At 22.1% G+C, this 825185-nt stretch overlaps 193 protein-coding genes across 193 annotated transcripts; 107 read left to right on the top strand and 86 right to left on the bottom strand. All coding sequences in view use genetic code 6, as the record gives it.

Annotated features, from left to right (window-relative positions):
* Positions 1-2149: 2149 nt before the first annotated feature.
* On the bottom strand, positions 2150-2719 carry TTHERM_000042742 (hypothetical protein; the record flags this gene model as incomplete). The annotated part of the gene is made up of 1 exon (XM_012797184.1): positions 2150-2719. One exon carries the CDS (start codon positions 2717-2719, stop codon positions 2150-2152), a length of 570 nt encoding a protein of 189 aa, XP_012652638.1.
* A 1948-nt stretch (positions 2720-4667) lies between these two features.
* Positions 4668-5039, top strand: TTHERM_000042741 (hypothetical protein; the record flags this gene model as incomplete). Its single annotated transcript, XM_012797183.1, has 1 exon — positions 4668-5039. One exon carries the CDS (start codon positions 4668-4670, stop codon positions 5037-5039), a length of 372 nt encoding a protein of 123 aa, XP_012652637.1.
* A 2184-nt stretch (positions 5040-7223) lies between these two features.
* TTHERM_00042740 (hypothetical protein) lies at positions 7224-9749 on the bottom strand (the record flags this gene model as incomplete). Its single annotated transcript, XM_972185.2, has 3 exons — positions 7224-8722; positions 8888-9010; positions 9320-9749. 3 exons carry the CDS (start codon positions 9747-9749, stop codon positions 7224-7226), a joined length of 2052 nt encoding a protein of 683 aa, XP_977278.2.
* A 2844-nt stretch (positions 9750-12593) lies between these two features.
* Positions 12594-12945, bottom strand: TTHERM_000042739 (hypothetical protein; the record flags this gene model as incomplete). The annotated part of the gene is made up of 2 exons (XM_012797182.1): positions 12594-12619; positions 12813-12945. The coding sequence occupies 2 exons, from the start codon at positions 12943-12945 to the stop codon at positions 12594-12596; spliced, it is 159 nt and encodes a 52-aa protein (XP_012652636.1).
* A 2353-nt stretch (positions 12946-15298) lies between these two features.
* TTHERM_000042738 (hypothetical protein) lies at positions 15299-17216 on the top strand (the record flags this gene model as incomplete). Its single annotated transcript, XM_012797181.1, has 5 exons — positions 15299-15672; positions 15725-16072; positions 16129-16397; positions 16526-16997; positions 17177-17216. The coding sequence occupies 5 exons, from the start codon at positions 15299-15301 to the stop codon at positions 17214-17216; spliced, it is 1503 nt and encodes a 500-aa protein (XP_012652635.1).
* Positions 17217-18478: 1262 nt separating this feature from the next.
* TTHERM_000042737 (transmembrane protein, putative) lies at positions 18479-18861 on the top strand (the record flags this gene model as incomplete). The annotated part of the gene is made up of 2 exons (XM_012797180.1): positions 18479-18513; positions 18705-18861. The coding sequence occupies 2 exons, from the start codon at positions 18479-18481 to the stop codon at positions 18859-18861; spliced, it is 192 nt and encodes a 63-aa protein (XP_012652634.1).
* Positions 18862-19708: 847 nt separating this feature from the next.
* On the top strand, positions 19709-23918 carry TTHERM_000042736 (transmembrane protein, putative; the record flags this gene model as incomplete). The annotated part of the gene is made up of 7 exons (XM_012797179.1): positions 19709-19717; positions 19767-20940; positions 21004-21234; positions 21486-21580; positions 21634-22933; positions 23145-23345; positions 23397-23918. 7 exons carry the CDS (start codon positions 19709-19711, stop codon positions 23912-23914), a joined length of 3528 nt encoding a protein of 1175 aa, XP_012652633.1. The 3' UTR covers positions 23915-23918.
* A 498-nt stretch (positions 23919-24416) lies between these two features.
* TTHERM_00042700 (hypothetical protein) lies at positions 24417-25436 on the bottom strand (the record flags this gene model as incomplete). Its single annotated transcript, XM_972181.2, has 1 exon — positions 24417-25436. One exon carries the CDS (start codon positions 25434-25436, stop codon positions 24417-24419), a length of 1020 nt encoding a protein of 339 aa, XP_977274.2.
* A 1128-nt stretch (positions 25437-26564) lies between these two features.
* On the bottom strand, positions 26565-28930 carry TTHERM_00042690 (hypothetical protein; the record flags this gene model as incomplete). Its single annotated transcript, XM_972180.1, has 6 exons — positions 26565-27041; positions 27227-27339; positions 27395-27714; positions 27770-28188; positions 28308-28732; positions 28840-28930. 6 exons carry the CDS (start codon positions 28928-28930, stop codon positions 26565-26567), a joined length of 1845 nt encoding a protein of 614 aa, XP_977273.1.
* Positions 28931-30386: 1456 nt separating this feature from the next.
* Positions 30387-33269, top strand: TTHERM_00042680 (L-asparaginase; the record flags this gene model as incomplete). Its single annotated transcript, XM_972179.3, has 4 exons — positions 30387-31580; positions 32045-32381; positions 32444-32729; positions 32792-33269. 4 exons carry the CDS (start codon positions 30387-30389, stop codon positions 33267-33269), a joined length of 2295 nt encoding a protein of 764 aa, XP_977272.2.
* An 854-nt stretch (positions 33270-34123) lies between these two features.
* Positions 34124-38675, bottom strand: TTHERM_00042670 (transmembrane protein, putative; the record flags this gene model as incomplete). Its single annotated transcript, XM_972178.3, has 6 exons — positions 34124-34584; positions 34640-35588; positions 35858-36333; positions 36395-36863; positions 36921-38578; positions 38660-38675. 6 exons carry the CDS (start codon positions 38673-38675, stop codon positions 34124-34126), a joined length of 4029 nt encoding a protein of 1342 aa, XP_977271.3.
* Positions 38676-39475: 800 nt separating this feature from the next.
* On the bottom strand, positions 39476-40732 carry TTHERM_00042650 (inhibitor of apoptosis-promoting Bax1 protein; the record flags this gene model as incomplete). The annotated part of the gene is made up of 1 exon (XM_972176.1): positions 39476-40732. One exon carries the CDS (start codon positions 40730-40732, stop codon positions 39476-39478), a length of 1257 nt encoding a protein of 418 aa, XP_977269.1.
* An 890-nt stretch (positions 40733-41622) lies between these two features.
* On the top strand, positions 41623-43896 carry TTHERM_00042640 (exocyst complex component Sec6; the record flags this gene model as incomplete). Its single annotated transcript, XM_972175.2, has 3 exons — positions 41623-41799; positions 41854-42242; positions 42294-43896. 3 exons carry the CDS (start codon positions 41623-41625, stop codon positions 43894-43896), a joined length of 2169 nt encoding a protein of 722 aa, XP_977268.2.
* A 503-nt stretch (positions 43897-44399) lies between these two features.
* TTHERM_000041635 (kinase domain protein) lies at positions 44400-48641 on the bottom strand (the record flags this gene model as incomplete). Its single annotated transcript, XM_012797178.1, has 18 exons — positions 44400-44487; positions 44576-44656; positions 44819-44908; positions 45020-45109; positions 45243-45323; positions 45539-45628; positions 45735-45824; positions 45966-46055; positions 46268-46357; positions 46417-46506; positions 46682-46768; positions 46969-47058; positions 47189-47278; positions 47430-47519; positions 47661-47750; positions 47836-47922; positions 48497-48546; positions 48603-48641. The coding sequence occupies 18 exons, from the start codon at positions 48639-48641 to the stop codon at positions 44400-44402; spliced, it is 1503 nt and encodes a 500-aa protein (XP_012652632.1).
* A 638-nt stretch (positions 48642-49279) lies between these two features.
* On the bottom strand, positions 49280-53623 carry TTHERM_000041632 (kinase domain protein; the record flags this gene model as incomplete). The annotated part of the gene is made up of 18 exons (XM_012797177.1): positions 53555-53623; positions 53448-53497; positions 52807-52881; positions 52623-52712; positions 52427-52516; positions 52229-52318; positions 52013-52102; positions 51716-51808; positions 51447-51536; positions 51297-51386; positions 51034-51123; positions 50807-50896; positions 50632-50721; positions 50112-50192; positions 49955-50044; positions 49746-49835; positions 49466-49546; positions 49280-49373 (listed from the first exon to the last, which is right to left on the bottom strand). The coding sequence occupies exons 1-18, from the start codon at positions 53597-53599 to the stop codon at positions 49280-49282; spliced, it is 1509 nt and encodes a 502-aa protein (XP_012652631.1). The 5' UTR covers positions 53600-53623.
* Positions 53624-54512: 889 nt separating this feature from the next.
* TTHERM_00041630 (hypothetical protein) lies at positions 54513-55905 on the top strand. Its single transcript, XM_972173.2, has one exon. The coding sequence runs from the start codon at positions 54635-54637 to the stop codon at positions 55808-55810; it is 1176 nt and encodes a 391-aa protein (XP_977266.2). The 5' UTR covers positions 54513-54634; the 3' UTR covers positions 55811-55905.
* Positions 55906-56115: 210 nt separating this feature from the next.
* Positions 56116-57387, top strand: TTHERM_000041629 (hypothetical protein; the record flags this gene model as incomplete). Its single annotated transcript, XM_012797176.1, has 1 exon — positions 56116-57387. One exon carries the CDS (start codon positions 56116-56118, stop codon positions 57385-57387), a length of 1272 nt encoding a protein of 423 aa, XP_012652630.1.
* Positions 57388-59320: 1933 nt separating this feature from the next.
* TTHERM_00041620 (hypothetical protein) lies at positions 59321-60670 on the top strand (the record flags this gene model as incomplete). The annotated part of the gene is made up of 1 exon (XM_972172.2): positions 59321-60670. The coding sequence occupies exon 1, from the start codon at positions 59468-59470 to the stop codon at positions 60668-60670; it is 1203 nt and encodes a 400-aa protein (XP_977265.2). The 5' UTR covers positions 59321-59467.
* Positions 60671-61295: 625 nt separating this feature from the next.
* Positions 61296-71787, top strand: TTHERM_00041610 (transmembrane protein, putative; the record flags this gene model as incomplete). The annotated part of the gene is made up of 12 exons (XM_972171.2): positions 61296-62010; positions 62282-64634; positions 64724-64889; positions 64997-67351; positions 67420-67922; positions 68120-69671; positions 69732-69911; positions 69974-70730; positions 70795-71064; positions 71125-71408; positions 71459-71618; positions 71672-71787. The coding sequence occupies 12 exons, from the start codon at positions 61296-61298 to the stop codon at positions 71785-71787; spliced, it is 9411 nt and encodes a 3136-aa protein (XP_977264.2).
* Positions 71788-72789: 1002 nt separating this feature from the next.
* Positions 72790-73156, top strand: TTHERM_000041609 (hypothetical protein; the record flags this gene model as incomplete). The annotated part of the gene is made up of 2 exons (XM_012797175.1): positions 72790-73072; positions 73122-73156. The coding sequence occupies 2 exons, from the start codon at positions 72790-72792 to the stop codon at positions 73154-73156; spliced, it is 318 nt and encodes a 105-aa protein (XP_012652629.1).
* A 79-nt stretch (positions 73157-73235) lies between these two features.
* Positions 73236-75395, top strand: TTHERM_00041600 (hypothetical protein; the record flags this gene model as incomplete). Its single annotated transcript, XM_972170.2, has 1 exon — positions 73236-75395. One exon carries the CDS (start codon positions 73236-73238, stop codon positions 75393-75395), a length of 2160 nt encoding a protein of 719 aa, XP_977263.2.
* Positions 75396-76168: 773 nt separating this feature from the next.
* TTHERM_00041590 (glutathione S-transferase, carboxy-terminal domain protein) lies at positions 76169-77071 on the bottom strand (the record flags this gene model as incomplete). The annotated part of the gene is made up of 2 exons (XM_972169.3): positions 76169-76179; positions 76417-77071. 2 exons carry the CDS (start codon positions 77069-77071, stop codon positions 76169-76171), a joined length of 666 nt encoding a protein of 221 aa, XP_977262.2.
* A 1069-nt stretch (positions 77072-78140) lies between these two features.
* On the bottom strand, positions 78141-79481 carry TTHERM_00041580 (hypothetical protein; the record flags this gene model as incomplete). The annotated part of the gene is made up of 1 exon (XM_972168.1): positions 78141-79481. One exon carries the CDS (start codon positions 79479-79481, stop codon positions 78141-78143), a length of 1341 nt encoding a protein of 446 aa, XP_977261.1.
* Positions 79482-80738: 1257 nt separating this feature from the next.
* Positions 80739-81101, top strand: TTHERM_00041570 (transmembrane protein, putative; the record flags this gene model as incomplete). Its single annotated transcript, XM_972167.2, has 1 exon — positions 80739-81101. The coding sequence occupies exon 1, from the start codon at positions 80853-80855 to the stop codon at positions 81099-81101; it is 249 nt and encodes an 82-aa protein (XP_977260.2). The 5' UTR covers positions 80739-80852.
* A 2826-nt stretch (positions 81102-83927) lies between these two features.
* Positions 83928-88913, top strand: TTHERM_00041560 (hypothetical protein; the record flags this gene model as incomplete). Its single annotated transcript, XM_972166.1, has 1 exon — positions 83928-88913. One exon carries the CDS (start codon positions 83928-83930, stop codon positions 88911-88913), a length of 4986 nt encoding a protein of 1661 aa, XP_977259.1.
* A 5700-nt stretch (positions 88914-94613) lies between these two features.
* On the top strand, positions 94614-95048 carry TTHERM_000041559 (hypothetical protein; the record flags this gene model as incomplete). Its single annotated transcript, XM_012797174.1, has 1 exon — positions 94614-95048. The coding sequence occupies one exon, from the start codon at positions 94614-94616 to the stop codon at positions 95046-95048; it is 435 nt and encodes a 144-aa protein (XP_012652628.1).
* Positions 95049-95352: 304 nt separating this feature from the next.
* On the top strand, positions 95353-96136 carry TTHERM_00041550 (hypothetical protein; the record flags this gene model as incomplete). Its single annotated transcript, XM_972165.2, has 2 exons — positions 95353-95377; positions 95454-96136. The coding sequence occupies 2 exons, from the start codon at positions 95353-95355 to the stop codon at positions 96134-96136; spliced, it is 708 nt and encodes a 235-aa protein (XP_977258.2).
* A 1765-nt stretch (positions 96137-97901) lies between these two features.
* On the top strand, positions 97902-100683 carry TTHERM_00041540 (transmembrane protein, putative; the record flags this gene model as incomplete). The annotated part of the gene is made up of 2 exons (XM_972164.2): positions 97902-100464; positions 100655-100683. The coding sequence occupies 2 exons, from the start codon at positions 97902-97904 to the stop codon at positions 100681-100683; spliced, it is 2592 nt and encodes an 863-aa protein (XP_977257.2).
* Positions 100684-102706: 2023 nt separating this feature from the next.
* On the top strand, positions 102707-103368 carry TTHERM_000041539 (hypothetical protein; the record flags this gene model as incomplete). Its single annotated transcript, XM_012797173.1, has 2 exons — positions 102707-103261; positions 103306-103368. The coding sequence occupies 2 exons, from the start codon at positions 102707-102709 to the stop codon at positions 103366-103368; spliced, it is 618 nt and encodes a 205-aa protein (XP_012652627.1).
* Positions 103369-104484: 1116 nt separating this feature from the next.
* Positions 104485-104835, top strand: TTHERM_000041538 (hypothetical protein; the record flags this gene model as incomplete). Its single annotated transcript, XM_012797172.1, has 1 exon — positions 104485-104835. The coding sequence occupies one exon, from the start codon at positions 104485-104487 to the stop codon at positions 104833-104835; it is 351 nt and encodes a 116-aa protein (XP_012652626.1).
* A 9972-nt stretch (positions 104836-114807) lies between these two features.
* On the bottom strand, positions 114808-115257 carry TTHERM_00041520 (hypothetical protein; the record flags this gene model as incomplete). Its single annotated transcript, XM_972162.3, has 1 exon — positions 114808-115257. One exon carries the CDS (start codon positions 115255-115257, stop codon positions 114808-114810), a length of 450 nt encoding a protein of 149 aa, XP_977255.1.
* A 6604-nt stretch (positions 115258-121861) lies between these two features.
* TTHERM_00041510 (hypothetical protein) lies at positions 121862-122575 on the bottom strand (the record flags this gene model as incomplete). Its single annotated transcript, XM_972161.2, has 1 exon — positions 121862-122575. The coding sequence occupies exon 1, from the start codon at positions 122525-122527 to the stop codon at positions 121862-121864; it is 666 nt and encodes a 221-aa protein (XP_977254.1). The 5' UTR covers positions 122528-122575.
* Positions 122576-124164: 1589 nt separating this feature from the next.
* On the top strand, positions 124165-125321 carry TTHERM_00041490 (hypothetical protein; the record flags this gene model as incomplete). Its single annotated transcript, XM_972159.2, has 2 exons — positions 124165-124753; positions 125005-125321. The coding sequence occupies exons 1-2, from the start codon at positions 124240-124242 to the stop codon at positions 125319-125321; spliced, it is 831 nt and encodes a 276-aa protein (XP_977252.1). The 5' UTR covers positions 124165-124239.
* Positions 125322-126052: 731 nt separating this feature from the next.
* On the bottom strand, positions 126053-129182 carry TTHERM_00041480 (small-conductance calcium-activated potassium channel protein; the record flags this gene model as incomplete). Its single annotated transcript, XM_972158.3, has 6 exons — positions 126053-126397; positions 126450-126543; positions 126603-126950; positions 127006-127471; positions 127917-128458; positions 128674-129182. 6 exons carry the CDS (start codon positions 129180-129182, stop codon positions 126053-126055), a joined length of 2304 nt encoding a protein of 767 aa, XP_977251.2.
* Positions 129183-129597: 415 nt separating this feature from the next.
* Positions 129598-130878, bottom strand: TTHERM_00041470 (hypothetical protein; the record flags this gene model as incomplete). The annotated part of the gene is made up of 2 exons (XM_972157.2): positions 129598-129680; positions 129846-130878. 2 exons carry the CDS (start codon positions 130876-130878, stop codon positions 129598-129600), a joined length of 1116 nt encoding a protein of 371 aa, XP_977250.2.
* A 336-nt stretch (positions 130879-131214) lies between these two features.
* On the bottom strand, positions 131215-132804 carry TTHERM_00041460 (non-canonical purine NTP pyrophosphatase, RdgB/Ham1 family protein; the record flags this gene model as incomplete). Its single annotated transcript, XM_972156.3, has 8 exons — positions 132636-132804; positions 132291-132331; positions 132114-132186; positions 131998-132062; positions 131861-131934; positions 131489-131633; positions 131395-131435; positions 131215-131338 (listed from the first exon to the last, which is right to left on the bottom strand). The coding sequence occupies exons 1-8, from the start codon at positions 132748-132750 to the stop codon at positions 131215-131217; spliced, it is 678 nt and encodes a 225-aa protein (XP_977249.2). The 5' UTR covers positions 132751-132804.
* Positions 132805-134694: 1890 nt separating this feature from the next.
* On the top strand, positions 134695-135713 carry TTHERM_00041440 (hypothetical protein; the record flags this gene model as incomplete). Its single annotated transcript, XM_972154.3, has 3 exons — positions 134695-134736; positions 134793-135027; positions 135088-135713. 3 exons carry the CDS (start codon positions 134695-134697, stop codon positions 135711-135713), a joined length of 903 nt encoding a protein of 300 aa, XP_977247.3.
* Positions 135714-139514: 3801 nt separating this feature from the next.
* On the bottom strand, positions 139515-142292 carry TTHERM_00040430 (dual specificity phosphatase domain protein; the record flags this gene model as incomplete). The annotated part of the gene is made up of 5 exons (XM_972152.3): positions 139515-139769; positions 139821-140026; positions 140972-141193; positions 141380-141535; positions 141647-142292. The coding sequence occupies 5 exons, from the start codon at positions 142290-142292 to the stop codon at positions 139515-139517; spliced, it is 1485 nt and encodes a 494-aa protein (XP_977245.3).
* A 440-nt stretch (positions 142293-142732) lies between these two features.
* On the bottom strand, positions 142733-143510 carry TTHERM_000040429 (transmembrane protein, putative; the record flags this gene model as incomplete). The annotated part of the gene is made up of 3 exons (XM_012797171.1): positions 142733-142805; positions 142856-143343; positions 143421-143510. 3 exons carry the CDS (start codon positions 143508-143510, stop codon positions 142733-142735), a joined length of 651 nt encoding a protein of 216 aa, XP_012652625.1.
* Positions 143511-146267: 2757 nt separating this feature from the next.
* TTHERM_000040428 (transmembrane protein, putative) lies at positions 146268-147092 on the bottom strand (the record flags this gene model as incomplete). Its single annotated transcript, XM_012797170.1, has 1 exon — positions 146268-147092. One exon carries the CDS (start codon positions 147090-147092, stop codon positions 146268-146270), a length of 825 nt encoding a protein of 274 aa, XP_012652624.1.
* A 1299-nt stretch (positions 147093-148391) lies between these two features.
* On the top strand, positions 148392-151155 carry TTHERM_00040400 (Serine/Threonine kinase domain protein; the record flags this gene model as incomplete). The annotated part of the gene is made up of 7 exons (XM_972149.3): positions 148392-148657; positions 148828-148941; positions 149242-149776; positions 149830-150215; positions 150305-150752; positions 150806-150909; positions 150969-151155. The coding sequence occupies 7 exons, from the start codon at positions 148392-148394 to the stop codon at positions 151153-151155; spliced, it is 2040 nt and encodes a 679-aa protein (XP_977242.2).
* A 1304-nt stretch (positions 151156-152459) lies between these two features.
* Positions 152460-155430, top strand: TTHERM_00040380 (protein phosphatase 2C containing protein; the record flags this gene model as incomplete). Its single annotated transcript, XM_972147.3, has 10 exons — positions 152460-152601; positions 152681-152741; positions 152810-152985; positions 153120-153598; positions 153652-153805; positions 154316-154571; positions 154631-154830; positions 154886-155011; positions 155080-155258; positions 155314-155430. The coding sequence occupies 10 exons, from the start codon at positions 152460-152462 to the stop codon at positions 155428-155430; spliced, it is 1890 nt and encodes a 629-aa protein (XP_977240.2).
* Positions 155431-157345: 1915 nt separating this feature from the next.
* On the top strand, positions 157346-160633 carry TTHERM_00040379 (two-component sensor protein histidine kinase (dhkk, dhkj); the record flags this gene model as incomplete). Its single annotated transcript, XM_001471041.2, has 4 exons — positions 157346-157418; positions 157511-158189; positions 158250-158305; positions 159114-160633. 4 exons carry the CDS (start codon positions 157346-157348, stop codon positions 160631-160633), a joined length of 2328 nt encoding a protein of 775 aa, XP_001471091.2.
* A 591-nt stretch (positions 160634-161224) lies between these two features.
* On the bottom strand, positions 161225-164935 carry TTHERM_00040370 (hypothetical protein; the record flags this gene model as incomplete). Its single annotated transcript, XM_972146.2, has 4 exons — positions 161225-162896; positions 162943-163009; positions 163219-164201; positions 164250-164935. 4 exons carry the CDS (start codon positions 164933-164935, stop codon positions 161225-161227), a joined length of 3408 nt encoding a protein of 1135 aa, XP_977239.2.
* A 979-nt stretch (positions 164936-165914) lies between these two features.
* On the bottom strand, positions 165915-167019 carry TTHERM_000040369 (kinase domain protein; the record flags this gene model as incomplete). The annotated part of the gene is made up of 3 exons (XM_012797169.1): positions 165915-166657; positions 166718-166777; positions 166860-167019. The coding sequence occupies 3 exons, from the start codon at positions 167017-167019 to the stop codon at positions 165915-165917; spliced, it is 963 nt and encodes a 320-aa protein (XP_012652623.1).
* Positions 167020-167672: 653 nt separating this feature from the next.
* On the bottom strand, positions 167673-169329 carry TTHERM_00040360 (Serine/Threonine kinase domain protein; the record flags this gene model as incomplete). Its single annotated transcript, XM_972145.2, has 2 exons — positions 167673-168396; positions 168506-169329. 2 exons carry the CDS (start codon positions 169327-169329, stop codon positions 167673-167675), a joined length of 1548 nt encoding a protein of 515 aa, XP_977238.2.
* Positions 169330-170644: 1315 nt separating this feature from the next.
* TTHERM_00040350 (hypothetical protein) lies at positions 170645-171079 on the top strand (the record flags this gene model as incomplete). The annotated part of the gene is made up of 1 exon (XM_972144.1): positions 170645-171079. One exon carries the CDS (start codon positions 170645-170647, stop codon positions 171077-171079), a length of 435 nt encoding a protein of 144 aa, XP_977237.1.
* A 1227-nt stretch (positions 171080-172306) lies between these two features.
* TTHERM_00040340 (hypothetical protein) lies at positions 172307-172807 on the top strand (the record flags this gene model as incomplete). Its single annotated transcript, XM_972143.2, has 1 exon — positions 172307-172807. The coding sequence occupies exon 1, from the start codon at positions 172373-172375 to the stop codon at positions 172805-172807; it is 435 nt and encodes a 144-aa protein (XP_977236.1). The 5' UTR covers positions 172307-172372.
* Positions 172808-174133: 1326 nt separating this feature from the next.
* TTHERM_00040330 (hypothetical protein) lies at positions 174134-174568 on the top strand (the record flags this gene model as incomplete). Its single annotated transcript, XM_972142.1, has 1 exon — positions 174134-174568. The coding sequence occupies one exon, from the start codon at positions 174134-174136 to the stop codon at positions 174566-174568; it is 435 nt and encodes a 144-aa protein (XP_977235.1).
* An 863-nt stretch (positions 174569-175431) lies between these two features.
* Positions 175432-176347, top strand: TTHERM_00040320 (PITH domain protein; the record flags this gene model as incomplete). Its single annotated transcript, XM_972141.2, has 4 exons — positions 175432-175522; positions 175605-175727; positions 175845-176062; positions 176237-176347. 4 exons carry the CDS (start codon positions 175432-175434, stop codon positions 176345-176347), a joined length of 543 nt encoding a protein of 180 aa, XP_977234.2.
* A 1418-nt stretch (positions 176348-177765) lies between these two features.
* Positions 177766-179657, bottom strand: TTHERM_000039302 (TLD protein; the record flags this gene model as incomplete). Its single annotated transcript, XM_012797168.1, has 7 exons — positions 177766-178162; positions 178523-178611; positions 178692-178817; positions 178921-179288; positions 179341-179424; positions 179476-179554; positions 179613-179657. 7 exons carry the CDS (start codon positions 179655-179657, stop codon positions 177766-177768), a joined length of 1188 nt encoding a protein of 395 aa, XP_012652622.1.
* Positions 179658-180874: 1217 nt separating this feature from the next.
* On the top strand, positions 180875-182968 carry TTHERM_00039300 (hypothetical protein; the record flags this gene model as incomplete). Its single annotated transcript, XM_972138.1, has 1 exon — positions 180875-182968. One exon carries the CDS (start codon positions 180875-180877, stop codon positions 182966-182968), a length of 2094 nt encoding a protein of 697 aa, XP_977231.1.
* A 1023-nt stretch (positions 182969-183991) lies between these two features.
* On the bottom strand, positions 183992-185117 carry TTHERM_00039290 (inhibitor of apoptosis-promoting Bax1 protein; the record flags this gene model as incomplete). Its single annotated transcript, XM_972137.3, has 5 exons — positions 183992-184114; positions 184185-184422; positions 184480-184542; positions 184598-184671; positions 184821-185117. 5 exons carry the CDS (start codon positions 185115-185117, stop codon positions 183992-183994), a joined length of 795 nt encoding a protein of 264 aa, XP_977230.1.
* Positions 185118-185927: 810 nt separating this feature from the next.
* Positions 185928-187066, bottom strand: TTHERM_00039280 (ankyrin repeat protein; the record flags this gene model as incomplete). Its single annotated transcript, XM_972136.2, has 5 exons — positions 185928-186103; positions 186215-186395; positions 186456-186677; positions 186856-186960; positions 187013-187066. The coding sequence occupies 5 exons, from the start codon at positions 187064-187066 to the stop codon at positions 185928-185930; spliced, it is 738 nt and encodes a 245-aa protein (XP_977229.2).
* Positions 187067-187432: 366 nt separating this feature from the next.
* On the top strand, positions 187433-190676 carry TTHERM_00039270 (hypothetical protein; the record flags this gene model as incomplete). Its single annotated transcript, XM_972135.2, has 2 exons — positions 187433-190432; positions 190533-190676. The coding sequence occupies 2 exons, from the start codon at positions 187433-187435 to the stop codon at positions 190674-190676; spliced, it is 3144 nt and encodes a 1047-aa protein (XP_977228.2).
* Positions 190677-192667: 1991 nt separating this feature from the next.
* On the top strand, positions 192668-200815 carry TTHERM_00039260 (transmembrane protein, putative; the record flags this gene model as incomplete). The annotated part of the gene is made up of 14 exons (XM_972134.2): positions 192668-192725; positions 192828-193276; positions 193361-193594; positions 193651-193809; positions 193869-194115; positions 194202-194617; positions 194676-194847; positions 195089-196152; positions 196214-196651; positions 196854-197185; positions 197242-197549; positions 197600-198670; positions 198731-199239; positions 199292-200815. 14 exons carry the CDS (start codon positions 192668-192670, stop codon positions 200813-200815), a joined length of 6981 nt encoding a protein of 2326 aa, XP_977227.2.
* A 572-nt stretch (positions 200816-201387) lies between these two features.
* On the bottom strand, positions 201388-203186 carry TTHERM_00039250 (hypothetical protein; the record flags this gene model as incomplete). Its single annotated transcript, XM_972133.3, has 2 exons — positions 202786-203186; positions 201388-202252 (listed from the first exon to the last, which is right to left on the bottom strand). The coding sequence occupies exons 1-2, from the start codon at positions 203073-203075 to the stop codon at positions 201388-201390; spliced, it is 1155 nt and encodes a 384-aa protein (XP_977226.1). The 5' UTR covers positions 203076-203186.
* Positions 203187-204942: 1756 nt separating this feature from the next.
* Positions 204943-207642, top strand: TTHERM_00039240 (IBR domain protein; the record flags this gene model as incomplete). The annotated part of the gene is made up of 8 exons (XM_972132.3): positions 204943-205069; positions 205185-205423; positions 205532-205792; positions 205935-206051; positions 206106-206266; positions 206354-206676; positions 206789-207067; positions 207128-207642. 8 exons carry the CDS (start codon positions 204943-204945, stop codon positions 207640-207642), a joined length of 2022 nt encoding a protein of 673 aa, XP_977225.3.
* Positions 207643-209372: 1730 nt separating this feature from the next.
* TTHERM_00039230 (tyrosine phosphatase) lies at positions 209373-212796 on the bottom strand (the record flags this gene model as incomplete). Its single annotated transcript, XM_972131.2, has 6 exons — positions 209373-209441; positions 209502-209870; positions 210531-211025; positions 211994-212155; positions 212290-212580; positions 212692-212796. The coding sequence occupies 6 exons, from the start codon at positions 212794-212796 to the stop codon at positions 209373-209375; spliced, it is 1491 nt and encodes a 496-aa protein (XP_977224.2).
* Positions 212797-216758: 3962 nt separating this feature from the next.
* On the top strand, positions 216759-220682 carry TTHERM_00039220 (ATPase, histidine kinase-, DNA gyrase B; the record flags this gene model as incomplete). The annotated part of the gene is made up of 2 exons (XM_972130.2): positions 216759-216788; positions 217011-220682. The coding sequence occupies 2 exons, from the start codon at positions 216759-216761 to the stop codon at positions 220680-220682; spliced, it is 3702 nt and encodes a 1233-aa protein (XP_977223.2).
* Positions 220683-221821: 1139 nt separating this feature from the next.
* Positions 221822-224521, top strand: TTHERM_00039210 (AAA family ATPase; the record flags this gene model as incomplete). The annotated part of the gene is made up of 4 exons (XM_972129.3): positions 221822-222095; positions 222155-222507; positions 222736-223231; positions 223419-224521. The coding sequence occupies 4 exons, from the start codon at positions 221822-221824 to the stop codon at positions 224519-224521; spliced, it is 2226 nt and encodes a 741-aa protein (XP_977222.1).
* A 1212-nt stretch (positions 224522-225733) lies between these two features.
* On the top strand, positions 225734-228358 carry TTHERM_00039190 (transmembrane protein, putative; the record flags this gene model as incomplete). Its single annotated transcript, XM_972127.1, has 1 exon — positions 225734-228358. The coding sequence occupies one exon, from the start codon at positions 225734-225736 to the stop codon at positions 228356-228358; it is 2625 nt and encodes an 874-aa protein (XP_977220.1).
* Positions 228359-230296: 1938 nt separating this feature from the next.
* Positions 230297-232729, top strand: TTHERM_00039180 (transmembrane protein, putative; the record flags this gene model as incomplete). The annotated part of the gene is made up of 1 exon (XM_972126.1): positions 230297-232729. The coding sequence occupies one exon, from the start codon at positions 230297-230299 to the stop codon at positions 232727-232729; it is 2433 nt and encodes an 810-aa protein (XP_977219.1).
* A 974-nt stretch (positions 232730-233703) lies between these two features.
* TTHERM_00039170 (transmembrane protein, putative) lies at positions 233704-235934 on the top strand (the record flags this gene model as incomplete). The annotated part of the gene is made up of 2 exons (XM_972125.2): positions 233704-235808; positions 235889-235934. 2 exons carry the CDS (start codon positions 233704-233706, stop codon positions 235932-235934), a joined length of 2151 nt encoding a protein of 716 aa, XP_977218.2.
* A 1415-nt stretch (positions 235935-237349) lies between these two features.
* On the top strand, positions 237350-239800 carry TTHERM_00039160 (transmembrane protein, putative; the record flags this gene model as incomplete). The annotated part of the gene is made up of 1 exon (XM_972124.2): positions 237350-239800. One exon carries the CDS (start codon positions 237350-237352, stop codon positions 239798-239800), a length of 2451 nt encoding a protein of 816 aa, XP_977217.2.
* Positions 239801-241523: 1723 nt separating this feature from the next.
* On the top strand, positions 241524-244065 carry TTHERM_00039150 (transmembrane protein, putative; the record flags this gene model as incomplete). The annotated part of the gene is made up of 2 exons (XM_972123.2): positions 241524-243693; positions 243773-244065. The coding sequence occupies 2 exons, from the start codon at positions 241524-241526 to the stop codon at positions 244063-244065; spliced, it is 2463 nt and encodes an 820-aa protein (XP_977216.2).
* Positions 244066-245097: 1032 nt separating this feature from the next.
* TTHERM_00039140 (transmembrane protein, putative) lies at positions 245098-247421 on the top strand (the record flags this gene model as incomplete). Its single annotated transcript, XM_972122.2, has 2 exons — positions 245098-246300; positions 246678-247421. 2 exons carry the CDS (start codon positions 245098-245100, stop codon positions 247419-247421), a joined length of 1947 nt encoding a protein of 648 aa, XP_977215.2.
* A 396-nt stretch (positions 247422-247817) lies between these two features.
* On the top strand, positions 247818-253912 carry TTHERM_00039120 (transmembrane protein, putative; the record flags this gene model as incomplete). Its single annotated transcript, XM_972120.3, has 3 exons — positions 247818-250122; positions 250189-250255; positions 250741-253912. 3 exons carry the CDS (start codon positions 247818-247820, stop codon positions 253910-253912), a joined length of 5544 nt encoding a protein of 1847 aa, XP_977213.2.
* Positions 253913-254535: 623 nt separating this feature from the next.
* Positions 254536-279263, bottom strand: TTHERM_00039110 (dynein heavy chain family protein; the record flags this gene model as incomplete). Its single annotated transcript, XM_972119.2, has 45 exons — positions 254536-255006; positions 255062-255295; positions 255391-256900; positions 257181-258402; positions 258790-258893; positions 258966-259697; positions 259844-260219; positions 260277-260589; positions 260642-261074; positions 261131-261519; positions 261597-261986; positions 262132-263214; positions 263453-263595; positions 263657-264469; positions 264598-266486; positions 266532-267035; positions 267092-267201; positions 267255-267910; positions 267968-268208; positions 268269-268556; positions 268690-268994; positions 269063-269837; positions 269909-270342; positions 270401-270938; positions 271002-271369; positions 271452-271719; positions 271779-272244; positions 272361-272515; positions 272581-272724; positions 272788-273045; positions 273105-274087; positions 274204-274369; positions 274434-275036; positions 275086-275130; positions 275191-275259; positions 275315-275368; positions 275431-275733; positions 275794-275855; positions 275918-276017; positions 276143-276614; positions 276667-276945; positions 277269-277528; positions 277641-278078; positions 278627-278857; positions 279060-279263. The coding sequence occupies 45 exons, from the start codon at positions 279261-279263 to the stop codon at positions 254536-254538; spliced, it is 19881 nt and encodes a 6626-aa protein (XP_977212.2).
* A 1643-nt stretch (positions 279264-280906) lies between these two features.
* Positions 280907-282747, top strand: TTHERM_00039100 (hypothetical protein; the record flags this gene model as incomplete). The annotated part of the gene is made up of 2 exons (XM_972118.2): positions 280907-281129; positions 281384-282747. The coding sequence occupies exon 2, from the start codon at positions 281386-281388 to the stop codon at positions 282745-282747; it is 1362 nt and encodes a 453-aa protein (XP_977211.1). The 5' UTR covers positions 280907-281129; positions 281384-281385.
* A 1244-nt stretch (positions 282748-283991) lies between these two features.
* Positions 283992-285911, bottom strand: TTHERM_00039090 (hypothetical protein; the record flags this gene model as incomplete). Its single annotated transcript, XM_972117.2, has 2 exons — positions 283992-284221; positions 284270-285911. 2 exons carry the CDS (start codon positions 285909-285911, stop codon positions 283992-283994), a joined length of 1872 nt encoding a protein of 623 aa, XP_977210.2.
* Positions 285912-287429: 1518 nt separating this feature from the next.
* On the top strand, positions 287430-287657 carry TTHERM_000039089 (transmembrane protein, putative; the record flags this gene model as incomplete). The annotated part of the gene is made up of 2 exons (XM_012797167.1): positions 287430-287460; positions 287518-287657. 2 exons carry the CDS (start codon positions 287430-287432, stop codon positions 287655-287657), a joined length of 171 nt encoding a protein of 56 aa, XP_012652621.1.
* A 95-nt stretch (positions 287658-287752) lies between these two features.
* Positions 287753-289058, top strand: TTHERM_000039088 (hypothetical protein; the record flags this gene model as incomplete). Its single annotated transcript, XM_012797166.1, has 3 exons — positions 287753-287980; positions 288058-288213; positions 288882-289058. 3 exons carry the CDS (start codon positions 287753-287755, stop codon positions 289056-289058), a joined length of 561 nt encoding a protein of 186 aa, XP_012652620.1.
* A 5849-nt stretch (positions 289059-294907) lies between these two features.
* On the bottom strand, positions 294908-296047 carry TTHERM_00039060 (proteinase inhibitor I4 serpin; the record flags this gene model as incomplete). The annotated part of the gene is made up of 1 exon (XM_972114.1): positions 294908-296047. The coding sequence occupies one exon, from the start codon at positions 296045-296047 to the stop codon at positions 294908-294910; it is 1140 nt and encodes a 379-aa protein (XP_977207.1).
* A 1621-nt stretch (positions 296048-297668) lies between these two features.
* Positions 297669-299145, bottom strand: TTHERM_00039050 (enoyl-(acyl carrier) reductase; the record flags this gene model as incomplete). Its single annotated transcript, XM_972113.3, has 4 exons — positions 297669-297986; positions 298084-298482; positions 298796-298900; positions 299050-299145. The coding sequence occupies 4 exons, from the start codon at positions 299143-299145 to the stop codon at positions 297669-297671; spliced, it is 918 nt and encodes a 305-aa protein (XP_977206.1).
* A 1685-nt stretch (positions 299146-300830) lies between these two features.
* TTHERM_00039040 (hypothetical protein) lies at positions 300831-301067 on the bottom strand (the record flags this gene model as incomplete). Its single annotated transcript, XM_972112.1, has 1 exon — positions 300831-301067. The coding sequence occupies one exon, from the start codon at positions 301065-301067 to the stop codon at positions 300831-300833; it is 237 nt and encodes a 78-aa protein (XP_977205.1).
* A 763-nt stretch (positions 301068-301830) lies between these two features.
* TTHERM_00039030 (hypothetical protein) lies at positions 301831-304521 on the bottom strand (the record flags this gene model as incomplete). The annotated part of the gene is made up of 6 exons (XM_972111.2): positions 301831-302169; positions 302232-302570; positions 302619-303526; positions 303870-304063; positions 304123-304400; positions 304513-304521. The coding sequence occupies 6 exons, from the start codon at positions 304519-304521 to the stop codon at positions 301831-301833; spliced, it is 2067 nt and encodes a 688-aa protein (XP_977204.2).
* Positions 304522-306178: 1657 nt separating this feature from the next.
* TTHERM_00039020 (Pre-mRNA-splicing factor ini1) lies at positions 306179-306511 on the top strand (the record flags this gene model as incomplete). Its single annotated transcript, XM_972110.1, has 1 exon — positions 306179-306511. The coding sequence occupies one exon, from the start codon at positions 306179-306181 to the stop codon at positions 306509-306511; it is 333 nt and encodes a 110-aa protein (XP_977203.1).
* A 1818-nt stretch (positions 306512-308329) lies between these two features.
* TTHERM_00039010 (CobW/P47K family protein) lies at positions 308330-310355 on the top strand (the record flags this gene model as incomplete). Its single annotated transcript, XM_972109.2, has 5 exons — positions 308330-308341; positions 308423-308740; positions 308796-309035; positions 309140-309727; positions 309786-310355. The coding sequence occupies 5 exons, from the start codon at positions 308330-308332 to the stop codon at positions 310353-310355; spliced, it is 1728 nt and encodes a 575-aa protein (XP_977202.2).
* Positions 310356-311053: 698 nt separating this feature from the next.
* Positions 311054-313586, bottom strand: TTHERM_00039000 (hypothetical protein; the record flags this gene model as incomplete). The annotated part of the gene is made up of 5 exons (XM_972108.3): positions 313423-313586; positions 313228-313372; positions 312852-313171; positions 312622-312796; positions 311054-312565 (listed from the first exon to the last, which is right to left on the bottom strand). Exons 1-5 carry the CDS (start codon positions 313524-313526, stop codon positions 311054-311056), a joined length of 2256 nt encoding a protein of 751 aa, XP_977201.2. The 5' UTR covers positions 313527-313586.
* Positions 313587-314469: 883 nt separating this feature from the next.
* TTHERM_00038990 (flagellar associated protein) lies at positions 314470-317490 on the bottom strand (the record flags this gene model as incomplete). The annotated part of the gene is made up of 5 exons (XM_972107.1): positions 314470-314850; positions 314907-315295; positions 315402-315897; positions 315959-316384; positions 316573-317490. 5 exons carry the CDS (start codon positions 317488-317490, stop codon positions 314470-314472), a joined length of 2610 nt encoding a protein of 869 aa, XP_977200.1.
* A 1156-nt stretch (positions 317491-318646) lies between these two features.
* Positions 318647-319069, bottom strand: TTHERM_000038989 (hypothetical protein; the record flags this gene model as incomplete). The annotated part of the gene is made up of 1 exon (XM_012797165.1): positions 318647-319069. The coding sequence occupies one exon, from the start codon at positions 319067-319069 to the stop codon at positions 318647-318649; it is 423 nt and encodes a 140-aa protein (XP_012652619.1).
* A 1696-nt stretch (positions 319070-320765) lies between these two features.
* TTHERM_000038988 (transmembrane protein, putative) lies at positions 320766-321224 on the bottom strand (the record flags this gene model as incomplete). Its single annotated transcript, XM_012797164.1, has 1 exon — positions 320766-321224. The coding sequence occupies one exon, from the start codon at positions 321222-321224 to the stop codon at positions 320766-320768; it is 459 nt and encodes a 152-aa protein (XP_012652618.1).
* A 2188-nt stretch (positions 321225-323412) lies between these two features.
* Positions 323413-324596, top strand: TTHERM_00038970 (FAD/FMN-binding family oxidoreductase; the record flags this gene model as incomplete). The annotated part of the gene is made up of 2 exons (XM_972105.1): positions 323413-323614; positions 323677-324596. The coding sequence occupies 2 exons, from the start codon at positions 323413-323415 to the stop codon at positions 324594-324596; spliced, it is 1122 nt and encodes a 373-aa protein (XP_977198.1).
* A 2144-nt stretch (positions 324597-326740) lies between these two features.
* TTHERM_00038960 (FAD/FMN-binding family oxidoreductase) lies at positions 326741-327924 on the top strand (the record flags this gene model as incomplete). The annotated part of the gene is made up of 2 exons (XM_972104.1): positions 326741-326942; positions 327005-327924. 2 exons carry the CDS (start codon positions 326741-326743, stop codon positions 327922-327924), a joined length of 1122 nt encoding a protein of 373 aa, XP_977197.1.
* Positions 327925-328493: 569 nt separating this feature from the next.
* On the top strand, positions 328494-329838 carry TTHERM_00038950 (kinase domain protein; the record flags this gene model as incomplete). The annotated part of the gene is made up of 2 exons (XM_972103.2): positions 328494-329362; positions 329415-329838. The coding sequence occupies 2 exons, from the start codon at positions 328494-328496 to the stop codon at positions 329836-329838; spliced, it is 1293 nt and encodes a 430-aa protein (XP_977196.2).
* A 751-nt stretch (positions 329839-330589) lies between these two features.
* TTHERM_00038940 (MFS transporter) lies at positions 330590-332734 on the bottom strand (the record flags this gene model as incomplete). The annotated part of the gene is made up of 2 exons (XM_972102.1): positions 330590-331467; positions 331771-332734. 2 exons carry the CDS (start codon positions 332732-332734, stop codon positions 330590-330592), a joined length of 1842 nt encoding a protein of 613 aa, XP_977195.1.
* Positions 332735-333810: 1076 nt separating this feature from the next.
* On the bottom strand, positions 333811-336495 carry TTHERM_00038930 (hypothetical protein; the record flags this gene model as incomplete). Its single annotated transcript, XM_972101.2, has 1 exon — positions 333811-336495. Exon 1 carries the CDS (start codon positions 336367-336369, stop codon positions 333811-333813), a length of 2559 nt encoding a protein of 852 aa, XP_977194.2. The 5' UTR covers positions 336370-336495.
* A 502-nt stretch (positions 336496-336997) lies between these two features.
* On the bottom strand, positions 336998-337763 carry TTHERM_00038920 (hypothetical protein; the record flags this gene model as incomplete). Its single annotated transcript, XM_972100.2, has 2 exons — positions 337188-337763; positions 336998-337138 (listed from the first exon to the last, which is right to left on the bottom strand). The coding sequence occupies exons 1-2, from the start codon at positions 337659-337661 to the stop codon at positions 336998-337000; spliced, it is 615 nt and encodes a 204-aa protein (XP_977193.1). The 5' UTR covers positions 337662-337763.
* A 276-nt stretch (positions 337764-338039) lies between these two features.
* Positions 338040-344367, top strand: TTHERM_00038910 (hypothetical protein; the record flags this gene model as incomplete). The annotated part of the gene is made up of 28 exons (XM_972099.2): positions 338040-338361; positions 338428-338675; positions 339135-339209; positions 339348-339428; positions 339590-339643; positions 339698-339757; positions 339818-339898; positions 340059-340112; positions 340167-340268; positions 340949-341020; positions 341066-341143; positions 341205-341281; positions 341459-341485; positions 341536-341655; positions 341718-341867; positions 341921-341992; positions 342394-342465; positions 342527-342571; positions 342712-342786; positions 342867-342920; positions 342979-343011; positions 343067-343129; positions 343192-343266; positions 343329-343349; positions 343405-343500; positions 343946-343978; positions 344038-344109; positions 344163-344367. The coding sequence occupies exons 1-28, from the start codon at positions 338097-338099 to the stop codon at positions 344365-344367; spliced, it is 2460 nt and encodes an 819-aa protein (XP_977192.2). The 5' UTR covers positions 338040-338096.
* A 3612-nt stretch (positions 344368-347979) lies between these two features.
* Positions 347980-349128, top strand: TTHERM_00038890 (carboxy-terminal crystallin fold protein 9p; the record flags this gene model as incomplete). Its single annotated transcript, XM_972097.1, has 1 exon — positions 347980-349128. One exon carries the CDS (start codon positions 347980-347982, stop codon positions 349126-349128), a length of 1149 nt encoding a protein of 382 aa, XP_977190.1.
* Positions 349129-350895: 1767 nt separating this feature from the next.
* On the top strand, positions 350896-352278 carry TTHERM_00038880 (carboxy-terminal crystallin fold protein 9p; the record flags this gene model as incomplete). Its single annotated transcript, XM_972096.2, has 1 exon — positions 350896-352278. One exon carries the CDS (start codon positions 350896-350898, stop codon positions 352276-352278), a length of 1383 nt encoding a protein of 460 aa, XP_977189.2.
* Positions 352279-353602: 1324 nt separating this feature from the next.
* On the top strand, positions 353603-355483 carry TTHERM_00038870 (rhomboid protease; the record flags this gene model as incomplete). The annotated part of the gene is made up of 3 exons (XM_972095.1): positions 353603-355031; positions 355240-355303; positions 355357-355483. The coding sequence occupies 3 exons, from the start codon at positions 353603-353605 to the stop codon at positions 355481-355483; spliced, it is 1620 nt and encodes a 539-aa protein (XP_977188.1).
* A 971-nt stretch (positions 355484-356454) lies between these two features.
* TTHERM_00038860 (hypothetical protein) lies at positions 356455-357448 on the top strand (the record flags this gene model as incomplete). The annotated part of the gene is made up of 2 exons (XM_972094.3): positions 356455-357039; positions 357146-357448. The coding sequence occupies 2 exons, from the start codon at positions 356455-356457 to the stop codon at positions 357446-357448; spliced, it is 888 nt and encodes a 295-aa protein (XP_977187.1).
* A 185-nt stretch (positions 357449-357633) lies between these two features.
* TTHERM_00038850 (hypothetical protein) lies at positions 357634-360142 on the top strand (the record flags this gene model as incomplete). Its single annotated transcript, XM_972093.2, has 3 exons — positions 357634-358434; positions 358913-359975; positions 360030-360142. The coding sequence occupies exons 1-3, from the start codon at positions 357775-357777 to the stop codon at positions 360140-360142; spliced, it is 1836 nt and encodes a 611-aa protein (XP_977186.2). The 5' UTR covers positions 357634-357774.
* A 410-nt stretch (positions 360143-360552) lies between these two features.
* Positions 360553-361410, top strand: TTHERM_00038840 (SNF7 family protein; the record flags this gene model as incomplete). Its single annotated transcript, XM_972092.2, has 1 exon — positions 360553-361410. The coding sequence occupies exon 1, from the start codon at positions 360649-360651 to the stop codon at positions 361408-361410; it is 762 nt and encodes a 253-aa protein (XP_977185.1). The 5' UTR covers positions 360553-360648.
* Positions 361411-362180: 770 nt separating this feature from the next.
* On the top strand, positions 362181-363050 carry TTHERM_00038830 (SNF7 family protein; the record flags this gene model as incomplete). Its single annotated transcript, XM_972091.2, has 1 exon — positions 362181-363050. The coding sequence occupies exon 1, from the start codon at positions 362274-362276 to the stop codon at positions 363048-363050; it is 777 nt and encodes a 258-aa protein (XP_977184.1). The 5' UTR covers positions 362181-362273.
* Positions 363051-364031: 981 nt separating this feature from the next.
* TTHERM_00038820 (ATP-dependent dihydroxyacetone kinase/FAD-AMP lyase (cyclizing), putative) lies at positions 364032-365927 on the bottom strand (the record flags this gene model as incomplete). Its single annotated transcript, XM_972090.3, has 3 exons — positions 364032-365071; positions 365206-365541; positions 365630-365927. 3 exons carry the CDS (start codon positions 365925-365927, stop codon positions 364032-364034), a joined length of 1674 nt encoding a protein of 557 aa, XP_977183.1.
* A 591-nt stretch (positions 365928-366518) lies between these two features.
* Positions 366519-368415, bottom strand: TTHERM_00038810 (hypothetical protein; the record flags this gene model as incomplete). The annotated part of the gene is made up of 5 exons (XM_972089.2): positions 368238-368415; positions 367974-368159; positions 367853-367918; positions 367481-367566; positions 366519-367433 (listed from the first exon to the last, which is right to left on the bottom strand). The coding sequence occupies exons 1-5, from the start codon at positions 368356-368358 to the stop codon at positions 366519-366521; spliced, it is 1374 nt and encodes a 457-aa protein (XP_977182.1). The 5' UTR covers positions 368359-368415.
* A 1781-nt stretch (positions 368416-370196) lies between these two features.
* On the bottom strand, positions 370197-370973 carry TTHERM_00038800 (histidine phosphatase family (branch protein 1); the record flags this gene model as incomplete). The annotated part of the gene is made up of 1 exon (XM_972088.3): positions 370197-370973. One exon carries the CDS (start codon positions 370971-370973, stop codon positions 370197-370199), a length of 777 nt encoding a protein of 258 aa, XP_977181.1.
* A 1773-nt stretch (positions 370974-372746) lies between these two features.
* TTHERM_000037782 (transmembrane protein, putative) lies at positions 372747-375579 on the bottom strand (the record flags this gene model as incomplete). The annotated part of the gene is made up of 13 exons (XM_012797163.1): positions 372747-372837; positions 373195-373284; positions 373416-373505; positions 373606-373695; positions 373796-373885; positions 373937-374026; positions 374171-374251; positions 374391-374480; positions 374616-374705; positions 374863-374976; positions 375045-375134; positions 375290-375342; positions 375394-375579. The coding sequence occupies 13 exons, from the start codon at positions 375577-375579 to the stop codon at positions 372747-372749; spliced, it is 1245 nt and encodes a 414-aa protein (XP_012652617.1).
* A 1502-nt stretch (positions 375580-377081) lies between these two features.
* TTHERM_00037780 (proteinase inhibitor I4 serpin) lies at positions 377082-378200 on the top strand (the record flags this gene model as incomplete). The annotated part of the gene is made up of 1 exon (XM_972085.1): positions 377082-378200. One exon carries the CDS (start codon positions 377082-377084, stop codon positions 378198-378200), a length of 1119 nt encoding a protein of 372 aa, XP_977178.1.
* A 1364-nt stretch (positions 378201-379564) lies between these two features.
* Positions 379565-380680, top strand: TTHERM_00037770 (proteinase inhibitor I4 serpin; the record flags this gene model as incomplete). Its single annotated transcript, XM_972084.1, has 1 exon — positions 379565-380680. One exon carries the CDS (start codon positions 379565-379567, stop codon positions 380678-380680), a length of 1116 nt encoding a protein of 371 aa, XP_977177.1.
* A 1111-nt stretch (positions 380681-381791) lies between these two features.
* On the bottom strand, positions 381792-383943 carry TTHERM_00037760 (kelch motif protein; the record flags this gene model as incomplete). Its single annotated transcript, XM_972083.2, has 4 exons — positions 381792-382439; positions 382536-383011; positions 383098-383612; positions 383783-383943. The coding sequence occupies 4 exons, from the start codon at positions 383941-383943 to the stop codon at positions 381792-381794; spliced, it is 1800 nt and encodes a 599-aa protein (XP_977176.2).
* A 770-nt stretch (positions 383944-384713) lies between these two features.
* Positions 384714-385310, top strand: TTHERM_00037750 (hypothetical protein; the record flags this gene model as incomplete). The annotated part of the gene is made up of 1 exon (XM_972082.1): positions 384714-385310. One exon carries the CDS (start codon positions 384714-384716, stop codon positions 385308-385310), a length of 597 nt encoding a protein of 198 aa, XP_977175.1.
* A 974-nt stretch (positions 385311-386284) lies between these two features.
* TTHERM_00037740 (phage head-tail adaptor family protein, putative) lies at positions 386285-404114 on the bottom strand (the record flags this gene model as incomplete). Its single annotated transcript, XM_972081.2, has 33 exons — positions 386285-386718; positions 386781-386877; positions 386929-387384; positions 387505-387992; positions 388057-388262; positions 388317-388681; positions 388756-389058; positions 389120-389261; positions 389317-389636; positions 389712-389847; positions 390071-390390; positions 390447-390708; positions 390788-391179; positions 391235-391616; positions 391674-391862; positions 391916-392581; positions 392805-393874; positions 393927-394907; positions 395095-395798; positions 395869-396372; positions 396430-396814; positions 396868-397698; positions 397766-398371; positions 398421-398775; positions 398834-399621; positions 399834-400436; positions 400500-400720; positions 400791-401181; positions 401373-401770; positions 401838-402090; positions 402151-402378; positions 402607-403431; positions 403926-404114. 33 exons carry the CDS (start codon positions 404112-404114, stop codon positions 386285-386287), a joined length of 14490 nt encoding a protein of 4829 aa, XP_977174.2.
* A 2337-nt stretch (positions 404115-406451) lies between these two features.
* TTHERM_00037730 (transmembrane protein, putative) lies at positions 406452-407894 on the bottom strand (the record flags this gene model as incomplete). The annotated part of the gene is made up of 2 exons (XM_972080.2): positions 406452-406816; positions 406985-407894. 2 exons carry the CDS (start codon positions 407892-407894, stop codon positions 406452-406454), a joined length of 1275 nt encoding a protein of 424 aa, XP_977173.2.
* A 1392-nt stretch (positions 407895-409286) lies between these two features.
* TTHERM_00037710 (phage head-tail adaptor family protein, putative) lies at positions 409287-410008 on the bottom strand (the record flags this gene model as incomplete). The annotated part of the gene is made up of 3 exons (XM_972078.2): positions 409287-409720; positions 409781-409877; positions 409934-410008. 3 exons carry the CDS (start codon positions 410006-410008, stop codon positions 409287-409289), a joined length of 606 nt encoding a protein of 201 aa, XP_977171.2.
* Positions 410009-411343: 1335 nt separating this feature from the next.
* On the bottom strand, positions 411344-428791 carry TTHERM_00037700 (phage head-tail adaptor family protein, putative; the record flags this gene model as incomplete). The annotated part of the gene is made up of 32 exons (XM_972077.2): positions 411344-411777; positions 411837-411933; positions 411991-412446; positions 412570-413057; positions 413118-413326; positions 413384-413736; positions 413810-414100; positions 414152-414293; positions 414348-414658; positions 414721-414856; positions 415008-415327; positions 415395-415656; positions 415728-416119; positions 416175-416778; positions 416838-417536; positions 417694-418763; positions 418816-419799; positions 419999-420702; positions 420769-421251; positions 421307-421673; positions 421727-422557; positions 422629-423234; positions 423290-423644; positions 423702-424489; positions 424709-425311; positions 425371-425591; positions 425654-426044; positions 426188-426585; positions 426647-426899; positions 426952-427179; positions 427332-428156; positions 428597-428791. The coding sequence occupies 32 exons, from the start codon at positions 428789-428791 to the stop codon at positions 411344-411346; spliced, it is 14496 nt and encodes a 4831-aa protein (XP_977170.2).
* A 3612-nt stretch (positions 428792-432403) lies between these two features.
* On the bottom strand, positions 432404-441891 carry TTHERM_00037680 (transmembrane protein, putative; the record flags this gene model as incomplete). The annotated part of the gene is made up of 13 exons (XM_972075.2): positions 432404-432525; positions 432579-432704; positions 432758-433297; positions 433348-433735; positions 433791-433975; positions 434033-434587; positions 434639-434770; positions 434835-436518; positions 436590-436800; positions 437806-437937; positions 438001-439061; positions 439159-439395; positions 439447-441891. The coding sequence occupies 13 exons, from the start codon at positions 441889-441891 to the stop codon at positions 432404-432406; spliced, it is 7818 nt and encodes a 2605-aa protein (XP_977168.2).
* Positions 441892-446167: 4276 nt separating this feature from the next.
* On the bottom strand, positions 446168-446656 carry TTHERM_000037679 (hypothetical protein; the record flags this gene model as incomplete). Its single annotated transcript, XM_012797162.1, has 1 exon — positions 446168-446656. One exon carries the CDS (start codon positions 446654-446656, stop codon positions 446168-446170), a length of 489 nt encoding a protein of 162 aa, XP_012652616.1.
* Positions 446657-450645: 3989 nt separating this feature from the next.
* On the top strand, positions 450646-456698 carry TTHERM_00037650 (transmembrane protein, putative; the record flags this gene model as incomplete). The annotated part of the gene is made up of 4 exons (XM_972072.2): positions 450646-450677; positions 450731-456105; positions 456283-456372; positions 456643-456698. 4 exons carry the CDS (start codon positions 450646-450648, stop codon positions 456696-456698), a joined length of 5553 nt encoding a protein of 1850 aa, XP_977165.2.
* Positions 456699-457758: 1060 nt separating this feature from the next.
* TTHERM_00037640 (hydrogenosomal ATP/ADP carrier protein) lies at positions 457759-458694 on the bottom strand (the record flags this gene model as incomplete). Its single annotated transcript, XM_972071.2, has 1 exon — positions 457759-458694. The coding sequence occupies one exon, from the start codon at positions 458692-458694 to the stop codon at positions 457759-457761; it is 936 nt and encodes a 311-aa protein (XP_977164.1).
* Positions 458695-459778: 1084 nt separating this feature from the next.
* Positions 459779-460961, bottom strand: TTHERM_00037630 (ADP/ATP carrier protein). Its single transcript, XM_972070.3, has one exon. It carries the CDS (start codon positions 460797-460799, stop codon positions 459927-459929), a length of 873 nt encoding a protein of 290 aa, XP_977163.2. The 5' UTR covers positions 460800-460961; the 3' UTR covers positions 459779-459926.
* Positions 460962-463394: 2433 nt separating this feature from the next.
* TTHERM_00037610 (zinc finger lsd1 subclass family protein) lies at positions 463395-469580 on the top strand (the record flags this gene model as incomplete). Its single annotated transcript, XM_972068.2, has 2 exons — positions 463395-463537; positions 463883-469580. 2 exons carry the CDS (start codon positions 463395-463397, stop codon positions 469578-469580), a joined length of 5841 nt encoding a protein of 1946 aa, XP_977161.2.
* Positions 469581-470029: 449 nt separating this feature from the next.
* Positions 470030-471292, top strand: TTHERM_00037600 (histidine phosphatase family (branch protein 1); the record flags this gene model as incomplete). Its single annotated transcript, XM_972067.2, has 1 exon — positions 470030-471292. The coding sequence occupies exon 1, from the start codon at positions 470108-470110 to the stop codon at positions 471290-471292; it is 1185 nt and encodes a 394-aa protein (XP_977160.1). The 5' UTR covers positions 470030-470107.
* Positions 471293-472129: 837 nt separating this feature from the next.
* On the top strand, positions 472130-472742 carry TTHERM_00037590 (hypothetical protein; the record flags this gene model as incomplete). Its single annotated transcript, XM_972066.2, has 2 exons — positions 472130-472267; positions 472320-472742. The coding sequence occupies 2 exons, from the start codon at positions 472130-472132 to the stop codon at positions 472740-472742; spliced, it is 561 nt and encodes a 186-aa protein (XP_977159.2).
* Positions 472743-473574: 832 nt separating this feature from the next.
* TTHERM_000037589 (hypothetical protein) lies at positions 473575-473916 on the top strand (the record flags this gene model as incomplete). Its single annotated transcript, XM_012797161.1, has 1 exon — positions 473575-473916. One exon carries the CDS (start codon positions 473575-473577, stop codon positions 473914-473916), a length of 342 nt encoding a protein of 113 aa, XP_012652615.1.
* A 2051-nt stretch (positions 473917-475967) lies between these two features.
* TTHERM_000037588 (hypothetical protein) lies at positions 475968-476471 on the top strand (the record flags this gene model as incomplete). The annotated part of the gene is made up of 1 exon (XM_012797160.1): positions 475968-476471. The coding sequence occupies one exon, from the start codon at positions 475968-475970 to the stop codon at positions 476469-476471; it is 504 nt and encodes a 167-aa protein (XP_012652614.1).
* Positions 476472-478170: 1699 nt separating this feature from the next.
* Positions 478171-478473, top strand: TTHERM_00037540 (hypothetical protein; the record flags this gene model as incomplete). Its single annotated transcript, XM_972061.2, has 1 exon — positions 478171-478473. One exon carries the CDS (start codon positions 478171-478173, stop codon positions 478471-478473), a length of 303 nt encoding a protein of 100 aa, XP_977154.2.
* Positions 478474-480925: 2452 nt separating this feature from the next.
* Positions 480926-487233, top strand: TTHERM_00037530 (Serine/Threonine kinase domain protein; the record flags this gene model as incomplete). The annotated part of the gene is made up of 9 exons (XM_972060.2): positions 480926-481004; positions 481149-481806; positions 482639-482708; positions 482758-484416; positions 484469-485120; positions 485177-485313; positions 485453-486595; positions 486654-486876; positions 486935-487233. 9 exons carry the CDS (start codon positions 480926-480928, stop codon positions 487231-487233), a joined length of 4920 nt encoding a protein of 1639 aa, XP_977153.2.
* Positions 487234-488089: 856 nt separating this feature from the next.
* TTHERM_00037510 (transmembrane protein, putative) lies at positions 488090-490027 on the bottom strand (the record flags this gene model as incomplete). Its single annotated transcript, XM_972059.1, has 1 exon — positions 488090-490027. The coding sequence occupies one exon, from the start codon at positions 490025-490027 to the stop codon at positions 488090-488092; it is 1938 nt and encodes a 645-aa protein (XP_977152.1).
* Positions 490028-491177: 1150 nt separating this feature from the next.
* On the top strand, positions 491178-493022 carry TTHERM_00037500 (tetratricopeptide repeat protein; the record flags this gene model as incomplete). Its single annotated transcript, XM_972058.1, has 1 exon — positions 491178-493022. The coding sequence occupies one exon, from the start codon at positions 491178-491180 to the stop codon at positions 493020-493022; it is 1845 nt and encodes a 614-aa protein (XP_977151.1).
* A 790-nt stretch (positions 493023-493812) lies between these two features.
* TTHERM_000037499 (tetratricopeptide repeat protein) lies at positions 493813-495657 on the top strand (the record flags this gene model as incomplete). Its single annotated transcript, XM_012797159.1, has 1 exon — positions 493813-495657. One exon carries the CDS (start codon positions 493813-493815, stop codon positions 495655-495657), a length of 1845 nt encoding a protein of 614 aa, XP_012652613.1.
* A 2099-nt stretch (positions 495658-497756) lies between these two features.
* TTHERM_00037490 (tetratricopeptide repeat protein) lies at positions 497757-499601 on the top strand (the record flags this gene model as incomplete). Its single annotated transcript, XM_972057.2, has 1 exon — positions 497757-499601. The coding sequence occupies one exon, from the start codon at positions 497757-497759 to the stop codon at positions 499599-499601; it is 1845 nt and encodes a 614-aa protein (XP_977150.2).
* A 360-nt stretch (positions 499602-499961) lies between these two features.
* Positions 499962-501768, top strand: TTHERM_000037489 (tetratricopeptide repeat protein; the record flags this gene model as incomplete). The annotated part of the gene is made up of 2 exons (XM_012797158.1): positions 499962-501626; positions 501730-501768. 2 exons carry the CDS (start codon positions 499962-499964, stop codon positions 501766-501768), a joined length of 1704 nt encoding a protein of 567 aa, XP_012652612.1.
* Positions 501769-502634: 866 nt separating this feature from the next.
* TTHERM_00037480 (hypothetical protein) lies at positions 502635-506524 on the bottom strand (the record flags this gene model as incomplete). The annotated part of the gene is made up of 11 exons (XM_972056.2): positions 502635-502926; positions 502975-503104; positions 503157-503270; positions 503325-503462; positions 503518-503623; positions 503674-503712; positions 503764-504036; positions 504092-504729; positions 504815-506007; positions 506117-506287; positions 506442-506524. The coding sequence occupies 11 exons, from the start codon at positions 506522-506524 to the stop codon at positions 502635-502637; spliced, it is 3177 nt and encodes a 1058-aa protein (XP_977149.2).
* A 3401-nt stretch (positions 506525-509925) lies between these two features.
* Positions 509926-513952, top strand: TTHERM_00037470 (cytoplasmic-like aconitate hydratase; the record flags this gene model as incomplete). Its single annotated transcript, XM_972055.3, has 4 exons — positions 509926-510055; positions 510457-510882; positions 511738-513568; positions 513622-513952. The coding sequence occupies 4 exons, from the start codon at positions 509926-509928 to the stop codon at positions 513950-513952; spliced, it is 2718 nt and encodes a 905-aa protein (XP_977148.2).
* Positions 513953-516244: 2292 nt separating this feature from the next.
* Positions 516245-516836, bottom strand: TTHERM_00037460 (autophagy protein Atg8 ubiquitin-like protein; the record flags this gene model as incomplete). The annotated part of the gene is made up of 3 exons (XM_972054.3): positions 516245-516342; positions 516495-516619; positions 516679-516836. The coding sequence occupies 3 exons, from the start codon at positions 516834-516836 to the stop codon at positions 516245-516247; spliced, it is 381 nt and encodes a 126-aa protein (XP_977147.1).
* Positions 516837-517762: 926 nt separating this feature from the next.
* On the bottom strand, positions 517763-518451 carry TTHERM_000037459 (transmembrane protein, putative; the record flags this gene model as incomplete). Its single annotated transcript, XM_012797157.1, has 2 exons — positions 517763-518174; positions 518228-518451. 2 exons carry the CDS (start codon positions 518449-518451, stop codon positions 517763-517765), a joined length of 636 nt encoding a protein of 211 aa, XP_012652611.1.
* A 275-nt stretch (positions 518452-518726) lies between these two features.
* On the top strand, positions 518727-521111 carry TTHERM_00037450 (F-box protein; the record flags this gene model as incomplete). The annotated part of the gene is made up of 1 exon (XM_972053.2): positions 518727-521111. Exon 1 carries the CDS (start codon positions 518802-518804, stop codon positions 521109-521111), a length of 2310 nt encoding a protein of 769 aa, XP_977146.2. The 5' UTR covers positions 518727-518801.
* Positions 521112-521815: 704 nt separating this feature from the next.
* On the top strand, positions 521816-523929 carry TTHERM_000037449 (AMP-binding enzyme family protein; the record flags this gene model as incomplete). The annotated part of the gene is made up of 3 exons (XM_012797156.1): positions 521816-523401; positions 523468-523712; positions 523760-523929. The coding sequence occupies 3 exons, from the start codon at positions 521816-521818 to the stop codon at positions 523927-523929; spliced, it is 2001 nt and encodes a 666-aa protein (XP_012652610.1).
* A 1217-nt stretch (positions 523930-525146) lies between these two features.
* TTHERM_00037440 (AMP-binding enzyme family protein) lies at positions 525147-527437 on the top strand (the record flags this gene model as incomplete). The annotated part of the gene is made up of 3 exons (XM_972052.3): positions 525147-526873; positions 526976-527220; positions 527268-527437. 3 exons carry the CDS (start codon positions 525147-525149, stop codon positions 527435-527437), a joined length of 2142 nt encoding a protein of 713 aa, XP_977145.3.
* A 784-nt stretch (positions 527438-528221) lies between these two features.
* On the top strand, positions 528222-530309 carry TTHERM_00037430 (ABC transporter transmembrane region family protein; the record flags this gene model as incomplete). The annotated part of the gene is made up of 1 exon (XM_972051.2): positions 528222-530309. The coding sequence occupies one exon, from the start codon at positions 528222-528224 to the stop codon at positions 530307-530309; it is 2088 nt and encodes a 695-aa protein (XP_977144.2).
* Positions 530310-531410: 1101 nt separating this feature from the next.
* On the top strand, positions 531411-532110 carry TTHERM_000037429 (transmembrane protein, putative; the record flags this gene model as incomplete). The annotated part of the gene is made up of 2 exons (XM_012797155.1): positions 531411-531450; positions 531506-532110. The coding sequence occupies 2 exons, from the start codon at positions 531411-531413 to the stop codon at positions 532108-532110; spliced, it is 645 nt and encodes a 214-aa protein (XP_012652609.1).
* A 13083-nt stretch (positions 532111-545193) lies between these two features.
* On the bottom strand, positions 545194-545889 carry TTHERM_000037428 (hypothetical protein; the record flags this gene model as incomplete). Its single annotated transcript, XM_012797154.1, has 1 exon — positions 545194-545889. One exon carries the CDS (start codon positions 545887-545889, stop codon positions 545194-545196), a length of 696 nt encoding a protein of 231 aa, XP_012652608.1.
* Positions 545890-546752: 863 nt separating this feature from the next.
* TTHERM_000037427 (hypothetical protein) lies at positions 546753-547076 on the bottom strand (the record flags this gene model as incomplete). The annotated part of the gene is made up of 1 exon (XM_012797153.1): positions 546753-547076. The coding sequence occupies one exon, from the start codon at positions 547074-547076 to the stop codon at positions 546753-546755; it is 324 nt and encodes a 107-aa protein (XP_012652607.1).
* A 33-nt stretch (positions 547077-547109) lies between these two features.
* On the bottom strand, positions 547110-549168 carry TTHERM_000037426 (hypothetical protein; the record flags this gene model as incomplete). The annotated part of the gene is made up of 10 exons (XM_012797152.1): positions 547110-547218; positions 547381-547464; positions 547646-547735; positions 547941-548024; positions 548139-548228; positions 548370-548459; positions 548593-548682; positions 548844-548939; positions 549026-549075; positions 549130-549168. 10 exons carry the CDS (start codon positions 549166-549168, stop codon positions 547110-547112), a joined length of 822 nt encoding a protein of 273 aa, XP_012652606.1.
* A 745-nt stretch (positions 549169-549913) lies between these two features.
* Positions 549914-552104, bottom strand: TTHERM_00037410 (hypothetical protein; the record flags this gene model as incomplete). Its single annotated transcript, XM_972049.2, has 10 exons — positions 549914-550013; positions 550199-550285; positions 550459-550548; positions 550757-550840; positions 550957-551046; positions 551191-551280; positions 551532-551621; positions 551780-551875; positions 551962-552011; positions 552066-552104. 10 exons carry the CDS (start codon positions 552102-552104, stop codon positions 549914-549916), a joined length of 816 nt encoding a protein of 271 aa, XP_977142.2.
* A 1776-nt stretch (positions 552105-553880) lies between these two features.
* Positions 553881-555149, top strand: TTHERM_00037400 (DnaJ domain protein; the record flags this gene model as incomplete). Its single annotated transcript, XM_972048.1, has 1 exon — positions 553881-555149. One exon carries the CDS (start codon positions 553881-553883, stop codon positions 555147-555149), a length of 1269 nt encoding a protein of 422 aa, XP_977141.1.
* Positions 555150-557855: 2706 nt separating this feature from the next.
* On the bottom strand, positions 557856-558086 carry TTHERM_00037390 (hypothetical protein; the record flags this gene model as incomplete). The annotated part of the gene is made up of 1 exon (XM_972047.1): positions 557856-558086. One exon carries the CDS (start codon positions 558084-558086, stop codon positions 557856-557858), a length of 231 nt encoding a protein of 76 aa, XP_977140.1.
* Positions 558087-561117: 3031 nt separating this feature from the next.
* On the top strand, positions 561118-562936 carry TTHERM_000037389 (transmembrane protein, putative; the record flags this gene model as incomplete). Its single annotated transcript, XM_012797151.1, has 3 exons — positions 561118-561302; positions 561411-561666; positions 561929-562936. 3 exons carry the CDS (start codon positions 561118-561120, stop codon positions 562934-562936), a joined length of 1449 nt encoding a protein of 482 aa, XP_012652605.1.
* Positions 562937-563245: 309 nt separating this feature from the next.
* On the bottom strand, positions 563246-564181 carry TTHERM_00037370 (D-mannose-binding lectin; the record flags this gene model as incomplete). Its single annotated transcript, XM_972045.3, has 2 exons — positions 563246-563473; positions 563531-564181. 2 exons carry the CDS (start codon positions 564179-564181, stop codon positions 563246-563248), a joined length of 879 nt encoding a protein of 292 aa, XP_977138.3.
* A 1214-nt stretch (positions 564182-565395) lies between these two features.
* On the bottom strand, positions 565396-567610 carry TTHERM_00037350 (eukaryotic aspartyl protease; the record flags this gene model as incomplete). Its single annotated transcript, XM_972043.3, has 2 exons — positions 565396-566471; positions 567022-567610. 2 exons carry the CDS (start codon positions 567608-567610, stop codon positions 565396-565398), a joined length of 1665 nt encoding a protein of 554 aa, XP_977136.1.
* An 842-nt stretch (positions 567611-568452) lies between these two features.
* On the bottom strand, positions 568453-575090 carry TTHERM_00037340 (DNA-directed RNA polymerase). The gene is made up of 16 exons (XM_972042.2): positions 574833-575090; positions 574537-574669; positions 574189-574344; positions 573729-574010; positions 573331-573596; positions 573003-573273; positions 572658-572950; positions 572426-572603; positions 572109-572268; positions 571667-572054; positions 571146-571604; positions 570680-571088; positions 570315-570619; positions 569470-569774; positions 568956-569417; positions 568453-568891 (listed from the first exon to the last, which is right to left on the bottom strand). The coding sequence occupies exons 1-16, from the start codon at positions 574883-574885 to the stop codon at positions 568605-568607; spliced, it is 4407 nt and encodes a 1468-aa protein (XP_977135.2). The 5' UTR covers positions 574886-575090; the 3' UTR covers positions 568453-568604.
* A 586-nt stretch (positions 575091-575676) lies between these two features.
* Positions 575677-578113, bottom strand: TTHERM_00037330 (transcription factor 25; the record flags this gene model as incomplete). The annotated part of the gene is made up of 3 exons (XM_972041.3): positions 575677-576559; positions 576642-577207; positions 577292-578113. The coding sequence occupies 3 exons, from the start codon at positions 578111-578113 to the stop codon at positions 575677-575679; spliced, it is 2271 nt and encodes a 756-aa protein (XP_977134.1).
* A 1756-nt stretch (positions 578114-579869) lies between these two features.
* TTHERM_00037320 (hypothetical protein) lies at positions 579870-581024 on the top strand (the record flags this gene model as incomplete). Its single annotated transcript, XM_972040.2, has 1 exon — positions 579870-581024. One exon carries the CDS (start codon positions 579870-579872, stop codon positions 581022-581024), a length of 1155 nt encoding a protein of 384 aa, XP_977133.2.
* An 864-nt stretch (positions 581025-581888) lies between these two features.
* TTHERM_00037310 (cation channel family protein) lies at positions 581889-585948 on the bottom strand (the record flags this gene model as incomplete). Its single annotated transcript, XM_972039.3, has 5 exons — positions 581889-583412; positions 583649-584007; positions 584217-584516; positions 584568-584799; positions 585070-585948. 5 exons carry the CDS (start codon positions 585946-585948, stop codon positions 581889-581891), a joined length of 3294 nt encoding a protein of 1097 aa, XP_977132.3.
* A 644-nt stretch (positions 585949-586592) lies between these two features.
* TTHERM_000037309 (transmembrane protein, putative) lies at positions 586593-588617 on the bottom strand. The gene is made up of 2 exons (XM_012797150.1): positions 588306-588617; positions 586593-588251 (listed from the first exon to the last, which is right to left on the bottom strand). The coding sequence occupies exons 1-2, from the start codon at positions 588536-588538 to the stop codon at positions 586787-586789; spliced, it is 1698 nt and encodes a 565-aa protein (XP_012652604.1). The 5' UTR covers positions 588539-588617; the 3' UTR covers positions 586593-586786.
* Positions 588618-588927: 310 nt separating this feature from the next.
* Positions 588928-590111, top strand: TTHERM_00037300 (MFS transporter; the record flags this gene model as incomplete). The annotated part of the gene is made up of 4 exons (XM_972038.3): positions 588928-588941; positions 589032-589189; positions 589517-589887; positions 589965-590111. The coding sequence occupies 4 exons, from the start codon at positions 588928-588930 to the stop codon at positions 590109-590111; spliced, it is 690 nt and encodes a 229-aa protein (XP_977131.3).
* An 892-nt stretch (positions 590112-591003) lies between these two features.
* Positions 591004-597077, top strand: TTHERM_00037290 (hypothetical protein; the record flags this gene model as incomplete). The annotated part of the gene is made up of 6 exons (XM_972037.1): positions 591004-591171; positions 591231-591332; positions 591403-591852; positions 591909-595035; positions 595526-596379; positions 596682-597077. 6 exons carry the CDS (start codon positions 591004-591006, stop codon positions 597075-597077), a joined length of 5097 nt encoding a protein of 1698 aa, XP_977130.1.
* Positions 597078-597749: 672 nt separating this feature from the next.
* Positions 597750-599892, bottom strand: TTHERM_00037280 (adenylyl cyclase, putative; the record flags this gene model as incomplete). Its single annotated transcript, XM_972036.1, has 2 exons — positions 597750-597817; positions 597960-599892. The coding sequence occupies 2 exons, from the start codon at positions 599890-599892 to the stop codon at positions 597750-597752; spliced, it is 2001 nt and encodes a 666-aa protein (XP_977129.1).
* Positions 599893-605514: 5622 nt separating this feature from the next.
* Positions 605515-605733, top strand: TTHERM_000037279 (hypothetical protein; the record flags this gene model as incomplete). Its single annotated transcript, XM_012797149.1, has 1 exon — positions 605515-605733. The coding sequence occupies one exon, from the start codon at positions 605515-605517 to the stop codon at positions 605731-605733; it is 219 nt and encodes a 72-aa protein (XP_012652603.1).
* A 1153-nt stretch (positions 605734-606886) lies between these two features.
* Positions 606887-609887, top strand: TTHERM_00037270 (hypothetical protein; the record flags this gene model as incomplete). The annotated part of the gene is made up of 5 exons (XM_972035.2): positions 606887-607111; positions 607240-607412; positions 608142-608670; positions 609334-609504; positions 609621-609887. The coding sequence occupies 5 exons, from the start codon at positions 606887-606889 to the stop codon at positions 609885-609887; spliced, it is 1365 nt and encodes a 454-aa protein (XP_977128.2).
* A 2639-nt stretch (positions 609888-612526) lies between these two features.
* TTHERM_00037260 (kelch motif protein) lies at positions 612527-619487 on the bottom strand (the record flags this gene model as incomplete). Its single annotated transcript, XM_972034.2, has 4 exons — positions 612527-612968; positions 613740-618616; positions 618680-618769; positions 618837-619487. 4 exons carry the CDS (start codon positions 619485-619487, stop codon positions 612527-612529), a joined length of 6060 nt encoding a protein of 2019 aa, XP_977127.2.
* Positions 619488-621107: 1620 nt separating this feature from the next.
* TTHERM_00037250 (hypothetical protein) lies at positions 621108-627723 on the top strand (the record flags this gene model as incomplete). The annotated part of the gene is made up of 10 exons (XM_972033.3): positions 621108-621315; positions 621375-621892; positions 622063-622203; positions 622258-623019; positions 623161-623901; positions 623951-624277; positions 624331-624506; positions 624786-626206; positions 626316-627055; positions 627112-627723. The coding sequence occupies exons 1-10, from the start codon at positions 621255-621257 to the stop codon at positions 627721-627723; spliced, it is 5499 nt and encodes a 1832-aa protein (XP_977126.3). The 5' UTR covers positions 621108-621254.
* Positions 627724-629472: 1749 nt separating this feature from the next.
* Positions 629473-640593, top strand: TTHERM_00037240 (zinc finger lsd1 subclass family protein; the record flags this gene model as incomplete). Its single annotated transcript, XM_972032.2, has 10 exons — positions 629473-629518; positions 629587-630131; positions 630543-630683; positions 630734-631273; positions 631666-633183; positions 633247-633558; positions 633611-633792; positions 634074-638881; positions 639000-639733; positions 639787-640593. The coding sequence occupies 10 exons, from the start codon at positions 629473-629475 to the stop codon at positions 640591-640593; spliced, it is 9633 nt and encodes a 3210-aa protein (XP_977125.2).
* A 552-nt stretch (positions 640594-641145) lies between these two features.
* Positions 641146-643569, bottom strand: TTHERM_00037230 (hypothetical protein; the record flags this gene model as incomplete). Its single annotated transcript, XM_972031.1, has 1 exon — positions 641146-643569. The coding sequence occupies one exon, from the start codon at positions 643567-643569 to the stop codon at positions 641146-641148; it is 2424 nt and encodes an 807-aa protein (XP_977124.1).
* Positions 643570-644382: 813 nt separating this feature from the next.
* TTHERM_00037220 (transmembrane protein, putative) lies at positions 644383-646137 on the bottom strand (the record flags this gene model as incomplete). The annotated part of the gene is made up of 1 exon (XM_972030.3): positions 644383-646137. The coding sequence occupies one exon, from the start codon at positions 646135-646137 to the stop codon at positions 644383-644385; it is 1755 nt and encodes a 584-aa protein (XP_977123.2).
* Positions 646138-647743: 1606 nt separating this feature from the next.
* TTHERM_00037219 (EF-hand pair protein) lies at positions 647744-649127 on the bottom strand (the record flags this gene model as incomplete). Its single annotated transcript, XM_001471036.2, has 3 exons — positions 647744-647918; positions 648191-648424; positions 648640-649127. The coding sequence occupies 3 exons, from the start codon at positions 649125-649127 to the stop codon at positions 647744-647746; spliced, it is 897 nt and encodes a 298-aa protein (XP_001471086.1).
* Positions 649128-650536: 1409 nt separating this feature from the next.
* TTHERM_00037210 (SNF2 family amine-terminal protein) lies at positions 650537-655790 on the bottom strand (the record flags this gene model as incomplete). The annotated part of the gene is made up of 10 exons (XM_972029.2): positions 650537-650747; positions 650812-650981; positions 651036-651207; positions 651272-651816; positions 651869-652123; positions 652174-652359; positions 652432-654284; positions 654354-654904; positions 655013-655450; positions 655549-655790. The coding sequence occupies 10 exons, from the start codon at positions 655788-655790 to the stop codon at positions 650537-650539; spliced, it is 4623 nt and encodes a 1540-aa protein (XP_977122.2).
* A 949-nt stretch (positions 655791-656739) lies between these two features.
* Positions 656740-658328, top strand: TTHERM_000037209 (hypothetical protein; the record flags this gene model as incomplete). Its single annotated transcript, XM_012797148.1, has 2 exons — positions 656740-658157; positions 658304-658328. The coding sequence occupies exons 1-2, from the start codon at positions 656821-656823 to the stop codon at positions 658326-658328; spliced, it is 1362 nt and encodes a 453-aa protein (XP_012652602.1). The 5' UTR covers positions 656740-656820.
* A 1116-nt stretch (positions 658329-659444) lies between these two features.
* TTHERM_00037190 (hypothetical protein) lies at positions 659445-664639 on the top strand (the record flags this gene model as incomplete). The annotated part of the gene is made up of 2 exons (XM_972027.2): positions 659445-664301; positions 664625-664639. The coding sequence occupies 2 exons, from the start codon at positions 659445-659447 to the stop codon at positions 664637-664639; spliced, it is 4872 nt and encodes a 1623-aa protein (XP_977120.2).
* Positions 664640-669572: 4933 nt separating this feature from the next.
* TTHERM_00037170 (hypothetical protein) lies at positions 669573-670378 on the top strand (the record flags this gene model as incomplete). The annotated part of the gene is made up of 4 exons (XM_972025.3): positions 669573-669711; positions 669771-669903; positions 669988-670121; positions 670215-670378. 4 exons carry the CDS (start codon positions 669573-669575, stop codon positions 670376-670378), a joined length of 570 nt encoding a protein of 189 aa, XP_977118.1.
* A 3160-nt stretch (positions 670379-673538) lies between these two features.
* Positions 673539-677630, top strand: TTHERM_00037140 (exonuclease; the record flags this gene model as incomplete). The annotated part of the gene is made up of 1 exon (XM_972022.3): positions 673539-677630. One exon carries the CDS (start codon positions 673539-673541, stop codon positions 677628-677630), a length of 4092 nt encoding a protein of 1363 aa, XP_977115.1.
* A 738-nt stretch (positions 677631-678368) lies between these two features.
* Positions 678369-682248, top strand: TTHERM_00037130 (hypothetical protein; the record flags this gene model as incomplete). Its single annotated transcript, XM_972021.2, has 7 exons — positions 678369-678792; positions 678855-678935; positions 678994-679131; positions 679369-679430; positions 679482-679601; positions 679649-679738; positions 679789-682248. Exons 1-7 carry the CDS (start codon positions 678477-678479, stop codon positions 682246-682248), a joined length of 3267 nt encoding a protein of 1088 aa, XP_977114.2. The 5' UTR covers positions 678369-678476.
* A 4010-nt stretch (positions 682249-686258) lies between these two features.
* Positions 686259-688846, top strand: TTHERM_000037129 (transmembrane protein, putative; the record flags this gene model as incomplete). Its single annotated transcript, XM_012797147.1, has 11 exons — positions 686259-686323; positions 686597-686689; positions 686839-686928; positions 687004-687093; positions 687383-687472; positions 687542-687631; positions 687737-687823; positions 687883-687927; positions 688160-688246; positions 688352-688365; positions 688641-688846. 11 exons carry the CDS (start codon positions 686259-686261, stop codon positions 688844-688846), a joined length of 957 nt encoding a protein of 318 aa, XP_012652601.1.
* Positions 688847-689634: 788 nt separating this feature from the next.
* TTHERM_00037120 (PX domain protein) lies at positions 689635-692690 on the top strand (the record flags this gene model as incomplete). The annotated part of the gene is made up of 8 exons (XM_972020.2): positions 689635-689767; positions 689821-689864; positions 689928-691409; positions 691484-691714; positions 691778-691973; positions 692115-692191; positions 692249-692392; positions 692580-692690. 8 exons carry the CDS (start codon positions 689635-689637, stop codon positions 692688-692690), a joined length of 2418 nt encoding a protein of 805 aa, XP_977113.2.
* Positions 692691-696222: 3532 nt separating this feature from the next.
* Positions 696223-697948, bottom strand: TTHERM_00037110 (CRAL TRIO domain protein; the record flags this gene model as incomplete). Its single annotated transcript, XM_972019.3, has 6 exons — positions 696223-696247; positions 696315-696703; positions 697103-697264; positions 697421-697487; positions 697623-697764; positions 697858-697948. The coding sequence occupies 6 exons, from the start codon at positions 697946-697948 to the stop codon at positions 696223-696225; spliced, it is 876 nt and encodes a 291-aa protein (XP_977112.2).
* A 3523-nt stretch (positions 697949-701471) lies between these two features.
* Positions 701472-703398, top strand: TTHERM_00037090 (40S ribosomal protein S29). The gene is made up of 2 exons (XM_972017.2): positions 701472-701684; positions 702869-703398. Exons 1-2 carry the CDS (start codon positions 701526-701528, stop codon positions 702875-702877), a joined length of 168 nt encoding a protein of 55 aa, XP_977110.2. The 5' UTR covers positions 701472-701525; the 3' UTR covers positions 702878-703398.
* Positions 703399-704476: 1078 nt separating this feature from the next.
* On the top strand, positions 704477-707093 carry TTHERM_00037080 (transmembrane protein, putative; the record flags this gene model as incomplete). The annotated part of the gene is made up of 5 exons (XM_972016.3): positions 704477-704680; positions 704852-705166; positions 705338-705508; positions 705592-706275; positions 706329-707093. The coding sequence occupies 5 exons, from the start codon at positions 704477-704479 to the stop codon at positions 707091-707093; spliced, it is 2139 nt and encodes a 712-aa protein (XP_977109.2).
* A 776-nt stretch (positions 707094-707869) lies between these two features.
* Positions 707870-708547, top strand: TTHERM_00037070 (phosphatidylinositol 4-phosphate 5-kinase; the record flags this gene model as incomplete). The annotated part of the gene is made up of 1 exon (XM_972015.2): positions 707870-708547. The coding sequence occupies exon 1, from the start codon at positions 707945-707947 to the stop codon at positions 708545-708547; it is 603 nt and encodes a 200-aa protein (XP_977108.1). The 5' UTR covers positions 707870-707944.
* Positions 708548-709172: 625 nt separating this feature from the next.
* TTHERM_00037060 (TCP-1 (CTT or eukaryotic type II) chaperonin family, theta subunit) lies at positions 709173-712944 on the bottom strand (the record flags this gene model as incomplete). Its single annotated transcript, XM_972014.3, has 8 exons — positions 709173-710336; positions 710401-710618; positions 710681-711089; positions 711145-711442; positions 711509-711804; positions 712032-712105; positions 712380-712479; positions 712900-712944. The coding sequence occupies 8 exons, from the start codon at positions 712942-712944 to the stop codon at positions 709173-709175; spliced, it is 2604 nt and encodes an 867-aa protein (XP_977107.3).
* A 1427-nt stretch (positions 712945-714371) lies between these two features.
* Positions 714372-717163, bottom strand: TTHERM_00037050 (TCP-1 (CTT or eukaryotic type II) chaperonin family, delta subunit; the record flags this gene model as incomplete). Its single annotated transcript, XM_972013.3, has 7 exons — positions 714372-714389; positions 714449-714868; positions 714956-715129; positions 715188-715940; positions 716215-716289; positions 716605-716672; positions 717043-717163. 7 exons carry the CDS (start codon positions 717161-717163, stop codon positions 714372-714374), a joined length of 1629 nt encoding a protein of 542 aa, XP_977106.3.
* Positions 717164-718398: 1235 nt separating this feature from the next.
* On the top strand, positions 718399-720321 carry TTHERM_00037040 (WD domain, G-beta repeat protein; the record flags this gene model as incomplete). The annotated part of the gene is made up of 3 exons (XM_972012.3): positions 718399-719127; positions 719185-719611; positions 719684-720321. The coding sequence occupies 3 exons, from the start codon at positions 718399-718401 to the stop codon at positions 720319-720321; spliced, it is 1794 nt and encodes a 597-aa protein (XP_977105.2).
* Positions 720322-722149: 1828 nt separating this feature from the next.
* On the top strand, positions 722150-725797 carry TTHERM_00037020 (hypothetical protein; the record flags this gene model as incomplete). Its single annotated transcript, XM_972010.3, has 7 exons — positions 722150-722268; positions 722400-723396; positions 723466-723585; positions 723637-724161; positions 724698-725318; positions 725373-725599; positions 725653-725797. 7 exons carry the CDS (start codon positions 722150-722152, stop codon positions 725795-725797), a joined length of 2754 nt encoding a protein of 917 aa, XP_977103.2.
* Positions 725798-726052: 255 nt separating this feature from the next.
* On the top strand, positions 726053-728698 carry TTHERM_00037010 (hypothetical protein; the record flags this gene model as incomplete). Its single annotated transcript, XM_972009.2, has 7 exons — positions 726053-726463; positions 726525-726716; positions 726774-726893; positions 726966-727322; positions 727370-727453; positions 727535-728250; positions 728527-728698. 7 exons carry the CDS (start codon positions 726053-726055, stop codon positions 728696-728698), a joined length of 2052 nt encoding a protein of 683 aa, XP_977102.2.
* Positions 728699-728825: 127 nt separating this feature from the next.
* On the bottom strand, positions 728826-730498 carry TTHERM_00037000 (hypothetical protein; the record flags this gene model as incomplete). The annotated part of the gene is made up of 5 exons (XM_972008.1): positions 728826-728916; positions 729004-729487; positions 729545-730004; positions 730053-730340; positions 730391-730498. 5 exons carry the CDS (start codon positions 730496-730498, stop codon positions 728826-728828), a joined length of 1431 nt encoding a protein of 476 aa, XP_977101.1.
* An 812-nt stretch (positions 730499-731310) lies between these two features.
* TTHERM_00036990 (hypothetical protein) lies at positions 731311-734733 on the bottom strand (the record flags this gene model as incomplete). The annotated part of the gene is made up of 9 exons (XM_972007.2): positions 731311-731555; positions 731611-731725; positions 731774-732714; positions 732771-732951; positions 733314-733729; positions 733788-733854; positions 733909-734057; positions 734111-734637; positions 734681-734733. The coding sequence occupies 9 exons, from the start codon at positions 734731-734733 to the stop codon at positions 731311-731313; spliced, it is 2694 nt and encodes an 897-aa protein (XP_977100.2).
* An 838-nt stretch (positions 734734-735571) lies between these two features.
* Positions 735572-737264, bottom strand: TTHERM_00036980 (type III restriction enzyme, res subunit; the record flags this gene model as incomplete). The annotated part of the gene is made up of 5 exons (XM_972006.3): positions 735572-735706; positions 735755-736270; positions 736430-736591; positions 736645-737024; positions 737135-737264. 5 exons carry the CDS (start codon positions 737262-737264, stop codon positions 735572-735574), a joined length of 1323 nt encoding a protein of 440 aa, XP_977099.2.
* A 2443-nt stretch (positions 737265-739707) lies between these two features.
* Positions 739708-740154, bottom strand: TTHERM_00036970 (hypothetical protein; the record flags this gene model as incomplete). The annotated part of the gene is made up of 1 exon (XM_972005.3): positions 739708-740154. The coding sequence occupies one exon, from the start codon at positions 740152-740154 to the stop codon at positions 739708-739710; it is 447 nt and encodes a 148-aa protein (XP_977098.1).
* A 2996-nt stretch (positions 740155-743150) lies between these two features.
* On the bottom strand, positions 743151-745308 carry TTHERM_00036960 (vacuolar protein sorting-associated protein 4b; the record flags this gene model as incomplete). Its single annotated transcript, XM_972004.3, has 6 exons — positions 743151-743252; positions 743314-743515; positions 743577-743939; positions 744414-744734; positions 744879-745029; positions 745125-745308. 6 exons carry the CDS (start codon positions 745306-745308, stop codon positions 743151-743153), a joined length of 1323 nt encoding a protein of 440 aa, XP_977097.2.
* An 888-nt stretch (positions 745309-746196) lies between these two features.
* On the bottom strand, positions 746197-748753 carry TTHERM_00036950 (hypothetical protein). Its single transcript, XM_972003.2, has 3 exons — positions 747485-748753; positions 746853-747032; positions 746197-746791 (listed from the first exon to the last, which is right to left on the bottom strand). The coding sequence occupies exons 1-3, from the start codon at positions 748649-748651 to the stop codon at positions 746285-746287; spliced, it is 1854 nt and encodes a 617-aa protein (XP_977096.1). The 5' UTR covers positions 748652-748753; the 3' UTR covers positions 746197-746284.
* A 2239-nt stretch (positions 748754-750992) lies between these two features.
* TTHERM_00036940 (hypothetical protein) lies at positions 750993-752321 on the top strand (the record flags this gene model as incomplete). The annotated part of the gene is made up of 1 exon (XM_972002.2): positions 750993-752321. The coding sequence occupies one exon, from the start codon at positions 750993-750995 to the stop codon at positions 752319-752321; it is 1329 nt and encodes a 442-aa protein (XP_977095.2).
* Positions 752322-752373: 52 nt separating this feature from the next.
* On the top strand, positions 752374-752535 carry TTHERM_000036939 (hypothetical protein; the record flags this gene model as incomplete). The annotated part of the gene is made up of 1 exon (XM_012797146.1): positions 752374-752535. The coding sequence occupies one exon, from the start codon at positions 752374-752376 to the stop codon at positions 752533-752535; it is 162 nt and encodes a 53-aa protein (XP_012652600.1).
* Positions 752536-753659: 1124 nt separating this feature from the next.
* Positions 753660-754301, bottom strand: TTHERM_00036920 (hypothetical protein; the record flags this gene model as incomplete). Its single annotated transcript, XM_972000.2, has 2 exons — positions 753660-754141; positions 754214-754301. 2 exons carry the CDS (start codon positions 754299-754301, stop codon positions 753660-753662), a joined length of 570 nt encoding a protein of 189 aa, XP_977093.2.
* Positions 754302-759097: 4796 nt separating this feature from the next.
* Positions 759098-760240, bottom strand: TTHERM_00036890 (hypothetical protein; the record flags this gene model as incomplete). The annotated part of the gene is made up of 1 exon (XM_971997.3): positions 759098-760240. The coding sequence occupies one exon, from the start codon at positions 760238-760240 to the stop codon at positions 759098-759100; it is 1143 nt and encodes a 380-aa protein (XP_977090.1).
* Positions 760241-765638: 5398 nt separating this feature from the next.
* TTHERM_00036880 (hypothetical protein) lies at positions 765639-766289 on the top strand (the record flags this gene model as incomplete). The annotated part of the gene is made up of 1 exon (XM_971996.3): positions 765639-766289. One exon carries the CDS (start codon positions 765639-765641, stop codon positions 766287-766289), a length of 651 nt encoding a protein of 216 aa, XP_977089.1.
* Positions 766290-766668: 379 nt separating this feature from the next.
* Positions 766669-767169, bottom strand: TTHERM_000036879 (hypothetical protein; the record flags this gene model as incomplete). The annotated part of the gene is made up of 2 exons (XM_012797145.1): positions 766669-766763; positions 766926-767169. 2 exons carry the CDS (start codon positions 767167-767169, stop codon positions 766669-766671), a joined length of 339 nt encoding a protein of 112 aa, XP_012652599.1.
* A 21203-nt stretch (positions 767170-788372) lies between these two features.
* TTHERM_00036810 (hypothetical protein) lies at positions 788373-789008 on the top strand (the record flags this gene model as incomplete). The annotated part of the gene is made up of 1 exon (XM_971989.1): positions 788373-789008. One exon carries the CDS (start codon positions 788373-788375, stop codon positions 789006-789008), a length of 636 nt encoding a protein of 211 aa, XP_977082.1.
* A 4617-nt stretch (positions 789009-793625) lies between these two features.
* TTHERM_00036800 (hypothetical protein) lies at positions 793626-794267 on the top strand (the record flags this gene model as incomplete). The annotated part of the gene is made up of 1 exon (XM_971988.1): positions 793626-794267. One exon carries the CDS (start codon positions 793626-793628, stop codon positions 794265-794267), a length of 642 nt encoding a protein of 213 aa, XP_977081.1.
* A 17707-nt stretch (positions 794268-811974) lies between these two features.
* On the top strand, positions 811975-812169 carry TTHERM_000035711 (hypothetical protein; the record flags this gene model as incomplete). Its single annotated transcript, XM_012797144.1, has 1 exon — positions 811975-812169. One exon carries the CDS (start codon positions 811975-811977, stop codon positions 812167-812169), a length of 195 nt encoding a protein of 64 aa, XP_012652598.1.
* A 10013-nt stretch (positions 812170-822182) lies between these two features.
* Positions 822183-822827, top strand: TTHERM_000035707 (hypothetical protein; the record flags this gene model as incomplete). The annotated part of the gene is made up of 1 exon (XM_012797143.1): positions 822183-822827. One exon carries the CDS (start codon positions 822183-822185, stop codon positions 822825-822827), a length of 645 nt encoding a protein of 214 aa, XP_012652597.1.
* Positions 822828-825185: the final 2358 nt, after the last annotated feature.

Here is an 825185-nt window from a genome sequence, read left to right as displayed (position 1 = left end):
AACCCCAACCCCAACCCCAACCCCAACCCCAACCCCAACCCCAACCCCAACCCCAACCCCAACCCCAACCCCAACCCCAACCCCAACCCCAACCCCAACCCCAACCCCCAACCCCAACCCCAACCCCAACCCCAACCCCAACCCCAACCCCAACCCCAACCCCAACCCCAACCCCAACCCCAACCCCAACCCCAACCCCAACCCCAACCCCAACCCCAACCCCAACCCCAACCCCAACCCCAACCCCAACCCCAACCCCAACCCCAACCCCAACCCCAACCCCATAAAATAGAATTTAAATATGTTGAAAATTCATATATTTTGTATTAATAACCTAAATAAATAAATAAAAATTAATTCATGAATTAAAATTATAATTATTTTATTGCTAATTCAAATATGAATTTTCAGTAGAACAAAGCATTTAAAAATACATTTTTTTATACAATTTATTTTAAATTTGAGATAATTGAACTTTTCTTTTTTTTTAATTTTTGAAGTTATGATGGCAAATTTAAGAATTAAGTAAATTTTAATAAACATTAATTTACTCATATAAAATTCTAAATACTTATTATTTTTTCTCTAAAATAAAGATTAATTTAATATGAATAAATAGAATAGAAATAAAACATAAACATAATGGAGACCTAATTAATTTGATTTAAAATAATTAAGAATGAATATTAATTTGAAGTTTTTAAAATGATTCATATGTAAAATGAAAATAACTCATAAAAGGTATTATATTATTTCATTTTGTAATTTTTGGCTAGACATAGTTGATAGAAAAATATTTTTCTTTTAAGAAAGTGATTGCTTAAAATGTTAAATAAAGAATCTGGGATGTTTAAATATAATTGTTTAGATTTAAATGTTAATAGTGAGGTTTCTTTAAGATATAAAATAAGTTAATTGAAATTTTCTTACTTTGGTGAGTATTTTTAATTCACTCTTTTTTAATTAAGTTTGTTATTATTTTGATTTGAGTTGAGAAATGGGTTATTTTTATTTAGAGCTATTTTATGTTAATATAAATCGTTAAAATAAAGTAAATTTTTCATTTTGAGGATATACTTTGGTATAAAATCAGCTGTTTAATAATTAATTTCTAAAATCCTTAGTGATTGTATCTTTTCTAATTAGTTAAATAGTCTTTGATCATCAAAAACAGAAACTATTATATTTTTATCTATGCTTAAATAAAGTTTTTATAGGTTATTTTAGTTATTCCTGAGTAAATTTTAAAGAGAATAAAATTAGTTATCTTCTTAAAGTGTGAATGTAAGTTGCAAAAATTTTAATTATGTTAAGTTTTATATAAATTGAAGAGCATTTTCAATTTTGTATTTTCCACTTTGATCTACTAAAGCGAGCTTTTTTACCTATTTTATTGATAATAATTTTAAAGTAGATGCAAATTAAATGAAGAATTAGTTTTTTTATTCTTTAATTCTTTCCTCAAACTATTTTTCATTGATCAGATCTATGCCAACGCTAATAGAAGAGTCTAAAAACAATGATTTGTTTCTTTATCTTACAATTTGTTGGTGATGTATTTATTCAATATGCTTTATTGTGGAGTAAGGTACTTCGTTATTATTTGCAAAAGTTACTCTTTCAGGAGATTTTGGAATATGACCATAACTTTAATTACTTTATTCCTAAAAAGAATCATAAGAAGGATCAATTTATAAGTTATTAGCTTACTACTTTAATTCTTACATTAACATTAAAAATGGTTTATTATTATTAACTTATAAATTGTTTTATTTGATGCTTTTTTTAAAGTTAGAAAGTTTTTTAGATTATTGATTAGCCATTTTATTCATGTTTACTGATTAATCAAAGTTTGATAAACTCGGTTATTAGTATTTAAATTTATGGTCAATACTCAGCTTTTTAATATTTTGCTTAGGGCTAGCTTCCTTATGTTTTATTATTGGAGAAAGAAAGGAGCTTTAATCTATCCTATTTTAGAGAAAGCTTTCTTTTGGTTATGTTATTAAATAGCTTTCACATAAAGATCCGTGAGAATTTTTTTCAAATTCTCCTGCAGCTTCGAATGCCACAATTTCTTTGAATTTGAAAGATAGGTTCCATATTTAGATAAATACAGCTTCTCTTAATAATTTTTCCATGCTTTCTATCAGGCTTATATCATTTTGATATTAGCCAAAAAAAATTAAATCCAAAGAAATTTTATGTAGGGCAGAGGATTTTTCTGATAAAATTTCACCCTCTAATAGGCTAAAAAAGTGGTTAATTGAGCATTTTCTTGCTTTTATCTTTAAAGTTTAGATTGTTTATTAATTGCAGCAGTAAAAGAAAAATAAACTTTCTTAGAATTCAAAATTATTTGAAGAACAATTAAACCCTTACAAATTTATCTTGAAACAGCTTAAACTAGGTATTGAGCAAGGCTAGAGATGATAATCAATATTTTAAATTTCTAAAGATAGTTTTTTTGATCTAACTTATTATAATATGTTATTTAAAAAATTTTAATGTTTTTAATGATTTAGTTTTATTGATAGGTGATAAAGTTTTTATTGCATAATGTTGATAATAAATTCTTAATCTTGAATTTGACATTAGTTGAGGATTAAGGTTAGTTTCTTTTTTTTGATATTAAAATCTTCAGCAAGGCTATATTAAATTTAAGATTAACTATCTACATCAAATTTCTTTTTGTGAGCATTATGAGTTTTGTATTCATTTTTATACTTATTATAAGAATAGATGAGATTGTCTGTAGGTTCCAACTAAATATGTTTCATAATTTAGCCAAAACTAGGTTTTTATATCACTTTTAAGTGCTACTGTATTAGAATTTTCTTTAACTTACCATCATAATAGAGTTAGTATTGTTAATTTGCTAAATAGTTTATATCTATACTTTACATCAATAATTTATTTTAACTAAAATTTTAAGATTCTTAGTCAAGCAATTTAGTTTTTACCATTTTTATGTCTTTCATAGAAACTATATTTAAGAAAGGAAACTCTCCTACTTATTCGAATTCTATAAGTTCTTCATTTCGAGCAATATATTCTTCCAAACAATCCTATTTACTTTAACAATTATTTCTACTATCATAATTATTATTACTTTTTTTAGCAAACCTATTACTATTAATTTCAATATCTTGCCTATTGATAGTTTCACCCATCATTTTAATAGGCTAGCTCTGAATATTGGTGCTTATCTGCATATCATTTTGACATAACTTTTTGCTTTCGCTGACACAATTAGAACCCATATAAAATAGTGGGTAATTAATTATTTAATTCTTAAAAAGTGATTCTTAATCAAATTTTGCTATAATATTTTTTTAGAAAAAATAAATTATTATCCTTACATTTAATTCTTATTAAAATGTTCATGTAACACTAGTAGGTAGAATAATAGATTTTTTTTATTTCAATTTAAAATTAATTTAATAAAGTAAAAAAACAATTTTAAGTTCTTCAAATGCATTAAAAAGAAGTATATTTCAATTTTGCTAATAAAAATAATAATTTTAAATTGAAAAAGTTTGCTTTGTAAATTGTTTTTTTAACTTAACCTTTTGATTATGTATCTAAATTTTTTTTAATTAAATGTTACTTTTTTATTTTTCGCTTGATCTATTTATTGCCTTAAAATAAGAAAATTAAAAATTAAATACTTTTGAAACTAATTATTAATTGCAAAATTCAGATACTTCAGTAAATTAAATTATTAGTTTCATAAGGTTTTTGTTTCAGAGAACATCTAAGAAAATTATTGATGATAATTAATATTAATCATGTTAAATATTAAAGTAGAAAAATTCATGGAAATAATTTTATAAAAATAAATAATTATATTAAGAAGATAAAAAAATTGTTAATGAGAAATGTTTTATTAGAATTCCTTTTTTTCTAAAAAAAACTAAAATAAGTTATTTACTTTGGAGTTATTCATTCTAATTAATAAATTAATTAACACATTTTTATAATAATAAATTAAATAAAAAATATATTTTATTTTTTAAAAATAATTTTGATTTATAATAGCTGTACTATATTATAGTTTTAATAATAGATAAAATATTTAGGAGATGATTCTCTTGATTATTTACCTAAATTAGCATATTATCTTGAAATATAATTTAAATTAAATTAAATAATAATAAATAAGAAATTTATAATATCAAAAAATAAACAGTTTAGTATATTTATTAAAAAAAAAATGAAATAAAAATTGACATATTTACTCATTAAAAATTTTATGAAAGTTCCTAAAAAATTAGAAAGAAAAAAAAATTATTAAATTTATTTTAAAATAAAAATTCAAAACAGTTTAAAAAGTATGTATTGTTTTACATGAAACAATTAAATATACAATTGTGTATTTCAAATTTGTTAATTAGATCCATATTTTATTTATTCTTTTATTTGATTTATTGGTTGTGCATCTTGAGATTAGATATTTGCTTTTGGACTATCACATATAATCCAATTTAATATTAATATCCCTAAAATAGCAATTATAAAGCATATAGCTAAAATGATATAACTAATGAAAACTATTTTTAAACTACCACATGGCTCTTTTTTTGCTATTGAATTTAAAGTATGTCCTGTAAGTACTATCAAGGCCATGAAGCATATAGTCTAAATAGCCAAATTGAAAGTTCTGAATGATGAAAAATATTTTGGATCTTCTTTGTTTGCACATAGGTAGCATAAAACTGGTAATAGGACATAAATAAATACACAAACAGTATGAAAAATAGCTAATTATTTAGAACACTTTAGTAATTCTTTGCACTAACCATCGTTATCATCTGCTTCTTCATGAAAAGAATCAACATAATAACCAAAATAAAATAATGAAGCAAATAAGATATTTATTCCTCCAAGCACAACTATATCTAAGATATGGTTCGAGAATGATTTAGACTTTTCTCTTAAAGTTTTTTACCTTTCTTCAACCATTATATTAACTATAACAGCATCATCTACAGCATCAAATTATGAAACTTTACCTAAAGTACTCATCTTTTAATTGATATTATATCTAAGCAGAATCTAAAATCCTACCAATTAAAAATTTAATTAATCAAAAATACATAAAAACTCAATACTTTTAAGAAAATTTTTAATATAATTCGTTTTAATAAATTATATTAGCAAACGAACAAACAAAAAACTACCATTTATATAATAAAAAGTTCAGTTTTTGAATTTTTTACTAATTATAATCAATATTTGAAAAATATTTTTTAATTCACCTAATAATATTTTAACAAATTTCAAATTGAAAATTAACTTAATATATTAAATATAATTAATATAAAATGTTAAATAATATTAGAAAAAAATATATAAATTTAATACACTATTAATAAATTATTATGTAATATTTATTTCTTTACGAATAAAATATCCTCCTTATCCACTATGAAATAAACTAATCTCAATAAAATTTAACTTTCTTTATTTTGGTATTAAAAATAATTTATGATTTATATTTAATTTATTTAATATATTTTATTTATTCTATATAAATTAATAAACTAATTTTTTTAAATTTATTTTATTTAAATAAGTTATTTATCAATATTTAAATCTTAGGTTTTATTTATTAATTCAATTATATAGTTTTTTTGGTCACATAAAAAAAATGGAATAAATAATTAAAAATAATTACATATAAAATATGTAATGGTCATTTTATTTCTCATATGCTATTTTTTAATTTTTTACTAAAAAATATTTTTTAAATATTGTAATTATATTTAATAAATTTCTCATTCAAAATTAACATATTAAATAAAATTAAAATTTAATTTTCATACTTAATATAAAATTAATAAAAATATAATAATTTAATACACTATTAATAAAATAATATTTAAATTTGGTTTCTTTATCAATAAAATTTCCTCACTATCTGCTCTGAGATAAATTATTTTCAATAAAATTTAGCTTACTTTGTTACAGTTTTAAAAAATTTTTTAAATTTAAATATTATTAAATTTATTCTATATAAATATGTAAACTAGTTTTTAAAAAAAAATTTATTTTATTTAAATAATAAATAATAGTTATTTATCTATACTTAAACCTGAGATTTTATTTACTAATCGAATTAAATAATTTTTTTTTAAATAAAAAAGCAAATATGGAGTAAATAAAAATAGTTACATTTCAATTAAGTAGTAGACATTTTAAATCTCAAATGCTATTTTTGAATTTTTTAGTATTTATTTAATAAATCTTAAAAAATATTTTTTAATTCACCTAATAATATTTTAATGAATTTGTAATTGAAAATTAACTTAGAATATTAAATAAAATTATATAATATTAGAAAAAAACATAATAATTTAATATACTATTAATAAAATAATATTTAATTATGATTTCTTTATCAATAAAATATCTTCACTATCCACTATGAGATAAACTGTTCTCAATAAAATTTAGCTTTCTTTATTAAAGTTTTAAAAATCATTTATGATATATGTTTAATTTATATATTATTAAATTTATTCTACCTAAATATGTAAACAAATTTTTTAAAAATTTTATTTTATTTCAATAAGAAAAAAAGGTAATTTATATATTTTTAAAAATATGAGGTTTTATTTAAGAATTCAATTATATAATTTTTTGTTTAAATAAAAAAACAAATATGGAGTAAATAAAAATACTTACCTTGCAAGTAAGTAATAGACATTTTATTTCTCAAATTATATTTTTGAATTTTTTACTTTTTATATAATAAATCTTTAAAAAATATTTTTAATTCATCCAATGATATATTTATGAATTCCTATCTGAAAATTAACATAGCATATTAAATAAAATAATATATAAAATTTGAAATAAAAAAGAAATTTAAACACTATTAATAAAATAATATTTAATATTGTTTACTTTATCTATAAAATAACCTATTATTCCACTATTATGAGATAAACTATTCTCCTTACTTTGTTACAGTTTTAAAAAAAAAATATGATATATGTCTAATTTATTTATTATTAAATTTATTCTATTTAAATATGTAAACCAATTTTTTAAAAATGTTATTTTATTTATATAAGAAATAATTGTTATTTATCTATTTTAAAATCTAAGGTTTTATTTATGTATACAATTATATAATTTTTTGCTCAAATAAAAAATAAATATGGAATAAATAAGAATAATAACATTTTCAGTAAATAGTGGACATATTATATTTATCATATGCAATTATCAATTTATAGATGCTCACTTTCATTATCACAGATTTGAGTTTCGCAAGATTTTTGAAGAGATTTTTAAGAATTTTTTTAAAATTTAGATAATCTGCCCGATTTTTAGATAATATTTATATCATTTAAGAAATCTAACAATTAAATATTTGCACAGCACATTTTGTAAAAATTTAAAATCAAACTATACTAATTTTTATTACTGACATTAGCTTTTTCGAGCCATTCAAAGGATTGGTGTTATAGAAATTCTTTGAAAAGTATCTATCCATATATACGATTGCTTATAATCTATTATATGTGCAAGTTAGTGTATGATTTCGTAGAAATAAATTTATTAAATTTTTTCAAAAACTAAATTTTTTCTAACTAAGTTGGATTTTCATTCCTTATTACTTCCTCGTCTTTACATATTTTATAGTAGTAACTACTAGAATCTTTCTTTTTGTATTCAAATGTGTGAGTCAATGTCTCATTTACACTTTTCTAAAAAGCTTTAACAATATTTTTGTTAGCATTCTATCTGTTAATTTATAAAGCTTATTTTACAATATCTCTTTCCTCTATACTAATCTGATCCATTAAGTTTTATTTTTAATCATTAATATGTTTATCTATTTACTTTGACAAAATTTAATTGGTCGCATCTCTTTTTTCTTTCATAGATTTAAATACTTTTTTTGATTAGGTCAAGCTTGCTTGGTGCCCTGAATTATCTTTTGCATCAATATAATAATGATTGCTATAATCATTACTATCATTACTAATTTCTTATTCAACAAATTCATCTTTTTCAAGAAAAATTTTATTTGAATGCTCTAGGTCTTCTTTTATTGTATTTGTTTTCTAAAGTTTATGTTTAAAAAATTCATTGATACTTTTATCTTTTTCTCCTCTTTCTAAATTTTCTATTTGATAAGATAATTTGAATATCTTAGATTCTTTTTTATTGTTTTTAATACTTAATTATAATTTAGGAGAGGCTTGATTTTATTAGCTTCCATTTAACTAAAAATTCTCATAATTGTATGAATTAATTTAATAGCTTTTTGATTAATCTAAGTCATCTCTTTGTGTAAATAAGGTTGATTAACCTTGTACTTTTTAAATTTCTTAGTTATCTTAATCATCCTCATCACTTTTTTCAAATTTGTTGTAAATACTAACCTTTTCTTAAGAGGAATTAATTGATTATTTACTACTCATAAGCTGTTATTGACTAATTTATCTATTATATATTGTATTTTGCTGTTCATCTTTAGCATCTTATTCCTCTTTAGTAGAAAACTCTTTTTTTAAATTACTCTTTATGAGTTTTTGTTCATCTTTTATTATTATTTTTACAGATTATTATTATTTGAGCTATTTCTTTTACTTTTATAATTAACGATCATTATTTGTATAATTTGCAGCATCATATCTAAAATTCTGCTATTTATCATCAAATACGTTGTTACTAAAGTGCTCATTATCTTTACATATAAAATCTAATGTGAGAAAATATTATTTTTTGCTTTAATGATTTATTCAAAATGAAAATGGATTATTTTATTTTTCTGATTCAGAAATTAAAATTACAAAATTCTTTTTTTTGTCTAAGAGTTAAAATTTTTTTTCAATATAGAATCAATCATAATTAAAATAAAAATTACCATTGTATTTTGCTTTTTGAGTTAATTGGTTTGTCTCATCTTTTGAAAAAACTTCATTTTATCTTTAATCGATTTAAAAATTTTGTTTTTTTTAACCGATCTAGTCTTCTTATTCATAATTTACTAATTATTTTTAAAAGATTAAATTTTCTTAACAACGATTGAAATTTTAATAAGGAAAAAATTAATGAAATAAAAATTTGCTTTCATAATAAAAAATTATGCCTTTTTCAGTTCTATCAATTATAACATAATTTATTTAAGAATTCTTGAAGAAAAAAAGAAATAACTCAAATGAGTTTCTTCTAATTCAAATTAATTTATTTTATTTATATTAGAAAAATTATTTTAATAATTCTAGTTTAATTGTTAATTAAAACTTAATTTGTATTAAATTTGACATTCTATTTATTAAAAGAGTAAAAAATTTACTTTTTAATCCTATTGTTTTTTATTCTTATTATGTTGCTTCGCACATAAAATTGTATCTTGAATCTTTTTAGCTTTGTATAAAAGTTTTCATTTCATTCTAACTATCTATATGTTGTGTCCCTGTCTATAGGTTTGATTAGAAATCATTGCAAATATTTTACTCAGGATAGCATACTTATTAGTTTGCATACATTCTGCTTGTGCAATATTAGATTGGATTGTATAAAACTGGATAAGAATAGTATATTATTGATGGTTAAGGTTAGAATTACTACCTAGCATACTAATTTTAGAATGTATAACTGTGATAATTTTATTGTTGATACTACCCATTATACATTTAATAGAAGTTTTAACTACTTTATTACATGACATTCTGCTGATCTCTTTATAACTCCTACTTTTAATTCATTCTTATTATTGGCTACATACAAGTGTTTTTTTCTAATTTGATTAAACTCTAAAATCGTACTTATTTAAATTATGATTTATCAATTTGATAAAAATTTCTAAATTAAGAATCTAATCAATTGATTATTTACAAACATTTAGTGATATCAAAATTTTTAAATGACAAATTCCTCTTAAACTTTTTCCTCATTTACTAAATTTAAATTAATTAATGAATTGTTGTATCTTATTTGCATTTTAAACTCTATTTGATTTTAAGATTTCATAAGATACATTTTGCTTTAAAATTTAATTACATAATCATTACATTAATTCCTAAATATTATAATATTTGTTATAATTAAGGTTATGATCTTTTTAAAGTTTATCTATTTTAAATTATTTATATAAAAAATTACTTATATTAACTAATTATTAATTAATTAAGAAATAAGTGTTTCTGGCATCTAAATTATATATAGGGACTTTTATACATGAGAGATTGAGTAAATTTATTATTTTTATATTTAATTTAGCAAATTTAAAGTCCTTCTATCACCTAACATATTTTAGAAGCTATTGTTTAGTTATATGTATGCCAAATAAACAACTATTAGATATTATACTATTCAATCTGCTTATATTAATCATTTTATCTTAAAAAGTGTTTTATTTAAAATAATAAATCATTCTCTTAATTTTTAATTATCCATTAATTTTTTTAATAAAAAAATCATATTACATCTTAAACATATTATTAATTTAAGGCCATCTGTTAAGTAGAACTTTTACATTTTTATTAGTAAAGATCAATTAAATATTATAATAAATATTTATTTTTAAAATAAATAATTTTATTTCATTTTATAAGTCAAGTAGAGTATAAATTTTGTAGTATCAAATCAATTATCAAGCAGTTTAAATATATTTTATTTTATAACAATCGAAATCGAAAAATGTTTTTCAAAATTATAACTTTAAAGCTTTTTTCACTGACACTCAAAACATTCATTATTATTTATAAACTACTTTCATGATATATAATCAATAAGATTTACATTAAGCTTGTGCTATAGTTTATGACTGGCTTATATCTAAATAAAGAAAGTAATATGATAAAATTGTAAATATTTTTTATCACCACAATTAGATTAAATCTTTATCATTAGTCTTTAAAACATGAATCAGTAGAAGTATTTTGAGTTATAGTTGATTTTTTTTTTTTAATGAGAATTAATCTCTCTAAAATTTTGAAGAGGAACTCTTCTCAATTTATTTACCTAAGTGATTTCATTTTTCTTGTAAGATTGACTTTATTTTTCTCTTATGTAGAATAAATGTACTCGTATTTATTGTTTCAGTGTTATTCTCTAAATTATTTTTTATTTAACAAATTTCTAATTTTACAAATAATATTTTGAATTAATTAACTCTAGATATTAATAAAAAGAAAAATATTAATGAAATATTATGTTTAAAATGCAAATGTTATTTTAATATAATCAATTCATAAAGCTATCTATAATAATTAAACTAAATATTCTTAAAAATTATTATAAAATTTCTAAAATAAAATAATCTGACATTAACTTATAATAATAAAAGCTTAAATTGAAATTTATTAATAAAAAAATATTTTTATTTTTTTTGGGGGAGATTAAAATTTTTAAATTGTTTTTTTGAATTAAATTTACATCTAATCTTAAATAAAAACATTTTTTGCAATTAGTTTTTTTTTAATAATTTCTATATAAAAATTAACTAAGGTCTTGTAATCAAATAATATATTTTAATTTAATAGTAAAAAATCTTTAATTTTAATAATATTTTTTAAATTAAAATATTTAGCAATTAAATTATTGACTGATTAATTTATTTAATTATTTAAATATATGAAAATATTAAAATTATTTTAAATGATATTGATATTTTTTGATAATAGTAAAGTAAATAAATTTTTTAATAGACACAAAAAACCATTCAATAATTTGATTTTAATAACAAAAACATACTATATTTTGCCATTAAATAAAATATCTGATATTCAAAGATATTTTACATACAAATTAAATTTTTGATTAAAAAATTTTAAAACCTTAAAGTATTTAAGGAATAATCTTTTATTTAAGCAATTTTTTAACTTTCTAATTAATTTTTGTTGATTTTTTAAAATGATTAGCCTAATTAAAAATCATATTTATTATTATTTATTTTTTAAAAGCTTCAAGATATTTATATTATTATTTTACTTTAATCAGTAAAAAAATGAAAATAATCTAAAATGTTGTTATTGAAATATTAGCTGAAATTTATTTATAACTTTTACATTAATAATTGTGTAATCATTAATATATATTAAAATGTTAACATATTTAAAGGCGCATTTATTAAATGACATAACATATTTGATAAAAACAAACAGCTTGGTGATTTCATATAAATTATCACTAAAAAATTCAGATTGAATAAGTGCAATATAACTCTAATAGATTTTACTAAATTCCTTTAAGAGTAATTAAATATAAAAGAAAACAATTAATCAACAGGTATATATTTTTTAAAGTTTTTTTTACTTGAAAGAACAAAAAATACTCTATTTATAACTCTACTTAATAATCAACAAAAAATGAGAGAAATTTTTATTTTCTAAATAATATTTTTTCATAAACTGTTTATTTTCGAGCTATTAGTCAATGGAATCAACTGCATTTAACTCGAAAACACATGTTCTACTTCTTCTTTGCAAGAAGCATAAATTAATAGTTTTGAATCGTTAGTTAATTCACAATGCATTTAATGTCACAAAGACTGTTTAGCTTGTTTTGGCCCATATCCCTATAACTGCTAAGCATGTGCAGATCCTAATAAAAGCTTATTTTAAAATTCATGTGTTGGTACATGTCCTTTAGGCTATTATAGTAATAAAAAGAGTAAAATTTGTTAAAAATGTGGAAATAACTGTATGTAATGTATTAATGAAAACTAATGCACAAAATGCTATAGCAATTTTCAATTAAAAACTCAATATTTCTCTGAAATAGACATTAGTGTATTAAATACTCAATCTGAGTCTAATTCTAGCTTTAATAAAAATAATAATTACCAAAATGTAATCTGTACATCAAGATGTAATGATGGACTCCTCTTCGATAAGAATTCCTAATCATGTGTAAGAGTTTGTCCAAATTTTACATAAGAGAATCCAGATACAATGACATGTGATAATCTTTCTCCATGTTCAACAATCTAAGATCTGAACTAAGTTTATCATGAGGCCTATGTTTGGGGAATATTTTTTGATCCTTAGACTGGTTATTTTATTTCTTATGACTAAAATGGCGTAATACTTATATGGATATAAAACGCTATCCTAATTAAAAAATTAACTTATCATAAATTTATGATTAGAGGAGTAAATATAATAATTGCTAACAAAAGTATTGAATAATCAGAAAGTTAGTATTTTTAACTTAATTAGAGTTATAGATATTTAGTATCCTATGATGAATCAATACTAGCTTTGTGGGATTTAAAACAATTTAACTTATTAAAAAGCATCAATTTACAAAATAATTTTAAAATAAGTAACTTTAAATCATTTGTTTTTGATTAGTACTTTGTAGGATAAAGTTAACAAGGTTATTATTCAAGAATATCCTTATTTACTGATGATGATGTGGTTTTATTTAATATAACAGATTTTGGCTAGAATTCATTTGTATCCTTTTAGTATACTAATCAAAAGTAATTTTTATATGAACCATATCAACTGAAGATCAAACAAATTGACAATTCTTAACAAGTTTACCCTGTTTTCTAATGTTAGACCAACCCAATGTTTATACGAAGTCTTTATTATGAAGCATCTATTAATGCAGTTTTTATATTTGGGTATAAGGGTTTAAATGTCATATTTCTAGATAATTTAAAAAAAAACAGTACTTGCTTTTTAGATAACTTCCCAAAAAATGACCAAGGATTAGCTCACCTGATTACATTAGATATAACTAATCTGATTGTTAGTTATGCTAATTTCTAGAGCGTTTATATTGATCAATATGGAGATTTTTAAGTGAATAATTCTCCAAATATTGACTAATCGAAAAATGGAGTAATTGAGTTTATTTTGATAGATATATATGAGCACATTTGGAAATATTAAATGGACTGTATTAAATAAACAATAATTAGAATGAACACTAATTAAATTGATTTAGATTTATAAGATACTTTTTGGGATTAAAATGAAATAATAATCTAATCTGCTAATAAGTATGTAGTTAAAGATACTTATATTTTTTCTTTGCTTGCATCTAAGAAATTGCTTCAGCTAAATAGTTAGCTCAAGATAATTAATTCTAATTTTACTGTGAATCCTTTGAATTTATACAATATAGTGAGAATAAAAGATAAGATTATCACTTATGATGTGCAGATGGATATTTATAATCTGAATGGTAGATTAGAGTTCGTAGTATAATCTATAGTAAATTCAGTAAAAAATAACGAGCAAATATTTAATTATTTATAAAAATAACCAGATGGTAGCTTAACTGACCCCATATACATATCTGGTTATGCATTGAATTTGTAAGGATAGTTTTTACAACTTTGGTAATTACCTACTTATAAGCTAGTAAATCAAGTTTTTCTTCCTTATGATTCTAATTATTTTATGCCATATTACTATATAATATAAAATGATTAGTCTCCATGGAATAATTGTATAATCATATCTTATTAAATTGGCACATTTTTTTATAAATACCCTACCCTGCAAAAAATAGTTTATTTTGATATGAATTCAGTATATAGTATTTAAACTTAGAATAACATTTTAATTTGCAGTTCTGATTATACAATTTATATTTTTGACATAGCTCAAAATATATAACTTATTTAGCAATTGGATTTAAAAGAGCACTATTCTTCAATGAGAGCTATTCTTTATAATAAATACATTATTTTCTAAGATACTAATTAAGTTTTGTTAATTTTTGATATAAATAACAATATTTAAACTCCTTTCAAAAATTATAAATTACCTATTGATAATTTATCAAACAGTTAAAACTATACTGAGCTAACTCAAGTTAGTATTTTATCAAAATAGCTGATTTCTTTAAATTCATTTAATAATTTAAGCATATTTGATTTAGATAATCTAACAATGCTATCTTAAAAAGCATTTAGTAATTAAATTTTGTATCTTTTTTCTTAAGATCCTTACTATATTCTTATATTAGATAATGGACACATCCAGTTTTTTAATACAATGAATGATTTAATATAAGATTTTAACTAGTTTGATAATTATACTATTTTTTATGCTTAAATGCAAAACTAATATTTGATTCTGAAATCCTCTAATCAAATCTTAGCAATTTTAGATTGTATATAACTCAAGTTGCTTGTTTCTTTTTATGAAGCTTCTTCATATATTTAGTAAATATTCTATGATTAAGTAAATTTTATCAATTTTTTTTTGGTTTTTATTTAAATTTATTTCATATTTTAAAGGCAAGGAAACTAATAGTTTTAAATAAAAAGTAAGGGGGCTTATCTGTGCTTGATTGCTACGGTAATTAAATGAGTACAATAAATAATAATTCTCTCTCATTTGAAGATATTTAAATACTTTTAGATTTAAATATTATAATTGCTATCGATACTTAGTCTGTAGTCTATAAAATATAATATCCACCTGTAAATTACTTATTAATAAAGAAAAATTTACACTAAAGCAGTTTAATATAGTTTTATTTGGATTTAAAATAAAATATTTTCCTAAGTCTTAGTGCAGATACAAATCCATAAAATATTTTTTATGCCTAAGTTTATCTTTAGAATAAAATAATTTCTAACTCATACTAAACCTCATCAAAGTATTTAGCTTTTTATGTTTTAAAAGATGCAAATTAAATATTTTTTGTTGATTCGCTTAACTAGCTAGTCTTTTACAGGTATCTAATTTATTTCATTTGGATTATATTAAATTTTATTTTTATTAAATAGCTATCCTGCATTTCAGTTTATTTAAACAATCTAAATTCCTTAAGATAATATCATACAGCAAGTATACATTAATAAAAAATAAAAATATGCCCTGATAACAGATTTTTTAGGTTAAATTACTATAGTCAGTTATCCTTAATTAAACATTTCTACAATTGATTACTTAATTAATAATGAAATTTCTATCTCAGGTTCTGTAGATTTTCAATTTTCTGAATAGTTCTTTATTTTTATTGACCTGGATAACATTATGTATATATTCAATTCTTCAAATTTTGAACTGATTAAAATGTTTTTAGTTCATGATATTTTTGATATCGCAATAATCTTAAATAACTCGCTATTAATGTAAATACTAAATTTTTTAATTTAATTAATTTATTTATTATAATATTTAAAATTAGGTCATACAACATATATAACTAAATAATATTTTAGACTTTGCCTGATTTAAATCTCTAATCAATATTGACAAGCACTAATATAATTCAATTAGGATAATATGTAGTAGATAATAAATATAATATTTTATTCTAAGTTATTGCTCCTGGATAAGTAATTGCTATTGACTTAGATTAATTTATTACATTAACTTATTACTCCTGTATATTTGGTTATATTACATACCTTTAAATAGATTCTGAAAAGTAACATCTTCTATTTTCATCAACAAGTAAAATAATCAATTATTTCTTCTTAAATTAATTTTTTATTTTAAAATTCAAAATTGGTAATTTAAATAATATTTATCTCTCAAAAAATTATTTTTAAATTATGATAATTCTACTTTGAAAATATTAGGTATATTCATCTACAATTATAATGGTCAAATTATTAATACTCTGAATCATGATAGTGAAGTTACTGAGTTTATAATTGATTAAGAATGCTAAGTCATAATCAGCTATACTGCCTAAGGATTCATCTATCTTTGGGATTATTAAAATGGAAAGCAAATAATAAATCTTAATTTTTAGCCAGATTCTATTTCATTAATTTACTTAGATAATATATTTAATGTAATTATAATTGGGCATTTTAGTGGAGCTTTAAGGTATCTTGATTATGAATACATCATTAGTAGTTACTTAGAAAACAAAGATTCTTCAGTGAAAGGTTCATTTAGTTAGTATTTCACAGTTTTAGGATAAAATATAGTTTATTATGATAGCCGATCAAATTACATTATATCTCCTCTTTAATCAGAGTAAAATGGATTATATGTAATAGAAAACCTTGGAATGATTGGATTATCTTAAATAAATAATTAATTGTATTCAAATAACTATAAAAACTAGCTTTTCTTTAAATAAAATTAAAAAATAAATATGTATTCATTTTCAAATAACACATAAAATAGTAGTGACGGAAATCTAATTCAAGTATAAGATACCTTCTATTTCTCAATTAGTCAAAATAATATAAAAAGTTTTTTTTTGTTTACTTTATAAGACAGGTTTTATTACAATAAAGACAGCGGAGAAATTGCTGAGTTAATCATTAGCTTTTAAAATAAAACTTATGCAGAAAATATACTCATATAAAGTAGTTTTTTCTAAGATTAAAGTTTAGTCAAAATGTCTGTTAATGAAAATTATAATCTCAGTTAACTTATATTATTCATCTAAACTTAAACATCAATTACTCTTTTTTATATAAATGATACAAGCAGCTAACAAATTCGAAATTATGAAAAATATAATTTGACTCACTTTTAAAATAGCCTAATTGTAAATATATAACTGTATAGTGAAGAGTATTATAAATATTCAAATCAAAAAAATTTGTGTGATGATGAAGCTAGTCCTTGCTATAATTACTTGGCTATTCTAGCAAATACCTCAGAAAATGGAAGAATTAACTATAATTAAATTTTAGTTTATGATTTATAAAGGAAACAAAGCATAAGTTTGAATAGCTAATCGTAAGATGTTTAAATAGATAAAATAATAATATACAAAAATTTATTTATGTTTGTGTTCAGAAACTACAGAGGTATCGATGTATATTCCTTGCAGAATATTTAAAGTCTTTAATAACAGTAATCAAATAGTAATGAATTAGTAAATCTCAATATTGTGAGATAGCTAGCTACTCCTTGTGATAAAAAAAATAAGCTTAGAATTAGTACTGGTTATTTATTCATTTTTAATAGTTTCTAATTAAACATTTTCACTATGAATGATTTATTGTACTATTGGAAATTTAAAAATTCATAGTATAGTTACATATAGAATTTGTACTTAATAACTAATACTTTTTGTATACTAGAAGATAAATATCATATATTGATACTAGATTTGGCAAATAAGCTAATTTTGAAAGACGTCAACATGTTTTCAAATTTAAGTATCCTTAACTTTTCTACTTAAATTTTTAGCATATCATAATAAAATTCAAAAGGTACTGCATTATTTAGTTAACCAAATAGCTAAAGTAATAATTAGCTAATTATCAATTTAAATTTTTATGATAAATAATCAATCCATTAAGCCATTCTTTCTACTTAATCAACTGATAATTAATCATGCATTATTTAAGCAAATCCAAGTAAGTTTTCATAATATCCTTTAATTTTTGAAAATTAAATGGAAAAGATTTATACCTAGAACTAGCAATTTAATATTAATGAATAAACACTAATTTTGTATTACTAAAATTTAATGTTTTTTACTCCGTTTATTGGAAGTCCGGATATTATAACTAACTTGATAATTTCATATCAAAATTTAACTCCGAATTCTTATTCTATATATGATAGAACTGCATAAGACTAAATTTAAAGCTAGGTAATTTTTTTAACTAATTTAGAAATTATTTTTTTAGTTTTAAGAAATTTTGTTATTGTTAATTTTTTTAAAAATTAAATGTTTTTTATTAAAAATCCCTTGATGATTAAATAAATAAAATTAAAAATTTACCATCCATAATATGAAATAATTTTTAAAGTTAATTTAATTATTTTATAAAAAAATTTAAGCTAAAAGGAAATACCATTAGATTACTTTCGAGTATAAATTTTGACGACGATACAACCCCATGGCCAGCTCAAAATGAGAAAATCACTGTTAAAGAATTAACTCCTTATGGAAATTACTTTCTTAATTTTACATCTTCTTATCTTAGCTTATATTTGAATATATTATTTATTCAAAATTATAAAATAATAGTAGCTAATAATTTATAATGGGGAATTAATAATGACATTTCTATAAATTTGCAAAATAAAAATAAAAATATGTACATTAACAGAGCCTTAATTAACCAAGAATTAAAAAATTCTTCAGCAGTTATTACTAACTTAGATAATCATATTATCGTTGATTTTATTTTAGATGGTAATAATAAAAATTATAGAATTTATATTCCAATTCAATTTGCCTTATTTACATACAAATTTATAGCTGATATGATTATTGAGAAGTTTGTTATTCAAAACTATCACTTCTATGTTTCAAACTATGTTTAATTTTTTTATACAGTTAATTAATTAAGGATCCATAAATTTATACTTAGGAATAACACTTTTCACATAAAAAAGCTATCAAATATTTAGGCTCTGTTTTAATTTTCGCTTTGCTCTAATGTGACTCTTGATAGTATTTAGATATACTCAAACTAAATTGTATATTATGATAGTGATAGCTTTGATAAACCTAGCAATAATTAAGGTTCTCAATAATAGTAATCTTAGTATTAATATAATGAATTTCCTATATACTTATTTTTTTTCAATGCAACAACCTTGATTAATTTAAAAAACATTTCCTTTTATAATAATACTGGTTTATCGCTTATATCCTCATTCAACAAACTATCACTAAATATGGATTAATAATTATTTGAATTGAAAAACATTAAAATAACAATAAGCAATATTACCTTAATATAAAATTAATTTTATTATACACCAATAGTAATACAAAATGCTAACTAAACCAAATTAAATAATTTGAATATATCCTTAAATAAATTCTAACCTAAATGTAGAAAGTATTTATTAGAAAGCTATGATTATTTAATTTTAAATAATATCAATTAGACTTAAATACCAGATGATATGAAAGAAGCTTCTATTTCTTGTTTTTTTCCTTAAAATATGATTTTTACTTAAAATACAAATCTATATTTAGTGGATAGTCTATTTATTGAAAACGAAACTTATCAATCACTATTATATATTTTTGAGTCATAATTTAAATTAGAGAAGTCAAAATTCCTATCCAATATTAATTATAGAGATAGTGGTGGAGCTATTACTTTGTAGTACTGCTTAAGTTCAGAAAAAATAGTTCAAGGGTTAAATTTAACAAACAACAATAATGAAAATATCTTTTTTTCTAATTAACTTATTTTTAATTTCGATGATATTAAAGGTATTTAATAAAATTAGTAGGAAATTTAAAACACTATAATTGAATGCTTGATATAAAATAACACTGCCCCATTTTATGGAGGAGCTATTAATTCGCTATACAGTGATTTTTAAATTACTTCAACAAATATAACAAAAAATAAGGCTGCAGTAGGAGGTGCTATATTTTATAACTTTTACTTACCACTAGCAGTGGTTGAATTTCATCAAAGAAGATTAAGTTTACTAAATATTAAAAATTCATAATCATTATCATAAAATATTAGTCTAGAAACTAACATAATAAAGGATAACAAAGGTCTATTTTATGGTAAAAATGTAGGATCCTATCCAATAGGTTTAAAGATAAAATATCAAGAAAAAGAATTAAATGATTATGCAAGCGGTTAGCCATTAAAAAATTATTTATAAATTTCTTTTATTGATGAAGAGGATAATATTTTAAATGCCTTAGATCAAAGCATTTTACCATTGGGAATTAATTAAATATAACTTATGAAGCAGTTGTTCAAAATTGAAATAGGAACTATTGCAAACTCTAATTTATTGATAGATGGAAATTTAATATAAGAGTTTGATTTATATAGCCCAGTAACTTCTTCATTTTTATTTAATTTAAGTTTTATAGGTATACCTAATAATTAAACATAATTCTACATAAGAAGTCTAATAATACCTCAGTCGAATTACATAATCAATAACTTTTAATTATCAGAAAATTATCAGTAGTTTACTAGTCAAATGATCATTAAGTATGTAAGTATAAAGTTCAGAAAATGCAGAAGAGGTGAGGTTTATGCAATAAGGGGAGATTAAATTGAATGTTTACCATGTCCTTAAGGTATAGTTTAAAACCAAAAGTTAATATTAAAAAATATTATAATTATATTTTATTTAAAATAAGGAAAATACTCTCTAAAAGTATTAGATTCTTTAAATGAGACTGCGTCTTGCTAAAATTGCCCAATTGGAGCTCGATATTGTGTAGAAGATACCATAGTCCTCAAAGACGGGTATTGGAGAGAAAACTTTTTTACTGATTAAATCTTATATTGTGAAAATTCGCCTTAAAACTGTCTTTAAGAAACACATAATAATAATAGAATCGACCCATATTGCTCTCCCGGATATAGAGGTATCATTATTTTTTCATTGTATAATATATAATTTTACTATTTAAAAAAGTGCATTGCAAAAATTTTTATATATTTCTAAATAAATCATACAAAAATAATATTTTTTATGTTTAATATAAAAATTAACAATAGTAAAATTTTTATAAAAAAAAGGAATATTTTCCTAATAATTCGTAATATATAAATAAGAGTTTCTTGATTTGAAATATCTCATTTTAATAAAATAAAATTTTAATTATATTTAAAAAAGGGCCTCTTTGTGAAAGTTGTGATTATTTTAATTTGTAAGGACATGGCTATTTTACTAGATCTACGAAATATGAGTGTTAAAAATGTTTATCTTTGGTAAAATAAAAATTAATATGTTATTTGTTAATTATAATTTTTTTAATTTAAAGCCTTTGTAAATTCTACTTTATTGTTTGAAGACTTTTTGCATGATGGCTTATATAGGATTTACACTTCACAAATTATTATATTAATAATATCAAGCAAAAATATATTACATTTTGAAAAAAATGAGAATTATATTTTTGAATAAGTCAATTAAGAGAGATTAAACATCTTTTTACTCAAAAGTATTGATTGATTTCTTTTAAGTCTTAAGTTTTTTGAATACTTTTAAGCTCCATCAATTTTTGGTTTAAAACATTTAAGAAGGATTAGGGAATCCTGTTCAATCTTTATACTATCCTTACAATTGTATTCACAATACAACTAATTAAAATTTTATGCTAGAAATTAAGCTTATTTAGAGCATAGTTATGCCGTTATTCTTCATCGTTTTCATAATGCTAATTTCTGCAATACTCAAAATTTTTTTGATAAGATCAATATCTCTTTAGCACCACTGCATTAATTTAATATTGTTAATCTATTTCTTTATGTTTCCTAGCACATTATAAACTATGCTCAGTATACTAAGCTGTAGGTAAATTGGATAAAAATTGTATATATTAAATGATGTTTAATATTAATGCTTAACTGTTTCTCATAAAGCTTTGATATATAAATATATCATTCCATCTTTGATAACTTGGGTGTTAGTTGCACCTATAGTAATAATTTTAAAGATAAGAAGCCACATCAAAAATATTAACTAAGGTAAAAATATAAGGACTAGGAATATATATGATTTTATATATTCAGAATATAGATAGCATAAGTATTATTGGGAATTCGTAAAACTGTTTAAAAAGGCATTGATTATAGTTATTTTAAATTATTTTGATTAGTATGCAGTTATTTAAGGAGTTTTAATGAGTATTATAGTTTTTTCTTACATAATAATGGTTTAGAATATGAAACCTCATTCAAACTAAAATCTAAATAATCTTGACTTGGAAAATAATATAATCATATTAATTTGCCTACAAATCTGTATATTCTACAATCAAATCAACTACCCAAAAGTTAACTTTATTTTAGCACTAATTATTTACTCTTTAATAATAATATTTGTTTTGAAGTTATGTTTCCTCATTATATGGACTATGATTGTTTCTAATTCAAAAGTGCTTACTTTTTATCTTTTTTTTGTCAAGCAGTGGAATAGGAAAGTACCAAAGTAATTACAAATAGCTAATTAAATTACCAATGTCTAAAGGGTTTAATAAAACTGGAAGAAAATTTACAAACTTTTCAGCTAGTCTATAGATGAAAAGAAAAAAGGAGAGCTAACTACTTTCTAAGTTATAAGTAAAATTTAATTTTGAAAAAACATTAATTTATTTTTGAATTTTTAAAATAAAAATTTTTTCAAATTAATTGTTTGAAAATAGATCTTAATTATATTAAAATACAACGCTAATATATTTTTAAAATAAATAAATAAATACATCATCACAATTATGAGATTAAATTGCTTTAAATTAATTTAAAAACTAACTTTTTATTATTTCTTAAATAGGAATGATTTTGTACAAGAAAATAGATTTGCTAAGTGAAAAAAGCAACGAAGAAGAGTCAATAAATAATTTCTAAAATTATTAGCAGCAATTTTTTAATCTGAAAAATATTAGAATGAGATCGATTAAAAGACTTTCTTAAAAGGAAGATTTATCATTACTCTCACCATCTAAATTATAAAGTTATTGCATTAGAAGCATAGGTAAACAAAAACTCTTTGATAAATTTATTCAATTTTTTAAATTAAAAATAGATGATTCACCTAATATGAATTATAACTATGGGGATTCGACTGTAAATCTATAAGGATAAACTTAGAAAGTGAAAAAAAGTCAGAAATTCAACAATATATTCAATTAATCAAATAGCTTAAATGGGAGTCCGAAATCAATTTTTAATATGAATCATGAAGTTTAAGAAAAATCTAGTTCTTAAAATAATTTAAAAAATGTATTACATTCAAACAATTTGATGTAACATTCAAGTACTTTTAATTCCACAGTAGATTTGAATTTAAAATATCGAAAAGATTCAACCAAAATAACTAAAATATAAACAACAGATTCTAAATTAGAAATGTAAAATTTATCTTAATTCTCTATACAGTTGGTTGAAGACAGCACTATTGTACCTAATTATCAAGAAGATATAAGAAATAACTCCATAAATTATGATATTCTTGCTAAATAATCTTTTTCGAAAGTTAGTAGTAAAAAGCCTACAAGCTTTTCAATAAGCGATTCTTTTTCACCAAAAAAGTGGAAAAAATGACAAAATTTAAGTTTTTATACATAAAAACTAATTAAATAAATAAGATTGATTAATAAAAAATAATTCATTTTTTTAGTATATTATTTTTATTTAATTAAGTAAATACTTAGTTTATTTAAATTTAGCTTTTGTTCAAAAAATAATTAAACTATTAGAATAATATATTATTTTTAATTTAATTATTAAATAAATATAAATTTTTATATTAAAGATTTACCAAAAATTTGTTATTAAATGAAAAAGTCATTACTAATACTAAAATATTTTTAAATTTAATCGCTTACTCTTTTTTAAAATTAGATTTGTAAATTTATGATTTTATTAATAATAATTTTTATTTTATAATTAAAATAATAATTTTTTTTTTCATTTAAGAGAGTTTGTAAATAAACCATAAAAAAATCAAACAAATCAAAAAGTAAAAATAAAAAATTAATATTTTATTTAAATAGAAAATAAAAAATTTAATCTTTTTTAACAAAATTTCAATTTAGTTTTGAAATCATTTAGCATAATTACTTTAATGATTTTTATAAAAGTAATAATTTTCAAATTTATCTTTTAAATTATAATGATTTTATTATTTTTGTTGATTTAGTCTTGGTGATGGCTCATTTGTATTATTTTATTTATTTTGAGTTAAATCTTCATTAGTATTGTCTAAATTTCGGCTATTAACATTATCAGAAAAATACTTTTAGGTAAATTTTTAACCTTATGACGAGTTTTTAAGAATGTCTTTTGAGAGCGATTTGCTACATTCAATAATTTTAATTTTATCTATAGTTTTGAAGTGATTATAGACAATTTTTGCTAGGGCTTAAATTTCAATTTCAGAATACAAAGAGTAATCAATAATTAAATTCAAAAGGTATCTTCTTAGATTTCCTGTTTCCAATTGTTCTGTATCTAAATGTGGTATTTTTTTAATTTTTTATTATAATTTTGCATATACTTAGTTTAACATAATTTTTTAGAAGTCATAATTAATGTCTTCTCTCTTTTGCTATTCAATGAATGGATTTTTTTTAGGAATAAATTATGTACCTCCCCAATGTGCATTAGCTTATATTTTAACTCTTTTAAAACTTTTGTTGCTGTTTGAATAATTTTTAGTTTAATTTTGTGAATTTGTTTGATTTTAGAGAGTAAAATTATTGTTTGAGGAAGCTTAGCTATTGATAGATATCTTAGAAATGTTTTCAGTATTTTCTTTTTTATCTGAATTTGGTTTTATATTTGATTTTCTTTTATTTAGCTAAAAGCTTTTGCTTTATAACTCCTCATACTAGGGCATATATTCTTCATTTTCTGTTATTACAATCATATTTTATCTATTATTAACAGCTGAGAAAGGTCTTTACTAAATTTTTTGAGTTTAATTTTTAAAATTTTGACTTTATTACTCAGCTTTGAAAGTAAAACTTTAATTTTAATCGCTATTTAAATTCAATGAAGAAAAATATTACTTGTTTTCGTTATTATCAATTTGTATGTTGTTATTTTTTAGAGTGGACTTCATCTTATCTGCATTTCTTGCACTTGAAGGCTCTGAAGAAATTCTTTTAGATTCTTAGTTTTATGTTAAAAATTTTAGTTCCTTTTAAGAGGGCTTGAGTATAGGACTGCTTATTCTTGAGAAACTTATTTAGTCTTAGGATTGGTTGATGCTGATGTGATTTGGCTCTTCGTGTATAGCCGAATTGCCATCCAGTCAGTTTTTTAAATGAAAATTATTGATTTTTTCTACTGGTGTTCCTGATGTATTTAAGCTACTCAAATCACCTTGATAGTAGTACTTACTTTAATTCAAACTTCTACTTTAGCTATAATCATTTGCGAAATAATTATTTATTGATTCGTCCTTCAAATAAGATGAGTATTTTGAATTTTCTAAATCAGAATAAGATTGGTTCATTGAATTATTTTTGAAATATAATTCTCTTTACTTGTTTTATATTTTTAACATCTGCTTTTTTTTTTAAATTTAATTATCAAAACCTAAAATAGCAGATGTAAGGTGGAGACAATTCAAGCGATGCTATCTATTTATTTCTTTTTCGGAAACAGACATTTAGGATTTTAAAGAAAGTTTTTTTTGTAATGTTTTAGGCTCTGAGTTATCAACCTGTGATTTGATGTTTCTTGAAGTAAAAAATGTTTTTTAAACCATTTAAAACTCGTTCATTTAGAAACTTATTTAATGCTTTTTTGATTTGTACTTGGCATCAATATGGGAATGAGGTCTTTGTAGACTATTTACTAATGGTTTGATGCTTTTTAAACACTCTTGATGCTTCTCTCTCATTTTTTTAAACATAACCCTTCCACCTCCATTTCTTAGATCGGGAGTAAAGAAATTCATTTTTAGTTTAGTTTAGCTTGCTAAAATCCTATTACTTACTTACTATTTTTTAAATAATTTTGTTTTTTATATCACTTTTAATAAAAAAAAACAACTAACTTATTTCTAACAAAAAAAGTAATAGAAATAATCATTTAAATATTGTTTTAAGCAGCATCAAAATAAAAGATGGATAAGGAAACGAATTATTTAATGTGAAGTTTAATTTTATTGATTAAACATAGCAAATTGATAACAATAAACAAATAAAGAAATATAAAAAATTAAATCAGTTAGTTTAGCTTTTCAGTAATAATTGTATTTATGCATATCTGAAGCTCTATTTATTTCTTAAAGAATTCTTTCATCTTCATATGTAAGTTAACCTAAATATAAGGGAGGGTTATTCGTATTTGGAATGCTAGTGTTTTAATAAGACATGTTAAATGGCTAGTTAGCATTCTATGGATATACAGATGGCGATTATTAATACTATTGCTAAATATTACTGATGTCATTAAATTAAAGTTTATTATCAACCTAAGGATATCTATTTTCTAAACCAACTTTATTGGTTTGCTATGCCTAATTTTTTAGTTTAAATTGTAATAAATCCATTATTTTTTCATTTGCTTATTTGAGCTTATCTTTTAACTTTTGATTCTTTTTCTTTTCAGCCTCCAATTCTTTCTTTAATTGATTTACATCTTCTGAAGGAGCTGAAGGATTTTAAATTATAGGAGCAGTAGCAGCAACATTTCCACCAATTTAAGATTTATAACGCTATTAATTAATAAACAATAATATTAATAAGCAAAAAATATAGTATTTGTATTTATTTTAATATTTTATTTATGATTATCAAATGTTTATAAATGAATTCAGAGAATATTTATATTTAAATAATGAATTATCACAATATTTATTTTTGAAAAATTCTTTTGCTTTAATAAAAAATAATATATTACTTATAAAGTGTCGACATTACTTTCTAGATTTTAAATACGTTATTATGATTCTCTATACTTTCTTCTAACATTTTCTAATTCTCTTTCTAATTCATTCAATTCTTCTTCTCTTTCTGTTTTATCAACAAAATAATTAATAATGAAGTAAATTTTAAAACTTTATTTTACAGCGAGCTGATTTGTCCTTTTCTATATTATCTTTCTCCAATATTTCTTTTTATCTTCTTAGCTTATCTCTTTCCTCTGATATGGTCATATTATCTTGTCTAAGTTAAGAGAGATCTTTTTGGATCTTATTCCTTAGCTATTTATTTTCTTCATTTAAATCATTATAGCTTTATTTAATTTGATCAAATTCTTTTTATAATTATATTGACCTGTTTCTTTCCTCTAAGAATTTATCTCTTTCTTCATTATAGACTTTTGTATTTTGCTCGAATGCCTTAGCTTATATGATGACATGCTCATCTTCTAACTCTGTTATTCTCCTTTACATTAAAAGAAATTAAATTAATAACTAATGCAACTTTAGCTTTTAATTACCTTTGCAGTTGATGAATGAGATCATCTTTTTTTCTAACTTCTTCAGAAAGAGTTTCCTTTTCTCTTTTTTAAATTTCACTGTCACTTAAAATAGAATCAAATTTAATTTTATTCTTTTTAGACTCTTCATCTAAGAATCTTACTCTAATGGCAAGTTTTTCACTTTCAGCCTTATAAATCCTTTTCTCATTTCTTTCGCTATCGACTTGTTTAGAAAATTTGATCAAACATTCATTTTTTTCTTCTCTGCATCTATCTCTTTCTCTTCTAAGCTCTTCACATTCTTGATCTTTTTAGAAGAATTTTTGCTTTAATTCATCAACTTCTCTTCTTAACTTTCTAATAGTTTCTTTATCTTTTTAATCATCTATTTTTTCGTTTGCAAGCTTAATTTCATTCATAAATTCACTGACTTCAAGCTAAAGAATTTTTAAATAATAATTAATCAATTAAAGATAAATTATTCTAATGAAATAATTTTATCTCCATTATAATTTAACAAATTATATAAACATCAATAAGTATTTAATTCTTTTACATGATGGCGTTCTTTAATTGATTTAATATCTCTTTCATGATCTTTGTTAATAATTTCAAGTCTTGAGTTGAGAATGTTAATTTAACGTTTGTATTCGTCAACTTATTCTTGCATACGTTCAAGCTCTTCTTATTTTGCTTCTAATTGATTTCTATGAGGTATTTCTAATTCATTAATAATTTTTATTCTCAGCATATCTTAATCAAAAGAAGGAATTATCTTGGCTTAAACCTCTTCTATTTCCCTTTATTTTAAATCAATTGCAATTTTCAGATTTCTGATTGTCGCATCAAATTGCATTTCTAATTCTTTTTTGTCATTCATCAATTATATCACTTTAACACTTAATTCATCATTCTCTCTTTTCAATCTATCTTGCTGTATTTTAAATTCTTCGTGAATTTATTTTAGAGTTTCGTAGTCATCTATTTTTAGTTAAATACATTAATCAAAAAATAGTTGCTTAAAAATGATTAATGAATAAATCATCTTATTGTGCAAAAATATTTCAGCTAAGAATGAATTATTTTACTAGAAGTTCTTTCTATTACAGATTTGGCTTATTACAAAGCTTTTTTCAAATTAGCGTTTTCCTCTAAGATTTAATCGTACCTTTCTGTCATATTTTACTAAATGAATGCAATTAATATTTTTATATTACAGTATATCTTCTTATGATTTTTAAATTTAATTAATTGTATTGGTAAAGTTGGATAATATCTGTATACTCACTCTTAAAATCAAATCCTATTTCAAAATTTACTTTTATTTTATTATTATTTCAAATAAATACTTCAAAATAAACGATAAATAAAATTTTGACTTTCTTTCAATCATTCCAAATTAACAAATATATATTGATATTTTCAAATTAATAGCATCTTCATAGCTAACTACTTTTTAATTGTTTTACGATCATCCATATGATTTAACAAATAAATCAGTAAAAATAATTTGATCAATCTTGGTACTCTATTTTATATGTTAAACAAATTTTTTATGTTTCAAAAAATGAAAAAATAAAAGTATTATTGCTTTTAAATTTATCAAATATATTGAATTTTTACTTTAAGCTCAACAAATTCATTTTATTTTAATTAAAATAATTATTAAAAACAAATTTTTTTTTTTTATTAGTCCATCTACTCTTAAAATAGATTAAAAAATTTATACATTTTATATTTTTAAAATAAAAAATTTTTTTCATTCGACAAGATAGTTTAATGAATTTATAAATTTTAATGATAGAAATTTATAATGAGATAACAATTAATTTTATTTGTTTTTGCTTTTAATAAATAATCAATTTTAATGATGAAATAATTAATAATTATTTGATAAATATAAATATTTTATTTACGTTATTTTGCTTCAAAATAGTTCAAAAAGCAAAAAAAAAATTGTTAATTATGTTAAACAATATTTCTTAATAAAAGTTTTTTATTGTTTTTTAGAAAATTGTAAAAAACAATTAATTATATCTATAGTTTTTTTGTTTTAGATAAAAGTAAATAATCCTTTTAAAAATAAAATAATTAATCAATCCTTCATTCTTTGTATATTTTATTTATTTCATATTTACTTTAATTTTCATTTTAGGATAAATGAAAAAGCGAAAAAAAAACTATTAATTAATATCTTAACCAATTTTTATTTTATTTAAATGTTTATTATAATTATTTAAAATTATTATTTCCATAATTAAAGTATATTTTAAAAAAAATTATTTAAATAAAAATATAATTGATTGATTTAATCTAATTTAAACTTAATGTTTGGTATAAAATATCTTTTAAAAGCTTAATTTTAAATATAAATAAAGTGTAAAGTCAATTCTTAGTTTTGAAAGTAGTTTTAAAGTTAGGGTATTTATGAATATGGAATTTCTCACCTAAATTTTAAGATTATATTAGTCTTCAAAATTAAAAGATACTTTAGGTAAATCTGATAGATAATGCGTAACAAAGGGATTAACTTATATTAAAAAACATATCAACAGATTTATTATAAATCATAAAAAGTTAATCTTATAAGAATATAGCAAAATCTAATATTAAATAATTATTCATATTAATATAAATGGATAAAGAAGTTGAGAAAAAGAGTCCTAATTCTCAAAATTTGCAAGAAAAAAAAATCGATAATATCATAGAACTTGAAATTCCAGTTTAAAATGATAAAAAAGATAATTTATTTAGTAATCATAATGGAACTAATGCTAAATTAAAGGGAAATAACCACAATTTATTTGCATAAAACCATAATATTTAGATAAATTTAGAATAAAATAGGAATCACGAAGCCTCACCAATAAAATCTCCATTTACTACCAATGAATCAGGAACTCGTATGCTTAGTAATTTGAACAAGCAGACTTTGTAAAACCCACAGATAAACGGCATTAACACAAATTCTAATTAAACCATGATAAGCAACTCCTAAAAAAGTACTTAACCATCTGAGAAAAGCACTCCTCCAAAAAATAAAAAGAAAAAAAGCAGTGATTTTACAGAAAACGATGAAGAATTATTTACTTTACTCAACCAAGATGAAGCAAGTTAGAGATCAGATTCAAATTCTTAGGAAGAAGATAAGAAAGTTCTAATTATTTATGCAGGAGGCTTTTTTGGAGCAGAATATGATTATTCTTAAGGTTCTTATGCCCCTTTAATTTTGACTAGAAACTAACTTTTCAATAAGATGCAAAAAATTTCTTATTTTTGTGATGTTAATTTTACATACCAACACGCCACTGATGGATTCCTTGTAACTCCAATTAGTGAATATAAAAAAAGAATATATTATAAAGTAGTAGAAATGGAAAATCTTAAAATTAATTCAACTTTCTTTGATAGAAGTTGTGTTGAGGAATTACTCGATATAATAGATTAGAACTACGAAACGTTTGATTCATTTGTTGTTATACATGGTACAGATAGTATGGCATATTCAGCAAGCTTTGTAAGCTTCATGATAGAAAATTTATCCAAGCCTATAATTTTTACAGGAAGTATGGTCCCTCTCTCCATTATGAGAAATGATTCCTTTAATAATTTATTAGGAGCATTAACAATAGCAGGACATTTTAATATACCAGAAGTTTGCATATTTTTCCATAATAAACTATTAAGGGCAAATAGGTCAACAAAAGTAGATGCTTAAGGATTAGATTGTTTTAATTCACCAAATTTCCCTACTTTAGCAGAATTCAAGGTTCACATAGAAGTGAATTGGACTAACATCTTAAGAAATGACGAGTTTTAAACTGTCAAAGTAATTAAACATGTTATTTAAAAACTCAAAAATTTTTCTTTTTTTAATTTTAAAACTAGATTTTATTTTAATATAAATATCCATTTTATCATTTTATTGTTAATTAAAGTAATTATTTAATTTTTTTAGAAAAGGACAATAGTTTTTAATGTTAACTATAATAAAAAAAGTGGTTCTTTTTTTACTTTAAATTGTTTTTATTTTTGATGAAGTGTAATTCTTATTATATTTATAAATAAAATTAATTTTTAATTGTTAAAAATAAAGTGTAAACAATTTAAACTCATAAATTTACTTGAAAAAGGATTTTGTTTTATTTTTTCCCTTTCAATCTAATAACTTTGATTTTTAAATTGAAAAAGAAATAGATTTAATTGATAATAAAGAAATACTAAATTTTTTTAAATAAGAAATAGAGACATTTCTGAAATTATTTTTTTTATTAATTTAATTAAAATTTATAGATTAATAAGAAGTTTACTGATCATAAAATTGAAATTATGAGGTACAATCCTTGCTTTTCTGAAGTCTCTCTATCTCACTTATTAAAAACACCAGACTTGAAAGGAGTAATTATTGAGGGTTATGGTCCTGGAAATCTACCATTTTATGATGATAATTTTTCTAAAATTTGTTAAGAAGCAGCCCAAAACGAGGTATATATTGTTGCTGTATCTTAGTCTATCAAGTCTTACACTAGCTAATTTAATTCAGAGTAATAAACACAGTTAAATATAATATATGGTGGTAATATGACAACAGAAGCTACACTTGCTAAATTAAGCTATTTAATCACAAAAGGTATATTAAAAAACTAAATGTGTATTTATATATTCTATGACTATTAATTTAAAATAAAATAGGTATTTCCTACAAAGAAATTATGTATTTAATGAACTAAAATATAAGAGGAGAGCTAACACCTCACTCGAATGATTAAAAATTTGAAGTTAGACAAGAAAATCTAATAGAAGCAATAACTGAGAAGTTTAATAATAGAGTTAATTATAGATAATCTTAAGTAGACTTAATTAAAAGCTATATTGTTCCTAATGTTGCTTGCTATATGGCTTAATTTGGATTTATGCACTACTTAGAAGAAATGAAGGTCCAAAAAACAAATTTTAAATTTTGTGATTATGATAGGAGGTAAACATTTTTAGTTCATTCAAAAAACTTAATTTATAAATTTTTTTATCTTCAACTAATAGAACAGCATTACATGTAGCTGTGAGAGAAAGTAGAGAATAAGTTTGTAAATTTTTAATTGATGAGTAAGTAGACGTTAACTTTGTCGACTACTTTGGAAGATCTCCTCTATATGAAGCCATTTTGACAAAAAATAAAAAAATTGTATATATGCTGATTTAAAATGGTGGTTAAATTATTGCAGAGAAAGACGAAATTACTAATTTGCTTCTTGATTCTGCAATGACAGGTGATTTGGATACAATAAAACTTATATATCATTCAGGATTAAAAAATTTTAATGACTACACTAATATTGATTAGAGAAATATAGGTCATGTTGCTGCATCAGAAGGCTAGCTAGAAATCATAAAATTTTTAAAATATACAGCTAGATTTGATTTTTCCTAAAGGGATATTTGGGATAGAACTCCATTAGATGATGCTTTAGAATTTTAACATATTGATGTTGTAAGTTAGCTACAAAGTATTGTTTACTGAAAAAATTTTCAAAATTAATTTTCAACTTATAATAAATAAAGATAGTTTAAAAAGAAATTATAAATAATTCAAAATTAATTTTATCATTTTACAAGTGTAATTTGTATATAAAAAATATTAAAATTAATTATATAATTTAATAACATTAGAATTCTTACTTTTAAATATAAACAATTTATTATTTTAGATACTTTAATTTTTTTATATCAATTATTAAAATTCTTAAGCAAAATTTATTTAAGTTCCAATATTAAATTAGAAATTAAACATGTATGATTTGGTTTAAAAAAACTATTTAAAATCAATATTAATTTCTTATTTTTTGATAAAAATGATAATTATATTTTTTAATTCTATTATTGAAGTAAATAAATTTTAAACTTATCTTCCAAACTTACATAATTTTTTATTTAAATAATTTTTCAGCAGTCAATTTCGCTTATTAATTATAAAAATATTTTTTATATGTAATTTCTTAAAAAAGGTAAACTTTATTAAATTATTTAAAAATATGAAAAATTTAAATAAAATTTTGTTACTTTTAGTTAGTCTTATGCCAAATATTAAATTCTAATAAAATAATAATAATATTTTAGTTACTACTTAATTTTAATTTCAAATTACAAATAACTCACAAACATATTATAAAAAACAAGCATATTAAGCTTAGCTAAAACATCTTTGCTGATATTTTTAATTTCATGAAGAAAAAATATTCCAATACTAATAATTTCTCAATTTGCAAAATATTTGATAATTTTATTTTAATAATTTTATATTAACTCAAAAAAATTTTTCATATATAGAATTAAATTTGGTTATTATGGAAAATTGTTGATTTTTAATTATATTTTTCAATCTTATCTGTCTTTATCATCTTACTAATCTTACTTTTAATTTAAGTTTATAGAGATCTAACCAAAATTTGTTATTGAATCTTACTTTTGTAAATTGCTATACAGAGCTTTTTAGAAAGAGTTTATATATGATTTAGGAGATTCCTGAGCAAAAGATGTTTAATTTGAGGATTATTCTCGCTAGGTGTTAGAATTGCATTATTATTTAGAAAATGTAGATTCTTATTTTTCTGTAAGAATTTTTTGCAGTTTAATTTAATTTTAGTATGCCTCTGTCTGATTTGGCATATTTATATTTTGCTAGATTTGTTTTAGGTTCTTATCGTTACTGCTATAACTACTTTGTTAGAAACTATTATTATTCCCCTAACTTAATATACCTAAACTCCTTTAAAAATTCTACAAGGATTGCAATTAATCAAAGTACAATGTCCTTCTCCTTTGTAACTTTTTGTTTACTAGATTTTTTAAAAATAGAAATAAATTTATTCTTTTTAAAAATAAATAAATTACTTGATCCAAAGAATGTTCTCTTCATACAATTACTGCTTTTCTTTTATTCATTTTTATAGGCATATATCTCAATGAGCTTTTTCCAATTTTTAGAAACTCTTGATTTATCAAGAGTATCAAATTAAACTTGATTAAAAAGCTTTGGGAATTTTCTTTTTAAATAACCAATAAAGCCATTATATTCAACTCCATTTTTTGCTTGTATTTTAGTTAAAATGATAATTAATATCATATAACTAAAAAATGAGCAATGAATAACTGCTATCACTATTTTTCCAATTGACTCCATTTACTCATTTTAGCTATTCTTAATAAAAATATTGAAAATTAGTATTAATATTAAGAAAAATGTGCTTTTATTCTCTAGCTAGTTAAATTTATCTCTATCATGAGGTTTCATAAACTAAGTTAGGACAAACAAAGCAATTAGAGCAAGTAAAATTATAATGGCGGTGTTAATAAAGGTAGAGCCTTCGTAGGAAGAAGAACAAACAAGAACTATGATAAAAGAACGGAAAAAGATTTTTACAAATTCCCAATAGTAATACTTTGGCTTATATCCTACAAACAAAAAGCCATATGCGAGTCTAATGCTAGTTACTTGTCTATTACTGCTTCGCATATCTAAAAAAGTGTATGAAAATATAAAAAAGATAAAAAGTCCATTATTTATAATCAGCAAAAGTACATTCTACCAATATTCAAATGTATAGCAAGAAATCAACAAATCAGATTATACATAGTTATCAGTTCCTACTTAGCGACAGAAAAGTCCTGAAAAAAAATTCTTAATATTGGAAGGCAGGAAGAATATCTGATAGTAAATAACTCCATGCATCAAGCTCTAATAAATAGTCATATGTTATTTTTATTCTATTTAGCATTTGAAAAACTCAACAATAGCAAATAACAAAGTAAAAAAGAAAGAAAAATATGGCCCATAAATCATCTAATTTTATTTAAAAATAATTTTTTTCATATAAATTTAATAAAATTTTTAATTAAAAAAATAAACCAAATTTTAAATAAAAAAAATTAAATATTTTTTTAAAATAAAAGAGTAATAAATTATTATAAAGTAATAGAATAGTTAGATTTAAGCTAAAAACACTGTCATATTTTATTGATATTATTCAACTGATTAAACAAAATTTTAATATTTGTTTGAAAAGATATTTGAATGATAGATTATTTGATAGAAAGGGAATTTATGTTTACTTTTATAAAAGACATTGGATAGTTTTATTTTTCTAAGAAAGGAGCTATATTACAATCCAAGACGTTTTTCAAACTTTCTATTGGGAAGGCTATGACAGATGGTGTTTGCATAGCTGTTTATATGAGATCAACATTGATTTTATTTATTGCTGAATAAATTTATAAATAAATAGTACAAGCCTTAATATAAAATGGAGTTTCATCCTAAATAGCAGACTTTGAAATAGAAAGCATTTCAAATTTTCTAAGATAATCAGCAACAAGAATTTTATAATTCATATCTTAAGTTGTGTACATGCCTATATAGCTATAACAAAATATAAACACAACAAAAAAGATAGTCTTCCCAATTTCTAAGGCACCTTATGTTTTGCATGGCTAGCAATCATATCCATTTCCTTGAACATATCTTTAACCCCAGTGTTTTCCTGAAAGATCACATGTCTCGCAAAGAGGACCAATGTGACCTTCTTTGCCTTTAATTATTATAATATATTCTGTTAAACGAAATAAAATAATTATTTAATTTTTGCTTACACAATTAAGAATTGTCTTTAATTTGACCAAGACAGTTTCCTTGGTTATTGTAACAGTCAAAAATTTAATCAGAGTTCTCATCCTTTCTCCAAAACCCATTCTGTAATATAATTAAATTTTCCATACATCCAGCAGAGCTTTTAGGACATAACTAGCAAACCTAAACAGAGTTATCTAATTTTGGAAATACTAATGAATACTCTCCAAATCCACAAGGTTAACAGTAATATATTGTTTAATTATTATACAATGAGTATATTTCTCCTTGCTTGCAAAGCCTCATTTTTATTTTTATGCTCATGTCAAAAGTTTTTGTATTATCATAGGAATGGTCTGCTTAGGGTATTTTAATTATATTTGTTATTAAACTTATCATCGTTGAAGTACCTGGGCGAGCATAAACTTATAAGTTATCAAACTAAATGAGCCCATTAGTAATGCTATTAGATCTTTTGTGATAATCACCATCCTAAAAAAAAATAAAAAATAAACTTTTAGATTTATTTTCAAGTAATAAAAAAATTACAATAGCAGTAATGTTGTTTAGGTTATAAGCAGTTACGTAAAATGGATCGATTTCTGTCCTAATTGAAGCTGGAAGAGTTTTATTGATGCTCAGATAAACTGGAAAATTTTCTTCATCCAAAAAAATTACCTAAAGTGGTAGAGTTTAGCCACTCCTAATATTTTTTATTTCGAAACTTCTTAAAAGTGAAGAATTTTAAAATAGAAGTAGCTTATTCATATTTTCAAACTTATCATGAGTGATTTCTTTAGGGTTATCATAATCAATTTTAAAATCTCTTGGATAAGAACCTATATTTCTACCAAAGAGCATTGCTTAGTTGTTGAATACTACAAGAGCTAATTTATTGTCATTGTAATTTATGTTGAAAAGTTTTTATTCAGCGTACCTTTAAAAGTAGTAAGGCACATAGTTAATATATCTTATTGCACCTCCTATTAAAGCACTATTTTCATAAAATAAGTTACCAATTTTACCTGTTAAAAAGTGGATATCTGAGTTATCAAGCATAAGGGCTCCACCTGAAGCAATGGCTTGATTTAATGTAAACTCTGAACTAGAAATTTAATTACAGGTAGCAGGTACTTGTGAGCATTTACTATTCTTTATGTAGACGCTTCCTCCATCTTGAGCTGTGTTGTTAATAAACAAAGATTAGATAATTTATAAAGAAGAAGTCCCGTTTGTATAAATGGCTGTTCCTTAACAGTTTTGGCATATATTATTAGCAAATGTTGACCTAATCACATTCAGCTGCTAAGTTTACCCAATGTATATATTCGCTTATAAGTTTTAATAGGCCTGAATTTATGTTAAAGTCACATTAGAAATACTTGTTTGAATTAAACTCTACTATTGATTATTGAAGTAGTAATTGTAGCACTCCAATAGAGAGATTCTATAATTTTTATTAAAATATGCCTACTCAATACTAACATATTTAACGCTGTTAGACTAAAACAAGGCTAAATGCTTAGGTGGTATCCAGTTTGTGTAAAGCACATTACTTGACTACATTTATTAATAGTATTGATTTTCTTCAGTAACGTCATTTTTAAGAATATTTAGAGACACATTTTCAGCAGATATTTGAGATATTTAGAGTATGTTGCCATTAATAATCTAAAATGCATTTTAAACAGCATAGAAAGATGAATATGTAATTTTCATTAGTTGCAGATAAAAGATGTTAAAAATAGATTATGCTCTTATGATTGTAGGAAGATTTTGACTTTAGTTTATAACGAAATTGTTAATACTCACTCTATAGACATTATTTATTCCAAAAAGAAATGGAATTGTACTTTATTACTATCTTGAAATAGTAACGTTATAGATTATGATATTATAAATTGATAGCTGCTGGATATTTTCGAAAACTAAAGGTCGCTAAATGTATTAATTTATGTTTTTGTATGTTATTGTAATATTATTAACTGTGATACTATTTGGGGAAAACTAATAGCAAGGCGATAAGAGAGAACTGAAGGAACTAGAATCGCATTATTTAATACAACTACCTTTCTACAGAATTGATATCTGTAATGGATTAACGCATTCTAAGCAGACTTAGCTACAAACTGGACCTGCAATAGAATTCTCAATAAGAAGGATTACTACTATTATAAGTAGTATAAGAATCTTGAATCCTCTTTAACCTTTTGAAAAATAAAACTCATAAATATGAGGAATTTAGAAGAGAATAAAATTTAAATGCTAATAGCAGTTAAATTGCTTACTCTTTGTGAAAAACATTAATAAGCTGACGTTGAGTGCTATTTGGAAAGTCTTATTTAAGAAAGTAGGATTTACAAATTTTGTTTATTAAAAGATTATAGTTTATTTTAATTAATTAACAAAATTTTAAAATACTCTTTGATTGTTGAAAGATACCATAAGATACAATAACCAACCAATCTTATAAAATTCTTAATTTGAAAAGTGAAATAAGATATATTATATACAATAAAATAGACAAATTCAATATTAATTTCTAATTTATTATTATTTTATGAAAAACAATAGCATTTTTATAATAAAAAAAAAATTAATTTAAAAATTTTTTTCTTATTTTAAATTTGTTAGTATCTTATTTTTATTAAATAGTAAAAATAAACAAAATTATGCTATTTGCATTATTCCATGATTATTTTCATATCAATTAATAATTTTCATAATAATTTAAATAAATAAAAATCTACTAAAAAATTTATTTTTGTGATTTTTTTTTGTTTTATTTTAAGAATTAAAAATAGTTTTTTCTATTAAATAATTCTAATAATATTTTTTTATTTGAATAAAGCAAAATAATTTCAATTTTGGTTTTCATTTTTTGAGTTAAAGAATTTTTAAAAAGTAAATTTAATCGCAAATATACGATTTAATAAAAAGAGCAAAGAAATAAATATTATATTGATTACACATTAATTTAGATACCTATTTAATATATTTTAATTAACTTTTTTCAATTAGAATATAATGAAGACATAATATTGTTATGTCAATTAAAATTCTATTAATTAATTACTAAGTGATACTTATAATTTATTAAAGACTCAAGACCTTTCTCTGAGCAAGATTTATCTTAAAAGTTCAGACACTTTCAACAATAAATTGAATACATCTAAAAATACTGTAACTGTGCTTATAACAGGATCTCTCCTTTCGAATTCTACATCTGATACTTTAGTCTGATATTCGTAAATAAGAAAATAGCCCCATACTACTATGCCCATCAATATAAAAATAGAAGTCAAATAAGAGAGATTAGTAAATATTAAAAATAGCTAGTAGACCATAACTGCACTACATGTTACGAATAATGTCGATCCTCTAAAGTTTAACTCTGTTTTAGTCGTTAAGACATATATTAGAAGCGAAAAATAAATTGCGGCCAAGGCTAAAAGAATTAAGAAGGCTAAACTAACATCATATTTATCTAAAATATAGACATAAAGTATAACTAAGCACATAGTTTAAGTGACTAATAATATATAATTTAGAGGAGTAATACTTACTGATGATCTAAATACAAAGCAGCCTACCGTTATGCTAACCACTAGACCTAAACTAGTCCAAACTATCCACATATTTTAGCCTATAAATGATATTATATCCTCTAAAAGATATGAAAACCAAACAGCGCCAATGATAATAAGAGTTTGAATAAGCAGCATAGTGTAAAGCTAGCTCAAGAAATTAATCAAAGCTGTTTAAGGGAAAACAAATTCCTCTGTTTTGAAATTTTGGTTTTCACCTTGCTTATTGTTTTAAATGATATTTGTCTAGCTTTCTTAAAATTACTGCTCTCCTATTTCTATTGTATTGTTATTATTTTACTGAAACTGTTAATTATTAGAACCATTATTGAACATATTTTTATTTTAGATGCCAGATTGATAAAAATTATTTTAACTTTATTCTTATTCATATTATTAGTTATATTGATTTTATAATGTTCTTTACTAAACTCCCTATTGTATATAATCATTAGGATTATAAAACTGCTAAAATAAGGCTTCTTATTACTGATTATAAGAAGATTAGCGATTTGGAGGTTTCCTAGGATTTTATTGTTGATCTTGCTGTTATTGATGTTAAAAATCTTGCTATTCAAATTATGAGGATCTGATTTGATTGTTATTGTTGTTTGCAAATGAATTCTCTTGCTAAAAAGATGGCTACTTTTAAAAATTATTAAAGTTATTATATTACACTTAGCTGTTTCTATTTGATATATTTCTATTTGACTAGCCTGCAAACGATGCACTTGGCTATGATTCAACTCCTTAAAATCCACTTTCCCTAATCATATTTTAATTGAAATAATAACTAATTTATTTATTTATTTTTTTTGATTATTCTTGTTTGAAAATATATCTTTTTAATTTTCAAAAATAGTTAACAATCAAATCAAATTAAATGAAATATTATTATATCTTTCTTTCATAAAATTTTTGTCATTTATTTCTTATTTTATTAAAAAATAATATATTAATCAATATATTTACTTAATCACTCTTTATGTTAAAAACTACTGAACAAATACATGAAATAAATTAAAATTAATAAATTAAGTAAATGCTTTCTTATTTTGACTAATATTTTTAAATTTTAAATTTTTAGACGTTGATTTTTGTTGTTAATCAATAAAAAATATTAAATGCCATAAAATTTATAATATTAACCCTACATATAAAATACATAAAGTGGAAATTAAAAGCATAATTTTCAATTTCAAATATAAGATAATATTGTTAACATGAGAGATCTAGGTAAAATACTTTAACAAAAGGCTTAAATTCCATGTATTTAAGACAACAATTTTATATACCAGAAAAATAAAAGAGCTCTGTTAATTTAGAATTTTTTTATGATTACTTCTTGTATTTTGATATATAATACTTCTTTTTAAATGAGAGAAAATTAATTAGACTTAATGGAATAATTATATTTTATTTTTGAAAAAAGATTTGTCAGAAAAAGAGCAAAGAATAGATAGAATTTATAAAATAGATGAAGATTATTTAATATAAAAAATAGATTATCATAAATGATCAATATAATAAAAAGTATAGATAAAAATTGAGAAAATTTTAATTAGGTATTTTAAAGTTTTTATATAAAATATTTGATAGTTAATAATCTTAAAATAAATTTTGACAAAATAAAAATTAAAAATAAGAAGTTTTTTTAGAATTAAATGTAAAAATAATAAGAAAAGGTACTTTTATAAGAAAAATAAGATATTAAAACTAACATAAATATTTGCTCAAACATTTAAAAAGATATTTAAAAGCTGGAGTCTGAGTAAACTCAATTAATTACTTAAGTTTAAACAAATGATATAAATAAGTTGCTCAAAAATATAAATTAACTAGTATCAAAAATTAAAGAGTTTTAATAAGCTTAGAAAATTATAATAAAATAATAGATTTCAAATAAAAATAGTAAATAAGATATAAATAATAATGATATAATAAAACTCGCTGATACAAGATTCCATATGGTGAATGCTTTAAGAGCATTAAATGAAAGTGTTTAATATTCTTTAAAATAATCTAAATAAATTTCAGTTTTAGAGGAGAATTTTTTAATGAAATATTTTAAAGATTTTGAAAATTATGGAAAGCTCACTTCTGATGAATCATAAATTATAAATAAAATTGTTTCTCTCATTTCAAATAAGGAAAATGATGAAAACGTATAAAATTAACCAGAATTAACAAAATTGATAGATCAAATTAATGAGAGCATAAAGGCAAGGTTTTAAGCAAAAACAAGTTAATTTACTGATACTTTAAGCATCTTGAATAATATAAAGTAACTATTTTTTTTATTAAAAAATTATTAATAATTAAATTTTAATAAAAGTTTCATAGCAGAAGACATGGTTATTGTATAAAAATATGTTGCTAAATGTTTCCCTTAGGAAATTAAGATTTTTAATATTTATGAGTAATAATATAGACTAAATTTAGAGAAAAGAATATAGAAAGATATTGAAAATGAAAACGTGTTATAGTAAAAATATGAAATTGTTACCAAATTAATTGAGTGGATTAGCTCCTATGAATAACAAATTATCAAAGTTGATGGCTAACCATTAGAATTTTCATATATTAAATCAAAATTAATGAAGTTTATGCCTTTTTTTTAAGATCATATGAGATAGGTTACAATTAATTTTTTTTAAGGATCGCTATAAGAAGATTTCTTTAAATTAACCATAGAGCAATTAGATAGGAGTATAGAAGAAGGTTTTAAAATAGATTTGAACTTTGGAATTGATTCCTTTAATTTTCTTAATAAGCAAATAGATACAATATGTGGTAAACTCGAAGTAAATCAATTTATTGAATGGATAAGATAAATCAGCTAAATTTTTCAATTGACTTTTATTGATCAAGAAAAAGAAATAATTTCTAAGCAAGTGAGTTAGATTTAGATAAAAATTTAATAACTAAGTTCAAGCGACACAAAAAAAATAAATAAAAATTCCAATGAATTTAGTGAAGATACAAAATAAGTTTAAAGAGAATGCAATTTAATAATTGCAAGAATAACAACTATTGTTAATTTATTATAGCAATGCTAACATTTTTCATTAGACACCTTAAAATTATCACTTTCTCATTATTCAAATAAATGCGAAGAATATTTTATATAAAGAATTACGAAAATTTTTAATTAAGATATCAGGTTAAAATTTAAATAGTTCTCTGATTTTCTAATTTCCTAAATAGTTTTGATTATATCTGATTAGCTTTATTACTGTTTTGCCCCACATTTATTTGAGTAAAGCATTTCAGAATAGGATTTTGACTTAAATCTAACTATCTCAAGCTAAGTAGAAAGTAATATTTTGCTGTTAATTGAAAAAGTTGACTAATATTTAAAATTGATTAAAAAAAATTTAAACCTTTAAAATTTTGTATATTTGAGCTTAAGCAAACTACTAATTTAAAACATGATAAATTTATATTGGAATTAAATCTTTGAAGAAGTAAAAGAAGAGTATGAAGACTAACAAGATATTATTTAGCTAATCTATTAAATATCAGTATGCATAATCTAAGAATTATCTCCAAATAGTAAAAAAAATAATTAAATTAAAGTGACGAGTTTATTCTCACCAAATAATAACTTTGAATTACTTGCTAAGAGAATAGAAAATGATTTAGAAATCTTATCCAATTATTTAAACAATAGTAGTCTAATTTCTTTTTCTAAATCTTCAATATAAAATTATATTAACTAATTTAATGTTTTTATTAAATCTATTTAAACACAGAGTTCAAAATTAAAAGAAATAATAACTCCTATTAAGTTTGCTTTTTAGTCTGAAATATCTCTATAAATATTTGATACAATTATTAGAATGAGATAAGAAATTTCTAAGGATGATAAAGATGAGCTATAAAAGGCATACTAAAAAACAATAATCTAAAATGACAAAGATAAAAATATATCATGATAAATTGAATCTTTTATAATTTAGTTAAAAAATATTTTAAATTAATTTTACCTAAAAAATTTAAATTTTATGAAATTAAAAAAATTCAAAATTCAAAAATAATAAAAAAATTAAAACCTAATTAAAAAAATTAATTTAGATTTTTTTGTTATTAATTTTTATGATTCTAAATTGAAAAATGTTTTATGAATAATTAAACATTTTTGCATTTTCTATTTTGGAATAGAATTATTAGCAAATATTCTTTCTTATAAATTTTTCTAAAATATTATATTTAAGTAATTTATTTTCAATAAAAATAAAATAATAAATATATTTATCTAATTTTTAAATTAAATTTTAAGCTTTAATAAAATTCTTTTAGTCCTGTTAAGGAAAAATTTTCTTTATTCAGTAGTTTTGTATTATTATTTTTTCATAATTAAATTTAAAAAACATTTTTTTAAAGATTGAAAAAAATATATAAATTATTTGTAAAACATTCATAATATTTCTTAAAAGAATCAATAAACTTATTTTTCCACTAATTTCTTTATTTTATTTATCGAATTTCTTATTTTTAATTCTTAATCTTTTTGTATATCACTATCGCTTTTATTAATAAATTTTAATAAAAAATATTTAATTAACAATTTTTCAAAAAAATGATAAAAAAGCTAAAGAAAAATATAAAAATTACTTAAAGTAAAGATAGAAATATAAGAAATTGCTACAATTTTTCAAACCGATACATAAGCTTTAAAAACCTTCGTAATTAGATCTTTTAAAAATAAAATATATTAATTAATTAATTTAAGACTCAAAAATAAAAATATTGAATGAATCATCTTATTAAATCTTTATTTACCTTAATAAATTACAATTATTTTTAAAGTTTAGAGTAAATTTAAAAATCAAAAAATAAGTATAAGACTTTATTTACTTTATTGAAAGAGTCAAAGTTTAGAGTTTTTTGATATTTGCTAAAGTAGTAGATAATAATTAAGCTACTTTTAACTCAATTTGACTAGTCCTTTTTATAATTTTTATTTTTAAAATTGAAAATATAATTTTTATTTTTTTAATGCTAATTTTTTCATATGAAAAACACAAAATAAAAATGAAAACATAAAAACTATTTTACTTCAGGTAAAGATTAAATCCTTTGAGGTTAGCACATTTTTCTAAACTAGAAATTAAATCTAGAATTCCTTAACTTCCAATTTAATTGTTACTACAGAAATAATAAGATCATTTAATTTTAATATTTGAATTAAGAATTTAGATTTAAAATTGTGAAATAAATTATTTAAGCAAAAAATTATAATATGATTGTTAAGTTTACAAAAAAATAAATAATAATTTACCTCAAATGTAACTCTAATTTTTAAACATTAATCAAACTTGCAAGAGTAAGACCTAGGCCTTGATTGCATATATTACAACGACTTTTATAAAAATTTAAATTAATTTAAATGAAAAATTAAATTTTAAAAATAAATAACAATAATAACTGTATTTATTTATTTTCTAAATTAAAAAATTAGATCAAATTTATGTAAAAAAAAACTAAATAATGTTATTTCTTGTTATGAAGAGCCAGTTTATCTGAAAAACCATAATAAAAATATTACGGTATAAAATAAATTAAAATAATTTTTACAGAATCCTAAGTGTTAAATGTTAAAGTTTATTGTATTTTACTAAAGCAGAAACTAAACCTTATGCTCCTGATGATCCAATTTAATTATCGCTACAAAAGTATTTATTTTGAATAAATATTTAATATATATTTACATAAAATTGCTAATTTTAGCAATAAGCTACAAAAATATAAATAAATAACTTTATATCTTTACCTAAGATCAAATTCCAAATCAGTTATACTTGAGCAATTAGCAATTAAAGAACCTAAAGCTGAAGCTCCTGTAGCAGATATTTAATTTTTGCTTTTAATATAAAATAGAAATTCATTATATGCTTAATAATTAAATTCAGGATAATACATACATGTATGGTTTGTTAAATTATATCTAAATATTTTTTTTACATAAATATTTATAATTAAATATGAAAATGAAATTTAGTACTGAAGGCTTAGATCTAAATTAGTCAGGTTTATGCAAGAAGATAAAGCTAAGCCTAAACCTAATGCGCCCTCATCATTTATCTAGTTGTCTCTTTTGATATATTAGAGAAATATTTATATATTTTTTTAAATAAAAAAATAAAATGTTCTATTTTATTAGTTATTTATTTTATTATTTTTTTGATTACTAAAAAAAAGCTAACAACTTTTTCATATTTTTCAAGAATAAATTTTTAGGAGTAAGATATGCAAAAAAAGAATTATTTCTTATAATTAGCAGAAAAATTAATAAAGTAAACCTACGATAATCTAAGAAACAGATTTTGCATATTCGAGCAGCCTGCTAAAGCTGAGCATAAAGCTATTGCACCACTAGAACCAATTAGATTTATACTTTAAATTTTTAATATTAATAAATAAAATAATATTTTTTTTTAAATAAGTATTCTTACGACATATCGAGGTATAACTTAGAAAGATTATAGCATTTTGATAAAGATTAACCCAAATTTGATGCAGCTTTTGAGTTTACCTTGCAATCACTTTTAGAAATATAATTTTAATATTTCATTACGTATTTGATAAGAAACGATTTTTATCAAGTTTGGAAATAAAATAAAAATGATATTTATGTTAAACTAAGGCTAGTATTATAAAAAGATCCAATATCTTAAGAAAGAAAATGATCATAAAAAATAAAATAAAATTATTTATTACTTAATTGCAATAGATAAATCTATGAGTTTAGGGACTAGAGAAAAATCCAATCCAGTTAAACCTTCGTCACCACTTAATTCATTATAACTTTTAATATTTGCATAAAAATAGATATTTATTAAGAATTTTTTATAATAAATTTATAAAATGAATTAATGGTTTAAATACCACTTAAAAAAACAACTTAATCATAAAAATATTTAATTTTTTATTAATAATTTGAATTAAAATAACGATATATTTTCAATCCATCCAAAAAATAATTAAATAAAAATAAAAATTTTTACTCAAGCTCTAAGGTTAAAGCTAAGAGATTTTAATGTTTAGCTAAAGCTGCTCCCAAGCCTTACATTCCATAAGAACTTAATTAGCTATCACTTTTATAAATTTTAAATTAATATTTTATTTTTAAATATCCAAAAAATGATTGCCAAAATCACTGAATATGAATGTTCAAATTAGGGATACTATTCCACAATAATTAATAAAACAAAAAATATTTTTTACTAAAGGTTGATTGTCAAATTAGAGAGACTACTGCACTCAGCTAATTTTGAAACTAAAATTTCTGCACCTTCATTTTTAATTTGAGTGTTTCTTTTAATATTAAAATCTAAAATAAATATCTATCTAACAATATTATTAAATTTAATGAAAAATGCTGAAAATATTATTTGAGAATTTAAATCGTAAAGTTAACTTTAGTAATTTATTGAGAAAAAATTTTTTTAAAAATAAATCTTTTTACCCAAGATGAAGCTATAGCGTCGAAAGGTTCTTGATTTCTGATAAATTAGAGCCTAAAATAGATGCACTCTACACATTAATTTAGTTTCCACTATTAATAATTCAAATAAAGATTGTTTATTAGTAGGATTTTAAAAATCAAATTTAGGATGAAAAGAAAAAGTAAATAAATCTTTTTAATTTTAATATAGCTTAATAAATTAAAGAAACCCTAAAGATAATGAATTCATACTATAAATTTAAATTTAATTTTTGGAGATTAGACAACATTGCTAAAGTACTGCATAAGTTTGATATCCCTTATCTGTCAATATTGATATATCTTTTCAATATTTAAAATTAATAATAAAAAATTTAGAAAAAAAAAAATATTAAATAATAAAAATTTATTATTAAATTTTTCTTACGATAATCTTAATTTTAAAGCCTAGACATTCGTGCAATTTAATAAGGCTTATAATAACTTTGATTCATCTTATGGACCAAATTATTATCTTACATTAATGTTTTATTAGATTTTTAATATTTAATAAGAATAAAAAATAATTTAATGAAGAAAAATTTTAAAAGAAAATTTATTAAATATAATCAATAGACAATCAATTTTAAAAAGAGTAAATTATAAAATCTTTAATTAAAATTGAAATAGTTTGTTTAAAATTTCTACCAAAATTTAAAATCAAAAAACGCTTATTAATTTATTTTTTGTTATTATACTTAAACATTTTTTTTATTGATAATTTCAATTTTAGAAAATGTTTATTTAATTAAAATTCAATAATTAAAATCTCTAAAGGTAGTACAGAGAAAATATATAAACTGAGCACCTAAAGGAGGAAAAAATTGTTCAAATATTTAGATGAGCTTCATATTAAAAAATAATATTAATTTAGGATAAACAATTTTGCCTATTTTAAATGATTTCTTAGTTAATAAAGGTGCCCAGTTCGACAATATTTATTTACTTTTGATAAATAAATGGATTTTAATTATAAGGTTTTAATTTTTAATTTTTTGAAATAACAATAGATAAAATCAATCTTTAAATATTAATCTATTTATTTATACTGAATATGTAACTCTATTTCTTTCAGAGGTGATAAAGAAGAGCTAACAAACTTTTTTTATTAAAAATTAAATTTAAAGTATAGATATGATAAAAAAAAATAATTACATCTTCTAAGTCAAAAAATTATTTTTTCTACTATGACATATTTATTTTTTTTCTAAATTTGGCAAAATGATTAATTTTTGATCAATAATAAAAAATTTATCTTTATTAAAAACTTTGAGAATATATTCAAATTTTGTTAATTAATAAAAGAAATTATTTTCTCTTTTTAATAAATGTGTTAAATTTAATTTTATTAAATTTTATTTTTATCCTTTTGATTTTCTGATAATCTTTTATGAAATCTTATTAAAATTATTTTCTATCTTAAAACATTTAATTATTGTTTCTTTGAAAAATTTAATTTAATTTTTTTAATTTATTAATTTTTGATTAAAAATCTTTATTCATATTTATAATATTAAGATTTTTATAAAACGAGAATACTAAAGACGAATCTAACATTTTATTTATAATTTTTAATCTTTAAAAAAGTAAAATGTAGATTTAAATTTTGATAAGCATTATTTTATATTCACTTTAAATTTTAATAATGTTATTTTTAATTAAATGAAAATAATTTTTTTTTTTAAATTCAACTTAGGCCTAAAAAGAAAAATTTTTTTTTACAATAGTTTTGTAATAGAATTTTTTCAAAATTATATTTTTAAAAACATAATTTAAATATTATAAGTTAATTATAAAATATTCATAATATTTCTTAAAAGAATCAAAACTAGTCAAGTAAAAATATATTTTTCCACTAATTTCTTTATTTTGCACATCGAATTTCTTATTTTTAATTCTTAATCTTGTTGTATATCATCACTATAGCTTTTATTAATAAATATTAATAAAAATATTTAAAGATATTAAATTAACGATTTTTAAAAATAAAAAAAAACTATAAAAATTTAATAAATTACTAAAGGTCTAAAGAGAAATATAATATCTTGCTGCAGTTTTTTAAACCAATACATAAGGTTTACAAACCTTCATAATTAGATCTTTTAAAAATAAAAATATATTTAATATTAATTAAATAGTTCATTAAGACTTAAACACAAAAATATTGAATTAATAATTTAATAAAACCTTTATTTGCCTTAATAAATTATAATTATTTTAAATTTAAAATAAATTTAACAATCAAAAGAAAGTTTATTTTAATCATTTTTATTATTTAAATATAAGTCTTTTATTTACTTTACTGAAAGAGACAAAGTTTAGAGATTTTAGATATTTGCTAAAGTAGTAGATAAGAATTAAACTACTTAAAACTCAATTTGATTATTCCTTTTTATATTTTTAATATTATAATTTTATTTTTTAAAATGAAATAAAAAAAATTATTTTTTTAATGCTAATTTTTTTCAAATACAAAATAAAAATTAAAAAAAAATCAATTAATTTACCCTAGGAATAGTTTCAATCCTTAGAGGTTAATACATTTTTCAAAGCTAGAACATAAATCTAGAATTCCTTAACATCCAATTTAATTGTTACTTTAGAAATTTAAGCAAAATATTATAATATCATGGTTAATTTTTCAAAAAATAATTAATAATATACCTTAAAAGTAAATCTAAGTATTGAACATTAGTTAAACTTGCAAGAGTAAGACCTAGACCCTAATCGCCTATATTACAATCACTTTTAGAAAGATTATAATTAATTTGAACTAAAAATTAAATTTTAAAATAAATTAATAAGATATAAAAATAAAAAATCACTGTATTTATTTATTTTCTATATTAAAAAATTTGTTGAGAAAAAAACTAAAATTCACACTTTCGTTGATTTTTAAAATAAAAAATCTATAATAAAATTGAAGGGGTGGGTAAATTCTACTGGCACAATAATTAAAAATTTATCAAATAATTTAGAAAATTACTTAAAATTATTAATTTATTTATCTAAATAGATTTAGCCTTATGTAAAAAATCTCAAATTTTTGTAAAAAAATTAACTTTTAGTAAATTAATAAGTTTTAAAGAATAATATAGTTAATTCTCTGTATGTTATGAAGAACCAGTTTATCTGAAATACCATAATTATTAAGGTAATAAAATAAATTAAAATAATTTTTTACATAATCCTAAGTGTTAAATGTTAAAGTTTATTGCATTTTACTAAAGGAGAGACTAAACCTTTTGCACCTTATGATCCAATTTAATTTTAGCTATAAAAGTATTTAATTTTTATTAACATTTAAATTATATTTATTTAAAATTTCTAGTTATTAAGATACAAATAAATAACTTTACCTAAGATCAAATTCCAAATTAATTATATTTGAACAATTTGCTATTTAAGAACCTAAAGCTGAAGCTCCAGTAGGAGATATTTTATTTTTACTTAAAATATAATATAATAATTCATTATATGCCTAATAACCAAATATTAAGTAATATGTATGAAATGCTAAATCATATCAAAATATTTTTTTTACAGAGAGTATATATTATTAAAAAAATAAATATTAAATTTGTACTCTAGGCTTAGATATAAATTAGTTAGGTTTATGCAAGAAGATAAAGCTAAGCCTAAACCTAATGCACCTTCGTCATCAATTTAGTTGTCACTTTTGATATATTAGAGAAATATTTATAAATGTTTTATTATTTATTTGCTTGATAACTAAAATAAAAGCTAACAACTTTTTCATATTTTTCAAGAATAAATTTGTAAGCATAAGATATAAAAAAAAGAATTATTTCTTATAATTAGCAGAAAAAATTAATAAAGTAAACCTACTATAAATAAAGACACAGATTTTGCATATTAGAGCAACCTGTTAAAGCAGAGCATAAAGCTATTGCACCACTAGAACTAATTAGATTTAATCTTTAAATTTTTAATATTTATAAATAAAAATAATATCTTGTTAAAAATAAGCATTTTTACTACATATTGAGTTTTAACTTAGAAATATTATTGCATTTTGATAAAGTATAACCCAAGCTAGATGCAGCTTTTGAGTTTACCTTGCAATCACTTTTTAGAAATATAATTTTAATATTTGATTTCGTATTTGATAAGAAAAGATTTTATCAAGTTTGGAAATAAAATAAAAAAGCAATTTAACTTAAAGTAAGGTTAGTATTATAAAAAAGGATCCAATATCATAAGAAAATGATCTTAAAAAAAAAATAATAAATAAAATTATTCATTACTAAATTGAAATAGATAAATCTTTGAGTTTAGAGAAGCAAATTAGAGAAAAATCCAATCCAGTTAAACCTTAGTCACCACTAAAATCATTACAACTTTTAATATTTGTATAAAAATAGATATATTAAGAATATTTTTATATTTATAAAATCAATTAATGGTTTTAATACCACATAAAACAAACATTAATCAACAAAAACATGATAATTTTGTTTTATAATTTGAATTAAAACAATATATTTTCAATTAACTAATACAACAACAAAATAATTAATTAATTAAATAAATAAATTTTTTACTCAAGTTCAAGGGTTAAAGCTATGAGATTTTAATATTTTACTAAAGCAGCTCCCAAACCTTACAATCCTTAAGGAGTTAATTAGTTTTCACTTTTATAAATTTAAAGTTAAAATTTTATTTTTAAATCTTCAAAACTGATTGTTAAATCACTGTATAAGAATATTCAAATTAGCAATACCATTTGACAAAAATTGATAAAAAAAAATATTTATTACTAAAGGTTAATTGTCAGGTTAGTAAGACTACTACACTCAGCTAATTTTGAAATTAAAATTTCTGCACCTTTATCTTTAATTTGATTATTTCTTTTAATATTAACATCTAAAATAAATATCTATCGAACGTGAGAATTAAAATCGTATGTTAAAATAAGGAATTTATTGAGAAAATATTCAAAAAATAAAACATTTTACCCAACATTAAGTTCTAATGTTGAAAGGTTCTTGATTTATGATAAATTAGATCCTAAAATAGATACACTCTACAAATCAATTTAGATTCCACTATAAATAGTTAAAATAAATATTATTTATTAATAAGACTTTAATTTTATATTTTAATATAGCTTAATAAATTAAAAAAATCGCTAAAATTAATCAAAATTCATACACTAAACGTAAGCTCAATTTTTAGAGATTTGATAATGTTGCTAAAGTACTGCTTAAGTTTGATATACCTTATCCGTCAATATTGAAATATCTTATCAATTATTTTTAAAATTAATAATAAACAGTTTAGAACAAAAAAAAAGATAATTATAAATAATAAATATTTATTATTAAATTTCTCTTACGATAATATTAACTTCAAAGCTTAGACATTTGTACAACTTAATAAGGCTTGCAATAATTTTGAAATATCTAAAGTACTAAATTATCATAGATTAAATTTTAATTAGATTTTAATATTAAATATAAATAAAAATTAATTTTTATTAAGTGTAAATTATAAACTCTTTAATTTAAATTGAAAAAGTTTGTTTGTTTATAATTTCTTTCAAAATGTGAAATAAAAAAATGTTTATTAATTTATTTTTAGTTTTTTTAGTTAAACATGTTTTTTTAACTGAAGGGCCCAGTTTAATTTGAATTTAACAAAATTTATATTTAATAAAAATTCAATAACTAAAGTATCTAAAGATATTACAGAGAAACTATGTAAATAGAGAGGAAAAATCTTTCCAAAATATAAAGTTACCCAATTAATATATGGCATATTGAAAAAGTTAAATTTAGGGTAAAAAATTGTACCTATTTTCAATGATTTCTAAGTTTTTTAGGGTGTACATTTTGAAAATTTTACTGTATTGATAATTAGATGGATTATAATTATATGATTTTAATATATCCTAGAAATAATTTATAAATTTTTTGAAATAACTGTTAGAATCTGATTATAAAATCTAATTTTAAATATTAATCAATTTATTTATACTGAGTATATAATTCTATATCTTTCAGAGGTGACAATGAAGAGCTTATAAACTTTTTGTATTAAAAAATTAAATTTAAAGTATAGATATGATACAAAAAAATAATTACATCTTCGAAGTCGAAAAATTTTTTTTTCTACAATGTCATATTCATTTTGTTTTTAGAGTTTGGCGAAATATTTATTTTTTAATCAATAATAAATAATTTATCTTTACTTAAAACTTTGACTATATATTAAAATTTGATTAATAAATGAAAGAATTTATTTTCTCATTTTAATAAAAATAAATAAATTAAATTTATTAAATTTTTTTTTCATTCTTTCTTTCTATTTTATTTTATGATAATATTTTATGAAATCTTTTTTAAAAGATTTTTTCTAATCTTAAACAATTTAATTATTGTTCCTTAAAAAATGTAATTTGATTTTTTAAATTAATTAATTTATGACTAAAAATATTTGCTAAGATTTTTATAAAACGAGAATACTAAAGAGGAATATAACATTTTATTTATAATTTATAATATTTAAAAAGTAAAATGTGGATTTAAATTTTGATAATTACTATCATATTTTATCTTTTTAAATTTTAATACTTGAAATTATGAATTAATGTATTAACTTTCACACTCAAATTATGAAAATATTATTGTGTCAACTGAAATTTTTATTAGTTAAAATTCTTTCTTTCTTATCCTTTTATATTTTTTGTCAGTCATCTTTACTAATTTGAATTTTTAACATAGAATTTGAAAACCTTTAAGAGTATTTATTGAATCTATAAATCTAATAAATACTTCATTTTTAGAAGATTATATTTACATAGTAAAAAACTATCTATTAAAAAAAATAAATTATTTATATTTTGATTGAAACTTATTTTCCAATTTCCATTTTTGATGTCATCAAAAACACTTTTTTTAAATAGTCTTCAATAAATTACAACAAAATTAAAAAAAATAAAAAATTAAGGTATTGTACAATGTTTATTATTTAATTTAGTTGATTTTAATCTTTCTTATTTTCCAGTCATTAAATTTCATTATTAAAATCATAAATTAAAAAGTAGAGAAAAGCTAAAGTAGATAAAAGGAGCACAGCTTTTTAATAATATAAGGAAATTATTATAAAAAATAATTATCTATCATATTTTAACTTATTTATCTTAAAATAATACAGAAATAAATATGGAAAGAAATATATTATTTTCATTTAAATAGTCTTGTAAATAAAAAAACTCATCTAATAGCATCGAAAATGAAGGTATTTAAGAAGAAGAAAATGATGAAATCAGTTTTTAAAAGAATAAAAGGTAATATGAATAGAAAAATGCAATAAAAATAATTAAAAAAAATATTAAAAAGAAGAAAAATAAAGTACTAAGTATATTGGACATAGTTTGCCCTTATGTGTATTTAAATATCGATTAGATGTACCATTTAAATGGAGATTTGATTGTCTGCTTATCAAAAACTGGAGAACTTTATAAATATACTCTAAAATTGTCTTCAGTTGAAGTGTGTAAAAGATATTTTTAATGTAAAATGAGCTCAATGATATTCTTGAAAGATTTCCATATTCCAATATAAATTCTTGAAAACTCTTAAGATGTAGAGAAATACAACTTTGCGTAGTAGCTTAAACTATACTAATTGTATTCTTAAGAATGTATTAATGATATATAGGAAATTAGTGAAGCCTATTAGTAAGATCGATAGGGATTCATATAAATAAATAAAAAAAGATCCTTATATCGCAAAGAATTAATCGAAAATTACATAAACACATATCTAAAAGATGATGAATTTTTTACTGTTGTTGAAGTAGGTCCAAATTTCGATCTGTAATAAATTGAAACTTTAAAACTATTATTAAGCAAAGGCTTGTTTGCTTTAATCGGAGTAGAAGAATAAGATATAAGCTAATATCTATTACATAGAGGCATGGGAGATAATATATTTTTTTCTTAAACAGAGAAGTTGTTTGGAATCATTTTATAAATTATATAGTCAAAAAAGTTTAACCAAATCCACTATTAGAAAGAATTCATCATAAATACTTTAGATGAACTAAAGATTTGTTGTTAAGCGGAATACCAAATTAATTAAGTAATTTACCCTGAAGAATTGAAATATTAAAGTGAGGGTAAATAATTAAAAGATTAAGAGTTTATAGTCTTAGTAAAGTTAGAAATATCGTGTAATCAAATAGAATCAATTCTAAACTATAGATAAAATAATAAAAATACCACTGATAATTAATAAGCTAACATTTAAAGCATCGAGTATTAAATTCTATCAGAAATATTCATTGAAAAATACTATCCTAAGAAATATAAAGATATATTTAAACTAAATGTATGACTCATTTTATTTGAATAAAATTGAATGAGCTTACCAATAATTTATATTAATTAGTGTTTAACTATATTAAGAAGAAATGATTTTTTATTCCAATAAAATATTTTTGTTTAAATGTAATATTTTTTGTTAAATTCTATTATAAAAAATAATATTAATGTAATCAATTTTATATTAATTTGTCTTACAAATTTAGATATAGGAGAAAATATTAAATCAAAGTATGATATTGATAAAAATTAATAATTTGACTTTTTAATAAAATAATAATAAATACAAAAAGAAAGAAAGAAAGAAAGAAATAAGAAATGTAAAAAACAAACATATAAGAAAACTGCTAAAAGCATAAAGGATAATTTAAAAGCATACTATTATTTGATTAAAATAATATTTAGCCATTGATGTGCTTATCATGTGCTAAAATAGCTTCTAAAAATAGTAACAACGTTATTGATGTTAATGAGTTCATCCACTCTGATGAGGATTCAATATTTTCAAATTTTCCTCCTTTAATAGATGATACTTTGTACTAAAAGTTGGATGAACTTTTAGCGGATTAAGAAAAAAACTTTTTAGATAAATGTATCAGCTAAGTATAAAATTATTTTTATCAGCTTAAAGCTGAGATCAATATCAAGCTTGATCTTCAAAGAGATAAAATAAAAAATAATATAATTTAAATATTTTGTTAAAATGATAGTCTAATTCATAGGTTTAACAATATATCATAAAAGAAAGAACTGTAAAATCTTTACAATAATTACAATGAATAGTCTGCGTAAAAGATAAAAGAAATAGTAAATCAAATGTATTAAAATATCAATCAGAACACATAATAAATAAAATAAAAAGTAGATGAAATAATGGAAGTTTTAAACAAATTTCGTTTAGATTAACCACTCTAAACAAAAAATTAATTAATTTAATTGGTGGAAAAAATCAACTTTTTCTAAGATTCTCTCTTAGATTTAAATAAAATAAATAAATAAGAATAAATTATTACTTCAGATATTAGGCCCCAACAAAAAGTTAATTAAATAGAGCTTTTAGGTTTCGAAAAATCAAAAAATTTTAAAAATTCCTAACAAATAATAATTGAAAAAACGAAGACAAATGAATTATTAATCAGATAGAGTCGGGAGGGGTTTGGGATATCTTATTCAAATTTTATAATAGATCCAAAAAAAAAATATGTTTTAAGATTTGAAATTCAGCCTTTAGATTAATCAAATTATTCAGACTTTAGTTTCATAGCAGGACTGATATAAGAAAACCATATAAATAGTAGTGAAATAGATTGTGGTATTAGATTACTCTATTAAGGTTAAAAGTCTCTTTCATCATCAAGTATTATTGAATCAACCAATAAAAATCTTGAAATTAGAATTCATCTTCAAGATTAATTATTTAAAATTGTTAGTCTTCCTAGTTATCACAATGTTTATGAACTATAAAAAAAAGAAACCATAAAAGAAAATTGTTAATTTAGATTAGCTTTTTTACTCTACTATACTTCACATAAATTTGTAATCAATTATTTTAGCGAAGTGAATAAGTTTGAAAATGACATTTTAAAATGAAATATTTAAATCATGAAAAAAAATTTTGTTAAATCTATTTTATTCATAAACTTAATACTTTTTGTAACCAAATTGGAAAACAAATATTTATTCTAATTTATTTTATAATTAAAAATAAATAAATAAAAGTAATTTATTCCTCAATTAAAATAATATCTAAGATTTCTTAGCTATTTATTTAATTCGTTTTTTATAAATCCTATCACATTAATTTTAAACCTTTTTAAATCTTCAAAAATTTTTGACTATGAAAATTCAACTTTATAAAAAACATAAAAATAAATAATAGTCATTCATTTAATTTATAAAAATCTATTTATTTTTTTTATTTTTTGGTTAATTGAAGAAAACTATTAATAATAAAATGCTTCGAGAAAAGGATTAAGAGTAAATTATTTGTTTTTTTATTGATTCTTATTCACTTATTTAAATTTATATAAAATATAAATAAAAATATATCTAAGGTTTTTATTGGGAATTGATTTTGTTGATACTATTGTTAAATTATTAAATATAATAAATATTATTTTGTAACTTTGCATAATAATTTCTTTTATTTAAAATATTGAAGATATAATTAAATATTTGCAAAATATTAGAACAATTAATGAGTACTTAAGAAAAAATAGGTTTATATTTTTTCAATCATTAATTTAATTGATCAGAAATCAACAAACTAAAAAAATAAATAATCAAAAAAAATATATTTTGCAGAGGAAGATTTAGGTATTAATAATAAAAAGAAGAAATAAATAAAGAATATTTTAATCTGAATTGGGTTTTTTAGAGCAGTTTTATAAATGAATTCAACTTTCGCCCCAAAGGATAACACTGTTATTTGAATAGAATTGGATTATAATGACATTTTGAAATAGATTTTATAGATTAAAATTAATTTGAATATGAAAATAAATAATTAGTGTAATATCTAAAAATGTCAAACTTTATATTAAGAAAATATGCAATTTAAAAGAAAAATTTTATTAGATAATTAATTCTAAAACGAACCTTTATAGATACCATAATTTCTCATATATTAAGGATATCAGAAAAAGCTGTTTCATTCAAATTTGATCTTAATATTTTTCAAAATGTAAAAATTATGTCTTAAGTTACTCTGTCTTAATATATGAGAAATTAAAGTATATTTTAATAAAAAATATCTCCTTTTACTTAAAGTTGTTAAAAATCCAAATAACTTTGAGAATTGAAGAAACTTGAGAATAAGTTTAAAATATTAAGTATTCATTCTTACCTTTAACATTAATAGATATATTTTATTCAGAAATAAATAAGAAAACATTAAAAAGTCAAAGTAATAAAAAATTTGTGGCCATAAATTGATATAATAATGATTTAATTAATTGGAAATAAATTAAGGTTTGAAGATATAAATTTGCTTTTTATTTATAATTATGAATATGATATAAGTATAAATTAATTCAGTAATATTATATTTTATACTGATTTGTAAATATAAAGGTAGGGATGTAAATTGGAAAAAGAAAGAAACATATTAGTTAAATATTTAATTTATTTTAAATTAATTATAAAAAAGAGATTGGTTGTCTATAATCAAAAAGGCATTTAATTAATTAACTAATAGCATTATTAGCAAAAAATTATTTATTTTATGAAAAAATAATATTATTTTGTAAGTAAGTAATTACTTATTTAATATCAAAATAATTAGGTTTAGATATTAGAATTAAAAAATATATATTTTATATTTAGAATTTGAATATTTTCTAGATTTTTATAAGCAAAATTGTATGAATTTTCATTATTTTTCAATTATTTTTGCGATTAGGTTTGATAAAAAAGTGATACTTATGATATATTTAGAGTGATATTAAGATTTACTTGTTATGTTTAGTTTTAATTAAAATTAAGAGAAATTTTTGTAGAAAGTGTAATAGAATCAATTTCAAAGAAAATAAATAGGTATGCTTTAAAGTTACTTATATCACAAAGTTACTTTTAATATTATAAATTTTTTACATTTTAAAGAATTCAATAAATACAAACAATTTTATACAAATAAATTACTATTTCAAATTATAAATATTAGAATTTTAGAATGCTAAGCATCATCACTGAACATGATAATGATAAATTAAAACTTATGGAAGAATAGATGTCTTTAGAAGATTTAGAAGACGAAGAATAATAAACATCATAGTAGTAGAAGAAAGATAATATCAACATCATAAGTAGAAAAAAGATTTATAAAAAGAAAAACAAATCACCTCTAATTGCTAAGACTATTGAGCACTATCCTTTGATAGCTCCTGTTAAACAATAAAAATATTACTAATTAAATGGAAATTTTACGATATATATTTAACCATAAAGTGTTCATGATTTTGATCGTTGCATAAAAATTGATCATGTAGAAAAGTATGGACATTACTACTAAGCAAATTTAGTTACTAAATAATTTATAAAGAATTTTTAAATACCAATTGAGCTCCTTGAAAAGAGCTAAAATTAGTAATCATATTAATTAGCACAGCAACTTAAAGACACTTAATAATTATTTATCAAAGCACAAGAGAGTTTTAAGTCTATATTGAAGCATTATAAAAACAAAAAAGAAGAACTCAAATAATTAACTTAATAAAGATCAATTTATAAGAAACAGCAAGTACATAATTACATAAAAGAAAATCTTAAAGATGATGATTTCTATGCGATAGCTATATTTAGAGAGAATTTCGAGTATTAATAGGTTGAGATAAGTAGTATAATTTAAAGTGAATCATTTATGGTGTTATTAGGAATTGACTAGAACGAAGTACATCAACATCTGCTCCATATAGGTATGCTAGATTATATAATTCTAACATAACAAGAGATGTTCTATGGAATAATCATAGATTTGTAAAAAAAAAGATATTTTGACAAAAATATTAGAAGTATTTTTTACAAAGATTTTATATTTCATACGATTGAAAAAATTAAAGTTTATTGTGATATTGAAGTTAATTTGATAGACGTTGAGTATCCACCTCATTTAGATTATTAATGTTAATATGATCCTTTCCCTTTTTGTGATACTACTTGTATTAAATTTAATATTACTCCCCAACATATAAAATCAATTATTGGATATAGATAAACCCATTAAGGAACCTAAGAATATGGTTTAAGAAGCATCGAATACTAATTTTTATCTTCCATTTTTGTTGATAAGTTCTATCCTGTAAAAGAATAAAGTGAAACCATAATGGAAGAGGAAGAAGATAATTCCAAAATCTGCAAGTATAGATCTATCTTATGAGATAATCAATAATAATAATAATGAATAATGTTAGTACTTTATTTATTTGTGGTTTTTTTAGATTAAATAAATTGAATTTAAAAAAATATTTAAAATATTAAATAATATCAATTTTTCGGACTGATATCAGCTATTTAATTGTTTTTATTCTTTCAAAATAAAAAATATCTTATTTTGAAGTAATTAATGTATAAAAGACTTCAATTTAATTTATAAATAAAATTTAGATAGAGTATTTGTGAAATTAATTTAACTTAAGTATATTTTAAATCTACTAGTAACAATTTCACAACAAACATATAGATTTAGTAAATTTAACTTTAAAATTACATCTAGCTTCATTAAAATTAAAATTGATTTTGATTTTTATACAGTCTAAATATGTAGATTGGTTGATTCATTTTACTAAGAATGTAAATAAAATGAAGCAAAGGTGATAATTGATTATTAACTTAATTCAAAATAATTAATATCTGGAATAATTAAATAAAAAAATCTTAATATATTTCTTTATTATTTCGTAAATAAGTAAAGAAGAAGAATTATAGATTAAAAGGCATTATAAAATAATCAAAAGTTCTTCCATCAATACATCATTTAATAAAGAGTGTTTGAAAATTATAAAATGTAGCAAGATTTAGATAATTAAATTGATAGGGCAGAGTATGAGAGAAAGAATGAAAAAAGTTAATCATATATTACAGATTAAAATAGGGAAACTATTGTTTATGGCAGACATTTTATGACAAAACCATCATTCATATTCTACTCATAGGAAAAAAAATTAATTGTAAATGTTTTATGGTCTGGCTTGTCAATATAGACTGTCCCAAACAACCCTGATAATTTAGATAAAATAAAATACAAGGACATAATCAGTGTGCATCTTTCCCCAGACAAAGATAATGAAGTTATAATTATATTCAATAACAAATAAGTTGCTGCTGGAAAGAATCAATAAACTTAGTATAATTTTAAATCAGATGATCGCCATCTTTTTATGTCTGATTATTATAGAGCGATTGATTCTTATTACTACTATTTGGGTGTGAAATCTATTCCAAACTCCACTCTTAATCTCAATTTCCTTACAATATAGGCATCCTTAATAGTGGATAAATCAACTAAAAGCTACTTTGAATCAAAACTTACTTGTTTTAATAGTCATCTCACAATAGAAATCATGCGTCCTATCACTTTATCAGATAAAAAATTTTAGAAAATTAAATCTAGTATGTTTTATACGAATAGCAAAAGCCATTAAAAATAAATAAAGTAGTCAGAAGATATATAAAGTCTTGAATAGCATTAGAAAACAGCTTAATCTAATTCGCATATAGGTAATTTTTCTTTCATCTGCAACTCAAAAAAAATATAAAAAAAACAAAAATAATTTTATCAAACACTGTAATCCCTTCAATGCAATAGCAGATATTTTATAATATTTTTTATTTTTTTATAACAGAATAGAAAAAATAGAAATTTTATTTAAAAAAATGATTGTTAAGTAAAGAATTTAGAAGAATTAGTGTATATTTTCTATTAAAATTATTTATACAAATATAACCAAACAAATAGTTATATTAAATATTTCACAATATATTTATATAGGAAATAGCAAGAATTAATCAGTAACACTCATAGTGAAATATAGAGATATTTTGAGGATATCAAAAAAGTTAAATGGTTTTTAAATAAATTTGAGTAAACCAAGTTTAAGTATGGCATTTTATTTAAATGATTTGAATCAAGTTTAGTCTTTCGTTAATAGAGTACAAAAGAATTCCAAAGACTAAACTAGATTGGATGTCAGCGTTACAAGCACTATGTAAGAAGAAATTCATCATATAGTAAAGTTTAATGAATAATAAATGGAAGTAGATTTTGCTCTTTATGCTGGTAGAGTACTGCCTACAAGAACACATGCTAGATTTTGTATTTTGGCTATTGGTAAAAGTGGAATATTCGAAGTAGATTAATATGATGGAGAAGTTTATGAAATGTATGATCTTAAATTTTTGAAAGATATAGTAAGATAGGAATTTGTGGGGGCTGTAAGAAATTCAATCAAACTAATATTTTTTAATGGATAAGAAGTTGAATATGTTTTTGAACCTTACTAAAGAGATCTGTTTATAATTGAAATTTTAACAAACATAAACATGTATTATGATTTAGCCTCTCCTTGTAGAAGATGTTTAGATATGATTCATTCACACACACCAAATTATTAGCTGGAAATATAAGGATGGAAAATGGAAAATGGAACTCCTGATAGAGATTAAGATGTAGATGCAGAATTAATGAGAAATATAATTCTTGCTAAAGGAGAGGACTCATTTTTTAGTGCTCTTAGAGAGTTTAATGTAAACTGTAATCTAAAAAAAACATAGGATGCTGATTTGAAAATTTATCATCACATCATCTCAGTTTTATCCAGATATTTATCTTATTTCGAAGATCATGATTTACTATTTTTCTAAAAGCATATAAAATTTGTAAAAACAATTCCTCAAAACATCCCTGAAAAATCTTATGATAAATAAGTTTCTTAATTATAGCTATCTAAGAAGGTAGAAAGTGAAGAAAATACAACTAATACAACAGATACATCTAATTTTAGGAATAGCCAAAGAAGAAATAGTCAAGAGTCTATGCTTTAGCATGAGCACGAGCATTACGAAAAATTCATTAATATTTAGATGGATGCTCTTCGCAAACAAGCAGATGAAGAATATAGCTCATAAAAGGATCATTAAAATGCTAATTAAAAGCAGATATCAGAGTAGTTTTTACTTGAAGAAGATGTATAAAGTGATGACTCTGATGAAATTTTTGTGCATGAGCAATCTCCTATGACTCGTAAAAACATATCTGCACAAAAATAAGGAGCAAATCTATAGCTCAATCTTCAAGCAAAGAATCTCCCAACAGTTAGTCCGTTTGAAACAGAACCAGCCCATGCTGAAAAAAGTTAATCACCAAATATCCACCCTTATAATAGAAGCGGACTAAATATCTCTCAAAAGTTTCGCTTTGAATCAGAAGCATTAGAAAATATTAATTTAAAGCTGACTGATTAAAATAGAGAGTTGAAAAAATTGTTCTAGCTTTGCTCGCACAATGAATATTCATTATAAGAATATGAATTAATGTCTTAAATGAGAACTAAATCTGTTAATCTTTTAAAAAAACTGAATAAGATAGAAGTAAATCTTCCAAACGATAACACTTAGCAAAGCATATTAAAATTAAATGTCGAAAGCGTTGAAGCATTATTGCATAAAATTGAAGAAATGCTAAAATGCCTTACAATTTTCTAAAATTGTAAAAAGTATTTTGAAGACAAAACAATAAAATAAGATAAATTCAAAGAATTCAAGAGCATCCTTTAATTACTTTCTAATCCTGATCCTTTAGTTGTTTACTAAACTAGCTAGTTATTCAAGCGTGTTGGATTCTACCACAACAACATGATGCAAAAAGCAGAAACAGAAAACAAAAATTTTTTATTAGATTACAGATTTAACATTCTAGATAGAGTTTTCTACTAGATTAGCAATTACACGCTAATTAAGCGTCCTCTTTCACAATATACTTATATGGTTAGAATATATTCTATGTTTAGTATTATAAACACTCTATTCTAAGCACGTATTGAGTCTACAGCTCCTGTTCATAGACAGGCTATAATCTATCATTTATAGTCTCCTGTATTTTTTGCTGCTGTAAGCAGAATATTAAGATATAATTCTTTTGCTTTAATTGTTAATTCTATTAATCTTTTAAATGCTCTTTATTACTTCTCAACTGAAAATAAATAATTTATCAATATGATCATTCTTAACTCAACAATGATTTTATTCCTTCTACATATTGTTATCTAAGATCTTTACTCTTCAAAACAACTAAAAGACATAGCGTTTAATCTTCTTTTTAGTCTTCTTAATTAAAGATCTCAAGCGTAAAATATTAAAAAACTAATTCAATTTTAATATTAAATAATTAATTCGCTATTTATTTTTCAAAGTAAAATAAAATTTTAAAAATTAGGTGCTATGTTATTATGAATGTTTTCCCAAAGCCACTATTTAAAGTATAAAAAACTGAATCTCAATTTGTAGATCAATGGACTAGGTAAGAGTGGTAGAGTTTCTTCTTCTCTCTTATATAAACAGACATAAAATAACCTCACTTTTTCTGGTTAAAATAAAATTTGGTAATATTTATTCTCAATCAAACTTTTTTTTGGTTGAAATTCAATTCTAATTTTTTTGAAGCTCTCTTTTTGAATCCCAAAAATAAATTTTCAATTTTTATAAAAAGAAAATTTTAGATGAGTCTTTGGTCAAAGAAGATAAAATATTTTTGCATTAGTAGATATTTACAGTGTTTAAAAGAATAAATCATGTTTGCGATCTATAGTAGTTCTTTCCCTATTTATTTAGAAAAGATGGTAATTTTGGAAGAGCTTTGGAAAGAACTGCTCCTTAGCCTTAATCATTATTAACAAGCTCTATAAGAGGAAATAACCAAGAGATTGTTTAGCCAAGCGTTTCACCATAAGAAGCCGATATTCTTAACTAAATAAAAGAATTACAAAAGGAGATTTTTACAAAATTGTACTGGAATATCGATGATTTTAAAGTAGAATACGAAAACATAAATGAATAAATGCTCTGTGGGCGTTACTATATTAAATAAATTATATAATATAATAGAAGATTGTAATTTGATTTTGTGGATGCCAAAAATTAAATTTTAGAAAAGGAAATCAAAGAGCTTTGGGAAAATCTTATTTCAAATTTAATGAATCACCAATAAAAAGACAAGCAAGCTCTTTGTTTAAGGACAATGACTATTCTATATAAAGAATACTCTAAGGTTATTAAAATTACAAACATTTTACCATATTTGGTACATATTTTGAATCTCCATGAATACTAAGTTCTTCAATACTCAATCGTGTAATTACTTTTGACTGTCTTGAATAGCGATGATCTTTAAGCGAAGTAATTCCATAGTCGTGCTATGATAGATTGTAACGGTATTCAGTAAATTGTTAATATTATAGCCTAGCGCATAAGCTTCTAAGAGGATTTGACTGAAATACCTTATGGAGCTGATGCAACTTATCTTAAACTTCCAGAAGTGCGTAACAGAGGAGACGAAAATCTGTATATTATTTTCATGTGCCTCAAAATGATAAGTGCTTGCATCCAAATGCATTCTCACATCTTTAGGAAAAGAGAAGTATATCCTTTGACAAAACCATAAAAGGTTTGCTTCGAAAAAAGAAACTGGCGTATAATGCAAAATATATTACTTTTGAAAAATGATAAAGATTAGAAAAATGAACCTCAAGGTATTGTCAGGGATGAATATTTAAAATTAGTTTACACTTACTTAATGAATGACTACATGCTTCATATAAATGGATTTTGTGAGCTTTTAACAGATTAAATAAGCGATCTTACAGAAAGATCATCCTTTACTATAATTAAGGCATTATTTTATAGACTTCCAGAAGCCAGATTGATTTTGGAAGAAATTGTTAATGGTTAAGGATTACAAAAGAAACACATTGAAGCCTTCCCATTTTTCAAGTTCTTTCCTGTATAATTGCTCTTAGTTCTCTTGAACGACTAGGATGATGAAGAAAATAGTGTATTTAAATCAGCAATATCAAACCCCTCAGGAATTACTGCTCACTACTAACCACCACAGTAAACTCCTCCAGGATCTGCTTAGATATCCTCAAGCTCAAGTCAAAGTTAATAAATAACTATTCCTAGGGATTAAGGTGTTTTAAGATGTTGTGAGAGATATAGATCAGACAATGAAGAAAGCTACGATTTGATTTGGAATAAAGCAATGAAGTCAAATTTAAAAGAAAAACTTGGAAACTTCTTATCAAATTATAGAGATTGCATAAATAATTACTACAACTAATGGTTTAATCCAAATAAGTTAGTTATGACTGATTACAGAATAGTTACAGATGATAAAATTAATAATTATCCCATCATTACATAATCCTTTGATGATACAATTTACTACTCTTAGCTTAAAAATGAAATTACTTCTTGCTAAATCTTTCTTAGGTTATGGGCTAAATAAAAAAATGATGAAACTGAATTATTTAATCTTCCTTAACAATTTGCTATAAAAACTGTTTAAAAAATTCAATAATATTCGTTTTAACCTGACATATTTAAAGTTTTAAATGAAAAAACTTCATCTGCGATGAAAAATCTCCTCCACATTCTAAAAGCTCAGACTAAAATCTACAAAAATCACTTACATGTCGAAAATGTCTATCCATATAATCATATACTTTCTATCCTACAAACATGCACAAAAATCGTTAGAGATGCAGCAGATGACCCTGAACTTCTTGAAGATCTTAAAGAATCTGCACTTGAAGATTAAACTCCTTCCTCTCCTCTTCTTTCCTAAAATAAAAGAAACTCATTCCGTAAAAGCTCCATAGTAGAGTAAGTATAGCAAAGTCCAAGTAGAGCTTCCTTGTTCTAGCCCAGAAAACTTTCAACAAGCTCTATTGCTTCGATGAGTAATCTAGACATGAGCTTTTCAACTCCTTTAATTGACAACATTTCAACAACTTTCAATATGTACATAAAAGCTTCACTTAAAGTTATTTACAACTCATTAAAAGAGGTAATTAAATTTGACTGGAATTTTCTATTTTTATTTTTAGGAATTTAAATATTTTTTATTTTATAAAGAGAAAGAATTTAGAAGCCTTTTTAGAAAATAGTACAGGAATAGAGTGCCTTCTATACACACTAAGCAATATAATCATATAAATTTAAATAAAAAATGTTAATAGATCAGATATAAGAAACTATTTTGATGATTTATCTGTAAGCTATTAAGAAATTAAAATAATTAACTTATGCGTATTGATCTTGTAGGAGATTTATGATGTAAAAAAGATATCATTAAATCAACTCTCTTAATAATAAAGAAACGATATGTGCTTGCTGATATAGCGTGCATAAAAAATTACTGTTACTTTCTTTCATACTTTCCTTGAAAAATATACTGGTAGTTTAAATTCTGGTATAAAAGAAAAGTATGGGAATACATTACCATTACCATAAAAAGCAAAAAGTAAAGAAAAGCAAACTCCTGTTTTGGTAACTAGCGACTCTACTCCATCTCTACTCTCACTATCAACAAATCTAACTTCTTCGTAAACAGTACCTGCTAATGCTGCTAATCCTTAGTATATTTAATAATACTTTGTTAAAAACTTTCTTTTAAAAAATTAAAATTATTTATTTTAATTTATAAATTTTTTCTTAAAAAATCATTTTCAAATTAATTTTCTAAATAAAATTTGATTTTAATTTTAAAAGAAAAACATAAAAATTTTAAATACATTAATCTGATTTGATTTATGAAAACTTTATTTTAAAATAGGTATAAAGATTTATTAGACAAGTTGTACAATATAGATACTGATACTATTTAAAATCCTTGCAACACAAAGATAGTTGAAAAATTTTTCAAAGCAACAAGAGAGTTAAATGTTTCTCTTTCAGTTTTAACTCTGTGCTTGTCAAAAAATTGCTACTTCTTAGAAAGCTTAATTAGAGGTGGTTGTGTTTGGAGAGCAATAGAAATAATCCTCACAAAAGGGAAAACTTTTAATACATTGTAGAATAATGATAAAAAATATAATACTGAAAATTTAGATGAAATAACTAAAGTTTATTCTAAAATGCTTTATTTCATCATTGAAAATAGCTCTTTCATTAAAACATTTGAAAATGGCACCCAAACTATTTCAATTTCTTTAAAGCCAGTCTAAGTGATAGCAAACGATAATAATTAAAAAGATATTGCTTCAGACGTTTCATTAACAAATTCAGAAAAAAAGAATAATCAATCAGGATTAGAGGATGATTCTCAAAAAAAAGTAATTAGCTCTTCTTCGTTGTCTAAATAAGATCAAAAAAATTAGCTTCAAAATAGTGATTCTTAATCAAGTCTAGCTGATACTCCAAATTAAAAGATTAAAGGAAATTGGAAGAATAATTTAAGAATGGACTCAGAAATACTTGAAGAAGATTAAAGCAGAAGCGATGACAGAAGTAGCGTGGGATAGAATTCTAGATTTGGGTTTAGCATGTATAGCAAACTTAACAATGCTGATGCTATACATAACACAGCTGGAAAAAGTAGTTAGATTAATGAGGGATAAGAAAATGAAGAATCGGAAGAAATTAATGAAGACTCTTCTCCTACAAGAAGAAGAAGAAAAGAAGATGAGCATAAAGAATATTTATTCTATAATATGCAGCTTCTTAGAGAAATAGGTCCAATTGGAAGAGATAAACTTATGTTCTTTATCAATTAATTTTTAATAGCTTTAACTAGAAATGTAGATAATCATTTGCTTAAGTATCTAAAGGAGAGAAGATTTGAGTCTTTCATTAGAAAAATAAATTCTAACATAGAGCTACCTGACTTCATTTGGAACCAGATTTCAAGAGATAAGCTGGATCAAAACCTAAAGCTTTAAATTATAAATGTCAATCAATCGCTAGGAAAGATATTCTTAGATAAGTTACTCGAACATTAAGGAATAATTTAATTAGAGGAGAGTACAGTAGGAAGTGCAGCAAAGGAAAAAGATATCTCGCCTAATAATCAAGCAGAGCTTTAAATTTGTGGAATATATCTTAGAATTTTTAACGATTAGGATAACTTCGAGGTTACAAATCCTTAGACATTTTAGCAAGAAATATTCAATTAAATGAAGATAAACATTGTAAAAATATAACAAATTCTTTAACAGCAAGCACCAAACGGAGCCTACGACATACTAGCTATTAACTAGCTGTTCCCTACTGAAATAAAAGCAGTAAAGGAGTGTATAAAGGCTACACTATCTTTATTGACAAGATACAATGTTTAATATATCATTCTAAATTAAGATAATCTTGAAACTTTCTTTGATGTCCTTGAGGTAAATTTTGTAAAAGTTAAGTGCAATTTATTAAAATATTTTTATTATTATTTTAATTAGCTGGAAATGAAATACTCGGTTAATCTCAGCACCTTTAAGGTTCAGATTGCTAAAATATTGTAAGACCTAGCTGCTAGTGTTTAAGGAGCTAAAATATTGATGGAATCTAAAATATTCATAAAGTTTATAATAACCTATTTCCAAAACTGCTCCTCCATGCCTACTCAATATCAAAGCTAAGTAAGCACATTTTTTTATTTGCAAATTTTTAGTCTAAACTAAATAAATTTTATTATTTAAAGTTCTTGAATATTGTGCAGAAACTTGCTAGGAATAGAGAGAATCTGGAACTTCTGGTCAAAGAAAGAATAGCAGCTGCTTTGTTACTAAATATTTTGAAAAAGGAATATCTAAAACAAGCTTATAGAGTATAGATTGTGGAAGTACTGAATGAAATAAACATTGATAATCACGCTTTCATTAGCTATGTTAGCGACAAATTCCCTCCAAGAATTGTTTAAAAATGCTTTGCAGATCGAACTTAAAAACCAAGCATTGAAATAATTGAAATATTTGAAAGTGTTTCATTAACCTCATCTGATTTGCTGTGGACCAATTCGATGAGAGTCGAAGCTATTATGGTACTTGAAGAAGAAATTAACTAATATCTTAAAAACTAAGATGAAAATATAGCGCCCTTAATTCCTCTTTATCCAGAATATCTAAATGAGCTACAATGCAGTTAAATAATGCTTAGAATTTATAATTTAGTTCCATCATATACAAAATTCTCTGAGTTATCTAGTATTTCCCATATTTATTGTAAAAATGACCATGAAACATACTTCTCATATGCAGAAGTTTTAGTAGAAAACCTAATAGATTTAACTGAGAAGCTCAAAAATTAATTCATTAAATTACAGGAAGAAAATATGGTAAAAACAAAAGAAATTCCTAATAATTTAATTGATGAGAACCACTTCAGTGAGGCTCCAAATATAGATCCTTCTTTACAAGAGTTTGATAGAGTCTCTATTTCTTACATTACTGCCTTAACAAGTAACCAAAAAACTTTTTAATTTATAAATATAAATAATTACACGAATTTAACATAAATTAAAAGGTTTGATGTTTTGTCTTGAGTATATCATTTTATAAGAAAAGAGATAAATAAAACAGCATTATTATTAGGGTATTTGCAACTAATTTAGTATTTTAAGTGAAAATAAAAGTCATTCCCACATAAAAAGTACGGTTTTACAAATTGCTTATCTTCTTAAAGATCAACCAAATATTTAGAAGGCATTTATTGATAGCAACTTATTTGTCCATATATCTTAAGCTCTAGCATATTCCCTTGATTGTCCTTAAGAACAAGACAGCTTAACTCTTAGTAATTTCTATTAAATCAAATAATAATTTAACTTAAATGTTTTTTGAATAAACTAAAAAGTCGAATAAATAATAATTTTGAATTTGCTTATTAAGCTAATAAAAGATAAAGATATCCAAGAAAGAAAAAAAACTGTAGAATTAAATATGAGATACTGTTTACCAATAATATGTAAGTTGTTTGAGTCAATAGATGAAGATAACTCCTATATGAAATCATATATAATTGGATACTGTGCAGATATGCTTAAATCAGGATATTTCTTAGAAGAAATATCATAAATCATAGATCAAACTACATTATCTTCTAAGCAACTTGCAGCTTCTAAAAATGTTCACTGCGAAGTAAAAAATTTAAATATTAAAACATAATTTAATAAATTTATAAAAACTAGTGGGTAAATCTATGGAGAGTATGCATAATAAATTATGATGGAAGCAGCAACTTAAGTGAATAACAGTAAAGATTATATTAAGAGAAATTTATTGAATTACAATTTTAGCTACCCATTTAATCAGAATATTCAATATAGCCTCTTCCTTTCCCTCCATAAAGTAAATAAAATTAAAAAATGTTTACTTAATTATATTTATTTTTTCATCATTAGATTATTTGGACAGATAGCAATAAGTGGAAGACTTTAAGTTGAGATATGAAAAAGATAACTCTATGATAAAAAATAACTCTAACATAAACGAATCAATTATTTAATAAATAAATTGAAAATATTAGATTCTTTAGCAACAATAAACTATTTTAAAAAAACACAAACAAACAAACTAACTAACTAATAACTTAATATAAATAAAAAATAATTATAGTTATATTCATTTAAAATTGTATAGTACTTTTTTGATATTTATATTTTTAAAATTTACAAAATCTTTTCAATTCTAATGTTACTTTTTTTATTTAGCAGAAAAATTTAAATTTAAAAAATAACAATCATCAGATTTTTATAATCCAAATTTATCAATTTAATTTTATGATGATAATTTATGAGAAATTTCAAAAATAATATTTTATCATCAAAATTATGATTTATTTTGAAGATATATTATTGTAAAATTTAGGTTCTTTAACACTAATGATCTTAAAAATACATAAAAAGCATAATTTTCAAAAATAAATTAGCTAATAACAAGAGTTTTTGATGAATAAAATATTTCTTTTATGAGCAAGATTTTTGATAAATAAATTAAATTAAAATAAAAATGAATCATTTTTCTTTTACAAAAGCCTAACATTATTTTAAATTTAAATTTTAAACATAGATTTCTTAAAAAATTAAATTTTCGATAAAAGATTTTTAATTTTCTTGGTTGAAAACCTTTTTTTAATTACTATTTACTCAAAATTAGTTTGACTTATTGATGAATAATTTAAAACTATTTAAATAAAATAATATATATTATTAAACTTTATTTTGATTTTAAAATCTTTACTTTTAACCTTTAATTAATAAATAATTATATATTTTATTAATCATATTCTTATTCTTTTAAATTTTATTTGTTATTAACCCTATATACAACTTTTAAAAGCACATTCTTAGGATAGGATAGGATAGAATGACAAAGTTTTATGAAAAAACCAATTTTGTTAGAATTTTAAAAATGCTTAAAAATGGTTAAATCTCATAATTTTTGATTAAACAAAAAATTAATAAAGAGAGAAAAACATTTTTTTATTAAACTATGGATTTAACTGATAGGAAAATAATGAATGAAGTTATTTAGAAAAGAAAAGATTGTGATTGATCAACATAGTTATGAATATTTGATTTGTGTAAAAAAGATACCAATTATTAATTTATAAATTATTACTATTTTACCTAATATAAGCTTGATTACTAAAAAAAATAACTCATAAAAATTTTGTCACCCCTAAATTATATTAATTAGTTGTCAATTAATTTATAAATTAAAGAAAATTGAATTAGTAAGGAAAGTAAAGCTAAGTTATATTATAAAATTGCAAGCAATAAAATTCTATTCTTAAATTTAAGGTAATATTTAATACTTATTTTAATAAGATCATTCATTTTAAATATTTAGATTAAAAATAATTTTTAGTCACCAGCAACTACTGATTAGGTTATTGAGTATTTTAACTTAGCTTAAATAAGTAGCAATTATAAATCTAAGTCCAGCTAAGCATAGCAATTACAAATGTAGCAAGGATTGAATCTACGAGAGTAAAAGAATATAAAAAATTAGCTCCAAAAACATAGAGAAGAATTAGAACTGTTAGAGCTGCAAATTTAGTAAGAATAAAGAAATGGATTAAACAAATTTTAGAATAGTAGCAATATAAATATTTCTAGCAACAATAACAATTTCAACAGCAACAACAACAACAATAATGGTAATAAAAACAATGACAAGAATAGCATCCTAGAAGAGAGGAAAGCGAAATCTTCTTTAAGTAGATAGCAACCTTAAATTATTAATGAATAAAATAATAAAATTTATAAGGGTTAAAACATGTATATAGAGAGTTAAAGAAATTCAAATAATTCACCTGTTAAAAATTAATAAAGCAATAATTCAAATTCACCTACTATTCCTCTAAATAATATAAGGCCACTGGGCATTAGATTATCCCAAGCAGGTTAAGATGTACTACTTCCTAATAAAAATAAAGTTTCAATGACTATGGATGAAGCGCAGATTATTCAAACAAATTAACTTAGTAATTTGAAGGAGCAGAAATATAATAGCAAAATTAATAGTTATAAAGTTAGCGGATCTGAATCTCAATCTCCTCCTTACTAACGCTCTGGTCTTAGCAGTAATAATTATAAAGTATAATCCTAAATAGGTAGCTCTAATTATTAAATTCAGTAAAAAAATGAGAGTTATCCTCAAATTTATATCAATTAGTAAAATCAAGTATAAAGCCATGCAAAATATAATACAGACCAGTACTCGAGAAGAATCAAAAATGTTAACTAATACCCCTCCTAACTTGAGAATAGGGAGAACGGTATTTATAATTTAGCCAATCAGCCATAAACCCACTCTCAAATAAATCTACAAAGCAAATAACAAAAGGGTCATTCGAGTCCTGAAATTAATTAGCTTCCACACAATCTTAAAAATTTATCTATAGTTAAATTACCAAATGAAGATGAAGTTCATTTTGATGAACTAAATCTTTAAACTGAAGGCTACTTAATTGAGAAATATTGCGAATTTTTAAATAATGATAATGACTTATTTTATTTAGAAGGCAATTTTAGTAGACTGTATTCAAGTAGTATACAAAGCTATCTTGATTCTGAATAGAAGGAGAGCAATGCGTTTAAAGGAGCTCTAGCAGTTTGTTTTGATGCTTAAAACCCATAAACAGACTTTAAATATATTCACCCTAATTTTAAAGTTTCTTTAAAAAAAATAGCAAACAATCCAATGATTTATGCTGGCTTAGCTTCCCAGGGAGCATCTTCAGTGTCAAATAATAATTAAGATTAAATCAATTAGAGTAGAATTTTATCAAATTCTAAGCTAAACAGCCCTCACTCATAGCAAAGTTCAAATTAAGGTTTTGAGAGCAATTTTAATAACTTCATGAATAAAAAGTAAAATAGCCAAGATTAAGACTCACTGTCGCAAAATCAAAATTACCTTTAAGGCAGTCGCGAAGGTGCTAAAGGTACAAGTAGCTAAGGAATAAATAAAAGCAATAACATAAATCGATCTTATACAAACTCTACAAACACAAATTTAAGCTTTTTCAACAAAAAATAAAACTTTTAAATTCCTTAAATAAGTGTCAGTGACCTGATGAGCGAACTCCAAAGAGTATAATAAGAATACAGGACACACAAAGTTTTACTATATAAAATTTTCATAATAACAAAATTTAAAGTCAGAATAGATCTTGGATTTCTATAAATATCATTTAACATGAATGCTCCTAATTCTCAAAAGACTTATTCGTAATGCATAATACACAGACTATTTATCTCTAGGATTTATAGAAAGTTAAATTATGCACAATTCATTTATTTACAAGTTTATAATTTCTTATTTGCCACTTATCCTAACCTTGAAAAAGTATCAATTACTCTATCAAACCTCTCCCAGCAATATCTCAGATTTAAGCAATCAATAGGTTTCAGATTAGAAAATATAAAATCATCAAATGAATAAAGCTAAGTTTCTTAATAAATTCGTTTAGTATTAAAGAAATCTGATTTTGCATAAATTTTTAACCATATTCATTCTAATAAAAAATTTGTTGATAAACCTGGTCTTGATAATCAAGCACTTAACCTATAGTAAAACAAATTAACATCAAATAAACTCGGCATACCTTCTTTTTGAGTTAAAGATAATAAAATAACTAAAAAGTTTATTTATAAATATTCAAAACACAATATATTTCTAAAATTTGCTTAATTAATTAATCATTTTTCATATTAAATTAATTTATATCTCTTAATTCATATTAAAACCATTACAATAGAATAAACAAAGTCTTTATGTAATCTTTAATGTGAATTTACAAACTATCTAAGCTTTAAAATCTATTTCATTAGTTTAATAAATATTTTTGAGGTAAGTATATTAAATTATTTTAAACAAAGTCCTTTTTTAAAGTAAACTTACTCACTAATTTCTTGAGTTTTGTTATATTAAATGAATTATTTAATTTTGAAGTAATTGAATCTATAATAAAATTAAATAAATCTTAAAAATAATTTTAAATTTTCTGCACACTTATTTAAAAAATATTTTAATGATTCTCTGAAAAAAAGTTTTAATTTAACAATTAGAAAATTTATTAATTTTTACAAAAATTGCATTTCCATGAATTATATTAACAAAAAAATCCTGAATCAATAAAATATGTAAAAGAAAATACTTGAAAAATGAAAAAAAAGAATGAAAATGATTAATTATTTTTAAAATAAGATAAAATTTTTTAAACAATTAACATTTCCTATTAAAAAACTTAACAATTGAATAAATATTTTTCTAAATATATTTCGTATTTTATATATATCTTTTCTTAAATAAATCAGCTTTTCTTTACACTTATCTCTCATCTATTTAATCATATTTGTGCTTATTTATCTTCAGAGTAGTTTTTTTTTTCAAGCTTTGACTGTTTTTATAAAATAATTAATTAATTAATTAATTTAAAATTAAAATATTATTTAAAAAATGATTCTAATTGAGCATTCTAAATATCTATTTTAATTTGTTCTTCTCTCGGTTTTTTAATAAAAATTAATGCTTTTCATATTTTGCTATTTTTGAAATGATATTTTGAACATATTCTCAAGTTTAATGTGTAATCACTGTTTTTATATTTTTTTAGTTAGTATTTAAGTAAAGTTACCTGCAGCTTTTTTAGCAGGAGCCCAGTCACCTGAAGCTAATGTTAATCTGCCAAAGTATTTAGAGAAAACAGGAATACTGCTGAAATATCTAAGGTGACGAACTGTATGAGGATTTTCAGATCTGAATTTGTCATCAAAGGCTATTTTGAATGTACGATGAAGGACTGCAGCTAATGCTATATCGACAATAGATAACTTTTAGCCAACTAGGTAAGTATCAATCTTTAAAGCATCGTTAATAAACTTTAAATTCTTTTCAAAAAGCTTTTTGGCATTTTTAACTGAGGTTTCATCATATTCTCTGTATCCATAGATACTAGTTGTGATATCTTCATAAGATTTATGCAAATTACCCAAAATAATATCCAAAAATTGATCAATCTTAGTCTCATCAAGAGGAGAAGAGCCTAATAATTATTTTCCTGCTCTTGCAATATATTTAAAAATAGCAACTGGAGTCAAAATAGTCTCTCTATCAGGAGTAATGAGAATAGGGATTAAACCTAGAGGATATTTCTTTACGAATTCTTTGCCAGTTGCTTCTTTGTGTTCAACTACTACATGCTTCAAAGGAACACCTGCTAATTCTGCAATAATCAATGCGATGTTGATATGAATATTTCCTAAAGGACCTAAAATCTATAATTCTGACATTTATTTAACTTGCTGATTTTTTTATTTCTTTTTTGTTTAAGAATCTTTTAAATCTTCTTTAAAATAATTAAATTTAATCAAATATTTATTTCTTTATTTCTTATTTATTTTCTCTGAATAATTATCTTTAAACAAAAAAATAATATATTTATCAACTTACCTAAGATTTGTAAAAAATTCTTTTTTGTTTTCAAGTCTTCAAATCTTAAGTAGATGCATTTGTATTGGGTTTTTAATTCTATCAAATTTTCTATTTAATTGTTAATCTATCTATCTATCTAATTTATTTGAATCGATCCAAATCATAATTATATTACGCACAATTTATAAGCTAATATATTAGTTATTCTTATTTATGTAAAACATTAATCATTTGATGATTTTAATACATACCATATTTTTGTATAGCTTCTACTAGATTATATAATACTGCTAGTTTCTTATTAATTCAATTTCGTTCAAAACAACCTTCAATTATTTCGATCTTTATAAATAATAAAAGAATACACCATTTTTATTATTATAAAAACTGTCATCGTTAGAGTATTAACTTTGTATAAAAGAGTTTTCTATTTTTAGCAATCATATTTAATAAATCAGAAAGAACTTTCGTATTTAAATAAATGATTTTTAAATTTTCAAAACCCTTTTGTATTTGATGTCACTTTTATATATTAAAAATAAAATAATAATTCATTTTAACTTAAGTTTTATGCGTTAATAATTAAAGTTTGAATATAGAATTATGTTAATTTATTATAAAAATGAACTAAAAAATTTATTTTAGTCTTTTAATTATATTTCTTTACTGTTTAGCATTAATTTTATATAAATAAAAATTGAAATTCTAAATAAAATGCTATTTTAAAATATTATTTTATTATTTTAAATAGAATTTTAGAAATTATCTTTTTTTTAAACTTATTAAAAATCAACTCATACCATACAACATATAAAATGCAAAACTTAAGCTTTTTTAAAATATGAATATTTGTTAGTTTATAGGGAATTAGAAAAGAAAAAAAAATGCCAAATGAGCTTTAATGTAACTAATATTTAATAATTTATTTCAAACATTTGTTTGTTCAATATTTTAAAGACCTTTGTCTTTCTTAAACTCAATTTTATTGTCTGCGTAAGAAATAATGTTGAAATTTCTATTTTTTGTATCTTGTTCTCTCAAGTATTTTGCTCTTACTAAAGAATAATTCTATGCTTCTGCTCCAAATAACCTATCCCCAGTATCAATACCTTAGCTACCTAAATTGGTTGTTACTGGTCTTTTAGAATTCCAATTAGGAGTTAACCTTTCTCTTTGAGTGTTATTAAATATCTACGAACTGTTCTTAACCTCTGCCAAAGAATCATATTGATGTTGAAATTTATATTGACTGGCATTCAATTATGGAGCTTTTACTTTATCGTCATAGTCTTTATTTGGAAAAACTCTTTAGCTATAATTATTTAGGAATTCTATCTATGGGTTTGTTCTTTATAAATTGGCTAACCTATCTTTGTGTAAGTCTTTAAATTACTCCTTTCTTACTTATTGCAAATACTCTTTTTTAGCTTCATCAGAGTATAGCTAAGACTCAAAGTTATTAGGGTTATCCACTTGTAAAATTCCAGATGGATACATTCCTTTGTGAACCCTGTACTTTTTATTCATTTTAGCATATTCGCTCTTCCAGTTTTAGAAATCTTTTTATTCACTTTTGAGATTTAATAGTTGATCCAATTTTTATGCAGGAGTCATCAAAGTAACAGGTTAATTGCACATAGATAGCTTCATGCTGTTATTATCAGTGTGCTTACTTACAGAAAAGTGTTTATTGTAGTAGTTTATATCAACATCTCTCCTATCGCTCACTAAAAAATTCTTATTACTATACCTATCAGGATAATCAATCATTTTGTAATTATTATCATCAACAAATCTTGAGACAGAAGTAAAAAAGAAGCTTTCACGAACATTGGTGTTGCTGTCTTTATTTTTGTTAGCCATAGTACTATTATTTTTAAGAGAGCTATAGACCCTTGTCTAATTTTAGCTTTAACTCATTCTTTTTTTAGGATCGTTTTAGTATAAAGATGCATTGTTTGGAGAATAAGCTTAAAGACGATTACCTAATTAACTTTATGCTCCATTATTCTAATAGTATACAGATTAAGTTGCCCAAGGACTATTAGCTACAAAACTATCTAAGTGTTGCGAGTCCCAGGTGTTGCCACTCTATTTTTTATTTTAATTTGGTTTTTAATCATTACTACCTTCGATCTATTCCATACTAGTATGCTTAAATTTCGAACTTAAGTTCTTGGTCAAATTTTGATAATCATCATTAAAATCCTTAAATGAATTTCCTAAATATTAAGGAACCTTTTGCTTTTTTTAAAACATATTACTCATAATTTTTATTTGTTTACAAAATTTATTGTAACTTTACTATTTGAATTGAAATGACCAGAAAAAATATATTTAATTTAATTTCAATCAAAATCACTAATTTCTAAAAAAAAAACTGGCATTTTAATATAAAATCAGTCAATTATTTAATTCAGCTAATTATTGATAATCTAAATATTTTATTTACCAAAGATATATATGATTAATCAATAATTTTCCACATATATTGAAAAATTTAATACAAAAAAGTTAATTTAGCATTCTATTTAGAACTTGAATGCTTGCTTAATAGGTGATTAAAATATTTTTATTATGGTCAATTAGTTTTACAGAATTATTTATAAAAATTGGAATGAATAGATAAATCATAACAAAAGATCAAACAAAGTAGCTTCAATTAGTTTTAAAATTTATTATAATAAAATAAATTAAAATTATTTACAAATATTTTTAAATTTTTTACAATTAGTTTTTAATTAACTTTTATATACTATACTGGGTTTCACGATGCCATTCAAATTAAAAGATTAAAATCTAATAATCTAGACAACCTATGGCTCGAAGCATTGCAAAATTGAAGCGGCTGCGATTTTTACAAAATGCTCTACAGTTGTATCTATAGAATAAATGGAGGAAATAAAATAGTATGAAAACTGTGGTTAATTTCAAATAGGTAGTAAGTACTGCCTTAGCAATTCCTATTTTAGTTAGTTCCGATGAATGGTAAAAATAATAAAGTTGCAATTATATTCTTGTATTTTAAGAAAAATAAATTAAGTTATTTAGTGAAAATGTGAAAGTAAATATAATTATTAGATTATTCAACACTTTTTTTATATCACAAAATACATAAACTCTTAAATCCATAACTAAAACAAAAATACTATAAAAATCTTTATTTAATCCGCCTTGATACTTTATTTTATTTTCTTTTCTTTAATCATCTTAGTACTAAGTATAATTAGAATCTTCTGAACCTTGAAACTAAATAAATCTTTCACCATAAAGATTTTGAAATCATAAAATACATTAAAAATAAAAGGTTTATACTTACTGTAATTATTTTTTTGATGAGATTGAAAATTTCATTCATTTTTTGAATTGATTTTTTTTTTAAAAAATACAAAAAATTTAACTTCATTAATTAGGTCATTCAGTACCCTTTAAGAAAGAATATGGTACTATATTTAAAGTAAAGAAATTCATAATAATTAATAAAATCCAACTAAAATAAATATCTTTTCGTTTACAATAATATCTTACACTTTATTTGTATTTTTAAATGGACTTTAATCAAATTTTTTTATTATAATTAAAAAAAAATTAATAAAAATATTCAAGAAAAATATTTTTAAGATAATTTTAAAAAAGTAAATGATAGCTATTAAATTTTTTATATTAACAATAATACTATTCTTGAGTGTAGCTTTAGCAAATAATTTGCAAGAACAAACTATCTAAACCACATAAAATAATAATTAAGGAGATACTAAATATCAGTGCTAGAAAACAAGATAAATGTGTGCAGCTAATGATCCTAAAAATGTATTTCTTTAATGCTGTGAGCCTTATAAGTGTGTTGCAAAATAAGGCTAAGTTTTTGGAATTTGTTAAGTTATATGAGAATAAAATTAAAACAAAGATCACATAGAAATATTGATTAAAATAATTAAAAAATCTGTAAAATATTATATTAACAATGCAACAAATAATTTATACTTAACAAATCATCAAAGATTGATCTTAAAAATTTATTTATTTTACTATTATAAAAAACTGAAATATAAGTATATTCCTCCAAGGATTAAGCATTTAATGAACTAATTTTTGCGTATTTTTATATGTTAATATTTGCAAAATTCTAGCTTGATAAATTGTATTTTTCACTTAATAAAACAGTAAAAAAATTTTAAAATATTTTTTGTGAGATTATATTTAACTAACAACTTCGTAATGGCAAAATAATAAAATTCCTCATAAATTATTATAATTATTAGAATTACAAGAGAAAGAAAACATTAATTTAGTTTTTGGGATTATTGATAAATAGCAGCTGCATAAAATTTTACAACTAAATTGATTCATGAATGATCAAAATATAAACTAAATAACTAATTGATTATTGATAGCTGTAAATTTAGCAATGAATAAAAATTATTAATATTCGATTTAATTATCATTCTCAGCTACTAATTTTTAATTTTTGTTTGATATATAAATTTTATTCTAAACAACAAAAAATTCTATGCAGTTTTAAAGCTTAAGGTTAAAAATTAAAATTATGTCATTTATTTAAAATAGAATTATTAAATTTACTTTATATTTATTTATTTGAGAAAAAATTATTTGCTTTTAAGAAAAGTAGATTTTTCTAAACATTTGTTTTATTACCTTTATGTAAATTATTATTTGCCTATCTTAAGCTTAGATAATTATCAAGAAAATTAATTTTTGATTATTCGCTTTTGAGAAAAACTGAAAGAAACTCAAGTGAATTTTTTTATTTGAAAATAAATTATTTATAAAAGCGAATAATAATTAAGAGAAACAAATTTTACAACTAGGACATTATCTCTATTTAATATATTTCAAATTATGAAAATTAAATAAGATTAATTTATACTTTCTTGGAACCATTTGATCAAAACCTTTATATGCTTAACTATGAGTCTCTTTTAAGCTGTATATTAAATATTTTTTAAGAGATATCTAACAAAAATAGTGTATTATTCTATAAAAAAGCTCCCTATTTATCTCATTTCATGTATAATTATTTAAAAACTCCAAAAAATAAAAATCAATCATTTTTTATTTTACTTCAAAATATAATAAAGCTAAAGTTAGCCATAATTTTTCTATCACTCATCTTTAAATTATTTTTTTATATATTTATAACTATTTTTTTTTTTGGCCTAATTTTCACCATACCTTCAATTTTGTATTCTTAATTTCTTTTCCAAGTGCTTTTAATTCAAATAAATATGAAAGTTTTGAAAATTAAATAATTTATACTAAATTAACACAGAAATATTGATAATTTTTAGAGAATTGGTTAAAAAAATATATTTTAATAATTATTTTATTGTTTTTGTTAAAATTTCATTTAAAAAATTAATAAGAATATACTTTTATGACAATTATTAAGATAATCTATTTTAAAATTAATCCATTTATATTTCTGTTATTGTAAAAATATATATAAATTATATATATATATAGATATAAAAGAAATTGTTTATGAGTTATAAATAAAATCAATTTATTTCATCTGATATTTAATAGTCGAAAATTAATTTCTATAATTAGTTTTATTTACTGCTTATTATTCTTGAATGATTTTTATAATCACAATATTATCATATTCTATTTATAGAAAACAACTATATTAATTTAACATAACATAAGATAATTGAAGACTTTAATAGTTTTTTAAAATAAAATTTGTATGTAGCATTTATAAAAAAGTATGAATGAATTATTTAATATATGGTCGCATTTCTAATTTTAAGTAAATATTACTTTGTAACATATTGACATAGTGGACAAATAAAAACTAACCTATTATTTTTTTATTTTTGCTTTAATGAGACAAATTAAATATTTTTAAATAATAAAAAAGATTTAAAAAGAAATTAGTTTTCTTTTTTCTGTTAATAACTATTTGAATTTTTAGATAGTATTTAGAATTTTTTACTAAATTTGACTTTTGTTTTTTTTCGTTTTTTTTGATTCTTTTAAAAATAGAAATGAACAAAAATTGCTATTGAAATAAACGAAATATAATTTTTGCGAGTCTTGAGTTAGGTCTTTTTAATTTTTTTGTTTTTGTCTTTGAGATGTATATTTCAAACTGATTAATAAAACAAATTGTTTCAAGAAAATTGATTGATCGAAAAATTTAAGTTTTTTTATAAAATTAAATTCATGTTGAAATATGTTTTCAACTCCAAAATTTGTACTAACCTTATTATTAAAGGAAAAAATTAAACACATCAGTATTTATAATATTTTCCAAGTATTCTTGGAATTTATTATTTGCTTATTATCTTAAAGATTTTTTTTTCTAGCGGATTTTTCTCTGTTTAATATTTACTTAGTTGTAAATTTGTATGGTAAATATTATTATGATTTAAATTGTTGGGTAATTTAAATAACTTAATAAAATTAGTTAAAAAAATATTAACTATTCTTAAAAAACCCCGGTTGATAACTAAACTAGTATAGATTACCTAAGCACTTTTTTATTTAATTGAGGTTAATTAACTGTGAATAATTTATGTTTAACTTAAATTGCGAGAAAATTAAATGACTCAATTTTAAATAAAAATCTGGAGATTTAAAGAAAGTAAAAGTAAGCAGTTTTGCTCAATAACTTTGAAATAGAGATTTTGTGTCACGAAATTTATATAATCAAATAAAAATTGATTATTTCTAAACTAAAAAAATCAAATGCTTTAAAAAAACCTATTCAAATTTTTACTCTTTTTTACTTTAATACTTTAGCTTTATTGCTAAGCTCCTTAAAATTGGATTTATTCACCATAGTATAGCTATATAATTAAATCTTAAAGCCAGCAAAGTGAGTTCTCTAAAATCTTAGTAAGCTCTTAAACGGGCTTACTCTTTATTTCTCAAGGTGACAATGGTGTATTGGTTGCTGATCCAACTTAAGCATTCGCTGGAATTGCGACTTTGTCAACTTCAGATAACATTATTGGATTTGCTATTACTTAGGACGCGAACTATATCTTCTTGAGTCATTAGTAGAAGTTCACCATTTATAACTTTGTTAACTAGTAGACCTTTGTCTAAATGGGATAGGATACTGAATAGCTTTTTATTGTTGATATCATTCTCAATCCTAAAGAAGACACTGCTTACATATTCTTGATTGACGGAAACGTTAGAATTCTTGATATCTCGAACAAAAATTCTCTAACATAAATAGGAAACTTATAGTGGTAGAATTTCCAAATCTACGCAGGATTATTGACTCCAGATGAAAAGTTTCTTCTTTTGAGTTAAGACACTCATGGCCTTGGTATTTTTGCGCTAACTAAAACTCCTGGATCAGTCACAGGTACTCTAGTAGGATCCTTTCCAGGTATAACTTAAGGATATTCTCATAGAGTGATTCTTACTCCTGATTTGAAGTACCTCATCAACTTAGATCAAAGAAATGGACTCAGTTTTGCTGATTTTACATAAATCACTTCTTCTAACCCAGCAAATTATCCTATCACCTTCAATTACTATCTTAATTAGTGGTGGCCTTCAAATTTGGTCATTCCCTCTCCTTACTCTTTTGCCATGTCGCCTGATGGTAACTTTCTCTTTTTAGGTGTAAGGTCAATAGGTATCTATACTATTGATATTTCTAATAGAAATAGTCCAAATACTTATATGTGGTCATATTTCCCTTTTCATGGAAATTCTATAGCTTTGTCATAAACAGGTAATTACCTCTATTTTTCAAACGCAGTTTCTGTCATGATTTTCAGAAGGATGGCTCCTATTTTAGGTCAAAAATATGTCAATTTGTATAATGGAATTCACTCAATAGGATTTGACTAATCCAATACTAAATTTTATTGGAGATGTGATTACGACACAACTAGATCGACTTATATAGGAGCATTTGATACTGATGGCCTCTGGTTTATTGATGTAAGCGATCCTACTTAATTCTAAGCCGTTAAGAAATAGTATAAACCTCCTGGCTAAAGTGCTACCATTGATGTTTTCTACACTAAAAATAACTATTAAATTATGATGGTTGCTATTAATGATGGGGTCAACTTCATGGCTGTTCTTGATGTCTCTAACTACGCTAATATACAAATCATTCAAAAGGTTCCACTAGGATAGCCTTTTCCTGGTTATATTAAAGATGTTGATAATAATAACGAAGATACATTGCTAGTTTGCTCTCTAGATAGAACTATTGCCTTCGTTGACACAACAACACTGGGAAGCTACTTTGTTATTGCAACCTGGAATTTCTTGCCATTCATGAAAGGATTCACTACTGGTGTTATGTTATCAACTGATGAGAAATACTTTATAGGAGCTTGCAGAGGGTATGGATACTATGTTTTAGATATTTCGAATCTCTATAATATAAAATATGTTAATTTCTTTGACTCAACCGGAGCTGAATAGGTCTACAAATCGTTAATCTACATGAATTACTATTTAGTAGATGGACTTGGTGGCATATATATCATGGATCAAAAGAAGCTACCTTAATTTGTTGCTTTTTCTCAATTGACTGTTGATGGATGGACAAATGACGTTACTTACCTAAAAAATGAAAAAACTGTAATCATTTCTACTCTTTAACAGGGAATGATTTATTTGCTTGATATATCAGATGTTACTAATCCATTTATTGTTTCTAGCTTCTAAAACGGGAGTCAAAATGGTTTATTCACATGTGTTAAATAAGATTTCACAACCCTTTTTATTAACAATAACATATAAATGAGATCTTTTCCCTTAACTATCAATGCATATCTTCATGCAGATTTCCTTTAAGTCTTGGGATATACTAGCGATGGAGATATGGAGTTTAGCATAATCAATGATCCAGATACCTTCAAATTTTAAGTTGGCTAAACTATAAAGATAAATACATGCTACCTTTATCAAAATCTTGATTTACAAGTAGCTAGTGTTACCTTGTATTAGAAATAAATTGGATAGGCACTTCCTTACTGGATTTCATATAATCCAGTAGAAATATCTTTAACCATCACAATACAAAAAGAAGCGGTAGACCCTACAAATTTGGACTCTCCACTGCTAAATACTTTTCTATTTACGAGCTTGACACCTCTTTATGTAAGCAGTTTCATATACACGATTGGAAGTTGTTAAACTAATGCTGTTCAAGCTAAATCTATATTTGCATAACTTTAGTACTAAGGTACTATTAATGAATAGAATTTAGTCTCACCATCATTATATTATGATGACTATGAATAAATAATTTTAACCGATACTACTAATTTTCCAAATGGTAGTGCAGCACAGTAAGCATATAATCTTTGTTTGAGCAACAATATTAAATATACTTTATTGAATTCAATTCAATTTACTCCTATCTACATGAGTATCTATCCTTCTCTTACATTGACACTAGATGGAAGCACTCAAGATTACATCTAAACATAAGCTCAATCAGTGAATATAAAAATTGAAATTCCTAAACTGAAAGCAAGATTTATTTTCACTGATCAAGTTTCTGTAAATATTTCTGTAAATGACGAATTAAACATAATTAGTATCACAGGTTTAACATCAAATGTTAATCAATTTTTAAAGAGCTAAATAATTATCTATCCCGTACCTCCACTAAAATATTCAGAAGTAGTGGCAACGGTGACTATTTCAGACTCTATTAACTATCCTTATACTAAAGTGGCTTCTGCATCTCAATTCCCTTTCCTCGTGTAAAAGAAGAATATATAAACCAATCCTAAAAAGACTCTTCAAAGCCAATTCAGCGACAACATACTTATTTTAACTGAATTCTCGTTTACTATAGACCCATAAACCTTCATAGTGCCAGATTTCAATACAACCATTGCATATAAGGTTCTTGTGTAGGAAGCTGGTAAATTTGTGCCTTTCGATAACACGCAATGGCTCTAATATAGCAGTGATGGGCAAAAGTTTTTTGGTAATCCACCTTAAACTGAGTTCTAAAAAAGTACAACAGTCTAAGTGACTGCATCTGATGGGTTTACCTAAATATCTGATACTTTTACTGTGCATGTTAATCAACTTCCTCCATTATTCGTAATATAGTGGATAGCTACGATTTTAGGCCCTATCAGTGGAGTACTTGGTGCTTATAAATTTAGAAATGTAATCTATAACATACTATATAAGAAAAAGAACAGATATAGTACAGTTATATGTAAACCAAATGAACCCTTTATGCTAAAAATACCTTTAATATTTCATGAGTAAAAAGCTTGTTTCTAAATTATTACTAGTTTACTCAAAATTTTATCTCATAAAAAAATTACCTATGAGAGTATAGCTGCTAATTAAATAGATGACTTTGAAAAACAATAGCTTACTTCAGATAATAATCAAATATCAAAGCAAGAATAGATTATTAGACAGTAAAGTGCTATACCTGCAAGTGTTGCTTATAAAGAAAATGACATTTATTCAGTTACCCATTTTATTAGGAAAAAACTTTAAAAAATGAAAGGTTCATCAAAATAATCACTAATTGAAAAATTTTATTTGAAACAAACAGGAGAGTTTAATTAAAAAATATTTTAAGAAGATATCTAGCAATACGATATCAAATTTAATTTAAATGGTACTTAAACCTCTACTAAAACACTCAAAGAAGAATTTGATGAAGTTAATAGCACATTAAGCACAATTTTAAGAATGCAGGTATCTAAAATGCTATTGAGCTTTGACCCTAAAAGTTTAGAAGTCTATGGATTCTTCAAGACCTATTCTTTGATATTAAATCCATAGTTGCATGAAACCGATTGGTATAAATATTATCTTTCTTTAGAGTCCACTGAAGATTTAGATAAATAAGGTCGTGTTTTTACATTTCCAAATGTCAAAGTTAAATTTTAATAATTCTTTGAGCCACTTTTGAAACTTCACATAATAGATTAATAATCTATTCAAGACTATGTTTCAGAAGAAGAAATGAATACTTTAGTTAAAAAGAAATTGTATTATAACATTTATCAATAAAATATTAATTTACATTTGATAGAGTTAGCTCTGTAAGCAGATGCTTTAGGAATTTCAGAAAAACCAGTAAGTTCTTTATTCCCTTCAAAAGGTGAATCGCTACATATAGAGGCTCATGAAATAGCTAGTTTAATAGCACTTAGATATGCACCAGGAGAGTCATGCTTAGCACTACAAAAGATGTTAGGAGCTGACTATAAACCATATGGACCTAAAGGAAATATGTAACTTCCTAGTTGGCTGGTCTTAGATATGTAAGCAGGTATAATTATTATGAAAGGAACTCCTGAATTACAAAATGTTGAAGATGTCTTGATACAAATAAATACAAGCGTAGGTTACATTATTAGAGAATTTGTTCTTAGAGTGGAAGAAGACTAATTTGAGGTATAGAGAGCTAGAGAATAATCTATAGTGAAAAAAGAGAATTCTAAAAGAGGTGAAAGAAAAAAGAGAGATTCATAAGGAAATAATGATTCTCAAGTAGATTCATAAGAAGACCTATTTAAAAATGGGTATCCTTACAATGAATCAAAAAATCCAAGACCCAGTATGTTCTAAAAATCTCCAGGAATGTATTCTGACTCACCTACTATGGCAAGAACAGGTTAGGATCAAATTAAGCAAACAAGCTAAGAAAATAAGAAAAAAGAAGATGAAGATCTAATGAAAGAATTACAGTAATTAGTTTTATGAAATTAATTGATATATAATTTAGCTTAAAAGCTGAAAATACTTTATTATTCTGTAAATGAAATTTATATACTTCATTTTTTTTAGATTAAATATTTTTTTAATATTTTTGAATAAACTAATTGTATGTAATTAATTTTATTAATATTGTAAAATACAATTTTTATTACTTAAATTCTATTAAATTAATATCATCAATTTTATCTTTAATAAAATACAATTTCTACTCAATTCATCAATTCAGAATATATTTATTTTATTATTATTTAAAAATAATGAAATTTATGCAAATTAATTCATATTTCTTTAGTTTTATTTTTGAATGGCTTATTTAACAATAAAATATTGATACTACAATCGAATTAAATATTATTTTTTATAAAAAGTAAACTTTTTTTTAATTGTTAATATCGATCTTTTATCAGTTTGTTCAATATTTAAATAAATCTAAAAATCCACCTACTTTCTTTCCAATTTATCTTTAATTTAGGTTTAGAAATAGCACTTATCTATTAATTTAAAAAATCTACATGTTGATTTTTGACATTAAGAATTATAAACGCAAAACAAATCTAAGATTGTTTAAAAATCGCATCATTTTTCCATAGATTATTTATTGTTTTTAATTTTTTGTAATCAACGTTTTAATTGTATTTATTCCCTTTTTTTTTTAAATATAAATATTTCTCTCATTTTTTAGAAAAATATTGTATTAACATATTAATTCAATTTTATTATAAATGTGTTTTTATGAAGTTTTTCTGATTTATAAAGAAGTTCTACTGGATATTTATAGTTCTTATATTTATAGAGCGTATTAATTAAAATATTTATTCAAAATAAATCTTGGGTTTGAAAATAAAGCTGCATTAAACTAGCATTTTTATATTTCTTGAAAAATTTATAGCTTTAAATAATAATTTGCTTTTAATTTGATAAGAAAATTGATTGAATAAATAAACAATTCATTTAGATTTATCTTTTACTGTATTCCTTTTGAAAAAAATTTCAACTAATCTTTTCATACTAAAAATAAAATTATTATAAAATTCTAAATCAATTTATTACTTACAAGCATAAAAAAAATAATAAAATATTCTTATATTTTAAAAGTTCTTAAAGTATCTTAAACACAATATATTCTTTTAAATAATATAAAAGTATATTTAATTTATTAAAATGACTTAAAATAAATTAAAAAATTCTGGTTAAATTTCTACCTAATGTTTTTTTAAATTTTAGATAGGATAAGCAAAGGCAGATTGTATTTAATTTAAAAACGCGCATGACTTTATTAAATTTATCAATTTTTTAAACAGGATTAATAAATATAATTATAATGATATCAATTAAAAAAACTATAATTCCATTGTTGCTCATATATTATCACTCATTGAAAAATAAATTTTCTCAAATTTTGAGTTCATTTTTTATGTTTTTAAAAAATGAGTGTCAATTAAGTTAATTAAATTGAGTATAAATATATGAAAAATTGTGGTTAAATATTTGTGTATGATGTATTCTTTTTTGACATTTTTTAAACAAATTTTTTTTTAAATGTGAAATAGATAATTTATTTATTTACAAGGTTTAAAAATTTTCCTCATAAGAATAATTTTGTTTAAGCAATATAAAATTTAAAATAAAAAAATTTCAGGCTTAATCATATTGCAAAAAAATTTTTAAATTTATTAGTAGGATAGATAATAATAATAATTTGAAAGCAAATAATTCTGCATTTTTATTGATAGTTTATTCATTTCGTTAAACATTAAATGATTAAACAATATGAAATTTTGAATTAAATTAAATTTATTTTATATAAAATAAGAGAGTTCTGATTCGTAGATAAACTAATTAAAAATATATTGTATATTTAAATAATGTTTAGGCTTAAAAAACTCTTTTCTTTTCGTTCTTTTAATAATAAGTAGGAACTAGCAATTTTAAATAGATTGAATGAATTTCGTTTTATTAACTTAATAAATAATAATTAACATTTAAATTATTTAATAATTGGTTTTGTAAATAATAAAGGAAAAAAAATAACTATAATAAAAATGAGAGCTATTAAATTAATTATGAAATCATTCTTGTTAATACTTTTTACCTTAGGTTTTTTAAAGTCTTAGTAACAGGATAATTCTGTTGTCCTTACTACTGATAATTAAGACGAAAGTGAATATTAAGTATAAATAACCTATAAATGCTCTTAAGTTAGAAACATATGTATTGTAGGATTTGATCAATTTAGATGTTGTGAGAATCTAAGATGCATAAATGAATCAAATGGAATGTTTGGAAAATGTATAAATATGTGACTGACTTGCTATTATAAAATACACTCCTACTTTAATAAATATATCTTACTTTTAATCAAAATAAAATTATTTATTTACTTTATGTTTCTTACTATTCTAATAGTTCTACTTACTTATTACTAAATTCAAACTAAAAAATTTTTCACCTTAATTGAATAAAAATATTATATACTAGTACCACTGAAATTCAAATTAAATTATATACCATAATAACCATTTAAAAAATATAAAAAATTAATGACAAAAAAATATTTTTTAATTTTTTAAATAAATGTTTATAATAGAAAATTTAATTTGCCTAGCTTGGCCCTATTGTATTATTTTCTATTATATATTTTAATTCAATCAAATACTTACTTTTTGAATTCTTACTTCTAGTTAGTAGCTAAGCTAAAAAATTAATTAAAAATAAATATATAATATTAAAATTTCATTCACTTATCTATTCGTTTCCAAACAATTTCTAATTTTACTTATTACAATAAGTTTTTATTAACACTAGTATCAGCATATTACAAATAAATTATTTTAAATATTATTTAACGTTATGTAAACAACCATTTTTCTTTGTTTATAATATTAATGTTATTTTTTGGTGATTTTATTATTTCTAAAATCATGAAAATATCATTCTAGCACGGTAATTAGTTTATATCCATTTTAAACTATCTTTTTTTGGATATTGTTTATTGAAAATCATTTGGGAAACATTTTGCGAGAAGATAGTGAAATGAAATTTGACTATTAAAGACTAGTAAAAAAATAGTTTTTATTAGATATTTTTTAAATTTCTTTCGATTAATTTAATGAGTTTTATCTCATTTCTAGTATGAACAAGTACATTCGATATTGACTTTAGTTTAATTTACGGATATTAGTTACCACTATTTCAATTTAAGATAAAATCTTTACATGATTCAATCAATCCTTTCTTAAGGAAAATATAAAAATTTTTAGTTAATGCTCAAGGATATCTTGTTTCTTTATGTGTATAGAGAATAATCTCGTTTGGCATCATATAACCTTTAGTTTTTTTTGTCAGCTTTCATATATGAGATAAATCTAATAAGAAATTAAATAAAATTTAGTTTATTTTTTTTTTATTGCCATATTATCAATTAAAATACTATCATTATACAAAAAACATCAAAATATTTTGAGCTAACTCACTATCTTAGTCTTTTTTATTTTTTATGCTAATTTTTCAAATTATAATCAATTTATACATACAGAAATTCAACCTTGTAATATATTGAACTTTTTGTATCCTGACTTATTGTTGTCTTAATAATTTAATTACCTCATAATACTTAGTAAGAATTGCCATAATTTAAAGTTTAATAAATATATGAGCATAAATAAAATAATTTAAAATAAGTTAATAAAGGATTATTTTTAAAGGATAAACAGCTTTGTGTAAATTTATGCAACTAGTTTTGAAGAATAGTTAGATTTTCACATATTTTTTGATTGCTTTTTAAAACTATTAAAGAATTTTTAATGTCATAAATGAGTTATATTTATTTTAATCGATAGACATTATATATAAATGAATCTTATTTAATAAGTTAAATTTACGGTTTATAGCTTTGATTTTTAATATAATACATGAAGAGTAACAAACAATTTATCCTTCATTGTTGAGCAATACATAAAATAGATAAAAATGCATAAACTTGACTTATATATTATTTTTACTAAAGGATTTCAAATTTCTCACACAAATAAAATTTGTTATATTATGTCCAAAAATTCTTCTTAAAAACTTAAAGAATTTAATTTATAATAATTTTTTTTGATCATTAAGATATACTGGTAGAGTCTAGAATAATTATAATTCTTAAACATTATAAATTTGCAAGTTGTAAAGCATAATTCAAGAATGTATTCCTTTTTACCCTAGCCAGTTATTTATGATTTTCGGGGGTTTCTTTGATTTATATTTTTTTATAAATATGATATATAATTTCCTAATTTTTAGTTTTTACTTCAAAATATTTTAGTTTTTTTTTTAATTTTAAGTTAATTTTTTGCAATTTAATTTTATCATAAAGGTAATATTTTTGATTTTTTATTTAATTATCACCTAATTTCAAGAAACAAGAAACGAATTCTGAAAAAAAATTATTATTAAATAATAAGCTATCCAACAATAAAATTTTAATTAGAATTAAATTAGAATTATTTGAAAGTAATATTTAAATTTTAAAGTATAAAAATATCTATATGGAGGAGTTAGACTTTGAGAAAAATATTGAAATAATTAAAAAAATAAGCTACTGCACATTTGTTAATAATGAAATTAGAAATTTTAGAATAAACCTACTCAAATTAGAGAATTGCTAATAAATATAAAAATTTAAAATAATTTTGCCATCAAAATTAAGCAACAATATTTAGGAAGCACAGAATTTTTATGACTTTATAAAGCCATTCTAAAAATTAGATAAACTTGAAATAACTATAGCCAGATTTAACCATATAAAAATAGACATTTCTTAGTTAATATAATCTTTCAAGAATTTAAACTCTCTAAAAAGATTCAAATTCATTTTAGGAAAGCACAACAACAATTGTGATATAAAATTAAATGATTTGGTTAATTTTATCTGCTAGTAAGAAGCTCTTATACAGCTTTTTATTTAAATATCTAGAGGAAACTAAGTAAATTCTGAATTTATCTAAAATATTAATTAACAAATATAAAAATTATAATATCTTAATAAACTAACAATCATTCTCAACAAAATTAATTTAGACTAAAATGGTTTTCAAGCAGGATTGAATTTAATAAATTTAACTCATCTTTAAGAAATAACTCTTAATTTACGTTTTAATAGAAAACAATAAATTTCCATTTCAAAATTAGCAGAAACTTTTAAAAGTTTAAGTTAAGTTAAAAGAATTAGCATATTTTTATTAGACTGCATTATTAACAATGAAGATATTAAACTTTTAAATTAAAATCTTTAACTCCTTAAATTAGTTCATAAGATAGATGTTTAAATTTATTAGGCTTCAATTCTTTAGATGATTTCTTTGATATAATTTTTACCTCAGCTATCACAAAAATAATTTAATATGAATTATATCAAGTAATTACAATTTTAAAGGAAAAATTAAAATTAAATGAGTTAAAGTATGTACTAAAATTTAAGTGATCATAATAATATTGGAATCATTTGTTTAGAATTAAAAGTAAATCTATTAATATTAGATATTGAGGGTGCTGAAGCGTTGAGAGATGGTATAGGGTCATTTTCTGATTTAATAGATTTAAAATTAAACTTAGAAGATATAAATATTGGTTAAAAATAGATGGAAATCATATCTGAAGGAATTAAACAACTAATAAATTTAAGGTTTCTTGTGCTGAGTATTTATGCTAATAGTGAAATAGGAGAAATAGGTTGCTAGGGTATTGGTAATGCACTATCTAATTTAGTTTTACTTGAGGAACTACAAATTATTATTTAAAAATGGAATAAAATTAAATCTTAAGGAGCTATTAATATAGGAAAGGGTATTAGAAACTTAAAAAAGCTATAAAAGCTTAATATTCAATTTGGGGATGACAATTTTATAAATATAGAAGGAATATAGGGATTTTTTGAAGGAGTTTAAGATTTAAATGAATTAAAAGAATTGTATTTTTATTATGGAAAAAATAATTTTATTGGAGAAAAAGGATTTTAACAATTTGGATTAGCTATTTAAAACTTGCAAAAATTACAAAAACTATCAATTCTAATTGATAAAAATAATAAAATAAGTCCAAATGGAATGGTTTTTGTGTAGAAAGGATTTTAGGCATTGAGTTAACATTTATGTGATTTAAAATTACATTTAAATTTTGATCCAGAATTCAATAATTTATTATTCATTGAGCTTTCAAATTGTCTTAAGTGCTTAAAAAACTTAAATAGTCTCTAATTAGAAATTAATACTGAGTCAAATATAGAAAAAAGAGCTGGATTAGAACTTTATAGATCTATTTGTGAACTTAAAAATCTATAAAGCATTTAACTAAATTTAGATAAGTTATTTATCCTATAATTTGTAAGTCTTCCTTAAGAATTAAAACAATTAGAATAGAATAACTTTCAATTATTTTGTCTGAAATGCATTAAATTTAAAAGATAGAAAGTGCTTTTTTTTAATTTGCCATTAAGGTAAGACTTAGAAAATGCATAATAATAATATTAACAACACATTATTAAAGACTAATCAGATATTATTGATGAAAATTATGCATTAACAGAACTTTATGTCTCTGTTGATAAGTAAAATATCTAAGCAGAAGGAATTTTATCTCTTACATAGGCTTTATAAAGACTTTGTTTTTTATAGAGATTGTATATCGAAATTCTACCAAATGCAGTTCATGCTGAAGGAGCAAGAAATTTGGCTTTTTCATTCAAATATTTACAAAATTTGTAAAAATTGCATTTAAAAATATCTTAATCAAATAACATAAGCGAAATGGGCGCTAAATATATTGAATAAAATTTGAAATATTTGAATAATTTAGTAAGCTTTTCATTCTCTTTAGGTAAAAGCAATTTTATTGGTAAAAAAGGTTTTAAGTTTCTTGTTTAAGGTATAAAAAATATCCCTAATATTAAAATAATCAAATTTAGCATTAATCCAATTAATAATATATCTAGAGAAGATTTTCATATCCTTATTGAAGAATCTTGTAATTGGAGATATTTAATTTAATTGAGTCTCAAAATAAAATTTGCAGACTAATACAGCTAGTAACTATTTGCTAATAATTTGTAAATAGAACTTTCTAAGCTAAAATATTTGATTAAATTGAAGTGTAAATTCCCTTATTCGAATAGAAAGCATCATAAATATATTTTTATGAGAAGAGTTCATAGGTTAGTATTTGCTTAATGATTTAATATATTAAATAACAGTTAGACAAATTTCTTTTAATTGTTTGCATTTAATATTGTTTTTTACTTTTAATTTTTTATTGATCTCCATAAATTATGTCAAAATTCACCAATTTTTTGATATACACTGCCCATTTTTTTCTTTGAAATTTAAGATTTTGTCAGGGGATACGTTTAGATTTATAATTATAAATTAATTTGATAGATAGCACATTATATTTATTGAAACAAATATAAAATAAGAGAAATTAAATATTTTAATGGTAAATCATTCTACTTTAGTTACTTTTTAAATTTATTTTAAATATTATTTTTTGAAATTAAAAATTCATCATATTAATTTGTATCTATTAAATTACTTAAAAAAAATAAAGTAATCTTAATATTAAGTTAAAATATTCTTTCTAATTAATAAGATCGATAAATTTGATTTTGATAACAAAGGTAGCATAAATATATTGAGAATAGCTAATTTACATTTTTTTGTAATATAAAAGTTTTAATAGCTTTAAAAATTGTATTAGCAATTATCATTTTCAAGTAAGGTGTTATATTCATCTTATTTTTAGTATAATTTATAACACCAATTTATGAAATAACCTCGTTTCTTAAAAAAAGTGGTCATTAGAGCTATATTATTTATTTTTTTAGATCATTTTCTTCTATAAATTTAACAATATGAATAAAATTAATTTGATTTAAGAATAAATGGAATGCAACATTAAATTATCCTTATAAAATATAACACATGATATAGATTAATGTCCTGTTTAATTCATTTATTAAGGTGCAATACTAAACATTTCATATATTTTTTTTCTTCTAAATATAACTATTAAAGATGCTATATTTCTCTAAAAGATTGCGTAAAATATTAAAATTAAGCGAATTAGTTGATTCTTTTATAATAATTTATATCAAAATTAATATCTAATTGCAAAAAAAAAAGCAAACCAAATAAATAAATGATAAAAGTATATTTCTTAATATTATTATGTAACTTTGCATATTTAGTTACTAATGTAGAGGTTAAACACTAGAATGATAATGATATAGTAGACAATTAGAACATTTGTGATGAAAAATTAATTAAGTATCTTGATAGTTAATCTATTTAGTACAAATTAGATGACTATGTAATTTAACTAGGGGATTTAAATTAATAGGAATTTAATTTGGAAGTTAGTGACTGTTTAGTAAATAAGACTTTACTTTTAAACACAAATTTTAGCTTACAAATAAATAATATTGAATTAAATAATCTTACGAGCAATAATAAAAGTATCATAAAATTTTAATGCAAAAATTCAACTCAAATTAATAATATCTTTGTGAAAGATTGTAAGATTAATGGATAAAACAATCTTATTGAAATAATATCTAAAGATAGTATTAGCATTAATAAATTATCAAGCATAAATTCAAATAGCATAAATTTAAATGGAAATCATATGAAAATAAATTATCTTTACTTAAATAGTTATTATGTAAAATAAGATTCTTTAATTTTATTAAGTAATTCAGATATGATGATAGAAAATATTCATATTATTAATATCATTAAATTACAAATCAGATCAACCAACTCAATTTATGTGAAAAATGTATTTTCTAAAAGTAAAGATGGATCTACTCTACCTTTTATCAGCAAGAATGTTTTGATAGAAAATCTTATTATAGGATCAAAATAAGTTTATTTTGAAACTGAGGAAGATTAAAATAATAATCTAATTAACGAATTGTATTAAATTTAAAAGATATGTTAAATGCAAGATAAATTAAAAATAAAATCTGTTGAAATTTATTTCGACCACTTAACCCTAAATTTAAAAATAGGTCATATCAAATTTGACAAAGATATCGCTCTATCAAGTTTATCAGTCACTAATGTAGAAAAAATCACTATTGACAGATTTGATTTAAATATAAATCAAAAATATCTTGACATTGATGACAGTATTGTATTCATAACTGACGCTTTAAGTGTTCAAATAAATAATCTTAATTTTACATCGGCTACATAAGTTATTTAAAATAATATGTTTACATTTGATGAAGTACAAAGCATAATAATAAAATCATTCTTGATTGAAAATATTTTACTTGAATCAAAATTAATAACAGTTTCAAGATCTGATAGCTTTTATTTAGAAGGTATTCGATTGAAGAATTGCTTTTTTAAAACAGATTTAATTAGTTTTGAAAAAACTAATATAGCTACAATATCAAATTCTAGCTTCATTCTTGATTCTAACTCTCCGAATTTCAGTTATTTCTAACCACTCAGTAAAAATGATAAGGATTAAAAAACTTAATAAACTGAGTGGTTAAAAGCTTACGATGATATGGATGGGTCAAGGTCTTTAATTATTATGGGAGATTTTGAGAGATAGTATTTTCAAATTACTAATCTATAAATTGAAAACTGTTTTGCAGATTTTGGAGGATTTGATTCTAGATTTCTTTCAGTAACTAATTCATTGAAAGATTTAAAAATCAATAAAAGTACTTTTCAGAATATGAAATCCTATTAAAATGGAGGTTGCTTGAGGTTTTATGTTTTAAATAGTTTAGAAATTACTTCATCAAATTTTACAAATTGTGTAAGCAATAAATTTGGAGGGGCTATATTTGTCAAGACTTTTTAAATTATAAATTTTAGTAATTTGAATTTACAAAGTAATTCAGCTCTTTTTGGAGGTGGTATTTCTATTGATTCATAAGGAAATGAAAAAAATTTAGTAAATATAAATTTTAAAAACAATACATCAACTTACTTAGATAACGACTTGTATGATTATACCTCTTGTTTTCAAATAAATTAAATATTTGAATACATTCCTAATTATTTTTAATAAAATTACCTACTTAGAAGAGTTTCTATTTCTGATTCGAAAGCTTATCTCATTCCAGGCTCTATTTATATTATTCTAATTGATTTAAATTTCTTTAAAAATGATAATTCTAAAATGAAAAAAGTGAACCCAACTACTATAAATAACATTTTCTTTGGAAATTTGTATAACTTTTACCAGCCATAAAAATAATTATAAAATGTAGGAGATATTAGTTAGTATCTAAATTATGAAATAAACTTGAAAGAATTCAAATAAAATTAAGCATACCTTTTGTTCTAACCAAATTCTGGTTTAAAGCAATTTAAATTTAATTTTATTTATGGTATTGAATCACTGATTGATATAGAATTATCATCTCGCGATTGTATTTAAGGTTAGTAAAAAGTTTAATTTACCACTTTAGACACCTCAAGGTATATGTGTAAATATTGTGAAGCTATGTCTGCAAATTATAGGAATGATTTGTTTGAGTGCTAGCAATGTGATAGCTAGATATTTTCTTAGTGCTACTTAAACTATACTTTGCTTAATCAAGGTTATTGGAGGGAGTCACTTCAAGTAGATAAAAGATTTATATATAAATGTCAAAGTACAAGCTAATAATCTTGTATAGGTGGAAGTGGGTTTGGAAATGAGCTCTGCTCAGAAGGACGAATAGGAAATGAGTGCTCGGTATGTGATGAAACTTCCTCTTATTGGAATGCAACTTATACATCAAACAGTCTCTACTCTTGCGTTAAATGTGATGATATTTAATCAAATGCAATTAAAATTTGGGTAGGAACCACCTTGTTTATCATGATACTTTTTCTTTTGATTAATAGCAATTTTAAAAAGATATAAAATTAAATTTATCAACATTACTTATTAAGAATGCATATGGCTTTCATCGGTACTAGCTTTACAAAATTTGGGCTTGCTTCTGTTTTTATAAAGATTCTATCATTTAATGCTTCTCTCTTAGGTTTCGTCTAAAACTAACTTGAAATAAGCGTCAAAGACACATTAATAGAATAGTCGATTCAATATTCAAGTCCATTACAAACAAGTTTTGTTTCAATTAATTGTGCAGTTTATGATATATTTCCTAATTAGTAGTATTATGGCATAGTAAAATTAAAATTATACTTGACACTGCCTTTATTAGTAATCCCTTTAGTGCTATTTTTACCTTTGATTAGATTCTTCTGTAAAAAATCAAGTGCAAGATATCTAAAATATAATATATCTTTTACTATAATTTACACTCTCTTTATAGTTTTTTACAACCAAATCCTTAGTGTCTGTCTTGACTCTTTGACTTGCAGAAGCTTTGGAAATGGAGAAAAAGCTCTATAAATTGATCTAGCAGTTCCTTGCAGCTAACGCCATCAGTATTATATATTTTCATTAGGAGGATTAGTGTTATATTCTATTTTAGTACCATCTTACTTAATTTACAGTCTCATATCAAACAGGAATAAACTGAATTGTATATAAACTCTTTTCTAATTCGGATTTCTGTATTAAGAATATAAAAAGCAATTTTATTTTTGGGAAATAGCGCGCTTTTCTGTTAAGGTGTCCTTTCTGATAATTTAAAAAATTTTCTTTTAGAATAAGCAGCTCATGAACAGTTTATTCATAATTCTTTTAATTTTTTATTAATATTGCTTGCAAAGATATTAGCCTTTCTAAAGAACGCAGTTGAATAAAATGGAATTGATAAGTATCCAAATAGTGCTTCTAAATTTTATAGCAACAATTGTTTTCTAGACTCAGAGCAATAATATTTAAGATAACTTTATAGATTATATTCCAAACATTTTCTTATATGTGTGCCTGCTTTTTTCTCTCATATTTATGACATACAACTCTATACTAATATTGATATCTTTTGCAGAAACTATTATTTCAAAGATATAATCTAATTCTAAATTAGCTTGTATAATTAGATATATTCCATAATTTAAATTGAAATAAAATTTAGAGAGAACTCGTAAAAATTTTTAAAGATTTAGAAGTCAAGTAAAATATATTATACAATTTAAGAATCAATAAGAATAATTTTAAGACATATTTAAGTTTTTATAGGAATGATCACTTTAGATTTTCTAAGATTAGTAACTATTAAAAATAAATTGTCTCTTTATCCTTAATACAAAGTATATCTTTATAGAGATAATTCAAAAATTATTTGAAGTTAACAACATTGTATTGTTTTATATTTTAATGCATATAAGTGTATACATCTAAACCCTTAAAGATAATTTTTGACAAGAAAAAATAATCTGAAACATTCTGAATTACATTTCAAAATTAATAAAAGAAAATTTGTTTTCTTAATAAAAATTAGGCAAAAAGTAATAATTGCGCTGAATCAAATTACAAAAATAAAATAAAAAACAAAAATTAATTCTCAAAATTTATATTTGTGAAAATTAAAAACAAATTTATACTTTTATTTAAGACTTTGTTTTATTCATTCTCCATAAATTAGTTATTCATATTGATACAAAAAATACTTATTGATAGTAATATATCTTTAGTAAATAATTACTCAAAAAATGACTTTTATTTAATCATAAAATCAGCCTAATAATAAAGCATTTTATAAAATTTGAATATTTTTAATAACTAATTAAGCATTTAAATGAAGCTATTTTATTTTTTTCTATTTTTTATCATAAATAATGTGTACATTCTGGAATAAAAAGTAAATATATTAACTTATCTATTTGATCTTTCTTTTATGAACAACTATAACGATATAATTCTTTTGTTTAAAAAAATTATCTTAATTACAAAAAAATAAAGAAAGATATAAAATTAATTATCTCTAAATGAATCTACTAAAACTAATTGTAAATTTTATTGCATTTATTGTATTTATAAAAGCGCGTATGCTAAATTTGTAATAAAATAGCTTAGATACTACAAAATAATAGAATAGCTGTGATATTTAAATAATTCAAGCTTTGGTTAATTAGAAAATCGATTTTATCTAAAATGAGTATGAAATTTAACTTTAAAGCAAAGATTCAATTTCTCTAGATTTGGTTTTAAACAGCTGCATTGTGAATAAAACATTAATTTCAAATCAAATAAATTAATTAGAGTTGGGAAAGGTAAATTTGACAAATATTGAAAGCAAGAGCAATTCGTAATTATTAAGCCTAAAAAATATTTAAACAGTTTAAATTAGCTAGTTTTCTGCAAGTATGATAATCGCAAATTAATAAACACATCTAATAGAAATAAGCTCTGATAGCGATATAATGATAAGTGAGCTCTCAGGCTTTAAGTTTTAAGGCCTAAGTGTAACGAGCAAAAATATTACAATTTAAAAATTTGAAATTTAAAATGAATTCTTATATATGGCAGATTATAGTTTTATAGGTGAATATATAAGTATCAAAAAAATGACATTATATAATCATAGTTAAATTAATATCTAATAATCTAATATTATTAAAATTGATGAACTAAAGGTGTAAAATTTAAATCCAAGTAGTTTATTTTTATAACTTGATGGTTTAAAGGTTATTATTGATAAAGTTATTCTATTGCCTGCTTTTTTTTAAATTATTACTTTTACAACTGAATTACTTTAAATTAACAGTATTTTGGATAATTCGGAACTATCCTAGTTACCATTTTCTTTGTTTGCGTTTGATGGAGGATCAAAAAATTTAGTAATTGGTGATATATAAACACTAAATAAATAGTCTGATATGTTACTAGTGATCAGGAAAGTTAAAAATATTTAAATACATAATATTGATTTAAATATAAATTCTATATTTAACTTAGATAAATTTTTCATAAAATATAGATTTGAATTTGAAAATATTGATAATTTAATAATCAATAAAATTAAGTTATCTTCATTTTTTAAAATCATTAATGAAAATATATTTTATTTTGAAGATATAAATAATGTGTAAATAAATTATTTAAGCATAGAAAATTTTAGCTTAAATTCTAAATTGCTTGACTTTAATGCAATAAAAAATATAACACTTAGTTAAATATAAGTTAGAAATTGCTTTTATTAATAAAATTTGATTAGAGTTTATAATAATGAAGTGTTTTAATTGCTTGATTCAAATTTTAAATTAGAATAAAATTATTAAAATCTAAGTTAATTTAAATTGTTATAAAACTACAGCACCGAGTATATATTTTAAAAAAGTGATTGGCTAATGAATTTTAATAATGGTTAAAGTGATCGCTCATTGCTTATTATCAATTAATTAGAAAATAAAAATTCAGGAATTAAATATATAGTTATTTAAAGAATTTATGCTAATTTAGGAGGATATGATTCCAGATTTCTTTTAGACTTTAACAAAGACCATTTAATTAATAAATCAGTATAAATAGAGTAAAGTGAGTTTCATAATATGATTACCCTGTCGAATGGTGGATGCTTATTTTTTTATAAGTCTCCAAATATAACAGTAAACAAATCTACTTTTAAAAATTGCACAAGCAAAAAATTTGGTGGAGCAATATCTTTTTTTAGCACTCTTTTCTATAATATCACGAGCGTTTTATTTTAGGATAACTATGCTTTATTTGGTGGAGCGATTTCTTTCTAAAATAATATAGCTTATTAATTAGATTATCAAAATTTAGAGTTTAAAAACAATAATTCTACTTATTTAGATAAAGATATATATTTTTATAATGAAGTCTTCTAAATAAAATAAGTCATTGAGTATATTTCAAATTACTAAGAAAAAGAATATAAATTAATTGAGTATCCCAAAACAAGTAAAATGAGTTTAATACCAAGCTCAACCTATATTTTCATTCTTGAATTAGTTTTTTTAAGATCAACTACTTTTATCAATGGAAGTTTTTAACTTTAAAGTATTTATGAGCTTTTGAGAGATGATTTAACTTAGTAAGATAATATTAGGTTAAAAGATGAAATATTTTCAGGAAATTTATATGACTTTTTTTAACCAAATATACAGAATTTCTATTAAATTTCATTTTAGAAAGTGAAAATAATTTTAAAAGAAATAAATTCAGCATATCCTTATTTAGTTTTTGTATTTGATCCTGATCAAACCTTTAATTTAAATGCTTTAATTAATATTTAATTTAAGTAAGGTATTACATTTTCAATAGGGGAGTGTACTTAAGGATAAAAAAAGATAACTACTGATGAAGAGAGCTAACTATATGAGTGTAAATACTGCGATAATATGTCAGCCAATTATAGAGATGATATTTTTTAATGTATTCCCTGCGATATTCAATTTTTCTCTAAATGCTACTTAAACTACACAGAACTCAATCCTGGATATTGGAGATAAAGTTATGAAATAGATAATAGTTTGGTTTACAAATGTCAGTTTGGTCATTTGAAATCTTGTATTGGAGGTAGTGGAATTGGTAATTAACTTTGTTCGGAGGGAAGAGTTGGCAATGAGTGTCAAAGTTGTGATGAACATGGTTATTATTGGAATTCTACTTATACTACCAACGGATTATATTCATGTTCTAAGTGCGAAGCAATATCAGCGAATTATGTAAAAATAGGAATAGGACTATTAGCATTCATACTAATTATCTATTTTATTATTTATAGCAATTTTAATAAAATTTAGAATATCATTTATCAGCAGTATCTCATGAAAATGAATATAATTTTTATAGGAACTAGTTTTACTAAATTAGGTTTAGCTTCAGTCTACATCAAAATTGTATCATTTCATGCATCGATTATTATTTTTCTTCAAAATTAATTGGAGATCAACTTAAAGGACACAATACTTTCTATGTCACTTTAATATGCTGTTAATCCTATTTAGAGCAGTTTTGCCTCAGTTAATTGCCTTCTATATGACATTTTTCCAACTAATGACAACTACGGTTTTCTCAGATTGAAATTTTATTTACTATTACCGTTTATAATTTTGCCAATAGTGCTACTATTTCCTTTTATGAGGAGAATTTTTAAGAAATCAAGCTAGAGATTCTTTAGATATAACATCTATTTAACTATAACTTATGTTCTTTTTATTGTATTTTACAATCAAATTTTAAGCATTTGCATGGATGCTCTCTTATGTAGAAAATTTAATAATGGTGAAAGCTCTCTTCTAATAGACTTATCAATACCTTGCTATAAAGGGAAGGAATATTATAGCTTTTCACTTAGTGGAATATTGGTTTATTCTGTGCTCGTACCATCTTATTTAATGTACAATCTTTATAAAAATAGAAACAATTTAAACAAAATCTAAGTTCTGTTTTAGTTTGGATTCCTGTATTAAGAATACAAGCAAAACTATTATTATTGGGAAATGGTTCGCTTTTTTTTAAAGGTGTTATTTTTAATCATTTAAAAAATTTTCTTCTAAAATATTTAATTCATGAATAGCTTATTTATAATATGCCTATTTATTTATCATTATTGCCTCCAAAGCTATCAGCCCTTTCAAAGAAAATTGCTTAATAGAATGGAATTAATTAGTGTAAAAATATTAATTCTATCCTTCTTTTCTGCTATAATAATTTAGTCAGAAAACTAAGTTTCTAGTAATATAATTAATTTACTCTAAACAATTTTCTTATATTTATGCCTTGCAGCTGTTTTGTTATTTAACATTTATAACGGCTTCTTGATAATAAATTCACTTAAAGAACTAATTTTTTATAAAATGAAATCTTATTTTAACAATTCTATCATAAAAAAATGTTTTGCTAACTCACAAGAATAACAAAACACAGAAAGAGTAAGAAAAAATTTCAAAATACTGAGGAATCAGGTAAGAAGCATAATCAGGTTTTAATATTCTTCTGATAACCTTTTTAATTCTGTAAAGCTAGAGGATTTAATCTGAATAAATAGTTTATTTATTTTAAATAAGTTTTATATAAGATTACATATTTACTTCATAATAGTGTATGAAATTTAATTTATTTGACAAACTTTTATTAAATACTTATTATAGCAATATTATATTCTTATGGAAGTGGAGAATTAAGAATTTAATTCCTGGATTTACATAAAAATAGATTTATTATTTAATAATTTTATTTTGGTTTTTATTAAAAAATATTAGTTTAATAATTTTTTAATTTAATTATGTAATTTAAGAAATTATATTTTTAATTTATAATTCATCAAAAAATTAAATTTTTGATTAAAAATTATTATTTATTTTTTTTGTTAGTTCAGGTATATTAAATAATTTAATTATAAATTCATTCTACTTGAATTACTTTTTAAAGTTATTTTCAATATTGCTTGCAAAGATATTAGCCTTTCTAAAGAACTCAGTTGAATAAAATGGAATTAATAAGTATCCAAATAATGCTTCTAAATTTTTTAGCAACAATTGTTTTCGAGACTCAGAGCAACAATATTAAAGATAACTTTATCTATTATATTCCAAATATTTTCTTATATGTGTGCCTGCTTTTTTCTCTCATATTTATGATATACAATTCTATACTAATACTGATATCTTTCGCAGATACAATTATTTCAAAGAAATAATCTAATTCTAAATTAGCTTGTATAATTAGATATATTCCATAATTTAAATTGAAATAAAATTTAGAGAGAACTCGTAAAAAATTTTAAAGGTTTAGAAGTCAAGTAAAATATATTATACAATTTAAGAATCAATAAGAATAATTTTAAGATGTATTTAAGTTTTTATAGGAATGATCAATTTAGATTTTCTAAGATTAGTAACTATTTAAAATTGTCTATTTATCCTTAATTCAAAGTATATCTTTATACAGATAATTCAAAAATTATTTGAAGTTAACAACATTGTATTGTTTTATATTTTAATGCATTTAAATGTTTATTATGTAAATCCTCTAGAAACATTTTTGATACAAAAAAAATAATAATAATCTGAAAAGTACTGAGTTCAATTACATTTCTAAATCTATAAAAGAAAATTTATATAAAAAAGCAATAATCATGCCTAATCAAATAAGAAAAATAAAATTTTATTTGTTTTAAATTAATTTGTGTTTTAATATATTTTTATCAAAATAAAATTTTTTTATTAATCAATTCAATTAACTAGTTAACCTATTGGAATTTTGGAAATTTAAATAATTTTTTCTGATTTTTTATTTTATTATAACTTTAAAACTACTGTATTTTTCTCTTTTTACACTCACTTAAGTAAATAAATAAAAGAATGCATTTTAAGACTTTTCAATTAAATAATAAAACAGATATTATTTATTTTAAGGATTTTCTATAAATTTTTTTTCTTACTTGAGCTAAATATGCTAGTTTTACTTAATTAAAGAATATTTGAACTGCATAAAATTGGTAAATTTAAATTATTTTCTTTATTGATTGATTGCTTATTAAAAATAAACTATTATTTATAATAAAATAATGTAGATAAAATTTAATATATTTGATGAATGTATAAGATTAAGGCTTTTAAAATTTAAAATGTTTGACTTAATGTTTTTCATAAATCATACAAAAGGTACAAAAAATTTTTTTACTGAAAATGATTACTTGTTTTTAAAGATATTTTCAAGATAGTTTTCATAAATAATGTTATAACAAATAAGCTTATAAAAACTTTGGAATACTTAGGTCAAATCTATATTTTAAAATAAATTTTTATTTTTTAATATGTAGGAAGCTTAAATTTAGACAGTAAAACTAATATGAATTATAAAACTAAATTAGGTTATAGATCCATACAAAATTCTTGCAAAAAAACAACCTCTCACCTATTTCATAATAGAAATTATTTAATTTAGGTTTTACCAGATCATTAGAAAAAATAATACACTACTTAATATTATGTATTCAGCTTTTAATAATTGATAGAGTATTTTATTTTCTACTTTAAAGATATTTATTTGATAATTTAATAATTTATTTATCTATTTAAAAGCTGAAGTAACAAAAAATCATTCAAGCTTTTAAAAAACATAAAGATTTTTTCTTTTACATTAAAAATAGAAATTAAGTTTATTTATAGTATTTTCTTTCAAGCAAATGAATTAATGAAAATAAAAACTTAGTTTCTTTTGTAAATAAAGATATATATATATTTATTTAGTTTGATTATTACTGATAATATATTTATTTCAAATTCATGTAAGTAAACTCATTTTTTTGATTTTGTTATTAAATTATTTTGATACAATTAAAAAAGATATCTTTTAGGAATTAATGCTATTTTATTACTCGACCTATTAAATATTTTTTATTTTTATTATCTATTAATTAAATACCTACCCCTACTAAATATTTTATTTTTTTTAAATTTAGTATCCTTATATTATTTTAACAATACTAAAATTTTAAGCTAATGAGTCATTAATTAGAAATTAGGAATGCTAAAAATTTTTAATTTATAAATTCATTCTCACATATACTATGTATCCTATATTCGATATCACTAGAGATTTATTTATAAGCTAGCTAATGGTAATGTAATAGAGATGATCAATTCGGATTTATAAGTAACAAGCGACTTGAAATTGATTATTAGAAGATAAAAAGAAAATCAAATCATTGTATTTTTTATTATCTTTATTGATTAGGTTTTAATATTGCAAAAATAAAATAAACTAAATTTAAAAAATATAGTCAAATTTTCTAAATTTTGATGATAAATTTATTTAACATTTTAGGTCTTATTTATAAAAAAATTTTAAATTAATTTATTTTAAAATCAGTTTTGTTATTAATTTGATCATATTAACCCATTTAACTTTAGAAATTTCAAACTTGAAAGACTATTTTAATTTTATATTTTTTTATTTATATCACCTTTAAAAATTATTTATGATGAAATAAATCCTAACTTGAAGTAATTAAACTCTATAATTTATTTAAATATTTCAACAAACATTTCGTTTATTAAAATTAATTTCTTTTTTAAGAAAGTTATTTTTTACAAAATAAATAAGCATAAATTATATTAATTGGATAGTCTTTATATAAATTTTTTATAAATTAATACATATTTTCCTTTTCAAAGCATGAAGAAATATTTAATTTTTTCTCTCTCTTCTATAATTAAAATCATTACAAGTTCCTTTTTGATAACGAAATATCTTTAAATTTACAAATTAATTTATTATTTAAAAATAAATAAATAAATTAATTAATACATTTATTGATGTGTTTATTTTTAGTAATTAAAATTTAGTAATTCTGGTTTATATGTTAATTTAATTTTTAAAACTAAATATATTTGTTGAACATTATTTAAATTTAATTTTTATCCTACCCTATGTAAATTTATGTTTAAAATAACTTCTTTCTAATAATAAAATTAATAATTTTGTCTACGTGAATGACTTGTTTCTTACCTATATTTTATCCTAAGCTATAAAATTGCAAAAATATTTCTAAATATTGCAAAAAAATAAATAAATAATGCATTTATGGGTACCTCAAAGCATAATAAATACGATTCAATAATAATTTATATACATCTAAAATACTTATGAACGTATAAATAACATGAAGTTGTTTTATATGTGCAGATAACAAATTTTATATAATATTTATTAGTTGAAAAAATGTGAAATATCAAATTGCTTTATTTATTACTTGAATAATAAAGATAGATCATTAATGATAGCTTTATATAAAGATGCTTAAAATAAATTAAATAAAAATCTATTCATTATTTTATTCAATGTCTTTTTTTATTCACTAATAATTATAAATAAAATTTCATTTTTAAAATGTAGATTGATTGATTTCTATATTGTTTAAGCTGGCGGTAATCAGAGAGAAAAAAATAATTAATAATATATGTATATGTGCTTGAGTTGTTAGTTTAATAAAAGACTTTCTGGAAGAAGAATTATTAATTAATTACCCTTTTAATAATAAACCAAATTTATTAAAAATAAACTAGCTAATTTCTACCAATCAATTTTTTTCTTTAGAGTAAAATTAAAATCTGTGAAAGTGATTTTAAAAAGTGATAGTTTATACCTTCATCTAAGAAAATAATCAATTCAAATTCATAGAATTTTTTTACTAAAATTATTCTTTTGCAATATGGCAAAAAAACTAACAATACAAACTTATATTTACCAAATATAATTATACAAAAAAAATTTGCTAATAGAGATACTGACAAGGTTGAGTGAGGAACAATTAAGTGTATGCAGCGTAATTAACTATTGACCAGGTCAATATAATAAATAAAAAATTTTAATTATACAGATTTTCACACAGCCTTTTGGGTAACCAATGGCTTGCTTTTATGAATTTGTTATTTATTTTGTTTATAATAATTAGATCTAAGCAGAAATTCTATTAGCTTTTGATTCAAAGTCTATGTCTTTTTTGCATTATTTAAAAATACTGATTACATTCATTTATTTGGATGACTTAAAAGTTATTTTTTACTCTAAAAGCAAATTTAATATCAAACATACCATCATTTTTAATAGTTTTACATATATTTATTTGTTAGAAGAAGCATTTTTTTTAAAGAAAATTTATAAAGTTTTTTGTTCTCTTATAGATAATCTACTATCAATTATTACATTATTTAGCTATTTATTATAGTAGCCAAAATTTTGTATTGATTAATTTTAACTAAATATGAACAAAATACTTAAAAAGGCACATCAAATTATTTAAAGGTATCCGCTTAAATACAATATTTAAGCTTGTAATTTATAATTTATAACATTTTTAAAATATTTTTTATTCTGACTATTCAAGAAGGATATAACAACAACTTAATTATATTACTTTTTTGAATAACTAATAGATATATAGATAGAACTTTAAGAAAATTCTTTTCAAGAATTATGTTTCTATTACAAAAATTTTTTACATAATAACTCTATAACATTTTGAATTATTGTAATAAATCTAAATCAGCCTATCTGATTGGCTTTTAGCAGAGGGTTATCTCAAGTTATTGTCAAATTTTTTACACATTACATAAATAGAATTGTTTGATTGAGAAAACCTATTTACCTTAAATATTTAGAAAAAAAAATAATATTTTTTTGGTTTAGTTTTCATACACATTATTTTTTTTTTAATATATTTCAAAAAAGAATATGTTTTATTAGTAATTTTATATAATTAAATTTATTAAAGACTCTAAAATAAAACAAACAAAATATGCTTAATACTTCATTTAAATTATAAAGGAATATTTTTTAATATATTTCCATATTCTCTCATGATACTTATAAAAATTGCAATTTCCTTCATATTAGTAAGTTATTTATATTTTACATATAATTTTCTTTTCATAAAAAAATAAAATATTAATTGACATAATTCTCATTTTTTAAGACAAGCATAATTGAAACAAGTAAGATGATATCAAAAAACTTAAATAAATTTTAGTAAATTAACTAAAATTAATTACTGTTTATCTACCATCCGCTAAATTAATAATATTTTTTAAAAAACTTAAAAACATAATTTAACGCTAAATTAAAAAATTTTTACTTAAACTAAATCCCCTTTTTAAGCTAAATATTTGTCAATACAATTTGTTGTATTAAAATTATTACCTTTTTTGTTTAATAAAATTTTTTTTTGAATAATAATAACACTTGAAAAAATATTAGTCAAATATTTTAATAAAAGTATCGAAAAATGAACATAAAAAAATCTAACACAAAGTAAAAATATAGTTAGTTGTCTATTGATAATTCTACTAGACCTTAAAAAGTGTGAACGTTTACAAAAGTATAAGTAAGAAAATTCTTTAATAATTAAACCTAAATAAAAATCAAATAGCTGAAAATGCCTGAATTAATTTTTTAATTAAAAATAGGAATATATTCTTATTAAATATTGCATAAATTGTATCACCGATCATCAATTTTAGATTATTTTACTTATTTTATATCAATTATAAAATAAATGATATTCTTTGAGTTAACTTATATAATTTAAGTTAAATTTGCTATATGAAAAATATAAAACTAAAAGAAAGTTCTCAAAAATCAAATATTATTTTTAATACCTAAAAGCCAACTACTTCCAAATTATGTATGTATTTCTCATCAGAAAAATAAAAATAAGTGTCGAAGCTTTCTTTAAAGATTCCTAAGAAAAGCAATAAATTATAGAAATCAATTTCCAACATAATTCAATAAAAAATTAGATTAATTGAAAATTAAAAGAAATTTTGGTTGGAGGAATTAGTTGGACAAATAATAAATCATTGGATTTGTTATAAAGTAAATAAAAAAGGCTGAATACAATTTTACAATCTTAATTTACATGAAACCGTAATCACTGTTTATAAATTTTAGACTTTATATGAATAAATTAGATAATTCATTAAAATTTAAAAAAAATATTTTTATTGCTTGATGAAAATTGATCTTTTTATTGTATAAATAAATTTAATCTTTTGAATTCAGTTAGTTCATTAACATATACATTAATTTCATTTGAGCTTATAAAAATGAATGAATAGTCGGTTTATATTAATATATATCAACATTACGTTATTAAATTTTAATGAGAAACCAACAAGAAACTACAAGTATGCTGAATAAATAAATTTATCTTACTTTAAAAATGATAAGTAAAATAAATAATCTTAGCCAATCATATCAATTAATTTAAATTGCTTACAAAAAATTATCATAGGTTTACATATTTCTGAATTGCATACGCATTAGCCAATAAAAATTGTAAAATTTACATGTGTTTATCTAAAATTTAAAAAATGGTTTTGATCTTGAATGATTATTATTAAAATATTCCATCTATTACTTTATATGTAAAACATATATTTATTTATTAAATTCTTATCATATTTTAACAGAGGGATTTGTTGTTACAATTTTTTATAAATAAAATACAACTAAAAAAAGAGCTAAAAAATCATAAAAATGTAATTGAAGAATCAAACATTATAAGGGTGTTAGTATTTATTAATATTTAGATTACTACATTAAAATACTATAGGCTTTTTAAAACTAAAATAAGGGTTAAATAATATCTGTTTCTATATTAATTTATAAAAATTAAATTACAGTATGTAATTACAAGTATTTAATATGAATTGAAAGTAAGACACATGCTCTTGAATATTACTAGAACCATAAAGCTTTCTGTTTTTTATTTTTAATACAAGCTCATATAAAAATCATGAGTAAAAGATATTTAGATCAGAAATTTAAATTACTCATTATTTTCTTGAAATTTTATTTATGGTATCCATGAAATATCTTTCATCCAAACATTTATTTATTACATTATTCTTTGTATTAACTTATTTACTTATTTAGTTTACTTTGCATTAATTAATTTTTTTGATATTAAATAACTTTGTAATAGGAAAATAGTTATTTTACAAAATGCACATTTACATTCTTAAAAATGAAAGCATAATTAAATAATAAAAATAATGATTAAAGTATTCATAGTACTAGCTAGAAAAATACTTACAGTCAAGCAGATTTACAATAAACACTTTTTTGATAAATTAATTTTATTAACTAAAAAAACTCAATTTAAGAAATATTGTTGTATTGTATTTATTTCTTTTAAGATATGAAGATAAATGTATTTGCAAGTAAAAGTCTTTAAATTTAATTATTATTAACATACAAATGAATACCAAATTGAGTTATTCATAGACTAAATGGTATAGAAGTTCGATGATTGAACTAGTCTATAAAAATTTTTATTTTATAATAGTGAGTTATTTTAATCATAAAATTGTAAGAGCTAGAGATTAAAAAATTTATCTATACTAATCATTAAATAGTCTTTAATAATTTGTTTTTCAGACACAATATATGATTGTATATTTTTTTCTATGAGATTTCTAAGTAACTCTTTATAAGTTTTTTTAATATGAAATATCATGTCAGTAAAATAATCTGTAAGCAAGTAAGAACTAAAATAAAAAACCTGTAGATATTAAATATTTGAAGTATTCTAAATAATATATTTTTGGGTATTTGTAAATTTGAATAGTAAATTTGTAGTATAAATCAAAGTAAAGTAGAAAGGTTTAAATCTTCAGGTATTTAGATAAGAAATCTAATTAGAAATTTAAATTGCACTTTGCGTATATTTAGACTTTATAATAAATTCAAAGGAATTAAATTATTATATAAAATAGATTCCTATTATTCTGTTTATTAACCCATTTAATTATATTTGAATTTCTTTCTATTTTAGTACTACCAAAAATCAGATATAGCAAATGAATGTTAAATGACATTCAAGTAGCATGAATTTAATTAAATAAAGCAAAAATAAAAATGTTTAAATAATTTTGTATGAAAATATATTTAGAGGGTCAGTCAAACAAACATGAATTTTAATTTTTTATAAAAAAATTTAGATAAAAGTTTTATGGATTGAATGGTTTTATTGAATTTTGTTAAAGATTATAACATGTTGTTTATATAGAGAATATATAAATATAAATAAGATAGTAAAGATTGTACAGTTTTATATAAATAAGTAGTAATTTTAAGATTTTTTTGAGATTAAATATTCAATAGATATCGATTCCACATGGTTATTTCAAAAGAAATTGAAAGTGAAGTTTGATATTTTATTTTTTAATGGCTTTAGTATGAACTAATTAAGCCTTTGAATTTATTAAAATATGAGTGAGGAAAATTTTTAATTGTGATTTTTGTTTTTTTGTTTGTGTGTGTGTCTTTGAAATTGTATTTGTTTGTTTGTTATTTTTATTTAAGAATAGATTTAAGTTAAGATAAACTGACCATTCATTTATTTATTTATTGATTCATTCATGTATTAATTCATAAATGAATTGAATTAAATAAATTTTATTTGTCAATTAATCAGACAATTATTATTGATTCAATGATTTTTTCAGAAACGGAGTTCTTAAATGGAATCATATTAATTTTAATTGTTTGAAATTAATAAATCTCCAATATTAATTCTTCTTCTGTTGAGGATGGGAGATCTCTTTAAATCAAGAGATCCAGGAGAAGAAATGCAAGATGAGCAAGATGAAGATAAACTCATTTCTAATTCAGGAAGGGATTATTAGCTACTGTCATTGCTAAAAGAATTTTAGTGAATAAGTAAGTTAATTTAATATTGAGCTTGTTCCTTGCTTTATTAGAAGAAGTCTCTGAAGTGCTCTTCGGGAGCCTTTTAGATTATATTCTAGGCATCAAGCCAGTCATTAATTCTTTATTCAGCTTCAGCAGAAAACATAGCATCATATTTAGGGGCTAATTCCATACTAGAAGTCATTGAGGAATTGTTAGAGAAGAGTCTGAGTTTTTTTTAGTTTTTGGTTTAGACGAACATTTTGAATGATTGATTGTATGAATGTTTGTTAATTAATTATGAGTAATGTGTATTTTTGGGATTATTTTTGGTTTGCTTATTTTCTTTTTCAATTTTTCTTTTTATTTTTTTTTAATTAATTTTGAAATTTCTTCAAAGTTATTTTTATACAGTTTGTACAATCAATCAATCAATCAAACAAACAATAAATACATAAAAAGAAAAAAAGAAAGAAAGAAAGGTATCTTATTTATTTTTTATGATTATTTACTTTATTATTAATTCCGATTGTGATTGTGATTTCAATTAATTTGAGATTGTGTAATCATAATAAATCACCTATTCAATCAAATTTGATCACTCTCATGCTGATTTATCTTTTGAAAATCCTACCCCCTTTTTTTTTTAATACTCATAATTTATTCTTACTTTATTTCCAAATTGTTAAACAAACCCTCATACATTAACTGATAATCATTAAGTTTTTGCATAGGTAGACGATCTTTATACATATTAGAGGATTTTTGCAGAATGATTGAATTATCATGAAGAAATTATTTTTATTATTTTAAGATTGCATATTTATGAGATTGTGTTTTTAAACGTAATTTTAATGCTTTATAAAAAGCTATTATATTTAAGTTAATTTTTCTTGCTGTGCTGAAATAAATAAATAAATTATATTACTTAGAAAAACCTTTTTAATATTAATCTTTTGATTCTCATTATCGAATTAATGAATTTTAAGGCAATATCAAAGAAAATTATATAGTAAATAAAATTAACTATCAAACTTACTTGGCTACTTGTAATTTGTTTAAATAAATAAATATATATTTCTGTAAATATTTCTATAAATGTAGTAATACTGAAAGTTTTCAAATTGAGTTAAAACACTTAAAAAGAAAAAAAACGAAAACTAATTTATAAAAAAACAGAGAGAAAATATAACTTTTTGTAAAAAAGTAAACCTAATATAAAAAATACGAGTAAATACGTTTAAAAATAGTAATTCAAATGGGAAAAAAATTAATTTTGAAGGATTTTTTTAATATTATTTATTTATATTTAACTTTAATTTTGATTCATAAATTCTTTACTTTTTTACTTTGAAATACCCAAAAACCAATAGATAGTTTTTTTTCCTTTTTATATTTGTAAGTATATATATTTCAAGATATTTCGAAGCTTTTAAAATAGAACCTGAGTTTTTATCTTAGCTTTATTTAATCAGTACCCAACTATGTGTATTCTTTTTTATTCCTCTTTTTTCATTTATTTTTGAAAAAAATCTTAATCGATACCATCAGTAGCAATAATTTTGCTTAATTTGGTTTTATTGATATCATAAAATTTTTTAGCATAAGATTACAAATGTATTTTTAATTTTAGCAATCTCATATATCTGAAATGTATACTAAATATTCATAAATTACCCTTTAACATTACTCATTTAAATTCATAAAAAATCCCTTCAAAGATATTTATTTTTATTACACACAGCTAGCTTAACTGAACACATTTTATTATTTAAAGCTTTTTATCATTGTTTAATTGAAAATTTCTACTGGGCAGTATTTTCAAATAAAATAAATCAAAACATAGAATTTAATTTTTCTTTCACCTCTAACTAATTTAATCAATAAATAAATATCTGAAAAGATTCTTAACACTCTTTTGTCTTCTTCACTAGATTTATTTAAGAATAGGAAGGAAAATTCATAATTTACTTTTCTTTAATAATTCCACTCTATTCTCTGCTTCTATCTATTTTATTAATAAATATTAATCTTGATTTTGCTAATAATTGCTATTTAATTGGAATTTAAATGGGAAATTAAAGGTATCCCAATCCCTTTGAACATTTACAAATATAAAAATTTCATTATTTTGGATATAATTTTGTGTATAAAGTAGTTCGTAACTATTTTAATAAAAAATATCTGTTAATTGATCTATTTTATTTAATGTACCCGATCAAGTTTTGATTTTTTTATAAATAATTAAGAGAAATCCAATTGTGGTTAATTTGGGTTGATTACTCAAAAAAAAAAAATTGAATTAGACATACAAATAAAAACATTGGGCCAAATCAAAAGTAAAATAAACTCCTATTTCAAAATATCCTTCTTTCTTTACATAAATTATTTATTTATTTAGATAAACAAAATTTCTATTTTTGCATTTACATAAATAATTAGTTAAGCTCTGAAAGTCCTTTTTCTTACACAAAACCCCATTAAATTCTATCTCTCATAATTTTAGTTTATTAATAGCTTTTGATACTAACAAATTATTGATAAAAGTAGATACATGATGGTTAGTACTATTAATAATTTAAAGATTGTTATTTCATATGAATTTGAGAATCAAAGATATTTAACTATATTTCCCACTTTTAAATACGTAAGAACATATTTCATTAATAATTTTAATTGCTTCTAATCATTTTTTCGACAAAAAAAATTGTGTTTCATTAAATGACATTCAAAATGAATTAAATGAAATTTATTTTACCAATTCAAAAATTTAGAAAAATTATATTTATGAAGTATTACTTTTTAAGATATTCATTCATTCATTTAACAGTGATGATAATTGTGGGAGTAAAATTTTTTGTTTATTAAAGTTTGATAAACTTCTCAATTAGTTCGTTCATACTACATAGATCGATCGATTCATATGCAAATATTTGATTGAAAATTTAAATTTTTTTCTAAATTTGTTGTAATTAAATAATGATTCGCAAATAATAAAATAACTTATTTAATCTAATATAACTTTTCAACTTTTAATCAATTAGTGCGCAAAATAATTGACTATATCCCCCTTCCCTGTATTTTTTAAATCTAAATAAGTCTCTCATTTATATTTGTAACCCTTAATTAAATCTGTTTTTTGAGTTTTTTCAAAAATCTTAGATTAAGTTATTTTTTAGACTCCCAAATGCCTTTATCTCAAATATAAATAAAAACAATATATTTATTTATATGAATATTTTTTAAAATTATTGAATAATTTATCTGTGTACTAATAAAAATCTGAAATTTATTTTTTTGTAGCTAAAAATAATGTATCCCCATCAAGTATTTAATTTGAAGATTTTAAAATCTTACTCTTTTTGACAACTGCAATCAATTATATATTAATTTAGCTAAAAATTTATTCAAAAATTTTTTCTAACTTGTAATTTCTAGCAACAAGAATTTTTCTATAAGGGAATAAATAAATAAGCAAACATTGATTTATTTTTCCTTTCAATTGTAAAAAAATATTATTTAATGCTTACAAAAGATTCAAAAATTATCAATTCCTTTTTTTACCAACTTAATCAAATACCTTACTATGCAAATTTCAATCGTAGTTTAAAATCATTGATATTAATTAGGTATTAAATTTAATTAAAAAATATTTAACACCTATATAAAATAACAGCAACTAAAAACGAATTTAATTATTTTGTTGATCTAATCTATTTGAAAATGTTTTTTAATTACTCGCTGAATATTTTTCGAGATCACTTGAGTTTTATTTTTGTCTAATTCTTTTTAGAAAAACACCTTTGCTGTTTACATAATTAAATTTTTTAATATTAATATCTCACTTATGGTAATTAAACAATTTAATCTTGGGATTAAAAAAACTTATCTTCAAGCATAGAAAGGTTGTTACAAACATACAAAATAAAAAATTGTAATTTAATTTAATTTATACTTATGAAAAATACTGAAATAAAATTTTCAACCATTAGTTATTTAGATGTAAATTGAAAATAAAGATTATCTGACAAACTAACTAGAACCTATTTAAGAATTTAAAAACAATCTGTAATATCAATACGTACTTCTTTTAATATTTATTTCGCCCTTTTTAATGTATAGTTATTTAATATATTAAATTGTTTTTTTACTTTACTTCACAAAATTATTTTGTTTCATGTTCTTATTTGAATAACAATCAACAAAAAATATTATTTTATCTAAAATACCTAAACATAATTCAAAAATGTTTTCAATTTCTAAATATCTCAATTGAAATTTACACAAAATTGAAATAAAAATGTCATAAGAATGAAAAATTCAATAAAATACAAGCTCAAAAGTGTTAAATATAAAAATAAAATAAATAATATAAAATATGGAGATATTTAAAGGCAAGTTTTATAAGTTAAAAATAAAGTATAAATACTCAAATTTGATAGAGAGATTAATAAAAGATTATTCATTTTTATGAGTAGTATTCACAGATATATAGATAGATATCAGAAACTAAAATAAAAATAAAATTTAACAACAAAAAATTTAGTTTTATATTTTTGGCTCGTTTTTACTTGTTTCTATTTCATCAATCAAATTTATTAATTTTTTCAATAAGCATCAAAAAAACTAAATTACATTTTTATTTTTCTCTCTTTAACAAAATAAATCCTCTAAATAGTTTATTAGCCATCGATTTTTAAGTAAATAAAACAAAATATTTATTTAAAAATTGAAATTATTATTTGGCTCATACATTTTAAGGTTAATAACCTTATAAAAAATTATAAATTTTTGCAATAAAATTAATTTAATCTATTTTTTATTACTCTGTTTGTTACACCGAATATCACTAAATTAGTCAAAATTTGTATAATTTCAAAGAATATATATTTTGTTTTTCCGCTACAAAATAATAAAACTAAAGTTTTTTTAATTAATTTATCAGTTCTGTTTCTATTTTAATTCATTTGATAATATATTGTAAATATTCTTATTCAACAGAATCATTAATGTGAATGTTTAAACTGGAGCTATGCAAAGTTAATGATATACAAAAATTTAAAATTATTTCAAAATTAAATTAAATAAAAAATATTTTTCTTGGTGTATATTTTTTGTTCATTTTTTTATTTTAAATTGTTGATGATCTTTTTGAAATTTTTATTTTCTTAGTATATAGATTACTATAAATCGATCATATGTCTTATGTCTTAAGTTAAAAAAACAAAAAACAAACATGTATAATTTTATTAATTATAGTTTAAAATGATTAAATAAATATCCTCTAAGATTTTATAATGCATATTATAGAAAGATAATATGAACTAAATAAATTGTATTAAGCTTTTAAAAAATATATTTTTTAAATATAATTTAAGTAAGATTAGGTGAATTTTATCAAAAGCTATACATAAATACATAAATACTCTTGGTGAGATTACAAATTGATTTTTTAATCTTTGGATTTTAAAATTACATCAAATTTATTAGAAAGAAGAAATATCTTTTTTACTTCTGTAAAGAAAAAAATTTGAAATTCAATAAATATTTTCTTCTAGTTAATGTAATAGCAATCATATTATATTTATATAAAATTGCCATTTCCAATAAATTTCCGAATTAAATGATTCCAAAAAGTTAATTTTAATCAGTAGATACTAAACTTAATATTTAGTATATTTAATTGTCTGTATTTATTACTTATTTAATATTATTATAAAGCTTATCGTTGTTTCCTTTGATTAAATTATAAATATTATCGACTTATTTTTGTAACTGATTATAAATTCAGAAGTAATTAAAAAAGAAGTATATATTAAAAAATATAGATATATTTCTTATGTTAAAGTATGAGCATCTATCAATTATTTTTTATATTTTTTTAGATCTTTCAATTGTGTTTTTGTTTAATCAAATTAAATAATGTTTATAAAGTAAGACAATAAAATAAAATGATAAAGAAAGTATTGTATAAATGGACTTATATTCTTAATAAATACATATTTTTCTATTCATTATTCAACTTAACTTAAATAATATTTTTTTTCTTTTGAAATAATAAATTAATTGATTTTCCTATCTAAAATATAATTAAAATAACTATAATTGAATACAATCTAATTATTAGTCTTAAATATAGAGTTTTTTTTGTTCTATTGCAAAGATTCATCAATAATTTATTTAAATATTCTGAATAAATAACAGAAGTAGAAATGAAAAGTTATTCTTTTAAATAAAATCAATTTTATTTAAATTTCCATGTAAATAAATTTCTTTAATTTAATTTATATAAATTTATAACTGATTTTGAGAGAAGTGATAATTTTAATCTATTTAACCTATCACTTTTGATATTTTGCTATATTAAAATTCAAATTAATTTATATTGAATTAGTTAGATATTTTTATTATAAATTTAATAACTAAGTATAGTTAATCCTTATATTGAAATTTTGCTTACTAAATACAAAATGTCAGCAGAATTTCAATAAGTTTTTATGTATAGGTTGATTGCTAGGTATTCTTCAGGCTTTTTTTGTATTTATATATCATAATTTTTATGATCTACATGTAATTTTATTAAAAGCAGATGTCTTTAAATTTATGCAAATAAAAAAAATCTAAAAATTATTTTTATTTAAAATATTTCTAATATTAGAGGATTTACATTATTCTATTATTAAATATGATAAATAAAATATAAAGTAGATATTAAATATTTTTTAACTTGATAAATGAAAAAATACTAAAAGCTAAATAAATCTTTAAAAAGAATAAATGAAAAATGAAACAAACATTTAAATATATTTGATTCAGATAGATATATTTATGATGAATTAAAGTTTTTATAAATTTCTTATATGCATTCATACTTTTATTTGTTTTTTTTGTTAAGGAGGGTATGTTTCCTTAAATTCATTTAGAATCTATTTTTCTTATTCTCCTTATCTTAATATATTTTTATATTTTTTCTTTGATCCAATACAATAAATTCTACTAAGTCTTTCAATATCTTCATCTGGACAAAACAAATATCCATTTGGTATTTTTTTAGATATGTTACCATTGTAAACTTCATTTAAATTTTAATAAGATATGATGTCATATTTTTCTTTAGGGTCCTCTAATTTATCAAGCATTGCCTACATGAGCTAATTATACTTTTCATCTGGTAAATTTTAGATAATTGGCTCATATTTTTCATAAACAGAACTAATTCCAGATTTTGGCTGTTAAAATATGCTTTTTTCTGGCTTATAGAGTTTAAAAATGTTAGCATAAATATCCTTTTATTCCTCTTCAGAAACATTTTATATTTTTTTCTACTCATTAGTACCAAATTCTCTCTTAAAATTTTCCATTTCATCTTCAGGTACGATCAGATATTAAGATGGTAAATTTGGAAAAGTAGATCCATAATTTTTGAAAAGAACTTCATAAGATAAAAGGGTTTTAGGATCTTTTGTCTTGTTAAGCTCATAAACAGCTTATAGCATTAATGTACCATATTCCTTTTATTATTAACTGTCCATTTTTTGTAATGAGCAATATTACTTAACTTTAATCTTTATTATTTTAGGAGATTATTAAATTAATATAAGTTTTTATATTAAGCCTTTCCGAATTTAATAAATAAATCATATAAATACTTCTATTAATTAAAATTGAGAAATCTGATATGAATTCACCAATATGATCATTTATTATTATTGTTAATATTATTTATGAGAACAAATAAAAATCCAAATATATCTTGTCAATATATTTTTGATCGGAAATAGTAAGAATAAAATAATAAATCTCAAAATTTTAAAATAAAAAATGCCTGAAAAATGTATTTATTTATTTAATTATTTTTATATTAATATAAATGAAGATGTGATGTTTGTAGTTTTTAAAAATCTTTAATCAATTAGATTTATTTTCTTATTTTAATTTGAAATAGCTAATTAAAATAAAAACAATTTGAGATACTTTATATAGTTAAATTTGAGAAAATAAATTGTGTTTTAAAAATAATAATAAAACTTAAAACTGAAAAAATTAAAATAAAAGTAGGAAATAACTAATGAATAATATCTATTTTTGTTTTATAAATACTTTATAAAATCAAAAATTTGTAATTAAAATATTACAAAAGATATTTGAAATTGAAGAATCATTATAATTAACTGAAGTGATTGATTGAATTTAATAATTAAAATATTTCATTGATTCATCTAAAATTTGATGATCTTTTAGTCATTTTATTATTTAAAATAAAAGCTAGTTTTTAGATTTATAAGTAAATAGAAAAATTATTTTTTTATGTCTTTAAAAAGAGTTAAAATAAAGTAAAATAACATTTTTATTTATAAATAAATTTAAAATCTTATAAAATACATGTAAAAAATAAGAAGTTTTAGTAATTTTTGTTAATTTAAATATATTTTAAATAAATAAGCATTATGTATGAAGATTAAGTATATTTTTTCTTTAAAATGGTGTAAAGAATTTTTATTAGATTGAAGCTTATTAGTAGCTGGTAGTGTTGGTTGAAATATTTGTAAAAAAATAATATTTTAATGAAATTTTGAAAATTAAAAAAACTAAAAAATACAGAAGGTGACTTTTATTTATTTTTTTATGTCTGTTTTTGTTATATAAATTTATATAAAATTTTCTCATCAAAAAAGTTAACTTTAAAATATCTTAAGCATATTAATTAATCAAAATATTTTTTTAAAACTAAAATAAACTCATTCATTTTATTATTTTATCAGACATTAAATACTTATTTATTGCTTTAATTTATTCATTCTAAAATAATAAATTAATATTTAAAATAATCTTAAATTAGCCATTAACAATTATTTAATGGATATTTAAAACTTTCTAAATTTTGTAAGGTTTTACATTAAAAATAAAATAATAATAAAAAATGTATTAAATAAAATGTTTCTACTTGAATTTAAAATAATTTAGATTTTTAATATTTAAGAATTGCTTTTGATAATACATATTTATTATCCAACAATTGTAAAAATATTTTTTAGCCATTAATTTTTAAATAAGGTCTTCTTTTTATCTTTTCTACTGAAAAAAAAAGAGTTAGGAGATTTGTTGTAAGAATCAATCAACTAAAAAAGTTATCAACATATCAATTAATTTCTATTAAAGTTTATTTAGTTTTTTTGCAATCAGTAATTAAAACGATATAATTGTTTATTTAATAATTATTTAGAAATAAAAGGTAAACCTAAATATGGGATGTAGTTCTTCTTAACCAAGAATAAAGAAATTCCGTGATTTCATTAGAGTAGGTTATTTGTAAAGTAGATCTGTATCAAGTAAAAGTGAAGGAAATGTATAAAGGGATAAAAGCAAATCATACTAAGGAAATAATACAACAAATTAAAATATACAATAGATAAACTAGTTTGATGATTAGTAAGTAATCAAAGGAAGAGGATAAAACTTCAATAAGATAAATGCAATTAAAGTTTCTTATACAGATAATATCATTTTAAATATGGAAGTAGCTTATGAGCTAGATGATGGATCTATAATAACTGGAGAATCTAGTCGTGTTTATGCTGAAAATAATATAAAATAAACTACTTAAAAAGATTAAAAATGCGTAAAGAGTAGGGCTATTTCTGAATGTAGTCCAAGAAATCTATAAAGAGAATAGTTTGTTCTACCTAATACAAAGGTATGCACAGAAGTCTTTGAGATACTCCAAGATGATTATTTATTTGAGATATCTGGTTCAGCAAGTAAATTAATTATTAAAAGGAATTTTGTAAATCTCCTATTACTTCTTCAAGCTTATTATCTTTTAATACAAAACTGTTTTTATACTCTTAATGACATAATAGGCTTTATTAAATTTACAGCCCTAGCCTAATACAAAAATTAATTTTGTTCATGTAAAAGAGAAAAGGGAAACATTAAAATTTTAAGGAATAACAATAACAAAATTAATTAATTTTTTTAAAAGTTAAATATTATTTTCATATTTTAATAGATAGCTGCTATGTTGAACAAATAAAATTTAAGACTTATAGAGGTTTTGAAGGTATTTTTGGAGAGAAAAAAAGTGGAATTTAATTCAGTTTCAAAGAACAAGGTTAAACATTTGGTCCTTTCAGTGGAGCATTCAAGTAAAGCATAGATTTGAAAGTTTTAGCTATGTTTGAATTTAAATTAGTAGAAACTCCTTCAGATTTTTTAATCAGTTTACATAAAAGTAAAAAAAGAGAACTTTATGCAAATTAAGTCTCCTCTGAATAGACAAAGTAACATTAAAATAAAAAGTAGCAATTCTAATTGTAAAGCTCTTGATACTGAGAACTAGTAAGATAAGCTAACAATCAAATAATTTTATTTGTATTAATTCAAATCAAAAATTAAAAATGATAAAAATAAAAATTTTATTTGAAATAAAGACAAAAAAACAAACAAACAAATCTATGAAATAATAAATGAATTATTACAAAATAATTATTTTATAATGAAATTCATATAACATATTAGTTTTCTGTTATTGAAAACTAAAATAATTCATTTATACAAAATATTTATACAAAAATAAACAAATTATTATTTCAAATGAAATTTTACCAAAAAAAGAAAATTCCAAATAATTAAAACTAAAAAAAAAATATTTATACAAAAAATTACTATTTGAAAGGATTAATAAATTAAATTAATTATCTAGTTGGTTATATGATAAAATAAATACAAATTTGTATGAAAATTAATTGATAAATTGTATGCTGAACTAAAATTATTATATTAATACAAGGTATTTTTTAAGTTATTCATTCTCTCTCATTGATATAATTGAAAAATTAGTGATTAAATATACATTTTAGTTAGTATTTTAATATGAATTTGTGTTTAGAAGAATTCTTTTTTATAAATTTTTGTTTTGATCATGTTAAAATATCCAACTAATATCACCTTTACTAATATCTATCTATAAATATCCTAATTAAATAAATTATCTTTTCAAAATATCTAAAAAGATGAACGAAAAGACAAAAATTTTTTTGATGAAAATATTTTTCATTTCAATCTTACTGGAAAACATTGATTGCTTCTTCTTTTTCATCCATATTTTCGTCTATGCTTTTTATATTATTTTTAATTTTTTGTTTAGCTACTGAATTTTGAGTAACAATTATGTTTGGAGTTCCATTTTAAACATTTTTAGCAGCACTTGTTTCCATATTTTTATCATCCTTTGGTACTATTAATTGTTAGAATGAGCTTCTTGTAAGATTTTTGGCATAATATTCTATTTATTGTTAATCCAACTTCAAGTGTTACATAAGTTAAATATTTGTCTCCAGCAAAGCATTCTACTTTTTTTATATTTCTTTTAAATCCTCTCTTAAAAAATCAAATTATCTTCCCTATTTATTTTAAAATTTCTTTTAGATCATATTTAATCTAATAAAAAATTACCATTTCTTCACTAATATTTTCATCTCCTATGCTTCTATATTATCTTTGAGCTATCTTAAATTCATTCAAAGCCTTTCTCAGTCTAATTTAAGTTCTATTAAAAATTTCAGAGTTAATTAAATATTTTTATAATAATTAAATTAAATAATTTACTGTTTTTTAAATTATCCTTCAAATTTTCCTTTACGGTTTGCTAAGCCTATTTTGGCTAACAAGGTCAAAATGTGTGCTGCATGATGCTTCATTTAACCTTTCAAATGTAATCTTTATAGAACTGCTATAGCCTTTTTTTCAAGGGTTGTTATATTCAAGGTGTTACTTAATGTGATAACCATCATAGATACTATAAAAACACCCCAAATACAGACAAAGAAGATAATAAATCTTCCTAAGTGAGTTCTAGCATAGTAATCACCATAACCTACAGTAGTCATCGTTACAATTATATTCCACATACAATTCCAGAAACTATAAAATAGGAGTTATCCATCTTGCTGATTTCTTTTTATTTTAAAAAAAATATTTATAATTTTAAAATTTAAAGTAATAAATTTACCTATATAAGGGAGCTTCACAAATTCTTATCATGTAACCAAAATAAAAGATAGAAATAACCATTGCACTCGTAATTAATATATAAGGCTGAGTTTCCATGATGCATTTAATTACAAATAAGTAGTCAGCTTCACATGCATACATACTGCAAACCCTCTATGTTCTATTATTGTACCAAACTGACATCATTAAAAGCGTTCTAACTATCAATAAAACACGAAGAAGCATAATTAGCAATAAAATTTCATTTAAATGATAGTAAGCATCACCCTAAGTAGGCTCATTGAAAAAAGATAGACGGATTTACCATGTCCATGGCATAGGATGCACTGCACTGACAACTATTTCAATAAACATCCACTTAAAAAATCCAGATGTAATCAAATTAGATTTCTGTGAAATAACTTTTCTAGTTTTAAGCCATTCAAGCTTAGCTTAAAATCTTACAATAGTGAGCAAAATCATACCTTTTTTAAAAATATTTGTTAAATTATAGAATTATCAAATAAGGTTACAATGAAAAAATATAAAATAAGTTAAACATATTTTAGTACTCTAAGTGATTTTTCAAATGATAAATAAAATCTTTATTCGAATAAGAAGTAAAGTAATTTAAAAAAGTTAAAAAATTTTGTTAAACTTTTTTGATTTTTTTTTGATTTCAATTTATATTAAATTGATAGAAAATCAATTTCTATGGCTTAGTACTAAGATGAAATTATTTAAGCACTGAAACTCATAAAATAAAGAAACAAAACCAAATGTCTTTATGTGCTGTAGTAAATTTAAAATAGCTTAAAATATGATATCATTCTATATTATTTTATAGTTAATTAGCTGTTTTTTTATCATATTTGTGGATTTTCCTTTTTTGTACTTTCTGTTATTTTTAAATTGATTGAGTTAATTTACCTAAAGTTAATATAAAAGTCATCCAAAGCATGGCTTTAGCTGTAAATTCATCTTTTTCCTCAAATTCTAGATCATACTCTAAAACTGCAATAACTATAGACAAAAAGGAAAACGATGAAACTGCTTGGTCAATAAGTAAAAATCTTGCATAATAAGCTTTTGTTTTTCTACCATCTTCAAAACCTCCAACCGAATTATCGCCATCATCTTCGTCTTCTATTATATTTTATAATGTTTACTTTTTCTATACATGATGATTCATAGCATCATCTTCTTTAGATTGTGTATTTAAGATTTCTGCTTGCTCAGTGTCTAAATACAATAGCTCTTTATTCTAAGTATCCAATCGGTGATTATTCTCTTCAGTTTATTAAGGTTTAACCTCATCAAAGTTAGGTATTTATTCAAATGTTTTTTTTGACTAGCTCTTTTTTTTTGAGTGACCTGCGAACGGATTAATAGGTAATCCACCACCTCTTGGAACCGCTAAAGGAATATTGCTACTCTTTTTACTTTGCTTGGCAGCAGTTAATGCTTGCATTCTTATATTAATAAATTAAATTGTAAAACTAGTTCAAAATTTCAAAATTGAAGATTATTTTCAATCTAAAAGTAGTTAAATAAGGCTGCATATCAAATGTAATTCCTGCTGCATAAAATAAACTTGTAGAAAATCATTTCCATATTAAATACAAAATATAACTTCTAAGGTGAAAAAAAACTAAAATAGGTTTAAAATTTTTAGTAACATAATTACTTTATAATTTAGCTTGCTGTTTTAGTTGTTTTAAGTATTTTGCTTGATAGTGTTAATTTATGTGTGTTATGATGAATTTGAAAGCTTTTTCTTGTTTTATTAATTAATTATTACAAATTAAATAATCTATCCAATTATTTGTTTATCTAAATGAAGTATATATAAAATAACAAACAGTATTACTATTTTTTACTTCTTTTTTTATCTATTAGCAAAGTAATTTACTCTTATTTTAATTATTCGTTATGACTTCTTTTTATTTTTAGGTAAAAAAAAGAATCCTTTTGTGATTGTGCCTTAATCTAATTTTTGATTCGAAACAACTGCGATTTGAATTAACTTTATTAAATGCACCTCTAAAATATTAAAAAATTTAAATCTTCCTTTTTAAATATAATTAATTCTAAAAACTCCTATTTAAAAACTCCTAAAATACAGAAAAATTTCTACAATAGATTAATAAAATATCCTTTTAATGAACAACCATATTAAATTTGAGTCTAAATCATGTTTATAATAATTTATTCAATTTTAAATTAAATTATTAATTTTGTTTCAAAGAAGTATTAGATCCTAAAATCTTACTTGAGATTTTAATAATAATAATAATTGGTTTTCACCAAAAGTTTCTAATCAAATTACCAAATCTTAACTAATATATAAAAGAGTAAATAAATAAAAATAGTATTCATAAATATATAAAAATTTCAATCAGAATTACTTACAAAAATAATAGTAACTGATCTCTTGAAGTAATAATGATAAAAACCATAAAAATCTAATGCAATTTAAAATAATGTAGATGATATTAATTTTTAAGTAATTATTTTGAGTAATTAAATATTAAAAAAAAGATTTTAATAATTAATTATATATTAACTCAAACAAATATTTATTATTTACACAATAATATTAAAATAATTTTCAGGATTACTTTTTTTTTGAATAGCTTATATATTGATTGTATTTTACGTAGAGGTCATTTAGAATTATTTTTATCACGAATTCTCTTATAAAAATATAAATGAATTATCTATCTTTTTTAAATTTGTTTATTTACAAGTTGATTTCGTTCTCGTTTGCAGTAGTGTTTTGTGTATGTAGATTTAGAGAATAAGAATTTTATAATAGATAAAAAAAGAGACACATATTTTTAAGTAAATCAAATATACAGTGGTAATAGTCTATTTATTGCTTTTCTTCATTTTCTGTTTTTAAAATCTTCTTAAACTTTTTTAAGAATGTGTTTTTATATTGGTCAAACTTATTGTTAAGTTTAGATTGTAAAGTATTTTGTTAGTTTGATCCAAGCTGATCATTAGAAAGTAAGCTTATATTATTACTGCTACTACTATTGGCATTATTGTTAACGATGTTGCCATTAATCTGGTTATTTTAGCTGTTGGGATTACTATTAGAATTTTTATTAGGGTTTAAAAATTGTATATTTTCTTCTATTAAGTATTTTTTATTTTTATAAACACTCTAACAATATTCACGCAATGACTTTACACTACCAAAAAACTCATAGCTCGGACTATACTTATTCATAACTAAGATTTATTCAATATTATAACCTAATTCATGCATAACAGCTTGTTTTTCTTTAAGTATTTCTGTTTCTTCTATTGGCATATACCATATCAAAGGAGTAATAAATAGTCTCTTAGTTAATTATACTCCTTAATGCATACTGGTAAAGAGTAGTTTTATATTCATTTCTATCTTTTCAAACTCTTCTACAACATTTAATAGAGTTTCTAAAGAAATTTGTTAGCTGTTAGCTCCTTATTAATAGCAAAGAAAAGGATTAAATCTACTATCTCCCTCTATATTTAATAAGTCAGATTTTTTTATTGGATAAATGCTGTATGGGTCCATGATATCGAAAGTTTCCAAATGATTCTCCATTTCAATTAGTTCTCTCTTTTACTTTTATAACGAAAGAGATTTGCACCTATTTTAGTAGCTAAAAATCAAAGTTTGAAGGACAGTTTAAAACTAGCCTTTGCAGTAAATTATTTCTTATTCTAAAATGATGATAGCTTTCTTAAAAAAATCAATAGCCAAGGCTTCACAGTTTTTTTCCTGCTCAAGTTGAATTGCCTTTTGTGCTAACGCTAAACCTGATTAAATTGCAATACTTGCGTTTGCTTCAACAGCCATTGTAAGAATATCTTATTGCTAACTTATTTCTTAGCTCATTTAATACTATTAATTTCCCTAATAAATTAAATCAAAGAAGAAATTTTTGATGACCAATGTAAAATTTTCTTGATATAAATTTTGATATTGTAAAATTCCTAAATAAATATCTTTAAACATGAATAAATAAATACATACATGTTTATCTTTTAAGCATTTAGTAAAAATACAAAAATATTCAATAGGAGCTTATCTTATATAGAATTTTTCAAATTAAGAGAGAAAAAAATTTGATGTGATTATTATTATTTTAGTTATTAATTAATAAAAATTAAAACATTTTACAAATAAATGCATAAAATTTATTATTATTTTAAATTATCTTATAAATATTATTCATTATTTGAAGTATTCAACCATCTTATCGATAGCTCTAAATCTGTGAGAAATCTTGTTCTTTTCTTCCTTGGGTAATTCAGCATAGGTCTAATCATAACCATCAGGTTAGAAAATAGGATCCCTATTAATATTTATTTTTAATTATTTAGAAAATAAGAGTTTAACAATTGTTATTACCATCCGAAATTTTAAGGACCTCTGGGTTCAACGATAGTTCCCTTGATAGAAAAATGAAAATTCAGATAAATTTTATTTATAAAAATCAATTTACAGGAGTTCTGCCAACAAAGCAAACAGGTTCCTTAAGTTCTTCACTCATGTAAGTAATAATGCATTAAGCATAACCAGTTTTATCTTCAAATCCAGCAAGCATTTTATGTAAACCGGCAGGCTTGAGTTCTTACAAGAACCATTTACTAAAATTATAAATAAATAATTAGATTTTATTTTATGCTGTTAAATATTCAGTTTTTAATAAAATTTATCAAGATATAAACAAAGAATATCTTTATCTACTGACTAAATTAAGTATTTAATTGCTATAAAGGAGCTAACACTATTTATTTTTTTTATTTTTATCTTTAAAACTTTTCTTAAAACTATTTTTATTCATCTTTAAAATGTTTATATTAAAATCAATTACATGTAAGGACCAGGTAGACCATTGAAAGCATTAAAGCATAAGGAGGTATCTTCTACAATGACAGGCTTTTTAGCCTATTGAATAAATATAACATTTTAGAAAATTCATTTTCGCAATTTTAGAGAGTAATAAATTACTTCTTTGAAGGCAATCATGGCTTTTTCTTTGGCGATTTCTTCAGGATTACCTTGGAGTTCAGGTACTATTTTAAATTTAAAACTTAATTAGACTTAGAAAATAATTCAATGCTTACAATCAACATTAGCTGAAGAAAGTTCAAGGTGAGTGTTAGCAAGGATTTGTTAGAATTCCAACAATTTATTTTTCTATTATGAAAAATAAAATAAGTTGATGTTAAAGGAATGTTTTTCAAAATAGCGGATATAATGTAAAGCTTGCTTATAAATAAAGTAATATCCTAATTGATTACGTTGCCTGTGATCAAGAATATTTCCTTTTTGTTTTACATTCCTAATTTATTTTAAGATGTTGTTTGTTAAGTTTAATGATGTTTTGATTTTTAGCTAAAAGTAAATTTGAGTTTTTAATGAAAATTATGAAATTTAGTTGCTCCTATCACTTTATTTATAAACACAAATTTAGTTTATGTTTCTATTTTGGATTTATAGTCCTAACAAGTTAAATTAATTTAGGAGCTAGAATCTACAAACTAGCTGCAAGAATCAGAAATTTAAAAATGGGAGATAGTTTAGAATTTTTTAAACGACAAAGTGCGATTAAAATTTTGAGGGTTTTTCAGTTAACTAAACAATACCTTCAGAATCATTTGATTTTTCTAATTTCTTTTGAATTTATTCTTCTGAATTATCTTTATCAGTGAAAGGATTTTCACGCTTTTAGTTAATATCGTTGCTTTCTTATTAGCTCATTTTTACTCTTTAATTAGTCTGAAAATTTTAATTTATTTAATTAAATTCAATATTTATTTAAAACACACTATAAATTTAATAAACCTTTTAAAGATATGAACTTCCTAGATAAAAAAAAATTGCTTAACTATTACGACCATTTCTGTTTATTACTTACAATTTCCTCAGATTTCTTTCTATTTCTGTCATTTGCGATAAGAAATTTTCTTATCGTTTCTAAAAGTCCTAGAATATTTAGTTTTTTCTTTTACTTTTATTTTTTATTTAGGATTTAGATTTTTATAAGCAAACTAAAAATGAAACACTTTATTTTGTAAACAATAAAAGTTATTAGATTACTATGATTTTAGTCATTCAAACAATTTAATAGACATATTATTTAAAATTTTTTAAATGCAATTTAATAATTAAATTATTTGAGTAAGTATTAAAATATATATTATGATTTTGTGACATCATCAATTGAAAAGCATTGCATGTAATAAAAAAATTTTAATTTTTATATTTTCATACAAAAATTTTGTTTTGTACCCTCCCCACTACTCAACTACTGAACTACCAACTACCTCTATATAAAATATAATTATTATTTTATTTAATTTTAGTGTTAAATTATTCTATTAATTATATTCTTCTCAAAACAAATGAAATAACATTTTAATACATTTTTAATAGTATTAATTGAATTTTTATAGATAAATTAATTTGGTTACATTAATTTTGAAAACTTATTATTTTTGATATAAATTTATTATAAAGATAAAATTTAATTGAGAATTAAGATTATGTTTCCAAATGATTTGATTTTTAAGATAATTTTTATTATAAAGATGAAATTTATTTGAATATTAAGAATATACTTTTAAATGATTTTGACAAATTAATTTTTAAGTTAAATTATTATGTTTATTCTATTCTAATAACATTTTAATGTGATTAATTTTGATTTTTAATATAAGTTTATTATAAACATGAATTTTAAGATAAAATATCCAAAAGATTTGATTCTTAAGATAATTACTTTAATAACTTATTTAAAATTAAAATAAACTTTAAAACAATCAAATAAATTTAATTAATCATTAAGAACTTATCTTAAAAAGAATTATTATTTATTACTTTTAAATTTTATAATTTCCATTAATAAATTATAACTTCAATAATCATCTTCACCTATTTTTTTCATTGTTATTTCTTTACTTCATTCATAATTTTCTTCAATTATATTTTCTTAAATGTTTTCATTTTCATAAATACTATAATTCTTTTACTTTTATTTAAACTGAATCAAAGTTATAAAATGAAATATCGTCAAAAACTAAAATATCTTATGAAAAAGATTGATATTATCTAAAGATTTCAAATTGTGTTTCTAGTAGATTCAAATGATTAAAATTTTCATTATTATTTTACAATTTTGCAAATGAAATAATAATTCCAAAATGTTGTCCATAATCAGAGATGACTTATGTCTATTAATTATCCTGTTTGAATAAAACAAATAATATTTAAAATTTTTGTATTCTATTAAATTTACCTTAAAGAAATTTATCAATTCTGGGATTTAATTGAAAATATTCAAAGGGGTTTATTATTTTTATAATGTAAAATCAACATAATGAAGAGTATTGGTATCCATTTTAAGAAAGAGAGTAATAAATTTAATTGATTAAATAATTTATAAAAAAAAAATGCAAAATACAAAACATATAAATAGAAACATCTGTATTAAATAAAAGAAAATATTAAAGATAAGATATTATTTGATTTTAATATATTGTATGATTATTTCTAATTGAACACGTATTGATTTAAGAAAAATTCTATTATTTATATTAATTAGGATTTATACAACAAACAATTTAATTTTTTGTCATCTAAAGTGAGATTATAATATAATTTTTTAAATAAAAAGCAATAAGAAACATTAAGCTTAAATAAAAAATGACTGATTAATAAAAATATAATTCCTAAACTCCTCAGGATGTTGCAATTTAATTTAAAATGAATACAATTTAACTTAGATTTTTTCATATTTAAAGAATTTTACAAGAAAGAGAACATTTGAAAGTATTGCTTAAAAAGAAGACACTGAAATATAAGATGTTGTGACCAATAAAGTGGATCCAAATAATTGTTAAATTGAGGAACAAAAATTTGATCAAATGGTTGGCAATGAAGTTATAAATAAGAATGAAAAAGAAGAAGAAGAATTAATTCAAAGAGCAAAAGATATTTTATATCTCTTTAAAAATCGTAAACTCCATCATCTACGTCGTACATTTTCATTTATTTTTATTTAAAATTAAACAACCTTATTTTAAAATTCATAAACAGATTTAAAAATAGATTAATGCAATCCTACCATCAATAAAGGAGATATTTAATCATTAAAAACTAAAAATGACTCCATTGAGTTAAAAGTAGATCAATTCATCAGAAAAATTGAATCTTCATTATATTTAAATTCAAGAATAGAGAACAAACTTGCAGATCATATGATTTAATTATAATACTCTCTGATTGAAGAAAACTATGAAGAAATAATTGATTTTATTAAATTTGCAATGGAATAGGCTAAATAATTGGAAAATTATTATTACTATGAAAATGAACTGTATGATAAGAACTCTCCTGAATTCTATTTGCTTGCAACTTCTATGTCAAGTCTTGATTGTAGCATTAATTACAAAAAATCCTTCATAAATGTCATTGTCATAATGTTAAACAAACATCAAGAAGATGCAGAACACCTCATATAATTTTTGGAGTTTTACTTATTAGCAATAAGATTAGTTGAATGCGAACCAATTGATTACTAAGAATTATTTGATCACATTTAAAAAATGTTAAGTTCATCAAACAATGATTCAAATGAAGAAATTAAAAAAAATTTGACCAGGTTATAATTTGCAATTAACCATATGAAATAAAATTTAAACTGTGATTATGAACATTTTTGAATTTATATATAAATATATATATTGTAGTTTAAGGGAAAATATATTTTAGAAAAAAAATTTACATAAAACACATACAAAAAACAGACATTTTTTTTTAATATTTGAAAATGCAATCTAATAAATAAATATCACTTCAATGTATTAAAATTTAACATTAGATTAATTTTGATTTTAAATATAATTTTATATTAGAGATGAAATTTAATTGAGTATTAAGATTATGTTTCCAAATCATTTGATTTTTAATAAAAGTTGTATTATTAAGATGAAATTTATTTGAATATTAAGATTATACTTTTAAATGATTTTGACAATTTAATATTTATGTTAAATTATTATATTTATTATATTCTTCTTGCATTTTAATGGAATTAATTTTGATTTTTAATATAAGTTTTATTATTAAGATGAATTTTAATTGAGCGTTAAGATTAAATGTCCAAAAGATTTTATTTTTAAGATAATTGCTTTAACAAGTAATTTAAAACTAAAATAAATCATACAGACAAATAAGTCATTTAAATAAATTTAATATATCCATTAAGATATTATTTTAATAAGAATTATTATTTATTAATTTTAAATTTTATAATTTCCATTAATAAATTATAATTACAATAAATCTTATTTTTTAAAATTATTTAAAATCTGAATTAAATTTTTAATCAAAATAAGATGAATCAATACATTTTACTATTTTTAATTATATTACTTTTTTAATAAAGGAGATAATTTAATTAATTTAGATTATTTTTGCGCTATACCTGTTTTATAAATCATTACTAAAATTTACCATTTAACTCTTAAATATTGATTTAACCTAACTAATTATATTGAGATATACTTTATTTTAGTTAAAATAATATATTTTGATAAGAACTCAACACATTTTATTATATTTGTATGGAAATTATGATAATTCCTCATTTGTTTCTTATTTAAATTTTTCATATTATTCGTCAATTGTATCTTAATCCTCAATGTCATTATAATATATATTATCCCAAAAATTATTTGCTTTTTATTTGAAAATATCATCTTTATACTTTTAAATATCCTGATCATATTTACATTATAATTTACAATTGATACAAATTTTATTTAAATATAAGGATTCGTTATAACAATCCTAACAATATTATATTTTTGAACATTATTTGTTTAATGCATCACAACAATTTATAAAAGGATGAACTAAATCTTTATATTTTAAACATTTTAAGCATTAATCATAATTAGTATTGTATTTATATTACTCGAAACTAATATTTTATTAAATAATATGTTAGATTATTTGATTAAATATGTCTTTAACATTATTGACTTATATTTATACATAATCATTACTATTTAAATAAAATAATATATTGTTTTTTGTTAATACAGTTTTAGATTAATCATTAAAAATGAAACTAAAACTATTAATAATTTAGTCATGTGTAATATTTGTTTATATTAGTAAATATTATTGTTTTGTTATTTTGTTAATAGTTAATTTATCAATGTTAATAATATTGTTTTCATTTAATCTAAAACCAGATAATTTTCTAATAGAATTAAAATTATTTAAATTGGATAATAAATCATATGATATTGTTTTATTAAGGATACAATCTTAGGATAAATATAATAAATTATTATGTTTGAATATTTATTAAATGAAAAATTAATAAAGAACATTAAAATCATCAATATTAAAATAAAATTGTATTAATTCTTAAAATGTCATTTATGTGATTTAAATTTTTTTAATTTATATTTTAAATTCTTTTTACTTTTAAAAATTATTATTTAAACATAAAGATGATTATAATTAAATTTATTATTAGTTCGAAGAAATCATTATCATTTGTATATAATAGTAAAATAAATAAAATCTTAAATAAATATAATTAGTATCAAAATGTTATTTAGCAATATAATTCTTTATTTTTATTTTCTGTTGTTCTCTCAACAGTTGTTTATAATACAGCATTAAAATCATTAATTTAAACATTTTAATCATTATATTTATTTTAGATTTACTTTTCTAAAAAAGTGTTTGATATGTATATTTGATCATCTATTAAAATATAATATCTTACTTTATTTTATACTTTTCCTCTCGAATAATTGAATTAAGAAATTGCCTTTATTAAATAATTTGTATTTTTGTTTAATGATTTGAATTTAATAGCATTTTTACATTAAGTTTTGATATAATCTAAATTTTTTTAATTTTAAATTCATTTTTACATCATTCATAATTTTTATTATTTTTACTCATAGTCATTTACATAAATGATATCCTCTTTTTTTACTTTTTATAATTATTTTGAACTGCTTTTATATGGATAAACTTCACTCTTAATATTTTTCATAGTTTCTAAAGTAAAATTAGTTCTTTTTTAAATTAAATCATCAAAATTTGTAGAATAAATCTAAAAATATTATTCTTTTTTATCTTTACGTGTTAATTAATTTCTTAATTAATTACTTAAAATAAATAATTTAAATAAAGTTGTTTTATCTTAAAGGACAATATATTCGTATTTATCTTAATAAGTAACACAAATTACCTATTTTCTATTTAAATCTAAACAGTAAAAAATATTTTCTATTAATTTAAATGCAATAACATTAAATACAAATGTTTCATTTTCTTTTAAATTTTTCTTAATTTAATTTAAAAATGGACAATAATTCATTCAGATCTTCATTTTGAAAAATTAAATTATGAATAAAATTAGATGAGTTACTCAGCTCTGATAAAGCAAATATAATGATTCCATTTATTTAAAGAGGATTTATATATACTATTTTGAAGACATAAGTTGTTTATTCTTCAATTATTTATTTAGATTATATGTTAATTACATTAAATTTTTTGATTTTAGATTTATTTATTATATATATTGGAGAAGAGGATGAAATATTATTTTTTTTTTATAAACTTAAAAATATATTGAATTGAAAGAAAATAAATAATGATCATGTACTAATAGAATAAGTTAATAATACATATTATGTTTAATTAGATTAACTACCTATAAAAAAATAAATTATTTGTATTATTTTTTTTATTTTGGGCTTAAAGAAACAATGTATTTTAAATAATAAATTTACGAATATTTAACATTGAATAGTAATAAAAGATTGAAATAAAACCTAAATTTGAATGATAATAAATATTTATATATGCTAATTTAAACATATAAATTTATTTATCAAAATATATTTTTAAAAGTTAACATTTATTCAATCAATAACTCTATGAAAATAAAATAATTATTATTAATTTATTTGTTAAATTAAAACATAAACAAGTGTTCAATTATTTTATTTATTTATTGTAAGTGATTAATAAAATAAATATTTAAAAATATTAATGAAAATCTGGTAAATAAATAAAAATGAGCCATTTAGAGGATAAATAAAAGAAATACAGAGATAATTATTTATTAATTTTAGGATTTTTATTATTATTTGGTTTATTGGTTTTATAGAAATAAGAAAATAATTGTTAATTAATTTGAGTATTTCATTTTAAAAAGAGGATGATTAGGTTATAAGTTTGTTTATTTTAAACTTTAGTTGGTTATTTATAGGCTTTATATTTTAATAAATTAGTTAATGGATAAATGTCTGGTATGTGTTTATAATGAGGTAAGTTTGTTTAGATTCAAATAATTATATTTTAAGTTTCCTTATTTAGATTTGATGTTTTGCAATTAAATTCTTACTGAGCAATAAGGATATTGAATTATTCTTGTTCTTTAATGTGAATAATTTAAATTATAATTATTAATACAATGAGAACTTTCATTAAGCTATCTAAATGTCTTCTACTACAGATTATTCAAAATTTTGAATCAATTATTTTTTTACACTGTTTGATTCATTCAATTCTGCTTAGTCAGATACTTAACTTAATTGATTCTATTTTTTGGACTGAGCAAACTCGTCTAATGATTCACCATCAAACATAAATTAATTTTATTCAAAGCTTTTTAATTACTCTACGAACCCATAATTTGGATTAGCAACTTCTCTTCTATCTTAAACATATTTTAAGGTCTATAATAAAAAAATCAAATAAATATGGAGAAAAATTAAATGATAAAATACTTAATCAAAGCTCCAGTTGAATGTCCTCATCAAATACATGCAAACAATAGTAGCTGAGCGAGATTTTCCTTGTGCACAGTGGATAAGAATTTTGTTGTTGGGTTTGCTAATTGCAGATGCAATGAATTGATAAGTTTCTTTGAAGTGCTATTGTATGTTTGAAGTATCCTCATCTTCAATATTGATTTTCAGGTAAGTTATATTCTCTAATATTATTAATTATGTTCTAATTAGTAAGTTAGTAAGTAAGTAATAAAATCCCAAAATAAATGCAATTGATAAATGAATTCATTAATCGAAATCCTTATTTAAGAAAAGCTCAATATCATTAATCTCCTCTCATTATATTTAATTTATGAACAAGTATATATTTAAAATGAATTATTTCTGATTTTGCTGTTTATTTGTGATATCATAGTTATTTTTATTGTATTCATCTGATTATATATCAGACTTTCTTATTATTATTGTTAATTATTCGCAATTATGCATACATTTAATAGGTAATTTAAGCTTTATCCACCAATTAATTAATTATATTAATATTTAAAATTAATTATTTCTAAATGTAAAAAATATGATCGATCGATTGATTTATTGATTGATTGATGCATTTTTTGATTTCTTAGAGTGTTATAAAAGCCATATTTTAGATAGATAGATTATATTAACTTTTTATTATATATTCCTTTATTGCTATAATAATAAGATGACGATTTAACTATTTCGCTTATCAGAGCTAATTCTAAGTATATGATTAAGAATGTGTATGATTTTAAGTTATTAAGTAATTAAGAAGTTTAATTCAAAAATTAAATAATTTTTTCAATTCAAAAAGAAATGAAGATGGAATTAAGTGGAAATAATAATTTAAATAAGAAGTAAGAAATATTTCAAACTGATTTAAGTGAAAATTTCTTTTAAATTAGAATGAGTTTCTTAATTGAATTTGATCATGAATAAATAAAATATAATAATTAAAATAAATAAAAGGTATTTGAAATATATAAATGAAAAGAAAAATTAAAAGAGAGGAGTGAAAGCTATATTGAGCTGTATTTTAGAAGGGAATTCGATGATTTTTGTGGAGAATTTTGAGAGAAGATGGTAAAAAAGATAATTATGTGAGTAATTTTTTTTATTAGAAGTACTAGGAGTGTGAGAAGAATTGATAGATTATGCTTAAGTTGTTTATGGCATTGGTGTATTAGTAGTAGTTGTAGTAGTAGTGATGATGCTGTTATGCATAGATTTAGTGGTTATTGATGCTGTCATTGTAGAATTTTAAATATTTGCACATTGTGATGGAGATTAGCTTAAATTCAAATTTGGTAATTCTTCAAATATGACTTATTAAAGTTATACATTTTAATCTAATTAAAAAGAAAATCGTTTTTCTAAAATAATTTAATCTATTTCTGCTTCTTATTATGAGTTTTAAAGATGATGATTATGTTATTATTGATATTAAGCTTGGGTTAATGCTGAAAAGGAGGAGGATGTTTATTTATTGATTGAAGGTATTAAAGTTTATGAATTATTAATTGTAGATATTTTACGGTTAGATGCAAAGTAGTTATCAACTTCGCAGGTCATGTTTACAATGTGAGTAATTCCGATTGAGTTGATGATCTCTTCGTTTGATGCGTGTTTCCAGTTACCGAAGTACATACGATTGAATAAAATATCATTAGGATAACTCTACTAAGAAGCACCTAATTCATTTTAGTAATCTATATTATGATTTGCTCACTATCATATGAGGAGAAAGTAAAAAAATAAAGAAATGAATTTAACAAAAAATAAATTGATTTAAGAATCGTTACTATTCAAGCTGATGAAGTAATTGTGCATAAAAGGATAAGAATTAAAGAATGACTGTGCGGATTCTCTTAGGATATGGATTTCATTGATTTTATTATTTCTTAAAATCTTGTAAAGTGATAAAGTTTTACGCCAGTTTGATATTTATTAACTACAATTTGCTTCAATATCTGGATGCTCCTGCAATTTCTTCTATATTTCGTTTGCTAATAGATCGCATTCAATCTTTATTTAACCGCTATGCAAGAGCAAATTGCTTCTGATTTCCTCATCTGATAAGTTCTAATTATTAGTTTTCTGCAATGATTGTAAAACCTGATTAAACAGATTTATAAACTCGCTGTCTTTTGGTTGGACGAGGAGGAAGTTAAAATATCTCTTAGACTTACTGAAGAGCTCTTCTTTCTCCTTTGATAGTATTTTTTAAATTTCTGTTAATTTGACAGACTCATCTTTGCCTTAATTAAGCAACTTTGAGACATCTTCATTTATGCTAATAAAATTTTAGAAGTCATCAGTCAAACATTCACCTCCAGACATATCATAAATAATAAAATTATTTTTGTTCTTTGATGAAGATGATGCTCTTTGCAATAAGTTATAGAATATATTGTTGTCGATAATTGAGACTTCAAGCTACTTCTTCATTTCTCTTGATCTGTTTGAAATTAGTTATTTGTTTAATAAATTGCTATGTTTTTTCAATTAAAAATAAATGAGATTGTTTTATTTATTTATTAAACTATTATTTATGCTTATTATTTTCTTTGTCTTTTATTTTTGTTGATATCTCTCATCCCATATAATTTATTTATGGTAAGCATTGTTCTCTTGCATTTAATTAATTAATTTACTAATTATTTTTATGTATTTTTCATTAAAAAATTGCTCAGCTAACTTAGTAGGGTGACAAAAATTAAGGATTATTGCAGTAAATTCAAAACAATCCAAACTTTTGCATTAAAAAAAATGAAATTTAAACTAGAATATTTCAAAAACTAGAAATGTTCATTCCTATAAACAATTATCTTTAGTGATATAGAATAAAGTTTGGTTTTTAGTAAATCTATGAATTTTATTTAAACTTATCAACTCTCTTTACAACTTTCTAGTTTTATTTTAATCTAATTTTTATGGATAATTCCATGTGTTTCTTAGCAGCTATAATCATTTATGAAATAATTGTAATAACAATATGATGTTATTGAAACATAATGCCAGTCCTCAAAATAAATTGAAAAGAAATCTTTACTGGAAGTTAATTTATTTGGGTTTTGAAATTTTTGACTCCGCTTAATATATTTCCTAGCTTTTAATGGCCTGTAAATTATTTATCTGTTTATTATTTTTTTATCTCTTACTGATATTGCTAATCTAATAAATGTAAATCAATAAATTCAATATACAATTTATTTTTTTCCTTTTAATATGCTTTTGTTATTAACAAGAGATAATTTATATTATTTTTTGGTTCGTTTGCTTTAATTTGATATTGATTAATACTTTGATTTTTTTTTTTGAACTCTTTTCTGTATGTATTTTTCATTTATTTACCTTTTAAATTGGTAATAATATTTTGCAAATTTTCTTTTGTCTGTGAATATTTATCATTCAAAGGAATCTCTCTATTACTGACAATATTAAAATTCTTAAAGATGTAAAAAATATAAAAAGGATCTTCTATTATGCTTCTGCTGAACTTTATTACAAATTATAAATCTATCACAAAGTAAAAAAAGTATTAATTTCAAGAAAATAATTTAAATTCCATCCAACAATAAATATAAAAGGTATTTATAAAAGTAATATCAATAAATTTAAATTTATAAAAGAAATTATATATTTATATTTATGATAATAGAACATGGCTATTACTAAATATATAAGATTAAATAATAGTATAGATTTGATTACATAATTTTATTAAAAAACTAGTTTGTCTACTTATAATAAATAAATAAATAAATAAATAAATAAGTATGTAAATGAGTTAATTTCTATTATCTAATAAAAACAAAAACAAATTTTAAATAAATTAGAATTTTAATTAATTTTAATCTATCACAAATAAATTTAATGATAAACTTTGTGTGATAAGTATCAATAAATTTGTTAATTTTAGGAAATCAATTAATTAATTAAGAAGGGAGAATATTTAATAATAATGTTTACAGGTTATAGTCAATATTCCTCTTTTTTAATTTGTTCATTTGTTAAATAAACATATTTTAAATATTAAAAAAAATAATTATCTTGAATTTAATATGACAAAATATTATTTATTTGATTAAAATGAATCTATTTATTTATTTTAACTTGTTAAAAATAGCATTAGTATGTCTATTTAAATTAATTTTTTATAAAAAAGAATTACTTAAACCCTTTATAAATAATTTTCATCAATTTTCATTTAATACCTCATCTTAAATAATTTTATTTTAAATAAAAAGTTTTATTTAAGTCACTTATTAAGTTGTATTTATTAATCTTTTAATAGTAGATTTAAATTTTCAGGAGTTAATAATAATTTATTTAAGATATAAAAAAATAAACTAAACTTCTTGTAAATTTACTTTTAGATAGTAATATAAAATATATAAGAATTAAATCTAATGATAGCTATATCTTAATCTTTAAATTAAAATAATATATTTATTAAATGATTAATAAATTTGATAATTTAAAAGCACATTTTTATTCTAAAAAATTATTTTTAATTTGATTACTTAGAACTTTTCAATAATAAATATTGGTAAATAAATTATTAATATTATAGTTTGCCTTTGAATTAAGTAAGTGGATATTAGTTATTGTTTTATAAATCAAATAACGAAAGCAACATTTAATTATAATAAATATTTAAAATATAGAAGTAAGATATTTTTTAAAGAGTTTTCTTCTTTAATAAAATGAAAGGTAAATTGTTACCTCCTAGCATTTAAAGAAAAGATTAGCTTAAGTAGGATAACTTTTAGAATTTAGAAATTTAGGCTATCAGGCTAGAAAGAGCAAACACTTAGGAAAAGTATGCGGCTCTTTAAAATAAAATAATAACAGCATCTATTTAAAATTAAAACTAAAATTTAAAAAAATCATCATCTAATCTCTAAGAAGTTCGCAATTCTAATGCAGAAGTTAATTATGAATATACAACACAAATTCATAGCAAAACACCTCAAAGTAGAGATAATAAAATTGTAGTTAAATATAGCAAAATGCCTTCAAATTATGAACTTTATAGATAAGAAACTCCGCCTGCATTGATCCCTTAGCTTAATTAACAAAAATATTAAAGCAACACTAACTTAGTTTAATTGCCAGCAAAGCCGTACTTTAAAAAGCCTTAAAATCATCAAATTTAATTAGCTAATGAAGAATAGAGTTCTAAAAATTAAATTTATCAATCAATAAATACCACTTCAAGAAGTATCAACAAATAAATATAAAATAATTAGCATTTATCACTAAAAAATCTATAAACTTGCAACAAAAAACCATCTAGTTCTCATAAAGGATCTCATAATCAATTAGATATGCATTAAAACTTATAGTTGAGTTTCGAAGAAAATGAAAGATTTTAAAATGAAACAAGCAGAAAAGGGGAATTGAGAGTTTTAAATGATGAAAATGGATTTATTATTGACGGATAAAAAATTACAACAAAAAAGCATGCTCCTCTTTCAGCCAAAGAAAGCTTTTCTTTAAAAAAAATACCTCCAAGTAACTCAGCTAAGAGAATTCAAAATTCTAATTTTTAAATGAATACAGATTCATAAAACAAATTACAAGCCTTAACAAAATAAATCAGCAACATTGGTCACTCAAATAAATAACTTTTACCTAGAATAAATGCTAATGATGTATTAAATAATCCTGGTAACTAACTGAGCAAAATAAACAACTAAACAAATAAATAAAATAAGATTCATGATAAATCTGGAATAGATCAATTTTTAGAGTAATAATAAATCAATTAATAAAATATTTAACTTCACATTTAATAAAATACTTTACTTCAAAAATAATCAAATATACCATTTCAATAGGTAACAAATGGGTAAAGCTAATAGTAATAATAATAAAGTATTCAACCTCACCTATAAAATACCCAAATTTAGAAAGAATAAAATAACCAGCTTCAAGCTATGTAAAAGTAAAATTAAGGTACAAACTCAAACAAAAATAAAAACTAGTAAATTATTTAAAACAAACCAAATAATAGCGAATAACTAAGTCCAAATAATATTATAAACTCTACTAAAGATTATTTATCATTGCAACCAAATTAAGTAAATTCACTAAATTTATCTCAAGAATCATAAGAAATTCAAATGTCAGATAAAACAAATATTTAACAAAATGATGAAAAAATAAGTATTGATTATTAAAATAATTAAATATATACAAACTAAAACTAAGGAATGCTTAACAAAAATGGCTAAATATAAATAAGCATTAATGGAGTGAACACTCTAAAAGAACCTTTAAAGAACTAATAAATAGAAATAAGCTAAAATTAGGTATAGCAAAAAAAGCTAAATACAAGTTCAGGAAATTTTAAATAATAAAATTAAATTTAAACAAATAAATAGTATAATTCTTAAAAATCAGAATATGTTGAAATCAATCAGAAAGAATAGCAACTAAATTAATAAAGATAAAACAAAAAAAAGGATAGTGATTAAATTGGTATTAGCTCAGCTTAGCATAATTTGACATCAACTAAAAACAAATTTAATGAAATCCCTTGCTAAATTTCTAATTATAATTAATCAGAATTTTAAAAATTAAATCAATAAGATGATTTAGCAAGCTAGAATAAATAAAATAAAAACGGATTAAACAGTGAGGCAAAATAAAACGAAAAGCTTAGTCCCTCATTTAATCCATAAACAAAAACAAATATTAGTAGTACTCAACCAAATTAACTTAACTAAAAGAGCAGTAAAAAAATTAATAGTAAAAATAAAATTCCTACTGTAAATGAAATAAAGGAAACAAAACCAAAGGTAAAGCAAGAACCATTAACCATTTAACAGTTTGAGCTTAACGAAGAGTTCTTTAGAGAGAGCTTTGATGGATATAATTTTGATGCAGAAGAAAGTCTAAGTGGAACTTGGACAGGATATACTATCCAATAATACATGAAGAATTAAAAATAAGAAACTGAGCAATAAAATAAAAAGCAATCAGCTCAAAAATAAAAAAAGAAGAAGAATTCTATTACTAATATAAAATAAGGTGAAAATTGCTTTGTTGAGGAGCATAAAAATACTGAATAAATGTTAGGAGTGAACAATGAAAATTAAAAGTAAATTAAATTTAATTCTGATCAGCAAGTTTCTAATTCTTAAAATGAGTTTATATTAGAAGATATCCAAATCTAAGAAAAATGAAAAAGTTAAATAAAGAAAAGAAAGAGATATATAATTATTTTGATATATACATTGATAGATAATTATTCAAATTTTAAACTCAAAATTTTAATTTAATTTATTATAAAAATATAAAAATTAATAAAAATGTCATTAATAATTAAAAATATATACAATTTTATGTAGAAGACAAACAAATAAAACAAAAAAAAGATATTTTTTGCAAGCTATGATAAAATTTTTCTTAAATACTTAAAAAAATCAAATATATGTTTTGGTAAATCGATTTGATTTGTTAATAAAGAGAGATGTTAGTATAGATTTTTTAGAATTATAAAAGAATTGATTTCGAATAATTTTGAAATCTCAACTAAAAAAAGAAATATAAATATTCGTTCATTATTTTATCACTTGAAAAATATAAGCTTAAATTCAAACAAAAAATCTATTAATTTTTAACTTTTAATATTAATTTATATCATATGAAAAAGTAATATACGTCTTCAAAATTAAAGCCAAAACAAAAGATTTTCATATTTTCTCATATAAAATAAGCCATAAGCAAAAACTCTAAAATTTTATTTAGATTATTTTTTTGCTAATATTTCTGAATCAACTTAAAAATATATTCACTGTTTGCTTATTTTGTAAACCATTATTTGTTGTAATATATATTATTTTTTTAAAAAAGAAGTTTATTTAAAAAATTATAAATAAAGAAATACCTTTTTAAAAACTTTCTTGAATTTTATTTTTATTTATTTATTTAATTAATTATTTATTTACTAGCTGATCAAATATTTTATAATATCTAGATGAAGAATCTAATTCATATAATTAATATATTTTTAAAATTTATAATACGCAAATTTAGAATTTGATTGGTATAATAGTATTTATTTGATTATTATGTTTTTAAATAATTTTGAAAACCAAAGAAACAATTCAAAAAAACTACCAAAAATTTGCTTATTAGCCATCAGATGTAAATGAGCTATTTTGATTCAGATAAAGATTTTGTTTGGGTTACGGCAGAAAAAATACTAGCAAATAAATTAAAAAGATAAATGATATATTCGATGGCTACTTAGTGATAAAATGAGTAATTTATTTACCAGGGTTATCCTAACATTAAAAGAATTGATAGGATCAACCTTTTAGTCTTGATTATTACTCAAACAAACTAACTAGCTAATCATTTGCCTATTAAAAAAAGAAAGGATTTTGCAAGAAAGACTTTAATTTTAATTAAAAAATAATTAAAAAACATAAGAATCAATATAACATTTATAAATATTTACAGTAGGAGGATTTTGTTTGATTTAGATAAAATAAGTACAGATATTAGACATTTTGTTAGTGGCATACTTAAATGAGTCATAGTTAATTAAGTACAAAAGAAGTATTGCCTTTTACTTAAAGCGAGAATTCTCCACAAGCATTAGAAAATAATAAATAAACAGCTGATAAATATTTGGATTATTATGATAATCTTGGTTCATTTATGATAAAGGACCTTGATAGCGGAGTCTCTTATGATGCTAGAGAAGAAAAAAAAATAGAAGAAATAAATTCTAAGTATGATGTTATTACTCCAGTTGCTGAATAGGGTTAAACAAAGGCCTGGAATGATTACTGGTATTTATTTGTTTTTTAAACCTTCTTAAATTAATTAATCACAATTACAAAAGAAAATGACATTTAAAAATAGAATTTTAGAGTATTTAAATGATGATTTTTAAATATTAAACATGCTAAATTAAAATTAATCATATTTTAAAATATTTTTTATTGTGAAATTAAAATAGGAGATAAATTAAAAGGATGAAAGAGGATTTTTTTGACTGTGTTTAAATGGGCGATTTGATAGGCCTCAGAGAAATTCTTGATAAGTAGAATGTACCATTTACTGTAGATATAAAGTAATAATAAATATCAATATAAACAAAAATTTTAGTATTAATAAAAACATTTCAATAGTTCATTTTTGAACTACACAATAAATTACAACAATCGCTATTTTTGAGAGTTGAACTGAGTCTTTTTCTAAATAACTCTAATTAAAGATATTTATTTCATCATGTAAGTGTTAATATTATAAAAGATTAATCAAAGCAAATTTAGAAATCCAATACTCAATCAATCAACAACAACAAAAAAAATAATAATAAATAAATAAATTATAATCAATTAAATAAATTTTAAAAATTATTAAAATTTAGATGGCATGATGAATGGACTCCTATTCATTATGCATGCAATGAAGGCCATGCTGATATACTTTAGTATTTAATATCTAAGGGTGCTGACCTGAAAGCAAAAACTTCTTTTGATTATACAGTTCTTCATTTAGGAAGTATCAGAGGAAGTCATGAGTGCATAAAGATTATTTTAGAAAATGACTCTTCATTCATAAATGAATAAGATAAAGAGTTCAATACTCCATTACATTATGCTTGTAAATACGGCTTCAATAAAATTGTTGAGCTTTTGCTTAATTACGATGTCGATATGACAATCAAAAACCATATAGGTAATACTCCTTGCGAAGAATTATAAAATTTTGACATATACTAGCTCATATCTTAAAAAGCAGCTGAAAAGGGAATTAATTCAGAAAATTTAATTAGAAAAGATATGTATAATCGTACATTTTTTAACAATAATATTATGAGAAACAGTAGATAAGATCATGTTTCAAAATTGTTAAGACTTACTAAAAACTTTGATCACAATTCGATTATTAAACCCAGCGAAGTAACTATCAAAATATTTTAATCAATTTTGCTTAGATTTTTAAAAAAATATAGAATGTTAAGGAAGAAAAACCTAATTAAGGAGCAGCAATAGTTGAACATTTTAAAAAATTAGCCAAAAACCAGCTATAATTCAAGCAAGTTGAGCTGTAATAGGAGTCTTCTTCAAAAAATTCGGTTGGTCCAAACGATTTTACTATAGTAGAGACCCTTGGTAAAGGTGCCTTTGGTTAAGTATTTTTAGTTTAGAAAAAAGATGATAAGCTCTTTTTTGCAATGAAGGTTCTTCAAAAAGAAAGAATTCTAGGTAAAAATATATTAAAATATGCATTGACAGAAAGAAATGTACTGAGTGTTATGCAACATCCATTTATTGTTTCTCTTAAATATGCCTTTTAAACCAAAAATAAGCTCTATTTAGTCATGGATTATTGCCCAGGGTAATCAATAAATAAATTAATTAATTAAGAACATTAATGATTTTTAAAATTCAAAAAATAAAAAATATTCATAAATTTTTATATAAAAGTGGTGATTTAGATAATTTGCTATTCCGTAAAGGTAGAATTCCAGAGCCAATAGCAAAGATTTATATTTGTGAAATTATACTAGCTCTTGAAGCACTTCATAACAGTAATATAGTTTTTAGAGATTTAAAACCTTCGAATGTCGTATTGGACAAAGATGGACATGCATGCATTACAGATTTCGGGCTGGCTAAACAAGGTATGCAAAGAGGAGATATAACAAAATCTTTTTGTGGTTCATTAGCCTATTTGCCTCCTGAAATGCTAAACAAAACAGGGCATACACAAAGTTTAGATTGGTATTTACTAGGAGTATTAATGTATGAATTACTTGAAGGAATGCCACCATATTACAGTGATAATAAATAAAAATTATTTGACAATATTCGTAATGCACCTCTTAAGATGCCAAAACAAGCTTCTGATGCTGCCAAAAGCTTATTAAAAGGAGTAATTAAACAAAATCATAATTTTTTTTTATTCATTAATTTTTTAAAAACAAGCTCCTATCTAAAGATCCCATCTAAAGACTTGGTTCCAAAGGAGCAGAAGAAGTAAAGAGCCATCCTTTCTTTAGAGACGTAAATTGGGAAGATGTATATAATAAGTAATTATCTTATTTATTAATTTAATTTGATATAGCTTATATATTAATTATAAAAATAGAAAACTGCTTCCTCCTGTTCCAAAGAAACCACCTATTTAATTAGAAGGAAAAGAAGATAACTTAATAAAAGTAACTATTTCTCTAGAATAATAAAAGGGAGATAATAATGAGCCTAATTTTGTAAATTCTTGGGATTTTAACATAAAAAACTACTCATTATAAAGTCCAACCCTTCCTAAAAACTGAAAAATACTATATGTATGTAAGTAAGTAAGAAATACCAGCAAGTTAGTTAACTTTATTGTTTCTGTTTAAATGCTTTTAAATTAATTTATACAAAGAAAATACTACTTTTAATAAATAAAAATGAACAAAAAACCATCCAATTAAAAATAATAAATTGTCAACATAGGTAATAAACTCTAATAAATATTGAAACCATAATAAATGAATGAATGAATAAATAAACAAATAAATACATGACTATTCATCTTATTTAAATAGTAACCAAATTTATATATTATTTATTATAAACATACTATAATTAAATACTAATCATGATTCTATTAATAAAACAAATATTATCTATTGGCTTATATCATAATTTTTAAGCTAATTTAGTATTTACCCTCTAAATATTATTTATAACTTGTTTTTATAATAAATAATTAATACTTTATTAAATGATTACTTTTTTAATTTTTATACATATTACTCTCTTTTAAAATTTAGTTTATTATGTTTAAAATTTTACTTAATTTTTAAAAAAATTTGTGTTGTTAATATTTTATAAAATTTATAAAAATATTTAAATTTTAAGAAAAATGTTTATTTTCTTTTATAAATTGAGTATTTAATATGTTACTCATTTAGTATTATGTTATTAAAAGTACAAATCTTTTATATTTATTGCTAAGTAAGAAAAATGGTCTGTATCTCAATATTCTAAGCAATTCCTTCTTATTAATTATCTGAAAATTAGTATTTCAAAAACAAAAAAAATTTTAGCTTTAAAAATTTAAATTATTTTCTTAAAATTTTTATTTTTTATTAATATTTAATCATAATTATAAATTAAAAAAATACTTTTTATTTTTTAAAGTTTTTTTGAATTTGTTATTTTCTTGAATATTATTTTTCCTGTTTATAGTAATTAACTTAAAACTTCATCAAAATTAAAGAATTGCTAACTTTGGCAAATATATTAATTCAATGTTACTCTTAAAAAATAAAAGAACTTGTTCTCTTTATTTTTAAATGTTTTGTAAAATTAATTTATGATTTTTTATTTTATTTCTGAATTTTTTGTTGAAATTATTTCATAAATATGATAGTGAGCAAAAAAGTAATATAAAGAGGTGTAAATAGCTGGCCATATTTTTTCAACTATTTTTTAATTATTATTATGTATATGATGGGGTTTGCAACTAATTTACAAATCAAATAATAGGCGGATTAAATATTGATAATTAATTAGTAATCCGTTGATTAAAACAAATTATAGTAAAAACAATTTAAGTAATACTAAGATTACTTAAAAAGTAATAGAAATGTTGTAGCCAATTCAAACAATTCATTCAGAAGATTTTCAATTAGAAAATATTTAAAGCAGCTACTATCCAGAAAATAACTCAAAAAAAAATAATTAACTAGAAACTGACCTTTAAATAAATATGCTCAGTTTAAATTCAAGTAAAAATTGCAATTTAGCTGTGCATTTATCACTTTATTTTTTTTAATAATGTATTATATTATTGATTTTAAAATTTAGACTAAGAGGATCCAAACAGCTAACAGCCAACAGACAGAAACAAAGTTAGCTAATTAAAAATGTAAAATAAAATTATTTAATTTATAAATTAAATTAAAGTTTTAATGAAAAAAATGGCTTATAAATCAGTAATCACAGATCTTCATTGTTAAAGCTGAAAGAAGAAAATCGCTCTTACATATAAGAAGAACAAAAGCCCACAACCCTAAGTCCAAATAGATAATATCTAAATTTCCCTTAAATTGATAATTTAAACAAAAAAAGACCTATTGTTCCATTACAAAATTATAATTAACAGAGAAAAAGTAGAATTTAATTTATTATAAACTAAATTTTAGTCTTGTTTATTTGTTTATTTGAATAATATTAAATTAGTTTTGTTGATTTTTAAAAATTTATTCTTATTTATGATGAATTTATTTCTTTATTTATTTATTAGGTGAAGTATGTTTAAATGCATATCAAAGTCTTCCAAAACTAAAGAAACTTTCTGAATACTAAATAGCAAATTATCTACCTTCAAATAACTATTAATAGCAAAAGAATAAATATATTTCTAATGAAACTAACGAATATAATTCATATTTATAACAACAATAAAAATCTAAAAACTAAAGGTCAATTCACCAAAAACCTCTAAAAAAGCTTGGAGATTATTTAATAACTGATTAAGATCAGGAAAATGGTGATAGGTTAATGGCCAATTAGAAGTCTATCTCAGATAAATATAAATCGTTGTTGTAACTAAGGCTGCTTAATTCTGAAAGCACTAATCAAAATCTTGCCACTCAACAAAATAATTCTTCTATATTTTAAATACGCAAGGAAAAGATTTCCATCCCTTACTTATCTACCAAAATAGAATAATAGTAGCAAAAGGATTTATCTAATCAATAATTAGCTATCAAAAGATTTAATGTATATTATAAAATTATTTTCTTTACATTATTATTAAATATATCATTATTAAGGAATCAATTGATAGAAGATTTAAGTTCTCGTGTAAAACAAAAGCAGGCTGCACTTTTGATAAAAATCCAAAAACAAATCAAGATAGTCCTATCATTTATCCAAAACAATTAGGAGAACAAGGAATCTCTCTTTTTGCTGTTTGTGATGGACATGGTAAATTTTTTTTTTCGTTAGTATTTTAAATTGCAAAAATTTTATAATCAAGCTTACCTAGTCTAAACAAATAATATTAATTTATTAGCAAATAAAAATAATCAAACTTGTTTAAGCAAATATTGAAATTGATATTTTATATTATTTTATTGATAAAATTATCAGCTATTTTTATACTCAAAAGAACTACATAATTTAAAGTAAATCTTTTTTTATATTTGTAAATAAATTTTTATTGTTTTTAAGATAGATAAGAAGCTGATTCATTTTAAAAACTAAAAAGTTTTATTTCTTATTAAATGCAATTTAAATTTTAACTAATTAATTATTTGATAAATTATACAAGTTATAAATAAACTTAATATTTACAGGTTTATTTATATCGTTAAACAATAAAATTTTAGTAGGCACATATTTTTAAAAAAAGTCTGATAGCAGATTATTTTATTATTAATAATATTAAAAAAACAAGTTAGCCAAATATAATGTATTTGTTTATTTGTTTAAAAGGTGTAAATGGACATTTAATTTCAGGAATGATTAGGAAAAATCTTCATAAGCATGTTTTGAAGTACTTGAAAATTATTTTCAAAAAATAATAGAAAATTAAAGTAGAAAATGATAAAAGTGAGAAAGAAGAAAAAGCTTAGACTTCTAATGAAGGTATTAGAGATTTAGATATATAAGATTTTAAAAACTGTATTCAGTAGGCATTTTATGCTGTGAATTCAGACATTTTAAAGTCTGAAGTAGATTCAAATTTAAGGTAATTAATTTTTAATATTTTTTTAATTAAAATTAAATTGAATTAAATTATTTAATTAGTGGATCTACTTTAGTCAGTGTATTTATACATGGTAAAACAATAATATGTTCTAACGTCGGAGATTCGAGAGCAGTATTAGCTAGGAAAAAAAATGGAAACGAAATTCAAGCTATTCCTCTCTCTATAGATCATAAACCTTGCTTTGATAGAGAAAAATAAAGAATCATTCAAAGTGGAGGAAGAGTATAGAGCCAAAAAGGTATTTATTTACTTTAAACCATTAAATTAAGCTATAATTTTTTTTATTTAAGTAGATCATTATGGAAATCCTATTGGACCTTTAAGAGTTTGGATGAGTAGTTTAGATATCCCAGGTTTAGCTATGACAAGAAGTTTCGGGGATAAAGTGGGAATATAAGCTGGAGTAAATTGTGAGCCAGGTAAAATAAATTTATTATATCTAAATAATTTTTTTCTATTAAATATATGTATTTTTTAATCTAAATAGAAATTCTTGAATCTGAAATAAATGAAGATGACTAGTTTATAATTGTAGCATCTGATGGATTATGGGAATATTTATCAAATTATGATGCTGTTAAGTTAGTTCAACCATATTATGAGAAAGGATAAGTTGACTTGGCTGCTGAAAGATTAGTTATTGAAGCTTCAAATGCATGGAAAAGAGTAAATTTATAGAAAGTGTATATAATTAATTCAAAATATGTAAATTAAAATAAAGGAAAGTCTCTCCAGAGATGATATCACATGCATCGTTATTTTTTTTTAGAAAACAGATGGAATTAAAGAAGATGAAAAATAAAAAGTTAGTTAAAAAATAATTGAAAATAATTAATGATACATACAATTTTTACTTTAAAATTATAATTTAATTAATTTATTGTTAATTTATTTATTAAATCTTACATTAGCTGTTCATGCTTTAACAACCATCCCTAATTCAAAAAAAAATATTTTTTTATTTTCCTTTATAATACCAACTTGAATTAAGAAATTTTATAAAATAAACATTTTTAGTAATTTTTATTTGTTTGTTGATGAAAAATATTCTTATTTATTAATAATAAATTGAATTTATAATTTCTCAACTTTTAAGTATGGAAGTTTTAAATATTAAATAAATTATAATTGAACAATTAATACTGAGAAAGAGAATATCAACTAAACAATATTTGAATTTATGCTAAAAATAAATAAATTTTTATTTAAGAAAAATGGTATTTTTATCATTGAGGGTAATTTTGTTAATAAAATAATTTATTTGATTGCGAAAAATATAATTTTTAGTTTATTTTCACTAAAAAATTGATATGAGTAATTAATTAATAAATTGAAGGATTATGGAATTTTTATAAACACTATAATTATTATTATTCTGCTTTAATTTTTTATAAAGAAAATTTAATTAAAAATTTTAGATAATTGATTAAATTAACATTGCAAAATAAGGTTTATAATAAATAAGTAGAAGTAACTTCTTTAGTAATAAAATTTAAATAAATTGCTAGCTGCTTAGAATTACAATATGCATTTTTCAAAATAAGACCATTTATCAAAGCTGATGAAGGAAATACTGATTAAATTAATGCTTTACGATGATCTTATATTGATTGCTTCTAATTTCATTTATGAGCTGGTTTATTTTGTAGAGTTTTCATATGATTAAGAGTGTCTAAGATCATTTGAATGCATAGCGCCGATCATTTTATAATCAATATTATTTATTTTATCAATAATATCTTAATTTATTGCCATAAAACATCCTATTTATAAATTCTTTCTGCTTTTAATTCTTCTCATTTTTGTATGTTATATTATTTAATATATTATTATCAAGAATAGCTTTTCTTAGTTTCCTATATTTTTGGTTCTTTTAGAGTCATATCTGCTTAAGCTAGAAAGTTCAAAAATAAAAATGATATCCTTTATTCTCCTTTTAATATTGGTAATTTCTCTAAGTATCTTTTCTGATTAAGTGAAATAGTTTTGCTTTTTCATGATAGTATCGATTTCATTTGCTTTCTCTTTATCAAACAAATCAGCTCTAAATAAGGATCTAATTATATCGTGTTAAAATTAAATACAAAATAATAAAAGGAATTCAATTGATTTTAATAATAGGTAGGTTGTTGAAGAAAATAATGTACTTGATAACTCATCTTAATTTTAAAATGAAAATAATTCATTTGATCCCATAAATTCTAAAGCTAAAACTCAAGTAAACAACAACAACAGCTTTTCTCCTTTTTGTAAACTAAGTAAAAAATAAAGTAATGCTTGCAATTTAAAAGTGGAATAGAGTAAAACATCAGAGAATTTTATAAATTAAGATCTTAATAGGCAAAGTGATTTTATTTTGAAAAAAATAGTTGATAATTTAAAAACTGGATTAGCCATGTTTAATTAACAATTTGAGCTCATTTATTACAATAAATACATTGAGAAGTAAATGAAATTAAGTGAGTAAGAAAATTTAAATGAAAAACTTTTATAAATGCAAATAAAATAAGGAAGTGAAAGTCATATTCAATAATAAAATAACATCAACCTTTAAATTAATTAATTGAATTAAAAAAATAATGCAGAAAGCAAATATTCATTCAAGGATGATATAATTAAATTAGATGATGTTGGAATATAAATAAACTCTAGTGTTAAATCAACAAACTTAATACAATCATAGTTTTAATTTTAAAACCAAAAAAGTTAGCAATAGGTTAATTATTTAGACATTAAAAACAGTATATTGAATAATGACCAAAACGTAAATAGGAAAAAATAATAATCCTAATTTAACTTTAATGAAAAATTTAGCTCATTAAAACAGTAAATAATATAATAATCAGCATTAGATATACTTAAACGAAAGTAAGCTACAACTATTCAAGATTTAATTTAAAGTATTTTTCAATCTTAAGAAAAAAATGAGTTCTAAAGGTTCAGAACTTCAAGCAGGATATAAGAATAATAAAATGCTTATTATAATAACTTTCAAAGTTATGAAGAAGTTAATTTGCAAAGAAATGTATTTTATTTTGAGGACAGAAACGACTTACTAATTTTGCTTTAGAATAAAGATGATATTGAAAATAGAATCTAATGGTTAAAAATTGGTCTCTATTAAGGAAAAAAAATGAATTCTAAAAGTGATTATTATATTTTAATTGAGTACTGGGATAATACTACTCTCCTTAAAAATATAAGTTAAAACGAAATTTTTGAATATAAAAATAGAATGCTAGCATCAATATCTCATGAATTAAGAACTCCATTGAATTGCAGTATCTAAATGCTCAACCTTCTAATAAAAAATTTTGAAGAAGAAAAATTTGATACTCAAGAAATAATAGAAATGCTTATTAAACCTGCTTTAAATTCTAACTACATTCTATTAAATATTATTAACGATATACTTGATTATGCCTAAATTAATACTGGAGATTTTTAATTAACTTTTACTCGTTTAAGTTTATTTGAATTAGTTACAGAATGTATTGAAATGGTTTGTTATCAAGCTGCCCTTAAAGGTATACAAATTGAGTGTTCGTTTGATACAAATCTACCAGAGTATATACATTCAGATTATAACAGAATTAGGTAAGTTATTCTAAATTTATTATGTAACTCCTTGAAATTTACATAGAAAGGTTTTATTAGAATATTTTTCACTTTGGAATCTCCAAAGCTAATTAGGGTTGATGTAAGTGATACAGGTAAATAAATTTCTTTTTAAAATTATCTTTTCTAAAAAAATATGGATAAATAAATACACTCTTTTTATGTATTTTTTAGTTATTTTTTATTGATCTCAATTTTAAAAAATAATATTTTATTTCTTTTTTAAATAAAATGTTAATTTTTTAATTAAGAACTTTGCAAATATTTGCCAATAGTTTAAAATAAAACAAATTATTCAGCCTTTCTTTTATTTTTCAATAGTTTTTTAATATGGAGATGATTGTAAAAAAAGTTAATTTTTATTATAAAGAAATTATATTTAAAATTGTTTTTTCTTAAAAAGTAACTCACTCAAACAATATTTAAGTCTGAAAATAATAAAAATCATTAATTAAATCAATCATAATTAATTTACTATTTTATCAAGAGGCATTTATTTTTCAAAAGCAAATCAGATTGAAAAAAGATTTTTTCTTGAAGAGTAATTCAAAAAATAAATAGGAAGGTGTTATACCCGATAACATAAAAAATAATATCAAATTTATTAAAAATAAATTAATTCTCTATTTAATTTTTAAAATTAAAATTAGAAATTTATTTCTAATATTACTAATATTAGATTAATAAAACAAATTTTAAATAATATGTGAGTTAAACCAAAATTTTTATTGTTTTTGTAATTAAAATATTGATTTTAAATAGGGAATTTTATATTATAAATTCTATTCCTATTTATTGATTTTAAACTGTCTTTATTTAATATTTTTTAAAATTTTTAATATTTAGTATGCATATAATTAAAACAAAATTTATAAGTTTGTTATTAAATAAAAATATAAATAGGATGTGGAATTCCAGAAGCTAATATTAAAGAGATTTTTGAAGCGTTTGGTAATAAATTAAATTCAAAATACTTGAATACAAAAGGAGCTGGATTTGGTTTGAGTATTACTAATAATTTGGCTATGGGTTTAGGTGGAAATAGAAAAATGATTGTAAAATCTAAGATTAATGAAGGTTCGACATTTTCTTTTTACATAATTGACAGAGATTTTGATAAATCAGGCTGCAAATATAAGTTAAAAGATGTTTTTAATCAGTAGATAATTAAATGGGAAACTTGTACCAAAATAGAAAGTAAATCTAACTTTGTAAATACAGGTTCAAGATAAAATATACTGAACATCATGAAATCTTATCACATAAGTTCGGATTATTCAAAATAAGTACCAGAATTTAATTAATCAAACTCTTTTATTTTTGATAACTCTTAATTTGATCCTTTAGAAAATCAGACATATAAATAATATGGAAAATAAAGCACTATCACACTAAGTTTAATGCCAAAAAAAGTACAAACTAATAGCAAATCAAGTCATATGTAAATGTCATCATCATTTAACAATAATACTAATAATTAATCTCAAACAGAAGGGAGTTTTTATAAATAAAAATATAAAAATAATTAGCAAGAAACTTGCAATTATTCAAATTAAAAGTTATAAGAACAAAATGCTGAGTAATCTTTTTTAATATATTCAAAAGAGGATAAAAACTCTTTAGCCATTTAATAATCTTTCTTAGTTATGGAAAATTAATTGGACAAGAAAATTGAATCTAGCTAAATTATTGAAGAAAATTCTTGCCTTAATTTTAATACAAATAGTACTAATAATCTTTAATTGAGAAAACCATACTTCTAAGAGTGTGATCCAACATCACCTATTTTGTATCCTCTATAAAATCAAATTTTGTATGAATAATCTGGAAATGGTTCTATATTTTCATAAATTAAAGGAAAAAAACATAATTAAATTTAAAAAACAATAATGTTACAGGAAATGAAAGCCTATAATTTATCAAAAAATAAATAAGAGAATGAACAATCCTTAAGTACAATATCTGAAAAATTAAATAAATAAAATGCAGAAAAAATATGTGAGTGTAATTAAATTTTGATAGTAGATGATAATGATTTTAATTTATATTCGTTATAACTGATTCTAAAAACTTATGGCTTTGTTGTTGATAAGTCTAATAGTGGAATGGATGCCATTTCAAAAGTAAAGCTAAAATACTCTAATTAATCTTGTTGCTAGTATTACAAAGTAATTTTTATGGACATTGATATGCCAATAATGGATGGGCACTAAACAACTACAGAAATAATAAAGTTTTATCTAGACTAAAAATCATCTTTTAAGCCTGTTATTTCAGCATGTTCTGCATATGTTTAAGATTCTGAAAAATAAAAAGCCTTTTAAAAAGGAATGAAGTATTACATAACTAAACCAATCAATATTAAATAGCTTGAATAAATATTAGCAAAGGAATTTTTAAATGAAAACAGGTATATAAAATGATTAAAAATAGATAAAAATTTATTATATAAATTTAATTATAAATATCAAATTTGCTATTATTTATTTTTTAATAAAACCTAATATTAAATCATTTTAAAAAGATTATTTGGCATACATATTTTTGTGGCTACTTTGATTAAAAATTAGTTATATTTTGTTAAAAAATGTAAAAAATTATTTTTTAATTAGAGAATAACACGACCGATTTTATATAAATTTTTAAAAAATTTTAAAGAAATTTTAATTCAATAAGTATGTATATTGATTGAATTATGCATTTAAAATTTAATAATTTACAGAAAATTAAATAGAAACATGAAAATCATTTGAATTACTTTATCATTTAAAAAATATATGAATATAATTCAGTAACACTAATTTATTATTAATAATGATTAAATTCAATTAAGTAAATAAGTAAGCAAGTTAGTGGGTTAGTTAGTTAGTTAGTAAGTTATTTAGTAAGTAATCAAGGAAGTTTAAGAATATTTGAAAAAACATTATTTTTAACTTACAGATTTTTTATTATTATTAAACTAAATAGTTGAAGTAGTTTTTTATTAGTTTGAAATAAAATATTTAATAAACTAATCACTATTAATTTATTTTCAGCTGAGTTTAGCTGTTACAACAAAATTTCAAGAATTCTTTGATTGCAACATATTATTTGTATAGAATTTCTATTATGAAATCAGGAATGCTATTAAATTAAAGGATTTTCCATAAAATTTTTAACATATTTTCTACACATTTAAAAGTTAATTTAAATTCCTTTATCATTTCAAAGATATCATAAGCAGATACTCTTAGAGGAAAGTCATCAATGAATTAGTTTAGACAGAATCTAAACAAACTTTAGTATATAAATTTAAATGTTTGTTCTTATAAATTACCTTAGATATCATCCTTTATTTTAGAATTTATTGCAAAAAATTCTTCAATAGAATATAAAAACATTTTTGGTGACATTTCTAAGAGAACTTAATAAACTTGATAGTTATCTTCTTAAAGGTTATATTTTACGTTGTAAACAAGAAGCTGAAGTTTAAGTTTAATATCTATAATTAAGAAAGGGTCTATCTTACTAGACAGCTTTTTCTAAGTATTAGAAGCACAATGAATAGAATTTATATTTTTTGGATTTGAGTTATGAAAATATTCTTGAATAAAATTTGCGATATGTGGAAAAACTCTACTTAGAATCAAGTTTTAAACAGTCTTTTTATATTTTTTGTTTGTTAATGATTTGTTGCTTTTGTTATAGGGAAATTATAAATATTTATAATAAGGATATGAATAAGGCCTTAGAAGAAAATTTATAATGCTTTGTATATTTTCTTAAGTCATATCCTTTTTATCTTCAATTGATTCTTCTTCTACTTCTTTTAATTTTGTTAATTGCTAATAAATGTCAGATGATATTTCTTATACGTCTTTATCTAAATCATTTTAATCTTTAGAAAATTTTCCATAACCATCTGTTATTAAATGTCTGACTGAATCTATGATTTCCAAGACATGGAAGAGCGGTTTTGCTATAACTCCATAACATTCAAAACATTTTTAAATCAACTTTTTTGCTTGGTAAAAATCTTAGTGGGTGAATGCATTTTAATTTTAAAGATTGTTTAAATAATCGAAGGTCATAGAAAGAAAATCTTCTCTTACAATTAAAAAAAGAAAACCTTTATAAACTTGTTGTACTTTTAAATTGAGTTGTTAATATTTAGGACTTTCTTTTATCATGTTTATGTGAAACATCTTGACTATTTTTTTTAAAACATCTTCACCTCCTATTTATTCCAACAAACTATAATTCATGAAATAATTTTCACAACGAGATATTTTTCTGAAAAACTCTGTCTCAAACGTTTTACTTAATAGCTTATGGTCTTCAAAAATATAATTTCCCATAATTTATTTAAAATAGCTCATCTTACTAAAATTTATTCCGAGCTCTTTTAGGTTATTTTAAAGTTAAATTTTTGGAATATTCAATTTAACTCCCAAGGCATGTATAAGAAAGACCAAAAAATTGATATTGTTAAAGTCAAAAGAAATATTTTGCTATAAATCAACATTTTCATTAAGATAATCACAAAATTTAAATATCACAGATTGCTAAATGTAGTCTATTCCTCCTATTTTATTTATGAATAAATCATATATTTTTTCTTGAATTTTAGAGTTTAGTAAACTTAGTCTATAATTTTTAAATTCTTTAAGGTTGATACTTGTATCAGCTTCAAATATCCTTTTTTCTCTGTCAAAAAATAATAAATTTAAGTAACAAATATTAAATAATTTACTTTAATTTAATGAATGTATTTGAGGCTGTTAAAACTTTGCTCATTCCTTTTAGGCAAAGGGTATCATCTATTTTTTTAAATAATTATTTTAAGTTATTATTTCAAATAATGTTTTATTAAAAAAATAAATAATTTAAAATTAAAAAAAAAAATCTTTAATTTAAAATTTTTATCATTTTTTAAAATGAAATTTTTAAATTTTAAAAATAATTAAAAATTTTTTTTCTTTTTTTTATCAAATTGTAAATTGTTGGATAAATTAAATAAGAAATTTACTGTTTTATTATGTATTATCGCTACTATTTTCTACTTTTGTATAGTCTATAGGCATAAAAGGATACAAAGTAGCAGATCTTTATTTTATTTCAGGTGATAAAGATGTTTAATTATTTGACAAAATAAGTTCATTATTTTCAGCTATCTTTTTTGTTGATTGACTTAAATAATTCCTATTTTTATCTAAGCTTAATGGCCTAATTATTTCACATTCAACTTGCTATTTGTTTATTATATTCTTAATTTAATTGGGTTTTTAAATAATTTTAGATATTTTAAATCTATCTAAATTGTATTTTTTTTCATCATAATGATTTACTATTGAAAAAAAATGATTTTAGCTAATTAAGGAATTTTATTATTGCTGAATTTTATTATCTGCGTTTTTGATTTCAATGAATTAGCTTGAATGAAAGCTATTGCTTGCAGATTTTAAATCTTCTCTTATGCTACTTTTACAACTTCTTGAATGTTTAAATGAGTTAAAATTGTCTGTTTAGCTAGATAATAGTTCATCATTCTTAGCTATATCAGGTAGTTAAAGGGAGGTTTTCAAAAATTTTGTAGAGCCTGAATTTTCTTTTTTCATAGGTCTTGAGCTTTAAGAATTCTAGCTATTTCTTTAAGTTTTTTGCTTCTCATTTTCAAGTTAAGTAAATAATCTCATCTTTACACTTTCTAATTTATCATTTGATTTTTGTTAAATTTGATTTGATGAGAATTAAGTGCTACAGGTTTATAGAAATCCACTGTTTCCTGGTTAATTTTAAGTTCTTAGATTTTTTTAAAAACTATTTTCTTGAAAATTATTTTTATTAGTCTCACTCATAAGCCTATTTTGACTGTATGAAGGCAAAAGGAAATTTTTATTTTTGCATTAAGTTGAAAGTATCTGAAATAATCTCATTTACTTTTATTTATTTATTTCTATTTGCTAAGTAGAAGTATTTAATTATTATTATTATTAAGTTGGGTTGCTAAAGCTTTTATTAAAAGTATTATTTTTATTGCAAATATTTTAAATCATTTACATGGACCTTATACTAGAGCTACTCTTTTAATTATAAGAGTTTATACGCAACTAATCTTAATTTTCTGATTAGTTTGGGTTATTGACTTCCTTCAAAGTACTTATTTCATTTTGCAATATAATCGAAGGATAGCTTTATGGAGATGAAATCATTATATGACTTTGATAAACAGGTTTCTTGCTCAATTTATTAGATTAAAAAGTTGGAAGGAGTATGGATTATTGTTAAAGAAAGCTGTATTAACTTAAAGATTATGTATCTAAATGCATTTAAAATTTATTTATTTATCCATCGATCTGATTTTTATTGTATTAAAATGATCCGCTTAATAGTTTTCCATTAAATTTTTCTTAATTATGACAGCTATTTCTATCTGATGTCTGTGTTGTGGCTTTCTTTGGAAAATTAATTGAATTCTAGCTTTTTTTTGATGGAAATTCGGCTTATTCTATACTTTCGCTATACTCTTTTTTAATTTTTATTTAATTTTTAGGATTATGCATATGATGATTATTGTTATTGAGTTTCTAATCAGAAAAACTTTTATCTTCATTAAACTATTTGAAATTTTTTGAATCAGCTATGGGTTCAGGAGATATTGAAGAAGACTTTTTGTTTTTTAAATTTATCATGTTAGGATAACTATCTCTGGATGTAGAGTTTTATATGATTTTATAGCTGCTCATTTAGAAAGTTTGATAAATAATTAATTTATATTATTTTTTGTGAACTTTTTACTATCTTTTAACTTATATAGTAAAATTTATAAGGAAAAAATTAAACCAAGTTTTTTTACTTGACATTTACTAATAATCATAATAAATAGTAAATAATTTTAAATCAGTAAAATTTTTAATTCACAAAACAAAACAAACAAAACAAGAAAAGAAATGAATAAATAATTCTGGCGATTAAAATTTTCTTCGTGGATAAGAAGATTTATATGTAAGATTGATTTATATTTTGATTTATTTCTCTATAATTGATTAAATGATGGAAGTAACTAAATGATCCTATTTTATAACAAAAGTAATTTATTTTTTATCAAGTTAATAAATAAAATTAACAGTAATATCTATCAAAAAAATAGTAAGCATAATAAATCTTTGATTTAATATTTCTAAAACGAACAATACCAATTTAAACTTTTAACTATACTGTCTTAAAATTTAATATAAATTATTTTATTAACTAAATTCCAATTATAAAATAGATAAACTAATTTTTTAAGAACAAAAAAAACATTATCTTAATTTTTGCAAATAATATATTGCAATTAATCTGATTAATTTATGATTCATCTTTTGAAAAAAAAACTTTATTAACCTATTTAAATCTTGAAATAAAAAAATTAAATTGATTTGAATAGCTTCATCATAGTATTAATATCTACAGTATGTAAAGAGAAAATATTTTTGTTGATTCAAAATTTTAAAAATAAAAATTAGGTAGCTATGATTTATACAAAACAAATTTCTTAAGTTTAATCTTAATTTTAAATATAAAAATTATTTACAAATTTATTAATTCATCATATGAAGTTATTTAAAAAAAAGGACTAAGTAAATAAAATAATAATTATAAAATAAAGGAGTAGTATTTATTTACAAATTTATTATAAATTAAAAACTTTGAGATTATTTTAGTATCTATAATTGTTTTTCTTCAAAAATAAGATTTTGAAGTTGAACTCTGTTAAAGCTGTTGTGAGGATTCATCATTGGCGTTTGATAAAATTACATGAGGAGTTTAATTTAAGATCTCAGTAAATTTTTTGTTTATATATTAATATTAATCTGAAAATTCTTAACTGCAAATAGCATCCAATATTTTTGGATATATTTTCTCATAAATCATGTTAAAACTTTCTTCCTTTCTACATAAAGACATTTATGTTTTTGCTTCATCTTTTCCTTTTATAAGGTTTTCTATAACTTTTATCAGTTCTTAAGAAGATATATCGCCTTCAACTATTATTTCTAATTCTTATATTACTTTGATTATTTCTAATAACGCTTCTTGAGTTGAATATATTCTTTTCATAAAAAATTGAGTCTCTTTGCTACTTTCTTTTTTCTTTTTAATTTTCTTTGGCTTTTTATTTTATTCCTGCTTTTCTTCAGTTGCTTATTCATTTAAATTTGTTTCTTCAATCTGGTATTCTAGTTTATTTAAAGGTTTTAGTTTTTTCATGCTTTAGTTTCTACCCTTCAATTAATTTTTAACAGGCTATTAAAGTTCTATTGTATTTTTAGCAATACTAGTCAAAGGAATAGGAAGACTTGGAAGTTAATTTTGTTTTGCATTTGAAGTAGTTAAAGGTTACAATTTTAATTTGTTCAAACTCTTGTTGTTTTCCTTATTTTTCAAAGATAGCAAGATTGATGTAGCTTCAGCTTTCTTTTCGTCTTTTAATTTTTACAATATTTTTTCTCATAAATAAATAATTTTGAACCAAAGTTACTGACTTGACGTCTTTTTCAAAGATAAATATTCTTCTGGTGAAATGGATTGCCTTGCTAAAATATCTATTTAAGAATGAATATGTTTTTTAAAAAAAATGTTTCATTAATTAATATTAAATGATAAAGCAATATGAGATAATCATACGCAAATTAGGAGCAGATCCTGATGCTCTCATATGAGATCCTTCTATACATATAGATCCTAACTTACTTATGTTTTTAATATCTTTCTAAAAATTTGTTTCATTTTCTATAGTAATGGGAATAAAAGTTTTCTTAATAATTATATTTTTTTAGCTTCTCATTTTGTATTTTAATTTATAAAAAATCAGCTTGCTTTTAAAGCACAAAAAAATATATCAATCATTCAAAATTCACTAAAATTTAAAAGTTTAGTTTTTCTATCTTAATATTGTTGTTTTACATAGTTTTTCAATATTTTAAAAATGATTTTAACTCAAATAAAATTTCTTTATATTTAAAAAAACTTGATAAATTAAAAAATTAAATTAAATATTCAAATAAATAACAAATTTTATAAAAAAAAAGGAATTTTAATTTATTTTAAAAAAAGAAAGAAATATTTATTGAAAATATTGAAAAACTAACAAATAAACTATAAACTGTAAAATAAAAGTTAAAATACTTTAATAAAATGAAAAATTATCTTAATTCATTGATTAAGCATTCTTTATTTTAATAAATCTATAAAAAAATAGAAATAAGTTTTATTTTATTTGCAAAAATTGTTTTTTTTTATTTTGCAAAAATTAGATTTAACTTATAAAAATATTATTTTGTTAGAAGTTTAAATAAATCTGAAAGTTTTACTTTAAATTTCCATTAACAAACTATTTAAAAATAAAAAATATCAATAAAAATGATATTTTGAAAAGTAAGGCAATCAATTTATTAAATTTAGAAAACTATTTTTAAAATAAAATTAAATATAAAATAATCATTTTAAACCAATAAACTTTGCTTGCAAAACATTAAGGTATTAATTTGGAGATTCGAAAAATGATTTTTCTTAATGGTATTATTCAAAATGTATCTCAGACTCTACCTATACTTTTTACTCTATTGTCATCAGATCTATTAAGTAATTAGCTGAAACAAGTGTATCTAAGTACTCCTAACTTTATTCATTGTCTTTTGGAGGAAACTACTATAAGCGTACTTATAAGTTTTCTAATATCTATCTTACCAAGCACTTGGCAAGATCAAGTGTGTATAGATTCAAATTTCTAAGATCCATGTCAGTTAGCTACTTTTTTTCTATTGTGTAGCCTATTTAGTTGTCATTAAATATTACATTTTGAATACCATTTCTTATCATTAAGTTGTAGATATCATCAAATATTGTCTAGTAATAATTATGCTCCATCCTCAAACTATTAGCTAAGGCCATCAAATTCTTATTTTTTAGATACATAGATTATCTATTTTGCTCACTTTCTATTACGACTTGTAATATTTTTTCTGACTCTTTCTTGACACTCAAGCCGAGGTAAAATAACAATTTGTCGTATTAACTCTCTTTGTTAGCATACAATTTATTGTATTAGTATTTTTCTAACAAATCTACAGAAATATAATGCTTATAATTCATGTGATTTCTCATATTAAATAAACACAAAAACAGCTTTTCAACATCCACTGATTATTCTTCGTTTTCTACGCTATATTTTGTTAAACAAATATTTTTAAATTCAACTAAAAATTCTATTTTAAAAATATCAATCAATAAAAAATCAAATAGAAAGCTATAAAATATGAAAGAAATATTACGATAGACCAAATTGATTAAAGAGATCATCCCAAGAGATTCTATCTACCTCTTAAACTTAAAGCATTTATTTTATCAGATTTTACATTTTTGGAGAACATTTTCTGCCAGGAAGCTCAAATTTCAAGGGTTTAGTATAAATGTTGATCAAAAGCTCCTATTCTGTCCTTGATTTATGATATGGGGTTTCTCCCATAATCATCTCATAGAGTATTACACCTAAAGACCATATATCACATTTTGTTCCATAAGGTTTTCTTGACAAAATAAGAGGATCCATGTACATTGGAGATCCAACGCATGAAACAAGTAATTTCTCAGACTGAAAATCAACATCTCTTGCAAACCCAAAATCTGCTATCTTAAACTCATTATTATGTATTAATATATTCGCTGGTTTAAGATCTCTATGAATAACTCCAACTTTGTGCAACTCACGAATACCTTCAAGAATTTATTTGAATATTTATGTGATTACATCTTCACTCAAGTTTTTATTGCTCTTCATGAATTACCTGAGATCTCCATCCTAGCAAAATTCAGTTATTATATAAATTGTATCATCTTCATAAACTATGTCTTTAAACTTAACAATATTCTTGTGATCAAAGCGTTTTAAAATTTCAATCTCTGCCATAATTGCACATTGCAAATATTAGTCGTTCTTAAAAATGTTTTAATCTATTGTTTTTATTGCTATTTTTTCCTATGTTTTAACATCGATACCCTCAAATACCTTTCCATATGATCCTTCACCAATACAGTGCCTAGTATTATATTAATAATTTTTTATTGTTTTTACGCTTTCTTGTTTTTGAAAATCCATATTTTTTAATTTGTTGAAAAATTTATTCACTCTATAATTATTTTTTGATATTATTTACTGATAATTCAATTTGATAAACAAATAAATAAATTGAATAAGTTTTTAGGTTTATTATAAAAAACCGTATTATTCATAACCAAATATCTTGCTTGTTTAACTCCATTATTAATTATCACCTAAAAATTTCATTAATTTCTTAAAAATTCACTTCTACTTTGTATTTATTTATTTAATTTTTGATACTTTTATTTAATAATAAATTATAAAATTAATCAAATAATCATTTTAAATAAAAAAATATATTAAATTAAGAAATATTAATTAATTTGTTATTATTCATTTTATTTAGTTATCAAATAAAAAAAATTGCTAATGTTGGTTGATTACTAACATACCCAAGCAAGAAATACATTTCAATTTTATTTAAAGTAAATAAATATAAACAATAATTAATAACATTTCTTGAATTCGCTTTAAATTAGATTAACTAAATAAATAAATAAAAGCTTATAAATTTTAAATTAGAATTTTTTAAAACATTTTTAATAATTAAATTTATAATTTAGAATTTAATTTATTATTTTTATAATTTTTTATTTAAATAACAACCAAATCTTAAACAAATTAAAACTTAGAATCATATTTGCTCTATAAGCTTAAATTTTTAAAATTATTGATCTTTATTTAAAGTTTAACTACCAAAATTTTAATTAAATTATTTTAAAACTTTGACATTTTTAATTATTTTTATTGCTATGTTAATTAATACAGCTTTAATAATTCATTAAGCTTTTAGTTCATTCAAAATAGAAAAAAAATTTTTCAAAAGCAATATTACTAATCAAAAATAAAGTTTTTTATTTATTTTCTATTTCTATTTTTTATTAAAATCCAATTAAAGATTGTAAATAATCATAAAAAATAATTTACTGTATTAAAAATAAGCTTTAATTGAGGTTTTTAATATAAAATATTTTCCTAGATTTTGTTTAATAAATATAAAATTAAGTGAAGCAAAGTTTAGTTTTATCTTGCAAACAAATAGATAATTATAAAATCAACTTTTTCTATGGTTTTTATTATTATTAATCTTGTTTGGTTGATTAGAGGATTATATTTTAAGGAATCAATTTAAACCAGTAAAATATTGATTTATGATAAATATTGTTTGCAAAATTATAAATATTTGTTTGTGGCGTTTATCAAAATTCATTAAAAGAAAAATATAATAATATTACATACAATAAATAGACGAAGTAATATTTTTAATTGATTTTAATCATAATACCTCACATAATAAAAATTAATATATAAAATGTCTCTTTCTGCTGCCTTCAAAAAATTTACAAACTAGCGTTCTACTATGGATAGCAAAACTTTTGTTAATACTTTAGCTGATAGTGGAATATTTAATTTTAAGATTACAACTCACTAATCTGAGCAGATTTTTGAAAAAGTGAAAAATAGTCCTAATTTGAGAGGAATTAATTATTAATAGTTCGAAACCTGTCTCTCTTTAGTAGCTTCACAAACGGGTTGCACAAGATAATAAATAGAAGGATTAGTTTTAGAATATAGTAAAAAATTTACAACTAAATAAGCAGATCCTTCAAGATTCTTTTATGACAAGAGTACTTATACAGGTGTACACACCAAAGGAGGTCCAAGTACTTTAGATAATAATGGATATTCTTAATTATCATAATTGTGTGATAGATCGAGTGCTAATGTTAGAGGAATCAAAAACTGATCTTTAATACTACTTACATACATATAATTAATCAAAACATCTTTATTTAAAATTAAATTATTAATATCATATATTATCATCCATCTTAAAATAAAAACTGTAAAATATATATTATTTGCTTAAAAATATCACAAGTATATTATTTAGATATCCTTTCTTTATGAGTTAATTTTTATTAGATATACTATATGATTGATTTTCTTTTAATAAACATGATAAATAAATATTTTATGGCTAGTTACTACTTTTTATAGAAATGTATTATTTTATTTTATTGTATTCAAATGAATCTTATGTAATAAATTAAAAGTTGCATAATCTGTAAATATTAAATAAATTTTGAATTCTAAATACTCATGTCAATCATGTTATTTATTTTTGTATTAGATACTTCAAAGCAAAAAGTAAATATAAGGGTTTTTGCTTGTAAAATAAATCAAATATGTTTAAATATTCAAAACAGAATGAAGGATGTAATAACTTATTGATATTTTTAAATTAATGGCATTTAAAAATATAAAATTGTTTGTTAGAAAGCTATGTTAACATAAATCAAATGAACATAAAATATTTTTTAAGTATTTTCTATTAAGATTAATAAATGGATCTATTTATTTTTAAATTAATAATAAGTGAATTTTTTAGTTAAAAATCAGCTCATCAAAACTGAAAAGATGAGTTAGAATGATGATCCTTTAATCAATTAATAATTCAATTATATGTTAGCTTTATTTAGATTTATAATTTTATAAACATTTAGCGTGTAGGTTTTTTAAAACTATCTAAAAATATGAATAGCTTTTATATGAATTGTATTTGTTTTTTGTGCATATAAGTTCCTTGTTTAATATTTTATTATGAAGTGGAACATGAATAATTGCAGTGCTATTCATATTCAAAAGTGGAAAAAGAATAATTAATTGTTGTGCTATACATTTTTAAGTTATATTTTTCATTGATTTTTAAAGAGAACAAAAAGATTCAAAAGATGATTATAGCAAAAATATTTCCAGCAAAATATATATAAATAGGTGAGATAAATGAAGTAATAAATAAATAAATAGATTCTTGCATTCAAGAAATATAAAGATATAAATTTTTTATTAATCCAGTAAAAATCTCTTTTGATTTTGATATGATTATTACAAACTTTATCAGATAAGAATATGATATATAAGGGATTTCCTTGCTATAAAAGAAAAGCTGATAGATTAACAAAAATATAATAACAATCAAAATAAAAAATAACCAAAACTAATAAAAAAACATAAATAAAAATCCCTATATTCTAAAATGTCTTTGTTATCTGCTTTTAAGAAATTCACTAATGACCGTTCTACCATGGAAGTTAAGATCTTCATTGGAGCTCTTACTGATAGTGGTGTCTTTAATGGAAGAGTCAATCCTAGCCAAGCTGAATACATTTTCGATAAGGTTAAGAACAGTGCTAACTTGAGAGGTATTAACTACTAACAATTTGAAACCTGTTTATCCTAAATAGCTGCTCAAGGTGGTATGACTCGTTAACAAATTGAAGGTATGTTGATTGAATAAAGCAAGAAGCTTGGTGCTAAGGAGGGTGATCCCTCCAGATTCTTCTATGACAAGAGCTCTTACACTGGTGTTCATACAAAGGGAGGTCCTTCTACTATTGATAACAACGGTTATTCCCATCTTTCTTAACTCTGTGACAGAAGTGGTGCTAATGTTAGAGGAGTTAACAAGTGATCAACAACTTTATAATAAAAACAACTAAATAATTAATAATAATACAGTAATACACTATATATGTACATTATCTATCTGTTTTCTACTACTATCTTTTCATTTACCTCACATATCCCTTATTTACATATTTGTTAAAAAGTTTTATTTTTTAAGGAAAATCATGGAAAAATATGTATTCCTAACTTCAAAATTGCAAAAACACAAAACCAACACATTATCTTTCAAATATGTTAATTTTTTTCATCGTAACCTAAATAAAATTTTATTTTAATTTGAACGTATAAAAAAAAAATCTGATTTTTAAAAGTTTTTTATATTATTTTAAATAGAAAACCTTTGAAAATTTCAATGTAAACCTTATTTATTTAGCTTTTATCATATAAATACAAAACTAAAATCTTTTATTTAAAAAATGATTAAAATTAAAATTTAATTTGTTTTTATGAATTAAATTAATAGGAAAATTAGTACAAAGTAAATTTATTTTATATTTTTATAATTTATTTTTATTTGATGTTGTTTTGTATGCTCAAGCAAAAAAAGCATTTCTTGAAGCAAAAATAAAGCTTTTAATGAATTTGTAATTATGAAAATTGTAATATTTATATTACAATATGTTAGTCGGTTTTTTGAATTAGTGGAGGAAACATTTTTATGTCTAGACTTCAACCCACATATAATATTTTTTACTTTAAAAATAAATAAATAACTAATGAAATGCTTTTTATTTCTTTTAGAAATTTGCTATCAAAAGAGAAGCTAATAAATAATTTGGTTACTCATGTAATTTGTATCGCATTTTAAAAATAACCAGATTTATGAAAAGATCTAGCATTTTTTTAGTAAAAAACTCAAATATCAATGAAAATACGAACTGGATATATACCAAAAAGAAGAAAAATATAACCTTTTTTTTCTCCAATTCAAAGAGAAATTCAATATTAATTTATTTGGGTCAGTGAAATTTTTAACCACAAATCTATTAATTTGATATATAAGGTGCGAGAGGTAATGCTTGAATTTTTGGATTTATTAAGAATCAATTTATAAAACTGATGGCTTGTCTGTCAATCTGATCAAATCAATATTATAATTTAAATCAAATTTATCATTCCAGTGACAATATGCAAAACTTACTACCCTAAATAATTGCTACCAGCAAGAATTCTAAAATTATAAAAATAATCCCATCAAAATACATTAATTAATTAAATGATAACTGTTTAAAACCTGTAAAATAAATAATCAAATTACTTATAATCAAATCAAAAACAAAATATAAACTAAATATAAAAAAATCTCCATTCTAAAAAATAACAAAAAAAAATGTCTTTAGCTGCTGCCTTCAAGAAATTCACTAACGAAAAATCCTCTATGGATGTCAAGATATACTTGTCTGTTTTAAAAGAAAGTGGTGTCCTCAATTACAAAGTCTAAGCTGACCTCGCTGAAAACTTCTTCAACACCATTAAAAATAATCCTAACTTAAGAGGTATTAGCTATCCATAATTCGAATAATGCTTATCTCAAATTGCTTTGAAGAATGCATAAACTAAGCAATTAGTTGAAGGAATGGTCCTTGAATATAGTAAAAAGTTAGGAGCTAAAAAGTCTGATCCTAACAGATTCTTCTACGACAAGAGCACCTATACCGGAGTTCATAACAATGGCGGTCCTTCAACTATTGATAACAATGGTATCTCTCATCTTTCATAACTTTGTGATAGATCTGGTGCTAATGTTAGAGGAGTCAAATTCTGATATTAATTAATTAATAAATAAATAAATAATTAAATACTATTAAAAAATACATTAAATACTACTTATATTATATTATCTATTTTCTTATTGTTTTTCTTTTATTAATTAAAGATTAAACTTAAAATTAATTTCCCTCAATTTATTTTAAATCATAAAATATTTTCTAAATTAAAAAAATTTAACTAAAAGCAAAAAATTATTTAAATCAAAATAATTTAGCAGTCTGAAAAAATAAATTATTTTTAAAATATTTTCTTCCATCCAAAAATAAAATTAAGAATATTTTTTAGAAAAAATTGAAAATTGTTGCAATAAATTAACGAAAATAAACATATAAATACTAGTTATTTCAATAAAAAAAATTAATAAACATTTAAAAACTAATCAAGAAATAAAGAATTCTTTAAGTTTTATTTTGTCTTGTCAATAAAACAAATAATTAAACTTTCTTTTAAAAAATTGGCTATTTTTTAAAAATTAAATATTATATTTTTTAATTAAAATATTTTTTTTGCTCGCTTATTTTTCTAAATAACTATCTTATATTGAATAAAATTTTTTTTTTTTTAAAGTAATTTATTTTAAATAGTTAAAATAGACTCATCTTCCAAATATATATTTGATATTATCATGTATAATTAGGCTTTGAAATTTATTTTAAGAGCAGAAATCAGACAAGATAGATAGTAGAAAGTAGCTGCTATCAAAAAACTTTTGAAATTCTTTTCTTGTTGTTTTAAATATAAAGAGCATCTATTTATTTTTACAATAATTCTAAAATTTTTAAATATTACTTTTTTTCTCAAAATTTTAAGCATAAGAAAAACAAATACCAAAAAGAGTTAGAAAAAAGCTTATATAAAATGATGCCAAATTTTATGGCTGGTAACTAGCAATAGCAAGGAGGCCAGCAAAAGGGTGGAGATGTTTACGAAGATCTCGAGGCCTATATTGGTAAATAAATAATATAAATTTGCACTATTGAATAAGAGTATTTAATACTGAAAATATGATTCTAATTTTTTTCTATAATTAGATAAAACTAAAATCCAATGTTTGAATGAGGATCCTAATTTCCCATTGGATAGTGCCTTGTTTGATAAGAGCAGAAATATTTACTTGAAGAGTGATTGCGATGAATAATTAGTTATATAAATTGGTAAGCAATTTAACTGTTTAGAATTACATTTTATAAATATAAAAACAAATTTCTATAAATTCTATTCAAAAATTATAAATTATATTTTATAATGAAATTTTATCATTTTAAATTTAGGTTTCCACACTGCTGTTAGACTTCATCATATTGTATTTAGATCACCTGATGAAGCATCAGCTCCTGACCACATTAAATTATTCATTAATTAGCAAAATTTAGATTTTGATAATTGTGAAAATGGTGTTGCTACTTAAGAAATAGATCTTACTGATGCAGATTTTAAAGGTCAAACTGACTTGCGTTTTGTTAAGTTCTAAAATTTGAAGCATCTCACTGTAATTTTTTTAAAATATTTATAAAAATAATTCAAAATTTATTGAGGAGTTAAGAGTAAATTGTTTTTCAAAAATGAACTAACTAACTCTCTTAAAATTTCAACATAAAAAATAAAAAGTTAAGAAAGAAATAATTTGTAAATTAAAATATGTTTTTTAAAAATAAATAATTAGATTTTCGTTCAGTCCAATAAAGGTTCTGATGTCACTAAAATATCACAAATTAGATTATTTGGATAAACAATCCATGAAACAAATATGAACAACTTAAAGAAATCTGGATGATGTTGAGCTCGCATAATGACTCAACTTACTCAGAGTTCTCAAATGATAGCACTACTGCAAACCCTAGCGGGACAGTAGTGCTTGAAAATACCTGAGAATTCGAAGCTTTTATTAACTAATTAGCTTTATAATAATAAAATTAATTAACTTAATAATAGCATATGAGTAAAACTATTCATCTTCGATTTCCTTGTGTTGCAAATTAAGCAATCTACTGAAATCCCTTAAATATTTACCTAGCAATAAATTATTTATTCAATAAACAGCTAATTTAAAAGTTTATAATAACTAAGTTATTGTTTTAGAAGTATTTATTTATGTTTTGTTTTTTTAATTCCTTCTAAGGTTTGCACTTTTTTAGCTTTTTATCCTTTTTATTTCAACATTCACACATGATTAATAATAATAACATAAATAATTTAATTTAAAAATGAATGAATTTAGGTTTTTTTTGTTATTTAAAGAATATTTTAGTGAAATTGGATATAAAATAATTAGCAAAATATAAACAATTTTTATAAATATTTGCAATCATTGATTTTTTTTTTTCAAAAAGCATTTAAAAGAGAAAAATCTTGTTTATGTTCAAACATTTTTATTTCTGCAAGTAAAAAAATAAAATAATTTGTAAATGTAACCAAATAATTATTTAGCTTACATAAAAATATTTTTCTATTCAATATTTTTCAAATAAGGCTCTTTAAAACTAAATTGTAAAAGCTTTTATTTTACAAATACAATAAAATTAATTTTTTATCTTATATATCAAACAGCAATTTAATTAATTTTAAAATAAATAAAGGGCAATCATAATTAGATTAATTTATTGAAATAGCTTATTTAATTACTATAATATACCTTAAAAGGAATAATAAATCAATAAATGGTTTGAGCATTAAATTATTTTTCTTAAAATAGTAATTACTAAAAATTTTAAGGTTATAACAAAATATAATTATAAAAATTTTAAGATTTTAATTTATAATATGATAATTAATATTAATTTAAGTTCAAGTAAATAAATTACTTGAGAGAAGTAAGTAAGATAAGCAATAATATGAATAATAATTATTGCATTTTATTTATTTAGTAATTATTTAATTAAGCTTTTAAAATATCATGTTATCTTTAAATGATAATATTGAATTTATTTTTGTTTAAATATTATTTTTTTTTTTTGATATTGAATAAGGTATCTATCTATTTGTTGATTAATGGAAGTATTTTAGCATTTTTATATACTAATTTTGTAGTATTAATTTTAGTTTAATTTAATTAATTTTTACTAAAAAATTATTTTAGTAAAATTCAGCATAACTTTCTTTTTAAATATTCATTTAATTTGGTTATGTTATTATTGAAGTCATGTTTTTAAAAGATTTAGAAGTTTCTAACAAACAATTAATTCATCAGGATTTTCATTGCCCATCGTATTCTTCCACTCCCCAAACTTCAATCATTTTGATGCTAAACTAATTTTGAGATGATAAAGTAGGATTATTGAATGTTTCTGAAGGGTAAGAAGAACCATTTTAAAGATTAGAGCTTACAAATAGGGAATAACCACCTGAACCACAGCCAAATCCAAAGCCTTCTTACTTACTACTCCAGATATAGCAATTATTCTACAAAGTGCTTTTATAGATTTTTAATTAATCCATACATTAAGGAATAGAAAAAACAAAACATTCTCCATCACCAAAGAATCCTTTATTAGGGTTTAATCCACTATTTGAAAATGCTCCAAACATTTTATTTTTAGTATCTTGTATTACAACAAGACAGAGGCAACAGCTTTGTATATTCTTAAGAAATCTATAAAATAGAAAATGTCATTAATACTTTATAAAATGTATTAACATTAGATAAATTATTGAGTATTCAAAATAATATTTAATTGATAAATTAATGAATAATCTAGCTGAAAATAACTTTCATCGTAATTTAGGTAATTTATATCTTTTTTTGGATGATTTCTTATACAACAAATATGAGAATAGATAAAAATTTTAAATTGTGATATTTAACTTAATTACTAAGTTCATATCGTTTGTTAAATAAAATAATTTATTTGTTCTTTTGAAAAACTTGATAATAATGATAACTAATATAATTAATTAATGTTGATTATACAAAATTAAATAAAATTGAAAAATTGAATTAGAGATTATTTACCTTGAATAAGAATAACCATCGATATTAGAAGAGTAAACCCTTTGCCAGTTAAATAGCTGAAACTTATCAGGAATAGAACTTAAAATGATCTACATAAAATATAATTAATTGGGTTGAGTAATTAATGAATGAGTGAATGAATGAATGACAAATAAAAAATTGGTAATACGTTATTGAAGTCATTTTAATCGAGCACAACTTTCTTATACTTTAGCTTGATATCTTCTTTGAAAAAGTTAACTAAATTATGGATTAGTATTTCGCAGTGAGGAATTATAGAATTACTTTGATGTTACTTTTCATTTATAAAGATAAATTTATTCAGTAAGTAAGTAACTAAGTAAATTAAATATGTAATAGAGCTGTTAGAGAATAAGTTAAAATTTTAAAAAGTTTACATTATTTACATCACTTATATGCTTTTGCTGCTACTAATAGAACTGCTTAGATTGAGAGCAATTATTGTGTATTTCATGTTAAATTTATTCCATGAGCTCTATGATTTACTCTTCTTTCAAATTAACTTATCCAAGTTAGCGACTTAATATTTCAAACTTAATTCTAGCTATAGGTTGCTTTTATTCTTTATAATGACTAATTTCTTTGGATTAGTAAGTAGCAACTATTTTTTTCTTTCCAGTTTTGTACAAAAGCAAATCAATTAAGTTTATATGACTATTTCCTCTCTCATTTGGCTAGATTTTTGTTTCTGCACAATCAATATCACTCCAAATTATTCTAGTTTCATACATAAGTTAACTATTTTCTATCCACCATTAAAAAAAAATTATTTAAAACCTTATAAGTAAAATGATTACCTTAAGGATAGAATCCTAAATATCTAGGTTCAATCACCAGTATTCCCTCTATCCCTTAGTCTTTTACTAGCATTCTGACTTTATCTATGTTTTTAAAAAACTTTTTTCATTAAATTTTTGAAATAATTTTTCTACATTAAGATGTGGAGAAAGCTTCGAAAATTTATCCATATTTTACAAGCTACTCTTTCATAGGTTATATGTCATCCATCCTCTAAAAATGTTAATTTTTATATAAAATTAAAGAAGTATAAAAAAGAAATAAAAAATACAGTTAAACCAAATTATTCCTACTTACTCATCATTGCCATCCTCATTTATTTTTATTAAAATTATAGTGTTTTTCTAAATGAATTTTGATATAATTATTATCAAACAATTATTTTGTTATTTCAAAAAATAATCAAAAATTTTGATGAATAATATAAAGTGTTATATTACATTAAAATCACAAAAATGAGAATTAATATTACGCTTATTGGGAAATTTACTAAAATACCTCTTAATTTAGTTAATATGTTCATTATAATAGTATCTCATCAAATATTTGTTAAATTTTAAGTAATATACTTTCTTTCAAGCATGCACATTGAAGGTTAAATTTAACTCATCAATATTATTTTGATATTTTTATTATTTTTACTTATTTACATTCCTTCATAAAATGTGTTTAATTTTTATAAATTACTTTTTAAAGAGAAATTATAAATGAAAGTAAGTTTTTCTAAGATTGTTTAAATTATAATTCAATAATATATTAATATTCTAACACATTAGTTTAATAAGTTTAAATTAAACAAAACTATTTATTCTTAAATTTTATAATAAAAATGAGTAAAATTTTAAGATAAAATCTAAAAATATTTAAATAAAATATTTTTTTAAACATAAAAAACACATCACAATCAAAATCCTTAAATTAAATAATTTCTAAATAATAAATAAATAAAATGTTAAGATAAAACCTTTCTCTTTTAATAACCTACCTTTAAATTCAATTTTAAAGCTATTTCTCATTTATTTACCTTTATCAAAGTAGAAATACCATGATACAATACATTTAAAATATTACAAAAAAAATTAAATATTTAAGAGATAATTAAAAGAATCAATAATATTGATAAATATTTTTCATTTTATAAGTATTAATAATCTAAAAATTAGATAATTATTATATTTATAAAACTATTAAATTAAATATTGAAGACTGAAAATTGAATATATAAATACAGATCTAAATTTTAGATAAATATAAATATTTATAATCAAAATAATCTAAAAAAGTGTGTATGTATTTTTAGAATAGTGATAAATAAAAAAATTATAATTTGAAAAAATCCATATTTTAATTAAACAAATATATAATTTGTAATAAGATATTTATTGATGGTAATTAATTATCAAAAAATATAATTTTTATATATTTCTCAAATTTATTTTTTAATGCGAATGGTTATTAATAATTATTTAGAGAAGTTAATCAATTTAGAATAAAAATAATCATAACTGAATAATTATTTGTCAATTAATCAATATGATTGATTTTACATGGTATGGAAAAAAAGTACTCGAAAATTAAGACAGTCATTTCAGTTCAGCAGACAGCTAAGAAAGCCTGCAAAATAATAGAAGCAGGTAACATACTAGAAGAATGAGCTTAAATTAAACACCTTTCTTCAATCATATGAATTAAGATTAGGAAGAAATAAATTCAATATAATAAAAGGAAGAAGGTTTAAAAACTCCTTTAAGTGCCAGAAATTCTACCAAAAAAGAACATTCATATAGTGTTAACAAAAATAAAGATTAATTGAAAGACATTATGAAAGATTATCCATAATTTAATAGTTAAGTAGCAGCTGATTATTTTTTAAACTTAAATAATTCTAGGTTGCAATCATTCCATAACAAATAAATGAAGAAATCTTCGTAAAAGCTAGATAGTTCAGATAGAAATAACTCTATTAAAAGTTAGAAATAAAATCATGATTAAAATTAAGATGAAAATATCAGCATGCTTGATAGTTTAGAGAGAGATTTCAATATATAAAATGAAATTTATAAACTCAGATACCAAAAAATTTCTTTTCCCTAAAAGTATAATTAATAAAGCTAAGATTAAAGTTCTTTAAGAAATCTATTAAATAGAATGCCTTTAAATACAATATCAAGAAATAGCATTGAATAGTTGAAAAAAAATGACTAAATTGAGTAGGGTGATGATACTACAGTTACAATAAAAATGCCTAAATTAACAAGTGAAAATACTTAAATACTAGAAATACCATAAATAACTCCAAGGAGAGGTTAGATTCAATAAATTAAATAAAACCCAAACAACTCAGAATCAAACAAGAAAATTTATAAAAATCCTTAAAATATACCAAAAGAATAATAACTTTCAAATTAGTAAAGACAACGAAGAACTTCATTTGATAGAGATTCTGATTTATAAAGCTTCTCTAAATAAAATAGAAATTCAATAAATAGCTTAGATTCTAAATAGTTTTAATAAAAAAATGTTTAAAATGCTTTAAAAAATAATTACTTCATGAAAGAATAAAATAAATAATATATTAATAGAGAAAATAATTTTAAAAATATAACTTAATCGACTAACAGTGAAATATAGAATGATGAAGATGATAGTAAAAGCTTAAATTTGGTTTAGCAAAAGATTAGTAAAAGATAACAAATTTCAAACCATAACAAATCAAACGAAGAAGTTATTCAAGAAATTTATAAAGATATAAAGGAAAACAACAACAATAAAAACGACTCTTACTCAAAAGAAAGCATGACGGAAAAAAATAAATAAGAAGAAAAATATAACGAATAATAATAGAAAGAGTTGAACAGATTTATCTATAAAATACAAAAATAAGTAGGTAATTACAGATATAGTGAAGCTATTTAAAAATTTTATGAGTTTGAAAAGAAATATTCTATTGATTCAGTTAATTAGTAATCGTAGTTAGGTAATTCTAGCAACAACATGAAAAAATCTATATAATTTGCATATGCTACTTAATAATCAGTAAATTAGTCTAAGCGTTCAAAAAATGAAAACTAAACTTTAGATACAATGAACAGTTCATAAAGTTAGCAAAATTCTTAAATCATAGAAAAATAAAAAAAAAACAATGAAATGAAATAAAGTGTAAAAAGTTAAACAAGTTAAACAATTTAAGAAATAACTTAACAAGATTAATATTTGGATCAAATGGATTCGAAAATAAACAAAGCTTTCTAAGAGCAAAGAAGATAATCAAACACATAGAAAAATAAATTATTACAAAGTAATGGTAAGGAACAATTACAAAACTTAGTTTAAAATAGGGCAAACAGCCAAGATTTCTAAAAAAGACAAGAAAATTTAGATCAAAATTAAATGACAGACAAGATAGACTTGAAGAAATATAAGAATACTAATAATAGAAATTCTTAGAACTAATTAAGTCCAGAAAAGCTGAAGCTATTAAGTGTGCCTCGCTACTTATCAGAAAGAGCTTAATAAAAAAAACTAAAATATTAATTTTGTGGAAGATAAAAATGCTTTTCACCAGATTAAAATGATTAAAATATTTATAAAGAATATTAAAATTTATTAAAGACAAATAAAATATGAAAATTTATTTTGCATTTGATCTTCATTTTTTCAAATATTAAAGATTAATTAATTAATTTTAAAATAAAAATTTATTATTTTAATATCTTAATAGACATATTTTCTCAAATTTGTTTACAAAAAATATATTTAAAAATATTTTTATAAATTATTTTTACTTCCTATTTTAAATAATAAAATTTAATGCTTTAAAATAAAGTATTAAACTAAAAAATAGAGTGAAAATGATATCACAATTTTAGATTTTATTGAAATATAATATTATTAGCAAAAACAATTGAATGAGGTTAAATAACAAGATATTTTTAATATGATTACTTTATCAAATACTTCTTAGAAAAATATTAATATCAATCAATATAAATGAGGTTTAACTTAATTAATTAGTTTAGATATATTTATAATTAAAATGAATTAAAATAATTATTCATTAAAATTAAAATTAATTTTAAAAAATGCATAAAAATTGAGTAAGGTTAAGCCACAAGATATTTTTAATATGATTACTTTATCAAATACTTCTTAGAAAAATATTAATATCAATCAATATGAATGAGGTTTAACTTAATTAATTAGTTTTGAAAATTGAATTAAAATTTATACACAATTAAAATTAATTAAAATAAATATTCAATAAAAATTAATTAAAATAAATATTCAATAAAAATTCATTTTTATTGTAATCAATATAAATATTAAAATATGTTTAAATTTTGAAAGTTAGTTAAAAAAATATTACTTAGTGTTTAATTTGTTTGAAATTTTAGTTATTTAGATATTTAACTATGAGAAATTAGATAAGAGATTGATTTTAATTTATTGATATTTGTATAATTAATACAGAGTTTATTTGTGAACCCATGCATATATAATATATAAGATTACTTTTCAGCAACAAAAAGAAACAAAATATAAAAAACTTTTAATTCGATTATATATATATAATTCAAAGTTTTCCTAATTTTTGATTATTTAGAAGTACAATGTTTTACTTATTATTTACTCATGAAATAATTCATTGATTCATTTACCTTTTGATCTAATGATTATCTCTAATATTCTTAAAAAGAGTCTAATTATATCAATGTATAACATTAAAGCACCAAGGATATAGTCATCTATAGAAAGTTCAAAATATTTACCACCCTATTTTTTAATTTTATTGTTATATCATTTTTTTTAAATATTAAATTATTGATTAAAGTTATTTTATTACTACTACAATCTAGGTGTCATAAACAATGTAAATTCCATAGATAATAGCTGTGATAGAACAAGCTACTATTTCTAAGACATAGTTATTGTAAAATACAAGTAGAATAGAAGATAAAATAAAAGAAGAAAGCATAACAAATAATAACCCTCCACAGAATGAGAAATCTTGCTTTGTAGTAAATGCATAAACAGTTAGAGAGATAGTGATACCAATTGTAAAGAATGCGGCAAGTAAAACTCTGAAATAAATAAAAAATATATTTTATTTAAAATAACCAACAAATTTTAATATTTACAAATTTCTCCCTTCGTAATCTGGTTGACCAGATTCAGTCCAGCTAATCAAAGCACAAAAGAAACTTTTATTAAGAAATCAGCATAAAAAATAAATACATGATTTAAAAATAGAATTACCTGACAATATAGCTTTCACAAACAGTGAACAAACCAAGAAGGATATAGTTGGCTGGGACAATTCTACTTACATTCTTTAAATTTTAAAATAAAAGTTTGAAGAATTCTTAATTTGTGTTAAAATGCTTGATGATGATTGAATTAATTTTAATAACAAAAATGACAATTTAAATAAATATTTTTTAAAAGAAAGCAAATATTTAAAATTTATTAAAAGGTTTACTTTATTGCAAAACATAGCGAGTAAAATGGAAAGCGAAACAATAATAGAAAGAACAAGTGTTGCAGGGCTAGTAATTAAATAAGCACCAAAAGTAGGATTATACATTCCTGCATAGCATACCAATGCAGTCAATAAAAGTTATGTTAACAATATAGAGTAAACTTTTCTAATGAATTAAATTCTAAAGCTAGGACTATTAATCAGAGATTTAGTAGAAAATTCTTCAGATGAAGAGCTTTGCTAACCTTCATAGAGGTATGCAGCATCTTACTGATATCTATTTGCTTCAATATCCATAATTTTTAAAAAATTATCTATTCTCTTAAATTTTCAGTATTAGTTTTTATATAATAATTAATTATCTCAAAAATTTCACCTTTTATCTAAAATATTGTATATTAAAAATGCATCTTATCACAAAAAAATATTTCGAAAGTAATTAGAATTTTAAGCTAATTAAAAAAGTTTATGTTTTTTAGAATAATATTTTTCTATTTTATCATTTGGATCTACCCAAATGATTATAGTCAAATGAAGATATCATAAATAAGTTAATATAGTATTTAACTAACATTGTATATCAAATCTAATTTACTAATATTTCAAATTTTTAGTAAAATATGAATTATTCTATAAATATATAAATAAATATAAAAATAGGCCTTTAAATTATTATGCTCTTTTCACATAATAAATAGAATGAAATCAATTCTTGTAAATTCAAAGTTTAATAATAAAATAAATTATAATTAATTCAAAGAAATTAACTTTTAACGCTTACTTAATTTATTCTAAAATCATATTTTGAGATAAGTTTAAAAATATTAAACATCTTAAATAGCCAATTTTTGAAGTTATTTATATAAAAATATAGTTAAAATGATAAATTTCAAAGAAATATAAAATATTATTTTTTATGATTGTTTAGAAGAAGATTTAATTTAGAAAATAAATATAATGTTTAGTTTACACATTTGAGAAAAAATGTATTATGGTTATTATAATAGTTAAAATAATTTAATTTATATTTATTAAATTTGGAAATATTAATTATATTATATAAATGTAGTTAAGTAATTATAAGGATTTAACTTCTTTATTCATTGTTCAGATGTATTTTAATACTTCTTTTAGCTCGTTTTTATTTAGCTTTTAAACTAGAAAAACTTATTAATCTTGAGAATTTTACTCTGTTGAAGATTACTCACATTTAGTATTTTATTCAGTAGCCTTTTCTATTAGACTCTGTCTTATAAAAAGCAAATTTTATCTTTCTATTAATTCTAATTTTTTGGTTAAGTTAAATAATTATTAAAGTGATAGTTTAAATTAAAATTAAATTTATACAGGAGTTATTAATAGAATAAATTTCGTAATGAAAAAGAAATATTTACTTTGCTTTTCTATCTTATACTAATATAAGAATTATAACATCTCACCATTTAGTCTGATTTAGCCGTTAAAGTTATGCAATTCAAAGATTTTATTGTAGTCAGCACCATTATCAAGCAAGAATTTAGCCATTTTATAATTTCCCTTAAGTAGCACTGTATAAGTTGGATTTAAGATTAGAAACTTTATTTATAAGTAAATATAATTTAAAATAAGTTTAATCAATAAATTTTCTCATTTTACTTTATTTTATGTATCTGAATCAAGATTTGGTTTATAATCAAGGAAAATTTCAACAATTTCCTATAAATCCCAGTGACAAGCCATTAAAAATGATGATCTTCCTCCGTGATCAGCTTTATTGATGTCAGCTCCTTGTTCTAGTAGAAATTTTATGATCTTCTTTCCTTCTTCTAAATGATCTATTGAGTAACAAACAGCTGCCATTAAAAAAGTTAAACCTCTCTTTATATAAATTAAATAAATAGTTTAAATTAAATTTATCTTTGTATTTACTATCAAATTAAAATAAGTTAAAAGAATAAAAATTTAGTGAAAAAATTAAATTTATTTTTCTTTAAAAAGATTGAATAGTTATTTTTTGTAAGGAATTTAATTGTTAAGTGTAAAATATTCAATTTACTTCATCTGAGTAATTGGCATCTATCTAATTGCATTTCCAAATGTTAAGTATATCATCAAGTTAACCTTGTTGTATTTTTTATAAGATTTGCTTGTGAGCATGCTTCTATTTTATTAATATTTATTAAGCAAAAATAATATAAAATAAATAGAAATACCTTTTAATCAGTAAATTTATCAGAAATGAATCTTTTAAATGAATTTAATATCATTTATATAAATATCTTAATTGATAATATATTTTTTTTAGTTATTATTTATTTGAGAAATTATTTATTTAAAATTTAATTATCTAATTCATAGTCATAATTTTGTATATTTTAAGTAAGGTTTATTAAATTTAAATATATTGACTTATACAAAGATAGATTTCCTTCTTTTTCATTATAATTCCTTGTAGGAATGTTTTTATTGGTAGGGAGTTATTGATGATCTTTTATTTTCTAAAAAAAAAGCAAATTTTGAATTATTTCATTTGAATTAGTTAAAGATTTATTCATTGATAATAGCTGCTTAATTTGTAATAGATACAAACTAAAAATTTTTTGCCTTTAAAATTTGAATTAAATTAAATAGTTATGTCCTCCACTTATAGAGATAGCGCTAAAAAGTTAGATTGTCTATTCGATGATTTTATGAAAAAAGTAAATACAAATCCATCTTTGTAATCTTAGACATAATAGCTGCAGTAAACTGGATCTTAGCAAGGATTAAATACTTAAAAATAAAATTAGCGCTCAAATTTAAGTCCATATATGAATAGCAGTTCACCCTATAATGCAACAGATATTCCTTCATTAGAGAATAGATCACTTGCTCACTCTAATTCAGCATTTTAAATTTATTCATAATAAACAGGCACTTCTTCTAATGGTTTTTAAGGAGCACCTCCATTGCCAGTTAAGCAAAGCAGCGGAAGCAATTCTTAATTCAATCGTAAGAATAGCTTAAACTAAATAAATCAAGATTAGAATCTAAATATAAATGTAGCTTAAGTAGAAAAGGATAATTTATCAAGCAATCAATAAAATGAATTTGAGTTTGATGAAAATAATTAGTACTTTCATGATACATTTCAAAATATGGCAGGGAAGGAACAAGAAGCATAGCCTATAATAAACTAAAAATCTTTAAAATTTGGATCTTAATAATAGTCAGTGCAAACTCATTAAATGAGTTTTAACTAGAGGAGTATTGATGGAAATGATAATTCGAATAATAGGATCTATGTGGATACAAGTAATAAAATTGATGATATTTTTCCATCTGCACAATCGATAATGAGAGGAATTGTACCTCATCCTAATTAAGAAAATAAAAGCTTAAATAGCAATTTAAATAGTTATGTTTTAGGTAATCCATCCAATTAAGGAAGTGTTTTTGGAGGTTAGAATCAAAGATAGAACATAATATTTGAATCTAACTAGCAAATGACATATGGATCATAAATGACTTCCAAAAGATAAGTCACGGAAGGTTCAGTTACTTTAGGATATGGTACTAGTATAAGCACTACTCAAAGGGAGAGCAAGGCATATGCTAATGCAATGAAAGCACTGTAGGCAAAAATTAAGGAGCTTTAAATATAATTAGAATCAAAAGAAAAGGAAATGAGAAACGAAAGAGAGCAGCATTAAGATAATATCTTTAACATGTAAACAATAATAAATGAGAGAGAAGAGGAGCTAAGAGAGAATAGAAGGCAGTTTGAAGAGAGTGAAAGATAAAAAAAGGAAATGCAGCTTGCTTTTGAAGCAGGTGATGCAGAGAAAACAGAAATATTCGAGAGAATGGAAGCAGATTTATCTCTTTTAAATACATAACTAAATGAATGCAGAAACAAGCAATCTAAAACTAAGGAAGAACTTCTAAGCGAAAAATCGGCAAGATAAAGTTTGGAAGAAGATCTTTTATAGTTAAAGTAAGAAAATTAAGAAACAAAGATGAATTTTCACAAACTTTAGGCAGATCATAGAATGCTTCAAGATGAAAAAGAGGAAATTAATCGTAAATATTAATCTGAGAAGATGCAAAAAGAGGAGCATTAAATTAAAAGTGAAAGCAGGTAAAGAGATTTATAAAAGATGAAGGAGCACTACAATGAGTAACTAAGAGAGTTTTAAAATGAATTGAATCTCTTAGAAACGAATTACTCAAGAAAAATATCGGATTTGGAAAAAAGAATAAGTTTATTATAAGAAGAAAATGAAGAGCAAAAGCATTTAATCGATGTAAAGAATGTTGAAATAGAGTAGTTATAGATAAATCTCTAGCAAAAATAAAATGAATGGGAAGAGACAAGAGTCAGATTAATCACCAAACAGAGAAAACTTATTGATTAAATTCACACCCTTAAATAGCATAAAGCTGCATCAACAATTTCAAGTTCTTCTTCAAGAAGAAATTTAAACGATCATCATGAAGAAGACATCTTACTTTCTTCGAATAAATCGAGAACACAAAAAAAGCTAACTAGCAGCAGTAGTAACTAGCAGGTTGCTAATAAGAGTCGCCGCAATTCATCTACTTCTAGGTCTCCTACCCCGTCTAAGTAGATGAATAAAAATGGTTAACTTATATAATCTTTTTCAAATACAACTATAGCAGCTAACACTCAAAGAGTCAATAATAGTGAAATGACTTAATTGAGCTCTAAAAGAAACAACAACACTATCAACGAATAAACTAACAGATCTATATAACTAAATGATTAAGCAAATAATAACATTTATTCTCAAAACACAACAAAATCCCCAATTAATGAGCATAAAATCTAGTAAAAATCATACCAATTTACAAATTAAACATCTTTAATAAATAACAATACAATGAGAAGCTCTTCATAATCTCCACCTCCTCAATCTCGCTCACCAAACAATGTATCGCCTATTTCTAGAGGTCACTCTAAAACATTACCTTCTACCTCATAGTTTAAACCCAATAGTTATATTTAATCATAGCAGTAGTAATAACAATAACCCTTAGAAGGGACTGCAAGATTAGGAGTTTTAAACTAAGAAAATTTTGATACTCCTCTTTTTTAAAATGAACTGATTAGACAAAAGTCTAGCAGAGAGATAGCATAGTAAAGTGTTGTTAGTACAATTGATTATGAATAACATTAAGGATAGTAGCACAATTAAGTAGTTGGTTAATTAGGTATAGCCCAAAATGAGTTAGAAAACGATGAGAAAGGAGTGCCTACATTACAGATGAATAATGATTCATTTTTCTATAATTAATATATCATGGGACCTGCCTCTACAAACACTAATCAAAATAACTAAATAAATAACAATTCAACTATTTTGAACAACAATAGTAGACTTAATGTAAGTTAGCTATAAAATTATAGTCATATAGACCAAAGTCAGTAGCTAAATTTAAGCAATAATAACATTTCTTATACTCAAAGTCAAAGCATAAATACAGTTTAAAACTAAAATACAAATACATCCACCACCTAAGGATAAGAAACAAATGACAGATATGAGTTTATCCTTAAATAAATCATTGAAGCTGAAAAGGAATCTATCTCGCTAAGTAGCCAATTTTAGAATATACTCAATGAATCAGGCGTAAATTTTTTTTAATTTTAAAGTTTAACTTGATTGTTTATAATTAAGAATTAAAATAAAAATTAATTATTTAATTTTAAAACTATTTTAAATTAAAAAGAAAACAGAAGATTCCAAAAAGAAGCATGAGTACAGAGGAAGGCTCATAGAATTAAATGAATAAATTAATAAAAACAATCAAAAATTATTTGCATTAAAACGTAAAGAGTAAGAATTCCTAGATTAAATGAATAGTAATTTTTGAAAATAATTCGCTAATTTAAATAGCTAAATGAAATTCACATATTATTTGATTATTTCCTTCTACTTTTAAGAAAAGAAAAAAAATGTATAAAAATATTATAAATTCTAAAATTAATTATTATATTAAATCCTCTAAATATTTATAAAATCTTTGTAAAATCAGTACACCATTTTAATTATTTATATTTATTTACTTCTGTATTTTATTTGATTTTTAAAAAAATTATTAGTAGTAATAATTTATTTTTCATAGTTGAAAATATTTCATTTTTAAATATTTAAAAATTAAATTAATTTTACTAACAAAATATTAAGCACATAGGAATATTTTTAAAAATAATCTTTAAAATAATTTTAAAAATGCATTTAAAGTCAGTATTTTAAGATAAAAAGATAATTTGAATTTAATTTTAGAATAGTAATTAGTTATGTATGTTTGTTTTTACACCTACCAAATTTTCAAGTATTGATAGTGAAATATTAAAAGAGAGTGCTTTTGAGTGATTAGATTTATTTATATTGAATTTTACCTCATTTAATAAAGATCTTAAAATTTATAAATATGTTTAAAGATGCTTGATTTCTAAAAATTTATTTCTTGATCATTTTAATTAATTTACAAAAATAATTATGATGTTAGTTTGTTTATTTATTTATTTATCAATACTTTTAAAAATAAAGATAATAAATTTTAGATTCTGATTCAAGAAAAATATAAACTAATTAGTTGATTAAATCAAATTTTTTATCAAGTATAAAAATTAAAAGAATATGACAAAAAGCTTGCAAATGTTATTTTAAATTAATATGAATTTAAATATTAACCATACAAATATAATTCAATTTTCGAGAAATTTAAATAAATTAGGAGAATAAAAGTAGGGTTTAACTTTTGTTTGTTTCTAATTTATACAAATAAATCTTGATTATTGCGTTTTGTAGTTTATTGAGAAGTTTTCAATTTCCAGAGATCTTAATTTTTATGGTTTTAGATTAAATTAAAAAAATCACATTAAGATTTAGCCTGAAATCAGAATAGATCAAGAAGTTTCAAAATAGATTTTGATATTTTAAATAAAAATTGATTTATTTATTTATTTTTATAAAAAGTCTTTTAATTTTTAATTGGTTGTTATGGAAAATTAAAAGGTTTATAAAATTAATTAAATTTAAGTTATTTTTTGGTTTATAGTAATTGATAATATATTTTTTTATACTTTGGAATTGTAAGAAAAGGAATAAAATTTTTTTTATTAACTGGCCAAGTTGTATCGTCTGTTAGAGAATCCAGGAATATTAATTATCTCATAAAGATATTAGTGAATAATAAATAATAAGGTTGTTAAAAATAATAAATTGATTGAAATATGGTTGTTTAATAAAAATGAATGGATAATAACCATAAAAAAATAGTTATATAGTCTTTGAAGAAGAAAAGAAAACTTAATGGATATTAAAATTAATAATAAATTCAATAGGAATAAATATAAAAGCAATTTGTGGTATTAGCCAGTCAGTCAGTCATTCATTATTAATTGATAGAGAAAAAAATAAAAATATCTATTTTCCTATCAAATTAATTAAAATTAAGCTTAATTTGTGTTTTCAATTATTTTTCTTTTTTGCTTATTGTAATTATTTCATTACCATTGCTGCTAATTATTTATTTAATATGTGATAATAAATATTTTTGTAATTAACTATTTTGTCTGTTTATTAAAAACAATACTAAAAAATAAATAAATAATTATAATAATCATATAAAACATACATTCACATTTATCTTATTTTAAGCTTTAGAGCATAGCAGGAATAGGAAACAATTTAATAGTCAATTTCATAGCAGCTCTCTAAATTAGCTACAAAGTTATTTGCATTCATTACAGCTGATATATTAAGAAATTTGGAGCAGGCTAGCAATAAAACTCTAAAAAAAACACCTAATTAAAATTAACTATTAGCAGATTAGATTAATTATTAAACATTTATAAAATGAAAAATCTTGTTAACTATTTAAGCGCATTAATATTGATGCTATTGCACATGATAGGTAAATTAAAAATTAATTAAGATAAAATTCAACAGAATAAAAATGACAAAAGACAATATAATTTGAACTTGTAATTAACATTTTTATAAAAACTTATAATAGGATAAGTTAGCAGTTAAACACCTTTTAATTCAGTTGCTGTTACTGTACCAACCAACAATAAAGTTTTGGCAACTTCTGACCATCGAATATTATTAAAATTCACTACATCACCTTTAAGTACTATTCCAACAGGAAGCATTCTCTCCATATAAATATCACCTACAAATATTTTTTTTTTTGGAGCTAATTCTCCTGATCCTAGCTCAATAAGATATACTATAGGATCTTAAAGTTAATAGAGTTTAGCATAGGCATCAGTTTAAGCTAATTAATAGGCTTCGTATTATGAATTACTCCTATCTAACATAAATTATAATTTTGCAAATACTGATAATTCTATGGAGGTTGTTTTTACTATGTAAAATGCAAGATGCAACTGCAAAGCTACCTTTTTAGTAACAATTTAAAATCTAGGTGGAGCTACAAAATATTATAGAGGATCAGGAAGTGTAAATAAAATTATTATTAGAAAAAAAATTTTAAAGAGAAAATAAATAATTAGATAAATAAAAATATTATTTTAAAAATATTAGTTTAGTTATACTTAAGAGTAAAGCACTTGTATAAATATGAGTGTGAATGATGGGACTACTGGAAAAAAGGGATTAACTGCTAATTTTAATTTTTAACCAAAATATAATATTTAAGCGAATTCATAAATCCAGATTAAATTTACAAAGTGGTTTCCTGATCTATAAGAGGGAGTATTTTTTGATTTTGGAGACTCAACTAATCTTCCAAGCTCATGTTCTTATATACCTGCTGCAGTATAATATATCTAACTATTTATCAATATAATTTAAAGTATTTCTATAAATTTTAGGGTTAAAATGGCTTGTACAATCCTTCATTTACTTGTACACTTTTTGTCTCTGATCAGACAATAAAATTTTTAAATATTAACTCACTAGTAATGCCAAATAGTTAATAATACCAATTATAATTAACTTAATTTAGAAATCCTTTCTCCACTATGCCTGAGGTATATATTAAGATATTTAAATTGAAGATAATGAAAAAATTTTTTTTAAATAAAAAAAGACTATAAGTCTTTGGATTTCTGAACTGATTCCTTCGGGAGGAGATTATTAGCTAAAAGAATCATGTACTTTTACTACGACTCCAACAACTCCTGTTACGTTTGTTTACACAACTAATCCTGCAACACCAGTTCAGACTTAAGGATCAGTTCAAACATTAACTTTTTAAGGAGTAACAAATACTCCATTTGATACAGGAACCTTCCTAAGAGTCATCTATGACTCTTAAATTGGAATAACATATACTCGTAAATCAAATTTTTTAAATTGACTTATTAATGAATTACAATAAAAAGATTTATTTTCTAAAATTTATTCATAATTTTAAATAAAGCAACTTCATCTTCGGGTACTTCGATTGGGGGAGGAAAAATGTAACTAGATATTTAAAATTTTTTTCCAAGCAGTTTAGCTACTGGCTCACAATACAGCTTTAGTTTGTAAATAACAAATCCTATGTATGCAACTTAGAATAATATTAGCTTTATGATAATGTACAAAAGTTTGTCTTCAACTATTTATTAATAAGAATAAATTTAAAGTGCCTTTCAATATTCAACAATTGCAGGAAGCTTAACTGCATCATTAGTAACAATAGCTGATCCAACTATTTCTGTTATAACTTCATATACATTTTCAATAACTGTTAATTAAAATTATAGTCCAGGACAAATTCTGTATTTCTCATTTCCTGCTTCTTCATTCAGCTTTTCTTCGCCATCATGTTCATGGATTTCTGGAGCAAAAATTGTAATATTTTCCTAAAATTAAAATTGTATTACTAATATGTTGTTTTTTAAACTAAAAGAGCAACTCACTTACCTGCTCTACTTTATCCACTACAGAAATTTAGTCAACAAATATATTTACAAGCTCATTGGTTCCAGGAGATACCTTCTAAATATAGATAAATGGAATTTAAAATCCTCCAAATACAGCACCATCTGCATTTATAACTATTATTACTAAAACAGCTCCAGGTAAATAAATAAATAAATACATATATTATTTATATTTTTTGAAGTATTTAATAGTAAGTAGTAAACAGTAATTTTCTTCATTTTACACTTTATAAAAAATAAATCATATATTTTTATTGATTAAAATATTTAAAATATAAAATAATATTTTTAGTTAAATAATTAAAATGCTCTATTAGAATGGACAAATATTTATAATTATTAAAAAAATACTATCTAATTATATTTTTTAATATAAAAGGGAACAATCCTATTGAATAAAATAGCTCTATCTAAGTCACAGCTTAACCTAAACTGTTAACAGCTTAAATAGCGAGTGTAAGTAGTAATGTTGTATATAGTACAACATCTATTACATTTAATATTACCCCAGCAATATTGGTGCCACAAAGTGGTATGATTTAAATAACATTTCCTTCAGATCTAACATATAATACTAACCCCTCTCTCGTTACTCCAGTTAATTTAGGTAATTTGTTTAGCATTTTTAATAAATCTTTATTTTACAAACAAATAAAATTTAATAATATTTATTATTTCAAATAAATACTAGGGGGCACCACACTTCAAGGCACATATCCTAATCTTTAGATTATTTTAAATAGTTAAGCCCTTGCTGCAAATACTCAAGTTTCATTCACTTTAGTTGGTATAAAAAATCCAACATCTACCAAAGAATCGGCATCTTTTATTATAATAACAATGGATTCACTAGGCAACCCAATTTAAAAAAAGAGTACAGGATTAACTGTACAAATGAATTAAAGAGCAACAACTTCAAGCGTTACAATAACAGGGACAAACTAATTCACTGGAGCTTCCAATGTTAATTACACATTCAAGATAGTTCTTGCTGTCCCATAAACTGGTTCTTGTCTATTCACTATTAATTTTCCAACTTAAATAGCTCTTAATCCATCACCATCATGCTAAATAGGAGTTGGAATTACTTCGATATCTTGCACATTAACTACTAATACTATTAAGGCAACAGTCACATTTGGTACATTTCCTGCTGACTCTACAGTCAGTTTTGTAGTTTCAAATGCAAATAATTACCTCATTTCTGGAGTCTATCCGTTTAGCTTTACATCAGATACAAGTTCAGGATATTTTATAGAAGGAAACCCTACTATTAATTATACTCTTAATCCATCTTAATTAACAACTGCTACTGGGAAAAACATTTAATCCGTAATGACGAAAACAGATAATATTTATTAAATAAATATTACTCCAAAATAAACACTTCCTAGTAATTTACCTTAATCAAATACCTCAGTAGATATTACTCTCCCATCCTAGGTAATATTTTATATTTTAAAATTAAAATAATTTACATCTCATATTAATTTTTCATGAAAAGGTAAATATAATGGGAAATACTGTGTGTTAAGTTATTTCCCCAACAAGTATTACCTGTGTAAATGATTCAGTAAATAAAAAATTTAAGTGTAGTCCAGCTGGAGATTTTTCACAACCAATAGTCATTAAAATTACAAATTTAGGATTTAACTATACTCCAACAGGTTAGAGCGATTCTTTAATAGTTTCAACATCTTATAATGGAAGCCCTATCGATTAATCTAATAATGGAATAACACTAAATCATAACTGTGATCCTAATTGCTTTCAATGCAATCCTATAAATTCAAATACATGTACTTCCTGCTTTGATAGTTCACTAACAGCTAATTATTTACTTTAGGGAACTCAATGTACTAACATATGTGGTCCTGGATATATTGCTCTTACAGGAAATAATGTTTGTTAACCTTGCTAAAATAATTGTGCTACTTGTGTGGTAAAATTTTTTCTAACTTCATTTATGCTTTAATTTTTTTATGATAAATAGTTATTATTTATGAAAGAGCTAATAATTTATTTTTATTATTTGAATTGATATTTAAATAAAAAAATTCTTTTTTTAATTTAACAAATAAATTCATTTTTTATTTATTTTTATTTTTATAAACTTATTTTTTTATTTATTTATTTAAATGTAGACAAATTAAACTACTTGCTCTTCATGCTCTGGAATTTATTATTTGTCTGGGAATAATTGTGTGGCAACTTGTCCTCCTGGATATTATGGAATTAACAATACTTGCTAATAGTGCAGCTCTCCTTGCGCAACATGCTCTGGTTAGAGCACATACTGCTTGACCTGTTTAAACAATGCTCAAAATAATATAAATATCTATTCTTACAAAGGAACCTGTGTATCCTAATGCCCTCAAGATGTTTCTATTCCTTCAAATTATCAATGCTTACCATGTGCTGCTAATTGTGCAAAATGTTAAAGCGATGTGAATAATTGTCTTGTGTGTCAAAGCCCGTATATATTTATTAATATTTATAAACTAAAATATATTCTATTTCTTATTATTTTAGATATTATTTGAACGGAAGTGTATGCGTTTAAACTTGCCCAAACTCTACTTATCCAAACGCAGGAAAATGCTAATCGTGTTTTGCTCCTTGCGATACTTGTTCTGGAGGACCATCTAATTGTACTAGTTGTCAATCACCATACTATGTGTATAACGGAGGATGTGTTAATGCTCCATGCCCTAATGGTACATACTAAATTGATTCAAATAGATCATGCAATAGTTGTCCAAAAGGATGCTTAGCTTGCACTTCTTTAAGCAAATGCACAGTTTGTGATAATTCTTCAGGATATACAGTACTTTACAATAGTAATATTTTATTTAATTTTTAGAAATATAAGTATGACTTTTTTAATTAGATTAATGCTTAACTCAGTGTCCTTAGGATAAACCTTTCCAAACGAGTAGTGGCTGTGAAGCCTGTGATTCTTCTTGCTTGACTTGTAAGAATTCAGTAGATTATTGTACTTCTTGCAGCGGCTCTTTATATTTATATAGTGGAAAATGTATTTCCAGTTGCCCTAATGGATTTGTTAAAAATAGTTTGACAAATACTTGTGAAAATCCTCAAACAAAAGAAACTAGAATCTACTTCCCATACTTAATTGGAGCTTGTATATTTATTGCAATTACAGCTGCATCAAAAATAATGGTTAAATAGAGTTAATTCTTTACTAATGCAACAGCTTTTACATCTATTTTTGAATTTTTAAGCTGGCTCACTACAGGAATATTGATGTTTAATTACAATAGTACTTATGCAGACAAAACTATTGAAGCAGGTTTAGCTGTTTTTTGGTTAGGATTCATCATCTATGTCATTACAAATATTATTGTATTCTTTTATGCTAAAAAAAAATACTTAACTGATATAAGATTCTAGACATGGAGATAGTCTACACGTGGAAATCAACACAGTTCAGTAGTCATTCAAACATTTTCTTTGATATTTTCTTTTAAGTTTTTCCGTTTTATATATGGAAGATTTTTAAATCGCTCATACTTAAGTGCTAGATTTGTTGATAATGATGCTATATTCAAACCTACCAATTTTATATCAATTTTAAGCTATATTTTTTCTAGTACGCTGATCATAACTGGATCAGCTATAGCATGCTACGAGACATAATTAATTCAAGATAATCTATATTATTTTAGCATAGAAGCAATTATACTTACATTAATTATGCTATTCTTTATTATTGGAGATGTTTTTAAAGAGCATGATTATTTTACTCATGACCTTGCTTCAGATAAAAAATCCAGAATTTACATTGATGATGGAACAGCTAAAAAAGATCCTCTAATGTCTATGGATGTTAGAAATGAGCTAGAAAAAAATGTTTTAGAAAAGTCTTTAGCATATGATAGAATGAATAATAGTAATCTGAACAATACAAATACTCTGTTAAAAAACAAAAGTCTAAAAAGTAAGAATTTTTTTATTTATTTATTCAGATAAAGTAAATTTTTATCAATAAAATTAATAGATGGCCAATCATCTATTTAAGAGATAGAGGCTGCAGACTTGAATGAAAGCTCATTGTATAATTCCATGCTAAACTCTTAGCATAAAATAAAAAAACAATAAAATGGAGTTATAGTAGAGGAAGACGGTGAACAATCAAACAGACAAAAGAAAAATGGTAAGGAGTCTTCAATACAAAAATCTGCCACTAAAAATGGGGTTCTATCCCCATCGAATACAGAGCGCTTTGGATAATCTTCTAGATTAAATGGTGATAAAAGCAAACGAGCTAATTCTTAAGAAAATGTAAACAGTAAGGTAGTCGCTTCACAAACTGATATTGTTGGAGCAGCTGGAGCCAAGTTAGCTAAAGATTCATCTAAAAACCTCAAAAAATCTTAGAAATCTTTGAAAGATAAAAACGAGAAAGTAGAATCAAACAAGAACAAAGCTTCATCATCATAATCTCCTGATAAGAATGGAGCTGCTCAATCTTCAAATAAAAGCCCAAAAAATAATAATTTAAATAAGGTAATAAAATTTTTTTATTTAACTTAATTAAAACTAATTTTAACAAAAATAGAGCTAAAAAACCCTAGAACAGAATAAAAAGCTGAATGAAGATGGAGAACAAATATTAAATGGTAAAGACTGTCACCATTTAATAAGAGTTTATGATAAAAACGGAAATAGTAGCAGTAAACCAAATTTAAATTAAACTAATAATATGTCACCCAGTCCTAAGTAGTAAAACGGTAGCAAGAGTCCTTCAAAAGGAGGAAAAAATAAATCTAGTGCTTCACCTAAAAAGAATGGAGTCAAAGGAAAAGATGCTAAAAATAAGTAAAATAGTCAAGGCTTGATTGGCTTGGAAGATGAAATTGAGAGTGCCTATAACCCAACTGAAGGAGGAAGACAGTTTAATGGAATTAAAAACTTATAAACTAATGACAGTAAAGATGTTTATAGCAATAATAGTAGCAATAAGGCCAACGATCATCTTTTACAAGATAAAAAATAAAATCCTGAAGGAGAAAAAAGTGATAATAAAAAAGGTTTTAAAGATAAAAAAATACTTGATGATGCTAGTGGCTTAAATGATGATGCTGACAGTGAAGGCGAAAATATTATTTAAGATACCCCAAGTAATTACAACTATTTAAATATGAGATTTGAAAGCAAAGATTTAATGAATATGTAAAACACAAAACCTTACCATAATAATTTACTGGCTTCAACTGGTATGAAGACTCTACCTGTTAACAATGCTTCTCCTTTGAATTATGGAGCTCCTTCTCCCCTTGATCCTGGATATTCAACATCTTCTTCTCAAATACAGTTTAACTCAGCCTCAAAGGCTCCACTCTATAACTAATTCTTTACGCCTGCAGAATCTCCTACAAGGTAATAATCCTCAACTTTACGCCAATCAGCTAATAATTCCCTCAATCGCAACAAAAGCGGAAAGAAAAAGCTCAGCCTTACTCCATAAAACTATAACTATAGTGCAAATTAATCTCCTTTAAGAAACGGAAATACTTAATCACCCTAAAGAAATGGAAATCATTATTCAATTACTCCAACAAGTAATACGTTTGCAAATAATGCAAATAATATAATGAAAACTCACTCAGATTACGAAGAAGGAATAAAGATATCGAAAATCTTGGAGTAAGAATAGTAAAAAAATGGTAGAAGCACCGTTCAGCCATTTTTTACAACTTAAAAAATGACTTAATCTGATAAGCAGAAATAGGACTACTTGGATAACTATGACTACTCCGTTCCCCATACAACTATCAATGCAAATCATATTAACACCAACGACTTCTAAACAGAATCTTCAAAAGGAAGATCTACTTCAAAAAACAAAGCGAAATCAAACTCTCGTAATCTTAAAACTCTTGATAATGATCCAAAAATAAAACAATTGGAAGATATTTATAATTAAAAGCTTGTACCTTTCTAAAGCAGAGTTGCTTTGAATAATTAATAGCAGAATGCAAGTCATTCTAAAGTTAACAAAAAACCTATTAACGGATTGTCTATAGCAGATCCTTCTAATTTTAGCGATTACGAAGGTGATTAAAATCCTGGCTACTTCTGATTTTTTTAATTCTCTTATTTGAAAGAATTGCTTTGCAAAAATAAAGCAGATTTCTTAAAAAATATAGCTAGAATTAAATTATACTAATAAATATTATAAAAATATATCTTTATATTAAATAATTAATTGTAAACAAAAAATGCTCATCAATTTTGTATTGAATAAACAATTTACTTATTTGCTATTAATAGTTTTTCGAATAAAAAGTAATATAGAAAACAAAGTTATCATATTTTTTTTATTTAAGGTCAATTTTAAAGATAAAAGCTTTAACTTTTGAATAAAATTAAATTAAAATTTATAAATTTTTGTTTAAATAATACAAAAAATCACCATTTTAAATAAAATACATTAAATACTTTTTATTTGAAAAAAAACAAAAAAATTATTGTCTTTATCAATAATAAATTTTATTAGAATTTATCTGGGACCTTTATAATTATTAACAAATATGAAAATCGAAAAAAAATATTTTAATTTTTTATTTAGCTTAGCTTTTTTCTTTTTTTAGATATTTGAAAAAAATACACAAATTGAAATTATAATAGAAAGACCACAATTAAAAAATATAATCAGTTTAAGTTTTTAGGATAAAATAATCCATCATCTTATGCTTTTGAATTTTAATAGAAGAAAGACTGTAATTTGAAATATCCATTTGATGATTAGGTACCTTGCATATTTCTACCTTCATCTGCATAGTCATCACCGTTTGTACAGTTACAGAAATTATACCTGAAATTCTTTTTATGTCCGAAGTCAGCCATTCTACGTGGTAAACTGATTTTATTTAAATATTCAAGCTAATTGGTATCATTGCATTTAAATATTTTATCAGTTTAACTAGATTAAGGCCAAGGGATATATTTTTTTGGTTCACTTAATCTTTATATAAACTCTTTTGATTTAGGATCTTAAAGATTCATTATTTTATTTCCTCCAACAATACACACTGGGAAGTTCCTCATAAGAATTTACTTTGGTTAGCTTAATTCTTTAAGTCTCTAATTCATTTCTTCATCATTCAAATCCCAAACAGGCTCGCTTTAGCCTTATTAAAGTGGTCTCCTTCTAAATTAGCCAACTTATTACTTGAAAATTCTAGAACCATTCATCTTAAGTTCATTTAGAAGTCTGCTTTCATTCATAGATCTACTCATAGGGTGAGGCATAGTAGAATAATATCCACTTTATTTCATTGGAGAAAAGCTTGTATTTGTCTGACTCATTCTTTCTTAGCTTTTATTTTATTCAATATTTGTTGATTAAGCTACATTAGCACTACTAAGTGCTCTCTTTCTTGAGCTTCCAATATTAGTAAATCTTGTTCTGCTCCTATAATTAACACAGTAAAATCCTTTATTTGCTTCAAGTGGGTCTACTCCATCTGTATTGCATCGATTATAGCTCACTCTACTTACACTTGACGGTCTTTAGCTAATTATTTATTACAATATTTAATTTTAATAAAAGATATCAATAATTAAAACTTAAAAGGAAAACAAATTTCAATTAAATGTTCATTTTTTTATGGTTTTAAAAGTTTTTCTAGTCTAAATTTGTATAATATATTGCAAATAATAATCAAATTCATTTAATTATTAATTTTTTTATTGTTTTAACATATTTTTTATTTATGTTGGTCATGGAATAATAGAATTTATTAAAATTTAACAAAATTCAATAATAAATATATTATTTTATTAACTTGTAAATTAGAATGCAAAAATTTATTTTTCTTTCACTTTAATTCTATTGATATCTCTTGTTATTATTTTAGGAGCCAAGTAGAAATTAAACAAAAAACTTCTAAAAACTATAAAAATGTTTTATTTGGCTAAAAATGAATAATTTATTTATTTAAAACATAAACAATTCAAAAGATATTATTAAATAAATCTGCATTCTCTTTTATTCTTTTTAAAGCTAATCCAAGTTCTTTAAACTTATAAAAAAATAATTAAATTTACCTTTGATTAAATGACTTATATTTTTCAGGATCTTATTTAAAGTTATGAGAGCTGGCAAGATACACTCTGGAACCATTCATATTGTACCCTGTAGACATGAGTTCATGCTCTTGAGAATCAATAAAGTTTTTAATTGTTTATTCTTATGCATATTACTGAGTTTTAACTGGTTCAGCATCTTATTAATTTGGGATTGAAGCATTCCTAGAAGCTTAATCTGAACTAGATGGGCGATTCATTCTTCTAAGAGCACTTACATAAGCTTTTGAGTATTTATGAGAGGTATTCATTAAATTCAAATAAAATAATGCTTATTGAAAATCCTTTTTATGTTTAAAATTTTAAATATAGTCTAGAGCTTTTTCGTGAGTAAATTTTGAAAGTTTTAAAATTTATTTGCTGAATAATAATTTTGTTTATTTACTATTTAATTATTAATTATTAATATTAGGCTAAAAATTACTCCTCAAAATATATTGAAATAATTATTGATAATTAATTTAGATAGATATTTGATAAAAAAAATATCCATATAAACATATTATGGTTCTATTTGTCTGATATCTTTGTTTAATATCCATTCAATTTTCTATTATTTTTTATAATTTATTTTTTCAATGCTTCTTTGCCCATAGTTCAGTATTTACCTTTAATTTTGATAGACAAAGCAAAATATTATCACTGAATGAATCTCACACAACTTATATAAGACCATGGGTTTACTTCATTAACATTTATTTACAATGAAATTTTATAAATTTTATGCTAATTCTAATTATTTTAATTGTAATTAAGCTCATTTAAATTCAATAAATTTTCTCAAAATTTTATTCAAATTCAAAAATTCAAATAAAATGTTTTAAATTTTATTCAATCATGTTTTTTTTAAAGTTTTTTACTTTTCTTTTATAAATATTTTTATTGTATAAAATGAGATAAAGTAAACTATTAATTAACATCAATTATAATAATGATCAGAAAAAGTTAAATTAAACTTGTATCAATTTGTTATCATATGTATAAATTGAAAGCAATATATTTATTTTAGAATAGGTATATTTAATAAGATATTCAATAATTTTTAATAATAAAAAGAGAAAGAGCTATAGATGGAGTTATGACTTGATTAATTTTTTTTTTTGATAAAATTAACTTATTTTTTTTAATTGAATTTTATATGATTTAATTTTTAATAAAAAAAATTAAATTTAATCAAAGTATTTTTTTATATTGATAATCCTAGTACATATTAAGAAAATAAATAACAATTTTATATTTAACATTAAATCAGCTTAAATAAATCTATTAATAATCAATAATAAATAAATTTTTTTTAAAAAACCATATTATGTGTACTAGAATGAAAAACAAAAATTTTTAAATTGAAAGTCAAACTCTCATATACCATAAGTTAATAATTAATAGAAATGATATAATTTTATCAAAAATTAATAAAAATGGAGAATCTTAAATTTTTATCTCTTTAATCATTTACTGATAAAAGGTAAATTAAACAAGATAGATTCATTTTTTCAAAATAATTTTTGCTAAAAAAAGTGCAAATTTAAAAAAACTCTGAGTTAATAATAGAATTTATTTTGAATTGAATATTCAGTATTTCTTCAATAAGTAATTTTTTTATAAAGGAAAATCTTGAATTACTTTTGAAATTTAGTTAAATACTTGCCAATGCTTTAAATGATAGATATCTTTTATAAATTTTTTTCAAAGATTTATCAAATAAAATCTATTTAATATGTTAAATAAATGTTAATAATTTCTTTTTTCTTTTAAATTAAAAAATTTTAAATTCAGTATTGAAAAATTCATAAATTATGAAAGTAGAAAACATTTTTCATTTTAGTAAATTAAAATGAAGCATTTTATATATTTTTGCGGGCTTTTGATGTTTTTTATAATTAATTAGGTATTAATTATGAACAAAATCTGATGAAAACAAAAAATATTTTTTGGATCCAGTTAAACGAAAAATAAAGGCAATAAATAAATAATTGTTATTATCTATTTAACTTTGTATTAATTTGAATATTAATATTATAAATAAAGGTTATCAATTAATTAGTATTATTTATAAATTAAAAAATCTTTAGACATAAAATAGCAGTAAAAAAAATTATTAGTAATAAAAATAGTAAAATGAGTTAAGAAGAAAATAAATATGAAATGATCTTAGAAAGCAATAGCAAAGAACATTTATTTAATCTAAGCTAAGATTCAGAAGCTGACGACGAAGAAGATTATGAAGCAGACATAGATATTTCAGGTAATTAAGCTTATTAAATAATTTATTAATAATGATTAATAACATATTACTGCATTCTTAAAGAAGAGCATAATATTAAGAATATTAATTTATTTAAAATACTTATAAATCATAGAAAATAATTAGAAAGATATAGTTGTGGTGCATAAAACATATGAATATATAGAAAAATATTTTGAAGATTTGATTAAAGAAACTATGAAAGAGTATTCCATTCCTTTTGGAAGAGCTCTCTTATTGTTAAGTAGGAATAGTTATGATCATAAAAAACTGCAAATTTCAACAGATGAGAAACTTACCGATTTAATATACCCTAAAATACCTTAGAACATCAAAGACTTAGCAAATAAAAATGTAAAAAATGAGATTTAAATTGCTAACTTTTGAATAGATTTTCTTTTATGAAATACTCATACATTCGAATGATAATAAATGTAAAAATTTAATTTTTAATACTTTAAGGAATGCTTGTTATGCTTTGATAGCTTAGAAGAAGACAACAGATATAGCTTGGCATGCTAGCATTACTTTTGCAAAGATTGTTTTTCCCAGTACATTTAAGAGGTGTTTAAGGAAGGACAGTTTTGCATATTTAAGACATGTCCATTAGATGGATGCTTAGAGAGACTCGGGATGGAAGATTTCAAATAATTTCTATCAGAAGAAAAATACAATTTATACAAAAGGTTCCTTATAAAAGATGCATTTGGTCAATCAGAGACAGTAATAAATAATATTTTTCATTAAAAATTTTTTAACTATCTGATCTGAACAACATTTAAAGCTTTTATTTCATTTGCTTCGAGTGCTATTTTTTCAATTTGTGTATAAAGTATATAATATATATTGAATTTTAATTCAAAAGATACTATCATGTCCACAACCAAATTGTCCTTATGTTTAAATGAGCGTCAAAGATCGAATGATAAAAGTGAATTAATAAAACATAACTTGTTTATGCAATCATGAATACTGCAACTAAGTAAAATAAACTATAAAATGCTTTAATTTCATTTATTTATTTTCTTTATTTTAGTGTAAAGAGATAGGTCACTATCCTTGCTGTTGTGGAGATTTTAGAAAGTGGCTATCAAAGATAGAAAGTCAAGGTGCTTCTGCTAATCTAAATGATGAATGGTTTATCATGAATACAAAGCCATGTCCTAAATGCAAGATTTTTATTGAAAAAAATCAAGGGTAAATTGAATTTCTAACATAAGAAAAAATATTTGTTTATTTATGGTTTTTATTTCAATTAAATAATTTTATTAAAATAAATAACAGCTGTATGCATATGACTTGTAAGCAATGCCAGCATCATTTTTGCTGGATATGCTTAGGTGATTGGAAAGGACATAATGATTATTATAATTGCAGTAAGTTTGATTAGGAAAAGCTAAATGAGTTGCAAAGAGAAAAAATAGAATTAAGTCATTTTAAATTCCATCAAGGCTAATACTCTCATCACCTAAGTAATATTTAGGTAATGAAAAAAGAGATTGACGAAATAATGAATTATCTCAATGATGTTAATAGAAGACTTTTACTTTCGAACTAAAAGACTCTTGAACTCGATATAGTCAATAAATTTTGCCAATAAATACTGAGTAAAATTGTTTTTGGAAATTAAAATACAAAAATTATTTTACCACAAATTTTGAAATTTAATTTTCAATAAATTTTATTTGATTTTATAAGCAATTTAATTTATAAAATTAGGAGGAAGAAAATATTTGCCATTTTTTTATGCTAAGGGATATTTTATTTCAGATAAACAAAAGCTAAAGTTTTTTAATGATTTGATAGAAGATTATGTAAGAATTATTGAAGATTTTAACTCTTCACTTAGCAATCTTAAGGATATTGAGGATAAGGAAAATGAGATTAAGGATAAAATAATTATTAAAAAAAGTTTCTATTAATTCAAAGATAGCTTGTCTAGGAAGTTAGGATCTTGTTCGAATTATATTGACCAAAAGTTGAAATAATTCACAGAAGGTAGGATATTATTTAATAATTTTATTTTTACATATTTTACATGATTAATTTATCAAATAGACCTTGACAACTTTGAGAAAATAAAGGAGTAAAACTCAGAAAAAATAGTACCTGTTAAAAGTGAAATCATATTCTAAAATATCCAATAAATGAAGCAGTAATAGCAAATAAACAAAGAAGAATAGCTTAAAAAAAAAAATATTCTTTCAGCCATTGAAGAAAAGATAGAAGTAGAAAAAGAAGAAGCTAAACAAGCTACTATTTAAAAACAAGAAGATAATAATAAGGATTTAAATAAAAAGAGAAAGGTTTAATTTAGCGATTCTTTAGATCAGGAAGAAATAGATTTAGGCAATAGCCTTAAAAAAAAGTTAAAGTCAAATGAATGCTTAGAAGAAATTCCTAGTAAAAAAGAAATTAATTCTACAGAAAATAATGCTTTTCAAAGTTAGTCAGTTTTAATATACAGGTGTATATCTGAAAATGCACCATTAACATGTTTTGACTGTGGTGAAAATCCTGCCACTAACGAGTATGGAGTTTGCGATGCATGCTTTGATTCATTGAACAACTGATAAACCCTTGGGTTATTGTTTCAAAATTTAAAATTAACAAACAAACAGAATAATTTATATCCATTAATAAATAAATAATTATTTTAATAAAATAATAAAAATTAATTAAATGTATTTAAATAAGTTTTGTTTTAAAATGCATTAAAAAATTAATCTGATTGAGTAAACATATTCTTAATGAATAATGTAAATTAAATAATTATTTGATAAATAAGTCATAATTATTAATCTGTAAGGTTATAATAAATAAGAGGCAAAATCTTTTTTTTAATTTGAGTAAAATAAATAAATAAATTATGTATTATTAATTTATCTTCTTATTATCAATTTAGAGTTTACTCTTTAAAAAATTAACCTTCTGAAGATTTTACAAAACTTTATAACCAACTAATTTGTCAATTCATGAATTTAAAACCACTTTTGTTTCTTATTTACAAATTTTTTAATGGTAATTATGATGCTTTATTTTTTAAAATTTTATGTATTTTTTCTCTTTTTTATTTATTTCTATTTGCAACCAAGCAAGCTTATTAATTTTCATTTCTCTTAAATTTGATCTTAACAAAAATATATGTTTGCCAATTTAAAAAAAGGAATGCACTATTATTATGAGCATAAGCTATTAGTTTTCAGTCAAAGAATAATTTATTTTTTAGCCATAAAAATTATTTACGAATCATAAATTTAAAGAATTAAATAATATATCTAGCAATTAATATAATTGTTTAAATTTATTTTAAAATTTAATTTTATATGTTATTTCCATATTTTTATAGATTTTAACTAGAATTAAAAAGTAGATTTTAAGTTATTATATTTAATTTTTGTTATTAATCTTTGTTTAATTCATAAAAATATTTAAAATAATAGTTTTATATTATCAATACAATAATAGAACATCAGATAGAATATTGCATACTAGTTTTATAATAATTTTAGATTTAATTTAAATATATTTAAAGTATCGATTTGAATTAGAACATGGAAGACTAAAAAAATTTTTAATCTTTAAAAAAAAAATAATAAATTTTTAGAATTAATTTTATGATTTTGTTTAAATTATTTTCATTATGTGAAAATAAACGAAAGAAAGAAAGTCCATCAAAAGCATAAAGAAAGAAAGTAGTTACACCTCAATTTATTTTGTTATTTGACATAAGCGAAATAAATTATTTGGTATTTAAAAACAAATTTGGTTACATGTTTTTGATCTATTTTGATACTATATACTTTTACTAATTTTGAGAGAAAGACTGTAATCTAAATTTAAATTAAAAATTTTATTTATGGTGCTAATAAATTTATGTGGTCTTTTTTGCTACAATATTAAATGGTATTTAATGAAAATTATTAATTTAGGTTTTTGGTGTATTATAAAAAAAAATAAATGTTAAAAAAACCATTTTTATATATAAAAAGGTTAATACTTATATAAATTAGTGATAGTGAGTATGAACGAACAAATAGTAAATTATTTAATTTATTTATAATTGATTAGTTGATTGGTAAATGAATGAGACAGATAGATATATAGATGAATAGGAGATTTGAAAAAGAGTGGAAGACAAAGAAGATGATGGTGGTTTTATTATTTCAGATATTTAATTATCTCTAGATTATCTTTTGGATTCGTGGTTTTTGTTTATTTGTGTTTGTGTTTTGTAACACAGGTAAAGCACTTAAGTTATTAATTTTTAACAAGATTTTGGATATATTATTTATTGGTTTTTTCAAACCTTGATTGGAGTAGGCTCGTATCTTTTAATGGCCGCAGAAAAATTGTTTAGGAAAGTAACTTTCTAATTTATTTAAAATAAATGGTAAACATTTGGTTTGAATGATTTTAGTAATTTAATTACTTTTTTTGGAGAGAGAGCTTTTTTAGAAATAGAATTGGACCTGAGGAGATTTCTTGATTACAAAAGATTTTTAGCGCTGGCAGTATTTTAGAACTATGTATATATGGAAGAGTAAATATTTTAGCTTGGATTTGCTTAAACACCAGCAGCTTAACTAATTTCATTCTATTTTGAAGAAACTTATACTGTTTTTCGGAGGTTTTCATTATTTACAGGTGTTTTAGAAGGAGAGAGAGAGCTGTTAGAGCCACGAGACACAGGCGTACCAGCTGTTGTTTTTGTTGCTAAAGATCCTCTCAAGGGTGTTTTGAATGAATTGCTCATAGAGAGATTTGTAATTAAAGGGATATTTTTAAAACCTTCTTAATCCTTTTAATAATAGTAAAAGAAGTGTTAATTGACTAAAATATCAATCATCAAATAATTTGGCTTAAAGTTAGTCTTTACACAAATAAAAAAATACTTTTATTATACTCTCAAGTTTAAAAATAAACAATTTTCGACAAAAGACAATCATCTGTCAATTAAAAATTTAATTTATCATTTTTTGCAGCTATGTTTGATAAAATAATTAAATATTTATTTAAAATATAAATTAGATTTATGATTCTTAATTTACATTTTTTATTCATTCATTAAATCAATCAATCAATCAAATAATTAATCTGGAAGCATTAACTTAAAAATTCTTTGAAAAAATATTGATTTTGAATGCGAAAAAACTTTAATTTTCTATATAAAATTAGTTGTTTTTTTTCATTTTAAAATTTCAAATCTAAATATTTCTAAATTGATTTTTCCCTCAGAATTTTTATTCATTATTCATTCTCAAAATTATTGAGTTTTTTTATAATATCTAAACTCTAGTTTGTGCTTTCAATAATAAGTAAGTAATAATTACTACGTTTTTATTTTGTGAATAATTTTGTTTTATACTTTTTTTTGAAATTATTTCTTATTTCAGTAATACTCGATAAAAATTACAAAACTAAAATAGCCTTTCAAAAAAATGAAATACAAATAAATTACCATAGAAAGTCTTTTTTCAACTATTTTTTTAGCGTTTTAGTATGAAATTACTTTGGAGATGCGGATGTTATTTGAATAAGAGCGCTGCATTTAAATAGATTTGTCATAACTTTGTAAGTACATCATTTGTGGACCATGGATTGAACCAGGACGAGCCATGCGGGTGTAGGCTATGATTTCTTCAGCAGTGAATTTATAATGTTTAATACAATATAGAGCTATTAATGTGCCAGTTCTACCAAGACCAGCTCTGCAATGAACAGCGATTGGGCAGTTACTCTTCTCCTCAAGAGCTCTTTCTGATAAGGCAAAAAACTAATTAGCTATATTTCTTGGTGGTATTGAACCATCCTCAAAGAATAAATCTATATGATTTATCTTATTATCAACGAAGGGTTGGGGGTTATATGAGTCTGAGTTATTCAATCTAACAACGAGCTACACACCTTCTTTTTTAAAGGGCTCTATGTAAGCAGAAGGAGGAAGAGTTAAATCCTATTTATTTATTATATATAAATGTTAAAATCTAATATATTTTAAAACTCAATAATAATTTGATAAAAAATTGGCTTTTAGAAATAAAATTTTGCAGTAGAGTAATCCTCGATTATAAAATATTCATTCAAAGGATTTTTATATTAAATTCTACCATGAAAAAGATTAATTTCTTTTGAATGATTTATGGTCATCTAATAAACAGAAAGTAATTAGTTATATTTAAATCAAATATGCTAATTAATCAATCTATTAAATTATTAATAAACCATCCATCCATCCAATTCATTCAAAAATCCAGCCAATCAAATTAAAGAGTCATATTCATGCAATTCTTATGTTTTTTTTAAACTTTCATATGTTCGAGTAATAAAATTTAGATTCTTAGCTAATTTGAATTATTTTGTAAGCCAAATAGAGCTAGTTATCAATTTAAAAACTATTTAGGATGATGAGAATGAATATTTTCAAGCGTAAAAAATTAAAGAGTTATTTTTAATTTAAAATTGGTTGATTTGATGTTAAGAGTGAAAATGAATCTTTTTGGGATTGTGTGATAAATTATCAAAAATTTAATTTTGCAGATTATCGTCATAAATAAATAAATATTGCTTTTATGAATATAGGCTTTCCTAAAATTAATTAAATGATAAATATCACAATTTAATAATTTATTGTCTAATCTAGTAGAATTTAATTTGTATGATTCAAGTACCCATGCCTTACTTATTAAATCAAAGTAAAGTCTAAGCAGAAATATTTGGACAATAATTAATTTATTTGGTTTCATTATCTTTTTTCTCTCATTCAATCAAATTCAATTTTAAATTATTCATTAAGACAAAAAAATTTGTTTTTAAAATTTTTAGATTAAAAATTTGTCATTATCATTAATTGAAAATTTTTGTATATCTATAGAATTGCCTTATGTAATAAAATCGTTTTATAGATAGGTTCTAAATGATTACATCAGTTTCATCTCTTGGACCTCTGAATGCGAAGAATTTTTTAGGTATTATCTCAGAAATGTCGTATTTCATAAGCTCGTAGTATCTCTCAAGATCAAAAGTCTTCAAATCAAACCATCCCAACTGTTAAGCCTTTTGGAGGGATCTCATACAATCAAGTAGCTTGATTTTTTATTAATTACATTTATTTTATTTTACGGAATAGATAAATTGGTTATTTAAAAATTATAAATAAAATTTATATATGAAAAATATAAACTATGGTGATTTAAAGTATATGTTTATTTTTAAATTACTGTGCATTAGTAAGGATAATTTAGGGAATCATGATAGGGCTTTAATTCTGGGATAATCTTTTCAAATTGTTACAGAGCCTTTTCAGGGCTGTATCTCAAACATAAAACTTAATATGCGCAAATTAGAAGAACAGAGTTAGTCTATTTAACTTAATTCAAAGAAGTATAATGAATCAAAGTTGTAGTCTAATATTTTGGATCTGTAAAAATTTCATCAAGCTAAGAACAGAAAGAGTAAATTTGAGAAAGATTTAGAGGGCCGTACTCGCTAACTCTCTCATAAACCAAATCCTTTATTTATAAATATTGAAATGAGTATACATATATAAATAAGTACTTTTAAAATTAATATTTATAAAATATTATAAATAAATTGTATGTATTAAGCTTTTGTTTATTTACATTATCAGTTGAAAAATAATAGGTGCTGGGCTCGTACTCAGGTGGGTTGGCAGCAGAGTACCAATAAAGACGTTAGGGAACAATCTCAACAATATTTACTGACATTTTATGTGAAGATTTTGATGTTTTATAGAATATAAATAGGCTTTTTGATGATTAAAATGAAGCTATTAGTAGAGTGGAAAGTGAAGGAAATGAAAGACTTGTTTAGTTCTTAACTTTTCTGTTTTATTTATTTAGTTGGTTAGTATTTTTGAGAAAGATAAATTAGAAGTATTTCTTATTTGTCTTTTGATTTGTTTTTCCTTTTTAGTTTAATTTATTTTTTAATTATAAATATTATCTATTGGGTGCTTATTTCTTCTTTTATAATTTAGATTTGTGCAAATACTTGTTATAGTTAAACCACAATAATACATTTGAACTATGGATTGGCATTACCTTACATATAATAAATCCAATATAATCTGGTCTTACATACTAATTTTAAGATTTCTAAAGCAACAAAATTTTACCACTAATTTTCTGATGCAATAGTGTTTTGTATTTCATAAATATATTTATTTCCAACTTTATTTCTTATCTTTTCTTTTGAACTCTAAAACCGTGCCATTAAAAAATAAAAACATAAATTTAAACAGACATAAAATCAATCAATTAACCATAAGTTGATTTATTAGCTGCCACTCTATTTTATTTACTTTAGTATACTTATTTATGAATGTAATATAAAGGTAATAATATGCCTAATAACCTTAATTAATTAATTATTAATTTATACTTTCTAGTATCTGATTATTTTTTCATCACATTAAGGTTTTAGTAAATAATTTAACAACCCAATCATTAAATCCACATTTCAAAGTTAAGTTGAGCCAAACAAAATTAAATATTTCTTTTTGTAATTTATTTATTTCATCCAATCAAACACATTTCTTAATCTATTTTATCCGCAATTAATATCATTCATAATAGCGGAATAGATAAAAAATCTAAGCGCTATTTAATTAATTAATAATTTTTTATTTCTTTTTCTTTTTCAAAAAGACTCTCATTAATTTTAACTAGCAAACAACCAAACATAAATTTTATTTACACATTTCGATTTACAATCATGCAAAATTAATAGATCTATTTTTTATTATGAGTTAGAAATAGATTTATCTTAATTTTTGTGGTTAATCAATCTCTTAATCTATATATCTATTATTAGGTACTAGCAAAATTTCATATAAATATTATTTATAAAAAAAAAAAAGTTCTGCGTAATTTGAATTTTATTATTTTAGGAAATATCAGAATTACTTTAATTTCTTTAATATAAGACTAACCAAGTAATACTTAATATTTTTAGGACGATCAAAATTGAAAACTTTAATTTTTCAAAATAATCTCAAAAATAAATATTAAATAAAATACCAATTTTAAAAATAATTTTTATTTTCTAAAAAAACAATCAACTTAAAAAAGTACTTTTAAATTGATTTAAATATACATCCAAATTAAGTCTTGTTATTATAAATAAATCATATCAGTATGAAAGCCTTCTTATTTATTAAATATTAATAATTATTTAGTCAGTTTTATAAAGCTATTATGTTTTAAACTTGATATAATACAAATAAATCTTGAATTATTCTTAGATATTCTACTTTATTTTAAAACTACTACCCAGTTTTTTCATTCATTTAGAAACACAACTCATGCTTCACAGAAATTTTAACTTTATTTATTTCCTTTTTTATAATCTCAAAACATAAACTTTAAGCTTATTTTTTAAAATAGTTCTGAAATGTGCATTTTTATCACATTTTTAGAGTAAAATCTTTATTTTTTAGTACATTATCTTATCTACTACTTATTTGTGCAGGATTAATTGATATTTAATAATTTCTGCTATAATTAAGGTTATCTTGTATATGATTTAATATCAAATATATACCTTCTCTACTCTTTTTACTCATTTGAGATTTCTTAATTTGTATCTAGTAATGTAAAAATTTGTTGGGTTTTATTTCATATTTTCTTTAAAACTCATCTATTTCCACTTAAACCTTTCTACTTCTTTAAATTTTCTTTTATTCAACTTATTTTTAATCAGATTCTTATTTTTATTATTCCTTTTAAGTTAAATATTGAAAAGATATTGATGACTTTTTATGTTTTTAAAAATTTGCTTCTTTTTATTTTGTCTATTTTTGATATTTGACATTTTAGGAAATATCGTAATAGCACTTAGTATTTATTAATACAATTAAATTTTATTTTAATTTATTTATAATCTGATACATCAATTTTTTTGAGATATTTATGATTAATCATTAAAAAATTAAATTAAAATAAATTATTCTAATTTTATTTAAGAATAAGTTAAAAAATTCACTGTTAAACACTATTTTTTTATATATTGTTTATAAAAAAACTTATAAACTTTAAAAATATAGATTGATTATAAGTATATCGCATAATAAAGTATTAAATTACAAATAAAAATAAGGAAGGAAATTAATACAAATTCTAATATTTTCATTGATAAATTTATAAATATTCTTATTTTAATTTTAATTTCTTTATATTTTGACATAATTTAAAAATGTTATTTGGCTTTAGAAACAGAAAATTATTACTCAGCTATTAGGCATTTTATTCTCAAAATTCTTAATAAAAATTTTATTATAATTAAATGTGATTCGAATAAAATATGAAATAATTACTCTTGCAGATTTTCAGAATTTAGATCATTTACTTTTCTTCTTTAATTCTTAATTGTTGTATAATTATTATTAATAATAATTCCTTTATGTTTTTTGGGGGCAGAGTAAAATATATTAAACTCATCCAAAGATTTATATTCAATATCTATTTATTTTTAAATTTGTTTAAAAAATTAATATTAAAAATAAGTAAAATAACTATTCAGAAATAAATTAAAGTTGATAACCCATTAAATTCAAATAAATTGTAAAATATGATTTAAAAAATTGAAATTAATAATAATAGAAATGATAATTTTATAATTTGAGAATAAATTATCTTATTAAAAAACATAAATAAGAGCATAATTATTTTTATTACTATTATAAAATTATATAAGTAAGTTTCGACAGCTGATAAAAGTGTTTATAATTAGATTTTAGTAACTTAGCTAATAAATAAACTTATTAAAATCTTTCTATACTTCTATTTTTAGTAAATAAATTTAATTGTTTTCTTCATTTATTTAATAATATTTATTTTATTTTAAAGTTTAATTGTTATTTAAAACAAAATTTTTATCTTTAGCTTGAAGAAAGAGAAATTAATATTTTAACTTATTTTTGCTAATAAGATTATAGCATTCTTTTTACCCTCTAAAATGTTAATTTTTTATCTAGAACTATTCAAAATATAACAAGAAATAAGATTTAATTATTTACAATTTTTCTAACTTGTTTTAGATTAAAATAGAATTTTTATTGATATTTTTTTTTAAAAATTGTATATTTAAATTATAATTTTAGAATAAAAATGAAGAAATTTTTTTAATAAGTATGTAAGTAGCTAGCATTTAAAACTAATAAATTTGATAACAAAAATGTTTAAAGCCATCTATATATATATACTAATTTTTATATGCATTAGTTTAAGAGTAACTCTAATGCTGCTTATATTTGTAAAAATAAATCTTAAGATTAATTTTGATATCAAAAATTTATTAGAATGAAAAATGAATGGGATAATTAAATTTGTTTTTTTTTTGTTTGATTTAATTAAGAAAATCAATTAGCTTGCTTGCTTGCTTGCTTGCTTAAAATGGTCTAAGTAAATTTTGAGATGATTGTTTTTTGCAAAATAACAAATAATCAATCAAGTGATTGACTACTGAATTGAAATATATTAAATTAATTAGTTTTTAACAAATTAAAAAAGCTTAAGCCTAATTAAAAATAATGCGAAAAAACTAGAAAGATTAATAAGGATTCCAATGTAAATTAGCAATAAGGATTCGTAAATAACTAAAAATAATTTTTAAAACTCACTATTACTTTATAATTTGCCTTTTTAGCGGATTTTATGAGATAGTGTCGATGATTATAACAATAGTAGAACAAAAAAAAGTAGACATTTTAAAAGATTTAATTCTCGTTGTATTATTAGTGACCATGATTGCGTTTTCGTATTTTTTAAAAGAATCAAACAAAAACAAATTTTTTAAGGAAGCTCTCAAATTATGTCAGCTTCTTTTCTACCTGGAATACAGCTTTTAAATAGCATAAAATAAAAATAATTACTGCTTTTTTTGTGTGTTTTAAATACTTTTGATGTTATACATTAAATAGATCAAAGAATTACACTATATTATTTTGCTTTACTTTTTTATAGCCTTATATATTATAGCTAGAGTTCTAATACTATCAAATTTCTTAGTAGAATCTTTATACAGTTTATGTTCTTCTTTTGCAATAGCTTCTATATCTATAAGAAATGAGATATTCTCCCACAAGTAGGATGCTCAAAGTTAAAAAAAGGATGAGGAGTGCAGTCAACTGAAATCATTTGAGCAACCCCCAAATTCGGATTAAGTAAAATTAAAACAAGTATCAGGTTAAATCCATAATTTATCACACGGATTAGTCAATCCCTCAAATATTTATGACATGGATTACTCTTAGAACTTTAACATGCGCAAGAAGCAAACTCATAGTTTGAATAATTCTATATACCATACTAAAAGTAAATAGCTCTCAGCAAAAAGTTATGAAGAAAAGCAGTTTGCTTAAATTATTCTTTCCCAAATACGAACAGGCATAGCTCTTATTAATTCGCAATTTCAATTAGTTTACACAAATAGGTATTTAAAGCAGTAAATGAATACATCAAATTAATCTATTCTACTATAGAAATTACTTGGAGTAGAAATAATATAGAATTAAACTAGTCAAGAGGATTGCTGTGATGTTTCTGAAACATGGAGTAAAACGCATTTAAATAACAACGAAAATAATCACAATAATCAAGAATAATTATTATAAAAATAAACACTTAGCAGTTTTAAAACTAATGTCAATACAAATAGTTCACATAATCGAAACTCAAATCACCAACAAAACTAAGGATTAGATAGCCATAGTTCAATTGCAGAAAAAAGATTTAACTAAATTGAAACACTAAACAATATTACAGAAATTTAATCGAGGCTTTATCCCAATCAAAACAATAAAAAAAATAACAATTAAACAAAGAATAAATTAACTTAACAATAGCTATCATTTATAGAAAATAAAACATAATTAAAGCAATTTTCTTAGTCAGAAAAGCTGATACCAAATAAATAATAAAGAGTAAAATTTTAAAAGTGTGATTAACTCCTTAACCAAGATCTCAAAAATGGGGAGAAACAAGAAGAAAAATAAGAATTTTCATTCAAATAGAATGAAATAACATATTTCTGCAATGAATCAAAATGTAATGATGAAAAAAGGTATAGGAAAAACTTAAAAATGGCTCTTAAAAATATGCATCAGTTGCTAATCCCACCTAACATTTTATAAATTTTTAAACGATAATAATTAGTATTACAAGATGTTTTAGAATATCTATTTGAATGCTAGGAAAAACAAGATAAATAAAATTGTTGGAGTAGTGATGATCTCAATGAAAAGAAGAAAACAAATTAAATGCAATAAGATTAAATTATTGAAGCTTAATAAGAATAGTCATAGAATATTATTTATTTAATTGAGAATAACAATTTGGTGTTAAGTTTCAAACAGAAATGGGATAAATCAAGCTATAAGAAAATAAGAGTCGGTTTTTATGCTTCTAAAAAGGGTTATGACCCAAGCGAGTTGTTTACAAATGGAGTTGTTATGATTGAGGTACTAGAAGACTATGAACTATCAAAAACGATAGAAGACCATGAAATAAATGAATACAAGAATCGTATGCTAGCATCAGTCTCACATGAGTTAAGAACACCTCTAAATTGTAGTATTTAGCTGCTTTAATCACTCCTATAAAGAGATTAGGAATATTAAAATATGACCCCTTTGGATGGGGAGATAAAAGAAATGATAATAAAGCCTGCATTAAACTCTAACCTTTTATTGTTAAATATTATAAATGACATTCTAGATTATGGCTAGATCAATTAAGGAAAATTAGAGCTTTAATTTCAACCATTTTCAATTGTTGATGCTATTACTGAATGCATAGATCTCATTTACTTTTAAGCGAATCAAAAAGGATTGACAATCGAAGTTGAGTTTGATGTTAATCTGCCAGAATTGATTTACTCAGATTAAGGTCGCTTAAAATAAGTTTTATTGAATTTGTTGAGCAATTCTTTGAAATTCACAGATGCTGGCACTATCAGAGTCAATTCAGTAGTAGAAAATTTTGACTTAATAAGAATAGATGTAAGTGATACAGGTTGTGGAATTCCAGAAGATAATTTAGAGAAAGTCCTTTAAGCCTTTGGAAACAAGTCAACAGGTAAATTTTTGAACACGATTGGAGCAGGCTTTGGAATGAGCATAGCAAACAATTTAGCTCTTGGGCTAGGTGGAAATCGCTCCATACAAATCTAATCAAAAGTAAAAGAAGGATCTACATTTACTTTCTATGTCATAAACAGAGCTAAAAATAAAAAGGGATGCTAGTATAAGCTAAAAGATGTATTCAACCTTAAACTTGTTAGATGGGAAACTCTCAACAGACTTGATGTATAGTCTACTTATTTAAGAAATAAAAAGCAAAAGACTAAGATACCTTCAGAATTATTAAACAATAAATCCGACTTTGATAATCCAAGTCCTTCATAAATTGATAATCAAGACGTTTAGACCCTATCTCACAAAACAAACACCTTTGTAATAACGTACAGACCGAAAAGTGACAATCTTAAACAAATACCAACTCGTAGTTTCTCAATTGGTCAGAGCATAAAATCAAATTAAGAAATAAAAACAAAAACAAAACAAAATTCATCAACGAAGTATACAAAAAAAAAGAATTCTATTGTTGACTGCTTTGAATAAATGCAACATATAAATCAGCAAAACTAAATTTAAGAACAATAATATTATTAGCAAGATTAGTTTTCATGTCCTTATCTATATAAAAGCGAATAAAAACTTTAGATTATTGAATCTTGTTAGATTTTAGAAGATCAACAAAGTGATTTGGTTTTTATGTTCGCAAGCGATATACCTAAAAACACAACAAAAAAATATTTTAGAGATTTTCTTTTCATAGGTGATGAAACATCAATTAGTTTAAGTCATAGAAGAAGTTTTGATACTGTGAATGACGAAACGAAATACTCTCAAGACTAATTAGAAAGCAAAAACAGTTCTTCAGTTAAAACGCCAAAAGTTGTTTCATTGTTGAATAAAGCCTAATCTATTAATAATTAAAAAGCAGTTTAGTTTGATAAAAATAATTAAACATTCACAAATAAATTATTAGAAAGTACAATAATTAACAGCAACTTGTAAAACAACAATATATTAAAACAAGGCATCTCTAGCTAGAATTCCATCACAAATTTGTAACAAGATGGAAAAATAGTGATCAAGCAATTCAATTAAATTCAATCTTGTAACTGTTCAAAAATATTGGTGGTTGACGACAATGATTTTAATCTCTATGCTATCTAAATGTGCCTTAAATAATATGGTTTTGTAAGTGAAAAAGCAACAAGTGGGTTTATGGCTATTGATAAAATAAAATAAAAATTAAAATAATCTGATTGTTGTTTAACTTATAAGTTAATTTTCATGGATATAGATATGCCCATAAAAGATGGCTACGAGACAACTAAAAACATTTTATAATACTTTTAAAAAAAGAATATACCTCCACCAAAAATATCAGCCTGCACAGCTTATGTGTAAGAAAAAGAAAGGAAAAAAGCATTTGACTGCGGAATGTCCTACTATCTTACTAAACCAATCAATAGCTTTGAACTTGAAAACATATTAAAAATAGAATTTAATTTTAAAAAATGATAATTTTCAATATTAAATTATTACTTCATATATTTTATATTAATTTAAACGTATTTATTTTTATACAATTAATTAATTGATTCTTCAAATTTATGCAAATTTCATTTTATTGAATGATTTTTTATTTAACGAAATGATTTATTGGTGTCACTTTAGAGAAATCATCAAAAAGTTCTCGCTTTTTAAAAAAATTCAATTAATATTTTAGCAACTCTCAATAAATAATTTCAAATTGAAAAGTATTTCATCAAAATAAAGTAAAATAAAAATGATTATTTGTATTTTATTTCATTTATTATGATTTTAAAAAAGAAAACTCTTAAGAATTATTATTAAGATTTTATAAACACAAACAAGAAACTATTTTTCTCATATTATTTTCTTTTGATTGGATAGAATCATATGCAATATTAGAATAAATTAGTTTATATATTTATTGATAGAGAAGCATTTATACAATAAGTTCACAAAATAATCAAATATTAATTTAATATGAAAATTATTTTAATTAATTGACTAGATAAATCACAAAGCGCTGCTATCTCATTTGATAGATTAAATCATAATTATATTGAAAATAATCACCATAAATTTATTTTAATTTAATGATGATTGTTTATTTTAAATAAAATACTAAAAAAGTGAAATTTATTATTTTATTAATCTGTTTTAAATTTATTATTTAAAAACAAATGTAAAATTTTCTAAAAATTAAGAAGTCATTTCTATGTACAATTTTTATGTCAAGTTTAAATTATAGAAATGATGAATTAACAATAATTTATAAACGATCTTATTAGCATTTAATGGAAATGAAATTGAAATAGAAGGAATTAAATTAATATTTCTTGAGTCAGTATTGATCAAATAATTCATAAAAATAGATAATCATTTATTGTGCTATCAAATGAAAGGAATCTTAACACGTTTTAATTGATTTATATGCGATTAGATTGTATGAATGTATTATATTTATTAATTTAACTATTTGTTAGCTGCTTGATTGTAAGTTTATTAATTCATTCTAATTGCTTTAGTAGAATAAGACATTAATCAATAGATATCAGCAAATTTTATTAATAAATTATTCAGAAAGATATTCTTTTATTTTGTAATTAAAAAAAATAAATAGTTGTGGAATGTAGCCTAATAGATAATAATCTTTAGCATAAATCAACAATCTTAAGGTAGCAAAATTCTCTGATACCGAAAGAGGTTATTCAGGAAAAGTGTTTTCATCACCTAAGGTTTTTAGATACTTTTTAAGCACTTAAGGAACTCAAGGTCCAGTTTATGTTAAAATTAATGGATTTGTATTTATGTTGGATTAATCTGACTAATTTGGAGATGACTAAGTAGCTCTTAACTAAATATAGAGAGCTGTACTAAAAATAGGAAACACTGATCTTATTAGTATTTAATTTGCATTTTGAAAATCAAATTTCATTTATTGTTAAATTTATTTAATACAGCACTCACTTAATATATTCCTCCTCTTGATGCTGAATACAGACTAATCAGTTTAGAGCTGGAAATTACTCCTTTTGAATAAAGAACTTAAACTTTTGAAATAGATGACGAAGAATTAGCAGATTAAGTTAAATAAAAGCACGTTAATCAATTTTTCTCTTTCGACCATACTATTATATTTGTTTATAGAGAACGTCTATTTCGTTTAAGGTGTACTAATTTTAACTTTATGGATTTGGGTGTCAAAGCAAAGTAAGTACGTCTTTTAGAAGGTATGTTAAATGGAGATACTTCTATTACCTTCACAGTGAAAACTATTGATTTAAAGTTAAAATCTGTTGGCTTTAAGACAGTTGTAAGCAATAATTAATTACTTTCTATAGTTTCTTAAAATAATTTAAGCTAAAATGTTTAAAAAAAAATAAAGCTCAAGAATTTATTTTGAGAATAGATAGATTTTTTTGCATGATACAAAATTTGTTTCAAAAAAGCAGATTTTCAATATTAATTTATTGATTTTAATTAAATAATAATACAAGATTGATTGCTTAATTTTAAATAAAATGTTTTAAAAAATAAATAGAGCATTATTGATCCTAAATTCAAGTTCGAAGATCTAGGAGTTGGTGGTTTGGATTAAGAATTGGCTGATATTTTCAGAAAGGCTTTTGCTTCAAGAAGATTCCCTCCTGCTGTCCTTTAAAAGTATGGTATCAAGCATGCAAAAGGTCTTTTACTTTATGGTCCTCCTGGTTGTGGTAAAACTTTAATTGCAAAGAAGCTTGCAGGTGTTTTGAACTCTGTTAAACCTAAAATTGTAAACGGTCCTAGTATTTTGAGTGAATTTATTGGTAAGGCTGAAGAAAATATTCGTAATCTGTTTGCAGATGCAAGAAAAGATGAAATAGAAAAGGGAGATTCCAGTCCTTTGCACGTAATTATCTTCGATGAAATGGATGCAATATGCAGAAAGAGAGGTTCAAGTTCTTCTACTTCAGCTGAAGTTGGAGATAAAATTGTCAACTAACTCTTGACAATGATTGATGGTCCTGAATCTCTAAACAACATTTTAGTCATAGGTAAATTTAAATTAATAAAATTATTTCATAATAAGCATTTAAAATGACTAAAATTTTTTGAAAAATTAAATTAAGATTTTTATTTTAAACATTTTTAATTCAATTTTTATCATTTCCCATTTTAAAAATTTCAATTTTAAATTATTTTAAATTAATTTTTGAATAATATTTTCTTTAAAATTTTAAGGTATGACTAACATGAAAGAATTAATAGATCCTGCTATATTAAGAGCTGGTAGATTTGAGTATCACGTTGAAATAGGTTTACCAGATGATAAAGGTAGATTGGATATATTGAAAATTCACACTGCAACAATGTTTAAGAATGGTACTATTGATCCAAACATCAATTTGGAAGAAATTGTCAGAGATACAAAGAATTATACTGGTGCTGATATTGAGTAGTTAGTTAAAGTAGCTCTCTCCTATTCAATAGGTAAAATGTAGGACTTAATGGATTTTTCAAAGCCTATTGATCCTAAGAATCTTCCATTGGTAACTATGGAAGATTTTAAAAAGGCAATTCAAGAAGTGAAGCCTTTGTTTGGTGTTGATGAATAATTTTAAGTCTATAAAAGTAATAAATTAATTAATTATGGTGAAGCTTACGAGAGAATCTCTAAACAAATGATTTAGAGTATTGATTATGTCAAAACATCAGAAAATAGTTTAATTCACTCTATTTTGATAGAAGGTTCTATTGGAACTGGTAAAACAGCGATTGCAGCTGCTTTTGCTCTAAAGAGTGATATAACTTATGTAAAGATTTTAACACCTGGTGATTTCTTAGGATTAAATGACTACGCAAAAGTTAACTTGCTGGCTACCACTTTCAGAATGGCATATAGAGCAAAGCAAGCTATTATTGTTCTTGATGAACTTGAACGTATAATTGAATACATAGACGAAGGTCCAAGATTCTCAAATACTATCCTCCAATCTCTTTTAGTGTTAATCAAGAAAATACCTGATAAAGAATTCTGCAAGCTCCTTGTTATTGGTACTACCTCATAAGCTAATTCATTGAAAAAGCTACAATTGGTAGGTGGATGTTTCAACATAATATTAAAAGTAAATCCACTAAATTAAAATGAAATCCAAAATGTGTTTAGTGCTTGTGGAATTAGCCCTCAAATCGCTTAAAGATTTGAAGATAAGAAAGTTCCTATCAAGAAGCTGTTAATGATTATAGATATGGCTAGAAAACAAAATAAATATCCAAGAGAAGCAGAAATAATGGATTGCTTTAATTCATTAGAATCGACAGAGTATGAATATGAATATTATTGATTGAAAGAAAGAACTGACTGACTGACTTGCTGATTATCAAATTTTATGATTACAATTTTATAAAAATTATTTGTTCAGTAGTTTTTTTGATTAATTTTTTGAAATTACACTTAATTTGTTTATTAATTAACTCATTACAATTATCAAATTTCAATTCTTATAAATACTTTTGTCAGTATAATTATGATTTTTGTTTAAATAATATCCAGAATTATTTAAGTAAAATATTAAAAAATATTTATTATCAATGTAAGAATGTTAAGATGTATGTAATCATTTATCTTTCATTTTTCTCTGGTAATTTGGTGTAAACAATTTTTTTTTATCTAAATAAGTAATTTATTTATTTATTTAAAAATTAATAAACAAATTTAAATTGTTATTTGAAATATTTTAATGCTTATAAGTATTATCATAAATATTTTATTGCTTAAAATTGATAAAAATAAAAAAACTATTTCTTTAGTTTACCCTTAACACGATTTTATTTCTTCTATTTAATTTTAAAAATAAATCATTCTTCAAATTATTTATAGCTTACTTCAGGATTTGTAAATAAAAAGATACTTTGAGTATTTCAGAATTTTCAATTTTGACTTAATTAGTTCTAATTTTGATGACTTTGAAACTATTTAATTTAGTAAATTTAAAAAAAAGAAAAGAAAAAATTACGCATTTTAATTACATCATACAACTATTTAGCTACTTTTGATTGCATTATTTATCATTTTATTCGATTTTTCAAAATAAATTAGCTTTATATTCTCCCAACACTTGTAAATATTTTTTTTCATTCAATGGTTACTTTTCTGCTTTTTTTTTATTATTTATAATTAGCGATTTAAAGCAAATTAAAATAGAAGAAATGAATTTAAAAGTTAAATTGAACTACATAATAAAATAAGTAAAAGAATGAATGTTTAAATCAAAAATTTACTAGGAAAACATGAATAAAGTTTCTTAAATTATCAAGAATAAGTAGCCTTAAAATAAATAAAAGAGGAAGGAAGGAAGGAACCTCATTTCTAATTATAGCATATGATTATAATTATAATTTAATTTATATAAAAATATTAAAAACTTCAATCAATCATTTGATTCAAAAAAAATTAAGAAAACAAAGAAATTAAGAAAACAATAAATAAATAAATAAACAAACCACCTTATTACTTTATTATTAATTAAGATATTGCCTATTTTTAAATAAAAAAAATGATTCGAAATGCTGAAAAGGCTTTGAAATTTATAGATATTTATGGATAGAATATCTAGCTTAACTTTAAGGGATAAAACTCATATAAAACAGTTTTTGGTGGCATTTTAAGTTTAGCCTTTTTCACACTAATTTGTGTGGCATGTTGGTTTTTTGGAAAGGAGCTGATTTTGAAAGAAAGTCCTCAAGTTATTAGCTCAGAAAGACCTGTAGATAGTCCAAAGAGAATTTCAATAAGGCCTGATAATTTGATAATTATGTTAGGTTTGGCAAATAATAGCTCAGTTCCTTTTATAGATCCAAGTATATTTACTGTAAGAGCTGTTCAAGAAACCACTGTTAACGTGACAGACTCAAAAACAGGAGTCTCTACTAAAAAGCTAATTGAAGTAAAAAAAGAGATAAGGCTTTGCACTAATGAAGATGTAGGAATGTTTAGTATAAAATCTTTTTTTAATTAGGTTGATATTGCTAGTTTTTACTGCTTTGATGGATTTAATGAAGATATTTATATGGAAGGCGATTTTAACACAGGAAATTTTTCATAGATTTATGCTTATTTTGATAAATGTTAGAATTCTACATAAAGTCCTATTATTTGTAAACCATAAGAAGTCATCGATCAAACTCTTTTGTACACAAAATTGCAAATATATATGTCTGATCATATAGTTGAGCCTTCTAACTATTTAGAGCCTTTTAAAGACAGAGGGATAAGTCTTTATGCAATTACTTCTTCATTATTACCATAAGAAATAGAGCTGTTTTTCACTAATTATTATATTGAAACAGATGTTGGTTTAATAATCAAGTAAATAGAAACATAATAAAGTTTTGTTTTTGTTTAGTAAACTGTAACTCCTTTTTTTAGTGATGATAATGTGCTTGGTCGAGTACTTTTTAGACTCTAAAAGCAGAAAGAGAATTTGATGCAAAGGAACTATCTTAAATTTGCTGATTTTTTAGCTTAAATGGGTGGTTTTCTGAAAACTATGATAGTTTTTGGCAGCATTATAAGTGCTCCTATATCAAAACTTTATTTATATAAATCAGCTGTTGATGAAATATTTTAGTTCTAGAGTAATAAAAACGTTAATTTGGTCGCAAAAAACATTGTTAAGATTTCTGAACCTGCCAGCAAAAACAGTTTGTCTTCTCCATTAAAAAAGACACAACGCAACAAAACAAATTAAAAATAAAAAGTTAATTAAAATGTGATAAATATGAATTAAAAAGTTAATCTCTAAAATGTGAAAGCTAACATGAATTCAAATTAATCAGAGCTACAAATAATTAATTAGTCTTTGTCTCCTCATTTATCATGTGCGTAATGGAATTCTTTTTGTTCTCAGAATCATGATAATACAAAAAAATATTAAGCAAGCAGTAATGTTTTCCATGACAGCAGTAAGCCAAACATTTAGTAATTTGGTGTCAAAAGAGTTATAGAAAGCGCAAAAGACTATTTTTTAAAGACCCATCAAATCATCAAATACAAATTTATGAATTACTTTGTGCATGCCTTTTTCCCAAAGGCGAAGAGCATTGTCCATAAATTCAAATTGGTGAATGAAGGGGTTTCAAAAATATAAGATCATTTAGATGTCATGTATATTCTAAATAAACTCCTTGAGATAGATAAGATTAAGTATATTCTACTAAATAAAGATTAATTAAAATTATTTGAATATATACCTAAACCAGTGATATCTGATGAAACGCTAGATAACGATTAAGATAGTATTAAATCGTCAATGAGTGATGCAGCCAAAAATTAAATCATAAATGAAGGTATATATGAAAATAAAATTTAATTAGAAGCAAATACCCCAAATATATAATAAATGGCTCAAAGGAATCAGAATAATTTTCCTTAGTTTTTAAGCAGCAATTAAAATTAGCAAATAAATAAAGAGAATAACCAAAATAAATTTTAATTTGGAATGCAGAGAAGGAAGGGCAGTACTAATTTCTTATAAAATAACGTGTACTCTCAATTTGGAAAGAAATAAACTGAAGAGTAGATAATATAGCAAGCTTATGATGGTCTTTCAAATATCTTATAACAAAGAAAGTTTTCAAAGATTGATGAAAAACTAGTAGAATTAATTGATCCTAATTTAATTACTTAGATTTAAAGAGAATAATAAATATTTGAATAAAGTGAAGAATCCTTAACATAAATACCTCTTAATGCGTTTTTAAGCAATTAACTCCAAAAGGCTTCTGATAATGAAAAATATGAGCTAAAAAAATAATAGCTACCTTTAAATAAATTGCATGTAATTAAAGACTCCTCTTCCAATTAATCGTCTTCCTTTAACACAAATTCTTCTAACCCCAAAAATATATTATAAGAAGGGATTGAAGAAATAAATATTCCCAACAAAGTGAAAAAATTTTTAATAGACAATTAAAATTAAGCTGTAGACTATAATAAGAAACAAGATTAAGAATATGATAAATCCTAATAGCAGCTCACTTCTTCTTAAGAAACAAATTAAATTTGTGGAGTACTAAAAGAAGACGAAAATCCTATTACAGATATATAATTGGTTTATTAAAGCCCAATAATGAAATAAATATTAAGCAAGCAATTCTCAAAAAGTTTTACAAATTAATGAATGATAAATTTTTGTTATGATGGAATAAGAATTTTATAATTAATTTTTATTTTATTATTTAATTACTGTGCATATAATTATTTATTTATTATAATAACTTAAAAAACTTATTAAATTAGTTAATGGTTAACTTTTTAAAAACTATAATGTATATGGAAAAGTACGACTATTTTCTAAAATATTCTGATTTTTAATTTTCTCATTTGTTTTAAAAGAATAAATTACCCACTTTAATTCATTTACCGAAGTAATTATGTGATTTTAAATTTAATAAAATACGTTTTATTAAAGAAATAAACAAATTTTTTATGGATCTTCTAAAAATTCTATTAAAACATCAGCCAAAATACATATAAAACAATTATTTAAACTTAATTCGTATTATTTATTTTAAAAATGTAAAGAGAAAGCTAAAAAGAGTATCCTTTCTACAATATTCCTACAGGCTTTAAAACAACTTAATTTAATAACTGCTTATGTTTTAATTACAAAATATACTATTTTAAATCAATAGATTGATTGTATTGGTTAGTTTGTATTTTTTTATATTTTTTAAAATTAAATTCATTGAATTTACATTATATATTGCTGATCATATTTTAGAATTAATCTTTAATAATAAATGAAGAAAAGAATAAGAAATAATTAAAAGGATATATAAAAACTGAGTTTGTTTTTGAATAAAATCAAAAAGGAAAAGTAAAAATAATTAAAATCCAACTTAAAACAAACAATCAAAGTTAGATACAAAAAATTAAGGTAAAAAAAACAAAAAACAAATAAATTTAATAATATTGTAAATAATGTTTTTGATAGTATATTAGTTATGATAATTAAGAAAAAATAAGCTTATTCTTAATTAGAGATTTAACAATAAGATGATTCATTTATGTTGTAAATTAATAAAAGCAAATTATAAATAGATTAAATTCCAAAGAAAAAGTAAAAAGAACTCTACTTACTATAACAGATTTACTATTTTTATTTACCAGCATCTTTTAAATATTATCAATTATGTATTGAATTGTTAGTGAATTTTATTTCTATCTCTATATAAATAACAAAATATCATATAAAAAATTCATATTCTTTGGTAATTAAATTATTTTTTTAATTCTATTGAAACCAATTGAATTTTAATTATTATAATATCATATTAATATTAATTAAAAACAATATCTTCTACTTACTTTAAGATCATGAAAATTTAGGCAAAAATTATTTTTTTTATGTTTAGTTGTTAAGTTAACCATATTAGAATTTAAAAAAATATTTCTTTTTCTTTTTAATACATTATTTTCGTGCATGCAATTACTCTTGATTACAGCAATTTTCTTTAAAACTGTTATTCTTTTAACATTTTAATACTAAAACACTAAATTTTAGCATCTAAGAGCAGAGCTTCTTTAAAAAAGCAGTTTTTAAAATATAAAATTAAAAAAATGATATAAAAATACATGTTTATTTATCTCATAAAACCAACTTTATCCTCCTTTTTTACAATTAAACAAATGAAAGAATAATGCTTTCTATTTTCGTTTTATTTTTTGTTTTATTGATTAGAAAAAAACAGAATTAAATTCAAAAAAATTACATAAATAGCTGTAATCGATCGATATTCTAGAAAAGTTATTTATTTTTTAAAAATTCCAGTTTGAGTGAATAAATTAATAGTATGCTCTACTTTTATAAGGTTGTTTTACAATATAATTTTTGTTATTATTAATCTTAATTTAGAAGATTTTTTTAGTTAAATAACTAACTAGCTAATCAATTTGTTAATTCCTAGGTAACATAATTTTTTAAGTTTTTTTGTGAGAAATCCTAATTTTTAATTGGTAAATAAGCTTTCTTTATAAATTAAGATGGGTATTTTTTATAAATCAAATTTTATATAAAAACTAAAAAAAATATTGAAATTAAAATAACTAAAAAAATATGAGCTAGATTATCTAGAAATTTGAAAATGCACTAAAATAAGTTGACATGTACGGCTAAAGCATACAGCTAAATCTTAATAAAAAGAACAAATATAATACTGTATTTGGTGGAATTTTAAGTATATTTATATTCGAATTATTTTTAGTTGGCTGTTGGTTTTTTGGGAAAGAATTAATTTACAAATAAAATCCATAAGTTATAAGTTAATAGAGAGTTGTAGACAATCCCAGAAGGGTCGACATAAAACCTGATAACTTAATTCTGATGCTGGGAGTTTCCAATGATAATTCTTAATACTACTCTGATCCAACCATTTTTACTGTTAACGCATATTAACAAATATAGGTGAACTACGTAGATCCAAAAACTGGTAAATCTACAATATAATTGAAAAATTAAAATATTAATATGCGATTATGTAATGAAAATGATATTGGAATACCAAGCACTGAAGACTACTTTAAGACGTTAAATATTCCTGCTTTATATTGTTTTGATACATCCTAACAGCCAGTTTATTTTGAAGGAGATTTCAATCAAGAATCATTTTCTTAAATTTACGTTTATTTTGAGAAATGCAAAAACTCTACATCAAGCTCAGTAATCTGTAAACCAAAAGAAGTCATAGACAATAAGCTATTGCTATCTAAAGTTGGTATCTTTATGTCAGATTAAGTAGTAGATCCTTTAAACTTCAAGAACCCTATTTCTACTAGAGGTATAGGTCTTTATGCTACTACTACTTCTAATTTTCCTTAAGAAATAGGACTTTATTATACAAACTAATATATCGACACTGATGCAGGGATATTTTATTCTGACTTACAGTAAGATAGCACATTTATGTTCTCTTATTAAACAGTAACTCCATTTTTTAGTGACCCGAATGCTCTCGCTCGAGTATTAATTAGAATGTAAAAATAGAAAGAAAATTATATGAAGAGAAGCTACTTAAAAGTAGCTGAAGTAGTAGCTCAAATTGGAGGTTTACTTAAAATACTTATCTTGCTAGGATTTACTTTAACCAACCCAATTTCAAAGCTCTACTACTTCAAAGCTATTATTGATGAAATCTACTAATTCCATAGCACTAATAATCAAGTCAGTCTTGTTCCAAAAGATAAATAGAAATTTGATTTATCAAAAAAGGAAACAGCAGCACTTGATAAATCATAATTAGCATAAAGTTAAGATTAACAAAAAAAATAAATCATTAAAAATAAACTAAAAAATAGAAATTATGCTCCTGACCTAGATTAAACCAAATCTCTTTCTCAAAAATAGCCATAAAATTCCCCATAATAAACTGATCAATAAAATTTAAATTCCTTTAATTTTATTAATGCTAATCAAAAAAATTAAAATTCATTTAATGTTATGAATGCTTAGGTGGCAGCTAAAAAGTCCGAACCCGAATCAAATGGAGGCTTAATTGACACCATAGTTAACAAAACCAAATCATATTTTTAAAGTACTCATAAAATTTTAAAATACTCTTTTATTCAATATTTGTCTTACGCTTTTACGCCTAAATCAAAAATTAGCTCAAGCTAAAATATTTTATTTGAGCAAGGAATAGAATCAATTTAAGAAAATTTTGATATTCTTTATATTTTCAATAAATTATTTGAGATAGATAAGATGAAATAAATTTTGTTTAATTCTGATTAATTAAAGTTATTTGAGTATATGCCAAAACCTGTTATTAGCGAAAAATCAATTCTGGGTTGTGAGGAAAGCGAAATATAAAATTATTAAAATTTATAAAGTGATGATGAAAAAATTAATAAACCAAATTAATAAATAGCTAAAAACAAACCAGCAAGAAAAAATAAAAAGTCTATAACAAGGTCTATAAATAGAAAGATCAAATTAGAGAGTTAACTTTCAGAAGAAGCAAAAGAAGGACTGAAAAATATCTTGAAATAAAATAAAATATCTAAGATAGATGAAAATCTAATAAAAATTATTGATCCTTGCATAATAACAGAAATTAAAAAATAAAAATAAAATTATGTAAACAATTAAGATGATATTGACAGTACATTTTAAATGATGAAAAGCAATACAAATCTAATGCAAAAATCTATTGGTAGCTCTAAAAAGGCTCAAGAATAATTTTTATCTAAAGAAAACAAATAAAAAAGTATTTAAAGTGGATTTCAACTATTTAATTAAATTAAGGAGCCATTAAATGACTAAAATTTTAAAGAGAACGGTCTTGATCATTAAAAAAATTAAAGCTAAATATGCGAACATGAGTGCAAAAAAGATAATGATGATGATGACGATTAGACAGTAGAAGACAACTAAATTTATTTTGTTGACTAAGGTGATGTTTCGTACTAAACAAACATCCAATCTCTCTATTTAAGTGTTATCAAGTAATAAATCGATACCCCAACTAAAAAAATTAAAAAGTAAAAATGAAAATAAACTATAATTAAAATAAAAATTATTAATAATAAATCAATCAATTATTTATTCTTATTTTTGTTAAATCTTAAACAAAATATTCTTTTTTGTATATCAAATCTTTTTTTATTATTTATTTGTAAATATAAATAAATAAATAAGAAAATAATAAATAATTGTTATTATAATTAAGCTAATTTTCTTTTTTTCTTTACATTTTATAGATAAAAATCATTCAAAATAATTCTTAATATATCTAAAAATTTTACTGCCAAATACTCATTAACTTGCATAATTGTAATTACTTTGGTTACTTGCAATAAATTTATTAATAATATAGTATCTCATCCTTCAAATAATAATATAATTTCGAAGTAATTCCCCTATTCCATTTTTTAATTACCACAATTCCAAAAATTGTATTGTGATTTAATTTATTTTATGTTATTTTAACAAACTGAAATACTAATCATTTTTATCTATTCAAGTATCAATTCAATACTTCTAATACTTGCTTACATAAAATTAAAGTAATGTTTTTAGCATAATAGAAAGGGTAATACTAAAATTGTATTGGGATTTAATTTGTTTTAATAGTTGTGATATTTAAAATATTAATGATAAATTGATAAACACTGAAAAAACTTACCTTTTATGATTTAAACTTCAATTAACTATCAGATAATTATTTGCATAAAATAAAAGAAATGTTTTAAAAATAATAAATTACATTAAAAGAAAAATAAAAAATTTAATTACTTTTTTTTCAATGATATTCAAGAAAAGTGATTAATTAGTTAATAAGAATTTGCGATAACTAATAATTCACTTACTTATTTAATTATTTTTTATAATTAATTTATTGGGTTAGTTACGATATTACTAAATAACCAACCATACAAATTTCTATTCAAAATAAATTAATTATCTTTAATTTGGATAAAAATACATTGAGGCAATATAGTTTATTAATTAATCAAATAAAGCTAATGGGATTCAACTTAGAAAAAATCTTTAAGTAAATTGATGTATATGGTTAAGAAATCAAACTGAACTTTTACCAAAGAAATAAATACAACACAGTTTTTGGTGGAGTTATCAGTTTAACAATTTTTTGCTTATTTTGTGTAGGCTGCTGGTTTTTTGGAAAAGAGTTAATATACAAATAGAGTCCTTCAGTAATTAGCTCTGAAAGGCCCGTTGATTGTCCTAAAAGAATAGACATAAGACCTGATAATCTCATTTTAATGATGGGAGTTTCTAATTTCTAAGGTCAATACTTCACTGATCCTTCGCTATTTTAAGTAAGAGCTATTTAATAAACTTAAATAGCTCAGTATGACTAAACTACTGGAAACAGGACAATCCAGCTTATTAACACACCTAAAAAGATTAGGATTTGCAATTAAAATGATGTTGGAATACTGAACTTAAAAAAATATTTCTCAACTATCAATATTGGAGCATAGTACTGCTTTGATACCAAAGATGATGAAGTTTATATTGAAGGTGATTTCAATCAAGAAAAGTATTCACAATTGTTTGTCTTCTTTGAAAAATGCAAAAATTCTACTTCTAGCTAAATTATTTGTAAATCTAAAGAAGAAATTGATAAAAACCTTGCAAACAACAGGATAAGCTTGTTTGCTTCAGATCATGTTATTAATCCCTTAGATTTTTTAAATCCAATATCTGACAGAGGGATAAATCTCGTTTCTGTCACATCATCGCAATTCCCTCAGCAAGCTACTTTCTATTTTACAAATTACTACATCTAAACTGATGCAGGAGTATTTTATGAAGACATTTAAACATAAAATAGTTTCATCTTTACCTCATAAGTAGTTTCTCCATTTTTTGGAGATCCCGATGTTATAATAGCTATGAATTTTAGGATGCAGAAGCAGAAGGAGAGCTACATGCAAAGGAAATATTTGAAGATTGCAGATGTTATTGCTCAGATTGGCGGTCTGCTTAAAATTCTTTTAATTGTAGGATTTATAATATCTAATCCAATTACAAAGATTTACTATTTAAAGGCAATCATAGATGAAGTATACTAATTCCAAATAATTGATGATAAAACCATAATGTCTTAAAGACATAGTAATTTGAGTATAAATTCAAAAAAAAAATAGGATACCAACTTAAACCCTAAAAATAAGCTCGAAAAGGAATAATTAAATTAATAGTTAGAGTTATTTTCGAATCAAAATGATAATAATAGCTAATCAAAAAAGAAGAAGGAAGATGAAATATAATTAAAAAAAATACAACAAGAAACATAAATAACATAATAAAATCTAAATTCAATAACTCCAAATTCACCAAATAAAATCTTAAAAAGTTTTGTATAATAAAATCAATTTTAAAATTAATAATAAACTTAAATTTCAAACAACAAAAACTTTATAGATTAGATTCTTTCTAGTGCAAAGAATTACTTTTAAAGTACTCATAGCAAAATTAAATACAAATTTAATCATTATTTTGCTCATGCCTTTATGCCTAATGCAAATTTCATTTACAAAAGAAGATAATTACTTGATTAAGGAATTAATAAAATCAATCAAAACTTTGATATCTTGTACATTTTTAACAAATTACACGAAATAGACAAATTAAAATAAATTTTACTTAATAAAAATTAACTAAAGCTATTCGATTATATGCCTAAACCACTAATAAGTGATGGATAACTATAAATTGAAAATAAATAAATTTAAGATAATTATCAATCTAATTGCTTAAATAAAAATGAGAGTCCTTAAATGCTAATCAAAGAAAAAGAAAACTATAAAACTGAAAGTAAAAATAATAAGCAAAATATTTAAAATGATAATAGAAATAATTAGAAGGTAAACAATTAAAATAATGAAAATGAATTTTCAGAAAAATCACAAGAAAGTAGCTAATCAAGATAGTTTAATTAACAAAATTAATCATGTGAAACTTTAATAGCTTAAGAAGCTTACAGTGGACTCATAAATATTTTAAATTAGAATAAATTATCTAAAATAGATGAGAATCTAATAAAAATAATAGATCCTAATATCTTTTAAGAGTTTTATGAAAAAAATGCATAACAAACTCAGTAAAATTTCGAAACTTCATAAAATATAATTAAAATTCAATTAGAAAATAAATAACAATAATAAAATATAATTAATAAAGGCTCTAGTCTTTTCTTTTAGAATAAAAGCAGAAGTTTTTAATTTGATTAAATTGAACAGAAAAAAAACTTTGAATTCATTTTTAACAAAAACTAAAAAGAAGAAAGTTAAAATTTAAGTGTGTTTGAAGAAAATTAAATCTATTTTATTAATTGTGAAGATTAATCCTATCAAAACAATATTTAATCTCCAAACTAAAGCACTTAAAAAATATTACTCTCACCCAAAATAAGATAAAAAAATACTGAAAGTTGACTAAAAGACTATTTAAAAAATCATAAATAAAAATTTAATTCATAAGTCTATATTTTTTTTCAAATTAAATTATCCCTTATTCACTTATTTATTCATTTATTTATTTATTGATAGATTTATCGAAATTTATTTATTTTTTTAAGCTATCACATTCTTAAACAATATTAAAAATTTATTAAAAAATTAGTTAAATATATTTTATTTGTTGTAATTTTTTTTAATTTTAAAAATTCATATAATAAAAGCTATTTTATATAAAATTTTAAAACAAATATGTGAAAGTTTTTAGCTATAATAAAAAAAAATTTTAATTTCCTAAAGAATCATTGAAATATAAATATTAAAAATCACTTATCAAATATTCAATAGATAATTGTGTAAAATTATTTTTTGGAGTTAAAAATATTAAATAAATGACCAGAAATTTTTCAATTTTAAGAATTAATTAAAAATGAGTAAAAGAAATTTCAGGAATAGTTTTATTTAACGAAAAAACAAATTATTTTTTAATTACTTTTAATATTTATTTATCAAATTTTTTATTTATTTTTTGGTCCTAAATCAAGAATTTAAAATGAAATCTATTTGATTAATTTTATTTTTAACATATTTTGTTTATTAATAACTCAAATTTATTTTAATACTTTGATCTAATAATATTCATTATAATACTTGATAATAAAATATGATTTTTGTTAAAAAAAATTATATTATTTTGATTTATTATCTCTTCAAAATAATTCAAATAAGCCTTGAATGAAATATAATCTTTCTATAATATAGAAATATCAATAAAAGCAAAATCTACTAGCTTTGTTTAATCATTTAATCTGTATATATTAATGATAATATTTTAGTTTTCTAAAATGACTGAAATTTATTTTTTTGAAAACAATCTCAAACTCTAAATGTAGATTGAGGTTATGGAATTTAATCTAAATTTTATTAAACTATTAGCAATTTAGCTTATAAAAATTATTTTTAAAAGGAAGATCTAATTTTAGAAAACTAATAAATGAAACAAAAAAAACTTAAATGAAAGCTTTAATTAACAAAATTTTTAATATATAAATTTTTCTAAAAGATAAAAAATTTGTTTTTAATTCAAAATAATAATAAAAAAAATAAGATAAATAAATTAAAAGAAAATTAAATCAGTAAATAAACAGAAAGGTAAGTAAGTAAAAAACTAAATAATAATAATAGCATGAGATCAGTCACATAAAAACTTGAAGATTATCTCAAAATATTTGATATATATGGGTAGAATGTATAATTGAATTTAAATAAAAAGTAAAAATATAACACTGTTATTGGAGGGGTGCTTAGCTTGCTTGTATTTACACTACTACTTATAGGTTGCTGGTTTTTTGGAAAGGAGCTGATTTATAAATAAAATCCTTCAGTCATAAGCTAGGAGAGACCAGTCGACTGTCCTAAAAGAATAGATGTCAAGCCTGATAATCTGATTATTATGATGGGAGTTGCTAATGCTAACGCTTAATACTTCTCTGATCCTAGACTTTTTACTGTAAATGCAATTTAATAATAACAGGTTAGTTATATTGATCAAAATACAGGATTGTCAAGTATAAAGTTAGTTAATTAAAACAGAAAAATAAGATTATGCAATGAAAATGACATAGGAATATCTGACACAAAAAGCTACTTTACACAACTAAATTACCCTGTCTTGTATTGTTTTGATACTTCAGAATAACCTGTTTATTTTGAAGGAGATTTTAACCAATAAGAGTTTTCTTAATTAATTGTTTACTTTGACAAGTGCTAAAACTCTACTTCAAGTTAAATTATTTGTTAGCCAAAAGAAGTTATAGATTAGACTTTAATGCTCTCTAAAGTAGGAGTGTTTATGTCTGATCATGTTATCAACCCTTTGAATTTTAAAAATCCTATATCGAACAGAGGAATTAGTCTTTATGCTTCAACTTCTTCGAGTTTCCCCTAAGAGATGAGTCTTTATTTTACAAATCAGTACATAGACACTGATTAAGGGGTATTTTATTAGGAAATTGAATAAATTAGTACATTTGTTTTCATGCAACAAACAATAACACCATATTTTAGCAGCCCAAATACTCTCGCTAGAGTTATAATAAGGCTTTAAAAGCAAAAAGAAAACTATATGAAGAGAAGTTATTTAAAACTTGCTGATGTAGTTGCTCAAATAGGAGGTTTACTTAAAATACTGGTATTAATAGGATTTTTAATTTCTAATAGAATATCAAAGCTATACTACTTTAAGGCAATTATAGATGAAATTTATCAATTTAAGAGTTCAAGTGATAAAGTTGATTTAATTCCAAAAGACTAATCTAAAATTGATTAATCTAATAATTAAATTATCACAAAATAGAACCCAAATTAAATTTAAATTTAATTAACATAATAGCTGACGAAAGGTAAATAAAAGAATAAAAGCTTTGTGTTAAATCAATTTTAAAAAAATTCAACACCAATTCATTAATTAACTCAAAATTCACCTCTTCAAAAAAGCCATAATAACTGCAATTCTTTAAATAATATGAATTAATCAGAAATTAAAATGTTTTAACTTGAATCAAAAAACCTAATTGAGTATATCATCAATAAAACAAAACATTATTTTTAGAGTACCCATAATATTTTGAGATATTCATTTTCTAATTTTCTTGCATATGCCTTTGCAAATAAATCAAAGTTATCGACTTAGAACTTATTATTTGATTAAGGAATTGAAAAAATATAAGAAAACTTTGATATTCTTTTTATTTTTAATAAATTGTTTGAAATAGATAAGATGAAGTAAATTTTATTTAATTCTGATCAATTAAAGCTATTTGAGTACATGCCAAAGCCTGTAATCAGCTAATAAACAATTCTAAATGAAAAGATAGTGATGAATAATTTTGAAAATAAAGAGAATCTTAATAATTAAAATAACAATTTAAGTAGCCTATCACCTATAAAAAAAAGTCAGGAAAAAAAGACCAGCATTTCTAAATAAGTAAGTAAAAAAACCGCAATTAATACAAATTAAACTAGAAATAGAAAAATTAAAAGCGAAAGGCAACTATCAGAAGAAGCATTAGAAGGTCTCAAAAACATTTTACAGTAAAATAAAATATCTAAAGTAGATTAAAGCTTGATAAAAATAATAGATCCAAGCATCATTTAGGAAATAAATTAATCCAAATATAACTTTTGTTTAAATAATTCTGAAGATATTGAAAGCACATTTTCTCTACACAAAAGCAATTCAAGTATTTAGTATAAATCATTTTCTAATAACTAAAAATGTCAAGGATAGTAGTAGAATTTTGAATGCAGATAAAAAGGCAAAGTTAAAAAACTTTAAAGTGGATTTAAAAACTAAGACGAAGTTATAGATCCATATTATAATTAAATCTAACAAAATGATATTAAAGAGATATTAAAAACATTAACAGGACATAAATAAGCAGATGAAAATGATCTATTTGAAGATAATTTTATTTATTTCGTTGATTAAGATGATATTTCCTAATCAGCTAATATCTAATCTATTTATCTCAGTGCTATTAAGAAATCGCAAAAAATAACTAAATAAAAAAGAAATGAATAATTAATTAATTAATTAATAAATAAATACAAATATTTCATATTTATTTATTTATGAAAAAAATTTTAAATTAATTTCTATTAAATTTTTAAAAAATCTGCAATCACTGATCTAAATAAAGATATTTAACTTATCTTTCATAAATATATAAGAATTTAATTTAAAATGCTAGTTTTTATTTCATATTGTCTTCATCAATATCAATTTATTATTTATGTATTTATAAGATTAGCTAATTTAGATATTCTTAACATTTTTACATTTAAAATATAGTAATTTATTATGTAGTAAATTCTAACCATCTAATTAATTTATTAAAAAATTCAACAATTATTATAAAGAATTCAATAAGAAGATCATAAAAAGATTCAAAGAATTTTTAAATAACTAGAAATATATGGTTAAAGTATTTAATTGATATTTCAGAAAAAAATTGATACAAAGCAGTGTTTGGAGGATGTATCAGCTTTATTGTTTTAATCTACTTCTTAGTAGTTTGCTGATTTTTTGGAAAAGAGTTGTTTAAAACAAGTGCTTAAATTAATAATCATGCAAGAAAGATCTGTAATGAAAAAAACAATAGATTTTAAAACAGACAATTTAATTTTATGATGAGAATTGCTAATAATAATGCCCAATACATTTATGACCCTATTAAATTTTCTGTAAATGCTGTTCAACTAATTCAAATTTTTATTTAAGATCCTCTTACAGACAAATAAACAATAAAATTAGTGAAAAATACAAAAACAATTAAGTAATCCATCTGATTTACTAGGTTATTTTTAGAAATTGAATTACACTTCTATGCACTAATGCTTCGATATTTAGAAGTATCAGGTTTAATTTGAAGGTGATTTCAATTAAAAAACTTTTTCTTAACTGAATGTTTATTTTTAGAAATGCAAAAATTCTACTTCTAGTTAAATTATTTGTAAGTCTTCAAAAGAAATGATTAAATTCTACTTTTAACAAATCTTAGTATTTTCATGTCAGATCATATAATTGACCCTTTAAATTTTGTAATATAAATTTTTAATTGAGAAATTAGCCTTTACTCAGTCGCTTCATCTTAGTTTCCTTAAAAACTTATTTATTCTTAACTAATTATTATTATATAGGTACAGATGGAGGATTTTTTTAAATTAAAACTATCAAAATTTATAGATGAGAATCTAATAAAAATAATAATCTTATTATCTTTTAATAGTTATATAAAAAAAATACATTACAAATTCACTCATTTTTAAATTTCGAAACGTCATCAAATTTAATTAAAACTCAACTAAAAAATAAATGACAATCATAAAATACAAATAATAAATTTTTTAGTCTTTCTTTTAGAATAAAAGCAGAAGTTTTTAATTTGATTAAGTATGACAAAAAAAATACTTTGACTTCAATTTTAAGAAATACTAAAAAGAAGAAAGTTAAAACCTAAGTTTGTTTACCCTTTTTATTCAAATTAAATTAACAATCATTTATTCATTCATTTATTTATTCCTTGATTGATTTACAATTATTATTTTTCTTTAGTTAGCTATCACATTTTTAAATAATCTTAAAAAGTTTAAAAAAATTAAATTTTATTAAATATTTTTTTTTAATTTTAGAAACAAACTCATAAAAAGAAAATTATTTCATTTTTTAATTGAAAAAAAAATTGTAAAAATTTAAAAAAATTATATTGAAGCTAGCTGTATCTCTAATTTTAAAAATCTAAGAATAAACCAAAAATAACTTAAAAGCTATTTTTCGAATTTTTTTTTTGCAAATTTTAATGCATGAGATAAAACTTATTTTTGTTTATTATTTTGAAACAAAAATAAAGATAAATAAATAAATAGAAAATTAAATAAAGTAAATTGTTTGGTGGGTAAGTAAGTTAATAAAATAATAATAAGTTAATCATAATAATAATATGAGATCGTTTACATAAAAAGTTGAAGAATGTCTCAAACTATTTGATATGTATGGGCAGAATGTATAATTAAATTTAAATAAAAAATAAAGATATAATACGGTAATTGGAGGGGTGTTTAGCTTGATTGTTTTTATACTGCTAATTACAGGTTGTTGGTTTTTTGGGAAGGAGTTGATTTATAAGTAAAATCCTTCAGTTGTAAGCTAAGAGAGGTCAGTCGACTGTCCTAAAAGAATAGATGTCAAACCTGATAATCTAATTATCATGATGGGAGTATCTAATGATGACATTTCATTCAAAACTGATCCTACGGTTATGAGTGTAAAGGCAATCTAATAATAATAGGTTCGTTATATAGATCAAAATACAGGCTAATAAGCTATTAAGTTAGTTAATTAAAATAAAAAAATAAGATTTTGTAATGAAAATGATATAGGAATATCTGACACTAAAAGCTACTTTAGTTAACTGAATTACCCTCTTTTGTTTTGTTTTGATACTTAAGAAGAGTCTGTTTATTTTGAAGGAGATTATAACGAATAAGAGTTTTCTTAACTAGTTATTACTTTTGAGAAATGCTAAAACTCTACTTCAAGTTAAATTATTTGTTAGCCAAAAGAAGCTATAGATAAAGCTTTAATGCTCTCTAAACTAGGAGTATTTATGTCTGACCATGTTATAAATCCTTTGGATTTTAAAAATCCTATATCGAATAGAGGAATAAGTCTTTATGCTTCTATGTCTTCTAGTTTCCCCTAAGAGATGAGCCTTTATTTTACAAATCAATACATTGACACTGATTCAGGGATATTTTATTAGGAACTTGAATAAATTAACACATTTGTTTTCGTGCAACAAACATTAACACCATATTTTGGGGGCCCAAATACTCTTGCAAACGTTATAATTAGGCTTTAAAAGCAAAAAGAAAACTATATGAAGAGAACTTATTTAAAATTTGCTGATGTAGTTGCTTAACTAGGAGGTTTACTTAAAATATTGGTTTTGATAGGATTTTTACTTTCTAATAGGATATCAAAGCTATAATATTTTAAGGCGATTATAGATGAAATTTATTAATTTAAGAGTTCAAGCGACAAAGTAGATTTAATACCAAAAGATCATTATAAAAATAATTAACTTAATGATTAAGTTATCAAAAAATAAGACAAAAATTAAATTTAAGTTTAATAAACATAATAGTTAATCACAAAAGATAAATAAAAGAATAAAGACTTTTTATTAAATTAAAATTAAAAAAATTCAATAGCGACTTAATAGTTAATTCCAAATTCACCTAAAGAAAATAGCCAGAATAACTTCAACTCTTTGAATAATATAAATTAATCAGAAATGAAAATGCTTTAATTAGAATCGAAAAGCCTTGTTGAGAATATCATTAATAAAACTAAATATTATTTTTAGAGTACCCATAATATTTTGAGATATTCATTTTCTAATTTTCTTGCATATGCCTTTGCAAATAAATCAAAGTTATCTACTTAGAACTTATTATTTGATTAAGGAATTGAAAAGATATAAGAACACTTTGATATTCTTTATATTTTTAATAAATTGTTAGAAATTGATAAGCTGAAATAAATTTTATTTAATTCTGATCAATTAAAGCTATTTGAGTACATGCCAAAGCCTGTAATTAGCTAATAAACAATTCTAAATGAAATAATTGAGATGGAAAAATTTGAAAATAAAGAGAATGGCAATAATTAAAATAGCAATCTAAGTAATCTATCACCAATAAAAAAAAGTTAGGAAAAAAAGAGCAGTATTTCTAAATAATAAAGCAAAAAAACCCCAATTAATAAAAAATAGAATAAAAATAGAAAAATCAAGAGTGAAAGGCAGCTATCAGAAGAAGCATTAGAGAGTTTTAAAAATATTTTACATCAAAATAAAATATCTAAAATTGATTAAAACTTGATAAAAATAATAGATCCAAGCATCATACAGGAAATAAGTAAATCCAAATATAACTTTTGTATAAATAATTCTGAAGAAAATTAAAGTATATTTTTACAGAAAATTAATTCAACTTTTATACTTGTATAATAAATAAATCATTTTCTAATAATAAAAATTTTAAGGTTAGCAGTAAACTCTTGAAAGCAGATAAAAAGGACTTTATAGGGGATTTTAACAACAAGACTAAGTTATGGATCCATATTTTAATTAAATATAACAAAATAATACAAAAGAAAATAAAGAAATTTTAAAAAAAGAAACTGAATACAAATCAGCAGATGATGAAAATCTATTTGAAGATAATTTTATTTACTTTGTTGATCAAGATGATTCTTCATAATAAGCTAATATTTAATCTCTTTATCTCAGTACCATTAAGCAATCACAAAAAGCAAGCCAATAAAAAAAGAAATGAATATACAATAATTTCGTATTTATTTATTTAGACTTAATAAAAATTATTTTTTTTATATCAAAGTAATCTTTTTTTTCTCAGATTATGTTTATTTTATAAAATATATTTTTCTTTCTTACAATTAAATAAGTTTTTACACTAATTTTATCTCTGAAAAAATAATCTATAAAAAAGAAAAGCTTTAATATATCATGAATTAACAGGGCAAAATAATACTTCTAAATAATATTTAAATTAATAATATTTCACTTAACTCCTATTCATTTTTATAAAGAGTGATTTAAATTTATTTAAATTATAATGATAAATTCATTTTATACCTATTATTTAATAATGCTGTTAATTTTATTTTAATATACAGAATAAATAAGAACTTAAAAAATTGGTTTTCCTGCTGACGTATAATATAATTGAATTCCAATATTTATATATTCACGAGTATTCTTTAGTTTTAAAAGCTTAAAAAATATATATTAAAACCTGTCAAGCTAAAACTGAGGACACTAATAAATTGAGAAATAGCTAAAAATGACAAAAAATTTTTATCCCTATTTAAATTTATTCACTTTTAGATGAATATATACAGTTGTCGCTTTATATTTTGGGTAACATTTTTTGTCTTCTAGTTGCCTAATAATATTAATTATTTTATTTATTTATTAGCATAAACAAATTAAATTTCTAATACAGTTGCCACTTTATATTTTAGGTAACATTTTTTGTCTTGTAGTTGCCTAATAATATTAATTATTTTATTTATTAGCATAAATAAATTAAATTTAAATACAGTTGTTACTTTATACTTTGGGTAACATTTATTGTCATGCAGTTGCCTAATAATATTAAATATTTTACTTATTAGCATAAAAAAATAAAAATTTAGTATATTTATTAATTCCCAAATAAAATTAATAAAAAGAAAACTTTGATTTTTTCATCAAATAATTTCAATTTACTTCCAATTTTTATTTATAACTAAAAAGTTTATAATTAACTAAAAAAAGCAAAAAGCTTGCTAGAATAAAAAAAACGATGTTGTAATAAGTAACAAAATTTTTGAAATAAATAGATATATATGGTCAAAGCGTTTAATTGAGCTTTCAAAAAAAGAACTCATTCAACACTGTTTTTGGCGGATTTATCAGCTTTACTGTTTTATGCAGCTTTTTAGTCGGCTGTTGGTTTTTTGGTAAGGAATTATATTTCAAAGAGAATCCTTAAGTTATTATGCAAGAAAGATCTGTAAATAGCCCTAAAAGAGTAGATGTAAGACCAGATAATTTAATTATTATGATGGGGATTTCAGATAATAATTCTAATTTCTTTAATGATCCTACTATATTTTCTGTAAACGCTGTTTAGCTTACTCAAATCTCTGTGAAAGATCCTACTACTGGCTAACAAACAATTCAATTAGTGAATAATCCAAAAACGATTAAGTAATGCAGCATGAGGGATGTTTAAATACCAGACTTAGTTGATTTTTTTTAGAATCTAAATTATACAGCTTTGTATTGCTTTGATTCTTAAAAGAATGAAGTCTATTTTGAAGGTGATTTCAATTAAAAACAATTTTCTTAACTTTTTGTTTATTTTTAGAAGTGTCAAAATTCTACTTCTAGTTAAATTATTTGCAAATCTTAAGAAGAAATAGATAAATCTCTACTCCTAACAAAGCTAAGTATATTCATATCAGATCATATAATTGACCCTTTAAATTTTGAAAACCCTGTCTCTAACAAAGCTAATACCCTTTATTCATCTACTTCATCCTAGTTTCCATAGGAAGCTAGTCTGTTTTTAACTAATTATTATATAGATACAGACGCAGGAGTTTTTTATTAATAAATGAAGGAATAATAAACATTTGCATTTGCATCATATGAAGTAGCTCCTTTATTTGGTGATCCTAATGTTTTAATGAAAATTAATATAAGGCTCTAAAAGTTAAAAGAAAACTACATGAAAAGATAATATCTAAAACTTGCAGATGTTGTGGCTTAAATAGGAGGATTACTTAAAATACTAATAATCATAGGTGCGTTGTTCTCAGATCCCTTTTAAAAGCTTTAATATTTTAAAGCTGTCATAGATGAAATTTATTAATTTCAAAGTTCAAATAATAATGTGAGATTGATACCAAAAAAATAATAATAATACTCAATAGATTAATAAAATGAAGAAAATCGTGTTAGTATGAAGATATTAAAAAAGGACTTAAAATTAAAAAAAAAGGTAAATTCTGAAGATAATTTTAAATAGAAATCTAAAAGTGATTGTTAAAAATAAAATACAGATTAAGCTTAATCTATAGAAATAATTCAAACATTTAATTAATTAGGCATGAAAAAAAGCATTTAGAATTAAAGTAAAAACATTACAGATCAACTTTTAAATAAAGTTAAAGATTATTTTTAGAGTACTCATAATATCATTAAATATACATTTATTCATTTTTTTGTACATGCATTTCTTCCGTTTATAGTTGGAAATCATCAAGTCGTAATTTTTTAAACTAAGGAATAGCTAGGATATAAGAAAATTTTGACATCCTTTATATTTTTAACAAGTTACTGGAAATTGATAAGCTGAAAAGCATACTATTTAATTAGGATCAATTAAAACTATTCGAATATATGCCTAAACCTACAATAAATGATGAGTCTATTTAAAAAGACATAAACACCCTACAGAATGACAGCTTTAGCGTTTAAACTAATCAATAATAAAAACATAAAAAGTTTAGTTAAACATAAAACATATCAATGAATAATAAGAAACAAATAAAAAAGCTAAAGTAAATTTAGTAAGAATTAAAGCATAAAGATGAAAGTGATATGGCTAAAGAAGCTTATGAAGGTCTCTGTAATATATTGAATAAAAAAAAAATTTCAAAGATTGATGAAAATTTAGTAAAATTTATTGATGCTGAGTTTTTACAGCAAATCTTGTGTTCCAAGTAAAGTTAATAACAGGAAGAGAATGAATAATCTAATATATCTCAAATGCTAAATAGCAGATCATTTTCAATTTAAAACATGCAAGTAAGTTTTAAAAAGGAGATTGACTTTTAAAATCATTCCACAGGAAAAAATCAATCTAAATTCTTTAAAAAAAATAGCATTAATTAATTTACCAACTAATAATCTTATTTCCTTGATTCACCTAAAAATGAGAGACAAAACTATACTTAAATTTAAAATGAAATTTTGGAAGATACTTAAAACTTACAAGATTTAACTTCTTCAAATTTTATTAATTACAATGATTCTTCATACATTCCAAATATATAAACTATAAAAAAAAATGATAACCTGAAATTTATTGTTCCAAATAAAGAAAATTAATCAAGATGAGTAAAACTTTATTTAGATATTTATCTGCTTAAGTATAAAAACAAACAAACAAACAAACAAACAAAAGGCTTAATATAAATAATATATCTAAATTAAGATACTTATTTAACTTAAATAAATATTTTAATTAGTTTCTCAAAGTTTACTTTTATTAAATAATAATTTTACTTAATTAACAAAATAAATGAGCTAGTTTTTATTATTTCATATTCTCTTCATCAATTTCATAAATGTCAATTTATTATTTATTTATTTTAAAGATAATTTAATTTAACAATTTTTACATTTAAAATAAATTACTTTATTATTTTATTCATTTATGTTATTCAAACCAACTAATTGAATAGTAATTTATAATAATTTTTAAACAAATATTAACAAGAATTCCATCAGAAGATGATAAAATAAATTCAAAGAGTTTTGAAATAAATTGATATATACGGACAAAGTATATAATTGAGCTTTCACAAAAAGAATTCATACAACACAGTCTTTGGAGGATGTATCAGCTTTATTGTTTTAATCAGCTTCTTAGTAGGCTGCTGGTTTTTTGGTAAAGAATTGTTTTTAAAAAAAAATCCTTAAGTTATTATGCAAGAAAGATCTGTAGATAACCCGAAAAGGATAGATGTTAAGCCAGATAACTTAATTATTATGATGGGAATCGCTAATAATAATGCCCAATACATTTATGACCCTACTATATTTTCTGTAAACGCTGTTCAGCTAACCCAAGTTCTTATTTAAGATCCTCATACGGGCAAATAAACAGTTTAATTAGTAAATAATACAAAAACGATTAAGCAATGCAGTATGAGTGATGTTAAAATACCTGACTTAGTAAGCTATTTTTAGAATTTGAATTACACTGCTATGTATTGCTTCGATACTTAGAAGGATCAGGTCTTCTTTGAAGGTGATTTCAACTAAAAAGCGTTTTCTTAACTGAATATTTATTTTTAGAAATGCCAAAATTCTACTTCTAGTTAAATTATTTGTAAGTCTTAAGAAGAAATAGATAAAACTTTGCTTTTAACGAAACTTAGTATATTCATGTCTGATCATGTGATTGACCCTTTAAATTTTGAAAACCCGGTTTCTAATAGAGCAATTAGCCTTTACTCAGTTGCATCGTCTTAGTTTCCTTAAGAAACTGATTTATTCTTAACTAATTATTATATAGACACAGATGGAGGAGTTTTTTATTAATAATTGTAGTAGTAACAAACATTTATTTTTGCTTCATAAATAACTACCCCATTATTTGGGGATCCTACTATTTTAATGAAATTAAACATTAGACTTTAAAAGTTTTAAGAAAATTACATGAAAAGAACATATTTAAAATTGGCAGATGTAGTTGCTTAAATAGGAGGATTATTTAAAATACTTATTTTATTAGGTGCTTTAATAACAAATCCTATTTCTAAGCTTTATTATTTTAAAGCTATAATAGATGAAATTTATCAATTTCATAGCACTAAACAAAATGTGAAATTAATACCAAAAAAATAATAAGTATCTATCTAAGTCAGTGAGTTAGATTTGAATTAGTAAAAATCACCTCTAAATAAATAAAAACAAGACTCTACAAATTTATAAAAAGATAAAGATTAAGAGAATTATAAAAAGCAAGTAAAAATGGAAGCTCCATAAGCAATTTTAATGTAAAATACAATTTAAACTTAATCGTTTGAGTTAAATCCATCTTAAAATTATCATCAGTTAGAGAAAAAGAAAACATAAATTTACTCAAATTAAAATATTATAACTTAACTTTTAATGAGAGTGAAATATTACTTTTAGAACACGCATAATATAATAAAATATAGATTTATAAATTATTTTTTTCATGCATATCTCCCATAATGCGGTTGGAAGACCTAGGACCGTAATTTATTAAACAAAGGCATAATTAAGATATAAGAAAACTTTGACATATTATACATTTTCAACAAATTGCTTGAGATTGATAAGATGAAAAGCATACTTTTTAACTCAGATCAATTGAATCTATTTGAATATATGCCTAAACCTACAATAAATGACGAATCAGTGTTAGAAGAAATAAATTTAATTTAGAATAGCCATGTCGTCTGTGCTGCAAATAATCCTCAGGATGAAATTTGTTCAAAATCTTAAAACAACATTTAGAAACAGACTAATAAAAAGAAATAAAAATTAAAACAATTAAGGCATAAAGATGAAACTTAAATGGCTAAAGATGCATATGAAGGGTTAAATAATATTTTGAATAAAAAAAAACTTTCAAAGGTTGATGAAAATTTAATAAGAATAATAGACCCTGAATTTTTGTAGTAAATATAGTAATAAAAATAAAGTAATCTACAAGATGAAAACGAAACAAGTATTATGTCTTCAATATTTAGACCACATCTGATAATCTAAAGCCCTCTGAACAATCTTAAGAAAGAGATAGATTATTAATATCCTTCTTCTGGAAAAAATCAATCTAAGTTTTTTTAAAAAAATTATTAATAAGATTAATAAACGAGTTTCTTTGATTAATCACCATTTTAATAATAAAGTGAAAATAAAAATGATTATTTAGAAAAATCTTCAAATTTAGGAGATTCTTAATATTTTGTAAATCTAAACGAAGCAAATGTATAAGCTATCAAGAATAATGATACTAAAAAATTTATTCCCTCTAAATGTAGCAATAATTAAGCTTCATAAAGTTAATTTACTGTAAATAATATTTAATGAATGAATCAATTGTTAATCTTTTAATGCACTTTATTAGGTCCTCAAATAATCTAATTTACCTAAAAAGTATATTTGAGAAGGGTATTAGTAAATGAAGATTTAGAGTATTTTAAAACATAAAGTTTTTTATACTAAAATTCCATAATTTATTGACAACTTTTTATTTACTTTCATAAATATTATTATATGCTTTTTTTAATATAGTTATAATATTAATAAATTTTTATCAAAATAATTATTTATTTTTATTGAAATAAGTATCTTTTATTTTTTGCTAATTTATTTATTAAATTAAATTTAATTTATTTTTAATTATTTCCTCAAATATTATATGATATGCAACAATAGCCCATCATAAAATGAATGGATTTAACTTACTAAACCATAAAAAAACACATAAATAATAAAGATACCAAAAATACTATCCATAAAAAATATTCATTAAGTGTAATATTTGGGTAAATAGTTAATTAGCTTATTTTGAATTTTAGTGGTTTAAGCATTAATATTAGTAAAAATTGTTTTTAGCCAAGCAAAGTAAATTATAAAAAGAATAAATAATAATATATTTATCTTAGCTAATATTTAGAGACAACATGAAAAGATATAGTTCTGTTTAGCCTAGTCGTACGAACAATTACTAATAAAGTTAAAATTAAGAGTAATAAAGTAACTAGAGCTACAATATAGATGACATGGAAGTTGTTATTACAAAAATTAAGAGACAAGAAATAAAAATAAAGGAACCATGGTGTAAAGTTCCTAGCTAAAAACTGAATTGTGGAAAGAGTCATAATGATTAACCTGAATATACTCACGTGAGTGCTTAAAAGTGGCTAGAAAATAGAATAAAAAAAAGAAATTAAGAAAGGGCTCTTTTAAAAGCACTACAGCTTTAGAAGGAGCAAGAAGAATAATTCAAAGACTGCATCTATTAAGCTTAGTTCAATGATGATATTAATAATAAGCAAGGTAACTAGTAAAATAAGAACTTAATAAATAGCAGTTCATCTTAACTAAGATAGGAAAAAGTTCTTTGGAAAAAGAGAATGATCTATGAGTTGCATGATATTAATCGATTTATGGATGAATACAATTAAGAAAAGAGGCAAGAAAGGGCATTTTAGAAGAGATAAAAGTTCATAGGAGATTTAGATTTTGATGATAGAGACTAAAAAAAGTTAGAGCATCACAAGGAATAAAGAGATAGGTTAAATTAACTACATAAGAGACTGTATGGTCATGAAAGTCTTGAGAGAGTGTTAGCTAAAGGGCTAATAAAAGAACTCTTGCAAGACTTCATCAATCATTAAATTAATATTGGAATAAAGGAAAAAGATGAAATAACTGAGACACTAACTATTAATAGCAAATAGATAAATGCAATTAAATAAAGGCATAATAGTATTGAATAAAAATTACAAAAAGACTCAAAGCCTGTCTCTGTTAATAGGAAAATAGAATAAAACGAGCTTCCGCAGAAGAAGGCGAAATCAAAAAGCTACCATTCGACTTATATAGCTAAAAATTCACCAGACACAAAGACACATCAAAACAAGTAAGAAAAAACAGATGAGGTAGGTAATAAAAATAGATTAGAGAAATATGGAGATGAGAAGGAGTAAGAGAATAAAAACAATTTCAAGACAAGAAGTGATGTCCATTTTCATAATATAGATAAAATAAACAAATAAATAAATTATAGAATGATAAAAAATGATAATTAATAGTACATTTATACATTTGCTGAAAGTTAAGCTATAAGGGATTAGTAATCAGATTAAATAATTCAATAAAATAAGCAAAGATAATCATTGATAGAAGAATAAGTAAGCAGTCAGTATTTTAAGAAAAATGAATAAGAAGAGGCTGTCTCAAAATAAAAATATAACTCATGTAATACAAGAAGCTTTCGAGCCAGTGATCATGTGTCTGGCTCATAATTGAATGGTTCTTAGGATGATATATTTATGAGCATCTTGAATAAGAGCCTTGTTTATTTAGACAAGGACGAAAAGAATATAAAAAATTTAAAATAAAATTTACAAAGCCTAAAGAAAGGACAATCAATAATAATTTAAGAGAGTGACATACAGGAAAATGAAATAGCACCTAGAGAATCTTTAAATATATTAGGAGACTAAGAACTTGGTAAAGATTACTTCAAGTATCTGAGAAAAAATAATGAGTAATAGTAACAAAAACAAGAAGAAGAGATTAAATTGAAATTAAAAGATAATCCTTCTTTTACTAAAATTTTGGCTATGAAAAAAATTGAGAATATATCAAAGTTATAGAACTTCTATGACGATTACATCAATCACATTTAAAAGAAAATATTAAATAATAACGAAAAGGTTTAAAAATTATACGTTTAAAAGCCAGAATACAAAAGCTTATCTGTTTTACCAAACATGTAAAGAAAAGCAGAAATGGAAGAGGAGGAAAAATTAAGAAAGTTGAGAGAAGAAGAAGAGAAAAAAAGAGCAAAAAAAACTAGAGTTTTTAAGAAGTTTTAAAGCTAAAACGATCTAAGTGAGGTAACAACAACAATGAATGCCAAAACAATTAAAATAAAAGAACAAGAAGACAAGCAAGCTCAAACATTTAAATAAGCTTATCAGAAAAATAATGAATAAAATGGTGAAGAAGGTTTTTCATAAATATATGACAAGATACTCTCTATGAATTTAAAAAAAAAATAGATATTATAAGAAAATGGCAATTATCATGAAAATACAATCAAGTTTCAAATTTTAAATACAGCTATTAATGGCAATACATAAAGAGGTTTAACTCCTATAAAAAATTTATAATAGGCAGGCATTTCAACAAGCACGAGATAATAGCATGACTAGCAATAACAAAAATAAGAATAATAGAATACAGAATAAAATAATATATCTTTAAGATAAAAAAGGGATAATTCTCCTTTAACTTAAAATCTTAAATTTATAAATTAAAATAATAACGACTTAAATTGTTTAAAGGAGCAATAAAAGTTTGTTCTTTAATTATAAAACAAACAAGATGACAAAAAATTTAACAATTTCATTCAAAACGATATTCAAACTAAAACAAATCGGTTGTTATAAAATAATTCCCACTTAATAAAGTAAAACACTTCTGACTTGCAAAATTCAAATTAAAAAATTGATAAAATGGAAGGTTTAACAAATGAAATAGTTAAAAATAATAAATTTAAGATAAATATCTAGCAGTAAGAATGTTATAAGCCTACTAATTAATAGGAAATGAATAGTCCTTTAGTTAAGAGAGTTAAAGAAGAAAAAATCTCTAATAATATTAATAAAATAGATTAAAATTAATATTATACTCCTTAAAAAGTTATGAAGGATTTAGAAAACCCATAAAAAGATTAAATTTCTATGAGTAACAGAAATACAACAGCTGAATCGCCTGATATTAAGCTGAAATATAAGCAAACCCAATCTATTCACTCTGCTTAAGGACAAAGAAAAAGTGATAGTGTAGGGAGATTTAGGAGCTTCTAAAATTTAAGAAATGTAAGCATTTCAAATTTACAAGGTTTTGAAAAAGTAAATTAATAAAGCAGCATTTCATTTAAAACAAATGGTTTTTCTAATGCTAGTTTAATCGAAAAAGTTATTAACTTAAATAAGCAGTGCATTTCAGAGAGTTAAAATGTCAATAAAATTAATAAACATATATTGATGAGATAAAAAAGGAATTTGAGAACATTTACAAAGCTAGATAATATGGTGAACAATATTATTTGAAATATTTTAATCAATTTGAAAATTTAAAAAACAAACTATTTCAAAAAAAATATCTTTAAGATCTATACAAAATAATTATTATATTATCATAGTATATTACATATATATATATATGCATTTTAAATATTAAATCTTAATAAAATATTAGAAATAATTATATTTTTTATCAATATTAATAATAATTTTTTTAAGAAAAATAAATTTTTTATAATAGTTGATTTGTTTATGATATAGTGTATATATGTATATATTTTCATTGTTGATCTAATTTAAAAAAAAAAAATTTTAAGATATTTTTTTTGCAAAATATTATTAATAGGATTAAAATAAATTTAATTTAAGAAAAAAAAACAATACTAAATTTCAAACATATTTTAAATTTTTATTTAGATGCAAATTATAAATTGATAGAAATGAATAGTTTATTAGTTTATTTATTTATATTTATTTATTTTTTAATATATATTAACAAAATCAAAAAATATTATCTATTTATTTATTTAGTGTTAAGGAGTAAATATAATCTAAAAGTAGATATTAACTTCTTTATGCTATTTTTAAGTTAATTAGTTATTAAGATATTTATTTAGTTAACTATTTTATACTATTAAGATAAAAAATCATCAAAATTGTTTTTCTATATAGATTTCTGTTCCTTTTCTAATCCAATACTCTTAAGGTTTTTTAGAAGTAATATATAGATACATTTTAGCAGGGAATTACGTGAAAAGGGAAGTAGTGTTTGAATCTACAATAGGGATACGCACAATATAATTCATGACAGGGAATTAGCTGGCTTTTTCAAAATCTATAAATCTCTGTTTATCTTTATTTATGACTTTTTAAATCTATTCCTATAGTAATTTTTATTGTTCTTCTGATGTAAGAACAGACATCTTTTTCTGTTCTTTAAGATCTTTTTCTTTTTATGGTTTTACTTTTAGTCCTTAAATGTGTGATTTAGTTTCGTGTTAGTAAGTCTGTACAGGATGAGCTTGGAAGAAGAAATACTCGTTTTCTTTGTCAAAGCTACCTTAAGCTACATTTTCACCTCCAATCAATTCGAATGGAATATTTGGCTCGTAGTTATACTCCTATTTAATTTGTTAGATAAATAAGTTAAAAATATTATTTTTAAATTTAATTTACTTCTTTAAAGTAAACTTCTTATCTTAATTTTGACTTGAGTGTTAGATTAACATGGAAAGGAGGCAATTAGCTTTCAAATTCTCTGCATCTTTCATCTTCTAGCATTAAATTTTCCATATTTATTCTACCTCCCTTCAAATAAAGTCCACTTACAAATATACCTCCTTCTGAAGGTTATCTGGACTCCATTTTTCTTAGCTTTCTAAATTAGAATTTTACTTCGTGGAGTTTAAACTTTATTATTTAATAATAATTAATTATTTAAAAAAAAAAAAAAATTGATAATTGTTTGCAGTTTGAGTTAAAATCATAATTATAAATAAATTTACGTTTTTGAGCAAACAGAATTATAGCTAGAGAGATGTGAACAATTAAATTGGATTGAAAAGTTTTTGTAATGGGATGATAGGGAATAGCTATCCTTATCTGCTATTGATTATAATATTCAAGTGCTCGTGTTTGCATAAGAATGACTAAATGAAATCATATAAAGTCTTTTTGTTGAGCAAGAATCCTTGTTTCCACCAATTAATTGGAACTCTGTTATTAAGTAGACAGTCTAGTAAATCTTAAATATATAAGTTAGTTGTAAATTCGGTTCTGTTGGTAACATAATCTAAAACAGATTAGAGATCTTAACGGATAGTTTCTATGAGTCTGTGAGCACTTATAATTTCATTCAAAAGCAGTATTTTGTATACATTTTGCTGGTTAAGTGTAAAATCGCTTTCGTCATCCCCCATACCTTCATCTTGCAAAAAGTTAGAAGCATTCTAGCTTCTGTAATGGATTTGACTTAAATTAGTGGCAATTTACTGTTAAGAAAGAGGAATAACGCCATGAGAATCAGAATCTTCTTCATCAGCATTGTGGAAACTGTTTTATGATTGATTCGTATGTGAAGCTAGTATATGACCTAGAGTGTTGCTAAAATCTGTTTGTATTCTATTATCGCTTTATTAGTATGAAGAATCATTTCTGTTTCTGGTAATTCTAAGTTTACTTTCTTCTTTTTCGTGTTACAAAGCTTTCAAGAATTTGCTTTCATGTTTACGTACATTTCTGTTAAATAACTAGCGATGATGAACACTTGTATGAGGATTTATTTAATTAGGTTCAAGAGGACTTTATAAATTATCATCATTAATTGTCTAATTCTTATATCTGGGTGATTATTCCCCGAAAGTAGATAAGTTAGTTTTATTAACTTTAAACGTTCCTTATCTGGTTAACTCAATTTATTATTATGTATTCACTTTAATAGCAGTTTGTGAAGGCTATGTAGGTATTTTTCCTTGAGGAATAAGAACTGTACTTTAACGAGAGTTTTTCTATGCACTACTTTGTCCTCCTGCATGATAATTAGCGTATTTGTTCAGCTTAATAAGATCTTTGTTTATTGCTTAGTCTATGAGAGAGCCATCTGGATTAATAAGTAAGGAATTATGTTGTGAAGGGATAGAAGCTTAAATAGATTCAACCCAATTATCTAAAACAGCTTAGAACGAATCACCTCTTTGTGATTTAACCTTAAAGAAGCTAATAGTCTTAAGGTCAAAGTTAAAATCTAGCACTTCTAATAAATAATGGATAAGTTAAGTTATCTCCAGCTAAGCTTCATGCTAATGCAAGTAGCGATGTAGATGAACATTGAAGAACGATCTAACTTATGAGTTCATATAATCTGACTAAATATTTTCTTAAGTGAATTTAATCCTATCAAGCATGGTAATTAATTTAGCCAGCTTATTCTCTTCCCATTTCTTTTCAACCTCCATTACTCTATTCATCAATCCCTGAGATTAATTGTAGTTAAACAAAAACTCTGAGTTTTGATTCCTTTATTTATTTATTGATTTATTTTTTATTAAAAAATAATTTAAATAAAATTTAAATTTAAAAACAAACTAAAATAATTAAAAATATTTTGTTTTTTTTTTATATTGATTTTTTATTTTCTATTTTTTTAATTTATCATAAAAATAAAAGGAAAAAATTTCAATAAAGCAGCTTAAAATTTTCACATGAATTGTTTAAATCTAAAAAAATTTTTTTTGAATTTCGATAAAATTTTTAAAAAAATCAAATTGTTTAATGGATAAAAGGAATAATAAATTACAAGGAAAGTATCTTGATTGGGTCTTCGTTAGGGAATGACTTAATGGATTTGTATAGTGCTTCTTCAACAGTGGGATAAACACCCTAGTGGAAATCATATATTTCATAGTCAAATGTATTATCATTTTCAACAATACCTCTCAAAGTTGGAATATTGTTATGTACAGTAATTTTAGTTGTATTTTCTTAAGCGGTAAAAACAAATATTCTTGATAGATCTCTGATTATAGTTGAAGAATATGTGGAGTAACCGTACTTGTATGTATCTCTAAACCAGTGATTTAGGAATTTCGAAATGAAAACTTAAATATCTAATGTGTAATCACTTAAAAAGAGGAACATTTCATCTTACATAGCTTGTATATCGAAGTCACTTACATACATAAATGGTTCTTATACATAGTAACAGAATTGCAATCTTTCATACTTTACTCTTTGTCTGAGTGTTGCAAACATGAATGAAAGAGCAAACTTATATTTATGCTCATAATCTACTATACGCTCCTCAAATACGACATTATCCTTTTTAAGTTTTTCTCTATCTAGGAAGCAGTGAAGATTAAATGCAATAGTTCTATCTTCTCTTAAAGTTTTTTGTTTGTGCTATATGTAACGATGAATGTAGCACTGAATAACAGAATTATTTATAGAAGTGTACTTTTCTGGACCACTTTCAAGCAAAGATGCAGCAAGCTTATTTAAATCTACTATTGACTATGCCTTTTTACCATCACGTTATAACTGTTGTCTAGCTCTGTACTCTTAGATTTCGATGTTATACATAATATTTAAAGTACGGGCTATCTTATGAGGACTATTAATGTAAATCTTCCAACATCTCTCCAAGTAACTTTATAACAAAGGCAAGACTTTTTTAGAGAAATTTGATTTCTCATAATTCTCTCCTTCATCGTTTAAGTTAAAGATCAACCAAACCTTGAATGTTCTTCTCGAAGTAGACTCAAGTAATTCTTAATCAATCTTCTTCAAAATTTAAAGTAAGTCTTTTCTACCTAGCAATTCTATATTTTCTATTGCAAGCCACTATCCAGCGCCGCCTGCTTCAGTAATCTTCTCAAGAATATTTTTTACAGGTAAAATACCCACAGGTAGTCTTACAAGTCCACCTTCAATCTGTAAACTCATCATTTTGAGTTCCAAAGCTTCAAACATGCTCTTTTAAACAGAGTGATGGAATAAAGCAGTAGGTCTTCTCATCCAATCTTGTTGATTTATTTATTTAATTTTATTAAATAAGCATAAAAAGTGAAAAAAGTAAATGATGATTTTTTTAAATCATTCTAAAAGCAAAAATAAAATAAATAATTTAAATTTTCATTTAAACTTTAAACATTTTATTTTATTTTATTAATAAATTGAAAAAACCTCCAATTAATTCAAAAGTGTATTAAATATTTTAAAAATGTTTTAATGTTACTTAATAGATATTTGCCAAAATAAATTAATGATTTCAATTTTATTAAATTTTGTTTTCAATTTCATTTATTTTTAAATTGAAAAATTAATAATTTTAGATTTGATAAATGATAAAGCTAAATTTTTCAAATGATATTAACTAAATGGTGTTAAATAGTTAAATAAATAAATACCTGTTTAGCAATGTTGATCGAAATTATTTTGAGGTATTTCTTCAATATAGCCTTTGAATGCTTTTCTGAAGAAATACTTGGCGAATCTTTATAATTCTTCAGGTCTAGTTTGTTAATTAATTAATAATAAAATAATTAAATTATATGAATTAATTAATCTTAAAAATGAATTTTACCTAAAATGCTTGACAAATAAGAGTAGTTGAAGAGGAGTTACTTTTCTCTCTATATTTTATACAAGAGTAGGAATAATGATGTTTTTATTGTAATCGTAATTTTTCATCTTAAGAGAGGTATTCTGGAAGTCTATCCAATGACTTAATTTCGAGAGTAGACTGTTAACCAAATGTTTCATTTGAGTTCTTTAAGGGAATAGACTGAAAAGATGTAGGAAACCCTCAAATGCTTTTCTACCAATTTTAATTTAGTTTCTAGTAGAGACGTTTTCTAATGCATCTTAAACATTAAAGTTATTAGTTAAAGCTTAAATTTATTGTAATGTTTTCTATTATTTTAGGCTAGTGCTATTTTTTAAATCCTCTTCTTCTTCTTCACTATGAATTGAACCTGCTGAAATAGCTTATTCTGATACATTTAGATTATCTTCTTTATTAGATTCCTAGGAAAAAGGATTATATTCTTCGTTTGATAAATTTCTTTTGAAATTTTAAAATGCAGATTCATCTTCTTGCTAATATTAATTTTCATCTAAATCTTCTTGTATATGATCTTAACTTCCTAAATCTCTTCCACTTTGAAGATTTTCTTCTTTTTAACTGCTCGATCTAGATCTAGATTGCTATGAACTTTCTTCTTTTAACTCATCTTCTTCATTTATTTCATTATCAGATATTGTTTTGGAAGAAATTGAAATTTCTTCTTCTTCCTCTTTTGTTATTGGTAATTATCTATTTTTTAATAAATAAATAAATAAGTTCAGGTTAATCAATCAAATATCAATATTTATTAATAATAATTTTAACAAATTTCTTTAAATGCTAATAATGATTAGTTAATTAAATTTTATAAATTTATAAATGAATTAATGAATTACTCTTTTGCTTAAAATTTGTCTTATTTTATAGCAGGTTTTTCGGTAGATACAGATTTTTCTCTTTAAGATGACTGTTGCTTTTTAAGGAAAATTTCAAATTGATCTTTCTAATTATCTTGTAAGTTTTCGTGCTATTCTTGTTGTAGTTGTTTGCTTACTGCTTTCTAGAACTTTAAGGCAAACAAACTTCTCTTGTCTATTTTTTTGCCTTGTTATAAGCTAAAGTGTGCACTGAAGCTTTAATCTATGCTACTATCTAGCTATTCATTTTACTCTGTTTTATTTGGATTTACAATGCTGAGCATACTATTATCGCTTTAAACATGAGAAAGATTCAATTAACTACCTTGTGTTAGTAATCCTTTAGTAACATCATCTTTTTTTATATTTTAAATTAAATTCAGAGAAAATATTTAAAAATGAAACTTATTACTTTGTTTTAAAGTAAGTAGAGGAGCTAATAAATTGTTCGATAAATTATAAAACGAAATTAGATGGTTTTTGATAGTACCCCACTTATTCTCATACAAACTGTCATAGAAAACATTCTATGATTCACTTGATTCGATATTCCAGTTTATGAACATCTTCCATTCAAATTCAGTAAATTAGTTCATACCTCTCAAAAACATCAGTGCAAAGTACAAACAGAACAAATTTTAATGATCTTCTCTAAGTCCACCAACTAATGTGGAATAAATTGTTTCACAAAAAGCTTTTAAGAATTTTTGACTTAATTGATTTTCCTAAAAAATAATTTATTGATAAAATTAGATTAAAAATAAAAAGTTAATTTACTGTTTAAGATTTAGGCAGATGATTATGACGCTTACAGTTTTCAATAGAAGAACTTATCAACAACAAAAATGTTTTATCAGAAAAACTGTAAATAGAGCCCATAGCTTCTTGGACATTCATCCAATTGACTTTAACTGCATAAATGAATTCTAAAATACCTAAAAAGAGAGAAGAAAATTCGAATAGCTCATCTAATTTGTGATAGAATTTTTTGACGTATTCCTAGTCTGAACCAGTTTTTAATGCTTGCTGTTTTAAATTCATCTTTTTTCTTCTATTATCGAACATAAGTCTAGAAGAGTGAGAAGGAGTAAATAAATGGCTCTCTTACTTCGCCTTTAATAAGTTATTCTTGTGTCTCATTATCTCTCTATTTTTCTCTTCCATCTCCAACTATTGTTATTTTTTAGCTGCTGCTATCTGCTTCTTTTTTCTAATTTTAATTCAAACATTAAATAAAACAATAAATAAATTTTATAAAATTATTACTATGCAACTGGTAAAGGCTTTTATGGTCTCTTTACCATTGGGGGACGTTTTAGTGGTGGTCTAGAAGATTAGGCCTATTATTCTACAACTTTATTTTCTTCTAATGGTTTTTCAGGCTCAGGCATTTACATAGCTTTAAAGAACTCTTAGTTCTCAAATTCTTCGTCATCTTCTATAGCTTCATTTTATTCAATTTATTAATCATCTTCTCCTAAGCTAGCTTCTGTCTCTATTAAAGGTGATATGATTTGCTTTTACATTTTGATTTCATCAATTACGAAATTCATAAAATCTAAATCATCTGATGCTTCAACATTGAGCAACTTATCATAAACACTTTAACAACTATTTTTAAGAGACTATTCTCTTTCAATTAGCTCATTTATTTTCTATATAAAATATTTTTTAAAATTAAATAAAGTTACAATGAAAAAAAAAAATATTGAATTGATAAATTTTTTCTTACAGTTTCTAATATTTATTTCTTTTCTTTTATGTAAAAACCGTTTATCAAGTGATCTGTAATAGTTTATTTCCATCTTTCTTCATCTTCTATTTCCATGATCATAACAAACACTTTAGTGAAGAAAGTATGTGAAAAAGTCATTCTGTCACCTTAGTAAATCATAATTAATCTAAAATCTGGATGCACTTCAATTACTTTTCCATTAATTTAAAGAGTATGTCTCTCTTAGTTAATCTGCAAGCTTGCAAGATCAGTGTCTGCAGGGTCTTTCATGTAATAAAAGAGTAGCTTTTACATTCTTTCATTTTTCCATTCAATGATAGGCATAATCATTTCAAGTAAATCTTAATCAAAATCTTCTACAATAAGAGTTTCACCTCTAACTAAGGCCTTTTTAGATAAAAAATTTGTTTATAATTTATTCAACAAATAAATAAATAAATAAATAAAAATATTGTAATAATTAATCTCAAAAAAAAAATTGATTTGAATTAAAATTTAGTAAATTTGCGATAATAATTTGAAATAATGTTACTTCTTCTATGTTAATTTCTGATTGAGGATCAACTGTATATTGTTCGTGTCTGAACTTAGAGGTGAATTTAGCCTTGACATATTCTGAGTATATACCAGAGGGATCTCTTATAAAAGGATAGTAGAACATGTCATAGTCTATGAGGAAATCAATAATAGCTATGAAATCAATCATATCTTAATTGAGAGGTACTTCTAATTTGAGAACTTCATAGTAATACTATAGATTCTTAAGGACTGTAGATATTTTATATTAATGTTAGAAATATCTGAAAGAAAGGTTTAATTTTTCTTTGAAAAGTGTTAAAATCTTTTTGGTAACAAATTAAGGATATTTCATTCCAGTATTAATAAGTATAGAAACAAGCTAAGATATTTAAGAAAGTAGTTTTTTATCTTTCAAATCTTATGTTTCTTGACGAATAAATTCTTCAAAAAGTTCTCTGGACTGTGTTAAACAAAGAGAGAAATGAGTCAAACCTTGTCTTTTCTTAGATAAAGCATTCATGTAATTCTTTTACTCAATTCTTAATTATTCTATCTCTCCTGGAAGTCTCGCACATAAATTATCTGGTTCAACCTTTTCTTATTCTTTACCTATGCGCTTAGATTGAACAACATTTAATTTTTCCTAAATAACTTAGGAAGATTCAGGGAATCTGCGCTTTTCAATGCTGATACGAACAAAGTCTATTCCGATATCAATAAACTTAATTGTCTGGAGCTGAGAAACATTAAAACCACTCTACAAAGAAATTAAATTGGTTTCTTATCCACCACCATATTCTTTGTTAATCATTTGAAGCAGCTGAAGGTGCTTCTCAGTAATTTTAGTTTCATCCATTGTGTCCAAAGCCAATTTAATCCATGAAAAATCAGAAACAACTTCTACCAAACGTTCTTTGTAGAAATCTAAATTCGGCATATCTAAAAAGTGTATTTTATTTTTAGTGTTCTTTAAATCTTCTTCCAACTAATTAAAGTCAATTCTGAATTTTTCTTCTAAGAAATTATTCATAGTGATAAAGAAAGCAATACAGTAAACATTCATGCTTACAACTTCTAAGAATTTTTGAGGTTTTATCTTTTTATAAAATTAAAATTTAATCTCATATTTATCTGCTATATGTTCAATATTTAAATTTCTGAAAAAATCATTTGATTTTTCAAAGTTTTTTTTTTCTCAACTTATTAAACATATTGAATTTTTTTATGAAATGTTTGTGTTAAAAGTGCAAATCCTAATTTAAAAATTTTAATTTATTTTTTATAAAATATTTATTGAATTTTATTCACTTTTAAAAATTAAATTATATGTTTACATCATCATTGTATGTCTAAGCATCTTTTACTCTCAATTTTTCAACTAATTCTTTACTTCTGGACTCGAATTCTTAGACATGCTTTTCATAAAATTAAACTCTGTTTATTAGCTACTGAATTTTAGCTTCTTCATTGAGCAATTCTAAATTAAAAAAAGAATATTTTATAACAAATATTATTTAAATCGGTAGTTGGTTGGTTACCTTATATTTCAGTATGAAGTTGCTTAGATATAGCAGTATTTTTTTCAAGTAGTTCTTCTAGATTTTGCTTTTTGTGTTTCGTGGTTTCGAGATTATGGTCATTTATTTCTATTTAACTTTCAAAAACTAAAAACTTTTCTTCCATCAATTTAATCATTTGAGGATATTTTCCATTTTCACGTAGTTTTTTTTCTTTGAGACGGATTTAGGTCTTAAAAATATTTTATGTTAAATAGAAAAGAGAAAGGTTTTCTTCAAAAGATCTTCTAATATTGCTAAAGTATTGACTCTCATAGACACGAGAGATTTCTAATTCGATAGAATATATTTTTTTAATTAAGTCTAGTTTGCTCTAAGAAATTGATATTTAAATGAGATCTTAAAGCCAGTTTTTCTTATCTGAATCTTCAGAGGCATGTATGGGAATCATGAGATACTTATTGAACTCCTTAAAAAGATTAGAATAAAGAGAGTAAAAAATGTTCTTTTCTTTTGGGAGTGGCTCTTAAGAAATAATTATTTTCAAATGACTCCTTATTCTTTTAGAAATAATGTGATACAAAATATGATTATTCATACCGAAAAATCTTTTTTGTAGCTTCCAATGTGAAATCAAAGTTTCAAGCTGCTCCTTAGTGAATAAACTTAAGATTTCACTACCTGAGACTAATGTATGAATTATTTCTAATACCTTAGTCAATTTAAAGCTCTCCTTCATATCTTTTTAATTGTAGTCTGCCATAGAACTACCAATAACACCATCTTTAGAAATTCTCAAATAGAATATAGAGTATGATTCATGTCCAAATAGATCTTTTTAATTTATTTAAATAACCAAAAAATATTTTAATTAAAATTACTTTCTTTGTTAAATTATATCAAAAAATAAAGAAAAATCTGTTCAATTGCTGTTTATTTAAAAAATATTTTGAAAAAATTACCTTTTAAAGCTTCAAAGAGAGTTTGCTTAAATTATTCGATTGTGTTGATTGTAATATCTGTCTCATATAACTTAAGATGGAGGATTTTAGATATGAATTTAATGATTTCTCTTGTACTTTCTTTAGTAAATTGAGAATTTAAAAAGATGTGACTGCTTGATATCTAAAGTAGGTGAAGAAGCTTTAGAGTATGGAAGTATAGTGATTCGAAATTGCACTCTCTCACTAAGAAATTATTTAAAAGGAAAGGATTATTCACTGAAAAATCTCTGAACTTTTAAAGGATAAAATCAAAGACCTTTTTCTCTCTCTTTTTGGTTACCAAACAGAATTAATAGTTAAACATATCTTTGCTTCTGCTATCGAAACTTTATTTATCATCATCTATGTCTTGATCAAGAAGAGCCCAATTAAAGAACTACAATTCATGTCTAAACGATAAAACAGTATTAGATTATTTATTCATCCCTAATGAACCTTCTAACAACTCACTTTCTAGCATTCTGCTGAATTCTCTTACCAGTTAATCAGGTAGTGTGGCTAACTCTTCAAACTAAATATTCATTTAATTGTCAATTTTAGACTCGATATTTCTTATAAATAACTCTTCTTCTTGTTCTTTATTTAGTATAAAAGTTTGGCGTTTGTGCTTGTTTGAAGTATCTTTTTAAAATTTAGATTTATATGCATTAGTTATATCTCTACTTGGAGCAGCCATTTAAATAGCTACTTTCTATTCCAAACGCATCATTTGAAGAGTTTCCTCTGGGACTGCGCCATCTGCTTCTCTTTAAGCTTAAGATAATTTATCTGATGATACTTTACTTGATTCTTCACCAAATCTTTGAGGTGAATTTACAAATGCTTTTATACCAGCTACTTCTTAAAGCTAGTTGGAAGGACTGCTTCTAAAAGCTGTTGTTAAACTCTTCTTCTGTTTACGTGTCAATAGTGTTTGTCCTCTTTCCTAGAAATCAAATACTTGTTTAGGTGTATTCTTGCTTCCTAAAGCTGAACTTAAATTTTATGGTGTATCTTCGAAATCCTATCTTCTTGCTGTCTGCAACTAGGATTCATCATCTTCTTCCTTTATAGGATTGATATTATCTTACTATTCAATTTTTCGCAATTCTAAGAGAAGAGATTGCTAACGAAGAGGCGTTCTCTTGAAATTTGCAGGCTTACGTTAAGGTGATGGGATGTTATCTAGCATATCATTCAATTAAGCCTGCTTATCATTATTCTTGAAAGGGTTTAGAGGTGATAAAAGTTCATCTGTTTTCAATAAATATTCTTCTTTTTATTTCGTAAATACGGGAGCATAATTATTCTTATTTATCAGACCTGTTTCATCAATAGCACCTGTGTTAGCTCCAATCTTTAGGATTAGCTGCTCTAGAGAGTTTTCTTATTATTCAGCGAACAATAAGAAATAAAGTACTTTTTAAGTGTTAGGAATAGACTATTTATTTAATACTTTGAAATCTTCTAAATTCTAAATCAAGGGTTCATGAGAGAATGGTAGCATGTTAATATTTTATTCTTTCTTAAGCTAGAGACTTCTTCTTTTTTTAGCACTTCTGGTTTTGATCTTTTCCTCCTCGATAATATCATCACTATCTTCTTCTTCGTAATCATCTCTCATCTTTTAATTACCTCCTTCGCTTATACCTGTTTAGCTGTTTCTCTTTTAATAATCTCCTTCTGTGCTTTCCTTCTTTGAGAAAGATGCTCTTTTCATCATTAAATTGCCTTCAATAGATTACTCTTCATTTCTTTAGCTCTACTCTCTTAATTCTGTTTAACTTATTGATCCATTTACATGCTGTTTTGTCTTTGTATCTTCAATCTTGTTGTAAATGAATTCTGAAGCATAATACTAATTCATTCTAAAAAGAATTTAAATAAAAAAAATATTAAATGTTAAATCTTACAAAAAGACAATAGCTCTAAAGAAAAGTTCTGGCATAATTTGTGACCTATTCTTGCTAAAGTATTCGAAATAGTTCATATTTTTAATGACTTCAATACCTTTACGTATTGAAAAATTACCACTCACTATGTTAGCAATCAGTGAGAACTCTTCTTAATATTCAATATTTGTAATAGCCATAATAGCGCATAGAGATTTCATAGTGTTTAAAAAGGTCTTTTTTTCAGATATATTTAAAAGCACATCAACTTAATTATAAGCTGAAAAGATGCTGGCTAAGTCTCTATTATCATTTTCTGGCATTCTTAGTATCATTGATTTCTCCAAAATGCTATTTGATAGAACAGTATATGCAGGATCAAAAATATTAGAGGAAGCATAAGGACTATATCCATAAATAGCCAGCATTCTAGTAAGTGAAAATTAAATGAATCTCATCTTGCTGTTAGAAAACCATCCTTCATTTTCATAGAAATATCTCAAAGCTCCAATAGGTGAAACTCCACTATAAATTTATATTAATTTTTAAAATGCATTTAATCATAAAAATATTTTATTTACTCCATAGCCAGATTTAAGTCATCAATAACAACTAAAGTATTTGTGTCGTACACAGATGTTAAGTGGTTGTTGTTCTTCCAAATTAAATTTCTTTCGACTCTTTTCTGGAACTATTTTTTTAATTATACTGTTAATTTTGTTTTTGTTTGAATAGATTTCATACTTATTTGATTGTTGTGCCTCTGTCTAAAGAGATGTAAGCAGTTGAATAAGAGTGATGTTCAATAAGTGTTTTTAACTTATTTTAAATACAGCTTGTAATACCATTTTAGTTTTAAGAAATCACAATTGTAGGTTTACTGTATGAAACAGCAAATTACATTAAGAATTTCGTTATCTTAGTAGCATTAGTCTCTACGAATACTCCGCTTTCTGGTATAAAAATGACATTCTTTTCTTAATGAATCTTACCTTTTAAGTATTCAATCGAATCATAGTTTAACCTAACTATTTCTCTATAATCCAAAGTATCACGAGTAAAATCTCCACTGATAACGCCACCATATTCTTCAAGAGTTACATTTTTCCACTTGACCCATGTTTAATTTGAAACATCATAGCAAATATCAAATAAATTAACCCTTTCTGTGCTTACCAAATCTCTTAAATTCAATCCAAAGGGATATTTATCTTAATCAAATGTGCAAGTAGTATTCTTAATTCTGTAAGAAATATATTGATTGATTTATTTCTCAATAAACTCTTAATAGTATATTTTCTTCTCATTTCTTAAGTTTATTGCAACACTGTAAGTCAATGCAAAAATGAATATACTCTCCATAGTGCAAATTAATCTGATTCCTGGATCAACACCACCAACTAATTAATTAATTTAATAAAAATAGATATACTTTATTTAAAAAAGTTATTTTTTACTTTCACTCTATTCTGTATTGATATGAGTATTCAGAATGTTAGAAAGTTATTCAAATTCGTAGAGTTGTGTTTATCTTTTATTTTTCCTCTATCTTCTTAAATTAATAACTGGAATATTTGAATTGGAAACTTCATATTCACCACAAGCAATATCGAATTTTCTTATTTCATTAAAGAATATTTCAAGATAATGCAAAAAGTTCCTCAGATAAGCCTTCTTTGATAATCTGTAAAGGAATGTCTATTAATAAAATTGATATTAATTTATTTGTTAAATAGAATGAAAAAATAAATAATTTACCTCATCTTTATGATAATAATCAATTTATTTCATATATTCGAGGAAGAAGAAAGCAAATAAAATCTTAAGTATAGTTCCAAATTGAGCGAAGTAGCTATTTTAGCTGCATTTAACTTCAAACCAATGTATGAATTCCTATTTGAGGTCGAAAATTTCTGTGCTGAAGTAACATAAAAAGTAATTGTGTATGTTAGATGGAGAAAGATTTGTAAGTGATTCTAATTCAAAAATACTGTAAATATCTCTTGGAATCTTAACAATATCACTGTTTATCAAGTTAAAGTGTTTCTGATTTTTCATAATAACAAAATTATTTTAATTAAATGATTTTATTTAATTTAATAATTTTTATTTCAACTTTCAAGATTTGATTAATTCAATTATTAAAATATTTTTTTCCAAATAAATAATTGTTCATTACCTTTTAGAACCCATCGAGTGCATAATCCAGATAAGTCTAATGAGGGTTTTTATTTAAAGCAGAGGATGACTCAATAACTATCCAATCATTTTCAGTGAGTTTATTGGTTTGATTTTTCTTTTTTATTACAATTTTAGATTCAGACTTTAATTTGTTATCTTTATTAGACACATAAGGAGCTGCAGGAATAGTACAAAATTAGTTTTCGAAGTCATATAAAACATCTTTAGTCTCTTTCTCATCAGGTTAAAAGTATTTTATACCTTCTATAATTAATTCTACAAGTCCTCTTCTGAACATACCCTCTGATATATTTATTTATTTAGTTAAGGATTTAAATGAAAATTATTAAATTGAAATTGAAATTTGTTACTTTTGTTTTTATAACCCAAGAGTGATTCAGAAGTTACTGCATCTATTTTGACGAAATTTATGTTAAAGTTTAAGCTTTACTATTTTGCCTGGATAAATGCTAAAAGTTTAATCATAGTTGTTTTCTTTTTTCCTGGAGCTCCATAGAAAATTACAGGCATCTTATTCATGGTGATAGGAATTAAGGTAGAAATGAGGTTAAATAAGTTTTCAGTTGGTTAAATAAAATTCGTTTCTAAGAATGAATGAATATGAGGCAAATACTTTTCAATCGTAGAATAGCTTAGAGGGTTTATAAGCTCAAAATCGGGCATTTTTACATGAATTGAGGGTTCTTCTATCAATTAAATGTTTGGGTCACTACTTCTAGTGACAACAGGAGCTTTTTTGATAAATTTCTTTTTGTGAGTGTTTTCAGTGAAGAATCTTGAGAATGTGATTTTAATGAATTAGTATGCACTCTAAGAAAGAGTTGCTTGTAATTATAAATCCAATTAATTCTTTAAAATTTCAATGGGATCTGATTCATATTTGCTATTAATTTATGCCATTAAGGAGATATGCATGAATTTGATCAAACTCTTCATAGAGAAGACATTATGCATTCCCTCAAATTTACTATATTTAATATCTCCTAGATCCTATTCTGTGAGCATATTTTTTTATAAGAAGTACTGCTTGTCAAAGGAGCTTGATAAAAATGAGAAAAATAATAAGAATTATTTTAATTTTTCCTCTACTTAATAGTCTTTAACTCCAAGCATCAAAAAGTATTGCTAAAATTAAAATAATTTAGTTAAATAAGTTGATTAAATACTTAAAATATTTATTTAAATGTAGTAATTACTCTGAAGATTGGTTCTATATCAGGTTAGATGAAGTTTATGATTCTAAAGTTTTCTAAAAGACTCTTTGGTAGTATTTCAAATGAGTTTTTGTTACCATCTTATGTAATTTAATAAGAGCACATCAAACCAAATTAGTTATTACAAGGTAAAGTTAGGTCACCGAATGGGAATTAGGTATAGCCTTGAACAAGAGCTTTTTTAACAGCAAACATCACTTGAGCCATTGTACTTATTACACTCATATTACATTTTTCTAAATTAGTAACATATAGCCAGTAGCTTCCAGAGGCAAAGCCGGTTAAAATATTTTAAACAGTAAACGAATCCATTTTTTCATCGAAATTCCATTCGAAGAAAGGTTTAGCTAGCATGAAACTTAAAGCTTTAGCGTTTTCTCTTTTACCTGATTATGGTGGACTTCTCAAGCATGCACCTTTTTTTAAGAAAATATCCTTTAAATAAAGAGTCAAATAATTGTTTTAGTAAATTACCTAAACTTGCTGAAAAGGCTCCTAAAATTTTGGCAAAAATTCTATTTGATGATTCAGTGAAGACATAATTTTAGAAGATGGGATTAACTTCATATCCATATAGACGCTTGTAATTCATGCTTAGGAGGACAACATCAAAAGGATATTCTTAGACTAAATTCATAAAAAGTGATTTTGCATTAATATTTGGTAAATCATTTTATCCATAGGACATAGCTGAAGCTTGCTTAGTAGCAGTGTAAGTCATTTGAATGATTTCAGCACAATTTTTAGGTAGAACAACTTGAGGTTGCTTTGGTTAATTTTTGGTAGTACCATCATCTCCTTCAGTAGCTTTTTTCGTTTGCTCACCTTCAGGAATTAATTCACCTTATTATTATTATTCTTTTTTTTGTTAAGCAGCGAGAGATGCCTAAGCCAAAGCATTTAAATTTTGAATTTAAACTTTATTAAATAATTGTTTGTCAAGTTCCTTTCTATTGAATTCTAAAGAAAATTTAGGAAGTGAAAGATATTCAAATGAATCTAATCTAAATGCCTATTGAAAATTTAACATTAAGTCAATTAATTAAAATTTAAATTATTTAAAAATTAAATATACTAAATTATTAAGAAGATATCCTAAAATATTTATATGATTCTGGATTTAGAGGATGAATTAAGTGAATGGGAACACAAACTTAGGATTGTTATTATGCTTTATCACAGATTAGAAATAAACCTAAAAGTTAGAAAGTTGAGATTGCAGAATATTTCTAAGCTTATTTATTCCAGAATCTTTGGTTCTTGCCTTTACTTCTTATGGAGAAGAGTATTCATTGAGATCTTCTAGTCCATCGTTTATACTTAAAAGGGCAGTAACATCATGATAGAAGCAAATATCATTAATTAAATATAAAATTTAGAAAGGTACAGCTCCACTTGTTATGTATGATGTCCATATTTATTAGTAGTTATAGTAACAGTTACCTTATTATTTTTATAAATAAAATTAATTAATAGAAAAGTAAGAATTTAATTTAAATCTATTAAAATAATTAATAATATTTACTAATGCCTTTAATATTCTTTTGTAAAGAATTTTTAAAGAATTCTTTAAGTTGCATTTCTATTTCATTCATAAATGTAAAAACTGGGGGTTCATCATTTCTTCCAAGTTAGTAAGTCACTGTGTAAAGCAAATCCAACTTTTCACCATACTCATTAATTACTTATTTAACTGATAAATCATTTTAGCCAGGTCTAGATTCGTTTTCTGTTTTTGTTATCACAAACTCTTTTATTCCAGGATAGACAACAGAAATATATTAAAAGAATTCCTATTTATAAAAAGTTAATTCTATATTTTTATTTAAAGCTAAATAGTTTGTTTTGCTACCTTTGGATAGAATTAGCAAGAGCAAAGCTGAATAATCTTTTCATCAGAGAAAAATGCCATTCTAGGATTTTCAAAACGTATTTACCTAGCCATAATTTAAACAAGCTAACGAACATAATTGGATCTTGTGTAAATGCTTGAAAATTTTTCATGGATTTCTTATTATGTCTTGCTGTCTTCTTCTTCTTTTACAAATAAAGCTGTGAAGTATTTCATTCCCTTTTTCTCAATATCTTTGACAGTCTTCTTGAAATCCTCCACAACTTAATTATAAATGATAGTTGATTACTTCAGGTAAGGCTCATTTTTTTTGAATCTATATAAAGGAGCATAAGCTACCAATCTATCTTAAATCTTTGCAATTCTTTTTAACACTTTCATTGTATTTTTCACAACATATTCCAACTAGCTTAACTTTTCAGTGAAGTCATTTCTCTAGTAAATCTTGTTACGAAGCATTTCACCGCTTTAAAAATTAAATGATATTTAGTCATTATTGTTTAATTATTTTATACTTAATGATAATTAAATTGTATTCCAAATTAAATTATATTTGAAACAAAAGCCTAAAATATCATTTACACTGTAAAATATTAATGACGCAAGTCAGAAACTCTATCTTTCAAGCCTACTATGAGAGGAATATTGTGGAAATCTATGGCATCAAAATTAATATTTTAGAATTCGTTTTTCAAATTGTCAATAGTTTCTTGGCTCTTAAATTCTTCTTAGGCTTCCTAAAAAAAATAATAATAATTAAAATTATCCTTTTTGAAATAGAAAAAATTAATTAATTAATTACTCCAGCTATATTTGAAACGAAACCCAAATGCTCAAGAGCATTATTTGCAATTAAGAAACTTAAGTTAAACTAAGGAGTTTTCAAGCAAGCAAGCATTTCATCTACTTTCTTTTGGTTGTCTTAGTACATAACCTCAAAAATTTGCTATAATTTTAATAATATTTATCAATGATTATTATTTTTAAGATTAATAAAATTTATAATTACAGCCCAATGTTCACTCTTAAAGCTTTCATGCTTAACTTAAACTAACAACTCATACACTCTTTCAAACTATCCAATGTCACTTGTTAAAGTTTCAATCAATGGCATGAGTTTTTAGTTATACTGTTTGAAGTAAGGCTCAACTTCTTTGAGTGTTTTAATACCTTAATCTAGAGTAGAAGATATTTCTTTGATATCAGCATTTGTAAATCCTCCTACATTATGGCTCAACAGAGGTTTTTTTAGCCATTCTTCCTTTTTCTATGAATTATTTTTTAATAAATTTAAAAATTAATTTTTTTTTATCTTGTAGAATTTACCATTTTCCACTCAGAGGTGTATTTCCAAAGTTAGTCGTAAGTACGGAAATTAAAGGCATCTTCTTAAATGTTGAGATACTGGTCTGGATTTACAGAAAGATGAATTTCTTCATATTGGAGCACTTTTACTTTGTATTCGACATAGTTCAGCTCAGTTAAAATTTCTTATGATAAACCAGCTACCTCGAAAGCCCTATCGAAACTAGTTTCTTATTTAAGTTACTCTATTTTCTTCATAAGAGATTCTATATTGTCCTTTACTGTAGTCTTATCAGTGTGATGCATTTCTTCGAATTTTTATTTTATCTTTTAAAGGGAAAATAATTTTGCTTCTCTGTTGTTTTTGACATCCTAAAGCATGCTTTTAGCATTGAAATAAAGTATAAGCATATCTGAATCAATTATAATTAGCTAGTCATAGAACTTATCATAAAGGTATGTGGCCATTTCTTGATAGATATCCATTGTGTTTATGTGATTTTAAAGTTCAGTTCCCTGCACATAAAGCAGAATTTCAATATATTCTTAGATTGTAGTGGGTTCTTTTTCCATATTTTTTAAGATTTCTTCATGACTTTAAATATTTTTATCAAGTAAATTTTTAAATTTTTCCTTGCTCAAAACTTTTATCAAATCTAATTTTTTATTTATTTCAATTAGTGTGCTATTTTTGAATTCTTTGAGGTAAACGACAAGAAAACCTAAATTAATTTCATCTGGCAATCTCTGCTAAAAGAAGTTTATGTCTTTTTTCATTTTTTCTTATTCTCTAAATACCTCTGTAAGTTGATCATCATCATACATTCCTTTTATAAATTTCTCATAGTTTTCAGAGTGCAAGTAGTAAAATTCGAACCTATTCAACAAATGAAGCAGAGAATATGCTCCATATAAACCATTTAATAAAAATGAATCTATGTTTTCATTTATCAGTTTGACCTAATTCTAGAATACATCATCATTTCTGAATACTTTGTCAGAAGCTTTAAAAAGTTAATTAAATTAATAAATAAATAAACATTTTAATAAATTTCAATTAAAATTTTATTTATTTTTTCAAAGATAATTTCGATTATTTAAAACAGAAGGAAGAATTTACCGAATTCACCAAATATTTTATTGAGATTTTTGATATTTATAAGAGCATTTGAAAATTAGTCTTTGAATTTTTCTTCAAAAGTTTCTAGAGGTGGCTCAAAAGTAACTAAAAATGAACTATAATTAAACCAACCAAGACGGCCTTTGGTGATTGTTGCTTGTCCAATCTTTTTAATAAATAAAATAAATTGTTAAATTTGATAAATAATTTATTATAAAAAATAAAAGTACTTCTTTTTCAATATTTTCTATAGAGTATTCGAGATCATTACGAGAAGCTATTTCATAAAACATATCCTCGAATGTTAAGTCGCTATATGAATATAATTATTCTCTACTACGGAAGAGAATGTCTGACATTTTTTATTAGTCCATTTTGTTAAATTTAAATGTTTTATAAATAGATTTGATTTTCTTAGATAAATTCTTGTCGTCGTTGATAACAACACGAAGATTGAACAAAGGTTGAATTGGAGTCTTTTCAATTTATTTATATCTGTTGTTTAAAAATTAGTCGCTTAGATATTTTTCGCACATTTTAGTGTAAATCATAAAGATAATTTTAGAATCTTTGATCCATCTCCATTCAGAAAAATCATCTTGCTATTCCTCAGATTCTTCATTGAGAACCTCAAGATTTTTTATGGAACCAGCACTTTCTCTGTTAATATTTTCAGTGTTTTTTTATTTTTTAAGCACATTTTATGGAGTCATTGGATCTTCAGGCATTTCATAAATAATTTTGTTAGCTGAAAATCTTTTCTTCTCCTAAGTCTCGAAAGTGTTTTAAAATTTGTTTCCAAATCTTTTAAATACTTCCTTGCTGGATAAAACCTTTTTCATTTTAAAATAAATAAACTTTATAGATTTAATTTAAATATACCTAGTTATTTTCATAGATTTATGGTAAACAGAGATTTGATGGAATCTAGTCATAAATTTAAAAATAAATAGTTTTTAATTAATGAATTAATTTTATCAAAAATACTTTATTTTATTGTTCTTAAATAATTTCTTATTAAGATTGTTATTGATCACTTTCAAATTCTTAGAAGCTCTAATATTGTGAAAAAAATAATAATTTTATTTTTGTAGTTAAAATTGAAATTTACCAGCAAAAACTGAGTTTGGGTAACGAAAGATCCTCTTTTGTTTATTTAGATGCTCTGTTGATTAATCAATTAATATGAACTATATTTTAAAAAATTGAGAAAATAATTGAATTTACTGGATTATCATAGCAGTAGGTTAATCTTTTTAAAAGACGTATTATTTTTATCTAAGGATCGATTAAAACGAGATCTTCAGAATTAAGATCTTCATAAGGAAGAATAGCATAGTATTTTTAGAAGGACTCGCATAATTAATAAATAGAATTTTAAATTGTTTTCGACATATAGCTTTGAACTAAATAATTAGTTATTTTTTGCATACACTCTTTTAATTTATGGTGTAGATTTAATTTTTTTATCTCTTTACTTTCGAATCCCATATTTCTTGTAACATCAAATATTATTTCGTTTATAGATAGCTAATTAATTAATTATTATTTATAATTATTTTAATTTATATTTGTAAAAATAATAAATACCTCTATCTTATCGAAAATCTTTTCAATTTTAAATTTTTGTTTGTTAAATTCAATATTCATTCCTATTAAGTTAAACAATTTCATTAGAATAAAAAGCATTAGAATATTGTATAAATAATTTTACTATCAAACTCTGGAAAAACATCAGATTAATAGTTTTATCCAGAACTTGCAAAGTATTAAAATAATGTTGTTTCCTCTAAGCTACTGATAGCCTTCATGAACTATTTAAAAAAAATATAATTTAGATGTTAATAAACTAAAAATATAAAGAAAAAATTATTTTTGGATTAATATTTGCTTATATTATACACTGAAAATGAATATTATGATTGATTGTATTTCTTACCTATGGTAGAGTAGTATGAAGCTATAAAAACTTAGGATCGTAATTGAACCTTAAACTCTTGCTGAGATTGTTTGTGGTATATTCTATGAATAAATTTTTAGCTATTGTTAGAGTGCTTAAAGTTATCTTTCTAAATTAATTTCTTAACTTCGATGGCATTTATCCTTCTACTGCAGTAGTGAAAGTTGGTTGAGCTTTTTCAGGCTCAATTTCATTTTGTTAAGCAAACTCTGTTTCATAAACCCAATTTTTGACATTATAATTGTATTCAAAAATATTTTGTTCAGGCTCCTCTTCTTTTACTCTATCTGGAATAAAGAATGAATTTTGATATTTTTTTTTAGCATTTTAAGGTTCTTATTATTTCTGTTCATTTACAGTTACTTCATTTGTAAATTCTTCGATTTCATTTAAGTTTAGTTGCAAATTGTAAATTTTTAGCTTTCTCCTAACAAGCTCATCAGGATAGTAACTAGAATAAATAGAAAAATAAAATAAATGCTTTGATTTTTAAACTAAAATACGTTTTAAAAAGCTCATATAGACTCTAGACAGTGTTTGCTTAATAGACAAACTTTATTACATCAAATTTATAAGCTTAAAGAATATCATTAATCACTTATCTTTTCCATTGCTCCTCATTTTCTTTTAAAAATTCAGTGTTAAAAATTAAATCCAAAATACGAATTAGATTTTTCTTTCTAAACAAAATTTCTTTTGATTCACTTGAGGTTTCTCCAATTTTTTGTTTTAGACTTATAAAATATAGCATTTGCTCACGCTTTTCTTTGGCTAATCTATATCTGTTGATTAATTAGTTGTTTTCATTTTTAATATGTTTCATTTTTTAAATTTATAAAATAAATAAATTGAATATTTTAAAAAATAATAAATAGTTAATATTTAATGACTTATTAAATGATTTATTTAATTAAAATCTTGAAAAACTAAATACTGATAAAACCCTTTTAATTTATTTAATTTTTTATTATTTTTTATGCATTTTTTTAATCATTTCATTAGTATGTTTCTATCAAAAAATTCAATTTTGTTTTCATTTTTACTAATGAAATTTTATCGTTTAAAATTATTTTAAAATTTGCTAAATTTTTATTTAATATTTTACCTTGTGTCTGCTATTTCCTAGTTTTCATGATCGTACATTAAATTTAAACGGCTTACTTCTTTAATTTTTTTGTTTGCTACCCATTAGATTGTAAATTTAGCAGTTTCTGGGTTATAGTCTTTAACTAAACAGTCTTTCCAAATAAAAGAACCATCTGGTTCCTACCACTTACTATATCCTCTAAAAACACCTGAATTCAAATATACTCTTGGGTCTTCATCATAGAGTCTTCCTTCATCAAATTTTTCTAGAGGTTCAACCTAATATTAAAACATAGTTAAATTCAACAATATTTCTAAGAAACAAATTTTTATTTATCTGAAATAAAATTCAAATTTTTTTTTCCTCCAAAAAGTATTTAATTTTTGATACCTTAAAATTATTTAGATTGGAAACTTTTATGTGAATCATATCTCCTTGCTGAAAAAAATCAATATAAGTAAAGGGTGTTTCTTTTGTATCAGGATTACTTTCTATTAAGCTACGTTGGCTTGAATTATAATATGTATTGTGTAGCTTTTTTATTTTAAAATTTAAATTTGTCAACGAAGACTGCCTTGATTTGTTGTGTGGATTGTTGCTGGTATATGGGTTAAGCAAATTATGGTCAGATCTTAAAGGATTTATCATTCTTTCATTTTCTTCAACTTGAGAGTATAAGTTAGGAAGATTAATTGCTGACTATAAATTTCTTGGAAGCTATCTAAATAAATCATCAGAGGATTAAACGTTATTCAATGTTTAAGGTGGCATACTCTGTTAATATTAATGTCCTACTGGCCCTGATTCTTATCTAAAAAACTTTTAATCCTTTTAATAATAATAAAAACGTTTCGAGAACACTAATAAATAGCTTTAGATTTATCAATAAAAAGTGTTAACTTGCTGGAAAACAATCAAACTTATAATTCTAAATTAATATTTTATAGCTTTTTACAACTTTCATAAACTATTATCAAAATTTTTCAACTATTTTCTTCAAACTATTTTGGTTTGTATTTAGAATTCATATTATTGCTTAGCTTGTTTATTATTTTCTTCTATATTTGATTTTGAAAAAATATAAAAAAGGAAAGCTAAAAATGAAGATATTCTGTTGCAGTTTCATTTTTAAGATATTCTTAATCCATAATCTAAAAAATTAATCTTTTATTCATGCTTATCTGTATAAAATCGAGGATGATTTCTATTATAAAACTAATAATTTTGCAATTTTGATTGTTTTTCAGCTTAAAAAATGTATAACTAACTAACTAACTAACTCTTTAAGAGTAATCAGAAAGATAGTATCTGTTAGACGAGAATTAAAACACTTTATTGATATTATCATTAATACAATTTATATAATAGAGTCTTACATCTTACTAACGAAATATGTATGTGCGAGATGTTTTATGATTAATTTCTTGCAGAGAGTCATTATGCTTATTTAGAGGTTTGGCTTCATCTAACCCGCTATACCATCTATCAGTGTTCACTTTAAAATAAGCATTTAAATCGTATTTAGATCTAGGCTAGTTGGGATTTTGCTTGCTAGAAGGAAAGAAGTTAGAAGATATACTTCTATTCATAGTAGTGCTTGGCTTGACCTACGTTTTATATTTTTTAAAATCAAAAATATATTTTTATTAAATTCTACTTAAATTTAATAATGTATTAAGGCATATTTTGCAAAAATTAGATAATTCTAAGCAAAAATAATCTAAATAAAATAGATGGCTATAAAAATAATTGCTTTTTAAAATATTTTTATAACTTAAAATGAAAAATATTTGAATATCATAGTATTACCACTCTATAAGTTTATCTTAAAGACGGGTATTTCGTTTTAAGATTCTACAATTCCTCCATAGAATCAAAAACCTCATGAGGGAGCAATCTAGCCTCATCCTTTTTTGTTGATCTAAAGGTAGTTTTCGTTTTACTTTGCTCATTTAACTACTATTAACTTTGCTATGATATCAGATTGCTTGGGCGTTAACTGCTTGAACTCATGCTTATTGTAATTAATTTATAAATTAAGCGATTGATTGAACCCTTACTTTATTCCTTGCTTTCTTTCTTAATTTATTTAAAAAAGCTGAAATTTTTATTAAGTTTTAATAATTATTATAAAGGAATTGAGATGTATTTTTTATGTTTAGTTATTTGTCTTTATTTTGGTTAGCTAAATTGCTAAATAAATATAATGATAATGATAATAATACTAGTCACATTAACAATAAATCAAAAGCATAATATATATAATATTTAATAATAAATAACTGGTACATTATTTATTTAGGTAATATTAATTAAAGACAAACAAGTACTTTTTAAGAAGATATTAATAACAATATATCTATGAATCAATTATCTAATAACTTCTGTGTTATATTTATTTGACTCGATTTATTAATCCATTATTTCATATATTTTTCTGGTAAAAAGTATATAAAAATACTCACAAAAACTTAAATTTCTAATCACAAACTTTCTTTATCTTTTACTGGATTTTTATTAAAAATTTTAACTTAATGAGTTGCTATCTCATTAAAATTTTTTTTTTTCAAATTTTAAATATCTACTGAACATTAATTGTTTTCATATGTTTTTATTAAAAATGTTTAAAAGAAAAGATATAAATATTTTGAAAATTTAAATTAAAATGTACATAGAGAATTTTATAAAAGAACAATTATAAATTGAAAGTTTCATAATATTAAAAAGTCTTTTGCTCTTAAATAAGATTTATGATCAATTTTTAATACAATTATATGTTCATTAAAAGTTGATTTTATGTATTTTTAGAAAATAATTGTTTTAATTTTCAACATAAATGAAAATAAAATATCTGTATAAATGTTATCTAATATTGCCTTTGATAAAAATAGAATATTTTTCACAAAAAAATTGTAAAATAATTCAATCATTTACAATATTATTTTAATTTTTAAGCTTCAATGATTTATTTAGTTTTTTTCTAATTAATTAAATCATTAAAATTAGCAACTTTAATTGAAAAGGATAATAAAATAATATTGCCTTTGATAAAAATAGAATATTTTTCACAAAAAAAATGTAAAATAATTCAATCATTTACAATATTATTTTAATTTTTAAGCTTCAATGATTTATTTAGTTTTCTTCTAATTAATTAAATCATTAAAATTAGCAACTGCAATTGAAAAGAATATTAAAAATAAAAAAATTGATTGGTTTGATCTTAAATTTGTTTGCTATTTAAAGATTCTTTCATATACAAAGATTCAGTATTGTTTATAAGAAAGCAATTAAAAGAAATAATAAGTGTATTGATGTAACATGTTTAAATAGAATTAACAAGTGTTTTTAAATTAAAACTTATTTTAATTTCTTAATGAAATTTTTATCTATTTAAAATATATTTATAAATTTTGTTATTATTTTAATTTTATTTTTCCTTTTATATTTTTTTATGAATAAATAAATAAAATATACTATTTTTATACTAAAAAAAGAAATTATTTATAATTTTATTTTTATAATTAAGAACTACCAGCCAATTACAATAAACTAGAAGTTGAAATTAGTTAAGAAACGAAATCGAATTAAATATTGACATATATATATATATATATATATATATATATATTAGATGATGATCGAAATTTTTTTAATTATTCTCCTTCCAATAAACAGATTTTAGTTTATAATAAATAAATATAAAAGCTCAAATCACTGATTTTAATCAATTTTAACAATTTATTTATAGCAAAAAAGTATAATTATTCTCGTTAAAGCTCATAATAGCTTGTAGCTAAACAAACTAATAGCATTTAGAAAGAAAATTTTAAACTCAACAAAAATAGTAGAATATCCCAACTGTAACTAACTCATTATGTAAATAATCTTTATATTAATTTAGATGAATCAAACTCTTGAATTAATTCATTTAGATAAATAACTCATTAACTTTTTGATAAAAACAATTTGAATAAATGAATGATGTAAAAGCTTGTAACCAAATTGTATTGTCCTGAATTAATTTAAAATAAAACAAAAATGAATTCTTAATAAATCTTTTTAATTGCTATTTAGCTGAAAATATTTTTTTTATTATATTTGTTCATTTAATACAAATTATTTTTTATTAGAAATGAATCAAACGCCAGCTACAGCTTCCCAAGCTCCAGCTTCTCAACAAAACAAATCTAAGAATGATAATAACTTTGATGGATATTTGATTTTTGATTTTCATGAGTTTTAAGGACTCATTTCATAACCAGATTCTAACATGAATGATGATAGGTCACCTACTGATAGCAAGTAGAGAAATACTGTAATATAAAATGGAATGAATAGCAGCTCAACAGTTCAAAAGTATCAAAGTTAACAAGAAAATGTCCGCAAGTTTTCAGTTTATAATAACGTTGCTGAAGACCAAGAAGATGACAAAAAGAGCCCTACTTTACACATCTAAAATTTAGATTTATTAGACAAAACAAAAGATAAAACAAACTATGATGAATTCTACACATTTTTGATGAGCTTAGACTTTTTGAATATTAGCAACACAAGAAATAGAGTAGACCCAATCTTAATGAGCTAATTTGAAAGTTTGTTAAAAATAAAAGAATATTTTGTCATGCTCAAGAACTACATTGAGAAAATAACTGAAAATGACTCTGATCTCTGGTTTGATGAACTCAAAAATACCTTTAAACTTATGTTACACTAGTTTGAAAATATGATTAACTCTATTTCAGAACAAATCAATCCTGTCTCTTTGAGCGTATGTTTCTTCCGTTGTATCGAATATATCAAATTTTTTGAGTAATTCCTCCACATGCGTACTTTCCACCAGCAAAGCACCAAGGGCTAAGACACTCCTTAACAAAAATTTAAAAGATCTGTAAAAATATGTTTACTTTGGAAAAAGCTAACAGGTTAAAAGACTTTCGAGTAATTTATAAGATACTTAGATTCTGATCCCTACAATTGCTAAAAATGTGAAAAGTGTAAAAAAGATATCAAAAACTAACAACTCTAAAATTTACAATAAAATTTGCAAGCAGTTGAAAATCGCTCATCTTTAAACTAAAATGCTTAAAACTAAGACAACCAAAGTGGATAGAATCCAAGCAATAACTTTGTAAACTCATTTTAAACCAATATCCAAGGAGGAATAAATACTGCTAATAACAGTAACAGTAATAATAATGCAAACAATCAATAACAATTAAATAATAATAAAGTTTAATTTTACCACAACTCCAAAATCTTCAAAGACCTCTAGGATGGGTTTGCTAAAATGCTTGAAAAAGAACTAAGTAACACTAAAAAGAGTTTTAAAAAGGTGATCTAATAGTAGACTATTTAACAAAACTAAAATAAGAATAGCTAGCCATAAACACTCACTGTTGAATATCAATTGGCTAACAGAGGAAGTAGATTCCGTAAGATACATTCCCCAGTCTAAAACTCTTTATATCATAAGTCAGATTTTTTCATGAGTTGATTCTAAAAATTTAGTTCATCAAAAGAGAAAAAATTATTTTCATAAAAAATGATAAAAATAATTATAATTTTTATTTATCTTAAAAGTATTTTTCTATACAAATCTATAATAATAATAAATAAATATCCATTACTAAAATTATATATAAGGTGTTTTAGAGTTATATTATTCTACTAATATAATACTTCAAATGATTTTCTTTACTACTCTATGTATTTTAATTCAAACCCATAAATAAAATATGCCTATATTTATGTTTGTGTATTTAGCAAAAAAAAAAATAAATATTAGTAATTTAAAAATACAGTCAAAGTTTATTAATAGTTTTTTTTTTAAATAAATACAGTGAAATCTATCTATTTTAGGTATTATGTGCACCATTAAATTTGCTCAAAATTTTCAAAAAAATAATAATATAAAAAAAGTAGGGATTAATAAATATGGGTAATAACATATGAGAACCAATAGTATTTCAATAAATATTTTTTATTATTTTAGATTAATAAATTAAATTTTTTTGAAGATAGTAATTTATAGTTGGAATACATACAAACAGTGACAGGTAGGAATCATTTACTATGGAAATACTAAAAATATAAAGAAAATAATTTAATAATTTTAATTTAATCGTTTCATTTTTACAAGTTTCTTTTTATTTATTAAAAAAAGTATAAATTAGAGCATATTTAAAATATATAATGATTAAAAAAAAATGAATATATATATATATATATATATATGTATTTGAAAACTCTTTAATGAGAACTTTTAATAATCAATTGGTTTTTTATAAACTAACTATATAATTAATAATATCCTTATTAAATAATTAAAAATATTTTGCTGTAGGTTCAAATCCATATATACCACTCTCTAATTAAAATAATTTCTAATTTAAGATAGTGTACCTACCCTAATTAAGAAATAAAAAATTTAATTTTTAATAAATTTATATTTAAAATAAAAAAGATGATTTTAATATTAATTTTTTTATAAAAATAGAAGTAACAAATACTTATTTAAAATACAAATAAATATAATTGGTGTTTGAAATTAGTAACAAATTCATTTTTAAAATACAAATAAATTTAATTAGTTTTTCAAATTAGAACTTCTAATTAAATTTATTGTAAAATGAAATTTTTAAAATGTTAGCTCATATTAAAATAGTAAACTAGTTAACTTAGATTTTTACTATTTTTGAATAAGCAATCAATCAACCAACCAATCAATCAATCATTCATTCATTATTACTCTTTATCAATATAAGCTTCCATAATAGATATGTTTGCATTTTTGTATAGATTTAAAAATAGTTTGTGATTAAATTAGCTTTGAAGCTAATATTTAGATTGATAATTCATCATTACTATTTTAGTATTATAGTTAGGATAATCTAAAACTTCAAATATAGACTCATTTATATGGATTCTAATTTCTATTTAATTTCCATTTGAGAAGGGTACTTATTAAGCTTGAGATAAAATATTAAATAAGGAATGATTTTTATATATGAATTTACTTTAAAGCGAATTCTAGTAATTAAAATACTTTAAATATCGAGATTGATACAATAAACCAACACTAAATTAAATTTCAGAATAATAACGCTATTATTCAACTTTAATTCTAATAATATATCTATTGTTCTTTTCAAAAGTAAAATTTTGCAAACAGAGTACACTAAATTATATTTAATTGTTTGATTCAATTGTTATTTAGTTATTTGAATGCTTTTTAATTAGTAATTCATTCTTATTTGAATCCTCATAAAAGTAAATTTTTTATAAAATATCAATCGTCCTATTTATCTTGATTAAATCGAAAATTGGGAATCTTGAGAATAGATTTCTTATATCATTTTATGGGATATATATAGAAAGCTATTAATAAAGCTAATCTACAATATATTTAGAATCACTTACATTCTATTAATTGAATTCAAGTCTTTTCTTAATTAATAGGGTTAATTCATTTGTTTCTTGATCATTTAACTGTTGAAGACTTGAAATGTTTTCACTTGAAGTAGTAATTTGGTCAACATCTATCGAACTCAAAAAGGGATAAGTCTCTATCAAATATTCGTAAAAATTATTTTTGAATGAATCAGTTAAATAATTTAATCTGAAATTGAGAATTTTATTTATTTCTTTTATTTGCTTAGATTACTCTATTTATTTGATATATTATTTTTTCTTTTAATTAATTTTATAAATATGTTGAGCATAGCTTTCTATCTTTTCCATATTCTCCTTCTTTAAATTTTTAAATTTTATAGGCTCCTTATCTTTTTGATAAATATCTTATGCTTCAATTTAGGATAGTAAGGGCTCTATACTTTTGAGAATCTATTTTATATCTTTTAAAAATTACTTTGAGCAATAATTTGATTCATTTGAGATTAATTTATAAATTCTATCTGAGTTGTTTATTTTTTCATATTAAATAGTTGGTTTGTTGTTTAGGAGTTAAGAATTCGCTCTTTTATCTATTTCTTCTTACTCTTCATTTTATTTCTCTTAAAGAAAATTAAATCTATCTAAAAGCAGCAATATTTACTCTTAAATTACATTAGTACTTTAAAAATCTATATCTTTTCCTACTTAACTCATATTGAAATATAATTCTTAAAAAATGAGCTAGTTTTTTTCTTTTTATAGTTCCAACTCTTTGATAAGCTATTTACATTTTTATTCTAAATTATTATAATCTTGTTTTTTCTCGTTCATTAATAATTACCTTAATTGATGTATTTGGGATATCTCTTTATATTTTTAAATGATTTATTCATTTTAGTTGCTCAAATCGCTTGCTTTTGTCATAACTATTTTTTAAATTGTACCTATTTTTTCTAAAATTTTCTATTTTAGATCTTCAAAAAAACCATTAACATTATTCATCAAAGTTATGTTGTTATTTTCTTATGTTAAATCAACCAACTTTTTAATGATTTAGCTATCTTCTAAAGGAGGCCATTTTTAAATTAAGTTATCATCACCTTGCTGCATAATTTAGGATATTAAAATGAACTCTCCTTTTCTAATTTCAGAGTCAATAATGCATTTACTGCAAATTAGTACTTATTAGTCATTATAAATTGAATTTACTAAAAACTTTATTTTTTTCTACGGATGCTTCGGGCATTTCAACTCAAATTTTTCCATTTTTTAAATTGATGTTTTTTTATGTAAAGAGATTGAGATCTAATTGATTTAGTTAATGTTATTAAAATATCTAAAACTTTTATTTTCAGAAAATACAAAAAAAAATAAAGAAAATAAATTCAAAATAAGTAATTTTTTAGAATGACAAATTAGATTTTTTTTATATTAACTAAATTAGATAAATATTTTTTTAATCAATTAAGAATCAAATATGATATTTTGATATTCTTTCCTTTTTATTACCTGCTAAAATTAAAATAAATTTCTACATCAAAGAAAATTACTTTTTCCACTTTTATATGTTTATCATGAAACAAAAGACTAAAGATTAAATAATAAACTATTCAAGATTTAAATCAAATTAATTAGTGCATTCAAATATGTATAAAATGTATTTAAAATGGTTTTTGATTTAACATATTTTTATTTTATTTTAGTTTAAGTATTAAATATTTTATTAAAACAAGATATTTTACAATTAAGATAGTTTAAAAATATAAATCTTGAGTTTTAAAATTTATTATAAAATTTGTTCTTCTTCATAAAAGCTAAATATTTCCTGTATAAATCAAAGCATTTTTAACATAAAAAAAATTATCTAAAGTGATAACTAACTGTTCATACAAACATTTTTAGTTAAATTATATTTAAGGTTCAACATATCAAGGCTTTTTGTGAATTCTTTTTTATAAAATTATTTTTAAGTTTGCCAACAATAAGCGATTTCTCATACTATTAAGGTGGCCGCAATTAAGGTTTGAGTGTAGAATTAAACGTTTTAATAAAAAATAAAGTTTAAAATAATACTTTTTTGATCTTATAAAAATTATTTCTTAAGAAATTGCTACTAAATTTAATTTTTTTATTAGTTGAATTTACAAGAAATAATTAATTCAACCATTTTTGAATTTTTTAATAAAAAATTAATATAGACTGTAAATGTGAATTGAGAATATACTTTTAAAGAGTTTATTAAAAAAAAGTATATTTCTCAATTTTATGTATGTATGTTTTGGTTAAAAATAATTATTCTCAATTAGAACTAAATTTTTAATGTACATTAAAGTAAATTATTTTTAAAGTAGATTACAATAAATATAAAGGACAGCTCTTGCTGTTACAACTTCGTGTTTAAATTTTAGGATTATTATAGTTAAGTTTTATATATTAATTTAGTAAACTGATTATGAGTGTATTGATATGTTTGATATTCTTTTTGCTTTGGGTTTTGATTACATCGAAAAAATCTAATCAAAAAAAAAACAAATCCTTATAAGCATTCCTTATATCCATAAAAAACTTTATCAGGAATAAAGGATAGATTATCTAATTCATGGAGAAATTTGTATTTTATCATTTTAACATTTATTAATTATCTCACTTTGTGTATTCAATTTGATATAACCAGGATGCTATAATTAATACCTTTTCTAAATCACTGAGCAAGTTAGTACTCATTGGCATTTAAGTTACCTCCCACTTAGCATTTACACAAGATGAACAACAAATCTGTAAAAAATGATGCCAGCAAGACCTGTCAATAGAGAATGTATTTACTTGATTACCATTTTTAAAGATTCTCATTTACTTTGAATTGTATAAGCAGCAAAAACAGGAGCAAAGTGTTTCGATGAAAAGCTAATTATTATCTGCATCTCTTTCAATTGTAATTTAGCTTTTTTCTCCATAAAAAGCTTCCACTTCTACATTAATAGAAGCATTACAAAATATAGACTTGCAAACTGAAGGATAAATAGCTTCAAATCTACCTATTGGAATTCCACCTATAGTTACTAATCCAAGCTTAGCTTTTCCAAATACTTAAATTCTCAAATTATCTTATGGAGAAGAAGCCCCATTTAGAGACTCTTTATGCTCAAAAAATAGATTTCTTAAGCACCTAGAAAGTGCTCCTATGCAATCATTTCTTGGAAATTCTACTGTCATTGAAGATATTTATTCAGACTTATGAAAAACTTTTTGTCTAAATAAATGTTTTGAGCAGCATTCATAATCTCTTACAATAAATATTTCCTTCTACTTGCTTAAAAACTGAGAGCACAATTCAAGTACCTTGATATACTTCACATTACTTTTTTCATCTTAAGCTTATTCTTCATCTATTTATTTTTGTAATGTATAATAGTCCAGAATTCTGCTTTAAGTTAAAAATATTTCTAAATTGCTTGGGATCTCAGTTACATTCGATGAGTAAGCTTAATTTTAGTTATTTGATGAAGTATCTGTTTCTTTGTAATTATAACTCACACTAATTCTCTCCTGCTAATTCATACTCTCTAAGGTTGATTTTCAAAAATATTAAAATTGAATCTAAATCTTTTTTATATAGAAATATTAATGTTTACACTAAATATTTAGTTTTGATTTTAGAAAGCTAATAATTAAAAAATCTTTAATTTAATGATTCAATCAATAATCATAAATCTATATTAAATAATTAATATTTGATTAATCCATTTCTAAAAAATATAAATCAAAATTTATTCAATACATGCTACAATAAAATACCGCTTTGTTTGCTATTATTCTGGATAATGAATAGAAATGTAAGAAATATAATGTAACCTAAATTCATAAATATTTATTTATTTATTAAGCAAAACAAAATTAATTTACTCATTTTATTATAAAACAAATCTAATGTTATCAATTACCAAAATCTTCCAAAAATTAAAGAAAATGAAGTAAAAAGTAATAAAAATAAATTGAAAATTCATCTTTAAATCTATTAATTATGTATTTAATTTTAGTTTTTAATAAAAATTTGATTAAATTTCTATAAATCAGAAATAACATAAAAATCTATTTGCTTCTACTTAATTAATTTGTTTATAGTGATTAATTTATTACTATCAATACTTTTATCCTCTTTTGTTAATAGTTTTATAATTAATAATTTTTATTTTTAAATTATTATAAATAAAATTTAAATTTTAAAAATATTTTTAGTTTGTTAGAAGATTTTTGATAAACTTTTAAAGAGATGAAGGTTGGTTCACGGGACATAAAAAAGCCAAATATGAAAAATTAAACATTCTGCATCTTCAAATATTTCATCATCAATCCCTAATCAAATCAATAATAAAATATTCTCATTTTTTAAATAATTTATAAATTATAGAATGAATATTGAGTGATTAAATATCAAAAATAAACTAAAAAAATTATTTTTAACAAATTAATTTGATAATTAATATAAAATGCCAATTTTTATAAAAGCATTTTCCATATTTATATTTTGACATTCTAAATTTATTAAAATTTCAATTAAAAGAAGTTTCTTTTGTTTTCTAATTTTTATTTTTATTTTAAGTTATTTGTTTAAGTACTGGATCAATACCATAACAAAATATTAACTTGATAAGATGTTTAGTTTATTTATTAGTCGAAAGATAAATTTCATCTTTTTTCCATATGTTCTTCTTCAAGCTTAACCAAAAAATATATTAAAAATTTCAATATAATTCTTACCAATGAATAAGTGTGAATAAATATCAAAAAAAAAGAAACTATAAAAATAATTTTTAATAAACTAATTTGATAATTAATATAAAATACCAATTTTTATAAAAAGCATTTTTCATGTTTTATATTTTGGTATTCTAATTTTTATTAAAATTTCAAATTAAAAGACTTTTGTTTAGTATTCTAATTTTTATTTTTAAATTTTAAGTTATTTGTTTGAGCACTGAATCAATACCATAACAAAATATTAACTTGGTAAGATGTTTAGCTTATTTATTAGTCGAAGTGTAAATTTCATCTTTTTTCTAAATGTTCTTCTTCAAGCTTAACCAAAAATATATTAAAAATTTCAATATAAAATATAATTCTTAATGAATAAGTTAGTTAGAATTTGAGAACTGGCTGGATATAGGATTATTTTTTTCTAATTAATTATTACCCGTCAAAAAAAGTTTGCAAGTACCCTCCCCAAGACAAATATGAAAAAACTAATATAATATTCTAATTTAACTGATAAAATAACTATACACACATTATCAAATATGTACTATTACATTCTAGTTGTTATAATGTTTGATTCAGAGCCAATATCAAATGAATAAATTTTTTTATGAAAATCATATGAAAATTAAGAAAATATTATAAAAATCTAATTAAAGCTCTTATTGAATATACCTGAAGTCTTATTGAAACCTAATGATATTTTTTACAGTTAATATATTTAGAGGGTGTTACACTAATATTTAAAAATTAAGTTACTAGTTATTGTATCTACTTGCCAATTATTTTTTAAAAAAGATTAGTCGTATTATTATCAAATAAATTAAATATTTTTTTACATTACAGGATAAAATAAAATAGTTAGTTATACATAAAATCAAATACTAAAACCAAGTTTGTTAAGAAATATTAAGTTCTTTATATTTTTTAAATAATCATGTATTTATTTCTTAATAATTAAAAAATTTACTAATTATATCTAAATCTCTAACTAATTTCACATTTAATGAATTGGAGAAATTATAAAAATATCTAATTTTAATATTTGTTTCGAAGCATTTCATAAATTAAAATTTTTAAAGTAGCTTTAAATTAATCTCAAATTTACATTTTTATTATAGATATAATTTTATTATATTATTTTAATAACAACATTTATTAATTAATAATTTTTTAAAATAAAATATGAGTTCTTTGTTATAGAGATTGGAGCGAACAACAAATAATTTTTAATATGCCAATTATTTTTTAAAAAAGGTTAGTTGTATTATTATCAAATAAATTAAAGATTTTTTTATATTATAGTATAAAATAAAATAGTCAGTTAGTTAGTTAGTTAGTTAGTTAGTTAGTTAGTTAGTTAGTTAGTTAGTTAGTTAGTTAGTTAGTTAGTTATACATAAATTCAAATACTAAAACCAAGTTTGTTAAGAAAAAGTCAGTTCTTTATATTTTTAAATAATCATGTATTTATTTCTTAATTATTAAAAAATTTACAAATTATATCTAAATCTCTAACTAATTTCACATTTAATGAATTGGAGAAATTATAAAAATATCTAAATTTAATATTTGTTTCGAAGCATTTCATAAATTTAATTTTTAAAGTAACTTTAAATTAATCTTAAATTTACATATTTATTACAGATATAATTTTATAAAATTATTTTAATAACAACTATTTTATTAATACATAATTTTTAATAATTATTTTTTTAAAAAGGTTAGTTTTATTATTATCAAATAAATTAAATATTTTTTTATATTACAGGATAAAATAAAATAGTTAGTTATACATAAAAATCAAATACTATTACCAAGTTTGTTAAGAAATAGTAAGATATTTATATTTTTTAAATAATCATGTATTCATTTCTTAAAAATTAAAAAATTTACAAATTATATTTAAATCTCTAACAAATTACACATAGTAGAAATTATAAAAAGATCTAATTTTAACATTTGCTTGCTTCGAAGCATTTGATAAATTTAAATTTGTAAAACATCTTTAAATTAATCTGAAACTTACATTAACATTAAAAATATTATTTTATTATATTAGAGAATAACATTTTATTAATAAATAATTTTTAGAGAAATTAAATAAGAGTTATTTTAGAGATTGAATGAAACAAACAAACAAACAAACAAACAAACAAACAAATAATTTTTAGAAATAAAATAAGAGTTATTTAAAAGATTGAATGAAACAAACAAATAATTTTTAAAAACAAAAAAAACAATAAAATTTTTATGTTTTACAATTAATTTATTTTTACTTAAGAGAATAATCTTTCTTTTTAAAAAATGTATTTGGATAATTGATTAATTAATATCTTATTGAATTCCTTAAAAGTCTCTAATCGCAAATAAATAAGAGAAAAAATATATTTATATCAAAAATAGTTTAACTATTTATTAATGGTCGCTTCTTTTTATTTAAGTGTAAGTAATTTTTCAATAAAAATCATAATTTAAGAATTTAATGATTACACTTATTGTATGAAAATTTATTAAGTTAAATGTTTTGAAAGAAAAAGTGTTCCTTCCATTTATTACTTTCAAGATAAATAAATAATTTTCTGATTTATTTTATTTAATTAACTAAATTAGTTCATTATGATGATAAGTAAAATAGATAATGACGTCAGTAAGAAAATTACATTATTTATGAAAATCAAAAATAAAATACGACATAATTAATCTAAAGTGTTCTTTTAATTACAAACTATATGAATTTTTTTAAAAAAAGAGAAATATTAGTAATTAGTTTTCTTAGCTGAGATTACATTTAAAAAATTTTTTTTTTTTGATGCTATTAGAAACTGAGATGATTTTTTTAGCTAATTTAAGATAATTTGTTCTTAAACATTCAAATGCTTTTTTTTGAGTATGACCTAGAAGTATTTATTACTTTCAAGATAAATAAAAAATAAATCATTTTCTCATTTATTTTATTTAATAATTTTTCTAACTAAATTAAAGATTATTATCATAAATAAAATAAATGATGACGTTATTAAAATTTGATATTTTTTTATATCTTTTTTTATAAAAATCAAAAATAAATTACAGGTAATAAATCTAAAATGCTCTTTTAATTTTTAATAAAGAGAAATAAATAAAGTTAGTAATTATTTTTTACAGCTGAGATTACATCTTTAAATAAAATTAATCGGTTACAACATGAATATAAAAAAGAGAAATTTCATGGATATCTTTAAATGGTTTTATTCCAAAAAAAAAATTAAAATAACCATATTAAAATAAAAATAAAATATTAATAAATGATTGCTGAAGATTAAAAAAAATAACAAGATATGCTTTCTTAACTAAGTATGAACAATAAAAATGAGAATGATTCTAAATTATTTTCATTTTTTGATGCTATTAGAAATGGAGATGACTTTTTATAGCTAATTTAAAATAATGAGTTCTTAAACATTCAAATGCTTGAGTATGACTTAGAAGATGAAAATTAACTTAAATAATACATAGAGTGTGTATAAAATAATTTAAATGTATTTCTTAAGGAAATATTAAGTATATAATCGTTTAATAACTAAACAAATTCAGAAATTAATAAATTAAAATTTAGAATCACTCAACTGTTTGAATAAATAAACATTAACAATTCAAGTTCTCCTGAAAAAAATTGTGATCTAAAATTTACAACTTAATTTCCTACAACCTTACAAGACTAAAATGATTATTAAAGTATTGAATTTGATGAATTTGATAGCTAAGAAGTGATTCTAATATGCTGTCAAGTTTCTAATAAAAAATTAAATGATTTAAAAAGAGAGTAGCTAATTAACTTTATTTAAAATTTCAACTTTAACTCCAAAAATTAAATAACCTTAGAAATGAACCACAAAGACTAAATTAAAATCTATTCTAGATTATTTATATATTAAGAGAGCATTCTTTTAAGAATATTCCAATCCTATGATATGTGTTTAAAATTGGCATTTGGTATATTGCATATCATATAAGATAAAAAAGTCTACTACCCATTTTCAAACTATTATTAATCATTTTCATATAATATTTTATTAAAGCAAAAAGATATATATAAACAGTGGAATAGGGAATTTTTTATTTTGAAAGCTAATTGATTCTGTAAAATTTTTTATATTAATTTTCATATTTTCTCAATTAAATTATTATTGTTTTATTTATTTTCAATAAAATTTATAAAACATTTATATATTTAAATTATTTTTTTATTTAATTGAAATAAAAAAATAAACAAAAGTAAAAAAATAATTTTAATAAATTTGAATTAAAAAATTACCTTCACAACTTCACAATTTAAATGACTAAAATTAAAATAATAAAAACTAGAAAAATCAATAAAATTTAATTAAAATTTAAGGTTAGAAATTCTATGAAAATGATGAGTAGTTTTTTGTAAACAATCTAAATGAAGATCAAAAGATTTATGCTAAAGGAAACTCGAAGGTTTAAAATCAACAAAATAATTAGTTAGATAGGAATAAAAATATATAAATCTCAACAGATTTCATAAATTGATTTCGAACAAAGTTAAAAACTTTAGAGTAATAATAATTATTCAAAAAACTAAAATCATCCATCCATAATGTGAACAAAAATTGAAAGTTTGTTTTTAATATAATTAAAATTACTTAATATTTTTATTTAATATTTTATAATTAATAAAATTCTTAACCAATTCAAGATAACATAAAAAGATGATAAATAAAATATTTTAATATATTCTTTACCCTAATTATTTGAGTTAAAATATTAAAAATAAAATAAAACCAAAATGAAGCAAACATATTATTAAATATTTCTGTGATTAAGTTATATTGACTAACTTTAATTTTTTATATTTATTTTAGCCTTAAATATTTGGGTTGTTGTTAAAGAGCAAAAAAAAGAACATTACTTTTAATTGTTTTTTAAATAAATTTATAATTAATAAAATAAAATTAAGAATTTTAATTTTTTAATAATAATTTAAAAATTCAAAAACTTTGTTGAGTACTTATAATTCTTCCAAAAATTAATTGTTTAAAAATATAGATTTATTTAGCACTTTTAAGATTTTTAAGAAAATAAAATTATAAAGTCATTATTCATATCAACAATTCAAACTTTTGTTTTCTATTTATTTCTACTAAATTTTTGTAAAATCTAAAAAAATTAATATCATTTATTTTTTTTTCCTTCTTCTTTAAAAAAATGTAACATTTTTTTAATTATTTTCGATTTTAGTTTATCACTTTAAGCACTCTTTTTGATATAAAGTTGTAAGCAATAAAAATATTTGCTATTTTTCAATATAGAATTTCTTTTTCGAATCAATTTTTATGAACTAAAATATTATAAAATAGTTTAATTTTTTTTGAATTTTTCAAAAAATTTTTTAATACATTAATTTATTTTAATTTATGGATTAGTTAAAAATTGTTTTTATTAATTAATTTTTAGATTTTGTTATTTTTTAGTTGGTTTATATAAATTTATTTCTGCTTTTTTAGTTCATTCCATCTGAGTTGGATCTATCAGCTTGCCAAATATTAAGATTGAATTTGTTAATGTTTCTCTAACTGCATATAAAAATGGTCTATTTACAGTTACAACTATTGGAGGCTGAGTATATTTTGGTAATTCTAGTGATTATTCTGCACTGAGTTCGTCTTCAAAAACTTCTATGATAGGTCTTGACAATACTTCACTCAAACAAGCACTCTTTGTTTTTTCAATTTTACTTAAATCACTTTTCATACTTTAGAAGATGTCAGCTAATCCCATTCCCACTAAAATATCTTTAAAGGGTTTTGTTTGTTAATACTAAATTCTAAAGCGAGGTAATTTTAAATGCAATTTAGTTTTCTTTGACTGGAGAATATATTAAACGTAAGCAGCATAATTGATAAGAGCTTCATATTCTTTAATGTTGATTTTTGGGATTATGATATCCAAATGAAATCTAAAATCTTTCAAAGGAATACCAACAAAAGTAGCTACTTTATCATCAAAATATTTATAAAATTCAATTTAATTCATCATAAATACCTCCACTAGCAACGTTTTATAGTTTGTTGTGTGATTATTTATAACAAAAGTATCTTATTATGTTAGCTTTTCAGAAAAGGGAGTATGAAAAACACATTAATAACGAATTGAATTTATAACAACAGCTCTTACAAAAGAATTTAAATATCCATCAGGTATCAATTTTTATACTCCTAATTATTAGACAGCGTATTCATTAATTTAATTCTTATATGCTTAGCTGCCTTTAACAAAATCTACTTACCCAAAAAACATATCATAATCTAATCCACACTGCTTTAAAAATAATGGAAATGTTTATTTAATTGTCAAGCTCTTTTCTATTTAAATACTTGTGATACTAAATTTCTCTACCCAATGTAATACTTCTTTTACACCTTACTGCAAACATTTTCCTAATTTACTTGGATCACCATAACCAAGTAGCACTTAAAATTGTTTTTCAGTATTTGAATCTGATCCCATGGCTAATAAACTCAAGGAAATCATCATTTAAGCTGGCGAAAGTACAAGATTTTCATCACTTAATCTTGTTTCATGATAAAGCTTGAATGCAAAGCTATTTAAAAGTTGAGCAAATTCATAAGATTCTAGTTTGAGCATTTGATTAAATAAATAATTAAATAATATAATAAATTACAAAAAGTTTAATTTTACTAAAAAAAATTCAAACTCTAAAGAAATTTGTAAATTTTAGTTATAAAAATATTTTCATTAAACAAATAATAGTAGAAATATCTATCTTCAGTGATTTTTATTCACCTAAAAAAGTTATTCAAGTAAAATATTTTTCTTAAAATTTAATTATTCTTTATCTAAAGTAAGTATGTAATTTGTGTTTTTATATTTGTATTATTCAATATATTATTTAACAAATTATCCATTAAATTACAAATATATTATTTATTTATTCATTCATTCATTTATCTATTTTGCAGTGCTTTAAAGGATAAAAAAAGAATAACAAACAAAAATTTTTTTATTTTTCATATTAAATTAAAATATTTTTCTTAAATTTAAATTATTAATTATCTACTATTGCTGCTTTGTGTTTTTAAATTTGTATTATTAAATAAATTATTTAAGAAATATTTAACATATTTATTAATTGATTTATCTATTTTGTAAACATAAAAAGAATAACAAGAAAATAATATTTTATTATTTTGCATTTAGTTAAAATATTTTACTTAAAATTAAATTATCCTTTATCTAAAGTATGTAATTTGTGTTTTTATATTTATATTATTGAATAGATTATTTAACAAATTATCCATTAATTTACATAATATATTATTTATTTATACATTCATTTATCTATTTAGCAGTGTTTTAAATGATAAAAAAAAGAATAACAAACAAAAAATTTTTTATTTTTCATATTAAATTAAAATATTTTTCTAAAATTTAAATTATTTATTATCTACTGTTGCTGCTTAGTGTTTTTAAATTTGTATGATTGAATAAATTATTTAGGAAATTATTATATATTTATTCATTCATTTATCTATTTTATATGTTTTCAAACATAAAAAGAATAACAAGCAAATAATATTTTATTATTTTGTATTAAATTTAAATGATTCTTTATCTACTTTTGCTGCTTTGTGTTTTTAAATTTATATTACTGAATAAATTATTTAAGAAATATATTATGTAATTATTTATTCATTCATTCATTTATCTATTTTCTATGTTTTCAAACATAAAAAGAATAACAAGCAAATAATATTGTATTATTTTGTATTAAATTAAACTATTTTTCTTAAATTTAAATTACTCTTTATCTACTTTGCTGTTCTCTGTTTTAAAATTTGTATTATTGAATATATATATCATTTAAAAAATTATCTATTAGATAAAAAATATATTATTTATTTATTTATTTTTTTAATTTTAAACCATAAAAATAAGAATAAAAAACAAAAATGTTTTATTTTTCATACAAATTAAAGTATTTTTCTTAAATTTAAATTATTCTTCATCAAAAATTAATTGCTGTTTTTTTTTGCTTTGTGCTTTAAATTTGTATTATTTAATATATTATTTAACATATTATCAATTTGAATAAAGAATATATTTTTGATTTATTCTTTGATTTATCTACTTTATAGTGTTTTTAAGCATAAAAAAGAATTACAAACAAAAAATATTTTATTTTTTTAACAATATTGATTATATTTTATTAGTTATTTCTAATTAAAATTAAATATTTTTTATTATTTCAAACTGCTTTCTTGAGAGCATCTTTTTGTTATTAAACATTTTTGCGAGTTAACCAGTGAACTAAATCAAAAGAGACGTTACGCATGTAAACACCAAGTTCATGCTTGATTGACTTTGTGATAACAGCATCGTTCTTTTGTTTGTAAATTGCCAACATAGCTTGTTCAGCAAACTTTTCAATTGTTTCTCCTTCTTAAATGTTACCATCAGTCTTACCAAATGATTATCCAGCTTCTCCTGAAAGAGCATTTGCACTTACGTTGGTTTAGACATACCCTGGATAAATTGAGCTAACTTTAATGTTAAATTCAGAAACCTTTTAAATGATAAAAATAATTATTTGAATATTTATTCTAATAGTTTCAAAATAATAATATTTATATTATTTGATTATATAGCTTAGAAATAATTACCTCAGCTCTAAGAGAATCGAAGAAACCTCTTAATGCATGCTTGGATCCTACATAACTGGTTCTCATGCCTGGAGAAAGGAGACCAGCAATACTGTTAATCAAGACGATATGACCAGATTTGTTTCTTATAAAATGATCCAACAAACCCTTGACATGAGCTACAGGTCCATTGTAATTTAGATTAGTCATGTATTCGTGATTTTCGTATGAATAATCCTTAAATTCAGATCTCATAGAAACTCCTGCATTTTCGATAACAATATCAAGTTTTTTATTTTGCTTTTCAAGATCCTTAATGAAATCTTCAGTTTACTTTATAACCTCTTTAGTTTTACTCATATCTAAAGGTAAAACAGTGACCTTAGAAGGATCTTTGCATTAGCTCTTTACTTTTTCTAACTAATTTATTTAAAAAAATCACTTTAGCTCTTTGAACAATGAATAGGGATGCATCATATATTTTTAACTCCCACTTAATCCAAAAAAAAAGGGTTTTTTCTTTCTTTATTTGAGAAAATAATTATATATATAATTTCTTTTCTAAAAACTGCTTTGAGTTACTTACATTAACAAGCAATATGCTTATAATTATATTCTAAAAATATCTGTTTATTATATATAATGAAGATATTTATTATATCTAATTTGTTTTTTAATTTCTGTATCAACATGCTAAAAAATCTACTTTAAGTACAAATATTTAAATTATTACATCTTAAATCTTTCTAGAAGAAATGATCAATGAAGCTCCTAATCTGGAAAAATCTTTTGCAAGTTATTCTCCTATACCTGATGACGCGCCAGTGATCCAGACAGTCTTTTTTTTTATTTTTTAAAACAAATTGTTATTTAAATTAATTATAATTATGGCCCTTCTCAAATAAATCTAATAGTTAGTAATGTCAAATAATGTAATTTGGTTTTATTAATAAATAAATAACCAATCAATAAGTAATTTTTGGCTACCTTGCCTTCAAAGTTTGGCTTGACTAGCTTAATTTGAATCCAATTGTACAATTTTTTGATCACAATCAAAACTAAAGCAACAGCTAATATTCCCATACTAATTTTGTTAGGTATTTAATAATAAATATATCTAATTATTTTATTTAAATTTAATTGTTTATTTACAAATATTAATTACTTCTTCTTCTTATATCTTTCTTTGCAACAAAAATTCATCATAAATAATTTTGAAAGCTGAACTAAAAACCTTCTCTAAATCTTCTATTATTAGAAACATCATTTAAATTGCACATTTCATCAGAAATAAATTCTGAATTCTTCCAATTTATATAAATTTCATTATTAAATTTAAATAAAATAATTTAAAAAATTGAATGTATTTAAAAAATATTTTAGATTATTTACTATTCATAATTAAGTCTTTTTTTAGTTTTTGAATAAAAGTATTGTTTCAGAACTAAAAAAAAAACCTCTATTTAATAAATCTAATTTCTAGAATCATAGTAAACAAATTAATTACTCAGAATATTTACACAAAAGAAAAATCATAGAAAATTTTTTTGTTTATTAAAATTAAAGAGTAATAAAACCCTAATTACTTTATATATATTTAATGAGTTGAACTCAACTAAATTTGTAAATAATTTTATTTAAAATTCTGACAAAACATGAAATTATTTTGTTAGTTTTAACCATAAAAAAACTTTTTTTGTGATTTTAAATATTTTATTCTTAACTTTTTACTTTTTTTAAAATTTTAATTGTCTTTAAAAAAGAATTGTTTAAAATAATATTTTAATTGATGGGTAGTGAGTGCACATAAATATTGAAAATCTGCTATAATAAGTATTAACAATCGAAAAAAATAATTTTTATATTTTAATCTAGATACTTTTACTGAAAAAAAAATAATTTGTGTTAATTAAATATGGTCTTAAATTTGTATAATTTACTTTATTTAAATTAGTCAAACATGCTCTAGCTTTTACTTTTTTATTACTAGCCAGTCTAAAACATTTATTTATCACTATTATTATTATAAGTATAAAGAAATCATAGCTAAGAAAATTAGCAATAAAGCAAAGTGCCAAGTAAATCTTAAACCAATAATTAATTTATTGAAAATAAATTTTGATTAAATGTTTTTTGTTATTTATTTATTTATCTATCTATCTTCCTATTTGTTGATTATTCTAATTAATAAAAATTAGGTTAAAATTCTAAAAATAGTACTAATAAATAAATAGTTTTAAATAATTGAATTAATATGAAACACAATTAAATTGTACAAGCATAAGTTAGTTTAACATATTTTAGTAATAATGTAAATATAAGATTAAGTGTGAGCTTATACTCTTTTAAATTATCTTCCTTTATTATTCTGAGTTCATAAACCATAAAGTGTGCATGAATCTCTAATTAAGCATACTCTATATACATAAATGATATTGTCCTATTTCTACTTAGCATTTTTTCAGTTTTCTAGAGATATATTTTCCATCTTTATAAAGCAGCTTTATTTAAGGGGGCATATGAGTGTTATTTCTGATACCCATTAAAAATGAATGGCTGCCTTTAAATATGATTGATATATTTTTGAAAAAACTACTATTTATTTGTAAACACTTTCATATATTTAATACTCAGCATACATTAAAAACAGTTTTGGAGCTATGAATAATTTAAATTTTGATTAAGGCAGTACCTAAACTTACAAACATCTCTACTTTAATTTAAGCAGATTCTTTATTTGTAAATTTATGTTAAAATAAAAGATTGGATCATTAAATTGATTCTTCTTCTAGAATACAACACTTATCATCACTTATCTGAGTTTATACGATAGTAGTTTTAAAACCTTTAACTGCTTACCCTATTTCTTCACCTTCTTCTTGTTACTATTATTGATTAAAATCAGGTTAAATACTGATGGAAATATTCTGTTTTTATTCATCTATTATATTGCCTTAATTATCATAGGTTCCTATTGTTATATCCAAATCTATCTTTTATTCCATTTTTAATTCATTAATTATTCTTAAATTAATTACAAAAAAATTAATTCGCTTTTTTTTTGCATAAATCTTCTAATTATGTTAGTGCGTATTCAACTATACTAAAAAAAGTCACAATTACGTCAAATAATGTTTTTTTATTTTCAATTTACAATTCTGCACCATAAATTTATACAGATTTATTTGACATAGAATTATTCTTCTTAAATAGCAAACTAAATATATGGCATAAATACAATAGCCAAACTATAAAATTTCTTTTTTTTTTTATGAAATAGACAACTCTAATTAAAATAGATAGATATTAGATTAACAAAAAGAAATGTAAGTTCTACTTATCAATTTTTTTATTTTATTTTTGATTTTATTTTGGTGGGAACTTGTAATAGATAAATACAAAGTTTTTTAATTTCAAATTTTTAATTTTCTGAAATTATTAATTTATCTTTAGATTACGCAAATATTAGAGTAAATAATAGAAAGAACAAAGACGATTTAGCTTTTATTTTCAGTAAAACTTGTTTGTGTAAATTTTTGTAATTAATTGTAAACAATTTAAATTTCGCACATTACTTTCTTTTTTAACAATTTGATATAACTTTGAAAACTGACATTATAAAGAAAGCATTATTTTGAGTACACAATAAATAATTTATATTAGTTTTTTTATGATTTAATTTATTTACAAGCAATTTTGTTTGTTATTTCACTAGCTATAACTTTTGCTATAATTTTTTTAAAACAGTTTGTAGGTAAATTGACTGGCTCAATATAACACGGACTTATTTTGTCTGTCTGTTTATTTTATAAGATTAGCTTTATTTACTACAAATCCTTCGAGAAGCTCTTAGTAATTATCTGTATTGTTTTTAAAGCCTTATCCTTCTGTTTTAAGTCTAGCAGGAAATCTATTTTGTTCTTCAGGTGACCAATTTGTTGTTATTTTTCCTTATGTATTTCTAAACTTTGTGATTTTCCATAAGTTATTTGTTTGTTCTTTTTAGTTTGAAATAGATCTGAGGTGACTTTAATTTATACCATCTTTTATATATTCAGTTCTAATTATATTAGCTGTGTTTTCATTAGATTTTTCTTGGGACATTCTCTGTTTTTACAAATATTTTAATAAATATTAATATTATTTTTACTAAATTTATTTTAGTTTACGCGTGAATTTACAATCCTCTGTATTCTCTCCCTTTAATTTGCTATTGAACTTTCTAACCAAGCTCTTCCATAATTACCTTCAACTAGATTTTGCATAGTGTCAACCTATTATTTTACTATGCCATATCTGTAATCTGGATTTATATCGGAGGGTACTGGATCAACATTTCTTCTGTAGTTGAAATCTGTGTGTCTTTGATTTCTAACCAGAGGGTTATTTTTTACAACTCTCTTCATTTCGTAAGAAGTTATTTATTTATCTCCACTGTTGCTGTAGTCTTACGGGTACATTGTCTTGTACTCTCCTATGAGATTTCTGTTTGGAGAATGAGAATCAAACTATATGAACTAAAATAAATATTTGTTTAAAGAAGTTTAATTAATTACTTTGATAGCTTTTTTTTAGTTAAGAGGAGTAAGAAATTAGTGACTCTCATCATAATCAGAAACTTGTGTAGGTAAATAATCTTTTGCCATAGCTTCGATTTATGATTATTCAGTAAGAAGTTTTTAGTTCTGATACAATTGTTGAGTTTATTGTAGCTATTCTATACTTTGACTTGGGTGATGCAGATTTCCGCCTGGCAAGTATTAAATTAAAGTTTCAACAGGCATTTAAAAGAATGAATAAAAGGAAGAGAAATCTATTTGACCACACTTTTTACTAGATATTGAATTAAGGGATTTAAAAACATTGATCAGTTCTTAATGACCAAGCTCACTTCTGCTATTTTTAAATACTATCAAAAAGTCATTTTGGGTAAAGTAGCCTTTAAGATCTTTATCTAATACATTAAAAGCGTTTTTTGGGCCATTCATTCTTTCTTACACATATATTTTGAAGTTTTATATTTGTTCTGGGATACTTAATTTTTTATAAGGCTAGGTTAAGACATAGTCTCCAGCAACAGATTAGCTCCTTTTTTGTCTTGGGTTCTCAGTTTGAACGCGCTAAGCGCTTATTTTATTTTATGGATTACTGACATTATCGCTTTCTGTTAATTCATTGTAAGCATTATTCAAACCAACTAGCTTAACATAACTTACATAGCCATCAATAGAGCAATAATTTATTACTTTCCTCATTACTTCTTGTTACTAAGGACCAAAAGAGTTCTTGCAAGAAGACCAAAACTTATCAGTATCAACTTAGCCCTCACCTCCTTAACTTTTCTCCATGCTATTTAACTAATCCATAACATATTTTAAATCAGATCTTTAAACATCGCTTTTTATAAGCTCCTAGAGAATAGCTATCGGAATTTATCTATTTGTGTTTGTTACTGACATTTATTCTATTAAATTTAAAAATGGTTTTTTTTTAATTTTTATTTTGCATTTTATAAGTAATATTCATTTTTGTTTAAGTAAGCTAAATCGATAGCAAACTATATTTTTGAACTAAAATGAATAAATAAGTTTGTCATCAATTAATTATATGGTTTAAAAAGCTTTCTGCTTAGAATTTATTTATTCTTTATCAGAACAAATATTTTGCAATAAAGATTTTTAATAATGTAAAATAAATATTATTATAATTATTATTTGCATTGAACATGCATGCATGATAAATAAGAATGAATAGAATTATTTCTTTTATTTATTTTTTTTTAATATATTTTTAAATAGATTAATTACCATTAAACTATTTATTCTTAGAATTGCTCATTTATGAAGATTCTAAGAGTGTGGAACCTCTTCTAGATTAAGTTGTGCTGTTACAAAGAAGAGATTTGTTCAAAGCTTGAGATTATGACATGTTTTTAAGCTCTTCGTTTTCATAATTAGATTTGTTTTGATTGCTTGACTCAGGTACTTCAAAGTATATTAAACTTATATTAAGTAATTAAAGATAAGAATAAAGTAACTTTCTATTGAAATATTTATTTACTATTGCTCTTATCTGTTTTTTTCTTTTACTCTTAAGCGATTAATCAAATCATAGAAAGGTACTCCATTTCCTTATAATTTCATATGCGCATTGAAATAATACTTTAAAGCAAAGATATCCTTTTAATCACTAAAACGGAAACTCACTTTTTTAGCCACTAAAAGAAATTCTTCATACAAAATATTTTCTCTATTCCCTATTTGCTCCAAAATAGCTTTTTTAAATTTTGCTCTTGCCAACTTGAGGAGATTGGTTTACTAAAATTCTTAACGGAATGACTTTAATTATAAAAATAAATAAATATTCTTGCATTAAATGCAAATTTTATAACAATGCAAACCAAAGTTAAATGAATAATCCTTAATTAACAATATTTATGTCTGCAATTACCTAATTCATTATCGAAACCTATATGAAAGAATGTAATTATATTTTTTGTTTAACTTATGTTTTATGGGATTAATCCTATTTAGTGCAATCTATCTATGCTGCTAATAATCTAAAATTGTAAATATATATAAGCTGATTAATTTATTAAAAAGCCTTTTGAAATATTTATTTTTAAGGTATTAAATCAAATATCAAGAAATAAACAATTGAAGCTTTCATTACCAATCGATAAAATACTAAGGAAATAAAAACTAATTTATTGATTTGTTTTATAGATACATACATATTAAACAAAATTATGTATCATTAAATAACCATTACTTATACATAATTTCATAATAATTTTTATCTCTTAACATTTATTTTCACAACTAATTGATTTTTAATTCTTAAACAACTATAAATTAAAAATAATAAAATTTTGTCTTTGGTGATTGTTTCTCTTAAATTTTTCATTGTCTTCTCTATAATTATAATATTCAATTTATAATCTAATAATTAAGATTTAAAAAAAAATATTTTTTTAAATAAATTAAAATATTTAAATTTAAAACTTTATTCACTATTTAAAATATTTGTTTTAACTATTTTTAAAATTACTCTTTTGTTATCATATATTTAGTTATATTAACTTTACGCTTAATTCAAATTACTCAAGGTAAGACTGCACCCAACTTTGAATTCATAAAACATAAATAAAGTGACAAAGATTAAGTGACATATCTTATTAATCAGAAGAATTAAAACCATACATCCGATAAAATAGTTCACTTCAAGATTTATTTATATTTTATCCAATTAATATTTTCTTTCATATTTTGTTATTGCATAGCTATATGTCTTGTTATTAAACTATACATACATATATACTATTTTTATATTTGCTTGATTTCCAAAAATAAAATATTTTTTTTAAATTTTTCCTCAAATTCATACAAATTTTTTATTATGATAAATTAAAGTAAATTTTAATAAATTTTAAACATATTTTCATAAAATAATATCAAATAAATTAACAAATTTATTTAAATTAAAGTGATGATTTATAAATTTAAAGTGAATATTAATAAATTTTTTAATATACTTTCATAAAATAATATCAAATAAATAAATAAATTTATTTAAATTAAAATAAAAATATATTAATTTGTACATAATTAATGATAGAAATATTGATAGCAAATATAAAAGAATAACAATTATTTCTACTTAAATAAAAAGTGCTTTAATAATTTTCAATAATATACTTATTGATTTTTAATAGAATGGAATAATTAAATCAAAATACTCAGCTTAGTTAATTTATTTGATTATTTTTAAATTTTTATTTATTATTTTTTGGCAGAAATCTCAATATTTTCTTTGAATAAATAGATTTTATTTTATTAGAAATGGAAGTTATTTAATCATTCATTTAAAATTAACTTACTGATAATTTATCTTGAACTATTTTGCTTTTCAAAATATTTTAGCTAATTTATTTGCGTTTATCAAAGATTTTATTATTTGAAAAATTAGAACTAGATAATATTATGAAAAGCTTTAAACTAGTTAATTAAAATTAATAAATAGACACTAAACATAATAGCTATAATATTTTAAATAATTCATATAATTAATTAATAATTATAAGCTTTGCAAATATATTAAAGTAAAATAGCGGAAAATGGCTAAGCATCATCCAGATCTTATTATGTGTAGAAAGTAGCCTGGTATATCAATAGGCAGATTATGTGAAAAGCACGATGGTTTATGTGTAATATGCGATTCTTATGTACGTCCTTGCAGTTTAGTTAAAGTTTGTGATGAATGTAATTATGGTTCTTTCTAAGGAAGATGCGTTATTTGCGGTGGTACTGGTATTTCTGATGCATATTATTGTAAAGAATGCGTTTAATGTGAAAAGGATAGAGATGGATGTCCCAAAATTATTAATTTAGGTTCTGCAAAAACGGATCTATTCTATGAACGTAAAAAGTATGGATTCAAAAAACGATGAACGAACAATAAATAAAAACTAATTAATTATAATAAAAGACAATTAGAAAATTAATATAATCATTCATTCATTTTTTTGGGATTTAAAATATTTTATCTGTTTATATATAGAAATTATTTATACAAAATGTAAAGGCATATAAAATTTCTCATTTTAAAATAAAATAAAGCACTTAACTTCATTTTATTACATTAAACAATCTAAATTGTTTTGATCATTAAATTTGTAATTCAAATTTTATAGAAAGTTATAACTTCAATATTTTCAGAAAGATATAATAGAATATTTATACTTCTTAGTTTCAAGATATTACGTAGGATAATTATTTTTAAAATTCCTTTATATAATTTTAATTTTCTTAAAATAAGTTACTTACTTGAGTATTTGCCAATATAAAATAAAATCAAATTTAATGTAATAATCAGAATAAAAAGGATATTTTGAATAATCAATCAAATCTATTTAGCTATTTATTTAAAGACAAATATTTTATTTTTAATTGAAAGAAGAAATGATTTCAAAAATATAAAAAGTAATATTTCTAGCTCTTATATTCCATTTTAAATTTCAGCATTAATTTTATATTAAATTATTATTCTATTACAAATAATACTTATTTCTTTTATTTATGTATTTTATATTAGAATTTACACTAAATAATTTATTAAAAAAATAAATTAAAACAAACTCTATGTAAAAATTGTTTAAAAACTTAAAAATTGCCTATAAAAAATAAAATTTAATGTAATAGTTAGAATAAAAAAGGATATTTTGAATAATCAATCAAATCTATTTAGCTAGCTAAAGGCAAATATTTTATTTTTAATTTATAAAAGAAGTGATTTCAAAAATATAAAAAGCAATATTGATAGCTAGCTATTATATTCCATTTTAAATTTCAGCATAAATTTTTATATTAAATTATTATTCTATTACTAATAATACACTCGGCTTATTTCTTTTATAGATTTTATATTAGAATTCTCACTAAATAATTTATTAAAAAAATAAGTTAAATGAAATTTTATGTAAAAATTGTTCAAAAACTTAAAAATAGCTTTCAATAAATTAAATATAATTCAATTTATGGTGTTTAAATTATGTGATATTTATTTTTGATGGCATCATTATAATATAAAAGAAATAAAATAATACATACTTGACACATAATTCATTTTTGTATAATTTATAAAATTTCATCTGGTATAATTTTAGCTTATTTTGAAATATTTATTTGCTAGTATACATACAGAAAAAACAGCTTAAAAATATTTTATAATTTGATAATTCCTATGAATTATATGCTTAATAAACCCATGATCATTATCTTTTGCATAAATATTTTACAGATTATTTTTAGCTTAGATATTAAAAGGGTTGACTCATGATTTTTTAATAATCATGAGTCGATTGATCGATTCTTTTGTAAATAGTTTTTGAATGTTAGCAATTATATAACTAGCTTATTATTTTTACATAGAATCCATGTCAAGTATATTACCAAATAAGACATAAAATACTTTAACAAAAAAATAATTATTAACATAAAATAAAACAATAAAAATTTAAAGATATTTTAAAAACTCCAAATTTCTTAATTTTTTTCCTTTTAAGAGCTAAAATTAAAAAGATACTTTACTTTTAAGTAAATTTTTTGTATTTTTGAAAATCAGATGACGTATTAGCTAATACTTTAAAAAGAGAGTGAATCCTGATTTATATCTCAATAATTATATTAAAAATCATCAACTTTCAAAAAAAACTTAGAAAAACTAAACTAAAGAGTCACTCTCTCTTTTAAGAAAAACATTTTCCTAAATGAACAAAGAAGTAATTAATTAATTAATTAATTAATTAATTCTATCTCAAGTAATAATAAAATTTAATCATTTTATTTATTTTAAATTATAGTTTAAAAAACTTCCAACTACTGTGCTTAGTGGGTTCTTGGGCAGTGGAAAAACTACTCTCCTAAAGCATATCCTTTAAAATAAACAAAACTTAAAATGTGCAGTTATTGTAAACGATATGGCTGCTTTGAATATAGATGCATAGCTTGTGAAAGGTGGCAAGCTCATTCAAACTGAAGAAAAAATGGTCTAAATGCAAAACGGTTGTATTTGTTGCACACTTAGAGAGGACTTGCTCAAGGAAGTTGCTTAGATTGCTAAATCAAATGAGTTTGATTATCTTATCATTGAATCTACTGGTATCTCTGAACCATTATAAGTAAAAAATATATTAAAATAATAAATTATATTTAAATATGACAATTAAATTCAAGGTTGCAGAGACATTTACCTTTAATTCAGTAGAAATGAATGTCGATAGTTTAAAGGATATAGCTACCCTAGATACTTGTGTCACTGTAGTTGACTGTACCAATTTCTTTGAAATGTTCAATACTCATGAGTCACTTCCAGAGAAATTTGTTGAAGAAAAACCTCAAAAATAAGATATCAGAACAGTTTCAGAGTTGATGGTTGACTAATTAGAATTTGCTAATGTCATCATCGTGAACAAGGTAAATACAAAAATAAATCTATTTATTTTTAGAAATAAATAAATTTAAATTATTCATGAATCATTTTTTAACCATATTTATAATAAATAAATTTATGTAAACAGACTGACTTAGCAACAAAAGAACAAAAAGAAGCTGTCATGGCTGCTATTAAAAAATTTAACAAGGATGCTATAGTTATCGAGTCTTCTTATTGTGATATAGATTTAAAATAAATTATTAATACTGGTTTATTTGACTTTGACAAAGCTGCTGAAAATACAAAATGGTTAGGTACTGATCGCTATCAACTCGTTCCTGAAACTGTGGAATTTGGTATCAGTCATTTCATCTACCGCAGACTTAGACCTTTTCACAATTTAAGAATATTCAAACTTCTAGATTAAAATTTTTATTGTTATCTAAAAACTTTTGGATAATTTGGTTAAAACTTAGAAGATGAAAACAACCAAGTTGAAGAAGACTAAAAAACCAATGTAAAAGAAGACTAAGATAAAGAACATAATAAAAGTCAAGAGTCTGAAGAAACTTAGAGTGAGACTTTAGAAAACCTGAATATAAATAAAAGCACTGAAGCATTAGAAAAAGAGGAAGATAAAAAAAATATCAATTAAGAAGAATAATAAAATAAAAAATTATTAACCAAACCTTCTCCTTTCCCAAAGCTTGTTTCAGAATAAGATCAAAAAGAGGTAAAATAAAAAATTAATTTTTAATAATTTCACTAACTGATTAAAATTTTTAAATTAGTTGGATGCTGATGAAGAAAAATAAATTGAGGAAGAAGCTCTTGAGTATAAAAAATAAAGAGAAGAGGCTCTTGAACTAAAGAAAAAAGGACCCTTCAAAAATGTTTGGAGATCAAAGGGTTTCTTTTGGATTGCAAATAACAAAGAAGATTTCTGGGGATGGTAACATTCTGGAATTATAAATTAGATTCAACCTGAAGGCAAATTTGGCATTGCCTTGAATGAAGAGCTATAAAAATTAGTTCCAGATTATGAAGAGCTCAAAAAGACCTGGGATCCAATAATTGGAGACAGAGAAATTAATTTAGTCTTTATCGGTAAAGATATGGACTAAAAATTATTAGAATAAATTTTGGATGAATGTCTTGTCACCGAAGAAGAATGGCAATAAATGATTAAAAATGAACTTCTTTTAGATATTGAAGACGATCCTTTTGCTGAAGAAGAAGATGATGATGAAGATGAAGAAGATGATAATTCTGAGTGGGAAGATGAAGAAGAGCAAGAAAATACAAATAAAAATGATAAAAATAAAGACAAAGCACAAAGAAAAAAATCAAAAAATAAATGAAAAATTTTCTTAAAATTTATTTATTATTTTTATTAGTTAATAAAAGATTTATAATATTTATGTTTTATTGTTAAATCATTATAATATTTACATTATATTTATCTCTTTATTAGTTTCTTTTTGATATATTAAATATTTCTTTTATTGATTTTCTTTTAACTTTATATATTTATAAATGTTTATTATATTATCAAAATAAATTAGATCTATTATTCTTATATTCTTACAGAGTGTATAAATAATAACAAATTTAATCAAAAATGTAATTTATAAAAAAAATTTTGTTAAAAAGCTATATTTTTTTAATTATGAAAATTTTCTTAATGTTTATTTATTTTTTTTATTAGTTAATAAAAGATTTATAATATTTATGCTTTATTGTTATTTCATTATAATATTTACATTATATTTATCTCTTTATTATTTCTTTTTGATATATTAAATATTTTTTTTATTGATTTTCTTTTAACTTTATATATAAATGTTTATTATATTATCAAAATAGATTAGATCTATTATTCTTATATTCTTACAGAGTGTATAAATAATAACAAATTTAATCAAAAATGTAATTTAGAAAAAAATTTTTGTTAAAAAGCTATTTTTTTATTTTTAATTATGAAAATTTTCTTAAAAAAGGTAAAAAAAAAATAATTAATTTTATTTGAAGGCTATTTTTATTTTCTATTTTGTTAATTTCATTAGCCAATATTCGCCTAAATTTATAGTTATTGATAATCACATTTAAATGTCTTGGCTAATGCATCTTTATAAAGATAAGTTTCGCTACTAATTAGTTACTTAGCAAAATGTATAAAATTCTCGAAAATATGCTCTAACTTTTCATATGAAATATTATTATCCTTAAGAGAGTTTTCATAATGAGAACGAGAGTGAAGATGGGTATTTTATAAGAATTTTTTATCCTCTTCAGTAGCTTCTTCAGTATACGAAAACCTTTTTACTAGGTCTTAAAATTAAAATTCTTCAATTATTTTTTCATTAAGCTTTTAATCTTCGATTATAATTATAAAAAGCATGGATATATGTTATGGATCTGAGTAATCCATATTAGTCTTAATAGTTTAGACTTATCCTGATTAATTGTTAACAAAAACATGCTTAGATGCAAAGTAATACTTTAAATCCACTGAATTAGTCATAGAATATTAATGATTATTCAAACTCTTTAATATTATATATATAATCATTTTAACACAAATCAAATTCTGGTAATATTTAGATAAGTGCTTCTTCGTAAATGAACATATTTCGTGAATTTTTTATCCTTTAATATTTCTTATATAAATAGTGCTAATATGTGCTTAGTAAATATAAAACTAAGCTATAAAGCCAAGAAAAAATATATTTTCTTCTATATTATCTTCTTATTCTGACTCTTAAATTTACATTTAACTCTCTAATTCTACTTAGCTTTCTGCTTCTTGATTATGATTGTCTCTTATATTTTTCTCGTTAAATTCATAAAACTTTTGACAATCTTTTTTGAATTTTTTAACTTTTACAAAATACTAAGGAAAGATGATAAAATCGGCTTTCCCTTATTTTTTAATACATATCTAAGGATATTTTTCAATAAGTTAATAATATGATTTTGAAAACAAGTTTAGATTAAAATTTGCAAATGCAGTATTTGATTTACTCAGTGAGTAGACTGAATGCTAAATATATTTCATAATAACATTGATATCTTCATTTAATTTGTAAATATCAGGAATTCTTATTTCGTGCTTATCTAAGCTATTAAATCTTGAACCAAAAATATTAATTTAAAGAATATCTTCTGAATTATTGTTTTCATCTACATTTTGATCATTGCTGCTGCAATTATTAGCTTAAGTTAAACTTTTGGCTGGTAAATTAGATGTTTTAAACTTGCTCTGTTTTATTTTTTTCTCTTAAAATTTTATGAACTAGTCAAAGCTAAGCTTATTAATTGATAAAGATGCTTAAAATTATCCATTTTCACCCATGATCTCATTCATATGTTCATATTATTTAACATAATAAAATCTTAAATTCATGTTATTGAACTAATATTTAACATCCACAAAATATTATTTATTTTGCTAAATATATTGGTTAATCCTCTCCAAGTAGAAATAACCATATCCAATTCTCCTATAAAGGTATTCTAAGTATAAAATAAAATATTTTTCTGTCTACTAACTTAACATGAAGTTTAGTTTCTAATATATTACATCAAATATAAATATTAATTTTAAAATTAGAAAAAATAAATTACTTGTCTCATGATTTCATTTATTCGCTATTCATGTGTTTGCAAACATTTTTCAATCTTAACTTATTAATAAAGTAGAAGTAAATCTCTTTATTGATCTCTTTAATAAGTACAAGGTCTTAACTCAAAGTATAGCTAAAAATCTTCGAAATGTACTATCATTTAAGGTCCTTTTCTCCTTTATAATTTAATTGATAAAAAATAGTTTTTCAAGGCAAAAAATTCATATTTACTTAATTTATTTAGTTGATTTTGGAAAATGGAGCTGCAAAACTTTACGATTAAATAAGAACTCATACTATTTCTATGAATTTTTGAGGTCTTTTTCTCCCTAATTTTCAATTTAATCATCTAAAATGAGAGGGTATTGCTGATTTCCCATTAAATAGTTGTTGTAATTTAAGTCCTAAAATAGACCAGATAAATAAGTTTTAAAGATAGGGATTTTTTCATTCTCGCCCTAAGCTTGATTATAAACATAGGGAATAACAATTTTGTTAAATAGTTATTTGCTTCCATCATTTAGAGTACTTTAAATTGATCTTATCTTTTTCTATTTAAAAACGTAAAAAAGAATAAGAATCATATTTAAAAGTTAATTTTATTTACATTTATAGCTTGAAGTGGACATTCTGACTAAAAATGAGTAATAATTAGTTCAAAAATTTCAATTCCTATTTGCATTTTTTCTAATATGTTTGCTATTTATTTGGGACACTCATTTAAAAGCTAAGATCTACTTCTATACCCGTTTCTGTTTTAAAAAACTATTAATAACTATCTCATATTTGAATAAATAATTACGCAGGAAGAGTCTTCAGAGATTACTATGCAATTTCAAGATAGCTTCTTAGGATATATTTTAATGAGTAAGATTTGTTTTTATGAGATTTTGTTTTACTGCTCATATTTAAAGAAATAAGTTTATTTTTTAATTAATATTAATACAAAAATTAGCTATCAGGAATTTATGATAAAAAAGAGAAATTATCAGATACTATAAAAAATTGATGTATCCTTGAATTTAAAAATAATCCTTAGCAATCTATAACAATAATAAATCTTAGCAAAAATTGGCTCCAAAAATCAATTAATGACCAAAATATAAAGTAAATTTGAGAAAATTGCATTAGCTAGCTAATAAATAAATTAAAATAATTAAAAAAAATAAATTTATTATTTAAAATCAGTATTTTAGCAAAGAAAGTTTTTTTTAATTAAATTAGCTTAGAAACTTATTTAGACTTAGCAAACATTTTAATTTTTTTTTATTCAGAAAATTTAATTTTCCAAAATACCATTAATTTTAGTTACTATTTTTCAATTAATATATCAAAATATATCAAAAAATAAATATTTGTTTAATAAATAAATTTATTTTAATTATTTTTGTTTATTTAATGTATCTTTTATAAATAATTATTTATTTTTAATACTGAAACTGCCACCAAATCTAAGAAAAAAATTAATTTTTTTGACTGCTTTTAAAATTTTTTTTCCTCTCACTCCTTCCTCTTTTGTATAAATAATTTTTAAAATATTTCCTTTTTTTGAAGAATTTACCAGAAAATTCCCTACTATTTTAAACACTGGATAAAAAATAATTGCGTTTGATTAATTATTTATTTTTATAAATTCTTTTTTATCTATAAAATGTTAAATTATTGAAACGTTTCTTGCTATTTTTAATTTTCTTATTTAATTTAAAGGACTTTTTTCTCTTTAATAATAATATGAATGAATGCTTTTAGAAGTTTCAATGTAAATATTTTTGAATTATTTATTTATTTATCAACATATCTACAAATTTATTTCTACAAAAATAATTTATATAAATTTTATTTTTATGAATCAGTTATAGATAGCTAAGTTAAAACCACCACCGGTGAATCTTTTATCTGGTAAGTTGATTTGTATTGCCATAGCTTTTTACTAAGTTTGTTATGCTTCGTATTATTATTGTTCTCTTTTCTTCTGTTCATAGAATTTCTTTTTAGAATCCTACAAATCTTTTGTGAGACGATCAATTTCAAGTTTATATTCTGCAAGATGACTTTAGTACATTGTCAATTCTCCATTCATAGCTCTCATTTGCTTTGTTTTTTCTTTAAGTGATTCCTAATAAACTGGGATTAATTTTTCTTCTTCAGCTCCTGGCTGTCTTTTCATTTCTTATTTCAGCTTCTTTAGCTCTGTTTCTTTATTGAGAACGACTTTTTCTTTTACTATAACCTAAAGATTAATTTGTGAAAATTGTTACATATTTTCTTTAAATAATATTATCTTACATCTTCTGTTTTTAAGATTAGTCTCTTTTGAAGAGATTATATTTTAGTCATCAACTCATAGGTTTCAGAATCAGTTGCTTCCAACTTTCTCCATCTGTGAACATTCATGGGATTTTAAATTTCCTCAGAAAGAGCTTTGACTTTAAGCTTCTCTTCGATGAGCTCCTTTGAAAGATTATGAATTTCTCTCTTCATATCATCGATAGAATTAGCTTAAGCCTTAAATTCTTTGATTTAGTTGATCAAGTCTGCAATTTTGCTTTTCCAAACAATTATATCACCTAATCTCTCTTAATACTATATTTCACCTTTCTTCAATGTGGATTAATTGATTTTAATCTTTTCATATAAAAGAGCAGCTTCTGCATTTCTTCTGATAAGTTGAGTTCCTATATTTAATTTAAAATTTAAATGCATTTTAAAAAATAATTTATAATAAAACTAGTTTAATTTATAATGATCAAATAATTTTAATTGGACGTAAAATTTAATTACCCAAAATATCTCTTTCAGCGACAACCAATTCATATTCTTCATGCAGCTTTTATCTTTGTTGTTCTGATTCTTGAATCATAAATCTTAGCTTTGCAATGTCTTGCTAGAATGCCTTAATTTTTTATTCTTTCTCATTGATTTCCTTTTTATATTTTTAGCTTTAAGCTGTGTGCTCCTTGCTAATATCATCTTTTTTCTTATGATTAATATGTTCTTATAAAAGTTTCTTTTGTTTGGAATCGATTTCTTCCTTTAACTAAGAGATTTGATGGTTAACTATCTTTTACTTTCTCTTAATTTCTTCTAAATCCTCAAGAGTTTCAGTCAAATTTTTAGAATAGAGATTTCTCTCTTAACGGACTGTTTCATATAAATTCTATTATTACTTAAGCTTAGCTTATGTTTCGATGTTCTTCTTTTGGAATTCAGAAATTAAATTATCTTTCAATTTTATTTCTTCTAAAGCATGGAAGTACTTTGCATTAGCAGCAGCAGCCTTTTTATTTATAGAAAATAATTTAATGATTAATTGATTGATTTTTAATAAAAAGTTTTACTTGAACTGCATATTTTTCCTTTTCTTTTTTGAGTTATGCAATATGATAATTGAATTTATCCATCTCTTTATTCATACCAGATAGCTCGTTTTTCTTCTCTTTGACTATTTTTTCTTTCTAAATGAGCTCCTCTTCTTACTTCTTGTTGTTGTTATCAGCTCTGTCAATTTCCTTTTGGAGAATATCTCTGTTTCTTCTAAGCTCCTCAAGAATGCTTCTGCCCTCAGAAGCAAGTTTTTTATCTTCCTTGATTTCAGACTCAAGATAATTTATACCTTGCTCGGTCAAGTTTTTAATTATTTCTGCTTCAACTTTTATTGTATCAAGATTTTCAATCTCAGATAAAAGTTGCCTTTTTTTGGCCATTTTTTCTTAAATAAACTTGAGCTCATACTTAATGATTTTTTCATCTTGATCAATTTTTTGCTTTTTAAAAATAATCAAAATTCAATCAAATAAATTATAAAAAATAAATGAAACAATAACATTTATTAATTAAAAAATTCTATTTAACTGATAAAAATATGTCCAGTCAAACCAAAATTTAAAATATTTTTGCTAATTATTTATCTTAATAAACTTAATGATTAAAGTTTCAAGAAACAAAAGCTTACTTTTATAACTTCTAAATTAATTTCTCTTTCTTCTAACTCTTTTTCTAAAGTTCCTTTACGACTCTTGATTTCTTCAATTTAAACTTCTAATTTCATGATTTTGCTTTTGAATTCCTTTATTTCTTAATCTTGCAAGTTGGCAACCTTCTTGTTTTCATCGATTTCTTTGGTCAATTTTACTTTATTATTAGTGAGGGTTTTTATCTTTTATTTGACTTAGTCGTTATTGTTCTTATAATCTTCCTATTGTTTTTACAAAGATTTTTTCTTTTCATCATGTACATTCATTTTTTATTCTTAATCTTGCTTTTCATTTTGCAAATTTTAATAGGCCTCTTGGTTTTTTAATTTGGCATCTTCAGCGATTGCAATACTTTTTTCTAAAAATTCTAACTAGCTTTTTGCATCCTTGATTTACTCCTCAAGAAGTCTGTTTCCCTTAGTCAATTCTTCTTTAGCAGTTAAAAGATCTGCTACTGTTGTTGTTTAACCGCTGTTAGCAGCTGAGCTTCTTTCTATCAATTAATTCAAATTTTTAATTTCCAAATCTAAATTTTCAATCTTCTGTTTGCTCTTTTCTTCTCTATCCTTTGAAAGCTCAAGAATTTTGTATGTCTTTTCTAATTCACTCTTCAAATGAGCAATTGTTGTATTATCCTCTTGGGTCATTTTGAGAGCTCCTTACAAATTAGCTGTATGAGCTCCTATATCACTTGTATATTCCCTGCATTTAGCCAACAGACGCTTTTCATTTTCTTGTGAAACTTTCAAAGCTCTATGAAACTTTTCAAACTCCTATCTGAAACGATCTAAGCTCTAATCAGCAGCTAAATCATTCAAAACTTCTTGAAATTCTCTTTCTAAGACTTCAAATGCTTATTATTCTATTCCTCCGAATTGATCTTATTAATTTGACATTCAAAATAAAGTTATAGACTTATATTAATACTTATGAGAGCTCTATTCCGTTCTTGATAATTTATATGTCCTTATCAACGAACTTATTATAAATACTTATTTAAACTCTGCTGAAAAAATATTGATTGTTATTTAATTTATTCCACTTTCAAATATAAATATTAAATTATCAATAATTGTTTCTTTTAATTAGTTTTTACTATCAATATATACTTAAAAGAACTTAATATTATTAATAATTCCATTCATTAATCAATATCACTAATTGATTGATTGAATGATTATTAAAATGCTCAGTTTCTTTTTTGTAAAATCTTCTTAATTATTTAAAACACACACTCTTCATATTATCTAATGAATCAAGCTTTATTTAACACATATTAAATATTCAAAGCAAATATATGTATGTAAAACATTCAAAAATTAAAAGTTTCATAAAGCAATCCTTTTTTATTTATTTATTATTAGATATATCTTGATTCAAATATTTTATTAATATTTAATACATCTCGATTCAAATATTTTATTTTAAAACAAAAATAATTCTAAATATAATTTTCTTTAGTATAAAGTAATAAAAACAATAAAAATGAGCAAAATCAATAAAATTCAGTCATTTCATAAACTCTATTTATGTTAAAAATGCTCTTAGAATAAAATTTAATGAAAATAATTAAAAACTATGAATAATCCTATAATATGCTAAAAATAAATACTATTACTACGAAACAGAAAAATTAATACTTTAACAGAAAACAATTTTTTATAATTATAAATTTAAAAATGAATTAAAATTTTTTTGTTTATTTATTTAATTAATTTCATTCATCCAAACTAATAAATTACGCAGTCTCATTTTATAAAGGCTAATTAGAAGATTAATTGAAATTAAACTATATTGGTATGTATTCTGTAATTTAGGTATGGTTTTTTTCATTTACTTTTTTAAAAGAGTTGGAATTATTCCTTTAGCTATTAGGAGAAAAGTTTTAATTTAAGTTAAATTAATTATTTGCTTTAGATGTTTAATTTTAATTTTTAGTGTATGTAATTTCTTCATCATTATATTCTGATGTATTTATTTAATCAAAGTTATTTATTTTTTAATAAGGATATTTTGGATAATTAGATTATTAAATATTGTTTTCAGTAACTATCATTTTTTAACTTCTCTTAGGTCCAACAATACTACTTTATGGATTCTCTGTTTTTAAAGGTTAATTACTATATTTATTTAAATTAAACTTTGTTTGTGTGTATTCTGTAGATTAGGTATGATTTTTTTCATTTACTTCATTAAGAGTGTTGAAGTTATTCCTTTAGCTATTCGCTTTAGATGAGTAATTTTAATTTTTAGTGTGTATTTCTTCATTATAAGTTTCAGATGTATTTATTTAATTTAAATTATTTATTTTTTACAAAGGAAATTTTGGATAGTTAGCTTATTAAATATTATTTTCATCTGTTTATTAATTTTTAAATAATTGTGAATTAAGTGAACCGTTCTTATTAACTAATTTTTATTGCTATGGTTGATATTAAAATTATTATTAATTTTAAATTATTGTATATTAATCATTTGGCATGTTCATGTTCATATTCATATTTATATTTATATTCATATTCCTTCTCTCAAATTAATTACCTAAAAATTATTATTTTTGCCTTTAAATTAAAGCATTTGTTCTAGTTAAATTTGATTAATTTTTGAATTACTGTTTTGTATCTTATTTTTCTATTATTATTATTATTGAGTATTTTAATTATCTTTTAGCTAAAACTATTATTGTTAACTTTAAGAATTATATCTCAAAAAATTATTATAATTAAATTAAGGATTTTATATGGTCTGAAATGACTATTATTGTTAACTCTAAGAATTCTATCTCAAAAAGTTATTTTAACTAAATTAAGGATTTTCTATGTTCTAAAATGGCTATTATTAATATATTTAAACATTACTTTAATTATTATTATTATTATTATTATTATTATTCTCTTAAAGTTAAAACTATTATTGTTAACTCTAAGTATTTTATCTCAAAAAGTTATTTTAACTAAATTAAGAATTTTCTATGGTCTAAAATGACTATTATTGATATATTTAAGCATTACTTTAATTATTATTATTATTATTAGCAATATTTATTTATTATTCTTATTAAATATTTTAGGCAAAACCTTCTTGGACAAAATTAAGTAATAGGTTATTTCCTTAATTAATCTAAGTTTATTTACTACAATCACAATTATTTTAAGGTCCTCCACATAAATAACAAAATTCATATCCACATCTGCATGTCATATGGTTACAGCTTTAAATTAAAAAAAATGAATTAAAATCAATTAAATTATTAAATAAATAAATATACCCTTAATTTTTTTCTACCCACATTTTGCATGAAGAACATTTCTTGAAATTCTTATCTTTTGCGAAATCTTCAAATTACTTATCTTGCTATTAACAAAATGATTTATTTTAATGCTGAAATATCAAATTTTAATATTTATTTATTTACTAATTTATTTTTGGATATTTAATATTATTCACATGTTAAATATTCATGAAACTCACATTTACAAGCTAAGCAGTAATCCTTCTTGCACTTAGGGCAATTGAATTGATTTAAGTCTTTTTCTTAAATAAAAGCATATTCACAATCAGGAGTTAGGCACCATTAAATCTATTAAATAAAAATGTTAAAATTTAAATTAACAAATAAATGAATCATTTATTCATTTTACTTAAGATTAGTTTAAGTCGATGTAATTAAATAACTAAAAATTTTCAAATTTTTGATAATCTTCTTCATTTAATATTTCTTTCACAACTTATTGATATGTTTCTTACAAACATTCTTGCTAAGGACATTTAAGAGGAAACTTTCTTTGATTTATTTCATAATTAAAGTATGTTTTTAAGCAATCTCTATGGAATTTGTGTCCACATTAAAGAGTTTAAATAAAATTTTCATCCATTTCTAAAATACATATCTTACAGTTCAGCTTTAAATTTTCTTTTTTTAAGCTTACACTTTATTCTAAAATATCCTATTTTTCTTCAATTTCAAATGATTTCATAATACTAGAATTCATATACTTAAAAAAATTATAAATATTTATTTAATCTAAAATTCGATTTACATTAATGCTTCCTTCGTTAAATATGCTAGATTATATTTATTAATTGTATCTTTAAATTATTAGTATTTCATTTTCCTTAACATCTTAATTGCAGTCAAAGTTAGGACATTTAAATGGAGATATACCTTGACTCATCTAAGCAGTAAAGCATTCTTATAAGCATGTTTAATGGAATTAGTTATAGCAGCATGAAAGAGAAAAAACTTGTTTTTGATTATCTTATTCATAACAGACTTTGCATAATTATGTATTTTATTTATTTATTAGTTATTTTTCAAATATTTCATGCTTTCTTTCTTCTTCTTTTTCTTCTTCTTCATCATCATTTTCTTCTTTTCTTTCTTTTTATTATTAATTTACTAATTCTACTTTTTATTATAATTCTTCTTTGTTTTCTTCTACTTTATCAATGATATATTTATTTACTATTATCGTATTATTGATGGGAATTTCCTCCTTATTTATTTTTACAAATTTTAATTTAAAAAAAGAGCAAAAAAATGTATCTATCTAATAATAAAATACAATAGAAAAAAATAGATTTCTTATTTCGATTTAATTTTTTAATTTATTAAAATAATTTACACCATCAAAAATTAACAATGGCTTTTATTTTAGTTCCTTTTTAATTTAGTTTTAACACTTATTTTTTATGAAATCCAGAGGGTCTTATGACTTGTAATTCAACAGAAAATAGAAGATTTCATCTGCTTTCGTTTGGTTATTTGAATTTTTGCACTACAAAGAGAACTACATAAGTAATTAAGTAAATTCATTCAATTCATTTTTTTTCATTTAGCTTTAAGCATAAGATATTCCAGCTAAAAAGATGAATAGATCTTTATTTGAATTTTCTAATTAAAAATTGCTGAGAATTTTTCTGCATTCATTTATTTCGATATTCTCACGATTTGGTTAATGATTCATTTCTTTAATTATTCTGATATCCCTAAAATATTTATTTAATATTTTTTATTAACTTAGCTAATATCAAATACATTCGTAATTAAAAATCAAACTATTTCTCTTTTTTAAATTAATTTTTTTATAATTAAATATTAATAGATTATATCCCACAAATGCATCTCTCTTTTTTATTTAAACCTCCATCTTAATTATTATAATTTTTAAATAATTTTCCTTATATATATTATGAATCTTATACATTATTTTATAATTTAAAATTCAGACTTAAAATAAGATCAGTTTTTTAGGATGTTGCTAATAAAAACAATTCTTTTTAGATGTGATTGGCTCAAAAAATCCAATATCAATGCTTTATTTTTAATATTGTAAAGTGCTAAATATATATCTTATATTTTAGAATGATGAATAATAAATACTTTTAATTTTGAGATAGAAGAATAATAAATATAATTTTGAGATAGAAGAAGAATAATAAAAATATAAAAGCAAATAGAAAGAAGCTCAAATCAATTAATTTGATTTAAAAATATTGTGAATATCTTTCCAAAATTTATTTTAACAAATTAAATTTATTTGATTTAATTCCAGAGATTATAAAGCAGATAATAATAATAATAATAATAAATTGCATTCATAAATAAATTTAATTTTTTTAAAAACTATTTATATAAAGACGTTTTTAAATTTTAGCAAACTACAGAGTGTGTCATTAGACTTGAGACCCCTGCTCTAAAATTGTCAATATTTTAGATATATGAGACTGAATATATTTGCCTCTCAAAAAGTTTAAAAGGGGTATCAAGCCTAATGACCTACACTGTATTATTTCATAAATTTAAAATGTATTTAAATAGATTTACTTATAAAATTCAACCATTTTACTATTTATTTTAAAATCGACCAAATTTATGTAACTCACCTTCTACTAAATCATAATTTAATATATTTTTATTATTTTGGTAAAATAACAATCTAAAATATTATTACATATATTAATCTGGCGCATTTTAGAAATTTTAAGTTTTAAAATAAGTAAAAATAAATTATTCAAATATAAATTTGATATTATGAGTATTTTAAATACTATTATTTTAAATCTGTAAATCAAATGAAAGCAATTTCTTAGCAAACATCCGATATTTTTCTATTTTAATAAATTACTTAGCTTAACTTCTAATTTTTGATTTTTATTGATGCAAAGTGTATTATTTGCTAATAAAAAAAGATTAAGCCTTGCTAATTTGCAAATTAATCAGATAAAAACGCTAGCAATAGCGATTATCAAATCTTGATGCTTGCGTTTTTCTATTTTAATGGAAATTAATTCGTTGTGTTTTTTAATTAAGGAAATGAAAGGAGATTTATTTAAGATTATTGTAATAATTTGTTTAAAAACAAAAGTTTTACCAAGATACTTGCTATTCAATCAAAAACATTTACAATATTATTTTATTGTATTTTATGAAGAAGACATTTTACTGATAAAGATTCAAAGACAATTAAATTCTTATCATTACTTAAAAAAAATGGTACTTAAATTTGGTACTTTGTTACATTTAATTTTTTGTAGAAAATTTCTTATCATTAATAATTAAATGAAGACTTACAATCTTCAGATTAGTAATCCTTGGTTTAATCAAATTAATTTTTATAAAAACAATATTTTGTGTGGTAATTTAATAGGGAATCTATTTTAGATTTAATCAAAAATCAAAAAGAATAATTCCAGAAATAATGTTTGAGGATAATTTAATAATATCCGAAATATTTAATTTGAATCAATATAAAATTTAATAGCAAAAAATAAAATAAAACTATATATCCAAAAAATAAATAAAGCATTATTTAGAAATGAAGAATTTGTTAACTCCAATAACTTTAGGAAAATTAAATCTTAAAAATAGATTCATCCTTGCTCCAATGACTAGAATGAGAGGTGAATTAGATGGTACTCCTACTGATATTATGGCAGAATATTTCAGTTAAAGATCATCTTTTGGACTTATTGTTACAGAAGCAAGTTTTATCAATCCTTATGCAAACACTTATCCAGGTAATTCTATATATATATTTATTTAAATAAATAAAATCTTATTTTACCAATTTAATCAAAAGGAAATGGTGCTCTCTTTAACGGTAAACACCTTGAGGCATGGAAGAGGGTTGTAGAGAAAGTTCATTAAAGTGGTGGCAAGATTTCTATTTAGCTTTATCATGTAGGTCGTTCTGGAAATAAAGCCATTTTAGGTGCTGATTCTGTAGCTCCCTCCCCAATAGCCATTAATGGAATAGATTTTTTGACTTAAAAACCTTATGAAACACCTAAGGAATTGACTAAATCTTAGATCTAATAAATATTAGAGGAATTCCACAATTCAGCTGTATTAGCAAAATAAGCAGGTTTTGATGGTGTCCAGCTACATGGTGCTAACGGGTATCTTGTCGATTAATTCCTTAGAGATGGAACTAATCAAAGAAAAGATGAATATGGTGGAAGTGTTGAAAACAGAAGTAGATTCCTACTTGAAGCTGTTGATAGACTTATTGATGGTTTCAGTGCTGAAAATGTTAGTGTGAGAGTTTCTCCAACAGATAGATTTAGTGATATGTATGACTCTAACCCTTTATAACTTTTATCTTATCTCTTGCCTTAACTTGACAAGAAAGGTCTTCAATTTGTTGAAGTAAAAAGACATGGTCCAGTTGATCCTAAAAAAGAAAAACCTGGTAGATAACTCCCTGATTATTAGATACCAAACTTTTATGAAACATTGAGACCTCTATTAAAGAAGACACCATTTGTAGGAAACACAGGTATTTCTGTAGATGAAGGAACTAAATTAGTCTAGTAAGGTACTTTAGATGCTGTTGCATTTGGCTACTTAGGTATTTGCAACCCAGACCTCCCAGTTAGAATTTAAAACAACTATCCCCTCAATTTGAATGCTGACCCCACTACTTTCTACACAGGTGGAGCTAGAGGATACACTGATTATCCTGCATTTAGTTAGGAAAATAGATAACAAGCTGTATGATAGATAAATTTATAATATATGATTGCATTAAATTTAAATTTCATATTAGTAACTAACTATTTTGATACTTTGTTTTAAATTTTAAAATTAATTGTAATGAAAATATTCAAATAAACTTATTAGTTTACATAAACAAAATTGAATGAAATTTCTAAACAAAAAATATTTTGAAAAAAATTTAGTATTTTATAAATAATTTAATTTTTTATTTTTGAAAGTTTTTTTTTAATTTTATTATCTCAAAATTAATTAAATATACCTATTCCTGAATAAAGTTACTGACTAAAATTTTTTGTTCCTCATCTTAATTATATTCTTTATAGAATATTTAATTTTTTTAAATTTGAATGAATATATAAAGCAAATGTTACAGTTAATTTTACATTATATTTTTTAAATTATTACTTATTTTTATTCTCTATAAATAGTATTACTTTTATCACAATGATCTTATAAAAATGGTTAACCAAAGAAATATTACCAGATAATTTAGAACATGTTGAAGAGTTATTAGACTCTGATTGATATTAATTTATTAATTAATTTTCAAAGAATATTGACATTGATTTTAGTATGATTAAATATTTTGAATGAACAGTTTGAAAGATATAAAATTATAAGAATTATATGGCCTTCAAAAACTTTGATATAAATATAATTGGCAATATATAATGTAAATACTAATTAAGAGGAGCAGTCTTTGAAGACACAGATGATTTGTAGGGGGAAAAATAAATGGATTAATACACTTACAGAATTCATTATAAGACTCTACTAAAGCTTGCATAATACAATTTAGGTTATTAAATAATTAAAAGAAGATGCTTTAAGATACTTAATCGTCTATTAATAGTGAGATATCATTAAAAATAACAATTAAAAAATTTAAAATTTTATAAACTTAAAGTCAAATTTTTTGAATATATTTTTTAATTTTTACTAATATCTATATTAAATTGAAGATTCTTGCATACACTTATACATATTTTAATACTTCACTAGCTATAATAATATGTATAATAAATAAACTGAGCATATTTACTTCTCAAAAGTTTAAAAGAGGTATCAAGCCTAATGACCTACTATATAATATCTCATAAATTTAAATTGTATAAAAATAGATTTACTTATAATATTCAACCATTTTATTTACTATTTATTTAAAAGTCAACCAAATAAATTCATTTAGCCTTCCATTAAATCTTAATTGAATATATTTTTATAAATTTGGTAAAATAACAAACTAAATATTATTGCTTACATATAATTAATCTTGCCTTTAACAAAAAATGTATTTTTATATTAAGCATTTTAGAAATTTTAAGTTTTAAAATAGGAAAAATAAGTTATTGAAATATATTTTTGATAAAGCAAGCATTTAAAATGCTATTATTTTAAATCTGTAAATCAACTAAAAACAATTTCTTAGCAAATTTCTAGTTTTTTTCTATTTAAGTAAGTTAATTAGCTTAACTTCTAATTTTATGATGTTTATTGATGCAAAATGTATCATTTGCTTAAAAAAGTGTAAACTTTGCTAATTTTCTAATTAACCAAATAAAAACGATAGAAATAGTGATGGTCAAATTTTTATGTTTGTGGTTTTCTATTTTGTATTTTTTAATTAAGGAAATGAAAGGAGATTTATTTAACATTATTGTAATTATTTGTTTAAAAACAAAAGTTTTTAGCAAGCGACTTGCTATTCAATCAAAAATATTTACAATATTATTTTATTGTATTTTATGAAGTTGACATTTTACTGACAAATATTCATAAACAATTAAATTCTTATCATTATTTAAAAAAATGGTACTTAAATTTGGTATTTTGTTACATTTTAATTTTTTTGTAGAAAGTTTCTTATCAATAATAATTATATGATGACTTAAAATCTTCAAATTAGTAATCATTAGTTTAATATTATATTCATTTTTTGTTAAGACAAAATAATTTGTGTGGTAATTTAATAAGGAATCTATTTTAGTTTTAATCAAAAGTCAAAAGAATAATTCCAGAAATAATGTTAGAGTATTATTAAATAATAACCAAACTATTTCATTTTAAGAAATATAAAATTTAATAGCAAAAGATAAAATTAAACTAAATATCCTAAAAAATAAATAAATTCCCATTATTAAGAAATGAAGAATTTGCTAACTCCAATAACTTTAGGAAAGTTAAATCTCAAAAATAGATTCATCCTTGCTCCAATGACTAGAATGAGAGGTGAATTAGATGGTACTCCTACTGATATTATGGCAGAATATTTCAGTTAAAGATCATCTTTTGGACTTATTGTTACAGAAGCAAGTTTCATCAATCCTTATGCAAACACATATCCAGGTAATTCTAAATATATTTTTTTTTGAATAAATAAAACCTTATCTTATCAATTTAATCAAAAGGAAATGGTGCTCTCTTTAATGGTAAACACCTTGAGGCTTGGAAGAGGGTTGTAGAGAAAGTTCATTAAAGTGGTGGCAAGATTTCTATTTAGCTTTATCATGTAGGTCGTTCTGGAAATAAAGCCATTTTAGGTGCTGATTCTGTAGCTCCCTCCCCAATAGCCATTAATGGAATAGATTTTTTGACTTAAAAACCTTATGAAACACCTAAGGAATTGACTAAATCTTAGATCTAATAAATATTAGAGGAATTCCAAAATTCAGCTATATTAGCAAAATAAGCAGGTTTTGATGGTGTCCAGCTACATGGTGCTAATGGTTATCTTGTCGATTAATTCCTTAGAGATGGAACTAATCAAAGAAAAGATGAATATGGTGGCAGTGTTGAAAACAGAAGTAGATTCCTACTTGAAGCTGTTGATAGACTTATAGATGGTTTCAGTGCTGAAAATGTTAGTGTGAGAGTTTCTCCAACAGATAGATTTAGTGATATGTATGACTCTAACCCTTTGTAACTTTTATCTTATCTCTTGCCTTAACTTGACAAGAAAGGTCTTCAATTTGTTGAAGTAAAAAGACATGGTCCAGTTGATCCTAAAAAAGAAAAACCTGGTAGATAACTCCCTGATTATTAGATACCAAACTTTTATGAAACATTGAGACCTCTATTAAAGAAGACACCATTTGTAGGAAACACAGGTATTTCTGTAGATGAAGGAACTAAATTAGTCTAGTAAGGTACTTTAGATGCTGTTGCATTTGGCTACTTAGGTATTTGCAACCCAGACCTCCCAGTTAGAATTTAAAACAACTATCCCCTCAATTTGAATGCTGATCATAATACTTTCTACACAGGTGGAGCTAGAGGATACACTGATTATCCTGCATTTAGTTAGGAAAACAGTTAACAAGCTGTATGATAAATAAATTTATATTAAATTTATAATATATGCTTACATTAAATTCAAATTTTATTTTAGTAACTAACTATTTTGAAACTTTTTTTAAAATTTTAAAATTAAATAATTAATTAATTAATTACAATGAAAATATTAAATTAAACATTAATTATAGTTTCCTTATAAAAAATTCAATAAATTTAGATTAAAAAAATATTTTGAATAAAATTTTAAAAATCGAAAATCAAGTCAGACCAAAAAATCCATCAACTTGCAAATCTATCTAGTTCATATCTTTACCTTTAAATATTTAACCAATATTTGTATAATACTAATTTAAATAAATTTTTGATATCATAGAATATCAAGTTGTGATTATAAATATGAACAAAAAAATAGTTTTAATGTAATTGATCTTATTGATTTAAAAGGATGCTTATTTTTGTTGATCTAGATAATTTAATTAATATTCTAACTATTAGGAATAACTGTACAATATTAATTTAAAATTACTCATCAGTATATTTAATTTAATCAAATATATATATCTAACAAAAAGTATTAATTATCTCAATTGATTCAATAACAAAATGAGTTAGTTTGAAGACAAATAATTATAAATTGTATAGAATATAGCAAAAATATTATGTGAGGAAAAGAAAAATTATGTTATAACAAATTTGAATGCAGGAAGTGGTTCATTTGGAAAATGCATATTTGTGGAAGATCGACAAGATGCAAATAAAATTAAAAAATATGCCATTAAAGCTCAAATAGTAATTGATCCACATCTTTAAATAATAGATAATGAAAAACTTCAAAGTTGTCAAGATGAGGCTAAAATTCTTAGAGAAATAAAGCACAAAAATGTAGTAAAGGTGTACGAGGATTATTAAATAAAAAATTATCATTTTATTGAGATGGAACAGTGTGATAGTTCTCTTCAAAAGTGGGTTGAATCTTAGCAAGGCACTTTTATACCTTAGAAGCAGTTCATACATTTTGCAAACTAACTTTTAGATGGAGTAGAATATATCCATAATCTAAACTACGTACTTAGAGATCTTTCTTTAGGCAACATTCTAATATGTTAAGATGGTACACTGAAGCTTTGTGATTTTGGTTTAGCTAAAAAATTTAAGCCAGAAATAGAAGAACAAATGCTACTTACAAAATGTCTCAAGGGAGCAGCATTTTATTATCCTCCAGAGATATTAAATAGTAAAAATGAATTACTTTATTCATAAAAAGGGGACATTTGGGCGATTGGAGTGCGCCTTTAGATGATTGGAGGTATAGACTTTTCTTAATCTTATCTGATAACTAGGAAAGTTAATACAGCTCCTAAAGTTGATGATGAATGTAATAAATTAATCTAATTTATTCTTAATGAAGATAAGGATAAAAGACCAAGTATTCCAATCATCAGATAATTTATTTATCAGAATCTAATTCTCAGGTAAAATTCTATTTTATATTTTTTTAATAAAATCAAAATTAAATTCTAAAAGTAATCAGCAAATAGAAAACATAAAATAAGGTGAAATAGATTATATAGAAAGATACAAACAAATTGAATTTGATTATGAAAATGTTTTATAAATAGAAAATGATTGTATTAAAAGCTTACTAGAATATCCTCAAAACGCTGTGAATCTAATTAAATTAGGAGAGATTTACCTGAACTATTACAAAGACTTGTAAAAATCTGAATTATTTTTTAAATCCTTAGGAAATAAATAAATCGCTAATTTAATGCTAAAATATAATTAACTTAGGAAATTTTAATAACAACTATTTAGCTTACTATTTAATAGCAAGTCTTTACAGATCCTCATAGAAATACGAACAAGCAATGCAGTTTTATTAAAAATGTATTAAATATACTAAAAACGATGTCAAAATATTTGCTTATCTAAGTTTATTGTATAATGAGCTCAATTAGAAATAACTATCCCAATATTATGAAAGCTAAGTTATACTCTTAAATAAAAATTTCAATAAAAAATTGCAAAGTATGAAAAAATTTATTTGATGCCATACCATTTGAACTATTTATTTTTTAAAGAATTAAAGAATAAAAATTAATAGCTTGATATAAAAAAAGTGCTTTTTTATAAATTAGTTAGTGTTGATAAATTCTTCAGATTGGCTCTTACTGATTTATTTTTTGGACAGTAATATTTGGAATAATTAAGCAAAAATAAATATTTTTAATTATAAATATTTTAATAAAATTCTTAAAATATTCCCAATAACAACTCAGCATAAATCTAAGCCAAAAAGTATATCATATTTATATATGATCTTTCTATCATTAATTTTTCATAAAATATAGTTTATCACAATCTATCATTTTTTGTGCATGTAAATATTAAAAAATTTTTTTTTTTTAATAAAATGGATTTTTAAATTAATCCTATTTACGAATTATGTATTTTTGAAATTTTACAGAATATATTTTATGCATGAATTAATTTATAGATAAATATATAAAATTAATTTGTTATGATTAAAATTAGAATATAAAATTGATAAATATTTACATCAAAAAAGAATTAATGAGTCATTCATTTACTTTATTAATTAATTAATTTATAGAGAATTTATTTATTTAAAGCTAATTTTATTTTTTTTAATTTTAAAAGAAAATTATTGATTGATTGATTGATATTGCACTTTTTATTCAATTGCTTATCGATTAAGATTATTTATGAGAAAGTTAGTTAGTTATATTGTTGCTATCTTATTATAAAGGTGCATTTAAAGGAATGTTGCTGCTAGTTCCTGAACCCTAATCTGGTGTAGTCATTAATATTTAATGTTCTATGATTGCTTTGAAACCAGAATTATGTTCCTCTACATTTTCTTGATTGAAGTTTTCATTTGCTGTATTTTTCTTTTCAGGTGTTTCAAATAACCCAGGAGTCTTTAAATTGTTGTTTTCGTTATTTTAGTCTTTTAAGTTTTTTAATTCTGTATTAAACCTATTTAGCTTGAATTTCGAAGTAAAAATAAGAAGTATTCCAATTATCAAACAAGCAATCAAATAGCCCAACATGATATAGGTTTATGATTTATTTTACCCTTGTACTATAGCACCAAAAACTGTTATACAAACGAATCCAAATATAGAAGATGTTCCAAGTAAAAATCCTTATGCACTACCTTCTCCTATTGGGAAAGCAACTTCACATGCATATTCATATGTGGTGCTTACTAGGGGTTAGTAGCCACCTCCAAAAAGAGAAACAAATAAAACCAAAATGATCCTGCTCTCTAAGTTCAAAATGCCTATTATTATTGCTACATTAACTAACATAACAATAGCTAAAATTATTGTTGTCATTTTAAATTTCTTGTATTTTCTTAGCAAAGGAGCATTAATGACAGAACCTATTATACCAGTCACAACCATACCAGCAGCACAATAACTTGTATCCGTTTAGTTAAAGCCCCAGGGTTGAATTGCAAATGAAAAGAGTGCAGCTAGTGCTGATGTATTTCCTACAAAAAGCATAGAAGCTACATTCAGCTTTAAATATGCTCTATTTTTTATCAAACCTATTTTATTTATTAAACATTATCAATATAACCTTCAAAATAAATAAATAATATTTTTTTATAATCATTTTTAAATTAAAATGGAGCTTGTATGTTTGTTGTAAGCACATATTTATTTATCAGAAAAATTAGATTTTTTTAAGATGAAAATTAAAAATTTTTAAATTTAAAAATAATCAATTAACTTCGCTAATAAAATCTAAGCGTTAGTTCAACAAAAACAACAAAAAGTTTATTAAAAATAATTTTGAAAACAAACAAAAACAAATTAAAAAAAAAAAAATTAATTTAAAAAGAATTTACCTTTGATTGCTTCTTTGTAGTTTTCTCTTTGTATTGTAGAAACAAAACTAGGTGGTTTAGCTGGCTTACTTCTTAAGAAAAGCAAGCTTAATCCTGCACAGACTAGAACAATTATTAGTTCAATTATTAAAAGATTCATCATCAGATCTTTACCGTCTTAATAATTTTCAGAGTGATCAGTCTTGTAATCATATCCAGTGAAATAAAATCCAGGTAACAAAACACCTATAATGCCATTGCAACTAGTTACTATAGTGGATATAGTGGTAATTTGAGGTAAATCTCCTGCATGAAACCAGTTAGATTAAAATCTGCACTTAGCATTGAATATCAAAGGACCTCCCATACCACAAAAGATACAGCTTAATAAGACGTAACCCCAATTAAATTTAATCAATAATCTGAGAGAAAACCCTATAGTAGTAAGAATAACACCTATCTTAACAGAAAAAGCAGCTCCTCTTTAATCAATAATGTAATTTGCTAGAAGAGATACAAAAGGATAAAGAAGAGAATAAAATGAAAGATTAAGAGAAACTAAAAATGGGTCTAAATCATAAATTTTAGCTACTTGGGCGCCTATTGTTTAGAAGGTGTAAATACTCAGTGAATTAGATAGATCACTTACTATATAAAGAAACAATTAAACAAAGCGCCAAGGACTCAAAGAATATTTATGATTTGTGAGTGCTTCTAACTCTTTTTACGTTTTATCAACTTCGCCATCTTGCTAAGATTGAAAATCACTTCTATTTGAAGCAGATTGCTATTGAAAAATAGTTGGTGGGTTCGAAGTAGGTGCTTTGTTGATCTGCTACAAATTAGTATTAGCAAATTAATTTTATTGATCATCTAAATTTTCGCTTAAACTCTAAATAGGGCCTAAGATTGGAACCACCTAATTTAATTTATAGCTAGCTTATTCAGTAGTCTTCTGAGCTTGATTATCGTCGGTTTTATTCATTTATAAAGTTCTTGAAGCACTTGTATTAAATTGCTGTAATTTTATAGCAGATGAGTTAAATAAACAATTTTCTAAGTACTTTTATTATTATTTATTTAATTAATTATATAATCAATTAGTGAATAAAAGATAGGCTTTTAGTAGTACTTTTTGTAATTTTTTATGGCCTAAATAGATAGTAATAATTAATTATGTTATTTTTATGAGAAAATTCAATTTAGCACAATTTTTAATTTCATTCAAAACCTAATAGTTAATTCCTACTTACTTTATTTTAATTACATCGATTCAGTATCATATATCTATCTACATTTTATCAAAGAAGTCAATCCATATTTACTTCTTAATTGAAGTAACTAAATATCCACTCTACTCCTTTTCTCAAAATTAAAAGTTTTTTTGGCTAACAAAGCCAGATTAAATTTAAAAGCTTAATTTTTTCAAAATTAAAATAAATTTTTATAAATTTTATTAAATTATTAAATTATTAAATTCAACAAACAAACAAACAAACAAACAAACGTAAAAGCTTTAGGAATAAAAGAAAATTTATTAATCTTATATTATTCTTATTTATAAACAACTCTGTGATATAATTTTTAGTAATTAATTGAAAAGAAAAAAAGAGTTTTTAAAATAATTTTATCATAAATAAATTTGAATTAAATAATTAATTTTGAAATTAAAAAGAATAAATAATTTATTTATTTATAATTTGATGCAAATTACATTAAGAATAAATAAACTCAAATATAAATTTTAATAATTTAAAATATTTATTAATCATATATCACTCTTATTTATAAACAACTCTGTGTTATAATTTTTAGTAGTTAATTGAAAAGAAAAAAAGAGTTTTTAAAATAATTTTTTCATAAATAAATTTGAATTAAATAATTAATTTTGAAATTAAAAAGAATAAACAATTTATTTATTTATAATTTGATGCAAATTACATTAAGAATAAATAAACTAAATTTGAATTTTAATATTTAAAATTAATTAAATTTATTTTAATATAATGTGTCTAAAGATTAAAGTTATTTTAATTGAATTTTTTGTTTCTTTGCTTTCTATCAACAATATTTGTAAAACTTTTTAGTTAAACATTTTTAGCAACAATTATAATTTTTATAAAAAACATTTATTATATTACCACAAGCACACATTTAAATTATATGTGCCTTTGATAGTTTATTTTGAAATTCTTTCAGGTTAGCTTCTTGCTCTTGATACTTTTACATCTCTTCTATTTACTTCTAATTAGCTTGCTTTTATAAATCAATTTATGCTTGCTATTAGTCAGATTACTCTTGTTGCTAGGTACTTTATTAATCTTAATGTTAAAGTTAATTTTGTTAGTTTTCATCTAACAAATATAATTTAATTTATTCCTTTTATTCTTCTTCTTCTTTATCTTATCTATTTAGAGAACTTTCTTCTTAAATTGGTTATTAGATTTTAGTTTAAGAAATACTTTATAATTTTGATTATATTTAATTATTATTCGGAGCCTTTTCTTACAAACATAATGGAATTTATTCAATTTATTTTTATTCTTCTTCTTCTTCATCTTATCTATTTAGAGAACTTTCTTCTTAAATTGGTTATTAGACTTTAGGTTAAGAAATATTTTATGGTTTTGATTATATTTAATTATTATTCAGAGCCTTTTCTGGGTAGTTAGGTTCAGCTTTTTAGAATTAAATAGATTAAGTTTCTGAGCTATCCTATTCATTTTCACTGGAACTTTCAAAAAATTAGCTAGTACCTCTTTTTGATGTTATTAATTAACTTAATGTTTTAGCCTACATCGTTTATTTCCGCATTTATTCTGTATATTCCTCTTAATCAAATATAATTACAAAAAAGGGACTAGTATAGTTTGGCAGTTCTATTTATTTTTATGTTTGTTAAGATTCATTGATTAAATTTTCTCTCAAACTACTTTATTAATTTTCTTTATGAGATTAACTTTCATTATTATCTTCATTTTGGTTTTTTTTGCTGCGGCAGCATTGAAAACTTAAATAATACCAAATACATCTGAAAAAGCTTTTGATTTTTAAACATAAACCGGAGCTTCTTTTTTTTTAGCCCTATAATTTTTTAGGGATTAAAATAATATATTCTTACTGACTAATAACCAAGCTAGGAAAATACTCTTTTGGCAAAAGGTTACCATAATATTCATCTTCGAAATACTCATTTATTTCTTTTGAGCTCAAGCAAATCTCTTCTTTTTTTTTTATTTGATTTTTAACATATTCATAAGCTTATTTCTTCAATTCCTAACTTTATTCAAAATCTTTTTTAAGATTACTTAGCAATTTAATAAATTCTTTTAAATTTTTTTTTTCTATTTTTTTATCGGTGAGCTATTTAATTTCATTTAATTTATTACAAAATTTTTATGTTTATGTCTAATTTAAGTCACTAAAACCACTGCTGTTGTCTACTCCCTTATCTTTTTAGAATGCTTTATTAAATTTGTTCAAAAGCATTTTTACTTCTTCTTTTTCTTGTTCTTAGAGATTTGAATTATTTGCTAAATCAATCATTTTTTAAATCATGTTTATATATGTTAATGAAACTATACACTAAAAAGGATTATTTGTTATGACATATTCACTATACTAATTTAAGTAATTGGTGTTTTCAACTAAATAGTGAGATTACTCATTTATTAAATCTCCAATCGGTTTTTCTTATATTAGTTACAAGTCGCTTTATTCTGGGATAATATTAAAAAATGGCTGACTAAAGTACACATCAACGCCATTCTTTATTTGCTTAATTAAAATAAAGGGAATGATCTACTCTTTTTACTCTTAAAATTTTTAATCATCAAATATTTAGTTTTAGAAAGGGAAAAAAGGAATTTTTTCACCTTTTTCATTAAAAACTTTAATAAAGACTTGAAAGCTTTGAGAAAAATATTCAAGTATGGCATTCATATCATCTTCATTCTTTTTATTTTACAAATTCACCTGTGTAAAATTTTAAAGAAAAAAGGAAAGCACTTCTTCATAGCTTTTTTAAGATGAAAACAGCTTTTCTAGTTCTTTAAACCATATATTTTGAATGGATTTTTATTAAAACAAAAGCTCAATTAGTTAATTATAAACACTTTCACTAAGATTTTTTTTCTAAAATTTAAGGCTTTCAAAAAATGATTTTGCTTCATAAGTAATTTAGAATCTTATGTGAAGAATGAATAAAGATGCCAAAGCACCACTAATACACAAATCGCACTCATTAAATTTCACTCTATTGCATTCCTCTTTAAAAGTTAATTGCAATTTTTTGTGGTAGAAATTTTTAAGAGATTCTTCATTAAATTCATTTTTATCATCACTTATTTAATTATAATAATTTAATTATTGAAAAAAAATAAAATTATTTTCTTATTCCTATTATACTAAAGCTGTCTTTTTAAACGCGTAGGGGTTATTTATTTCTAATTTTATCTCTTCTAAGTATTTAATTGCTTTTTACTAAGAAACAAGCGATTATTTATTCCCTATTAGTGAACTTGAATCATTTCTATCATTTGTTTTATTTAAGTATAATTTGTAGCTAACTTAATTTTTTAACATCTCAATTGAACTCTGAGATTCTCTAACTGAGCCCATTTTTTATTTTGGTTTGTTCAATCTAATCTTCCCTAATAAATAGCTTTAGTACTTACTGTCTATGATAGATATCCTTTTGATTTGTTTTATTCGATTAATAAAAATAAAATAGATAGATACTCCTTAATAAATTAATTAGATATTTGAAATCTTATAAATTACAATAAAATAAATAGGGAACTAATATCTTTATTCTAATTATTTTTTCTTATGTCATAACAATCATAATACATATTAGAATATTATATTAGATCTTCCTTCTTATCTTCATTATTTTTTAAGTAATTATATCTTCAGCATATCTAAATTATCATTTGAACTAAATAATTAAATTATGTCATATATTTTATAGCTTGAAGAATTTAGTTGCTTATACACTACAAATTTCTAATAATTATTCTTAATATATTTTATTACCAATTAAAATTTTAAAAATAATTTTAATTTTTTATAATGAAAGCTAAAAACAAAATATAATTATTTAGTAAATAAGCAGAGTATATATATATATATAAATAAATAATCCATTTTATATTAAATTACTTTAGAGTAATTAATTTTATCAATTGCAAAATATGAATAATAAATATCATATAAACACAAGTGATTTACAACTATGAAAATATAATCAAATATAATTTTTAAAAGCTTCTTCAAAACACAAATTGCAATATCTTTTATCATTTCCTCCTATTTTGATAAATACTTCCTAAAAATATTCACAGTTTGAACACCTTTAAGATATTTGATTCTTTACCTTGTTATCATTCTATATATTATTTTAAATTTATTTTAATAACCAAAAAAATTAATATTACAAATTCCACGGTTGAGCTAGGGGTTGGCGTTGGTTCTTAAATTTCAAGAATATATACTTTATCATATATTTTATCATATTAGCTAGAAGTAAATAAATATCCTTGCTCCCTTAATACTTATGTTGTCAAGCACTCATTTTGATTTATCTAAATTTTAGTAATATCATTATTGATACGATCAAAAATAGCTTTTGCATTCTATTTAAAATCCTAATAGCCCATATCTAATACTTATAATAGATAAGCACTTATTCTTTCGATTAAACCATTATTACTTTTTAGAGCAGTTTACATTTTTTACTATATTAATGAGTTATCTTTTTAACCATTTAGAACTAAAAAAATTTCAAAATACAAAGCAATCAGTGTTTAATCCTACATTTATAACTCCCTCCTTTCCTTAAACTCAAATATTATTTATTGGTAGCTATTTCCTTCTTTGTTTATAGGTTTAATGCTTTTTATATTAAACATTTTCAAGATTGTTTTTAACTATTCCTCTTTGATAATCTATAAATTTGTTATTTATTCTAAAATTAATTAATAAATTTTATGTGAAAAAGCATCAGAATAAGAAATTAATGCATTTTCATAATATTTAGTAACTAAATAACTAACTTCAACTAATCTGTAAATTTAATAGTAGGAATAAAATAAAAATTAAAAATATTTTATTAAAATTGATTGTATTTTTTATATCAAAAAAAGTATTTGCTTTTTGAAAAAATAAATTTGATTTATTAGAATATTTAATTCTTTAATGTATGTATCATTTCATATATTCATAATAAATTTTAATAATTTAATGATTAAAGCAAATAGATATCTATTTATTAAATAATTAAAGTTTCTAAAAAATAAATAAGTTAATTAGCGAATCAAAGTCTATTTAGGATAATCTAAATAAAAATGGAAGGAACAGAAGATCAAATCATATTTAAAAAGACATATCAGCTTTTCTAATAATAATTATGCTAGCTCAATCAAACTGATAACTTAATCATAATTTAAGAGTTAGATGAAATCTCACAAGATGTTTAGAATTTATTGCTTAATAAAAAACAAATATTATTTTCATCTAAAAATAATACAAAACATTAAATAAAAATAATGCTATTCAAAGCTATATAATTACAAATTCTCTTTCAAAGAGAAATCATTAAGTAGCAAAAATGTAAGCAGAGTTATTTTTTATTAAATGAGAAAATATCTAAAAATAATTTTTTTAAAAAATGTTTAGGTATAAATAATAAGTCAGAATTAAATAATAATGAATCAATAGGATAATCTTAAGTTGATACTTAAAAAAATTAACTGTAGATGGATATTAAAGAAATCTTAGAATAATAAGTAAATATAAAAGAGATAAACTAAATTTAACTATAACTGACTATTTGTGATGGAACTAAAGAATAAGAAAAAAAATGTTATTTATAAGAAATTTCATTTTAATTAAATCATAAACACTTTTGCTATAAAGTATAAATAGTAAATATTTTAGATTTTCATTTTTTTTTTTTTGGAATATTTGAAAACAATAAAAAATAAAAGTTAATTGAGTATTATTACTTAAGATATGAAATGATATTATTATTTACTTAAATCTATCAAAAAGTTTATTTAATTTCATAGATATTTATTTAAAATTAAGCATAAATCATCATCTATTAAAGATAATATGCACATTAAAAATTCAAAAATTACTATTTCATTATCAAAATTAACCAAAAAGCTATAAGTTGTTAGATAAATCAGTAAAATTATTTATTTTTTAGAATGCTTCCCAAAGCATTTAATGATTTCATATAAAACTCTTTAAAAAAACTATTTTTTTATTCACAAGATTAAGTGTAAAAATAAGAATTATAAAGCTTTATATATATTCTTGTAGTTATTAGAATAAATAAAAACCTTATCATCAACGAAAATTATAAATAATATTTATAGGAAAAAGAGGAAGATGAAGAAAAAATATACAGTATGACATTTAATGAAAAGTCAATGATTTCTAATCACAATTTAGTAAAAAAACAATTATTTAAACATTTTTTATTAAATTTGATTAATTTTGTAGGAGAATATGCAATTTTAAAATAAATAATTTAAATTATTAAAAACATATTTAGACTTTGAATTTATTTATAATAATAACTTTAATAGACAGAAGAACGCCCTTTTGAATAAATCTTAAAAGAGGAAGACAAAAGCAATTAAAATAATCAAATGAATATTGTATAAAAAGTAATAATAAATTAAGAATTTTAAAAGTAGATTACAAAAAATAAATAAATAATACTTTTATAAAATAAATAGCAAGTAAAAATAAAATGATAAAATGAATTTAATTAGTTAAAATTATGATTAAATATATTAATTAAAATAAATATAAATATAATCAAAAGACAAATAATTCAGATAGTGAAATTGATAATAAGATAAATGACAAATAGGAAAGCGTATTTAATTAGTTTTGAATTAAATTATTTACTTAATTTTTATATCTATAAAAGCAAGACTAACTTTAAGACAATCAAGATTATAAAAATAATAAAACTCATACAGATATTAAAGTTATTATTATTAAAAATATATTTAGACTTTAAATTTATTTATAATAATAACTTTAATAGACAGAAGAGCGTCCTTTAGAATAAATCTTAAAAGAGCAAGACAAAAGCAATTAAAATAATCAAATGAATATTGAATAAAAAGTAATTGTAAATTAAGAATTTTAAAATAGATTCCAAAAAAAAAATAAATAATACTGCTATAAAATAAATAGCAAGTAAAAATAAAATGATAAAATGAATTTAATTAGTTAAAATTACAATTAAATATATTAATTAAAATAAATATAAATATAATCAAAAGACAAATAATTCAGATAATAGTATTGAAAATAAAATAAATGACAAATAGAACAAGGTATTTAATTAATTTTGAATTAAATTATTTACCAAATTTTTTTATCTATAAAAGCAAGATTAACTCTAAGAAAATCAAGGCTATAAAAACAATTCAACTCATACAGGAATTGAAGACGGATTAAACTCTAAATAAGGACTAAGTTACAACAAGAATGTATTTTTTTATTATTAAAACATTTTAGTATTTATCGTTGAATTAAGAGAATAAATAAATTTACTTACAGATAAGAGTTTCATAAAATTATATTTTTAAACAATCAAAAATCAAATTACCAAATTTGATTTTCTGATTAATAGTAATATATATAAACACCTAACCTAAAAAATATTTTAACTAAATTTTGTTAAGAGAAACGAATATATCATTTATTTTATTTCTTTTTTTGTAATTTTGGATAAAGTATTTTAGAATGGTTAAATTTGGTTTTGCAAAGAAACAATCAATAAATTAATTACTTAAAGAGATTAAATCCTTCAAATTGGATTAATAACTAACTTCAAGCAAGTTTAATAAGATTCTATTTATGAGATCCCTTAAAGTTATTTTTTAAATGTATTTTATAATTCTTGAATATAATTTAACATAAACATATTGATGTTTGTTAAGGATAGCAAACAGACTCTAATACACTGAAAATCCTCATATTTTTAACACCTAATTTTTATAAAATAAAAAAAATATATAAATGAAATTGGATTTTAAAATGCAAAATTTTTAATTAGCAGATTGCTTTATTAATAAATGAAGGTTTATAGTTTTTATTTTAAGCCTACTATAAACTATAATTATTATTTCTAAAAAATTTTTCTAATTTTATATAACTAACTTTTTAGGAAGGAGAAATATTAAAAATTAGTAATGCAGGGAAAAAAAGAATAACAACTCCTATTTTTGATCAGACATTAGTAAATTATCTTTGATTTTATTTTATTGATTTATTATTTATGCAGTTAGGTGATTCTAATAGAGAAAATTCTCTCACCTAAATTAAAAATGAGGTACCATCTAGTGTTATGAAAGATGAGGAGGTATAACAAATAATAAATTATTAGTAAAATTAATAAATTAAAAAATTGTATTTTAAAATAGATTTAATCAACAAATATCAGACAAATCTTGAAAATAGCAGAAGAGGATGAATAGTATATAAAATCCATATTAAAAGGGTATGATTATTTTTTTTATCATAAAATACACTTTTGTTTTAACAGAAAAAAGATAGAAAATTAAAGATATAGTGCTTAATTGCATATTTAATAAATTTCATTAATTAAACATTTCAATTATTAATTTTAATTTTTTATTTTGATTAATTAAATTTTTTTTAATTTATAAAACAAAAGATAGGACTAAAAATGTAAAAAAAAAGAGTAAAAATCTTTAATAATAAAAATCACAAAATAATTTTTGATCTTTAAAGCCAATTATAGGAATTATTCAATTCTTTCGAAATCCTTATGGAAAAAATAAGTAAAGATAATAAAGATGAGTAATTCTTTGAAAATAATATATTGAATGAGATAAATGAAAACATCAAAAAGTAAAAATTATATTAACTAACTAACTATAAAATTTACATTCTTTCTTTGCTAAAAATAATAGGTTCAAAGAAGATAAAAATATTTAGATGACATAAATATTTAAATTTATATAGATTTAACATAATAAAATTAAAGAACTTAAACAATAAAAGAAAGATTTTATTAATTAATTAAAATCTATGAATGAAGCTTTTAAAAAATTAGAAGAAAAGTAATATTAAATTTTTATTTTTAAAGATAATTAATTAACTAAATATGAATTAGGTGTAAGTCTTTAAATGAGAAATATCTATAGGAGATATAACAAAAGTAATATCTGTAAGCTTCCCTTGAATAGTAATTTTTTTATTTTAAGAGACTTTATATAATTATAAGAAGTTAAATAAATATTTAGAGATTAGTTTTTGTTGAATGCAGAAATTTGATCAATGAATTTAAAATATTTACCACTAAATGAATTAGATTTATTTTTATTTTCTCATTAAATTAAAAGATTTAAATAGCATAGAGAGAATTAGGAAAAGCAATTACAAGAAAGAGATAAATAATTTAAATTTTAAATGATGAATATTTAAGATCTAAATCAAAAGTTTATAAATTTTATTTTGCAGCTAATTTATTTCAAAAGTGTATTAATTTTAGTAATTTAATGAATATTTTCGTAGAAGAAATTCAAACATAATAAAAAATAAAGTACTCTTTTACTTTTAAAAGCTAGTAATTTTTATATTAAATAGGCACTATACAGATATGAAAATCAAAGAAAATGAGCTTTCTCAAAGCACAGAAAAATAAAAAGGTTTACAACAGTAAGCTATTTATTTTTTACTTACTCATTTACTTAGAAAAATAAAAATTTTTATTAATTAGACGCATAGAATAATTGTAAAATGAAGCTTAAAGGCAAAAATAAAAGTAACTCTATAGCTAAAATATTTATTTAACTTTATATTTTATTTGTTATAATTTAATAATCATTCAAAATGTTAAATAAAAAATAATTGATATCAATCATATAATAACTCTAAAATTATTTATTTTATTAAATTTTATAGTTATGAAGAAGAAGTTAATAAATTAAATAAGTAAAATGAAGAATAATAGTAAAAGCACGTTTAATAAATAAAACAGTAATTTATTCTTAAATATTTTAACTAGCTGAATAAAAAAATAAAATTTTGATTATTAAAATTGTTATTATTTAATAAAGATATTAGATTCAATATGATACAATAATAGGATAAAATAATTAGATATATTTGAAGTAAATTATTTTAATTTGATATTTTTGTTCTCTTTATTAAAAAATTTATCATAAATAGAGAGAAACAATCACTTTTAAGTCATATTAAAAAGTAAATTTATATTTACTTACTGTTTATGAGTTACTTAAATTTTCACTTTTATCAGCTTTGAAAACTTAGTTAAAAAACTTAAGGAGGAAAAATAAGAAAAGCAAAATTTAATTGTTAAGTAAATTATTTTAATTTGATATTTTTTTTAATTTTATTAAAAAACATATTTATTTTTATTAGCAATTAAAAATAGATTCTGGAATTATTATCATAATTAGAATAACAAAAATATTATAATGATAATTAAATTGCTTAGTAAATTATTTTAATTTGATATTTTATATTCATCTTATGAAAAAAATTATTTTAATCTATAGACTTTAATAGCAGATTATGCAGTAAATACTTCATAACATATTATTTCTGAGTGACTTATTTTCAACTTTTTATTAGGTAACTAAGTTACATTGAGCAATTAAAATAAGAACTCTAAAAAGAAAAAATAGATAATTAAAATGAAAAACAAACTCTTCAAAATTAAATTAATGGGTAAATTATTTTTACAAAAAATAACAATTAACTTAATAAAAGACAAAATAAATTCTTAAAAATATGATTGCTTTAAAAAGTGTTAAGAATCAATATTATTGCATTTAAGATTATTAAGAAAAGCAAATTGCTATTTAAATTATTTTAATTTGATATTTTGTTTTCACTTCATGAAAAAAAATAAAATAGTTTAAATAACTTGAGACATTTTATCAATAGCTACATTTTTATTAAATTAATTTTTAAATATTATTTCTAAGATATTTATTTATTAATTTACTTTTATTAGAAATTTAATACGGATTTAGGAATTATCATTATAATTAACATAACAAAAATAAGAAAATTTAAATTAAAAATAAGAAAGTGATTATTATAAAGAGATATAAATTATTTTAACAAAATTCACATTTTTTTTAGATAAATATTATAAATATTTTTATAGGTTAAATGATGAAAAATTAAAACTAGAGCAGAAGTAAAGAATAATTCAAATAATTATTTTTTAATTTTGTAATAATATTTTCTCAATAAAAGTCTATAGTAAAAAGAGAAGGATATTGAAGAATTAAAACAAACCTAAGCATAAAACTTAGATTAAATAAATGAGTAGATATTAATTAAAAAATTATTATTTAACTTATTAATATTATTTTATAAAGATTAAATAAAGAATGTTAGAATCTATAATAGAAAATCTTTAACTTGAGTTAAGATTCAATATAATTAATGAAATTAAAATTAGAAAAAAATAGTAAAAACCATCAGATTTGCCCAAACTGCAATGTAAATATAATAAACGTATTCATAAAAGGTCATGAAATGTGCTCTGCCTGCTTACAAAGAAAGCTATATAAATATGCATGATATATTTATTATTAAAATATTTGATGTATAAGTTTATGTTTAGCTGCTAACTGGCAAATAAATGACTTTATGTTCCAAATATTAAAGTTTTATCTTTTTATCACTATTTAAACAAATGTATATCCTATATTGTTATCTTTATTTAAAATCTCCTTAATTAAAAGTTACCTTTAAAAAAAATTAAATATTTTTATATCAGAAAAAAAATAAAGAATCAAAATTTTTAAATCATGTAATCTATAAATAGGTTAAAGACCAAAAACCAAAGTTAATTTCCCTCATAATTATTATTTATGTGAAATTTAAATCAATAAATAATTAAAATAACAAAAAAATGGAATGAAAAGATTACGACTAAGAAAATATTCCTTAATTCTTAATGAATTGTAAAATAATAAATTATTAATTAAGATGCAATTTCATTTTTTATTATATATATGAATGATTTTTATTTTAAAATAAATTAGTAAAAAATAAAAGTAAACAAATTAAAATAAGAATAACTTAGTATTGTATGTAATATTCAATCTGAAAGTATTTAATAAATATAAGATAAATTTTTTTAAAAAAATTAGAATGTTTCTATTATCTGAATGTTGTACAAAAGAATAAACACATTTGAATAAAGATTTTATTAATAGAAATTAATTCATATAAAATTGTAATTTAAATAGAGTTAATAGGGAAAGGACTATAAATTAGATATTATGGATTTAATAATAAATTGATTCAATTTAAATATATGATATAGATTACTATTTATGATTTTGTTAGTATTAAATATGAAAAACTCAAAGATATTTGTGAAAAGTATTAAAAATAAAGTAAAAATTTTTATTTATCTTGAAATATATATGTTGTGAATGTTTGGGATAGGAGTTTATGTATTCAACAAAATTACTATCTTCATAAATAAGTAAATTTTATAAAGATTTTACTATAAATAGTTAACTTTGCATAATAATAAGAAAGTTATTGCAATATTCTTTGGATAATTATATCATACTATGAAAAATGCAAGTAAGTAGAAATTATTACCAAATGATTAAATAATTTTTATCGATTATATCCTATAATAATTATTTACTTAAAAATAAATAAATAGACTTAAAATATTATTAAAAAGCCTAAAAAATATATCCATAAAGTATCTATTTCTTTGAGACAAACTTCCATTGAAGTGATGATATGATAATGATCAGTAAAAAAGATTGATTTATTATATAAGTATAAAAAAACAAAATCAATAACGGGTATATCATGAATGTTAAGTTTAGGAGAATTTTGTGTCAAATAGATCTCATTCTATTGGCTAGGAAAAAATTCAAATATGTAATTAATAAATATTGACAATTTTATGAAAACACTAAAAGATTTCTAAAATATTTTTTGAAAATTGCTTAAGCTTAAGTCATATTAAATTATAGATATTTTTAATTGGTAATTATTTAGGTAGTAAATTAAGAGCTGAAATTTAGTTTGGATTTTCTAAACCAATATCTAAAATAGAAATGCTTTTATATCAAATTATATTTTTAATTATCAATTTTTTGGTTACATCTTTCTTTAAAATTTTAAGAAACATTAAGAAAAAATGTTTAATAAGAATGCCCATAAAACAATAATAGCAACCACCAACGCTTTGATTTGTTATTTAGACTATCTATAGTGACTAAAAGCCTTAAAATAAATCAAATAGTTAAGCAAATAAATGAGATAAATAATTAATCCATATAAAATACTATATATAAACACTCTCAAAATTTGTCTGAAAATAAAAATTAAAAAGATATATTCTTCTAACCTCAAAAAGCTTGTGAGAAAAATTTAAAATAGAAAAATTGCATCCACAAAATTTGATATAAAATCTATTTTATATTTTTGCTATATATAAAGTAATTCCTTCTATATATATTAAGCCAATCCCCACCCTCTAAAATATTTTTAGAAAAAATTGCCTTAATTAAAAACCATAATGAATAAAATTTTGGTTTTATTATTAAATATTTTCTTACAAGTGAAAATTAGAAAATAATCCTATTAATTATTATCACTTTTTATAATGATTTTCAAAAATGACCTTAAAAAAAACAGCACTTATATATGAAGAGTTATTAAATAAATGACTGATTTCATCCATAATAAATTTACTTAAATAAATTCACTTTAAAAATATTTTAGGCATTCCAATTAGCAAATAACTCTATTATTTTTTATCTTTAATACAATTTTATAACAATTTTTCTTTCTAGATTGATGCTTAAAATTAAATTTTAATTTTAAAAATATTTTATAAATGATAGCTAATACCAAAAGTAATATCAAAAAGTTGGTTTGTTTTAATGTTTTGTTTTTAATCAAAAAATAAAAATAAAAAATGGTGAAATATGTACTTGGATTTGTAGAAAAAGTGTTTTAGACTTATTTTTTATTGAATAATATTTGAAAGAATATTCAATTCTAAATAAGTAGAAATGTGATGTAAACAAATATTTACTTCGAACTTTGTTCAATTCAAGTATATTAAATAAAAAGTAAAGCTCTACTTAAACATTATATTAATAAATGCAAATCAAAAAAAAATAAACAAAATACTTAATTTACTGTTTGAATTTATTTTTAAGATTTTTAATTGCGAAAATTGTTAGTAAGATTATTATTGAAATAATCAGCAATTAAAACCGTAAATTTATATTTAAGTTCGAGGTTGAAAGTCAAATCGATTAGAAAATAAAAGAAAATCAATATCTTAAAAATATATTAAATACATGATTGGCATATGATGTTAAAATATGATTGAATTAAAAACCTTATTTAAAATGTAAATAACATAGATTTAAAAAAATATTTAGTTTGATCTATGCTCGTTTCAAGCATATTAAATAAAAGTAGAATTACCCTTAATTATTATCCTAAATGTAAATTATAAAAAAATAAATTAAAAACGGAATATTAAATTTGCTTTAGAAATTAATTAATTAATTATATTTTGGAGATTTTTAATGCTAAAATTGAGTGATTAAAATTGGCAACTTATATTTAAGTTCGAGGCTGAAATTCAAATCAATTAGAAAATAAAAGAAAGTTAATAAGATAGATTTATATCAAAAGATATTAAATACATGATTGGCAAGTGGTGTTAAAATTATGATTGAATTAAAAACCTTATTAAAAAATCTAAAATACATAGATTTTAAAAAGTATTATGTTTGAGCTATGCTCGTTTCAAGCATATTAAATAAAACTAAAATTATACTTAATTATTATGCTAAATGTCAATTATCAAAAAATAAATTAAAAACTGAATATTTAATTTCCTAATGAAATAAATAAATTTATTAATTTTATTTTGGAGGTTTTTAATTCTAGAATCTAGTGATTATAACTGTCAATTTATTTATTTAAGTTCGAGGCTGAAAACCAAATCAATCAGAAAATAAAATAAAGTTAATAAAATAGATTTATATCAAAAGATATTTATTTTATGGATAAAGCAAGTTATATTTATGAACTAGTGAATTAAAAGCCTGAATAAAAAATCTAAAAAACACAACAAAGAAATAAATAAGTAAATAAATAATTAAACAAATAAATTGAAAATAATTGTTCAATATGAAAAATCTAAGTGTATTATTGATTCTAGGATTAGCTATAAGCTAAGTTTATTGCGGCTGTGCTTATACTACTGGATTTGGCGCTTTCAGCGGGTACTGTTACAATGATTGTAAGGATTATGCTACTTTATCTGAAGCTATGGCTGCATGTGACAGTTCTACTAGTTGTGGTGGAGTTACATTTAGTTAAAGATAATATGGTGGTGGTGCTTCAACTAATGCTATAGGTAATGGATATGGTTATCAACTTAGAGCTTCCTATTCAGGTGGTCCTTCTACTGTCAGAGAAACCACATGGTTCAAATCTACTTGCCCTGATCCTCATACTCCTTTCGAACCCTGCGATTATGCATAAGGTTAAGGTGTTTTCTTAGCAGATTGTGTTTAAGGTTGTAAGGACTTCTCTAATTTGAATGACGCCCTTAATGCTTGCAGAGCTGATCCTTCATGTGGTGGTGTAACTTTCTCCAGAAAGGAGATTGGTGGCCCTGCTGCTACTAATGCATTTGATGGTGTTTGGGGTTTCTAGTTAAGAGCTGGATCTGTATTTGGTGTTTCATAGTGTGGTGAAAGTTCATATGTTAAATAAAAATGTCCAGTTTCTTAAGTCTAAGGAACTTACTGCAACTATTCAAAGCAATCTTATCAAAACTTTGCTAATTTAATCCAAAGGGATATTTAATATACCACCGAATAGTCAGCTTTAACTGCATGTGATTCAACTCCTGATTGTACTGGTGTTGTTTTAAACTAAGGATCATTCTATTTGGCTACTGGTACCTCATCTCCTAGCACTACTAACAGTGTTGCATACACTAAAGGAACATGCAATGTCATCACTTATCCTATTCTCTTTAGTGGATGCAATTTCACTGGAAGCTAAGTCAATCTCACCTCAGATCTTGCTTAAATTGACTTAAGATAATACAAGAGTTTGTATATTCCTGCTGGTAAGTCAGTCAGATTCTACACCAAATCAAACTTCAAGGGAAACAATAATGTTTACACAACTTCTGTCTACTGTTAAAGTTAAAGCTTTGGCTCTGTCTTTATTTAAAAGGCTTACTCTTAAGATTTTTCTTTCGAAACTTCAATTTAAGTAAGAGATCTCAAAGTTAATAGAAAGCTTAAGCCTAATTAAAACTGACATAAATAATAAAAATAAACAATATAAACTTATCAGTGAATATATTAATAAATTTCGTAATTTTTATAAGATATTTTATGCGAATTTCATTTCATTTCTCATCCTAAAACAAATTTATTTTTTAATTTAATACTAAACAAGCAAGCAAGCAATCAATCAATAAATGAATTACATACTTATCTTATTTGAATATAATTTCAACTAAAATATTTAAATACAATTTCAGCTAAAATATTTGAAAAAAGTTTTCTAAAATGAAATTTGATATTTAAAATCATAGAAATTTAATTGATTGATCTTCACATAAGAATGAAAAATTGAAAGAAATATACAAGTAGATAAAAAACAAAATGAGCATTCAAATTGATATTGAAATTCATTATATATATTTGAGATTGGAGTTTACTAATTCACAAAAGCTATTATCTTCAAATTTTTACAATGAAAAAAGAGCAAAAATTATGACTAAAAAATTATATGATATTAATCCTTACTATTTCTTCTGTTAATCATTTAAGAATATATAATAGAGATTTAAAATTAATTTAGTTACTTTAAAATAATAAAAATACTATGATGAAGAAGAAAAATTATGTCCATTAAATAGTAGCATATTATAAAATATAGAAACTTTTATTCACATATTAATAATAAATAAAATGTAAGGGTTGGTAGTGAGTTTAATTTTTAGTATCTGACTGGTGTCAAACTTTCAGATTAAGGTTGATCCCTAATATTTATAATTACAATTCTTTTATACTATTTACCCTTCCACATTTATAATATTAAATATTATGTTAATATAAGAAATAGAAATCAGTAAATAAGAAAGTTAAAATATTTTCAGTCAATTTCCAATGGAGAAAATTTTTGATTTATTTTACTAATACAATTTTTATCATAAATTTAGTATTTCTTAAAATATTTAATACATTACTATTTATTTATTTAAAATTAGGTTTAGCAGACTAATTCTCCATTATTTCGTGTTCATCATAATTGATCATAATCTAATACCTAATGTTACGCTGCTTAGGAACAAAAAATAATCAGATTTAGATAGTTTTTTGAACATAAATTAATCATTTTAATATACTTTTCCTATAGAATTTGTTAGCTGAATTTAAATATCCCCATTTAAATTAAATCTTTCATAAATACATCTTAATTAATCTTTTTACAGTAAATAATACATTTAATTTTCGTTAATTGAAAACACATTTTGGTTTAATTTTAATAAAATACTTAACAAAAAAAAATTAGCATTATTTGAATATTTATTTTTTTAATTAAGCTTTAATTGGTTACTTGAACTTTATTAAGTAAGTTATTTACTTTACTTTACATTAATTTATTAAAATTTATCATTATTATTATTTTTATCAAGAAATCACTAAAAAAAAATTGACCGACTTGAAGATTGAATTTAAAAATTCAAAAAATAAAAATGAAAAACACTTTTTTGAATTCTTAGAAATGTTAAAAATCTATTTTTAAAATTAAAATAAAAATAATTAATTGAACTTTATAAAAAAAAAAATAAAAAATGGTGCATATGTAAATAAATAAATTAATCGAAGTAATATTAATTTATGCTTAAAGGAAAATAAGAAGTTAACCTTAATTATTATGTATGTATGCATCATAAATACAGATAAAAAATGAAAAACGGAGTATTCAATATATACTGTCTCAATTATTTTTATCGACTAAGAAGGATGTTTGCTTGATGTAAATTAAAATAGTTTGCTAGATAATATTGTATGAATGAAGGGCAAAAACGGATTAGTGAGGCTGAAGTTCATATTAAAAATTCAAAGAGCTATTATAGTTGGGTAATACAAAAACCCTCAGAAAATAATTAAAAGCATAAGACTTAAATTGAATATATTATGCAATATATATGTATCGGTGAATTAAAAAACAGAAATAATAAAAAACAAAAACAAAAAAATTAATTAAATTGAATATTTTATTTGCTCACCTTTTAGTATGAGAAATTTGAGTGTTTTACTTATTTTAGGATTAATTATAAGTTAAGTCTATTGTGGCTGCGCTTATACAAACGGATATGGCTAGTACAGTGGATCTTGTTACAATAATTGTTAAGATTTTGCCAAACTGTCTGATGCTTTTGCTGCATGTGACGCTTCTAATAATTGTGGTGGTGTTTCCTATAGTTATAAATCAATTGGTGGTAGTGCTGCTACTAATGCAATTGGTAATGGATGGGGTTATCAACTCAGAGCTTCAAAAACAGGTAGTAAATCTCCAAACAAGGAAAATTCCTGGTTAAAGTCTACTTGCCCTGATCCTCAAACTACTTTCGATCCCTGCGATTATACTTAAGGTTAAGGTGTTTTCTTAGGAGGCTGCAATTAAAATTGCAAAGATTTCTCAAATTTGAATGATGCTCTTGCTGCTTGTAGAGCTGATTCTTCCTGTGGTGGTGTTACCTTCTCCAGAAAAGATATTGGTGGTGGTGCTGCTACTAATGCTTTTGATGGTGTTTGGGGTTTCTAGTTAAGAGCTGGAACTACTTTCTAACTTTCACCAAATGGAGAAAACTCATGGGTTAAATCTAAGTGCCCTGTTTAATAAGTTTAAGGAACTTACTGTAACTATTCTAAGTAATCTTATCAAACCTTTGCAAGCTTGATTCAAGCTGCTTCATATGCAAGTGAATCTTTAGCATTGGCTGCATGTGACTCTAGAAGTGATTGCGTTGGTGTTCTTTAAAGCTAAGGAACATTCTACCTAGCTACTGGCTCTTCATCTCCTAGTGCTAATAACAGCGTTGCTTACACAAGAGGAACCTGCAATGTTGTTGCTAACCCTATCCTCTTCAGTGGATGCAATTTCACAGGTGATTAAGTCTAAATAACTCAAGATATTTCAAAGATCGATTTGAGTAAATACAAGAGTTTGTATGTTCCTGCTGGTAAGTATGTCAGATTCTACTCCCAAGAAAATTACAAGGGATCTTCTAACGACAACAAGAATTCTATCTACTGCTAAGGATCAGGCTTAGTTTCTGCTTTCATTTAAACCGCTCATTCCTACGGTAAATCTTACGAAACTTCAATCTAAGTTAGAGATCTCTTCACTGCCAATAAGATTTCCAGAAAACTTAAACCTAATCAAAACTGAAATAAATAAACAATCACTAAATGAAATATAAAAAATACGTTTTTCTGTGAATCAAAAAAAAATTTGATGTAATAAATAACATTAAGATATTTTATATTTTTTTTGTAATGAATTGAATCATACTTTTTTACTCTATTATTTCTAATCATTCTAAAACAATTACTTTTTTTTTGTTTTCTTTTTAAAACTTATTTAATAATCTATCTGTCTTATATTTATTTTATTCATCTTATCTAAATAAAATAAAAAATAAAAAATAAAAAATCTATTTTTTCTCTTCTTTTTTTAAAGTTTTTACTAAAATAAATACATTTTATTAAATATTTTACAGATAATTTCATAATAAAAATATGAAAAATAAAAAAATTACTCTAATTAAAAGTTAAAATAAATTATTAACCCTCATTTATTATTAAGACTTCATTTTAAATAATACCATAAAATCGATTTTAGTGAATGATAGGTAATTAAAATTATATCTTAAAAAAAAATTTGAATTTTAGATGTCGATGGATAAAAAAATTTAAATTAGGGTACCTTAACTAATGAGGATTTATAGTATGTATGGATTTGTAGTAATTTTTATGATTTTATATTTTATAAATTAAAATAAAGCTTTTTAAATAAATACCTTATCAAATTATTTTATTTGAGTTACTTAATAAAAATATTTTATTAAATATGAGAAATATTCATTAAAATCTAATTGGATTTGAATTTATTTTCATTAATAGATTAATGTGTTTTTCAAGTTTGAATTAATATACATAATTCCTTTATTATTGATTTTATTATACAATAAAGTATAATTCACACTCTCAAAATTGACACATTCTTATGGATTTAATTGTAAATAAGTTCGTTAGTCTGTCTAAGTTGATTTTGGTAATAATTAAAAAAATATACAAATATGATTTGAAAACAATAATGTATATTTGAATGGTAGAAGAAATTTTAATTATGTGTATCGATAAGAGCAATTAATTTAATTTGTTATTCAACCAATAAATAAAATCTTCTATCACTGAAATTGCAATTCTATCTCTTTCATAAAAAAATCTAAAAAAAATCTATTTTTTGAATGATGATATTATAAATTAATTGAATTATATCCTCTCAAAATTAACATCCAGATTGATTTAAAATCATACATTTTTTATATTTTGTTGGTTTACAAAAAGAAAATTAAACAAATTATTATCATTCTTTCAAAAAAATAATCAACGACAAAAAAAATAGTTAATCAATTTTATAATTTTTAATATAATAAATAATTGATCATTACATTTAACTAAGTCATTTAGCAATTATTTGTAAGGAAGGAATGAGCACCCCAAACAAAAATTATTAGCAATAGAGAGAGAATAATGATAAGCAAAATGAGAGCTTGAACTTTAAAATTGATGATTCTTAAGTAGACGCGGATAACACCTTAGCTTAGGTGATTAAGGGCTTGGAGTTGGAGGCTTATCAGGATATGGATTTAAATAGCAGTTAAAATAATCCAGCAGCTTTCAAGCAAATTCAAGCAGGATATCCAATGTCGAGTAAAAGCTAGCAAAATCAAAGCTTTGTGATGAATAACAGCATTTTACATCTCAACAATGCAGACATCAATGAAGAAAGAAATAGTTTAAATAGTGGAAAATTCAAGAATCAATACAGTGCAAAAACCAACGTATACTCAAATAATACTTCTCTTATTTTGAATGGAAGTATAATAGATGACAAAAGTATTAAATCTCCCTAAAAGAATAACATAGGAAAGGAAATTCATGAAGATTAAAGTTATGAAATCAATATTGGATAGCAGCTTTAAGAAGTAGGCAATGAAAAAAATAATTATAGAAATCAATTAAATGATCCTTAAAGTTAGTTAAAGCCTGCCCTTAAAAAACCAACTCAACTCCCACCGATTATAAGATAGCCTAAAAGCTAAGGTAGTAGCTAAAGAAGCTCCTTGCAATTTCAAGATATCTAAATGAACAACATCTCAAACAATAATAGCAATCAAAATAGTGTAATTCTAAAGGGAAAAGGTAATGATAAAAATAACATCATCGCTGCAGATTTAGATCATCAATAAATTGCTTTAGATATGAATCAGAAAGACTAGTAATCTCTATCTAATTCTCAAGTTTCAAACAAATCTAAGAAAATTAATTAAGGACAAAATGCCAAAAAGAAAAAGCTTAAACGTTGTATAGATGTCCTCTTCCCAAAATGCAAGCTACGCTCTACTGTAACTGCTCTATGTGCCTTATTTATAGTTTTCTTTCTTATTTAACTTATCTTAGAATCTACAACTTCTTAAAAGAGAGCTTGTACAGCTTACAAAATTGGCTGCTAGTTCCAACCAAGTGTTACAAACGAAGGCTAAGTCCATCGTCTCTTGATATCATCTCTGCTTTCTGCTTCATGGTTTAATATCATTTCAAGTATATTCTCATTACTATTTTACGGATATGTTTTAGAGTCTCACTATGGAGTGGTAAAAATGTTGTGGCTCTATGGAGTTTGTGCTTTTTCAGGAAACATATTTGTTGGTTTGATTGAGCCTTACGAAATACAAATTGGAGCTAATTCAATTATGATGGGCATTTTTATCCTTTAGATAACTTTCTTATATACAATCCGCAAAAGAATTCCTTAATCTAAAAAGAAACCCATATTAGGTATGCTTTTATTGGTAATAGTGACAAATTTTTTGTGTATAATTGAAAGTGTTACAGTTAAAGGCTCTAGCTATTTAGGTAATTAATTTATAAAATTACATTTTAAATTAAAATAGAAAAAAAATCATATGACATAAACAGCTTCTCATTCATTCATAAAATATATTGTATTTATAGAAAAAAATTAATATCTTCCATTTTACTTATTTAAAACATAACTTAACAAAAAAAGCAAAATTTGCAATCAATTGACAATTATTAATATATTTATTTAAAAATTTCATAGGTGGTATAGTAGCTGGAGTTTTTTTATCGTTTGGTTTCTATAAGGCACAAAACCCTTCAAAAAAGTAAATTAAAAATTAAAAATAAATTCATTTTCTAATAATAATTTAAAAAATAGACTCATCTATGCATAAAGGGCTTCTTTTATAGTTTTAGCATTGATAGAATTGACAGTGTTTATTGTTGCTATGACTTATAAATTAGATGATATTCAAATTGCTGGTTTAGATCGTTGTCAAGCTTGAAAGTAGTTCTATTTTGTTTTAATAGCTATAATTTAATTAAAAATGCAAAAAAAAAAATAATTTATTTAGAAAAAATAAGGTTTTAATCACTCATTAATTCATTAATAATTACTAAACTTGAAAATACAATCCTTAAAATTTCTAATCAACAATTAAATAGGAATTTATTAAAATATTGAATATAAATCCATCAATCAGCTTAAAGTGAAATAATAAAAATTTTAGTTGATTTTATAAATTACAAAATAAATACGATATTCTTTATTTTCAAATAAAATATAAAATATTTCTCATAAAACTGTTTAATTTTCCAAATATCAAAATATAATATTTATGATTGACTGAATAAATGACTAACTATATGTATTGTATATATATTATTTATAATAAATTTAAATTCTCCATAATTACTTTATTTTATACACTTATTTGTCAATTTTACTTTCTTTTTTTGTTAATTTTACTTTACTTTTTTGTCAATTTTACTTTATTTTTTTGTTAAATTTACTTGATTTATAATATTCTTTTTTACTTTTTTAAAATTTAAATTAAAATGTTTGTATTTTTTATTTAACTAAAAATAAATTTGAGGGAAATTTTTTAGTTTGAAATTATTTTATGATGCTTCTATGATAAGTTTAATTGATATAATATATAAATTTACATTAATATTAAAGGATTAATTAGATATGAAACTATTTTAAATGAGTGGTTCTCTAAAGAGATTAAATTTTATATCAGTAATATGTGTTAGAATAAAAACTTGGTAAGCAAAGTATTTAAGAATTTTAAACCTATATTAAATAACGAATAATTTATGTAATTCTAACATTTTTATAATATAAAAAGATAAAATAAAAACTTGCGTCTATTCATATTATCTAAAGAGATTAATTAGATTTTTTGAGTATATTTGATAGAAAGCAAATAATTTATTTGATTATCTTAATTAAAGGAAATTGTTTTGAAGTATGGAGTAGTAGATTTACGAATTTGAAACAACAATTAAATCTATAAAAAAGAGCGAAAAGAAGAATTATGTAGATATATTGGTTAGGTATGAAATAAAGAATACAGATCTAGAAATCGATGATTATATATCAGTAAATTGTATTGCAAATCCATAAATGATAACCTTCTTAAATGATATTAATAATATAAATGATTCAGATGTTAAAAATGCTAAAAAAAAAAAAAATTTAATAGTAAGCATCCTCAACTATGATATTTAAAATAGCTAGAAAACATATTTTGAGGATATTATTAATCATGCAAAGAGCTAATAGCCTAATAAAAGAATTTAATTTATCATTTCCTTTTTAGATTTTATAAAGCTTAACATAAAAAACCATGTTTTCAACTTATCAAGGCAATCAAAAAATTTACCTGATCCTCATTACATATATTAGACTGATAAAAAATTAGAAGAAGCTAAAGCATAACTGAATAAAATCTAAGTATTCATTAATGAAATGAAAATTGATCCTTCTATCCCTAAAGTCTACTTTTACTTTTTAGAAACTCCTGTTAGTGTTAACTAAAAAAAAATGATAAAAGTAATATGTTATTTTTATTATACTTTATTTAATAATATATCAAAATAGGATTTTATTTATAATAAATTCATATAATTTAGTATAATTATTATTTACTAAACAATAGATACGTATAAGTGATTAAAATACCAAGGAAGCATAAGATGTAAATTATCCTAAGACATTTTAATGCTACATGTTGGGAAGCTTAGAAATACCAAATAGGATATAATTAGATGCATAAAATAATAAGGATTTTGAAGATATGCTGCTAGAGTTGCTTCCAAAGCATACTATTTTCGTTGTTACTGGAGAATCAAAAATATTGGATAAAGATGATATCATAGGAGGATTTTACAGATTGAGCTCAGAATTTTTAGAAGGTTTTAAGATGATTGCTCAATATGTTGCTACTGGAAGTCTAACTTGAAAATTTATTTATCATACATGCAATTTTAATATTATAATTAAACACTCTAAATCTATTTATCCTATGTATTTAAATTATATTCTTATATTTGTTTCTTATATCAAAGTTTATTAATAAATAAAAGTATTTATTTTAAACTATTTTTTAAGAATATTTTTATTATTTAAAAAGTTAAATTAAGAAGAAAAAAATAAAATACTTTTATTTCAAACAGATAAAAAGCTATATAAACAATAGTGAATGATAAACATAAAAATCAGAAAAATTTTTATTAGATAACTTCATATTAAATACAAATAAATAATTTATAAAAAAAAAGGTTGAAGATGTGCGATAAATAACCATTTAATTTTATAAGCGGCAATAAATTGTAAAACTTAAAATAAATCTTAAATAAATATGGCCTTATGGAAATAGAAAACCCTAACATAATAATAAATCAAACGGATGTAGAAGTAAAGGTAGTTTCGACATACACTAGTCAAATTCCAGCAAAAAAATCATTAAGAGCTATTATAAGATACATAATAAGATCTAAAATTGACTAATTGAAGAGTAAAATCATGATAGTCAATTTTGATTCAAAAGAATGTTAAATGCAAATTAAACTTGTAAACTAAAGTGAAAAAGATCCTCCATTTTAAGGAGAAAGATTTCATGATAAAGTCAATACTTTTAATAAATTGGATGATCTAATTGAAAAATCAAAATCTATTGAGGATGTAGAAATGCTAAAAATATCAAGACAATTTATAGAGATAATTTATCAAGATGGTATTTAAAGATATATTAATCTAGACAAAATTGATAAAATTGAAAAAAAAATTAAAAATTAAAGCAATGATTGTAAATTATTTACAGAGTTGTTTTGTGGCCATAAATATTATTCAACTTCTAAAGAACCATGTTAAAAAGGTTATCAATTTTTATACATAATGCAAACTTCTTTATAATCTCCATCACATCCAAGATAAATAATAATAAAGGTAAAATACGTTTTCTTTATTTTAAAAACATTCATTCATAATTTATTTTCATTTTACTTTTATAATATTTATCATTTCATTTATTACAAATTAAAATAATGTTTGTATCTTCCTTCACTCTGCATAATAAATTGATAATTTAACAAAGAAATATTTAATTAATTGGTTGAGTTTTAATTAATTTATTGAAAGATAATTTATTAAAAATTTATGCTTTTATTGGATTTCTAATATTCTAATGAAGTAATTTGAAAATTAAATAAAACAAATACTATCAAAAATTTAATTTAATCAATCCAGAATACATTGATTAGATTATTCTGAATGATATTTTCTATTAATAATTATATTCTTGTTAATTTATCATATTGATATTATTCATTTAGCTTATAGCAATTATAAACAAGATATTCTACTTTACTATTTAAATTATTTTAAAGCTTTTATTTTAACAATACAATTTAACTTTATAAAATAGATAGGAAAAACTATTTAGCCTATTGATATTTATTGTAATGATCTCTTCTAGCAATACTAATAAAAAATTATTTTTTGGCCATTAGCTTACTTTGAAATTCCCTGCATAGAAAAGACTCTTGTCGATAAGTTTATTCATTTAAGTCTAGATGAAAATAAATCTGAAAATAGAATTTACTTATAAGGCGAACACTTGCATAAAGAATTTTTTTTACTTGATAGAAATTTAATAGAGGCTATTTATAATATTATCTATTCAGGCATTTATACAGATTTATATAAAAAAGATTATTCATAAAAGGTTAATGTATAGTCAATTTCTGAATGCTTATCTACAATACATTATTAAAATGATAGTAATTTTATTGATGAATCAATCGTAAATGCTTTGAATAATTAATAAAAATCACCAATTAAATCTTAATAAAACAAAGAAGATGATGAATCAAGCATTCTAAGTAATATAAAAAACACTACTCAGTAAAATTAGAAAGTAATCAAATAATAGCAAGATTATACTGATAAAGATAATGTTATTAATAAGTAACAAAATCATTGTAATCAATCTTAATTAAATAATTTCCTTAGCAACTTTACACCTGATTAAAATGACTATATTCTAAATAATAAAGACGAGAAAAATCAATAAAACTAAATTAAAATTTAAGGTTAGAGGTACTAAGAAAATAATTAGTAGTTTTTTGTTAACAATCTAATTGAAGATCAAAAGATTTATGGTAAAGGAAACTCGAAGGTTTAAAATTAACTAAATGATTAGATAGTAATAAACAGATAACAATCTGTAGAGGTTTCATAAATTGATTTCAAACATAGCTAAAAACTTTAGAGTAATAATAATTCAAAAAACTAAAATCTTCCATAATATGAACAAAAATTTAAAGATTAAGACTTGGAAAAATATAGAGTTAAAAGAGAAGAAAAAATTCCTCATTATTCTTATGTTTAATAACCTAGCATTTAAGAATAAAGATTTGACAACTACTAATCTATACCAGTAGCACCATTACCTCCAAATTGCACCAATGTGTAATCATTTAGTATAGGTAATTTAATTTAATTTTAATTTATAGGATTTTAAAATTTTTTACATTAAATAGGTGAAGTAGATTAATTATAACATTTACTTGAATAGCTTAACGAAGAAATGCAATATTTAGAAGATTTTAAAAATGAAATAATATCAAAATATGATAAAACAGCTAAAATTTGAATTAAATCTACAAATTTTTGTTAATATCACTTACTTATATTATGTTTATATTTATATAAATTAAATTCTCAACAAGACTTTATTAAAATATTACTTAATTATTAAAATTATTATTATATACTTTATTGATTCAAATTTTTCTTTTAGTCAAAAAAAAAAATATATTTATAAAATCATCTTTATGCCATAATCGAAAAAATAAAAAATTTAAGAAAAAAATGCCTTAATTAAAAAGCATTTACAGTATTTTCAAATATTTTTTTAATTATTCTGGTTGGTGAAATAAATTATGTTGATACATTTAATCTAAAAAAGCTAATTGAAATTAATAGATATTATATTATATTATCTATTTCTTTAACAGAAAATTTAGAATATTATTATCATAAACTAGAATAATTACTTATCAGCAAGATAAATTAAATTTTTCATGTGGTTTGTTCAAATTTATTATAAATCGATTTTTTTAGAATATATTACTTTTGCTCACAAAAAATAAGATAAAAATGGGTTCATTCTTTAGTCATATTTTAAATAATAATAACACTCATTAAAAAGATGCTTCAAAGTCGAAAATATAAACTATTCAAGATAAACAAATTAAGGCGGCTAGTACTTATTAAATGTCTGAAAAGGATAAAATTATTTTAGACTTAAAAAAGGTTCAAGATTAACTAAATAGACGTATTAAGTAAATGGAAAATAATGCTAATGATTGTCAAGCGAAAGCAAAAGAGCATTTGCTAAACAAAAATAAAATTAGAGCTAAATATGCCCTTTAAGCAAAGGCTATATATGAAAAATAAATAGAAGGTATTCTCAATTAAGATGTCCACATAACTAAAACAATTAGGTAAGTATAGGAAAAATTTGATTAATTAGATGTCTCAAATACCCTTTAAGCAGCTAATAAGCTAATGAAAGATATAGATAAGGCTATTGATGTTGATGGAATGCAGGATGCTATAGGAAATTTATAAGAATTAGAAGCTAACAACTCCAGATTTGATGAGCTTTATAACTAATATGTCTCAACTGATAAGTAAGAAATAGAAATAAAGCTTAAAGAAATGGAAGTAGAAATCTTTGAGAGTGATCTAAAGTAATATGAGATAATTACATAAAAGCCATTGTTCTAAGAAGAAGCTATTTAATAATAATAACAACAACCAATCAGTTAATAAAAATAACAAGCACAAGATTAATACTAACAATAAGAATAAAAGCAAAATGATGAAATAGATGATCAACTTGCTATGCTAGCTTGATTTTTTTTGCTTTTAAAAAGACCCTAAAAATTGAAAGATAAAATTCAATGATCAAAATTTTCTATAACCTCATAATAATAAAAAATAAATAACATAAAAAAATTTCAGTGCTTATGAGTGATTAAATTTAAAATTAACTTATCGTTTGATATTTAGTTTTAAGGCAAATAAAATAATGTTGTTAGTATGCATTAATATTTTTTTGTTGTAAACTTAAATATTTAGTTAATGGCTGTAAATTAATTATTCATTTAAAAAAATATATTATTTTGTTTATTATCAAAGTCTTACTTAATAAATATTTTTATAGTTTATAAATTATTTTCAAATAAACTATACCAAAGTTTCAATTCAATTTGCTTTATAGTTTTTATAATTTAAAAATTTAAATACATTTTAAACGACAGCATATTTTTCTAATTATATTAAGTAAGTTTAGTGATAATCATTTAATTTAGTTTCTTTATTTTTAATTTAAGATTAACAAAAAAAGTTGAATTTTAAAATACAAAATCAGATTAGGTAATTATTAGGTGAATTTTGAATTATTAGCTAATTGATCAGTTGGTTACAAAATTCAATTTTTTATATCATTTTTTTTTTGCAAAAATAAATTTACAAAATTTTGATAAGAAATCAAGAAAGGTTTTTTTTTTTTGATTATTAAAATAGATTAGGATATGTCAGTAAGTATATGAAATGCAAAACAAAAATAATAAATTTAGTGAAAAAAATAGATAAGCATAGAAGATATAGTATTAAATTTTAGCAGCAATTAATTTTTTGCAAATTTTTAATAAATAATATTAATTATCAAAATTTGTAAATTACTCACATAAGGAAAGATAAATCAAACTTCTAAAATGGGTTTATGTCTGGGAAAGCATGAGTCTCCAAAAATGTAGCCATAGCAGGTTTAATAAAAGCAAGCTTAGATGACTAATTAAACAATATAAACTAGGCAAATTAAAACAGCAAATGCTTAACAAATGTCTGAATAGGATAGAGTCACTCTTGATTTGAAGAAAGTATAAGATTCGCTAAATAGAAGAATTTAACAAATGGAAAAAAATGCAAGCGATGCTTAACAAAAAGCTAAAGAATTTCTTAAAAATAATAATAAAATAAGAGCCAAATATGCTCTTTAGACAAAGGCTATCTATGAAAAATAGATTGAAAGTATTCTTAATTAGGATATGATTATTACTAAAACTATTAGATAAGTTCAAGAGAAATTCGATCAATTAGCTGTATCAAATACTCTCTAAGCTGCCAATAAACTGATGTAAGATGTTAATAAAGCAATAGATATGGATGCTATGTAAGATACTTTAGGAAATCTCTAAGAATTGGAAATGAACAATGCTAAATTTGATGAACTCTACAACTAGTATGTAGGTGCAGATTAAGATGACTTAGCCAAAAAATTAGATGAAATGGAAGCTGATATATTTAAAAGCGATTTAAAGCGTCACGAATAAAATACCTAAAAGCCTTAAATTTCTAATAATGCTTATTAATAGCCATAATAATAGGTTGTACATTAGCAATAACACTAATAACAAAATCAGCCTTAACAACAATAACAACAGTAACAATAAAAGGATGACATAGATGATTAATTAGCTATGCTTGCTTGATTAAATGGAACATTATTTTTAACTTATTACATAAGTATAAGTATATTAATTTATTTATAAGTTAGCACAACTGCCTTTATAAAACCTAAATTTATACTTTAGCAATATAATTAGAGTTTATTAATATTTATGTGTTTATTAAATTTAGCTGAGTATATAAAAATATAAATTAAAATAAAATACCTAATCATATTTATTGAGAAGAAAGCTTTATTTAGATAAATATTATTCTAGTTTTCAATACAAAAATATTCCATAAAACAAACATATTTACTATGCAAATTAAAACATCAAAAGGTCATTTAATAATTCAGTTCTAACTAAAAATTTAAGATATTTAATTACTTATAAATAAAAATAAAAATATACTAGATAGAAGAATTAAATATGTATTTTTCTATTTTAAAGAAAATAATCAAAAAATTTGCAGTAAACTAAATTAATTTTTAAGGAAAACATATTTATCTTCAACTGTCTTAAAAGTTTGTTTTAATGGCATTTGTAAATTATAATTTTACATAGAAAATCTATAAAGTAATTGCACCACTATTCTATCTCTTCTCTAAAATAAAATTTCAATAATTTGTTTTTTTTAATTTAATTTTATCTAAAAAGTCTTCTTTTTTTAAATATTTTTAATTAAAATTAAATTTCCAATTAATTAATTTATTTATTTATTTTTTACTTAAAAATCTATATAAAGTCTTTTTTATATGAAACTATTTTGGTTATTAATAATGGAATCAAATATTTTTACAAGAATAAAATTAATTTTTTATAAAAAGAAATTATTTTAATATTTAAAACTTAACAAATTTTCTTAATATTTTTTATAAAATAAAACTTTTAAATAGTTTTTTTTTTTTTTGTATCAATCAAACTTAAATTAAAAATTTTAGATTTCTTTTAAAATCATAAATAGAATAAATGATTAGTTATTTTTTTAAAGATTTTACAAATTGAAACAATAGTATTGAATAATCAAATATTTTCAACTAATGTCGTAAGCCAAGCTACTATGACTTCACAACCAGGATCTAATTTACCTATTTCTCTACCATCTAAATATCTAGATCTACCTTTTTTAGCCTTTAGTTATGAAGTTTTTTAGCTAGCTTCTTTTACAATTTAAATCAGTTTATGGCCAATTTCATTCTTGTTCTGCTAATCTTTTTAATTGATTACATCCTCCAAAGCTTAAGAAAGTGGCACAAGCACATCCACCATTGTTCTATCTCCTACTTGTGATTTACCAACATGCTAAATTTATAATTATCCTTAATACAAGGCTTATTAAAAATCTTTCAAAGTATTCTCTGATAATTCTTTTTTTAAGAAGCGAGCACCAGTACTTAGCATTACCCCATATAAAGGACCGCTAGTTCCACCAAAATTACTAGCTATCTCATCTCCAAGAATTGTCAAAGATTCTACTAAGTTATGCTCTAAATCAAGATTATACAATATTGCTAGGCATGCTTTTGAGGAGCGCTCAAAACCTTCCCCTGTATCGCCATCACCAACTTCAGCATCAAGTTCATTGAAGTAATGAGTTTTCTCTATCAAAGTGTTAAATACTTTTTAAAGGACTTGATGCAAGTGACTATCATAGTTTTTATCTTTAGCAAACTGCAAACCTATTTCTGGTACTTTTTCATGATTTACATCAATTTAAATATTACTTAAGAGACTCCAATGTCTATTTTAGGTAGGTGCATCAACTAACTATAGGACATATTGATCGTAAATAGGCAGTAAGGTGAGTGAAAATCCATGCATTTCAAGGCTTGTCATAAGTCTACCTTCAGCAGCTCTTATTACATGTATATTTTTTTGATTCAACTACAGCAGAACTTCTCTAGCCAAAATATTCATTTCTAAATCTGTGCATGATCCAAGGTTGTTAAAAAGAGCTACAACTTGGGTATTTTCTTTAATTTAAATGATATCAAGCATTTCTTTAATTATATGTTATGCAGTTGCTATTTTCTCTCTCTTTCTTCCCTTTTCTCCATGAATACCTTTTTCATTAACATTATTTGAAACACATAAAATATTATTTGATAAAAAAACACAATTCGAAAAATTTTAAAGTTGAAATTTATGATTTTTTGCTTTTTAAAATATTTTAATATATTTGATGAAAATAAAATACCTAATCCTAGTTCCATTTCATCTTAAGCCAAGCTAAAAGTGGGATCGTTACCTGGGAGAGCACAGCTACTGAGACTTACACCAAGTGTTTGCATATTTGAAATTATTTGTGTTCCGATTTCTTTCAGTTTTTATAAATCCATTCCTTTATTTGCAGCAGCACCTAACATTTTATAGAGTAGAACTGTTCCAGCTAGTCCTCTTTTATTTTCAGTAAAAGCTGCGTCCTCACCTACTACTATTGTCTCAACTTAAACGCCTCTAGCTCTTGCCAAAGAAGCTGCTAATTCAAAATTTATGATGTCTCCAGTATAATTTTTAATAATTAATAAAACGCCTTTTTTATAAAATTTATTTCATTTTTTTAGAGTTTGCGTATTGAGAATATTTTTAATTATATATTTTTGTATTTGAATTTATAATACCCTATTAGTTAGGAACATTTAGTATTGCTGTAAGAACTTCTTTATGAGAAGGAGAAGCAAACACGCCACCGCAAACAGCTGCAGTGAGAATATTAGGATCAACATAGCCTGCATGAGCAGGTTCATGTCCTGAACCTCCTCCACAAATTAAAGAAACTTAATTTTGATTAGGATTTTTCAATTTTATAATTTATGTTCCTTCTATTCTAACAAGTTTATCGCTATTAAGCATCACTAAACCATCAAGAGCTTCATTAACAACTTGCTCTTTTGAGTTTATAAATTTTTTAGAGCTCATAGTTTTATCTAGCAAAGTAAACAATTTTAAAGATTTTTAGCTATAAAAATGTTAATTACTAGTTTTGAATGATATCTTTTATAATAAATATTATATAGCTTTAAATATATTTTTGTGATTAAGATACTATTTAAGTCTTTTTGATAATGTAATACTAATAAATGATGCATATAAGTATTAAAATAATTTATTTTGTTAGTACTGTGAATTCTATCTAAGTTGGGTGCCTATGGTATCAAAAAATTTGCCAAAAATATACATGTAATTTTAATAATATATAAACAAAAAATTTTATAACAGGTACTTTACAACATTTCAAAAACTACTTTATATATATATATATATATATATATGTTTATTTATAAATTAATAGATAAGGATAAAAAATGAAATAATATTTAACTAGAGTAGTAATTTAAATAAATTATCTAAGTTATATATTGTGTGATTCTTTCTTTCTTTCATTCATTTTGGTTGACAAAATTGGTATTATTAAACTAAATATAATTATAGATTACTCGTTTTTATTTTATGGTTATAAAATAAAGAGTAAATAAATATTTTTATTGATTATTTCATTTTACCACTCATTCATTCTCTTTCATTAATATCGCTTAAGCTGTAGTTATTTTAAATATTATTATTATTATCTTTTATGTTATTTTAGTTATTTTTAATATTAATTATTTCATTTTTTTTATTTTAGGGAACATAAAAATGGTTTTATACATCACTTTCTCTTTAATTTAAATCATCATCACTACTGCTGATATTTTTTTCTAAAATTTTATTAGGTTGATTATTGCTCATAGAGTTATTAGGACCACCAGCAAAGGGATCTTCTTCTTAATTTAGAAATTAATTATTAAAATATTTTTTATTTTGATTATTATCAGGCAGTGGTTGATTTTCTTTAAAGAAGTAACCTGATGGATTTTAGATGGCTTATTTATCAATATTTTTGTATTAATTATAAAGAGGATTTTAATTGTTAATTTAATCCAACGGGACTGCCTATCCATTATAATTAAAACATAAAGAAGAATTCTTAGATTTGCTTGCAAAGTTAGGACTATTTAAAGATTAGTGTATTATTTTTTTATCTTACTTATTTTATTAGAAGGTATCTGTTTTATAAAATTTTGGTTAATCATTTTATCTACCTAATCCAATTATATCTATTTTATTTTCTTCTTCGCCATCATCATCTTCTTCTTCATTAACTCTTTCTTACAATCTTTGCTAATTTAAATTAAAATCATTCCATTAGTTTCTATTATATGTTCCTAAATTGTTAGATAAATTATCAACGTATTAGGATTAAATAGTTTTTATCATATTTGGATTCATATTATTCTACTTATCTTCACCTTAATAACTTTTAAAAGTTTTAAGCATAGAACAACCCCTCTACACTCTACTTTCTTGTATTATGCTTTTGATGAGTTCGAGTTCTTTTTTTTTATTATCTTCTAATTCTTGAGCAGCATCACTATAGTTTTTTATCTATTTAAATGATTAAATTTTCAATTTTTTTAAATAAATATGTTTACTAATTCTCCTTCCTAAACATCAGTGATTTCGCATTTATCGCTTTTACACCACCAGCACTTTGCCTCAATCTTTTTATTGAGCATTTCTAAATAAATTATAAGATGAAATTAATGCAAGTTGATATTAAACTGTATTAATAATTTAATTTATAATTAACGTTTATTAGGCTGATATCTATATAATAAGTGTAAAGTTAAGCTTTTATATTTTTTTTAAATTCATTTTTTTTTCTATTCTATTAAATGCTATTTGATATATATATATTTATTGGCTGATAACTAAATATTCATTTGTTTAAGTTGCTTAGCTAAAGATAAAGCTTATTAAAATTGTGAGTTGAAAAGTAATAAAATTTGATAAAATATGTTTACATTAATGAATATCATACTCGCATTCCACGCAGACATAATTATTACAGCATTTAGTTTTCAAAATCTCTATTTTTAGTAAAAAGTGAGTGAAATCAATAGTATTTTATAATTAACTATTTACTATTGAAATAAATTAAGCAGATAGGGCAACAATATTTATACTTGTTTACATCTTCTTCGTTTAATCTTTCTTCTTTCCAACTAATTTAACCTATTGAGAGATCGAAGTCTCTTTTAATAGCTAAATCTACTTCTTTTTTTTACTGAGGTTATTCTTGTTATACAGGTTATGGGTTTCTCTAATTTTCTATTTAAAAATTTTTAAATAATGATCAATTAAACTATGTATTTTTTTTGAGTTTTATTCTAATTTTTCTAATCTTACATTGCTACTATTGATTAATTTATGGTCTTTATTATTCTTAACGCTATGGAGGCTAAGGATCTGTGCTATCAAAACAAAAGCAACAGCATATTGTTTAAAAAAAACTTCTTTTTTTTGGCATAACCGAATAAACCTTACAGATTCTACAATTTAAATCTTTAATTTTTTTTAATGTTATGATATCAAATGAATAACAATTATTTAAAATAGTCAATTCAGCTCAGTTTAGTAAATTATTTTTTGGAGACTTATGGCTGCAATATAAATGAATCAAATTCGACTAATTTACATTTTTCATAACTAAAACAAACAAAGTCAGCGAGCGTAATCATTAAATAAATATAACTCATTTCATTTTTAATTTTTTGGGATGTAACTTTAAAAAGTTTTAAAAATTGAATTAAATTCCTTTATAATTTAAAAATATTTGCATATGAAATCGATAAAAACATCCATTTGATTTCTAACATCGTTATTTATTTAGGAGTTTTTCCAAAAAAAAAAACAATTAATTTAAGATATATGATGAGATTTATATAAGAGAGAACATTTAAATAATATTTGAATATTTAAATTATTTATATATTACTTCTACAATAAATGCAATAGATTTAAATTATAAATAATTATAAATATTAATAAATAATTCTTCAGTAGAAAATTTAGTGTTTTGCAAATATATTTTTAAATTAAATTAAAAATATTTTAACAGTTTATAGCTAAAATTAATGAGAACATTTAAATAATATTTGAATATTTAAATAATTAATTTATTACTTCTATAATAAATGCAATAGATTTTCATTATAAATAATTATAAACACTAATAAATAATTATTCAGTACAAAATTTAATGTTTTGCAAATATAATTTTTAAATTAAATTAAAAATATTTTAACAGCTAATAGCTAAAATTAATTAATTTTAGTATCCAAAAATACAAACATATTTTTTGATTTTGATTATGAGTTTATTATAATAAAAGGAAATATAGTTTGTAATATATTTAATTTGATTAGAGAGATTTTTTTATTAAAAAATACACATAAATAATTAATTTTGATTGTTGAAATAATTGTATATTAATAATAATTTTTTTATCTTATTTAGTCTAATAATTATGTAGAGATAAATTTTTAAGTAGATGTTTTGATAGTTGATGAAATGTTCTGAAATACTTAGATATATTTAGATTTAGATTGAATACGCATTTAACAGGATAGTGACGAATTTTTTGACGAAGCATATATTTTTGGTTGTTTGAATTTTAATGTTTATTGAAATACAAAATATGTATGTATATATATATATAGATGTATTTATGTAAATGTGCATACATGGAAGTATGCTTAATAATGAAAAATAATAAGTAAAAGATAATAAATAAATGAAAGAATAAGTAAAATTATATAGTTAATTATTAGTTTGTTAATTTATCAATTAATTAATTATTTAATTAATAGTTTGTAAAAGTTAATGTTTAATATAATAGTTTGTTTGAGGGAAGTTCATTAAGTTCGTAATAATTTATCTTAATATCATATTAATGACCCAATAATTAAGTTTCTAAGTTCTATTTGAATAAATGGATATGAGTATGATTTATTCATTTTATTTTGTTAATAAAAGCTCAACTTAATTCTGATTATTAATATTTTTCATATGAGTGACTAATTATTACTAGCTAAAGAAAATTCTATTGAAATTATTGATCTTTTAGATAGATAAATTGAGAATTGATTGTTTATTATTTATAATCAATGATAAAACTAGACTAGTTAATAATAATTAACATAGTTAGCAATCATTATTTATAATTACCTAAGGTTAGGCTTATTAAGAATATGTTTGAATAAATGTTTTGGTTGGAGAAAATAAAAAATATTTAAAAATTGTTGATGATTTTTAATGGTTGTTATGTTTGAATTAATATGTTTTAGTAGGACTTTCGTATACAGCTCACTATGAGAAAGTTTTAATATTTAAGAGATTCTATGAGTCAAATCTCTTTAATGAAGTTTGTAATTGCTAGATCACTACTGGGTGAGCTACAACAATAACAACTTTTTCTTCTTATTCATATTGTTTATTTCTGTCACAGTTTTCTATTTAGCGAATAATAGTATTGGTAAATGTTGAGGCTCTTAAGTACACATCAGCTTCACTTTCACCATTTTCGTATCTGTAGAAGAAAGGAGTGATAAGTTATTTCTCTGCTTCAACTTCTTCACTTTTGATATCTTTAGGTAAGTTTCCTAAATCTTAATCTCTTAAATTTAAATCGACTTCAACATAAAAGTCTTATTTAATTTTCTTTTTCATTTATTTTAAAGTTTACTTAGCTCTTTAGTAGGGTGATGAATAAGCACTTATTTTTATTTATTTTTTACTCTTTTTAGAAAGCTCATCTAAATAGTTTTATATTTGGATGCCAATTTAGGCTGAGCGTTCTGCGCCAGCTTCAGTTATGTCTACTTTCTAATTGGGAACTTTTTAAAGTATTTTTTAGTCAATATCTAACTCGCTTTCTTGACTAGATATCAAGATTATGTTTTTTGCCATGACATATTTTTTTTTAAATTCTTCAGATTGTGCAGCAACAAATTTAAGAATTTTAGCTTTTAACATTTTAGAATCTGCAACCTTTTTAACTTAAGAAAGCGCAAATGCGCCAAGAGACTAAGCTACACCATCTTTTAATAAGTCTTTAGCAATATTTGCAACAAGTGAAGCCATTTTTAAATTATAAAATAATTTCAATTATTGTTGATTTTAATTATTTGTAGATATTAAGAATGTTTTGGTTATATTTCTTTTAATTTATTGTATTATTTTTATAAATTAGATCTATTTCTAATTTTTTTTGCAATCAAGAAGATAATATAGCTTATAGCAATATACTAATTAATACTGTGTTTGTTTAGAGTTTGTTTTTTTTTCTTTTTATTAATTAATTGTTTTTTTAATTAATTATAAAAAATTTTCATTCAGCACTTTTTAAATCGCAGACAAGAAAGTTTTTAATACATAAATTTTCATAATTATTAATCACTTTGAGGATTTCTGACACTTAACTTCAAAGATTAAAAAGCGGATAGCTTGTTTCCAAATAAAAAGCTTTTAATTCTGAATGCTTTTATATCAGGCGGCTTTCACACTCCTCTAAATTTTGAAATATTTAAAAATATTGTTAAATATTTTTTCATTAAATTTGCGAATAATCTTAAAAGAAATAAAAATACATTCAAAGTTGCAAATATTTATACCCATCTTTAAATTATATTCTTATAATAAATTAACAGATTTACAAAGCAATAAACTTTCCTGTAATTTATAATGAAACTTCACTTACCTTTTACAATTGAAATCTAAGCTTTTAAAATAGACAGATAAATTATGCCTAAATATAATAGATACTACTATAAATTATCTTTGTAATTTAGTTATTTCATTGACTCTTTTAATGAAATTTTTTTTTATTACAAAAGACAAATTATATAGAAAAATTATCCTTATATAATTAATTTTCTATACATTTTTATTCTTTGTCTACGACAAACATTTTTATCATTTTTCTGAAAAAGCTTAACTTTTCAAAAAAGTAAATTTATTTTTTATATTCAAAATTAAATGTATTAGTTTATAAAATTGATATTTATAAGGTAAATCTTTTTAAAAGTTATATTAAAAAATTTAAATTTAATTAATTAGAAAATAATATATCTCCTTCTATAAATATTAAAACCTAATTATTTATAATATAATTTTATTGATATAATAACAATAATATTTGTAATTCATAGCTGTTTAATAAATTATATTTTGATTTACATTGATAATATGCTTCTAAAAAATAAATTATCTTCTTTTAAAAATTTAAAACCTATTTTAAACTAATAGTTGTAATATAAAATGTATTTTAACTATGCTAGTTATTTAATTTATAAAAAATTTAATTCTTAAAATGTAAAAATCAATTTAATTTATTTATAGATATCAATATTAACTCATAAATATTAATAAATTATATGTTAACTTGTTTAGACTTATTATTTGTAGTAAACAACAATATTATAAAAGTTTATAATAATTTTAAACAATTATAATTTTATTTATTTTGATAAAGATAATTTTAAAATTATTAAAATAAATTTTATTTAAAAATAATTTTTTTTATTTATTTAATTTATAATTTATTTAATTCTACTAAAAATCTTAAAAATTAAAAAAAACTAGTTCTCCTTTCTAATAAATAATTTATTAAAAAATATTTAATTAAATACTTTTACCTAAAAAAAGAAATGAAACTCTTAAGAATATTGTTAATAATTAATTATAAATCTAAATGCTTATTTTAGCTAATTATCATTAGATATAAAAAAATTAATTTTATAATAAGTAAAATGCACAAATAAAATTACTAAATTAACAATTATCAATTTAAAATAAATTTAATTTTATTTCATAGCAAATTGATAAATTGATAATTAAAAAACATAAAATTAATTTTCAAAAAATTAATTTTTTTAAAACCAATCTCTTCATTTTTTTAATTTTTAATTATATATTTTTTAATTCATTTTTGTCTTTTGCGCCCAAACTTTTAATAAAATTTTTATTATTAAAATAAAGAAAAGAAATCGAAATAAATTTATTTTAAAATAAAAAAATTAATCATTTTTTAAGTAGTTTTTCTAATTATAAAAAAACTAGAGAATTAAGACTTTCAAATAATTTTAGTTTTTCATATAATAGTAGAATATATCTTTAATAAGCATTATAAAATGGTTCAATTGATAGAGATTAATACATTTTTACTTTAAATTAAAATCTTGTGTGTACTCAATAGCAGTAGAAATATTTATTTGTTAAAATCATAAATATTATTTTGATTATAAAATAAAAAAAATTTTAAACTAGAAAAATAAAATATAAATTAAATTAATTAAATGTTTACCTAAAACTAAGTGCCAGTATTTTTAGATTATGAAATCCAATTATACTATTACATAAATTAGTAGCACCTTAAACTTTAATTTCACAAAAACTTTTAATATAAAATTTGTTAAATTAAAGTAAAACTCTGTGCTAAAATATTTTATTAATGAGTTAAAAATTAATAGTTTATTTTCAATAAATATCAAAAGCTGTTTAAATAAAATAGCTATTTAATTTTACTTAAGATGAATTGTCAAGCTTAATAGATTAGGACAATTTCCTAAAGCTTTTCCTAAGCTTGATGCTCCTTGCTCTTTAATTCTATTCGAGCTTTTATTGTTTAAAAATAAGATTATAAATTTTAAAAAATGTAATTAATTTATTTTCTTATGTATTTATAAAAAATTAATATTTATTAATTTCTTTCTACTTTAGATATAGTGCCAATTCAGAGGTTTTATTACAACTTACTAATGACTCTCCTATAATTTAACAACCTTCTCCAGAAATACTATTTGAACTTAATTAGATAATAATTTTATTAGTTTTTGTAAGCATAAAAAATTTAAAAGAAGGACGAATTCTTAACTAAAGTAAATTATAAATTCATAAATTTAAACCTTAAATTTAAAGACAATCTTTAGAGATTAGGGATATTTTTTAGACTAGAACTTAAGCTAGATGCATTACTGTCATCAATACTATTATTTCTTTTATTAAATTTTAATTTTTAACTATCCTTTTTTTTTATAATTTTTTACGTAAACTCAAGATTTAAATTTATTAGTTTCCTACAATTTTCTAAGCCTATTCCTAAATTAGGTTCTCCATATTTTTCAACCTCGTTATTACTTTATTAAATTATGTATTCTTTAAATATTTTTTCTGAAAAGGATAAAAAAATCAGATGGGAAAAGAAAAATCTCTTTAGCAAGATTCAAACTATTTTGCTTTTTATTGCGAATTAATTTTTTTTAAATTTAAAATATTATTACCTGAAAATTAGAGATAAAGTTGAAATTTAAAAGCTATTGGCAAATATTTAATTCATTCCTTTTACACCAATAAAATTCTATCTTTTATTTAATTTATTTTGTTGATATTTAATATTTCATAAAATGTGGTTAATAAAAATCATAAAAATTTTTTTTAATTAAAAATATTAAGATTTAAATTTGATTTTTTTATTTGATAAATTTTAAAATATTTTAAAACCTTAAATTTAACTTCAAGTCAGTGAGACTACACATATTTTTTAAAGAACTAGCTAAGCTGTAAGCTCCCAAATTTCCTATGTTGTTTGAACTATTATTCATTAAAAAAAACTTAAATTAATAGGTTATTAATTTTTTAATTATGATATTAATGTTTAAAATTTAGATAAAAAAACTATTTTTAATTAATAATTTTTTTATTTTTAAAGATCAAATTTATTTCTACCTTAAATCAAGATGAAGTTTTTATAATTATTTAAAACTTGCTAAAACAGATCCCAATCTTTCAATATTCTCATAGCCAATATTATTTGAGCTGTTAAGTTGTAAAAATAATTAAAATATCATATTAATTAGCAAAAATTTAAATAGATAAGTATTAAATCATTTTAAATATTTTTTTGATATCTGTCATAAAAAAAAAATAAATCAATAATTTTCAAAAAATGTATTTAAATATTAAATAAGATTGCCTTAATTTTAAAGTAAAATCTATGAGATTATTTAGATGTTCTAAAGCAAAACAAAAGCTTAGTAAACCTTGCGATCTAAGTTTCATCCAACTTTTAATTTATTGTTCAAATAAACTTTTTTAATGATGAAAATCTAATAATAACTAATTATAATAAGCAAAGTTTGTAAATTAATTATTTACTTTAAATTCAATGAAAGAATTTATAGATTTTAGCATTTTGAGAAAGCAGACCCTAAATCTGAAATTTCTTTATCTCCAACATCCTTATATCTTAAAATATTTAATATTTAGTTTCAATTACTTAAATTTAAAATGATATTAAAACAAAATTTTATTTAATTTATTCAGTTAAATAAACTAATTATTTTAAATATTCAATTTAAAATAAAAAGTATATTTTATAGATTAAAAAAGTAATTATTTACTCTAAATTGATGTGATATGAAGTGATAAAACTAGGATTTGAGCTCAGAATTTTCTTTTATTGAAATATGTAAATTTCGAAATAAATCTTTTAAAAATTAAATACATCAACTAGATTTTCAAAATATTTTCTGTCTTCTGTCATCTTAGTTTTTTACTATGCAAACATTTTTTCTTTTGAAAAGTTATTAAGTAAATAATAATTGAAGAAAAAAGTTTAAATTTTTACTAAGAATATAATTAATGTTATTCGAAATAATAATCTTTGTCTAACACATAAATAATTAACCATTATTTTATCTATTAAATTGTTTATTACAAAAAATAATTTATCTCTTTAAGCACTTTTTTTTTAGAGTTGTAAATTCAATAAACAAAAAAAATTTCTTTTAAAAAGGCGGAAAAACCCAGCTATGTTTATTTACATTTAAAATAAGCTTTAAAAATCAGTTTATCAAAAAAAAAAAAATCTGTTTAAAAATAAAGATAAATATTCATTATTATATTGTTTCTTTTATAATCTGATCTAATAAAAATTAAAAAATTAAATTCTCTGAAAATAAAACTTGTGAGAATAAAACTGCCTGAACTAAACCAAATATCAATGAATCCCATCATATCTGTAGATTATTAACAAAATATTAAACAATTTAAACTCATTAATCATACTCCTTAAACTATTCTATGTGACTGCCAAGTTAAAATGTACAATAAAGGTATTATTTATTATTTCAATATTGCCAATATATGCGCCTTAAAAGTGCACCTGAATATAGGACAGCAAAACTTTAGAGCTAAAAAACCGACACCTAAAAAAATTCAGAAACTACTCTACTAAAGAATAAAATAATTGATTCTATCTACTCATCAATCGTTTATCAGATTTTATCAAAACTCTGTAAATGGAGATAGTGATGCCATTATTTTAGATTATCAATTTTTACCCTTAAAAAGACATAAAATTACTCAAATTTTTCCATTCTAAATTCACTTTTTTTGTAAAAAAAATTCAATTGAACTAAAATTATTTGATTGAATTATTTTATTAAGGAATGAGAAAAAATCTGTAAATAAATAAAAAAAATATCTAATTACATTTAAAATACATTTGAAGCTTTCTTTCTATTTACATACATTTTCTGTAAATTTGAAATTCTAAAAGTTATAAATAACAATTACATTTAAGCTAATTGAATTAGGCAAATTAAATCACCTTCTAAAATAAAATTCTACTATTCTCAAATTTCAAAATATAATTTTATTCTTGTAGAAGCAAACTCTTTTTTATATCGAAAGCAAAATTTTGCAGCAAAAAAATTGACTTGAAAAACTATTTACTTGCATAATATTTTATTTTGGTGATTTAGAAGACTTTGATTTGATTTTTATTCATAAAAAACAATTCAGCATTCATTTTTTGTTTTTACATATATTAAATTTTATAAGAAGCAATTGTAAACTAATTTTGATAATTTGCTGAATGTATTTTTTAACTTACTTTTATTCTAATCAATAATTGAAATTTTAATTTTATTTCTTAGAGACGCCTACTTTAAGATAATTTTTTGATCAAATTTAACTTACTTTGTCTCAAACAATATTTTTCTACATCTAATATTGATTTAATTTTAATTACAAAACAAGCTAATATTGGTTTTTTGTTTCTTTCTATTTCAGTTAAAGTATGTATGTATAAATCACTAATGAATTAAAGGAAAAAAAAATAAATAAATCAACTCAAATAATAATAAATAAATATCAAAAAAATATAAAACAAACCAAAAACATAAAAATATGGAATCTAAAAAGCACTCTGTTAGCCATTTTTCTATCAACTACTTGAAAAAAAGTGGTTAAAATGAAAACTTTTTCTTTTCTCCTGCTTCAATATTCTTGAGTCTGAGTATGGCAGCTTGTGGTTCAGAATAACAAACACTAAAGGAATTCAAAGATGTATTGAATTATTAGAACAATATGGAATTGGGTTAGCTAATAAATTCATTAAATTCCTTATTAATGTCCTCTTCTCAATAATTTAGTGTTCTTTCTGCCAATAAAATTTACACAGGAGTTTCTGGAATGACTCAAAATTGCAAGTAATTCATTGAGAATAATTTAAATGGAGGATTTGAACAAGTAAATTTTAAAGAAACTGAATCAGTTAGACTTACAATAAACAAGTGGGTATCTAAATAAACAAGAACAAAAATTGACGAACTCTTAAAAAAAGATATGATTAGTGATTAAACTAAAATGATCCTAATAAATGCCTTGTACTTAAAAGCAGAGTGGTTATATTAATTTGAGGTTGCTTAAGATCATAAGTTTTATCTATAACCAGGTAAAGAAGAAAGCATAGTTTTAACAAAAATGATGTATAAAGAGGCAGAATATAAATATGGTAAATTTGATAATTTTGAGTATATCCAACTCCCATACAAAAATGAGGCATATGCTATGGAAATTCTTTTGCCTATCACAAACATAAATGATTTAGAAAATAGTGTTACTGATGAATAGATTATAAAGGCATAAAGATCATCAAAGAAAGCTAATGTAAGATTGCTTCTTCCTAAGTTCAAAATGGGTGGAGCTTCACAAAGTGTTGTAAACATTCTTAAGCAACTAGGAATCTAAGATGCATTTAAAAATAAGGCAAACTTCAAATAATTTAGTTAAACAGAACAATTAATGATTTCAAATATAATACATTCAGCTAATATAGAAGTAAATGAAAAAGGAACAGAAGCTGTAGCAGCAACAGCAGTTATCATGGCAAAAAAATGTTGCATTAGTTTAAAAAAATATTAAGAATTTATATGTAACAAGCCCTTCATTTTCACAATTTCACATATTCCTAGCAACACAATACTATTTTTAGGAAGATTTTGTGTCCCTGAACAACAAATATGAAATAAACAAAAAAATTACTTATTTTATTCACATGACAAATAAAGTTGATTGCAAAAAATATAATAAAAATCTAACTTAAATATAAGTGTTTTGATGAATAATGAATGAATTATGTAGTATATACATTTCAAATATATTTCTTATATTATTTTTTCAATAACTTAAAGAAAAAAAATAAATTCCATTAGTTTAATGTGTTTATTTTAAATTAGGATTGTGTTTAATAAATGAAGATAAAGAGTTTTAAGAATAAATACAGATTTTTTTTAAAAAGTAACCCTTATATTTTTTCTTTTGTTAATTTTAGAATGAATATTCCGATTTTTTTTTTTTACATTTTTTATCATTAAAACTTTTAAAGGTAATTGTAAAAATGTAAAATTACTAATAAATTTACAATTATTAACTAAAATTTGAAAATAGATTTTTAAATGAAATAAAACAGGAAGTTAATTTGAGTTTAGATATAAAAATATTAAGATGAATATTTTTTATTTGAAATTAAGTTTTCAAAATTATTTTTGTAAAAAAAATTTAAATGAACTGAAAATTATTTGATTGAATAAATCTATTTTATTTAGGACTTAAGAAATATCTGTAAAAAAATAAAAAATAAATTTAATAAAATTTAAAAGAAAATTTGAAACTTTCTTTCAATTTATATACATTTCCTGTAAATCGTTAATTACTAAAAGTTGTATACATAATAACAATTAAATTTAAGCTAATTTAATTAAGCAAATTAAATTAGTTTCTAAAACAAAATTTTAACGATTCTCAAATTTTAAAATATAATTTTATTCTGTAGACATAAACTTTTTTTTATGTTAAAAGCAAAATTTTGCAGCAACAAAATTGACTTCAATAATATTTTATTTTTGGTAATTTAGTATAGGCTTTGATTGGATTTTTAATTATTAAAAAATAATTCAACATACAGTTTTAGTTTTTAAATATTAATATTAAATTTTATAAAGAATTCAATAGTAAACTAATTTATTTTGATAATTTTCTTTTAATTTAATTATTTTTAATATATTTTTTTCTATTAATAAAAGAAATTTTAATTTTTTTGTTAGAGACACTTATTATAAAAGAAATTTTAATTTTATTATTATAGACTCCTATTGAACAAAGTATTTTGATCAAATTTATTTGCCTCAAAGAATAATTTTCTATATTAAATCTTGATTTAATTTTAATTACAAAGCAAACATAATATTGATTTTTCTTTCTTTCTTTCTATATCAGTAAAAGTTTGTAGAAATCACTCATGAAATAAAGAGAAAAAATAAAAATAAATTAACTCTAATAATAATAAATAAATATCAAAAAAATATAAAACAAACCAAAAACATAAAAATATGGAATCTAAAAAGCACTCTGTTAGCCATTTTTCGATCAACTACTTGAAAAAAAGTGGTTAAAATGAAAACTTTTTCTTTTCTCCTGCTTCAATATTCTTGAGCCTGAGTATGGCAGCTTGTGGTTCAGAATAATAAACACTAAAGGAGTTCAAAGATGTATTGAATTATTAGAACAATATAGAGTTGGGCTAGCTCATACATTCATTAAATTCCTTATTGACATCTTCTTCTCAAGAATTTAGTGTTCTTTCTGCCAATAAAATTTACACAGGAGTTTCTGGAATGACTCAAAATTGCAAGTAATTTATTGAGAATAATTTGAATGGAGGATTTGAACAAGTAAATTTTAAAGAAGCTGAATCTGTAAGAGTTTCTATAAACAAGTGGGTATCTATATAAACAAGTACAAAAATTGACGAGCTCTTAAAAAAAGATATGATTAGTGCTTAAACTAAAATGATCCTAATAAATGCTCTGTACTTAAAAGCAGAGTGGTTATATTAATTTGAGGTTGCTTAAGATCGTAAGTTTTATCTATAACCAGGTAAAGAAGAAAGCATAGTTTTTACAAAAATGATGTATAAAGAGGCAGAATATAAATATGGTAAATTTGATCATTTTGAGTATATCCAACTCCCATTCAAAAATGAAGCATATGCCATGGAAATTCTTTTGCCTATTACAAACTTAAATGACTTAGAAAATAGTATTACAGATGAATAGATTATCAAGGCATAAAGATCGTCAAAGAAAACTGATGTAAGATTGCTTCTTCCTAAGTTCAAAATGGGTGGAACTTCACAAAGTGTTGTTAGCATTCTTTAGCAACTCGGAATCTAAGATGCTTTTACAAATTAGGCAAACTTCAAATAGTTTAGTTAAACAGAAGAATTATTAATTTCAAATGTAATACATTCAGCTAATATAGAAGTAAATGAAAAGGGAACAGAAGCTGTAGCAGCAACAGTTATCATGGCAAAAAAATAGTGTATTAGTTTAAAAAAATATTAAGAATTTTTTTGCAACAAACCCTTCATTTTCACGATTTCACATATTCCTAGCAACACAATACTATTTTTGGGAAGATTTTGTGTCCCTGTTAAACAAGAATGAAATAAACAAAAATTTTAATTATTTTATTCACAGAACAAATAAAGTTGATTATGAAAAATATAATAAAAATTTAATTTAAATATAAGCATTTTGATGACTAATATATACATTATATTTGTTATTTATGTTCTTTTCTTAATAGCTTTAAAGAAAAATTAGTTTAATGTGTCATATTGTTTAAAATAAAGTTCGTGCATAATAAATGAAGACACTGAGCTTTAAGAATCAATATTAGAATTAATAAATAAATTAATTCGTCTTAAAAATGTAATTGAATCAATTAAACTATTATATCTTTTGAAATTTAATATTATATCTATAGTTAAAAGTAAAAATATTTATGATTTTATTTAAATTATTTTTATTTTTTCTATTCTTATTTAAACTAAACTCAATATAAACAAAAATTTCTATGATTTAAATAAAATACAGAAGCATTTAATATTTTTTTATATTTAATTGCTTTATATCTAATGCCTAAAAGAAAAAAAATGAAATGTAAATTTGTTTAAAATTTTGATTTGTTTTTAATAAAATCTTAACGAATGAAGGAATAAGAGCTTTAAAAGCTTTAAAAATAAAATAATTAAATAATAAATGAGTTTTTCATTCATTTATATTTAATTAAATCAAACTGTTAATTTTTTTGTAAAAAATTATAAAAAACAAAATAGTTGTTTCTGATTCTAACATATTTATTTTTAAAATAAATTTATTAGTTTAATCTTGATTAGATTCATATTTAAATTAGATAAATAATAAATGAAAGCTTAAACATTTAAATATAACGTTTAACGTAAGCGATTTGTGTTAATTATATAAAATTGAAATATAAAATATATAAATAAGAGAGTAAGTGACAACATAATATTTGAAATATATATTTAGATAAATTTAAAAAATGAATGTTTTTATTTTATTTGAAATAAGATTTTTAAAAGAATTTTGAATATTATTTTGGATATTTTATATAACTATTCTTGTGAGTTGCAGTTTAAAAGAAAGTTAAAGGATAGTAAGTAAGTTATTAAATATGTTTTATTTTGTTAATTGAATGTGAATGGTTCAAGTTTTTACTTATTTTTTACAGCTTTCAATATTTTTTTGAAGTTCAGTTTTTATTCATTATAATTTCCATTAAAAGAGTTGGATCGATAAGCAATTTCTAAAAGCATGGTTACTATTTTATTTCATTTAGATTATCTAATATTTATGCCATGCAGTATTTCTTAAGATAACTGCACCTATTTTTTTAACTTAACAATAAATAATCAATAATATTTTTTTCCTAAGCTGTTCTCACTAGCTTTTCTTCACAAAGATACTTCAATCTATCTAGAAAATATAAATCAGATAATTGTAATAAAGCTATTATTCTTTATGGAGATAGGTTGTTATCTATTGTATCAGTATAAATATAAACTAAAACATCTACGAAAGAATCATAAGATGTATCTTTTATAACAACTGGTTACTGGCTTTATTACTAACAGTTCTCTTGTAAGCCATTTGTAAACATCATTCTAAAGTATTCTGATCTGCAGCTAAGAATAGCCTTATTGGCATAAATAATTTATCCTTCAACTAAAAATTATACATCACTTAATTATTAATTATTTAAAAGAGAGAAAATATCTTAATTCAGCTAGGGCTTTGGAAGACATGCTGTCTAAAATTTGAATTGATAAAAATCATTCATAACATTGAAACCAATTAAACCACCAAATAGAAAGAGTACATCATTATATATTTGTAATACCTATTTTTTTTTGCATTTAAAATAAAATTTTGATTGGTATTCATAAATAATTCAAATAGAATATTGTAAAAATAGAACAGAAAAAATAAATATTACCATTGAAGAACGTCCAGCAGGTGGATCTTTTTAATCTATTTTGGTCCATTTATTTGTATTAACATTAAACTCATACAAATCATTTAGCCTAACTTATCCATTATAACCACCAAACAAGAATATTTTATCAGAGTAATATATCTGGCTGTGGAAATATCTAGGAGAAGGTATACTGCCTTTCTATTATATGAAAATACTTTTGCCTTTCTTCATATTAATTCTATAAAAGTCTTATAATTTATCAATTCCATTATAACCACCAAAGACATAGAGATACTCATCTTTAGAACAATAACTTGGACATGATCTTTCTGAAGGAACTGAGCCTTTCAACTCGACCTTCTTCCATTTACTTGTTGTAAAATTATATTCGAAGTAATCATTCAGCCAATTTTGTCCTTCGAAACCTCCAAAAATAGCGAAACTATTTTCATGACTTCCAGAAGCAAAACCAAAACTTTAAGTTGGTTCATCACCTTTGTTAAAAATGGAATTAGAAAAATTAATAATAGGAAAAAAAAAAATAATTTTTGAATTTTTATTTTTCTTGCTAATAAATTACCTTGTATTGGCAAACGAGTCCATTCATATGTTGCAAAGTCAAAGGAATAAAAATCTTTGAACCAACTAACCCCATCATAACCTCCATAAATATACAGTTTATTTTAATATACAACTGCTCCATTATTTTCTCTGGCAGAAGGTTTTGTCCCTGTAGCCTTTATTTTGGTCCATTTGAGAGTTTTAAAATTGAATTGATAAATCTCATTTAGTCTACCATTAAATGTGAACCCTCCAAATAAATAAAGACATTCTTTATAAATAACTGAAGCCGAACTGCTTCTAGGACAAGGTCTTTACGAGCCTTTACTTTCAACTTTTTCCCAAACATAAGATTCGTATTCTTAAAAGCCTGCCTATATCTAATTATATTAAATTGGTTCCCTGCTTTTGAAAATCATATCATCAATAGGAGTAAAATTTAAATTGCTTGTTCTTCTTTCTGTGCGAAATATTACTTCTCCTTCGTTTTCATCTAGAGAAGAATCTGACCTTAAAATACTCCCTGTTCTGTTGCTAAATAAATAACAATAAATAACTATATAAATAATAAATATTTTTAAAATTTGTCATTGTTGTTTTGCATTTTTTATGGAATGACCATTGAATTAAACATAACACATAATATGAATGTTTATTTTAATTTGAAAATGAAAATTTGGATTTAATAATATAATTCTGTTTACATTCCTTATGTCTCTTCAAACAAGTAAAAACTATTGCTTCTATACTACCTTGGAAGAGATTATTAGTTCTCTGAGATACCAGATTAGCTCATACTATTTTAAAACTATTAGTTATATTGATTGGTACTGATTATTGCAGAATTGGCATTTCTAGAGTGCATTTTTGTGAAGTCTCTTTTAAATTTTGTCTATAAAATTTAAAGAAGATACTTGTTTAAGCGCTACCTAAGAATATATTTTTTAGTTTATGAATTAAAACCAAGCTAATACTCAGTTTTCACTTAGTAGCTGAATGTTTTTGAGTAGCTAGAGTCTATAGATTTTTTAAATTAAACAGAGCAATCGCTTATTAGAATTATAGTGTTTTAATTTATTATTTATATTTTTAAAAGTACGAAATTATCAATTTCTTTAATAAATTTTAATAGAAATGTTAATTGATTGATCTATCAAGCAACAATCATTATTTATTATCAATCTAGTTGTTCAAAATATTTTTGATGCCTCCCTCCTATTTTTTATTAGTTATTTTCTTAAGACGTAGAAGCAAATCTGAAATTTACAATTTTAAACAACAGATATGTTTACATAGTAAATAAATAAATAAATTCATAAATAGTGATTAAACTCTTATTTAGTTTCTTAATAATTTTTCTAATTTCAAAAATTTCAAAAATATCCAAAATATTTTTATTCATTTTAAAATACATACACAAACAAATTCAATTTGAAATTAACATTTTTAATGGTTAAGGATTATCATATTTAAAATTTCTAAAATAATAATGAATGAGGTAATCTTCTCAAATATTTATAAAGAATATTTTATTAGGAAACCTAATTAAGAATATTTAATTTATATTTATGGGCTTATAAAATTTTCAAATTTATTTAGATATTTAATAAGATTTTTTAATTTTAATTATTAAAAATGTTAGGAGGATATTAACAAAATTATTTAAACTAAATGAATATTGATTTACCTGAATATGAATCAGCAGCTAAAACATTAACTCACAAAGAAAGCGAATTTCCTTTAGTGATAAATAGAAATGTTAATTAACATTTCATCAGCTTTAAAAATATTGCCAATATAATAGATTTAGGAGTTGAGCCAAGAGATAAATCTCTCAAAAACTCAGAAAAACAAGTTGTTATTTAAAAATAAAAAGAATATATAAAAGATAGGATTAAAGTATACATTTATCCTATGAGCGAAGACAGTATTTATGTGGGAATTAAGCTATATAATATTGATTAAGTTATTAGATTTTGCGGAAAAGCAATAATGCATGACTTTAAAAGCTATGAACAAATTAAAGATGATTAAATCTAGATAAACGAAATAAAGTGGGTAACAGAAATAGGATTCAAATTAACATATATTCCATATAACTATTAAGAGTAATATAAAAATCTGAAAAATGAATGTCTATTTTCTCTAACTTTAGAATGTTCAGAAGCTATTTCAAATATAACTATTTTAGTTGTAAGATTAGCTGACGATAAATAAGTGTTTATTCTTTGATAATATATGATTTATGCTAATACTATAATTATTAAAGTTATGAAGCTATTAGCAAATATAAAGAAGATTTTTTTCAATTAATTAAAAATAATTAAAATATTTTTTAAAATCAAAAAATTTTATATGTCAAATAATTTGCTATTCAAGATAAAATCATAATACATACTAAGTAGTGGTTGAGTTTATCAGAAACTTTTTTATATATTTTGTTTTATAAACAATATTTAAGATTAATTAATTTCAACATAATATTTTTATAAAAATAAATTGATATTTTATTAGAAAATAAATAAGTGGAAAATATTTTAAATTTGATACTTTACTGCAATTTTTATGTTTGTTTTCTTTATAAGATTTAGTAAATGAAACTTAAACAATAAAATTCATCAATGAATGAATTAAATATATAGTTTAATTTTTTTTAACATTTCACTATTAAGCATACTTACCTGCTATTTTATAATGTAAAATCAATGAAAATTTTTACTTAAAGATGTTTAAATGTAAGCTACTTTAAATGTGAATAGCTCATGAAAATAAAGATCTATTATATGGCTTTACATACAAATAATATTTGATTGATAAAAGAAATTTAAATAAAATTTAATCAATATTTAAATTTTAAAAATTTTTGTTTTTCAAATAATCAAGCTCTGATTACTTTTTTAATAATTTTTTTAGAAAGCTTAGAAAAGACAAGGTAAATAGTTTTCAAAAAGTATGGAAATAATAAAACAAAACAAAAATATTTTAAACAAATTTACTTTCAAAATATTAACCATTATTTCAATTGATAAACTAAATTATGAAATTAACTATAACAAATTATAGCCTTGTTATATAAAGAAAAAAATATTTCTGTAAAATTTTAAAGATTAAATTGAAAAAAACATTAACATAAAATAATAAAAATTAATACATTTTTTTTTTATTAAAAAATTATATCTATTTATTTGACAATATGATGAATATTATCATAGATTTTCAGAATGTATAATAGCTTGAGTTTCACCAACTGCCGTAGAAACTTCTTCTTCTTTTAATTTATCTTTTTTATCTTCTTGTGATCCTGCAGCACCTCCAGCAGCAGCCATTGGAATGAGTGAGTTGATTATAGAGCCAAATGTTCCACCCATAGCAAAAGCATTAATACCAAAGAAGATGAATACAAATAAAAGTATAAGAATTACTATAAGTGTACCAAGAGCAAGAACAAGCAGAGCAGGTGATATGCCTAGTTTTTCTAGAGACATAGAAGTTTTCTTATCGTTAACATATTTAAATGCTTTTTCGAACTCCTCTACATTTAAAGTCAATTCATCTGTTTTTTCAACGCTACCTGGTTTTTGTTTTTTATTTTTAATATATGCAAAAATTTCATTAACTCTGTGTCTACTTAACTCCATACCTTTAATAAAAAATATAGTTAATTTAATATTAAAGAACATGTTGGTTGAATAATTTAATTACCCAATCTTCTAACAAATGACTAGAATTCATCTATAGATATAGTACCACTATTGTCACCCTCTGCATCAACCGCAATAAAAACATCTTTAATTGTTGCCTTTTATTTGAATAAGAAATTAATTATTCATTAAAATTTGAATTTATTTACTTTTCCATCTTGGAGCTTTTTGACAATTTCTTTAATTTTATCTGGTTATTCAGAAGAGCTGCTTCCAACAATAGCTTTGTCTTTGTTGTTAAATATAGGCATATCTACTACTTAACTGTAAGCTCTTTGAATAAGAGCAATCTTATTTTCATCAACTATTTCAAACTTTTTAAGAATATTGAATACACGTTGATGATCTCCAGTTAGTATGGATATCACATCTTCTATAATGCTTACATCTATATTACCCTTACTAGCATATTTAAGCAGTTTGAGGACTTCTTTAACAAGGTCGCTATCATTAATAGATTATGAAGGTTTATCTAAAATCGATTATAAGACGTTTGTAATAGTGCTTATCATCTTATCAATTTATTCTGCACTTTCTCCAGTCTTTGGAGATCCAAAGAAAAAGTCTGATAAATCAGGGTTTTCAAAAGCTATCTTTAGTAATATCTTTTTAGTTTAAAGTTTAAAATTTAATGAGATTACAGAATATTTTTTAATTGAAAAGATTAAAAATAAATGATAAATATTTAAAAGTTAGTAGCCAAATAATGTAAGAAAAAGATTTACAATTAAGCAATTTTATTTATCTTTAAGCTTTGCGTTTTCTTTCATTCTCTTAGTTTCTTGATTAGTAATAAGATAGAATACAGCATATATTAAATTGACAATATTATCATCAATCTAAAGCAAATCTCTGCCTACAGTAACAAGCAAATCATCTATTTGATTAAGGATGCTTTCTTTTTCTAACCTATCAATTTTTGAATCGTTCATAGTGCAGAATGATATTGTGAATGTTATATTCAAAACCTGATTAAAAATAGTAGCATAATCTGGACATTCCTTCAAGATTATCTAGATGAATGAGTTTTTATCTTCCATGCATTTTTACAGATACTAAGTTATAGGTTCAGTTTTTTGAGTGTGAATAGCTTAGAGCCCTTTAAAGTAAAGATTAGCAAGATATTCAATTAATGGATGGGCATGTTCTATTTCTTTTAAGAAGCTTCCATTCAAGAAGTTAAGCATGAAATAAATATTTTCAGAGACGGAACCTGTAGATGACAAAAAATAAATATTTTTAGATATTAATTGAAAATAAAATAAAGCTTTAAATACAAATTTGTTCTTTGAATTTTTCTCTGAAGGCTTCTTCATTTATTTCTTCTTCTTCGTCTTCTTCGCATATAGCTGCGTATTCAGAAGCTATTTATCCCATATATGTGACTACTTTTTCATAGGATTGATAAATTAAGTAAATAGAATTGCTTTCATATGTTATGTGTCTTGTAAATATTTCTGTGTCTAAACTTTTGAATTTCATTCTATTAATATTTGTATGAAATTAGTTTATTTTTATATTAAATTAAAAAATTTACTTTTTAAGGACATTAAATACGTTTGTTTCTTCTACGATAACAGATTCTATAGGTTCTTTTTCTGCAGGTTTTAACGAAGTTAGTTTTGAAACATCTTTTCTCTTGCTAGGAGCTGGTTTAGCACCAGCTTTATCTAGAATAACAGCGGGTAAAATTGATAAATATTGGATATAATTAAACAAGAAATCTATTTAATGTTTGAATTCCTTAAATTGGTAAGGTTTATCAATAAAAGCCTCTGAATTTTTTAAGATATCATCCCACTTGATGTTAGAAATGTTCTTCCATAAGAAAAGAGATTAGAGAATATAAGATAAATATTTGCTTTTTGATATACCTTCACTCTCATCTTTTAAAGTATTTGTCTAAATTATTATTAAAGTGAAAAAAGTTATTCATTTTATTTTAAATTAATATTTTTTAATATTTATAAATTTACTCTAAGAGCTTGAAGAGCTTCTTTTTTAAGAGAATTGTATTTTTAAAAGATTTAATCTTAGATTTCTTATTCTTTAGACTCAGGATCTAATTTATTTTCTTTGATATACTCAGCGACTTTAGCATTTAGTTTTTCTTCTTCTTATTCTTCTTAGAAATCGAAATTCCATTCTTCTTCAGAAGTATTTAAACAATTTAAAATATGGACTATCGAATTGTTGGATAAACTAAAAAGTAAATGTAAATGTCTAGCTTCAGAGGGGCTTGAGAAGAAGTCACCTCCTGTTCTAATCATGTTACTTACCTAAATATATTTTTAACAATTATAATTGGTTAGTCAACAACTGAAATAATTTAAAATTTACCTTAGTGAAGTTTACATAGTCATCTAAATTTTCAGCAGAAACTTTCAGTCCAGATTTTAATGGTTTTACAAGTGCAAGGATTTAAAGTTTTTCAAGGCACTATACTTCACTCTTTGTATCAAATATTACATTGAAAGCATATCTATTAATTAATGATCATTTTAAAAATAATTTATCATTTTTAAATTTTAAATTACTGTAATTAATCTTTTTCTTAAGTTATGAGGAAGTTCCAATCATTATAAAGGATTTTTTGTAGGAGTAAAGACATATGGTTATCTCTAACATTATTATTTCCTCTGTATATGCATTTTAATTTGTAGTTATCTATAGAATTTTCATTTTTTTTAGGATCTACCTTATTTTCTATAATCCATTTTTAGTAACAAAGATTTTAACTAATTTTCCATAAATACTGCTAAGCTTTTTCTAAGGCTTTAATTCTGTTAGGCGATAGATTACAGAAGTCAAAGTAATTTATTTCATATGGATTATTAATAGTTTTATGCATAGAACTCTTTAATAAATAAAAAAAATTTAGTTATTTTAAATAAATATTAAAAATAAAAAACTTCTTTTATATATATTTTACTTTTTCAAATGACCAAAGGAATTTAGTGAACAAAATAATTGCTCTTGGAGACTGCAAGAAAACAGGAGAGTGATAAATCAATTTCAAGTGTTCTCTCATTTCACCTTGATAAGCCCAAACACAATTTTTTAGAGCCCTAGTGTATTTAATTATTAATTTTTTTAAATATTTTAAAACTATTTAAATATAAAGAGGGAAGATAATTTTTTTTGGGACATTTTATAATTAAATATTTATTTTATTTTGAAAGATTTTGATATTTTGTTTAATTTAGATTTTTAGTAGGTAGGAAAGATGGTTTTGTGGTTAATTATTTGAAAAAAAAAAATAAAAAATATAATTAATAAGATTTATTTTACTCTTTATTAGAATCTGACAATGAAGATTTTTTTAGGAGGGTCTCTAAATCTTTTGATTGATTGATACTCTTACTCATAGCTAAACTTATAAAGCTTTAAAGATTTTCTTCCGAAACATTCAATAATTCATTTAATGAAGTAAAACTGGATTTTAGAGAAGGAATTAGCAAACTTAGAATTTCTGCAAGAGCTTTTTTGTTGCTAGTCATGTAGAGGGATGTTGAATTAACATGAGATTAAAAGTCTTCCATTTTAATTTCTTTCATTTATTGTTATATGATTCCATTAAGTATCAAGGTACCAAAATACATATTACTATCCTATAGAGAGAAGAAAAAAAAAATTACTTTCTTGAACCAAAATGAAGAAAATTTACTTATCCGTAATTAGCTGAAAAATGATCATTGTCATTCAAAGATTTATAGTTTTCTTTGTAAATGTCGATCATAAATTTAAAGTTTTCTGTTTCAGCTACTTTTGTGTAATTATCTAAATATTCAAACAAATCTTTCTTTTTTTCTCCTGAATAGTGATCAATTTCATTGTAAGAATCTCTATCAATATAATAACTACGTTTTGTGTAAGTTGAGTACGACTTTGAGTCAGTTATATGATAAAGAATTTCATCTCTTTCAAAACTTTATATTTTTAATAATAAATAATATAATTTCAATTACAATAAAGAAAAATAAGCTAATTAATTAATTAATAAATTACCAATCCCACATCATCTCATCATAATTATCAATTAATTTCTCTAAATTCTTTTTTTCTAGTTCCGACTGTACTTCTGATTAAGTAATTCCTTTAAATATTCCATGATAACCATAATTATATTCAACCTGATAGACGAGATCATAATCAACAATCCTTTCCATAAAATATTTTAATTTAAGTTTATATTTATGTAGCTCTATGAATTTTTAGAATTTCTATTTATCTAATTTTTAATCTTCTCCATTTTCTTATTCCTCTTCAGATTATTTATCATAAACTTTATAACAAAGCTCCATTATTACTTCATTGAAATAGTTTTAACCAAATATATTTCTTGAGGTCATAGAAGAAAGTATATCATCTGATTCGATGATAAATCCAACTGATAAACCCTAAGAACATTAAAATATTTATGAAATTAAATTTTTTTTTTTTTTTAATTATTACTATTAAAGGAATGAGTCTGTGACGGGGGAAGAAATCCATCATATCATCGAAATAATAATACTTCTCCAAAGTTCCTAATATAAGATCAATAGCAAACGTTACTTGCTTATAATGATCTTCGTCACGTCCGTTAAATCCGTAGAAATCATAATATGATAATTTAAGCTATGCAATTGTACTCAAAACAACCATTTGCATTACAGGACTAGAATTATGAGTATATAAACAATAGCTCCTAGTAAAATTAGTTTCTTCATGATCCAAATTCATTCTTTCTCTTCTCGGATCAGTGTAGAAATCAGTTCCAACATATTCGAAGACTTAATTAAGCATTTCAAGTTCTCTGAATTCTCCAAATTTATTTTTATTTTCTTCTTTTTCCCTATTTTTTCATAGAATTTTAAAATTTAGATATTTAAAATTAATATAATTGACTTACATATCTTTTTCTAATGGTTCAAAAGCCTTATAAATTAAAGCTGTAGTCAATCTGACTTCTTTTTCTTCTTCTTCTTCATCTTCGATTTCTTCATCATTTTTCTTCTTCTCTCCGTAGTCATGTTCATAAACTAAGAGCATGTTAATAACTTTTTTAGGGAAGTTAAACTCCTCTGCAATGTGAATCAACCTTTATAATTAACATTAATTTTAAAAAAAGCTTTTAATTTAAGCCAAAATTACTTTTCACCATCCTTTTCCAGACTGTTTAGCAATATATTATTTATTTAAATCTTAAAATTCTTTATTTTATCTTCAAGCTCTTAAAGCCTTTGCTTTTCTTATTCAGTGAGTTCAAATTTCATTGATTTTTCGCCTTTATCTGTTTATTTTTTGTTTTTCTTTTTGATATCCTTCAACAAAAGTTCTTCAATTTCTTCATCACTGTTATTTTCTTCAGCATATTCATTTTATTCCTTTTTCTTTTCTAATTGAGCCCTTTTTAGGCATTCTTTTTTTAGTTTTGCAACATAAATTTAATAGCATCTTTATGCATATTCTAAATCGGCAAGTAATTATTTAACAATTAAAGGATTTGATCTAAAGTTAAGAACATAAACCAAAGCCAAAATTGGATTAAGGTAAGGGTTCTTGTTATTATTAACTAAATAGTGGCTCTAAGCTATGAATTCCCAAGTGTTTTGATCTCCCATCATAAGTAATGTCCAAACAGGACTCATTAATGTGCTTTTAGTAAACTTATAGATTGCATATTGAAGAGTATTACCCTTTTTGAGTCCTTCTTCAATAGTTAGATGTTCATCTTTCACATATTTCTAACTTATTATAGTGTAAAGTTGATAAAGGAATTCAGTTGTTTAGAAGGTCGAGTATCTGCAAGAGAGCAAGCTATATAAAATAAAAAAATTTTAAAAAAAATAAAATATTAAATTTTAAGAAAAATAAATAAAAAGAAATATCATTTTTTTAAAATATATAAACTTTTTTTAGAAAATTAAAAACAAAAATCTTAATTTGATTTAATAAAAAAAATATATTTTTTTTAAATTAAAACAATAACTAAAAATGCATTTCTAAAATCAAATTAATTTAAATTAAAAAAATTATTTACCCAACTAAACCTTAAACTAGAGAGATGTACTTGATTTCTTTCGCATTAACGGCCTAAGTCAAAGTTCTAGATTGTTAAAGCTCTTCTTGTTCTATAATTTATTCAAATCTTATAGCAGATGGATACTTGAGAGGTATTAAAACATCTTAGTATTTAGAAAGAAGACAGAAATCTCCTTTGCACAAAATATAAGCAACTTCAGCCCAGGTTGTATCAACTTTGAAGCTTTTAATAAACTTATTTGTCTTAATCAAGTTAACTAGCTATTTTTTATTTTGAGAAGACTCACCAAAGATTGGAAGAATCTAATCTATCATTGCCAACTACTACAATCCATCAATTTTGAATTATGGAGGTAGCTTGAGTGATTTAGAAATCCACTTAATATTTGTAGGTTCGTAGTCTTAGTACATTACTTTAATTAAAGTAACTAATTCTTAATGATTGACTCCTAACTGTTAGAATAACTTTGAGATATAAGTGTTGTTTCTCATAGACTCGAAAATTGCGTTACGCTCCTAGTCACTCTTAGAATTCTTGATATACATTAGATTAGACACTAACTCGACAGCTTCGATAGGGATATTTGTATCTTTAGATACAAAAGATGTATTAAATTGCATATGATTTACTAGTCTGACATATTATTCGACATTTTTATCTGAAATAGTTATATTGTTTTCAAGAACAGTATTTTCATCTCCATCTGCTTACTGCTCTAGGTAATCTAACTAACGATAAAATTTAATCATGGTTTGTGTGCAATAATTAGTGTCTTCTTAGAAATAAGTGTGGACTGCTTCGAAGAATTCTTATTTTACTTAAAGTAATATGCACAACATCTATTCTACATTGACCTTCTTTTGCTTTTTATCTTATTTATCTTAAATTCTTAGAGTAACATTACTAGAGCGACCACTAAAATAGACTAGCAAACAGCTTGCCATTAATAGTGCTTCTTAATTAGTATTAACTAAATATTAAAGGAAATGTTAAATTCTAAAGGCTTCATCATTAATAGATAGGATTTAGACTGCTTTGATTAAACCATATTAGCCCTAACCTGATTTCTATATTAAAAAAACATTATAAACCAACATAAAATATCTTAATAAAATTTACCTTAAATTTCTTGTAATCTTCTACTGAATTATCTTTGAAAGGATGCAAAAATTTGTAGATATCTCTTTTCCTGTTTCCTGTAATACCGTATCTGAAATCTATTAAGTTAGTTATTGATTTAGGAATATTGTTATTACAGTAGATATTAAAAAGGTCTAAATAATCAGAGTATGGAATAACAGCTCCTTCATGATATAGAATCTTTCTTAATAAACAAACAGGAAGTTTATCTGAAAAGATATTCTTAGAAATATTTTATATGTTTTAATTTTTTGATTCAATTTTTTCCAAAACAGATGCACTAAATTCAACAAATGTGTTTATGTCATTGTCATCACATTTAGGATTAATCTTTAAAATCTAAAGCATGTCTAAAGATTACTTTATCTTTCCTGCTTTTGATGAAGTAAGTAAGTTGATGAAGAATTCCACAGATTAATAGTCTATGTTTAACATATCAGAAATATCAGAAATAGAGCTCTTTACCAAAGTGTTTTATGAAGGATCTTCAATTCTTGGTATATTTCTGATCGATGAGAATTTCTTGAAGAAATTAAAGTCAGCTTGTTCAAGCAGAATTTCAAAATTTCTATTGATATCTTTGAAGTCTGCTTGTAGAGTGTTTGCTTGCAGATATCCCTTAGTTTCTATTTCAAATAGCTTCTTGAAATGAGTTGGTAATTCCAAATTAAATTTCATTCTCTCCTTAATTTCCAGTTATTTTTTAGGATTTTACTCTTAGTCCTTTTAAGGAATTAGTTTCAATTTTTCTTCAATAATAGTTTATACATAGTCGAACTCTAATGAACCTCTCATGAACAACAAAACTGAAACTAAATCTTTGATTGTAATATTTTTATATTCTTCTGAGACATTTTTGGTAACCTAAAAGAAATTTAGAGCATCATATAATTCACTTGGGTTTTTAGAAGAGTATAAATTGTACAGATGCATCAAAGAATGGACTTTGTTTTCCTTAATCTGTTTAATTAAAATAAAGTTAAATATAAAAAGAAGATTAATAGCCAATCTTCATAATAAAATATAAGTAATATTTAAAAAATTTTTAATCTTAAATGAAATTACATGAAAAAAATAAAAATTTAATGATTGGTATTTAGATTAATTAAAAATTCAATTTTTTCAAATCAAAAAAAAAAAAAAAAACCTTATTTAATGAAGTAGCGAAATTGACAAAGGTGTGTGCATCTCTGCTGGTTTTGTAGCCTAGTAAAAGCTCCATGAACCCAAGGATTGTATCTTCTTTCATCTTCATAACTTTTGATATAAGTTCAAGTAAGTCTGAACCTTTTAAAAAGTTATCTATAGCTTTTTATTTTGTGAATCCTTCGAATCTACTAGTAAAGAGTATTTGAAGTGATTTAACAACTTCGCTTTCTAAAAGATTATCTTTACCATTCTTAAGTATTTTATCAGATGAAATAATCGAGTCATTCAAAAATATATCTAACAAATTCAAAATGCTCTAAAAATTATTAATTTTTTCTTTTCCCTTATTATTTGACTTTCCTTTCTAATCATCTGAATCATCTAAAATTTAACTTTTCAAGAACTTAAACATTCTCTTTATCTCGTCACTTTCTATACTATCAGAAATCAAATCAAAGAAGGAACCGAGTTCTTTAACTAAATCAGCCTACAAACCTGAGATAGATCCACTAAAGAAATTAAGCATAATTGTTAATCCTGTTGATAAGTAGTTATCATTGTCTTCTTTTTTCTATGCCTCTTCCTTTGCTCTTTTCTTTTCTTCTTCCTCTTCTTGCTTATTTTTTTCTTTAAGCTCCTCCGATATGGTTTTATATTTCTCATCCAATTCAATTAGATATTATTCGAATTTTATTTTTTTGTCTTTTTTAATAAGTTTTAATTATAAAAACAATAAATTAATTTCAAAAAAGTTTTTTAATTAAATAAATACCCTATAAATCATCAATTTTTTCATGATATTCAATCTTATCTTAATAAACTTTATTGAGTGCTTTTTAGCTTGTCTTGAATTCGTCCATATAGTATTGAGTATCAACTACATATTAATTAGTGTTCTCTTCATTTGATTTGATGTCTTCTTCTATATCTTCTTGTTGAACCATATTTTCAGATATTTTGTTGACTATTTCTTCATAAATTTCTTTTTCTTTTTCATATTCTTCTTAGAGAAGTACTAATTCATCTTCTTCATCTTTCAAAGCAAATTTTTTGTTCAGTTGTTCGATATCTCTTGTATATTAATTCTCAATATCTTAAATATTTTCATCTTCAATCTCCTTAATATCTTATTCAACTGATTTAATCTAATCCTAATTTTTAGCGATTTCTTATTTGATTTAATTAATTTCAGAATCTATATTTCTAATTGTGGTTTCAACTTGCTTAATTTCTATTAATTATTCTTCTTCCTCTCTCTTTTTTTTTGACTATTTATCTAGCATTATTTATGAATTTAATTTATTTATTTATTCAAAATAAAAAATTTTTTTACTTTCTTCATTATTTTTGATAAAGTGCTAGTTTTCATCATCATCGTCAGCATGATCAAGCAAGTATGGATTTCTCATATGAATTTCAGTTGCCATCAACTCTTAAATATCTCCCTCACTAGGAATATATGCATTTCCTTCAGCTTCCTCTTCAGGTTAGCCTTTATTTATAAGCTATTTCTCTAACTCCTCTAATTTTTCAATATTTCTCTTTCTATTTAGTTCTTTTTCTTTAAGCTTTATTGACAATTGATTGTTTTGCTATTTAACATTAGAAATTATTTTTTATTTTTCTTTAATCACATCCTTTTGTTTTGTAATATCAGCATTTTTTTAATTTTCTAGCTTGGTCTTTTCTTTGAGCTTTTCTTCTAAATTTTTTCTGATCTATTATTTATAATATGATTTTTTAAAATTCTTAAAACTTAAAAAATGATTACTTTGCTCTTAAGAGGGTCTATTTTGGTATTCAAAGCATTTAATTTCTCTTATTATTCTGCCTTTTCTTTCTTCATGTTTGCAAATTCTTTCATAATATCTGATTTTTGTTGAGTATAAACTTTGTTTTTATCCAAGTTAATTTTTCTGATTTCTTCTAGAATTTTTTCAAGCTCATAGATGATCTTCTCTCCAGAGGCATTATCTATTTCATCTATCTTGGCTTAATCAAATCCAGGTTCGTCTTATTTCTGTTAAAGGAGTTCCTTGCAATAATATCTGAGATAATATAAACTGCTCTCTAATTTTTCTTTATACGATTCTTCATTCTACTTAGCCTTGATTCTTTATTATTCTAAATCATTAATAGCAGCTTTTGTTTCGTTTAAATTAACTGTGACATCATCTTTCATTTTTAAGCATTCATCTCCAGAGGTCATTAACTTTACATCCTTAAATTCTTGTTTTCTAATCATCATTCTCTTTGAAACGAAATCAACTGAACCTAAAAGGTTTTATATAGCTTTTTTAATAGTATTAGAAGACATCAACTTGCTTTGACCTTTAAAGCTTTAAATAATGATCTCAACTATTTTAAGTACATCTAAAATACCAACTCCTGCTATTTCCTTTACTTAATTTTCCAAACCAGTATTTTTTAAAAATCCTTTAAAGGCAGAACTGACATCTTCAAAGTCAACTTCTCCATCATTTTTAAAAATAGCGTAACCTATTTTAAATATGTCTTAGTACTATTTAATTTAGTTGAGTCCATCAAATCCTGGAAGCTTGCTTCCATTTTACACAAGATTTAGAATTTAATTCAAAATAACCTAATTAATATTTATGAATAATTGTTAGCAAAAATTTATTAAAGGTTAACTAAAATGTATTAATTACTTCGCTGTTACTTGATTAAATTGAGCGACATATCTAGATTACTGAATAAATAATATTTTTATAAGCATAAGTTATAGCCTCTTCTGAAGTTAGTTCTATTTCTAGTTCTTCTTCTTAACCAGTCTCAGCTTGTATCACAGAATCTGCCTTTTCGATATCCTTCAAAAGCTTTTCTTTCAGCAATTATTGCTCTGTTTTTTCAGAATTTTATTTTTTATTATTCTTTTTATTTCCTTTTTCTCTATTTTCGTTTTGCTTTTTAGCCATTTATTAATCTATTGAGATGATTGATTTGAGTTGCTTATTCCAAACAGAAATCACATTTGATAATGCAACACAAAATACATTTATTAAATGGTCTTAGTAATTTCCTTTGAAATTTTCCTGAGGGAAAGCAAACTCCCAGACAAAATCGAATACGGGTCCTTTAAGATTAACGAAGCCTATGCTTTTAAGTAACTATTTACCCTATTTCTTTTAGAATATATTGATGAGAGCGTTAACAAAGGAACTTATTGAATTTTTAAGCTCGCTTTTTTAATTTTTAAGCAAACACCAAATGAGATTGACTAATTCATCTCTGAGATCTTTGTCAATAGCACTTACCTAAAAAAATAATAAAATTAAATTTAAAATAAAATAAATATTTTTTTACTTGTTATTAGATTATAGCCTTAGCTTTTTCTTCAAGCTTTTGAGAAATTTATTAAGCATACGCTTGAGGATCTTAAGAAATTTTAACAAGCTCTTGTCCTAGTTTAGAAACTGAGGTGGGATCTCTAATCATAATTTCAAGATTGTTTTAAATTTCTTCAGATGTAGAGGCATCTATTATTCCAAGTTTGGATGCTTCAGCTGTGATGCCTTTTAATGTATCAGTAGGTACCATATCAGCTATTTTATCCTAAATATTCATTTTCTTGAGCAAATCTTGGAATTATCCTGATGCCATTTACTACAGATAGTCAGATATTATTTTAAATCCATTTTAAGAAATCTCTTGGAAATCCCTAAGTAAATAAATATTAATAATTAAAATTTACAAAACTTACTATAAAACATTTTTACTTATATTTTTTTGCTACTAAAGTGACAAATGTTGCAGCAGAAGTTGCATAGGGTAAGAAAGCGTTTGGATTGATGATAGCACTCAACATTAACCAAATAGCAACCAATGAAAAATAAACTGCAAATGTGTAAAAAGAGATGAGAACAATGATCCACATAATACCTGATAGGAATTTTCTGAATTTGCCTACCATTTTGTATTCATTAAAGTACTTTTCTTAAGGGAAGTCCATACTTGCATAATAATAAATCAAATCCCAAAAAGAAAGAATCCAAAATATCAAAGTGATGATTGTAATTGCTTAAACAATCCAATTATCATCTATTAGCTTGGCGGGTATAGAAGTAGGATAATAATTAATTGTGTCTTAGAAGATTAATCTCATAGGAGGAATTAATGAATAAGAAGATTATTAAGCTCTAAGGAAAATTGCCAAAATAATTAAAGGACAACCTATTAATGTCATAACTAAAACGTGAGCCATAACTGTAATTAAATCAAAGAATTGCCAGCCTGTTGCGACCTATATATCTCTTTATGCTTACTTGAAATCTTCAGTGTCATAAAGCATACTGAATAAAAAGCTATCTTTTGCTAATAATATCTTAAAATTGTTTTCTACTCTTTTTTTATCAATAAAATATTTCTTTTTAAGCTTTTACACATCATATTTTTCATCTCTCTCAACCCATTATTAAGGCAAATAAACAGTAGATACACCATAATCTCTCTTTAAGGAACCTTCATTTAATTAAATCTTTTACATATGATTTAAGGTGCAAAATTCCTATTTATTATTTAAAAAATTTTTTATAACAATTTAAGTTGTGTTAACTTTAAATAAATTTCTTGCATTATTATCAGAAATTAATTAAGATTTTTTCATAAAAAATTAAGTTAAACCCATTTTTGATTAATTTAATTAAATAAAGTCTTTGAAAATTGATAAACACATATAACCAAATTCGATTTAATGATTTAAAATAATTTAAATATTACTGAATAATAATTTTCTAATTCTGTAGATTCAATGCGATCAGTTTCAAACTTTGTCAGACTGCAACAGCTGGATATGAATAAATCCAAAGATGTCTTATTTGGCTATTCAGGAATAGTAGGTATTGTGCCATTGTATTTAATGTAAGTAAAATATTAAGTTTAAGCATCAAATCTAGCTACAATTTTAAAGCCCATTTCTGTTAAATATTTCAAATTTTCTTCATCATCAAATTTTCTCTCAAGATATTGATTGAGATAGCAGAATTTTTCATAAAGTTACTTCATTTCGTTTCCTAATATTTAATCTTTTTCTAAACTGTGAATTTCTTCATCTTCATTTTCTTTTAATTCTTTCAGCTTTTTAGACCTAAAGAGAAGCTTGTAGAACTCACTAATAGAATTTTGTTTTGCTTTGTGCAGCAAGAGTACTACGTAGTCAATAAAAGCACTTAAAGGAGGAGAGAGATAAATTAACTAATAGAATAAAGTAAATATACTGGTAATAGTATATTTAGGAACGAAACCTTATTCCTCATTTTCAGGATTTTCACCTGCATCTTATAAAGCTTTCTTATTTTATTCTTCTATCATTTGTTATTATTCCTATTTTATAAAAAATTATTTTAAATTGTTTCTTATATTGTCTTTCTTTAAATAAAAATAAACCTTATATTCAAGATAAAAACGTCTCTTTTGTATGTCCAAAGTCGACTCATCTATTTCTCCTGCTCCACCTTTTTCTAACTATGAATACTTTCTAACACTTGCTATGTGATTAAGAACCCAAATATAATTTTAATTGATGGCAAAAACTAGAATAACCATCAAAATAACTCCTAAAATACCTGAAAGAATACAACTAACTACAATAGCAGCATATAATGAACCTATAAAATTTTAATTAATTAAATAAATAAATAAACATGTGTAGACATTTTAAAAGATTTATTTATTTACTGCTGTAAGAAACATCATAATTTGTAACACTGTAATTTTTAGATTAATCAGAATCAACTCCTATCCATTGCTCATCGCGATTTCTATTTAAGCTAATGTCCTTAAATCCTTCGTAAGTATCTGTTGAAATGAATTTCTATGGAGGATAATCAACATATGGCTACCATGCGTCACTTGCTAAAGCATATTATGGTGCTGAGTTTTACTACATAAAATTAGTTATCATGTACTAAGTGCTATGAATTCTCTCTAATGAAAGAGAAGGAACATAAGGACAAAATCCTGGAGATATAGTATACTATCCACTATATTTTTAAGTAGTCATTAATGTCAAAGTTAGCTCTCCAAGCCAATAAGGCTTCATATAACTGTAAGCAGGATTGTATGAAAACTATTAATAAAATTATTTTTTCAGAAAAATATAAAGAATTTATTAATTAATTTTATTTGTTGAATTTATCAATTTATAAAATTTAATATCAAAAAATTGAAATTCTCATTATAAAATTAAGATTCTCTCTACAATATCAAGAAAAGAAAGTAATTAAAAATTTAAAATATTTAAAAATGATTAAATTTTACTTAAACTTATTAAAATGTGGATGATCTAGTGAATTTAGGACCTATTTCAAATACGAATATAGGATCATATACTTTAGGATTTGATGCTGATTTGGTTAGATTTAGTAAGTTAATTTAAGCTAAATTTGAAAAATTAATGTAATCAATGTTTTTATTATTATCTTGATTATCAGTTTTGCTTGCCTTATTAAATACAATATTGTTGCTTGCACTAGAAGCCTATGAATGCTATCCTTATGCAGAAATAACATTTACAAATATATTTCCAAAGGAATTAGAAGCAGTTAAAGTAGATTTACTTTTACCATCGTTTGCTAGAATAACTGTGTTGCTATAACACCTATATTCAATTACTTTATCAGGTGTTTAAGAAGCTTATGAGAGACCCCATGGATAGACTTAATTAAATTAAAAAGAAGTTTTTAAAAAAATTAGTTATTTATTTATTTATAAATAAATAATTACTTGCGTCACACTTTGATTAATCAGACTCAAATTAGATGCTTTTCTGATAATCATCCAATTTCAATTAATTGTTGGATTAATCAGTTACTGACTTAGCAGAAAGACAATTATAGGGATCTTTCTACTTATAAGTAAGTGTAATATCGCTTGTAGATTGTACTGAAATATCTCCTTCTCTAGTATTTATATTAGCAGTTTTAAAAACAAAGAAGGGTATTTCTATAGATCCTTGCATACTCAAATAAGTGAATGTCTGTTTTATATAAATTTATTTATTTAATAATTAATATTATTGTTATTAATATTATTTTACATCAGCTTTTAGGTAAGGAGCGTTCATCTAGACATTTAAACCCTTAACATTCATAGTAGCTATGCTCAATTATTATGAGTAAATAATAATATTGCATTGACTCGTATCACCGCAGTTGATATCCAGAGATTAAAGCTAAGTATCTTTATAAACGAACATTACGATTTCGCATTCGTAGCTATTTAATTTATTATTGAATTCTAGGGTCTTGACTCCATTATCTTCACTCTATAATTTATATTTAAAATCGTATCTAACTAAGATTATTGAACTTAAATAATCAATTAATCAACTAATAAAATTTGAAAAATCGGAAAAAAATTTTAAATCTAAAAGTGGGGGATTAATTAATTAATTATTTTCTTATTTTTTTCTTTTTTTGTTGACGAAAAATTTAATTTATAAATATTTGTGGTAAAATCAATGTTAATGGGAAATATTTAAATTAAAAAGTACTTCAGAAAATGTGCTGTGGTGCTCTTAAAGAGGAGCATTTGGATATATGTATTGAAGATACATGTTCTAGTCAGAAGCTACTGAACTTGGTATAGACAGCGAAGCAGATAAGAAGTTAACATCTAAAGTATATTTGCTTCTAAGAGAGTAGTCATAGATCATTAAAGAACAACTCTCTAAATTCATGGCCACTTTCTCATTGTTACCTAATCTTAAAGATCCTCTAACAAATCCAACTGAGTAGTAAAAGACTAATATTAGAGTTAGGATTAAAGCTACTAACAGTACTAATAACAATATTCTCCATGATTTTCTAATAAAAAGATTATCTTTAAGTAAATTCTTGATAGAGAATCCTGATTTTTGCATCTAGTTCTACTAACCTTCATTTTTCTTCATTTCAAGCTACCTTTATTTAAATTGCATCTGTAAGGCTCGTTGCTATTGGAAAGTATTTTATTTTATTGCTGCTTTAACTTCTTTTTTAACCATGCTGTTAGTTACAATAACTGAACCTTACTGTGTAGAAATATCTTTGTTATTTTTATTGTCTTTTCCTCCTTTGTCTTTGGCACCTTTATTTTTATTTCCTTTATCTTTTACTGTCTTTGCTTTTGTGCTTGTCCTTCCAATATCTATTGGAATTGCATCTTCTTCTTTTAAGGCTTATTCGAATTTATCTTGTTTACCTTTATCTTTTTCTTATTCTTCTTCTTTGAGTTTCTACATTTCTATTTCCATCTATTATTTGTCTTCATTCGTTTTCTAAAGCAATCCTTGGTTTTCATCTATTTTACCATTTGATTCGATCTGTATATCTTGGACCTATTTAATATTTGTGATTAGTAATTAGTTTTCTTCTTTAATTTAAGTTGAGCAGTTTTTGTAATAATTTAATTTAAAAATATATCACAATTTGTTAGAATTAACCAGAAAATTATTTAAATTTTTTGATATTAAAAAAAAATCAAGCAATAAATGAAAACCAAAAAGTGTTTTTTATATCAAACAATATGAATATCATCTTAGAAAGAGATCAGAATATAATCAAAATTGTTGTAATGATGATGAGGATGTGGTAAAATATTAAATATTTTTAAACATTTTTTGGCTCTAAAAGATTTTTTTTTTTGCTTTATTTGTTTTTCAAGCCATCAAAAATTTAAATTTCGTTAATCATGAGATATTTGGTTAGTTAAAAAATCCAATTTTCTCTATATAAATGTGGAGCAATCTAATAAAGGACATTTAAAATAAATTGATTTGATATAAAAGAGTAAAATTTATGTAAAAAATTCTATATAAAATTATGTTATTACATTTTGGTTCAAGTTTTATTTGAAATTCTCTTAATCATTTTCGTTGATAGCTCTCTAGCTGTCAACTACTATATCTATTTAGTTAGGATTAGTAACTACATTGTTCTCTACAACTTAATCTTATTTCTAAATAACTTCTTAGGTTTTTTCTCCACTTTTATCTTGAGAATTATTGTGGATAGAACTCATTTAAATACTATTTATATAATCTTCGATAGATAGGTTGGTGTGTTTCGATTGTCTCCTTTCTTTCTTTTTCAATTATTTATAAAAATAAAATTTGTACTTTTTCTTTTTTTATTTAAGTTTTTAAGTTTTTTCAACTTTTCTATTTTATTAAATAATTAATTTTTTCACCTATTAACAACAGATTTAAATTAAACAACATCTACTTGCTAATAATTTTTATATCTTAGATTTTATAAATTTTTAAGCTTTCAATTTTTCCCACATCAGAAAGATTTAAAACTGAGTTATAATTTCTTCTATATATATTCTTGTATTTTTTGAATACTGTTTTTTTAAAAAATAGATAGCAGCTTTATCTTAATAAATTATCAAAGAAAAATAAATTTTGAAAAATAACACAACAAAATTATTGAATTAGTAATAAAAATGATAACTTAAGAGCCATTTATTTTTTTAAATTATAAAATAACTAAATTTGTTGTAAACTCTAAAAGCAGTAGATAGGGAAGAATTTTTATCTTTAATTTATCTTAATTTATATTTCTTTTTCCTCTCGCTATTTTAATACTTAATAAATTGATGATTTAATTAAAACCAAATATCCTTCTATAACCATAAAAAAAAATCTAAACCCCAAAAAATCAATCATTCTTTCTCCAAAATTTTAAACCGCAAATGTTTTGAAAAGATATAGATACTTTAAAAGACAGTTTAACTATTTTATTGAAAATTGATTAACAATGAAATAATATTTTTTATTAAATTGAAAGCTATAAAAATAGATTATAATTTATAACTTTTTTAAAAATAAAACTTAAATTTGAGATAAACGTTATAGAAATAAGTCTTAAAATGAATATTTTTAAATATATTTCTACTTCTCATATTTATATTACAATAATTCATTATAGTTTTATTAAACAAAATGAAATCATAATTTATTTCAAGGTAACAATATATTCATGATAGTTACATTCGAATTTTTTACATATAAGATGCTTTGCCTGAAAAGAAAATATAATATAAGATTTCGTTCATACGTAGAAAAGAGATTAATTTAGAAACTTGTCTGTTACCAAATTAATAAGAAATTTATTTCATAAGATATTAATCAAATAATCATAAAAGTATGCAGTAACTAATTAGATAAGGGATTAATTCTTTTAAATGAAAATGTTTAATTCATATTTACAATTTCTTAAATAAGCATAAAGGATTTATTTAGTTAAAATGTTTTTTCTAATCTAGTCATTAGCTTTGAAAATAAAATAAAATAAATCAATTTCTTAAAAAGCATTAATTTACAATAAGTTTTCTTTTTTCTATATGTTTAAACTTCCATAAATTAAATCTAATTATTTGTTTGAAACAATATCCTTTTGATGGAACAAAATAATTGTGAAATATGAATAATTCTTTTATATTAATGTTGAATACAAATTCTATTTCAAAAAAGCTCTGATACTCAATAATATAAAATATTAATTAATAAATAAACACGCTGTTCCTTATTTTAAAAAAATAGCACCATTTTATTAAAAAGAAAGTATTTATCTTATTACATTTTAAAAAAGCTAGAAGAATATTAAATTTATTAAAATAGAGTAAAAGGTATAGAAAAAAGGAACAAAAATTAGGTAGAAACTATAATATGTTTTTAATTTTCTCTCACAAATTAAACTCTATGTCTATAATATTAAACTCTTTATATTTTATTTTTATTAAATTAAAAATATAAATATATAATATAATCCAAAATAATTTTTTAAGGATTTTTTTGAGCTTTATTACAATTTTTAAATGTGTTACTATAATTTAAATTAATTAATCACTTAAGAAAAATAAATTTATATTATGGACATACACAGTATATATTAATTAATTTTATATAATTCCCAAATTCAAAATAAATTTATTTAGATTTTCATTAAATATCTATTGGTTGTTTTATACAATTAAAAAGTACAAAAAAATAATTAACTACTTTTAATTAAATTTGAAAAAACAATTAATTATTGATCATTTTATTTGGCAAGTAATAAAAAAGAATTTAAATCAAAAAATTTAATGAATAATTTTTAATGAAGGTAATGGATGGTTTCTTTCTTGAAATATAAAAGTGAAAATTTGAATAAAAAGAAACACTTAATTTAATATAAATTTAATTTTATTAATTAATAAATAAATAACTTTTGAAATAATTATGAAGTGAAACTTTATTTATTTTTAATAAATTATTTTATAATTTAAATCTATTAAATTTATTCTATTAAAAATTTTTATTTTGTTACGGTCCTAAACAACTTACCATGAAGACTAATTTAATCAATTAATCAGTCAAACTAATTTATTTAAAATGCGATTAAAATAATCTTTTGCTTCTAAGATCTTTATATCTTGATTTTATAATTTTATCTCCTCTAAATCTTCTTTGATTCTATCAATAAGAGCCAAATATTAACCAAATTAATCATAAGAGGTATACATTAGAGTGAACATTACTAAGCTAGAAGAAATTAGTAGACGACTGCAACTAAAAGCTTTTAAGCAGGCAAAATGGCATGATGAAATAAATAGTACATTCTATAGAATTTCTTTATCGAATTTAAATTTGAATTAATAAATTTAATCAGGATTATTTTGCAGCTCAAACATATTTAATGCAATCGTTTTTCTATGAATGTTAAATTAGTATTCACCAACTATGATTTAATATTAATATAAATACAGAGAAATTATTATTAGGCAATATAACAATATTTTTTTATATTGGTTTTGAGAAGTCAACTACAAAGGTGACAATAAGATATTGACTAATTCTTTTTAATCTATTAAACCTTTAGTTATAAAACTAAATAATGAAGTATTACATGAAATTTTATTTCCATTTATAAAATATTCAATTTTTTAATCTTAATCTTCTGATTGAAATTAAGTTAAACCATTTTTTCCTTATACTGCTAAAGCTGTTGCTGTTGCTATTTTTTATATTTCATGAAACGATATTCTAATATCTCCTTTACTCAGCTTTCCTTTTTCTTGCATAATTTAAATGTATTCGCTGCTTATTTCTATATGTTTGCCTTAAAAAATTAATTTTTCAAGAGGATTATCAGCAGCTACTTAAGTAATAGAAGCTTATTCTAATGAATCCTTTTCCTTGCTAGTTTTACATTAATGCTATTCTTTTTTTTATTATATTTCCAAAATTAACTATTTCATTTTCTCAACATCTATTTATTGTTAAACAGAGTTGCCCTGGGATAATTAAATCAACAAATCAGTATTAAGCTGCTAATCTTCTAAAAAAACTTTACCATTCGTTGAAACATTATATCTGATAGATGAAGCATTATAAAATCTATGAATATTTTCCAAAGTATTTAAATCCTACCACCCGCATTTGTATTTATGGTAATGTGACATGTTATGGAAAACTTCTACTTTGCGATATAATCCTAGTTAATCAAGGCTATTTGTTGAAATCTTAAATAAATTATCTTTAGCCAATATTTAGTTGCGTGCAAGGAGTTAGCCCTAAATATAAATCAACTAATTTTATATTGTATTTTCTAGATTTTATTAAATAGGAATAGCATTCTTAACTAATTTCTTAAAACCACTCACTATTTGTTACTTTTTAAATAGTTTGAAAAGCTTATAAGAAGAAATACCCATCAAAGGATAAAATATTATTGGAGTAATTATTGGATCAAGGAAAGTTTTTTAGCTTAAAACCTTATAGTATTTATTAGCATAATCTTAATATTTGTTTTCCATTTTTTAAGTTAATTAAGTTTCATTAATTTATTATTTAGTTCCAATAAGTAAATCAATAGTTTTAATTTAAATGAAGATTATCTATTTATTTTCTATTTTTATTTCTAGAAATATCTAAAATATAAAATAGATAATTTAGATTTACTTTGATCACAGTATTCTTTTCTCGAAAATATAATTATGTTTTTAAATAAATAAAAAATCATACAAAGTATGTCTATCAAATTATATTTTTAACAACAATTAAGTACTTAATTGAATTTTAGTAATAAATATATAGATTAATATTCAAATATTAAACCATTAATTTTGAAAAATAATTTTCTATTTACAATTTGTATTTCTCAAAAGTACATCAAAGAAATAAAATAAAAAATTTAATGAATTTATTAATATTTTGCTTGACCTTATTACCTATAATTTATATATTTAAACTAATAATTCTAGTTAGAGTAATTTGTATCATGTTTTTGACATGTATTATTAGTTGCTTCTAAAGTACATTTTTTCTTCAATTTCATAATTGATTCTTATCAAATATTTAAAAAAAAAAAACTATTATTAATATTTATAACTTAACTTTTAATAAAAGCAATAAACTAAGAAAACTCATTTTAGAAACTTTAGATAGGCAATACTAATGAGTATTTAATTAAAAGAGAGTTGGACAAATGTGTAAATTAAAAAAATTAAATTTTGAAAATCTTAATTTGTTAATTATTTGTTGAAATAATGATTAAAACTTTGAAAAATTTTAATAATAGCAAATTTATTAATATTTCATTTACTTATGAATGAATTAAGCAAATAAGTATTTAGAAAATTCTAGAAATATCAATGGAAAAAAATGAATTTTCGCAAATAAATTTTATTAAAAAATATAAATATGCCACAAAAAGCTTGTAAATTATCTTAATTAAACATTTTATTTTTATACCTGGATTATGTTTAATTTAAAATGAAAATAAGAAGTTAAAAAATTTATGAAAAATTAAGTAAAAGCACTATTTAATAAAATTCATAAAATTGAATATTAAATATACAGTATAAAAAGTGTTTAAATGCAATATTCAAAATTTTTTTTTCAAATTTTAGGGGGTTTTCATTAAAAAATAAATTCTATTCAAATATTTAAAAAATAAAAAGTGTTTTAAATGAAGAAAGAGGGTATATAATATAGAAAAATTATACAGAGCATATACTAAAAATCTGCTAATTATTTGAAAATAAATAATAAAAAATTATTGCACATCAATATAAAGAAAAAAAATCATTTATTTGAATGGAGATTAAATAGAAAAAACAAAAACTAAAAATAAAAAAAATTAACTTTCTTTATTTTACTTTATTAAAAAAATAATATCTAATTATTTTATAAAATGATTAACGTTGTCATATATTTTCAGAATGAATGATAGCTTGAGTTTCATAAATAGCATTAGAAATTTCTTCTTCTTTTAATTTATCTTTTATATTTTCTTGTGATCCTACATATCCTCCAGTAGCAATCATTGGAATAAGAGAGTTTTTAATAGAGCCAAATGTTCCTCCCATAGCAAAAGCATTAATACCAAAGAATATAAATACAAATAAAAGTATTAGAATTAGTACACTTGTAGCAAGTGTGATAAAAAGAAGTGCAGGTGATACGCCTAACTTTTCGAGAGACATAGAAGTTTTCTTATCTTTAACATATTCAAATGCTTTTTCGAACTCTTCTATATTTAAATTCATATCATCTGTTTTTTCAATTCTACCTGGCTTTTATTTTTTATTTTTAATATGTGCAAAAATTTCATTAACTCTTTCTCTACTAAACTCCATACCTTTAATCAAAAGAAAAACATTAATTTAGCATTAAAGAACACGTTGAATAATTTATTTACCAAATCTTCTAACAAATGACTAGAATTCATTTATAGATATAGTACCATTATTGTCACCAAGTTCATCAACTGCAACAAAGACATCTCTAATTGTTACCTTTTTTTAAATTCAAATAAATATAAAATAATTTATTAAAATTTAAATTTATTTACTCTTTCATGTTCAAAGATTTTTGATAAGTTCCTTAATTTTATCAGACTATTCAGTAGAACTGTTAACGTATACATAAATCTAAAAGTAGTAAATATGGACTAATTTTTATCTTTAAATTAATTTATTTTATATTTTTTTACCTCTTATTATTTTAATATTTAGTAAATTAGTAATATAATATAAAAATCAAATATCCTTTTAAAAAAATCAAAGCATCCCAAAAAATCAATTAATTATCTTTCTCAAAAACTTAAAGCCAAATTTTTTTGTTAAATTATTAATACTTGAAAAGACACTAAAAATATTTTATTGAAATATTATTTATAATAATATTTTTTATTTATGTAATGAATAAAGATAGAATTATCTTACAATTTATAAATTCTACAATAATAAAATTTAAAATTAAGGATAAATATAAAAGAAATAACTTTTATATGAATTTATATTATTTTTACTACTCATTCTAAAATTATAATAATATAATACAGTCTGAGAAAATGAAATGAAATTGTAATTTATTTTCAGATAACAAAATATTCATAATAGTTACATTAGAATTTTCGAAACAAGACATGAAATAAAACATAAATAAGATTAAGATATTAATTTAGAAGTTTTCTTAATGCGAAATAAGAAACTTACCTTTTAGTAAATTAAAAACAAAAGTTTTAATTGATAAAAATCTAATAATAATAACAATATGCAGTAAATAAATAGATGAAGGAAAGAATTTTATAAAATGAAAATTTCTAATTCATATTTTCAATTTCTTAAAAAGCAAAAAGGGTTTATTTATCTAAAATGTTTTTTCAATATTATTTTTTATTTAAATGTTTAATTCTAATAAAAATTTTTGAGAATAAAATAAAAATAATACAATTTCTTAAAAACTATATATTTATAACAAAAATTTGATTCGTAAATCTTTTAACTTTCTATTTTGAAAATTAAATTAAATATTTTGTATTTTTACCACAAAATAATAGTGAAATATGAAAAATTCTTTTATTTAAATGCTTAGAATTACTTCATACTTAATTCTTTTCAAATAAGTTCTTATAACCAATGATATATGGTATAAATTAATATACATTTCTATATATTTGTAAAAATAGCACCATTTTATAATAAGAGCTCTTTATTTAACTTTACTTTTAAAAGTTAAAAGAGTGTTATTATCATACTGACTAAAACAGTCTTAAAGACTTAAAAAAAATATCAAAAATTAAGTGGCTACTTTAATAAATTTTTGAAAAGAAAAATATAAATATATTTCCAAAAAATTTTAATAGAGATTAAATTAAAAAGAATAATAACAAAAAATAATAAAAATTAATACATTCTTCATTTATATTTATTTGATTAAAAAAATAATAACAAATTATTTAATGATATGACGAATATTATCATATATTTTTAGAATGAATAATGGCTTGAGTTTGACTTACTGCATTAGAAACTTCTTCTTCTTTTAATTTTTTTTGTTTATTTTCTTGTGATCCTGCAACACCTCCAGCAGCAGCCATTGGAATAAGCGAGTTGATTATAGAACCAAATGTTCCACCCATAGCAAAAGCATTAATACCAAAGAAGATGAATACAAACACAAGTATAAGAATTACTATAAGTGTACCAAGAGCGAGAACTAGTAGAGCAGGTGATATACCTAATTTTTCAAGTGACATAGAAGTTTTCTTTTCGTTAACATACTTAAATGCTTTTTCGAACTCATCTACATTTAAAGTCAATTCATCTGTTTTTTCAACGCTAACTAAGTTTAATTTTTTGTTTTTAATGTGTGCAAATATTTCATTAACTCTGTGTCTACTTAACTCCATACCTTTAATAATAAAATATATTTAATTTAATGTTAAAGAGCATGCTGAATAATTTAATTACCCAATCTTCTAACGAATGACTAGAATTCATCTATAGATATAGTACCATTATTGTCACCCTCTGCATCAACTGCAATAAAGACGTCTTTAATTGTTACCTATTTTTTTGAATAAGAAATAAACTTTAATAATTCATTAAAATGTGATTTATTTACTTTTCCTTCTTGAAGCTTCTTTACAACTTCTTTCATTTTATCAGACTATTCAGTAGAACTGCTTCCAACAATAGCTTTGTCTTAATTGCTAAATATAGGCATATCTACAACTTAACTGTAAGCTCTTTGAATAAGAGCAATCTTATTTTCATCAGCTATTTCAAACTTTTTAAGAATATTGAAAACGCGTTGATGATCTCCAGTTAGTATGGATATCACATCTTCTATAATGCTTACATCTAAATTTCCCTTACTAGCGTATTTAAGCAGTTTGAGGACTTCTTTAACAAGGTCACTATCATTAATAGATTATGAAGGTTTATCTAAAATCGATTATAAGGCGTTTGTTATAGTGCTTATCATCTTATCAATTTATTCTGCACTCTCTCCAGTCTTAGGGGACCCAAAGAAAAAGTCAGATAAATCAGGGTTTTCAAAAGCTACTTTGAGTAATATCTTTTTTAGTTTAAAATTTATGATTTAATGAGAATACAGAAAATTTTTTCTTGAAAAGCTTAAAAATAAATGTTAAAAATTTTAAAGTTATTAGCTAAATAAAAAAGTAAGAAAAATATTTACAATTAAGCAATTTTATTTATCTTTAAACTTAGAATTTTCTTTCATTTTCTTCGTTTCTTAATTAGTAATAAGATAGAATACAGCATATATTAAATTGACAATATTTTCATCAATCTATAGCAAATCTCTTCCAACAGTTAAAAGTAATTAATCTATTAGATTAAGGATATTGTCTTTTTCTAGTCTATCAATTTTTGAATCATTTGTAGTGCAGAATGATATAGTGAATGTTATATTCAAAACTTAAATAAAAATAAAAGCATAATCTGGATTTTCCTTCAAGATTATATTGATGAAGGAATTTTCATCATCTATGCATTTTTACAGATAATTATCTATAGGTTCTGTCTTTTGAGTATGGATAGCTTAGAGTCCTTTGAAGTAAAGATTAGAAAGATACTCAATTAGTGGATGTGCATGTACTATCTCTTTTAAGAAGTTTCCATTCAAGAAATTAAGCATGTAATAAATATTTGTTGAGACAGAACCTAAATAGGACATAAAAAACTTAAATATTAATTTAAAAAATTAAATAAAGTTTTAAATACAAATTTATTCTTTCAATTTTTCTCTGAATGTCTCCTGATCTATTTCTTCTTCTTCTTCGTCTTCTTTACATAAAGATGCGTAATCAGAAGCTATTTATCCCATTTATGAGACCACATTTTCATAAGATTGATAAATTAAGTAAATAGAATTGCTTTCATAGGCTATGTGTCTAGTAAATATTTCTGTGTCTAAGCTTTTGAATTTTATTCTATTAATATTAATAATTATCAAAATAGCTTATTTTTTCTTTATATAAAAAATTTACTATTTCAGTATATTAGATACATATGTTTCTTCTTAATTAACAGTATTTCTAGGATTTTACTTTTTTAATTTAGAAGCATCTTTTCTCTTGTTGCTGGGAGATGATTTAGCACTTACTTTATCTAGAATAAAAGCAGGCAAAATTGATAAATATTAAATATAATTAAGCAAAAAATCTATTTAATTTTTAGATTCTTTAAATTGGTATGGATTATTTAAAAAAGCCTATGAGTTTTTAAAAACATCATCCCACTTGATGTTAGAAATGTTCTTCCATAAGAAAAGAGATTAGAGAATATAAGATAAATATTTGCTTGACGATATACCTTCACTCTCATCTATATAAGATTATATCTAAATTATTAAAATTAAAAATAATTTATCAATTTTATTTTTAATTAATGGTTTTTTATAAATATAAACTTACTCTTAGATTTTCTAAAGCTTCTTTTTTAAGAGAGTTGTATTTTTAAAAGATTTAGTTTTCTTAAGACTTAACATCTAATTTATTTTCTATGATATACTCTGCAACTTTACCATTTATTTTTACTTCTTCTTATTCTTTTTCGAAATCAAAATTCCATTCTTCTTTAGAAGTATTTAAACAGTTTAAGATATGGACAATAGAATTGTTGGATAAACTCAAAAGTAAATGTAAATGTCTTGCTTCAGAGGGGTTTGAGAACAAGTCACCTCCTGCTCTAATCATGTTATCTACCTAAAATATATATAAATTGTTAATCAATAACTGAAATAATTTAAAATTTACCTTGGTGCAATTTACATAGTCGTCTAAATTTTCAGAAGAAACTTTCAGGCCAGATTCTTATGGCTTTAAAAGTGCAAGAATTTAAAGTTTTTCTAGGCATTATAATTCATTATTTGTATTAAATATTACATTGAATGCATACCTATTAATTTAAGATATTTTTTTTAAATTATTCATTCTTATAATTTAAAATTACTGCAATTATTCTTTTTCTTATGATATCAGGAAGTTCCAATCATTATATAGGATTTTCTGAAGGAGTGAAGACATATGATTATCCTCAACATTTTTATCTCCTTTATAGATTTATTTTAGTTTGTAGTCCTCAAAAGAAATTTTATTTTTTTTAGGATTTTGTTCAATCCAATTTTAGTAGCAAATATTTTAGCTAATTTTCCATAAATACTTCTAAGCTTTTTTTAAGGCTTTACTTCTGTCAGGCGATAGATTACAATAGTTAAAATAATTTATTTCATATGGATTATTTGTATTTTTATGCATGGAGCTCTTTAGAAAATAAAATAAAAATTTAATTAATATAAATAAAATAAGTTTAAGAAATCCTTTACTTCTTCAAATGACCAAAAGAATTTAGTGAATAAAATAATTGATTTTGCAGATTTCTTGAAGGCAGAAGAATGGTAAATCAAATCTAAACATTCGCTCATGTCACCTTGATAAGCTGACATACAATTGTCAAGTACACTTTTTAATTATTTATATTTAAATATTAATTTAAAATTTATTTTGAAGGACTTTAATATTTAGATTTTATGCTTTTAGAAAGCCAACAGGTGGATTACATAGTTAATCATTTTAAAAATAAATAAATATTAATTTTAAAGATTTATTTTACTCTATATTAGAATCTGACAATGAAGATTTATTTAGCATGGTTTTTAAATCATTTGTTTGATCTATACTCTTACTCATAGCTAGATTGATAAAACTTGAAAGATTTTCTTCAGAAATGTTTAGCTACTCGTTTAATGAAGTAAAATTGGATTTAATAGAAGGAATTAGCAAACTTAGAATTTCTGCAAGAACCTTTTTGTTACTAGTCATATAGAGGGATGCTTAAGTAACGTGAGATGAAAATTCTTCCATTTTAATTTCTTTCATTTATTATTGTATGATTCCATTTAGGTTCAAGGTACCAAAATACATGTTACTATCCTATTATTTTAATAGAAAAAAAGAATGAAAAAATTTAATTTCTTGAACCAAAAAGAAGAAAATTTACTTATCCATAATTAACTGAAAAATAATCATTGTCATTCAAAGATTTATAATTTTCTTTGTAAATATCAATCATAAATTTAAAGTTTTCTGTTTCAGCTACTTTTGTGTAATTATCTAAATATTCAAACAAATCTTTCTTTTTTTCTCCTGAATAATGATCAATTTAATCGTAAGAATCTCTATCAATATGATTGCCACGTTTTGTGTAAGTTGAGTACGACTTTGAGTCAGTTATATGATAAAGAATTTCTTTATTTTCAAAGCTTTATATTTTTAATTATGAATAATTTGATTTAAATTATAACAAAGAAAAAAAATCTAATTAATAAATTACCAATCCCACATCATTTCATCATAATTATCTATTAATCTGTCTAAATTTTATAATTGAAGTTCAAATAATACATCTTCTTAAGATATACCTCTAAATATTCCAGTTTAAGAATAATTGTATTCAAGCTAATAGGCAATATTATAATCAACAATTATTTTTATAAAATAATTTAATTTAAGATTAAATTTATGTAATTCAATGAATTTTTAGAATTTCTATTGATTTAATTTTTAATCTTCTCCATTTTATTGTTCCTCTTCATATTATTTATTATACACTTTATAGCAGAGCTAGATAATTACTTCAGTGAAATAGCTTTAGCCAAATATATTACTGGAAGTCATAGAAGAGAGTATATCATCTGATTCGATGATAAATCCAACTGATAAACCCTAAGAGCAGTAAAAATTTATGAAATAAAAATTAGTTTTTTTAAAAAGCTGTTACTATTAAGGGGATAAGTCTGTGACGAGGGAAGAAATCCATCATATCATCGAAATAATAATACTTCTCCAAAGTTCCTAATATAAGATCGATAGCAAACGTTACTTGCTTATAGTGATCTTCGTCACGTCCGTTAAATCCGTAGAAATCATAATATGATAATTTAAGCTATGAAATTGTGCTCAAAACAATCATTTACATAATAGGACTTGAAGTGTGAGTATGCAAACAGTAACTATTAGTAAAATTAGTTTCTTCATGATTTAAATTCATTCTTTCTCTTCTTGGATCAGTGTATAAATAAGTTCCAATTTATTCAAAGACTTTATTAAGCGTTTCAAGTTCTGATAATTATTACATATCCCTTCTTTTTAAAGATTTAAAAGCCTTCTTAATTAAACTAGTAGTCAATCTGATTTCTTCTTCATCTTCATCTTCTTCTTATTCTTATTCTTCTTCTTCATCTTCTTCTTTTTCTTCCTCTTCTTCTTCTTTTTTCTCTTCCTCCATGTTCTCTTTTACTTTTTCTTTATATTCATCTTCATAAACTAAGATCATTTAAATAACTTTTTTAGGGAAGTTAAATTCTTCTGCAATTTGAATCAGCCTTTATAAATAATTAATTGTAAATTTTATAAAAAAGCTCTTTATTTAAGTTAAAATTACTTTTCACCATCCTTTTCCAGACTATAAAATAAAATTAAATTTATTTTATTCTTAAATTCTTCTATTTTATTCTTAAATTCTTCTATTTTATTCTTAAATTCTTCTATTTTTTTCTGAAGTTCATTAAGCTTTTTTTACTAATCACTAATTTATTTCTCATCCTTATCTGTTTATTTGTTGTCTTCATTTTAGATATCCTACCACATATATTCTTCAACTTCTTCATCAATACTATTATCTTTAGAATATTGATTTTATTCTTATTTATTTTCTTATTCAGTCATTTTTAAACATTCTGCTTTCAATTTAGCAACATAAATTTAGTAGCATCTTTAAGCGTATTCTAAATCGACAAGTAATTATTTAAGAATTAAAGGATTTGATCTAAAGTTAAGAACATAAACCAAAGCCAAAATCGGATTAAGGTAAGGCTTCTTTTTATCATTAATAAAATAGTGGCTTTAAGCTAAGAACTCCCAAGTGTTTTGATCACCCATCATAAGTAATGTCCATACAGGACTCATTAATGTGCTTTTAGTAAACTTATATATTGCATATTGAAGAGTATTACCTTTTTTAATTCCTTTCTCTCTCTCGATAGTTACATGTTCATCTTTCACATATTTCTAACTTATTTTTGTATAAAGCTGATAAAGGAATTCAGTTGTTTTGAAGCTAGAGTATCTACAAGAAAGCAAACTAAAAAATAAAATTAATTTTTTTATCAATAAAATATAAAATTTTTTAGAAACAACAAAATTTTAATTTGATTTTTATTTAAAATTAGATTAATTAGAAAATATTAAAAAATTTATGTTTAAAATCAAATCAAGTTAAATTTAAAAAATTTAATTACCCAACCAAGCCTTGTACGAGAGAGATATACTTTTTTTCTTTTGCATTAACTGCCTATGTTAAAGTTCTTGATTGTTAAAGCTCATAATTATCTAAAACTTACTCAAATCTTACAGCAGAAGGATACTTGAGAGGTATTAAAACATCTTAGTATTTAGAAAGAAGACAGAAATCTCCTTTACATAAAATATAAGCAACTTCAGCCCAGGTAGTATCAATTTTGAAAATTTTAATAAACTTGTTTGTCTTAATTAAGTTAGCTAATTATTTTTTATTTTGAGAAGACTCACCGTAGATTGGAAGTATCTAATCTATCATAGCCAACTACTACAGTCCATCAATTTTGAATTGTGGAGGTAGCTTGAGAGATTTAGAAATCCATTTAATATTAGAAGGTTCATAGTCTTAGTACATTATTTTAATCAAAGCTACCAATTCATAATGATTCACTCCTAATTGTTAGAATAGCTTTTATATATAAGTGTTGCTCCTCATAGACTCAAAAATCGCGTTACGCTCTTATTCATTTTTAGAATTCTTGATATACATGAGATTAGACACTAACTCAACTGCTTCGATAGGAATATTCGTATCCTTTGAGACATATGATGTATTAAATTGCATATGGTTTACTAATCTCAGATATTATTCTACATTTTTATCAGAAATAGTAATATTATTTTAAAGAACAGTATTTTCATCTCCATCTGCTTACTACTTTAAGTAATCTAACTAACGGTAGAATTTAATCATAGTTTATGCGCAATAGCTTATGTCTTCTTAAAAGTAAGTGTGAAATGCTTCGAAGAATTCTTGTTTTACTTTAAGTAATATACACAACATCTATTCTACATTGACTTTTTTTTACCTTTTATCATTTTTATCTTAAATGTGTAGAGCAACATTACTAGAACGACCACTAAAATAGACTATTAAACAGCTTGCCATTAATAGAGCTTCTTAATTAGTATTAATTAAAAACTAAAGGAATTGTTGAACTCTAAAAGCTTCGTCATTAATAGATAGGATTTATACTGCTTTGATTAAACCTTATTAGCCTTCACCTGATTTCTATATAAAAAAAATATTATAAATCAATGTAAAATATTTTCATAAAATTTACCTTAAATTTCTTATAATCTTTATCTGAATTATTTCTGAAAGGATTCAAAAAATTGTAGATATCTCTTTTCCTGTTTCCAGTAATACCGTATCTGAAATTTATTAAGTTAGTTATTGATTTAGGAATATTGTTATCGCAATAGATATTAAATATGTCTAAATAGTCAGTGTATGGAATAACAGCTCCTTCATGATAAAGAATCTTTCTTAATAAACAAACATGAAGTTTATCTGAAAAGATATTTTTTGAAATATTTTATATGTTTTAGCATTTTTATTCAATTTTTTCCAAAACAGAAGCACTAAATTAAGCAAATGCTTTTATGCGATTTTCGTCACTTTTAGGGTTTATTTTTAAAATCTAAAGCATGTCTAAAGATTACTTTATCTTTTCTGCTTTTGACGAAGTAAGTAAGTTGATGAATAATTCCACTTACTAATAGTCGATATTTAATATATCAGAAATATCAGAAATAGAACTCTTTACTAGAGTGTTTTATGAAGCATCTTCAATTATTGGTATATTTCTAATTGATGAGAATTTCTTGAAGAAATTAAAATCAGCTTGCTCAAGTAGAATTTCATAATTTCTATTGATATCTTTGAAGTCTGCTTGTAGGGTGTTTGCTTGAAGATACCCCTTAATTTCTATTTCGAAAAGTTTCTTGAAATGACTTGGCAAATTTTAATTAGATTTGATTCTCTCCTTAATTTCCAATACTTAGTTAAGGCTTTACTCTTTTTTATCTTTTTCAGAAACTAGATTCAACTTTACTTCAATAATAGTTTTTACATAGTTGAACTCTAATGAACCTCTCATGAACAACAAAACTGAAACTAAATCTTTGACTGTAATAGTTTAAAATTAGTTAGAGACATTTTTGGTTACCTAAAAGAAACTTAGAGCATCAAATAATTCATTCGGGTTTTTAGAAGAGTATAAATTATACAGATGCAACAAAGAGTGAACTTTATCCTCCTTAATCTGTTTAATTTTAATAAAATAAAATATAAAAAGAAGATTTAAAAAATATTTTCATAATACATCATTAGTAAAATTAAAAAAATTTTTAATCATAACTGAATTTGCTTCAAAAAGATAAAAAATACAATTATTAATTTTTAGATTATCAAAAAATTTTATTATTAAATTAAAATGAATTAATTAAATTAAATTAAATTACCTTATTTAACTAAGTAGTGAAATTGATGAAGGTGCGAGCATCTCTACAAGTTTTTTAACCAAATAAAAATTTCATGAACCCTAGGATCGTGTCTTCCCTCATCTTCATAACTTTTGATATAAGTTCAAGTAAGTCTGAACCTTTTAAATAGTTATCAATAGTTTTTTATTTGGTGAATCCTTCAAATCTACTAGTAAAGAGTATTTGAAGTGATTTAACAACTTCGCTTTCTAAAAGATTGTCTTTACCATTCTTAAGAATTTTGTCAGATGCAATAATTGAGTCATTTAAAAAGATGTCTAACAAATTCAAAATGCTCTAAAAATTATTAATTTTTTCTAATCCCTTATTATTCGACTTTCCTTTTTAATTATCTGAATCATCTAAAATTTAACTTTTCAAGAACTTAAACATTTATTTTATCTCTTCACTTTATATACGATCAGAAATCAAACCAAAGAAGGAACCAAGTTCTTTAAGTAAATCAGCCTGCAAACCTGAGATAGATCCACTAAAGAAGTTAAGCATAACTGTTATTCCTGATGATAAGTAGTTATCGTTGTCTTCCTTTTCCAATGCCTCTATTTTTGCTTTTTACTTTTCTTTATCCTCATCTTGCTTACTTTTTTTTTTAAGCTCTTCTGATATGATTTTATATCTCTGTTCCAAATCAATCAGATATTATTCGAATTTTATTTTTTTTTCTATTTTAATAAATTTTAATTTAAAAAAATTGTAAATTAATTTCAAAAAATATTTTAAAATAATACCTTATAAATCATCTATTTTTTCATGATATTCAATTTTATCTTAGTAAGCTTTATTAAGTACCTTTTAGCTTGACTTGAATTCCTCCATATAGTATTAATTATCGTTTATGTATTGATTGATGTTCTCATCGTTTTATTTAATTTCATTTTCTATCTCTTCTTGTTAAGCCATATATTCTGATATTTTATTAACTGTTTCATCATAAATGTCTTTTTCGTTTTCATATTTTTTTTGAAGTATTACTATCTCTTCTTCTTCTTTTTTAGAAGTATTTTATTTATCTAGCTACTCAATATTTCTTGCATATTAATTTTCAATATCTTATATATATTATTCAGTTTATATAATCTAATCCTCAAGTTAATAAATTTCTTATTCGATTTTGTTAATTTCAGAATCTATATCTCTATTTTCATTAAATATTTATTAAATTTCTTTTATGTATTATTTTTCTTCCTCTTTCTATTACCTTTCCCATTCACCTAACATTATTTTAGAATTTAATTTATTCATTTATTTAAATAAAATAATTTTTACTATCATAGTCTTCTTCAGATTAGATAAAAAGCTAATTTTCTTCTTATCCAGGGTGTTAAATCAACTATCGATTTCTGACATGAATTGTATTTACTGCAAACTCTTAAACATCTCCTTAATTAGGATTATATTCATTTATTTCACCTTTTTCTTCTTATAAGGCTTTTTTTATTAGGTATTCGTCATAGTCCTCTAGCCATTCAATGTTTCTCATTTTAATTTGATAAATTTGATTAATCCTTATAGATTTTTGATTGATTAGTTATTTAGTTTAAGAAATTTTTTTTTAATGTTCTTTAATATCATTGTCTTTTTAATTTTCTTTTTTGTCTTTTTCTTTCAAATTATTTTCTTAGTCATTTCTAATCTATTATATATAATATGAGTTTAAAAAACTCTAAAAAATTAAAAAATGATTACTTTGTTTTAAAGAGAGTCTATTTTGGCATTCAAATCATTCATTTTATCTTACTATTTTGTTTTTTCTTTCTTTAAATTTGCATATTTTTTCATAAGATCCTATTTTTGTTGAGTATAAATTTTTTTTTTATCTAAATTATTTTTTTTTAATTCTTATAGAATTTATTCTAGTTCTTAGATGACCTTTTCTCCAGAGAGACCATCTATTTGGTCTACCTTTGCTTAATTAAATCCTGGTTAACCTTATCTTTGTTAAAGGAGTTCCTTGCAGTAATATCTGAGATAATATAAACTATATTCTAATTTTTCTTAATATGATTCTTCGTTCTACTTAGTCTTGATCCTTTATTATTCTAAATCATTAATAGCAGCTTTTGTTTCATTTAAATTATTTGTGATGTCATCTTTCATTTTCAAGCATTCATCTCCAGAGGTCATTAGCTTTACATCCTTAAATTCTTGTTTTCTAATCATAGCTCTTTTTGAAACAAAATCAACTGAACCTAAAAGATTTTATATAGCTTTCTTAATAGTATTACTAGACATCAGCATGCTTTGACCTTTAAAGCTTTAAATAATGACCTCAACAATTTTAAGTACATCTAAAATACCAACTCCTGCTATTTCCTTTACTTAATTTTCCAAGCCAATATTTTTGAAAAATCCTTTAAAAGCAGAGCTGACCTCTTCAAAGTCAACTTCTCCATCATTTTTAAAAATAGCGTAACCTATTTTAAAAATATCTTAGTATTGTTTAATTTAGTTGAGTCCATCAAAACCTGGAAGCTTGCTTCCATTCTATACAAGATTTAGAATTTAATTCAAAATAACCTAATTAATTTTTATGAAGAATTATTAACAAAAATGTATTAAGTTTTAACTGAAATGTATTTATTAATTACTTCACTGTTACTTGATTACATCGAGCGGCATATCTAAATTACTGAAAAAATAATATTCTTATAAGCATAAGCTATAGCTTCTTCTGAAGTGAGCTCAATTTCTTGTTCGTCTTCTTAACCAATATCAGCTTGCATTGCAGAATCTGCATTCTCAATGTCCTTCAATAGCTTTTCTTTCAGTAACTATTATTCTGATTTTTCAGAAATTTGGTTTTTTTTAATCTTTTTATTTCCTTTTTCTTTATTTTCGTTTTGTTTTTGAACTATTTATTATTCTATTGAGATGATTGATTTGAGTTGCTTATTCCAGACAGAAATCATATTTGATACTGCAACACAAAATACGTTTATTAAATGGTCTTAGTAATTTCCTTTGAAGTTTTCTTGAGGGAAAGCAAACTCCCATACAAAATCGAAAACAGGTCCTTTAAGATTAACGAAGCCTATGCTTTTAAGTAATTGTTATCCCTATTTCTTTTAGAATAGATTGATGAGAGCATTAACAAACGAACTTATTGAGTTTTTAAGCTCACTTTTTTAATTTTTCAGCAAACACCAAATGAGATTGGTTAACTCATCTCTTATATCTTTATCAATAGTATTTATCTAATAAAAATAATCAAATTGAACTGGAAGTTAAAATAAAATAAATTTTTTTTACTTATTGTTAAATTATAGCTTTTGCTTTATCTTCAAGCTTTTAAGAAATTTACTAAGCATATGCTTGAGGATCTTAAGAAATTTTAACGATCTCTTGTCCTAGTTTAGAAACTGAAGTGGGATCTCTAATCATAATTTCAAGATTATTTTAAATTTCTTCTGATGTAGAAGCATCAATTATTCCAAGTTTGGATGCTTCAGCTGTGATATCTTTTAATGTATCAGTAGGCACCATATCAGCTATTTTATCCTAAATATTCATTTTCTAAAGTAAATCTTAGAATTATCCTGTTGCCATTTGCTACAAATAATCAGATATTATTTTAAATCCGTTTTATGAAATCTCTTGGAAATCCCTAAATATAAAATTTTAATAATTAACATTTACAAAACTTACAATTAAACATTTTTACTTGTATTTTTTTGCTACTAAAGTGACAAATGTTGCAGCAGAAGTAGCGTATGGTAAGAAAGCGTTTGGATTGATGATAGCACTCAACATTAACCAAACAGCAACCAATGAAAAATATACTGCAAATGTGTAAAAAGAGATGAGAACAATGATCCACATAATACCTGATAAGAATTTTCTAAATTTACCTACCTTTTTGTATTTATTGAAGTACTTTTCTTGAGGGAAGTCCATACTTGCATAATAATAAATCAAATCCCAAAAAGAAAGAGCCCAAAATATTAAAGTGATGTAAGTAATTGCTTAAACAAGCCAATTATCGTTTATTAGCTTGGTAGGTAAAGAAGTAGGGTAATAATTAATTGTTTCTAAGAAGATTAATCTCATAGGAGGAATTAATGAATAAGAAGATTATTAAGCTCTAATGAAAATTGCCAAAACAATTAATGGGCAACCTATTAATGTCATAACTAAAACGTGAGCTACAACTGTAATTAAATCATAGAATTACCAACCTGTTGCTGCCTATATATCTCTTTATGCTTACTTGAAATCTTCAGTGTCATAGAGCATGCTGAATAAAGTGCTGTTTTTAGCTAATAATATCTTAAAATTGTTTTCTACTCTTTTTTTATCAATATAATATTTTTTTTTCAGCTTTTATACAACATATTTTTCATCTCTCTCAACCCATTATTAAGGTAAATAAACAGTAGATATGCCATATTCTCTCTTTAAGGAACCTTCATTTAATTATATCTTCGACATGTGGTTCAAAACGCAGAATTCCTATTTAATATTTATAAAAAATTTTAATAATAGATAAAATAAAATAATAAGTAGCATAAATTAAATAGATTTTTTGCTTTATTGTCAAGAATTAAAGAAGAATATGCAAAAAAAAGCAAGTTAAATCCAATTATGATTAATTTAATATAAAAGTCTAATAAATAATAATAAAAAAATTAGCAAATTTGATATATTTTAATAAATTTATTTAAATATTACTGAATAATAATTTTCTAATTCTATAGATTCGATGCGATCAGTTTCAAACTTTGTTAGGCTGCAGCAGTAGGATATAAATAAATCTAATGATGTTTTATTAGGTTACTCAGAAACAGTGAGTATATTACCATTGTATTTAATGTAAGTAAAATATTAAGTTTAAGCATCAAATTTAGTGACAATTTTAAAACCCATTTCTGTTAAATATTTCAAATTTTCTTCATCGTCAAATTTTCTCTCAAGATATTGATTGAGATAGCAGAATTTTTCATAAAGTTACTTCATTTCGTTTCCTAATATTTAATCTTTTTCTAAACTGTGGATTTCTTCATCTTCATTTTCTTTTAATTCTTTTAGCTTTTTAGACCTAAAGAGAAGCTTATAAAACTCCTTAATAGAATTTTGTTTTGCTTTGTGCAGCAAAAGTACTACGTAGTCAATAAAAGCACTTAAAGGAGGTGAGAGATAAATTAGCTAATAGAATAAAGTAAATATACCGGAAATTGTATAATTAGGAACAAATCCTTATTCCTTATTTTCAGGATTTTCACCAGCTTTTTATAAAGCTTTTTTCATTTTTTCTTCTTTTTTTTGTTGCTCTTCCTTTATTATTATATATTTATGTCAATTCTTAAACTATCTTTATTTAAATAAAAAGAAACCTTATATTCAAGATAAAAGCGTCTCTTGTGTATGTCTAAAGTGGACTCATCTATTTCTCCTGCTCCTCCTTTTTCTAACTCTGAATACTTTCTTACGCTTGATATGTGATTAAGAACCCAAATATAGTTTTAATTAATGGCAAAGACTAGAATAACCGTCAAAATAATTCCTAAAATACCTGAAAGAACACAACTAACTATAATGGCAGCATATAATGAACCTATAAAATATTAATTAATTTATAAAAAAAGTAAATAAATGTAGACATTTTCTTGTATTTACTGCTGTAAGAAACATCATAATTTGTAACACTGTAATCTTTAGATTAATCAGAATCAACTCCTATCCATTGCTCATCACTATTTCTATTTAAGCTAACGTCCTTAAATCCATTGTAAGTATCTGTTTAAACGAATTTCTATGGAGGGTAATCAATATATGGCTGCCATGCATTACTTGCTATAGCTTATTATGGTGCAGAGTTTTACTGCATAAAATTAGTTATCATTTACTAAGTACTTTGAATTCTTTCTAATGATATGGAAGGGATATATGGGCAGAATCCTGGTGATATAGTATACTAACCACTATATTTTTTAGTTGTCATTAATGTCAAAGTTAGCTCTCCAAGCCAATAAGGTTTCATATAACTGTAAGCAGGATTATATGAAAACTATTTATAAAATAATTTTTTCAGAAAAATTTAATGAATTTTAATTGAAATTCTGATTATAAAATTAAGTTACTCTCTACAACGCAAAGAAAAGAAATTAGTTAATTAAAAATTTAGATAATTTAAAAAAGATTGAATTTTACTTAAACTTATTAGAATGTAGCTGATCTAGTGTATTTAGGACCAATTTCAAATACAAACATAGGATCATACACTTTAGGATTAGATGCTGATTTGGTTTAATTTAGTAAATTAATTTTTGCTAAATTTGAAAAATTAATATAATCTATATTTTTATTATTATCTTAATTATCAGTTTTGCTTGCCTTATTAAATACAATATTATTATTTGTGCTATAAGCCTATGAGAACTATCCTTAAGCAGAAATAACATTTACAAAGATATTTCCATAGGAATTTGAAGCAGTCAATGTAGATTTACTCTTACCATCGTTAACGAGAATAACTGAATTACTATAACACCTATATTCAATTACTTTATCAGGTGTCTAAGCAGCTTATTTGAGACCCCATGGATAAACTTAGTTGATTAAATTAAAAATAAATTAAAAAAAAAAAATTTATTAATTTATAATAATTACTCGCATCACATTTTAATTTATTTGGTTCAAATTAGATGCTATTTTAATAATCGTCCAAGTTCAATTCGTTGTTCGATTAATCAGTAATTTTCTTAGCAGAAAGACAATTATAGGGATCTTTCTATTTATATGTGAGTGTAATATCGCTTGTAGATTATACTGAAATATCTCCTTCTCTAGTATTTATGTTAGCAGTCTTAAAAACAAAGAAGGGTATTTCTATTGATCCTTTCATACTCAAGTAAGTGAATGCCTATAGTTTTTAAATATATTAATTTAATAATTTGTTATTAATATTATTTTACATCAGCCTATAGGTAAGGGGCATTCATTTAAACATTTAAACCCTTAATGTTCATAGTAGTTGTGCTCAATTATTATGAGTAAAAAATAATGTTGCATTGGCTCTTATCACCGCAGTTGATATCCAGAGATTAAAACTAAGTTTATTTATAAACGAACATAACGATTTCACATTCATAGCTATTTAATTTATTTTTGAATTCTAGGGTCTTAATTCCATTATTTTGGCTCTATATTTTATATTCAAAATTGTATAAAGATTATTGAATTTATTAAATCATACGTAATCTACCAAGAAAATTGAAAAAAATTTTTGAAAATTTTAATTTTTCAATTTTTGTGGTAAAAATACTAATGGAATATTTTTAAATTAAAAAAGTACTTGAGAAAATTTACTGCTGTTCTCTTATAAAGGAGAGTTAGGAAATATGTATTAAAGATACACGTTCTAGTCAGAAGCTACTGAGCTTGGTATAGAAAGAGAAGCAGACAAAAAGTTAACATCTAAAGTATATTTACTTTTAAGAGAATAGTCATAAACCATTAAAGAACAGCTCTCTAAATTCATGACCACTTTCTCATTATTGCCTAACATTAAAGATCCTCTAATGAAACCAAATGAGTAATAAAATAATACTATTAGAGCTAAAATTAAAGCTACTATTAGTACTAACAACAATATTCTCCATGATTTTCTAATTAAGAGGTTATCAATAAATAAATTCTTTATAGAAAATTCTGATTTTTGCGTCTAGTCCTATTTACCATATTTTTTCTTAGTTTCAAGCTACTATTATTAAAGTTTCATCTTTAAGGCCTTTTCTTATAGCAAATCATTTTATTTTATTTCGGTTTTTACTTCTTTTTTAATCGTGCTGCTAGCTACATCAACTGAATCTTACTGTGTTGAAGTATCTTTGTTATTTTTATTGTCTTTTCCTCCTCTGGTTTTGAAGCCTTTAATTTTATGTCTTTTTTCTTTCACTTTCTTTTCTTATACGTTTGTCTTTCCATTATCAGTTGGAATATCGCCTTATTTATTTAAAGCTTATTCGAATTTATCTTGTTTACCTTTATCCTTTTCTTTTTCTCCTTCTTTGATTTTCTGCAATTCTATTTCTGTCTTTTACTAGTCAACATCGCTTTTCAGAAGTAATCCTTGATCATCATCTATTTTACCATTTGATTCGATCTGCATTTCTTGCAACTATTTAATATTATGTGATGAGAAATTTGTTTATATTTAATTGAATTTAATTTAAACATTTTTTTGTAAAATTTAATTTAAAAATATATCAAAATTTATTAGAATTAATAAAAAAAACATGAAATAATTATTTTAAATATTAATTTTTATGATAAAATATGGCTATCATCATAGAAAGGAAGAATTAAAATGGTTGTTAGATTGATAAGGATGTGGTTAGTCAGTAATTAAATATTTGGCTTTAAAATATATTGGTAAAACTAGGTTGGTTCATTTTTCGAACTTTAAAAAATGTTAATTGTCTTGAAAATATATTCAAAAATAAATTTGTCTCTATTCAAAATGTAAAGAAATCTGATAAAAGACATTGAAAAATGATTGATTTAATATAAAAAAAGTAAATTTTATGTCCAAAATATTATTTAAAATTATGCAAATACAATTTAATTATCGCTCTCTTTGAGACTGGAAATACCATTCTCTTTGTTATTTCTCTAGCTGTCAGCTACTATTTATGTATAGTTAGCATTATTATTGATATTTACATTCTTCTCTACTACTTTAAGTTGTTTCTAAACAACTTTTTAGAACTTTTCTCCACTTTTACCCTTTAATTTATTTCGGATAGAACTCATTTAAGTATTATTAATATACTCTTCAGATAGATTGGTAGGTAAGTTTCTAATGACTTCTTTCTTTTTCAATTGTTACTAAGATTAAAACTTTTACCCTTTCTTTTTTTATTTTAGTTAAGATCAATCAGCTTTTCTATTTTATTAAATAATTATTTTTTTTATCTTTTAACGAAAGATTTAAAGTTAACAGAAGGTAGATTTCTGTTAGCGATTTTGGATTTTGGTACCTTACATCTTATAAATTTCTAAAATATCAATTTCCCACATCAGAAAAATTTAACAGTGAAATATAATTTCTTTTATATATACTCTTGTGTTTTTGCTATTTTTTTAAAATAAAATTGAAGCTTTATATTGAAAATTTATAAAAGAAAGGAAATTTTAAAATATTATTCAATAAAATAATAAAATTTATAATGAAAAATATAACATAAGATCCATTTAAACTCTATAAACAGTAAACAAGAACAATTTTAATCTCTAATCGATCTTAATTTTTTTTATTTGCCTCTTAGTATTTTAATACGTAACAAATTTATAATTTAATTAAAAACCAAATATCCTTTTATAGCCATAAACAAAACAAAAACCCCCAAAAAATCAATTAACTAACTTTATCAAACCTTAAAATCACTAATTTAAAAGAAAACACATTCATTAAAATATTAATTTATTTTAATTTTAGTTATAAAAATATCTTAAAATTTATAATTTCTTCAATAATAAAGTTGAAAAAGAAGGATAAATATAATAGACATAAGCTTTTAAATGAATTTAAAATATGATTTTTACTACTCATATTTAGATTTTAATAAAATAATTAAAAAAATTAACAAAAATATAATTTATTTTCAGATAACAAAATATTCATAATTGTTACATTCGAATTTTTGAAATTAGACCTGAAATTAAATATAAATAAGATATTCTTCAAATTTAGAATGATATAAAATCAAAAACTTGCCTCTCATCAAATTAATTAGAAACTTACAACTCACCAAACTAATTAGAAATTCACAACTTACCAAATTAATAAGAAACTTATTTTATTAGATACCAATCAAACAGTAGTAATTTAGTAAATAATTAGATAAGGGATTAACTATCTTAAATGAACATATGTAATTCTTAAATTAAATTTCTTAAAGTAAGCATAAAGAATTTAATTTAGTAATAATATTTTTGCTAATATTATTTTTTATTTAAAATTTATTTTAATTATTAGTTTTAACAAATAAAAATAATAATACTATTTCTTTAAAATTGTTAATTTATAAAAAACTTTGATTTTTTTTATTTACTGTAAATGCTCATTAATTAAGGCATTCCCTAAGTATCTTTTTAGCTCAAAAAAAGTGCTTTATAAAAAAATTTAAGAAAAAAACGCCTTTATTAAAATATGCCTTAATTAGCGAGCGTTTACAGTATTTAAATTTTTTAAATTAAATTAAATCATTCATATAAAAAGATATTCTTTTCTTACCACAAAATAATAGTGAAATATGTATCAATAATATATGATATTAATTGAATTACTACTCCATAGATTTTTAAAAAAATAAATTTAAATTTAACAAAATACTCCTTTTTGCTCACTCTTTTTATATCTTACATCCCTATTCAAATATAATTTCTTTTAATAATATACACTCTTACACTTTTTAGAATACTACTGCTTTTTTAAAATAATAATGAAGCTTTATCTTGATAATTTATAATTGAAAGTAAATTTTAAAATATTATTAAATAAAATAATTAAACTAATAATACAAAATATCACTTAAGAACCATTTTTTAAATTATAAAATAAATAAATATTGCTAATATAAACTCTTAAAGTGGCTAATAGGGACGAATTTTGATTTTTAATTAATCTTAATTTACCTCTTGCTATTTTAATACTTAAAAAATTGATAATTTAAATAAAAACCAAATATCCTTTGATAGCCATAATCAAAATATAAACCCCCAAAAATCAATTAACTATCTCAAAAACTTAAAATCGCAAATTTTTTGTTAGGATTTTTATACTTGAAAAGACACTTTAACTATTTTGTCTAAAATTTATGTATAATAAAATAATATTTTGATAATAAATAGTGATAAAAACATCTATTTATTTTTAACTTCTTCAATTATTAAAATAATTATATTTTTTTTTTACCTGTTGTTATTTTAATACTTAGCAAATTAGTAATTTAAAGAAAAATTAAATATCCTTTTATAACCATAAACAAAATCTAAACCCCCAAAAAATCATTTATTTTTCTCAAAAACTCACAAGTTTTTCGCTAAGGTATTAATACTTGAAAATATAGTTAAACTATTTTGTCAAAAACTTATTCATAATAAAATATGATTTTATTTTATTAATAGTGATACAAATAAATTACAATTTATACTTCTTCAATAATAAAGCTTAAATTAAAGGATTAATACAATAGAGATAAGCTTTTATATGAATTAATTTTTAAAATATATTATATTAATTACTCTTAAATTTTAATGATAAAATTAATACAGTCTTAGAAAACTAAATGATATTGTAATTTATTTTAAGGTAACAAAATATTCATTATAAGTACATTAGAATTTTTGAAATAAGACCTAAATTAAATATAAATAAGATATCCTTAATATTTAGAAAGATATTAATTAAAAAATTTCCCACTAATCAAATTAATAAGAAACTTACAACTCATCAAATTAATGAGAAATTCACAACTTACCAAATTAACAAGAAACGTATTTTATTAGATACCAATCAAACATTGATAAGGATAGGACGTAACTAAGTAGATGAGGGATTAATTCTTTTAGATGAAATTATCTAATTCTTATTTACAATTTCTTAAATAAGCATTAAGGATTTTTTTTAGGTAAAATGTTTTTTCTAATATTATTTTTTATTTAAAATTTTAATTCTAATTATTAGTTCTGAGAATAAAATAAAAATAATACTATTTCTTAAAAAACAATTAATTTATAAAAACCTTTGATTATCTTTCTATCTCTTAAATTAAATTAAATCATTTATATAAAAAGATATTCTTTTGTTACCACAAAATAATAATAAAATATTAATAACTCTTTTATTTAAATGCTTAATATTATTTCATATTATATTCGTTTCCAGAAAGCTCTTAACACTAAATAATATACTGTAAATGCTAATTAATTAAGGCATTCACTAAGTATCTTTTTTGCCCAAAAAAAAGTGCCATAAATATATTATCAATAAAATCTATGTGTTTATCATAGTACTGTAAATATCACTTTACATATTATATTTATATAATTTTATACTTCATAGAATATATGACTAAAATATTAATAATTTCTTTATCAAAAATAAATATTTGAAAGAAGTTTTTATTTTTAAGCTTGATGAATCAAGCTAAAATAGTATTTCAAAGTTTTAATTTTACAAAAAGCAATTTTAAGGAAAAATTTGTTCAAAATAAAATTAATAATTAACATTTACTATTAATAATTAAATATTATGGCTTTTAATCAATTTAGTATTTTTCAAAACAATTAAAAAAGGCATAAAAAATTTAAAATAAACTTTAATTACAAAAAAATTCAAATTAATATATATTAATAGTTATATCACTACTCAGGTTTATCTTTGGTTGCATTTTACATGTATGGATTTCTTTAATCCTTTATTACTTATTCTAAAGTTTCTAAAGGTCTAGTATATAGATTATTCATGTCAGTTTCTATTGAATCTATACATAAATAATATTAATTTATTTATTTTTTTATTTTAAAAATAACTTACCTGAACGTTATTTTAAAATGAAACTATCATTTGAATAAATAGATCTTTATCTAGAAATGCTATTTTTCATTTCAAAAGTTGCCGCAAATTTGCTTTTGATATTGGTTGGACTAGGTGAAAAGGAGCCTAAATTAAAAATTTTAAGATTAATATGAGAAAATAGCTTCTAAGTTATTTACTTATTCTTGTCTTCCTGTTTATATTGTTGGCTAAGTTTATGGAAAATTTTTTCTAAGCTATTGTACTTTATTAGTTTATGTTTACTAAAGTTTAATTCATTTAATCTATTTTCTTTGATTAATTCATTTAACAGATAAATAACTTAAGATAAGCTTATTTCCAAAGATACAAAACTCTTTATTTAATGATTTGATTTTGCATTTATAAAGAGTTATTTGTCAATTTCTTTTCATTACTTATCACTCCTAAGAATTTTCTATAACAGTTTTAAAGCTAAGGGATAAGTGATGTCGTTATTATTAAATATATTAAATAGCCCATATTCATATAATAAGGCACAAAAAGAACAACTTAAAAGGCTAATGTACGTGTACTACTGCTATTATTAGCAAGTGCTAAATTTAAAACTGAAATAAATATAAGTACTATTGTACTTTACTCCTCCACTCTTTAATATTTTTTCATCATAAAAGGTTTTATGATAGATAATGCTATGTAGTAGACTATCAGGATACTCATTGTAAGGAGAGATTTTGTATCTTAAATTATTAAATAGTGAATATATGTTTATTAAAAAAAAAATGATTACTTGAAGATATCAATTCTAGATTTTAATAGAAAATTACAATCAGCTGAACAGTAAATCTTACAAACTCCCAATAAAAACCTACTTTACGGTAATCTTGATAAATATATCCATAACTCTATCTTACCGTAGCGTAGTCTAAATTATTTTTATTGCTTGAGATCTTTTTTAAGATTATTCCAGGTACAATTATTATGTAAAATATCAAGCTAGGTATTAGTAGATAGTATATAAATTATAGATGTGTTTCAGTATAACACTCATATGTATAATCCAATTGTATGTATTTTTTCCCATCAAAATTCACACATGATATTCCTTAAATTAAAGTATAAACTATACTTGGTTTCAAAAACCAGAAAACGAAGACTATTATGCTGATAATTTTAGACTTTAAAATAAATATGATATTTTTAATAAAAATACTGTTTTAAATTTTAATTTACTTTTGAAAATTAAAAGCCTTTTAAAAATGGATTAATAAATAAGTAGATAACTATCAATGATAAAATATATATAAATGGCGATATCGAAACGGAGATCAATTTGATAAAAAGTGGCTTAAAAGTATCTGTTTAAAGAGTTGCTAAAAAGCAAGACGTTGAAAATACGTATGAAGATGATGGAGAACCTATTTAATTTAAAGAATTCCATAAAAAAATAATAAGTATATAATAATTAAATATACCAATTAAGTCAGGGGCTATTGTAATTGAAACAGGAAGTTGAAGAGTTTGAGTTGACATTAATTTTAGCATTTACATAAAGTTTGTGAGTGATTTTATGCTCAAATTTATTTAAATTTACTTATAGCATGTATTGCTTAAACTTACTAATTTCATTCTTCTCAAATAGTAAGATTAAGATATTTTTTCGCCTGAGGCTATCATTGTAAAAATATTTATCGTACAATAAATTATAAGACCTAAGCAAACTAAAAAAGCGACTCCAAGTGATTGAGTTTGAGATTAACCTGAACACAGATCACACTGATTTGATACTGTAAATTAATATTGTTCTCCCCAAATCGCTCCTTTTTCATCACAAAATTGACACAAAGGTCCAGCATGTCCTATGCTACAATAATTTGTTGTTTAATTACCTTCACAGTTTTTTGATTAAGTACAAGAGTATATACTATCTGAAAAATTAGAGCTCTTCCAATAACCTTTGATCAAAGTCATTTAATTCTACTAGCAAAACTAAGCTTCTTATGGGCATTTAATACATTTTTGAGCTTAATCTGTAAAATAAATGAATAAATAAGTTACTAAATAATTTAAATTAATTTTACTTATTTGTGGCTTTTATATTGAATAAGTGCCATAAGGGCATGGATTACATTCATAAAAATCATTTGACTATTCAATTAATTCTCCAATTAAACAATCTCTAAATTCTACTTAAACCTGGGCATAATATGGGTCTAAATTTATTTAGTTAAATAATAATAATTAATTAAATGAAAATAAAAAGAGATAGGTAAATACTTGAAATCTATAAATTGCTACTATATGTTACTATTCCACTAACATATACTAGCATAGTTTAATTAGAAAGAGGATTTCCTACTAATTAGACTCCATTAATTTAAAAAGTTTTATTTTAAATTATAAATTCTTAATATTTAGTGATATATGATCCTAAAACTCTCATTTTTGAATCATCTTATGAAATTAAATTAATGCTGATTTATTGTATTTCATTACATAAGTCTTAGCTATATATTTTATTTAAACAGTTTTAGTAATCATAAGTTACTAAATTACCTTCTTCATCTAGTAGCTAAAATGATAAATTTAAAAAACCACCACTTTATATATTTTTAAGAGTAAAATCACTATTTTGATTAGTATTTCTTTTAAAGTTATAGGTTTTAGTAGTTAAAACTCTTGAACTTATTGAATTAATAAAAATTACATTTATAGATTGTGGATACGATCCCCAATTTTAACTATGAATATAAGCTTTATTTTGGATAAATTGTACTTGACTTTATAATGATGAAGAGTAAAAGATTTATGGTTTGTATGTCAAGTAGCGAATAGCTCCTCCTATAAAAGCTATATTGCTTGTAAAAATAGTTTATTACATTTAAATTTCTGAATCCATCAGGTATATTGCACCTCCACTGAACCAAGCATAGTTGCTTGTAAAGTTGCATTAATTTATTTATATATTAGAATTTTAGCAATCTGAAATAGAGATCGCCCCTCCATTATACCCACTATTATTTTAAAAAGTTGAGGAGTTTATTAGAATTTAACTACTACCTTAGATTTATAAAACAGTTCCAGTGCATGATTTACAGCTTGAATTTTAGAATGTAGTATTTTATATATTTAACAAGCTTCCTTAATAACATATTAAACTATCCAAATCACTAAAGTAATTTGAGAATTTTGAGTTCATTATCTAAAATGTGTCTTATGTATCAATATAAGTAAACTAAGTACTTGAATCATAGTTTTTATTTTTGATAAATTAAATATTATAAAGTTGATCTACTAACAATCCCTAAAAAGCACATTCGAGATTTTGTATCAACTAAAAAATCACACTCCTTATTTAGCTTTTAATATTGCTAAAAGTAGTATTTAACACTTATAGCTATTTTACTTTATTAAAAACAAATATTTAATTAGCAAGTGAACTTGAGTTGCTCGAATTATCTGTAAGTATTGTAACATTTTATAAAGTGAGATTGTTAATTTATAAGCTAGTTATTTACTAAAAACTGATTAAAGTTGAATTGATATGCATTTAGACATTACTTATTACTAAATTTTAAATATTTAAGTTTGTAGCAGAGTTAAAGTTTAAAAAAGTTGTGTTATTAGAAATTGTAATATTTTAGATAGTGATGTTTTTCAAAATAGCATTTTCAATTTATGTTATTAAAATACTAGCCTATGAAGGTGTATTAGGTTATTCTTAAGATATTGTGACATTATAAAACTTTATCTCTTATGTTTATGGATTGAGTGTTATTTAGGCTGACTATTTACTAATAGTAATAAAAGTATTTTTTATATTCAGAGTATAAAGACTATTTTTAGAAAATGAATCATTATAAAGCATTAGTAGAGAATCTGTTGAATCACCTTAGTAAACAACTAATGCTTTTAAATCATTCATGATATTACTATAGAAGAGAAATTCTGCCCCTTAAATCTAAAATATTTAAAAAATTAAAATAATAAATTTAAATGTATTTTTTAAATAAATGAAAGAAAATTGATTACAACTACATTAGGTTGGCTTTAAATATTTCCTGTATCAGAAAAGTAGTTTTATAGTTAAAGAAGTTAATTTTCTACTTAGAAGCTTTTTGAGGGATCGTTAATAAATAAAGAACATTATTATTAGTTAGAAACACTAACTTAATTTTGATTTATATTCAGATTAAAATTGTAGTTCCAAATATCTCCTGATGCTAAAAGCAATAAATTAATACTATATAAAGTGCTTGATTTAGATATTTATATGTTTAGTATTTTTGGATATGTTAATGAGAGTTTTATTAGTAAATTCATTTTAAATGTTGTTTGATTCTAATAAACAACAGATAGAAAATTGCTTTAGGGTAGAAAGACTAATTCTGGAAAATTTGGGTCAGTAATAAATTGCCTGATACTTTATATATATGCTTGATCCTAGATAGTAATCAAAAGCGTGTGATTATCTCTTCTATAATAGTTAATAGACCAGGGCAGCATTACTCTAATGTAATTACCTTACACATCAAGTTATACAGATTGTGGATTTGGGAATGTTGGAATATAATAAATATAATTTATTTAAAAAATATTTTACTAGTATTATACAATCATTTAATAAATATCTATTTTTCTGTCTTCCTTATAAATAATATAAAATTTTAAATAAGCAAAATCCATCCAGAAATAATCAATTTTTTTAGTAAAATCTAAAGAAATCATTTTAGTTGTGTTTAAACCAGAGCTTGTTGATTGATAAGGATAAAAATCTATTTTTTAGATTGATCCTAATACTATAAATTAAAAATCTAAATTGTAGCTGAAAGTATAGTAACCCCATAAATCATTTGTAAATTAGTTTAATAATTAATTAGTATTATAGTTGTAAAGGAAGAAGTCATTAGCTTGCGTACTATACAATAGCTCTTGTTTTTATATTACAAACGAATATTTTTAAATGAAAGCATTGTTTTGAATAGTATAATTTAATGATAAATTGGTTATATCTAGCTTAAGTATTTAAAATTAAAATGTTTAAATATAAATATATCTTCCAAATATTCCTAATATATCACTTCCGTTCATTTAATAAGGGTTTACTCCTTATATTTAACTTAGATCATCATTAAGTTTTACTAATTAATTATAATACAAAATAAAAATGGTTTTTTTATAGTAGTATATCTGTCTATAATTTTGAAGTTGGGTTATAATAGTGATTTAGTTTGATTATTAATTATACTTTCTCATAATATTGCTACCATCAACGTAATATATGTTATTTTTAGAGTCTGTGTAGTAATCTAACCATTTCGAGATGTAAAAGCTCTAAGTTTAAAATGTACTTGTTATCATATTCTGAATAGAGAAAGGCCTATTAAAAATAAATAAATAAATAAATAAATAAAAATTAGCAAATTGTTGATAGAATCTTTACTCAAAATTGTAGAATTGGGACTGAATGAAAACATTCAACTCTGGTATAAATTTACTGTATTTATACTATACAATCGAATCAAAAAAATAACCTACTTCTTGTTTGGTATAATAGTTAAAAAAAACTGATATGAAATTGTCTAATTTCCCAATAATTAGTAAATAGTCATCATCATCTATTATCACTGAGCTTATTTATCCTTTGTTTAGATCGGATACTCCATATATCGAATATAGTAATTATCCAGATATTGCTTGATAGACATATACTGAATCACTTTAATAAGAAGAATATAGGAATAATTAGTCTAATTTTTCAGAGAAGCATGCATCAAGGCAAGGTTAAGCAGAGCAATCTATTTATTAGATCTGGCTCAATTTTGTTCTGCTCACGATAGAAAGAGCATTTGAAAGAAACACAAAAACATAATTATTTGTATACATAATATTTTAAGGGTTATTAACATTTTACGTAAATATTAATTATGCAATTATTTAAAATGTCTTAATGGTTCTAACTTACAAAGCATTTGAATTTAATAAAATGAAAACATTTCCGTATGTCTCATCAATCCAAAAATTTATAGCTCCAGGATCTATCTATAAGAAGTTTACTGCTTTTTAAACATAATTAAACTAAAACAAATATCCATCTGATAATAGAGCATAAACCAGATTTTATTACTTATATATTAATAAATTTACAATTTAAATTGATGAGTTAGTAGAAACGTGCATTTGAATATCACTAAATTATACTATTTAGGAAGTGCTACTATATTCCCACAAAATTAGGTTTAAATCTCTTGGATCACTTGAAAAACTAATTAGGACATCATTATCAATATCTAAAAATGCATAGTTAACTGAGTACATATGCCCATTTAGAAACTAAATGTAAGTATTAGCTACCATGGAATATTTATATAGATTTGTAGACTGTTCTTGTGAATATGTGACTAGAAAATTATTTTAAGTATCTTCAAGGGCTTAATAAGTATTTAGTTAGTGAGGGTAATTATTGTAAGCTACCTCCTAGCTATAATAATCGACAATAACCATCTATTTAATTTATTTATGAAAGATATGTTAATAAAAAAGAAAACCAAATAAAAATAATATTAAATGTTAAATTAAGTTATTTAAGTAAATAAATTACCTATTATTTCTAAAATAAATAAGATTTCCTTAAATATTAGTTATGAATAATTTAAGTAGTATTGGCCTATCCAAACACATATTACTCAATTGAACAGGAGTATTGAGTAAAATATAAGTCTCCATTAGTGAATGAAATAAAGAGGGTACTATCATCTGAGATGTAAATACCATTAATTTCATTTTTAAATGGATATACAAAACATGGTTTTAAATAAATGAAATCCATACCGATAACCTTTTAGTTTTAAAAATTAAAATTATTAATATTAATGTTTAAAAATTTTACTTGGTTGTCAATTAATTAAGATTGAGTGTTTTAATACATAACAAACCCTTGACTTGCTGCTAAAATTTATTTTTATTCTAAAAGTTAATAATTTGTTCTCGGTATCGGGTATTGTAATCTTATAACAACATTATAAGTTTTATACTAAATTATATATTTCCAGAGACACATTTAACCATTTTAATTAATTGTAATAAACTAATCAGTTTACCAAGAATAACTAAAGGTACGAATCCAATTGTTTGAGTTTCCAACGTTGAATAGATAAATAAATTATAACTAGGGAAAGTAACATGCCCCTATTAAATCCTATTCTACATTTACGAAGAGTCTTTAATTTTGATAATTGTAGTACAAATCTACTCCTTTTCTTGTTAAGTTAACTAAATTAATTTATGAATAATATTAATCTGTTATTCTCAGTCTTAATATATATTAATCGCTTTATTATCTGGCTAATTCAATCAAGTACAAAATGTTATTATTATCTAACCCTAATTCGATTTTAATAAGATAATCTTAAATAAATTGATAATTATTGTTAATTATATTAGTTTCGCTTTATGAAAAATCATAAATTCTTATTTCATTAGTATTACAAAAGAAGAGATATTTCAAGCCAAGCATCTTAAACTGTTTAATAGTATCAGTCTAATTTTACATAACATATGTTTATCTAACAAATGCTTGAATCCTATTGTAGTTCCAAGATATTATTACAGAATTGGAATATTAGCATATAAATATTCCCGTTTAAAACAATAATGCGTTGATTATGCTTGTAGAACAGGTTTAGTACTGCTAACACCAAGGAGGAAATACGAAGAATAGAGGTTTCATTTTAAATATATCATACATAAAAATATCCCAAACTGCAAATGACCCATCTTGACTAAAACTTAGATATACATTTAAAGTTGGATCATACAAAACACCATTTATCCATTTGTGATGTTATTAATAAGAGGGACTTACTTATTATTATATTCCATTATATGGATCTACAGTAGTTTAAGTTTATGGGGCAATAATTTTTAACTATTTTGCAACTAAAAGAAAACTATACCCAGATGAGGTATTGTTTAATGTAAATGGTTCTAGATCAGATATGTAATTAAAACTACTTAGCTAAATTTAGTTTATTAACTATAATGAATATTAACCATTACTTTGGTTGATTGAATATATGCCATTAGCTTAAAGTACCAAATAGAAATAACCTTTAATTGCTTTAGTGATAATAGGATTAATTGATGCTGATAACAAATTCTAAGTAGTTATTTACTGACCAAATTAAAATTTTACTAGCATGAGTTGAGATGAGCTTCTAATAATTATTATTGAGTATGAATTCATATTTTTGGAACTAGATTAAATTAGTTGATTATAATCTAATATTTCAAGGATAGGAGATGTAAAACCCAATTAGAAGGAATTTACTTTATTATTCACATTTATGTACACTTAATTATTGCTATCATTTTAAATAGAAAATGCAAATACTTATTAGTTTTGCTAAATTATAGAGAGACATAGACTTGATATTTCATAGTTTTAGTTTGAAAGAATAGTTTAATAGCTTTAATTCTAAATACTCCATTATATAATCATTCCGTCTGGGGCGTAAGATATGATATTTCCCTAACTATCTAGTATGAAACCTATAATAGGATTGATATGAACTCTCTAAAATGTAATTAGGCACTATTAAGAACCGCAATTATTGCTTAACTACTGTTGGTATTATAAGACTGCGAATTGCTAGTTTCTATAGCAGAACACAATTAAGTAATTATTGTCTATATAGTAAGTAGAAGCGTCCACAAAAAATCCATTCAAAAGAGTGTAAGAATTAATTTACATTCCTGAATTTAATTCAAATGCAGTAATTTAAGTTCTACTAAAAGAGTATATAATGTCTTGATTTTAAGAATTTGTTGAGATATGAAAAAAGATAATTGGTCCTCCATTTTAGCTTAAGTATCCTATATGAGAAAGAGCTGTACCAGTTGTTAAATCATAGGAGAGTAAATTTAAAGTATTTGAGTTGCTTGTATTATCATCAGAGCCGCAGACTATCACATAATTTTTGTAAATTTATGCAATTTTATTATATTTATAGACCAAACCATTAGGCGATTATAAGCTATGACAAGGCTAAGTTTGAATACATACTCTATGAGTTTCATCTTAAGCATATCCATTGTTACAAATAGGAATACATGAGCTTACATTAAAGTCGTAGTAAGTTCCAAAAAGACATTTAGATAGGCAAATATTGCTTTAAGGATTTAGTATAAAATCAGCTTGACATTAAAGGCAATTTAAATTTAAAGCATCACATTATTAGCAATAGCTGATATTGCATCCACCTTAAGTAAAAATCACTTTAATGAAAAATGAAATTGTTATTAAACAAGTTAGTTATTTATTTACCCAAACCATGTTTACTATTTGTTTTAGTATATTTTTTAATTTTTCTTAATCAAATTAGATATTATGAATTTTACTAATAAAATTTATACTCTGAAATTAAAAGTATATCAATTAACAAAATGGGAATGCGTTGTTTCATTTAAATAAAAAAAAGTTGAAATAAATTGAATTATTTATTATTTTGATTAAATTTACACAATTTCATGTCTATGAAACAAAGAAAGAAATAGCTTAGAAATATAAAATTTATTTATTTAAAAAATGTAAACTGTAAATAATTTATTATTTATAACAGAAGAATGATCAAAAGCTAAACATTTGAAAATATAACAGCAGGATCAATTTTTTACCTGTTAAAAAAAAAATTATACAAAATCTTTTACAAATAAAGGTAGAGATATATAATTTTATGCATCAATATTTTAAAATAATAATCAGCCAAAATCTTCATTTAATACTTCATAATTTTTTGTATAAAAATATTACTTCATATGATTTTTCTTCTCCCATCTATGTAATAAATATTATTGTTATTTTTTAAAATGGATTTTTATCATTCTTTAAATTATTTAAATCTTAATTTTTTAATTTACACAAATTATAAAGGCAAAAGCTCTAGAAACAGAAGGGGGAAAAAGTTTTTTTATTAAAAAATTGTTGATATGATATAATTGATTAATTATTGTTTCTTCTTTAATAATACAAAATGCTTATTAACACTACGATGAATTTGTTTAATAAACTAAAATTGACCTCAATCTTATATATCCTTACTAAAATAATTTAAATGATTATGTTTATATAATTAATGAATATTGATATAAATTAAGAGTATTAACATTTTTTAGTTATAAAATTAATGGTCTAATATTTGATAACTTAATAAGTTAGTGTTAAATATTCAGAAAAAAATATATTTACCTCTAAATAATTTAAAAAACTTTTTAAATTGCTTTAAAGAAATTTAAATCATTTAAAAATATTTTGTTTAATAGATATCTAAGAAAAAATATATAAATAACTCGATGCCTGATCTATCTACTGTTTAATTATTTAAAATTTTTTATCTTTAGTATTGATTAGTATACTATTATTATAAAAATGAAAACAAAAGCAAATTATTTTTATATTTTGTTTTTTTTGAACGTATCATTTAGAATTTGAATGCATATACAATCAAAAATTTGATCATTAATTTTTTAATATTGCGTTTGAAAAAATTAAACTGACTATTTTTTATTTCCATTCAATTTAAATCTCTTCAATTTATTATATTTTGTATCGGGAAAACTAAACTCCTCATTATTTAATTCTTAAATTATTATTGACTGAATAAATAGATTAAGAAAGTGCTCATAAAATATCAAAATTTAATTTAATTATATTTGAATAGTTTTTTTAAAACAAAATTTAAAAAAGGAATTGATCTCCCAAATATGTAATATATCAATTTCTCTCCAAAATTTTAATTTATTTCATTAATAAATTATTAAATTGTAAATTAATTTTTCTATAGCAATTAGTTTTTATCTAAGGTGTCTAACTTTTGTTTTGAAGTATTTAAAAACCATAATTAAATAGTAAAAAAAGCTTTTTAAATAGATCATTTAATTTACCATTCATAATGCTTTATTTACATATTGCTTTTTTGAATTATTTTAAAAGTTAATACAGGTATTCTTAGATTTTGTTTCAATTACTATAAATTTTATAAATAATAAGACTGTAAAGAAGAGTTATTTATTAAATAAAGTACATTTGCAATCAATTTTGTAATTTATTTATCACCAATCAAGAACTTATTTGTATAAAAATTGCTTCAGTAGATTTTATGTTTTTAAATGATAATAATTTATTTATTTATAAATATAGAATACATTTTATGAGTAACAATTTTATTATTTTTTTTATTGCTAAGTTCAAAAAATATTAAAATATTTTTCTTTTAAAATTTAATTTTTATAACTTTATAGATGAGCTTGAAGAATTCTATTTAAAAAGCTTTACAATATAATATGCTAATAATTTAAATGTTTTTGGTTCAAATAAAAACAGTTAGATTAGAAAAGTTAATATAAAAAATAAATAATTAAATGAAGAGATTAGAGTTTAAATATAAGCTAATATTTTTTTTGTATTTTTGCTTTAGAATATCATATTTACAATACAATAAAGTAGTGGGAGACTCTTATTGCTCTTAATATAATTTTGATTAATGAAGTTAGTGTTAAGTTAACTTTTAACTTGACTTGTAATCAAATTCTTGCATTTCAAGTAGTTCTAATTATAACAAATACTACTACATTGATAAAATGAGTGCTTACCTATGTGTCCTTACAGCTATATAGAAAACGCTACTAGTTATACTTGCTCTAAAAATGTGAAGTTTTCTCAATTAAGCAATTTAGTAAATTAATTTAGTTCTACTATTGTAAATAGCTTGACTCAAGTTATTTTATACAAAATCTTAAGATTAGAGCTAATACTATCTAAGCTTGTTTAACTCAACTAGCTTTCAAATAATAGGAAATATTCTCTCCTTTAAATAGCAATTTTAGAGGACTTTCTTTGACTCAATCGAGGACCAATTAATTATTTCTACTATTTCACAAATATCTATTTAGGATGTTAATAACTCGAAACAAAGTGATTTCTATTGATTAAGCTTCCAATTTAAGTAACTCCCACTAAGCCATTTCTATTTATAAAATAACATTGCTTATTAAATATCATTAATTCTTTAAAGATAAGTAAAATATTTTTTTATAAATTTGTCTTAGTGGAATAAAAAGCATACTTATAAAAATCAATTAAATAACTATAGTCAACAAAGTTTTTAGTTATAAAACCCAACGAATAAATATAAAAGATTTCTTCATTTTCTTGTTTTAAATATTTAATTATTTAAAAAATTTTAATTATATAAATTTACTATTTCTAATAGAGCCAATACAGTATCTGTTGTTATTCTTGTATTTTATGAAACGATATTTTAATATATTCTTTGCTTAACTATCTTTTATTTTTCATATTTTATAAAAACTAATCTTTAAAATTTACATGCCTAACACAAAAAAAATAATTTTTATTGTAATTAATAATAAATATTCTTTTATTATCATAGAAAAATTCATTTTAATAAATAATAAATAATTTCTATCAATTTCAAAAAATTCTTTTAAAATCATAGAAAAATTCATTTTAATTAATAATAAATAATTTCGATCAATTTGAAATAATTCTTAAAAAATCATAGAAAAATTTATAAAGAATCCAATGTAATTAATAAGATATTTATCATTAGAAAATACCATAATTTTCAGCATAATTAAGTTCTCTAATTTTTTAAAAGAAAAACAACCTACAATTTTTTTCTAACTTGGATACACAAGCATATATACATATATAAATTATTACAAAACAATTAAACTGGATTTATAATATTAAAATTCATAATAACCAAAGGCAAAAATAATTAAAAAAATACATAATAATGTAAATTTTAGAAGTTATCAAATATTATATGTATCTCAAAATTAAGTTTATTTTTTAGTAAATTCTCAAGCATAGTTAAGCTATTTTGAATTGGATTAATTCTATTTGTTTAACAATAGCTTAAATTATTATATATTATTATCTGAATTATTTTTTCTAATTTCTTCTAAATTATTGTTAATTTCATTAATTAATTCATTAAATGATGATTATCTATCTAATGCATAGATAAATAGGCCACTAAAACACATACAAGGTAATAGTATAAAACCAATACTTAATGCTTTTAAGCTTGTGATATGAATTAATGCTTGAATAAATGAGGCTTTTAAATTTTCTTTATTTAAACTAAAACTGTTTTGAAATGAGCTTTTCTCAGAATTTTATTATAATTCATCAATTTATAATGAAAGTTATTTTTTATCTATAATATTATAATATCCATCATGTATTGTTGTTAATTCTAAAAAGAGATATAGACAACTAATTATTATGAAGTGAAGTAAAATATTTTTGTATTGCTTTGTCTTTGTGGATTTCAAAGCAGACTTAAAAAGGTCAATTAAATCCTTATATTCAACAAAGCCTTTAGTTATAAAACTGAACAAAGAAAAAAAAGAAATTTCTTTATTTCCTTGAATAAAATATTCAATTTTTTCTTTTGAGTCAAATAACTTCAATTCTGTCAGGTTACTCTCTTCTTATAGAGCTAATACAGTTGCAGTTGTTATTGTTTTTATTTCATGAAACGATATTCTAATATCTCCTTTGCTTAATTATTTATTGTTCTTCATAATGTAAATATACTAATCTTTAATTTCTACATGTCTCCCTGAAAAAATTAGCTTTTCTAGTGGGTTTTCAGTTGCTTCAATTTCAAGAGAGCTTTAATCAGATTCTTTAATTATATTATTTTGTTTTATCTCTTTTTACTATTTTATTTATGAAATAACATTCTAAATATGAGCATCATCTATTTATCGCCTAACTGAATTATTTTGAGATAATTAAATTAGTAAAGGAGAAGTGAGCTTTTATTCTTCCAATAAAATATCTCCATTTGTTGCAACTTTGCTCTCAAGATATGGCTAATCGGATATGGTGTAAATATTTTCAAATAATCTCGAGTCATGCCATTTGCAGTTTAATTTATGATAAAATGAAAAGTTATGAAAAACTTCTACTTAGCGATATAAACCTAAAAATCCAAGGCTAGAAGAAGAAATTTTAAACAAATCATCATTGGCTAATTTTCTATTTTAATAATCAATTTTGCCATAAGTATAAATTAATTGGTTTTAAGTATTTCTTTGTAGATTAGTCTCTATAGGAATCGAATTCATAATTTTATTCTTAAGACATTTTATTATTCTTTGATAATTAAATTATTTCAAGACTTTCAATGAAGAATATGCTAAAAAAGGATAAAATATAATACTTTGTATTAAACAAAATGAAAACTATTTTTAATTTTATAAGTAAAAATACTTATTAGCAAGTTCCTAATAATTATAATCCATTTGACGTTGTTTATTTCTTTATGAGTATGCAAAATTAAATTTTGAATTTAGATTATCAAAAATAAATTAAAATTTCAAATAATTTTTTATTTGTTTTCTAGAATAATCTAAAAATTAAAGTAGAAAACAGAAATAATTAGGTTTTATTTTTTAATTTATTTTCAAAAAAAAAAATTATCTAGAATAATCTAATCATAAAACCAGAAAACTGAAAATTACTTTTTCTATTTCTAATATTTTTTAAGAAAAATGATTTATTTAATAAAATTTTATATGTTTTATTTATTATTAAAAAAAATCTAAATTTAAAGTAATATTTGATAGTAATTTATTACCTAAAGTTACTAAAAAATAAATAATAGATTGTAATCAATCAGTGGTATTTATTAGTAATAATAGAGCTCAAAATAATTTAATGTATCTAAAAATAAAAATATGATATTTAGCAGCTATTTAATATCAGAGTTCAAAAGCTAATAGAATTAATTTTCTAAATAAAGATTTTGCAAATTATTTTTTGATTTTAATGTTTCATTATTTATAATGTAAATTTTTATAGTTATTTATACAACTCTAATTTTCGATATTTACTTCATTTTCACATTTATTAATAAACCTTTTCAAGTTGAGTATTATAAAAAAATAAAAAATAGTCAATTTTCCATTCTTTATAGAATGAAATGAAACACTTATTAGTAGAAGAATCTACTAATAAATATTTAAAAATAAGACTTTTTGAATCTAAAACTAATTACTGTAATTATATACTGTATTCCATTTTTAAAGTTTGCTTAAGGCTTATGAAGTAAACCAAAACTTGAGTTTTTTAAACTGTTTTTTTTCCAGCCTCTTATCTTAATGCCCTCAATCAATATACCTTAGTTTATCAAGATTGATGGTATTTAAATTTGAAATTTTGCATCTATTATATTCTATAGTTGATGATACATTGAAATAATAGCTTTATCAGTTATGTATAAATTCAAAACAGCCATTTTAAAATATATGAATGAAAAATTAACTTTTTTACAAATTAAATTGAATGAATTTATTTTTTTCAAACTAAAATAAATAAAATATATTTGAAATATCATCTTTCTTATTGATTATTTAAAGATATTTTTCCAAAAGATAAACAATTCATTAAGATATTGAACCTTAAATTTAGAGTTTAAAGTAAAATTATTTATTCTAACATTTAAAAACTTAATAACATATACTAAAAGTAAGAAAGTTTATGCAAGATAAAATAATGAAATACTTTATATTTAAAATTATAATTTTTTTATTTTAAGTAATTGTACATCACTTGCATAAATTAAAATAATATTTTTTAAATTACCAAATATAATTTTTTAATAACTTTTTATTAACAAATTTAAAAAATAAATTTTATTTACTTGATTAATTCCAACCCATTTTTTTGTATTAATAATTAATTTAAATCTAAGTAATAGATACTAATGTATCATAGAGGTAATATAAATTAGCTTTAAATTTAGTATTTATCAATAAAAAAAAATGTTAATATTTAGATTTTCAATAAGTTAACATTTAAATTTAAATTATAATCTATTTTTTTAAATAAAATAAAATATTTGGGTTACATTACTTTAAATTAAATTATAGAATTTTTATTTCAATTAAATTATTAAATTAGTCCTTAAAATTTTTTATTAGTATCAATAACTTTATTTGATAAAAGTGCTAATTTCATGGATTTTAAAGTATGAAAGAGGATCTAATGTAAAGCAATCTTTTTGATACATTTAATAAATTATTATACTTATGTATATTTATGATAAATATTTATAAAAACAATAATTTAGTAAATTATAAAAATAATTTATGAAAACTTAAATTATTTTGAAATTATATGGTCATATGCAAATTACATTATTTTAAAATTTATTTAAATACTTTCAAAGCTTACAGATATAAAAAAGAAGATAAGCTAGATGTGTCAAAAATTAGATAAATATAAAAGAATTGTTTGCATTTACAATACGTTTTTATTTTGTTATTATTTTTTATGCAAATTTATTGGTAAAAATTATATTTAATTTTATTAAGAAAAAATAGTTAATTACAACAAAATATGACAAAAATATATTACATAAAAAAAAGAGAAAGAGTACTGTATACATTTTAGAAATAAAATAGGAATCACTAAAGAATAAAATTAATCTAATTAACTTTTGTTTTTATAACTTTAAATAGATGAAGTTGATAGCATGAAATACTACTAATTCTTTTATAAATATTTGATATGGATATTTGAACTATTTAGAAGGTAAATGAATCATAATATTTGCATAATTATCAAAAGAAAACGAAAAAGATTTAAGCTATTTGAACCAAATTATTTTTTTCATTTTTAGATCAATATCTTTTCTTTCTCTTTTAATAAATAACATTCTGATTTTTAATTATGTTATTTCCTCCATTAACCTTTTCATGACTTAACAAAAATGAGATACAATTAAATTCTAAATGAAATTCTTTATCATTCAACTACTAAAATTACATTTTTGCTTATTACTTTTGAGTTTTTAATTTATTTGTCATAAAAATAATAAAAAAATGTTTATTTTTAAACATATATTTTTTTCTATTAATTTTCATTAAACTATCAGTCTCGATAAGTTATTTTTAAAGCAAGAGTATACATTTTACAATCCATAAAACTGTAGTATTTATTCTAAAAGCTTTATACATTTAAATTATTTAGTTAGCATTCAAGGTATTAGACTTTTGAATGTTTTAAAACAAATTTTTGTGTAAAGTATTAGTAATTAATTGTTCATGGGCATATTACATTGAAATTAAAAATTAATTTTTTATAGTACTAAATCATGTTTTTAAATAGTGGGGGAATTTATTCAAAAACAACCACAAAAAAATTATGTTACAGTAAATACATATAAGATTAAACATTAAAACAAAATCTAATAAAAAGTGAATTTTTAATTAAATTGGCTCAAAGACTTTTTGAATGAACTATAATACTTACTAGATGAGTGCATTTTTATGATAATCAATTTTCTTTTTGAATACATTTCTAAAAAATAAAAATTGATCAAAAAGCAAATTAAATATATATAAATAATCAGAAGTCTATTTTTATGAAAGTAACTGTTCCATAATTTTTATATGGACGCAATTGTCTATGCTTCACATATATGTTATTAGGTTATTAAAAATGTTATTAAAATAAAATATTTTAATTATTTTATTTAAATTAAAAGGTAACATAATTTTATTAGGATATCTTAGGCTTGTATTTGCAACTCCTGAAAGTGAAAAAGACTTACAAATTTAAGTCTTAGACTCAGAATTCAGTTCTAAAATAAATTAATTGCATATAAATGAAAAAATTTAAGTTGAATCCGATGATATAAATTATGTCAAGCTTTATATCAGTCAAGCTAAAATAACTCTCTCTCCTTAAATATCTTTTGAATATACTATTTAATTTAATCATGCTCTTTCATTCTATTTGTATTTTCAACTTATTTCTCAAAAGTCTACTTTCCTAATTGTTTTTTTCCTAATTTAAAATAGAAAATTCGCAAGATAAATATAAATATAAACAAACTTTTAAAGCTTAGTAAATGTTTAGAAAGACAAATTAAAATAAATTTAACAATTTAAATTGACTTTTTGTAGAGCAAACGACTTGTAAGATCACTAAATTATTATAATTATAAAAATTAATTCTCCATATATTATCAAGTAACTAACGGAAATGTTTTAAACCCAAAGAATAGACTCGATAAAGTAAAAATTTTATTAAATTTAATATAAGCTAAATAAATTTGATATATAATTAGAATTACTTTAATCACCAGATAAATATCAACTAATACTGAAATTTAATAATAATGCGGAAATTCTTATGATTATTATTAATAAGAATATTAACTTGAAGAACTTCATTAAAAAAATAACATTATCTTCTATCCTAAGCTTAAATAAACAAGAATCCTTAATGGGTATGGAGGAGGAGGATAGTGGGGTGGAAATGGTGGAGGAGGAAACTGGGGAGGAAATAATTAATGTCCTAATGGTTGCAACTGTTAAAGATGGAAGGAATGCACTTCATGTTAATCAGGCTTTTATAATGATAATTAATAGTCAAGAGGTAGGCGTTCCCAAACATATAGCTGCTAATAATGCGATCAATCTTGTTAGGAATGTTAAGGAGGATCTAAATAAGATTGTACTTCTTGCAAATAAAATTTATTCCTTGCTTAAGATGGTTCATGCTAAACTTGCAATACTGCTTAGGGTTATTATATTAGTGATGGAAAGTGTTTAAAATGTGATAATAATTGCTTAACTTGCTAGGCTTAAAGCACTACTTGTATTTCTTGCAAGAGCCCTCAAATTTTAAATTTGTCATCTCAATGTGTAAATTGTGATTAAAATAATGGATATTTTGTTTCGCCTTAAAATATTTGTAATCCTTGTGATGCCTCGTGTCTAACATGCAGTGGACCTAACAAAACAGACTGTAATAGCTGTAAAACAAATTTTATTTTATCAAATAAACAGTGCATAACATGCGATACTACTAATGGTAATTATTTAAATAATGGCTAATGTACTAAATGTGACCCTAGTTGCAAAACATGTAATGGATCTAATAAAAATAATTGCATTACTTGTCAATTAAATACCTATTTAAGAACAGACAATACTTGTTAAGCATGTGATGTTTAAAACGGATACTATTTAACAAGCTCTAGTATATGTAAATAGTGCAATTCTAGTTGTAAAAAATGTAATGGAGATAACTCAAACAACTGCCTCTCTTGTTACCCTAACAATTATTTAAAAAATGATGGCACATGCTCTGACTGTACTGATTCTAAATATTTTAAAGATTAAACTTAAATGAAATGCCTTCCTTGTGATCCATCTTGCTTAACTTGTTCTAACTCAAATAGCAATAGCTGTCTTAGCTGTCCTTCAGGAAAATATCTATATCCTGATAACTCTTGTTAAGACTGCTAAACTTCAAATGGATATTATATAGATACCAAAACTAATCCGAGCATCCCTCGTTGTTAAAAATGTTTTTCCACATGTTAAGCTTGTGTAGATGCTGGATAAAGCTCTTGTACTGCTTGTAAACCCTCATATTTGAGAATGAATCCATATTCTGGAACAAACTTTAAATGTATTTAATGCAATACTTCATTAGGTTAATATACTACTTCATCAGGTGGAACCCAAACAGATTGTTTCAATTGCCATTCTTCTTGTAAAACTTGCACAGATGGAAATAATAAATCATGTACAACCTGTGCTGATGGTTTGTATTTTGTCTAATCAGGAATGGATAAATTATGTTAGAGCTGCCAAATTAATGGTTAATAGTTTGTTGATTCAAATTTTTTTTGCTAAAATTGTAGTAGCCAATGTTTAAAATGTTAAGGTAATGCTAATACTTGCACTGATTGCTAGGATGGGTAATACCTTAAGAAACTAGACAATACTTGTGGATCTTGTGGGGATGGATTTTATATAAATGGATCTTTTTGTCTAAAATGCGATAGTTCTTGTAAAACATGCAACGGAGATAAATAAAATAATTGCTTATCTTGCAGTGGATCTTTAAATTTAAATTCAATTAATTAATGTGTAGATTAATGTCCGGAGGGAACTTTCGCATTAAGTAATGTCTGCTAAGCTTGTGATCCTTCATGTGCTACATGCTCTTAAGCTGGAAAATGCAGCACCTGTCCTGATGGATAATATATTTTTAATGATGCTTTATGTTAAACATGTCCTTCTAATTATTATGGAGACAATGCTAGTAAAAGCTGTAAACCATGTGATTCTTCTTGTTTAACATGCAATGGACCTAGTAGTTCAAACTGTTTGTCTTGTCCAGGTGATATAACCTTATAGTCAGGAACTTGCACATCTTAGTGTCCTAGCAAATATATTTAGAAGAATAATTAATGCCTACAATGTGATATTTCTTGTAATTCATGCTTTGATGTTGATGAATATAGTTGTATCAGCTGCAGTAATTCTAACTATGCTTTCTTGCAAGATAAAGGTGGAAAGAAAAAGTGTGTAGATTGCTCCCAGTAAAGTTATTATTTTAAATAGGGAAATGATTGCTTACCTTGTCATCCAACTTGTTTGACTTGCAATCGTCAAAATGACCCTAATAAATGTTTAAGCTGCCCAATTGGTAAGTTTTTTCAGAAAGATGATTAAAGCTGTTCTGATTGCACTAAACGTGGCTATTATAAGAGTTCTTCTTTATGTTTAAAATGTCCTATTAATTGCGATAAATGTAGTGTTTAAGGATCTAATTTAATTTGTGACTTATGCTCAAATCCTTATATTAGAGATTAAACCCTTACTCAATGTGTATTATGCTCTGGTGACATCTCATTTTACTACTCTCCAGATGATAAAATCTGTAAAAAATGTGATAGTTCTTGCAAAACTTGTATAGGAGGAAAAGATACTGATTGTTAATCTTGTTTTAATGGAATGAATTTGTTAATTTCAGAAAAAAGATGTATTGTATGCGGAGATGGTTATTTTATTAATTCCCCTGGTAAATGTTCAGCCTGTATCTAAAATTGTAGATAATGCAATGATTAAAGTACTTGTTAAGTTTGTAATACAAGTAATTCTCAACCTATTTACTTAGATGAAAACAAACAATGTGTAAGTAGTTGTGACTAAAATGGAGGATACTTTATTTAGAATGATGGAGTTTTAAAATGTTTAAAATGTGATACTGATTGCTAATAATGCCAAAGCAAAAATTTGTGTAAAAAATGTATGAACAATACCTCTCTTATTTTGCAAACAAATAATGTTGATGTTAAATGTGGAGTATGTAATTAAAATAATTATATTGATCCATAGGATTAGTTTTGCAAAAAATGTGATTCAAGTTGCTTAACTTGCTCAGGTCCTCTAAGCACTGACTGTTTAACATGTGACTAATCATAAAATCTCTATAAATAGCCTGATAATTCTTGTAGCACTTGCACAGGAAATTTTAAGATTGTAGGATAAAATTGTGTATAATGTGATCCGAAATGTAACGGATGTGATTCTACTGGCTGCAAAAGTTGTGCTTCTGGTTTTTATTTTGTTGAAGGTTCTAAACAATGCAATACTTGTGACATTTAAAATGGCAAGTTTATTTAGAATAGTTTAACATGTATAAGTTGCAATTCAAAATGTAAAACATGTTCAGGACCTAGTGAATCAGATTGTATACTCTGTAATGGATAATTAACTAGAGATATAAACAATTAATGTGTTGTTTGCAATGTTGATAATGGTTTTTATATTGATAGTATTAATTAGAGATGCCTTCCATGTGCTCAAAATTGTAAAAAATGCACTGGTCCAAGTATAGGCGAATGCACTCAGTGTGCAAAAGATCTTTATTTAAGTAACGATAATGCAGGAAATTAAGTATGTTAAGAATGCAATATTTAGAATGGATATTTTATTAGTATAAATAAATGCCTTAAATGCGACTCAAGCTGTAAAACTTGTAATGGAACTTCATCAAGTGAGTGTTTAACATGCTTTACTGGATATTTCATCATAGGAAGTAATAAAAGCTGTGTATAATGTCCTACAGAAGACTAAAATAATATCATTCGAGGAAGGTACTCATAAAATTGTGAATAATATGAGATTGTTTGTTAGTAAAGTATACGTTCTGGGAATTATGTTTTACTACAGAAGTGTAATAAATGTAAATAAGATTACATATTATAGGAAGATCCTAATGCATGCATATCTGGCTGTAATGACATTGGAGAAAATCTTGTCTTTAATACAGTTACAAAATAATGTGAATGCTAATCTTAGATGTATTATTATAATATTCCTAATAAAGCTAATTAACAAATATAATCAATTTTTTGTTCCTAATAACCTATCGATGGATATTTTTGTAATTAAAATAAGAAGTGCTATTAATGCAACAGCAATTGTAAAGTGTGTTAAAGTCGTTTCTCTTGTAGCTAATGTGAAAGCTAGTATTATTTGTGGCAAGGCTAATGCATTTAAAAGTGTGAAGATAGTCAAGGTTTGATAGTTAATAGTGATAATTCTTTGACTCCTTCAAACTTATGTATCTGTAAATAAGGATACGTCTTGAGGGAATAAGATAAGATCTGTGTTTTAAAGCTCTAAATTATTTCTTTGAAACTGACAATATAAAATGACAACAATTTACTAACAATAACTTTAAATAGAGCTCCCTTTAATGATGAGTCTTAGGACCTAAAACTTCTAATAGATCCATAAACAATGAAGTTGAGCTAAGACTATTTTATAAAAAGCATGAGTATTATTGATAACAAAATTTATTATGAGATTTAAGTTACTTAGAACAGAAAAATCAATACAATTTAAGTAACACTTAATAAACAAATAAATACTTTATCGCTTAGTAACACAATTCTCACAACAGAAGAGTTTAATAAAAGCAACCAATCTTCCTAGCAAAGAAATTAAAATATTAATGATGCTTCCTAAATACTTGTTCCTGATAGTGGTTCAGCATAGAAAGTTATTTCTATTTTCAAAGATTTTTAAATCTTAATTATTCTTTCTCACTTTTTATAGGTCTTAGGACCTATAGCTATGTTCAAAGACAATATACCATAATCGATATACACCTACTCCTTACTCGGTGATTCTTTTATATTTGAAGCTATTCCTTCCTTCCAAGAAGTCAATTGCTAAATAAGTTCAGAATCTACTACAAACTAATCAAATAATGACAACTAATCTGAATAATATGATTCTGATTAATTAAAAATTCTAACTCAGTTTGGATTGTAAAAGTTTTTGTACTCAAACTTTTTATTTCCACACTTATCTCTTGTTTTATGCACAGTATTAGTGTTTTTAAATTTGTTTGCTAGAGCTATAATGAAGGGTAAATAATACACTATGCAAATAGTAAATATTCTTCTTAATGTTATGTCAAATCTCAATTAAGGATATATTACACCTACAATATTCAGTATATATTTTTCTCTATAATTTAGCGAAAGCAGAGGATTAGCTGTCTTTTAAGCTTTTATTCATTTGTTCTTTTTTATTGAAATCACCTATATCTTGTTCAAAAAAGATAATGAATATATCGAAAATCACATTCCTAATTTTTTAGTTAACATAAACTTCAAAGCAAAAGGCAGTAAATCATACATACTAATAAGCTATGCTAAAAAATATTTTGTGGTTCTAATTTTTCTAACCCTTTCAAAAAATGTTGTAACATCATGCATAATTATATCTATAACCTTTTTTTTATAAGGCATCTATATTCTTTACTATAGATTTTTTTAATATTCTTTCATTTCCTATTATAAAGTGTTCTAAGAGTTTAGCGTTGGAATAACTTTTGTTATGATTTCAATCACTAGCAAGAAATACACTGAAATTATGGGAAGTACAACGATAAGTAATGAAGATCTAAGCAGTATAGAGAAATAAAGTGTTATAATATTATTTATGCTTTTGGCTTGTCTAGGGATAAGCTTGATTCTTTTTTTGATCCGTTTATTTATATCCCTACTTTAAGTTTTCAGATAAATTAAAGCCTTCTTTAAAAAGAGATCAAATAGCTCATTATTAAGCTTATAAAATGAATAAATGTTATAAGAAATTTTCCAAACCAATCAAAAAAATAAATTTCCTACAATAAAATATATCAAATAATAAAAATATGTAGAACTTTAACATACAAAATAAGTGAATCTAGTATCTTTTTAAGATACACATAATTGAAACACATATAACAAAAATTTTTACTTCTAAAATCTTTAACAAATTATATTCAATCTATCTTAATATTACATTTTATAATTAAATTTTATTTAAAATGTTTTTTCGTTCTATAAAAATCAGTAATATTCTAAATAAATCATAAAAAATATTTTTTTTATATTTGATAAAATTTTCAAGATAAATGACGCTAAAAATAGTAGTAAAACCACTTAAATTAAAATTAAATAATATTTTAAAGCTTTTAAAATAAATTTAAATTTTTAATTACCAAAAAAAATGAATTAATAACAAATCTTAAGTCAAACATTAAAAATATATATTAAAAATTAATTAAAATTAAATTTTATAAATTTTCTTTTAATTTTTATTTTCAGCAATATTTAAAAACTTAATATCAAATACATTTCTTTTGAAATTTAGATTCGATTATGACTTAAATTTAAAGATAAAGTTTAGAATTGATATTTATCTACTCTAAAATAAAAAGAAGCTTAAAAATTCATTTATTTCATAGTTTTTTTTTAAATTTATTTTTACTTTTTTATATTTTTTATTTATAAAAATAAATAATCATTTAAAATATTAGCTTAAAAATAAGTTTTTCTTTCTATACTTCGCAATTTAAATAAATATGAGTCATTCAATAATTATAAGATTTTTTTATTGAAAAAAAAATATTTTAGATTAATTAGAATTAATTCAAATACAAAATCTATATTTGACAAAAATATAAAACTTATATTTGAAAAATTATAAAAATATACAATATATCCTTTTATATTTTTAAACTCCCTCCTCACAATCTAAAGTACATATAGAGGGTTAAAATTTTAAAGCCATATTAAATAAAATAATTTAATATGTTATCAAATCTACTCTATATTAATTTAATTTAGCAATTTATGGATTTTTACCTAATTGATTTTCACATTTTCTTTATCAAATTTGGTAGAATATAGAATTTTTTCTGAAAAAAATTGTTTTTTAGTGAATTTTTTTTATTTTGGTGAGATATTATGAGGATTAATAGTATTGTATTTTTATAATCGAACTAAATTTTTCAGTAAACTGATGAAGAAGTACTTTGTTAAATACCAAGTAGTCTTTATATTTAATCGTAGCCTGAGATGGCACCAGCACTGGCTATTCCTCTAATAACATTAGCTCCAGCTCCTTTGAAGAAAGATTTCATGCCTTCATTCAGATAAATTTATTTTGCACAGTCTAAAGAACCTCTATATTTTATCAGAGTGCCAGATGTCATCATCATTCTTCTTCTTATAGTATCAATAGGATAAGAACTTAAACCAGCTAATATGGTTACCACCCATCCTAAAGCAAAATTTGATTTGAAATCATTTTTATACTTTTCTGGAAGCATTGGTTTAATAGAATCATACAATCCAAAGTAAAGTCCTCTGTAAATTACTATCCCAAGGCATGAAATGACAAAACCTCTATACAAACCTACAAAACCATCAGTTTTTAAAGTTTGTCTATAGACATCAATAAGTCCTGAGTATTGCTTATTCCCATTTTTAGGGTTTTTAGTATCATTAGTTAGCTTAGTTCTAGCATAATCTAAAGAATATGTAATTGCGAGGGAAGCTGAGCCAGCTAATCCACCTGAAGCCATGTTAGCAGCTAGCCATTGATAATACCCATCCTTTTCTTTGTTTTTATTAAACATCTTCTTGAATTTGTCCTTAAAAGCAAAGTTAAAAGCCTAAGTAGGAAAGTATCTTACAATATTAGTGTAATTTCCCTTCCAGAAGCCAGCTATTCCTTCTTTTTAGTAAATCTATTTAGAACAATCATAGATATTGTTATAGGCTTTGTCTAGTTTACCTTATTTAACCATTTCATCCATCAACTGAATTCTCATTTTGACAACTTCTATTGGAGAAGCTATAGTTTTTGATATAGATGCAGATATACCTCCAGTCATAAAGTCAACGAAAAAATCATAGACTTACTAATTTTGTTATTTGTTCATTATAGATAAAAAAATTTAAAGTTTTATTTATTATTTATTGTAATATATTTTATTATTAATTTGTTATCTTAAAAAATGAAAATTCTTTCTAACTTTTTAAATTAATTTATTAAAATAGAACTAACAAAAAAACCAGAAATTTCACAACTTTCTATTTTAATTTTTAAGAAACCTACATAAATTTGAAATTTCTTAAGAATAGTAAGATATTTTGTGACTATTCTAAAGAATATAGCTTTTTTACTTTTTAAATAGAATAAAAAGGATATACTATTATTAATATCTGTAAATAAAATTTATCTATAAAATAACCTATAAAATACTTTAAACGTTAATTTTATCTAATAAAGGTAAAAAAATTTTTAATTAATATCATTTTTTCTGCTCTAAAATATAAATAAAGAGAATAAAGTGTAAATTATAGAAATAAAAAATAAATAATATTTTTTAATCAAATAATTAGTATTTTAATTTATTTTACAAAAGTACCTTTTAGGAATTTAAAACATTTTAAAAAAAACTTAATATCTAATATTAAAGCAAAAAATTTTTAATGTTATTTGATCTATCTGATATTTAAATTTAGAAGATTTTTCTTTCTATAGCAAAAAACAAAAAAATTTTAGCAATTTTATTTAAACATAAATTTATAAAAGAATGATATTTTTTATCTAATACTTATAAAAAAAATATTTTATATCCTTATATGAATTTTGTTTTTAATTATAAGAAGCCTAGAGTACCTAGCTTTGCTAAAAAAGTTTCTATTCAATAAAAATTAAAAATTAAGATTATTTATTATCTTATTGAATTTCAATGGTAAAAGAAGATAATAGACTAATAATTTAATTGATTTTTGAGTTATATTATAGACTAATATTTAAAATTTTAGAAAATTCTAATTTTTTTTTCTCAAACATTCTTTCTCATTCTAAAAACTTCTTTCAATCCTTTGCTCTTTTAAAAGTAAAAATAAGAAATTTTCATTGCACTCAAATTTTCAATTGAATGAAAAAGTTAATATTTAGATGAATAATTTGTGCATTTTCAAACATTTTTTTTTGTTTATGAAAATTAGCTTTCTATTTTATCACATAAATATCATAAAATTTTAAGTATCACTTTTAAAATATTGTAATTCAAATACATTAATATAGAAATAAACAGAAATTTTTAAAATATATAATAAATAAAAAGTATTGAGCTATGTAGATAATTATGATTAATTAATTTCAATAACTGTTTATAAAAGGGTCTTATTCTTTGACCCCAAATAGTAAAAAGTCATATCCTGTAATAGCAGCAAAATTGGATAGCAATCTTGTCAAAAAGGATAAAGGACTTCTAGATATTACCCTGCAGCCTTCTTTTTCTATTAGCTACCTCAAATTCTCACTATGGTGACTATTATATTTAGACTCTTAATCTTTGTAAGCTTTTATTTTTTTTGCAATAAATTCTCCAGGATAAGAAACAAATTTAGCTAGCAATAGTGCTTCCCAACCTCTTAATCTAAAATCTCTTTTCTCTTTAACAGGAAATATTTGTTACAGTGTATCGTAAAAGCCAAAATAGAGTCCTGAGTAGAAAAAGAAAGTCATTTTAAACATTTTCTTTCTTTGAAATTCTTCGATTTGATTTTGCAAACGCTCTTTGTTTTCATCTTAGTTAGCAGGATTTGTTTGAACACTTTTAGAAAAATCTATTATTTTTTATATAGGATAAGTTATTATGTAAGAAAGCATTCCTGATATTCCACCAGAAGCCATATTACAAGCCAAAGTCTATTAAAAGCCATCTTATTCAACATTTTTGTCAAACCTTTCCTAAAGCACATCTCTATATAAGAAATTAAAAGATTTGTTAGCAGTAAATCTTATTATTTATGATTCTTATTTTTCAATTAAATTTTTCATTTTTATGATTGAGTCATTATTAGAAGCTGATTCCTAAATTTTTTTAGTAAAAGTGTTAAGTATCCTCTCTTTAATAATATTATTTTTCTATTCAACTCTCTGAAAAATAATTTAAAACCTTTAAGTTATTGATTTTTTTATTTTTTGGTAATTATTTTATTAGAATGTATCGTTACTAAAGTGAATCATTTTTATGTTTGTTTTGATTTTTATTTTATTAGGTGTTTGTTAGATTTATTATTATTATATTTAAATTATTCTTTTTATAGAGTTCAGTTTGTTTTATGTGATCTCCCACCTAAAATTTAAATTAATAATAAAAGATTTACAAAAAAATTTTAAATTAATAATGAAGGATCGCTTGAAATTTCAATCAAAATCTGATAAATTTTGAAATAAAAGCTATTATATATATAATTATACAATAAATTTTACAATTGGAAAATTTGTGAATTAAATTATTATTTTTTAAGATAAAATGATAATTTAAATATTTTATTTTTTATTTTTATTTTTTAAAAAATAATCTTTTAAAATGAATTTAAGCAATAATAAAATTATCAAAATTAGTAAAATAAAAAATAATTATATTTCTTTTAATAAAAAAATTATTAAAATATCTTTGTATATTAAAATAAAATTATTAATTAGTTAAGTTTATTATATTAAAAGGATAATAATTTCTCAAAAGTTAAGTCCACACTAATTTGCTATTTTCTGCAATTTTAGAAAGTTTATTAAATAGTGTACTATTTATTAATTTATAGTCTGTTCATATTTATAGTCACTGCTTGTTGAAGTTTTAATTGTCATAAAATATAGGATTTTATTTATTTTAATTTATTAAATAATAAGTTCTATCTTTAAGGATTTTTATTTCATTAGACCTAAGTTTATAACATTTTTAATAGTATGTAATTTTTAATCTAACCCAAACATTTTTGAAAAATCTAAAACATAATCTAATTTAAAATTTTAAATCAATGGCACTTTAAAGTGTTTATAATTTCATATAATTATAAGAAATATTTAACTAAGTATGAAAATTAATCAAATAGCTGTTTTGCTAGTTCAGTTTTTAGATCTAATTAAATTTCAATAGAATTAGTTTATTTTAATTTTCATTAAAAAAAAAATAAAATATTAAATCATATTTATTATTTATTATTCAATAAAATTATATTTTATCTAGTTTATATTATTTAATTTTGATTATGAGTATTTTCAAAGTAAAATTACAATCCTATTAAAAAATATTGATTAGAGATAATACTTATTTAATTAATTTGCTGCCTATAATCTTGTTTCTATCTTCTATTTTAATAAAGGAAATAATTAAGTTTAAAAAAAATTTTCCCTTTATTTTGTTAATTAATTATTCTTTTACTTATTTTCAGTGGTTAAAAATAACATATTTTACTATTATTCAAAGTTTTAATAAAATTGATATATATGTTCAATTACAAATAATAGTATTGTTGCAGTTTGAATGCTCTATATTTAATATTATTGTAGTTAATACTTTTTTAAATAAGGTTTTTTAAAATATAAATAAGAAAATTAAATAATATTTCTTATTATAATTATTAGAAAATATTTAGAAAAACAAAAAGTTAAAAAAATTTATTTTATGAGGCTTTAATTATTGATTTTCATTTTAAAGTCAAAATAGCAATCTCATTAAAAAAATATTGATTAGAGACAATAGTTAATAATGAATTTGCAGCCTATACTCTTGTTTCTAATCTTCTACTTTAATAAAGAAAATAATTAAGTTTAAAAAAAATTTTCCCTTTATTTTGTTAATTATTCTTTTACTTATTTTTAGTGGTAAAAAATAACAGATTTTATTATAATTTGAAGTTTTAATAAAATTTATATTAATGTACAATTACACGTTTTAGTATGGTTGCAGTTAAAAAGCTCAAAATTAATCTTATCGTAGCTAATACTAATTTAAATAAGGTTTTTTTAAAATATAAATTAGGAATAATAAGAAAATTAAATAGAATTTCTTTTTAAAATTATTGGAAAATATTAAGAAAAACAACAAGTGAAAAAAATTTCTTTTATTAATTAGAGACAAAAAAATTGATCGCAGCTTACAAATAATTGATTTCAGTAAATAACTTCAAGCAAAAGATAAATTTTATTAATCTTAAAGAAATACTTCGTGTTAATGGTTTTATTCTACGATTTAACCATAAAAACTTTAATTTTTTGATCCCTAAAATAGATAAATAAAATCAAAAGATAAATATTCTTGTTTATATATAAATTTTGTATCTTTAAGTTGTATGGAAATATTAAAAATATATTTCTGTAAGCTAATATATTGTTATTCTTAATTTCTTTTAATATGATTTGGATAATTAATGTCAAATCGTAATTGTGATATTTTTAATCGATTTGATTAATAAAAAACCACAAACAATTAAAGTAAAATTCAAATAAATAATTACTTCTTCTTAACATGATAACATCATTTTATCCAGTCGCTTTAATTTATAATTGTAAATTCACAGAAAAACATTAATTGAGCTAATTTTCATAACAAAAAAGTTAGAGAAAATCTGAGATAACTAGAGTTGTTTGTTGAATGATTACAAATAAATTTTAAATTATAAGTAATTTTTTTAAATAATTCTATGTCTATAAAAATATATAATATAATTATTTACTTCAAAAGGATTTATTTGTCTTTTGATTGGATTTATTTAAACATGTACATGTGCTAAAAATTATTTCGAGCTTTAATCAGATGAAAAAAATATTAAATCAGACATGGAAAATAAAGTCATAACTTCGTATCAGCTAGATATTGATTTAGAAAGTAATGCTTTTATGATTAAAATTGAGCTAGATGATGCATTAGATAATGTACAAATGGTGGTTGTTGAGCTTGATCCATATATTTAGAATCAAATGTAAATATTTTTAATAGCGAATCAAAAATATAAGCACATTTATTTTTTAAAAAGAGAAATTGATTATTTAGTTGGCTCTTTTCAAAGTAAGATAAATACTGTAGAATAAATGAAAAATAATAACAGTTATCAAATTAAGATACTAAATTGCCCTAATTATTTGAATAATTAAAGATGGATTCAAATAAAATTTAAATTCTCTCTCAAAGAAAAGGTCTTAAAATAAAATTTTTATCAGTACATAAAGTAAATGAACATTTTATTTAATTCTTTTATGATAATCAAATTTTTAAAAATGAAGATATTTTACTAATAAACTAATTTTTTATTTTTTAAAAATATCAGAATTTATAATTCCTTGATAAATAAAAATTAATCGCATGATTTTCCGACTTCTTTCTAATTTACTTTAGTTTAGGAGTCACTTGATTGCCCAAAAACACCAGAAAATTATTTAAAAAATTAATACTAAATTTAGAAAAAATAATAATTTAGAATTCTTAACTGTTATGTAAGCAATTGCAATGATTGTTAAGACAATAATAGTAATAAATGTAAAGATTGTGATGAAGGATACTACCTTGATAATTTTAAGTGTAGTAAATGTGATAAAAATTGTGAAGATTGTTAAGGATCTAGTACATCTTGCACTAAATGCAAAGATTCTAAAGTTCTTGACTAATAAAATTAATGCGTTATTTGTGATACTAAAAATGGTTTTTTTGTATCATCCAAAAAGATTTGCACTGCTTGTGACTCTTCATGTTTAACTTGTGATTCATCAAGTAAAAACTGTAAAAGTTGTAGATCTGACTCAACTCTTTAAAATAATTAGTGCATTAGGTGCGACACTGAAAATGGGTACTTTTTAGATAGTTCAAAAAAATGCTAAAAATGTGATTCTTCTTGTAAAACATGCTAAGGATCTAAATCAAATAATTGCATATCTTGCTATTAAGATAAATATTTAAGAGATGATAAAACATGTTAAACATGTGATACAAATAATGGATATTATATTAATTCCTCTGGTATATGCAAACCATGTAATAATTAATGTAAATCGTGTAATGGAGATAACTCAAATAATTGCCTATCATGTGGAACAAATTTATATTTGAAAATTGATGGAACTTGTTCTCAGTGCACAGATACTTAATATTATCAAGATAAAAATCAAAAGAAGTGTCTTCCATGTGATCCCTCTTGTTAAACTTGTTCTAATTCTGCTAAAAATAGTTGCCTTAGTTGCCCTGCAAATAAATTTCTTTATCCTGATAATACATGTAATGAATGCTAAACATAAAATGGCTATTATATTGATACCAAGACTAATCGCTGTTAACCATGCTTTGCTACCTGTTTGACCTGCATTGATGGCGCGGAAAATTCTTGTACAAGCTGTAAATCTTCATTCTTAAGAATGAACCCAACAGATGGATCAAAATTTAAATGTGTATAATGTAATATAAGCTCAGGCTAATATGCAAATTTATCTGATTGCTATAATTGCCATCCCACATGCAAGACTTGCTCTGATGATAAAAATACTTCCTGTAAAACTTGCGTTGATGGTTTATATTTCTTTTAGTAAGGTACAGATAAAATATGTTAAGTATGTAAAACAAACAATTCTTAATTTTTAGATTCAAATCAACTCTGCTAAAACTGTAATAATAATTGCTTGTAGTGTTAAGGAAATGCTAACTTTTGTACAGCCTGCTAAAGTAATATGTATCTAAAATAAAATACTTGTGTCTAATGTAATGAAGATGGATTTTATAAAAGTAACAATCTTTGTCTGTAATGCCATAGTAGCTGTAAAACTTGTAATGGGAGTAATGATAATAATTGTTTAAGCTGTACAGGGTCTTTAAATTTAAATTCATAAAACATGTGTGTAGAAAATTGTCCTGATAAAACTTTTCCTTCAAATAATGTTTGTTAACCTTGCGATCCTTCATGCTCAACTTGTAAATAGTTAACGAAATGTGAAACTTGTCCTACTGGAAAGTATATATTTAATGACTCTCTCTGTTAGACTTGTCCAGTGGGATATTTTGGGGATGATGTTTCTAAATCTTGTAAAAAATGCGATAAAACATGTCTAACATGTGATGGACTTAGCCAAAATAATTGTTTGAGTTGTCCACCAAGTATTTAATTATAAGATAAATCCTGTCCTTAACCATGCCCTGATAAATAAGTACTTTTGAATAAGGAGTGTAAAAATTGTCATGCAAGCTGTGAAATGTGCTCTGATATTGATGAGTTTAGTTGTTTAAAGTGTGTAGAGTCTTATAGTTTCTTAACTAACAAATCTGGATAGAAGACATGTGTTGAATGTTCAAGCTTAGATTAATATATATAAATGGGTGGTGATTGCTTACCTTGTGATCCTTCCTGTAAGACTTGTAAAAGTCCTTCAGATCCTAATCAGTGTTTAAGTTGTCTAAATGGTAAATTTCTAAAAAAGGATGATAATAGTTGTACATAATGTATTGAAAATGGATATTATAAAAACTCTTCAGAATGTTTAAAATGTCCTTCTAACTGCTAAAAATGTTCATTATAAGCATCTACTTTAAAATGTGAGGAATGTATAAGTTCTTTAGTAAGAGATGAAGCTCTAACTTAGTGCATTTCCTGTCCTACAACCAGTAATTCTTATTATATATCAGATGATAAGATTTGCAAAAGATGTGATACATCATGCTAAACCTGCTCAGGAGAATTAGATACTGAATGTGAAACTTGCTTTGATGGATTTAATTTATTAACATTATAAGATGGTAAGAAAAAATGTATTATTTGTGGAGACGGGTACTTCAAAGACAGTTTAGGGAATTGCAAAGAATGCATTGAAAATTGTAGTGTATGTGACAATGAATCTACCTGCTAGGTTTGCAAAGTTAATAATTCTAGTCCAATATATATTGATGAAAAATAATAATGTTTAACTAGTTGCGATTTAAATAATGGATATTTTTCATATTATGACACAGTTTATAAATGTGAAAAGTGTGATGCAAATTGTTAAGTTTGTGATAACAAAACAATTTGTAAAAAATGTGTTAAAAATACATACCTTATTTTATAAGCAAACGGTGTTGATGTAAAATGTGATACTTGCCTTCAAAATAATTATGTAGACAATGGAGATTAATTTTGTAAAAAATGCAACCCAAGCTGCTTAACATGTGATGGTCCTCTCACAAACAATTGCTTAACTTGTGATATAAAGAATGGTTTATATAAATATTCAGATGGTACATGTGGAAATTGCTCAGGAAATTATAGAAAAGATAATTTAAACTGTTTAAAGTGTGATGATAAATGTAATGGCTGTGATCTAAATGGATGCACTAGCTGTGCCTCTGGTTTTTACTTTGATGGAAATACAAAAATCTGTAATTTTTGTGATATTTAAGATAGAAAATATATAAATAATGGGTAATGTTTAAAATGTAATCCTAAATGCTAAACATGCTCTGGTCCTAATGAAACCGATTGCTTAGAATGCTTTGGGGATTTAACTAAAAATTTAAAAGGTGAATGTGTGAAATGTGATACTAATAATGGGTTTTATGTAGATATGGATAATAAGTAATGCCTTCCTTGTGCTATTAATTGCTAGTAATGCACAGGACCAGACATTAGTGAATGTACCTAATGTCAATAAGGATTAAGTTTGAAAATAAATAAAGCAGGTTAATAAATTTGTGAAAAATGTGATATTAATGAAGGGTATTTCATAGAAGGGACAAAATGTTCTAAATGTAATTCAGAATGTTTAACTTGTGATGGTTCTCAAAAAAATTAATGTTTAACGTGTTTTGATGGTTATTATATTCTAGACAAAGATAGAAGCTGTGTAAGATGTCCGAACGAAGATAAGTTTAAGTTAGTTGATAATTGTTAAGATCATAAAAATAATTGCGAAAAAGATTCAGTAAGTGGATAGTATTAATTAAAAGCTAAGTGCATTAGATGCAAAAATGGTTATTTGTTGCAGAGCGAGCTTAATGCTTGCATATCTGATTGTAAAGATTTAGGAAATAATTTGAAGTTTAATAATATTAGCCAGTAGTGCGAATGTGCTTAGAGCTCAGATTATTTTAATATCTAGTAAGAAATAGATTTAAAATAAAATTAAACAAAACTTATTTTCTGCTCAAAAGACATGGTTGATGGATATTTTTGCAACAAATAAAAAGTATGTGTTTAATGCAATAGAAATTGTAAAACATGCCTTGATTAATCTTCATGTTAGATATGCTAAAAGTAATTTTACAGCTGGTAAGGAAGATGTATAGAGAAATGTGGTGATGGAGAAGGTTTGTAAGAAGATGATTCTGGTCCTTATCCCTAGTGCAAATGCAAACCTGGCTATGTAATTAGAATTAAAGAGAAAACATGTGTTCCCATATTAAAAATAGTATCTGTTTAGTTGTCAGTTTAAAATGATAGTAATTTATTAACAATAATTCTTAATAGAGACCCATTTTCTGATGAGCTAGAAGATTTAGCTATCTTAATAGACCCAAAAACCATGAAAGTGGACTAGGATTATTTTATAAAAGATAAAAAAATCGTTAATAATAAAATTTACTTTGAAATATCTGTAAATTAGAACAGAAAAATAAACGAAATATAAATAACTCTCAATAAAAAAGTTAATTTGTTAAAACTCTTAAATACAGTTCTAACAACTGAAGAATATAACAAAAATAATAAATCTTCATAAGAAAGAGATGAGTCAATAAGCAATATGTCTCAAACATTCGTGCCAGAAGATCCTTCAACAAAAAATGTTATGCTGGTCTTAAAAAATTTTTAAATACTTTGCATTTTATCTAATTTTATTCAAGTTTTGGGACCAATCGTTATATTAAAGGAAAGTATTCCTCCTTAAATATTTACTTATTCCCTCTTAGGAGCTTCTTTTATCTTTTAAGATATACCTTCAAATTAAGAATTAAGTTATACCATTGAAAGTTAATCAGAAAACTAAGAAGATAAGAAAGATAATAGTGAAAACAAATACTCTCACCAAACAAAATATCTTCATCAACTTGGGCTGAAATAAAATTTATATTCTAATTTCATATTTGCACATTTATCGCTTGTAATTTCTTCAGTTTTAATATTTTTAAATTTATTTGCAAGAGCTATTATGAAAGGAAAGCAATACACAATATTGATAGTAAATACACTTCTAAACGTTATGTCTAACTTAAATCAAGGATACCTAACTGCTACGATTTTCAGTATTTATTTTTCTATGCAATTTTAAAACTCTAGGGGATTAGCTATATTTCAAGCATTTATACATTTATTTTTTATGATATTAATGGCATTTGTGATGTTCAAAAAAGACAACAAATATATTGAGCTCAATATACCAAATTTTCTTGAAAATATAAATTTTTAGGCGAAAGGAAGTAAATCTTATATTTTAGTTAGCTATATGAAGAAATATTTTGTGATAATTATATTCCTGACCACATTTTCTAATCCTGTAATGTGCTCATCTATTATTTCTGCTGCATTCTTTTTGCATGGCTTTTACATTCTTTTTTATAGATTCTTCAAGTATAAAGTTATTACATATTACAAAATATTTTAAGAATTTTTTGTGGGAGTAACATTTATAGTTTTAGCTGTAACTTGCAATAATTGGATCAACATGATGCAAAAATCAATAATAGAAAATGATGAACTTAAAAAATTAGAAAAGCTTAGCTTTATACTATTTTTCATGCTTATTGGATGTTTAGCATTAAGTTTAATTCTTTTTTTTATACGCTTCTTAATCAGCACTTTTGATTTTTTAAAGAAAATATAATAAAAACTTTTACAGAGAAAGCTTAAAAAATAGCAAGAAAAAAAGAATGGATAGCTTTTGTTAGAAGTAGCTTAAGAAAAGACAATTAATATTTGGAGTTTAAGTAACTCAAATATTAAAATTCACTCTTATAAGGTGAAGCAAAAACAAAATTAAGTTTAGCAACAAAATTCTAGGTCTCTTACAGAAGACTGACTAATATAAAAAGCAAATAATTATATAAATTTACTCAATTTATTCAATTTAAAAATTTTATTTAATAATATATATAATGTAATCAATCTAAAAATCAAATAACCACTTTTATTTTAAAAAAACATTTTCTATTTCTAATTAAAATTTACATATTTGAATTGTTTGAATTTATTTATGATATTTTTTGAGAATTTAACTTGTCTTTTATTTTTATAGAAAAAATTAACATATAAAATTCATTGATTTTGTAAAATAATTTTTTATAAATCTTAAAATAAAGACTCCTATAAAATCACAAACTCAAGTTAATTTATTTAAATCTTCAAGTAGTAGCAAAAGTATGGCTTAATAGAAAAAATAATAGAATATGAGATAGGTACTAAATTGTAGAAGTTGAATTATTAGTTAGTTACTATTAATTTTTTTTTTAATTTATAGAAGTTTCTAAAAAATATTAAATATTGATATAAAAGAAATTGGTATTGATTTCATTCAATAATATTAAAACCACTAAATAAAGCAATCAAATGATATCAAAGTTAGCCAAAAGATTTATTTTAAATTCTAAAACGCTAAGTAGCTAGCCATTCTATAAATTTTCACAGGATCAAATAAAATAAAATAATAAAAGCATTTAAGAGGAAAAGAACTAGCAAGAGCTAAGTGAAGAGGATTAAATAAATGAAGAATAGCTTAGATTTTTGCTTACATAATCATTATTATACCAAAATACTCCTAGCGAGCTAAAAATTAGGGAATTACATAAAAATTTTGTTTTTGATGAAAGTGAAGTGTAACAGCTGGGTATTAGTTTAAATCCATATGATTAGTTCACTAGCGATGATGGGAATGTTATTTTTATAAGACATGCTTACTCTTTTCACAACTATTTCGTTGACAAATACATAAATTCATAAACTATTAATAGCAAGAAATTAAAATAATTAATTAAGGATAAAATGTTTAGCAACTCTTAAGAATTTGTAGATACACCTTTACATCCTTATGGAATAATATAGTGTAAAAATAAAGCTCCTCAGCTTCATAAATTGAGAATATAAACTGTATATGTTTCGCCGATGCAAAGGACTTTATAAACTTGCGTAGAATTATTTAGGAACCATCCAAACAAAAGAAAAATACAATTTATTGTTTAGCCATAAATTTCAGAACAGCTAACAAAAGTCTCTGATATATTTGACTCAAATAAGTTCATTGATTTCATTAAAACTAGTTATTAGAAAGATGGAATATCCTTTAATTGCAGGTATTTCTACTAGCATAATTGGCAGGCAAACATTATTGATGAATAACTTTTAAAAATGCCTGCATCATCTTCATCAGATAGTGATTAAGAAATTAATGGCGAAGAAGAAGTATAATAATAATTCAATAAAATATAGAGACATATGGCTGATACAACCACTATTATGAATTTAATGGAGTATCACAAAAACTAGCCTTTAGAAAATCATTTTAACTTCGTAAGAAGAGTTTTGCATACAAATAAATGCATAAAGAGGTATTCATTAAAATTAAAAGAATAAAGTCTGCAAAAATAAAAACAATCAATGGTTTGTGTTATTTCTCATGGATACTTTATAGATACACTTATTCGAAAATGTTTTAAGGAAAAACACAAAGCTATTAATAATTGCTCCTTTATTTACAAGTCATACGATCAAGAAGAATCTTAAAATTAAGGCAATTGAGTCACTAGATTTTAATTTCTTTATAGTTTCCATTTTGAAATTTACTAATTAAAATGATTAAAGTTTTTTGACTTAAAAAGATTAATATTTAAGAAAAGTAGCTAATTAGTTTAGCAAGTTAATTTAATTTATTAAGTCAATTATAAATTTAAATACCTTCATACTATTATTTAATTTTAAAATTATAATTTTTATTATATATATTATTTTATTTATTATTTTTCTGTAACCTTATCTTACATCAACTAGTTAAATATTTAATAAATAAATATTCAAATTTATTATAGATTTTTTTAAAAATATTTGTAATCCTCATAAAATATATGAACTGGATAGCATTATATTTGATACCTATATTAGGTTTAATTTAAAATGAAAAAAGTTTTTATAAATAAGTAAGTAAATTTACTAATCAACATAATTCATAAATTGAAAACATTAAATAAATGTATATTATAAAAAGTGTTCAAATAGAAAATTTAATATTTTTTTAAACTTTTGAGAGTTTTGAATAATGGCCTTGGTGATGATTTTTTTTTTCTTCCAAAATTCTGGGATAGAGTTACTATTTTAATATAATCGAATTTAATTATTTTTTAAACTTTGTTATTTCTACTTAGCTTAGCTAAAAAGGTAAAGCAAGAATTTACTTAATTTTAGTGTATCTTTTAAATTTTGATTAATAATATTTATTGAAAGAATTTTTTCAAAAATATTTAGATTTAAAATTAATCGATCACTGTCTAAATTCAATAATAAATAATAAATAATCAAAAAATAAATTATCAATAAAAAATAAAAATACCTATTTTATCTTTTCTTAGAATATAATTGCTCATGAGTAGTGAACAGAAGAACAATTTTATAACCTCTATAGTTGAATTATCCTCAAAAGAATAACTAAGTGATGGGAATTAAGACTAATAATAAGGTGCTTAGCCTACTGAAATATAAGAATCTATTAAATGCTAAAATGTAACTTTATAATGAGCTTTATATTCTTAAAGTATTTTAATTATTTAAAAAGCCAGGATCCTATTTAGATGAATTTACTTCAAAAAATTCTATAGACAGAATCTTAAAATTGAAGCTAAAGGGTATCAAAACTCGATTTAGAACTAATGTAAATATTATGACTATTGACATTCAAAAAAGGAAGCTTCAGTTATTGAGCTAAAGTATTAATATGTTTTTGTATGTACCTATTTTTAATGATCTTATTCGATTCAAACAATAATTCTACTTTATCTAAATTTTTAATATCTTTTAAAGTTTTCTTTAAAATAAAATGTAATTATTATTTATTAATTTGAATATAAATATACTTTAATTAAAACTTCATCAATTTACTTTATTTTTGATGCTAAAAATTCCTTTGAAAGTCTTCTTTTTTGTACATTAATAATTTAATTGTGATTATAAAATATTTAATTATTTATTATAACTTTGAAAAATTCTAGTATTAATTTTATTGATATTAATATTGTTTTATTTTTTACATATCTTTATCATAATTTTGCTTTTCTATAAATTTTCTTTCGAAATATTTTTCAAAATTTATTTTTTTAAAATTAAGTATTTGATTTGAATTTTGGATTGATTTATGAATTACTTATCTTTAAAAATATTAGAGTAAATATTAGATTTCTTATTCAAAACAAAAAATAAGATTATAAATAAATAAATTTTAATGATTTAACGTTAAAAAATAGGCATTTATTAGTAAATACATATATTTTAATAGTAAAATGATCAAATTTTATACAAACCATAACAGAAAAAAATTTAATAATATCATTAAAAAAATATTTTAATTTCTAAATATTTAGATCAATCACTACCCAAAATAAATAATTAATAATTAATGATCTAAAATATAAAGGATCAATAAATGAATTAGTTTTCTTCAAAAAATAACTAAATGGTAGGAATTAAGTGTAATAATAAGGTGCTTAATCTTCTTAAATACAAGAATCACTAAATGTCATGATCTAACTATAATAAAGGGGTTTACCCAATTTAAATTTATTAATAATTTAAAAAGCAAAGATATTATAATTGTGAATTTCTCTTATTATTAGAATAATTAATTATAAAATTTTACAAATAATTTATTTGATATAAAAAAAATAACAATATTTTTTCAAAAATGCAAAGTCAACAAGAATACCAACTTTATTAATAATAAATGACCCTTAGAGCTGAAAACGAAATACTAAGAAAGATTATTGCTGAATAATAAAAGATTATTGCTTAATATTTCAAATGTTAACAGATTGCTGATGAAAAAAATTAATGATTTGCTGCTGAATTTTTACAGTTTAATGCTGAAGTTTAACAGACAATTGCTAAAAATAACAAGAATATTGCTGAAATAAAGAATAAAGAAGAAGAAGAATACCAAGCTTAACATGAACAAATAACAAATACGGTTAATCTTATTACTAACTAAAATTCCTAAAACTAATCTTGTGGTGCTTAAAATAATGATTAGAACAACTAAATTGCTCTTTCTGAAAATTAAGCATCAGAATCTAAAATTTAAGCTGACGAGTAACAAAACTAATGAAAATATTATTATTTTTAATTACATTCAAAAAAGCAAGTTTCAGTTAGATTATTGACATTTAAAAAAGGAAGTTTCAGTCATTGATTATTTACAAAATTGAAACTCTTGCACTCATATATTAATATGTTTTTTTATGTATGCATTTTTATTGGTTTTATTCAAATAAAACATTAATTCTACTTAATCTAAATTTTTATTATCTTTTAAAGTATTCTAAATAATACCATATAATTATTATTTATTAATTTGAATATAATCATACTTAAATTAAAACATCATCAATTTAGAATTATTTTGATGATAAAAATTCCTTTGAAAGGCTTATATTCTGTATATTAATGATTTAGTTGCTATTATAAAATATTTAATTATTTATATAACAACTTTATAATAATTCTAGTATTAATCTTATTTATATTTTTTATTTATCCTAATCATAATTTTGCTTACAAACTATTTTTCTAAATTTATTTTTTAAAATAAGTATTTGATTTGCGTTTTGGATAGATGAATGGATGATTTACCTTTAAAAAGCTAAGAGTAAATATTAGATTTTTAATTCAAAACAAAAAATAAGAAAATAAATAAATAAACTATTAATGATTTAAATTAAAAAATAGGCAGTTTTTAGTAAATCCATATATTTTAATAGTAAAATTATCAAATTTTAATCAAACCATTACAGAAATTTAATAAAATTAAAATAAAAAAAATATATTGGTTGGGCATATTTATTAACTGGCGATTTATTTGTTAAAAATGAAATTGTATTACTTTTAAATACAAAAATTTTTTAATTAAAAATATACAAATTATTACTAAAAAGCTTTGAAAAATAATTCTAAAATGATTTTAACTTAAGATCTGTATTATTAAATAATATATTTACTCAAAATATGTTAATAAATAAAAAATGATTTTTGTTAAATTTTGATGAGTGTAGTATTAAACAAAACTAATTTATCTAATTTAATTATTACTGGAACTAAGCTAAAAGCATAAATTAATACTAGAAGAAATTGTATTAAATGAATATTATTTAACTTTAGATTATTTAGATTTTTTTAATTTATTTTTAACAATAATAAAAACATTTATTCAATTCAATATAGCAATTAAAAAATTGTTAGTAAAGTTTCTGAAGATGAAAACTCCTCAGAAGAATAACTAAATGATGGGAATTAAGACTAATAAGATGATTAGTCTTCTGAAGCTTAATATACTAATTAAACTCATTAAATAACTTTAATAATGAGGTTTACACACTTACAATTTTTTAATAATTTAAATAGGTAGGATCATTTGCAAGTCAAATCATAATCATCATAAGATGAATTATCAGTAAAATTTTATAAATAATTAATTTGATATAAAAAAATAGACTATACCCGAATAAATCAAGATTATTGCTGAAAAAGACTAGTAGATGAAACAAATTCTTGCTGAAAAAGAAGAAGAAATTCAAATACTGCGTAATTTTGTTGCTTAGTAAAATTCCTGAAATCTATCTTATTGTGCTTAAAATAATGATTAGAACTACAAAGTTGCTAATCTTTCTGAAAATTAAGCATCAGAATCTAAAAATTGAAGCTAAGGGGTATCAAAACTCGACTTAGAACTAATAAAAATATTGTAATTATTGATATTCAAAAAACGAAACTTCATTTATTGATTGTTTATAAAATGAAAACTCTTGCGCTCATGTATTAATATGTTTTTTTATGTACATATTTTTATTGATCTTATTCTAATCAAAAATTAGTTCTATTTTATCTATTTTTTAAAGTTTTCTAAAAAATACCATGTAATTATTATTTATTAATTTGAAAGAATTATACTTTAATTAAAAAATCATCTATTTATTTTTATTTTTGATGCTAAAAATTATATTAACTTCTTTTTTTTATATTAATAATTTTGCTACTATAATAATCCCTATTTTAAATTTTCTCAGAATATTTTTGCTCAAGATAGGGTAAAGAAGAACAGTATTAGAAAGGTGAATTATCCTCAAATCTATAATTAAATGATGGGAATTAAGACTATTAAGCTGGTTAGACTTATGCAACATAAGATTCTATTAAATATCAATATTTAACTTTAATAATGAGGTTTATACTCTTAAAATTTTTTAATAATTTAAAAAACTATAACGTTATAATAGTGAATTTTGCTCATCATCAAGGAATTGTATGTAAAATTATACAAATAATTGATTTGAAATAAAAAAATAACAATATTAACAATATTTTCCAAAAATGCAAAGTAAACAAGAAGATCAAATATATTAAAAAAATATTTAAAAAAAAGATTTTAAAGCTGAAAACTAAAGACTATTAAAGACTTTTGACATATATAGCAAGCTTCTTGTTGAAAAACAACATACAATTGCTCAAACATAAAAGATTATTGCTGAATAAAACTAGTTTAATGAACTAATTCTTGCTGAAAAAAAACGGGATCTTGCTGAATATTAACAGATTCTTGCTGAATATTAACAGATTCTTGCTGAAAAAAAACAGATTTTTGTTGAAAAAGACTAGTATATTTAACAGATCGTTGCTGAAAAAGACAAGATGTAAGAAGAACTCCAATAACTACGTAATTTGATTGCTTAGTAAAATTCCCAAAATCAATCTTATGATGCTTAAAACAGTGATTAGAACAACCAAGTAATTAATTTTTCTGAAAATTAAGCATCAAAATCTAAAAATTGAAGCTAAGGGGAATCAAAACTCGATTTAGAACTAATGAAAAAAATTGTAATTATATACATTCAAAAAGGAATCATTTATTTATTATTTACAATTAAAACTCTTGCTCTCATGTATTTGTTTTTGTTTATACATATTTTTCGTGATCTTATTCCAGCCAAATTTTAGTTCTATTTTCTAAATTTTAAACATTTTTTAAAAGTTTTCTAAAAAATACCATGCAATTATTATTTATCAATTTGAAAAATTATTCTTTAATAAAAACATCATCTACTATTATAAAATATTAAATAAATAAAATAAAGAATTCTATATTAATTTAATTTTTATTGCTATATTTTTTACTTTTCCTAATCATAATTTTCCTATTCTATTAATTTGCTTTCAAACTATTTTTCAAAATATATTTTTTAAAAATTAAGTACTTGATTTGTATTTTGAATGGATTGATGTTTTTTCTTTAAAAAGTGAAGAATAAATATTAGATTTCTAATTCAAAACAAATAATAAGATAATAAATAAATTAATTTTTAATTATTTAAAGTTAAAAAATAAGCAGCTTTTAGTAAAAATATATATTTCAGAAGCAAACCATTACAGAAAAAATATATAATAAAAAAGAATATATTTTAATTGGATGGATTTCATATTAATTAACTGGGAATTATTTGTAAAAAATGAAATTAGTATTACTTTTAAATACAACAATTTTATAATTAAAAAATTAAAAATAATGACTTCAAAAGCTTTAAAAAATAATTTTAATATGATTTAACTTAAGGTCTGTATTATTAAACTAAATATTTTCTCAAAATATGTAAAGGAAGAAAAATGCTTTTAATTAAATTTTTATGAGTATAGTTTAAAACAAAATTAAATTATCTAATTAAATATTAATGGAACTAAGCTAAAAGCTTAAATGAAGAGAAATTTTACAATCGGAGTGTTTTAAGGTTAATAGGATCGAAACCAAGACCTATCATGCCTAATTTTTTTCCTCCAAGCATTTCACTTGGAGGGCAATATTTTACAACATTTTTAAAAACTTTTTAACAAATTTTTAATCATCAAAGACAAATTCTTTGACAAAGTTAACAAAACCCCCCAGCACCTCCCCCTAATTAATTCCCTATTTATAATATTTATTAAAAGGATTTTTTTATAATTTTTAGTTTTAAAATTTATCAATCACTATCAAAAGTAAATTTTAAATAATACATAATCAAAAATATAAATTATTAATAAAAAATAAGAATCGCTATTTTAAATTTACCTTTTCTCACAATATTTTTGCAGTGGATAGTTAACAGAAGAAAAATGTTAAAGCCTTTAACAGTAAATTAATTTTCCTCAAAAAATAACTAAATTATGTTAATTAAGAGTAATAATAAGTTGCTTAATCTTCTAAAATATAAGAATCAATAAATTTTATTATCTTTCTTTAATTATGAGATTTACCCACATAAAATTTGTTAATAATTTAAAAAACCAATATTTTATAATTGTGAATATCGCTCATCATCAAAGTAATAATTAATTATAAAATTTTACTAATAATTGATTTGATACAAAAAAATAACAATATTTTTCCAAAAATGGGTAGTCAACAAGAATATAAACTTTATTAAGAATAAAAAAGGATCCTTAGAGATGAAAACGTAAGACTAAGAATTTTTTTGGCTGAATTACACAAGATTTTTGCTGAATAATAACAGCTGGTTTAATATTATCAAAAAACAAATCAGATGAATCTTATTTCTAACTAAAATTCCTAAAACGAATCTTATGGTGCTTAAAATAATGATTAGAGCAACTAACTTGCTAATTTTTCTGAAAATTAAGCATCAGAATCTAAAATTGAAGCAGAGAGGTAACAAAACTCGATTTAGGACTAATGAAAATTTTATTATTATTATTGACATTCAAAAAAGCAAGTTTCAGTAAGATTATTAACATTTAAAAAAGGAAGCTTCTATTTACAAAATGGAAACTCTTGAGCTCATGTATTAATATATTTTTTTATGTACGTATTTTTATTAGTCTTATTCAAATAAAACAATAATTCTGCTTAATCATAATTTTTCATATTTTTAAATTTTTCTAAAAAATACCATGTAATTAATATTTATTAATTTGAATTTCAATATAGTTAAATTAAAACATCATCAATTTACTTTTATTTTTGATGCTAAAAATTCCTTTGAAAAGCTTATATTTTGTATATTAATAATTTAGTTGCTATTACAAAATATTTAATTATTTATAAAAACTTTAAAATAATTCTAGTATTAATCTTATTTATATTTATATTTATATTGCTTTTTTTTTTTACTTATCATAATAATTTTGCTTTTTGATTAATTTGTTTACAAACTTTTTTTCAAAATATATTTATTTAAAAATTAAGTATTTGATTTGTGTTTTGGATAGATGGAAGGATGGACGGATGATTTATCTTTACAAAGCTAAGAGTAAATATTAGATTTTTAATTCAAAATAAAAAAATCAGATAATAAATATATTTTTAATGATTTAAAGTTAAAAAATAGTCATATTTATTAAATATATATATTTAAATAATAATATTATCAAATTTTATACAATCAATTACAGGAAAAAATTTAATAAAAAAAAAATATTTTAATTATTTGGTATTAGATAACTGGCGATTTATTTGTAAAAAATTAAATTAGTTTAACTTTTGAATAAAACAATTTTTTAATTAAAAATTACAAATTATTTTAAACTTTAAAATATTTAAAAAATAATTTTAACATGACTAAACTTAAATTTAAGAATTAAAAAATTTTATTTTATTTATTTATCTATCAGTTTTTTAATTAGTTTATAATATTAATAATTATAATAACATATTATAGTTTTAAAAATTATTGGATAAAATTTTGCCAACTAATGATCACAAACCCAAAATAGAAAAATCAAAGTTTGACAAATTTCAAGCAGTTATATTTAAAAACAGAGAAAAAAAGTATATATACTATAAATTCTAATAATCATGTATAAAATAATTCAGTATATACGTTGTTATAGATCAAATAGAATTTCTATTAAATAAAAATAATTTGTAAAAATTTTATCAAAAATAACATTCTTCAAGTAATATACATAAAAATATTATAGATCATTAACAGATTCAATATAAAATTTAAATATCTAAATTTTTCTAAATTATTGAGCTATGCTTTGTAAATAAACAAACACTTAATTTTTTAATGACATTTAACATTAATTATAAAAAAAAAAGAAAAATCATAAAATAATTATTTTAAATTTTATTTTAAATTAGATTAAATATAAATTTGCAAATAAATATAATTTGTTCCAAAATAATTTTTTTTGAATGCTTATTAGGCTTTGGTAAAAAAATCAGAATCATAAATTCTTTGATATTAATTTTTTCAAATTTAAATTAGGTGTTTATTTTATTATCAAAAAAAGTAATTGATTATGAAAAACAATAAACTAAAATCAAAATCAATAATTTTTATTTAAAAATATTTTAAAATATAAATAAATAAGAGCTTTATTGTAATAATTTATTCTCATTTATTTTTTGATTAAAAAAATATATTGATTAATTTTTAAATTTAAATATTTTATTAAAGTAAAAGAGAGATAGTTTAAATTTATAGTTTGATCAGCATGAAAAATATAATAATTTCGAAAGTAATCTGATATTTCTAAATATAGAATTAGACACAACTTATATCATTTTTAAATAAATACTTTGTAAAAAATTATATGAAGCATTTTTTTTCAGTTAAAGTTAAAACAATATTTATCATTTAAAATTTGACTTAAATTAATTAGAGAAACTCAAATTACAAAGTTATTTTTCAATTATTTATTTATTTTTTGATTTTTATGTGCTGTTATGCAAAATATCTTTATTTTTTAATTCTTGTTTCTTTTAAATATGTAGAATGAATAAATTTGATATTGATGATTATTGAAATCAAATCAAAAATTAAAAATGTATTCATCAAACAATAAATAAGCAAACAAACAAACAAATTAAGAAACAAGAAAGAAAGAAAAATTGAATAGCTATTCACTTAAATAAAAAGCCAGTCTTAAAACAAAAAGTAATATTATTAAGAATGAATATTGTTAAATACATTATTTGATTTAATTTATTACTTGTAATTAATTACTAGAGCAAATAAAATACAAACAAATAAAATCAAAGAAGGAGACTTAATTGTATAATATTTATTTATATATTAGGGTTTCAAAATAGGTCTTAGAGGAACATCATTCTCAACAGAAAACAATATAACAAAGCATATATTCCTTTTAGAAGGCTATAAAAATTACATATTTACAAGCATGGACGCATATTCTGGATGCAGCAGCACTAAATAGTAATACAAGAATATTCGCATGGAGGATATCTAAGCTATGATGAGTACTTACTAATTTACTTGACTATTTTAAACAAAAACAAAAAGAAATATGATGAAACATTTTCATTTAGTTTAAATAAAAATTTTTTGAATTCAAATTTTTTTTATCGAGAAACAAATATTCATTTTAATACTTTTGATAAAAGATAAGGGGTACTCTTCAACTAAGAATAATAATTCATCAGCGTCTTTGGCAGAAAGAATACGCAAAATGTATAGAAACTAAGTTGGAAATACACCCTCAAGCAGTTAGGGAAATGGAAATGGTTTAAATTAAGGGATATAAATAGGAGGGAATGTCTAATTATAGTAAAATGCAAATAATCTAAGCAGCAATAACATGAATAATGCAGGTTCTAAGGGCAACTTGAAGGACTTGCTTGATAATTTTTACAAAAGAAATTCAAAATCTCCTTAATAAAGCAATAGCAATACAGCTACAAACACAAGCATTTTATCATAAAATACTAACATAGCTAATGGATCTATGGGTATAATTAACCAATAATACTCTAACTAAAATAATGTAAACAAAATGATTGAAAGAACTGGAGCTAAGGCTTCCGAAGGACTGAAAAATTATGTCACAAATATTATTATGAAGAAGATGAGTAAAGAGGATTTAAAAAACAATTAAGAAAATATACAGTCTTACGCCTAAGCTTCTACAAACAACAGCACTTCTTAAAACTCTTTTTACAAGAAAAAGAGTCACTCAATAAGCAACAAATACTAAACTGGTTAGATTATTAATTCTTCCATATCAAATTAACCTACAGGTCTTTCAACTCAGCCATCAGCACAGTAAATTAAATAACAAAAAGATAGCTCATATCATTTTATCAATGAATTTAAATTCATAATGAATATTCAAAAAGCTAAAGTTTAAATGCGAAAAGATATTCGTTCTATAGATTTTATTATTTCAAAGGGTATATGGTTGTTAAAATCTTAAAATTTAGGTTTTGATTTAGTTTAAAATAAATGCACACATTAATAATATATTTAATGTATTTATGAATGAGTGAGTAAATTCGTTATTTAGCAACACTGAAAGATGAATGAAAGCGCAATATTTTTGATAAATTCAAAATAGTTAAATTAGATAGATGAATAAGTAAATAGATACATACATACCTAAATAAATAAATAATAATTTGAATACTCTTTGATTTGTTGTGTAAAAAAATTAATTAAGAAAAGATAAATTTTTTTAGGACATTCAAAGATTTTTAATCAAATTTACTTTCAAATTCAAAAATAAGATAGGCAGCCTCCCCAAATAAAAACATCCTCTTTTTTACAATCATTATTTTTTGATTATTTGTTTGATTGTTTATTATTGCATTATTTTTTTTATAATCAAACAAATTCAATTGAAATCTAAACTGATATTTTTTTGCTTCTAAATTATTCTTTTCGCATTCATTCACTATTAGGAACATAAAAATCTTTTTTTTATTTCTTCCATACATTTTTTCTATGATCTACTTGTTCTGCAATTTGAATTTTTTTTTTTTTTTTGCAATTTAAACTTAGCCTTATTTTTGTGAGCATATTTAAAGTGAATTCAAATTCAAAATTAATCTAAAACTGACTACTAGATTTTAATTTCTAACTTATTAAAAATAAAAAGGAGGTACGCCTATTCAAATTAAAGACCTTCTCAAAAATTGAATGAAACTGACTTAAATCTTCTAAATAAAGTATTTTTAATCTCTCAATATTTTATTTAACTTATTTACTTTATATTAGACTATTGGAAATAATAATTTGAATAACATAAGCGGACAGTAATCTTACTCTCCTTGCACAAAAGCTGCATTGTAATATCATTAGTAATAAATGCAATATGCTAAAGAACCATTATAGCCTCACTATGCTCCTCATTCAAACTAACAGCAATAACTACTACTTCAATCATAGGCTAAATCTAATTAAATTAAAGACGTTAGAGGAATTGATATTTTAAAAAGCCCAACAAATTAGTAATAATCAGTTTAAAAGAAGAGACCAAAAACTATAGCTAATAAGGAAAATGCTTATGGAAATAATGAAAATGTAAATTACACCTAATTAAATAACTCGTCAAATGTGTTTACTTCTTCTACTTAACAATAATTTAACATGTTAAATTCCTCATCAAATTAAGTAAATACTCCAACGAATAACAATATCAATTTAAACAGCTACAACAATAACGGTTAAAGCAATAACAAATATAGAGAAATAAGTATAAGACTTAATAATTCAAGTGAGTTTTTGAAAAACTATTAAAAGATTACAAGGGAAAAAAGCTCAGAAACCTGCACCAATTAATCTAAAGAGATTATTTCTTTCAATCAATAGTAAATTTAACCTTAGAATTCTAAACGTGCTCTCTCAACAGGATTAAAACCAAATACTATCATTCTAAATTAAAATTGTATTTAAACTAGTTAGAATTATAATCCAAATGGTGTAATGCTAAATAATTAAGGGAATAGCAATATCAGTCATTCTTACTTAAACACAACCCATTTAAATAATAACAACAGCGGAAGTGGAAGTAACTTGCTACTTAACAACATAAATACAAACAGCAATAACAATATCATAAATTAAAATACATAGGCTTCTCCCTTGAACAGTAGTCATCATAAAAATAATAGCTCGTTAAATTATTACAAGCAACAAATTTAGTAAACTAGCAAACCTATGCTGGTTTAACAATAATAATAGGTTGTTTAATAACAATAATAATAATAGTAATAATAGCAATTACAAATTCAGTAACAATAACAGCTTTAATAACAATTTTAAACTAACTCATCAAATAACTAGCAGTTGTAACAAATAAAAATACAATCAACCAAAGAAAATAAAAAAATTGAATTTCCATCATATTTGGGATAGTAAATTTTGACTTGTGATAATAAGAGAAAGTAAAATGAACATTTTTAGTTTGACTTCCCAAGCACAACAACAAATGCTACAGCAGTAAAATTGAATTAAAATACTTAATCTTCATTACAGTCAAATACAATTTAAAATGCTACTATTTTGCAAACATAGCAAAATAACTAAAGTAATTCTGGAGTTAAAAATTATGATGCTTAATAGATTACGACAACTGTTACAAATACTTAAGTTTATGATTGTGAAGAAAATACCACTACTGCTAAAAAATAAAAACCTACTAGCACTGAGCCAAATGGAGTTTCTGCAGCAGCTTAATACCCTTTGTCAGGAATATAACAAGTAAATTAAAACATCGCTGCACCTTAAAATGCTCCTTACAATCCATTCTCTAGCAACGGTACTCCAAAAGATCACGCTGACAATATTAGATTCTTAAATGATGATTCTAAGTGCTACGAGCCCGATAAGTTCTTATCTGCTCTTCCTGAAGAGAAGGAACGAAAAATTATTCAAGTAAGATTTTTATTTTTTAATTATATTAAAGGAGTACTTTTGTGAATAATAGTTTTAAGATGATAACATAGACAAGACACAAAAATTCAAGGAAGAATATCTTGTTGGTAAACAAGTAGGGCAAGGCGCTTATGCCACTGTAAGAGTTGCCTTAAATAAAATATTCAACAAAAAAGTAGCTATAAAGATTTATGAAAAGCAAAGAATAAAAGAACCCCAAAGAAAGAAATCAGTTAGAAGAGAAATAAAACTTTTACAAATGCTAAACCATTAGAACGTTATCAAAGTTTACGACACAATAGAAACTAATAACCATGTAAATATCATTATGGAATATATTCCTGGTACTTCTCTCCATGGATACTTAAAGGCTTAGCCCAATAGAAGACTCACTGAAAATGATGCCAAAAGGATATTTAAACAACTTGTTTCGTCTATTGAGTATATTCACTCAAAATAAATTTGCCACAGAGATATCAAATTAGAAAATATTCTCCTTGATGAAAATAATAATCCTAAATTAATTGACTTTGGATTTTCTACTTGCATCCCAAATGATTAAAAATATAAAATGTTTTGTGGTACCCCTTCATATATGGCACCTGAAATTGTTAATAAAAGAGAATATACTGGTCCACCTGCTGATATTTGGGCTCTTGGTGTCCTTCTATATGCATTACTATGTGGCACATTCCCTTTTAAAGGTAAAGCAAGCATTTAAAAAAAAATTTTTTAACTTCTTTTTCATCAATTTAAAAAGGATAAACCGATAAGGAACTCTATAAGAAAATAACCAAAGGTGATTTCCTTTCTCCTGATTTCCTTTCAAAGGAAGCTAGAGATTTTATCAAATGGGTATTAAATACAGATTGTGACTTAAGACCAACTGCAACAGAAGTAATAAAAATATTAATTAAAACATTTTTGTAAGAATTGTTACAAAAATTAAAAAAATTTCATTATAAAATAAAATTTTTTAAAAATATTTTAAATTTGTTTATTAAAAATTTTTTAATTTAAAATATACTATCTAAAGGTTTTAAGTCATCCTTGGTTGGGAGGAAAGAAGAATACCTTTATGTAAAATTAAAATCCTTCTTCTCATTAGCAATCTTCTATTTCTTCAAATCCTCAATCATCATAAAACTAGTAAATATCTATAAGCGGAAATCAGCAATCAAATAACTTTGATAATAATCTCTAATAATTACAATAGTAATAATAATAATAATAACAATAGTAATAGTAAATTTAACAACAGCAATAGCAACTGGTGTTAAATGGTGGTAATTGCAATTCTAACACGAATTCAAGCAGTACTATCTTAGTAAATAACTATCTATAATTAAATAGTCCTTTCAATTCTAATCTGAAACAATTCAAATTCAATAACCCTCAAAAGACACCTTCTTCAGCATCAGGAATACATATGCAACTTGGTAATCTTGGCAACATCAGCACCCCAAGTAACATGGGACAACAAATTAATTTTACAAATAATTAAGAAAATAACTTCCCTCAAAAATCTAATGAAAAAGACAAATTTATGTCTCCAAATAATTTATTTTATTACCCTAATAAGCCTAATGCTACAAATGTAATGACTCCTTCTTAGCAAAATAATAACAATATTAATAATAATACTAATTAGAATAATAGCAATTACTTTATTAATAATAAAAATATAGTAATTTAGTTAAATAATAATGATGGAAACAGTCCAACATCTAAGCCCCCTCTTCCTTTAACAACTAAGAGTTCTTCGTGCAATTATTAAAATTATTTTATTAGCAACAACAATCCTTCTAGTAATAATATTAATAATAATAATAATAATGGAAACAATACATTCTCTGATAGTCCTATGAACTATAATTCAACCTATCACAACTTATAGAAAAGACACGAAAAGCGCATGGAACTATTTAGAAATTCTTAGGATTATGTTTAATAGCCTAATTCAGGAGACTGCACTTATATTTCTGATAAAAATAATTAATCAAGTAATAACATGAACATTAATCCTTATAATCATCCTGTACACCACCTTAATACCTAAGGAAGTAGTAACAACATAAACACAACTGGAAATGGCCATAGTACATAAAACTTTGCCTTACATCATCTGAATGATGATGAGCCTATCAATAGCATTGATTCAGATGTCTTAAAAAGCATTGTAATTTTTTTTTTTTAATTTTCAAACAAATAATTGATAAAATGATTTAATAAAAAAGGTTTATATGGGATATACTAATGATGAAGAAACACTAGTTAATGGTATAAGAGATCCTAAGAATCCACTTTTTAATCTCTATAAGAAGATTTATAATAAGAAAGTTCATTAAAATAAGACTATTTATCCCAGCCATATGCCAGGAACATCATTTATAAGCTCTTTAGGGTCTGTAAAGTCTCCTCAATCTTCTTCTGTTAACAACAATGTATCTTGCAACAGAGGTATAAAATTAATTTAGTTTTTAAAAAAATTTACAAATAAAAAATTAAAAATAAATAGGCGGATATAAGAAGGTTATAAATTTTGGTAATAGTTACAATCAAGAGCAAAATACTTTCAATTAAAGTTTTAATAACAACGTTAACCCTCTTTCTACTAAAAATATAATGGGAGGTATCATTCCTAGCTCAACAACAAACAGCAATAACAATAATACTAACATTCTTAATAGTGGCTCATTTTTAAATACAACATCTAATAATATTTTAAACAATACAACAATTAATAAATTTTATGAGCAAGAAGTAGTTATTGGATAAAATATTTAATAATAATAACAATAATAACAATTCTATTGATGATTTTTGATAAAGAAACATGCTTTAATTAAGACAAACTTCTCTATAAAAAAATACATTAAAATATATAATTATAATTCTCAACCATAAATAAACAAGAACCACTAATGTGGCTTTTCATATAGAGTTTTAATTTAACATAAATAAATCTTATCAAATAAAATTCTTTAGATGATTCCTGTTAAAAATATACAAAAATCTAAAACAAATAAATTTAATATAATATAATATATACACTTATATTAGTTATTTTATAGAACTCATATGTAATTAGTACTAGTTTCAAATTATCATCTTCTTAATTACACAGATTTTATTTCCCTTGTTTTAAAAAAAATTGATTCTTTGTTAAAATTATTTGAAATTTAAAAATCTTTTTTAAATTGTTTAAAATGTTTTTGATATCTTTTTAGATTTATTTTTTTTAATGCTTTCTACAAATTTATAAACAAATCTTAACTTTTTTCTAAATAAAAATAAAGGCAATTTAGAATACAGTTATGTTTTAAATAATAGTTAGGCTCCATTCAAACAAATTAATTATCATCATTTAAAATTTTTTAATTTTTAATCAATTAAATAAAATAATCGAGCTTTTAGCAGTTTTAATAACGAAAGCACCGATGGTTTAGTGGTAGAATAGAGCGTTGCCATCGCTTTGACCCGGGTTCGATTCCCGGTCGGTGCATTTTTTTAGATGTTTTTGTATTTTTTATTTGTACAAAAAGTAATTCAAATGTAATTCAAATTAAATAAAAAAAATATTAGGAAATGCTTAATAAAATAAATTTATAAGAATGAAAAATCATTTTAATTGATAGATTGATATATATTTAATATATAAATTGCTTTTGTATCAATTTATTATAGAAATATGCTTAGAAAGAGCTAAAAGAGACATTGAATATGTTATTGCAGGTGAAGACCAATATGGGAAGGTAAAACCTTCACCAACATTATATCCAGGGAAATCAACTGGTGTTTATTCTTGGAACCATGTTTCTTAGATCATTTATTCATATTAGTCTTTAGGGATAAAACCTTTAACTGCTAATCTCAAGGTTTTCAAGAAATCCCAATTAAATTCTGTGGTATGAGGATTAACAGATGTGCCATTTGCAAAATTGTTAAAATTACTAGGCATAAACATTTAATTAGAAGCATTGTTTTTCAAACTACCAGAAAAGAAAACATTTTCATCATGAGTTTCAAAGAAATTTGGCTTGTAATTTATGATCTTTTAGATTCCTTTATCAATGGCATCGGTTACGTTTTTAGGTGTGTTTTAGATGAACTTTCTGATAACTTTACCTGTTTTTAGATCCTTTTCACTGATAGTCCAAATATCAAGAAGTGCATTTAAAGCTAAAGCAGATGCGAAGTTTCTATCTTCTCCTCTAACTTTATCAGCATAATCTCCTAAAAATTCATCCCAGTATGCATTACCTTATTTATCATACTTTATTTCGCTTAGAATTTACTAGGTTCCTTAATTTCTTAAGGCTTGATTTAGAGAATCTCTAGCTTAACGCATGACTTCAAATCTAATTTCGCTATCATAAGAATTTAAAAGGTGAGCATTTCTAGCAGCAAACCAGTAAAAATCAAAAATGGAAGGATAGTAAAGCATGACGATATCTGGTCTTTGAATAACTCTACCTGATTTAATAGTATATGCAATTAAATTAGTTACATTTAAATACATTCCTTGAAGCTCTTGGTCAAAGTAATCACTTGCATTTTTATCATTTATTAATACGTTATTTAAACCAAATATTGCATTAGCATTTACAGAAACATCAATATTATTGGTTTAAGCGGGGATTGTAACAATATCTTTTACCTGTTCTTCATAGTTTAAAATCCAGGTTGAAAAAAAGCTTAAAACGGGTTTTCTTTATTCTTTTAAAGCTATTTAGTATTATTCATCAAAAAAATCATAAAAAGCTAAATAAGATCTAGGATCAATTATATCGGTATTATTATATTTCTTTTCTAAATCTCCTGTAAGATTAGCAAATGGTCTATAAGCGTGTTATTTAAGTAATTCATAATAAGCACTGGTATTAAAATTCATTTTATTCCACTTTTATTCAATTTTTGTTAGAGATTAGAATTATTTTAGTCTTTAACCTAAAGCAACATTTACAGAACTATCATCAGCATCAGGAGGAACTCTAAATACTTTTGACATATCACTGGCATGAGAAATATAAGAAAATCCTATAGCATCAAGCCAATTCTTCAACCATGGGGGAAAAGTAGCAGCCAATTAAGCTACATGCTCTAAATTGCTAGGTGCAGCTCCCCAAGTGCCATTTATAAGTTTTTATGACCAAAATGAATAAACAGGAATTCCTTATTCTTTATTTTTATCTCTAAACTCCAAAATAGCATCTATTGTCCACTCAAATTCTTCTAATTAGAGATCAATAGTTCCTAATTCATAGCTGTCTAGCAAAGCCATTAAGACAAAATTACTAACAAACATGTTATTATCATCACATTTAAAATTAGTTCTAATTAAATGAGTGAGATATGAGTTATCTTTATCTATGATATTTCCATGAATGTAAGATCCATATAGTCCTTTTTAATGATCGAATCTGGGAGGAAAAGGAGTAAAGTGAGTATTCTTATCATATAATTCACCTCTTAGGTCCTTTTAAAGTTGCTATATTTTTTAGCTTATCTTACTTTTAAATTCATCCTTTCTTAGCTGTTGAGACAAGCATGCGTTGATCAGTAAAGATATCAAAACTATACCGAAAAATATATTTTTTTTTTGACTCATTTTTAATTAATTTTTTTAATTCTTTTTTAATTTATTTTTCACTAATTTTGTTTAGAGAGGAAAAATCTTAATTGCAAAAGTTTTAATTTTACAAAAAGTAATAAAAGCCCTAATCAAAAACCTATAAAAGTAAATACGCCAATAAAAATCATAATCCGATAACCATATTTCTTAACAAAACTAATTAAAATTAATTTCAACTGGTTATTAAATAGAATCTTATTACTAAAAGCTAAAATTAACAATAAATTAAATTCATGTGTTTGTTGTCTCTTTTTCTGATCATGGCTCACATTAAATTTTTTAGGACACATAAAAACTTATAATTATTATTCATTCATTATTAATAATTTTAACTAACTTAGGACGAAATACAAACAAAATATTAAATCCATACAAATTTTATATTTTTTTCATTCATTTATTATCTATTTTGACTATATATTAAATCTGATAATTAATTTCTTTTTATCTTATTGCTTTCTTCTTATGTATTAATAGATGTTATATAAATATAATCTTAAATTTATATGTTGAAACAATATCTTTAAATAATATATTTTTGAATGAATTTAAATCTATTAAGTTTTTTAAATTTGTTTGATAATTAATTCATAAATATTATTTATTTTTAAGAAAACAAATACTGATTTTACACTTTTATGCAAAGGATAATGCTTAGCTCATAAATTAAATATTAATTGGATACTTTTTAATTTTTGTAACAATAATAAAAAGTTATCTTAAAAAGTTTATTTGAGTTTTTTCTCAAATAAATAAATAAAAATTTTAATTTTTTTAAGATATTTATTATTTTAAAAATATTTATTTTTTATTTAATCTTGCTATTTTTAATGTTTATTATAAGTTTTTATTCAATCATCATTAAAAGGCTATTTTTTGTTTTAAAAAATAATAATATGCTATTATTTGAATACTTTTAATAATGTTATGAACATAATCAACAATAGATGTTTACCAAAAATATATGATGTTTATTAATAAAAAAAAGATTCATAATTAGCATTGCGCCAATCTATTAATATATTACTAAAATTGGTTTTTGGATTTTGATATAATCAGAAATTTAAAAAATATTTAGTTGAAACTAATTTGCAGTAATTTAAATAGATATTTAGATTTAGTTTAAATGGAATTAATAATAAAGCAATTAGAAATTCATAAGTAAATAACAGTTACTAAGTCATATATAGATAAGCCAGATTAGCAATACACTGTTATTGCTCATGATAGCTAAAACTAATACTCAATTAAAGTAATATCATTGCATTAAAATTAAGATGAATAAATATCTTAATAAAGACTTGATTATGCATAGTAATTAGCTCATAGTTTAAAGTCTTGCAATCATGAAAATATTGCAAAATATTTTGGAGAATTTTAGATAGAAGAAAACTATTTTATTTTATTAGAAAGATTTGAAATGAATTTGATAGATTGGTAGTTGAAGAATAAATTAAAAAAATAGATTGATAGAAAAATATTCATTTAATTTTCATTGTAATTATTGCATGCATTGGAACATATTCACTCTAAGAATTATGTACTTTAAGAGTTAGCTTTAAGGAATATTTTTTTGGATAAAGATTATAATATTAAGTTGTGCGACTTTGGCTTTCCATAAGAAGTTATACCTTCTGAGATTTCTAAACAGTTTATGGACTAAAGAGTGGATAATATCTCATTTTATTTACCTCCTGAATTGTTTGATTTTTCTAAAAATAAAATAGCTAAATAGAGCAAGGTATTGTAAGAAAAGGAAGGAGATGTATGGGTAGCTTGCGTTTGTTTATATGCTTTAGCTGAAGCAACTTTGGTATTTATAAAAAGACTTACGAAAGGAACAGGATTTTATGTATTTTAAGAAAAGATAGATAAGGACATAAATAAAGTCTTAATGAATAGCTTTTGGTTGAACAAAAATTTAAGACCTAAAATTTCTGATCTGATTTTATCTTTCGAAGAGTTATAGAAAGTTCAAGTTTCCTAAATAATAGATGAATATGAGTAAGAATTTATAGATAAATACAATAAAGGCAAGGAATTGTACAGCAACGAGTAATTTGAAGAATCTATAGAAGTATTGAAAGAAGCAATTCAAATAAATCCTTCATCTTATTAAAGTCTTAATCTCATTGGAAATAACTACTTTGAAAATAACAAATATAATGAAGCTATTAATTATTTTACATAATCAATAAATGTTTTTCCTGAGAACCCAATTGCTTACAAATCAATAGGCCATAGCTATTTAAATCTAAAATAATATGAAACCGCAATCGAAAATCTTAACAAAGCAGTGATGTATAATCCAGAATACTCTCATGCTTATAATCTTTTAGGTGTATGCTACCATAATATAGGTGACACTTAAAATGCAGCAGAGAGCTACATCAAAGCTAATAGCTTATGTCCATAATAATGCATTCCTTTGTTTAACTTGGGAAACATATACCTTAAAAAAAAAGTAGATGAAGAATCTAAAAATTGGTATGAAAAAGCTATTGAAACAAATCCTAATTATATTGATGCCTACACAAATTTAGGAGTTGTCAATTGCAATTAAAGTTAATTTGAATAGGCACTTATTCATTTTGAAAAAGCCTCTTAAATCGATCCTTTATCAGCAAGCATTAATCATAATATTTGGTTTGCTTGCATGAAATTGCAGAGATATGACTATGCAATAAATTACTTCAAAAATAGGTTAAAAATAAATGGATCTTAATAAACAAATTATTACTTAGCTCTAACTTTAATTCAGCAAGATAATTTAAAGAATTTACACAAATCTATTCATTATTTAAAATAATAAATTAAATTAGAGCCGCAATTAATTGAACCATTCTATTTATTAGTGGATTCTTTCTTCGAATAAGAAAAGTAGTCAGAAATAATAAAATATTCCAAGATTTCTAAGAGTCTAGATTAATTGCTACTTGAAAGAATTAGAGAAACAAAAAGCGAAATTTGATTTTATTTGAATTTATATATTTGTTTTTAGTTTTATTTGTTTAAATATTAATATTTGATAAAAAAATAATTTTAAATTAAAAAATGACTTTCAATTTAATCATTTTTTTACAATATTTGAATTTTTTCAGTTTTATAAACCTGCTAATAATCATGAATTAATTTTTCTTATTAAAATAAATACAATTTTTCTTCTCTATACAGTTTCCAAGTGATTAATATTTGAATTTAATGTCATCTGCATAGTATTCATCAAAAATAAATAGCCTATTAAAGTTTTTGATAGTTTTTATTCTAAAAGTATTTTTAAATAAAATATATCAATAAAATTTATTAGGTTGATAAATTCACTGATTTTTGAATTATTTTAGAAACTTAAAAATTTTTTTTTAGGAGGAGATAAAAAAATATTTAGTTTTATTAAATACTTCTATCTATTCATTTTTTTAACCAAAACCATTAAATATAACATTGTGCTTTTCTTAATAGAATATTTAAAGGATAGATATATACTAAAATTGAATATTGCATATAAATTAGTTTTTAAGAAAGAGTTTAAATGGTTAAAAAGCTATTCTTTGTTATTAAAAAAATGTATATATAAATATGTAAATATTTGTAGATAGATATCTACCAATAATATATGATGTTTATTGCTAAATTACTGAATTATACTTGCAAATACCAATAGCATGAATATATAACTAAAATTTGATGTAACCTGAAATTAATTAAATATTAAGTTGAAATTAATTAACATTGATTTAAATAGATATTGATATTTAGTTTAAATGGAATTAATAATAAAGTAATTAGAGACTCATAAGTAAATAAAAGTTACTAAGTCATATATAGATAATCCAGGTCAACAATACACAGTAATTGCTAATGATAACTAAAACTAATACTCAATTAAGGTTATATCACTTCATTAAAATGATGGTGAATAAATGTCATAACAAAAACTAGAGTATGCAAAATAATTAGCGTTGAGTTTAAAATCTTGCAATCATGAAAATATTGCAAAATATTTAGGAGAATTTCAGATCCAAGAAAATTATTTTATTTTATTGGAAAGTTTTGAAATGAATTTGATCGATTGGTAGGTTTAGAATAAATTAAATAAAAAGATTAATAGAAAAACATTTATTTAGTTTGCCTTGTAATTATTTCATGCATTGGAACATATTCACTCTAAGAATTATGTTTTATAAAAGCTAGCTTTAAGGAATATTTATTTGGATAAAGATTATAATATTAAGCTGAGCGACTTTGGCTTTCCACAAGAAGTTATACCTTCTTAACTTTCTAGGTAGTTTATGGACTAGAAAGCAGATAATATATAATTTTATTTACCTCCTGAATTGCTTGATATTTCTAAAGATAAAATAGCTAAATAGAAAAAGGTATTGTAAGAAAATGAAGGAGATATATGGGTAGTTAGCATTTGTTTATATGCTTTAACTGGACCTACTTTGTAATTTATAAAAAAGTTTACAGAAGGATCAGCATTTTATATATTTTATGAAGAGATAGATTAGGACATAAATAAGGTCTTAATGAATAGCTTTTGGCTAAATACAAGTTTAAGACCTAAAGTTTCTGATCTGATTTTATCTTACGAAGAGCTATAAAAAATTAATGTTTAATAATTAAAAGAAGAATATTATGAGCAAGAATTTATAGATAAGTACAATAAAGCTAGGAACTTGTACAGCGACGGGCGCTTTTAAGAATCTATATAATTATTGAAAGAAGCTTTTAAAATAGATCCTTCCTCTTATTATTGTCTTAATCTTATTGGAAATAACTACTTAGAAAATAAATAATACGAAGAAGCTATTGATTATTATAAAAAATCAATAAATATTTTTCCTGAAAACGCAATTGTGTACAAATAATTAGGTCATTGCTATTTTAATCTAAAATAATATGAAATTGCAATTGAAAATCTTAAAAAATCAATTGAGTATAATCCGGAATACTCTCATGCTTTTTATCTTTTAGGTGTAGGCTATGAAATTTTATCTGACATAGAAAATTCGGTAGTTAACTACTTCAAAGCTAGTACATTATGCCCTTAATAGTGCCTTCCTTTTTTTAACTTGGGAACAATATACTTTAAAGAAATGTATTATGAAAAATCTATAAAGTGTTATTAAAAATGTATTGAATTAAATCCTAATAAGACTAATGCTTACATAAATTTAGGAGCTAACTATTGCAGATAAAATTTATTTAAATAAGCATTAATTTATTTTGAAAAAGCCTCTGAAGTCGATCCTTTATCAGAAAAAATTAATTATAGTATTTATTTTGCTTGTATGAAATTGCAGAGGCATGACCATGCAATAAGTTACTTCAAAAATAGGTTGAAAATAAATGGATCTTAATAAACAAATTATTACTTAGCTCTAACTCTAATTCAGCATAACCTAAAAAATTTACACAAATCTATTCACTATTTAAAATAATAAATAAAATTAGACCCATAATGTATTCAAGCAATCTCTTTAATGGTGGATTCATTCTTAATATAAGAAAATTATTCAAAAATTATAAAATACACAAAGACTATAAAAAGTCAAAATAATTCTCTACTTCATAAAAACATTTAATCAAAGAGCAAAATTTGACAATAATAGATTTTATTTTGATTTTTCTATTTTTTTCAAGTGAATTTTTATATTTTTTCAGTTATTTTTAAAAATATTTTTATTGATAAAAAAAGACTTTTAATTTAATAAATTTTTTTTAGATGTATAAATCTGTATATAATTATCAATTAAATTTACTTATAATTTTAATATAAAATACAACTTTTCTCTTTATAGAGTTTCCAAGTAATTAATATTTGAATTTAACGTGATTGACATAGTATTCATCAAAAATAATGAATTAAAATTTTTGATCATATTTATTCTAAGTATTTTTTAATAAAATATATTAATACAATTAATTAAGGCAATTTGTTGATTTTTGAATTATTAAGCTGTTGCTAGTTTTCTATTTTTGAAGTTTTAATTTATTTTAGCATTTATGAGCCTTTCTCTTATTTCATTTATTCAATTTACTTTGTTCTTATAATAATTTGTTTAATAACTTGCAATTTTTTTTTAATTTTAGCTAATTTTTTTTATGTTTTTATTTATTAAATTTAATATATATACTTTACTGAGAAATACAAATGATTAATAAAAGCATTTAATTTTAAGCTTTCATTTAGTATTAGTTAATTTGTTTAATATTTAATTGTTTTTAAATTTAATTAAATAATAAATAAAATTTTCTAGCAAAGCTAATAATTATTTTGCTTAGTATTTCTTATTTTTATATTATACTTAATTGGATTAAATATTTTTTTATAATCTCTTTTAAGTTGGAAAAATGTAGGATCTCAAGGATTAAAAGATTTAGGGATTTCATTAAGCTAATAATTTTAAAAAAATAGTTCTTTATCTTGGGTTTCTATTTTAATTTTAACAAATTTGAATTTCCATTAATGTATTACAAAAAATAATTTGAAAAATTTAATATTTACTATTAATTTAAAGCTTGAATGGTATTAACTCACAGGGAATATAAGATATAGCTGTTGCATTTAAAATTTGTTCAAATCTATCAATTTTATTTATCCAATTAGGGTAAAAATACAATTTTTTGGTTTAAATTAAAAGTTTAAAGTACTAAATATTTAATTTTTAATATAATGTTTAGATCATTCATAATCATCAAAATTAATTTTTTAAATTTAATATTGAAACAGTAAATAAGAATATCAATAAATCTTATAAATGTTATTTATTTAAAAATTCTTCATCAAATAAATCTCTAAAAATAAATTATTTGAATTTTTATTTATTTAAAAAGATATTTTTTTTTAAAAAAACCTAACCTAATTAATATCTAGAGGTTGCCATACCACTAGATTTTAATTAGGCGTTTAGCTATACTTAGAATATTATGTTTAATTAATATTTTTTTAAATTAATAATTTTATATAAATAAAATATTCTTATAAACATATAAAAAAGTCATGGAGATATGTACTACGTTTTTTCCAAAAATTTTGAAAGAAGATTAAAAAAATTAAAGAGACTTGTTTAGTATAACTTAAATACATAAAATTTAATTATTAGAATAAATATAACTTTAATTAATTTTGTATCACATGTTTATATGTTTATGATAAGAAAAAATAAGTTTATTTATTATCTTTCAAATATAAATTTTATCCATTTTAAAAATTAGCTTAAATGTATTAAAATTATTTTATATTCTATCGTTTTTTATTTTAAGTTTTAATTATAAATTGAGAAGTTTTAATTTTAAAATTATGATTTTTATTTGATATGTGAAAAATGTCTTTTTACTAAATAAAATCTTAAAATTAAATGAATTAATAATTTTATAATACTGTTTACTAAATGAAATTATCATTTATAACAACTTATAATTTTTCTTGATAGATTTTATTAAAAAAAAGAGATAAAATATCACAGAATATTTAAATATACTTTTGCTAAAAAAACTTAAGGATTTAAAATAAAATTTAAATGAATATTTATTTTATTTAAAATATCAAAGAAGCAATACATTTTATTATTGTTTAATTTGATTAAGAAGCTAATATATTTGCAATTAAAAAGATAATTGTTTATCTAATATTTCATTGATATCAGAATTATTTATTAATTTATTTTTATTAAGAGTTCAAATAAAATTGAATAACACAATGGATATTATAATAAAGCAATTAGAAATTTAAAAGTAAATTTAAGTTACATAGTCATATGTAGATAAAGAGGATAATAAATATACATTTTTAGCTTTCGACAAAGATAGATAATTTTCGATAAGAGCATTTTGTTTAGCATCAGATTAAAACTCAGATATTTCTGATGATAAACTCAAATCTGCAAAATAATTCGCATAAAACCTTAGAGAGTGTAATCATTAAAGTATTTTAAAATATATAGAAGAATTTTAAATTGATAAATACTATTTGGTTGTAATGGAGAGGTTTGAAATAAATTTGATAGATTGGTAATATTAAAATAGGCTTAAAAAGAAAATAAATAGAAATCAGTTTTTAAAGATTGCTCTTGATCTATTTAAAGCATTAGAATATCTTCATTCTAAGAACCTCTTGCTTTAAAATTTAACACTAAAAAATATATATTTAGATTAAGATCAAAATGTAAAGATTTGTGACTTCAACATTTCATAAGAAATAATTCCTTCGATTGCTACACAGGAATTTTTTGCTTCTAAAACATATAACTTAGAATTTTATTTACCTCCTGAATTATATGATTCCTCTAAGAATTAATCTGCCAAGTAATCTAAAATTTTTTAAGAGAAAGAAGGAGATATTTGGTCAGCTGGCATGTGCTTATATGCATTGACTGGAGTCACTCTTTTATTTATCAAACGATTAACAAAAGGAACAGGTTTTTTTTTGTTTTAAGAAAAATTAGATAAAGATATAAGTTAGTTTTTGATGAATATTTTTTGGTAAAACCCAAAACTGAGACCTTCAATTTCTGATCTAATAGATTCTATCTAATAACTATAACATATATAGATTGAATAAATTTAGGAGGAGGAAGACTTTAATCCTGAATTTATTGATATTTATAACAAAGGTAGAGACTTATATAGCAATGAATAATTCTAAGAATCAATTGACCTATTAAAAACAGCTTTGAATATCGAACCTCTACACCATTCACTTTTAACTTTGATAGGAAGCTTATACTTTGAAATTAAGTCATACGAAGAATGTAATGAGTATTTTTTAAAAGCAATATAAATACACCCTTAAAATTCATTTGCCTACAAATGCTTAGGTCATTCTTTTTTAAATCTGAAAAAATTAGATGAAGCTGTTAATAATATACAAAAATCAATAGAAATTAATCCTGAGTACTCTCATGCTCATAATGTATTAGGAGTATGTTATGAACGTATGTTATTAGAAGATAAAGCTGAATAGTAGTATAAAATTGCTCATAATTTGCATCCTTAATAATCGTTGCCTTCTTGCAATTTAGGATATTTATATGTCCGTAAACAGAATTTCTAGGAATCTGAGTCTTGGCTTAAAAAATCTATGAACATAAATCCAAACAATTACGATTCTGTCATAGAACTGTCATTTTTATATTATAATTAATCAAAGTATGAAGAAGCCTTGGTTTACTGTAAAAAAGCTTTAGAAATTGATCCCTTACAAGAAGAACCAATATAAAATATAGGCAGAATTTATATCCATTTAGAGCAGTATGATGAAGCAATCAATAGTTTAAAGAAAGCTATTTAGATAAATGAAAAAATGGAATATATGTATTTTACTCTTGCTTATGCATACCTTCAGAAATTTAAATACTACCAAGGAATATATTGTTTAAAAAAATAAATTAAATTAGATTCCATTGATATTGAGTCTTTTGGTATGCTTGGAGATTAGTATATACAACAAAAAAAATATGAAAAAGTCATCAAGTATAAAAAGTACTACAAAAAAGATGAAATGATGTTTTTAGATTAAATTAATGAAGCAAAGTCATAAATTTGAATTCTAAAATATTAATTTTAATGCAAATAATGATAGTTAGTTAGTTATCTATTTAAATTTATTTATTTCTATCACTTTAGTATTATTTTTATAAAAATTCTATATTTTCTAATTTTTTTAAATACCTTTCAAAAAAAACTTCATAAATTTGTTAACAAAATAATTTCTCAAAATAAATAATTAAATTTTATTTAATGAGATTTCTTTATCAAAAATTAAATATTTGATTAAACATTTTATTTAGGAACTAATTAATATATTTACAATTAAAAAGATAATTTGTTATCTAAAATTTCATTTATATCAGAAAAATTTATTTATTTATTTTTATTAAGAGTTTAAATAAAATTGAATAGCTTAATGGATATTATTATAAAGCAATTAGAAATTTAAAAGTAAATTTAAGTTACATAGTCATATGTAGATAAAGAGGATAATAAATATACATTTTTAGCTTTCGACAAAGATAGATAATTTTCGATAAGAGCATTTTGTTTAGCATCAGATTAAAACTCAGATATTTCTGATGATAAACTCAAATCTGCAAAATAATTCGCATAAAACCTTAGAGAGTGTAATCATTAAAGTATTTTAAAATATATAGAAGACTTTTAAATTGATAAATACTATTTGGTTGTAATGGAGAGGTTTGAAATGAATTTGATTGACTGGTAATATAAAAACAGGCTTAAAAAGAAAATAAATAGAAATCAGTTTTTAAAGATTGCTCTTGATCTATTTAAAGCATTAGAATATCTTCATTCTAAGAACCTCTTGCTTTAAAATTTAACACTAAAAAACATATATTTAGATTAAGATCAAAATTTAAAGATTTGTGACTTCAACTTTCCATAAGAAATAGTTCCTTCGATTGCTACAAGGGAATTTATTGCTTCTAAAACATACAATTTAGAATTATATTTGCCTCCCGAATTATATGATTCCTCTAAGAATTAATTGGCCAAGTAATCTAAAATTTTTTAAGAGAAAGAAGGAGATATTTGGTCAGCTGGTATCTGTTTATATGGATTGATTGGAGGGACTCTTTTATTAATCAAAAAATTGACAAACGGATCAGCGTTTTTTTAGTTTTAAGAATAATTAGATAAAGATATAAGTTAGTTTTTGATGAATATTTTTTGGTAAAACCCAAAGCTGAGACCTTAAATTTCTGATCTAATAGATTCTATTTAATAACTATAAAATATATAGATTGAATAAATATAGGAGGAGGAAGACTTTAATCCTGAATTTATTGATATTTATAACAAAGGTAGAGACTTATATAGCAATGAATAATTCTAAGAATCAATTGACCTATTAAAAACAGCTTTGAAAATCCAACCTCAACACCATTTACTTTTAAATTTGATAGGAAGCTAATACCTTGAAATTAAGTCATACGAAGAATGTAATGAGTATTTTTTAAAAGCAATATAAATACACCCTTAAAATTCATTTGCCTACAAATGCTTAGGTCATTCTTTTTTAAATCTGAAAAAATTAGATGAAGCTGTAATTCATTTACATAAATCAATAGAAATTAATCCTGAGATTTCTCATGCTCATAATCTATTAGGAGTGTGTTATGAACGTATGTTATTAGAAGATAAAGCTGAATAGTAGTATAAAATTGCTCATAATTTGCATCCTTAATAATGGTTACCTTTGCGCAACTTAGGATTATTATATTTACGTAAAAAAAATTTCTAGGAATCTGAGTATTGGCTTAAAAAATCTATGAACATAATTCCAAACAAATAAGATCCTCTCATAAAACTGTCATTTTTATATTTTAATTAATCAAAGTATGAAGAAGCCTTGGTATACTGTAAAAAGGCTTTAGAAATCGATCCCTTAAAAGAAGAACCAATATAAAATATAGCTAAAATTTATTATCATTTAGGGCAATACGATGAAGCAATCAATAGATAAAAGAAAGCTATTTAGATGAATGAAAATATGGAAAAAAACATGTATTTTACTCTTGCTTATGCATACCTTAAGAAATTTAAATACTACCAAGTAATATACTGTTTAAAAAAATAAATTAAAATTAATTCTATTGATGATCGGTCTTCTTGCATGTTTGCACGTTTGCATATAAAATAAAAAAAATATGAAAAAGTCACCAACAAAAAAAATTACTACAAAAATGATGGAATGATGTTTAAAGATTTAATTAATTAAGCAAAGTAGTAAATTTGAATTCTAAAATTTTAATTTTAATGCAAGTAAGGATAGTTAGTTATCAATTTAAATTTATTTATTTCTATCAGTTTAGTTTTATTTTTAAAATAAGTATATTTTTTTAATTTCAAATGCCTTTCAAATAAAAAAAACTTCTTTAATTTGTTAATAAATTAAGTTCTCAAAATAAATAATTAAATTTTATTTTAAATAAATCTTTTACAAATTAAATACCAAGTTTTTACAACATGAAGTATCCATTAAAAAAAAAATATTTTTTAATTTATTTTTTTGAGCTGCTTGTAACGACTCTGAATGTGGGATTGATTATTAATTGCTATAAAAATGTAAAAAAAATATTCTTCATTTTAAAAAAGTTAAAACTCAAATTTGTTCTAAAATGATTTTAAATAGGTAAAAATCATGTATTTAAAATAAAAGTATATCTTAAATTTTAATTGTAGTTAGTTTAATTTAAATATAAAATTTGACTTAATTCAGTAAAAGTATAAAAATATGTTTTTTTATTAATTTTTAGATTTTGATAAAATAAGTTGTAATTTATTTATTGGAAAATTAAAATCTAAGATAACTAACGGATTATAAAGTAAAATACACATAAACATTATATACAATATATATTATAAATAAGTATTAACCTAATTTATATATTATTTATTTTCCTTTTTCTTTTTATATTTTAGCAAATTTACATTTTTTTTTTGCTAACTTTTATTTTGGAAATTTTAATTTATTTTATTGAAATATAATTTGTTAATTAAAAATTAGTAAGAATGTATAAATTTTTGCATACTTACTTACTTACTTACATACATGCATCACTCAATTTTCGTTATAATTGTTAGCAAAAAGACTCAAAAAGTCTTAGCCAAGACTAGTTTCAAATGGAACTTTAATAGATTAGCTATTAGAGTTTGAAGCTTTACTATTTATTGTTGATGAAACATTATGCTTGATTAGTATGTCTGAGCCCTCAAGTTTTCTTATTATGTTTTTATTTGCTTATTTATCGTTTAGAATTTCATCAAATTCATCCCAAAGTTAATCATTTTCTTTTTAATTTATTGAGCCACTCTTTTTTGGGTATTTTGCAGAAACAGGGTGATTTGGTATCCTATTTATTATTTATTTATATAATAACATATATATTTATAAAAATTACTTTGAGGTTTACTCGTTGTTTAAGTTCGTCTTTTCAGGTAAATTAATATTCATACCTTGATCAAAACTTTCTTTTTTATTTAATGCTCTTGTTTTGACATTACCAGACATAGGTCTTTGATTATTCACAGCTTTTTTCAATCAAAATATAATAAAAATAAGCTTCTTCATATTTTAATTTACTTTTAGGAATTATTGGTACTGGCTATCTGCTAGAATTTTTACGACTCTGATTTTCCCCAAAATTTCTAATATCAAAATTAATAAAAGCCTCTTCACTGTCATATGACTATTTTACTATTTATTTAAAACTATTTATTTAAATCAGCATAATATCAAAAAAAAAAATACCTTTATCTAACTATAATTTTTGTCCCTCAAGGAATTTTCTATTTTGATCACTAACATGATCTTCAGGTTCATCCTTATCATACATATTTTTTATCGGAATTTCTTATAAATCTTAAGTTGGTATTCCTAAACCTGCAGCTGTAATATATGAGAATTTATTACTATTTAGATTTAATTCTTGTATATATTTTACCTCTATTAGGAATTCTGTGACGAGAAGGTGGGCGCTTACCTATAGCTTGGCAATCCTTGAAAAAACTGTCCTCCTTAATGAGATCATGATCTACTTTAATAGGACCCTAATTTTAATAAAAAATTTTAAAAATATTGATCTTTATAAATTATTTACTCTATTTCCTATATATTATTTGCCTCTTTCTGGTGGTCTCTTTTATAATGAAAAATTATTTAATAATTTTATTTAGAACAAGATATTTACTTCAAATTGCTATGTATCGAAGTCTATTCTAAATTCTTGTCCATAGTGTTAATCGTCGTTGAATGAGTCTTGATTTTAATGGTCTTCCTCAAGGCCATTAAAATTCTCTTTCTGAGATTATCTTCTTAGAGCTTAAGAATGGAAATCAAATTAATCTGCTTTCTGCTATTGCTAGCATGCTATATTTTAATCTTTATTGCTATCTTTACTTTCAACTTATTTTTACTAGTTTTATACTGGAGTTTCCACTCCTCTTCTTCTCTTTCCTCCTTCCTAATAAAATATATTTTATATATATATATAAATAAATAATTATAAAATTATATACAGTTGTCATAGGACGAACAGAGAAGGTGTTTGTATTTATCTTGATTGATTCTTTTTAGTTTTAAACCTTTTCTTTCATGTACTTTTGTATATTTTTTTCTCCAAACTAATCATCTTCTTCATGCTATTGACACTAAAAATCATCACCTACATCTTAAATGAAATTTTATAGCTAATGCTCATCAGAAGAGTCTGCTTTATTTTGACCATGTTAAAAGTATTAGTAATTCTAATGATGGTTGTCATTTTCTTAATCTTCATGATGGTAATTTTCCTCATCTTCATCATTATCTTCCTATTCATCATCTTCGTCATACTCTTCTTCATCTTCGTCATCCTCATCATAAGGGACAGCATACTATTATCTATATTCATTATCTTCTTCATTGTGGTGATTATAATAATTCTAATAGTATTCTTCATCATCTTCTTAGTCATCTTCGTGTTCATCATCACCTTCTTCTTCATGATTATGAGAGTGTCTTTATTAATTTTTATCATCACTTGGTATGTACTGATCATCATTAGCTTTGCTCCTTTATTTTTATTTTATATTCTTACTTTTAGTGGTAGTTTCATCTTCATCTTCACCATATTTAGTGAAACTATTCTCTATGAACTAAATCTTATGAGTTTATTCTTTTAATCATACAAAATTATTAAACAAAACTTAATAATTTTAATTATTTCAAACAATAAAAATAAAAGTAATTATTGTATTTACATTTCTAGTTTCCAGTAACGATAATTCGAGGTGTATTTTCTTCTGAATTATTATCAAAATAATTGCTATTTTGCTAGTATTACATTTATTAGGAAGTGTTCATCTCTTATGGGAGAGCTATTTTCAATAATTACTGTTATTGTTAACTTTTTGAGTTTTACTGTTTGTTAGAGAATGATTCATTAAGGAACGTATTATTGTTTGCTGCACCAGATTTATTAAGTGATGATTTTTTATCTGAGTTATCTTGCTTTTATGAAGAAGTAGAGCCTTAACTGTAGAAATTCTCGTGAGTGAAAAAATTTTATTTGAGCTTGGAGTCTTTCTTAAATTCAGTATGATGAACTTTAACTTATTGGTTTTGATTTGGATATTATTCTGTATTCGTTTTATGTTCAGTGTCATGGTTTTATTTGAAATCTCCATCTTGATGTGTGTTATATTTAGGTAATAAATCTTACCTATGATTGCTTACTTCTTTGTTAAAACTAGTATTTTAATTATTGCTCGTATTACTTGCAAAGGTTTCTCTTCTCTAAGCATTACTTTTTAAAGTAACGCCAGCTGAAGTATTTCTTATTTATAGTGGATGCAATGTGTTAAGATTTTGATGCTATTATTACCCTTTAGAAGATATTCCAGCATTCAAAGAAGAATTTAATAAGGAATTCCCGCTCGTATTCAATAGCTTACTTCCTCTTTAGCCTGCTGTTGCCACACGGGAACCTGTTCCTGGTGTTGATGGCTTTTTTAATCCAAATCCATCTGTATTAGTTATACTCATTTGCGTATTTCTATACTAAGTTGTTGTTTAAATTTGATTTTACTTACGCTAAACTGATTGCTAATCATGTGAAGTAGATGGTCTTTGCGGTAATTTAAAGCTATATCTTTATTAAGGAATGTTGTTGCTGCTATAAGGATCTAATCCGTGATTATTTGTTTAAGCTTTTTTATTTGTGGTTGTTCCTCCACCACTTTGCAAATTGTTGGAATTATGCTAAACTGTATGCAAAATATTTGTAGGGTTGTTTTAATAAATCCTTGAAATCTATTGAATATGTTCCTTCTTGCTCATTTTAGCAAAATCAATGCCTTAATTACTTTAATAAGAATTCTATTGCTAGTAATGCTATTGCTATTGTTTCTTTTAGTTTTGTTAATTTACCACACTTGAATAATATGGTGAACTCCTAAATTTTTTTTAAAAATGTTTTTTTTTTTTAAGCTTTTAAAAATTTCTTCCATTATTGTTTGATCCTTAAATGAAGAATGAGATATTTAACTATTAAAAAATAATACTTGAATTTTCCTATCGCTTCCTTTAAGTTCGATGTATTGCTTAACTAGAATCCTGATGCAGCTGCAACTGCACTAAATTAAATTAATTAAGCATTTTGCTAATTGTTTGCTATGACCCTTTCTCTTTTCCCTTTTTCAGTGGGTGCTGTTTCTCCCCTTTTGATTTCTTAGCTTTTATTAGTTAAAATAAAATAATTATGAGGTTATCGCTTCTTTTAATCATTTTATGGTAGTCTCCTTTCATAATTAATACTTTGATCTACAAAATTATAGATTCGTTAATAAGATCAGAAAATAATGAGATAATTATTTAATATTTTGGTACCTATTTGGAAACCAACCCTAAGTGGTACTATTAGAAATTTCTCTCTACTGATAACCCTAATTGTTGCGGTTATAATATGCCATGATTCACAATAAATCTTAATAAATAGAATCAATTTAAAAAAGGAATAAGAGCTTTATTAAAATAGCCTTTCCTATCTGTTTGAAATAATTTCTCTTTGAAAGAGTAAGTGTTAATTAATTTCTAATTTTTATAATACTGCAACAATAATAATAAATCAATCAAGTTTTCAAAGATTTGTAAATTTTAGGATGTTCAAGTTTTTTTTTTCATAGTTACTTCAATGCCTATTTATTATAATTATCAAATAAATATGCATTATTCAATTAGATGGTATATTTTGCTTTATCGTATAAATTTTATGGGTAAACAAATTACTAAATAACTCGCTCACTCTTTAGTCAGTGTGCAAATTTTAAAAGCAAAAATCAAATTTTTATTAAGTTCTAATTTGATTGTTAAAAGTTGCCTCATTCATTTAATATTAATTTTTGCATGAGAAGCATAATTTGTTTACCAAATTGCGAATAGCTACTAATTTCATTTTTATTTGATGATACGTTAACAGAAAATAAATACTTGGTAAATCAAATAAATAATTTAAAAATACAACAACCAATAACAAATATTCATTGATTGATTAAATATTTATATTTTTATTTTCTAAATTTCATTTCAATACAAATTTTATTTTGGCCATTCATTTTTGTTATTAATAATAATTAATAGATTAACTCTATACTATAAACCACAACTATATTTTATTATTAACCAAACTGTTAAAAAATACATGTATGTATTTTTCTCAAAAATATTATCCTTTTGTAATTCTTATCATTTATTTTCTTCTATATTCAAAAAAAATATATCCATTTCATATTCTTTTTGTAATTTCAAATTAAAAACTAAATGTTTTTAAAATTTATTTAAAAATTGCAATTTTAGTATTTAGTATTTAATTATATTAAATAGGAAACAGTTACTAATATCATCTTATTTGACACATTAACAGAAAATTAATACTTGTCAAATTAAATTATTTAAAAATAAAACAACAACCAATCATATATAAATAATCTTTTTTATCTCTTTTAATATTTAAATTTCTAAATTACATTTCCATACAAAATTTATTTAAGCCATTCATTTCTTTTATTATTTAACAATTATATTTTATTATTAACTTTTCTGCTATCAAAATACCTAAAAGTATCCTTTCTAAAAAATATCATCATTTCGTTATTTTTTATTATTTAGTTTCTTCTTTTTTAGCAATAACTATATAATGGTAAATTATCTTTGTAAATTCAATACTAAATAAAGCAATATTTTTATTTATTTTTGTAATTTTTAATGTTTTAATATGATTTTTTAGCATTTTCATTTTAATATTTACATATTGATACTATAAGAGTAGCAATCTTTTTCTAAGATATGAAATATATTAATGTGTTATAATAAGTATGTTTTTATTTTATCATATCAATATTATGTATTATTTTAAATATTTAAGCTAGTAAAATTTTTACTTTTATTTGTATTTATAAAGTTATGAGGAAGTTTTATAAATGTAAACATAAATTTATTTTATAAATTTTTCTATTTACTAATTTTGATAAATTATTAAAAATAATTAATAAAAAAATGATTAAAAGATATTTTAATTGAATAAAATGTTTAAAAATTATTGGATTAACTTTTATTAAATTTATATTTTTGTAATACAACATTTTATAAAAATAATTGTTTGCATTGATAAATTTTTACTTTTCTCAAATAATATATGAATTTTTACTATTAAAAAATATTTGGAAAAATATCTAGGTTTTTTATTGCTTATGGATTTTTAAAATCTTAATAAAATAAATTTTTCAATTTTTAAAAATTGAGTATCAAGTAATAATACTTATCTTTAAAATATTTCTATTTTTATATGTCCTTTCATGTTTGCCTAAACAAAAAAAATTTAATTATTTTTTCTTGAAATTTCTTTAAAAGTTTTCAAGAATGTTCCGCTTTGATCTTATTAAATATATTCGTTGATATCTTGTAATAGAAATCTATTTTTTATAAATAATTATTTAGAAATTAAATTAATTGTTTACTTTTGATTAAAAAAATGAAATTGCCCTTTTTTAATTTTTGATTTGTCAATTATAATTTAAGAGATGTAAATAACTAAGTAGAATAGACTATTAAGATTTCCCAGTATAAATAAAAATGGAGTAACTTAAGTAAAATCTAAAATTAAAAGAAGCACTTATAATTTAGTCATAGCTAAAGGAATTTTTGTCAATTTATTTAAAACATTTTATTAGAGCGGTTAACTTTGATAATAGTTTTTTAATAATTCGTTTGAATGAGTAGAAAAAGTTTTAAAAAGTAAACTAGCAGGGGAAGTGTATAGAAATTTCTGTAAAAATGTTATGAAGATTCGTCTACTTTGATATATTTGAAAAGGAAAATAAAATATGTGAATAACCACTATTGCGAGTTTACTTTAATCATAAGAATTGTGTCTAAAGCCAAAAAATGATAAAAATAAAAGTAGGAATACGATGACGTAAATATTGATGATAAATAAAATAAAAATAAAGATACTCCTTTGATTCTGCCCGTTAAAATAATAAAAAAATATTTGCTTCTTCATCAAAGATTAATAAAATAACAATAAACAGGGATTATTTATTTAAAACAAAATTATACTTAAAATCACTAATTTTACAATAAAAGTTATCTGAAATAATTATTATTTAGTCAAAAATATGTTTACTAACAGTTTATAGCAAAAAATACTTTATTTAAATGTATTTTTATACTTTCCTATCAAACCTAATATAAGAGAGATAGCGCAAAATTTAAAACTCCAACAAATAGTAATAGAGATATGGTATGATTTGAAAAGATTTAAAGAGATATGGTATTGATCAGGAATTCTTTTTTAGTTACAGAGTTACATTTCTATCTCAACATCTATTTCATTTTTTTAAATTTTGTTTTTATTTTATGACTATTTTTGTTGTTGTTGTTATTATTTTAAATATGATGATTTTGCAAAATTACATATCAACTTTATGCAATTATAATGAAAGCACAGAAGGAAAAAGGATTGCTTATATTATTTAACATTATTCAATTAATAAATGAACATATAAATGATGAAAAAAGCAATATTAATTTAAATAAGAAATTAATTGCAAATTGCATTTATTAAGCAGTGATTGACTTATTTCTTAATATTTACAAATTAAATTATTTATTTATTTTTATGCTTGCTTGCAAGCTTGTTTGTTTGTTAGTTTATTTGATTTTTTGATATTTGTTTGCTTCTTTTTTATTTAATTTGGCATTTAAGGACTAAAGATATTTAAATACCCAATGGTTGTCTTATTATTACATAATAAAATTAAAGCAATTAAATAGAAAAAAAATTAAAAGGAAGAAAAAAGAACCTAAACTCAAAATGTACAGAAAGATCACCTGCAACTTCTCTGCCCTCAACAACCCCTTCTAAAAGAATTTTAAGTAATTGAAGGTTGAAGGAAAGAACTATAACTTCTACAGTCTCCCCGACCTCCATGACGCTAGATTAGGTAACAACAATAAGAAGCTTGCCTTGTTTGTCTATATTTTTCTCTCACTCTTACTCTGCTTTAATCCTCCTCCTACTTTCAATTTTTAAATAAGACCAAAATGCGTACAAAAAATACTTTTTGCTCCTATGCTTTAAAATAATTAGAGAAAATGAATACAGAAAAGCATTAGCTCCACATAAGCATCTCGAAAATAATGGTTTATTGAAAATTGGTAGAATGCTTCTTGAGAATATTGAATTTTTCTAATTATATTCTCTACTTAAAGTTTCTACTTAAATGGATTTAGCTTAAAACAGTAGAAAGAAGGGAAAAAAAGAGAGAGAAGAAAACAATCTTTAAAACAAGCTATTTTAGTCAAAGCATTTTTAAAATATTTTTTATTATAAATTATAAAATAGAAAAGTTACCCTACTCAGTTAGAATTTTATTAGAATCTGCTGTTAGAAACTGCGATGAATTCAACGTTAAAAAGGCTGATGTTGAAAAGATCTTAGCTTGGGAAAAGAACTCAACTCAACAAATTGAAATCCCCTTCAAGCCCGCTAGAGTTATCTTATAAGATTTCACTGGTGTCCCAGCTGTTGTTGATTTCGCTGCTATGAGAGACGCTATGGTCCGTTTGGGTGGAGATCCCAACAAGATCAACCCCTTGTGCCCTGTTGATTTGGTTATCGATCACTCTGTCCAAGCTGATGTTGCTAGAGACTTGAAGGCCTTTGAGAAGAACGAAGAAATCGAATTCAACAGAAACTACGAAAGATTCGAATTCTTAAAGTGGGGTTAAAAAGCTCTTAACAACTTCACCATTGTTCCTCCTGGTTCTGGTAATAAACAACAAAATCAATAACATTTTATTTATTTATTTCTAGCTATTTGAAAGCTAGTTTTTTTTAAAACCTAAAAGATTAATACATAATAAGCTGATTATTTATACAAAAGAATATGAAAGATATTTTCGGAATAAGTAAAAAGAAAAAGATACATGAATTTAGTTAGAATTTATTAAATGATAAGCAATTGCAAATATTTTTTTCAAAGTTCAAATAAAACATATTATTTAGAAGGGAGATGGAATCAGTTTTCGAATCTTATTTTTTATGAAAATTGATATTTTATTAATTTATAAAGATTTTATCAAAGAATTTTTTTCAAGATTTAAATAAAAATTATATTTTTGATAGAAAAAAAAATAGATAAATAAAAAACGATATTTTATTTACACTGATCTAATTAATTTATTTATAATAAATCATATCACATCACAACCAGCTTTTTATAATAATTAAATACGCTCTCAACTGATTTCATTCCCTAATCTAATAAAATTCCAATATCTTATTAATTTATTTTATTCAATCATTGAAACACTATTTTAAAACATCCCTTTATTTCATAGACAGCCCACACAAAAAACAAAATAGCAAATAAATAAACAATATCTATTTAATTATTTTCAAATAATCCCTCTATCAATTTTACATGATAGAGTTAAGACTCTTTGAAATTTTTTTCTTAATTATGCAATGATGCTTATCAAAATCATAACAACTGAAGATAAATATTTGACTTTTTGATTGCTTAAAATAAATATTTGAATTTTTTAGTAGCTTATTTTATTTAAAAAAATACTTTTAAAATCCAATTCAATTGATTTAATTATTATAATTTATAAATTATAGGTATTGTCCATCAAGTTAACTTAGAATACTTAGCCAGAGTCGTTTTCAACAACGAAAATGGTGTCCTCTATCCTGATTCCGTCGTCGGTACTGATTCCCACACCACTATGATTAACGGTTTGGGTGTCCTCGGTTGGGGTGTTGGTGGTATTGAAGCTGAAGCTGTTATGCTCGGTCAATGTATTTCCATGGTCTTACCTGAAGTCGTTGGTTTCAAGCTTTATGGTAAATTGAAGGAACACGTCACTGCTACCGATTTGGTTTTGACTTGCACTCAAATGCTCAGAAAGAGAGGTGTCGTCGGTAAATTCGTCGAATTCTTCGGTCCTGGTTGTGAAAATCTCTCTCTTGCTGATAGAGCTACAATTGCTAACATGGCTCCTGAATACGGTGCCACCATGGGTTACTTCCCTATTGATGCCTAATCTGTTGACTACTTGAAGCTCACCGGCAGAGACTCTCACAAGGTTAAGGTTATCGAAAGCTATCTTAGAGAATAAGGTCTCTTCAGAACCAGCAGCTCTAAGGACCCCGTTTATACTGGTGCTGTTCTTGAATTAGATCTTGCCTCAGTCCAACCCTGTATTTCTGGCCCCAAGAGACCCCACGACAGAGTTCCCCTCAACGAAATGAAATCAGAATGGAATTAAATCCTTACTGCTAAGACTGGCTTCAAGGGATTCGGTTTAACTGAATAATAATCAAAAAAGACCCACACTTTCAACTATAAGGGTACTGACTACACTCTTTCTAACGGTTCCGTTGTTGTTGCTGCTATTACTTCCTGCACTAACACTTCCAACCCTGACTCCATGGTTGCTGCTGGTCTCCTTGCCAAGGCTGCCGTTGAAAAGGGTTTGAATGTCAAGCCTTACATCAAAACCACTTTATCTCCTGGTTCTGGTGTCGTTACTAAGTACTTCGTTGAATCTGGTGTTCAATCTTACTTAGAATAATTAGGTTTCACCACTGCTGGTTATGGTTGCATGACCTGTATTGGTAACACTGGTGAATTAGAACCCGAAGTTGACCAAGCTATCAGATAAGGTGATGTTGTTGCTGCTGCTGTTTTATCTGGTAACAGAAACTTCGAAGGTCGTATCCACCCCTTAACCAGAGCTAACTACTTGGCTTCTCCTGCTTTGGTTGTTGCTTATGCTTTAGCTGGAACTGTTAACATTGATTTCGAAACTGAACCTATTGGAACTGATAAGCACGGTAAGGCTGTCTTCTTGAAGGATATCTGGCCCTCTAGAACCTTCACTCAAGACACCGTCCACAAGTCTCTTAGACCTGAAATGTTCAGCGAAGTTTACAAGAGAATTTCTCAAGGTACCGCCAGATGGAATGCTTTGAAGGCTTCTGACAAGAAGGTTTATGACTGGAAGGCTGAATCCACTTATATCCACAATCCTCCCTTCTTCTAGACCACTGAACTCGTTCCCAAGCCCGTCTAGAGCATCAAGAGTGCCTACTGTTTATTGAACTTAGGTGATTCTATTACTACCGATCACATCTCCCCTGCTGGTAACATCGCTAAGAACTCTCCTGCTGCCAGATACCTTAACGAACGTGGTATCTAATCTAAGGACTTCAACACTTATGGTGCTAGAAGAGGTAACGATGAAATCATGGCTAGAGGTACTTTTGCTAACGTCAGATTAATCAACAAGATGATGGATAAGGTTGGTCCTGAAACTGTTCACATCCCCTCAGGATAAAAGCTTGCTGTCTTCGATGCTGCTGAAAAGTATCAAAAGGAAGGTCACTAACTTATTGTCCTTGCTGGTCAAGAATACGGTTCTGGTTCTTCTAGAGATTGGGCTGCCAAGTAATAAAATTTTATTTATTTTTTTTATTAATCAAGTAATTTTAATATTTTAGGGGTCCCTACTTACAAGGTATCAAGGCTGTTATTGCTCAAAGCTATGAAAGAATTCACAGATCTAACTTAGTTGGTATGGGTATCTTACCTTGCGAATTCTTAAATGGATAAAACGCTGACAGCTTAGGTTTGAATGGTCATGAAACTTTCAACATTGACTTAAAGGGTGGAAACTTAAAGGTTAACGAAGTCTTGACTGTTACTACTAGCACTGGTAAATCCTTCCAAGTTAAGACCAGATTAGATACTGATGTCGAAATTGCTTACTTCTAAAACGGTGGTATCCTCCAATACGTCCTTAGAAAGCTTGTCAAGGGTGAAGCTCAATGAAAAAACTTTTAACATTTTAAATATAAAATATAACTTATGAAAAATTAAAATTGAAGTTTAAGCTGCAATAAATTAAATAAATGTCTTTGATTTATTATTAATTTTTTTTTGAATACTAAAATAAGAAAACTTAATACTAATCTTTTTATATATTATTCATTTATTAATGTCCTGTATGTTTTCTTTTTTAGTATATTGCTTTTTCTTTTACTTCTTCTAATATTATTTTTAAAGTTTTTTTTTAAAAGATCTTGTCGAAGTTAGTTACTACCATAAAAAAGTTTATCTCAACAAAAATTCATCAAAAGTTAAAAGTCTTTTGAATAATAAATTGTTAAATTTATAATTAAAAAAAAAAATAATTTTTAATAATTCTAATTTAAAATTCAAAAACTTTTTATGATAATTTTTAATATTCTATTTTATAAATTATTTATTGAAAAGAACTCCTTTTTTATTTATGAAAATGAATTTATTGAAATTTTATTTTTTTCTATATTTAATATTTGAAAATAATAAAAGATGAATTTATTTTTAATTAATTAATCATACATTTTATTGTTAATAAAAATAATTTACATTTATAAGATTGAGGAAATAATTGAATTTAATTTTCAATGAATTTATACTCAAATAATATAAATTTTTTGCAAGTCTAGTTTCCATGTAATTATATTTTAAAACATATTGATTTTATTAAATTCTTGTATATTTTTCAGACAGACTTAGAAATATCAAAAGAAAATTAATTAATGTTTTTTATTCTTAATTTTTTTTATTAAGTTTCACTAAATAAAAAATAATCAAGCTAGGTTATTAACTTTGAAAAAAGATGTGTATATGCTTCGATAAAGTATATGAATCTTGTTGGTTTTTATTTCTTTTGTTATTTTTTTATTAATTAATATATATATCCTAACTTTTTTTTTATTTTAAGGTGTTTAATGTTCTTATGTAAAAAAGCTCATAGAATTTATTTGAGATTTTGTTTTTAGAATATTTAAAAATTAGAAAGGATAAATTATTATTCAAAAGTTATCTTTATGAAATATTGAGTTTCTAAAATGATTTTTTCTATTTTAATTAGTTTTTAGTTTTTATTTTCATCTGTTTACCATTTTGTTTTCTGTAATAAAAAAGCAATCCATATTAACTTATAAAATAGAATTAATTTCATAAATGATAATGTTTATAAACATTTGTCTGAAGAATTTTTTTAAAATGTATAACTTTTAAAAATAAATGTCAAATAGAATTACTAAAATATAATATACAAAGTTAATATTAATTTTTAATGTATTTTTGAGTTAAGAAAAAAACTACAAAAGATGTTTCTATATTTAAAAATCTTAAAATTCATTTTTTTAAAATAATCAATTCATAAATTTGGAAAGTAAATCAATAATAGCAAACATTATATATATCAATATGGATATTTTAGATATTAAAAAATAATCAAATATGAAAATTAATTTGCTAATTTAAAAATGTTTTTTATGTGAAGTATATTGCTTTATTTTGAAATATTTTATCAAATTAATATTCTCAAAAGCAAAAAAATCTAAGTAAATTGAAGAAAAAATTTAGTGAAATTTGTAAAGTTGATATGAAAAATATGTTTTAATAAATTTATAGTCTATCTAGAGCAGATAATATATTGGTTGTTCAATAAAATAGTTAATTTAAGTAAAAAAATGTTGATCATTTTTCTTTTAATAAAATACAATTTATTTGAAAATATTATATATTTTATTAAAAATGTAAAATTTTATTTACTTACTGGCAAACAAGAAGCACATTGAAATATTTTATTTGAAAATAAGGAATCATTTATTTAATTTACATAAAATAGATAATGTTTGTTCTATTTGATTTATTTCTGATAATAAATTTAAGCAAAAAACAAAAAATCAATTAAATTATTTAATAAAATTTTTTACATATTTTAGATTAAAAGGATTTAATAACTTTTTCTTACTAAAGTTGCTACAGTAAGTAAATGAATTAAAATAGGAATTTTGTTTAAAATATTATAAAATTGAGCAATTATAAGAACGACTGAACCAATAAATAGATAAATACGTGAATAGAAATAATATATGAAAAATTGAATAGTTATTTTTTAATATATATAAAGTGATAAAATTACAATTTAATTCATAAACATTTTATTATTTTATTATTTTTAAATTAATTAGCATATTTTATTTCATCATCAATAAATAATTGCAAACACTACTGCATTTTCGCTAAGCTAAATGACTTTTAACTTATGAAAGCTTGCTTTTACAATCAAATTGATCCAAATACTTCTTGATCAGAGTATGTGATATATAAGAAACCATCATCCTTATCCTTTGATTCTTGGTAAATTTCGCTCATTGTTCTATCTATTAATTAATTATAAGATTAAAATTAATGAAAATTAATTCAAAGTTTTGATTGCTTAATTTTAGAATTCATTTTATTTAGATAGATTGTTTTTGAATGAATTTCTACATTCAACTTAAATAATTGATTAAAAAGGAAAAATAATATTTACTTATTTTCTCAATCTTTTTATTGCCAACAAAGAAGAACAAAGCATCAGCTTCATTTGTAATATCTAATTTCTTACGAACTGTTTATTGGAATTCGTGAAGCTTAACATCCTTTGATACCAAGAACCTTTTTGTAAATGAAATAAATTAATCAAAGTTTTTAAAATCATTATTAAATTTGTTTACTTTTGCTTTTCCAATACTCTAACTGTTTTTGCCTTCTTGTTAATTTCAACAATGACGGGAATCATGTTTGGGTATTTAGATTTCTACTTTTCTAATTCTTTCTATCTTTCTGCTAGAGAGAATTTTTCCTTGAAGGGTTTATAATTTTGAGCGTCCATTTAATACTTTTAAATTTTTGTTGTTTACTTTTTGCCTTTATGTAAAAGGAATATTTTATTATTAGTTTTTCTTATAATTTATTTATCTAATAAACAAACAAGTATTGTATTTATAAGATAGAATAAGAGTCTTCTAAAATATTGAAAATTAATTTCTAAGAGCCCATTTAGTTATTTGAATGATTCCATTAATTATCAATAATCTATAACAATCAAAAATAGTAAGAAATCTCATTTCATTCATAATATCATTCAATTTAAATATTCTATGAACAACCAGAGCTAGATAGAGATCAGGAGATGCACTTTCTATTCTATTTTCGTCTTTTTAACTTTTTTTCTGATGATTTTAAAATAAATGCCTATCCATCTTAATTTTTCTATTCCTTCAAATAAAACTAATTTAAAATAATTTTATGTAAATTGTAAATTTTTATTACTACAATTTCATTTTCGTGTTTAATTTCACTTATAAAATTGTTAATTTTGAATATAAAATTAAAACTAACTAAATTAATGACAATAGAATTTATTAAACATTAATCTTTAATTTATTGAAGTTGTAAATATTTCCATCTTTCTAATTATTAATTAGCAAAAAATGCATATTTTTGTCAGAAATACTCCTAATTGAGTTTATTTTCACAAATTAAAATTGTACATAAAATTTTAAATATCTCATTTTAAACTAAATAATTGTTCATTTTGCATTATTTTTCATATAAATTTAAATGAGAATAATAGAGAGTGTTTTTTACTGACATAAAAATACCCTACAAAATTTAAGAGTATAAAAAATAATAAAAAATACCATTTATTACTATATACAAATAGTGCTATTGTATCATAATTATTGTATGAATTAACTTATTCAAATTAACTAATTGTAATTTACATAAATTAAAAAAAAACTAAGCAAACTGAAATCAAGTCTTACTTACATTTAAAAAAGATGTTTTATTTAAAATATCTTTCTAATATTTAATAAGGTTAAACTATTTACTTAATGAATTATGGAATACAAATATTTAATTAAAATAAATTTATAAATAATTTATTTATTTAGGGTTTAAAAAAATATATGAAATAGAAATATCAAATATGAAGCAATATAAAATATTTATGTTCATTGTTAGGTATTTTATTAAAATATAAATATATTATATTACCACCAATTCTTTAAAAAAGAACATTTAAAAAATCCATTTATTTATTTATTTATTATAAATCACCTTTTTTAAATCCTCTTATACTAAAGTGAGTTTCTTATATTAAAGTAAGTACTAATATTATGTATATTCTAATATGCCGTTTCCCTCAATCGCCATAGCTTGCAACCTTCAAATATTAAAGAAATTCTAAATAAATTTGTCTATTTATAAATTTTTTGCCTTTTAGGAGGTAGGAGGAATGAATACTGTGGAGTCTCATATAAAAGCATCTAAATTAAAATATTGCACTCTAATGAAGAAATAAAAAATTAGTGCCTTAATAAATATAATTCTGAAAATTTTATATTTATTATCTTAATTAATAGGATTTATGGTATTTAATTTAATTGAGTTATTATTTAATAAAAAATTTTATTTTAAATCAAAATTATATTTTTTATCATTAAACATTTTCTTTAAAAAAAGTATAGATGATACATAATTATTTATAATATTTTAATCCTAAGTTAAAATCCTCTTATTCAAGCGAATTCGAATTGATGGTAGTTTTTATAAATAAATCTCAAATAAATTTAAAGTAGGATGTTATTTCTTAAAAAACTAAAAATTAAGGTAAATTATGTCTTCTTTTAAAATTTAAAATAAAAAAATTATTTATTTATATAGAAAATTGATAGTAATATCTATTTTTCTATAAGATTTTTATCTATATCTGTGGCTTTAATAAATTATTTAGGAAAAGAATTTATTATTAATTAGTTAACCAAATAAATTTAAATTCTACTTACAAAAAATGCAAAAAGAATCATCTAAAACTGCTGAAAAGCCTAAGCCCGCATAAACAACCATACAAAAACCATCTATTATTTCAAATTCTACTCAGAAAACTTCATTAGCTTCAAACAATCTACACAAATAAGCTAATTAAGTTGCTAATTAAAATAATGCAAATAGCAATATTGGAAAAGATCAGGCCACTAATTTGTTTTAAAAAATTTAAGTATCAAGTACTACTAAATAAAACTCAACTTAAGCAAAAAGCGACATTAAAAAAGTTCCTACAAACGATTCTTAAAGTTAGAAAATCCAATCTATTTACTTAAATTAATCACTGTTAAAGAATCCAGCTTAATCTAATGATTTGAAAAAAAGTGATTAAAAAATACCAGTTGAAATAAATGACTCAAAAAGTCTAAAAACTTAAACTAATAATAGTAATTAACCACCTTAAAAGAAAATTATTGAGTCAAATGTTTTAATATAAGGAAATTAAAAAGTAGCTGTTCCAAATAATGGCTCTCAAAGTCAAAAAAGTTAAACTATTTAAGCAATTCAAGTACCATAAAAGAAGCAAATAGAAAGCAATAGCTTATAAAAAAATAACTAAAAAACAGTTACTGAAAATGATAACTCTTAAAGTCAAAATATTTAAGCTACTTAAGTTAATAAAACATTTTAAGTTAAACAAACATTAAATGAGCCGATAAAAAACGATTAAAAAGTAACAGCAGAGAAAAACTCTCAAAAGTAGAAATCAGAGTTATAAAATGAAAAAGATAACTTAATCAATAGTAGTAGCGATAATAATTTATAATAAATAGCACAAATAAATGATGAAAAAAAACAAAAATTTATTTCAAGTAAATCAAAATTTTTAGAAATATTTGGTGAAGTAATCATTAATAAAATTATGAGCTTTTTTATGATAGAAGACTATGTAAAAGCTGCAGCCATTTCTCGATATTTTAGGAAAAAAGTCCCATAAGTATTGGCTACACTAGACTATACAAAAAAGTTTAAATAAATGAACTCAAGTTAGTATTTGGAGATAAACTAGGTAGGGAAAAATATAGTTTTGAATTCTATTAGCTATAATAAACTCATCAAGAATTCTATTTAAGAGATACAAAAAGAGATGAATGAATTTTAGGCTAAAAAAAAATCTGCATAGGAAGAAGTTTTACTTGATATTTTCACTAAAAGCTGCAATTTCTTCATGAAAACTAACTAAAATAAATCTGAAATTATTAAATTTATTCTAAGTGCTGGCATAGAAACTGTGTTTTAACCACTTTCATAGTATTTTATCTAACCATCAAAAACAGACTTAAAAGTACCTTAAATATAAGAGGAATCATTAAATACCCCAATGATATAACTCTTAAAAATTATATGCTAGTATTTTAACATATAATAAAGTACTAATAAAGAATATCTAGATAATTAAAGATAAGGAGTTAGATTTTATAAATTGTTTTAGCACATTAGCAAAGTGCAAAAAGTGAAAAGTAAGCTTATAGATAAATATGAAAGACCAATTATGTATTTGAGAAAAGATAATAATGCCTTTAATTATATTAATAAAAATACCATTTAGGTTATTTTACCTTTTTTAAATGCTTAGGATATTATTAAGTTGTGCTAAGTAAGCAAAAAAATGCATTAACTTATTTAGACTTGTTGCTAAAATATGTTGGAGAGACTTCATGAAGATAGAAAGTAATTACTTTCTGAAAATAAAATTAGTGATGATCAAGCTAAAGCTGCAATGTATTTAGAACATTATACGGTTTTTAATTATTCTTGTTAGGGATTAATACCTTCTTATTACTTTTAGGAACCACATCTTAAAGAACTTATTTATGCTCTTTGGTAGTTAGTAAAAAGTGAACATTCATCAGGAGAAATATATATTAATTCTAAAAATCCTTAAAACATACCAAGATATTTTTAAGCAGGGCACAATCTTTACAATGCTAATGCCTAAAATATTAGTATACTAGATGAATGTTTACAAAAATACACAGATGATTTCGTTGAAAAAGGCGAATTATAGGAGGATTACTATAGAAATAATATGATTTTACTTCAGAAATATTTAAAAGGAATCAAATTATTTATAGAATTAAATTTGAATGATGAAACTTTTCCTGAAATTCAGAATATTTACTAAGGAAAAATTATGAAAATAGATAAGTAAATATATTAATATCAGAAGATTTGCAAATAAAAAACTGAATTACTATCAGTTTTTACCTTTGATTTTAATCAACCTTTTAAAGAAATGAGAATTAAAGATATCCCAAGAAGATTATTTGATTGAAATACTTATTATTTTTTGAACAAATATATAAACTGTTTTATTAATTTGTTGTTTTTTCTATTTTTTTTTCAGAAAATATATATTTTGTTTGTGAAATATTTTATTATTTTTTAATATAAAATTAAATATTTGAAATAATTTACCTTAGAAAAACAAACAAATACTTTTAAATATTAACCTAAAAAGTTTAAGTTATTAATTATAAATCCTCACTTATTAATTCAAAGTCATATTAAGATACAAAATTTTTTTCCAAATAATTAAAAATTTTACAATTAAAAAATTCACAAAAAAAAAAGCAAAGTTTATAGATCATTAGGTAAATTATCTTAAATTCTCAAATTCAAATGAATAATTATATTAATTTTAAATCGATTATAAATTTTTTTTATAATTTATTTATTATTTTTTAAAATATCCCAATTAAGTTTTTAGTGAAATATAAACCACTTAATTTTTCTTTCGCAAATAGCTATTAATTAAAAAACAGTGATTTTAACAACTATAAAAGTAGAAGTAAATTACCATAAAAAATTAGTATCAAATTATAATAAAATTGTTTGTAAATGATTTACTCAAAATTAGATTTATTCTCATCATAGTTCTCATTCAATGTAGGAAATTAAGTAAAAAAGGGTACTCTTTTTGGAACCATACTCACGATTTTTGTTATTTTAGCAATTTTTATTTATTTTGTTTCAATTATGTATGATTATGCAAATAATTATATTGAGCCAAGTTTTAGATCTCAAACATTTATACATGATACATAAATTGATCTTACATTAAATAAAGATTTGGTTGCCTTCAGGTATGAATACGACACGAACCTTAGCGTAGACTTAATCTAAAAAAATTAGAATAAAACCTATGTTGTTTATATGGCTTACTTTTATCTCTTTAATAGAAGCGAACAAGTAGTCGTTTAGTTAGATGTTATTGATTGCACTAATCCTATTCTAATAGGATTTAAATGTTTAAATTTCTCTAAAATTTTAAATTACACTCTCTCCTTAGATACAAAAAATAGTTTAGTATCTTAAATTAATATAAACACCTATGGGTGCTATGATTTAGACAATTTTAAGACATACATTCCTGAAAATTGTGCTAATTAAAAAGAAATTGACAGTATTATAAATGGTTAGAATGGTGTTTTGAGGCTATAGTTGTTAACTTCGTAGTATAATACATCATCTTAAGAAGTACAAAATAGTTATAGAAATGCGTATGTGTTCACGTTAGCTAACTAGTAAATACTATCCAGAATAAAGGTTTAAAAATAAGTTACTTCTGTTAAAAAAGGACTATTAATTTAAGAAAAAACTTCGTTTTCATCACCTATTTCTTATACTTAGTAAGATTAAACTTTAGATAAGAATTATACAGATAAATATGTTGGTGTAGAGCCATACAGTAAAATGCTGATATATCTAGATGAATTAGTATAGCAAACAGAAATTTAATATCCTTCACTTCCTTAAGTATTTTCTTAAGTTAATAGTACACTTACACTTTTGATGATGGTTGGTGTGATTGGCAGAGCTGTATCATCAAAATCAATACGAAAAGACTTTCTCTTACTATTTTTAAATAATATTTATCAAGACACCCTTTTTCAAATTTTAAAACAAGATTCAATTAATTATTAATTAGATTAATAACAAAATAACAATTAGTAACAATTAAAAAAGTAAATACCAGAAGAGGAAAAAACAAAATAAATATTAAATAAAGAAGAGGAAATAGAATTAAATGATGTTAAAGAGAGTGATGAGCTAACCCCATCATAATTAATTCCTTCCTTCTAAAGTAAGCAAAAATAACAATTAGATGGTAAACTTTCAACTTTCTCAATATAGAATGATCAAACCAATTAATTATAAGATACTTTAAATGTTAGCATATAAATCTATGAATAGTAATATATGGAAAATGCATAAAATAAGTTTAAATGTTTGGATAATTTGAATTTTAGCTGTAAAGAGTAATAAATACTAAAATAGAAATCTTTAAATTAAATAAACTTAAAATCATTTTTTTAGCTAAGCAATTAAACTATGAAAAAAAATAAAATCAAAGAAAGTATTATTAATTAAAAGACTTCAAGTACAAAAGAAAATAATTCTGTTAAAAAGAAAAGTTCTTAATACTAATAAAAATAAAAACAAGCAAAAGCCGAGGAAGAGATATCTGAAAAATAGAATTCAAGCAATTACAAGCAGAGAATATCTGAAATGTAGAAAATGGGGTTTTCTGATAAAGTTAAAAATCTCATATTTGGATATAAGTAAAACAAACAAACAAATAAATAAATAAATAATTAGTTAAATATATTTAACTTTTATTAAAAAAGAATTTGTAAACGAAGGAAAGAAAAAGAGAATTATTTAAATACTTAAAGGCAGATCTAAGCAATTTAAAAATAACTTTTGAGCGAATTAAATATTTTAAACTTCTTTTCAGACTTTATGTTCTTGAAGAAAGCTATCATGCTTATACTTACTTAAGATTAGTTAGCAGCTTTGAAATATATCGGACTTTCATCTAATAATTTAGATTTAGACTAAAATAATATAGAGAATAGCTTTGATTAATATGGTAAATTATTTTATAAAATAGCGTTTTTATTAAAAATACTAATATAGAAAATAGTTTAAGTCACTATGAAAAGTAAAATTTAATATTAAAATCTGAGAAATTATAGTAGAAGTTTATAGAAAATTTTTTGAACAGGTGCTCTGGTAGTAGCAATAATCTTAATGATCTTGATATTTAAATTTTATCACAATTGAAATAGAGTTATATAAATAAATGAAATATATATGTATGTATATGTATTTTTTTTTAAATTGATTTTGTTTACAAATTTTATCGTAAACTATTTAAATTTTTGATTTTTTTCTTCTATCAGGTTCAAAACCTTTTTTTTATTTATTTTAATTTTTTTTATATTATATTAAATAATATTTACTATTCTACTAAGTCTATATTTCTAATTCAATAAATATTTTTCTGAAAATAGCTATATGATATATTTTTTATACTTAATCTATATTCTTTTATTGAATTCTTGGAAATAAAATTCTTACCAGATTTTGTTCAGAAATTTAATAAAATTATTTCATTTTTGATATTCCAAATTCTACAATAGTTCTTAATATATGTTACTATTTTTTAATCCTTGTCTTAGTTTATAGGTATCTTATATAGTAAATTATAAAAATTGTAATATCTAGAAAAACTAAAATCATTTTTTAATTGCTCTCTTCGGGGTGAAATGAGTAAAATAGACGAAAAATAGAGATCTTAAAAAAGGAGATTCCATCTCAATTTTAAATTTGGAGGTTTTATTTAAAATTCATGAAGATTGGATAGATAGGATTTTTCATAGTTAACTTAAATTTTATTATTTACTCATTAATGTTAGCTTATGTAATTTATTAGATTCTTAAAAATATTATATTTAAAATTAATATCTCTCTAAGACATATATAGACATATTTAATAAATTTATTTTGAACTTAATTTAAAATTTCTATTGATTAATATCTCAAAATAAACTTGGTTTGTATTTTAAATAAAATTTGAAATTAAAATATAATTATTACTTTAATTAATTATTAACATTAATTAATTTGCTCATTTTAGAAATATTTAAGAAAATATATTGCTGGTTGACGAGTTTGTTTTTAGAAATCATGATTATTAATTCTTTAAATAAAAACAATAAATAATAGTTTAGAAAAAAATATATTAGTCAATTTAAATAGTTTTTTATTTTTTAATAAGTTAAAACAAACAGCTTTTTAATTGTATTTGAGAATTTCGATTATAATTAAATGTATGATTAAAACAGATGTTAAATAATTAAAATCTCCTTAGATTACATTATTAATCTTAATTTTTTACATGTAGTGTGCACATTTAAAAAACATACCAATTAAATTAAAAAACAGTGATTTTAACAAATAGAAAAGTAGAAGAAAATTACCATCAAAAATAATTATCAAATTAAAAGAATATTGTTTATAAATGATATACTCAAAATTAGATTTATTCTCATCATAGTTCTCATTCAATGTAGGCAATTAATTAAAAAAGGGTACTCTTTTTGGAACCATACTAACAGTTTTTGTTATTTTAGGAATTTTTATTTATTTTCTTTCCATTATGTATGATTATGCAAATAATTACATTGAGCCAAGTTTTAGATCCCAAACATTTATACACGATACATAAATTGATCTTACATTAAATAAAGATTTGGTTGCTTTCAGGTATGAATATGACACAAACCTTAGCATAGACTTAATCTAAAAAGATTAGAATAAAACTTATGTCGTTTATATGGCTTAATTTTACCTTTTTAATAGAAGTGAACAAGTAGTCATTTAGTTAGATGTTATTGATTGCACTAATCCTATTCTAATAGGATTTAAATGTTTAAATTTCTCTAAAATTTTAAATCACACTCTCTCCTTAGATACAAAAAATAGTTTAATCTCTTAAATTAATATAAACACCTATGGGTGCTATGATTAAGATGATGTTAAGACCTATATCCCTGAAAATTGTGCTAGTTAAAAAGAAATTGACAGAATAATAAATGGTTAAAATGCTGTTTTGAGACTATAGTTGTTAACTTCGTAGTATAATACATCATCCTAAGAAGTATAAAACAGTTATAGAAATGCATATGTGTTCACGTTAGCTAACTAGTAAATACTATCCAGAATAAAGATTTAAAAATAAGTTACTTCTGTTAAAAAAGGACTTTTAATTTAAGAGCAAACTTCGTTTTCTTCACCTATTTCTTATACTTAGTAAGATTAAACTTTAGATAGGAATTATACAAGTAAATATGTTGGTGTAGAGCCATACAGTAAAATGTTGATATATCTAGATGAAGTAGTGTAGCAAACAGAAATTTAATATCCTTCGCTTCCTTAAGTATTTTCTTAGGTCAATAGTACACTAACACTTTTGATGATGGTTGGTGTGGTTGGCAGAGCTATATCATTAAAATCAATACGAAAAGACTTTCTCTTACTATTTTTAAATAATATTTATCAAGACACCCTTTTTCAAGTTTTAAAACAAGATTGTTTGAATTAGTAATTAGATTAATAACAAAATAGCAATTAGTAACAATTAAAAAAGTAAATATCTCAAGAGGATAAAACAAATTAAATATTAAATAAAGAAGAGGAAATAGAAATAGATGATGTTAAAGAGAGTGATGTAATTACCCCATCATAATTAATTCCTTCCTTCTATAATAAGTTTAAATAACAATTAGATGGTAAACTTTCAACTTTCTCAATATAGAATGGTCAAACCAGCTAATTATAAGACACTTTAAATTTTAGCGTTGCAATCAATGAATAATAAAATATTGTGGAAAATACATAAAATAAGTTTAAATATTTAGATAATTTGAGCTTTAGCTTTAAAGAGTCATAAATATTAAATTAGAAACCTTTAAACTAAATAAGCCAAAAACCATTCTTTTAGCTAAAAAAATAAACTTTGAAAAAGAGTAAAACCAAAGAAAGTATTTTTAATTAAAAGACTTCAAGTACATAAGAAAATAATGCTGTTAAAAAGAAAAGCTATTAATATGAATTAAAATAAAAACAAGAAAAAGCCAATGAAGAGATATCTGAAAAAAAGAATTCAAATAGTTACAAGCAGAGAATATCTGAAATGTAGAAGATGGGGTATTCTGATAAAGTCAAAAATCTCATATTTGGATATAAGTAAAACAAACAAATAAATAAATAAATATATATATATATAAATAAATTAATAAATAAATAAATAAATAATAAGCTAAAATATATTTAATTTTTATAAAAAAGAATTTGTAAACGAAGGTAAGAAAAAGTGAATTATTTAAATACTTAAAGGCAGATCTAAGCAATTTAAAAATAACTTTTGGGTGAATTAAATATTTTAAACTTCTTTTCAGACTTTATGTTCTTGAAGAAAGCTATCATGCTTATACTTACTTAAGATTAGTTAGCAGCTTTGAAATGTATCGGACTTTCATCTAATATTTTAGATTTAGACTAAAAAAATATAGAGAATAGCTTTGATTAATATGGTAAATTTTTTTATAAAATAGCATTTTTATTTAAAATACTAATATAGAAAATAGTTTAAGTCACTATGAAAAGTAAAATTTAATATTAAAATCTGAGAAATTATAGTAGAAATTTATAGATAATTTTATGAACAGGTGCTCTGGTAGTAGCAATAAACTTAATGATCTTGATATTTAAATTTTATCACAATTAAAATAGAGTTATATAAATAAATGATAAATATATATTTATAAATATATGTTATGTATTTTTTTTAATTTAAATTCGTTTTGTTTAAAAATTTATCTTGAAATATTTAATTTTAAAACCAGGATCGGCTATACATATTTTTATTATAGTTGAGTACAAAATTATGTGAATTTATAGTATATAATTAATTCTTTTGACCAATAAAATCTATTAATTTACATAAGAAGAATATTAACCTATTAAGAATTTTTTTATTTTTAATAATCTAAATAAAATAAGCAAACATACTCATTTACCTTTAACTTAGCTATTTATTAATCCATCAACATATTATTTATAGACAATATTATGATGAATTAATTAAATTTAATTTTAGACAAACCTCTTAATGAAGGTAATTTTGGTTTCAGCAAAAAAATGTTGTAGAATCATAATATGATATATTTTATTGAATTTTTAGTTCAAATTTATTTTTTAAGCACCGCACAATATAAGAATGAAGGCTATAAGATAAACTTTTTAACTTCCCTTTATGATACTTAGTAGATATTATTTGTTTTGATTACTAAACAAAATTAACTTTTAAAATCTGATATATTTTTGTCTATTAAAGTATATTCTTTTATTAAATTATAGACAATAGAGACTCTTATCAGGTTTTGATTAAAAAAATTTAGTAAATTATTTATTTTTAATTTTTGATATTCCATTTTTACAATAATTCTTAATGTGTATTACTATTTTTTTAATCTTTGCCTAAATTGTGAGGTATTTTATTTAGTAAATTATAAAAATTAAATAATAATTATAAATGTAATATCTAGAAAAACTGAAATCGTTTGCTAATTGCTCTCTTCAAAATGAAGTGAGTAAAAAAGATGAAATATAGAAATCTAAAAAAAAGGAGATTCCATCTCAATTTTAAATTTGGAGGTTTTATTTAAAATTCATGAAGATTGACTGGAGAGGATTTTTCATAGTTAACTTAAATTTTATTATTTGCTCACTTATTTTAGCTTATGAACCCTTCTTAATGATAGAACTCAAATAAAGTTTGTAGGAATAGAATTATTCTTAAGTCAAATATCTCCTTTTTTGTTACATTGTATGCTAAATAATAGAATAAATTTTACACTATTAAGAATTGTAATACTATTTTAATACAAACGATATAGCTAGATAAAGAATATAAAAATCAATTTTAGAGCATTTATTTAGTCTAGACATCTAATTCTTTGAGGATAATAAGGTTACATATCTTTCAAATATTGTATAAGAAGGAGCAGAATAGATCACATCTGAAATATCTTATGGAAAGTTTACCAAAATTTTTAACTAGTATACTGAAATAATTAGTCAACTTATTTTTGTTTATTGCTAGAGTCCTTAAATATTTTTGTTTGTTTCTGTTATTGCAATAATTGGTGCTATCATTAATTATTTTATTAACATAAAAAAACAAAAATCTGAAAAGAATACTGATTTCTAAAACGAATACAAAGTCTTTGCTTTGGATGATATTATTACAAATATTCATTTAATTAAAATATTTAACAAAGAACAAAATGAAATTGAAAATCTGACAAAAATAATAAATGATAACAGCAAAAATCAAAACTAAATTGAGTATTTAAAGTAACTCAAATATTTAATAAGAAACTTTTGTTTTCATGCTATGAAATTAGGAATCATTTTGCTTTTAGTAATTTCTGGTCTTGAAGATTCTTAAAATAAAAGCATAATTATTAACAGTCTTGCAGAGATTTTAGTTTATGTTTACAGTGCAATCTTACTTTCAAAAGATATTTCTAAGGTAATTATCAGCAAACCTGCTAAATATTACCATAAAAAATATAAATATATTGGAAAGGTTATGAGGCTCTTCGAAATAAAACCTAAAATAAAAGATAATAATATAAGTAGCGAGAAAAATTAACCTATTTAATATTTAAAAGGAAGTATAAAGTTTGAAAATGTAAATTTTAAATATCCAATTACAACAGATTCACTTTTCAAGTAAAAGCAAATTGATAAATAGGATTCTGAAGTTGATTATGATAGTTCAGAATCTGAATCTTCTCTTTAAGATTGTAACTAAGAATTAGATAGCCATAGTTCCTTGGATGGTTTTGATTCTTAAAACTCACTAGATTAAACCTAATTAAAAGATAAATATAAACTCTAGCGAAAATACGTTTTATAAAACATCAATTTTGAAATAAAACCAGGTTAATTAGTAGCTTTTGTTGGAATGAGTGGAAGTGGAAAATCAACTCTAGTAAAACTAATTGAAAGATACTATGATGTTGAAGAAGGTGTTATAATGTTGGATGATAAAAACATCAAAGATATTCCTTTAAACTACTTAAGAGGCAGCATTGGGTTAGTTAATTAAGAACCTTCTCTCTTTGATAATGATATAGAATACAACATTACATATGGATGTTAAGATGGTAAATATACTTAAGAGGAATTAAGATAAATTTGTGATGTTAGTGGAGTGAGTGAATTTGTCTTTGATGAATAAAGATTTCCTGAAGGCCTAAAAACTCTAGTAGGGTCTAAAGGCATTAAATTGAGTGGCGGATAAAAGCAAAGAATAGCAATAGCAAGAGCTCTGATGAAAAAGCCAAGTATTTTAATATTAGATGAAGCCACAAGCTCTTTAGATGCTTAAAGTGAGCATTTAGTACAAAAATATATAGACTAACTCATGGGTTACAGAGGAATCACAATTATAGTGATAGCTCATAGACTTAGCACTATAGTAAAAAGCGATGTAATTTATGTAATGGAAAATGGTGAAATAAAAGAGTATGGAAATCATTCATAACTTATAGCTTAAAATGGAGTCTATAAAAGACTAGTATACCATCAAATTTAAATTCATAACTCATGAAATTTAGTCATTTATTTCTACTTTTTTAGAAGCAATCGCTTTTTTCAAATTAAAAATAGTTAGCATAAATTTTCATTATTTTTTATGTACTTTTTAATTTGTGTTGTAATTAATTTTTTTAAAAAAATTTTATTATCAAAATTAAAAAATTAATTAAGGCTTTCAAGTAAATAAGAAAAATTACAGCACCATTAGTAATAAGTTAGAATTTTAAGAGAAAAATATAAGTAACTAACTTATTGACTTGGTTGTTGATAACTAATTCATTCTATCAAGACTATAAATAACTATTTAGTTTTAAATTAATAGTTTGTTTATGATTTCTAAAATTAATATAAATTATTTAAAGGGTCTAATTTATTTTAAATAAATACTTTAAATATTATTTTTGATTTACATTTTCAATTCACATAATCATCAAAAATAATTAAAGCATCTACTTACGCATTTTGAGAAATAAATTAGAAATTTAATACATTAATCAACCTATAAAAATTTTAACTGATTTAATGTATAAAATTAGCATAACTTTGTAATTAAATTTTATTTAATATTATTTTTTCATGCAAAAATACTAAAAAGAGTTTTTTAAATTAGCTAAAATAAATTTATTTTTCTTATTAACCTAATTATTTATTTTAAATTATTTTTTGAAAAAAGTACAGCGCCATGAGTAATAGAGAATAATTAGTATAATTCTATTGAAAGACTATTGATAATAAATAGTCTAACATTAGAAGAAGACTTAATGATGAAGTAACTCATTGGCTTGACAATAAATAATCTATAGTATATTGAGCTTATATATCTAGAATTAATTTTATTAAGTAATTTATGGTTTTGAAAATTAATATAAATATTTAAAGTGTCTAATTAAATGACTAAATGGCTCAATCAAATCAATATTTAAAAATTTAACTCATTTTTCTATATTAAGAATGAATCTTTAAAAATAAATGAGTTAAACTGCTCACTTAAATAATTAAATTAGATAAAGGGATAATATATTTATTATCATTTTATGATAATAATTTACCATAAAATAACATCCGAAAAAAATAGTAGAGCGCCGTGAGTAATAGAGAGAATTTGCATGCAATTATGAAGTAACTCATTGACTTGACTATTGATAATTGTTAGTGTATTGAGCTTATATATCTAAAATTAATTTTATAAAGTAATTTGTGGTTTTGAAGATTAAGATAAAATATTTAAAGTGTCTAATTAAATAACTATCTATCTATCTAACTAACTAACTAATTTAATCAAATTTATATTTAAAAATTTCCATTCTTTTTCTATCTTAATTAATCTTTCAAAATAAATTGGCGAAAAGCATTTATTTAGCTAAATTTAATAACTAAATTAGATATTTAATAATTTTTTAAGTAAATAAAACTCAAAAACTTTTTAAAAAGTGATAACATTTGAAAAAAGATTACAGCATACACCTAGAGTAGTTCGCTTGACTAATATATTATTGTTAATCTCAGATTATATTTCTAGAATTAACTTTAAAATGTAATTTATGGCTTTCAAAATTAAGATAAAATATTTAAATTATCTTTAAAAATAAAAATTGACTTCAAGTATGTATGTATGTATGTATGTATGTATGTATGTATGTATGTATGTATGTATGTATGCATTTAAGCTTAATCTTATTATTAAATTTGATTAAAAAATATTTCTGAATTAATAAATCAAAAACTTTTAAAAAAGCAACAAATATTCATTAACATATGTTAATAAAAATTTATTTTAAAACAAAAATGCCTCAAAAAATAGTTTGGTGCCATGAGTAATAGATAGAATTTGAACGTAATTATGAAGTAACTCATTGACTTGACTATTAATAATTAATATAATATTGAACTTATATATTTAAAATTAATTTGAAAATATAATATATGGTTTTGGAAATTAAGACAATATATTAAATGCGTCTAATTAAATAACTAAACTAACTCAATCTAATCAACATTATAAAATTTAAATCATTTTTTTATCTTAATGAATCTTTAAAATAAAAATTGACTAAATATGTATTTAGTGGATAAATCTTGTAATTAAATTAGATTTAAAATATTTTTTTAAGAGTTTGTAATGCTCAAAAACTTTTTAAAAAGTGATTACTTTTGAAAAAATAATATAGCGCCATGAGTAGTAGATAGAATTTAAGCGTAATTTTGAAGTAACTCATTGACTTGACTATTGATAATTGATAGTCTATAAAATTTATATGTCTAGAATTAGTTTTAAAATATAATTTATGGTTTTAAAAATTAAGATAATATATTAAAAGTGTCTAATTAAATAATTAATCAACTAAATCAAATCAATACTTTAATATTTAAATCATTTTGTATCTTAATGAATCTTTAAAATAAAAATTGACTAAAGCATGTATGTATTAATTTGATAAATTTGTAATTAAATTAGATTTAAAATTATTTTTAAGTATTTATAATGCTCAAAAACTTTTTAAAAAGTGATTACTTTTGAAAAAATAGTATAGTGCCATGAGTAGTAGATAGAATTTAGGCGTAATTTTGAAGTAACTCATTGACTTGACTATTGATAATTGATAGTCTATAAAATTTATATGTCTAGAATTAGTTTTAAAATATAATTTATGGTTTTAAAAATTAAGATAATATATTAAAAGTGTCTAATTAAATAATTAATCAACTAAATCAAATCAATACTTTTAAATTTAAATCATTTTGTATCTTAATGAATCTTTAAAATTAAAGTTGACTTAAAGTATGTTATTTGCTAAATCTTATGATTAAATTAGATTTTAAATAATTTTTTTAAAATTTAAAAACTTTAAAAAAAAAGCGATAAAATATTAAGTAGCATTTTATGTTAAAAATTTACTTTAAAATAACTTCTGAAAAATAGTACAGTGCCATGAGTAATAGATAGATAGAATTTAAGAAAATTATGAAGTAACTCATTGACTTGACTATGAATAATTTATATTTTTTTGAGCTTATTTATATATTCAGAATTAGCTTAATAATATAATTTATGGTTTCTAATATCAAAATAGAATAATTAAATTGTCTAATTATATCAAATTAATATTTATAAATAAATTTTTAATTAATTTTTACTGATCTTACAAACTTAATTTTTTTAACTTAATAGACATATTTATTTAATATATTTGAAACATAATTAGATTTAACTTTTATTTTTAATTAAAATTTTTTAATTTTAATTTTTTTAAAATTAAAAAATTTAATCAAATTAATTAAGGTTTTCACATAAATTTTTTAAAAATTACAGCACCATTAATAATAAGTTTGAATTCACAGAAAAAAATTTGAAATAACTTATTGATTAGGCTATTGATAACTAATTGATTGTATAACTCTGTTAACTATTTACTTTAGATTAATAATATCTTTATGTTTCTAAAATAATATCAATTGTTTAAAGCTTCTATCTCATTTTAAATTAATACTTTAAATATTAGTTTTGATAATTTTTTTAATTCACATTTTCATCAAAAAATAATTAATGCCTCTATCTACTTATCTATTTTGAGAATTAAATTAGAAATTTACTATTAAAATGAACCTATAAAAATAATAACTGATTTAAAGTATAAAATTAATTAGCATAACTTTGTAGTTAAATTGCAATTAATATTATTTTTTCATTCTTAAATACTAAAAAAAATTTTTTATTTAGCTAAAATATACTTTTCATATTAGGTAGGTTAGGGTCATAATTTATGATAAATAATATTTAAAAAAAAGTACAGCGCCATGAGTAATAGATAGAATTTGAGAAGCTTAAAATTATGAAGTAACTCATTGACTTGACTATTGATAATTAATATTATATTGATCTCATATATTCAGAATTAACTTAATAATATAATTTATGGTTTTCTAAATTGAAACAAATTATTTAAAGTGTCTAATTAATTAAATAAAATTATAATTTAAAAAATAAATTTTAATTCATTTTTCTTTCTTATTCATTCTTTAAAAATAAATACTGATTTAAAGTATCTATCTACCTAACTAAATTTTATAATTAAATTAAATTTAGTATTATTTTTTAATGTACTAACTAATACTAATGATAGCTTTTTTTTAGAGCAATAATAACTTTTGAAAAAAATAGTACTATGCCATAATAGATAGAATTTGAGCATAAACATCAAGTAACTGATCCATAAGTAATAAAAATAATTTGAGTGAAATAATGAAGCAACTCACTGACTTGACTATTGGCAATTAGTTAACTAATAAGATGAAAAAATTAGAGTTAGCTTAATAAAATAATTTATGGTTTTAATAATGAAAATAAAATTCTTAAAGTCTCTAATAAACTCAAATCATTAGTTTAAAAATAAATTTTAATTCATTTAAAGTATTTTACTAACTAAGCATTATCTTAAATTTGATTTAATTCTATTTGCTCATACATTAATACTTATTAATGTTTTTTTATTAATGGTTAAATATATTTTTCAAATTAGGGTAATAAATAAATAACTTAAATATTTCATTAAAAAAAATAGTACAGCGTATTGAGTTAGAATTTGAGCCTAATGATCAAGTAACTCATCCGTGATTCAGATAAGCAATTTAAATTTAGAGAAGTAACTCATTGGCTTGACTATTTTTTGATAGTTAATTGTCTATTGAAATAATAAATTCAATATTTAGTTTAAAATATATTTTATGGTTTTGAAATTTAGGATAATATATTCAAAGTGTCTAATTAAATAGCTAACTAAACAACTAACCCAATCAAATTAATATTTTAAAGTTAAAAAATTTTTTCTATCTTAATCAATCTTTAAAAGTAAAATTGGCTTAAAGCATAAATATACCTAACTAAAAATTCTTATTAAATTAGATTTCAAAGAATTTATAATAAATAATAAAATATTTATTATCATATTAAGATAAAAATTAGTTTAAAATAACTTTTGAAAAAAACAGTGCAGCGCCATGAGTAATAGATAGAATTTGAGCGTAATTGTGAAGTAACTCATTGACTTGACTATTGATAATTGATAATCTAATGATTTTATATATTTAAAATTAGTTTTAAAATATAATTTATGGTTTTAAAAATTAAGATAAAATATTTATAGTGTCTAATTAAAAAATTAACTAACTAAATCAATATTTTGAAATTTAAATAATTTTTCTATCTTAATTATTTTTAAAAAATAAAAATAGATTTAAAGCATGGTATTTATTGAACTAGCTAAATTTTATAATAAAATTAGATTTTAATTATTTTAAATTCTTGATAATATCCAATAATTATTTAAAAAGTGATAAAATATTTATTATCAATTTATAGTAATGATTAATTCATTATATAATTTTTGAAAAAATAGTACAGCGCCATGAGTAATAGATAGAATTTGAGTGTAATTATGAAGTAACTCATTGACTTGACTATTAATAATTGATAGTCTAATTATCTAATATAGAATTAATTTTAGTATATAATTTATGGTTTTAAAAATTAAGATAATTTATTAAAAGTGTCTAACTAAATAATTAACTAACTAGCTAAATCAAATTAATATTTTGAAATTTAAATCATTTATATATCTTAATTAATTTTTAAAAATAAAAATAGACTTAAAGTATGGTATATATTGAGCTAAATTTAAAAATAAAATTAGATTTTTAATTATATTAAATTCTTGATAATATCCAAAAATTATTTAAAAAGTGATAAAACATTTATTATCAATTTATAGCAATGATTATTTCATTATATAACTTTTGAAAAAATAGTACAGCGCCATGAGTAATAGATAGAATTTGAGCGTAATTGAGAAGTAACTCATTGACTTGACTATTGATAATTGATAGTTTTATGATCTTATATATCTAGAATTAGTTTTAAAATATAATTTATGGTTTTAAAAATTAAGATAATTTATTAAAAGTGTCTAACTAAATAATTAACTAACTAGCTAAATCAAATTAATATTTTGAAATTTAAATCATTTATATATCTTAATTAATTTTTAAAAATAAAAATAGACTTAAAATATGGTATATATTGAGCTAAATTTAAAAATAAAATTAGATTTTTAATTATATTAAATTCTTGATAATATCCAAAAATTATTTAAAAAGTGATAAAACATTTATTATCAATTTATAGCAATGATTATTTCATTATATAACTTTTGAAAAAATAGTATAGCGCCATGAGTAATAGATAGAATTTGAGCGTAATTTTGAAGTAACTCATTGACTTGACTATTGATAATTGATAGTATAATGATCTTATATATCTAGAATTAGTTTTAAAATATAATTTATGGTTTTCAAAAATTAAGATATAATATTTATAGTGTCTAATTAAAAAATTAACTAACTAAATCAATATTTTGAAATTTAAATCGTTTTTCTATCTGAATTTTTTTAAAAAATAAAAATAGACTTAAAGTATCGTATATATTGAGCTAAATTTTATAATAAAATTAGATTTTTAATTATTTTTAATTTGTAATAATATCCAAAAAATTATTTAAAAAGTGATAAAATATTTATTATCAATTTATTGTAATGATTAATTCAATATATAAATTTTGAAAAAATAGTATAGCGCCATGAGTAATAGATAGAATTTGAGCGTAATTGTGAAGTAACTCATTGACTTGACTATTGATAATTGATAGTATAATGATCTTATATATTTAAAATTAGTTTTAAAATATAAATTATGGTTTTAAAAACTAAGATAATACATTAAAAGTGTCTAATTAAATAATTAACTAACTAACTAAATCAAATCAATATTTTGAAATTTACATCTTTTTTATATCTTAATTAATTTTTAAAAATAAAAATAGACTAAAACATGGTGTATATTGAGCTAAATTTTATAATAAAATTAGATTTTTAATTATTTTTAATTTGTAATAATATCCAAAAAATTATTTAAAAAGTGATAAAATATTTATTATCAATTTATTGTAATGATTAATTCAATATATAAATTTTGAAAAAATAGTACAGCGCCGTGAGTAATAGATAAAATTTGAGCATAATTATGAAGTAACTCATTGATTTGACTATTGATAATTGATATTCTTTATATATTTAAAATTAATTTTCGTATATATTTTATGGTTTTAAAAATTAAGATAATATATTAAAAGTGTCTATATAAATAATTAACTAACTAACTAAATCAAATCAAATTAATATTATAAAAATTAAATTATTTTTCTATCTTAATGAATTTTAAGAATAGAAATTGACTGAAAGCATTCATTTAGCCAAATCTTATAAATCTTATGATAATATTAAAAATATTTTTTTTTAAGAATTAATAATAATAATCACCTAAAAAAAATAGTACAGCGCCATGAGTAATAGATAGAATTTGAGCGTAATTATGAAGTAACTCATTGACTTGACTATTGATAATTGATAGTCTAATGATATTATATATTTAAAATTAATTTGAGTTTATAATTTATGGTTTTAGGAATTAAGATAATATATTAAAAGTGTCTAATTAAACAAATTAACCCATTCAAATCAATATTATAAAATTTTAATAATTTTTCTATCTTAATGAATCTTTAAAAATAAAAATTGAGTTAAAGCATAAATTTAGCTAAATCTTGTTTTTAAATTATATTTTAAATAATTTTGTAAGAGTTATTAATTGAAAAAATATTTTAAAAAGTGATAAAATATTTATTAATAAATGATGATAATTAATTATACCGTAAATACTCTTATTTAAGACTACCTAAAATTCTATTATCAATAAATTTAATCAGCTTATAGCAACCAAAATCAAATTTTTATATTTTTTAATTTTAAATAATGATATTTAATTTTTTATATTAGCTATTTAAATTTTGTATTGTCTAAAATGTTAATAATTAATTATTGTTTCAATTATTCATTTTAAGTAATTTATTTCTAACTTTTTAATAGCTGTTGCAACTCAATTATTAGTAAATAGAGTGTAATTTCTATGTGTTCTACTCTAGCAAACTCGACTAGTCTTTTATCTTTGAATATTAGGCAACCGTAAAAATAATCATTTTAGTTTTTTTTTTAAATTATTCTTATTTTTTATCAGTTAATATGATGGATATTATACAGAGAGAGAAACAGTAAGCATTGTTTCTGATTTAGAAAACTGTGCACATCTAAATACTTTGTAACTCAGTATTTATTGGTAAAAGTTTTTTTTATTACATAAAAGCTTATCCTAAACCTTAAATTTGAAAAAAATAATCAAGTCTTTTAATTATTTAATTTATTTATTTATGGTATGTATTTATTTCGAAAATAATGTATTTTATTTTTCAATTTAACAATTTATTTATTTAATATATAAAGTGAAAATTATTGGTAATTAAGGAATTAGATCTTTAAAATCAAGAGAGTTGTTAAATTAGACCAACGATAGCAAGATTTTACTTATTATAATTATTTTAATGAATTTTGATAATATTAATTTCAATTAAAATTTGTTGAATTTATTTATATTTTACTTTCATTTTATCAATGTTGCTTGAGATAATTTATATTAGTTATTTAAAAAATAAATGTGAATATATAAATACTTTAAATTTATCTTTTTATTTTACTATTTTAAATGTTTACTTACACCTCTTTATTTATTTATTCTAGTCTATATCATATCTATTAAAATATTATCGAAGATTAAATACCTAACTAAATATATAAAATAATAAGGAACTTACCTAATTGGAAAAGAATTCAAATTGTCAAACACTAATCCAGCAACATTTTTTTTAACCTAATCAAATAAAATACTGGAAAATAGAAGAAATTAGAAAATAGTTTTACAGTTTTTCTGAAAAATAAAAATATGTTTTAAGTAAAATTAAGCCAATATGATCTTTATTTCATAATATTTAGGTATTATTTTATTATATTTAAGCAAATTACTGAGTTGATACAAATATTTTGATAAAATTATGCACTTTTTTGAAGAATATTTGTTAAATTTGTATATATTTAAAGGTTTTCTAATAGAGGATTTAATTTTAATTAATTTTCTCCATTCAAAATAAAATAATTTATGCTTGCTTTTTTTAATTCCAAAAATTGTTTGTATTGAGGGTCTAGGTTTAGATGTTATAAGGAAATACTAAAAAGGTATTGAAAAATAAAAGTGTTTTATTTTTTGATGCAAATCTATTTTGTCTTATTAATTAATTAAATTAAAAAAAAATAATGATAAAACTCTTTTATCTCAAAAAAAAAAAAGAACTAATTTGATTTTTGCAAATTTACTTATTTCTTCTAGGTTAATTCATACATAAATACAAATCAAAATTGGAAAAAAATAGATTAAAATCAATCTATTTCAATAAATTACATTTTTACTACAAATATAAAATATTTATCAACAAAATATCTCTAATTTTTTTTATAAAATATAAGACAAATTATTAAAAAAACTTTGCAATTCATTCTTTGAGTATATATAGCTTTGCTGTTTAAAAAAATGGCTATTGCTGCTAAATATCACATAGCCATAAGGTTTTAAAAGTAAATATAAAATATCTTTTTTAATTTTTTTATATGTATTTATGAATCAAATTTAATTTGTAAAATGAGGGCACAATGGAATATTTTAAGATTTAAAAAAGGAGGGCAATTATATAAAAAATAAAAAAATATTTTAATGATTTTGTAATGTAAAACTTAAAAATGTTTTTTTATTAACGGTTAAAAAAATTTTTCAAATTAGGGAAATAAATAAATAACTTAAATATTTCATTAAAAAAAATAGTACGGCGCCATGAGTTAGAATTTGAGCCTAATGATCAAGTAACTCATCTAGTTTGAGAAGAAATTTAAATTTAAAGAAGTAACTAATTGGCTTGACTATTTTTTGATAGTTAATAATTAATTGAACTAAAAAATTAAAAATTTATTTTAAAATATAATTTATAGTTTTGAAATTGAGGATAATTTATTCAAAGTGTCTAATCAAATAACTAACTAAGTAACTAACTAACCCAATCAAATAAATATTTTAAAATTAAAAAAAAAATTTTCTATCTTAATCAATCTTTAAAAGTAAAATTGTCTTAAAGCACTTATTTAGCTAACTAAAACTTCTTATTAAATTAGGTTTTAAATATTTTTTTCAGAATTTGTAATACTCAAACACATGCTTTAAAAAAAAAAAATTAAATGATAAAATATTTGTTATCATATTAAGATAAAAATTAGTTTAAAATAACTTTTGAAAAAATAGTGCTGCGCCATGAGTTAATATTTCGGCCTAAGCCCTAATGATCACTCACCCTTGTGAGTCAGAAGCAATTTAAATGTAAGAAGTAACTCATTGGCTTGACTATATTTTGATAGTTAAATAATCTATTAAGCTTATAAATTCAAATTTTATTTTAAAATATAATTTATGGTTTTGAAATTTAGGATAATATATTGAAAGCGTCTAATTAAATAGCTAATTAATAAATTATCTAACCCAATCAAATAAATATTTTAGAATTAAAAAATTTTTTCTATTAATCAATCTTTAAAAGTATTTTCTTAAAGCACATATTAAAAAAATTAGCTAACAAAAACTTCTTATTAAATTAGGTTTTAAATATTTTTTTCAGAATTTTTAATACTCAAACACATGCATTTAAAAAAATAAAGGATAAAATATTTTTTATCATATTAAGATAAAAATTAGTTTAAAATAACTTTTGAAAAAAATAGTGCGGCGCCATGAGTTAATATTTCGGCCTAAGCCCTAATGATCACTCACCCTTGTGAGTCAGAAGCAATTTAAATGTAAGAAGTAACTCATTGGCTTGACTATATTTTGATAGTTAAATAATCTATTAAGCTTATAAATTCAAAATTTATTTTAAAATATAATTTATGGGTTTTAAAATTTAAGATAATATATTGAATGTCTAATTAAATAGCTAACTAACTAACCCAATCAAATTAATTTTAAAGTTAAAAATTTTTTTCTATCTTAATCAATGTTTTAAAGTAAAATTGGCTTAAAGCACGTATTTAGCTAACTAAAATTTCATATAAATTAGATTTTAAATAATTTATAATACTCAAACACATACTTTTAAAAAAATAAATGACAAAATATTTATTATCATATTAAGATAAAAATTAGTTTAAAATAACTTTTGAAAAAAATAGTGCTGCGCCATGAGTTAGTATTTCGGCCTAAGCCCTAATGATCACTCACCCTTGTGAGTCAGAAGCAATTTAAATGTAAGAAGTAACTCATTGGCTTGACTATTTTTTGATAGTTAAATAATCTATTGAGCTTGTAAATTCAAAATTTATTTTAAAATATAATTTATGGGTTTTGAAATTTAATATAGTATATTGAATGTCTAATTAAATAGCTAACTAACCAACTAACCCAATCAAATTAATATTATAAAGTTAAAAAATTTTATCTATCTTAATCAATCTTTAAAAGTATAATTGGCTTATAGCACATATTTAGCTAACTAAAATTTCATAGAAATTAGATTTTAAATATTTTTAATTAATTAATAATACTCAAAAAAACATACTTTAAAAAAAATAAATGATAAAATATTTATTATCATATAAAGATAAAAATTAGTTTAAAATAACTTTTTAAAAAATAGTGCGGCGCCATGAGTATTTCGGCCTAAGCCCTAGTGATCAAATAATTCATCCTTATGATCAAATAATTCATCCTTGTGAGTCAGTAAGTAATATAAGAAGTAACTCATTGGCTTGACTATAGTTTGATTGTTAAATAGTCTATTGAGCTTATAAATTCAAAATTTATTTTTAAATATAATTTATGGGTTTTGAAATTTAGGATAAAATATTGAAAGTGTCTAATTAAATAGCTAACTAACTAACTAACTAACTAACTAACTAACTAACTAACTAACTTATTAACCAACTAACCTAATCCAATCAAATTAATATTTTAAAGTTAAAAAATGTTTCTATCTTAATCAATCTTTAAAAGTAAAATTGGCTTAAAGCACATATTTAGCTAACTAAAACTTCTTATTAAATTAGATTTTAAGTATTTTTTAAAGAATTTATTATACTCAAACATATAATTTTAAAAAAATAAATGATAAAATATTTATTATCGTATTAAGATAAAAATTAGTTTAAAATAACTTTTGAACAAAATAGTTTCATTGACTTGACTATTGATAATTGATATTGTAATGATCTTATATATCTAGAATTAGTTTTAAAATATAATTTATGGTTTTCAAAAATTCAGATAAAATATTTACAGTGTTTAATTAAAAAATAACTAACTAACTAACTAACTAACTAACTAACTAACTAACTAACTAACTAACTAACTAACTAACTAACTAACTAACTACCTAACTAACTAACTAACTAACTAACTAACTAACTAACTAACTAACTAACTAAATCAAATCTATATTTTGAAATTTAATCATTTTTCTATCTTAATTAATTTTTAAAAATAAAAATAGACTTAAAGCATAGTATTTATTGAGCTAAATTTGATAATAAAATTAGATTTTTAATTTATAATAATACCCAAAAAATTTTTTAAAAGTGATAAAATATTTATTATCAATTTATAAATTAATTCTAAATATATAATTTTTGAAAAAATAGTATAGCGCCATGAGTAATAGATAGAATTTGAGCGTAATTATGAAGTAACTCATTGACTTGACTATTGATAATTGACTGTCTAATTATCTTATATATTTAAAATTAATTTTAGTATATAATATATGATTTTAAAAATTAAGATATTATATTAAAAGTGTCTAGTTAAATAATTAACTAATTTACTAACTAACTAAATCAATATAAGAAAAATTTAATCATTTCTCTATCATACTGAATTTTAAGAATAAAAATTGATTTAAAGCATGCATTTAGTTAAATCTTATGATTAAATTAGATTTTAAATAATTTTTTAAGAGTTAATTATGATATCGCCTAAAAAAATAGTTCAGCGCCATGAGTAAAGATAGAATTTGAGCGTAATAATGAAGTAACTCATCGACTTGACTATTGATAATTGATATTCTAATAATCTTATATATTTAAAATTAATTTTAATATATAATTTATGGTTTCGAAATTAAGATAAAATATTAAAAGTGTCTAATTAAACAAATTAACCCAATCAAATCAATATTATAAAATTTTAATAATTTTTCTATCTTAATGAATCTTTAAAAATAAAAATTGACTTAAAGCATATATTTAGCTAAGAGTTATTAATTGAAAAAATATTTTATTTAAAAAATATACTTTAAAATGACTTCTTATAATAATTATTTTAATTAATTTTGATAATATTAATTTCAATTAAAATTTGTGAATTTATTTATATTTTACTTCCATTTTATCAATTCGATGTTGCTTGAGATAATTTATATAAGTTATTTAAAAAATAAATGTGAATATATAAATACTTGAAATTTGTCTTTTTATTTTACTATTTTAAATGTTTATTTATTCTAATCTATAATCCAAGATTAAATACCTAACTAAATATATAAAATAATAAGGAACTTGCCTAATTGGTAAAGTATTAAATTGCCAAACACTAATTTAGCTACTTTTTATTTAACCTAATCAAATAAAATACTGGAAAATAAAAGAAATAATTAGAAAATAGTTTTTCAGTTTTATTGAAAAATAAAAATATGTTTTTAGTAAAATTAATTTTAAGCCTCTATAATCTTTATTTCAAAATTTTTAGGTATTATTTTTTTTTATTTAAACAAATTACTGAGTTGATATAAATATTTTGATTAAATTATGCACTTTTTTGAAGAATATTTGTTAAATTTATATATATTTAAAGGTTTTCTAATAGAGGATTTAATTTTAATTAATTTTCTCCATTCAAAATAAAATAATTTATGCTTGCTTTTTTTAATTCCAAAAATTGTTTGTATTAAGGGTATAGGTTTAGATGTTATAAGGAAATACTAAAAAGATATTGAAAAATAAAAGTGTTTTATTTTTTGATGCAAATCTATTTTGTCTTATTAATTAATTAAATTAAAAAAAATAAAGATAAAACTCTTTTATCTCAAAAAAAAAAGAACTAATTTGATTTTTGCAAATTTACTTATTTCTTCTAGGTTGATTCATACATAAATACAAACCAAAATTGGAAAAAAATAGATTAACATAAATTTATTTCAATAAATTACATTTTTACTACAAATATAAAATATTTATCAACAAAATATCTCTAATTTTTTTTATAAAATATAAGGCAAGTTATTAAAAAAACTTTGCAATTCATTCTTTAATTATATATATTACAAGAATTCACTTTATTTGCTTAACGGGTGTGTCAAACTCAAATTTATTTAGTACTCTTCTATTTCTAAATTAGTTTTTTATATTTAATATTTCAAGGTTTTCTAGTAGAGGATTTAATTTTAGTTAATTTTTTCCATTCAAAATAAAATACCTTAAGCTTGCTTTTTTTATATCCAAAAATTGATCCTATTGAGGATCTGTCTAGGTTGAGAGATTATACTGAAATACCAAAAGGTATTTAAAAAATATGTGTTTTATTTTAATTGAAATCTATTTTGTAAAAATAAATAAATTAAAAAAAAAGATAAAACTCTTTTATCTCAAAAAAGATAGATAGATCAAATTTGCTTTTTACAAATTATTCTTCATAAAAACAAAAAAAAATTGGGAAAAAATAGATTAACAACAATCTATCTATCTCAATAAATTATATATTTATTACAAACATAAAATATATATCAAAAAAATATCTCTAATTTTTTTTGATAAAATTAAACAACAATAATTTAAATAACTTTGTAATGAACTCTTTTATTATATTTTACAAAAATTCACTTTATTAGTTTAATGAGTGCTTCAAATTTTATTTGTTACTCTTACATTTCTAAATCATTTTTTTATATTTATTTTTTAAAATCATCTAAGCAGCTAATATAATCACTTATATCTATCTAAGCTTCTTAATTTATGAATTCTTTCTTTTCTTAAATTATATTTTGATTTGATTATTGATCCTATTGATTCATATTATCACTAGAGTTATTATATTTATTGACGAGCTCATTTAAGTTAAATCTCCTATTTTTTCTGGTTTGCTTCTCAAAGATGTGCACAAAAGTAAAACCTTTCAAATGACTATATTTCTTTAAACTGGGTTCTTTTAATGATGCCCTTTTAAGCTTTAACGCAGCTATCATAATATTTTTGTCTTGTTCAAAAACTCCATCGGCATAAAAAAATTGACCAATGGTTTTTAGTTTTTTCTTTAATTACTTTGGTTTAGCTTTTAACCTCAAAAGAGAATCTTCTAATCCAATACCTTATTAATTTTCTATCAAAAAGCAAGTATCTGACTAATAGATATTAATGTTTATATGTAAACTATGAAGTTATAGCTTTTTCTCCACATATAAATTGTAAAGCTCATTAAATTTCTCATAGTATATAGCCTGTTATTAAAATTCATTCTTTGCATTAAAAATGAGTTCTGAAGGAAAACAAATAAGCTGATTAACTAATTATGACATAATTAATATTTTTTGAGATGATTTAATTTATTTGTTTGTTTTCTTATTATATAATTTTTTTATATTAAATTTATTTATTATTGATTTTAGCAGAGATTCTGAATAGATTTGAATTAAACAAGATCAGACTGTGTCTCTATCAGATTGATCTAATTAATTATCTATTTTAATTTAAATACTTTTTTTTTCAATAGAAAATTAAAAATTATATTTTCAAATGTACTTATATTATATTATTATCCCAATCAACAGCCATATTTCTTTTTCATTAAGTGTTATTTTCCAGTATAAAACTAAGAGGTTTTCAAAAATTTAGTGAAAAATAATTTCTAAAATTAAAAAATAAGGTATCATTTAAAATTAAAAATAATAGAATATAAAGTACTCTAAATCCGTATACTATTAAAGTTCCTTATGCACTTTTGATTTATAATTAGAGAACCTAAATGAAAAAATATAATTAATTTATGACACTATGATAATTTATTAAAGAGAATTTACAAAAGGAGCATTTTTTGCTAGTTTGAGAAGAATAAAAATAATTTAAAGTATTCTTTCTTATATTCCAGTATTATTAAGAATTAATTAATAAAAATATTTTAAATAAAATTAAAAATTTCAAGTAAATTAATAAAACTTTTTAAAACAAATCAAAAAAACTATTTAAAGATTAATTATTTAAATAGGTCTAATTAATTTTAATTGTAAATTTATATCAATATTTATTGTTTTTTTGATGAATAAAAAATTAGAATAATTTATAGTTTCCCTACATATTATATAAATTATTGAATAATCTAATAAAAATTAGAATAATTAATAAAATATCTTTTTAATAATTTTACTAATTTTTTGTTTATATTTCAGTAATATTTATTAATAAACTAATAAAATATTGTATTATTTATTTATTTATTTTAACAAATATGCAAATATAAATTATGCACTAACTTATTATTATTTTCTTAATTTTCTTTTTCTTTTTTTATTTCAATTTTTTATACACACAAATTTATGGGGTTCTGTGTACTCTTCTTCACTTCCTTCTGTCTCTAAATCTTTTAGTGCTTGTATAAAAGTATTCTGATATTTCTTTCTGTTTTTAGTTTTGATTTCATTTTAATCCTTTTCTTACAATTAAAGTAATCGCATTAGTTATGAATTTAATTATAAAAAGATGATAACATAATGTTATAACAAATGTAATGATCTTAAACGATTCAATCCTATATTTAATTAATATTGACTAACTTCTTTATTTTCTTAGGATTAAATTTAATAAATTTCTTCTTCAGCTGGTCTTAATCAACAACTCCATGAGGATTTATGCTTAGTATTTTTTAATTATAAATATATTTGTGGTTATATGAGATAAATAAGGAAAAAATGAAAAATTTAAAAGAAAATAAAATAACACAATTTATCAAATGAAAAATTAAAACAATTTCATTGCTTGGATAAAATAATTAATTAATAAATAAAAATTATTACCCTATTATTAAATTATTGAGTTGATTGCACTAAGATAAACTAGTTAATAAATTAGAAAAGCCACAACATTCAATTTCATGAGTGCTTTTAATAAAATAATAAGAAGATATAATTTATTTAAAACTTGAAAAGAAAAACAAATTTTATAAGAAATTTGGAATATTAAATTAATGTTATTTTTAAAATTAATTAGGTCTCATTTATTTTTAATTTATTTTTGAATTTTAAAATATTTTTAAAGAAATAAAATAGAATCAAGATATACCCTATAATAATTTATAAGATTTTTAATTTAGTTAATTTCGGTAATACAGATCCTAGAGTTGAAGCTCCTTCACATTAAATTGTAGTTCTTCTTTTTATATAATATAGTATATATTAATAATTAAAAATTTAAACAAATTCTTAATAATTAAGCAAATTAATTATTAATTTAATTTTTAAAAAAAATTAAAATAAAATAAAAAACTGAAATACTAAGAAAAATTCATTATTTTTTCTAAAAATTGATTATAAAATAATAGCCAAAATATTAATAACAGCTTTATCAAAATTATTACCCCATTTCAAGAGCTAGTGCTTTAAGATTAGTGCAATTTACTAAACCAGAGACTAAGCTTATAAGACCTTTATCACCAATTCCACTTTGATAAAAATTGTTGATTTATTTGAATAAATTTGAAAATTAAATTTTATTTTATTTTTTAAGGAAAATAAACCACTTAAATAATTAAAAGTCTATATATGTATTAATTTACTTAAGCACAAGACCGAGTTCAGTAAGATTAGATAATTTTGATAAAGCAGAAGCTAAATCTAAGTATCCTTCAACTCCAAAGACATTATCCCTATCAATTTAGCAAATTATATAAAATTAATTTTAAAAATTTAATTTTTAAATTGATTGAACCAAAAGCCAAATAATAAATTTTTAATGATAGAGTCTTGTTAACAAAAATTAGAACAAAAAAAAAATAAATTATTTTTACTATAGGTCAATTCCTAAAGTTTGCAGGTTAGAGCATTTTGATAGTCCTGATGCAAAACCTTTCATACCTTCATAGCCTATTCCACAGCCACTTTTAATAAAATAAGTAATTTTTTTATTATATTTCTAAATGAAAAAATTATTGTATTTTGGTGTCCAATCAAAAATATTATTTTATCCTTAAAGATAAAGTTGTATAAAACTATTTTTCTAAATATGTTTACTCTAATAAAAGGAGTAAACCAGAGATGTTGGTACAATTTGTTATAGCAGAGCCTAAATCTAATGAATCAGATACAGAAATTGTCTAATTACTATTAATATTAAAATAAGAGAAATGTATTCAAAATGAATGATAATTTTTATTTTTTTTTAACAAAATCTAAATATAAAAATTAAAAAGTTTGAATTATAAATTTCATTTGAAAATAAGTAAATTATTATGAATTAAAAAACAATATTAATTCTGTTTTACCTGAGTTACATAGCCAAGTTTTTGAGCTTTATGCATTTTGATAAAGCTAAGAATAAACTTTTAGCATTGAATTTGCTTATTAAATCAAAACTTAATCTAAATATGTAAGAAGAAAAGATTTAGTTAGTTATAAGATAACTAATTATTAAAGAAAAAAAATGTAAATTTATAATAGTTTTTACCTAAGATAAATTTCTAGATCAGTATGATCGGATAAAGAAGAGTTTAAAAACTTTTTTTATAAAAATAATAAATTTTAATAGTTAATTTAAGATTATTAAATCACATCTTCTTAATTGTCAAAGCAAATTTTCTATTACATCATTTTTTTTTGTTTTAAAACCAATTCTTTTTTATTTAAATAACAATTTATTTCTTCAAATCAATTTTTTTATATTTGTTAATTTAAGTTATAAAATACAGCAATTTATAATTCCTAGTGAATTCAAAGTCTAAATAAAAAGATTAGATACAAATAAAGAAAAATAAAATAGTTTTCATTTAATATTCTAAATACATAATACAAAAATTAATTTATTTAGTATTTCAATCATAATCAAATTAATTTTAAGAATATTTTTATTTTCAAAATTCTAAATAAGGTTCTTAATATATTGGTGCTTTAATTTATGAATCTTTACATAATAAGTATAATAATTATCTACTAATTGATTCATATTATTAATGAATATTCTTTATGAATCTGAACAATTTGTAAAATTAAAAATTAATGAATCTAAATGAACATTTTTCACATTCAAAAAAACTACTAATTGAAAAAATATTTATTCAAATGAAATTCTTGAAGTTAGATTCATCTGATCACTGATAAATATAAGTAATACTTTAAAGTAGTTAAAAGTATCATTTTGTTGATTAAATTTTATCTCAATATTTATTTAAAATTACTATTGAAAATTGACTTTGCATTCACTTACCCACCATTTTTTTATTGACATTTAATGGATACATAGATTGAAACAGTAAGCTATTATTAAGATCATTATGAATTTTATTATAAAAAGAAGATAACAAAAATGTAAAAACAAATATAATTATCTTGAATATATTCAATGAAATTATAAATTAACTAATTTCTTTATTTTCATAAATTTCATTAATATCTTCTTCCTTTGATCTTCATTCTCAACAACCCGTTTGTATTTTATGCTTGATATTTTTTAATAATATATTTGAGAGTATTTGAAATATAAAAGGAAAAAAAGAAAAATGAAAAATTTAAGAGAAAATTAAATTAAAATAGTTTATTTAAGGAAAAATGAAATGAAATTAAAAATTAAAATTGTTTGCATTGCTTATATGAACAAAATAATTAAATTTAAAAAAATTATTACCCTAGTGTTAAATTATTGAGTTGATTGCACTAAGATAAACTATCTAACAAATTAGAATACCCATTATACTCAATATAATGATAATTACTTTTAATAAAATTTTAGGAAGATTTAATTTATTTAAAACTAGTTTTGAAATACATCTAACAAAAAGATTGGAATATTAAATTAATAATATTTATAAAATTAATTAGGTCTCATTTATTTATTTTTGAAATTTTAAAACATTTTTAAAGAAATAAAAAAGAATCAAAGTATACCCTATAACAATTTATAAGATTTATAGTTTAGTTAATTTCGGTAATACAGATCCTAGAGTTGAAGCTCCTTCACTTTAAATTGCATTTCTTCTTTTTATATGGTATAATATATATTAATAATTAGAAATTTAAATAAATTCATAATAATTAAGCAAATTAATTAATTATTTTTTTTAAAAGAAGATAAAAATAAAATGAAAAATGGAAATATAAAATGAAAAATACATAATGCTTTTTAAAAAATTAATTATAAAATAAATAAATATTTCATCAATAACAGCTTTATCAAAATTATTACCCTATTTCGAGAGCTAACGCTTTAAGATTAGTGCAATTTACTAAACCAGAGACTAAGCTTATAAAACCTTTATCATCAATTCCACTTTGATAAAAATTGTTGATTTATTTGAATAAATTTATTAGTTTATTCAAAAATTAAATTTTTTTAGTGAAATAAACCACTTAAATAATTAAAAGTATATGTATGTATTATTTTACTTAAGCACAAGACCAAGTTCAGTAAGATTAGATAATTTTGATAAAGCAGAAGTTAAATCTAAGTATCCTTCGACTCCGAAGTCATTATTCCTATCAATTTAGCAAATTAATATATAAAATTAGTTAAAAAATTTTAATTATTAAATTGATTGAAACAAAAACTAAATAATTAATTTTTTAATGATATTGTTTTGTTAACAAAAATTGAACAAAAAGCAAATAAATTATTTTTACTATAGGTCAATTCCTAAAGTTTGCAGATTAAAGCATTTTGATAGACCGGATGCAAAACCTCTCATGCTTTCATAGCCTATTCTACAGCCACTTTTAATTAAGGAAAGAATTTTTTAATTATATTTCTAAATGAAAAAATTATTCAAAAATATATAAATTTTTTATCTCATTATACAATTAAGTTTTTCTCTACAATATCAAGAAAAGAAAGTAATTCGAAATTTTAATTATTTAAAAATGATTAATTTAAATAATTGTTATTTTATTTCAAATAAAAAATATTTTTTTTATCCTTAAAATTGATGATAAAGTTGGATGTAGCTATTTATATATATTTTTACTCTATTAAAAGGATTAAAGTAGAGATATTAGTACAGTTTGCTATTGCAGAGCCTAAATCTGATGAATCAGATACAGAAATTGCCTAATTACTATATTATTAAAATAAAAGAAAAGTATTCAAAATGAAGTGATAATTTTAATTTTTTATTAAAATCTAAATAAAAAAATCTACAAAATTTTAATAATAATTTCATTTGGAAATAATTAAATTATAAATAATCCAAAAATAATATTAATTTTATTTTACCTTATCTACATAGCCAAGTTTTTGAGTTATATGCATTTTGATAAAGCTGAGAATAAACTTTAAGCATTGAAATTTCTTTTTAAATCAAAACTTTATCTAAATATTTATTCAGAAAAGTGTTAGTTAGTTATAAGATAACTAATTATTAAAGAAAATAAATGTAAATGTATAATAATTTTTACCTAAGGTAAATTTCTAGATCAGTATGATTGGATAAAGAAGAGTTTAAAAACTTTTTTTATAAAAATAATAAATTTTAATAGTTAATTTAAGGTTACTAAATTACATCTTCTTAACTGTCAAAGCAAATTTTCTATTACATCATTTTTTTTTTTAAAGTAATTCTTAACTCTTTTTCAAATCAATTTTATATTTTTTAATTAAAGTTATAAAATACTGTAAAGTCTAATATTAGACTTTTAAGCATGGTAAGTCGAGATATTTCATCTGATAGCTTTTGAAATCCTTTATTTCCTTAAATTTTACTAAAAAAATAATTTTAAATAAATTAATTGCTAATTAAAATAAAATTTACCTCATAAACATTGATAAGGAAATTAAATTTTAGCATTTAGAAATAATTCCAAATTCTTATAAATCTTAATCTTAATATAAGCTTTTACTTTTAAAACATTTATAAATTTATTTTTTATTATATATATAAGAAATTTTTTAATTAAAATAAATTTATAGAAGCAAAGTCAGCATAATTTTGATTTTAAAAAAATTTAATATACTCTAAGACTATTGTTAAGTGTTAGATATTTTTAATATTTGGGATTGATTAAGCTATGGCTTTAATAGCTTTATTCCCTTCATTATCGTTACTATTCAAATATCAAATAAAAAAACTGAATTATTTATTTATTTAGGATTAAAAATTGTTATAGCAATAATATAACTAGGTTGATAATTTTAGTACAACTTGCTAATTCTTTTGCTATTTTTTCAACCCCAAACTTCTTGAAATTATACATTCTACAAAAAACAAAAACTTATTTATTTCTTTAAATACTATAAAATAATACTCTAAAGGTAGTACAACTATTTCACAATTATTTCTATAAAAATTATTTAACAAATAATATTAAAAATTGATTTTAAATTTACAGTTTAAGTTATCCATCGTCATCATCAACTTCATCTTCTACTCCAAATTTCCCCATTAATTTACTTTATAATTTTTAAACAATTTTATAAACTGAAAGCTATTACTTATTATCAATTAATTTTGGTTTTTTATTTTTTTTAGTATTAAATTTCTTTTTCAAAATTAAATAATTATTTTTTTTTTCACTAAAATTTTAGCTAATTATTTTTCTAATTATATTAATTAAATGCCAAAATAAAATAAAAGTATTTGTTTCTCAAAAAAAAAATCTAAAAAATAATACACAAAAAAAAAAAATTAATTTCTCAATTTTAGCTTGATATTTTAACATTCAATATTGTTTATTTTAAAGTTTTCTTGATTACTAATTAAAGATGAGCTAAAATATTTTAATAATATTTATTATATGATTTTAAATTATATTAAAATTTTTTCCAAAAATTATTTTAAGCTTTAATTTGGTAAAATTGGCTTTTAATTTCATAAATAAATATTAGCTAAATTTTCATTTTAATTAATTTAGAATTTCATAATTCTTAAAAAATTTTTTTAGTAAATATAAAAATTGAAATTCATATTAATTATTAATTAATAAATTATATTCTAAATATCATTTTAGATAAAAACAATAATTTAATTTTAGTAATAATAAAAATAATAAACTATAATAAAAATTTTTATCTTTAAATAAATAAATAAATCTGAATAATAAATGTTATTTTTGATGATAATCAGAAAGATTTGTTCTGAAAAAAAAATGAGTTATTTATTTTTGAAAACTGCTATTTTAAGATGAAATTTGATGTAATTTAATGTAAAATAGAAAATATTAATATTATTTCCAGAATTAAGTTTAAATTTTTAATTTATTAAATTTTAGTGAAAGAGGGTAGATAGATATATAGATAGATAATAGATATATAGCTGCTCATAAGTAATATAAATATTATCAATCAAAATAGGAATCAAAATAACAAAAAACTGTAGTAAATGATTTTTATAATATCACAAAGTTAAAAGAGCTTCATTTTTAATGTTTAAAACAAATTATAGCTGACTTTGCAATAAGGGATAGCTAATTTCATACCCAAAAATTAGAAATCAAAGTATTATTATGTCCACAATTCAAAATATAAGAAACACAGATGTTTGCATTATTTTACATCTAACAATTACTCTCAATAAACGCTGAACTACTACCAATTGTTAGGAGTTTCACAGAATGCTACTTAAGAAGAAATCAAGAAAGCCTACTTCAAAAAAGCAAAAGATTTGCATCCTGATGCAGTAGGATATTAAAAAGAAGATTTGACATCTAAATAATAGCAATACTAAGATTAACTTTAAGATACTTTCAAACGCATCACTGACGCCTATAACACTTTAAAGGACCCAGATGCTCGCTAGAAATATGATTATGACAATTTTATTTATTAACAAGCTGAAGAAATGAATTTAAACAACACGAGATATCAGCAATCAAGAGGATTTTATTAACATCGTACTAAGAATGCTTACAGTTATGATTGGTATAGAGATTAGGATGCTCAAGATGGATAGAGTAAATACACCTACGGCGAACGAGGATTTAATAATGATTATTCTTATAATAGAGCTAGATATCAAGAAAGGTATAGAGAATTTTATAGAGATTATGATAAGGTTCATAATCCAAACAGCTACACAACTTCTGAAACATTTAAATCTACATTTGATAAAACTCCTACATGGAGAAGATACAAATTTCATTGGATAGCTATATTAGGATTATTTATTTTATATGATTTCGTGAGAGATGCCTATTTAGACACTGTTAATCAGATGACTGAGGAAGAGTTGGATTAAAAAATCAAAGAGTTGAAGGAATAAAGAGGATTATTTTAACAAAAGGATGCAGAATTAAGGAGAGAAAATTTTATCTTGAGTAAATAAACTACTGTGAATGATCCTGTCTATGTCTAAGAAAAGAGAAGAGCTCAGTATGAAAAAGAGTTAGCTGATCAAAAAGTAAAGATAGAAGTTTCTTATATAGATACTACTAACTAAAATCCGTATATGGCTAATAAAGATAGAGTTAAAAAATATAAAAACTCCTAAGAATTTTACACAGGATAAAATGCACTGTTAGAATTTGCAAAAAACGAGAAAATTAAAATTGAAAAAACTCCAGATGCCCTAATGAAATAAAAGAAAATGGAAAAGCCTAAAAGAGTAACACTTCAAGAAATACCTTACTTAGCTGATGATGAATACATATGAATAAAATGCTTATAAATATAATTAATATATTTTAAATAAATAAATAAAAAACAAACTATCAAACAAAAAAAACACATAACTATATTTTTAATATTTTTTATTTTAGTTAAATGAATTTAAGATTCAAAATCAAAATAATTAGATTAGTCTAATTCTTACTATTTCAATATTAAGCAAATCATTTTATTTTTTGTTTTTAAGAGTAAATTAATATGCAATTTAAAATTTAAACAGAAATAAATAAATAGTTGTTTATTTAAGCTAAGAATTTTAAAATGATCAAATGTTAAATAGATAATATTATAAGATATTAGCTTATTTGAATTCAAACTTTATAAAAGTATTTTAGAGATTTTTTTATTTCCATTTTTGTGTTTATTTAAAATAATCTAATTAATTCATGATAATTTTAAAGATTTTACTCAAAAATAAAATATGCTATAATTTTTCTTGTTTTTGTATTATTAAAATTCAAAAATATTTAAATTAATTTTTTTGACTTTTTTATTTTTTTGTATTATCAAATTTTTAAATAAAAATTCCAAATAAAAACTTAAGACTAAAGAAAACTGTCATTTGTTTATTTAAATTATTTTATGTTAATTTTCTTTAGAAATTAAACACAATCATTCATCTAACTAAATTTATATTTGTCATTTAAAAAAAAACAACTTTTAAATAAATAATCTAATTATTTTAGAAATTATAAACAATGGAAGCCAAAGTTATTAAAAATGAGGACTTTGTTAACATAAAAACTTTAGTTTTATCTACTTTCTAAATGAATGCATAAATATTTAAATAAATACTATTGATTTTGTTACAAATTAAATATTTTTTTAAGCCAAATAAAAAGAAAAAATCAGCATTCATATGAATCATATATATACTTACTTACTTAATTTATTTATTTGTTTATTTAAAAAAAGATGTTTTAGTAAATAACTTTAGAAATCTAATGTCCTTTTAATTTTTAGTTTAGTTTTAGGTAAATTCTTTTAATCTTATGATTTTCGTAAAATTTGAGAAGAGGAATTAGATTAGTATAATAGTATATTAAATTTTAAAATTTTGATTTTTTACGTTCTAAAATTTGAATCAGTGAATTATAATTTAGAGGATTAATTTGTGGCTTGAAAATTTTCTTATCTTAAATAAAAGTTTGATTATTAAATAGCGTAATTAATTGAGTATTACAGAAAAGTCTATCCAATAATTAAAAAAATACTAGTGATTTACTCTTTTTTATTATTAAATATATCTTTAAAATAAGAAGGTTTATGAGGTAAATGTTAATTTACATTTAAATTAATTACCTCATTAATTAATTTTGTTTATAAGTAAATTTTTATGATAATCAACTAATTTCAAAGATAAAGGGGTAAAATTAATTTTTATTAGAATACATGAATTAGATAAATAAATAGATCGATATTGTTAAAACAGTATTTTTTAAAAAAAATATATGAATGCTCTTTTAATTTTAAATCAGTTATTTAATTTATTTAAAGGTAGGAAAGTACACGCTTTCAATTCTAGTATAAATACATACAATTTTTTTTACTTTTTTTAAACTGATAGTTAATTAGTATAAATAATTTTGATATGGATAATCTATTACATATATATGAATTTATGAAGTTACTTGCAAGGTGAATAATCTTGTTTATAAAATATTAATTCGAGAGAAATATTAAATAGGAGCTAAATAGATAGATAGATAAATAGCATTGCATTTTAAAATGTTTGATTAGCTAAGGAATAAATGTAGAATGAGATAAGTAAGTAAAGTAAGTATTTGAACTAGTAACAATTAATAAGTAATTAATTAGTTAGTCGGTTTTTTTATTTATTTATTTATTAATTTTTGGTTAATGGAATATATAACAAAAATGAATTTAGTTTAATGCATAGAATATTTTATACCAGTTAATGTAAAATTAACTTACTACTTTTGAAGAAGAAGAAGAAAATTAATCTTTTATACTACTTTATTATCCTTTTTAAATATTACTTTTTTATAAATATTATTATTATTATTATTTTATATTTCCTATGAACAGACAAATGCAGCAGCAGCAAGTTTTCTATCAATCCTGGTTGCTTTGTTTATTTATTTAGTTAGTTATTTATTTATTTATTTATTTATTAATTAATTTAATGTTGCCTAGATGTTTATTTACTTGCATCTCCAGCATGTTTGGACTCCTCGCCATAGGCAGAGTTTTAGATTGATTTATTTTTCGTTTATTATAAGCAGTAGTTTCCATTTTATAAATTATTATTTATTAGATGCAGCTAGCGGTACTTTCTTTATTGAATTATCAAAAATAGCTTTGTTATATGGTATTGTAAAATAAATTATTTCTTTCTTTCTTTCGGTTATCCATCCATCAATAATTGTTTATATTTGTTTATAAAAATTTTTTTATTGCATTAAAAAGCTTTTTCTTGAGTTTTAGTTTGGCGACTAGTGCTGCATATCAGTTAGTTAGTCCTGTGAATTGCAAAATAATGTGTGTCTGAGATAGAGTTTTAAAGCCTTAATTAATTATTTTGATAGATAGGTAAGCATTTATATGAAGTGTTTTTGTGCATAATATTTGTAGATAGGTAGAGATAGCTAGATAATTAAATCAGTTGAATAAGGTATAATATACAAATTAGAAAGATTAGTGAGAGAAGAGCAGTAGTTGAGTTTAGATATCAAAAGATTGAGCATCTGCATTGTATCTTATCATTATCATCATTTAGTATATTAAACTCTTTCCAATTATCTACTTCATATATTTGGAACTCCTCTTTCCATGTAACCTGTCTTTTCTTTTTCACAGCATTTTAAGCAATAGTGTTGCTTAATGAGCTCTTTTTGCTATTTGTTTATGTATTGTTACTTATAGGTGTCCCTTAATTTGCCTATATTTATTTTTGTGACATTGCAACCAAGTCAACCCTTTTACTTATTTGTATTATTAATATTAATTTTGCTGAAGGTTTTTTTTATATTAATTTTTCTTTTTTTTTTTGATTAGACCTTTGCCTTAATTTGCTTTTTTTTTGTTTGTTTGCTTCTTACTAAGTTACTTTCTTTCTATTTATCTTCACAGACTTCTTTCTTTTCTTTATCCAAAATCAATCTCAAATTTCTATTAATATATCAAATTTTTATTCATTATATCGATTTTTCGTTTGTCTATGAATGATTTTATATTGGTATGGAATATGCATGTATGTATGCACATTTGTATATGTATCTATCTATCTATCTTCTATCTATCAATCAATCAATTAATCTAATTATCTCTTAATCTATTCTGTCCAGCTTTACTAAATTAACAAATTTATAACTCTCTTCTTAATTAAAATTTCTTATTTAAATTAGTGCGCACTCGTATTATTTGGTAAAGGAATAGTTTTTGTATTTACATGTTATATTTAATTACTTTACTTAGTTTAGTTATTAATAAATAAATATCATTAATTATCAAAATTTTGTAAATATTATCTTTGAAAAGATAGATACATATTTTTAGTTTGTTGTTCTTTTTTGAGAAAAGAATTTGCTTAAATTAAATCAAAAAATTTTAACTAATTGATCTTTGAATTATCTAAATAAAAGCTGTGGTTATTTTCTATCTATATTTAGGTTCAGTAGTGAAAATTATTTATCATTTTTGCTGTTTCTATTTTTCTATAAAAACTATATTAATCCCATAAAATATGTAAAATAATTGGAATTCATTTTATCACTTTATGAGATAGGAAACCTAAATTATATTTGATAATGATTGTCTAATCATTTATTTGTTAAATTAACATAATTTTAAATGATAATTGCTTATAATTTTAACTACTTTCAAAGCTAAAATTTCAAAAAAAAGTAAGTGTTTTCCTATTTCTTTAACAGATGATCTAAGAATTCAAAATCTTTGAACAAGTTATATTTATTTAGCACTACCATGACATAGATATAAACGGAGAATTTGTAACTAAATAAAGTTTGACTTAGAAATAAATAACTGATATCATGCTTGAAAATTTTGTAAAAATCTAATAAGCTTGAATTAATTATAAAAATAAGTAAGAAAAAATACTGTATTTTATGGACTAAATTAAATTATCTTTTAATATAAGCTAATTTTTAAATTTTTAATGAGCTGACCTGAAATAATAACCAATTATATACTAATATTTTTTTAAAAATTTAAAAATACCTTTGAACTTAAAATGGAATTCATGTATTTTCACTTACGAAAGATCAACAGTGTAAATTTTAAAATAGATATTTTTCTTAACTTAATTGCAGTTGATTACATACCATGTTTTTAAATTAATAGAATATTGAATAGTAATAGTAATTACTAATTTAATTCTCTCAAATTTTAGTGGATTTAACTTAGTCGTTACTAACAATATGTTGTATAACCAAGTATATTAATTATTGCTTTAATTTAATTTTAATCAATATTTACAAGTAAGTATTTATCATCATTATCATAAATAAGTAATATATTTATTATCACATTTGCTAATCAGCGGTTAATTAAAAATATATGTAAACACTCACTAAGCAATTATAGTAACTAGTGTAAGTATTATTATTTATCTAAATTTAATATGTATAATCATCATAATTTCATATAGCATATTTGATAATTTATCTTGTAATTGATTAAATTACTTACCAAGAATTATCAATAGGATAAGCATTTCAATAATATCTTTTATTAATATAAAAGAACAATATTTTTATTCAATCTCACATAATAATTTCAAAAAGTTTAAATATATTGTCAATCATTATTAATTAAGGTCTGCTTACTAACTAAATTTTATACTTTGCTAAGGTCAAACTCCAGACTTAGTAACAAACCTGAATATATAATAACCTTAATGAATTAAGAATCGAAGTAATTAATTTTAAAATATTATTTTATTTGTTTATTTAAAAATATTTTTAATTTAAAAATTTAATTTTAATAAATATGATTAAAGTATTTTTATCTGTCTACAATTTAAAAAATTTTTTAAATATTTCAATTGATATTATTTTAAACTTTAGAATTCTTTAAATTTTTTCTTTCTAAAAGTAAAAAAAAAATAATTAATTCATAACAAACAAACAAATTCAAAATTTAATTTTTTTTTTTTTCAATAAATATTCTTATTATTTATTAAAAAGTAGTAGAAATTTTACTGAAGAAGAAAAAAACAATTAATTTTTTCCATGATTAGTTTAATATATTAATATTTAATCTATTTTAAACATTTTTAAAATCTATATTCTTAAAATTATAATTTTTGGGTATTTCTTCATATACGTAGATGGAAATGAAAGTGTTTTTATTATTTAAAGTTTAAAGAAATAAAATTCAATAATAGATTAATGCTAATATTATTTACATCTTAGAAGTAAATCATAAAAATGATACTATTTATACAAGAAGTAAATGTTTATGGGTATTTATAAATTTGGAAATTAACTTTTAAAATTATAAGCAAAAATCAATAAAAAAACTGAAGAAATATAAATATTTTTAAAGGCATAATTTATATTATAATTTCAATATTGTTATTCTTAAAGCCTCTAATCTTTTGCGAATAGGAATAATAGAATTAAAAATATTACATAGTTATAGATCAGAATAAAAACAGGTTTACTAAGCACCTATTTTAAATGGAAAATCGCTTGATTTCAGTTCGTATTAGCAAAAATGGAGAAAGTACAACGAAAGCGAAGACAGTAACATTCTAGTAAAATGAATCTTTAAGGAATATTTTAAACATATTCTCAGATGTTTTGAGTAAGAATAATCTTGATTAAAATACAATTTACATAAAATCTTTAAGGAAATATAAGAATTCAAAGTTAATGTTGCGATCAATAATGAAACAGTCTCCAAATAAAACAAAATGAGCAAAAAATTGCTAAATTTTGCATTTTAATTTTTTGCAGTTTATATAAAAAATGATTAATCTTATTATTTAGAATTAATACAAAATCATCATTTGCGCCCTATAAAGTATTAATTATTTTCTAATCGTTTATATATAAAAAAAGAGATAAATGCAAAACTCATATTCAATGCAACTGGCGACCCAATATCTAGAATTGAAGACATAAAAAATGATTAGGAATTAGTTATTACAGAAGTATAAAATTCATTTAATTTTTTACTTTTTAAAAGTGTGTAAAAATGAACATTTAATCTTTCATTAAAATGTTTTTTTATCAATATGAATTATTTTTTTTCATGATAGGGAGAATAATATGCGCTTCCAAAAGCACCAATTAGTAGCAAAAACAATAAAAATGGAGACTCCAGACCTAAGAATAAATACCACTTTTATTAAATAGCTGTTATGGGACCTGCAGGAGTAGGAAAATCATGCATAACAAATAAATTTATTAGAGGTGTGTTTATCTCTGAATACAACAACACTCTTGCTGATAGTTAAATTTACAACTATGAGCATAAGGGAAATTTATATGTCTTAGATATTTTGGATACTGCAGGTATTTTGCCTTCCCTTTTTTCAATTTATTCAGCCTATATTTATATAATTTAGAATAGATGACAATAAGCCTCACTATTTATTTAATATCTGGCTAAAAATTTTCTATTTCAATGAAATAATTTCTAATTCATTACTAAATTTTCATATTTAAATAACAAAAGTATTTTGGATTACATCTATCTTTTTATGAAATTTTTTAAATTAATCTTAACTAAAAAATAAATAAAGCTGAATTTACATGTAAACTACTTTTAAAATAGGTGAAGAAGATTTCATAGCATTAAGAACGAGCTGGCTTAATTAAAGACAATGCTTTTTGTTTGTATTTAGTGTTGAAAAAAGATAGTCATTTCAAGATCTCTAACAATTTTTTGAGCTTTATATTTAACTGTATCCTAAAAGAGAGAAACCGGTTGTTTTGTGTGGAAATAAAATTGACCTTGAGAAAAGAGAAGTCACCTAAAAAGAAGGATAAGAATTGGCATAAAAGTATGGGGCTATTTATTTTGAAGTAAGTGCAAAAGAAGGTTATAATATCACTGATTCTTTCAATGCTCTTATTGACTGTTTAGAAAAAAAAACAGAAGTTAAAAACCAAAATAAAAGCCAAATTAGTCAAGAAGAGAGAGGTCCTCTTTTCTCAATATGCAGCTTTTTCAACAGATTTTGCAGTTGAATTTCCATTAAAATAGAAAATACATTTCTTATATTAAATATTCAGGGATTTATAAGATTAAACTAAATTTTAGTTTCATAAAATAAACATTTTAACCAAACAAAATTAAAATAGCAGCGTCGACTTGAGATAAAAACCTAAAAATAATTTATTTAAGAACCAAAATTACATTTTTTAATTAGTTAAATTTATATAAAAGAAAGTTTTATTTTTCATCATAGGAGATTAAATACTTTAAATAAATAAATATCATATAATAAATAAAAGGCATCAATATTATTCTAATGCTTTCCAATAATAAACAAACAACCTATAAAAATTTATAGTAACTATAACAATAAAAACAGAATAATATTTAATTAAAGTATTTAAAATATTAATAATAAATACACTAAATCTAAATTTACTGTTATTAGTTAAGGTCTATCTTCGTTAATATATATCATTTATGTACAAATTAAATCTTTAAATTTTGCAAATCTATCTAGAATATAAATACTTTCAAATTAAATTAATTTACAAAAAGTAATCAAAAAATAAATTTGATTTTTTTTCTCAAAAATATGATTTGATTAATAATTAAAATAATTGAAAATATATAATTGCAAATATATAGACAAAGGTGTACTCTAGCACATTAAAAAATGAAAAAAAATAGATTATACAGTATTATGAAAAATATCTGATTTATAAATGAATGGAATGACACCTATTGCACCCTCCCCCAAAATAAATATGCAACAACAACATTTAAGTTCGATTGATTAATTATTAATTTGTTAAACTTAATAATATTTTTTTTTTGCAATCAAAAAAGTAAATATACAAATTATATTTTTTAAGAGTAACTTAATTATTTTATTTACATATTTTTTAAAGTTAAATTAGAATTTTAATAAAATCATCTTTTCGTATTTGTAGACCAAGTAGGAATATTGAAACAATCATAAAGTACTAGATTCCCATCATCTTACATAGTAAGACGATAAGGACCCAAACCATTCTTATATGTTTGTGAAGACCAAGTAGCAGTTTGTCTTGAATCATAAAGTACTAAATTACCATCTGCTTACATTTTTAATGTATAAGGACCAAAGCCTTATTAATAAGTGTTAGATGCCCAAATAGCCTTTGATTTTAATTAAATAAATTTATAGATTTAATTATTATCATAAAAAATAATTACATTTTATGAGATGAAATTACACGAATTGTAAACAACAAAATTTCCATCAGATTAAAGTCTGGCATAATATCTTTGATTTTAAGACACTAAATACTAATCTTAATGTAAAATAGTATCTGTATGTAGAGTGTGCGATGGCATTCCAAATTAGCTTTCACAAGCTGGAGGAGGAGGATTAAAAGAAGGATAATTATAATTAACTTGAGTTGGATGATATTACTAATTGCTTGGCTGGTAAGAAGGGTTCATATTATTATTTTAGGGTGGTGGAGGATAATTATTATTAATTTATGGTTAGGTAGGATAGCTATAATTTACTTATTGAGGAATATTATGATTTGTGTTTTAAACAGGAGGAGGGTAATAAGTATTAGAACTTTGAATTTAAGGTGGAGGAGGATAACTAGGAGTATTATTTGATTTTATTTGAATTGGCTATGGTAAAACAATAACTTAAGGATTATTGTTGTGATGATGGTGATGGTATTCCTAGTGATGGTAATGATGATGGCCTGTTGAATGATGACTGCTACTACTGTGGCTATGACTATGACTATGAGTATGACTATGACTATGGCTATGGCTATGATTGTGATGATGATGACTGTGATGTAGATGCTTATCTATTTTATCAAAGATCTTCTAAAACATTTTGAGAATTGTAAAAATACAGAATAATAATTGGTAAACTAAATTTAATTTAATAAATATTTATAAGTTTTCAATTTTTTGTTAATTTAGATTTCTACAATTTAATGGTATTTAATTTACTTAATATCTAATTAGGGAAACTCAATTATTGATCAGAAAAAAATTGATTTGGATTAATTTAATTAATAAATGATAATTAAAATGCTATCTAACTGTAAAAACAAAATAATGATTTATTCAAATTCATATGAAATAGTATTTTGTTACTTTTTAAAATAAAAAAGACATCTCAATTTTACAACAATAAATTTTTTAATTTTTATTCAAGATGAGCTATATTGAATTTATTACTTATTTCTACATTTAAAGAGATCTTTTCTTTCTTTCTAACTTATAATTATAATACCCTTATTGGTACTATAAATTCCGATTAGAATAAAAAATTTTTCTTTTATAATATTAAATTTGTATCTACTTATTTGTTTTATAGGAAAAATTTTGTTAAATTTTGTAAAATTGTAAAAAAACAAAAAGAAGGAGCACATTTTATTTTAATAATATTTTATTTGATTACAAAATTTATGATTTCTATTCTATTTTTCCCTAGGGAAAATTCTTTTTTATGATTATATTTTTTTTATTTTAAAAAAAGGAATCTTTTAATTTATTATTATTATTTGTATCTATAGTAGTTTATTTTTGAAAAATTATAATTTTTTATATAATAAAAAAAAATTTAAATTGATTTTTTAATTTATAAAGTATTACTTTTTCTATTTCTAAACTATGAATTATCAATATGCTAATATAAAAGACAAACTAATAATAAAATAAAATTATTTAAAATAAAATAAAAATAAAAAATGAGATAGCTTGAGAAAAATTAATATTTAGAAATGTAGATTATTTCATTAATATTAAATATAGAAATGATGATTTCTTAAAATAAATTATTATTTTTTTTCACTTTATGTTTAATTTAAATTAATGAAATTATTGTGAAATGCAAATCGTCTTAATGATAATTTTAAAAACATGAAGTAAAAGTGTTTATTGAAACTAATTTTGATCACAAATTAGATAAATTTTATGAAATTTAATACAAATAAAAAATTATTAAATAATTTTCTGAATTTGTTTGTATTTTGAAATAAAAGTAAAGAGATTTTAGAGTAATCATAATTTATTTCTATTATTTAATTAATTAAAACTGCTCACTCTTTTTTCTGAACAGGTAATCTATATGATTATTAATTCTTATTTTAAGATTAGTCAATATCAGAGATATCGTCTTAAGAAATTTCTTCAGAAATGTCATTAGGATCTTCAATGCTTTAGTCATTACCTTGTTACATTTCTATGTGTCCTGGTCTTTAATGACTATGAAGATCATCTGGACCTGTGGTATTTGGTGGAGAATCAGCTTGAGCTTTAACTGAATGCAGCCTTTCAAAGTTTCTCTCTTGCCAAATAGAGCGAATCTTACACATTAACAAGAAAAATAAGAGGAAGCCAATTGTTATTCCTAAACCTAAGTAAGCACTAAAAATGGGAGTCTCATAGAATGGTTTAGGTTGGATAACTTTGGCTAAGGCAAAGCCTATTCTTTGATTATCCATATCAAAAATTGTGTAGTATTTACGTAGGAATGTATCACCTAACAAAATGTAATCAGTTTCTACATATTAGAAACGTAAAGCACACTTACGAACTTACAAATGATAGAAGCAAGATTCAATATATTCTTCCCCTGTAAGTTCAAATTCTTTTTATTCCGATGGAGTTGAACCCAAAGTAAATATAAAGGAAGGATATTTTAAATAGTCTGATTCTGCACAAACCAAAGTAAATATTTCTGCTGATGCAGAACGTTTCTCTAATTCGCAGACAATTCCAAAATCTTATTTTAATAAATCCATTAATGCACTTAAGTCTGGTTTTGGAAGTACGATTTTTGTGGTACCACTATCTATGATTACTGTATCAGTTGAGAATTACAATAACGACTTTTTCTTTTCATTTTAATTACTAGAATCGCTTTGAGTATTTAAAGCCAAAGCAGCTTATGATATTTCGACACTCCACATTTCGTTTGTATTTACACTAATATATGAAATAGGGCCTTAGGTATAATCTTCATTATATCCTCCAAAGACCAAAACACTATTTCCTAAACAACTTGAGTCACTCAAAAACAATGAGAATACCCTTTAATCAATGACACCTTTTTTTTTCATGCTCCCTAAAATTGTCTAATGATTAAACTCACTGCTTTCTTCTCTGCCTAAACCTAAAGTAGAAAGTAAATTTTAATAAACAACTAATCAACTCATTATATAAATATTAATAAAGTGAATAAATAAAAATAATTTGTTTAATTTTATGATCAATATTTGATTATTTTATATTAAAATACTTGAAAACCATTTAATAATAAAAATAACCATATTTGATAATTTATTATTTCTTTATCAATTTATTTATTTATTCTGTTTAGATAAATAAAATAAATCAAAGTATTTCTAAGAAGAGAAAATTTTGCTGCCTAGATCTAACATTTTTTTCTTTAAAGAAATTGAGAAAAAAAGTATTTCAGCATAATTTCTAAAATGTTATTTAATCAGAATTCAAAATTCGAGTCCATTATAAAAAAAATTAAAAAAATCTATGAAATTTTTCGGAAAATCTGATAATTTATTTATTGTTTGATTGATTTATTGCTTGCTTTTTTGTATGTGTTATAAAATTAAAAGAAGAAACTCCTTCTAACGTTTAGAAAATTTCAATTGAATATATTTTCTCTAAAATTTAAATATTAAGAATTTGGTTAAAATAATTACCTATGATTCCTTATATTTGTAAAACCTTAAAGTTAGTGACATTCTTTACTAATAGAAATTCGTATTCGAATCCAGTTTAATCTTTATCACTTAAATAAATATTCTCTTTCACAACATATCCATCTACAGACCCAACTCCATATTCAATGTTTATCATATCATCTTTATTTTATGAATGACAAGTACTACTTTTGTCGCAATTGTAAAGCTTCCATAGGTTATTCTGTTTGCAATTAATACAATCAATATCTGGAATCCACAAAGCAGTGGAACCTGTATCTATAATTAATTTAAAGGGTTGCTTGTTCTTTCCAAAGTAGAGCTCAGTATCATAATGCAAATTCAACATGTTAATAAGAGGTAAAAGAATTTAAGAACCTTTTCCTTCTTTCTTTTCTTAATTGTCACTATCTTTAAACTCTTTGGTTTCATTATTCTCCTCTGAAGCACTTTTTAACAACCTCTAATTACTACTGCTCTAACATATTTTAAATTCGTGTATTTTTACTTAATCTTTTTGGCAACTTGCAAATATATTGCTCAAAACAATTAAAAATATCACTGCAATAGTTTTTTAATTTGCAATCATAAATAATATTTTTTTGTTCTAATTCTGCTACTATAGCAATACTCAAATGGATCTTTAGCTATTAAAATAACTTTTCTTCGACTTGATAAATTTTAATTTAGTAAATTTAAGACTTATTCCTTCTCTATTTACTTTCTTTGTATGGACTAACCTATCTATTTTTATATTTAATTGAAAATTTTCTTATTAAGAAATTAAAAATTGCGAAATTTTATTAAAAAAATATATTTTTTATTAATTTATCTGTTTTTGAATGAGTTCTGTTGATATATAAATAAATATATATATAAATTGCTTTTATTTAAATCAAAGCATTACATACATGTATGCATGAATTTAATAACCAACTTAATTTACTTGATAGAATTCATAAAAAAATTGCTTGACATAATAAACACATTTTAATTTAAACATATGAATTACACAACATAAATATATTAATAATTTGATATAAAAGTAAACAAATTAATAATGCATCAAAATGTTAAAATGCTATGAAAATTTTTTAATTTTTTAAGAGAAAAAATAAATTTATGTTTAGCAAAAGCAAATTCTTAAATACATTATTTACTTTGCTTTATAAATTAATTAAAAATTTATTTTATTTTTTTTAAGCCAAAAATTTATAAATTTGAATTCATTAAGATGGATAAAAATTTGAACATCAAGCGTCTTGATTTGTTTGAAAAATTCAAACTTTATTTTTCTTTACATTTTAAATTTATTTATATTTGTATAAAAATGAAAACATATATTTTATCATAATTTAAAAAAATTTAATTTTAAAAATAATATTTTACTTTAGAATTTAGTGTTAAATTATAGAAAAGCATTATTTTTATGTGAAAGTTATTTGTTACTTTGAAATACTTCAAAGAATTATGTTAAATTATTAAAGAGCGGAACAATACATACAATAATAAATTATTTTGAAATAGGAGCATTTATAAAATTAAATATTTTAAACAGCTAACTAGCATTTAACACAATTTCTTCATTTTGAATCTTTAAAAAGAGGAGTAAATTTAACTTTAGAAGATATAATTTTCTTCTTCTTTTTCTGAACAATACTTCTGTTTCCATAAAGCAAATTAAATGTACCTGTTCCCATAGGAATATTTTGACCAATAATAATTCTTTCAGATACACCTTCTAAAGTGTCTTTTCTTCCCTATAAGGCAGCGTTGTATAAGATTTCAGTAGTTTTTTCGAATGAAGCCAACATCAAAGTTGAGTCTTTCATACTATTGATTCCCTATCTGGTTGAGCCATGTAAGCGACCTTTTTTAAAATGAAGATTATATTTCAAAATAAAAAAATATACTCTGTAAAAAATAAAAATTACCCTTAGAAGTAAGGACATCGGCAACTAAAATCAAGTGACGTCTATCGACATTAAGAGAGTGGGATTTGATAGTTTTAGTAATTTCATTTATAATTGTCTTTCTTGCAGCTTCTACACCCAAAATTTGTAATACTTCGAAAATATCAACAGAAAGAGTATTTGCAAAATCTACCTCATCAAGTTGTAAAACTTATTTAAAAGAATTACCTTCAACAAACAAATCGAATTTGTACTCATTTTTATCTCCCTTCTTCTTGTCTTTTGAGATACTTACTCTCTTTACATCCTTCATACCTGAAACAACAGCTCCTGGAAGTATCTTTTTCCAGTTTTAAATTTTAAAGAACACGTTCTTCTTGACATCATTACCTGGGTTGATTTTAATACCAACAGGCTTGAGATCTTAATCCTTTACGGCAATAATTTAATCTTCCTTTATATCTTTAGCAATTTCAAGAATACCTAAAATTAAAATTTTAAATTAATAACCTATAAATATCAATTGCAAAGTTACCTTTTTTAATGCTTGATAAAGGTATTTCTAATCCATAAAGTCTGAATTATTCCAATTTTTTCTTATTATACTCTATGTAAAGGTGGCAATCTTTAGGAGAGTAAACTTCTTGATAGAAGTTACTGATTTCACCAAGATAAGTTTTTTCTATTTGTAAACGAATTGATCTATAAGAGTGCTCACTCTAAAATTGAGGAAGCAACTTAACATCTATGATTGGAGTGCTAATTTTCTTAGCAGCATCAATGATTTCTTTCATTCTTGGAACACCCTATGTAATATTCATACTCGCAACACCAGCAAAGCTATTTTATATAACATTTATTTACATAAATAAGTATTAATTATTAAAAATAATTTTAATTCATCTTTAATATAACCAACAAATTAATTGATTAATTTAAGATTTTTCAGAAATTTTTTTTTTTTCATACAAAAACTATTTAAACTTATACATATTTTTATTTAGTTTATTTTTATTCTAAATTTGTAATTTTATTGGAAAATTTTATCTTTTAAGCTTTGTGATTACTTTCCATTCAAAAATTAAATCATTAATAATTAAAACCAAATTAGATAATAATTTTATTAGTGATCAAATATGTATTTCTATTTATCTAATTGTTAATTGTCTGAATATTTATTTTGTTTAAAAACATAATATTTATTTTTTTTAATTTTTATGATATTATTTTTATCATTTGTTTTTGATTTTAAATTCAAAAAATAATAATCGATTTTAATGATAGAAAAGTTTTATAAATTTTAAGGAAATTGAGCAATTGTCAAATTTTTTAATATTAGAAATTTTTATATTTAAGTATTTTGAATGGAAAAATTGTTACTGAAAAGATTTTAAAGTCATTTAAGTAGCTGGTTCAGATATTGATGTTGCACCAACTGCACCTACAGCCTCTCCTGGTTCAACAAGCATCTATGGATATCTTTCCCACAAAGTTTTAAAGAAGTAATTAATTTGTCTTTTAGTAATATGAATTGTATTATCAACATGGATGCTAGTAGCATTATCAGGTGACTCAATATCACCAGGAGTTAATCCAAGTTAAGTTCTCACTTTCATAATTTTTTAGCATATCTACTTGATAAATAGACTTACTGAGTCTTTAAAGTACTCTAAGGGCTCTTTTACCTTATGGATTAAATGAAAATATGATTAAATTTAGTTATTTGATTATAAAATATAAAATACTAGTTGGACATCAAACTTGTTATCTGTACTATTCAATTATTATTGTATGTAATCTTAGTCGAATTCTCTATTATAAGATGAGTTTTACATAGGTTCTAAACTTAATTCTGGAATATAATCCATTTTTGTTCTTTTTAATTCTTCCAAACAGATTTGATAAATTTAATAAGGATACAAGGATTACTCTCTCTTATAATTTATGGGAGCTATTGATTTGACATATTTTAACATAGTTTCAAGATCTATTGGAATACTTTTATCAGTTACTTTTTCTTCTGACATCCAAGGACAAATACCATCACCACCATATCTAAACTGAACTAATTCTTTTTTATCACAAGTTCTAATTGTAAGATCATAGTTTACAGATAAATCTTCAAGCATCTTAACCAATCTTCTACTCATATAACTAAGTATTATAAAAAATAAATGATTAATTTTATTTTTATAAACATATTTTTTTTACCCTGTATCTGCAGTTTTGACAGCAGTATCAACAAGAGATTCACGACCAGCCATTGTGTGGAAGAAAAATTCTGGTGCACTTAAACCAGTAAAGAAGGAATTTCTAACGAAACCCATAGCTTCTGGATGAGGGAATATTTCATCTTTTTCAAAATGAGGAAGAGTACGCCCAGTAAAGCCATTAGGAACTCTTCGACCACCAATAATTTATTAACCGACACATCCAATCATTTAAGAAAGGTTGGTTGCTGAACCCTTTGAACCACATGTAGCCATAATAAGAGGACCATTAGTAGGTGGTAATTACTTATTACAATTTGAACCTATGTCTTCTCTGACTTGATTCAAAGTTTTACTAATTTCAGCTTCTACAAGCTTTTTTCTGTCTGAAACAGTTTGCATATCTAGTTTTCCAATAGAATTTGTGAAAATAAGACTTTGGAACTTACAAGAATCGATGCTGTTTACAAATATTTTAAAAAAATTTATTTTAAGCTAAATAAATAAATAAAATTCTTTTACGCTTCATCTTTCTTTTTTTCATTAATTTTGTTGAGACTTGGAGAAGGAGTAACATCACTAATACCAATTGTCATGCCATAATTTGTAATCCAACGAGCAGACAATTTTGCAAATCTACTCATGACTGATGCAGCCATGTATTGAGAATTATCTCTACTTAATCTGTAAAACAAACCATTTTTATTACCAGAACCTAAAGTAGTTTTACCAAGATTACCACACATTAATTCAGATGATTGAAAGACTACATAACCATCAGTGGGACACATAACACCTCTATCTTACTTAGTATCGTAGCATTTTTCTTTTAATATAAGATTAACAATAATATTGCTAAATCTATTAGGTCTTAGGATGACATCTATAATTTATTTTCCAGTCCACATTTCTTTTTATTAATAAATTTAAGATTAAAATATATTTAATAAATAATATTTCATACCAACAGGAAGTATGATAGCTGGAGGAGGCAAATCAATTCTTTCAATACCATCACTGAAGTAAGTACAGCATTAGCAAAAAGCAGCTCTATCAAAAAACATATCTTTATGAGTGATTAAATAAGCAGTAGTTAAGAAATCCTAAATCAATGCAATAATTGACTTTTATATACAAAATTTTTAAATTAATCACTTTATAAAATAATTCAATAATCTTAAATTTATTTTATTTATATTTTTTTATTAAAATGATATCATTTTATTTCGCAATCAATAGACAGGTTATATCTATTTCACAATGGTTTTAATTTTTATTTACCTCACCATTTTTAGGACTGATTAAATTTTGTTTAACATCAAGGAGATATTAGGCCTCAGCTCTTGCTTCTATTGTTTATGGAACATGAATATTCATTTCATCACCATCAAAATCAGCATTGAAAGGAGCACAGCAACATTCATTAAATCTGATTGTATTCCATTTTTATATATTGGCCCTATTTTATAAATCAAGTTTAACAATTGTTTAAAATTAAAAAATGTTAACTCACTTGAATGCCATAATTGAAATTCTATGCAAAGAAGGCTGTCTATTAAAAAGTAAAATTTCTCCGTTTTGGATGTGTCTTTCTACAATATCACCAATCTTGAGTTCATCTGCTTTCTTTCTTCTATTATCTATTGATAGATTAAATTTGTCTTCTGTGTCTTTTGCTATTATATAATGAGCTCCTGGATATTTTTCAGGTCCATTTATAACTAATTTTTTTAATCTTTCGATATTGATAGCATTAACTTATTCAGGGAAAGTGAGAATTTTAGCCATGTATTCAGGAACAACAACCTTTGTTATTTGGTTTATAAAATTATATGAGATAATATTAAAGATATCTTACATTATCAATAGGGATGTTAGGGTCAGGAGAAATAACAGTTCTACCTGTAAAGTTTGATCTTTTACCAGAAAGATTACCTCTGAATCTACCTTTTTTACCTTTTAATCTTTGTGCAAGTGCTCTAATATCCTTTTTACCAAAATCTTTGTCCATTTTAAAAGGCAAGTTTGGAGTTTCAGCATTCAAATAGTGAGCATGTGAACACTAAAGTAAGAACCACTCTTAGTTAATTTTAATTAAATCTTCACCATCTTCTATCATCTAAGCAATTCTTTAATTTTTATAATATTTAATTTATTTTTTCAATTACAATGATTATTAAATTCACCTTTTATTTCTGTCCAAAAAATCTCTAATTTTAACAGTGAGATCATCGTGACGAACATTAGATTCTCCTTCTTTAACAGTTGGTCTTATACAAGCTGGGGGTGCTATGATATGAGTGAGAATTAAATCACAAGGATGGTTTTATTGAATATTAAATAATAAAATTTCATCACATGTAATTTTTCTGAAAATTTTATAGGTTTCTAAAGGATTTAATATTTCAATCATTTCCTTCATATTTTTACTTTCCAAAATTTTTCTTAAATTCTATCATATTTTATAAAATAAGTTTATTAAATATTAACCATAAATAAATAAATAAATCTTCAAATTTAATAATTTCTAAAAATTCATCTTTAACAAACTAAAAATGTCAATCTAGACAAGTCTTATAAATACCTCTTAAAATATGTCTTCAGATTCTCTAATGTCACGAAAATCCTATTCTAATTTGGTTTGATCAGAAAAACTAATAGTTGTAGGCATTTTAGGCATTTTCTTTAAGGGTCCGTTTTTATATCCACAAGACCTACATTTTTAGTTGGCACCTTTTTTGCATTCTTTTCTCATTTTTACATACAAATCAGCTCTTAATTGATAATTTTTGTCATCAATAGCTTTTTGCATTCTTTTCATTGAGTTCTTCTTTTCATCTTCATCCAGCAAAACCTTACCACAACTCTATTTTTATTGTAAAAATAAATTTAAATAAATAAATAAATCAATCAATCAATAGAATATTCATTTATTAGTTCTTGTCATTTCAGAGACACTTTAAATTATCAATTAGGAGAAGAATTGAGTAATTAAATATATTTATCTTTTTAATCTATTAGGAGAAGTAAGAAATGCTTTTTACCTTGCAAATACATTAAAGGATGTTAATGACATCACCAAAAAAACCTATATGGAATATTGGTAGAGCCAATTTAATAAAACCAAAATGACCTGGACATTCCAACATTTCTTAATTACATGTTTGACATTTCAAATTATTTTCACGCATTGAAGGACCCTTTATTATAATTTATATTAAAATGTAAAAATGCTAAATAAAGCAAATTAATTTAATAAAATAAATTTTCTAAACAATATTTTCAATAATTTAACCATCATATGTGTTTCTTATCAATTTAAAATATTTGCCAAATGGTTTATTTGTTTGTTTTTTTAAAAGCTTATTTCCTAAACTAATTCAATATTCTACCATTCTTAAATCTAAGGGACCACGATTTAAAGGTGCACGAGTAGTTTAATTATAAAAAGAAGGCTCATCAAGGCACACTTCAGACATATCTATAATTTCATTAGTAGATAAGATACTGTATTGGATGCTACCACTAATATATGTTTTAAATAAAAAAATAAACAAATTAGCATTTTGAAAGATTAGTGAATGAATTTTATCATTTAATTCAATTTTCAATCATCTTAAAATATATTTGGCAAACGAATTAAAAAATAAAAAAATGTAAGATTTATGAACTCGATTCTAATATTTACATTCTTTTAGTCTCCTTTAACTACCTCAAAGGCTAAATAACGCTCATTTACATGTAGCAAATTGATTGATTCTATACTAGACTTTAATGATTGATTAATTATATCCTTGTTTATACTATTAACTATATAGATGTATATATGTATATTTATATGCTAAGTTTATTTATCTTATTCAATGTATATATGAAATAAGTAATTATTAATTAATTTATTTATTTGTTAGACAAAGATATTTTGATCAACCAATTTATATTTATTAATAGTATAATAAAAATAAATAAATTAATAAACAAGTTTTTATTTGTTTATTTCATTTCAAATCATTCAATCAATCAATATATTTGTATGCATAATCAAGTTTATTTATCTCATCCCTTTCTAAAAAAGATTCTCTTTATAGCCATTCTAATAAATCAAATCTCCTTTCTTGATAACTTTATCTTTATTTCTACTCACTATATTAACATTATGGTAATCATCAAAAATGATGCTTAATATTCTATTTTGAATTAAATTTTTCTAAAATTATTAGGGATAGATTTAATATTAAATAAGATTTCAATTAATTTAATCTATTACAAATAAAGCTAATTATTAATTTTGATAGTTTATTAAATGTAAAAGACTAAAAAAAATAAATAAAATTTTAATAATTATATATATAATATAAGTGCTCAATATAAAAATTAATTTTAAAAATTGATTGAAATTATTAATATTAGATAAATGAAATAATAGTTTCAGATACATTAATAATATCTACAAATCGTTTTGAATAAATTAAATACTAAATAAAATATTGTTAATAAGTACTAAGTAAATAAATATTTCTAAATAATTTTTTTCAATTTGCTTAGTCTTCGTCTTCATAATCATCATCGTCATCTTCTTCATCTAAATATTAAGCTTGTTGCATAAGTTCCATTAATTACTATTCATTTAAATTGTTAAGATCAGGCATATTCATATTTTCTGCATTATTGTTGTTATTGTTGTTATTTTCATTGTTATTCTAACCAGGTAAATGTACCCATGGCAATAAACTTTAGGCTAAGAGTGAGAAGAAGGATTAGTTTGTGTTGATAGGATTATAGTTAGGGTTTTAAACAGGATCATTAGCAGCTTCCATGTTAACGTTATCTTAAATGTTATTTAAGTCAAGTCTTTCGATGTGGTCACTGAAGTTAGCTTTTTGTAGAATTCTATAGCGGTTTAGACTGAATGGGAGAATATTTTTTTCTGATCCCAAACATAAATTTTATACGAATTCATCATAATCAAAAGATTTTTTCTCAAACATATTTAAAACAAATCCGGTAGCGGCTTTAATCCAAAGCATAATTTTATTATCTTTCCAAACAATTTTTGATCTTTCAACGTAAATTTCAAAAAGCTTGTTTAATCCTTCAATGTCTTAATTGTTTTGTAAACCTAAAAATGAGTAATATGGTTAAGCAGTTTCATCGCTGAATAACTTATGTTCTAAAATATCTTTTAAGCTCTTTTTCTACCAGTCTTTGAGCAAGGAGTGACCAAGAGGAGCCTTATGGAATTCATTGACAAGACACAAATTTTTCATCAATTTAGGATATAGTAAAATAGCTGTTAAAATCTATACATTATGACTATCATCGATATGATTTCTGTTAAAATCAACTGCTTTATCGAAATCTTCTTCCTTGAAATCTATCATAGTACCAATCGCTGGTGGTTCAACTTCTTATTTACTGTTTTAAAATAGAATTATTTAAAAGTTTAATAAATATTATTAATAATATTAAAATATATTAATTTAAAGTGATAAATTACTTTTTAGAGAGAGCTGGTAGCATAACTTTAGAGAATTTAGCCAAAGCACAGGAATAAATAAAGTTTGGCATGTATTAAATTGAGTATTTAGGGTTCTAATATAACTCATAAGCAAAGTTTTTAGCAAAGTATATTAAGTAATCATAAGCTTTGCAACTAAGAGAGTTGTAATCAAGACAAAGTAAGGCACCAGCAGGATCACTCTCAGGGTTCATTTTCAGTAAAACTTTATTATATTCTAAGGCAGCTCTATAGCATCCTTTCTTACCTAATAAATCTACAAACTTCAATAAAGCTGCAAAGAATGTTGCTCCATACTTGTTATTTTCAACAGATAGACAAAATCTATTTTTTTTGTCATCAAAGATTTAAGAAAACTCAAATCCAAAGCAATCTTCATAGATATACAAAATTTATTCAAGCATAGCATTTGCTTCCTTAAACTTACCTTATAATCTGTAAAATTCAAATAAGTTGTATAAACCATCTGCATGATAAGGATTTTAAGTAACAAAATCAAAAACTGCCTAAGGATCCATTTAGTTTTGGACTGACAAATAAACTTGCTAATTTAAATAAAAATAAATAATTAATCAATATCCTCAATTTTTAATTTATTTTAAAAAGAAAAAGCATTTTAAGTAGTATACTTGAAGACTCTCATATTTAGGAGTAGGCTTGAAGGTATATAACCTTTGACCTAGCTTATTTTCTCCAACAAATTCGCAAATAAACTTTTCAGGCATTGGCTAACGAGGCTTGTCATCATGAACAAGATTCAATTATTTAATACTTTTTATTTTCTTCTTTTATGAGTTCAAATACATTCTTGCTAAACGTTTATTTCTAAGCCCTAACTATTAAATTTCTTCATTTTCATCAACCTTTTTATTATCAGTTAATTTGGCACCTTTAAAATATTTTGAAAGTTCTTTATTGTAATTTAGCTTGGCTTTAATAATTTAAAGAGTAGATTCTAATTCCAACTCGTTCACTCTATTAAAATATCCATTCTATTTTTATTCTTCATCTTGAATATTTTATTTTTTTTCTTCTTCCTCAACTCTTTTCAAAATTTAATCCAATTCTATTTCATCATTTTCCTATTTACTTTTTTTTTTATTTGCTTTTTCCTCTTTTAACTTGCGTTTTTTTTCAAGTTCTTCATCTATCCTTTTCTATTCTTCTTCTTTCTTTCTTTTTTCTTCTTCCTCTAATTTTAATCTTTCTGCCTTTTCTTCTTCTGTTTCTTCCTCTTCTTCTTCATCTCCACTTTTCTCATTGTCATCATCTTCACTATCTTCTTCACTGGAATCGCTCATTAAATCGAAGAATCCAGCCTTTTTTTATTTTGGAGCTTCTTCTTCATCATCGTCTTCTTCTTCGTTTTTTTAAAGAGCTTTACTGGCTTCTTCTTATACTTTTTTTTCCTACTACTCTTTTAAAAGTTTTCTTGCTTATCTTGAACTCATTATATTTATTTAGATCAAATACTTCTATGATTTTTCTAAGAATTTAACTAATAATAAATTGTGTAAAAGAGATTTTACTTTAGTCAAATCTAAAAGTTTAATAAACAAATGAAATTTATATCGTTTATTAAAGATATAGATGCTTTTAAAGAAGATTAATTATTAAAATTCTTCAGAATTTACAGATATTATTATAAAATTAATTCAGAGAGTTTTATAGTTAAATCTATAATAAATAAAATATATGAAATTATTTTTTACTTTAAAATATTTAAAAATAATTATTTCTACTATGAATGAAGCAAATCAAATTTAACTTATTGATTATTCATGATTGATAATTTTAAAAAAATATATTTGAATTATAAAAATTTTTAAATTGAATTTAAATAATAAAATCAAATTATAAATATTCTATTTTATAAAATAAAATAGATTTTTTTTAACTGGGTTATAAAAGTCTTCATTTTTTGTAAAAAATTTGATTTTTCACCTTTTAAAAGTTGGTAGTTTTGAGAGTTTAAATAAATTTGGATGCATATTGTACCTCCTTTTCATTTCGACTCATGATTGCAGATTTTTTCTAAAAGTATTTCTCCTTTCTATATCCAAGAACAACGTTAAATCTAAAAATACCTTGTACTTATCAAAAAATTATCTAAATTCATAATTAATTTTTTTGAATTTAGCAGTTATTTACTTTGATTTAGAAAATAATATTCGATTTTATGAAAAAATAAATGATGACAAAGAATAATTTTAAATAATTTTTAAGAAATAAATAACTCTCTGAATCCAAATTTAAAGATATAAATCCAAATGAGACTTTATTTTTTTATTAGAAATTTGAAAATCATATTCTTTTAGGGTGCAACTGAACTTAAAAAAAAATAAATTAACTAATTTGATTCATAATATAGATGATAATAATGTAATACTCATTTTATGATTGCTGAGTAATCAGGTTTTATTTACAAGAAAAACTTAGATTTAATTTTGACTAATTTAAAATAAAAAAATTAGAATTATCAAATAAAGGACAAAATTATTTCTGATCTCCTAATTTATTTATTTATTTAGTTTTAATAGATTAATTACCACTTATTGTAATTTGATAATTTATATTATTTACTATTTTAACAATAACAAATTTATTAATAAAATAAAAATGATAATCTTATTCTATTATAGAAGTCATAAAATATGAAGAATCAGTTAAAAAAATTAACTCTTTCAGAAACCAATTTATCTTGAAGATTACATCAAATATTATTTTTTTATTTTTTCTAAATAAAATTAGAGAGATGACTTATTAAGAAAATAAATTTTTCGGTCTGTAAACTTGCTAATGCAATTTTTGATAAATACCTGATCAGAAATAATTTTTTTCCTCTGTTTTTTGTTTTACCAAAAAGATTAGGAAATAAAAATGAATATATTAGCTTATTATAAAATAAATAAGAAAAGACAATTTATTATTTCTAAAAAAATATGAATTAGATTAAATATTTAACATTTTTATAGTAAAATATTTCATTTATTTTCAATTTATTAGATCAAATTAGTTTTTTTTGATAAAAAAAGTATAAAATTGATAATATCCTCACAAAAAAAAACAAGTAAATATTACAAATTAAGTAAATTATTCATTGATTTTTTGAGAGATTTTTGTTTTAAGGATTTTTAATAATTAAAAAAAATAATAATTATTTAATTAATTTGAGAAAAAATTAATAAATTTAGAGTTTATTGAGAAATGAAAAAATTAGCTTTATTAATTATTCATTTGATTTTTTGTATCTGTGCTACGATTCCTAACCCACCTAATAAACGTATCGTTTTTACTCTTTATGATGCAAAAATAAAATTCTACTCAAATTAAGACTATGTGAGTATGAAAGTTGATTTTAGCTCAAATATAAGCTATTTCACATCTCCAGATTGTGTTAACTGTCTTATTTATAATGATAATCAACCAGCTACTGTGTAATGTAGCACTGCTGCAAATGCGTGCATCGTAAAGGAAAAATTTTCTGAAAAGATAAATCAATACTACTCAGCTTAAGGTGATGTAGTTTAAATAAGAATATATTATCAAGAAGAATATAATAAGTAAATCTAGAAACCTTTGATTATAGAAAAAGCTTTTTATGTAAAAAATGTATTCCAAAATAGCAAAGACCAGCGCTATGAATATTATAGCCTGGGTTTAGGTTTTGATAAAAGTATTGAATCTAGCTTTTTAAGCGCCTTTTATAAACAAGGTAAAATAGATTAGTTGTCATACTCTCTATATCTTTCATCAGATAATATCTATATTCTAACTTTGGGAGGATATGATTTAAAACTTATATCTGGCTAATTCATAATTATGAAGAATATAGAAAGTTAAAAGTATAACAGCGATATATATTAAGCGAATATAGAGTTTTTTGGATAACCAATAGAATCTTTTGGATAAGATTAAAAAGCTGCCACTGTTTATATAGATCCTAATATTCAAGATGAAATAATTTTACCACAGTATATGCTCAATAAAATGTAACAAATTCTATCCTCTTTAAGACAAGAGCCTGATCTATAAGCTATGACTATTGACAATCCAGGATAATGGTCAAGCATAAATGATTAATAAACATTAGGATTGCATTTCTTTGCTGAAGATGTTTAAGGTTAACTGGATACAAATGTAGATGTTTTATTTAATTAAAATGAGTTTATGGAATAATATGGTGAAGGATACAGACCAAGAATATCATTTAACGTTGATAAAGATGAAAAAATACTTAAAATTGGAAGAATGCTCCTAAAAAAATTTATGTTATATAAATATAACCCAGACTAACCCAGAGAACCTATTATTAGAGCTTTTGCACCATTAAAAAAACATTAAAGTTAATAATAAGAATGAAATATTATTAAAAAAATAAACTCTTATTTGTTTTTTTATTAAAGCAAACTTGCTAAATTCAATTGAATTTGTGTTTTTTATATATAAAACAAGTTTAAAAAACATATTTTCAATTGATTTATTTTATTCTTTTTATAAAATTTTAATTATTAATAAATTTTCATTTATATATAATATAATACTCTAAATATTTTATATTAATCTATTTAAAATAATAATTATCTATGTAGTTAGGTTAAACTGACAGATTTTTATTAGTTAAGTCTTTTTGATTGCTGTAAACTTCACAAACTACACACCTCTTAATTTGCAAAAATATTAAGGGTTTTACTGGAAGAATGTTCAAAAATAAAGTGTGTACTGCAATTTTTGAGTCTGATAAAAAAAATGTATGTAATTATTTCTAAATTTATCCAACTTTTTTTTTAATTTCAAAATTTTGAAAATTCGTCTATCGCAATGCGAAATTTAAAGATGAATTACAGTAATTAATTTAATAATTCTTAATAGAAATTTGATTTAATTATTTATCTATTGATAGAATAATGATTAAATTTTGTAGATATAAATTTTTATTTCTTAAAATAACTTATATTATTTTATTAATGTTAAAATTAATTTTATTTTTCTTATTCATTCATTAAATAATGTGTCAATGAAATATTTAACTATCTAATAATATTTATTGTAATGAAAATTAAAATAATTCTATAAATGGAAATTTAAGATATAATTTAATATAATTTATGGAAATTAGAAATATAATAATAAATTGGTTATTAAAAATAATAGGATGGTATTTTGAAATCTTAAAAAGAATATTAAATTTTAATCAATGTGTTTCTCTGGATTTAGTAAAGTCATTCATTTTAATTATTATTTTGTAAATTATTTTTAAGAATTTTTAATTTAAGCTGATTATACTAGAGAATTTTAATTAATTTTCATATGAGCAATTGCTAGTTTAAGCTTCATCTTTTTAATAACTTTGTCAATATTATAGTTGGGAAAGTAAGTCTTGTAATTGTGTAAAGAATCAAGATCTAAATCTCCAATAAGCTGAGGGCTAATTGACCAATTTGCTTTCTATTTATCTTCAAATATTTTCTTTTATTTTTTAACACTCCCAATCAACTCTTAATGCTAGAAGTAATTCATAATTGAGTACATCATTTCTTTTAATTCAGTAAAATTTTATTAAGTTGCTTGATAAAATAATCCTAAGCCTCCTTAATCTTAAATTGATTAAGATTTAAACGTTTATGTTTTAGAATAGGGGATATTCCCAAATGAAATAACTTATTCTATGCTATTTGATTTTTCTTTTTTTTATGTTGCATTAGATTTTCCCAAAGGTAATTTAAGTAAAACACCACTATTACCATTAATATTTTATTAGTTGCTATAATAAGCATTCGAACTGTTTTATGAATTTTACATCTCAGATTATTACTATGATTTCTGTTTAGAAAATTGAGATTAAATAAGAATTTAAGATTTTTCATAAACTGTGGTAAAGTCATTCTATATATTGCTATTTGATTTAATTTAATTTTTAACCATCATTTCTGCGTCTATGTCTAATGTCTTAATTAAATTTTATGAGTTAAAATAATACAATTAGGCATTTTCGTATGGTTCCTTATTATTTATTTTTGATGAAGACATTTGTGTCAGTACATTATCGACTTCAAATTTCGAAGAATCAAAAGTTTTTATATTTGCATTTTTCTATTGATCTTTAGTACTTATCATATGTATGAACTACTAACTAGGAAATTTATTGAATACTGAGGATGGTTATGACTATTCGATTTATTCTTCAATTAAGTGCTGATTGTTATTTAATTGAAAATCTTTATACCCCATTTAAGAGCAATTTGCAAGAAAGGTTTCATCATCTTATTAATCTAATTCTAATTCAGAAAATTAAATTCTTGATTAAATCATCTAATGTCTTTAATTAGATAATAAAAACTCATCAGCCTTTTACTTGACATATCTTTCAATACTTAATGAATTTACTTTATTGAATGATTTTCTCTCAAAGGCTTTAACTATTTAGCCTATTTCTCTATTATAATTTTATATAATCCTGCTTTCGTTTGTTCCATAAAACAAGTAAGGACATTTGTTTAGAGCATGAGTATATCTTTTGCATGAAAAGCAGGGCTTAGATATTTTACTGTAATCAAAATTAAACTAAATCGAATCTCTCAAATAACAATAAGCTTCAACCTAATCTGGATATTTTTTTAGTTCTTATTAAAAGTCTGACTAAGTTAGATAAAACATGCTTGATGAATCTTTACTCTTAAAACTAAATTTTTTTTCATTTACTTCTCCAAAAAAGTCTTCAATACCAAAAATTTCTCCATGTTTTAAAGACTTTTTAAAAGTTAACAAAAATAAATTTGAAAAAACCAAAATATTAACAAAAAATAAATTTATTATTTTTTTGAAGTATTTTTTGAAAATAAAAAATTAACAATTTAAAATTTTCCTTATTAAAATTATAAAATTTTTTTAATTTTACAAATAAAAAATTTAAAGAAATTAATTTAAAAATCAAACTTTTTTTAAATTCTATAGTGTTTAAAGAAATATAATTATAGAAAGATTACTTAGATTTCTTATTTATTAGAAGTATTGCATTTTTCATTAACTATTTATATCACACCACAATTTATAAAATAAATAGCTGGCTCAATGCATTACCCTTATTTGAAAATAAATTATTCTGGAGCAAGTTCTAATTCTTTCATTTTTGATGAGAGACTTTGTCTAAATTACTCAGAAAATAGCTAAGTAAGGATTTAGAATTTATCAAGTACCTTCTTACATGTGTTTAACTTAATTTCATTTTAAAGGTAGCTTGAGAGAGAAGAAAGAGAAGAATCGGTTGAGACATAATTATCAGAAAATTTTTCAGAATTAACAAACTCTAGGTATTTTCTAGCTTTATTTTAAAGAGCTATGTCAACTTTAAAGAATTTAAAATATTTATTTAGTTAAGCTAATTATTATAAAAAATGCTCGTTTTTCTTATTAAAGTCATAAAGAATATTTCCTATTTTAAAATTAAATATTTTCAAAAAAAAAAATTAATTTTTTTATTAATATTTTATTTTGTTTTTGATTTAGAGATTTGATATATTATTTTTCTTCATTCAAAATAAACTGAATATATACCTATTGAGTTTATAGTGTAGCCAAAAATTCCGCAAGATATGATTGTGAAAAAGATCATAAAAAACTTCTCTATCTCAGTTTAAGCTGTAATATCACCATATCCAATCGTTGTCATAGTGATTACAGAGAAATAGTAGCTATATAGATATTATGTCCATCTATTGACACTATCTATTTCGTAATGAATTAACCATCCTTTATCGTTTTGGATTTGATAAAGTCCAAGCTTAAGAAACCCACAAGAAAAAATATGGCAGAAGTAGAGAGCTTTAAGAAATAAAATGACAAATGAGACTATTCCTTTTTTAAATGTTAGAAATAGAAATATAATTTAATATAAATCAATGTTACCTGAAGTATATGCACTGCTCAGCACAAGTTTCTCTTAAATTTTGTTAATTATTTTTGAAAAGTTAAAAATTTTAACAAAGAATAAGAGAATAACATATTCATAAGGGAGAAAAAAGTTTAATAGAGAAAGAATACTAACAGCATCTAAGATAAAAGCGCCAAATAAGTATTTAGTAATTATGCTTAAATGAAAATCTTTCTCTTAGCTCTCTTCATATGTAATTGTGTTTGCCTTTATAAAAACATCAATTGTTAATAAAATAACGCAAATATATTTAAATAGTGAATAAAATCCAATTAAATCCACTCCTAAGCACAGTTCTATTGGAATCATTATGAAATTGATAGTTGTTATCAAGAAGATAATAAATTCCCAAATCTAAAAAGAAAAACTCATCGAATCAAATAAAGGCAGAAATTGAATACAATTTTATATGCAATTAGACATTTTATTTTTAAATTATTTTAATGAGTTAGCTTTTAATAGTAATCCTTTTATTACTTGCTTCATGAAGTGTGTATTATATCTTTTGATAATACGCTTATAATTTTAGTTTCTAGTTGAGTTCTAAATTGAAGATTGCTAAATTGTAAAATCACTAGCGACATCATTGATTATTTTTAGTTGCCATTAACTCAACATGTGAGGTCTAAAAAATAAAATCGTTTAGCACATTATTCTTTTCATTTTCCCTATGTAATATAAAATTTATAGCCAGCTTTTTTTAAAGAATATTTTTTTTCTTCTCTCATCCTATATTGTTTTCAACTACTAAAGTCTGCTATCATTTTTGGATATCTCAAAGTTATTTGAAATAACTACCTTTTCAAATTACAGCATTTCTTAATACTAAACAATCCTCTAGCAAACTGGAGACATATTTGGTATATTAAAGGTAGAAATTTTACTTTTTTGATCTTATTTATTCAATTATAGATATTTCTTAATCACACTACTTGAGTTGAAATCACTACTGTATTTTTTCCTACTACAGCAAATTTAGCTAGTTGACACTGAAGATTTGGTTACAAACTTTTTGTTAGTTTCTTCATTAATTTATATTTTTTCATCTTCTAAACAGCTAGGATAGAGTTTATCTTCATTTAGCTCAATCGTGTTTGATAGACATTAATTATTAAGCTAATGTAAAGCATCTTCTGTAAATTAAAAACTATTATCTGCTTTTGTTAATTTTTACACGTCCTCATATATCAATTGACATTAATTCGCATTTAAACCTTTTTCAATTTTTATTAAATCTTCATTCTAAGTAGGATATTAAGTATTTTCCATACTTTCAGGAATATTTTTCATAGAAAAATAACTTTCACCTTCTTTAGCCATTTAGATAGAGTTAAAATAGAGATGCTTAGGTCCCATTTAAAAGTTTATTTTGTCTCTTAATTCAAACTTATATATATTAATTAATCTATTAGGAAAACATAAAAATCTCATTTTAAGTTACATCATTCATTGTGTGGTGGCGGTAGTCTTAGTAGAGCTAATAAGAATTATAATTTTTGTTTAAATTCTTTTGTAGAAGTAAATTAATAAATAAATAAATAAAAGATTTTGTTCTACTTTTATTTGCCAATAGTGTGTTAAAAATTAAAAATAAACAAAATAATAGATTATTTCTATGTTAGTATGTATGACACGACATCAAAACACAATAAGTTTATTTTTAATAAATGATATAATTAATAATATATCATTTAACCATATGATAAGTTGAATTATTTAATATTATTAGTGTTTATATTGTCTCTATTTACCAATTTTTTGTAATTATATTTTAAACTATTATTAAACGACTTTTTTTTAAATCTTCAAAGTTCTTATTTTTTTCTAAAATGTAAAAATTAATTATAATTATTTAAAAGCAATTATCTAAATATAAAAAATAATAACTTTAATATTTCGATCTCTGGCTGTATTTTAGCCAAATAAACATAGCAGTTAATTTTTTATGTTTAACATAAAATTAATAAAAAATTAATTAATTAATTAAAAATATTAATATTAATGAATTAACTTTTCTTAAAAAAATAAAACAAACATAAAATTTAAATACATATGTATAAAGAATAAGTGAGTTGGTTATTTATTTATTTAGTTAGTTAGTAGGTTATTTAGTTATTGATCTATTTAGTTATGTATTTAAATATTTGTTTGTTTATTAATTTAGAAGAGTTAGTTAGGAAATGACCAAGCTTAATCATTACTATGAGTCATAGAGATCATATAATATTTATTTTGGGTGAAATAGCATCTCTGACTCAACAATTTTTAGATATGCAACTACTTAATGACAAGTCGCTACATATTTTTTTAGGATAGTGTTGCTATCAAATTCGTATTTGTTAAATATTTTTTTGATTGAAAAAGAAATATCCTGCTTTGGAAAAGCTATTTTTATAAAAAGTAATTTAAATTTGTATACTTTAAACTCGTCTTAAAGTTTAAAACGCTGAGAGTTGTATCTATTAAATTCTATTGAATGTTCTTAATCGTTTGAGAGCTAGCAAATTTGCTAAAAAATTTTGTAATTATCTTCAATTAATTAATAGTTACTCATTGAAATATGAAACTTTTTTACTTTAAAAAAAAGTTAAAATATTATTGTTGTGTTATTTGATAATTTGTAGCTTAAATAAATATCATAAGTTTTTGAAAATTGAAACATCATTCTTATCATATCTAAATTACTTAAAACGCTATCAGATTTATCATTCTCTTATTCAATAATTACTATTTTTATTTACTAAGTTATTATTTTAAGACTTCCATTGACCATTTTTTTTACTTCTTAGCACGAAGGATTAGTTTTGTTTATATTCAGAGTCAAAATAGGTCCAAACCTTTTCAGTAGGTACCATGTATGAATCATAGTTAGTAAATTTACTACTTATGCCAAAATACTTATTAAAATGAAAAAAAATTCAGGGTAGAGGAGAGAATGATTTCTAAATTGTAGTACAATCAACAAATAGAATGAAATAGAACAAACATTATCCACTTACTCAATTATCAAAAAGAGCCATGTATCTCTCATATTTTATTCTTAAATTATCCTTATACCCTGAACAGTATAACAGAGAGTGGCCGGATAAAGATTGACTTAAAAAAGACTACTCATTATAAAGTCATTTTTCTAAATAGGCACATAGTTCAGAGGAAGGTTTTTAATTGAGATTATTTTTATTACTTAGGTGATAATATATTACACTGGATAGTTACTGATAAGAAAAACTTTAAAAAACGAAATAGTAAAATACTTTACTGACTCCAGAATCCTCACTTTTAAAATATACATAATTTCAGATTTCATATCACATCCTATTTTAGTTGCAATATGCAATCCTGTAAATATAAGTAGACCATTTATTAATGCAAAAAATATAAATTAATAGCTTCTTGTCTCAATAGTCTAGCTTGATAAATAGCACGATTAACCTTAAACATTCAAATAAGACTCATGAAATACCCAAATATTATAGCAAGAAGGAGCTTCTTTTAAGTCTATCTCTTAAGGTAAACTTCCTTATATCATTTTGATGGAAAATAATAAATTATAGAAAGTTTAATAGTAAACCATTCCTAAAAAATAAGCGTTTGGAGTCCCATTATCATAGAGATAGTCATAGTAAATTTTATCAAAATACAGTAAAATTTTGAGTATCCTAAAAAAGTATTATAAAATACATTAAAAATAATATGATAAAATAATTAATTACGTTATAAAAGTCTTTGAAATGTCAATGCTATTACCATTATTATTTAAGTTTACTGCTTATTATTATCTTATTATAAAATCTACAATCCTCAATATTCTTTAAGAGAAAATCAGTATCAACGGCATGATGATGTTGTAATCCATATCATATTATACTTTTATTTAATAAAGCTAGAAAAAAAGATTAATGGGCAGAATCAATTAATGAAGCTCTAATTTCTTTAATCCATTCATTTTGAAATTTTGAAAACTTTTTACTTGTTATTCTACTAACTATCTAATGAAAAAATAAATAAATAAATACAAATAAAACCTCTATTTCTTTTTATTTATAAAATAAATTAATAATTAATTGAGATATTTAATTAAATTGCTTTTTGCTGATATATCAGCTGATTTTTGCTATTTAAATCAAATAAAAACATAAGTTTGATTAAATAATTTAGTAATAAAATAATATCTAAATTTAGAAATAATCATAATTTTTTAAAACTAGATTAAATTATTTATTCTTTCATTTAGTTATTTAACTATTTGCATTATCAAAGCTAAAATAATAAATTCTAATTAACTTCTAGAAAATAAATTTGTAAATATTATGTGAATTTTAATTCAAAAATAAGATGAGATTCATAAAGTATTTTTTCAATCTGTTTTTAATTATCTAATAAATATTTTATTCAAGTTTCTTTTGAATAAAAAATATCATTTTATTTTTAAAATTAAGATTTAAACTGAAACAAAAAAAGGTTGTCGACACTGGGACTTCCCAAGCGGTCCCCCACCTTAGTACTAACCCAGCCTTAAGGCGCTTAACTTCGGAGTTCGAATGGGATCCGGTGTTTTCACCTTAGTATGGCCGACAACAAAATTAATAAAATAAATGTGAATAAATATATTTTATTGATTAATTAAAATTATAATATATATTATTTAATTTGAATATATTACATTTAAATAAAATTAATTTAAAAAACCAAAAAAGGTTGTCGACACTGGGACTTCCCAAGCGGTCCCCCACCTTAGTACTAACCCAGCCTTAAGGCGCTTAACTTCGGAGTTCGAATGGGATCCGGTGTTTTCACCTTAGTATGGCCGACAACAAAATTTAATCATCTAAAATAAATTTATATTTTATATTAAAGATATAATAAAATTAATCACTTAATAAATGTGATAGGTTTTCAAAATATATTTTAATTTAAAAAAAAGGTTATCGACACTGGGACTTCCCAAGCGGTCCCCCACCTTAGTACTAACCCAGCCTTAAGGCGCTTAACTTCGGAGTTCGAATGGGATCCGGTGTTTTCACCTTAGTATGGCCGATAACAAAATTATTGATTTCAAAAGTTTTATTAAATATTAGTTTAAGCTAATTTAAAAATAATAATACAAAAAATTAAAAATTAAAGATATAAAATAATTTAATTTCAAACAACAAAAAAGGTTATCGACACTGGGACTTCCCAAGCGGTCCCCCACCTTAGTACTAACCCAGCCTTAAGGCGCTTAACTTCGGAGTTCGAATGGGATCCGGTGTTTTCACCTTAGTATGGCCGATAACAAAATTAATAATTAAAAAGGTAAATATAAATATAAAATTTAACCTAATTTATCAAATTATATAAACTTAAACTTTAATATTATTTTACCTAATAAGAAATAATAACAAAAAAAGGTTATCGACACTGGGACTTCCCAAGCGGTCCCCCACCTTAGTACTAACCCAGCCTTAAGGCGCTTAACTTCGGAGTTCGAATGGGATCCGGTGTTTTCACCTTAGTATGGCCGATAACAAAATTATTGATTTAAAAAGTTTTATAAAAAAAAGTTTAAGCTAATTTAAAAATAATAATACAAAAAACTAAAAATTAAAGATATAAAATAATTTAATTTCAATAGAAAACAGTAAAAACAAAAAAGGTTATCGACACTGGGACTTCCCAAGCGGTCCCCCACCTTAGTACTAACCCAGCCTTAAGGCGCTTAACTTCGGAGTTCGAATGGGATCCGGTGTTTTCACCTTAGTATGGCCGATAACAAAATATAAAAAGAGGAAACTCTATTTATAATTTTAATTTTTTTATAATTTATATAATAATATTGCAATAATTATATTGAGAATTACATCTTATGAATTTATTTGATTAGTCACAAAGTATCTTAAAATTTACTTTCAATTTGTAAAGATAATTAAATTTCTTCAAATAAAATTCAAAGTTATTTATTAAAATAAATTAAAATTTTATAATTTGTGAAGTTAATCTACTTTTATCTAAAAATAATAAATTAAAACTAAAGCTAAATAATATTTATTTAAAATAAATCTAAAAAGTTATTTTGATAAATATTTAGAAAAATAATTAAAATTTTTAATAGCTTTTTCAAAATTGTGTTTTTAATTCAAATTAGTGAGTAATTTTTAGATTACAAAATAGGAAATTATTAAAAAGTAATTTGTTTTTTTCTATTTATTTTGTATTAACAACTATGATTTGTAAAAATGAATTGTGATAATAAACTAAACATAATTAATTTGATAGTTAATCAAAGATAGTTGTTAGCCAATACAAAAATTAATTTCAATTTGAATATTATTTTTATATTTAAATTGAGATATTATCTAATAAAAATTAATAATATTCATACAAATTATTTCAAAAAGGTGATATTAAAATATAGATAGATAGATAATCGATATGAAATCATCTTCGTTGTCATCAATTTAGCAGCCTAAAAAAGAACTTCTTCGAAATAATTCCCAAAATAAAAAGAATTCAGGTATTTTGAGTTAAAGGAATTAATCATTTAAGGATTCCTCTATTTCAAGAGAGACTTAGCAGTCATCATATTATGGTGATGAATATGTAAGAAGTTAATTGCAGAAAAAAATCTATTGAAATACTTTTTTAAATTAATCTAAAAGTAAAAGCTATTTGATACAATTTAGAGACTTGAAGTTGAGAACAACGAAAAAGATTTAGCTATTGAAAAGGCAACGTAGATTATTGACGTGTTAAGTAAAGATGTAAGTTGTTAATCTTTACCTATTTTATAAAAAAAAATTTACAAAATTATTCATAATATTTATAATTTAGCTTGAAAATGCTACTAATGAGCTTTAGAAGCTAGATCAAAATCGTTAAGAGTTAAAAGATAAACTTAAGCAATTAGAGATAGAAAATAATGATTTAAATTAGCTTATAGAAAAACTTAGAAGTGAAGATGCAAGCCTATAAACAGCGAGCTTTGAAAATGAACCTTAGAACTTAAATTATAATAGTGGAAATTATTTAAGTCAAACAAATAATCTTTTGAACTTAAGCGGCATAAATAAAAGTGGACACCCAAATTCTACTTTATAATTAGGAAATAACTCAATTACACAAAGTGATAAATTTTATAATGAAGAAAAAGTTAAAATAAATTAAATGATAGACGAATATGAATAAATCATAGACGAGCTTAACTAAAAAAATAACGATTTAGAATAGCGCTTATAACAGTCTTACATTTAAATATAAAATGCTAATAATTAGTTAAATGAGGTAAAATTTTAACCAAATTTATTTTTGAATATTAAAAACTATAACATTATAAATAGAAACAGAACTAATTTGCTGAAGAGTAGTTAAAATGGAAAAAAGAAAACGAAAACTTAAGGGATAGGGCTGAAAAGCTTAAGAAATTATTGCAACAGAATAAAGTTCATTTGAGAAGTTATTAGATTTCTGTTACAACTCCTTTAAGCAAAAGTAGAATAAGAAGTGGTTTTTATGCAAATAATGACTATTTATTAAGCAAAAGAAATGAGAGATCACTTATGGAATAAAGTAAAAGTGATATTAGTATTAGTGAAATAGGAACAGACGATTAAAATAATACTTGTAGAAATGGCAGTGATAATCATTCATTCTTATAAAGTACATAGAAATTTAATAGTCCTATTTTTAGGATAAGGGAAGAAGCTGAAAACGAGGAAGAAACAAGCAGCTGCAGAAATAGTAAGCAAAGCTCTTTAAATAGTTCAAAGAAAAGAGGTAAATCTTAGCAAAACTCAAGAAGATCAATGGAAATATCTAATTAAAAGAGATCTTCTTCGTTAAATTCATCCAAACAAAGCTTAAAGGGTTATCCATAACAATAAATTAATCATGCTGATTAAGAAAATATATAATAGTATTATTTAGGTAAAGACCCAAATTAGTTTAGTTAGAATAATTATGCAAAGCAATAGTTATAAAAGAGTCCATAAGATATTGAAAGAAATTAGAACTAAAATATAAAGGTGTTTGATGAAGGTTAGGCTTATTCAAATAGAGACGAAGAAGAAGATGATGAAATAGGCATATAAAATAATAAGATTGGTGATACTCAAATTAATCTGAATTAATTAGCATCAAACAATGAAAGCAGAAAAATGGAGCATTACATAAATAATTCAGAGCCTTTCTTTGGTAATTCTCCTAATCCATTTGATTCTGTTAAGTTTAACTCTCTTTAGAATTCAGCAGATAAATGTCAATAACAAGCTATGGGATAACCTTTGAATAATAGCAATAATAAGTTAGAAAAAGCATGCATGAATACAACTAATCCTTTACAACAAGAAGAAGACTTTGAAAAATTTGAAAATGAATTCTAATAAGAACTTGAGAGAAGGGAATAATAACTTTATTAGTAATTCGAAGAAATATTGAGTAGATAAGTAGGAGAAAAGAATTAAGAATTAGAGGAATTAAAGAGTAAAATAGTAGAGTTAAACTAATTAATAAATACCTTAAAAGTAGATCTTGCAGAGAAAGAAAAAGCCTTATTAAACTCGAACAAAGATAAAGAAGATTACATTGATCTTTATGCAAAAACTTCTCTTGAAAATGAGAATATTTTAAAATAAAAATATGAACAAGAGATAGATTCAATTTTAAATAAACTAAAATAGGCTGAAGAAAATCTTAATAGCTAATCCAAGTTAAACAACTCGCTATTAGAATAAAAAAAATAGGTAGATGATTAAATAGAGTAATTAAAAGGCAAACTATTGATTGTAGAAGACTCTCTTTAGTTAGCAAATAGTAAATCTCAAAAGCTATAGGAAGAAAGTAAAAACTCTGAGCAAATGAATGAATCACTTAAAAATAAACTAAAGCATTCTGAAGATGCTCTTCAAATTCAAAAGAATCAAAACTAATTACTTCAAGATCAAAAGAATGAGCTTGAAAGAAAAGTAGAAAAGTAGCTCTAACAAATTCAAATTTTGGAAGAGTAAAAGACTAATTATTAAGACTTAATTAGTGAAAAAAATGCTCTTATTGAATAAAACTGTAAGACAATCTAAGAGCTCTCTTTTTCAAGGGATAGCCAAATCAAAAAAATAGAAAATTAAGTTATTCATTTCGAAAAAGAGTTTCACTAGGGCTTAGAAAGAAGAGAATAATAGCTATGGTAGTAATTCGAAATGAATAGATAGATTGGTGAAAAAAATAATGAGTTAGAGGAAGCAAAAAAGAAAGTTACATAATTGGAGGAAACTGTGTCTCAACTTAAAGGAGAAATAAAGGTCAAAGAAAGTCTATTAAAAACTACCACTTCTGAATTGCAAGAAAAGATTAGTAGTATGCTTAAGAGCTAAGTAGATAATGAGTTAGCCATAAAAAAGAGATATGAATTCGAGATTGATCAAATTTAAAGCAGTATTAGAAAACAAGATGATTCTCTCTTATAGCAAGCCAAGCAAAACAATTACCTTCAAGAAAAAAAATCAGAGTTAGAAAAGAAACTTGAGAAGCAGTCAAAGCAAATCTAAGTGCTAGAAGATCAGATTCATAATTATTAAATACTAATGAATGAGAAGAATATAATTATAGAATAGAATATTAAATAAATAGCAGAGCTAACAGCTTAAAAAGATTAGCAATCCAAAAAAATGGAAAGCTAATCAGCTGTTTTTGAAAAGGAGTATTAGCATGGAATTTAAAGCAGAGAGAATGAGTTGAAGAGAGATTTTGAAGAAATCTTAAATAGATAAATTGAGGAGAAAAATCAAGAAATATTTGATAAAAATCAAGAAATTTATGAAAAGAATCAATAGATTGATGAAAAAATGCAAGAAATAGATGATTTATAAAGTAAGGTTAGAATACTAGAAGAGAATAATTAAATATTAGAAAGAGAAATCTCCATAAAAGAAAAGATGCTTAAGAGTTCATCAGATTAGCTACATGGAAAAATATCCCACATGCACAAATCATCTATGGAGAATGAATTGAACATTATAAAGTAGTATTAAATGGAAATAGAAAAGATTCAAAATAGTCACAATCAGGTTGAGGAATATTTATAGACTTAAACAAAGCAAAATTATCTGCTTTCAGAGCAAAAGGCCGAGCTTGAAAAGAAGATAGAAAAAATGTAGAAGTAAGTCAAATAGTTAGAAGAATAAAAAAGCAGCTACTTAGAGCTACTTAGTGAGAAAAGCACCTTGCTTGAAAAGAGTACTAAAGAGTACAGTGAATCCATAAATCAAAGCGAATTATTTAATAGAAAAATAGAGTCTTAAGAATAAATTATAAAGAGTCTGGAATAAAGAGTAACTGAACTTTTGAAGTAATAAGATAATATTTTCCTTAAAATAAAGGCTATTGTTGATTCTAACTAGCTAAATTCTGCAAAATTATTTGATGAATCGTAAGTTGATTAGCTAATTCACATATTAGACCTTGCAATTTCACGTAATTTCAAATTTAAATTTCATACACCCGTTCAAACAAATAAATTTTAACTTACAAAATATTTCTTTAGTTTTTTTTCAAAGTTTTTTCTTTCTTTTTTTAAGATTAAAAAATAAAAATTAACTAAATTCCATAACAAAATATGTAACCAAAAAATATAAAGCAAAGTAAGAAATTTAGAATCTAAAACAAAGAAAAAATATTCTGCCTAAAAATTACAATAATTTTTGATAAAATTAGGGATTAAAATTATCTTTTAAATAAAACTAAATTTTTCATCATTTTAAATTAGAATTTTTATTATTTTGAATTAGAATTTTTTATTATTTTGAATTAAGATTTTTTATCTTTTTGAATATGAATTTTCTAAAATAATATAAAACATAACTTACATTCTTCATTTAAATTAAGTTTGTTTAATTTTAACTAATTATTATAAGGAAAATATCTTTAGAATTTTTAAAATATAACATCAACCCTTTTTTTATAGGTTAGAAGGGTTTAGAGAAAGCAAATAGTGGGGCAAATCAAAGTTTCGGAACAGTGAGCTCTCCTCAATTTACTAACTATGAGTAAATAAAGTTATTACTAAAATATTTACCGAACTCCCTCTAGCATCTATTTAGTGCTTAAGAGCAAGCTCTTATGGATTTTAACTAAGAAACCAGCCAAGATGCCTATTCAAATAAATTGATTTTTAATTTGTAAGATTATTGCCATTTGATAGCAAGAAACTGGGTCAATTTTTTAAAAGACTTGCATAGTATATTTAAAAATATAGAAAACAATGTACTTGACCTATAAAATGCTATAGATGCTTTGAAAAATTTTGATATAATGGGAATAATGGTTGTATGCTATAACTAAGTTGCAACTAACTTTGCATATTATTAAGAAAAATATGACAATCTGTTAATTTAATCAGGTTCTGCTAATCCACTTCAATAAACATCTAGCTTTAACAACCCTAGCAATAATGCATTTACATAATAACAGAATACAGGATTTGGCTCAAATTATTCTTCTGGTAATCAACAAAGTAGCCAGCAAAACCAAAGCTAGACTCATTAAAATAATGAAAATTAAATAGAAATTAACAGCATTAGGAATGCAGTTAAGACAGCAGAAAAATATACAAGCAAATTAGAAGAGAGAGTAGTGAGAAGCAATAACTTTTAATAGGTATTACACGATACAAAAGTCATAATGCAAGTATTAGAAGAAAATTTATAAAACACTGTTCAAAGATTCCTTAATTCTTGTGTTGAACTAAGATCAACTCCTATGACAAATAAAAAATATTTATACTCTTCCTTCAATTCTTTATTGATAGAACATGCCCAAGTAATATAAATCACATATTTATTTAAACAATTTATTTTATTTAAAATTATATTAAGAAATTTATCGTTTTTCAACTCTACAGTTTTTTTGGTGTTTTTAAAAACAAATCTAAAAAAATCTTTGTTTGTTTAGATAGATAGATTCTATTAAATTTTGTTGAATTGAATTAATAAATTTTATTAATTACACTTTTTTCAATTAAAAATTGCCTAATTTTATAAGATAAAAAATACCAAAGTAAACTGATGCAATAAAATTTAGTTTTTTATTAAAAAAGACTTAATATAATTTAACTAAAATAGGATGAAATGATCAACATCAGAAATGCACTTAAGTTACTTGATCTTTTCTATCTAAATAGTCTAAAAGTAAGTAGAAATGTTATTAAAGAAAGAGGAGAAAAAAATAATATAGTGATAGCCCAAATAATAAAAAAAATATCAGAGTTAACCAAAAAAAAATAGCATTTGACTGCATTAATAAATTAAGATATAGAAAATTTAAGCATAGATAAAGTAATAAATCATCTTAAAGATATTTATATTTATAATTAAATTCCTAACATTCCCTTAATTCACTCTAATAACACAGATAAAAAGCATCTGCTTTAAAATCAAATATATGAATTAGCAAGAGAAAATGCTGGCTACAAACTAGCATTTAACTAAATATACATGGCTTCTACTCGTCTTTCATGAGACTTCTATTTTTCCTAATTAATCAATATATATAAATCATAGAGGTGTTAAAATACAAGTGCTAGCTACTTCTCTATATAATAAATAAATATATAAAATATTCCACACTCAAACAGAGAATTCTATAAATAAATAATCGAAATTCATCTTAAAAAATATTTAATTTACTATTTATTTCTTTTAACTTAGATTTGGTATCTAAAATTTAATAATAAGTATAATGATAAAATCGAGTGATAAATATTTGAAATAGTGTAAATTAATTAAGTATCTTCATGCAATATTATAATAACAATTTATAAACTTAAAATGGCATTTATTGATTATATATATTAATATAAATAAACATTGACATGTAAATATATATAAATATATTTTACTTACTTATTCTTTAACTAATTCACAATAATCTTCATAAAATTAATACTATTCATTCTATTAATCTTTATTTATAATTTGTTTGTTTGTTTTATTGTTTGTTGTAATTTTTGTTCTTTTAAATGTTTTTCCCTTCAGTTACTCACCTAAATGAATAAATAAATAATTCATTAGGTGTACAATGAAGCTCTTTTTTGTTTTTGTTTAAATAATTTTATTTATATGATTTTTTGTTTATTTATCTATTTAGTTCATGCTTTATGATTTATATAAAAGTCTTTTTTGTTTCTTTGATCAATCAAGTTTCTTAGCTAATTTACTGAGGAATTTGTCAGATTTTTTATTATTCTTCTTTGTTACTTCTAAATATTAAAAATATTTAAATTGAATAAATAAAACTATTTTTAATCAAACTTTATTAAAAGGCAAATAATAAGAAAATCTTTTGATGAAAAAATTGTTTTAAAATTCATAGAAATAAAAAAATTAATTAATTTTTTATACCTTCATTTGAATCATCAGAGGAGTCCATAGAAGTTTCTTCTTCGTATACGTTTGCTTCGAAGCTTATTGTTCTCTTTTTCTTTTGAGGGGGCTTTTTTGCAGCTTTTGGATCTTAGAACTATGATAAATCAAAACTGCTATCATCATCAGCATAACTGTTATTTTTTTTATTTTCTTGACTTTAAATCGAATTATTCTTTGGAGATCCTTAGATAATACTGTTGTTATTGCTTTGCTTAGAATTATTTTTACCATTTTTTTTATTAGTTGCAGCTACTTAAGGCTATTCTACTACGCTCTATTTCTTATTGGTTTATGATGATTATTGAGGTTGTGTTTTAGGAGATTAGTTTTGTTATTTTTGTTAAGCAGGTTTTTAAACTTTAGACTTTTCTGAGAAAATATCTAACACATTATTAGAATCACTATCATCGCTACTTTTACTACTACTGCTACTAGAACTCAATTTGCGCTAGTGGTTAGATTCCTTCTTCTCTACTTAAGTGATAGGAGCTGTCTTTTGAATATTTTATTATTGCTTTTTATCTTGGCTAAATGGGAAAATTGGTGTGTTATTTGAGTCACTTTCAGAGTCAGAATCAGAATCTGATTTATTAAGAGTAACTTCTTTTTGGGCTTATGATTTAGGAGTATTATCACTTTTTTTGTTATTATTTTAATGAGAATCTTAAACTGTAGATGATTATTTTTGGATGGTTGATTAAATAGGAGACTTTTTAGCTGGACTAGGGAAAAGATTTTAAAGGTCTATTTCTTCGTCACTGCTTTAACTGCTGCTACTGCTTGTTTCTACCTTTTGCTTTTTTTATGGTTCTGGCATTTATGCTTTGACACTAGAAGACTACTACTATTACTACTATTAAACTTAATTTTATGCATTTTAGCTACTCTAAGCGTTTTGCTAGTGATGACTGTGATGATGACTTTATTGAGCTTATTGTTACTACATTTGTTATTAATGTTAACTTTATTATTTAGGTTCTACTGTTGATTATTTAGTTTCTTAAGACTATGAATTAGATGCTTATTTTTTTTCATGATGATGACTTTCTTTAGTAGGCTATTATTACTTCTACTCAGGCTTTTTTTAAGTAGGTTTTTCTTTTACCAATTACTACTACTACTATTATTACTACTGCTATTATTGATGCTAAGAGTTTTGTTTCTAAAGTTGCTAATTTTACTACTCTTATAAGACTTGTTAATTAATTTATTCAGCTTACTTTTGCTTGTTTTTATTCTTTTTTTCTTTCTTCTTATTCTTTTTATTGTTGGAGGAAGATTATTGTGATTAGCTATTTTATTAAATATTTTCTCCATTGTGAATTTATTAATTTGCTTTGTGTTGCTAATTTTACTATTACTACTATTATTAGATCTTTTAGTTTTGCTAATTATGAGCACCGTTTTGATGTAATCCGTTTGCAGAAAGAGTATGAGCTTATTGAGACTGATTGTGAAGTAATTAGTTTAGCTTTTTTAATGTTTTGTCATCGTTTTTATTCAAAGGAGAAATGATACATGTAAGTAAAGCATTATATTCTACTATATCTTCAACTACTTCATTCAATGGGATTGTGCAATCTTAATACTTAATTCCTTCTACTTTCAATGGAATTTGGTTACTTTAATGATGATGATTATTGTTATTATTGTTGTTGTGTTGATGATCATCTCCCTATTCAGAAAAAGCTAAAAATGTTTGATAGAACTTCTCAGCTATGATTTTTTGTAGTTCTCTGATAGTAATATTCTTCTTAACAGATATCACAATCTTATTTTTCCAATTTGTGGCTATTTAAATTTTAATTTTATCAGAATTCTGAGGCATAAAGATGGGAATCAATTGCTATGAATATTAATTGTCTCCATTAACCTCAATCTCCATGTTTCTATTTGTGTTGTAGTCCATTTATTGAATAGGCTATTTGTTTTAGGTATGAATTTTAATTTTAAAATGTTTAAAATTTTTCAAAAAGTTAATCAATTATCTTATTATCTTTTTATCATATATTAATTTTAACTTTTGCTCTTACTGTCAATGATAAAGCAAATAGTTTGAAAAACCTATAATTTTTATTATCAAAATAAAATTTGATATTGATAAGTAAAACTAATAAGAAGAACCAAACCGATCTTTCTATCTTTATATATATTATTATCAATAAAAATGTAGATATTTCTTCCACCTTAAAAATTTCTTACAAAAAAAAAAAAAATTTAAACTAGTAAAAACTTAAAATAAATAAAAAAATATTAACATTCAATAAAAGTTATTATTTTAGCATATTGAATTAGTTTTGCTATCAACTTGATTTTTTGAGTTTAAGAATTCAAAATTTAAGATGAAAAAATTGTAATTTAAATCTTAAATTTTTTGTTAAATAAATAAAAATCTTTTTCGTTCAAATAAAATTATTATTTATTTTTGCTAAATATTGCTTAATTTTATAGATTAAAAAATGATATAAATTAATCTTAAAAATATTGTTTACGACAAAATAATTAATATATTTTGATTAAATTAAAGATTGGCTCGAAATATACACTTAATAACTAAGTTAAGTAAATATTAATAGAACTAACAAATGATTAAATCAGAAAAAGAAAATTTCAACTCTCAATAAATATAAGAGCTAAAATAATAATGTTTAAATTAAGCAAATTAATATTTAAAGGAACTTGGATATACTTTTGTTTGGGATAATTATGATAAATACATATTGTAAGGTCCTCGAAAAACAAGATTTGATAATTTTGGTTATTATTATTGTTTTAATGATCGCGGAGATGTTTTTAGGTTTTGGACTGATTATTTTGATACATCTGAAGGGAACTACTATATATTCTATTCAGAAAAAGTAAAGAATCAAGTTTAACCAAAGTCATGGCGAATATTTAACGAAATTAAATTTAAATTAGCGAAAGACCTTTTTATTTATTTAGAAACTAGCCGATAAAATATATAAAAGTATATAGAGTAAAAATAAAAGTGAAGTGAGCTTTCCTCACTATTCAGTAAATTTTTTTTTTTGAGTTTATGATAAATCAATAAATATTTATTTTTTTAAAGTGTCTAAAAATTATTTAAGATTATTGAGAAAAAAACAAGTTATTGGGAAACAGTTGATAAAATTCATAAGTGAAAAACGTTAAAATGAATAAATAGGTTATTTCTCCCAACAATAATATTTATCTTTATTTGTTTCAAGTATTTTTTGATTGTGATTATCAATTTCAAAATAAATTTTTGAAGATAGTTAAAATAAAAAATTATCATAAATTTTAATGAGATTATAAAATGATATCTTATTAAGATTTATTTATTAATATTTAATTTTTCTCAAATTTATATTTATAAAGAAAAGTGTAAATTTATAAAATAGCAAAAAAAAAATCTTTCAATAAAAGATTTTTTTAAAAACATTTATTTATCTAATTTTAATAAAATAGTTTAATTTTTAAATTTTATTTTTGATTAATTTTAATAAAAATGAGCTTGGTTTATAAATAATTTTAATTATTTTTTATATTTATTTATTCATCATATATTAACTTAATTGCTGTGAAGATATAAATAATATTATGTGTTTTTCTGATTCAAATGTTTAAAAAGAACGATTAAAGAAATTAAATTAAATGAAAATTTCTAAAAAATAAAATATTCTATTTATGTGTTGTTACATTATCGAATTTTTAAATCGTTCTATGTTTTTAGATTACTTAAATAGAAGATTCTAATAAAACATTAAGAATAACTGAATAAATAAAAGTAAAAAGTCGACTGTATATACCCCCACATTTTTTTTTTGTTTAACTTGTTATTTAATTAGAAATTAAGCTAAAATTTAAAATCTTTTTAAGGTAAGCGAAGAGTAATGTATTAATTATTTTTGAATTGAGTTAATACAACTAATTTTTAATGCTTTTTTTTAACTATGGCTTTTAAATGAAATATCTATTTTTCATTCATTATTTTCTATAAAGTTTAATAAATTTTGGGATTTAAGTGTTATATATGGTCTGTTCAGAAATATTTATGTCTGTTCTTCTTTTTTATATTTAATATTTAAAGCTTTAATTACTTTTTTGCGTTAAGATGTGGGAGTTTTAAACGTTCTACATGTATACATGCATGCACATATTCATCATCATATATCTTGGGTTTGTGTAAAAAATTATTTAATTACACTTTTAAAAAAAGAAAATTAGCAACATCAATTATTCAAGCAGTAAATTAAAAAAATACATGTAATTGATTGATATTAACTTTGTCAATAAGTAAAAGAAGATTTTCATAGAGTTTATATGGATTTTAATATAACAAGGAACAAATTTAATTGAGTGATTGATTTACTAGAAGTTTGGTTCACATAAAATAAATACTTATTATGTAGATGTGTAAATAAATAAGACAGAACTAAGAAAGCTGAAAACATTAATTTAGTGTAAATTTTTAATAGCAGCTGTTATTTTACTGATAAAGGGATGAAAACTTTGTATTATTCTGTAAGCTAATTTTGTAAATAGATTAAAAATAGCATTTCAAATTATCTCCACTACATTTCAATTAGATATTACTTTGAATTCGTCTCATCAGAGAGATTACATTCTTTAGGGGTATTAAAAATACTAACAACACCAAAGGAAATCAAAAAAGAAACCAGAATTTTACTCAGTTTACAAAATTAATTTAACTCTGTAATCTTTCATTTGTCATAAGATGAATGCTTGTAAATTACTTTAATTTTAAAATTAAGTAAAGTAAACAAAAATTTTAACACCAAAAATTGTTTTAATTAAAAGATTACATAAATAAAGTTGAATTGAAGAAACCTTTTTAGCGGGAGTCCTAATTAGTGTTTTAATGTAAAGGACTTTATTGTATTAAAAAAAAGACTTATTACATATTCTATTTTGATATTAAGCAATCAGAAAACCAAAGAATATTTACATTTTTTATACATAAATTTTATTTCAACTGTTAAATTCCAATTTACTGAATCCTATGTAATATCTTCAAGCCAAGCAGGATACTTAGATGGCTACTTAATCTTAGAAGAGCCTTCATCAAAAATTGATTACCAAATTCATAAAAAACAATTAAAAATATTAGATGCTTAAATTCTTATGTAAACTTAACTTTGTTACATAAAATTGATAATAAATTGAGATTAAAAATCAACTATCAATTGTTAATTAATTTCAATTTTGATAATCAAAAACTTTTGTAAATAAGCTAGTCAGAATTAGAGGGGAATAGCTATTTTTAATTGTAACTTAGCAATTTTTAAATTATAAAGTTACTTAAATTCCGAAAAATATTTATTTATATAAGAAAAATAGTGTTTATCAACTATAATTTTGAGTCATTAATGATGAAAAAGTATCTTCAATTTTTAAATCTAACAAGCAGGATTAAACGATTATTTAATCATCAGATTAAACTGTAAATTAAAAAAATTCACACTGTTTTTACTGTAATTCAAATTCATTTCTATTTAAGCAAGATACATTAAATATTTGAATCCCCCTTAATGGTTTTAAGATTGTAGGTAGATGGCTTATATTTTCAAATTATTATTAAGTTATTCTTATAATACAAATATCTTTACAATTAATTGACAGTAATCAGCAGCATCCCCACTCAAAACATTAGTACATTGTTACATATTTATCAATAAATGTTAAGTCGATGATTTCTAATTGAACGGGGGATTCCAATTTTTTAATTACAAATCTAAATTCAAATTCATGGTTTAAGCTTAAATAAGGAATTTATTTTATATAAAAAATTAGGCTTTCCACATAATTTGCTAAAAAGTATGCTTTCAATGTATACCGATATTTATATCGTGTATGACCTCTAGAAGTAAAATTATAGCAAGAGCAATATTTGTATTATTAATTTGATACTTGCCTTTAATTTAAACCACCTAACAGTGTTACACTGAAATTTACTGATGGCAGCTTTTTATTTGAAAATATAATGAGTGTGTGGTTAAAATTCATAAAGTGTAGGATTTCAGCAAAAATACGTATTTTATCAGAAAAATATCTTTATTGTTCGTTCAAATAAAATTTGTTAAAACTCTGCTGCTCACTCAAGAGGGTATTTATTCATATAGAAAGATTACAGATTAAATTTTCAATAAAAATTAATATAATTTAGTGGTGCTACTAACATTATCATTATTTAATTAGGTTATCACTTTTGATTTTACATTTATTTTTTTAATAGATTATACATAATTTATTTAGTGAATCATCAGTATTTGATACTAACTCAATCAGTTTATAGTTCTTATGTAATGTTAATAAATTAAGGTAAATTAGTCTTGATACTTTTACTTTAGAGTGCATTCTTCATTAGGCAATACAAAATTGTTTGTTTATATTAGTTTATTCTTTAGAAAAGCAGCTAAAATTCTTTTAATTCAATTCTATAAATATTCTCTATTAAAGATTTTTTTAATTTTTTAACCTACTTATGCAAAAACAAATAACTTTTAATTGTAAATTCAAAGAAGCTTTTTTTCAAATTTTGCAGTGATACTTTATCCTAATTTTAAATATAAACAAATCTTTTAAGAAATTGTCAAAAGCACTTGAACGGGAGAAATTAAATTTATATCAAAGTGTTTTTGTGGTACTATAAAGTTTATTAAGTTAAGAAGGTCAAATATAATCAATTATAATCTAATTAATCCCCAATTTCCCAACACACATCAAAATCTGACTCACTTAAATTTTTATATTAAAGAATTGACATTTCTCAAATGGATTATTTTACCAAACAGTGCGCAGCCATCCAAATCTGAATCAGAAATTTTCATAGCTTACGCTCAAAATACGAATAAAATCTATCTCCAAATCAATCCACAAGTATCACTTTGTAAAGAGATTTTTGGAAATGAATCAAAAATAAATTTTTTTTGTATTTTTTGTTATTTTTATTTTTTACTCTGAAGTTAAATTTTTAATCATTTAGATATTCAAATTTACTTACTACCTTTTTACTTACAAATTCAGCAAATATATTTCTTAGCTAATAAATTTAAGTAACTAAGCAATAGTTAAATATTTAACTAGTCGGTTTTACATTAGTTTATATATCATCTTAATTGAAGCTAATACATACATACTGCTTCGAAATTTAACAAAATTTGCTAAATTATACTTAAAATATTATTTTTTTAATTTATGGAGATCAAATTAATTGCATGAAAAGGTTTTTTTTATCTAATATAATTAATATCTTTTATCTTTTGTAACAATTTTAACAAATCTTTCGAATGAGATTGCTATGTCAGGGTCAAATTAGTGAGAAAAGAAAATATCAGAAAACAATAAAATTAATGTGTAATACCTTCTCTAATAATCTGTAGGAATATATAGAAATACCTTAAAGTTAATTTTTTCCATAAATATTTGTAAATAATTAAGGTTTATTTTAATTTATCAACTTAAAAGGTGCAATTAAAATGGATTGCACTATTTCGAAAAACTATAGAAGGATTTAAATTTATTTAATATGACTATTTATGATTCAGAATTTCTCATGTTAAGCAGATACTTAACAATTTACATTAATTAGATTACAAAATTTAATTTTGGAGATATGCATTGGATGATTAATGACGAATTAGTGTAAAGTAAAAGTACCCATACAATTACATTAAGAGGTATTATTGCTCTTTTACTAAGATTAAAGCAAACCTTAAAGCAACTCTGTCCTTCATTGTATAGCTGATTTAATACTGAGGATTGATATCTGAAAATTCTGAATTTTTATTTAAAATATATTTTTCAAAAAAAATATTTTGATTCAAGTTTACCAATTTAGACTTATTTTTCATAATACTTTAATAAAATTTAAAAATATTATGATAGGAAGGGAGCATTATTATATCAAATTTTAGCAGAAAGATTTTAATTTTAGATAAGTTAAGGCATCAATCAATCATAAGAACAGGAAGGTTACTAATTAAAATTAAAAAAGTCTGATACTATCCGAGTAATATTGTGTTATGAAATAGTCTTAATTAAAGTTTTACATAAAAATCAACTTTTATTTTATATGTATAAAATAAATTGGCTTAATTTATCTCTCCATCCTTCATTCTATATTTTCAAAAGCAACTGCTTTCAAAGTTATTCATTAGAGGATCTTTTTGATAAAAGTAAAATCATAAATTCTGCTCAGATGTTGTAGAACGGTGTAAAAAAAATTTTCGAATAAAAGGAGAATCAGCTCGATTATCTTTAATAACAACTAATAATTTAATTGTATCTGTGTAAAATAGTAAAATAATCAAAAGTAATCTATAATTTTAGTGAAAGAAATTATTAGTATCCAAAAAAAAATAAAGAAAGAAAGCACTAATTAAAATTTAGAATAATTAATATTTGAAGCAAACAGACTCACAAAGTACCGGCTAAGATAATAAATAAATAAATAATAAAATTTTTGTTCATAAAAAAGAAAATATTAGTAGTAAATCTATCTTTTTCATCTCCTTCTAAATTTATAAATAATTAAAACAAACAAAAAATCAAAAAATTAGTTAAAAACTCACAAAAAAATAAACCAATAACTTAATAAATTTTTAAAAGCAACATCCTCATCTTAAAAGGTTGCAACATTGCTCGCCATATTTGATCAACACGCTTCTTTGAAAAATCATATTCACTGAATTCGTTTAATAAATATTTTGTAGTCAAAGTATATATTCTTGTTCTGCTAGCTTACTTAAAAATCGCTTCAATCTAAACGAATTTCCTTCAAGCCAGTGCTATTTCTGCTATTTAAGATTGAAAATAAAAACAAATTTAATTTCCAACAAATCTTTGACTTACATAAAAAAAAAAGATACATATATTTCCGATAATAACATATATTTAAAATGCGTAAGTATAAATCAACTGATTCCCACTATTTGGAATAGGCAACTCGCAATTATAATTTCGTCAACTTGAAGAAAAGTAACAACTCCTCTAGTAATTCCAACTCTCTTCCCTCAACAAAAGCAACCATTCGCCCAATAGATTCCTCAACTGAAGAATAGATTCCATATATTCGTGAAAATACCTAAGTTGGAGAGGACAAGCAATATCACCGCTTACCTGATGTAATTAATTAATTTTATTTTCACAAAAAATCTGAAATATTCGTTTTTAATTGTTAAGGACATATTGAATTAATTTTAATTTCCTATTATCTCTTTAAAATAATTTTAAAATTAATTTAATTTAAAAGGATATTTTTATAAACGAAGAACCTCTTTATAACCCTTCTCGTTAGCATTTCTCAATATTCAAAAGCATCAACGCATACAAAAAAGTTAGCTACACTATGATGGATAAATCAAAAAATGTTGTCCACTGTTTCTTGGAAGAAAAGAATCCAATTAGCATCTAATGCTCATAATGGTAATAAATCATTGAAAAATTGATTTAAAATATTAACTTAATATTAAATAACCTCTCTCTTAAAATTCCTCCTTTGATTTAATGAAACTAAATAAATATTTTTATTTATCTTTTCCTTAAATAAATTGTTCCAGAAAAGGAATTTTACCTACCATAATAGAACAATTGAAACTCATAAATCTATTTTTAATTATTTAAATCATAGAAAATGACTAAACTTAATTATTTGAAAATTACACATTAAAATTTAAAATAAAGAACAAAAAATAAATTTTATTATCTAAAATAGTTTTAATGAAAATCATCTTAGAAATACTATCATTTTTAAATATTTATTTTTAATTGATTTTCATTTGAGAAAAAAAAACTTATGAGTTTAATTACATTTATCATACAATCTTAAAAAAATATGAATACAACTAACATAGATTAAATGTATATTTTTATTAGTTTATGGCAAATAAATCATGAACTTTTTTATTTATTGGCCTTATTTTTAATGAAAAGTTAAAAATACTATTTGAATTTAAAATACATCAGTAAATTATGAATAAATCACCATTCAAAAAAGAAGAAAAAAATTTTTATCAAAGTCAGAGTAATCTTTAAAAATGTATCTATAATTTACCCTCTTTTACTCAAGATTACACAGTTTTTTTGAAATGTTTATAATCAATTATTTACATTCTTTTTTTCAAGTTATATTAATTTACTTACCTTATAAAATAGGTCTAAGTTAGCTGACCGCTATTCAAATACTTTGTTTGCCCCACTGGCTGAAACAATATAAGAGTTCTATATGAAGAGAGAAGACTGGAACGAAAGTCTTTCTGTTTCTACTAAGGATGAGTCTTGCTAAATTCTCCCTGAGTATTCAAACTCTGGAGTCATAAATAACTTATAAAATGGCCATATTTTCTTGAATCAATTTTAACTTGCTTAAGAAAAAGAAGATGTAAACTATATAGAAAAAATATTGTCTAGCCCTCATAATCAATAGCCTTAAATAATATTCCGCCGTATGTTTGTTGCTGGTAAAGGAACTATTTTGCGCTCAATTCACATCAATACTTCATTCTTAAATATGGTTAATTTTTCAACTGAAGACTTCCTCCTTTGCACTGCTATTCGCAAAGCTCTTCCTGACATATTCTACAGTTTGAACTACATACAAATTATGAAAAAAGCCCTTTTTAAAATTGACAACTCACAATAGCAAGAAATTTTTAATCACTCTATTCTGACTGCAAATAACTAGGTAATAAAAAAATTACAATTATAAATTTAAGATTTCTAATCTTTAATTACACAAACAAACAAAGTATATTTTTTATTTTTAGAGTAACAAAAAAACAAAATTAGCTAGTTAAAAACAAGTGATCCAATTATTTTACACATTCTTATAATCATTGAATTAATTTTTTAAGAAATCATGGTAAAATAAAAAAAACTTATTTTACAAAAATAAATAAAAATAAATGTCTTTTTTTTCATTTTTTTTTTAAATGTAATAAATTTAAAATAAAAAGAGCAAGCGTGTTTTAGAAAAAAATAAAAAATTTATTATAAATTGATTTCATTGTGAATAAATTAAATATTCCAAAAATGAATACAAACAAACATATTAAGAAATAGCATTTTAATAAATATTTTAAGAAAGTAAAAATGCTAAGTTACTCTTTAAAAGTAAGAAAAAATTGATCTTACTTGCTTATTTCTTTTCAGATGCTAAATTTTTAGTTTACATCTGACAATTATATTTGCTTTTTTGTTCATTACTCTATTAAAAAATAAATAAAATAAACTAAACTAAATAAAGCGCACATTAAATATTACTTTGTTTTTTCGTCATTTCATTTTAATATTACAAATTTAATTATCACTTCATTTATTAATATGTATTTTAATTAAAAATAATTAGTAAATTGACATATAATGCAGATACGAAGGTGCCAATATGCCATACTCTAAACTTGTTATTTTAAAGATAACAAACTAGCCTTCTATTTCTTACAAATTCTCCTCCGCATCCTCAATAGAGTAGAATAATAGCAACTCTAACCCTTGTAATCTTGCTTAGTTGAATAAAAAAGTACATAACTTAACTTTTACATTTCACTCTAAAGATTGTACTAGTTACTTCTTTAGCCAAAAATTTATTTATTTACTCTCTTAAAATGCTAATTTAATTTTTTACAAATATTATAGCGTAAGCTTTTTGAAAGAGAAGATATTGTAATCAATAACTAGCAGTCTAAGATACTTTAATGCGCTTTTGGCTTTAAGATTGAAGACGAAACTTCAGAAGAAACCAGCAGAAGCTAATCTTCTTCCATTTCAGGACAATAAAGCTTTGGCTAAAGTTGTACCTAAAACAAAAAAATAACAGAATAAGTTTCTTTCTAGTAATAATAAACAAATTAACACATTAGCTAGATAGAAAAAATTTTCAAATTGAGAGTCAGCAACTATTGATTGATTTATTGATTAACCTAAGGCTATCATTTAGTTTTGATTGATTTTTAAATTAATGATAACTCAATGAATACATAATTCTTAATCTCTTTCTTGAAATATTTATACAAAATACAAGCCTTTCTTTCATCCTGCCTGTCTATCTAATCATAATCATTCATTAATGAATTTAAAAAAGAAAAGAATCAAACAAAATAACACACAAAGAAACAAACAAAGAAAATAACAAACTCAAGAGATAACATTTATTACAATTTAATCTGATAAATCCTATTCCATTTTACTTGATCCAATTACTAATCTCATAATCACATAATAAAAACATGAATAATAAAAAATAATTCCATCTTTTTTACTTCAAGCACACAAAAATATATAAATGATCTAATTCTGTCTCTTTAAGCTTACATATTTAAAAATCAATATAAAGAAAAAACATTAATAACTAACCAATAACTTAAAATACCAAATCTTTACTCTAATCCAAAACTATCTCACATTTAACCCTTGATTTATTGAATTACTCTCACTTTATTTTCACAAAAATATATGAATAAAAATCTTGTATTTGGCATTTATCACAATTAAATAGATTTTGCTTGACTTACTTTCTTTTAGCTAATATAATAAATAGATAAAGAACATACATAACAATAACTCAATCTCAAATAAAGAAACTTGTCTCTTATTCGTTCATTCATCCATTCACTCACTTATAATATATATAAAGCCTTTATTTTCCCAATTAATTATATTATTTTATTAAGAGTATTATTTATTGATTTATAAATTTCGTCTATTTGCACCATCTTCACAAATTAATATTTATCACTGTAACTCAAAAAAATTTAAATGAAAGAATTTATTTACTAAAGATAAATTGGAGTATTAAAAATAGTTTTCAACTAACAAACCTTTTAATTTATTTATTAATAAATTTTATAATTAATTTTTTCACTATTTTAATGTTTATTATCATTTTAAAGCTTATTTGCTAAAAATTGAACACTTTTTAAAGTCTTTTTTCACTCTTTTATGTTCTTTAAAAACTATCATAAATTTTTTCTTCAATTATACTATTAAATAAAATGCAAGCCAAAAAATACACATTGCGCTTATCGATTAGAAATTCTTTTATCAAATCTTATCAATTTGAATAGAAATAATAAATGATCTACTTATTGTTAATAGAGATAAAATAATCTTTTCTTCATTATCCACTAAAATTAATTAAACCACAAATATTTGATGGATAATCAGAATTAAATCTTTTAAATATAACATTAAATTTTTGAGTAAATTTAACTTAGATTACAAATGGACTCTTACTCAAGAATTTACTAAAATTATTAATAGGTTAAAATAAATATTGATGAATCTTTTATGAATGATATTTTTAATAAAAGTAATAGAAGTATTGATTTATTGAAAAGTGTAACTATTGAATATTTCCAAACTATAAACATCTAAAAAATGCCTTTATACATTAAAAAGTGCTTTTATTTACAACTATTTCCTTAACTTTGACAAAAAATGAATATTTTTAGAATTAATATTTTCTATATTATTAACTTTTGCTTATTATTATCAATGAATAATTTTAGTAGCTCGAATACTTTTAAAAAAGTGTAATTACACACATACTTTTATTGGTTGGTCAAAATTAATTAGAAATCTAAAAATAATTTGATTTGATTTTTATTTTAATCTTACTTTGCTAAAAAATCATTTAGCATATATTTTTATCAGAGAATTTTACTTAATTTTAAATTAACTAAGCTTTCAACATTAAATAGAAATCCATTTTGATCCTTGAACGATTTAAACAACTTTTAAATAAAGCACCAAAAAGAAAAAATTAAATAACTTGTATGAAAAATTTAAACAAAAAAAATACATAATTAATTTTTCTTCAGCAATAAATTAATTAACCTAAAATACCTTTAGATTATTTAATTTGTCTATTTTGATATTAAAATTGAAATGGTCTTTAAAGATAGAATATAACTTAAATTTACTTTAATTTAATAAAAAAATTAAAATGCCTTCCTAAATTATACTTTTTATTTCATTCATACTTTAATCTATTGAATTTTATTTTTCTTCTAAGTAAAAATCTTTTTAAATAAATGAAATTAAATGAATGAATGAACTTTAAGTAATCAAATTTATTTTTTTTTTCTTTTTAATAAAAAAAATTTCTATTTTCTGTAAATAAATTTTTTTATTTGCTAATTTCTAATCTCTGTAAATAAAATTTTTTTATTTGCTCAAAAAATGATGGCGCTTTGATTTAAAAAAAAAATAATTTTTTGCTGTAAATTAATAAATTAATTTTCTAATTTACTTAAATTTAAAGATCTTCTTACTTATTTATAAATGAGCATTTTTAAATGAAACAAATAAAAAATAAAAAAGAAGTTAAATCCAATAAACTAAAAACAACTAATATTTAAAAGTTGATGAATGAATCCGCAGATTTTTTTTTGATTACATCAAGATAAGGTTATGAATAATTGTAAAGATCTAAGTGAAAATACTAATTTTAAAAACATAAATTATTATATATAAGAATTTACAAATAACCATTGATTGAATACTTAATGTTTGTTTAATTATTAAACATTCAAGTCTTTTTTTCAACTATGATTTTAATTATGAGCAGTTTAATTACCTTAATTAGGTATTTGTTTGAGTAAGAATGTATAATGATTGTTCCTATTTATATTATAACAATTAATAGACTGCCATTCATCTTTTGAAACATCAAAAATATCAATATTATTTGCTGTAATTTAGGTACTAGCTTTTCCTCCGATAATTAATATTTTATCCTAATCACTTACTAAACTATAGAAAGCTCTTGGAATTTTCATGAATGTAATAATAAACCATTTATTTAAATCGAAATTATACATCTCAACTGAGTTCAAATATAGTCTTCCATCGTAGCCTCCAAAAACATATAAATTTTTTTTGATAATTTTACACTAAGCTCCTACCCTACAATTAATCATGTTGTGCATTTGGCTCCATTCATTCAAGTGAGAATGCTATTCTGAATCAGTATATGAAAGTGATCTATTTCAATTTAAAATTTATACATTATATGATATATATGTAATCAAGTTCTAAAAAAATTGTAAATAAACAAATTTAGTTCTAGAACCACAAATTTATTGTAATATTTCTATTGAAATCAGGATAAATAATTTTTTTTAGATAATAAATATACCGTATTTTAATTTAAAAAATAATAATAATAATAATGGACTCATTTTAATTGTTTATTAATTTTTTCTTTTCAACTCATTTTAATTTTATAAATAAGATGAAATAAATTTAAATTTCTTATGCATTTATTATATGCTCGTTTATCTTATTTAATCTTTCAGTAACTTTAGAAATAAAAAGCTTTTAACAAATTTTATTGATTACTCTTGATAAAAAATCCAAAATTTTCAATAAAATTTAATTACTTTTAAATAAGTATTTTATTTTTTTTAAATTTAAAAATTGTAAACTAAACCAAATATTTCTAAAATAAGTCCAAACTGAATAATTGATTACCTAATATGTGCTAAAAATATAATAAATAATTTAAGGCCATTTTATTATTTTCTATTTTAATTATATTTGCTCTGTTAGATTGCTTTACTATACTAAAAAAATATTTGAAGACCATTATTATTGAAAGATCTTTATAGAGCTTTTGTCTCTTTTTTAAACTTTGGTTATAAAAGGCACTTTCTTACATTTATAATTTTCAGGTATGATTAAAAAAACGATGAAAATTATATTTTTATTTATTTAATTCTTAGTTTATTTATTGGAAAATGAAATTAAACTTACAATTTATAGGCAGAATTAGTAATCTTGTTTGAGATGATTCCTCCTAGTACATAAACGTTTTCTTTGCTGGTTTCATAAGTACAACAAAATCCTGTTAACGAATAGGGTAAGGGTTATTTTTGGATTATTCTGTTTTCTTTAATATTTATAATCATACAATCCTAAAGGATTTAGTCATTTTCATCTCTACCTCCTATCAAAAAGATTTCATTAGATTTTTCTATATAAATTGCTGTAAGGTCATAACTGAAGTTACTTAATTTAAAAGTAAAGCTTGAAAAAGAATCTTCATTGATATTATACTTGATTATATCTTTTGTAAATATTCTTTTGTATTCGGAAGAAGATTATTGTTTTTACTCATATGAAAATAATTGTTTCTTATTATATTATTTTTCATCATTCCTTTCAGCAAAATACCCTCCTATGAATAAAATACAATTACTTTGAGGTAGCATTACACAGCTAAATCCATAGTAACCAGGGTCTTTAAAATCTAGCAAATTTCTAGGTAAATTATAATTTATCTTTTTAATAATTTCTCCTTAGTTGCTGATTATCTCTCCTAATGAATCGCAATCATTCCCTCCTAATTAAACCATATTGTAATTTAGGCAACATACTGCCTTATTTTCTTGTTTATATGACATGTTATTTTAACATTAAAGATTTTGTTATGGTTATGGCATTAAATTTTATATACTATTAACTCTTAATTAGGTAGGTTATGGATTCAATGTGGGAGATGGTGAATTCAGAGTGTTTTTTACATTCAATGAGTTTACTTTATGCCTAACTTATTCTCCTTAAAATTATTAAATAGATGTTTATTATTAAAGTGCTTAAGATAACTAATTTGTTGTTCCCATATCATTTTTTTTATAGTTTGCTAATAGATATTTATGAGTTGGCACTGGTTAGTTTTTCTCTATTAGTTTTTATTGTTATTTTTACACTGAATCCTGTACTTGATTTATAATTGATTATTAAGGTGTAGTGTGTTATGAGTTATCAGTGCAGATAATTTGAATTTAAGATGATACTTTTTAATAATTTGAAATATTCTTTTACTACATTTCTGATTAATCTGTCACTTCCTAATTAAATATATTGTTTTGTTATATGATGACATTCGAGCATGATGATTCTACAGCTTTGAGTTAATTTAAGTTATTAACATTTGAGTATTGAGAAGATTTTACTTTTATTTTAAAGCTATTTTAGGCATCTTTATTTTTAATTCTCTACTCTACCAATTCTCTAAAGTTAATTATCCCAAAATTAGCACTATAGTTGTTAGAACAAGAGCTCCCACTATCTTCGATTCCTTAGAAATACTATTGGCAATTATTATGATTATATTCCCCAGTTTATGAACTCTATCTAGATGATAACGGTTTGTCTATTTTTCTTTCAAATGTACAAATCTAATAGTTTGAATTTGATCTAGAAAGGGAAAGTTTAGTCTAGGAATCGTTTTGGTAAGCAGGTTAATAGTTAAGTTTGTAATCAATACGCTCTGAACATTCTGAAAATGAACGTGCACGTGATGAAGGAGCCTGGGCAAATTAATTTGATTTCTATCTTACTGAATCTTATGATTGTAGATATTCATTTATATCTTTTTTATTGTTAGATTATGCATATGAATAGTCTTAATCACACATATTTTCATTATTTTTATTTTATCCTATTGGGTTTTTTTATGAATCCTACCTTAAATGTTCTGTTTAGCTTTATTTTTAGTTCTCAAATTAATTTTAATTTATGTTCTCAATTTTATTTTATTTGCTATTGTTTGCTTATACTTTAGAGTTTGCTGTAGGAGGTAATGGGTTAATATTCTTCGATTAAAATTTATTGGATGCTTGAACAGTAACACTTTCTTTATTATCTCTTTATGACAGTAAATTTGTTTTTGAGCATTATGCTGAGTTTGCATTTTCTAGTTAATGGCAACTAAAAACTTAATTTTAGATTGTTTGTTAATCCAAAAATTAATTTTGATCATTTTTTCCTTAAAATAAAATGTTTTACTGAGAAATTGTGCATTTTTGCAAAGAATTATTTTAATTGGCCTGTAAATCTTTCTGAAAATTATTATTGATAGAAATACTTTAGCTATTGTTATTGTTTTAGTTAATCTGTTTGTTATTGTTTTATTATTGATTTGCTTCTTGAATTAAACTACCTAAATTGTTTCTTTCTTTATTGCTTAATTATTAAGTTAAATTCATTTTATTTACATATTTAGTTTATTAAACTTGCTCTGTGTTAATACGATTATTAATGTTTTATGTACTTTGTTCCTCCTCATCATCTTACTCTTCATTTATAGTTCTTGTGGAAATTAGTCCATGATTTGTATAGCTATGATAAAATAATCCTTTGTGTAGATTTTAACTGTCTTATTTTATTTAATTTATTATCTGATTTTCTTACTTTTATTATGTAGCAGCAGTAGGTTAATTATTTTGATTTATTTTTTAATTTGCTATATTCTCATTATTATCTTAGCTGTTCACAATATTTTCGTTTTTAATGAATTCAGTCATTGAATCTTCTTTTCTATTATAAAAAGAATTTTTGTTTTAATTATCTTCATTTTGATTTTGGTTTTTTCTTTGAATTTAAATTTCATAAAAATTGTTTTGGTTATCTATTTGTGTGTCAAATTCATTTTGAATAAAAATTTCTTATTAATTTTACTTTTGTGCACTAATTTCATTTTAATTATTGATTGTATTTTGAGTAAAATCAGTTATTTCATTGTATCGTTGGTTCTAATTATTAATAGATTTATTGATTAAGATGTTCTTATGTTAGTTTTATTAATTTACAAAAGAATTTTGAATTTAGTTAGCTTGCTAATGCTAATTAGATTGAACAAAATTAGTATTACAATTACTTAATTATGGAGCAGTTTTAGTTAGATTATTTTGCTAAATTTAATTTTGTTAGCAATTTTTATCAAGCTAACCATTTTTTTGAGATAGATAAATTGCTCTGTAGCTGTTTTAATTTTGATTCGATTGGCTTTTATTTAGCTTAGAACCGCTTTCTATTTTTTCTATTTTTTGCTTACTATTTAACAAACAAGCTGATTATTATTAATTTAGATAATATTAGCTTGTAATGATACTTCCATTCTCAAAATTTTAGCTTGTAAACAACTACATCTCATTTGATGCTGAATGAGATATTGGTGAAGGATTTGTAAAAAGATTCTAAATTTCATGAATATTTTTTTATTAAAAGCATTCTGTTGTAATCAAATTGAGATCAGAAGGAGATGAATGATTAATTTATTCTTAATCGATAGCTATTTGCTATCTTGGAATTACTGCTTTCTTTACGGAGTTTTATATTTTATTTCTGAATAAGCTTGCCTCACATTAAGACTGCTGTATGTTCCTACCTTCGATTGATATGCTCTCTACTGTTTAAATATTATTTATTTGGCTTAAACCACTGATGTTATAATTCAGAAAAATTTAAGGAGATTCTTAAAATTCACATTAATCGTAATTGTCTTAATTTAAATTATTGTCTAAAGCATAGTTTTACTGTACAGCACTGCTCAAACATGCAGAAATAGGAGAAGAATAAAATAGACATTTTTATTATTGTTACTAGTTTGAGGATTTTGATTAATCAAGCTAAAATTCTTAAATAATCTCATCGTTTTATAATGATTTATCTAAAAATTTTTCCTTATTAGTGTTCTATCTGAAACCTGAGAGACTTCTATCTCTATTAAACAAATTTCTATTGCTAAGTTTATTTAATGGATTGGTTGCTGGACTATTATTAAGAGAAGAGCTTATATGATTAACTATTTAAGTTTTGTTTAAATTATTGAAGGTGCTTTGTTTTTCTATGAAACCTCCACAAGAAGTAATTCTTTTTCTGTTTGTATAATTCTCCTTACTGCTCTAATTTATATTATCAGCAGAATAATCTTTACTTAATTAAAGCATTTCAGGGTTAGTTATGCCCATTTTAATTCTCTTTGAACTCATTGAATTTAGCTTAAGAGCATCTGATGAGTTACATTATCCTAATCCAATACTCCTATTTAGAACATTGTTTTACTCTGCAATTTAATCATGTTCACTTGTTTTTAGTGTTTGCACCTTAGTTTAAGAAGTATTTTCAGTTGTTTCAACATTGAGATCATCAGAGCTATTTAATTTTAAAGATAAAACTTCTTCATTTCTAAGCAGCGATTAATCTTAAAACTAAGGGCTTTCTATAGTTTTAAGTTTTTATATTTCATTTATACTTTAATTATTAGTACTTTTTTTTAATTTTGAAAATTGATGAGAGGATTATATTTTGTTTCTTAACCTATTAATTATTGGAGAAGAATGAGTATAAAATGAGCCTTTGTTTAATTATTAGTTTTTTTTAGGATTAGGTGGACTTGCTTACAACTTATTCTTAGTAGATTATTGAGGATTTATTTACTGGATAAGCATATCGATTTTCTTTTTTTTTTCAGGTGTCCTATTGATTTATTCTGTATTTTTTTAATTTTATTGAGTACTTAAAGTTTAATGCTAAAATACATTTTTCTTAACAGATTGCTTTGGTATCTTTTATTTTAATCCTTTCAAATAGCTTTTTTACTCATCTTTTTCTTTTTCATAATTAGCTGAAAGCTTTTTAATTGAACTGAGTTCATTAGGAGTTTTATATTTTTTTAAATAGGGTATACTTTCATATTATTATTTCATTGTTTTCTCTTATTTTTATTGACTTGAATTCTCTTACAGCTATTTTTAATTTTTTTCTTTCTCAACCTAAACCTATTCTACTTGAAAACTTTCAATCTTTGGCTATTTTTCACTATATGGGCTTGTTTGATGCATTTCCTAATTTTTAATATTGAAAAAACAATTGAAGTAAAACGTTTATTTATAATATAAAATATATACCTATTTAAATTCTTTTTTAGCTTCTAACTAGCCTGAAGAAGATGATTTTATTCTTGAATGATAGGAATCAGTGTTAATTTTCTCAACGATCTAATATATATTGTTAAAAGTTTATAGCATTAAAATTTGCTTTATTTATATAAATATTTTTTATTACTTCATCTTCTTTATTTTCGCAAGAACTTCCAGTGTAATACATCGATGAGGTTTAAAGAGCCTAAGAAGAAGAAGAAAAAGATCTCTACTTAGATATTTTCTGTGCGAACAGCTTAGTTTTTGGTCTTTAGTAAATGCTGTCGAAAAGCAAATTCTAAAGAATCTTCATCAGTAATGCATCAACATTTATTGTCTCTAGCTAAAATGATTAAACATGAGTTTGATTGTAAAAGACTTTAATTTCATCTGAAATTTTATTCAAATTCTTCAAACACTTTTGAACTTGCATAAAAGACATAGAACCATCAATAGCTTCGAGTAGAGCCAAGTCTTAGATATACCTTTATGTTTTGTTCATCTCATTTGCTAAATTGAATTTTTTCTCTTCATACTCTTTTTAATAACATTCCTTCTACTCATTATAACTTTGTCTAAACTAATTCATCAAGTATATGAATCCACTCTCTAATTCTTAAATAGAAGCAAAATAAACTTCTTCCATTTCCCTTAAGTTTTGTTGTGAAGACTCAAAATACATGTTGAGTTATTCAATAACACTCTAAGCATTTTATTTAATTAACTTTAATTCTTAATTTACTGTACACTCTGTTTCTTCTACAGATTTATAGTTTATAAAGCTTTCTTAACTCATTTTATTGGGTTATTAGATCTCTATTCAGAGATTGTATACACCTCAAGTTTTTTTGCCTCTTTGTACTAAATTCCTTTGATTTTGGAATTTTACCTTCTTTTAATTAAAGTCCTACTTATTATTATTGATTAATATTTCTACTTAAATAGTATAAAATTTAATTAAATTTCTTGAGTAAAATAATATAATCAGTTGATATGTTTTTTAATTAATAGTATGGTTTATTTGAAAGAGTGTTAAATGAATTATATATTTTTCAGTTAAAATATAATAAAATAAACAATTATTTTGCTTATATTTTATCATAAAAAAAATAAAATTTACTTAATAATTGTATAAAGAAAGCAACATAATTTTTGTATTATAAAAATATATATAGTGTCTATGGACTTCATATAATTAATATTAATTAGAATTATATCATAAATTTATCATGAATATAAATTATTTAGCATTAATATGTCAAACATATATTTTATTGAGTTTTTATATGAAATTTATATTGGTAAAATATTCTTTTATATACAAATGAGTGAAAGAATATATTATGTACTAATTTTTTAATAAAAAAGTGTAATAAAAAATGCTAAATACCTTTATAAAATCTAGGTGATATGGTATCACTTTTTATTAAGAAAGGCTTTTTGTTTTAATTATATTTTTCTAAAATAAAAATGTTTATAATATATTATAATCTTGTTAATTTTAAATCAATTAAAATAAATTTAATTTTTTATTCATTTTTTAACTTTTTTTTTCTAAAAATTATTTTTCTAACTCTAAATTTTTGTTTAAAAAATACAGGATTTGCTCTCAATTTTCATTGAAGAGTGCAATTTTCTATTTACCAAAAAATTGAATGAAAAGTAAGGTCTTCTTTTTAAACCATAAATGAAAAATAATGTATATGAAGAAGGTATGGTATTCTTCTTCTAATTAAAAATTAATAGTATCTTTTCTATATATTTAGATTTTATTTAATGAAAAAGTCATTTTATATTATGGATTTTCAAATAATAATATTTAAAAAAATTATATAATCAAAATTTTTTAAATTTTGTGGAGATATTTAGTATTAATCCATAAACGAACAAAGAAATTCAGGTGAAAATCTATTTTGTTTTAGAAATAGATTATTAGTTTGAGAGGTCTTTCGTGGATAGTACAAATGATATAAATGATTATATTTTATGTAATTATTCTCCATACAATTAATGAAAATCTTTTGACTACTCTTTATAGACTTTCTATTATTTCTCTTCATATTAGATATATAGTTTACAAATAATTTGATTTGCACATCTGCTTTTTTTATTTATAGACTTTTCAAATTCAGGCATAAAAATTTGACTAATATCCGTAATACTTATGTAATTCTAAAGTTCTAGTTTTATTAGATTCATTTAATATTGATTTTATTATATTTTACTGATTTTTTGATAGTTTTTAATGAACGATAATAATTTATTTTTTCTAAAAAATTTATTTTAACTAAATTATTTAATTTTCTATTATTTACATCTTGTTACTTATTTTTCATTGTGAATATTTCCTCTTTGATTTTTATAAATCCAGCAAATTATTTAATCAAATCATTCTAACTTTGCTTATTTTTCTAATCAATATCACATATACTAAAGCTATTAATTAATAATATAGTTGGAATCAATCTTTTACCAATAGATATAAAAGAACTCGATTATTAAATCAATATTAATACTATCGTAAATAAACAAGCAAGCAAAAAATCAAATAATATTGAATAAAATGTAATATAAGAAGCTACTATTTTAAGCTTTTTTTTTTTTTAAGTTCATCTTTCACGCAAGTAAATAAATCATTTAATTTTGATTTAAAATACTATTCATTTTATTTACTATCAATTAGTTGTGAATGCTAACTCACTTGTTACTCCTCAATCAGTTCAAACATACTAGTTCTTCTATGGCTCTGCAGATTTTACTTAATAGATTTACACGTAAACTAATTTCTAGATCTTAAGAGAGTATGTTTACAGCTCTCTTACTAACTACACTTAAATCACTACAAAATAATGTGGCAATTACTTGCATTTCTTAATGTCTGATAGTCTTTTAGACTTATAATTTGTCAAGTTAAATATGAATTTACCTAATCATCAATGGATTTAAGTTTAGTTAAACTTCTACAAAACAGGTTAATGGGGAACAGAAGACTTTTCTGTCATTGTTGACCAAGCTGAGAATACTTACTAATATCAAAATGATTAAAGTATTACCTGTCAAGATTGGTAAAACTATACTTTGTAATAAGTTTCTTACTAGACTAGCCACACCTCCAACTCATTGACTATTGTTGTTAAATCTAAGGCTAATATTGATATAAGGAAATGGTCAATCGGATAAATATAAATCCAAGCATTTATTGTAATATTTTTTATTTTCAAAAAAATATTTTAAAAATTAAAATAAAATGTATTCCATATCCTTCTTTAATTAAATTAATTAAACGTTTACTTATTTATTAATTAATACCAAAAAATTAATTAAACATAATATTCATATCACCATTTTTAATTTTTTTTATTAATTATTAGTGTCCAAGTAATTCCTACTTTGACCAAAGTCTACAATGTTTTTCATGCATAGAGGGATGCAAATCTTGCTTTAATAGCAATTATTGTGACTAATGTTAAGATGGATATTACTTGTAAAGTACTAATCATTCTTGTGTAAAAGTAATCAACTTTTTAAAATTTAATTTTTTAAATTCATTTAATTATAATAATTAGAATTGTAATGACAATTAATATTTGGACAGTTCTAAAATATGCCAAAACTGCCCATCAGGATGCTCAACATGCAATTAATTAATATGTATATCATGCCAAGATGTTGATAAAGATCCCTCATAGAATTGTTAAGTGTGTAATAAAGATTTGAAACTAACATCATCAAATACTTGTGCTTCATGTAGTATACCTAATTGTCTATAATATGATACAAATTCTATAAAGTGCTCTTGTAAGTTATATTCTCCTCAATATATGTGCTAAGTTACTTAGATTAATAACTGTTCATAATAGAACTACATTGATGGATAGTGCATTTGCTAAGTCTGTAAGTCAGATACTTTTATGTATAATGGGCAATGTAGATAGACATGTCCTCAAGGTTATGGCTAGAATAGATAAACTATGACTTGTGATAGATGCTAAATATCAGGTTGTTAATATTGTTCATAAAATTATTAGTAATGTTAAGTATGCAGCAGTGGATATCTTTATTATTAAGATACTAACAAGTGTTAATATTAATAATCCTGCTCAGATTCTTATTACTTATCTAATAATTAGTGCATTAAATGCTAAAGTTCTTGCTAAACATGTGATAGATATGATACTTGTACTTAATGTTAATAAGGTCTTATTTAAATGAGTTACTATTTGCCAAATTTAAAAATACCACAATAATATTCTTGCTTTGATGATACTAAAACTGAATTTTTGCAAGTTTGCAGTTAGAAACTTACTGTATTTTATCCTGACTAAAGAGTATAAAAAATTTATTTTTTCTTATTTATTTTATTTGGTTGTATTTTATTTTTAAATTAAAAAATTCTTTAATTGATTGTTCTCTAATTTGGAATAGTTAAATTAAATAAAATTTTCATAATTTTTAAATATATAACATAGGTTACTCCAATTTATTATGAAATACAATCTTAAAAAACTTGTGCCACCCAATGCCCTGGTGGTTATGGATATAATTCAATTTACTAAACATGTAATCAATGTATAGATAAATGCTAAAGCTGCTAAAGTAATTGGAAGATATGCGACTATTGCCAATCAAATTACTATATTTATAATAATAATAATAATGTATACTAATGCGTAGATAACTGCATAAATGGTTACTATATTTATTAATTATGGTGCGTATAAAACTGTCCAGTAGGATATGGTAGTAATTTATATCCTAATGGTAAAAATGAATGCCTTCAATGTACTGATACTAATTGCTAGACATGTGATAGTTAATAAGTATGTACATAATGTTTTGATCCTAAAAAATTATTAGACAAATCGACAAACTAATGTGTAGATAGCTGTCCTTCAAATTATTTTTACTAATATAGCTCTTAAAGATGTATTAAATGTTCTTCTAATTGCAGCGAGTGCGATAAATTGGAAAATAATTGCACTTCTTGCCCAAGAGGATTACAACTTTTTTATGACTAAACAAATAATGCAGCAGCATGCGTTGAAACGTGTCCATCTTAATACTATGGATTTTAAGGTTAGTGTAAGTCTTGTCCTTAAAACTGTTAAATATGTGACAGTAATGGAGTTTGCTAACAATGCTAGAAATCCTTTATGATCTATAATTAAAACTGTGTCTCCTGCCCAAATTAGGATATCCTCATAGATAACGTAAATAGATAATTTGATATATTTTTTGTTAAAATATTTTTAATTAAAGTAATGTTAATACTGCAAAGATAAACTCTTAAGGATAGAAGATGGAACATGTATAGTAAATTAAGATTGTGGAGTAGGATATTTTATTGAAAATGGTATTTGTAAATAATGTGGTTTGTAGAATGAAAATTGTTCTTCAATTAACTCACAAGAAGAAATTAATAAATGCTCGTAATATTAAAATGGCCAAGGAAAGTGTTAATAATGCTCTGCAGTAGCTACTTATTTTAATTAAGGTTGGTGTCTACCTTGCCCTGAAGGGTGCTCATCTTGTAATTAATAAGGTTAATGCTTTTAATGTTCCTCTGATGATTATTGCTATATATAAGTAATAAGATATTTAATTATATTTATTAAATTTTTTTTTTTTTAATTTTAAAGAGCTTACAAATTTGTAGAAAGATAACTACAGATCTAAGTTGCAAAGATATGAACCAATAAAAATGCACTTAAATAAATGATCAAAATCATGGTTATTGTCTTAAATGCAGTGACGTTTCTCTCAATCAATGTGTAGTATGCGATACCAATAGCTTCTTGTTTAACTCAGAATGCTTGTAAATAAACATTTTCTAATATTTTTATAAAATATTTGTTTTCTCTTTAAAAAGCAAACAAAACAAAAAAACAAATTAATAAATAAAATATCAATCAAATCAAACAAATAAAGACTAAGAAATGAAAATCAATCTTAAAATGTTTTTAAAGAATAAAAATTTTTCGAAACTTTCTTTAATTTTTAAACTTCTGTTTGAATTTATTTATTAGTTACTTTTTTATAAATGCTTAATTTTCATTGGTTGCATATAAATATTTTTATTTGAATTAAAAAATAGACTAAAATGCCCTACTTCTTATTTTGGAGACAGAAATATTTACGAATAAAAATATATTTATTCAGGTGTTTGTAGACCATTCTGCCTCAAGTCATATATCCACGATTCATCAGAATATTGCTTTTATTGCCCAAGCTCTTGTGATTGCTAGTTGTTAACAGATAGTACTAAAATAAGTCAATTAAACCAAAACTATTAATGTACTTAATGCAATTCTGGTTACTATAAAATATACATATCATCGACATACAGTGATATTTTTAATTGCGTTGAAAATTGCCCTATAAATTATTATCTTGATTCTGATAAAAAATAATGCATTAAATGTAGTTAAGGCTGCTTAACCTGTACAAACGGCTCGACCTGTACTGAATGTGGTGCTGGAACCTGTACTGTATGTAGTGCTGGATATTTCTTTTAACCTCTAAATAATACCTGTGTATTTGATTGCGAGCCTGGATAATATAAAGATAACCAATTAAAAAAATGTGTCAATTGTGGTAACAACTGCCTTTAATGTTATTCTTAAACCTATTGCTATTAGTGCGATAGTAAATCCTACAGAAGCGGAAACGATTGCGTAACCAAATGCAACCAAGGTGAATATCCTGATAATACTAATGGACTACAATGTAAACCCTGTGTAATTAGTAACTGTAAATCTTGTGTAAGCTAATCTACATGTGAAGTTTGTAATGATTCCACCTATTTATAAGATTAGGGATAAAAATGTGTTTCCTAATGCTCAGATGGATATTCAAAAGTTTTGATTTCAGGTGTTTATAAATGCATTAAAGATTGTGGATAGAGCTAATATTTACCCATAAATTCTGAAGTTTGTACTCCCTGCCCCACAGGATGTTTATAATGCAATAACCAAGGTTTTTGCAGTTAATGCAAATAAGGATTTAAATATGACAGTGTTAATAGTATTTGCTAACAATGTTCTGATATCCATTGTTTAAATTGTGATATTAATGCTTAATAATGTCAATCATGCTAATTTGGGTATTTTTACAACAAAGACATAAGAAAATGCATTACACAGTGTTAGAATGGATATTATTATGATATTGCTAACAGTTCATGTATTTAATGCCCAAAAAATTGCAAATCTTGTGTGAATAAAGATATTTGTTCTAGCTGCGAAAAAGGTTTTTTTATAGACTAAAATAATCAGTGTTCTTAATGTAGCGATAGTTGTTCATCATGCTCAAATAGCTCTGAAAATTGCCAATCTTGTAAATCTGATTATTAATTAATAAACAATAAATGTGTAATTTAATGTGACCTTTCCTGTTTGAAGTGTTCTGGGAGTGGAATTTCTTAATGCCTTTCTTGTAATAGCTCTAGATTTCTCTATCTCGGTAGGTGTATTTGCAAAGAGGGATTTGTTGAGAATGGTTCACCTTACTGCTAATGTATATCTTTTTGCTTTTATTTTTATTTTTACCAATAAATTTTTGTAAATTTAATGAAAAAAACTTATAAGCTAGAAATATATTTAATTTTATTTTCTAAAAAATACAGAAGATACTACTTCAAATGAAGGAATAAAGTCTTTATAAAATAGCATGGCCGGTATGTCAGCTGCTTTGATAACGACAGGCATACCTTTCCCAACTGGAATTAAATGCTTGGAAATATCATCTATGGTTAGCTATCTTACTTATTCGAATGCCAAGTACGAAGGAAAGGTGGATTAATACCTATAAATTCTCTATAATGATAATATATCTCCCTTAATCCCTAATTATATTTTATCTATATTCCCTACTATTGATTAAAATCATTAATAGAATAGTACTCAAAGATATTAAGATAAAAGAAACAGAGTACTTGAACAAATGGTTGATGTAAATGAACAATATTAATCTGACTATAGGTTTATGAAGAATTCTAAGACAATAAATTATCTAATTAACATAGCACCTTTGCTAACAATATACGCTATCTTTGGGTTTGTTCTTTTAGTGAAGCATATTCTATTTAGATTTACAAATCTAAGTCAAAGTACTTCAAAAATAGTCACTTTTATCAAGTTTAATTTAAGACACACAATATTCCTTTTAATATTCTATCTTTCTTATTAAGAGCTTTTACTAATAACTCTTTTGCAAATTTCTTCTATGTTTTAAGGAGGTGCACTAAACATTATTAGTTCTCTAATTTCAATAATTAGCATAATTGTTATAGTATTCATGATTTATTTGATTACTAAAATAATTCTATTTACATCATATATCACATTCAAAGAAAAATCAGAAAAGGTATTTTAAATACTATTTATTATATTTTTATTTTTAATTATTTTTTAAAATAAAAGTATGGTCCGCTATTTTATGGATTGAAAGAAAGCAAGCTTGCTCATATCTTTTTATTAGTAAGAATAGTTTAAAAAACTCTCATTTGTATAATTACTGTTTATGGTGGAAATTCAAATCTCTGTTTATCCTTTTTAATTATAACATCTGTTGCTTTAGTATATGAAATTGCTGTTAGACCCTTCAAAGCTATAATAACTGCTATAGTAAGTATAACACTGAATGGGCTTTATTTTTTGATTGTTTTATTTGCATACATGATTGAAAAAAATCAAGATGATTCAACAATTAAAAGCTAGTATTCAAGCCACTTAGAAAAAGCTCTCCTCGCATTTATAATACTAAAAAACTCTGCTATATTAATTGAGTTTATCCTATTTATCATAATTATTATTAGAAGATTTAGATCTAAAACAGGGGTTTTAAATGATTCTAAAGAATCATCAAATAGAAGCTTTGATTTAGAAAGCTCCTTATAAAAAGAGATTTAATGGAGAGATAATGCACTCAAATAAAAACAGTAAATTTCGAAAATGAAGACAAGAAATATACAGAATGAAAATAGCTTTGATACAAATACCTCAAATAATATTGGTTAATCAGATTAATTGTGATGAAAAAGAAGAAATTAAATTTAGTCATTTTAATTAATAACCAGAAATGATTCAAATAATTTTAAGTTGTTAATCTATTTAATTCATATAAAAGATTTTGTTTTTAAAAATGAATCTTAGTTTTTATAAATTAGAACAATTTGTTTTGACTTTCATTATATTAAAATTATTGAAAAATTAATTCATTATTTGATTAATATTTAAGGCTTTTTTCTTTCGGAAACTACTATTATTTTACCATTAAATTGATATTAATAAATAGTCACTTAGAAATATCTTTTAATAATCTAATTTGAGCAAATTCTTAATATTTTCTTCATAAAAAATTAAACCTGTAATTTATTTAATATAAACTTTCTAATAAAGGAGCTTGTAGAAAAAAATTAAAAGAGGAAAAATGGGATGTTAAGGACATATTTTAGGAAAGGGGTCTCTAAAAAGGTGGGAAATAAAATACAAATTAATATCATATAATCAATCGATTGTTTATTATATTCCATACATTTTTTATAATTATTTCATATAATTTTAATAAACTAGCTTCTTTATTTTAAAAAAGATTTAAAAATTTTACATTTTAAGGAAAGATAGGATTTAGGATATTCGACTAATAAATGAGATAGCTATTTATTTTTTGAAACATAATTGATCTTTTTGTTAATAAACGAAATTCATAATAAAGTTTTATTTGTTAAATCGACTAATTTTACTAATTTACAAACATTCCTATTCATTTGATTAAAAAAAAAAGACTTTTAAATTAATTCAATTGTAAACTTATATCTTTTTTTATTTTAATAAGTGTAAAACCTAACTTTTTAATTTACATCCCATGGTTCAAATTGTTTTCAGATAAGCGTATTGTATTTTATAATTTCTATTTATAAAATTAGTGAAATTTATACTAAAGAATGATTTGGATATACTAAGTATCAATTGTCTATAATATTTTTAATAGACAAAATAACAAATCCTAAATATTTATTATTTATTCATTTTTTTCTCCATTTTTTGTTTAAAAATAATTAGAACTCAACAATAGAATATTGAATTTTCTATTGTTACATTTTTTAGAAAAAAATGTTAAGCATTATTACCATGAAAATTGCTTAAGTTATTTCTTTTATTAAAAATGAATCTTATAAATTTTTTTTTTTTAAATTATCTATTTTTTAAGTAAAATTAGATTTAAGTATATCAATAAGATATTTTTATTTGAGGTTTAAGATTTAAATAATGTTTTATGAAAGCCAATAAAAATATTTCAAGTTCAAATATAATTTATAAAGGTTGCCAAAATTTCATAAAAAATAATTTTTAAACATAAGAATTATCTCAATTTAGTAAATATTTATAAATTGGAGACTAAATTATTTTTTTTTTTCTTTCTGTAAAGGTTTTATTTTTAAGTAAATATAATTAAATATCCATTAAAATAATATTTTTACTGAATAAATAAAGATAAATTCTAAAAAAAAATAAAAATTAGAGAATATTATAAAAAGATAAGATGATATAAGATTATTAAAGAATAAAGTCAAATTTTGTTTACTATTAGTTATTATTTTATTATACTAATTCTTGCGCTGGTAATACTTTTGATTTATTTGTCACCACTGATAGTATTAAATCATTAGTATTATTTATTTATAATAAAAAAAATTAATTAAGAAATTTAAATAAAAAGTAGAAGAATCTATCTTTCATAAATTGTACATCAAGAATATGTTAAACCATATCATCTTAAGGATGAATTTTAAGAAAACTTTTATCCTGTTGTTTACTCTTTATCAACGTATTATTTCTAAATTTAATTTTTTGTTAAAATCTACTTTAAATAATATATTTTACTTTTAAATGAAGTGGCTAAAGCTTAAATTGATCAGAACTCAAATTAAATAGCACAATATCCATTTTAACCTCTCTAGAATCAGTCATCAGCAAGTATATCTTATTAAATAAATTTGCTAAAAACGTAAAGCTAAAATGTACCTGCAATAAATGCTTATTGCATATCTGAAAATGATACTTTCTAAATCAATTATAATAATACAATCAGATATTTAGGTTTAGAGTTTATTAACATTTAGATAAAGTTTAATGAAACCTATGATTTTCTTGTAGTATCATTAGATTTTATTAAATTCGGATTATGGTCAGCAGAAACTTCTTATTTACAAATACTTGATACTTCTCTTAGCTTATATGACACTAGCTAAATACAGAATAAGTAAGGAAATCCAGATAAATATTGCACAAATCCAAACATTAATGGAAACTCAACAAAATATTCGTTTAGTACTCTAGTACCTCAAAATAATAGTAATTACAATGTGAGTATTGGATCTAACGCCAATTTACCAGAAAATCAGTGGTCAATAAGCAACCTACTTTTTATTCTTTACAAGGTAAATTTTAATTGTTTTGAAGTGAATAAAATAATCAATTTTAATCCATCCAAATAAATTTAATTAACTAATTATTTAAAAACGACCTGATTTTCGATAATAACTGGGGAAATTTGTTTTTGATAACACAGTTTAAGATATCTTTAATATAGTTAATCAATTCGACTCATAACTAATGGATGGGAATTTATTGAATTAAATACTAAATTAATTGAATAAACAAAATTTCTTTCCTACTTTACAATTATTAACATTTTTTAATAATTGAATATTTATCCAGTTTTAAAGGTTTTTCTATTTAAATATCTTCTCTTCCACTAAGATAATAAATAATTTTATACTTTAATAATTGCAATAATACTTTCAATTATGTTTTAAATAAATAATTTTATATTTAATTAAAATTAATAGTGCAAATAAGGATTTGCTTTCAACAAAAGTACAAAATAATGCGATCCCTGTCCATAAAATTGTGTAGTGTGTTCAAATAGCAAGTAATGCTCAAAGTGTAATGATACTTTTAACTTATATAATTAAGCTTATTGCTAAAAAGTAAATTTTCTAATTTTTAAAACATTTAATATTTAATTTACCTAAAATAGAATTGCCCTGATGGATACTTTGCTAGTAATGGTACTTGTTTTAAATGCCTTTAAATATGCAAAAGTTGTGAATCTGCTGATAAATGTTTAGTATGCAACAACAATCCTTCTAAAGATATTTGCTAAGATGTTAATTTAACAAATTGTAGTTGCAATAACCCTACTTAATATGGGATATGTCTCAAATAAAACCCCAGCTGTAAAAATTATGTTGGTTAAAATGGTCAAAATTGTGATAAATCTTGTTATTGTTAAGATTGTAATAATAATGACTTTTTATAAGATAATAAATGTGTTAGTTCTTGCTCAAAGGGTTATTTTTAATATAATAAAACATGCGTCTAACAATGTCTTACTAACTATATTGCAATTAATAATGTTTGCTAATTATGTGATAAATCATGCTAGAATTGCAAAAATAAGCAATATTATTGTCAAAAATGCGTAGAATAATACTTTCCTGTTTATTTTAATGACAGAAACGATTTTATTTGTGTTGGAAATTAGTCATAAGATAAAGATATCTTTAATTAATGCAAAGTAAGTTATTTTAGAATTATTATTAAAATTTTGCTTTCAAAAATATAATATTTTATTTAATATGTATTCTTTTGAGTATTAAAATTTTCTTTTGGCCCAATTAAAAATTAAAGAATTCAATTAAGCACTCACCTCCTTTCAAATTTTTTGAAAAAATGTTTGTGTTAATAAAAAAATAATCATCAAATATAAAAGTCTAAAAATTTAATGAAATAAAAGTATTTTTTAACATAACTTCAATTTTTTTAATCAAGCTTCTCTTTCAAAAAATAATAAAAACACACATTTTTGTAATTTTCAAAATTACTGATTTCAGCTACCAAATTACCAAATGATTAAAATTATAAGTTGATTGAAATTGAATATTTATTTTTTTTTAAATAATATTTTAGTCTTTATAATACAAATATCTGTTTATTGATTCACAAAACAAATACTTTTGCTACAAAAATTGCCCTTTTTTTATTGATAATAGTAATCCTTAAATTTCATATTGCAAAAGTTGTTAAGATCCAAATTGTAATAATTGCTCATAGGATTATAAAAATTGCAGTTAATGTAAACTTAATTACACTAGTGTTTAAAATTTATGCACTTAAAATTGCTCAGATACTATATAGAAGGACTGTGCATGTTTAGATGGATATTACATCAATGATGATAAATGCTTAAAATGTTCAAATTTAGATAAAAACTGCTCTAAATGTAGTAAAGATGGTTGTAATTTATGCAACAGTGGTTTCTATTTAAATGATATGAAATAATGTGTAACTTGCTCAACAAATTGTAAGATCTGTACCAATTCTACTGATTGTTAAGAATGCCAAAGTTAATATTTTAAAAATAACTAAAACTAATGTATAACTGGAGATATTTGTAATTAATAAGGTTATATTTAAGGTAATTAATGTATTTAATGCAAAGATTATTGCTAAACATGTATCTCAGATTCAAACTGCACATCCTGTAAAGAAGGCTTTTATTTATTTAAAAAAGATAAAGATAATTAAACTTGTGAAACATGTTCATAAGGATATATAGATATAGATTAAAAAACTTGTGTTCAATCTTGTTCTTAAGGATATATTGATACTAATAAGTGCACTAAATGCTCAAACTAAAATTGTTATTCATGTTCGATTGTTAACAATTAATAATTTTGTAATAAATGTACTACTGGTTATTATTTAATTAAACAAACTGGTGAATGTGTAAAATCATGTCCACAAAAAACGTTTTAGAATTAAGCTGATTAAACTTGTTCTCAATGCTCTACAACTTGCGAAACTTGCAAAGATTTAACTAACTGTTTGACTTGCCCTTAAAATTAGTTTTTAATAAATTTAAATAATGTAATTTTATGCAATACTTGTGAAGAAGGAAAATATTATTATTAAGTTAATTAAACTTGTGTAGATGACTGTCCAATAGGAATCGGAGGATTTAATAACTAGAATTAACGCTAATGCGTGGATTGCTAAGATTAAAATTGTTTGAAATGCTCTACCTTATCATTGAATACTTAGTAAGCAAATTACTCTCAATAATGTCTAATTTGCAGATAAGGTTATCTTTTAAATGGTACATGTGTTAATAATTGCCCAGACTCAATGTACAATGACACTCAAAAAAACACATGTGAACTTTGCCCTAAGGAATGTAAAACATGCTCTTCACTATCTCAATGCATTTCTTGTTTTGATGGATAAAGTCTTTATAATGGTACTTGTGTCTCATCATGTCCTGATAGTTTTTATTAAGATCAAAATAATTGTGTTGCATGCCCTCAAAGTAATTGCCTCATTTGTGATAAATAAAATTGTAAAAAATGTAAAGCAAATAATGTTTATATTTAATCTGAAAATCCTCCATGTGTCTCTTGCCCATCTACAAAATATGTCTTAGACAAGGTAATTAATTAATCAATTATTATATTTTCTTAATAAGTATTTTAAAAAAAATAAATTATATAGAATTGTAATTAATGCCTTCAATCACTTTATCTTAATTATGATAAATAAGAATGTGTATCATATGATAATTGCAAAGACGGGTATTATATTGATGGTAACCTATGCAGTAAATGCTTATATTAATAAAATTGCTCATAACAAACTTCTTTGAGTTAAATTTAAAATTGTACAAATTAAAAATTATGTATAAGCTGTCCAGATGGGTATTACCTATCAATAGAAGGATATTGTAATCGATGCCCAAAAGGCTGTAAATTGTGTACAGCAGCAGATTAGTGCTCATCTTGTAATGATAATTATTGCCCAGTTAATGTAAAAATATATTTTCTAATTTGAAAATTTTTTAAATTAAATAACAAAATAGAACTAATGTTATCTCATATCAGGAAGTGATGGTGAACATGATATAACTAATTGTGACAACTTTAATTAATTCTGCGTATAATAGGACCCTACTAAAAATGGGATTTGCTTATAATGTATTAAAGGTAAAGATAAATGCTCAATGTGTGACTCGAATTCCTATTTATATAACTCTTAATGCTTGTAATTAATTTTATTAATTTTTTATTGAAAAGCAATAATAAATAATATTTAGAAAATTGTTGATAATTTATTATTTAAAATTTTTTTTATTTTATTCTTTTTATCTGATAATAAAATTAAACATATATTTAAAAAAAAAATCTTTCTTTGAAAAATAAATTTTTAATTATTTTTTTATTAAAATTTAAATTTTTCAATAAGATTTTTTATATTTTCATTTTATTAAATAAATTTTTTATAATATTTTCTTTATTTTTAATAATTATATATAAAATAAATAGATTAAATTGCCCACCAGATTATATCGCTGATAAAAATATTTACTTAGAAAAATTTATTTATTCAGGAATATGCAGAACTAGTTGCTTAAGTGGCTATAAATAAGCAATTAATGAAAAATGTTTTTATTGTCCTGACTTTTGCTAAAATTGTACTCCACTAGCAGATTCAAACCTAGCTAAATAACTTGGATAAAATTACAATTGTACCTAATGTAATAATGATATTAATAATTAACCCTATTATATGCTGTAACTAAACTAAATTTAAGTATACAATTGTGTTTAATAATGCCCAACAAGTTATTTTGTCAATAGCCAATCTTAATGCATTAAATGTGGAGATTTTTGTTAAGAATGTAAAGATGAAAAAACATGTAATACATGCCTAATAGGATATTTTTTAGATATTGATAATAGTTGCGTATAAAACTGCTAAAAAGGATATTATTAAGATTTTGTATAAAAGAAATGTATTAAGTGCTTAGATGATGATTGTGCTATATGCTCACAAAATGGGTATTGCTAATAATGCAATAAAAAATATTTACTAAATGGATAATGTGTTGAAAATTGTGGTGATTACTATTTTGCTAACATTTAAGATTAAACATGTCAACGTTGTATACTCAATTGCTAGTAATGCAGTGATCAAAAATCTTGTAGCAAATGCTAGTAAGGGGCATATTATTAAGTAATAGGTGAAAATTATAGTTGCTAAAAAAATTGTCTATTAGGTTTTTATCCTTAAGATTCTAATCAAACTTGTCAAAAATGTGATATTATTAATTGTTCTAAATGCTCTTAAAGTAATTAGTGTGAATTATGTGATGACACTTACTTTTTATTAATAGTATCAGATTAGAATAAATTAAATTATTCTTGTGTTAAATCTTGTGGATCTAGTTACTACGCAAACGCTTAAACTAAAATGTGCACATAATGCTAATCTAATTGCTTAGAATGCTCTATATATGGAGTTTGTTAAAAATGCAATGATAAATTTTATTTGACATCAGATACCTAATAATGTGTAGATAAATGCTCATAAGGATACTCATAAGTAGATACTTAATGTATAAAATGTGCTGATAACTGTTAAAATTGCTAGTAAATTAACTAATGTACTCAATGCTAGTTAAATTTTTATCTTAATGGTACCACCTGTTTACCTTGTATTCCTAATTGTTAAGAATGTGTAAACAATACCACTTGTAATTAATGCATAAATAATTATTACTACACTTAAGATACTAATATTTGTAGTTTAGATTGCTCTGATGGATATTTTAAAAGTATAAATTTTTAGTGCATAAAATGTAGCAATAACTGTAAAGTTTGTAAAAGTGAAAATGCATGCTAAACTTGCAACGATAACTATTATTTGACATCAGATACCTAATAATGTGTAGATAAATGCTCATAAGGATACTCATAAGTAGATACTTAATGTATAAAATGTGCTGACAACTGTTAAAATTGCTAGTAAATTAACTAATGTACTCAATGCTAGTTAAATTTTTATCTTAATGGTACCACTTGTTAACCTTGTATTCCTAATTGTTAAGAATGTGTAAACAATACCACTTGTAATTAATGCATAAACAATTATTACTACACTTAAGATACTAATATTTGTAGTTTAGATTGCTCAGATGGATATTTTAAAAGTATAAATTTTTATTGCATAAAATGTAGCAATAACTGTAAAGTTTGTAAAAGTGAAAATACATGCTAAACTTGCAACGATAACAATTATTTGACATCAGATACCTAATAATGTGTAGATAAATGCTCATAAGGATACTCATAAGTAGATACTTAATGTATAAAATGTGCTGATAACTGTTAAAATTGCTAGTAAATTAACTAATGTACTCAATGCTAGTTAAATTTTTATCTTAATGGTACCACTTGTTAACCTTGTATTCCTAATTGTTAAGAATGTGTAAACAATACCACTTGTAATTAATGCATAAATAATTATTACTACACTTAAGATACTAATATTTGTAGTTTAGATTGCTCTGATGGATATTTTAAAAGTATAAATTTTTAGTGCATAAAATGTAGCAATAACTGTAAAGTTTGTAAAAGTGAAAATACATGCTAAACTTGCAACGATAACAATTATTTGACATCAGATACCTAATAATGTGTAGATAAATGCTCATAAGGATACTCATAAGTAGATACTTAATGTATAAAATGTGCTGATAACTGTTAAAATTGCTAGTAAATTAACTAATGTACTCAATGCTAGTTAAATTTTTATCTTAATGGTACCACTTGTTAACCTTGTATTCCTAATTGTTAAGAATGTGTAAACAATATCACTTGTAATTAATGCATAAATAATTATTACTACACTTAAGATACTAATATTTGTAGTTTAGATTGCTCAGATGGATATTTTAAAAGTATAAATTTTTAGTGCATAAAATGTAGCAATAACTGTAAAGTTTGTAAAAGTGAAAATGCATGCTAAACTTGCAACGATAACTATTATTTGACACCAGATACCTAATAATGTGTAGATAAATGCTCATAAGGATACTCATAAGTAGATACTTAATGTATAAAATGTGCTGATAACTGTTAAAATTGCTAGAAAATTAACTAATGTACTCAATGCTAGTTAAATTTTTATCTTAATGGTACCACTTGTTAACCTTGTATTCCTAATTGTTAAGAATGTGTAAACAATACCACTTGTAATTAATGCATAAACAATTATTACTACACTTAAGATACTAATATTTGTAGTTTAGATTGCTCTGATGGATATTTTAAAAGTATAAATTTTTAGTGCATAAAATGTAGCAATAACTGTAAAGTTTGTAAAAGTGAAAATACATGCTAAACTTGCAACGATAACTATTATTTGACATCAGATTCCTTAATATGCATAGATTAATGCCCACAAGGATATTCATAAATAGGAGCATAATGTATCAAATGTGCTGATAACTGTTTAAAATGCTAGATTGCTAATGAATGTACTTAATGTTTATCTAGTTTTTACCTTGATTCTCAAAAATGTTCACCTTGTATTTCTAATTGCGCTGAATGTCAGGATTTTAATCAATGTGAAAAATGCAAATCAGATTATTTATATACTCTTGATAAAAACACTTGTGACTAGCACTGCCCTTTAGGATATTTCAACTAATTTGGTACAAATGAATGTTCTAAGTGCATTAATAATTGTAACATCTGTGAAACATAGGATAAGTGTCAATCTTGTAATGATGGATTTTTCCTAAGATCAGACTATTAAGATTGTGTATCTAATTGTCAAGAGGGTTATTCTTAAAAAGGAACGTAATGCATCAAGTGTTTAAGTTATTGCATTGAGTGCGACACCACTTAAGATTGCAAAAAATGTTAATAAGGATTTTATCTTGATGTTAACAAGGCTTGCTAAAAATGCTCAGTATCTAACTGTATTTCATGTTAAACAAATAACTAATCTTGTGATATTTGCTAATAAAATTATGTTTTTGATTCATAAACTAACTAATGCTTGTAAAAATGCCCTGAAAATAACTATGTATATTAAGATAGTAACCAAGGATATTTTTGTAAACAGTGCATTTCAAACTGCTAGTAATGCTCTAACTCTATTGAATGTAAATAGTGTAAGCCTTCTTTTTATGTTGATAAATAAAATAACAATACTTGCAGTTAATGTATTGAAAATTGTATAAATTGTAACTCTAATAGCAACTCTTGTGATGAGTGTTAGCAAGATTATTACTTTACACCATAATTAAATAAATGTACTAAATAATGTCTTATAGGTTATTTTCCTACAGTTGATACTGGAAAAAGGCTGGTTTGTTAATAATGTGATAATAATTGTGATTCATGCAAAAGTTCATCTTAATGTGAGTAATGCTCTTAATCTTTTTACTTAAGATCAGACACTTTCCAATGTGTAGATAAATGTCCTAATGGTTATTCATTAATAGATACTAGCTGCATTAAATGTGTAAGGAATTGCTAAAATTGCAGCGATATGAATACATGCTTATAATGCAGATTAGGATTTTATCTTAACAATGACCAATAATGTGTAGCTTGCTAAGTAAAAAATTGTGATGTTTGCTAAAATACAAGTAATCAGTGTTAAGTTTGTGCACTTGGATTTATTTTAAGTCTTGATTAATCTTCTTGTATAGAAAAATGCCCAGAAGGGTAATTTTCTGAACTGATTAACAAAAACCAAATATGCTCTTAATGTAGTTAGAATTGCAGTCTTTGTTAAGATAAAGTGCAATGCAATTAATGTATATAAGGATTTACTCTAATTAATAAGCAATGTGTTTAATGTAATGTTTCATAATGCAATTCTTGTGATACCTCAGTTCAAATTTGTGATTAGTGTAATTCTTCATTATACGTAAGTTCAAATTAATTAAAATGTGTTAGCTAGTGCCAGCCTGATGAATATTTAGATTCAACTTAAAAAATGTGCAAAAAGTGTCCTTAAAACTGCAAAAAATGTTCTCCTGATTAAATATGTTAGGAATGCTAATCTCCATACTTATTGAATCATAAAAATAAATGCATTTAATGCGATCCTAATTATTATTTCGACTTTTAATCAAAGACATGTGCTTTCTGTGACGAATCTAATGGAAACTTTATTTAAAACAATGTCTGCAAAAAATGCAATTATACATGCTAAACGTGTTCTGGAATTTCAATAAATGAATGTTTAACTTGCCCTAAAAACAGAATCTTATACCTGAATAGGTGCATTTGCTAAGAAGGATATATCGAAAATTCTTCTTAAGATTGCTAAAGTAAATAAATTATTTTTTTATTGATAAAAATATAAATAGGTATTTAAAGACATATTAAATAGATAGCATTTTTTTACTTAATCAAAAAAAAATTAATTATGTTAAATAATTTTTAAAGAGTAATAAATAGATTCTAATGGTTTATAAGGTATGCAGTCTGGAATGACTTCTTTGAGTGCAGTTTCAATGATTGGAGGAGCTGGAACAGCTTCAAGCTTAAGAGGAATGGAAGTGTCTTAGATGGTTAGCTTTTTAACATATGTGAATGTTAATTATTAAGGAAACAGTAATTAATACTTAAAAATATTGTACTCAGATAACTTATCTCCTATTTTCCCTAATGTTCTTTAAGGTATATTTGAACATAGTTCAAATAAAAGCAGTACTAATTAGCCTTAAAACTAAACAAGTATTAGAATTCTATCATAAGAAGTTTATGTTGATTCATACTAACAAACAGATTTTAAATTTATGGTCAACTAAAAAACAAATAACTTCTTATTTAATGTATCACCATTGATAATTTTACACTTGTCTGTAGCTCTTTTATTACTAGTGAAATTTTTAGTCTACAGATACACAAAACTTTAATACAGCAAGAAGAAAGCAGTTGTATGGATCAAAAATAACTTTAGATAAACTGTTTATTTGCTAATTTTCTACTTAACTTACTAAGAATTGCTATTGATTGTTCTTTTATAACTTACAAAACCATTTAGTGAATAAGCGGTAAGTATTGTTGGTTCTATTTTGACACTTTTGGTTTCTTTTTATATGATCTACTTGCTCTACTTTATATTTAAAGTAGTATTATTCATGCCATATTTGACAGTAAAGGAAAAAAATTAGAAAGTAAAAATTATTTTTATTCTTTTCATATTAACTTAAATAATTTTAAAATTTAGTTTGGATGTATATTTTATGGTCTAAAAGAGAATAGAACAGCTTAGATTTTTATCTTAATAAAGTTCATTTAAAAAACAGCAATATGTATGTGCACTATTTATGCATACCATTCTGACCAAGTCTTGCCTTAAATTGTGATAAGCGGTATTGTTTTCTTGTATGAATTGATGATTAGGCCTTTTTATTATAAGTTAGCTGCTTTTGCTAGTTTCTTATTGAATGCTTTATATTTGGCATTATTATTTTTAAGTTATTTGATAAAATCTGAATAGCAAAATAATTCTTCAACTCCAAGTTTGAATTATTCAGATTCATTTGAAAAAATCTTATTGGCTTTCATAATTGTTAAGAACGTCATAGTTTTAGTTGACATTATTATTTTGGTTTATGGTTTCTTCAAAATTATTCGTGGTAAAAGAAGTATTTCAACTTCTACAGAAGATGTATTATCTAACAGAACTTCTGCTGATTTAGAAAGCAGTCTTTCAAAGAGTATAACTTGGAGGAATAATCCCTTGATGATGAATAATTTTAATTCTGTTAAAGCTGGTAAATAAAATATGAGCGAAATACAGAACGAGTTTAGGCGAACTGATTCAACTTATTTTTCAGATTCTCCACCTACCCGTAAAGACTCATCTTCACCTATTTTAAAGAAAACATAAAATAATATCTAAAGATCTTCACCACCAGGATAATTAGATTCAACGCAAATCCTATAAAATTAGATTCTTGGTAAAGAAATTCTAGTAGTAAAATGGAAGTAAAATAAGCTATTTAAAAATGATATGAATGATGCTTTGTGAAATATATAAAATTAATAATCACTAATACTTATTTTTAACCTGTGATTTAAATATTTAATTTTTTTTTGAAATATATTTTTAGTTTTTTTATAATCATAAATTCGCTAATAATGTTTTAATATAAATAAAAAAAATATTTAGAATTGAGTAAATTTATTTAAAATTTTGTTTATTTTTAGATCATTAAATAACAAATTTTTTTTAAATAAAAATTAGCTATTCTAATTTAAAAAACTATTTAAATTGTTTGTAATAATTTTGAAATTTGTTTAAATAGACCGCAGTTTATCATATTCAGTTAAACATCCAATTAATAGCTAATGATTTAGCATTAATAAAAAATATTTCTAAATTGAGTTATAATTAATAGGGTCTTACTTAGCATTTGAGAATTCACAATATTTTTAAATAAAATTTTATTTATTTAATATGATTAAAGTCTGTAATTTTTTAAAAAAGGAATAATAGTTTTAATAAAGTATAAGTTGATTTAACTAAGAAATTAACAGTTTTAAAATAAATAAATATATAAATATATCCTTTTTAAAAGTATCATTTTAAATAATTAGATTAATTTTATGAGTGATGAGCGTTTTATTGGGGAGTGTTATGATGTCTATTTTTTAGCTTTAATTCAAATTGTAAATCTAGCACCTCGCCTTGAAGTTATTGTATAGTTATTTGTTATTATTTATTTAAGAATATTTATTACTTTAATCTATCCTCGAAGTCTGACCTGCTATCAACAACAGATTTCATCTAAGAAGATATTTCTTTTATTTTTTTATTAAAAAAATCAATTTAATCCCTATCAGCCTAAGTAGATTTATGATAAAATTGTTCGAGTTAGAGGAGTTATAATCTTATATTACTGGTTATATTTATTTTCGTGTCTTTGAAATTAAGCACATCACTATTTGAATTCATAGACATAATAAATTTATCTGGGTTTTTAAATAGCTCGTCTTAATTATATTGATCTATGTTTTATTAAACTTGATTGTTGCGATTTGCACAAGTAATCCAATTGCAAATCAGTCCTTAAGAAAGAAGTAGCTTAGTATTTTTTTTTACCTTGAGCAAGCTTATAAATAAAGCGCATTTGAAAGCTATCTTAAGCTTTTATTACATTCTTTTTCTTCTAGCAATTTTTTATTGCTTAGTAGATGACTATTTGATATTGTCTTACAATTCCTAACGATCACAATATTTTGCATTTAATTTTAATATTAAGTCCGAGCTATCTAGGTATATGCAAGCGATACTCCAGAGCATTCCCTTAATTAAATTGAGATGAGCAATTTTAGAGTGGAGCCAAGAACAATAGTTCATCATTCTTAGAGTTATTTTTTGATAGACTACAGATTCTTTATCTTTGACGACTTCTTAAAAATTTTGATAAGAAATTTGCAGATCTGAAAGACTTCTTTTCAAATTATTATTTTCATTCTACAAATTTAGAACGGTCTTGCTTATCTCATTTATTTATTATGATTATTGTTCAATCTCTTTTTTCATATTTTGTTCTTTCTCTTTAAAAATATTTTTTTGTTGCTCTAGCTTTTGATTTAGGTTTTCTCTTTCTGATGTAAGCTAATTAATTGCTTCTTTCTTTTTGCTAATATTGCTTTCTTTTTACTTTATTTCTTTTTTTATGTTTTATGCTATGTTCTTCATGAGTGATATTAGAGGAGTCACTTCAGAATCATTTGCCTCTGTTGGAATTTCAGATGTTTTTAAATTAGCTGAGGATGATGGTGTACTTAAAGATTTCTCAAGAGCTCTGCAAATACTTTTAATGTCAGTTATATACATTTCTTCAGATTTTGAATATTTTTCTATTTAAATTTTGAAGCTGTCATTTTGGTTTTGTAATTCAGATATTTTCTTTTTTGTTTTAGCTGATTAGTTATCAACTTTTTATAAGTTTTGTCTTGTGTCTTGCAGGGCTTCCTCTAAATCTTAAATTTATTTCAAGTATCTGTCTTCTCCTGCATTTTTCTCAACAATTATATTTTGGTACTAACTCTACAGTAATTCATATTATTATTAAATTTACTTCAAATTTGATTCATATTGCAAGATTAAAGATTAATCTTCATCACTCTAATTCTTCAATTTAATATACTATGATTATAATTCAGAGTAGTTTTACTCAGTAGTGCCATAATTTTCTAACTTAATCTCTTACTCTGCCAAATTTTGAGTGAGATATTGAATTTCCTGCTTATATTTTTAGTTAATCTGCTCTAAAATGGCATTCTCTTCCTTGAGTAATAAAATTTATTATCTGACATCATTTCTTTCTCTTTTGTATTTATTCTTCTACTTTTAGAAATATTCTGCTTTCTGATTAGCCTCTGTTAATTCAGTTTCTAAAAACTTATACCCTTCATCAATACCTTTAATCTTATCATTATTCTTTTACCTTTCGTCTTAATATTGCTCAATTAACTATTTGTATTCATCTATAGTTTTCAGGGCAAGATTAAGCTCATGCGATTTTTCCTATAAGTCTCTCAATAAGTTTTGGTTCTCATCTTCAAGCATTTGCATTTTGGAAGTGCTGCTTTCTGTTATATATTTTAATTCCTTTTCTAATACTTGACACTTTGTAGAAAGCAATTCGATTTACTGCTGATAAATATTTTACATTTTTTCAATTTAGTTATCAATAATTTCTTTTTCATATTCTTTTTTTAAGATTGAAGATTAAGTCATCATATCTTCCTTCATTTTATTTCTTATTTCTTTCATTTTGTTTTAAGTAACTTCTAATTCTTGCTATATTTCTTTAGAAGAATTTGAATTCTCAGATTTTTGTTAAATTAATGGTATAAGTGGTATGGCTCCTTAGGACTATTATATCTAATGATTTTCCATCTAAGTTTCAGAATCTATTTTAAATTCAGCAGATTCCTTTAAATTTAAACTATTATAAATCCCTCCTATTCCTTAATTATTTGAAAAGCTCATTTCTATTATTGATTTTTAACTGCTATTTATCTATTGATGAAAACCAGTGAAAACTTTTATATTATTTGAAATAAAATAAATATCAAAATGCAAATTTAATAATTAACAATATAAATAAATTAAATTAATATAAGCTTTTTATCTCTTTAAAAACGATGCTCTTATATTTAAATTTTTTATTTACAATAAGCACAATATCATTATACAATTAAAAAATATAGTTTATTTACTAATTTATTTATAATAATTTTTTTCTGAATTAATTTCTTTATTTGAATTAATATTTTTTAAAAAAATTTTATTTTCTAAAATAAATTTATCAAATTAGTTATCAAATATTAATTAAAAATTAATTTTAAAAACATCAATTTCATTTTTTTTTTTTAATATTTTTAATTTATTGATGAACTTAAATTTTATAAATAAAAACATTTTAGCTTAAAAATAAGGAAGGAGTGAATTTATTAAACTTATGAATTTGAATGCATGCAATATTGAATCTTAATTAATTTAGTTCATAAAATAAGTAACAAATTATTATTAACATACTTTTATAATTTTTTAAATAAGTAAAAGAAAAATGAGGAAATTTAAATTAAGTTAGTTTATTATCAAGTATTATTATTGATTGGTTATTTATTGCAGGTTTTTATATTAAATTAATATATTAGTTATATTGTTCTAAATTAAGTATTAAACTATATTTGGTTCTCAATAAAGAATTACTACTCAAATAATGAGTCTAGTTTATAATTTCTTGCCTATTATAGTGAATAGTTTATTTAGTTAAAGCAGAGTATTTACACTTTAACTTCATTAAATTTATTCTTAATGAGCTTACTGGTAGATTGATATATCTAACACAACATGATCGCTAACTAGAGGTTGTTCTGCTTACTGTAAATTGATATTACTTTCTACAATCACTTAACTGTCTGTAAAAATGTTTAGCTTTTTACTATCTACATCATAAATAGCTGCTTATACTTTCAAAGTCTTTAAAATTTTGTTAGAAATAATTCTAAATGAAAAGAGTTGCTCGTTAATCAGTTGAGCAATATCTGGATGGATTCTATGAGCGTGATCTTCAGAGGGTAAGATTAAATAGAATCCCGGAGCGTTTTGAATTGGAATGACATAGGATCCCATATGGAATTTGGTAATTTTTTTAGTAAATAAATTAGCAGGAATATCATATAAATAAAGATTATCATTTTCTGTAAGAGCTATATCTCTTTCATTAATGATATTGCATATTATCTCAGACTAAGCGTACTATTTCACTATGTCTGATAAATTTTTATTTATATCTATCAAACAGAATGAATTTTACGGAGATTTAAAGAAAATTTTATCAGTACCATCTATTCTTACGAATTAAATAAGTTGCTCAGGTTGAACGATAGGCATAGTTAATTAAAGCTAGCGTTCTTCAAAATTTGTAAGAAAATTAATAACTCTTATGCTAGTTTCATTATTTACCATTGATATTTCTGCTATTAATGGCTTTGAATCATGAACTATGTATAATTTTTAATTAGTTTTCTTTTTTTAACTCTCTAAATCAGAATTTTAATCAGATTTTTTCTTTAAAATGATTTCTTCGTCATTTGATTTATTATTATTTACTGTCATAAAGTTTGGAATGTCTTAAAATTCATTATTTTCAGTGAATTTACTCGTTTACTCTTGATTAGGAGATTTTTCAATTTACTGTAAATTATTATTATGATGATGATGAATAGATTAATCTATCTTGTGTATTCTAACAGTTTCTGCAGTTTTTATGTTAAGATTATTCATGTCAAATTATTTAATCATTTTAAATGTACGTAAGCAGAAAATGTCAAGCTTTTCATTTTCTTAAATTATTATCAATTAAGTTTGAGGGAGAAATGATTTTAACGAGGCTTTTTATTATAAAGGTGCATATCCGATTACCTTCATTGTGTCTAATTAAATTAATTAAACTTCCTTAGGTTAAATGGTTTCTGCTAGTATGCAGTTTTTACCTCTATATTTTCCAATATTGATTATTTTTTTTGCCTCAAATTAGAGAGGTTTCTCCACTATTTTCTTTTCCTTTTAAAATTATTTTAAGCTCAGTACAAAAGCTATAATATGAAATACTCCGAATAAAATCCAATTTATGACCAATGATGGTATTGCATTAAAGAAAAATACTGCATCAAAACTATAGAATAAAAGTATCAAAATTAAGTCTTGATAGTAATAAGCTGATTGTAGAAGGAACCCTTCTATGAAGCTGAAAAGAAAAACAGATGATAGTTCAAGTAGAAATAGTGTTCCAAACACTGTTATATATTTTTAACATCCACTAGCTATAAGAAATAGTCCATAGTGTATAATGATTTCAACAAATATTGTCAATTTTGATTTGCGTGACTTGTACATTATCAATATGAAATGAAGCCAGTTTTTTGAGAATTTTATCAAAAATTCCTTCAAGCACTACCTTAATGAGGCAGCTTCCTTTGGTTCACCCTAATCTTCTTGGGTATTTGAAGTTATATAAACAAAAGAAATAATGAATGACAAGATGATCATTTTCTATCTCGCTATTGCAGTTTATAATATTTTTGTAAGTTTGTTTGTTTGTTTCCTAAATATTGCTTTTTTTTATTTTTTTTAATTATGATTTATCAAAAATAAATAATTGTCAATTAATTTAAAATCAAGGATTTGTTTTTCATTTCTGTTTATCAAAAATGTTTATAATACTGCTTATAATAGCTTACTAATCTGCAAAATTATAATTATTTTGAAAAATATTAATCCAAAAACTCCCCTATTAGTGCGTATGGTCTTAATTAAAATTTTTTCAGTAGAATAACATTGTTTTTATTAGGAATTATGCCATTCAAATATACTAAGCAAAACTTAAAGCTAGATTTACTGTATTTCTTAACAAAAAGAAAAATGCATGAAACTCAAATAAGATATCAAATGATATGCTCTCTTTAATAAGATAGTGTGTATTTTATTAAGTCGAGATTTCTTAGTACAGCTTCTACATCATAATACCCTATCCATAGCAAGTGTTTCATAGCAGTAAAATCTCATTTTTAAGTTTTAAAATTTAATATTATAGTTTCATGGATGATGTCAAAAAATGTATAATTCAGTATATTTATTAAATTACATTTAAAGGTAATAGAAATTTTTTATTACTATTTTTAAACTATGCAGTATAAAGATATCAAACAAAACAAATAATTAAATTTAAAAATAAATTAATTTATAAATAAAACAATTTAAAGAAGGAAAATATAACTGATAATGCATTTAAGAAATAAATTACCACATTATTTATTTTGTATTTATAATATTAATCCTTTTTATGATTATGCTTTCTATTATATTTTATGCTAATAATAAAGTAATTTAATATTTCAGAGTTCCTTCATAACGTCTTCTATTTTAAATTACATCAATTTTACTTACACACTTTTAAATTACCTACCTATTTTCACCAATAAACGAAAAATTAAAAGTTTATTTTATGTTTCATAACTAAATATACATCAGGCTATGCTCATTATATCTATTTTAAATTTTTTCTTATTAAAAATAAATATTCTCTATAAATAAATTTATCCAGAACGACATATAAAGCTCTTAATTCCTTAGCATAAATCCAATTAATTGCATGAATAATTAAGGATTTTATCTATATTTGTATATTTTACTTCAATTTTACTTTTTTTTCTATTAAATATTTATATTTTAATGAATTTGCTCTTTTTATATTTAGAAATTCGTAAACTAAGATAGATTAATTTTGAGTTATCTATTGCATGATAATGTTGTAAAATAAAAATTATACGTTCCTTGTTTACAATTATTTAAAAAATTTAATTTGTAATTTATTCTCTATAGTTTGAACATTAATTAATTGTTACTTTTTTAAAAAAGATTTATCATAAAATCTTCTTAATTTATTTGAATCGGATATAAATGAATGAATAAATAAAAGCATTGAATGATTGAACTTTTAGAACAATTCTTGTAAAGGTATTTTAATTAAAATAAATGCCAACTAAAACAATTTATTAATTTATAAATTGATTTAATTTTTATAAAAAAATGATAAAAATTATTATAAAAAAAATGATAAAAATTATTATAATCTAAAAATATATGTCTCTTAATTTCAGTGATTAATAGATTCATTATTCATTCTGCTTAAGTTATGCTTGTAGTTAAATTAGTCTTTTTTATCTTGTATTTTTTATCTTCTTTAATCAATAGCTCTTTTGTTTATTTTCTCTAAGTACTCGCTAAATGAAATTTCTTTTTCTTAACCATCTTCTGTTTTATCATCATCTCTTTTTTATTTTAATTTGTTAATAAAAAAATATTTTTCAATAAAGTGTTAAAATATTTTAAAAACTATTTTTCATTTTAAATTTATTCTTAACAAAAAAAACTCTCTAATTTTAAAAATATTTATTTATTTATTTTTTTTATAAATAATTTTGTATTATTAATTATATTAAATAGACAATTTATCTACAAAAAATAAGATTTCATTTTTTTTATTTGATTTTGTTTGAATTTAATATCTATTTTAATATTAGCAGTAAAATAAAATAGATACCCAAAAATAGCAATAATTTCTCCATCTAGATCTTGTCTACCCATTCTAACATATAACAATTCAAGAGTATCTTCTACTGTCACTTTATACTTTTCAGGCTTGCAGTACATAAGGAACTAAACCATATGGAATAAACTCTTAGGTTCAAGCTCTGAATTCTACATAATACAACGTTTATACATATTAACAAATTCTCTGTAATCAATTTTCTTATCTAAATTTTCATCTATTTCCCTTTTTATTTGTAAAATATTTTAATTCATCAATCATAAATAATCTTTAGTGCTCAAGTATTACATATCAAAAATAATATGAATATCAGTAAAAATTAATAAAAATACACTAAAAAATATTAATTTTAGTTGTTGTAGAATCAATCAATCAAAATTTTGGATTTTATTTATCTATTTATTGTTATCTGCTTTAATATTTTCTAATTGATTTTTTACCATATCATGAGATCTATTTCAGATTTAGTCAAATGCATTCCCATTTTATCAAGAATTGTTTCAACTTCTTTCGCTGTGAAGTAAGCAGTAATTGGTTTATCACCATCTTCATTTTAAATTTATGAATTAGCATCATTGTTATTTGCTGAGCTGATGTGATTTTTATTTGTGCTTGTATTTAATGTTATGTTACCACTTTTACTCATTCTATTTGAATTTAAAATTCTCTCATCACAAAATAATTTAAACACTTTTTCCAAAGCCTTTTTCTCTGTTGACTTTATCTCATATTCCTCTACTCTTTCTTCAATTGACTTTTCTTTTTCTTATTTTCTCTATTTCAACTTGTCTAAATCAACGGGCTTTTATGCCTTCTTCTTTTTCTCATCTAGAAAGAGAGGGTGATTTTTATATTTCTCTCTCAAGGCAGGAGTTAAATCTTTTAATTTTAAGGGCTTCTTTTCTTACTTTACTTTATTTTAATCCATTTAATTATTCGCTTGCACAACCTAAATTCTTTTAATTGAATTATTATCTTTTTTAACCTAATCCTATCTTTTAATTAATCTATTTATAAAATCAGTGCACTTCTATATTAATTTAAAGGATCTGATGAAATTTATAACATCGAATAAAACGAATTTCTTTAAAATTCCTTTAAAATTTATTATAATTTCTTTTAACCATTCCAAGATTTAATTAATATTCTTTTTCAAGAGAAGTTTTAATTTTTTGATTTACCACAGAAATTATCCACTTAAATTACTTTATATAAAATCTCTCTAATAGCTTCTAAAATATAAAATTAAAATAAATATTTCAAATAATTCTAATCATTTTTTAAATAGCTTTCATATAAAATGTTTTTTATTTTTATAAAATTAAAATTTTAAATTAATTTATATTAAATATTATTTAAATTTTATTCAAATTACTTAATTACTGAAATCCCTTAAAGGATAAAAAATTTTTGCAATAGTTGATAGATCTCTACAAAAGATAAATGAAATAATATCCTAATATATATAATACAAATAAAACAATAAATTAATTAAAACTTTTTTTACTAGCTACAGAATACTCAAAATAATAAATAAATTTATTAAGATTTGTTAAATTTTTAGCAATTTATCTAAATTTTGATACATAGCTCGTATTTTTAAAGTTCTTAGAATAAATATTTTATTAAAAATGATGAAAAAGAGGGAAAATATAATAATGTACATCAATAAAATATTTTTTTATTTGGTAGAATAAATAATTTACCTAAAAATTAAAAATCAAAAAAATAAAAGAAAAAAATTTGATTATATAAATGAATTAGTTTTTTTTATTAATAAATTTTCATAATTTATTGTTTTGTTTAAATAATTAAAAAATTTTTTAACTCTGTTAAATTAATTTTATTTTGCAAATCTATTTTATATAATTTAGATTACATTTTATGATTTTTAAATACCATAAAAATAAAATAGAAACTAATTTTAGTAAAACATTTCTATTTTTTATAATTTAGATTACATTTTAAGATTTTTAATAAATAGAAAAATGAAAGAAAAAAAAACAAATTTAGTAATTAAACAATTTTAAATGTCAATTAAGTAAATTTATAAATAAATTGAGAAAATTTATTTTTGTTGATTATTAAATAATTATAAAACATTATTTTAAATGCATAAAATTGATTATTTTCATAAATAAAAGTGCAAATAAAATTTTTAATTTATTTAAAATAATACAAATATGAAATACAAAACACATTTTAAATAAATAATTTTAGTTTATGAATTTATGTTTTAAGGAATAGATTGATATTAGTTTATTAATATGATAAAATTTTTGAAAATAAATTAGTTTTTATTGTTTGATTTTTTGTTAAAGTTGATATTTGTTTGATTCAATATGTTGACATTAGATATTTAAAGTGCTCTATGTTTTATTCTTTTTTATCTTTTTTAGTAGCTTGTATTGTATTTTCAAAGAGGTCTCTTTTTTCTTCATGAAGTTTAATCATTCTGGACTCAATAGAGTCATCACAAATAAATCTAGTAACAAATACTTCTTTTTTCTGTCCTATTCTATGACATCTTTCTATTGCTTGTTCTTCCCTTTATTTTGTAATTAAATTACTCTTATTATTATTATTATTATTCAAAATAAATATTAAATTACACTGCTGGATTCCACCATGGATCTACCATCAAAACATGATTTGCTTTCACTAGATTAAGACCTACACCTCCTGCCTTTAATGAAATCATGAAAACTTTGTATTAGCTGTCTTCGTTAAATCTTTTAATTATTTCAGCTCTTTATTTTTAATTAACTGAACCATCTAGTCTCTATTTAGTTTTTAGGAAATAAATAAATGTTTTTTTATTTAAATAAATTTTTACTAGATAAGGAATTTTATTTTTTTGGAAATCTATTTCAAATAAGTCCATCATGCCCAAAAATTATGTAAACACTAAACATTTATCATCAGTTTTTTATAAGTTTTAAATGTAATTCATTACAGCATTTATTTTTGAGCTTCTTATGTACTTTTAAGTAGGATCAAAAGTAAACCTAATTATTATTATTATTATTAAGATTTATCAATATATAATTTTATTTTTTTAATTTTCTTTACCTATTGTTTCTCGGTACAGTCATAATGTCTTCCTTAGAAATGAATTTTCTGCAAATTGGGCACATTCCAGTGAATTCAATGGAACGTATTGCGCATAAACGGCATGAAACGTGCAAACATGCTGTTAAGACAGCATCTTCCATATCTTCTAAGCAAATGTTACATGAAGTTATTTTATTGTACTTGATGTCTTCAACTACTTTATTCAAATATAATTCTGAATAGTCGAAGTTAAAGTTATCTGGAATTTCTATTCTCTATTCAACATTGTTCTCATCTAAAATTACTTCGAAGTGCGAGTGTTTAGAGTCAACTGAACCATTCGTACTTTCAAGAAGCTCTAATTGATTTTATTAATTTTATAGATAAACAGATTTTCCCTTTTTTTCAATTTGCTCAGTTTGCTCTTTCAAGGCTTTGTTACGCCTGTCAACAAAGGACTTAATTTTTTATTCTAATCCATCTGTGTTGGTTACGTCACCTCTAGTTGTCAGCAAAAATATGTGATCACAGATCTATCTAAGTCTTAATAGAAGCTCGAACACCTTTTACAATTAAAAATGAATTTATTTTAATGCTATTGTTAATTTTAAATACTTTCATATAATTAGAAAGAAGGACGCCTTGAGATAGAAATCCATCAAATTCTTCTTTGGAAGTTTGGTGAACTTTGTCATAAAACATTCTTTCTTCAGGAGTGAACTCAACTTTCTCTATGAAGCAATGTTTCTCTGGAAGGCTAATAATACTTCTTCCATGAATATCTTTGCTCTTTTTGGTTCTTCTAAGCAATATAGGACGTAAGATAGTTTTAAGGACATCGTAAACAACTAAATCACCTTTCTCATGAGGCTAAATTTTAATAATAATTTTTAAAAATTGTTTTCCTTTTAATTGTTTACCTTGTTTATATAATTATTGAACCAAATATAATCACTCCATGGTTCAAGTTTGATAAAGTGAATTAAAGGAAACAACTCATCTAGCTTATTTTGTAGTGGTGTTCCTGTCATACACCACCTATTATCACCTGAAAGACTGTAAACAGCCTTTGCTATTTATATAACTCTCCCTTTTATGTAATGAGCCTGTAATAAAAAAATAAATAATTGATTTATAATTAGAATTTAAAATAACTTTTATGTTAATAAAAAAATTACTTCATCAAGCACTATTCTATGCCAATTAAATTTGTAAAGATTTTTATTATTTAAGTTTGATTAAGATGCAAATTCACTCGAAATAGTTCCGTAAGTAGTGATAACTACATCATAAATGTTTAAATTATTTTCTCTGTTATTTCCATAATATGCATAATAGGTTAGACTGTTTTGTGATGAATGACATTAAATTTCGTCCATCCATTATTGAAGGAGAGTTACAGGAACAATAATTAAAGTACCTGCATCTTTCTTAGCCATTTAAACCAGAGTTTGGTTCTTTTGCTTTGGTTTAAATGCGGCTGTTATAGTGGTTTGGTTTTGTTAACCTGTATTTCCTCCTTTTAGACTTAGAAAATTGTTTAAATCATCTGTTAAATCAGTTTCGTCCTCTTCTTTTATATTTGCAATATATTAGTGATTTTTTCTTTTGTTGGAATGTATAAGACTGAGCATCATTACAGTTTTACCCAAACCCATTTCATCAGCAAGAATACCACCTCTACAATCACTTTAAGCTCTAGGAAATTAAGTACTGACTTATCCCGAATAAGGATTAAAATATAAAAAGAATTTCAATGAGCAAGGCAAAGCATATTTTTCCCATAAAGGGTGCAAAGTTCTTGTATCTCTTTTAATAATTTCATTCATGTCAGTTTATTTACCTTCACGAGAGAGCATCCATGTTAGAGCTTATTTTTAATAATTGTGAAGAGATGTTTTAAATGTGGAAGGTGGCTCTGAGTATTAAAGTTCAGTTACTTAGCCATCTGTGCCAGGGACAATGTTAAATAATTGCTCATAATCTAGGTCTTGAGATTTATTTTCTTCTTTGTTTTCTGCAACTTGCTAGTTGTTGCTTTAACGAACAGATCTTTCTTGTTACTCCTAATTTTAATCTGGTTTCTTATTTTACAATTTGAAGCTAAAAAGGGTTTTCTATTTTGGAAGCTTAATAAATGGGTCATTCAAATTAATTTTTGGTGCAGAACTAGTTGCATCTTAATGAGTATATTTATTATTACAACTATTATTATTTGACTTGCTTTAATCATTTAAAATATTGTTTATTTCTTAAGAAATATCTAAGCTTTCTTCTTCAGCTATCATTCTTTTACTGTCTTACTCAGCTTCTTGTAGGTTTCCAAATATATCTTCTTATAGTTTCTAACCATCACTAGATTCATTTTAGTAGCTCTCTCTTTCTTCATCTTCAGAGAGCATCTTACTGGAGTTTTTTTTTTGTTCATTTTATTCTTCTTCAAACCCTTTATCATCACTTAAAGTTTCTTTTTTTAATGAATTTTGGAAATTTTATCCTTAATTTTAATTATTTAATTCATTAAAACTGCTTCTATTATTTGCTATTGAATCTCTTTCTTTACTATTAATTTGTTAATTTTTCTTCTTACCCTTCACTTGAATTAAGGTGGGAGTTACCATCTACATATTTAACCACTCAAAGAGTTGAGCAAATTAATCTTTAGTTTCACTGTATATTCTGAGAATTTGACTTTCCTTTGTATTAGAATTTTCTTCTATAATTTAAGTGATTGGTTTGGTTATACATGTTTTTAGTAGAGACACTTTGACTGATACTCTGATTTAGGTAAAAGCTTAGAGATATGGTGGGGCATATTCAAATTAACCTTAAATAAATATATAATTTCTATCTATCAAAGGATAGAGAACTTGTGCATAGTTATTATCTAACCTTCCAACTTCTCTTTCTCTCCAAACAAGCCTAATAATCATTTACTAAGTTGTTTAACCCCCACTTTTTTTAGCTTTTTGTTTATTCTTAGCAATATTTGTTTAAACATTTCTTTCGATTTTTAATATGACATCATCTCCTATATAATTTTAGAAAAACAACATAATTATGTTCAATTTTTATTTAATATTTTTCTATAAAATTTTACCTTTTTTCATATCACATCTTGAAGAAGTGAGTGCATGCCCTGTTAAAATAAACTGTCCCAAGTAGCAAGGAAACTGCAAGCTTTATTCTTCACTTTACTTAACATCTTTAATTCCTTATTCAAACGATTCATAGCTTTAGGTTTTTTTTTTTGAATTTTCTATTCCTTAAATATTGTCATTTAAATTAGTTTCAGATTAAAAGCGAGCCTTAATAGGTACTTAAGAAATATTTAACTTATCAAAGCTTTGTGCTGAGTAAGACTTATTTCTCTCTTAAAAGAATTAGTTTTGTTGCTAAGCTAATTCTGATTATTAATTGCTTATATAGTTATTATATTCTTCAGGTTCTTCTTGCTTTATATTATTATTTTAATTTTGTTAATTATTTTTGTCCATCATGTCTCTGTCTTCGAAAATTGGCTAGTTATTTCTTAGATCACTTTTATCAGTATCTTTTGAATTTAGTTATTCATTTTATCCTAGTTAATATATTTTCTGTTCTACTTAACTAAAATCAATATGAGGTTTTGCAGTATAACTTTGAGGAATTCTTTAATATTATTAAAATATTTAAACTAAAATTTATTAAGTTTAAGTCAAATCATTTATTTTTTAAATGAATAACATTTATTTATTTCAAATAAAATCAAAATTTTACTGTGCTTCTTCGGGATTCGGGCGTCTCAAGATAGATGGTAAATAATCAAGGTTTACATTGAAAGAATTATCTTCACTATGTTCTTAATAGATCTAGTCTTTGTTAAAATCATTGCTATACTCATCTTTATTAACAGAAAGCTTCTTTTCTACAATTGATTATACTGGTTTTTTATACTCTTCTTTGAGCTACTCAATAATTTTATCAAACTCCCTCATTTTTTTGCTTCCTTCTTATAATTTTTAGAATGCATTTACTGTTTACTGTTTCGGAAATTCCTAATATTTGTCTTCTTCATCTTATTAAAAACTAGTATCCCTTTATTGACTGAGATCATTATTGAGAGCTTTTGATTTTTGCGATTGAGGAACAGCCTATTATAATTTGGCTTAATTGTTATTATTGCTATCTCTATTTTATTGTTTTTGCTAGTTTTGACTGTTTATAATAAAGAAAACAGTAAATAAATATTTTTGAATATAAAATAGAAGCAACTAGAAAATGCCTAATGTGCTCTTTTTAAATCAATAATTTACCTTCTTTGCCTTGTTTTCATACCATTTTATTAGCTAGAATTGTTTTTTATGGAAGTAGATTAATTTTTTTAAGATATAGATTGAAATCCACTGCTTTTTGTTTGCTATTAAAAATAATAATTCAAGGATATCTCTAGATTTCCATTGCCCCACTAAATATATTTTTTGATTTCATCATCTGTGCAAACACCTTCTCCTACAATAGCAACAAAAGAGTCATATAAACTTTAATAGTATTCCATCTATTGAGTAATAAAAGATATGCAAAATCTATGAAAAGTTTTACTTCGTTTTTAATACTAGTTTAAAAAGTATCTTAAAAAAATTATCTATCAAAAATCAATCTAAGTCTTAATTTGATTTTTTGATATGTTTATACTTTTACTTTTTAAAAATAAATCAGTGCTAATAAACTTCAATAAGAATTCAGATTTTAATTCACGAATTAATATCTTTGCCTTTAACAATACTTTTGAATGTTAATTAATCTATAGCCAATGAAGAGTAATAACATTCTAAAATCAAACTCTACTTTGGCTCACTTTTTATAAATATTCATAAAAAGATTCTATTTTAGAGTCTATTGAAAATTTAAAATTGAATTTTATTGGAGCGAAAATTTTTTTTGCTGAAAAATAAGGCACATTAATAATAATAAAATGAAATTTGGAAATCATTTAAATTTATTTTTAAAAATTTGAGCTAATTATATTATTATTTATCCATTCTATTTTAAAGAAAAATTAAATAATCAAAAAAATATTTTTTTTAAAATTAATAATTCAATAAATCAATCAAAATATCACTCAATAAATAATGTGAATCTATTTAATTTTCTATTTTTTTATTTATAAGAATTTTTATAAAAAAAATTATTAGAATTTTTAAAATCTAAAAATTTTAAATTCTATGATAACTGGAAACTGTAAATGATATATTAATTAAATTTAATTTTATAATTTTATAATAGTTTTTAAATATGAACATAAAATACTATACATTTTAAGACTGTAAAAGAATATGATTTAAAGAATCGAAAAGAATTATCTAATCAAATATTTGTTATAAGATTAAAAAAATAAATTTTATCAATATTTTTAATTATATTGTTTAAGTGGAAGAAATTGTGTGCTTTTTTTGATATGAATTATAAATATCAAATTCAATATCTTACTGTTTAATTAAAATAGGTAGAAGTTAATTATTAGATTATTGCTTAGAATATCACTCACTTTAAGATAAATATTTAAACAAAATAGTCTATAAAAAGTAATGAACCGTAATAGTAGATAGTAGTCTGATGACTAAATATAGAGTTTAGAGGATAATATTTGGTTTTACTATTTTGATAAAAATACTCTTGTAATAAAAAAATTTATTGAAGGTTTAAATGGATAAATATTATAAGAAAACAATTTCAGCTTAATAAACTTTGTTTAGAAGCTTCTATCTAAATAATCAGATACAAAAAAGGAAAGAGTTTTTAAATTTTTAAATTAAACATAACAAATTGAAAGAAATAAAATTCGTGAAGGAATTTCATATCACTATGAAGCTTTTATTGCTCATATTTTGGAAAATGTGGATTTTTATTTAAGGAATGAGATATAAATGATTAGCTTGAATCTTTAAATCTATAAACCGCATATATAAATAAAGAAAGACTTCTATAAAATTAATAAAGAAATAAAAGATGTATATTCAAAAGATGTATACGAAATTCCAAATTATAATGAAATCTTGTTTCAAAAGGTTGAATAAGAAGACCAATTTTACAAATGTTGTTAAGATTATATTGCACTTGAGAAATTGTATTGCTTTGATTTCTGGGTATTCTAGTCAGAAAAACAGCGTTATTACAGATATTTTTGCACTTGCGTGAGGTTATTTCTCTTCTTTTTCGAATTAGCAGAGTATAGATATTTAAAGATGAGATATTTTATGGATATCTACAATGAAGTGTACAATAAAGATATTTCTTAGTTGACTGATGAGGAAATTAAAAAAATCAAAAAACATTAAAGTTTCTTTTTTTAAGAAAAACATTTCTAGGAATTGGAGTAAAGCTAATAAGACCTTGAAACATTGTTTACTTACTGCTTTAACGAATCTAAGTATTGCTTATTTTAAATCAGTAAAAACTATTAGGAAAATGATAACAATTATTTAGGCTTAAAGTTGCTTACCTTGCTATTAAATTAATTAAGTGAGGAATATTAAAAAAATAGAGAAACAATATAAAAAATAAAGACAGAAAATGTTAGAATTAAAAGAAATTCGCCAGATAAAAATAGTGAAAAATTTTAAAATTCAAGAGTCAATAATTAAAACAGCTTATAATAAAATGATGAGCAAGATATTCTAAACAATTAAAAAAAAAATTTGCTGAAAAACTTCAATTGTGAGTTTGAAATAGTAAGAAAAACTTTATTAGAAAAGCTTAAAAGTAATGAATCAGGTTTAGTGGAAGAATTTAACAATATTATTAATGAAAGCAAAAACAAATACGATGATATATTAAATAACTAATCTAAAGAGGAAATTGTCTAAGTGTTTATGTTAGATCAAAAATCAAGTAACTTTGTCATGGTTGACAATTATATAATCAAGTAAATTTTTTTTAAAGTTAAAATATTTTTAAACAAATTATTGAAAGAGATTTTTATTCAATAGTTAATTTTTATTTATTTATTTAAATAAATTTTACATTTAAACTTATAAAATTATATAACAAACTTTTCATTAAAATAAATAGGTAAACAAAAAATCAAAAAAGCTGAACGAATTGAATTGCACCTACTTTCTAATTAAAAATATATAGTTTCTAAATAATATAAATTATTAAACTTTATCATTAAAATTCATATTTTATTCTTTGTATCAAATATATTGATATTAAAATTAATTATTTTAACTTTCAAAAATATTATCTATTTATTTAATAATTCGTATTTTATTAATCTTTATATTGATTGAATTATTTTAATATTCCAAAGTTATAAAATTTTGTTAAATGAAAAGAAGAGACTTTATTTATTTAAAGGAAGAGATTTATAAAATAAAACCAATAAATTTTATTTAATTTAGAGGAAAAAGAGTTTTCATCTATTTAAATATTATTATAAAAATTAATTTAATTATTAGTAGTTTTTCTTTTGATCTCAACTACTTTTAATTTTTACAAAGAACCTAATTATGAATATGATTAAATTATTCCAAAACAATAATAATTTAATAAAAAATAATTTTCCAAAGATTTTTAAATTTTTGCCATTTAATTATATTTATTTACTCAAAAAAATGATTTTTAAAAAGATATTTGAAAATAAAAATATTTATATAGAGTGGAAAATAATTTTAGAAATAAATAGTTTCTAAAATTTTAATTAATTTTTACTATTTTGTGAATGATTAAAATCTTTCTCTCATTTGAGTAAAATTTACTTTAATTTGATCTGTAAAGAGTCTACAAATAATCTAGATAATTTACTATGAGATAAGAGAAGAATATATATATATAGATTAATTAGTATCCTCAAAAAGGCAAACATATTCAGCATACCAAAGCAGTTGAAGATTTGTATATAGAAAAGCTGGCTAAAGATGAATATTTAGATACAGTAAATTTCATCTCTTATGCTAAGAAATTATAATACTTTAATTATTACTTCAATTTATATATGATTATTCATTATAATATATACCTCTAATTTTTACTTATCTTTTTCTAGATATTATCTTTGAGTTAAAAAATAGTAATTTAATTGGTATTAATCAATTATTTTTTTCTAAAAATTTGTTTGAATAACAAAGAAACACAAGAATTTTCTTGGTAAAAGTTCAATAGCGCTATCATTTTTTTTAATATCAAGCAAAATATTAGCAAGTTGTAGGGAATGAGTACATCTAAAGGAAATAACTCAAGCAAAGGCATTGTTTATATGAGGAAAAACCCTCCTCCATAAAACTAAATAAATTAAAATCAACAAAATAGCAATTAACTTTTAATAAATGAGAATTAAGATTAAGTTTAAGGTGAAAGAGTAGCTAGCATGTTTTTTAGTTAATAAGAAAAAGGCCAACAAATTGCATAAAATAGAGATTAATATTTGTTCAATAGCAATAATTAAAACCCTTAATCTTAGAATTGCTAGCTTTCAGCTGAAAGGTAAGGAAATATTTTTAAGAGCAGCAATGGTAGCAATTAGATAAATAATTAGAGCTAAATTTAAATTAAAACTAGATAAAAATTATTACAATCTTCAACACCCTTTAATAACAATGAAAACCAACAATAAAGACAAAATTTGTAAACAGAATAGGGATAGTCAAAAGCAGATCTTAACTAAAGAGAGAATCTTGAATAAAAAAATGAAAAGATTGAAGAACTAAACATGCAAATTAATTAAACTTCAAGTTAAATTCCTAAATTCACTTAACCTTTCTTAGGAATTATTTTATTGAATGCAAACGAGACAAGCCACGAGGCACTTAAAAATGTTTACTTTATTGTAATTAATTAAAAAGAAGTTAAAATCTAAGATCATTATGAATTTACAGTGAGTTCTTAAGAAGATGAACTGTAGGATATGCAAGACCACTTTTAAGTAATTTCACAAAAGATAGATTATTACTTTACTAAAGCCGAAGAAGGGTTTATAATGTCATACGCTTCTAAATAAGTTAAAACACTTCTAAAGTAATTCAAGTTGCAGTTCTTGGAACATGAAATAAACAAAGAAGCTATTTTCATTGATCAAATAATTCCTGAAAAATATACTAAAATTTAAAATACAATTTAATTAAATTAGCTTATGGAAGATTTAGAAATGAAATAAGATGAGACACTAAAAGAAAAAACAAAAATATTATCTTACTTTAATAATCAATTCTCTAGCAATTTAATAATGTGCATTCTCAAAATTATTTCTCAAGGATATTTTATTACTTAGGCTTTATCTTCTGGTTGGAGAGAGAGAAATAGATACTAAACTAAAATTAACAATTACATTAGACAAATAAATTAACCAAGTAAAACTAATGATGTTCAAAAAGGCAACACAAAAAATCAATCAAACAAAAATCAATAAGTAGTGAGTATAAGCTAGCAAGATTCTTTGACTAATTTAAATAAATTAGAATAAAAGAGTGATTCAACTTCCTCCCAAAACTTACTACTTAATGATCCTTAGATAAACAATTTAGAAGAAAACAATGAATAATGTTTATTAAATAATTAAGATACCCAAAATGATGCTAATAGCAGCAAAAATAATAATAATAATAATAATACTGTTATTGATTAAGCAGTTATTTAAAATAGCACTGTTGAGTGCAATACTTCTTCAAAAACCCTTTAAAATTCTAACCAAGAAAATAATTTATAATAAGAAAAAAAAACTCCTAATTAAATTTAAGTAGAATAAAATTAATAAATATCTAATTTATCTATTTTTTAAAATGATTCTAGTTTATTAAACACAAAAAATGATTCTCATACTCAATAAAATTAGCAAATTTAAAATAATTAATCATCTCAATAATAAATTAATGCAGATAAAATAGAGCAATCTAATGAAAATTAAAATAGCATAATAAACAACTAGGCTTAAATTAATGAATAAAATAAAATCACCTCAACACCTCTTTCTTAAGGAAGAACTGCTTCTTAAAGCATCTAGCTAAGAAGTGAAATATAAAATGATATAAATCTTCTTAAGAGCAGCATTGAGACCAATCAAAAGAAACTCAACTCTAGCTTCTTACATAATTTTAACAATGGAGAAAATAGCAATCCATATAGGGCTACCTAAATGTCTAGCCAAAAGGAAGCAGTATTTGAAAATGAAGATCTTGACATTATCTAAGAAATAAAAAAAGAAATTAATGAAACCTAAGATTTATCAAATTCTGTAGCAAATTTAAAAGATAACCTTATCACATAAATAAGTTAATAGCAACAATTCCTTACAAATTTTGTTGATAAGCAAAAAAATGCTATATAAAACTTAAGGTAAAAGTAAGGTATCCTATTTGAATTTATTGTGAATCTCAATTAAGATACAGAGAATTTAATTTAATAGTAATAATAACAACTTACTTCTTTCTAAGAAGATTTCAATAAGTAAAATAACATCTAGCAAGAACTCATTATGAATGAAATTAATGCTTAAGATAATAAATTTAAAAATCATTTATAATCTTTAGAGAATCTCGCAAATAGAGTTTAATACTCTTAAGAGGCAAAATAAAGTGAAATTCAGTAATAGCAACAAGCTATGCAAGAGGCTTCTCGTCTTCTCTTGGATTGCTCCTAAGCTCTGCTCTACAGAAATCCACTTTCAATATCTTAAATTAGAGAAAGTATTTATTAGTAGTCTTTCTTGAATAAGTCTGTTTCTTAAATTAATGACTAAACTCCAAGTCAAGTTTTTAACATGCCATCTTAAATTAATCAAGGTTATCAAGGTATTTAGAGCAATTTAAAGCAGAATACCAAAAATTGTAACTCTGATAATGAGTAAAGTGATAAGGAAAGAATAAATAGTTCTCAAGATAAAAATTTAAAGTCGTAAAAAGATTCTCTTTCATCTTCATTCCAAAGTCAAAAGAACTAAGTTCAAGGCATTCAAGAAAATAATTGTTAATAAAAAAACTCACAAAATAATTCAGAATAAAACAGAATCATATAAAATGCCAATTTGTTAGAACAGCATAACATAGTTTAAAATTAAAGCTAAAAAAATTAAAATCTTAATTCTATACTAGAGCATGATAGAATATAAATAAACTCTTAAAATTAAAGTGAGTAAGCAGAAATAAAGCAAATATAAATTAGTTCATAGAAAGATGATAATAATAAAAGACAAGAGTTATTCAATTCAACAAATACATTAAATACTTAAAAATTTACACAGGAAGCATAAAAGCTAGAGGGATAAGACGTCGAAAAAACTTAGATATAGCAAAATTAGCTTATAAATTAATAACATCAAACTAATATTTAACAAGATTAAAATAAAATAAATTTAAATTCTGACTAAGAAAACAAAATGTAAGAATTAAATAATTATATTTAAAATATGAACACTCCAAATTGTGATACAATAGAAAATAAATAGAAGAATTAAAAAATTTATATTGAGAAATCACCATCATAAAACTAAATAAATGATTTAGCTAAATAGTAACAAAAAGCTCCAGTAAGTAAAAAATAAAAATAATAAGAGAAAAAGAAGGCTGAATAAATATAAAAACAATTCCCATAAGCATAAAACAAATTCATAAATTCAGTTTAATAAGATTAGAACAAAAAAAATACTTAATAAGATTTAAAAGCTTAATAAAACTAACAATTTCAGTAAAGAGAAAATGAATAATAATAAAAGCCTAAATCTGATAATGAATATGAAACAAAAATAAGTTATGATTCTTCCAAAACTCTTTTTATAGATAATAAAAATAATGCCAATTTAAATTAAAGTTAAATATAATCCTCAGACATTAGTGGTTAAATAAATACAGTATTGACAAAGCCTTCGACTTCTGAACTAAGTATTTCAAATATAAAATCAACAGAAAATTTGGCAGGAGATAATATTTCTTCTACAAAAATGAAGAAAAAATTGCTTCTCAAGTAAAAAATAAATTAAAATTTTGAACCTTTCCTACCTAATGAACAAATACTATAGGAATTATAAAACCAAAGAGAAAGAGCATAATTTGGTTATTCAAATTCAAATATTGAAATACAAAATCAAGGGGAAAGTACAGGATCATCAGGTGATAAATAAAAGGATAACTTCGATAGAAACGAAACAGTAAGATAACCAATTGGCTTTAATGAATATGTTAAGGAGAATCAAAATTCACAGAGACCAATGCCATAAAATAAAAATAATTTGTATAATTTATCAGAAAATAAAAGTTTAATAGAAGAAATATAAATCAGTCAAAATTAAAAGTAGGCATATTAAACTAAAAATTTATCTTAATTCATTGAAGAGTAGCAAAGAAAAAGAAAAGAATCAATTAAAGATCTTCAAGAGAGTTTCTAAAGCAGCAATAACTCAAGCTAAATTATAAAATCTGATAATTTAATCCTTCAAAGCGAACTTTTTGAGTAGCCAAAAAAGAGCATTTTTGAAGGCAATAGCTTCATGTTAGCTATTTATTAATAGACTTTAGAGGCTGAGAGAAGAGTAGATCAAAATAAGAATAATTCTAAATAAGCTTCAGCTTATAGTGAATCCAAAAAAATAGCATAAGTATAAGAAATAAAGTAAAAATTGGATAAGATTGAGAATTCATAAAAGAAAATCAGGAAATAGCAATCTTAAACAGATCATGAAGAGTATAAGAAAAGTGTGGCTTCAAGTAAAGAAGATGAAACTAATACCTAATACTAACTTATTAAGAATTTCACAGAAGAAAACGTGAACATAAATGAAGAAAATATTTTTCAAAACTAACTGATATAAAATGATAAATAGTTCATGAGATAAAATATTAAAGATAAAAAATAAGAAGAAGAAAATGAGTTTGAAAAATTTGAAGACAACAGTAATATAAGTCAAAGAGAACTAAATGAAGATGATGACTAGAATGAAGATTTTGATGAAGAATAGTAGGAGCTATCAAACTAATATAAAGAAGAAAGAAGCTAGAGTAATCATAGTGACGAAGTTGAAGACAATTACTCTGGTATCAAAGAGGCAGAATCAGAATAGTAAGTCATTTGCCCTCAAGACAAGGTATAAAAATAATTCTTAAAACCTACTTAATCATTACAATCATGTTCTTCTAAATAGTAACTGCCATTACAATATGCTTCTTCTTCTTTATCTTCTTTACAGACTTAAGAAAATTTAGGCAGTTAAATGCAAAGGGATGGATTACCTGTTACTTAATTAACAGGTTTTGAAAAATCCACCTTATTAGTTTACAATTAAATTCAAGAAAAATAAAAATAAATTGATTATTCCTCTTCATAATACACCCTTTAAAAAATAAATAATGGAGGGCAGAATACATTTAGTAATTATTCTAAAAATAAAAATCATAATAATTCTAATAGGAACAAATCAACTGAGAGGAGTTTTTCATCTAACAAAAATCACATACAAAATAGTATTACTAACACTTCTAATTAGAGCTAGCACCACTCTTATATGCGTCACAATAATTATAAAGAAAATCAAATCTAAAACAATAATAAAAATTCTAAACAATAAATGAGATCATAAAGCAGTTAGGAACATTACTGGAGAGCTCCCCATGTCGAATATATTGATAAAAGATAGCTTACTAATCAATTCAATCTAGAGAGAAAAATGTCAGATAATTGTAGCTCATCTATTTTAGCTTTAAATTCGGAGTCTTCATAGGCAGCAGTTTAATAAGTACACAAAGTTCAAACTAATTAGTTTCCATACTCAAATGACAGAATCGATGAGGAAGAAAAGCTCAATTCAAGTATTATAAGCAGATAAACAGAAGTAGAATACAATAATATTTATGATTTAATTAAGCCAAGGAATAGAATGTCCCAAAAAGAACTATCTCAAGCTTTAAAGAAAAATACAGAAGAGGTACAGCAAAGGTTGAATAAATGGAAGGAGTAAGAAGAATTATTATACTCATTCAATACATAGAATTTATAAAACACAACTGATATTATTTCAAGCGAAGCTAAAAAGAAAAAACTAACGAAATCGACAGTCTAGATGTTGATTGTTTTAAATTTTTAGCTAAATTAATATAAAACAGAAATTATTGAAATAAGTTCATTTGTAGTGAATACAGATAGATATCAAACAATAGATGAATTCAGCTCCTTTGTAAAACCTAATGATATGAGAATAAGATTTGATAAAGATAGCAATAAATAGAATGTATTATAATCATTAAAAATGTCGCAATCATTTGAGGTAGTATTTGCTAAATTATGCAACTTTTTCAAACCTTATCTAGATAACTATAAATGTTGCATTCTCTATGACTAACAAGAACACACAGAAATCCTTTACAACGAATTCATAAACAAAAAAATTATTCCTAGTCCAAGTGTGCTAGAAGTATTTTATACATGTATTTTCTTAGCTGACATATTTCCTCTATCCCTTAATACGAAAAGCACACCAGTAAAAAATTATCATGAAGCTATGATGCTTCTCAAACTAAAGAAATACTTAACAAAGAAAAATAAAACAATTGATGTAAAGAATTTTGAAAAAGTTGTAACAACTCTTTTATCTAAAGGAGTAGTGATTAGCTCCAAGGATGTTAAATGTGCTTTCAGTCTAGATTAGAGAGAGAAAAAAGTTTAACAATTCATAACACTATGCATGGAGAGTTTTGAGCAAAACTAGTACTTTTTTATTTTAGAATTTTAACATGGAAAATATGACACTTATAACTAACTTGAGAATAGTGCAATAAATATTTAAATCTTATAGAAGACAACAGGTTTTTCTTTTTTACACATTCAAGGAATGTATGGATTTAGTTATGATTTCTACCGAAATGACATCTCAGCTTTCCATTTCTACTTTATAAGTTACCTAAACGCTTTGAAAATAAATCAAAATCAATTGACTTTATTTGTTTTAGAAGAAGACAATATACTTGCAAGTCAGGCGATTGATCTTATGTTCCCATTGAAAAAAAAGCCATAAAAAATTGTTTTATTTAAAGAAGTATAAGCTTAAATATGGTATAATTTAGAGCATATTTTGTAGAAGAATATGTTTAGCTTTGATTTTGAGCATTTATTTTCTACATTGTGTGGTCAAAGCTAGCTTAATAATTAAAATTTATTTTAAATGTGAAAATCAAAAATACATAATAATTAAAACTAATTAATAAAGTGTACTGTAATAAAAAAAAATATATATATTTATTTTACATTTATTTTCAATTTATTTCTTTATAATCACTTTAAATTAAATTCATGTGTTTTATTTTATTAATGAATTCAATTGCTATTCTTTTTATTGATTAATTTAAAAATAAAAAGAAATCTTATTTGATATTTAAATATTTAAAGGAAATATTTGAATGAATTTTTAATAAGAAGTAATAAAACATTTATTTTTATTTTCTATTAATGTAAAAAATTTTAATTTAAAAGTCTCAATAACTCTTAGTTTCAATACTAAACAATTTCAATTTTTGTAGAAAATAAATATTAATTTCTATCTGATATCTAATGATAATCGTGTGCAGATCTTATGATTCATAAAATTAGGGAAAACATTGTTTTTTTTATTATTAGATTGCTTAAATTTAGAGCACAACCTTTTACAACCTTCTTTATTTACTATTAACAAATGATAAATTATTCCATGCTATTATTTTAATAGACAAAACTGTAATTTCTAAAATCTCTTATTCTCATAAATAATTAAATTTCTTTTTCTAGTTTGAAATTGTAAAATAATAAATGGTAATTTAATTATTCTTTTGATTAATTAACTAATATTGATTGGAAGATTTATTTACATGAAATAATTAAAAAATTTATATTTTCAGATTAAATCAAGTAAATTAAACCTGATTACTTGATTTTTGTTATATTTTTGAGTAAGAATTACATAAGGAATAACTTATTCAAATATGAAGAATAAGTTATTTATAGATAATCTAATTTTTTTTAATTCTAAAAGGTTATGTTTAATTTCTTTTATCAATCACAAATTATTACAATATTTTTTTTTATTACTTTGAACCTTTTTTTCATAAATCTCAAAAACTCTCAATCCTAAGAATTAACAATTTCTCTTTATATTGAAAATACATATTACTTTTAATATGATACCTTAATATGATCATTATAGAAGATCTCAGGTTGTATAAATTATGGAAATTTGTTTTTATTATAAAATATTTGAATTTTAAAAACAATCTATAACAAACCTCTATATTTTTATTACAAGGTGATGAATTAATTATTTCTTTATAGAATTCTAATACATTAATTAATATACAAAACTTTAATTTGTAATACCTCTCTTTATTCTCTGTATTAATGAATTTTATTTATAAATTTCAAATTTTAATATATAAATAGCCATTTAATTATTCACTAGAAAAATTAAATTTTATTGGAAACATGATTTATTTGCTTGAAATAAATTAAAAATTGAGATTATTATTTTAAATCAAGCTAATTAAACTGATTACTTAATTATTTTTCTTTTTTCTGTAAGAAATTTATAGGGAATAAGCTATTCAAGTAAGAAGAATAAGTTATTTATAGATAATCCTAGTTTGTTTTATAATTTTGTATAATTGTAAAGATTAATTATGCATAGCTACGTTTGACTAACAAAAAGGAATAAATTTTCCTTTACTTGAAATTAAAGACTATAAAAAAAATTAATTTTTTTTTAAATACTTTACTAAAGATAGATAAATATTGATACTATTTCTTTTATTTTATCTCTATCAATAAAGTGTAAATGAAGTTTTTTAATAAATTCTGAATTTAATTATAATCCTAGCTATGAATTATTGATTTATAGGATTACAATTTTACTTAACAATATAATCAATTTAAATACTCTATTTACCTTAATTAAATCAGAACCAAGTTGCTAATTTTCAATTTTAAAATGTTATTTTTTCTACATATTTTTGAATTAACAAAGTATTTTTCTTCAAAACATTTTATTAAATAAAAATTTTCAATTTTATTCTAAAAAACATCTTTGCATAATAGCTTTCTTGCATTTAAAAAAATATTATTAATTTGAATTAGACTATTTTTATTGTAAAAATATAATTATTTGTGCTTTAAATGCAAAAAGTCTTTATAATTTACAAATATTAATGATTACAGTTTACAATTAATGTTTCATAATTTAGGAAAAAATATTGTTTTTACAACCAAAATTACTTTTTTATAATTTATAATTTATTTTCTTTCTACAAATTTTCTTTTTATTTTCTAACTCAAAATAAGCTCGAAGCTGTATTTTTTTGTTCATGTAATACTTGTTTATTTCTCAGCAAAAGTGGCTTTTTTTTTTTAAATACTCTAATATTTATAATTTTTCAGTAAACATAATTTGCTTCAATTAATTGCATTAGTGGATAAATTCAATTAAATAATGTAATTTTTCTAACAATTTTTTTGCATAATATCATTTCTAAAGCGAGAAGCTATTACTTATTGTTTAATAGTAACATTATTATCCTTTTTAAATTTAAGTTTCAAAAAAAATATTTTAGCTGTAAATCTGAATAATTAATAGAATTACGAAACCAACATCATCCAGTATGAATTTTCAAAAGTTAAGTTAATGTCTTTCATTTATATAAATTAAAGATAATAGATTTTAGCATAAATCTTAATATTTAATAGTAGAATAAGCTTATAAAATTCATACCATAACTGTACGTATGATATATTCTTATTTTATAAATTTTAAATTGATTATTTAAAGAAAACATTAAACTATTGGCACTGAATTATTGGTTTGTCTATCATAATGAAAAATTTATGTAAGTTTTTTGCTATGCATAATTAATGAAAATAATTTGAATTTTTTGTAAGAATTTTTTAATTCTTATTTAACTATAATAGATAAATATAAAATAATTAGAAGTGAAATTATTCTAGCATTTTCATTTGCAATTATTGAGAAGTTTTCTGAAATAATGTGATTAGATTGACTTACTCTCAATTTAATTTATATAAAATATATAAAAACAAAAGATAATAAAAGCCGGATATTCAAATTGTGAGGGATTTTAAACACCAGTAAGCATTTCTTATTTATTTTTGATAATGTGTAAAATTAAAACAAAATTTAAAGTCAACACTAATTAATTTACAACATAATTAAGTCTTTCTATTTTAATAATTATCTATTATCATTAATTAAATAGAAAATCTTACCCACCTTATTTTTTATAATCAATAAATAAATAAAATTTTTATAAAGCTAAAGGATAATCAATCAATTAAATATTCAGTAAGATTTCGTAAAACATAACTTTCGTTTGCCATCTTAAAAAAAATGCTCGATCCTACTAAATCCACACTTGACTTACTTAAAACTGCTAAAAATTAGTTCTAAAAATATGATACTTAAAAGATTGGTACAATCACTTCTCTTGCATGTATCGATGCTCTCGAACACATGTTTTCCCAAGATAGTAAAAAATTCAATTGAAATTAGATTTTTTATATTTATAATAATTAAAACAACAAATAGTAACCCAAACTGATATCAAAGAAATTAAATCTTCGATTGATGAGAAAGTTGATCCTAGGGAATTCGGTAATTTGGTGATGAAATTAAAGAGCAACAAAAAGAAAATACCTCCTACTCCTTTGGATGAAGAATTGTAAAAAATTTTTTTTCTTTATTAATTTCTAAAATATTTAAGTAAAAATTAAAAATAATTAAATTTTTTTTCTTGTAAAAACAGCATCATAGAAAATTTCACTATCAATGAAATAAAGCTCTTAAAAAGATCTTGGGAAAAATTTGACGAAACAGAAGGATTTCTTAATTTTGAGAGCACTAGAAAATGCATAGAATACACTCTCACCCACTATAAAAGTATAATAATATCTTTATTATGACATTATCTTAAAGAATTTGTTCTACCAAACATAGAAAAATATTAATAAGTTTTTTCCTTTATAAAATTAGATTCAAAGAACAATGACAGTGAAATAAAAAAATTCTTCATAAATAAAGCTGCTGAAGGGAAAGAAAAAATATCTTACAGCGAATACTTAAACTTTATCTCACACTTCATTAAATACAGAAAATTGAGTTATAAAAAGCCTACTTGTTCTTGCTTTGGATTTTGATAGAACATTTAGCTTGATAATTGTTTTGTTATATTGCTATCTACTTTCATCTATACAATCACAAACAATCTCATAAATATATTAATAATAACAAAATTATGACATAATTAAATTATAATCTTAATTAAACTATCTTAACCAAAACTTACTCTTCTCTTTTATTTCTTATCTATTCTATATTCTATATAATTAATGCATGAATACTTCTATTTATTTACATAAAACTTTATTCATTCAAAATACTAAATTCAAGTAATTAATTCATATGTTAAAATACAAAATTATTTGTACTAATTGATAAAAAAAATTTAATTCACTTATATCTATTTCATCATTACTATTAATACATTTAATTAATAGCTTTTTATTTATTTTAAAATAGACTCTCATCTAAATAAGATCATTAGCTTTTTATAATGACTAATAATAAAAAAGCATTTAGCTTTTTATAATGATTTATAATAAAAAAGCGTTTAGCTTTTCATCAACTGTTCCACTATTTATTAAAAAATTTTTTTGGTTTTATTAACACTAAATTTTTGGTTTTACTAAATTATCTCGTGTACTGTTTTGAATATTCTATAGGTATTTAATATATGTAAATACTATCCATAAATAATTCTTACTTAAGTTAATTTTTTATTATTCATCAAGATTTAATTGAAAAATTGATCATGTTACAAAATTCAAACATAAAAAATAAGGAAAATGAATGATTTTAATTTGAAATTTAGACTTTATAAAAAAATTGAATCATGTAATTTAAACCTTTTTTTCTTTTATTGATATTTTTTAATTTTAAAATCTGTAACACTCAAAAAAATAAGATAAAAATATATTATATAAACTATTAAAATAAATTTATTTATTTCTAATTAGTAAAACTAATCATTTCTAATATATTTTCTCTAATTTTAGCTTTTTTTCTAAATATTTTGAGTGGGTTTTTTTAAATTTTTAACATAAGCAATATAATTCATACTAAAAAAAGTAAAAATAGAGTTAGAACTGATGGTATTGTGAATATTCATTTACATTTTATATTCTAAATAGAATTAATTTAAAAAGAAAATTTCAAAACTAATATTTTTGCTTTGATTGGGCAAAAGTATGTCAATCTAAAACTAATTCTTGGTGAAATTAATACATTTCTAAAATGATATCTTCTTTTTTTAAATACTTAAGAGCGATTGGCTATGTAAAAATACTTTTTGAGCCAAATTATAAGTATGTTTGTTTTGACTATATAGACTTAAATATTTGATATTTTTTTAAATTTTGTTTTATAAGATTTTAATGGTTTGATAAGATGGAAAGTCTAGTTTCTGTCAAAAATAATAAAGAAAATTTACTAAAAATACAAACTCGAAAGCAATTAAATATCTCTCTTCTACCTTAATAAAGAATTGAAGCTCAAGTAGGATTATTACTATTATTTTTAAATAAACTAATGGTTATTAAAATCAAAGCTTAATGGCTGAAATCTAAATTTAATAATTTATGGCCGAAATCTTTTATATAATAATAAAAAAATTAATTCATTAAAAAAAATAAATTACATTTAAAATGAAACAAACAACTTATTTAGTTAATATTTTTGTATTATTTTTAAATTAATCAATAATAAATATAAGGCTTTCATTCTTTTCATTAGCTCAAATATTCTATTATTGAGTAAGATTAATCAACATTTTTGGTTTATTAAATGGGTCATTAAAGTTCTTATTTTAATAAGATATAATCAGATTTTACATGACAATTATCAAAATATATTTTAGAAGGTCAAGTAAGTCACTAACTATTTTGATAAATTATTTTTTTAGTTATTTTATTCTAGTCAAACAGCTAAATTTATTAAATTATGCTAGCTATTTTAAATGTTTTCTATTTATTTCTAAAATCTTAACTAATCTTTTTAATAAATGGTCTATTTAATATGATAAGCTATTAATATACATAATAAATTTAAGCAATAATTTAAAAAAAGTCTTTAATTAAATGAAAGAAATGTAAACGCATAAATTGAAAATACAATTTTATTAATTAGTGAAATAGAATTTAAAAAAATAATTAATTTTAAAATAAATATTAAAAATATTTATTACTGATTGAAAATAATATATATATCTATTGAAAATAATGTATCAAATTATGTAGAAAATCTTAAGCAAAATTAAAATGAAAAGAATCTAAATTAATCAAGCATCTAAATTTGAATGTAAAAGAAATGTTTCTGCAAAATAGCAAAGATTTTATTTTGCCTGAAGCAGAGAAGCAACTAACTAAGAAAGCAGTAAAAAATAACAAGAAAAAGATAGGGAAGATCAATAAATCAAAGTAATTTGGTAAAAAAACAAATAAAAAAAAGGAATATTCTAAAAGAAACAAAGGAAAGTATCATTAAAACAAAAGAGAAAAGTAGAGAGCAGTTTATGAGCGTTAGAATTCATATTTTTGCCATGCTTTCTATGCCTTTCTTTTTTTTGTTAGATGACTTTTTTTAAAAAGTAAAAAGTGTTTAAAAACAAAACTCGTTTGAAAATTCATTTAAAAAATCTAAATTCGCAAAATAATCAGTTTTCACTTGTTCATAAAAAAATAAAATATCATCATCTCACTCTTCTTGGCTCTTCTCTCTTTTGCTTTAATATATGTCTTTCCTTTATTTCTTTCATTTTTATCTATTTATCAATCCTATTTATGGATTTCGCAATCTCTTTCTTTTTGCCTTTTCATTATTATATTTTTTAATTAATCTGGTTGCACAGTGGGTAATTTATTATTTGGCTCTTTTTTTTGATCTTTTTGATTAAATCAAATATATTTATCAATCGATGTTAGCTGTTTATTTACACAATCTAATTTTTCATTCAAAACTGAATGGCCTTCACCAAGATAAATTACTATCACATTATTCAAAAATATATATTTCCGCTCTTATTCAAAAATAAATAAAGAGTCATATTTATAACTAATTCTTATCAATTTTGCTCTTTTGTTTCATCCAAATTTTTATTCATTAATTCATTCATTCATTCATTATTCATAAACACACTCACTTGCATTTAATTTCCAGAGTATATACATACCTATATATATTTCTTGATTAAGCTTATGAGACGATTTGTTTGATTATAATTAAAAATGATTCAATTAAAAGATGGAAATACAATATAATGGAGCATCGGCAGCAATGAAGACAAAGCAAGGAAAGAGATCAAATAGTAATAGCAAAGCGAATAGTTGTAATTAACAAACCCAAAACAATAATTTACATACTCAAAATATTAGCGCAGAAACAAAAAATGAGTTTTCTAACCATGAAATTCTACTTTTAATTGATATCAGAATTAATGAATTAAATTAGCTCTCTAACATTTATGCGATGACTTTTGATTAAACTGTCAAGAAAGTTATTGAATTTTCCAACATCGAAATCAGTGATGATAATAGATGTGTTAAATTGGCTTAAGCTGTAGCTCAAATTAATAATATCAGGAAAAAATACTCTTCTTGCTAGTCCTTTTTCATAGTTTATCCAAAGAAATCCATAGCGAGTGCTCTTTTCAAAATATTTCGCCAAAATAAAATCTAAGTAAATGAATTAAGTTTCACTAATACATTCATATCCTTAGGATAGCTAATGCCAAGCTAATTTCTTGCTGATGAAGTGATTCTATTCAACTAGCTTTCATACTTTTTAGATTTCCAACCTGATGAAGAATTTGCTCAAGAGATTCTTCCAGTTTACTAGACAATATAAGAAAGCATTAGCAAAGATTAAGTGAATACTTTGCCTAAATAAATAACAAGAACTTTTAGCTAATCAATTGATTTGCATGGCCTTTCATCATCAGAGATAAAGCAATAACTGAATGGTTAATTACCAAATGATAGTAGGAGTTAAATGTTAATCAGCACATGCAATTAGCCAATAATAAAAGATGAAATAAAGTAAGAGAGAAAGCAAGATGAATTTAATGAACAGTAGAATGAAATTATTTTATCTTCTTCTTCTATTACTAATCAGCATTATTAAATGTAACCATAAGCACTTTCAAAATCTTCTTCCCTTCTCTCTTCGAATCAAAACACTCCTACTCTTTCTTAAAATCTAGCTGTAAATGTAGATAATACTACACCATCTTCAACTTTGACTGCATTTTTGAGAAAAGGCGACTAACAAAGTGAATAATCCTAACAAAATACAAGTAAAAATATATCATCTCTTTTCTCCTTAAGCAACAACATGCAATTTCAGTCAAATACTACTTAAACTCCCTTTACATCAAGTAGCTCATACTAAATGCAACCAGAAAAAACAATATTTTCTTAATTAACAGTCAAAAGGCAAACATCATTTTCAGTTGATTCTGGTTCTTTTCTTGGAGGCCAAACCTCCCTATTTTCAAGCATACTAACTAACAACCAAACAAAATCAAACTAGCTTACATAAAATAGCTACAATAACAACACTAGCAATAATTTATTTAAGAGTTCGTTAAATTTATTTAATAGTGTTAACTCCTCACCTTTAGCAACCATTTAAGAGTAAAAAGAAAAAACAGAAATGAGTTTAGAAAGAAACTCAAATGAAAAAAATACATCTACTTAAAGAACAGTACATTAAAAAGATAATGAATAAAACAATAACAACAACAACAACAACAATAATAATAATAATGGATGCATCAGTTCTTCATCTTCAATTTGCTCAAATTCAACTTACTCTAGTAACAAATTCATGAATGATTAGCAATTAAATAACAAAGGAACAAAATTTTCTTCATAGTTTAATTTTTTTATCTTAGTGACTAAATTGGTTAAATAAGGATTTTAATTCAAAAAAGATTGCATAATTAGCTTCAGAAATAACTTAACAATCGAAGTTAAACTCAAATATGGTTAATAAATATTTGAAATAACTTAAGAAGCTAACAAGAAAACTCCTTTGTCTACAAATCTTGAATGTGATTAAACTGCTAACATTAAAAATGATAAAATAATAAAAGAAAATAAAGAATTATCTTAGTAGCAATTAACCTAAGAATTAATAAAAAGCGGATATAATTTACCTAATTAAAATCAATAGAATTTATCAAGAAAACAAATACATCTCTAATCTCAATGGGCAAAATAAAATCTTGGATTGGATAAATTACAACCAACATAGCTAATCATGGCAGATTAGAAGCAAAAAATACAAGAAAATCTCATTTAAAGAAGCATGGAAATACAGTAAAAGCTTTCTAAGAACGAAGAGAATAAAAAACTAGATATGCTATTTGTTATTGACTTTGAATGTAATTAGCCAGGTTATGAAATCATAGAATTCCCTGTTCTTGTAATTGATTTAAAAAAAGAACGTATCATAGATACATTCCATACTTACGTTAAGCCTACTACTTTTCCTAAGATAAATCCTTATATCTCTAAAATAACGGGCATTCAACAAAAAGATGTTGCCAATGCTCCTTCGTTTGTTCAAGTTATTCAAAAGGTTGAAGCCTTTTTATAAAAATATAAAGACTATGAAGGGTGCATTTTGTATGATTGTGACAGTGATTGCAACTATATGAAAAGCGAATTTATCAATAAAAACTACATTCCAACCAGTGATGTCTTCTTTTCATATATAAATTTAAGAAATGTTTTCCCTCTGGAAATTAGTGGTGGAGTCATCAACAAGTCTCTTTCTCATGCATAACAAGTATTATAAATGGAATTCTAAGGATGCAAACATAAAGGAATAGATGATGCTCGTAACTAGGCTTTAGTGTGCATCGAGCTTGTTAAGAGAGGATACAGTTTCACATAATTTATGATCTAACCTTAATTTTTAAAACAAGATCCTAAATGCTGTGTGAAAAATAATTTATTTAATTTATATGAATACAACACAAAATTCCTCTTGATTAAACTTGATATGGCAGTATAAGAATAAGAAAAAAGTGATACTTAAGTTCCATAAAAAACTTAGCCTGCATGTATGCCAAATCAACCAAATAAATACTTGAAATTTACTTGCTTTTTAACAGAAAAAAACCCAGAGTTAAATTAAGTCTATAGAATTAAAGATAGTACTTTCTATTTTGATTTTATAACCTGCTAAGCTTCTGGATCAAGATGTGCAAATTTGGCTTTAAGCACTCACCCAAGAAATTTATATTATAGCTAATTGACTTATTATGGATTTGTAGGGTCTAGTACAAGCTCCAATACTAGCAGCATTTAAAACTTTTAAGCCCCTAGCAATGTTGGTAAACATTAAAATTATGGTAAATAGGAAAACCAAAAAGGTAACAAATAAATTGATGAACACACTAAACAAGTTGAAAAATCTTTTTACCATCACTTTTCAAATTATTTAAAAAAATACAACATCTAAAGAAATTAAACTGCTTTTGTCTTACTTGGCTTTGATAAAAATGAATTCTCTAACTTTTAGAAAGTGTTCAATTTATAACAATATGAAAAAGAGCTTTTCTATAACGAAAAAATTATATATATTGATGACAGTTTGATTTAGTTTACAGGTTTTTTAGATGTTTATAAGTAAAAAGATCATTATAGCTAAAGAAAAAATTCAGCATGTTCAACTCCATATAAAAGAAAGAGATCTATGAGTGATGATCTACTTTCTTCATAGATTAAAGTAAATTTAAATCATCATGTGCAGTTTTAGGATAATATGACAAGTTAAAACTCTACAACTATTCCATAAAGAAAGAATAGTACCAAATTAACTAACTAATCGCCTATGATTAAGCCAGCTAGCACTACTCTTCTAACAGACCACCTCAACTTAAACGGAAAAGAAGAATACACAATTATACACAAAGGAGATCTATAAATAAATGAGAATGAGAAAAATATTTCTAAATCTCAAAGAAAAAGAAGTGGAAAGGACTTTGTAAATATTCCAGAACCTAAAACTATTCAAAATAAAATAGAGAAATAATAATAATAATTATAATAACCTCAATCCTAATTAAATTAAATAAATATGTAATAAACTATCACAGAATCTTAGAATGCACCGAACTAACAACAATAAAACTAAAATAACCTCTCAAATGCTTAAAATTAGAGCACAACTAGTAGTTTTAGTAAAGACCAGGTTTGCCAATTAATCAGAAACGATGAATTTAGTATTAATTTTGTGAATTTTATTTTAGTTAATAGAAAAAAGCTTTAAGAATATTAAGATTTAGCATACCATTGGTAATATATAAATAACAAGCCAAAATGATCAGCTTAATTTTATTTTTTAAATATTTGTAAATTAATTAATTAAATAAATAAATTGTTTCTTATCTTACAAAGTTTCATAAAAATCTACCAAATTTATTAGTCAAAATACTTGTAAATTTTTTTATTATTCAATTTTAACTTAAAAGTATTTACAAATATTTAGATTTTCTTTAATATTTTATATGTTTAATTCATTGATTTAAGTGAAAAGTCAATACTTAGTATTCAACAAAAAAAATAATTGTAAATTTTAAGATTTTTTTTTTGAAAAAGAAAGTAACGAATATATTATTTACATGTTTTTTATGATACTTACTTCAGTCTACATATAACTTTAAGTAAGTTAAAAATATAAAGGTTAACTCTAAGTAGTTTTTAGTTAGTTTTCTTTATTTTGAAATTAGGAGGTATTGCTAAATTAAGTTTTACTGATTTTATTTATTTAACGCGAAATATTTTTTTTGATCAACTTTTTTAGTGAAAAATCAATTCTTAATATTCAACAAAGAAAAGTTATTATTAATTTTATGATTGCTTTTTTTATTTTTTGAAAAAGAAAGTAACGAATATATTATCTACATGTTTTTTATGATACTTTAGTCTACATATAACTTTAAGTAAAGTAAAACTTTACAAGTTAGTTTTTAGTTGTTAGTTAGTTAGCTTTCTTTATTTTGAAATATCGCTAAATTAAGTTTTACTGATTTTTATTCATATAATACAATCAAACATCAAAGGAATAATAAGCCCTAATTAAGTAGGAGAAATAAATATCTATTAATATTTAATTCTAATCAGTATTCATTCTTCAAACATCAAACTATTTCTAAATTCAGACAGATAAATGGAGGAAAAAGAAGGAATTAATATTGATTTTTACTTTATTTTATGGGAGAAGTACAAAGACCTTTATCATTCGAATATTGGAGTTGGATTGCCTCATACAGTTGTTTATAGAAATCAATATCCAATAGCGTGGTTTTTCACAAATAAATAGGATCAAATATTAAAAAAGAGAAACGTCAGTCTTAATAACGATGCCATATTCCACCATTTCACAACAAATAAAAAAACCAAAAGTGATGTTTTAGGTTATTTTATTGAAAGTGACCCAGAAGACAACTCCACATAAATAACATATTTTGATGAAATTAAATTAAGTAATCCTACATTATCAGTTTATTCTTTTATTAAATAAACTAAAAAAATGTTATTATTTTAGAGGCTTTTCTTGATAATCCAAACTAGAGGCCAGAAAGAGGTATTCTTTAGCAATTTATAGATCCTGTAGGAGAAAACAATGGTAACATTCAAATTAAATATTTTATTTTATACTAAAGTATCTTTTACAATTAAATCAGCATTATATAGAGCTAATTGGTGTGAAAGATCTTGTATAGTTTCAAAAAAAGTAAACAGGAAAAATTTATTCCATACGAATTTAAATATTTATGAGCGATGCTGCACTTTTGAGGGTCATCACATATTCTCAGATGAATGTAAATCAACAAAAACTCAATTAATAATATTGTTACAATTTTTATTCAAATATTCTTGGTGAAATATAATTTATTCTTTAAAATTTTGATAAGTATTTTATATGAATAATGAAAAGAAATTATATTATTAATTTTTTTCTTTTTAATTTCACTTTTCAAATCAATAATCATTTTTTGTAATTTTGTTTAAAAAAGAAATTTTTAATTTTATTAAAATATTTTTTTTTCTCTTTTAAGGTACAGTTGCTGGTGGATTACTTCCAGGTGTCATTAGAAAATGCATGGAAAGAATGCACTTAGTAAATTTATTCTATTGTTTGCATTTTTTTAATTTTAGTTAACTTTAAAAGCATATATTTGCTCTTTCTCATGGTAATTCTCATTTCAAAAGAGCAGATGGATTTTTTAAGTAAGATCAAACTGGAAAAGTTTGGTTTCTGTGGAACAATTGTTACAGGCTTTAACTTAAAGTAAGATTATCATATTATTAATAATTTACAAATTTTACTTTTTTTAGAATTTTTATGGATAAAAAAACTACGTAGCAAATACTTTCTACTCTAACAAGCTAAATATGCGACCATTAAGTTTAGAAACAGACATTAAGGTATTTTTTATATTTTAATCTTATACTTAAGATAAATATTTTATGTATAGATACCTAAATATATAGAGAAAGGAGCTACTTATGATTAAAGAAGGCCTAATTAGCTAGAAAAAGATTTGCTTTGCTAGAATTGTGATGAATTGCACAAGCATTAGAATTTTGCTCCTATATCTTACAAATATTTAATTTACAGTAGGGATTAAAAGAATAAAGAAATTTAAGTTTTAAACAATAAATATTAAAATGAATAGAAGATTAAAAAGGATACACTTAATACTACTTTAGAAGATGGAGACGATAATTTCAAGCAAAATAATAAGACAACAGGAATTACAGCTTCTATGGCCAGGTTAAATAGCCATGTTTTAAAAAATGATGAAAAAGACGATATAGATGACTTAATAGATTAAATCAATAATTAGAGAGATAAAATTGACAATAATTCTAAGATTACTATTCCAGAAATTTTCTAAAAAATCCATCCTAAAATGACTGATTATACATATTAATAGATAAAAGAAAATCCAAAATTTTACTCAAAATAATTTTGGGTTTGTTAAAATTGTTATTTGAGTTTGATTAGCTACAATCAAATAGAGAGTGGATGTACTCCTCAATTAAATTATAAGTAAATTATATCATCTTTTTATGATTTTAGGCCTAAACCGCTTAGAAAAGAACTTACAAAATTTCAACAAGAATGCTTTGATATGTTTTTAGATGAGAATAGATATCAGCAAGCAGTTTGGTAGAATTGCACTAAAACTAATTGCATTGAAGACTACTAAAAAAACAAAAAAAGAGCTTTTTAAGATGAATTGAATAAGTAGCAATTGGCTGAAAAGAAAAAGAGGGAGCAATAAGCCATTCAAGAAAGAAATCAAATTTTAAAAAAGAATCTCAATGAAGAAGATAAATAAATGGTAAGAATCTAAAATCTTAGAGAAAAATAAAAAAAAATATAAAATCATTTAGATTTAATTATTAACCAAACATTACAAAACTCTTTTTCAAATAGACCTTCTACATCTCTTACTTCACTCTCTAAAAATAACAACACGATTCTTTTATAAAATAACCCTTTAACAGAAAAATATATTGTCAAGAAGGGCCATAAAAGATCAGAAACCAACGATGCTACTATCAGCTAAAGATTATCTATGGATGAAGAAGAAACTTGTAATAGTTAATCACAAAATGCTATTATTAAATAATAATCCAAATAAGATGAGATTTAGGAGGAAAGTTAAATGAGATCAACTTCTTATGAACCTTATGGTCCAACACTGATGAAATAAAATTTTAATTATTTGAAAGAAAAGAACTAAAATAATAATTAAGAAAATGAGCATCAAAATAAGTCTCTCAATAAAAACAGAAATGCACATTCAGTGCATCAAATTTAAAGAAATTAAGTAGAATTGTTTAAGCTGTAAAGTCCAAAGCTAAGTAGTGGGAAGTTCGTTTTGTATTAACCAAGAAAAAACGATAAAGTTAAATAGTTTGAGTTAAAAAGAAATCCTAGCCTAAATTATGATTAAAATAGTTACTAAATTTAAGATTCAAAGTACAATAAAACCAAACTTAATTAAAATGACTCGTAATAATAAGAAAATGTAAGGCCATAAAGCAGTTTTGATAGATTTAATACTAAAATAACTATCTAAGATGTAAATAATTTACTCCGCTCTAAAACACCTTCTAATTCATTTGGTAATAAAACATATTACTCAAATGCTTAGCAATCGATGAGCACGAACATTAGTTCAAGATAAACTCCTAAAAATGTTAGTCAGCAAGTGGGTTACTTAATGTCTCCAAAGTATTCTCCATAAATTCCAAAAGAATTTCAAAGTGGACCAATATCAAATAGATAGTCCAATTCAAAAAATTCAACAAATCTTAAAATTAAAAAGAAACAACTTTAAGATCTTTATTTAGATAATATGGGAAATAATTTGACTCTGAATCAAAATTATTTAGGAGTAAAAACTTAGGATCAAACTGAGATTTAAGAAAATTTAGATTTTCAAAGCGTTATTAATCATTATGCAAGCAATGCAGACCATTAAAATAATAACTAAAAATATATTTAGAGCCAAACAAACCATTTGTAAAAAGATGATTAAGAAAAACAAAATTTAAATCTAACTAACGAAATGCAAGAATATATTTAAAATAATGAAATCTAAGAAAAATAAGTAAAGTAAGAATCGTTGAACAATTTTTAAAAAATTTAGTTCTATCCTAAGTAAAATGTTGTTGTTAGAAATTTTTTAAATAAAAAATAAAAGAGTTTATCTTAACATAATTTTTAAATGGCTAACTAATTCATTCAAAATAAATAAATTTTTGAAAATAAAATTGCATAGAATAGTAATAAAACCTATAAACAATAGATTATTCAAGATTTGTTTCAAAAATATAGTAAAAATATTAAAAACACATTCAAAGGAAAAAATGCAAAATAAATAATGCCCAAATTTCAAAATAATTTACTGATTGATTGACTCTTTCATATTTAGTATTCTATTTGAAATAATAAAATTCAAGTAGAGTTTTAAAAAATATAAATTATTTAAGATAACCAAACAACGATTGTTTTGATTTGTAACAAATTTAATTTTATATTTAAATAGTTAAATAAAATTATATATTATCTATCTACTTTCGATTTAGCAAATAAATATTATAACATTATAAATCCGTTTAATATAATTTTTTTTCCCCATTTTAAATCAAAATTTTCACTCTCTATCTTTTAAATAGGCTTAAACATTTTTTTTGATGAGATAGATGTGTATGATAAATATCATTTTTTAATTTGTTAAATTCTTATTAGAAAAAAAAATTTTTTTCATTTTTATAAAAAATTTATTAAATGCTGTGAAAAGAAATTTCCTATCTTTTTATAAATTTGCCAAAATCTGACTAGAAATACACTGTTTTTTGTTTTAATTTAATTTATTTTAAAATATAATTTCAAAAACTTTATCATGTTAGAAAGCAAAATAAATATAAAATCTGATAATTTTTATTTTAAGCTTTAATAGAGACGCACACAAACAAACACATATTTTAATATTTTATATTAATTAATTTGATTAATTTACATTTTTTGATAGAGACACTTGATTCTATTTAATTTAATATGATCTCCTTAATTTTTTCTACTTAAATAGTTAAATTTTATATGAATAAATTTTCTCAAATAGCGAAACAAATTTTTTCCTCCATCATTTTGATTATAATTTAACAAACCTTCTTATTTTAGAAAGCAAAATAAATATGTAAATACCAATAACTTTTATTTTAAGTTTTTAACAAAGACACTTTTATCTATTTCATATTAATTAATTTGGTTAATTTAGGTTTTTAATAGAGACGCTTGAATCTGTTTAATTTATTTGATCTACATAATTAATTAAATTTCAGGCGTATAGTTTTAATCTAATAGTGAATAAAATCTCTACTTTGATTAATTTAATAATCATTTAATAAAATAAAATTTACTGAAGGTTTAGTATTACAAAATAAAATGATTAAAAAATTTTCTAGCATATATCAAGTAATTAATAATATTGAAAGAATATAATATTAAACTTATTATTATCTTTTAATAAGTTTACAGAGTGTCCCATATCGACAGAAGTTAATGAGTGCCACATTGAAGATAAGTAAAAAAATTATTTCTTTAACCATTTTTCAAAAAAAAAATAATAAAAAATAAAAGGTTTATTTTAGTAAATAGTTATAATATTTAAGTTAGATGTTTAATTTTTATTCTTTTAATACTAAATTTATTAAATTAATTATATAATATTTGATAAGGCATTCATGGTTTTATGAAGGAGATATTAAGCTAGTTTAAGCTTTAAAAAATTGGACTCATCTCTCGGTTTTTAAAATTTATTTTAGGTATTAAATTATGTAAACTCTGAAAAAGATTAATAAATTTAAAATGTTTTTTTAATCTTTGCAAATGATATTTGGTTGTTTAAGTATATCTTTATTAAAATAGATTTAAATATAGATCATCTGAATTATTTTAAGCCATTATCAAAGGTATAAAATAGTGGAATAATTTGTAGGTATTTGAACTGGAGTAAATTTATTTTGATTGATATCTTTAGAAATAAAAATTTAATTAAGAAAATATTTTTAACATCAAAACTCTTATTAATTAAATATAATAAATTTATTAAATAATTAATATGCAATTTTTTTCGAATAAAAAATTTTAATATCGTTTCTTATTTAATTTAAAGTGGATTTTTTGATTCAGATAAAAATTTAGCTGCATTATGCAAAGCTTTGTAAAAATGCAATTTACTCTCAACTTTAAAACTTAGGCTCAGGTAAAAATAAATAAATTAATTAATTAATATTTCTTTTTGATATTTTTATTGATTCCTAAGTTTATTTAAAAATTAAATAATGTATTAATTTACTAATTAATTATCATTCTTATTAATTAAAAATGTTAATAAATATCTAAATATTTTTTTTAATTAATTTTAATTTTATAAATAAGCGGTATTTAGTTAAAAGGAGTTTAGAGTTTAAGTAAAATGTTGTGATAATTCACTAATATCTAAACTTTGGAACTATATTTTTAGTAAAATTTATTTAGATAAATTTTAGAAATACAGAAGAGTATTTAACACTAATGAAATTATAAATATTTTAATATATTTATCTTTACTTTTTTAATATCCTAATCGATTTTAAGAAATAATTTATTCCTTAATACAAAAAGCGATACAGATATATAGCTTTAAAAAAATTAAAAGTTAGGCTTATTCTCTGCTTTATCAAGTCTTGTTAACCTTTCTGAATTGTCTATAAAGTTAGAGTAATATCTTATTTTTTTAATTTTATGATTATTTGAGTTTAAATTCATTAAAAAAAAATATTACAGTAAATCCTCATTAATATATATTTGCCCCTAAATTTTGATTTCGAGTATTTCCATTTATACAAAAAAAAATAAATCTGCCTAAAATAAAAAAGTTTTAAATTTCTGAGGATAGATTTACAGTATTTTATATTTATTTAAGCGATAAAGTTTTTTTAAAAAAACAATACTTAATTTCTTTCATCTTTGTTTGAAAAGAAAGAATGTGATATTATACTTTCGTTTTTAATAACAATCTGATTTAAAAAAATAAATTATTTATATTTTTTTATGCTATATTAGAGTTGATAAGTTTAAAGATTAAGACCTTCTTGAATTAAATTCTTTGTTCAAAAATTGTGTTAGCTTATAAAAAATTGAACTTTTTTTAAAGTAATTTTATTTTTATTAAACAATATAAACATTTAATTTAAAAATAAATTAATAATAAACTTTGATAAAATTTATGTGTAATTATTATCTTACTGTTTAACTTTAAATAATAATTAAAGTAATAAAAAATTAAGCTCGTAAGAAGTATATTCATTAAGCTCTGCATTTGTAAGTTGCAGAAATCTCTAAGAATTAACACTTGAACTTCGGTAATATTATTTTTCAACATAATGTACAATTAAATATCAATTAAAAGCTAAATTTTATCTTTAAAGTTTTACACTTTATTTTAAATTATATAATCAATTTATATGTTAAAGTAATCAATCAAACTTATGCTCTAATTTCATAATTAAAAGGGATAATTAAATTGGAAAAGGAATTTCATTTTTATGTACTGCTTTTTAAAGTTGCACTAATCTAAAAGATTTGATTCTTGATCTTAGGTATAAATTTATTTATTTAATATTTGATTTATAATATTCTGAAATGATATTTATTTATTTATGATTATTATATTAGAAACTAATTAAAAACTTTTAAATTATTTTTTAGAAATTTAAAATGCATTTGAATGCATTTATTTTTATAAAATTTAAAACAAATCTTTGTTTAATAACATTTAAATTTAAAATTTGATTCTCAATTTGCATATAAACAATTTTTTACAAGTACTATTTTTGTTTAAAAAGTGATTTATATTAATTTACAATATATGCAACTAATTTCTTTTATTTTACTTTTTATATTGAGTTACTAAAATTAAACCTACTTTAAATTATAATAAGTCACAATTAAATTGAATTACAAGATTTATCATCTATAGTACCTGCTTTTACAAATTGTTGCAGCCTATAATATCTGAGCATACATTTCAGGTATGAATATTTAAGTTTAATTTACTTTTTTACATAGTTATTATTTTTAGTTATTTTAAAAACTCACTTTATTTATTTATTTATTTATTTATTTATTTATTTATTTATTTTATCTATAAAAGTAATAATAATATTGGACAAAATATATAGCATGTAGGTTTAGCTTTAAAAAACTGTACAAATCTTCAAACACTATGTCTTAATCTTGGGTATTATTTTCAATTTAAAATAACTAATAATATCTTTTATATTTTTATGAATTCTAACTACTATCAAATTAATAAATTATTTAAATGCTAAGTAAAATAAATATTTTAATAATAATAGATTCAACAACATTACAGCTAAAGATATGTCAATTCTAGGATCTAATTTAGCAAAATGCTCCAACCTCTCATATTTCTATCTATATCTATAGTAAAAAATTTACTCTTGTTACATAATATGTCATACCATACTTACTTTTTCAATTGCTTTCGGTATTCGATAACAAATTTTAATACCATGAGAAATTTTATCAAATCCAAATATATCTTAATTCATACTCTTAGAAAACGGATTTAAGGAATAATTATATATTTTGGCATATAAATAATCATTCTTTCTGTCTGCTTTCTTTAAGAAAATATATAAAAATTCAATACTTTATTAGTTTAAGTTGTAATCAATCATTATTTTATTTTTTATCAGAAACTAGGTAAGTATTGGTTCAGATGTTATGAAATATTTAGGTCATGAGATTGCTAAATATCCTAAATTAAAAGAATTGTATTTAGACTTAAGGTAAAAATAAATTTTTGAGTGTTTTTTTTTTGTAATCAACAATTTTTGTTTAAAAAAATGATATAACTTATAATATTTTGATATGTCTCTCTTTTTTTGTGTAATCGAATCATAAAATACTAAAAATTATAATATAAATAAAAATAAAGCTAAAATAATTTTGAAGAAAATCAATAATAAAATCATGATTCAGGAGATCAATTAAATAATAGTCTCAAAAATTTGACAATTCTACTTAAGTAAAATTTTAAATATTTATTTAATTTTCATTTTTTTTAAATAAAATCTGATTATTTATTTTTTTAATTTAAAAGCTAAAACAATATTATGAAAAATATAGCATAAAGTCTAGATTTTAGTTTTAAATAATTTACTGATCTTTTATCTCTAAAAATTGAATTAAAGTAAACAAACAAACAAACTTTTTCTATATCTTTATAAAATACTTTTCAATATTTTTAAGCACTTTCTAAACTTTTTCATACCAATTTTTAAATAAATGCTATTATTTTTGCTCATTTTAATCATGAAGAGCATTTAGATTGTAAATTGTATTTAAGTGTTTTATTTATAAGCTATATAAATAATTATTATGCTAAATTGGCTTTTATAATATATTATTGTCATTTATTATTTATTTTTTGATTTGTTTTTATTTTTTTATAAATAAAATTTATAAATTCTTAAAATAAGATCAAATTAAATTGAAGATGAGTTTTTCATTTAACTGACTTCATAATTGGCTACCTAAACTAAATTATAGACTCTAATTCTATCTTTAGAGTAAAAATATTATATTAAAAAATCAATTTGATATAATAAATTAATAATTTCTTAAATAAAATTCAATAGAAGAAATAATATTAAGGCAAGTCTATCTTAAAATTTAGGTAACGGTCTAGCAAATCTAAAATGCCTTTCTACTTTGGATATCAATTTAAGGTAATAAAATTATATTTTTGAGCTTTCATATTTCAAATGAGGAAGAATTTATTAAAAAATTTTTATTATGGATACAAATGTTTACTTTTATTTTTTAAATTAAAGTGAAAATGGTCTTGGAGGAAATGATATTTTTGGATAACTTTAGCTCGCTAAATTAACAAATCTAACTAATTTAAAATTAAATTTGATGTAAAAAAAATTTTTAATCATTGTTGTTAAAATGTTAAATAAACTATATTTATCAAAAGGCATAATAATATTGGGGAAAATGGTACTAAGGCTTTAGCAACATAGTTAAAAAATTTAGTCCTTCTTTAAAAATTAGATCTTTTTTTATGGTATAAAAACAGGCTTTTTATTTAAAACAATTATAAATTAAATTTTTTTGACATAAAAGAAGCTAATAATATTAAAATAATTTATATTATATTTTAATTAAAAATAAATTAACTTTCAATTAAAATTTTTTACTTTTCAATAAATCAATTTGAAGCAAAAATTCAATATTTTTTAATAATATTTTAGTGATAATAATATCTAAGACTCTGCATTTGAATTAGCTCAGAGCCTAACAAATTGCTCAAATCTTTCAAACTTAACACTTTGGTTAGGGTATACTATTAGCTTTTATAATCTATAAATTTTTAATTTCAAAAAAAAAATTATTTTATTTCTCTTTGATTTTCAATCTAAAAATTTTTATTATTAAACATAAAGCGATAACGATGTTGGTAATTAATGTGTTGTTAACATATGTCTTGCTTTAGCTAAGTGCAAAAATCTTGTAATTTTATATCTTATTTTAAAGTAAAATTTAGAATTTTTAAATAAAAATTATGATAGATTTTAAAATAAATATATTTATTTCATTTTTCATTGGGGTGTTTAAAATTTTTCAATTTCAATTCTTATTTTTAATTATTATATTTATTTATTTATTTCTCATCTTTTAACTTTTTACTAAAAAAAAATAATAAAAAATATTTTTAAGTTTTAATAAATATAGAGAAGAACATGAATAAACTTTACTAGCTTTATGCTCTAATTTAAAAAATTGTCCATAGCTTAAATTTCTTATGCTTTAATATTATGATAGATATAATTATGATAGTTTGCATTCTGGTGTATAAGTTAATTTTAGTTTGGTAAACAGTCTGCTAAAAATAAAAAAATTAGTAAAATATGATTTTTATATTAAATGATTTAGTTTGAAAAAGATGTTCAAATTTTTATAAAAAAATGATAACTAACTTAAAATATGTGGAAAATATAGTAATAAATTTCTATTTCAAGTATGAATTTATGTAAAGTAAATATTTACTTTTAAATTAGTTGAATAAAAAATGCATTTAACTTTACAAAATATAATTTAAGTACAAAAATTTAACTTAGTTTTTTATATTTATCATATGAAAAACATTTAATAATTTAAAAATTAATTCTTCTTCTTTTGGTCAATCTATTCTTCAAAAAAATATTTAACTTAAATATTTAAAATACTCTATTTATTTTCTTTCACAATTTTTAATTTTTTAATATTTTAACAATATTATTAGCATTTAATTTTGGTACCAACAATTTAACAAAAATTACAAAAAATTCAGTTTAAAATATTTTAAGGTTTATTTTAAAATCAAATTTTAAGTAAATTTTAATTAATGACATATTAGAATAGTTTTAGTATGAGCTTAAATTTTTAAATATAAATTTACACTGCTTACTGAGAATTGTAAAATGAAATATTTTTTATGAATATTAATTAGCTAATTAAGGTCTATGTAATTTAAATAAATTTAAATTATTTATTTTACGTGATAAATAACCTTTGATAAAAGTTGTGAACAAAAATTTAGGAACAAAATAAATTAATTTCACAAACACTTCAATTACTAATATTATTATTAAATAAAATAATAAAGTATTTTTTAAGAAAGGTTGAAATAAGATATTTAACAAATATAGTCTTCATTACTAACAATCAAGTAGTATAACAAGGTAAAATGGATATAGAATAAGAAAGAGAGAAGAAGTAGAAGTACTTATGCAAAGAAATCTTAGATAAGAACTATGATTAAAATGAATTTGAGAATTTTTGCAGAGAATCTATGATGAGTGCTAATTTTGGTGGAGAAAGTAAAAATATTTTAATTAAAAATAAGCATCTTTCTAAAATCATTTTTAAACAGTTCATATAGATATAGATAAGTTAGATTTTTTAGAGTTGAAGTTGGTAAATAAATTTTCTTTTTTTATTTTTAGCAGTGACTAAAATTTAACATTTTTTAATATTTAGATAGTAAAAAACTTTCAAAGGTAGGCAAAAACATTGGATGAATAAAGAGAATAAAATGAATTATCTTAACAGGTAGCATATGATGAGAATTACAATATTTACTAGTAGCAAAATGAAGGCTAGTATGAGCAATTTTAGGAAGTAGATCATATTGAAGAATAGTTGCATGATAATTAAGCAGATCATAATGAAGATTTTTAGTAAGATAATCAAGAAGATCAATAAAATGAAATTTAATATGAATAACAATAAGTCTAAGAAGAAATCACATAGAACTAAAGCGAGGAAATATAAAATAACTAACATAATGAAGAGCATCTTGCTAATTCTCATATAAATGGATAAGAAGAAGAGCATGAAGAGGATCTCTTTGAAAAATTTGATGTAATTCAATGCTAAAAGTAGTTAGTGAGCCCAGGCAATGAAAATAGTATTAGAGACAGATCTTCTACGGATATAGCATTTGAAAAATTTCAGTAAAACCTAGTATCTACTCCAAATAATGATTTCCAATCCAACATTTGGCAAATGCCAGATTTTTCTGACAATAAAGTTCAAGCTCAAAATATATAAAGCAATTAGGTTTCTAGTTAAGTATAAGATCCCTTTTAATATGTTGGCTTTGATTCATTTGACAAGTAGAATCCTTAAAAAGAAAGCAATTAAGATCAAGCTGATTAGATAAAAAAAAATTCGATCTCAAGTAAAGAAAATCAATAGCAAGTTTAGTAAGTGACAAGTAAAATAAAAGAAGATTCCAGTGTTTAGAATGACCAAAATGCAGCTGTTACAAGAAACAGAAGCTCTGCATCAAATACAATAGATAATGGGACAGCAAATAATCAAGCTGATGTTAGAGAGAAAAAAAGCAGTAGTAATGCTTCAGTTGATAGCTCTTAGTTGCAAGAAATAGAATTTTAAAAATAAATGGAGGAGTTTAAAGCAAATGATTTTAAGACTTTGAAATAACTTAACGTGTACAGTGCAGGATAATAGCCAGAAGTTATTGAAAGCAATAATATTATTAAAATTCAATGCAAAAGATTGGGCTAAAGCTTAATTTCAACAAAGAAACAAGTTAATGTTTATATATCAAATATTAAATAAGTATAGTCTGGTCTCTTTGGATCAGTTACCACCTATTATGTAATACAAACTAAACCTTTTGGATGGGAAGTTAACAGAAAATTAGAAGATTTCTAATGGCTCTAAGCTATTTTGACAAAAATGTATCCTGGAATTGTTATCCCTAAATTGATTTAAGCCAAGAAAATAAAAACAGAAAAGCAAGAAAAGAACAGAAAAACATACTTAGAGCATTTTCTAAACTTATTGGTTTAAAATAAAGATTTAAAGAACAGCAAGTTCATTTTAGATTTCCTTTCTATAACTGATGACAAAATATACAAAGAAAAAATTAAAGAATCAGATAAATTTCCTAAACCAAAGAACATTGCTTATATTCTAAATCATGATGGCTTCGTAAAAAGATTAATTTATAATTCAAAACACATAGAAAAAAAGAATTTAACTTTGTAATATTTTAATTAATTTAGGTCAGATTAGATTACAGTAAATTAGAAAGCAAATTAGTTGACGAAGCTCTAAACACTTACTTAGATGTAAATGATGGTTACTATAAAAGACTGAAAAAGCTCTCAAAAGACTTGATGAGTTAATTATAAGTTGTGTCAAATACTCTCTTCGATATAGGTTCAACCTTTACCAACATTTACCAAAACACTATTCATTTCAAGCAGCAAGTATAAAACCACAACAATATATAAGTAAAATAATTCATAAATAATCTCACACTTTATAAAAATGACTTTTAATAATACAAAATTTAGTTTGATTAAATTCTTGATACGTATAAAATTATGAATAACATAAATATGATGCAGGCAAATAGCATAAAAGATCAAATTAGAAGCATAGAGAACCACTACTACCATTTTTTCAAATTCTAAAAAGAAAATAACTTTTCAATTAAAACACTTTCAAAGTTAAAAACTCAGATGTAAGACGAATATTCAAAAAAGATAAGTAATACACGAAATATTTTTAATTTAATGCTTAAGCAAACAAATATCAATAAATGTTTATTTTATGAGTTTTATAAAAATAAATAAATAAATAAGAATTTAAAATAAAAATCTAATTTGATATTTAAAAATATTATTTTAGGTAACAAAAGTATGCTCAATAGTTTAAAAAAAACATTTTCCTCTAATGGTAATGAATCAATAGATGCCCCTTCTAAAGTAAAAATTAAATTATATATATATTTGAAATAAAAAATCATCAAATTATGATTAAAGGAGCCAGAAGTTTTGAAAGATTAGATTGCATTTTACACCTACTAATTGGATAAGTAAATAACAAGCTAGTTTTATGATAAATCTAGGTCTTACGCTAATGAATTTGGAATGTACGCTAATCTTTCCTAATGCTTTTAATCAGAGGTAGATTAGATGTTTTATTTTTAATTTTATAATTTTTTCTTTCTACACTAACAATTTTTTTGTTTATTTTTTTAATTATTTACTTTCATTTCTTTCTAAATAATTTTCGAAAATTTTCTAATTTTTTAATTTTAACGGTTTGTTTTTTATCAAGTTTTTTATGATTAAATTAAATTTATTAAAAAAGATGAAGCTGTTTTGGCAAGATGTTTTAAAATCTTTAGAGCTGGTGAAGCAGTCTTGTTAAGGGAAGAAGATGGGTCCTTTAAAAATAGATATGATGAAAAAAATAAATTGATAATTTAAATTAATTTATTCGATTAAGCTAGTATGTATTGTTCATATTTTTATAGGTTTTTGTAAACCAATAAATAAATGATTGATTATTAATTGTTATTTATGATACACTTTCAAATTTATTTTTATAATTTGAATATATTTTCAGATAAAATTATTTTGCTTTTCCTGTGTTGAAATTTTAAAAACTAATCCTGAAACCGATGTGAAGCAACCTGATAAGGTCATCTATAAAAAACTAAGGAATTCGCAAACTTTTTTTACCTAATCTGCTTTTATCATTCTTTTCTATTTTTAATTGATTTTTTATTAAAAGATTTATTTATCTTTATTTTTAATCTTTATTCATAATTTAATTTTTTTCTAAAAAATTAAGATAATAAAAATATTAGCTAAAATCCATCAAGAATGTTTAATATTTGTTTAATATTTATCAATAAAATTTTATTGAGTTATGATTTATTTGTTAATAAAAACAAATTGATGATAAAAGCATGATTTAAACATAGTCATTTTTCATTAAATTATTATACATAAATATTTACTTTATAAAAATCAAATTTAGAATCTTTTTTAGCAAGCTATAAAAAAACATTTTCTAAATTAATCAAAAACAAATTTTAATAGAATATTAATAATTTAATTTATTTGAAAGTTTTTTATCACATTCAAAGATATATTAAATTATTTATATAAAAAAACAAATCTATCTACACATTTCAAATAAATTAAATTAAGAAAATAATATATTAAACTACTGAAAAACTTTCTTAATTTTTTGATAAAGAAATTACAAATATTTTTTTTTAATTTATAAATAGATAAATAAGGAACATAAATTAATAAATATCTCAGATATTTCCAATTTATGCTGGCTTTGATATTTCACAATTAAGATCATAACATGAAATTAAGTTAAATTTGAAAAAAATATTAATAGAATTTATCTAAAATATACTATCTAAAATAAATATATTATTTAGAATCTTAACGCTTTTTTATTTATTTTTAGTAAAACTGAATTTAATTTCATTAAAACAATAATTAGTCATTTTAAAAATTATAAATCCTTTATCTCTGAATTTATTAAGGAGTAAAATATTTAAAATTAGATAATCTAATTAATACACAACTGTTTTTTATAAAAAATTGAATTCATTAAAAAGAAATTAAAAATTTTTTAGAAATGTTTAAAAAAAATGGAAATATTTGATCAATTATTATAGTAAAAAGTAATTTAATATTACAAAGAAGTATTTTTAATTATCTGTTTTTAAAAGTATTATATGAAGGCATTTTAAACCATATTTTTTTATGCTTCTTAAAAGCCAAAAACAAATAAGTTTTTATTTAAACAAAATTAAAAACATGATAAATAAATCAAATTTTCGCGATTAAAATGGTGATGAGGTTGGTTGAGACATTTTCTACAATAATTTTTTTGGTATGTTTTTGATAGGATAAAATAGTAGTTATTTTCTTTAAGAATTGCTATTAAAAGTCTTAAATGAACAAGAGATATATAATATCATTTTTAAACCATATTTATTTACTCATTCATTGAAATATCAAAAAAGTATGATAAATAAAGCAGAAACTGTTTTCAATTAAAAATTATGAAGAAAATTGAGAAAACATTTAAATTAATTTTGATTATTTTATGTTTATCTTAATAAAAGCTGGTTTGATTTTTTGTGTGAATATTATGATTTTATCTTTAGGATTTTATAATTTAAAAATGGCATGAATTCTATCTGTATTTTTTAATGTTATGTTATTGTTTTAATTTTTAATTTGTTTGTTTTTTAGTTTAGTTTATTCTTTTATTAATAGTTTATATTTTCTTAATTAACTAATTTCTTTTATATTTTCTTTTTTTCCTTTATTATTTAAAAATTTTATTTATTCTTTTATTATCTTTCTTTTTATTTTTTTGTGATAAGGTGCTGTCTGTCTGTTCTTTCTTAAATCATTTTTCGTTTATGGAGATTGAGATTATATCGAGATTTTAGCATGTCTGAAAATTTCCTAGGTTTAAAAAATACTTTTTATATATTTGATTCTAAAAGAGAATTTTTCTATCTTCTTTGAGTATAGATTTAAGGGTTTTTTTATTTTGTTTTGATAGTTCCACAGATTAAAATCTGATTATACAATTTATATCATACAAATATTTAGTCTTCTCCATGTATCATTAAAAACTTATTGAATCGTAAATAGTTTAATCTATATGATTAATTTAACTCTCGCTTTGACCAAGATGGAGTTTATTCATCTTTGGTCAAAATAGATTAACTATATCAAGGTTTTAAAAACTTTTGTAAATTTTGGAGAAAATAAACATTTAGATATAACTTGTTTCTTAATTATTAATTATTTTTTCCTCTGTTTTTCAAATTTATTTTTGTTATTAATTATATATTTTTTTTTATTAGTCTTTAGACTTTAATTTTTGATTTGATTTATTTTTCAAAGTCATAACTTTATATTTAATTATGATTCCCCCCAAAAAAATATTAGAAATAATTAATATTTTTTCAAAAGAAATATTTCATTTATTTATTAAATTAAGCACAAATAGATCTAATATAATATTAATATTTACATTTACTTTTTAATATACAAATAAAATTTTATGTAAAATTCTTTATTGAACTCTATAAAATAAAGAGATATATTTTAATAAAAGTTAAAATATATGCAATGCTTTAATCAGAAACCATCTTGTTTTAAAAAATTTATTATAAAAATCATTTATTATTAAATTCTTCCAGATAAATATGAATTTTTTGAATTAAGCACATTAATAAAATAAATAAAAATAATGAATGCAAAAATTATTATTATTAAAATCAACTTATATATTAACATAAAAAATATAAATCTATTCTTAAAAAAATTGAATTGATTATTAATTTAGTTTTTATTTCTAATTATTTTTGAAAAGAATAATTACTTTTTGACAAATATTTTACAAATTTACTTAAAATAAATATATTTATTTAATAAAAGTTACAATGTTTAAATTAAAATCTATATAAAATTACAACAGAATTTAATTTCCTTTAAATATCACTTTTAAACAAGATTTAAATTAAAATAATACTTTTTTAAGTGAGTGGTCAAACATATTATTTGTAATTATTTTTATCTACCACAAATCACTAATTAGCTGATTAAATATGCTTTTTTGAATTTTTACATCTCAGCATAGTATTAGTGAATAAGTTTTTATTTTAGTTTTTAAAAAAATATTTATTGATTTTCAGCATATCTATTATATTAAAATGTAAAAAGATGATAAAGAAATAATAATTATGAATATGAAAGGTTTTTTGAAAATTATTCAAATTAATTTTTTTTGAATTTATTTTATTTTAATTTCATATTTTAAAAAAAAAATTATTTATTTATTAATTTATGAAGAGACTTTAATGAAGCGCATTTTAGAGACAAATAGATAGACAGATAGATATTTTAACAAGAAATTTTCTTAATAATAATAAAATACTAAATAAAAAATAACAATTATTTCAGTGGTAGATATCGACAGGTGGCCTAATAAATTAATTAAATTAAAATAAGATAAATAAAGTAAATTTGATTAAATAAATAGATTATTTACCAAAATTAAGTTACATTAGGGACTTTACCACCAAACTTTTATTCTAACATTTCAGCAGGAATCTTTTCAAGTATTTTAGGATATTTATCTTTTTTAAGCATTGTAATTTTTTCGGCACTTTCATGATCCATCATAGCACTGACAACACTCCAAGAAGCATTTAAACCAAAACTAGGATTGAGAATGAAAACCTTATCCATACATGCACAATAATTAATAGACATAGCACCTATAATCATTTTCAAAGCATTAATGGGGAGATCGAAAAGACCCATACCACCAGTATCAATAATGAAAACCCAATTTTCAATATGGTAATTGACGAACATATACTTTTTAATCATGTCTTATAAAACGCAGAGAGCTCTCATAACATTCTTTTCACCTTGCTGTTTTTATTGATAAAAGATTAATTTAAGATTAAGGAAAATGCTAACTAAATAAATGCTTTTGCTAAAATTATTAAAAATTTATTTATTTGAAATAAATTTTTTGATTGCATTAAGTATTAAGTGAGTTATTTATTTAAATCTAAAAAATTTTTTTATTTAGTTTTATCTTCTATTTTTTAATTTATTCTATTTGCATTCGTTTATTTATTAACTACTCACTTTTAATTAAAACCCTGAAATTAATTCTTTGATTGATTTATACTTTTAAAGTAAAATATAATTATTTCTATTTCATTAGAGAAACTTTAAAGCATTTCAAAGGGCTTGCTGCATGCTAACTAACTTATGCAAAAACTTTTTAGCTTGCTAAATTAATTATTTTAATATCGCTTTTACCTTTTTAACATTAATTTTAGTACAGTCAAGAACAACAACAGGACGGTATTATTTATCTCTACCAAGGAGATAAACGAAGCCACTTTCTAATAACTTCTTAGATTCTTCGTCAATTGTGTGCATATCAACATCGTTTCTCCAGGCAATGTGTTCTTTTGTTTGCTATTTTATTTATAAAACAGATTTTAATATTTTTACAACTGCGAGCTTTATATAATTTGTTATTTATTTATATTAAACACCATTTAATATTTTCCTTATTTTCTTTTAAAATATTCTTGATGCGTTTTTCAAAAATATTGAAAAAAGGCTAATTACCTTAATGCATTTTTACATATCGAATCTGGCACTGTAGCACATCTTTAAGTTATCAACATCAGTCCAACTGTTTAAAAAAATATTATAATTAAATGAATAATTTTTAAAAATTTGGATTTGGTCATCAAATAATTAAAACAATCATCTCAAAATATTTTTAAAGATTCATCCTTGTAATCAAATCAAACTAAACAAATTTTACTCGCTTGGAAGTTTGATTTCTTAGTCTTTTTCTAATACCTACTTGAATTGAGCAATACCTTACTACTCAAAAGCAGAGAATTGAGTATTATGATAAATTTTTCTACCTGCCTTCTTTCCTTCACCATGGAGAATATATTTATCTATTTAAAGGAGAGATATGAATAGTGAGTTTAAAAATGCAATAAATCTTCTTATTTGTTAATTAGTAGATGAAAATAGAATTATTTATATACCTTCGTGCTTGATGTTGACATAATCTGCAGGAGGTCTTAAATAAGAAGGGTCGAATCCAACAGCTGGATCAATATTTTTAACTTCTTCCATTTCTTTCTGATATGTTTTTGATGAATGAAAGCTTATTTGATGCTTCTCTTTCTTTTTTTTGGATAAATTAAAGAAAAATTAAATTTTTTTCAATCAAAATTAAATATATATTATTTAATTGTTTGCAAATATAAAGTAGCGCCGAGTAAGATACACTATTAAAAATTAGTAACTTCATAGGAAGTCTTGGAATAGAACCAGTCAGCAATCAAAGTTAATTAATTGAAATAAATTGTTTTGAAATTTCAATATTTCTCATTCTATTTCATGAAATTCGATTCGTGTCACAATAATTTACTCATACTTTTTTTCTCAATTACCTGCTTGAGTTATCAAAAATTTTTAACAAATAATCAAACAGAGATTGATGCGCTATCTCCTTAATGCAATAAAATAAAATTAAAAATAAATAAATAAATAAAACAAACAAACAAAATTAACTTAAATTTCTTGATTCAGGTAAAAAATATAAGTGCTATTTTAATTTTTTCTCTTTTATTTCACTAAATTATACAAACATATAAAACGGTTAAACTTTTTATTACATAAAAATAATAATTTACAACCCTTCTATCAAATCTTAGAATTTAAATTTTTCTTCAAAATAAATCATAAAATATTCTAATTTAATATTTACAAATTCAATAATTCTAAAATTAAAATGTGAAGGAAGATAAACAAACAATCACAATAGATTTATTCTAAAATAGATTAATTGGTTTATAAATAGTAATATCTAAAATTATTACATCTTAGTTATTAAAAATTTAATATTTTCTAAGTTATTTTAAATATGGATTTAGTCAGCAAGTGTTAGTAATATTTACCTAATAAAATAGAAATTTATATATTTAATTTGTTTTTTTTGAGAATCAAAAATAAAAAAAGATTTTTCTTTTTTAAATTTTATTTTTCACTTACAAATATTTTTAATAACTTAAAAATGTATTTATTTTCATTTATCAATTTTAAATTTTAGATGAGATGTTAAAATATTACTTCCTTTTTTTATCTATTTCTTTTTTTAAATAAAAAGGATATCTTATTTTTATTAAAACTAAGACAATAAATATATAAATAAAATTCAACTCTTTCAATGAAAAAATTTTAAATATTTTTATAAACAAAGTTTTATCAAAATTCTAATAATTTTTTGAAATTAAAAAAAATTATTTTTAAAAATGAAATTGTTAGAAAATTATCAAAACAATAAATTTCATATAAAATGAAATATAAAACCTTGATTTTAAATTTGTGATTATTTTATTTATTTTTATAAAATGTTAATCTAATTTAAAAATTTTTATTATTAAAAATGAAAAAATAATATTTTATGTAATAATTAATTTTTTCAAAAAACAAATTTTTATTTATTAATTAATTTTTGTATTTAAATTTGCTAGTAATAAATATAATTCCTAATTAATAATTAAATAATTTTATTTTTAAAAATGAAAGCAGCAATTAAATTTTAGCAAAAATTGCAAATAAAATTCTCAATTTTATTTAGTATAATAATGTTTAGAAAAAATAAATGAAAATCTAATAAGAAAATTAATTAATCCTCATTTTAAAAGTTAATATTAAAATTTATTTTTATCTAAACCATCATCTAATTCTGAATCATAAACTTCACCAACATTTTGTTTAATTTGATTTTCTGTAATTTATGGACATGTAAAAGAAAAAATCAATAAAACTGATTTAATATGTCATAAAACATATTTAAAATATTTTAAATAGAACATGATGCATTTAACAAATTGATGTTTACTCTATTTATTGCCTAAGTTAAATTTACTAATGGGCTTAAGCATATACACTTGATTATTCCTATATTATTAAAAGAGTTTTTGTGGGAAATTGATAAAGAAAATTCTCAAATATTTATTAAAAACTTGGTTTGCAGTTTAGTATCTTATAATACTTAGTAGTTGATAATAAATGTATAAGCTATTCTTATTAATACAGATAGTTTTATAATATTAGAGCAGTTGTTATTAAAAATAATATTAGAAAGAAAGAAAGAAAGGGAATTATTTTAATAAGGTCAATTCATAATTTCTATTTGATGAACTATGTAATAGTACAGTTTTCAAATAATAATAAAATAAAATATGTATTAATTTCATGAAATTTAGAAAATTATTATTTCTTTTTTGTATTTTTTAAAATATTACTTTGAATGTTTTATCAAGTTTTATATTAATTTCTTTTTCTTTTTATTTTTTATTGATTTTAGTTCGTTAATTTTTTTATTAAGTAATAATTTAGATAAATGTTTTTAGCTTCTAGTTGGAAAAGAGAGATGAACAATTTGAGTTTTTAGTAATAAATAAATGTGATATATTTTGATAGAATCCATTATTTTGTTAAACTGTAAAATGGTTTATGTAGGTTTTACCTAGGACAAAATGAATAAAAAAAGAGAGATTTTAAAATTAGATTAATACTATTTTTCTTAAATTATTGATAAGATCTATTGTAAAAATTTATCTCCAAGGAATACAAAATTTTAAAGGTAAAGAGAATTATCATTAGTTAATAACATTTTATTAGTAGCTAAAAGAAAAAATCTAACTTATTTTAGCTTTAAAAACATCAAATATTCTACTACAGAAATTAGGCAGAATTAACAGTAATAATATTTGCCTGTAAATAACTTTGCGTATATGATGTTTAATATTATCTTGAAACTTTTTAAAAACTATTGTATGGTGCAAAGATTCTGTAAGGTAGAGAAGCAAGGATTAAAAACTTTTAAAAGCTAATAAATATGATTTTTATTTTATTTAACTGACTTTAAAATATTATTGTTTTTTTATTGTTCTCATTTTGTATTATTTACTATTTGAGAAGCGCTTTGTATTTCTTTTAATCGTTAAATATTTAATTATAAGATAATCATCAAAACTACAAGTTATTGAATTATTATTTCTTATTAAATTTACTAATAATATTTATTGATGGCTAACTTTTTTATCTCTTGATTAAATAAACTTTGTTTTTATAAAAAGAAATTCTATTTTATTTAAAAATAGTTCTAAGAAACATTTTTTTTAGCCTTAGAAAATTAAATTTATTTTTTATTTTTTTATTAAAATATTTATTTAGATTAAAATAAATGATAATCTTTTAAAAAATAAAATTAATTAATTAAATTAAAAAAATTAAATATTAAAAAATAATTTTTTTTTTTTGAATTAATTAACCAATTTTAAATAATTATTTTTAAAATAGGTTTTTTTGGAGCAGAATAAAAATAAAGAAAATCATTAAAAAGTTTAAAAAATGAATGGAGAAAGCTTTAAGAAATACATATCTAAGCTAAGAATGAATGGAATGGCAGACTGCTTTTGTTTAAATAAATGATAAAAAGTAAATGAAAAAGTAAAAAAAAGCAATAGGTTAAAACGAGATTAAAGGATAACAAAGAAGGGAAAAAGGCAAATTTAACAGGGTAAAAGATACAACTAAATTTTTACTTGAGAAAAGAGCTGCTTGAAATAATTAAGAATTTATTAAGAAAAAAACTAAGAAAAAAGACAATAATCACATATTTTAACACCAATTCAAAATGCCTAACAAATTGTGGAGAACTCACCCCAGAAACTACGGTAAAGACTCTAAGGAATGCAGAGTTTGTGGTGCCAGATAAGGTCTTATCACCAAGTATGAAATGATGACTTGCAGAAGATGCTTCAGAGAATAAGCTCCTCACATTGGTTTCGTCAAGGTAACATATAGCAATAGCAATTTAATCAATCATATTTAATTTTAATCGATCAATAAATTATCATTCAATGAGTGTCAATTACCAAAACGTTTTACTAAATTAATTACCATCAAGTATTAATAGATAAAGTTAATAATAGAATTTAAGTAGTGCCATAGTTTGTCTAATTATTAGAATTATCGGCCTTATTAAAGCTGTAAACATTTTAAAATCGTCCAACAAATAAATAAAAAACAATTGATTAATGAATCGATCAGCCAAAAAGTTAATTCCAAATAAATTAACTTTAAGAAAATCTACTTTAATTAAGCTAAATTGTTAGCTTGATTGAGTATAAATAAACAATTATGAAAGGATTAAAAAACCGAATGACAATCCATAGATTAAATCAAGGTTTGAGTTAAAGAAAGAGCCTTTACTAGCTTCTTAAACTGAAGTACTTAGCTTTTAGAATGAGTGTAGTACTGACTTAAGTAAAAAAGAAATGAAATAAAGTTTCATGCATGCATGTATTCTTTTAAAGAAAAATAATAATTTGATTTATTTATTACAGAAAAAATCAAGGAACAGAGTTAAGCAAGCAAAAAAGGACTAAGTAGAGGATAAAAATAATAAGATAAAATAGCAAATTATATAGAATCAATAATAATAACTAAAAGGAAGTAGAATGCACAAAATAAATCATTAGAATTAGCTATTTATTTGAAAGAAGTAGAATAAAAAAATAAGTAAATCCATACCGCATATATTATTCTCTGCATAGAGTAATTAACTTATGTATGGACAAATAAATTACCATTTCAATAATCCCTATAATATTTTTATATAATTTAGGATTCGCTAAATGGAAACAAAAAAATAATAATAATAACCAATCAATTAATATCAAAAGCATTCAAATTTTTAGTTAATTCAATTCAATGATTAATTCCTCCATTTACTTCTAATTAATTGATTATCCTAAATCCTAACTTAATCTGTTCAAAAGCATTAATTAAAATGAGTTTGTTGGACTTTTAAAAAGTGATGAATGATATGATGTTTATTTTTTGGCATGAAAAATAAAATAATTAGTTTACAATTTGGTGAGAAAGCACTCATTAATTCATTTAGAATGATAATTTTGATTTTATTTTTGAATATTAGTTTATTTTTAATTTAATGATAATTATTATAACAAACAGTACAGATGAAGAACCTTATGTAAACGGAGATTAGCAAAAATTTAAAATATACTCAAAATATATCTATTGTATGTGAATAATAGAAATATAGATTTAAATTTAACTAATTGCTTCTTTATGTAAGCTAACTTGCATAATATATTATTACATATAGATAACTTTTTATTTAAATCTGTTCTAACTTAATTCATCAAAATCATTTCAAAAAAACAGCCTTTCTCTTTGTTTTATTCACCACTCTTTTCAATCTTAATCTTGGAGTATATATAAATTAATTTATGTTTCTTAAATTAATTAATTAATTAATTTTCGACCAAAACAAAACACAAATATTTTTATCACTCCTAAATATTAAAATGCAACAAAATTCAGCTAAACTAAATAAAACAAAGCAAAATATTATTCATTAATATTTCTAACAATTTTAGACAATTTGCACTAGAAAGTAAAAATAAAGAAATAAATAAATAAATAAAAACTTTCTATCTATTTTTCTATCTATCTATAAAGGTATCCTTAAACAACTTAACAAAATATTTTATTTTTCATTAATAAAACCAAATTATTTTGCCAATTATTACAAAAAATAAATATTAAAATATTTTATTTTATATAATTTAATTAAAAATAAATTTAATAATCTCAATGCACTATTATATTAATATTAATATAATAAAAATTTAATCTGATTATGAATTGAAAGCTATTTAAAAACTCGTATTTATTTTTCATTTATAAATCCTGAAAATTTAAATAATAATTTTAATTAAAACCATTTTAAACACAAAATAAAATTATATTTTTAGTTCTTTAATACATATTATTACATAAGAAACTTATAAATAATCATTCATAATGTTTCTATAAATTTTTATTCATAAGATTTTAATAAAAGCTAACTTATAATAATTTAAATGACATTTAACCATCATTAATTAATTTTTAACAAATATAAAAAAAAAAAAATATTTCTTAATTAAAAAATAAAAAATTAAATGCTTGTTAGATTTATTTATTTTTAAGCAATTTAATAATTTTGCTAAAAAATGTTTGTTTAATGAACAAATTAATAAAATTTTCTGTTTATTATTTAAATGAAAAATCTGATTATTTGGGGTTTTGATTTTATGATATAATAAGATAAATGAATATAAAATTCTAATTCTATTTGAAAGCATATTTTTTATGTAAATTATTTTATAGCCAAATAAAGAATTTATTATTAAGAGAATGAATGATTTAGTTGGTTGGGTATCATCATTAATAATAATAGCTGAACATATTTAGTTGAAATGTTTTATATTGAAAATATCTTTAATAAATTAATGAAAATAACTACATACATGCAAGGAAACTCTTCTATGTAAATTTGATTATTAATGGATGATAAATTGTTAAAGTTGTTCTCTTATCTTTTTTTTTCTTATTTAATATTAAGAAACAAGAGGTTTTAAATTAATTAATTTGTTATATTAAAATCTTAAAAAAGATAACAATCCAAATACTAAGAAAAAGAGGAGACTCAAGTTAAAATATCTCCATCAATATATTTAGAAAAATTATTTATAAACACAGTTTAAATAGCATAGCTTCAAAAATAAGATAAAAATGCCACCAAGAAAGAAAAAAGTCGATCCAGAAGTTTAAAGATAATAATTTGAATAGTGGAAAGCTTCGCCAGAATACGAGCAAATCAAAAAAATTGCAACGTTGCTTGAAACTTATGATTATATAACAGAAACCACAAAGGATTTTACAGGTCCTTGGTATTTATATCTAAATGAACTTGTTGGGTTCTTTAAATTATACAAGGTAATGCTTATTTATATTTTGATTTGAATAATTTAGCCTATTCTTTCGAATAATTAACATTTTTTGGATTGATGGTATTAATTTTACTATGCAAAAACCGATTAGCAATCATAGAAATATGACATAAAAAAACAATAGCAAGTGAATAATTTTTTAAATTGATTAAATTAGGTTAAATTGGGAAAATTGAAAGAATTCAAGCATGAACATATTAGAAGTTTCTTCTTTGGTCGTGAAGATAAGGAAACAGAAAAGATTATTATAGATGGTATTCGTTGTGGTGTCACGAAAGAGCATGCTGATAGAAGTTATTTCTGCAGACACAAATTCATAGAAACAATGAAATATATTAAGGATATAGATGACCTTGACCCTGAAACATTTTAAAAAGCAAAAAAAGAAGTTATCAAGATTATGAAAGAATTCGTTAAATTCTTTACTCCCCATATCAAATATGGTCATCCTGAAATCTACGACTTAAAAATTGTAACTTGATTGTTTATAAAATATTCTTATTATTTACAAAAATAAAGGATTTTTATTAGCTAACTTGTTTTTCAAATTTGCAAATTATTTTATAAAACAGCTCATTTTACTTGGCTTTCATTTTAAAAACAAACATTCTCATTTGTTATAAATAAATAATAATAATAATAGGCAAAGGTGCTAGAACCATTGACTAACTTAATTGATATTAACAACTAATATAGATAATTCATGATTACTTATAAGCCAGAAGTGGAAAAGGAAGTTAGAGATTTTATGTCTAGGGTTATTGTTAAAAAATACATCAATCACCTTTAAGAAGTATTTAGAGTTCTTTATGAGGTAATTTATTTATTAGCATAAAATATTTTCTAATTATTAGAAGAATGTAATATATTTTTAATTAATTAAATTTTATAATTTAGGAAAGCATCAAGCCAAATATTAGCTGCCTTCCTGACTGCAAGAGACTATTTTATAAAATTCATATTTATGGATGGGAAAAGAACCCTGTTGAAAGCAAATATTTAAAGCCTCTAAATGACTGCTTCTTAAAAATGCAAAAGTGTTTGATTGAGATGAAAATCTATGGTATAAATTACTGGAGAATTCCTCTTCACTCAAATGAAAAGCTTATGAAGTGCATAGAATTGTTAATAAATGCAGATCTTATTGCAGAAAAGATTATTGGTAATCCTCTCAAGAGAGACTAACTTAATTTCTTCTACAATATCATCGGACTTATTTACAAAAGTGATGAAAAAATCAGAGAAAATCTGCTCAAAAAAGATGAAAATATTACCAAACTCGCAATCCCTCAGCTAATCATCTTTAAATAGATCTAGCATATCTTGAGTTGGAAATTTGCCAAAAAAGAAAGAGAAGAAAAGATACGTATTCAATCTGAAAAACTCTCCATATTAAATAAAATTAAAGAAGAAGAACGTGCAAACTCCCCTCTCAAAAAGCGTATGGAAGAGAAAAAAGTCATGGAAGAAACAACTGTTTCCCTCAAAAGTAAAATGAATATCACTTCTCCCTAAAAGACAACTTCTCCAGTAAAGAAAGATGATAAATAAGAAGAAGAACCTTTACCTGCTGAATATAAAGTAATAAATATTTCAGTTAAATCAAATACAATAACAAAATTTTTAATAAAAAGCTTCTTGAAGGAGACGAAGCAATTTACGGAAGGTATTGGTATTTAGAAAATTTAATTGGTGAAGATGTTCGTGAAGAAATTGAAGAATGTGTTGAAATGCTCAGACATATTAATGAAGCTGTTCAACAAGATATTGAAGATTCTTATATCAAGTAAAATTTTAATTTATATGAATCAGTTAATTCATTCAAAATATAAAAGATCCTAACAATACTAGAAGTTTTTTTTTTGATTTATTAATTTATTTATTTGATTGGTAGAATCGGTTTGACCTAGAAGCAAAAGAGAGGTGATAAGAAAGATAAGAATGAGACTCCCTATTATTTAGAGTTGAGTGAGAGAGAAAATTCAAATATCAGAATGAATATTGTTCGTCCTCCTGAACTTTGGAACTATCCTGAAATATTAAAAGAGCATAAGTTTAGATCTATTGCCAATCCAAATAAATGTTATGATGATCATAGAGTTGATGGCTTGGATAAAAAGATTATTGAACTAGCTCAAAAGCTTAACAATTATAGAAGATTTACTTGGACTGAAATTATTTCTAGAATTATTGATGTTTATTCTGGAGAAGAGAACCTCTTACCAACAAAGATTGATCCCAGAGAAGATCCTACTTGGTTTGAACCTGATCCAACTCCTCATGAAATTGAAGTTCAAAGAAAAAGGGAAGAATTAATAAAGCTTCAATAGATAAATGCAGCATAAGCCTTACAACAACAAGGAGGAGGCACCGATCAACCAGAAGGAGAAGCTTAATGAAAATGAATAAATAAATAAATAATTATATAGTTATACTTAAAATTAATAATTTAATGTATCTTAAATATAAGTATGTTTTAGTTAATCAAAGGCATTAAAAATACTATTAATTTGATCCAAATTTCAAAATCTTTTACATTATTAAATTAAGTAAAATAATTTTTTATTGTGCAATAGCATCTTTATTGAGCATATTAATTAACTTGATTTATAAACAGAACAATATTTTTTGAATTTATCAATTTTTACTTCTTTGATTTAGAATATTTGGCCTTATTAAATTTTGTAAACTTCTCAAAAAGCTGCCTTTAATCAATATTGATGGTTGGCCAAATAAATTTAACTTTGAAATATTAAATTTTTTCTTTAAAATTTATTTTGTTTGAAATGCAACATTTATATTTATTTAAATAAAGTAATCATATTTATTTTGATATTTGCTTTTATTTCAAGCTTTCTTTGAAAAATAATTCCAATAATGATACTTGAGATTTTTTTAATTACCAAGCTTTTTTTCCTAATTCTTTCCAATAATATAAACATTTGAGAATGATGAATAATTTAATTTTATTAAATTATAAATATAATCAAAAAAGTACACTTTTAGTCATAAAAAAAGGCAAATTTCTGGTAGATATGTTGAAAAAATTGAGAAAATGTTAATTTAATAGTTTTATTATAAATAGTGAGATCAAAAAAAAAATCTATTTTTATTTTACATTAAATTCATGAATTAATCAATCACTCTAATAGAAGTATTTCTGTGAAATCTATGTTTTGATATAATTTAAATATTAAAATACTAAATTATTAAAAATAATAACAATAAACAAGTAATTAAATATATAAGCATGCAAATGGAAACTTCAATTAATAATTCTATGGACCTTGGAAGAGGTTTAGTAACAGATTAATCAGAAATATAGTTATCTGATATGAAAAGAACATAAAAAGAAAGTGATTAAAATAAGGCCTTAAAGAATGGTTAATGGGTTTACAATTTCAATAATGGAGACAAGTATGATGGAGAATGGAATAATGATTAAATGGATGGAGTTGGCAAACTTTAGTATAAAGATGGTTCTGTATTTGAAGGAAGATTTTCTAAAAATAAGCGTAGTGGTTATGGTGTCTATCGCTTTTCTAATGGTAATTACTACGAAGGTTAATGGTAAGATGGACATCAAGAAGGATTTGGTGTTTTTAAGTTTTTTAATGGTGAGAAATATGAAGGGTAGTTTAAAGAAGGAATGTTTGATGGCCAAGGAATTTACTACTACAAATCAGGAAATAAATATGTTGGAAATTGGAAAACTGATAAATGGCATGGAGAAGGAGAGTATTATTTTAATAGTAATGGTGACAAAAAAAAGGGAACTTTTGATTAAGATGTTCTAATAGGCTAATTTACTTATTACTATAAAGACGGTAGAGTTGAACAAAAAGATAATTGATCAAAAATATCTCTAAAAATATTTATTTAATTTATCAATCAAAAAACTTTAAAAACAATTATAAAACAAAAAGTATTTTTAAATAAATTCATTTATAAATAGATAAAAGTTTAAAAATATTTTATTCTTCAGTAGTTTATATATATTTTTTTGTCTCGTTTTTATATCCATATATATAATTTAGCTCTCTAATTAAAAAAAGATTTTAAATTATGTTTTTTTAAGTATTATTATTAAACATAATAAATATTAAATATTGTTCATCTAATTAAAATGCACTAGATTAACTAAAAAGCTTTTTTTGCTATAAACTATAAATAAATAATTACTATAAATACAGATAATTATTTTTTAGTGCTATTTATTAAATGATATATATAATAAATACTTCAATAGTTACAAAATCACTAAAACAAAATAAAAATGTAAAATTATATTTAATCTTTTTTTTCAAAAATATATTTTACAGTTTAGTAAAAAATATTATTTTTTTTTTAAACTATCAAAAATTAGTGTATTAGAAAGTTCAGATAATCATTTTTAGTGCAATTTATAATTAAAAAATGTATTTATTAAATTTTAAAAGATGATAGAAAAACTAAAATATTTTATTTAATTTTATGTGTCAATTTTTATAATTATTTTTAATAAATTAATTTATTTCAAATATTTAGCTTTTTAATTTCGCTTATTTAGTAAAAATGTATTTTATTATAGACCTTAAAAAATAAGATTATTTTTTTGATAATTGATATTATTAAATTAAAATTGTATTATAAATGCTAATTTATTAGTTGATTTACCATTAAATTTTACATATTTTTAAATTTTCATATTTGAAAGTAAAATTAATTTAATTCTCAATTTTAAACATTTTTAAAAAAAAATTATTTAATAAATGATCTTCTTTATTTTTATTTTTTTTTGAGAAGAATATAAAAAAATTATTTAATTTATAAAAATTAAATTTAGTTAATTTAGTGTTTTTTAAATCTAAAATTATAAATAAATAAATATTTATAATCATTAAAGATTTACATAGCAATATAAAATATATCAAAAATGAAAACAAACAATTAAATTCATCTTTTATATTTCGAAAATAAAGTATGGAAAAAAAAAATGTTCTACGAAATTATTTATTAAAATAAAATAAAGACAATTTAATAAAAATAAATGAATAATTAAACAAACAGAATTTTATGGAATTTATTTAGAACTGAATAAGAGTATTTTTCAAACTGAAATAGAATATATAATTAAAAACAACTAAAATCAAAACTAACTATATTTAAATTAAGTTAATTTTTGTAAGTTAAAAATGAATGAAGGATATAGATAGTGTGATTTGATTTGAGAATTGTAAGTCGCATATCTGCTTACAAAATTTATGTTATATTATATTTTTAATGAAAAATAAAATAATTTGGTTATTAAATTTATGTTATTGAATTAAAGTTGTTATTGTTGTTATTGTGATTATTACTATTTAATTTTTGAAACTACTCAAATTCCTCATTCTTAGTCGTCCCAGTGACCCTATTATTGGTTCATCTTAGGACCACCAGCTTGCTTAGCAATTACGATCTATTATAAAATAACAAAAATAAGTAAGCATATTTTCAATCAAATTCATTTATTTTTGTAGTGATTAATATTATTTAAATGGGTTTACCTAATCAACCTTAAGGATAGTAATGGCAGCATCAGCAGCTAATCTAATAGCCCATAACTTAGATTGTAAGTGGTCATAGACAGCTAATTCAGAGGATTTCTTAATAGAGCCATTCTTTTTTAAATAAAATATCAAGAATTAAATTTATGCTGGGTTTTAATTTTTTATTTATTCTTACATCAATATCAATACCGTGGGGTTCTTCCTTATTGGCAGTGTTGAGCTTGGGGATGATTTCGTTAGAGTTCAAACCTGCATTATCAGACAAAATTCTGGGGATAATTTCAAAAGATAAAGCAAATCTGTTGAAAGCATATTGGGAGAGATCTTCTAAGCTCTTAGCTTCAGATTATAACTTGTATGATAAGATGGCTTCAGTGGCACCAGCACCAGGGACTAAATTTATTAAAAATAATTAATTAATTTATCGTTTAAAGAGATGTAATAAGTCAAATTACCAAACTTGCCGTCCTTGAGGAGACATCTGTAAACATTGACACCATCGTCAATAGCACGTTCAATATCGTCCAAAAGGTTAAGGGTAGAACCTCTCAAAACAATAGTATTTAATTTGCAGTCGGAGCTTTCCTTCTTAATAATGGTGACCTTTTGAGAACCGATTTCTTCAACTGAGGCAGAGTCGCAGAAACCAATTTCTTCAGGATTAGGAGCATCTAATCTAGCAACAGGAGAAGCACCCAAAGCCTTGCAAATTCTCTTTAATTCGAACTTGGAAGTGCACTTAACAATCATCATTTTATATTTTTCGACGTAATGTAAAACGATTTCAGAGATGGAACCACCAGCAATGATAAAATTAACACCAGAATCAGCAATTTTCTTGACAATGGATTCAGCGTGGGATTCCTATTTTTAATAAAGGTTTATATATAAACAAAAAAGTTAAGTTTTTATAATTTACTTCAGATTTAGTGTAATTAAGGAGTTGTTCAGCATTTTGAATTAAAACAGTTCCCTTAGTTTCAGCTTGTTGGGTATCGAGAGGGCAAGAGTAAACAGCAACCTTGGGGTTAGTAACTCTTGTGATAGAGCCTTCAGAGCTTCTGGTAATGATCAAACCTTATTGGACGTAGGAGTCATCAATAGAGGCACCCAAAATCTTAGCAACTCTGACGTATTCCAAATCAAACTCTCCATCATTTTCAGGCTTACTGTTAATACAGGCTTATGAAACAATCTTAGAGAAAAAGTCAGCGTGGCTATTAAAATAAAAAGAATTGTTTAGTTAAAAATTTTATTAAAATATTTATAAATTTGTTTGTTACTGGATGAGCTTGGAGGAGAGAGAAGCTCTGATAGCTTTGTTAACTTATTCCAAATTGGTAGGATCTTCAACGGTGTAAATGGAAAGAGTGGGGAGGAGGGATACGGTAGCCTTAAGAGCCTTTTCGTAACCAGCAATAATTTGAGAGGGGTGGAGACCCATCTTAATTAAAGATTCAGCTTGACTGAGGAGTTCACCAGCCAAAGCAATAACTAAGTTGGTGGCATCACCACATTCGTTTTCTTGCATCTTAGCAGCCATAACGATCATTTTGGCAGCAGGGTGTTGAACTTCCAACTAATTATTAAGTAGTTTTTGTTAGAATACAAATTAAATTATGTTGGAAAATATATATTTTTTAAGGCCATCTTTATAATAAAATTAGTTAATTGCTTTGGCTTTAAAATAGGCTAATAAAATTAATTGTTTATTTATTTATTTATTGTCTTATATATGAATCATTTCGTCTACTTAATTGCTTTATGACAATTTTAAGGGAATCAAATAAAAAATAGATGAATTACTTCTTGCATGATGGTGGCAGCATCAGAAGTAACAAAAATCTTATCAAGGTGGTTGATAACCATCTTCTTCATACCTATTATTCATAACAATAAATTAATATAAAAGTGCTTTTTGAAGAAGCAGAAGCTTCTTGTAGAGTTTATGTATCTATAAAAGAAGTGATTTTAATCTTTTATGTTTAGAATCATCTAATTAATATCCTATTTTTTTTCTGCTTCATTTGAAATGTTTTTTTATTATATTTATGGATTTAGCTACTATAAATATTTTGTTGTTCTTTACTACTCTCTACAATTTTGTTGATTTTGCTGAGTTTTTTATAATTATAATTATTAATTAGTAGTTACCATTGGGACCGAGAGAGGTCTTGGTCATGTTAGAGATTTCTTTGCAAGCATTAATGTTCTTCAAAAGAGCTTCTTCCATACCAGAGAAATGTTTGTGTCCCTTTTGAATGTAATGAGAAATATATAAATACATAAAATGATCAAATTTGCTAGTTTTGAAGATAGCCTCTATGAAATTAATGAACAAAATCAAATATGTTAAAGAAATAATTTTCATAAATTGTGGCAACATTTAATTCTACTAATTTTTAAAGACTTATTATTCATTTATTAAAATTTGTTTAGACTTTCCTATTTAAATTTTATGTCTCTATAATAAAAATTGTGGGATCCTTTTAGATTTTTTTAATTTGTCCATACATAGCTGAGTTTAAATTGAGAATGCTATTTAACCAAATCGCTAAATAAATTTGGAATTTTTGATGGAAATTAGAAGACTTATTGCTGAAAAATATTCTTTAATATGGGCTATGAGTGACATGCTATCAACAAAATCAGTTTTATAATTTAAATATTTTACTTCTTTAAGAAGACTGTTGATACCGTAAGCAGAGGCAAGGGACATTTTGATTAAATTATTTGTTTGTTTATTTGTTTAATTCTTTTAAAAATACTTTTTTGGTTTTTTTTAATTTATTTAATTAATTATTTTTTTGTTTTATTGTTAAATAAATTATTTGATAAATATGAAATATATTTGATTTTTTTAATTTTTTGCTTTCTTTCACAAAAATTAATATATTTATATATCTTATTTATTTTTATTTGTTTATTTTCAAAAAATATTAAAAACAAATAAATGTTCATTCATACATTCAATCATTCTATCAATCACTCAATCAATTATTCATACATAAAGACAATATATATTTGCAACACATATCTATAAATTCAATGCAAATCATTTATTCATATCTAATATTGCTTAAAAGATATTTAAAGCTTAAAAATTCAATATTTCAAAAATCTTCTTAGCCTTAAAAAGTCTTATTCAATAATTTAACATCTAAGATACAGCTGACACACATACACATATATATTTATATATATCTTTTAAGATATCGCAAAATCCAGAAATTATAATATCCCTTTATTCATCTATCTAATTGATTTAATAAAGAGTTTTTCTTCATTTAATAAATTCATCAAATAATTAAAAAATATATAAATATAAATATTTAAAATTTATATATTTTCAAAATTCTTAAAATCCAAGCAAACACTGAATTAAATAAACAAAATAAATATCAAATTAAATTCATTCATTTCTTATCATAAATCTAATATCTTATTTATTTATTTAATCTCGCGCTTTTTTCTCATTCATATTTTAAATTGTGTATTCGTTATTTTTTAAATTTTCATTTACTTTACTTTAAATTTTAAATTCATCTCTTTATAAAAGGTTTTAAAAAACAGCATATATTTCCTTTTTAAACCTAAATTATTTCTTTTTTAGATTTAAATAAATTTGGATACAAAACATACTTTTCCTTATTAACTACTTGATAATTGACATTAAATATGAATTTCAACTTAAATAGTGCAACTTTTGCTGAAAAATGCCAATTTCATAATTCATAAAAACATGGATTTATTTATTTTTAGCTAAAATTTTAATGTTTTTATTAAAAAATATCTCTAGATAATTTGTAGAAATAAGTTGAATTTACTTAAAATCATGTGTATTATTTATTGCTGTTGATTGGATACCATTTTTTTTATTTATAAAATAGCTGATATTGTATAAAATAGATATTCATTAAATGATAATATTGAGTGCTATGCATCAAATGAATATGAGTTTAAAAAACCACATATATATATTATGCAGGAATACTTAAATTTGTACATGATTTTTTAATTATATCATATTTTAATATTATTGATAATGCAGATAAGAAGAATAGATTAAATTTATATGAATTTCTAGAACTATTAAAACTCAAAAATATTATTTTTAGTGCTGTATTAATGTTTTCATAAGTTAATTCAACGAGCAGAGAAGACCTATTTTTATATTTAAATATAAGTAAATTTGCTTTTTAAATGAATTATTATTTATTTACCAAATCATCAATTTTAAGAATCATTCTGACACATTCAGTGGCAAGAGTGAGGGCAGATTGGGTGACGAGAGCGGGTTGAAGAACATTTTCGGTGGTGATATCATCATTTATAGTACCCTTTCTGATTGAGATACCAGCGTATTTATGTCCGAGAGCGTGTCTATTTCTTAAATCAGTTACAATATTGATGGGGTTCAAACCAGCATTTTCAGCTAAAGTGTAGGGGATAACTTCTAAAGCATCAGCGAAAGCTCTAACAATAAGAGAGTTAACACCCTTCATTTCTCTAGATAATTTGGATAATTATTGAGAAATTTCAACTTCAGGAACACCACCACCAGGAACTAAACCTCTGTTCTTAACCAATGAACGGACAACGCACAAAGCATCATGTAAAGATCTTTCAGCTTCGTCAATAACCTATTTATTTACAAAATAAAACATTTAAAAAAAGGTATTTTTGGCAAAAAATTATTGATTTCATTTGTTCAATAATAAAAAATATACAAGAGAGTTAGAACCACGGCAGAGAATGGTAACAGTCTTAGCCTTAGATTGGACTCCAGTAATTTTTAAGATTCTAGAGTCATCAGAAAGCTTAACATCTTCACAGAGTTCAGCCTTACCTAACTTTTCAGGAGTTAAGTGATCAATGTGAGCAACAGGGATAGCTCCGATGGTCTAAATTAATAAAAGAAAATTTTTAGAAAAAAGAAAATAAAAAATGAATATAATTTACCTTGGTGATAAATTCAACATCTTCTCTTTCAATATCCTTAACAACCATAATACCCTTCTTGGCAAGGAAATGGAGAGAGAGTTCGTTAGTGGCGTCTCTGAGGATAGATTTTTAAATAAGGATAACATTGGCACCAGATTTGACAATCTTGGAAACGAGATTGGCAATATATTTTCTTTCTTCCTTGAGGATTCTGTCCATAGCAGTGTAATCCTTGACAACGACGGAGTTTTCAACATCAGTCTTGGGGGAGCTCAAGCAGAATTGGATCAAAGCAATCTTAGCGTCTTTAATTCTACTGGGACCACCAGCAGATTAGGAGGGCTTTTAGTTAGTGAAGACCAAACCTTCAATCAATTCAGTGTCTTCAATGGTACCACCTAACTTCTTGACAACCTTAATATCTCTCAAATCAGCATTGGTGTCCTTGGTGGGATCAATAATCTTAAGAACAGCATCGACAGCGATGGGAGATAATTATTAAGAGTTAGTTGAAATAACCTTAGAGGATAAGGCAGTGTTAACACAAGTAATAAGAGCATCTCTGTCCTTCAAGTCAACGGTTTAGGAGATGTCCTTAAGAACCTTAAGGGCTTCATCTAAAGCAATTTAGAAACCTTCAGAGATAGTGGTAGGGTGAATACCTCTAGCTAATAAACTTTCACAGGCGTGAAGGAGAGCACCAGCAATAACGACAACTGAAGTGGTACCGTCACCAGCTTCAATATCTTGTGCCTTAGAAATTTCGACAAGCTTTATAATAAATAAAAAGTATTTGTTAACATCATTATTAAATCAATATTATTTCTTCTTAGTAAATGAGTTTTATTTGTTATTTTTTATAGACCCAAGTTATTTCTATTCTTCTTGGTGTATTTAAGCACATTGAATTGAATAATTGTTTGCTATTTCTACTATAAATTGCTTGTTTGTTTATTTATTTAGACTTTTTTTATTGCTTATTGTCAGTCTTTTTTGTTGTTGTAAACTTAAGAAGAGAGTGTTAAAGAAAAATAAATTTATTTACCATCTTAGCAGTAGGATGAATGACATCCATTTGCTTGAGAATAGTTGCACCATCATTGGTAATGAGAACTTGACCCTATTATTAATTAAATAAAAATGAGTAAAACAGTCTAATTTAACAAACGATTTTGTCAAGAGAACTTATCGATTAAAGTAATACAATAGAGGCATCTCAAAGACAATTTTTAAATTGCTTTGATGAATAAAATCAGACTTTGTTTGAAAAATATTTGTTTTTTTCAATCACTAATTTATTCATGTTTGGATTAATGTTCTATCAAAATACTATTAAATCTTAAGTTAGCCATGCTCATGCAAAATTTGGATGAATATAAGTTAAATGCATTCTCTTGACTTTGATAATGAATTAATTGAATGTTAATTTATTTACCTTAGCATCTTAGATCATCTTATCCATACCTCTAGGACCTAAACTGGTTCTAATAACATCAGCAACAGCTTTCATTTAATAGAAAAAGATATTAGATTTGAATTGTAAAATAAGATGCTTTTAAATATTTCAAAGCAGCTTTATACTCTCATTCTAATCACTATGATATTAAAACAAACAGATACCTTGATTTATTTTTAAGTGCTATAAACAACAGCGCTTTTAATTGTTTCATTTTAATTTAAAAAACTTGCTGCATAATTGATTTCTTTCTCTTAAAGAAAACTGTTTTGATAAAATGAATCAGGAACCCTCTGATTTAAGTTTTTAAATAGATATTTTAGCTTGCATTATGCAATAAAGAAGGTATGTGTGTATGTGTGTATGTCTTTTGTCTAGTGATATAGAGAGATTGTAGAATTAGAAATTAATAAATACCCTTAGCAGCTTGAATGTTGGTGGTTCTGATGTCATTGGTCTTTTCAGATCTATTTTAGGTATCTCCCTACTTGCTGTTGGTACTTACTTTAACAGCAGCGGCTTTACTTCCCTCGCTCATTCTTTATATTATTTTTGATTTTGTTTATGTTGGTAAATATTGACGATAAAAATATATATTTTTTCTTTTTTTTGATTTTTTTGTTTAATAAATCTTTATTATATATTTTTAATTTTTTTCTGTTTCTTTTAAAAAATGAATTAATCTTTTTTATTTATTTATTCATAAATATATATATTTTTTTGCATTCATAATCAAGATCTCATTCATTCATGATATCCGCATATTATATATATTCATATACACTTCAAAACAATTCATATATCTTAATTTGATTCTTTTTTAAATTTGAGAAAAAAATTAAAAATTTTTGAAAAAATAAAATAAAAACAAACATTATTTGCAATCTTAAATAAATAACAAAAACCAAGCTACCTAGCAAAAACTCTACTCATTCATCTTTTGTATTATAATTTTTGCTAGAAATTAAAAAAAGATACGCGCACTCACTCAAGTCTTCATTCCAAAATTAATTTTAAAAATCTGTCTTAAAATATTTAATTTCAAATAAAAAATGTTTCTTTTCACATATAGAAATGTAAATAAAATTAAATATTTCATTTTTAAATAGTTTATTATAAAATATTAAAAGCAACCAAGATGCTTTTGTTTTATGCGCGCTTTCAAATTAGTTATTTATGAATAAAACAAGCTTTATATTACAAAATTATTTAATAAGCTCTATCTACACCCAACCCACTAAGAGTTTAATTAAATGACAATTAATTAAAGATTAACTTTTTCAAAATTTTGCAAAAATTAAACAAATATTTATTTAATTTTTATTTATTTTATTTTGATTTTATTTGCATACTTTAATATCCTACTTCATTCATCTATTAATTATATTGATTTCAAAACATAAGTTATTCATATTCAATTTTATATGATTATGTATGTTAGATTGAAATATTAAATTGAAAACATCTCTTAAAATAATTTTACTCAAAAAATTAAAAAAAATTAAAATAAATTTAATTTATTTTAGAATTTTATTAGAATTTATTTTAAATATTTTTTTTCATGCAGAGAATAAATAAGAAATAATTTACTATTAAAAAATAAAATGTTATTAAATATAAAATCAATCAAAGAGAATTTGAGGTAATTGTTAGACCATTAATTTGCTGACTTATTTTGTTATTTTTGCGATGATATTTTTGATTTAATCAAAATTTGTTTTTAAAAAGTTCTATCAGACTTTTATAAACAAGCAAGCATTTCATTTAAAATTAATGAGAGTTTATCCTAGATTAGAAGGACCTTAAAATATACCTTCTTTCAATAAAATTGTAAAGTGTTCTTCTCATGGTAAAATGTGTACTATGGTTTGCATGATGAACAAATGCGATGACAGAACTCTCTGTGCAGATTGCATTTTAGATCATACTCATAGCCATTTATCTAAAATAATTCCACTTAAAGAATTCAATGAACAAACAAGTGTGATACCACAATTAATATAAAGGGAAATTCTTCAAGTGAGATCTTAGGTTTTTTCACTTTAAAATTAATTAGTAACAGCAAAGGAAACACGCAAAAAAGAGTTTCGGTCAGTTATAGCTTCGATCAAAGATATATTTAGACAAGAAATTGAAACTATTGAAAAAGAAGGTATCACATTTCTCGAAAAATTCTTTAATAAACACACTGAAGATATTGGAAAATAGCTTTATATTATCCAAGGACATTTAAGTTCATTGGCTCCTTACCTTTCTGATAACGCTTTATCAGTTTAATCTTCTTAAATAAACAATTTGCTAAATTACCAAGATACCTTACTTTCTTAAGTTCTTCCTTAATTAGAAACAAAAACTAGAGCTCTTTCCAAAGAAATAGTTGAAACAGATATATTCTTAAATAATTAAACATATATAAATCGTGTGTAAAGAGAACTCAGTAAGTCATTAAATATTCGATTACTTTTCACCAAAGAAGACCCAATCAAAGCAGCTAGGCAATCAGTAATAATATCTAAAATATTTCAAAAAACTTTTTAAATGATTTTATTTTTAAAAAAGGTAGACTTAGAATCAATAACCAAGAGCAAATCAATGATTTTAAATCCGAGAATTTCTGCTGATAATTTAATAAGTAGTTTATCATAAGGGCCTGTAATACATATTCCAAAAGATAGAATTCAAGCAGATGTACATTCAGATGAATTGCATAAAGACAAAGATGTTATGAAGGTATTTAGTAACCACTTTGATGTAGTAAATTGTGTGTGTATTATTGATAATTCTAAATTTTCTAGCGCTGGAGGGGATAAGACCATCAGGATATGGGATATTGATTCAGGATACTAACTTGCGAATATGCACGGCCATTAAAAGGATGTGTGGGCATTGCAGAGAATAAGTTCTATCATCATAGCTTCTGCAAGTGCCGATAAGACAATTCGAATGTGGAATATAGAAGCGATTTAATGTGTTCAGGTTTTAAATGGTTTTTATTTCTTATTTGTTATATTTTTTTGATATAAAGCTAAATTTAAAATAAAATGTTAATTAAAATTAGGTCATACTGATGTAATAAAGTGTCTATGTTACTGCAGTGATAAACAAATTCTGGTTAGTGGAGCAATAGATAATGTAATAAAATTTTGGGATTTACAAGTTTAAATGGATTTAAAGAATACTTTAAATATTCATTCTGGAATGATAAGGAGTTTATGCTATATAGAAGTGAAGGGTTTAGTAATCAGTGCAAGTAGTGATAATTTAATTAAAGCAACAAGCATAGATACGTATAAAGTTTAAAAAACATTATCTGGTCACTATGGAGAAGTTAACACAGTGATTTATCTTTATGAAAAAAATTAAGATAGCTTTATAGCATCAGCAGGAGTTGATAAAAATATTTACATATGGAATGTTGATCAAGCATAACAAGTTAAATAATTTAAAGGACATTATGACTCAATTAATACTTTAGCATACTCTAAAAAATATGAAGCATTAATAAGTGGGTCTACAGATAAACTTATTCTAGTGTGGGATAAAAATGGGAAAATTAAAAATAGAATTAAAGTCCATAGTGCTCTTGTTAGTGGTTTAGGTTATTTAGAAAGAAGAAACCTGTTAATATCCTCTGGTTGGGACAATTTAGTTTTTGTTCAATATTTTAAATTATTTGATGATAATGAATTTGCTTGATTTTGTTTTATATATTAATAATTAAAATTTCTATTATTTTTATTAACAAAACAAAAAAAGTTTATTTATTTAAAATTTAATTTAGTAAAATTAATTTTTTAAAGCAATCTAATGAATACATTTAATTACATTAAATTTTTTAATTTTTATTGAATAAACAGAATAATACTTTTAATAAACCCCCATACATTATACAGCTAATAATAAATAAAAATTTACTTCAAAATAAAGATTTAAAAAAAAAAACTACTCTTTATTTTATTTAGGTAATTATTTGACTAAATGTATCAAAATACTATTTTAAAAAAGATAATTTTGTTCAAAGTAAAACAAAACATTTTGAAATTTGTTGAATCCTCACAAATTAAGATCGATTTTTTCTTTTTTAAACATAAATTGAATATAAATTTGTGTTTTATGAAAGCTTTGGAAAACATTAGATTCCTACATTATAAATAACTAGCAAGTAAAATAAGAACTTATTTTTTTTACTCTGTTTAGCAAAATAATTTAATTTTGATTTTCATTTATTTATTTGAAATCAATTAAAATAATTTATGTTTTGGAAGTGAAGTTCAGAAACTATAATAAATATTTGTTTTTGAAAATTAATATAAATTTTAATTTCCTCTAATGATTTAAGCTTAGTGATTTGAATCAATAGAAATCAAAATTTAAATTTAAATTTTTAATAAAAATATTATTTTGAATAAAATTAGTATTACATTATTTATGTTTGCTTTAGTTATATGTCAAACTTTGAAATTAAAAAAATATACTATTTTATGAAATATTTTAAAATAATTTGGGATTCAACTTTCGATCAAATTTAAAAATAAATTTTAATAGAAAATTACATTACAAAATCATTAAAATATATTTTATTTTTTATATAATTGCCCTCCTTTTTTAAATCTTAAAATATTCCATTTTTCCCTCATTTTACAAATTAAATTTGATTTATAAATACATATAAAAAAATTAAAAAAGAAATTTTATATTTACTTTTAAAACCTAATGGCTATGTGCTGTTTAGCAGCAATAGCCATTTTTTTAAATAGTTTTCCTTTTTTTTAACTGAATATTTTATAATTTCAGTTTTTTTCACAAAATTATTAAAATTAATCAATAAAATGTCAAAAAATTTGAAACTTTTTATGTTTAAAATTCGTTAAGTAAAATCAAGTTTAACATAAAAAATTAATTTAAAAGAAATAAAAATTTATAAAAAATAATTAAATTAGTAAATTTATCACTAATATCTTGAAATGCATTCGAAATTATATTTCAATGATGATCATACGATATACTCTAATAATTAATTATCAGATTAAGTTTTTAATTCATTTAAAGATGATTATAACTTAAAGCAGAAACTAAGGCCTAGTAACTACCATCATATTAAAATATATCATATAAATAATAAATAGTACCACACTTAATAAGAGCCTTTGAGGATTTGTTATTAACTAAACTATTGTAAAAATTTATGTTCCTTTATATATTTTAAAGAATGATTTTAGTGTAACACAACCTATTAATTATCCTCTACTTTTGTCTTGGAATTTTAATTCAAAAATTGAAAATTTATATTAGTTAAATTTTTTGAAATTAATAAATAAATAAATATTATTTAGCAGTAATAATATTAAATTCTAAATGAATTTTAGTAGATTGAAGTTTTTATATCTTTTTAGTATTTAGCTAAAAATCATTTGTTTTAATGCCAATATCAAATAATTTAATTTTTTGATAGCTTCAAAAATTATATTGATTTTAGAAAGCAAAATTGGTATCAAGATATTTGATTTTATTAGAAAGAAAATAAATGTAGAAATTAGACGCTAACAAAGTGTATAATATTATTAGTCATTCTACTGTATCAAATTAAGAGCTTAAAGAGGTTGTTAATTTTTATTAAGATGAATAAGAAATGAAATATTCAAGGTAAATAGTTCTCTCATGCTTGTTTTCTTTCTCATTATATGTTTAAATCCAAATTTGAAAAATTTAAATGAATTATCACATAAAAGAGCTTTGCTTTTTTCATTTAAATAGTCTTTTTTGTTTTAAAATAGCTTAGAACCTAATGATTTCACTAGTAGAGACAATAAAGAAAAAGCTTTTGTAGATGCTTGCTGCTGGAGCTTTTTGTAGGAAATTCTTAAGGAAGATGATATTCAACCATTTAGTAGAGAATATCGCAATTAAATGTCACAGTTTATAAAATAGCAAAGCTTAAAGCCAGATATGGATATCGAAATGGATACTTCTCTTTTGAGTAGATCAAATACTTCAGCTGATAATTTACAAAAAATTAACAATCTTTGTCATGATAGAATGGAAAAATCTATATTTTATTTTGAGTTTTATTAGACATGGTATAATAAATCAGACAAATAAAGAATGTAGACACAAAGCTATGACCACAATAAAATGCCTAACTTTTTATTCTCTAATTAAATAAATAATAACGAAGTAATTTCGCTGGAAAAATCTAAGGGAATGCTTGCTCCAAGGAGTTACTCAGATTTAGAAATCATATAAGATTTGATTTATTATGATAATCATCTTTAAAGATTTTCAAAAGTTATTAAATGGATATAAAGCAACTGTTTAACATAAGAAGCGTTTGATCCTTAGACAGTCAATCACAAAAGAGACTAAAATGATAAAATGTAAATTGAATTTTGGGCTAATAATAAACATGAAAACGAAAAACTTACAACTGTATTTACATTGCTTAAGCAAGGCTAAAAAGAAAGTGCTTTCCGTTTTATGAAAGATCAAAAAATGAACCTTCCTTTGGCATTAATTGATTCAGTTTTTCCTTACCATGATTTCTTATTGTCAGACTCAAACAACCCAAATAATTTATAAACTTTTATAATTTAAAATGAGCTCAAAAATAATTTCTTAGTTGATATTTTAAATAACTTTACTTACTCTGAAGTTCTAAAAGACAGAATCAGTCACTACAAAAAGAATGGTTTTAACCCAGAATTTATTTTTGATTATCAAGTTGGAAATTAAAATTGGCTTCTTTCTTTGAGCTAAGCTTAGTTATCATCACAGGTAAATGATTAAATAAATAAATATATTTTTATAGTTATTTTAATTTTTTTTATGACAAAAATCTTTTAGGAGAAAAACACAATAGGAGAAGTGCTTTATTTTTCGTACTTGAGCTCTAATAAAAATTAAATTCAAAAGAATTTAATGTCTAAAAATCAATGGTATGAATATGTTTGGGCAACCTTAAAAGTAAATTAAAAATAAATTATAGTATAATAATCAAACTTATTTAATAAATAGTACTTATATGTTCACGAAGTCATAAAAAGATTCTTAGTTATCAAAGGTTTACTATACGATAGCATAGAACAATATTACCCAAATTACGAAAATAACTTTATTGATTTTTATGAATCTCCTCTTGATAATTACAGAAAACTATTTCATGGTTCAACACTCGAAGGTAACATTTATGATGAATTAGGAAATATTTTGGGTCAATTAAAGGAAGATAAATACGAAACATAAGTATTAATGATTCTTGCTTATTTAAACAGAGACTAAACCTTAGATTAATCTTTGTGGATTAATGTTTTCTCTCATTTGCAATAAACTTCCAAGCTTGCTTATGAAAACAGAGAAAAATCAAGTAACTCATCAATAATCTGCGAATTTAATGCAAAAATATCATTTTGTTTACTTAAATCCAACTTTATCGTAAGAAGCCAAAATATACTAGACACCTACGACTATATTATAGAATACTTCGTTAGATTCCTGATTCCTCTCGATAACAGATAATAAGAAATTATTGCATTCCTAAAGGTAAATTTAATTTTTAATCAAGAATTAAAATAAAAATCTAAATATAATTTTATCTGTGAATGATTTTTGAATTTTATAATGAAAATTAATTAACCTTTAAGTATTTTATTAAATAATTAATTTTTAAAAAGCATATTGGAATAAATGAAAAATCAAATAATGAACATTTATTAATAGTTTCTACTTAAAATATTAAGCTAATTTATAAAAAAACCATTTTTTTAGAAATTTTTTAATTGAAAATTATCCTAAAATCTTTTCTTTAAAAATAAGACAAATATTTAAACAAATAATTAAATAATATGAAACTTATCCGTCTTACTTTATTTAAGAAGGAATTCATAATAATGATTAATTTAATTTAACAAATATCTAGTTAATTCAACTTATCTTAAATTATATTTTGTAAAGTAAATATCATATTTTGATTTTTAATTTCATTTTTTATAAATTAATTTCAACAATTTTTATAAATAAATTTTAAAGCTTGAACTTAAAATATAAATTAAATTAACTTTTTAATTAAAACAAAATAGAATCTAAAAGATGAGAATATTGTATTCGAATTAATGGCTAAATATATTGCTTCTAAAAAAAGTGAAATTGAGAGAAAGAAGATTAAATAAGAATTAGTTGTGTTTGGATACAGCGATTAACAAATATAGGGAATATTAAAAGAATTAGTTAATAGTTAGTTCTCAGCTTATAATACTAATGATAGCATGAATAATGTATCTGATTAAAGTATCATAGACGGCCTAAAAATGTTTATTGAAAGCTATTAAAATAATATTTATCTTTGCATGAGCCACTTTTTGAGTGCTGCAAAGACTTTTATCCTAAATGATAAGCTCTAGGTTTATTAATAAATGAGAGAAGATAGAGATATATCCAATATGGTTGATAAATATCTGCAACTTACTAACTCTAGAGGAGATCTAATTAAAGAGTCTAGAGACTATGATCCTTTTTTAAATTGGCTCTCAGCTTTTGATGAACTAATGAACTGCTATAAGCTCTTAGGAGATTTAGATAATATAAATATGACCAATAAACATTTTAGAAATTCTGATTCTGTAAGAAACTCTGGCAAAAAGGCTAACAATTAAATGGCTAATGAAAATGATTTCAAATCCAGTTAAGTTAAGAAAGCTTAAGTAAATTATTTATTTTAAATAATAAAATATAATAAAATATTTTTTGAATAAAAGGAATTTATTATAACTTGTGAGAGCACCTTTTTTAAGTATAATCAGAAGGGTAGATATAGTTATATTTTTATAGATGGAAATGTTAGATTTGCACAACCAGAATTATTTGAATATAATCATAATCCTGTTATGATTAGTGGTTTCCAAAATATTTCAAAGCAATATCTCTATAAGTGCATTAATAAATGTATAAATGTTGCATAAACATTTAAAATAAGTGACGAAATGTAATTATTATTTTTTTATATTTTCTTTTTTTAATAAGTTTTTATAATAACAGAATTAGCTTTTTGTCTAAATACTACTCACCCTCTTACAATGCATTCACTCTGTTTGAATATGACTACCAAGAGCTTATATTAAAAAAATCTACTGCATTATTGACATAGAATACTAAGTTTATGAGAACTGTACTAAATTTATGAAAAATGATATTAATCAAATAAAAATTAGATATTAATTTAATTTATGAATCAAAAAAAATTATTATTATTCTGTACAATCAATAATAAATATATTCTATTTAGTTTATATCTGTATTATTTTTAAGGTTTCAATTATTTTTATAATGATATATTGATTGACTGTAAAAAGTTATAGATTCATAGCAAAGTAATTTGATTTTTGTTCAGTTCATTCTAAATTCTATTCGAAATAAATATTGAAAAAAATATTGCTTTATGAGTTAAATATCACAATAAGTGATAGAAGAAGAGAGTGCAGAGATAAATGAAGATACGAAAAGTGTCGATAAAAATGTAGCAAAGGAAGGTTAATAAAAAATAATTGATTAGTAAGCTGAAGATATAACTATCTAGCCATCATAATAGATGAATGATTAGCAATCATAAAAAATATAATAAACAAGTACTAAAAAATTGGAGCATAAAATTTAAAGTGGATCTTCGAAAAAGAAAATTGAGGATTAAGAGAATTAAAATGAAGATGAAGATAAGCTTGATGATGCTGAACTCTTTTATATTGAACTTTAAGATGCTATCCTTACAGGAGATTAAGATCATATTTTGGAAGTAAAAAAAAAATATGAATAAGCTGTTTACTTAAAAAGGAAAAAAATTACTGATGCTGCAGTAATATAGAATAATTTAAGCTTTTTCAAATCTGAAAAATATTATTCCTTTACAAAAAAAGGATAAGAAGAAGGAAGAAAAGGCCATTAAAAATTAGCAACATCTACTTAAATAAAGCCAAATCAATAGAAGAAACTTAATGCTAGAAAAGGAAAAGATGATAGAAGAAAAAGAGAAGGAGCTTGATAAATTACATGAGAAAATTAAACAAAGAGCTATAGAGGAAGAAAAGGAGTTTCAAAAAAGAGAAAAAGTGAATAAAAAGTTGTTTGTTATTCATTTAAGAAATAACCTTCTTTTTTATATTTAGGAAAGAAAATAGATAGAAAAAGAAAAGACAAAACTGGCCAATACACATAACAAGAAGATAGAATAAGTTATATCAGAGTAAAAAAGTGAAATGGTCTAAAAGTAGAAGCAATAGTAGGAGGTTATTATAATTAATTAATACCTAAAATAAATTTTATTTTATTGTTTTAAAATGTATTTAATAAAAAATTAGATATTGAAGTAATAGAGATAAGAAGATGAAGAAAAGAGAAAAGAATTAGAAAGGAACGAGAGAGCCAAGCAAATTGAGTTATATAACAAAACAAGAAAGGAGTTGGAAGAAGAAAAATAATAATAGAAAGAGTTATAAAAAATAAATAAAAAACTCTTTGAAGATGAAGTAAAATAGCTAAGAGCAGAAGATGAAAAAAAATAAAAGCTAGAGGAAGAAGAAAGGAAGAGATTAAGAGAGATAGACTTAAAAAGAAAGAAAGATTAATAGTAAACTTAAAGTTTAATAGATTCATAATTCTAAGCTGTCTAAGAAAGAAAAAACCTTTTAGAATAAGAATATAGTCATAAATTTGATGTAAATAAGTTTTTCAAATTAATAGCTTTATTTTTATCATTTTTAAGAAAATAAATAGTAAGAAAGCTGAAGAGCTTGCAATTCTCTAAGAGAAATCAAAAAAAAGGGATAAGAAAATAGAAATGACAAGAGTATTTCATAAATTATTTATTTGTTAGAAGCTAATTTTTTATTTAAATGGTTTACTTTAAACTGTTTTTGAATAAATTTAGTGGAATGCACAGTTTTAAGAAGAATGGAGATAAATGAAGCTTTAAGATAAGATGAGATTGGAGGAATTTATTTTAAATGAAATAATGGAAGACAAGTAAAAGTTTTTAGAGTGGAAAAAAGAGTAAACTTAACTAAAGGAATAATAAGTATCTCAGCAAAAGCTTCAAAAGCATATTGAAAAAGTTGATAAAATAAATTAATATGTAGATAAATTAGAAGCAGATGATCAAATGACATTCGAAATATTCTAATTAAAGCAAATGCAACACAGTATTAAATTTGAAGATAAGCAAAAATAGGTTGAATTAGCTAGGTAATAGGCTTAAAAAATGTAAGAAGAGAAGGAAAAAAGAATTGCATAAAAAATTAAAGAAGACGAAGAAAAGGCATAATTAGTCATAAGTTAAAATAAAACAATTAAACTGTCAGATTATGAGCAAAAGAGGCTTTTGATCTAGCATAACTTAAAACAAAAAGAAAAATTAGATCAAGAAAAGAAGAAGAAGATCATAGAGCAGATAGAAATGGATAATATCAAATATTTATAGAGCATCTAAAATAAAACAGCTTCTCTTTATTATTTTAGGAAGAATCGTCTAATTAAATCAGCTAATCAGTAAGAAAACATAAAATAGGTTGAAAGAGCTCGAAGAAAAAAGCTAATTTAATTTGAATAAAATATTTAACAAAAAAAGGAGAGAGTTGAAATTAGAGAGTAATCTTTCTTTCTTAATTCATTTATTGATTCATTTATAAAAATAATTTTTAGTATTTCAAAAATATCTAATTTAGAATAAAAATAAATATGAAATAATTAAAATACACTTTTATTAATAAACTTATTATTTATTTAGCTAGCTAAAGCTCATTTACTAAAGGATTAAAATATTATGTAGAATGTCTTAATTTTTAGTTAATTTTATTATTTGAAGAAAGCAACTAAATTTATTAACTTTTTAGAGAAAATGTTTTAAAATAAAAAAATAATTAGGTAATTTAAAGAAAGAGAGTAAGAAATGAGAAGGTAATTAGAAATTCATGCACAATAAATGAAAGAAAAGGAATTTAAAAAATTAAGAAATATTATTTCATCTAACAAATAAATAAGACCTTAGTCTTCTAATCCTTATACATAAAATAGGAATTATTAAAATCTGTATTGAAATGAGTTAATTGTTTATTTTTTTTAGCTTTTTTAGAAGGTTTTATTAAAATGAGTGATTTATTTTCCTTAACAAAATATTTGAAGTGTTTTTTATTGAAATATTAAAATGTTGCATTCATTTTTTGTCAAATATGAAGTATATTCTGCTTTTTTTCTGCTTTCATAAAAGCATCGCTTATTAAAAGAGGAACTCTTTGGTGGTTTTGCTTAAGCTTTCTTTTGATAGGATAAAATTAAATAAAATAAAGATTCATTTATTTGAACCAATTTAATAAATTGATTAAAAAAATTATTTTAATTTACTATGCTAACTCTTTGATAATTGGAGCATGTACTAACCTTTCTTTATAATTTATCAGCTTGATTAGCTTTTGGTCTTTTTTCTCGTTTTGTATTAGTACATCTTTATCTTGATATGGATCTAAAGGATACAAGTCTTAAACATTGTACAAGTTATTATAAAGGTATTACTAGTTTGACATGTAAGGATACTTTTTTTCAATTGTTATTTATTCTTTTATTTTTCCTCTATATTTGCTTTTGATGTACCATTCTGTTATTATCTTTTTGTGTTTATCAAATAAAGCTTTCTTTTCTTACCTATTTTCATATTTATTTGTGCTCGGATCCCACTCAGGTTTCTTATCATCTCTTTAGCTAGTGCATTTTAAGGATTCTTCTCTTACAGATATTAAATGTGTGTGTTAATCCTCCATTTGTTTTATTTATATTAAGTCATTAGAATCTTTTATGCGCTCTAGATCTCTTTTCATGAATTCTTATGCATCTGAAATAATTAATTACATTATTAAAGTTATAAAAAAACAATTATTTATTTATTTACCTTATCTTTTATATTTCTTTCTGAAATACTTGTTATTTTGAAGAAGCGATGCCTCATTATGAAGCTTGCTATTAATAGACTCTTGTTTTAGTTACTTATCACACAAATTATATTATTTGTTTAACTAAAATGTAAAATTAGCTGGTTCTTCGTCTTTGTCAACTATACAAATATTGTTTTACTTTTTTTGCTTAATTTAATTTGACATTTCTTCTTTTAAACTCACATACAAATCTTAGCTCTTTTTTAGTTTAACCTCTAGTTCGACTCCCATTTTTTCCTTTAATTTATTTCTTTCTTCAATTAATTATTGTTTACAGCTCTTTACAGAAAATGGCTTAAGCATATCTAGACTGAAATTAATTTATCTTTTATTATGCAGCGATACATTTCTTGAATGATGAGGTGAAATAGCTCCATTTAAAATGCTACTATTTATGATTGATTTAGACTGATTATTCTATTTTTATTTTATTAATTTATACTTTAAATTCAAAAATTATTTTACGCTAGCAACATTCTTTCTTTATGATTGTGCAAAAATAATACTTCCTTTTGGAGATCCAATCTCAGTCTCAAAATTAGATATATTCCTAGAAATATAATATGAATTGACTTCATCATGCTTATCCAATAAAGAAAGCTAGCTTTTTCTTCTTTCAGGCTTAACTTCTTAGTGAAAGTTTTTGAAGTAATCATTTTAAGAATGGTCTGACTTTTCCTATTGCTGTAATGTATCTATAGTATCACAATTTATGGAAGAAATCTCATGTGTGTTATGAATAGATTTGAAGAACTGTTTTAAGTAGGCTTAAAAATATTCAATTTATTTAGATTGTATTTTACTCTAGTTTTCTCTGGCTTGTTGGGTGCTTAGATATTTATTAAATCTATCAAACAATAGAAAGAACCCAGAGAGTTTGCTGATTTCTTCTTTAATTATTTAACTTCCATATTCTTAATATGTCAGTCAATTCAATATAGTTCTACTTCTGATTATTATTATTTCTTTAATTAAAAAAATATGCTTTATATACAATTTATTGATATTAATTATATATAATCATTCATAATTGTTGTAAATTTTTTCAAACAATTCAAAATAATTTATAAATACTGCTTAAATTAATTATTTGTGAAGCTCTACTTTAATAAATAAACATTAGCAAATGTTTTATTTAGTAAAATCAAAGACTTATTATAGCTAATTAATTTATAATATGTTTAAAAAATAATCTTCAACAAAATCTTTATTTAGCATTTTTCAAGCAATTTCAGCATAAAAAAAGAAATACCGAGTTTAATTACCTCAACTTTGACTTTAAAGTGATATATTAAAAAATTAAATTAAATTTCTTTAAGTAAGTTTTATGAAGAAAATAAATAAAAAAGAGTGGCGTTTGCAAAGAATCGCCTCAACTTTGAGATTGAAGTGATATATTAAATAAAATTTATGATAACATATTTTTTATAAAGTCTTAAATGAATATTATAATTTTTGAATGGCAGCTTAAATGAATTTATTTACTATAATAATTTACTTGTTATTTAACCAAATAAATTTTATAGATTTTCTTCAAAAAATCACAGAAAATAAATAAATAAAATAAATTTAATATTTTTGTTTATTAAAAATGAATTTGATTATTTCAAAATTACATAATAATTAAATGTTTTTGATTTTTTTTGAAGTTAAATTATAAAAAATTCAATAAGAAAAAACATTTTTAATAAAAATTATAAGAAGAATTTATTTTTTTAGCAAGTCAAATTAATTTATTTTCTATAAATCTTTGGCTTAGTGGCTACTTAACTTATTTTTATGTTTCTTATTTGTCATTGATGCTAACAAAGTTATATATTTTCCCGCTTTGACTACTCTTTGGTGTAAACTTTGATTAAGTTTAATTGCAAAAATTTGAAAATGAGGATGGAGTTTCATTTTCATCATTGCTAATTCTTTTTTGCTTATTGAGCGTTTGCATTTTTTCTATGAAAATTTTACTGGTACCTTTAAAATTTAATTAAATTTTCATAAATTTCTTATAGAATATAATAAATCTTACTTATGAAAGAAGCAATGCAGGTTGGTTATTAAACATAATCATAGTTAATCTCTCTAAATAGCTGAATTTAATTGTTATAGATGAAAAATACTTTAATGGAATTCTCGCTTTTATACTAATAAAAAATAAATTGTTTATTTTCAAATTAAATTTTATAAGTTACTGTTTATGGAAGAAGTATTTATTAATCTTTTTTCTCTATAGGCATTTCGATACAAGGTTTTATTAAATTTAAATCAATAGAAATTCTTTTTTAAATAAAAAAATTATTCATGTTCAAAGCTGATTTATGAAAAGGTTTCTTTTATTGTTAAAAAGCCTCTAATTCATTCAGATTAGGATTGAAAAGATTCTATTTTTAGTATTCCTCCCATTTTTTATCTGAAAATCCTGACTTAGAATATATTTCGATATCATAGTCAATACTACTATCAACGTTTTGAATAGAAAACTCAATTAATTTACAATTATTGAACTCAATCTCATCATATTAATTATTGCAGCTAGGAATAATTACTTTTTAGATAGGACTAAATTTATTGATATTAAATCCATCTGAAGTTCTTACATTAAAATCAATATCAAATTTTTTATGAGGGAAATAAGCCAAAATTTCAAACTATTTATTTTATATCATACTGTTAGGTATTAAGTAAATTGTGTGGTTATTATCAGCTATCCTGTTCATTTCTAAATATACAATCTATTAGAAATAAATGTACTCATTATTTTTACTGATAGATACTTTAAATGTTCTCGAAAATTTTAATTTGCATTCCATCAAGCCAAGTTCATTAGTCTTTCCACAGTATAAGAGGTTATCTAATGTGTCTTTTACTAGTATTTCAGCATTTTGAACAATACACTGATTAATTATATCAAATGCTCTCAGCCTTATCAGAGCCATAGTTAAAGGTTTCAAATCTATATCTACTTTAGGATTATCTCCTTAATTAATTTAAATTTATCTCTCTTCGATGTAAAAATTTTAGTGAAACACTAAAATATAGTAGTAGCCAGGATGAGTATAAAAGCTATATCTTCTTGTTTAGCTATTAAAATTCAATTGTATAGCTTCAGTCTATTTTCCTTAATTCAAATTTTCTAATACAAAAAGAAATTTATCATAAAAATATTTCAAATAAATCAAATATGTTTACAAATAAAGATTTAGCTGAAAGGTCTATCCGAAATGTAAACATTTGCATTTTACATAATACCTTTTTAGTTCCCAGTAACTACTATATCACAAGTACAAATATCATTTCTATCAATTAGAATATCTAAATCTAAATGTTTATCATTAACTTGCTATCTTTTGAGATCATTTATGTCTAATTACTTTTGAAATAAAATAAAATTATTAATTAAATATTTTAAATTACATAATTCATTTTTTATTATTATCAAATTTATTCTCTTAATTATAACCTTTCTAAATATATTATTTTTTTTTATGCAAACAAATTTTTATTTTTTGCCATTAAAATAATACAAAATATTGATAAAATTTTAATTTGTGAGATGGTTTAAAATAAAATAGGTTATATAAAAATTTAATAACTTAAAATTCAACTTATTCTTTTGAATATTTTTAATTTGAATTTTTATTCAATCAATAAAATTAATTTTATGAGTATTATTTTTAGTTTAAATAAATAAAATTTTAATAATTAATAAACTATTTATATAATAAAATTTACTATTGTGCACTCTTTAGTGTAGCTGCTTGAGTGTATTTTAAGTTCATAAAGCTATAATTCACATAAAATATTACTAAATTCAGCTTAACCTTGATTATTTATAGTTGAGGTGTAATTAATAATATTTTATTTTTAGCTTATATTCTTTGAACAGCTTGAGAAAGTTAATTTTGATAAAACTTCGCTTTCAATTTTAGAGACTGAGCTTTATCTTGTACTTTTAGCATTTCTTGGAGTTAAAGAAGTAGAATTCAAATTAGAAGTAAGATTTTGACTTTTATTTGATAATTAACTTTGAAGTAGTTGTATTCCCTATTTAAGGGATATGCTATTGCTTACAGCATGACTCCTAACTGTTTAATTTTCTGTATTCTTAAGATTGCTACAATTCAAAACATTTATATCAGAAGATCTTACTTTATTAAAATTTTTAAAGCTTAGTAAATTTAAACTAATTTTAATTTATATTTTTACCATAATTTAGAACATCTCTTCTTGATTATGGTGAACTAAATTAGTTTTACTGTTTTTCTTACTGTTTCTAAATTAAAAAAAAGGATGTTTTTAAATATAATTATGAAATAATTAATTAAACCTTTTTGACTTGTGTGAGAGTAATTTTAACATTTTCTAAAGTAGGTTTATTTTATCTAAAATACTGAGTTTTAATAATGAGTGGATTTAAGTTCTCCTATGTGTTCACTGTAACATTTACTCTTAAGTTGATTGTGCTAATGCATTTTTCTTTTTTAATTTATTACTAAGATAATAATTATGAATTAATTTAATTTAATTACATATGTTTTATAAGACTGTTTAACTTGTTGGCAATTATATAAGTAGATCTTTTGAATAAATTACTGCTTTTTTCACAACTAAATTAAACTAAGTGCACATGAAAATCTCAAAAAGCCCATACTTTGCTCCTTTGTTATCTGTTAACTCACTTTCTTAAAGTTTTTTAACTATAACTTGCATAAAAGGATAGTTTCTGGTAATATTTTGTTGTACTTCTTATAATCTTTGGCTAAACATTGTAGAATTTTCTAAATTATTGCTAGCTAATTCTCCAACATCATTAAAATATGCTTGTATGACAATAATTCCTTCGTTGTCTTAAATCTTATTGAAATCGCTAAACTCTATAAATTAAACTTGCTTTTAGAGATCCTCAAATGAAATTTGATTGCAGTCCTTGATCTATTAGCTAAATGATTATTTGAATTTATTTATATTTTGAAGTGTCACAAATGTTTCAAACTAGAAAGGGTTTTATTGCTACACATTATAGTTTTAATGACATGGCTTCTACTGCTTGAAAGAACTAATAAAATATTATTAATAAATTAATTATATAAATAATTTACAAGTAGTTGCTAGAGCTACTCCTTAGATGTTTTGGTGTTATTGCTTTTTGCATTTTTTTGTTTTTTTTGAGCTTTAAATCAATTTTTACTACTATTTAATTTAGATTTTTAACGAAGTTCAATATCCAGCAAATTATAATAAATATTTTTTTTCTGTTTGATCATTTTTGAAATAGTTTGACAGTACATTTCAAATACAATTTAAAAGCCATATTTTATTACTGTTAAAAATTTATTTTTACTTAAAAAATGTTTAATCAGTAAAAAAAGTTAAATTGAAATTCTTTTAAATAAATAGGTAATGCACATTTTTACAATTAAATTACTAATAGCCCAAATTTATTTTAAAAGCTTCATTTTTATGAAGTATTTTAAGCAGACTTAAACATAAATATAAATATTTTATTAAAGCAAGAAATAATTATTGTTTTATTTTAATTATTTGAAAATAAAATAATTAACGAAACCTTTTTTTAAATAACAAAAATAAATTTTTAATTTCCTTTAATCATTTATTTAAATTATAATTTTTAAAGATTCTGCTTTTTTATTACCTTATTTCCTCACACAAAGATCCGAGATGAATGTCAGAGGGTGTTATTTTTTTCAGAAAATTTATTATAAATATTCATAAAATATGGTGAAAATGTATGTTGGTGAGGATTTATGGTATTTAATTTATAATATTTTTCTTATAATTAGGTGAAGTTCATATTTTATTACTAAAATTTCATTTATTTTTTGATTTTTAAAAGATATAAACAAATTTAATTAAATTTTATAATCAAGAGTAAGTTTAATTGGTTCCTTTTAAAATATTAAAATAATTATAATTATGAGCTATTTTAGTTATTATACAACATATAAAAATTAAATTAGGTAATAAATTATTCATTATTTTTCTTCTTATATTTTGTTATTTTCAACCTTTTTTAGCTTTTTTTATTCTCTTATGAATTCTTTGTAACTTTTTTTATCTTGTTCTTGTTTGTCAAAGTTTTCAGAGCTACCATCTTCAGACATTTTCTTATTAAAAAAATTATTAATAATATTTCAAAAAATTTAATTGCTTACAATTTTAACAAACTTTTTAGCTTTGTTAACTTTAGGAGCTATTTCAAGTGCTTCTTCTTCATCTACTTTTAATTCTTCTAATTTTTCACCGATATTTTTTTCTATATTGAGAATAAGCTGTACATCATATTGTGTCATGATTGAAATAGCAAGACCTCTTTTACCTTTACGAGCAGTTCTACCTACTCTGTGAATATAATCATCAGAATTTTTAGGTATATCATAATTAATAACTAAGTCAACTGTAGGTATATCTAAACCTCTAGAAGCTACATCTGTAGCAACTAAAATATTTGCAGCTTGGCTTTTAAAAGTCTTTAAGTGTGATATTCTTTATCCCTATTTTAAACCAGAATGCAAGCTAGTAGATGAAAATTCTAACTAATTCAACAAAGCATTAATAAAATGGCAAGTTCTGCATTTATTTACAAATATTATCATACTAATTCCTTTGAATTTATTCAATAAATTGATGAAATTTTAATCTTTCACCATTTCTGGGACTAAGACGAATTTCTTTTTTTAATAAATAATTTTAGAAAATTGCATGATTATCATAGTAATTGATTAAATTATAATTAAGTTCACACTCTATAATGTAAAATGCTTTATCTAAGAATGAATAATCAATAAATCACTATTTATTTTTAAAATATAAATAAATAAATAAGTTACTTGCTTTAATGTTTGAACTACTTTTTTTTATTGGTTTACACAGAATCTCTCAAATTTCACATTAGTTTTTAATATTTCGTTTAACTTTTTATCATTAAAGTCATCATTTATAGTAGCAGTAGCTAGAATAATTTATTTCTCTTATGGTATAAACTCTAAAATCTTTTTATCATTAAAAATATGAATTAAATGCTATGCCTTAAACTAAAATTTACTGATTATATATCTTCAATAATAGAATCCTCAAAAAGTCTATCAGCTTCGTCCAAAACTAAATATTTAACATTTTCAATATATTCTTTTAGAACTGGAGACTTATCAATCATATCTAATGTTCTTCCAGGAGTACCTACAACAATATGAGGAATTCTCTCTAACTCAGACAATTATTTATTAAAATCTACTCCTCCAACTAAAGTGGAGACTCTTAAATTTAAAGAGCTTCCGAATATTGTGAATTGTTCAGAAATTTGCATAGCCAATTCTCTGTTTGCTGTTAAAACTATTGCGAAAACACCAAATGGATCTTTTGCTAAATCTTACAAAATAGGGAAAGCAAAAGTAGCTGTTTTACCACTACCAGTTTCTGCGTTAGCTAAATTAGTTTTAAATTTAAATTGTATTAATAAAACCTCATAATGAAATTTGCTTTAATCTAAAAACTATTTCAAGCTTTTATAATATTTTTTAATTTATAATAATTACCAATAACATGTTGCTTTCTTAGTAGAGGAGGAATAGCTAATTCCTAAATCTTAGTAGGATTTTAATATCCAACTTTATCACATGTTTTCTAAATCCATGAGTCTAATCCTAACTTTGCAAATGGATGCATTTTTATATTTCTAATTGCTAAAATATATATTTTTAGTTGCTTAAGATATTAAAAGAAGTTTTTGCGTATTAAAAAATATTTAATTAATCAAAAATTAGTATCAATTTTTAAATTTAGCTGATTGGTAGAAATTTAATTAAATTATTCAGAAATTATTAAAGAATAATTATTAATACAATTTATAACTTTGATCAACTTCTTTTTTCAAACAAATTTTCTATTGATTTTATGAAAAATCGATATTCTACTTTTCCTTCAGGATTAAATCTTTACAACAAACAAACAAACAAAATAATTAATTAACATTGTATTGTATTGTCTAATATTATTCAAAAGTTAGATAAATTATTTTTATAGAAAATTACAAATTTATGTTTATTTTTTAATCTCAAAAAATTATTATAAATCTTAATCATTTTATAAACTGTATTATAATTCAAATTTTATTAGAGATATTTTATAATTTAAAAAATTAACTTAAGACCCACTTAGAAACAAACATAAAATAAAATAAATTAAATTAAAAAATTAAATTTTAAAAATAATTTTGATAAAATATTATAAATAATTAATACCTCTAAAGAATGTTATGTTAATTTTTATTGTATTAATAATTATAAACTCATTTTAAGTAGCTTCATTTTTGGTATTTTTTTAAAATTTGGTCTTATATTGTTAATTTGTTTTGAATCTTTAACTTTTTAAAGTTGTCAGTATAAAATTTCAAAAAATATTGTATATTTTATATTATAATTGTATTTGTATTTTGTTTTGTTTTGTACTTTCTATTTTCCCCAGTGAATTGTGATATGATAATTTCTACTATCATTATAAAGAGAAAAATTATAAAAGAAAGATCTTAAGCAATGTAGATAATAAATTTTAATAAACTTAAATGAAAGTTTTACTCACATCATCAAGAAATTAAAAAATAATTTTGCAGGAAAAAATTGAAATGAATTTTTTTAAATTTTGTCTTGCAAGTTTTAACTATTTTATAATTAAAATGTGAATTAATCCAAAAAAATGAAAAAATAATGATTTTTTTATTTATAATTAATTATACTAAAAGTATGGCATATCCATCTAGATTTAATCAGAAATAATTATTTATCAAATGAGTTTTTCTCAAAATTAATAAATAATTAGTTTATCAATTAAAGATTAATTTTCTTTATTAATTTTAAGAAAAATAAACAAATTTTCATACTAATTGAGAATAAGTAATTATTTACACTAATTTGCTTATAATTTATACAAGGAATTATTGCTATATTATGCTATTTTCCTAAAAGAATGCTTTGTTTTATTTTTGAGATTTTTAATCTGACTTCAAATAATTAGTTTTAGAAAAATGTCCAATCTACTTTTCAGATTTAAGTTTTTCTTTTCCAGAATAATAATTAAGTTACAATAATTTGCATGTATATTATATTGAAATAGATAAATAAATAATTTGAGATGAGTTTTATATGTTCGAAAGTCAAGTCATGATGGTACTCTAATTTTGTGATTGTTATTTAAAAAAAAGCCAGCCTTTTTCATATTTGGAATAAAAGCAACTAAATGAAAGTAAACTAACCAAACAAACAAAATATCGGTTATTTAAATTTATACTGATTATAAATATTTTAGTGGAAAGTAACAAAATTAATTTACAGAACATAATTTGTGGTACCTCTCTTTAAATATAAATCAAAGTTATATTAGATTACGCATGAATCAAATACAAATTATGTAATTTAAAATAGGTGTAAAAAAAAGGAATGAATAACTTGGATTCTTTTGAAGTTTCTTTTTAATTTTGTAAATGTTTGACTCAAATTAACAAAAGCAATTTTAAATATATTTTTGTATATTTTCTAAATTAGATTATTATTATTATTATTATTATTATTATTATCATTTAAGGGATTATCTTATCTTTTATTACCAATCTTATATATTGTGAAGATAGTAACTTATAGAAAAATTCAAAAATAATCCAAAAGTAAATACAGAAAAGAGAGATAAGTATTTTTGAAAGATATAAAAATTGATTACAAAAGTTAAGATACATAGAGTAATATAAAGACAGACAGTAGTCATAGTACGATTTTTAATTGTTTTTTAGTAATATAAATAAATTAGCTATATTCTATACAGGCATATAAATTATTAGTATGTGATTATAATTAACTTCTATTTGTTTGCATTTATTTTTGTTATTGTATCATTTTAGTGTGATTGATTGATTGCTAATTTGTTTATTAGCAAAGCAATTTAGATAATTGAAAATTTTTAAGAGGCATTCTGAGAGAATTGATTGTTATTTTTTTAATTATTAATTAATTAATCATAAATATTTTCTTAATTAAATACTATTTGAGTTAATGAATCAATGAGATACTTAAAATTAACTCGAATATTACGATAATGATAGAAAATACGAACTTGGGAAATTTCAATTTGCTAAAGAAATTTCAATTGAGTAGCTGTTATCTATTGGTTATTTATTACTTTTTTCTAACTCAGACATATTTATTTCGAAATACTTGAGCAAGACTGCTCTTTTTTCGCTCAACTAGCCATCGTATTTGATAAATTATTTAGCAGAGTTGACAATCTTAGAATATTGATTTTCAAAAGCTAAAAGCTATAATTTGCATTATTTAAGAGTTTCTTCGAACATGCGTACCATACTCATGTCCTTTTTGAGATAGTTAGACATTTTCTTTATGCCTTATGCGATAATTTTAAAGTCTGATTATTCAGTTGAACATTAGATAGATGCTTTGCCATTAAAGATATTTAAGGAGTCAAATATATCCTATCTAGCCATATATATCTTTTGATATATCTTAACATATTCCAAAGTTAATTGTTCCAAGTTGTTCATATATAAGCTCATTTTATAGATATAATTTTTTTTTTCCTTTCTGAAATGTGATTTTTTTAATAATTAATTTGAAAAAATAGATTATATCATATTTCTTGATTCCCACTTATAATTACTACTGTATCATCTATTTATATTTTTACCTTAATTTTTTTTTATTTACTTTACAATTCCCAAAAAGATAATTACTTACAATCAATAACATATTTTCGTTTCAGTAATTAATTAAAACCCCAAATTATAATTAATTATTTATTTATTTATGTTTGGCGTTGATAATTGATAGTCACAGCGTTTTTCTTTTTTATTTAAAATTATGCGTTAGTAAATTTAAAAAGTCTCTTCCATCCAGCATAAAACAAATATTATACACTGTTCCATCGAATTATTTTACAAATCCCTTACAATAAATAAAAATCCAGTAAATAATAACATAAATATAACTAGTTTTCTTATTAGGATTCATTTGAAATATTTTAATAATAAGATTTCACACAAAGTAGTAATTTTTTTGCCTATTTAGGAAAAGAAATAAGTTTTTCTCATAAATACTATGAAAATTAATAATGCAAACAATAATAATTTAAATATAAAGGAATGTAAGTTCCTTTATTTAGTTTCTTTTTAATGAATTTAATATTTTTCAATAAAATGACAATATTTTTTTAAAAAAATAATGTAATGTTTCTCATACTTTAGGAAAAAAGATTTGAGCAGATATTTAATTGTAATTTAAGCAAATAGATTATCTGATTATTTAGTATTTAAAAATGAAAATCAATTGTGAGAGAATAGCTTTAAAATTATGATTATATTAATTAATTGCTATCTTTATGTAAACTCATTCTAACATGAAAAAAAACTGTTTCTAAGTTGAGTAATTTAGATAATAGACAGACAGCTTTCACCAAAATTTGCTTAGTTTATAAAAATTAGCTTTTCATAAATTCTTTGAAAATTTTGTAATTAATTTGATAATTGTGTAATCTGCTGTTGTAAATTTAAATGATCCACTAACTACTTTATAGCTAATCAAAAAAATCTCTATTTTCTAAGATTATTATCTTTTTAAGCATCTTTGTGTTGTCGCTTATTATTTTTAAACAAAAAATTAAAAATCTGAAAAACCTTCTTTTTTTTTCTATTTTAAATAAATATACAAATCTCTTATGTCATTTGAAAAATTTCAGATTATTTTAATAAAAATTTATATTTTTATGTTATGCTATAACAAATCATTATATTTTTATAATTAGGTTTTATTTTTATTAAAAAAAGGACTGACTCTCCATAGTAAAGGTTTTTTTGGACATTAATCCCTATGTTAGTAGTAAAAATAATTAAAGATGTTTTAAATACATTTTTTTAACATTTAAAATATAATTTTTGAAATAAAACACTCAAAATCTATTTAACTTGTACTAATATTACTTTAAAAACCTAAATAATACAATATTTTTGTAGCTCTTCGCATGGACATTTGATAGTTTTTTATCCATAAAAAGACTTTATGAAGAAAATATAAAGAAAAAAATTGATAATAGATAAATTAGTATTTTTCAATATTACTAGCCAGTTTTTAATTTTTAATTTTTATATTTTATTTAAATATTTACCAACTTAAGCATAATATTTATCTAAATGTAATTTTGAAATTCTTTCTCTTATTTTCTTCTATAGTTTACTTAGAAAGATATTATAAATGTTAATTTAGCATAATATTTTATTCTTATTAAAGTAAATCTCTTTTAACTATTAAATGAGATATATATTACCTTTATTTCTTTTATGTTTGTTATTTATATTTGTTAAGACTTATAATCAAAATTAATATTCAAGTTAAAATAATTTCAAAATTCCTTATTTATCTATCAGTAATATGCTATTTTATCTATTTTAAATATTTAGAATTTAATGAATTAAAATTTTAATGTAAGAATATTGTTTAATAATCTGATAAAAAATAAGAAGCATCTTTTCAGGTATAATAATTGCAAAAATAATATGGAGTATCTAATCTAGTAAAAAATAATAAATTTACTCCTTTTAAATTACTTTTTTCAATATTTTCATTTATTCAATAAGTTCAATAATACTTAGAAAGCAAATATCTAATTTCAATTTTTTTAAGACTTAACTTAGTTTTCAAAATTGTTTTTTAATTAATCAAGATCATAAAAAAACAAATAAATAAATAATCACAACTATTAATTGAAATCTTAAAAATTTAAATACCATGCATTAAAAAATGTAATTTTTAGATATAAATTTATATTTCATAAAATAATATATGAGAAATATTTTAATAAAGCTAAAAAATATAAAACGAATTAATAATAAATGATTTTATTGTGATAGATTTTTAATATAGTTTAATTACTAATTTTTTATAAAAATATTTTATTCATGCACCTTAATTGAATCTCTCTCTGGCTGGCTACATCTTATATAAAAAAAAAAAAAAATTTTACTTATTTTAAAGTCTAAATAAATATTAAAATAATTGATATAAATTTCTTGAATATTATTATTGTGTTTGTTTTCACATCTAACAAAAAATCGATTTTAATATTGGTTTTTTTGTTTCTAACATAAAATAAATTTGATTTTTAAGATACATAATAATATCAAAAGTTTATATTATATTTTAATTATTAATTTTATTTTCTATTTTATTATCTAAAAATGATTTATTTGATGAAATAATTTATAAAGAATAAATACTTTTGAATAAATGCTACTTTCGATGACAGTAAGATTTTGGGAGAATTATTATTCTAAAATTGATAATAAAAATAATTTATTTATTTATTTACTTACTGACTTTTAAAAAGCCAAAAACTAGGTAAGAATATTTATTGCATTTTGAAGCTTAATTTGAAGATACTTTAATATTTTTTAAAATAAATGACAAAAATATTTATAACAATTAGGATTTTAATTTAAAGATATAGGTTTTTTGTTTATTTTTTATATTAATTGATTAAAATTATTTTTTAATATTTAGATCAACCATCTTGACCAAATTCAGTAGTCCACTTTTCATAATCTTTGAGCTAATCTTTTCCAACAGTACCTTTGGCTTTTTTAATGGCGATTTCAAAATCTTGCTTTATTATTAAATAGAATTTATTTATTAAAAATATAAAATAAAAAAATAAAAAATTTTACTGCAGATATTTATGGAAGCTCAAGCTATTACTGATTTAAGCTTAAATAGTTAAGGTTAACAATATCAGGACCTGAAGCATTATCTTCTACAGGCATGTATTTGTCTCCTGGTAACTTTTTGAATTTAGTTGCAATCTATAATCTTCTAACTGGTTCTAGTACTGCATCTCTTACAAATATAGACATATCAGCTCCTGAGAATCTATATATTGTTTTTAATTAACATGTTAAAATTCTGTATATTTCTTTTATAATCATTTTACCCGTCTGTTAATTAGGATAATCTTTCAAAATCTTCTTCTTTAAGAGTGTTTGGAGTATTTTTAAGGTTATGTTTGAGCAAGAATTTTCTGGCGGGTTAGTCAGGCAAGGGGATGTAGATTCTTTTTTCAAATCTTCTTCTAATAGCAGGATCGAGAGCCCATGGTAAATTGGTTGCTCCAAGTACCAAAACACCTTAATCATCATTACCAACACCTTGCATCTAAACCAAAAACTCTGTTTTTACTCTTCTTGAAGCATCATTTTCTCCGTCACTTCTATTACCACATAAACTGTCTACTTCATCAATAAATATAATAGAAGGCTTTTTCTCTCTAGCTAAAGCAAATAAGTTCTTAATTAATCTATTATTTTTTATTTTAAAAATATATTTATCCTATGAAAATGCATTCAAAAAATTTTTATATTTCTTGATAGACTGTAAAAATATTTTCTAATCTTAAAAGAAAAATGAGATATTTATTAAATAAATAAATATTCAAATGCTGATCAATATTTCCTATTGATGCGATCAGAAATATTGTGAAATAAACCAAATTAATTTTATCTATAATAACTTATTTGTTTTCATGCAAATAATGAACTTTCAAATTTTAGAAAAATAATAAATAAAGAATGAATGAATGAATGAATTTTTTCATTCATTTTGACTGATTTATATTACAATCAAAAGATATTTTGAAAGTGAAGCATGAAATTCTAATAAATTTTTAAAGAGTTGATTTTGTCTTAATAATTAAAGACACTAATTAATCAAATATTGATAATGTTTTTTTTGCTGAAAGAAAATGAATGTAAATTAAATTAAATTAAATTACTTTTCTGATTCACCAACATATTTGCTGACAAGATCTGCAGAGGATACTGAAAAGAAAGTACCTTCAGTTTCTGTAGCACAAGCTTTAGCTAAATAAGTTTTACCAGTACCTGGAGGTCCATAAAGAAGGATACCTTTCCATGGCTTACGAGCACCTTTAAATATTTCAGGGAATCTAATTGGAAGAATGACTGCTTCTTTTAAGGATTCCTTAGCCTTCACTAAACCAGCAATATCATCCCATTTTATGTTAGGTTTTTCGGGCACAATTGTTTCTTACAAAGCTTCCTTAAATTTAGTGTTTTCATCTTTGTTACTATTGCTATTTAAGATAAAATAAAATTAATCTAAGTGATAATACATGAAAGAATTAATGCCACTATAAATAATTTAAAGAATAAGCTTTCATTTTATTTTAAAACCAAATTTTATATTTAAACTTAGCTAATTTTGCAATATATTTTACTTGTTACCACCGCCGCCGCCTTATGCTATTGCCATAGGCTAGTTTCCATTTTTTTTAATTTATTCTAATTTTGTAAGCATAGTTTCTACTTCTTTATAGTTATTTTGGTATTAGGTTTTTAAAGTATTTAGAATTAAAGTATCAGTTTCTCCTGTTAATTATAATAAAAAATGGTTAATTTTTCAATTGATTCGCGTTATTTTTTTAAGCTTAAACGATTCGAATTTGTAAATCTAAATAAATTACTTTATATCCATAGTTCTAACTTCTTTAAACCTTGTAAAAAGGTTGAAATACCCTTATCCTTTTCTTCAATTGTATCACCTTCATTGAAAGATCTTCTACCTTTCTCAATCAGGTACTATGTTTCATTACGAATTTAAGTATTATCTAACTTAAATGAGGGAGCGTTATTACCTCCGTAAAACATCTTTTTAATATATTTATTTTTGTTTCTTAATTAATTAATTCTATTAATTAAATATTTTTTTATTAATTAAAGTTAGCCACCACACTTAAAACAAAACAAAGCAAAAAAAAAAATATTATAATAAATACAAACAAATTTTGGTGATACATTCATTCATTCATTAGTGACTTTCTCCTCATTCTAATCTTGCTTGATAAGGTGCAAGCTATTGATTAATCAAAAAAAAAATATTAATAATTAAAATCGACAAATTCAACTTCAAATCAGAAATCATTAAGTATGTCTTCATTTTGATTTTGATTTTTATAACAAAAATAATTAGTTATTAATTATTTTTACTATAGACAATTGAAATTTAAGATTTTTCTTCACATAAATAAATAAATAAACAAATAACTCAATATTTACTTAATTTATTAAACACGAACAAATAAACTAATATGCATATTAAACAAATTAATTATTCTATAAATAAATATCATAATTTTAAAATAGATTCTCAATTAATTTTTAAATTTAAATTAACAACAATTAAAAAATATTTCAATATTCTATCAAACACAACTTAAGACACATAATTCAATAATTTTATATTGATTATAGAATAAATAATCCAAAGTGTTAACTGGAAAAAATACACACAAATTCTTATTACAAACAAATAAAAATTCAATATATTTTTTAATCAAATAGCTTGTTTGTTAATTTAATCTTTGTAATTTTGAAATTTTGAATGAAAGAAATTTAAAAAATTAAGAGAATAAAAATTCTAATTATGAGGAACAAAATGGTGTAAATAATTTTAGGCTAATTTAAGTTATCTATTCCAATCTGAATATTAATTTCTGATAAGGAATTTATTATTTTAAAATTTCAATTTAATTATATAGGAATATTTCATACAAGTCATATTGAGAAAATAAAATTTAAAATTTATATTGAAAATTAACATTTTTAAATTCAATTTCCATATTTATCAAATTGTTGTATCAGTTAATGGTGAATGTGGGAAAAGTATTCTTGTACGATTGAATGTTTATTTAAGAATTTATTTCTATTCGGGAGTGAATTTATCAAGCTTAGCTAAGCATTCACCGTGAACGCCTACAAAGAAAGACTCAAATTATTTAACATAGATTACTGTTGATCTAGCCAAAAGGATAAGCTAATCAGTCTTAAGCAATCTCATTCTATTTTATATATTGTTTAAGAGATCACCAACAAGAGGTTTATTATTTAACTTTAAAGAAGAAGCTGCAATAATAATTCTAATAATTTCGTCATTGTTTAAATCTTTAATCTAGAAAACATGACCAGAACCAAGAACTTTGTGCAAAATAGAAAATGTCTATTCATATTTGGCAGGATCAATTCTGAATCTAGCTAATCCGAGCCAAAGATTGACATAGCTTGTTATATTAATTTCTTTATATTTACTATGGATGATTCTTAGCAATCTCCTAAGCAGCTCCTCATTTTTTTCCTTTTAATTTCGTTTAGTTTTTGAATATTATTAAAAACAAACAAAAAAAATAAAAAATTACTTAGGCACCTGATAAGGTAAAAATCAAACTGCAGGCTGTTTCGGTAGACATATTTGGTTCTGAATTACCTAAGTCTCTATCTAGAATTTCTTTTGTGAGAATAGAGAATTGTTTTGAGTTACCATAATTCAACTCACCTAAAGCACTAATGGCTTTTTAAATTTGCTCTTCGTCTAATTCCTATTTGATTATTAATAATTGAATTGAAAAAAAAACTTTAAATAAACATTTAGTTTAATAAAATCGATTTTAATTTGAAGAATTTTTTATTTGATTTGTCATAAGCTCATCTAAAAGTTTTAAATTATCTATCTAAATTCTAGACAATATTTTTTACTTAGTTCTGATAAAATACATCTAATTTCTTAATTTTACAAGCATTGCAAGATTAAATTTCTTTAAAGCTTATAAAAATTCTTCCAAAAAAGTTATGCAAAAATTAAAATTAATAAAAATGAATAAAAATAATAAATTATTAACATAAAAAAATCAAAAGCGATTAACAAATCAAAATCAAATATAAAACTTTAGTTAAAAATGTTTTCACATTTAAAAGCTTTGGCTTTTTTTAAAATATTATGAAATTACAAATCATTTTTAACTTTAAATTAGTATTCAATAATTAAATTTACCTCTTTAATTTGAACTAGTCTTTCTACGAATTGACTTATTGTTGAGGAATTTGAATATCCTACTGTCATAAAAGTCATGATCATGGTAATTAACTCGTCATGAGTTAATGTTTCTATGTATTTTGCACTCTTAGTGGCAAGAACATCTACAATTGGTTGAGACAAAGCACCATCATTTTCACCTTAAAATATTTAGCTTAGGGCAAAACACAAAGAAGGATTTTGAGCATAATCGAAAAATTAACACTTTTTTAATATTGAATCAGATAAATTTTTTTTCATTTACTCAGACAACTCTATAAATCCAAATTCATACATGTATGAGCCTAATGACCAAATAAATGTTTGCATTGAATCTGCTGAAAGATCTTTAGAATTTTCAATAATTTAAACAAGAATTTTCTAAAAAGTAGCATTATCTGAGATAAATTTTTTCTAAAAAGTGGCAAAGTAGAAGAAAAGACAAATTTCATCAACACTAAGGGGATCTTCTTCTCCATCTCTTTTTTTGATTCTTTCTACTTCTTCGTTATAGAATTAAAGTATTCTTTATGGATTTTCTATTTCCATAAGCTAGAATGAAAGACGTCTTTCTCTTGTTTTAAAAACATCTTCTAGAGAAACGAGCTTATCGATGGAATCTCCTTCTTCAAACTCTACCTCTCCTTTAAGAATTTTATTTAACAACTTTTAGGTATTTTGGATATTTTCATCATTAAGAGATTCAAGTCCAACCAAATTCTCAATAGAATCATTAGAATCATAAGCACTATGATTTCTTGATTTAGTAAGTTTATTAATTTCTTTTTGATCTTCTGATTCGTTTTCATTTTCCATTTAAGATTCATCATTCACATTTTATTTTAGCTTAGAATCGCTTTCATTATCTGAATCATCGGATTCCTCTTTTTCTGTTAATCTTTAACGACGTTAAGCATTCTCTCCCTTTTTGATTTAATTTTAGTCTTTTTTTTCATTTAACTATAATCCACTTTCTCCAAATTTATTTATGTTAGAGAATGATCTATTTGCCATCATACATAAGGAACGAGATGCAAACAAATCGTTTAAATTCTAATATAATTTAGCATTTTTTTTTAAATTGCCAGTCTTTTAAAAGCTGCTTAAATAAAGTCTTTTGAGTATATTCTTGCTACCTAAAATCATCTTTGTAATTTATTTAAAGTTGAATATTATTAATCCTTTAATGGATATTATTGATTTAGTTTCTATTTCAAATTAAAATTAAAGATTTGCTTAATAAAATAAATATCTAAACGATAGGTCCTTAATTTGGAAAGATATCTATAAATATTTTAAAAAGCTTAAATAACTTCCAAATAAAGGTAATAAATAATATCTTACATTTATCTAGTTTTTTATCAAATGAAAAATAATTTAATTAATTTTCACTTCTAAATTCAATTTATTTATTTATTTATTTATCTTTTTCTAAAACATTTTTGAAAATTTAATTTTAACTAAAATTTTAAATTAATTTTTTTCCAAAATATTAATAAAAACTGAAAATTTTTTCTTTCAATGGTTTATAAAAAATAATTGATATTTTTAAGATATCTATTATTATTTTAAAGAGATTAAATATAAAGACAATAAATAATACCATGCATTTATTTAGTTGTTATTTATCAAACTTACTTCAAAAATACTTTCACATTCAATTTATCATTTCTAAAACAATTTTGAAAATATAATTTTAAATAAAATTTTTATTCAAAATATTAATAAAAGATTCATAATTTTACTTTCAAAGGTCAACCAAATACATTTAATATTTCAGATTAATTTCCATTTAAAGTCTTCTTAGGTTTTTATAAATTCAATATTTAAAATGGTAAAAAATAATTTTAACTAAAAATCAAAATTATCAAATTTATTTTGGTGAAATTAAATTTATTTATTTAGCACACAAATGTTAAAATCAATATAAAATTCATCTTTTAATTTAATTTTTTTATTTAAAAGTGACTTACAAGAATTATTATCAGAATTAATTTTTCTTAAATAGATTTCAGCTATGGTAATCTATTATTTAACATTTATTTTAAACAAAAAACTTTTTAAAGCATCTACAATCCCATCACTTTTAAATTATTTTGCTATAAGTTCTTCAAATAAAGGAATAATAATAAATTTTCTACATAAAATCAATATAATCTCTATGGAAACTCTTGATTTTTTAAATATGGTAAGTTTTCTTAATCCAAATCAATCTGATATAGTTTTTTTTGTCTCATCGCTATCTTTAAAATAGTTTTACATACAATCCGGAATTAAATTCTAATATTCAATTAATTGAGTTATTCCCTTTGTTTTGAAATAGATTTGGTGACAAAAAAAACCCTTTTAAAAAAAACTGCAAATTGAAAATATGAATGAATTCAAATTACTTTCTAATTGCTAATAAATTTATTAATAACTAAAAGCTATATCTATTTATTGATTTTATTATTATTTGACTAAAATATCAAACAAATTCTATAAGAAATTTATTTTTTTTAAATACAAAAGAAAAATAAAAAATAAATGTTTTATTTTAAGTTTAATGATAATTTTAATTTTAAAATATGGCTAAGAAAAATAAATAGAAAGTATTTTTTTGATGTTTCCAATAAATTTATAATTTGCCCTCTCTCCTCAGTCACAAAAATAATAGAGTTATATATTAATTTATTTCTTGTTAAAACACTATTTATTCTCTCTGAAAAGCTCAAAGCAATTCAAAGTAAAAAAAGAATAAATGAGTCAATCAATATATAAATAAAGATAGATAAATATTCATTGAAAACTATAAAGAGTCTTCTTAAACAAAGCTAAAAATAATAGGTATTTGAATATAGACTAACTAAGAATGCTTGTGAGTGATTGCATCTAAACAAAAATTGATTAATAAACAATTAATTTATTTAATCATGTAATTTGTTTGTTATAAATGGACTGATTGCTATCGAATTACCGTATAGGGAAAGATATATGTTTTTCTTGTTTGTTTTTGTATGTATACGATTTTATATTTTTTGCATGTAATTTTGAAAGGTGGAATGGTGGAATAGACAGAGAAAGCTTGGTAGAGGATATAAGATTTAATTATATCTGATGATCAGAAATAAAGAGGGGATATCAATATCTCAAAGGATGGAAAAAAGCAATTATTAGCTTGCTTCTCAAAAATAATAAAAAACAAAACAATTAAAACTCAAAAAAGAAAGAGGAAATTTATTTCCTAAAAATTTTACATCCCGCAAAGAGCACATATAAGCAAAGCACACTCAAACAGTTTCTCCTACCAGAAAACATTTTAAGTGCAAATCGCGTAGAGCGAAATTTCCAGTTCATTTACACAAAAAACCGTCTTTTAGACCAATTTTAAACTTCAGCCCCCAAAGCTATTTTTAAAAAAAAAGCTTCCTCTTTTTCAAAAAGAAAACCTTAAATCAAAACGAGTTAATTACAAGAATTAGAAATCAATAATTACCCTTTCATTTAAATGAATCACATTGATAGCGCATTAAACTTCCAACTTCCCTTCTCCAACACATCAAATGCTTTTGAACAATTTGATTTCACCCTCAAAAAGACAGACTCCTGTGACTTTCTTAATTTTGGTAACGTGTTAAATCCTTTGGCAACACTGACACATAACAAAAGCATAGTGAATAACAATAATAATAATAATTCTAATAATGCTAATTTCAACAACAGCAAGGCTCAAAACACTCACAATGAAGTAGCCCCATTCCCTTGGCTTAATCAACATGAGTAAGAGAATAATAATTATGGAAACCACTTCTAAGAAGCTAATAATTTCAGCTTAAATTATGTAAGTAGCTTTCCAGCTGTCTGCGAAAATAGAAAAAACTACAACCACAATGACGAATATGATTTTATGAATTTAAACTCAGATGATAATGAAAATCACTTTGACAACATCAGCAACTTCCACAATAGCGAAATGGATTTCTTTTAGAGAAACCACTTTGAAAGTGAAATAGAATAAGTTAAAACTAACCAATCATTTTTTAATTAAGTCCTAACTGAATAAAAGAATTAGTAAATTAATTTCTTTGATTAACAGCTTTAAAGCTAAAAAAATTAAATTCACAATAATTACACTGTCGAGCCTTAAAATAGTTTCTGTGAAGCTAACTTGCTTAAGATCGATGATTTCAAAGAAATGCCTCCTGAGATGATAATTGAACCATACAGCGAAGAAGAATAGCGCTAAATTAGAGAAGAAAATGAAAGACGCGAAAGAGATGGGCAACCCAAAATTTGCGAAAGAGACCTTCATGGAAGAAGATATGAAAAGATTATTTAAAAGAGACGTGACTACGATAAGAATATTTGTCGTTACATTGCTCGTTAAATGATGCGTTGCTTTATTTCTGAAGAATATAAGGAAATCATTCTCAAGCGCTTCTGCTAAGAAAGTGAAGAAACATATGAAAAAATTGTTCCTTTCATTAGATCCAGCATCCCTAAAATTTCTGGCCACAGAGCCTTCAAAGACTTGCTAGCTATCCTTAAAGAAGAAGAAGAGGATGTTAAATAGCAGAAACTAATATTTAGAAAATTCGCTAAATGGTTCTTAAGAGAACGCTCCTTAAGATACATAATGCTAGGAAATTCAGAAGATAAGACTCAGTATATTCGTTTTAAGAATCAAGTTATGCTTCATTTCATCAATAAGCCTGAATAGTGGAACGCTAATTTGAAAATCAACCCAAAACCGTTCAAAGTGAGAAATATGTCATTCAACCAATATTCCAATCCAGTTTATCAAGACGCAACTACTTCGTCTTAAGATTAATTCTGAAACTCAAAATAATGCTTTTAACAATAAAGTGAAAGCTGCTAAGATCTTGACAATGGTAGCAGAGAAGACTGTTCTTAATCAGAACAAGAATAGTTCGCCACTACACAACGGCAACCAAGGCTTCAATCACTTTGACCTTCAAAATAATGAAAGTTCAAGTGAATATGAATAGTCGTTGTTGATCTCTTCTCCCCACCAAAATATCTTCAATTGAAGAATTGCAGCTACTTTATCAATCATACCACTCTCAAACAATCAATCATTCTTGCGTGATTGAGAGATTGAGAAATTACTTCTCCCTCACGAAAATATTGAAATTAGTTCGATTGGATATGAAATTATTGGCTTACATCTTCTGAATAAACTTTTACTACCCATAACATTTAAAAAGAGACTAAAGGTATAGTCTTTAATTACAAACTAATTGAGTTCCTGAATCATTTAATTCTCAAAAGAAAACCCTGAAGTGGTTATTCTTTCTAAATATGAAAACGGCATTTTAGGTCCTATGAAAAATCAACTGAACGAATTAATAAATGGATAAATTCAATGCTTTGATTCCTCTTTCGTTAAAAAAAAAAAAATTAAAATGCCATTTTTCATAAGAAAATCTAATGAGCAAGATTCACTGAAAGAAAAGTGAATTCCTTTGCTTCGCTTCTACAAGACAGACAATGCTTTTTTTGATAGCATGCCACATATTTAATTAGATTTTCTTATTATTTGCGAAAATCACAAAAAATGTGATAGAAAACAAACAAATAATCAATTTAAAATTGCTTGAAATTTGATAATTAAAAACATAAAAACTATGAAATTATTCAGTTTTTAAGAGGTCTTTTGAATTTTTTAGTACAAAATACAATCAAATTATCTCTCTCTGCCTCTCAAATTATTCTAGTAATTTTATTTCAGTTAATCACACTGAAAACTAACAAAACAAATCATTTGTTCTTAGCCTTTGATAATTATTTAAACGTAAGATAACTTTTTAATATCTATTCTCTTATATATGTAAAGCTGGATCGTGTTCTTCTTAACTCACTTCCTAGTACTCTTGCTCATTCCCCTTTCAGAGCTTGTATGAAAAGAACTGAGTTAAAAAAACTTCCTTCCCTTCATAACAACCAAAAAGAAGAGGCGATTCAGTGGAGAATAGAACGAAAAATTAGTGTGCTAAGTTCAAGGAAATCTACCATCATTAGGTAGATGGAGGTCAATGTGAAAAGCATAGAATGAAACGGAGTTGCTCTGACTAAGAGTGCTCTTTTTTTCTTTTGCAAATTTCATTTTTAGTTTCTTATAAGTTACAAGTTATTTCTCAAATGACATGATTGATCAATTACATCCTATACAAAAGAAAGAGCTTTTTATGGTTAAAACAATTTCCTCATTAGAAATCAATTTAATCAGAGAATAGCTTCTCTAAATACAAAGCAGCGAACTTATCATTTAGAAAAACTACATTCGCTTGCTCTCATCATAACTATAAAATAACTCTATGAGAAACTAAATTTGAAAATTCAAAAAGAAAATAAAAATTTGAAGTGGAGTTGATTTATCATCCTTCTAATAATCACCCATTTCATAGCTAGTCTCACTAGCATTTTCTTTTTTAAAAGCATTTTACCCTTAGCAATATTCTTAGTAACTCTTTGCTTAGTAACTTGACCCACTTGCTTACGCAACTACTTTTTCAACCCACCCAAACACAAACTATCTAACTAAAATTTCCATTAAAAATTGGAGATTATTAAAGACTGAGCTATGATTATGATATATCAGACAACTCTTTAGAAAAACAGACAACGACGACATACCTGTGTAGTAATAAAATAAAAAAATAAATGAATTCAAAATTTGCAAGCTATAAAAGTAATATACATGAACACCGAATCCTAAAGTAGAGTTTTCGTGATGAAGATTTGATTTCCCCATCAACCACTCAAGATTTATAATAATCATGTTTAATTTCTTCATCCCTATATTTACATATACATACTTAAACTATCATAACCAAAAAGGAAGGTGATTCTCAAATTTAGCGTAATAAATTTAAATTTTAAATTAACACTCTATCAATATTCGAATGCCGCCATCAAAGAGCTTTTCAAATAACTTAAATGAATTCTGCAAAAAATTAAGTTAAATTTGAAAGTAGGTTTTATCCTTTAGATGCTTAGCAGAAAAGGAATAAAAAAATCCTACAAATATCGAATTAATTGTGTTAAAATTTAATAAAAAACAAGTACAGTTAATACTTATCCCTCCGTTGAGTACTTAAAAAGCTAGAAAATATCTAAAAAAGATTAATCAATTTTGTATAATTTTTAATCAAATTAATAACAATCGGAGAAATTTAATGCTGTACTGCTATAAAATTTCTTAGGAAAGGGAAATTTAAGTTATAACTAACTTTTTAGTTGTAATAAATAAAAACCATTTTCTTTGAGCCGCTGATATCACTTGTGACGCAGAGTCACAGCACTACTCTTGATTTAAAGGTCTTTATAATCTACTCTACCTGTAGGAATTATCTATTCTTATGCAAGATGACATCCTTCTCTCGCTTAAAAACACTTTTTAACAAAAGTGGCGACTGTTTAGGAATTTATCACTTGAAAAGATATACTATACCCTACTAATTGAATAGAAAAGACCTTCAAGTTTAGTAAATAGTGAATTAGCAAAAATCCCCCATCGCCCACACCATGCTACGACCACCGCTACCACCACCCGTGCCTCACTTACGAATGAAATCATCTAGAAAATTTCAACTTCACTTGTTCTATTAAGATTCACTAATTCAAAACAAACAAAGTGTCTGACACTTCGCCTCTCATTCCATCTTCTTTGTGAATAAAAAACAAGCCCTACCTACCTAACTCATCTTAATAAGCTAGAGCAAACTAAACAAGTGAATTACTAAAACAATTAATTGACTGATTATATTAAATTTTTGAATTTCTATTAATAATTCAAAGATTGACCCATTTAGTTAAATTGAAATGCTTAATTAATTACCATCTATCTAACATTCAATAATTATTTTCCCTCATTTATAAGAATTTTGCGGATAAAAACCATATTTTGATAATAAAATAGATTTCTAATGATTTAATATATTCAGTTGTTTATGTTTTACGTTAAATAAGGTCCCCATCCTTTTATATATTGTATTTTTCATTATAAATTGTCTTATCTTTTAAAATACTCATCACTAAATAAAATAAAATAAACTATTATTTCTATTAAAATATAAAATAACAAATTTATTTTTTAAGGGCAAATAAAATGTACTTATTCTTTCTTATATAGCTAACCTAAACAATAATTAAAAAATAGAAAGTGAATTATTTATTTTTATAAAAATAAATTGAATATTTGAAAAGAAAATAAATTAATTGTTTGAAAAAAAAATGTTATTTTTTTGAAGGATCAAAACTCTTAAATGAAACATTTATTTGGTTTTAATCTAAAAATATTTTTAATTTTCATTTTTTCTGTTTATTTTTGTCTGTAAAATTAAAACAGATTTGCTAGAAACATATTTGAAAGATAAGAATATTTTTTGTAAACTTTTTTTATCAAAAATATTATTTATAATTTTATATTTTTCTGATCATCAAATATTTTAACCTAACCTAATTCCTTTTTTAATTTAAAAAATAGATTTTTTATATTAACTGACAATAGCACTTTTATGAGTAATACCTAATTTTGTATATTTCATAATAAGGAATATTTGGAATTATTTATTGATTTGCTGTTCTATAGCAATTACAATTATTAAAAAAGAAAAAAAATCTAAAATCAAATAATTAATTTCTTAAATCTAAAAGTATAAAAATAAGATTAAAAGGATTTATTTTATTTAGGAATTGAGAATGTTTAAAATATTCACAACTGTTTTTATTTTTTGCTTAATATTTATGGCTTAAGCGAATGATAGTTGCCAGTTAACCATAGATCAATTAAATGGTAAAATTTTAACAAATATTGCGAAGGATATTTGTGATGGATGCTTCTTTTATGATGTTAGGTTATAAATTTAATCTGACAATTAATAGATAACTTATCTCAGATTACTTGGCACAAGTTATGAATAAAAGATTTATACTTTTAAACCATATACTCAATCATTAGTCATAAATGAGGATTTCAAAATAATTGATCAAACAAGTGGATCTCCATACAATTTTATATAATATTGCTTAGCAAATCGCGTCAATGGATTACTAACCTACAAAGTATTGTTTAGAGTCAAAGTAAATGGTGCTAATTAATTTTTTGAGTTAAATAACGGATATAGCTAAGGGATTCTTTTGAAGTTAAGTATCATTATGTTATCTATTATGTTTTTATTAGTATGATAAACAATATTAAGAAAACAATTTATTTATATAAAAAAAACTAATAATTTTTATATTTTTTGATAAGTTTTGTGATTTGAGTTACAAAAATAGATTACTCTATTAGAATATTTTTTGTACTAGTATTATCTTATTGAATTATAAAAGGATATAATATAAGAGTTCTTAGGTTTTTCATCTTATATAAATAGCTAAGTTAAATAACCTAAATATTTTTAACTATATATTTATATAAATATTTTACTTATTTGATTATTTTTTAATTATTTAATATTTCACTTATTTCTTAAATGACTAAAACTATTTAAATCTAAAAATAGCTTTTATTTTAATATTATTAAAAAAATAATTTAAAATTCTATATGAGTTTATATTTATATCTATCTTTCTTTATATATTTTTTGAAAATAATATTCTTTCAAATTTTTTTAGTTAAAAGCAAATTTATTATTTTAATCTCAAAGCTAAACTAAATTTCTTTTTGAACAGAAAATTTTTGATATAATCAAAATTACTCTCTTTGATGTTTTGATTGCATTTCTAACAAAAACTTATTATTTTCCAACATTTTTGATACTTCAGAAAATTAAAATACTATTTTAAAAAAAATGAAATAATTTTATTTATTTAAATTATCTTATTGATTTCTTTTATAATTTTCTAATATGATTTGTAAATTTTTTATTGAAATTTTACTGTTAGAAAGATATAAAGAATTAAAAATCATATAATATGTCTAAAATAATAATTTAACTCCTCATGAATTTATATATTAAGGACCAAAATCACACACATAGTAGCCCTTCAAAATTGTGAGGGATACCTTTAATTAATGAGGAGTTAGATTATTTAGTAAAATTAAAAATGCAATATAAATAAGTAGTTATTAATTACATGAAAAAGACATTGCACTTACTCTTTTAAAGTAAATTAAATCTATTGGAATAGTTTCATATATTTTATATTAAAAAAATTAAATTTAAAATATTGCCTTTTGCTTTCATTAAGGCTCTGTTTATATAAAGGCTAAAGTATGAATATAAAGAAGGTATAATTATTTTTAGAGATAAAATCTTAGATATATATATATAAATTATTGTTAATAAGATAATTTATTTCAAATTTAAGAAGGTTTAAAATATTTTTTCAAAACTTGATTTGATCAATAATAATGTTTATCTGGATATAAATATATAAAGAATATTCATTAAAGAATAGCTTCCTAAAAGATACCAAATCAATTATTTGTTTATAATATACTAAGATTATTGTTAATATTATTGTATCATACAGTAATAAATAAATAAATAATATATTAAATTTAGCAAAAAGTTGTTGTTAGTTTAAATTGTCAAAAATATATCTAATTTTTGCTTTAATTTACTAAAGCGAATTTTATGAATCCTTATTTTCTTAAAGAAAAAAAAATAAATATATAAAAATAAATAAAATAAAATTAATATTTTATGCTAACAACATAGCTAGGCACAAAGATACCTACTATTTATTATATAAATAAATTACAATAATTACTAATAGCCCTTATAAAGTATAAAATTTAATTCTCTAACCGAATTTTGGCAAAAATGTTATGCTTTAATGTTTTCAAAACTTATAAAATCCAGCTGAAATATCTATTTTATTATTCAAATGAAGATAAGGACTTATATATATTTATAGTCAAACTAAAAATTAATTATTTTTTTTAGTAATTAGATGATAGATAAATAATACAATAGCAATTTTTAGAAGCTAATACTTTTTCTGATAATTAAATCAATTTATTTATTAATTCATTTTACAAAAAAACTTTTTTATTCTTTAAGCATTTATCTACATCCATAGAGTCTTATTTGCTTTAACTCGCGTGTTACATATACATAAAATTTAAAGTTAGTCATATTATATTTGTTTTAAAATAGTAAACAATCTATCTTAAATAATGATTTATATTTTAAAATTAATGTTTATTCAAACAAAAGTTCACAATAAAACAAAGGTTCTTGTTACAAAAGCATGATAAAAGCAAGAATTCTTGATGCATTAGGAAATAAAATTGATTTTTTTCAGATAATTAGGTTTTTAACTTTAAGATCAATTATTTTTTTTGATAACAACAATATTCATTTATAATTCTGAACAAAAACAGAAAATTTATTTTTATTTATATAAAATAAACGATTTTAAAAGGAAGCATGATAAAATGATATTTTTTAATAGATTTCAAAAGAATTTAGACAATTCAATTTCATTTATTAGAGGAAAAACGGAAAAATTATATAAAAAATAAACTTAGAAAGCTAAATATGAATGTTTGTAAAGTGGTATAATTATAATATTGATTTTTTAAACTCAAATATGCCAAAAAAAAAAATTGAATAAATTCTGAAATGAACAACATTTTCATTCTAATTCTATTTAATTAATCTAATTTTCTTCATGCTTAATTGAGAAATCATCGCTTGGTGCATATTGCTTAAAATCATTATCAGAATAAGGGTACTTGAAGCCATTTTACTTTAAAGAATTAAACTTCTCCTTAACTATATAAGATCTAAGCTGTAAGTATAAATCTTCGAAATGTAATGATTTTTACATTTCCATTCTTAGCTAGTTGGCCAAAGTATTCTTCTCTATTCTTAATTAGGAGATTTATTCAGCTTATTTTAGCAATTTACGTTATAAGTCATTTTCATTTTAGAAGCTCAAAGCTTCTTTCTTTGGCTGATCATAAATTGAAATAATTTGCTGCTGCTAAAGGTTATATGATTAGCTACTTTAAATTAGAGGTTCTTGAATTAACTTCTCAAATATATCTTTCTCCTTTGAATTAGCTTTCTTCTATATAGAATCTGTGATTTAAATACTTGAATTTAAAGAAATATTTAAACTAGGAGGACTTTGTAGCTTAAGCACTTATTCTTGTTATTTATTAAGCTAATTATCTAAATTACACTGTTGGATTTGAAAAGTTTAGGAATTTTCATGTTATACTACTAAAGTCTCTTCATTTTTGCTCGATGCTTTGCTTTGAGTGTTTTCAGTTGTTTCAATTTTTATATTATTATTAGTAGGTATATTGTTATTAGTATTAACAGCAATTTTATTATTATTAGCATTAGTATTGGCAGAAGTAGTACTTTTTCTGCTATTTTTTTTTCTTTCAAAGAAGTGTATCACAACAAATTTTTTTTCGTATTTATATTTGACTATTCTTAAAAAAAGGTTTTCATTTTCTTTTGAAACACACTAAATGAATCTGATTAGAGTTCGAGATCCTTTTTTCATGATGCTTGTTACTTCTTTGTTGATCAATTTGACACTGAATGTTTAATCAAATAGATCTTTTTTTATTTTTTGTAAATTTAAGCGACTCTTTATGCCTTTGTAGAGGAAGAATAAATTATTTTTAAGTTCAAATTAGATATCACTTGATTGTTTATGTACTTCTAGTTAATCTTTCAAACTCTTGAATATCTTTTCATAGAAGGATAAGTTAAATTCGCATTCATCACTCTCAATGTGAAATATTTCTTTTTTTTGCATTTTTTTTTTTTTTTCTTAAATTTGTTTTTCTTTTTTTTTTTTAATTTTACTAAATTAATAATTAATCTTTTTTTTTGATTAAAAACATTTAAAAAAATATTGTTTTGTACAAAAACTATTAAATATGCAGGGTGTCGCTAGGTTGTAGCAAAGTAAAATATTTAGTAAGTTTTTTTTAATTGACTTAAGTAGCCAAAAAATAGGAGAAAACTCTAATCTAAATTAAGAAAATAGATTATATGTATAATTAAATAAATTATTAGAGGATTTATTTTAGATCTTTGTTAATTTAAATTTTCAAATTATCTAAATGGAGATTAATTCAAATTTTATATCAAAATAATTCAAGAAAATTCTATATGATATATAATAATATTAAAGTGATAAAAATAAATAATTCATTGAAAAAACTATAAAGCATATAAATGTGTCTTATTTAATTTTATATTGATATGATAGATAATAATGCTCTCTTAATTAATACTTCTCAGAGTTGCTTAATAATTTTATTTGTATTTTATTATTAAATTGTTTATTAAAGTATATTTTTTTAAACATTAAGTTTGTTCTAAAAAACTACATTAAATTCAAATAATTTGAGAGAAAAAAAAATTCAAAAACGAATATAAATTGTTATTTAGATTTATAATCTATATTAAAAAAATTGATAGTTAAAATTTAATGAATGAACTCTTTTCTGATAAATGTTTTAACTACTTCAAAATCTATCTTTTAATAGGAGTTAGTAAATTATTGTAAAAAATATATTATTTTCTTCTATATTATGGTTCTATAAAGGATATAAATATTTTCTTATTTTTGTTATAGCTTTTAAGAGATTAAATATAAAATATATTAGTTAATTAGTTAAAGTGATGTTTACTTTAAAATATTTTATTTGATAAAATTTATATATTTGTTTTTGCTTTTTGGTGAATTAATTATTTTTTTTTCTTATAATTATAATTTGATAATTTTTCAAATAACAAACAAGCTACTTATTAAAAACAAAAAATAATGAATAATATTTTCTTATTTTAAGAAATTAAAAAAATAATGAACCTTCTCTTCAATTATTTTAATAACTAATAGAATCAATTTATAATTTACAACATAAAACTTATTACTGTAAATTAAAAAATACATGTCAAAAAAATGTTAATGATAAAATGAAAAAATTGGATTTAAAATTAAAAAGTGTCATTTTCAGTCAAAGTATGAATCCAATTTTTATATTTATTAAATAGCATAATCTAAAATATAGGTAGATAATATGATGGTTTTTATGGTTTTTAATAAATAAAAATACGAAATACTAATTGATTAGTTAATCAAAAAAGAGCAATCTTTGAAGAATTAAAATATAAAAAAAGAAAATAAAATATTATTTTAATACCTATCAAACTCTTATCGTACTAATAGAAATATTAAATATTTACAAAAATAAACAAATAAGCTTTTAAATATCCTAAACAACTATTACTGTAAAAAACAAAAATAATTTATTTTATATATTTATTTTAATTCATTTATTAAAAACATTATTCTTAAGTAAATTTAGCAAATAATTTACTTTTTTTGTTTGAATAAATTATGTTTTAATTTAAAAATATTCTATTTATAAAATTAAAATATAAATTTTATGCATACATACAACTTTATTTATCTCAGAAAACTTTAAAAATATGAAATTATATTTCTCATATTTATTTTTAATAAAAATATTTCACAAAAAACTTTCTCACTATCTTTTAATCATTTTAATAAAGATGATAAAAGTTGAAAATTTTTTATATATCTAATTTTTAATAGCAATAGCTTCTTATTAGTATAAAATAATTATGATAAGATATATTTATTAAATTCTTTCTATTTTTTTTAATCATAAGTTTAAGCAATTATACATGATATCAAATAACTTAAATTCATTCAAAACATTTAATTGTAAAAAGTCTTTATTTGAAATAATAGTTAAAAAGGAAATTAATAAATTAGTTGTTAATTAGTAAACTATATTTTGAAAGAAAACAAATATATTTATTTATCTTTTAATAATATTTTAAATTACAGCAAAATATAATTAGTATTGAAAATATAGAATAATGAAATAATTGTGTTCACAAAATTTAACCTTTTCTAAATTTTTGAATTATTATCAGATTATTAAAAATTAATTAACAAATTTTTATGTTACAACTATATATTTAAACTTAGAAGCAAGCAATTTAATTCAGGTATTTTTCTTATTTATAATAAATTGCATTTCTATATTTACTTCAAACTTATTTTGTAAGTATTGAGTAAAATCTTTGTTAACATAAAAAATTAAAACTTTTCAAAAAATTGTTTGTTATAAAGTATGTATATCATATAATAGTTTATTTAAATTATTTTTTGTGTTCTTGATTGTATATATCCTTTCATTTAATTAAATTAGTGTTGATTGATGATGACGTAATAAATTTTAAAATGATAAATATTTTTTAATTTATAAAATGAGGCATAACGAAAATTTTTTAATATAAATTAGTAAAAATAATATAAAGTAATTTACTTAAACGTAAAAGGTAAGCCTTATTATTTTTATTTTATTTAAAATTAAATTGAATGTAAATTCATTAACTAACCAAATAATCTGTAATGTGTGAGTCGAATATAAAAAATTTACCTAAATTGAAATTAATTATTATAAATTATTCTACTTAGTCTATTTTAATTATTTTTCTCAAATTTACTTCCATATCTGAAAAGTTTATCTTTTTAATAAAAAAATTTAGATAAATATTTTAGATGTTGTTTGATCTTACATCTTACATCTTATATGCTTAAGCGTACCATGTATTTTTCTTATTCACATTGTTTTATTGTAAAACTATTTTATAAAAAAGTAAGAATTTTAAAATGGTCTTCTATTTACTCTTTTTTATTAAGTAACATCTAAATTTAAGAGGTTTACAGTATATAACATATTTATTTATTTACAGCTCTTTATAAGTGAATTAATTCGTATCATGTGATGAAGAAATTTTTAACAAATTTACTTATATTAAAACAAAAAATAAATTTCATTTTTTAATCTTTCACAATTTTTAAGGTAGTGAATAAACTTTTTGAAGTATGAATTCTAATTTTTTAAACGAAATATTATTTATTATCTCAGATCATTTAGCTTCTAAAATAATTTAGAACAAATAACATTCAGATTTATATTCTCAAAATTTATTATTGATGCTTTAAATTATTTACAAATATATTTCTTTTAATGGCATATAAAAGAGAAACATATTTCAAAAAATGGAATAAAATTAAATTTTTTTAAGCAATAAAGAAATTATAACTCAATTTATTAGTATTTTAATAAATAATTTTTAGTTAATGATTAAAATTTTTGAAGTATTTAAGAAAAATGGTTTTTACTTTTTACTATTTGTAACCTTAGGCCTTTTAGCCTGTAACAAACAGACTTTAGAACCATTAAATTATAAAAATTTGTAATTCATCACACGTTTTTAATTAATTACAAAATATACTTCAATTTCTTGTAAAAATATAACAATAAATAGTTCTCTGTAAATGGATTTATTCAAATTTTGTCATGTGATAACAAAATTATAAATATTTTTAAGGTTATGATTAAAAGTTTTAGAGCATTTAAGAGATACATTTTTTGACAATTTACTATTTTTAGCCTTAAAAATATTAACTTCTTATTGATTTAATAGCAAATAACTTACAAATTTTACTATTTTATCTCTAGTTTTTAATTATTTACTTAGTATACCTCAATTACTTTTATATAAATCAAATAATATGATAAGTATAGGTATCTATTAATAGAATAATTTCATTCTTATCAAGCTATAAAGCACTATCAACAATCTTACTGAAATTGTAAAAAAATTTAAATAAGTTAATTTAGAAAAATTTTTATAGTAATAAGAAGAAAAATTAAATCAAATAGCTACAAAATACTTGTTCTAAAATAAGTAAATTATCTTTAAAATGGTAATGATAGTTAATTAAATAAAATAAATTAAAGTAAACAATATTATTTTCTTTTTTAATATCACTAAGAGAGTGATATTATTGTTGAAGTAATATAAAGCAAATAATATTTGTTTGTTTAAATTATCAATAATATAGTGATATTAGTATCATATTTTACGTTTCTTTTATATATCCTTCAGCTAAACAATAAATTTTCGGCATATAAATTAATGTAATAAGGTAAAGAAAAATTCTAGTAAGCTGAATATTAAAAATTCCTTTGTCGTTTGGTAATCTGAATAGGATCTCACAAAACTGCATCACTAAATCTTAAGTTTAATAAATAATAATGTTAATTTGAAAAGGCTACATATTACTTGATATTATAGATAAGCCAGAGACAATCTTTTGAAACTAAATACTTACCAAATACTCAACCATGTATCAATTAAGGGTATTAATCTTAAAATTCTATTTTGTTTATTAATGCTCTAAACATGCTTTATGAAATTCTTCATATTAATTAAATCAATAAGCAAAAAAAAATAAATATAGATTAGACTGTTTTTTTGTTCCGAAATATTCAAATAAAATGTTTTAAAATCAAAATTTTCTGTCATAAAATATTTAAATTTAGTTAGTTTAAATATTAAAATACCTATAAACAAAAGCTAAATTGATATTCACTTAGGTATTTTGTTAGAATAAAAATATTTAGATTTTTCACTATGAATGAATTTGTTACATCTTAAATTGAAAAATAATTGATGAAATTAATCGCTTTATATATGTATGAATGAATGTACAATAAATTCATTGAAAAGATTTTTTAAGTTAATAAGAAAAATTAAGTCAAATTTTTAATTGTTTAATATTTATTGATGTTTGTTTGTATTCAGTTTGAAAGAAAATTTAATAAACAAAACTGTTTTTTTTTCTTTTAAGTTGAAATTAACCGCACCACAAATTATAATTAAAATTATTAATTATTTATTATCTTCTATCTTAAGAAATATAATTTTGACAAATAAAGATGTATTATTTTTTTAAATTATTTAAAAGTTTTAAGTAAAGTAGAATATAAATTTCTTTAACCATTTAGTAAATTTTAATTATCGATAGTACTTCACCATTTTTAATTATTAATCTTGGAGTAATAATTAAGTATTTGATGATACAAATATTGAATTTCTACTTCACCTAATCCACTAAATTTAATTAATTTGATAGGAATTTTTAAAAAACTAGATATTATATCAAGCAGTATAAATTATGTAAGAAAAAGTAAACTTTTATTAACTACAAAAGGTCAATTTAAAAATTTGATTGTTGTTTAACAATATTTATAATAAATTAATTAATTAAAAAAACAAAACTAAGCAAAAACTTGTTTTAATATTACAAAAAGAAAATGCATCATTTAGAAAACTAAAATGCTTTGAATAATGTAGCTGTTCTATTTTTAGACTTGGTTGAAAAGTAATAACTTTAAAAGACGCGTGAAACTGAATCTTGGATTTTGGATAATGACAGCCCCTCTTTGTTAAATTGTGATTCATATTTAGCAAAATATTCAAGCTATGAATTGACATCTTAATAAATAGAAGAAGACTCCATTATGAATTTATAGCTTAAAAATGTACCAGTTAATCATAAAGACCAATTTATCTAAAAATAGAACACTATTAAAAATATTTTAAAAAGCTTTTAAAAATATTTGGTTGAATTAAAAGATGTAAATCTTATATAAAAATATTAATAAATGTATAATAACAACAAGAATAGCACATCATCTTAAATTCAATTTTCTGAAATTAAAAAGTATTTATCCAAAAAAATAAATAAGAAAGCAACCAGATGGAATTTAATACTCAAAAGCATTGTTGAATGTAAAAAATTCTAACCTTTGTTTTATGACTATCTAGTTAATCAATCAGATGTATGGCTCAAAAAATCTAGAGTAACTGATTTAGTTGACCACCAGATTTTAATAAGCAAACTTATAAAATGCATTGAGGATGATGTGCAAATTAACTTAAAAGTTTATAAAAAAAAGAAATGAATATCTTAGAATAATATTATATATGTATAAAATAATATTATTGTTCTTCATTCCTTTTGCATACATAACTATTTAGATAGTAAATGAAATATTAGTTTGTTTTTAATTGAAGATTATTTAATTAAATCAATAAATAGATTTATTTATACTAATAATATAATAAAGATCTTAGATTCTATTTTTCCATTGAATATATTTGATCAGAAAATTACTATTATAAAAATAAAAGCTTTTGATATTATAATAATTAATTTCAATGTAATTTTTTATAAGAATTATATATAAAAATCTATTATTTTTTGCTTTTAAATTCAGAATAAAAAAAATCATCTTGGTAATTTATCAGTCTGTCTGTTGAATTGTAACCTTAATCAAAAGTTCAAATAGAAAATAGATATTTCATTAAAGTTAATAGAACAATTTAAGTAACACTGTTTTATCTATCACTAACTGCTTTTTTTATTATCATCCTTTCTATCAGTTAATTAAAAGGTGATATATGTTAAATTAATAATGATTTGACTAGTTGATTGTTGAAGAGCGAATTAATCTAAAATTATCTAAGTATTCAATATATAACTTTAAAATTTAGTAAATCTTCTTTTATTCAATATAAAAAAAATATTGGAAACTTACAATTTTACAGTGTTTTTAAGGGTTGTTTGGTATTGATTGTTGAAATGTAACACTTTTGACGGAAAATATCTGGGACATGGTAGAAGAGGTACTGAGTGAGGCATATGTTTTACTATGGTGAGTAATTTTGGGTTACAGTGGTATGGTGATAGAGTCGAGAAAAGCTAGGATCTCTTGGTGATAACAGTAATCGCATTAGCTCATGTTCACTTTTTACTTTTTATATTCTATAAAAAATATACATTTTTAAAATTATCTTATTATTAAATTTTAGTAAATTTCTAAAATTAGATTTTCATGATTAAGAAATTTCTTTTATAGTTTTATTATTATATGCGCAAAGTCCTTTAATCATGAAATTATTATAAGTCAATAAAAATATTCTGAATTGCTTCTTAATTTGTAAGTTATTTCGAAATATGAAAGTTGTTCAATTAAATATTTTTAAAATGATTGCAATTTTATTTACAAAATAGGAAATTTATTTTATTGAAAATGCTAATAAAAATGGGAAAATCAAAATAATGAAATTAATCAAGTAAAAATAAGTCAACTTATTACATAAAAATCAGAATTACTTCATAATATAAAATACAAATTATTTATTTCTATTCCTTTCTTAATTTATTTAATAATCATTAACTATTTATAAATATTCATTAATTATTTCCCCTGCCCCTAAGTTAATCGATTTTCAAATCCTTATTTAATCTATATTATCCATTTGATCATTTTAAGGTAAGAGTCAAAATATTAGTAAATAATTGATGAAGAGAATATTTTCAAAAAAATTAATGGATTAATTGATTTTAAAAGTTTCTATCATTTTTTGTAAACTTTAAGAAAAAACCTATTTTACTTACTACTTAAAGCCTTAGTATTAAATAATTTTTTACTTAATCTGATTTAGTAAATATTTTGATTATTGTAATTTTTATGTTTGCTTACTTATTGCATTTAATCACCTTCTTTAATATGATTAATTTTTGTTCTAATATTTCATTTAGAAAGAAAATTAAGGCTCTATTTTTTTTTTGTTAAATAGTTTTTGCATTAATTAAGTAATATCATTAATTGATCTGTTTTTGATTTGATATTAGTACTAAACTAAAGCTTGAATAGCTATAAAATTTAAATTTTGAATAAGTATTTATTTATTTACTCTTGTTTCTGTAAATTATATTTACAGGATGAATATTGGTTATCAAAATTATTATATCTTTCAATTTGTTTCACTGTTACTCTTTATGAAACAAAAAAAATTCTGAAAGAATAAAAGAAAAAATCAACATAAATTAAAAAAGAAAAATCTTCAAATATTCCAAATTTAATTTGCATCTTTTTGAATGAAATTTCAAAATGTATTTTATCATTTTCAAAGTTTTTAATTTTTTATATATTTAATGTAATTATTAAAATGTATTTAATTTAAATTTTGGAGGGAGAGAGGGAGGGTCAGAATATACTTATCTTATTAAAAATTTATTTATCTTAGAATATAAGCATCTTATATTAGAGGGGATACTGTATATATTATTTAATTATCTACGAAATAGCAACAAGGGAATACGTTTTATCTATCTAAACACTTTAATACCTAACAATATTTCTAAATATTTTTAATATTTTTAGCTTTTTTATTTTTTATTCTAAATATTGACTGATATTTTTAAGATTTTATTTTAGATTTAATAAATTATTATGATAGAACAATTCTAAACTTTTAATTAAAAAATATATACAAATAATATCAAAAATATTTGCGATTTAATTTAATTATGGAGTCTGTCTTACACTTATTACTACATAAAAAGAAGAGTTATTATTTCCTAAATATTAATAAATTTATTTTAATTTTATAAATTAAACAATCTGAATAATTTATTCTTTTTTTAATCAGCCATTTGTTGCCTGCATGCTTGAATCTATTAAATGTTACATACCATATAAATTATATTTAGCGAGTAAGATAAAAAAGCTAAAACACAATCGTTGAGGAATCTAATTTTTAATTATGTAAGATTTATAATTTGTTTATTTTAATTTAATATTTTTTACCTTTTATCATTCATAAATTTTAGAAAATTAAAACGCAATTCAAAATTATAAATAACTTCATTTAAAATTCAATAAATATTGAAATTATTATTCTGGGTTTTTGTTTAAATCAAACTTAAATATATCATAATACCTTTTGTTATCTTATTTTTAGATTTTAATTAACTGATTACCAAACATTTATGACTTCGATAACATAGAATTAAAAGTGTGAGAATAGATGTAAAGATTGATAAAAAAATCAAGAAAATCTAAACTAATATTTATTTTAAGAATATATAAACTAAAAATAGAGTCTTTAAGCTACACAACTAAAAATAAACAAGTATGTCAGTTTATCTCTCAGTTGATTATAATTGTTTTAAAATAAAATAAAATCTTATCAATGTTAATCAAGAATAATATTTTAAGAAATTTTAAAATTGTTTAGACCATGTTTTCCAAACAAAAATAACTAAAATTATGAATTAAAAAAATAATTGTAAAAAATGTATTAAATTTATTTATTATGATCATAAAATATTATTTAAATGGCGTAAAAAGGAAATTAATAATATCTTACTATTTTTTTAAAGCTTTTAAGTATAGTAAATAAGACTAAATAAATAAGATAAAGCAATCTTTTTTAAGTTTTTTGAGTTGCAAATTTTTCAAAAAAGAGTTTCTTAATGAAATAGATAAAGCTTTTTCTTTTTAAGAGTTTTTTGATAGGAAACTTTTTAAAAAAAAGAGAAACATTTTAAATAGCTAGGCATTTGATCTAAATAAAATATTTTTTTAATGTTTTTTTCTTTTGATTAGTTCATAAAAAAAAGATTTTTAAGAATAGGTTTCATTCTAAAAATCTGTACTTTTATTATCAATAATATTTTTTTTTTTTAACATGAAGAAATTTAATATCTAGATGTTGAATGATTAATATATATATACTAAGAATGCAATAAATTTATAATAAATAGCTTCAAAAAATAAATGAAGAGTAAAATGGTTTAGGTTTTCCTCAAGTACCCAACTTTAAAAAGTGGAAGCATATGATCTATTTTAATTTAAGTTAAGTTAGTAGGTCAACAATAATTTCGAGAAAAAGTTTTGTGGTACATTACTGATATCGAATATTACATAATTTAATTCAGATTATATTAGATAATAGTGATTACATTAAGTTAAAAAATTATTAACATACGCATTTCAAAATGATATGTTATTAAAATCGCCAATTAATTCATTTGATATGCTCTATTACCTTGAAACAAAGCAAAATTTTTGATTCTAATTTGTAAATAGATAAATAGAAAAAAAGATAAAGGGTTAAGCTTAGTTTGATCTATTTTAAAAAATAATGATCAAACAAAAAATACTAATAAATAATATCAATCAAAATTTAAAAATGTAGAGGCAGATTTAGTAAATGAATTATTAATAAACATAAACTGCTGAGATAAGCATCATAAATATATTTCTAGATATCGCTTCTAAAGAAACCCCATAAAAAGAACTTATCCTGGACTATATTTAGAGTTCAGAGAGCAATAGCAGCAGTTTCAGCTAGTTATGCTTCAAGAATTAGTAACGTACAGTTTGTAAATCGTATCAAAATTAAAAGGAAAAGATTAAGTAATATGATGTTTTTGATTCATTTGGAGAAAAGGAGGAGTGTAAAATGAAACATAACTAACAATAAAATATAATAAAAAATATTTTAAAGAGCTTTATAAACTATTTAATTAAATTATAAGATAGTAGTATCAAGTAAAAGTATCAACAAATGTATAACAAAGAAAATAATATATCCTTTTCTGAAATAAAAAAATATGTATCAAAAAAAGTTAATTGCAAAGCTAATAGATGGAATTTTTAGCTCAGAAGTATAGTACAAAGTTCTAGCTTAAAGTAAATATTTTATGACTATCTTATCAATTAATCCAAACAATGGCTATAATAATCAAAAGTTAATAATTTAAATGATCATTAAAAGCTAATTGATATCATTTTAAATTGTATTCAGAATAACTAACCATTAGAAATAAAAACATATAAAAAAAAGAAATGAATGAATGAATTCTTTTTTTTTTAATCAAAATAAATAAATAAATAGAAACTTTATCTTCAGTATAATATATTTCTTATTCATACATTATAATAAATATTAATAATAATTTATATATATATATATATAATTACCTCAACTAAATGTACTTTAATTTTATTAATATCAATTTTATACTTAGAGCTTTTTTTGACATTTTTAAAATGTTTAATTTCATTAAATAAAATATTTTTTTATTAATGTAAACAAATAAATTTTATTTCCAGATGATTTATAGTTTCAAAATTTTAATCAATCGTTTGTATTATTTTATCAAAAACATTAAAAAATATAGAGCATCCAAAATCTTGCTTTTCAAAATATTAACTTTTCTTTCAAATTAAGTAAATCAAGCTTTATTAAAAATTAAAAAATTTTATTGAGTATTAATAAAAATATTGTTTTGATTATAATTAAGGAATTAGTAATTCTGAGGTAATTAATTTATTTAAAAGTAATGCTTACACTTATTATTCTTTCTTTTTATATTGCCTGCTTATATTCGAATCCCATTAATATTTTTTTAAAAAGGTTTTAATTTTTATAATTAAATGATTAAATCACTTAATATCGCAATAAGAAATATGATTTAGGTCATCGTGCTGAAATATTGATCTTTATTTCTACATGACATAACTAGTATACTAAAAATTTTACCCAAATTACTTTTATTTATTTCAAGCATAAAAACAACAAACAAAATTATTAAATTAATGTTTCTCAAAAATGATATTCACTTTATATCACTTTCTCCCACTCATAAAGATATTTAAAACAGAAGAAAGAAAACATAATTAAGATATTATATTTTTTAAATAATTAGTAGGGTTAGCATATAAAATATTAAAGAAAATTTAATCATGATATATTATATATATTTTATATTACAAAAAAAATTGTTTAAATAAAAATATATGAATTGTAAGGAAGGCTTGATTTTACAAAATTTTAAAAATAAAAAATTCCCCTAATCAAAATTATTCAAATTCAATGATTGATTCTTTTATAAATAATATTTAGATTTTTCTCCCTTTGCTAATTTTTTAGATAAAATTGGGGCAAATAACTAATTTGATAATTAATTACAAACAAATTCAATAAATGTACACATTTTTTAAGATTTTGTTATGTATAATTATCCAAAAAAATATTTTAAATAATAAGATTTATCATGTTTATTAGCTTGAATTAAATTATCCATTACTTTATTGCCAAATAATATGTAAGTTGAGGTTCAATTCAGGTAAATATCAAAGTAAATTAACAAAATAGATAGAGTGCTTTATCAAAAATGCATTATTATAAATCAAGAATATTTTCAATAGATTTAGGTTGATCAAAGTGACCTTAAAATTACCATTTTTAGTAAATTAAAACTAAACATAAATTAAATTAGAATGCAAATTATATAAGTATAAATTTACAGAATAATTATATAAATTTGTAGACATTAGCTTCACTTAATATTTAAAAACAAAAATTTTTTTCTAGCTTATATAATTTAAATATAAGTTTTGTTCATTTACTAAGTTTATAAGATTGATGAAACAAATGAAACAACAATCTAAAATTTAAAAATGTAACATAGAATTTAAAACTAAAAGGCATATCTATAAATCTAAATAAATTCTTGTGTTCAAAAATAATAAATGTAGAAAGGACAAAATAGAATATTTAAAGCTTTTTAGATTTGGCATTTTGATAATCAACATATGTCTGTGAATGTAAAAAATTATATTTTTTGCTTTTTAAGTGTAAATTATTATAATTTTTTTTAAAAAAAACTCGAGTAACTTCTATTTATTGATCTGAAATAAAAAAGGTAAAAACTTTAAATATAATACTTTTTTAAAACTACTAACTATTTCAATCTATTTTTCTACTTCTTATTTAACACTTGAAGAAAAAGTAAAAATTTTAAGAATTAAGTTATTATTTTAATTATTATTATGACCATAACTATATAAAAAAAATAGATGATATGCATAAATGTATTTGTTAAAAGCATAATAAAGACAGTTATCTATTTTATTACAATTATAGTATAAATCTATTAAATAAAATACTGTAAATCCTCATATATTTTCACTCCCCCCCCCCAATCTTAAGTACTACTTTGGAGGTGAAAAAATGCTCTTTATAAAATTAATTTTGATGAACCGAAAATCTTACTAAAACGAGAAATTATATTATTTATTTTAGGTAAATCAATCTAACACATTTAAAAATAATTTCGTTATTATTATTTAAATGAATATTATTTATTATTTATAAAAAATATATTTAAACATTTTATTTTTCTTTAATAACTTAAGTTATATAATTATATGATTTATTGTTTATAATAATATTTAATTCGAATTCATATGTTTCTATAATACAAAGAAAATATATTATTTAACTTTAAGTATGACGATTTAAAATATTGAGGAGTAATAATTAATAAACATATATATCCTTCTATTTTTCTTTTTTTACGTTTTGATTAATTCTGAACTTGAATAATAATCATAATCGAAAAATAATGCTTATTATAAATAGAAGGCTAGTAAATTGTTTGCTTTTACAATAATTACAACAAATAATCAAATATCTTACTCTCAAATTAATTATGGATTAATTGTTCTATTTATACATTAAAATACCTTAGCTAATAGTAAAGTTATGTAAATTTGCTTTGAATTTTACATGATTTTTAATCTAAGATTAACTTTCTAAATGCAAATTTAAAAGGTAAAACATTAACTTTAACATTTTAAAGTTAAAATTATAATTATTAAATACTGAAAAATATTTAAAAAATCCTTTAGAATGAATTTTATATTTTGTTTTTGTTAATTTAAATGAAAATTAGATAATATTTCTTCAAAGATAACAACTAACTAGCTTTGATGATTTGATATTTAAAAATTTAATTCCAAATTCTGCTTAATAAATTAATATAATTATTATTAATCAAAATAAAAGAAAAAGACTATTTCATAACCCTTATACATCTTATTTTTTTACTAAATAATGATTTTAAGCAATATAATCAACATTTTTTTAGATATTGTAGACAAGTAGTCTTAATTAAAACAGCAGTATCTTGATATCTCATTTAACTAAGATAATTAAAACGACATATAATCACTTATAGAGCGCTAGTTTGATTAGTAGAATAGCTTGGAGCCATATTCTTTATAATTCAAACAAAAAGATGATTCAGAATACTCTGTGTCTGAGGGGTTGTAATTAATAGATTTAAATGAATAGTAGCTTCATTAAAACATAAGAATATTTTAAAAATAAAATATTATCAAAAATATTTTAAAGAGCTTTTTAAGATACTTAGATGAATTGAATGATGTTACAATCAAATAAAAGTATTAATCTTTGTATAATGCATAATTTCTTATCCCCTACTCTGAAATTAAAAAGTCTTTATCTAGAAAAATTAATGACAAAACAACTAGATGGAACTTCAAACTAAAGAGTGTAATCTAAAGCGAGAAAATGTAGCCAATATTCTATGATTATTTAAAAAATCAATCAAAAGATTGGCTGTAAACGTCAAGAGTGTCTAATTTAATTGAGCATGAAGTACTAATAAATGACCTCGTAAAACAAATAGAAAAAGAGTAACCTCTCAAAATAAGGATTTATAAAAAAAAGAAATGAATAATTAATTAATTAATTTACAAATTTATATTTTGATAATCTAATTTATAAATTATAATTTTATTTGTTGAGAAAATATATAAAATAACTAATTAATTTAATGTATTTATATATATTAAGCTGAATTTATCTTTCAATATTTCAAGAAAGATATTACTTTTTCTATATAATTAACATTTTTTATTATTAGCTTAAAACTCCTCTTATTTGATAATAAATAAAATTAATAATTGTTCAAATAGAAACCAGATTTATCTCAAAAAGTAAAAAAAAACCAAAAATTAATAAATTAAATTCAAACAAAAATCATATAAAATCACAAATAATTTATAAATTATTAGAAAAAGATTTTTTTATTTTTTATTATCATAATTTATTTTCTTTGAAAAAAATTAAAAATATCAGTCAGTCAGTCAGTCAACCAGATATTTAAGAAAGGAAGGAGAATAATTTATTTAGTATAAAATTTTTAAAAGCTTGAATTTCAAATTATGTAGTCTATTAAAATTAATTATGAATCAAATTGTTTACAGAGTAAAATAAGTAAAATTGTTATCGAATTTTTTATGATCTAAATTTTTGAGTGGATTTGTTTTTACTCAGCCATATAATATATGTTTTTGTAATAAATGTATTCTGATATAAAATAAACAACTAATCACAAATATTTTTCAAATCATTACCTTATTAATTTATGTTTTGATTTTTGTTTAAATACAAATTAAAAATTCAATTTTTAATGCTGAATAATAAGAACAAGTAAAAAAGAAAATACTAGAATTTATTATCCATAAAAAATTTTGTCATTTTATTGAGAACAGAATTTTCATAAATCTTTAATAATCATACACTTATAAAAATAAGCTTATAGCGATGATAATCACAACTTAATTAGTTGAATATTTTATTAATTAAAAATTACGTAATAATTATCATTAATTTTTACAAATTGAACAAATGAAAATAAAGATTTAATCAAACAAATTAAATGGTTATACCAAAAATAATAACATAAATTTTAATCATTTGTTAGATTTTTTATTAAAATAAATGACATTTTGAAGCTAAATTAAATTATTATAAGAAATCAGAATATGTTCTAATAATAATATAACGATGTATTGATTAGCCATTATTTAGGCCTAGGTAATCTTTATTTATTTTATAAAAAAAATTTATTGAAGATGAAGAAATCACAATAGAATCATTTCATGAGTTAATTATAAAAAATTAAAAAGCAAGGTAGTATTTTTTTATTCAACCATTATGAGATAGATTCTTAAATCTAATATTATTCTATTTAATTTGTTTTCAGGCAAACTATGTTGATAATGCTAAAATATAATAATAATAGATAGTTTGTCTATTGTTTAGGATATTCTATATAATAGGACATAATTACTTGCTTTAGTTTACGAATTATTTTTATTTTTTAATTGTTCCTTTTCAGTTTAAAATAATCCATAAGTCTTATAGGAACAATCAATCCTTCTTTATCAAGATTGATCAATTATAATTTAGTAATATTTATAAACATCAATTGATTGAATATTTAGCATGAAAACGCTATCTATATTTTTTTAAAAACTTGAATGATATTGAATTATTATTAAAAAGCATCTAAAAATAAATAAGGGATATGATTATTTTATATAATATTTTTCTACAAAAATATTTATCAATAATTTATAATAGGAATATTATATGAGCTTTAATAACTTTTTTATCACAGAATAAAATCTAATTAATTACAATTTAAAGGTAGATATATATAATAAGGATTATAACAAACTCTTAATTATACTATTCAGTAAAATATTAAGAAATATTTTTAAATATTTGATAATAAAGGAAAAATGGCAACTTAATTTAAACACAGTGATAAATTTAGCTAATCTTATTTATATCATAAAATTAATACTTTTTAATAAAATAAATGTTAAGACTATTTTTATTTTTTTATGTAAGTTTTTTTAAAATTATTTATTTTATTTTTTTAGCTTTTCTTCCTATTTAAAATTATGTATTTTGATTTCTCTTAAAATAAAGCTAATTTTAAGCGTTGATTGAAAACTCTTACTCAATTGACCAGAAAATATTTAAATTAACACTTAACAGTTCTAACTTATTAGATTAGATAAAAAAAGTTTCTTTCTTGTATCTTTGTTTAATTATTTAAAAATGTTGCTTATCTATTGAAAAATTATAAATATAAAATACAATAAATACTTTGGTTATTTTTTTAAATTTTAATTTTTTAAAATAACAATACTCCAATCAATAGTAAAATGTTTTTATTTAGCTGTTCTTATAGAGAATAGCTAAGTTTTTATATGAAAAATTTATAAAAAATAAAAAGAAATAAACTAAATATTTAAAGAAATTTATTAAAATTTTGTAAAATGTTTTTAAATCTATATTTAAATATCTAGACAAATCTTTTATTTTAATAACCATTAATTAAGCCAATATTTTTATGGTTTTTCCATTTGTAAACAAAATACTGAAATTGGATTACAATTTTTATTTCTAAAGAGTTTCGTTATCATTGTGTATTATTAAATAAAGAGTATTTTTTTTAATATATAGATAAATCAACTGTTTTTCAAATGGCATAATCAATATTGTTGGCTGCTGATATTAATTAAATACTAATAATTTACTATTCTTTAAAAAACTATTGATCAGATCATTAAATCCAAAACAAAAGTAATTAATAAGTATTAATTGATAAAAACAAAAATGAGTTTTTAACAGAAATATTGTGCTCTCAAAAATGTCATAACAATATTTTTGGATATTGTTTCTAAAGAAATAACTGAAAATGAATTTGGTTCAGACTCTCAGTCCATTTTTAAAAGTGATAGCTACTCTCTAACAGAGATAGACTTTAAATAATAGCAAGAGTACTTCTCTCAATCAGACTTAACAAATACAGCTACTACTAACTCGATTGAAGTTAATAAATAATATCAATAAACAGAAATTTATAAAGTAAAAAATAATCAATTATAAAATATGATAAAAAACATTTTAAAGAACTTTCTAAAATATTTAATAAAAATATAAGATACTAACACTAAAAAAAAGTATGAAAAAATGTACAGCTAAAAAACGGAAATATCTTTTTCTGAAATCAAAAAAATAGTGTCTAAGAAAGTAAATACTAAGACATACAGGTGGAATTTCTAGCTTCAAAGTATTCTTTAAAGTTAAAAGTTAAAGCCTATATTATATGATTATTTGATTAATTAATCAGAATCATGGTTATAAAAAGCAAAAGTCTCCAAAGTATTAGAGCATAAAATGCTTATTAACCTTCTTATAAACTGTATATAAAATGATGAACCATTAAAAATAAACACTTACAAGAAAAAGAAAAGACTTATTGTTTGATACTTAAATTTAGTAATTAAATGAAATATTTATAAACAAACTATTTATACAAATTTATAAGGAAAAGTTTTTGTTTTTTATCAATTTCATACCTCATTTAATGTTATATACTCATTAAAAATATTCAAGTTTGGTTTACTCTGCTATTAAGGTCTAATTTATCTTAATCTTTATTTAATTTAAAATAGAAAAGCAGGTATTTAATAGAAACTAAAATTTAGGGTGAGTGTTATAAAATTATTTAGCTTCTTCTAAAATCTTTCTTTTCAATTACTGTAGATCCTCTTTAGTTATAGATAGGATCACCTAAACTTAAAATTTTACCCGTTTTATGGGCTTCATAAAAGGTTTACTATGCTTATGCTGCCCCTAAAACATATTTTTATTTATATGAGATTTGATGATAAATATTGTTAATCAGTAATTAAATTTTTTGTATGATTTTAAGAAGCTTTAACTAAAATCTTCTACTTTATTTGATATTTAAAAAATTTCAAAATAAATAAATATTTATAAATAATTAAATAAATAAGGATCATTCAAAAATACCAAATGATACTTTATAATTTTCTCTATTATTTGATTGAGCTTGCATGCTTACACATATTGAAATATAAAAGAAAATATTGAATTTTCATCATAATTCCCCATTAATAAATTACTGTTAACTGCTTTAATTAAAAATTTTTATAATAAAATAATAATAAATATTTAATCAATAAAAATTCTATCAAATCTAATTGATTGTCTAAATTTTTATGAAATCAAGCTATTTGAATTTTTTTGTGAAATCAAGCTATTTTAAATTTTTGATGAAATTTAATTTACAAACAATCTTAGAAGTTAAAAAAGTTAATCAACTTTAAAAATTCTTTTCATTTATAAATTTCATTGTATTAAATAATCTTAACACTAATAATAAAAAATTTCATTTGCAGATCTAAATCCCCACGATCCTTCTGCTTGAAAATGCTACTCGAAATTTGAAAGAAGAATCGAAAAAGGTGTAAAATAGAAAAATCTGGAAAAATTAAATATTGCAATACATTTTAGCGAAAGAAGAATTTTTATTATTTAGGTTTAAATAAATACAATTATTTTTTCTTTTGAATGAAATTTAACAAAGCTTTGAAAATTAATTAAAAAATATTTAAAAAATATTGAAAAATGTTTTTAATTTTAAATTTTTAACAGAAAGATATTTGTTACTTCCTAAAATATGCAAAACTACTATGGTAAAGAAATTTTGATAATTAATTACTTTTATTGTGAGCTTTTCTTAAATAATTTGAATTAGATTTATAATTCAAGTAAATTTTTTGCAAATATTTATTTATTTACTGTAATTATTATACATTGAATTTAGTAAATCACCTCTAAATATTTAAATTTATTGTTAAATTATGGAAATTTATTTAAAAGATTTAAAAATTATAATAAAAATTAAACTTCAAAAGATTATTTGAATGAGAGTATTAATTTTAAAATATAAATTCATTTTAAACAAATTATTAAAGTGATAGTGAAAGTTATTTATTCTATGTAAGATAAAAGAAGTTAACAAAGATAATCTTGATAAATTTAAAAATAAAATACTAATTTTACACCTCAATTTTTTAACTTCTCCCCTCCATTCAGTCTCTAAGTTATCTTAATTATAATTTGATATAAACAATTAATTTTATTATCTAAATTTTTAAATAGTTATCAATTTATTTCAAAAACTGGTCAAAAAGTATTTGAATATGTAAGAATTTTTTATCCTAAAACTATATAGATCAGTTAATTCAAATATCTAAAAAGAAGGTCTTTTTTCTAAAATTAACACTAATCATTTAGAAATTCCATAGGTAAACTAGAAGAGCATGATTTGAAGAATAAGCATTTTCTTTTTATTTAAATGATAATTGGAAAAATGTAAAAAGCTTTTTAATTCATTAAATAATATTCTTTCATCAATTATTAATTATTAATTTTCAGTGATAGATTTTCTTCGCTGAATTTAATTTCTCATTTATTTAATTAAAAACAACTAGAGAATTTGCTTAGTAAAATAATTGTTATATTTAAACAAATATAGTGTCTAAATGTATATTAAAATTTTAATTACTAGAAAATTTCATCAATAAATTATATCTAATATATAATAAAAAACTTAAAATATTACATTTGTAAACATATATAAACAATAGAAATTTAAATTAAACATTTTTTTATCGATATAAATTATCATAGAAAAAATATTATTTAAAATTATATTTTTTGGTGTTAGACATTTTCAATTTTACAAGATATTGAAGAAAAATTGATATAATTTCCTATAAGCAATAACTGTTAGATATTGTCGTAATATACCTTCGAATGATGTATTATCACAATCACTGGCTAAAATTTTAATAACTCTTTCTCCAATAAATATTATTTTTAGTTGCTTCATAAAAAAAAGAAATTTGTCAGAGCATAATTTGTGAGACATTAAAAGAAATCTTGATATGTAAAAAGAAAAAAATCATTAAAATTACTTTATATATTATACTTAAAAAAAGTATATGAATCCTTAACAAAATAATAACGCTCTAAATTGCATTGTTAACTTATTTCTTGATGTAGTTGCTCAATAAATTCCATAAAATGAACTAAATACAGAATCTTCATCTAACTATGAATGCGATAGATGTTTTTAAAATGAGTTAATTTTTTAAAAATAGTAGAGTTCTTGCTTTGAATTATTGCAGAGCTATTAAGAATCTACTAAATAATCTGAAGATTATGATTATTTTGAAGGAAGGATTGACTCTAAATTGAAATAAAATCAATAATAAAACATAATAAAAAACATTTTAAAGAGCTTTCTCAGCTACTTAATAAAATTATAAGACTCAAACACGAAAAAAAAATATTAGTAAATATATTTCAAACAAAGCAATAAGCCTTTTTCTGAAATTAAATAAGCTGTGTCAAAAAAAGTGAACGCCAAAGCGAATAGATGGAATTTTAATCTTAGAAGTCTTCTATAAAACTAAAGTCTAAAGCTTATATTTTATGATTATCTAATAAATTACTCCTAATTATGGCTTTAAAAATCTAAAGTGTTTAATTTAGATGAACATCAGAAACTAATTGATATTATTTTAAATTGCATAGAAAATAACAAACCATTAGACATAAAAACATATAAGAAAAAAAAATGATATTTCATTGAATATTATTTGCTAACTATTAATATAAAAACCAAAATAATATATATAAAACAATTCTGAGAGTGTTATTTTGAACAAATTCGTTTAAATTATTATTTATATTTTATACAGTCGTATTAATTCTAATTAGTTTTAATAAATATATTTAATCTAAATAAAACTTTTTCTCAAAACAAAGATTAACAATTTAAATAGTAAGATTTTATATTTCATTTATCTTCGTATTCAAACTCATTGTTTTTTACCTTTAAATAAATCAAAATTCTGTTAGTTGTCTTTATTTAAATTCTTTGATTTCTATTAATTAAATTGAATCTTTTAAAAAATATATTTCTTGCTTGCTTAACCTCTTAATTAAAATATGTTTTGGCAACTTGGTATAAATCATAGTATTTTAAATCGGTAAGATTGATCTTAGCGAATATATTTTTTAGACCTACATAAATACTTTAATAAATTTTGGTAGCTTTTTTAATTTTTGAAACAAAATACAATTCTTTTACTTTAGAGATATGTTCTTAAAAATTTCATTCATATTTATTTAAATAATTACACTGTAAAATAATGTAAAAAATCAGAAATTATTTACCCATATAATTGAGTCAGCTTTTTTAAATATAATATGTTTTTATTCTGTTGACGTATGTCAATTAACTGTTTACCTTAAATAATTTAAATTTGATTCGTGCACAAAAAAGAAAATTCATTTTGACTATTTATTAGGTCAATTTAAATTAATATTTAATATAAATAAACACTTGATTATTTTTCCCACACTTATTACACTTTTCTAAGACTTTTTAAAATTGAAAAGAAATGGCTTAATCTATCATTAATAACGATGAAAATTTTAAGTGATTAACAAGAAAATAAAATATTTTTAAATCATTTAAAACCACCATTTTAATGTTTTAGCAAATTAAATTTAAATTTGCTCATGTTTTATTCTTATATGTTGATTCTATAACAAATAAAATTTAAATAATTAAAATTTACATGAAAATCTTTTAAAAATTTGACCATTGTTTCTATTTAAAATTTTGATGAAAAAAAACATATATTGTAGAACTGCAAAAATGTATCTTTTATTTTATCAAATTGATACTAGGGCAGAGCTCATTTCTAATAATAGGAATAACTATTTTTTTACTTAAAACATGCTGTAATAGTTTCTAAAGTTGTAAAATAAAAGATTATTGTCAGCTAAAATTTAAAAGGTTTCTGTTGATTGAAATTTTCAATCAAAAAACCAAATCATTAATGAATTTGAATTCTTAAAACCATGAAAAAATAATGCATCTTTGTAAAATTTTTGGCAAGAATAAATTGTGAACATTATTTTAGTTATATTTTAAACATAATTCACCCTTAATAATCAAGTTGTGAAAAAAAAGAGAAGATTTTAATCTTCGTTTTCTTGAAAATAGAAAATAATCAATTTAAATAATCTTTGTAATTAAAGAGTCAAAAAGAAACACTTAGTTATTTCCATTAATGTTGTGGTAAAGTATAAACTTCCTACTTTTTAAATCTTAAATCTAAGAGAAACGAGCATTGGTTGATTTATATAGTTTATATTACACATTTGTCATAGTTTATTCTTTTATAATAATGATCATGTACGTATCAATTTATATTGCTATTCATTTTGTATCAAAAAAAATTATTTAGGTAGTATTGTTATTCAGGTGAAAGAGAGATATAAAAAATAATAACGATGCGCTTTAATAATTAATAGCTATTATTATTGCTGTTTAAAAATACAGTCAAACTAACTAAAGAGAATATTATACATCATATTATATTACTTATAATATTTATTAGCAAATATACCAAAATTTGGTTAACCACTCTAATAAGGAATAATTAATTAATCCCTTATCTGATATTAAAGAATGTAAATTAATTAAGAAATTACAAAAGTAAAAAAAATTTCAATTTTATTGCAGCTGATTATTTTTTCATACATTGTAAATTTTTTTTTGTATTTTAGATGAAAATAATTAATTAACTTACTTTATCAAAATTTAATTACTTTTTGCATTGCAAAAACAAATAATATACAGGTGATAAAGTTATTACTTGCTATATTAGCAGCTTTAAAGCTATTTTTGTTTATTTATCTAATTTAAATATAGACGAGCTTGATGATAAGTAAATGATTGTCTCATTTTTTGTCTTTTTATGGGATTTGAAACTCAATTTATAAAATAGTTAGCTAGTTTCTAAGTTGAATTTTATATCCTTCTTAAATTTTTTTTAGTTTTCTCTCAATTTTTTGAAAAAATATATAATAATTTTATTTAAATTCAGTAAAAATTTTTAGATTACAATTCTTGATCATTATATTTTTAATAATTAGATGCTTTAAATAAATATCTTTGATCCATAAAAACTTACTTGCGATAACGCTTTCTCAGAGTTATAGTTAGTTTTAGTACTTAAGGATAATAAATTAAATAATATTTAAAACTCGCTATTGAAATAATTTCCTGATTTACAATTAGTCTATTTGAAATTTTATTATGATATTTTTAATATATTTAAAAATGAATTTTTTCTATCTTTTGTTATGAATTTTGATAAATTTTTAAAAATTTTCTGGCTATTATTATTATCAAATAATCTGATAAATTATTACTAAAAAATTAAATTAATTAGCTTTACACAAACTACAATAACAAACAACATATCTTTCTCTGATTTCAATAGAGACTTAGAATTGAAATTTAGTACTCTAAGAAGAGATACTTAGTCTACTTGCAAGCGATTAAAAGTCATATAATAAATTTATTTCATAAGAATTAAAATAATCATTTTAATAAGTGAACTATTAAAATAAATTTGCCAATTCACCATTTACATTGTAAATTTATTGAGTAAAAAAACCACAAATATTCAAATGAATTCAATTTTTAATTTTCTTTTTTCCTCTAAATCTACCATTTGATCTATCAATTTAATTAAAAAGAATAGGATATTAATGAGAAAACCATTCTAAAAACTTTTCTATACCTTATTCGTTTTAAGCCTTGTTAGAGGAAATTTTCAGTATTTTTTACAGAGGAAGGGTATACCATTACTCATCCCCTCCCTATAATGTTTGTTACTAACCATAAAAATAAGGTTCACTCCTGAGTATAATTAAATGCTCGTTTAAGACTTAAATATATATTAAATAAGATTAATATAAATTTGTTTGTTTCTTTTTAGTAGAAATTGAAAGAATAAAAGTAGAAGTATCTTTTTTGTAATATTATATCATATAAATATAACAGGTTATTACTTGTAAATTGAAAAAATTAAGTGATATTTAAACCAAATAGTATTTATCATCATTTATTAATAAATATTTTAGGCTTTTTTTTTTAGATTTGCAACTCAACAACCATTTATTTATATTATGATAAGTTACATAACTATAAAAAAAGTGTAGTCAAAAATTATAATACTTTACACTTAATTTAACTGATATGTTCGAAAATATGTTTTGGCAAGTTTATTAGTAAAATAAATACATTTTATTTCAGGTTTAGTACTCTTTAAACATATTTAGAACATCATTTTGCTTGTATACATAAAGATATTTTATTAATCTTGATAAAGCAATAGTAAAAACAGTAAATAATATTTAAGTTCATCTCCTTCTTCCTTTCTAAGTATTAATATTTATGCTCTAAAGAAGCAGAATGCTAACTATATCTGCTTTGGCACTCTTTGGCTAAAGTGTTAATTATTTTTTAACATATTGATGGTCATTTTTATCTTTTTGTAAATTCAATATTTTAAAAAACTCACATCTCAATTATAAGTTCAGAAATAATAAATATTATTTTAAATACTTCTTGCTAAATATTTCCAACATGCAAAAATGGATTTCAACTATATACTGTTTACAATAGTAGCAAGAGTAGAGAGGGGAATAAGCAAAATTGATAAGAATATCAAAATAGTTTTCCCTTTATTCTTTTTAAGACTATTATCATTAATATTGAACTTTAAATTAATTTTTTGAATATATTTAATGAATTTAATTATTAAAAAATATTTTATTTGCTTTTATTTAATAGGATAATAAAGCTAATTTCTATTCATTTTTAGAAAAATTATTTCCTAATTTCTTAAATTTTGAAAATATTTTGACTTAGTTATTATTTATTTATTTCAGCTCAGTTAATTAGGCCATAGTTAGCTAGGAATGTTATTCCTAAACCATATCCTTACCAAAATTATGAATGGGTGAGCTAAAATAAGTAAAGATTATGCCAAATAAAATTCTTTTTCAATATCCCTACCCTACCCGCAGAGTAATTATGAACAATTAATTGAGATTAAGTGAGTAATACGTATTCCTAATTAACCAATAATAACTAAAAGATGATACTCTAATGAAGTATAACAAATAAGACTCTTTGATGTAAAACAGAAAGATTTAAATAAATTTTCAGATTTTAATCGTTTTGGCAAAGTATTTATAATTTTTTGTTTATATTTTATGTATTATCGATACAAAATATTTTATTATATTTAAAAGTTACTCTTTATTACTTTGATTGAAATGAAAATTTTAAAAGCGATATATTCAAAGGCTAACCTAACAGAAAATCATATATAATATTAGAGTCGTTTTTACTAATTATAAAAAGATAATGTATATATAAAGTATTCTATTAGTAATTTAAAATATAAAATTTATTTACTTTTAAGATCTTTCAATTATCAAGTATGCAATTACAAAATACATGTATGGTTTAAGTATTTTATGAGTAAAGAAAATTGATTTACTTTAAGATCCATCAATAATCAAATATCTAGTATGCAAATACAAAATACTAATGTACAATTTAAGTATTTTATGAGTAATTTAAAATAAAAAATTGATTTACTTTGAAGATCCTTCAATTATTTATTAATTAATTATCAGGTATTATTTTGATATCAAAATATGGTGGGGGCAAATGAATTTTTGTACACACACAAGCAATTACAAAATAAGAATGTAAATATAATTTAAGTATTCTCTTAGTAATTGAAAAAAATCAAGTATTCAATTGATATCAAAATATAGTGGGGGCAGAAAAATGAAAAATAAATACTCTATAATAGATTTTAATTAATAACATTATTTGATGTAAATTAATAATATAGGATATAGATTCAAGCACTTCATAAATAGAAGCAAAAAGTATTCAAGTAAGCCAATCTAAAACAAAAAATATTTTGATTAAAAGTATTCAAAGTTTTCTTTAATTATGAGTCATCTTTGCTTAGAATAAATTAATTAGCTCAAAAATAATTAATTAATTAACTAATTGCAAATACAATAAATTACTTTTTAGTGAGTTATTGACTAATCATAACAAACAATTAAAAAGTTAGATCAGATTATAAAATTTTTATAAGTAACTTGTAAATAATAATCTGAAGAGTATATATTTATTTTATTTTTTTTGCTTCAATAATATTCGATTTTATTATTCATATTTTTTCAATTTTATATAAGATTGTTTATAAGTGATAGATAAACATGGGAAGTAAATGCTTGTCATATAAATAATTAAATTATGCTTTTTTTTGTGACTCCAGTTGCTTACACATACAAAATTAAGTTTGTGTATCTTCAAATAAAAGTGGGGAGAAAGATTGATTTATCACAATACTAAATGATAAAAAAATTAGGAAAATGCAATCAAAAGAAATATAAAATTGGATAAGAGATTCTTTCTAACTGTGAAATTAATTGACTGAAATAGCAAATAATAATTTTTTATATTTAATTATAAATTTCTCAATACACATACATAATTTTCCTTATTCTTTACTGCTGTTTTCTTTCTTGACAATATTCAATATTCATTATATAATTTCGCTTTAATCTATGAAATAATTTTGAGGTTTTGAGAAATCTAAAAAAAGTTTTAAAATCCTCAATGACTAAAAACATCAAAGAAGAGTTTTTTACTTGGTATTTTTATTCATTGAAAGAAAAAAATAAAAAAAGAAATGGTTTACTTTCTTTAAAAAAAGCCTAAATCCTCCAAAAATTATTTTCATCTAAATCGATTTTTAAATATATTATTTCCACTCTATAAAAATGATAGTTTTTTCATGCTAAAAAAGGTACTTTTAATAAGCAAAATCATTTTTACACAGTAATTTTTTACAATTATTATTTATAAAATAAGTTAATAATATAAACATATTTTTGTGTTTTTTTACTTGTATCTTAAATTATATTATCAACACCAAAATATCACCTAGTAAAAGCAATAAAGATTATACTAATATAATAATTACTTTACTAACTATTACACAACAATTAAAAAACTATAGTTATTTTGTTGCTATCTCCCAGTATTAAATTTGAAATGATCTCTTAACATTTTTAAATGCATACTAAATTAAATCATCAAAATAAAACTCTATCGTTTTGTTTGTTTGTTTAATCATTATTTATTTATTAAAATATATAAATGTCTGCTGGCAAAAAGAATTGTATTTTTAGATAATAAATAGCTTTTTATTTTTTAAATTTATTAGCTCTTAGGTACATAAATACTTTAAGTAATTATAAAATGTGTTTATTTGGGTGATCTTTTATAATACAGCGAAGTAATCCCATATTTTATTTCTAAAAATAAATGTAATTAATTAAGGTTAGGGAATATAAGATTAAAATATTTTTTACCAAAAACATTAACTGCTGAAACATCAATAATAAGATTTAATTGATTTTAAATTATTAAAAATATTTTCTAGTTATCCAAAAAAGATAGATATTTGCTGAAATTGATGGCTTTACCTTATTATTATTTTTTGATGTTTAATAATTAAATCTTACCTTGAGCTAAAGTTTTAAAATAAGGCATTATCGCTATTTTTGGTTTATGCGTTTGAAATCATTTGTTACTTAAATAAAGATTAGTTGATTTTTAGAAAAGTGAGGGTAATGATTTATCATAGTTCTTAATCATATTAAAAAAATCAATAAATATAGAACAAATATAAAAAATAAATCAAATTAACAATTAATAATTTAGATAAAAAATGAGCAGCTAACCAAAACAAAGTGCTCTTAATAGTGTCATAAACATATTTCTAGATATTGTTTCCCAAAAAATTTCTGAGGATGAGCTAAATACGGAGTCTTCATGGAGTAGTATGTGCGATAACATTAGTATAAAAGAGGTATCTCAATAGTAATAACAAGTTTCTTGCTCATAATTTAAGAATTCATAATAGATATCTGCTTAATACTCTGATGCTTCTGATGGATAGTTTGAAGTCTCTAAAATGAAACATAACTAACTATAAAATATGATAAAAAATATCTTAAAAAGCTTTCTAAAGTATTTAATAAAATTGTAAGATATGAATACTATTAGAAAATATTAATCAATGTACAGTAAACACACCATTATATCCTTTTCCTAAATAAAAAAAGTTGTATCTAAGAAAGTAAACATTAAGGCTAATAGGTGGAATTTTTAGCTGCAAAGTATTGTTTAAAGCCAAAAATTAAAGCATATATTTTATGACTATCTAATTGATTCATCAGAATCATGGTTATTACAATCAAAAGTTTCTAATACAAATGAACATCAAAGACTTATTTTCTTTATTCTAAATTGCATTGAAAATAACTAACCATTAAAAATAAAAACATATAAGAAAAAAAAATGAAATTATAAAAACTTTTAAAATGAATTTATTTTTTAATTTGTATATTTATTTATTTATTTATTAGACTTTAACTTAAATTATTTTATCATAATACTTTGAAACAATTATGAAGTATCCATTTTTATTCTTAATTTATTCGAATCTATTAATTAATATTTTATTATTTAAATCTGATTATTCATTCATATATTATTTAAGTGACCATTTTTTTATATTTATTATTTTCATTTAATCCATTATATTTCTTTTATTATCTATTTTACCAATAAGCTATCTCTCAACGTTTTTTAGCACTATCAATCACTTTTGCAATATAATTGAATTAAAGATTATCTTTAAACTAATATTTATTTTCTGATATATTTTGATATATATTAAATGAAAAATAATTAGTGTGTCATCAAAATATTTAAAAATTTTTGTGTAAAATTACAAGATTTCTACTCTAGCGGTAGAGCTACCACAAAGATTTTAAGCCAGGAAGTGCTATATAATATATATAAATATTTATTAGCATTGATTTAAATTAGGAAATATATTTAATCTGAATAAAACATTATTTTAAAACAGTAGCGATAATTGTAATTAATGTTTGTTATTATGCTTCAAGTTAACATATTTAAATTAATCTAAATTTCTTTGGTTGTATTTATACTTTTTGATTTCTATTAATCAAATTGAATCTTTTAAAAGTTGTATATGTCTTCCTTAACTTCTTAATCTAAATAAGCTTTTAGTATTTTATAGAAAATCAAAGTATTTTAATTCTTAAAGAATTATTTATTGAATATTAATTGCCTTTAGGTCAACATAAAATATAATCTAGATTTTTTAATTTTTGAAATAAAATACAATTCTTTTGATTGAGAAACTTGGACTGAAAAATATCACTCAAATTTATTTAAATAATTGCATTTTAAAATTATGAGAATCTGAAATTTTCTATCAAAATAATTGAATCAGCTTTTTTCTTTTTTAATTAAATTGACGTATGTATATAAGTAAATTAACTGTTTACCTTAAATAATTTAATTTTGTTTTAGTTTATTTCAAAGAAGAAATTTATAGTTTTTTAAATATAATTTATTCAAATAGTTTTTGAAAATACAAAGTATAAAATATTTACTTAGATATTATTATTATTTATCATTTTTATTACGATTATTATTAGTAATTTAAATGATATTTATAGATTGAATTTATCAATCAAAGTAAATGATTAATTTATTTTTTAAATTATTAAAAATTAATAAGTCATATAAAAGTTTTTGGCAAGATTTTCGAAATAATTTGGGATGTAATTTTTTAAACGTAATCCATCCTTTAATTTCAATTTGTAAAAAAAGAAAGAAAAATTCTTAACTTCTTAGCCTAAAAGAAAGACAATAATAAATATTAAAGAGTAAAATGAAAAGCACTTAGTTCTTATATGATCGCGCTGGTTAAATATAAATTTTATTATTTTGAAAATCCTAAATCAAAAGGAAATAAGCATCTGGTTGATTTATATTGTTAATATTTCAAACCTTTCTTTGTATATTCTTTTATAATATAACTAATAATCCAAATTCATATTTTTAATTAGTAATTATTCAAAATATGTATAGACTAAGTATACCAAAATTTGGTTGATCACTCTAATAATCGATTATCACTAATCTGAAAACAAGGAGTGTAAATAAATTAAGATTTTGCAAAAGCTTTAAATAATTTAAATTGTATTGCAGCTGATTAATTTTTAATAGCAAGAAATTATGCTTATTTCATATTTTAGATGAAAATAATTAGATTCTTTTACAAACACACACTATCTATCTAATTAAATTTTCAATTTTTGAGAAAAATGCTTTTTAATCTTCTTCTATCATTAACTTCAAAATAATTTTATCTAAATTTAGTAAAAATTCTTTATTTCAAATTCTTGATCTTATAATTGAAAGTAATTAGTATATTTTTAATTATTCTACACTATAAATAATAAAATTTTATATCTATAAAAGTCTTTATAACATTATCTTAAAGCTATAATTAATTTTAATAATCAAAGTTAATTGATTATTTTCAAAATATAAAATATAATTTTTAATATTTTAGATAGAATATAAAATAATGATCTGAATAGAAAGTAATTAGCATTGGAGAAATTTCTATTTGATATTTAAATTTATTTAATAACTAATTTTTCTATCTTTTGTTAGGAGTTTTTATAAATCCTGAAGCTTTCTAATTATTATAAAAATCAAAACAAATCTGATAAATTATTATTAAAATTGTAAATTAATTAGTTTTACACAAACTCCAATAACAAATCAGTATTTTACTCTCATTTATAGTTGAAAATAATAAAACTCATAAGATATGCCTAGCTTGATATCAATAAATCGAAAATAGAGATATTAATTTTTATCTCATAAGAATTAAAATATCATTTTAATTAGATAATTTTTAAAATAAGTTTCCATTTTCACCTTTTACATTGCAAATTTATTAAGTAAAACAACCACACACAAATGTTCAAATATTATGAAAAATTGTTAATATTCTTTTTTATCCTTACTCAAATATTTCTAATCTTTAATTAAAGTATATATGAATTATAATTAGAAAATTTGTTTTGAAAATAATTCTGATTTTTTTAATTATTTTGTTATCGCAAATGAAGAAAATGACTATTTTATCGAAATTGTTGAATATTAGCCAGTAATAAATCAACAATATCTTGATAAATCTTTTAACTAAAATAATTAAAGTGGTACATATACTCTAATAATAGCTAGATTAAAGGATATAGTTGCCATAGACTAGGTTCATCATAGTACTAATAGATAATAGAAGTAGAATAAGACAGAATTATTGCATACAGAAGACTTTAATGAGGATGAGTAACTTAAAAGTCTAAAAATATTCCACATATAAAATAATATCAAAAATATTGAAGAGTTTTTAAAATATTTAAATGATTAAAGTGATGCTATTATCGAATAAAAGTATCAATCTATATATAAATCATTCTTACTTTGAAATTAAAAATATTTATCAAGAAAAATTAATTAGAAACAGCAAGATGGATTTTTTAGCTAAAAAGTGTTGTTTATTGCATTATGGGGTCCAGAGAAATATGTTTACATTATTTTTTGATTGGGGTAGAATCGGACCTATTGCTATATATTTTATATATTAAGCAAATACTAAATTTAAAAAAAAGACTATAATTTTTTATTGATTGATTTCTAATTCTGATGAATTATGTCCTAATATTTTTAAGGATTATTGATTTTATTAAGTATTATTAAACTTACTTTTATTTTTGTAATATTATTTCTTAATAATTATGTATATAAACTTGATGTAAAATAAATTATTTAAGAATTAATTATTTTAATTACGAGCTTTTCTTAAATAATTTGAATTGTATTAATAATAAGAAAAATTCAAATTGGTTTTTTTTGCAAATATTCATTAATTGTAATTATAATACATCTAAATTAAGAACTAACCTAAAAATATCTTTATTTATTATTTGATTTTTTATTAATATCTTTTTAAAATTATAATCAATATTAAGCTCTCAAAAAAAAATATTTAAGGGCTGTGTTTAAAAATTATAAATTTATAGAAGTATTTTTTAATAGTAAATAAAATATACATTCATTTTCGACAAATTATTGTAATGATACAGAGAGTTTTTTATTCTATTTAAGATGTAAGCAACAATTAAAAAAGATAATCTTTATAAATTTAAAAATAAAATGCTAATTTTATACCTCAGTTTTTTTATTTCAATCCTTTTTCTCTCTAATTTATCTTAATTATAATAAGATATGAAAAAATTATTTTTTTTTATTATCTAATAATTTTAAATTGTTATTGATCTCATTTGAAAAGCTGACCAAAAAGTATTAGACTATGGTAAGAGTTTTTTTCTTGAAATTAGATCAGTCATTCAAATACATTCTTAAATGTTGTTTAATTTGATTCTTGAATAAATAGTTAATAATTTATTTTTAATGATATATCTTTCTTTCCTGAATTTAAATTATCAATTATTTAATTAAATATACACAATATAATTTTTTGAGTAAAATAATTGTGATATTTAAGCAAAGATAGCGTATAAAAAAAATATATATATCAACATTTACAATAACTAGTAAATTTTCAAATATAAAATATATTTAATATATAATATAATACAACAAAATTTAAAAGTTACTTTTGTAAACTAATATTAAGAATAGATTATATAAATTAAAAAGATTTTTATCCAAATAAATTAGTTTATTAAAAATATTATTTAAAAAAATATTTTGTAGTATGTCATATTTATTTTTACAAAACTTTGAACAAAATTAATATTATTTCTAAAAAATAATAATTGTTTGATATTGTCGTAATTTATTTTGGAGTGATGTGTTATCACAATCACTAATCACTGGCTAAAATTTTAATAATTCTTACTTTCAATAAATATATATTTTATCTTTTTTGAGTTGCTTCATAAAATAAAGAAAATTGATAAAGCATAATTTGTGAAGCTTTAAAAAAAATCTTGATCTATTAAAAGTAAAAAATAATTAAAATTACGAAAAATATTATACTTAAAAAAAAGTAAAGTTTATGAATTCTCAACAAAATAACAACGCTCTAAATAGCATAATAAACATATTTCTTGATGTGGTAGCTTAATAAATTCCTTAAAATGAACTAAATATTGAATCTGACTCTTACTATGAATGCGATAGCTGTTTTTAAAAGGAGTTAATTTTGAAAAAATAGTAGAATTCGAGCTTTGAACCATTGCAAATCTATTAAGAATCTACTAAATAATCTGAAGATTATGACTATTTTAGAGAAAGGATCGATCCTAAATTGAAATAAAATCAATAATAAAATACAATAAAAAACATTTTAAAGAGCTTTCTAAGCTATTTAGTAAAATTATAAGACTCTAACATCAAATAAAAATATTAATAAATATATTTCAAACAAATCAATAAGCCTTTTTCTGAAATTAAAAAGGCAGTGTCAAAGAAAGTGAATGTCAAAACGAATAGATGGAATTTTTAGCTTAGAAGCCTTCTTTAAAGTTAAAGTTTAAGGCTTATATTTTATGATTATCTATTCAATAACTCCTAATAATGGCTTTAAAAATCTAAAGTGTTTAATTTAGATGAACACCAGAAGCTAATTAATGTTCTTTTAAATTGCATAGAAAATAACTAACCATTAGACATAAAAATATATAAGAAAAAGAAATGACCAATCTAAAATTTGCTTAAATATAACTTGTTAATTATTAATATTCACAATCAAAACAATATATAAAATCTTTAAGTATTTATTATTTTGTATGAGCTTGCTCGAATTTTTATTTATATTTACTATACTTTTATATTTTCTCAATACTTAAGAAAACATTAGCGATTAAAAAATCAATAGTTAATATTGCGTTTGTCATTGTGTTCAACATATTAGTTTTTAATTTAAATCAATCAAAATTCTGTTGGTTAATCTTAGATTTATATTTATTAAATTGAATCTTTTAAAAAATAAATTCCTCACTTAACTTTTTAATTAAGTAATGTTTTGGCTATTTGAAATAAATCATAGAATTTTAAATCTTAAAGATTTATTTTATTGAGTATTGTTTTTGTGTTTATAAAAATACTTTAACCAATTTTTCTTATAAGCTTTTTTAATTATTGAAGCCAAATATAATCCTTTTACTTGAAAAATATTTTCTTAAAAATTTAATTCATATTTATTTAGATAATTACACTGTAATAAAATATCAATCAAAAGTTATCTAGCCAGATAATTGAGTCAGTTTTTTAAATATAATATGTTTTTATTCTATTGACGTATGCAGTAAATTAACTGTTTACCTTAAATAATTTGCATTTGATTCTAGGATTAAAAACAAAATTAATTAATTTTTACTTTTTATTAGGTAAATTTTAAATTAATATTCTAATAAATGCTTTATCATTTTCCCCACATGCTTATTATACTTTTCTAAGTTTTTTTAAAATTGAAAAGAAATGGTTCTATTTATTATTGATGAAATTCTTCAGTGATAAACAAGCAAATAAAGAACATTTAAATAAATTTAATACCACCATTTTAATATTTTAGCTAATAAATCTTAAATTTGCTAGTTTTGTATTCTTTTTGGTTATATTGGAAATAATATTTAAAATTTACATAAACGTCATTTAAAAATTTGCAATTATTTTAATCAAAAATTTTAATGAAAACATAAGGCTGAAGAACCATATAAATATCTCTTTATGTATTTTATCAAAACAAAACTAAGGTAGAGTTTATTTCTTAGAAGATAAATTGCTATTTTTTTACTTAAAATTTGCTCAAATATTTTCTAAATATGCAGCTTTATTTAAACAACTTCTTTTGATTTAATTTTTCAATCAAAGCAAATGAATAGTGAATTTTTAAAATCAAAAAAAAAGAATGCTTCTTCTAAAAAATTTTAATAAGAATAAATTGTGAACACTATTTGAGAGGTAATATATTAAACGCAATTCATCCTTTAAAATCAGGTTATAAAAAATAACAGAGAAAAATTCACAACTTTCTTTTCTTGAAAACACAAAATAATCAAATAATTAATATTTTTAATTAAAGAAAGAGTCAAAAGAAACAATTAGTTATTTTAATGAAAGAAGTGGTTAAATATAAACTTTGTTACTTTTAAATCTTACATCTAATAGAAAGAAATATCTGATTATTTTGTTATATTTTTAAAATTTCGCACTTTCTTTTTTATATTTTTATGTATTAGCTATCAAAAAGAAATTGTATATATAGGATTATTATTCATGTTAAAGAGAGGTATAATTCATAATAAAAAATAATAACTATGTGTTATAATAATTAATAGTTATTATTTTTTAAAAATAGAATATTCTTTTGTTATTTTATATACTTTCTAAAACACTTATAAACTAAATATACAAAAATTTAATTAACCATTCTAATAATCAATTGTCATAATCTGATATTAAAAAGTGTAAATAAATTAAGAAACTACAAAAGTAATAAAAAATTAAATTTTATTGCAACTAATTATTTATTTTTTCATGAACATCAAATTATCTTTATTTTGTAATTTAGATGAAAATTTATAAGAATTTAATTACTTTTTTTTTGCTTTAGCTAAAACAAAAAAATATAGATATAATTTTAAAGTTGCTATTGGTTATATAAGCATCTTCAAAACAATTTTTTATTTATTTATTTAATTAAAAATATAGGTTATTTATCATTAATAATGAGTTATTGTCTAATTTTAATATTATTATGAGTATTTTCAAAAGCAAATTATAAAAAAGTTTTAAAATAAATTGAATTTTCTCTCATATTTTTAAAAATTTTAAAATAATTTATCAGCAAAGTGTAAAAAAATTTCAGTTTAAACTTTTATGGTATATTTTTAACAATTAGATATCTTTAATATTTATTTTTTATTCATAAAACTTGCATAATTGCTTTTTCAAAGTAATGATTTGTAATAAAACTAAATGCTAATCAATTAAATTATCTTCAAATATTAAATTGAAATATATTTTTTATATTATAAATAAAAGAATAAATAATTTTCTAATTTACATTTAGTCTTCTTTCTTGAAATTTCTATTTTGTATTTTTAATTTATATAGCAACTATTATTTTCTATTTTTGTTATAAGTCTTGATAAATTCTGAATTATTATTAACGTCAAAAAAATCTGATAAGTTATTATTGAAAAAGTAAATTAATTAGTTTTACATGAGCTAAAATAACAAATGAGTTAGATATCTAAAATACAAAGCATTTTAATAGTACTTTTAAATTGAAAGAATATAAAATAAAATTATGGAATACAAATTGATTATTATTATATCCTTTATAATTTTTACATTCAAACTCAATACTTAAACACAAATAGTAACCAAAGATTTTTTTATCTAAAAATTTTGATTCAAGCAATTAATATAATATAAAATATAATAATTGAACTCGGTATAGTAGTATTTAAATAAACTTCAGATAGATAAAAAAGCGAATGAATAATAAATAAATGTTTAATTAAATCTTTATAAAAAATTTAAATTTTAAGCTCATAAAATAAAACATACTATTAAAGTAAACATGTTTTTTTTTTTATTTTTTTAGTATTTTAATCACGTTTTCACTAATATCATATAAATCTTTTCACTATTTGCTAGCTGATTGACAAATATTAAATTACAATTAATAATAAATATTTATTATCTCAAATTCAATATGATATTTTTATGAATCAAATTACTAAAAATGCAATTCATTTTTTGGTAAAAGATGTTAAATAAATAAAGAGAATTCCATGAGAAATTTTGAATTAAATTTATAATTAAAAGAAACCATGAATGAATGAATTAATAAATAAATATAAATTTTAGAAGATCTTTAGTTTAAAAAGCATCAAACAGTTAGTAAATTTCTAAAATAATATTGAAAAATACCTACTTAAATTAGATTTAATCAAAAATATCAATTTTTATCTCATAAAATAAAAATAAATATTTTATTTTTATTTATTTATTAATTAGAGATACTGTTAATCTAATTTAAGGTCAGAAAAAAAAAAAATTTTTTTATCAAATTTCTTAACATTTAAATTATTATTATATTTATTTATGCTGCCCTTAAATATTTTTTTATTTATTTGAGGTTACGGTAAATACGGTTTTACTTTCTTTCAATATTTAATTTTGTAGCCAAATTAATATTTTGAGAAAGGTCGTTAATCATATATTTTTTATGACTTTAAATTGGATTATTCAACTTCTTTTCTTTATTTACTTTTTAAATAGTATCAAATTAATACAAGTTTATAAATAATTAAAATAAATAAATGAATATTATTAATAGAAATCAAAAAACACTTATAATTTTATAAGATCTCTATTATTTGATTTAGCTACTAAACATATTTGTGATAAAAAAGCTATTTTTAATTAAGTTAAATTTTAATCATAATCTCCTTTTAATTATCTAAATAATCATTAACTATTTTAATTAAAAAACATTATTATAATATAATTATATATAATTTATTATTAAAAATTCTATTAAATCTAATTAATTCTTTAAATTTTGAGTGAAACCAAGAATTCTAAATTTTTGATGAAATTTGATAGATAATGCAAAACTAAATTAATAATTATGTTGAGGTAAAAATAGTAATTCAACTTTAAAAAATTCTTTAGTTTTTGGAATTTTATTATATTAAAAAATTGTCAAATTAATCATAATAACAATCTAATAAAACACTTTTCATTTGTATATCTAAATGCCCGACATTAAAAATGCTAGTTCATAGCAGATTTATAATGATGTAAGATATAACAATATGGAAAAGTTAAATAAACTCCTCAAATTTTAATGAAAGAAAATATTTTATTATTTAGATTTAAATAAATACAATTATATTTTTAATTAATTTCATTTTGAAAAGCTGATCAAATTAGAATATTTTTAGAGTTTCTATATTGAAACTTGATTAATTATTCAAATATATTTACTCTTTAAATATTATTCAAAGAAAAGTATTCAATAAAAATTTTTTTTAATTTAACAAAAAAAAATTCTTTAATAAATAGTGAATAATTTATTTTAAATAAAATATTTATCTTTCATTAATTCAATTTATTATTTTTTTAATTAAATATTCACAAGAGAATTTCTTATTATGATAATTGTTTTTTTTTTAAATATTGCATATATATGTACATTAACATTTATAATTAATAGTAAATTCTCAAATAGAAATTGTAGCTAATATAAATTACAATACAACAAAATTTAAAAGTTTGCTTTTTTTAAACTAATATTAAGAATAAATTATACTGTAAACTCTAATTAATTAAGGCCAAACCCCCTCTTCATAATTTTTTGCTCAATTTTTAGTCTTTTCAAAAATTTATTCTTAATTTATAAAGGACTTAATCAATGAAAGGTTACAGTTTAAATTAAAAAATATTTTTTATTACTGTAAATTAGCTTGTTAAAAATATTATTAAAAATCATATTATATGGTAAGATATTTTCAATTATATAAAATATTAAATAGTAATTAATATTATTTCTAGTAAATAATGATTGTTAGATATCACCATAAAATATTTATTTTAGAGTGATGTCTTATTGCAATCACTGGTTTTAATTTTAACAATATTTGTTTCCAATAAATACACATATATAATATATTTTTTCTTTTTTGAGTTGCTTCATAAAAAAAGAAAATTGATAATGCGAGCATAATTTTTTAGGTTTAAAAATATCTTGATTACTTCAATACTAAAAAATAATTAATATTATTAAAATATAAATCTTAAAAAAAAGTACATGAAATCTTTACAAAGTAATAATGCTCTAAATAGCATAATAAACATATTTCTTGATGTAGTTTCTTAATAAATTCCATAAAGTAAACTAAATACCTAATCTGCATTGAACTATGATTGTGATAGCTGTTTTTTAAAGGAGCTAAATTTTAAAAAATAAAAGGAATCAGACTTTGATTAATAACAATGCTATAGAGAGCCTACTAAATAATCTGAAGATTATGATTATTTTGATGAAAGGATCGATTCTAAATTGAAATAAAATCACTAATAAAATATCATAAAAAACATTTTAAAGAGCTTCCTTAGCTATTTAGTAAATTTATCAGACTCAAACAAGAAATAAAAATATTAGTAAATGTATTTCAATAAAAACAATAAGTCTTTCTCTGAAATTAAAAAGGCAGTGTCAAAGAAAGTGAATGTCAAAACTAATAGATGGAATTTTTAGCTTAGAAGCCTTCTATAAAGTTAAAGTCTAAAGCTTATATTTTATGATTATCTATTCAACAACTCCTAATAATGGCTTTCAAAATCTAAAGTGTTTAATTTAGATGAACATCAGAAGCTAATTAATGTTCTTTTAAATTGCATAGAAAATAACTAACCATTAGACATAAAAATATATAAAAAAAAGAAATGATATTTCGAAACTATGATCAATATAATTTGTTAATTATTAATATTTACAATCAAAACAATATATAAAATCTTTAAGTATTATCTTGAGTGAATTCATTCAAATTACTATTTATATTTTATTTTTACTGTTGTATTAACTCTTATTACTATTAACAAATATATTTAATCGAAATAAAACATTCCCTGCCAGATAACATCAACTACTTAAAAAGTAAGATTATATATTTTATTTATCATTATATTAAAACATATAAGTTTTTAGTTTTTAATAAATCAAAATTTTGTTGGTTGATTGTATTTATAATCATTGATTTCTATTAATTATGTTAAATCTTTTAAAAAATAAATCTCTTCCTTAATTCCCTAATTAAAATATGTTTTGACAATTTTATATATAGAGTGTGTGGGTTCTTATAAATACTTTAACCTATATATCTAGTTACTTTAACTCCTGAAACAAAATACAATTTTTTTACTTTAGAAATATGTTCTTAAAAATTCATTATTAATTATTTAAATAATTACACTATAGCATAATATGAATGAAAAAGTTTTCTAGCCAGGATAATTGAGTCAGCTATTTTAAATATAAATTATTTTTATTCTATTGACGTATATACTAAATTAATTGTTTACATTATACAATAAATTTACACTACCTTCTATTGTAAAAAGAAAATTAATTTTCATAATTTATTATGTAAATTTAAATTAAGATTAAATAGGTGTATGTATGTATGTGTGTATATATTTATATATGTACTTGATCATTTTCCCCACAAATTATTAAACTTTTCTGAATTTTTTAAAGTTGAATGGAAATGGCTCTATCTATAATTGATGACAATTTTCAATAATACGTCTAGAAAATAGTGTAAATTTAAATAATTTTGCGAGTAAAATTCTAATAATTTATTTAATTTTTTTAAATTCTATAATAAATAAAATTTAAATATTTAACATAAAGTGTTTTAATAATTTGCTCACTATTTCTATAAAAAATTCTAATCAAAATATAGACTATAGAAACATAAAATTATTTATTTATATATATTATTAAATAAATTCCCCTTTAGAGTTTATTTCCTAGAAGATAAATAGTATTTTTTTACTTAAAATTTACTCAAATAGTTACTAAAAATGTAAAATAATAAAGTTTTAGTAAAATTATTATGTATATTATTTAAACGATTTCTGGATTTGAATTTTTCTATCATAGCACTTGATTAGTGAAATCAAGAAAAAGTAATACGTCCTATAAAAATATTTGACAAGAATAAAATTGCGAAAATTATTTGGAGATAATAAATTATACGTAATTCATCCTTTAAAATCAAGTTGTAAAGAAAGAGAGAAAAATTCGCTACTTTCTTTACTCGAAAACACATAAATAATTATTAATTTAAATAATATTTGTAATTAAAGAATCAAAAAAACACTTAATTATTTTTATGAATAAATGTGGTGATTAAATATAAATTTTGTTAATTTTTCAATCTTAAATCTAAAAGAAAGAAACATCTGATTAACTTAATTAATATTGTTAATATATATTTCAGATTTTTCTTATTCTTTTTTTTTTTTTATATTGATCATTCAATTTTCTGTTTTTGTTATCTAAAAGAATTATTTATACAGGATATATATTTATTCTTATTAAGATGATATATAACATGATAAAAAGTTTTAAATGGGCTATAATAATTAATATTTATAATACTTTAAAATAAAAATACTAAAGAGAATATTATACTGTCATTTTATATAGTTTCTAAATTTTTATATATGCTAAATATACCAAAATTTAATTAATCACTCTAATAATCAATTATTTATCTGATATCAAAGAGTGTAAATAAATTGAGAAATTAGAATAGTTCAAATCTTTCAAATAGTATTACAGCTGATTAACTTTTCATATACGTCTAATTATTTATCCTTACTTCATATTTTAGATGAAAATTATTAAGTAAATTTATAAAAACTAAATTATTTTTTGCATAATCTAAAACAAAAAAAGATAAAAATGATAAATTTCTATTTGCTATGTAAATATTGTCAAAAACTATTTTATTTATTTAATTAAAAATACAGATGAGATATCATGATTAAAAAGTAATTGTCTAATTTTAATCTATTTTTGGTTGTTTTTAAAAGCAACTTATCGTATTACTTCTAAGTTGAATTTTTAATTTTTGCTAATTTTTGTTTAATTTTTTCTTGTTTTTTTAATTTTAAAAAATAATTTTATCTAAATTCACTAAAATATATCCATTTAAAATACTTAGTAATAAGATTAATATTAAATAGTATATTTTTAATAATAATATGCTTTTAAAAATAATATTTTGTTTCTACAAAAACTTGCAATAGCACTTTCAAAAAGTTACAATTAGTTTTATTACTCGATACTAATAAATTAAATTATTTTCTAAGCTAATAATGAAAATAATTATTTGATTACACAAGTAATCTACTTGAAATTTAGATGTAATATTTTAAATTTATTTAATAACTATTTTTTTTCTATTTTTTGCTATGAGCCTTTATAAATTCTGAAGCATTCTGATTATTGTTATTATCAAAAAAAATCTGATAAATTATTATTGAAGAAGTAAATCAATTTTTCCACAAACTATAATAACAAATAAGATATCATATTTTGATTTAATAGAGAGTTGAAATTGAAATTTCTTACTTAAAAAGATATGCCTACTCTAATTTTAAGCACTCAAAAATTATAGTATACATTTTTATTTCATAAAAATTAAAATATCATTTTAATTAGATAATTTTTAAAATAAATCTCTGCTTTCTTTCACCTTTTGCATGGTAAAAATATAGAGTAAAAAAGTCAAAAACTTTAAAGATTATTGAATTCAAGTTTTCATATTTTTTTTGCTCTAAATCAAATAGTTAATTAAAAAAAGCAAGAATTATAATTAGAACATCATACTAAAAACTTTTTTAAAAATAATTTTTTATGATTAATTTATTTTTTCTTTTTATAGCAATAGAAGAAAAAGCAACTTCATCAAATAATTTCATATTTTAAAGATGAACATAAAAGCATAAATTATTTGATTATTCATTTAATTAAGACAATTAGAAATATTCTCTTGTAGAATAAATACTAGCTTGATGAGTATACTTTCCTTAAGTATAAGATCTAAAAGACTTTAATAACGATGAATAATATAAAGGCCTCAAAATATTCCAATAATAAAATGTTATCAAAAATATTTTAAAAACTTGTAAAATAATGCTGTTATCAAAAAAAGTATCAATCTATTTATAATTAATTTAATTTCTTATTCTGAAATTAAAAAATATTTATAAAAAAAAGTTAATTAGAAAACAACAAGATGGAATTTTGCTAATGAGTGTTGTTTAAAGCCATAATTTTTAAGCAATAATTTACTAATATTTAAAAAATGCTTCTAAAATTTTGCATCAAGGATCAAAAGTCTCGCTCTCATTTAATTAATCATGAAAAACTTATAGATAGATAGATGATCTTACAAAATAAATTGAAAAAGAGAAACCCATAAAAATATAAATATATAAATAAAGAGATGGACATAAATAATCAAGCTAAGCCTTTTTATTTGTTTTTAATCAAAATAAAAAATATCCCACTCATCTATAAATCTATCTATGTCTTTTAGTTAATTTCTATTATAATAAAGTAAAATGCAAAATTCTATTTGAATTATTATTGATTTATTTATTATTAATCAACAAATAAAAAGTTAGTACTAAAAAAATCTAAGTTTTTTATTTTAAAATTCTAATTAATTATGCTATAGCTTTTTTAATTAATATTTAAGAGTTCCAGGATGATTAAAAATCAAAAGATGAATCTTAAGGATTGATAATTATTAAACAAAATAATACTTTTATTTTGAAAGTTGATTTTACAATATATTTTTTACATTACTTATGAGAATAATAATATCTTCATAAATTTTAAACTCATCATAATTAATTATTAAACAAATTTAAAGTTATGTTTGAAAATTAAATTTACAGTATATAGATTATATAAAGAACAGTTACTTAATAATAAACTCTGATATATTTAGATTTAATTGAATTATAAAAATGAAAATTATTTATTTATTTATGTTTTTACTCACAATAATTTTTCAAAAACAACCCAAAAAAAATTTAATTTTCGAAAAACTATTAATTTACTTTGAAAAATTTGTATGAATTAAAATATAATGATAAATGAAAATATATTTATCTATAATAGAAGGTATGTATATATGATAAAAATTATTTTAAAAATATTAATATATAAAAATGAGTCAAATATTACGCTGACTGATTTTATACTGGTAAGAAAATGAGACTGGTGTTATATTCTCTAGCACCCTAGAGAATTTATTGAAATAAATAATTGTTAAATTTAAACAAATAAATAAATAAATAAATATAGCTTTTAAGTGTATTTTAAAATTGTTATTACTATTAAATTTTGTAATATGAATTTTAACTAATATATAATTAAAAATTTTAAATATTACATTGTAAGCTAATATTAAATAATACATATTTAAATTAAAAGCTTTTTTATTACTATAAATTAGCTTATTAAAAATATTATTTAATACTTTATTTTATGGTAAGGAATATTCTATTTTACAAGATATTGAATAAAAATTTATATAATTTCCTATAAGCAAAAACTGTTAGATATTGTCTTAATATAACTTTGAATGATATTTTACTTTTAACTAGCTAAAATTTTAATAAATATTTTGTCTCTCTATTTTTTCATATAATAAAGAAAGCTGATAGAAAATTATTTGTGTGGCATTAAAATATATAAATCTTGATATAAAAAGTTATTAAAATGAATAAAAATATTATTTTTTTAAAAAAGTATATGAACACTTAACAAAATTATATTGCTCTGCATAGTGTAATAAACTTATTTTTTGTTTTAGTTGCTTAATAAATTCCATAAAATGAATTAAATACTGAATCTGCATCAAACAATTAAATCTAAAGATGCTTTTAAAATGAATTAATTTTTTTTTTAAATAGTGAGGTTTGTGCTTTAAATCATTCCAAGGCTATTAAAAATCTACTAAATAATTTGAAGATTATGACTATTTTGAAGAGAGAATCGACTCTAAATTGAAACAAAATTAATAATAAAAAACATTTTAAAGAGCTTTTTAAGATACTTAATAAAATTATAAGACTCAAACACAAAATAAAAGTATTAGTAAATAAATATATCAAACAAAGCAATAAGCCTTTTTCTGAATTAAAAAATATGTGTCAAAGAAAGTGAATATCATAACTAATAAATAGATGGAAAAATCTAAGAAGCCTTCTATAAAATAAAAGTTTAAAGCTTATATTTTAAGATTATCTAGTCAATTACTCCTAACAATAGCTTTACAAATTTAAAGTGTTTAATTTATATGAACATTAGAGACTAATTAATATTCTTTTAAACAGCATAGAAAGTAACTAACCATAAGACATTAAAACATAAAATAAATATTTCAAAGAACTACAGAAACATAGTTTATTAATTAAAATAAAAGCATTTTATAAAACATTTTTAAGTGTTATTTTGAATGAAAAATTCATTAAAATTATTATTTAAATTTTCTTTAAACTGTTGTATTAATTCCCATTACTATTAATAAATATATTTAATCTAAATAAAACTCATTAGTTTTTAGCCATATAGAAATCAAATTAATTTAATTGGTTGTATCTATAACTTTTGATTTCTATTTATTAAATTGTAACTTTTAAAAATATATTCCTTCCTTAACTTCTTAATTAAAATATGTTTTTGCAATTTGGTATAAATCATAACATTTTAAATTGTAAGGATTAAAAGGATTGATCTTATAGAAAATACTTTTTAGATTTATATAAATACTTTCACAATTTTTCTAGCTTTTTTTAATTCTTGAAAAGAAATACAATCAATCCTTTTACTTGAAAAATATGTTTTTAAAAATTCGCTAATATTTATTTAAATAATTACACCGCAATAATTAAAATGTCAATCAGGAGTTATCTAGTCAGATAACTGAGTCAGCTTTTTTTAAAGATAAATTTTTTTTATTCTATTGACCTATGCATGTAGTAAATTAACTGTTTCCTGAAATAATTTAAATTGAATTCAAGCATTATAAAGAAAATTAATCTTTACTTTTTATTAGGTCAATTTAAATTAATATTCAATATAAACACTTTATCATTTTCCCCACACTTATTATACTTTTCTTAGATTTTTTAAAATTGAAAAGAAATGGCTCGATCTATAATTGATGACAATTTTTAATGATTAATAGAAAATAATGAATGTACGCTAAATAAATTTAACTCCCCCATTTTAATGCTTTAGCTTATTAAATTTAAATTTGCTAATATTTTATTCTTATAATTTCTACGACAAATAAGATTTAAATAATTAAAATTTACATGAAAGTCTTTTAAAAATTTGATCATTATTTCTTTTAAAAATTTTGATGAAAACACAGTTAGTAGAACTTCTAAAATATACCTTTTATGTTATCATATTAATGCAGGGCAGAGCAGAGCTTATGTTATAGAAGAGGGATAGCTATTTTTTTTTACTTTAAACTTGCTCTAATAGTTTCTAAAATTTAAAGTATAAAGGATTTAGTAATTAATTATTTTCAGCTTTTTTATAAATGGTTTCTGTTGACTGACTGAATTCTTCAATCAAAAAAGAAAATAATTAATGAATTATTAAAATCATTAAAAAATAATGCATCTTCTAAAAATTTTTGACAAGTATAAATTGTGAACATTATTTGAATTATATTTTAAATGCTATTAACCCTTAACAATCAAGTTTTAAAAAAAGTGGGAAAAATTTAATACTTTTTTTCTTCAAAACACAAAATAATTAATTTAAATAAAATTTGTAATTAAAGTGTCAAAAAGTAAAGAAATACTTAGTTATTAATTATCATGAATGTTGTTGTAAAGTATAAATTTTACTACTTTTTAAATCTTAAATCTAAAAGAAAGAAACACCTGATTGGTTTAGAAAATTAATATTTCACATTTTTTTAGTTTATTCTTTTATAACAATGATCATGTAAATAAATATCTATTAATATTGCCATATGTTTGGTATCAAAAAAATTGTTTAGGTTGGATTGTTATTCATGTTAAAGAGAGATATAATACATGAAAAAAATAATTAATATCTTATTATTCTTTAAAAATACAGCAGTCAAACTAAAAAGAATAGTATATGTCATATTATATAATTTATAACAATTATTAGCAAAATATACAAAAATTTGATAAACCACTCTCAAAATAAATGAGTAATCAATCACATATCTGATATTAAAAAGAGTAAATAAATTAAGAAATTACAAAAGTAATAAAAAAATTAAATTTTATTACAGCTGATTATTTATTTTTTCATACACATCAAATTATTTTCACTTTGTATTTTAGATGAAATAATTAATTAACTTATAAGAAATTTATTACATTTTGCAAAAATTCAAATATTAAAGTTATTGTTTGCTATCTTTAAAAGCAATTTTATTTGTTTATCTATCTATCTAATTTAAATATAGATGAGCTCAGTGAAAAGTAATTGTATAATTTTTAGTCTTTTTATGGGATTTGCTAAAGTAGCTTATAATATAGTTTCTAAGTTGAATTTTAAATATTTGATAAAATTTTTTTAGTTTTCTCTCATTTTTTTGATAAAATATTAAAAATAATTTTATCTAAATCAAGTAAAAAATGTTTAGATTACAATTATTGATCATAATATTTTTAAAAATTTGATGCTTTAATAAATATATTTGATCCATAAAAACTTGCTTGCTTGCGATAATGCTTTCACAGAGTTATAATTAGCTTTAATAGTCAAAGCTAATCGATTAAATTATATTTAAAATACATTATTGATATTCATTTTTTGATATTTTAAGCAATATAAAAAATATTTTTCTGATTTATAATTAGCCTACTTGAAATTTCATTATGATACTTTTAATTTATTTAATAGCTAATTTTTCTATCTTTTGTTATGAATCTTGATTAATATTGAAACTTTCTGATTATTGTTAATCAAAAAAATCTGATAAATTATTATTGAAAATGTAAATTAATTATCTATACAAGAACTACTGTAGCAAAAAAGATATTTTTCTCTCATTTCCATACAAATTTAGAATTGAAATTTAGCACTCTAAGAAGAGATGCTTAGTCTACTTAGAAGTTATTAAAAGTTTTATTATAAATATATTTCATAAGAATCAAAATATCATATTAATAAGATAACAATTAAAATATATTTCCTATTCCACCATTTACATTGTAAATTTATTGAGTAAAAAAACCACAAATATATAAATGAATTCAAGTTTTAATATTGTTTTTTACTCTAAATCTGCTATTCCATCATCTTTAATTAAAAAAAGTAAAATTATTTTTAGAACATCATTCTATTTTCTATACCATATTCATTTTAAACCTTGGTAAAAAAATCTTCAGTATTTTATACTTAGGAAGGGTGTTTTAGGCTATAAATAAGTACAGTAAAATATGTCTGTCTATGTTAGAAATAGTTTTTTTTGAGGATGCTCAAAAACCATCAATTACTTATTCCCTCCCTATATAACTATTTTTATCTTGTAAATAAATTATTAAGAATAATATAAAGTTATTTCTTATTAGTAGAAATTGAAATAATAAAAGTAGAAGTATCTAATATGTATATAATATTTGTTATATCTTATAAATCAAACAAGCTATTATTTGTGTAATTTAGAAATTAAGTGATGTTATAAACCTAATAGTTAGTGTCTATTGTTTCTTTTTTTAGATTTGCTACTCAACAACCATTTATATTACAATAAATTACATTCAATATTTTAAAATTCTCACCTCAATGATATGTTCAGAAAATAAATATTATTTTTAATATTTCTTGCAAATTTTTTACTCCTTAGGCATATGAAAATGGTTTTCAACTTTATACTAATTAATATCGTTAGCTATTGTAGAGAGAGTTGTAAACAAAATTGATTTAGTTATTCATCTTTAATGAATATCAAAGTTGTTCTCCCTTTATCTTACTCATTGAGATAATTCTCATTAATCTTGAACTTATTATTAAATTTTTAAGTATATTAAATGAATTTAATTATTAAAAATTATTTTATTTGTTTAATTTTAGAAAAATTATTTTTTAATTTCTTAAATTTTGAAATTATTTTGAGTTTTTTATTAAAAATTTCGTTCATTTATTTAGGTATAGCTAGGAATATTATTCTTATACAATATCCCTATCAAAAGAGTTACAAAGAGGGGAATTCTGAGTTGGTGAGCTAAAGCAATTAATGAATGATTATGCCAAATAAATTTGTAAATTCTTATACTATATCCCTACCCTATCAGCAGAGTAATTCTGAAAAATTAAGCTTAAGCGAGTAATACGTATTCCTGATTAATCAATAATAATTGAAAGAAGATACTTTAATGAAATATAACTAATAAGACTATTTGATGTAAACGTAGAAGCTGAAATATTTAAAAGTATTTTGAGATTATTTTTAATTGCTTAGGAAAAGTATTTATATTTATTTTTTGCTTATCTGTTGATATAAAATATTATTTTATAATTAAAAGTGACTCTCTATTACTTTGATTGAAATAAACATTTCAAAGGGAATAAATTATAAGGCTAACATAACAGAAAATTATATCAAATATTAGAGTCGTTTTTTAGCACACAAGCAATTGCAAAATGATAATGTATAGTTTAAGTCTTCTATGAGTAATTTAAAATAGAAAATTGATTTACTTTCTAGATCCTTCAATTATCAATTATAAAGTATTCTTTTGATATCATAATTTGGTGGGGGCAGAATAATTAAAAATACTATAATAATAGATTTTAATTAATAACATTATTTGAAGTAAATTAATAATGTTGGATATAAATTCAAGCACTTCATAAATAAATAGATAGATAGAAGCAAAAAGTATTCAAGTAAGCAAATTCAAAATAAAAAATATTTTGATTAAAATATTCAAAGTTTACTTTAATAATGAGTTATCTTTGCATAGAAATAAATTAATTAGCTCAAATTTATTAATGTTAAATACAATGAATCATTTTTTAGTGAGTAGTTAGTTAATCATTTAGCAATCAATTAAAAAGTTAGATAAGATTATTAAATATTTTATAAGTAACTTATAAAAATAATCTAAAAAGTATTTATTTTATGCTTTTTTAGTATTCGATTTAAATATGCATGTTTGTTTTTCGCATTTTAGGTAAGATTATTTTTTAGTGATAAGGAAGAAAAATAAATTCTAAAAATCTTTTTGTGACTTAGTTCCTTACACATAAATAATTTAGTTTCTGTATATTCAAATAAAAGTGGGAGAGAGATTGATTAATAATAAATAATTTGGAAAATACAAAAAGTGGATAAGAGATTCTTTCTAATTGTGAAATTAATTGATTGAAATATCGAATAATAATTTCCAATATTTTTTATTAAAAATTTCACCATACATATAAATTTTCTTATTCTTTACTTCTGTTTTCTTTATATATGCTATGGTATATTTATTATATGAATTCTCTTTAATCTATGAAATAATTATAAGGTTTTGAGAAAATAGAAAATAATTTAAAAATTTTCTATTATTAAACACGTCTAAGAAGAACTTTTTACAATATTTAAATAACAGATATGTATATTTATTTATTCATTGAAAGAAATAGATAAAAAAAATAAATGGTTTGCTTACTATAAAAAAGCCTAATTTTTCCAAAAATTATTTTCATCTTATTGGATTTTTTTTCTACTCAAATTAAATGATAGATTTTTAATGCTAAAAAGCATAATTTTAATAAGCAAAAACAGATAAATCATTTTTGCTAAGATATTTTTTGCAATTATTATTTCTAAAATAAGTTAATAATATAAACATACTTTTGTGTTTTTTTACTTGTATCTTTCATCATAATATCAACAGCAATAATCACACCTAATAAAAGTAATAAAGACTTTACTAACATATTAATTAATGTGATATAACATTATATTCAGAAACAAAAGCTATTTTAATATTTTGTTGTTATCTCCCAGCATTAAATTTGAAATTAACTCCTAACATTTTTAAAAATATACTAAATTAAATTATCGCAATAATGTTCTTTCTTTCTTTATGCTTATTTACCATTATTTATTTAAATATAGAAATGTCTCTTAGCAAAAAGAATTTCATTTTTAGATAACAAATAGCTTTTTATTTTTTAAATTTATTCACTTTTCCATACATAAATACTTTAAATAATAGTAAAATGTGTATATTTTTGTGATCTTTTAAAATAAAGCTAATATATTACCTATTTTATTCCCAAAAATTAAAATTATAAATTAAGGCTAGAGAATATTAGATTAAAATATTTTTTCAAAAAATATTGAATGATGAAAAACATCAATAAAAGGATTTAACTTATTTCAAATTAATAAAAAATATTTTCTAAACAATAATTGCTTATTATAAGTTATCCAAAGAAGACCAATTTGCTGAAATTACTTTATGACTTTACTTTACTATTTTTTTTAAATAATTAATTAAATCTTGCCTTCAGATAAAGTTTTAAAATAAGGAATTATCATACTTTTTGGTTTATGCTTTTCAAATCATTTGTTACTTAAACAAAAATTAGCTTGATTTTTAGAAAAGTAAGGGTAATAATTTATCATTGCTCTTATTTGTATTAAAGCGATCAATAAATACAGAAGAAGTATAATAAATAAATCAAAATAACAATTAATAATTAAAATAAATAATGACCAGCTAACCAAAATAAACTGCTCTTAATAGTATCATAAACATATTTCTAGATATTGTTTATGAAAAAATTTCTGAGGATGAGCTAAATGTAGAGTCTTCATGGAATAGTACGTGCAATGACATTAGTCTAAAAGAGATATCTTCTCAAAATTAATTACAAGTTTCTTGCAGAGAATTTTAGAATTCATAATAGAGATCTGCTTAATACTCTGATGTTGATGATGAATAGTTTGAAGTCTCTAAAAATAAACATAACCAATTATAAAATATGATAAAAAACATCTTAAAAAGTTTTCTAAATTATTTAATTAAATTGTAAGATGGGGATACTATTAGAAAATATTAATAAATGTACAATAAAAACTCCCTAATAACCTTTTCCTAAATCAAAAAAGTTGTATCTAAGAAAGTAAATATTAAGGCTAATAGATGGAATTTTCAGCTACAAAGCATTGTTTAAAGTCAAAAATTAAAGAATATATTCTATCACTATCTAGTTAATTCATCTGAATCATGGTTAATACAATCAAAAGTTTCTAATACAAATGAACATCAAACGCTAATTTTCTTTATGCTAAATTGCATCGAAAATAACTAACCATTAAAAATAAAAACATATAAGAAAAAGAAATGAAATTATATAAACGCTTAAAATAAGCTAAGAAAATCTATTTGTTTATTTATTTATATATTTATTTATTAGACTTTAATTTAAATTATTTTAGCATAACATTATGAACCAATTATGAAAAATTCATTTTTTTTTATTCTTAATTTATTCAAAGCTATATCTTATTTTTCTTCTCTATTATTTATTCAAGTGTTAATTAAGTATCCATTTTTTTATATTTATTGTTTCTATTTTAATCCACTATATTTCTTTTATTATTTATTTTACCGCGCAAGCTATTTATTTCTCAATGTTTTTTAAAATATATATCATTTTGCAATATAATTAATTGAATTGATTATTTATAAACAAAAATTTATCTTCTAATATATTTTGATAAATTAAAAGAAAAATAGTAAGTGTGCCATCAAAAAATTTTTTAATTTTTGTGCAAAAATTATGAATTCCAAAATTTTTACCCTTGCGATAGAGCTACCACAAAACTTTAATCCTGGAAGTGCTATGTGATATATATAAATATTTATTAACTTAGATTTCTTTTAGGAAATATATTTAATCTAAATAAAACATCTTTTAAAACAGTAGCAATAATAGTAATTAATGTTTGTTATTATGCTTAAAATTATATTTAAACAAATTTTTTAGATTTAAATTAATCTAAATAAATTTCTTTGATTGATTATATTTATTATTTTTGATTTCTATTAATTAAATTGAATCTTTTAAAAGTATATATATTCCTTCATCAACTTCTTAATCAAAATAAGCTTTTACTATTTGATAAAAAATCAAAGTATTTTGATTCGTAAAGAGTTATTTATTGAATATTGCCTTTGGATCAATATGAAATGTAATCTATATTTTTTAATTTTTGAAAAAAAATACAATTCTTTCGATTTAGAAATATGCACTGAAAAATAGTACTAAAATTGATTTAAATAATTGCATTTTAAAATCATGATAATCAGAAATTTTCTAGCAAGATTATTAAATCAGCTTTTTTCTGTTTTTATTCTATTGATGTATTTATATAAGTAAATTAACTGCTTACCTTAAATAATTTACTTTGATTTTAGCTTATTTCAAAAGAAGATAATTTGTAATAAAATAATTCAAATAATTCTGAAAATACAAAATATAAAAGACTTAATTAGTTATTATTATTTTTTTATTACTATTATTATATTATTATTATCATCTATTTAAATGATTTTTGTAGATTGAATTTATCAATCAAAGTAAATGATTAATTAAATTTATTAATGCTTCTTATAAATTTTTTTTGACAAGAATAAGATTGCGAAATTATTTGGGATGTAATTTTTTATATGTAATTCATCATTTATATTGAGGTTTTAAAAAAAAGAATGAAAAATTCTTTACTTCTTAGCCTAAAAAACAGACAGTAATAAATTTAAATAATACAGAGCAAAAGAAAAACACTTAATTTTTATATGAGCGCGCTGGTTAAATAAAAGCTTTATTATTTTGAAAATCTTAAATCTAAATTAAATAAGGTTCTTTTAAGAATAAATGCAATTAGATAAGAAAATGCTTTTAATCTTTTTTTATAAAACTTTAAAATAATTTTATATAAATTCAGTAAAAATTCTTAATTACAAATTTTTGATCATAAAATTTAAAGAAATTAGTATATTTATTTTTAATTATTCAACACTTTTAATAATAAGTATCTATTAAAACTCTTGATATCTTTTTCTAAAGGTGAAAATTTATTTTAAAAATGAAAATTAATAAATTATTTTCAAAATATGAAATATATTTTTTAGATAATTTATACAATAATGATCTGATTAGAAAGAAAGTAGTTGGTTAAAAATTTCTATTTGATATTTAAATTTATTTAATAACTAATTTTTCTATCTTTTTTTATGAATTTTTATCAATTCTGTAGCTTGCTAATTAATTATTAAACAAAATAAATCTGATAAATTAATATTAGAATGGTAATTAATTAGTTTTACACAGTCTCCAATAACAAATGAGTATTTTACTCTAATTTATAGTTGAATTTTATCACTCCAAAATGAGGTGCTAGTTTAAAATCAAGAAAACAAAATTAGTTTTTTTCACTTTTACTTCATAAGATTTATATATCATTTTAATTTGATAATTTTTAAAATAAGTTCCATTTTCACCATTTAGATTGCAAATTTATTGAGTAAAACAACCACACACAATTTTCAAAATATCATGAATTAAATTTTAATATTCTTTTTTACCCTTAATCAATTAATTATTATCTTTTAAAAAAAAGTATTATTTATAATTAGAACATTTCTTTTAAAAATAGTTCTGATAATTTTTTATTTATAAAATAAATGATTTAAAGTAATTTCATCAATATGTTTTAGAAATAAATTGTTGAATAGTAGTAGTAATTAATAAATAAAGTAGCAATATCTTGATACCTGATTTAACTAAAATAATTAAAGTGGTAAATTCTCTAGTAGAGAGCTAGCATAACAGAAAGAGCCATAGACTAGGTTCATCATAATCCAAATAAATAGTAGAAGATGAATATTACTAAGTATAGCATACAGAAGGCTTTAATGAGGATGAGTAACATAATAGTCTTAAAATACTCCAAATAAAAAAGTTATAAAAAATATTTAAAAAGTTTTTTTAAAATATTTATTTGAGTAAAACAAGCAATTCTATTATCAAATCAAAGTGTCAATTTATATATAATGTATTCAATTTAATTTCTTACTCATTTGAAATTAAAAAATCTTTTTTCAAAAAAAGTTAAATAAAAGGATTATTATATTTATGCTACCCTAAAACATTTTTATTTAATTGAGGTTTTATGATTAATACTTTTTTACTACTTTTCAATAATTTAATTTAACCAAATTATTATTTAGAAAAAATTCATATATTTTGTTTTACTTAAAATTAAATTAGTTATTCAAATATATTGCTTAAATATTACTCAAATAAAAGTATTGAATTTAAAAAAGTTATTTAATTTGATAAATAAGATTCTTTAATTAATAGTTAATATTTGTTCTTAATATTTTTCTTTACTGAATTCAATTTATCGTTTATTTAATTCAATATACTCAAGAGAATTTGTCTAGTAAAATAATTGTTAGATTTAAACAAAAATAGCTTCTAAATATATAATACAATACAACAAAATTTAAAATATTACTTTTGTAAACTAATATTAAGAATAGATTATATAAATTTTAAAAAAAATTATCAATCTAAATTAGCTTATTTAAAATATTATTTGAATATTTTGTGGTTGGTCATATTTAATTTTGCAAATCTTTGAATGGGAATTAATGTTATTTCTAAAAAACAATAATTGTTAGATATTGTCGTAATATATTTTTTAATGATGTGTTATCGCAATAACTGGCTAAAATTTTAACAATTCTTGATTTCAATAAATATATGTTTTTTTTTTTTTTTTGAGTTGGTTCATAAAATAAAGAAAATTGATGATAAAGCAAAATTTGTTAAGCTTTAAAAAAAATCTTGATTTTATAAAAAAGTAAGAAATAATTAAAATTACTCAAAAAATTAAATTAAAAAAAAGTATATGAGTTCTCAACAAAATAACAACGCTCTAAATAGTGTAATAAACATATTTCTTGATGTAGTTGCTTAATCAATTCCATAAAATGAATTAACTTCTGAATCTGCGTCATTATATGAATGCGATAGCTGCTTTTAAAGGGAGTTAGTTTTGAAAAAATAGCAGGATTTAAGCTTTGAACCATCGCAAAGCTATTAAAATATTAATAAATAATCTAAAGATTATGACTATTTTGAAGAAAGGATTGATGCTAAATTGAAATAAAATCGATAATAAAATATAATAAAAAACATTTTAAAGAGCTTTCTAAGCTATTTAGTAAAATTAAAAGACTCAAACACGAAATAAAAATACTTATAATTGTATTTCAAACAAAACAATAAGCATTTTTCTGAAATAAAAAAGGCTGTTTCTAAGAAAGTAAATATCAAAACGAATAGATGGAATTTTTAGCTTAGAAGCCTTCTTTAAAGTTAAAGCTTAAAGCTTATATTTTATGATTATCTAGCTAATTACTCCTAATAATGGCTTTAAAAATCTAAAGTGTTTAATTTAGATGAACATCAAAGGCTAATTAACATTCTTTTAAATTGCATAGAAACTAACTAACCATTAGATATAAAAATATATAAGAAAAAGAAATGACAAATCTAAACCTTACATGAATATAACTTATTAATTGTTAATATTTACAATCAAAACAATATATAAAGCATCTTTAAGCATTATTTTGAATGAATTCATTGAAATAGTTATTATATTTTATTTATACTGTTAACTCTTATTACTATTAATAAATATATATTTATTCTATATACAAATTTTTCTGAAAAAATTAGCGATTTAAAAAGCAAGATTTTTTTTTTGCATTTATCATTATATTCAAACATATTAGTTTTTAGCTTTATATTAATCAAAATTTTGTTGGTTGTATTTATTTATAATTTTTGGTTTCGATTAATTAAATTGAATTTTAAAAAAATATATTCCTTGCTTAACTTCCTAATTAAAATATGTTTTGGCTATTTGAGATAAATCATATAATTTTAAATTCTAAAGATTTATTTTATTGAAAATAGTTTTTACGTTAAACTTTAACCAATTTTTCTTTTTTAATTATTGAAACAAAATAAAATCCTTTTTATTTAGAAATAAGTTTTTAAAAATTACATTCATTTTATTTAAACAATTACACTGCAATATAATATCAATCTAAAGTTATCTAGTCAAGATAATTGAGTCAGCTTTATTAATATAATATGTTTTTAGTCTATTGACGTACACAGTAAATTAACTGTTTACCTTAAATAATTTACATTCGATTCTAGGATTAAAAAGAAAATTAATTAATTTTTACTTTTTATTAGGTAAATTTAAATTAATATTCAATGTAAAGGCTTGATCATTTTCCCCACGCTTATTATACTTTTCTATGATTTTTTAAAATCATAAAGAAATGACTCTATTAGTTATTGGACAGTTTTCAGTGATAAACTAGAAAATAAAATAGATTTATATAAATTTAACTCTAAAATTTTCATATTTTAGCAAATAAAATTTAAATTTGCTCATTTTGTATTCTTATAAATTCTATTACAAATAATATTTAAATATTTAAAATTTAGATGATAGTCTTTTACAAATTTGGTCATTTTTTCTATCAAAAATTTTGATGAAAAAATAAGCTGTATTTAAAGGATTTCTGTTGATTGAATTTTTCAATCAAAGCAAATGATTTGTGAATTTTTAAAATCAAGAAAAAAGGATGCTTTTTTTAAAAATTCTTGGCAAGAATAAGTTCTGAACATTATTTGTGAGGTAATATATCAATCAAACGTAATTCATCCTTTAATATCAAGTTATTAAAAAAAAGAGAAAAATTAATTATTGCTTTTGTTGAAAACACATAGTAATCAATTTAAGTAATATATATTTGTAATTAAAGAGTCAAAAAAAACACTTAGCTATTTTTTGAATATGGCGATTTAATATTAACATTTTTACTTTTTAAATCTTAAATCTAAAAGAAAGAAACATTTAATTGATTTATTATATTTTTAACATTACACATATTTCTAAGTATATTCTTTTATAATAATGATTATGTTCGTTTCTGTTTATATATTTTTTTATGTATTTGCTTTCCAAAAAAATGTTTAGGAAGGATTATTATTCATATTAAAGCGAAATATAACGCATAATAAAAAATAAATACTATTTGCTATAATAATTAATAATCATTATTCATTAAAAATATAATAAAACTAAAGAGAATATTATACTATAATTTTAAATAATTTTAAGCTAAATATACCAAAATTAGATTAAACACTCTTATAATCAATTGTCACTTATCTGATATCAAAGAGTGTAAATAAATTAAGAAATTATAAAAATAATAAAAAATTTAAATCTTATTGTAGCTGATTGATTCTTTTTTCATGCACATCAAATTATCTTTATTTCATATTCTAGAAGAAAATAATTAACTTAATTTATAAAAACTTACTTAATTACTTTTTGTATAATCTAAAGCAAAATTGATAAAAATGTTAATTTTCTATTTTTTATAGAAGCATCTTCAAAACAATTTATTATGTATTTATTGAATTAAAAATATAGATTAGTTATCATCAACAAAGAAAAATAGTCTAATTATAATTTTTTTATGGATATTTACAAAGCAATTTAGAAGATAGTTTCTAAATTGTTAAATTTTAGATAAAATTTCCCTCATTTCTTTGAAAAAACTAAAAATAATTTTATTAAATACAGTAAAATTTTTTAGTTTAAATTCTTGATCAACTGTATGAAGTATTGCTTTACGATGCTCATCTTATTCTTAGCGGTGTCTAAAAATTGTCTAAGTTGTGAGCTTAGCAGATGTTCACTCACATGAAAAGCAACATTTGACTTCTCTAGTCTACAATATAATTTTAACAACTAGATGCTTTATTTTTTATCCATAAAAACTAGTGTTAATACTTTCTCAAGGTTATAATTAGTTTTAATACTTATTTTTTATATTAGACAAAATATTAATAATTTTATTTCAATAGAAAAAAATCTATTTAATTAGTATTTATTAAACAAGTAGTCTTCTTGAAATTTCTATTTTAATTTTTAATTTATTTAATAACTATTATTTTTAGCCTTGATAAATTCTGAAGCTTTCTAATTTTTATTATTACTATCAAAAAAAATCTGATAAATTACAATTAAAAAAGTCAATTAATTAGTTTGTTTTACACAAGTTAAAATAGCAAATGAGATATCTTAAATGATAGTATCTATCTTTTTTAAATTTAAAGAATATAAAATAAAGTTATGGAATATAAATTTATTATTAAATTATCGTTTATATGTTTTACATTCCTTCTAAATACTCAAACACAAATAGCAACAAAAGATTTTTTTATTTTATAATTTAGATTAATGCAAATAACATTAAATAAAAATATAGAGATTAAACTTAGTATCCTAGCAGAAAATAAAATTAATTTCTAATAAAAGTGAATGAATTATATTTATTAATATTTCATTAAATCCTAAAAAAATTTCAATTTTGAGCTGATTTTACTAAACATCGTATTAAAGTAAACAAGTATTTCTTGGTTTTTTTTAGTATTTTAATCATTTTTTCACTAATATCATGTAAATATTTATACTATTTGTTTGTTTATTTATAAATATCAAATTAAAATTAATAATAAATATTTATTAGCTCAAGTTCATTTATTATTTTTTTGATCAATCCATTAGCAAAAATTCAATTATTTTTTTTTTGAGAAAAAGAAGTTATAGGGACAAAGAGAATTCCATTAGAAAATTTTAATTTAAAAATATAATTAAAAGCAATATTGATTAAATTAAAATAAATAAATATAAATTATATCTTTAGTGTAATAATCATCATCCAGTTATTAATTTATTCACTAAATAATAATATTGAAAAATACATATTTAAATTAGATTTAGTGAAACATATTAAGTTTTAGTTCATTAAATAAAAATTAGTAAATAGTTTATTTATTATTAGAGATACTGTTAATAATCCTCTAAGTTAAGGTTATAAGAAGAAAAAATTATTTTTAAACAAATTTCTTAACATTAGATAACTTTAACATAAAATAAAAAAAAATCTTTAGTCTAGATTTATTTTTCTTCATTTCATTAAATAAATTTATCATATTAGAAGTAAAGAATTTTCTCTAAACCTTGGTAGATATTTATTTCAAAATAAAATTCTGAGAATTACTCTAAAATATTGTTATTTACCAATAAAATATTAAAAATAAAAATTATATAAAAAAACTCCCAAAAAATAGTAATTAAATTAAATTAACTTATGCATTTTAGAAGTTATATTAGTTGTAAAATAAAAGGAATATAATATTTATGCAACCCTTAAAAAAATTTTATTCATTTGAGGTTTTATGATAAAAAACTACATTAGTGTATTTTAATAATTTAATTTTTTAGCAAAACTAATATTTTGAGAAAGTTCATATTTATTTTTGTATGATTATAAGAAGGATTATCCATTCAATTATTTATACTTTTTTTGCTATTTAAAAGGTTTCAAAATGGGTAAACATTTATAAATAATTAAAAAAGATTATTCAGAAACATCAAAAAATACTTTATAATTTTAAAGATCTCTATTATTTGATAGAGATAGTTTACATATTTAGAAATAAAAAAATTATTTTTAATGAAGTAAAATCTTGAATTTTGATCATAATCTTTCCTCATTAGATAAATTATTATTAACTATTTAAATTAAAAAACTTGATCGTAATGTAATTAATTATTAATAATCAATCGAAAAAATTCTATTAAATCTAATTAATTGTTTAAACTTTTTGTGAAATCAAGCAATTCCAAATTTTTCATAAAATATATTTATAAAACTAATCTAAATTAACAATTTTAGTAAGGTGATAAAGTAAATCAACTTTTCTTTTGATTTATGAATTTTATATAATTAAAAAATTGTAATAATTATCAAAAAATAAATCTAATAAAATTAAATTTCATTTGTATATCTAAATACCCCACAATCCTTCTTTCAAAAAATGCTAGCTCATAGTAAGAAAGAATGAAAAAGAATTTACAAATGGTGAAAATAGAAAAATCTGGAAAAATAAAATAAACTCTACAAATTTTAGTGAATGAAGATATTTTATTTAGATTTAAGTAAATACAATTATTTTTTTTTATTTCATTTGATAAGCTGATTGATCAAAAAGTATTAGTATTTTTTCAGAGTTTTTTATCTTGAAATTTGATCAATTATTTAAATATTACTCAAAGAAAAGTAGTGGATAAAAAAAGTTTTTAAATAATAAAACAAATTCTTTAATAAATAATTTATTTTAAATGATATATTTTTATTTGAATTTAATTTATTATTTATTCAATAGAATTTTCTTAGAATGATAAACGTTATATTTAAATAAAGATAGAATGTATATATAATAACATTTATAATTAATAGCAAATTCCAAAATAGAAATTATAGCTAATGTAATATACATTACAACAAAATTTAAAAGATTGCTTTTGTCAACTAATATTAAGAATAAATTATATTGTAAGCTCTATTTAATTAAGTCCATACCCCTCCACCTAATTTATTTTTGGTCAATTTTTATTGTTTCAAAAGTTTTTAAAAATTTATCCTTTGTTAATAGAGTCATTAATCAATAAGAGTTTACAGTATAAAATAAAATATATTTTTTATCACTGTTTATCGCTTATTAAAATAATATTTTGTGGTTATACATATTCAATTCTATAAAATATTGATTAGGAATATATACTATTTCTAATTAATAATAATTGCTAGATATTATCATTATATATTTTTGAATGATGTGTTATCATAATTGCTGGATTAAATTTTAATAATTCTTGTTTCTGGTAAATATATATTTTGTCTTTTTTGAGTTGGTTTATTCATAAAGAAAATTGATTGATTGAGCATAATTTTTTAGGCTTTAAAAAAAATCTTGATCTCTTCAAAAGTATAAAAATAATTAATATTATTATTAAAAATATAAAACATAAAAAAAAAGTATATGATTTCTTTACAAAGTAATAATGCTATAAATAGTGTAATAAGCATATTTCTTGATGTAGTTGCTTAATAAATTCCATAAAACAAATTAAATTCCTTATCTACGTTGAACTATGAATGCGATAGCTGTTTTTTAAAAGAGCTAAATTTTAAAAAAATATCACAGGATTCTTGCTTTTAGTCATTGCAATGCTATTAAGAACCTACTAAATAATCTGAAGATTATGACTATTTTGAAGAAAGGATTGATTCTAAATTGAAATAAAATCAGTAACAAAATATAATAAAAAACATTTTAAAGAGCTTCCTAAGCTATTTAGTAAAATTATAGGACTCTATAACAAAACAAAAATATTAATAAATGTATTTCAAAAAAAACAATAATTCTTTTTCTGAAATAAAGAAAGCTGTGTCGAAGAAAGTGAATGTCAAAACGAATAGATGGAATTTTTAGCTTAGAAGCCTTCTATAAAGCGAAAGTCTAAAGCTAATATTTTATGATTATCTATTCAATAACTCCTAATAATGGCTTTAAAAATCTAAAGTGTTTAATTTAGAAGAACATAAGAGACTAATTGATGTTCTTTTAAATTGCATAGAAAATAACTAACCATTAGACATAAAAATATATAAGAAAAAGAAATGATATTTCGAAACCATACATGCATGAATATAATTTATTAATTATTAATATTTATAATTAAAACAATATATAATATATCTTTAAGCGTTATTCTGAATGAATTTGTTCAAAACTATATTTTATTTTTATGTTGTATTAACTCTTATTGCTATTAAAAAATATACTTAATCAAAATAAATAATTTCCTAAAAACATGAGCGATTTAGATAGAAAAACTCTATTGGCATAATATTTAAACGCATTAGTTTTTAGATTTAAATAAATCAAATTTTTGTTGGTTGTTTTTATAACCTTTTGATTTATATTAATTAAATTGAATCTTTTAAAAAATATATTGCTTCCTTCCTTAACTCCCTAATTAAAATATCTTTTGGATATTTGATATAAATTCTAGTATTTGAATTCTTAAAGATTTATTTCATCGAATATTATCTGTGGGTTCATTCATATAAATACTAAAATATTTATTTCTAGTTATTTTAATTCCAGAAACAAAATACAATCCTTTTACTTTAGAAATATGCTCTTGAAAAACTCACTTTTAATTATTTAAATAATTACACTTTAAAACAAAATGAATCAAAAGCTATCAAGCCAGATAATTGAGTCAGCTTTTTTAAGCTGTTTTTATTAGCGTATGTACTAAATTAAATGTTTACCTTAAATAATTTACATTTCTTTCTAGTGTAAAAAGAAAATTAATTTTTACAATTTATTATGTAAATTTAAATTAACATTAAATAGATGTATTTGATTATCTTCCCCACAAATTATTTCACATTTCTGAATTTTTAAAAATGCAAAATAAATGGCTCTAATTATAATTGATGACAATCTTCAGTGATACACTAAAAATTAACTATATTTAAATAGTTTTCAAACTAAAATCTTAATATTTTAGTTATTATTTTTTAAATTTGCTAATTTATATTCTTGTAGGCACTATCCGAAACAAAGTTTAAATATTTAAAATTAACATAAAAAACTTTTTAAAAATTGGTCATTATTTCACTCAAAAATTATGGTAAAAACACAGGTTATAGAAACATAAAATTATATTTTTATGAATATTATCAAATAAATGATTGGACAGAGTTTTTTTCTAAGAAGATAAATAGCTAGTTTTTTACTTAAAACATGCTCAAATAGTTTCTAAAATTGTAAAATAAAAAATACTTAGTAAAATTATTATCATCTGTATTTAAATGATTTCTGTTGATTGAATTACTCAATCAAAGAAAATAATTAATAAATATTTAAAATCATGAAAAAATAATGAATGTATCCTCTCAAAATTTTTAACAAGAATAAAGTTGTGAAAATTATTTGAGATATTATATATTAATTATTCGTAATTCATCCTTTAAAATCAAGGTGTAGAAAAAGAGAGAAAAATACGCTCCTTCCTTTGCTTAAAAAAACATAATATTTGATTTAAATAATATTTTTAATTAAAGATTAAAAAAACACTTAATTTTTTTATGAATGGGGTTAAATTTTTAAATCTTAAATCTAAAAGAAAGAAAGATAGATAGATAGATCTGATTGATTAATTTATATTGATAAAATTTCACATTTCTTTTATTGTATTCTTTTATAATAATATTGATCATTCGCCTTTCTTATTACATTTATAGGTATTTCTTATCTAAAAAATTGTTTATGGTGGATATTTCTTCATTTAAAACTAAATAATACATGATAAAAAATAATAAAAATGGGCCATCGTAATTAATAACCGCTATTCTTTAAATAATATAATGAAACTAAAGAGAATATTATCAGTTCATTAAATAGTTTCTAAACACTTATAAGCTAAATATACTAAAATTTGATTAACCACTCTAATAATCAATTATAAATTATATGATATTAATGAGTGTAAATAAATTAAGATATTAGAAAAGTAAGAAATAATTTAAATTTTATTACAGCTAATTATTTTTTGATACGCATCTGATTGATTATGCTTTTTCATAAATTAGATGAAAATTATTAATTTAATTTATAAAAACATAATTACTTTTTGCTTAATATAAAGCAAAAAAAGACAAAAATGTTAAATTTCTATTTGTTATACAAGCAACATCAAAATATTTTTTCTTATTTTATTAAAAATACAGTTGAGTTACTATTATTGTAAAGTAATTGTCTATTTTTTAATCTATTTATGGTTGTTTTTAAACATAACTTTTAATATAGTTAGTTACTAAGTTGAATTTTATAATATATTTTGATAAATTTCTTTTTAGTTTTCTCTCATTTTTCGAAAATATTAAAAATGATTTCATCTAAATTCAGTAAAAATTATATATTTAAAATACTTGATAATAATGTGAAATGTAGTTCTTAGTATTTTTT

The sequence above is a fragment of the Tetrahymena thermophila genome (assembly GCF_000189635.1).
Source record: "Tetrahymena thermophila SB210 genomic scaffold scf_8254667, whole genome shotgun sequence".
In the NCBI taxonomy this organism is placed as follows: domain Eukaryota; phylum Ciliophora; class Oligohymenophorea; order Hymenostomatida; family Tetrahymenidae; genus Tetrahymena; species Tetrahymena thermophila.
Note: the sequence above shows the minus strand (reverse complement) of the source record. Positions and strands in the feature narration are given on the sequence as shown.